At 37.7% G+C, this 1,153,433-nt stretch overlaps 2 protein-coding genes, 1 non-coding gene and 2 pseudogenes across 4 annotated transcripts; 2 read left to right on the top strand and 3 right to left on the bottom strand.

The window, feature by feature from the left end:
• Positions 1-235,684: 235,684 nt before the first annotated feature.
• Positions 235,685-751,787, bottom strand: TRHDE (thyrotropin releasing hormone degrading enzyme). 2 transcript variants are annotated; one of them, XM_043966938.1, is made up of 19 exons: positions 750,729-751,787; positions 729,886-730,159; positions 621,808-621,934; positions 498,703-498,857; positions 495,585-495,698; positions 466,430-466,567; positions 403,091-403,156; positions 378,565-378,630; positions 377,711-377,898; positions 364,477-364,565; positions 352,910-353,040; positions 352,765-352,820; positions 283,146-283,293; positions 281,131-281,228; positions 280,533-280,640; positions 253,950-254,117; positions 253,102-253,242; positions 248,779-248,860; positions 235,685-241,085 (listed from the first exon to the last, which is right to left on the bottom strand). In XM_043966938.1, exons 1-19 carry the CDS (start codon positions 751,649-751,651, stop codon positions 240,942-240,944), a joined length of 3,216 nt encoding a protein of 1,071 aa, XP_043822873.1. In that variant the 5' UTR covers positions 751,652-751,787; the 3' UTR covers positions 235,685-240,941. The 2 variants fall into 2 exon arrangements, with proteins under 2 accessions (XP_043822873.1, XP_043822874.1); XM_043966939.1 differs by lacking the exon at positions 466,430-466,567.
• On the bottom strand, positions 603,845-604,453 carry LOC122728381 (annotated as a pseudogene).
• Positions 751,788-901,789: 150,002 nt separating the features above from the next.
• On the top strand, positions 901,790-902,663 carry LOC122727544 (annotated as a pseudogene).
• A 10,928-nt stretch (positions 902,664-913,591) lies between these two features.
• On the top strand, positions 913,592-913,698 carry LOC122730310. Its single transcript, XR_006353494.1, has one exon. It is a non-coding gene; the product is annotated as a U6 spliceosomal RNA (small nuclear RNA).
• Positions 913,699-1,018,670: 104,972 nt separating this feature from the next.
• On the bottom strand, positions 1,018,671-1,152,951 carry TPH2 (tryptophan hydroxylase 2). Its single transcript, XM_043967865.1, has 11 exons — positions 1,152,697-1,152,951; positions 1,147,295-1,147,435; positions 1,142,427-1,142,610; positions 1,142,229-1,142,329; positions 1,133,127-1,133,194; positions 1,107,931-1,108,127; positions 1,104,062-1,104,197; positions 1,085,291-1,085,417; positions 1,038,959-1,039,054; positions 1,019,917-1,020,050; positions 1,018,671-1,019,307 (listed from the first exon to the last, which is right to left on the bottom strand). The coding sequence occupies exons 1-11, from the start codon at positions 1,152,799-1,152,801 to the stop codon at positions 1,019,133-1,019,135; spliced, it is 1,464 nt and encodes a 487-aa protein (XP_043823800.1). The 5' UTR covers positions 1,152,802-1,152,951; the 3' UTR covers positions 1,018,671-1,019,132.
• Positions 1,152,952-1,153,433: the final 482 nt, after the last annotated feature.

Here is a 1,153,433-nt window from a genome sequence, read left to right as displayed (position 1 = left end):
TCACTTTTAGAAATCATCATCTCCCTGAGGCTCAAATGGAGAAACTAATACAACATTAGCCAATCCTCTTTTAGGAATGGTAACCCATTAGGATTTGTCTTCTCTTCTTGTGAAATTCATCTTTAAAAGCTGACCATAGCCCATGCAATACATTTATGCCTTGTATTTAATAATAAACTCCCTTTTGTCACATTTTTCCTGAGGCTGCCTGATTTATTAGAGTGAAACCTTAAAGGAGATACTTTTCAAAGAGCTTCATAAAAAAAGTTGCACAACTAATCACCAGCAATAAAGGGTGGGTGCAGTGAGTGGGGAGTGACAACCTATTGTACTCCTATGTTAACTTTACTATACAGTACTGTGTGCACTTTATCATCTACTTATTTCATAATTCTTTTATTGTTGTTTTGGGCTAAATTAAAAAAACCTTCTCCTTGAGAAACTAAATCAAAGGACAGACACACCTAAAAAGATAAGCAGCACCAGATGGGGACTGAGCTAGCTCCAGGACCCCCACCCTTCATTCCAGTCTCCCACACCCTTTGGGGAGATAAGATTAGGTGTGACTGCTGCCTTTGTGGCATGAGGAAGACAGAAATGGCTTGAGAGGTCCAGTGCTGCCCCTCACCCAACTTTCCCCAGCCACCACCAGTGGGAGGATGGTCCTCCCCCAATAAGGGAACACCCTCATCAGTACTCTATAAAAATATCTGCCTGTCTCCTGCTCAATGAGATAGGTATCTCAGAGCCATGGCACTGTGCCATACTTTCTCCCCATGAGAAGAAGTCCAAGGATTTCTCTCTTGGTTTCCTTTCCCCTAAATAAACTATCATTTTACTCTAATGGTATTTGTGTGCAAGAGAGTGTAATTCTTTAAAGAGGAATTCCTAAGAAACCCTAATCTTTATCCCTATCCCCACCCCCCATTTCCCTCATAACATTGTCATGGTATAATATCTAATATGTCTGCATTTTAGTACATTTTCAGACTTGTGTAAAGCTATTATTTTGTGTATGCCCTTGTTATAGAGGTTGAGTGAAGCATGTCTGGGGTGGGGGAGGGACAAATTAGCATTAAATTAAAATAATTTTGCATAGAGTTCTACAGTAGGATCCATTTATGCAAAGCAAGAATTGTCTGTATACTATTTCTCTTGATGATCTCATCAGTTCCTGTGATTCAATTATGATTTCTTTGTAGATTATTACAAAATCTATATATGTAGCCCTAGATTCTCTCCTCTGCTTTAGCCCTGTGTTAACTACTCCCTTTTGGACCTCAAATTGGATATCCTATAGCTATCTCACATTCAAAACACCTGAAAATTACTGAAATGGGATGGATTATTTCTCTGGATTATTTCTCTGGATTCAGGCTTTCAGGGTATTGTTTGTCTTTATAAATGACTGAAACTGCTGGACAGCTCCTCAGGGCATTGGCAAGTTCCCTTTTTGTGCCCTGGTGATTCTGACTTAGAATGCTTCTGGTTCCTTGTTTTCCTCCTAGACAATCTTATTTACCCTAGTTCCCTTCTTAGCAACAAGCTTTTGACTGTATTCATTAGGACATCAGTAACTGATTCCGTTTGTTGACTGTCCCTTAGGATTTGATACCGTGTTTCTCCTACTGCCAAACCCCATACTTGGTTAGGTATCAAGGCAGGCTAATCCAAGTTAACTTGGCTTTGCACATGGTTGGCACTACCCTGACTGTCTGCATATCTTCTCAAGGAGGCTGCCATAAAGAAAGCAGCCAAATCCTCATCAGTTAGGATTCAGTGTCACCTTCAAACTGGTTTCTGGAAGTTACCTGAAGGTTGACCCTTTTCTTCTCAACACTTTAGTGCAAATCTCTTATCCCATTTTGGGGCAAGCTTTTCAAATTCAATCCAAAAAAGAGAATAGCTTTCTAGTATTTACATAGTTTGTGGAAATGAAAATAGTTTCTATTCTACATACTTCACACTTAAAGCAATGGCAGGTTTCTGATTTTTTTAACTGCCTTTTCAGTTAAAAAAAAAGCCTACTCATTATTGCCTTGTACATAGGAGGGAAGACATGGTAGTTTTTTAAATAATAGAAGGATGTTTATCAAATCATAGGTACTTGGGAGCAGCTAGGTGGCACAGTGGATAAAGCACCAGACCTGGATTCAGGAATACCTGAGTTCAAATTTGGCCTCAGATACTTGACACTTACAATCTATGTGATCCTGGGTAAGTCCCCATTGCCCTGCCAAAAAAAAAAAAATCATATGTACTTGAGCCTGTTGGGGGGACTTGCAACCTGCATTGGGGAGCTAGCTCACCCAAGGAATTGGAGGCTCACCATCAATCTTGTAAAAGAAAAAGAGATTTATTAGGAGAGAGGCATAGATGGCCAGGGACAGCATCACTATGGAGACCATCCCATTTCAGTAAGAGAAGACCTGGGTCTTTAATATGTTTTCAAAATAAAGAAAGGGGAAGGGAATTACAAAACAAGAGGAAATGCAAAACTGGGAAGGGCAAGAAAACTGGGAGAATGCAACTCCATCAATATGAAAGGACAGCTATGGGCATGTGTGTAAAAGCTTCCCTTCTCTGTTTAATTTGCTTTGCAAATCAGTCAAAGCCAATGAGATTCAACTTCTCATTCTCTTTGCTCCAAGGGAAATATTGTAGGGCCTCCAGTCAATAGTCTCCCAAATTTCTTAAGCAAGTATTTATTCTTTGGGGCCTGTGTGAAGGGTTAAATGGGTTTATAAAGGTATCCATCAAAATAGACAAGAAAGTTATGTGAATTTTAAAAACTCAATCAGTTTCAATGCTTATAATGGGTTCTTCCATCACCTGACAGTTATTGTAGAAATTTTGTTTGTTTTGTAAGCATTTTTAAAGTACTACTATGTAACAGGGAAGGATAGGGGACAGCTAGGTACCTTTGGAGGAAGTTAGGTGAGTCAGTGGATAGAATGCTAGGCCTAGAGTCAGGAAGACCTGAGTTCAAATTTGACCTCAGACACTAGCTGTGTGACCCTGGGTAAGTCACTTAACCTCTGTTTGCTTTAATCCACTGGAGAAAAAGAAAAAAAAGGTAAACTGCTCCAGTATGTTTTTTTGTGAAGGAGGAGGAGGAGGAGGAGGAGGAGAAGCTGCCAATGGACTATATTGGTGTGCTTTGATTCATGGGGACACAAAGAGTCAGAGATGACAGGAAGGTAGATGCTATGATTATCCTTATTTTGTAGTTGAGGAAATTGAGGCAGATAGAGGTTAATTCATTGCCCAGGGTTGCACAGCAAGTGTGTGAGGTTGGATTTCAACTCAAGTCTAGTAAATGTATAAAATAGGAGAATGTGAAATTATCCAAATTAAAACAAGAATCATTCAATTTAGGTAAACCTTTTCTTGGGATAATATATATGAATGAAATAACATTCAAGATAGATTTATTTGGGGAGGATAAGTTGGGGTGGGATGAAGTAAAGGGTTGATTTTTCTGCTTTTAAAATCTGCCTTAATAATAATAATAATAATAATATACATACATAAAAAGCAATAGCTAGAAATTAGAATTGTCATTTTACTTATTACATGTGTAATAATGGAGTAATGGCATTATTTTGATACCTTCCAGAGAGAAGTATCACAAAAATAGTGGGAAAATATTCTCCCTACTGATAAAAGTGGCAGATTCATAATGGTGTCATTTGGCAGGGAAATAAAACATTTGCCTGCTCTCCTTCAATAGCAGGAAACATCTAAGCAGCATTTTTTTTTCTTGGATCAAACCTGGTAAAAGCTTTGTCAGCCTGGATTTTGCCTTCAGAGAACTTGCCAGAAACTGATGTTTCAAATGCTTAGCTATATATTTGGACCCAGTATTTGGTGTTTGTCATTGTTCTTTCAGTTCTGTGAAGCTATTAATGAACAAAATATGTATATGTATATGTATATATATATATATATATATATATATATATGTACTCAAGTTGTCTAGTGAATAGGTGCATTCTGGACAACAGCTTATCCTATGCATTGCTCTCTGAATCTTTTATCACCCAAACTAATATAATATAGAAGAGTTATTCTATACTTGGTTTTTTCTTGAGTATAATTGCTAATTATGAAGTCTTAATGAGTATGGGGGTGGGGAGGAACAGTTTCCATAAACCAATTACTCTAGCAGCATGTTTAATAAGGTTACTGACAGCCAACCTTGTATAAATCTTCCCCCCATCTTCATGACAAATTTTCTTTTATTTCTGCTTTGTTCCTGTATTTTTTTTAGTATAGCTAATATTTCACCCCTTTTTCTTATAATACTCCCTTGATTTTTAAATACAATTCTATCATGTCACAGGAACCTAAGAAACCCATTGGAGCATATAACCTTTCATTAAATCCCTCTCTACAAAAATGCCCCAACATTACTAATATTCTTGAAAAAAATGCAGAAATGAAATTTAAAGACAATGCAAAGAAATTATTTTAGAGCATTTGTGCTTAAAATTTGACACTGAGGGGAAGACAATTAAGAAATCAGGGTTATGTCTACACTGGAGTTTTATAAGATAATCATGATATTGCCTTATGTGTTAAGGATATTGGGTAAACAACTGACACAGCACCCCTCCTTCCTCCAGCCAATAACTCAAGGAACTTTAAATAGTGGACAAATAGATTATTTTTCTGGCTGAAACCCAGTAAATAAAAAGACAATTTTCTTCCAGAGAACAAGGGAGATAAATGAGGACATGTAAACATATAGACTTGTAGGGAAATTTCTTGCCCTGTGCAAACATGCAAATCCATGAAAAAATACAAGTAGTAATTGAGAGTATGATTCTTATTAATAACCTCAAGGATACAGGGTAGACAAACATGATGGTTTGGCTCTCACCAAGTGGGACCATCAGGTAGATGACTATCAACTGCCAAATATTCTTAGCCTTACAGTCACATCCTAGGCTTTTAAAATTTTAAATCTAAAGTGATGTGTCAGTCAAGATATCACTCATGATTCACATTACTTATAATGCAGTATGATTTCAACTATTCACTGCTTCAATTATCATGATCAAATAAATGCTTAATTCAATTAGTTAAAATCATAGTAAAATAGAAGCAACATGATTCATATATATTTCAAAATACACCAGTTTATTCATTCCAGTATTAATCTTAGCCACTCCCTCCAATAAAAAGAAAAAACAAACAAAAAAAAATCCTATTCAACTTAGAATTCAATTTCCCCTGATAGTCTCAGCCAAAGTAGAGGAGCAGAAAAGAGGCAAGCTAGTATAGTGTGTTATAAATGCTCTTCTATTTTCCTAATAAAGAAGGAGAGCATAGTTGTTCAATTCACAACAGTTTGTATACACTGGCATTGGAGATAATTGTAGAAGTTCTCCATTTTTTTATGGTTCCAACAACACAAGTGAACAAAAAACTAAGAGCTAGACTCAGGGATTTCCAGTCAAAGATCTGAATCATTTATCTCTCTACCCAGGGAATTCTAGCACTTAAGAGGGAGGCTGCTTAAATGCCTTCTATCTATCAATCTATCTATCTATCCATCCATCCATCCATCCATCCATCCATCCATCCATCCATCCATCCATCCTTCCATCCATCTATCCATCTATCTATCCATCTATCTATCTATCCATCGACAGACATGTAAATATAAAATGGTGAGGCTGTTTGGCAGCCCAGTTATCAATGTTCTCTCTCTCTCTTTTCCCCTGAAAGCTCCACATAAGTATTGGTGGAAGTCTCTACATAGACCCTTGTATCTTTTTTTTTTTTTTTTTTTTTTTTTTTTGTGGAGACCCTTACATCTTGTTTCACATCCCCAATCCAATCAATTGGACTCTACATTGAGGAAACATCATCCCTGGCTGCCTGACACTCCTAGTGTCAAGCATGATCAGTTCTCAATAGTTCTCCTTAGGACAAAGGAGGCCACCAGGGAATATAAAAGTTTTGGGGCCAGAGAATGGCCTTTTCTGCACCCACTGACCTTCAAAAAATAAGGAGGGGAATAGAGTTTCCACTTTCTCTACCCCCCTTGCCCATCAGGAAATGAGATCACACTGAAGGACTGAGCAGAATTCCTGTTCATCCATAGGTATTTTGGGAGAGTAGCTATGGGAGAGTTCATTCTGGAACCAGATAGAAGTGGTACCTAACATACTTGGCTGCATTTCACACCTCACACAAGGATAAAAGAGTATGGAGGAAGAGTGAGTTATAGCTGTAGTATATATCTAATAAAGTCATTATCAAGTAAGTTAAATGGAGCAGTTGATAGAGTTCTGGTCTTGGAATAAGAGGATGACTTCAGATACATAGCTGTGTGACTGTAGGCAAATCACATAACCTTTATTTACCTCAGTTTTCTCATCTGGAAAATGGAGATCATAATAGTATCTACCTTACAGGGTGTTTTATGCTCAAGTGGAAGTGATCCTATGTGGTCCTTTGCCAGCCAATACTTATGGTTCATGTATGTTTCAAAACTTATAATAGCCATCAGAAAATCTGTTTAATAGTGGAACTTCCCCCGCCCCCCTCCCCTGAACCCATTCTGGGTAAGGGGGGTGGGGTTGTCATCTTTTTCATTAGCTTGTTGTTACATTTTCTTTCATTTCGTTTCTTTTTAAATCTAGGTCTGGCCTCTTGAATCAAATCCTTAAGAAACTGGAAGCACTGTGCTAACAGTAGACTGATTTACTCTGTGATTTTGGGCAAATCATTTCTTCTCTCAAGAAATAAGTTTCCTCATCTGTATGAGGGTGTTAAGCTGTATAGCCTCTGAGGTCCATTCCTGATCAAAATCTATGACTCCTGTAACCTCTGTGGCTCTGAATCTAGGCTAGGTGTCAGCTGTTTGCTACCAACATTTCATTAGCAGGGTTGCTTTTTACTTTTATATAACTTATTTTCAGCTTTGGGAGGTATATTCATGGAATTTTAAAGACAGAAAAAAAATCAAGAACTGTTAATGAGACTCAGTGAATGACTGTCGGTGACCTCTGTAGATAGTGGGCACAGTTCTCTAGAAATATCTGGGAATGATGCCTTTTAATTTCAACTCATGGAATTTGAATTTCAACTGGGTATACTGGCTTATAGTTGGACATGAAATCCTATATAATAGGGATAAGGGGAAATTCTCTGCTAAAGCTCAAACCTGATTCCCTTGTTCACAGATACATGGGAAGTTAAATAGCCTATGTACTGTGTTTCTCATTTATTGCCCTCATTTACTCAATATATTTTATAAAAGGTAAAGGGATATTATGGTAGTTAAAAGCTTCACTTTCTATACGTCCACTGAAGACCATGCAGGATGCCCATTTTTATGGGACACACAAATTTAGAATGATAGAAGTCAGCCCTATCATTAAGCGAAACCTGAATCAAGTCACTAAACTCATAGTTCCTCCCATTTAAGAGAATCAGTGTTCTAGGTGGAGCTGAACAGAAAAGAGAATGGTGATTTACTGCTGCCTTTCTTCCTCTATCCAGAATCAAAAAGGTAATGACATGAAAGCTGGTGATTATAATATTTATAAGGGTAGCTAAAAGGGCAGAAAACAAACATATATGCCAAGTAAAGATGCCAGTGCATGGATTTCAGTAATTTTAGATCAGCTCATGACAGAGTGATAGAATTCTAGTGTAGAAATTCAAGCACAACTGTGAAATTCAAAATAATGATAATAGTTACTTAGGGACTTGTAAAGCGATGATGACGATGATTACGATTGGACAACATTTATATAGTGCTTTAAGATTTATAAAATACTTTACAAATATTAGCTCATTTTATCCTCACAAAATGCTTTAAGGTAGGTGCTATTATTATCTCCATCTTCCAGATGAAGAAACTGAGGTAGATAGAAGTTATGTCATTTGCCCAGGGTCATACAGCTAGGTATCTGAAGTCATCTTCCTGGCTCCAAGACCATAACTCTATCAACTTATCCATTTAACTTACTTGATAAGGGTCTTATTAGATATATATGCTACAGGTATTATCCTCCATATACAGTTACATAAAATGAGTCTCAGAGAAGTGATAACAACAACAATAACAATAAGAACATTTATACAGTGTCTACTATGTGCCAGGCACTGTGCTACCTAAGAATTTACAGTTATTATTTCATTTGATACTCACAACAACCCTAGAAAGGTAGGTACTATTATTATTCTCATTTTACAAATGAGAATATTGAGGAAGACATTAAGTGATTTGTCCAAGGTCGCATAGCTAATAAGTGACTGAAGGTGTCTTCCTAGCTTCAAGTCTGGATGCTATTGATTATTCCACTTAGTTTGCATTACCTCATTTGGAATTGGCCATTTCAGATAAATGCTACAGGTATAATCATCCCCAATTTATTGTTAGAGAAACTAAGGCCCTGAGAATTATATAACCCATCCATGATCATACAATTTGTAATTGGCAAAGATATAGTATCTGAATTCAGATCTTTTCTAAATTCATTCCCAGCAGCCTACCATACTCCCAAACATTAATTTAAAGATGTATGCACCTGCTTTTATTAAGATGGTACATTTTATTTAAAACAAATGGTTAGCCTTGACAATAGAATTATAAACAGGGTTACCTTAGTTCATTAATTTCTCATTATTTTTCCTGATAGTACGTTTAGCAATTATGTCTATAAATTATTATCACAAAATGCTCCAACTACTTGAGTTTTTAATTCTCCTAACTTCTCATACTGGGAATTGTGGGAATTTGTTTTGATTTGGGGACCCTGCCTTTGGACTGAGATTAAAAAGCCTTAGGCCCTCAAGGGTTTTTTCTGTGTAAGAGGGGCTGGTGCCCCTCCCCCTCCACTTTAGCAGAGCCAAAAAGCCTGTGAGCTTTACAGGACACCAGGTCAGATGGCTGGGGGAAAAAAGCCCCAGCTCCATATGCCCTGAGGGGAGTTGCCCCTGTAACGATTGGAATGACGCCACCTGCTGGAGACTTACTATAGAAGAGTTCCACCCATGAAGCGAAGGTCTTTGAGGGCAAGACCTGGAGTCTTTTCTTTGGTGTCAGGAAGTGACGCTGGGTAGTGGGAGGAAGAAGGAAGAGACTGGCACTCGGTCTCGCTCTCTTTCCTGAGGACTCCGGCAGAGAAGGGAGCTAGAAATGCACTCTCCCTTTAATATCTAGGAATCTAGGCCTTTCTCTCTCTCTTTATCAAATTCTTATTCTCCTTAATAAATGCTTAAAAGTCTAACTCTGGCTAAAGCTTATAATTTATTGGTGACCACTCATTAGATATTTTAGACAGTTTAGCTAGAATTTTAGCCCTTAACACCCCAGAGATCCCAGGCTTGTCCTGCCAGGCCCTAGCATAACCCATGTGAAGGTCCCAGGGTCACCACAGCAGGCACGGGCCCCTCAAGCCCCGCTGGGCACAGGCCTAGTGCAGCCGGCGGATTAGCTTGGTGTGTGCAGGGGCACAGGGAGCCCAACGTTTGAGGAGAGAGAAGGAACACATATACAGGGATAGAGGACAATGAAGGGGGGCGGGGCAGAAGATTAAGAGAACAGGAGGAGAGATGGTATAAGGGGGTTGGAGAAAGTGAGGTTGGAAAAGACAGAAGGCGGGCTGCTATAAGGACGCTAAGGAGACTGAGGCTATGTAAAGAGCGGGGCTGATGGAGACAGAGAAAAAGCTAAGAGCAAGGAGGCTGGAGGACGCCAGAGGACTAGGAGAACTCAAGGAGGTCTGTGAGAGAGAGACACAGGGGTTCAGTGTGGCAATACAGAGAGGAAAGTTAGATGGTGAGGAGGATTGACAAAGTGAAAGGTGCTTGGAGTTAGAAGAAAGGAGCTGAGAAGTGAAAGCGAAGTAGGGGAGCTGGAGTGAAGGAAAAAAAGAGTGAAAGTTGGAAAAAGCTGGAGCATACCCTAAGGCAAAAGGTGGCAATGGCCCTTATTATATTAAAAGCAGACAGGTTGTATAATTTGCATTTCTTAACCCTTATCGTTTACATTGATTTTTATAACTAAATTCTGCTTTGATTATTTAATTAAGAGGCTTCTTAATCATTTGCTTATCAATTTGGGAGCAGAGTAGAGAAATTTTTAAAAAGTCATAACAGATTGGCTTTGGAAATTAATAGCAGTCAGATAGCCAGCCAGTCAAAAGTCAACAGATTAGTCCTCCAGTAAGATTAGTCCCCCCAGCCAAATTAGGCCCCAGTAAGTTAAAATATTTTTACATATGAATGGTGACCAAGGAAGGACTTACGGCCCAAATTATAATTTTTGTAAAGTTATAGTTTTTTATATAAGTCCAGTTATAAATTTTTCTAGGTCAGTTATAGTTAAGTTAATAATTTTTATTATTTTTTTTTACAGAATACAGCAAAAATTTTAGTCCATTTAATAAACTATAGAAATCAGGGTATCTTCTAGTAAGGGGTAAAGCAGATGATTTTTTTTTGCTTATATATAGTTTTCCAAGAATATTGATCAATATATAGAGAATATCATATTAAGATACTTAATGAATAAAATGTAGAAAGAGTTTCCTATGATGAATAGAGATCTGGTCCCAGAGGGAGGAAGACCTGAGTCTGAGTCCTTTCTCTAACACATATTGACTCTGACATTTGGTAAATCATTCAACTTTTCTGTCCTGCTAGGAAATTCCCTAAAACTATTAGTTTTGTAGAGGATACTGGCATACTTTCATAAAGGAATTTCTTCACTGACAGTTCCTTATAATAATAAATCCAAAGATCAAGTCTTCCCAAAATATTATTGATATATACTGATATAGTACCACACATGCAAAGACCAAGTTCCAAGGACTAGCTACAAGCCATTGCGGTAAAAGTCTTAGTGACCTAAATGATCTCCTTCTTATAATGACCTGGTTTCTGTTAAAGTGGCACTTCTGTGTCCTCCTGAGAGATGAACCCTGATGTAAATCCAGCTGATTATCCACTTTGAGGATGTCCAGTCTATGGCATACTAGGTGGCTTAGTGGATTGAGTATCATGTCTGATGTCAGGAAGACATGAATTCAAATTCACTCTCAGATACTTACTATCTGGATGACCCAGGTCAAGTTCCTTAACCTGTTTACCTCAGTTTCCTCATTTGTAAAATTATCTGGAAAAGAAAATGGCAAACTACTCCAGTATCTCTGCCAAGAAAATCCCAAATGGGGACACAAAGAATCAGACATGACTGAAATTACTGAACAATCACAGTCTATACTTGCATTTTTTAAATCTGAGAGTTTCTTACTTCAGTGAAATAGCAAGTCTAGTCCCTACCTCATGAATAACTTAAGTGGATCTAGCTTTTAAGCAGTCCTTACCTGCTCTATATCCTGAATCCTTTTCACTATGACTCAGTTTCTGAGTAATTGTTCCCTACACTATCCTACCAGACTGACAATGAAATGCAAGGGACTGATCACCATGTAAGTCCTTTGCCGACAAACCTATAATGGAATAAAAACTGGGAAAAGAAACCATTTAGTTTAGCATTAAAGGCCACTCATAATCTAGCTCTGGCTTACTTTATTCAGACTTCAAGCTTTCTACATACATATCCAACTAGAACACAGATGTTTTCTGTCCTTTCCTACTTCCCTGCATTTAAGCCTGAATGCATTCCAACTTCATCTCTTGATGTTGACATCATTCCATTATTCCAAAGTATCATTCTAGTGTCACTTCTTCCCTGAAGGTTTCCCTAATCCTTTCCAGAAATGGTTTCTCCTTCCTCAAATTTTCCTCTAGGAAAACTTTCTCTCCAAGTAAAGTTTTTCCCTGTCCTATCACATTTAGAGGCCCTGATCTAGATGGAGCTGAATAAAGAAGCCAGGGGTGATTCCACCACCCCATCCCAAATAGTAAAAGATAAGGATATATTTGTAGTGAAGAACATACATACATACATACATATACACTCATGCATACATATGTGAATACACATAGATACATCTGTATGCACACACATACAGATATACACATACAGACACATATACACATGTATATACCCATACATGCATACATGTATACATGTGTATGTGTGTATATTGTAGTTACTTTATTGAAAGCTCCTCTAAAGCAGAATCTCTGCTACTTTTTATCTATATATCTATCCCCAATATATTCCATATTGACTGAACGTTGATGATTAGAAATTTGAGAGACATACTTTCTGGATAATTTGATCATGTTATTCATAAGGCCAGCAAGTTATTAATAAAAGAATGATCTTTGGTCATGTCTCTCAGACCAAAGACCCTCCTCATGGCAGTGGGTTCACAGCTTATATGCCCTTTAAACAGTAGGTGATTCATCAAACAGCAATCAAATCTAATTAGTTAATGTAATTTGGAGCTAGGCTATATTAAAATGAAGGGCTATACCAGACCACCCCCAGCCTGGGGCTATCAAATCAAAGAATGCATACCTTTTTCAAAGGGTGGGCTGAGTGACCCCTCCCTGGATGGAGAGGCCTTCCAATATAGAGGAAAGGATCTGTCTCCACCCAAGCTTAAGTAGAACACAATGAGTTTCCCTACTCTAGATCCCTTGCAAGCTTGGGATGGGTCTGGCCAAGATGAATAGATTCAATGCAATCTTATTTTCAAGGAGAAACTGGACCTCTAAAAGTCAGGGCTTTGCAAGAAGAGGGAAAGTTATGAATTTCCCCAAGATATCAGTTATAAACATTCATTTCTCACAAGTATATGTTGAGAGTTCAACAGTAAAGGAACATATAGGATCAGAACAGTTATAAAGGGTTTCAAATTTAGGAGATGGGGGGTAACTAGGTGGTACAGTGGATAGAGCACCAGCCCTGGATTCAGTAGCACCTCAGTTCAAATCTGTCCTCAAACACTTGACACTTACTAGCTGTGTGACCCTGGGCAAGTCATTTAACCCTCATTGCCCTGCCCCCCCCCAAAAAAAAGTGAAATTTAGGAGATGATACAGTAGAAAACTATAAGAGAAGAAGTATTCTTGGGAAGTAATTCTATCCTAACTATAGATAATCTGATTCTTAGTCCTTCTATTCCAGCTCAAGCCCAAGATTAATAGTGACCTGCTAAAATTCTATCTTAAGATTTACTCTTCTTTTAAAATGCATAAATACAAATTTAACAATGTAATTTTCCTTCCTGGACTGGAAAAAAGAGTGGCTACTCATAACCTCATGTCATCATTCATTGGTACTTGTCTGATTTCAGTTCCTTTGCCCCTCCTTAGGTATCCTAGAGAACTTCTGCTCCCAAGAACTAGCCATATTTAGTGCCAGACAGAGCAGACACATTACCTGAATTACTCATACTGAATGCTCATAAATAAAATGCAAATTACTCTAGAAGTTCATAAGAGAAATATAAAGTTCTAAAAGTCTACTAAAGAGCTACCATTTGAAGAAAGGAGATCAGGAACCATTTTTTTGTAGTAGGTGGCATTTAAGACTTGAAATATAAGAATACCATCAGGCAAAAATAAAAGGGTAGAGAATCCCAGAAAAAGGGAAAATGATCATAGAGTTCAGAGCTGAAACCAACCTTAGTGGACATTTACTCCAACTCTCTTATTTTACAGATAAGAAAACTGAATCCCAGAGAATGTAAATTCGCTGACATGACCATACAACTAGAAAGCACAAGGATTGAACCCAGGTCCTCTGAGGCCAAATCCAGCACTCTTTCTACTGGAAATTCAAGAGAAAGGACTGGGGGATACAGTGTGCCTTTAAAGAGGACAATGAGAACTACAGTTTGGTCCAACCACTTAGTGTTTTTAAGCCTGGAGGACAGTGAAACCAGATTATGGAGTTCCTGGAATGCAAGCCTAAGGACTTCAGATTTTATGGTCATGGGCAATAATATACTAGTATCCAATATCACTGGATGTCTTCTAAAAGCATGACAATTTGCAACTTTATTACATAATTTACTATGTGGGTGATGGCTTCTATGTGTACTCATTATGAGATATTGCACAGAAGTTCACACAAGTGCTTTGAAATTGCATTTAAAACAGATGCATATATGCTGATTTACACAGCTTTACAAAGCATTACCTCTTGGGGGCTCTAAACATTCCATCGATATATTGACAATGCAAGTCCACAGAAGACAGAAAAGGAATTGGGATGGTAGAGTTGATAATTGTAAACCCACTTTACTACTGATTAAAATCCAGGTCCCAGTTCATTAGAAAACACTAGGAAATTCTATATTGAATTCAGGGGCAGCTCTTATCCAGGAACTGTTGCATCCCCTCTTCACCAGCCGAAGTCATTTACTTTCCTCTCCAAGGTGCCCCAGACCCCCAGCCTCAATCTCAGTTTGGCATCAATCAATCATTCAACATGTATTTATGAAGTGTTTTCTTATGTGCCAGACCTTGGGAACACAAAGAAAAAGAATGAAACAATACTGACTCACAAAGAGCACAAATTTTAATTGGAGACACAAGACTATGAAAATATATAACATAAGAAAAGTTAATATATGCACATATAACATATATAGATACAGACACACACAGGGACCATTCTATGTAGTATTTAAATACAAGATAGTGTGGGAGATAGAGTTAGAAGATGATGAGAGGTTTCATACAGAAGATGGTGTGTGAGCTACAACATAGAGGAAGGGAGAAACAGTGGCAGAGGGAAGGAGGGACTATATAATAGGCATGGGGAAAATGGACAGAGCAATGGCACAGAAATGGAGATGGAGTGTCATGATTAAGAAACAGAGAGCAAAACCATTTGGCTGGATCCCAGACTGAAGGGGTGGGGGTGGGTTGAGTAATGTTCAATGAGGCTAGAAAGGAAGGAAGAGAGACAGCTTCATTCCATTTGCAGTTGTCCCCTTTGGCAAGCAGAGGGTATCTCTGGGGAATGTATTCACCTGCTAAAAGGTTCATATTATTCAGGAACTATGCATAATCCCTTTTGAGATTCCAACCAGCTAAAAAGCTCTAGAGCTATCACTGGTCTCAGTAAAATTTACTCCCTAGCCTAGCACTATTATTTAAACCTAAATCTATCTAAATTCTGCATATCTCTAAGTATTTATACTGTTGTAGCTTGAAACATAGCCAGGTTTGGGGTTACATCCTCTGATAAAACAAGGTATGAAAATTCCCCCAAAGTGGCAGTTCACTCAGGTTACTTTCTAAGAAGGGCAGGTCGCTATTTTTTCCCCTCCCCAATACTGACAAAGGTGAAAACCACTGGTTGCCGCAAAGGAAATGGAGCAAATGCTATGAGAGAACAGCCCTAATTACTAATGGGGATAATTGTTCCAGTTTTGGAGGACAGATGAAAAAGATATACAGGGCTCTTTAAAAGAAAGTTTGGGCACAAGGCCAGGAAAAGGAGACAGGGTGAATCTAAGTTTCCAGTTGAGAGGATTGTGGGTTAGTGATGCTTAGCATACAAGGCCAGAGAGTACCTGAGGGAGAAAAAAAAGAGCCTGATGAAATAGGAGAAAGAAAGCAAAACAACTTAAGAACAGTCTTGGAATGACTCTATGTAGTAAGAAAGATAATATTTCCAAGGCTAGTGTCATGGAGACTTAAGAGAGTGGAAAGGGAGGTGACCCTGATATCAATGTAATTTGCTTTGGAAGTTAGAGAGGGATTGGGGTATAAATAGAATAGGATGTTGGAGAGGGGAAAGGGAAGAGACAATAGCACTTGTGAGGAATGATTGTTTTGAGCCTTTTGAACCCGAGTTCTCATCTTAAAGTTCATAGGATGGGGGGCAGCTAGGTGGCACAGTGGATAAATCACTGGCTCTGGATTCAGGAGGACCTGAGTTCAAATCCAGCCTCAAACACTTGAGACTTACTAGCCATGTGACCCTGGGCAAGTCACTTAACCCTCATTGCCACGCCCCCTCCCCAAAAATGTTGATAGGATGGTGATAATAAATGAGAGGGGGTAAAAGATAAAAAAATAAAATAAAATAAAATCAACTTCAATTTTGCTTCTATCTTCTCCACCATGGAGAAACCTAGGATAAAAAAGAAGCAGACATTAATCTAACTACCCTAAATAAATTCAGACTACCCAACCCTTGAAAACTACACCAAAGCAAATTTAAAAAAAATATATTATGAATGAGCTTACTGAGCTGATTTCAGTGATCTAAAACAATTTCCAGGAAACAGTCACAGGACTTTACATAGGCAAGTATTGCCCTAACTTTCTAAAGAGGAAGAAAGTGGATTCTTCAAACAATAGGCCAGTCAACTTGTTTCAAATATCAGACAAGACTTTAAAATGCTCTGTTAAAGGAGTGGTTATGAATGCTTGAAAAGGGAGCCAGTGATCACTATTTGTCATCATTGGTTGAAAGTGTCATTGGTTTATTGATTTAGAGCTGAAAGAAAATTTAGAGAAAAATCTAGTTAAACTCTCCACATTTGATGACTGAAAAAAACTTAAGCTGACAGGTTCAATGACTTCCTCAAAATCACACAGCTACAAACAATACTGGGCAAACTCCACATATAGAAAATACACTATGGTGGTTTAGAATTGTTTGAAAATAAAAGCAAGGGTGTCACAAATGTAGCTGTCAACCCCAATAGAGTTGTGGAAGACCCTAGGGAATACCATTGAACTCGATAACTTTTACCACCCCACCTTAAAAATATAAGTCCTCCTTTATGACATCTAAATATAGCCAAACGCAACATCCACACATTGGTGGCTTCTGAAAACTTATGTCTTTTCCTTCTCCAGTCCCCAATCTGTTAAGAGCAGGCAAATATGATTCATAATCAAGTTTCTGAAATCCTATTTGGAAAACAAATAATGTTGCTCTAAATGTTTTTGTATATCTCGGTATTTTTTTTTCTTTGATCTTTTTGTGGTATGTAGTTAATGATTATCCCTGAGTCAAAGGGTAAACACCGTTTAGTGACTTTTGAGATATGGTTGCAAACTGCATTAAAAAATTATTTGAATCATTCACAGGTAGTTGCCTATTCTATCAGAGCCCCTACAGCATTTATCATTTTCCCATTTCATCAACTTTGCTGATCTGATTTGCATGATTGTTGTTCAGTCATTTCAGTCATGTCCTATGCTCCATGACCCCTATTTGGTGTTTTCTTGGCAGAGATACTGCAGTGGTTTGCCATTCCTTTTCCCTAGCTCATTTTACATATTAGCAACTGAAGCAAACAATGTTGTTATCTATTTTGCCCAGGGTCATAGTGCTAGTAAGTGCCTGAGACCATATTTGAACTTAACTTCTTCCTGACTCGGTTCCAGTGCCCTATACACTGTGCTACCTAGCTACTCATCCCCGATGTGAATGATGTCAGTCAATAATCATTTTTGTTTAATTTCCATTTATATTATTGCTAGTGATTTTAATTGCTCTGTTGTCTGTTGTCATTTTCTTTTATGAAATTATGTCCCTTTTCTATGATTTCTTCTCTTACCCACCAATTCTTTAGGAATATTTCATTTCCATTTAGGTTCCCATTATTTCTTAAAAGGCCATCTAGTGATTATAATTTTCAGTGCATTGTGCTTACTAAAGGATGTATTTAATATTTTTACTTTTCTGAATTTTCATGATGTTTTATGACCTAACATATAGTCAATTTTTGCAAAGGTAACATGTACTGTTAAGAAATATGTACATCCCTTTCTATTTATAGATCAACCATATTTAACTTTTCAAAAGTTCTATTCAGTGACTTAATTCCTTTCTTGCTCATCTTTATGTTAAATTTGTCTAAGTCTGAAAGAGATACATCGTGGTTCCCAACTATTATAATTTTGCTATTTCTCCCCATAATTCAAATAACTTTTCCTTTGAATTGGGGGTTATTAACATGGTGACTGTGAATATTTTGATAAGTATTTTAATATACGTTTGTAATCCTATTGTCACTGAGGAAATAGGTGGTGGGGGTCCTTAGGTATTCCCCTTTAAATAATTATAAGTCCTGCAGAAAATCTAATTACAGTAAAATGGTCTTTTATTTGGATGCTAGAGAAAGTGACCAAGAGGGAAGTCAAAGGCTTTGCCTCAAGGTGAGAAAATGGCTTAGAGACAAGATTCTCTGAGTCACCTTTCTCCTCCAACAGAAGAAAGGCAAAAGCTTTTATAGATGATAGATGGGGTGACCGCCTGACAATGGAAAGTTCCCTTTGGGGTAGGGAAAGCTTGAATGAGGCAATGCATTGATTCAGGTGTGGTGGTATCTCTCTCCCTTGGCACAACTTAGGTAGGAGCCATGTCCAATGGGCTTATCTCCTTTGGGGGTAGAAGAAGCTTGAATGAGGGGTGGTAGTCCTGACTTCTGGGGCTATATTTGTCCCAGTCCCTACTTATCTCCCCCTACTTCTTTGGTGTGTCCATCCTTCAGTTTAGCTTATCAAGGAGAAAACCTGAGTTTTGCCAGACCCACATCCCTATGGATTTTATTTTATTTGTTTTAAAGCATTATTCTGAGAAAGGGTCCATAGGCTTTTAAATCACAAAGCCAGTAGGAGTCAGAGGTAGGAGTTGAATAGATGTATCCTTGGCTCAAAGACCAATTCTCTATGTCCTGTTCCTTGCTGCTTCTCTGTATGTTCCAAGTGACTTGCCCAGGATGACATATTCATCAAGTAGATTTAAAGCTGGGAGGGATTTTGGAATTCATCAAGTCTCATGCCCTCATTTTACAGAGGGGGAATCTGAGTAGCAATTGGGGTGAGACTTGCTTATAGTCACATAGATAAGTTGTCACAGTGACAGTTGGATCACTGTCCCTGAAGTTGGGAAAACCCGAGTTCAAATCTGACCTCAGACCTTTACTAACTGTGTGACCCTGGGCAAGTCACTTAACCCCAATTGCCTTAAACATCAAAAGCCATCTCTAGTTGTCCTGATGTATATCTTGCCACTGGACCCAGATGGTTCTGAAGGAGAGCACGAAATTGGTGACTTTGCACACTCTTCCCTCACTTAAATCCAATTCAATGCAAGTCATGACAACACCCTGATATCATGGTCCTCCTTAAGAATGGAAGACAAACAACAGTAACAATAAGTAAAATGCTTGTGTTGATTTCAGGTGTTGTGATTTCAAACCCAATTATTTCCATAGTGCCTTTTGGCCTCTAACACAGCTAGGGAATAGCATGGCAGGAACTAGATTCCAGGTCTCTGCAATGGCCATCTGTTTTGTCATATTGCAATGCCAATACACATGCTTCTTTCCCAATATTCTTTAAGACCCAACTGAAATTTTTAACTATTAGCACATAGGATAGTCTTACTAAACAATAATATGAATTAGTAACAGCAATACAATTGCCATGAAACAGAGTTGACTTGAATATCTAGAGAATGTCTCCAGGGAACATGTCATAGTTTTATAATATTAAGGAGAAAAAGGGGAACAGTGTTATTGGAAATTTCTTGGATGTATATACAAGAAGATGTGATAAAAAAAGAATAATAAAGGCATGGGAATCCATTTGTTTGATGCTGCCAATTCCATATTATCTATTGTGTATTCTAAGGACATTCTTAAGTCTCCATTGAGCTTTGTAAAGTTCCTTGGGAAGTTAATCCAATCAAGAGCTTTTGGATGGGGGAAAAAGCCTACACTTTCCATCAAAGGGGAAAAAAAAGAATTAGGTCATAGACCGGGCATCAATTTTCAACAGAGTTCCTGCTTTTCTATTTTGGTAGCTAAAAGCATCCCTCTTTCATGACATGCTTTTTACCCCCAGAGAAAACTTATCTTCACTCTTTTTCATAGAGGTGGGACTTAGGGTTAAAAAAAAAAAAAAGCAAGGAGCTGATTTTCCTGGAAGCTTGATGGTGCTGTTTCATGCTTGCTGCTTTATAAGAGCATCATGAATCCTGACTGATGCTAAAGGTCCCCTGAGCCACAAGGAGCTTTCATCTCTCTGCCTTGGCTTCTCAAAGAGTCACTCTTGTTTAATGTTGTTGCCTATACTGAGAACTCAAGCTCTGGGAGTCAGCCCTCCCTGCTTACTAGGGCAGAACTAACAAAACTAAGACCGTTTTATAGATTTTCCAGGTTTTGATATTCTTTATAATCTTACTGTAAATATGTGTAAAACACAGATTCAGTATTACAATGGATATATTTATGCACATATATTTATATACATATACATGCACGTGGATTGGCATATTTCATATGTAATATAACAATGTGTATATTATACATTAATAAAACATAAATGTAGGGGTGGCTAGGTGGCGCAGTGGATAAAGTACCGGCCCTGGATTCAGGAGTACCTGAGTTCAAATCCAGCCTCAGACATTTGACACTTACTAGCTGTGTGACCCTGGGCAAGTCACTTAACCCCCATTGCCCCGCAAAAAAAAAATAAATAAATAAATGTAACATATACACAGATAATAACATCTAATGGTCTAAATTACCATTAAGGGGCAGCTAGGTGGCACAGTGGATAAAGCACTGACCCTGGATTCAGGAGGACCTGAGTTCAAATTCAGCCTTAGACACTTGACCCTTACTAGCTGTGTGACCCTGGGCAAGTTATTTAACCCTCATTGCCCCACAAAAAGAAAAGAAAGAAAGAAAAAAATTACCATTAAGATATAAGCATTTTCCACCTGTGAATTACAGTCATAAATTTTGACTCTAGTGAATTGTATTTTACTAAATTTATTATGAGAACTAATGTATGTCATTTTAGATTTTTTAAAATAAATTTATTATTGAAGAGTTAGTTTTCTTATTTTATATAATGATACAATAACTAATATTTATATAGAACTTTAAGGTTTGCAAAACCCTTTACAATGTTATATTACTTAACAGATATTATTGCCATTTTACTGATGAGGAAACTGAGGCTGAGAGGTTACCTGACCTGCATGGGTTTCAGAGAGTCACAGAATTCAAAAGTTGGAATGGACCTTATAATAAATTTAGTTTAACCCCAAAATGGATCTGATGGCCGTAGTGCCTGAGGCAGGATTCCAACTTGGGTCTTCCTAACTCTAAACTCTGAAATCTATCCACCAGTTAGAGTACAAGTTCCTTGAGGGCAAGGACTGTTTTAGGTACTTTACCTTGCACATAGGAAGTTTGTACATGTAATGCTGATTGGCTTGGATGCCTGACTCTTACACCTGCCTTCTATAAAATAATTTCCTTTCTTTCTTCCTTTTTCTTTATCTTATTATTTGAGTGAATAATCACTTTCTAGAAGAAACTATCCCTTAGAAAACCATATGTAAACTGAGTTGGATAAATGATAAATTTTATTCTTTCAAAAATAATTATCAGTCTGTAGTTTCCAAACATGAGGTGACCTAATTTGACTCATTCCTTTGAGTTGTGTGCTTCCTTATGCACAGGTAAGCACTGGTTTTTAACTACTGCACATTTCCTGTGGCAGGAAAACTCCCCCCATAGGAAACATTTTATTCCAATTTTGATCTCCTTTTCAATGTTTCCCCTTTTATAAGCATCATCTTCACAAAGGAAGAGACATTTTCCAGCAAAGAACAAAAAGACGAAAATGCACAATTTCACACATCCAATATTCCACTGGGTTTAGGCCATTCTCGACATTACATATCACTTACTGACCTTTATGCTTTTTCTCTGTGCATAAATGGAGGATGACCTGGAGAAACCACCATTTTCTTGGATAAAATAATTAGATGAATAGATGTGAATGAGTAACTAGTGGATCATTTTGGAGGCTCTGCCTTCTTCTATTTCCAAGTGATTAGATTCATTTGCATGTGAGGATTGGTTTTCTTTTTCTTTTTCAAAAATCTAAGCACAATTTCAAAATTAAATGAAAAATGAATTTAGCACACTCAACCACAAAATTCAAATTATTTCCTAACCTCTACCTGGATCATAACTTTTCCCAATATACAGCTAATAAACTGGATTTTCCAGCAAGTCCTAAAGGTCATCAGCCTTAAACTATGTGTAGCATAAGCTAATTTAATGACATTTCTTTCACTAAAATGCCTCTGAATACCATATTCTTTCCTATGTGTTCTTTTTTTTAAAGAATAATTTAATTAATGTTTTTTTTTTCTTTTACAGGTTAGGTGGCATAGCAGATAGAGTACTAGGCCTGAAGTTAAGAAGAGTCCTCTTCTTGAGTTCAAATCTGGCTTCAGAAAATTACTAGCTATGTGATGCTAATCAAATCACTTAATGTTGTTTGCCTCAGTTTCTTCGTTTGCAAAATGAGCTGTAGAAAGAAATGGTAAGTCACTCCAGTGTCTTTGCCAAGAAAACCCCAAATGGGGTCATGAAGAGTCAGACATGATGGAACAAGATAGTTCAGTTTTCATTTTACACTACAGTTATTTCTGAACATACGAGTATACTTCCCCAGTCCTACCCAATTATGCCTCCCTTGTAATGAAGAAGAACATTTTTGCAACATTAATCAATACACATGTTGTATTCATCTTGATTTGACCCACACAGTGTCTCACCTTTCTACTAGAAGGAGTGAAGTATTTGTCTTCAGTTTTCTCCTCCAAGGCATATTGATCAACATAATCAATCAATCAATCAACAAGCATTTATAAAGCACTTACTATATGCCAGGAAATATGCTAAGCCCTTGGGATACAAAAAAAGAAACAAAAAGCAACTGACCTCAAAAAGCTTATAATCTAATGGAATATACAACAAATCAGTCAATAAAGGATACATATAAAGTAGATGGAAGAAAGTCTTAGAAAAGAAGACTCTCCAAGTTGGGAGAGACTAAGAAAGGATTTTCTTCATTATGACATTCTTTAAGTTTTACTATGTTAATCATTATCCCTCTTGTTTGACTTACTGTATTTGGTTTTGGCCCATTCATATTTTCCTATGTTTCTCTGAATTGCTTATATTTGTTGTTTCTTATTTTGCAATAATATCTGAATTTGACCTTTAAGAGAAAACCAAATTAGTCAAATTCTCTAGAAAGTTTCAAATTCTAAAATTAATTTTTATCAGAAAGATTTTTCTGCATAATATATTCATGACATATTGGCATTGTGTGGAAAGCATATGTCTGAATGATTTATTTCACATATCCAGAAGTGTTCTCTACAAATCTCATATCACAAAAATCATTTGTTCTCAGCCTCATAAGGCTTGAAAATGAGTAACTATGTACTTTCTTAAGACTAAGGCCATTTTAACATGGTACAGTGGAAAGAGAATTGGGTTTTGGAAGAGAAGCACTGGGTTCAAATCTTGACTTTCCCAAACTCTGTGACTTTGGATGTACCCTTTTGGCCAATTATGCCTCAGTTTCTTCATCAGTAAAATGAGAGGGTTAAACTTGATGCTTTTCATGTTTGTTCCAACTTTAAAGATATTATCCTAGAATTCTAATCTGAATCATCATTTTATTATCAGTTTTGAATATTTTCAAACTCATTAGGAGACAATCCCATTGTATCTTTCTCTGCTCAGACCACATCAAGAGCACTACAGTTAGTTCTCAATACATTTTGAGGATGAACATTAATCTGCTTTAGTGTTCCCAAAGGAGAGCCACCAAGATGTTTTTTGTTTGTTTTGTTTTGTTTTGTGGGGCAATGAGGATTAAGTGACTTGCCCAGGGTCATACAGCTAATAAGTGTCAAGTGTCTGAGGCTAGATTTCAACTCAGGTCCTCCTGAATCCAGGGCCGGTGCTTTATCCACTGTACCACCTAGCTGCCCCAGTGCCACCAAGAAGTTAAAAAAGGATTATAGGATCTGGAAAGTATCTGAAAGGCTATCTAGTCCAATATCTTCATTTTGGAATTGAAAAACCTTGGGAGGTTGTGATTTGCCCCAATATCACATAGATAGCACCAGAAGTAGAATTTGAACCCATGGTTTCTGACTGTAGAGCAACGGTCTTGAGTTCATTGTGTAAACATTGGGGAAGGAATTGAGGATATTTATTTTCCCCCTTTGTCTAGAATTTATAATGTTTTGAAAGCTGCAAATTGATGTCAAAGGGTTTCCAGAAATTAAAGAAATCCCCCAGGTCTAAAAGAAATAAGATGGCCACCAATGACTAAAGGGAAATTGACTGAAGGAAATCTTAGAATGGGGAAGTGAAATATGTTTTCAGTTAATAAAATGTCAGCTCTTGTACAGGGACAGCTCTCATGGTGATCATATTTCCCAATGCATTTTTAGTGCTCAGTTTTTCCAAATACTGGCTACCTTAACCCCTTCCTTGCCAAAAGTTTCCAACTCAGTCCATTAAGGATTATCCCCCAAAATCTTCTTTAGTGATGAAAGTTAGTAAGGAAAAATTAAATGTTTCACATAAATTCATTTTATATAAGTAAGAATATCCTGACTCTAAAGTTCTATTTATGACTGGATAGGCTTTTTGTGTTTACTAGGCTTATAAAACATATTCCTTACATTTCTTTCCATCAATTATGAAAAATTGTTTTAAAATCCTACAGTGTGGAACTATAATAACTTCTTAAATAATAAAGCAGGTATTGGAAATCCAATGATGATTATTTACATCAAAAACAGAGGTACATTTAGATTCTCCATATGCTTTCTATATAATTCAATTCAACAAGTTTTCTTTAAATTCCTACTATACACAAGCTAATGTTCTAGACAGTGGGGAAACAAGGACACAATATTATACAGTCCCAACTGTAAGGTCCAAAATTCTAGCTGCAATGTCCAAAATCTAATGAGTGGTCACCTTAAATTAGAAACGTATAGCACCAATCTTTGGGCATTAAGTATTTATTAAAGTATATTAATGGTTAGTAAAGAGAAACATGTGGATAAAGAATGAGATCTGTCTGCTCTCCCTATTCTCCCTCCCCTGCTGCCAAGCCAAAGTCTGGAATCCCAAAAGACCGCCCCTCCCTTCCCCCCCCACCTCCTTCTCTCCTAGCTTCTCCCAGAAGCCTCCTGTGAAACAGGAAACAGGGCCATCCACATACATAGCTCTAAGCTAATTGGCTAGTACCTCTGATTGACAGGACCCCCAGGTGGCAGACATCACTTCCTAATGCCAATCTGACCTTTTAAACCTCCAGAGGTCACCTCACACTTTCTCCTCGTGGCGGAGCTTCCTTGCAATATCTTTCTCAGCAGGTTGGTAGCACTCTGATTCTCACATGACACTTAAGGAGATTACATTCTACTGGGTGATATAATAAGTAATCAGGTAAGCAAACTTAATATATTGAGTGAGAAGATCTCTAAGTAAGTAAGTAGTAAGTCATAAGTAAAGTAAGTAGTAAGATTGGGGAAGTTTCTTGTAGGAGGTAGGTATGTGTGCAGTTCTGTGAACTATAGTGTTAACTGATATTTAGTAAAGTATCTCCAACATATACTGTAACATTCCTTGAAAAATAATTACATAAAAAGGTCCTATTGCTTATTTTTTATTCAGTTTTCATTTGTGTCCAACTCTTCATGACCTCATTTGGGGTTTCCTAATCCAGCTCATTTTATAGATGAAAAAGCTACGGCAAGCAAGATCAAGTGATTTGCCCAGGGTCACATAGCTAATAAACATTTATGGTCATATTTGAACTCAAGAAGAGGCGTCTTCCTGACTCTGGGCCTGGGACTCTATTCACTGTACCACCTACCTGCCCCATCCAAAGGTACCATTAGGTAGAATCCTTTCAAGTGCCTATTGTAATAATCTTTACTTTTCATAGCACATGGAAAAGGTCTATTGAAATAGTTTAAATGAATCCTGTGGCTTTGTTAGGTAAAGCCATTAGAATTTAAGATTAGGAATTACATGTTTCAGTTCAAATAATTCATTAGAACAATTAATTATACAGACTACTACTTAAAGTTACTTGACTAGGCAGTCTTTCTGGCAATAAATATTCTGGTTCCCCTGGTCAAGTTTTATTATTTGAGTTACTCTCCTTCATGAAATAGCCTAGATTCCTAGTTAAGGGCTTAGAATAAGTTTTTTGGTAGATTTGTGAAGGGTTTCAGTAGAATATTTGGTCTGAATTTAGGAAAAGCTAATACAAATTTTATCTCAGATACTTCCTAGCCATGTGGTCCTGGACAATTTGCTTCACTTAAGTGAACTTGTTTTCTTATCTAAATAATTAGAAGGTTGGATGTGATGACATCTGAGGTCCTTCTCAGTTCATAAATCCATCATTCTATGATCTATGACTTTAGTTAATTATATTAAAAATAGCTATGACATTGATGATGATTCCTACTCTCTACTCTGTCAAAATTTTATAAGAAATGGGCTTCTAGAAGACTCTTTGGTATGATTTACTGAGATGGGATAAGATTAAGTTAAATAATAGCCTTTGTGTAATGTTTTAATTTCTAGAATTACAAAATAACTGGTCTTCCAAATGTTAAAAAAATCCAAGTCTATCTTGGTTGAACAGAAAATGCATCAGTGTACAATGCCTTTTCTCTAAATATTTCCAAATATTAAGTGAAACACCTGTCAAAAATCAGATGTTAGGAAAAGCCAGGGATGATCCAGGGACCTAATAAAGAAAAGTACTTCTAAACAACACCACAAATTAGTCAAGTAATTTAAATATGCCACCTTCCAGACATGGCATTCAGCCACTCTGCAGTATAAAACAAAACAAAATGTTCAGAGATGAACATGAATATATGTATGAAATGACAAATGACAGTAGTCAAATCATGGACGTGATGTTTCTTTTGTTTGGCAAGGTAGCAAGTGCACAGTCCAAGATCATCCTTGTTTCAACCCTTGCTCCCAGGAAAAGCTGGAGAGAGGACCAACAGGAATTTCATGAGCTTCATATGTAAATCCTATCCTTAAAACTTCCCTCCCCCACCACCTTGAAACTGATTTCTAACTCCTCCTACTGAAAAGGGAACTTGAAAAGATTCTAATTAACTCTTATAGTTTGTTAACTCTCAAATTATATTCACTCTCTCTTCCCAAAGTATTTAATATAAATCATACAGGGTTTGGTCTTAGTCCTTTTCTCTTCTTTCTATATACTACTTCAATTGGTGATCTCATAGCTCCAATAGATTTAATTAACAGCTTTCTTCTGATGATTCTCAAATTAACTTATCCTGCCTGAAACTCTCAACTGACCTCCAATCTTGCATCTAAAATTACATGGTGAGTAGACATCTTACACTCAATATGTCCAAAATAGAACTCAATTCCTCTTAAAACTTCCATACCCTCAACCTTCCCTATTGCTGTGGAGGGCAATAAGGGAGTTTGATCAGCCAAAGTCAGACACACTGTAACTTGAACATAACATAGCGATATCATTTTGATCCTTTTTGAGATTGAAGGACAAGAACCAATGAGAGGGCAACACCATCTTCTTTGTCCCTCAGGCTCACAATCCAAGAGTCATCATGAATTCCTTACAATCTCTCATGACCCAAATCCAATCTGCTGTCCAATTTTGTCAATTTCAACTTTTGCAGTATCTCTTAAATATGGTCTTTTTTCTCCTTTGACACTCTAGTTCAGGTCTTCATCACCTGAAGTATGTATTATTGCAATAGCCTACTGGTGGGTCTGCCTGCCTCAAGTCTCTCCCCATGCCAATCCATTCTTCATTCAATCACCAAAGTGATTTTCCTAATGTTCACGTCCGACCATGTCACCCCCTCCCTTTCCCACTCCCCACATACTCAATAAACTTTTGTGGTCCCCTATTGTCTCCAGGATCAAAGAGAAAATCCTTCATAACCTAGCCCCCGGTACCTTTCCAGTCTTTCACCTTAATTCCAAACAAGTACTTTTTCAGTCCAATAAAACCAACCTCCTGGCTATTTTAGTCTCTGGGCATTTTCTCTAGCTGCTTCCCATGCCTGGAATTATCTCCCTCCTTTGCTCCAACTATTGACCTTCCTGGATTCCTTTATATCCCAACTAAAATCCTTTTTTCCATAAGAAGTCTTTTTGAACACCTAATTGTAATGTCTTCCCTCTATTATTTTCTATTTATCCTGTACGTAGCTTGCTTTGTATTGTTAACGGAAATCTCTCCCCCACAAAAACAGAGTGAAGCATAGTTATATGAAGAAGTACCCATTTTCTTCTGCTCAGCAAGACAGACTGCATGTATGGAATCTTGAGAGAGACCCCCACATTTACTCAGGGAAGGGGATAGTTAAACAGCAGGATCATAGTTTTAGGGCTGTACAGTTAAAATTTATGGCCTTGTTCTTTTCCTTGTAAATGGAAATGTTTGTACAATCGGGAATCTGTTACTGGTACTGATAACCACAATTACTTGGCTTCCTCATTCCATTTCCAATCTGACAGTTCAAGCCTAGAGCATAAATAGTAATACAAGGGCAAGGGGAGAGTCTGTAGGTGTAAGTAAGCTGATACAAGCTCAAACTGCTTCAGAAGGTCTGTTCCTGGCCAATGAAATGAACTGTTGGTATATCCTCATACAGTCCTCTGGTTACTTGGATATCTAGGGGCCTCAATCAATTTAGGGTTTCCTTATTTCTATAATATATTTATCTGCACATTGTCTCCCCCATTAGACTGTAAGCTTTTTGAGGGCAGGGACTGTCTTTTGTCTCTTTTTGTATCCCCAGCCCTTAGTATATAGTAGGCACTTAATAAATGTTTATTGCTCACTTTGGAAGTAGTATATAAAAATACGACACATTGGGAAAACCAAATTATTAGAGGTTTATGACACCAATATCAGGAAATGAATAATTTCATTCCCTAGTACCAACAAATGAAATTCTGGTATTTTTAAAATTTATGCAACTACTATCTCTTTACTTGTGACCCTTAGTGGCAGTTATTATCTACTTCATTTTTAAAATTTCTTTTTTTGACTATATAAGAGTAATCTGTAGCTTAGAACTTATATTACAAATTAGGTTTGATTCCAGGAAAAGATACTGATTTTTCTTTCCATTTCTTTCCATTGTTTATGATCAATAGAACATTTTAATATATATATGTTTGTGTGCGTATATACATACATATGTGTGTATGTTTATATGCATATGCATGTGTATATGTATATACATATGTGTATATATTAGTAGAAACAAAAACACTGCAATTTCAACATAAATGTTCAGTACTACATAGAAATGAATTAATTTTGCATCAAACAAAACACAAGAATGTACATTATGTGATATACAATTGAAAGAATATACAGTGGGGCAGCTAGGTGGTACAGCGGATAGAGCACTGGCCCTGGAGTCAGGAGGACCTGAGTTCAAATCTGGCCTCAGACACTTAACACTTACTAGCTGTGTGACCCTGGGAAAGTCACTTAACCCCAATTGCCTCACCAAAAAAAAAAAAAAAGAAAGAATATACATTGTAAAGAGAGAAGAAAAAGGAATGGTAAACTCAGTAGACTGGTAAATAAAGAAGGAAAATAAATTTTTGATAACTGTTTCAGCTTCATCTGCTTAAAGTGATAGAAGATGATAACTTCATTTTATATGTATAAGATTACTAGTTAAGCTTTATACTTTTGCTGTTAGTTCTGAGGAAAGAGTTCAAAAGGCAGTTTTTTTTTTCAACATACTCATCTATTTTCAAAAAGCATGGCTCTTTGTTGTAAAATTGACCTCTGAAAATAGTCTGGGAGTCATAAACGATGCTCAAAAGCATTTCTTTTCCACAAACTAAATTTTTCATTTAATTGGTAACTGGAAATTGGTGAACACAACTTTAACATCCAAATAACATAAGGAAAAATGTTAAATTTCTACAAAATGAGAATTGGTAGCCAGTCATTCCTGGTCTTTTCCCCCCCAGTTCCACGTTCTGCCCACTACCTACTACCTGGAATAAAGATATTTATTCTATTCAGTAAATGTCTAAGGTAAGGAAAGCACCATGCTTAGAGGAGAAAAAGAAAGATGACATCTTGCCTATTTTCCAAGATCTTGCAATCTGACAAGAGGAATAAGACAAATATGCAAATAAGCTTGGCAGAAAGTAGAATCCAACACTCCAACCCTCAGTGCATGGAAGCTTTTTGAGAAAAGGGGCTAGTTGTTTACAATTTTAGATTGACTTCCCCCACCCCCACTGAATAGCATAATCCCTGTGAAAAACAGCATGTTTGTTGGATTAAATAGAATAAAATGGGATGGGATTGAAATTTATGATGTGAACCCTTTGCTTCTTATGTGTCCTCTAATATATGCCTCCAAATCACCACATCGCTATTCTGCATGTCCTTGGATCCCATTTCTTAGTCCTTTGTATCACCTGCTATGGAGTACATACGTAGTCACATGGGCTTTGATCCCAAACTCCTTACCTTTAATCTCAGTTCCTGTGATGCAGCAATGGGAGAGGAACTGAGATACAATGACCTACCTCCTTTTGCAAATTTGTACCTCTTAGCATTGTCTTTCTCTTATTATGAAAAGCTGTCTTTAAAAGCAATCTCCATTTTGGCCTACCGACACATTTCTTCCGTGGTGTTTTTTTATATAACACCCTTTTAAATTTTTTCTTCCTGTATCTTGCCTCTTTTATCAGGGTGAAGGCACAAACATAGAATTTTCCTTTCAACAGTGGGGTGGAGTGTGGTGGGGGGTAAGGGGATGGGATGGGATGGGTTGGGATGGGATGGAATGGGATGGGTTGGGGTAGGATGGGATGAAATTGAAATTCCAGTCCAAGTATTAAAAGAAATTTGAGGAAGAAAACTAAAGTTAAACAAAAACTTAGTGTGGCCTTTAAAAAAAAAACTCAAAAAAAGTTTCTGTCTTTCAGCTAAGGCAAATATTTACTTGTCAGTATGTTCCTTAATTGCAGCTGCATCTTGACAACAAATCAGTTTCCAGTGAAAGGAGGAGGTACTGTAAGAAGGAAGGGTATAAGCCTCTCTGAGAGTAGGTATTACTATTGTAATATAATGCATTCTGAGCATTGAATAATGACAATCCAATAAAGAATACCTCAATGGCGAGGTTGTCCACTGTGCTGTTTGGTTATCATTAACAAATCACATTTTTCTCCCTTTTTTCTCTTTGCAATCAGTCTCTCCCACAGCAAACCACAGCTCATATTCTTTTGACAGAAAGCAATTCCTTTTCTCCCATTTCTCTTTAACTCTATAATGAAACTCTAATGAATACTAAAGGATTTTGTGAGAGGTACAATAATAATCTATTGTATTACTGATTGAAAAGAATTCACTGCATATTCAGAGAGATTTAAAAGGGCCTGATTTTTAAACAAATAGTTTTGATAGGCAGATTCAGGACAAATGCTAAACTGTTTTTAATTAAGCTGAGGGACCATATCCTTACAATAATTCTCCACATGTCAAATTGATATCTTTGATATCTTTTAATACCACCCTGATGTGTTGAATTGGTTTCCTATTTAACAAAAATATTTTTATTTTGTGCTACTTTCATATGCCACTCCCTGGGGAATGCCATGGTGGGCTACCAGTGAACATTACAGACGAGATGGTGTCCCAGAAAGCCAAAGATGTTATGTTGTTGTTTTTCAGTCATATCCAATTCTCCATGATCCCACTTGGGATTTTCTCAGTAAAGATATGTGAGTGGTTTGCTATTTCCTTCTCCAGGTCATTTTACAGATGAGGAACTGAACAAACAGGGTTAAGTGTGTAAAGATTGGAATGACACCACCTGCTGGAGACTTACTGTAGAAAAGTTCCGCCATGAAAGGAAAGTCTTTGAGGGCAAGAACATGCGTCTTTTCTTTGATGTCAGGAAGTGACGTTTGCTAGTGGGAGGAAGAAGGAGGAACCTGGTGCTCTGACTGGGGCTCTTTCCTTCGGACTCTGGTGGAGAGCGGTGCTAGAAATGTGCTCTCCCCTTAATAGATAGATGAATGTAGGCCTTTCTCTCTCTCTTTACCAAATTCTTATCCTCCTTAATAAATGCTTAAAAGTCTAACTCTTGCTAAAGCTTATAATTTATTGGCGACCATTCATTAGATATTTTAGATAGTTTAGCTAGAATTTTAGCCCTTAACAAGTGACTTGCCCAGGGCCACACAACTAATATGTGTCTGAGGCTAAATTTGAACTCACAAAGATGAGTCTTCCTGACTCTAGGATCAACACTCTACTTAATGTGCCACCTAGCTTCCCTGCAAAGATGATATGCCAGTAGCAAAACTTTTAGGCCTCTATTGATATAAATTGGCAACTTGCATGAGGTATGTATGTGTGTACACTTGCATGTGTGTGTGATTATATGTGCACTTTATAAATTTTGAGAAAAATGTTTCTAGTTCTCTTAAACTACAGGGACTTTAGGCTAAGTTAAGGTAATTATTAATGCTGATGATACCTAGAATACACAGTACTTAAAGAATTGCAAAATACTCTACTTGTATTATCTCATTTGATCTTCACAACAACCTTAGGGAAGTAGGTACTATTATTATCCCTATTTTACAAATGAGGAAACTGAGTCTGAGAAAAATAAAGTGACTTGCCTGAGGCGCACAGAAGTAATACGTGTCTGAGGCAATATTTGAACTCAGGTCTTCCTCTCTCCAAACCCTGCCCTCTTACCCACTGTGCCACATAGCTGCTTCATTATATGTACATACCATGAAAATGGAATGTTGGCATGATATTACAGGAATTTCCAAAGTAGTCAACTGATAAATTCACAAGAATTTATTAAGTGTTGGGGCAGCTAGGTGGCACAGTGGATAAAGCACTGGCCTTGGATTCAGGAGGACCTGAGTTCAAATCTAGCCTCAGACACTTGACACTAACTGTGTGACCCTGGGAAAGTCACTTAACCCTCAGTGCCCTGAAAAAAATATTAAGTGATTATAATAAGCCAGACATTTGCATGACACTGATAATCTGGAAGTGGAAGTGTTCTTGTCCTTAAGGTGCTTACAGTCTAGAAGTATGTGCATATATTAGTATACACAAAGTAGATACTAGATAGTGTGGGGGCAGGGACATAGGAACAGTTGAGGAAATCAAGAAAGGGTCATTGTAAAAGACTGTACACAGCCTCAAGGTAAATAAAGAATTATAAGGGAAAGGAGTGAAGTCCATGTAAGATGGGACAGAAAATACAAAGCAATGGAGACAAGAAGTGGAATGTCATTTATGGGGAGCAGTAGGAATGCCAATTTAGCTGGCTCTTATTGTAGAGAAAGGGGAATAATGTACAGTAAGTCTGGAAAGGGCTAAGATAATAAAATATAAATGACAAATCTACCTAAACTAATATACTTATTCAGTGCCATACTAATCAAAGCACCAAAGCATTACTTTATAGAACCAGAACATGTTAAAAAAAAATCACCCGAGACAACAAAAGGTCAAGAACATCAAGGGAATTTATGGGACAAAAGTGGGCAAGAAGGGGATCTAGTGGTTCCAGATCTCAAATGATACAACTATGGTCTTAACCAAATCTCAAATTTTAGAATTCTGTGATATGGATGATTATCCAGAAAAGGAAATTGAGTGAGTAGTTAGAGAAGTAGCAAGAGAACCAACAGCTAGAAGTTAAATAATAATATTGTATGCATGTATGTAGTGCTTTAAGGTTTTCAAAGCACTTACCATATTATGGCGTCTGATCTAAGAAATGGCAATGTTATGAAAATCTTTGGTCAATTTCCATATTCCAAAGTCCTAAAACATCTAGCCTAATTGGTTATACGTCTTTTATGTTTATAATTTTATTGGATAAAATTCAAAAGGGCTCTATATCATATTACCTAAAAACAAAACTAAAGGGAAAATGTTTTTTTAAGAATGATTTAGGGGCAGCTAGGTGGCACAGTGAATAAAGCACTGGCCCAGGAGTCAGGAGGACCTTAGTTCAAATCTGACCTCAGACACTTGGCACTTACTAGCTGTGTGACCCTGGGCAAGTCACTTAACCCCAATTGCCTCACTTAAAAAAAAAAGAAAAAAAAAGAATGATTTAAAAGTGAATTGATAAATATTAATTAAAAGCTATTCCAAACAAGATATTGTATTGAGTGGGAGAGGTAGAGACACAAATGGCACTGTCCCTGCACTCAAAGTTCATATGTTTTACTCCAGAGATATCACATATATAAATATAAATCCAAACAATGTGAATATAAGCTAATATAAAGTAATTTCAAGAGAGAAGTTGTGGTAGCAACTAGGACATCAAGGAAAGGCCTCATAGTGTAAGTGTAATGTGAATTGTGCTTTCAAGTAAGCTCACCAAGGTTTTTATGAAATGGAGTTGAAGGAGTGTATTCGAGACCTGGAAAATCATTTGTACAAAGAGAGATTGGCTGTTGTGTATAGGAAATAATTATCAAGTTCATTTGAACAGAATGGAGAAGCATTGGGAAATCGAGGGAAGCAATGGAAAATAATATTAGAGAAGTAGGTAGGAGCTACATATAAGGGGACTTGATGTCAGGCCAAGCCCTTTGTGCTCTATCTGAAAGGTGGTAAGGTGCTCCTGAAGATTTTCTAGTAGTAGCATTGACATGGTTAAAACTATGCTTTAGGAATATCAATTTGATGATGGGGGTGGGGTGCATGATTTTTTTCTTCAAAAGAAGAGAGATTGGAAACAGGAAGCTTTGGATTGCTTCCTGGATTTGATTGCATTAGATTATACAGACACCGATAATCTGAAAATGATACATTGACAGTAGAGGCTGTGGGAGTTGGAGAGAAGGGGACAAATGAAAAAGGTGAACTTTTCAAGGAGTATTTAGCACAACTAAGCATTCATCTTAAAAACAGAACTGATAAGATTGTATATTAGAAATCAATTAGGAACAAGGAAAAAGGTAAGAAGGATGCCAACATTGTAAACATGGAGAGTTGGAAAGAAATATAAATGTTTCTGGATAGATATATTCAGAGAAAATAGAATGAGTTCCAAAATGGAACATGTCATAATACCCAGGGGCATATATGCAACAAGTACTTGGCATATGGAATCAGAGTTCAAAAGAGTGATTAATTCTGATATATAGAATTCTGCTTCAAGATGGTAATTGAATATATGGGAATGATGAAATCAGCAAGGTAGAGAATATAGCCAGAGGAATAATGACAGAGCTTGATAGGTGGGGTATCTAGGTGGTGCAATGGATAGAGTGCCAGCTTTGGTGTCAGGAGAACCTGAGTTAAAATCCAGTCTCAAACAATTACGAGTTCAGTGACTCTGGGCAAATCATTTAACCCTGTTTGTCTCAATTCCTCATTTGTAAAATGAGCTGGAAAAGAAAATGAAAAACTGGTATCTCTACCAAGAAAACCCCAAATGGGGTCATGAAGAGTCAGACACAACTGAAAATGATCAAACAACAACAGAAATAGAGAGTAATCAATGAGAGAAGACAAAGAAGGTAAGACAGGTAGAAGAATCAAATGCATTTCATGGAAACCAAGGGATGAAAAGAGTATTTAGGTGGAATAGATCTTTAACATTATGAAAAATGTGTTCTGAGATTCAAGTGAGAACTGAGAAAAATTCATTGTATTTAGCAGTTGAGGTCACTTGTAACCTTGGAGAAGGCTGTTTCAATTAAGTGGTGGGTTTGGAAAACAGATTGCAAGGGAATGAGAAGTGAGTGTAAAGTGAGAAAGCAGAGGAAAGAGTGAAATTTTCCGGGAATTTGGTTGTAAAAGAGAAACAAGATAATAATTATAGAAAATCAAGTAAGTGATTCTGCCTTCTGATAAAATATAAACAAGTTTAGGGGCAGCTAGGTGGCACAGTGGATAAAGCACCGGCCCTGGATTCAGGAGTACCTGAGTTCAAATCCAGCCTCAGGCACTTGACACTTACTAGCTGTGTGACCTTGGGCAAGTCACTTAACCCCCATTGCCCTGAAAAAAAAATAAAATAAACAAGTTTATTAATTAGCTGGTCTTTGGGTTGTTTATTGTTTGTTTGCTTTCCTATGCTTCTCTTTTCTGAAAGCTAAAGTAGCATAATGGATTGAGAACTGGCCTCATAAGACCTGGATTCAAGTTTGCATCTGATGTCTTAGAGTGTGTGACCCTGGGCAAGTCATATGTCTTCTCAATGCTTGAGGGACCATTTAAAAAATACTGAGTGGCAGAGAAGTTGTTAAACTTTCTAGGTATTTCTCACTTAGGAGTTCCTTATACCAATGAAATTACAGTACTGGTCCTTATTTTGCCTCTTTACAATTCTACAACTCCATGCGTTCACACCTGGTGACATATTTTCTTATCTCTATCATCTTTGCTTTTTTTCATACTATCATTCTGCCTGACTGCATATTTACTCTGGCTTTTTTGTATTACTCCTTCTCTGTGTACCATCTTATGAGAAAACAGTCTACCTATTATCTGAACATATAAGCAGAAAACAGCTCAAGAAAGAGGCTGGGAACAGTGGTTTCCTAAAGTTAGCTCATCTAATGGAGTGAGTTGTTACGTATTGATTATTTAAAGAGCCGATCCACTTCAACCAAATGTGTTAGACTTCTAAAGAGCATCGAGGTATCATTTTATTTGATTTGGGATACAATCTATAATTGTTTTAAGACAGGCACATTAGCACTTTCAAATGGCCGCATCTCCTTTGTTGGGTAGCTAGGTGGTACAGCCAATAGAGTGTCAGACCTGGAGTCAGGAAGACTCATTTTCCTGAGTTCAAATCTGGCCTCAGACACTTACTAACTGTTTGACCCTGGGCAAATCACTTAACATTTTTTGTCTCTGTTGCTTATCTACAAAATCAGCTGAAGAAGGAAATGGTAAACCACTCCAATATCTTTGTCAAGAAAATTCCAAATGCAATCACAAAGAATTGGACATGACTGAAATGGCTGAACAACGAAATCTCCTGTGATTGCACTAAATGAGGTGTGGTAGTAAAAATATAGGTCACATCTATATGGAAATAATACAACAGAATTTTGCCTGTGTCATCAATGTTTTTTCTTCTTTTTTATCTAAATTGTGTTTAAAAATAATTATATGTTTATAATTATATGGGGCTCAAATTCTAATTCATCATCTATTTCCTAATTTAAATTATATGAAACAGTATAGCACAGTGAAACAGATCTTAGTCTGGAAGTCAGGAAGACCTGAGTTTAAATCCTGCCTTGAATACCAACTAGCTGTATTACCCTGAAAATCACTTAAACTTTTCTGTCTCTCAGTTTCTGAACCTGTAAAATGAGAGGGTAAGACTCAATAACTACTAAGGTCTCTTCTAACTCTAAATATATGATCCTATGACACAGTAGCCTAATGTGGATATGGGAGTTTAGACAACTCTTCATTGGAAGCATATCTACTGAAACAGCAGTATGCTAGGAATTCCTTACTACAGCAAGGAAAAACTGTAGAAATTGCACCTTAATGTATGATTTTATCCCTCTAGGGTGGTAGGTAACGATGACTTATGAAATTTCTATTCTCCTCATGCTCGGTTGAAAATTATGGAAAAAAAAACAATAGCATAGAATGGAAGATCTCTGAGGCTGAAACATCAAAATTTTGATTAATGTAGTCTACAAGAAATTGTTTTCAACAAAGCATGTTATATTTAAACTTCAAAGTTTTCATATTTACCAAAAAAATATATATAAAAAGTAACTCCAGGTTAAAATTCCTATAGAAGTAAGGAACAAATTATATGTGTATGAATGCTTATATCTGTATCTATAGGCAGTCAATTCTCTTCATTTGTGATAGTTATATTCTATGAACTCACCAAAAACACTGAATTAACGAATACTGAACCATTGCTCCTAGGGGAAATACAAGGTTAGGTTCCTGCAAGCCTCTGGTCACAACATTTCCTTCAACACTTTGCAGAGCAGCCTCACATACAGATTGATAAATTTCTTCTTCCTTTTTCAGGATGTACTGCATTGTTGATTCATTAACATTGAACTCACAACCAACAGCACTATAACTCATGCCTGAACAAAGCTTATCTAATATATGTATTTTCTCCATAAGGCACATCATATCCTTCTTGTGCTTAAAAACACTAGACAGCACTTCAGCACTATGCTTGGAGGTCATTTAAACAGCAAATTGCCAACAAAAAGTACAAAAATGTGAAAAACCTGTACAATTTTGGTTGTGAAAAGGATACTTGTTTATACTATGAGAGCTGAAACAAGATAGTTGACTGTCACTTTCCACCTCAGCTGGGAATAGGTATAAGAGGGAGATTCAGATTATTTGCTGCTTTGTGCAAGTTTGAGAATGACCACAAATAACCACAAATACTCTATAGGTATTTATTTAGAGGTTACATATGATTTTTTTTGAGTAGGTGAATTTACAATTATGTAATCGACAGATTCAGATTGACTTTAATAGGTAGCATGCATATAGAACTGTAAGGTTTGCATAGCACATTGCAAATATTATTTCATTTGATCCTCACAATGTGATGAGGTAAGTTGTATTATCACCTTCAATTAACAAATAAGGAAATTGAGACAGAGGTTAAGTAACTTGCTCCAGTTCACACAGCTACATAAGTCTCTGAGACTCTTTTCATTGAACCACCTAGCAGTGTTTCTTTCTTTCTTTCTTTCTTTCTTTCTTTCTTTCTTTCTTTCTTTCTTTCTTTCTTTCTTTCTTTCTTTCTTTCTTTCTTTCTTTCTTTCACTCTCTTTCACTCTTTCTTTGTCTCTATCTATGTATCTATAAATCATCAATCCATCTGCAAACAAATTAAAATTTGTTTCCTCAGTAGCACAAAAATCTTAATTTTTGTTGCAAGCAAAACAGTATTCAAGAAAAAGGTAATACTGTAGTTTAAAAATGATTATCTTTATGTGAAAATTACCATTTCATGGGCCTTCCAAATGATAGTTGCAGTTGTTTATTTACTTAGATTGCATAAAAACTTCATATTTCTGTCTCTGTCTCTGTCTCCCTAACTATCATGCACATGCACATCCACAATAAAAAATGTTAACATGTGCTTTATAAATACAGTCGTATCCTGATTTCTTGATTGCCTTTAGTAGTGATGGGGAGAAAGCTATAATGGACAATCCCAAGAGTTTATTTTAGCTGTTAAGTTTTAAACTCTTTGTTGTCACAGTACATGGTGGATTTGATTTCCACCCTCCCTGACATTCTTGTCTTCTCTGTTGTGGGATCACAGAAATGACTAAAATATTAATAAGAAAAGATGGGGGGAACAGCATGAAGCAAAGACATTTTACAAATCAGGTGATAAAAAGCATGTGTTTAAATTACCTGATTTTGGAGTCATAAAGAATATAACCATGTTTCCACAAATGGAGTTGTCTATTTAATCAATTAAAATTTTTAAATCTATATATTTTTTCTCTCTAGACTAATGGAACATTAGTTCTTATTCTTAAAATATTTTAAGATTGATGAAAGACTTTCCTCATAACAATTCTTTAAGGAGATAGTGTATTATTGTCCATATTTTTCAGGTAAGAACACTGATGCACAAGAGTATAAGTGATTTGCTCAAGGTAATTAAGTTATTGAATATTGGATACAGGACTCAGTCTTCTGATTCTAAGATAAATGTTCTTCCTACCACATCATTTTCACTTTCATTTCTATCTTTTTTTCTTGCCTTTTTTTTTTGGTCCAAAACTGTGACTTCTGAACTTCTTCTATGTAAACTCCCTCCTCTATTGCAGGTAGGCAACCATCTATAAGTTATAGTCTTAAAGAGTTATCTGGGGCACTGAGGTGATGATTTTCCCATGAGGTGATCTTTTTCCCCCCAAAGTCACACATCTAGTCCATTTCAGAAGCAAGACTGGGACCCACTTCTTCCCTGCTTCTAGTCTTCTATCCAGTGTTCCATTCTGTCTTTTAATAAAGATTTATCTTTAAAAATAGAGAACTATTAGTGACCCTTTTATGAAGGTCTTCTAATACATGCATGACACTATCTTTTATATATAGTAGCTGATTGATTAATTTTGTTAGCTTGAGTTAAATAAAATTTAAAATATTATTTCCAAATGAATCAATCTTATAGACAATAAAGTCCACATAATATGGTTGGCATGTGGAAACTGCCAACAGTAGACAGCTCAATACCTGATTTCTGACACCTAGAATATGATCTTCAACAATTTTGTAATCAGACAAAATCAACCTTGTGAAGCTAGTATGTATAATTATGGGATTCGTTTTTATCATTACAATGGAAACCAAAAACAGAACTACTAAAAGAGGAAAGATTGGAAGGGCAGCTATTTTTAACCCTGGGAAAATTAACAAGTTTTAAAATTTAAAAACACATTGAGAATGTTTCAAAGAAATCTCAAAGCACATATAATTACAAGTTTTCCAAATAAGTTTTATGCAGGCTAAAAAGCATTATAAAAGGCTATGGCATAGTGATGAAAACTGCTTTCCAAGTGGTCAGACCAAGTTTGTTTCCCCATCAATTTTTTTTAAAGAAAAAGTTGAGATAGTAGGGAGACGGGGTAACTTATGACAAAAGGGAAAGGGATAATATAAGTCCCACAAAACATGAAGGAAGAAGAGATAAAGAGACCTATGGAAGAATACAATAACAGGTTGTTTTGACTAGACCAGAGAAGAAAGAAAGACATAAAGAAGGTATAGAAATCATCATCACCTGCACAAATTGTTAGGGGAAAGGTCAAAGGAATTCTTATAATAAATGACAGAGTAGGTATAATTAGCAGACTTTGTAGTAGCAAACACACAATTTGTAATAAATACTTCTTAGTAATTAGCAAAATCCTATGATTACAAAGGAAGAGCCAATTAGGAGGGAAAAGTGTATTTCTATCATCCTATGATGTACAAGTTAACATGGACAAGAATACTGGGAAATTTGTGCCTCAGAAGTCTATTGATAAATGTGAAAACTATGGATGAAGTAGAGCTTCTAAAAAAAGGAAGTAAATTTAATATCTGAGTCTGTCTAAATTTTCCTAAATATATTTGGATCCATAACTGAAATATGGTTCTTGAATTCCCTGTTTACTTAGAATCCATTGCAAAAAGCAACAGGTTAAAAAAAACATGATATGAGTCAGAGTATCCTTATAAAGAAGACATATTATTTTAAACACAAGATAGAGAATATTTGGTTAAAAATTCATGGAGGGCAGATATTTTGCACAGTGGATAAAAGCATCAACCCTGGATTCAGGAGGACCTGAGTTCAAATGTGTCCTCAGACACTTGACATTTACTAGCTGTGTGACCCTGTGCTGACTTGCACTTGCTTATAGCTCCACAAAAACCAAAATAAACAAACAAAAACCAACAAAAAACAAAAAATAATGGAGACAAAACCAGAAATGGTATTTGTATTGGACTACTTGAATTATAGACTACTTGAATGGAAAAGGCAAATAGATTAGAAATTTAGGACTCAGATCACAAGTTGGACAAAGAGTCATGACAATGGTAATAGATATCTATTATCTGAAAATTTGGTAGAATTTTCTCTCTCTTGCACAAGCAGGACCATTTATAATTTCTTAGCTTGCCCTGATGACCATTTGATTCTAGAAGAGGTGGAAAAAAGCCATCATGGGGATTGCCCTCTTGGATCTGGTCGTCTCCAACAAAGAGAAAATGTTTGCTTGGATGGAAATGATAGGAAACAACCAATCTGTCATAAAATATGTGAGAAAGAAAAGGCAATAATAATCTAGCCTGAATTGTAGATATTAGGTGATCAAAATTCAAAGGGTATTGAGAAGGGGTGGGTAACATGTCATGGCAATGGAAAGCTCTAAGGAAGAAAATTATGAGAGCACCAACAAAAATATTTGCGATAAGAAGAAAAAGGAGAGAGTTGTCTAAAGAAATAGATAAGGATGCATGGGGAACAAGTTGACAAACATATTTTATTTTTCCAAAGGCATGGTTAAGATAATGGAAGCAAGGGCCAATTATGGAGAATGGATACAAAAAGTGTAGCACTCTGCTATAAGAACAACATTAGGAGAGCTAACATTCAAGAGAAACTGACATTGGCAAGGAATCATAACAAAAATAGCAACAAAAAATTAAACTATACTAAGAAAAAGAGAAATTTTAAATAAGGGCAAGATCTACTACACTGGATAGCTGAGAAAATATTAAAAGATGAGCAATATGGCAGAAGCACTCAAATCTTATTTTTAATTCTCTATCAAGGAGGATGATATTTGTACCATAAAGGAGAAAATAATAAATAATTTTCTATTATGAAGTAAAATCCTAAGATAAGTAATGAGAGCACCACACTCTCATCATCAAATTTGATGAATTCAAGTCCCCTGACCCAGGAGAAGAATACCCCAGGGTGATGGTGGTAATGATTGTAGTTGTTGTATCAGCAGCTAAAACTGATATTTATATAGTTTCTTTAAAGTTTGCAATGTTTTTTCCATACATTATCTCCTTTGACTACACCTAACCAAAGGAATAGTCAGACATGACTTTTGAGCCACTTTCTTTGATTTCCGGAAATTGAGAGTTTAACAAAGAACTAAAGAAAGGACATTTTGATGCAATTTTTAAAAATGGAAGAGTATAGAATCTTTAGACTATAGACTAGTGATTTTGACTATAAGTTCCACAAAATTGGAGAAAGATGCAATGATCATCTAGAAAAAGAAGAGATCATCACAAAGCCCCAGCATATTTTCACCATTAACAAGTTTTGTCAGAGCTCATAAAGAAAAATGCTAGCCACTGCAGAGAGAAAATTGATCAATCCTGAGTACAGATTGAAGCATAATTTCTCACTTTAAAAAATTCTTCTTTTTTCACATGTCTAATGTGGAAATACATTTTGCATAACTTTATGTATAGAATGGGCATTATAATTTTTGCCCTTTCAATGGATAGGGGAACAGAGAGAGAGAGGAAGGGAGAAAATTTGGGACTAAAAATAAAATTATTTAAAAAAAGAAAATGCCTAAATACAAAATGTTATGCCATGATAAATTATTTCCATTTCATAATAGTTATTATTCATGATCATGAGAATGTAGTAGATATAGTTTACCTAGAGTTAAGCAAAATATCTACAATCTCTTTTTCTATTCTTTTGGCCAAGTTGGAGAGATATGTCAGCCAGGCAACAACAAGCATTTATTAGGTGCTAATTATGGGCCCATTTATGCATGAAACATTCACTTGATATATCGAATTTTCTAATAGAGATCTCTTATCTTTTTCATTCTATTGTTTTCTTCTGCTTCTTTGCATTGCTCACTTAAGAAAACCTTCTTATCTCTCCTTGCTATACTCTGGAATTCCACATTTAGTTGGTTATTATTTTTTCCTCTTTCCTTTACCTTTCACTTTTCTTCTTTCCGCAGCTTTTTGTAAAACCTCATCAGACAGTCATTTTGCTTTCTTGCACTTTTTTTTTTCCTTTGGGGTGGCTTTCATTGGTGCTACCTATACAATAATGGTAGGAACTTAACAGAAGGAGAAGTGGTAAAGAAGAGAAAGTAAGACTATACAGAAGAACTATATAAGAAAATTCTTAACATTGCCAATAAGCATGATGGTGTGGTTACTGAACTAGGGTCAGATATCCTGGAGAATGAAGTTAAATGGGCCTTAGGAAGGATTGCTAGCAATAAGTATACTGGAGGTGATGGGATTTCAGCTGAGCAATTTAAAACCCTAAAACGTGATGCTGTACTCAATATACCAGGCACAGTGATCACTGAATTGGAAAATATCAGTTTATATCCCAATCCTAAAGAAGGACAATGACAAAGAATGTTTAAATTATTGAACAATTGAATTACCAGAGGAACAAGCTGGGTTTTTGTTGTGGTTGTTGTTTTGTTTGTATTTTTTAAAGAGGCAGAAGAACTGGAGACCAATTTGCCAACATTTACTGGATTATGGAGAAAACAAGTGTGAGAAAATAATAGGATTTGGCAGATACTCAAAGGCTGACCTGGAGATTAATCTAAACTGATTGAATTGTGAGAGTGATTGACTTTGCTGATTAGCCTACTTCAAGTTAATTAGATTGTAAACACACCTGGCTAGCCCTTAAGAAAGTATTGTTCTCAGAAGCTAAGGACTTTGAACTCAACTTGAGACTACCTTCAATTTCAGTGAACAAATGGATTTGGATGATGCCTACCAATCAGCTTGAAGCAGTGTGTGTGGACCGCCTCTGCTCCAGACCTATAAAAAGCTTCCACATTCAGTTTGTGGGGGAGTTCATGGTTGAAGCAGGCTCATGGGGGAGGACTTGAGGAAGAACCATACCTGGCTGGAACTCTAGGCTAGATAGGCCTTTTCTTAACTTTCTGAATCCCATGTGAATACATAATGTGCTTTAATAAATACTTAATGCCCAAAGACTGGTGTTAGAGCTTCTAATTTAAGGAGACCACAGATTTAGATTTTAAAAATCACACAAGGGAGTTGCAGAAAAAAACATGTACTTCTACTCATTGACTACACTAAAGCCTTTGACTGTGTTGATCAAAACAAAATGTGGCAACTCCTCAAAGAGATGGGTAAACCAGATCATTTTACTTGTCCCCTGAGAAACCTGCATGCAGCCCAAGAAGAAACAGAACAAACATGGAACAACTGATTGGTTAAGATTGGAATCATTTGTCCTTCAGTCTCACAGAGGACCACTGCACATATCATGACTTGCAATGAACAGGATTTAAGTGAGAAAGAGCTGTGCAAAGACACCAGCTTCACTCTTTCCTCCTGAACTATCTCAATCCAGTAGCAAGATATATTATCAGGATGAATGAAGATGCCCCCAATATGTTAAAGGCAATTGGATTTAAGTGACTTGCCCAGAGTCACACAAGTCAGATTTGAATTCTGATTCTCCCAACTTCAGGGCCAGTGCTCTATTCACTGTACCACCTAGCTGCCTGAGTTTAAGATTAGAAAAGGAGTATGACAAGGCTGTACATTATCACCTTATTTATTTAACTTTTATGTAGAATATATCATGTAAAATTCCAGGCTGGATGAATAAAAAACTAGAATTAAGGTTGCCAGGATTAATATCAACAATCTCAGATGTACAAATGATACCACCCTGGTGGCAGAAAGTGAAGAATACTTAAGAAGCTTTTTGAGGAGGGTGAAAGAAGAAAGCATAAAACCTGGCTCAAAGCTTAACATAAAAAATCCAAACTTTTGGTAACCGGTCCCATCCCTTCATGACAAAAAGAGAGAGAAGACATGAAAGCAATATCATATTTTATATTCTTGGGTTCAAAAATCACTGTAGATTATGGCAATAGCCCTGAAATTAAGAAGATGTTTGTTCCCTGAAAGGAAAACCATGGGAAATCTGGATAGCATACTAAAAAGCAGAGACATTACCTTGATAACCAAGATTCATGTAGTCAAAGCTATGACTTTTCCAGTAGCAATGTAGGGTTGTGAGAGTTTGATAGCAGAAGTGATGTTTTCAAATTGAGGTGCTAGAGAAGACTTTTGAGAATCCCTAGGACATCAAGGAGATCAAATCATTCAATACTTAAAAAAATTAATTCAGACTATTTACTGGAAGGTCAAACACTGGAGCTGAAGGTTACATACTATGGCCACATAAGGAGGAGACAGGACTCATTGGAAACAACTCTGATCTTAGGAAATATTGAAGACAAGAGAAAAAGGGAATGGCAGAGAATGAGATGGATAGATAATGTCATAGAAACAATAAAAATGAAGGTGGACAGAATTCAGGAGATAGTGGAGGATAGAAGAACCTGGTGTACTATATAGTCCATGGGGTCATGAGTCAGATGACTGAATAATTGAACAACAACTACTACTAAAGGTCAGAAACTGTGCAAAGCTCTGAGAATATAAATCATTTTAGAAAAAAGACAAGCCCTGACTCACGTTTAAGTTCTAATGAGAAAATACAACACTTATAAGGGAGATGAAAAGTGGGAGACAGGCAAAGAAGAAGGTAGTCCTGTGGCTAGAGATTATCAGTGCAGCCTGGAGGGAAAGAAGCTTTTTTGGCCTGGACTGTTTCCTTTAATCGAAGGTTCTGGGAGGAACCAGTCAATCACTTGGTGAGACCTCAGGTGTGGAAAGTACTTTCAATGTGAGAAGAAAAAGCAACAAATATGTCAGACAAACACACTTGAATCCCCATGGATGCTGAAGGTGTAACAAATGAGTTGCAGATACCAGAATTCAATAAGCAATTATAGTATAAGATTTGGGGTTCTGAAGGCTCCAACCCAATTCCAGCTACAGAGAAAAAATATGTCCTTACCTTCCTATCAGAGTTGTGAGTTTCGTTGTTCCAAGATTCAAACTCTTTAGAGAGGAAGCAAGTTGAGATTTTACAACTCAGGGATGTGAGCAGTTATTGACTTCTTTTATGTCACTTTTCATTTCTATTGCAATGAAATGTTTTACTACTTCAAAGCATTTTCTTTCCTGGGTGTGTTAGCATAAGGAATAATTGAGTACCTAAACTTGAGTTAATTTAAGATGTTTCCAGTTTTCTAATTGGATAGGGCAAAGTGAGTCAAACAAGTGATTTACCATAAAAATTTTCTACAATTCAAAGGACATGACAGTCCAAAGCTGGTTGAAATATGAATTATAACCCTGTGTTATCAAAGCCAGTTGCTATATCACCACCATCACCACCACCACCATCATCATCTCCATTATCTCTAGAATTTATATACCACTTTAAGGTTTGCAAAGCATTTTACATTTATTATTTCATTTTATCCTATTAAGTTGGGGCTATTATTCTTCCTATTATATATATGAGGAAACTGGGGCTGGGTAAAGTAAGGTACTTGCTAAAGGTTATGTAGCTAGTAAGTTCATGAGGCAAGTTTTGAAGTCAAGTCTTCCTGACTCCAAGTTCAACATTCCATCAAATCTACTACCTAAAAATATCAATGTTTTATCAGCTGAAGGAGAGATAGTGACTATAATCATGCCTTTTCCTATAGTGCCAGAAGTACCCGAACAAATTATATTTTAAAAATTCACTAAATATTAATTAAGGACCAAAAAAATTAATTAAGGACCACTGTATGCAAGATATACCTACCGTCAGATACACTGAAGTGAAAATAACACATCACAACAAACAAACAAACAAAAAAAAGACAAAGGGGCAGCTAGGTGGTGAAGTGGATATAGCCCTGGCCCTGGAGTCAGGAGGACCTGAGTTCAAATCCAGTCTCAGACACTTAATATTAACTATGTGACCCTGGGCAAGTCACTTAACCCCAATTACCTCAGAAACAAACAAAAAAACAAAGATGAAAATAACGCAGTTCTTGACATCAAGAAAATTACAGTCTAATGGGGTTCAAAATATTATGTATACAACTAAGTATAATGCAAAGTAGACTATGAGAAATTTGAGGATAGAAAGATCAATTTTTTTCCTGGGAGAATCAGAGATGGTGGAACCTGGGTTAAGCCTTTAAAGAAAGGAAATTACTTCAACAATTGGAGATACAATAGTTGTGAGTTTGAGGGTTCATTTAATCCAAGCAAAGGGGATGGCATGATCAGAGACTCAGGAAGGGACTGGATGAGAATGGGGAATGGAGAAAATTCTGTATTGGAAGAAATGTAGAATTTATTTGTAATTTATGTGTGGGTATAGACCTACATAATATTTGTAATAGTGTTTAAGTGCCTGGCATATAGTAGGCACTTAAAGAATTCTTATTTCCTTCACCCTTTATTCTCACTACCTAAGCTGTCCTGCTCACCCTCAATCTATCCTCATTACTAACAGGTCCGTAGTTCTAAAAAAATCTATGACTCAAACTCTCTTGGATCCTAGGAGTAACTCTGCTATAGTCACTTCTACTTGCCCTAGTACTTCCCTAATAATGTACATCTCATTTACAAAAAATAAGTTACCATTTTACCATTAGCCATAAAAGCATTTATTTAATGATAAGACAAAAACCACTAATTATAATATCACAGTTACTCAGTATAAGGTGAACACAGTGACAATCAATAAATGACATTCAAGTTATAGACATTACTGAGACTCTCCAACCAACCAATGTATACAACATCCACGAGGAAGAGTAGAACATGTAATGAAATGTAAGAAGGAGGCACATGAGTGTAGAAAACACATGTTCTTGAGACAACTGACAACTCCAGATTTTAGATCTTGTCCTTGGGACATTCAGGTACCATCAGCACTACATGAAGCTGCTTTTCTGCTAACTGTTCCCCTTCTCTCTGGGCAATATAAACTAGACCAGCTATGTCATTACTCAACAAACTTCTTTTTCCAATCAATCCTTTTTCAGCTAATCAAGTCTATTATTACATGTTAATAAAACAATTTTTAACATTCATTTTTAAAACTTTGAGTTCCAAATTTTTTCCATCCCCTCTAGCTTCATTGAGAAGGCAAGCACTTCTATAAAGGTTTTACATGTGTGGTCATGAAAAACATTTCATATTAGCCATGTTGCAAAAGAAAACAGACAAAAAAGAACTCAAGAAAAATAAAGTAAAAAGAAAATAATAATGCTTTAATCTGTATTCAAACCCCATCACTTCTTTCTCTGGGGATGAATAGCATTTTTCATCAAGTCCTTCAGAGTTCCCTTGGATCATTGTATTGCTGAGAATAGCTAAGTCATTCACAGTTGATTATTTTACAATATTGCTATTATCAAGTCTATTTTTACAATAAAGTAGAAACAAATCTGACTCCCCACTCTCCTCTGTCTCCCTCCCAAATCAGAGGTGCAGTAGAGATCTGTAACTCAAACCACAGAAGAGTTTAGCTCTCTTCCAATCATCAGGCTCCCAGAAGATCAGTTGAAGCCTCTGTATCATCTAACTCTCCTACTGTATTCTTCATACTACTCCTGATGGCTTCATAACTGCCTCAAATTTAGGCTCAATTCAGAGCCTCCTTATAGCTAGTGACATCTTTCTTTTATATGGTAAAATTTGTAAAATTTACTTTTCTGTCATTTATGAAACCAACAGTCCTAATTTATTTTCTGTAGTCTCCAAACAATCATTTTATTTATCACTTTGTTAGTTTTAACTTTTTGAACTCAAAAAATGTCACATGTGAATGACCTGAGGACCACAATTCTTTTCAGCCCCAACATTTCTCTACCCTAAATACATTCTCCCTCTCCATTTATCCGAAGGAAAATCTGTCTCCAGTCCTCCCAATGGTCTATGTTTATTCACATTTAAACAGAGAAACTGTTTCTTCAGAAGTTGATTGTATTCTTTTTCCTTACAAAAATAAATAAATAAATAAAGTGGATTTTTTTTCCCCACCCCTTTCTTCACCCAACAACTCAATATGACAAAGGCAGTAGCTTACATGTGAAAGGGAATAATATGGGATGAGATTATTGTCTGAGGGAATAATAGTGTGTTGCCTTTTAGAACAGTTCTAGAGAATTTTTAGGCAGAAATAATGACTATGACATAGACTGTGACTACCCTCAGGGAACATGTGTCTTCTGGAAGAACTGGGTTTTCTGTGGCTAACTGCTTCCAACAATGCTCCCATTTAACTATGGGATTAGGCCTGAGGGAACTATGGGCCTAGTTCAAGAAACAGACAGGAGCATGAGAAAACATATGGCATATCTGTTCTCTAAAAAGGGGTCAGTTAACCACCATTTGTCCTAGTTCCTTGCTTTCCCATAGCCTAGCAAGTTGATTATGATTTTAGTATGGTAACCTGGACAACTCAATGGGAGCTACAGAGATAGACAGTGGCAGATGGGTTTGTTTCTTAAAGAACTTCACTGATATTTAGCAAGGATGGAACTGTCTTTGCAAAATATATATATATATATATATATATATAAAATAAATAGGAAGATTGATTAACATTGCCTACAAATAGTAGGCTAACCATCAGTGACTGTTATCTTCTTTGAACACCCATATAGTTCTGTTTCAAATATTAGGACTATTCCCTTAAAAATGTAGTAAGACCATTGAGCAAATGGAACCATGCACTATAGCCCTCTTTGTTTCCCCAATACTTTCAATAGGAAGTGTTCCATAAATTTCTGTTGATGATGGATGGATGTCATGATCAATTTCTTAAAGAGAAAACGTGTTAAAGCTGCTGCCTGCTCCCAGGAGGGTTGCAATCTAACGTTCCTTTCATAATATATCTATAATAATATAATGTAATAGGTACTCTAATGTTTTTTTCAATAAGGACTATGTTTTTTGTTTTGTTTTTTAGTGAGGCAGTTGGGGTTACGTGACTTGCCCAGGGTCACACAACTAGTAAGTGTTAAGTGTCTGAGGCCGGATTTGAACTCAGGTACTCCTGACTCCAGGGCTGGTGCTCTATCCACTGTGCCACCTAGCTGCCCCTAAGACCAAGTTTTTTAAGAGTAATATTTCTGATTTTTTTTTTAAGTGAGGCAATTGGGGTTAAGTGACTTGCCCAGGGTCACACAGCTAGTAAGTGTTAAGTGTCTGAGGCCGGATTTGAACTCAGGTACTCCTGACTCCAGGGCCAGTGCTCTATCCACTGCGCCACCTAGCTGCCCCTGATTTTTTTTTAACACTTATAATATGTAGGTCCTTTCCAATGAACAAGACATATGTGGGAATTATGAGAACTGAATGAAGCACACTTGTTCTATCCTATGACTCAGTTCTGGATCTAGCTCAGTTCCCTTTCTATTTAATTATGGGTCTAGTCCAATTTCTGTCTTGTGAGAAAATTTTTTTCAATTATGGGAATTGTGAGAAAACTTTATTGCAATATTTGAATCTAGCCCAGTGTGGCTGAGAAGCTGGATGACCTCTATCTGGTGCTTAAAGTCCCTTAACTAGGGACCTAGGTTATACTAGCAGAAATCCAATCATGTCTGAAGATTGATACAAGGAGTTTTCTCACAATTTTTCATCTTAAGTAATCCATATGTCTTATCTGAAAACTGGACCCACACTGGTTAATCAGTTACTATTTCCTTGTTCTTTTGATTTTCTGTAGAGACTTGGGGGAGACTAGGGCATCTCTTTTTCTGATCTCATGGAATTATATCTGTTTATTCTCCTTCTCCCAACCAGGAAACAGATTACCTAATGTTGTATCCTGGTTTAAATCCTGTTGTTTTCTTTTAATAGATAAAAATCAGTCTCCCCGCATATCCCAGGTCTGATGCCAAGCTGAGGTGACCCAGTCCTTATGAATTGCTTAATAAATCAATATGCTCAGAAGTTTGAACCTTTGTTCCTTCAGTTATTTCAGATCTCATACATCACATATAGCTCAGCGTTAATTTTAACATTAACTTTATATCTGGGACCTTTGTATAACTAAGCTATGAGATTATTTATTTGAAACAGTATAATATTATCAACCATAGCTCTTGACATTAAGAATACAGACATAAAAGGATTAGTTTCACATCATACACTGAAGGCATACAAAAGTGTATTTATTTGGTATAGTATAGTGGAAAAAAATATTATATTTAGAACCAGACATCTCAGTCTGAGTCACTTAAACTTTCTGTAGGTCTCATTTTCTTCATTTGTAAAATGAAGAGCTTGAATTATGTGACTTTTAGTTCTAAACTTATGGTTTTCTAAGAATGTTTGTAACATAAAATAAGCTTATATATGGGCAGCATATGTGCATTTATATGGTTAGGCACATATGTATACATAAACTCAGTTGATATTAAACATATGATTATATTCATATGTATGTGCATGTGTATATATGTATAAACATGCATGCCCATGTTTCATAAGCTCAGTTTATGTTATCTATGATTATGTGTGTGCATATGGGTATGCACATGTGTGTATAAATATAAATGCACATGTGTATACATATGCATATTGCATAATGTTTTGTAAGCCCTGAAATGTTAGATATTTTTTTCCAGTGTAGCATAGTGGATCTAGAGAGCTTACCTTAGTGACCAAAAGACCTGAGTTCAACCCCTGGCTCTGATATATCTTAAGCTGTCAACCCTGGACAAGGCACACGACATATCAGGGACGAAAAAAAAATTCTATTAAGTTACAGGGGTTCTTAACTTAGGGACTATGGACATTAAAAAAATTAAACTATTTTAATATATTTAGTTTTCTTTCTAATCCTATTTTATGCATTTTAAATCATTATTCTGAGAAGGGGGTCATATATTTCACCCAAATGCCAAAGATAATTATTACACACACAAAAATAAGACAAAACAAAAATGGCAAGAACACTGTCTCTGATACAATAAATTATGGAGCAGGTGCTAATCTTCAGTGATAGAGGGAGTTTCTTCACTGACAGTTTCCTATAATAATGAAATCATAAGTCTCATCAAAAGCAAATATACATAGAACAAATGTGTTTTCCATAAAAAAATAGGTCTCTAGCTCTACCAGCCTATATCAAAGCACTATTCACAAGAGCTCAACTACTGACTCCAGTTGTTATAGAGAGGTTGAGGTAATCAAGGACCAGCTCAGTTCTCTCCCCATCTATTAGTCAGTCTTCCCATCTCCTCCACTCCCTACTCCAGTGGTCTTTCCCTCTTTTAATCTCCTAGCATTTATATCCACACAACTCATTTGACAAATGATCATGTGCTCTTTTCTACAAACCTCTATTATTTAAATGCTTATAAATTCATTCATGGTATTTCTAAGTAGATGATAACTTCTTTGAGGGTAGGCACCCATGTATTATACTGCTTTATATTTTCCATTGCATCTAGCATATTAATTTTCAGACTAGACAATCAAGAAAAAAGCTGTCTAAAGGACTGAAAAGAAGGAGCAAAACTTATATTTTAAAAAATGTTTCTTTTCTACTCTGAGACTACTTATGTCAGCTCCAGATCTGAGCAGATTGTAAGAAGAAAAAAAAACAGCTTTGAATCTAGAAGAGTTTCACCCAGAGCTACACTTACATCAAAGATTTCTTCCTAGGAAGGGCTAATTTTTCACTGAGGCTACTGAATTCCATTGAGACATTCACTGTCATTGCTTATAAGAGCCCTCCAGTATTTGCAAGCCATTTTAAATTAATAGACTGAGACCTGAAAGAGATTTTAAATTATTATACTTCCAAAGGCTATTGGCATCACTAGTGTTTGGTCCAACATCAACTGTATTCTGTATCCTAGTCACACAAAGTCTTTTAGTTCACACAACATGAACATTATTTGCTTTCTATGTACTGAAATACTTGGCTATGCTAATAGACAAAGGTTTACCTTTCATAAGCAGGGTTTCCAAATAAGCATATACATGTCTCAGTGGGTCAACAAACAAAACAATTAATTTTAATTGATGGTGTCCACTGTTTAAGTCCCCTATTTCATTGTCATAGCCAGAGGTCTTTATGGGGCTACTACCATGTTCGTTTTTGTAGTCATTTCCATTAACAAAGTGGTTATTTCTCATATCCTTAAGATTAACTGTGAAATATGACATATGGACATTATATATCACATAGAAAATCTTCTCCTGTTGATGATTGATTTATCCTGATCCAAGGGTGTGCTGGAACTGTCAGGAAGTGGCCTTCTGAAATAAAATGTCCAGCATGATCATTCACACCTCAGAAATCAGCCAGCTACAGATTAAGTCTTGATTTATTGTTTTGTTGATTGTTGTTTGTCCTTCATTTTCAAAGAGGACCAATGACAACAGGGGTGTTATCTTGACTTGTGATTGAATTAGATTAAAGTGAGACAGAGGTACATGAAGTTGTCAGCCACACTCTCTTCCTGATTGAGTCCAGTGGCAGGATGAATGTCAAGATAACTGGTGATGACCAAGGCCGCAATGGATGACCTTGGTGTCTTTGATGTCTGACCAAGCTCTGAGTTCTCCACAGTACCTTCTTTAGCTGCATTTCTGGCCATTGGAACAAACTGTTCTCATCTACCCATTCCGTCGGGGGAAATCTTTACATGCTTGGGATAGACATGCTCCTAATACAATTACAGGTTTGAGGCCTGTAAATTTGGATGTGGTTGCTGCACATGCTAGGGCTTCTTGGAACTACCAGGGAGAATTGGGTGAATCAGGTGTATACCAAAGGTGGATGAGCAGCACTGAAAAGGGCTTGGCAAACCCTCACACCAAAAACGCCAGTCCTCCTGAATACCCCATACTAGACTTAAGATAGTAGTAATGAAGATTCAATTTTTAAATGTGTGCACGCACTTTATTTTTCTTCTGGAGATCCCAATTGTTAAACATTGACCAGCACACACCTGTACTGTTCTATAAACATTGCATGAGCTCAGTAGAAGTACAGTAGTAGGCTAAGGGAATGAAGAGTTATCGACAACATCAACATATTATCATTTATATAGCATTGGAATGTTTGCAAAGTGCTTTATATACATTATGTCATTTGATCCTACAATGATCATGGGAAAAGAAAGGAAGGGAAGGAATGGGAAAGAAAGGAAGATTAGCAACTCCAGATAAGGAGACACTGAAGAGTTAAACTGGTTCTCCATGTGCTCAAGATGTGGTGGGAAAGATATCAAAAAATGAATTTGATGTATTGGAGAGTGATGGCAAGACCAAGGGTATGTGTATCTTTGCGCATAGCTGAAGACAGCAGAAGAGTAGATCATAGGAAGTGAGTAAGTTGAGGAACTGAGTGATTAGGGAGCTTGAGGGAAAGATAATGTGTATGATGAAGTCTGGAATTGGGGAAGAGAGAAAAATTATGAGCCAGGTATTGAATTCATTGAGGAAGGAAAGGAATTGAACAGGTGATATGCAGACAAAAACTACCAGATATGAGTAGCATGAATATCAGAAGAGGAGATATTAGTGAGTGATTGCATTAGGGGGAAAACAGGAAACAAAGACTATTTCAAAATTCCAAATCCCCTTCCACAACCAGTGAGCCAAGAGGAATGAGAGAAGAGGCAGCCACCAATGTTTTCCTTTGATCTGGCCCATGTGCCTGGAATATTTTCTTTCATCATTTTCACTTCTTAAAATCCCTGACTTAGGGGCAGCTAGATGGTGCAGTGGATAGAGCACCAGCTCTGGAGTCAGGAGGACCTAAGTTCAAATCCGGCCTCAGACACTTAACACTTACTAGCTGTGTGACCCTGGGCAAGTCACTTAACCCCAATTGCCTCACTAAAAAAAAAACAAAAAAAAAACATCCCTGGCTTCTTTCAAGACCTAGTTCAAGATACATCTTCATGTGGCCGTTCCCAAAGCCCACCCGTATTCCCTGTTCTAGTTACTACCTCTTTTTCCTCTAAGGTTAATTTCCATCTACTCTATATGTATCTCATAATTTCCCATTTATATACACAGTTTCTCTCCCTCTTAGAATATAAGCTCCTTAAGAATAGGGCCTGTTGTTTTTTTCTTTGTACACCCAGCAATTAGCATAGTACCTGGCATGTAGTAAGTGCTTAATAAATGCTTATTAATTGATACATCCTGGCTTCAAGTTCTTTCCATGTCTGTTTCTCATCTTCTGGCTATGTTCTAATTTATCAATGTCCCTTCAAGAGGGACACTCCAAACTCTGCATGATATTTCAACGGTGGTCTGATTATATGCAAGTACCATTACTCCCATCTAGATAGTATACTTCAGCTAATAGAATAGATCTCATTAGCTTTTTGCCTACTATATCATAATGCTGATTCAAATGTTTCCTTGGAAGCCGTGTTGAATAGGCATCATTTAACATAGTTGATGTTAAAATGTTTTTTCCAAATCAATATGTAGCCCACAAGGATGCCTATATACTATTTATGTTTAGGTCTTCATTAAAATTGTCAAAAGAATCCCCAGCTCCTGTTCAAGCACTCAAGGTAACTGCATATCATGTACAGGACAGCCTTTACTTCACCCCACAAAGAATGTAGAACAATATAAAAACTCACATATAAATCCATGAAAGGCCAATATAGTCTCTTCCTTTTCCAATGAACTCTTCCTATATTTCTGGGCATCCATACATGACTCCCAGTCCCACAAAATATCCCTAAAGTTTCAACTCCCCTCAACAGGAAAGCACAATTGATTTACTAAACAGCCAACCTCTCCACCCCTACCCCAAACCTGCAATATTCTGGTGATTCTATCTGAGAGGCTCATATAGGTATCCATTCTTATAGTACAACCCCAAGGTATCGCATTTCTCTCCAAAAGGAAAATGAATTAGTGGTTATTAAGAGAGACAATCTGCTGACGTTCTGATGAATTTTTCCATTGTCCCAGGGATCCTTACAATTATATAACTTTATGGACTTTATATACCTTGGACTTTCCCTGGAAGGGAAAAATAATAGGGGCTTCAAGAGAGTCAAACTTCTTTCGCATTGAACCTATCACTTACATATAAGTCATTGTAGGAGAAGAGGCTAAATTTCACATTTTACTACTCTGTGCCATGGCCCAGATCCATGTGCTTGAGTCCTGTTTTCAGGACATTCAGAAAACTATGGGTCTACCCTTCTAAGTATGACTTGGTCATGTGATTGTGAGTATATGTGGTTGTAAGTACGCAGAATTGAAAACTGCCAATATCGGTCCATACACTCTGGGCATTCATGGTCTAATAACTCTTGTGATCTCACCCAGTTGCTGCCATGCTTTGGTAGAGCCACAAGGCTCTACCACTACCTTTCCATGGCTGCCATTTTTAGGAATGGGGATAGGAAGTGTAGTCTCTACAAGGCTCTGATAATATAAGAATCAAATCTCACACACACACACACACACACACACACACACACACACACACACACACACACACCCCAAGGACAAGAGTCTATTTATCTCAGATTTCTTATCTGAGCTTTACTACCAAGGGGAAAATAGATAACTGAATACTTTCTACACTTTTAATAGGCCTAGGACAAGAGGTGGTTTATATTCAAAAAGCAGGAGCATTCATGCCCACACTCTCCTTAGAGAAATGTTATCAAAGTCCAAATAATAATTGCTTACATCCCTGTAGACTCATCATATTGACAGAAAGTGCTTATCAGTATTTTAATATTTATATACATATGCATAGGTGATCTGGTATATATTTACATGCATATACATATATATTATACATAAGTATACATGTATACACACACATATCCTATATATCCATATAGCATATATGAATGTGTGTGTGTGTGTGTGTGTGTTCCAGACTGAATGCATTCTCATTTTCTCTCTCTCTCTCTCTCTGTCTCTGTTTCTTTGTCTTTGTCTCTGTCTGTTTCTCTGTATCTATCTATGTATCTATCTATTTCTATTATAGCTAGATAAAGATAGAGATGGAGTTCATACAGCTAGAGAAAGAGAAAGACAGCCATGTATATTCTGCATTTCAAATCCTGAGTCTCTTCATATAACTGTGTAGGCATTTGATCACAGAAAGGAATGTTACATTGTATATAAAATATACTTAAGTCAGTCAATCAATTAATATTTATTAAGTACCTACTATATGCCAGGCCCTGGACTAAACTCTGGGGACATAAATAAAAATGTTAAAAGTTTCTGCCTTCAAGGAGCTTGGATGAAGGCAAGATCCAAAAGGAAGGTAAAAAAGGGGGAAGGGGGAATACCCTGCCGAGGAAGTAATAGGGAAGTCCAAACACATCCAAAAGCAATGTAGCCAGTAGGGAGGTGAGAAGAAGGTTGTTTCCATCCCCTTTCTTAAATAGATGCCCTGGTACCCAGATAATTACCCTCTAGAGAATTCAACCAGAAAAGCTAAAGATACTGATGAGATGTGAGTACCAGACAGATTCAGTTTTGCAAGATAATGAGATTTCCTAATGATAAGTTTCCTGGAGGAAAAAAAAAAAAAAGGTATGATGATGAGGTCCAAAGAAGTCCAGAAGTGATGCATGTATATGGTGGGAGGTGCACTTTCAAATTATGCCCATGACACAAGCTCAGGGTAATATAATTCCTCAGGGCACAATTCCTTGAACCCTCCTTTTTCTTACATTGGTGATTTATTTTATATATATATATATATATATATATATATATATATATATATATATATGTGTGTGTGTGTGTGTGTGTGTGTGTGTGTGTGTGTGTGTGTGTGTGTGTGTGTGTGTGTGTGTGTATAACACTTGAGGGTTATATGGAGCCAAACTTAATTTACAACTTATTTTTACTAACCAGAGGTGTAGATCTCATTTTAAAAAAGGGTAAATAACCTTAAAATGAAGTATGGAACTTCTTTTTGCATACTAAACTAACCCTGTATTAAAATCACTAGCATTGTGGGCACAGGCAACTGAAAAAATCATCTATCCCTACATCTACATGCCTCTTGTCTCAAGAAAGTGAAAGGAAGAGAGGAAGGGAATGAGAGGAGAGACTTCTAGAAGAGAGAAGCTCACTCCTCATTCACCCAGAAGTCAGAGACAGGGTAGTCTCTGAACTTTTCTTATTTGAATATACTGTCATGAGGAAGATACAGAGAAGTATTCTATCAATACCTAGAGATTATATACATAAATAAGTACATATATACATATATGTATATCTATATATAAAGGGAGATATTATAGTTATGGGTATAAATATAGAAATAAATATAGGAAATATGTATACATTTAGATGTACACATAGCCACTGGCTTTGGGTAATTTAGGCTGAGAGACTAGTGAAAGATATAAGCTTTCTTCTCTGTGTATCTCAAGAAGAAAAGGGTAGTTGATAAATAGTACTAGATACCTCACATAAGACAGATACTAACAGATCATTTTGGAGTAGCAACATTTGTACATTATAACCATGTTCTTCCCTTAAATCCATTCATCCTATAACATCCTTTAACTAGTTGAAAGAGAAAAACTTACCTCCACCTTTTTTCCTTGTTTAAGATTCCTTTTTTAAAACCTGGACTGTGATATATGATAATGATTCATCAATATCAAATATTAAAAATTATCAGAATCTTTCACCCAGCCAAAAAGTATATTAAGGAGAAGGAAATAAGCATTTATGTAACACCTATTTTTTGTCAAGAACTATAGTAGATGGGGCAGCTAGGTGGCATAGAGGGTAAAGCACTGGTGCTGGATTAAGAAGGACCTGAGTTCAAATCCAGTGTCAGAGACTTGACACTTACTAGCTGTGTGACCCTGAGCAAGTCACTTAACCCTCATTTCCCTGCAAAGAAAAAAAGAACTATAGTAGATGTCGAGGAGACAAGCACAAAAACTATTCAGCTATCTAGTTAATCATTCTACCTGCAGTCCTGGCTTTTGAGGTCACCAATGGCTTGAACTCCCAGGTCCAGTAAGAATCACTTCTAGCAAAAGGAAACTGAGGAAGATAGACAATACAGAACAGAAACAAATACTAGCAGGTCCATTTCTCTGGGAAAAGAGAGGGAGTAGGGGAACATAGGATTTCTTACTGGTCCAGTTCATGGTGTCCTTACTATGGATGATAAAAGGGCAAAATAAAGTGAGCAAGAAAGAGTGACGGAGCAGCTAGGTGTCACAGTGGATAAAGCACTGGCCCTGGACTCAGGAGGAGCTGAGTTCAAATCTGGCTTCAGACACTTGACACTTCCTATCTGTGTGACCCTGGGCAAGTCACTTAACCCCCATTGCCTCACCCAAAAAAAACATTTAAAAAAAAAAAGAAAGAAAAGAGTGACCAGTTCTATCTTGCTAGTGGGCAGTAAGTCAGAGGAGGCTATTCCCTCTATTGTGCTTCTATGTTATCTGAACTAAACATGTCTGGGATACACAAATAATCCTTACTCTCAAGAAACTTACATTCCAATCAGGGCAGTTAAGTAGTGTAGTGGATAGAAAACTGGCACTGAAATTGGGAAGACCTGAGTTCAAATCTCAACTCAGACACTTACTAGCTATGTGACCCTGGGCAAGTCACTTAACCCCAATTGCCTTAAACACTTTGGGCCATCTGCAGTCATCCTGATGTTTATCTTGCCACTGGATCCAGATGGATCTGGAGAAGAGGCTGAGGTTGTTGACCTTGTATAGCCCTCCCTTACTTAAATCCAATTCAATGAAAGTCATGACATCACCCTGATGTCATGGTCCTCTTCTAGAACCAAGGACAAATGACAACATTCCAATGAAGAGACAAAAGGTATAAATATAGATACACCCAACAATAATCTCAAGTTAATAAATACCTATCTATACAAATTAGATAAATTCAAGTTAGTTTGGGAGGGTGAGCCTAGCAATTGTGGGGTTCAGGAAAGGTTTTATGAAGAAAATGGTATTTGAACCTCAAGAATTCTATGAGTCAGAGGCAAGGAGAGAATATATTCCAGATACATGAGATTACCATTTCAGAATTATAAAGATTAAAAACAGTGTCCTGGGTGGAGAACAGAGAAGATCAGTTTGGTAGTGTGGTAGGAAGTATAATATTCAGTGAAGTTAGAAAGGTAGATTCAGACCACGTTTTGCAGTACTTCAAAAATGAAACGGAGGAGTTTATGTTTTGTTTTCTAGGCAATAGGAAGCAACTAGAATTGATTGAGTCTGGTGGAGGTGTCACATGGTTAGATTTGTACTTGAGGAAACATTTTGGCCACAGTTTACAGGATGGACTAAAGCAGTTAAAGAGTTAAATCAGGGAAATCAATTCATAGGCTGTTCCAATAATCTAGGCAAGAGGTAATGAAGGCAAGAATTAAGATGATAAACCATGAGAGTAATGCTAGATATGTTGCAAGATGTGACAACTAATTAGATTAAAAAAAAGAATGAGGAGCCCAGAATAATGCTAAGGTTATGAAAGTGGGAGGATGGATGGATGGTGGAGCCATCAATGGAAGTAGGGAAATTTGGAAGAGGGGAAATTAAGTGCTTTATACACAAACAGTAGCAACCTTGTTCACAAATAAAAGTCCTACCAGGTTATTTTATGCATCTGGTAGTTTGGGGACCATACATGAAGGAAAAAAAGCAAAAGAACTAACTCTTGAGCTTAAAAAAAGTTCACATTCAATGTTCCAGGATTGTCATGGACATCTACTCTCTTTAAGGACAGTCAGGATGGGTTCACTTTTGAACCCAGACTCTAGAGCTCATAAATTTTCCTTCATTATACTGAGGCTCAGTCCTTTTTTATTTCCTGTACCTCTTTGAGAGTTAATTGCATCATCCTCATCAGTGGAGAATAGATTTTTTTTTAATCCAAACAACTGAAAATTCTCAACTTTAGTTAGATTTCTTTTCCCTTTTTTGAACTGAACAAACACCGAATAAAATGGGCATTTCCACATACATAACAGAAAAATAAGGTTGTACATGAAACTATAGACTTCTATTATGTACAGCTTGTTTTTTTTGAATATGTAAAAAATTCAGCATGAAACTTTCAAAGTTATCCTGATTGTCTGTTATTCTTCTTGGCTTTCCCTTTGCTCTCTTTGGTGACATTTTTTTTTGTTTTTGTTTGCTACTCTGTTGTTGTCCCTCCTCCTTCCCAACTCAGTCACTGTTCTGTAGGGAAAAAAAAATCCCAGTCAATCAAAGTTATTGCAGCAAATATAAATACCGAAGTAAAAATAATCCCTATATCGATCATGTCTAAAAATGTAGAATCTATGTAGGTCTTAAAGGATCTTAGGGGAATCATTAAGGTATTAACTTTAGGGGGATATTTAGGGGATTGCTGGGAAAGAAATTATCCCTTTTCCTATCCTCTCCCAACATTTTTCCTAAACCTATCTTTTCAATTTTTAATTACATCAAGTGGGAATTTGCATATTTTCAAGGTAAAACAGACACATTCACTGATTTGTTTATGATGTGCCCATTCCCATTTGTTCCAATATACAATGTTTATGAGAGTGAAGACAATATTGTAGCATCTTATCCACAGAAACTTAGAACACATTAGTTTACTAGTCAGTGGAGTTTATTTGTTTTGGACAGTATTGATGACCCTAGGAACACTAGTTCAATAGATGGTTATAACTTCTTTGGGGAATCACCCATGAGAGTGAATATAAAAACTATAAATCTGACCACCTAGAGAAAGCATCCCTGGGTAAATGAAACCAATCCTTTAACCATTATCAAAAGTCCCCCACCCCACCCCTTGTATAGCATGTGCTATACAACACTGAACAGACACGACCCTGTTTTTTCTGAGCATTGTAATCAATGTTCCAAGACAATCCAACCAGCATTTGTTTGTTTGTTTTTATCTTCAAAGATGAAATTTTTATTCAAATGTTTCAAAATTCAAAGTGCTATAATAATCTAGCAAGAATTAAGAGGGAGAAAATGTACCCTCCTTTTTTATATCTATCTATCCTATCTCCCAAACTATTTTCAGAAACAAATTTATTAATATTATTGATGTTTCTGCTAAAAGGAAAACTCTGTGTACTAATCATACAAGTAGTTATATGGTGCTGCTAAAACACACCAGAACTTTTCCTTTTAAAGTTTGTATGGAAGGTCAAGACAGTGGAATAGAGAAAGTGCTCAGATAAACTCTCCCAATATTCCCCTCCAAACATCTTTAATGCCTCAAATCAAATTCTGGAGTGGCAGAGCTGACAAAAATTCAGAGTAAGACCTTCTTTTCAGTGCAAGGCAACATAAGAGTTCAGAAAGAGAAATGTGTGACATGGGGGAGAAGGCTGGCCTAGAATTCACATGGACAAAACACCAGTGGTAGGTCTATGTGGTGGAGACAAAAGCAACAGCAGCATCAGGAACTCTCAAGCCAGAGAGGGTAAGGGGACCTGACGACCAGTTAGAAAGAGATTAGAGGGGAAAACTGTGCTAGCATTGGATACAGAGTCAGCCTCTGGCAACTTCTTTGCCTATAAGCTCAAGTAAAGATAGGAGTACTTTTAGTCAAGAGGGAGTGGAAACCCTGAAGAACAATATCAATTATAATCCTGAGAGATCAGGGACCCTTCCTGAATAAGGGAAAGTGTGCAGGCCAGGAGAACACTAATCACACCTCCATGGAAATCACACCACTTTGGAAGCACCCCAAAACTTTCAGACTTCACAAACTAGCTCTGAAAATAATAATGCAAAAGAATATGAAGCTTGAAACAGTGTTCTTCCACCACCACTACTGCCCTCTCTCCCCCATGCTGGGAACAGAGGCAAACCTTAATATAGAGTTCCAAATAAAAAAAAGAGTAAAAATGAGAAAATAAGAAAAATAATCTGACCATAAAAATCTATTATGGTAACAGTGGAGAGTAAGACAAACTCAGAAGACAATGAAGTCAAAACAGCTACAATCAAAGCCTCAAAAAAAATGTAAATTGGGCACAAGCCCAATGAGAATTTCTAGAAGAGCTGAAATGTGACTTTCAAACTCAAGTAAGAGTGGTAGAGCAAAAATTAAATAAATTAATGAAATGAAATCAAGAAAATAATGAAAACACAATTAGTAGCTTGGTAAAAGGGGCACAAAAATACTAAAGAAAATAATACCCTTAAAACAGAATTGGTCAAATGGAAAAGATAGAAAAGTTCACTGAAGAAATTAATTCCTTAAAATTATAATTAGGGAAATAAAAGTTAATTACTCGATGGGACATCAAGAAACAATAAAACAAAGTCAAACGAATGAAAAAATGAAGAAAATGTGAAATAGCTCATTGGAAAAACAACTGACTTGGAAAATAGATTGAGGAAAGATAACTTAAGAATTATTTGATTGCCTAAAAGTCAAAGAAAGCACCTAGACATCACATTTCAAAAAACTGTCAAGGAAAACTGCCCCAATATTCTTGAACCAGGATGCAAAAAAAGAAATTTAAAGAATCTACTAATTATCACATCAAAGAGATACCCAAATGGAAACTCCCAGGAATATTAAAGTCGAATTCCAATGCTCACAGATGTATCAGAAAATACTTCAAGAAGGCAGAAAGAAACCATTTAAATACCAAGGAGTCACAGTTATGATCACACAGGATTTAGCAGCTACCACATTAAAGAAGTGGAGGCCTCATAATACTACATTCCAGTGGGGAAAATAGCTAGGATTATAATTAAACATAACCTACCTAGCAATACTGAGTATAATTCTTCAAGAGAAAAAAATGCATATTTAATGAAATAGGAAACTTTCAAGCATTCCTGATAAAAATACTAGAGCTGAATGGAAAATTTGGCTCTCAAATATAAGACTCAAGAGAAGCACAAAAAGGTAAGGATAAAAGAATAATCATAAGGAACTCATTAAAATATATCTATATGGGAAGATATATATTTTCAAAGAACTTTACCTTTATTAGGGCAGTTAGAAGGATTCCCATAGAAAGAGGGATGTGGGAGTGAGTCAGTTATTTGGGGATGAAATTTTTTTAAGTTATGATAAGGAGAGATGCCCTGGGAGAAAGGACAAGGGAGAAGAAGAATGGAGACAATTATCTCACATAAAAGAGGTATATAGGAAGACCTTTTACATTGGAGGGAGAAATGGTAGAGGAAGCAACCCTTGAACAGCATTCACATCTAAATTTGTTCAAAGAGGGAGATATAGATAGAAAGATGGATAGATAGATAGATAGATAGATAGATAGATAGATAGATAGATAGATAGATAGATAGATGATAGGGATAGATGATGGATGGATGGATGGATTCAAACATGTATGTATAAACTGGTTCAAAGAGGGATATATATGCAAATCTATATATCTGCATTTATATATTCATATATATTTGTAAAGATACTAAGTGCCAGGTTGGCCAAAGAGGGATTATTTTATTGACTAGTAACTCTTGGAGACAATCTACTAAATTGATTTTTATCAGTGAAGGAATAGACCAAACCCAAATGGAAAAAAAAAGTATGCTTGAAGTTTGAAGTACTTGGTGCTGCCAGAGTATGGCACACATAGAGCCTACAACCTTGTACATAAGAGAAATACAAAGACATTCTGGGAATGTGGTCATGGACTAGGCTGAGGCATTTAGAAATCAACCTGGCATTCCCTGATTAAAGACCCCATAAGAAAACAGACTAAAAGTTCCTCCCTATTGGTTCTGTGATTTCAGAATCATACCCACAGAAATTTAGATTTATTTAGGGATTGGCACAGAGAGATCATAGATATCATAGATCTGAAGCTGAACTGGACCAGAGAGACCATAAACTCTTTCCTCTTTTCTTTTTTTCTTTTTTTTGAAAGGCAATGGGGATTAAGTGACTTGCCCAGGGTCACACAGCTAGTAAGTGTTAAGTGTCTGAGGCCAGATTTGAACTCAGGTCCTCCAGAATCCAGGGCCGATGCTTTATCCACTGCACTACCTAGCTGCCCCAATCAATTCTTTCAAGAAAAGCATTACCAATGAGGAGCCTGAAGCCTAAGGCAGAAATTTAAGTGGTTTACAGATTCTCATACAGCAATTTAGCATCTGATGTAGGGTCTGAATGCAGATCTTCTCCCCTCCAAGTGCAGTGTACTATCTACTATACCATGCAATGACAATTGATGTTTGTATGAGACTATGAGACAGTTGCATGACTACTAAACAGATCATAGTAATTATGTGTTAAATAAAAACTTATTGTTGCATGAATAAAGCAAGTTTGCTTGATCTAAATGGACAAGATAGGTCTGTATTTGAAAGAGAAAGCAGGAGAAAAGTCTGTTAGTACTTAATCAATCAATCAATCAATCAATAAACATTTTCAAGTGCTTACTTTGTGCCCAGCACTGTGCTAAGCACTGGGGATATTGCATTCAAGTTTTGTCTTTAATTCCCTAGCACTCTACTAAAAACAATAAATTCTTAAGAGTTTGAAGGTATTGTAGAGGTTGTCTAGTTCAAATTTTTGCTTCATATAGAAATCATCTTTACAATGTACCTTTACAATGCACCATGAGTATACTTGGATATGTTTGGCAAAAGGGAATTTACTTCTTTGTGGCTCATTTTTTTGAGAGATCCACATGAGTCCACATCTACCTTGCTATAATTTTTACTACCCACTAATCCTGGAGGACTCTGGCTATCAGAATCAGTAAAAAGGTTGTGCTGAAGGAAAATAAGAAAACAAAGGTGATCTACAGTCCTAATGAAAAGCTTTAATAGAAAGCTATGATCCAGTTCTTATTTGCAGAATAGTGGTAAGTTAGGTAATAAGCCCAGAACCACAACTAGATCAGGAAGATTTTTTCTGTGCTCCAGGGCATTGACAACTACAAAGGCATCCTTTCCCATGGTAGTGGGGAATGATCCCTTTCCTCCGATATTCATACTTTGTCTCATGGTCCTCTCCTCACCCAAGCTGCCTCATAACCCAGTCTCTGGCCCCAGACCCTCCCTATTTCCATAGTATCCTTCTCTCAGTTTTTTCTTCCTCACTTTTTTTTTTTTTTTAGTGAGGCAATTGGGGTTAAGTGACTTGCCCAGTGTCACACAGCTAGTAAGTGTTAAGTGTCTGAGGCCAGATTTGAACTCAGGTACTCCTGACTCCAGGGAGGGTGCTCTATCCACTGCACTATCTAGCTGCCCCTCTTCCTCACCTCTTATGTTCACAAAGACTAGAGCCAGATCATCTTCACTTCTGATGAGGTAACACCCATTTCTAGACTTATACACTGCAGCTACCACCTAGCTGCCCCACTTGGACTGGGGAAAAGTGGCAATTGTATTGTAAAAAATATAGAGATTACTGGACTTGGAGTCAGATAGACCTGTTGGAATTCAAATACTGTCTCAGATACTTACTAGCTATGTGACCCTGGGCAAGTTACTTCAACTCTATTTGCCTCAGTTTCCTCCATAAGATACAGAAAATAACAGCACCTACCTCCCAGTGTTGTTGTTAGGATGAAATTAAATGATATTTGTAAAGAACTATGTAAACCTTAAAGAATTAAATAAGTGTATATATAAACTATATAAAATTCATCATCATCATGATTACCATTATAATTAAGGGGAGCTAGGTGGTGCAGTAGATAGAGTGCCCTCCTGGAATCAGGAAGACTCATATTTGTGAGTTCAAATATGGCCACAGACACTTCGAAGTTGTATGACCCTGAGCAAGTCTGTTAACACTGTTTGCCTCAGTTTCCTCATTTCTAAAATGAGCTGGAGAAGGAAATGTCAAACCACTCCAGTATCTTTGACAAGAAAACCCCAAATGGGGTCACAAAGAGTCAGAGATGACTGAAAAATAACTGAACAAATTATCATTGTTATTAGTTTTTTATAGAGGTGAAAACATATTTTGTTGCAGCTCAGAAAATAACCTATATTGAATACTGACTGTTCTAGTCATGAAATGGCCCAGTGGAGGAGGGCATTATGACCAAATTGTCAAGTGTAAAAGATAATAATATTGACAAAGGATCAGCTGGTAAGGGATATGTTGAAGTGAGGGTTTGAGGTGATAAGGAGGTTACAATAATCCCCTCTCAACTTCTGCCAATAAAGAGAAAAGTACAGGAACAATTGTTCATGATCTTGCTTACAAATATAAACCAGGGTGTATGAAAGATATATAGGGCTATCTATCAATACATGAAGCCAGTGTGGGATAAATAATCCTGGGCACAAAGCAACGATGGTTCACAAAGAGAAATCAGCACTTGAACTTCTGGGAAGATAAATTTAGATGATGCGCTCATGAGGTTTATGAACTTTCTTGTTTGTGTTGCCTACAACTATATTACATAAATTCATTTAATAATCCAGGAAAGCCTGGGAGCACTTTTATTCATAACATTTACACTCCTTAAGTATTACTAGTCACAGAATCTTAACTGGGAATTGTTACACTTGGGACAAACAATGCAAACCAAGCTGAGGGAAAGTGGCATAAGGGAAGCCTTCAGTTGATGGGGAAATGGGAACATGCCCTGAAGGAGACATAGAACCCTTAAGACACTATTATCTATAGGGAGAGGAGGTACACCATCTGCTACATTCTTAGTTTTACTAATTATTCATGATAACTCTTTGCAAAGGTCAGTTATTTCTTTACACTTGATATCCAGGATGTCTGATTGGGTTGGGGCAGATGGGGGAGTCAAGTTATAACCCTTATAGCAAATAGATAGATGCCTCAGAGGAGGGATTTTTTTTTTAAAAAGCTGGAAACCAGCATCTACAAAATCCTCAATGAATCATGACAGAATGATAGAGCTGCCAAGAACCTCAAATATCATCTAATGCAATTCCTTCAGCTACTCCCTATTCCTCTGTGTCTGTACCTGCTTTCATCATCTTGCCTCTGGGCTCCATCTCCCACTTCTTTCCTTGGAGAAGAAGTACTGTCCTAGGCCATTGCCTGTCATCTTGACTTATGTCTTTTTTTTTTTTTTTTTGGTGAGGCAATTGGGGTTAAGTGACTTGCCCAGGGTCACACAGCTAGTAAGTGTTAAGTGTCTGAGGCCGCATTTGAACTCAGGTCCTTCTGAATCCAGGGCCAGTGCTCTATCCACTGTGCCACCAGCTGCCCCATCTTGATTTATGTCTTGTCACTGAACTCCAGTGCCTCTAGAGGAGAGAGTTAGGCTGATGACTTTGCACAGCTCTGCCTCACTTAAATCCAATTCCCTTGTAAGTCAAGACATCCCCCTCCTGATGTCATTGGTCCTCTTCCGGAATGAAAGATCAACAAAAACAACAACCAACAACAATGGAAGTACTGTCAGTGCATCCGAATTTCATATGCTGTTACAAAGCCCTTGGCCACACCCTAGTTCCTCCTCTGACCAACCAGTTTAATAGCCTCTAATGTATAACATACCTCCAATATAGGTAAAATTGACATCATCCATTGATATGTTTGACAAACCTTTAGTAACCAGTAATAATAAAATAGTTCACATTTGTAAATATGTCATGACTGACACAAGTTACATAATATTTTACCTACTATGACACATCTAGTACATCTTGAGATCTTTCAGACATCTTTGTTTCTATATTTATATCTATACCAACTAGTAAAAGCTGGTGATACAATGGAGAGATCACTGCATTTTGAGTCAGGAAGAACTGAGTTCAAATCCAACTTCCAACGTTTATGGGCTGTGTGACTCTGGGCAAGTCATTTACTTGTTGATAGAAACTTAACATAGTGCTTGGCACATAGTATGCAGCATATAAATGATACCTATTTTTATGATCCTTCCTCCCTCCTCTCTTACTGCAGAAGAAAATATGGAGGGGGTGGCTAGGTGGCACAGTGGATAAAGCACCGGCCCTGGATTCAGAAGTACCTGAGTTCAAATTCGGCCTCAGACACTTGACACTTACCAGCTGTGTGACCCTGGGCAAGTCACTTAACCCCCACTGTCCCGCAAAAAAAAAAAAGAAGAAGAAGAAAATATGTAAAGTGATTTAACTAGTGAAAGTTATGATCATCATTGAAGAGAGTATTAAATATTTAATAAGAGTTGTTATGGTTTGCAAAGCACTATGCAAAAATTATTTCATTTTACTGTCACAATAACCCTGTGAGGTGGTGCTAATATTATATTATTATCCTCATTTTACAGATGAGAAAAATGAGGCAGAAGAGGTTAAGTGACTTGCCCAGCATCATACAGTTAGTAATTGTTGGAGGTCAAATTTGAACTCAGGTCTTCCCGCTTCCAGGCCCAGAACTCTATCTACTGTACCACCTAGCTTCTTCATATCTGAAGCAATAGTACAGATTGTGACATCTGTATTAGAAGTCATTTTTATAGTATGGAATGTCAAACTGGCTGGTCAGAGGGGGAATTGGGGTGGGGTGATGAAGGCTTTAGACCAGTATGTGAACTTTGGAGGCCAGTATCAATTCTACTCTTCAATGGGAATCAAGCTCATTGACAGGAAGGTGAAAGTTGGCCTCTGAAGAAGAAAGAAGTTGGATTAAATGACATCTATCTGACACAAAACATCAATAGATTTGATTATAAAGCCATGGATGAAGAACTATATATGTATGGGTATATATTTATATATATATATATATGTATTTGTATATAGGTCAAGTCTTTCCAGACTCTTCCTCCTTACCTCTGAGAAATTTCTACCCTGGTGCTCTCCTCATCTCATTACTTACCCTCACCTCCATTTTCAGGAGGATGATAGGCCTAACCTGATTCTTGCCTGAACACTCTACAGACTCCATCTCCTTCTCCATGTTTGCCACAATGCTACCTTTCCCCACCCCCACCCCAAGCCACACACCTCACTACTATCCAGAAACATCCCCTTCTCCTAGTAGAATGCAACTTGACTTAGGATTTTTGCTTACTTATATTAAAATGTCTAGCACTTGTCACAACACCAGACACATAGTAAGCACTTAGTAAATATTCTATTTAATATTCTCTCTCTCTCCTCTTCTCTTTTCTATCTGTCTCTGCCTTCATCGACTGATCTCTCAACTATCTATCAATCTATCATCTATCTTCCCTCTTTCTCTTCTCTCACTGCCTCCCTCTATTGATCTATCATCTCTCTATGCTGGGGAGTGGCATCCTATAAAGCATGCATGGAAGTGAGCTGTGCTGTGCTGGCTATGTCGAATTCATATGATTCAGGACTGGATGATTTGTGCTTTGGAATGATGAAACAAACTTTTCGTCGATCCCTTGGTCCTGTGACAGTAACCAGGGTACCTGTGTCACTGATTCAGACTTGGTAAAAGGTCCAGGAAAAGCCACCCCCTAAGCAAACTTTAAAGGGAGAAATTTCTGCTGTAGATATTTTCCTTCTCCTTTTTAAATGTGCGGCAATATAATATATGTGCTCTCATTCTCTCTCTCTCTTTTCCCCTTCCTCCCTCCCTTCCTCTTTCCCTCACTGGTCTCAATATCTCTTTGTCTCTGTCTCTGTCTCTGTTTTTCACTCTGTCTCTGTTCCTCTTTCTGTGTCCACCTGTTTCTCACTCCTTCTGTCTTTCTATCAACCAACATATATATGTATGTATGTATGTATGTATGTATATATATGTATATATATGTATACAGATATGTGTGAATATACTCATTTTTTAAACACACATATACATGCAAATAAGGGATGTCCCGGGGCAGCTAGGTGGTGCAGTGGATAGAGCACCGGCCCTGGATTCAGGAGGACCTGAGTTCAAATCCAGCCTCAGACACTTGACACTTACTAGCTGTGTGACCCTAGGCAAGTCACTTAACCCCAATTGCCTCACAAAAAAGAAAAAAAAAATAAGGGATGTCCCAAAAGTTTTAGAGCAATTAGATCATTAAAGCTTAAAATGTCACTAAACCCTTTGGGATAGTATATATTTATGTGTGTGTGTGTGTGTTCACTGTTTCATAGCTGACATTTATATAATGTTTTACAAACCTTAAAGTGTTTTATAAATGCTACTTTATTATCATCATCACATAATTTGAGCCTCACAATGACTTGTGAGTCATGTGGTATTATTATTTTCATTTCACAGATGAGTAAACTAAGGATGGAAGACATCAAGTGACCTACCCAGGCATACACAAATAATTAGTGTCTGAAGAAAAATTTAAACTCAGGTCCTCCTAACCTCAAGTCTAGCTGACACAACTACATAACTGGAGGTGGGGGCAGAATGAATTTCTTTTGCATATTACCCTCACTGAAGAAATGACACTATTAGGAACTCAAGGTTTCTTCTCCTAAGATATACCTCCCCTTTCCTCCTAAGAATTCAAAGCCTTTTCATGTAGGTTGCTACAGATAGAAAGGAAACATCAGGTAATCTCTTCAAAATATCTTCAGAGGAATCCCTGAAGATTAACTAGAAGACAAAGTATTATGCCCAATGATGTCAAAACAGGTATGCTGAGCAAAAAAATCACTGGACAGCTCAGATACATGGAAGAGTTCCTTTTGCTATATTCATTGTGGTAGAAAACTCCATAAAAAGGTTATGAAAGCACCATAAAATAGTTAATATATAAGCTCCTATGGCTTCATCTGAGGCTAAGGTTAACATTACAGAGAGAAAGGCTAGAAACCTGCCTTTGTTGAAATACAAGCCAAGTAAAAGTCAGGAGCTTACAAGAGCAGTCACAGAGGACTCCAAATGTTGCTGAAATTTCATGTAGTAACAGACAGAGTTGGAAATTCCAACAATGCAGCAGTGATATAAGGGCAGTGTTTAGATCTATGAGTCAAGAAGAAGAAAGTGTGTGGACAAATTCATCCCAGGAGTTTTGTGCCGAGAGGCTGAGTATACCAACAGAGAAGCACTCCTGTCCATCCTGATTGCAAGCTCATCAGTAGCTCCTTCTCTCATCACTCCACAAGGAGATCAAGTGAAATTGTTAACTTGGAAAATGATTCTGGTGAACTAAACTGAGATCACCATCATTTCACATATGCTGCTGAGCATCCCTCATCTAAGTCCCAAGAGGAACAGCAGAGATATGCTATTGCAGAAGTCATTAATCATCCAGGAGGCCATGCAGTCTTCCCTTTAACATCATTTCTGTTCAGTCCTTCACTGTGGCAGTCCTGTACAATTCCTAAAATACTAATTCTTTCACTGTTTTCAAAGCTTCATTCAGTCCAAATTTGTCCTCATGGGTGATAATGTCACATGTTAGAGGATTCCTTGAAAGTGTTTTATAGAGAAAGCTAAATAACTTTATAGAAAAATAAATGAATCAATCAATAAACACTCATTAAGCATATACTATGTGCCACATACTATGCTAAGAGCAGGGAATACAAAAAAGAGGGAAAAGACAGTTACTGACCTCGAGCTGCTTACAATCTAAAAAAAGGTATATGTCTTCTGCTAGTAACACATTGAAACAATAAGTCTGATAACTTAGTGGGGGTTGTAACCTTTCATTGGCTTTAGTCAAACCCAGAAAGTTGGAAAAAAATCTCTCCTCTGGACCATTCATAACTTGAACTGAACAGACTTTAGAGGGACGACTATATGCAAATAGTGGCCCATACATTTGGAGTCAAAGGATGACCCTGACCACAAAATTTTATAATCTAACAAAGGGAGAGAACATGTGGACAAAGAAGTATAACACAAAAAGAGAATGACTAAAACACATGAAGTAACTAGACAAAGAGCTAGAGGAAAATTAGAGGAAGCGTCTATCATTTTCCTAGGGAGGAAGCAAAAATCAAGTGACTAATCAACACACTTTTGTTAAATGTGGATTATGTACTAGACACTGTTCTATGTGCTGGCCATAGATAAAGAATTGTGCTTGGAATCAGGAAGATCTGAGTTTTAGTCCAGCCTCAGACACACTCACAAACAGTTTGACTCTGCACAAGTCACTTAACTTATGTTTGCTTCAGTTTCCTCATCTGTAAAAAGGATATTAATAGCACCTAACTCACAGGGTTGTTGTGATTAAATGAGATAATAATTGTGAAGAGCTTAGCACATACACTCACTGTCCCGTAGTGTACAAAGATAAAAGTGGAACAGTTCCTGCTCTCAAAGAATCAGCATTTTTATTTTACAGTCTATTTCATTTATATTTATATTTTATTACAGGAGTTGGTATCCAACAGAAGCCCTCAAGGAAGAGAAAGAGCTCAAAAGGGAGGGCTTTAAAGGAATACAGAGTAGCTTGAGATGGTACACTGAGGCAAGAGAGGGCAGAATGAGATTACGGAATGGCTAGTAGACCAGTTTAACTATGAATGAATGCAAAATAACAATGGAAGGTTACACTTGAATTTGATTTTAAAGAGCCTTGGCAGAATAGGGTGGGACTGCATTTTTTTGTTTTTAATGATATTAAAGTGAACAAAGGCAGCTAGGTGGCTCAGTGGATAGAACACTGGGCTTAGAGTCAGAAAGATCTAAGCTCAAATGTAGCCTCAGACATTTACTAGCTCTGTAACTCTGGGCAAGTCAATTAACCCTGTTTGCCTCAGTTTTCTCATCTGTAAAAAAAACAGCTGGAGAAGAAAATGGCAAATTACTCTAGCATCTTTGCCAAGAAAACACCAAATGAGGTCAAGAAGAGTCATACACTACTGAAACAACCAAATAACAACAAAAGTAGGCAAGTTTAGAACCTCTTTTCCTAAAGGAAAGGGAGAAAATCTGAGCTCAAACTAAGTTGGACTACAAGTGGAAAATATGTTATTTTTATTATATTTTTACTGTATTTTATTACATAAGATTGTCAGCTCCATGCTAAGTCAAATTTAGGAATCATAAATTTGGACCTCAGAGCTATTATCTAGTACAAATCCTTCATTTTACATATGAAGAAACTGAGACCTCCTTTGTAAAATATGACATCTCAAATCACTCATCTAGGTAGTAACAAAATCAGGATGTGAATCCAGGGCTCCAGATTCTAAATCAAGTGCTCTTTTCCAAGTTAAACAATCTTTCTGTCTTAGGGAGAACTCTTATTTGAAACTCTTTCTACCTTCTAACCAAGTTTATATTATCCTGGGGAGAAAAACAAGTTAAACTGCTTTAGATGGATGTCTTGCTTGGTTAAACATATGGCAGATATCTGCCTTTCCTTTCTGATGAAAAGATAAATATTCAGCTCCCCAATGCAGGGCCTGAGACTGTGTTATTAATAGTTGGGTCTGATAGCTGACCTTCTAAAATGACAGTTGATTTTGTTGTTCCAAATAAGTATAAATAATTCAAGAAAGTGTTTATGTAAGAAGTTTATTACCTATATAGATGTAGCCTTTTAAGACATCCTTTAGTATAAAATATGTATAACTGCCTTATTTATTATTAATTGGCACCAGAAAGTGTTAGCACACTAGATTAGTGTCAAAGGGACAAATGGGAATGATGATTCCAAGTTCTGTTATCAAACCACTTATTTATAATGTTCTAACATTCTCTTCAAGCATCAATTTACTTAATAATGATTTATAGAAATTGCCATGGCCTAAATTCATGCTCATGTCCTATCTCTGTACCTCTGCATATGTTATCAATAAGTAAAATTCACTCTGGCCTTTCTTGTGTATCAAAGAAGCCCTAGCTACTGTCAAAGCTCAGCTCAAGGGCCACCTTCTCCATGAGGCCTATTCTGATCTCCCAAGTTTCTACTGCCCTCCTTCAAAATATTTCTTAAATATTTCCTTCCTTCCTTCCTTCCTTCCTTCCTTCCTTCCTTCCTTCCTTCCTTCCTTCCTTCCTTCCTTCCTTTCCTTGTCACTGTACATGTTGACCTACCCACTCATAACTCTCTCAAGCACATATTCAGGCAGGGACTGTTTCACTTTTGTCTCTATATCCCTAAGACCACTGATTTCATTTATGTGGGCAAACTCCCTATATTGATATAGCTCATCACTTTTGTGTATATCTTTTTTTTCTTTATTTTTCTTTTCTTTTCTTTTGCAGGGCAATGAGGGTTAAGTGACTTGCCCAGGGTCACACAGCTAGTAAATGTCAAGTGTCTGAGTCCGGATTGGAACTCAGGTCCTTCTGAATCCAGGCCCGGTGCTTTATCCTCTGCATCACCTAGCTGCCCCCAGCACTTCATGTATATCTTATAGTTTTAGAGAATTGACTGGGTTTAAATGACTTGCCCATGTTCAAACAGCCCCTGTGTGTTAGAGGCAGGATTTGAACCCCAATCCTAGTCCAAGTAATTACTCCCCCTCTACATCCCCAAGTCCAGACCAAAATCCACAATGGCCAGTGAATAGTCAGTACCGAAAGTAAATATTTCTTTCTGGACACAGTGACATAAACCTAGAATTCCCACTACTGGAGATTATTAAATGAGATAATATTTATAAAGTACCCAGCACATAGTAGCTGCTTAATACATGCTTGTTCCTTTCTCCCTTCCTCTCAGGGAGGCTAAGATCAGTAGAATTATTGAGTTTGGGAGTTCTGAGCTTCAATCTGGCTAAATTCATTCTTCTACCTGCCCTAAATCCAGTAGGAATACAATGAAGTGATAGAGCAGAGGGCCAGCAAGCTACCTGAAAAGCAGTGAAATGTCCAAGTTTGGAAAAAAAAAAAAACAACAGAGCAGGTTAAAGTTTCTGGGCCAATTCATATCCAGGAGCTGCCACGCTGCTAGGCTGGGTAAAAGAGGGAGAACTAGTCTTTAAAAAAGTAAAAATCAAATCACATAAATGATTGTTAAATAAATTAGTAGTTTAATTCTAGTAGTTCATCTCCAATTCATAGTAAAGCTGTCTTTTCAAAAGGAAAAAGAAACATATTTGTAGCCAACAAGACAATCTGTGATTGCATTTATTTAATTCAGCTCAGATTCTAATGGTTCTAATGTCAAGACTAATTAGACCAGGGGTTAGTGTAAATATCAAGAGGAAAAAGTTTCATTGCATCTGCTCTGATTTACCTCATGGATATTCTTTCAGAAAGAAAGTGATGACCATGGACTATGCCATCTGTGTTCCAGAGAGAGACAGATGATGAGACAGACAGAGACAGAGACAGAGATTGGCTTTGTGCTTGTTCCTGGGGGATAGGACAAGAGAGGTGACAAGGAGGGGAAAGAATATTCTGAAGAGATATGAGCAAAGGGAAATTTAAGTAATACAATTTTTTTTGGAAGCCAGAGGAAATATTTACTCAAAAGTCCTTTAAAGGCACCTAGAGATGAAAGGCAAACACACAAAAAAAGTATGATTTTCACATGAAACTAATGCACAGTTTTAAGAATGTACCAAGGATTGATCCCTGACCTTCTGCTCCTATTCACATCACTCCATTTTAACAGTTGTCCTAATAGTTTCACCTTCTAGTATCCACCAGTCAGCTCATTTGATGCCCTGGTCATCTCAATATATGAAAGAACCATATGAAAGAAGCAATTAGATTCATTTATGTTCTAACATTCTTACTCTTGGCCAAATCTGGCACTACACAACGTGATCATCTGCTTTGACTCTGAGTGGAGTGGCCATTATCTGCTCTCAAAGACAGACAAATTCCTACCATTAAGAATATTTGGGGGCAGTTAGGTGGTACAGTGGATAAAGCACCAGCCCTGGATTCTGGAGGACCTGAGTTCAAATCCAGCCTCAGACACTTGACACTTACTAGCTGTGTGACCCTGGGCAAGTCACTTAACCCCCATTGCCCTGACAAAAAAAAAAAGATTAAAAAAAAGAATATTCAAAATAATGTACGGTCAGCTTTAAAGACACTTGGCTCTCAGGGCCATTGGACCCTTTTAAGAGGTTAGGAGTATTTATGTATTAACCATGAAATTCAATAGTGATTTCCAAGAAAATGAAAAAGGCCATTCTATCATACTTTATCAATATCTAAAATAGGATCATAATCAAACCAATCTACCATGGTGCCCAACACTTTATGGCCTCTGCCAGCCAATTAGACTTGCAAATACTCATCTTGGAATGGCTAGGCTACAAGTTCCAGGAGGTAGCAAAGGGCAGACAGGGATCAGTCATGTGTCTAAGTAGACAAGATGAAAACTGAAATTGGAAAGTTAGTGTCATCATGAATGGTGAGAGTAAGGAAGAACGTTTAGTTAACAAATATCTATTGAGTATTTTTTCATATAATAAAAAGGTCACTGAATCAGGAGTATAGAGATTAATGTCCTACTCACCCTCTATCTCCAATAACGCCCTGTGGGATCTTGGGCAATTCATTTTATCTCCTTGGCTTCTATTTGCTCATCTGTGGAATGAAATGGTTGGATTAAATGATTTTCCAGCTCTGATGAGATAGGCTTAGAGTCAGAATACCTGAGTTCATTTGGTATGGGGTAGATTCTTCCATTTATTACCCATATGACCTTGGACAAATCACTTTACAATTCCGAGCCTCTGTTTCCTCATTTGTAAAGTAAGGAGATGGAACCAGATTATCTCCTATAATCATTTTCATCTTTAATTCTATGAATCTGTGTAGTATAAGAATATAATTTTAAAACTATGGGTAACTTCATTTACTGGGTATCTCAACCCATTTTCTTTGTTGTTTTTTGTTTGTTGGGTGTTGAGTACATCTTTCCATGGATAATTAAAGTGTTTCCAAACTTCTTAAATTAGAGAACTTTGTTTTGTATGAGATTAGAAAATAAGGAGGAAAAAACACACATATCTTGGATTCTTTCTAACTAATAGGATTGTCAGCATAAGGGTAATTGGGATATTGGTGCTAGTGACCAAAGAGATAACAAAGAATAAAAGGCAATTGTTACAAATGTATGAAAATCGGGGCAGCTAGGTGGTGCAGTGGATAGAGCACTGGCCCTGGAGTCAGGAGTACCTGAGTTCAAATCCAGCCTCAGACAGTTAACCCTTACTAACTGTGTGACCTTGGGCAAGTCACTTAACCCCAATTGCCTCACTAAAAAAAAAATTGAAAATCTCAAAAATGAGTCTACTATATAAAAAAAATCACTAGTGATTTTTAAATACTTGAGCTTCTATAAAGAAATAGGAAATAAAATAAAACCGGATTTTTAGAAATAGACTTATCAAAGATCAAGAAAATATGCATATACAAAATCCTATTAAAAAAAGAAATTCCAGTGACTAGCTATTACTTCTAGGAAGGAAGGTAAAATTCTTTGTTGAACTTTTTAGAACCCTTGACTTTTTTTAGGACTCAGCTCAAGTGCCACCTTTAACAGGGGTACTTTCCCAGTCCCCTGAGCTGCTAATGACTTCCCCTCTAAGGTTGTCTTATATCTCTTTATATTTATTTCATATGTATTTTGAAAGAAAGAAGGAAAGAGGGAAGGAAGGAAGGAAGGAAGGAAGGAAGGAAGGAAGGAAGGAAGGAAGGAAGGAAGGAAGGAAGGAAGGAAGGAAGGAAGGAAGGAAGGAAGGAAGGAAAAGAAAGTAGGGAGGGAGGAAATAAAAGAAAAAGCTTTGTAACAAATGAGCATAGTCAAGCAAAACAAATTTTCCTATTGACCATATTAAAAAAAAAGTCTCCATAACTTGAAACTTTTTTTAAAATTCACTGAGGGATAAGGATCTTCAAATATATTCTGATATGGGTCTGGGATAACTCTCCTTGAGAAGCTAAACCAAAGGACAGACACATCTAAAAAGTAAAAGAGATAAGCCTATTAGGCATGGCTGCAGCCTGAGCAGCCCAGGGGATAGAGATAACTCTAAAAGTGAGGAACATCGCCCCTCCATTGTCAATTGGTGGTCACCCCAATTAATGTCTATAAAACCTTTTGCTTTTCTTCTGTTGGATGATCAAGATGTCTCTAAGATATCTCCTCCCCTTAAGACGAAGTCTTTGACATTCCTCTTGGTCACTTTCTCTAAGCACCCAAACAAAAGACTCTTTTATTCTAATTGGATTGTGTTGGAGAAATATAATTCTTTAAAGAGGAATACCTAAGGAGTCCCACACCACCACTTTCTCCTGTGACATATTTCTGGCAGCAACATGGGGCACGGGAAATTCCTCTTTCCTCCCACCACAAAACCCTGAGTTTGGCGAACCATGAAGGACCTTCTGAAACCTGAAACTTCTGTTCTGATCTTCAATTAATCTGGGTAAGAATTTTTGTGCTCGTATGTCTATCCTTGCCAGCATTTGGCTTTTCAATATGACGGGCAACTGGTGTCTCCCTCCCTCACAAGAAGCTCAGCTAACATCCTAACTACACTGGGACCATCTGATTTAATATGTCCTTATACAGGATGATATCTGGTAAAGGTTTAAACAGCCTTATGCCCATGGGGCAGGGAGGGAGTGTTCATATTGATTCCCCTTTAGGATGCATCCTGAGAAATTGGGCTAAATTTGACCTTACAACCTTGAAAAAGAAATGCACAATCTTTTGCTATAACACTGTCTGGCCACAATATCAGTTGGAATCCCTAGAAAATTGGCCGGTGCATGGAACTTCTAACTATAATACCATTTTGCAATTAGACCTGTTTTGCAGGTGTGAAGGGAAAGAGACAGAAATCCTAAAAATACTGGCCTTCATGGCCTTAAGCCAGAAATACGTCACAGGGGAAATTGATGTTGTGGGAGTTCTTAGGTATCCTCTCACACACACTCCAATTAGAATAAAATAGTCTTTTCTTTGGGTGCTTAGAGAAAGTGATGAAGAGGGCAGTCAAAGACTTCACCTCGAGGGGAGGAGAAGTCTTAGAGACATCTTGCTCATCCAACAGAAGAAAGGCAGAAGATTTATAGATGTTGGATGTGGTGACCACCAAATGACAATGGAGGGGTGGTGGTACTGACTTCTAGAGTTATCTCTATCCCTTTATGCTTCACAGGAGCAGTCATGCCTAATGGGCTTATGTCCCTTACTTCTTAGAGGTGTCCGTCCTTTAGCTTCTCAAGGAGAGTTATCCCAGACCCATATCAATTCCAAAAGTCATTACAGAAGGTATATATCAAGGCTAACATGCACAGTGGTACCAAGTTTCCCATCATCTTATTCCCAGGTAAGCTGCACAGCCACACTGTCACATCCTATCACAGTACCAGTTGCTATGATGTTTATCAGGATGTCCAAAACCAAGGTCATAGTTATAAGGAGTTATTGGGGGAGGGGAAACTTGTCTAAAGTAATAACAAGAATAATTTACAATGAGAAGCATTTTTATTTTGAAGTTTGTAACGATTGGAATGATGCCACCTGCTGGATACTTACTGTAGAAGAGTTCTGCCCATGAAGCGAAGGTCTTTGAGGGCAAGACCAGGAGTCTTTTCTTTGGCGGGAGGAAGTGACGCGGACTAGTGGGAGGAGGAAGGAAGAGACTGGCGCTGACTCTGGGGCTCTTTCCTTTGGACGCTGGTGGAGAAGGGGGCTAGAAATGTGCTCTCCCTTTAATAGATAGGAATCTAGGCCTTTCTCTCTCTCTTTACCAAATTCTTATTCTCCTTAATAAATGCTTAATAATCTAACTCTTGCTAAAGCTTATAATTTATTGGCGACCACTCATTAGATATTTTAGACAGACTAGCTAGAATTTTAGCCCTTAACAGATGGCTGACCACGAAGAGGAAAGCTAAACCTCAGTCTTCTGATCTTCTGGTTGGGTAAGAAATTTCCCCTCCCTCTCCCTTTAACTGCTAAGTACTGGCGTACTGGCATACTGGCTGTGTTTTCCCTTTAAATTTTTTCAAATGGACCTTTTAAACTCCCTAATTACCCTATTTTTGATTTTAGTCTGTTTAACCAGACAAATGGGAGATAAGATCATGTTAATGCTTTGTTTTTGTGGATTTTCTATTTTTATTTTTATTTTTGTTAAAAGAGCCAGCAACTTACTCACACAAGGAAATATCTCTCCCTCTCCCAACCATGCTTTTTCAGAGAAACCTGAAGAGATTCCCACAGCTTTTTCCAGTTCTAACACTGATTGTTGCTTTAATTTTGCATGCCTGGAGGCAATGACCCACCCTCTAGAAGCTTTTAATCCCCTAGCACCTGGAGGCAAAGTGGGGGAGGAGGAATCCAGGCCTGAGTTCAAAATCTAGTCTGATTCAAATTGCTCTGGTCCCTCCCCTCCTCTCCAGACCCCACCCTCTACTCCCCCCATGGCCAAGCCCATTGCTTCCCCTGCCCAGGAAGTCCAAAGATCTAATGCGCATGCTCAACTTTCTCTAACTACATTTGCAGCTTCAGGCTCAGCCCTTCCCCAGCCTGGCTGTGCTTCTGAGACAACCTTAGAAAACCCTTTAAATTCCAGATATGCTCGTTTTGTTCATAATTTTGCTAACCTGCTTTTGTCTTTAATTAGTAATCTTATAAAGCATTTGTATGGTGAAAAGACTGACAGACAATATAGAGGGGTTAAAGAAGAAAAACTTAAGCTGAATAAGAATGACAATCAACATAGTTCAAGACTGCTTCTTTTGCCATGGAAGGGTATATATTTTACAGAAATGTAGAAGTAAGCAGCAAGGTATTGATATGAGTATTGGGGATTTTACATATCGGAATCAAGAGTGTTCTGAATTCACTCAGATTATTAATGTCAGTTCAGAGGTTACATAGGATTTCTATGCTATTACATATACATTTTGAAATTAATGGTATGGGTTTATTTTCATAGAGATTTTCATGCTTTTGAGATTGTCTTTTATACTTAGTTTTTAAAACAAGGAGAATATTTGTAAAAGCTTTTTATAGTCATGCGATCAAGTTTATATTTTGTAATACTCTTATTAATATTAAGTTCATATTCATTTAGATTTCCCTAGTTTGAATTTCATTGTCTTATTATTCCACGTGTATTTTCTTCTATTCATTCATCTATCTAATTTTGAAACATGGTTTTGATTTCATAATACAATGTTAATTCTAGGAGTATTGTGCTCCCATATTCTGAGTTGTTTGTTTTTGTTATTTTTTCTCAACTGATTATTTGATCAAACTCTTTAAAGCATTTCCCTGGCAAATTGTTTGCCATGGCAAGTGTAAATTGATTCTAGAAGTATTATTTTTGATAAGCATATTCCAAAAAAAAAAAAAAAAGAGGGGAACATTTGTAAAAGTTTTCTTTGAGATTGTGTTGTGCTTTAACTTGTATTTAAATATGTTCAGATTTTTCAAAAAAGTAATTGTATACTAAGTAAAAAAAAGGGGTATTATTTGAAATTGTTGCATAATTATATATTGTGTTCTGAGTCAAGATGTATTCACATTTTTTGCAATCATTTATTATCCTCAATTTTTAAATCCATATGAGACTTGGATTATGGGAACTTATCATTTAAGACATTAATTGCCTTTATTCTGAGTTATCAGATGCCAGTTGGCCAAGATGCCATCCAATCACAAGAGGAATACATGCAAGAGCAGACACTGAACTGTCACATGAGGGGAGACATGCATGAAGTCAAGGTATGGCCGAGGGAATGGCTTTTGACAAATGTTGAGGTTGGATTCTCTTGGTTTAATATTTTATTTTATTTTTCCCCACAATACTGTACAGATGGCTGGAAGTATTCATCCCACCCATCTCACTCCTACACCTGGCTTCTATGCTCCCTCCTATATGCCTGATGCCATGGACATCTCAATCCCATGCATCTGATTAAGTCTGACTCAGTTTCCTCCAATATGTTCGGTGGCATGGACATATATTCCATCCACCTATTTTAAGCCTGGCATACTGCATGGGCAGTATATATTGCTCGAGTGTGGGAATGCTCATATCCCATCATTTCTCTGTTCTTTTATGGTAACCCCCATAATTATCTCAGGTGTCATGATAAATAACAGTGTTGAATTTGGCCTTGACACCTGTTACCAATTATATTAGATTTTTAAATTTCTCATAATGGCATGAGGATAATTAGGCAGATGATGCAAAAAGTGATAAAACAAAGATAAAAATTATTTTTAAAAATTAATATCACAGCAATTGTCTTCTCAATTACCCTCCATAAGGGGGGACTATAGTAATATTATAATTTTAAAGAATGTTTTAATTTTTGTTTTATTATATGTTTCATGTGTAACAACTAAGATTCTGAATTCCCTTAGACATGTTTTTGAGAACTTTCATTGTTTGATTTGATTATTGACAAAGCTATTTTAAAGTTGTGTTAAGCTCAATTTTGTAGGAAATTTTCCTGGCTGATTACCAGCATCCACACATCAACCCCTGAAAAGACTTCCATTCCACGACTACACCTAGAGGACATCTAAGAAAAGACTTTCAGAGACTTTAAATGAACAGTTTTGATTTGTTGTTTTTGTTGGTTTTTTTTCTCTTTCTGTTATAATATACACCATCTGTAACATGTATTCTCTGCAGAGGCCCTCCCTTTGCAAGACTAATTAATGTCAAAGCGTCGGTTCATGAGGACAAAAAAAAAAATCGCCCCTCTGGACAAAACTTTCCTCTCTTCCTTTTCTATATTGTTGTTCACATATTAGTCAGCAATAGTTATTATATTGTTTTTACTGTTCCGTCAAGGAAACATTTTGTTTCTTGAGGAACAACAGGGGGGACTGTAACGATTGGAATGATGCCACCTGCTGGATACTTACTGTAGAAGAGTTCTGCCCATGAAGCGAAGGTCTTTGAGGGCAAGACCAGGAGTCTTTTCTTTGGAGGGAGGAAGTGACACAGACTAGTGGGAGGAGGAAGGAAGAGACTGGCACTGACTCTGGGGCTCTTTCCTTTGGACGCTGGTGGAGAAGGGGGCTAGAAATGTGCTCTCCCTTTAATAGATAGGAATCTAGGCCTTTCTCTCTCTCTTTACCAAATTCTTATTCTCCTTAATAAATGCTTAAAAATCTAACTCTTGCTAAAGCTTATAATTTATTGGCGACCACTCATTAGATATTTTAGACAGACTAGCTAGAATTTTAGCCCTTAACAAGTTGAACAAATAAGTGGAACAACCAGGTATGGAAAAGAGATGAAATAGAAAATTGGTTCAAGCTAAATTTCAGAGTTGTGTGAAATATGAGGAAATCTGAGGATATAATATAGATTGCCACACACAAGTTCTCATATAATTGTGGCTTCCTTTTAACAGTTAATTGGCACTACTACCCACACTACTATTTGCATTTTTTAATGAGAAAATGTAGTAAATAGGATACTAGGCTTGAAATCATCAACACTTGGATTCAAACATTACACATGTGAAAATGGGTCCTTTGATATGCTTGACACCCCCCCCCCCCCGAACCCCCAATTATCCCAGATTATGCAGGTAACCAGAACAACTGTCTTCACTAACAAACCTTTGCCCTATGCAGAATAAACCCAGCTGGACATGCAGGGAATCAGTAACCCTGAAACCAAAGACTTATCTTACTGAAAGATATGCATCAAAGACTTATCCAACTGTGATATATGTGACTATGGATATGAACCTTATCTTCAGTTTTTGTCTCATTTTAGAACAATCATTTTCTTTCAGAAGAAATCTACATATTCAAGTCTTGAATTGAACTGCCTGTCACCAAGAAAGTCTTCTGATTGTGTATCAAAAGCCACATGCTGCACTCCCTTTGGGAGTGGGCCTTTCTAAGCTCACCTTTCCTCCAGATTTCTTGCCTGTCTTTGTTTAAAATGTATAAAAATCCTTGCAAACTAGTGCATGGTGTCCTATTTAGCAATAGGCCAAATAGCACCCATGATCATGCTAGATTTTCTTCCCTACTTAATAAAAACATTTCTTTTCATTTTTGCAGGCAGTATCTTTCTCTGGTTTTCATTCCCTTTTAGGAAGAAGTGGATTTAAGTCTCAAGAACTGGCCTTTGCAATCTTTGGTCTTCCCCTTTGGGGAATGAGAGATCTAAATTCCATTTTAAAGAGATTTGACTTGGTTTACACTCAGAAACTTGCTATGTGACCCTGGGCAAGTCATTAAACTCTCTGTTCCTCAGTCCTGTTGTTTGTAAAATTAGGATGTTGAATTCAATAATCTAACGTTCCTTCCAGCTCTAAAACTATGGTCCTATAATTCTATATAAAATCAGACTTACATTGCACATTGTAAATTGTCCCCACTCACATGAAGTTTGTGGTCTAATTAGCTCCTTCAAAACAAACAATAGCAAGTTATCTAGGCTAACTCAGATAAAACTTATTAAATTTCATGACTGATTGCCCCTGCCTCTTAACCTTTGCAAGGAAGTTTAATTTTTAGTGCAAATAAACTTCTTCTTTTTTTTTTTTTGCGGGGCAGTGAGGGTTAAGTGACTTGCCCAGGGTCACACAGCTAGTAAGTGGCAAGTGTCTGAGGCCGGATTTGAACTCAGGTCCTCCTGAATCCACAACTGGTGCTTTATCCACTGCTCCGCCTAGCCGCCCCCACTAATAAACTTCTAATATATGGAATTTCTTATAGAATGTGAGAAACACAATTGACTAAGAACTGACTGAAACTGACCTGGTCTCCATGCATAGGACAATGAATTGCCAGGGATTGGCCAGACATTGTCACCTCAAACCTCTCATTATTTTGTAGATCTCACAAACTCTCCCCTCCAGAGATTCCCTAAGTTTTTGGGTTTTTGTTGTTGTTGTTATGTTTTATTTTGTTTTGTTTTGTCTGGTCTTGTGTTTTTTTTTTTTTAATGGAATTTTGCCTGTTATGCAAAACAAGTTACCTAGTTAAACTGTGAGATTCCTAACCCCTCCCACCTAGTCATTCAGCCTAGTCATTCTCTCTGCCCCATATAAACCCTGCTCTCAGACCCCTCCTTTGGTAACACAGCACTTGCTATGTAGCACCCCCAGCTGCAACTCACTTTCCCTAATTTAAGAGCTCAATTTTGTTATATTGTCTTTTCATTTAAAATCAACGGGGACAATATGTATGGGGAGCATATTGGGAACAAGGGCAGAAGTGAAAGAAACTTCTTCCTTTAAATAACGCTATACTCAGAATAATCCCTTATATGTGAGATAGTCCTGGAAGGAAAGGAGAGAAAAGAGGTTTTGTGGAAGCACATCTTCCTAATTCCATGTATATCTAATTACTATACAGCACAATTGCAACTATACATAAGGTTGAATATTTATTAGATTAATTTTGCTGAAAGGTTTTTTGGATCATAACCCTAAACTCTGTCTATGTGTGTTGAGCTCTCATAGTTTTTTACTCATGTAGTACGACCATATGTTTAAGATTAAAATATTTCCCTTAAGTCATCGTGAGGCGACTTAGCCACTAGGGATAACCTCAGAACACAGAGAACAGCAAATATATCCAGACATATAAAGAGAAGAATATGTTCGCTCTTCTCTGCTCTCCCTACATAGCGACTTCTTCTATAAATTTTAATCTCATGTTTGATTGTTGGACCATGTGCTATTTTAATAGGTTCTAACATGCCTGGGAAAACTCTCTTTTCCTGAAGCCAGAAGTTCTTACTTACTTCTCAAATGGACAATAAAAAGTCATAAAATGCACCAATTACTCCCAATGTGATGGCTATAGACAAATGCTCCCTAGCCATTTGGAAAAGTAGAATAGCAAAATTTTAGGGGAAATTTAGCCTGTACTACTGCCATAAGAAAAGAAAAAAAAACTTCAACATAATCATTGGGATTTCTGAATAACATGCATTTTAGGGTCTTCAGGTAACAATTAGAAGGCTAATCAACTTGTTAAATGAGTAGTAATTTCTGAATATCATCCAAAGGCCAGTGGGAAAGCTGACAGAAGATCAATTCAAAACTCATATGGTTCAAATATAACAAAAAAGGAACAATAAATTAATCATTATAGCAATATTCATATTTAAAATTTAATTAGCGGGGCAGCTAGGTAGTACAGTGGATAGAGCACTGGCCCTGGAGTCAGGAGGACCTGAGTTCAAATCTGACCTCAGACACTTAACACTTACTAGTTGTGTGGCCCTGGACAAGTCACTTAACCCCAATTGCCTCACACACAAAAAAACAAAAACAAAACAAAAAAAATTAATTAGCACAAAATAAATATGAAGTATAGCTGTAATAATCAGTAGGAAATGTATACATATCCAAAATTTTAATAAAGTAACCTTTCAGGGATGAGGATATTCCTTATAACTATTGTAGAAATGAGATATTCATTCTGAGGTGGCCAGATTTTAGAATAGAAAAATCTAATAGTTGAATTTGCAGATACCTAAAATTATAATAGGGAATTCCAGAAAGCATACTGCCTTGGTGGTCTTGTTTTGTTTTGTTTTGTTTTTGGTGAGGCAATTAGGGTTAAGTGACTTTCCCAGGGTCACACAGCTAGTAAGTGTGTTAAGTGTCTGAGGCCGGATTTGAACTAAGGTCCTCCTGAATTCAGGGATGGTGCTCTATCCACTGTGCCACCTAGCCGCCCTGCCTTGTTGTTTTTTAAAGGAGCCTGCCTTATCTAAACTTTGTATATCCTTGTGACTATGAACATTGTTATATTCTAAGCCTGTTTAACTTGTGAGATTATCCAAGACATAAAAATGATGGACCATTGAAAAAGGTCTTTTGTATTTTTTCCATGTCTTAAAATGAGAGGGAGGGAGGGAGGGAGGGAGGGAGAGAGAACTGGAGGTCAAGAGGTACAGGTTAATTTAATACATGTAAAGAAAAAAAATCTTCAACTAATCTCTTTTCCATCTAACTGGACATTATTAGATCTTCCTTCAAAATAACAATAATAATAGCTCATAATTACTTAGCACTTTAAGGATTTTAAATATGTTCTCTAATTGAATCCTCACAATAACACTGAGAGGTAGGTCTCATTATTATTCCCATTTTACAGGCTGCTATGGTCACGTTATTCTATATGTAGTTCTGTGCCCCCAACTACCAACCAGGGTGTTGGGTGCTTATAGTAACCCAAACATCTCCTGTCATAGTGTACAATGCAGTCCTAGAAAACACAGTCATTGTGGTTGCTTATGGCTTGCATTTCTTCCAGATTAACCAAATTCCCATCTTCTGTTATGTTAAAGCTCTCTCCTCCAACCATGAGACTATTGTTAAATGGTGCACTTTAGTTTCCTTTTTTACATCAAGAATTACTTTCCAATTTCCCTATCCCAGTTCATCCCTTCATTGTTTTACTCCCATTCTCCCACAAATTCCTTTTTTTCTTGTTGAGGGATTAAGGAAATTAATTTTACTTTTAGGGCTAAGAATGGAACTCCAACTCTTCTCTATAATTTGCTTGCCCTCCCCAATTAAGGGTCTTCCCACTATATCACTGACTCACTTATGTGATTGGAATTTAGTCCATGGTATAATCTAAATTAGTATTTAAATATCAATTTAAATATTTACTACTAATGTGATATTGGTAATATTTTGTTGCATTGTCTTTGACTACTTAATCCAATTTCCTTCTTTTTTTTTCCCTCCCGCCCTCCCTCCTTGGCTCGCTCTCTCTCTCTCTCTCTCTCTCTCTCTCTCTCTCTCTCTCTCTCTTTCCCTCCTTCCTTCTCTCTCTCTTTCTTCTTTCCTTCTTCTATCTCTGTCTCTGTCTGTCTGACTCCATGTCTTTGCCTGTTTCTGTCTGTATGTCTGTCTCTGTCTCTGTGTCTGTCTCACCCTCATTCATTCCTTTATTGTGTGTAACCTTTAGCTCATTCTCCTAGAGCCAGACTAGCTACAACACCCCCCCCCCCCACCTCAGGATTCCAGGGATTAACCCTAAGGAATTGAGATAGCTCTCTTCTCTACTGCCATTGGCTTGAGCCCCCACTATCTCTGTTCCTTGCATTGTTAAGGACATATGAGTAGTATCCTATTTCCATTTAACAACCGAACATTGGACACAGTGACTTAAAAGTCTTGTTCTTAGAATCAGGAAGACCTGAGTAAATAAAGCCTCAGACACTTATTAGCTGTGTAAACCTGGGCAAGTCACTTATTCTCTGCCTCAGTTTGCTCAGTTGTAAAATTAAGATAATGTTAGGATTTATCTCAAAGACTTATTGTGAAGATCAAATAATATATACAATGTGTTGTAAACCTTAAAGAGCTACATAAATGCTGACTATTTTTCAAAGATATAGAAAGAACAAGCATTTCCCCAGTTATTTCTGGAGCATACTTTCCTCTAAACAACTTTGGTCTCTGGGAAAGGAAGTTCAAAATTTACCTCAGTTCCTACAAAGCATTGGTCTCAGTAAATTCATGTCTACAGGCAGCATGCCTGCTGAGAGAGTCCTTCTGTTGAGCTGTGGTCCTGAAGTTCACATCAAAAGATAACTACTTGACCCTCAAGGCTTTGATGCAGGATTGGTTGCAAAACCCAGCCTGGATTCCAACTTTTAGGTTCCTGTGGCTCTCCCTCTCCTAACTGAGGCTTGTGACTTTTACCTGAAAAGGAAAAGGAAAATCAGTAAAAGATCAAGGCTTGTTTTTTGGGGACCAAATTACCTCAAAGGGGAGTAGGACCTACGGCTCTTCCCTGTATAGCAATGTTCTCTTACCAGACACTATGACAAAGTTACTGAGCTTCCAAGAGTAGTAGGAAACAGAAACTTGTTAAACTGACAGGCCTTTTGGAATACCATTGAGGTCGGTGAGCCTCATCTTCACCAAAAGCGGTTAGTCAACCACACTGGTTACATTTTATTATAACTCTCCCCAAAACAAATTATCTAGCATCATGAGTCAACTGAGAAAGTTGGTAGGGTTTGGCCCATGGATCCCCATTATACTGCCAATACTCTATGAATATGAAGTAATTTATTTCATTGATTAATCTTTCCTTGTTCATTTGACTAATTGCCCTTTTTTTCTGTGTCTGTTTCTCTGTCTCTGTCTGTGTCTCTCTCCTATTTAGGGATTTAAAAATAATATCTCAAATGCTTCTCTTTTATTGAAACTCAATCTTTTCTCATTGATGATTCAGCTCATATTTGCAAGATATGTTATTTTGTTCTCCATATAAGCTCCTTTGCTTTATAAAATATACTATTTTATTCTTATCTGCAATTTCTCAATTGAATACATTCTGAGTTATTTAAATTAACGTTCCTTTGAAGTTGAAGCCCCTACTCCTGGATGCTTTTTGAGATCAAAATTGTGAAATGTAATCACTATGTAAATGTCTCAGGGCTTCAACATCTGAGCTTTTGGTTTTTGTTTTTTCAAACACTGATCTGTACATTCAAATAATTAATACTTTTGTGTCTATGCTTAAAACTTTAGGTAGGACCTCCAGTCGAAAAGGTTGCATGAATGGAGTGACATATTTAGTGATTATAAATGATGTAAAAGACCACCAAAGCACCCCAAACTGTAATTCAAAGGTCTAGTACTGAGTAGCTATTTAGTTAATACTTACTGTATTTTATAGGTTAACATAGATTTAGAACTAAACAGGACCTCAGTGGTCATCTAATCCAAGCTCTTACTTTACCCTTAAGGAAATTAAGGTCTAAAGAATTCAAGAAACTTATCTAGAGTCACACAGATAGCCCTTGGAAGAAACGAGATTTGAATTCTGTCCTTCAATTACAAGTCCAACACATTTTCAACTGTATCACTTTGACCTAGTAGCTCATGATGAAAGATGAGCCATGGTTCTAGATCAAAGTTTCTTAAACTGTGGAGTCACATAACTGAATGTAGTAGTTGTGAAAAATTTGGCAGTAAATGTTTGATTTTTATACCTATTTTATAAACCTATATACTTGGGGCCACATAGAAATTCTTCAGGTGAAAAGGGCTTGTGAATGGAAAAAGTTTAAGGAGCCCTGATCAGGATCAAGGTAAATAGTGATCTTACGGGAAGAATCACTGTGGGTGTAGAGGTTCATCAGTGGGATTAGGAGAAGATATCAGTCATGAAGGCCTCAAGGTCTAGAGAAGACATTTGTACAGACCAAAAGGGGAACCTAAGCCACTTAGCAACATCTTAGAACAGAATGGAAAGAGATACTTGTTTAGTGTTTCTTGTCTTTAGTTGTACAACCTAGGCATGTGGTAAGAGTTAGTCATTACTACTGCTCTTATCATCCTATTGTGATAATAATAGCTTTCCTTGAACTCATTCTTTCTATTGGATGACAAATCAATATGTCTACTGGTTAAAACTATGGAGCTATAATTGTAGAGTCTCTTGCATATGGCTATTTTCATATACAAGATTTATGGGAAATGAATACCCCAGGACCAATGGCAGGTCAGCTGTTGACACAGATATAGTGCCTTACTATGCAAAATTGAAATTATTATCATTATTATCGCTAAACTTTTCCTTCTATTTCTTTGAGTAGCATCATCATTTTCTTAGTAATCCAGGCTTGATTAAAATTTAAGTCATTTTTGACTCATGCCCCAGAGCCAAACAGTTGCAAAGTCCTGTGAGTTTTGCCTCTATAAAATCTCTCAGATATATGCATACCTTACTCTTCCATTTCAGGACATCTTATCTCTTAACTAAATTATTAAAACAGTCTTTGAACTAGCTTCCCTAAGTCTACTCTCTTGAAATTCCAATCCATATTCCATTTCCATGCAAGATTATTTTTCTTAATATGTAGTTTTGATCACCATTTCCCTAACAAAAAGAAAAACTTCAAATACTAATATCCCAGTATCTACTAAATAAATCCCTGTCATCCAAGGCCTTTATAGTCCTCTAATATCGAAAGAATTGTAAACAGATCACATTCATAGTGTTGCTGTTGTTCAGTCATTGCAGTTGTGTCTGACTCTCCATTACCTCCTTTGGGGTTTTCTTGGCAAAGACAAAAAAGTGATTTGCTATTTCCTTCTTCAGCTCATTTTATAGATAAGGAAACTTAAGTAAACAGGGTTAAGTGAGTTGCCCAGGGTCACAAACATTATGTGTCACAGGTAGGATTTGAACTGGTTTTCCTGGATTCAAGGTTGGCTCTCCATCCACTATGCAACACCACCTCTCAATGAGCATTAAATAGGATTTTGTGTGTTTTGTGGTTTCTACTATGCCTCCCATTAATATTTGTTATTTTACCTCACTGTTTTCTCTTCCCTACTAGACTATAATCTTCTTTTTTTGTAATATATTTATTTTATTTTTTCCAGTTGCATGTAGATGTAGTTTTCAACATTCATTTTTATAACATTTAGTGTTCCAAATTTTTCTCCTTCCCCTTTCCTCCCCCCTCCACAAGACAGCAATCAATGTGATATAGGTTATATATCTACAATCCACAAGTACTCTTTTTTTTTTTTTTTAGTCTGTGTTCAATCAATATCAGTTCTTTCTCTGGGGATGGATAATATGCTTCATCAATATCATTTTGGGATTGTCTTGGATCATTGCATTGCTGAGAGTAGTAAAGTCATTCATAATTGCTCATAGAACAATACTACTGTCACTGTGCACAATGTCCTCCCACTTCTGCTCACTTCAGTATACATCAGTTCATATGAGTCTTTCCAGGTTTTTCTGAAATTATCCTGCTTGTCATTCCTTATAGCACAATAACATTCCATTACTATCATATACCACAGCGTCTTCAGTCATTCCCCAATTGATGGGCATTCCTTTGATTTCCAATTTTTAGCCACAACAAAGAGTTGCTATAAATATTTTGTGTACATTTTTTCCCTTTTCTCTTTTTCACAATTATTATTGTTAACTGTTTTCCTCCATCCTATTCCCTTCCCCATGATAGTTACTCTATAATCTATCTTCTTTCACCCTCCTCAAAAGAGATTTGCTTCTGACTGCCCCCTCCCCCAATCTACCCTCCCTTATTTTGCCCCTCCCTCCTTATCCCCTTTCCCTCCTATTTTCCTTAAGGGTTAGATAGATTACTCCACTCAATTGAGTATATATTTTATTCCCTCCTTGAGCCAATTCTGATGAGATTAAGGTCTTTGAGCCAATTCTGATGAATACTAGGCTAATTTAATGCGCATCTTAAATAGATTACTCCACCCAATTGGGTGTGTTTGTTAATCCCCCCTTGAGCCAACTCTGATGAGATTAAGATCTTTGAGCCTATTCTGATGAATGTAAAGTTCATTTACTGCCCTGATCCTCCCCCATCTCTCCTCCCACTCCATATGCCCTTTCCTATTTCTTTCATGTGCGATTTTACCCCCTCTCCTCTTCCCCCTCTCCCAGTATATTCCTCTCACCCCTCAGTTTTACCCTAAAGATGTCATCATGGGGCAGCTAGGTGACACAGTGGACAAAGCACCCACCCTGGCCTCAGGAGGATCCCAGCCCAAATCTGGCTCCAGATACAAGACACTCACCCATTGTATGACCCCAGGCATGTCACCCAACTCCAACCACTCCACAAAGAGAAATAAACAAACAATAAATACTTTGAAGATATCATCCCTTTATAATCAATTCCTACCTGTGCCCTCTGTCTAAATTTATTTCTACCATCTGCCCTAATACTGAGAAAGTTCTTATGAGTTAGACATATCACCTTCCCATGTAGGAATGTGAACAATTTAACCTTTTACCATCCCTCTTAATTTCTTTTGCCTGTTTACCTTTTTATGGCTTTCAAGGGTCTTGTATTTGAAAGTCAAATTTTCCATTCAGTTCAGATCTTTTCCTCAAGAATACCAGAAACTAGGGGGCAGCTAGGTGGCACAGTGGATAGAGCACCGGCCCTGGAGTCAGGAGTACCTGAGTTCAAATCCGGCCTCAGACACTTAACACTTAGTAGTTGTGTGACCTGGGCAAGTCACTTAACCCTAATTGCCTCACTAAAAAAAAAAAAAAAAAAAAAAAAGAATACCAGAAAGTCCTCTTTTTCATTGAAGTCCCATTTTTTTCTCTTAAAGATTATACAGAGTTTTGATGGGTACGTGATTCTTGGTTTTAGTCCCAGTTCCTTTGCCCTCCGGAATATCATATTCCATGCTGTCCAGTTCTTTAGTGTAGAAGCTGCTAGATTTTTGTGCTATCCTGACTGGGGCTCCACAGTAATTGAATTGTTTCTTTTTGGCAGCTTGCAATATTTTCTCCTTGATCTGGGAGCTCTGGAATTTGGCTATAAAATTCCTGGCAGTTTTCCTTTTGGGATTTCTTTCAGGAGGTGATCAGTAGATTCTTTCAATTTCTATTTTACCTTCTGTTTCAATAATATCAGGACAATTTCCCCTGATAATTTTCTAGAAGATAATGTCTAAGCCCTTTCCTTGATCATGGTTTTCAGGTAGTCCAATATTTTTAAAATTATCTCTCCTGACCTCTAAATCTTATGAAAATGAATGTTGAAAAGTACCCTTATATGTAACTGGAAAATAAAATAAATGTTTGTTGCTGACAAAAAAAAAAAATTATCTCTCCTGGATCTATTTTCCAGGTCATCAATTTTTGCAAGAAGATATTTTACATTGCCCTCTATTTTTTTATTCATTTCGTTTTGATTTATTGTGTCTTGGTTTCTCATAAAGTCACTAGCTTCCATTTGTTCAATCCTAATTCTTAGGCAATTATTTTCACAGAGAGCTTTTCCATTTGGCTTTTCAAGCTGTTGACGTTTCTCTCATGTCTGCTGAATTACCCTCATTTCTATTTTCATTTTTTCCTCCCTCTCTCTCTGACTTTATCTTCAAAGTCCTTTTTGAGCACCTCTGTAGTGTGGGCTTTGATATTGGCCTCAAGTTTCTCTAGTAGAGCTAGTACCCCTCCCCCTCTGCTTCAGCTGCGGGGCGGGGGGGGGGGGGGGGGGCTCTGAGCCAGGCTAAGCTTTGAGGACGAAAAACCCGAGTCAGGGGTGTGGCATGGTGCCGCACCATGCACATAGTGAAAAGGCCCACGAAAACCCACAGGGACGCTGGGGTTTGCTTTACCCAGCCCCAGCTGTGGGTGTGCAACACAGGGCTCAGCCAGCCCAGGGGTGGTCAGCCCTGAGTTTCACCTGAGAAAGAGAGTTAATACAAAGGGACGCTAGAGACACTTTGGGGAGAAGACTGACAGAGCGGACAGACAGAGAAAGAATGGTATGGAGAAAAGGGTTTTTTGGTTTGGTTTGGTTTGGTTTTTTTAGTGAGTTAGACTGAGGGGGGACGGAGAAAAAGCTAAGAGCAAGGAAAGAGGCAGGACAGAAAGAGGCCAGACAGAAAAAGGTGGGGAGGAATACCTGAAGACTAAGAGAAAAGGAGGAGGTCAGTGAGAAAAGAAGGTAGAGACCTTGAGGGAGGTAGACAAAGCAAGGAGCAGTAAGAGAAGAAGCACAACAGTACAGAAAGGGGGTTCACTAAGGAGACTGAGGCTATGGTAGTGAGAGAGAAGTTAAAGAGTGAAGTAAGGGGTTTGGAGTTAGAAGAAAGGTAGATGGCAAAGAGTAAGCATAAGCCATCAGGTTGTACATTTTATTTCCCTCTATTCTTATTTTCAAATTGTATGTCATAAATAAACTCTGCTTTGATTATTTAATTATGAGTCTTCTTAATCATTTGCTTATCAATTTGGAAGTGGAGCAGTGTGGAGAAATTTTTAAAAGGCCCTAACAGATTGGCTTAGGAAATTAATAGCAGTCAGATAGCCAGCCAGTCAAAAGTCCCCAGATTAGGCCCCCAGTCAGATAAGGCCAGCAAGTTAGCTAGTCAGTTAAAATATTCTTACAGTGGCCTGAGACCAAGTCATATTTTTCTTGGAACCTTAGGATATAGGAGCCCTGACATTGCTATCTTCTTTTGAGGGTGTACCTTGATCTTCCTTGTTACTAAAGAAACTGTCTATGGTCCTCAACTTTCTCTTTCTGCTCATCTTGCCTGTCTTTTGCTTGATTTTTAAATGCTTGGGACAGCTGCACTGTCCCAAGCTTCAGGGGATCCCAGATGGTATGATTTAAGGAGGGGCAAGTTATTAACTCACCTGGTCTGTTCCCTGGTCCATAGATAACCCCATGCCAACTTGTTAATCAACCAGACAGCAAAACTTTGTGTGCTGTGGTTGTTAGCTCTGATGAGCCAGTGACCTTTCCCAACCTGGTCCACTGCTACTCAAGCCTACTTCCTGGTTCCCAGAAGGGGTGAAAAACCCAAGCTCCACCTCAGCACCAGTAGAAACCCCTGTAATCTGCCCCCTGACAAGCTCTGAGACCTCTCACCAGACCATGAGCTTAGTTCCAGATGACACTGGTGCTGCAGCTGATTCAGAGGCTGGGGGGGGGGGGGCAGTCTCCTTCCAAGCCTCAGTCTGCTTGAGACTGGATCTGTGTCATTGAGAAGGTGGGGATGAGCTCCACTCCTGACTTGGCACAACAGTCCCCTCCTTTTGACCTTCTAAGCTATCTTTGGTTGGAAAATGATCTCAGCACATTCTTCTTGGGTTTTGCTGCTCCAGGAATTGTCTTATGGCATTATTTGGATGTTTTTTGGAACGATCATGTCATGAGTTCGAGAGCTCCCTGCCTTTCCTCTGCCATCTTGGCTCTGCCCAAGAACTCCCAACTGTAATCTTCTTAAGGGAAAAGATGATGCATGAATCACCTTTGTATCCCTAGGACTTAGCACAGTGTCTTAGGTGAGCAGATATTTACTGCAAGTTGAAATGAATGTAGCAGCTGAATCTCAGAAGTGAAAGCGACCTTAAACGTCATCTTATCCAATGCCTCATTTTACAGATTAGGAAACTGAGGTCCAGAGAGGTAAAAATCATTTGTATAAAGTCACACAACTCATTAACGGTATGATTAGTTCTACTATATCATGCACTGGCTTATCAGGAATCAGAGCTATCACTATATTAGCCAAGAGCTGATCTAAAAAAGTTCTAGGCTTGTGATATGCCTACTAAGTTAAAGCTATATTACAGATAAGACTCTCCATCTCTCTTAACCCATCCATCATGACCATATGAAATAATCATTTTCCTAAGGTAAAGTGTCAGGCTTATGTGTGAGATCACCTGAGATTACCAGACTACACAATATTCTAAACTGGCTTTATTGTTGTTATCGTGGAGTCATTTTAGTGATGTCCAACCCTTTTAGGGATTTTCTTGGCAAAGATATTAGAATGCTTTGTTATTTTCTTCTCCAGCTCATTTTACAAATGAAGAAACTGAGACAAACAGGTCTAAGAGACTTCCCCATGGTCATGAAACTAGTAAGTAACTGAGGTCAGATTTGAACTCAGGAAGATGAACCTGAATTACAAACCCAGTGTTCTATCCACTGGAACCATCTAGTTGCCTTCTATCATTGAAATCAAGACTTACACATGAGCTTTCAATTTTGCTTCAGGTACTGTAAATGCCTCTATAGTACCTGTAATTGATATGCCATGAACTGAGAACAGGTGTTCTGTAAGTTAACCTGGAAAGATTGTGATTTGGTTAGCATAGGAACACACTCCACTGAAGAATATATAACCCAGTGATAGCTTAATAAATAAGTTTTAGAGAACTCCCATTGGCTCAGGAATGCTAAGTGACTTGCACATACCACAGAGCTGGTCTATTTCAGCAGCTGAGATTTGAATCCAATTCTTCCTGACTCCAAAGTCAGCACTCTACTATGCCACACTGCCTCACTTGTAAATGTAAATCTATTTAAAGTGCTGTCTTTTACAAGAGTCCAAAAGTATGCTGTGATCAAAATAGCCCAGAAGGCAGGTTTGGACTATCAGCATCTTGGAATTTAGAAATATCAAAGAATGCCAAAAATGTATATACACAAAATTCATCTAAAAAGAGGGTATTTCTGGGAGGAGGTATTCCTTCTATCCAGGAAGGTCTCTGGGAATTATATTCAAGACAGTTCATGGAAACAGTTGTGGGGGAAAACAAATCATCAGTTGAGTCATCCAAGGAAAAGTTTATGCCAATCAGTAGAAGGTAATTACTACTGAGTCAAGGAAGGAAGATTCAACTATCCGAGAAAATATCTTGTTTTTGTCAGAAGAATGACAGAAGAAATGACCTGATGAGCCATTTCCATTTCTCAATTCTCCAGTGATAATTTTTTGTGAGTTAACTAAATTAGTGTCAAGAAACAATACAAAGCCACATTGCAAAGAGGAGGGGAAGAAAAGATAGTTCAAATAACCTTTTTAGCTCTGCTATTAGTTCCATTAACTCTAACACGGGTTAAATATAGGCAGGTCAGATCCTGAGAACAATGAAAATTAGAAATAATGCTTCAGATCTCTTAGATAATGTGAGCCACAGAATAATCAGGGCCATATTTTTTCCCAGTGTTAACCATTCATTTGTACCCTCACACTTATGAATCATTATGTTATTGTTTTCCTCTTAATGTCTGCTATGCATCAGTGGTCATAATGGAATGAGATTGATAGAGAATTGAGACTTAGCAGTAACTTAGCAATTAAAATGCTCAACTGGTCTTTGTTCTAGGGCTCCCTAGTGGATATGGCCTTGTTCAATAATCTGCATGTTGATTATAGCCCCTGTGTGATATTGATCTGTATTTCACAGCCCTGTGATTGTAGGAGCATTAAGTTGCTATGGACTTCTGTAAAACCTCATATCCTCTGAATTAATGCTGGAATATTTACAATGAAAAATAATTAACAGTCATCTTTAATATTGCTCTAGTTGCCCCATAAGTTTTGGTGGCACTCCCTCCATATTTTTTCCCAATGAAGTGCACCTGTTGAACTTCTATGTTCTTAAAACTCAAATGCCTTCTCCAGGAACCCCTACTTGATTCAAATGGTTAGTGAAAGTCTGACTTCATGTAGCACTTTTCAGGTAACTCTCTAGTGCAGTGGTATCAAACTTCAATAGAAAATGGGGCCACTAATCCATCCATAAGGTTTGTTGTGGGCTACCCATTGACTTAAAATTTTTTTCCCTTTTTTTCAGGGCATTGAGGGTTAAGTGATGTGCCCAAGGTCACAGACAGCTAGTAAGATAGGATACTTCGTAAGCTAAGACAGCTAGGACAGAACACCAGCCCTGGAGTCAGGAGGACCTGAGTTCCAATCCAGCCTCAGACACTTGACACTTACTAGCTGCGTGACCCTGGGCAAGTCACTTAACCCCAATGGACTCACACACACACACACACACACACACACAAGTAGTAGGTGGAAGATGGCAGAGGAAAGATATTAAATGCACAGAGCTCCCCAAAACAGCAATAAAACAAGCCCTGGAGCAGCAAAACCCACAGAAAGATGGGCTGAGATTTTCTTCCAGATTAAAGGGGGCCATACCAGGCTGTAAGCAGAGTACAACACTGTGATTGTGCCAACACAAACCCCAGATACTCTGTGAAAGAGGAACCTACCTTACCCCTGAGTCTCCAAATCAGCTGCAGCACCAGCGTCTTCTGGAACTAAGGTTACAGTAGGGTAAGAGGGCTGAATGGCTGATGGGAGGGGGGGATCTGTGGGACCTAAGTAGGAATTCAGCTATCTCACCCCAGCAGGCAACCAGGAAGAAATCTGAAGCAGTGGGAGACCTAGGTGGGGGAGGAGCTCAGGCTTGTGGAAGCTAAGAACTACCACAGCACTCTGCTGGCTAGTTAACTAGCAAGTTGGCTTGAGGTTACCTTCCAATCAGAGAACAGGCCAGGTGAGAGAAAAACCTTCCCTCCCTCAAACATAAACACCTGGGACCCTGTGAAAATTGGGACAGTGTAGCTTAGAAGTAGGGCCCCACTGTAAGAGGGAGTTAAAAGTCAAGTTAAAAAATGGCAAGATGAGCAAGCAAAGAAAGTTTAGAACAATAGAAATTTTCTTTAATAACAAGGAAGATTGGGGTGCACCCTCAGAAGAGGATAACAACCTCAGGGTCCCTACATCCAAAGCTTCCAAGAAAAATATGAATTGGTCTCAGGCCATGGAAGTGCTCAAAAGGGACTTTGATGAGAAAATAGGAGAGATAGAAGTAAGATTTAGAGAGGTGCAGGAAAGAATGGAAAGAGAAATTAGAGCAATGTTGGAGAGTCATGAGAAAAATGTCAACATCTTGAAAAGCCAAATAGAAAAGTAGATAAAAAAGCTGTCTGATGAAAATTATTGCCTAAGAACTAGGACTGAACAAATGGAAATTAGTGACTATATGAGAAAACAGGACACAGTAACGCAAATCCAAATGAATAAAAAATAGAGGGCGATATGAAATATCTCCTTGGAAAAAGAGCTGACCTGGAAAATGGATCCAGGAGAGATAATTTGAAAATCATTGCACTACCTGAAAACTATGACCAAAATAAGAGTTTAGATAGCATCTTCCAAGAGATTGTCAGGGAAAATTGCCCAGATATTCTAGAAGCAGAAGGAGAAATAGAAATTGAAATAATCCACAGATCCCAAAAGGAAAACTTCCAGGAATATGATAGCTTCAGGAGCTTCCAGATCAAGGAGAAAATATTGCAAGCTGCTAGAAAAAAGGAATTAAAATACTTTGGAACTACAATAAGGATAAAACAAAATCTAGCAGCATCTACATTAAAGGGCCAGGGGGCATGGAAAATGATATTCCAGAAGGCAAAGAACTTGGACTACAGTCAAGATTCACCTACCCAGCAAAACTGTTTATAATCTTTCAGAGGAAAAAGTGGGACTTCAATGAAAAAGAGAACTTTCAGGCATTTGTGATGTAAAGACCTGAACTGAATAGAAAATTTGACTTTCAAATACAAGACCCTGGAGAAGCATAATAAGGTAAACAGGGAAAAGAAATCATGAGGGATATGAAAAGATTAAAATGTGTTTACATTCCTACATAGGAAGATAATACTTTGAACTCATAAGAACTTTTTCAGTAAGGAATACACAGAGGACACAGGTCTGAACTGAATATGAAGGGATGATATCTGTAAAGCATATATTTTTGTTTATCCTTGTTCTTTGTGGGGCAAACAGGGTGGGGTGTCCTATGTCTGGGGCCCAATTTGGGCTTGAGGCCTCCTGGGTCCAGGGCTGGTGCTTTGTCCATTGTGCTACTTATCTAACCCCTGATGACATCTTTAAAATAGGGGTATGGGGTAGGAGGAATAGACTGGGGTAGGGTGAAGGGGAGAGGTGAACTGGTGAGAGGTAGTTCACATGAAGGAAACAAGAAAAAAGTTTATGGAGGGGAGGGGAAGAGGGGGAAGGAGTGGGGGAGTGAGTGAACCTTACTATCATCAGAATTGGCTCAAAGAGGGAATAACATACATACTCAAGTGGGTATAGTAATATATTTTTGCCCTGAGGGAAAGTGGGATGGGGAGGGAGAAAAGTTGGGGGGGGGAAGGGGAAGGAGGGAAGGGCAGATTGGGGGAGATAGCAGTAAAAAGTAGAAAACTTTTGAGGAAGGTGAAGATATTCTGCTTTACTGCACAAGTATGACATATTTAATTGCTCGATTTCATAGGGAGGGTTGAGGAGGGAGGGGAGAAAAAAAATTTAGAAAACAGAATTAGCTCAAAGAACTTAATCACATCAGAGTGGGCTCAAGGAGGGAATAACATACACACCCAGTTGGGAGGAGTAATCTATTTAACCCTACAGGAAAGTAGGAGGGGAAGAGGATAAGGAGGGAAAGATGAAAGAAGGGAGGGCAGAGCAGGGGAGGGGACAGTCAAAAGCAAAACACTTTTGAGGAGGAATAGGGTAAAAGAAGATAGAAAATAGAGTAAATATCATGGGAAGGGAATAGGATGGAGGGAAATAGTTATGATGATTGACTATAATGGCAAAATGTATAGTACCTACTTTGTTGGGCTATTGTGAAGAAAATTCTTTGTCAAGTTTAAGGTACTATATAAAAGTTATGCTAAATGGGATGCTATCAGAAAAGCCTGGAAAGATCTACATGAACTGAAGCAGAGAGAAATGTACTCTATACAAAATAACAGCAATAGTGTAAGATGATCTGCTGGGAAGCACATGGTTATTTTCAGCAAGGCAATGATCCAATATAATCCAGAAGAACTTGTGAAAATTGCAATCCATCTACAGAGAAAGAACTGATTGTATTTGAGAACAGATTTAAACACATTTTTTTCTTTGTCAATTGCTTAATCTGAAGTTTTGTTTTTTAACTGTTTTCTCTCACAACCTAACTAATGTGGGGGTGTTTTCCATGACTACTCAAGTATAACTTAGATTGAATTGCTTGAGTTCTTGGGAGTGGGGGGTGAGAAGGGAGGGAGAAAGAGACGTTGGAACACAATGTTTTAAAAAATTGATGTCAAAATTTGTTTTTACATATATTTTGGAAGATAAAATTCTAAACAGAAAAACTACAAACGATAATATACACACACACACATATCCGCACCCACATATATATGTATGTGTGTATGTGTGTGTGTAACAGGTGGTTGAGTAGATAGAGCACTGGGCCTGGAGTCAGGAATACATGTTCAAATCTGGTCTCAGGCACTTACTAACTGTATGTTTCTTGAGAAAAGCCAATTTATCTTTCTACACTTTACATCTCCCCCAATCCTTATGATAGTGGTCTTCATGTAGGAGATACTTAATAATTATTTGCTGATTTAATGTTGATTGATAAACTTTGGAGAAGAATAAGAGCAAAGAATATCATCAAGGAATTGTATGATAGAAAGAGAAGATACAATTGGCTCATGGTAAAAGCAAAGTTGTTATCCAGAATGCTTTAATGGTATCCTCAAAAAGCAAGGAAGGCCTCCAGTACGTTGGGTAGATAGGGTTCTTGTGGTAATCTTTATGGAGAATATGAACAAGGGTTGTACAGGATAGGCAAGGGTGGATGAGGCACATAAATTTACAAGATCCCAAATCTAATTGAGCATTTGAATATGTATTGGTTAGTCAGTATTGACTATGAGATCATTTTCAAAATTATAAAATCTGGGTGCCTTAACTCTATTTTCAGTTGGGTGAATTAAAAGTGTATTTCCTATCCTATGGAAATTTTTCTAAGTTTGCACAAAATGTGGATCTTTTCTTCTTACTTCCTTATATCTAAGCTAAAGTTTGTATTGATCTTCAATCTGCAGTGACTCACAAAATATTTAAGTTTTTCTCTTTTGCCTAAATCTGATTTCTTGAAGAATTAATGATCTGTAAATAAAGACTTAAGTGTGCTGACAAAGCTTGGTATTCAAAAGGAAAATTGTCATGAATCCCTTTGTAGAAAGGAATAATTTACATGAATAATGACCAGTAATTTATGTTTTGTTAATTTCTATTTTTTTATATGTTGATTTTTTAAAGTTGGGGCAATGTAGTTAAATGTAATGATTAAAAAAATGTTATGATAGGTTAAAGGGCAGAAAGTGAAAAGAAAAAAAAAATGACATTTTTAGAACTCTTGCAGTAGATCTCCCAGACACTAAATAAGAATACTGAAAAATTTCATACAGATGAGCAGAATGCTTTCACCTCACCTAGATAGCTTCATCAAGGATACATTTTAATAATGAAGTTAATTTCTTGAATCTAATATGAGTAATAACACTCACTACCCCTTAAGAAATCATTAATTTCTTAGAGTCATAACCATGCTCAGTGACCACTGGAACTCTTGGAGAATGTTGACAACAAAATTTGTGAGGATTTTAGATGGAAATTAAAGAGGGGAGAGTACACTTTAATGGGTTCTCAGTAATGTGGAATATAAATTGAACTCATTCCCCCAAGTCAATAGGATAGAGCTAGCTCAACCAAGAGGCCAAAATATGTAGATTTAAATTTCACAATGGAATTAAAGGCCTAATGATTAGAGACCTCCAAAAATAAAATCATCTGATTCCAATAGATAATGAATTCCATCATTGCTGAAGATTTTCAAGCAAAGGCTAGATAATGATCTGTAAGGATGTTATCTAAAAGATCAAACATTGGGTTAAAATATTTTTAGTCTATTACACATATGCAATTCAAGTATTTTACTATGATCAAAAACTACCATCCTGAGTATTCTTATTGCTTGAGGTCCCTTAATCATGAGTCTTCAGACAATTAGTACATTTCTTTGCAACTGGTGATAGAAATATAAAAAAAAAATGTACCTGAATTTCCTTGAGACAAAAGTTATTTATAAACAATAGAACTAGAATGAACACAGACTACTTTGGCCAAATGTTTACTTCAATATAAAGGTGTGCTCAAGGAGGACTAGCACCTCTGGTGTAAGGGCTTGCTGAGGCATTTTCAGGGCTGCTCATATATCTTTGGTATTCACCTAAACAAAACTCTCATCTGTGGCTCCAAGAAACTGCAGTGTACATAGAAGCCATACCCCAATAAATTGTATTTGCAGACAGGATAAACCATGTTGAAGGTAACCCACAGGCCACAAGTCTATCAGTGAATCAGGGACATTTGTACCCCTACTATGTGAAGATTTTCCCTGGTGGAACTGGCAGATGAGAGCAATTTGTTTCAATGACCATGAAAGGCCACTGAAATAGGCACTGAGAAGCACTTAGACCTTGGTCAGACATCAAAGATATCAAGGTCATACACTGCATCCTGGGCCATTGCCAGTCATCTTGACTTTTGTCTTCCCACTGGAAAAGAGATAGAGACCAACAATTTTGCAAAACTCTGCCTCGCAAATCAAATTCATATGAGTAAAAATACCACCCTGTGATGTTATTGGTCCCCTTAAAAATGAAGGACAAACAACATCTCGATATGAATCTATTAAAATTCACCTAAAATTCAGAAATGATTATACAGCACAAGTTTTTAAAAATAAATTTGTACTAAGATAATTTGTTTTTAAATTACCTGTGTTTTCATTATATTTATAATATATTCCTTTCCCTATCCCTGAAATACATCCCTTATAACAAAGAATAAAAAGGGAACAAAAAAGAGCCAATCTATCTAAACAGGCTGACAATATATGCAACATTGAACACACATAGTCCCAAACTTCTTCAAGCAAAAGGAGAGATATGCTGTCTTTTATTTATTCTTTGAAGCCAAATATAGTTATTTTAATTTCATAGGATTTAATTTCAATTGTTTTGATCTTGTAGTTATTTCCACTTTTCTTATAGTCATTGTATATATTTTTGGGGGGGGTCTATTTACTTCATGTTTAATTAGTTTGTGTCTTATACTTTTCTGTATTTATCATATCTACTTGTTTCTTACAGCACAGAAATTACATATGTGTGTATGTACATATATATACATATATTTTTTAAATTTCCATTTTTCCATTTTTCTGGTCCTATTTTTTTCTTCCAGTCTTTCCCTGTCCATTTCCCACATTAAGCAAGAAAAACAAACCCATTATGAACTTATATAGTCAAGCAAAACAAATCCCATTATTGGCAATAGGAAAAAAGAAAAGAAAAAGATTTAAACTGCACTCGCTATGCATCACTTTTCTATTCAAAAATAAAGAGCTTGATTTATCATGAGTCCTCAGGAATTGTGATTGATTATTGTGCTGATAGTTTTAAAGTATTTCAAAGTTGTTTGTCTTTACAATATTGTTGTTATTGTATAAATTGTATTCTTGGTTTTTCTCACTTTTCTTTGCATCAGTTCATATAAGTCTTCCATTTCTCTGAAGCCATCCCTTTCATCATTTCTTATAGTATTTCTTATAGTATTCCATCACTTTTGTTATCCTATAACTTGTTTATCTATTGCCTAACTGATGAGTACCCTTTCAATTCTCAATTCTTTACCACCATAAAAAGAGCTGCTATAATCTTTTTTTGTGCACAAGTCCTTTTCCTCTTTTTCTGATTACTATGGAACATAGACTTTATGGTGGTATTGTGGGATAAATGGGTGTGTACAGTTTAATAGATTTTTAGGTATGGTTACAAATTGCTTTCTAAAATGGCTGAACCAATACAAAATTTCAATAATAATTCATTAAAAATAAAAATAATAAATGTTAAGGGCTAAAATTCTAGCTAAACTGTCTAAAATATCTAATGAGTGGTCGCCAATAAATTATAAGCTTTAGCAAGAGTTAGACTTTTAAGCATTTATTAAGGAGAATAAGAATTTGGCAAAGAGAGAAAGGCCTAGATTCCTATCTATTAAAGGGAGAGCATATTTCTAGCTCCCTTCTCCACCAGAGTCCAAAGGAAAGCGCGAGACCGAGTGCCAGTCTCTTCCTTCTTCCTCCCACTAGCCTGTGTCACTTCCTGATGCCAAAGAAAAGACTCCTGGTCTTGCCCTCAAAGACCTTCGCTTCATGGGTGGAGCTCTTCTACAGTAAGTCTCCAGCAAGTGGTGTCATTCAAATCGTTACATAAATAAATAAAAATGTAAAATAATACTGCATTAATGTAACTAAGAAGTGATTTTTCATTATAATCATGTACCACAACTTGTTTAGCCTTTTCATAATTAATGCAAATCTATTTTGTTTCTAGTTCTCTGTCACTACAAAAAGTGCTGCTATAATTTTTTAGTGTACGTGTGACCTCTAATTTTTTTCCTTAACCTTCTTGAGTTGTATACCCAACTATGGAATTTGTGAGGCAAAAGTACAGAAATTTTGGCCATTTTCTTAGCATACTTTCAAATTATTTTCCAGATGATTAAACCATTCAGAACTTCACCAGCAATGAATTAGTGGTTTTGTCTTTCCACAGCACTTCCAACATTGACTTTCCCATCTTTTCTCAGGTTTACCCATTTCCAAGGTATAAAGTAGAAACTCAGTTCTTTATTATTAATAATAATAATTATCATTATTGAAGTATATTCATGACTGTAATACTAAGTATCATCTATGTTTTAAAAATTAAAAGAAAAGTAGATAATATGCCTTTAATAACTATAGGTAGGAGATATATGATCAATCAAAGAAGAAATAAAAGTAATTACAAAGGATAAAGTAGATAATTTTGATTATATTAAATTTAAAAGCTTCTGAATAATCAAAACAAAGTCATCTTTGCTAAGGAGGAAAGTGGTCAAATGGGGGGGAAATTTCTATCAAATTTCTGAAATATGAATTTGATATCCAAGAAATATAGAAAACTAAGTTATTTAAAGAACACCCAAAGCCATCCTGCAGTAGATTAATTAAAGAATATTAACAAACAGTTCTCCTAAGAAGAGAAAATTATTAATAACCAAATGAAGGAATTTTCCAAAGCATTAATAGTAAAAGAAATGCACATCAAAACAATTCTGAGGTTTTACCTTATACCTAGCAAATTGACAAATATGAAAATAAAAGTGAATACATTGGATTGGTTGTGGGAGAATAGGCACATGATTAAATTGTTGATGGAGCTACAGCCATTTTGGAAAGCAATTTGGAATAATGCAAATAAAGTAATTAAACTCTTTGACTCAGAGATTCTTTTACTAAGCATATGATCCAAGAAGGTTATTGATAAGAAGAAAGCCCTTATGTAAAAATTACATATAGATATTCTTTTTGTAGTAGCAATGTACAGAGAATAAAGAATATACCCATTGATTTGGGAATGGATATTGTGGTATGTGACTATAATTAAATATTATTTTGCCATTGTTAAGGGCTAAAATTCTAGCTAAACTATCTAAACTATTTAATGAGTGGTTGCCAATAAATTATAAGCTTTAGCAAGAGTTAGGCTTTTAGGCATTTATTAAGGAGAATAAGAATTTGGTAAAGAGAGAGAAAAAGGCATAGATTCCTATCTATTAAAGGGAGAGCACATTTCTAGCTCCGCTCTCCACCAGAGTCCAAAGGAAAGAGCGCAAGACTGAGCGCCAGTCTCTTCTTTCCTCCTCCCACTAGCCCGCGTCACTTCATGACGCCAAAGAAAAGACTCCTGGTCTTGCCCTCAAAGACCTTCGCTTCATGGGCAGAACTCTTCTACAGTAAGTCTCCAGCAGGTGGCGTCATTCCAATCGTTACAGTCCCCCCTGTTGTTCCTCAAGAAACAAAATGTTTCCTTGACAGAACAGTAAAAACAATATAATAACTATTGCTAACTAATAATATGTAAACAACAATATAGAAAAGGAAGAGAGGAAAGTTTTGTCCAGAGGGGCGATTTTTTTTTTGTCCTCATGAACCGACGCTTTGACATTAATTAGTCTTGCAAAGGGAGGGCCTCTGCAGAGAATACATGTTACAGATGGTGTATATTATAACAGAAAGAGAAAAAAAAAACAAAAACAACAAATCAAAACTGTTCATTTAAAGTCTCTGAAAGTCTTTTCTTAGATGTCCTCTAGGTGTAGTCGTGGAATGGAAGTCTTTTCAGGGGTTGAGGTGTGGATGCTGGTAATCAGCCAGGAAAACTTCCTACAAAATTGAGCTTAACACAACTTTAAAATAGCTTTGTCAATAATCAAATCAAACAATGAAAGTTCTCAAAAAAATGTCTAAGGGAATACAAAATCTTAGTTGTTAACACGTGAAACATACAATAAAACCAAAATTGAACCATTCTTTAAAATTATATTATTATTATAGTCCCCCCTTATGGAGAGTAATTGAGAAGACAATTGCTGTGATATTAATTTTTAAAAATAATTTTTATCTTTGTATCATCACTTTTTGTATCATCTGCCTAATTATCCTCATGCCATTGTGAGAAATTAGAAAATCTAATATAATTGGTAACAGGTGTCAAGGCCAAATTCAACACTGTTATTTATCATGACACCTGAGATAATTATGGGGGTTACCATAAAAGAACAGAGAAATGATGGGATATGAGCATTCCCACACTTGAGCAATATGTACTGTCCATGCAGTATGCCAGGCTTAAAATAGATGGATGGAATATATGTCCATGCCACCGAACATATTGGAGGAAACTGAGTCAGACTTAATCAGATGCATGGGATTGAGATGTCCATGGCATCAGGCATATAGGAGGGAGCATAGAAGCCAGGTGTAGAAGTGAGATGGGTGGGATGAATACTTCCAGCCATCTGTACAGTATTGTGGGGAAAAAGAGAATAAAATATTAAACCAAGAGAATCCAACCTCAACATTTGTCAAAAGCCGTTCCCTCGGCCATACCTTGACTTTATGCATTTCTCCCCTCTTGTGACAGTTCAGTGTCTGCTCTTGCATGTATTCCTCATTTTGTGATTGGATGGCACCTTGGCCAAATGGCATCTGATAACTCAGAATAAAGGCAATTAATGTCTTAAATGATAAGTTCCCATAATCCAAGTCTCATATGGATTTAAAATTGAGGATAATAAATGATTGCAAAAAATGTGAATACATCTTGACTCAAAATATAATATATAATTATGCAACAATTTCAAATAATACCCTTTTTTTTTACTTAGTATACACTTACTTTTGTTAAGAATCAGAACATATTTAAATACAAGTTAAAGCACAACAGAATCTCAAAGAAAACTTTTTTTTTGAAAAAAGAAAACTTTTACAAATGTTCCCCTCTTTTTTTTTTTTTGGAATATGCTTATCAAAAATAATACTTCTAGAATCAATTTACACTTGCCATGGCAACCAATTTGCCAGGGAAATGCTTTAAAGAGTTTGATCAAATAATCAGTTGAGGAAAAAAAATAACAAAAACAAACAACTCAGAATATGGGAGCACAATACTCCTAGAATTAACATTGTATTATGAAATCAAAACCATCTTGCAATTTTTCAAAATTAGATAGATAAATGAATATAAGAAAATACACATGGAACAATAAAAGACAATGAAATTCAAACTAAGGAAGTCTAAATGAATATGAATTTATATCAATAAGAGTATTATAAAATATAAACTTGATCACGACTGTAAAAAGCCTTTACAAATATTCTCCTTGTTTTAAAAACTAAGTATAAAACACAATCTCAAAAGCATGAAAATCTCTATGAAAATAAACCCATACCATTAATTACAAAATGTATATGTAATAGCATAGAAATCCTATGTAACCTCTGAACTGATACTATTACTCTGATTGAATTCAGAACACTTTTGATTCCAATATCTAAAATCCCCAATACTCATATCAATACCTTGCTGCTTACTTCTACATTTCTGTAAAATATATACCCTTCCATGGCAAAAGAAGCAGAGTCTTGAACTATGTTGATGATTGTCATTCTTATTCAGCTTAAGTTTTTCTTCTTTAACCCCTCTATATTGTCTGTCAGTCTTTTCACCATACAAATGCTTTATAAGATTACTAATTAAAGACAAAAGCAGGTTAGCAAAATTATGAACAAAACGAGCATATCTGGAATTTAAAGGGTTTTCTAAGGTTGTCTCAGAAGCACAGCCAGGCTGGGGAAGGGCTGAGCCTGAAGCTGCAAATGTAGTTAGAGAAAGTTGAGCATGCACATCAGATTTCTGGACTTCCCAGGCAGGGGAAGCAATGAGCTTGGCCATGGGAGGAGTAGAGGGTGGGGTCTGGAGAGGAAGGGAGGGACCAGGGCAATTTGAATCAGACTTGATTTTGAACTCAGGCCTGGATTCCTCTTCCCCCACTTTGCCTCCAGGTGCTAGGGGATGAAAAGCTTCTAGAGGGTGGGTCATTGCCTCCAGGCATGCAAAATTAGAGCAACAATTAGTGTTAGAACTGGGAAAAGCTGCAGGAATCTCTTCAGGTTTCTCTGAAAAAGCATGGTTGGGAGAGGGAGAGATATTTCCTTGTGTGAGTAAGTTGCTGGCTCTTTTAACAAAAATAAAAATAAAAATAGAAAATCCACAAAAACAAAGCATTAACATGATCTTATCTCCCATTTGTCTGGTTAAACAGACTAAAATCAAAAATAGGGTAATTAGGGAGTTTAAAAGGTCCATTTGAAAAAATTTAAGGGGAAAACACAGCCAGTACGCCAGTATTTAGCAGTTCAAGGGAGAGGGTAGGGGAAATTTCTTACCCAACCAGAAGATCAGAAGACTGAGGTTTAGCTTTCCTCTTCGTGGTCAGCCATCTGTTAAGGGCTAAAATTCTAGCTAAACTGTCTAAACTATTTAATGAGTGGTTGCCAATAAATTATAAGCTTTAGCAAGAGTTAGGCTTTTAGGCATTTATTAAGGAGAATAAGAATTTGGTAAAGAGAGAGAAAAAGGCATAGATTCCTATCTATTAAAGGGAGAGCACATTTCTAGCTCCGCTCTCCACCAGAGTCCAAAGGAAAGAGCGCGAGACTGAGCGCCAGTCTCTTCTTTCCTCCTCCCACTAGCCCGCGTCACTTCATGACGCCAAAGAAAAGACTCCTGGTCTTGCCCTCAAAGACCTTCGCTTCATGGGCAGAACTCTTCTACAGTAAGTCTCCAGCAGGTGGCGTCATTCCAATCGTTACACCATAAAAACAATGAATACAAGGAATACAGAGAAACATAGAAAAACTTACATAAACTGAGGTAAAAGCAAAGTAACTATATATGTCTGTCTGTCTGTCTATCTATCTATCTATCTATCTATCTATCTATCTATCTATCTATCTATCTATTTATCCATCTACCTACCTACCTACCTATCATGACTACAGTGATGCAAAGGGAAAGAATAACAACCAAAAAACCATCAAAAGTGACTGTTGCAAGTTACAAAAACCACCATGGCACCAAATAAGAGATATTGGAGGAAACCTCCTTCTTGCTCCTTTGAAGAGATCAGACATCCATGAGTGTGGAAAATTATATATATTTCCAGTCTTTGTTTTTGTTTTTGTTTTTTTAATATTTGTTATATAGAATATCCCTCTGGCATAAGAATATTTGGGAAATTTTGGTGGTGTATAAGAAGATATCAATAACTATTTTTTAAAAGTCATAGTAAATGTTTTTGAAGCATCTTAAAGTGGAGGTTTTAACTCGAAATTCAAGGCAGTCCCTCCCAATTGTGGCCTGAGGACAAGCCATGTGGAGGTTGTGGTGAGAAGGAGAGAAAATAAATGCTTGTTAATTGAAAAATTAATCATTTTATATATTTCTTTTCTTTTTAATTAATGTCATTGGCATATCTCAATTAAAGTAAATAAAAAGATGCTATACTTTGATATATTTGTCAGGTTAGAAGCATCAATTAATCACTGTGTAAACTAGTGTAAACTAGATGGGAGACCCATATATCATTACGAATCAGTTAATAATAGGTTTTATATTAATTCAAAGCAAATGATCAATTTAGAAGTCTGCCACATAGATATTATCTAATTTGTTTATGTTTACTTTGCTCTCAAAATTGTATATTCATTTGGAACTTATATTAATATATAGTATGAAGTACTTGTCAAAACCTGATTTTTGCCAGGCTCGGTGGTTTTTGTCAAATACAGACTACTTCAAAGTTCCATTGCTTCAGGTCTTTGTATTTATCAACCATTCTGTATGTTATTTACTCAACATATTTCACTGTTAAATGTCTCTGTTTTAATGATTGCCAAATTTTCATGGAATTATTACTTTGGAGTATTGCTTGAGATATGGAACTTCTACCTGCCTGTCCCCTCTTCCATTTTTAATATATTTTCCCTTAAGATTCTAAACCTCTGAGGGGCAGAGCCAAGATGGCAGAAGAAAGACATTAAACCCACAGGGCTCCTGATACAATCACCCCCAAAATAGCAATAAAAGAACCCTTGGGTCAAAAAAACACACAAAAATACAGGCTGAGAGTTTTCTCCAGCTATAGATAGATTTCAGGGGGCTGTGCTGGGCCATGAGTAAAGCCTAACCCCACAATTGGGCAGACACACTAGACACCCGCCAGAGGAATTTGCCCCAGTTGCCTCTGAATCAGCTGCAGCACGAGCGTCTTCTGAAACCAAGTGCATCATCAGCCTGAATGGCTGGCCCGGCGGGGGGAGTGGGGGGGTGAGTGCAGGGGTACCAGTGGACTCGGGGAAAGGATTCGACTGTTCCACCCCCGCGGGCAACCAGAAAGAAATGCTGAGCGGTGGGAGACCCAGGTGGGGGAGGGGAGCAGGGGAGCAGTCTCATCAGTAGCTGAGAACCACACCACAGAAAGCTTTGCTGGTTGGTTGCTTAGTAAATAGGCCTGAGGTTATCTCCAGACCTGAGAACAGGCCAGGTGAGATTAAAACCTGCCCCCCCTCAACCCAAAACACCTGGGACCCTCTGAAGCTGAGAACAGGAGTGGAGCCGAGAAGCAGCCCCACTCCCCCCCCACCCACAGTGGAGAGTTTAAAATCAAATGAAAGCGAGGCCAGGCAGGCTGAGAAGAAGCCCAACCTTCCCCCGGGCCACACTGTAGCTTGAACAGTGTGTCCTGAAAGCAGCTCCACACTTTAAGAGTTAAAAGTCAAGAAATAGTAAGCCAGGATGAGTAGGCAGAGAAAGCAGAAGACCATCGAAAACTTCTTTGGGGTCTTACGATAGACCACAATATCTTATCTTACGATAGACCACAATAGAAACTCAGAAGAAGAAGATAATAATAGGGTCAAAGCTCCAACATCCAAAGCTTCCAAGAAAAATATGAACTGGTCTCAGGCCATGGAAGCTCTCAAAAGGGACTTTGAAGAGAAAGAAGGAGAAATAGAAAGAAGATGTAGAGAAAAGGAGGAAAGAATGGAAAGGGAAAGGAGAGCGATGCAGGAGAGTCATGAGAAAAAAGTCAACAGTTTGAAAAGCCAAATGGAAAAGGAGATTAAAAAACTGTCTGATGAAAATAACTGCCTAAGAATTAGGATTGAACAAATGGAAGCTAGTGACCTTATGAGAAACCAAGATACAGTAAAGCAAATCTAATTGAATGAAAAAATAGAGGGCAGTGTGAAATATCTCCTTGGAAAAACAGCTGACCTGGAAAATAAATCTAGGAGAGATAATTTGAAAATCATTGGACTACCTGAAAACCGTGACCAAAACAAGATCTTAGACACCATCCTCCAAGAGATTGTGAGGGAAAATTGCCCTGATATTCTAGAAGCAGAAGCTAAAATAGAAATTGAAAGAATCTACTGATCACCTCCTGAAAGAGATCCCAAAAGGAAAACCTCCAGGAATATTATAGACAAATTCCAGAACTCCCAGGTCATGGAGAAAATACTGCAAGCAGCTAGAAAAAAGGAATTCAAATACTGTGGAGCTCCAATAAGGATAAAGTGAGATCTAGCAGCTTCTACATTAAAGGACTGAAGGGCATGGAATATGATATTCCAGAGGGCAAAGGAACTGGGACTTCAGCCAAAAATCACATACACAGCAAAACTAATCATCATATTTCAGAGGCAAAAATGGGATTTCAATGAAAAAGAAGTCTTTCAAGCATTTGTGATGAAAAGACTTGAACTGAATAGAAAATTTGACTTTCAAATACAAGACCCTAGAGAAACATAAAAAGGTAAACAGGAAAAAGACTTCATGAGGAATATTAAAAGACCAAACCATTTACACTCCTATATGGGAAGATAATACTTTGAAATCATAAGAACTATCTCAGTAAGAAATTCACAGAAGACAGGGCTGAACTGAATATGAAGGGATGATATCTGTAAAGCATTTATGTTTTGTTCCTTGTAGGGCAGACAGGATGGGGTGTCTTATGTCTGAGGCTGGATTTGGGCTTGGGGCCTCCAGGGTCCAGGGCTGGTGCTTTGTCCACTACGCCACCTAACTAATCCATCATGACATCATTAAAGTAGGGTTGAGGTGTAGGAGGAAAAAACTGGGGGAGGGAGAAGGGGAGAGACAGTCTGGGGAGAGGTAGTTCATATGAAGCAAACAAGAAAAAAGCTTATGGTGGAGAGTAGAAGAGGGGGAAGGAGTTGAGGAGTGAGTGAACCTTAATATCATCAGAATAGGCTCAAAGAAGGACTAACATACATACTCAAGTAGGTATAGTAATATATTTTTGCCCTGGGGGGGAGGGAGAAAAGGGGAGGGGGGAAGAAGGGAAGGAGGAAAGAGCAGACTGGGGGAGAGAGCAGTAAAAAGCAAAACATTTTCAAGGAAGATGAAGATGTTCTGTATTACTGCACCAGTATGACATATTGAATTGCTTGATCTTATAGGAAGGGTTGAGGAGGGAGGGAGGAAGAAAAATTTAGAGCACAGAATTAGCTCAGGGACCCTGATATCATTGTAGTGGGCTTATGGAGGGAATAGCTTTCATACCCAATTGGGAAGAGTAATCTATTTAACCCTGCAGGAAAATAGGAGGGTAAGAGGTAAGGAAGGAAGGGTGAAAAAAGGGAGTGCAGAGTGAGGGAGAGGATAGTCACAAGTAAAACACTTCTGAGGAGGAATAGGTAAAAAGAAGATAGAGTAAATGTCATGAGAAGGGAGTGGGATGGATGGAAATAGTTATGATGACTGATTGTAATGGCAAAACATATGGTACCTACTTTGCTGGGCTTTTATGAAGAAAATTCTCTGTCAAGTTTAAGGTACTATATACAGGTTATGATGAACAGGATACTATCAGAAAAACCTGGAAAGACCTACATGAACTGAAGCAGAGTGAAATGTACTGTATACAAAATAACAGCAAAATTGTAAGATGATCTGCTGGGAAACGTGGTATTTTTCAACAAGGCAATGATCCAATATAACCGTGAAAGACTTATGAAGATTGCATCCCATCTGAAGAGAAAGAAGTGATAGTATCTGAAAACAGATGGAAACATATTTAATTTTTTTTTCTTTTCCTCTTTGACAATTCCTTAATCTGAAGTTTTGGGTTTTTTGACTGTTTTCTCTCACAACTAGTTAATATGGGAATTTCCCATGACTACTCATGTATAACTTATTCTGAATTGCTTGAGTTCTTGTGGGTGGGGGGTGCGAATGGAGGGGGGAGGAAAAGTTGGAAGACAAAGTTTTTAAAAAATTGATGTTAAAATTTTGTTTTAACATATATTTTGGAAAATAAAATTCTATTCAAAAAAAGATTCTAAACCTCTTAGTCTTCAAGGTGAATTAGTTCTATTATTTTTGTCTAACAATATAACATCATATTTTGGTATTTAATTGGCATGACATTGAATTAAATAAATTGATTTTAAACAATATTGTAATTTTAATTATATTGGCATGGCCTAACAATGAGCAATTATTATTTCACCGATTATTTAATATTATCTTTATTACAAAAAGTTTTACATTTATAGTTAGTGTGTGTATCTCAGTACATAGACTCCCAACTATTTTATACTTTCCATAGGCATTTTAGATGGAATTTCTATCTCTTCCTTATGGGTTTTGTTGGTAATATATAATAATATGCTAATGTTGCAGGTCTTTGTATACTTCTTGGGGACTGAGGTTATAGAAACAAGAATGTGCCTTTTCCTCTTCAGGTCTGCTGCAAGGAGATGCCTGTACTTCTGTTCTTGTTATATCTTCAATATAAGTATCCCTTTATAAAAGTTAATTGATATTATTTGGTTATATGGAACTGGTTAACTAGTCACTAGAGGTCAGTAGTTCGGGTAAACACATCAATTGGCTCTTTGAGAGCATGGAATGTCTTTTCCTTTTCTTTATATTCCCAACACTTAAAACAGTGATTGAAACATAGCATATGTTTAATAAATGGTTACTGACTGATTAAATGCATGGAGACTTAAGATGATGGACTTAAAGAACATCCTTTATTTCTCAGGCATGCCACTAGAACCCTGTGAAGGAAAATGTTACCTACCTAAATTTGGAAGAGGGAGGCACTAAATCTGTGAATTAATTTTGGTTATTATTTTTATATAGACTAACTATGATTATTTAATATGACTCTCTTTGTCTATCATTCACAAAAACTGTTTTGTCATTATACTAATACTATTCATCTGTGTTTTGGTAGCTAGATTTCCAGATACATACTTTGAAAGGAATTTGTTTTTCTCTCTTCCTTCTGGGTTTTGTTTACAATGCATAGAAAGGCTGATGATTTGGGGAATTGTTTTTGTATCCTGCTATTTACTTAAATTATAAATTGTTTCAATTAATGATGATGATGATAGTTAATATTTATGTAGTGCTTATGATATTCCAGGCACTGTGTTAAATGTCTTACAATTAATATTTCCTTTGGTCCTTACAACAACCCCAGTAGGTAGGTACTATTATTGTCTCTATTTTACAGATGAGTAAACTGAGGCAGGTAAAGGTTAAGCAAATTTCCAACGACTACACAATTAGAAAGTATTTGAGTCTGAATTTGAAGTTGGGTCTTTTTGACTCTAGGTTTGGCACTCTATCCTGCACCACCTGGGTGGCCCGTTTAATACTTCAGTTGAAACAGACTGTTCTAAGTAAATAATGATATCCTTGGGAAACAAAACAAAACAATATTTGTTTCCTTTTTGCCTATGCTTATCCCTTCAATTGATTTTATTGTCTTATTTCTTTAAGTATTGCTTCTAGAGCTAGATCATTAATGGTGACAATGAATATCTTGGATTTATCCTTGGACATATTAAAAACTTGTTAGCATTTCTCCATCACAGATAATGCTAGTTCTTTATTTCAAATATTATTTACTGCATTAAGGAATTATCCATTGGGTTTTACACTTTTTAATGAATAGGTTTTGTGTTTTACAAAAGGCTTTTCTGCATCTATTGATAGCACTATGTGAAATACAATTACTAGAGTTTAAGCTGTCTTGTAAGAGCAATTGGAGTATCTTCATTCAGATCACATGCTTGTTGTAGACCCATTGGCTAGAATTTGTAAGCTTCCTTGTCACAGCTTCTATCCTAGTACTCCAAAATTTCAGGCCCGTTTACCAGAGCTTGTATAGGCTTTCCTTTGGTCATCCAGTTCCCAGGCTCTACCACATTGAGACTATTATTTTTAGCATTTCAGGATAGAGTGAAGAAACTTGTTTCTTGCCTGTTTTCCTTATCATTGCTTTTTTGGGGGTAATTTTCAGATATTTTCTAGCACTTCTGTGAGTCAACCAACCAACCAATCAATCAATAAATAAACATGTTTTAAGCACCTACTATGTGCTAGGCAATATGTTAAGCACTGGGGATACAAGAAGAGGCAAAAGATAGCCCCTTCCCCCAAGGAACTATCAACCTAATGAGGAGGGAGATAGCTTGCTTTGTATATATTGGTTTGCTTGCTATAAGAATGCTAGATATCTGTGACAATGTCTGTGAAAATGCAACCTTTTATGATACCATCTTAACTACAAATCCCAATTTTAAATTTTCTCATTCATTAGGTATCTTCCTCTCTTTGAGATCCTTTGAAAATCAGGCCCTCAGAGGCTTTAAAATTCTTTGCAACCTGCTTGGATTTCTTCTCTCTCCATTTGTTTGAGTCCAGAGTCTCTTCTCATTCTTACCTAATTGCCCATTAATTTTCACAAATGGCACATTCTATATAACATTTTCTCATATAGCCTATTGGTTGTCAAGGTATTTGAGTCTAAATGTGTTGGTTTTGCTGAGCAAGATGTTGTGAATGACTCTGTATGTACAGCAAGGCTGCCACAAACAATCTATTTGTTATTTCTTGTCCCATGCTGATGAAATCTATGTATTTTCAGTATGATCTGGATTAGTTGGATCTCACAGAATGCTTTCTCCAGGTTTGTTTTTCCTACCACTGATTTCTGATGTTATTCAGAAACTTGCAGCCTCCTTCTAATGCTTTGCAAATGAGTTGGAATTTAAACCAGTTTACTTTTCATTGCTATCTCTCCTCATTCAACAAGAATATCACAAATATGTTGACAAAACATATTTGGGGTTTTGGTCTCCAAATCCTGTTAATTTTTTGACTTTCAATTGCCTTCCATCTTTATCTTTTCTTCTAATTTGCTTTGGGTTTTTGCCTTTGCTGTTTGTACTCAATGTTCTGACTGGGGAAGACAGTTATCAGTTCTTAAAGCACATATCTATTCATAATGTATGATTATAATGCTATTGATATATCATCTCTGTGAATGGATTTTCCTATACTTTGTTGGTTGATTTTTCTACTAGTTGGATCATTTGCACTTCATTTTAACCATCAGTTTCTTCATGTATAAGTGGAGAGCTATAAATCATTATCATTCCTATTGAATTTCATAGACACTTGACTCATTTCATATAGAAAAATAGGAAGATACCATTGTTAAAATTATTAAGTATATTTTTAAATTAGAGCTCACTTTTTTTCGATGCTTATATGACTTTTATTTCAGAAGTCTCTGGATATAAAAGATTTTTTTTCTTTATCTCCAATCATTTTTAGTCTCCATACAACTACATTAAGCTACTCCACTAACAAAATTACTGAAACATTCAATAGGCAATTGGTAATAAAGGAATGAAGTTCAAAGAAAGATGAACATATGTATACATACATACATGCATACAAACACAAATAGTCATATTGTATATATGACAGGATTGGTGTTACCAAGAGTTGGTAGCAGTAGAAATGGTAGTTGGAGTTCTCTAGTTTGCTAAAAATGCAGACATCATAAGTCACAGGAAGAATGGAAGAAATTTTACAAATCAGAAAGCCAACACTTGAAATTGCCCAATCATTCCATTCTTAGCTGAATTTCACAGACACATCTATGACAATGTCACATAAAATGTATGTGTGTATGAAACATGTATATGTGTAAAAACAAAAATAAAATATATATAACTATCTTTTACTCCAATCACTCCCCTCATCCAAATTTCCCAATTTCTTTTTTCTTATTTTTTCCCATTTATTTAGAATTTTATTTTTTCCCAAATTACATGTAAAAACAATTTTCATGGTTGATTTTTAAAACTTTGTGTTCCAATTACAAAGAACTCATGATGGAAAATGTTCTCCACATCCAGAAAAAAGAACTGTGGATTCTGAATGTAGATTGAACCATACTGTTTCTACTTTTTGGTGTTTTTTTTCTCTTTATTTAAGTTTTTTCCATGTGTTCTGAATCTTCTTTCACAGCATGACTAACTCAGAGGTGTGTTTAGTGTGATTGTACACATATAGCCATTATCAGATTGTTTTCTGTCTGGGGTAGGGAGGAGAAAAGAGAAGGAGGGAGAAAAAATTTGGAACTATAAATCTAATGGAAGCAAATGTTGAAAACTAACTTTACATTTAGCCGGAAAATAGCAAAATACTTTTATGATAAAAACAACCACCTTTTTGTTTTTAATTCTCTTCCTCCCTCTCTCCCCAACCCTTCCTCCTTAAGAAAGAAAGCATTTCAATATGTTATACATGTGTGGTCATGCAAAACATTTCCACATTAGTCAGGTTGTGAAAGAAAACTGACAAAAAAAAAACAAGAAAAAGGAACTTTAAAAAATATCCTTCAATCTGTATTCAGACACCATCATTTTTTTCTCTGGAGACGGATTGCATTTTTCCTGAGTCCTTCAGAGTTGTCTCGGATCACTGTATTGCTGAAAATAGTTAAGTAAAAAAAAAAATAAAGAAAATAGCTAAGTCATTCACAGCTAATCATCTTACAATGTTGCTGTTATTTTGTAAACAGTACACTTAATTTTGCATTAACTCATGTAAGTCTTTCCAGGGTTTTTTCTGATAGCATCCCACTCATCATTTCTTATAGCACAATAGTGTTCCATCATAATCTCATCCCACAATTTGGTCAGCCATTCCCCAATTGATGGGCATCTCCTCAATTTCAAATTCCAGTTTTTGTTTTTTATCTTTTTTTAGGATACCAACCTAATAGTGGTATTGCTTGGTCAGAGTATGCATGGTTTTATAGTCCCTTGGCCATAGTTCCAAATTACTCTACAGAATGTTTGAATCAGTTTATGACTTCACCAAGAGTGCATTAATGTCTCATTTTCCCCATATTGCCTACAACATTGATCATTTTCCTCTACTCTCTTATTATCCAATCCAATAGGTATGAGGTAGTACCCCAGAATTGTTTTGACCTGCATCTCTCCAATTAATAATGAGTTAGAGCATTTTTTAAAATTTGGCTATAGGTAGCTTTGATTATTTCATCTGAAAACTTCATGTCTTTTGATCATCTGTCAATTGGGGAATAGCTCTAATTTTAATAAATTTGACTCAGTTCTCTATGTGTTTGAGAACTGAGGCCTATCAGACAAACTTGCTTCAATTTTATTTTTAAAAGTTACTATTTCTAACTGTATTTCTCTCCATCCTATTCCATCCCCTTGATTTTTTAAAGAATTAATTGTCATTTGAGTTTTTATGACCCCATCTTTTGGCTAGAATTAAAAAAAAAAAACCTCAGCGCATGCACTGGCCTCTGGGGTAATATCCTCCCTTCTTCCCATCAGACTCCAGGCTGACCACACACAGCCCCCAGCCAATTGGCTGGCTGCTCTGACAGTCACATGACTGCCCTCACCAGGCTTCCAATCATTGCAATTTTGCCAGACCCATGTAGGCATTGGGGAGTGGTGATGACATGAGGTGCCAGCACCATGGTGATGCCTACAACCAGTGGGTGGAGCACCATGCCTTTTGCTGAGTACCAGAGGCCAGTGAGTGCCAAGGTTTGTTTTTTTTTTTTAACTTCTACCCAAAAGATGGAGTCATAAAAACCTCAAATAACAATTAATTATTTATAATATTTACTCTATTTTCTATCTTCTTTCACCCTGTCCCTCCTCAAAAGTGTTTTGCTTCTGACAGCCTCCTACTCCAATCTGCCCTCCATTCTATCACCCCCTCCCCCTTATCCTCTTCCCCTATAATTTTCCAGCAGGTTAAGATAGATTATTATATTCAATTTCATGTTTATGTTATTCCTTCTTTGAGCCAATTCTGATGATAGTAAGATTCAGTCACTCCCTAGTACTGCCCCCATCTTCCCCTCCAGTGGATAAAATTTTCCTTGTTTCTTTTATGAGAGATACTTTACCCCATTCCATCTCTTCCTTTCCCTTTCTCCAAATGCATTCCTCTCACACATTAATTTTATGTTTTTTAAAGATATCATTCCTTCATATTCAGCTCACATCTGTGCCCTCTGTCTAAATATAGTCCATCCAGCTAGCTTAATAATGAGAAAGTTCATATGAGTTACAAGTATCATCTTCCCATGTAAGAATGTAAACCGTTTAACCTTTTAATATTCCTTATGATTTATTTTTCCTGTTTACCTTTTTATGCTTGTCTAGTGGCTTCTATTTGAAAGGTAAATTTTCTATTTAGCTCAGGATTTTTCATCAAGAATGTCCAAAAGTCCTCTCATTGAATTTTCATTTTTTCCCCTGAAAGACTATACTCAGTTTTTTACTGGGTAGGTGATTCTTGGTTGTAATTCTAGTTCCTTTGCCCTCTGGAATATCATATTCCAAGCCCTCTGATCCTTTAATATGGAAGCTGCTAAATCTTGTGTAATCCTGACTGTGACTCCACAATACTTGAATTGATTCTTTCTGGCTGCTTGCAATATTTTCTCCTTGACCTGCAAGTTCTGGAATTTGGTTATAATATTCCTAGAAGTTTTCATTTTGGGATCTCTTTCAGGAGGTGATAGGTGGATTCTTTCAATTTCTATTTTACCCTCTGCTTCTAGAATATCAGGGTAATTTCCCCTGACAATTTTTTGGAAGATGATGTCTAGTCTCTCTTTTTGATCATGGCTTTCAGGTAGTCCAATAATTTTTAAATTATCTCTCCTGGATCTATTATCCAACTCAGTTGTTTTCCAGTGAGATATTTCACATTGCCTTCTTTTTTTTTTTCATTCCTTTGGTGTTGCTTTATTGTTCCTTCATTTCTCATAAAGTCATTAGCTTCCATTTGCTCAATCGTAATTTTTAAGGAGTTATTTTCTTCAGAGAGCTTTTGTACCTACTTTTCCTTTTGGCCAAGTCAGCTTTTCAAGGCATTATTTTCTTCATTGGTTTTTTGTACCTCTTTTACCATTTGGCCCATTCTGTTTTATAAAGTATTATTTTCTTGAGTATTTTTTTGCGTCTCCATTACCAAGCTGTTGACTTTTCCCATGATTTTCTTGCATCACTCTCATTTCTCTTTCCATTTTTTCTTCTACCTCTCTCACTTTATTTTGAAAGTCCTTTTTGAGCCCTTCTTTGACCTGAAACCAAATCATTTTTTGGAAGCTTTAGATGTAGAAGCTTTGACTCTCTTATCTTCTTCTGAAAATGTATTTTGATCTTCCTTATCACCATCAAAACTTTCTAGGATCAGTATTTTTTTTTCTGTTTGCTCATTTTCCCAGCCTATTTCTTGACTTTTAACTCTTTGTTAAAGTGGGGCACTGCTTCTAGGGTGGAGGGTGCACTGTCCCAAGCTTCAGATGGGGGGCAGGGGTTGAGTAGCTGTTTTCAGAGATATTTATAGGAATTTGTAAGTCCTTAATTCTTCCAAGGTGATATGATTTAAGGACAAGTATCTTTACTACTCTCAGCTTGTACTCTGGTCTGCAAGCAACCACAGGCCTGCTTTTCTATCTTGGAATTAAGAACATTTCTGCTCCACTATGGCTGCAAGCTCTTATGTGCTTGTGCTCCTCCCCCACCTGCAACTGCCACCCTAGACTTTAACCTGGATCTGAGTATGGGCAAAACAACAGTCACCTCAGTGCTAGCAAAGAGACCCCTGTAATCTCCTTCTGGAGCTGTTCAACCCCCTTACCATCTGTGGTCTGAGTTCTGCTGCTGATTCAGAGGCTCCTGAGGCCTGCTCCTGGTTTGCTGGCACTGGGTCTATGCTGGGGTTGTATCTGCTCTGGCGTGGCCTGCACTGGGCTGTGCTTCACTCTCACCTAGTACGATATACCTTTCCTACTGTAACGATTGGAATGACGCCACCTGCTGGAGACTTACTGTAGAAGAGTTCCGCCCATGAAGCGAAGGTCTTTGAGGGCAAGACCAGGAGTCTTTTCTTTGGCATCAGGAAGTGACGTGGGCTAGTGGGAGGAGGAAGGAAGAGACTGGCGCTCGGTCTCAGGCTCTTTTCCTTTGGACTCTGGTGGAGAAGGGAGTTAGAAATGTGCTCTCCCTTTAATAGATAGGAATCTAGGCCTTTCTCTCTCTTTACCAAATTCTTATTCTCCTTAATAAATGCTTAAAAGTCTAACTCTTGCTAAAGCTTATAATTTATTGGCGACCATTCATTAGATATTTTAGACAGTTTAGCTAGAATTTTAGCCCTTAACACTACCAACCTTCTGAGTTGTCTTTGGCTCAAAAATGATTTCAACCTCTTCTTTTGTGGGGTCTACTGCTCCTGGATTTGTCTTATGAAGTTCTTTGAAGGTATTTGGAGGGGTCTTAAGCAGAGCTCAGGCAAGTCATTGCCTTTCCTCTGCCATCTTTGCTCTATCCCCAAAACTTCCTTATTTCTGTCAAAGGTACCTGTATGGCAGAGCAGATAGAGCACAGGAATTGGAGTCAATAAGACCTCACTTGAAATCCTACCTCTGATAATTAATACCTATGTGATCATAGGAAAATGACCTAAATGAGATCTGCTTCAGTTTTTTCATTTGTAAAATGAACTTTTGCAACATCTCCCTTCTCTTCTCTGATACTGCTACCACCCTGGTGCAGGTCCCATCACCTCACCCTTGAATGATTTCAATAACTTGCTGGCAGAGATGCCTGCCCCACATCTCTCCCCACTCCAATCCATGTACCATTTAGCTGCCAAAGCGCTTTTCCTAAAGTCCAGGTCTAACCATGTCACCTGCCTACTCAATAAACTCTATTAACACCCTATCATCTCTAGCATAAAATATAAAATCCTCTGTTTGGCATTCAAGGCCTTTTATAACATAGAGCCCACCCTACTCCTCTTTCCAGTCTTCTTACATGGTACTCCCACCACCTACTCTTCAATCCAGTGACACTGGCCTTCTAGATACCATTTTTTGGGTATTGGAATTTTCTCTGGCTGTCTTCCTTGCCTTGAATGCTCTCCCTCCTCATCTCTGCCTTCTGGCTTACATGGTTTCCCTTGATTTCTTCAAATCTCAACTTAAATCCCACCTTCTACAGGATACTTTTTCCAACCACTCCTAATTCTAGACCATTCTCTGTTAATTATTTCAAATTTATCCTGAATATATCTTGTTTGTATCTATTTGTTTGCATTCCATCTCCTTCACTAGATTGTGATCATGTTAAGGACAGGTACTTTCTTTTGCCTCTTTTTGTATCCCCAGTACTTAGCACATTCCCTGGCACATAATAGGTGCTTAATAAAAGTTTATTGACTATTAATACAATCTATTACACCTCTGTGCTATTCAAGTAAAACTGAAATGATTGGTCAATTTGTAGTTACATTCTTCAGATTTGAAAAACTCCTTTCATTGTGACTTATGATGTCTGTGTTTTTTAGCAAAGTAGAAAACCTTCATTACCATTTCTACTGCTGTTGACTCTTAAGAATCCCATTCCCATTCTCCCCACCAGTTAGGTCATCAAGATCTCAGAATTTCTTCTTCTACTGTAGCAGTGAACCCCAGGGAAGATGTTTTTATAAGGCATGTAATTTATTGTTGTAAAATAGCTCAGTTTGTAGTAACCCTGGTGAGAGTATCAATGCCAATACTTTACTGAGTGAGATTGAGCAACTCTTAGTATAGGCCCTGGGAATGATAGAAAACCTATTTCAAAGGATATTCTAAATTAACTCAGATCTCCAACATCACTACAACTAAGTAACATTGGTCTTGGCTTATGAAAAAATGAGAGCTCAGAAGCTGAGGGACTTCTCACAACTCACTTTTTTCCAGCTTCTCCTTTCTCCAATTGATCCTCCATTTTGTGGCCAAATTAATGTTTCTAAAACATAGATATTGACCATGCCACTGCCTCATCTCTCAGGGGGAAAGATTTTCTTTGGGTAAGCTGTAAACTCTGGGTCCAGAGTAGACCTAATGATGGTAGTGAATTCAACCTTTTTGCCCCTTTTTGCCCCTTTGCCCTTCTCCCTTTTCCTAATTGAACATCTTTGGCCCTCATCCCTAGCTGAAAGTGCAGAAGATACTCCCTTCCCACCTCCCCTTATGGCCTCTTTTCTTTTGGGATCTCCCCCAAATCCATACCTAGCCATAAGCATCCCACCTACACACACATCACTTTACTTCTCTGAGTTCCATTCTCTCAGGGACCTCAATTATGTCAGAAGATTGGAACAAACCTAATAACTTTATCCCAAGAAAGGTGTCAATGACCCATAATGACATATGTGATATCTCCCACTAATTGCACTGGGATACCCCTTAGTCTACTTTACCATTTCCTTGATTCCTATAAAAATCATTAGTTGATTCCTTAGCTTCTTCTGTTGCATGCTGACCAATAAGCATGACTTTTATTGCACTGAAATATATTCTGCAAAGGGAAAAGATAAATGAAGAATTCTCAGGAATGTAAATATGCTCTATTAATGCCCCACAAATTCTCTCTTGCTACAGTGAACGCTCTTGCTGTCACATAGCTCTTTAATTCTTACAAACCTGACTCTGCCTGTTAAAAGTGTGGATGTTCAATGTAGCTTTTCTTTTTAGTGTCTGAATATTAACAGTTAACCTCGAGCTATGCATGGGAAGATACAGTCAGTGCACTCCAGCTGCAAGTAAGTACACAGATAATGCAACTCATATAAAATTCACAAGATGACTAATAGAGCTAGTAGATGTGAATGAAACCCTGTGGCTTTCTTTACATGGTAAACATCTTCACTGAAAAAAATAATGCTGAAGAGCTTCATAGAAGAAGTGGATTTTTTCAGGAGGGATTTGAAAGAGATTTTGGTCACTGAACTGACAAAACCAAAGAGATCGGCGGGCACAGGGAGAACACACAGAGATGAGAAGGGAAATAGAAACAGAACTATTAGGATGCTTACCTTGGCAAAGAGGAAAAAAATAAGATTAAGAAGGGTAGAAATTAGAGGCAAGTGATAGGGAGTGATAAGCAATACAGAGACTAAAATGATAAAAATTGGAAATATGTTACAAAAACCTAGTAGGGGCACAAAGTACTTGGAGAAAGCTCATCAATTTAATAATAGCAAAGGGAATGTTTAAAGAATGAGGGAAAAGGAACACTGGTACTAATCAGTAATACCAGGAGGTCAGAGAAGATTTAAATCTGAACAAATGCTTTTAGCTATAGAATAATATATACAAATCATTGATATTTTTCAAAAGGAAGAGAGGCAGTGTAGGTATAGTGTATTGCATAGAAAACTGGACCTGTGTTTGAGTTAACCATCTGGTGAGTTTTAATCAGCCATTGGATCATAGATTTCAAATTGGATGGAACTTCAGGGGCCACCTAAATCCAAGCCTCCATTATTACAGATGAAGAAACTGAGGTCTAGAAAGATTGTGACTTTCTCAAGGTCACACATTAGGAAGGCACAGTGGCAACATTTGAATTCAGGTCTTATGACACATGTTTAGACCTGTTTACACTCAATATGTCAGTTGTGTTTGCACATTTTTCTCAAATTGTTTTCCCTATCTGTAACTTTCTTTGTCCATGTTCCTTGGACAAATCATTTATATTCTCACTTAACTATATAGGTATAGATACAGATAGACATAGATATACATACATATATATAAAATTAACAATGGTTTTGAGATATAGGTGTTATTATTTCTATTTTATTCATGTTATATATACATATGTGCATGCATACACACATACACACAAACAAAACAAAACCCAATACACTCCTTTACCCCAAGAAGCTTACATTCTAATGGGGATAGATAACACATAAAAGTGAGTAAGTGGCCAGAGAATAATGATTTGGTTTGAGAAGTCACAGAGATGGTAAGTAGATTTACAAGAGACTAAGTTAATATGTCCTTCCCAAAACAAAGGTCATGCTGATTTGATTACTCTTCCCAGAAAAAGAAGTGGAAAGAGGAGGGATGGTAGGTTAAATGGCAAGGGGTTGGCCAGTCTGTATGACCAAATGTGATGTGAAACATACTCTGGCTACATATAGTAGGTTGTGTGCATTTTTGCTATTTCACAAAATAATCATTAAAACATGATTACAACATTAGAACATTTGGAACATGGTTCCAAAGATGAGTAGATAAAGGAATGGAAAGGAAAGCCTCCTAAGAAATATAGATTTAAGCAGACTTGAAGGAAGTCAGAGAAACAAGAAGGTGGAGATGAGGATAGAGAGCATTATGGGCTCAGGAGATAGCTACTGAGAAGGGGTCAATCTTAAAAGGCATTAAAAGTAAAATGGGGGGGGGCAGCTAAGTGGCACAGTCAATAAAGCACCAGCCCTGGATTCAGGAGGACCTGAGTTCAAATTTGGCCTCAGACACTTGACACTAAGCTGTGTGACCCTGGGCAAGTCACTTAACCCTCATTGCCCTGCAAAATAAAAATGTAAAATGGGGTGGGGAAGAGCCACTATGGTGGAGGAAAGGCAGTGATTTTCTAGACCTCTCCCCATGATCCCTCCAAAGAGCTCAAATAATGCCATAATATAATTCCTGGAGCAGAAGAACCGAAAAAGGACAGCATGAGATCATTTTCCAGGCAAATATAGCTTAGAAGGTCAGCAGGAAAGGTGTGTTGTACCAGTGTGAGAATGGAGCCCAGACCTGGGCTGTGCCAACATAGATTCAACCCCAGGCAGATCACACCAGAAGAACAGGTCTCCATAGCCTCTGAATTGGCTGCATCAGTGGCTACTTCTGGAACTCAACTCATGATCTGGTGAGGATGTCGAGTGGTTGGCCAATGGGAAATTGTAGGGATCCCTGCTGTCACTAAGGCAGAACTCTGTTGTGTTGCCTGTGGTCAGAACCAGGAAGCAGTCTTGAGTGGCAGCTCAGGTGAGGGAGGTGCACAGGCTTGCAACCACAATGAAAGAAAATTCTGTTCCCAAGGTTAAAGAACAAACACACCGGTGGTTACTTATAGACCAAAGCACAGGCCAGGGGAGTATAGAACATACCTCTCCTTAAAACCTGACTAATTAACAAATGTTTTATATGACTGCACATATATAACTTATATTTAATTGCTTGAGTTCTTATGGGGAAGTGAAGAGGGAGGAAAGAAGAGAATTTGGAACACACAGTTTTAAAAATTCATGTGAGGGGCGGCTAGGTGGCACAGTGGATAAAGCACTGGCCCTGGATTCAGGAGTACCTGAGTTCAAATCCAGCCTCAGACACCTGAAACTTACTAGCTGCGTGACCCTGGGCAAGTCACTTAACCCCCATTGCCCTGCAAAAAAGAAAAAATCACGTGAAAATTTCTTTATACATGTGACTTGGGAAAATTCCAAATAAATAAAAAAGCAAAATAGAGGATATTATATTTGGCCTTGGAGGTAATAGGTAATTTATTAAGCAGGACCTTATTAGGCAGGAGCTAACATGGTTAAACCTGAGCTATGGGAAAATCACTTTGGTAGCTGAACAGGGGAAGGCTTGGGGTGGAGAGATTTGAAGACTATTGTAATAGTCCAAATATGAGGTGATGAGGACCTTCACCAAGGTGACAGGAATGTTGTTGGGGAGGAGTTATATACAAAATATGATAAGAAGGTAGAAATGACAAGACATGGCAACTGATAAGATATACAAAGTGAGTGCAAGGTAAGGATGGAAGATGATACTGTAATTGCAAGCATGAGAAGGATGGTGGAGGCCTTGACAATAATGGGGAAATTTTAAGGAGGGGAGAGTTTGGGGGAAAGATATGTATCATTTTAGAAATGTTGAATTTGACATATCTAAAGGACATTCAGTTTGAGATGTTGAAGACAAAGTTAGGTGATGATAAAAGAATGGAGACAAGTTAGGAGTGGATATATAGTTCTGGGAATCATCTGCATAAAGATGATAAAATATTCCACTGAAGCTGATGAAATAAACAAGAGAGATAATAAATAGGCAGAAGAGTAAGGATTGTGCTGTTGTTTTCTATTGGGAGACATCTATGGTTCTTGAACATACCGTGCATAAAGATCCAGCAAAGGAAACAAAAAAAGGGATCATATGTATAGGACAAAAACCAGGAGAGAATAGTGTTAAAAAAAAAAAAACTGGAGAGGAGAAAGTACTCAGAAGTAAACTGTGGTTTAAGTAAATGCCAAAGGATTCAGACAGTTGAAGAAGGATGAGGACTGAGAAAAGGCCATTAGATTTGGCCATTAAGAGATTATAGATTACTTTGAAAAGAGCAGTTTCAGTTGAATGATGAATTGAAGAGTTTGTAAAATTGACAGGAGAAGTAGAAGATTTAGTAGGTATTCATTTTCTTTTTTAATTAGCAATGATGTTTCAGTGTTTCTAAAATTTCCTTGCAAAACTTGCATTAGTCAATATGTCCAGACTCCTTAAGGGTGATCTTTCTGTAATTTCTAGAAGATATCAGGAAAGATGATAATAGTACAGTGGAAGCAGTACAGTTCCCTCAGTTCTCCTCCCTAAAACTGCTCTAGCAAAGTTTGGGAAAGATAAGCAGACTGAATTCTTATTGAGAAATCCAATGAAAAATCACAGTAAATAATCATCATCAATCATCGCCTTCTTCTTCTTCTTCAAAATATCCATTCCTATTAAAAACACTAGACAACATAGGAAAGGGTGTTTTGGTAAAATAGTCTGCTGAACTATTAATTAATTAGTTAATCTACTTTTTAGTTGATTCTGTAGGATTCTCTAAGTATACCATCATGTCACCTGCAAAGAGTGATATAGGTTCATGAGCAGGGCTCTAGAGATAGTGTCTAGACAGGAGGGTACTATGTTGAATCTTTTTAGCACAGAAACTGTACTGGGCCCTTCTGCTGTGAACTAGGGCAGGAGGAAGTTCCAGATCTAGGAGGAACAGGCCAAAACTGTGGTTATGATTCTAGTTTTGATTCCATTCATGATTATCCAGACTTTTTCAGTCTCAACACAGAAGACACTTCACCCTAGAAATTCACTCTGTCTCAGGATTTCTCAGATTGTAAGTACCTTTGACCCTTGTATCCCCTTCTTCCAATTGCCATGTGCCTCTTACAATCTCTATTAAGAAAAATACCCAGGTCAACCACATCTTCTTTCCTCTCTAGACTCCAAAACTTCAGGATTTCATCTTGGATAATCAAATTAGATCATTGTTGTTATTGTTGGTTTTCAGTCATTAGTCATGTCTGACTATTCATGACCCCATTTGTGGTTTTCTTTCCAGAGATAATGGAGTAGTTTGTAATTTCCTTCTCCAGCTCATCTTATAGGTAAGGAAACTGAGGCAAATAGGGTTAAGTGACTTGCCCAGGGTCACACAGCTAATAAGTGTCTAAGGCCAGATTTTGCACTCAGAAAGTGAGTCTTCCTCACTCCAGACCTGACACTTTATCTACTGAACTACATAGTTGCAATATTTTTATTTTTAATGCTTAGCATAATTCCTGATATATAATAGGTGCTATATAAATGGCTATTCCCTTCCCTTCCTTTCACTCCTGACTCTCCACATTTTTCTTACCTTCTCCCTACTTCAGCTCCCACTGCTTTAAAGCTTCTTTTTAATGTGCTGTCTTCTCTTATTAGAATACAAACTACCTAATATTAAGGTTTCTCCCTTCCTCCCTTCCTTCCTTCTTTCCTTCCTTCCTCCCTCCATCTATCTCCTCCCTCCTTTCCTTCCTTCCTTCCTTCCTTCCTTCCTTCCTTCCTTCCTTCCTTCCTTCCTTCCTTCCTTCCTTCCTTCCTTCCTTCCTTCCTTCCTTCCTACCTTTCTTCCTTTCTCCCTTCCTCCTTCCCTCCTTCTTTCCCTTCCTTCTTTCTAGTATTTTTTATTCCCAGTACATAGCACAATATTTGGAATACATGAAGTTCTTAATAAATGCTTCTTTTTATTCTTGAATAAATGGGGTTATCAATTTGTGATTGTATCAGCACAAAGAGCAGTATAAGACTTGAGACTTGTACTGGCCAAGGACCTGGAACAGGACTGAGACGTCACTGGCTGAGTCTGAGCCCACAGCAGTCTCTGAGAGAACCACAAGGATGGCTGAAAACCTGGAGTTGAATAATCATGGCAGGAAACCATAGGTTATTTTTTCCTTTTTTAAAATTGATTTTATTTTTAGTTATATGTAAAACTATTTTTTTCCTTGAAAATATTTTAATTTTTTTTAATTATGAAAGTATTTTATTATTTTCCAATTACATGTAGAAATAGTTTTCAACATTTGTTTTTATAAGATTACTAGTTTCAAATTTTTTCTCTCCCTCCCCTCCCTCCCCCTCTCCCCAATACAGCAAGTAATCTGATAGAGGTTATACATGTAAAATAACATTAAACATATTTCTGCATTAGTCATGTTATGAGAGAAGAATCAGAGCAAAAAGTAATAACCTCAAAGAAGAAAAACAGCACCAAAAACAAAAGAAATACTGTGGTTCAATTTGCATCAATATTCCACAGTTCTTTTTTTTCTGGATTTGGAGAGCCTTTTCCATCATGAGTCCTTTGGAACTATCTTGTACCATTGTAATACTGAGAAGAATCAAGTCTATCACAATTGATCAACACATAATGTTGATGATACTGTGGAAAATGTTCTTCTGGTTCTGCCCATCTCACTCATCATCAGTTCATGCAAGTCCTTCCAGGTTTCTCTGAACTCCTCCTGCTCATCATTTCTTACAGCACAGTAGAATTGAATTACATTCATATAACCACAACTTGTTCAGCCATTCCCCAATTGATGGGCAGACCTGCAATTTCCAATTACTTACCACCACAAAAAGAGCAGCTATGAATATTTTTTGTACATCTGGGTTCTTTTCCCTTTTCCATGATTTCTTTGGGAAAAAGACCCAAAAGTGGTATTGCTGGGTCAAAGGGTATGCACAGCTTTCTAGCCCTTTGGGCATAATTCCAAATTGCTCTCTAGAATGGTTGGATCAGTTCACAGCTTCACCAAAAATGCATTAGTGTTCCAATTTTTAACAGCTTCTCCAACATTTATTATTTTCCTTTTTTGTCATATTAGCCAATCTGATAGGTGTCAGGTGGTATGTCAGAGTTGTTTTAATATGCATTTCTCTAATCACTAGTGATTGAGAGCATTTTTTCATATGGCAATAGATACCTTTGATTTCTTTATCAGAAAACTGCCTGTTCATATCCTTTTACCATTTCTCAACTGGGGGGAAGCCATAGGTTCTACTGTTCTCAACCAATGTATTCAATATATTCTAGCAAGTAACTAAGAAGGGGGCAGAAGCAAACATTATAATAGGGACAAACCTAAAGTATTGTATTACTCAGACCCAAACCAGAATCAGAAGTTTTCAAAGGCATCATTCATATTTTACTCAAATCAGGGACAGCTAGCTGGCATAGTGGATAAAGTGCTGGCATTGGATTCAGGGGGACCTGTGTTCAAATCTGGCCTCAAACACTTGACACTGACTAGCTGTGTAACCCTGCAAAAGTCATTTAGCCTTCATTGCCCCACCATATATGTATAGTCTTTAGATGGTGGAAGAAATGCAGTAAGTGCTCAGAGCTCCTGACACAATAACTTCAAAAACTCCAAATTATGCCATAATGCAATTCCTGGAGCAGCAGATCCCACAAAAAGACAGTCTGAAATAATTTTAGAGCCAAAGATGGCTTAAAAGTTCAGCAGGAGGGGTCTGCTGTAGAGGGGTTGAAGTAGAGCCAGAAAGAAACAATTCAAGTACTGTGGAGCCACAGTCAGTATAGCACAAAATCTAGCAGCTTCTACATTAAAGGATCAGAGGGCATGGAATAAGATATTCCAGAGGGCAATGGAATTCAGATTACAACCAAGAATCACTTACCCTCCAAAACTGAGTAAAATATTTCAAGGGAAAACATGTAACTTCATATTTTACCCAAATCAGACAAATATGTGTATACTGAAAGTTTTTAGTTCTCTAGCCTGTTACCTTCAACATCCTTGAATAACATAGCACAAAGTATTCAGAGACAGAAGTAGTAGAACCCAAGATAATAAAATTTAGGACCAATCAAGATTAAAATATTCCCTCCATAAGTTCATAGTGTTGTGCCTAAAACAAAGTTCCAATTCAAAGAATAAGACTGAAATAATGAGTAAACAAAATAAGGTTTCCACCATAAAAATATTACAGTGATAAGGATATCCAACAATATTCGTGTTGGTCTGTCTCTGTTGTCCTATACTAGCCTAGCTAGGTACAAGAAACTTGTCAATTGTCATTTGTCAAGAAAGATGGTTACTGGGTGATAATGCTGTTTTTTGGCCTTGTGTAAGGGCTAAAATTGTAGCTATATTGTCTAAAATATCTAATGAGTGGTTGCCAATAAATTATAAGCTTTAGCAAGATTTAAACTTTTAAGTATTTATTAAGGAGAATAAGAATTTGGTAAAGAGAGAGAGAAAGGCCTAGATTCATCTATCTATTAAAGGGAGAGCGCATTTGTAGCTCCCTTCTCCACCAGGAAAGAGAGAGAGTCAGAGTGCCTGGCTCCCCCTTCTTCCTCCCACAAGCAAATGTCACTTCCTGATGCCAAAGAAAAGATACATGGTCCTGCCCTCAGAGGCCCTCTCCTCATGTTGGAGCTTTCCTACAATAAGTCTCCAGCAGGTGGCATCATTCCAATCATTACAATTATTAGCTATGCTTCTTCTACCCCAGTTATGTGAGAAAGCTCAACTTCAGTTTTTCTTCTACTTAATATCCCCACTTTGATGCCACAACTCTTAATTTACTCTTTGCTCTCTGTTTCATAGATGAAACCTTATATTCTAATTTCTATCCTAATTTCCCCCAATTAAACAATAAATATCTTACTCTTATTTCTCTCCCATGGTGTACACAATTTATTTAGAGAGTAATGCTACCAGAGCCTGTGGGTATTGTCCAGCTGCAGTTAATTTAGCAAAATTTGGAACGTGGAGCTGGTTGAATTGGGCAAAGCATTAAAAACACATGCCAATAACATACCAACTGCAGTGAATTATGTGAACTCTATTCAGAGTTCAGACATTCTGAGTTAACATTCTTCTCACCCTTCACATGCCACCCCCTTGATAGTGATGCCTCATCTGAAATTGTGCTCAGGTCCTCCTAGGTCCAGTTCCTCTCATATCTTATCTTTTTTTTTTTTTTACAATATCTCCCAAATTTTCTAGTAAACTTTTTCTAATTAAAACATTTCAAAACAATCCTAAAAATGAAGATTAGGAGCTGAAAGAAGTATTTTAAAAATAAAGTTTCTTACATAAATGACTCATATCTTAACTATCAAGAGAACTTTGTAAAATTTATAAGACTATGAATCATTTCCCAATTCATAAGTTTTCAAAGGATATTAATAGAAAGTTTCTCTATGAAGAAATCAAAGATATATATGTATACATGTATGTATGTGTATATATGTATGTATGTATACACACACACACACACATATATATATATGAAAATGCTCTAAATCATTATTGATCAGGGAAATGCACATGAAAGCAACCTTGAGATATCATCTTGTACTTATCAGATGGCCTAAAATGATAGAAGGGGAAAATGACAAATGTTGGAGTAGATGTGGAAAAATTGGGTCACCAATACAATGTTGGTGGAACTGTGAAGTGATACAACTGTTGTAGAGAGTAACCTTGGGATTATTCTGCAGAATGATATAAACCTGTATAACCTTTGATCCAGTATTACTACTGTTATATCTGTTTCCCAAGGTGATCAGAGAAAAAGGAAAAGAATATATATATATTCTAAAATATTTATAGCAGCACTCTCTGTGGCATCAAAGAACTGGAAATTGAGGGGATGCCCTTCAGTTGGGGAATAGCTAAACAAGTTCTGGTATATGATTGGGATGGGATACTACTCATCCACAAGATATGATGTTAAGGTTGATTTTATTTAAAAAAAACATGGAAATATTTGAGTGAAATAATGAAGAGTGAAAGAGAAAAACCAAAGAACATTGTGTATAGTGACAGCAATATTGTTCAAAGAATAAATGTGTAAGTATTTCTGAAAATTATAAATACTCAAAACAACTATAAAGGACATATGAATGAAGATGCTATCTACCTCCAGAGAAAGAACTGAAAAATAGAAATGAAAAATAGAAGCACAGTATGGTTTGACATAGTCTGTGTAAAATGGTGGCCTTGGATGGGGAGGGAGGAAGAGAGACATTTTTGAAACTTAAAATGTAACAAAAATTTAATTTAATTTAAAAATCTATAAACAATCATAAAACAATGGAAAAGTGATATCAGGTGTAATTTGTAAAAGTCTTCTGCAAGTACTTTTTTTTTTGGGGGGGGGCAGGGCAATGAGGGTTAAGTGACTTGCCCAGGGTCACACAGCTCATAAGCGTCAAGTGTCTGAGGCCAGATCTGAACTCAGGTCCTCCTAAATCCAGGGCTGGTACTTTATTCACTGTGCCACCTAGCTGCCCCCTGCAAGTAAACATTTGTGATTGCCAGGAGCACCACAAGAAAAATGAAATCAACTGAATGAATGTTGATTCTCTCCATATTGTCACTATTTGCTGTCACAGCTCTAAGAAATTTGAATTAAAACAACTTAGAAGTGATAGGCCTTTTGTGTAACCTGTCCCAGAATCTAAAATGATAATTATGTTCATCCCACATCCTCACCCATTCAGTGTTCCCATACTTGCCATACAGAATCTGTCCCTTCCCATAATTCTCATAAAAGGGATGTTGATAAATTTGGGCCATTCATAGACCTCTAATAAGGAATAAATCCCTTCTTTCACAAGGAAATAACAATTCTCCTTCATCATCTTCCAGAGACTAAAACTCATCACCAAAAAAGGCAAAATATTTCCTTTCCTCCAAGTAAATCCCTGCTCACCATGATTAGAAAAATATTATTCAACTTTTATATCAGTAAAAAGTACACCCCCTCCCAACTATTCCAATCCATGTTCCCCAAAACCCTTTCTTGGAAAGAGCTGTCCAAACCATCTTGGGAATCGAAAATACACAGAGAATGAGGTAAAGAAGAACTAGAGTGGATCAATTGGAATTACCAAAAAGTAGTTCATTTAGGTTAACAAGTTCTCTTAAAGGGTGGGTCGAAAATAGTTGAAATGTAGAGCTCTCCCCATTTATTGAGGACACAGTCTCTGGGGGAATAGGACACTCAACATCAATAATCAGAATATAATGACAGATCCATTATCTTAAAAGTTCATTCCACAAATTCACATACTGGCTGCCTGAGGATAGTATGTAAAGCCCAATGAATATGTTTACTATGGGCCCAATCCCAAACATTCTTTGCAGTAAAATGGGTCCTTGCCTCATCAAAGGTAATTGTGAAGGGAAAAAGGATGTGATCTGTAAGGGCCTTAATAGTGGCTGCTGAGGTACCAGACTTGGCAGTTACTGTAGTCAATATTCTGAATAGGTTATCAATTGCAATGAAAGCAAACTCTCTTCCCTTTGATGCAAGATGACAGTCATATAATCAAATTGATAAATGAAGACAAATCAAGAACCATGTGGGATCATACCATATTGATCCTTCAAAGGTGGATGCCCTAAATGAGCATTGTTGCACAGAGGGGGCTGGATCATACTTAGTTAAGGTATATGATTCCATACCTACCACATTATATCACCAGACCAGATTCATGATGTACCCAATCCCTAATATGCTGTTCTGATAAAGGTATCAATTTGATTATTCAATTTTACATAATGCCCTTAATGGGTATTATTCCACAAACAAGTATATATTGTGAGAAAAGTTAACAAAATTCTTCCATTGATTCCTATCCAATATGGAGTCTTTAATTGTCCAATTTTGCTCTCCTTAAATTACCCAGCCAAACCACACCTAAGATCCAGGAATGAGTATAAATAAAATTTTATCTGCTCCATGCCTCAAGATTTTTTTAACATAGCACAGAACACTAGGAAGACTTGCCAAAAAAAAAAAAAAAAAACCCAAAACTCATCACTGAGGGTCTATCTAGTTATTGGGTTAATAAATGCCCAAGCTAGTTATATATACCTTTCTCATAATGTGTAGAACCACCAATAAACCTTGTAAAACAATATCCTTAAAGAAATAAGCCTTCTTAGGAAGGGTTCTATTAGATAAGCAGAAGATGTAAAGCTTTGAGCCTAGGACTGGAGGCTTCTGTCACTGTTCACAAGGAGCATTAACTTGATGGGCACATATGATCTTAGGTATACCATTTCCATTTGAGAATGAAAACTTCCTTTATCCAATTCATGTTCTTAGACAATACAATTCATATTACGTACTTCCAGACAAAAGGGTAATGCAATCTAACAAGGGCCAACAACATTAAAGTAATTGTTTTTTTCAAACCTAGTATAATGAACAAATGTTTCAAGGAGTTGATGACTATAGAAATCCATTGGTCATTTGATATCGCACACATACACACACACACACACACACACACACACACACACAAACACACACATATCATAGTGTGTGTCAAAGTCTCTAGTTAGTCTGGTCCTTATGAAGTATTATGTCTAACTCAGGCCCCTACAGGCCTAAGGGGACAGATTACTGGATGGCTCATTTTAGATTTTTCAAAGATATAAACTGTTGTGATCCCCACTCAAAAGAGGCATATTTATGAGTGATTCAATAAACAGACTCCATAGAAATACCTAGATATAGTATTTCGGTTTTCCCCAAACCTGAAGATGTCAATAAACCTTTGTGTTTCCTTCTTAGTTTGTAGAAGAGTAAATGGTAAAGGCTTAATTAGCATGAACTACATATAGAATCATCTGAGTTCCCATCCATTTAATTAAATGGACTAGATTCATAAATTATCTTTGGTTTAATCTCCACTTCTTTGTCTCTCATAAAAGAGAGACACTATCTCATGGAGAACTTCTGCCACCACAGCCTCATTCAGCTTATTCATCATTTATATTATCAATATAATAATGGTGGACATTATTGAACTCCAAAAGTGGGGCCTCTTTCAGATCTATGCCATCAAATTGTCTCAACTTATAAAGGAGAATTTGAAGTACCCTGAGGGAGGACCATGAAAGTATACTGAAGTCCTTCCCAAATAGAAGCAAACTGGTCCTGAGTAATCTCAGCCACAGGGAAAGAGAGGAGTGCATTGGTGAGGTCAGTAACCCCATGATGTTTTTCTCGGCCCATGCCATTTATCTGGGACCTTGGCTCTCTGAATCACCATACTGATAAAATGTGGAAAGACAGTAGCAATTGTCATGTTTTATTTTGTTTTTTCAGGGCAATGAGGGTTAAGTGACTTGCCCAGGGTCACACAGCTAGTAAGTGTCAAGTGTTTGAGGCCAGATTTGAACTCAGGTCCTCCTGAATCCAGGGCTGGTGCTTTATCCACTGTGCCACTTAGCTGCCCCCAGCAATTGTTATGTTAAATTTATTCAACTATTAATAGCCTACTATTCTTTGCCAGGTGCCATCAACTTTTCCCACTGTCCACAAAGGGTTACTATAAAGGACAATTGCATAACGAAGTATATCATGAGGCCCAAAATAAAAACAAAAGCAAACAATAGACTTACTAGCTGTGTGACCCTGGGCAAGTCACTTAACCCCAATTGCCTCACAAAAAAAAAAGGGCAAACAATAGCTCTAAATATTATGGGCTAAAAGAAAATTTGGCTTTAGATCAGCAAGTTCAAGTTGGTTTTGGTTTTGATTTTCACAAGCTCTTGTGAGCTAAAAAATACAAATAAAAACTACTTTAATAATTAAAGATTTAAAAAAACAAAATCTAGAATTAAAAAGGATTTCAAAATACAACTTCTACAGCTAGTTCAAGCTACCAGGTATATACCGCCTCAGGCCCAAATGACCTGAGCACTTTCCTCACACAGCTGTGAAAAACCCTGGAACCCCACACTACTTCCAAACTCCTACCACACCTCTAGTTGACCATAAATTTATTAAGGAAGAGATTGTGTGGCTTTGCATAATTTTATCTTCAGGACTTAATACAGTATCTTATTTAATAAGTACTTAATGCATGCTTAATACACGTAGGTGCTCTTGGGCCTCAGTTTCCTCAACTGTCTAATGATGTTATTGAACTAGATGACCTTTCAGGCATCATCCATCTCTAGATCAAGGGACAGCTAGGTGGCACAGTGCATAGAGCACTGGCCCTGAGATGGGAAGACCTGAGTTCAAATCTCAGACATTTACTAGCTGTGTGACCCTAGGCAAGTCATTTAACCCTAATTGCTTTAAGCATCTGGGGCCATCTCCAGTCATCCTGCACTATATCTTGCCACTGGACCCAGATGGCTCTGGAGGAGAGAGTGAGGTTGGTGACTTTGTCCAGCCCTCCCTCACTTAAAATCCAATTCAGTGTAAGTCATGACATCACCCTGGTGAAGTAGTCCTCTTCAAGAAAGAAAAACAAATAACAATAGCTCTAGATCAACGGAATGCTTGTTGAATTAAATTACTATCCTAATAATAAACCCTTTTTCTTATCCTTCTGATTTCATCTCTTTACCCCTTCTTCAAATTATCTTGGATACTCCTGTAGACTTTTTTTATCCAAACAGCATCTTTTGCCTTTGCCCCCACCATGTCCCTAGAAACCAATTCCAACTCTGTATGACTAGTCTGTCATTTCAAGCTCTTGCCCAAGTATATACCTCCAGTCTGTCCTTATTACCAAACCCTGAGGCTTCAGCCTGCATCATAAAATACCTCCAGCCCCATCCAATATCAGGTAGTATCTGAGATCTGCCCAAGGACAGGGCCAGAATGAATAGTCTCACCCAACCAATCAATCATCCATGCAACAAGTATTTATCAAGCTCTTAATGCTGTGATAAAGGCTAGAAATGCAAAGCAAACAAAAACAGTTCCTGGGAGAGACAAGATGTACATACAGAATAGGTGGAAGTAAGGATGGTTATCTATGGTCCCTTAAGGATAAGAAAGAGGACATGCATAGCCTTATAAGTCTTTCTGTCCCTGTAACTCAATTTGCTTACTAGCTCTATATTTTTAAAATTTCTCTTAATTTTTTTTTATTTCTCAAATTTAAATATATAGGTAAGTATATGTATTTAAATGGAAAACATGGGATAAGGAAGATTTTTTTTTAAATATAGAGATGATAAATATGCAGAAATGTATTTAATAATATAAGTATGTATTCATTTGTTTGTCTCCTTGTTTATAGCTAATGGGCTGCCTGAAGAATTTAGCATTTGGCACCTCTGATTTAGGCTTGCATCCGTTTCTAGATTCAGTGGTGCTGAGTACTACTTGTGGGCACGGACTTCATATGTTTAGGCTTTAGGTCTATCATTTTGTTGTTCAGTCATAAATATGAATGATGGGAGGAAATCATGTTGACCAGCTGAGGCTTTTGGGGGTCCAGAGCTTTGCCTAAAGTATTCTTGAAACTGTGGAATCCTGAATATACATCCACTGATGTCCAGAGACGGGACCACAGATGATTGCCAGTACTAAGTAGAGCACTGGAGTTGGAGTAAGGAAAAATTTAGTTCAAATCCTTCCACAGACACTTCAGAGGACCTGTTAATTCACTTAACCTTTCACAGCCTCAGTTTCTTTAATTGTAAAACAACTCAGAGATGTTGTAAGACTCAAATGAGATAAAGTTCTTTGCAAATTTTAAAGCTCTGTATGAATGTTAATTGTAATTATTATAATTATTATTATATTTGTTTGCAGATCCTATTTGTCTATAGATGAAGATTGTGAACTTGGAAAAACTTATTTTTTATGCTCCCAGATTTTGTCTTCCTTTGATGCCATCCTTTTCCCTATGTTCACATGCCCACAGTTTTTCTGCTTCCTAATATCCTATCAAAACAGGAAAGTTATATGCTTATTTATTTATTTTTGCTCTAAAATCAGTTTTACAAACATATTATTTCCCAGGTCTTCGCATTTTGAACCCTCTTATCTCCAATCATCCAGCAAAAACTATTTTCTACTTTTAAAGGAATTTCAATCAGTAGCAAGCAGGTGGAAAGCTTTTTCCTAGAACCTGAAATTATACTTTATTTAAAATAATAGGTATCCAGTGGAACAGGACCTTACAGATAGGTTACCCAACTCTCTCAGTTTACAAATAATGAAACTGTGGTCCAGAAAATCAAGACTCTACATTTTTAATTTTTTTCTTAAAGAAAATATGAAAAATCAAAACAAAACCCATTTTTAGGTCTGAATATACTTTTTAATGACTGAAATATATCTTCAATGAACATTATGGAACTTTTGGAAAAGGCAGAGGTTCATACTATCAAATCATGAAGCTTACTGTCTAAGGTCACAAAGGTAGCATATGATAGTGAGGAATTTCAAATCTGGAGTCCTCTTTCTTTAAGTACAGTGTAACTAAATGGATAGAGTGATGGAACTGGAGTTAGGAATAATTGATTGGAGACAGTGACCAACCTGCCACGATAGAGATAATTTCTTCACTTGAGAGTTCCTTCTATAAAAACCATTGCTCCAGTACCTATCCTCAATGTTTCCCACATTCTTTTTTTTTTCATTGTATGCAGATCACTTTTTGCCACATGGAATTTTATTTTATTGTTTCAAAGGTTTCCAAGGAAATCTCATCCAGGAATTTGGTTTCCATCTGTTTAAGTGGCAAAATAGAGAAATTACAGTCAGCCTAAGGCAACATCTATACAACAAATGAAGAGGAGAGTTGGCAATTTTCATATTGTCGAACAATAAAATCCATGAAGGTGTATAATTTAATCACAAATTTCTAATTTGGGAATTGGGTTGGCTGTTTTTATGATTTATATGTGGTGGGATTAACCTGGAGAATCCCTGATTTGTCAGATCGAGCAAGTGCAATAAAGCAAAACATGTACACTTGATGGCTTATTGAGAGACATGAATCTTGCTGGAGGGACACAAGTTCAGGTTGACCTATAGTACCTGTGGTTGTGTCAAATGGGGTTAAGTCAAATATGAATGGTGACTTTGTGTTAGGAAGAATGGACTTATATGGACACTTCTTTCCTTGGTAGTCTATAAGAGTCCCACCATTCATTGTTGTCTCTCTTTTGGACTTTTCTCTTAGTGAGACATTCATTCTTTTTCTTGGATTTTTAGAAGAATTGCTCATTAATTGGGCAAAGGCTGAACAAGTTGTAATGGAATACTACTGTGCTATAAGAAACGATGAGCTCATTAATCTTAGAACGACACAGTCACTTCCTAAGCCTTTAAAGGAGGATTGTCAGGAACCTCAACCCCCTGCCCAGCCAGGGAACCGAGTGTTTCTGAAAACTTAGAAAACAGAGGGACAGAACTAACTAGTGCCTCAATGGGAGGGTCCCCATCAAGTCATCCTATCAACATCCACAGCTGTAAAGCTTAAGGGGCAGAATACAAGGACTCATGTTTCTTGCATTAAACCCTTTGTCTCCTCAGAATCAAACAGTAGGAAAAAGAAAAATATATATTCCTGTGAACCAGTGAAGGATCTCAAATTTCTCTTAAAGCAGACAACCTGGAATGAGTATTCCTTCTCTCTTCTTTGTACTCTCTTTAATTTTAATTTTTGACACGTACCTATTGTCAGGGACTAAACCATCCCACCTTTGGCCACTTCCCTCACCATCCTGTAGTCTCTCCCATTCCTTTTGAATTCTCTGCTACCTGGAGTGATAATGCCCTGCTTCAATTAGGAGAAGCAATAGCACTACTTGCTCCTTTCATACCTATAATTTTGATCATTGCATGCATCTTGCAGTGCTGACCTTGTGTTTGTAATGCTATCACCTATCTAGTCTATCCTATGATTAAAGCTTTCATTGAAGCCACAGTGATGCCTCTGTGACCCTTGAACTGTGTCCACAAGACTTTTGACTCCCTCTCTCTTTAATCAGTAGAGACATCTCTACGCCCCATTTTTCATCCTTTAAGAATCTACTGAAGATAAACCTTTGCCCCTTTCTCCCCAGAAATAAGAGAGGAAAGAATGTAGTGGGATGTAGGACCCCCAGAAACCCAAAGACCCTAACCTCAACCCCGCCCAAATCCTTAAACTTTCCCAAGAGGAAAAACAGCTCTGCCTCCTACGTCAGGAATGCCATGTGGCTCAGCACAAAGCCCCTGGTCTTCAAGGAACAAACATAATATATTGATATGGATGGGTGCTATCCAAACTTCAGGCACTACCTTCCCAGTTGTTTTGCCCCCTCCCAGTTGATTTGTTTCCCCTCCCAGTTGACAGCTTTGTTTGTAAATATATAAAAAGACCAGCTCTTCTCTTTCTCAGGGAGACAGATTCCATAGTGACTGTCTCCTAGCTACATATCCCTCTCTCTTAATAAATCTTTTTTTTATTTCATAAAAAAAGAAAGAAAAAGAAAAACATGGAAAAACGTGCACAAAATAATGAAGAGTGAAAGGAGCAGAACCCAGAGAACACTGCATACAGCAACAGCAAAATTGTTTTAAGAATGACTTTGAGTGAATAAGTCATTTTGACTATATATATATATGTAGGTGTGTGGGTGTGTGTATGTGTGTGTTTGTGTGTGTGTGTACCTATATACCTATTTGCGTCTAATGGTAGCCATCCCTGGGATGGAGATGGGAGGGGGAAGAAAAAGAGCAGGGGGTGGGGGGTGGGGAGAGTTACCTGATAACTTTGTTATGTATTGAAAATAGCAATAGAATAGCAAGTTGTACATAGTGGATTTATAGTTTCATTTGCAATCATCTTTTTTGTTGTACTATTTTTTTGAGGGTTTTTTTGTTTGTTTTTTTGCTGGGCAATGAGGATTAAGTGACTTGCCCAGCGTCACACAGCTAGTAAGTGTCAAGTGTTTGAGGTCAGATTTGAACTCACGTCCTCCTGAATCCAGGCAGGTGTTTTATCCACTGTGCCACCTACCTGCCCCTTTGTTGTGCTATGTTATGGAAATTCTTGCTTATTCCATAATTTTTTAAAAGAGAAATTAAAAAAGAGATGGAGGGAATTTCTCCCCCTTTTCCCACATAATGAACTTCTGCCTGGTTTTTGGTACCATGTGAAATGTGAGTTCACCTATATCAATGATTTTGCTGAGTGCCACAGGTAGTAAATAGATATAATGTCTCCACATTCTCAACCAAATAACTAAATCCAGGGGAATATAGAACAAGCAGCATGAAATCTTTTTTCAGACAAGCCAAGGAGGCAAGAAGAACAAAAGTGAGGCAGAATGTTCATATGAAAGCAGAGAAGAGAAGAGGCAGAGTGGGTCAAGATCAGAACTGGAAGAGAATGTGCAAATATCTATTAGAGAAATAGGGCATTGAAAGGTGGGGCCTCACTTTTATAGACTACTGAGGAAGGAGATTCAAGTGTGAGGACCCATCTCCCTAACAATCAACAGTGTCAGTAAGAATTATTATCTCTCTTTTTTTTTTAAAGGAGATGTGTTATTTTATTTTACTATTATTATTTTTTTTTTTTGGTGAGGCAATTGGGGTTAAGTGACTTGCCCAGGGTCACACAGCTAGTAAGTGTCTGAGGCCAGATTTGAACTCAGGTACTCCTGAATCCAGGGCCAGTGCTTATCCACTGCGCCATCTAGCTGCCCCAATTATTATCTCTTTTGAGCCTCACAACAAGCCTGGAAGAAAAGTGCTATTATTATTTTATAGAAGGGGTAACTGAGGCAATCCTATTTAATGGGGAATAATAAAGAGTTTCTGTGTCATCCCAGCAAGGTACATGTCCCACAATAAGAAGTCAAGTGTGTCTATCCATCTCCATGTGAGGTGTTGAAGTATAACAAATCAGGGATTGCCTACATACATCAATGCAGAAAGTCATTGCCAAAACCACACTTTATATGGATTTTTCTGATAACTTTTTTTTTTCTTTTTGGTATGGACCTGTGATTTCATCCTTGTGAAACTCCCTTCATTGAAAGAGTTGAGAAACTCACATTGTGTTGTGTTGTTTTGTTTTTTGATTATGCTTCAATCTGTATTCAGATGCCATCAGTTCTTTCTCTGGGGATGGATAGCATTTTTCATCATAAGTCCTTCAAAGTTGCCTTGCATCATTTAGTAGCATGCTGAGAACAGCCAAGTCATTCACAGCCAGTCATCTTACAATATTGCTGTTAGTCTGTACACACACAGTACATTTCACTTTGCATCAGCTCATGTAAGTCTTTCTAGGTTTTTCTGAGAGCATCCTGATAATTTCTTACAGCACAGTAGTGTTTCATCAGAATTACATAGCACAATTTGTTCAGCCATTTCTCAATTGATGGACATACTCTCAATTTCAAATTCTTTGCCACCAGAAAAGAGCTGCTATAAATATTTTTGTAGATATAGGTCATTTAACTTTCTTTTTGTTCTTTATCTCTTTTTGTATTGACCTATTATTGGTATTGCTAGGTGTAAGAGTATGCATGGTTTTATAGTCCTTTGGCCATAGTTCCAAATTAATATACAGAGTGGCTGAATCAGTTTACAATTCCACCAACAATGCATTAATGTCTCATTTTCCCTATATTCCCTGCATCTGTCATTTTCCTCTGCTGTCCTATTATCCAGTACAATAGGTATGAGGTAGTATCCCAGAATCATTTTGATTTGCATCTTTCTAATTAATAATGAATTAGAGCATTTTTTTCATATGGGTATAGATAGCTTTGATTATTTCATCACAAAACTGTTCATATCTTTTGATCATTTATCAATTGGGGAATGGCTCTCATTTTAATAAATTTGACTCAGTTCTCTATATATCTTAGAATTGAGGCCTTTATTGGACAAACTTGCTTCAAAATTTTTTTCACAGTTATGATTTCGCCCATTCTATTTCCTCCTCACACCATTTTCTCTACTTTTTATCTCCTTTCACCATGTTCCCCCTCAAAGGGGTTTTGCTTTTGACTGGCCCTTCCCCCAATCTGCCCTCCTTTCTATCACCTCCCCCTTTTTCACTTCCCCTCCTATTTTCCTGTAGAGTAAAATAGATTTCTATACTTAATTTTTAAGTGTGTATGTTATTCTCTTTTTGAGCCAATTCTGATGAGTAAGATTCACTCAGTCCCCCACACCACCCACATTTTCCCCTACATTGTAAAAGCTTTTTCTTGCTTCTTTTATGTGAGATAATTTACCCCATTCCACCTCTCTCTTTCCCTTTCTCCCAGTGCATTCCTATCTCACCCCTTCATTTTATTTTTTTTAATATAAGATCCCTTCATATTCAACTCACACCTGTGCCCTCTGTTGAAATATACTCCATCCAGCTGCCCTAATGAGAAAGTTCTTATAAGTTACAACTATCATCTTCCCATGTTTAACTTTTTAATATCCCTTATGATTTCTTTTTCATGTTTACTTTTTTTTTTTTTGCGGGGCAATGGGGGTTAAGTGACTTGCCCAGGGTCACATAGCTAGTAAGTGTCAAGTGTCTGAGGCCAGATTTGAACTTAGATACTCCTGAATCCAGGGCCAGTGCTTTATCCACTGCACCACCTAGCTGCCCCATGTTTACTTTTTTATACTTCTCTTCAGTCTTGTATTTATTTGAAAGTCAAATTTTCTATTCACTCAGGTCTTTTCATCAAGAATGCCTGAAAGTCCTCTCTTTCATTGGATGCCCATTTCCCCCCCTGAATGATTATATTCAGTTTTTCTGGGTAGGTCATTCTTGGTTGTGTAAGGGGGCTAAAATTCTAGCTATGATGTCTAAAATCTAATGAGAAATTAGAAAGCTAAATTAGAATTAGAATTTTAAATTAAAAGCTTTAGCAAGAGTTTAGACTTTTAAGAATTTATTAAAGGGCAATCAGAAGTTGGTGAGGAGATAGAGAGAGATAAAAATCTATTTCTAAGAGACCCCAGCATCTGACCTCTCCAAACTGAGGTCAGGAACCCAAGAGACCAACCTTCCCAGGCTTCCTCCAGAAGCCTCCTGTGAAACAGAAAACAGGGTCATACACACACACACACACACACACACACACACACACACGCACACATACCTCCAAGCTAATTGGTTGGCAGCCCTGATTGACAGAACTAACAGGTGTCTCTACAGATGCAAGTTCTGGCTACCAGCCAACTTCTGGACGCTAAAGTCATATGGCTTCTAAATCACGTTTTCTCTTCATGGTGGAGCTTTCCTGCAGTATCTCTCCAGCAGGGGGTACCATTCCAATTCTTACAGTTGTAATCCCAGTTCTTTTGCCTTTAGAATATCCTATTCCAAGCCCTCTGATCCTTTAATATAGAAGTTGCTAAATCATGTGTTATCCTGACTAGGGTTCCACAATACTTGAATTGTTTCTGGCTGCTTCCAATATTTTCTTCTTAACCTGAGAGCTCTGACATTTAGCTATAATTTTCCTGGGAGTTTTCATTTTGGAATCTCATTCAGGAGGTTATCAGTGGATTCTTTCAGTTTCTATTTTACCCTCTGGTTCTAGAATATCAGGGCAATTTTCCCTGATAATTTCTTGGAAGATGATGTCTAGGCTCTTTTTGTTTTTTCATCATGGCTTTCTGGAAGTCCAATGTTTTTTTTAAATTATCTCTCCTGGATCTATTTTCCAGGTCAGTTGCTTTTCCAATGAGATATTTCACAGTGCCTTCTAGTTTGGGGGGGATTTATTATTATTATTCTTTTGCTTTTGTTTCATTGTTTCTTGATTTCTCATAAAGTAATTTACTTCCATTTGCTCAATCATTTTTTTTTTTTGCGGGGCAATGGGGGTTAAGTGACTTGCCCAGGGTCACACAGCTAGTAAGTGTCAAGTGTCTGAGGCTGGATTTGAACTCAGGTACTCCTGAATCCAGGGCCAGTGCTTTATCTACTGTGCCACCTAGCCGCCCCCTTCAATCATATTTTTAAGGAGTTATTTTCTTCAGAGAGCTTTTGTACCTCCTTTTCCATTTGACCAAGTTGGCTTTTCAAGACATTCTTTTCTTCATTGGCTTTTTGTATCTCTTTTACCATTTGGCCTAGTCTCTCTTTTTTTTTTTTTTTAGTGAGGCAATTGGGGTTAAGTGACTTGCCCAGGGTCACACAGCTAGTGAGTGTGTAAAGTGTCTGAGGCCGGATTTGAACTCAGGTCCTCCTGAATCCAGGGCCGGTGCTCTATTCACTGAGCCACCTAGCTGCCCCTGGCCTAGTCTCTTTTTAAGGTGTTATTTTCTTCAGTATTTTTTGTGCTTCCTTTACCAAGATGTTGCTGTTTTTCCCACAATTTTCTTGCATCACTCTCACTTTCCTCTACCTCTCTTATTTTATTTTCAAAGTCCTTTTTGAGAGCTCCCATGACCTGAGACCAATTCATATTTTTCTTGGGAGCTTTGAATATAGGAGCTTGACTTTGTTATCTTCTTCTGAGGATATATTTTGATCTTCCTTGTCACCATAGTAACTTTCTATGGTCAACATTTTTTTTTTCTCTTTGCTCAATTTCTTGACTTTTCACCCTTTGTTAAAATGGGACACTGCTTCCAGGGTAGAGGGTGCACTTTCGTAAGCTTCAAGGGTTTTGTGCAGCTGTTTTCAGAGATACTCCTAGGAATTTGTAAGTGTTCAATTCTTCCAAGGTGGTATGATTTAAGAAGTGCTACTCTCTGCCCTTGTCCTCTGGTCTGCAAGCAACCATAAGCCTGCTTTTCTGCCCAGGAACCATAAGGAGTGTCCAACTCCACTGTGGCTACAAGCTCTTGTGTGCTATTGCTCCTTCAGGGTCTGGGACCACCACCTAAGACTATAATCTGGATCTGGGTATGGGCAAAACAATAGACCCCTGCCTCAGTTCTATCAAAAAGACCCCTGTAATCTTCAGGATAACTGTTTGACCTCCCAACACCTTACCTTCTGTGGGCTAAGTTCTAGAAGAAGTTACTGCTGCTGTTGTTTCAGTGGCTCCCAAGACCTGCTCCTTGCTTGTTGGGGCTGTTTCTGCATACTCATGTCCTGAGATGGACTGTACTCCACTCTCATCCCAGTGTGACAGACCTTTCCTGCTGACATTCTAAGTTGTCTTTGGCTGGAAAATTATTTCATCTTTTCCTTTTGTGCATTCTGTTGCCCCAGGAATTATCTTATGGCATTGTTTGAAGGAATTGGGGCTGGTCTTGGGGATAGTTCAGGCAAGTTGCTGTATTTCCTCTGCCATGTTGGCTCTGCCTCCCTTGGTAATGAGTATTTATGAGCTTTTGTCTAAAGCCACAAACTAAGCTTATATCAGAGAAGGAATTATGCATAGATCTTGTCTCTATAACTGGTCACCTATGTCAACTAGGTTACACAATAGCAAGAGTGCTGGACAAAGAAGCAGGAAGGCACAATTTGAAATCCAAACTTTAACATTACCTGTGTCATCATAAGTCATTTAACCTCTCTGTATCTGTTTCCTCAACTGTAAAATGGGAATAATAATAGCACCTGCCTTGTTCTGAGGATCAAATGAGATATTTGTAAAGTGTTTAGCACAGTGGCAGAGACATAGTAAGCACCTGATAAATGCTCATTTATTGCTTACCTCCTCACTTCCTTCCTTCCTTCCATATCCATGATGACACATTTATTTTCAATATAAACAGAAGCTAATAATTTAGCTCTACATAATGCTTTTCAATACTTCAAATGGTGATTTCAACTTGAAAGTAATCCAGTGATCATTACCTGAATTTAGTCAGGTTGGTGCTCAGATGACTGACATGTGAACCATTTCCAAGACCATATTTAAAGCTTTTCTGTCTCTGTAGGACCTATCAATGGGTGGCAGCTACGCATCTCAGTGGATGGGTTGCCAGGCCTGAAGTCAGTAAGGCTTGTTTTCCTGAGTTCAAATTTGTCCTCAGACACTTAGTACCCATGTGACCCTGGGCAAGTCACTTAACCCTGTTTGCCTCAGTTTCCTCATCCATAAAATGGGCTGGAAAAGGAAATGGCAAACCACTCCAGTCTCTTTGCCAAAACCCCAAATAGGGTCTTGAAGCATCAGACACAATTAAAATGACTAAACAATAAAAAAGTAGTGTTTGTAATACACTAGCAATATGCTGCGTCACTGAAACACCATAATGAAGCATCTGATTATTCACTATTATTCACTGTTATTATATGTAACACTGGGTGTGAGACAGTTGATGCAATTGCTTGTTTCTTTATCCTATTCTTTATAATCAACCATCTCCATTCTTCTCCTTACTAGTCATATGACTTGGGACAAGTCACTCCACTTCCCTGGGCCTCAGTGTCTCTGTTAAAAAAAAAAAGTTGAACTAAAGTCTCTTTCTAAATCTATGTTCTACAAACTTATGATCTTCTACCACATCTTTTTGTGCACATAAGTTTGCCTTCTATCTTCAAAAGAGTTTGGTGAAAGAAGTTAAATAAGAATAGAATCTTCATATAGAATGTTGGGATACATATATTTCTATAGCAGAAAGCCCATAGATTAGTATCTCATATGAGCACCACACTTGAGATCACAAATATATACACATGTATGTATGTATGTATGCTTATTATGTATGTTAACCTACTATAAATATATACATATATACACACATACATATGCTTATATATATTCTGCAGGTTTTACAGTATAAAGCAGAAAAGATAGTTTTTCTCCCCCCTCCCCTTTCCTAAGACATCAGGATATGCATCTCCAAAGAATTTAGAAATTAATCTTTTGCTGAAAAAATAAAAGGACTAATGATAGTGTTCACAGTCTGCCTCCAAAGAAAGAACTGATATTCCTTTAATACAGTCAGAAGTATGCTGTTTTCACTTCTTTTATTCTTTTTTTTCTTTTATTCAAGTCTTCTTACACAAAATGACTAATATGGGAGTGTTTTATATGATTGCATATGTATAACCTTTATCTGACTGCTTATTGCCTCAGGGAAGGGGGAGGGGAGGGAAGGAGGGAGGAATAGAATTTAGAACTCAAAACTTTATAAAAAATGTTATAACATGTAAGTGGGGAAAAACAAAATATATTAATTAAAAAAAAACTACATAGAATTTCTTTCAGAAGCAGCATTTATTGCTTCATTTTAGCCCTAGCCCTATTCTACCCCCAAACAAACTTATGTCCTTCCTCTAAAGCAAGGAATCTTAACTTCTTTCATGTCCTGCACACCTTTGACAGTCTGCTGACACCCATGAACCTTTTCTCAGAAGATGTTTTAAAATGCATAAATTAAACATATGGAATTACAAAGGAAAGTAATCATATTGAAAGTGTTATTGAATATTTAAAAATAAGTTCATGGATCCCAGGTTAAGGACTACTGACTTAAAGCTTTGAATATTAAATGAAGTTTGAAATGCCATTAAGCGGCTGAAAATTGAACTGTTCATATACACATGGCATGTTGGAAATTATATCATTCATTCTATCATCTAAAAAGCTAAAAATCAGTATTCTCCCCTGATGAACACATCCTAACCCCCCAGAAGCCAGTCAGTGCTAGTTAATTGCCTGGACCTGGCAGTGCAGAGAACAGCATTAATAAATGGGGTGTACTGGGTTGTATAAAGAACAGATGTGAGTTTTCTGCTCCACTGTACGATGAATTAATTCTCTTTCCATTTATATATCACGGTCACCACTGAAGACCTGTGTTTACAGGCATTTTGGCAAAGACTGTTCATATAGTCTCCACTATTTCAAAGGTCTCCTGTGGCATTTTAAATCTCTCCTTTAAGACTTAGTTCTTCTCTTTTTGGGAGGTATTTTAAGTGAAATACTGATGAAATATGATTTTTTTTTGTTTGTTGCAGGCTACTCTGAAAGATCCTTGCTTACAGAGTTAGTACCAAGGGAAACAGGAATGGTACAATTACCTATAACTTTGTCCCAGTGGAAAATGTCATTGAAATGCATTTTGTAATACATTTTTGACCATTCATGCTTCATTATAGGGATTGTAGGATGATTTTCTCTAAACTTCCAGGAATGCAGCATTAGTTCAAGTTTCTAAGAATGGATCTAGTAAAGAGATGCACATAGTTAAATATTATGCCCAAAGTAAAATAGCTTTTTATTTTCTCTCATGGAGTTCATTATTTGAAGATTAGTGTCCATGACACATAGCATGATATAGTAGAATTGCATAAGGGGAGCCGGTCTTGAGGTTGAGAAGACCTGGATTCAAAGCCAGCCTCTGACATATACTAAACATGGGACTCTAACCTCTGATTGCTTCCAGACAACTATGTAAGACTGAATTTTAGAGCAAGTGCCAATCTTAATTGATAAAGGGACTTTCTTCCCCTCACCACTCAAAAACAAAAACAAAACTGTAACATAGATCACATGCTTATTAACCTTATTCCTGGATAAACACCAATCTCACCTTTGAGTTCTCATCTTGAACTCATTAAAAGAAATGCTGAAAACCCATTGCCAAGCAGCTCTATTAAATATGGTGCCTCCAGTTAATGACCTAAATTTGCTAATCCTGGATTACATGGTTCTGAGACTAATGGGAACAGAAGCCCCACAGATAAGACTTGGTTCCAGCAGACCTATTACTACAGACTTCATTTATCTACTTGGAACCAACTTAATGACCAACAAATTCAAAAAGGAAGGATAACATGAAATGAATGCACGCTGACAAAATGAAATTCTCCATCACCACCTTGCAAACAAATGTTGGCAAATGTCTAGATGGCTCCAATTCTGTTTCTTTTCCTAGACTGTGCTTTTATTTTTTATTTCTAAAATATCTGGGAGTTATTTTGATGTTTATGAAATCCAAGGACAAATAGCTTGGTCTCCAGAGCCAGACATACTGTCATGTGGGACGTATGCCCACACATTTCTGCCAGGATACCTCAGCTCTTGTATTATTAAACTCAGACTTTTCACTGATGATTTGCCAAATAATATTTAGGCAAGGAGAATGAAAATACGATAAAATAAATAAGGAGAGTAGAAATCAAAAGAGGTTTTTGGCACTGATGAGTAGTCATGCAAGAGTCCAATATTCCTAAAACAAACAAAAAAAATTACCAATTTTCAGAGACAAGATTGCTAGTCGGCTAATGCATTTCCTGCCTGACACTTGCTAAATATATACATAGTGGCAGTCTCAATTAGAAGGGAACTTACACAGCCGTCTAGTCCAAATAATATCATAGCAGGAGGGCCCTCTACAAAGTAATCCACACAATCACAGAATCTCTGGTTGACCAGCTCCAGTGTTAGTCATATAGAATAGCCCATTCCATGTTTGACCACTTGAATTATTAGAAAGCTTTTCCTTATATTTAAGTGAAATTTCACTTTGTGACTTTTCTAGATCTGGTTCCAGTTCTGATCACTGGCACAAAATAAAAGTGTGGCCTTTCTTCTATATTACCATCCTCTATATATTGGAAGACGGTGGTCATGTTAAAGAAAGTCTTTTCCTTTTTAGGATAAATATCCCCAGTTCTTTCAACTGAGACTAGGCTAAAGGAGAATCTCTACGTACAGTTATGAACACCCCATTAGTTATAGAATCCTAGAGCTAGAAGATATCTGAAACACATCATCTAGTTCAATGTTTCCATTTCAAAGAGGAAAAAATAGAGGCCCATATAGGAATAGGGATCTGACCAAGGTCATGCAGTGAGCTAACCTCCTGCCTTTCCAGAACATATATACAGGATGTGATAAAGAACCTCCCAAGAATTATCCAACCTATTGACCAGTATGCAATTCAGGTGAATCATATGAGGGCAAATAATATTTCCAGAAAGAACTAAGCAATTACCAAGTTTTAGGCAAGAAACTGAGAAACTTAGGGGCACTGAGAGGTACATTTGTCACTCATTTCATCTAAAAATGGGGCATTCAGATGAGAAAGTAAGATATAAAAAGTGAGACTATGTCTTGGTGCTTCTTAAATAGCCCTGGTGAACAATTCCAGCTGTGAACAGCTTTTCATCCTTCCAGCCCCAGGCATATTTTGTCAATATCTTCAATATATGTCACTACAAAGAAGGAGAAAGTGGATGGCTTGCTCTTGAAGCAGAGCATAAACCTATTACAGAAGCAAGCTAAATGAAACTTTTTCTTGCTCATATTTCTCAAGTGGTGCCCTCTACATGGATATTTCTAATCCTTCTAACTGATAGGGACCTCTTCTTCCTCCTCCTCCTCCCCCCCAAAAAAATCAAGTTGTATATATTCTGCACAATTTTGTATATAATTATTTATATATACATTTGTTGTCTTCCCCAACAGAATGCAAGCTCTGTTGGGCAGGAAATGCTTCACTTTCTTTTTCCTTGTTTTTGTTTTATTCCCAGGACCTAACACAGGCACTGAATAAATATTTACTTGTTCATTGTTTGATAATGGAAGAGTTTAACCATCTGAACACATACTAGAACTCTTATTTATCTAAAAAGTAGAATAAAACAAAAGTTTAATTATATAGCTGTATTACAGTAATATAAATTATGGGTGAAGGGCTCTCTACTTGATAAAATCTCATAGAAAAATTAGAAAGCAGTTTGGTAGAATTTGGGTTTTTAACCAGAATCTTATACTCTATATTTATACTTCAAAATTAAGTGCATTAATATGAAAATGGGGGAGAGATGGAGAAAGAAATGAAGGGAGGGAGAGACAAAGGAAGGAAGGAAAGGAAGGAGAGGCAGAGGAGGATGGTGATAGGGGGAGAGGGAAGGAGAAGGGAGGGAGAGGGAAGAAAGGAGGAGAGAGAGGGAAGAGGAAAGGGAGAGAGAGATAGGGGGTGGGTGGGTGGGTGAAGGAAATAGTGTAGAGAGAGCTGGCGTTGAGGTCAGAAAGATCTGGGTTCAAGTCTCACTTCTGACACAGGACATGCACTCTGACATAGGTGAATCTGGAAAAGTAGTTTAAACTCTTTAAACTCTTTTAGACAATTCTCCAAGCTATTGGTTGCAAAGAAGGCAGTAACTTGCATTAGTAGAAAGAGTCTCTTTAATTGTATAGTGATATTATAGGTTCATTCCATACCCCTATCTTTTTAATCTCTTTTTTTAAGTAGAAGAAAACAAAGGAGGCTCACCTAGGCCAAGACCAGTAATCCTTCAACAGTGGGGATTCAGAGTTAAAGTTCTACTTTCCTGGTTTGTTGAAGGATACAAAAGAATCAACTGGCAAGAATACATGATTTTCTTTGCCCAAAGGACTCTAAAACTGTGCATACCCTTTGATCCAGCAATAACACTGCTTGGTTTTTATCTGAATGATATCCAAAGAAAGGGGAAAGAACTTATTTATACAAAAAATATTTATAGCAGCTCTTTTTGTAGTAGCTAAGAATTGGAAATCAATGGAATGCCAATCAATTGAGGAATGGCTAAATGAGCTGCCGGTATAAAATTGTGATGGAATATTATTGTGCTATAAGAAATGACAAGCAAGATGATTTTAGATAAACCTGGAAAGACTTACATGAACTAATGTATAAGGAAGGGAACAGAACTAGGAGAACATTGTACATAGCAACAACAATAGTATTCTATGAAGAATTGTGAATAATTTAGCTAATCTCAGCCATTTCTTTCTCCAGCTCATTTCACAAATGAGGAGACTAAGGCAAACAGGATTACACACAGGGTCACACAGGTAGCAAGTATTTGAGGCCGAATTTGAACTCAGGTCTTTCTGACTCCAGGCAGCTGACTCTATCCACTGAGCCACCTAGCCGCCTCACTAGGTGACATTAAAAGGGCTCTTTGGAAATCTTAGTGTCATAAGGGATCATAGAGATAGTCAATAGGGACAGAAAATATAAATAGTTTTGCTATAGCTTAAGGATTCTATAATTTAAAAAAAGAAAAGGAAAGGGAAACGATATATTAGGGGAAATAGGAAGATAAAGGAACTTGTTATCGTATATAATTAGGATATGTAAGTAGAAATGTATACAAACATGAAAAGAGTAAGGAAGGAGTCACAAACTTCATTTATCTAAACTAGTAAAAAGAGGGTAGAGGGGCAGCTAGGTGGCACAGTGGATGGAGCACCGGCCCTGAAGTCAGGAGTACCTGGGTTCAAATCCAGCCTCAGACACTTAACACTTGCTAGCTGTGTGACCCTGGGCAAGTCATTTAACCCCAATTGCCTCACTAAAAAAAAGAAAAAAGGTAGAAGACACACAAACAAATATCCCCATAGCAACACTGGAATTTAGGTGCTATTATTATATTCACTTCAGAATTGTGGAAACTGAGACAAGTAAAGGTTAAGTGACTTGTGCAGGGTCACACAGCTAGTGTCTGAGGTTGGATTAGAATTCGTCTTCTTTTTTTTTTTTTTTTTTAGTGAGGCAATTGGGGTTAAGTGACTTGCCTAGGGTCACACAGCTAGTAAGTGTTAAGTGTCTAAGGCCGGATTTGAACTCAGGTACTCCTGACTCCAGGGCCGGTGCTCTATCTACTGCGCCACCTAGCTGCCCCGAATTCAAGTCTTCTTAACTCTAGGAGCACTCCTCTATTCACTGCTCCACTGATTGTCCCATTAATTATCATGGTTGTAAATCTACATGAAATAAACACACTTAAAATAGAAGAAATTATTCTACTAGGTAAGAAAACAAAATTTAATAATCTGTTATCTACAAAAAACAAACCTGAAAAATAGCCTCACATATTGCTAGACACTGTCAAAATAAAGGGTTGGAATAAAATTTATTATTTCTAAACTACTACAGAACAGATGAAAAAGCAATTAGAATTTCAGAAAAGGTCTCTCCTCTCTTCTCCTCTTTCTTCTCTCTCTCTCTCTCTCTCTCTCTCTCTCTTTCTTCCCTTCTTCCCTCTCTTCCTCTGTACTAAATCACATGGAAGGGGAAAAAATAAAGAAGGAAGGAAGGAATGGAAGGATAAGAGGAAAGAGGAAAGAAAAAAAGAAAGGAGAAAGAGAAAGAAACAGAGGAATAAGAGGAAAAAAACAAAAAGAACAATAAACTGAAATTTCTGACATGATATGCAATATCTCACATGCATGGACCCCTTTTCTATTCAATAGAATAGGTGGGGGCATCTTCTTATAGCTCTTTTTAGGTAGAAATTTGTTCTTTGATATTTTGCAACAATTTAATTGTTTTGTAGGGGTTTTTTACCTTTTATATAAGTGTAGTAATTGTGTGTATTATTTTCTTAAATCTGTGATAAAATATTAACAAGACAGCTTATCAAATTTTCATGTGAACTACATCATGATCAGGAAAGCTAGATGGCAGAGTGGATAGAATGCTGGGCCTGCAATCAAAAAGACGCATCCTCCTGAGTTCAAATCTGATCTCAGACTCTTACTAGCTGTGTGATGATGCTGGGCAAGTCACCTAACCCTATTTGCCTCAGTTTCCTCATCTGTAAAGTGAGATGAAGAAGGAAATGGCAAACCACTCCACTGTCTAATGGAGTCACAAAGAATCAGACATGACTGAAAACAACGCAACAACAACAAATATTGTCATCAACTTGGAGAGTAGACAAAACAGTGAACTAAGAAGCCAGGGTTCTAGACTTGGTTCTGCCATCAATGACAGTTCATATTTATACAGCATTTTATTGCCCTTTCCTAATCACAACCCTATGATATTGGGAATACAAGTGTTATTATCCCTGTTTCACAGAAAACTGATGAACATAAATGGTAAAAACATGCATAAAGCCAGGATATATATATATTTTTCTCCATATTGCCAGGACTTAAACCAAATATTGACTCCTGAATTATGAAAAAAAGTGTTTTTACCCCCTCTGCATTGCTGCAGCTGTAAATAATTCCAATTTATTTTTCAGAATGCCTATGAATTCAGGTCTGTAGATCTGTGAGCTCTGAGCTATGGATCTTTAGTTTCAGGATTGACTTTGGCTCTAGATGCTAAGATGACAAGACCTAATTCACCAGCAACCTGAGCCAAAAGATAATTGAAATGCAGGTCTCCTGAAGAACAGAACAAAATCATACTATCCACAAAATTATGAATGCTATGGAAATTCAATAAAGAAATGAGTAACAGGAGGAATATCCTCAAAAAAAGCCATTAACAAAACTATGCATTTACATTGATGTTCTACTTTCCACATTTTTTTCTGTATGTTTTCACATATCCACAGCTCTAGTCAGATTGGTTTTCTCCCTCTCACACACAAATGTGCCATATACATTCCTGTTTCTATTCCTACTGTGACATTTGTCATTACTTTCTAGATTTGAATTTGCTGTACTGATTTATAGTCACTGATTATTTCCTTCTAGGCATTATGCCCAAAATTTGGTTATCTCACATTTGGGTATCTCACATTGCAGCAATTCAATGTAAGAGTCATGTGATCTTTGGCTGTATTAATATTCCAACGTTAGAAAAATAATGGTCCCTTTGTTTCCCGTTCTGGTCAAGTCATAATTGGAGCCTTCTACCCAGTTCTGGGAATCTTTTTTTCCCCTTAAAGATGGGACCTTGACAATTCTTAATGTGTTCAAAGGAAAATGGTGGGATTATGATGGGATTTGGAACCATATGGAGTCTGGAACTGAGGGTTGAAATCAGTGGTCAACCTGGAAGGGAGAAGACCCACAAGTAAAATGATAGCAGAGTTTAAATATCTAGAAGGTTGGATGTTTTTTTTTTGTTTTTGGGGGGTTTTTTTGCAATAAGTATTAGACCTCTGCTTGATCTCAGAAAGCAGAATCAGAACCAAAGTGTGGCAATTACAGGAATGCAGGTTTTAGTACAACATAAGGAAATATATCTTAATGGAACCATCCAAAAATGGAATGACTTATCCTGAGGGAGGAGTGAGTTACTGCATTCCATTGGCCAAAGGGTAGATGGCAACATGTAATGGATGTGGTAAATGGGATTCACAACTTGCATTGGGATTGGACAAGATGACATCTGAGGTCTTTTTCCAGTTTTATGATTCTATGCTTCTATGAATGATCATACCTGGTTATTGATTGTATAGGCCATCTGCTAGGGTTTTCCTAAGTATGTTTAATGAGAAGAGAAAGATAGCAAACTGGGAGCTCACTACCATCTGGTCACACCATTATTTATAAAAAAATATAGTTCTTTATGAAAATATCCATATAAATATTAATCATTACAAATATATATGTATGGGTATATATACATATATTAATGAAGGCTATAATAAGGAACAAAATCTAAAGGAATATTAATGACTAAATATAATTTAGTAATTATCACTGTCTAATCTAACTATGGTTCTTGAGTTCAGAAATCAAAGATAGATATATTGCTCATAGAAATATTTTAAGTTTCGGACAATTTTTACCTAGCTTCTAAGTGTCTGATTAAACTTTTTTTCCCCTATGATATGACATTGGTTTGCCTGCTTAGATCATCTAATTATCTTTGGAGTATCATGACTGCCTTTTCAGTTCCTCTAATGGGAAACTAGACTCTTGGTTACATGCAGATTTCTCTACTTCATTCGCTTTGGTTTTCGAATTACCTCCCCAGTTTTCCCCACTCCCACCTGCTGCCCACAATCTCCGATAATTTGCGAGATGAATAGGGGAGCTTATCTTCCCAATTAAATTCTCAACTCCTTGAGGGCAAGGGTCATTGCAATATTTCTTTTGTGTGCCTCTCAGTACCTAGCGGAGTTCCTCAGGCTGTAAAAGGCAGTGAGAAATAGTTCATGATTGCCTCTTTTTTCTTTTGCCAATGATTCGACATATGACTCCTCTAATAATTATACCTCATGCTCTATAGTACTTTAAGGTTTACAAATGCTTTCCAAATATCATTTCATTTGATCCTCACTTTGATGTTGGGACATAGTTGCTATTTTCATCTCCATTTTTACAGAGGAAAGAAATAAAACTGAGAGGTTAATTGACTTGACCAGGGTCACAAATAATAGATAAGACAGAATTGAACTTATGTCTTCCCAGCTTCAAATCAAACATATTATCTGTTAGCTGACTCAAAATTTGCAAATACACACACAGTATGTATGTGTATACATGTACATATATATGCACATACGCACTATATATATATTTGTAAAGCACTATATATAGTATGTATATATGCATGCATTTGTGTGTATATACACATACATACATATATATACATATATATACATATATATATATATATACACACACACATACCTTATATGGGTATCTATTCATGGATGGATATGGATACACGCATATATTTTATATATACATATATGTATATATATATATATGCATGGACACACATATGTATGTGTGTGTATATATGTACATATGTGTGTATATATAATTTCATTTTTCTTATTTGGTGTTTATCGCAGTCCTGTGTTGAATTGATTGGAGTGGAATGGAATGTACAGGCTGTCAGTCACAGACCTTCCCTAGGTTTATTTTTACCAGCGACTTAGAATAAGACTACTCTATTTGGGAGGTCAATGCTGTTATCATTCCCATTTTGCAGATGAAAACACTGAGACCAATAGCACCTAAGTGCCTTGTCCTATAATACACAGTTAGGAAGTATTTGAGGCAAGGTATTAGAAGTATGTCTTCTTGACTCCAAGTACAGTACTCCATCCACCATACCACCTAACTGCCTTCTGAAGAGTTTCATTTCAACCTTTTTAAAACACAGGAAATAATTGTACCCTTGTCCAACATTGTCTTTACAGGTAAGTTTCATTCACTCACTCATTCATTTATTTAACAAACATTTATTTATTATTTTGGTGAGGCAATTGGGGTTAAGTGACCTGCCCAAGGTCATTCAGCCAGTAAGTGTCTTAGGTCAGATTTGAAGTTGAGTCCTCCTGCCTCCAGGGCTGGAGCTCTGTTGATCTACCAAGCTGCCCCCTTTTTTTTTTTTTTTTTTTGCAGGGCAATGAGGGCTAAGTGACTTGCCCAGGGTCACACAGCTAGTAAGTGTCAAGTGTCTGAGTCCGGATTTGAACTCAGGTACTCCTGAATCCAGGGCCAGTGCTTTGCCACTGCGCCATCTAGCTGCCCCCCAAGCTGCCCCTTTAACAAACATTTATTATGCAGCTATTATGTTGCAAGATACCATACTATGCACCAAGAATACAATGGTGAAAAACAAAAGAGTCTTTGTCTTCAATAATTTCTTCACCTTTAATGTTCTGTCCTCAATGAAAATGACAACATACACCTGGATGAGGCAAGAACTATAGCTGGAAGGGGAATGGTTACACCAGAAAGCAGATACAAATCAAGGGAATTAACTACCAGTCAAAGAAGATTGGGTGTCAATTTTACCCAGGTACCCAAGTCAGTGATAGGTCTTATGAAACTATCTTTGTTGTCTAAGTTCTAAAGAAGTAGCTATATCAAATATGGACATGCCAAAGTAGACATCTTTCTTGGCTTTCACTCACATAAAAGTACCATTATCACTACCAACAATCTTATTTATCTACTGTGTCCTTTTTCCCATTTGAAAAATATTTGTTTTCATAATCACAGCATAAACACAGCTATTCTATTTTAATTTAAAAAATTCACTAACCACTTACCTTACTCCACATCCCTTGAAAACGAGTACCATACCTAGCTTACAATTGTTAACTTTAGGGAACAAAATTAGGTGTGTGCTGAAATCTCAGCATCATTTTAATTTGCCTTCTCTTTTTTGTAATATTTTGTAATATGGTTCTTAATAGTCTTACATTTTGTTGAGACTTGTGTGTACCCTATGAGTTGTTATTTATAGTAACGGCAGTTTTGAGAACAATTTGTATTAATTCCCAATATATCTTGGATATGACTTATTGAACGCATACATTTTTCTCACTCACCTTTTCTAAGTTTTCTGTTCTTATGCAAGATATATTGATTCTGTTTATACAAAAAGTTTTCAAATGAATGAAGTCAATGTTATCTTTTGAGCTTTTGTGATTTCTAACTCTTATTCAGATAAGAATTCTCCCCTTAATATAGTTCTGAAAGATATCTTACTGCATTTAAATCAATTTTTAGATTTCATGACATTTGATGTTCAAATGGCTAGGTTGTAGAGCGGATAGAGCATGGCATTTGGTATCAGGGAGACTTGAATTAAAATTCCACTTCAGATACTTGCTAGCTGTGTGATCTCCTGCAAATAATTTACCTTCTGGCTGTTATATTTTTCCTCCTCTGTAAAATAGAGATAATTATAGCACCTGAATCTTATGAATGGGGCAGCTAGATGGTACAGGGGATAGAGTTCTGGACCTGAATTTCAGAAGATCAAATCTGGCCTCAGACACTGACTAGTAGTGTGACCCTGGGCAAATCATGCAACACTGTTTGCCTCAGTTTCCTCATCTGTAAAATAATCTGAAGAAATGGCAAATCACTCCAGTATCTTTTCCAAAAAACCCAAACAAAGAACAAAACAAAACAAAAAAACAGAAAACAAAAACAAACAAAAAAAACAGAAAATAAAAACAAACAAAAAACAACAAATCAGATCATGAAGAATAAGATATGATTGGAAAATCTCAACAATTCTTATGAATATAAATGAGATATTTGTAAAGTGTTTTGCTAACTTTAAGCACTAGTTATTGCGTTGTTGTCAAGTATGTATTTTGAACTTATGGTATATGGTATAAGATACTGATCAAAGTTTGTTTGGGGTTTTTTTTTTTTTTTGGCCAAACTACTTTCTAGTTTCTCAGCAGTTCTTGTTAAATAGGGATTTTTTTTTTTCAAATATACACACGGTCTTAGACACCAGATACTAAATTAGGTCATATCTGAGTCTTAGTTATTTAGTCTATTTCACAAACTTGCTTTTCTATTTTTTAATAGTACCAAAGAATTTGAATGATTACTACTTCATAATATAGTTTAAGGTTTGGATGTACTCCCCTTCTCTCCTACTTTTTCAGTCTTAATTTTCCTAGAGATTTTTGACCTTCCCCCAAATTAGTTTTGTTATTGTTCCATGTTCCCCCTTGGTTTTATTTGTATAGCACTAAATCTCTATGTTACTTTTGGTGGTATTGTCAATATTATTATATTAGTGTATCCCCACAATGACTGGTGAATGACTCTACAATCATCTACCTCTGTTGCTCTAAAGCTTGTAATTTTATATCTGAGTATAATTTGATAGATTGAATCACAGATATTTTAGCACTTTGTAGTGATTCTGAATGGAATGTCTTTTTCTTTTATTTCCTCTTGGTTTGGGGTAGTATATTACACAGAAACGCTATTTATTTTGTGGATTTCTTTTGTACTTTGCCACTTTACTTAAGTTATTATCTAAATTAGGATTTTTGGTGACTCTTGGGTTTTTTAAGTAAATTATCATTTAATCTCCAAATTGGGGTAGTTTCATTTTGTCTATGCCAATGTTTCTGTCTTTAATCTTATTCTAACCTTATTGCTGTCATTAGCATTTCTACATTAAATAATAGTGGGAATTAGAGGCATCCTTGTGTTACCTAAATGTTTACTAGGGAAAACATCTAATATTTCTCCATTGCAGATAATGCTAATAGGGAAACAAATTAAGCCTGGAGAATAATCAGTCAGTATGATCTTTGTGGTCTAATATAAAACATATTCCTCAATGTCAAGACTACATCATGTAGTAAATAGGGCTTTGGTATTTGAGAGTCCTGAAGATCAAGGTTCAAATCCTACCTTTGACACTGATTACCTCTGGGACCATATGTTAATTACTAAATTTCACTAGTTTTTACCTCACAATTATATTATGAAGTTTCATTTAAGATATTATATTTAAATTGCTTTGTAAATCTTCAAGTATGATGTAAATGCCCATCATTTTTATCAATCAATCAATAAGTATCTGTTGTGTCTATTATATGGCCCATTTTAATGGATAGAACATGAGAAATGGAGTCAGGAGGAACTGGGTTCAAATCCTACCTCAGACACTAAAACACCAGAGGACCCTGGAAAAGTCACTTAATCTTATAATGTCTCAACTTGCTGGTCTATAAGACAAAAGAGTTAGACTCAGTGTCCTCTAAAATTCTTCTAGTCCTAAATCTATAATTTTACAATTCTATGCCAGACACTATGCCAGAGACACATCAACAGACTTGAAGTAGTTCCTCCCCTGAAAGAACTGTGGGAGAAACACATACATAAATAAGTACATACAAAATATAAAGGGCAAAGGCTATACCCATGATTTGGTTGGTATAGGTAACTACAAGAAGGGAAACTACTTCTACCAATGCAGATTGACAACTTCTCTGCAATTCATTCATTCAATAAGCATTTATTAAATGCTACTATGTGCCAGGCACTGTTCTAAGCCCTGGAATAATAATAGTTAACAATTATTGGGTGTTTACAATGTGTCAGGAATGGTGCTAAGCACTTTATAATTATTACCCCATTTGATCCTATTGGTATCCCCATTTTTAGAGATGAGGAAACTGAGGAAAAAATTAAGTGACATACCCAGGATCACATAGCTAGTAAATGATTGAGAGTGGATTTGAATTAAGGCCTTCCTGACCCCAAGCCCAGATCTCTATTCATTGTACCACCTAGCTGCAACATATTTAGTCCTAAAGGGTTGGGTAGAAAAATGGGAAGATACCTGCCCATATTCACACAGTCACTCTGTGTCAGAGGTTAACTTGAACTCACCTCCTCCAGCTTCAAGCACAGCTATCTCTTCATTACTTCATAAAGCCTCACTATATAGAATATATATATATATCAAATCAATATAATTGAATTGGGGGAGCACCAGAAGATAAAGGGAAATCAGGAATGATGTTTTATAAAAAATGTCACTAAGGCAGAGTTATAAAGGAAAGGAAGGGTTAATTCTAAGAGGCAGATGTGAGGAGGGAGTGCATTCCAGGTAGAAATGACAGCCTGCCAATGCAAAAGGATGGAGATGTGGTGTTATGTGCAAGGAATGGGAAGCAGGCATTTGACTAGATTTTAGCAGGACTTAAGTCTACTAAGGTTGAAAAGATGGGTTAGAGCTGAGACCATTTTTGGCTTTTCCCTTTATCTCACTCCACATAATTGATTAGTTGCCAAATGCTGTTGATTTTTCCTCCAAATAACTCTACTAATGTTATATCTCCTCATAGCTCTGCTTTGTGTGTGTGTGTGTGTGTGTGTGTGAGAGAGAGAGAGAGAGAGAGAGAGAGAGAGAGAGAGAGAGAGAGAGAGAGAGAGAGAGAGAGAGAGAGAAAGAGCAAGCGAGCGAGCATGGAAGGGAAGGAAGGAGAAAGGGAAAGATGGAGAAAGAAGGGGAGAGCACAACAACAAAAACTAACAAAAACGAATCAGGAAGACAACAGGGCAGCTAGGTGGCATAGTGCATAAAGTTCTGGCCCTGGATTCAAGAGGACATAGGTTCAAATCTGGCCTTAGACACTTGACACTTACTAGCTGTGTGACCCTGGGCAAGTCACTTAACCCTCATTGCCCTGAAAACAACAACAACATCAACAACAACAAACAACAAAGAATCAGGAAGAAGGGAAGAGCAAGAGTGACAGAGGGGGGCGGAGCCAAGATGGCAGAGAGGAAGCAACAAGCTGCCTGAGCTCTCCTTCTGTTCCCTCAAAAAGAACATTAAATCAAGCCTCTGGACAGATACTGAAACTACAGAACCTGCAAAGAGACAGAGAGACACAGTCCTCCAACCAGAGATAATTTAGAAGACTTCAGGAAAAGGTCGGTCTGACTCGGGCAAAAGGGATGCCCAGCGCAGGGCAGCAACCCAGCGCCGAGGGGGTCAGGGCAAGTCAGCAGGAGCTGCGGGCCACAGCCGAACAACTGAGGCCCCTGGAACTTGGCTCAAAAATCTGGTGGCCAAGGACAGTGGAAAAACCTACCTACACCAGCCGGGAGGGTGGGCTGTAGGGCCAGGAACGGGCCTACAGGAAGTACAGGGGGTTGAACTGCACACACTATAAAGGCCTTAGAGTAAAAAGCCGGTCACACAGCACCTATACCCCTGCACAAGAAGCCCAAAACAGGGGCCCTGGTGCCCCCAGAGCAGACCTCAACTTAAAAAATAAATAAACAAGCTGCAATAATGAGTAAGAAGCAAAAAAGAGCCCTCTCCATTGAGAGCTTCTGTATCCATAGGGAAGAAGCCAACACAAACTCAGATGAGGACAATAGCCTCAAATTGCCTATATGTGAAGCCTCACGAGGGAAGGTGAATTGGTCTCAAGAACAAAAAGCCTTCCTGGAAGAGCTCAAAAAGGATTTTAAAAATCAACTGCGAGAGGTAGAAGAAAAAATGGGGAGAGAAATGAAAGCAAAACAAGAAAATTATGAAAAAAGAATCAGCAGCTTGGAAAAGGAAGCACATAATTTCGCTGAAGAAAACAATGCCTTAAAAAATTCATTTGGCCAAATGGAAAAAAAGGCGCATAATCTCATTGAAGAAAACAATGCCTTAAAAAATTCATCTGGCCAAATGGAAAAAAAAGGTGCATAACCTCATTAAAGAAAACACTGCCTTAAAAAATTCACGTGGCCAAATGGAAAAAAGAAAGGTGCATAATCTCATTGAAGAAAACAATGCCTTAAAAATTAAAATGGGACAGTTGGAAGATAAGGAATCCATGAGACACCAGGAATCAGTCAAGCAGAATAAAAAGAATGAAAAAATAGAAGAAAATGTGAAATACCTCATTGGAAAGACAACTGATCTGGAAAACAGATCGAGGAGAGACAATATGAGAATCATTGGACTGCCTGAAAGCCATGACCAGAAAAGAATCTAGGCACCATATTCCAGGAAATTATTAAGGAGAACTGCCCTGATATCATAGAATCAGAGGATAAAATCATCATTGAAAGAATCCACCGATCACCTCCTGAAAGAGACCCCAAAAGGAAAACTCCAAAGAATATTGTAACCAAATTCCAGAATTATCAGGTGAAGGAGAAAATACTCCAACCAGCCAGAAAGAAGCAATTTAAATATCATGGCACCACAGTCAGGATTGCTCAGGACCTGGCAGCTTCAACATTAAAGGACTGCAAGGCTTGGAATATGATATTCCGGAAGGCAAAGGAGCTTGGATTGCAGCCAAGAATCTTTACCCAGCAAAAATGTGCATTCTCTTTCAGGGGAAAAGATGGACATTTAATGACATTGGGGACTTTCAATCTTTCCTGGTGAAAAGACCAGAACTGAATAGAAAATTTGATCTCAACATACAAGACTCAAGAAGTTTAAAAAGGTAAACAGAGGGGGAGAAAAAAAAAAAGGTTACCCTATTAGGTTAAACTGTTTATATCCCTACATGGGAAGATAATACTCATAACTCTTAAGAACTGTAAATGTATTTGGGCAGAGAGAAGGACTTTACACAGAGGGTATAAATATAAATTGTCTTTGATGTGATGATACAAAAAAAAATTACAGGGCTAAAAAGGGAGTCTATGGGGAGTAGAGGAAAGGGGAGGTGGAATGGGATAAATTATATCATATGAAGAGGTGGAAAAAAAACTATTACAATAGAGGGAAAGAAAGGAGGGCTGAACATTGTTTCAACCTTATTCTCATTAGATTGGATTCAAAGAGGGAATAACATATATGTTCATTGGGATAAAGAAACTTAACTCATTCTTTAGGGAAGCAAAAGGGGAAGGGAAAGGAGGAACTGATAGAAGGGAGGACAAAAGCAAGGGAGAAAAGGGTAAAGAAAAGAGAGGGGGGTGATAAAAAGGGAGGGCAGATTGGGGGAGGCAAGGGTAAGAAGTAAAACATTGGTGAGGAGAAATAGGGTGAAAGAAGAGGGGGAAAGTACAAAGGGGTTAAATAGAATGGAGGGGAATAGACAGTTAGTAATAACAACTGTGAATGTAAATGGGATGAACTCTGCTATAAAACAGAAGCGAATTGCAGAGTGGATTAAAAACCAGAATCCTACAATATGTTGTTTACAAGAAATACATTTGAAGCAGAGAGATACACACAGAGTAAAGGTAAAAGGCTGGAGCAGAATATATTATGCTTCAGCTAAAGTCAAAAAAGCAGGGGTAGCAATCCTTATCTCAGACAAAGTGCAGGCAAAAATAGATCTCATTAAGAAATAAGGAAGGAAATTACATCTTGCTTAAAGGTCCTATAGATAATGAAGTAATATCAATATTAAATATGTATGCGCCAAGTGGTATAGCATCCAAGTTCTTAGAGGAGAAGTTAAATGAGTTACAAGAGGAACTAGACAGTAATACTATACTAGTGGGGGACCTGAATCTCCCCCTCTCAGAATTAGATAAATCTAGCCACAAAATAAATAAGAAAGAAGTGAAAGAGGTGAATAGAATACTAGAAAAGTTAGACATGATAGATGTCTGGAGAAAATTGAATGGGGATGGAAAGAATATACCTTTTTCTCAGCAGTACATGGCACATTTTCAAAAATTGACCATGTACTAGGGCACAAAAACATCATAGTCAAATGTAGAAAGGCAGAAATAGTAAATGAATCCTTTTCAGATCATGATGCAAGAAAAATTACATGTAAGAAAGAGCCAGGGAAAAGTAGAATGAAAATTAATTGGAAACTAAATAATATCATTCTAAAGAATGAATGGGCCAAACAACAAATCATAGAAACAATCAATAACTATATCCAAGAGAATGACAATAATGAGACAACATTCCAAAATCTATGGGATGCAGCCAAAGCAGTGCTAAGGGGAAATTTTATAGCTCTAAATGCTTATATGAATAAAAAAGAGAAAGAGGAGATTAATGAATTGGGCATGCAACTTAAAAAGCTAGAAAAAGAACAAATTAGAAATCCCCAATTAGATACTAAACTAGAGATCCTGAAAATTAAAGGAGAAAGGAATAAGATTGAAAGCAAAAAATCTATAGAATTAATCAATAAAACTAAGAGCTGGTTTTATGAAAAAACCAATAAAATAGATAAAATATTGGTTAATTTGATTAAAAAAAAGAAAAAAGAAAACCAAATTACCAGTATCAAAAATGAAAAGGGTGATGTTACAACCAATGGAGTGGAAATTAAATCATTAATTAGGAATTATTTTGCCCAACTGTATGCCAATAAATTTGACAATCTAAATGAAATGGATGAATAGTTACAAAAATACAAACTGCCCAGGTTAACTGAGGAGGAAATAAAATCCTTAAATAAACCCATATTAGAAAAAGAAATTGAACAAGCCATTAATGAACTCCCTAAGAAAAAATCCCCAGGGCCAGATGGGTTTACGGGTGAATTTTACCAAACATTTAAAGAACAATTGATTCCAATATTATACAATTTATTTGGAAAAATAGGTGAAGAAGGAGTTCTACCAAATTCGTTTTATAACACAATTATGGTAGTGATACCAAAACCAGGTGAAGAAAAAGCAGAGAAAGAAAATTACAAACCAATTTCCCTAATGAATATTGATGCTAAAATCTTAAATAAGATATTAGCAAGGAGAGTACAGCAAATGATCACCAGGATAATACACTATGACCAGGTGGGATTTATACCAGGAATGCAGGGCTGGTTCATCATTAGGAAAACTATTAACATAATCAACCACATCAATAAGAAAACTAACCAAAATCATATGATTATCTCAAGAGATGCAGAGAAAGCGTTTTGACAAAATACAGCACCCATTCCTAATAAAAACACTAGAGAGTTTAGGAATAGGTGGAGCTTCCCTTAAAATAATAAACAGTATCTACCTAAAACCATCAGCAAGTATTATATGCAATGGAAATAAATTAGAGGCCTTCCCAATAAGATCAGGGGTGAAACAGGGATGTCCATTATCACCCCTATTATTTAATATTGTCCTAGAAATGTTAGCTTTAGCAATCAGAGAAGAGAAAGTAAATAAAGGAATTAGAATAGGCAAGGAGGAAACAAAACTATCACTTTTGCAGATGATATGATGTATACTTAAAGAATCCTAGAGAATCAACTCAAAAATTACTTGAAACAATTAACAACTTTAGCAAAGTAGGAGGACATAAAATAAATCCACATAAATCATGAGCATTTCTATACATTACCAACAAAGTCCAGCAGCAAGAGATAGAAAGAGAAATTCCATTTAAAGTAATGGTAGATAATATAAAATACTTGGGAGTCTACTTGCCAAGACAAACCCAGGAACTCTATGAACACAACTACCAAACACTCTTCTGACAAATCAAATCAGGTCTAAATAATTGGAAAGATATCAATTGCTCATGGATAGGCAGAGCTAATATAGTAAAAATGACAATACTGCCTAAATTAATTTACTTATTCAGTGCCATACCAATCAGACTACCTAAAAATTATTTTATAGAGCTAGAAAAAATAACAAAATTCATCTGGAAAAACAAAAAATCAAGAATATCCAGGGAAATAATGAAAAAAAATTCACAGGAAGGTGGGTTAGCGGTACCAAACCTGGAGCTCTACTATAAAGCAGCAGTCATCAAAACTATCTGATACTGGCTAAAAAATAGAGTGGTAGATCAATGGAATAGGCTTGGCTCAGGAAATGCAGTATTAAATGGCACTAGTAATGTAGTGTTTGATAAACCCAAAGACTCCAGCTTTTGGGATAGGAACTCAGTATTTGACAAAAACTGCTGGGAAAACTGGAAGACAGTATGGCAGAAATTAGGCATAGACCAACATCTTACACCTTATACTAAAATAAGGTCAAAATTGATACATGATTTAGACATAAGAGGTGATACCATAGGTAAATTAGGAGAGAAAGGAATAGTCTTCCTATCAGATCTTTGGAAAGGAAAACAGTTTATGACCAAACAAGAGATAGAGTATATTATAAAATGCAAAATGGATGATTTTGATTACATTAAATTAAAAAAATTTTGTACAAACAGAAGCAATGCATCCAAAATTAGAAGGGAGGCAGAAAGCTGGGAAACATTTTTCGTGGCCAGTACTTCTGATAAAGGCCTCATCTCTAATATATATAGGGAACTAAATCAAATTTATAAGAATCCAAGTCATTCCCCAATTGAGAAATGGTCAAAGGATATGAACAGGCAGTTTTCTAATGAAGAAACCAAAGCTATCTATTCCCATGTGAAAAAATCCTCTAAATCTCTAATTCTTAGAGAGATGCAAATTAAAACAACTCTGAGGTAGCACCTGATACCTATCAGATTGGCTAAAATGACAAAAGAGGAAAATAATAAATGTTGTAGAAGCTGTGGCAAAATTGGAACACTAATGCATTGTTGGTGGGTCTGTGAACTGATCCAACCATTCTGGAGAGCAATTTGGAATTATGCCCAAAGGGCTATAAAGCTGTCCATACCCTTTGACCCAGCAATACCACTTTTGGGTGTTTTTCCCAAAGAAATCATGGAAAAGGGAAAGGGACCCACATGTACAAAAATATTTATAGCTATTCTTTATGTGGTGGCAAGGAATTGGAAGTTGAGGGGATGCCCATCCACTAGGGAATGGCTGGACAAGTTGTGGTATATGAATACAGTGGAATACTATTGTTCTGTAAGAAACGATGAGCAGGAGGAGTTCAGAGAAATCTGGAGGGTCTTGCGTGGGCTGATGATGAGTGAGATGTGCAGAACCAGAACATTGTACACAGTATCATCAACACTGAATGTTGATCTACTGTGATGGACTATATTCTTCTCACCAATGCAATGGTACAGAAGAGTTCCAGGGAACTCATGATAGAAGAGGATCTCCAAATCCAAGAAAAAAAAAAAAAAAGAACTGTGGAGTATAGATGCTGAATGAAGCATACTATTTCTTTTGTTTTTGGTGCTGTTGTTTTTTCTATTTTGAGGTTTTTCCTCATTGCTCTGATTTTTCTCTTATAACATGACTAATGCAGAAAAAGGATTAATGTTATTGTGTGTGTGTGTGTGTGTATAACCTATATTAGATTACCTGCTGTCTAGGGGAGGGGAAAGGAGGGGAAGGGAGGGAGAAAAATCTGAAATTGTAAAGCTTGTATAAACAAAAGTTGAGTACTATCTTTACATGTAATGGGAAAAAATAAAATACTTTATTAACTTAAAAAAAAAGGAAATTGGATGTGCAAAGGGATGTATACCCTTGCTCGACAGGCAGTTGGAGCCTGCTTAGTGCACAGGAAACAAATAGACAAAGTGGAAGTTTGTTATTGCAACATTGAATCAATTGGTTTTTGAAGTAATATTAGAACATCTAAATAACTAGTAAACTATAAGAAAGATCTTGCTGTTTTGATCTGGATTTATTGGTCCTAGGCAATAGTTAAATTGGTGCCTGAACTTGTCATGTATGACATGTTTTTTTTTTTTCTTTTTTTGCGGGGCAATGGGGGTTAAGTGACTTGCCCAGGGTCACACAGCTAGTAAGTGTCAAGCGTCTGAGGCCGGATTTGAACTCAGGTACTCCTGAATCCAAGGCCGATGCTTTATCCACTGCGCCACCTAGCTGCCCCCATGTATGACATGTTAATGACGAATAGTAACTTATGAGCTATCTTATATCATCTTAATGGGGAATATGAAGTTTTACTCATGTTCTTAATTAATTGGAATTAGAACCTGTGTAGAAACACATACAAATTTGTTGTCACTTTAAAGATGTTCCCATTGTTTAGGGGAATTCTGAGGACAGTATCTTATGTTTAACATCTGAACCCACTTTACTACGTTCTATTGTGTGGGACATTTTCTAGTTTGTTCCCGGTATGCAATTTGGGATTGTTTGTACTCATTGCAACCATCGCTTGTTATTGAGCATCTCAAAACAGATTCATTTGTGTAGTGCTAACCTATGGATGAAAAGAAAAACCTACTTAAGTATAAGTATAGTTAATACTTGCTATCTAGGATATGTGATCCTTGAGAAGTGAATTCAGTTTTAGTGCTGATTATTGAGACTTGCTCTCTAAGATGTTATGAGACTATTAATCATTATTTCTCTGAGTCTGATTCCAGTTGTGACTATCAAGGAATGGTGAACCATATGATCCATGATACCAGCAACCCTATATCGGTTTTACGTGTGTGCATGGCAGGTGGAGTTCTCTTGGGAAAGGATGGGAGACTTATTGTTTGGCAAAGGCCTGAGGTAGGTGTCTCCTGACTTGGTTTCCCCAAATATCACATATGGAATGTAAACTCTCCCACCTGGCTGATGCTAAGTCTGGCATATTGCATTGGCTGTCTACAAAACTTCTACTGGGAGTTGGGAAGTACCTTTCCCCCAGAGCTTTGTTCTTTTTCTTTTATGGCAAGTTCCTATAATCATGTCACTTGATAAGCATGAACACAATATTGTCTCTTCATCCCTCGATTAATACTCTAATATCTGGGTGAGATGCAGGTTTAAGATTCAAGCTATTTGGCTTAGAAATTCTAGTCCCTTTCAGAATCTAAACAATTAGAATGTATCAGCATTTAGCCTTGTCATCTGTCTGTTATTAGTTATGTATGTTAAAACTGAACCAAAGACATCTCAAGTCCATTTCAAGTAAATAGAGGAGCGTAAATTATAGAATGTTTTGTTATACCTATGGAGAGGTAAACTATAAATTTATTGTGTAATGTAGAAATAATATCTGTCTGTAGAGCATGTCCTGTAATACAAACATGGTTTATTATGGACAACTTATTTGACATGCACTGTTTTCAAATTAATTGGTTAAATGTCATCCTAAGTCTTTTATTAGAATTGAAGTTAACTTGGTAACTTTAATGTAAGTTCGTTTTTGGTCATCTTCTTACAAAGGTATGTTGTAACCTAAGCTTTATGTGAGAATTAGATCTTAAACAATTGAATGAAACCTTTTGGAGAAATAGAGTGAAAAGGATATATATGTAATTCGGAAAGATTTAAGGGTTCTGCCTTCAGTGATATTTTGAAACATTTAGATTGTATGGCTTGCATGTAGCAGGGTAGTGGTAACCCTTTGATCTGTTGTTAATAATGTCTGTCAGATACAGAACTAGGTAAAGCTTCCAACAGCATGGGGCATTCGTGACACCTCTCTCTGGATGAAGGACATTTGTGAACAGTTTTTCATTCTTGATGCAGGATCCTGGGGTTCCTGGATTCACTCTTTAAGTTTGCCCCTTTTCCCTATCGTTGTTCTTTTTAATTTTTGGCCTTTGTCTCTTTAACCTCTTGAGAGTTTGTTTTATCTACACTCAAGGCTTTCAATTTTATGGTAGCAATTCCAGCCCTATGTACCTCTTCACCATCTGGACCAGGCCTGCAAGGATTTCTGCTCCTTCGACTGCCAGCTCTACACACATATTCAGCTGAAGCAGTTACAGAAGAAGAGATCTTGGCCCTCATTTCCCTTAGCTATTGGAAGAAGGGGTGGGGAAATATAGTGGTAGCCTGGTAGACCTGAGTCTAGTTGGAGATGCTCAGGCCTAGAAAGGTTCAATTAGAGATTACTCTTTCCTTGGATAAAATTGGGAAACAGTTGTATTTGCTATTAAATTTGCTTTGTAAAAGGTTCTAATAGGGGTATCTGAGGTCAAAGATAAAAATTGCTAAGTGAATGGACACTGGGAGCACATCACTGAAATTACAAAGAGGCTTTAAATCATGTTTGTTGTTATAATATTGGTAGTTATTGACACCAGTTCTTTGTGTTATATCTGGGGATTGTTATAGAATATTTCAAGGAACAAAACCAGTCTTGAGAGGACGCTATTGGATTTGTGACAAAAACTGCTTACACGTCTTCCCAAGAATTGGACAAGTATATGGTGTATTGGAATAATTAATTAGATTCAGTTGTAATTTGTCGAGTTCCCCTTATACTTGTCCCTGTTTAGTCCCTTGCTTTATAGGTTTGATACAACGTGCAGTTCAACAGATGCAGCTGACTGTGACAGGGGAAAAGGCCATGATCCTGAAATTTCACAAAGGAGACTGGTGATGAGCTGGACTTGGACTGGCGGGCTGAAATCCTGTATGGCTGAAGGACTCAACGACAGTGACTCAAATCCAGAGTATGCTCTCTGAGCATAAAAGACAAAGGGGGGATTGTGTGGGACAGTTATGGATTTGAGTCAGATTAAACTCTGAGGATGGAGTATGAAAGAGACCTAGCCCCCCCCACCCCCCAAATAGCTAGCCTCTTTGCCTAAAATTTAATTGCTTGTCAAATTCTCACTGTCTCCTTTAAGTTTTATTGTTGAGATAATGGACTTGGGACAGTTCTGTAAACTTTGGGGATGGGGTCTGGGAGATATCCAGTCCCCCAGTAAGTTTTATTACTTGTCACAGTTCTACCAATTAGCACTATTTACTTTACTTCTGCTTAGTTCTCACATACCAGCTACACTTTAGTTTATGGCCTGTAATAAAAAACTCCCCTCTCACATGTCAAAACCCCAGTCCCTGTCATGGATTAATTGCAGTCAGATAAGGGAGTGATTTCTGCCTCCCTCTTTCTTTGACATTCCTCAGACTTGTACCCCTTCCCCTTCTCCCCTTTGTTCTTGGACATGTCTCCATTCATGGATCACGAGCTGGGTACACACCTTGGGTGATACAGGATTAGATGTTAGATTGTGAGCTCATCCACCCTAGGTGTACGTGGGCACAGTCCTTTTCAAGATTACTATAAAAACCTAGAGGATTGGGCATATCTTTGCAAGACTTCAATGTGTAATTGGGTTTTGCCCATCCTCATGAGGATGTAATAAATCTGTCTCTGCTTGAAAAAAAAAAAGAGTGACAGAGCGAGTGGCTACTGGTTGAAATGGTTGAAAAGACTGGTGTATGGCCCCTGGTCCTTTCAACAAGAAGTAGAAGGGTGAATGGACTTCCTTTTTTCCAAACTCAGTCAGTGAGAGGGCAGGACTATGTGTTGACTACTATACTCAGCACTTTACAAATATCTCATTTGATCTTCACAACAACTATGTGAGGTAGGTATTACGATTAAGGAAACTGAGGCAAACAGAGGTTAAGTGACTTATCCAAAGTCACACAGCTGGTAAGGATCTGAGGTCAATTTGAACACAGGTCTTCCTGAATCCAGGCCCAGAGTTCTATCCACTGGACCACCTAGCTCACTGAGTAAACATTCATTAAGCCCTTACTGTATGCTAGGCACTGTGCTAAGCTTTTGAGATACAGAGAATGTGAGTTCCTACCCTCAATGAGTTCACATTCCAATGGGGGAGACAACGTGTAAAGAACAGGGTATAAGAGTAGATGAATGAATGAAAAAAATTATTAAAAATTTACTACAAACAAAGCACTGTGCTAACTTCTGGGAATGTGAATAGAAAAATTATGGAGGAAATCTCATAGAAGAAGGCATTGATAGCTTTGGAGATCAGGAAAGTCCTCCTGCAGAAGTTGAGATTTGAGCTGATTCTTGAAGAAAGCCAGGGCAGAAGTAAGAGAGATAGCCTAAGGATTCTTGAATACCTTATCTCAGAGGTAATCCTTATTGTCCCTCTTCAGTTTGTCCTGCTGCCAAGGTCCCTAACATTGCTTTTAAATAGCTTACTTCACCTGTTATCCAAATGCAATGGAGCTGTGTGGAAATATCCATCAGTCAATAAACATTTATTAAGTACCTACAATGTGCAAGGCACTGTGCTAAGTACTAGAGCTACCCCCCCAAAAAAATATCCTGTTTTCAAGGAGCTAATGGAAAACAACAAACTAGGAGCTACAAGGGGAAGTAGAAGGGGAGGGGGAACTGGTGAAACCACCAGGGCATGGTGGGAAAATCAGAGAAGTTGCAAACTAGTAATGTGGGTGAGAAATGAGATGTTCTGAGCTGAGCTCCCTCTTTAAAATGGAATTTTTGGAGTTCACGGCTTCACCCTTCCAATGGAGGACAGAGATTGGTGATGAGATAGAGTACAAAAGCTGATGGGATCTTTCAAGACAATGAGCGAGCTTCCTTATAGTGAGCTTCCTGGGCCATGGAGCAAAAACATATATTCCATTCTGTGCCATCCATTTCAAGAAAGATGTTGAAATATCTACTACTTTCAAAGCCCCCTACTATTTATGTGGGATACAAAAATGAACAATGACATATTTCCTTTTATTGATCTACTGGTGAGAATATGACGTTTATAAGTGTAAATAGAGGGGGCAGCTAGGTGGTGCAGTGAATAAAGCACTGGCCCTGGATTAAGGAGGACCTGAGTTCAAATCCAGTCTCAGACACTTGATATTTACTAGCTGTGTGACCCTGGACAAGTCACTTAACCCTCATTGCCCCGCCAAAAAAAAAATGTAACTAGAATACAAAGCACCATGCAATCACCCATGCAGATATGACAGTTGGGAGGAAAGAATCCTTTTGTCTGAGGAGAGCAACAAAGGAAAAAGAAAGATTTCAACAGGCAAGAAAGTGAGATAAGAGTGTTTTCCAAGCAAGCAGGGAAGCCAAATGAATTTCTCAAGACTGGGAAGTTCAAGGAGAGGTTTCAGGTTAGCTGATGAGGCCTTAAATTATAGTCAATCAAAATATTCATTAAATATATGCTATTTACCAGGCACTCTGACAGGAGCCAAGGGTACAAATACAAAAGCAAAACAAACCCTGCATCCAGGGAGTTTATATGCTATAGAAGGAGATGTGCATATACATATGTGAATTATATATTATACAAATATAGGTATATAAAATAAATACATAATATTATTTATATTATTAGATGAGAGAGCCAGTAGCAGCTGGAGGAATCAAGAAAGTGCTTTTGGAAGTGTTAGAGTTTGACCTGATATATTAAGGAAATGAGGCATTCTAAGAATCAGACATTCCAAATATGGGGGAGAGCCTGGGCAAAGAAATACCACATGTGAAGATAAATCAATCAATTAACAAATATATATTAAAAGTCCTTTGTGTGGGGGCAGCTAGATGGTGCAATGGATAGAGCACCGGCCCTGGAGTCAGGAGTACCTGAGTTCAAATCTGGCCTCAGACACTTAACACTAGCTGTGTGACCCTGGGCAAGTCACTTGGCCCCAATTGCCTCACTTAAAAAAAAAAGTCCTTTGTGTGTCTCGCAGTGTGTATGTAAATATAATGAATGAAACAACCCCTATTCTCAAAGAGTTTACATAGTTATGGGGGGCCACAAAAATATACAGTAAAAATAAAAAGTTAATAAATATAAATCTAAACCCTGTCCCCAAAAATATTGGTGTGAGACTCTCTTTATTGGAAGAGATGAGAGCTCTGCCCTATATGAGGGGTGGGACAGGGTGGGGTTGGAGAGAGGTGATAGAACTTCAGTTCTCAGCAGGCCCTACGTTTGGACTGATCAAGCTTCATGTTTTCTTCAAGCATCATGGGGGCTTCCAGCTGCATGAGAGATGAGAGAGGCCAGTCCCACTTCAGGTGGCTGGAGGAATGGACTCTGGGAAGATAGGAGAGAAGTGGGTAGTCTCTAGCATGTAATACTACTGAGACTTTGGGGAATCTCCCTTTGGGTGAGATATAGGACTCCCTTTCTTGGTCAAACTCAGTTACCTCACTCCCAAAGGGAAAGCTCCTTAATTCTGTATCGTCTGGTATATATTCTCCTGTATGTATCTTCTCTGATTTCTGCTTTGCTACTATTTGGATAAGTGGCCTTCTTTGCCTTTTGCTATGTGTATTCATTGGGTGGGAAAGGGGTCAAGCCTTGGATATAGGGCTTGCAGTCCTCTTTTCCCCCAAATGACAAAGTGATCAAAAGTTAGATGGAGGGGCGGCTAGGTGGCGCAGTGGATAAAGCACCGGCCCTGAAGTCAGGAGTACCTGAGTTCAAATCCGGCCTCAGACACTTAACACTTACTAGCTGTGTGACCTTGGGCAAGTCACTTAACCCCCATTGCCTCACTAAATAACAAAAACAAACAAACAAACAAAAAAGTTAGATGGAATCTAATCATATCCCCCAGATAAATAATATTTAAGAGAGCAGATATCTATTTCTCTCTCTTTCTATGTCTATGTCTTTGCCTATGTCTTAGTTGAGAGGATGTGAGGGCCTGAAGTCTGGCAGCAGCTAACTGAATCAAAAGGAGGGTATAGATGTGAGAGACATTTGAAGGCAAAGTTACCAAGATTCAGCACTTGATTCAATGCCCATGTTAATAAAGGACAAGAAAGACTGAACATAATAATTTGGAATTTAGCTTCCATTTTGTCTACATGTGGGATGTTGTTAAATTTGTCGATTCTTTGTAAGTACAATTCATAAGGAATGCTGATGCTACTTTTTTACTAGTGAGGGGAGGGAATAAGCATTTATACAATACCTACTATGTACCAGGCACTGTGCTAAGCACCCCTTTTTTTTTAACAAATATTAACATATTTGATCTAGCTAACTGAGACTGATGGCAAGTGCATGTCCAACAACTGTAAAGAAAATTGAAATGTCTTACCCTTCAATATTACAAATCCTTTGCTTTACATCCATGGATAGATGTCAAAGAATCTGTGTACTTGGATGGGAAAAACATTACATCTTTATATCCTAATCTTTAGCTGAAATTTGTCATTCCCTTTAATTATGAGAGTAGACAATAAACCATAATAGTATTAGACTTCACTAAATTTCCCAAGGAGTCCATGACATAAAACCATTAAGAACATCTGTTCTAGAGCTTGAAATTTCATTGAAGCCACCCTATTGCGCTTCCAGAAAATCACAACTGACCCAAAATTCTCTTTCTATCAGCATAGGTATATTACCCTCTACAAAGGTTAGATTTAATTATTTCTTTTGATTTTGATGAAGATGAAGCTATTTGGCCATATTTTCCTCCCATTGTAGGATGCTGTATAATCTCATCCACCAAATTTACCTTGAGTACAAAACACAGTACTTACTTTTCTTTCAAGTGCACTTCTAGAGTTCTGTGCTCTAGAAGGCCAGCCACTCAAAGATCAAATGAGAACAAAGCTGGGAAAATGTTCTGAAAAAAAGTTAAAAGCACTTTACCAATCCAAAGTAGTCTCTGAAAGGACTTTCAAAGGAAACTTGATATTATTCACAGCCCGTTGAGCAACAAGAGGTTTTCTAGAGGCTCAGAAGTGTAATCTTAGCTCAGCCTGAGGTTCCTTGTTGCATCCTCAAAAACAGCTTCATAAAATAAATTGTTGGGAAAAATGAAATGATTATGTAACCTTCCTTAGCTCTGTTCTTGACAAAGAATGGATTATGTTTGTATCGCCAAGAAAAGGGACACTTAAGAGCTTAGCAAAGATCAGGTTTTCAACTTAATCATCCTATAGAAAATAGTGGGAGTTTTTCCCCCTCTGAGGAGCACGTTCAATTTGAACAGTATCTGCATTTGAATTTGTACACCTTCTTATCTTCTGTACTTCAAAACTAAGGCAGAGAGAACTTTTCCATTCTTTTTATATGGACTGTTTAAAGTTCTGTCTTTTTATTATGTCCTGGAATAATCTGCTTTTCATAATTGGTCGATTTTTGTCTTCTTTTTGTTAAATAGATTTGTCACAAAGTCACATACCAAGACATTTTCTACTACTTAAACAGCAGGTAAAAAGCATTTTTTCTTGGCTAACCTTTTAATGGATGCGGACTTCTTTGTGACAAGATAAGCAATAAAAGTATTCAAATGTATTCTCTCTGCTGTCTAAGCATGGCAGCCCAGCTGAGCCATTGTACTCTCACAAATGGAGATAATTCTGAACATGATGTGGCAGGATCAGAACACAGGGAGCTGTCCACTCATTGACAAAAGCATTTTTTTTTAAAGAGCAGATTATCCCTGGAGAAGACATTTCCATATGTAACATACAGATAGGTTATAATATACAATGGAACTTGGAAGGCTATCATTTGTGTCTTGGGACGACATGATTTTGCTGTAATTTACCACATGATACTGATGTTCAAAAATCCATCACCAAAAAAAGTAGAAATGTTTGATGAAATTAATTTGTAGCATTTTCTTTCAAAATCAACTTTATTTGGGACAGTGCATTTTAATTAAGTGTCTGAGGAAAGCAGATTGCTCATCCTACATTCTATAAACTAAATTTAGTCTCAGACAAAAATCTGTTCCATTGTCTGATCTTACAAGTTATGGCGATCACTAAAATGTGAAGGATGTAAGAAATGAGCCAGATAGGCTGATAATGTTTTTACTCGAGGATTTAAATTTTTCTTTTGTTTGAAAATAAGAATTTCCATTTTTCTGACACCTCATAAAGAAATATAAGACTTTTTGTTAAATGTTTATTAAACTACAGAGCTCTAGAGGAAGCAGGCTTTCTATTTTCATTGTAGCGATCTTGTAATTCTCCGATAGAATTGGCTTAATTCCACTGAACTGGAAACCTTTTTTTTTTCCATTCCCATGGGAGAAATGTCACACAATTCACCAAGTTTAAATTTTACAGAATGCTTTGTTTTCATATTGAGAAATGTAAATAAGGATGTGAAATTTAAGAGACTCTTCCCTTCACATATTAGTTCATTGAGATGTGAGAACAGTAATGTGCTTACTTCAGCTATTTCTTTATGTATATATGTCATAAGAGAGTGTTTACCTGGATTTTAAGGTAGATTTCACTGGCTTTTTCATATCCTTCCCAATTCATAAAGAAAGCCAAATTGTGTAGCCAAAGAAAAATATAATTGTATAAATACCCAGTGAAGCCAATACACTTTCCAGTTAATTCACTCAAAACAGGAAAACATCTGAGGTTATTTGCCAGGCATTTCATGTCAGAAAAATAAAGGGGCTCTGAATCATCAGAGTATATATCAATCATCATTTCTCCTTGACTCCATTTTCTCCTACCAGCTCCATATGATGCTCCTTTCACAAATGTGGCTAAAGCTGATTTCTTGAATTTTATGGGGTTTTTTTGTAGAGTTTAATTGTTGTGGGTCTGCTCACCTTATCAGAAAGATTTTATATATCATCGATCAAATGAGAGAGAGAATACTTTGAAAAGTATAAAGCACTATATACATACCATTTTTCTATTATTGTTGTGAATGTTATAATGTCCAGCTGTTATTTTTCAGATGAAGATACTGAAGTTCCAAGGAATGAAGTGGTTTTGTTCATATATGTTAACAGCTAAAAGGGATAGAATCAGGGCTAGAACTAAGCTCCTTTTTTTCCTATATCATGCTGCCTCCTCTTGAAGTCTCAAACATCCCATTGTCTTTTCCTCTAGTTCCTAGCAATTTTTAAAACCCATCTGATTTCCCCTCCATTTGAAGAAGTTAATTGAGGAGGGAATTTGATACATTTACAGAGTCAGTAAGGAGTAGTGGGTAGCATGCAGAGTTTGAATCAGGAAGACCTAGGTTTAAAATACTTCCAACACCTGCTAGATGCATCACCAACAGGATGCCAATTGCAGTATCTAAGTCTGTTTCTTCATCTGTAAAACAGCAAAAATAACGCCTGAATTACCTACCTCACAGGGTTGTAATGACACTTAAAAGAAAGAATACATGTAAAAGCACTCTGTAAGTGGCAGCTCAGTTACCATATAAGTGTTATTCCTTTTCCTCATCAACAATCCTTGATTTATATCCTGTTAAAAGTTTCTATCAGCTGTAAAAGACTTAGCTACTCTGATCAATACAATGATCCAAGACAATTCCAGAGGACCTATGATGAAAAATTCTATTCACCTCCAGAGAGAGAACTAATGAACTCTGCAGAGAAACATACTTTTTTCACTTTCATTATATTTCTTGCTTTTCATGTTTGTTGTTATTGCAACATGACTAAGATAGACACATGATTTTGTATGACTCCATATGTATAACTGATATCACATTGCTTGCCTTTACAATGGATGGGGGACGGGGAAGGGAGAAAAATTAAATAAATGTTGAAAATAAATTTATTTTTTTAATCGCTTTTTAGGACAGAGTGATACTCAAGATGTCCTTATGACTGAGGACCTGAAAAAAAAAATTCATCATGAAAGTCCTTGGTACTGTAGAAAGTTTTAGTACAGGAAATGGATGTGGTTTTATCAGTGGAAATAAAATTTAAGAAGATGCATTGTGACTGCAACCTAAGGGCTATGGGGCCTTTTCATCTGATTTTTGATGAAACTTCCTATATATGTTTTCTCACATGATTAAAATGTAAGTTAGTAAATTAATAAAAGGACCATGAGCATCAAGAATCCTCAAACTACTAATATGTAGATTTAGAATTCATTATGAATCAAGAAAGGTTGTTTCTGAACATATTAATCTTAATTATTTTTGCCCGGATGCTCAACAAAATACATCATCTCCAGCAATGGGGCAGAAGTATGCAACTGTCATATCAATAAGAACAAGTAGACAACACACATAGAGATAATGGTGGATAAGTTCTCTTATGGTAATAGAGGCATTGGCAGTTAAGTACACCAGTACAGGGAAGTGAAATCCAGAAGTCTAGGGTCAGCTGCTTTTAATTACATCCTTTGAGGAGTGAATAGGGTCATGATATAAAATGTACTTCCCATATTCTACTAGTATGGGTGATTGTTGAGACACTATTTTGAAGATCCACAATAGACTACAGTATTGCTGGAATGTGATTCATAGATGGCAGAAGATGGTATCAAGTAGTTAGGTTAGTCCCCTACTCATGGTGATAGGGGATTCTGTTCCTGTGTTTATGAAACTTGTGAGTTTTGTTTCACTCCTGTTTTCCTACTGTGAAAAGCAGCTACAAAAGATTTGTCCTCTCTCTGTGATAATCGAGAGATTGGGTCTTTTACAATCTGTGGTAGCAGATGTGATGTGTAGACTCACAAAGTGGTCATTTTGGTGCCTGGAACAAGGAGCACAAAACAGTTTTTAAATCAAATTCTACCATGTTGAGGAATAGACAGGACTAAATACAAAAGGCCCCATGGTGAATTGTTAGATGCTAAGCTCAGTTGTTTTTATGTGCTGTTGAATGAGTATGAGTAATTAGAACCTTGTAAATGTAGGGGTTTAGTGAGAAAACCCTGATCACCCTGCCCTACTTATAGCTGTGGATCTCACCTAAGTTCAGACAGGTAACTTCAGGAATTTATCTACACTGGCATGTGATGCCAGGCCCTGCTAGTCTATACCTGGAAATGTATTGGATTTTCTCACCCTCACAGGAGAGAAGGAAGAAGACTTGTCATGGGAAGGTGTCATCAGAAGAAGACTTAGTATCTGACATGTTGGAGAGTGATCTAAAAGTTGTCCTATAATTAAAAGTTTGTTTCCATAACCCAGAAGTGACTCTGTTTGACTACATTTTTAGTTTTGAGCTAAATCCATATAGTTTCTAAACTGTGCATAGGAGCCTCCTCCACATTAAACAATTTTGTTCATATGATAAAGACCCCATATGGTTGATCCTTTCGATTCTGAAGAGCGAATATTGTAATTAGGCTTGATTGAACCAGCCATTGAAAATTAACAAACTGCACAAAAATAAACCTGTTTATATCCCACCTCTTCACTTTGTGTCCCAGTGTGTAATGCATTAAAACAAAGGGTCGTCTCTAACATGAAAAAAAACATTTAAAGAAGCTACATTTTTTTTTCCTTTTGGCCAAATGTAGTTATTCATTTGGCAAAGAACGTAAGGAAGAAATATTATTTAAAGACCAAATTTCATGGACAATTTGACAATCTAGTTTTAAAAAGTTACTGAAGAACCCCTGCTGGATACATTTTTCTCAGTCCCTAGACTTTAAGTGAGACAAGCTGAAATTTATTTCTAAAAGATGCTTAAATATGGCAACAAGTTATCATGATACTTTTGACTCAACTTTCTCCCACAAAATGGGTATCCAAAAGGAATGTGCTCTGGTTTCCTCTCATTTCCTATCCTGGAATCAGTCATCTTAGTACCAGGTAAGTTATCTGGACAGATACCTCTCTCAGAATAGTATAAGGATATTCTGTCCTGGTTTTCTTCCTACCTCTCTGACTATTCCTTCTCTGTCTTTGTTGCTGTTTACTTGTGCTTGAAATTGACCTTTCAAATAGGTGCTCCCTAAGTTCTATTTTTGTCTGAATTTGGGGTCACAGACCTGTATTCAGATCCTGGGGCTATAACTTACTGTCAATACAAACTTGGTGGGCAGCTGGGTGGTGTAGTGGCTAAAGCACCAGCCCTGGATTCAGGAGGACCTGAGTTCAAATCCAGGCTCAGAGACTTGACATTTATTAGCTGTGTGATCCTAGGCAACTCACTTAACCCTCATTGCCCTGCCCCCCCCAAAAAAAATACAAATTTGGTAGCTATATGACTTAGAAGATGAGAATACAGGACCTGGAAATGAAAACTCAATTTCAAATCTGGCCTTAGGGATTCATTATCTATGTGATCTTGGACAAGTCTACCTCTATCTGCCTCAATTTCCTAATCTATAAATTGGGGATAATAATAGCACCTCTTTCCTAGGGACATTTTTAGGATATGGTCAGTTAATATTTGTAAAGTACTTTGCAATTCTTAAATTGCTATATAAATATTACCATCATTATCATCACCATTGTTAATCTCCCTGGGACATTGGTTTCTTCATCTATAAAAATAAGAGGTTTTAGTTAGATGACCTCAAAAGTCCTTCAAGGCCAAAATCCATGAGCCTATGATTCTTGATAATCCACTTATATGATCACAGGAAGAGATCTTAGAGGCTCTCTGGTCCAGCCCCTTCATTTTATAGATGAAAACATGGAAGCCCAGGGAGGTGAAGTTAAACTAAAACAGGTAAGTGTCTTATATGATACTATTAAATCAACTTTATCTTAATGCACATAATTGCTTAATCAATAATGTCACACATAAATTCTCTCCTCAGAGGTTCCAACCCATATTTCAACCCATATTTGGTTCTTTCTATCTGGATCTCTCACTGACACCTCTACCTCAATATGTACAAAGTCAAACTTATTATCTTGCCTAGTATACCTACCCCTTTTCTTGCACTCTAGTCATATTTTTCTGTGACTTGAACCATCCTCCAAGTGACCAGCTTCATGACCCTAGAATCATTTTAACCCTTTTATCATCTTATTTCCCACAGCCATTCAGTTTTCAAGTACCATTGTGTCTACTTCTGTAATAACTGCCAGATTTTTCTGGTGCTCTTAACCCCTTGGCTCTTATATTATTGTAATAAATCCTTAACTAGTTTCTTTTCTTTTCTCCCCTTCCTTTCAATTCCTTTCCCTTGTCTTCTTTTCCTTTCCCCTCCCATCCCCTCCCCTTTTTCTTTATATTCCTCCCCCCCTCTTTCATCTCTCCTTCCATTCATTATTTGCTTTCTTTCCTTCTTTCCTTTTTTTTTCTATCTTCTCTTCTCAGTTCACCCATATTGCAGTAGCCCCTCATAGATCAATCCTAACACTGATTATCATAGGAATTTTGATGCTATTTCTTTCTGACCTGGGCTGCTTTGCCTCTCTTTTGTCAAGCTGTCGGAACCCCCCACTTCTGAGATCTACCATATTGGTGCCAAATTTAGGACAGACACCCAATTAGCTTTAGCTCTACTGAAGTTCGGAACTCCTGAGCTCAGGGAATGAGCTCCTTAGTAGCAGGAATTACAGGTGTGTCTGAGGCATTTTGAGGCAGCTAGGTGGCATGATGGAACTGGAGTCAGGAAAAACTGTCTTCAAGTCTTCAAAATCCAGCCTCGAATACTAGCTGTGTGTCTCTGGACGAGTAATTTAATCTCTGACTGCCTCAGTTATTTCAATTGTAAAATGGGCATAATAATACCACCTACCTAAAACGGTTGTTGTGAGGATCAAATGAGATATTTGTAAAGTGCTTAGCATAGTAAAGTGCATACTAGGCACATAATAAAGGCTGATTTCTCTCCTTCCTTTCATGTGCCAATATCTGACCATGAAATTTATAATCTTGGACATTTTCCAGAGATTCAGAAAAGTTAAGTGACTTGGTCACACAACTAAGTGTTAGAAATAGTATTTAAAGGTTGATCTTTCCAAGTCCACCATTCTGTCCAATACACCATGGACCTCCTATTACATATCCAGATCTGTGCCAGTGTTCTTGTCCCTTTCATTTTTAGCATTGCTTTCGATGACTTGGCATACCTCTTTTTATTGGAGGAAAAAACCAATAATGAATATCTTTGTAAACAGTAACTAATCTGGTTGTCAAATTCTTTTTTTGTGTATGTTTTTTGATTATTTGTTTTTCTTTGACTGTTTGCTGATGGGGTCTCCCTATTTCTTTGAGGCTGGAAGTGTGGTGGCTATTCACAGGCCTGATCATGCCGCTGATTAACAAGGAAGCTTTGAATTGCTCCACCTTTGACCTGGATCAGTTCACCCCTCCCTAGGCAGACTGATGGCCTCCCATTCTCTACGGGCTCACTATATTGCCAGAGAGTGGGGACGCCTGATCAGCTTAGCCTCCTACTCATAACCCCCAAGCTTAAGAGATTCACCATCCTCTGCCTCCCCAGTAACAGTGATTGTAGGTGTGTGTCACTCAAGGCCCTAAAAAGTTGTTTTGTTTTGTTTTTTTCATTCTGGTCAATCCCTGCACTAAACTACCACCTCTCTTCTTGTATTTCTCCTTCTCCTCCTTCTCCTTCTGCTCCTTCTTTTCTTTTTGGGTGGGGCAATGAGGGTTAAGTGACTTGCCCAGGGTCACATAGCTAGTGTCAAATGTCTGAGGCTGGATTTGAACTCAGGTCCTCCTGAATCCAGAGCCAGTGCTTTATCCACTGCAAGGGCTAGCTGGCCCCACCCCCCCACATCTCTTCTTGATGCATGTTTATGACTGCATAATTCTTCTGACTCCAAATCTTTGAATGGCTCTCACGGACTAGGGAACAAAGTTTAAATTCCTGATCCTGCCATTCATGGCCTTCTACCAGCTTCTTGCTCTACATCAGGGCTTCTTAAACTTTTTCCACTCACTACTCCTTTTTGCCTCAGAAATTTTTCTTTGACCCCAGGTATATAACCTTTTACAGTTAACAGAATTTTTCATGATCCGCCCCCCCCCCCCATATGGGATCATGACCCACAGTTTAAGAAGCTATGCCTTACACTACCTCACTGCCCTTCACATAGACTGCCTGCTAGCCAACCTAGGCTAAGAGTCTCTTATCCTCTATGCATTTTGCTTAAACTTCGCCTTTGTCCTTTTTTTCTTTCTCCCTCATTTCCCAGTTATTTGCATAAGTCTTTCATTATTACTTGATGACAATTTCCTTTAGAGTATAGTCTGTGTCACATTTGTTTTTGTATCCCAGAAGGCTGGAATAATGCCTTGCATTAGTAGGTGCTGCTTAATAAATACTTGATGGATGGATGGATGAATCGTGGCTGTTTCTAAAGCTTCTGAAGAATGCTGATGTTCTTGCAAGCCCAGATTATAATGGCTCTGGGAAAAGTTAAGAAAATGGAGGTTCTCATTTAGATCAAATGAGGTAATAGATGTAAAACGCTTTGAAAACTTTAGAGTGCTATATAAATTTGAACTATGATTGTGATTATCATTTTTATTTGGTGCACAAATCCCTTTCTCAGCACTTGTTGGCAGAACTATGATCTCCGTGGTGCTGGGCCCAGAGTACCTCTCATCCTGACCTCTGGGTGTCAAGGGTTCTCACGTCCTCCTCAACTGAAGTTCAACCAGACTTGGCCTTTCCCGAACTCTCCTACACCTCATCAAAACCTATCTATACCATCTTTGCTTATCCCATAACTCTTGCATGGCATAGTCTGATGAATTAATTATTGCTAACATGCTCAATGAGTAACAAATAATTAATAGATTAGTCTTCCCAGGTTACACATTTGTTTTGTAATGAGGACCTTCGACAAATAAACTCTCATCTCAAATAAGTTACTCTAATGAATCCAACTTCAAACTATCTTCTTGGCCTTAATTCATATCCTTCCCCTTCCTAACCTATGTTTCTGTCAAACAGGTCTATTAATGATACCCCAAACTTCACTGCATTTTCTCATGTTTCCCAATTTTTTCAAGTTAACAATTCTACCCATCTACCCACAAGATTTGTATAAGTGATAAAAGGCAAAAATGATAGGTGTTGAATGTACTATCAGAAGATAGGCATACTAATGGACAACTGATAAAGGTATGGATCATTTAAACTATTATATGAAACCATACTAGAATTGTCACTTCACATAGTCATATTAGTGTATGTGCTAACCAACCTAGACTCCTTCCTAGGGGATCTCATCTAAACATTTCACTTGGACTGCTTTTCATTTATTTTTCTGTCCCTTATATCATGGTTATTTGTACTGTTAAGGACTAAAATTCTAGCTAGTCTGTCTAAAATATCTAATGAGTGGTCGCCAATAAATTATAAGCTTTAGCAAGAGTTAGGCTTTTAAGCATTTATTAAAGAGAATAAGAATTTGGTAAAGAGAGAGAGAAAGGCCTAGATTCCTATCTATTAAAGGGAGAGCGCATTTCTAGCTCCCCTCTCCACCAGCATCCAAAGGAAAGAGAGCGAGTCAGAGCACCCAGCTCTTCCTTCTTCCTCCCACTAGCCAACGTCACTTCCTGATGCCAAAGAAAAGACTCCTGGTCTTGCCCTCAAAGACCTTCGCTTCATGGGCGGAACTCTTCTACAGTAAGTCTCCAGCAGGTGGCGTCATTCCAATCGTTACAGTACATTTCTTTCACAATATAACTTAGGACCTAAGGTACCACTAGGTGTCATATATTGCATAGAAGTCAATGATAGAAGGAAAGGTCTCCTGTATGCAAGACATTTTTATACTCCCTCTTGTGGTAGCATAGAAACTAGAAATGAAGTAGGTGTCCACTGATGGGAAAGTTTGTTGTGGTTCAGTTACTTTTCAGTCATGACCAACTCTTTGTAACCCCATTTGGGGTTTTCTTGCCAAATATACTAGAGTAGTTTGCCATCTCCTTCTCCAGCTCATTTTATAGATGAGAAACTGAAATTAAGTGACTTGTCCAGGGTCACACAGCTAGTAAAAGTCTGAGGCCAGATTTGAACTCAGGAAGATGAGTCATCCTGACTATAGGCCCAGGACTCTATACCCTGGGACACCTAGCCATCTTTCATCTATAATATTTCTTTTTATTATCCCCCTACTTAACTATGAGTAGAGAACAGCTAAACAGATTTTGTTATATGTATTATTATTAGTAGTTATAGTATAAGAAAAAATTAGCAATTCATATGCATGTGAATGAAATAAAAAGCAGAACCAATAAGAAAATATACATATTGAATACAACAATGTAAAGAAAAAATAGCATTGAATAGCACAACTCTGATCAATGCTGTGAGCAATTAGAAACTGAGAGGACTGATTGGTGAAACATACTTCTGTACTCTCATGAAGGAGGTGATGACTGAAGGTATAGAATGAGGTATTTGTTACCAGAAATGGTTTCTGTGGTGGGGGTGGGATGACAATTTATAGGACAAAACAATGTAAAATTATAGAGATACTTTTAAGTAAATATTCAAATATTTAAGTAAATATTTAATATTTCAATATTTAAGTAAATCTTTAAGTAAATTATTTCAAAGTAATTCTACCAACCTCAGCTTGAAAGTTACCTTTCCTTTCCCTATGTCACTTTAAAAGTCAGATGTTATCCTTCCTTTCTGTGACTTTTTCTTGAATGCTTGCAATCAACTTTACATTATAGCTATTTGTGTATGATTGTTACTTTTCCCCTACTTGACTATGAGCTCCTTAAGAGGAGGGACCATATCTCACCCATATTTATAATTTCCTTCCATTCCTCTTTAGGGAAAGGTAATCCTTATAGGGCTGCCTGTTATGGGTGAATGGGAACCTACACTCCAGTCTGTGAGAGAGGAATATAGAGCTCCTGGGAAAGAATAAAAAAAAATAAAATAAAATCACATATTAAGGAATTATAGTGTTTTTTTTTAATTTTATGAAACATAGTTTAAAAATCCAATCATTCTTATCTTTGTCCTCTGCTACCTTCCTCAGTCAGACAACTAGACCTAGGATTTCATCAAAACTCCTCAGAACTGAATGAAGTGTTCTATTAGTTTAGCCCAAGTAGCTTCTGTCTCACCCAAGTTGAGGAAATCACTGAGTTATAACAGTAAAGAATTTCATGAATATGAGTGAGGAAAAGCACTCCCCATCAGTACTATCTGACTGATTTCTATTCATTCAGAACAAGAAATTTCTAAGTTAGTATGTATTCATTCAACCATTTATCAAATCATTCATCTCCTTAAGGTTTTAAGTCAGAAGCGGCAACAGAATCATTAGGAGAAGCTGATGAAAGCAGCATGACTGTGATGAATGGGAGAATGAGAGATGTGCATGCTTAGTATTAGTAGTCAGAGATGTCTGGGAAAAAGGGATTTGCATAATTTAAGGAGGATGTATATGTTATAGACAGGATCAAAGGAGATATTCTTCCATAAGAACTGATATCCGCTAACCCAAACAACATTCTGAAAGATCTGCCCTGTTAGGAAAAATGTTGGGTTTTTCTTGGAAGGAGACATTTTGTGCCTAGGTAGTACAGTGCATGGAGCATTAGACATGGAGGAGGGAAAACAAGTTAAGTTTAAATTCCACTTTAGACAGTGTGACCCTTGGCAAGTCTGTTAAAATCCCTGAATCTTGGTTTCTTCATTTGTTATTAAGAGTACCTACCTCCAAAGATTTATCACCCATTTCTCCTTGATTCTCTCTTCTCTTTTCATGATATTACTCTTTCCTATATGAAAGGTCATTTTCAGCCATCTTTGCTAGATCTTCATTCAAGTAATTCATGCTAATGACACCTCCATCCTGGATCCTCTTTTCTTCTACCTCTATAATATTTTGCTTCATGGTATCATCCGCTCCCATAGATTTAATTATCAGCTCTATGCAGATGATTCTCAGATCTATTGATCTATTTCAAGTATCTCTCCTGAATTCCATTCTTAAATTTCAAACTAAGATTATAGTTCTGTTTAAATTGCCACATCTAAGAGGTGGAGCCAAGATGGAAGAGAGAAGGCAGCAACTCACTTGAGCTCTCCCCCAAACCTCTCCAAACACTTTTTAGTGATACCACAAAAAAATTCCTGGAGTGGCAGAATCCAGAAAAGGACAGCATGAACTAATTTTCAAGTAAAAAACAACTTAAAAGGATGGAAGGAAAGGTCTATAGCACCTGGGAGAGAGTGAAGCACAGTCCAATTCAGGCATTGACAGCACAGACTGGGCCCCAGCAAGTCAGAAGCAGGCCTTGTGATTGACTGCATCTGTAGCACCAGTAGCTGCTTCCAGAGCTCTTGGATCACAGACAGTAAGGAAGTCAAACAACTATTAAGAAAGAGATCATGGGGGTCCCTTTTCTTGCCCTGAGCCAGGACTCTATTGCTTTGCCCAAACTCACATTCAATGTCACAGTCCCACTTTCAGCCCCAAGGAGAGGCAGAGCAGTAACACACCATACCTTGCTACCACAGTGGAGCAGGGATCCTCATCACAGTTCTTGGCCAGAAAAGAGTGCTTGTGGTTGCTCACAGACCAAATCATAGGCCAGGATAGCAGTAAACATACTTCTCCTTAGATCATAACACCTTAGGAGAACTGAAAACTTACACTTTCCTAGAAGAATCTCTAAAAACAGCAGCATAAAAAACCCAGAAGTTTGGGATAGTGTGCCCTCCACCCTGGAAGCAGAGTCCCACTTTAAAAAAGAGATAAAATTCAAGAAATAGGCTGGGGAAATGAGCAAATAAGAGAAAAAATTCTGACCATAGAAAGTTACTGTGTTGACTAGGAAGATCAAAACACAGAATTGGAAAAAGATAGCAAAATCCAAGCAAGCTCCTACACCCAAAGTCTCCAAGAAAAATATTAATTGGTCTTAGGCCATGGCATGGCCAAACAAGACTTTGAAAATAAAAGAGAGGTAGAAGAAAAACTGGAAAGAGAAATGAGAGTGATACAAGAAAATCATGAACAATGAATCAAGAACTTGGTAAAGGAGACAAAAAATAATGAAGAAAAATAACAACATAAAAACAGACTAGGCCAAATGGTAAAAGAAGTATAAAAAGCCAACGAGGGGCAGCTATGTGGTACAGTGGATAGAGCACCGGCCCTGGATTCAGGTGGACCTGAGTTCAAATCTGGCCTCAGACACTTGACACTTACTAACTGTGTGACCCTGGGCAAGTCACTTAACCCCAATTGCCTCACCAAAAACAACAACAACAAAAACAAACAAAAAAAGCCAATGAGAAGAATGCCTTGAAAAGCAGAATTGGCCAAATGGAAAAAGGCGGGGAGGGGGAGGGGGGGGAGAAATCACTGAAGAAAAAGCTCCTTAAAAAGTAGAATTGGCCAAATGGAAAAGGAGGTACAAAAGGTCACTGAAGAAAACAATTCCTTTAAAAATTAGAATTGAACACATGGAAGCTAATTATTTTATTAAAAATCAAGAAACAACACAACAAAACCAAAAGAATGGAAAGATAGAAGACAATGTGAAATATTTCACTGGAAAAACAATGAACCTGGAAAATAGATCCAGGAGAGGTAACTTTAAGTTAGACATCATCATTCAAGAAATTATCAAGGAAAAACATCTCAATATTGTAGAACCAGAGGGCAAAATAGAAATTTAAAGAATCCACTGATCACTTCTTGAAAGAGATCCCAAGTGAAAACTCCCAGGAATCTTAGAACCAAATTCCAGAACTCCCAGGTCAAAGAGACAATCTGGCAAGCAGTAAGAAAGAAATAATTCAAGTATTGTAGAGCCCCAGTCAGTACAACACAAGATTTAGCGGCGTCTACATTAAGGAATTGGAGGGCTTGGAATATGATATTCTGAAGGGCAAAGGAGCTAAGATTACAAGCAAGAATCACCTATCTAGCAAAACTGTGTATAATCCTCATGGGGTGGGGGGGGGGGGAGGATGGATATTCAATGAGATGGGAGGACTTTCAAGCATTCTTGATGAAAAGGCCAGAGTTGAATGGAAAAGCTAATGTTCTAATACAACACTCAACAGGAGCATAAAAGGTAAACAAACAACAAAAAAAGAAATCATAAGGGACTTAATAGGATTAAAATACTTACAATCCTACATAGGAAGATAATATTTGTAACTCTGAGAACTTTCTCATTAGGAAGTTAGAATATATATATATATATATATATATATATATATACACACACACACACACACACACACACACACACAGGGCACAGGTGTGAGTTAAATATGAAGGGATGATATTTTTAAAAATAAAATTAATTGGTGAGAGAGTAATGTACTGGGAGAAAAGAAAAAGTAATATGGGGCAATTTATCTCACATAAAAGAGACAAGAATAAACTTTTACAAGAGGGTAACATGGGAGAATGTGGTGGGAGTGATTGAACCTTACTCTCATCTGAGGTGGCTCAAAGAGGGAATAGCATACACACTCAATTAGGTATAGAGATCCATCTTACACTACATGAAAGTAGGAGGGTAAGGGGATAAGAGAAGGGAGGATGGTAGATGGGGCTGATAGAAGAGGGGCAGATTTGGGGACGGGATAGTCAGAAGCAAAACATTTTTGAATGACAGGGTGAAAGGAGAGAGAATAAAATAAATAAGGGGGAAATGGGATGTAAGGAAATAGCTATGATTATTGTAAAAAAAAATTAAAGCAAGTTTCTCTGAAAAAGGCCTCATTTCTCAAACATATAAAGAACTGAGTCAAATTTATAGATATAAGAGCCATTACATAACTGATCAATGATCAAAAGATATGAACAATTTTCAGATGATGTAATGAAAGCTATCTATAGTCATATGAAAAATGCTCTAAATCACTATTGATTGGAGAAATGCAAACTAATACAATTATGAGATACTACTTCATACCTATTGAATCCATTACTAGGTATGTATGAAAAAAAATTTAAGACAGGAAAAGGACCAATATGACAAAAATACTTATAGTAGCTCTTTTCTGATGGAAAAAAAAAATGGAAATTGAGGGGATACCCATTGACTGGGGAATGGCTGAACAAAATGTGGTATGTGATTGTGATAGAATACTGTTGTATTGTAGGAAATGAGAAGCAGGATATTCTCAGGAAAATCTGGAAAGGCTTTCATAAGCTGATGGAAAGTAAAATGTATTATTTACTAAGTAAGAGCAATATTGTAAGATGATCAGCTTTGAATGACTTGGCTATTCTCAGCAATACAATGATCCAAGATAACTCTGAAGGACTTGAGATGAAAAATTTTATCTCCGGAGAAGGAACTGATTGTATCTGAATACAGATTGAAGCATATTTTTTAACTTTATTTTTCTTGAGTTTTTTTGTTCTGTTTTCTTTTACAATATGACTAATATGGGAATACTTTTTACATGGCTACACATGCATAACCTGTATTGAATTGCTTGCCTCTTTAATGAGGAGGTAGGGAAGAAGGAAGGGAGAGAATTTGTAACTCAAAGTTTTTAAAATGAATGTTAAAAATTGTTTTACATGAAATTGAGAAAAAATAAAATACTAAAAAAAAGAAAAAAGATAAAAAAGAAAAAAAGAAAGTGCCACATTCGACAGGGAAAATAATGATGCTCTTCTTGCATGGGCATTAGGTATCCTCATGTTGTCCCCATTATAATGGGAGGTCTTTATGCAGTCTAGGAACCATGCTTTTGCTTTTTTTTTTTTTTTGGTATACTTAATATTTAGCAGTTCCTGGTAGAAACTAATTATTTGATAAAGGCTTGTTAACAGATTAACTGATCCCAGATGGTCCTCCCTGAAGCACTTGCTCCAGGTGAAAGTTTTTGTAGTTATGACAATGCCCTTAGGAAGCTAAGAAGAAAGATCATAATCACAAGCTCGTTCTTTTATCCACAGTGATTAGCACAGTTTGAACTTAATAATTTCTTATTGGTAAATTATTAAGATCATCTTTTCAATATAGGTTGTGTACATACACAGCCAAATAAGCAATAATTTTTTAAATTGTCTTAGATATCATTTTCTCCATTTCAATCAGATCCATTGGTCAACCTACCCCATTTGGTCTTTGAAAGGTCTTTGGCCTTGGACAGCTCTCTAGATCTCAGTTTCCTCATCTTAAAAATAAGACAATTGAGTTAGATCAAAGGGAATTCATCTGAGATACCCAAATTTATTTTAAAATGTTTTAATAATTGCATTTCAATATTTTAAGTTTGCATTATTCCAATATGTTATGATCAAGGAAGAACTCAAACCCATTCTTCAACACCATATTCTTAAGTAGTTTTTTTTTCCTTTTAAATTTACCACCTTCAATTAAAGATATGGATGAAGAGAGCAGTAGTGCCCCCAGAAATCACCAGTTTATTTCCTAGTTAGAGTTTCACAGTTGCTGGCAGTTCTTATCAGGTTTGTTCTGGCAAAATCATCCATCCACTCATAAATCACCAGAGGATGATCATAGCAGGGAGGTTTTTAAAGTCTCAGTAGACTTTAAACAAGCATATGCCTGTTCAAAAGCAATATATTAGCTAGAAGGGACTGCACAGTAGCACTATAAGTGAAAAGGTATGCACTTCAAATCTACAAATCTAAAGGGGCCATTGGTTTGAGAATAAAAGATGGAAGAAGTAGAAGTGATAATGTTATAGTAGCAAACAGACCTCGTGGCCAGGTGGAGGGAATAGATAATGAGCTCCCCCCAAAATTCATCAAACTGGCATGAAAGCAAGATATGGTTATGATGCGGAATTTAAACTATCTTAACATTTACTGGAGATCTATTTCCACTAAAAATCAGAATGTATAAAAAATCTTATTTCACCTAGCTGACAAATTTATTTTTCAGAAGGAAAAGAAAACATGAGATCTATCAGTCTGGACCTGATTCTACCCTGCAAAAGTGATTAGGTGACCAAGTCCTACACTCACAGCTATCATCCAGGGAAATAACTAGTGGAGAAGGGACCAGCCATGCCAAACAATGTCAAACCAACTACCACACACAGGAAAGGCAAGTCAGTCTACCTGGTGCAGCAAGGCACTCTCTACTACCACCTTGACCACCATCTTCCCTCTGATCATAATGCAAACGGCTCAGGGTCCTGAGCCCAAGAATACAGATGATAGCAATGTTTCCAGCTATCATTCTGGGAAAATGACTGAAAATGCAGCCTGGTAACTACTCTTGTAGGCTATACAAACATAGCTACTGAAGACCTAGAGAAGAAAATTCTTGCCACCAAAATCCTTTGCATGGTCAAATGGTACTACATCAGAAATTGATGTTATTTTCTCAGTGGATAGCATTAATATTAAAGAAGAGGCATTACCCCATGTTTTGCTGAGGTACCCTAAAGACCATAGGACTTTTCCATCTGACTCAGAGCTGAAACCTTTCATAGATATTGTCTTCCCCATTACAACATGAATTTCTAGAGAACAGAGATAGTTTTAACCTTTCTATTTATATTACCAGCACTTGGCATAATGCTTTATACACAGTGAGTAGTTAACACATTCTTCATTCATTATTTATTCAAGTAGCAAAAACAGAGAGATAAGCCTTGAGAAAAAACTATTATTTCATAAAGGAGAATGTTAGATATATTCAGACAGATGTTGATCAATATGATCTTTAAGGGTCCTTTCCAGCTTTGAGATTCAATGACTCTGGTCTATATGGAAGTAGTTTGTAGCTCATAATTCCTAACAATCCCTGCTGTCAGAAAATGAAATGAACTACCTAGTGAAGTATAAAACTCCCTGTCATTAGAGGTGTTAAAGTAGCTTCTGAATGGCTATTCAACAAGGAGCTAGAAAGGAGAATTGTATTTCAGGAAGAGAATGGACTGGATGACTTTTAATATACTTTAAGAGCCTTTCCAATGTTTAGATTACATGAATCCTCAATTTCATGAAATCCCAGAAGACAATAGCACATTGTATTATTTACCCTTTAGGATGAAATCTACATGGGGTTAGCCTTTCAGTAGTTTTTTGCTTGGGTTTTGGCCTTTTTTTAAGTCATGTCTGACCCTTCATGGCTCCATTTGAAATTTTCTTGGCAAAGATAGGAGTGGTTTGCCATTTTAATTCTCTAGAGCTCATTTTATACATGAGGAAACTGAGACAAAGAGGGCTAAGTGACTTGCCCAGGTTCACACAGATAGTAGTAAGTGTCTGAGGCCAGATTTTAATTCACATGAGCCTTGATACCAGGCCTGCCAGGCAATCTATCCACTGTCACCCACCCCAGGCTATCATATTAATTTTAATAGTTTAAAAATATATTTAGGGAGCCTGCATTAATGGCTGGAATCCTGGATTTAGAATCAGACTTCAAACCCTGCCCTTTGCATTTATTAGCTCTGTGATCCTGGGCAAGTAATTTTAACTTCTATATAATTAAAGTGGTTACTTATAACTTTACTAATTCATTGAGAAGTTGCAATCTATATTCGTGGATGGAGTTCTCCAAACATGACAAAATCACAGATGCTTCACATGCCATTGGTCAAACCAGAAAGTTCAGTAAAAACAAATACTTTTTATGTGCCCTTCATTGGACTCGATGGCCAATTTAGTCCAAACAGTTGAACCAGGAGACAAAGCCTCAAATGAAAGGAAGAAGATGAACTGCTTCCCCATCCTGCCTAGAAACTCAGTCAACTGATTTAGAGTCTTGGAAATTTACCCAGGTTGCTTTGTAGAGGTAGTCAAATCCTAGGGAAAAAAGTATTTGATAAATCCTTGGGCTATGAAACACCTTCATTGAAGGCTTTGTCCCTGGTTGCTGAAACTGAATTAGCCAAAGAAAGCAGTTTCAGAGAAAGCAGCATTAGGTCGTTTTTTTTCCTGCAAATATATGATTACATCTTACTCTGTGTAGTATTGGAGTATGTCTATTGAATTATAAACACATTTTAATCAAATGACTAACACCCTGAAGAGATTAGACAAGTTTTCTGATGCCCAGGATTTTCAATTGGCAACAAAAATGTCATTACAGACACAGGGAAAATGTCCCTTCTATATGAAAATGGGGTGTGGACTTAAAAGAATCTGCGAGGAGCATTTAGATGCTGGTTGCCAGGGTATATGAAAATGAATGACCTTCCCCCTATAATCTGTTCAAGCACCAGAATATGCCTTGGGACTAAAGGCCATGTATGCTCCTCTTCCCTACTCCATGAAATTGTGCTCATTGTTGGCCTACTCTCTGCTTCTTTTCTTTCCCTTCTTTACTGTGTCCAAAGGAAAGATGAAAGAGGGAATAGGGCATGAAATAAAGAAACAGTAAGCTATTTAACTAAACATGGAATTTAAATTCCTTTATGACATTGTATACTTTTGCCCCATGGCTATCATGTTATAAGGTTCACCTACCATTGAATTAATTCATATTAATTATGGTATTTTTAGCAGGTTAGCATGTATGAGAGGTGGCCTTGGATTTAGCAATATTTTCACCTCTGACACATGCTTACTTTATTACCCTGTGGAAGTCAATTAACTTTTTCTCAGTTACTTGGATAACTTAGTTTCTAAGTTTCAGATCAGGAGTAGAAGAAGATTCTTACCCGAGAGTTCAAGTTTGGTTTTTTAAAAATCATATATCTTGGGCAGCCAGGTAGCACAGTAGATAAAGCGCTGGCCTTGAATTCAGGACCTGAGTTCAAATACAGCTTCACATGGTTGACACTTATTAGCTGGGTGACCCTGGGCAAGTCACTTAACCCTCATTGCCCTGAAAAAAAAAATCATATATCTAAAGCTGGAAGAGATTTCAGAGACCATATAATTAAATTCCCTCATCTTGCATATGAAAAAGCATACACCTGGGGAGTTTAAGGGACTTGCCTGAGGTTATGCAAGGAATAAGCAAAAGACCTAGGATTTGAACCCAGGGTCTCAAACTCCAGAATAATATACAAATTCCCTTTGTACCACTTTGACTTCCTATCAAGCATTTATGAGTGATACATGTAATTCTCTGTCACTTTTCCTGGCTGGCAAATGTACTTTCTTGACAATGATACAAGTTTGTAAATATATAAACTAATAAGCATCACCCCACCCCCCAGAAAAAAAAATTGAATATGATATCTTTGAGCTTAGCTTGCTCATTTTCCACGTACAATGTAAATGTCTATTCATCTGCATAAGCAGTTTCAGAAAGTAAATGTTTGCCATTTACTAGTTCCACATATGACACCTGGGGAGACCATTTCCAGTCATTCTGATCTATATCTTGCCACTGGACAAAGATGGCTATGGAGAAAAGAGTGAAGCTGGTGACTTTGCACTGCCCTGCCTCACTTAAATCCAATCACTTGAAAGTCATGACATCACTTTCCTGATGTCATCAGGCCTCTTCCAGAAGAAAGGGCAAACACTACCCCCACCAAGAGCAACAATATGGCAATGGCATCTTCCTCAACCCAAGATGGCAAACACTGGATTCATAGATGTTTACTATAAATGAGAATAGCAGAATAGCAGCACATTTATGTTCCCTCCTTAAAGAAAAAGAAAGTTCCTCCTTCATGAATCTTGGAAAATCATATTTTGGTAATTCTCTCCCTTTTACCAAGAAAAAAGAGGATAATTTGCATGGTAAGATTGGGTAAAGAGGCTTTAAAGATTTTTTAGACAAGCTTCCATAGATCATTCCACTTAAAATCACCTTGAGCTGAATTTCCTGTCATGGAAAATTCAAAGATCTCTTCAGTGAAGAGCATGGTCTCTGAGGGTTTTAGAAATTTCACTCTCAGGAAAGCCCCCTTCCCTAAATCTCTGTAGTTGTCATTCGAGTAAGCTTCGGTCACTGAAGAGAACAGCTGGTCATAATATTAAGGGATTCATTGGTTGAGTAGTTTTCTTTGTGAGGGATTTGGAAATACTAAAAGAATCAAATATTTACTCCTAAGGGGGAAAAAAAACCCTACTAATGTAAGAAAGACATTTTTCATTTTTCTAATGTGAAGCTTCTTTTTCCCCACTCACTAAAATGAAGCTTATCCTATTTTTTTTTTAGTTAGGGTTAGGTAAAAAGATGCTCTATTGGAAACTATATTTTCCTTAATAGTTTGGTTCGAGAATAAGGAGAAAGTACAGTCACCCGAGTTTTAAGAATCCCTACTCTATAACTTATAGCTTACAGACAGAAAAACAGCGAATTCAGAAGTCTTAAGAAAATAGTCCTACCGAAATATGTGGGATATATTTTCATCTAAAACCTATCACCAACTCCATCAATAAAGAAAAAAATGATCACGTACTACACAGATGAAAATGTAATCTAATATTAAAAATTGTTTTAGAATAATATCTACTTCTAACTAGAGGTCCTCCCCTAAAAGCTATGCTTTAATAATCAAGTTGTAATATTTCTTGTTTCACTAATACTCTTTGCTAGGTCTTTCTATGAGCATATCTCATCAGGCTCATTTAATTCATCACTTTGGTTTGACTCATTAATCTCTGCCTCTCCTTTGAAAGATAATCTGAATTTAATGGCCATATTATATAATATGCAGCAAGCCAGGAGTATCTCTCACTCTAAGAAGGGTCTGCGTTCTTATGTGTCAACAAATTTATCTATGCATCAAAATCTCATTCCTTCAATTACCAATCAACTAAGTTTTTCACATTCATTATAATCCCCACCCCCCCACCTCCTACCTCCACATCCCCCCCCCCCAAAAAAGCTCTGGGAATTAGAAATCCAAATCATTTTGTTGTTTTTCAAGGGAGAAATGGCATAACACAAAAGATAAGGGCTGTTATAAATTAAAATGAAATGTCAGATTTAAAATACATTTAAATAGCTAAGTGCTTACAGCGTCCATCTCCAAATATGACCAGAACCTCTAACATTTACCAGGCCTGATCATGCATACATAAGGGAAGACATTTTCTCTTCAGTGTAAACATAATGAAACAGCCTCACCCTAGGTGAGGTACTTGCCTGTTATATGGGAAATTTTCTTGGAAACCAAATATTGTCAGCTGATTGGGTTTATTTATTAAGATAATGATAAAGAAATGAAATTCTTCAAAGATAAGTATTTTAAAAATACATTTATATCTTCAAACTACAATGGTACTTATTTCATTATATACCCAATAACGTCCATCCTCACTCTTATCTAGAATTATCATTTCTAAACTTTTTGATAACATAAGTCAATCAGAAAAAAACCCCAAGTTTTGATCACACACTCAAATTCTCTATGTTTTGTGAATTATAGATATGTATTATCATGCTTATAATTATATTTCAGAAAAATATAAATTAGGAGCAGCTAGGTGGTAAAGTAGACAGAGCACCATCCCTGGAGTCAAGAAGAGCTGACTTCAAGGCCTCAGCCTTTACTATGTGACCCTGGACAAGTCACTTAACCCTGATTGCCTCAAAAATAAAAAAAGAGAAAGAGAAAAAGAGAGAAAGAAAGAAAGAAAAGATAGATGTGTGTGTGTGTGTGTGTGTGTGTGTGTGTGTGTGTATATATATATATATGTATGTATGTAGATATATAAAAATAATGAGATAAAATTGAAATAATACTATATATTAGAGTTAATAGGTAGCCAGAGAAGCATGTTGCATAGGGAACTGTCATGGTCAGAAATGTACTAGAAGAGAATCAATTTCACAGTCTTGTGGAGGATAGTTTAAAGAGAAAAGAGACTTAAGGCCAAGAGTCCAATTGGGAAGCTATTGCAATAGTTCAGGAGAAAGTTCATTATGGCCTGAGTTTAGGTGGTAGGTATGTGAGGAGAGAAAAGCAGACAAATATGACAGATGAGAAGGTGGAACCAAGGGGCTATGGGAACTGATTTGGATATGTGGATGTAGGGAAAGGGAAAAAGAGTAGTAAGAAGTGACAGTGATGTTGTAAGACTCTAAGTGACATGATCTTGCCATGAAGGAAAATGGGTAGGTTTTGTGGGAAGATAATGCAATAATTTTTATGATCCACATCCCAACCTATCAACACCTGCTTATTTTGCGTGATTCACTTTGACCTATTCAAAATGAAAAAGGAGAAAAGAGAGTTCTTACCCCAGATCCCACCCTCAAAAGTGTGCCTGCTAGGGGCAGTTAGGTGGCGCAGTAAATAGTGAACCGGCCCTGGATTCGGGAGGACCTGTGTTCAAATCTGGTCTCAGACACTTAACACTAGCTGTGTGACCCTGGGCAAGTCACTTAACCCCAATTGCCCAGCAAAAAAAAAAAAAAAAAAAAAAGGGTGTCTGCTACAACCATGAAGTGATCTGGGGAAAAAATGGGCATGGAGTTTTCCCAGTGGCACCTGAGCAGCTAGGTAGGCAACATTAGTTCCAACTGTCCTGAGGAGTCAACACTCAGTTCTCATGAAGTGGAGGGAAGAGAGATAGTTTGTAGCTGGCAATGCAGAGGAAGGGTTCAGAATGGAGGGAGTAATATTGTGGATGAGGAAACCTGTGATTGTTTTGGAGTTAACCCCTTCCCCTCACCTCCAATGACTATTTAGTAAGAGTTGGATTGAACCTTTTTTCTTACACTGATTTGATCACATGCTACTTAAAAGAGAGACCACACCCTGGAGGGTGAGATTAGGACAGATAGTGGTTATTTGTGGGAATTAAGTGAACTATACTGATTCCATCTTTTGGGGGAGGAGGGCAGGGCAGTGAGTGTTAAGTGACTTGCCCAGAGTCACACAGCTAGTAAGTGTCAGGTGTCTGACACCAGATTTGAACTCAGGTCCTCCTGAATCCAGGGCCAGTGCTTTATCCACTGCATCACCTAGCTGCCCCACTGATTCCGTCTTGTGACAATTCTAGAGCTAGCTCAGTTCTCTTTCTATTCAATGATGGGTTGTCCAGTTTGAATTTTGTGAGAAAACTTTATTCAATTGTGGGAGTTGGGAGAAAACTGTATTGCTTGCTTTGAACCTAGCACTGTACTACTGGGAAACTGAGTCATCTCTACCTACTGCTTAGAGACCCTTAACTATGGACCTGTTATGCTGACCAGAAACAAAGCCAGATCCAAAGATTGGTGCAAGGAGTTTTCTCACAGTTGTACATCTCAAGTGACCTATATGTCTTATCTGAAAACTGGCCCATATTGATCAATCAGTTATTGTTTCCATGTCCCCTTGACTGTTTCAGGTACTTAGGGAGTGAAAGACTTTTTCTGCATTCAGGGAATCATAATTGTTCAGTCTCCCCCACCCTACTTGACAAGTCTTTGATTTTTTCATCTAGTAAGAAATCAGCTTACCTAATATTATATTGTTTCCTTTTAATTAATTGGCCTTATTGAATTATTATTTTAATGTACAAAAGTCTGTCTCTCCCTGTATTCAGGGTCCAGGCCTAAGCTGAGGAGGTCTGGTCCTGCTTTGTTAGGCAATTGGTATGCATTGCTTAATAAAATGATACTTTCAGAAGCCTTGGGAAAGTCAGTTAGCCTCTCCAAATCTCAGGTTTCCTTATTTGTTCCTTTGTTGTTATTGTTGTTGTTGCTGTTCATCCTTCATTTTAGAAAAGGACCAAGGACATCATGCATGATGTCTTCATTTGAGCATGAATTGGATTTAAGTGAGGTAGAGTTGCACAAAGTCACCAACTTCATTTGCTCTCTTCCTGAGTCATTCAAGTCCAGTGGCAGGACAAAAATCAAGATGACTGGTGATGGCCCAGAATGCAGTGGATAACCTTGATGCCTTTGATGCCTCACCAAGCTATTAGCATTCCACAATGCCCGCTTCATCCACCATTGTGGCCATTGGAACAAATTTTTTCATCAGCCCCATTCCACCAGGGGAAGCCTTCACATGCTGGGCGTAGGCCTGCCCCTAACTCACCAATAAGTTTGAGGCCTTTCAGTTACCCTCAGGCTGGCTTAGCCTATCTTTGGAGACATTTTTACCAGGGTGTGGCAACTGCACGTGTTATCAGTTCTTGGAACCACAGGTGAGAGTTGGGTGAAGATGGACACCAAAGACAGATGAACAGCTCTGAAAAGGGTTTGGCAAGCCCGCACAACAGGGGTACTAGACCTCCCCCAACATACTTATGTGTAAGATTGGTAATTGTACCATATCATATCAGAGGACACCCAGGCATGGGCCCAACCAAATTAAAATGTAATTAGGAATTATTTAACAAAATAAACAAAAATACACTTGAATATAGATATTGTGTTGTTTTTTTAAGTCAATATGTACCTGCAGGTATCCTTATGTATGGTTTAGTCACCCCTGTTTCTATTTGAGCTTGATACCACTTCCCTACAACATCTACCTCTCAGGATTGGCATGAATATCAAATGAGATGCTAGATACAAAGAGCATCGCAATCCTTAAGATATTAGGGATATCAAAACGTTTGTTGTTGTTATTGTCCTGGTGTGGGTCCCTATCACCTCGATCCTGAACTGTCATAATAGTCTTCTGTTTGGTCTCCCCACCTCAAGTTTTTCCCCACAATCCATCTTCCATTGACTTATCAAAGTAATCTTCCAAAAGTGCAGATCTGACAGTATCATCTCCATCCCTCCCTTCAACTCGCGCATACTTAATAAGCTCACTGTTACCTCCCTGATCAAATATAAAATCCTGAGTTTGGCTTTTAAAGGCCTTTACGATATTACCCTTTCCTATTGCCCTAGTTTTCTTATGTTTGACTCCCTCCCTGTCCCCTGTTAACCAGTAACACTGGCCTCCTTGAGGTTCCTCACACAAGACACTCAGCCTACCCATCTCCAGCACTCTTCCTTTTTGTCTCTTTCTCCTGGCTTTGCTCCTAGTTTCCTTCAAGTCTCAGTGCAAATTCCACCTTCTGCCTTTCTTCATCCCCTTCAAGTCTGGTGCCTGCCCTCTGAGATTTCTTCCAATTATATTCAGTTGGAGGTAATTCATGTTAATATTATACATACACCCATAATATATTGTATTTAAATAGCTGATTGTATATTATCTCCAATAATGGAATGTAATCTCCTTAAAGGGAGAGGTTTTTATTCCTTTCTTTTTATCCCTGGCACTTAGCACAGTGCCTGACACATAATAAGCACTTAACAAATGTGTAATGACTTACTGAAACATAGAAAGTGTTTAATAAAGTCTTGTTGAGGGGCAGCTAGGTAGCACAGTGAATAGAGCACCGGCCCTGGAGTCAGGAGGACCTGAGTTCAAATCTGGACTCAGACACTTAACACTAACTAGCTGTGTGACTTTGGGCAAGTCACTTAACCCCAATTGCCTCACCAAAATAAAATAAAGTCTTGTTGAGCACTTGACTAAAAATCATAGATGTAGTAAGCAGCAGAGCTAGAGTCTTGACTCTAAACTCAAAGCTATATATCGTTATTTATATTGACTCCTGTCCTGTTCAGTAAGGAGTTTTTATCTATATATCCCACCACTTGCACAGTGACTGACATATAGTAGATGGTTATTGTCCTTTGTTCCAGAAAAAGACCAAAATGATATCACTATGTTAGAGTCAAGTTACAATGTGTCCAATGGTGGCTAATCAGACCAATAGAGCTTGGAATACTCTATCCTAGGTAGGGAACAAATAGTCCATGTGAACATTTGGGTGGATTCTCTAAGTTTGTACATCTTGCATTTCTTTTGAGCTCCTTCAATTCTATTTTGCTCATGGAGCACAGCACTTTGATGCAGGTATGGCATTCTGGGTGGTCCTTTGCCAGTATTTCCCATGTAATGAAATAAATTCCAAAGTTCTTTAGAGAGACCTTGAGAGTGTCCCTGTATTGCTACATCTGACCACTATGTGAGCACTTGCCTTGTGTGAGTTCTCTTAAAATAGTCTTGGCGGGGCAGCTATGTGGTGGGTGTACTGGATAAAGCACCAGCCCTGGATTCAGGAGGACCTCAGTTCAAATTTGGCCTCATACATTTGACATGTACTAGCTGTGTGACCCTGGGCAAGTCACTTAACCCTCATTGCCTCACAAGAAAAAAAATAGTCTTTTAGGCAAGCATAAGTTGGCATTCAAACAACATAGCCTGCTCATCAAAGTTGCATTCTGTGCAGTAGAGTTTGAATGCTTGGCAGTTTAGCTCAAGAAAGGTACCTTATCCTGCTGGGTGATCTTTAGAATCTTTTCTGAAACAATTGGAAGGAATTCAGTTTCCTGGCATGCCACTGGTAGATTGTCCTGATTTCACATGCATACAACAATGAGGTCAGCACAATGACTCTATAGACCTTCAGTTTGATAGTCAATCTAATACCTCTTTCCTCCCATGCTTTCCTTTAAAGCCTCCCAAATGCTGACTTCTGAATTATTTAATGACAGTCTCACCCAACTCATTTGTTCCCTACCAAGTCCTGTAGTGATAACTGGGTTAGGATCCAGGTCTATTTCCCTCCTTCTCTTGGGATTTCCAAAGAGCAGATTCCACACATATAAGTTTCAATAGAAACTTCTCGAATCCACTGGTTTTCTTCTAATTTCAGGTTCCAGAATTCATTCTTTCCCTTTCCTCTCTCACCATATTATGTCCCCTCTAATTATGCCAATTAATTCTGTTTTCAAGTTGATTTCAGATGTTACTTGTTGCTTTAACCTCTTACACAAGTAAGAAACCAACTAATCGGTTTCCAGAGTCTTTTGACAATGCTGTAAGCCCTATAGTAAAATGATTATTCATAGATATGATTAAGACTTTCCTAAATATGCATAGAGCCTGTGGCATCACATGGAATGACAAGCATTATAGTCAGCAAACTCCCACTCAAAGCTGATGGCCCAGTACCAGTTAATCTTAGGACATTTTCCCAGTGTGTTTAGTCATCTCTTCACAATTGTATTTTCCTATCTATTGGAAACATTAACTGAACATTCTTTTGCATTATCAATATGAAATGGAAGATTCCAGAAATGGAAGGATTTATCTGGATAATTTATGAGAATATATACTTTCCTTTCAAAGAGGATAAGTAGAAGAAATTGAGAATCTGGCCTCATCTTCATCCCAGGATAAATGAATTGATCAGCTTATATAAGTGCCAATTACAATGGAACTTCACCAAACTGTGGAGGCAATTCCACAGTTACGGTCACATCTTTAAGAGGGAGAAAGTACTTGAGGTTTTGTTTTTTTTTTTTTTAATTTAATTACTTTATTTTCTTTCTAGTTTATCTTGGACTTATGGGGAAAAAGAGTAGGCTTGGTTCTGTTAAAGCAGAATTAGAATCAATGTGTGGAAATTGCAGGTAGAATAAGTAGGTATCAAGGGAGAAAAGAATCCTAATAATTTACATTGTCCAAAAATAGAATGGGAATACTGAATTTTTTACACTTGAGGTCTTGAAATAGAGGATGTAAAGTCACTTGCCAAGGAGGCTGGAGATGAGATGGATGCTTTGGTAGTAGTTGGACTAGTTGACCTCTGACATGACTTCCAACTGTCATCTGATGATCCAGTTAGTTAAATATAATTCAACTCATCTTGAATCTTCTGAGTATTTACCATATTGATTCTGCTATTCTTTTTCTTTTTTTGTCTTTGACAATGTGAACTGTATTAAACCTGATCAAGATTTAGAATTGTTTTTGTCCACCTTTTTTCTACCCTCTTTCATTAAGAGGGAAGAGGAAGGAGTTGAGTATGGAATTTCAATTCGTGCCCTTTAACCTCTTTCCCACTGTTATTTCCCAAGTGGTCCCTCCAAGTGTAAATTTACCAGCAATCCCTACACTCTTTGCTGTCACTTAAGCACCAGAATCTGGGGACCTCACCTGAATCATGTTGAGGTAAGTTCCTTAGCTCATAGAAAGTTTTTTCTTCCTCCTTAATCATTAACTGCACAATTTTTACTGTAAGTATATTTTAGGCAATAAATTTGTGAAATTATTTTTCCTAGGCTTGAGTAAGCAAGCACATGTTCTCACTTTTGCCAAGGCCACTGGGGAGGCTTTGGGAGGGAAGAAAAATCTCTTCCCTCCAGCTGGAAATTCAAGGAAGAGCTGGCAAAATCCCAAAGTGATATACTCAAAAGAGAGAAGAGCTTTTCACTTCACTCACTTCCATAGCCCACTGAATAGGCAGTTTTTCCTGTGTCAGTCAGCAATCATCTTTTTTTATACCATACCCCAAACTCAGCTCCCAGACATGGGGATCAAGGGACCAAGTGAAAACTGCTGGTTGCACATATCTTTAGCAAGGAGCCAGAGTGTATGACAGACTTGATGGGAAGTATTCCAGTTTAACTGCTGCTACAAGAGAAAAGGGTATTTCATTTTCAGTAGGAGGGCCATAATGAATTCGAGAAGAATTTGAGAAGAGAAATTAGATGCCAGAAGCATTTTTATGGAAGATAAATTTGGCAGTGATGTGAAGGATATTTTGGGTGGGGGGAGAAAGAGAGGCAAGAAGTAGAACCATCCAATGAATATTACAGCAATTTAGATGCTCAGTAATTGGAAAATGTCAAAGCAAATTGTAATACATAGATGTACTGCATGAAAAGAAATGATGAATATGGAGTATTTAGAAAAACATGAGAAGTCCTTTATGAGCTGATGCAGAGTGAAGCAAACAGGGTTAAAAAACAAACTACGACATTATAACAGCCATGTAAGAAGAGAAAAATGAAACTGAACATGATGGAACTGCAATGGACAAACCCGGACCCATAGAAGTATTGAGAAAATGAACTCCCTTCTTCACAGAAGTGGAGACTATGTATGTGAAATATTGCATTTACCATCAATCATGGCAGATGGATTGGTTGCTTTACCTGAACTGCTTTCCTCTCTTTTATTTTTTGTTACAAGGACTAGCTTGTTAAGTAGGGAAGTGAAGGGAGGGAGAGGAGAGAAATAATGGGAAATTATGGTTATAGAAAACAAAAGATACCCATAAAATTGGGGAAAAAAAAGTTGAAAACTGCAAATGATGCAATTGGAAGAGCTCTAGATTTAGAATCATATAGATTTGAATTCTGCCTCTGCCTCTTACTATATAAAAGCCTGGACAAGTTACTCAAAATTTCTACTCTCCGGTTTCTTCACCAGGCCTTGGATTAGATGACCTTCTAAGGTCCTGCTAGCTCTAAATGTATGACCCAGGTAGGTAGTAGCAAGGGCCTAAACTCGGAGAGTTAGCAGGGGAAGACATGAGAGACAGCATGGAACTGAAATGGACAGGTTTTGGTAACTGACTAGATATCAAGGGAGAAAAGAGTGGAAAAATTTGCCCTGTATGCTAATGTCTTAGATTATATTAATGGGAATATATTGTATAGATCAAGAGCACTTAGGGATGTGTCCCCCGGACTCAAAGCTAAATAGGCCACACCTAATGTTATATTTAAGAAGAACATTCACAAACAAGCATACCCAGAGGGGAGGAAACAGAATGGTATAGATGAAGGACCACTGGAGGGATAGTTGAAGGAACCCGTGATGTATATTGAATTTGAACGAAAAAAATAAGGCCGAAATTATTTTTAGTCATTTTTTCAGTTGTGTATGAGTCCTAGTGAACCCTTTTGGGGTTTTCTTGACAAAGATACTAGAGTGGTTTGCCATTTCCTTCTCCAACTTGTTTTAAAGATAAGAAAATTGAGGCAAGCAGGGCTAAGTGACTTGTCCAGGGTCACACAGCTAATAAAAGTCCGAGGCCAGATTTTGAACTCAGCAAGAGGAGTCTTTCTGATTCCAGGCCTGGCACTCTATCCACTGTGCCACCTAATTGCCCCAGGAAGGAATCATACTTGTCTTCAAATGTTTGAAAGTCTATAATGTGAAAGAAGGATTACGCTTAATTTCTGTAACTCTAGAGGGGAAAAATAGAATGACTGGGTAGAAGTTAAAAGGAGTTAGGTTTCAATTCAATATAAGCATTTTTCAATATTTAGAACTGTTCAAAAATGAAATAAATAACTTCATGAGATAGAGTTCCCTGTCTCTAAAAGTGGTTAAGCAGAAGATGGATAAGCAATTTTTATAGTATAGGGAGGATTCTTTCATCTGATAAAAGATTGAATGAGAAGATTTCTTAAGTTCCTTTAAACTTTAGGAACTTCCAGTTCTGCAGCCTCTCCTGCTCTTAATTAAGTCCTAATTATTTTATAGCCAAAATCAACTTTAAGAACATCACTAACTCTTCTGGAACATGTTTCTTAATTTATTTTTCTAACTTACAGGAAGCTTTAATGAGAAAATAGAGAGGAGCTGAATAAAAAATGCTTCAAATTACTAATAAATAAGAGTAACGTAACTTAAAATAACTATGAAGTTTTGCCTCCTTGCTGACATATTTGTAGGGCATCATCTAGCATGACTGACCCATGAGAGATACTTATAACTCTTAGATATGATTAACATAGTAGAGAACGTGTATAAGGCTCAAGTGATAGTATGGGACCATGGACCTGGTCAAGGCCTTTTTCTCAACCCCCAAAAGCTAAAGATCATCAAGACCAATTTTCTAACCCTTGAAAGGGCTTCCTTCTCAGGGTTGTCATAGGGCTACAATTTTCCTTTCTCCTGCTACAATCTAGACCCTCCCCCAACATGTTTCTTATATAATGACTGGGGGACTGATAAGTTGACCGAGGTAGTGATAAATCATTTCTACAGTTAAGGATTGCTCATCATATGAGACATCCCAAAGAGATCTGGCAACATGAGTGAAATCCCTGGGGATACAATAGGTTTTCAGTGTATACTGACTATAACACTTCATGATCTGTGAACACTCACCATACTTACCAATAAGAAGAAAGTCCTGCGGTTAGTGGGGCTTTAACAGTTTGGAGGTTCCACATCCCTTATTTAGGTGTCTTGCTAATACCAATATACCAAGTGACTTGGAAAGGTTTTAAATGCCCTAGAAATCTAGCATGCTGTTGCTTTCGAAGATATTAAAACCATGGTAAAATGGGCACATAATTCGTGGTATCTGCCGCCTTCTCAAGACAAGCAAAATAGAGTCTGTAGCAAATCCAATAGGGCAACAATAAACATTCCAGGGGGCTTTGAAATTAGAGGCTCCCTGAGGTAGGCACCTAATATATTGCCTGGAGATAGAATTCCTGGAATGTTAAGGCATCTAGGTGGCATAATGCCCTGAACACTGGACTTGGAGATAAGGACATCTGAATTTGAATTCTGCCATAAGCATTTACTAGCTATGTGACCCTTGACAAGTCACTTGACTTCTCCTACATTGTTTCTTCATCTGTTAAATGGAGGTGATAAAATCTAGTTCACAAGGTGGTTGTGAAAATCAACTGAATTCATATGGCTGAAGCACTTTGCAAATCATCAAGCTTTATGTTAGCTGCTGTTGTTATGTTAGTGGGTTTTGGTCACCATGAAAAGATTGACCCAGGGACACCTTTTAATTCTCTGGCCCCAAATTCCTATCCTATAGTGTCAAGTAAGTCAGCAATCCCAACCACATAGGCTATTACTAAGAACCTTCCATAGTGAAGTAGAAATGGTACATTAAAAAAATGGCAAAGTCAGGCCCACCACAATAAATACTCTACCTCAAAAAGTGGCAAGTGTTCTCCATGGAGACATTGTTGTGGAAACTGCAGATCCTCTGACTCCACCATTAGCCCTACTCTTTGGAGACCTAGATCCCAGGACTAACAAAGGGCCTGATTTATGGATGAGGCAATGAGATAAGAAAAGGGCATTCAACATTAGAAAACCCCTAGGATAGACCACAGTGGATATAGGACTCATTTGATCATTTAAAGGGACAGAGATTCTTATAGAACATACCACTGAGAACTAAGTTGAAAAGGTATACACACGTGTATGTATGCGTATACATATCTGTTAATTCATGTACATGAACATGTGTTGCCGTTACACAGATATTCATACATGCAGATGTATATGTATGTGCATGTATATGTGTACACACAACACACATGTAGCACATAAATGCATAAGCACACAGGTACACACATATACATATTAATGTTTGCCAAATGGTATGGGAGTGTGGAAGGATGAAGTAATGAGTATGAAGGGGGCACTACTGGAGGTCTAAGACCAGTGGTAGAACTTAGAAGCAGAAGATGATAAATTACCTATCAAAATGAATATATCACATGAAAGGAACCACATTAGTACAGTGTAACATGAGAATGTCATCTCCACATTGGTAATAGTTTTGTAATGGATCCATATTCACTCAGAGTATGATAAAAGCCACACTCCACTAGCTGTGTGATCACAAGATTACTCTGAATAAGCTAGATAAGGTGGTCCAGTGGATAGGAGTCAAGATGACATGAGTTCAAATAAGACATTTATTAGCTTTGTGACCTGGGTCAATCATTTTTTTTTGGTGGGGCAATGAGGGTTAAGTGACTTGCCCAGGGTCACACAGCAAGTAAGTGTCAAGTGTCTGAGGCAGGATTTGAACCCAGGTCCTCTTGAATCCAGGGCTGGTGCTTTATCCACTGAGCCACCTAGCTGTCCCCAGTCAATAATTTTTAATCTCTGCCTCATTTTCCTCAAATATAAAAGGATAATAATATCATAACATCCTTTCAGGGTTGTTGTGAGGATCAAATAGGATCATATTTGTGAAGTGTTTAGCATTGTGCCTGGCAAATAGTAGTCACTATATATATGTTAACTGTTAGGGTTAGCGTTGTTGTTTGTTGTTGTTGTTACAGATGATGCCACCATGGCTGCTGTCTGCCCTGAAAACCAAGCAATACAATCATATCTTGAAAACCTGTAGAATCAGATGATATCATACTATCCACAATTGGCAGATGTGATACATCAGTCTCCTTCCTGTAGAATGTGGAAAACAAGATGTCCTAGTAGTTGTATTTATCCACTGTGGTAAAGAAATCATGGTAGAACAGTCACCACTACCATTGACCTTAGTAATCACATCCTCTTCCCATATGGATCGTTGAGCATAGTGTCTTCAGAAAAAGGGAAACACTTTATTGTCAAAGATCTGTAAGATTTAGCAAAATCACATCATATAACCTAGAAATGTCATCTCAAATATTATTCACAAGTCTAAATAGAAGCCTCAGGAATTAGGCGGGAGGCATAGAGGAGAATTTCCTTACAAATGAACATAATACCAATAGATATTGACCCTTCCTTTATCATTCTATCAGTCACCACTTCGGAGTGGTGCCTATACTTGGCAGTCCCTAAGAATAGAAGCATTCCTACCTGACCCCTCCAATAAGTCATATAGGAGATACCATTAAATTAAAATTTTCATTCCCAGTAGGATGGTTTGGGCAAATCAAGTCCACATGAAGGTGGTTGTGAGAAAAATAGGCCCATGTTGTACGGGGAATGTTAAACTGATGATATGTGTGAGTTGAGAGAATTATACAAGAAGAGAAAAACCAGTTGATTCTCATAAAAAATTCCTGGATCAAAATACAAAGTTGGCAGCAATAGAAGCAATGACCAGAGGACCAAAAGAGACAAGGGACTGGAGGTAAGATTTGGTTCCACCTCCAGGATACTGCCCACTGAGAGGCAAATTACAAACATCATGCGAGAGATGCATTGTCCTTTACCTAACCTTTCATCTTCATCATTACCACTGCCCTTGCTGTCCTGTCACTGACCACTATGGATGTCAAAGGGTATGATAAAATCTACAGTTCATGAGAATATTCATTAGCATGGATTCCCTTTGTAAAAGAACATACTGGCAGAGCAACTAGAATATTGGGAAGACATAAAACATTCTTTTTTAAAGGCCACATGTTTACTGATTCACTGATTGACCATTTCTCTAAATGTTTTCTTCCATCAATAACATGGTCCAGTGGGGCAATTCTACTCTTTGGTCTTATAATATGTCCAGTAGGAATTTTGTGCAGAGAATAATAAATTGTAAAAATAATAATAATAATAATTAAATAATTATTTCTAAGGCTAGAAATGACTGAGTTGGAAAAATCCATTGTCAATATATCTGCCACCATTATGGAAATGGGGACCAATTACTTCATGACTGAAATAATACGTCACCTCCACGTCAAAATAAACAGTTTAGCCCACTTGAACATCCAGAATTAGTGAATACAAGATAGAATGCTTTTTTCTCAAGTGGGTGAGGTGTGAAAGTTGTACACTATACAATGAGATGCAGTGCTTCTATATTGATTATAGTAGGATAATTGAGATCAAGCTGCACAGAATTCAGAAAAAGGTAGCCACCCTTCACATAGCAGCCTCAGCAGAGAAATGTGCCTGGTTCCCCTGAACATCACAGATTAAGTACTGGGTAATAGACCAAACCAAACTTAGCCAACATTATCTCCATCAGCAGGCCTTTTTTTTTTTTTCTTTTTCTTTCTTTCTTTTTTTTTTTATTTTTGGTGAGGCAATTGGGGTTAAGTGACTTGCCCAGGGTCACACAGCTAGTAATTGTTAAGTGTCTGAGGCCGGATTTGAACTCAGGTCCTCCTGAATCCAGGGCCGGTGCTCTATCCACTGTACCACCTAGCTGCCATAGGCCTTTCATCTTGATAGTGCCTCTATATTTAGGGATTAAAATAGTAGAGAATGCACATAAGCCTCAAGGGAATTAATGGTATGAGATTCTGGACCTAGTCAAGGCCTTTTTCTCAAACCCCATGGCTCAGGAAAATCAAAATCAACTTTCTTTCCCTTAAGAGGGCCTCCAATGGTCCTGGGAAGCCCTTCTGCCAGGCATTTTCATTTAAGGAAGCACCCAAGCTCAATTCAAAATCAGACCAGCCCATAATTCTCCAGAAGATGTCTTCACCTTATCATGACATGGATACTCTCCTTTGCCCCTGCTTTCTCAGTTCCTTTTTATGTGTGCCTTCTCCCATTAGAATATTAGGTCCATGAAATTAGGCTGTCTTTTTTATTCCCAGTAATTACCATTGTGTCTGGCACACATCAAATACTTAATAACTTTGTTATTCATCCATACATACATTTATCTATCAAGTGTCTGTGAATCTCTCTCTGAATACCTCTGCTTCTGTCTGTCTCTCACCCTCTCCCCCACCCCTACCATATATATATATTTCCATATATATATATGGAAATTTCTCTTTTAAGTTTTCATAGTAATGATAGGAGTTTTGTCAGCTGTGACCATAGTCTGGGTATGTATTACCTTTGGCTTAGCGTGGGAGCACCAGACTATAAGAGGTTAGGTGGACTATGGTAAACATGGTACCATGTCCACTAAGTTACAGCTGTGTACACAGAACCAAGATGAGAAAGTACTCAAAGGTTTGAAATTTGAATATTTGAAGCAAGAAAACAAATTTGTAGAGAGAAAAGCAGAAGAGCCCATAAGATACCTAACACCATGAGCATCTTAATAGCTTTGATTTGACAGTGGACTGATTAGCCTTGGACTGACCTGGCATCCAGAATGAGGAGAATAACTCAATCACAAAGACAGAGTAAAGGTTTCTCCAACCTGATTGGATCATAATTTCCATGCAGACTGCTTTCCATGGGACCTTTTGGAGTCTCATACAAGGAATAGAGAGTCCCTACCTTTGAGGTTCATGTATCCATAAATGTTTATGTGATGATATCTTTCTACAGCAACAATAAAAGAGTACTGGTAGATTGTTGCCTGAATGCTCATTTTCTGAAGGTATTTGTTTGAGAAAATCTTCATGTTGAAGCTGTGAATCACATTAGGCGATTCCCTTTGTGGCATCTTTGCCTTCAGAAAATGAGTCCACAGATCTTCTGGTTTGAAAATAGTTTCCTATTAACATTTCAAAATTTGGGGGCCATTACTGGGCACCACATTTTAGTTAGGAAGAACATTGGCTGTTTGTAGTACATTCATTGGAGGATGACTAGAATGAGGGGGGCTGGTGATCATGCCACAAAATGATTAATTGAAGATATTTGGGAAGATTTCCTGAAGAAGGAGACTTAAGGGAGTTATAATAGCTATCTTTAAGTATTTCAAGGATTACAAGAAAGAACAGAGAATGTGGGATAGGTAAGAGTGCTGACTTACAATTGAGATGATTTGGGTCATCTTTACTTAGTGGCTATGTAATAACAGCTTTCTTATGAGCTATGTGATATCAGTTTATCACCAAGTCTTAGTTCTTTCACGTAAAATGTAAAATGGGAATAATATATGCAGTATTTTTCTCAGAGTTTCTGTGAGTTTCAAATAAGATATGTAATATGCATACAGTGTTGTAGAAACTTTTAAATTCCTTTAATTTTTGGATAGGCCCTTTGATTTAATTAGTGTAGGAAACTCTCAGTGAGGGAGTTCTACCAATCCAAATCAGTCAGATCCAGGGATTCGGATTTGGGATTGAAAGAAAATGTCAAAGACCCTCAAACACTTTAAAAAGAGAGAATCTTATTCAATGTCATGGAAGGGATGTTCAACAAGGCAGTAATAAGGTTTGGGTAGACAAAATCTGTTGGGAATTCCATGAGAAAATGCACTTGGTTAGAAATATGTTTTGGATCAGAAAGGTGTATTGACTTGGACGATAGTCAGACTTCAAGACTAAAGGACTTTGACTCTTTGTGAGCTGGGGATTTTATGTCTTAAGTGATCAGAAACTCCAACACCTCAAGCACTGTTTCTCTGAACTAACCAAGTCTTGGAGATTGCTTCCAAGTCTTTTAGGGGAAAAGTAGCTCAACTTACACAGTAGACACTCTACTAAATGTGTTGCTCTGGTCTACACCCTACTTCTAAAGGTGCTTCTGGACTATATCAACTGTCTCTCAATTCCTTCTCTTGAGACTGTAGGTCAGGGATCACTATGTAAATCAATCATATATGTAAACAACAGGATGCTTCAAAAAAAAAGACACCATGATTAAATAAGAAGTTGGGTGAAATAAAGGGGTGGATTATTTGGTAAAAGGTAATAAAGACAAACTGCTTCAGATTTTACAGTATAAACTATAAAATGTCATAGCAAGTTCTTGGGCAAATGATTGAGTCCATGAAAACTGTTTCAAGCAGTTAAATATAGACGTCCTGCTAAGTTAGGAAGAGGGACCAGGGAAGACAGGAAGCATGGAGACTGTTGGAGTGATTTAAATATGAGGTGAGAAAGATGGGACAGAAATTAAGGACAATGATTTGAGAGAACATAGTGAAAGACAGGCTGACAATGAATCTCCCACAAAGGACAGAAAGGAATTAAAAATGGAAACAACAAATTGAAGGCTAACTTCGGCAACAGTCATTGGTAGGTTTTTAGCAGATCCTTGCCTGTGACAAGCTTGTCTTTTGAATTGTCCTCACACCATCATTTCACAGTACGTCATATTTAAATTGCCTTCTGGCAGTAGATTAGTAATTTACTATCATCATCATTATTATCATAATTATTAGTATATTAGATCTAACACATTACTGTTTATCATTTACCCAAGTCTTTGACTTGTCTGTATTTTTCTTTAATTCTCCCTAAAATGTTTTCCTTTTGGAACCACATAAATCCAAATCAATTCATTCAAAAACAACAAACATCAAGTCCCTACTACGTGGAAGGCATTGGGTATATAAGAACAGAAATCAAACAGTCTTCTCTCAAAGAATTTATGACAATTGAGTATTAAGAGGTGTTAAGAACTTGTCTTGAAGTCAGAGACTCTGGAGTTGAATCTGGGCTTTTCTACTGACCAGTTGTGTGACATTGTATAAGTCACAACTTCTCTGGCCCTCTGTTCTTTCAGTTTAAAATGAGGAGTGTGAGCTATTAGATGGTTGCTAACTTCTAGATCCTTAAGCCTTTCTTAGTAATTGACAGTCATGAAACTTAGGCTTTATTCTTGGTTATACCTTAAATTGGCTGTGTTCTTAAACAAATAACTTAGATTTCTGATTTTTTCACATTAAATAAAATAGTTGGATGAGGAGATCCCCAAAGGTCTTCTGCAGGTCTTATTCAGTCATAGTTAACTCTTGATGACCCTGTTTTGAAGTTTTCTTGGCAAAGATAGTGGAGTGGTTTGCCATTTCCTTCTCTGGCTCATTTTACAATTGAGGAAACTGAGGCAAACCTGCTTAAGAGACACACCCAGGATCATACAGCTGGTAAATGGGTGAGTGTGGATTTGAACTCATGAAGATGAATATCCCTGATTCCAAGCCCGGGTTTTTTTCCACTGCACCATCTAGCTGCCTCATCTTCCATTCTACAAACCTATTATTCTTCTGCTTATAAAGGAATGTGTAGCATCCTTCCTATGACCAAATATATTTGGTGTTAAATTGAAATGGAACACATCACCAGAGTTCCACGCATCCTTATTCAACTGTCCTCCTTCTATGCTATTTTAGTTCAATCTAGTAAGTTAACTGTAGCTTGCTTGCTCTGAACTTTGATGGATTTCTCTAGAGACTCATCCTTCTCCATTCTTATCATTTGACCTTTGTATCATCAGTTCAATATTTCCCATGTTTTATTTCCATTGGATTAGAAATGATCAATAAAAGATGTAAGAACAAGCAATGAGCCAAGCCAACATTCAGAGGCAAAACAATTACTTGCATTTTTAAAACTCCACAGCAATCTCACTGTAGAGATTGTTACTAGACATCTTGACTGAAGATGGGAGAATGCCTTGCTGTGAACAGAGTACTCCAATTTTAATTGAGTGTCAAAATGGAAAATATAAGCCTGCCTCCTTGCCCACACTGAAGTGTGAACTGCTTTCATGTACTTGGACTTTGGAGATAGAAGTAGCAACACAACAGGCAAATGCCCTTTTTCTTAGTCTGTTATATAGTGAACACATACACACACATACACACATGCATAAAATGTGTTAAACATTCGACAATTCAGGTTTTGCAGAGGGAATTACCAATGATTGTACCAGTGGCAGACACACTGGTAATAATCAGGCCCCAAATTGTGAATCCTTGATTCCAAGGATGATTTTTTACTATATTAAACCATGAGGGTCAGGAAATAAACCTTCTGTCAATAAGGCAGGGAGAAGACTGGGAGTGGGAGAGGGAGAGGGAGAGTTCACGCAGGAGATTTCCGAAGCAGTTCACTTTTTAAAATATGGTGCAAGCCTCTTGGAGCGATAATGTACCATACTGTTCTCAGTGTCCTGGAAGCAGAAGAAAAGAAAAACACCCTAGAAACAACCTAAGGAGGACAGAAAATTCTAAACAAACTCCCCAACTTAGGACCCACTCTAAAAACACAGCACCTGGTAGCTGCTTTAGAGAGCTGTGCATTAACCTATAAAGACAGCAAAAAAGTACTCCAACTCTCATTTACATCATACTTTGCATCTACTAAGAATATGTACTTTATCTCTAATTTCATTAGTGTAGGGAGCTTTCAGATGAGCAAAGCCACACTGCCAGTTCAGGTTGCCACCTCCCTACTTATAGATTTAGAGTCTTAGCCAGAACACATGGGGTTGTGGCAGCTAGGTGGTGCAGTGGATAGAGCACTAGTCCTGGATTCAGGAGGACCCGAGTTCAAATCTGACCTCAGACACTTAACAGTTATGAGCTGTGTGACCCTGGGCAAGTCACTTAACCCCAATTGCCTCACGCGCAGACACACACACACACACACACACACACACACACACACACACACACACACACACACACACACACAAAAGAACAAAGGGGGTTGATTGACTTGCCCAAGATCACACAACTGAGATAGGGTGCGTCTGAGGTTACTCTACATCTTCCAGGTTTCCCAGAAGGTTCTTTATTCATTACACAAAGTACCCAGAACACAACCACTAAGGTCATAGACTTAGTAAAATCATAGATCAAGAGCTCAGAGAGGACTCAGAGAACATCTCATCTAATCCCTTCATAAAATAAAGGGAATTTAATGACTTGTCCACCATCACGCAGATATTCAGCTATACTGTCTCCTTCTAGAATCAGTGATCTTTCCCTTATGCCAAAGGACCAAAAATTTATTCTCTCAACTATTTGGCTATCATTGAAAAAGGGTTTTTAGGTTTGCAAAGCCCTTTATATATGTTATGTCATTTTTATCCTCACAGCAACCCCAGTGAAGTTACTGCTATTATTATTCTCACTTTACAGGTGAGGAAACTGAGGTTGAGAAAGGTTAAGTGGTGTCTCCAGGGTCACACAGATAATAAGAATCTAAAACCATATTTGAACTCAGGTCTTCCTCATTCCAAATCTGGTATTCAATCTGCCATGTCACTTAGCTGCCTCAAAGTAAGATGAATTGCTTTAGGAATATGAATGATTGGGATAGCAGATTCCATCACTGTTAAGTCCTTTACTCACAATTCTACAATGGGTCCCTATTTCTTGAAACACAATAGTGATTCCCGCCATATAGTTACCTTTCAACATTGCTTCTTTCCTGAAATATTTCTAAGAGTGAGGTCCAGCAGAGGAAAAAAAAAAGGAGGAGGGACAAGATCAACAAAATGCATAAAGATAAGATGAAGAGATATTAAAGGGACATCAACGGAATAATCTTTTGGCTAAAACAAATGTACCCCATTTAGAGAAGTCCATTGACAGACAATTCCCTGAGGATCATACCTGTGATGTTGGTCTGAATATATCCTGTAGTTTCTTTCCAAATCTGGCTTCTATAAAACTGAAATTAGGGTTATTTTCTGTGTAGACCGATGTATTTTTTTTCCTTTTCAAAGTGATCTTATTTTAGAACTTTCCCATTTGAAGGGCAGCCTATTCAAGGGCTATCCTTTCCTCATTCTTTCCCCATGGTTCTTTCCCCCTACTTTTAAATAGTAATTGCTCTTTCTAGAAGATGCCTCTCAAAATGGAAAAGCTTTGTTCTCACCAGGACAGGCAAGATTTTAACTAAAAGAGACACCAGATGTTCTTCCCTGGCTGGAGTGGGAAGAAGGGAAAGCTGATTAGCACTGAGTCCCCTAACACATTCCAGCTGCATCTCACTCACACAGCCCTCCCTGGTTCTCCCATCTCACCTAGGTTAGAGGTGCAAGGCTGACAAGCCCACTCCTCCTCCCTTCACCACTCAATTTACCACCAAGCCTATGGGAAGAAGCAGGCAGGGGGGCTGGGACTGCAACAGCTGCTTAGCCCTTCCTTTGGATCAAAAGTGCTTATTAAGCCCCAAGCCTAAAGCCTGAAAGGAAAGGGAGAAAAAAGCTCACTGTAAACACCACCTTTCAATCACTTTCAAATGAACTACCTTGTCTTTTTTTTTTTCTTGCTGGTAAACACACACATATAGATAGCTTTACTTGAAGTAATCTTTTGTTTGATTATGCTGCAAGGAATTGCAGAAATAAAGGGGATGTGGTAGCTGCCTGGATGCTAATTAACTTGAGTACTGATTACTCAAACACTGGGTGAGTCACTATTCTTATCATCACACACCTGGATTAGAATCCTACTATATAATCGAAACAGCGCCAAGCAGGAGTGGAAAGAATAATGAACCATATAGTCTTATGCAATTTAAGTCCCAGCTACCCTACTGAAAGGCAACATGAGGTAGCCGATAGAACTCTAGACCTGAAGTCCAGAAGGAAGCCCCAGGTTCAAATCTTGCCTCAGCTGTATAACCCTGGGCAAATCGCTTAACTTCTCTCAACTGCAGTTTTTCCATCTATAAAATGGGACGTATATGTGTGTATAAAGCATGTTTAAATGTTATATAAACTTTCCTTATTATTCCCATTATTTCCTACCTATTTTCTTGTGTAGGCAACATAGATTAGTGGATAGAGGGCTGGCCATGGGGCCACAAAGACCAAAAAACAAGTTCCTTAATCCCTAGGGACCCTAGGAAACTCTCTAAGATTATAACTTGCAGAGGAATTGCTGACCTGCATTGGTAAAGGGAGATATCTCATCTAGGAATTCCATGTATGTAAGTTCATCTTTATTCTTTTTTTTTTTTTTTTTAGTGAGGCAATTGGGGTTAAGTGACTTGCCCAGGGTCACACAGCTAGTAAGTGTTAAGTGTCTGAGGACGGATTTGAACTCAGGTACTGCTGACTCCAGGGCCGGTGCTCTATCCACCATGCCACCTAGCTGCCCCCATCTTTATTCTTATCTCTAGTTTCTTGGAGTACTTCACTTACTCTCTGAGCTTGGAATCAGGAAGACTCATCTTCATGAGTTCAAATCTGTCCTCAAACACTTACTAGCTGTGATACCCTGGGCAAGTCACTTAATCCTGTTTGCCTTATTTGCTCAGCTGTAAAATAAGATGGAGAAGGAAATGGCAAACCATTCCAGTAGCCTTGCCAAGAAAACTGAAAAAGTGGGATCGCAAAGAGTTGAACATGACCGAAATAACTGAACAACAACAAATTACAGTTATTTGTCCCAACCCAATGGAAATGTACACTGTGAATTTACATAATGTGACTGACTACCCCAAGGGATTCATTCTTTACATCAATTGGGGCCTACCTGTATTGAAGAACAAAAGAGTTAATTAAAAAATTTAGAAAGAGGGGCAGCTAGGTGGCGCAGTGGATAGAGCACCGGCACTGGAGTCAGGAGGACCTGAGTTCAAATCCAACCTTAGATACTTGACACTTACTAGCTGTGTGACCCTGGGCAAGTCACTTAACCCCAATTGCCTTACAAAAAAAAAATTTAGAAAGAGTTAATAGCATCATAGATGTGGATGAATCTATGCTTGAGAAGAGAAAAGAGGCTTTGGGAACATGTGGGGATAGTAAACATGAGAGTGATCTGTGCTTAAGAGGGCAAGAAGCCAGGACACTTGCTGAGAGCCAGTGTGGTCTTGCATGGTGTTGGATAAGTGGAGAGAGCCCTGGGCTGGAACAGGGTACACTTGAATTCCAGGCTCTGCTCAGTTACTAATTGGCTGTGACCTTGGGTAAGCATTTCATCCTTGGAGATCTGATTTCCTCATCTGCAAAATGAGGGGGTTGGGTCAGATGATTTTCCAGGTCTCCTCCAGCTCTGCTAGTTTATGGTTCTATAATTCTAAATATGTGTGGCGCTGATACAATCTCCTAAGAGAGCTGGGCATTTTGCTATCAGAGAACCTCAGTCATTAGGGAATAGGAAACTCTCCACCATTAAAGAGATGCACTTATTTCTGCCTATATTCTTGGTGAGTTCAGATCTTTAAAGGGAACTTCTCCCTCCTTCTCTCACCCGTGCTTTGTGCAACCTTTTGGCAGCTTTATTGTTGGAAAGCCTGGGTACATTCATAATTGTACCTGTAACATACATTTATCATTGGCAAAGGTTCCTTACTATAAATGAATTACTGTAATAGATGTGTCATGAAGTAGCATCTTATTATCCTCCCCCTCTTCTACCTTCTCTGCTAAGCAGGTCAAAGGCAATAACAGGCACTTTTCTCAAAAGAGATCCCTGAACAAATTAAAGAAATGGAATCAGTGTTTCAGGCTTTGGCTTGGCAATGTTGTTGGGTTTTTCTTTTTTTTTTTTCTGAAATGATCAACAATTTTCCCAGTTTACTCTGGCTTGTACTTTAGCAACTCTAAACTCTGACTCCTCTTGGCTGTTTCTGCTCCTATTCCCATGTGTTTATTACTTCTACACCTGCCTAGAAATGTTCTCAATCCATCAAAAAAAATCATCCTGGGAATTTTTACTACTGTGTACTACACTGTGTGAGATAGATATAGCATAGGTTAGGGGACCTGCCCACAAAGGGCTTACAATCTGGTAGAGGGATATAGCATAGGTACATGAAAAAGATAATAATATATGCCAACTATGTGTATCAAAAATGCCTAGAAATGAATTAAGCATCATAGGAATGTAGAGGAGAGTGACTGATCTTCAGAAAGAGAAAGCAACTTGACAAAACATTCTTCTATACTGTTGTAGGAAACTATTTTATAACTTGGCTCGAAAACTATATTGCTTGGAAATGCTTTGAGGATCAGCTCCCAGAAATCATTGGCAAGAAGATGAGATGGCAGGGCGGGGGGCGTCACTGACATCTTATTATAATGCTTTAGAGATTGAAAAAGGAAGGCCAGTTTTGTTATTTAGAATACAGTGAATCAAGCTCTGGGGTTTAGAAAGAGGAAAAGCTGATTTCATATTCCATTTCAGATATTGTCTAGCTGAGTGACCCTGGCCAAGTCACTTACCATCCCCAAACCTCAGTTTCTTCATCTGTAAAATAGGAATAATGGCACCTACCTCACAGGGTTTTCCTGAGGAGCAAATGAGATAATTAATGTCCAGTGCTTTACTTACCAAATGCAATATAAATTTGTCAGACAATTGGCAAAAGCAATAATAATAAAATTATATTTAAATAATACTTTATGGTTCCTAAGTGACTTCTTCACAATAGTCCCATGAAGTCAGTGCAAAAATTATTGGCTCCATTTTACAGATGAGAAAACAGGCTCAGTATTGTTCAGTGAATCATATTCAGTTACACTAATGACAGTCTTCAATTTGAATCCTGATCTTCTGACCCTCCCTACTCCACAACCAAGTGCAATGCCCTTTTGCATTGTCACATTGTATTATATTCTGCCTTTTATCAGTCTTCTTTGATTAGAAAATTAAAATTAAATTGTTACTAAGGTACTGTTGTGTGCAAAGGCAAAGGGGGGGCAGGGAATGAAAGTTGTCAGAAAAATTAGTTGTGTAAATATAGCCTGTGACACCATTTCTTTTGGTTAACCTATAGGGAACTGACAAAGAAAAATGGGAGCAGAGAGAAATGGAAGCAAGGAATTTGGGGAAAGACACAAGTTTTTCTTTGAGTAAAATGAGACACAGGAGAGGCAATTATAGACAGAGGAAAGGCAGGGAATTCTCAGAGAGGAAAAAAAAAAGGGAGGGGGGTTAAAATGGCAAATAAATGCTTTCTCTTTGGAAAGAGTAAGCTACCTAGTGGGCAATGCAGATGCTGTTTTGATGCCCTACTGTGCTAGCAGAAGTCTGAAACATGTGGAGCAAATAGCAAGAAACCACTAGGAAGCTGTACAGAGATGCGATCTTGAGTCTAGAGTTAGATATTTCTTTTTCATTTTAAAAAAGAGGACTCAGTTAAAATAAGCTGTGATAGACCACAGTTGACAAGCAGACAGTACTTAACTTGTACTTAGAGCTTTGTATTTTGCTGACCTCTATCCTATCCCATTATTAGAACTTCATTAGAAATTGTCATTATTTACATTATTTTAATATGTGTATTTTATTCAATTCGAATCAACAAGCATTTAAGTCTTGCACGTACTTTTTAAAAATGAAAAAAGTAGGAATTATATGAGTTTTATATTATTCTTTATTTCTTAGTTGTATTAATACCTGGGGAAAGCCTAAATATTGGAGTTACAAAGCCTAACCCACACTATTGCCACAAGTGATCGCATCAGCACCCAAACTGTGATCTTTCAATTTTGTAGTTTGTCTGTCTGAGGCGAGGGGAAGGGAGAAGCTACTTGTTTGGGGCTGGCAATACAATGCAAATGTGTTCAGAAACTAGAAACATTTAAAGGTGCTATGGCAATTTTCCATAGACATTCCTTTAAGTCTTTCCCTTTTCCTAAATTATTTAGCCAAACCTTACACCTTTTTCCTTTTAATTCTGGGTAGACAGAAATGGAGTTCATTTTAGCAACTTTTGGCAACCGAAACATTTACACATAGGCCACTCCCAATGTTAAAATGACTAAGCCTTTCCTACTCTTAAAGAGTAGAAAATATTTGGATTGCCATTATCTGAAATTAGTTTAGGATAGATTTTTTGTATGTGATTATTGCTCTTCAAATAAAATCCCCAAAGGATTACCAGACAGGTTTTTTTTATGCAAAGTGGTGAGGAGTTTCTAAAAAAAAAAACTATTAGAAACAAGCAGAGAGGAAAATATTCAAAACATTTAATAGAGGTGATGGAAATATATATTAAGATTTTTTTTTTGTATGGGAGAAATAGAATCTGTTTCCACACTCTTCCTTGGTCCCTTCCCTTTGCTCACAAGCCATTCTAGATTATTAGACTCTTTCCAGGCAATATGACTGGGATTAAAAATAAACTTTTGCTTTAGAAATAAGACATACTGTGCTGAAACCCTAAATTTTCCCTGTGGTTCCACCCAAACAGTAATTCATATTTGGTCAAAAATTCTTAAGTTCTTTATTCAGGTCTGAGTGATATATTAGTGCTACTCTACTGGCAATTAGAATGGTGGGGAGTATGTGGGGGAGGACCCACAACTCTCAATCAAAAAACTAGCACTTAATAAACACCTGCAATGAACCAAACATTGGGCCAGTTGCTGGAGATGTGAAGACAAAAATGACACCATGGCAAAACAAAAATTGATTAAAGAAGCCAAGAAAGTTTGGAGAGATTGAAGAAGATCACAATGAAAACAGGAAAACTTTTATAAATTAGTCAATAGCCATCTCTTATATGAAAGCTTCTCAAAGACAAGGGATTATTTCACTTGTCTTTGTATTCTCAGCATTTAGCCTATAAAATAATAGACATGTTTTTTTTAATTACTTGATGGAAGAGTGATTAGATTCATTCTTTCTATCTCCCAAAGTGCAAAGCTAGAAATATTGGATGGAAGTTGTAAAAAAACAACAACAAAAAAACCCCCATCTTGATTCAATAGCTGGAAATTTTTCTAATTAAAGCTGTTCAAAATTGGAAAGAGACATCTTAAGAGGTAGCAAGTTCTCCATACCTAAGAGGTCTCCAGGTGTAGATTCTTGGTGAAAACATTGTAGAAGGGATCTTGATTCAGGGTGGGCTTCAGAGGACTCTTCTATCTCTTGCATCTTATTCTAAGATAGAGTTCTTTAGGATCCTGGAATAAACTTTGTCTTAGCTCACCATTCTAACCCTATTCTCAGGCATCCACCATAAAGACTAATGAGGGTTCAGTTCTTATCTTTTCAAGAGCTTTCTGAGAGAACTCTGAAAGGTTAGAAACCCAACTTTTAAACTCCGATGAAACTTTAAACTGTGATACATCTGCTTACCAAAGTTGGGTTAAACTCTTTCTTGATAATATTTATCATTAAGTACTTTACTTCATTCCTTATTGATTCATCATAAATAATAAAATAATAGCATTCTGATGGACCTTAGCAATCTTCTAAAGGAGAAACATTTGAACATGGCTTAAACAATGTGTCACTGGATATGAATATGCCATGTAGCAAGACAGTTATCATGACCATTGAATTTAGGGATGGCTGAACACATTCTGGGTCATGAATGTAATGCAAAAATGCTGTGAGAAACAATGAAATGATGATTATAAAGGAAGCACAGAATGACATTGAATATGGTACAGACTGAAGTAAGGAGAAGCAACAAAACAATATTCACAATGACAACAACAATGTAAATGGAAGAACAACCACCACAAAATAATTTCTTCTTTTTTATTGTTTTTTTGGGGGAGGGGCAGGACAATGAGGGTTAAGTGACTTGCCCAGGGTCACACAGCTAGTAAGTGTCATGTGTCTGAGGCCAGGTTTGAACTCAGGTACTCCTGAATCCAAGGCCAGTGTTTTATCCACTGTGCCACCTAGCTGCCCCATCCACAAAATAATTTCAAGTGAACATTGAAGAATAATAATGTACAAGCTCTAAAAAAATATGAGAAGACACTTCTCCACACTCTTTTGAAGAAGTCCATGAGTGTGGAACATTGAATATATTTTCAAAATTTTTTGATGTATTTATAAGTTTTGCTGGTTTTTTTCTCTTCTGCTTTCTCTCTCTGTATATATGGATATATGTGTGTATGTGTATATATGAACACACACATATATCTGTATGTGTGTCTATACACACCCATACACATTGAATAGTTCTCTGGTAGGGGAAGGGAAGAAAGGGAAGATACAAGAAGAATATAGGTGATGAAAACTATATTAATAAAAAGTTGATTTAAATAACTCTATATGAGAAAGAATGTTCTAGAGTAATTTTAACTATATTGCAAATCATTAACAAAAGAATCCCTGGGGTTTTAAATCCCCAGGGTTGAGAGTGTCCCCCACGGCCATCCAAATAGATATCCTAGCAAATAGAGTCAGGTTCTTAGCTAAAAGGAATTGAGAAAGGATAAAAACTCCAGCCATGGCTGAAGCTCAACTCCAGGACTAATAGAGCACTTGAAGACAGAAGAATAAACATGTTCTGGGATTGGAGGAAGAGAAAGGACATGGTGGTACTGAGTGACACAAGCATACAAGGCATTTGGTGGGGAGTAATGGGTGAAGGAGAAAAATCAATTGAGTGTGAAGTACAATCAACTAGCAGAAGCAGAAACAGAGTCATGGTATTTGCTATTGGGAACAAGGAATAAAGGAGGCAGTCTACAGAAAAGGTTATTAAAGTCCTTGATGGGCCTGGGGTTGGGTGAGTAGAGGGCACATAGGATCACAGATTGAGGGCTGAAAGCGACCTTAGAGACCACCCAGTTCAACCTCATTTTACAATGAGAAACTGAGGCTTAGATGTTGGGTGACACACTTGAGTTTGTATGCAACCTCTCAGTCTCAGTTTCATATGTGTATATTGAGTAGGTTCTACTAGACAGCCTCTAAGGGTTTTTTCCAGCCCTAAAATCTAGAGTGGAGTAGAAAAGGGTCATTTCTTTACCTTACCTGCAGGCAATATCAGAGTTCCTAGGCAGGCCTAAAATCAATTAGCTTAGTCCCCACAGAAAAGCATCAATCGTGTTATCCAGCTGATAAGTTCTAACTATTTTTTTAATGCATGAACACCTAAATAGACATCATTCCACCCCTTACCATGATGCTCATGAAAGAAAAGGATTTTGCCAGGAGTTTCTGACACAATCAATATAAAATCTCATGGGCAAAACTCACCATGCTAAAGATGTTACTTCTGTAAAATTTGACCTTTGGGCCCTCTAGCAGATTAAAGTCCTAATGCTCAATGAATAATCCTTTGAAAGAGAATAGTCAAGCAATACTGAAAATAAATATTTTGAATATTGTACATAAGGAAAAAATTATATATGTCCATAGACACATATAATACTATATAGTCATGCATTGTTATATATGTGTATAATATATAATACATATGTATACATGCATACATATAGCTCTCATAATACTGTTAGTGAAAACTGCTTTGGAATTTGGGAAACTTGACAGCCTTTTTGGAATGCATAAAACCTATGAAGAAGCCACTGGAAATGCATTTCAGGTAAAATCACTTTTACCAAAGGGTGGATCACTTCAGTCCTTCTAAAGGCATATAATTAGGAGGGGCTGAGTTGAAACTGGAGGAGTAGAGGGGGTCTGGTGTGATACCAAACAAATACATACTTCCTTTTTCTAGGCCGAGCATGTAAATGTTCATATTAGGAAAGAGAATATGTTATTTTCTCTTTTTTAGGCTTCTACCCTGTGTACACATATAATTATTAAAATGGTTTCTCAAATCAAAATGGGGCATAATATAAAAAAACAAACCCTGAGGTCATTATTTATCTTAGTCTTGTCCTTGCATGTCAGAAAATTAAGACAGTGATGAATTACACATTACTGTACAAAATTTTATTATCAGAGTCAAAATTCAAATTTGTTCTGCTTAAAATACAGAAGATAAAGTTTCTTATTTAGAAAAATCCATTTTGTTAGTGCTTAGTTAGAATGGAATAAAAATTTCATATTGAATACATACTCACTCAATATTTACTGAATAATTTTAAAAGGCAGACCATAGAAAACATTTTTTTTCTGGTAAACTGTAACACAAAATCATTTATTTGGTAAATGCTTTCATTGCTGAGTGATATTTTTTTCACTAAAAAAATTTTTTTCTTCCTAAAATTCTAAAAAAGAAATGAAAAAAAAAAGGTCTTAATTTGGCATATTTTCAATTAATCTGTTTACATGGTATGTTGCTCTTTAGGTAAATATAATTTATTTTAATAAATATAGTCCATTAAATAAAGAAAATGTCATATAGATCACATAATTTTACATACACACATATTCATTGATGAACTCTTACTATGGGAACTGCCTTCACAGAGGCAGATCACCACCATGCCATGATTTATTAGATGCACGGGTTTGCCTGAGACTGACCCAGGGTCATAGACTTAGCGTCAGGGATAGCAATCAAACCCAGGTCTTCCTAACTCCAAATTGGGAGTATGTGTATAAATTCAGGCCTGTGATGTCATCAATGCAGATTGCTCCCTGGAAAGAAAAACTTCCCACAAGGCAGATCAGCACTGGCTCTGCAACCTGAAGTCTTAGATAGTTGCTTGAGGCACTGAGAGGTTAAATGATTTTCTTAGGCTCAGGCTGCCAGAGTAAACCAAAGGTAAGTCTTGAACTCTGGTCTTTGACTCTAAAGCCAGTTTTCTATCCATTTATTCCACCCTGGTCTCTCTTACTGCATGTACATGTTGCACATATGTGTATGTATGTATGTGTATAAAGTTATGACAAAATAGAAAATATCTGAACTGTTGATTTAACAGTGTCCAAATTCTTAATAAAGATAGATTCCACCACTCCTGACCCTTTAAAGTAACCTGATAATTGTACAATCTGCAACTAATTTGGCTGCAGAGATGACCTGTTTGCAAAAATAATCACAATGGGGAATGATTATTTTGTTAACAAAAAACCTGGTCAATATATTTATATGCTTACTGTGGCTAACTCTTGCAATTCATACCATTAGTATTCAAATGATTTTTATAAAATGGGTATGAAAGTACCATTATGCAATATTTAAATGTCATACCACACTTCTGACTGGAGGAAAAAAGTGTATATTAAAATTCTGAGAAGTCATAGTACGACAGAATTTTAATGAATAATGAAGTTAAACACTGACATTTAAAAATTATTGTTCTCCCTATTAGCTTCTAAGCTCCTTGAGGGTAGGAATTTTGAATTCCCCAGTGGGCTTTGTATATAGTGAGCATTCAAGAAATCTGTGATGAATGGGGGAAAAAAAAACTCAAAAAACTAATGAACAGATAAACAGCATTGGTCACACCTGCCCAAGGCAGATCTAACTTTATTTTGCTCCACATCTCTCTCTCTCTCTCTCTCTCTCTCTCTCTCTCTCTCTCTCTCTCATTCCTTTTAGTAGGAGCATAATAATGTGTGTTGAAAGGAATGTCTAGATTACATAAAAATAAACATGGTAGAGATTAGCTAGAATGCGAACCTGTTCAGAGTTAGGTCAGGCTAATCCAGATGTCTTAGATGGATTATGCTTAGGCACACAACACAGATATTATCAATGATAACTTTCAATTATGAATGATATTAATTTAATGAGTTGGGTATCCACCTGCACTATTGTGTGAAGACCCAAGAATATTGATTATTCCAATATTACTCCTTTAACAGATTGACTATTGCTAATCATTTTGACCTAAAACTATGGTGTGGATTGTTTGCCCATCTTGTACATCAAGTCAGTCTTTCAACTCTGTGGACCACTGATGAACTTACATTTTCGGTTTGTCACTACAATTATTTACATTTGGCCTACAAGCTGATGTCTCATAATTAGTTGTTCATCAACTGTTCTGTTTAGAAACTTCCCACAGTGCTGTGTGATACACTGCCTTATAGATTTATAGTAAAAATGGTCTGGGTTTGAATCCTGATTTTGCTGTTGTTTTTCTTGGCATTTGGGCAACCAGCTTAACATTTTTCTTCTGCAGTTTCCACATTTATAAAAGGAGTGGGGTAGACTAGTCAGAGGTGTCAGGCTCAAAGCCAGCAAGACTCCAGAGTGGAACAGGAAAAGATTAAAATGTAATTGGGAAATGTTTAACAAAATAAATGCAAATACAACCCAGATAATATTAATTTGTGATTTTCTAAGTCAGTACATACCCCCAAAGGATCTATTTCTATAGGAGTATTTGAGATGACTTCAGTGACCTTTTCAATTTGAAATCTATGATTCCATGATCTGTAAATATAGGGGAATAGTTGCATTCAATTACGCCTAAGATCTCTTTCTTCCTCTAAATCCATGGTTTTATTAACATAACAGAAAAAATGTTTATGGTTTTCATGGAGGGAGCTGGCCTTATGGATAATCAGCACATCTGCATGATCTAAATCATGTTTTGTTATGCAGAAGCAAAGAAGTTAGAATATTCACATTTTGTCTACAATAAACAAATGGTAGGGTTTGGGTTTGTTTTTTAGAAAAAGTTTACATTGCATTTTCAGACATGGGTCAGGTATTTTCAGACAAATACATCTCTTCAAATTTATCTTTTTTTTTTTTTGTGGGCAATGGGGGTTAAGTGACTTTCCCAGGTTCACACAGCTAGTAAGTGTCAAGTGTCTGAGGCCGGATTTGAACCCTGGTCCTCCTGAATCCAGGGCTGGTGCTTTATCCACTGTGCCACCTAGCCGCCCCCGAAATTTATCTTAAAAATTAAAATAATGACAATCACTCGTTCACTCAATTCATTAATTTAACAGCTATTTCCCAAACATCTACTAGGCCAAGGTACCAATTAAGAAGTTGAATGTTTAACTAAAAGAAATTTATTTTTTTATGAAATCAACAAACTGAACAGATTAGAAAAGTATCTGATGAAGAACTAATGATGATTACATTTTTTAAATTGACCATTTTTTATAGCAAATTACTACTGTTATATAGTAGATAACAGCAAAAAAATGTTATACTGTTTGACTATTGATAGCAAAAAAAATAAAGAAAGAAGAAAGAAGTTGGAACTATAAATTGATTAAAAGTATGAGTCACTAAACTTAGGGAAGAGTTGGTTATTTGCTCAAGGTTGTCACATATCCTGCCATATTAGTTGGAGTACAAAAACTTTTTCCATATGTCAGTCATAGGTCCTTCCTGTTAATATATTTAACCCTAGCACAGTTCTTCAAATTTGCTTTATTATGTAGATGAATGACTCTGAAATGTGAGGTGAATCCAAAGTAGAAACCAGATACTTTAAAAATTTTACTTGAAATGTCAATCTAAAACTAAAAGCTATAAATGTACTGACTTTAAACTTGTGTATGCTAATTTTGAATTGTTTATTTTCTAGCTTTTAGTACTTAAAATAGATTTTTGAAAGAGATTCCCTACCTAAATAGTGAGAGTCAGACTTTACAAAGATCTTGAAGAAATTGTGAATAAAAGATATCATAATACAGGTGTGTTTTTTTTCCAGGTTAGCTGGTACTGAATCAAGAGTAACACAATGCAGACAGACCACTAATTATGAAGGCAAAGATAAAAATGGACTCAAAATTAGTCAGGCCTCAACAACTCACAAAAATTGGGTAAAATACCACTCACTTTGAATTATACAAGTGTTTGGAGGATGTAATAATTTGAAAGAAATATTACAATCAAATGTAAATAGTAATTGGGACAGATAAGTCCTAGTGATGTCCTACTGAACTGTTTTGATAAATATATAAGAATAGTAGATAATTAGTAGGGCAGGTAGGTGGTGCTATGGATAGAGTCCTGGACCCAGAGTCAAGACTCATCTTTGTGGGTTTCCAGTCTGGCCTCAGACACTTACTAGCTGTATGAGCATGGACAAATCATTTAACCCAGTTTTCCTCAGTTTCCTCATCCATAACATAAGCTGGAGGAGAAAATGACAAACTACTGTAGTATCTTTGCCAAAAAAACCCCAAATGAGGTCATTAAGAGTAAGACATGACTGAAAAATGACTGAACAGCTAATGAGCATATAGTTTATAGAAAAATGTAAAAAGATTTTAAGAGATTTTTGAAGTTTGCTTTTTAAGTAGGCTTACTCATTTCTCTGTCAACTTATTGAAATTATTTGTTAGCTGACCAAATGTTCTTGCAAAAAGGACTGGAAAGGTGAGAACACCAGCAGGTTGGCAACTGGATGAATTTTCTAATCAAACCAACTCTCTAAGACAATCTACCAAAGTCACAGGAGTGAGATCAATGCAAAGAGTTCCAACACTGACAAAATTACAGATCCTAGTAGAATTGGGAAAGAAAACTTAGCTCATATCCAAATTGGCAGAGTCCAAATGAATAATCTTTTGATATACTTTTTAAGATATTATGTGTAGGGGTAGCTAGGTGGCACAGTGGATGGAGCACTGGTCCTGGATTCAGGAGGACCTGAGTTCAGATTCGGCCTCAGACACTTGACACGTACTAGCTGTGTGACCTGGGACAGGTCACTTAACCCCAATTGCCTCACCAAAAAAAAAAAAAAGATATTATGTGCAGTTCTGTACACCATTATTTGTTGCTGTATAAAGTATTAGTTACTCTGAAATGGAACAAAATAAGTTACCAAAATACATTTTCTGAAAACTAAATAATGATGAGATTACTACCTGTGTAATGCGTATCACATTTATCACGAATTATAGTGTCATATAACTCACTTCATCACTCCCCTTTGTTAAGGGAAAATAGAAGCTAACATTCATTTTCCAGTTCCTCTGTCCTCTACTGGTGTCATCAGTATAATCCTCTTAGACTCAAAAGTATTTAAGGAGATAAACATAAACACCTATAACATTATGACTTCTTGAAGGGAACCTTAAATTATCAGTGATGACATTAATGCAATTTAAATCTATGCAATACCTGAAATGAAGTATCCTATGAAAGCCTTCCTTAATTTTGACTTAGTGTACCTAATGGGATACAGTCAAAAGCATAAATAAGTCTTGTTCTCTCAATGTAACTAATCTCTTTTACAAAGACTTTTCCTGAGTAATTTTGTGAATTTCAAAATTACTAGGTAAAAGTCTTTGTAAAAGGGCTCAGTCACATTGAAGGAATGAGACTTCCATATGTTGTTACCACCAATGATTTACACTGACATGATTTCATCATTTCACTCTACTTGGTGAGTTACCTGAAGATATCTACAAATGCGTCACCTAAGGAAGTTTTCCAATAAGAATAAACCAGATTGCTAATTATGAAAACTCAAATCTTGAGGCCATGTCTATGCCAGGCTACACAAGAGCTAAAAAGTGAAAAATATTATTCATGAATTTGATCTCTCCTAAACATCCAGGCATTTTCTAATATTCCCTACTATCTAGTTTTTCGGGTGTTATACAGATCAAATGTATGGGTAACTGAAGTTTAAAATTTTTCATTTGGATATACTTCCATGTAAAAATACCACATAGTATATATTTTAGTTTGTCTAACCCTTTCTTCAAGTGTCTGGCATGCTTTTTGCTGAAATGACAATGCTTAAGGTTAGACATATTACACTATGTAATATGTAGGGAGACAAAATAATGAAGGAGAATGAATATTCAAGAAGACATAAGGTTCCACTGCTATCTTTCTAGATAACTAGCTGATATCATGAGCCATGTTATACCTTTGATTTTCACTTTTCTCATCTCCATAATGGGAATTACAATAATATCTAACTTCTCCTAAAGGTTGCTATTAGGATACAATGAGCATGTACATAAAAATGCTTTAAAAACAAAGTAATACATAAAAGTAAAGGATTATTATGACATTTGCAAAGGGTCACTCATGATAATGGGTAAACATAATACAAAATTATAACAGTAGGTGCATTGCTGCCTCCTGCTAAATTTACCATTTTATGAGTCCCTTAGAAATTAAACTAAATAAGCGACTCTAAATACACAGCTGAGGTCTATGTTACTGTAGATCAAGCACTGATAGACGCTTAGGTTTTAAAATTGGGTATTTGTAAAAACTTCAAAATCTCAAAGAAAAAATATTTTGATAAAAATCATGTTTTAAGATGCTTTGATCGAGAACTATAATTTTCATCTGTGTATAGAAAATTCCTGGTGTGGAAATTATCTACACCAATGAAGGATGGCAAATTGCCTATAATTATTAGTTTTAGACTTTTACCTGGGGCACTGCTAAGCAAAGTGGCTTCCCTGGGGTCATAAAGCCAAGAAGTGTCAGAGGTAAGAATTGAACACAGGTTATATCCATTTAGAGAATAGTCCTCTATCCATTATACCATGCCACATCTCTTTAAAATGATTGCATGATTTATTCTCCTTAATAATATCCCAGTTTAGGAACTAAGTTAATCTTCCCTTTCTGGAATAAAAAAATATATATATTTTGTCCTACATCAGGCCATTAAAATAAAGTATGTCTATGACTTGCAGCCCAAGTGGCAAACACTCTCAAACAAATTATTTTCATGAAAATCATTTGCAAGAAAACCAATAGAGGGAGAAAAATGAACAAAAAGAAAATACATATAAATAGAATTTTATAAGAATATTTTACAAATGTTTCCAGGAGCTGTAATATGGTTATTTTATTATTTATGTATTTTAATGACTGGGGAAAACAACTTAAGCCTGGTATAGTTTAAAACAATGAAGAGACTAAACTATGGAGAAAACAGAAAAAGCAACTTATCCCAACAGAGGGGACCGTTACTGTCACTACTGTACTGCAGAGCAAGGACAATATGAGGTATTGAACAATATGTACAAGTATACACTTAGGGTTTAACATTGTACTTGCTCAAGGCCACTAAAATATTTGCAGAGCAGCAAAAATTACTAACAGAGTAACCAAAAAAACCACTCAGCTTAATAAAAAGGCATTATTTAGATCAACTTAGATAAGTTAGGGGGAATTGCAAGAAATTCATTTCACACAGCCAGGATGTTCACCTATAATACTTTTCTGTTTTAATCTGCCTGGTTTATTAACCCACTGGGGATTGATCCCTGACATGGGATCCCTTGCTACCAGTATATCAGACTGGAATATACATATTCTTATCATATGGACTTATTATTCCTGATTAAGTAGTCTGCAAAAGCACACAGTAGGAATTGGTTGAGGAGACAATTTTTTTTTTTTACATTTCTTCACAACAGTAACTGAGTTATATCAGTTCATGTTAATAAGTTAATATTTAGAAGACTTGGCACCAGACATCAAAAAGGCGTGCTAACACCATATTAGTGCCTTCATGCAGAAAGTTTAATGATGATGTGTATCACATGAATGCACTGTTAGGATATTCAGAGAGAGGTGATATACATTAATGCCAAAAGAATAGAATTCAATTTCAGGAGTTAGCTTGTTATATGGTTGAGGAAAAGGGTATCTCTTTCCCACCTATTTCAAATCAAATTATGGCTCTCATTATTAAGATTTACTATTTTCCTAACTTTCAATATATCCTCTAGATACCGGTACTTGTCTTGGTAGTTTGCAAGGAGATCTTGGCAGGAGTGGCAATCATCCATAAGGGATTAATTCACAAGCTCTTGGTTTACAAACAGCAAACATCATTTCATTTTTTTAGACACAATAGATCTAGTCAAGAATTGCTAACAATCAATTTAAATCTCAACTGGGTGGAGTCTAGCCAATGGCCATTGCTATCAAGCAGAAATAATATTTCAAACACAAATGACCTTTTGTTGACAAACAACTATGGAAAGGGCTCTTCTGCGTCTTTCTGGTCAGCACAACAGAGTATATGCAAAACGAAAGCTTTATACAATGACAGAAGAAAAGTCACTCTTCACTCCTAACAGATGGCACAACTGGTGTCAAAGGTCATTAAATACTAGTAGATTTGCTGAGGTATGGTTGCTTGATGGAGGATTGGGAGGCCACACACATACAGGCACTCAGGGAGACTCTAAAACAGCATTCATATCCTAGGTTACTTAAAGTGAAACATGGAAATAACAGGAAAAAAACATCACATTCTCAGCACTGGGCACTCTAAATACATCTATGCATGTACATTTATGAAATGTAAAGATTGAGCAAAACAACATCAATACTTAGATTTGACAGCATGGATTTTCTTTTCCTTTCTCCTTTTTTTTTTCTTTTTGTAGCATGGGGGAGGGGAGTTGGAGCACTCCTCCCTCTACCCCCGACCATGAAAACATTATCTGTCTCTTTGTGTTAAAGCATTCAAGTGAATGAATGACCTGTTGGTACACCTGATTGGTTTGAGTTTCATTTCTATGCATTAGAATAAGACCCATCATTCATGAAAATGGCTAAAGAACCCACAGAAATTTGAGGGAACCATCCTGAATGTTTACTGCCTTAATTCCCCAGAAGAGGCAGGAGAGTCTTTCTAAACAGTTTCAAAGTTTGCATAAGTTTAGAAATAGAGAACTTTTCATTGATCAGAAGACGTTCATTGTTTTCAACATGTGGAGAATATAGTATACCATATATATATATATATATGTGGTACTTTCCACTAGAGATATGCAGATATGTATACAGTATCTAAATGCATTCTATGCGAACATAGTTTTAACTCAAAGAATGAGTTGGCATCCTGATAATCACTGATAGAGACAATCTAAGTGCTCAGTAATTGGTACCAATCCCGTAAGGGCTCTTGTACATCTCACATTACCCAAGTATTGGGAATCATATAGAATCACCCCTTTTTTCTTCTTTCATGAGGACACTGATTGTCAGAGATCTTCTTTGTGCTTTTGCATAATGCCCATTCTGGATGTAACATAAGTTCACATACAAAACTTGGGACATCTGAAGAAACGCATGCTGGAATTACAGGCAGGACCCTATGACCATGCACAAATTACTCAGAATTGTTGTCTTCCAGACTGACGTCAACATGCACCACTAGGTATCGTATTTGGTCCTGTACAGTGAGGGCTGGAAAGCAGCAGCTGCTATCACAGTTGCTTCTGACAGAAGGATTTTACCTTCATAGATAAGAAGGAGTCCCATACAAAATAAAGCCAAAACCAGAACAAAACAAAAATGACCTTTCCCCACCAAACACCCTGCAAATCTGATCTTGTCTTTGCCATTTTGATGTGAAGCATTTTCCTTTTGAATGATGCTATTTTCCTCTCCTGATATTTCATGTTACATTTTCTTTAAGGGATGCAGACTAGTGCCTGAGGGCTTTTCGTAACCAGTGGAAAAGTTCTTCTTTGTAATACTTTTGCCATCGAACATTGGCTTCCACAGTCTCCACAGCCCGGGAGAAGGATGCAGCTGCTGCCCCATCATAGTTCTTTATGAAGTGTTTCAGCTGGAAAGATAAATTTTATTTTACCTTAAATAAAAGTTCAGTGATACATTTTGTTTTTGCATTACTTAAATATCCTCCTATAGTCCTCTCTCCCTTCCAAACCAGCTACCAATATATAAATATATATATATTTTACCTTATATATATATATATATATATATATATATATATATATATATATATAAAATAAAAGATGGGGTGGGGAGAAGAGAAAAATATCAATACATCAAAAATCAATCAATACATTAAAAACACCCTGACAATACTTCCAATGTTCAACCCTTATGGACATATGTGGTACACCATATTAGTGTCTTCATGCAGAACGTTTAATGTTGATGTATATCACATAAATGCACTGTTAAGAAATTCAGAGTGAGGTGATAGACATTAATGCCAAAAGAATGGAATTCAATTTCAGGAGTTAGCTTGTTATATGGTTGAGGAAAATGGTACCTCTTTCCCACCTATTCGAATCAAGTTATAGCTCAAGTTATTAAAATTTACTATTATGGGGCAGCTAGGTGACGCAGTGGATAAAGCACCGGCCCTGGAGTCAGGAATATCTGAGTTCAAATCTGGTCTCAGACACTTAACACTTACTGGCTGTGTGACCCCGGGCAAGTCACTTAACCCCAATTGCCTCACCAAAAAAAAAAAGATTTATTATTTTACTAACTTTCAATATATCCTCTAGATACTGGTACTTGTCCTGGTAGTTTGCAAGGAGATATTGGTAGGAGTGGCAACCATTTACATGGGATTAATTCACAAGCTCTTGGCTTACCCTAGCATCTACAACTCTGCAAAAGATGGGGGAGGTGTCTTATCATATTTCTTCTTTGGGGCCAAAGTTATTCTTGTAATTCTGTAGCATTCATTTTCATTGGTTTTGTGATAGTTCTTCTTGGAAAAATAATTTTAAATGGTAAATGTGTGTGTTATGAAACAATTTCATAGTCATCGTATGCAAACCAGAACCCCTTAGGATCCATGGAGGAGGAATGCAGTGTGGTGTAAACCACATTGGGCTTTGATTCTGGGAGATCTAGGTTCAAGTCTTGCTTCATGCAGTAGGATTATGACACTGCCTTTTTTACCCCTTCTAGGTCATTGCACCCTTCTCAGTCTGGGGTTTCCTGTCTGTCCAATATGGACACTTAGTTCTGCAACACTCACTTCTTAAGATTATTGTGAGGATTCAATGAGATGATGTATATTAAAGAACCTTGCAAACCATAAAGTGCCTTATCAATGGCAGTTATCATTAGAATCAAACCTCTACATTCACTACAGGAACAATCATGATGTGCAAAGAGAGTAATTTGACTACTGGGTCCTGGTCCACATATTTCTTTTTGTTTGTTTTGTTTTTTGTTTTTTTTTGGTTGATTTTTGGTGAGGCAACTGGGGTTAGGTGATTGCCCAGGGTCACACAGCTAGTAAGTGTTAAGTGTCTGAACCTAGCTGCCCCAGGTCCAAAAGAGCTGCCATCACTTTGGGCAAGTTGTTTACATTTTCTGAGCTGTTTCCTCATCACTAAGATGGGGAGGAGTATCTTGTGTTATCTCCCACAAGATATCAACCCAAGACAGGGTTGTTGTGAGGATAAAGTGAGGTAATGATTGTGAGTGCTGAGTAAACTGTAATGGGCTATACAGATGTAAGATGGAATGCTTATTAAGGAGATACGACATGATAGCAGATCCTGCCAATTAGGCGTGACACGATTGGAGCTTGGGGACCTGTAAGGGGGAAAAAGAGGGGGATAGAACAGCATTTTCTGCTTAAGTAGCTCCTAATGCACCTATTTGAACAGACATATTGAATTTGTCATTGTGATGGTTGCAATAGCTAATGATAATGAAAAGGGCAGGACCAGGTTAGTTCAGGTGCTAGGAAGTATTTACTGAAATAGGGGGAATAGCCTAAGAGGATCTATGGTGTCACCTCTTTTTCCTGGATACTCTCTTTTCTTCAGCTTCATTCAACTATCATCTCCATAGTTATTATTTTCAAATCTTCTTATCCAGCCCTAACCTCTTTGCTGACATCCAGTCTCGTATCTCCAACAACTTATTAAGCATTTTGAACTAGATGTCCAATAGATATTTAAAACTCAACATATCCAAAACAGAACTCATTATCTTCCCTCTGACTGTAGAGTGTGGCACCATCCTCCTAGTCTCTCAGGTTGTCACAGACTAAAACAAAACTGTTGTAATTTTTGAAGGATTATTAATATATACGCATATATATATATAAATGTGTGTATATATATGTATGTGTGTATATATATATGTATATATATGTATATATATATATCTGTGTGTGTATGTATGTATGTATGTATGTATGTATGTATTGTGGGACACTGTGCCTCGTAGCTGCCCCCAGGATTATTAAATTTCAAAGAGCACTCATTGCATTGTGGATTATTGATATCTATTTAAAGTTTAAATCTTTGCCTTCCCCCCCTTTTTTCCTGTTTGTTTTAAGAAAGTGGCAACTAATTTTTATTTATAAAGTTAATAAAAGAAAAAAAAAAGGGCTACTTGTACCAACAGAAACTTCATTGTGTATAATGAGTGGTGTGCTTTACCATAAAATGACATCATTCTTATTGAGTGGATTCTAGGAGTTTGAAGTGGAGAAAGCAATGCATTGAAATGGAACTAATTGAAAAGGAGGAAAACTGAGGAGGAGCTATTAAAAAGCTTGTGGCTTTTCACTTTTGGGGGAAAATTTTTGACACACACTGACCATATGGATGGACAGTTATCTTTTTCTTATAGTTACTCATCTCCTTTTTCTATGAGACCATCTACCTTTTCCCCTTTCCTTTTTTCATTAGTGGTCTGAGCAGAAAGAGAAGGGCAATATTGTCCTCTATCACAAAATAATACAGCAAGACTACATCATTCTTCAGTATTCTAGTATCTATATTTTGAATATTAATTTTTTATCTATAATTTTATTTATCTATACTTCCTTTCTATTTTAAATGTCAGAATACTATGTATGTTCGACAACATATACCACCCTTATGGCTGACAGAGGTTCATAAATCTAGAGTTGAAAAAGACCTCAGAGGACACCTTATCACACCCCTTTATTTTACAGATGAGGAAACTGAGGCATAGGGGAGTTAAGCTCATACAGGCAGTCATCTTCAGAGGGGGATTTTAATTCAGGTCCTATGATTGACTCTAGCATCTGTGCCCTTTCCATAGTACTACAGGCTGCTTCCTGTGTTCACCAATGAAAATTTTGCTCAATTGCTTTTTTGTAATTATCAGGGAATGCTCATCCTCACTGTGGATGGTCACCTCATGAAACAAATACGTTTGAAATATATACTTGAATAATAGGATCATAAATCTAGAGATGGAAGGGTCCTCAGAGGAAATCTAATTCAACCACCCCAATTTACAGATGAGACAAATGAGGTCTAAATATATTAAATTACTTACTCAAGGTCAAAGAAGTAGTAAGTTTCAGAGATGGGATATCAGCTTGGGTTTTTTGACTATAGAACCCATCAGTGCTCTTTCTATTATATCATGCTAAGAGCTGATGATAGTTGGATTTTATGTAAATGAATCAACTATCAATTTAAGAGATGAATCTTATCCCCTATCTTGAAGTTCAGCAGATGGGGGCACTACCCAACCTCCAACAAATTTTGAGCTCCTTGTAATCACTCTCCAGTAACAGTGTAGGTTATGACTAAATGATTTTTGGTCCCCAGATTACTGACTGCAATTAAAAATACTTTATTTAAATACAGAGAAAATTGGAGGAAATCATTAATTAAATTGCTCTCCTTTTTTTTCTTAAGAATATGAAAGAAATGCATTCAATTTAGCTTCTTTTATTTAGAGGGGAAAAAAATCTCCAAAAAAAGTGCAAACGCTTTCAAAACACAAATCCTTCAGGGTTGGGAACACACAGAGCAGGGATAAAAATTGAATTTCAAATCAGAGTAATCAGAGACTGAGATAGCTTAGATCAGGGTATGAAGGAATCTAAGTTGGTTTTAGGTAAAAATCAATCCATAAAAATTTACTAAGTATTTACTCTATGCCAAGCACTGTGCTAAGGATTGGGGATAAAAAGAAAAAAAGTAAAAAACAGCTCTAGTCCTTAAGGAAATATATTATAGTTGGGAGACAAGATGTACATACAAGATACATACATAGTATAAAATGATTGGGAAGTTGGGGTGATGGTGGTGGGGCAACAAGAAAGGTCTCTCAAAGAAGGTGGAACTTGACTCCAGTCTTTAAACAAAAAGCCAGGGGAACATCTAGGTGGTGTGGTGGCTAAAGCACTGGCCCTGGATTCAGGAGGACCTGAGTTCAAATCCAGCCTCAGACACTTGAAACTTACTAGCTCTGTGACCCTGGACAAGTCACTTAACCCCAGTTGCCTCACCAAAAAATAAAAAAAAATTAAAAAGCCAGGAATTCTAAGTGGCAGAAGTGAGGAAGATTATTCCAGGCATGGGGGTGGGTGGGTGGATCAAGCACAAAGTTACAAAGGGAAATGAAGGGATGTGTGAAAGGCAGAACAGTAAGGCTAGGGTATAGAGTGCATGGAAAGAGTAATATGGGAAAGCACTGGAAAGGTAGGAAGGGCATGCAGTGAAGAGCCATAAATTCAAATATAGGAGTCTACATTTGATCCTTAAAGTAATTGGGAGCCACCAGGAATTTGTTGACGGTAAGGAGGTAACATAGCTACCTATCCCTTAGGAAAATAACTTTGGCAGCTTTGTGAAGGTTGAAGTCAAGTGAGGAGTGACTTAAGACTATTATCATTGTGTGAGTGAAAGGTGATGAGACCCTGAACAGGGCTGGCAGTCTCCAGAGTAGATACAAGAGGACATATACAAGGTATGTTGTGTAGAGGTAGAAGAGATGATATTTGGCAACTGATGTGAGCAAGAGCAAGGACTCAACCATGACACTGAGGTTGTGGGCTTGGGTGATTAGGCGGTTAGTGGTGCCCTCTGAAGTAATAGAGAAATTCATAGTGGTGGCTGATGTAAGAGGAAAGATGGTTTCAGTTTTGGACATGGTGAGTTCAGTACATAACTAAAAATCACAGAGGATCTAGACAATGGATGATTAATTGGTGAAACTGCAATTAATTACAGAGGGATACAGAACAATGAGAGAAACATTGATCTGATTCTGAGAAGTCAGCTCTTCTGTTGCTAAAACTTAAGAAAAGCATGGTTTATCATATTAACAACCCAGTTTTTTGTTGTCATGGAATTGGGGAAGGAGCAAAGGTATTTGAAGTCCACTTATATTTGTTTGTTGAGACAATATTTGAAACATCTTCCCCAATACACTTTTACTTGAATTGTTCAAATTGAACAGTTTGAATTTTCAAAATTGGCCAATGAAGGGAAAGAGACAGATATATAGACAGAGACAGACAGAGAGACAGAGACAGAAAGCGACAGAGAGAAGAAAACATTGATAATATGGATAACCCATGAACAGCCATGGGAAAACAAAGTCACTTTTGATTTGAGAAATCTCTTTTAGATTTCACAATTAAATTTTAAGTTCCCCAAATCAGCCAATTTTCTTCTTCTGAATTTCTCACCCAGTTGTATGGAATAAAGCCAACTTCCAAGTGTTGGCGCCAAATCAATTTGTAATTGTCCCAAACAACGTGTTTTTCACAGAACAAATTGTTAATCTCAATTAGTGATGTCAGGCACACCCTCCTTTCAACACATACAGAGACAAATCCATTCAGTTTAAAGACTCTGTGAAGTGAACTGAGCTATTCATATATATCCAGAAATCCCTTCTTTTCATGAGTCATTCTATAGGAGCAATAATGGTTTACATTTATATAGCACATTAAAGACCTCCACAACTGCTCCATGAGGTAAATAGTGAAAATCTTATTATCCCCATTTTAGAGATGAGAAATTTGAAGCTCAGCAAGCAAGTGACTTGCCCTAGGTCACACAGCTGCTAAATGTGGATAGATTTCTGGGTTTGGAGTCAGAAAGATTCATCTTCCTGCATCAAATCTGGCCTCAGACACTTACTAGCTGTGTGACCCCTGGGCAAGTCACTTAACCTACTTTGCCTTAGTTTCCTCAATTGTAAAATGAGCTAGAGAAGGAAATGGCAAACCATTCCAGGATCTTCGCCAAGAAAATGCCAAATGGGGTCACAAAGAATCAGACATAACTGAATTAATTGAACAACAATAATTATTTGTATTTAAAGTGCATTTGCCCAGATCAAATAAATAATAGTAAAATGATTTTTAAATGTATCAATTGATGTACCTGGTCCTTCTAATGTTAAGAGTTATATTGACCAAAGTCTTTCATCTGTTTTGTATTTATTCCTATTGACCTATTATCAGATTGTGGCTTAGTTTCTATATGTCTTTAAGCTTTCGTCAGTAGCCATGGGAATAGAGGCTCAACAGAGCAGCAACTTTGTAGACTTTATCACCTGAGTCATCACTGTTAAGATTTGCTCTGAATCAAGCACACTCCTGCTAGTGAGAAAGTAAAGGTGTGAAGTTCCTTCCTCGGGCACTGGGTCAGTCTACAGGAAAAGCTTTTTAAACTCAAGCATTAAATTGCCTTGCCCACTCCCCAGGGATGTAAGCCAGAGCAGGAGCAGACATACAGAGAGGGGAAAGTTCTCTTCCCACTACTACTCAGTGAGAGAGAATGCTGAGCCAGGGTATTAGGATGGAGCTGAATAGCAGAATTCCAGTAGAGAAAATAGGCTCTTTTTCTTTCTTCTTAAAATCACTGAGGCTGAACATCAGTGGGATTTGTGCTCAATTTTTCATGTTATTGATGACTATGCTGTTGACATACCAATATTTAAATATAGTGATATAGATAGGAATTGGACCTGAGATTTTATTGGCATAGGGAACTTCCATATAAAGAAATTTGCTCTGCCAGTCCTTGTTGGAATCATCTTTAAATTGTATAGTCTTTAAGAGTTTCTGGAGCCTTCAGAAGTAAAATCATTAACATATGGTCCAATACATGTCAGAGGTAAGACTTGAACTCAAATCCTCTTGGCTTCAAGAACAGCTCCATCTACTATACTATTTATTTATATTTATATTTAAATATAAATTAAAAATCAATAAATCAAACAAGTGATTTGGGATTATATACATTACTAATAATCGAGATTTTCAGACATGTGAGAATTACCAGCATTGCATATTGCAAGCTGTCTATAACTTGGAGTCTTTATTGCCTGGCACTCAGAGATGCTAAGTGATTTACTTATGGCCACAAAGTTAATTAGTTGGTAGGATGTGAGCTTAGATCTTACTGATTCCAAGTCAAGCACTTGATCCACTTTACCATGGAACCTGGGGAGAATTATTTTTCAGCTGAGATTTTTGTTTATTTGTTTTGTTTTGTTTTTTAATTAAAAACTGTTGTAAGTACTTATGCTTCTCAGATATGAATTTTGGTAAATAATATATTTGCAACATAAGATAATCTTGTAAATAATGATAAAACTTTAGTAAAACCTGAGAAAAACACTTGACTTATGTTTCACTTTTGTTTTTAATACATTTCTTTCTTTAAAGTCCACAATAATAATTAGTCTTCTGGGAAGAACTAGAAGAAAGGTTTTAAAAGTATAAAGAAATAATTGAAAATATTTACCTCATTGAGTTCACCTTCTGTATTAAGAAATTCTGTGACTCCACTGATAAGCTTGGAATTCATAAATAAAGCTTCTCCATACCTCCAAGAAAAGAAAAAAGAAATATTTCAACATCACTAGATGAAATAATTTAATAAGAGTCACAACAATTTGCAATAATCCCATGGAAGGGTTCCTCCACCCAAATTCCCCTCCCTCGCCCCCAGTTTCAGGGCTGATGCCCACTAGCTATTGGTCAATACTCTTTATTCCTTTGTTTACAGAACCCATAAGGTAAAGAGACTCTCATTGTCCAGCTGCTAGGCATGGAAGTATACTTCAAAGGAAACTCCTTGGCTTTCAAGTTAAAATTAAATTTGAAATGCTGAAATAGGAGTTGTATTATGCTCCCAATTCAGTCCTTAAAGAGGAAAGTCTTAAAGTTTTGGAACATTAAAGTAGTCCAGCTGCCTGCAACCAGGACTCAGTTGGAGAGCAAAAGGGCCAGGATATATATGATTTGGGGCATACAACCCAAGCTCATGGTTCTTTAGAGAATCCCCTGTTCATCTTTACCAATCATTATTTTTGCTAGTGATGGTCTCCAGATCAAAATCTTTGTACTTTCAAAGCCAACCAACCTCCCTTTTACAACTGCTGACAGTAGTCACTTCTAGTTTGGGAATTTCAAAATAAACTTAAGAAGACAAGTAGAAAGGGATGATTTTAATGAGTACCTGTCCTTTTCCAACATTTTAGTTAGGTTGAACTTAATGGATGGACTTTTCCTTTTAGGAAGGCAGGTAGTTTTATCTGTGTCTTGGGCTCCCCTGACTTTTCCATGACCAAAATGATCTCCCTTCTTATCCCTACCTCTTTGAAATTTTGGCTTTCTTCAATATTCAACTCAAATGTTTCTTTTAGTAGGATGCCTTTCTCAGTCCCCCACCCTGACTTTCACCTTGGCCTATTCTGTTAGTTTGGTTTTTTTGTTTTTTTTTAGTGAGACAATTGGGGTTAAGTGACTTGCCCAGGGTCACACAGCTAGTAAGTGTTAAGTGTCTGAGGCTGGATTTGAACTCAGGTCCTCCTGACTCCAGGGCCGGTGCTCTATCCACTGCACCACCTAGCTGCCCCGGCCTATTCTGTTAGACCCTTCCTCTCCAAGGTTATATCCTATTTCCTCTGTATGAAGCTTATTTTTATATCCATGCTCTCTTCTGCTATTAGAATGTAAACTCCCCAAGGAAAACGGTTTTTGGGGGGTATTTATTATATGCAAACCAAGCTTTTAATACTGTGGGCCTGATACATAGTAAGTATTAAATAAATGCTCGTTGATTGATTCTAATACTTCTTTGTTATTATGCCATCAGTCAAATCTCTTAAGGGGCTATTTACAAAATCAGAAAAGCCTTATTTTATGAGGTCACCTAAAATGGTTACAAAACAAATCTCCATTGAGGTTTATATTCCAAATGAAGAGGTAAAAGAGTTATGTTTTCTTAGAGCCCAGGATCTCTTCAAACACAATCAAAACTGGCTAAAAGCAGTAAAGCCAGAACTCTGTGTTCTGTTAAAAGAAGTGTCTGTAAACTCCCATTTCCCATGCACTCAAGGCGAAACACCCATGAAAATGAACAATAGCCCATTTGCATATCTGGCCCCAAAGACATTAGAGCAGACCTAACTTAGAGAGTGATTGGGACAGCTAGGTGGTGAAATGGATAGAGTGCCTGACCTGGAGGCAGAAAAATCTGAGTTCAAAACTGTCCTCAGACCCATACTAGATGCATGACGCTGGGCAAGTCACTTTACCCTGTTTGTTTCAGTTTTTCATCTTTAAATGAGCCAGAGAAAGAAATGGCAAACCACTCCAGTATCTTTTCCCAAGAAAAACCCTAATGGGGTAATGGAGATTCAGAAACTTAAATGACTGAACAAAAACCAAAAGAATGTGATTTGATGGCTTTTGAAAGGGCAGTTTTATGTCTTTGTTGGAATCTCATTGGTGTACGGAGGACAAGTAAAGACATATTTACTTAAGTCTGCAGGTATATGAAGCTATAGAAAGAAGCCTGTGGGAATCAGCCCAGATAAATTTGCATACCATTTAATAAAAAAAAAAATTAAGCTCTGGAATAGTTAATCTTTCCATAGCACCAAGCATCATAATCCATAAAGAATAGGCACCAAAATGTTATTTAATTCAATACTAAGATGTTGAATCTGATTTGCTAGACTATTGTTAATAAAATCCTTCATCTACTTTATATGTAAATAAACGAATGCTCTGTATAACACAATCCATGAGGTCCACAATATAGCCCTGACTATCTTTTAAGTGAAATGTGTCTCACAGTAGGATATTTTTAGATGCCTTAGTGTCAACAATACTAAACTCTGACTTGAATCCTTTTTGTAAGAATGAATTCTGATATGCAGAGAAGAAAATTAGCAAGAAGTTCTGATGCCTTTTGTGTCATGAACATTTTGCCTCTTGAGCAGTGGGGTGATTCATGCCTATGGATTCATAAATAATGTTTTTAATGCACATAATACATAGGATTATTGAAATACTAAATATATAATACACAAATTATATATACTATGTGATATGATTTATAAGTTTTATAAATTTATAAATATATGTATCTATGTATATTAAAAAACAAGTTCGGAGACCATAGATTAAGAAGCCCTATTTCTTCTGTATTCGTAGGAGCTTGCTAATTTGAAATAATTTTATATTTGAATATCTATCACTCACCAATATTTTTAAAAAGAATCTCCTAGATACATGGAAACTTACACCTACTAAAGTTACCAACCACTCAGAGTTCTATACTGAAAATGAAGATAAGGAAAACCTATATTCTGGGAGTATAAATACTTTTATTTGACAGTGAAGTATCTGTATGTCAAAGCATGCATTAATATTATCACATCCTCTTAGAAAAGACCTCTTATGTTTGAGGGGCTGATAGAGATATACTTATATATTATGAAACTTGGAAGACTTTTTTTTTGAAGATAACAACTCTTTATATAGTCCTGAAACAATTAAATTGAGGAGGGAAATAATTGCGCTCAGATAATTCTTATCCTTCTATCCAGTATTTACATGCTTGATTATAAATTCCATTTTAAAGCACCACGGAGATAATCACTGCATTAAATTAACATTTATTACCAAATATTTAATAAAATCAAAAACACGGGACTAAAGAAATCTCACCATGAAACAAGGTGCTCCTAGAGGGAATATAACTGGATCTAGAAACCTGAAAAATTATGTAGGCTCCCTTAACCCTAAAACTATCTACTTCCATGTGTTACCAGCTGGTAGTTTTAAAAGATACTTGCTAAGGTTACAGGATAATTTATTTAGAGCTGGAATGGACCATGGAGACTACTAAATCCAATTCCCTCATTTTACAGCTGAGTAATCAAGCACAGAAAGGTAAAGGGACTTTTTTAATGTCACACAGCTAGTGTGTGAAGTAAAATCTGAACCTAGATGTTCATGGCTCCAAGTGTAGCCTTCAATGCACTTTACTATATTGCTTCCCAAGAATATTTCCTAAATAACTAAATTTTGTTCAGTTATTAAAATACCTGTTTACTTCCTTTATGTTTCATCTTTTCAGTCATGTCTGACTACTAGTAGTCAAATAATATAAATAATAAATAAATATATAAAATAAGTAAATAAATATAAAATAATATAAATAGTGGTAGTGCAAATGATTCTCATTTTCATGGAGGTATTCCCTAAAGCTTTGTTTGATTCAGCCAGAAGCCCCCTTTGGCTTTTGGCTACCTCAAAAAAAGTTCGGTTTCACTCCATTGGGGGCCACTTTTTTTTTATTTATAATTTTATTTTCCAAATTACATGTAAAAACAAATTTTGACATTGATTTTTTGTTTGTTTTGTTTTTGTGAGGGAGTTGGGATTAAGTGACTTGCCCAGGGTCAAACAGTTAGTAAGTGTCAAGTGTCTGAGGCTGCATTTGAACTCAGGTCCTCCTGAATCCAGGGCCAGTGCTCTATCCACTGCGCCACCTAGCTGCCCGTTTATGTTTTTGTTTTTGTTTTTGTTTTTGACATTGACTTGTTAAAATTTTGTGTTCCAACATCTCTTCCTCCCTCCCTCCCCACCCCCCACCCCAAATAACTCAAGCAATTCGATATAAGTTATACATGAGTCGTCACAGAAAACATCTCATTAGCCAGGATGTGAAAGAAAACAGACAAAAACAAAACTTCAGATTAAGGTACTATCAAATGTGGGCTACTTTTAATCTTCATTCAGGTATGAAAGTGTTATCTTTTCTTTCTACCTGGTATTTAATATCTTCCATTTATCTCTGAAAAACTTCCATGCAAGATCTCTGCCATGTGGATTTCGGGCTACGTGGATTATGACATCAATTGCATCTTGGTCCAACACCACCTCAGAATTCAGTGAGAGATTCAGAAGCCTTTAAATAGAAAATGAGGGTAGGAAAATTAGAAGGAAATGATTTTGGGTCAGTTGATATTTTTTAATCTGAGACAATCTTGTTTTTAAAAAGCATAATTGAATTTGTCACATTCTTCAAAGAGGAGTCTAGGGTCAAGGGAGTCTGACTAACATTATTTAATAAGAAAAAAAATAACTGAATTAAAAATGAATTTTAAAAGCCTACTAGGCCAGACTGACTTGGCCTACAGGCTTTAAGCATGACATCCTTGAACTACAAGGTGAACTGTGCTTTTCAGAACGATTCTTCATGTATTGCTACTTACGTAATCATTTCAATTTTTTAAAAAATTGCTTGGTGTTGCTAAAATGGAGTGCCTTCCTTTACACAATAAAATTTATGGCCATAACTGTTTTCCTTATGTCAACTGGATGATATTTTTTTCAACACTGAAAGTCTCCATGACTTTTGTCGGAATCCCTTGATACTGGGTACCAAAAAATTAACTCTGAGGAAAAGTCCCACTGAATGTAACTAGGCTGATTCTTGACTTAAGAGACAAGAATAAGTACTCAGTCTTCTAGTTTTCAGCAAAATTCTTGCCCAAATTCTTGCAAAACAGATGCCCAAGGTCCCCTGTAGGTCAGGAGGAAACATTAAAGAAGGACCTTAGTCAAGGATGCTAATATGGCCACATATATGTTTAAGGAATTTGAATGACCTACCGATTTAGTAAGTTTCTGTCATCGCTACAAGTTAAGGCTTCCAATAATATTTTCTTCTCAGATACTGCTGTTGTGGAGTGGAATTTCATCCAGATGAACTCCCAGACGTCTTCATCTAATAGTGAAACTCCTGTACAGTAGACAATGTCTCTGACATTTAGAGGTATTCTAAAGAAATAACACATAGTGGTGTTCCATTAGTAAAGCTTTATAATCCAATGATACAGAAATATTTTTTCCAGTCATTTTGTAAAACAGAATATAATCCTTAAAATGAAAGTAACATGAGGATGAGGCTTTCCTGAAACAGTGGCACCTGGAACATAGGATTGGGGTTGGATCTGTGGTTTCTTTGTTATGGGGAATTCCCAGATGGGGAAACTCCTACCACTGCAGGCTGGTACCTTCTCTACTACCTATACTTCTAGAGCTACACAGAGTACTGGGAAGTAAAATGACTTGTCCAGAGTCACACAGCCAGTATGCGTTAGAGGTAAGTCTTGAACCCAGGTGTTCTATACTACAAGACTAGCTCTCATTCCATTACTTTGTACTGTCTCTTGGCACATAGTAGGTGCTTAACAAATGTCTGTTGGTTTATTGGCTAATGATAATGGGTGCTCTAGAATACTTATTGAATAAATGAGAGTATTTTCTTTCTTTATGATATATGTAAACCTTGGTTCAAATGTCACCTCAAATACTTCCTAGCTGTGTGACCCTGGCCAAGTCACTTAACCTCTATTTTGCCTCAGTTCCTTATTTATAAAAATGGGAATAATAATAATGGCACTTACCTCCCAGGATTGTTGTGAGGATAAAATGAGACATTTTAAAAGAATTTAGCACATTGACTAGCACATAGTAGAGGTGATATAAATGTCAGCTATTTATATTATTAGTATTATTATTATTCAGCTCATGTGCTACTTACTACAAGGCCTTGTCTGATCCTTTCCCTCACTGCCACCCCTTTTCTGCCCTCCTGACCTTAGTAATATTCTCCCTTCCGCTGCTTAAATTACTCTGTATTTACTGCATTCATATTTTGTAGTAACTTTTCTATGTGTATATTAATTCTCTATAGAAGGCAGGCTTTCTGAAGGCAGGAGCTGCCTTATTTTGGGCTTTGAACGGCCAGTACTTGCCAAAGTTCTTGCACATGCACAGTATTGTATAGGTATTTTACATTAACCTTTTACATTCATGGATTTAACCAAAAATATTATTTTTTTGCTGCCTTCAATTTTGGAATCATATGTAAATTTGTTTTTAAAATCAGTCAAGGAGCAGAAAAAAAGCTTTAAAGCCTCAGGGAAGATCAGGATGATTTAATTCATATTTGCCACCATGCATAATGGATTGGCTTCCCAGAGATTCCACTATCATGCATGGTAGTTATGAGAATGACAAGAAACCACTAGCCAAAAGGATTGGTTGCTTAATTAAGCAAAAAATAGGAACTCTCTCCAAAACTGTAGGATAATTCATTCTACAAATGATTGAACATATAGAGTTCTATCACTCAGCTTATTAACCGATATGCTGTATTACAAGAAGGGGAATATTTGGATGCTGTGAATGAAACAGGCAGTATTTTTTTTTCTTCCATTGAACCTGCCACTAAATAAAGCCAACTAATTTTAGGAATGGCCATCAAATTATAATGGAGTTAGTGAATTCTTTTACTGGATTATTGTGGTTTGGGATATTAGCCAATTGGGGGTTTCAATGCTTTTCCTTGCTCCCAGCAGTTTTTCTTCTAAATGGAATTTTCTAGGATACCCCATAATTATCAAACACAGTTGTTGTTTTTTTGAAAGAACATTCTAATGCAAAAAAAATTAAGGCCTTGTATAAATTTTATAAAGAAATGCATTTCTGCTTTGCTGAATACTTACTAACCTATTACTAAAACTTCTTTGTTGCATTTATATTGTGGCTAATAACAAAGAGAAAACACTTTCTCTGGGTTAAAGGAAGCCAGTATCCCTTCTGAAAAGATAAAATTAAGCCTAAGATTAAGTCTCTTGCCACTGCTGAAGAAGAGCTCACAGAACAGGTGAGGGTGACTAGATGCCCATTAGTGAAACTGTCTTTATTTTGATGTCTGTGTCCATTTTTTGTGCATACAAAAATAGAAAAGAGAACAAGATATTGTAAGAGCAAAAATAATAGAATTTTCATGGCACCTGAAAGTTTGTAAAGTACTTTACATATATTATTCTATCTTATCCCCATGGCAACGTGCTGAGGTAGGTGGTATTACTATCAACCCTGTTTTATAGATGAGGAAACTGAGGCTAAGAAAGTTTAAGTGAATTACCCAGATCAAAGATCACTAAAGTCCAATCCTCTTAATTCACAGATGGGGATACTGAGCCTTAAAGAAGTCAAGTGACTTTCTAAGGATGACAAGTAAAGTGTCTGAAGGATTCCCAAGTCTTCCTAATAGAAATAACATTCTGTTGACTACATAGCATTGCCTCCAACCTTGACATAATAAAATTAAAATATAAATATTATGAAATACAATAAAAAACTAACAATTTATGGTGCTTTAAGGTACCATATACAGTGTTTTAATAAAGCAGATATTAAGTACCATCACCATTTCTAGTATAGTTGATGAAACTGAACCTTGAAAATATTTGGTGACTTATCCAAGGTCATACGAAGCATTTAATCAATTATTGTTGACTTGCATATGGTTGCTGTTGTTGTTGAGTCCTGTCCAACTCTTCATGACCCCTTTTAGGGTTTTCATGGTGAAGATATTAGAGTACTTTGCCATTTCCTTCTCGGGCTCATTTTACAGATGAGGAAACTGAGGCAAACAGGGATAAGTGACTTGCGCAGGGTCACATAGCTAGTAAGCATCTGAGGTCAGATTTGAACTCAGGCCTTTGTGACTCCAGGCCTGATACTCTACCCACTGTGCCATCTAGCTTCTTATAACTATATCTATATCATCTATATCTATATCTATATCTATATCTATATCTATATCTATATCTATATCTATCTATCTATCTAAAACAAATATAATTTGTATGAATGGAACCAGCAGTTGAGGAAATTAGGAAAGGCCTGGAGTAAGTTTTGAGGGTAAATGGAGATTTTTCAAGGAAAGGGTATGGAGTTTACTTGAGGCACAGGGATGACTTGCACAAAGCACAAAGATAGAAGAAGGAATGTTGTGTGTGAGGGACAGTGAGAAGGCCAGTATGGATGCGATGTAAACTGTATGAAGGTATGTAAACTATAAATGCGAAAGGGAAAAGTTTGTATTTTGTCCTAGATGTAACAGAGAGACACTAGAGTTTACTGAGCATAGGAGTAGAAGAGTTAGACCTGTGTTTTAGAAATATCACCTTAACAGATTTACTTTTATTTAGCCATGTCTCCCTATCTTGTCCTTGTGAAGTTGAATGAATCCAAGTGTAAGTCTTGGCACTTAGCCTTATTAAATTTCACCTTAGTAGACTTGGCCCAGTGTTCTATCCTTGTCAAGATGGGTCTGGATCCTCATTTTGTCATCCATCATGAAAGCTAGCTGTCCCAGTTTATTGTTTCCTGGGAACTTAATAAGCATATAATTTATGCCCTTGTCCAAGTCACTGACAAAAATGTTGATTTGCTAGTAATTTTGAAGTGGCAATGCACTACTTCTTATAAAGAATTCTATTGTTTTTAATATACTCTTATTTAAACTATGTGTATACAACTGTACTTACTAATATGCTACATCTTGATTCATTATTGGTTAATCAAACTAAAACAGAGAACTTCTTTATTCACATAGATTACAAATTAATTTCCAAAATTTAGCATTAGCATATTCTTTCTTCCTCTTTCTCTCTCTCTCTCTCTCTCTCTCTCTCTCTCTCTCTCTATATATATATATATATATATATATATATATATACATATATCTATATGTTTGTATGTTTGTGTGTTTGTGTGTATGCTTGCCAGAATATATTTTGTTAAACTATTGTGTTTTTAAATGACTCTCTTCTCCCTCGTGCTCTATAACCAAGTATTTTCCAAGACCACTTGATTACATCTTGCTATTATATCTCTTACTGTCTACACCTCTCTCCTTATATGATACCATTCTAGTTCAAAACCTCATTATTTTTTCACTTGTAAAAAAATGTGTACTAGGCTTTCCTGTTTGTAGTTAGTCTCCTCTCAAATCCATTGTTCACATAGCTGCTCAAATAATATGATGTAAAATTATGAATGTCATTTTCCCCCTCCAAAACCAGTCAGTGTGTCCACATTGCCTATGGGATTAAAAAAAAAAAAAAAGATCTCTGCTGGTAGTTAATCCCCTGTACAATTTGACTCAAACTTCCTTTTTTTTTTTTTAGGCTTAAGTGACTTGCCCAGGGTCACACAGCTAGTAAGTGTCAAGTGTCTGAGGCTAGATTTGAACTCAAGTACTCCTGAATCCAGAGCCGGTGCTTTATCCACTGTGCCACCTAGCTGCCCCCTGGAGGACATGGGGTTAAGTGACTTGGCTAGTGTCACACAGCTAGTAATCCTATTTACTTTAGAAATAATGATACAAATGACTGTGATCTCAATTCAGATGTTTCCCTGGAGAAGATAGATTGTGACCTATCCCTGCCTGCCTGCCCCATCCTATGGGAATCTCATGCATTTTCTTGCATAAGTTCACCCCAGAGGGCTATTCAAAAATCAAGGACCTACTCCATTTTCTTCTCACATCATGAAGTAATCAGTAGAACACTAGGGCTGCCTAAGCTGGTAAAAATGCATTTTTGACATTTTATTAAACTTGTTGCTCTGGAGAAGTTGTAAATTTCTTTTCTGTAAATTAAAGTCTTTAGAACCAAATGAAACACACACACAGACTCACACATACACACACATACTTCCAAAAAATGAGCAGCAAAATAGGCAGAACCTATGGTGATGAGTGGTATAAATGACTCCTATGAGAGGCGTATAATCAAGGATACAGATGGAGGGGGTTCCTCTTTATGAAAATGAAAATTGTTTAATGAAAAAGTGAATATTTCCAAAGTAATTTCTTTTTAACTGATGCTATAAAAGTTAACCTTTTTATTGAATTTTCTCACATTTGGGAATAAAAACTATTTTTTCCTTTGTTTAATCATTGAAGTGTATTTTATAGGCTACAGATGATACCCAATATATAGACAGGGTCACCACCAGGAGGCCCTTATTGTGATGAATGCATGAGAGGACATGGATAAAATCTCACACAAAGGATGGACAAGGATGGGATGGTAATCTCCATCAGTGCAAAGAACACCTAAATGGAGATCCCCAGTTTATTACAGTATTAAATCTTATCTTTCCACTTCTAAACAGTATGATACATTTATGTTTCAGGCCCTAACACACTGGACATAACAGTGTTATAAAATAAAGCAGATGAAAATGAACAATGTATTTCTCTTGCTAGGATTACTCATGTTATAGAAATTATCATTTAATTAGATTCAACTGTTTCTGAGCAATCACTCACCTTCTATTTTAAGCAGTCATATGAGAAAGCATCCCTTGGAATAACAAAATTAACTTCTCAAAAGCATTACATCTCATTGTATCATGTCAAATGTTTTTTTTTTTATTTGACTACTACTGAGATATATTTAACTTTACCTTACTAAGTATTAGGTGCAATCTTAACAGTTATACTTTGGGGGTGGGGCAAAAAGTTAAAAAGTCATTCTAAATGCCCTTTGACTCGGGGGAAAAAAAGTTGCTGCTTGCTATTTAAAAAAATATATAGGAAAGAAAGAATAATCTGTTCAATTATAATTAATTGGCATATTAAATGATCAGAGGACTAAGAGTCTGAGTCTCATTTCTAGAATTATTAACAATCACTTATTAAGCACCTACTATGTGCCAGGCATTGTTCAAAGCTAATGGCCAAGTACCATCAACCAACTATAATGACCATAAGCAAGTCATTTTTTCTGGGCCTGAGTTTCCTCACCATAATATAAGTGGGTTAGAGAAATTATGTTCATGGTTCTATCCAGCTTTAGGATTCCTTGATTATTTTCATTCACAATTACATCAATAATATATTGAAATATGGGTAAAAAATAATTTCAAAGTCCAAGAAAGTCCAATTGTATTTCTTTTTTCTCCATAAATGTCTTCTTCTCCCATTACTTGTCCTACTTTTCTCATTGAATTATTATGATACGTATCTTTCATCTTCAATTTTCTCACTCATTCTTATGGGATGTCATTTGCCTAATATGTATGAAAAATGAAATTTCATTCATTATATGTTTACATGTTAACCTCTCACCCTCAGTTTCTTCATCTGTGAAATGGGGCAAACAATAGCACTTACATTACAGGATTGCTGTGAGGATCCAATGAGATAACAAATGAATGGAATTCCACAAACCTCAAAGTATATCCAATATACAGTTTTAAGCTATTAAATCTAGTTGTAGTCATGTCAGTCCTCTGAATCTTATCCAAACTTCTAAATGGTATTTTTTTAATCTACTTTCTCAGTCCAGCATCTTTGATTAACTTGAATGTGACTATGTCATTGTTCAGTGTAACTAATCTACAGAAACTTTCTATTTATCAGTCTTTGAATGGTCTATCAACCTAGAAGAAACAACAAATGAAAATGCTCCTAATGTCCTTAAATTTAAGTGACTCCTAAATATGGTTGTCAGAAGGAAAGGGAAGCAGGATCAATTCATACAGTATATCAAGGTATCTCACTTTAACAGATAATACTATGTCCTTCCATGCCTGGAATTCTCTCCTTCCTCATATTTACCTCCTGGTCTCCCTGGCTTCCTTCAAGTCTCAGCTAAAATCCAATTTTCTACATTAAGTCTTTCCTAGTCTACTCTAATGTTAATGCCTTCCTTCCCACTGAGATGATTTATTTTTAAATCATCCAGTGTCTGTGGTGTATCTATATATTCTGAAAAATGGTATATAGGCTTCTCTAGACTGCCAAAGAGGTCCATGATACAAAATTAGGAACCTCTGACTAGAGAAACATATAAAAAATAGTACCCTTAAAAAAAAAGGATTTATTTACACAGAACCTGGCCTCCTCTCCCTCTCCTTTCAGATAAAGAAAAGTAAAAACAAATCTCACCCCCTCAAAAAGTTTTCCTTTTTTATTTGAAATCTTACTGTATGCTATTCAAAGGTAATATGCCTATACAGATAAATTTATGCACAAATGCAATTATAAGTCAAGGGCAATAGCACAATTATTTAGTTTTATACCACGGGTCCCTATGAAGACTTTCTAAAGTTCTATCTTTCCTGAACTAATAACATCAGATAACTTTAATAACCATTTTGTAGGAATTTTCTCATTATATCTTCTCAACTCTGGGATACAAGTTCTATTTTCACCATTTTTACAGGTGAGGCAACTAAGGTTCTGAGGGGCCTTCCCAAGGTCAAACAGAAGTTTCTTACACTTGAGATAATGAGAAAGAAAAGTGTGGAACTCATCCTCAGCTGCTTAGCTAAGTAACTATCTTAACAATAAAGCAAGGTGAGGTTTTTACATCAGCTTGTAGAAAATGAATGGATAATTTTAAAAAAATATATCACTAACTATAAGACCTTAAATTTAAGGTATCACAATAAAGCTTTCATAGGCTCTTTATAGCCACATCAACTTTTACTCCTATCTTTGCCCACTAAATATGGCACTGAAGTCTGATAAAAGTCCTGGCAACAACATCCAAATAGTTTATTCTCCGTGTCAACAAATGTCCATTGGCAAAGAGACAACAACACATCACATGTCAAGCAGGTATCCACTTGACCTATGGAATGCATGCTATGCAACAATGGATTTAGATGGGCATCTTTTACAATTTTCCAAATGCTATCTTTTCCCTGGGAAGCCCTTTCCTTGGTGGGCCAAATGACATTAGTTTATAGCAACTGAAACTTAACTATAACAAAAAAGAAGAACCAAACCCTAGAACAAAGGAAGGGGGAGGCTCACAAGCTCAGATTTTACTTTTTGGCACTTGTACTTGAAAGAATAGATTTGGAGAAAACAGGTTTGTAACCAGTCATTTTCAGCTCAAACTAGCTGAATATCTCTGGGAAAGATGCTCAAGATACTTTTTAAAAAAATCTTAATTTTGATTATATCTATAGCAAGGCAAGTGGGGTAAAGGATGTGATGTGAATGGGGACAGGCATTAAAACTGGGTCCAAAGATAAAATGAAATTATCTTGTAAACCATTGTACTTTCTTAAATTCACTTCTACAATTTAAAGAGGGCTGGTTTCCATCATATACAATGGCCCTTCAAGGGATGAATTAAAATTAATTTTCCATGTGATATTCTAAATCTTATATATTACATATAATCAATTTTACTCATATATCAGGTAACCGTTTTACTATGGAAAATGAACACATGGTTCTTGTCTTCCATCAAGATTTTAGATTAGGATCAACAAATACTGATTGAACAAGGAATAAGATGGCTAAAGGCAATACAAATCCAATAATTCTCTCATTCCTAACATTCATTATTTCTTGTTTCCTTCTGTTTCTCTTAATATGTAGTTCAGTTGATGACCAACTTTCATGCACAAGATAAGTCCAAGAAGAAATACTTTCCCCATGTTTTATTTATTATTAACTGGAAACCAAGTTAATGTAATCTTTTATTGTTTTCTTTCTCAGGTTGGTTTATAAACATTTCTCAGAATTATTTTAGGGTTTTTTTGGCTTTTGTTTTGTGGTGTGTTTTTTTGTTTTATTTTGATTTTGTTTATGTTTTTGTTTTATTGTGGAGCAATGTGGGTTAAGTGAGTTGCCCAGGGTCACACAGCTAGTAAGTGTCAAGTATCTGAGGCCAGATTTGAACTCAGGTCCTCCTGAATCCAGGGCCAGTGCTTTATCCACTGCACCACCTAGCTGCCCCCCAAATTATTTTTTTAATGAATTCCCTATATTTCCCATTCTCAGCAATGAAAGCAATGAAAAATCATGGAATTATAAAATATAAATTTTGAAAGGACCCTTGTAGAGCATATATTCAATTTCTTTGCCTACAGGTAGGATAGTAACTAAACCCATTTGGAAATGTGCTATGCATATATATGAAATCGCTTAATATATGTTCTCCTCCCCCCATTTATTCATTCACTTATCCCTTAATGTGGCCTTTTCCCTTGGACTAGAAAATTAGTTCTTATTTTTTTGTTTTGCTTTTTGTTTTTTTTTTGTTTTTGTTTTTTTTTTTAGTGAGGCAATTGGGGTTAAGTGACTTGCCCAGGGTCACACAGCTAGTAAGTGTTAAGTGTCTGAGGCCGGATTTGAACTCAGGTACTCCTGACTCCAGGGCCGGTGCTCTATCCACTGCGCCACCTAGCTGCCCCCAAAATTAGTTCTTTTTAAATCAAATAAACCTATATTTCCCAAGCGCAAAGCTTTAGGTCTTCTTTGGGAAAGATATTTTGGAAGTAGAGGAGAGAGATTAAAGAGTTCCTCAGGTTCTGTCAGGTGAGGGATCATCCTGTCATGTTCAAAAGATGGGGGGAACGTAGTAGTGATTGGAGACTTCTTGCAACAGAGATGTGAGGCAGCTATTTGTAAAACCGATAACAATAATAAAGGGGTCTGTTGCCTTTCCAGGGCAGCTATCCAAGCCATCACAGATAACCTAGCAAGATTTGCCAAAACAGATGACTATGACCCAGTTCTGGTGATTCACGTGGGCACCAGAAGGAACCTAGGAAATATTTCCAAAGATCATTAGGTCCTGGGCAAGAAATCGAAAATCATAAGGGAACAGGTGTTGTTTTCATCGGTGGTGCTCACTGACAGCAAGGAAAAGAGCAAAGCGAAGCTGATCCTTACAAGATGGTAGATGAGAATGGGATTTGGACATCTGCTACAGAAATGACAACTCCTGTCCAGGGATGGAGAGCATTTAATAAAATCTGGATAGTCAATGACCATAGTTTTATAGCAAGTATATCAGCAAGTATCATTGGTGCAATAAAAGGAATAAGGATGCTAATTTTATCCAAGTGTTCCCTATCATCATGAGGGCAAGCAGGGAGAAAGACAGACAGAGACAGACAGAGACAGAGAGAGAAAGAGACAGAGAGAGACAAGAAAGAAAAAGACAGAGGGAGATAGAAACAGAGAAGGTAGAGAGGAGAGAGACGCAGAAAGGAAATAGGGGAGACAGACAAAAAGACAGAAAGATACATGTAGAGAGAAAGAAATAGAGAACACAGAGAAGGAGAGAAGGAAATGAGAGAGAAAGAGGAGGAACAGGAGAAGGGGGAAGGAATGGGACAGGAGGAAAGGAAAGGAGAAGAGGAAAAGGATAGAAGAAAAGTGAGAGGAGGGACAAAAGGAGGGCAGAAAGGATCAGAGAGAGAATGTGGGGAGAGAATGAGGAAGAGAGGCTTCAAGTTCTCAAAGAAGGACTACACATCTGTAAAAGTAAAACATAAAAATCACAATTTTGAAACCATGTTATATAAAAAAAGACAGACGGTAATTTAGATAACAATAAGTAGAGCAATTAAAGGATAAAAATGTGAGATTTTTAATTTTGAAGTAATAATTCAGAACTTATATTTTTTTTTCACTCAAACCCAGCAATACTCTTAATGGTAGAGAGTAAGAAATACTTTGAAACAAATGTAGGAAAATTAAGATATCTATGGCAACCCACCATAAAACAGAGAACAGCAGGCTACTCATATAAATAGCTCAAATAGCACAACCTAATTTAAATCTTAAAAGGTATACAGGTGGAGTAGAAGTTGTAAAATGGCTTATAAATTACCCAAACTTCTTCATGGATTCCTGTGTTAAAGATGTGATAAATTGCTTCTTAATAATCATAGGGAGCCTATGTACCCATAGCTTCCCAGCTCATATACTCTATACACATCAATACACATTTCTCTTTTTGTTTGTCTAAGGTTGGGGGATATTGCAAATTCACAGTGCCTGCTGGGTTAGGAAATACACATTCACCAAAGAGATTAAATGTATTGCCTGAATAGCAATAATTAGGCATCTGCATCTGGGGTTAACTTTTTGATTTGCATAATAATTAACGGGAATGTCACATATGGGTTTCAACAGTAAATACGTGCAGAAAGCATAGTTTTCATCCAAACTGATTATGGGCAAGAGTAGTTAATGAAAATCCCACTGGACCACATTAAGTTGCATTTGGGAAATCACGTTTTCTGCACCTACAATTTATAATAATCATTAGCCTCCTTTCTGTGTTCATTTTTTAAACAAAGTATGAAAATTACACAGATTTACTGAACCCATTAAAGACTAGGACCAATAAATGTGAGTGTCTAAACAAGGATAGCTTATCTTCATTTTGGAGGCACTGAAAAGGCCACTGAGGTTAACAAGACCAATCCTCAATCTCAGGAAAGACTCTTCAGTGGTGATTTTGTTAATTTTTGAAAGCAGAACCATGATGCTGTCATTACTAGGGAGCGTGAGTAATGTGCTTCTTTACACTTGAAAGGGTTGCATACGCATCATCTCAGGGGGAAAAAAAGGAAAGGAAAAAAAATCTCTTTTTTTCTTTCAGCTAAAGAAACTTTTTTTTTCCACTGCTTTAAAACCCAAATTTGAATTTTGACAACTGCATTCCAGGTTCAGGTTCAAATGTAAAGAAAATGCTATAGTCTCTTTAAAAAAAAAAGAAAGAAATACTTTTGTCATCCAACAGAATGTTTACTGAAGAAATAGCTAGAGTGGACAGAGGACAGAGTACTGGACTTGAAGTAAGGAGGACCTGAGTTTACATCCTAGCTCAGATACTTATTGACTGTGTGACCCTGAGCAAGTCAGGTAATTCCTGTAATCCTGATCTGGAAAACAGGGATAAAAATAGTAACTATCTCAAAGAGTTCTAACTAATAGATAATCAAGTGAGATAACATAGGCAAAGCACTCTGCAAACCTTTAGGAACTATATAAATATTACACACGGTGTCCCAAAAGTCTTAATGTAGTTCTAAGCTTTTGGGCCAAAACCTGAGTTCAAATCTATCCAGGGGATCTCAGGCAAAATCTAGCTGGCCCTTAGTTTCCAGTTTCTTAAAGATGAAGATTTAGCAAAATCACTTCTGAGGGCCCTTCCAACTCCTAATTCTCCATTATTGTGGGATATGATACCCAAAAAGTTCTGGACTTTTGGAACTAGTGAAGTTTTATATGATAAAACTTTTTTTATATTATAAAATTTTATATGATGAAATCTGATTTTAAGGAATGAGTATGGGTAGCATTAAGTGTGATAAAAGAGTATTTAGTAGGGCAGCTAGGTGGCACAGTGGATAAAGCACTGGCCCTGGATTCAGGAGGACCTGAGTTCAAATCCAGCCTCAGACACTTGACACTTACTAGCTGTGTAACCCTGCACAAGTTACTTAACCCCCACTGCTCTGCAAAAAAATAAAAAATAAAAAATAGTACAGAAAATTACCATTATATGAGGTACCAGAAAAATCATGAAACATCTCTGCATCCTTCCAGAGAAGAAAATATAACTGGGTTTGAAATAGGAGATCAGAATTAATGGAATATTATATATGTGTAGAAAATGTAAGTAGAAGGCAGTGATTCTGGGAAAACATACCTTGAACATTTCAATACATAGCCTATACACTTTGAGAAAGAAATATAAATCTATTTCTATTTTATCTACCTATCTATATGTGTATACATACAAATATATACACATTAGTATAAAACTATAAATTGGAGAAAAATATAAGAATTTCTCTAAGGGAAGACATTAAAAAGAAAATAAACTCCCTAAATGATTTACATTTGATTTCTTTTAAATGATAAAACATTATTTCCTCAAATTATTCTGCTTCTATCAAAACCAACGTGTTTCGAATAATTTCAAAATCAAGAACACAAGCCCCTGAAGACTGCTTAAGAGAGAAGAGACCAGAAAAAATCCAACATTTGTTTCAGTTTGACATTTTATGACAGATGTTAGCTTATCTTTCTGCAAAGGACTGTTTGTCCCAGTGTTTTTATCTTTCATGATACCTGTGAATAATCATGACATTTTTCGTTTGTTTTGTTTTGTTTTGTTTTGTCTTTTGGCAGTGGCAGGGGGGAATGAGGCAGAGGATGTTATGGAAATAAAGAGATAAGATAGGACAGAACCTGTGATTTCATTGGTATAGGGAATTTCCATTGAAGAAACTAGGTAGCTATGTAGACATTGGATGGGTTGCTGGACGTGGAGTAAAGCAGATGAATTCAAATCCAGTTTAAGACCCTAGCTCTGTGAATCTGTTTTTTTCTTCCTCTCTCCATCCTTCTCTCCCTTCATTCCTTCACCAAATACACCCCCCAAAATCACACCAAATATAGGTTAGCAGCTTTTTTCTACTTTATGGTCTTAGAGAGTTGCCTAGAGCATTGAGAAGTTAAGTGACTTGGCCAGGATCACACAGACAATATGTATCAGAGGAAGGACAAGAACCCATGTCTTTATAATTTCAAGGCTGGCTCTCTATCCACTACACCACCTCTAAATATTATTAAAGGGACAGCAAAAGTTAAGAAAAATATTAATAGCTATTAGTATAATTTTTGTTATTTATGATAAAGAAGAGTGAAGAGAAAGAGCAGATTTTAACTACAGGGGACAAACAATCCAGAAACAAAACCGGCATACAAAAGGGGCATTTTTAAATAACATCTGTTGTATTATAGATAAATGGGGAAAATATCTTAACATGTAACTCACAAAGAGACAGAGCAATTAACTTTTGTTGTTGTTGTTGTTGTTGTTTTGGTCAGGCAATTGGGGTTAAATGATTTGCCCAGGGTCTTATAGTAAGTGTTGAGTCTAGGGCTGGATTTGAACTCAGGTCCTCCTGACCTCAGGGCTGGTGCTCTATTCACTGTGCCACCTAGCTGCCCCCAGAGCAATTAACTTTTAATTCAATGAGCCAGATTCTCCCCCACTACCCACTGTGAGTAAAGCAGATATCTTGGAAAGCCAGAGAAATCTTTGCAGGCCAAGTGAAGAACAGGTAATTATAACTAAGAAATAAATCAGTATTTTCTTATTGTTTGTCTATCTATATCTAGATCTAACTAGACATATATATATATATATATACATATACATACACACACAGATATTATAACCAATAGTTAACATAGAAATAAGGACAAAATAAATTAGTCATTTATTGGGGCATAATTGGAACACCTGGCAATTAAACTCCCCATTAAGCTAGCTAGCTAGCTGATAGATATAGGTGATAGAGATGAAAGAAAGAAAGAAAGAAAGAAAGAAAGAAAGAAAGAAAGAAAGAAAGAAAGAAAGAAAGAAAGAAAGAAAGAAAGAAAGAAAGAAAGAAAGAAAGAAAGAAAGAAAGAAAGAAAGAAAGAAAGAAAGAATATTTAACCATACTGGATAACACCACAACTGGACCATTTAATAAAACATTTGCTTCATGCAGAATTGAATTGGGTTACTTTCTACTGAATTCTGAAAAGATTATGGAAAGAAGTTACTTCAGGCTTGGTTCTTGAGAAGTAAAACATTACTTCACGTTTGGTTCCTGAGAAGTAAAATCAAGGACAATATCCTTCCCTGCTTACTCTGTAGGTATGCCCTCAAATTAAGTAAGCTTGGAATATATTCACATCAAGATACTTTGCAGAGAGGGGTGATTACTATCTTTACCTAAGGTCTTTGCTTTGTTTTACAAAAGAATCCGCAGTCACTTTAAATTGTAACCTTCCCCTGGTATATCTGAAAAATGATTTGATTTACACACGAGTTTCTCTGAAACATATCAGAGTAGGACAGGACCTGTCAGGCGTGTACTTGAGTCTCAGAATAGAAACCTCATATAGCAGTAACCTAGTAAAAATCTTGCCTAATATCAGCACTCAATTAATAGGGTTATTTTCTTCATTTGGCAAATGACAAGAAAACAAACTGATTTCTTGAAAAACCAAATGACTTCCAGGAGAAACCTTGGGGCCAAGATGGTGTCACAGCACGAGAGTGAAACAGACACTTCTCTCTCAGCAGGACAATACCCTGAGAGCTGATGCTCAGGATGATTATCTGGACTTGGCCAAGAACTTGTTACTCATTACAGATTAAGTGATCTCACCATGGTAGGAAAGCATGTATACACACAACCTAAACACAAATATACAGAAAAATAAAATTCTTAAAAGATCTTCCACAATAAGGATTAAAATAAAAAAAAAAAACCTTGAAATGCATTACTCCAATGAAGATAAAACTCAATTACTGAAGAATGGGTTTGATGCTTTCGGTCTGATAGAACCTATATATCTTGTCTCCTCCATGGAGAAGTAGAAAAACATTGTAACATAGATTTATTGCAGAAAGAAACCTTAGAGAACACCTAATTCTATTTTACAGATTATAACAGCAACCAAGCTTCCATCTCAGTCTGGGTCATTTTGTGTGCCATTGTTTTTGCTTAAGGAGGTTCCTAATTGACAGAGAGGATGCTGAGCCTGGCATGACACAAGTCCCTTCATGAAGGGTGGTGTTGGTATAGAAGCTTCTTTGAGGAAAATATGTAAAATGACTGTGGAAACTGCAGATATGTAGAGGAAGCAGGTTCCAAGACATAACCTTGGTTAACAGATTGCCTGCCTAGAGTCCTTGATAACTTTCCCCTTGGTGAAGATGGGATTTCCCTCCCTCTAAAGATCTCCTTCACTTTTGTGCATTTTCTCTTCTATTTGAATACATACAATGTCTCCAAAGGCTGCTTGCTGTTTTACATAGATAAACTGATTTACTAGCTATTCAATAATTTGGATTTTATTTTGGGTATCCAGAATTTTATCCGCAGGGGCAAGCCAGTGGGTATAAGCTTAGGGATAGCTGCCTCCTCAAGAGAGGAACTTTTATTTGGAATCTATTGTACCTATACATTAGTGGTATTGGGTATGGTGAGGAAACAGATATAATTCTAGCCTCTTGGAGATCAGAAAAGAGAGAGCCCAATAGGATGTGCCTACCCTCTCCTCTCCTTCCCAATCAGCACGCTGATGATTATGTAGGAACTGTCATGTACTCTATTCTCCTCTGAGGTAGGCAAGATCTCAGGTACCTTTCATGATGCCTGTGAGCCACATTTAGACAACCCATATGATCGCATATGGCTGTTTTTTGGTTTTTTTTGGTAGGGCAATTGCGGTTAAGTGACTTGCCTAGGGTCACATAGCTAGTAAGTGTTAAGTGTCTGAGGTCACATTTGAACTCAGGTCCTCCTGAATCCAGGGCCGGTGTTCTATCCACTGTGCTACCTAGCTGCCCTAATCGCATATGTCTTAACACTGATCCACAAATATAGAGAAGGGAACTGAGACTTAAACAGGGGAATTCATTTGCCTAAGAATATAGAGAAAGTCAGTGACAAGCAAAATTTGAAGTCAGGCCTTTAACTTCAAATTCAGCATTTTTTCTACTACATCATACATAGGGGCTCTTTCCCTCTCCCTCCTTCTCCTCCTCTCCTTGTTTTTCTCTGTCTCTTTCTCTCAGTGTCCCTGTCTCTGTTTCTCCCTCCCTCTCTCCCGCTCCTTCCTCCTCCTCCTCCTCCTCCTCCTTCTTCTTCCTCTCTCTCTCTCCTTCCTCCCCCTCTCTATTTCTCTCTCTCTCTTTTTGTCTCACTTTCCCCTTTACCCCTTCTCCCCCTCCCTGTCTCTGCTTTTCTTGCCCTCTCCCCTTTCCTCCCTTTTTCCCTCTCTGTCTGTGTCTGCTTTTCTCTGTCTCTCCCCTCTCCTTCCCACTTCTTATATGTTTAAATATCATCTCTTGTCTATCCCCAAGTCTCTCTCCTAAGGACTAGTTTCACCTCACCAACTGCCCATTGAGCATTCTGAACCAAATGTATTGTTATCATTTTAAACTAAAAAAAAAAAAAAACCCACTACCAACTCCTTCAGAAATGCTTTATTTCTATTGAAAAAACTCAATATAATTTTTGATATCTCAGTTTTACTCATTCCATATATCTAATCAGTCGTCAAATCTCATTTACTTCCAACCATCTATTTTCGGTGTTTAGCAGAATGTTTGGCACAGAGTAAACAAAAAATTCTTGTTGACTTGACTCACATCTGTCTCCTTTCTACTCACATGGCCACTATACTAGTTCAGGCCTTACCTCGTTTCTAGACTATTACAGTAGGCTGCTAATCAGTCTCCCCTTACTTCAAACTCTCCCCTCTCCAATCTATCCTCTACACAGTTGGCCAAGTGATTTTCCTAAAGCATAGATCTCACCACATCTCTCTTTCCCATACTCAAAACACCAGTAACTCCTAATTACTCATGTTAGCTATAAAGTCCCTTTTTTGTTCATTCAAGGTCCTTTACAACCTGGCTGGTTGGTTTTCCAATCTAATTATACACATAATACATTTTATAGACAAGTCAAACTGGCTTTCTTTCCCATTTTTTCACTAACTTTACACAAGCTACCCCCCATGCCCTGAATGTTACTCTTATAATCCCAAGTTTCCTTCAAAGCTCAGATCAAATATCACTTATTATATGAGGCCTGTCCTGATTCCACACTTATTAGTGCCTTCTTACTCCAAATAGTTTGTGTTCACATTATCTATCTACCCATCTACTTACCTACTTACCTATATATACATACATCCCTGTCTTTTTCTCTGATAGAATATAAACTCTTTAAAGTGATGGTATATATTTTCAAACCATCTATCTATCAATTGATTGATCAATAGATCTATCTACCTATCACATATACATATATCTTTCTGTCTTCTTTCTCTGATAGAATATAAACTCGTTGAAGTCAAGGTATGTACTGTCAAACCCTGCGTTAGTCTTGGCTCAGTACTTGACATATAATAGAAACTTATAAAATACTTTATTATTGATTGACTGAATCTCTATTAGGCTGGGACACCTGAGGGACTAAGAATGAAAAGAAGCCCAGCTTTTCTGAAGCTCCAGAATGGGAAGGAGTAATCTGGGTTTTACTCTTGCTCTCAAACTGGTGAAGCCCAGGGATTAAAGTGAGAATCCCCTTTTATTTGAGAATCCTGGAATCAGTTTCAAAGTCCTTGTGAATTGACAAAGGATCAATTCCCCAACATCCAAGGCTTGCAGGGGCCAGGACAGAATCTGAAGGTTCATTGTTAATGAGTTTCCCACAAATAGCCCCATGACTCAGAATTTTAAAGGATGATATTGAGATATTCTCTCAGGTACTTTACTTCATTAGGGGATGAAAAAAACTAGTATATGAAGCTTAGAATTTCCCCTAGTTACCTTATTCAATAGGGAATGGATAAGTTAGCAGTTACATGTTATGGCCCTTACCCACCTCAGTAACAATCAAGTAAGGGGTCACTGTGCCTGCTTCTTGAAGTTATATACTAACTGATTTAGGAAGCAGGTATGAATAAGAAAGCAATCTCTTATGGTTTTTCCATTCATGTGATTCAAGTAATTCTATGAAAATGCTCACCTTCTATTTTTTTCATTCAGGGAGCCCAGGGAAATAGGATATCTGCTTAACTGAATGACAAATATTCTAAGTTGATTATGCTTTGCTGTATTTTCCCCTCAGCCTAAATGAATGCTATTTAGCTTGCTATGAATACTGTTTTGTATTGAACTATCCCTCAAGGCAAAATTAAAAGTTGTGTGTGCATCTATATATATACAGGTTAACTTGTCGCAACCCATATACTACAGTGTGAAGGAGAGAAATCATAAAGCCAAATTAGAATGTAAGCTACAGTATCACCTTACATATAAATAACAATGTGAACCATTAGAAATACAGCACAATCTGTTGTGAATCACTTAGCATATTCTACCAGAACACAATACCCCTTATTGCTACCTGACTAAGCACATAGAAATTCAAAATAATATCTGCTATTCTGTAGGGGAAATAGAGTTGCCACTTGAGGTTAAAGTAGGAGGTAAGAATTACATAATGTCTTTTAAACTTTGAATTGTAATGCCCAATACATATATATATATATATATACATATATATATATATATGGCACACATAGAAACCTCTTTGAAAGTAATATTTACACTGCCTATTTTTAAATCATTCCAATAGTAAAATAATGTGGGAATTTTTGAATAAAGAAATATAAACATGTTTAAATGAAAATAGAAAAAAATGATTTAATCAAGCTTAAGTAAACCAAAAAATGATGATGACAGTTATAACTGTTTAGTGCTAATGTCTTCACCACCCCCCATCAAAAACAATCTCAGAAAAACAAATTACACCATAGTGTTAGAGAAAGGGAGCTGAATCCACTAGATAGGAATGTAGAAGCATCGTAGGAGGTGAAAATATCATGAAATAAAATCAGGCACTGTAATCCTTGAAGCTCCCAATAAGTATGCCTATCTCTGTTCCATGATATATACAGATTCTAGGTAAACTTGCAGGCTTATAAATCAAAATCTGGCTGTGAGGGTGACTTCCTGCCCCTCTATCACTATGTCAATGACTCAGCCTGAACTACCAGACTCTGTAAAAGAGGATGTAGACAATGCAAAGACATAAAGGGACTGGACTGTGAGTGGGAGCTGGAAGATGCAGCAATGCTAGCAAGAAGGAAAATAGCTTCTGCATCTAAGAGAAAGGGGTTAGAAACCAAGCTGTGGTAAGTCCTATATCCAAAATTTATTTTTGACATGGACCCAGACATTATTACATTTGGAATGGAACCTTGGTTTCAAGCCTGGAGTATTTGCATAAGAATGTCATCACTGCTGGAGAGGACCATAACTCAAGCTGTGCGCCTCTATGAGGGTAGAGTTGGCTTGAGAACTTGAAAGAATATTGATCTTTATTCTTTCTGTTTTGAGAGAGAACATTTGTGGCTCTAGACTCATTCTATGGAGAAATATGAATAGAAAAAGAAGAGACTTTGGAAGGTAGACATGCAGGGGCAAGTCAGGGACTTTCCACATTCTTTATTTCTACCTCTACTCTGCAGAGACTTCAGGGGATTTCTCCTTCAAGTACCTTAGGAATCTCTTGCTTGAGATGAGATATCTTGCCTCCAATGTGCCAGCTCATTCACACTGTATATTGTCTATAAAATCTATACAAATTCTCTAATCTCTTTTTGCTATCCACTTAGATAAATGTGGTTATTTTCTATTCATTATACATAATAGTCTTTTGTGTAACTACTATTGGATAGGAAGGCATCAAGACTTCAGATATAAGCTTGGGGAACCCCTTCCTTTTATCCTTAGACTATCAATATTTACACAAGCCAATAGATATACTTTTAGTCTGGTACAACCTCTCTGAGAATTGCAGATGGGCTAGCTTTATTGGCTCTAATTCTGTTCTCCTGGTAAGAATCAAAGATTCCATATAAGATTCCTAAGGAATCTATGGGATTATTCCCACACACATTTTGACAAACCCCACCCCCCCTCCCCAGGACATACACATAAGCATATGGGCAGCCAACACAATCTACATGAAAAAAAAATTTTGGGAAATCCCTGATAAAAAAAAAAAAAAGATTATCCCCAGGACTTTTCAGAGGTCTTGGAATAATAACAGTAACAAATTCAAAATTAATCTAAAGAGAAATAAAACTTACATGACTATATTAAGAATGAAATTAGGACAGAAATGTGAGCTTGTGGGCCAGAATCAAAGGAGTCAAATTATGGTAGAAAAACTAGAAAAAATGATAGCAAACACCTCCAAAAAAAGAAGCAGAAGGTCTAAAAGAGAAAATGGATGATTTGGAAAATAAAAATTAAGACAGCAAAAAAGAGTCAGAGGGGAAGTAAAACTCAGTAACTTTAAAAGAACACGAGTTCTATACAGTTCAAAATGAACGAACTGTCTTGCATTCCTTTCTCTGATGTCATTCTTGGACTTCATTTTAATATAGCCCACCTTCAAGTCATGTCAACCAATTAGATTTAAATAATGCTAACTAATTGGATTGGTTTGATGTATAATGACTGCCTCTTATCAAAAGGGATAAAAATTCTGGACAGGTAGTCATGTGGTCTCTCCCTCTCTCTCCATTCTCTTTGGGACCACATGCTGTCTCTGGGGGGGATCACATATACTCTTGGGGCCACATGCTAGCTAGTTAAGGAGATGCTTGGCCAATCCCTTACCAGTAGAAACTGATAATATGCTTACTGAAAATACATCTATAGTAATTATTTAACTGTCACAAATTACAACATCATTATACAGAAAAATAACTTTGAAAAGAAGGAAACAACCATGTGCCACACACTGTACCAAGCATTTTACAAATGTTATCTTATATGACGTTATGCTTAACAGCATTGTAGATGAAATAGTATGAATACAAAATAGATTTGCTCCAAGTGCCATAGCATCTAAATTTATAAAGGGAGAATTAACTGAATAAAAAAAAATACATTGCTAGTAATAATAGAACAATCCAAGTACCTTAATGTTACTTCCTCAGAATTGAATGAAACTAATAGAAAGATGAACAAAAAGAAAAACCATAAATAGAACCACCTCACTTTTCTCTTTGTATCCCCAGTACTTAAAATACAGTGTTTAGCACATAGCAAGTACCATTTAAAAAAAAAGTTTATTCATTCATATAGATCCCTCTAGCTTCAAATATAAAATTTGTTTGCTTTGTAAAGCCTTTTATGACATGGCTCCTTCCTATTTTTCTAGTCTTTTCTGTATATAGTAAATCTGTATTTTCAACAGCTGTCTCCCATATCTGGTATTCTCTCATTCCTCACCTGTGCCCTCCAGCTTCTTTCTACTCAACTAAAATCCCACTTTCTGCAAGAAAACTTTCTCAGTCCTACTTAATATTACTGCCTTTCTTCTGAGATTATTTCCAATTTATCTTGTATATAATTTCTTTTTAAATAGTTGTCTGCATGTTGTTTCCCACAATAAACTGTGACCTCCTCAAGTGCATTGAGAGGTTTTTTTTTTCCCCATTTTTCTTCTAAGCTTAGTAGTTAGCACAGTACTAAGTACATGGTAGGTGCTTAATAAATGCTTTCTGAATGAATTGAATAGATGTTGCTCCGAATTTAACACTTAATAGATCTTCCATCTCATCAGTGTGGCTGTTCTCTCCCCAAGTGCATACTGCAAAGGACCCATGCTTTTTTATCCTGTAGAATCTTGTCATTTTCTTCCCATAAATATACCAGAGCATAATTCCTTTTTATAAACACTTGATTTCCCTAGGACAATTCAACTGACTATAATATTTGGATTTTCAAAATTGATTGATTGATTCAAATTATGTTCTACTACAGTTCTTGATTTTTTTTTGTTCTGCCACTTTCTAGTTATCTGATGTTGTTTTTTTTAGTTCTATTAGATTATTCCTCCTTACATTAATTACATGTACATATATACATATGTACATATGTATATAATTTACATATATGCATATATATACATATATTTCCCCTCAATCTAATATCACTGTTGCTACTTATTTTCTACCCAATGTATCAAACTATGCTACAGAAAACTCCTATTCTCCAAAGGACTTGTGATCCTGATTGTTTTGGGATTCTTTGTTATTGAAACCAATTATGAAACCCTACACACCATATCTCTGAAAACACATCATGAGGAATACTATTTCTATTTATTTACCATGATTTTCAGCAGGTAATTGGTTTTTAGGTAACCAAGATAAATAACATCTGACCTATTACTCCAGAATCATGTTAGAAAATATAAAAAATCATAGGAACTGAAGCAAAATTATTACAATTTGGGAAATGAAAAGATCACTAAAAGAAACCTGAACAATGGGTAATTAAAAACATAATCACCCCCAAACATAGATAATATAACATATTCCTTCCTCTTGCAGAGAAGTGGGGGACCACAAATTTAGGTTGTTGTGTGCATTATTAAATGTGGTCACGATGCTGATTCAGGGTAGGAAAGTGAAGAAGGGAGGGCATCTCTAGGAATTATGCTATAAAACCAGAAGAGATTAATAAAATTATTTTAAAAAAGAGAAACCACACCTTTGTTCCCTGACAAAAAGAATAATGAAATTCAGCAGAAATAACTGCACTACTGTTTTATTGCTAACAATCTAAAACATGTAGATTAAACCTTTGAACTCAGATTTTGATAGGGCTTAGTGGGTAACATCTGCCCTAGCTGCAGGAGGTTAGGCTATAGATATTCTGGAGTGCAGTATGGTCCGTTGAGTAGATCTCAGTAAACAAATTGTTATTTCCACTTAACATGTTATATACTTTACTACAAAAGAAAGTGGAGTAATAGAAAAAGGACAGATGTTGAAAAATACTCATTGGATATTTAAAAACTCATATTTTTATGCATAAATCACCTGTAGAAGATAACAGCTTGGTTATATTACACTTTTTAAAGGAGCAAAAGTAATAAACATATTAAAAATCAAAGGCACCAGAGGTGATTTAAATAATGTCTTCAGGGGAGCCCATGATAGATTTTGCAAATAGCTGAGCCTGGTATAGCATGGGATCCCCCTAAAAAAACCTCTGTAGCTCACAGTGACATTTTTTCCAAGCTCACAGGGTACACCCTACTGCTTACTAAGCAGGTGGCTCCAAGAATCCTGGTAAGGTACATATTGAGAATATTATTCTAATAGGGGACTGAGATTGGTCACTGGGACCCCCGTCCATATAAGCACATACAGCATGATCTGTCTGAAATGATACTCATTTGGAAATGTATTATTTCCATGTGTTATTCATAGTTAGTGAAGAAGAACCATTTTGATTGGCTATTTGATCCAGAACTGAGAATGTTTACAAAAGGAACTAAGCAGATGATGAGACCCCCTTTTCTGCCTGGCTGCTTTGATTTGAGTGAGGAACATATGCTGTAAGTCTCACAGTAGGGAGAGACCTTGGGCCTTAATTTCTTTATCAAAAACAACATGTGGTCTGTGACTACAGGCCTCTATTCTTTGGCCAGCATAGCAGTGATAAAAGGCAGTCAAGAAAAGGGAAAAAGCAACTCACACACTGGCTATGCCACCTTTATAAATGAACATGCTGGGGGAAATAGTTTGCAAAAATTTCTATAAGTCTGATCCCACTCTCTCCAAGGAAGATAGTAGCATATAGGAAAGAGTATGGGGGCAATTGCCTTGTAACTTTGCTTCTTGCCATATCTTCTTGGTAAGTATTCCTTTGTAAAAGGTAATTAATGTTGATTGGTTAAATGATAACACAGGCTAATTAGTATAGAGTACTGGTGCTATATGGAAGATAATAATACCAATTGGCGATATATATATCAGGAGCAGCATATTAGAATGGAAGCTTGAGCTGACAGCATTAGAAAGGTATTCTCATTCCTAAGTTGTATCCTTAGTTCTCTGAGAAGAAGCTATAACCTTGCTCTAGGGTACCTGACTCATCAGGGTAACTGTGAGTTGGGGAAAGGACCCTTTCATGTTTTTATGGGCTTCATTTTCATGCCCAATTTACAGCTGATAAAATAAAGGTTCAGAGAATTGACTTTCCCAGAGTACTATTAAGTACCAGAATTTTAATTTAAACCCAGATCTCATTTCTTCCATGTTAGCACTTTTTAAATAATTCTGATACTAATTGTAATATGTTGTTTTTCAATTTCCCTTTCCTTGACCACATTTCCCCAATATGAACATGGCAATGTTCTCAGAAATGTGAAAGAAAAGAAGGAAGGAAGGAAGGAAAGAAGGGAGGGAAGGGAAAAAAGAAAGAACAAAAGAAAGAATCCTAAGCAAGTAAATTGACCTCTCTGAGTCTGAGTTTACTCTTCTGCAAAATGAAACATTTGAACTAGATGACTTCTCAGGACCCTTTCAACTCTATATTTATGATCTGTGGCCATTTATAAATTGGATGCAATTCCTGTTTTCCTTTGGAAAGTATGTCAGTTCACCATGAGGTGAATACCTCAGGGAACCAATATATCCATGAAACACTGAAAACTTATTCTTTTGTAATAGGCTCCATCTTAATATTTTTTTTCTAATTTCATAGCCTTAGGTTATTTTGTTCACCTGACATCACTGAAAAAAGAACAAAAGGCCATCAGGGAAACTTTTAGATAACAGAAGCCAACAATCTGGGAAAGAAAAAGACAAAAAAAACCCTGCATTTTTTATATTTTCTATTATAACCAATGTATTTACAACCACTTGAATTGTTTTAAATTCTGAATTAGATAACTAACTTGAACTACTTCCAACACTACCAAACTGAGAATATTTATCATAAACAAGTGCCTGCTTATATAGCAGAAAAATTAATTGTTGCCCCATTTCCTTCATGGACACAGCTTCTTTCACATAGTAACTTGAGATCAGGTTCTAAACAACCTTCATTTCACATTAGTTTTCTTCTAAAATATAAATTCCAGCAAAGCGATTCCACTTCCTACCACCATAGCTTTGTATAAATTTTCCCTAAGCTTTGAACTCCTAGCTCCCTTGAAGGATCCACACAGGTGTCTCTATCTAAAAAGGCCTTTCTTGATTCTCTTAGTTGATAGAGCTTCCCAATTACTTCTTACTTGTTTTGCACAAATCATATATTTATTTATCTCTCTAAATGTTATTTCCCTCTGTAGAATATAAAATCCTTAAATCTGGTGCCACTTCACTTTTGTTTTTGTCTTACCCATGCCTAGTACAAAGCCTGGCAACTAGTAGGCACCTAACAGATACTAGGCAAATTACTGAACTGTGTGTAAAATTTAAAAAAAAAATGTATAATAAAATAAAGCTTTGCAATGGTGTATAATAGGTACAATTTTTTTTTTAATCCAATGTCTTTCTCGGACCTGAGGTTACTGCTTTACAGGATATACATTAGAAAGGACCTCAGAAGTCATCTAGACCCATAAAGGAAAGGAGGAAAGAAGGAGGGAAGAAGGAAGGAAGGAAGGAAGGAAGGAAGGAAGGAAGGAAGGAAGGAAGGAAGGAAGGAAGGAAGGAAGGAAGGAAGGAAGGAAGGAAGGAAGGAAGGAAGGAAGGAAGGAAGGAAGGAAGGAAGGAAGGAAGGAAGGAAGGGTTTATTAAGCATGTATTATGCACTAAGCATGAATAAGAATATGCTCAAGAATATATTTTTTAAAATGACCATTTGGCTTTCATAGACTTCCAGTCATGAGGAACCCACTATCTTCCTATGGGAGTCTATTCCACTTTCAGATAGTTTAAGTTTTTAGGAAGTTCAACTTTAAGTCAAATTGCAAAAATTTGCAATTTCCTCTTTAATTTTTAATGCTGATTTGTTTAGTAGCTGCAACAATAACATTTAGCTGAAATGAATTCTGGAATGGGTGTTTTGGTCTATTTTATCCATTTGTGAAAGATTCTCTCTCTCTCTCTCTCTCTCTCTCTCTCTCTCTCTCTCTCTCTCTCTCTCTCTCCTCATCAAGAGTCTAAAATAGGGCTACATTTTGTGGAAATATTAGTCCTGTTCAACTCACCGGTTCCTATTGCTGGAAATCCAGTCTGAAATGAGTGTTGAAGCCTGCTGGTGACAGTGTTTGTTACCAAAGCTGCATGCCAGCATTATAACTTCTCGCCGTAATTCTCTGGGTATTACCAAAGTAAAAGAAAAGAATTTAAAAAAAAAATGAAAAGACAGTCCCATCCCTCTGCATCACCATTCTTAGGAAGACAATAAAGTATCCTCACAAACAGTATAACAGAACATAATCAAAACTAGACACTATAATTTTATGGGGCTAAATAAGAACCAATTAAGCAGCACATAGACTAAGTAAATATGTGACACATCTACTGTGTAAACATTATTACGAAAAGCGCATGGGTTCAGATCCCAACATCGCCATTGGAGACAGGAATTAAAACTATAGCATAGAAAGAAAAAATGTCCTTGTTTTCAACTATGAGGTAAGCGAAACTGTACTAACATAGCAGCAATCCTCCCCAGAGAAGGAAATGAGAGATGAGAAATAAAAGTATGATTGTCTCCTGCTGCTAAAGTCACAATAGTATTGGTACTATTTTATTGATACAGTTTTGGGGGTTAGAGGTAGAAAAAAGAAAACAAAAGAGTACTCATGTTGGTAAGATGCCTGAACAAGGGATCCATTAAAATTATTTGTTGGCCATCCAAGCTTGATGTACATCGTTGCAACTTGTTTTAAAATATATTCCTAAATGGAGAGGGGGGAAAAAGGTAGTATCAGTGTTGAGATTTTAGTTTGTCCACTAAAATTGAATGTTTAAAACTAAATGTTTCAAAAAAACCCCAAAAAACCCTAAATGTTTCACATTGGGAAGGTGATTATTTACAAACATCAGTCTAGCCATAGGCATGGTAATATTCTATAAGATGATTATTTCAATTCAAGAAATGCAACATTTATTAAGTGTTTATAATATGCAAGACACTCTACTCCATTGTAATATAAAAAAAGTTGAGATAATGCTGCAAAATAAAGCATAGTCTTGACTTCATAATGAATTTCTGAGAAATGTGTTCTGATGAACATTCTGCCAAAAGGTTGTTTAGCATGCACTGTGTAGGGGCATGCATATGTACACATGTAGCTCCTACATGTAAATTATGAAAAGAGCATAGATACACTTAATGACAAGGACATAGAAAAATGGCTACACAAGTGCACCCAATGACCTAACAGTGCTACTTATCATAACATACAGAGAGCATTCATTAATAGTTCATAATTAATATCTATTCAGTTGCTGGTACATTTAAACACCAGTAGCAGTTTAAGACATGTTCTTCTGTACTTCCCCTAATTTCCGGGAAGGAAGAAGAGTACTGAAATGGTAGCCCAAGCACTTTTTTTTAACTGCTACTGAAAATGAGGTGTCTGACATGATATACCATCTTAAAGGACAAATATATACAGATTGAATAAATCTTACGTTTTCATAAGTTCCATGCACACATGTTTGTGTGTCTGGAAGAAAAGGAGAAATGCAATGTGTCTTCTTCCAGCAGGTGAAAATTATGCCATAACTAAAATGACACATTTCTTTGCATGTGTGTTGTGAAGCCCTAGACAGAAGTTGTAGTGGTAAAACTGTCTACCCCCAATTGTTGCCATTTTTATTTATTAAAACCAAATTGTATCTGCATAAAAAAGGAGTAACTCTAATGACAATCTGGGAATTGAGATACCTCCATTAAAGGCATTTTATGTTACAGTCATCTAGTTTTAAACAATACTAAGACTGTAAGTTAATTAAAAGAATAGTCAGTATGTTATGGGAAAGAGGGTTATTTTATGAGATCCTGCTTGAGCTCTTAAAAATGAACACAGGAAAGAGAACAGTGTATAAAGTTAACACTGCATACAAATACACTTTCACATATGCACCAAAATTAGATGGGTAATGAGAAAATGAAATATCAAATGCTCATTAGCAGTACTCAATACTAATCTAATTTGAAATGGTCATGAAATTTCTCCATTAGTTAATGTCAACAGTAATATTTTGGTTTTCCAATCAGCTTCTAGTCAAGGTAAGATTTTTCAGGTAGTATATTTTGGAATGTTTGTCATGCTTTCCTGTCTATTTGGATTATCTATTGTTTGCTGCACTGTTATCCCCTTGGACCCAATTATGAATGGGCTTTTGCCTCAATGTTGATCTTATCCTTGTTAATTAAGGAAGTGAATTGAATTCACTATGCCCTTTTGGATAAAAATAATGACTCACAATCTTTACTGCAATTGGCGGTATCCTGTTAAGATCTTTAGAATCCCTTTGCCTGGGTTATTTCAGTCCTTGGTGAGCAAAGAGCCCTATAACTAGAGGGGAAAAAAGTTTGGACTAGGAGGATTTGAGTTGTTTGTTTGTGCTTTTTTAAAAATGCTGTAACATTAAAGTTACATACTTTCAGGATGGGACAAATTAGCTTATCTTAAATTTTTCTCTTCACACGATTCAAACCACATATTCACAGGAAAACATGACAAAATTAGCAAGAGTAACAATTAGGGAGAAAGTAAATAACTTCAAATCAGTTGCAAAATAGCATATGATGATAAACCAGCATATCTTTTGAGAATTGAAGATGAAAGAAATATATATTTTACATTGAAGACATTGTAGTTTTCCATTCGGTCCAGTAATTTATCTAGAGGGTAAAGGGCTCGGCTGGCAGCATGCCACGGAAGAAAATCCTTCTCCTCAGAAAGGTATCTGATAATCTCCAGGGGAATATTCTGAGGCAAATAGCCAGCTCTGTGTGGTCCAAAAAAAAAATAATGTTAATTAGATGCAGCAAAGATACATGATGATGCAAAAATGAAGATTTTTATTTATACACATTAAAGGAAGGAAGCATGATAGCACATTATAAGGGCTCTAAAAATAAAATCACTTACATACTAAAGAGGTTTAATACATATGTATATGCATATATGTATGCAAATATGTAATACAGTCCTATGAAAGATACCAATGTCCTTCCATATATATGTGGATTCTGATGATTATAAAATATGTGAGAATACTAAAATTTCAAAATGCATATTTTACAAGAAGGAAAGACCCTAATTCCCTATACTACCTCCAGTCTCTACAAGATCAACAAGCACAGATATTTTCCTTCATGGCAAAGTGTTCAGAGGTCATAAGTAATTGAAAATAATTGATTATTGAAGTGGCATTCGTTAGGCTGCTCAATTTGTCTACTTTACTTTTCAAGTAGCTCTGCATAATGGCATTTAGTTCAGATTGTTTTCCAAAGGGTGGCTAAATTAGAACAGCAAGAGAACGAGTCTCTTAGAGCTATGGCTCCCTCCGTGTTGGTATTTCCAAAGCAGACTGCTATAAAACTGAAGGCCCATATTCAAAGTCTAACCTGCCTCCTCTCACCCTTGTTGAAAGGGGAGAGGGAGAAGCTGAGCCCACTAAAAGGGGCATCACTTTTCACAGTCATCTATGAAAATCTAATTGAGCCTTCAATTGGGTTCAAATTACATGTGTCAAAAGGATAGAATTTTCTTTTTGTTTTTATCTATTCCTTTTCACAAAAGGCAGTCACGTCACCTTGGGGACCATTATCAGGCTCCTTGAAAAGTACTAAAAAGTGGAGCTCTTTAAATTTGGCCAAAGACATGCTATCCATATTTATACAGGGAGGCACAGAGAAGCAACTGGCCGACACAGCCACATCTCTGGCTTCCCCATGAGGCTGTGTACAAATTCCAAGGAAGAGAGATACTAAACCACTATGCATTAAACAATGGTGCATGGCTTAATCCCACAGCTGGAGACAGAGATACTGTTCATTTTCCTAGACATGCTAATGATGTTAAATGTCATGACAATTATGGTGAGACAATAGTTTAAAATTTCCCATTCCCCAAAGGAGGGATAAAATTTGGAACTCAAAACTTTAAATAAAAAATGTTTGTTGTTGTTCTTGTTTTTTAAAGTATTGAAGCTGTTCTAAAAACCTGATTGGCTGAGGGAACTAAAGGCTTAGGTTGCTGACATCATTTCTTGGTTGCTTACATAGACAACAGCCACAACGAACTCTAAGTTCTCCCTGATTTTTGGTTGGTGGATCGTGATGGCTAACTGAGGTGAGGAAACTTCACAGGATTGAATCAAATTGGGTATCCTCAATGCATATTTCTTGACCATCCTCCTGCTGCTGAATGACTTACACATCTCTTTTTTTTTTTTCCATTATCAAACCTAAACTACCAGGGGACTAAGTCAGACCCAGCTTGGAACAACTGAATGAACACATATAGATGAAACAGAGTTCCACCCCCTTCCCCTTTGACTTCTAATGAGGAGTGGGGAATTTCTTTCTACCCTCCCCCTAGTGGTAGGGCTTATTTGAACACATGGAAGCAAGGAAAGATGCTTGGCTAAGCAAGCTTGAGACTGGATTTTCAATCCCTGACTGCCTCTTCTGTTTTTTCTATCCTAAGCACAGGTGACTGAACAACAATTTGGAGGCAGATTTATAGTCTGGCAATTATCTCGTGCATTTGAGAATTTCTAGGTTGTGGATTTATGGTTGTCCAGTGAAAAGTGTTGCCCACAATAACACAAAATCCCAGATAATAAGACACCCACTGCCATTAGAAACTGGCAAGAGTTTGCTAATACTGGAGAGGCTTAACAAAGCTCAAGCCATGGACTGATTTACCAAGAAATTCAAATTTGTAAATAGCACAGAAAGTATATGTCAGGAGTGAAAGTGTTATATTTGTTCCAAAGCCCACTATTTTGTGTTTACTTCTTGGGAAAGTATAATAGGTTTGATAAGTTACTCTTCTATCTTATAAGTATTCATAGATATGTACTTACAAAATCTGTTTTTAAACATTTTGTGTGCATATTAGATGAAATAAATAGCTGTCCTATGTCTGATATCTACTTTACATGTTGAGTACCTGTCTAAAAGGTTAATATCTTTGAGGAATATCTTAGGTATTAGTCATACCTAAGCTTTGTTTAGGAGATTTCCTCCAGAACACTGGAGTGGTCACAATAAGCCATTGGGAAGGGAAAAGCCTGACTCCACTCCAAGATTGAACCCAGTTCATATCGCTACAGAGCTTTTTGTAAAGGTGCAAGTCTCTGCACTGCTGATAGCAATACCATAACTAAATTTCATCCTCTTTGAGGGAAATATTGTAGAACGAAGTAAGGAATTCAGTGAATCAATACCTATTGGATTTTCTGAGAAACAATTGGGGAAGGAATTTCTTGTTTTATATGCATTATGCTTATTGTGGGGAATATCTTATTGTCTTTACTAGACTGTGAGTCCCAGTAGGAGTGGGACTGAGAAAATATTGATGCAAGAGCATTGGATTCAGAACATTAACTATTTCAATATTTGCCAATCTACCAGTTCTATAGCTTTAGGTCTGTCATTTAACTGCTCTAAATTTCATTTATAACTATTTTTAACTAAGTCTCTTGTGTTTACTTCTCATTTATTTGTATCTTTTCTCTTCATGTTTATTATTTATACAATTAAATATTTTTAAATTAAATTAAATAAACATTAGATGCCAAATTATTTGAGAGTAGGAAATGTTTCATGTTTTAGTACTTATTTCCCCAGGGCCTATCACAGTACTTGGCACATAGTAGGCACTTAATAAATGCTTGCTGATTTATTTCCTCATATGTAAAAGGTACACAAAAATAGTTATATTATTTTCTTTGCAGGGTTGCTATAAGAATAAAAGAAATAAGGGGTGCAGAATTCTTTGTAAACCTAGAAGTGTTATTTTTTTTAATCCTTTTCAGTAGGGTATGACTCTTCATGACCCCATTTGGGGTTTTCTTGGCAAAGATATTGGAGTGGTTTGGCATTTTCTTTTCCAGCTCCTCTTATAGATGAGAAAACTGAGGCAAACAGCATTAAGTGACTTTCCCAGGGTCACACAGTTAGTAAGTATTTGAGGCTGGATTTGAACTCAAGCCTTCCTGACTCCAGGCCTTCCTGACTTCAGACCTGACTCCAGTCTATCCACTGTTCCATCTAGTTGGAGCTAGTGTTATAGAAGTTAATTGTTAACACGTCTCACAAACCTCAAAGCAGAGTGTTTTGTATACAGTAATCTAAATATACTGCTGTTGAGTAAATGAGTCAAGGAATTATATAAATAAATAAAAGATCCATCTTGATGCATAAGCAATTTCAAGTTGATGTGTTTGGTTTTTTTTTTTAAATCTTGCTCGTTAAAGTAAGAACATATATGGTAACAAAGTTTAATTCAGTTCAATAACTACTTATAAAAATCTACTCTCTAGTATTAATTATTTTGTATTTATTTGTACTTCATGGGAATCATAGATTTAGAGCATTAAGCAACCTTAAGAGGCCATCTAATCATTTTATAGATGAGGAAACTAAGGTCCCAAGAGCTTGATTGGCTTGCTCCAAATCACACAGCTAGTAAATAAGGGAGGTGGAATTTGAACATGGATCCTGTGACTTCTAATCCAGCACACCTTCCATTGTACCATGTTGGGTCATGAGAGGAATTGTAGGTAGCTTATCTGGGATTTATTCTTTTTATATTTATTCTGGATGTACTTATATTTGTATTAATTGTCACCCCCATTAGAATGCAATCAAATTGCAAATAGTTTTTTTTTTTGTATTTATAACTTTAGTAAAATCAATGGCACAGAGTAACCACTTAATAAATCTTTGTTGTTTGATTATTGTGCAAGTATTGAAAAGCACAAAAGTATTTTTTCAGTCTGTGGTTATGAAAAAGCAAATATTTGATTTAGCTATAGCATCATTTTCTTAGAATTAAAAGAAAATGTAAGTCTGGGTAAGTCTGGCTAAGTCATACTGTATTCTATAACTAGAAATACTGAGTATAACCAAGAAAGGAATTAAAATGTCAAGCCTACCCAGCAGCAATAGCTGAAAAGTGGATAGGAATCTAATTTAGGCCTGATCTAGGAGAAAACTTTCCTAACCATTAGAAGTATCCAAAAGTCTTGGTTTATCTTGGGAGATAGTGGGTACTTACTCACTGGCAGGCTTTAAGCAAAGGGTAAATGGCCACTTGTTGGGAGTATGGTACTAGGGTTTTTTGGTGGGTGTAGGTTAATCTAGATGGTCCCTTCTGACCCTAAGCTTCTAGAGTTCTAAAGGTCTTCACATTTGCAGAATTCATAAGAGAACTCTGTATTTTTGCCATTTTTCTGTATTTATGCCAGTCTATGTATGAGAAGTATATTTGGAAGTGAGTCATGTAATTGGACTAAATCAACTAAAATTTAATAAGCAATTTTGTCCCCTGCTGAGCAGCATTTAAAATAGTATATTTAAATCTTTCTTTCATGGATTTGTCGACAATTCACCAGAAGGAAGTAGCATTTTAGATGAGAAATAATGCTACATGCACATACTTCTATTTTTCATGATTTAGGATTTTGAAACTCTTCAATAGCTGCGAATTATTTTCAGATCCCCAATTTTTTGCTCTTTAGTTGTATAAAGAAGAAGCATGGGACATTTATTAGCAGTGTGACTCTGAGCAACCCCCTTAACCTCTATTGCTACAGGCAAGTCCTGAGGATTTATCTACTAAGTGAGAGACCAGTTTGCCATCTGGATCCTGCACAGGTCCGTTGTCTATATCTGTAAGTAAATAACTATAGATCATCAAGTTAGATATATAGGCTTGACTCCTCTTGACATATGCCCCACAATAAAACATGTAATATCAAGGGACCTTAACAATCATTTCATTGAGCCCTTCAGTTTACATATAAAGAAAATGAGAAATGCCGTAAATACCCATGGAGACCTCCATGCAAATAAATCACCCTTTATACATCTTTAAATTTTCATTTAGAAAATACTGAAAATCTATTTGATGACTTTAGGCCAAGCCAGGTTCTGAAAATTAGATCTTTTCCCATCAGCTACCTCTATGGTTGAGCAAGGCAATTTAGAACTTTCAAGATTCTGATGACCTTATTTGTACAGGAATATGGTGCTTATTCACTATGAAAAGCAGTATAACCATAAATAACATTAAAGTGTTGAAGTTGGAAGACATTAAAGTGTTGAAGTTGGCCTTAAAATGAGAGGATAAGAATGCTTGTCCTGGCTCAGATATTAATTACCCTCTGTGGCGCAGACCCCCTTTGGGTCTGAATTCCTTCATTTTAAAATGAAGGCAATGTGGTTGGCTGGAAAGAGCACTGGCTCTGGGGCCAGAGGACCTAGGTTTAAATCATGTATCTGAAATAGAATATACCAGTTTTAGTTTCCTCACCCGCAAAATGAAGAGTTGGACTCATTAGCCTTATGGTTCCCTTCTAGCTTGATATCTAGGTTTTTATGAAGGGGTAGGAATAGATAGTCCCTATATTTCCTTCTGCCTCTATCATGTTATTCTAACATATATAGACATCAAGTCAAGACGATAAGCATTTATTAAGTGCCTACTATATGCCAAACCCTACACTAAGGGTTCAACATACAAAGAAAGGCAAAAACAATCCCTGCTTTCAAGAAACCCACAATCTAACAGGGGAGAAAACATGAAGTTAAAGATAATCTTAGAAGTGGGAATCTAGGTGGCACAATGCATAGAGTGGTGAGCCTGAAGTCAGGAAGACCTGGGTTGAAATGTGGTCTCCAACACTTACTAGCTATGTGATGACCCTGGGCAAGTCACTTAACCCTGTTTGCCTCCATTTACTTATCTGTAAAATGAGGCAGAGAAGGAAATAGCAAACCATCCCAGTGTCTTTGCCAAGAAAACCCCAGATCAGGTCAGACATATCTGAAAACAACTGAACACTATTACCACCACAACAAACCTTAGAGGAAAAGCATAAAGTAAATGCAAAGAATGATCCCATTTTGGGAAAAAAAAATCTAATTTTAAAAAATTCTTTGATTGTAAATTTTTGAAGGGTAGAGTCAAAGTCTGAATAGTTTTTTTATAGCATATCACATAGTAGAACAAAAAGGAAAGATAAGCCAGAAATGTGTGGGAGAGGAGCTAAGTAAGGCTTAGCACAAGGTAATAAGAAGTTTGGAGGGATAGAAGTCTTTACAAAGGAAAACAGATTCTCCCCACCACCACAACCACCCTCCTAAAATACTTCCTCTGATATGTTTGTAATACAAATAAAGTGAATAATGCATAATTCAAAGCACTTGATTTCACACTCACACTATTTCAACCAGCTTGTTGTCAAGATATGTAACTGTATTTAATTAGGAAAGTGGCTAATCAGCTTCATTACCAAGTTAAATATTTTAGAGATAATGTTAGTGAACAAGCTAAGTAGTTTAGAGTTGTGCGTGTATAATTGGCCCTTAATGATATTTGTGATTGCTACTACTGATATTTTGGTCAATATAAGGAGGAGGATATGGGCAGAAGTAAGCAGAATAATGTATAAAATATAAATCTGTTTCATAAGTAGCACATTTAAAGTCTCAGTCTTGAAAAGCAGTTTCCCTCAATCTTGGAGCAAAATGTTAGCTGTTGCTCAGTCATTTCAATCATGTCTGACTCTGACCCTATTTAGGGCTTTCTTAACAAAGATACTGGAATAGTTGACTATTTCCTTCTACAATTCATTTTATAGATGATGGAACAGAAGCAAACAAGGTTAAGTGACTTGCCCAGAGTCACACAGCTAGTAAGTGTTCGAGTCTGGATTTGAACTCAGAAAGATGAGTGTTTCCTGACTTAAGACCTCCCATTCCTAATGTCTTCAAGTATGTGAAGGAATACCATATAGAAAAAGGATTTAACTTGTTCTCTTTGGCTGCAAAAGGAAAAATAATAGATGGAAGATAGAAAAAACATAGATTTAGGTTTAATGTGTAGTAATTAAAGCTACCCAAAAGTAGAGTGCTCATGTTTACAAGGTTGCAATTTCTTCCGTACAAGTATTTTTCTAGCAGAGGCTAGATCAATTCAATCCTGTTGGAGGTAGGATTCTGGATCAGAAAAAGGTTAGACTAGATGACCTCTAAAATCCTTCTCAACATTGAGATTCTGTAATTCTGAGGTATTTTTCTTCTAACTCTCTTATTCTTAAGTACCTCATCCAAGGTAAATAGGATTCTTTGATGCTATGCTTAGAAAGAAAACTGGCCTTCAAGTTAAAAGCCCCTCTTCAATTCGAAATCTAGTACTTTTATTATTTCAGGCAAGTCTCTGAGCCTCAATTTCCACACTTTAAAAATGGGATAAGACCTGAACTAACTCACAGTTATTGCAAGGGAAATATTTTGTAAACCTAGATAGATATAATTGATTATTATTATTTTAATTCATCTGATTTAGACACATGCCATTTTCTAAATAATTCCATCATACAACTTGCCTTCCCAGAAGCTTTTGTAAATGGAAGTAAACAAAATGAAAGATAATAACAAATTTGAACTTTCAATTACAAGATATAATTTTTAAAATGTCCTATTCTGAAAAAAATATTAACTGGGAGGTCTTTTGACTAAATGTTGCTTTTTAGAAAAAAGGGTGGGGGGTAAGGAGAGAGAGGGAAACAGGGAGACAGAGAGACTGAGACAGAGAGAAAAGATAGGTTTTATAGGAACACTTGGGTCCATGTCCTATCTCTATCCATACCAGCTATGTAACCATGGGCAATTCATTTAACCACTCTGTGCCTTAGACAACTAAGTCTCGTAAGTTAGAAATAAGTTTGATATTTCTAAAGGCAAAATTTCTAGAATGAAAGTTCCCCACAGCAATCAAATTAATGACCCAGGGACAGCTAGGAGGCATAGTGGATAAAGCACCAGCCCTGGATTCAGGAGAACCTGAGTTCAAATCTGGCCTCAGACACTTGACACTTACTAGCTACATGACCCAGGGTAAATCACAACCCTCATTGTACCACCAAAAACAAATGACCCAGAACAAAATGCTTCTGTGACTATGTCTTCCATTTCATATTATTTTTGAACATGTGAATAGAAGAACTACTTTGATTCTAGAGCTAAAATCTGAGTCAAAGAAATGGGGTGAAATGTAGATGAATCAACGACTTTCCTCATGCCACTGAAGAGACAAACTCATCTAGTACTCAGCTAGTCAACCAAAAAGGGGCAGAAGAAAGGAACATGGAAGAGCTGTCTCATGTTGTTCACCTCTGTTCTTCTGGCCTCAAAAGAATAAAAGTGACAGTCAGACTTTATTAAAATAACTGATACCAACAAACTTAGTAACCACTCTAGGAAGAATGGAGTGTAGCATGTTTTTGTGAAAGTGCACTACAGTTGCTATTACATTGAATAGAATTATAAATTTATTACAGAAGCATTAGAAATATTGGTCAGTCAACAACATTAAACAAGCATATGGCTCTACTTAAAATAAACTTTACATATGGACTTCTGGCTTGAATGCCCTGGAGTAAAGTGAGAATGACAAAAATGTGCCCTCAAGAGACTTACAATGGGAAGTCTTCAAATATGGACCAAGTGAGTGCCCATTTATCTGTATTAAGAGAAAATCTAGTTAAGGTCAGAGGATCTTATCACCTCTTGGTGATAGACTGGTCCTCAAGGATGACTATTTTTGTACCCAGCAACCCTTACTGATTATCTATAAGGCATGCAGGGGAATGATATTTGCATCAATAGAGATAAGTAAGCAAATTAAATGAATCAAAACACAAAAGGAAGCAGAAAAGTTTTATGACACTGGCATTCAATTACCTGACTTTAGGGTCACATGAAAAATAAAAAAAAAATTGATTTTGAAGAGAACTCAGTAGAACATGTGGTATTTTGAGCACAGACACTGTCTTATTTTTGTAGTATTTGTATTATTTGTTTCCCTAGTGTCTAGCAGAGTGTCAGGATCATAACACAAATGCTCAATTATTGATTGAAACAAGTTTGATCAAGAGGCTTTTGTAATTGTCTTAGTTGTTAGCCCCCCTTCCTCCCCTCCTCCAAAAGTTTTTATTTTTATTTTATGTATAGTTTGTATGTGGAAAGGTCGGGTAGTTTAATGGATAGAAACATAAAGTGGTCATTTGGGGAATTCTGGGGCAAAAAGAAGAATTAAGGTTGTGGAGGATATATGACCTGTGATCAAATAGAAAAGGGTTATGAAGAGAATCTAAAGGGAAGATAGCTTCCTGGAAGAGCTATGCTAAGAAGAGCTATAGGGGGCAGCTAGGTGGTACAGTGGATAGAGCACTGACCCTGGATTCAGGAGGACCTGAGTTCAAATTTGGCCTCAGACTCTTGACACTTACTAGCTGTGCGACCCTGGGCAAGTCGCTTAACCCCAATTGCCTCACCAAAAAGAAAGAAAAAGAAAAAAAAAAAAAGGACAAGCTATAGTTCTTGGTGGGGGAGGGGAGGAAGCAAAGATACTCCAGTCCTACCAAACTACATGAAATGAGTCCATAGCAAATATAATCTCTGGATTCCCTTTTCTTAAAAAAGGCAGGGCACAGCCTGGAGCACAGATTGGAGGATAGCCAAGTTCTTCCCCTTCATTACCTCTCTCAATTCATAATAAAGGTATTGGATTAGGTATAACTTTAGGACTGGCTTTATGCATATTGTAATTCAAGAAACAGTCTTATTATTCCCCTGCTACCAACTGCCTAGAATTCCTTTAACTAAGAAAAGTCTTTCATTCCACAATTAGCTATAAAAATCTTAACCAACAAATACCTGATCGAGACAACAGAAAGGCCAAAACTCATTTTCACCAAGGTGCTAATCATTCGATAATTATGAATTACTTATGTCAAAGTATTTTCTGTATGGTTAAAGGAGGTGGAATCAGAAAATGGGTAGAGATTAGCAGCTTGAATGGTGATGTTAGGTAGGGGGAAATGTTCTTTCTCCCAGAGGGTTGTAAAGGATAGTCATTAAGCCTCTGCTTGCCTTGGTTTCTTCACATAAATGGAGATAATAATTGTACCATCCTCCTGCTATGGGGGAAAACAATACAGTCCCTATCCTTTGTTTTCTTTTTTCTACCTCTAACTCCATAAACTATAGTAATAAAACAGTACCAATAGTATTGGGACTTTAGCAGAATGAGATATATGTAAAATGGGGATAATAATTGCACCTACCTCCAAGGATTATTGTGAAGATTAAATAAAATAATATTTATAAATTGCTTTGTAAACCTTGTAGAGCTATATAAATGCTAGTTATGGTGATATGTGGTTGTGATGGTGGTGATAATGGTGATAATATTCAGTAGCTCTCTCTCTAGGTAATGTAGGACTTCTCAACTCTGCTTGGGGCCATGTGCTCTCCTTTAGAGACAATATGGTGCTGGGGTTATTTCAACTTGTGTTAAATGTGTCTATGCTCTGTCTTGAACTGGAGATGCTCTTGAACTAGGCATGCATCCTCTCCTCTCTTTTTCTGGGACTCTTTATTCTGTACATACATTCAAGGTCCTTTCCCATCCTGGCTGTCCTTTTCTGATCCTCACCATTTTATCAATTTCCACCAGTAGAAATTCAATCCCTTGGGTTGAAGTATTATATGCTTAAGATTCTCTTGGAGACTTCTGGGGTGGAACTGAGATGGTGGAAGAAAGGCAGTGAGCTCTCAAACTCATGACACAATCGCTCCAAAAAACATCCAAATAATTCCATAAGACAATACCTGGAGGAGCAAAACCCATAGAGAATGTGCTGAAATCATCTTCTAACTAAGAATGGCTTGGAAGGTCAGAAGGAGGGAGCTGCTGTGATACAGGAGTCGAGCCCAACCCCACAGTCACCCTGACACAGATCCAGTCCCAGGAAGGCCTCACAAGAGAAAGAGACTCCCCAGAGCCTCTGAATCAGGTGAAGTGCCAGTGTCATCTGGAACTAAGCTCACAGTCTGATGAGAGGGATGAGCCCTTGGCAGGGGGAGACTATAAGGGTCTGTGCTGGTTCTGAGGCAGAACTTGGGTTTTTCACTCCTGCTGGGAACCAGGAGGTAGGCTTGAGTAACAGTGGCCCAGGTGGGGGATGGAAACAGGCTCATTGGAGCTGACAACCACAACACACAAAGCTGGTTGATTAGCAAGTTGGTCTGAGGTCATCTACTGACTAGGGAAAAGGCCAAGCAAGTGAAGAACCTCCTCCTCCTTAAATCATACCACCTGAAACTTTTGAAGCTTGGGATACTGAAGCCTGGAAACAGTGCCTCATTTTAAGGAGATAAAAGTCAAATAAGAGAAAGGCAAGATAAGCAGACAGAGAAAGGTGAGGACCATAGAAAGTTTCTTTAGTGACAAGGAAGATCGAGGTGCACCCTCAGAGGAAGATGTCAATGTCAGGGCCCCTATAGCTAAAGCTTCCAAGAAAAAATATGAATTGGTCTCAGGCCATAGAGGTGCTCAAAAAGGACTTTGAAGATAAATTTAGCGAGGTAGAGGAAAAATGGAAAGATAAATGAGGGTGATGCAGGAAAAACATAAGAAATAATTCAACAGCTTGAAAAATCAAATTGACCAAATGGAAAAGGTGGTACAAAAGCTCTCTAATGAAAATAATTGCCTAAGAATTAGGATTGAACAAATGGAAGCTAGTGACTTTATGAGAAACCAAGACACAATAAAGCAAATCCAAATGAATAAAAAAAAAAATAGAGGGCAATGGGAAATATCTTCTTGGAAAAACTGCTGACCTAGAAAATAGACCCAGGAGAGATAATTTGAAAATTATTGGTCTACCTGAAAACCATGATCAAGGAAAGAGCTTAGACATCATCTTCCAAGAAATTGTCAGGGAATATTGCCCTGATATTCTAGAAGCAGAAGGTAAAATAGAAATTGAAATCACCTCCTGAAAGAGATTTCAAAAGGAAAACTCCTAGGAATATTATAGCCAAATTCCAGAGCTCTCAGGTCAAGGAGTAAATATTGCAAGCTACCAAAAAGAAAGAATTCAAGTACTGTGGAGCCCCAGTCAGGATAGCACAAGATCTAGCAGCTTCTACATTAGAGGCCCGGAGGGCATGGAATATCATATTCCAGAGGGCAAAGGAATTGGGGTTACTACCAAGAATCACTTATCCAGCAAAACTGATCATAATCTTTCAGAGGAAAAATGGGACTTCAATGAAAAAGAGGACTTTCAGGTATTCATGATGAAAAGACCTGAACTGAATGGCAAATTTGACTTTCAAATACAAGACTCTAGAGAACCATAAACAATTAGGGTTGGGGGACATACCTGGGGTTGTGCAGTAGGTGATTGTCTTGTGTCTGAGGCTAGGCTTTGGCTGTGATCCCCCTGGGTTCAGGGTAGATGCTTTGTCCACTGTGTTACCTAGCTGCCCCATGATAACATTTTTAGGGTTAAATTGAGGGGTGAGGGAAATGTACTGGGGGAGGGGGAAGGTCAGAGGTGAAATTCTACATGAACAAAACAGGAAAGGGCTTATGGAGTGGGGGAAGAGATGGGGGAGGAGCAGGGCAGTAAGTGAATTTTAGAAAACACTCAAAGACCTTAAACTCATCAGAGTTGCCTCAAGTGGGATTAACACGTACACCCAATTGGGTGGAGTAATCTATTTAATCTGGGAAGTAAATGAATTTTACATTGATCAGAATTGGCTCAAAGACCTCAATCTCATAAGAATTGGCTCAAGGAGGGAATAACATACACACTCAATTGAGTGTAGAAATCCATCCAACCCTTCAGGAAAATAGGAGAGGAAGAGGATAAAGAAAGAGGGGCAAAAGAAAGAAGGGTAGATTGGGGGAGGGGAAAGACAGAAGCAAATCCCTTTTGAAGAAGTATAGGAGGAAAGAAGATGGATAATAGAGTAAATATCATGTGGAAGGGAATAGGATGAAGGGAAACAGTTAACAATAGTAATCATAAAAAAAGAGAAAAGGGGGAAAATAGTACAAAAATATTTATAGCAACTCTTTGTGGTGGCTAAGAATTGGGAATCAAGGGAATGTCCATCAGTTGAGGAAAGACTAAAGAAGCTGTGGTATATGATTGTAGTGGAATGGTACTGTGCTTTAGGAAATGACAAACAGGATGATCCCAGAAAAACCTGGAAAGACTCATATGAACTGATGCATGGTGAAGTGAGCAGAACTGGGAGGACATTGTGCATAGTGAAAGCAGTATTGTTCTATGATTAATTGTGAATGACTTAACTACTCTCAGCAATACAATGATCCAAGACAATCCCAAGGGACTGATAAAGCATACTATCCACACTCATAGAAAGAACTGATAAAAAGATCACTTGTGGATTGTACATATATAACCTATATCAGATTGGTTGCTGTCTTGTGGAGGGGGGAAGAAAGAGAAGGAGGGAGAAAAATCTGGAACTCTAAATCTTACGAAAATAAAATAATTGTTTGTTGCCCAACCCCTCCCCCCAAAAGTGTCTGTGCGCATACACTCAGTTTAGAAAGTATCCTCCTGGGGGCAGCTAGGTGGTGCAGTGGATAAAGCACTATCCCTGGATTCAGAAGGACCTGAGTTCAAATCCAGCCTCAGACACTTGAAATTTACTAGCTGTGTGACCCTGTGCAAGTCACTTAACCCCCATTGCCCAACAACAAAAAAAAGAAACTATACTACTGTTGATTTGTATGCCATACCAATTCTGATATATTTGATTTCTGAATATTTTTAAAGATGTGACTACCTTTATTATTAAGGAACTGCAGTTTCAGAGGATGTGCTATTTGGGTCATCAAGGTCTATATGAGGCACTGATATTTTACTAGACCACTTCTAAAATTCCCAAGAATACCCAGGCTGTGGCATGGAAACACTGGAAATCTTAAAGGAGGACAACAAAAAAGCCAAAAGGAATCCATTTTTAAAGGATAACATCTTATTTGTTGAGCTCTGAATATGCCAATGCATAGGTGAAATGCCCCCTGACCTACCACATCTGAAGTTGGAAGAAGGGTTTGTGAGGCAGGTGGGTGGCAGAATGTATAGGAAATGCTAGATTTGGATTCCTTAAAGACTATCTGGATGGTCCTGAGCAAGCCACTTAAACTCTTCGCTTCAGTTTCCTTACCTGTAAAACTGGAAGAATAATTCCACCTACCTCACAGGGTTGTTTAAAGAACATATGAGGAAATGTATCTAATGTATTTTGTCAGGCAAACTGTATAAATGTTGGCCATCGTCAATCAATCATCATTACCATCATCATCAAAGTGTCAAAGCAGTGTTAAAGGAATTTTCACTGGAACTCAGCATAGGTGGAACCAAGCAATAGCCCAATTAATCCTGTCCCAGAGAATGCTTAAGGCTAGCATATTAAGTGTTTTCTTCAATGCTGCTTTAATAGTCAGGCATGGGAGTTGGAGAGGTGTAGAACTGATGCTAAAGTATTTCTAACTCAATTTAATAAAGTATATATATATAAACTAAGTATATGGGATCCTTCCCCAGAACCACAGTCAAGTGGTTGGGAAAATACTTAACAGGAGGGGCAATAGGCAAGTCTATAAAGGTACCAACACAGAAATCACTGATTGATGGTTGGAAAGCTTACAAAATCTTATTCTGCTGAATGACTTACTATATGAAGGTCCACCATCGACTGCATGGAGACTAGCTCTAAGTAGAGCAATGCACCATAGCATGAAGCTCCTGGATTAATCAAGGATCAAAGAATCTCAGATTTAGAGGGGATGACAGTGGCCAACTAGTCTGACTGAAACCTCTCCCTATGATGCTCCAGACAAGTAGTCATCTGGCCCCTGCTCAAAGGTTCCAATTAATATGAATCAACCATCTCCCAAGGAAATCCATTCTGCTTTGGGATAGCTCTTGATTTGTTGTTTTGTTTTGTTTTTTAGAATTTAAGGGGGAAGCTAGGTGGCATAGTGGATAAAGCACTGGCCCTGGATTCAGGAGGACCTGAGTTCAAATCTGTCCTCAGATACTTGACACTTACTAGCTGTGTGACTTTGGGCAAGTCACAAGCCTCATTGCTGACCCCCCCCCCCCCAAAAAAAAAGAAGAATTTAAGCTCATTGTGAGTAGGCACTGTTTATTTCTTTTTTGGGGAGGGGTGTCTTGTATCCCAGTGCATAGCCTGATGCCTGGAACACAGTAGGCACTTAATAAATATTTGTTGATTTTTGGTTAACAGAACAATTTCTTCCATGAAGTCTAATTTTGTGTTTTTACAACTTCTACTCATTGTGCTTAACCACAGGGTGAGACAGTTTTACCAGAGCACAAGATTTTAAAGCTGATAAGCAAGCATCTTGAATGCATATTTTGCTAAAAACCTCATGTCATCTGAAAATTCCCACTGAAGTTACATGGGATCTTTCCATTACATTAAGGCTCAATAAGGCAGATGGAAGAGAGAAGCCACTGACAGCATTGTTGTGTTGCTCTGCGACATTCTGACCTTGGTTCGTTCTCTAAGCTAAGCTACTGAACTCATGGATGGATCCCAGCATATTCATTTTCCCCTTAGGGACAAAGTACCAAATGGTAGTGTAATTGCCAAGGGAAAATTATTACTCTACTCTGAATTATTTCCATCATAAATCTAAAACCAGTCAAAGTGATTCTGTCACAAAAACGACAGGGTTGCTGTACAGCCAGGAGAGCTTCACATACAAGTGTCCCATAAATCCACAAGCGCCACAACCCACCAGAGTCATTTTGAGTCATGTGTTTAAATCAGAACCACAAGCCAGCCGGACAGCGGTCTGCATTGTTGAAACAAGGAATAGGAAGTGATTTACTTCCCCATTGCCTTAATAACAACCTATGTCATCTGTTTCGGGAAGTGTGAGCGAAACATGACACATTTGTCTTTACATGCTTAAAAAATAGAACATTCTTTTCATTGGTTCTAATAGTTCAGAACTGTCTTTTAAATCCCATCTTTTTCTACTTTTATCACATGGGCAGGAGGAGCACTCACTCATTTATCAGATGGGTATGAAATCTTCCAACGATAGGAGAAACAGAACAACTAGGATGAATGGTAGATGAGAGTACATATCTATTATGGTGATATGAGGCAGTGTCCAAAGTGGGTTGGAGTCAGGAAGACATGGATTCGAACCCTACTTCTGACATTGTAGAAAAGGCAATATGATATAGGTAATTCAACTTGGAGTCAGACAGGCCTCGGTTCAAAGTCTACCTCATATACTTATTAGCTATATATCCCTGGGCAAGTCCCTGCCTGGATGTCAATCTATAAAATGAGGAGTCTGTATCTATGGCCTCTCAGGCCCTATCCAGCTCTCAATTCTCTGACCTTGGGCAAGCCATTTAACACCCTCATTTTTCTCATCTGTAAAGTAAATATGATAACACCTCTATTATCTATCTCATGAGTCTATCATGAGTTGCAATAAATGTATGTAAAACTTTTTGCAAACTTTAAAGACCTATGTAAGTGTCCATTATCACCATTATACATTCCCTTCCTCTCCTACAAAACATTCATGTTTGATGAGGGATGAATAAAATGCCTGCTGATCTGATACTTATTTAGAATACCTTTCTGCTGCACAGGTTGCCAGGCTCCATTCCACATTAAAAATGAAATCCAGTAAGGGAACTCTAGGAGTCCCCAGTAGATAAAATGTGTAAAGCTAAGAACATTTTTAATACTGGGGAAGACTGATAGAGAACTCCTTTAATTTAGTAATTCACTGGGCATAAGAAGGATTGGTATCCTTAAAGAGATTGCTCAACCCAAATGAAATCACCTTTGGGGAGGCACATATGTTATTCAGATCATTAGTCCTTTACCCTACTGAAGACTCTGCAGGTTGTCCAAAGAAGAAAGTGATGGTGCTAGACAGATCTCTACTTTGCTGCCAGAATTGGAAGCAAACACACTGGGACAAATTTGTCCGTTTTATTTATTTGAGACTTTTCCTTCAAAATGAAGCACCTCTCTTGCTCTGGAGTTAGATGAGAAAATGTCATTTCTTTCTAAGTGGTAAGTTGTTTCATTGCCTTTGAAGCTTTTCTGAAATAAAACTATTGGCTGTGCATTCTAGTGACATAGTAAGCCTTTCTAACTTGATCCTTATTGTGATAGCTCCTCTGACATAGCTAATAATCCCTCCAATGACACAGTTTACTGGGAACTGAATATTGACTGGTACTCTCTTTTAAGATTGTTTATATTCCACATCACAAAATTTGGGAGAGATAACAACAACATTTAAATCAGTTATGTGTCCCACCTGTCTATACCAAATGACCATTACCTTGCATTCATTGTCAGAATTGAAAGAGATTTCAAAGGCCAGAGAATTGACCTCAGTCCCACACAGAACAGCCGTCACAATATGACTCCACTTGAAGGCTTCCCATAATATGAGACTCATTGCCTCCTAAGTCACCTATTCCACTGTTGAACATTTCTAATTACTTTGAGCTGAAATCTATCTTTGCATTTTCTACTTGTTCCTCCTAATTATGGCTTCTGAGACCAAGTACAAAAAAAACCTAACACCTAAACCATTTGCTTTCAAATACTTGAAGATAATTCACACTTCTCCTCTAGGATGGGGGTTCTTAACCTTTTTGTGTGTCCTGGACCGTTCAGTTCCGGTGAATTTGGTGAAACCTAGGGGTCTCTTTCCAGAGTAATGTTGTTAAATTAGTAATAATGCAATGGATAGAGCACTGGCCCTGAAGTCAGGAGAACCTGAGTTGATATCCAGCCTCAGACACGACATTTACTAGCTGTGTGGCCCTGGGCAAGTCACTTAACCCCAACTGCTTCACCAAAAAAAAACCAAAAAACAAATTAGTAATGGTGATGATGATGAATATATATTTGTATAGTGCTTACAACATGCCAGGCACTGGGCTAATCCATTTACAATTATTATCTAATTTGATTGTCACAACAACTCTAGTTGATAAGTGGTAGGAAACTGAGGCAAACAGAAGTTAAGTAGCTTTCCCAGGGCTACACAGTAAGTGTTTGGGGATGGATCTGAACTTATAACTTCCTGGTTCCAGAACTAGCACTCTAACCACTGTTATACAGGAAACCAATTATATTAAAATTGGGGAATGCCTGTATTTTTTTTTAAAAAGAAGATCATAAATCCCAGGATAAGAATCTCTCCTGTATCTTCTCTTTCTTTTTTGTTTGTTTGTTTGTTTGTTTTGGGGGGTTTTTTGTTTGGTTGGTTTTTTTGCAGCACAATGGGGGTTAAGTGACTTGCCCAGGGTCACACAGCTAGTAAGTGTCAAGTGTCTGAGGCTGGATTTGAACTCAGGTACTCCTGAATCCAGGGCCAGTGTTTTATCCACTGCGCCACCTAACCGTCCCCTGTATCTTCTCTTTAAATGGATAAATAAATCTAGTTCCTAATATGGTATTATTTTTCAGCCCCTCCAACAATCTGTTCACTCTCCTTTGGGCATGCTACGGCTTGTCAATGTCCTTCTTAAAATGCAAAGCCCAGAACTGAATATAATATTACTCCAAGTGTGTAAAGTTCCTCTCCTTCAAAGCTAATAATGTTCAAATAAAATTCATGGAATAGCAATAACACTAATGTTCTACTGTTTTAATGGTGATTAATAATTAGAACATAGGTGGTAAAGATTTACAGTGTTCTAGCAATGACCCCCATTAATTTTAATAGAAGTCACATGGTTACGTCCGTGCCTATTGTCAGTAAAATTAACCCCTCATTATCCATTATGGGCAATAATTTTCTAATGGTAAATACTCAAAATTCAAACTCAAAAGGCACAAGATAATTTAGAAACAAGGGTACAATTAGGTCCAGTCTTCAAAGTCCTTCTAACATTTGGTAGTACTAAAGTTCCACAAGGATAGGAGCTCCTTCTACATGTAACATTAAAGACAGCTTAAGGCAACACAATCAAAGTCTAGTTTTTGCCTTAGAGGATGTATTCAAAATTATGTCTTGGAGATCAAATAAAAGAAACCAAAACTGAAAGTGAAGTGAGATATTAGAAGGAATATTTCTCCTTAGCTTTTGAGACAAGAAGAAAATATGTTCCTATATGGAACATTAAAAAAAAAAAAAAGTTTAGGGGCAGCTAGGTGGCGCAGTGGATAAAGCACCGGCCCTGGATTCAAATTCAACCTCAGACACTTGACACTTACTAGCTATGTGACCCTGGGCAAGTCACTTAACCCCCATTGCCCCGCCCCCCCCAAAAAAGTTTAATTGTATCTCATTTGCAACGGCAATTATTATTAAAGTATGTATGTGTGTGTGTTTAATGCAATAGGTTGATAAACATTTATTAAGTACCTACTGTAAGCACTATAATAGCTGCTTGAATACAAGGTAAAAATATATACTTCCTTTAAAAAGCTCATGTTCCAACATAAAGAAAAACAAAATTTGGGGAAAGGGGGTTGCAAAGAGCAAAGCTGGCTTTACAAAACTCATAAAGATACTAGAAAATGATAAAAAATTGAAATGCTCACCAAACTTGGCTTGTACTTTATAAACCCCTAAAATGTTGTATACAAATGAGAGGTATTATTATCCTTCAAAAGTTAGAATGTCATTAATTTCAGTAAATACAATTTAGATTTGACTGCCTTTTCAAAAGGGTCACTTAAACCTAAGAAAAGAAGATTTGAGAAAATGAGACCCAGTTTATTCCAACAAAGGGTAAGAAGGATAAAGAAACAGCTAGCTGGAACAATGTGTAGGAGCAGTGGAATTTTAGTATTCATAGTGCTCTGCTTAATAGAAACATTTATTTGGAAGTCCAGGTATAATGGAAATACAAAGCTATAGAGCAAATTCATTTAATGTTCGTGAGACCTCACTGTGTGGGATAGCCTGTGCTTTAGCTTACCCAGAGCACAAATGGAGGAGTCTAGCTGGTTTTATGAGAATAATTACAAAGGCTATTAAACATGGAGATCAACAGAGCAAATATCCTTTAAATGCCATTCATTGGGCAATTAATCATGGATTTCCTTGTTATTGTGTAGAACTCTCTTGTTATTTAACTTTTCATAGGTTTATGTCTCTTTTCCCCAAGTAGGTTGTAAGTTCCTTGTAGACAGGGAACTACTGTGGATCTTTAATTCTTGGTGTCTCTCCTTCCCAACAGCTAGCAGGTTATCTTTTCAGGCTTTTTAAATTTAAATGTTTCACAGAAAATATAACACTGATCATCAACACAAACAACTAAAATTATCAGGTTATCTCTCATATGGTATGGTTTCAATAAAAATTTGATTCACGTATAAGAGGAATCTTCAAAAAAAATTTCCTTAGTGTATAAAGAGGATACAAGGTTTGTACATAATATATTTAAGGAAGTAGAGATTACTAATGATCAAGAGAGAGAAGAAAAATATTCACATAACTGGTGCTACCTTGGCAGAATCCTGAAGAAAGATAAACAATTCAAAAGGTAGATATTAGGAAATTTTAGATACAGGGAATGTCAATTCATTCAAAATTTAAAAATTAAAGAAAAACTAGGAAAAAAACTACACAGTAAATAGTGATAATAAAATGACATCTAAAACATATAAGAAATTGACATAATGTTCTTTTAAGTTGTACTTATTATCCAATAGATGAATAGCAAATAATAAAACACTGAAAGGCACAAATTGTCAAGAGCTAAGAATTGCTCAAACTTTGTAATTATTAGAATATGTGAGTTGAAACAACTCTGAATTAATTATAATAGCAATTAAATTGGCAACAATATGCTAGAGAGTCTAGTCTAGCATTGAAAGTGAGCAAAGTCATATACTGTGTGGTTGGGGGAACTGTGAATAAGCACAATATTTTTAGAAAGTAAAAATATATATTTCTCAGGGTAAAGCTAAGATGGTGGAGTAGAGAAAACACTAAACTAAGCTCTCTCAGCATTCCCTTCCAAACAACTTTAAAATAATGCCTCAAATCAAACTCTGGAGTAGCAACACCAACTAAAGGGCAGAGTGAGATATTCTTCTAGTCTAAAACAAGTTAAAAGGTCTGGAAGAAAGATCTATGATACGGAAGTGGAGGATGACCTAGAGCCTATGTGAATAAAACAGTACTGTTGGGACTAGGTGGTGGTAACAGAAGAATTGGAAGCTTTGGAAGCTCCCAAGGCAGAGAAAAGAAGGGTAGCTAGCAACTGTCCAGAAAGAGACTACAAGGGATGCTTGTGCTAGCACCGGATACAGAATCAGATGCTGTTTGGCAACTCCAGTGTCTATACCCACTTCTAAGTCATAATTCAAAGACAGATAGGAACACTTTGGTCAAAAGGCAGAGGAAGCCATTAATAGCAGTGTCACTTCCAGTCTAATCCATCAGGTATCCTGAGGAGCAATATAGGTTATAATCCCAAGAGATCAGGGGTCCTTCCTAAATAAGGACCAGAGTACAAACAAGGAGAGTGTGACCATACCTCTTAATAGACAGTGCAACCTTGGAAGCACCCAAAACTTCCAAACCCCCAGAAATGGCTCTGAAAATAAAGTGTGAAAAAGCCTAAAGTCACTGCCCTTCCACCTCCCATACTAGGAATAGAGCCTAAAATTAACATACAATTTAAATCAAGAAATAGTCTGGAAAATGAGGAAACAAAAAAGAAATGTGACTATCAAAATATAATCTGGTAACAGGGAAGAACAAGACATAAACACAGAAGACAATGAAATCAAAACAGTTTATGAGCTGAATGCTCATAATCTCATAATATAATTCATAACTCTGAATGCCTCAAAGAAAATAAAATGAATTGGATACAAGCCCATCAAGAATTCCTGGAAGAACTAAAACATTATGGGAAATGAAAAAAATAGGCAAAAATTAAAATAAAAAGGAGAAAATTATGAAAAGACAATTAACAGTTTAGGAATTAAGTAAACCACACTGACTCCATCTTGTGACTCAATTTTGGATCTAGCTCAGTTACATTTCTATTCAATCATGGGTCTAGGCCAATTTCTGTTTTATGAGAAACATTTATTCAATTATTCAACTTTATTCAATTGTAAAAAAGAAAAGAAAAAGAAAAAGAAAAAAATGGCCCTATATGGCTGGGAAGCTAGATCACCTTGACCTATTGCTTAGAAATCCTTAACTAAGGAAATAGATTATGCTGACCAGAAACCCACCCAGATCCAATAACTGATGCAAAGAGAATTTGTTTTTGTTCTTTTTACAATTAAACATCTTAAGCAACCCACTGTCCGATCTGAAAACTGGCCTCATACTTATCAATCAGTTGCTGGTTACATTCTCCTTTGACTGAATGCAGATACTTGGGAGGAGGGAGAAACCTCTTTTTGTGATTTCAGAGAACTTCACTTCCTTGTTCTCCCTCATCCCAACTCTCACAACTGACTCATCTCCCTTCCAACTCAGAAAGCCTTTCTTTCCTCCAATATGTCCTCCAATTAAAAATCAAATTATCTAAATTTGTATACTTCTTTGAACCCAGTTAATTGTTTTATTTAATTGATTCATTTTATTTGATTGTTTTAAATACCAAAAAAAAAAAAAAAACTGTCTTCCTTGTATTCAGGGTCCAGTGCCAAGCAAAGGAGACTTGGTCCCAATTTGTTATACAATTGGCATGCATTGTTTAACAAATCAATATACTCAGAAGCTCAAACCTTCGTTTCCTCAATTATTTTATCTTTCACCCACTATAACAGCTTAATAAAAGAAGAAAAAAAATACTAAAGAAAATAACACCCTAAAAAACAGAATTGGCCAAATGGACAAAGAGGTAGAAAGTTCAGTGAATAAAACAATTCCTTAAAAATTAGAATTGGGGTAGTGGAAGCTAATAATTCCATAGGACATCAAGAAACAATAAAAACAAAGTCAAAAGAAGGAAAAATAAAAGAAAATGTGAAATATCTCATTGGAAAAACAACTGTGTGGAAAATAGATATAGGAGAAAGAATTTAAGAATTACTGGGGCTTTTGGGGTGGAACCAAGATGGCAGAGAGAAGCCAGTAAGCTGCCTAAGCTCTCCCAAATTTCCCTTAAAAAAACATTAAATCAAGCCTCTAAACAGATTCTGAAACTACAGAACCTACAAAAAGAAAGATGATCACAATCTTCCAAATGGAGATAATTTAAAAGTCTTCAGGAAAGGTCAGTCTCACTCAGGCAGGGGAGGAGTGCAGCACATCTCAGCACAATGCAGCATGGAGGGGGTCTGGGCAAGTCAGCAGGAAGCAACTGAGGCCCCTTCATCCTGGTTCAGTGGGCTAGTTGTGCAGTGGGCCAGTGGTGAGATCCACCAGCACCAGCTGAGAGGGCAGGCTGCCAGCTAGGGGGCAAACCACAGGATGGGTACAACCAGGCCAGTCTATCCCAGTGAGCCAGAAGCAAGCCCAGGTGGTGAGAAATCTGCAAGCCATAGAGACCTCAGGGCAGAAACACAGCCCCTATCTCCAAGCACAAGAAGGTTGAAACAGTGACCCTGGTGCCTGAGGAGTGGCCCTAAACCTTAAAAAAAAATAATAATAAGCTGCAATATGAGCAAGGAACAAAAAAAAAAAAGCTCTCACCATTGAGAGCTTCTGTGTCGACAGGGAAGAGACAAAAACAAACTCAGATGAGGACAATACTCTCAAATTGCCTACATGTGAAGCCTCAAGTGGGAAGATAAATTGGTCTCAAGAACAAATAGCCTTCTTGGAAGAGCTCAAAAAGGATTTTAATAATCAGTTGAGAGAAGCAGAAGAAAAAATGGGGAAAGAAATGAAAGCAACACAAGAAAATTATGAAAAAAAGAATCAGCAGCTTAGAAAAGGAAGTACAAAGAAGCAGCACCTTGGAAAAGGAAGCACAAATCATCAACAGCTTGGAAAAGGTAGCACAAAGATTGACAATTCCTTAAAAAATTCATTTCGCCAAATGGAAAAGGAGGTGCATAATCTGACTGAAGAAAACAATGCCTTAAAAATTCTAATTGACAGCTGGAAGCTAAGAACTCCATGAGATACCAGGAATCAGTCAAACAAAATCAAAAGAATGAAGAAATAGAAGAAGATGTGAAATACCTCATTGGAAAGACAACTGACCTGGAAAACAGATCAAGCAGAGACAATTTGAGAATCATTAGACTGCCTGAAAGCCATGATCAGAAAAAGAGTCTAGAAACCATATTCCAGGAAATTATTAAGGAGAACTGCCCTGAAATTATAGAATAAGAGGATAAAATCATCATTGAAAGAATCCACTTATCACCCCCTGAAAGAGATCCCAAAAGGAAAACTCAAGGAATATTTTAGCCAAATTCCAGAATTATCAGGTGAAAGAGAAAATACACCAAGCAGCCAGAAAGAAGCAATTTAAATATCATGGAGCCACAGTCAGGATTGCTCAGGACCTGGCAGCTTCAACATTAAAGGATCACAAGGCAAGGAATATGATATTCCGGAAGGCAAAGGAGCTTGGATTGCAGCCAAGAATCTATTCCCCAGCAAAAATGCTCATTCTCTTTCAGGGAAAAAGATGGACATTCAATGAAATAGGGGACTTTCAAGATTTCCTGATGAAAATACCCTAAGTGAATAGAAAATTCGATCTTAACACACAAGACTCATGAGAAGTTTAAAAAGGTAAACAAGGGGGTAAAATTTATTCAATAAGGTTAAACTGTTTACATTCCTACATGGGAAAATGATATCTATAAGACTTGAGAATTATATCTATATATATGGTCAGAAAGAAGGATTATACACTTATACACAGAAGGTATAAATATGAGTTGTCTTTGATGTGATGATATAAAGAAAATTAAGGGGTTAAAAAGTAGTTTATGGGGAGAAAAGGAAAGTAGAGGTGAAAGGGAGTGAATTACATCATATGAAGAGATGCAAAAAACCTATTACAATGGAGGGATGTACATTGTTTAAACTTTACTCTCACCAGATTTGATTCAAAGAGGGAATAACATATATGTTCATTTGGATAAAGAAACTTAGCATATTCTTGAGGGAAGTAAAAGGAAAAGGGGAAAAGGGGGGTAATAGAAGGGAGGGCAGAAGCAGGGAAGAAAAGGGTAAAGAAAAGGGAGGGGGGCTGATAAAAGGGAGGGCACATTGGGGGAGGCAAGGTTAAGAAGCAAAATGTTGGTGAGGAGTAATAGGGTGAAAGAAGTGGGGGGAAGTACAAAGGGGGTAAATAGAATAGAAGGAAATAGACAGCTAGTAATAATAACTGTGATTGTGAATGGGATGAACTCTGCCATAAAATGGAAGCAAATAGCAGAGTGGATTAAAAACCAGAATCCTACAAGATGTTGTTTACAAGAAACACATTTGAAGCAGAGAGATACACACAGAGTAAAGAAAAAAGGTTGGAGCAGAACATATTATGCTTCAGCTAAAGTAAAAAAAGCAGGGGTAGAAATCCTTATCTCAAACAAAGCACAGGCAAAAATAGATCTCATTAAAATAGATAAGGAAGGAAACTACATTTTGCTAAAAGGTACTATAGAAAATGAAGAAATATCAATACTAAAGATGTATGTGCCAAGTGGTATAGCATCCAAATTCTTAGAGGAGAAGTTAAATGAGTTAGAAGAGGAAATAGACAGCAAAACTATAATAGAATTAGATAAATCTAGCCACAAAATAAATAAGAAAGAAGTTAAAGATGTGAATAGAATGTTAGAAAAGTTAGATATGATAGATGTCTGGAGAAAACTGAATGGGGATAGAAAGGAATATACCTTTTGCTCAGCAGTACATGGCACATTTTCAACAACTGACCATATATTAGGGCACAAAATCCTCATAGTTAAATATAGAGGCGCAGAAATAGTAAATGCATCCTTCTCAGATCATGATGCAATAAAAATTACATGGAATAAAGAGCCATGGAAAGGCAGACTGAAACTTAAGTGGAAACTAAATAATTTCATTCCAAAGAATGAGTGGGTTAAATAACAAATCATAGAAACAATCAATAACTTCATCCAAGAAAATGACAATAATGAGACAACACACCAAAATCTATGGGATGCAGCCAAAGCAGTGCTTAGGGGAAATTTTATATCTCTAAATGCTTACATCAATAAAAAAGAGAAAGAAGAGATCAATGAATTGGGCATGCAACTTAAAAAGCTAGAAAAAGAACAAATTAGAAATCCCCAATTAAATACTAAATTAGAAATCCTGAAAATTAAAGGAGAAATTAATAATGTTGAAAGCAAGAAAACTATAGAATTAATCAATAAAACTAAGAGCTGGTTTTATGGAAAATAAAAAAAAACCACAATAAAATAGATAAACCATTGGTTAATTTGATTAAAACAAAGAAGAAAACCAAATTACCAGTATCAATTTACCACCAATGAAGTGGAAATTAAAGCAATAATTAGGAATTATTTTGCCTAACTGTATAACAATAAATTTTACAATCTAAACCAAATGGATAAATACTTACAAAAATACAAATTGAACAGGTTAACTGAAGAGGAAATAAAATCCTTAAATAAGCCCATATTAGAAAAAGAAATTGAACAAGCCATTAATTAACTCCCTAAGAAAAAATCTCCATGACCAGATGGGTTTACAAGTGAATTCTACCAAACATTTAAAGAATGATTAATTCCGATATTATTAAAATTATTTGGAAAAATAGGTGAAGAAGGAGTTCTACCAAATTTGTTTTATGACACAAATATGGTGTTGATACCAAAACTAGGCAGAGCAAAAACAGAGAAAGAAAATTATAGACCAATTTCCCTAATAATTATTGACGCTAAAATCTTAAATAAGATATTAGCAAGGAGAGTACAGCAAGTGATCACCAGGATAATACACTATGACCAGGTGGGATTTATAATAGGAATGCAGGGCTGGTTCAACATTAGGAAAACTATTAACATAATCAACCACATCAATAAGAAAACTAACCAAAATCATATGATTATCCCAATAGATGCAGAGAAAGCTTTTGACAAAATACAGCACCCATTCCTAATAAAAACACTAGATAGTTTAGGAATAGGTGGAGCTTTCCTTAAAATAATAAACAGTATCTACCTAAAACCATCAGCAAGTATTATATGCAATGGAGATAAGTTAGAGGCCTTCCCAGTAAGATCAGGGGTAAAACAGGGATGTCCATTTTCACCTCTATTATTTAATATTGTACTAGAAATGTTAGCTTTAGTAATCAGAGAAGAAAAAAGAATTAAAGGAATTGGAATAGGCAAGGATGAAACAAAACTAAACTCTTTGCAGATGATATGATGGTATACTTAGAGAATCCTAGAGAATCAACTCAAAAATTACTTGAAACAACAACTTTAGCAAAGTAGCAGGATATAAAATAAATCCGTATAAATCATTAGCATTTCTATATATGACCAACAAAGTCTAGGAGCAAGAGATAGAGAAATTCCATTTAAAGCAATGGTAGACAATATAAAATACTTGGGAGTCTACTTGCCAAGACAATCCCAGGAACTATTACAAAACACTTTTCACACAAATCAGATCTAAATAACTGGGAAAATATCAGCTGCTCATGGATAGGCCGAGCTAATGTAATAAAAAAATGACAATTCTACCTAAATTAATTTACTTATTCAGTGCCATACCAATCAGACTACCTAAAAAATTATTTTATAGAGCTATAATAAATAATAACAAAGTTCATCTGGAAAAACAAAAGTTCAAGAGTATCAAGGGTAATAATGAAAAAAATGCACAGGAAGGTGGACTAGCAGTACCAAATCTGAAGCTTTACTATAAAGTGGCAGTCATCAAAACTATTTGGTTCTGGCTAAGAAATAGAGTGGAGGATCAATGCAACAGGCTAGCCACAGGAGACACAGTAGTAAATGACTAGTAATGTACTGTTTGATAAACCCAAAGACTCCAGCTTCTGGGATAGGAAAGAACTCAGTATTTGATAAAAACTGCTGGGAAAACTAAAAGATAGTATGGTAGAAATTAGGCATAGACCAAAATCTTACACCTTATAATAAAATAAGGTCAAAATGGGTACCAGATTTAGACATAAAAGATGATACCATAGATAAATTAGGAGAGGAAGGAATAGTTTACCTTTCAGATCTTTGGAAAGGAGAATAGTTTATGACCAAACAAGAGATAGAGAATGTTACAAAATGCAAAATGGATGATTTTGATTATATTAAATTAAAAAAGTTTTGTACAAACAGAAGCAATGCATCCAAAATTAGAAGGGAGGCAGAAAGCTGGGAAACAATTTTTATGGCCAGTATTTCTGATATAGGCCTCATTTCTAAAATATATAGGGAACTAAATCAAATTTATAAGAATCCAAGTCATTCCCCAATTGATAAATGGTCAAAGGGTATGAACAGGCAGTTTTCTGATGAAGAAATCAAAGCTATCTATTGCCATATGAAAAAATGTTCTAAATCACTAGTGATTAGAGAAATGCAAATTAAAACAACTCTGAGGTACCACCTGACACCTATCAGATTGGCTAAAATTACAAAAAAGGAAAATAATAAATGTTGGAGAAGCTATGGAAAAATTAGAACACTAATGCATTGTTGGTGGAGCTATGAACTGATCCAACCACTCTGGAGATCTATTCGGAATTATGCCCAAGGGGCTATAAAGCTGTGCATACCCTTTGACCCAGCAATACCACTATTGGGTCTTTTTCCCAAAGAGATCATAAAAAAGGGAAAGGGACCCACATGTACAAAAATATTTATAGCTGCTCTTTTTGTGGTGGCCAGGAATTGAAATATGAGGGGCCTCCCATCAATTGCGGTATGGCTGAACAAGTTGTGGTATATGGATCTAATGGAATTCTATTGTCCTGTAAGGAATGATGAGCAGGCAGATTTCAGAGAAACCTGGAAGGACTTGCATGAACTGATGGTGAGTAAGATAAGCAGAACCAGGAGAACATTGTACACAGTATCATCAACATTATGCGTTGATCAACTGTGATAGACTTGATTCTTCTCAGCAATACAATGGTCCAAGATAGTTCCAAAGGACTCATGATGGAAAAGGCTCTCCAAATCCAGAAAACAAAAGAACTGTGGAAGATGGATGCAGATTGAACTATACTATTTCTTTTGCTTTTTGGTGCTATTGTTTTTCTTTTTTGAGGTTTTTCCTTTTTTTCTCTGATTCTTCTAACAGTACTAATACAGAAATATGTTTAATGTGATTGTATATATATAACCTATATCAGATTACTTGCTGTCTTGGGGAGGAAGGGAGGGAGGGAAAAAATTTGAAACTAGAAATCTTATAAACACAAATGTTGAAAACTATCTCTACATGTAACTGGAAAATAATAAAATATTTTCATAATAAAACAAAGAATTATTGGATTACCTGAAAGCCATGATCAAAGAAGGAGCCTAGACATCATATTTCAAAAATTGTCAAGGAAAACTGTCTTGATAGCCTCAAATCAGAAAGTAAAATAGAAATTGAAAGAATCCATCAATTACCACCTGAAAAAAATCCCGAATTAAAACATTCTACGTAGGAAGAATGTGTGGAGAATGGGTTAATTATGTTTAGATGATGTAAAGAAAAAAATGTAAAGGCAAGAAAGTGGGAAACTCTAAGAGCAGAGGGAAGTGAAAGGGAGAGTGGGGGAAATTACCTCACATAAAAGACATGTGTAAGAAAGGGCTTTTACAGCATGGGGAAAAAGTAAGGGGGAGAGTGGGCAACACTTGAACCTCCATCATATCTATATTAATTAAAAGAGGGAAAATATGTATTTCTCTCTCTCTCTCTCTCTCTCTCTCTCTCTCTCTCTCTCTCACTCTCTCTCAATTGGGGATAGAAATATATCTTCCCCTACAGGGAAGTAGGAGAGAAAGATAAGAGAAAGGTAGAAGGGGTGATAAAAGAGAGAGAAAATAAAAAGGCAGTGGTTAGAAATAAAATGGACTTTAGAGGAGGGACAGGATAAAAAGAGAGAAAGGATAAAAAAAAAGAAAAGAAAATAGGATAGAGGGAAATGCATAGCTAATAATAACTATGAACTTGAATGGGATGAACTCATCCATAAAAGGGAAGTCGATAGCAGAATAGATTAGAAACCAAAATCCAACAATCTGTTATTTACAGCAAAAACACTTGAAACAGAGAAAGGGAGACACACATGACTAAGATAAGAACCTAGAGAAGAATCTACTGTTTCAGTTGAAGTAAAAAAGACAGGGGTAGCAATCTCGATCTCAGACAAAGCAAAAGCAAAAAGATTTAATAAAAAGGGATAATCAAGGAAAGTAAATCTTGCTAAAAGAAACCAAAGAAAATGTAGTAGAATCTGTGCTATACATATAAACAATCAAATGGCATAGCATCCAAATACTTAAAGGAATACTTGAATCAGTTACAGGAGGAAATAGTAAAACTGTACTAGTGGGAGGCTTCAACTTTCCCCTTTCATTGCTAGATAAATCTGACTGTAAAATAAATAAGAAAGAAGTCAAGGAAATTAATAAAATTTTAGAAAAGTGATAGATATGATAGACCTCTGGAAAAAACCTGAATGGGAATATACAGGAGTATGTATACTTTTTTTCTCAGCTGTACATGACATCTTCATGTGTGTATAAGAGCATAAAAATCTTATAACCAAATGCAGAAAAGCACAAATATTAAATGAATTTTTCAAACTATAATGCAATAAAAATTACATTAATAAAGGGCAATGGAAGCATAGATTAAAAGTTAATTGGTGGTACTTCCTAAGAAAATAAAGTGGATATGTTATGCAAATAGAGGAATAGGTTACACACACAAGAAACAGTAGTAAAAACTACAGGAATCTACTGTTTGATAAACCCAAAGATTCCAGCTTCTGGGATCAAACTCACTATTTTACAAATAATGAGTGGGAAAACTGGAAAACAGTATAGCAAAAACTAGGCATAGACCAATGTCTTAAACCATATACCAAAGTAAAATGAATATGGGCACATGATTTAGACATAAGGGATAATACCATAGGCAAATTAGGAGAGGAGTGAATAGTTAGCCTGACATATGTTTGGAGAGGGGAAGAATTTATGACCAAACAAGAGCTAGAGAACATTATAAAAGCCAAATGTGTCATTCTGATTACATTAAATTGAAAAGTTTTTGCACAAAGAAAACCAATGCATCCAAGATTAGAAGGAAAGCTAAAAGATGGGAAACTATTTTTACAGCCAATGTTTCTGATAAAGGCCTCATGTCTCAAATATATAGAAAACTGAATCAAATTTATAAGAATATGTCATTCCCCAATTGCAAAATGGTCAAAGGATATGAATAGGCAGTTTTCAGATGAAGAAATTAAAGCTCTCTACAATCATATGAAAAAATGTTTTAAATCACTATTGATTAGAGAAATTTAAATTGAAACTACTCTGAGGCATCACCTCTTGGCTATCAGACACAGGTATAATATAGCAAAAACGGAAAACTATAAATGTTAGAGAAGATGTTGAAATTGGAACACTAATGCATTGTTGGTGGAGTTGTGAACTGATCCAACCATACTGGAAAGCAATTTGGAATTATGCCCAAAGAGCTATAAAACTGTGCATATCCTTTGACCCAGCAATACCACTACTCTGTATCCCAAAGAGAAAATAAAAAGGGGGAAAGCACCCATACTTATAGCTGTTCCTTTTGTGGTGGCAAAAAATTGGAAATTGAGGGGATGCCCATCAATTGGGGATTGACTAAACAAGTTGTGGCATATGAATGTAATGTAATACTATTGTATTATAAGAAATGATGATCAGGCAGATTCCAAAAAAAACCTGGAAAGACTTACATGAACTGATGCTGAATGAAATGAACAGAATCAAGAAAACATTGTACACAGTAACAGCAATGTTGCGTGATGATCAATTGTGATAAGCTTAGCTCTTCTCAGCAATACAATGATCCAAGACAATTCCAAAGGATTCATGATGGAAAATGTTCTCTACATTCAGAAAAAGAACTATGGAGTCTGAATGCAGATTGAAGCATAGTATTTTCACTTTATTTGTTGTGTTTTTTAAAAATTTTTCTTTCTTGTGTTTTTCCCCTTAGTTCTGCTTCTTCTTTTACAACATGAGTAATATGGAAATATGTTTAACATGAATGGACATATGTATCCTATACCATATTGCTTTCTGTCTTGGGGTGGGGGGAAAGGAAGGAAAAGAGGGAGAAAAATTTGCAACTCAACTTATAAAATGAATGTTGAAAACTATCTTTATATGTAATTGAGAAAAATACTATTAATGGGAAAAAGAAAAGAAAGAGTTCATTGGAAACTAAATTATCTAATGTTAAAGAATGAGTGGTTTAAAGAACAAATCATAAAAACAATCAATTATTTCATTAAAGAGAATAACAACAATTTTGTGGGATGAAGCCAAAGCAATACTTAGGGAAAACTTATATCTCTTACTTCATATATCCATAAAAGAAAGAAAGAGGAGATCAATGAATTGGGTATGTGACTAAAAAATTCTGTTTTCTCATTTCCCCGAGCCTATTTCTTGCCTTTTAATTCTTTGTTAAAGTGGGGCACTGCTTCCAGTGTGGAGAGCACATTTTCCCAAGCTTCAGGGGTTTCTGCAGCTGTTTTCAGAGATATTTCTAGGAATTTGTAAGTCCTAAGTTCTTCCAAGGTGTTATGATTTAAGGAGAGGTATGTTTACTACTCTCCTGGCCTGTGCTCTGGACTGCAAGCAACCACAGGCCTGCTTGTCTGCCCTGGAACTATGAACAGAGAACTTCTACACTGTGACTGCAAGTTCTTGTGTGCTTGTACTCCTCCCCTGCTTGGGACTGCCACCCAAGACTGTGACCTGGATCTGATTATGGGCAAAACAAGAGAGTCCTGCCTCAGTGCTGGCAAAGAGACCCCTGTAATATCGTTCTGGCCAACTGTTCAACCCCCTTACCATCTGTGGAATGAGTTCTGCCACTAATTCAGAGGATTCCAAGGCCTACTCCTGGTTCACAGGGACTAAGTCTGTGCTGGCCTTGGTTCTGTGCTGGCACAGGCAGTGCTGGGGTTGCACTCCACTTTCACCCTGGTACAAAAGACCTGTCCTGCTGATATTCTAAGTTGTTTTTGACTGGAAAATGATTTCACCCTGTCCTTTTGTGGGTTCTCCTGCTCCAGGAGTTGTCTTATGGAATTATTTGAAGGAATTTGGGGGGGGTTTGTGGAGAGCTCAGGCAAGTCACTGCCTTTCTTCCTCCATCTTGCCTCTGTTCTAGATCCAATACAATTCCTAAGGCACACCTCCAGAGAGAACAGATGAATTCTGAATGCAGATTGAAGCATACATTTTAAACTTTCTTTATTTTTTGTTTTTATGTTATGTTTTTATTTTCTTTTGCAACTTAACTAATATAGGAATATGTCTTACATGACTTCAAATATCAATAAAAACCAATTTGCTTGCCTTCTCATGGAGGGTGAGGGGGCTGGAGGGAGAAAGAGAATGGTAATTCAAAAAAAATTTAAAAGGGATTTAAAATAATTTTTACCTGTAATTGGGTAATATTTAACAAAATAATAAATACCAAAAAAGGAAAATCTGTAATAAGTTACAAAACTGAACATACAAACATTTTTTTTGTCTATTGATTCCAACTGCTGAAGATTTTACCTTAAAATGTTATTGAGAAATATCTATCTGACCCCAAAGTGGCCACTGTTCCTATATTTGTATTAGCAAAAACTAAATAGTCTGTATGCTCAATGATTGGTGAATAGCCACATTAAGTGGGCATATATCATCACCAAAAAATGTTATTCTACCCTATCAGAAACTGACAAGTATATGTAATAAAAAGAAATATGAGGAAACTTTTTGAAGCAAAGAAGAAGCAAACGAGCATAATCAGAATGCATATATAACATCACCATGTTAAAAAAATGAGTAACAAAATAAGGGGGAAAAAAAATAGAAAAGTACCTAAAAATAAATGGGTTGCTTATGATCTTTAAATTTATATAGAAGTTTCATCAAATGGTATACAGTTTTGTGGATCTAACTTTTAAATATGTTTTTTTAACTTAAAATGTTTTAGAATTTAAAAAATCTAACCCAGAATCATAAACATATGAATTAGATAGCATCCACTATAATCTCTGCCTGAATCATGAATCCCCTCTCCACTAGCCCTAACTAGTCTTTGTTTGAATGCTAGAAAACTTAGCACTTACTGAATTGGCCCCTTCTAATGTTAGCTTGTACTGTTAAGAAGTTCCTCCTTGTTCTAAGATAAAGTCTAACTCCTTAAACCTTGCATACACTTGGACCTAATCAAGAGTATGCTGGTAAATGTCTAAAAACTGACTCCAGAAAAGGAGGTATGCATAATATACTTTTAAGTTTCATTTTCAATATTAACATTTTCTTCATCACTTTCTTAAGTCTAGACAATCAACAAAACAATAGCTCAAATCTTGATTTGTAGCTTTTGCTGATTTCTGAGGTAAAAATACTGAATATTTAACTCTCAGCTCTGAGTCAGCACAAGGCACCTCCAGCACACCCCTAGTCCTAATTCTTCTCTCTAAAATGTCCAAGATGTTTCACATATTTGCAGACAGAAATCGTGCTTCTTTTTCCAAATTGTGTTTTTCTTTTTCTGAGCTAAACATGTAAATAATCCTCCATTACATTTTGAGCTTAAAGGCAGAAACCTTTTCCTCTTTGAGGATCCCCAGAGCTTAGCCAGTGCTTGGTGCCTAGTAGGCACTTAATAAATGTTTGTTGACTTTATTATGACATGATTCAAAACTCTCTCACCATCCTGATTTCTCCCCTCTTCTCATGCCCCTCTGTGTTTTCCTTTCGTTTGTAAAATAGCTGAAACTTTGTTGGAATAGAGATGAAATACAGATTACATTCAATGTGTCAAGTAACCAATGAACTGCTCCTTCTCTTGTGTGGCTCTAACCCCCCAGAGGAACACAGGTACTATACCTAAAATTTCTGAGTTTTCACAGTATTTCCTATTTAATCAAGTTATTAATATTCTAATAAAAGGGTATAATTTTCCTTTGAAGAAGTAACCTAGAGGGTTTGTTCCATTCAGGTAATTGTTTTTGTTATTATTATTATTATTCCATGTTTTAGATTAAATTTTTTCTGCACTCAAGCAGTTCCCATTGTTTAGTGTGAGTCAATGGGAAAATGATATTTGACTGGCATGGATTTCATTCACACGAAGTTTTCAAGGATTTATAATCACAAAATCTAGCATTTTTATATTACCTACTATGTGTCAGGCATTGTGCTAAGCATTTTACAAATATTATCTCATTTGATCCTGACAACAGCCTTGGTAGCTAAGCACTATTATTACTCCTATTTTATATATGAAGGAAAATGAGGCAAACAGGTTAGGTGGTTGACCCAAGCGTCTAATGCCACACTTAAACTTAGGTCTTCCTGACTCCCAGTCCCCTTAGCACTCTGTCCACTACACCATCAAGCTGCCTCTATTTATTACTGAATTACAGATTAGCTATATTCATATTGTCTCTTTATGAAAAAGGATAAGAATTTTCAAAACAGATCTCAAAGTCATGGCACAGCTATCTGGCCATAAGGTAGTGCAAAAAGAAACAAAAATCAATGTATTTTCTTCTTTTTAAAAGAAAATGAGTAAGTCCTATCTATTCTATGGACTTTGCCAAGCTAAAGACCTCTCTTGTATGTCATTTTTCTAAATGGGTCATGAGGGTGGGGGGAAGGGGAGGAAAGCAATGGTACAGAACCCATCTGCGGGATTTTATTTGAAAGAGCTGGGGAGGCTAATTTAGACAAAGACAATGTTGATTCTCTCTGGAGAGAACTGTACAGATATGATCACTGATGTTAAGCTCTGTTAATTACTAAGTGTAAACCCAATTAATCATTTCTTCTCACTCATGCTGGGTATCTTACACAATCCATTTGCAGAAGAAACAGTTGGTTAAGTATGCTTAATTTTGTTTGGATAATTGGATAAGTATTACTTGATAATTTTCCATGGTTAACTGTGTTTACAAGAATGCCAGTATTCCAGAAACAAATCCATTGTAAACTGGTTTTCTATCTTAAGTACAGCACAACCACCAACAAATATAGATTAGAACATTGCTAGATTAAAAAAAAACCAAATATATAATTTCTACCTTGGGAAATGCTGATAATAATTTTATTTATATATCCTTGTCTTCTGATCAAAACATAAATGGACATTAATAATAATTCAAGAGAGATCTCAGAATAAAGAGAAATACATATACAAAGAATAAGGAAGTGAGAAAATAGTAATGTTCAAAGAGGTAATAACAATAGTGAACACCGAACAAAATAATTCTTTGTTTTTTTTTTTTGGTGTGGCAGCATAATAAATAAAGCTTTTTGAAATTTCAACATTTTAGTGGGTTTCTATGTAGCTGAAATGTTCTTTTGGTCAGTTCCAGAGACTAATATTTTGTGTTTCTTTTTTATTTACCCAGTGTTGTTGGGTGAGGGGGAGAGAGTTTGCAGACATGAGTGATCATGTTAGATAAAAGGAATATTTCAAAATGTCCCTTGTATATGTGAAAGTAATTCTGATTCTAGGCATAATTGGCCTTTAACTCCTACTCTGCAGTTTTGAAGCTGGGAATACTCAATAATATAAAAACAATAACAGATTTTTGAATGCGGCAAAGAGTTTCTTTCTAATCCCACTTAAACAACACAGGCAAATACAATTTTATCTTTTTAGCACTGATTACCTCACAGTTGTAATATGTGGTTATTACAATGAATTCTTTATAGGAACCTCCTTGGATACTATCCTGAAGCACAAACCCTACTGAATGATCTGACTCAGTGACAAAGTAATACTAGAATCACAGATATGTAGAGGTGCATATGCTATATTCTGGGATGTACATGGATTTCATGTGGATTTCTTCCTTTTCTCAGACTTTTTAAAAAAGTGTCCATATAAATGCTCAAATGTTACTTGTCCATATGACCTTCCCTGAACACTCCAGTTGGAAGTAAACTCTCTTTTCTACCATTCTATCTACCATCTATCTATCCCACCTACCCATCTATCACCCATTTGTTTTTCTATCTACTTTCCTACCTATAAGCCTGTCTACCTGCCTGCCTATTTGTCTGACTGTCTGTCCTTCATCCTTCCCTCTAAATAAACAGAGTAATTGCCAACTTTCATCAGAAAAGAGTATTTTCAGGGGCAGCTACGTGGCACAGTGGATAGAGCACCAGACCTGGAGTCAGGAGGACCTGAGTTCAAATCTGGCCTCAGACACTTAACATTTACTAGCTGTATGACCCTAGGCAAGTCACTTAACCCCAACTGCCTCACACACACCCAAAAAAGAGTATTTTCCCACCAAGAGTTCTCTACAGGAATGGCTATATAGCTCCACACCAAATATCAAGCCTACCTATCAATCTATCCATGCACATACTAATCTAAATAGATAAAGAAGCAGAGAAAGAGACAAAAATATACAGATGTGAAGTTTGGCATGAACCTGTGAATCCATTCATGTAGCAAACCTCTGTTGTGAAAATTCTCTCTATTGATTAAGATCAGCAATTACTCTATAACATTTAGACTTAGAGAGTGGCCTAAGCCACCAAGAGATTGTGACAGGGTTAGTATGTGCTTTTCTACTATAGTAGAATATTAGTCATATATAGCAGTATAATATAGTAGTATATTCTATGTCACTGTTCATCATATGCCAACTCTATTGTTATTTGTGCATATTTTCTATCACCATTTCAATGAAGTTTATTGGGATTTTAACATTTTAATGGGTTTGTATGTAGCTGAAATTTTCCTTTGGTCACTTCCAGAGACTAACATGGGAGGGTCCATATTTTGCTCAAGGTTTTAGTCCCTACAGTACATAAGATATTTCCCTTTACAAAGTAGGTGCTCAATAAATGGATAATTCATTTAGGGTTAGAAGAGACCTCTGAGGCTCACCACCCCCTTCTTATTTTACAGATGAGAAGATATGCCCAAACAAGTTAAGTGATTTGCTTAAGCTTATACCACAAAGGATAGAGCCAAGATTTGAACCCATGTCCTCTGACACTAGATCCAGTACTTTTCCCACTCTACTATACTTGCTGAATGAATGGCCAGAAGCATATTTTGCAGCATGATAAAAAAAATCCCAAAGAACTTACATTTTGAAGGCATTGGCTTTGGGAATCCACATTTCTACACCTTGATAAAGCATTAGAGTAGTACTCTGTGGAGGCATATTTCTATCTATATTATTAAATCTCTAATTAAAATTCAAACTGTGTATGTGTCTTACCATTCTTCTTCACAGTATTCCCTTTTTGGTCTGGGTAAAACCAATGAAGAGAACTTTCTGATAGGCTATTTACCTAATTCTTATCTCTGAACAAAACAGCTCAGTCTTTCAGGTTCAATATTCCACAGAAGGCATAACATTGAAAAATTAGGTCAATGTAATAGAACCACTTAGTGAAGATGAAAAAGTCTGCAAAAAAGCAAGACTAATGACTTGAGGAGAATCAGATGGTTTGAGTCCCAATGCTTGTGAATGCTAACTGCAGCTCTGCTTGCCCTCATGTTTCCAATATCAGTGGCAAAATAACAAGTTATTTTCTCCTTACTATAGTTTGGAAAAAAAACTGTGATCTATACACTTAACTCCCAATAAATGTGCAAGCTGAGAGTACAAAACCAACTAATTTCCCATGGGAGTCCTATTTCAGTATTTTAATAGCACTCCCAAGATATTCTGCATTAACAGAGAGCATGTTCAGGCTTGCCCCTACCCCAAATATATTCATATCCTATTATTATTCTCTTCCAAGGCTATAGACCTTCCTTTATATTTGTCAACTCTAGATGGCTGAAAACAATCTTTGCTGAATACTTTCCTTTCTTTTATCTTACTTCTTTCCTTCCTTTTCTCTCTCTAACTCTTCCACCCATCTACTTTGCTTCCTTCTTTCCTTCCTTAATTTTGTTAATATTATTATTTAGTGGTCAGGACAATTGGGACAGAGCTTCCATTTAATAATAATAACTCTAATTAGATGAAATTGCTGATCAATGCAAAAACTCTGCCTAAAATAACCACTCTCCACACTTCCATCAGTTTAGGAAGAAATTCAAAATATATTTCAAATATGTTATCCCAAAGGACATTAAAGCACAAGTCTGTTTACCCTAAACTTTCAGTATATCCCCACTTCCTACAACATTAAATAAAAGCTTCTTTGATTACCATTTAAGGCTTTCCACAATTTAGCTCTGATTTTCCTTTCATAGTCTTACTTCAGTCATGTACTCCATCACATCCAAAATGGGATATCAACTATTTGCTGACCTTCACACTTACTGCTCTCTTTGTTCTTTTGTTAAAGATGTTCCCTCATGCACTTCCCTGTTTTTCAGGATCCCTTTATTTTCCTTTATAGCTTAAGTGTTACCTGCCCTGTGAAAATTTCTATAGCATTACCTCCCTTTGCCTCCCATCCCTATCCCAGAGTAAGGTCTTCAAAGCCAGTAACTGTGTCACAGTATCCCTATCACTTGCTGCAGTGTCTTGAACATATATAATGATCCACATGTGAATAATATTGTTATTAATGTAGATGTTGGCTGAATTAAATTGGATAGAGTTGCTTCTGAGCTTTATTGTTGATTTTTATTTGCATTTCTAAGAAATGGTAAATAACAAGACTTGTTGTGTGATCATTATGATTCAGACTTTTTCTTAATATGATTTTTCCTTATATCCAAAATAGTGAAGGCCTCTTCAACTGATGCTCAGTGGCACATAAAAATATTTGGAGCATTCCACGGGGAAAAGTTCCAATTGGATATAATTACAAAGAAGCATAGCATGTTTTAAATTATCTTGCACAAATTTAGATTTTGCCACATAAGCAAAATCTAGAAATAATTTGAATTAATCATTCACCTTTGTTTCAAAGAACCTCCAACTAAACTTACTTTGCTAGTCTCTCTTCTGAAAATGTCTTTCTTTTCAGATTTAGAAAAGGAATCATTTCCTATATTTTCCATGGAAAGTAGCAAATATAGGTAAAGAATATATTTTACATTATCTCTATTACTTTTTCTTCATCAAGGTGTCAAAGTTAGATAAATTATTTCAATAGTAAGAAATGGATTTGAGGAATTCAGGGAGAAAAATATAACCAGTGCTTTACTTTGTCATCAGTTGATTAGCATGTTTGTTAGGAAAGATGGATACAACAGAGGTTCCTATATGTCTGGTCTAAAGTGGAAAAAGTATCATTACAAGACAACTTAAAATAGTGAATGATAACTTGAACACAAAACATTTATTAGTATTCTGTATTCATATATTCCCCATACTAAATATTTCTGTATAATTTAATTTATCATAACAAAATGAAAGAAAGCTTTGTGGTGAACAAGGAGAAGAAAGATGGATTTCTCTCTAGCCTGTTAGAGTATATGAGTCATTTAACCGAGCATGCTCAGTCTCAACTTTAACCCTTTGCTTAAACAAGTTCAGTTTTAGAATGAAATATGGGGCCATCTTTGAACATGTGATCCTTTCAGTGAGTCATTTAAAAATGACATTAAGATAATAGGTGGATTCTATCAATAATCTGACAAATTACTTAATCCTGGAACATTCTGAAGATTACTTCCATGAAAGGTATCCATCCATCCATTTATATCTGAAGGAATAGAAGATTGTGTCTTTTAGTCATTACATCAACATTTTAATGTCTTCATAGGAGGTACTTTTATTCTCAGCAGTCACTATGAAGGGGACATGATACTCTTATTAGCAGAGTATAAACAACATTATTTTGAAAGTCTGTAGCTCTTTGGGCACTAGGCAAGAAGTACCACATAGGTTAGAATTGGGACAGAGGTGAAAGCTACCCTGAAACATCATCTCAGGTCCTGGGATGGATCCTTATCATGGTTATTGGTATTTTCATTTCCTACTAGCAGATATATTGATCACAATGAAGAGCATTATCATAACGGGTAGCATTTATAGAAAGCTTTAAAGTTTGCAAAGCACTATAAAAGAACTCATTTTATCTGTACAACCTTGGCAAGTAGGTGTTTTTTTATCTCCATTTTATAAAAGAGGAAACTGAAATGGAGGCTAAGTAACTTGCCCAGGGTCACCCAGCTAATAAGTATTTGAGACTAGATTTGAACTCAGGTCCTCCTGACTCCAGGTCCAATGCTCAATCCAATGGGCCACCTAGCTGCCTATTCTGTGGCAACTTTTCAAGGTTGCAGTGGGGACACTTTTTTCACCATGGCTTGGCCTGAATGATCACTGTAATTCTTCTACTAAGTATTTGAGTTCAGATTTGAACTTAGGTCTGTCCGACTCCAGGTCTAGCATTCTAAGCTCTGAAACTCTCAAGTCATGTCCCCATATATTTTCAAGGTTGACACAAGGATTGGAGCATATCTCGGTGTGTCTATAAATCAAAAAGGTCTTCTGACTTGCTCAAGTCTTCATCTGGATGTCCAGAGATCACTGTGATACTTTGCAGAATATGTCAATATTGCCCACCCTTTGGTCATACAAACTCCTAGTTAATAATGGTTAACAGTGTGCTCTTGGGCATATATTCTGAAAGGTTTAGGATAACTTTGGCCTACTTTATGTAGTACTAAACACAGGAGATAGTGCAGCCTAATGGATAATAATTCAATGATGATGATGTGACACTTTGGTAATGATTTATCTACTTATTGCTGGCTAGGCTCAGAAAAAAATTATCTTTAATGTTATCATTTTTGATATAATAAGCATTCTGATACAAAAGATTCAGGAAGCCTTGTCTGTTCATTTCTGATCAACTCTGTTATCTGGAAGTGTACTTATAAGTCCAGAGGGAAATTAGTGAGGATTTCTGAGAACTTCAAATATTTTTCTCACATCAGTCAAAAAGAAAATCGATCTTCTCTGGCAGGATCCTGAAGAAACTATGATTCCTCTATACTGTACATTCTTCTACCATTGGTTCTGGGTCTTGCGGTGACTGTAGGTTATCCCAAGGCAACAGAGTCTAGCACCAGGCCTAGAGATGGCAAGGATGTGTTGATTTTTAAGATTCTATATAAGCAAAAGGTCATGGCCAGGTGAGCAGCTACTCTAGAAAGAAGTTTGTGTAATCTATGACAAAGGGAATAGGCAAGTCAGACTTCCAGTATATCCAGATCCCAATTACTATGAATAATGAATTCCTGTGAAGTAGTCATGTCACTTGAATTCACACAGGATATTTTCATTAAACTGGAATCAGTGACCATATTTTACCTAATCTTGATTTCAAATAGTGGGAATATGAATACACATGACCACTTGATGAGATTTGTTATTAGAACTAATTGAGACCTAGCTATAGGGAAGGTATACTCTGGACAACTATGTTGATGCAAGAAGCAAAAAGCATCAATAAAAACATTTTTGCAAAAGATGTGGCTATAAATTGGTGAGGGTTGATGTCCAAAGAATCAGACAAAATAAGAAGAAAGGCACAGAAAGAATATTACAAATAGAAATTTGTTGATAGTATCCCAGGATCCTTGACAGAGAAAAAGGACCATACAAGTTATCTACTGTGGTAATGAGTATTGTTTGATTGAAGGACAGTAGTTAGCTGTCTACTCATTGGTCTTATATGCCCTACTAGGTGTAGATGATTGATGATTGGCAGATTGTGTGCTGGTAGCCAAGGAAATTTACTTAGAGGATCACCATCAGGTGACTGAAGAAACTAAAATGAGAGGTTTACTTAACAGTCCCTCCAATCAGTATTTCTGAGGTGGCTATAAATATCCAGAAAGTGTTTAAATCAATAATATTTATCTCTATCTGACATAAGGCAAATTACTTAGCATTTGTAGGCCTCAATTTCCTCATCTGTAAAACAGAGGTTTACACTAAATGCACTTTAAACTTCCTTCTAGTTCTAAGTCAATGATTCTATGATTCTATCTGGAATTTAAACTGATATCATCTATCAATCCACAGAAATTAATTTGGTATCTACCATGTGCAAGGCACTGTCCTAACAATGTCCAAACCAAAGAGTAGTGGTTCTGTCACTGGTTTCCAATACAGAAGACAGTACTATTATGTGGAGCCATAGAATTCAAGGGAATAATATTATCTATGTAGACATTCATTTCCAACTTCTTTTGCTGAAACAAAATTCACATCATGCCTCCTTACTGTATATCTCAAGGCTCTGTCCTGGGTATTCTCTTTTATCCCTATACCTTATTTGTTTTGTCAAATTTAATTATTCATTTCTTTTCAAATCCTTACTAACTACCCCTAATCACTTTTTTTTTTTTTTGGTGAGGCTATTGGGGTTAAGTGAGTTGCCCAGGGTCACACAGCTAGTAAGTGTCAAGTATCTGAGGCCGAATTTGAACTCAGGTCCTCCTGACTCCAGGGCCAGTGCTTCATCCATTGTGCCACCTAGCTGCCCCCCTAATCACTTTTTGAGCTCCAGTCCCACATTACCAATTGCTGATTGGACATTTCAAGCTTAGTGTCTCATAGGCATCTCAACCTCAACGTGTCCAATATAGAATGCATTATCTTTCTCCCAAAAGTGACCCCTCTGGAACTTTCCTATTGTTGTCAGGGTCCCTGTCACCCATTATTCCAGTCACACAGGTTTGAAACTTCAGTGACTTCCTATCAACCCCTCATTCCTTTTTATCCCACATATCTAATCAGCTACGAAATCTTGTTATCTTGTTATTTTTGTCTCCTTAGCATCTCTTGCTTATGTTCCCTTATTTCCACCTACACAGGCCCCACTCTAATTCAGGCTTTTATTTCCCCTTGTTTGGTTTAATGGAAAGCCTCCTAATTGGTCTTCCTGCTTCAAGACTCTACTCCTTTCAGTCTGACCTCCACACAGCTGATAAAGTAAGAATGCAAAGGTCAGATCATTTAAACCTCCTACTCAATAAAATCACTTCCTTTTACTTCTAGAGGCAACTATAAACTCCTGTTATTTAAAGCCCTTCACAACTGACTCCAACCAACCTCCACAGCCTTTTCTGACCTTACTCTCCTTCCTGAACTTTAACAGCAAGTCAATCTGGCCTTTCTACATTTTGTGTTCATACATGGTACCACATTTCCTGTCTCTTGAGGTGTCTGTGCAGTGGCTGTACCTCATACCTGGACTACACTCCCTTCTCACCTCTCTCTCTCTCTTAGAATCTCTATTTCTGTTCAAGACAAGTCAAGTAGCACATTCTACAAGGAGTCCTTTTTGATCCCCCAGTTAAAAGTACTTTCCATTACCTTGTATCTATTTTGTGTGTGTGTGTGTGTATGTGTATATATATATATATATATATATATACATATGTGTGTGTGTATTTTATATACATATGTGTGTATATATACATACATACATACATATATAAACACATATATATATATATATATGTGTGTGTGTGGAGAGGGAGAAAGAAAAAGAGAGAGAGCATAAAATGTACAGTCTCTCATTTTAGATTTTTTGTTTTGTTTTGTTTTGTTTTCGTTTTGCATTCCAAGCAATTTGTATAGTGTCTAGGTACATAGTAGACACTAAATATATACTCATTGATTCTTTTCTACATTGTATTTAGATTCACTCTAGACCAGTGACTTCATCACTGTGGTGAATTTGAGGTATGGAAACTCCCATCACCAATACAGATTAATAAATCCTTTGTGGTGCTTTAAATAACTTAAGTATGTTCAAACAGTTATTCTACTTTGGAGGCAGTATTTGAACCCATGTCTTCCTAAATCCAAGCCAGCCCTCTAGTGGTACATGATGCTCTATCTTTTCTACCTGAGAAAGGAATGATTCTAATGGTAAACTTATTTTTAATATTTAAATCAATTTTACTTATTTATTTAAAATTAATGTTAATGAATGGAGTTGCTTGTTACGTACTTCTGATATTCATTATAAAAAGACTTCATACCCATTATATAAGAGTATTCTATTAGGTAATTTTTTGTGTGTGTGAGGCAATTGAGGTTAAGTGACTTGCCCAGGGTCACACAGCTAGTAAGTGTCAAGTGTCTGAGGTTGGATTGAACTCAGGTCCTCCTGAGTCCAGGGCCAGTGCTCTATCCACTGTGCCACCTAGCTGCCCCCTATTAGGTAATTTTAAAATATAATTTGAGTACCCACTGCAAAATAAGATAATAGATTAAGAGTTAGAAAAGGTCTTACGGGGCAGCTAGGTGGCACAGTGGATAGAGCACTGGCCCTGGAGTCAGGAGTACCTGAGTTCAAATCTGGCCTCAAACACTTAACACACACTTATTAGCTGTGTGACCCTGGGCAAGTCACTTAACCCCAATTGCCTCACTAAAAAAAACACAAAAAAAACAAAAACAAAAAAAGAAAGGGTCTTACAAGCCATCTTGGGGGGCAGCTAGGTGGTACAGTGGATAAGGCACTGGCCCTGGATTCAGGAGGACATGAGTTCAAATCCAGACTCAGACACTTGATGCTGACTAGCTGTGTGACCCTGGGCAAGTTACTTAACCCTTATTGCCCTGCCAAAAAAAAAAAAGAAAAGAAAAAGAAAAAAAAGGAGCCATCTAGTCTGATGACTTGCTTTCACAGATTAGTAAATTTAGGCACAAAGTGGTTAACTGATTTGCTCAAGGTCATATAGATAGTGAAAGAAAGGATCAAGATTCAAACTCAGGTCCTCTGGCTCCCAAATCAATTGTATTACAATGTCCTCCAAGTTAGGAAGGGCAAGGATATGATGCTATGAGTACTTAGAAAACATTAATAACAATATTATTCATTTTAATCACAAATGATAAGCACAAATAAGTCAACTCTGCTAACATAAATATGCCTCTAGTTGGATATCTGAGAGCACTTTAGCTCCCCCATTAGTATGCACCTGCAGGAGAACGTATGAATTAGCCCAATCATTTCTTAATAGGCCTTTGACCACGGGCCGCTCCTAAGGAGACTGACAAATTGTGCTAAGATTGCAGCTGTTCTGGAAATGACCAGAATTATCTCCTTCCCTCAGTCCTGCTCCTAGCAATTATTCCTTGCTGACACAACCTATTATTTACTTAACATATTTGCTTCCTTTCTTCCCCAAATCTCCCCCTTTTCCCCATGAAATCTTCAGAGAATTACATTCACAAGCCCAAAGATATCTAATGGCAAATTTTTCCCGTTAACACTCACAGCAAGTGGCTAGAATTGTATTTATCTGTTTAGAATAATTTAGGATGCTTGGCCAAGGCCATGAGTAATTTTGCATTTTTCAGGCTGAGAAAGAGCTCATTGATGGCAAGTAATAATATCAATAAATGACTACATTATTGACCAAGCCCCTTACTTCCCTCACCCTTGATTTTTCCAGATCTTTACTCTATCAGGATATGTTGCTCTTCCAGCTAGCCTGGGCAAAGTGAATTCCTCTTTCCTTTCCATTGGGGAATTAACACATTGAAATTACATTCATGCTAGAGAAATTTGAGGGTTTCTCTCCTCTCTGTATGCATGAAGAAAGTCCTGAAATAGATTACTAGGAAGGCATAAATATTTTGTGTACACTCCAATTGTATTTGTGAAGTTTATTGTAATTCAACCACCATTTATTAAACATTCATTATGTGCACGGCTGTGAAAGCCAACAAAACTCAACCACCATGAGCCTCCCTCTTCTCCCTTGCTCTTCATCTCAAAATCTTTTGCCATCATCCCCCACTCTCTCTTCCTTTCTCCCTTACCTGATAATAAGGTACCAAGGAGTTGTACCCTCATCACTCCGTAGAGTTCTTTGCATGTAATTAGCAATAAATGCTTTTTTTTTCATTCATGCAACATTGTGTGTGTGTGTGTGTGTGTGTGTGTGTGTGCTCGCGCATGCGCGAGCGCTTTGAGGGGTCTAGATCTGAGACTTTATACATCTGATGAAATCCAGTGAGAAAACCCCCTCCACTGAAGTAGATTATCTATTTATTACTAATTTATCTATGGCTGCCCAGGATACTGAGAGGTAAAGCGATTTGATTATATGTGAGTGAGTTCCAGAGGAATTACTTAAAATGAGGCTTTCTTTAATCTAAGGCCTATGCTCTCTCCTCTATACCTTGCTTCTCAGTATGATGTGTTTTATAACTCATTAATGTATCAAAATAGAGAAACTATAAGTTATGGGTAGAATGCTGGGCTTAGAATCAGCAAGTTCTGACCCTAACTGCCCCTAACATTTACTATCTGTGGGACCCTAAGCCATGTACTTAACTTGTATGTGCCTAAGTCCCTAGGAAGTTAGTTACTTGGTCACTAGGTCATAAGTCACATGTAATCTGCTTTGCTGGAGGTAGCTACTCTCTTATTACAAAAATGACAGATCCTTTGGTCTTCATGTATTAATGTATAAGGATAAAAAGTATGAAAGGTGGCCCTGAAACATCTGAGAGTGGCACAGCGATTCAATGGCATGGGCTCTGGAATTAGAGATCTCCAATTCAAATCCTGCATCTGAAGTATAGTACTGTGTGACCTTGGACAAATCACTTAACTTTTCTGGGCCTCTGTTATCTCTTCTGTGAAATGAAGAGGTTGGAATAAATGGCCTCAGAGGTACCTTGCAGCTCTAGATTCATGATCTTATAATTTATTATCTGATCGCAGGTAACCATTATTTTGTCCAAAGCTGATACAGATCACCCAGAAGGGCAAAGGGTTCCTCTTTTTTCTCTCTCATCTTATAGGTCATGGAGAAAACTACCTACAAGCGATGATGTCATCAAAGGCCCTTCAACGAAATGTTTACACCCGCAAGATGGCAGCTCATTTTCAGACTGCCTAAAGTATACAAAAGGCCATCTGCAGGAGTGCCAATCAAGGCTTCCCTAAAAACATGCAATGACAAATCCTGAGGCCAATTGAGCGCTTGTCTTATATGAAAGAAATTAACAAAATCTCTAAAAAAGGACACCTCTGACAGAATGTAAACTCACTGAAGGCAAGAAATGTTTTGTGGTTGTCTGTGCAGAGCCAATGCCCAGCCCAGAGTAGACCCTAGATAAATGCTTGATAAATTGTAAATAGAAATTTTTTTTGTTCTATTAGATCAAGATTGGTGGAAACAGAAATTAAGTATGTGTGTTTCTAAAGATCAAGAGTGATGGTGGACTCTAATTAGGGGCAATGTGATAGAGGGGAGAAATGCAATGGAGTTAACTACTGGAAGACCTAGGTTCTACTCCCAGCTCTTCTAGAATCCATCCTGACTCTGACATTTACTATCTGTTTGATCATGGGTAAGATATCATCTCTTAGACTCCTAGTAGTTTTCTAGATTCTCCTAGGCTAGCAGTTTTCTAGTTTTTCCTAGGTCAAAAGTGTTCTCCTTTATAAAATGGGGATCCTACCTCATAGACTTGTTGCTAGGTCAAATAAGATCATGAGTGTAAAGTACATATATGGTAGAGTTTCCTCCCCCCCCACACACACAGTCCCAACTCAACACCCTTTTACTTTTATCAGGTCAGAATGTCTCTTAGATTTATAGAATCAATCAATAAATCAATTAATGTGATGTGTAAACAAGATTTCTACACACTGAGAAGTAATTCTAGTGACAGTGCTCTCCTTTTTGTTCCCTGCTCAATCTTCTGTCTATGTGTTTTTACTGGCTTGTCTTCCATTCCTGAAATGTTCTCCCTCTTTGCCTCTGCCTCTTGGATTCTTTCAAGTCTCAGCCAAAATTCCACCTTCTGCAAGAACCCTTTCCCAGTATCCTTTAAGGTTATTAGTGTCCCTCTGAGATTAACTACAATTTATTATGTATATACCTTTTTTCTATATGTTTGTTTCTATGCTGTCTACATAATTAGATTGTGAGCTCCTTGAGGTCAAGGGTTATTGTTGCCTTTATTGATAGCCCCAGTATTTAGTACAGTGCTTGGCATGTAGTAGGTGATGGATAAATGCTCATTGCCTTGACTTGACTTGAGAATGTGAAAATATGATTTGCTAACCAAACAAGCTAACTATACCTTTCAGAATTTCCTCTCTTACTAGACAGGGGCTTAGCAATTTATTATTAGAAGATTTTGTTTTGGGAGTTAAGAATTCTAGTTTGATGCAAACCCATGAGAAAGAACTACTCTCTAAAACAGCAAGAAAAAGGAGAAAGAGAAACTTTGTCCCTTTACTCCCCTTTTACTTGCCGCCAAGCATTAATCTTTTTTTTGGTAGGGGGGGAGCGGGGGGGGAGAATGGACCAGTAGAGAATCAAATATTTAATCATTATCAGAGTGAGATACACCAAATATAAACATGACAAAAGATGGATATAGATAAATACATAGAGTTAGCCTCCCAAGGGAGGAAGCAGTTTCAGGGAATTCAAATCTTTAATGGTACAGAGTATGTCACCTACAGACTCAAGAAAGAATTCCTAGTAACCAGCAGTTGTATATTTATTCTTTGGCCATACATGTTCTACACATGTACCTTACTGCTACTATACTCTAAATTTAAGCCCACGCTGCCCTCTGTGTAGCTATTGTAGAGTATACCCCAATGTAGTATTGTAGAGTATACCCCTATGCTTCAGGGATTTTTTAAAAATTAAATTTCCTTATAATACCACCTGAATTTTATTTTGTAAAAGGTAATAATCTGAGATCTGTGGCAGAGACAGGATGTCAGCAATTCAGCTGAAGTCTCCCAAAATTCCTTTCCAAATAACTTTATTAGAATTCTATAGTGTCAGAGCCAACAAAAGGTGAGGGTAAAGTCTTTATCTAGCCCAAGAAAACAGGAGGTTCACAGAAGGGGTGTGCAACCATAGCACAGTATGCACTGTAGCAACACCAGCAGTGGGACTTTATGGCAGTTGCAATAACTGCAGGAATGCTTTCAGCTCAAATATAGTAAGGCAGTCAAACAAATGGTCAGAAAAGAGATTATAGGGGACTCCTTGCTGTCACTGGTTGCAGGACCTTGTTGTATTGCCAATACACAGTTCAAGGCCAATGAGGAACGCTAGTGTTTGTAACCATAGGGGAAAAGGGGTACTGAACATAGCTCTAGTTTGGTAAGGAGTGATTGTGTACTTCCTCAAAAAGGTAGTACGGGTGCTGGTCTCAGTTCCAAGGCAAAAAGGAGCAAGAGAGAGTGTGGCTTTAGAAGAACAGGGGTCTTAATCACAGTTATAGGGCCAAGAGGTACACTAACACATGCAACTGCAGTGGAGCAAGTTCCTTCCTGGATAAAGATCAGAAAATATCCCAGGAGAGCTATATCTACACCTTTCCTTGGATCATACCACTTAAGAAGCACCAAAAGCTTACAGACCTCCCATAACTAGCTCTGAAAAAATAACACAAATACCTGAAGCTTGGGAAAGTTCTTCCTTTAACCTGGGAACAGAGCCCAATTTGACATAAAGTTAAAAGGCAAGAAACAGGAAAGAAAAATGAGCAGGGAACAAAAAACAAACTTGACAATAAAAAACTCCTGTGGTAAAAAGGAAAATCAAGACAAGATCTAAGAAGACGTCAGTGTCAAAACAGATAAAAACAAAGTCTCAAAGAAATGTATGAACTAGACACAAGCCCAACAAGAATGCCTGACAGAGCTCAAAAAGAGTATTATCAATCAAATAAGCCAATATAACTCTGAAGGACTTATGAAAATTGCAGTCCATCTACAGAGAAAGAACTGATGGTATCTGAAAACAGATTGAAGCATAAGTTTTTTTGACAGCTCCTTGATCTGGTTTTGTTTTTGTCTGTTTTCTTTCACAACCTGGCTAATGTGGAAATGTTTTGCAGGACTACTCATATATAATCCATATTGAATTGCTTGAGTTTTTGGGTGGGGAGGGGGAAGGAAGAGAAGTTGGATCACAAAGTTTTAAAAAACTGATGTCAATATTTGTTTTTACATGTAATTTGGAAAATAAAATTCTAAACAAAAAATCAAATAAGGGCAGTAGAGAAAAATTAGTAATAGAAAAGAATGATGCGAAAAAAATATGAAAAAAATGTCAATGGTTTGGTAAAAGAGACACAAAAAAGCCTAAAAGACAGAGTTAGCTAAATGTTAAAAGAAACACAAAAGTTCCATAACAAGTCCTTAACAAGAACTGCTTAAAAAGCAAAATTTGCCAAATGGGATAAAAGGTACAAAAATACATTGAAGAACTCAAAAATTAGAATTGAACAAGGGGAGGATGATTCCACAACACATCAAGAAACAATAAAACAAATTCAAAAGAGTGAAAGAATGGAAGAAAATATGAATTATTTCAGTGGAAAAACAGCTGACCTGGAAAACAGATCCAGGAGAGATGATTTAAGAATTATTGGACTACGTTAAAGTCATGATATAAAAAGAGCCTAGACATCGCATTTCAAGAAATTATCAATGAAAACTGTCATGATATCCTAGAACCAGAGGGTAGAGTAAAAATTTAAAATTATCGATCACCTCCTGAAAGATAACCCCAAATAAATTCTCCCAGGGATATTATAACCAAATTCCAGAGTTCCCACCTCAAGGAGAAAATATTTCAAGTAGCCAGGAAGAAACAATTTGGATACTGCAGAGCCACAGTCAGGATCACAAAAAATTTATCAGCTTCTACATTTAAGGAGTAGAGGAATTGAAATATGATATTATGGAAGGCAAAGGATGTGGGATTATAATCAAGAATAATCTACTCAGCAAAACTGAGTATAATTCTTTAGGGGGAAATGGATATTCACTGGAATAGAAGACTTTCAAGCATTTCTGATGAAAATATCAGAGCCGAATGAAAATCTGATATTCAAACACAAGACACAAAAGAAACATGAAAAGGTCAATATGAAAGAGAAATAAAAAGAGGATTAATATGGTTAAACTATTTATATTTATATTCCTATATGGGAAGATGATACTCATAACTTCTTCTAAGAACTTTATCATATTTAGGGCAGTTAACAGGAATATACATAGAATGAGGGCATGGGTATAAGTTGAATATGATAAATGTCTAAAAAAAGAAGGGGAAATAAAGAGGGAAGCATTGGAAGAAAGAGGAAGGGAGGGGGAAAATGGGGAAAATTAAAACACATAAAAGAGATATGCAAGGAAAAGTTTCTATAGCAGTATAAAAAACTTGGGGAAAGGTGTTGGCAGGTAGCACTTGAACTTAATTTTCATCAGAATTTGCTCAAAGAGAAAAAAACATACACAGTTAGTTAAATATAGAAATTTATCTTATCCAGCAGGGAAATAGGAGGAGAAAGAGGGAGTGATAAAAAGGAGAGTCTATGAAGGGAGCAAGTGGTCAGTAGCAAAAGAGATTTCTGATGAAGAACTGGGGGGCAGAGGTGGGGGGAGGGTGAGAGGGTAGCCAGGGTAAAAATAACACATTGTGACTATGTACATTGTGGGTATGGTTTGGAATTATTGTATATATTACAAGCACATCATCAGTTATGCAGCATAACATGCATTTTTACCATCATACTGTCTTTGGTGAAATTAATATGAGATTTATGAATTATGGAAACTTATCATCTCAGAGACTAACTGCTCTTACAATGAGTTTGATATAGGCCCTGTAGAGAATATATGTACAACAGGAGGAGAGACAGGTACATGTAAGTCTATGGTTTGCTTTTGATGGCAACTATATAGACCACAATTGCTGGACACAGTCCAGTTTCTTCCTCTCTCCCTTCTAAAAGTTTTCTTTTTCTTTCACTAAGTCTGATGGCATAGTCAGAATCCATCCACCTATGGCCTACTGGATGTCTCGAAACCATGAGATGTGGTATGATAACCTTTCCATAACATTTTCAGGTGACATAAACACGTTACTAAATTTGGCTTTGATCCAGACACATGGTGGTAAGAAGTTTTATAGATTGCATAACTACCTCAATTCTCTATTATATAAAGGAGGGAATGTAATGGAATGTACTAAATTTGATCATTGACAACGCTATGCTTAGGTTTAGTAAAAAATCCAGCAATTTAGTTAAAGAAGAAGAATCCAGCTTTCCAGACCAGAATCCAGCTTCCTCCTGATGACATCTTACCACTCCAAGAAGACAAGAGAACTGAGAAAAGACTTACAAAGACTTAATTATTTTTTTTTACTGTTTCATCTAGGAACACCTGTTCCTAGAAGAAACAAAGGGCGGAATGTGATGAAATAATGGGATTTAGCAGATACTCAAAGACCCACCTGGAGATTAATCAAGACTGATTGAATCAAGTGAGAGTGATTGACTGCTGATTAAGCCTACTTCAAGTTAATTGGATTGTATCAAGTTAATTGGATTGTGATCACACCTGGCTATCCCTTAAGAAGGTATAATTCTCAGAAACTAGACTATGAACTCAACTTGAGAACACCTTCAAAGACAATGGATTTGAATGACGCCAACCAATCACCTTGAAGCAGGGTGTAAGGACCGCCTCTGTTCCAGATGTATAAAAAAGCTTCCACAAACAGCTTGAGGAGGATTGCTGATTAAAACAGGCTGGAAAAGGGTGTTCCTGATTAAAGCAAGCTTGTGGAGGAGGACTTCAGGAAGAACCCAACCAGGCTGGAACTCTAGGCTAGGTAGGACTTCTTTTTCATAACCTTCTGAACTCTTTGTAAATATCTGTATGCTCTAATAAATGTTTAATGCCCAAAGACTGGTACTGAAGCCTTTTAAATTTTGGTGACCACAATTAAGATTTTAAACATCACAACAGGATAGAAGGAATGATAACTGTGGATGTGAATGGATGAATGCACCTGTAAAATGCAAGCAGATAGCAGAATGGATTAGAAACCAGAATCCAATAATATGTTGTTTACAAAAAACACATCTGAAACAGAGAGACACCCAGTAATAATAAGGAACTGGAGAATAATCTATTAAGAGTTAAAAGGGCAGGGAGAGCAATCATGATTTCAAAAAAAGCAAAAGCAAAATTATACCTAATTAAAAGAGACAAGCAGGGAAACTATATGTGCCTAAGGGATACCATAGACATCAAGGAAATATCAGTATTAACCATATATGCACCAAATGGCACAGCATCCAGATTCTTTTGAGGAAAAGTTAAAGAAATTACAGGAGGGAATACACAATATAACTATACTAGTGGGGGAATACAACTTTCTGCTCTAAAATAAGGAAGATATCAAGGAGATGAATAGAATTTTAGAAGAGTTAGATATGATAGACTTCTGGAGAAAACTGAACGGTATAGCTTTTCCTTAGCTTTATATGGCACCTTCACAAAAACTGATCACATATTAGGGCTTTAAAAAACTCACAAAAACCAGAAAAACAGTAATATTAAATGAATCCTTTTCAAACCATTATGCAATAAAATTATATTCAATAAAGAGCAATAGAAACAAATTAAAAATTAATTGAAAACTAAATGATCTAATCCTAAAGAATGAATGTGTCAAAGAACAAACCATAGAAATAATTGTTTCTCATTCAGAGAGAATGAGATAGCATAACAAAATTCATGGGATGCTGCCAAAACACTACTTAGGGGAAAATCTACATATCTATTTTTTTTTTTGGCGGGCAATGGGGGTTAAGTGACTTGCCCAGAGTCAGACAGCTAGTAAGTGTCAAGTGTCTGAGGCCGAATTTGAACTCAGGCCCTCCTGAATCCAGGGCCGATGCTTTATCAGTAAAATAGAGAAAGAGCAGATCAATGAATTAGGCATGCAATTTTAATAATTAGAAAAAGAAGAAATTTAAAATTCCCAACTAAATACCAAAATGGAAATCCTGAAAATCAAAGGATAGATTAATAAAATTGAAAGTGAAAAAAATTAAATGATAAGTAAAACTAGGAGTTTGTTTTAAGAAAAAATGATAAAAAAGATAAAACATTAGTTAATTTAACTTTTAAAAAAGAAAGAAGAAAAATAAATATCACTATCAAAAACAGGGAGAATGCATGACCATTGAAAAGTAAATTAATTAAGTTTTTTGCCCAATTATATGCAAATAAATCTGACAAAGCGAAATGGCTGAATATTTACAAAAATATAAATTGCCCAGATTTACCTAAGAGGAAATAGATTACTTAAAGAACACTATCTTAGAAAAAGAAATTGAAAATGTCATCAATGAGCTTTCTAAATAATAATAATAATAATAATGAATACCAGATGGATTTACAAGTGAATTCTACCAAAGATTTAAAGAACAATTCATTCCAATACTATATAAACTACTCAAGAAAATGAGCAAAGAATAAGTCCTGCCAAATCCCTTTTATGACACAAATATAATACTGATCCCTAAACCAGAAGAGCAAAAATAGACAAAGCAAATTATATTCCAATTTCCTTAATGAATACTGATGCAAAAATTTTTAAATAAAACACTAGCAAGGAGATTACAGCAATATATCACAAAGATTATACACAATGACAAGGTAGAAATTATACCAGGAATACAGTGTAGTTCAATAGTAGGAAGTGTCAGCATAATTGACTATATCAATAAAAAACAACAAAAATCATGTGATTGATTACCTTAATAGATACAGAAAAAAGCTTTTGAAAAAATATACCACACATTCTATTAAAAACCTTAGAAAACTGAGAAAGAATAGAGCTTTCCTTAAAATGATGAGTAGTATCTATCTAAAAATATTGGTAAGCATTATCTGTGATGGGGATGAGTAAGAAGCATTCCCATTATAATCAGAGTAAAGAAAGGATGTCCATTATTACCATTATTATTGAATATTGTATTAGAAATGCTAGCAATAGCAATCAGACAAGAAAAAGAAATGAAGGTATTAGAATAGGCAATGAGAAAACAAAACTATCATTTGTCACAGATGATATGATGGTATACTTAGAGAATCAACTAAAAAACTAGTTGAAAAAGTTCACAAATTTGCAAAATCGCAGGATATAAAATAAACCCATATAAATCACCAGCATTTCTATATATTAACAGTGCAGTCCAGTAGGCAAAGATATACAGAGAAACTCCATTTAAAATCACTGAAGACAATATAAAGTACTTGAGAGTCTACCTGCCAAGACAAATCTAGAAACTATATGAATCCCGTTACAAAATATTTTGCATGCAAAATTCCAAACATTTTAAAAAATATTTATTTGCTCATGAGTAGGGCAAGCCAATATAATGAAAATGAAAATTCTACCTGTTAATTTATTTATTCAGTTCTATACCAAACTTCCAAAGAATTATTTTAAGGAGCTAGAAAATACAATAACAAAAGTAATCTAAAAGAACAAAAGGTAAAAAATACCAAGAGATTCAAGGGGAAAAATGTGAAGGAAGGTGGCCTAGTATACCAGATTTTAAAGTGTATTACAAAGTGGCAATCATGAAAACAATCTAGTAATCTAGGCAAGAAATAGAGTAGAAGGTCACTGGAATAGAATAGGTACAATATATGGTAATAAATGGCAATACTAATCATGTGTTTGATATAAGCAAAATCCATTCTTTTGGTACAAGAACTCCCTACTTGACAAAAATCACTGGGAAAATTGAAAATCAGTCTGGCAGAAGTTAGGTATAGATTAGTATCTCAAACCATATACCAAGATAAATTCAAAATGGGTACAAGAATTAGACATAAAAAGTGCTGTTATAAGAAAATAGGGGGGCATGGAAAAATTTACCTGTCAGATCTATGGATCATAGAAAAGTTTATGATAGAGAGCATTATGGGAAATAAAATGGATATTTTGAATACATTAAATTAAAAAAGGTTTTACACAAACAAAACTAATGAATCCAAGAATTAAAAAGAAAAGGGGAAAATATTTACAGCAACTCTCTCTGATAAAGGACTTATTACTAAAATATATATAAAACTGAGTCAAATTTATAAAAGTAAAAGTCATTCCTCAATTCATAAATGGTCAAAGGATATAGACACTTTTCAGAAGAAATCAAAGTTATCTATAGTCACTTGATAAACTGCTCTAAATCACTATTGTCTAGAGAAATGCAAATTAAAACAACTCTGAGATACCATCTCACACCTATCTGATTGGCTAATATGACAGAAAAGGAAAATGACAAATGTTGGAAGGAATGTGGAAAAATGAGACATTAATGAACTATTGGTGGAGTTGTGAACTGATTCAGCCATTCTGGAGAACAATTTGGAACTATGTCCAGAGGGCTATGAAACTGCATACTTTGACCTAGCAATACCACTATGTCTGTATCTCAAAAGGTTAAAGAAAAAGGGAAAAGACCTATCTGTACAAAATTATTTATAGCAGCTCTTATAATGGTGACAAAGAATTGGAAATTGAGAGAATGTCCAACAATTGGGGAATAGCTAAACAAGTCGTGGTATGTTGTTGTGATGGAATATTATAGGGCTATAAGAAATGAACAGAATTGTTTCAGAAAAACTTAGAAAGACTTATATGAACGCTTACAAAGTAAAGTGAGTAAAACGAGGAGAACTGTGTCCAGCAATCTTATAAGAATATTGTAAGGATGATCAACTGTAAAAGACTCAGCCACTCTAATCAAGACAATGCTCACAGATAATTGCAAAGGACCTATAATGAAAATTGCTATACACCTCCAGAGAAAGAGAACTGAAGAATGCTGAATGCAGGCTGAAGCATTTTTCTTGCTTTCATATTTTGCAACGTGGCTAATATGGAATGTGCTCTTCATGATTCCGCATGTATAACGGATACCATATTTCTCCCCTTTTGGGGTTTGGGAGGATCAGGAAGGAGGGAGAAAATTTGGAACTCACAATTTTAAAAATAAATTTTAAAATAATAACAAATTTAAAAATTAAAGAAAGACAAGACAGATCACATAGCACTTTGTACCTCACTTGTGTACTTATAGGAATAATTTGTTTTTATCTTAATTTATATGTGTCACAGACACTTTACTGAAGTATAAGTTTCTGGAAGGCCAGTGACAAGGTCTTATCTAACAATTTTTCTTCCACTTCTTAGCACAACACTCTGCACTTAATAGGGCTTAATAAATTTTGATTTTTTTTTAGAAGTGATAGTCTGACTGGAAATTTATTTTTGTTTCTTTGATGCTTGTTGGTTGTCTTTTTTTCTTTTCTTTTCTTTCTTTCTTTCTTTTTTTTTTTTGGTTGGGAGACTAGATCTCCTATTTCTCTTAGTGCCGAATACCACTGTTAATTAATATGGAAATTATTAACATGCTCTGTGTGTGATATAGGATAATTTACCTCACTTGCTTAGGCAGCCTGGGGCCCCTCCACTACTTCCAGGGGCTAACCCTACTGGTACTAGACTGAGCATTGAACCCCCAAATTCAATTGGTCTAAGCAGTCTTAACTTCCCCCAGTGAGCAGGAGCACTATACCTACTCAGGCTGGCAATTTTTTTTTAGGAAATACAACAATGGGCATTTGCAAGTAATTTGCAGCCTCTCAAAATTACCCAATAGAACTCTGAATATAGCAATCGTGACTTGATGCTCTAAAATATGCAGTTTGCAAAGAGGAATGAAGCTTGAGTGCATGAGCCCATATGGGGTTCTGCAAGTGCTCTTTCAACATTTAGTGTATATTAAAATATCATTATATATATATATATACATATATAATACATATATATATGTATATATATATATATATATATAAAACCTTTGATAATTCACTTCATATTTCTTGGACAGTTTCCTCTTAAAATGAACGTGATGGACTAGATCAGGGGTTCTTAACCTGGAGCGTAGAACTTTTTCTAATATCTTGATAACCACGTTTCAATAAAATTGGTTTCGTTCAAGTTTATTTTATGCTTTAAAATATTATTCTGAGGAGGATTTCATAAGTTCACCAGACTACCAAAGAGATACCTCTCACAAACACACAGACACACACACGGTTAAAAACTACTGGACCAGAAATATTTCTAAGATTCTTTCCAGCTCTGGAACTGACTTAAACATTTTAAATTATTTGTAATATAAATGTCTTGACTCCTTCTGGGACACAGAGATTACTGGATTTTAGAGCTAGAACAGACAATCCTAGAGATGAATTAAACTCAGACTTTTTAAAGTAAAAGAATTTTTTTAACTGCCAAATCTTTGTGGGGTTTTATTCATTCTTTTATCTCTCTCTCTCTCTCTCTCTCTCTCTCTCTCTCTCTCTCTCTCTCTCTCTCTTTCTCTCTCTCTCTCTCTCTCTCTCTCTCTCTCTCTCTCTCTCTCTCTCTCTCTCTCTCTCTCTCTCTCTCTCCCTACCTACCTACCTACCTATCTATCTATCTTATTATTTAGGATTTCCCCCAAGTTACATGTAAAAAAAACAATTTTTTCACATTGATTTTTTTAAAACTTTGTGTTCCAATTTTCTTCCTCCTTCCCTCCTCATCCCTCCCTAAGAAATCAAGCAATTCACTATAAGTTTTATATGTGCAGTCATGCAAAACATCTCCACATTAGTCAGATTGTGAAGAAATCAGACAAAATAACTTTAGAAAGAGGGACTCCAATCTGTATTCATATACCATCAGTTCTTCCTCTGTGGAAAAATTGCATTTTCCATATGTCCTTCTGATAGCATCCTGCTCATCATTTCTTACTTTCTTTTTTGGGGGGGGGGGGCGGGGGAGGCAGTGAGTGTTAAGTGACTTGCCCAGGGTCACACATTTAGTAAGTGTCAAGTGTCTGAGGCTGAATTTGAACTCAGGTCCTCCTGAATTCAGGGCCAGTGATTTATTCATTGCTCCACCTAGCTGCCTCCACATCATTCTTTCACAATTACTTTTGCTAAGTATATTACCTTCCATACATCCTATTCCCTCTCCTTGATATTTACTCTATTTTCTATCTTCTTTCACCTTTTCCCTCCTCAAAAGTATTTTGCTTTTTACTGCTCCCTCCCCCATCTGCCCTCCCTTCCTTCGCCTCTCCCCCCTTAACAAATCTTTGTTTAAAAGGCAAGACTATACTAAATAAAATAGGACTTTTAGAAATATTTTGAGGTATGAAAAAATGCCAGAGTACATTAAGTACATATACAATTTTCAAATAATTCTCACATACATTTAGAATGTTTATTTTCAAAGGGAACAATTCATGCAAATCCACCTAATGTGCAAACATAATCCACTAATCCACACTTCTGCAGCTCAACAGCTCAGGCCGTTTACTCTGCCAATGGATCAGCCCTTCAGAATGATGTCAAAATATTACTCAATTACATTCTACTCAACAATCTCATCTGTTACGTATTAATATTAAACATTTTAGCTTACAAAGATCAAACATAAGTTTTGGCATGGAGTGATTCTAAATTTGTTTGTGATTTAATGCTATACAATTTAAAACAGTCTGTAAGAAGTGCTGCTCTCCTTAAGAGCCACAAAGCTACTGAGACTACCTCTGATTCCATTGGGGATCAGTACTTCTCAGAAGTAGCTGATGTCATAGCTATCTATAAGCCCTCATCACAAGGACAAAATCTGTGATTCCATCCTCAACAACAGTCTATATATAGCTCACAGGCATATGTTAGCTCACTTCTCTAACCTTGAGAAAACCAGAGAATGCTAGAATTAAAAAGTAACTACAGAGCAAGAAAATCAAGGAAGAAAATTGTATAAATGAGTTAAAGTTGTTACTAGACAATTGGTACTAAAACGAGAAAGCTCAGATCATAATGAATTTAGCCTGAAATATTTCTCAGAATACTTTTGATTATTTTAATTGTAGCAAAATATTAAATAAACTTAGATCAAAGTCGGAACTGCTGGGTACCAACTCTGAAAATTTTTGTAAGCAAAAAGAATCATAAAGCTGAAAATTATCCCAGAGGTCCTTTATTTCTCTCATTATGTAGGAAAAGACAGTGAGACTTAGTAGAAAAGTCAAATGACATGCCTAAAGTTATACATGTAGTAAGTATCCAAGCAACAACTAGAAGCCAGAATATAACAAAAAGGAAAATACTGGATATTGGAGAGGATGTGGGAAAACTGGGGTGCTAATCCACTGTTGGCAGAGTTGTGAACTGATCCAACCATTTTGAAGAGCAATTTGGAACTTTGCCCAAATGGCTATAAAACTGTGCATACCCTTTGACACAGCAATACTACTGTTATGTTTACATCCCAAAGACATGGGGGGAAAAAGTGAGAGAAAAGGACCTATTTATACAAAAATATTTAGAGCAGCTCTTTTTGTGATGGCTAAGAATTGGAAATCAAAAGAATGCCTATCATTTGGCGAATGGCAAAACAAGCTGTGGTATATGATTTCGATGGAATATTATTGTGCTATGAGAAATGACAAGCAGGGCAATTTCACAAAAATCTAGAAAGACTTAGATGCACTGATGCACTGTGAGTGAGCAGAAGTAGGAAACAGTTTTATATAATGACAATATCGTTCAATGAAGAACTGTGAATGACTTAACTATTCTCAGCAATATAATGATGCAAGACAATCCGAAAGGACTAATGATGAAGTATACTATACACCTCCAAAGAAACAACTGGTATGGACTGAACACATCAAAGCATGCTATTTTTCACTTTCTTTCATTTTTTTCTTTTATTCAAGTTTTCTTATGCAAATGACTAATATGGTAATGTTTTACATAATTGCAACAACAAAAAAATTGCAAGCCAGATCCCCTAACTGGGTGTTGTTGTATGGCTGTGAATCATGGAATACCACAGTATCCAAAGAACTGAAAATCATCTAAAGGGCAATATAAAGTCATATGTTGGACATGAGCAGGTTGTAACATATTATAAATAAGGAACTATTAAATAGAAGTAGAACAAAAAATGCTCTAAAAGAAATGGAAAAGCAGATGGGATGTTCATCAAGTGAGAGTGAAGAATAACTGTTAAACAGGTTATGTGATCCTCATAGTTTCTTCATGTCAGAAGAAAACAAGGAAGCCCCTCAGAGTCTTGGGGAGAAACTCAGTGGAGAATTTATGGGGGGACTTCCATAAGAATTACACAGCAGAAATATATACACATTGATGAGATAATATATCCAATTAATTATTTGAAAATCTGCATCCCCTGAATAGGTCACTGTCTGCATTTTGCTGTTTCTGATACTAAAAACTTTGTACCTTTTCAGATGAGTTCAAAGAAAATGTTATTTCTATTATATTTAGTCAATACAAGACAGAAAGAAGATTCAGTGATGGATCTTATTTTGAAATATGTTTTATTGTTTTCAAAATTTCATAAATAATTATAATTATTTTGCACAAAGATTCTGATAGCCTCACAAAAGATAACTAAGATAAGTACGCAAGCAGCCATGCAATCTTTCCTCAAAACAAGAAAGAGAATAAACACTAATCTCCCAGCTCAATGAACAGGAGTATATGATACATTTTAATCAATGCTTTATTAATCATAACTATAATATTAAGTACTTCCATAATAAAATGGTATCAATGATTGGAAACTGTTTTTATTAGCCTGGGATAATACCTCAGGTAGAGATAGTATAAAAAAGAGAGGACCTTTCAGAGTCATAGGTTCATGTTTAGCAATAAATAATTCAACATTCATAAAGCCTTACAGTCCTTAATCATATTATATAGATTTGTTTTATTTTTCTCTCACAGTGAGGCAACTCTATTGTCTCCATTTTAAACAGTGAAGAAGTCTAAACGATACATTCATATTGTCAGGGTGTTCCCCAGGATTGTACTCCTTTTATGGATTTCATCAAAGAAAGATAAAGCAGTTATACATTAAGAGAATGCATCTAATTATCAAAAAAGGACAAGTCTAGCTTATCTGGACTAGGCTACTGGCTTTTGAGGCATGTCATGATATTTCTACAATAACGGCAATCTATAAATGATTGATGAAACAAATAATAGTTATTTTCAAAATTGTAAGCCTCAAATGGAGAATTTCCTCTAAAAAGAAATAAACCTGGAAAAAGTTATAATTGTCAATTATTTAGATGATGTCATCACTGCTGCAGGCCTAGCTAGGTCGCAGAAATGAACAATTATAAAGCTAAAGCTATAATTTACATTTTCTAGTGACTGTGACATGGATTCCTGACAATTCTACAATAGACCATTAAAGAGATGGTTAGTAAACAATTAAAAAAGGAAACCATGATCTCAAAATGTCAGAATTGTCTCATCAAGAACGGATCATACTACCCTAACTTTATTTCCCATTTTTTCATGTTTACTCAATTGGTAGTCTAAAACAGTGGTATCAAATTCAAATAGAAATGGGGGCCAGTAATTTATAAGAGGGATTCCTGTGGACCTGGAGTCATGGAGAATTGATTTTGAATTTGGCCTCACTTAGTAGCTGTGAAATGCTGGGCATGTCATTTAATTTCTGTTTGCCTTAGCTTCCCGAACTGTAAAAGGGGGATAATAATACCTACCTCACCGGGTTGCTGTCAAGATGAAATGAAACACTCATATTCTTGACACTTACTAGCTATGTGACCCTGGGCAAGTCACTTAACCCTCATTGCCCCACATAAAAAAAAGATGAAATGAGACATTTGCAAAGCGCTTAGCATAATGCCTGGCCTATAGTAGGTGCTAAATAGAGGTTTTGGCCTGGGCCGCCTTCTCCTCTCCCCCTATACTACTAGTCATCCGGTGATTTCATCAGCTCCCATACATTTAATTACCATCCCTATACAAATAATTCTCACATCTACCTATTCTACTCCAACTTGTCAACCTCCCATCTTACATCTCGCATTATCCTTCAGACAGTGATATCTAGAAGACATCTTACATGCAACATATCCAAAAATGAATTCATTTTCTTTCCCCCTAAACTCTCCCCCTTCCTATTACAGTCGAAGTCAAAGCTATGATCCCAGTCCTTCACGTTCACAACCTAGGTATCATCTTCAAGTCCTCACTTTCTCTCATTGCCCACCAGCCCCAGTATTCAATATGTTGACATGGTCCATTAATTTCAACCTTGTGACATGTCTTGAATATTTCACCTTTTCTCTTTTGATGTTGCCACCAACAATCCTAGTGTAGGATCTCATCACCTCACACTTGAACTACGGTAATAGCCTACTAGTGCGCTTTAAGTCTCTCTCCATTACAATTCAATTTCCATTCAATCACCAATGTGATTTTCCTAAAGGGCAGCTCTGACAATGTCACCTCTGCCCCCTACTCGCTAAACTCCAATGGCAGTAGTTTCCATATTTGATAATAAAAGCTGTCATTATCTAGTCCTCTCCTACCTTTCTGGTGTTTCCACACCTCAGTCCCCATCTTTACTCTCTGATACAATGACACTGGTGGTCTTGTTTCACACACAAGATACTTCATCTCTGCTCTGGACAATTTCTGTGGCTGTCCCCCATGTTTGGAATGCTTTGCCTTCACATCTCCAATTGATAGATTCTCTGACTTCCTTTAAGTCCCAACTAAAATTCCATGTTCATGGGGGCGGCTAGGTGGTGCAGTGGCCAAAGCACTGGCCCTGGATTCAGGAGTTCCTGAGTTCAAATCCGGCCTCAGACACTCGACACTTACTGGCTGTGTGACCCTGTGCAAGTCACTTAACCCCCATTTCCCCACCAAAAAAAAAAATCCCATGTTCTATATGAAACCTTTCCCAACCCCTCTTAATTTTAGTGTTTTCTTTGATTTTTTGTCCTGTTTATCCTGTACATAGCTTATATGAGTTTATTTGTTTTCTTGTCTTCCCCATTAGATTGTAATCTCCTTAAATGTAAGTACTGTCTTTTGCCTCTTTTTGTACCCCTGGCATTTAGCATATTGCCTGGCAATGTTAAGAAGTTAATACATGTTTTTTGACTGACTGAATAAATGCTTGGTTTCCTTCCTTCCTCCCAAAAGTAACTAAGATTTCCATACCCTTTGACCCAGAAATCAAAAGAGGTCTAAGACTAAGAGAAGAGTTCTTTATATACCAAATATTGAATGGCACTTTTTTTGGTAGCAAAGAACTGGGAACAAATTAGACGTCCAACAATTAGGGAACAAATAAAGAAATTGTGGCATATGGATAGGTACTCCTTACCAAAGGAGGGAGTTGGAGCACACAACCGGAAATAAATGTTGATGAGACAGGGGAATAATGAAGGAACCAAAGGACAGTCCCTTCCACCCCATGTCCAAAAAGGAGAGGGAAGCTTAAACCTCTTGAGAGGTGAGAAACAAGCAAAAACACTGAAGGAATGAAGTTACAGTACTCCAGGGAACAAGGGAGATAGAGTCTTGATTAGAGAGAGAAAAGGAACACTGATGCTAGAAGAATTTGGAGCTGCCTCACACTGAGAGCTCAAACTTACCAACATGACATAGACCCGGCACAGGGAATGGGAAGACTCTGTGAGGCTAATCCATATATTGGGTCAAACTTTACTACTTCCCTTTTTTCCCTGCCTTTTGCTTCTTCCTTTCAGGAGAGAGGTATGATTAACCAATCCATATTTAAAAGTTTGTTGTTCTCTATGGTTTACCATCTATTTTAAGAAACCAATTCTCCAAACTAATATGGTTGCTTCATTAATTGATGATTTATATGTAGTGTGTCTGCGTGTGATTGTGTTTATGCATGCACATGCACATATTTCATTTGGGGGTCAATGATAGCTTAAAGGGAAGCCCTCAATCTACCGTGCCATGTTGCCTTTCCAAGGGAAAGTAATACTACAAAATGTAACTAGGAGATGTTCACCTGTCCGCAACAAGATTAAAACTAAATTCCAGTTCCATGAAGGATTCTTCCCCATGTACATTTCTGCTTTAATCTTTGTATTTCTTCACTTCACTGATAATGTCTTAATGGCTTCCCTGTCAATAGAGCAAATTAGTAACGTACTTAATCTATTTACAATGAGATATACTTTAGCAACCGATGGGCACAAATAACAAACACATAAGCACTTGTTTATTTTCAACTATTCAGTCTTCCCAATTAGAATTTTCAGCTCTACTTTGCCTCATACCACAAGCAAACTTAATTTATAAATGTTATTCATCCAGTGCAGTTGAGCTAAATATACCTTTCATGACTTCTACCACCTGAATGCTGATGACTCAAAAATCTCTCTGCCTCTCTTTTAAGTATCACCACTCACTGTTTTCAGGATATTTCTGCTTGGATTTCTTGTCATCGCCTTAAACTCATCAGGATTCAGATGAAACTATTTTCTTAAAGCCCTCGTATCCATTGCCAGTGCCCAGCTGTTCCAGTACAGAAGCAAATGAGCCACTCTCCCCACTCCCCAAGATTACTCCAGAATAAAGCTTCCCATTGCCCTCTTTCATGTTCTTTCTATTTTTCTCCCTCAATATTAAAGCAAGTGCTAAATTCAATAATTCAACAGGCATTTATTATATACTATGTGCTAGGCACAGCCCTAGGTGCTAGAGATTAAAACAAACAAGAAAGTCATTGATTTCAAAGAATTTAACATTCTATTGGGGAAGACAAGTACATAGATGAGTAAATAATAATAATAATATATACAAAGCAAATGAAAATTTGTTTCTGGGTTAAGGAAAGAGTACAATAACTGGAATGATCTCATAGGGGATGTGGCTCTTAAGCTGAGCATTGAAGAAAGCTGGACATCCAGGGAGTAGAAGATATTCCTAATCTTCTTCTTATCCCAGACCAAATGATCTTTTATACATACCACTTTTATCATTTGACTAATTTAAGTGTCTCCTTCCCATCACATGCTCTTTCACTTCTTACATACAGAAAATGAAATTTCTTATATTGGTTTTCAAGGCTCCCTCCCATCCATCTTTACAATCCCTCGCATGTTTATCTCTGAATCACTTCTGGATGTACATTGAGATAGGTCATAAGGAGCCATTTAATCCAACTCTGTCAATTTACAGATAAGAAACCTGAGGCCTAGAGAGGATGAATGATTTCCCCAGTGTCACACAGGTAAGGAAGTGGCAGAACCTAGGTAGGTCTTTTGACTTCTGATTCAGTTTTCATTCTACTACACCATGCTGCCTTAGTACTTCCTTCTATCAAGACAAACCATTTCCTTTGAGTTATAACCACCAGTTCACTGTCTTACCCCAATAACCAAAAAAAAAAAAATTGTTAAATTGGTATAGTCTCAGGACAATTGGTAGAATGGCAGTTTGGGTCTCAGGAAATACCTCTGATACTTCTTGGCTATATGATAATAGGCAAATTTGATCATCTCTCCAAGACTTCAGTTGTAGGGTTTGTTTTGTTTTGTTTTGATTTTATATTGTTGTTTGTTTTCTCTACAGCCTGAGCCCTTTTTATCCTTGTATAAATTTAGTGTTCCACTTAAAGAAAGCTGGAGATATGTGCATGTCATTTAAATACTCTTCAACTCATAGAACAACATCTGGGTCCCACCACACAATAGTGCTAGTATTCATGGGTCTCTTTGAAAAGAGAGTTCCCTGCTTTCCTAAAATTCTCTTGATTTGACAAATAGGGATGAGTGGACTAGTTTATTTTCCTCCTTTATAATGTGTTGAAGGCTCCTAATATAATAGTGGGATTGCATCTATGTATATATATATATATATATATATGTATATATATATATACACACATATATATATTATGTATGTACTATGCATTGTGTATTATATTATATATGTATTCTGCATTGTGTATATATCCATAAGTGTATATAAATGCACATACAGAAAAGCATTTGTATGCATATTTCTGTGTGGGGTAATATAGTTATACATGTATAGGTATCTATATAGCCTGCATATACATAAATTATAATATATGTAATTGTGGGTATGTGGGTATATGTTCAGATATAAACATATAATAATATATGTAATTTCCTTATTACTACCCAATATGCTTTCTCTCTCCTAATCAGCCAGCCTGAACCACAGTACTAAAGTTTTTCGGTTTTGGTTTTGGTTTTTTTGGCAGGGCTATGGGGGTTAAGTGACTTGCCCAAGGTCACACAGCTAGTAAGTGTCAAGTGTCTGAGGCCAGATTTGAACTCAGGTACTCCTGAATCCAGGGCCAGTGCTTTATCCACTGCTCCATCTAGCTGACCCGTTAAAGTTTTGACTATACTGTGTCATACTCCTATGTCTTTAGTTTACTTTTACTTGTATCAAAGTAATTAATAGAATTTGTTTTTGAAAGCACACCAGCAATGATGAATAAGTCCTTCACAAGGCACAATATGCTTTTTAATATAGAGAAGAGCTGAAATTTGATTTAGTACATTAAAACTCATAAAACAACCTCAAATCCCTATACATTGCAATGTTCTTTTCATAGGGTAAAGTTTGTTCTCATATTTGTAAAGACTGATTTGCCTAGTTTCAAGTAACTACAAAAGGTCAAATATAATGAATAAGGATGAGTTTGGGCACAGAGAACAGTGGTATATTAATCTACAACTCATAAAGAATGCTTCCTAAGGTTAAAAACATTAATTTGGACATGAAACAATCCAAATGTGGAAAAGAACTAATACACATATTTATGGTAACTCTACAAATTGAGTTCATTTTCCAAATTTATAACTAAAAATTTTTCATATAATCAAGGTTTAGAAGAATAATTGATTCACCTTAATAAGCCTAATTATTCAACCATAGAATTCCAGTACTTCACTCAGAATTACTAATACCTTATACTATAATAACTTCAATAATTGTTATGAAAAAGAGTTTCCTTTCCCTGTGGAATACTTAGTGCTCTCATACACAAAGTACTTTCCAAAATGTATTGCACACAATAAAAACACATAAAATGATCACATTCTGTAGGTCAGACATCAAAAATTTTTTATACCTGAAGAGATTGTCCATAAAGAGTAAATATAACAAGAGGGGCATTTTGTCAAGTTCATTAGTAAAAATATAAAGAGATTTCTAATCAGAAAAATATAAAATTAATCTTGTGAAAAATTGATTAACTTTCTCCAGAGTTAGGGGTACCCTGTGGATTTTATTGATCTAGAATAGTCCAAGTTAGAGACAGTGATTAGTTTATATTGATACTCCAAATAGACTGAACTACAAAGAAAAGTTTTTGGAAAAAGTTTTCTTATACTGGAAATACATACACAGCTTAACTCTATGCCAAAAAGAAAACCCACCACCCACTTATAGTCACATACATTTATTTTGGAAGGTCATCAAAAACATACCTGGCTAGGCTGAAGGCATCATCTATCAAACCTGCACGATTACTGACAGAGAGAACCTATGGGAGGCAACCAGAAAGATGAAACCACTTAGGATAGAAGAAAGAAGTGTACAATATCAAAGCTTATCTCTGATGATCCATATTACCTCATGGTTCCTTATTAGTTGGTCAATTAGTAATCTCCAGTTCCTTAGATCATAGTTGACCCTAAAGTAGCCAGTCTGATTGATGTTCCCTAGCAACCAGCTTCCTTTCTCCAAAGTAATTCGGTGATGTTCTAGAAAGGATAGTTTTAAGGAAAAAAAACAAACAGATCTTAAGCATGTTTGAAATCTCAAAATGACACCATGCAGATTCTCCCCTCAACTGATAAATACTAGATGTCTAAAATAACACATAGAATATTACCAATAATTCTCTCAAAGTTCACTGATTTATTAAATTAATATTTTTTTCTAACAAAGATAGTTTAAATCAAATAATTACTTATATCTAGGCAGTCCTGGAAGACCTTGGGTTATTTTTCATCTTGGTTGCTTCAACTAATTGGTTTTTGTAATTAACCTGTTTCTTCCAGATAAAGCCTATCCCCATAACATCATTTTTCTTTCTCAAATTTAAAAATAACTAGAAAGCTACAAGTATTTTTACTTGACTTCTAATTAGAGCCTATATGGATTGAGAGAAATTAATGAAATGGTGTAATGCAAAGGAAGTTAATAAGGTCTGATAAGCCACCCATATCATTCAATATTAAAGACACTTTCAAAACTCAGGAGACTCAGTTCTGGGAAACTCAATATTACTGTCTCTTGCTTTTTCTTTAGATCTCTTCGAAGCAATATTAAATAAGTGACATCACTGTCTATAAATATTGACAAATGGGAATTTAGTTGTTTAACCTAATTATATTTCTAAGTATACTTAGAATGAATGGATACATCAGATTCTGCTTAAAAGCAATCATTTCAGGAGACTATTTCAGTTGCTATTTAGGAAACTTGTTGCTATTCATTGAGTGTTTCAATTAAAAGGAGATGTTAGGAAAACATTTCATGGAAGGTTGCTTGTACATTCTGAATTTCAGACCTGCTCAATAACCTAGGTATTAACCAAAGAGGAAACAGTACATGTAGCATGATAAAGAAAGAAAACTATTCCATCAGTCAGCACACCTAGGTTCAACTTATACACACAACTTATATGCACAACTATACAACTTATAACTTCAGGTGAAAACATTTAACCCCTCTAACAATCAGCTTCTTCCACTCTAATAAGGAGATAATGATATATGTACTATTTACAGGATTTTATGATTATATGATTGTGAGCTATTTTTAAAGAGATTTCTAATCACTTAAATGTCCTTTGATCAATTAGCAAACAAACAAACGAACAAAACAAACAAATATTTCTTCAGAATTCCTGGTTAGTGTCTTGGGATGCCAAGATTAGAGCTGAAGTGTATATTGTATTCTATATACAATGTGGTGGTCCAAAGAGCCAAACTTCCATTCTCAATGGTAATAAGCCAACCTCCATGAGAAAGGCAGAGATTAGGAAACAATGATGCTATTTCTTTTTCTTTCTTTCTTTCTTTCTTTCTTTCTTTCTTTCTTTCTTTCTTTCTTTCTTTTTTTTGGGTGAGGCAATTGAGGTTAAGTGACTTGCCCAGGGTCACACAGCTAGTAAGTGTTAAGTGTCTGAGGCTGGATTTGAACTCAGGTCCTCCTGAATCCAGGACCAGTGCTTTACCCACTATGCTACCTAGCTTCCCCTCAATGATGCTATTTCTGTAGAAAACCATTTCCACATTTATCCCACTGATGTAAGGAACATTGTACTTTTCACAAATGTTAGGACCTTCCAACTGCAGCCTCCAATGGGGATCCCCGGGAGCTTCTTTAAGGCATTACGTTTACATACAGTCAGCACTTTTATTTATTTATTTTTCGGTTAGGAAAACTTGTCAAAAGTTGCATATCTGTCAGTACTGTGTAGCTTTCAACCTTATGACTAAAGGCCTGCAAATTGTAGAGTAAAGTGTATCCCAGCTTCAAATATTCATTCTCCTTTCCTTGACCTTGTTTTCTTTCACCAACCTCCTGCCATCTAAACCTCCCCCCGCCAAAAGCCCAAAGAAGCCATTCATTATTTTCAGTTTTGAGACAATGACCATTTTCTGTCTTAGCCAGCAAATTTTGTTTTCTTTACCATTTTACTCATCATTAGCTACCACAAGCCATCAAATAACATTTGTTCTAGTTTTTCTCAATTAAAAGTTGATTTAAAATAAAATACTTAGGGGGCAGCTAGGTGGTGCAGTGGATAGAGCACCAGCCCTGGAGTCAGGAGTACCCGAGTTCAAATCTGGCCTCAGACACTTAACACTTACTAGCTGTGTGACCCTGGGCAAGTCACTTAACTCCAATTGCCTCACCAAAATAAATAAATAAAATAAAATAAAATACTTGAGGGGGCAGCTAGTTGGCACAGTGGATAATACACTGGCTCTGGATTTAGGAGGACCTGAGTTCAAATCCAGCCTCAATACTTGATACTTACTAGCTGTGTGACCCTGGGCAAGTTACTTGACCCTCATTGCCCCACAAAAAAAAAGAAAGAAAAAAAGGAAGAAAAGAAAAAGAAAAAGAAAAAAAAATCCTTGAGAAATTTCAAAACTATCAGTTAATTTATACTCCTCCACATATTTTTGTTCCATGAAAACAATGGAAATCATGTTTTAGGAAAAGACAACAATAACACTAAGCACAATATCCCCCCCTATGGATAAAGACATCACAAAGCAAATGCCTAGAAAGAAAATATATAGGAGCTAGGTGGCACCCTGGATAGGTCATTGCTCTTGGAGTCAGGAAGACCTGAATGGAAACTGCCTTAGATTCTACTTACGTGACCCTGGGTATCCACTTAACTGCTCAGCCTGTGTTTCCTCATTTGTAAAATGGAAGGATGGATTCAATGGCTCTCCCAGCTCTAAATCCATGATTTGAATGATCCACTAAGATGGTTATTAGAGTGTGAACTAGCCATAATTATTCATGGTATTGAATGATGTGTCCCAATTGTTTCAAATGTTTTGTTCTCTGCTGTACATGGGTGACTCATTTACAAAGAATCGGAATATAATGACATCCCATTAAAATTGGGCTGAATTAATTCTATTTCTCTTTGGTGATTTCATAACCACCTCCCACACTTTCAGGCTCAGGGTTATCATTGTGAACCTTAGTCATCATTCCAATGTAGATACTTAGATAAAAAGGTCAATAGTAATTTCTAGTTGGTAGAATTCAGATCTTTCTGGCTTTGAGGATGGCTCTCTATCCACAATTCTATGCTCTTACACTAGCATGTTGTAACGCTCAATAACTCATTGTTAATTAAAATATTTATTCAAGTTATATGAAATTTTTTTTTTCATCCAAAGGAAGAGGAAGCTCAAGAGACGCTACCAAGCATAGGATGATTATGGTCCTTGTCATTTGGATTCCCTAATAAATTCTTCTGTATGTATTCCTGATGAGATAAATATTTATATCACTAAATTAGAGAGAACATTTGGGGCATATCTTTCTGAAACTTCCCCAAAAGGAGAAAAACATAAGGGAAAATACCTGGGGACTCCCTAGACTATACTATTGTATTCCCAAACAATATTTTTGTTGTTGTTGTTTGGTCATTTCTTCTGCCATTTTTCAGTCTTTGTGATTCCATTTAAGGTTTTCTTGGCAAAGATACTGGAGTGAAAGTCCTGCAGATTAGAGATGTGTGGGAGAGGGAGCCTGTATTTAATAGTTTTGGTCACAGTTAAAGTAATATTAACACTTAGAAAAATTAAACTTTTCTTCAACTAAGATTGACAAGTATAAGAAAGGCATGTACCATTTTTTAAAAAATGTGCCATGAGTAAATTGATAAGTAAAATTGAATTGCTACTTCTTTTTATTAACATTTTCAAGTTTCTATTGAAAATTAAGTCTTTTCAGTAACTATTTCTGGAGAGAATAGGTAACAGACTTTAAATATCTTTCTAGTACTGACTAATTGTCTTCTTGGTGGGGGAGGGGTATGCTTGGAAGGTTACAGGATGTGTATATGTATGTATACACACACATAAATATATTTGTTGTGCATATATGAGTTATTTAGGTCTTATATATTAATTATATTTAAACAAATTTTTCATATATATTATTTATATAAATTGATATGTATGCCTTATTTATAAAAGTTATTTACCCGTATAAAAAAAAGAAAGAAAACTGCCTGTTTATAAAAAATGGAAGAGGAAGGATTTAAAATACTAAGTTATATGTACTAGAATATATCAAGGTATAGCTAAATGTAATAGCATAGAAAATACACCTTATATATGTCATATATGTGTGTATGTGTATATTATATCTGTTTGATTTATGTATAAAATTTAATTATATATCACAAATATTTTTTTTAAAAAAAGAAAACCTTCAAATGGACCAATGGCAAGGAATACATTTTACAAAAGTTATTTCCCGTATTCCAAGAAAGAAAGTGTCCAGACTGCCTTCATTATGAAAAATTGCAAAGTGGCATATTTCTTGAAGAGGCAATCAGCAACTAAAACACACTTTTGGAATACTATTGAGATTGGCATTGTGGAGAAGAGTATTAAGACTTTTACATCAGGAAACAGTCATTTGTGTTTTATAAGATACTTCATCTTGAATTTCTTAGAGTGAAAATGAGACTGAGAAAACAACTGGGGCTATAGTTGAAAGAAAAGAAAGTGAAACCTCCAGAATACCATTGGTCAGGAGAAAATAATGTCAGAGATGAAAGAAGATAACAGCATTGACCTCACAGTGCTGCTGTGAGCATCAAATGAAATAACAGACATGGAAGCACTAAAATATTGTGTAAAGGACTGACATTGCTCTAAAGAGAACACACTCCATAAATAACTAGCAAATGACACACATTTACAAAATCTCAGTCTCAGACCTAAGATAATTGGGTAGCATATAATAAATGTATTCAAAGCTAAGGGATGATAATTGGTAAGATCACACATACACATATTCTGTTCTGAGAGGGACCTTAGAAGGCATCTATTCCAAAGTCCTCAGTTTACAGTTGAGGAAACTGAGGCCAAGGGAGGTTAAATGACTTGCTCAAAGTCATCCAAGTAGAAATTGGCAGTTCTAGAACTCAAGTTGACCTTCCACGGCCTTACACAGCATAACTTCTTCTGTCTTACTGTGAAAACAGAATTGACTCTTCCGTTTCACACAAATGGACTATTGAAAATCATAGAATTTTAGAGCAGGGACGTCCTAATTCTAGGGAACATCAGAGAACTGAAGCAAAGAGAACTAAATTGACTTGTCCAAGGTCACACATAAAGTATGGCAGCATTGTCTCCTAAATCTCAAATCTATTCCCTTTTATTTTTTTTCCAATTCCATAAACTCATTTATAAAAGTAATGCAACTGAACAGTCAGTCAAGAAATTAGACATTCCTATACAAATGTATTCATGTTTCACTTACCAGCAAAGTTATGGTAGGAAGGCAATAATGAAGTGTTTTTAAATGGTTTGACCTAAATATAAGCATAAGCATGAAAAAGAAAGTTTCCTTTAGAGCTAAAATTATCCACATTTTACTCAACCTGGATTTTCTTTTAAAAGTTTTTTTTTCCACTCAGCTATCCAAAAGGATGATTTTTTTTGGGGGGGGCAGGGAAATGAGGGTTAAGTGACTTGCCCAGGGTCAAGCAGCTAGTGTCAAGTATCTCAGGTCATAATTGAACTCAGGTCCTCCAGAATCCAGGATTGGTGCTTTATCTACTGTGCCACCTAGCTGCACCCATGATGATTTTTTTTTAAATCTTAAAAATCCAGCTATCCAAAAATATAATGCTTCAGATCAAATCAACATCTCAGGTAAGTTAAAAATTGCTTGGCCTTATTGCTTTTCTTAATGAATTTTCACTGTCAGAAACGGCCACATTTGATTAAATTTGTTTTTGCCATTGTAATTGACAGGTGTAGTTTTTTTCTCTTTGAATCATATCTGAAGAGTATACAATAATAAAGGAGATTTAGAAAGAACATTCCTGTCCTCATCTTGACAGAGCAAATATCTTCCAACCTTTAAAAAAAAAAAAAAAAGGACTTCTTCCATAGCATTAAATTTGCCTTTGTGAGTCAATGAAAAGCATTATTTGTACAAATGACCTGCTTTGTTCTTTCAGAAAATGTAAGGGAGAGGCATGAAAAAGAAAAGGTCCAAAGTTTTCTAATCCCTGCTGTAGACTATTTTTGATGCTAGCTGAGTGTGTGTGTGTGTGTGTGTGTGTGTAATTGTTTCAATCATGAGACTGCCTCTTAAAACTGGTGAATCTACAGGCAAGACAAACTTTGCTCCAATGTTTCTTCTGAATTCTCTCCACCATTCCCCACCAGAGAAGGACAGTTTTGATGAACAACCATTTGAATTTACACATCAAAGCAACACTCACTTTGCTTTGCATGGTAGGGAAAGAGTTTGGATTTGAAATCAGAGTAACCCAGGTTCGAATCCTTCCTAAACCACTTCCTAGCTGGGTGAACTCAGCAGCCACGCATTTAACCTCCTCATGTATTAGTTTCCTCAGCTGTAAATTAGGGATAATAATACCTCTAATACCTACACCATACAGGTTTGTGATGAGAATAAAAAGAGAAAATTATGTAAAACAGGTGACAAACCTCAGAGCCCCGTATAATTATTAACTACACTTAGGAATTTATAATTCTGGCAGTTTAGGTAACTCCTATTGTAAAAATTCCCTTTCACCAAGATGAGGTTGAGGACTTAATAGATGGGTCTTAGGGAAGTTGTCTGAGGTGCACAAAAATTAAATTACTAGCCGAGGGCCACAAAGCTAGTCAGTGTCAGAGGCAGGCTTTGAATGGAGGTCATCTTGAATCCAGCATTGTATTGATTGGGTCATACTCTCTTTAAAAAAAATTAATGACAATGATAATGTGCCTCCCACTAGGTAATTTTTAAATAGAAAACCTATTTTTCCCAGGTAAGATATTTCAAAGAAAAACACATTTTTGAAACTATATTTCAGAGATGATTCAAGGAAGGAGCTTTGATGATATTTTTCTTCAAACATATTTTTCCACATTCTCACATAAAATATAATATAAAATAAAATAAAGACCATGAAAGTGAAAGAACCATTGTTGATGTTGATTCAGAACTCCAACCTATTTTTGTTTGCTTTTTAAGTCAAACTCTGAGGCTAGTAAAAGTTGTCTAGACCAGCTACTAGAAGAAGGCATAAGCATGAGATTTTATAACACAAAAGGGTCTAAAATTCATTAGTGTTATAGAGCTAAAGGAACAGCAGGAGTTAAGAGTAAAAATTTTTAGACTGAAATCCTAGTTGGGCTATTTACTAGCTATGTGACCATGGGCACATTTCTTAACCTCTCTGGGAATCAGTTATGTACTTATAAAATAGGGATGATACTTGGCTTTTCTACCTAGCAGGATATCTGAGGGGATCCAATGAGATAATATATCTAAGGAATTTTGTAAACCGTCATGTATTAAATCATTATAGCTGCTTTTTTTTTGTCATTAGAGAGGCAGCATGACATAGTGAATAGAGGTCCAGCCTTGAAGTTAAGTTTATCTAGGCTCAGAAACTGCCTCTTAAACATACCTGATCATGAACAAACCCCTTAATCTCTGAGGTAACATGGTAAGACTATAAGTAATAGAGAGATTGTCAATCTCCATCAACAGAGGGAATTTATACATTGTGAAATCCATATACCGAAGAAGTCGGAGGTCCAGACCCCTCCCTGAAGCAGAATAAAACAAACAAAAATTATTATTGGTAAAGAAATTCCTTAAGAATTTGATCCTCAGAACCAGAAGGAAATAAGAAATAATAACTAAAAGAACCAAACTCTTTTAGAGGTCGCTAACTCTCTTCAGGCCAAAGTTTTATGCTGGACATGTCTGAATTTATGCAGCCCTCTTTCTCTTTATTTTCCTAATTAATTTTTCCAAAGGGAAAATATACCTTTGTTTTTAACTACTGACCTAGTTCAAGCTGTTTGGGGGAATTTCTACTAAGAAATATCTTTCAAAGACATTTAATCTGTAAAGAAAAAAATACTTCTCACTGGACATTTCAATACAGATCAAGAAAACCACCCAGAGTATGTCAAAGAAAACACTGTTTAGACTGACAGTCATGTTATATATCCTGGTTTACAACCTTGATTCAACACATAAGATTTTGATGTCAATCTCTTTTTAAATACTCTTAAATAGCAATAATATTAACAATATATATGTATATATGGCTTAGAAAATATATACATGTATATATATATATATGTTGTGTATGTATATATGCATACATACATATATGTGTGTATCTTTATGCCTTAGAAAAGCAATGTGGTGTTGCAGTTATAGTATAATATATATATGCGTGTATGTATGTATGTATATATATATATAAATATATATATAGTTACAATATAGTATGATATAATATAGTATAGTAGCTGTTATTGGACTCAGGAAGACCTGAGTTCAAGACCTGCCTCTTGGCACATATTGATTTTATGATCATGGACACTTAAGCTTTCAGTATTGCAGGCCACTCACTAAGATTAAAAGTTACCAATCAGTTGTCCATCCTCCCTGGTAGAGGGATAGAATTATAAGGTTCACAAAATCTTATGTAATTAAGTGATTGACAAATGACTTATACAAGTTACTTCATTTAATACCCACAATGCTCTGAGGAAGTTCTACATGCATCATTATTCCCATTTTATAGATGAGGAAACTGAGGCTCAAGGATTTTCTTTACACTAATCTATCATGGTTCTACTTTATCTAACCTTTCTCAACACTCTTCTAACCAGTCTTCTTGTTGCATCATTATCCACATAATATCCCCTAACTCTAGGTTTTATCAACATAATATCCCCTAACTGTAGGTGTTCCCCAAGGTTCTGTCTTAGTTCTTCTCCCCTTTTCCCTCTTTACACTCTCTTAGTAATAATCTCATCAGTTCCCAATGAGTTTAACTATCATTACTGTGAAAATGACTCACAGTCATTCCCTTAAACTTCAGTTCTGAAACACTAATGAACATTTCAAACTACATATTCTAAAGGCATCTCAAACTTAACCCCTCCAAAACTAAACACATTCTAATTTCCTCAAACGCTTACTTCTTCCAAACATCACTATTTTTGTAAAGGGCTCCACTACCTTCTCAGTATCCAAGGTTTAAAACTCCAGAATTAACCTGGATTCTTCATTCTCTCTCACACCACATATATATTCAATTCCCAAACCTTTCCTTTTTAACCAACATCACTTGCATCCAACCCTTTCTCTTCAATCACACAACTACCACCATAATCCAAGTCCTCATCACCTCGCATTTAGATTATTGCTACAAGGTTTTGTATTTGTTTACTTGTATCTACTTTACTCCATCCTCCACCATGTTGACAAAGTGGTTTCCCTTAGTCCCTCATCTGACCGTATCACTCACCTCCTCAACAAACTCCATTGTTTTCTCCCTTGGACATCTCTGTCAATCAAAAAGGACCCTCCATCTCCTATTTCTGTGCCTGTACACTATTGTCTGACCTCCCCACCCCCCATGTGTGTAAAGCCCTCCTTTTACTTCAGTGAGGCTGTATTCCCCTTTAAGACACAGCTCAGTGAGCATTTTCTACATGAAATCATTCAAAATACCCCCCAACTACTAGCACCCTCCCTCCCAAAGTACCTTGAATTTAACTAAAATGTCTAAAACGTGTATTGGTATCAAATGTTCTTCCCTCTCACATTAGATTATAAACTCCTTTTGATTAGGGATTCTTTCATTCTTTATATATAATCTGGCACACAGTAACCATTTAGTAAAAACAACATGAGTGATTGGTCCATGTTCATATAGCTTGTACCAGAGGTCTAATTTGTACTTGTCCTTCCTGACTTTCAGTCAAGCATGCTTTCCACTTGATTATATCACTATTTAAAAGCACAAATCCAAGAAAGAAAATAGATTTAACAACTAAGATTTATACTGTACTATAGAATGTTATATGTAAGTATGTCATACATTGTACACATATATATTTTATAATACATGACCACCTGTGGAAAATACAGCAAGAAGAGCTAAACACAGTTGGATTACAACAGTTTATGCTGTAGGTAGCAAGCATAAACATTGATTTTTCTTTAAATTGCCTCTTTGATATTTTTTTTTCTTTTTAGCACTTACTTTCTTCCATTTCATGAAGAATGGCGACAGGGAGAGAGACATTTGAACAACATGCACTAAGAAGTGCAGAGGAGGTAACTAGCTTTTTTTTCTATATGAACTAAAAACAGAAATACAGCAAGGCAGGTATATGTTATATAGTATGCAGGACTTTGGTCAAGAAACAACTTTGTATAGTGAATTGGAATGGTTTGTTAATAGGTTTTGGCATTGCCTTTAACAATATTAAAAAGAGAGAATATATTCCTACTTTTCTAGAAGAAATGGTTTTAGGTCTATCAAGAGGGAAGATCTTGGACTAAATTATTTCTCAAGGCCCCTCAGGTTGCTATAAAGACCTGACTGTTAGAGTGGCATTCCCTTTCTCAAATTTAAACAGATGGTCCTAGAGTATTGGAAGAGTAGGAATTTGGCAGGGGATGGGACAAATACATTATAGTTTTTAGGATATTATTATATTGATAATGACCATAGTGATAATAGAGCTATAATTCTAAATTAAAATTGGAATCATGGAACTATACATTTTCTTTTTTTCAGGGCAATGAGGGTTAAATGACTTGCCCAGGGTCACACAGTTAGTTAAGTGTCAAGTGTCTAAGGTTGGATTTGAACTCAGGTCCTCCTGAATCCAAGGCCTGTGCTTTATCTACTGTGGCACCTAGCTGCCCCAGGAACTATACATTTTAAAAGTTATGTTCAAATGCTAAAAATATTTTTATTTGTTCTTTGCCTAAAAATTAGATTTACTTAACAATGGCAGGGGCAGGCAAGAATGGAATTCTTGGGGTGGCTAGGTGGCACAGTGGATAAAGCACCGGCCCTAGATTCAGTAGTACCTGAGTTCAAATCTGATCTCAGACACTTGGCACTTACTAGCTGTGTGACCTTGGGCAAGTCACTTAACCCCCACTGCCCCGCCCAAAAAAAAAAAAAAGAATGGAATTGTGATTGAAATGATGCAGAGAACTCCCCTCCCATTGGAAAAATTCCCTGGATCCTTGCAAATTAGCAAGGGAAAACTTTGAAGTTAAGTGATTTGCCTCCAGTCACATAGGTTGTATTCTTCACAATGATTTGGACCTAGCTCTTCTTGATTTCAAGCCCAGCCCTCTTTCTTACTACCTGATGCTTCCTCTCAGAGATAATAAACACATTTATTGATTTAAAAATTCTCTCTTTTAAGAAGAGTTTTTATTGTTCCCTCTAATTTAGTGGGAAAAGACAGGTCCCTTCCTTTCTCTCCCCTTTTAAAACTTGTCTTCCCCTTATTTTCTGATACTTGAAACTACATTCAGGGCACGTAAATAATGATTCAAAGTCAACCCTAAAGGAACAGTTCACACAGAAAGGCACAGAGGAAGGATATCTTTACCTGATTTGTTAGACACCCATATAATTGTCTCTGGTGAGATATGGCTCCTATTTCCTACTACAATAGTTAATGGGATCTGCCATAGGTAACTGCAAAATAAAGGATACATGTTAAGAGCACAAAGACAACAAGAATATACATTGACTGAGGGCCTATTTCATATAGAATTTGTATTAAAAACAGAAAATACAAAAGCAATTCAAGCTTGTTACAGGGACTAAGTAAAAAAAAGATAAATAGACTCTTTCTGGAAGACTCATATTAAACATCTCTACTGGGGGCCTCAACGTGGCATGCATTTGCTTCTGGATTCTCGAGCGTTATGCCAGTATAACCTAGGTAATGAGCCAGGTTCTATTGAGTCGGAAAATGTTAACTTATTTGGACCTCGGTTTCCTCCTCCTCCTCCTCCTCTGTAAAATGGAAGCTATGATAGCACCTTCCTCAGAGGGTTGCTGTGAAACTCAAAGGAGGTCGGATCCCACAAGTTTAGTTGCAAGACTAAAAGCCTACATTGGTTGAGAGTGTGCTGATAAATGCACAATAACCAGTTCTCTAAATATGCATGTGATACCCTACAGTATTCATTACTTTCTGAAGTTTAAACAATCAATAAAATAAGAAAACAAGATCTCATTTTATCATTTGCTGATTTCTAAGGTATGATGAAAATTTAACAACTGATGCCCCAACCGACTCCTTCATGGAGGTGGAGCGTCCACAGGTATTATATATTTTCAGACTTGGGAAAAGTCTAAAAATGTATTGAACAGTTGTGTCAATTTTTTTCTTCCTAAAATATACTATTTATTATATGGGATAGCTGTCTAGGAGTGGGGGGAAGGGATATTGGGGATAACCATGACGATATAAAAAACAGAAAATACAAATGAAAACATCCTTCTTTAAAAAAAATTAACAACTTACTCTTATGAACCAGTACAAGCTGGCTCCATTATATCCCCAACATTAGAGTCTGTTATTATTACAATCAGAATTGATGGGTACTATCCACACAATGATGAAAGTAAAATAAAGCAGGCAATAAAATGTGATAGTAGCATGCAGATTTTAAAATTAAAGCTAATTTTTAAGAAGTAAAAAAAACAAAACAATGAAGGCATCAGCCTTGTGGGTGATATTTATATTTTATAATAGCACAAATGAGCTGACTTCAGTTCCATGAGATCGATCAACACCATATATCATACAGTTCCATTCAATTATTGGAACAAACCAAAAATAGAAATGAAATCCTCATTGAGATTCCTGTTCAGAAATCACTTACTGTCTCTCAGCATCCAGAGACTAATTAACACCAATTCTATAAATTTTCAATAGTTGTTATTAGTTATTCCTTATAACAATTCAGTGAGAAGGATATTATCTTTCTTTTGCAGATGAATAGTGGCATCAAAGTTGAAGTCAATTACATAATGATACTTAACAAAGATGAACATAAAGCCTTAAGGGTTATATTGCCCACCTTCTAGATCAAAAAGTCCATTTGCTACATTTTGTCTTTTGTCTTGAGACACAGCCACATCACCGTTGTGGGAAACCATAGAAACTTAATGAAATGCATTGGTAATCTTTAAAAGATGCATATTGGTTTATAGCATATATTAACTACGATCATTTTCACCATACATTTCTTTGCTTCTTCATTAGTCTTCATTAAAGCATTAATCCTCCATATTGAAATAGGTTAGCACCATTATGTCAATTTCTAGCTGTGGTTAAGGAAAAAAAAATATTTCAGAAATATATAGATAGAATCCCACTATGTTCTCTATAACAGGAAAAGCCCTTAGAAAACTTGAGTGATGTAGAAAAAGCCTAGAGAGTCAGGGGTCAAATATTTTATGAAGAACAGAGGTAATAGGTGCAATGAAAATTTTGTTTTGTTTGTTTTGTTTCATTTTTAAGGAGGCCCCCAATAAAAGGCCACTTTCTTTAAGTCATCTATGACACAATGATATCTCAGCACAATGAAAAAAATGGGTTATATCTTTAGAGACATTCTTCAGAGGGATGGCCCAGGGCAATAGAATTTACCTCATATTGCCATTCATTATCCAATTCTGATAATGATGTTGATGTTGATGATGTCATTGTTGTTTCTATAATGTAAGAAGCCCAAGTAGAAAATTTTAGGGAGATTCATTATAATCCTCCAGACACTGCTTTCACTATTGCAGAAAGTCAAAATTGAAAGTTTACAAGCCAGGATTCTAAAGTGACATCCTTTATTAACAAACATTTATTGAATATCTGGGGCAGCTATGTTGCAAAGTTGATAGAGTAGTGGACCTGGAGTCAGGAAGACTCATTTTCCAGAGTTCAAATCTGTCCTCAGACACATACTGGCTATGTGACCCTGGGCAAGTCATTTAATCCTGGAAAAATGTGCTGAAGAAGGAAATGGCAAACCACTCCAGCATCGTTGCCAAGAAAAGCCCAAATGGGGTCAAGAAGAGTTAGTTATGACTGAAAAATGAGTGAACAACAAAAACACTGAGTACTTACTATGGGTAGGACACTGGACATAATAAAGAAAGTATTAAGAATAAAACAGGGGCATGCTTAATGCTTAATATTATGATGAAACCACTATTGTACCTAAAACTCTAACAGAAAAGGATGTCTCTTCTTCATTGTGTTTCCCCTAAGCACTTTAGGTAGTAGAGACAACCTCTTGATGCCTAGTAACTATCAGGGATTAATTGTAAGCAAAGCAAGAGAATGAATACCTCACAAATTTTAAGTTTAAAACTTGTTTGACCTCTGCCCTTTTCTAAAAATACTTTCTCCAAAATATGTTTATGGAGAAATTTTCTCGTAATTAAATAACCAGTTAATTGAATGGTTGACTCAGATTCAAAGGGAATTCCCAAATCAACAACTCTAAGACTAGAGGATAAGCTAAAATGGGAGTAAACTTGTGGTCAAAGTTATTTTTTCCAGGGGGAAGATGGGGAAAGGGGAGAGACCTGTGCTTTATCTATTTAGGTAATTCCTGATGTGGAAACTTGTTCTATCATGCAAATAAGTCAATGGCATATAACTTATACTCACAGAATTATCTGGAGGCACTCTGAGGTCAAATGACCACAAAACAGTATAGAAATGGAAGGAATAAGAATCAGTGGTAGAATTTGAACCCAACTCTTTTTGGCTTCAAGAAAAGCCATGTTAGCAACTGTACCATGTTGTGTCCAAAACAGGCATCTTGGCGGTTTACAATAAGAACTTAAATTTTGAATCCAATCAAATTTTGTTCAGTAAGATCACAGCTAATAATGCATTTCTATACTAATTGTCCACCTCACTAACACCAAGTTTCTCCCAAACCCTAGAGAGAATTATTAGTATAAGGAAGTAGTGGAAAGATAAGCGGGAGTCTACTCAAAGTGGCTACACAGAGAAAAGCAGAGTTCTTTTTGAAATGCCATGCAAATGACTCATAGGTTCATGCATCTAGAAGGGACCAAATAAAGATCCTCTTGCTTAACTGATTCATTCTGCAGAGAAGGAAACTAAATTTTATTGAAGGAAGTAACTGGTCCAAGGCCACATGGGTAGTAAATGATGGGGCCAGGATGCCAGTGCATGTCTTCAGGTGCTGAATGCTGATTGCTCCCCACAATAACATATTGCCTCTAAAAGGCATTTATTTCATTGCAGGACTGTAATTACCATTCATGTAATAAAGCTGTTAAGGGAATATCATTAGGTCCTAACAGAAACCAACCTTTCATTCTGTGTCTACATAAGCTGTTATTCCAGTAAATAACTAAATTAAAGAGATTATAATAAAAATTGGCAGGTTCCTCTCTTCTATGTTACAACGACTCTGCCTAAATCACAGAGGGAAAATGAGATCCTTAACCATACCTATGTGTTGTTTACAGCAACTACCTTATAATTTAAGGACACTTTCTAAACAGGAGACACTGAATCAAGTAGCTGTTCAGATGCAAATCAGTTAATTATACAGTATTTAGGTTATAAAAATTCAGAGACTGTAAGTATTTTAAAGTGTTCACTTTGTATTATGTGATTTCTAACAGTACCATTGTGTGGGTCCCATGGGCATATGTAGACCATTCTATGCTTTTCTCCAGGACAGATTTCATGACCGTAAGTTAGCGAGCACATGCAGACTCTGTATGCATATCTTCTTTGAAGGGCTGAATGTTTAAGGGACATCAGATTGGGTACTTTTCCCAATATTTTTCATGCAACAATTATTTGTAGTTTTCATAAACTCCATTTAAAAATCAATGACTACATGGCAATTATATCTTTTGTTATCGCTGCTTAAAAGGCTGGAAGACCCTGAAGACGCCTGGGTAGTGTGCAGTGAAAGTCAGCTTAAGACAACACTGGGTTATGTTGAAAAGGAGATTAACTTCTGAAAACGGATTATATTTTTGCATCTCAAATCCTGCATGAATATTAGTGGCCCCATTTTATGTGTTAAATAAAGAAGTTCAAATACTCAAAGATTTGTTTTTAATTTACCATTCTACGCAAAAAATCATTAGATGTTTGTATACATGCATATGTTAGGCTTCGATTTAGATAACAGATCAATGCATGTGTCATTGAAGATTTTTAAATAAAGCACACTCTAACAACAGTCAGAAATTTCTTGAATATAAGCACAAATCCTTAAAAATAAATGTGGTAGCATTGAATGAAGCATCATGACTGACTTTGTGAAAATAACCCAGGAACTTCAGCTGTTTATGGCCAATCTGATAGTCTTTAGATAGAAAGAAAATCTGAGGGGCATGATGAGTAGAATTCTTAGACTATAGGACAGACTACAGAGCTTTCAGCAATCTTACAGCTACATGATCTAACAGCCTAGTGTTTGTCCCACTACCTTCATTTTAAAGTAAGAAGCCTAAAACAACGTCCTAAACATTTGGTCCACTTTCATGTATCAATTGCCATATTTATTGAACCATCCTTTGCAGACTTGTCTTAGCACAAACTTAACCCCATGCTCAGGATGCCCTTCTCACCTCTCTCCCTAAGAATCCATTGTTTTCTTAACAGATCCAAATCAATTGCTACTGCCCTTGGTGAACCTTCTCTGATTTTCCAGTCATCAGTCATCAGGTTATCTTTTATTTCCTTTTCTTTTTACATAACATATCTTCTCTGCTAAATGTTATTTCCTGGCAGTCAAAGAGTATATTTCATTAGCTTTTTTGTATCTTAAGTACTTAGGGCATTGCCTTGTTGGAAAATAAATGCTTGTTGTATTGGAAAGAAAGTCTTGCACATAGAAGATGCTTATGAGGACCATCTATTTAGAGATGGAAGAGAGGTCAAAGAAGAACAAGTCAAACTCCTTCATTTTACAGATGAGAAATCCAAGGCTGAGAGGTAGGAAGTAATGTGTTGAATATAAAACAACTAATCAATTAGCAGCAGAATTTGAATATGGGGTTTTCTGATTTTTAAAATATTGCGTTTTTTTTAAATTTTTAAATTTTTTAAGCCCAAAGCTCTATCTACTATACGATTTATCCATTGCCAGTCATAAATGTTGTTTAACTGAATGAAATAACTCCATCAATTCTTAGGATTGCTTTGGTTTTTCAGAGATGGGGGAGTATGGACAGAGGACATTGCATATATTGCTGGATATGGATGAGGTAATGGTTTATGATGCTGAAATATTTTTTGTTTTGTTTTATTTCTTCATAAGGGATAAACTAGAAAATTAAGGTAATAGAAAAACAAAATATGTGAATAAAATGAAAAATAGAAAATAAAAATAATTTAATCTATCCTAATAAAAAGGTTAATACTGTGCATTAATTTTTTATAGGACATACCTTGTTAATAAACTAATCACCATTAGTTGGGGAAGTAAGAAGACAGAATGAATTATACTACTTGGTTGAAAATGAATACACAATTTGCAGTATTTCTGGAAGATAGGGGAAGTTAATTTTAGTGCAAAATCAATTCCTTACATTGCATATTAAAGATCCAGGAGATTATACAAAGAGGGGGAAAATTGATTCTGAGTCATAACTAATCATGTGTATTGTTAGAATGTTAGCAGCCTTTTTGCTAAATACCCACTATGTCCATGAAGAGAACTATATAATCTCATGCTCAATTCCTGACTACATAATTCAGGAATTAAAGCACTGGTCTTGGAGTCAAAAGGTCTAATTTCAACACTAGCTATGTGATTCTGGATGTCTTCTAACAGTTTACAGATCCAAAGGCACTTATTTCATGTAAACGTATTGATGTAGATGTATCTCCCATTGGAATATAAGCTCCTTAGACTCTGGTGGGGTGGAGTTAAGATGGTGGAGAAGAGGCTGTGACTCCCACAAGCACTCAATAAACACATCCACTCACTCCCAAATAATGCCATAAAAAAACTCCAGGGGGAAAAAAACCCAGAGCAGCCTGACTCACATAAGAACAGAGTGAGACTATTCTCCAGCCAAAGCCAGCACCTGGGATTGCCTACTGATTGGGCTGAGAGTGCTCAGTGTGCAGTCTGGTCTCAGCCAGGAACAAACTGTGCCTCCTGCACCTAGGAGTCTTCAGTTCCAGTGGCTTCTGCTGAGGTTTGGCTTGCAGACCAGTGAGGGAGTTCAGTGGTTGGCCATGGTGAAGTGGCTGCAGTCTCTGCTGGAATTGGGGCGAAGTGCCCTCATTCTTAACCAGTGGGCTGAATCAAGTGGTGGTGGCCCAGTGGGGGAGGCGCACAGGCGTGCCAAGCTTCTGAGTATACAGAATCAGATTTCAATCAGACATCTGCTTCTTGGTATAGATGAGTAGGCAAAGAAAGCAGTGGAATATAGAAAGCTTTTTTTGGGAGAAAGTAGACCAGAATGCACCCTCATAAGAAGATCATATTTGACTGTTGGAACAGTCAAAGTTCCAACATCCAAAGCTTCCAAGAAAAATATGAATTGGTCTCAGGCAATGAAAGCACTCAAAAGGAACTTTGAAGAGAAAGTAGGAGAGATAGAAAGAAGATTTAGAGAAATGGAGGAAAGAACGGAAAGAGAAATGGGAGCAATGCAGGAGAGTCATGAGAAAAAAGTCAACAACTTGAAAAGCCAAATGGGAAAGGAGATACAAAATATCTTTGAAGAAAATAATTGCCTAAGAATTAAGATTGAACAAATGGAAGCTAGTGACTTTATGAGAAACCAAGACACAGTAAAGCAAATCCAATTGAATAAAAAAAATAGAGTCCAATATGAAATATCTCCTTGGAAAAACAGCTGACCTGGAAAACAGATTCAGGAGAGATCATTTGAAAATCACTGGACTACATGAAAACCATGACCAAAATAAGAGTTTAGACAGCATCTTCCAAAAGTTTGTCAGGGAAAATTGCCCTGATATTTGACAAGCTAAAGGTAAAATAAAAATTCAAAGAATCCACCAATCACCTACTGAAAGAGATCTTAAAAGGAAAACTTCCAGGAATATAATAGCCAAATTCCAGAAATCCCAGGTCAAGGAGAAAATATTGCAAGCAGCTAGAAAAAAGGAATTCAAATACTGTGGAACTACAGTTAGGATAACACAAGATCTAGCAGCATCTATGTTAAAGGAACAGAGGGCATGGGATATGATATTCCAGAGGGCAAAGGAACTGGGACTACAGCCAAAAATCACATACCCAGCAAAACTGATTATAATCTTTCAGAGGAAAAAATGGGATCTCAATGCAAAAGAGGACTTTCAGGCATTCATTATGAAAAGACTTGAACTGAATAGAAAATTTGACTTTCAAGTACAAGACCCTAGAGAAGCATAAAAAGGTAAACAGGTAAAAGAAATCACGAGGTATTTTAAAAGATTAAACAGTTTACATTCCTACATTCCTACTCATAAGATCTTTCTCAGTATTAGGGCAGCTGAAAGGAATATAATTAGAGGTTTTAATTGAATATGAAGCGATGATATCTGTAAAGCATTTATTTTTTGTTTATACTTGTTTTTTGTGGGGCAGGCAGGGCAGGGTGGCTTATATCTGGGGCCAGATATGGGCTCAGGGGCTCCTGGGGCCAAGGCTGGTGCTTTGTCCACTGTGTCACATAGCTGACCCATGATGACATCTTTAAAATAAAGTACAGGGATAAAAGGAATGCACTGGAAGAAAGGGAAAGGGAGAGGTGGACTGGGGAAAAGTAGCTCACATAAAAGAAACCAGAAAAAGCTTATGTAATAGAGGGGAAGATAGGCAAGGAGTGGGGGAGTGAGGGAACCTTACTTTCATCAGAATTGGCTCAAAAAGGAATAACATACAGATTCAGGTGGTTATAGTAATATATTGTGCCCTGAGGGAAAGTGAGAAGGGAAGGATATTGTGGCGGGGGAGGGGGGTGCGCAGGGGACAGGCAAAGGAAGGAAGGGCAGATTGGGGGAGGCGGCTTTCAAATAGGAATAGAGTGAAGGAAGATAGAAAATAGAGTAAATATCAATGGGAGAGAATAAGATGGAGGATAATACAGTTAGCAATAGTAACTGTGAAAGAAATGATGAGCAGGATGATATCAGAAGGATGTATGAAAAATGCAAACCATCAAAAGAGAAAGAACTGATGGTATCTGAATACAGATTGAAGTATAATTTTATTTGTTAGCTCCTCTTTCTAAAGGTATTCTGTCTATTTTCTTTCACAACCTGACTAATGAGAAGATGTTTTGCATAACTACACACGTATGACTTATATTGAATTGCTGGATTTCATAGGGAGGAACGAGGAGGGAGGGAGGAAGAAAATTTAGAACACAAAGTTTTTTTTTAAAAAATCAATGTTAAAAGTAATGATGAGCAAGAGGAGTTCAGAGAAACCTGGAAGGACTTACATGAACTGATGCTGACTGAGAGGAGCAGAACCAGGAGAACATTGTACACAGTAACAGCAACATTGTGTGATGAACAATGGTGATAAACTTGTCTCTTTATAGCAATGCAATGGTCCAAAACAATTTCATAGAACTTCATGATAGAAAATGTTTTCAACATCCAAGAAAAAAGAATTGTGGTTTATGAATGCAGATTGAACCATACTGTTTCTGCTTTGGGGCTGTTTTTTTCCTTTTTTTTTGAGCTTTTTCTCTTGTGCTCTGACTCTTCTTTCACAATGTGACTAATGTTTAATGTGATTTCACATATATAACCTATATTAGATTGCTTTATGTCTTGGGGAAGAGGGAGGGAAGGGAGGGTGGGAGAAAAATTTGGAACTAAAAATCCTATGAAAACAAATGTTGAAAACTATCCTTATATGTAACTGGAAAATAATAAAATACTGAAGTATAAAAAAGAAATATAAGCTTCTTGACTGAAGGAAATTCAACTTTTATCTTTTTATTCCTAGTGCTGACCTAGCACAAAGCTTGGCACATAGTAGGGTCTTTAAAAATTCTTATTGATTTGTTGTATATGCAAATAACCTTCTACAGCATACCAGCTATTGTATGAACTTCTCTAGAAGGAAATTCACCACCTCCTGGAGAAATTCATTCCATTTTAGGATAGTTGTAATTGTTAGGAAGTTTTTTTTGTTTTTGTTTTTGTTTTTCATTTCAAGCCTAAATCTGCTTCCTCCTCGAAGCTTTCACCCATTGCTCATGGTTCTGCCTTCTAGACACAATCTGAGAGATCAACTTTAATTTATCTTTCCTAGGATAGGCCTTCTGATGCCTGAAAAAAGCTCTTGTAATAGACATGGTTTGAAAATAGTACACTATTTTCAGATACAGGTAGCATTGTGATGGGGATAATTAACAAAGGGGAGGAAGAGGGAATTTCAAAGTCGTTACTTAATTAGCAAGTAGTTTAATCCCACCTTACCAACACCAGCTGCTAAATGAATCCAGACTTTGAACAGCAGGGACTTGACAGGGTTGGCCATTTTTTTGGTAAGTTCCTTCAACTTGTCCAAATAACAAAGTTAATTTTTTAAAAATGTATTTTAATTAATAGAATAAAAGGCATTTTCATAACATAGCATAATGAAAAAATGATTGCACATGAAACTGCAAATCTATTATAAATTGTTATTCAGAAAATATAAAAATGCACAATTTTCTCCTTAAATCAATGACATCAGGAATTTCAACTATGGTTCTTTCTCCTTTCTAGTGAATGGGATCTATTAAACAAAGATGGAACACCATTTATACACAGATTCAACACAACACCTGCCTTCATGGATAGCATAAAACAAAGGAAGATAATAAAGATGGACTCACAAAATTATGATACAAGGGAGAAAGAAAATTACAAAAGAGAGATCCAAGAGAAATCCTCTAAATTTTTTTCAAGAAACATAGCTTCCAAATGGGACAATAGACATGAGCACATGGACATGCCATCATCTAAGTTCATGTCTTTTCATTGACTCTTCCCTCTGCCACATAGCTCTCTCTTGGTTTCCTTTAAGCCTCAGATTAAATATATCTTCTGCAAGAGGCCATTCTCTTGGCCCCTACTCCAATTTCCACCCCAAACCCCCATCCCATAGTACCTTCCCTTTGAGATAACTTCCGATTTCCATTTTAGTAAATTTGTATATACATCTCTGCACCTTCACTCCCTCATTAGAATGTGAGGATTCCTTGAGGACAAAGAAAGTATACTTGCCTTTCTTTGTCTATACTGTGCTTAACACAGTGCCTTTTACATAGAAGGTGCTTAATTAATGCTTGTTGAGTTACCAATTGACTGACTTGGAAGAAACACCATCTGAGTAAGGTCTTAAAGGATTTCATTGGAAATTGGTGAGAGGTCTATTCCAGATACTGGGGGATTGGTAAGTAAGCACATGGAAATACTCTCTTCTACATGTAGTCCTTTCTAATTCTTCCAAGGGTTAAGTTTCTTCTTTTAAAACTACCTTAGATTTAAGTACACTTAAGTCCTTTGTATTTTTTTCTATTTATTCTTTGTATGCTTATATACACAGACATACATGTTGTCTCTCTCAGTAGAAATAAGTTCCTTGAGAGCAAGGATTGCTTCGTTCATTATATTTGGATAATGTTTGCCAGAACAAAAAAAAATTGCAATAGATAGTAACTGTAAATTTGATTTTATATTATTCCCTAGGAGCTTGTACATGGTGCACAGAGAACACAGCAGCATTATCCAAGAAATCTCAAATTACTTCATCAAATGTGACTCAGAAGCTGCATTCCTACTCCTTGGGATGATTCTCACAAACCAAAGCCAGGTTATGGAAAGAGGCAAGTAGTCCAAAGAAAGGACATCCAGGAAGAGAAGGTCAAAGCAAAGTATTGAATTTTTAAGGCTGAGTTCAGGTCACACACTAATAACAATGACCAGGGTAAAAAATAAGTCAGGAGTTGCAGGCAGTCAGACAAAATGGCAGGATTAGGCAGGTATCAAAGATCAAAGCTGGCAATAGCTCTGGAACAGGAGGGGACAACTATAGGGTAACATTAGGTCAGAACCCAGGCGCAGATTCTGAGTGATATATCTATCTCTACATAGAGGATCGCTGGCCAGAAATTCCTTGATACCAAACTAAACTTTTGCCTTAGCAAGGGAATTGCTGTGCATTTCCTTTAGAGTAGAGACCAATCTCCAGGCAAAGTAGCTCTGGGAGCTACACAGGCAAGTAGAGAGAAAGATTGCTAGGCAGATCCTCACAGTCAAAACAGTAAGAAAGCCTTATATATAAGCAGGTCTAATGTGTACAGTTTGCTTCCTGTGAACAACTTGTTGAAGTCTGATCTATTTGAGCAGTGATTTAAGACCTGCTCTTTTCCTGAGCCTTCTTCCAAATTCAGACGCAAGAAAACAACCATGAATCTCTTGATTGCTTGCCCTTATACAGCCAATCTTGGAGCTAGCCTACTGGGAATGATTTTCATTTTTCTTATAGATAATAAATTATATTTAATGTGTACTCCAAGTCTCTGAGCTACTGGTAGCTCTTAATTTTCAAAGATAAAGGGAGCAAGCATGGATAATCTAATCTGAGCACTTTATTTTATAACTAAATTTCAATCACTTTTCCCATCAAACCTGTTCGCCAGGGCTATTTACAAGTAGCAGAATTGACTGGTCTGAGTGTTACCTTATCTTTCCTTTCAAGGATTGACTTTTAAAATTATCACTGGACCAAACAGCATGAAGTGAGAGGGATAGAGAGGAGAATTAAACAACAGGCCTATCTACAAACTAACTAATCAATCCTCAAATAATCCAGAGTTTAACATTGTAAAAGGAGGTAAGGAAAAGGAACAAGCATTTGTTAAGTACATACTATGTTTCAGGCACTATGCTAAACACTTTACAAATATCTCATTTCATCCTTATAACAACACAGAGAGTTAACACAATGATTATCCCCATTTTATACTTGAAGAAAGTGAGGTAGATAGATGTTAAGTGACTTGCCCAGGTTCATAAAGGTAGTAAGTATCTAGGGCCAGATTTGAACTCAGGTCTTCTTGAATCCAGACCCAGTGTTCTATGCACTGTGCCACCTAGTTGACCTTCAAAGTAAAATCATTTAAGTATATCACCAAATTACTGTATATGCAGTTTTCCATTAACAATAAAAATGGAGAAAATAACACCATTAAGTACAAAGCAAGTAAGAAGCTTGATATAATTAGAAAGGAAACCTTTTTTTGTTCAATGTGATTTACTCAATGTTCATTTTGAAAGATTTTCCCCCTTTACTTTTATAATCTCTGGTATGATTTCTAAATAGCAAAGCAAACTTATTTGTATCAAAGAGAAGCTAAATTTTGTGCTATTGTAAATAATAATAATAACATGCATTTACATGGCACATTAAGGTTAATAAAGCACTTTACAAATGTTAATTTTATATTTAAAGTAACATTTGTAAACTGCTTTATGAACCTTAATTTTATATTTAAAATGTCACTTATCTCCTGAATTGCTGGCTCTTGGAATAAAGTGGTTTGAGTTCACTATTCACTGGTCAGATGGCCAATTGAAGTGAGAAATAAAGCTAAATGAAACTAAAAATGAAATCAACATGTATATTTCATGCAAATTAAACTATATGAAATTATAGTTCCAGTGATAAGATCCTAGGGCTGCCATATTGATTCTTCTAAAAGAATCATCTTCAATAGTGGTAAAAGACAAGCAAAATACAAAGCAAGACACATATTCAACCTTCAAAATATTCAGTTCTTCCAAAAAGAATTAGTACCTGTTGTTTCCAAACTCAGTGGCCTTGACTCTAGCCCTGCTGTCATAAATAAAATGTTGCTGGGTAATGGTTACCATATTATCAACTGTTCCATTTCCCAAGATGGTGATGACAGGATAACCCATCTGGAGAGTCCACTGATCCATCACTTCTTGAATATTTACATATTTTCCATTCTTTCTTAAAGCCTATAAAAACCAAGATTTTAAAAAGCTAATTTATTAAAGTGCTATTAACAATTAGGGATTGTTAAATGTTTACCTCTACAAAGTACATTTTAAATTTAAAATCAGTGATGCCAATATGTACTAGTAAAATTAATTTTCTTTAACCTAAGGGAAGTCTTTCTGCCCATCTCAAGCATAAAATGACTTTGTGAACATTAATGTTTTAATGTAATGGAACATAAAACAGAAATTTTATTGTTGGAGCAAGAAGGACCTACAGTATCACTGTTAAGTAACTTCAGTTTGTCTAATAGAGCATGAAACATTTGCCATTTACATATAGGATTGTCTGATTTTTAAACTTCCAACAGTTCTGCCTTTAATATGACAGGCACTTCCACACCAAAGTCCAACCTCAATGGAAGTATGACCACCCTCATGGGAAAGCTAACTATATTACTGTGGGCATTTTGATTACACAGGGCCTGGGTGGCATTATGTGTCCTGGACAAAGGTCCTTTACATAGCAAATAAACAATAAAGGCAATCTGAAGAAAAGGGAAGCAGAAATGGTAAAGGTTACTAGTAGTACAATTATGATTAAATAGCATAGTCTCTCCTTAACATCACACACACACAAACACACAAAGGTAAGGTGCGGTACCCCCTCAGCAAAATATACTTTACCTCTGACAGCGTATTCCACAGATCATTTCTGGCCGCATTGCCATATTTATGAATGGTTAAATAATCCTAAAAGAATATAAATCAGTAATTACAATTCACAGGCCAAATAATTACTGACTCAACAAATGAAACTCATTTCTGAATTTGATTAACTATCTCCATTTGTAGGAATTGCATTAATACAAAGAGGGAGACACTGAGATACTGATGATATTTTCTAAAGAGATTAAAATTATCAATTAAAATGTTACTGAGATTCACCTATAGCATGTTTTTAATTAATTTATCAAATAATCCTAATTGTTTTAAAAAATGTGGGCAAGGAGGACCATAATTCCTTCCAGACACATTAACTGGCTTACTATTTTCCACATATCACATTGCATCTGCCATTTTTCTCCCTTTGTACAAGCTCTCCCCTGTGGCTGGCATGTAACACTTCCTCACATCCAATTCATACATCTCTAGTTTCCTTCAAAACCCAAATCAGGGCCACCTCCCAAGGGAAACTTACCAAAACCCATGTAATATGCACTTTATTATCTGCCTGAACCAAGCTATCCTAATCCTTCAAATTGCTAGTACCTTTTGGTCAGAAATTAGCTTGTACGTATTCTGCATTTAATTATCTATGTACATGCTATCATCCCTCCACTTCCCCCAATAGAATGTTAGCTACCTGAGGGCAGAGATTTCCTAGGTTTTGCTTTTGTTTTGTTTTTTGTTTGCATCCCCCAAACCTAAGAGAATATCTGGCATGTTATAGGTACCTCATCAATGCTTCTGGGATTAAAGGGAATTTAATTGTAATCTGCCAGAGTTTAGCACAGTGCCTGGCACATACTAGGTACCTAATAGATGTGTATTGATTAATTTCTTTAAAAACCATCTCTAGTGAAATCCCTTCCTCTATTGTAGCATGTCAACCTATAGCTGACATAAGGGACCTGTTGGCTCTGTAGAAAGCTGCATCTTCTCTGAGATCCTTAAGGGAGAAATAAAGATCCCATGTGCCTTTCATCATGAAACCTCAGAAAAAAGTATTTTCCTTGGTAGAAAGGAGAAGAGAGAACTCAATCAACTGCAATATGTTAAAATATTTTTCTTTCTGAGATATTAACAGATATCTTTATCCCAAGGAAATGGGAGGCTAAGATGAAATAGTGTGTGTGTGGGGGGGTGGGGGGTTACTATCAGAGTCCTTGAGTCACAGGCTTGGTCCAGCTGTGACCCGGTTGGATATTTATTCAGCTCTGCGTTATATGACTGATTCTCCATTGTTCCCTTTTCAGCTACCAAAAGGCCAAAGAACTGGAGGAAGGTGGGAGCGGGTCACTTTCCCAAAGGTGTGAAAACTGTCTCTACATTGGCTTTGAAGTCTCTGAGTTTTCTGCAGAGGACAGACTGCTTATTATAAAAATGATACGTATTTGCTTCCAGAGCTTTGACCTACAAACTAATATCCAATAAAGAAACTCAGTGCTGAGTTTGTTTTATATGCAGCTCCAGTTTGGGGCTGGGACCTCCCAGCCCTCATTTTTAACCAGTAAGCTTACACTCTGCATTCTCAGTACCATTTCTCCCCATTCTCTTTCCGCAGAGGTGCCATCTCTGTCATTATGAATCTAGCATTTAGCTATGGCTGTTGGATATACAAGTACCTGACTTCAAAGGGAAGGAGGAAATTGGAAATAATATATTCTATTGTAAATCAGAGGTCTCTGCTTCCTTGGGAATGTTCATCATCTCCCTCTCTGCAGTGTTAGTAGACAAAGTCGTCATTTACATGAAACTGGAGGAATTTCCTCTTAGTAGCTATTTGTGTAGCATGGGATATTTCTGGCTTAATTCAGATTTGCTAAGTACATTTTCTGCTGTACAAACTCTAGCCCAGGGGACAGATTCAGCCTTTGTCAATCACGCATAGCACCACAAGGAGTAGCTCTCATTTCATCACAAGCTGGAGAAACCAACTCCCAATGCTGACTTGGGCAACTGCCCATGTCTCGACTTGAGCAATGTCAGAAAAATAACATTGTGGGGGAAAAGACAATACCATAAAAAGGATCCAAGTCTCCATTTAGGATATAGAAATAACACATGAAAATACAGAAGCCAAAAATTGCATTTATATTCCTTAGTCCACTTTCCTTCTACTGATCTTTAGGTTTCCATTTACATAATCAGAACTTAAGAAATAATGGGGTTTTAAACTTGTGTTGTCTCATGGCTCCACCTCAGTAGGGTGGGGAGGAGAGGAGAGGAGAGGAGAGAAGAGACCAGGTTAAATTCACAGGTGATTGCCACCTCTTGAAGAAAAAGACACAGATTTAACATTTTTTTTCATAGTGAAGATGAGAATCCTTGATTATCACATCCAAAGAGGTTATTTCCATTAATTTAAATTTAATCTTTCCCTCCAAATGCACTAATTAATTTTAACTCCATAGTCATTTCTTGATTAAATCAAATTCTACCTAAAAATAAAACTTGAAATGAATGTGTGCACATTTTTTTTAAGGAAATAACCTAGAACATGGCAATGTATGGCACTCATTACAGTGATGACAATTAACGACTCTGAATTAAGTAATACCAATGGCAACAAATACCATTTTATATAATGTTATCATATACTTGAAGGCTAAATACACAAACACTAAGCTGAGCTGGTGTGGAATAGAGGAAGGGGATAGAGAAATGTACCACTCTGACACATAGTATGTGTGTGTGTGTGTGTGTGTGTGTGTGTGTGTGTGTGTGTGTGTGTGTGTGTGTGTGTGTGAGACCCTGGGCAAGTTACAACTTCTCAGTGCCTCAAATCATTCTCTAAAATTGTAGGTTGTAGAGAAGGTGCAAATGGGAATTAGTAAAGATGTTTCTTCACCTGGGAATTCCCTACACTAATGAAAGAACAGGTCCACTCCCTAGCTCTCTTTATGGTAATTTACTTCACTAGTTGGAACTGTGAAGAGTGGGGAACTGGAATCAGGAAGAACTAAGTTCAGATTCAGTCTGTTTACTAGCTGTGTGACCCTAGGCAAGTTATATCACCTCCTTTTGCCTTAGTTTCCTTAACTGCAAAACTGGAATAACAATAGCACATACATGGCAGGCTTGTTGCGAAGATAAAATAATATATGTAAAAGTTCTTACCACAATGTCTGGGTCATAGGAGGCACTAAATAAATGTTTATTCCTTCCTTCCCCTCCCCCATGTGTCACAAAGGACCACCATTTAGGGTAAACATGGGGGGGAGGGGAAGAAGCTACAGGAATTAACTAAGAATTGGGTTATAGAGCTGGAAGGTATCAGAAATAATTTAACCCCCTTATTTTCTAGAACTAAGACCCTAAGAGGCTAAGTGATTTACACAAAATCATACACAGAGAAAGCAGCAGAGTTGGGATTTGAATGAAGGTCTTCTAACTGGCAATGTAGCATTCTTTCCAGAACACCATGCTTCATCCTACTATATACCTCAGGCAAATGGTTTACTTTCTCATTTATAACCTCAATATATCATTACAAATTTGAAAACCCGAAGGTCATGACAGAGTACATAAGACCCATACATCCATGTACAAACAAATAAATAGATGATAGATAGATAAGTAAATAAATAAGTACATAAATGAATAAACAAATATATGAATAAATATATATATACATATGTATGTGAGTATGTATATATATGTGTGTGTACTATGTGAAAATACATATGTGTATATATTTATAATATGAATGGGGGCCTGTAGCTGCCACGTCATCAGTGAAGCCCATGATAACATAGGATCCTTCTATTCTAACGCAGGTAACTGGGCACATTTTCATTCCTAATAATCCCTCTCTTTGTTTGACTGTCATTAACTTCAGGTCATCAGAATTTCATGAGCACCAACCAATAATAATGATATCCTCTCCACACCTCATTGCCTTGCATTGATTTGCATAAGCAATTTCTACCCTGATAATTGGAGCCAAACATATCATGTTGTAGGTTACCTTATGGAAAATAGCAGTTAAATAGTAATCAAGAAAAGTTTATCTTTATCCAACTCTAATCCTAGCTGATCTTGAATTTACACCACAGGATGAACAGGAAGGTGAATCACTCTATCACTTTCAAATGTGGGCTTAATTGTTTGAGTTTGCATTAGATGTTAAGAATAGTCTTTTTTTTTTTCTGTAATTTCATTTCCCTGCTGTTGACTCATAACAACATGAATAATGTTACTAGGTTCAAATCATTAAAAACAATATTGTTTTGTTTTAAAAAGAAAAGGCAATAGTCCTACATACTAATTTTTGTTTTAATAGCTACTGAACCAATCAATGTTATCTTAGGAATTCATAATTGTGGCTTTATATTATTATTGCAGGAATAATAAGTGGAAAGGAAAAAGGTAATTACCAGGCATATAACATGTAGAAATGAAACAAAAAGAGTCTAAGCTAAGAAAAAATTTTCAATCTAAGAGACCGAACACTCAAATTATTTTTAAGAATAAGTTTTGTATTTGAAAACCCCCAAATCCCAGCTACTGGGTTAAGAACTCATTATCTTATCAAACTTCCTGGGAAAACTGGACAGCAGCATAATAGAAATGGGGTTTAGACCAACACCTCACATTTTATGCTAAGATAATCTCAAATAACATGACCTAGACACAAATTATCACATTTTAAACAAATTGGAGGAACAAAGAAGAAACTACTTTCATATTTATAGATAGGAAGTTCATGACCAAACAAGAGAGAGACAGAGACAGATACAGAGAATGAATATTAAAGAAGACAAAATAGAAATTTTAAAATATATAAAAATAAGGTTTTTGAGCAAACTGATCCAATATAGCTAAGGTTAGAAAAGAGTCAAGTAATGGGAAAAATTGCATCAAGTTTCTTTGATGAGAAGATAATTTCTGAGATATATAAGGAACTGATTGGATTTTTTTAAAAAAATGAGCAAAATGCCCCAATCAATAAGGATATGAGCAAGAAGCTCTCAAGGGAGAAAAAAGTTGGCATAGCCATATTTTTAAAAAGTTCCAAATTACTAATAATTAGAGAAGTGTAAATTAAAGTCACTCTAATGTTCCAACTGACATCCATCAGGTTGGCAAGACTAACCAAAAAAAAAAAAAAAAGACAAACGACCAACGTGGGAGAAGCTGCAGAAAAACATTATTTTGTTTGAGTTGTGAGTTAGTCCAGCCATTCCAGAAAACAATTTGAAATAATAGCTCCCCCCAAAGTTTCAAAACTGCATGCTTTTTAATTTATCAATTCTACTTTGGGCCTATGCCATAAAGACAAAAAAAGTTTATAGCAGCTCTTTTTGTAGTAACAAAGAACTAGAAACTAAGGAAGAGGCCACTGATTGGTGAATGGCTGAATAAATTACCGTATATAAATGAGAGGGAGTATTATTGTGCTCTAAGAAATGAAGAAAGGGGCGGTTTTAGAGAGAGAGTTTGGAATATTATATGAACTAATTCAAAGTGAAATGAGAAGAATCAGAAGAATATGTTATACTATAGCATCAATATCATAAAAGAACAATTCCAAAAGTCTTAAAATCTCGGATCACTACAATGATCAGTTGTGATTCCAGAGAACTGAAGAATGTTACCTACCTGATGCAAAGATATGATGAACTAATATGCAGAATGAGAAACACTTTTTTGGATGTGGCAAACATAAGAATTTATTTTGTTTGACTATGCTTATATGAAACAGGGTTTCTATTTTTTAATTTTTATTTCTTTTTTTAAAGGCTTAAGAGGTGAGGAGAATGCTTGGTAATTGAGAGCATATTTTGAAAGAATAAGGCTATAATATTTATATATAGAAACAATATCCTAGGAAAATTTAATGTAAATTGTTATTAATATAAAACATGGATACTTATTTAAATAAATTACACATTTTGATAAAGAAAGGGTTGAAGGATAATTTATATTTTCAACTGTTTTAAAGCCAACGAATTCATTGTCAATTAGCCAGGATATTAGAAATGATGATAACACCCCCCAAAAAAGGGAGAAATGATGACAACAAATAGGTATGAAATTAAACCAATCTGCAAAAAATTGCATAGTGTACTTATATCTTCTTTATCCTTGACAGTGGAAATGCCATAGTTTTACTAGAATACAAGAGTATTTAGTGGGTTACATGAACAAAGGGAAATGGCACTCAAGATAATGAAGTCAGAAAATTCATCCAGCCAAAATGAAGAAATCCATGCTGAACAAAACAAAAATTTAAAGGCACTCAAGGATTGATTTTCAAATTAGTACAAAGAATTTTCAAAAGAATGGAAAGAACTGTCTTAATGCCACAAAAGGTATCTGAGAAGATAACAATAGCTCTTAACTCATTTGCCTACTTGCTCATCCCTAAAAAAGTCTTTGTGAAAGGTCTATGAATGTATATAGAACATCCTTGATCAACCATGAGAAAGAAATAGGAAGGCTTGTGTTTACAATAATCTCCAATGAACTACATATTCTCAATCACGGTGCTGATTGAATGATAGGGTGAATAAAAGATTATGCTATGTTTAATATGTTGTTTAAAAAGGGGTTACATAAGAGATCAAAATAATTTAGTCAAGCAACTTCAAAAGCTTCTACTTTGATATGTCATTATATCTGGGAAAATGACACATTGTCACAAAAGAGTGTAAATTAACACAGGTTCCACCAAGACAGAAAATGTAAAAGTATGGGTCCCATCAACAAATCATGTTTCTTTTGCCTGAGAAACAGCCTAGATAAAATTATAATTTGGGGAGGGCTCAAGAAATTAACAGAATTGATAAAAATACATGATTCACTTAAACAGTGAGTTGTTCCCAACCTTGTGCATGAAAGGACAGGATTTGAGAAGAAGGCAAAATTGTGGAAAAGTTATAATGCACTCAGCGAGGATTTCAGTCAAGATGTCATAAAGCTAGCACTATCTCCTAAAGAGGAGATGAAGCTAATAATTAATAATAATAACAAACATTTACATGGGGCTTACTGTGTGCCAAGTACTGTGCTAAGCACTTTATATTTATCTTATTTGGTCCTCACAACCACCCTGGGAAGCATGCTATTATTACCCCTATTTTACAAATGAGGAAAATGAGGCTAAGGGTGTTAAATGACTTGTCTAAGGTTACACAGCTAATATCTGAGGCTAGATTTGAACTCAGGTCTTCCTGACTCTAGCCTGGTGCTTTATCCACTGCACCATCTAGCTGCCCTAAAAAGGAAGATCTAAGAGGGAAATAAGTGTCAAAAAGGATTATTATGTTAGATGGGGAAAAAGGTCATCAGTTATGCCAAGCCAGCATACTGATATCTGTTAAGAACAGGGCAATAGCATCAGAGCACTGGAGCAACAAGGCAGAAATATGGAGCTGGTAAGGGAGCAGTGAGACACCAAACAACACAACCTGAGCGATCTTTCCTTTTCTAGGCCTCCACTAAGGGCAAGCCTGTAAAATAGCAGGGACTTTATGCGGTCTTGGGGTGAAGGGCTGGGAGGGAGATAAGGGCTCTCCAAAACATGGAGAGCATCTTAACTCCTAGATTTTTGACTTTTTTTGTTCCAGATCTTTTCCTCTCACTTGAAGCCACAAGTTGAGTAAAACTTTAAGTCATGACATATATATATATATATATATGTGTGTGTGTGTGTATGTGTGTGTATGTATATATATATATATATATATGTATGTATATATATATATATATATATATATATATATACACACACACACAGAGACAGACAGAGAAACAGAGACACAAAGAGAGAGAGACAGGAAGAGAGAGAGATCATTAGGGATAGGTAGCAGCCCACTGGAGAGATCCATGACTGAACCTTCTATCAAACCTGAGTGTCTTCATTTCATGGGAGCTCTTCTAGGGAAGTAAGATAAGGAAGAGCAGTAGAATTCTTTAGGGTCACACAGAGTACTAGAAAGGAAAGGGAGGGTCCCAATGCTATTATATGTTTGAGTACTTGTCTCCCCTTCTGTGTCCTTTACTATGCTAATAAAACCAGTTCTATTCTTGATGCCTTCTGAGTACTAATAAAGGAAGCTGGTGCTGCCATAATGAAAATGAGAAGACTAAAGTTCCATCTAGGGAAATGACTCAGAACCAGAAGTTCCGATGTTCTACTTAGGTGGGGGCAAAAGTTTTTAAGAAGCCGAGAGTTCTGGGAGCAGCTAGGTGGTGCAGTGGATAAAGCACTAGCTCTGGAGTCAGGAGGACATGAGTTCAACTCCAGCCTCAGACACTTGACACTTACTAGCTCTGTCAATTAACCCCAATGGCCTCATCAAAAACAAAAAAACAAAACCAAGAAGCTAAGAGGTCCCTGCAGTAGAGGTTAGGAAGAGAGTTTTTGATCAAAAGCTTCCATGTATTAGTGGTTGTGGGAGGGGGCAGCATGATGTAGAAGATGCAGGGATAGTCTTAAAATCACAAAGACTGGGGGTTCAAATCTTCCCTCTGACACATACTAGCAGTGTGACCAAGGGGAAGCCATTTAACCCTCTAGTGCCCCAGGCAATTCTCTAAGGTTATAAATTATAGAGGAATTACCAATATATTTCATTGTTGGGAAACTCCATACCATGACTTGCCTAGGTAAATTAAATCACTGGACTGAGCAAAATCTACTCCAAAAAAAATCTATCTATATGTGTGTATGTGTATATATATATATGTATGTATATATGTGTATATATGTGTACATACATGCACACACACACACAAGAACATATACATATATCTCTTGGACAAGTGGTACAACTGAATGATGAATTGAGCCCAGAACAATATAAGAGAAGGCTGTAGTTACTGTTATTGAATCATTTCAGCCATGTCCAACTCTTCATGACCCCCATTTGGGGTTTTCTTGGCAAAGATACTGGAATGGTTTGCCATTTCCTTCTCCAGCTCATTTTACAGATGAGGAAACTGAAGCAAATAGAGATAAATGACTTGTCCAGGGTCACACAGATAGTAAGTGTCTGAGGCTGAATTTGAACTCAGGCCTTTCTGACTGCAGGTCTGGGTACTCTGTCCTCACCAAACTGCCCTAGAAGAAGATTAGGTTCCTGGTATTTGAAAGGGTACAATCCTTTCTGTGAAAAACAAACAAAAAAGATCCTTTTTATGACCCCAAACTACTCACTGCTATAAAACATATTTTCATGAAGATTACTCTGGGGAGGCTGTCTGGCTAGTAATCATGGAATACCACTACCAGATCAATCAAAGTTATAGATAATCTAGAGGGCAATGGAAAGATGAATGGTGGGTGCTAGGAAGCCATAGGATATTTAACTGAAATAGACATACTCCTTTCCTTTTGACTTCTATGACACTGCTGCTGTATTTGTGTCATTCATTTGCTTCATCTTCCTTTCTCCAAGTATGAGTAGGCCATGAGTCTCTACTTATAGGGTTATAATATTTAAACTTGTTAGGGACTTTGGGGATCATTTTGTAAAATGATCTTACAGATGAAAGAACCAAGGCTTAGCAGTAGTCATGCAGTAGAAAGAGGGCTCAACTTGGGATCAACAGGAACCTGCATTCAACTCCACCACTGATATTCACTAGCTATTTGACAACAGGAAAGTCACTTAAGTCACATAAGCCTCAGTTTCATCATCTGTAAAATGGGAGTAATAATATTTACTGTTCTGTGATAATGCAATATAAAACAAAGCTTTTTAAACTTTGGGTTGCAACCCCATGTGGGGTCACATAACTGAATGTGGGGGTTATGAAAAATTTGGCAACATTTACTAGCTGTGTGACTCTGGGCAAGTCACTTAACCCCAATTGCCTCACCAAAAAAAAAAAAGTTATTTTAAAAATGTCAACCTTTCTATAATTTCCAGTGGCAAAGGACTAATACTGAACTGCCATCCAAACCTCTTCCCTTTCTACAGCAAATGGATTTGTTGTCTCTCAGATCACGAAAAGGAGTGAGATGTTGATGCATAATTCAACATACCAGGTCATATCTAAGTAGGCATTTGATAACAACTAAATTTTTACAGCGTGTAGTATATTTGAGAGATATTGGAGGAGAGAAGGGCCTGGCATACCTTGGTCCATGAGGTCATGAAGAGTCAGACACCAATGAACAAAAACAACAATGATGTTGCCTAGTTTTCCCCTTCAAACCCATACTAACTCATGATGTCCTGGACCACCATTCCACTTTTGCACGACCACCAACCCCAGCTGCATTCTTCTCCCTCTCGCATAACCCATACTCCATATAGTCTCTTGCTCTGGCTGACAACTTCCTTTCTGAACTTCCATTCAAGGAAACATTGACATTAGCCATCATACTGTCTTCAAACCCTGACCAGCCTTTGGTGCCCTAGACAACTTCAACATGTGGGCACAGAATCTCCTCATTCCCTTTTGCCCCCCGCTTTTTAGCTCCCTTTTATGTGTTATCTTCCCCCACTCAAATGTTAGCTCTTATAAAGACTTATCTGTACAAAAATATTTATAGCAGCTCTTTTTGTGGTGGATAAGAATTGGAAATCAAAGGAATGCCCATCAGTTGGGGAATGGCTAAACAAGCTGTGGCATATATATGATGGTGATGGAAAATGATTGTGCTATAAGAAATGACAAGGAGGATGATTTCAGAAAGGCCTGGAAAGACTTGTATGAACTGATGTATAGTGAAGTGAACAGAACCAAGAGAACATTGTGCACTGAGATAGCAATATTTTTTGATGAAGTACTGTGAATGACAACTATTCTCAACAATACAATGATCCAAGACAATCCCAAAGGACTATTGATGAAACATACTATCCACCTCCAAAGAAAGAACTGATATTGATGCAACACAAACTGAAGAATGCTATTTTGCACTTTCATTTTTTTCTTTTATTCAAATTTTCTTATCCAAAATGACTAATGTGGTTTTATATAATGTCACATGTATAACCCATATCTGATTGCTTACCTCTTCAGGGAAGGGGGAGGGGGGGGAAGGAAGGAGGGATAAAAATTGGAACCAAAACTAAAAATAAAAATGTTTGTTACTTTTAAAAAATGTAAGCTCTTTGAGGGCAATATTATTTTTGCTTATATTTGTGTTTCCAGTACTGAACACAGTGTATTGCATATAATAAGCTCTTGCTTAATAAATGTCCTCTCTCTCTCTCTCTCTCTCTCTCTCTCTCTCTCTCTCTCTCTCTCTCTCTCTCTGTCAACATTTCCTTGTAATCTATATTAATCATTTATGTTTGGTCTCTTTAAAAAGTTATTTTTAGGGGCAGCTAGGTGGCACAGTGGATAGAGCTCCGGCCCTGGATTCAGGAGGACCTGAGTTCAAATCCGGCCTCAGACACTTAACACTTACTAGCTGTGTGACTCTGGGCAAGTCACTTAACCCCAATTGCCTCACCAAAAAAAAAAAAAAGTTATTTTTAAAATGACAACCTTTCTATAATTTCCAGTGGCAAAGGACTAATACTGAACTGCCATCCAAACCTCTTCCCTTTCTACAAAACAAATTCATATGAGAGCCATTTGTTTGATGTCATCCTAAGATGAACCATTTTCCTCTTCATTCATACCCTCTAATGATGTATCAGACTACCACTCTACCTCTACTCACATAATTCTTCTCACTCTAGCAACATCTCTACTGCCTATGGCCTCTTGCATGGATTGGCAACTTCATTTTTGAACCTCCATTTGAGTAAGCACACACACCAGCCATCATACTGTCGTCTTCTTTTTTTTTTTTTTTTTTTTTTTTTGCAGGGCAATGGGGGTTAAGTGACTTGCACAGGGTCACACAGCTAGTAAGCTTCAAGTGTCTGAGGCCGGATTTGAACTCAGTAATCCTGAATCTAGGGCCCGCGTTTTATCCACTGCGCCACCTAGCCGCCCCCATCATACTGTCTTCTAACCCTGACCACTCCATGGTGCCCTAGACCTCCTGGAAATGGTCCCCATAAAATGTACTTCTGTTCTATCCTTGAGTATTATCTATTCCATAAACCCCATCCACAGAAAATTGCTTTCAGTTACATTTGACAAATCCAATAGCACATATTTCTTATCAGGATTGACTGCTGCTCAGTGAGTTGACATCTGCCTGTTCAAAAAACATCTCTATAGATTACTGACCTGTTTGTCATGTAGTCTAAGAATGTCTATCATTCTTCCTCCTCCTTTGTAGAGCGGAAATATCGACACTACTGTATGTGTTTTTGTTAGTATAATTTATATGATCCATTTTCCAGCTTCAAAAGAGCACCTTATAGTTGGAATTATATGGATGTCAAGTGCTTTAGATGTATTTTTCCTCTTCAGCTTTGACTTCAGGATGCAAATAAGTCTCATAACATATTCAGTCACAGTCATCTCTTTAATATCTTTTTGTTGTTTATACCTTTCTTGGAAGAAACCAGTGTGTTTGTACATTCCACCTCCACCCAGTGTTTCATTCCAGATTAAAACTTGTTGTTTTCTGTTTCTATCATTACGTGGTGTACATCAAAAATATCACACTTAATAAGTTCTAGGACACTGGAGAAAGAAATTATAAGATGTTAACTGTATTTTTCAGTGGAGCCATAAATAATAGCTAAATGTCATCCATGGACATTATGGATAATTTGGTTCAATTCCTTCTTTATTAGGAATATTCATTCAACATAAAAGAGATAATAAAATTAGGGAATGGTAGAACCTTAATATTCTTATATAGTCTCCCTAAAATACTACATTTTATATCAATTGTTCCTAAAGTCATGATCTTGGTGATACATCTCAACTGACATCAGTTTTCTATGTGGGCACTGTATATGCTACTGCAGTCATATCAGGCTCAAAAAGAAAAGAATTCTTTCATGTTGACTTAGAAAACCACTAATTAGCCTAAATTATGTTATACTGTATTTTTATTTATTTTGGCAAACATTAACTGATCACAATTTAATCTGGTTTCAGCTGCAAGCTGGGGGTTGCAAACCAATAAATTTGACACCTCTGTTCGAGAGGTCTCACTATATACTTGGTTGTATTTTTTTTTTTGGTATTTGCAGGATATGAAGAAGCCAAGAGTGTAGAACAGAATCAAAGGCTTTGCAATCATGAACAATAACAGTATAAATATCATAGCTCCTTCAGATAGCTTGTTCACTAATCACCCAATCAATACTAAGTTGCTCTTTACATTAATACACTCTATACCCTTCCTATTCACTTCCTGGTGTGTGTAAATGTTATATGCTCCAATAGAATGCAAGGTCCTTGTATACCAACTACTAAGCACAATACCTCACATACTATATACTTAGAGTTTCTTGAATTTACTTAAATTCAAACAGATTACTTTTTTTTTTCAGGGCAATGAGAGTTAAGTGACTTGCCCAGGGTCACACAACTAGTAAGTTTCAAGTGTCTGAGGTCAAATTTGAACTCAGGTCCTCCTGAATCCAGGGCCAGTGCTCTATGCACTGCGCCACCTAGCTGCCCCAGATTACTATTTCTAATCCAGATGTACTCTGTGGTCTTATGTTGCCCTATTCCATCTCCACACATTTGTACTTGCTGTCTTCCTGGTCTATAATAGCCTCCTTACTTCCACATTTCTATATATAAAAGCCAACTCTTCCACTAAAGCCAAGATTGGGTACCCCTATTCCGTGAAACTCTCCCTGACCCTCTAGCTAAAAGTCATCCCTCCTTAAAAGGACCCATGTGTACAAAAATATTTATAGCTGCTCTTTTTGTGGTGGCAAAGAATTGAAAAATGAGGGGATGCCCATCAACTGAAGAATGGCTGAACAAGTTGTGGTACATGAATGTAATGGAATATTATTGTGCTTTAAGAAATGATAAGCAGGTGGATTTCAGAAAAACCTGGAAAGACTTATATGAATTGATGCTGAGTAAAGTTAGCAGAACCAGGAAAACACTGTACACAATATCAACAACATTATGTGATGAGCAATTGTGATAGACTTAACTCTTCTCAGCAATGCAATGTTCCAAGATAATTCCAAAGGACTAATGATGGAAAATTCTCTCTATATCCAGAAAAAAGAATTGTGGACTCTGGATGCAGATTGAACCATACTGTTTCTACATTTTTTTGGGTTTTTTTGGTTTTCTTTTTTGAGGTTTCCCCTTTTTGTTCTGATTCTTCTTTCACAACATGAGTAATGAAGAAATAGGTTTTATGTGATTGTACATACATAACCTATATTAGATTGCTTGCTATCTTGAAGGGGGAAGGGAGGGAGGGAGAAAATTTTGGAACTAGAAATCTTATAAAAACAAATGTTGAAAACTATCTCTACATGTAACTGGAAAATAAAATACTTTCATGTTTTTTGTTGTTTGGTTTTTGGTTTTGTTTTGGGGTTTTTGTTTTGTTTATTGTTTTTTTTTTCTTAATGAGGCAATTGCAAGGCAGCTAGAGGGTGCAATGGATAGAGCACCAGCCCTGGATTCAGGAGGACCTGAGTTCAAATCCGGCCTCAGACACTTAATTACTAGCTGTGTGACCCTAGGCAAGTCACTTAACTGCAACTGCCTTACAAAAGAAAGAAAGAAAGAAAGAAAGAAAGAAAGAAAGAAAGAAAGAAAGAAAGAAAGAAAGAAAGAAAGAAAGAAAGAAAGAAAGGGAGGGAGGGAGGGAGGGAGGGAGGGAGGGAGGAAGGAAGGAAGGAAGGAAGGAAGGAAGGAAGGAAGGAAGGAAGGAAGGAAGGAAGGAAGGAAGGAAGGAAGGAAGGAAGGAAGGAAGGAAGGAAGGAAGGAAGGAAGGAAGAAAGAGGCAATTGGAGTTAAGTGACTTGCCCAGGACCACACAGCTGGTAAGTCTGAGGCTGTATTTGAACTTAGGTCCTCCTGACTCCAGGGCCAGTGCTCTACACACTGCACCACTTAGATACCCCTAAAATACTTTTATGATTAAAAAAAGAAATTCATCCTTCCTTGGCTAAATCTCCTGCCTTCTCTGCTCTTTTGACCACTTAGAACGTTCTAATTTGTAGAATAGTTGTTTGTGTCCACAAATTACTGGTTCTATTAAGTCTTAAACTCCTTGAGGGCAGACTATCTCTCTTTTAAAAATTTATCCCAAGTGCCTGGCACACAGTAGGTGTCCAATATTTTTGTTTGATTTTAATTTTTCATCTATAACATGTACATTATGCATCCATCTTAATTTTTCAAGGTATTAACTATAGATCTGTTAAAACAAATCAAATTTGGGGCAGCTAGGTGGCACAGTGGATAAAGCACCAGCCCTGGATTCAGAAGGACTTGAGTTCAAATCCGGCCTCAGACCCTTGACACTTACTAGCTGTGTGACCCTGGGCAAGTCACTTAACCCCAATTTCCTCATTTAAAAAAAAAAAAGAAAAAAGAAAAAAAAAACAAATCAAATTTTCCAATGTTTTTTCATTATATATTTGGATCTGTACTGCCTTCTGTCAGTGCAAATCCCAAGAAACACTTCATTTAGGCTAGATGCCTGTTTACAGCCTTTTACAATTTCTTTTCCATAGTCCCAGTGAATCAGTTCACCTGCTCTCTTTCACCTGAGGCCATTGCAGAATGCTGAGTAGGCTTCTAATCTTTGTCCATGACCCAGTTGTCTTTGTAACAATCAAAGAAGCTATCTTTGAGTTTTCTAAAAGATTTACTACTACAACTAGGTCCAATTAGTGCTCTATTCAAAGTTACAATTTTGTAAAATTCATTAACTGGTTCCAGTTGAATCATTATTGTATTATATAATATTGTATAACATTCAAAAGGCTATTTCAGAGGATTCATTATTGGCACATAAGTGACATTATTGGTTCATTGTTGAGATTAATTGGTGACACATAATTTGGATTTAGGTGTATTGTATTAACAAGAGAGTGCCACCAAAGTCCTTCTTAAGCTGTGGGCTATCATTATCTGCACATAAGAAACCAGGAAAGTGGATCCCTATGCTTCCTGTACAGGCAGAAGAAACAATGACCTCTTCCCTTGGACTTCCCTTTCTCCCCATCTATTCATCAACCTGGGAGAATAGAAAAGACTTAGGGCTCAAAAATAGGACACTGAAGTTCAGTATTTGGTAGTATTTTAGGGAAATAATTATTACTTCAAAGTTTAACCTTCAGAGATTAAAAGTGGGAAGTATAAGGAATTTCCAACATAAGCTAGGGCAGGATTTGTTATCCTTGTTGTCTCATGGGATCCCTTGGAAATCTAGTGAAACCTATGGGTCTTTTTTTCAGAATGATGTTTTTAAATGCATAAAATAAAAAGCAAAAGATTACCCCCCAAAATCCAATTATATTGAAATATAGTTATAAAAGTATTTCACCATTCAAGTTCACAGACCCTGTGAAATATGTCTGCATACCTCTGCACTAGGGGGAGGTTTCTGACAACAGGACCCAAGGACCAAGAAACTAAAGAAAAGAATTAGCTCAAGGGCACTAGCTAACTGTGAGGACCCTATTCTATGTTTTTGTTTGTTTGTTGTTGTTTTTGTTTTGTTTTGTTTATGCAGGGCAAAGAGGGTTAAGTGACTTGCCCAGGGTCACATAGCTAGTAAGTGTCATGGGTCTGAGGTCAGATTTGAACTCAGGTCCCCCTGAATCCAGTGCCACTGCTTTATCCACTTCCCCACCTAGCTGCCCAGATCCTATTCTTTGTTGCAAAGATCTTGGCACTTGGGGCTGAGGATCTCCTGCTGGAGAGTTTTGAGACTTCTGACTCAAGACTGAGTGAACAAGACAGGACAGCTCTTTTAAAAGGACGGAGAGGACCTTTTTTTTTTTTTTTTGCTGGTTTTAGGCAATGGTTTCTCCTTTTTCTAAGTATGGAGCAGGAGGAGAGAACAACAACAAAAAAGGATCTGTTCTCCTGAAAAGCATGGTGGCAGAGAAAGGAGGGCACTGAACTTTCCACTTCTTCACATAAGTAATCTTACGTTAAAATAGCCTCCAGTTCACATCAAATTTCTTATGTTTTGCCTTCTTTTACTTCAGTTATAGAGCAAAGGCAACCAAAAGATAAAAGAATACTTCTTGTCTTGGACCACCTGAGGGCAATGATGAACTGATCAAGTAGAGAGTCTCCTTATCTCATCTTGAAACACAATAAATTACCCCCAAACCAGTGACTGACCAGTTGTGATCCTAGCATAACTTTGTTTGTTTTCTATGTATTGTAAGTACTTGTGGGAAAAACGTCACATTCGGAAGCCTACTTCCCCTATAGAGATGTGCTTTTTTACACACCAACTGTTACTTCTCCGTGCCTTGGCTTGTAACAACATAGGGAATAAAGCCTTTTACAGAACTGTATTCTAAACCATTATTAAGAGGATTTTCTCACCAGAACAAGAGATACTGAAGGATTTCAAATGATCCAGATGCTTAAGAATATTTATTCCACAAAACAGTGTCTGATAGTGCAGCATTTAGCAGTGCAGTGTCCAGAAGAGTCTATGAGAAAGTAGCAGGGAGCAGGACCAAGAGGCATAGGATAGTACAGCACCAGAAGACATCAGTGGTCCTGCAGCATCCGAGCCATGTGTCCCTTCATGCTGGCACCTTGGATATGCATGTTTCTTGCCTTCCTGGTTTTCCCTACATGTGCCCTTACCACATATACTCTGTCCATACATGCCCCTTAGAGTGTATCTTGCACACTTATATTTTCTACATATGTATGTTTCCATGAGTTTATCCCAATACCTCTTCTCATGGATGTGCACTGTTCAGGGATAGCCTGTTGCAGGTCTATGAGAGAAATGTTTTGTTGCTGTTTTTCTTATTTCATTCAGTGCTATCATTCTGAACTGATAGCATCATCTCAGTATTAATGACAAGTACATTATCAGGGACTTATACTTATGGTTTTAGGGAATATGCATGCACAAAGTACTTTGAATCTGAGTAGCTTTCCAGGGGGGATCTATTGTATAAGTTGAAAGGGGATCCTAGGTGCCACATAGGGAACCAGACAAAAATGAGGTAAGTAGATTTTTGGGTATGCTGGGAAAAAAACAAACAAACAACTAGGCTGAGAATTCTAAAGACCATGGTTCCTGTTCTAGCTCTGCTATTAATTTACTGGGTAACCTTGGAGAAGTCATTTAAGCTCTTTCTCAGCTTCAGATTCTTCATGTATAAAATGATGGTATTTGACTAGATAATCTCTTAGATCTCTTCTAGCTATGAGTTTCTAGAATTATCTTGGTCTCAAAAGCCTAATAGTTAAAAGAAAAAAAAGCCTAATAGTTACTAAGAAATAATGCGATCAGGGCAGCTAGGTGGCACAGTGGATAGAGCACCAACCCTAGATTCAGGAGGACCTGAGGTCAAATCTGGCTTTGTACATTTAACACTTACTAGCTGTGTGACCCTGGGCAAGTCACTTAACCCCGATTGCCTCACCAAAAAAAAGGGGGGAATAATGTGATCATAGTATATCCTGGGAGGGACCCCAAAGGCTACTGAGCCCATCTTCTAACCAGTTTGACATAGAAGAACAATAAGGCCAAGAAAGTTATGTGATTCATCCAGGATCACACAGAGAATAAGTGCTTGAGGCAGGATTGGAACCCAGGTGTTTCTTGCTCCAAGTTCAATGCCCTATCCACTTTGCCATATTGTTTCTCATATTCTAGGCTTCATGGGATTCTGCTTGTTAGTTGATGGTGATTACCTCATACCTTCACTGACCCATTTCTGGGTTGTGCCCATTATTTCCCCTTTCCCTTTGTTCAGGAAATTCTATCCTTAGCTCATGCCATTCCTTCCACAATTTTCTCTCTTGTCCCAGTAAAAGTACAATGGATGACAATCGGTACAGATTCTGTTGGTCCAAAACACTCAAGATAATTCATTTACATCTCCAAGGGAACTCCTAGTCTTGTTGCTATCAATTCGGGATTCACAAATAAAAATCATCTTATGTCATTCCCTGACAGCCCCTACTGCTATGGGAATTGCTTCAGCCAAACCAGAATGCATTTTTGCATGGAAAAAAAAGTAATAAATGGTGGTTTGACACAGATTGAACTAGTATGATTAGTACTGTACTTGAGGAACATTAAGGGTTTAAGAAGCTTTTGTGGACTGGTCTGGGAGCTTAAACATAATTTATACTATCTTTTCTGAAGGGAAATTAGTTCTGAGTGTTCAAAAACTGCCTTAAAAGTATTTTACCATATATATAGTGCTTTAAGGTTTGCAAAGCATGTCACAAATATTATCTCATTTTATCTTCAGAACAATCCTAGGAGGTAGGTACTATTATCATTCCCATTTTACCAATGGGGAAACTGGAGCCAAGATAAGTTAAATGTCTTGTCCAGGATCACACAGATAATAAATGTCTAAGGCTAGATTTGAACTCAGGCCTTCCTGACTCCAAGTCCAACACTCTATCGACTATATCACCTAGCTGCCTCTTTAGAATGCATTCAGAAATGGGGTCTGCCTGCACCCACACCTATATCCTCTAGACTGTTTTCAAATAACAAACTGATTTGTTGGCATACAAAATAACCCTAATGAACATGGGAACAATTGGGGAGGTTTTCTGGAGGTGGTACTTTTGACATGCTAAATTAGCTCTTTCAACAACTTGTAAGCCAAGACTCCCCAGGGTCCTTTTAAGACAAGAAAGCTTATAATTTCCACCCCATGACCACTCAGCTCCCTGACACAAAGTGTCTGTTCAGGAGGTCAACTCCAGAATGTACACCATACATCTTCATGCACAAGATATGCTAATTTATCACCCAGACACAGAGGCTTACTGTAAACTAATCCAAACTGCTGATGATGCACTAAATCAGGTTGAGGGATGAGCATAAATACAGTGGCAAGTGAAGTTCAGAGGGATACAGATCTGCCTGATCAATGTGATGTCAGGGAGCAAATGAAATGAAATGTTGACAAACACATGGCACCATACACCAAGTTCCAAATTAACCAATTCAAGTATGGCAAGACAAATTCAAATGTCTGTCCAGGCTCCAAAGAGAGGCTACTTACAACAGAAGTCAAGGACCAAGCCATCAGCTATCTTAGATAAATTATGACTTCGCTGATTTGCTGGAAAAAGAAATATCTACTAACAACATGTATTGTATGGAAAGGAGCTAAAAAAAGAGATAAAGACATGTTCCTGAGCAATAAATATTTTTCAAAGAAAATGATTCTAGATATTCAATCTACTGAAAGATGTACAAACACTGATGCAGACAAGCAATAGAAATCTTATATAACAAGTAATTTGAGATTATTGGGATTCGCCTGAGATTCCACTCATATAGGGAATGAGTGAGAAAATCCCCTCCACCAATGCCCTTTCCTTCATTTAATATTTTTAGAGAGTTGCCCAAAACACTGAGTGGTTAAGTGACTTACCCAGGCTTACATATCCATTATGTGTCATCCAAAGGACTTGATCCTAAATCTTCCTGTGTACGCAGTTCTCTATCTACTAGACCATGCTACCTCTCTAGATTAATCAAATGCTAGTAAATAAAATTCCATTTGGGTTGCCCTAAGCAAAGCACAGATCATTTCTGGAACCAACATATTCTGAACTTCTCAAAAAAAAAAAAATGACTAGAGAGGTTGAGGAAGGGTGAGGATAATGGGGGAGGGAAGACCTGTATGTCCAGACCAGACCTATATTTCCCAGTGATTTGGTAAATTTCAAAGATTCTGGTCCCAAACTTTCTCTACATCCTCCGCATATATGAATTCTTAAAGGAGAAATGTATAAGAAAGTGATTTCCCCACTAAACTTGTGAACACAGTAGTCTATTTGCCATAGAATAAGGGAAGAAACTGGTAAAAACTCACCCTATAGATTGATAGATCACAATATAAGGAGAAGAGTTGATTAGAGCCTACTGGAATACATTGTGTAATTTAAGATTCTAAATGTGGATTCTAATGTGTTCCCCCAGTATGGGGGAAACTGACTAAAAATCACTGATAAAACGAGTTTAGGTTTTTAACGGTTTATTGGAAAATAGAAAGAAAAGGATTGAGAACAGAATTCTAACAGCCTAGCATTCCTATCTTTCCTCAAATTTCCTGTGAAGTCCTCTGCCGCCACCACCATCCAGTCCGGAAGCCAAAAGGCCAGCGCTCTCTGCGCAGGCTCCCTTTCCTCCTTCCTGTCTCCTCCCAGACCATAATATTAAGTTCATATTCATTTAGATTTCCCTAGTTTGAATTTCATTGTCTTTTATTGTTCCATGTGTATTTTTTTCTATTTATTCATCTCTAATTTTGAAACATTGCAAGATGGTTTTGATTTCATAATACAATGTTAATTCTAGGAGTATTGTGCTCCCATATTCTGAGTTGTTTGTTTTTATTATTTTTTCTCAACTGATTATTTGATCAAACTCTTTGAAGCATTTCCCTGGCAAATTGGTTGCCATGGCAAGTGTAAAGAAGTATTATTTTTGATAAGCATATTCCAAAAAAAAAAAAAAAGAGGGGGACATTTGTAAAAGTTTTCTCTTTTCAAAAAAAAAGTTTTCTTTGAGATTCTGTTGTGCTTTAACTTGTATTTAAATATGTTCTGATTTTTCACAAAAGTAATTGTATACTAAGTAAAAAAAAGGGGTATTATTTGAAATTGTTGCATAATTATATATTGTGTTCTGAGTCAAGATGTATTCACATTTTTTGCAATCATTTATTATCCTCAATTTTTAAATCCATATGAGACTTGGATTATGGGAACTTATCATTTAAGACATTAATTGCCTTTATTCTGAGTTATCAGATGCCAGTTGGCCAAGGTGCCATCCAATCACAAGAGGAATACATGCAAAAGCAGACACTGAACTGTCACATGAGGGGAGACATGCATGAAGTCAAGGTATGGCCGAGGGAACGGCTTTTGACAAATGTTGAGGTTGGATTCTCTTGGTTTAATATTTTATTTTATTTTTCCCCACAATATTGTACAGATGGCTGGAAGTATTGATCCCACCCATCTCACTTCTACACCTGGCTTCTATGCTCCCTCCTATATGCCTGATGCCATGGACATCTCAATCCCATGCATCTGATTAAGTCTGACTCAGTTTCCTCCAATAAGTTCGGTGGCATGGACATATATTCCATCCACCTATTTTAAGCCTGGCATACTGCATGGGCAGTACATATTGCTCAAGTGTGGGAATGCTCATATCCCATCATTTCTCTGTTCTTTTATGGTAACCCCCATAATTATCTCAGGTGTCATGATAGATAACAGTGTTGAATTTGGCCTTGACACCTGTTACCAATTATATTAGATTTTCTAATTTCTCATAATGGCATGAGGATAATTAGGCAGATGATGCAAAAAGTAATGAAACAAAGATAAAAATTATTTTTAAAAATTAATATCGCAGCAATTGTCTTCTCAATTACTCTCCATAAGGGGGGACTATAATAATAATATAATTTTAAAGAATGGTTCAATTTTTGTTTTATTGTATGTTTCACGTGTTAACAACTAAGATTCTGTATTCCCTTAGACATGTTTTTGAGAACTTTCATTGTTTGATTTGATTATTGACAATGCTATGCTGAGGTTTAGTAAAAATACAGCAATTCAAACAGTTAAAGAAGAGAATCCAGCTTTCCAGACCAGAGTCCAGAATCCAGAATCCAGACCAGAGTCCAGAATCCAGTTTTCCAGACCAGAATCCAGTTTCCTCCTGATGACATCTTACCACTTCAAGAAGACAAGAGAACTCAGAGACTTTATATGAACAGTTTTGTTTTGTTTTTGTTGTTTTTTTTTTCTTTTCTCTTTCTGTTATAATATACACCATCTGTAACATGTACTCTCTGCAGAGGCCCTCCCTTTGCAAGACCATGTCAAAGCGTCGGTTCATGAGGACAAAAAATCGCCCCTCTGGACAAAACTTTCCTCTCTTCCTTTTCTATATTGTTAGTTAGCATAGTTTATTATATTCTGTTATTTTTGACTGTTTCATCAAGGAAATGTACCGTTTCTTGAGGAAACAAAGCAGGGAACTGTAACGATTGGAATGACACCACCTGCTGGAGACTTACTGTAGACTTACTGTAGAAGAGTTCCACCCATGAAGCGAAGGTCTTTGAGGGCAAGACCAGGAGTCTTTTCTTTGGCATCAGGAAGTGACGCGGACTAGTGGGAGGAGGAAGGAAGAGACTGGCGCTCATTCTCTTTTTCCTTTGGACTCTGGTGGAGAGCAGAGCTAGAAATGTGCTCTCCCTTTAATAGATAGGAATCTAGGCCTTTCTCTCTCTTTACCAAATTCTTATTCTCCTTAATAAATGCTTAAAAGTCTAACTCTTGCTAAAGCTTATAATTTATTGGCGACCACTCATTAGATATTTTAGACAGACTAGCTAGAATTTTAGCCCTTAACAACATATTCCAGTTCTTGTTAGTACAAAGCTTCAAAGATATCTGGGGAGCTGGCAGAAGTAACTTCTTTTTACAAGGTGTTTCCTCTCCCTCTTGTTCTATATATCTATAGTTGACATAACATATTTAACTTTTACTTTATATTTTACCTTTCAGTAAGTTTTGGTTAAAGGTAGAATTATAGTACTAAAATATGACCTGATCCCAGGTGTAGTTTATTTAAATTTCAAAATGAAAAGCTTACCAAGAGCAGATAAGATTGATTGCTCTCTCTGTCTTAGCATAATTGTATTTCAGGTGAACATCAATTTACTTTAAAGGACACTTCTAAGTAGCAGAATGCATCATAAATAATTCATCAATCACAGCTGCTGGTAACCTGATTTACTCAAACAGATTCCAATAGAATAAAGGAGTTGTATTGTTTTCAATATTTGTGTTTGTTTTCAAACAGTTTAAGAGACTGGCTTTACCATGAATCACTGCCTTAGAAGACTTCAGGCTCCATATTCAGCTTAGAAAAATGTGTGTCTAGTCATACAGGCTTATTAATTGGGAAAGAAAATAATTTGGGAGATATTTTCAGAACCAAGAGCAATCTCTGTGTATCTAAATCAGAAGCAATGGCAAATGTGTTTGCGGGAGGATGGGTGGAGCGTGATGAGCTTTTCTCACGTACATCAATCTAGCAAGGTTAATATTATTCATTTTTATCTCCATATCAACTTTTAAACATAATTGAAGTGAAGCACATTTTTCTTCAGCAAATCCAGCCCAGGTTATTCTAGTTCTTGAACACTTGAAAATTACTTCAGCTTGGTAGGGCACATTAAATGGAGGCAAAATCATACACTTGTTCAAGTTTAGTCAGTTGACACAGTGGGAATAGTATCTACAACTTCATCTATCATCCTGAAAGACACTGCTTACCTTTACAAGTCTTCGTATTTTCAATCAAATTCAGCAACCACCAGTATTGGTGATTTCCTAAATCTTGAGATATGCTTTGAAAGGAATATACTGACACAAAGAAAAAGAGAATAGAAAACAGACTACTTACTTGTAAACCCCTCTGAAATACTGAATGGCCCATAAAATTAGCCAGCATTCGAATTAAAGCTGCACCCTGAAAGAAATAAGATGGAGAGATTCTGTTTCAACAAAGGACGAAAAGCATAAACACACACACAATGTAATCACAAAAGTATAAATCTTATTTTATTTAATCTCACTTCTATCAAAGACATTTCAGAAATAATAGAATGGTTTAAAAAAATACCAAAAGCCCACAGGCCTTTCTTAAGTATTGGTACACCCTGTATCTAGCCATAGCATACAACTCTTCTCTGGAAACTCTGAAGATGATGTTACAGAGCTGTTGTGGCAAAAAAGAAAATTAAAAAAAAAAAAAAAACAAATACTATCCTGTGACCTACATGATAACAAGCTTGTCTGGTTTTCAGAGGACAGATAGTGTTAATCATGGGGTCTATATTCAAAACCTTTCCAGCCTGGCAAAATTTAGCAAAAGTTGGACTCTACTGGTATGACCTTAAAGAAGCCAGGATCACTCACAAGCACATGGGGATGAGACACAATATCTAGAAATATCCCACTACAGTATAGCTATTTGTTAGTTGCAGTTTTCTTTTTCGTGTAATAACATCAGTGGCTTAAAAGTAAAGCAACATAAGACTGCAGAATAGCAGTTTTCTGGGTGTGGTGTCTTAGGGTTAGAGCTTTAGAAATAATTTTCAATCTGCTTTCCCACAATAAGTATCACAGAATAAGACACTCCTCCTTGTTTTCTATATATTCAAAGCCATACTGGCTATGTGATTAACCTCTCCATTTTCTTTAGAGGCTGCAGAGAAAGTGCACTTTAGAAGTGCAGAGAAAGGAAACTTCAGGGAATTTCCTGAACCAATGAAATGACAGTTCCAGTCCCTATCCTATAACAAGAAGAAGTCAGGCTTGGAGTCTGGAAGATCTTATTGCAAATGCCACCTCCACTAATTCATTCCACAGTAAAGTTCATGGTACTTGTGGGGCCCTGGACAAATGACAACCTCTTAGTGTCCTGAGCAACTCTATAAATAGACAACAAGTAGCATATGATTACATAATGCTGGATCAAAAGCTTGGAGGGTCCTTGGAGCAATCTAGTTCAACCCTTCTTTTTACACATGAGTTTTGTGACCCTGGGTACATCACTTTCAGTGTCAACAAGTCTTTAAGACCAGAAGTTTCCAATGACTATAGATGTTATGGAATATAGCCCTCTGGTATTATTTTATTATTTCTCTCTCTCTCTCTCTCTCTTTTCTTTTTTTTTTTTTTGCAGGCAATGGGGGTTAAGTGACTTGCCCAGGGTCACACAGCTAGTAAGTGTCTGAGGCTGGATTTGAACTCAGGTACTCCTGAATCCAAGGCTGGTGCTTTATCCACTGCGCCACCTAGCCGCCCCTCTCTTTTTTTTTTTTTTAAAGTGAGGCAATTGGGGTTAAGTGACTTGCCCAAGGTCACACAGATAGTAAGTGTTAAGTGTCTGAGGCCGGATTAGAACTCAGGTACTCCTGACTCCAGGGCTGGTTGGTGCTCTATCCACTGTACCACCTTAGCTGCCCCCATTTTATTATTTTTAATACAGAAGATGGGGAGTTAAGCATTTCAAACAGAAGGAGGAAGAGCAGGATAAGGAGGAGGAGTGAGGAGAAGAGGGGGAGGACACGTGGGGGTGGTGGGCAACATTTATGACACTTTAAAGTTTTCAATAAGTTCCATACGCATTGTTTCATTTGATCCTCTCATGACACTATGACTCCATTAACCAAATTTTACAGGTGAGGAAAATGAAGCCCAGAGAGGATAAGTACATATAGGACATTTTTCTTTAAGTAATAGTTGATGCTACAGGCTGGGAGAAGAAACCCAGTCTATATATTCCTTTTCAGTCTTATAGCAATTACCTCTCAACTTCTTTCTCTCTTCTCTACATTCTGTCTAAATGTCTGAAGCATCAATTGTGATCTCCTCAAGGGCAAGAACTGTCCTTTGCCTCTTTTTGTATTTCTAGTGCTTAGCACAGTGCCTAACACACAGCAGATGCTTAATTAGTGCTGACTGGTTGATTAATAGAACCAAAAAAAAAAATCGCATGATCTCAGAGTCCATCTAGTCTAACCCATATGCTACTAGGAATCACTCCTTCAACATTCTGAACAAATGATCACCCAAGATATGCAGACAAGTGAAGCCCACTACCTCCTGAGGCAGCCCATGATGCTTTGGAGTCAGATCTCGTCCTAAGGACATTTTGCTTTAAATCAAGCCTCAGTTTACCCAACACCATCCACCACAAAACACAAACAAGAGAAAAGATCCAGGATCTAGGTGGAAACAAGAGCCAATTGGTCCATGTCAGAGGATGCATTTCCGTTGGACCACTTTTTAAGACAAATAAACATGAACAAAAAATTGCCATTTCCCAAGTCTCCTAAAGCAGGAGCATCTGAACTCTTTTGATCACATCTGCATCAGTCTTCTTTTTAAATGAAATGGGGATGTACCCCTGATATGTGTATATTTAATTATTTATAAATTATAATAACTGTGCTAATAAATTTGACTGTTGTAAAATTACATCACACAAAAACATTAATAGGATAAGAAACCAGCATTTTAACCTAAAGTCAATAGGGAATCATTGGAATTTACTGAATAAGAGAGTTGCATGGACCTACCTGTAACTAAGGCAAATCACATAGACAGCTCCCTTCTTAAATACCCTGGATGTGACTACTTTGTATTAATTCTGTTTAGATTTATTCTTCATATAATTACATATGCACTTTCTCTCCCCTTTTAGATTGCAATCTCTTTGAGAGCAGGGATTGTTTCATTCATTGCATTCCTGTCCCCAATGTCTTACACAGTGTCTAGCACATAGTTGTCACTTAAAAATACTTACTTGATTTCTTGATAACTGCTCTGGGGGTTGGAGGGAGGCAATACCCAGAGCAGAAGTGAGGAAGTAGGGACCTTACCCAGTACTAGTGATGAAGATAAGGTCCATGACTGGCTATCACAAGGAGAGTGGGATGTGACTCACCTTCCCAAGCTTTAATTGATCCCATACCACTTGAGGTGAGACAACAGCCTCCTTGGGATAAAACCGTGGCCCCTAGTTTGGAGAACACTGCCCTGGAAGCATTCCCACAGAAGTAGAAATCAACTTACAGGGTCTGTCTGGTTTCTTCCTATCCCTTTCTAACTTTTCTTCTGTACTTTTGTGAAACCTTCTTCTTCCAGCTATTTTCTCCATCAAAACTGCCTTTTCTGGCAGATTTAACCTACTGGTTGAGGAAGGGCCCACAAGGATGACACTGATAATGGCAAATATGTCTCTCCTTCCTCGACAGCTAGAGCTGCTCCGCTAATTTCTAGATCTTGAAGTAGTGGAATGTAATTTCTAGCACTGTTCTATTCAGTTATAGAATTCAGAATTCCATTTTGACAAAGCAGTTAGAACTGTCCCTGGAGCAGCTCTTTAACTGAATTCCCTCAAGTGTGAGTGTTAGGAAACATAGTTATCTAATGAAAGATTATTTTTCATAAGTCCAAGTTTCTGAGGACTTTTTAGGGTGGTAATTTGGTCTATTGTGAATCTGTCTTACGACTGTATGGAAAGTCAAAGCTACTACATTCATGGAATGGAAATATGTGTCTGCCAATATTCCTGGCAGGATCCATTGTACTGGGGGATATGGATGGTGACCATATTTCCTGAACCAAAAGACGTGGCTTGACAAATATTTCTTTAAAAAGCCTCATGGAAAGTAGTTTATTTTCTAGAAATTAGTACACTCCCAGAGAATCCATGATGAATGGTGGCTTGAGGCAAAAAGTGCAGAGAGGTTTCCCTAGTCTATGTTTGTGGAGACTGAAATTGCTTTATCTTAAAAGAAAACAAAAAGAGAATAAAATTCCATTATGTATGCCCCAGTTTTAGTTGTGAAGATAAACTACAATAACCTGATAAAAATATATATTTATGTGTGTATGGGTATACATACATATATAACTACAAAATTATAAATGGAAAGAACAAAACAATCAAAAAATGATAAAGAGATATGGAAGACAATTTCCCAATGCTTCTCTCCCCAAGCTTATGTGTGTGGAATACTGCATATAACATCAAAGTGTTTAGAAATAATCGTTAACCAAGACAAATAGAACAAAGAATACATATTTTGCTTTCTTTAGTTTTCTTAAGGTTTTTTGATCTATGTTTTCTTTTATAACATGACTACTATGGAAATACATTTTACATGGCTACACATGTATAACATATCAAATTGCTTGCCTTCTAAGTGATGGGGTGGGGAGGGAAGGAGAGAATTTAGAGCTCAATTTTTTTAAAAAAATGAATGCAAAAATTGTTTTTATATGTAATTGGGGGAAATTAAATACTAAATAAATGATAAACATTTTTATTTCTCTTCATATTTTTTCATAAGGAATGGCTCTCAGAACATGGAAGAGAAGAGTGATACATTTGGAGAAAAAGGTGATATAAAACCCCAAAATATCACTAAAATTATTTTTAAAAAGAATATCATAGGCATATCTCTAAGCTTAGATAGATAGATAGATAGATAGATAGATAGATAGATAGATCGATCGATCGATCAGGAGTCAAACTGCCATGAAATCAATAAATTTCATCATTGAAACTACTATTTTTGGTCTGCATTGTCTCAAATATACAGTGTCCTTTCTACTCAGATAAATTTACATTTTATAATAGTACTGAATTGAAAATAGTAGTTTTCAGTATAAGACAGTGTCAGTTTTCATGATGTACCAAGTGCAGGGAGCTGTGTCTATGGGCTTCCGAATCATCAGCTCTATCATATCTTCTATTCCCTACTGGATGGGAGAGGAGATGGACAAGAAAGGAGGAGAGATTTTATTGGCTACTAGGGTTTCCTTTGGCGAAATTTAGAGTTCAGGAAGTACCTGACCTGATATACCCAAGTCTCTCTTTCAGTCTTTTCAGAGGTCCCTTAACAAGACCAATTTGGATATATTCTGATGAAGCTGGAAGTCAACAAATGACTCTTTCTTCCCTTCCATTTCCTTGGAAGCTGAAAAATTCAACATTTTCTTTTGGTGGGGCAATGAGGGTTAAGTGACTTGCCCAGGGTCACACAGCTAGTAAGTACTCCGGTCCTCATGAATCCAGGGCCGGTGCTTTTTCCACTGCACCACATAGCTGCCCCCCTCAACAGGTTCTTTAAGGTGGAAACCGACTCATATATCTGATGCAAAAACTTTGAGGCCTTTAATGCTTCAAGGATTGCAATTTCATAAAGCAGATTTTACCTGTCCAAACCTTAGTCTTTAGCAAGAAAAAAAAAATGCATCACCCAGTGGCAAACCCTTTAGTACTCAATCCCTTCAAATTTAGCCAGGTTTAGTCAGTAAGTCAATTAATATTTAAGTGCCTACCGTGAGCCAGTCATTTTCAAGGAACTTACAGTGAGTGCCTAATATGCCAGCCTACAATGTCTACTGTCAACCAGCCACTTTCTTGACAAAGAAAGGTAAGCTCTCAAAGGAGCTAATGGGAGGACAGAATGCAAATAACTATATACAAACAAGCTATATTCAGGATAAATTGGAAATAATCAGCAGTAAACAGAGATACATTCTGTCCCTGGGCTCATCCTTAAAGACTTTTCAGCCTGCTACTGCTTCTGAGAACTTCTAATCTACTGGTATTGCCTTAGAAAAGCCAAAGTCACACTCATTATGAGATCAGAAATTAAAGTAGGACTTTAATAGAGATAAACCTTATGTAATTGGATGTTTTGTTTTTTGTTGGCTTTTTTTTTCTTGTGTAAAAGATAACTGGTTCCCCAAGACCTCACTCACCAAGACACACAGAGAATTAAAGGCTAGAAGTTATTTTAGTGGTGCTAGGGGTATCGTAAATAATAATCCGTCCTTGTTAAATCTATTAGGTGGTTACACTAGAGTAATCCCCACCAATTTAGTCTATTACATCCTAACATTTGTTGTAATCCCTCTTGAGGCAGAAAAAAATAATATGAATTAATTCCACAGTAATTAATGCCAGGGAGCTATTTGATAGATGGGATTATATATAAATTGTATTTAATTGTTGGTACCCAGCTGACAAAAGCCTTTTTTTTGCATTGGTCGTATTGAATTTACCAGTACTGGTTATCATATGTGACATAGGCATATATACATCCCTGATGAGTAAAAAACCTGGCACCTGGAGGGCAGCTGCTAAATTGGGATGGGGGTAGGGGGTCAACAAAGGTCTAATGAGATCTTAACAGGCCCCTCAGTTCCTATCAAGTAATGCTGCTAAAGGGACAGTTTGATATATAGATCTGGTCTTCGAGAGGTCCTTAGGCTAACACCTAAAGGCTTATGACCTTGCACTATTCTTTTACTTCTTCTGAGCCTGGATTGTTTCCATTTTAGAAAATGAAATAGCCTTCTACAGTGGGGTGAAACTTTTATCTCAAATTGAAGGCAAGTCCAATCACCTCTCTGAGCCTGTTTCCCTGTCTACAAAACAAGGTGTTTGCACTAGAACTATAGCCCCGAAGTCAAATTGTATGTTTGCTTTAAGTTTCTATCATCAATATATTTGCAGCTCTGTGAGCTCAACTGTTATTTCTCTTTATAAGACTTCTTAACTCACCTTAATAAACGCAGGTCATCCCAAAAGTCTCCATGCACTTTTAAGTTTTAATAACTTTAAACTGCACTAAGACTTTTGGGACACCCTCTCTAGTCATCTATGAAGAAAAGGTTCTAGTATATAATTGAGGGCCTATATGTAGGCTAAAGCTGCAGGGTGAGAGTTTGAGATCCCTAAAAAGACAATAAATCAATAAACCTTTAGTAGGTACCTGCCACGTGCAGGGTCCTGTGTTCAACACCAATTTATAACAATTATTAAAATACTTTTTGAAATGACAAGCTGAAGAAGGTGGCACACCAATTTCACTTTATTTTTGTGGGTTTTTTTTCCTTTTGTTCTTCTTTCACAACATGGCTAATATGGAAATATGTTTTGCATGATTGCACATATATAACCTATATCAAATTGCTTACTGACTTAAGGAAGGAAGTAAGGGAGAAAACCTGCAACTCAAAATTTTATTTAAAAAAGAGAATGTTAAAAATTGTTTTTACATGTTATTAGACAAAATAAAATACTATTTAAAAGGGAAAAAAGAAATGACAAGTTGAAAATTCTTACCCACAGAGAACTGGCATTTTTTAAAATATTTATGTTGTTGTGGTTGTCATTGCTGCAATCATTGCTGTTACCATATGGGTAATGAAATAGAGCACCAAATTCAAAGCCAAGTTCATGGTTCTAATACATATTGGTTCTGTTTTTATGGACTCTGAGACAAGTCACTCAACTTCTCAGTGTCCTAGGCAACTCTCTGAGATCATTGCAAAAGAGACAGCTAGTGATAAATTGTCAGAAGTTTCCTAACGTTGGAGTCCCAAAAACATCATAGGTCCCGTCCCTTTCCTATTACTCTTCCACTGAGATTTTATTTTAGTGGTATAGGCAGTACCTTGGAAGGAACTAATTCTACCAATGCAGACCAGCACCTTCTCTTCAATGCAGAGATGTAATGAGTTGTTTAAAGGCTGGAGAGTTTAAGTGACTTGCATAGATTCCCACAACCATCATGTTTCAGGGACAGGACTTTAACCCAAATGCTCCAAGTTCTGGGATCAGCTATTTATCAAATAGGCCACATTGCCTCTACCTACACTTGTTCTAAATAGAGCTCCCTTTAACTGAAGAATGATTCAGGTGTACAAAGGGCAAGATTCTGCAGAGAGAGAGCAGGGTATTGCAGAAAGAACTATTGTATAATGGAACTATGGAATTTAAAAGGGAGGTCTAAGGGCTCTTCATAATTTGACAAAGAAGTGTAGACTACTGTAATCCTCTGAACTACAGCCTGAGGAGAATTATAACATAATGGTGACTCAGGGTCAAATGCATAATATGTGTCAGAATAAGAACTTATTATTTTATAAATTATTGATATAAATGTGCATAATAAAGGCGTATGATAATATGGATAATTCCTTGATTTCTCTGTACTTTTTAGTGTAACCATTTCATCATAAACTAGTATTTCCACTGGAGGACAGGGGAAAAAAGAGAGTAAAAGGTAGTCAGGCCCATAGCCCTTTGGGCATAGTTCCATATTGCTCTCCAGAATGGTTGGATCAGTTCATAGCTCTACCACATGTATCCTTTTTTAAAGCTTACCTTGGTATATGGGGTGAAGTGTTAGTCTAAGATTAATTTCTGTCACATTAATTTCCAATTTCCCAGCAGGTTTTTTTTCAAATAGTGATTGCTTAACCATTTGTCTGAAGTCTTTGTGTTTACTGACTACACTGCCTGCTATTTTCTTTTGATACAGTGGATAGAGCACTGGGTCTAGAGTCAAGAAGACTCAAGTTCAAATCCAGCTTGAGATACTTATAATGTAACCCTCAGCTAGTTACTTAACCTCTGTCTATATCAGTTTCCTTAATTGTAAAATGGAGATAATTATAGTACCTATTTTGCAAAGATGTTGTACCAATCAAATTAAATAAAATTTGTAAAGAAAGTAGAATAGTGCCTGGCAGATAACAGGTAATTATGAAATGTTTGTTCCCTTCCCCTTTTCTTCTTTGTGGACCTAATTTGTTCCAGTTATCAACTTCTCTATATTTGAACCAATTCAAATTATTTTGACTATTTTGTTGTTGTTCTGTCATTTTCAGTCATGACCAACTCTTTGTGACTGCATTTGACATTTTCTTGGCAAAAATACTACAGTAATTTGTTTCCTTCTCCAGTTCATTTTACAGATGAGGAAACTGAGGCAAGCTTGCCCAGGGTCACGCAAATAGTAAGTATCTGAGGTCATATTTGAACTCACAGAAAGGAGTCCTCCTTACTCCAGGCCCAACACTCTATTCACTGTGCCACCCAAGTTCCCCTGTTTTGACCATTACTGTTTTGTAATATAGTTTAAAATATAGTACTGCTAGGTCTCTTTTTTCTCACTTTTCCCTCATTGTTTCCCTTGAGATTTTTCTTCTTCTAAACATTTTTTCCTTAGTAGTGTGACTAGTATGATACTAAATAACTAAATAAATTTAGGTAGCATTGCCATTTTATTACATTGGCTCAACCTACTTATGATCCATCAATAGATCTCAAATTATCTAAGTCCTTTATTTCTGTAACTTTGTCTGCAGGATTTGGGTTTGTTGACTACACTGGCTATTAGTTTTTTATTGTAATTGCATTCATATAATTCCTAGGTGCATTTTGATAGACACCCAAATATTTTATACATCCTGCAATTATTTTAATGCATTTTCTCTTTCTGTTTTTTCATGCTGGGTTCTTTTAAAACTGAAATATTGGTGACTTATGTGGATTTATTTCATATCCTAAAACTTTGATAAGTTAAATAATTGTTTTGATTAATTTCAGTTGATTCTTTCAAGTCTTCTGGAAAGATTAGAATATAATTTACAAAAAGCAATAATCTTATTTTCTCTCTTTAGTTTCTGACATAGTTGACCACCACTCCTTTATGGATACTCTTTTCTTTCTTGTCTCTTTTGGTCCTCTTCTTTGCTGGTTCTTCTATCTACCTGATTTCTCCTTTTCAGTCTCCTTTTTGCATCATCATCCCCCTTTCAATCTCCTAAATGTTGTTATCTGACAAGGTTCAGTCTTTCTTCCATTTTATTCTCTAAACTTTCTCTCTTGGTAATCTTATCAGGTCTCATGAGTTTAGTTATCAATCAGATGTAGTTATCAACCAAATCTATCAACTCAGCCATTAGTTTTCCACAGGAGTCCCATGCCACAAAGTATCTGCTGAACAGTACCATTCGGATGTTTCCCAGGAGCTCAAACTCAGTGTACTTAAAGGGGAATGCAGTTTTCCTCACTTAAACCCATCTCCCTCAAAACTTTCTTTTTTAGTTGAAATAACAAGCATACTTTTGATCATCCAAATTTATAACCTTAGAGTCATCTTTGACTCTTCTCTCTCAATTTTCACATCCAATAAATTTCCAAGTCTTATCAATTCTGTTTCTCAATATTTCTTATTTCCCTCTCCACTCATATGACGATTACCTTAGCTGATGACACCCATTTTTCCTGTGAATATCTTCTTCAATGGTCTCCCTACTCCTAGGTTCTACTTTTTCTAATATAGCCTCCACAAAACACCAAGATTATCTTCCTAAAAATAAATCTGAACATGACCCTCCCCTGCAAAGAATCTTCTTGTCTCATAAAAATCCCTAGGATAAAATATTAATCTGTTAGGTTAGAATTTAAAGCCATGAACAATTTGGCTTCAGTATATTTGGCTTCCAGATTTACTTGTTATCACTGCTATTAATGTCCTCTATATAACAAGCAAAATGGACTTCTTTCCCCTGAATTTAGCAACTCATCTCCCTTCATCCTTTTGAACAGGCATGTCCACAATGTTTGGGATGTACTACCTCCTAACTTCTACCCTTTTAACCTCCAACTTATTTCAAGGCTCAGTTCAAGTCCCATATTCAAGAGGAAATCTTTCCTACCCTAGTTGTTATATCTCTCCAACTCAACTAATGATCTTATATTTTCTCTGTTTATATGCTACTCTGCCTACTAGAATATAAGCTTTTTGAGAACAGGCAATTTAAAAAATTATCTTCAATCACCTAGCAGAGTACATTACACAAGGTGAATACTTAATACAGGATTTCCTGAATTAAGTTGGATTCATATACTTTACAATGACAGTTAGGAGAGGGTGGGAAGGAGGTATGTGGAGCGTAGAAACTGAAATGAAATAGGCAAGGAAATCTTACTCCAAAGTCACATTCCCTACCAAATCCCACCAGTATTCCCATTGAATATCCATTTAATTTAGCAAATTGCTCTTTTGGAATATAAATCCTTCCCCCGCCCCCATTCCATGGAAGCAATGGTCCTGTTAGTATATTAGTTTGAATAACTTTAATCACATATCAAAAAATCTCAGTGCCTGAATGAATGAATGAAATCATTTAATGAGCACTTACTATATACAAAACACTGCAATAAATGTTAAGAATACAAATAGAAAAGTAAGATAGTCCAGTGTTCTCAAGGAGCTTACATTCTTTTGGGGGGTTGTTTTGCTTTGTTTTTGGTTTTTTGCAGGGCAATGAGGGTTAAGTGACTTGCCCAAGGTCACACAGCTAGTGTCAAGTATCTGAGACCAAATTTGAACTCGGGTCCTTCTGAATCCAGGGCCAGTGCTTTATCCACTGCGCCACCTAGCTGCCCCAAGGAGCTTACATTCTAATGAGAGAGACAACACATATGGAAAGTTTCAGTTGCAAGTCAGGTGGAAAAGTCCCATACATAGTGCAGTGGCAAAACAGATGATAATGTCTCTTCTTTACTGTAATTTCCACTGCTAAAATCCTATCAGTTTCTAATGTTGAACCATTTGACAGTGCCAAAGAGTTTGGTGACAGATCTTTCTTTGCCGAGTCTTCAGTAGCTGTGACTATAAGACCTGCAGAGGCAGTTGCCAAGTTGCATCTTCCCAGGGGTTGTTTCCCAGAGTTACGATGAGGGCACTGGGTTAGAAGTGTTGTTATTACAAAGTCTCAAGTTTGGGCTCTTAGACTATCTCCATCAGAGCTTGAGAGGAAATGGTGGCCAAGATGGTAGAGGTTGGGATAGGGGGAGGGGGAGTATTGACTCACCCAGAACATGTTACTACTACCTGTCTCTCCTTCAGAGAGCCTTGCTGCAACAGTTAGGCTAATTTGCCTTCCCTTGGGCTAGCAGTTTGGCTATTGGTGGGGGAAACTGGTTCCTTGTCCACATGTGGTGCCTCTGTATGGCTGCCACCACCAAGTTGGAAGCTGGACTGGCGATATGGGAGAGGGGGGAGACTGCCACCCCTGGGACTCCTGCACTTTCCACCTGTTGGAGGTAGCTCAACAACAGCTAATGTTGGTGGTAATGAGGAGAGTGGACTCCTTCTCCACAATGGTTTCTCCCCTCAGTGATGGTGAGACAAGATCTGGGTTGGAAGCAGGTCTGACAACCTAGGAGATATTGCTATTTCCCAGGCTCTTAGATTCAGGGGCCTGAGCTGCTTCCATCAAGGTCTGAGGGTGGTTTGGCTCACTCACAACATGCTACCTCCCATCTCTTGTGCAGGGTGCTCTAAAGAGACCTCAGAAGTCATTTGATTCTCTGACACATGTGAACAGAAATTCTCTAAGCATCACTGACAAGTGCTCATCTATTCTCTCCCTGAAGACCTCAGAAGGCAATTATTCCATTTTTTGGACAAGTCTAATGATTAGGAAACATTTCCTTACACCAAACCAAAATCTGTTTCACTAAAATTTGTACCCATTGTTCCTAATGTAAGTATCTACCTGAGATGAAGTTTAGGGAGTAGAGTTTTAATCCAAAGGAGAAGACAGAGTTAGAAGAAAAGGAAGAGGGATAATCTGAATTTCAACACCCATAGATATTATTCTGAAAATCACTTCATTCCCATTCCTCCAACTGACAAGTAGTCAAAAGATTTTAAAATTGCTCCAAATTACTAATAACTAGAGAGATTTAAATGAAAACAACTCAGCTTTTACCTCATATTCATCAAAGTGACAAAGTTGATGAAAACGAAAAATGACAAATAGTAGGGGGGGACTATGTCAAAGACAAATCCATTCATGTAGTGGTGGTGGAGTGAAATTAGTTCATACATATAAATTCATACAACTTATTTTATAGCAGCAAAGAACTGGACATTAAGGGGGTGCCTGGAAATAGGGGAATAACTGAACAAACAGTATACCAATGTAATAAAATCCTATTTTGTTGTAAGAAATGTGAGAATAGCTTAGGAGAAAACTGGGAAGATTTTTGTTATGTAGGAAGAGTCAAGTGAGCAAAGTCAGAAGAACCAATTAAATAGTAACAACAGCATCGTAGAGACAACCTTCTACATGGCTTAAGTGAGAATTTAATTTGCTCAAAAGGTAGCTACGTGGCACAGTGGATAGGACCTAGAGTCAGGAAGACCTGAGTTCAAATTCAGCTTTAGATACTTAGATACTTGTGTAACCCTGAGCAAATCATCTAACATCTCTGGCCTCAGTTTTCTCATCTGTAAAATGCAGATAGTTATAGCACCTGTTTCCAAGGATTATTGTGAAGATAACATCAGATAATCAGGTATTATTAATAATGGATATTTGTCACAAGAGTTTGATTTGTATTTTTCTTATGGTGGGAGTAGAGAGATGAGAGATGATGAAAATAAAATCGTGATAATTTTTAAATTTTTTTTTAATTACCTCTTTCCTGGCAATAGATAACCAAGGAGGGAATCAGAAAATGAAAACTAGCAGCTTTAATCTCCTGAGTCTGGTTCAGTTCAATCTTTCTAATGCAAGCTAGTTCAGTTTCTATCATTTTGCTGTCTTCTCCTATCCAGTGCTCTCTACTCCCTGTCTGGGAAGTAAAAGTAAAAAAGGATGGAAGAAAAGAGCACAGAAGCGAGAAAAGCAAGAAAATAAGAGGAGACGAAAATGAAACTCATTTCACATCCTTCCTTTTCATCTTTACTATGGGAATTTCATAATCTTTTATTCACACAAACCATTAGATAGAATGCATCATCCACGATGGAGAAGCCATTCTATATTTATTTATTTATGGCCTTTTAGCTAAATACCCTAAGATAAATTAAAAATATGCCTAAGTTACATTGAACATAGTCCGTATCATCAAACAGCAAAAAGAAATCCTGTTTTAAAATGACGGAAAAACACTTTTATATGTTGAGACATAAATGATAGTCTAGGGAGGAAAAAGTCCTCATTTTATGAGCACGTTCCCTATTTGAAGTCCATTACAGATTCACACTATCCAATAACTCACTTCTTATTAAAAGTGCTACTGTTTTACAGGAGACTCATAAGAACAGGATAGATAGCTTTCTTGTCCAGCCTAGAGGGGAGAGCATGAAGTCCATTACTGTGCTTCTTGCTCATGGTTCTGGAATTATACCAAACAGAGAAACAGCACGACCTAGTGGATAGTCAGCCTCCAAGTCCTGACCTCCTTGCTGTATGACCCTGAGCAAGTCATTCAACTTTTCAAGCCTGAGCTGCTTTGGAAAAGGCTGTTTCCTCCCCTTCAAGTTCCCTCTATCAATGACATCACAACTTGAAGCCCTATCCCAGGCCCTAATGAACTGAGAATTCACAAAATTCAGTCCCCATGAATCAGAATTAAAGCCAATGTCCTAGAAAAGTTCAAGGGATGAAGGGATATATAATCTTTTCATAATTTCCCTCAATAATAACAGACCCAGAAGAGCTAGATAAACCAAGATGCTGCTTTAATTTCTATTTCAATTATTTTTCCTTCTGCCCAAGTACAAGCCCTTTCCCCTTTCCCTTTTTTCCTCTTTTCTCTTTCTCTTGAATGTAATTGTTCAAGTCCTTGAAATGTAACTATTTCTGATTCAGTCTGGAGGACAGGTTAGAATTCCCTTTAGAACCAATCAATTCTGCTCCTTGAATTTCCCTGACAAGCTCACCTTCTGTATACCTCCCAGCCCAGCCTGCCCACCCCTAGGGTTGAACCTGTCACTTCAAGAGCAACACTAACCCTGCCATCTGGGGAGTGGGAGGGAGAGTCCAGAGCAGTCAAATCAGTTTTCCTGAAGAACAGAATAGCCATCTTCCGATGATTTAAGTGTTTTCCTCTAGGCAGTGATGACTTGCTCTCTTGTCAAGCTGTAAAACTCATCAATTTAGCACAGTCTAACGGCAAGAGAGTCCTCTCTAATCATAAAGAATGTACCTGCTTTACTTGTCTGTGTTAAGTCTGAGCTGTGTGGTGTCAGGGACCAAGGTCTAGAGAGATAATCAATATTCTAGAAGTTATATAACTGTGCTAGTTACATGATAAGGGATCAATTGTCCATTAGAAAATATTTCTGTATCTGTCTGTTTTAAACATATTTAACTTTTTTAAGTAGTATGTGTCTTGCTTTGTTAAGTATGAACTTTTTTCTTGGGGATGTAGTTGGCATTCTTTAACTCAAGGGGAAAAAAAAAGAAGAAACGTTCACTTTGAGAAAGTATGTGCAACCAGATTCTTATGTATTAGAATTTCAGAGTTAGATCAAATATCAGGAGGTCATCGGGCCTACTTCACTGCTTTCAAGAAAGACATTACTTAAATCAATTTGGACATATAAGTATCTAGCCTAATAGGTCTCCATAAAGAATGTTAAAAAATACCCTTCATTCATCCATTCAATATTCAATCATCTTTACATTTAGAAAAGTCATTTCATGGGTAACAAATGTCTTCCAAAAATCTTCTCATCTCACCAGAATTAGAGATTAACAACATGCTACCTTAGCATATTTAGACTAAAGTTCTTGTCTCCCAGATAAAGAACACACTCCTGTTTTATTGCTATGGGATGCATTCAAACAATAAGAAATTCTAAAATATATTTATTAAATTAATATTTATTGAAGGCAATGTGTAAGGCTGCCTGGTGTGGTAAAGAAAAGACTGGTCCTGGAATCGGGAAGACGCAGATTTAATTCTTGTCTATGACACATCTTAGCTATGTGAAAATACTTAAGTCCCTTAACCATTCACTGTCCCAAGCAATTCTCAAAAACTCTAAGCTACAGAGGAGTTACCAATCTAAAGAGGATTATCATTGTCCCAGTCATCCAGGCTCACAATCTAGGTGTCATCTTCAACTCTTAACTCTCTCTTTGCTCCTCGCATTTAATTTATTGCCAAGTCCTTTGCCAATTCTACTTCTGTTACCTATCCCATAAATACTCCCTTCTCTCCTCTGACATCATCACCACCACCTTGATGTAGGCCCTTATTACTTAATGCCCAGATTATCATAGTAGAATGCTGGTTGGCTCACTGACTAAAGTCTGTTCCCCATTACAGTGTATCCTCCATTCAGTTATCAAATTAATCTTCTTAAAGTCCAGGTCTGGCCATATCGGCCCCCTAGTCGATAAACTGCAGTAGCTCCCTATGGCATCAACTATAAAATCCTCTGGCTTTTAAAAATCTTAATAACCTGGACCCAACCTTTCCAGCGAATGTCTCCTTACTATTTCTCACAAAAATTATTTCCCATTACTTGCTAACATTCATCCTTGGCTCTGGTTAGGCTGGGCTTCCCAGTGTTCTATGAATATGTCTTATTCAATACATTAAAAAAATATGTTGATGCCTTTCATGTATAAGTTATTTCTTGAAGCAACTACCCCCCAAAAGAGAACCCTCACTTATACAAAAGAAAAGCAATTAAGCAAAAGTATTTGATGCAATGTCTATGTATGACAATATAGTCAGTATTCTGCCTCTGTTGTCTACCACCATTCTACCAAGTGAAGAGTAATCTTTTTCATTTCCTATTCACTCAGAAGATGATGTCTAAGATCTTTTCTTGATCATGGTTTTCAGGTAGTCCAATAACTTTCAAATTATCTCTTTTTTTTTTTTTTGTGGGGCAATGAGGGTTAAGTGACTTGCCCAGGGTCACACAGCTAGCAAGTGTCAAGTGTCTGAGGCCGGATTTGAACTCAGGTACTCCTGACTCCAGGGCCAGTGCTTTATCCACTGCGCCACCTAGCTGCCCCCAAATTATCTCTCTTGGATCTATTTTCCAAAGAGATATTTCACATTGCACTCTATTTTTCTATTCATTTGGATTTGCTTTATTGTGTCTTAATTTTTCATAAAGTCATTAGCTTCAGGGCAGCTAGGTGGTACAGTAGATGAAGCACTGGCCCTGGATTCAGGAGGACCTGAGTTCAAATCTTACCTCAGACACTTAACAGTTAATAGCTGTGTGACCTTGAGCAAGTCATTTAACCCCAATTGCCTCACCAAAAAAAATAAATAAATAAAAACAAATTAGCTTCTACTTGCTCAATTTTAATTTTTAAGCAATGATTTTCTTCAGAGATCATTTGTACCCACTTTTCCATTTGGCCAATTTGGCTTTTCAAGCTGTTGACTTTTTTTCATGAACCTCCTACATCACTCTAATTTCTCTTTCCATTTTTTTTCCTCTTTATCTTTAAAGTCCTTTTTGGACACTTCTATAGCATAAGACCAATTCATATTTTTCTTGGAAGCTTTGGATGTAGGAGCTCTGATGTTTCTATTGTCTTCTGAGGGTGCAGCTCGATCTTTCCTTGTTACTAAAGAAACTTTCTATGGTCTGCATCTTTCTCTGTCTGCTCATCTTGCCCATCTTTTACTTGACTTTTAACACCTTCTTAAAGTGGGGCACTGTTTCCAGAATGTACTGTTCCAAGCTTCAGGGGGTCTAAAGTGGGATGATTTAAAGCGGGACATGTTCTTCACTTGCCTGGCCTGTTCTCTGGTCCATAGATAACCCCAGACCAACTTGTTAATTAACCACGCAGCAAAATATTTTGTGCTGTGGTTGTTACCTCCTACATGCTTGCATCCCTCCCCCACCTGGACCACCACCACTCAAGTCTACTTCCAGGTTCCCAGCAGGAGTGAAACATCCAAGTTCTGCCTCAGTGCCAGCAGAAACCCCTGTAATCTCCCCCTGGCCAATCGCTCAGCCCTCTCACCAGACCATGAGCTTAGTTCCAGAAGACAATGGCACTGTAGCTGATGCAGAGGCTCTGGGGGTCTCTTTCTCTGGCAAAGCCTGCCTGGGACTGGAACTGTGTGAGCATGACCACAGGCTTGCCCTCCACTCCAGCCCTGGCACACCAGCCCCCTCCTTCTAACCTTTTAAGCCATCTTTTCCAGGAAAATGATCTCAGTCCATTCTTTTGTGGGTTCTGCTTTTTCCAGTGTGGACATTTATTTTGATTCGGGGACCCTGTCTTTGGGCTGAGATTAAAAAGCCTTAGGCTCTCAGGTTTTTTTTCTGTGTGAGGGGCTGGTACCCCTCCCCCTCCACTTCAGCTGAGCCAAAAAAAAGCCCCGTGGGCTTTTCAGGATGCCAAGTCAGACAGCTGGGGGGGGGGAAAGCCCCAGTTCCCTACACCCTGAGGGGAGCTGCCCCAGAGATCCCAGGCTTGTCCTGCCAGACCCTAGCATAGCCCGTGGGGAGCTCCCAGGAATGGAGCAGCGGGCACGGCCCCTCGAGCCCTGCTGTGCACAGCCCTAGTGCGGCTGGCAGATTAGCTTGGCATTTGTGGGGATGCAGAGAGCTCGAGGTTTGAGGGGAGAGAAGGAACATATATAAAGGGGAGCTATCGAGACAGTGGAGGGGGGATGCTGGAGGACTAGGAGGACACGAAGAGGCTGGAAGATTAAGAGGACAGACAGAAGGGGTGCTGCTACAAGGACGCTAAGGAGACTGAGACTGTGTAAAGAGAGGGGCTGACAGAGACAGAGAAAAGGCCAAGAGCAAGGAAGAAGAGCACCAGAAGGCTAGAGACGAGGAGAGGTAGGTGAGAAAGGGACGCTAGAGATGCCAGGGGGTTGGCAACAGAGGTGAGGATGCTAAGGGGCTTTTCAGGGAGGTTGACAAAGTGAAAGGGGCCTGGAGTTAGAAGTGAAAGTGAAGCAAGGAAGCTGGAGTGAAGCAGAAAAAGAGTGAAGGAGAAAGCTGGAGCATACCCTAAGGCAAGAGGTGGCAATGGCCCTTATTGTATTAAAAGAGGAGAAAGGTTGTATTGTTTGCATTTCTTAACCCTTATCACTTACCTTTACTTTTATAAATAAATTCTGCTTTGATTATTTAATTAAGAGGTTTCTTAATTGTTTGCTTATCAATTTGGGAGCAGTGTGGAGAAATTTTTAAACGGCCCATATTAAATTAATAGCAGTCAGATAGCCAGCCAGTCAAAAGTCCCCAGATTAGTCCTCCAGTTAGATTAGTCCCCCCAAGTCAGTAAAATATTTTCACACCAGGAATTGTCCTATGGCATTATTTGTAGGTTTTTTTGGAGCAATTGTGTCGTGAGTTCTGAGAGCTTACTGCCTTTCCTCCACCATCTTGGCTCCACCCCAGAAATTATTTCCTATTCACTTAAAGAATGGTGGTTGTTTGCCCTTTGTTCTTGAAGAGGATTATGACATTCAGGTGATGTCATGACTAACACTGAATTGGATTCAAGTGAGGGAAGGCTCTGCAAGGTTACCAATCTCACTCTCCTTCAGAGCCATCTGAGTCCAGTGGCAAGATATAAATTAGGATGACTGGAGGTGGCCCCAGATGTTTTTAAGGCAATTGGTGCTAAGTGACTTGCCCTGGGTCACACAGCTAGCATGTGTCTGAGGTGAGATTTGAACTCAGGTCCTCCCAACTTCAGAGTCAATGTATTATCCTAACTGCCCCAAAGAATGGTCAGTGAAGCTATTCAAGACAATATTCTCTTCATATTTGTAATTTCTTACTACATGATAATAATCCATTATATACATGTAATGAATTTTCAGCCATTCTTTAATTACTAATCATTCCCCTCTTTGCCTATTTCATTGCTAAAATGAAGAATATTACTATATTTTAGTATATATCAGGTCTTTGTTCCTTTACTCACCTTGGGGTACATGCCCAATAATGGGATTTTAGCCTCAGAGAGGAGGAAGATTTTAGTTAATATTCCCACATAATTCTAGATTGTTTATCAAAATGGTTATAGGAATTCATATTTCCACCTAGATTATAATTGAGTTACTACTCAATGGTGGGTTTTCCCACCATTCCTTCAACTTTGATTATGTACTTTTTTGTCATCTTTGACAGTTCCTTGGGTGTGAAATGAAACCTCAGCATTATTTTAATTTAAATTTATCTTATTATAAGTGATTTAGACTATGCTATGCTCTAGTAGTCATCAATTATTCTTTGCATTTTAATCTCTGTACCTTCAGTTATATTGTTCCCTTCCCCGGAAGGCCCTCTCTTTTCAATTTTTAAAATCCCTACCCATCCTTCAAGCTCTAGATCAAATCACCAAACTCCTCCTCAGATTTCTTGTTGTTGTTTAATTGTTTTTTTCAGTCATTTCCAACTCTGGAGAGTCAAATTGATTGATTGATTGATTGATTGATTGATTGATTGATTGATTGATTTAGTGGCGGGCAGGGGCATTCCTTGCAAAGATACTGGAATGGTTTGCCATTTCCTTCTTCAACTCATTTTATGGATGAGAAAACTGAAGCAAACAGTTAAGTGACCTCCCCAGGGTCATAAAGAGCCAGTAACAGTCTGAGGCCAAATTTGAACTCCAGTATGACTCCAGGCCTGTCATTCTATCCATTGTGCCACTTAACTGCCTATTACCTTTCTTTCTGAACTTTTCATCCGCACCAATTGATCAACAATTATTTATTAGGAAACTATTACTCAGCTTGGAGCTTGGGACACAAAGACAGAACCACCTTTGTATCCCTGCTCTCAAAGAACTTAATTCTTTTCTTTTGTGGGAGGAGGAGAGATAATATGCAAATATATAAGTATATGCAAAATAAATACAAGGCAGTTTTGAAAGGGAAGGTGCTAGTAGCTTGTGCAAACAGGAAAGGATACACTAGAAGATAGTGCTTTAGCTAATTCTTGAAGTAAACAAAGGATTTAGGAGTCAGAGGTTAGAAGGGAGTACATCCTGCCTATGGGGATCAGTCAGAGCAATGGCATCAAGGATACATTAGATCCTAGAGGTAATTGAGAACCCCTGAATTTCAGCAAGTAGGGTTTATTGAGTGACATGATCAGGCTTCAACTTAAGGAAAATCTAGTTGGAGACAGTATGGAGGATGGATAGAGAAGTTTTACAACAGGAAGGACAATTATGAAGCTACTGGCCTGAACCAGGATGTGTGAGTAGAAAGGGTATGGATGAAAAAGACATGGTAAAGGTATGAATGGTAAGATCTGGCAACTGTTCATATACATGGTTTGAGGGAGAGCGGGAAGTCTAAAATAATGCCAAGATTGTAAACCTGGGAGTACAGAAAGGAAGTGATTCAACAAAAATACAGAAGTTCAGAAAAGAGGTGTGTTTGAGAGGATAAGTTCTGTTTTAGGTATGTTGAGTTTGAAATGTCTTTGGAACATTTCATATAAAATACCCAACAAGCTTCTGGTGGTGCAAGACTAGAATTCAGAAAAAACAACTACTGGATATGTATATAATAATAATAATAATAATAATAATAACAATAACAGCTAACATTTACATAGAGCCTACTATAGCCAAGCACTATGTTAAGAACTTTACAAATATTGTTTTATTTGATCCTGACAACAACCCTGGGAGGTAGGTGTTGTTATTATTCTCATTTTACAGATGAGGAAACTGAGGCAAGCAGATGTGATTTGACCAAGATCATACAATTAGTTTCTAAGGCCAGATTTAAACTTAAGCCTTCCTGACTCTATTTCTAGAACTCTGTCTACTGCTCTAACTGCCCCCTACATTTGTAAGATGCCCCTATCATCTTTCTAGAGATAATTAAACCCATGAGAACCAATGGGGTCACCAAATGAGAGATTATAGAAAAAGAAGAGAAAAGGACTGAGGACAGAACATTGGCTTTCACCTATGGATAGGTGATATACATGATAGAGATAATGAGCCAGTAAAATAGACTGAGAAGAAGTAGTTAGCTGGGTAGAAGAATCAGAGAACAGTGTCACAGAAATTGGGAGACTCAATATATTGATTAAATCAATGTATTGATTAAATGTTGACTATATGTGAGACACTGTACTAGAAAAGTGTACAGGAATAGAGCTGTGATCGATGACAGTGTCAAATATTACATAGAAGTTAAGGAGGATGAGGCTTAAGAAAAGTAAATCTGAATTGGCTCTTAAGAGTTCACAGAAGGGGGCAGCTAGGTGGTGCAGTGGATAAGGCAGCAGCCTTGGATTCAGAAGGACCCTGAGTTCAAACCCAGCCTCAGACATTTACTAGCTGTGTGACCCTGGGCAAGTCATTTAACCCCCATTGCCCTGAAAAAAAAATAGTTCATAGATAACTCTGGAGAAAGAAGTTTTAGTTGAGTGATCACGTAAGAACACAGGCTACAGAGGGTTAGAAAGTACATGAGAAGAAGAAGTAAAGGCAATGAGTATATTAAAAATCATTCCTGGAAATTTTCTTGTGAATGAGAGAAGAAACAAAGGACAAAGTACATAGCACATAATTTAGAACTTAATTACAAATAGTTTTAGGATCACTGGATTAAAGATGTAGAAATGGAAGGGACAATAAGAGACCACCAAGCTTGAGAATTTCATTTTACAGATGAAGAAACTGAGGTCCAAAAATGTTAAATGTCTTGCCCAGTTTCACCCAACTAGTATGTGTCTAGGGAAGAATTAGAATTGAAGTCTTTCTGAATCCAAGTCCAGTGCTGTAACCATTGTGCCATCTATCTGTTCCATTACACTCAGTAAATGTTTCATTTTTATTAGGCCTAACTCTTCAAATAGATTTTAAGTGTGCCAAAGATGGTAGTCAGTCTTTGCTTGACATGCAGTGCATTGGTTGGAGCCATATTCCCATTTCAGTATTCTATCTTCTGTTTACCAATTCCCTTCACAGTACCTCCCATGAAAAAGTGGTAAAACTTTCCCTATAAAAATTATTAAACCTAATTCAGCCCATTTTCCTGCTTCTGAGTAGGGATTACTTAAATACACATACATTCACACCCCTACTGTGTACAACACTGCCCCAAGTTAGTGAATCAGCCTGTGATCAGTGCAGACATTGCCTCTCACCAAATACACCTGGCATGACAAATGGAGAAGTGTTTGCACCTGGTCCCATCCAAAAAAAAAAAAATTTGTTTATCTATGTTGCAAGTTATCACTTTCAAGCCTCAAATTCATGAATTAATCCATGAAGACTGGTGCAACTTCTAGATCACATAGTCAAGGGAGTTTCCTGAACTCCTTAAAACAAAATTAAATTAGGTCCATTTATTTGAAACTATGCTTGGTTTGGGGTGTTCCCAGCTTTTATTTTCTTTAGCCATAGACAACTTTTTATTTTATTATTTTTATTTCTCCATAAAACCTTTTTAAATTAATATGTCTTTATGCCATAATGGAGAGTTTTGAGGGGATTTCTAATGTCATGCATATGAAAATTAATTTTTTTCCTACAGTACCTCTTCCATGATGGTATCTAGTTAGTAATTTAGTCTTCATGAGTTTGTCTACCCTAGGCCATCTATGTCAGCCCTGGTGTTGAAAAGACACAATCCTAGTATTAGATCAGCCAGGTGGTCGTGTTATCTATGAAACTGTCTGGGAGGATGTTAATGTTAAGCTAATTATGTTCAAATGCACTCCATTTTCAGTATCATTGCTGATGAGGAAAACAAAAAAAAAAAAGACAGAAGAAAACAGGAAATATTTATGTGGACATATTTTGTATAAACTTTTTCACTATATTAAAATTGAATTAAGGGGCAGCTAGGTGGCGCAGTGGATACAGCACCAGCCCTAGATTCAGGAGGACCTGAGTTCAAATCCAGTCTCAGACCCTTCACACTTACTAGCTGGGTGACTCAATTAACCCCAATTACCTCACAAAAAAAAAAAAGAATTAAGAAGATTCCCTGAGGTTGGTTATGCTGAAGAATATGCATTAAATTCCCAATACAGCATAAAGACACGTAAATTTTAAAAGGTTTTATGGATAAATAAAAATAATAAATTAAAATGTTTTCTATGGGTAAAGAAAATGAAAACTGGGAATGCCCCAAACCAAGAACAGTCTCAAATTAATGGACCTAATTTAATTTTTTAAAGGAGTTCAGGAAGCACTATTTTTTTTGAAATTTGAATATCCTATACCTTCATATCCATATTAAATGGGAAAATAAAATGCTGTACATCATTATACAGTGGCTCAAACATTGCAGGTTTGTTTTTTTTTTTAATTTGACTAGCAGCCAAAAACGATGTCCTTGTCACTTTCATGGAATATTTTTTTTCCTTGTGGGAATTAGACTATCACCATTGGAAATCCACATTAAATTCAGCTTATTAGAAAAAAAAAAGTTGCATAAAAATTCTGAGAACAAAGCATGTTGAACATGTAACATAAATCTGATCTTTAAAAGACACTTCACACAATTTGTGATCTTTTTGAAATCCACTTAGAAAATTTTCACAATTTAAACATTAAGATCACTACAAATTATGTTTTGCATAAATTTTGAATGCAAAATTCTGCCCCAAATTCTGCTAAATACATAAAAAGTAAAACAGTATATGGGGTGAGGGGAGATTCTAGACTTGTTCAAGCCTCAACATCTTAAACTAATATAGTTTTTCATGCAGAACAGCCAACACATGTCAAACATGATGAAAATTAGAGAGGGCTTAATGCCAATAAATTTGAGTTCTAATTTTTACTGAATCACAAATTTTCCTGAACAGTCCTAGGAAATATATTGCATTTCATCCATGCCAGCTCAAAACACTAAAAATAACCTACAGCCTGACTTTCATAAATGAGTAAATTACATAGCTCAGTTCATGTTTATAGGTCTTACATACTGATTTACGATATATACATATATATATATGTATTTATGTATATACATACACCCACACCCACACCCACACCCACACACCCACACACCCACACCCACACACATATATATATATATATATATGTATATGTAAAAGCAAATCAAGAAAAGCATGGTTAACTATGATAATACAGTAATCCCTTTCACATTGCCACTTTCCCCATTGCAGTTCAATATACCGCAGGTCAGCATAAGAAACTAAAGGGGAATTTGGGGGGAGTTTTTTGGAAGCCACAGACAACATGCGAAGGCCAGCAGATGGCACAGAACCTATGACCAAAGACTTAACCCAAATTTTACAATAAGGTGCAGTAAACACCCCATAAAAGAAAAGGAAAAAATCAGACCTTCTTCTTTTTTTTTTTTTTTGCAGGGCAATGAGGGTTAAGTGACTTGCCCAGGGTCACACAGCTAGTGTCAAGTTTCTGAGGCTGGATTTGAACTCAGGTCCTCCTGAATCCAAGGCCAGTGCTTTATCCACTGTACCACCTAGCTGCCCAGACCTTCTTTGGTATGAAGGGAGGGCCAAAAAATTTTATGCGGATTTTCCAAATGGGGGGACACACTCCAAACCCCGGCAATGTGAAAGGGATCATTGTATATAACAAGGATAAAACAAAACAACATAAAGATTAAGGCTTCAGAATATAACTGGGTATTTTAGAGACCAAAGATAGATTCTTATTAACCTTCCCTGCAGTAAGATTAAAGGCCACTTCAGCAAGTGAGACTAGGTAGGTGATATGATCCTTCCCTCTGTTCTGATGTTACCATAATGTTGCCAGTCACTTGGTTACCCATTTTTCTATTAGGCCACAAAATCATTTCCATTTGAGTTTAGAAAGTCTTAACAAAAATGCTCCTTCTAACGGTGCTTCAATGCCCACAACTTCAAAGATGTTTTCAAAGCTATCAATTAAATGTACAGATCCATAATTAACTGCACTCTTCCTAGTTTCATGCTCCCAGAGGTGAGATCTGAAACAGGATGAGCCCATAGGGAAAGCTCTAAATAAATGAGAGGCCTCCCTTTGGGATTCCAAGAGTAACCCCAGATTATCTCTCTGTGGGTAATTTATAGTTGACTCTATAAATCCTTTCAAGTCCCCAGATTTATAATATAACCATTGCTTATTAGCTTTTAAACAGCACCTTGAAATCTTTGGAAACTAGCTATATAAATCTAAAAATTGAAATTGAAGAAACAGAGGGTGGTGCTCCCAAATGCAAGAGCCAAGGCAAATAAAATATTAACTCTAAATGCCTCACAACCAAAGGTGGAAGGAAATGTCCAAATGTCACAGTTGTAGGCTGGAGTTTTGAGGTAATACCTCTCAACCTGCCAATAGCTGACAGAAGGTAAGCAACTTTTATTGTCTGAATTGCTAAAAGGATTTAAGCAATGATTTACTGGATGAAATGTAAAGGACCCATCTAGGGAAAGAAAAAACAATGAAAATGTGGATCTGTGCTCCTGAGCATCTGATTGAGATACTCAAGGCAGGCAGAGGAGATCCAAAGAAATAATCTGGAAATGTATATACGGAGAGGCTACTCTGGAAAATACAAGATTAAGTCTTGATTCAATTATAGCCTTCAGATAGGTAAATAGTAATTCAAACTCAACAACAAATATTAATTAAATACTCACTGTGTGTTGATCCCTAGGGGATGAGAATGTTTAGATAAGACTCTCATAGAACTTTCAGTCTAATAGGATGGTGATGATAGCATTTATATAGCATTGTAAGCATTGCAAATTGCTTTACAAATATTGTCATTTGATCCTCACAACAACCCTTAAGAGATAGGTACCATTATTATCTCCTTTTTAAAGATAAGGAGACTGAGTATACACACACACACACACACACACACACACATACACACACACACACACAGTGGGTTTCTTTTTTTGAGAGGGTGGGGAAATGGGAAGGCAGGAACACATAGGTGGAAATGTTCTGCAAACAGATGCAAATCCAAGGTTCAGAAACAGATTTAAGCCCGGAGGTATAGATATGGGAGTCAAAGAGAGAGACAGAAACAGAGGGGCAGAGAGAGACAGAGACAGACACAGACACAGAGAGAGAGAGAGAGAGAGAGAGAGAGAGAGAGAGAGAGAGAGAGAGAGAAAGTTGGTAGTTAAGTCATGATTTTCCCAAAGTAGTAATCACTTCACAATAGTACCATGAAGTACATAATATAGGTCTTATTATGCCCAATTTATAGATGAGAAAATTAAGGTATATAGAGGTAAAATGACTTGTCTAAGAGCCCACAGTAAGTACCACATACATGATTCAAACTCAAGTTTTCTGATTTCTAATCCAGGGCTCTTCCAATCAAACTGTAGTTTGTTGTTCTCTTTAGAGGACTTGTGTAATATCATGAAGAAGAATGATATAATGTGGAAAATGTTAAAGAGAAATCAATGAGAATATGTGGAAGGAGCATTCTTATGGATCCAAAAGCTATCAACAAGAATTAAAAAGTGCCTACTATGTGCCAGGCACTGTGAAAAACTCTGGAGATACAAAACAAATTTGCAGTCTCTGCCCTTGAGGAGCTAATATTTTATCAGACAACATGTCCATATATAACAACAAAAACTAAAAAAATGCAAACTAAATAGGAGTCAAGATCTAAATAAGTGAGAAAACAATGCGATCATAAATATGTATAAGTAGATCGCTTAAAGGATAAATGTTAAGGAAATAGTAAGTAAGGGCAAGCCCAATGTGGGCCTATGGTTTGTCAGGGAAGGCTTTTTACGAGTTCAATTTCAAGTCTAGTCTCATAAAGTATAGGATTACGGGAGGAGAAAACAAATCATGCCAAAGTAACCTCATTTCCTCTTTTTTGTGGGGAGGACTGTGGGGAAGATAAGCTTGCTAAATGGTTAGATCAGCACCTCTAATGAAGCTAGATTTCAGTGAGGAATCTGACAAGGTCCCACTATAACTCTGTGGACAAGATGAAGATGTATAGACTAGTTGACACCCTGGAAGTAGTCATCTAGTGGTATGCCCCATGGATAGTCCTCAACCCTTTCTTTTAAATATATTTATCAATGGTTTGGATGAAAGTATATATGGCATGGAGATAATTTGGCCCAGTGGAAGCAGCATTCACTCTGAAATCAGAGGAACTGGGTTTAAATCCCACCTCAAAGGCTTTCCACCTGTGTGACTTTGAGGAAGTCACTTAACTTTACTGGGTTCCAGGTTCCTCCTCTTTAAGTGATAGAGTTGAGCTAGATACAACCATAAATGGTAGACAGAGGACTGGCCTTGGAACCAGGAAGACTTGAGCCTCAGTCCTACCTCTGACAGATACTGGCCTTGTGACTTCAGGAAGTCACCAAACCCCACTCCGTGATCTGCTCAACTCTAGAGTACTATAGATTGCCAAGGAAATGCCTAGTTGACACATTGCGGGAAGTTCTGTCATTGGAGGACTTCATATATCAGTGAAATGACAGGTTCAGTCCCTGTCCCTTTGGAAGGTGTATTTATCACCTTTGTGGATATTACAAAGCAATGGAGGATAGTGTATTTTCAATTACATAATCCAAATCTAAAAAGATCTCAATCGTGTAGACGAAGTTAAATGGAATGAGATAAATGGAATAGGAATGAATTAACTGTGAAAATTATGTTGAAGGGAACTGTGATTACAGGAGGAAAAAGTATGGCAAGACAGGAGATGGTGGTTTTATCATACTGTAAACTCAACAGGAGGGAACAGCATAACAAGATATCTGAATAAGTTTATAGAAATAGAGAATCTAAGGGGGCAGCTAGATGGTGCAGTGGTTAAAGCACTGGCCCTGGATTCAGGAGTACCTGAGTTCAAATCTGGCCTCAGATACTTCACACTTACTAGCTGTGTGACCCTGGGCAAGTCACTTAACTCCCATTGCCAGGAGGAAAAAAAAAAAGAAAAGAAAGAAATAGAGAATCTAGATTGAGATGCAGGAAAAATTCACTATATTTCTCCTCAGTCAGAACAGATATGGTATATAGTGTTCAACTCAGAACACCATAGTTTCTGTAAGACATTCTCAAGATGACATATACCTGGAAGAAGGTGAGCAGCATAATGTGAGGAGGAGAGAGCAAGCCATGCAAAGATCTGCTAAAATAACAGTGTTTAGACATTAGGGGTAGGAGGAATTCTATCTGTCTTCAATAATAATCATCATAGCTAACATTTATATGGGCATCTAGGTGGCACAGAGGTTAGAACACTGGGCCCAGAGTCAGGAAGACAACTTTATGAATTCAAATCTGGCCTCAGACCCTGAGCAAGTCACCTAATCTCTATTTGCCTCAGTTTCTTCATCTGTAAAATGAGCTGGAGAAGGAAATGGCAAACCACTCCAGTATCTTTGCCAAGAAAAAATACCAAAGGGATCACAGAGTTGGATATGACTTAAAAATGACCAAATGACAACAACAGAATGAATATAGTGCTTTAAGTTTAGAAAATTGCTTTACATCATCATCATCATCATCGCTAACATTTATATAGTAATTACTATGTGCCAGGCACTGTGCTAAATGCTTTATAATTATTATCTCATTTGATCTCACAACAACCCTGGGAGGTAGTTGCTATTATTATCTCCGTTTTGCAAATGAGATAATTGAGGCAGGCAGGGAGTGACCTGCCTATAGTAAGACAACTAGTGCCTGAGGTTGGATTTGAACTCAGGTCCTCCTGACTCCAGGGCCAAGATTCTATCCATTGTACCACATAAGTGGTATCGTCTCATTTGATCCTCACAAAATACCTTATTTCACAGATGAGGAAATTGAGGCACAGAGAGGTTAAGTGTCTAGCCTAGGGTCACACAGGTAGTCTGAGTCAGGATTTGAATTTGGGTCTTCCTGACTCCAAGTCTAGCTTTCTCTCTAGACACTTTGAATTACTTTCATATATACTTGTCCTGTCTGAACTTGGAAGGTATAAGGAGCAAGGATCTGTAGAAGACAGATTTAGGTTCTGTATAGGTTTATTGTTGGGTTTTTAAAAAATTTAACTCCTACCAATTAAGGGGTAGCTAGGTGGCGCTGTAGTAGATAGAGTACCAGCCCTGGATTCAGGAGAACCTGAATTCAAATCCCACCTCAGACACCTGACACTTACTAGCTTTGTGACACTGGGCAAGTCACTTAACCCTCACTGCCCCACCCAAAAAACAAACAAACAAATTCCTACCAATTAGAGCTGTCCCCTAATGGAAAGTCTTGCTTCTGAGGGTAGTGAGTCTCCTATCACTGGAGATCCAGGAATCAAAAGCTCAGCAATCCCTAAACTGAAGAGGTGGAAGGTAATCCTGTTTAGAGATTGATTGGTCTAGACACACTCTGAAATTGCAACCCTGAGATTCTAGGCCAGGGGGTTTTTAACATTGTGGGGTCATGAAGCTTTTTGACAGACTGTTAAAGCTCATGGATTGGGGCAGCTAGGTGGTGCAGTGGATAAAGCTCCGGCCCTGGATTCAGGAGGACTTGAGTTCAAATTCAGCCTCAGACACTTGACACTTACTAGCTATGTGACCCTGGGAAAAGTCACTTAACCCCCACTGCCCCACAAAAAAAAAAAAAAAAGCTCATGGATTGCTTCTCAAAATCACATTTTTAAATGCATAAGATAAAATACAGAGAATTCCTAAGGAAACTAATGATATTGAAAAAGAGTTGTCAACATTAAAAAATAGACAAATACAAACAAAAGCAAAGAAAAAAATAGGTCACAGATCCTAGATTAAAAATGTCTGGTGTGGGATTTAAAAAAATATTAGAATGACTTGTCCAAGGAGATTAAATTCTCCTTCAATAGTTATGTCTTAAGTAGGGCAGATTTTCACTTCTCTGTAATTAAATATAATGCTACCTAAAAAAAATGATGGTTTCCTGTCAGGTCAATCAAAATTAATGAGCTTATTTTGAAGATTGATTTGGTCAATCTTCAAGTTGGCTGCCTATATCATGGAGATCTTTCCCTTCCTGAAACTTCAAAGAATTCACAGGGGGACACAATTTGTTATTACCAACGAAGTCTCCTTGAAGGACATGGACTTCACACAAGGAAAACATATTCAGGTTTTGCCTCAGATACTGTGTGACAATGAATACTCAGTGAAAGTCTCTGTGCCTTAGTTTCTCCTCTACAAAATAAAGATTTTGGACTTCATGGCCTTTAGGGTCTCTTAAGACTTTACATCTCCGATCCAGTGTTTATATAAATTCCATTATAACTAGCCCCCATACTCCTCCTCATCTCTATACAAATACCTCAGAAATAATACTACTTTGCTGTAATCTAAAGTAAAACTTTGAAGATTCTTTATTTTTATTAAGCAGAATAAAATAAATAGAATAAAATAGAAATAAAAATAAAAAATAGAAATAAAATAGAAAAAAATAAAATATAAGCCCAATGTTCATCAATAAAACCCCAAATTGATACCAATTTCTCTTTTTATTTATCAATCTAATCTAGTTTTAAATGCTCTTTTTCTTCACCCTGTGACTCTAGATAACATAAAAACTTGGGAAATGTCATCAAAACTTTCCACCTATAATATAATCATTTCACACATGTTTATAAAAATATATTAATTTGAGATGAATGTATATGAAAGTAAAGGATCCTAAAAATGATGACCCAGTTATTAATTACTTTCTTTTAATAACAAAATGCACACAAAGCATTTTTCTGCATGGGTACACCTCGGATATGTGTTTATCCGCATTTTATATGGAGAGAAAGACAGAGGCAGACAGTGACAGAGACAGACAAAGGCAGAGAAAGAAAGAGAAAAGCATAGGGGAAAAGTCTGTTTACTTTTGCATCGAAAGAAAATGCCAGATTTTCAAATCACCTGTGCTGAAATATGTTCAAGTTCTAATGAATTATTCAAATGACATTTAAAATAAAGTAATATATAGAAAAAAAATCAGAAACTGATAAGATTCTGTATTACAAAAGCTAAATTTATGACCAATTTAGAACCCCAACATTCCAAATATAGAACTATATTTTGGAAGACAGAATTTAGTCTATGATTCTCTGAAATGACCTGATGAAAGTTCAGGGTGACTACTTTTGTCAGGTCACTTTCCAACAGAGGAAGAAATGCATCATAATCTCAAGTTGAATAGGGACTTCTTAATTTGTTGGCAGTTCCCCTGATCACCCTCTATACTAGTAAAACCAGACCTTCAAAGGTCTTAGTCTTCTCTTGCTTCATATAAACACCTGAAATGTTCATGGATGAAGATGCTCATAGAAGTACAGCCTACATAGAATAAGATTCAAAGGTCAGTTCTATTTCAGAATTTCATGAATATGTCAAAGTGAACAGGATAAGGGAACAATAACCATCAATCACCATGTCCTTCAGATGGATGTGGTATCATCTTTTCTCTATGACTATCAAAAGAGATGCACATACTGCTTACTCTTCCAGACAAAATCTTGCCAGGGCTCTACTCATAGTGACTGTGTTATTTAGCAGCTATATCAAACCTCTCTTATGTGTTCTGACACCAGTGACAAGGACAAAAGCATAGTATATTTTTTCATTAAGCATCCATATGAGGAAATCTTCAAGGATGGGCAAACACAAGAGGTTGATGAGATTATTTACACAGATGGGCCATCACCAAGTTCAAGAACAGTATCGAATAAAGCAGGGCTTCTGAAAATCCATTGCCCTATAAAACTGACTTCACTATCTCTGGTATCCTACTAGATCTATAATAAATAAAACACATTACAAGTGAATACCAACATAACTAACACTCTGATGGCTGCAATTAATTTGCAGAGGAAATGGACCAATTGAGGAGAATGGTTCATCATCTTATCCCTCATAACTATGAAAAGACAAAGAAAAAGAAAGCACCTGGTAGAGGACATGGGTTTAATCAGCTAAATGATACATTTCAAGCTCTAGTCTCCCTGATTCATTCAAACATGAGATACCTACCTTACTGGAAACTCCATTAAAAAAAAAAAAGAAAAAACAACCTCTCTTCTTTTACTCTACTGCTACATTACTATGAGGTATTTTGTGTCTTCCTTCCTGTTACTCTATATTCAGAAATAAGTTATGCTAAGAATTTTTATCTAGATACAAATTCTATCAAGCTGCCTTCAGTGGTTGGTAAGAAAATAAATTGGAAATTGCTGTATTTCATTTTTTTAAAAAAAGATTTTCTTTTATTTCTAGATCTCCTCCCCAGAGAAGTCAGAACTTCATGGTGGGTCCATGAGGAGAACAGTAGAGTGATGGTTACCAGATTAGTATTTGATAATCCCTAGCCCAAGTCAGTCAATAAAATTAATGTTTCAGGGCAGCTACTTCTGTCTTGAAACATATGGAGGTTTCTAGCTTTTGATTTTTTTTTGAAGTAAGGCAATGCACAGATGCATCCTGTCCCTAGAGAGAATCATGAATGCATTTCAAAACTCAAAACACATCTTCCAGAGAGCCAGAACAGCAAGCCATTTATCACCTGCAAACTCATCTGACAGTGGTGGGTCAGGAGCATAGAGAAACATCTCCTGTTTTTAACTCAACTCAAGCCAATACAACTGTGCCCTAGCATACCCCAGACAAACCTCTGAAGGAAAGGCATGGCTTCCTTATTATTATTTTAAAATAAAAACCCAGATTAGTGTGATGTCATCACACACATTCTAAGGAAATTTAAAGTAGCAATAACTACATGAAAAGGTGGATCTATTTGTTCCTCCTCTACTGTGAAGCATAAGGTAAAACTTCCAAGTCACAAAATAAGTACTTCAATTCACATTTTCCATAAGGAATTTTTTTATGCAGGGTTATAGGGGTTAAGTGACTTGCCCAGGGTCACACAGCTAGTAATTGTTAAGTGTCTGAGGCTGGATTTGAACTCAGGTACTCCTGAATCCAGGGCCAGTGCTTTATCCACTGCACCACCTAGCTGCCCCCCCCCCCATAAGGAATTTTTGAAAAGACTTGCCCTTATCAAAGAATTAGCTGATTTTTTTTATTTATAAAGAAACCCTCTTCTCCTTTAATAGTCCTTCCCTTCCTCTCTACAACATAAGCTCCTGAGGGCAGGGTCAGCTTTGTTTTTGTCTTTGTAGCCCCAGCTCCAATTAAAGTACCCTCCTCTAGTAGGCACTCAAAGTGCTTGTTGACTGACTGCTTTAACACATAAGCACACACCTTTCTCATCTCTCTTTTAGCTTTCACTGTTTGGCCAATAATAGGTTCCAGCCCAAGCCACACTTGTTCACTGTTTTGAGTTCTGATGGCTCAGAGTGAGTGTAATAGCAATTGTTCAGTCCATTTATGTTTAATGTTATAGTTACTAGGTTTTTCTTTTCTTCTATTCCTTTCCAAACTGTTATTTATACAAAGGATATATAAATTGTATCATTACTGCTATTAATTTATTTATTCTGAATTTAGACTTTTTTTAAAAAAGAGCCTCATATACTTAATACTATAGAGCAGAATAGAAAAAGAGTTCGAAATGAAAATGTGAATCTCCATTTCATACTGTTTATTTTTATTCATTACATTTCTTTCCCCAAATATTATTCTGTTCAGCAATAGACATGAGAACCAAATCATTCATTCATTCAATAAACATTGATTAAATGCTTATTTTGTTGGGCACTGAGGAAACTTTTGACCATATAGAACTATATAAAAACGAATGATTTTTAAGCCAAAATTCTTCCTGTTTAAGATGATGAACTTTTAAAAATCAAATTCTCCCACTAAATTAACAATGTTATTATGCCTCTTTGAAGTATGGGGGTGATACTGGTTTCCAAAAGCCTACAGAGTAGTGAAGAAGATTCTACCAAGTTGGAAAGGCATGGCCCTAAATATTGGGTATATGTTGTTCTAGCCAAGAAAGGTCTATTAGTAGGTTATCAGTAGAATAACAATTTTATTTATTTTGATGATAGGTACTCTTAAGACCATCTAATATGCAACAGAGGAACTCCCAAGGGAACTTTGTGAAGGAAATACCCACACGGATGAAGTTATATACCCTTAATATAATAGGTCTTTAGGAAAAACAATTAGGCATAAAAAGCTTCTATTACTTCTTTTGTTCCTGCAAATGTAGTGGGGAATAAGGGAAGGGAGTTGCTATGTTTCAATTATTAACAAATCCCTCACGTACTTCATTGGCTACATCATAGCTGCAGCTGGCAAGAAGGTCATTGAAAAGAGATACCAGAAAGAACTGATGGAAACAATTGGTCCCAAAGCTATAAAGATGTTTCTTCAAGTATAATGGGAAAATGAATGGGAGATTTAGCTTCTAAAGAAAACAAGAATGCAATTAGAAACTAAAATGTCACACTGGGCCAAATCAATGGTCCATTCAGTCTTTTTTCTTTCTCTTGAAGTAGCATCAAGGGATGTTTTGAGGGCGGGAATGGTATACATCTGAAGTTATGACTCACTCTGAAAAGTTAAGTAAGATACATTCCCTGAACATGTTTAATTTCCCTAGCATAATGGTAGATCTAGATGGGCATCCCTCAAAGGTTGAAGGAAGCAATTTTATGACAAATATAAGAAATATCATTTTACAAATTGGATGATAAACATATGGGACATTTTGTTTAATAGGAAAGCTAGCTAGTACTGGATAAAGAATGCAAAATACTTTTAAAAAGCTTAGACAAATTCATGAATGAGCAATCTGTATATACTCTACGTGATTAGTTTTCATACATCAATTTTTTTTTTTTTTTTGCGGGGCAATTGGGGTTAAGTGACTTGCCCAGGGTCACACAGCTAGTAAGTGTCAAGTGTCTGAGACCAGATTTGAACTCAGGTCCTCATGAATCCAGGGCCAGTGCTTTATCCACTGTGCCACCTAGCTGCCCATACATAAATTCTTAAAGAAGCCCTAACTAAACCAAGTCTTGGGGAAACAATTTGGGGAAATGTGTTTAATATCAGAATTCCACTCATAAGTGAACATTATGTATGGGGCAGTCACATCCACAGATGATGCCAGATCACTTCTCACTCTCATCTTTTTGTTGGTCACGGTGTTTTTTCCTTTGTTTAATTTTGTTTTGACTTTTGTTTTTCCTATTTAAAGATATGTTTGCCCCAAAGAAATGTATTGCTTATAGATTTTACCTTCATTTCAAGCATATAATGTTCCTCCCCAGCCCTAGAACCTCTGGGGGTTCTGTAGGAGCTATTAATAATACTACTTCCTTTAACTTTCAGAAAATATAGTCATTCATACTGTAAGGACCTAAAATTCTAACTATGATGTCTAAAATCTAATGAGTGGTTACCTTAAATTAGAAGCTTTACCAAGAGTTTAGACTTTTAAGTATTTATTAAAGTGCATTAGAAGTTAGTGGAGAGGTCAAAAGCAAACTTCATCTAACTATCTCTAAGTGAGCCCCGCCAAGCCGAGGTCAGGAACTGAAAAGGCCTCGCTCTTCCCTCCTTCTCCCAGAAGCCTCCTGTGAAACAGGAAACAGGGCTGTCCACACACACAGCTCCAAGCTAATTGGCTGGTAACCCCCGATTGACAGCTACCCACAGATGGCAGACACAACTTCCAGACGCCAAAGTCACATGTTTTCTTTTCAAGCCAGAGCTCACAATATCCCTCCCAGCAGGGGGTGTCATTCCAGTGCTCACAATACTTTTCACTGCTCAGACCTAGACTTCAGGCTTCTGTTAATAACCAAAGTAGCCTTCAAGGATGTGAATTATACAGGGTGGGGGAATCCCACAATGCCTCAAAATTTCTCTGGATAAATATCTCTAGTGGCCTCAATATGTAAGTAAAATAAGGGTAGTCCCACTGCCCATTTATAGTTTCTCTTTAGTTCCCAACACTCATCACAGAGTCAGATTTAAAACGAACCTGAGAGGCCATCTATCCCAACTTCTCCTTGAAGGATTCATCCTTTTACAATATAACTGACAAGTGATAAGTTAATTTCTGCTCGAACACTTTGAGTGACTGAGAACTCACTTCATAAAGAGGCATTCCTATCTATGTTTTTTACAGTTTTGACAAAACGACAGAGCCAAAACTTGCCTCCCTATATACCTTTCTAAAATCACTATATAGGTTGTCCTTGACTCCTGGAAATTTGATTTAAGGCATTTAGCCCAATCTACATCTGGCACTTAGAGCAGAAAAGCTACCTGATATGCTGGATGGAAGACATTCCCTGGCACTGAGCTTTATTCTGCCTTCATAGCCAGGTCCCAAAGGATCTCAGGGCTTGGCTAGACTCAGAACAGTCCCTTATCTAGGTTCCTTGGGCTATTGGCTCAAATACAGAAAGAAGCAAAGAGAAAAGTGTGAAAGTGAAGAGGAAGAGGAGGGGGGGGAGTACAGGAAAGCAATAAAGAGATTAAAAAATTAGACAAAGGGAGAAGGTACAGTATACAACTTGTGATTAAATATTCAAGCAATTAAATTTAAACTGTTTCTGAAATCAATTCCAAAAGAGAAACTGCAGAAATGATGCAAGGGTAGCCTCACTGAATAAGTTTGCAAAGATACCCCAGAATACTATTTGAAAGCATGAGATTTATTGGTAATCACTGATAACATTCATTAATTTACATGTTGGTATTGACCCAGAAATTCCCCTGCAAATCCATATGTTTGCAAATCTTAATTAAATATATAGGTCCCCCTCCCTGCCCCTGGAAAATAGTTTACGTTCTATTAAGATTCTAAGTCAGAATGCTGTTATTGTCCACTTGCTAAAAGATCCCAAAAGTTTCTAAGAGAAGCTTGAGAATGAGAAATTGGAATGTTTGATTTTTTTAAAGCATTCATTATTTTATCTTCACACATATTTGATTCACCCACTTTTTTAAAAAATCTGGATTTGTGATTTCATCCCTCTCCAGATGCAGACAGACAACTTGTTCTACAACTTAAAAACTTGGGAAGTTGCCTGGGATGCTGAAAGGTTAGTTAAATACCTTGCCCAGGGTTATGCATTTTATTATGTATCAGAGGAAGAATTTGCACCTGTCATTTTGACTTCAAACGAGCTCTTAAACCACTATGTCAGACTGTTTGCTTAATCCCTAAAAACCTTGGAAGTATGTGATAAAAGGGGCAAAAAATGTTCCATTCTTGAGATGGTAAGAGTTGAGTGTAGGCATAGAACTCATTTTCATGTGTTTGGAAATCAATTCTAAGCTGTACCCCTTTGAATTCAACCACCATTCATTCCAATCATTTAAGGCTTTTAACATAGTTATGATGCAACACTATATTCTAAATTTGGACAGTCCATTGGAAATAGATGTTGGTTCACGCATTTTAAAGACAAAAAGTCCTATCAAATTAGGATGAAATGCAAAAATATTAGAGAACAAGATAGCAGATAAAGAAGGAAGAAATATTTTGTTAGGCCAGAAGCTGAATGACCAACAACTTTATCTGAGAGGCCTATGTTTAACTATGTGAAAATTTGGAACAAGAAAAAGGCAGCAGCAAATGAGATATTCCCGGATATTTCTCAGAAAATCATTATCAAGGGATTCCAAATCATTCCAAAAGTATCCTCAAAGATACTTTGTGAAAAATCTTATATTCATCCTTCTGAATCCCTAATGAAAATTTTCACTTAGTTCTTGATCTATTACAGTAAAAATATGGCAAGAATTTTGACAATGATCATTTTGTCCAGAACACTATTGTGTCCTATCATGCAAATTGCAGTGTTACATGATTGGTTGGTATATCATACTACTTCCATCTTTTAAAATTGTATGCTGGCGTTCTCTACCATCTGTTATGAAGATTGACTCGTCCATTCTCCACCATCTGTTAACAAGAGAGAGGTACATGTACCAACAATGTTCTAGAAAAAAAAAATCCTGGGCTCAAGCTTCCCCTAGCAACTATTGGGATAAGCAAAGTGGACAATAACAGTATCCTGTGCTGGAATCTTAATACAACAGATATTATTTCCCAGGGACTAGGAGGGGAGACCAAGATATTTAATGGAAACTTGAAAGCATGTGAATTTGCAGTGGATTTTTAGGTCAGTACTACCATGTAGATCTACATAAGTGACATATAAATTGATAATATAATTCTTATCAATAACTTATATTTTTTACACGAGGCAATGATAATTAAGTGACTTGCCCAGGGTCACACAGCTAGTGTCAGGTGTCTGAAGTTGGATTTGAACTCAGGTCCTCCTGAATCCAGGGCCAGTGCTTTATCCACTGTGCCATCTAGCTGCCCCAGCAATTAGTTTTAGAGATACACAAGCATTCCTCCAAACTGGATAGTTCTCCAGGGATCCTGATAGGCTTATTTACTTGACATGAGGTATCACAGTCTACCAACTCAAGACCAACTGAAGGTGTGAGGAAGGGGAAGAGTTTTAGGAGCTGTTGAGGAACTGTCATTCTGCCTGTGATTGAGTGATAGTCCCCTTCCCCCGCCCCCCACACAAAGAACATTGCACATTCTAGCAAAGACTTACAAAAAAAAAAAAAAGAGAGATGAAATCATTTTAAGAAAAAAATTGAGCTACTAAACTACCACAAGGTGTTATTCTGCCATAAAGGAGATCTGCTGAGGGGGAAAAGTGGCCAAAAAGAAGGGGGGAGGTTGGTCTTTCCTACATTCATTCCCCTTCTTCAGATCTATTGAGTTCATAAATGATTACTCTCTCCTTTCTGAGAGTTTCTATAAAACGTTTTTCATTGTCTTCAAATACTGGAGGCAAAACCCTGCCTCCCACAATCTTTTTACAAATCTGACAGTCTTTGGAATGCAACTTGCTGGAAAAAATCTATCAGCAGTATATTGAGGTGGTCCAACTGCAACTAAGATTCTATTGAATTTCAACTTATTGCTCCTTTCCTGGCATAAGTGTGGGTACAAAGCCTATATTCCATACCATGCCCTTCCTGCTGTGTACCTTGGGACTTTCTTTTTACTTATATTTGTATTCCTAGCATTTAGCACATAGTAGGTGAATGATGACTAATGGACAACCTGCTATCATTATGAATTTATGAATATAAATTATTTTACTTTGATTACTCATTCTAAATCATTATTGTCTTGACTTTGAAACATTTCATTTACTTTCTACTAGTTCATATTTGTCAAAGCACCATTCCTTTTGTTCAAATTACCCTATGAGAAGAACTTGTTAAACCTCTATCTGCTGGTGTGTGTGAGACCCCATTGTCCTAAATATCTTGGTTCTGGCAAGTCTATTTAGAAAGTCACAATTCAATCATTTTTTATTCTTTCCCCATGAAGTGTTTTTTCCCTAGATGATGTTTCTCTATTCTTTATTTTTTGAGGGTTTTTTGTTTTTATTGTTTTGTTGTTGTTGTTGTTTGCAGGGCAATGAGGGTTAAGTTATTTGCTCAGGGTCATACAGCTAGTAAGTGTCAAGTGTTTGAGGATGGATTTGAACTCAGGTCCTCCTGAATCCAGGGCCAGTGCTTTATTCATTGCACCACGTAGCTGCCCCTGGAGTTGTTGTTTTTTTTTTTTTTAACAATTATTTCTCTTTGATTTTATGCATAAAAACTCTTAAGCCTTTGCTATCTAACAATCTCCCACCTGTGTGACTATTTAACATCTGTGAGCCTCAATTCTATCATCTATAAAATGGGGATAATACTATGCAAACCACCTACCAGACACATGAGCAAAGCTCTTTGTAAATCATAAAACACTCTTTAAGTATGCAAAAGTACTTTGTAAAAGTATGGTAATACAAAGTAGATGTAATTAACACTACCTACTGTGACAGATATTGTCTCCAAAGCAGGCAGATTCACACTTTTATTGCAGCATCATCAAGTCACAACAAAGCAATATGTGTTGAGTGTTATTGCTTATGTAATTATACCATTTCATTGGTTTTGATGGGTATTTGTGATATCGATCAAGAAATAGATAAAAATTGTGTTTATTTTTTATAATTTAACTTTTTGTGCATGTGAGCCAGAATTATCAGCAATTCTCACTAGCAAAACATTTCCTCATACTCTACATTTGAGCTCATTTGAGTAACTCTATCAAAATCCCTAGCTCTAAGCTGTTTGTTCATATAGCATAATTGATACTCTCACTTGCACAGAGACATCATAAGAAGGATCACAAAAGTGAAGCCTGAACCCCCACTGTACTATTTGTTTTGGGTTTGTTTGTTTTTTTGGTGGGGCAATGGGGGTTAAGTGACTTGCCCAGGGTCACACAGCTAGTAAGTATCAAGTATCTGAGGCTGGATTTGAACTCAGGTACTCCTGAATCCAGGGCCAATGCTTTATCCACTGTGCTATCTAGCCGCCCCTGTACTATTGGTTTTAAATAACTTTCCCCAAAAGCATAAAAAGCCAGAAACAAGTTGTGACAGAGGAGCTAATAAAAAATATATATCCATACCATTTGTTATTGTTGTGGTTTCTCCCTTGTTCTTGAGCAGGACAATGACATCAGAATGATGTCCTTACTTGCAATGAATTGGATTTAAGTGAGGGAAGGCTGTGCAAGATCACCAACCTCACTCTGTCCTCCGGAGTCATTTGGGTCTTGTGGCAAGATATACATCAGGACAACTGGAGATGGCTACAGATGTGTAAGGTAATTGGGGTTAAGTTATTTGCCCAGGGTATCCACTGTACTACCTAGCTGCCCCTAACAAAACAATATGTTCCTGGGGGGAGAGGGATAGGTAACAAGAATGGGAATTTGTCCACAAATACAGATTATTCCTAAAATTATATCATTTAATATCCCTATTATTTTTTTGTTTATTTAGAATTTTATTGTTCCAAATTACATGTAAAAACATTTTTTGGTAAGGCAACTGGGGTTAAGTGACTTTCCCAGGGTCACACAACTAGTAAGTGAGGCCGTATTTGAAATCAGGTCCTCCTGAATCCAGGGCCACTGCTTTATCCACTGTGCCACTTAGCTGCCCCAGTGAAAACAAATTTTGACATCCATTTTTTAAAACTCTCTGTTCCAACTTCTCTTCCTCTCCCCCTCCCCAACACCCCCCAAGAACTCAAGCAATTCAATATAAATTATAAATGAGTAGTCATGCAAAACACCTCCACATTAGCTAGGTTGTGAAAGAAAACAGACAAAAACAAAACTTCAGATTAAGGAACTATCAAAAAAATATGCTTCAATCTGTTTCAGATACCATCAGTTCTTTCTCTGTAGATGGACTACAATTTTCATAAGTCTTTCAGAGTTAACTTGGATCATTGCATTGCTGAAAATAAGCAAGTGATCCACAGCAGATCATCTTACACTATTGCTGTTATTTTGTATACAGTACATTTCACTCTTCATCAGTTCATGTGTAGGTCTTTCCAGGTTTTTCTGATAGCATCCTGCTCATCATTTTTTTTTTTGTTTCCAATAAAGTAACTAAAAAAATATGTTTCAATCTGTATTCAAATACTATCAGTTCTCTCTCTGTAGATGGACTGCATTTTTCATAAGACCTTCAGAGTTATTGTGGATAACTGCATTGCTGAAAATAACTGAGTCATTCACAGCAGATCATCTCACAATACTATTATTGTTATTTTATAAACAGTAGATTTCACTTTGTATCAGCTCATGCAGGTCCCTCCAGGTCTTTCTGATAGTATCCTGCTCATCATTTTTTAAAAATAGTAAACTATACTTATATAGCACTTTAAAGAGAGATTTCCTTTCAATGAACACATGAGGATGATTCTTGCAAAAACCGTAATAGATAACTTTTATACAGTACCTTAAACTTGACAAAGAATTTTCTTCACAATAGCCCAGCAAAGTATCACATGTTTTGTCATCATCCTCCTCAGTCAATCTTCACCATTGCCAATCAATCCTCATCTTCTTCATTCAATTCTCACCATCCATCAATCCATCATCATCAGTCATCATCATCTTATATTACTCTTGCCTCTGTTTCAAAAGCTTTTCACGATGACTATTGTTAACTATTTCCCTCCATCCCATTCCCTTCTCATGATATTTACTCTGCTTTCTACATTCCTTTACCCTATCCCTCCTCAAAAGTGTTTTGCTTCTGACTGCCTCCTCCCCTGCTCTGCCCTCCCTTCTTTCACCTCTTCCCTCCTTATCCCCTTCCCCTCATACTTTCTTTCAGGGTTAGATACGTTACTCTACCCAATTGATTGTGTATATTATTCCCTCCTTGACCCAACTCTGATGAGATTGAGGTCTTTGAGCCAATTCTGATGAGTGTAAGGTTCATTCACTTCTCCACTCCTCCCCTATCTCTCCCCTCACTCCATAAGCCCTTTCCTGCTTTTTTGTGTGAGATTACACCCCATTCTATCTCTCCCCTTTCCCTCTCCCCCAGTGCATTCCTCTCCCCCCTCAATTTTACCCTAAAGAAGTCATCATGGGGCAGCTAAGTGACACAGTGGATAAAGAACCCACCTTCAACCCAGGAGGACTGGAGGTCAAATCTGGCCCATTTTTCCCTGGAAAGATTATACACAGTTTTGCTGGGTAGGTGATTCTTGGTTGCAATCCCAATTCCTTTGCCCTCTAGAATATCATATTCCATGTCCTCTGATCCTTAAATATAGAAGCTGCCAGATCCTGTGCTATCCTGAGTGTGGCTCCCCAGTATTTGAATTGTTTCTTTCTGTCTGCTTGCAATATTTTCTCCTTGATCTGGGAGTTCTGGAATTTGGCTATAATATTACTGGAAGTTTTCCTTTTGGGATCTCTTTCAGGAGGTGATTGTTGGACTCTTTGAAGGGCAATTTTCCCTGACAATATCTTGGAAGATGATGTCCAAGCTCTTAATTTGATTATGGTTTTCAGGTAGTCCAACGATTTTCAAATTATCTTTCCTGGATCTGTTTTCCAGGTTAGTTGTTTTTCCAAGGAGATATTTCACATCACCCTCAATTTTGTTTTTTAAATTCCTTTGGATTTGCTTTATTGTGTCTTGGTTTCTCCTAAAGTCACTAGCTTCGATTTGTTCAGTCCGAATTCTTAGGTAATTATTTTCTTCATAGAGATTTTTTATCTCCTTTTCCATTTGGCTTTTAAAGTTGTTGACTTTTTTCTCATGACTTTCCTGCATCACTCTCATTTTTATTTCCATCTTTTCCTCTACCTCTCCTACTTTATCCTCAAAGTCCTTTTTGAGCATCTTTATTGTCTGAGACCAATTCATATTTTTCTTGGAATCCTTGGATGTAGGAGCCCTGGCATCATCCCCAAGGGTGCACCTTGATCCTCCCTGTTGCCAAAGAAACATTCTGTGGTTCACAACTTTCTCGGCGTGCTTATCTTGCCTTTCTTTTACTTGACTCCCAACTCCTTCCCAAAGTGGGGACCTGCTTCCTGGTTGTACTATCCCAAGCCTCAGGGTGTCCCAGGTGATACTATTTAAGGAGAGGCAGGTTCTTCACTTATCTGGCCTATGCTCTGGTCTGTAAATAACCCCGGGCCAACTTGATAATTAACCAGGCAACAAAAATTTTGTTTGCTGTGCTTGTTAGCTCCAACGAGCCTTTGCCCCTCTCTAACCGGGGCCTATTGCTGTTCCTTATGTCTTCCAGGTTCCCTTCTAGGGTAGGACAGCTGAATTCCTCCTTAACTCCCGCAGACATCCCTGTATTTTCACTCCGCCCCCACCCCTGTCAGCCATTCAGCCCTTTCACCAGACCCTGAATATAATTCCAGAAGACTGAGGTGCTGCAGCTGATTTGGAGGCTTGGGGGTAAGTTTCTCTGGTACAGCCTGCCTGGAGCTGGATCTGTGTAGGCACAATCAAAGGATTGGACTCCACTTCCAGCCCAGCACAGGAGCCCCCTCTGGCCAAACTTCTAAGCTGTCTTCGGCTGGAAAATAATCTCAGCCGGTCTTTTTGTGGGTTCTGCTGCTCCAGGTGTTGTCTTATCACTGTATTTGGAGTTTTGTAGAGACATTGTGTCAGGATCTCTGAGTGTTCAATGCCTTTCCTCCACCATCTTGGCTCCCTAATATCCCTATTATTAAAGAAACTCATTTTAGCTTTATTTTGTGAATACTAAAGAGAGATAAATATGGAAAAAAGCAGAAGCTCCTAAGTCAGAAAAAATATTCAAATTGCAGTTACGTTTAAAGAAATATGAGCAATGAAGGAAACGAATAGTTTATAAAACAAAATGATCAGGGGCAGCTAGGTGGCACAGTGGATAAAGCACTGGCCTTGGATTCAGGAGGACCTGAGTTCAAAGCCAGCCTCAGACACTTGGCACTTAACTAGTTGTGTGACCCTGGGCAAGTCAATTAACCCTCATTGCCCTGAAAAAAAAAAAAGATCAAATATGTAGAAATGTATCATTCTATGTGTATATCTAGATAGAACTCATCAAGTTGTAGAACCATATTTATATAGTTCTATTATCTGATGATTTCTGTAGATATACATACATATATGTATACAAATTATAGTATAAATATATATATGTACAAAATCAAAATCAATCAAATCAAATAAATAGATAGACAGATCCTAGTGCAAACTCATCAAATATAGAGATAGAGATAAAGAAATGAAAGAGATACAGGTACAGATAGAAATACACATCATTATCCCCATAAACTCATTGAATATATAGAAATAAATTTATATTATATTTTTATATGTATATACATAAATACTTTGTGTACATATCTGTATATATACATAGATGAATATATCCATTTATATATCTATATAAAATCTTCTGGTACCAACTTATTTTAAAAATGAATAAAGTAAAAATCCCTTCCATAAGCAAAATTCTCAGTTAATAATTGAATAGTAAGTGGCAAAAATATTTATCACAGAAATGTCAATAGCATTCTTTCCTCCTACTATATTATTTTTAGTTCAAAGGGGTAAAGGTGATCTCCATTCTAGTGGATCCCCAAATCCCCACTTTTCTGGAATAATAGTGATTCAGAAACAGTCAAAGCTAAGCATTCAAGATAATGAAAAAGACAACTTACTAAGAATGCATTCCACCCTACAAATCCTTTTGATGTATTTTCAAAGATATTGCCATTAACTACAGAGATGGATGGGAGATATTTTATAATTTGTATTTGACCAAAGTAATCTGAGAATTCCAGTCCCTTGCCATTCTAACTATAAAACACATACCTAAGGTAGATAGGAATAGCACATATATAAATGTGTATATACAAAAAGAAGTTCCAAAATAATTTAGGTGTTGGCTATTTAAATTTTTCTAGTTACAAAAAAAGAGGCTCTGGAGATGATTTTCATGCATTCAACAAATATTTGACCATATGTTGTATGAAAAGAAAAATAACCATGTTGTGTGTACAATTAAAGGAATGAAATGTAGTATGTACCTTCCTTTTTATAGCTTATAGTTCATTTGAAGGACTAATACAGTACATGTATTTAAATAATAATTGACATGATACCAGTAAATTATGAAAGTGTTATAAGAGAAGTACAGCCCAATGGAAAGGCATTCAGAGGAAGAAAGGATTCTTTTGGGCTGAGCAATGGGAATAAGAGAAAGCTCCACGAAGATTACATTTGAAGAATGGAGAAGGATTGGATAAATAAGTGTAGGAAACACAGACAAGTGAACATCCTCTGTTTATTGGATTTTCAATTCAATTTTTAAAGGATATCTATATCTTCTCATTTGGGGTGCTTTTCATTGCCTTCAGTCAAGAATCCTTTGCTTCTGTTGAACTACACTTCTGATAAATTATTCATTTATTTTGACCTTGTTGGTCTAAAGCAAAGCTTCTTAAATTGTGGGTCATGACCCTATATGGAGTTGAGTAACAATTGAGGATCCTGAAAAATGTGGCAACAGTAAAGGGGTGTGCATGTATGCATGTGTGTATGTGTGTGTATGTATGTGTACCTATTTTATATATCTGTATACCTGGAGTCACATAAAAAATTTCTCAGGTGAAAAGGGGGCATAAGTGGAAAAAGTTTAAGAAACCCTGGTCCAAAGAAGAAATTAACATCTTTCTTTTAATAACCATTCACATATTAAAGACAATCATTTAGTCAATGTAGAACCTTCTCTTTTCCAAATTAAACAGATCTACCTCCTTTAATATTTTCTTATAATTAATCTTCCAATTATAGAATTTTTTGTCTTTGCTCCTGATATTGTTTTTCTTTCCTGGAACTTCTCAGGTTACCTCACCATTCTCATATAAGTCTGGAAAGTTATTGCCTTAAATCTCAAACTTTATATGATATGATATAAATGTTTTAGGATAGAGTTAATATTTTTAAAAGAAACATTTTTTTCATTCATAAAGGCAGTATGAGCACCTCAATTATTTTAACTTCCTGAAAATAAATCCCACTATAAATTGAAACAGTATAAGTCAAATCTGATTTCTCCACAGAAACAGTAATAGAGTATTTTGTTTCTGACCAAGCAACTACTGTCCTATTTTTTTAGATTAATGTCCACAAACACCATTTTAATCATCACCAAATTATCTACCTAATACCTTGAACATTAAACTTTCCTAAATGTTTATAATTCAATAAATAAATGAACCAACACAGTAATTAGTGAAATACATTTATTTTATTTCTCTATTAGATAACCTAATACTGAAACTGTCCAATTTAATGAGAAGGCACCTGAGGATTAAAAGGAATAACAATAGAATAGCCAGTAGAGGGGAGATATGTGACAATGCCCACAGAGTTTCTGCATTTAAGACTAGAATTAGAATGCCAAAGAAATCTTAGGTAAAGTATTGTTTAGTGGTGAGCTTACAGCTGGAAGAGGAGAAGACAAAGTATCTTTGCTGAATTACATCAGAAAAGAAACTAATGGAAAACAGCTTATAGGGTGCATCCAAATTCAGTTTACTCCAAGTTATAATTCCTAAAGTTCTAACTAGTATGTAGCTGGGTAGCACTGTGGAAACCTGCCTCTGACACTCACTAATTGTATGACTCTTTCTTTCATTCAATAAGCATTTATTAAGTACCTGTTATTTGTCAGGCACTGCGCTAAGTGATGGGGATACAAAAAGAGGCAAAAGATAGTCCAAATTTCAAGGAGCTTACAATCAAATGAGGGAGACAACATGTAAATAAATATATACAAAGCAAACTTTATACAAGAAATAGGAATATAGGAAATAGGAAATGATTAACAGTGAAGGCAGAGGAATTAAATGGAGGTGTGAAAGGCTTCTTGTAGGAGGTAGGATTTTAGTTGCAACTTGGAGGAAGCCAGGGAGGTCTGCAGTGCAAGCAGAGAAGACAGCCAAAGAAAATGCTAAGAGTGGAGAGGCAAGCATATTGGTCATGGAACAGCCAGAAGGCCAATGTCATTAGATCAATGCAAATTATATAACCTCTCTCAACCATGGTTTTCTTATCTGTAAAATGGGGATAATAATAGCATCCACTTCACAGGGTTGTTATAAAGATAAAATTAATTAGCATATGTAAAGCTCTTTATAACCCTTAAAGTACTACACAATTGCTATCTAATAATAGTAATGATAATAATAACAATAATGCTCAGATGAACCAGAACCAAAGGGACCAGCTGGGTACAGCTAGTTTTTAATGGGAAGTATATCAAATAAAGCCAATTAGATTGGATGCAATCTGCATGTTTTCAGAGAAGTGTGACTTTAAAGACAGAGGAAGAAAATTAACCTGGATGACTAGTGAGACAGGAGAAAAAAGGAAGTTAGTTAAAATTGCCTAAGTGTAGTAAGATATAACATGTTTATAAGAGTATTCAAAGTGTGAATCACTGTAAGTGAAAGCACTTGTAGGACAGTGGAAAAAGTACCAACCCTGACATCCTTTAAAGAACTGTGTTCAATTTCTGACTCTGAAATTTACTAAGCATAACATTAGGCAAATTACATCTAATCTCTAAGTCTCAAATATCTCATATACATTTTTGGAGGATATTTATATTACCTGTACCTGAGAGTAAAGGACTATGAAAATGTGATATCCAGTTATAATATTATTATTGATAGTGACTATGGTTGACAGTCATTTCCCATCTTAACTTGTATTTTTGTTTTTGTCCCTATGTGTATTCATTAACATTGACCTCATATCTACTGATTTTATTTGTTTTTAAAGGATCCATTTTCTAATTTGGTTAGGTTGCTTTGAATTCTATTCCTTTCTATCAAGGTTTTAGCAACCCTACCCATCTTGGGTAAACTTAAAGAGCTTTCCTTCAATTTCATCATTGGGTCATTAATTCTTCTTTCTAATTTCCCTTTGTGTCGCTATAGCAAAAAAAAAAAAAAGCTACTTCAATCTATATTTTTTATTTCTTCTTGTCGAGAGACATTATTTTCATCTTTCCACTGTACTTTCTTCTCTTCCATAGTATTTTCCCCTAATCCGGGTCTTTTTTTATTTCTTTTTCCCTAGCATCATAGAATTTTAGAGCTGAAAGAAGCCTTTGAGAAAATGTGGTCCAACATGCTCGAATGATGTATGTATACATATACATATATACACATCATATATATCATGTCTAAATATAAATATATATGTGTGTGTGTATATATATGTATATATATGTATATATATATATATATATATATATAATACATACACACACAAACTTCACTATAGATATCTGTAAGCACTTTCACCGTATCCTATGGAACATCACTCATCAAGTTTCCCCATACATACTAAGTCATCAGTTATTACTTTTCCAGTCAACTGTATATCTATATAAAGATAAGATTTAAATAAATGATACTTAACTCTTTTTTTCTCTATAACTTTTGTTCAATACACTCCTAGAGATGTTATATGGCTGTGAATCATAGAATAATATGATCCTGAAATAATTAAAATTATGAATAACCCAAAAAGCAATGGGAAGTTTTGTGGTAGTATAAGTAGATGGTGGCAAGTTATCAACAATGACTTATTATATGTAAATATGAAGATATCATAATATGTTATATATATATACATATTTTAATATACTAAATGCATGTGTATCTATCTAATGTGTGTATATATGGGTATGGGTGTGTATATGTATGTATATATGTGGGGGGGTCTGTGTATAAAAGGGTGTATGTATGTGTGCATGTTTGTATATATACATTATACATATATAGGTTTGGACACACATTTATGTGTGTGTATATACATACATACATATATACATATATATGCCTTGAAAGGGAGGTAGGTTGGTGCCATAGAGAAAAATTGAAACCAAAAATTTGATAGTTGTATTAACAAATAGGTAACTTTAATAATAAATGAGCCAGAGAAAACCCTCACTATATTTGGTAAATCTTCTATAGAGAATTTATGGGAAAACATGGACATGATATTACCAAATAAGGTATGGAGAGACTACAATCTGCATTCATAATAGGAGTTTCCCCACCAATAAAATCAGGTCTTAATCAAAGAAAGTTAAGTATTCCTGGAATAAACTCTGATGATATGTTTAATGACTGAGAATCTATTAGAGATGTAGCCTAGACAACATTTTAAAAGTCCAATGTAACTTCTATTGAGAAAAGAAGAAAAATAATAACAAGGGAAGATGAGAAAGAATATTTTAGAGAGTTCTCTAGTGCGTTTGGTGGTCAAGTGACTTGCCCAGATAACACAGGCATTATGTGTCACAGCCAGGACTTGAGCTAGGCAATCTCTAACTTTCTTTGTCTTTTGACATCATCATCATCACCACCAACACCACCACCATCACCATCACCAACACCACATTTATATAGCGCCTACTATGTGTTAGGCACACTGTAAGTGTTTTCCATTTATTATGTCATTTGATATTCACAACCACCTTGGGAGGTAAGTGCTATTGTTATCCCCATTTTACAGATGAAGAAACTGAGGCAAACAGAATTGAAGTGACTTTCCCAGAGTTATATAGTTTGTGAATGTCTGAAGATGAATCTGAACTCAGGTTTTCTTGACTTCAGGCTCAGAGCTCTATCCAATGCAGCATCTAGTGTTCCAAACACCCAAACAATCACTCTTCCAAGGTCTAACACTCTTAAATCTCCATGATGATCTCAAAATGCCCTTGAGATCCCCTTGTTTTATAAATACTAAATTAGATCATGTTTTCTAAGACTATAAGTCAAGATATCATATGAAGGGATCCTATGGTGCCTCTCACATATGGAGATTTGCACACTTCCCATGAAGTCCTGCTCACAGGAGTAGAATTCTTTGACTTGACATGATCCATGCATGGAAGAAGGACTTTGGGTATCAGAGGGGATAATATCTATTCCCCTTCACCCTGGATGGAAAGTATGGTAAACAAAAAGTATAGAAGGGGGAAACCTGGAGATTCAATGATCAAGGTTGAAATCAGAGGTAGATCTCCTTGTAGTGGTTTATTTTCCATTTCAATTGTGGCTAGGTATATAAGAGGTGAAAGGCTGTGGCAAACAAAACAAATCAGGGAACAGAATAGAAACCACTAACTACTATAGGTTATGAGAGATATGCTGGGCAAGACTACGTCTCATGAGATGTTTCTAAGAGTTCTGCTATTGTTAAGTAAAGAATCCTTCATCATTATCCTCTGCTCCCTACTCATTAGCAGAGCTGGCAAACATTTATTCAAAAGTTTTGTTTTGCTTTTCCTGTTCAATTTATTTCTAACTCCAGATATAACTTTAATATAGGCTTACCCTTAAGTAAATCATCAATCATTTGTTTTGAGTTATGAGTGGGTTTCATTATTATAAAGAGCTAATAGAAGAGGAACATTGATATATAGGCTAAAGTTAATTGCTGGTACACCTGGATACTAACAAGGAGCTCAGGAATTAATATTAGAGAAAATAATATCTATTTGTTATGTTTTATAAATCTCTCAAAGTAGGTAAAGCTGAGGATAGGCTCTTGCCCTGAGTAAAAACAAGTCACTTCCTACTATTGTCTGGTAAAGGAATGGGCTTTTTCCTTCCCCATTATCTCCTCCATCCCTGAAAGTAGGTATAGAGAACTTTCTCTATAGAAGTGGGATCAAGGGTGATAACTAGAGAGTAGATCCTGCCCAATGTAAGAAGAAAAAAAAAAGAATATCTAGGTCCATATTACCAGGGTAGGAGCCAGAAGAGGGAGTGAGTGCCCCCACTTTCATTTTTTACCTTCAACTTCCAAACCCAGACAGTACAAAAACTACACAAGATGTAACTGAAGGGCTGGATAATACACAGATGTGTTGTACACATTGCGTCTCCATTATCTACAACACCAATGACTTTATCAGTGAACACTTGAAAATAGTTTGGCCTAATATCCCCTTCACAGAGCTATGTTGTTTGCTTCAAGACAGCTGTAACTAACTGACAGCATCTCCCATAGTCTGTGGTACCACTAAAAAGAAAAGGAGAATCCTAATTAAAACTCAGAACACACATCAAAAGTAGCACCTAATAGGAACATTATCATTGAACTTAACCCCCTGATGTTCTCATTTAATTGTTCTGTTCTTCCACTTCACACAATCTCACTCTGAGATTATTTTTCAGCTACCCCAGCAGGTGACTGGACCACTTTTCTCTTATGCATTTGAAGGATGTGTTTGAATTGAAAAATTATGTGTGAAGACACATAAGAGACACCTGAGGTTATGGAAGAATGTATGATACAAAATTTATAAATTAAATTATTTTCTGGTGTTTTATTAAGTTGTTCTCAACATTACAGAGGATGACAGCACATTAAAATAATGAAATGGGATGGATTGGGAAGAAGATAATTTATAATTAAATAGAAAATTCAGGATTGAACAATCTAGAATGAGAAAATTAAATCCTTAAATTGCAACTGAAGAACAGTTTAGAAGAAACTCTAAGAACTTTTCATTCTACATAACTTACTAAGAAATAATCCATTTAAGATAAAGCAGAGTTTTCTCACCAAAAATGGCACTATTGTTTGAAGAATTCCTGCAGAGTTAAGAAAGACCAGAAAATAGAGTCCACATAATTAGTCTGAAGGACTAAATATAGTTGAGTTATTTTCTCTTTCTCTCTACAGGATTTTGAGAGTTAGTTGATAGTATAAGTAGTGAATAAGGTTGAGATCAGAAAATCAGAGAATTGCAAATCTAAAAGGGAATCTACACCTACTACAAGATAACTTCTAGGTTAAAAAAAAAAGATTCAGAGTGTTACTTAGCCAAAGCCACACATACAATTAATAAGTACCAGAGTCAGGATATGAACCCACATCAACATTCTGAACATTATATCCTTCCGCATATGGTAAATGAATTTATTTTTAAAAATAAAATGTTTTAGATTTGATACAGCACTGATTTTTTGAAATGTTCTACATACTAAATGTGAATTAAATTGTACATATAACACATGAATAGACATCTTCCTACTCTAAAATTAGCCTTTGTGTAAACTACAAATTTGTCCCAAGGGTACCATTAGATGAAAGGCATATGTTTATTATTTCAAAGGAAAGAAAATTAATTATCACTAAGGAATAGGTAGAAATCAATAAACTATCCTAATATGCTTTTTTTTTTTAGTGAGGCAATGAGGGTTAAGTGACTTGCCCAGGGTCACACAGCTAGTAAGTGTTAAGTGTCTGAGGCCGGATTTGAACTCAGGTACTCCTGACTCCAGGGCCAGTGCTCTATCCACTGTGCCACCTAGTTGCCCCTTCCTAATATGCTTTTTTTGTGAGGCAATTGGAGTCAAGTGACTTGCCTAGGGTCACACAGCTAGTAATTGTTAAGTGTCTGGGGCTGGATTTGAACTCAGGTCCTCCTGAATCCAGGGCTGGGGCTCTATCCACTGCACCACCTAGCTGCCCCCTAATGTCCTTTTATTTGTTGATATTAGCATAAATATCAGTATAGATCAGATGTATTGACTTAGGAGCCTTTAGAAGAAAGCTTAAAGGAAAAGCTCAAGTTTTTCCAGACAATGCCCAAAGAAGATTCAGCTTTGCTAATTCCTTTGCTAAGTTTCAAAGGTTCTGATTTGTAATTGAGACTAAAACAACTAATATCATCCAGTGTTGCTGAACAAAATTCAAAGACTCACTCAAATATCAGACAAATCAAATCTGTACCCACTAGTATCAAAATCAAGGAACAAAGAGAGCCTTTGAGGTTCTGTTGGCTCAACAAGAAAGATGACCTCTTATGGCTATGGTCAGGAAGAGATGGAAATCCCTAGAATTTCTATCAACATCTAAGTCAAGCCATCATTTTATGGCTTGAAAAGTAAAGGGGAAAATTATGTCAAAAAGAAATGACGCAAAAAAAAAGAAAAAAAAGAAATGAGCAGGTAGTACCATTGGTGACCCAAGAACACAAAGTCATAGTTGCCCTATTCTATAATCAAACATAAACAGAACATTCTACTGGGAAAATTCCACCAAGACAAAGAAATACAAGTGCATGGTGAGCCTCAAAAAAATACTAGGTAAAAAGAAATCAAAGCAAGTTACAGCAGTAAAAGCATTAGAAAAGAAAAGAAAGTCAGCAAGGTTCATGGACGAACAAAGCAATCCACTCCTCACATTGTTCCCTGAGTGACATCCCTTCCCAATTCCTTTGAGAGCTTGCCCCCAAAATATTGCCTCCATCGTTGAATGGGATTGCCATATCATGGGAAGTCCTAGGCATACTTCTAGTGTACCTTCTGTTCTGATCTACCTCCATATAAGCTTCCTTGTCCCAACTCAGATATCCTCCTCCCATGCCCCCCACCAGAAGCTTTCCAGCTCACTTTTCTATGTTGTCTTCTTCCATTAGAATATAAACTTCTTGACAGTAGGGCTGACTCACTTTCTTGCTTTTGTATGCCAGGCCTTAGCAAGATGCCTAACACATAGTTGAGTACTTACTTACTAAGTACTTATCCCCATATCAACTTTAATCACTCCTTTTCTACTGTCTGCATATTCTTTGTCTATAAAAGTGCTCAGTCTAACCTCCCACCTAATACAAACTCCACTCTAGTTATTTCTTCATACTATTATTCCTGATTTTTTATGACTTTATTAACCATCTAGAGTTGTCTATTCTCCCATCTTCATGTCTTGAATGATGATTCATATTTGAAAACCTGATATGAAACTTTTTTAATATCATCAAAATATCTATGTAAAAAGCAAGTATCATATACAATGGGGATGCACTAGACTCTTTCCCACAACGTATGGGAATGAAGTAAGGATGTCTACTCTCCTCACTATTATTTCATAAGGTTCTGGAAATGCTAGCAAAAGAAAGAAATTAAAGGCATAAAGATGAGGAGATAAAACTATTCCTATTTGTTAATTATATGATGTTTTACTTAATAAGTCCTAAAGAAATAACAAAGATACTAATTGAAATAATATATTCAATGAAGTTACAAGCTACAAAATAAAACCTCAAAAATCAACAGTATTGGGGCAGCTAGATGGCACAGTGGATAGAGCACCGGCCCTAGAGTCAGGAGTACCTGAGTTCAAATCCGGCCTCAGACACTTAATACTTAACTAGCTGTGTGACCCTGGGCAAGTCACTTGACCCCAACTGCCTCACTAAAAAAAAAAAAAATCAACAGTATTTTTATATAATAATAACACAATCAAGAGGCAATAAGAGAATGGGAAATCCCATTTCAAATACGTAAAACAATGTATAAATTATCTGGGGTTCGGTTCATGCTTCCAAAGTACACACACATAAACACATGAACACACACACAGAGCACCTTGCATATATTAATTTACAAAATGCTTCCTGAAGAAATAAAGAGCATAAATAGATGGATGAATAATGTAGTACTTGCAGATGAGCTATGCCAATATAATAAAAACAATACTACCTAAGTTGATTAATAGTTTTAATGAGTTTTAATGCTATACAATGAAATTATCAAAGGGATACTGTATAGGACTCAATAAAATAATAACAAAACTAATTTTAAAAAATAAAAGATGTAGAATATCAAGGGAAATACTGACCATAGGGAAAATACCACCTCCAGAACTCAAAATATATTGTAAAGTAGCAATCATCAAAAACATTTGGTACTAGTTAAAAAATAGACAGACAGATCTATAGAACAGACTAAAAACAGATAATCAAAATAGTAGAACTCAATAATCCAATGTTTCACAAATTAGAAAATATAAATGTCTTAGGAAAGAATCCCCAATTTGATCAAAATGTTGGGGAAACTAGAAAGTGGTCTGGCAGAAATTAAGCTTAAACCAACACAATAAATCCCCAATACATTTAAGTGAATATGTGATTAAACATCATACTTTTTTTTAATTAGAAGAGAATTAGATCATATATGGCTATAGATGGGAGATACATCATTTTTTTAATAAAAGTTTTTTATTATTTTCCAGTTACATGTAGAGATAGCTTTCAGAATTTGTTTACATAAGATTTCCAATTTCAAATTTTTCTCCCTCCTTCCCCTCCCTGCCTCCCTCCCCCAGACATCAGGCAATCTGATATAGGTTATACACACATACACACACACACACACATATATATATACATATACACACATACACATACATAACAACATTAAACATATTTCTGCATCAGTCATGCTATAAGAGAAGAATCAGAGCAATAAGGAAAAACCTCAAAATAGAAAAAAAAAGCACCAAAAACAAATATGTATATTTAGAAGTATATATGTATGTGTATATATACATACATACATATATATGTACATATACCAACCAGAATTTTTGAAAACTTTTATATCATAAATATAATTGCTAAAAGAAAACAAAAGTTTACATTCTTCTTAGCTGTAAATGAAACCTTTACAAAAAATTTAATCATGTACAAGTACACAAAAACCTTGTAAAAATGCAGAAAATCAGAAATATTTACTACAGCATTGAATAAAACAACACAAAGTTATAATCAAGAAGTCATTTGCAGGATTTAAATTGGTTACTGAACTATTAATGGTAACAAAAAAACTACATATGAAAATAGATATTCTGAAAATCAAAGAGATGAACTTGAAAGTAAGAAAATAGACAAAACAGAACGAAATGAATGTTGAGTTGATTTTTAAAGGAAATTACTACTAAAATATATAGAGGCAGCTAGGTGGCGCAGTGGATAAAGCACTGGCCCTGGACTCAAGAAGATCAGATTTCAAATCTGGCCTCAGACACTTGACACGTACTAGCTGTGTGACCCTGGGCAAGTCACTTAACCCCAATTGCCTCACCCCCCAAAAATAAAATAAAATAAAATAAAATATATAGAACATAAATGAATTGTATATTTTCAAAGGAAAACCAAATTACCAGTATCAAACATTTTAAAAAGGAAAATTTGCATCAAATGAAGAACTAAAATTATTAGAAATTATGTTAATCAATCATAAGCAATAAAACCAATAACAAGTGAAACTGATAGATATTTACCAAAAAAAAAAAAAAAAAGATAAAATACCCAGATTACACGAAGAAGGAATAAGGCATTTCCAAAAAGTCAGTCTCAGGGAGGAGTGGGGCAGGAATTAAGTCATAAAGAAACTTCTCAGAGGAGAAAAAGGGAATCAGGGGGTTACTGAACCAGATGAATTTACAATTGAATTATTTAACACTTTCAAATTAAAATTATTTTAATATATAATTTTTAAGAAAAATTCAGAAAGAAGATATGTTACCAAACTCCTTCTTTGAGATAACTTACAGATGAATAAAACAGGAAAGAGAAAGTGGAGGGTAAAAATAATAACACACTATGGACCAGATATTCTTAATCTTTTTATGCATGTCATGAAGCATTTTGGTAATGTAGTGAAGCCCATAGACTCTTTCACAGAATAATATCTTTAAATGCATAAAATAAAATCGATAGGAATTTTGACAAGGAAACCAATTCTATCAAAATGAAGTTATAAAAAAATGATTGAGTTCATGGACCCCAGTCTACAGGAAGAATACTTACAATGGTGAAGGAAGATGACCCAGCATAGGAAAATGTCCCGGGCAGCAAAACTCACAGAAGAATGTATTGAAATCATCTTCTAACCAAGAACTGCTTGGAAAGTCAGAAGGAGGGAGCTGCTGTGCTGATACAGGAGTCGAGCCCAACCCTACAGTCACCCTGACACAGATCCAGTCTCAGGAAGTCCTCACCAGAGAAGGAGACCCCCAGAGCCTCTGAATCAGCTGAAGTGCCAGTGTTGTCTGGAACTAAGCTCACAGTCTGGAGACTGGGCTAAGCCTGGGCCGGGGGGAGACTATATGGGTCTATGCTGGTGCTAAGGCAGAACTTGGATTTTACACCCCTGCTGAGAACCAGGAAATAGGCTCGAGTAGCAGTGGCCCAGGTGGAGGAGGGACCAGGCTCATCAAAGCTGACAACTACAACACACAAAGCTGGTTGATTAGCAAGTTGGTCTGGGGTCATGTAGGACCAGGAAACAGGCCAAGCAAGTGAAGAACCTGCTCCTCCTTAAATCATACCACCTGGGACTTCTTAAGCTTGGGATACTGTAGCCTGGAAACAGTGCCCCACTTTAAGGAGCTAAATCTCAAGTAAAAGAAAGGCAAGATGAGCAGACAGAGAAAGGTGAGGACCATAGAAAGTTTCTTCAGTAAGAAGGAAGACCAAGGGGCACCCTCAGAGGAAGATATCAACATCAGGGCACCTATATCTAAAGCTTCCAAGAAAAATATTAATTAGTCTCAGGCCACAGAGGTGCTCAAAAAGGACTTTGAAGATAAAATTAGAGAGGTAGAAGAAAAAATGGAAAGAGAAATGAGGGTGATGCAGGAAAGACATGAGAAAAAAGTCAACAGCTTGAAAAGTCAAATTGGCCAAATGGAAAAGAAGGTACAAAAGCTCTCTGGTGAAAATAATTGCCTAAGAATTAGGATTGAACAAATGGAAACCAGTTACTTTATGAGAAACTAAGACACGATAAAACCATCCAAAGGAATAAAAAAATAGAGGGCAATGTGAAATATCTTCTGGGAAAAACTGCTGACCTGGAATATAGGTCCAGGAGAGATCATCTGAAAATTATTGGTCTACCTGGTCAAGGAAAGAGCTTAGACACCATCTTCCAAGATATTCTCAGGGAAAATTGCCCTGACATTCTAGAAGAAGAAGCTAAAATAGAAATTGAAAGAATGCACCGATCACCTCCAGAAAGAGACCCCAAAAGGAAAACTCCGAGGAATTTTATAGCCAAATTCCAGAGCTCTCAGGTCAAGGAGAAAATATTGCAAGCTGCCAAAAATTAAGAATTCAAGTACTGTAGAGACCCAGTCAGGATAGCACAAGATCTATCAGCTTCTACATTAAAGGACCGGAGGGCATGGAATATGATATTCCAAAGGGCAAAGGAAATGGGATTACAACCAAGAATGACCTACCCAGCAAAACTCAGCATAATCTTTCAGTGGGAAAAAATGGGACTTTAATGAAAAAGAAGACTTTCAGATATTTTTGACGAAAAGACCTGAACTGAATGGCAAATGTGACTTTCAAATACAAGACCCTTGAGAAACATAAAAACTTGGAGCTGGGAGACATACCTGGGGTTGTACATCAGGTGACTGTCTTGTGTCTGAGGCCAGGTTTTGGCTGGGACACCACTTGGTCCAGGGGTGATGCTTTGTCCACTGTGTCACTTAGCTAGGTAATGACATCTTTAGGGTTAAATTGAGGTGTGAAGGGAATTCACTGGAGTAGGGGCAAGGGCAGAACTGAAATCCTATATGAAAGAAACAGGAAAAGGCTTATGGAGTGGGGGAAGAGATGGGAGAGGAGCAGGGCAGTAAATGAATTTTACACTCATCAGAAAAGGCTCAAAGACCTTGAACTCATCAGAGCTGCCTCAAGGAGGGACTAACAGACACACCCAACTGGATGGAGTAATCTATTTAATCTGGGCAGTAAATGAGCCTAACACTCATCAGAATTGTCTCAAAGACCTCAATCTCGTTAGAATTGACTCAAGGAGAGAATAATATACACACTCAATTGGGTGGAGTAATCTCTCTAACCCTGCAGGAAAATAGGAGGGGAAGGGGATAAAGAGAGAGGGGCAAAAGAAGGAAGGGCAGAGTAGGGGAGGGGACAGACAGAAGAAAATCCCTTTTGAAGAGTGATAGGATGAAAGAAGATGGATAATAGAATAAATATCATGGGGAACAGAATAGGATGGAAGGGAAACAGTTTACAATAGTAATCATGAAAAAGAGAAAAGGGGAAAAAATGTACAAGAAATATTTATAGCAACTCTTGGTGGAGGCTAAGAATTGAGAATCAAGGGAATGTTCATCAATTGAGGAATGATGGAAAAAGATGTGCTATATGATTGCAGTGGAATGGTCTTTTGCTACAGGAAATGACAAATAGAATTATCCCCCAAAAACCTGGAAAGGCTAATGAACATCGATGTATAGTGAAGGGAGCAGAGCTGAGAGGACATTGTGCACAGTGACAGCAGTATTGTTCAATAAGCAATTGTGAATGACTTAACTACTCTCAGCAGTGCAATGATCCAAGACAATCCCATGGAACTAATGAGGAAGCTTACTATTCACCCCCATAGAAAGGACTGATAAAAAGAACACTTGTGGATTGTACATATATAACCTGGTTGCAATCTTGTGGAGGGGGGGAGGAAAGGGAGGGAGGGAGGGAGAAAAATTTGGAACTCTAAATCTTGTGCAAATGAATGTTGAAAAGTACCCTTACATGTAACTGGACAATAAAATAAATAAAGAGCAAAAAGAAAAAAGAAGTGATGGGCAGGATAGTTTCAGAAAAAACCTAAGAAGTCATATATGAACTGATGCAAAATTAAGTGAGCAGAACCAGGAGAACATTGTACACAATAATAGCAATATGGTACAATGATAAACTGTGAATGACTTAGCTATTCTCAGCAATACAATGATCCAAGACAATTCTGAAGGACTAATTATGAAAAATACCATCCACTTCCAGAGAAAGAATTGATGGAGTCTGAATGCAGATCTAAACATATTTTTAACTTTATTTTTCTTGGGGGGGCGGTTTGGTGTTTTCTTTTGCAGTATGGCTAATATAAAGTTTTTTGGTTTTTTTTTTACAGATTTCCCATGTAAAATTGATATAAATTGCTTGCCTCTTCAAGGGGGGATGAGGGAAAGGAAGGGGGAAATTGCAAGTCAAATTATTTTTTAATATTACATGTGAAACTTAAAAAATTAAAAAGAATATTTGCTACATACAGACCAATATTTCTAATGAATATCAAAGTTAAAATATTGGAAAAATCATTATCAAGAAAATTGCAAAATATACAATATAAAATAAACTCACAAAATCATTAGCCTTTCTTCATATTATCCAAGAAAACCCAACAGAAAGAGAAAATAAATTTTTTTTTAAACAATATGTAAAAATCATCAGGGGGTCTACCTATCAAGGAATACATAGGAATTATATGAAAACAATTTTGAAACAGAAATAAAAACAGAAATTAGAGAAGATTCAAATAATTGGAGAGATCTTAATGTTCATAGTTGAACTATGACAAAATAACAAAATGACCTTATTTAAAATGATTTCCATATTCAGTACTATATCAATCAAAATCTCCAAGGGGTTACTTTATAGAATAAGAAAAAATAATTAAGCTAAAGAAACAAAAGGTAAAAATCTCAAGAGTAATAATGGAAAAAAATGGGAGGAATGGATGTAGACTTAGCAGTATGATATTTCAAATCATACCACAAAACAGTAATCATTAAAACTATTTGGTGCTGCTTAAAAATATATAAATTGACCAGCAGAACAGATTAGGTACAAAAGTAAAACACACTACCACAGAAGCATAGCTTATAACAAACTCAAGAACACCAATGATTAATTTTCAATGAGAACTGCTGGAAAAAACTGGAAAGCAGACTGACAGAAATTAGGCTCTGACCAAAATTTCAGACAATATACCACAATAAACTCCATATGGAAACATGATCTAGAGGTGAATCGCACTATCACAAACAAAACAAAATATAGAAGGTAATATTTTTCACAAAGCAATGGATAAAGAAGACAAACAACTCTGATAATGATGATAATTCATCACCATTACCACCACTCCCACTGCCACCACCACCACCAGTCCTCAGCAGAAATAATTATTGAGTATATAATTACTTATCCCAAACATCAGTCCTATCCAGCATAACCTCTGTTCAGAAATTAATAATCAAAACAATTTTAACAGCAAAATAATTCATCTAAAATACCCAAACATTAAACCATCACTAAGGGGTACAGCGCTCCCATGGATTCTAATTCTGGTCATACTACCAAAGATGATATAATGAGTATAATCCCAATATTATACTTCAAAATAGAGTAGGGGCAGCTAGGTGGCGCAGTGGATAGAGCACCAGCCCTGGAGTCAGGAGTACCTGAGTTCCGGCCTCAGACACTTAACACTTACTAGCTGTGTGACCTTGCGCAAGTCACTTAACCCCAATTGCCTCACTAAAAAAAAAAAGAGTTGCTAAAAATTTCTGCATCCAATGGTTGGTAATTCACATGAAGAAATGTAACTATTCCATTTTAAATGCCTAGGATCATATTTACTTCTTTGTTCTGTTTCAAACTACCAGTTCAAAAGTATGGTCTTTAATCCAAACTTCTCCTTCAAAATTATGCTTTGCATTCCTTAGACTTGAATGAATTGACCTCAAATGTTCTACTTATAATTTTTTAAAATATTACCTCTACTTAACAATAATCATATGACCAAGTGAAGAAAACACATATGTCTTAACATACTAGACCACATCTTTCTGAACAAATCATCCAGATTAACCAGCTATTTTACAGGATAGGAGATATAAACTATCCCTAAGTATATGTGAGAAATATTTAAAGAAAAAGTAATGGAAACTATATTTTTTAAACTATATTCTTGAGAGAAATGATTATTACTTACCAATGATTAGGGGAGATCCAGAATTTCCCCTTTTTCTACAGTGCTCATTTCAAAGTTCAGTCTCTTGAAAAACATTACTAATAATAAGACTGAATTAACTCTCTTCAATCTTGGTCAGACCCCACCCAAACTTCTACATAATTTTGAGTGGAGATAATTTTTTAAAATAGATTGCCCAAGTCAGAGTAACTTAGAAATAAATGACATAATTAAAGTTCATTAGAATAGGTCCACCCCTCATTATAATATTGATTCTCTCATTAAGTGCTAATCCATCAGAATTGATTGCCACCCACAGGAACACCCTTCATCCAGTGATATATAAGCTGTGAGTCCCACCACCATTACTGTCTTTGGTAATCAAGAGTGCCACCAACCTTTTATTAAAATCTACCAATATTAATAAAATTACTAATTACCCAGAAATTATGTCTCTCAAAGTTTTTATACATCACAATCTATATTTGTCCAAATATCTTAAGAGACTGAATATCAATTCCCTGAACCTCCCCAATCCTGAAAAGATTTATCATCTCTATTTTATTCATGTAGCAATAGCAACAATGATGACAAAACATAGAATGATGCCACAATGGACAAATCATGAAATTGGCATGTGCCAATTTCCCACCTTTTTATATGCGATCCAGTCAAATACCCGGTCAATGTCAGTGGCCTGGATGACTTCTTGGGATACTGGGTGTGAACTGGCCAGGCCATCCAATAGCATGACTTCATGGAGCACATCAGTCAGAAATCTCTGTTTTTCCTGCAAATATAGTAAATGGGGTAATATCATGGGTGACACATACTTATGTACATTAATTTCAAGACAACACAAAATAATATGCATCCCTCAGAAATGACAAAGGCCACCATCTTCCAATGGGAATATCAATTTTTGCCAAGACCCCAATAAATGAAGTCAGTGTATAAGAGGAAGAAAAAGTGATGTGCCAGAGTTGTTTCTGAGAATCAAGGGAATGTCAAACATACAGTAAAATCCAGATGAAATGAAATTTCAAAATTTGGTAACTCTGCTTATAACAAAGGTAAATAAAATGCCTGATCTGAATGATTGCACTGCAATGTGAGGACCGAAATGCCAGTCTTAAAGTTTAAGGTAAGTCTTTTGTTATCACTCTGGCCTAATTTAAACAACTTCAGTGCTGTTTATGCCACACAGATATGCACAAATATGCATATTTTCTGGAAGAATTTCACAGGATTGAAAATAATAATAACTATGAAAATATGGTAAATTAAAAGGTGATATCTCTACACATGCATATGTATATAAAATAATAAGTACTTAGTAAGATGATTTACTCTCTGTTCTGAAGAAGTCAAAACAGATGGAAAATTTTTTAATGGTTTCTATTTCATATACTGTTGTAAAATATTTTCATATGTTCTATATGTTTAATAATGTGTTCTGACATTTAATGTGTTCTTGGCAGTGTTTGGCACACAGTAAGCACTTAAATGTATTTTCATTCATTCATTTGTGTTCTACATGTTTTTAAAAATATTATTAATGTTTAAAAGAAAAGGTGACTTTAATTTTTTTGGTGGGGCAATGAGGATTAAGTGACTTGCCCAGCGTCACACAGCTAGTAAGTGTCATTTGTCTGAGTGAGGCCGGATTTGTACTCAGGTCCTCCTGAATCTAGGGCTGGCGTTTTATCCACTATACCACCTAGCTGCCCCCTGAAAAGGTGATTTTTAAATGACATTTTCCTTAGGAAGAGGCCGGGTTTTAGCAGCATCGTTCCCAACAGCTGCTCCTCAACCATAACATGATCTTCACTATGAAAAACAGGTTAATTCCAAAGTGGAAATATGGATGATAGGAGAAAGCTCATTTCCTTCACTCTCAGTCTGCCTTTAATTGGATAGGGCAGGGGGCAGGCAAGATGTATACATTCCCATGAGTTTTCAGTTTGAAAAGAATGGGTGGGGCCAGAGAAGTCTTCTGCTCTCTTAGTTGGGTGAAAACTTCCCCTAATTAACATTATGAAGACTACAGACATAAAGCTAGAGCCTAAGTTACTCAAGTCATGCCTAGCTCACTGGAGTAAAGCCTTCAGACTTTGAGTCAATAGGATAAGTGCAGCAAGAATGCTGACTCAGGAGTAAATTTTGTTGGCAAGCTCAGTGAGAGGAGGCAGAGAGCTGGCCATCACTCTTATTTCTCAATTGGCTGCTGATTCTGGGCTAGTACTCAGAATGATTTGGGCAGTCCATCTTGTAAGGCAGGATCCTGCTGACTCTGTCCTATAGAGAGGCAGGACTACAATGGGGTGGGAGAGGGCAGATGCCTACAAGGAGGAATGAGCACAAGACCATTAAAGGAGTGTGAGGCACTGATGTGTGTCCAGCAGATTGGCACCCTGGGGTAAAGCCACAATAGCTTGTGCTAGTTTTATGCCTCTGTCAAATACTGGATAAAGAAGAACAATAATTGAGAAGTAAAGTGACAAAAGAAAAGCAAAGTTAAGTAACACAGAGTATGTAAGATACCTTTAAAGTGACTGGGGTTGGGCAAGTCACTTAACCCCCATTGCCCCGCAAAACAAACAAACAAACAAAAGTGACTGGGGTTTAACTACTTTAAAATGTGTTCAAATGGGTATTCTATTAGATTTGTGGTTATCAGGCGTATGAGGGACAAATGCCAGGCCAATGTTTCATTGGCATGATGAATCCCTGGATGAGGCAATTTCTTTCCCCAACACAGGACAATACTTTCTCTGGAATTTATAATCTTGGAGAGTTACCTGGGACATGGAGACCCAGAGAAATTATAAACTAGCTCAGGGATCATACAGCCTGTAGGTTGTAGAAGCAGGGCTTGAACCCAGGTCTTTATGTGTACATGGCCAATTTTACATCCACTATTCCGTGTTGCCTTTCCACTGTCTACACACTAATTGTAAATATGTTATTTCTACATTCTAATAAATAGCTTATATTTTTGTCTCTTGACTGTTTATCTGTCTCTATGTGTATCTGCTTGTCTTTGTCTCCCCATTTCTCTCTGACTCTATTTCTTTATGACTCTTTCTCTGACTGTCTCCATATCTGTCTGCCCTGTCTCTGTCTCTGTCTCTCTGTCTCTGTCTCTCTGTCTCGCTCTGTCTCTGTCTGTCTGTCTGTCTCTCTCTCTCTCTTTCCATCTCTCTACCTCCATTTTTGTCTTCATATTTGTCTCTGTGTGTCGGTGTGTCTCTCTGTGTTTTCCTCTGTCTCTGTCTCTCTGCCTGCCCCTCCCCGCCCTCTCCAGATTACCAACCTATGCTTCCCTACGGGAAACAGTTATTCATGGGTAAACTCAGTCACTTACCAGCACCAAAGTTGTTATTCTGCATCTCAGGGGGCCAACTTTAACAATTCAGACTTACCCTGTGTAACAATAACAAGACTTCCTCGAAGAAAAAAAATCTCATCATCCTACTTGAGTAAGAACTCAACCTTCACTAAAGCCTTACCCCTACCTTCATTCTTCATCTTGCTGTGGAGGTAAGCCTGTGCTGAAAGCTATGCTAAGGAGAGCACAAGCTCTCGGAGGTCCTAACAAGCTGCAAAGGTTTTTTACATGGGCCTGGAGACAGGCTGCATTCTTACTATCCCAGCACCAGCTAAGCTCATCATCATGCTAAGCTCATCAGCCGGGTAGCTGCATAGTAATGAATTTTTCGACCACAGTAACTCTCAAAGAACATCTACTAAATTCTCAAGACCTGGTGATCCAGACTGGTGGCAAGGAGATGCCCGTGCTGAGGACATCACAGATTCTTCAAGTACTAAAGTCAGAATAGCAGAAATGGACCAAGCTCCCTTAATTTTCAAAAACAAACTCTAGCCTCAACATAGTCCTATTTAAGCTCTCCAAAAAAGAAGCTGAGAGGGACCAAACCTCATTTTTCAACGGTGGATATCACCTTTAGATTTGAATTTAGAGACAAAAGCTAAACACTTTAAAATTCAAAGGCAGAAAAGCAATTATGATTTTTTAGTACATATTAAAAGCTCCTGAATTTGGGGGAAAGTACATTAATGTCACTTTGCAAATGTATTAGAAGAGAATACTCAATGTCTAGTTATACTTCATCTTGCCCTATGATCTTTTTTCTATGTGAAAAAATCAATTTAAGATTTATTTGTCAAACAGTAGATTAAGTGACATGGGTGATAATTTATAGGTACATTTACAATGTTTTTTTGTGGAATTCCAATGATGAAAGTAAAAGACAAATTATAAGAGGAACTTAAAATTATTTCTTAAAATACTTTAATATTTATTAAAAATAAAATACTAAAAAATATATCACAAATAAATCATCTCTATCTTCATTCCAGGATATAAATGTCTTAAAACATTAATTTAAGAGTGTCAGTTTCATGGATCTATTTTAATATGATATCAGCTGAATTTTAGGTATAGAATATTTATGCCTTAAAACATTATACTCATAAGAGACTTGAAATGTTGAATGTTCCCTAAACAAACCAGTCTTTGCCTAGAAATTCAGTGAATTGCAAAATATTTAAGATGTTTAAACCATTAAAAACAATATACAACTTGCCCATTGTTCTCTCCATTTGGAGAGAAAGATAATTGGGTAATTGGGAAAACAAGTTTATGCCCATAAAGAGATTAAGAGGGTAAAGGCCTAGAAGAAGAATATTAACAAAGGTCCAGAAGAGAAGATTCCTTAAACTAAAGAGGAAAAAGAAAAATTCTAGCCAGAGGCAAATGCAGTTTAATAAAACCAAAGAGAGCTCCAGAGATATACTGTACTAATATTTAATAAACACTATCTCTGAAAAATGGGAAATAATCTTCCAAATCCACCGGTGTCTAAATAGGGACCTTGCCAATAGCACCAACACTTCAATAAAGTTCCTATGGCATACGTTGCAAAGCTGACAAAAGAAAATAAATAATAAAACTGAGAGAGATCACAAACTAAAAGAATCTCAGAATTAGGAGGGATCCCAGGGACCACCCAATCTACTTCATGACTCAATAAGAGGCTCCATCTAAAATCACCCTAATCTATGGTCCTTCAGTCTTTATTTGAAGGCTTTGGGAATGAAAAGTCAGGAGAAGGGACGGTGGATCTATAAATTCCTGAAGCAACCTGTTCCACTTTGAGACAGTTTTAATTATTAGTAGGAAGTTTTGATTTAAATAAATCTGCCTTCTACAACTATTACTCATCAGTACATCAATCAAGAATTTATTAAGGGGCAGCTAGGAGGCACAGTGGATAAAGCACCAGCCCTGGATTCGGGAAGACCTGAGTTCAAATCCAGACTTAGACACTTGACACTTACTTGCTGTGTGACCTTGGGCAAGTCACTTAGTCCTCATTGCCCTGCCCCCCTCCAAAATATATATGTATATGTATGTATTTGTGTGATATATATATATTATATTATATATAGCACTTAATATGTGGCAGACTCTGAGATTATTTTTTTAAAACAATCAAATATTCCTTATAGCAGGCAGGTAGATGATAGATAGATGGATAAATAGATGCATAGCACCTCCCATGTAGCAGTAAGTATCTGAGGTTGAAGTCAGGTTTTCCTAACCCCAGCATTAGTAGTTGTGTTAATTCTGGGCAAGTAACTTAACCTCTGTCAGCCTCAGTTTCCTCAACTGCAAAATGAGGACAATAACAGCACCTACTTTGCAGTGTTGTTGTGAAGATCAAGTGAGATGATATTTGCAACGTGCTAGAAGAGGTTCAAGAAAGATTAATGTAGAGAAAAGTATCTGAGTTGAGCTTTGAAAGAAACTGTGGATTCTAAAAGGTGGAAGGATTAAATTCTAAACAAGAGAGACAGTCAACTGTATAGAAATGATCAATTGAGGAGTCAAGACAGAGCCCCAGGTATATAGGAGCTGCTTATGCAAATGTATTGATATACTTGCATTCTGATCCAGGAAAGAAGACCAAGTAATGGTCAGTAATGTAAGGGGAGAACCAGGAATGAATGGTTTCATAAAAGTCCAAAGAGAAGAGAATATATCGAAGGAGGGAATAGTCAATAGTTTCAAATGATATGAAGACATCAGTAAGGGTAGGATTGAGAAAAGGCCATTGAATTTGGTAATAAAGAAATTAAAGGGGGACAGCTAGATGGCACAGTGGAAAAGGCACCGGCCCTCGATTCAGGAGGACCTGAGTTTGAATCAGACCTCAGATACTTGACTCTTGCTAGCTGTGTGACTCTGGGCAAGTCATTTAACCCTCATTGCCCCACCAAAAGAGAGAGAGAGAGAGAGAGAGAGACAGAGGTATTGATTGATTATTGGGAACTTTGGAAAGACCATTTTCAATAAAGTAGTGGAATTGCAAGCCAGATGACAACTGGTTTAGGAATAAGTGAGAAGTAAGGAAATGGAGGTAACAAGAATAGATGGCATTTTCCCCTAGAAGTTTAGCATGAAAGGGAGAATACCTATCAGACTTTAGCCAGAGGAGATGGCAGGGTTAAAAATTTCTTGAAGCATGGGAGAGATCTAAGCATACTTGTAGACTGCTGGGAAGTCACTAAGTGGAAGTATAATTGTAGGAATCCAGTAGATAAAGAGATACTGAAGTTTAGAGAGACAAAGAATGAGTAGAAGGCAAACTCTCAGAAGAGACAGGCAGAAAAAGAGATCAAAGACACAAGTTAGAGGGATTAGTGTTAAGCAAAGGGCCATCTCTTCTGAGATTAGAACAAAGAGGAAAAAATGGGGAAAGATGTTACCTAGATTGAAGGTGTAGGAAATCAAATTAGATACATAAAGTGGGGCCAGAGTTTGGGTGATAACATAAGGGATATGCATTGGAATGGCATGACAAAAGAAGTACTTTAAGGAAATTAATCTAGAAACATTGCAGAATGGTTTGGAATAACAAAGACTGACAGTAAGGACACATTGTTCAAGCAAACTAAATGTCATGAGTATCTATGCTAAAGAGGGTGTTGGCAATAAGAAGAGTGTGAAAAACTGACCTTAAGAGAGCATCTGGGGAAGAGTCAAGAGGTATTAGAGGCTTTTATCCACTTGGTAGTTGAAGAGGAAATAAGAATTAAAGATTATCCCAAGGTTTTTAGCCAGGTACAGTACTAAGTATAACTGGTGATGTCAGTTATAAAAATGGAGAAACAGAAAAGGAGAGTTGGTTTGTGGGACAAGCTAAAGCACTCACTTTTAGATTGGCTGAATTAGAAGTAATGGTAGAGTATCTAAAAAGAAATGAGTTACTGACAGAGAGGACAGATAGGATGTTGGTGACAGAAATATTCAGAACTTCAATAATGATTTGCTGGAAAAAAATAATAAAACAGAACCTAAGAAACAAATCATAAAATCGTTGAATCTTAGGTTTGGAAGGGAACTCAGAAAATCATAGGCTGATGTATTTAGAGCTAGAAGGAACCTGAAAAATAATTGTCTAATCCCCTCATTTTACAGATGGAGAAACTGAGGCACAGAGAGCTTAAGTAACATGTTAGGGTCAGACAGCTAGTTAATGTCTGAGGTAAACTAAAAGAATCTATTCCTGAGCAAAAACTGTATCTACAACACCCCCTAACAAGTTTTAGAGAGAGAACACCCTGCTTCCAAAAGCTGCTCATTTTCAGATAGTTTTAATTGCTGAAAAGTTATAATATTTAACTAAAACCACCTCTCTGCAATGTCCTTCCATTATTACTAGTACTACCTTTTGGGGCCACGTAGAACAAGACAAATGTCTCACCCACATGCCAACTCAAACAAAAATTAAAGGCAGTTTCCTCCTTCAGTATCACATATTTGCATTACAAATTGCCCAACATGCTTATATTTAATGGAGCATATGAGGAGAACTGAGCATCTTTCCTTAGTTCTCCAGGACAACTGGAGGTCCCTCTTTGGAAGATCCATTGGAATACAAGGACAAGTAGCATACAGATCAGGAAGGTAGAGAGCCTTGCACTCCACACCAACAAAATGGCAGCACAGTGGAGTGAGTGGATGAAGTTCTGGGCTTGGAGACATGAAAACGTGGGTCCAAATCCCTCCTCTAGTACATGTTAAGCAGGTGACTTTAGGCCAATCATTTAATATTTCTGATGTTTAATGTCTTCATCTGTACTATTGAGTAATAATACCCATACAACCATCTTCAGAGAGGTAGAAGAGAGACCATCTTGGTGTAATGGATAGAGAGCAGGCCATAAAGTTAGAGGACCTTGATTCAGGTCCTGTCTCTTACATATATAGGCTAAATGATTCCGAGCAAGTCACTTAGGCTTTCAATGAACCAAGTAACTCTCTAAGAAGATGCCAATCTGCACTGGTATTAGTTTACTCATTTTTGAATTCCCTATGCCAGTGAAATCACAAGTCCTGCCCCTATCCCTATCCCTATATACCTAAAAGATTGTTGTGAAGACCAAAATGAGATAATGTACATATACAGAATTTCAAAAACTAAAGAGCACTGTACAAATATGAGTTGGTGCATATTTTAATGAGAGTGTTTAATATAATGAATCAGTTAACATGCATGAATTAATCACCTACTATGTGGCAAGCATTGTAGGAAAATTATATTACTATGGCACAAACAAAAAGAAAGGGAAGTGTTCTCATAAAGTTAAGCAAAAGTATTTTTGCAGATAAATTAATGATAAAAAATAAAGAAAAAAGTAGAATAAATATTACAAAAATATTAACTGCTGGATAGGTAAGAGAAGCAGCAGCAGATTCTATAGTTTTCTGGGGAACTTCTCTCCCCCCAATTCAGCTTGTTCACAACCATCCTGATACTACTTAATTCCTGAGGGCCCAATAAAATTAGACTATGAGGAACCATGACCTCCCCTCCCTCGGACTTCACTATCTAGTTCTCACCAAATGCTGAATGCTCCTTATCGGCAGGATGCAGACCTCTCTCCATTCTATTCCCCACCAGAAATAACCTGTTCCATCTTAAGGCTTCAGTTCACTACTCCCTTTAAAACAGTTGTCAGTAGGCCATATGGTCCATCATGCAACTTGAATGAACAAAGAATCGTGAAATGTAATGCAGTAAGATGATGGACTGCAGAATTAATGTGATAGTAAGTTGTACATAAAATTGATCATTATTCCTTAAGCTGTACCTGACCTGAGAATCTGACTTGCTCCTATGCCATCTGGATCTCCCCTGACAAATTGTTTCCATCTGACCCAACATTACACGTTAAGGTTTTGTCTTCTAACCTGTTCCTGTCTCCAAAGACCATAGGGTCTTTCTATCTACTCTGTAGCTGAAATCACCTATAAGAGTCATGTCCACTAATTAAAATGTGAGCTCTTTGAAAGCAGGGACTGTCTTGTTTTTCTATTTGTACCTTCAGCACTTAGCACAGTGTTTGGCAGAGTAAATAATAAATGACTTTGGGGCAGCTAGGTGGTACAATGGATAAAGAAATGACCCTGGATTCAGGAGGACCTGAGTTAAAATCTGGCCTCAGACATTTGACACTTGCTAGCTTGCGTGATGTTGGACAAGTCACTTAATCCTCATTTCCCCACATAATAATAATAATAATAATAATAATAATAATAATAATAATAATAATAAATGCCTTTTCATTCCATTCAAAAAAGAGCATTTTATCATGGCATCTTAGCATTAGAACTAAAAAGGGATATCTGAGGTCATCTAACTCAACCTCCACATTTTATAAATGAGGTTAATTCAATAGTTTGTGCAAGAAGGCAATACTATAATTAATGTATAGATATTTTCTCAACTAGGTTCTGTGAATGTGTATGGGGGTGGGTTGGGAGATTAGAAAGAAATATACCCTTGACTAGTTAATGATCTAGAAATAGAAGTTTATGACCTAATTCAGGGGTCCTTAATATTTTTGTGTCATAGACCTTTTTGGAGAGTCTGGTGAAGTTGATGCATGTTTCTTAGAATACTGTTTTCAAATTCTTAAAATAAATTAGATTAAAAGGGAAAACAATTATATTTAGATAGTTACCAAAATAAGCTCATATAACACAGGTTAAGAACCAATCGATAGTGAAAAGAAAAAAAAGGAAAAAATAAATGAATGAATGAATAAATAAAAGAACTGATAGTGAAGTTGTAGTTAGATACACACAGACACACACACAGATACACACACATAGCTATAGCTATAGCTATAGATATAGATATAGATATATGAATATATAAACAATTGCCAAAATAAATGATTAGGTCTCAAATAAATGGTATGGCACATTACTTCTTCCTATAGAAATTATAGTCAGACAAATGGTATTCAATTCCTCCTCCCCTTTAAGTTAATTTGGATCATATGTTCAAAAAACATTAAGCCCCCCAATTTTCCTAAGTTGCCATGGATGAAAACATCTACATTTATAAGCTAATCTTCAAAATAGAGGGAGACAGAGACAGACAAGATGCATTTCTAGTCCCACACTAGATGACTTACTAGGAAGATTCAAGCCCTAGGAAAGAGCTCATGATCTTTTCAAATGCTTTCCATGATCCACTGTCACCTGCATGTCCCCAACAAGACATGAAAATAAGTGCCAGTGATACTGTTTTGTTGTTTTAACATCACATGAGTGTTTGCTTTGCCCTCTGTTTTGCCCTTAAATTTCATGTGTGTACAGACACACAGGGAAAAAAACACACCTGCTTTTTGGTATTGAACAATACATTAAATAGTCAAACATAAAACCCAAATTGAAATTTAGGTCAGTGTCTGACAGTAAGCACATTTACCATTCTGGGGTTCTATACAAGCCTTACAATATGGAACATTCATACTATGTACTACATATCATGAGTCCTCTTTAGTATCAACAACATATGTTATCTACTGCTAAGCCAAAACTCCGTAAGCATGCCATAACAAGTCTATTTGTTTTAGAACAGCTAAATTTGATTTCTATAGGAACATCTTGGGTGATTTTCATCATCCCAGCTTACTGATTACCCAAAATAACCCTCAACACACATCCTCACGAGCTGGTATGCTTTAAACATTATAAAAACAGTGGAAAAAAAACTGGGCTAAATGACATCATTGACTGAAACAGCATCATTCACCATCTTCCTGTTCCCCCATTTCATTGATACTATACAAGTGGATTATGGCATCTCTCCTATTATCCAACCTGTGACATATCCAGGTGAAAATACTGAGATATAAATATTCGGTTTACTGTGTTACCTATGTTCACCAGTATTTGTGCTTCCTTATTGAAGAATATTAACCTAAAGGCACAACACTGATCTGTCAAAGCAGCATCATTAATTAGTTATTCTACTTTTTATTAACTGTTGTAATGGTGGCAAATTCACCTCTTTCATTTTTGGTACTGGTAATTTAGTTTTCTTCTTTCTTTTTTTAAATCAAATTAACCAAAGCTTTATCTATTTTATTGTTTTACTGAGTAATTCTATAGTCTTCTTGTTTACAATTTTATTAATTTCTCCTTTAATTTTCAGGATTTCTAATTTATTATTCAATTGGGGATTTTTAATTTGTTCTTTTTCTAGCTTTTTTAGTTGCATGCCTGATTCATCTCCTATTTCTCTTTTTTATTCATATAAGCATTTAGAGATATAAAATTTCCCTTAAGCACTGCTCTGGCTGCATCCCATAGGTTTTGGTATGTGGTCTCATTATTGTCATTCTCTTGGATGAAGTTATTAATTATTTCTATGATTTATTGTATTACCAACTGTAAGGGGCTAAAAATCTAGCTAGTCTCTCTAAAATATTTAATGAGTGGTCGCCAATAAATTGAAAGCTTTAACAAGAGTGTAGACTTTTAAGCATTTATTAAAGAGAATAAGAATTTGGTAAAGAGAGAGAGAGAAAGGCCTAGATTCATCTATCTATTAAAGGGAGAGAGCATTCCTAGCTCCACTCTCAACCAGAGTCCTGAGGAAAGAGCGTGAGCACCAGCCTCGACCCCTCTTCCTCTCACAAGCAAACGCCACTTCCTGACACCAAAGAGACGCATGTCTTGCCCTCAGACACCTTCTCCTCATGGCAGAGCATCCTGCAGTAAGTCTTCAGCAGGTGGTATCATTCCAATCGTTATACTATTCATTCTTTAAAATGAAATTATTTAGTTTCCAATTCATTTGCAGTCTACCTTTCCATGGCTCTTTATTACATGTCATTTTTATTGCATCATGATCTGAGAAGGATGCATTGACTATTTCTACCTTTCCACATTTGACTTTGAGGTTTTTGTGCCCTAATGCATGGTCAGTTTTTTAATATGTGCCATCTACCACTGAGAAAAAGGTATATTCCTTTCGATCCTCATTCAATTTTTTCCAGACATCTATCATATCTAACTCTTCTAACATTCTATTCACCTCTTTAACTTCTTTCTTATTTATTTTGTGGCTAGATTTATCTAATTCTGAGAGGGGAAGATTCGGATCCCCCACTAGTACAGTTTTGCTGTCTATTTCCTCTTGTAGCTCATTTAACTTCTCCTCTAAGAATTTGGATGCTATACCACTTGGCGCATACATGTTTAGTATTGATATTACTTCATTATCTATTGTACCCTTTAGCAAGATGTAGTTTCCTTCCTTCCTCTTTTAATTAGATATATTTTTGCCTTTGCTTTGTCATCTGAAGCATAATATATTATGCTCCAAACTTTTACCTTTACTCTGTGTGTATCTCTCTGCCTCAAGTGTGTTTCTTGTAAACAGCATATTATAGGATTCTGGTTTTTAACCCACTCTGCTATTCACTTCTGTTTTATAGCAGAGTTCATCCTATTCACATTCACAGTTATTACTGCCTATTTCCCTCCATCCTATTTACTCCCTAGTACATTTTCCCCCTTCTTTCACCCTCTTCTTCCTCATCAGTGTTTTGCTTCCTACCCCTGCCTCCCTGATGTGCCCTCCCTTTTAGCAGCCCCCTTCCCTTTTCTTTACCCTTTTCTCCCCTGATTCTGCCCTCCCTTCTATTACTGCCCCCTCTTTTCTCCTTACCCTTTTACTTCCCTAAACTAAATTTCTTTATCCAAAGGAATGTATATATTATTCCCTCTTTGAACCAAATCTGATGAGAGTAAGGTTGAAACAATGCTCACCCCCTCCCTTCTCTCCTTCTATGGTAATAAGTTTTTTGATCCTCTTCTTATGATGTAATTAACCCCATTCCACCTCCCCTTCCTTTTCTCCCCACAGACTCCTTTTTTCACCCCTTAATTTTCTTTAAATCATCACATCAAAGACAATATATATTTATACCCTCTGTGTATAATCCTTCTGTCTGCCCAAATACATATACAGTTCTCAAGCATTATAAGTATTATCTTCCCATGTAGGGATGTAAACAATTTAACTTTATTGAATAATTTTCCCCCCATTTACCTTTTTAAACTTCTTTTGAGTCTTGTATGTTAAGATTGAATTTTCTATTCAGTTCTAGTCTTTTCATCAGGAAACCTTGAAATTCCCCTATTTTCTTGGCTATCCATGTTTTCCCCTGAAAGAGAATGCACAGTTTTGCTGGGTAGTTGATTATTGATTGGTTGCAATCCAATCTCCTTTGCCTTTCAGACTATCATATTCCAAGTCTTGTGATCCTTCAATGTTGAAGCTGCCAGGTCCTGAGCAATCCTGACTGTGGCTCCATGATATTTAAATTGCTTCTTTTTAGCTGCTTGGGGTATTTTCTCATTCACCTGGTAATTCTGTAATTTGGCTACAATATTCCTTGGAGTTTTCCTTTTGGGGTCTCTTTCAGGAGGTGATTGTTGGATTCTTTCAATCATGATTTTATCCTCTGATTCTACAATATCAGGGTAGTTCTCCTTGATAATTTCCTGGAATATGGTATCTAGACTCTTTTTCTGATCATGGCTTTCAGGTAGTCTAATAATTCTCAAATTGTCTCTCCTGGATCTATTTTCCAAGCCAGTTGTCTTTCCAATTAGGTATTTCACATTTTCTTCTATTTTTCATTCTTTTGATACTGTTTGACTGATTCCTGTTGTCTCATGGATTCATTATCTTCCATCTGTCCAATTCAAATTTTTAAGTCTTTGTTTTCTTCAAGTAAGCTTTTGCACCTGAATTTTTTAATAAATTGCTTTCTTCAGTCAATTGTTGTGCTTCCTTTTCCAAGCTGTTGGTTCTTTTTTGTGTAATTTTCTTGTGTTGCTTTCATTTCTTTCCCCATTTTTACTTCTACCTCTCTCAATTGATTTTTTTTATTTTTATTTTTTTGGTGAGGCAATTGGGGTTAAGTGACTTGCCCAGGGTCACACAGCTAGTATGTATTAAGTGTCTGAGGCTGGATTTGAACTCAGGTACTCCTGACTCCAGGGCCAGTGCTCTATCCACTGCACCACCTAGCTGCCCCTCTCAATTGATTTTTAAAATCCTTTTTGAACTCTTCCAAGAAGGCTTTTTGGTCTTGATACCAATTCATCTTCCCTCTTGAGGCTTCACATGTAGGCAATTTGAGAGTATTGTTCTTATCTGAATTTGTGTTTAGCTCTTACCTGTTGACACAGAAGCTCTCAATGGTAAGAGCCCTTTTCTATTTCTTGATCATATTGTAGCTTTTTTTTTTTTAAAGTTGAGGTCTGCTCCTATGGCATAAAGGTCACTGTTTGAAGCTTCTTGTGCTGGGGGATAGGGGCTGTTTCACTGGCTATCTACTTTGAGGCTACTGTGGTTTATGGATTCCTCACTGCCCTGGGCTTGCTCCCTGAGCTTGCTCTAGGTGCTGGGATGGCCCACCCCAGTCATGCCTGTCCTGTGGGTGGCCTTCTAGCTGGCAGCCTGCACTCTCAGCTGGTGCTGGTGGAACTCACAACTGTCCTGCTTCACCACCAGCTTGCTGAGCCAGGACCAAGAGGCCTCAGTTGCTCCACTGTTGGCAAGAGCTTCCTGCTGACTTGCCCCAACCCTCCATGCTGCACTGCACTGAGGTGAGCCGCGCTCCCCTTTTGCTGGAGTCAGACTGACATTTCCTAAAGTCTTCTAAATTATCTCAAGTTGGAAGATTGTGTCTCTGTCTTTTTGTATGTTCTGTAGTTTCAAAATCCGTTTAGAGGCTTGACTTAATATGCTTTTTGAGGGAACCGCAGGAGAGCTCAGGCAACTTGCTGGCTTCTCTTCCACCATCTTGGCTCCTTCCTGCTTTTGTGGGTTCTTCTGCTCCAGGAATTGTCTTATGACATTATTAGAAGGTATTTGGAGAAAGCTCAGACAAGTCACTGCCTTTTCTCTGCCATCTTGGCTTTGCCTCCTCCCCCCACCCCCACCCCAGCCAAAAGTCTTTCTTGATAAAATAAAGTCAACTTTCCTTGGTGCTGGTCAGTTCTATAAACCCATAACATAAGATGCTCTCCTTCATCCTGGTCATGGCTATAAACTTTTAGGGCCAGTTAGGTGGCACAGTAGATAGAGCACTGGCCCTAGAGCCAAGAGGACCTGAGTTCAATTCTCACCTCATACACTTATTAGCTGTGTGACCCTGGGCAATTCACTTAACCCCAAGTGCTTTAAAATCTGGGGCCATCTCTAATTGTCCTCATATATATCTTGTCACTGGACCCAGTTGGCTCGGGAGGAGAGAGTGAGGTTGGTGACCTTGAACAGCCACACCTCCCTCACTTAAATACAATTCAGTGAAAGTTGTGACATCACCCTGATATCATGGTCCTCTCTGAGAGCAAAGGACAAACAACAACAACAACAATGCTATAAATGTTTAAGAATCTTGATAAGATAAGAATGACCCTCTAAACTCTTGTTAGGGCATTAAAAATTTGGTTTGGGGTGAAGATTAATAGTTAACCCAAGGTTGGTGTGTGGTCTGCTATCAGGCCTTCATTTAATATAGCCTGCCTCCAAATAACTAAAAAGTAATTACAGAAAAAGTTTAGAAAATCAGAATTGCATTATATATATATATATATATATATATATATATATATATATATATACACACACACACACACACACACACATATTACTATATATATGTAATATATGTAGTAAATATTATGTATATTTTATAATGTCAACATATTTTATTTTTAATATGATAATAGTTCTGACTTCTCTGGTACGAAGGGAGGGCCAAAATATTTTACATGGATTTTTCAGATCATGGGGGCATAACAGTTTTCCACATTCCCTGCAGTGTGGAAGGGATAACTGTAGATTCTCTGAATGTAGACATGGCATTTTCCCATAGGTACTATGCTTGATCTTTAACTTGCTTATAAGTCTTCACTTCCCTCATTTCAAGTTTCTCAGGCTTTCTTGTGAAAGGTGCCTTGTACCTCTTTATCACTTCATCTGAAGTACAATTCTTATTAAGCTTCTGTCCATAGTAGTCTTGAATCTCCAAAATGCCACTAACCCTTCTTGTCATGTACCCATTAGCCTCTAAGGTCCTCTAAGTGTTAAAATTCCTATAATTTATTGTGAACCACTATTACTCCATTTAGGCCTTTCCATCTTCAATTCTCTATCATGTATTGAAGATACCTAGGGAAAGCCAAATTCTTCTTGTACTTGCACAGGGATTTTGTACTTTACTTTCTCATGGAGAGCACCAAGCTATATTTCAGACAGAAACAACAAGCTGTTTAAGAAACAGTTCATAGAACCATAGAATGTAAACTTTAGAAGGAATTTCAGAAGTCACTTAGGCCAAGATGAGCCTAAAACTGGACACTCAAATGGATTGATCTACATGTGATAGCTGGTACTCTGGAAGCCCAGGAAAGAAAGTAAAATGTCAAGAGGCCTTTGTCTTAGAACTGGTTTTTCCACTGACTGACCCTCAGCAAGTAATCTGACCTTCTTCATCTTCTGCAAAATGATTAACTGAAAGAAGAAAAAACAAGTCTTGCTTTATGTTTATTTGTTTTAAGAGGCTTGAAATAGCAAATTGACTCAGAGGATAGGGTCCTGGATCTGAAGCCAGGAAGATCTAAGTTCAAATTCAGCTTCAGACACTCATATGATATGACGAATTCCTCACAGAAAGACTACAAAGTTGTTTTACATACATACATACATACATACATACATGCATATGCACATCCATCTATACAAAATATATAGTTTGTCCCTATTTGAAAGTACCATAGAGAAGTATCTGGAGTTGGAGAATGTGGATTTGAATCTTCTTCTGTCATTTATTACCAGCAGTCCTTGAGAAAGCCATTTTCCGGACCTCAGTTTTTTTCCTCATATAAAATGAGCAAATGGTGAACAAGATGATGCCTCAAGTTCCTTCTGCCTCTTGAATCATCAGATAAAATATGCAAAAATACCTTAGAGTTATAACAGCAAATATACAATGATAATATATTTTAAAATATAACATTATACTATCCAAAATGGCAAACCAAGACAGAATTGAGACCTGAACTTTTATTCTATTTCTAATGTGCAAGATATTCAAGAATCATTCATGAACAGGCTCAGCTTACCCCATCAAAGCTCTGCATAAAGTATATTTCCCTTTAGTTAATTATTTTTGTCCATTAATTTTCCTTAGGGGATTGATTATGCTTTGGGGAAATTTTTGACACCTAGATATGAATAATTATGCTTAGGAATGAAACAACCTTTTTTTTAGAACACATGTTTAAAGAAAAAAGAATATTACTTTCAGATTAAACATGAACAATAGCACTGACAAAAATGATAGTGTCAAAATTCAAAGCAAGGAACAAAATAATTGAGTTATTATTAAGCTAAAGACGATAAACAATTACATGTATAAGATAATTTTCATCAAAAGATTTGATGAATTTGTATAGTTTGGGAAAATCAAACTATATTTGTAGATATAGTTATGTAAAATGTGCATATGTGTGCACATATATCTATCTATATTGATATATGTACATGTTAATGTATGTGTTATATATTTATATATGTCACATATGCATATGCAGATGAATCGATGGATACACATATGGTACAGCAGATAGAGCGTGGGGTTTGAAGTCAGTATGACCTGAATTCAACTTTGGCTTCAAACACTTAACTAGCAGTGTGACCCCCGAGCAAATCGCTTAACCTCTTGACCTCAGTTTCTTACTTTGTAAAATGGCTATGACAATAGTGCTTACTTTCCATTGAGCCTTTTGTTGTAAGGCTCAATGGAGATAGCATATGCAAAGTGCTTTGCCAACCTTAAAAACAACCTTAAATAAATTATATTATTATTATTTGGGACAGAGGTGTTTGAAGCTCATTTTATTATTTAATTATTAAGAGTCTGTGTGGCATGGAGAATAGAAAGTTGGAATCTAGGAGGCATGGATTCACATTCTAACTCTGATATATAGTGTGACCCTAGGTACCTAACTTCTCAGGGCCCTAGGCACTTCATTAAGACTATCAGTTGCAGGAAGTTACTTCCCTGCATCAATAGAGTCTCTTCATCTGGGAGTTCCAAAGTATTTGGTGAATGACCAATAATAAATTATTAAAAGGGAAATTTGGAGTCTTTAAGATATTAACTTTTTTTGAGGCTGGTTACTACCATGTTCTTTTCTTCCAGAAAATATCCACTTGGGTGACACTGCAAGAAATGAAATACTGGGTTGGATTAGCTCTGAGTCTGAACCTGTACAGTATTCTTTTAGTCTTACTAGGGAAAAGCAAAATTAATGCATCATCAAGAACTCCAATAGTATTAATCAACTCCCATAGCTTGACTGGAACATGGCATTTAATAAATGTTGTTGACTATTCTTATTATGGAAAAACAATAAAGTTCAATTGAGCAAAGCTCTTCCATGGGTTCAGCTTTCCTTAATATTTTAGGTCCAAGTTCCAAAGTCATTCTTTGACTCTTTTTTTAACTTTACAACCACTTGAATAGCATGGCATCCTTATAGATCATCTCTAAGTAACATTTCAATAACATCTTACAAGTCCCTTGGGATGAGAGAAAGTAATGATATCCAGACATAAGGATAGTAATGACAATACCTTCTTTTTTTTTTTTTTTTAAGTGAGGCAATTGGGGTTAAGTGACTTGCCCAGGGTCACACAACTAGTAAGTATTAAGTGTCTGAGGCCGGATTTGAACTCAGGTACTCCTGACTCCAGGGCCAGTGCTCTATCCACTGCACCATCTAGCTGCCCCAACAATACCTTCTTTATAAATGGAGGTCAGATCCATTGTCAAATGGGGCAACTAGACATCTCACTCACATCTGTTAGGGATGGACACTGGACTGTGATTTCACTGATATAGGGAACTACCAAGGAAGAACACTCCCTCTATCATTATAAGTCTTCACCTATGCAACTTATAGTGACAGAGAATTGACTATAACACTAAGAAGTTAAGAGACTTGCCCAAGGTTACACATCTAGGATGTATCAGAAGCATATCTTCAATGTCAGGTCCTGCTGGTTCTAAAGCCAGATCTCTATCCACTATATTATACTATCTCTCTAGCATATGCTAACAATTATAAGGTATGTATATTGTTCTCTGGTTGGCCACTCTATTCTCAGTCTCCTGGTGTGTTGTTACATACACCAAAAGGTCTATATATCCGTCGTATTCCTATATATTTGCTAACACATGCAGTAGGAGGTAGTAAATCTATCATTCTAGCATGGCATCATGGACAATATGACTGATACATCATGATAGGGGATTGTCACTTTCAATCTTTGGATTATTAGTTATTACTGGATATAGGCTTATATTCTTGCAGTCTATTGACAACATATGTGGCTCCATTGCTTTGTTGTTTTATACTTTTTAACTTAATTTGTTGTTAATACATTAACAACTGAAAAGCTAAATTGAAATTTTAACCAATTTTTACGAGAATGGAAAAGGTGGCAAGTAGGATAATGTTGTGGAAGATTCTTCTAAAGGGTTAAGTTTTTAGTACATTTAAAAACTTAGAGACAAAAGATAAATGGGCATCCCACCAGGAATAAAATGTTTCTGCAGAGGACTGTGTATAGGTTCGGGTGGTGTCAAGGCCTTTCCCTCTGCATATCCTTAAGAAACTCAAAATAAACCAATAAATTGGCAGCATTAGACATTTTGCAAGAGAAGGAAATTCTCACTGAACCTTGAGCTTAACATCAATGCAAGGGCATTTTCCAATACTGCAGAACAAATTAACCCATTTCATTCTATGTTAAATAAGAGAACTCCAAATACTCTAAAATACTCCCCCAATATGAGGTAATGATAGAAAACTCACTTAAGAAAAACACTGAAATCAAAGAATTCATTAAAAAATATTAAACTCTTCAAGCTTTTCAAATTTTGGAGTCCTATGCCACTCTTCAGTTCACTTCCCCCACCCCACCCCAAATTGCCTGGCTTCTTTCAAGTCTCAGCTAAAGTTTCACCTTTTGCAAGAAGCCTCTCCCTTTCCCCTTTAATGCTAGTCCCTTTGCTCTCAGACGATCTCTAATTTATCCTGCATAAATCCCAGTTGTACATAATTGTTTTCCCATTAGACTGGAAACTCCTTGAGGGCAGGAGCTGTTTTTTGCCTTTGTTATTTCTAGCACTGAGCACAGTGCCTGGCACATAGTAGGCACTTAATAAATGCTAGCTGAATGAAGTCAATAAACATTTTTTTTTTGGTGAGGCAATTGGGGTTAAGTGACTTGCCCAGGGTCACACAGCTAGTAAGTGTCTGAGGCTGGATTTGAACTCAGGTACTCCTGAATCCGGGGCCGGTGCTTATCCCCTGCACCATCTAGCTGCCCCAGTCAATAAACGTTTAATAAGTTTCTCTGATAATTTATTTTGGTTTTTGTTTTGGAGGCAATTGGGGTTGAATGACTTGCCCAGGGTCAAACAGCTACTAAATGGCTGAGGTCACATTTGACCTCAGACCTTTCTGACTCCAGTGCCGACTTCTATGCACTATGGAGCCACCTAGCAGTCCCTGATAATTGAAACTTAATTATTGGCTATGGTTGGAACGAGTCATTGAAACAGTAAGAAAACATTATCTTCCTAATTCTCTTCCCCATTTCAATTTACTTAAAAGATACCTTTCTATATAAAGTTTATGTTTTTATGGTTTTTCCATTTCCATTTGCTAGTAGCACTGATGTAAATCCTTAAACGAATAAGTAACCTTAAGACTAAAGTATAAATTGAATTATAATACAAATACGCTTTTTATTCTTTATTGTGGAGGGTGTGTTCTTATATATTTATTAATTGTTTATTGTTCAGTTGGTTCAGTCATGTCCTACTCTTCTTGACACCTTTTGGGTGTTTGGTAGTTTGTTTCCATTTTAGTGGTTTTGGCAAAAATACTGGGGGGAAAAATACTGGAATTCTTTGCCATTTCCTTCTTCCTTGCCCAGAGTCACATTGCTACTGTCTGAGGCCAGAATTGAACACAGATCTTCCTGACTCCAGAACTGTGCCACCTAGCTATCAACTATATATTTTTATGTCATACTAAACTCTTTAAAGAAACTAACATTGATCAATGATCAGTTAATGAATAATGTACCTCTAGTGTCACTTCTGCTCTTTACCTATGATCTAGTGGTTGTTGTCCTCCAGAGAATGCTAGCATACCAGAAGGATGATTTAGAAAAATCCATGCAACAGTGAGTTTGGGAAAGGAGAAAAGAAAGATATGCATACTTATGTTACTAAGTTCAATGACCACTGCTTTCATGTGTTAGTATATAACACTGTCCATCAATCAATGAAATAGGCCATCTGATTGAGAATAGAGGCACCTCTCACAAATTAACTAATATCTGTGACCACTACCTAGTTCATGGACTTTAGCCATAATAAACTAACACATTCATTTAGAAACAACTTTTCTATGTGGGCATACATATCCCTTTCATATTTCAAAATATTTATGAGCTGTGCAGCTCTGCACTGAATATTTTACTCAAAATTAAAGTAAAATATTGAAAAACAGATGAGATTTAAATGCTTACCCAGCAGTCAAATTTGTTACTGGATCTGCTCCTTATACCACATTAATCAAATATATTGCAGCACTCCTGAATCATGAGCCATGATATCGAAGAATCTACATTCTTTCAAGATATTCTCCCATTTTGGAGTGAAAGATACAGGGAGGCAGATTTTAGCTTGAAGTAAGGAAAACTTTCCTAACTATTGGAACCATGAATAAGTGAAATGCTTTGGGAGAGGGGAAGGGAACAAACATTTATTAAACACCTATTTTGCCAGACACTGTACTTAGCATTTTATACATATTATTTCACTTGATTGCCATGGGAATTAATGGGTTTCTCTTCACTGAAGATTTTCAAGCACAAGTTGATTGACCATCTGATGAGCAAGTTGTAGAGGGGATTTTTCAAAACAGTAAGGTTTGGATTAAAAGGCCTCTAAAGTATTTTGTAATTCAGATCCTAAGATTCGGCAATTACATTAAATGCATAAGCAAACTTTTACAGAACTCAAAATTCTAGTTGACATTTAAGATGTGCAGCCAAACAAATGAATTAGAAGTTAGCCAACACACATCTTCCTAAACTTTTCCTTCTCTTCCTTGCTTCTGTTGCGTCTCTTAAGAACCAGCACTGCTTTTATCATTATTTAGAAGAATCAAATTTAAGATCTATTTCCATGAACATCAGCAAAACAACCACCTGAACTAAGAAAATACCATATATGGACCCTTTAAAAATTTCCAATGGCTTTCTCAACTTTTAAAATCAAATAATTTAAGAAGTTTAAAAGTCTCTGATCATTTTATTGAGATGCTTGTTACATTTTAAGAGTCCATTTCGGTTAGAGCACATTAAAATATACCAATTCTAATAGCAGAACTCATTTTTACTATTTTAGTCTTGCCAGTGAGATAGGCAATTGAGAACATTTGTCAAGGTTTGAGGCAATACATTTTGAGATGCTCCAAGTATTTAGCATAATGAAGTTTAGTTTAATGATTCCCCATTAATAGTTATCTTTCTGCCCAGGTATATGTTCTCACAAAGGATTTCAAAGGAAGCTGCTGGTGTGCAGAAATTCTTCAATGCTCCCTGCACGGCATGCCAAAATTGCTTGCACTGTTTGTGTCTGAAGCTCGGTAGCTTTCTAGTTCACTTAATGTAAGACAGTCCACATGTTTACAGAATGTATTTACTGTAGAACTCCATTATCTTGCTGCTACTCAGTGGCAAGGGTAACACCCACATTAGAGTCTTTGCCTGTTATGGCAAGATAATAACATCAATAGGTGACATTTGTAGATTACTTTAAAGTTTCCAAAGTACTTCGCACACATTATCTCATTTGAGCCACACAGCAGTCCTATGAGACAGGTACCACAGGTATTACAATCTCCCACTTTATGGAAATAAAACTGAGGCGTGGAGAATGAGTTGCCCACTGTCTCAAAGCTAGTGTTGAACTCTGCCTTTCTGACTCCCAGTTCCATCCACGTGGCACCATTCTATAGCATGATGTATTCAGGGGATATGACCTGACCCACACTTTTGCCAAATTGAATTACTTGAAAAGAGTAATGTATCATATGTCATTTTCTTATAAGGGGACGTTGGACGTGCATTTTAGTGAACGTGACCAAGGCTGTTAAAATGTCATAAATAAATGTTGTCTTTTTTTTCTGAGGGGAAAGCAAAGGATTTAATGCGCCTGCTATGACTGCCATCAGCAACGGATGGTATCTTGACCTCTCCAATAAAGTTGTCATCAAAGCCAACTCTGATAAAATAAAGGCAAGCAAAAAGGCCATTCACCCTATGAAATGTACTCAGCCCCAAACGTGTAGAATCTACTGAGAAAGCAGGTGATGCTTGTATGTGATGAATGAAATACATTCTTTTCTCTGATTGTTGTATAAGGCTGTCCCTCCTGCAATGAAGTTCATCTTGTCGGGTATAGATAGAAATCGATTTCATGTGATCACATCGAGATGCAAAGGCCCCAGAATGATTTGGGGATCAGTACACAAAGGGTAGAGAGGCTAGAAGAATATGTCATGCTTGATTTGGATGTGTTCTAAGAGCAATGCACAGACAAGTCTTTGGGAGAAATTGTTTTCCAGGTTCATTATTGTATTTCATATTTGAAAAATACTTTTTTTTTCCTCTTCAAAGAGCTTTCACATACAATATTTAAACTGAGAATAGTTAGGTGGTACAATGTATCAAGGATCAGGCCTGGAGTACAGAAGACTTAAGTTCAAAACTGGCCTCAGATGTTGAGCTGTGTAACCCTAGGCAAGTCATTTAACCTCTTCCTGTCTCAGCTTCCTCATCTGTAAAGTGGGGGTAATAATAGCACTTTCCTCCCAGGGTTGTTTTCCTATCAAATGGGATAATACTTGGAAAGCTCTTAGCACAGTGCTCGACATTGGGGCAGCTAGAGGACTCAGTGGAAAGAATACCGGGCCTGGAATCAGGCAGACCTGAGTTCTAATCCAGCTTCGGAAACTTATTAGTTGTGTGATCCTGGGCAAGTTCCTTAACCCTGCTTGCTTCAGATTTCTCATCTGTAAAATGAGCTGGAGAAAAGAATAGAAAATCACTCCAATATCTTTACCAAAATAAAAGGGGGGGTCAGGAAAAGTGGGACATGACTAAAAAGGACTAAGCAACAAGAAATTATTATTATCATTATGATGATGTTTAGCAAAGTGTCTGGTATGTTGTAAGTACTATATAAATGTTAATTGTCATTGTTGTTATCACACATAGCACAATGTCTGGCATGTAGTAGATGCTATATTCATGCTTATTCTCTTCCTTTCCTCCTCATGAGAACCCTGATACATTAGTAGGAAAATAGAATAATTTCTACCTTTAGTGAGGTTTTTTTGTGCATTTTGCAGGGAGGAGAGGACTGTTTTATTTTATTTTATTTTATTTTAGGGGGTCTAGACCTATAATTTCATCAATTAGAAACTTCCAGTTTAGAAACTCTCTTCATCCATGCAGCTAGGTAAGTTAAGATCTAGAACAATTGCCTGGATGACTGAGAGACTGAATAAATGACCCATAGTTACACAGCTAATATGTGTCAGAGACAGGACATGAACAGGAATCTTCTTAATTCTGAGGGCTGTGTCTAACAACCAGACCACAGTCTCTCCTTTCCCCTACAGTGCACAGATGGAAAAACTGAGTGAAAAATGTCAAATAACTTAGCTAAGGTAATATTATCAAGTTAGGGTCTGGCCAGGGAAGTGAATCTAGTTTCCACATTTATGTCTAATTCTTTTCCCCCCATACAATGATGTCTCTCTGCTCTTGTCTATAGCAAAGTAGAACTGAAAAAAAAAAATACTAAGGGATCTATAAACTCAGAAAATTATTTTGCTGCAAGGCTGATGTGCTGGTTAAAAGAGAACAATAGAATTCAGATGATCTGGGGTACGGGTTTATTTACTATTAACAAGCTGTATAATCTTGGGTACTCACCCTCACTAACCCTAGATTTCCTTATTGGTGAAATGGAGATAATAATACCTTTACTGCCTAGCTCACATAGTTGTCATGAAGAAAGTGATTTGTGAGCCTTAGACTGCTTTATATTCCTTCCAGTTTTAAAATGCTCTGTTTTGGGGGCAGCTAGGTAGCACAGTGGATAGAGCACTGGCCCTGGAGTCAGGAGTACCTGAGTTCAAATCCGGCCTTGGACACTTAACACTTACTAGCTGTGTGACCCTGGGCAAGTCACTTAACCCCAATTGCCTCAAAAAAAAAAATGCTCTGTTTTTATTTTCCCAATTGAAGATCAAATGAGCTAAAGTAGATAAAACTGAGCATTATATAAATGTCACCTATTATTATTTTACTCAATACTAGTAAAATCATGGACAAGTCACTGCTTCTTCAGGGCCTCAGTTTCCACTATGGACTAAATGACCTATAGAAGTCCCTTTTGATCCCAAATCCTACTATTCTATGTAAATATGAATTATAAGTTGAGACCTCAATTTTCATATCTAGAGAATAAGGAGGTTGGCTTAAATGAAGCACTTTCAGTTTTAAGGTTCTGATTCTACATCGAACAACAAAAGATAATACTTCTGTTTTAAAACCTTATGACAATTGGTGAAGCCTTAGCCTAGTGTTTTACTGGTTATGGAGCCAAAGTATGAGAAGGTGTTAGCATGAACAGGACAAGAACTTCATTAGTACTTTGCAAATTAGGGGCGGGTGCTTGACCTGGAGTCAGGAAGACTCATGTTTGGGAGTTCAAATTTGACCTCAGATACTAGTTGTGTGACCTTGGGCAAGTCACTTAACCCTGTTTGCCTCAGTTTCTTCATCTGTAAAATGAGCTGGAGAAGGAAATGGCAAGCCCCTCCAGGATCTTTGCCAAGAAAACTCCAAATGGTGTCATGAAGTATCAGAAATGACTTTAAAAGGACAAAATAAGAACAACCACCACCATGATTCTAAGGTAGAATGTGTTAAGTAGACTGTCCAGAAAGTTGAAATTACATTCAAGTTCTTTATATTCAACTGCTTTATATTAAAGTTCTATATCTGAAGACCATGAAATCACAACTTTAAGATCAGAAGGTGAAGAGGTCAGCTCTCTGAACCACACATTCCAGTCTCCAGTCTACATTCTGTTAATACTCTTTGGGACTCAGCTCCAACGAGGGTTAAACAATGCTCTAAGGTGCAATTTTCTGTTCACATTACATGGATATGGATTACTGCTGATACAGCAATCACTCTATTCTCCCTTCCAGACTATTCTTCATGCTGTTTTGCTGATGTGTTATGAAAACTTGCACTAGTGTGTCCTAAGCGTCCCTCCATGCCCTGTTTGTTTTGAGTTAGCCGACATGTTCTAGTAACTTATTTTTCCATGGAGAGAAAAAAAATAAGATACCCAGAAAGCAATTTGCTTAAGATATTTTCTGATTGTTTTATGTCACCAAAATGTAAAATTGGAGATTAGGAAAACTGAGAAACTCTGGATTTTATTTTAAAATAACACTGTAATCAATGACCAACAAATATGAAGAACCTACTATGTTCTAAGCACTTTTCTACCTGATCAAGTTACAAAGAAAAAGTTGAAATAGTCCTTACGTAACTTACATTCTAGCCAAGAGATACAACATTTGCATATAATTTGATATAATTTTGGAGAAGGCAAGAGACACTGGAGAGATCTGAAAAAGATTTCATGTAGAAGATGGTATTTGAGCTGAGTCTAGAATGAAATTAGTGATTCTAAGAGGTACAGACAAGGAGAGAGTGTTTCTAGACATAAAGGAGATCAGAAATGAAATATCATGTATGAAACACAATATGAAAGCCAGTTTAGCTTGAACACAGTGGATATAAAAGGCAGTAAGTAAGGTGTTAAAAGATTAGAAAGGTTGGAAGGAACCAGACTATGAACTGCTTTAGATGCCTGAAAGTGAAGTTTAAATTTGTCGTACAGGTAATAGGGAGACATAAGAATTTATTGAGGAGGGGAGTGCCATGATCAGACCTGTAGTTTGGTAAATAATTTTGCCAGTAATACAAAAGGGAGGTTGGGGTGGGGAAAGACTAGAAGCAAAAAGATAAATTAGGAGGGTATTCCAATAGTCCAGCCAAAGGGTAATGAGGGCTGAAGCTATGGTGGTAGATGTGTTGGGAGGAAAGGAGATGAATGTGAGAATTGTTATGATTAGACATAGGAATAAGAATGCTTCCAATTCTACATGCTTTAACACTGTTCCTCTTTTTACTAGTTTTATAATTTATGATGATGGATCATATCTTTACAGTTGTTACTTTTATTTTAAAAAAATACTTGTAGCCCTGGGATTTTGCAATTCTTCTTCAGTTTCTGAGACTTAACTCCTTAAACCTTGGTCACCCTGAAGTTTTTCATTTCTCTCATGCAGCCTGCCTCCTATTAAATACAAAGCTCTCAGTCATGTCAATTACACGGTATGTCCATTTCCAATTAAATCCTCCAAATGTATCCCTCCATAAGACTTGAATTTGGAGGTTCATTGAATAGATACAAGAAGAATGAATGATTCAAAGTTAAAATCTACCATGAGAACATTGAGAGTTATAACATATCGTTAGACTAAAATCACCAAAAGCTAAGACACCACTGAATGTATAATTCTTAGGATTTATTTTAATTCAAAATGTATTTTTCATACTGATGAATAGATATAGCCAACTATAAGAACCCAAGAAGTCAAAGACCATGTCCTTCCTAATAAAGGAGCTTATTTCATAATGAAATAAAAAATTGGGAAATGATCCATGCATGATAAAAAATTAAGTGAAGTGGCTAAAAAATATAAAAGGATTACCTATAAATGAGTGACAGGCTACTTTTCAAAAATATTTTTAGTTTATTTATTTAAACATTAATTTTTCCATTTCAAATGTGTTTCATAAAACTCAACATAAATAATAAAGATTTGCATTTAATTAGCTTCTTTTTCTTCAAAGTACTTTGTATCATTTAATTAATTTCATCATAAAGCAAGCCATGCAAGATAAAAGATGAAACTTTTTTCATCAGTATCTTCAACTTAGCCTTACTAACAACTGAGCCAAATCTCTATATAATCGTGGGGCTAAACTTTGCATGCATTGAATTCAAATATATATATATATATATATTTTTGAATTATATTTAGGTTGTTGAGAAATGTTGATACCTATAATATACAACAAGGATTAATTTATGCAGAACAAAAATAATATTTCTCTAGCAATAGGAAACTACATTGATTTTATGAGAGAATTTCACCCAGGAACAGTTCCAGATGCCCCCTGTTTCACCATGGCATCATATCCTCACCCAGTCATCTACTTAGAATAATGTCATGTAGCATCAGCACATCAATGTTTGGGATAAGAAAAAAAAGCTAAAATCATGCTTTCATTCATATGCACATTATATTAATTCAGAGGGGAGATCCAGCTGGTATCTTCTTTGAAGGACCAAGAATATATAAGTATAGTTCTACTTAATATAAATTCATAGCTTAGTTCCCAAACAACTTCTATCTTGGATTGGCTTAATGCAAACTCAGTCACCTACATTTAATAATCCAGGGTAACTGTTTGGCAGAATATGACAAACGGTGAGAAAATTCAGAGTTACTCAAAACACCCCCAAAATGTCATCCCTGACATAACTCAATGAGATAGCACTGCTTAAGAAATGACACATTCCCAGCTCAGTTCCTTAACACACTGATAAAGGGTTTAGAATAAAATTAAGTAGAATGACATATTAATAAACGTTATTTGGTAATGTTATCCCCTTATTTACAAATTCTTTTCAAATATATTGCAAATGTCTGTAACAAAAAAGTGATCAAAATACTTCTGCCAATTTTCCAATTACATTCCTGCCTGATCTCATTTTAAATAAGACATTACACTTTTTAAAAATCAGTTAACCCTTTTATATTATATTGAATTATATTTGAAGAATAGTTTTCTTTCACTAGGAACAAAATTTGAAAATTTCTCAACTTAGAGAAATACATCTGTATCAGGATTAGGGTATAAGAGATTTGACCTCATTTTTTCTGTAGCAAGTGAAAGATAACCATCTTGGAATACTGTCAAATGATTTCATAACTCCTGATTTTGCTTTATTGGACATCTGATCCTTGCAAGCATCACTAGGCATTTTTTAGTCATCTCTGGCTATAACATAAACATAAGGCAACAGAAAATAAACCTTTCACCAAGGCCTTCCTTGTAGCATTAAAAAAATGAGCTTACCATATTCCAGCCTGGGTAGAGGTAGTCAGTCCCAACAAATTCAAAATAGTGAGCAAAGCCTTCCTTCAGCCATACATCTTCCCACCAGACAGGAGTCACAAGGTCACCAAACCACTATGGGGCAAATGCAGGAGTCACTCTATCACACCCAGAAAATTCCAGAAGCAGACATGTAATAATTAGATTGATTCAACAATCAATTGAAACTGATGTAGTCCCCTCTACCCTTCTTCTACCACTGGAAAGATGGCTGATCGCTCTGATTTCCTGAAGCAACCCAATTAGAACGGAGGGCAGCATATTATAGTGAAGAGAGCAGCTGACAGAAGGTTATGTGACATAGATTTTTCCTCTAGTCATGCCACACTCCTTCAGTAGGCAACTCACTTAAATTTCTTGGAAGTGATCCTCGTTGCATTTGTGAAATGAGGTGACTGAGCTAGATAATCTGATGGATCCTCGAGCTATAAAATTAAGATTATGGAATCATAATGACATAATATTTGTAAAGAGTGGAAAACAATGCCCAGCCCAAAGCAAATGCTTAAATGTTTCTTCCCTTCTGCTCCATAAAACCAAAGATTTAGAGCTAGAAGGGGCCTCTATACCATAATAATAACTCCTAACTAGATACCTTTAAGTTTTAGAAAACAAATACTATTTTTAATAATAATAGAACTGGTATAGCATGGAGGATCATGGGCTTGGGACCAGAAAGACCCAGGTTTATGTTCTGCATCTGAAACTGTGTGACCTTGGACAAGTCACTTAACCACCAACAACTCCCTATGACTTATCTGATAAGACAGACTTGTGATCAGCACCCGTGTGGGGAATTAACACACCAGAAGTTCTCCATGCTCTTGAAATAACAGAAACTTCATGTATTTTTCGTGGTTCTTTCTGTTTAGTAGTTATTTTATTATAACCATTTTGCAGAAGAGGAAAAGAATGTTCAATCACATAAAGTTATTTATCTAAGGCTATATAGCTAGTATCTAAAAAGTCGTGATTTGAACTCAGATCTCTTGACTCCAAGTTCAGTAATCTTTCCGCAATACCATGAAGCAAAGGATTTGCATATCTCTGCAATCACTCATGATGATGTGCTCATCCTTTCATAGAGAGAAGAACATTGGCAGACCCTGAGAAATCAAAGTCAAAGGACTCTTTAAACCACATGATCTTCTTATGAGGATCTCTTTATAAAGGGTAGACAATTGCTAAAGGATATCGCTATATTGTCTTTTGTGATTAACTCAACAGATGGAAATTTAGCAATTGAAGATTCACTTTCCCACAATAACATTGTTTTTTATGATTCCTTAGAAGTTGAATTCATTTGCATTTGCTCCAGACATGATCTATGATCCTTACAAGATCTATGATCCATTTCAAAAGGATCCAGTCTCACAGAAGTTGCAAGCTATATGGATGACACACTAAATATTCACTTGTACTAAGCTAAGCTCTTTTGTTAGGAAACTTCTTTTAGTATTTTTAATAAAGCCTTAAATGGTATTGCAGAAAGAGTGTTGGACTTAACATAAGGAAGACTTGGATTCAAATTCTGTCTCTGACACTTATTAGCCACATAATCCTGGACAAGGCAGATAGTGCCTATGTGCCTCAGACAACTTCCTAGGGTTTGTAAAGTCCTAGAAAATTTTCTGATCTAGTTTGATAGAACTTGTTCCCACACTGGGGGGGGGTGGTCCCCTTTGATTATTAAATCATAGATATTTTTGGATATATCTCTCTATCTCCACATCTGTATAGAGACAAGCACATGTTTCTTTATGTATGTATGAATATATCTATATGTCTACAGACATGCATATATGAATTGCCTCTAGAGAAATAGATCTTTCTTTTCTCTAGAGAGAGAGAAGAATAGTTATATCTATCCATATATCGGTATATATAGTTATATAAATATATGTATATATGTACAATATAATGATAATTGGTAATAATGATCTACCCTCCTAAACTAACCCTTGTAAGAAGAGCATGTGGTTGAAAGAATCCTTCAACCTTGACTGTTCCAGGTGTGTCTATGTGCTTCTTTATAAAATGGAACAAGTGCAACATCTCCTGTGATTCTAGGTACTCAAACCCTTTGCCTCACAGTATTGTAGAAATATTATTGGAGTTGGAGTCAGGAGATCTGAATTCAGATCCTGACTTTATAGCTATTGGCTTTGTAGCCTTGGGAAAATCACTTCATGTATTTGAGTCTTATTTTCCTCTTGGCAAAATGGTTATAATACTATATGTATGTATAAGATATTTCTCTATAGAGATACAGATATAGATATAGATATTTATATGTACACATATACAACTGACTTCAACTAAACAATGCAGAATGCTTGTAATAAGATTCATTTAAGAGAATCAAAAGAAAATAAATGTGAAATAAATTTTATTAGTGATTTACCACGGTTTATTAAATTATGTTTGCACATTAGTAGCATATTATTTCATGGACCTCTACAAAGACTATGCCCTTCCCACTACCAAAAATAAACATAAACATAAACATAAACAAAAACTTGTCATTTGTGAAGAGACAGTCCATGTCTGAGTAAGTGAAAGACTTCCTAAGTGGCTATGTGTTGGGAGAAAGGGAATAACAAATGGATTTCAGCAAGAGCAAATTTTGACACGCACCCAAAACTCAGCCTGCATCTTGAAGGCTTGCAATAAATCACTTTCGAGGCCCATCACTATGCTTACCAAATACATACACCAATCAGTATAATCAAAAGGATAGAGAAGCAGGTTGGGACAGAGCAGAGATTGAACCTGGTCTCCAAGGAGGTGTCTGGGCAGGAGCGCCACTTTACTGTCTAAACAAAGCTCAAAAAAGACAGCTCATTTATTCTATTTCATCAGAGCGATTTGCCGTATGTTTGTTTTGTGTTTGTAAAGTCAGCCAAGAAAAGGGCACGTCTTCTAGTAAAACAACATAGTGCTTTGCATGTAATTAAACCAACTGATTTAATGAGATATTAGGTTGGCACCTAATCAACGTACTTGATAAGTCATCTGTAGTTTTCATTCATTTTACATAGCATACTTACACCTAACCTTTTTTTTTTTTCTCCCATACCTGGTGGCATATCTCATGAACGATGACCATTGTGACATCCAGCAAATAGGAAATAGACGAAATGCTGGGATCCAGGAGGATCCTTTGCTCCACAAAAACACTTAGTCCCCAGTTCTCCATAGCAGCATACGGATGCTTAGGCACAGCTAAAAGATCTAGAAAAAGAAAGGGGGAGAAGAATGTTTACTACAAAAGCTACTGAACTGGATATCTATTTTCTAGGACCATCCAGAAATTATAATGAAAAAGAACAATTGTTCCAAGGAGAACAGAATTTTTATAACTCATACCATGCCCATATTATGGCAGGCACTTTGAGCATATCTGTAAACATCAGCTGATTTCATTCATCAGTGTAAATCTACAGGTCTAAGGCCACAGGGACCTGAAAACACTAGTTCTGTACCTGAAAGATCCATCTTAATCAATTTTAACAAACCAGGCCTTCCTTACAAAGCAGTGATCCACTATGACAAATCTATAGCAACCACCAAAGAAAATAGATTCAGTTTGCTTTAGGAGACAACTGTATTCTTCTTCCTTTCATAAAGGGGCCTCGCTTTTCTGTAATACCACAGATACATTTTAAGATATATTTCTTTTTCTTTTTTCTTTCTTTTTTTTTGTGGGGCAATGGGGGCTAAGTGACTTGCCCAGGGTCATGCAGCTAGTAAGTGTCAAGTGTCTGAGGCTGGATTTGAACTCAGGTCCTTCTGAATCCAGGGCTGGTGCTTTATCCACTGTGCCACCTAGCTGCCCCCAGATGTATTTCTGATATATTTCTGTTCCCAGATATGTGGCTTCTAGTCCTGACTACGGCAGGAAATGTTATTGTTGTTGGTGTTTGTCTTTCATTCTCAAGGAGGACCATGACATCGGTAGGTGATGTCATGACTTGCACTGAATTGGATTTTAGTCGGGGAGGGCTGTGGGAGATCTCCAACCTCACTTTGTCAGCCATCTGGGTCCAGCAGCAAGATATACATCAGGATGACTGGAGTTGGCACCGGATGTTTGAGGAAATCAGGGTTAAGTGACTTGCCCAGGGTCACGCTGCTAGTATTGGCATGTGTATGAGGTCAGATCTGAATTCATGTCCTCCTGACTGCTCTATCGATGGTGTCACTTAGCTGACCCTGGCAAGAAAAACCTTGTGATATTGAACATGGTATATTGCCTTTCTATGTATCTTTCTATATTCTTTATGTATCCTCTCTATCCTTCCCTATCATATAAAGAGGTTGGTCTAAACTATCACTAAAATCTATTCCAACTCTAAAATGTTATCCTAAGTTTTGCTATTTCTTTGCGAAAGATTGTGATATGTCATGTTTAATACTTATTCTCTCAACAGATTTTGTTGTTGTTTCTGATTCATATCTAGCTCTTCATGACCCTATTTGAGGTTTTTCAACAAAGACTCTGGACTGGTTTGCCATTTTCTTCTCCAACTCATTTTACAGATGAGGAACAGAGGCAAACAGGGTGAAGTGACTTGCCCAGAGCAACACAGCTAGTAAGTGTCTAAGGACAGATTTGAACTCACGAAGATGAGTCTTCCTGACTTCAGGCCAAGCACTCTATCCACTGAGCCACCTAGTTGACCTCATACTTAGTGAGCTCTACTCTGAAAGACACTGGGTCAGACCTTGAAAATAAAACACAAATGCAAAGGACAGGGTCTCTGCCCTCAAGAAGGATGAAATCTAGTACAGGGGAGAAGATAAATAAATAAGCTGTAAAACTAGGTAAAATAACTATCTTAAAAGAAATGCAAACAAGTCAGGGATTGTGAGAGGAGAAAAATCACATTCCCTTGGAATCAATTAAAGAAGCCTTCTTGAAGATCATAGTATTTGAATTTGGCCAAGAAGGACAGAGGAGGGTTGTTAGGTGGTGCAGTGGATAGGGTGCTTTGCCTGGAGTCAGGAAGACTCATCTTCCTGAGTTCATACTTACTAGCTCTGTGACCCTGGAGAAGTCACTTAAACCTATTTGCCTTCGTTTCCTTATCTATAAAATGAGCTGGAAAAGGAAATAGCAAACCACTCCAGTATCTTTGCTAAGAAAACCCCAAATGGGTTCACAAAGAGTTTAACAAGACTGAAATGACTCTACAACAATAACAAAAATAGATCATTGTATTCAAAGTAGACAGTTACTGAAGGTCTGTGCAATAAAGGGGCAAAAATATGGGCATTAAAATAAAATCAGATTTTTTTTTAATATTACAAGGACAGAACCAAGGGAACAAGTAGCTAAGTCACTTGTTCAGCCTTTGTAACACACAGAATGAATGAGGTTACTGGACACAGATTCAGTAAAGATACAGTATAGTATAGGCAGTACAAAAATAGATTCTAGATGAAGAATTCTGGATGTGGGAGTCATAACAGAGGGACAGTTCAGTGATAGAGGTCTGATGGAGGAAGGCAAGCTTCTGGTATATGCCACTGACCTGGCCAAGAAGACAAAATTACTAACATGATCTAGGTGGACAAAGTGATTAAGCTAATATACTCAAAGTGTCCAGGACATTCAGAAGGAAGCCCAGGTATTCTATTGTAACGATTGGAATGACGCCACCTGCTGGATACTTACTGTAGAAGAGTTCTGCCCATGAAGCAAAGGTCTTTGAGGGCAAGACCAGGCTTCAGGAAGTGACGCGGACTAGTGGGAGGAGGAAGGAAGAGACGGGCGCTCGGTCTCACGCTCTTTCCTCTGGACTCTGGCGGAGAAGGGAGCTAGAAATGTGCTCTCCCTTTAATAGATAGGAATCTAGGCCTTTTTCTCTCTCTTTACCAAATTCTTATTCTCCTTAATAAATGCTTAAAAGTCTAACTCTTGCTAAAGCTTATAATTTATTGGCGACCACTCATTAGATATTTTAGACAGTTTAGCTAGAATTTTAACCCTTAACAGATGGCTGACCACGAAGAGGAAAGCTGAACCTCACTTCTGATCTTCCGGTTGGGTAAGAAATTTCTCCTACCCTTTAAACTGCTAAGTACTGGCGCACTGGCTGTGTTTTCCCTTTAAATTTTTTCGAATGGACCTTTTAAACTCCCTAATTATCCTATTTTTTATTTTAGTCTGTTTAACCAGACAAATGGGAGATAAGATCATGTTAATGCTTTGTTTTTGTGGATTTTCTATTTTTCTTTTTCTTTTTGTTAAAAGAGCCAGCAACTTACTCACACAAGGAAATATCTCTCCCTCTCCCAACCATGCTTTTTCAGAGAAACCTGAAGAGATTCCTGCTGCTTTTCCCAGTTCCAACACTAATTGTTGCTTTAATTTTGCATGCCTGGAGGCAATGACCCACCCTCTAGAAGCTTTTAATCCCCTAGCACCTGGAGGCAAAGTGGGGGAAGAGGAATCCAGGCCTGAGTTCAAAATCAAGTCAGATTCAAATTGCGCTGGTCCCTCCCCTCCTCCCCAGACCCCACCCTCTACTCCTCCCATGGCCAAGCCCATAGCTTCCCCTGCCTGGGAAGTCCAGAGATCTGATGCGCATGCTCAACTTTTTCTACCTGCATTTGCAGCTTCAGGCTCAGCCCTTCCCGGGCCTGGCTGTGCTTTTGAGACAATCTTAGAAAACTCTTTAAATTCCAGATATGCTTGTTTTGTTCATAATTTTGCTAACCTGCTTTTGTCTTTAATTAGTAATCTTATAAAGCATTTGTATGGTGAAAAGACTGACAGACAATATAAAGGGGTTAAAGAAGAAAAACTTAAGCTGAATAAGAATGACAATCAACATATTTCAAGACTCTGCTTCTTTTGCCATGGAAGGGTATATATTTTACAGAAATGTAGAAGTAAGCAGCAAGGTATTGATATGAGTATTGGGGATTTTAGATATTGGAATCAAGAGTGTTCTGAATTCACTCAGATTATTAATGTCAGTTCAGAGGTTACATAGGATTTCTATGCTATTACATATACATTTTGGAATTAATGGTATAGGTTTATTTTCATAGAGATTTTCATGCTTTTGAGATTGTGTCTTATACTTAGTTTTTAAAACAAGGAGAATATTTGTAAAAGCTTTTTATAGTCATGTGATCAAGTTTATATTTTATAGTACTCTTATTAATATTAAATTCATATTCATTTAGATTTCCCTAGTTTGAATTTCATTGTCTTTTATTATTCCACGTGTATTTTCTTCTATTCATTCATCTATCTAATTTTGAAACATGGTTTTGATTTCATAATACAATGTTAATTCTAGGAGTATTGTGCTCCCATATTCTGAGTTGTTTGTTTTTGTTATTTTTTTTTCCTCAACTGATTATTTGATCAAACTCTTTAAAGCATTTCCCTGGCAAATTGGTTGCCATGGCAAGTGTAAATTGATTCTAGAAGTATTATTTTTGATAAGCATATTCCCAAAAAAAAAAAAAAAAGAGGGGAACATTTGTAAAAGTTTTCTTTTTTCAAAAAAAAAAAAGTTCTTTGAGATTCTGTTGTGCTTTAACTTGTATTTAAGTATGTTCTGATTTTTCACAAAAGTAATTGTATACTAAGTAAAAAAAAGGGTATTATTTGAAATTGTTGCATAATTATATATTATATTTTGAGTCAAGATGTATTCACATTTTTTGCAATCATTTATTATCCTCAATTTTAAATCCATATGAGACTTGGATTATGGGAACTTATCATTTAAGACATTAATTGCCTTTATTCTGAGTTATCAGATGCCAGTTGGCCAAGATGCCATCCAATCACAAGAGGAATACATGCAAGAGCAGACACTGAACTGTCACATGAGGGGAGACATGCATGAAGTCAAGGTATGGCCGAGGGAACGGCTTTTGACAAATGTTGAGGTTGGATTCTCTTGGTTTAATATTTTATTCTCTTTTTCCCCCACAATATTGTACAGATGGCTGGAAGTATTCATCCCACCCATCTCACTTCTACACCTGGCTTCTATGCTCCCTCCTATATGCCTGATGCCATGGACATCTCAATCCCATGCATCTGATTAAGTCTGACTCAGTTTCTTCCAATATGTTCGGTGGCATGGACATATATTCCATCCACCTATTTTAAGCCTGGCATACTGTATGGGCAGTACATATTGCTCAAGTGTGGGAATGCTCATATCCCATCATTTCTCTGTTCTTTTATGGTAACCCCCATAATTATCTCAGGTGTCATGATAAATACAGTGTTGAATTTGGCCTTGACACCTGTTACCAATTATATTAGATTTTTTAATTTCTCATAATGGCATGAGGATAATTAGGCAGATGATGCAAAAAGTGATGAAACAAAGATAAAAATTATTTTTAATAATTAATATCGCAGCAATTGTCTTCTCAATTACCCTCCATAAGGGGGGGACTATAGTAATATTATAATTTTAAAGAATGGTTCAATTTTTGTTTTATTATATGTTTCATGTGTAACAACTAAGATTCTGAATTCCCTTAGACATGTTTTTGAGAACTTTCATTGTTTGATTTGATTATTGACAAAGCTATTTTAAAGTTGTGTTAAGCTCAATGTGTAACAACTAAGATTCTGAATTCCCTTAGACATGTTTTTGAGAACTTTCATTGTTTGATTTGATTATTGACAAAGCTATTTTAAAGTTGTGTTAAGCTCAATTTTGTAGGAAATTTTCCTGGCTGATTACCAGCATCCACACATCAACCCCTGAAAAGACTTCCATTCCACGACTACACCTAGAGGACATCTGAGAAAAGACTTTCAGAGACTTTAAATGAACAGTTTTGATTTGTTCTTTTTGTTGGTTTTTTTCTCTTTCTGTTATAATATACACCATCTGTAACATGTATTCTCTGCAGAGGCCCTCCCTTTGCAAGACTAATGTCAAAGCGTCGGTTCATGAGGACAAAAAAATCGCCCCTCTGGACAAAACTTTCCTCTCTTCCTTTTCTATATTGTTGTTCACATATTATTAGTTAGCAATAGTTATTATATTGTTTTTACTGTTCCGTCAAGGAAACATTTTGTTTCTTGAGGAACAACAGGGGGGACTGTAACGATTGGAATGACGCCACCTGCTGGATACTTACTGTAGAAGAGTTCTGCCCATGAAGCAAAGGTCTTTGAGGGCAAGACCAGGCTTCAGGAAGTGACGCGGACTAGTGGGAGGAGGAAGGAAGAGACGGGCGCTCGGTCTCACGCTCTTTCCTCTGGACTCTGGCGGAGAAGGGAGCTAGAAATGTGCTCTCCTTTTAATAGATAGGAATCTAGGCCTTTTTCTCTCTCTTTACCAAATTCTTATTCTCCTTAATAAATGCTTAAAAGTCTAACTCTTGCTAAAGCTTATAATTTATTGGCGACCACTCATTAGATATTTTAGACAGTTTAGCTAGAATTTTAACCCTTAACACTATCAAAGAATCTGGAGACAGAGGGATAGTTATTGAGGCAGAGGGCTGCTCTGGAGTAGAAACAATAACGTATTTATACTACATACTTCTCACATACCTAGAACAACACTCTTCTGCCCAAAGTTAGTATTCAACAAATACCTATTGATGATAAATAATAAGAGACAACCTAGTGATGAGGGCTGTATTAAGGAAATAGTGCATCCCTCTTCTAGACATAAAGTTTTTTTGAGGGAAAGATGGCTTCATTTTTAAAATTTTGTACCCCTAGTGCCTGGCCCAGCATCTTATACAGAGCAGGGGCTCAAGAAAAGTATGCTGAATTGCATTATATTAAGATCATTATGCAAGAGTCATGTCTACTTGCTGTAAAATGCAGTGCACATTTGACTAAATGAATTTAATTTAATAAAGTAAGAATATAAGTCAACATCTGGGGAATTCAATCTCATGGAAAGGATGGAAATTGGATGCCATAACATCAACATCAAAAAGCAATCAACAAGTATTTATTAAGCACCTACTATGTGACAGGCGGGTGGCACCTAGGTGATGTAGTAGATAGAGCACCAGACTTGGAATCAGGAAGATCTGAACTCAAATCTTAACTCAGAGACTTACTAGCTGTGCGAGTCTGGGCAAGTAATTTAACCCCTATTTGCCTCAGGTCCTCATCTGTAAAATGGGGGCACACTGGGGAGGAAATGGCAAACCACTCCAGTATATTTGCCAAGAAAGCCCTATAGACAAAAGTCCATGGGGTCATGTAGAGTTGGACATGACTGAAGGATTGAACAACTACATATGCCAAGAACTTGTGATCTTTCAACTTAGCTTTTCCCTGACTCATACTACATACAGCCCACAGTAGGAGTTTCAGAGTTTACATTATGTAATCCACATAAAGTAAAGAAAGGTAAAAAACCAACGAGGAAAAATATTTTTACATCAACTTCATCTTTTTGTGATAAAATGAAGTAAGACAACAAAAAAGACAGAGACCTCTGATTATAATGAATAATGTAACCTTTACTTTCAGGGAAAAGTACATGTAATAACTATTTTTTCTCTAAACATTTAAAGAGCAAACACTGAAAAACATTAGCACTGTCTAGACAAATAGTGAATGTCGATATTTGAGCGTCATTGTTGTAATCATCCCAAAGGCTGTGAAATCACTACATATGTTATGACACATTAAATATGCATATATAAAAATGAGTCAGACAACCCTAATACCTAAGTTATATTAAGCTTTATTTTATGTAGTTATGATAGAAAAGACATGATTGACCCATGGTTTAGGTCAATCTGTGTAATACTAAGCGTATTTATATTTCGATTCTATAGCACCTTCTAAATAAAACCTTTTAAAAACTTTGTATTTATTTACATATGTAAATATAACACAAGTATAATATATACATATACATGCACAGCAATGTACAAAGTAAAAAATTATATTTCTCTTGTTTTTAAATTTTCCTTTTTCCCCCTTCTTGACGGCGAATATCAATTTCTTCTTCTTCTTTGAAGTTAGATTTAGGGGTGGGGATACATTAAGTATGTAAAGGAGGAGATACTGTAGGGAAATAAATCACAGTCTCTTTGTGTGTGTGTTTTCTCAGCTATAATTCATTCTTTTCTTGCTATTTATTATAAGCTTTTCTAATCTGGGCTTTAATACATCTCTTTTCCTGACTCTCCCACTATCAGTTACCCCATTTATCAAGAAATAAATTGATATCTAATTTGGTCAGTTCCTTCTAACTTATTTGAACTAGTACTGGTTTTTATTTGAGATTTTTAATCATTCCATTTTTTATTCTCCCCATTTTTATCTTTGTCAATGTAATATTTAGGTTTACATACAAGCTAATATCAGGATAGATGGCAAACCCACAAGGAATATTAAATGGAATTTTAAAGGGTATATTAAAAATAATGCTGCTATCTCTTATCAAGTCCTACCCATCTTAAAAGGTCAGTTCAAAAGGCACCTCTTGCAATATACCTCCCCTGGTCTCTTTAGTATTCTGTAGGTATTGCATATAGCTCCCCTATATAACATAAAATACATTAGTACAATATTTTACAGAAGAGGAAACCAAAATCCAGCATTTAAAGTGACCTGTCCAAGGTCCTGCTGAGCTGAGATTTGAGTTCAGTCTTTACCATTCCTTTCAGTTCTAATATATGATCCCATGGTCAGTTAGAGATTAGACTATAGTTGATGACCTCTGAGTAGGTTTCAAATTCAGTGTTTTATTTTATACAGTCTAGTGGGACATAAGACAAGTACACAGCTATTTATATTATGTAATATAATAAACCCAGAAGAGAGAATGAGAAGCGAGGTACTCCTATAGGAAGAGGATGGAGGACAGACCAAAAATGTTATGGAAGAGGTGAGACTTAAAGGAAGCAAAAGAAGAGGAAGTGTGGGAAGAGACCATTCCAAGTATGAGAAATGGAATATGCAAATGCATTATAGCCGGAAAGGGTAAACTGAGGTTGGAGTAAAGAGCAGTATAACTTGCAAGACTTACAGAATGTGTGGAAAGGGGTATACAATAAAGTTATCAAGCAAAGTTAAAACCATACTGTGGAACTCCAAGTACTTTACCAAGTGTGAACTCCACCAAGTATGTGAAATTCCACCAAGTGTGAACTGAACGTGATAAACAATGTAGAGTCAGTGATATGTCTAACAGAGAAAGAACATAGTCAAACTCCTCTCCTTTTTTTTTAGTGAGGTAATTGGGGTTAAGTGACTTGCCCAGGGTCACACAGCTAGTAAGTGTTAATTAAGTGTCTGAGGCCGGATTTGAATTCAGGTACTCCTGACTTCAGGGCTGGTGCTCTATTCACTGTGCCATCTAGATGTCCCTCCTCTCCTTTTTTAAAAAGCAATATTAGATTGATGGTGAAGTTTCAGAGATATAAGATAGGGGAGTGATGAGAGGTCATTTACTAAAATTATTAAAACTATTAAAATGTATTAAAATAATTGTGAAGTGATGAGAGCCTAAAGCAGAGTGGTAGCAATGACAGTGGAAAGGATAGGGCTGAGAAAAGAGAAAATATAGAGATAAGTCTTTTCCCCTGACACTAATCTGTAAGCTTCTTGTCAGAAAGAGTTCTCTTGGGGCAGCTAGGTGGTGCAGTGGATAGAGCACCGGCCCTGGAGTCAGAAGTACCTGAGTTCAAATCTGGCCTCAGACACTTAACACTTACTAGCTGTGTGGCCCTGGGCAAATCACTTAGCCCCAATTGCCTTACTAAAAAAAAAAAAAAAGACTTCTCATGCATACTGAGATCTCCCAAGTCATCCAGCATGATAATTGGTACATATATGGCATATGCACACACAAATACACACACACACAGTTAAATTGAACTGAATTACAGCAAAAGCAGGAGAAAAATAATTATATCCTATAATATTTATGACCAAAGCCACTAAGAAAACCTTTAAAGCATATGCATTAGCACTCAAGTTCCAGTCATTAACATTTCCTTTCACTTCAGACTTATTTCTAAATGGCAGGACCATTATTCTAACATTTTCTAATTTACAATTTTGCTCTCTCAAACTTTCCTCATATTGTTTTGTAGAACTTTGCCCTGGTAACAAAACCTCCAAATCTCTGGCATTTTAATTAAATACTATAATATTTTTAAATCTTTCTTTCTCCCAAGATTTTTCTAAGATGATAAGTGTGGCAACTAGATGAATTCATAAAATTCATTCTAACTATAGTTAATCATTTTCCAGTTCAAACTTATTTGTTTCCAAAGCTACTTCTTGTTTCCAGAGTATAAATGGTGCCACAATTGGCCTAGTGGTATAATGGGTCAAGTTTGGACTTGCAGTCAGGAAGACCTGAGTTAGAATCCCACCTGATACCTAAAATGTAAAATCTGAATCAAGTGTTTAAGCCATTAGGCTCATATGTATATACATAATATTTGTTGTTGTTGGTTAGTCAGTCTGACTTGATCTCCTTGCTGTCCAAGGAACTCTCAAAAGTCTTCTCCCACACCCCAATTCCAAAGCATCAATTCAATTTTGTGATTCTTAGCATATTACAAAAGATATTATGTTTAATGTCTTCTATAATATGGGCATGTATATGTATATATGTATAAACATGTATGTATATATATGTATATACATATATATGATTTAATGATATAACAAAGCAACTATGAAAATGGCTTAAGTTTTGGATCAGGCATTTCAGGTAAACACAAAAGGGCCATATTATTCACACTTCTTTATGAAAACTGTACTGTAGAAAGAAAGATATCCTTGGCATCAGAAGGTCAAAAGATAAAGTTCATTTTCGTCATCTAAGAAATGGGAATAACAACACTTCAACCCATAGTTCATAGTTTGGGTTAAAGAAAAACTCACTATAAACTGCAAAGCACTATATAAATGTGTGTTGAGTTATTAAAGTGCTATACAAAATGGAAGACTCCATTATGATGATGAATTTGAAGAGCTACGTGCCTCTCTAACTCTCATCCAAAGACAAAAATTAAAATAAAACCCTACATCCAGTAACCAAGGTTACACTTTTATACCTATGGGTAACAGTTTATTTTGATGTCAAAAGAGCCAACTTCCTACTGTGTGATTCAGAGATACTTAACAATAATGTCGGATTGGAAGGTGGTGAGAATGTTACCATCCTCCCCCACAGTTTGTCTTTTCTTAGCTGAAAGGGACAGTCATAGGTACAAATGAGTTGGTGCACTGGGAAGAAGGGGGAAAAATAAGAATCTAGCTTTGCTTCTCATTCTGTTGCTACAGTTTATTTGGTACAGTAACCACAACAAAGAAAAAATGAGCTGCTAAAGAGATAATGACTACTTCCTTTATTCCACTGCCCATTTAATTAAATTCTTTATAAAGTACTTTTAGATGTTTGACTATGTTTAAATTAGTGTGGGCAGGAAGTACTTGCTACTGCTTGTACCATCCTAGCACTCTCATACATTACACAACTGTCACTTGAGATTCCCTAATTCAGCAGCACCCAGAAGCCTAAGCACAAGGTTATATGTAACACAACTGAAAAATTCTTCTGCTTAGCCTTCCTGAAGGATAATGCTCATTCGTTACTTCTTTGACTGCTAATCTTCTGCAAAAATCATCCATCAATGTGAGATCTACAATGCAACATGCTTCTCTAACTCTTAAATATTCTATGAAAATGTAAGTGGAAAAAAAAAGTAAGAAACATTTGGCAAAGAGGAAAAGTTCAGGATCAATATATAAAACTTCTTTATAAAACAGGCTTACATAAAGCTTAAGACAAAAAAAATTTATGTTTCCAAACATTTTAAGTATAATCATTGCATAAAATTGAAAGTTATAAAATCTACCTTTATTACCATATAAGACAACACAAATTAAGAGAAAGTTTTAAATTCACTACTTTAATTTTTTGTAGAATTACTCACACTTTATTACTTAAAATGTGTTTTTGTTTTCAGTCTTTATAATATATCTTCTTCCAACTTGTTAAGAATTTATATTTACCAGTACAAATATAAGCTGATGCATAGCAATTAAATACTTACTGAGCTCTTTCTATGCAGGAAACATTGAAGGGATATAAGAAGTATGTCATAATATTCCTGGCCCTCAAGAAACTTACCATTTCCTAGTTTGCAGAAATAAAACACATGATCATTTTATTTATATTTAACTTATAAGAAATGCTGTAAGACACTCAGTAATGTTAAGACATGTCCAATGCATGATTAAAGATTTATGTTGCAGGGTAACTAGGTGGCACTGTGGATAAAGCACCAGTCCTACATTCAGGAGGACCTGATTTCAAATCCATCCTCAGACACTTGACACTTACCAGCTGTGTGACCCTGGGAAATTCATCTAGGAAAGCCTCATTGAAGAAGTGGAAATTGAACCAACCTTTGAACAATGGGTATGATTTGGAAAGACATAGGAGAAGAGGGCATGAGGGGGCTAGTGGATGAAGGGAATGAAGATAATTAATAAATGCTAGTTGATTAAATGAATGTCAAATTCATGGAAGTGAAAATGTGCAAAAAACATTTTCTAGTTGTGTTTTATATTGAAAAGTCATTTAATATAAAAATTATAGTAACATGTGACTCATATATAGGAATGTTTGATGCAGGTTAATACAAATTCCACTTCTGAAAAATGCTGACTTTATGGTCCTGGTTAGGTCACCTAACCTCTCAATGCTACCAATAAATTTTCTCACATGATAAATTGCAGAACAGTAACAGAACTGCATTGATAAAGAGAGTATCCATTCTATTGAGTTCTCATTACCAATAAACCAGGTCCAGATGAAGAGAAAAAGAGAAAAATCACCAGACTGACTTATGTTTCATGCAAACCATTAGGATTATTTGTATCATTATTATTTTTGCATTGGTACAAAGGGTGGCATCATCGTGGTTCTTCTTGGATGAACAGCAAATAATGATAATAATAGCAATTAATAATAATAATAATAATAGCTAACATTTATAGAGTGACTACTATGTGCCAGGCATTATGCTAAGTTCTTCATAATATTATCTCATTTGATCCTCACAACAAACCTATGACGTAGGTGCTATTATAATTCCCATTTTACAGATGAGGAAACAGATGTTAAGTGACTTTGCCAGGGTCACACAGTCATCACTGTGCAGAGCAGTCCCTAGAGATCTGGGGTCCATTTTCATCACCACTATCAATACCAACTGCTGATCAATGGTCACAGACTGGCAGATGAGGCTAAGGACCCTTACTGTGGCAGTATCACCCAGACCACTAGATCTGCTTCCAAATCAGCCTCCACAGATATGATCCTAGAAAGAATCCACAGGAAGCCTTTCGCAATTCTAATTCTGTTGATATTGTACAGAACGTTTACCTTGTAATTGTACATAATGTTCTCCACTGTTGGACTGCGCTTGCCTTGACAGCAGGACCTGTCTTACATTTCTTTGAATCCCTAGTGCTTAACACAATGCTTAGCACATAATAGGTGCTTAATAAATATTTATTGACTGGCTAAATGTAGAATGTCCTCATCTTCTTTGGGCTATAGTCACAGCTACTAAAGTCCCAGCAAAGAAAGTTCTTATCATCGAAGGCTTTGGCACTTTGAAATGGTTCAGCATCAAAAACCAATATGATTTTATCCAGAGAATTACATTAAAGAAAATACTTTTCCATCTACTTTCCCTCCACATGCTAAAGACCATGCAATCTTAGCATTTGATTTGTAGCTGAATCTGTTTATATTTGTTCTCTCTCTCATTAGAATGTAGGCCCCCTGAAAGGAGACTAATTTACAATTCTGATATTGATACTATATATCCCTAACAGTCAGCATATTACTTTGCACATAGTAAATACTGAACAAATCATTCATTCATACTGTGTACAAGAAACTTAAAAGGACTCTCAAATATGATGCAAAATGATCTGTGATCTCATTAATTATCATATTCCTCCCAATGAGGCATATAGCAGGTCATCCAGACCTACTTAACCAGAATGATTTTTGTCCATGTCTTCCACTAAATTGGCCATGACTCCTGCCTCACTTTCTCCTAATACTTCACTCTCACCATATGACCAGCCAGTCTCCATTTTTGATCATATATTTCACTAACAGGATCTTTTGTATCTGATTATTGTTGAATATTTCCCCACTTATTGTTTCAGCTACCTTAATATCCACTATGACTCTGCTTTATTGTCATCTTTGTAAAGTTCATTTCTTCGAGGATTATTGCATTCCATCCCTTGCAGTCATATTTTAGTACAAAAGATAGATCTTGGTGTCAAGATGTTTGGTGTCATTAAAGGAACTTTGCAATTTCCTGAATACTAGCCAGACTACTCTTCTCATATTTCTTCTGGGCCCAACTTCTCCTTCTTTTGTACTGGCTGTTCCCTTACAAACATACTGATGGATGATCTCTATAGGGTGTCTAGTCAACTGAATGTCAGGATCTGAACCTTAACCACTTGGGTTTTTTCCCCTGTGTTGAAAGGCCAAACTATTTGGAATGCCTAGAAATCTCTTTTTCAAAGAGACTCTACATCATTACTGATATTGATAAAACTCAGAGACATAAAGACAACAAATATTTCATTCATTCACACTAAAAAGAAATTTATACAAAGATAAAAAAATTTTAAGAAGAAAAAAGTAAAATGGACCATGCTTTCAAGGAGCTTATATTCTACTGGTCTCACCTCCCTCTTATTCATGTGAAATTTAGTATGGTTGATGAAATATTGTAGCTATAAGTAATAACATTTTGAATGTTATTTCAAGTTATTGATTCTAAAGAAGAGGTGATACCCATGGGTTTGAAAGTGTAATAGAGAAACCTTAATCCTTAGGGCTTAATATAACCTCTTTACATAAACCTTACTTATATTCACAATATATCTTTCTAAAAGGTGCAAGGATATGATTGAAGGGAAGCAGCTAGGTTCTTAGCAGAAAAGTATCCAGAAACAATTTCAATCAAAATCAAATAGTTTATTCCAGGCCCTGAGGGGGAAAAACACTGACACCTAGCAGTTAGCTGTTGATTTTTATTGCCTCTTTTTGCTGTACAAAGTGTTACTTAATGTTATCTGGCATAAACAATGCATGGATTTTCAGCAAGCTAGTGGAATATACAAGAGATATTGGAATGCACTGTGAATTTTAAGAGTTCCCAGAGAAATCTCCTGACTCTCTATAGGATCATAAAGGTAACAAAACCAGGGAGGGAAGGAGGGGTAGGAATTGATGGCAGGAGGGGAGTATGAAAATAGAATTTTAAAAAATTTACAAGAGTATAGGGGAGGGGAGAAATATGATCCTACTCTGTCTCTATTTGACAGAACTGTGATCCTAACAAACCATATTCACCATTAAAGAAAACAAAATAGTACCTTATTGATTTACTCCTTGACATGCATATCATTTAAAGACTTTTACTTTTGCAACCCAAAGCTATAAATTTCCTAGATTATATGGCACCTATGAAGACTCAGAAAATGAATGCAATGGTCCATTCAGGCATCATAACCTATCTGCTATGGTATATTGATCAGAATGGGAACAAGGTCTTTGATTTCAGAATATTGCTGATGAATTTTTTATAAATGTTTTCTTAAAAATCTAAAATAACTCCTTTTCTCTAAATTTCTCTTAAAAAATAGTGGATGTCTTTGGATGCTTTTCTTTGTTAAAATCCATTCCTTAGTGTAGCTTTCATTAGATCAAGAAGTGAGACATAAATATACTAATAATAAGGCCTACATTAGACAAAGTCCCTTTGCCCCCCTGAGTTCCAATATGTAATGTAAACTAGCAAAGTATACCTAATATATATTTAACAGAAAAAAACAGGGGCAGCTAGATGGCGCAGTGGTAAAGCACCGGCCTTGGATTCAGGAGTACCTGAGTTCAAATCCGGCCTCAGACACTTAACACTTACTAGCTGTGTGACCCTGGGCAAGTCACTTAACCCCAACTGCCTCAATAAAAAAGAAAAAAAGAAAAAAAAAGAAAAAAACAACAATATGCTTCCCTCCAAGTGGGGAAATATTGAACAGAAACATTCTTTTTGGTTCCCATCATAAAATATTGCCCCTAATGTAAATACTGAGAAAAATAACATAAAGGAAAGTTAACAACTCTCAGTTCCCTAAGACCACTGTTAAAAGGACATGAGGACTCTACAGTTTAGAACAACATGTGACTGATTACTCCATGCTTACAGTATGGATATTACTATAAAGGAAATTATAGAATCCATCTCATTGTTTTTCAATATTGCTGTTGTTTTCTTTCTCTCAGGGAGCATTCTATGAAGATCTTATGCACTTGAAATGTGTTTCCAAAATTATTAGAGTGGAGTCCAACATTCATAATGAAAGCATAATACAGAAAAAATCATGAAATGTGATTTGTAACCATAGAACACATCAGCCTCTTGTGACTGTAGAAGTCACCACTGTTAGAAATCCTAGATGAGGAAGTAAACCCACGTAGTTCAAGTATAGATTGGCTATTAGTTGGGAGGAGAGGTAATTTTCATGCTATGCAGAGTCCCTAGAGAGTCATGAGCAGGTTCAGAAGGTATGGTAGCTGCCACAAAGGCTTAAATTCATGTAGACAGAGAGAAAGGAAGGAATACTCTGTGTCTAAGCCAGTGGCAGGTATAATCCCAAGTCTGATTTGGTCAGTCAAAACACCTCATTCCAAAGATCCCACGAGAGTCCAAAGTGAAAGTAATAGAGGATCTTGGTGTTTTTTTTTTCATTTTAAACATCTCCAAAACATCTATAGGACTCTACTCTGATAAAAGTTCACCCCCCCATCCCCATTAATTAAAAAAAAAAAGTCTTTAAATAGCAAAAGCTTTTCCCCAAATCTTATATATTAGGTCAGTTCCCATACTTAAATTTATATAATATTTCCTAAGTTTCAAATTACCATTGAAAACATTCACTTCAAGTGGCAGGATATCCCTTTAGAAGTAAGTTTCTAAAAGTATCTTTATATATTATCTAGCATGAGAAAAATCTGTAACTTTTTTTGCCAGATCTGTAATTTCATTAGTATAAAGAAGTTTCACTGAGGTAACTCCATTTACCAATGCAGAACACATTTTTTTTGTAATTTAAATATTTGAAAGTTATATGGGGATATAGAAAGGTAAAGAGATTTTCTTAGTCACAGAACTAGTGAGTGTTTGAGAAAAGATTTAAACTCAAAGCTTCCTTATTTCAAGAGCTGCTTTCTCTTCACTATATACCATGCTGTCTTTCATCAAATATGTATTTTCACTTTTATATACCAATTTTATTTCAAAAGTTGAAGATCTGTACTTTTGTTTATTCAAGTAATCCCTCTACCAGTGGAGACTGCAACCCTTCTGTGTATGTTAGAAGACTAGCCTTAAGAACTATTGTGAGGGACCCTCAGAAGCAGCATCACCTGTGGTCAAAAGGGATCAGTGGCACTGAGGGGCAGTTATTACTTACAATTAAAAGGGAAGAGGGGCCCTTTGTGGATAAGTACCAGAAGACAGACCAGCAGAGCATTGACCACACTTTTCCCCAGACCACACCACCTTGGAAGTACCAAAAATTTTCATACTCCCATAACTAGCTCTGAAAACAGCAGTGCAAAAAAGCCTGAAGCTTTGGACAGTGCCCACTCCTCCCCCCAAGGAAAAGAGCCCAACTTTTCCATAAAGTTCAAAGTCAAGTAAAAGGCTAAAAAACCAAGCAAACAATAAAAAGAGCCTAACCATCGAAGCTACTATGGTGACAGGTAAGATCAAAACACAAAATCAGAACACAATGATGTCAAAATAGCTTCTAGCAAAACTTCAAAGAAAAAAATCTCGGTGAACTGGACATGAGCCCAACAAGAATTCCCAGAAGAGCTAAAATTATTTTCAAAGTCAAATAGTGGGGGAGGAAAAAAATAGAAAATGAGAGTGATGTAAGCAAATTATGAAAACAGCTTGGTAAAATCAGGACAAAAATACTGAAGAAAATAACACTTTAAAAAATGGAATTGACACCTCAACTTCCAGGAACCAAGATGGCAGAGTAAGTAGTAAATAACCATAATTCTTCCATATTCTCCTTCAAACAACCATAAAATAGCACCCAAAATACAAATCCTAGAATAGCATAACCAGCAAAAAGATGGAGTGAAACAATTTTCCAGCCCAAGAAACTTGACAGATCAGTAGAAAAGGTCTGTTTCATTCAGGTAAAGGGGGAACATAGTCCTGAACAGGAAGCATCCCAGTAAGCCAGCAGCAAACCCCACCTCAGCAAATCAGTGGTAGATCCTGAACACCAGTGCAGTGGAGCAGGTAAATGCCAACACCAGAAACCCCCACACGTCTCAATATAGCCATAGGAACAGGTAGATTCCAGGTCTGAGAAAGCACTTCAGTGTAACCCCTTAGCAAACAGGCAACCTCCAGCAGCAGATCTTCATGTGCTTCGGTGTTGCCTGGGGCAAACAAGTAGATGCCAACCCTACAGATACCTAAGCAAATAGGCAGCCACAAGCACCAGGCCCCTACCACATGCTTCAGTATAGCCCCAGGAAAATGCAAAAACACCTCACCAGCCTCATGACATGCCAGACATCAACACTAAGACCACAGCTCAGCAGCAGATAAGCTGCCATATGCCTATGGCCTCTAGCAGTACCATTCATCCCACACCCACCCCTTCAGCATAGCACCAGGCATGAGGAATCAGGACAACATCAGTGCAGTACCAGGTAAACAGCCAGGGTCTGCAGTCCCAGCACAAGAAACCTGAGACAGCATACTGGGAGCAGAACTCAAATTTAAAAGAAAGCAAAAAGGCCAAAAATGATGAGCAAAAAACCAAGAAGGAGGAGGAGGAAAATGAGGGAGAGGAAGAGGAGGAGGAGGAGGAGGAGGAGGAGGAGGAGGAGGAGGAGGAGAAGGAGAAGGAGAAGGAGGAGGAGGAGGAGAAGAAGGAGAAGAAGAAGAAGAAGAAGAAGAAGAAGAAGAATCTGACCATAAAAACTTATTATGTTTATTGGGGAAGATCAAGACAAACTCAGAAGAGGACAACAATCTCAAAACACTCATGGGGAAAAAAACAAAGAAATGGGATGGGGTCTCAAGGCAAGGAAGAACTTATGAAAGAGCTCAAAAAGTAACTTAAAAATCATACAAAAGATTCAGTAGAAGAAAAATTGGGAAAAGAAATGAGAGTGATGCAAAAGAAGAATGAAAAAAAGAGTCAACAGCTTGGGGAAAGAAAACAATTGCTTAAAAAATATAATTGGCCAAATGGAAAAGGAGATACAAAAATTCACTGAAGAAACCAACTCCTAAAAAAGTACAATTGGCCAAATAAAAAAGAAAGTACAAAAGCTAATTCAGGAAAACAACTCCTTAAAAGTTAAAATTGGGCAAGGGGAAGTTAATGACTCTATGAGACATCAAGAATCAATCAAAGAAATTGAATAAAAAGGAAAGAAGTAGAAGAAAACGTAAAATACCTCATGGAAAAAACTGATTTGGAAAATAGATCCAGGAGGGACAATGTCAGAATCACTGGACTACCTGAAAGCCTTAATCAAAAGGAGGGCCTGGACAACATCTTTCAAGAAAGGCTGAGTAGAGTGAGCAAAACCAGGAAGAACACTGTACACAGTAATAGCAACATTGTGTGATGATCAACTGTGATGGACATAGCTTTTCTCAGCAATACAAGGATCCAAGACATTTCCAAAGAACACATGTTTTTCACATCCAGAAAAAAGAACTAAAAGAATGTGGATTCTGAATGCAGATTGAACCGTGCTGTCTCTATTTTTGTTTTTGTTTGTTTGTTTTCTTTTGGGGAATTTTTCCCTTTTGTTCTGATTCTTCTTTCACAACATAACTAATGCATAAATATGTGTAACGTGATTGTAAAATAAAATCTGTTTCAGATTGCTTTTTATATTTGGGGGGAAGGAAGGGAGAGAGAAAATTTTGAAACTAAAAATCTGATGAAAACAAATGTTGAAAACTACCTTTACATGTACCTGGAAAATAATAAAATACTTTTATAATTTAAAACAAAAAAATTATATATTAAGTAACCACATATAAAGTCCTGTGACCAGGAAGATAGTGGATTGGTAACTTTCTGCAAACTTCTTTAAAATTCTGCCACAGGGGCAGCTAGGTGGCGCAGTGGATAGAGCACCGGCCCTGGAGTCAGGAGTACCTGAGTTCAAATCCGGCCTCAGACACTTAACACTTACTAGCTGTGTGACTCTGGGCAAGTCACTTAACCCCAATTGCCTCACTAAAAAAAAAAAAAAAAAAAAAAAAAAAAAAAAAAAAAAAAAAAAAAAATTCTGCCACATCTGTATCAGATGCACAGAAATTATAGCTACTTTAGTGACTCTTAAAAAGCAGAGTTGGCCAAATGGATAAAGGACAAAACTTCACTGACAAAAATAATTCTTAAAAATTAAAATTAAGTAATTAAAACCAAATGACTCCATAAGATATCAAGAAACAATAAAAACAGAGTAAAAAGAATGAACAAATAGAAGAAAATGTGAACTATCTCATCAGAAAAAATGACCTGGAAAACTGATTTAAGAGAAAAAAATTAAGAATGATTAGCTGTCTGAGATCCAGGATTAAAGAAAGGGCCTAGACATTATAAGAATTATCAAAGAAGGGGGCAGCTAGGTGGTGCAGTAGATAGAGCACCTGCTCTGGATTCAGGAGGACCTGTGTTCAAATCTGGCCTCAGACACTTAACACTTACTAGCTGTGTGACCCTGGGCAAGTCACTTAACCCCAATTGCCTCACCAAAATGGAAAAACCAAACCAAACAAAACACAAAACAAACCAAAGAATTATCAAAGAAAAATGTCCCAATATCCTTGAACCAGAGGGTAAAATCAAAATCGAAAGAATCCTCCAATTATGTCCCAAAATCACAGAATGAAAACTTCAAGGAAGATTAGAGACAAATTCCAGGCTCCCAGGTCAAAGAGAAAATACTTCAAGCAGCTAGAAAGAAACCATTCAAATACCATGGGGCCACAGTTAGGATCACACAAGATTTAACAGCTTTCAGGTTAAAGAAACAGAGGGCTTGGAATATGATATTCCAGAAGGCAAGGAAGCTACAATTACAACAAAAAACAACTTATGCCCAAAATTGAGTATAATCATTACAGGGGGGAAATGGATATTTAATGAAATAGAGGACTTTCAAGCATTCCAGATGAAAATTACAGATAATAAAAATTTTGATATTCAAATGAAAGACTCAAGAAAAGCATAAAATGGTAAACATGAAAGAGAAATCATAAGGGATTCAATAGAGTTAAACTGTTTAGCTTTCTGTATGGGAAGGTAATACACCTAACTCCTAAGAACTTTATCATTATTAGAGCAGTTAGAAGTACTCTTAATGGAAAGAGGGCACCAGAGTGGTTAAGTTATATTGGAATCATATTAAAAAAGCTTGGGTGAAAAGGAGGCTGTACTGGGAGAAGGGGGAAGGGAGAGGAAAAATGTGGGGAGGATTGTCTCATATAAAAGAGGTATAGAAAGAAGACTTTTTTTTAAAGTGGAGGGAGAAGTGGGAAGGGGGCATAAGTCACTTGGACTTAACCTTCATTTTAATTGGTTCAAAGCTGGAAGGAAAACACACACACACACACACACACACATACATATACTCAACTCAGTAGAGAAATCTCTTACCCAACCACGAAGTAGAGGTAGGGGATAAGAAAAAAGGATGCAGATAAAAGGGCAGGCCTATTAATGGAGGCAGTGGTCAGAACTCTTTTAAGGAGGAACAGGGAGGGGGCATAAATTGAAGAAAATTGAATGGAGGGAAATGTGCAGTTAGTAATCATAACTGTAAATATAAAATGGGGTGAATAGCCCATAAATTGGAAGCATATAGCAGAATGGATTAGAAACCAGAAACAATACATTGTTTATAAAAACACAAACTTGAAATAGAGAGATATGCACAGAGTTAAAATAAAGGGCAAGAGCAAAATCTATTACATTTCAGCATAATTCAGGTTAAAAAAAGGTAGGACTAGAAATCATAATCACAGACAAAGCAAAAGCAAATCAAATTAAAATAGATAATTAAGGAAATTACATTTTGCTAAAAGGAACCATAGATAATGAAGTAATATCAACACTAAACATGTATGCACCAAATGGCATAAGATCCAAATTCTTAAAGTAAAAGATAAATGAATTATGGCAGGAAATAGACAGTAAAACTATACTTGTGGGGGACCTCAAATTTCCCCTCTAAGAGCTAGATAAATCTAACTATAAAACAAGTTAAATTGAAGTTTAGGAGATTAATAAAAGTTTAGAAAAGTTGGACATGACAGACCTCTGGAGAATCAGAATGGGAATTGGACGTATATCTTTTCCCCAGCTGTACATGGCACTTGAACAAAAACTGGCCAAGTACTGTGGAATAAATACTTCACAATCAAATGCAGAAAAGCAAAAATATTAAATGCATTCTTTTCATACCATAATACAATAAAAAGTATATTCAATATTTTGCCCAATTATATACCAGTAGAACTGACAATCTAAGGGAAACAGATAAATATTTAAGAAAATATAAATTGACCATATTAACAGAAAAGGAAAAGAAAAACAAATTATTCTTAGAAAAAAATGAATAAGCCATCAATGATCCCCCTAAGAAAAAATTCCCAAAACAAAAAAGCAAAAAAGATCTATTCTGGCCAAAATATTCATCACCTTTTGGGCACACTGGTAGTAAGTTTCTCCAGCTCAAATTTAACAAGACCAATCCATAGGCAAAAATCATTTAGCCTATCACAGGACCTATCTTCTAATATTTTCCAGTTTGGTACTACCTGTCGTAGTTTATATTTTCTATGTATATTCTTTTAGAACATATGATTGAGTCAATTGGCCATATGAGAACTAAGATAGCAAAGTACTCACTTGCTCTCAATAATTGCAACCCTCCAAATTCTCCCAAAAGGACAGGGTGAAGAAATTATTCAACAAACTTAGAGTAATTGGATCTAAATACGTAGAACAAAGCAAAGGGCTTAAGTTAAATCCTTTATGAATTAACATGGAAGAACTTTAAAACTTAGAGTTCACTCCCCCAAGCAAGAGAAAAATCACAGTTCTTAGGCAAGGATAGGGATGTCTCGCTACTGCAAGGACAATGTATGAATATAACCAGACACTTCAAATATTCTGCAAGAAGCAGCAGATGTTGACTCTGCCTAGACATGTGGACCAAATGAAAAAGAAAAATTTGCTAAACAGGTTAAATACTGTACATTCTTAATCAGAATCTGTCCCTAAGAAAGGACCCTCTGAACTAAAAGTCACCCACCCCACAAGAAGTGTGTGAGAAAATAATTATCAATAATGAATTTCTTGGCAGGGGGACCACTGGGACCCAGTCTTAGTCACCTTTCTCTTCACCCCTGCTCAAAAATTCAGTTCAGGAACTTTAGCTTGTCTCTTTCAGAGCCAGCCCAAAGTAAGGAGATTAAAGCCACACCTATCTGAATGTGCCTAAACCCCTGGGGGAGGGGGGCTGTCTTGTACTAGAATCCGATGTCATCATGTTACAGCTCATTTTATTACGGATCACCCTCAGGTCATGTCAACTAATGGAACTGAATGATGCTAGCCAATTAGCTTTGATCACTGTGAGAGAGCCACCTCTTTTGGAAGAGGAAAGGGGATCACAAGGGGAACCTCATCTCATTTTGGGCTCACATTCTAGGCTAGGAAGGCTCTCTGGTTGGTGAGTGCTCTCCTCTTTATGTAACGTAGGGTTTCTGAATTCTGCTTGGGGCCACGTGCTCTCTCTTAGAAATATGGTGCTGGGAGGTTTTCTGTTTGTATTAATTGCCACATGGTCCATACTCTACTAACATTAGATATACTTGAATAATAAATGCTTACTGCCAAAAATGGTTACAATAGCCATTAATTTATAAGTAGCAAATATATTTCAAAAACCCAGTCTGGCCCACAAAAATTTACTTAGAAACAAACTAGCCCCCACAATAATTTATATAACTCAAATGGAAGATGCTACTTCTGCTGAGCCCCATGTAATGGAAATAGAAGAGTTAGGGAAACACCAGACAGTTCCAGCAAGAGTAGCTACTATACCAAATCTGAAGGAAATGAGTCAGAAACCAAATGGACCTAGTCATGTCATCTACAGAGAACATAATAAAACTACAAGTAGAAGTAGTCAAACTTCAGAGGGAATACAAAGCTCTTAACAAATATGAGTCCTGAAGACTCATTAAAATTAATTTAAAAACAGATTAAAATGACTCAAAAGAGAAAGGAAATTAGTAAAGAGGGAAATGAGAATGAATATAGGACAGAAAATAAAGTACACCATGTGGAATTTTAAAAAACATGGGGGCAGCTAGGTGGCGGGGGCAGCTAGGTGGCGCAGTGGATAGAGCACCGGCCCTGGAGTCAGGAGTACCTGAGTTCAAATTCAGCCTCAGACACTTAACACTTACTAGCTGTGTGACCTTGGGCAAGTCACTTAATCCCAATTGCCTCACTAAAATTAAAAAAAAAAAAACATGAATCTTCTTAAAGAAGTAGAGTAAATGACATGTTTGAAAGACAAAAATGGTGGAATTGAAGACAATTTAACAGAAGAAAAATAAAAGGCAGCAAGACTAAACTAACACATGTATTCTATAAAAGTCAAAGATACTGACTTTGAGGACAGCATGCTACAGGCAATTTGGGGGGGGGGGCGCATGGGTTTCCCAGAACATAACAGGTTGTTGTGATTGTTGTTGTTTTTCACTAATGTTTGTATGGGGCTTTAAAATCTATAATATAATATATGTGTATATCATACAAATACATACATATGTAGTACATAAAATCTCATTTAATCTTTAAAACAAACCTGTAAGGTAGGTGTTATTATTATTATTATTTCCATTTTACAAATGAGTAAGCTGAAAATAAGAGACATTAAATGACTTAACTATGTAACCTCGAGACCATAATGCTGGAAATAATATAAGAAAACTGTTCAAAAAACAAAGGACTGATCAAGAGAATCCACAGATTTCTTCCAGAATCCTGTGTTTTGAACTGCAACTAACACAATGGTTAAATATAACCATTTCATTGACGCAAAAAATTTGGCAAGCAAACAAGTAAAATACCTTCAAATATGGAAAAAAGAAAAAAAGAATGACAGATTATTTCACAGCAACAAAAAAAAATCACAAAAGGGAATGGAATGGTTATTTACCAAAAAACAAATTTTTAAATACAGACATGAAAACAAAATGAGAAGCTAGACCAAATGTTATTAAACACATTAGGATTTCATTTAATTCATTTACGGTATTTTGTTCAGCCATTCTCTAATACATGCCCCCCCCCACCCCGCCCTGCTTAGTTTTGAGTGATTTGCTAACATAAAAAGATATGCTATAAATATTTTGGACATATGGGTCCTTTTCTTCTTTCTTTGAATCATTACAAGCTGTACACCTAATAGTGGCATTACTACATCAAAGCATTTGCAACAATTGAATGGGTTTTTGGTGACAGTTCCAAATTGCTTTTCAGAATGGCTGGATCAATTTACAATTCCACCAACAGTTAGTTAATTTGACTGTTTTCCCATAGCCACTCCAACAACTGTCATTTTCCTTTTCCTATCCTTTTTTGGGAAAGCCAACATTATCAAACTGATGAGTGGGATGTAGAATCTCAGAGTCACCTTAATTTGTACTTCTTTAATTATTAATGCTTTTAAACATTTTTTCAAATGTCTATTTATAGTTTAAATTTCTTTCTTATAAAATTGCCTGCTCAGATCTCTTTATCATTTATCAATTGATGAATGGTTGTTATTCTTACAAATTTGAATCAGTTCCTTATATATCTTAGTAATGAGATTCTTGTCAAAGAAACTTGCCACAAAGATTTTTGCAAAATGGAGAATTGAGCAGAAATAAAATTTACTTGCAAAACACCCCAAACAACAGAAATCCAATACAGAAAATTAAGTACACCTCCCAAAGAAAGAATAAGCAATGAAATAAATTACTCCATCTGGAATTAAGCTTTAAAAAGTCACCAAAATACCCATACTCTTTGACCCATGGATTCTGTTGCTAGACACATACCTCAAGGAGGTCAATTATTTAAAAAAAAAAAAAGAAGGAAAGCCCTTACATGCAACAAAATATCGATATCATAGTTCTTTGTAGAAGCCAAAAAAACCACAACCCTATAAATAATGCCCAGTGGGTAGTAGATAACTAAACAAGTTGTGGTATATTAATAGGAGGAATATAGAGGAAAAATAGGAAGAAATATAAATGTGTAAGAATGAGGCAGAATCAGGAAAATAATGCACCTAATAACTGAAAAAAATGTTAATGGAAAGGACAACAACAAAACAAAAACTAAATTCAATGAAACAAATGATGACTGTTGGCCCAAGTAAGAAACATGAGAATCCACTTTTCTCACTTACTGACAGAGGCAGAAGACTATAGGTGTAGATCAATTCATATAGTATAATATTTGAGTGATATATTGGTTAGTTTTGCTAAATTATTTTTGCCCTTGCTTTTGATTATTCCCTCTAAAGGATGACTTTCAGGGAAGGTGCGAAGAATGGTATATATTGGAAAATGTAAGTTCTATCAAAATGAAAGCTATCACTGGATTAAAAATAACCTTTGTCATAATGAAGTATTGGAATAAACTATTCCTCAAATTATCAAGTACCCTTTGAAAAACCAAAACAACCTTAAAACTTCATTTTTGAAAACTATATTTCAATAAGGAAAACCAAATACCTTCTGGTAATTAAAAATGTATAGCTTAACTCTGCCAGTTAATTTCATAATCAAATTGAAAATCATATTTTAAAAACTTTCCCTTGCAAAGATGGGAGAAATGTAGGTCCAAGGACACTTCCTGTTTTAATCATTTTTTTCTTGCTCAGACCACAAACATACTGGACTTGTGTTTGCTGTTCAGAGCATATTAACAAAGTATTACAAATGTGAAGATGATTAAAAATTCTCATATTCTGATTCATTATCATCTACTTCAAAACTAATTAGAATTTGCAAAAAAAAAAAAAGAGAAATGAGCACTCCCAAGTTTTTCTTTTAAATTCATTACATGAACTAATTGAAACTAATAACAATATAATACAGTAAACTTAATAGATGTGAATTTTCTAACAATATATTTTTCCTTGAGGAGGAACAGAAAGTTTATGTTTAACAAAATTCATTTCAATTCAACAAGCACTCGATAAGTACCTACTATATGCCAAGCACTGTGTGCAACTCTAGGGAGAAATAGAAAAAAAAAATGATAAAATTCCTGTTCTCAAAGAAATTTACATTTTGCTGAGGGGACACAAAATTTATAGACATGAGTAAATAGAAAATAATTATATAACTAGATACTGGCCAGTGAACCAGGTCCCTACATGCATTGTATAGAGTGCCACTGATGCAGTTCCACACATGAAAGTAACTAGGGACGCTGATGCCAAGAGAGTCATAGGGACTTGTAGTACAAGTGCTTTGGGGACACTAGAGACATTCTATAACTTTTTCTGGTTTGTAAATCACTCAGTGAGGAAAAACTTTTTTTTTTTTAATTAGCTAGCAGTACATTCAAAAGGCTTTAGATAGACTTGGCCTCTTTTAGTTTATTTTTTTTTTTTTTAGTAAAAGAAATAGAAGGCCATAACCTTGTGAAATTTGAAAGGTCAGAAGAGCAAATCATCCAGGAATATGGGATTTGGGAGTTAAGTCCGTACCAAGTTAGTCAGTCAGTCAAGCATTCATGTCCCAAGCACTGAAGAGAGACCTTCAGAACCCAGTCCAGCTTTAGTGGAGACGAAGACTCATCCAGTTAAAATTCCACATTTAGACATGAACTTGGCAGCATCAATGCTATGTAGAAATATGTTAATTCTGAGCCCATTCTTCCCAGAGACTGAGGTAGTACAGTGGACAGTGTGTATTAAGGTGGTGGAGAGAAATGTTTGTAGTACCATTTTACTATATCTTCAAAGTAAATATCCCCTTGCAAAAGATAACTGATTAAATGGAGCTGGGAGCTAGTCACTGGCAGATAACTATGGGTTGGAATACATCTTGACTGGGGCCTGATCCAATACCTCTGAGGTACAACTCAGGAACCTTGATGAGAAGATTGTGGATGGCCTCATTCAAAGAAAATGAGGCCAGAGGGATTTTCTCATATTGATGCAAAATAAATATAAAGGGGACAATCAGGAATGTTCTCTTGGGAGAAGTGTTAGTTAAGATGAGCTTTGAGGGGTGCTACAGGTTCCAAGAGGCAGAGATGAGCATTCTAAGCTTGGGAGAAAAGACGAGGACAAAATGTTATGTACAAAGAACAAATAGACTAGCTGGGTTGAAACAAAGAGTGTATGAAAGGAATTAATGTGCAATGAGTCTGGAAAGTTAGACTGCACTGATTCTGAATGGCTTCAAATCCCAAAAAGAAGAGTCTGTGTTTTACATTTGAGGCAGTCCGAGGGGACTAAATGTCTTGATGAGGAGAGTAACATAAACTTACCATGCAAAAATAGTTGGAGGTGATGTAGTAGACCCGATTCTGCTTATGAGGTATGTTTGACATATGCCCTTAAATAGGAAAAATCATCAACACAGTGGTAGGTGGAAAGAAAGACTCAAGTGGAGCCCAAATTACTATGCAAGTAATCACTAAGAAGAAGTGTGCTGAAGCCAGCTCATACCTAATCAGTGTGAGAATTTACACCCTGGAAATCAGCAAATGCTATAAGTCAGGGTTCAATTCATTGCTTTATCAGTTGTCTAGACCAAAAGTGATAGAGAAAATACAGGTTGAACTTAAAAGTGCATTGTGCATTTTTGGAGAAACAGTTGTTAAATATTTACTAGCACAGTCTTCCTTAGTAGGGTCACATTATCTTTTATAATTCAAAGAGGTAGAGACATAAAAATGGTAAAAACTGGACAGAGAGCCGAGTCATGTGGGCTCAAATCTTGCCTGTCAAACTTATTGGGTTTGTGACCTTGGGCAAGTTGTTTAAAAACTCACTGAGCCTCCATTTCCTCATTTATAAAACACACACACACACACACACACACACACACACACACACACACACACGCCCATAAGAAACTACAGGGTTGTTGTGAAGGTCGGAAGAAAATAACATATGTAAACATCAGTTAATATCACTCATCAATAGAACTGAAAGGGCTTTGAACATGGGAATTTGGGAAGGAAACCTTGGAAATATATCTACTCAGTAGGAGCAATGTATAGTTAATATCTAAAACTTCAAATGACAAAAGTTCCTTGTGCTACTTTGTAAGCATTGGTGAGAGAGACAATGCTTTGAATACTAGGGTAGGCTACCATGAAATATTAAGCATTACATTCTATAGACATTTTAATCACCTCCATATTTTTAGGCCAGCAGCGCAGTCCCTTTGTGAGTTTCTCTAAGCATCAATAAATAGGTGCAGCAATTCAATTAGATGTACAATTGAAACTACATTTCACTGTCCATCAACTGATAAGAGCAATAACTAGATTCTTTAGCATGACATTTTATCTGCCAAACATAATTAACAATCAAATTACACAAAAATAAATGATCAGGAAGGTGAATTCTCATCTTAGGGGGCATAGATAGAAAGGCAGAAATTCTATGATAAGGCATAATTCATACCCCATTCATATGTCAGGCTAATAAAGTATATATTGCACAAAGCTGACAGAAAAATAGAGAAACACTTCATTTCCACTCAGGCTAAATATCACAGCAGGTGGCAAAGTGGCATAAAAACAGCCAGTCACTCATACTTTAAGGCCAAAGGCAATGGAACTAGTCTATTTGTGGAATTAGCTAAAATGATTTGACTGCCCCTTTCATGTCAGTACTGTGCATAGACATTCAAGCAAAACAAACAAAAAACTCTATTAATTCCAAAAGAAAAATAAAAGTCTAGCTATGGTATTATGAGCAATTTCAAGTGTTTTTGTTCTTCCAAAATGTATCAATACCATGATCTACAGTAATGTCACATTAATTAATAATGTTATAACCTGAGTTATGATTTCCAATAGTTTTATTTTAAAATAACACTAAATGTCATCAGAACAATTACTTTTTAAATACTGGTCCTTCATTTAGATATTTATAGGATATTTCAAGCATGTTCTTTCAGATTTAGAGGACTAGCATAATGAGCTTACTAAAACTTGTAGCAGTAGAATGTAGTTAAAAAACACTAGACAGAGACAGAGACAGACAGACAAAGAGGGACAGAGACAGAGAAAAACAGAAAGAAGAAAGTAAAATCAAAATGTTGCTTAAGTGAGATGCAGAAAAAGAAAATCCTGAATTAGGCAGAACCAACAACACAATTTCAGAAAGGTTTTAGCAAGCTACTATTTACCCTTCTTAGATAAAATATCAAAGCTAGAGGGAATTTCTACAGACCATCTGTTAAGGCAAAGGAATTTCTTGAACAGTGGAAGTTTTAGGCATCCCTCAGAAGCTGATATAGGTGTTTTGAGAATGATGGGACCTTTTGTTCCGCTTTGTTCCCATGACATAAGCGAATTACATAGATGCAGTACTCCATGTTGTACCTATATGTAGGTATTTTCTTATTATGCCTCCATTATGAGAACAGCATTGGTCTTTACTGTGTGATCCTACTTACCCTTTATTCATGAAAATAGGGGAAAAGGAAAGAGAATAAGTAACAGAATACCTGGACTCATTTTAAAAAGCCTTAATTTTAGTTAGACAAAGACAGAGACAAACAGCCAGACAGGGACAGAGAGATGGAGACAGGGACAGACAGAGATAGAAAGACAGAAAGAAACAGAGAAATGCAAAGTAATTTTGAAGGAAAGATACTAATAGTTGGGAGCATCAGTTTATGATGATATGATATGATATGATCAGTTTATGATATCAGCAAAGGCCTCCTGTAGAAGGTAGGGCTTGGGCTGAAGCTTAGAGGTAGAGGTGAGGAAGACATGAGAGAAAGCCAGTAGAAAGGCAGGAGATAGACAGGAAATGGGAGCATCACATACAGCACATAAGTCAATTAAAGTATTGTTATTCCCATCTGAAAGATGGGGAAACTATGAGTTAAAGTAATTTGCCCAAAAGTTGAATAGCTAAAAATAATAGAGGTCATTATTTTCACCAATCAAATGGGTTGCTGTTTTGTTTTTTTCCCCCCAATAAACGTTACTAATACTGCATGACATTAAAACGGGGCCAAATAACAGAGGGAAAGTATGAGTCAGGGCAGGCTGAAACAGAATTATTTATGAAAAAAACCTCATGGTGCTCTAACCTTGTACTCAAGAGAAAAGGCAAAAATGTCACAGGAGACTCAGCTGAAGGGTGCAAGACCTTGGCAATCAATCTCAAAAGAAGAAAAGCTAAATGAAACACATGGCTGAGTTCATTGACAAATGAACTTACAGCCAACAAAACAAAGTCCCTGGAAAGGCTGAGAAAGGCATTTAAAGAGACATGCCTTTCATAATGAAAATGGGTACAATGAAAATAGCTAGATATCTGGAGTCACAGGTTCTGGGTTCTGATCCTGATACTGGTAACACTGGACAAGTCACAAACTCTCACCCTCATTTTCTTCATTCACAAAGTGAAGAGGGTTGCACCAAATGCTTTCTAAGGTTTCTTCCCAGCTTTAAATCTATGACCCTTTGATCAATGAACCTAAACATGGGAGTTCTCATCAGATTAAATATTCCTGGGGCCAGGGAGCTGGCACAGTGGATAAAGCATCAACTCTGGATTCAGGAGGACCTGAGTTTAAATCTGACCTGAGACACTTGATACTTACTAGCTGTGTGACCCTAGGAAAGTCATTTCACCCTCATTGCCTAGCAAATTTATACACACATACACACACACACACACACACACACACATATATACATATATACACACATATAAATATACACATATTCCTTTGGGGTTTATTTCCACTTTTATTAGGGAGAATAAGTAATTTTTCAGTTTCTCAGTAGTATTAGTCTGGGTCGTCACAAAGCTTTACGTATTAGACTATTGTTTTGTTGCTGCTTTGTTTCAGTAGTATCTGACTCTTTAAGACACTTTTTTCCAATTTTCTTGGCAGAGATACTGGATTGGTTTCTATTTCTTTCTCCAGCTCATCTTGTAGATGAGAAAACTGAGGCAAACAGGGTTAAGTGACTTGCCCAGGGTCACATGGTTAGTAAGTATCTGAGGCTGGATTTGAACTCAAGTCTTCTTGACTCCAGGCCCAGTGTTCTATCCACAGCACCACTTAGCTTTCCCTTTATACAATAGGACTGAATGATAAATCAAACAAATACACACATGCATATATGTGTGTATATATATATATATGTATATATATATATATACATATAATGTTTTATAAATGAAAAAAGTATTACTATAAATACCAGCTGTTATTTTGTTATTTCCACATAAAGGCAGCATGACATCTGCTAGCATTCTGGTTTCAGAGTCAGAAACACCTGATTCAAACTTTAACCTCTAGAATGCTTCAGTCAGCTCCCTAGAATCTATTTTTTTGTTTGTTTATTTTTTTGTTTTTGCCAGGCCATGAGGGTAAAGTGACTTGCCCAGGATCATACAGCTAGTAAGTATCAAGTGTCTAAGGCCGCATTTGAACTCAGGTCCTCCTGAATCCAAGGCTGGTGCTTTATCCAGTGTACCACCTAGCTGTCCCAACCTAGAATCTACTGATTAAGTCAATATAATCTGCATTGGGGGAGGGAGTTCTCATACACAGAAGTCCCCCAGGGCTTCAACTCACAAATCCTTTGTTTCATCAGTCAAATCAGCAAGCATCTTTTAACACCTACTATGTGTCAGGCACTGTGCAGAGAAATGAAAAGGGCTGCCTTTTATTCCTGGAATCATACATACAAGTTTAAGCAGGTTGTCATTCTTGTCTCATTGACTGACCCTCCCAAATGCCTCATCATATCTTGCTTGGTTTTTGTCATCAGCTTGTTCAAATGATGGGGTATGTGAGTGGAGAATAGATTAGATGCAAGTGTTTCCACCAAACGACAGAGCCCCAGATCACACAGCTCACAGGAACATAAACAGTGTACATTAGCAGATGATGAAAATTCTATTAAGTCTTTTACAGCCCTACCAGAGGAAGAGAATTTGTAGTTGAGGCTGCCAAGATGAGGGGTTGCAAATGAGAATATTCCTTGGGGCCCAGATGTACTAGACAGTCCTTCATTTTCTACTCTGACACTTTTTCTTTTTTAAGATGAAATTGAGAGGGAAAGTATTGTAGTGGAAACAACACTTACAATGGAAGTCAGGAGAACACAGTTGTAATCCCAACTGCTGCTAAGCAGCTATGTGATCTTGAGCAAAGGCCTCAACCTTAGGGTGCCTCAGTCTTCTGCAACTATAAAAAAAATGGGATTGGGCAAGATACTTACTAAGGTCTCCTGAATCTCTAAAAAAATACCCAAAGTCTTCCAACTTTTCCCAAGCATAACTAATATTCAGAAAATATATATTTTATGATCACAAATCCACGTCCCGCTCTCATTTGTCTGCCTGTAGGTTAGAATTAGATACATAAATGAAAACAAAAGGGTCTACCAACAAGAAACAAGACATCACTGAGTGTCACCATCATGAAGTGCTTTCTTTTCTTTCAGTTGTTTTTTTCCGTCACGTCCAAATCTTCATAACTACATAGATATGTGGACTTATTTGGCCTATGAGCAATGCTTGTACTTAGGTAAAATTCTATCCTATCACTATTTAACAAAATTTAAAATAATCCAACTGCTCACTATGGTGTAAATCTTTCATAGGCATTCGGTATGGCATCCAACTCTAATTTCTGTATTGCATAAGGCACAAGAGAAGAGAAACATGCCTATTCAGAGCTTCAGGTCAGTCACACAACCTTCTGTTTGCACCAGTCCCCCACGTACATTATTTTGGAACTATCTCGACCATATCCAGTCACCTAGGGAGTCTTCTGAATTCCAGCTCCACATCCCCTACATCTGTTGCTCCATTATCATCACCATTACCCTCACATAAATGCTCATAGCCACCATGCCAAATTATTGCCATATTATCCCAACAGATCTTCTTGTTTCCATTTTCTTCCCTCTCCAATATATCTTCTAGATCACTGTAAGAATAATCTTGGGAGTGGCTAGTTGGCACAGTGGATAAAGCACCGGCCCTGGATTCAGGAGGACCTGAGTTCAAATCCAGCCTCAGACACTTGACACTTACTAGCTGTGTGACCCTGGGCAAGTCACTTAACCTCCATTGCCCCACAAAAAACAAAAAAAACAAAAAACAAAAAATCTTATAGGGGCAGCTAGGTGGTACAGTGGATAGAGCACCAGCCCTGGATTCAGGAGGACCTGAGTTCAAATCCGGCCTCAGACATTTGACACTTACTAGCTGTGTGACCCTAGGCAAGTCGCTTAACCCCAATTGCCTCACAAAAAAAGAATAATCTTTCTTAAATATAGATGTAATTAAGTTTCCCCTTTGTTCAAAAACCTTCAGTATCTCTGTGGTGCCTCCTACATAGAGTTCTAGCTCATTTTCCTGTTATTCCAGAAGGTTCACTATCAGATACAAGCCCAATTTAATGGCCTTATTCCATACTGTTCCCTTCCTTGAACTCTATGCTTGGGTCATACTGGACTATTCTCTTTCCTGCCCAATATTCATTACACTTTTATGCCTCTGTTTTTGCTCAACCTATTCCCTATTATTGGAATTCCTCTTCTCTCTGACTTTTGGATTCCTATCCATCTATTCAATCCTCATGCAAATTCTACTCCTTCTTGAAAAGCCTTCTCTGATCCCCTCCTCACTCTCCACTTGATAATGATCCTCAGATTTCACATAACACTCTAGTTTCTAATTCTCTAATACACTTAAACATGTAATGTTAGATATTAGAAACACCTGTGAGTCTTGTTGATCAAATCAGGGACTGTATCTTACCTAAACTTTGTATGTTTCCCAACATTTCACATAAGGCTCTGCACACAAGAGCTAATTAATAATTTACCTTTCACTGACTAAAGATTGATATATTTAATGTAGGAGCGGCTATAGGAAAACAGGCTCACTAATATACTACTGATCAAGTTATGAACAAACTGGAAAACAATTCGGAATTAGGCTAAAAAACCTAATACAATATGAATATTTTTATAGTTAAGGATCTCACTACTAGGTTTTAGTAAAGATAAGTTTTATTACTTTAATAAGATAATAGCAATAAGTGTCACCAGTGTATTCTCCCAAGGACGTCAAAGACATAAATAAGGATTCCGTATACACCAAAATATTCATGGCAACTCTCTTGGTGATAAGAGAAACTAAAATAAAGTAGGTAGTCATTGATTGTGGAAACCCTTAACAAATCATACATACATGAAAAGAGTGGAATATTATTACTTCAATAAAAATACTGAGAATGAGACATTCCTTCTCAATAAATTCCAAGGGATTTCCTAATACCTCCAGGATCAAATATGAAGTCCTCTGGCACTTAAAGCATAGCCTGGCCCCTTCCTACTTTTCCAGTTTTCTTAAAGTTTACTTTCTTCCATGTACTGTATTATTCAGCCTCATTGGCATGTTTTTGTACCTCACACACAGCACTCCATCTCCCATTTCCATGACTTTACACTGTTCATCATTCATGGCTGGAAATTATCTTTTTCCTCTCCTCTACCTTTTAGTTTCCCTATTTGTTTCAAGTTTCAATTCACATCCCACCTTTTTTTGATTGGGTCTTTCTTGGCCCCCCACCTCCCCCAACCTGCTAGTGCTTCCCTTCTTGGATAACTTTCCATGTGTGGGTGAGTATACATGCATACATACATATATACATATATACATATATATATATACACACACATATATACATACATATATATACATGTACATATGTACACACAGAATACATCTAGGTGTGTACATATATTAATTGTATTGCATGTATATGTATATATGTGTCACCTATACATACATATGTGTTTACATGTATGTAGTCTGTATACACATGTGTATATATGTATTGCTATATGTGTGTGTGTATGGTGGTGGTGGTGGTTGTCCTTTGTTCTCAGAGGACCAAAAGGACATTACTATGTTAGAGTCAAGTTACAATGTGTCCAACTATGGCTGACCAGACTAATAAGAGCTTGGAATGTTCTACCACAAGTCAAACATAAATAATCCAAGTGAATATCTGGGTTGGATTCTTTACATTTGTGAATCTCATGTTTCTTTTTAGCTACTTCAATTCTACTTTGTTCAGAGCCCAGCACCTTCTCTGATGAAGGCATGCCATATGTGTGTATATACATTTATAACAATCTATTTAAATATTGTCTTCCCTAACAGAAAGCTTAATGGGTTGGTTTTTTTTTGCTTTTCTTTGTATCCTTAACACTTAGCACAGTGCCTAGCTCATAGTAACATCTTAATAAGGATTTGTTGATTCAGAGGGAAGACATATGAACTGATGTAAAGTGATGTAAGGAAAACAATAAACACAAAGAACTATGATAACATCAGCATCAACAAATGAAACTGAATAATGCATAATTACAAAAACTAAGCCTAGCTGTAGAACAGAGACAAGAAAATGAACCTCTTTCCTTTTTTATCAGAGGTGGAAGCTTATGGATGTGTGATACTACATATACATTAAAACTTGGCTAAACTGAGGGTTAGTTTTGATTACTTTTTCTTTGATCTTTATTATTCTTTGTAACTAGGGATAGCTTGCTGGACAAAGGGGACATGAGGGAAATAATCAGAAAAAATGTGATATTAAAAACAAGAAGTAAAAATAAAATGCAAAGTTGGTTTGAGTTTTTTCCATAGGGCTGGAGTCAAGATAGAGGAGTAGAGAACACTAAATTGAGCTCTCTCAATGTTCTTTTCTAAACAACTTTAAAATGGAGCCTCAATTCAAATTCTGGACTGTCAAAGCCAACAAGAGATCAGAGTGAAATATTCTTCCAGCCCAAAATAACTTAGGAGGTTAGGAAGAGAAATCTGTGACACTGGAGTCAAGGCTGGCCCAAAGTCCATATGGATAAAACACAAGTGGTAGAAATGGGTAGTAGCAAGAGAAGTAGCAGCATCTTTGGGAGCTCTGAAGGCAAAGATGATAATGAAACCTGAAAAAAAGGAGAGAGAAGGAGAGAGAGAGAGAGAGAGAGAGAGAGAGAGAGAAAGAGAGAGAGAGAGAGAGAGAGAGAGAGAGAGAGAGAGAGTGAGTGAATGAGAATATACAGTGGACCCCTGTGCTAGCACTGGATGTAGGACTAGATGCTATTTGGCAACTATACCCATTTCTGGGTCACAGTTCAAGGGCACAGAGGGAAGAAGCAGTCTGAGGGGCAATTGTTTATCTTTCTATATGATATTATACAAGTATCTTCTAAGAATGGTATAATTATTTGGGAATTTAGAATAATTCTACATGGAAAGAGGGTGTAGAAGTAAGTCAATTGTGTTGAGATGATATAAAGGAAAATGGGTAAGCAACAAAGATAGATGCTGTATGAGAGGAGAGTAGGTAGAGGAATAAGCGGGAATCATTTCCTCACATAAAAGAGGTATGCAAGGAAGAACTTTCACAATGGAGGAGAAAATGTTGGAGGCAGGCAGGTAACAAACACTTGAACCTTACATCTAAATTAGATAAAAGGGGGAAAATACAAACACACATACTCAATTGTTAAAAGAAAGGTATCTTACCCAAATGGCAAGTAGGAGGGAAAGCGAACAAAGGAAAAGAGCAGTGGTAATAAAAGGGAGGAAAGATGAAAGAATACAGTGATCAGAAGCAAAATAGAGCATAAAGGAGAGAGAGGAGAGGAGAAGAAAATTATGTAGAGGGAAATGCACAGTTAGTGATCAGAACTGGGAATATGTGAATAAATTTGTTCATCCATAAAATGGAAACATAACAGGATGGATTGGAACTCAGAATCCCATGATATGTTATTTATAAGAAACACACTTGAAAAGGCAAGATACACAGAGTCAAAATAAGGGGCTAAAGCAGAATCTATTATGCTTCTGGTGAATTAAAAAAATCTGGGGTGTGAATCATGATCTCAGACAAGGCAAAAACAAAAAGAGACATAATTAAAAGGGATAAGGAGGGAAATTATATCTTGCTAAAAGGAACCACAGACAATGGGGTAATATCAATATTAAGCATATGTAAGGGGCTAAAATTCTAGCTATACTATCTAAAATTTAATGAGTGGTTGCCAATAAATTATAAGCTTTAGCAAGAGTATTTAAATGTTTAAGTATTTATTAAAGAGGATTAGGATCAGAGAGAAAGGTAAAAATCTAAATATTTCTTAGAGACCCTATCATCTGACCCACCATGGCAAGGTCAGGAATCAAAAAGAGACAGAACCCCTCCGCCAACTTCTGCTTCCTACTTCATGTCCTCCTCCCAGAAATGGGAGGCTCCTCAAGTTGATTGGCTGGTAGCCTTGATAGACAGTACCCACGAGCAAACGTCGCTTCCTGACGCTAAGGACCTTGACCGCATGGCTTGCCCTCAGAGGCCTTCTCCTCAAGGCAGAGCTTTTCTACAGTAAGTCTCCAGCAGGTGGCTTCATTCCAATCATTACACATATATGCACCAAATGGCACAGCATCCATACAAACTCTAAAAGGAGAATTTAAATTAATGGAAAGACCTCAATTTGACTTTCTGGGAGCTATATAAATCTAAAATAAATAATAAAGAAGTCAAGAAGAAGACTAGAATTTTAGAAAATTAGATATGATATACCTCTGGAGAAAACTGAATGGGAATAGAAAGGAGTACAGTTTTACTCAGATGTATACGGCACCTTAACAAAAACTGATATTAGGGAATAAAAATCTTACAAAAATGCAGAACAGAAATATAAATGCATGCTTTTCAGACCATAATGCAATAAAATTACATTTAATAAAGAATATAAAAGCACAGATTAAAAATAAACTGCAAACTAAAGAAATCTAATCCTACAAAATGAGTGGGTGAAAAACAAATGTTAGAAACAATCAATAATTTCATTAAAGAGAATGACAACAAGACAATGTACCAAAATTTGTGAGATGTAGCCAAAGCAGTACTTAAGGGAAAATTTATATCTGTAAATATGTATGTGTATATGTATTTATATTTGTGTATGTATATAAGAGAGAAAGGATCAATGAAGTAGAAATGGAACTTAAAAAAAAACTAGAAAAAGAACATATTAAAAAACACCAATTATATACGTAAATAGAAATCTTAAAAATCTAAAGAGAGATTAATAACATTGAAAGTTTTTTTAAAGATCAACTAATAAATAAAACTAGGAGCTGGTTTTATAAAAATAAAACAAAATGGGGAAATGGTTGGTTAATTTGATTTTTAAAAAGGAAGAAGAAAACCAAATTATTATTATTAAAAATGAAAAAGATGAATGTATCACTAAAAAAATGAAATGAAAACAAGTATTAGGAGTTATTTTGTCCAATTATATTCTAGTAAAACTGACAATCCAGGGCAGCTAGGTGGTGCAGTGGATAGAGCACAAGCCCTGGATTCAGGAGGACCTGAGTTCAAATCCGACCTCAGACACTTAACAATTACTAGCTGTATGACCCTGGGCAAGTCACTTAACCCCAACTGCCTCACCAAAAAACAAAAACAACAAAAAAAACCCCTGGCAATCCAAGTGAAATAAATGAATATTTACAAAAATGTAAACTTTCCTGGATTAACATGAGGAAACAAGGGGGCAGCTAGGTGGTGCAGTGGATAGAACACCGGCCTTGGAGTCAGGAGTACCCGAGTTCAAATCAGGCCTCAGACACTTAACAATTACTAGCTGTGTGACCCTGGGCAAGTCACTTAACCCTAACTGCCTCACTAAAAACAAACAAACAAAAAAACCATGAGGAAACAAAATACTTAAATATCCCTATCTTAGAAAAAGAAATTGCACAAGTCATTGATGTACTCCCTAAGAAAAAATATTGCCAGGATCAGACAGATTTACAAGTGGATTCTACAAAACATTTAAGGAACAATTAATCCTAATACCATTTGAAAAAAATAAGTAAAGAAGGAATCTTACCAAATTCCTCTTATGATAAAATATGGTTTTGATACCTAAACCAGGAAGAGCAAAAACAGAGAAAGAATACCATAGACCAAATTGCTGGATGGATTAAAAATTTTAAATAAATTATTAGCAAGAAGACTACAGCAATATATCACAAAGATAATACACTCTGACCAGATATGATTTATATAAGTAATGCAGTGATGAGTCAATATTTGTAAAACTTTCAGCATAACTGACCATATTAATAACCAAAGCATCAAAAATCATATAATTTTATCAATAGATTCAAAAGAGCCCTTTGACAAAATACAATACCTATTCCTATTTTTAAAGCACTTAGAAAGCATAGAAATAGATGAAGCTTTTTCTTAAAATGATAGTATTTTTATAAAATGAAGAACAAGCATTATCTGTAATGGGAATAAACTAGAAGCCTTCCCAATAAGGTCAGGAGTGAAGCAAGGATGGTCATTATCACCAATTTTATTCAATATTTTACTAGAAATGCTAGCTATAGCAATAAGATAAGAAAAAAATGAAGGAATAAAAATAGGAAATGAGGAAACAAAACTATCATTTTACAGACAACATGATGGTATATTTAAAGGACCCTTGAGAATCAAATAAAAAACTAATCAAAACGATTAATATCGACAAAGTGGCAGAATATAAAATGAACCTACGTAAATCATAAGAATTTTCATATACTACCAACAAAACACAGCAACAAAGGAGTGAAATAGATATTTCATTTAAAATAATTTAAGATAATATAAAATACTTGAGAGTCTACCTACCAAGACAAACCCAGGAATTATATGAACACAGTTAAAAAAACATCACATTATTAAAGACCTACCTAAACAACTAGTTAAATATCAGTTATTTGTGGGTAGACCAAGCCAATATAATAAAAATGACAACTCTTCTTAAATCAACTTACTTATTCAGTGCCATACCAATCAAATTTCCAAAAAAAATTTATTGAGTTCGAAAAAATAATAATAAAATTCATTTAGAAGAACAAAAGCTCAAGAATATTTACACAAAGAAAGAAAATGTTAAGGAAGGCAGTCTAGCAGCACCAGAATTCAGATTATATTACAAAAAGGTAAACATCAAAACAATCTGGTACTGGCTCAGAAATTGACTGGTGGATCAGTGGCATAAATTAGCTTAAAAATATACAGTAGTAAATGATCACAGTAATCTAGTGTGTAAAAAACTCAAAGATCCAAATTTTGGGGACAAGAACTTACTATTTGACAAAAACTGGTAGAAAAATTAACACGCAGTTTGGCAGAAACTAGGCATAGGTCAACAGCTACCACCACATAGCAAGATAAGTCAAAGTGCATGACTTAGGCATGAAGGTTGACAGTATAACTGAATTAGGAGGGCAGTGAGGTGGTGCAGTGGATAATGCACCAGCCGTGGATTCAGGAGGACCTGACTTCAAATTTGGTCTCAGACACTTGATACTACGAACTGTGTGACCCTGGGCAAGTCACTTAACCCTCATTACCCTGACCGCCCCCCCCCCCCAAATAAAGAAAATAAAGAAAAAATATAAGTGAATTAGGGCAGCATGGGAAAAAATGTACCTATCAGATCTATGGATAAAGGAAAAGGTTACAACAAAACCAGAGATAGAGAAGATCACAGGAAGTAAAAGAAATTTTTGATTACATGAAATCAAAAAGCTTTTGTACTACCAAAACTAATGCAGTCAAAATTAGAAGTAAAACAGGAAACCTAGGGGAATTAAAGAAAGTTTCTCTGATAAAGGCCTCATTTATCAAATATATAGGGAACTTGGCCAAATTTATAAAAATAAGTACCATTCCCCAGATAATAAATGGTTAAAAGAAATGAACATGGGGCAGCTAGATGGCGCAATGGATAGAGCACCGGCCCTGGAGTCAGGAGTACCTGAGTTCAAATCCGGCCTCAGACACTTAATACTTACTAGCTGTGTGACCCTAGGCAAGTCACTTAACCCCAATTGCCTCACTAAAAAAAAAAAAAAAAGAAATGAACATACAGTTTTCAGAAAAAGAAATCAAAGTTATCAATTGTCACATTTTTAAGATGCTCTAATCATACCTATCAGATTGGCTAACATCTGAAAAGGAAAATGATAAATGCTGGAGGGGATATGAAAAATAGGTACACTCATGCACTATTGGTGGAGTTGTGAACTAGGCTAACCATTCTGGAGAACAATTTGAAACTATGCCCATACAGCTATAAAAACTATACACACCCTTTGATCTAACAATACTGGTACTAGGTCTCTATTTCAAGAAATCAAAAAAATAGGTAAAATGACTTAAATATCACAAAAATATTTAGTATTAAATAAATAGTACAGAATGTTTATGGCATCTCTTTTTGTGGTGGCAAAGAATTCGAAATTAAGAGAATGCCCATCAAATGTTGTGGTATATGATTGTAATAGAATACTATTGGGTCATAAGGAATGATGAGCAGAATGGGTTTCAGAATAACCTGGGAAGACTTATATGAATTCCTGTAAAATGAAGTGATCAGAACTAGGAGAACATTGTACACAGCAATAGTAATATTGTAAGGATGATTAATTGTGAAAAACTTAACCACTCTGATCAAGACAATAATCCAAGACAATTCCAAAGGACCTAAGGTGAAAAATGCAATCCACCTTTACAGAAAGAACTGATAAACTCTGAATGCAGATTGAGGCATCCTTTTTTATTTTATTTTTCTCATTTTATTATATTATCTTTTGCAACATGACTAATATGACAATATGTTTTACATGACTTTACATGTGTAATCAATATAAAACTGTTTTCCTTTTTCAAGCACGGTTGAAGGATGAGAGGAAGGTAAAGAACCGGAAACTCAAATTTTTTTTTTAATTATTTTTAAACATTGTCTTAGATGTAATTGGTAAATATTCATTGACATACACATGTATGCATATACTTTTAAATAAAAATGCAAAAATTAAAGGCTATAAAGTGAATAAAGGGTTAGTTCAAGGTAAACCTCAAAGTTCACCAGGACTGCTTTAAATGGAAAGAACAGAACTTGGGGACAGAGAGGCAATTCTCATACAAATCAACCCATTTTTCCCTATCATATTTTAAGCATTATCTTTGAAACAAACATGGCTCACTGCCATTTGTAAAAATGTCTACTTATTATTGGCTTATTTTTGGCTTCAGAAATAAGAGACAAAATTAATGGGAGATTTTGACTTAACAAGATCAAGGAGATTAGAAAATTCTCTGGTTCTCTAGAAACAGAATGTGTTTGTAACTGCTTGGCTCATTAGAATCAAACAGAGTATAATTTTTCTATTTTAATGACTTCCAGTATCAGTAACTTCTTAAATGGCTTCTCCAGTATGATTTTTCAAGAAGGAATAGTATAAAGCAATACATTTCATCAGCTTCTTCCACACTTCCTGTCAACTGCTCTTCCCAAGCTGTCCCGTTCAATGTCAACAATCATCTTAGAAGGATGTTAGACTGCCTTTTCCAAAAATATATAATTTAGAAGAATTTAGTAAAAACTAGTTAGTCAGACACATAGGGATGAATCCTGCACAGTAGAAAATATGTAAAACTTGTCAAATTATTGTTACTCATCATTATTATGCATTATGATTCCCTTTTCAGCCAGATAATGATTAATTCCCCCCCACAGGTCATATTAGTCTTTAAGAGGCCAAAATAAACCTGAAAGATAAAGAAAGATATATTAAAACAAAACAAAAAGGGAAATCAGGTGGGCTATTATGATATATTCTTTCTGAACTTCCAGTAGTTGGACTCTGTTCATCAATATTTCTCTTCAACCAACATCTCAGCTCTACCCCCAGCTAATTGAAATCTTCAGCAATATCATAAAACAGTAAATGGAATTCTGATGGTTGCCACTTTCATCCTGAATTTTCCTCCTTTCTGTAAGTCCCAGTCCATACAAATCTTCTTCACAGTGTAAAATAATTTCATTTCTGTTATTTCTTATGGGTTATATAATGTACCAACAGTTCTTTAATCTAGATCCATTTTCCAAAGTGAACACTCTCACTCTTTAGCGTCCCAATGGATGTCAGTTTGGAAAAGGTTAGCTCAAGCCCCAGCTACTGCCTTCCTGGCAAATAAAACCCTTTATGCCTTTATGGGCATCAAGGCCACTCGAGCTCTTAATGAACATTGCTTAAGAAATGCACTTCCCATCTAGCTGCATAGGGAAAGGTCTGCCACTCCTCTGAACAAGTAAGATTTCAGATTATTTATAAGATCAAAAGTTTGCAGCAGGAGAGGAAATTTAAGGCCATCTGGGCCCAATGGCTTCATTTTACACTGAAGCTCAGAGAGATTGAATGACATGCAGATAATACAGCAAAGCTAGAATTTTAATTCAGGTCCTCTTACTCCAAATTCAGTGCTCTTTCCACTGTGACAAGCTACTCAAGAGAGAATGCAAGTGAAGCTTTGCCATCATCAATTCTACCCAAATATGGAAGATTGACCAAGGAAATGACTAATTTCAAAGTATATGTCTACAAAATCCGGCAACTCAATCAAAGACTGGTATTTACACAGCCTTTATAGGTTTGTTTCTGCATTCCACATCCTTTATTTCATTAATTCTCATAACAACCCTGGTAGGTAAAAGTACCAAGGGAATTGTTACCATCATTTTACAAAGTGAGAAAAGTGAACTTCAAGAAGTACAGAGCCAACTATCCATGGGCACACAAATAACTGTCAGAGCTAAGATTTGAACCCAGATTTTTCTAGTACTTTTTTTTTTTTTTTGGTGAGGCAATTGGGGTTAAGTGATTTGCCCAGGGTCACACCGCTAGTAAGTGTTAAGTGTCTGAGGTCAGATTTGAACTCAGGTCCTCCTGAGTCCAGGGCCGGTGCTCTATCCACTGCGCCACCTAGCTGCCCCTCCAGTACTCTTTTTACCCATACCCCATTGCCTCAGAAAGAGCCAAGAGTGGGAATTACTAATAATTCTCTTCCCTCTCTGACACTGAGGGCACTACTCAAACTACTACCCCCTTAATTTAAGCCTTGACATTTGAACTATTGCAACAACCTCCAAATTGGTCTCCCTACCTTAAGTTTATTCCTTCTATGATCTATCCTGCACTCAGCTACCACAGTGATTTTCCATAACTAAGAACAATTATAAAGACTTCCAGACATTCCACACTATACTCCACACACATTACATCCAGTGAAACTTACCTGTTACTATTCCCCAAATGTGGCTTTCCCTCTCCCATCTCTGTGCCTTTCAACATACTGGCACCCATAACTAGAATGCATTCCCTCCTCTTTTCTGACCCTCAGAATCCCCAGGTTCCTTCAGGGCTCAACTCAAGCGTCACATTTCTATTTGAAGCCTTTTCTGATAAACCAACTATCAGTGCCTTCTCCTGCCCCCATCTTGTTTCCATTTTGGAAAAAAAAAAAAAAACTATGTATGTATATACTGTCTCCTCTTGCTAGTATATAATAAACCAGTGGCAGGAATGATTTCATTTTTGTCTTTGTGTCCCCGTGGCACAAGAGCTTGTTTAATAAATGCTCATTCATTGATGTATTGAAATGTACTTATGAATTTTATTGTCAGTAAGTGCCACTTTATTCCATGTATTATATCTTTCCCTTTAAAAAAACTAAAAAAGAAATTAACATAATGTATATCTTTTTATTTAAAATTTTGAAAGCTTTTTTCAATAAAAGACTGAAAAGATGCAGAAATAATGAGGATTAATTAAAAAAACTGGTTAAGATCCAGTAGCTATTGAATTATATTGCATGGACCAGCATCAAGTCTAGTGGTAGTCTGCATATGAAACAGCCTGTTATATTAATGAAACAATACGGCATTTCTAAAGGTTAAATTGGGATAAAAATTTGAAAGGACCAGCTTCACATTAAGAAAAGAAGACACTTTAGCATGTGTAACCCTATCTTGGTTAGGTTGGAAGCCTTTAGTGAAGGGCATAAACATGAATTACACAGATTATACAGGTAGATAGGGGTTGTGATCTGCATTATTGAAGGGAATGCCCACTTAAGTGAGATCACACAGCCATAGGCTTCTTTGAATAAATAATTGTCAGGTGCTACCACTCAAGATGGCTGCTAATTAAAGGTTAAACTACAAGTCTCAAAGTTTGGGGGTCATATAGGAGGCACTAGCCATTAATAGAAGTTTTACAATTTCAGCATAATAAATGTTACTTTCATTTTTATTAGTTATTTCTGGTGAAGCAGATGTGAACAAGTTAAAAATGAGCTTTTCACCTTCATCATCTACCCTTTTTTGCTTTTTTTGCCTTTTCTACTTAATGAACCTGAAACTCTCTGTTTGCTAGTAATAACATAATTATGTCCCTGGGAACTGATTTTTATATGGATGCTATTTATTCCTTTACCTATCAGGTCATTAGTTCAGAATTATATGTTTCCCTTGTAACAGCTGATGATAATAAATTTTTAAATTGCATCCCAAAAGGGCTATGAAAATTACCAGTGAACCACCTCAAATAAAGCAAAAGCATAACACAAACCTGGATGAGGACATTCTGACCACTACATATGCTCACCTTTATTCAATTAACTCAGATGATAGACTCCTACCACATGGGGTAAGACAGAGTTTCTGTTGCCCTAACTATTGAGACAGGTGCATGAAATAAGGGTTTAGCTAAAGAGATCAGGATAAAATCTTAGGAAGATTATCAGAATATGTCAGGAACACAATACTTTGATCTCAAAGTTCTCATTCAAAATAAAAAAGAAAACTTGGTTCACAGAAGCAGACAAGCAAACATTTATTAAGTACCTACTAGGTGCCAAGCACTTTACAAATATTATCTCATTTGATCTTATTACCAACCCTCAGGAGGAGCTACTACTACAATCGCCATGTTACAGTTGAGCAAACTGAGATAGAGTTTAGGTGACTTGGCCACGGTCATGCAGTTTGTAAGATCCTGGGAAGGGATCTGAATCCAGTTCTTCCTGACTTTAGTTCCAGGGCATTAGCCATTGTGCCACTTAGCTGTTGTTAGAGGTTGATGATTCCAATCTCTAACCAATGGAAAATCATAGCTCTAGAAACAATGGCACCATGAATCTTCTACTTCAGTTGTGAAATCTATTTTAAGATGTATCTCTTGGTAATGTCCCTTACAAACTATAGAGAACTAAATAAATGTGATTCTTCATGTGCCAAATTTCTATAACAAAAGCAATTTAGTAACACCACACCTCATGCACCACTCATACAAATAATGATTGAAAATGTATCTTAAGAACCCAGTTAATACACACTCTTTACTTATTTTCTATCTATTTTTGTTTATTTTTACACTTGTTGATGGGTTTGAAAAATTACTATCTCTTCCAAAGTAACTGGAAAAAATGATGTTACCATTATTTTCAGTTATATTCTGAGAATAGAGGAAAATCAACTTGAACATTTTTAAAAGGCTCTTATTTATGAAAGTATTGTTTCCCTTAGCTATACTATATCTCTCTTCATTAGCATTTTCTTGATAGGATTGCATGACCAAAACAAACACTTAAGTCAAAAGTTCTCAAATTCAATGTGAAACCCTCAAGAGAAAGAAGGCAAATATTGTCATTTATACAGAGGGCTTCAACTGCCTCCATCCTTCTCTTTTTCTGTTTTTTTTTTGGTGAGGCAATTGGGGTTGTGACTTGCCCAGGGTCACACAGCTAGTAAGTGTTAAGTGTCTGAGGCCGGATTTCAACTCAGGTACTCCTGACTCCAGGGCCGGTGCTCTATCCACTGCACCACCTACCTGCTCCCTCCATCCTTCTCTTCCCTCACATACTATAGTTCATCAACATCAAGTAAACTGACTCATTTTTTTCATGAAAATATCAGAATCACAATAAGTAAATCAGAGGAGATACTCTTCCATTCCTAAACCTAGAGTGTTTGGGTCAACAAAACAAATGCAAAGTAATTTGGAATGAGAAGCCACTAGCAGGTGGGGGAGGTAGGAGGGAGTAGCAAGAGAATCTAAAAGATTGAAAACAAATGACACTTGAGCCTAGTTTTTAAGGGAATAATGGATTCTAAGAACTAAATTAAGGAAGAAGTGCATTCCAGGTTTAGAGAATAGCTAATGCAAAGAAACAGAGATGTCTCTGGATCACAAGAACAGCCAGTTAGAAGATTAGTCACTTACTTTCAATCCATTTCACTATATAAACTTCCAAAAAAGGAAAAAAAAAGTGTGGTGGATTAGTACAATTACAGCTAAATCCACAAGGCAAAGAAGAGAGAACCTCAGAGTAAAATCCTTGTTAGTTAGCATGAAAGAATTAAAATTCTTAAAGTTCTTACTCAACATCCCTCCCCAGCTAACCTCCAAATAGCTGGTACATCATCTGACTCACAGACGTGAGCTTTCGGCCTTTTTTAGGATCCTTTTCCCAATCCTAGAGCTATTCTGCAGGAAGAACAGGGCACCACTCCCTACCTAGCCTAACGTAGCTGCTGAGGAGGCAAGAGGGTGTTAAAAATGTGCTGCCTTATGACTGGTCCTTGGCCCTAGGTTACGGATATGCATGGCTAAAGAGGATATGGTTAGTACCCATTTAACCTCTCCCACCTCCCCTCACAAAAAAGCATAAAGTAATTCAGTATAGCCTGAGAAAGAAAGAAGGAAAGAGAAGAATCAGGGCAACAGGATCACCATACAATGCTTTACAAGGTCCACACAAGGTATTCACATGAATTATCCAAATGTTCAGATTATAGAAAAGCTGATTCCAAAGTGGAAAGTTTCTCAAAGTAAAAGAAAGATTAACTAACTTGAAACAAAAACAAAATACTGAAGTGGAAGAGAATGTGAAAGGAGAGAAGCAAGAGGCATTGATTTTTACATAATACAAGAACATTTGTATGTTGACTTATTAAGAGAACCCAGCAGAGAGTGATTGCATTCTGACTTCTTGAAGAAATCATAGGAACAATGATAAATCTATTTTACTCTATGTTTTTCCTTTTTGTTTTACTGCCATGAGCAAAATGAGACAAGGTTAATTACTAAACTATTTTTTGCTATTTAAAAGTTTTGCTCACACAGTAAGATAGAACAAGATGGTAGAGTAAAAGGGAGCCTTCTAACCAAACCCTACCAACATTCTCCTCTAAATAATTCTTTTTTTTTTGAGGGGCAATGAGAGTTAAGTGACTTGCCCAGGGTCACACAGCTAGTAAGTGTCAAGTATCTGAGGCCGGATTTGAACTCAGGTCCTCCTGAATCTAGGGCTGGCACTCTATCCACTGTGCCACCTAGCTGCCCCCTCAAGTACAATTTATGAATATAGAAAGAAAGATCTATGGCTCTGGGGTAGGACCTGGCCAGAAGTCGAGAGCAACATCCAAGTCAACTGTGGACCTTGAGGGTAGTGGCTGCAGCTGCTGCAGCTGTAGCAGCTGTACTGGGAGCACTCAATGGTTAAAGTCAGTAAGAGAATTAGATATCAGGTCAGAAAGAAATTACAGAGGATACCTGTACCAGCTCTAGGTGCAAGACTAGGTGCCATTTGGCAAGTCCATTATCCATTACGGACTATTGAGAGCTAGCTCCCAGGCAGAGAGAAACACTTGTGGTGGGTCACAAAAGATCAGGAGACCTACTCAGATATGGTTTTCAGTTCCAGGAAGAAGAGGAACTATGGTCGCCAGAGAGTGGGGTCTTTTTTAGATAACGACTACAGCACATACCAGGAAGGAGAGCAGTGAGCGCATCTCTTCCTGAATTATATTACCTTGGAAGGTGAAAAAGTATAAAGCTTGAGACAGTGACCTCTCCCCATCTGAGGAGAGCCCAACTCTACCATAAAATTCAAAGACAAAAAATAGGTTGGAAAAATGAATGAATAACAAAAAAAACCTGACCATAAAAAACTACTAGGGTGACAGGGAAACTCAAGGCAAAAACTCAGAAGAAAACAATGATATAAACATATGTAAAGAAAAAAATGTATAAAACAATATCCCTAGTGAATATTAATGCAAAAAATTAAAATAAAATACTAGCAAAGAGACTGCAGCACAACATATCAAAAAGATTATACTAGAATTTATACAAGGAATGTAGAAAACTATAAGCATAATTGACTATATCAATAACAAAAAACAACATAAATCATATGATTATCACAGCAAATGCAGAAGTTTTTGACAAAAATACAACACCAATTCCTATTAAAAAAAACACTAGTAAACATAGAAATAAATGGAATTTTCATTGAAATAAGAAGTATCTATTGAAAATAAAGAACAAATATTATCTGTAATGGGGATGAACTAGAAACGTTCAAAGCAAAGCTATCTGTAGACATATGAAAAAGTGCTCTAAATCACATTTGATTAGAGAAATGCAAATCAAAACAACTTTAAGGTACCACCTCACACCTATCAGATTGACTAATATGACCAAAAAAAACAAAGGAAAATTATAAATGTTGGAGAGGATATGGGAAAATTAGGATGCAAATGCTCCATTGGTAGAGTTGAGAACTGATCCAACCATTCTGGAGGCCAATTTGGAACTATGCCCAAAGAGCAAGCAAATTGTTTATACCCTTTGATCCAGCAATACCACTACTAGATATGTTTCCCAAAAAGATCATAAAAAAGGGAAAAGGAACTACCCATGCAATATTCGTAGCAACTTTTCTCATGGTGGCAAAATACTGGAAATCGAGGGGAAGCCCAACAAATGGGGACCAGCTGAACAAGCTGTGGCATATGAATATAATTGAATACCATTTTGCAATAAGAAACGATGAACAAGATTTCAGAAAAATCTGGAAATACTTGTATGAACTGATGAAAAGAAAAATAAGCAGAACCAGGAAAAAATGTAGATGGTATCAGCAACATTGTATGATGATCAGCTATGAACAACTCAGTTCTTCTCAGCAACACAATGATGTACAAAGTACAAAGGACTCACAAAGGAAAATGCTATCCACATCCAGATAAAGAACTGAAAGACTCTGAATGCAGACTGAAGCATACTTTTTTCACTAACTTTATTCTTTTTCATGTTTTTTTCCCTTTCAGTCTGCTTCTTCTTTCACAACTGTGATTAATATATAAATCTGTTTTACATGATAGCACATGCATAACCTATATCAAATTGCCTAACATTTTCAGAAGAGGAGAAGGAACAGAAGGAAGAAGAAGAAATTGGAACTCAAAATCTTGTAAAAATGAATGCTGAAAATTGTCTTGACATGTAATTGTGGGAAAAATACAATACTATTAATTTTTAATTAAAACAAACAAACAACAAAAGCTAGAGATGGTACAAAATATTTGGGAATTTACCTGCCAAGGCAAACATAGGAAATATATGAATATAATTATAAAACATGTTTAACACAAATAAGAAAAAATCTAAATGATTAGGAAAAAATATTAATTGTTCAAAGGGGGTCTGAGACAATATAAATATGATGCTACCTAAATTAATTTCAAGCAGCTAGGTGGCACAGTGGATGGAGTTGGAAATGCCTGATTATGGGGATTTCTCAAACACTAGATTTTTATGGTCACTATTTTAATATATTGTGTACCTAATCTGTTTCATTGATCCACCACTCTATTTCTTAGCCAGTAAGATTATTTGATAATTTTAATAATTACCACTTTGTAATATAGTTTGAAATCTGGTAATGATAGGCTGCCTTCTTTCATTTTTGTTCGCTTGATTTCCTTCATATTCTTGACCTTTTGTTCTTCCAGATGAATTTTGTTGTTATTTTCTATAGTTCCATAAAATAATTCTTTGGTAGTTTGATCCATATGGTGCTGACTAAGTAAATTACTTGTGATGTTTTGTTCAGTCATTTTCTTTTTTAAAAAATTTGAATAAAATCTTTTATTGATTTTTTTAAAAAAATATTTATATATTTTAATTTTTCTCAATTACATATATATTTTTAATTCCAAATTTATCTCCCACCCTCCATTCCCTCCCCCCTCCCAAATCCAGTAAGCAATTTGATTTAGGTTATACAATACAATCATGTTAAACATATTTATACATTAATCAGAACAAAAGGAAATAAAAAACACAAGAAAAGGGGCAGCTAGGTAGCTCAGTGGATAGCTCACTGGCCCTGGAGTCAGGAGGACCTGAGTTCAAATCTGGCCTCAGACACTTGACACTTATTAGCTGTGTGACCCTGGGCAAGTCACAACCCCAATTGCCTCACAAAAAAAAGAAAAAGAAAAGAAAAAACAAGAAAAAATAAACAAGAACAAGAACAAGAACAAAAAAGCAACAACAAAAGTGAAAATAGTGTGCTTTGGTCTGCATTCAGACTCCATAGTTCTTTTTGTGAATGTAGAGAGCATTTTCCACCTTGTCTTATGGCACTGTCTTGGATCATTGCATTACTGGAAAGAGCCAAGTCCATCACAGTTTATCTTCACAAAATGTTGTTAATACTGTGTACAGTGTTCTCTTGGTTCTGCTCATTTCACTCAGCATCAATTCATATAAGTTGTTCAATCATTTTCAATTATGTCTGACTCTTTATGACCCCATTTGTAGTTTTCTTGGCAAAGATCCCAGAGATGTTTACCATTTCTTTCTCCAGCTCACTTTATAGATGAGGGACTGAGACAAACAGGGTGAAGTAAGTCACCTAGATCTTACAGCTAGTAAGTAGGTAAGGCGAGACTTGAATTAAGGTCTTCCTGAATATAGGCATTCCACTGTATCACCTACCAGACCCAGAAATACAAGGGCTATACACTACAAGGACTATATCCAAAGAGATCTAAGAAAAAGTAAAGAGACCTATAGGTCCATTTTTTCTGCTACAAGATTCTAAAAAGGTTTTCTAGGATAAATTATTCTTAATTGTAAGCATTTGTATTTTGCCTCTTGGAATGTTAAATTCCAATATGGTCTCTCCTTTAAGTTTGTTGCTACCAAGTCTTGTGAGATACTGACTTTGGTTTCTTGGTACACATTTTTTTTCTTTTTTCTCTGCTTACAGTATTTTTTCCTTTTACTTAGAAATTCTAGATTTGGAGTTGACCTATAACATCTGAGGACCTTCCAAATAAGAGATTCTTTCAGGAGGTGAGTGGTAGATTATATTTTTACTCTGTTCTTTAATTCTAAGATATCTGGGCAGTTTTCATTTATGATTTCCTGACATATGGTCTCCATGTCCATTTGGTTGTATATCTGGGGTCATGATATTCATTCAGATCATCTAGTAATCCTTAATCTGTTTTCCAGGTCAGTTGTTTTTGATAGCAGATAGGGAAAAGGGCAATAAAATCAGCATTTAAATATTGCCTTCTATGTACCAGGCACTGTACTAAATTTTTAAAAAAATAAATATCACACTTAATCTTCATAATAAGCCTGTAAGGTGGGTATTATTATTATCCCCATATTACAACTGAGGAAAGTGAGGCAAAGAAAGATTAAAAGACAATGTAATGGGGAAGACAATGTGCAAACATCCTTGTACATACAAAATATGGAGCAGATAAATGGGAGATAACTAACAGAGGGAAGGCACCAGAAAGAAGGGGGTTGGGGAAAAGCTTCTAGGAAAAGGGGTATTTCAGCTGGGACCTGAAGGAAGCCAGGAGGCAAAATGAGGAGGGAGAGGCTTCCAGGCACGGGGCTGTGGTGGGCTCAGCATGTGAGAGTCAAAGAAAGAAAGGAAGACTCTGGGACTCAGGGATGGAGTAGGTTGTGATGACACTGACTTCAGAGACTGGGTAACTGACTTGTCCAGAGTTACATATAATAATAGAGTCTGAGGCCAAACCTGAACACAGATCTTCCTGAATCCAGAACAAGAGCTCAATACACTCTACTTCCTAAGATATAACTTACTCCTGCAAGATAGTTTACATTTTCTTCATTAAAAAAAATTTATATCTCTCTATTTCATTTTTGTCTTTCTAAATTTTAATTATTTTTTCCTGGAGTCACTGAGTTCTCTTTACTCCATTCTAATATTTAGGGAGCATGATACTTGAATAAAGTATTCTACCTTCTGTTCTATTTATACTCCTAACTCTTTCCTCCACATTGCTTATTTGACTTATAGTTTCCTTTTATATTTCTTACTTCATTTCTTCTAACTCTTGGAGTGTTTGTATACAAGAAATTTTTTTTCGAATCTGCGAGTAACTATTTGGGAGTTAATCACTTCTTTTCCCTCTTGGACATTTTTTTGACCCGTGGTATTTTTTTCACTGATTTATTGTTTCATGGTTAGGCTTTATCTGCCCATATTCTTGGATGGGGTGATCATTCCCTCTTTGGGCCTGACCTTGACTGGTCCCAGCTTCCACTCCCCTTGGTATGTCTGTACCCAGATTGATCCCACTGCTCCCTTTATAGTATCTTCAGTCAGTGCATTGCAGTATCTTCAAGCCACCTAGAGCATACCAGTCAGGACTACCAACTTCTAGCCCCCAGGAGAATACATGGTCTGAGCACTCTGAGCTTCTGGACCCCTACAGCATCACAAACAGAACACTGTAGATGTCAAATGTGACTGCAGTATCACTGGTCAAGACATTAGCAGGCTTTTCATCTTTTTTAACAGTACTAAGCCGAGAAAACCCTAAGTGGGGTCACAAAAAGTCAGACATGACTGAAAACAGCTGAACAACTACAAATGCCAGCTTCCATGAAAGTAGCCCTTTCCCAAATCACATAGGCTTCTGAATGTTTTATTTGTTAAGTCCTAGGCTGGATGAAGATGCTCACAGTTGTTTCTTTTTTGATCTCTTGATCACAATTAGATTCGGTGCCCTTCTTAGATTGTGTTGGAGCAAATACAATAAATGTAATAGAGCTTGTATCCTCTATTACCTTTCACTCACCATCTTAACTATAAGTGGCTTCTTATCTTCCAAAGTGAGATGATGTTAACTTTCTTAGTTGCCTTTGGAAATTAAGGCAGTTAGGAGCATCCTGCAAAAGCTCAATGGAAAGAGGAATTGCTCACAGCTGTTGTCTTTGAGACAGTCTCGAGCAGAATCCAATTACCAGCCACTTGGCTAAGGTTCCCTGTTCTATTTACCCCCTATAATCGGATTTCTGAAGCTTCCCATCTTACTGCTTCTCTGCCAAAGTTCCTCTGGTCTTCTTTTATACACTTTTCTAATAACTTTACCTTTATATGTTATTCTTGAAAAGAGATACTGTTTTCTTGTCGGGCTTTTTCGCTCAGATCTTGATTTAATTAAAATAGGGAATTCCCAGCAGGAGAGTCAATCCTGTGCAATTTATATCCTTTGAGAGTTTCCTTGGGTCCCTGAGGAGCTGTGTTACTTGCCCGTATTCATGCTCCCAGCATGTGTCAGAGGTGAGATGGCCACATGGGTCTTCCTGATTCTGAGGTCAGCTCCCTATCAACGATATTGTGGTAAATCCTTCCTTGCTCTTTAGTTTGTGAATATTCAATTCTGTCATCTCATTGGTTTCGTATTCTTTCCAATGAAGCAAATCGCAACCCACCCACGTCTATCCATCCTATGTATTCTTGCCCAAGTACTCTTGCTGTGTGTGTGTGTGGGGGGGAATTAATTTGTTTTCTAAAATTTAAGGGAAGTCTTCTAAAGATAGAAAAAAAGCACCATCCAATATTCAATGGACTTTTTTTCTTACCAATAAATTGCCCTGTGGTTTGCAAAGTAGATCTCTGACTTACTGGTCATTGAAACTCTCCCTCATGAGCAGAATGGAAAAGAGAAGAATTTAATAAAATAATCAACATGTCCTTATAGCAGTCCCTTTTGACTAGCACTAGGATTGGATTGTAAATTGTTTATACCATTCTTAAGGGAAGTAGAATAGCCTAGTGGATAGAGAACTGCCCTTCAAGCCAGGAAGATTTCTATTCAAATCACAACTCCAATCACATCTTAGCTGGGTGACCATGAACAATTCCCTTAGCTTCTTAGTGTCCTATGCAATTCTCTAAGACTTGAAGGTGCCAACCTGAATTTGTGGAAAAAATAAAATTCCCCACTCAGTAACTCCAACAACACTGAAATCACAAACCCAATCCCTTTCCCCAGCCTCTAATCTAGTCTAAAAACAAACACCTGAGAAATTTGGAATTGAAGCAGGTGCAGAAGAAAATGTCCTCAGCTTTTAGCTACTCTTTGTTAAGATGCCTAAATGGAAACTGGTACAAATTGGAACACAAGAAGTTTTTTTTTTCATATTTCATATTACTTTTATTTTACTTTTAAAGATTGAACAAACATTTATTTTCTCTCCATCCCACCTCCTCCCAAATTGGAAAAAAATAATAAAAAGGAGAGCAAAACTCTTGTTAACAAATATTATGGGGAACACTAGAATTTTTAAGAATTATTTAAAAATGGGGGCCAGCTAGGTGGAACAATGGACAGAGCACCGGCCCTGGATTCAGAAGGACCTGAGTTCAATTCCGACCTCAGACACTTAACACTTACTAGCTGTAGTGACCCTGGGCAAGTCACTTAACCCCAATTGCCTTACCAAAACAAACAAACCAACCAAAAAAAAGAATTATTTGAAAATGTAAAGCTTTATTTTTTAAATTTTTATTAAGTTATCATAAACATTGCCATAACTGCTTTCTTTGGTCTATTTTTTCTTTTTCTTTCTATCTACTAATTATGCATGTTTTAAAATGGGGATGATGTGAATCTTCTAGGATGAATACCACACTTCCATATCCATCCCTTGGATGGAGAACAAGAAGAAAAAGACAACCTGTTATGTTATAACATTTTCATTAAGTTTCATTATTGGCAAGACCAATTATGTATTCTGAAAAGAAGAGACAAAGGGGAAAAGCAAGAGAAGAAGAGAGTGGGGAAAGGGTAGAATGGAGAACAAGAGAAAGGGAAGGGGAAAACTATCCTCAGGAAGCTTAGGTTCTGTGAGGGAAACAACATATAAAGATGTAAGAAAATACAAAGATAGGGATCAGATCTGTGATTTCATTGCCATAGGGAATTCCTAAGTAAGGAAGCAACTGCTACCAATGCCTCTTGGCACCCTTTCTACAAATTATCATCTTAAACAGCTGCCTACAGCACTGGTCTAAGATCAATCAGCCAGTATATATTCAAGGCAGGGGACTTGAAGCCAGATGTTCCTAACTTCTCTCTCCATAACAACATACTGTTTTGTATACTACTACTACTACTACTACTACTACTACTACTACTACTACTACTACTACTACTACTACCACCACCACCACCACCACCACCACCACCACCACCACCACCACCACCACCACCACCACCACCACCACCACCACCACCACCACTACTAACACTACTACTACTACAAATACTAATACAAAAGTAAATGTCAGGGAATGGAGAGAATTATCAGGTGGAGTGGGAGGCTGGAATCAGGAAAGTTATCATGTAAAAACTGATGCTTAATCTCAGCAAAGTGGTGCAGTAGATGGAGTTCCAGGCCTGGAGTCAGGAAGACTCATCTTCCCAATTTCAAATCTGACCTCAGACAGTTACTATTAGTGTGACTCTGGACAAGTCACTACACCATTCACCTCAGTTTCCTCATCTGTAAAATAAGCTGGAGAAGGAAACAGCAAAGTACTTCACTATTTTTATCAAGAAAGCCCCAAATAGTGTCACAAAGAGTTGGGCATGTCTCAACAACAAAATTTTATCTGTGAAAGAAGTTAGAAATTCTAAAATGTGAAATTGAAGAGAGCTTTACAGGCATGGGCCACATACTGTGCCTGGGTAACTCGATGTGTATACATACAGAGAAAAGAATGATGGAATATTCTGGGTGAGGAATAGGACACGGACCAAGTCAGTCTTTATGCAATTCGTGTGAAAGGCAAAATACAACATAGCCTAAAGTCACACTGTAAACTGCTACCCTACCCCATTCCCAAATTAGTTCATAGGGTTCGCCTTCTCTGGAGAATATAGCATACAAATATAACCCCGGACTCAAGTCCATTTGCATAAGACTTTTCTCATTGGTGGAGAATGATTACTCATAAGGGGTAGAACTGATAAAAGGCTTGGGAAAGGAGAAATCTTTGTTTTTCTGGCTTCTAGTTTTGAAAGATGGATGGGCAGCAACAAGTTCTTTTCAGGGAGAAGTCCCTGGAAAGACTCCAGGAATGAACCGATATATAGAGGAGCCAGCACCTCGACAACATCCCTATCCCCAGCTTACCATATTAGAGACTGGGGACTTCCCCTTGGGTGAGAACTGCATTGAGATATCCTGAGATATCCAATGGATAGTGTCATAGAAACAGTGAAGATGGACTTGGGCAAACTTTGAGAGAGAGTGGAGGAAAGAATAGCCTAGTGTGCTGTGGACCATGAGGTCACAAGGACTAAGATACAACCCAATGACTACAACATCCAACTCCCAATTGGACTGGTCATTCAGTCTGTGTATTTTATAGTATAATCTTAGCTAGTTTCTATTTGCCATCACCTTGGATACATGTGTTTATTTGCTATTCTTCCTGGTCCAGTGGATAAAGTGCTATGGGTCTGGATTCAGGAAAAGACAGTTCGAATCCAGCCTTAAACACCTACTAATTGTGAGAGTCTGGGTAAGTCACTTAACCTCTATTTGCCTCAGTTTCCTCATCTATAAAATGGCGATGATGATAATAACACATACCTCTGGGGTGTAACGATTGGAATGACGCCACCTGCTGGAGACTTACTGTAGAAGAGTTCCACCCATGAAGTGAAGGTCTTTGAGGGCAAGACCAGGAGTCTTTTCTTTGGAAAAGGAAGTGACGTTGGGTAGTGGGAGGAAGAAGGAAGAGAGTAGCGCTCGGTCTGACACTCTTTCCTTTGGACTCTGGTGGAGAGCGGAGCTAGAAACGTGCTCTCCCTTTAATAGATAGGAATCTAGGCCTTTTTTTCTCTCTTTACCAAATTCTTATTCTCCTTAATAAATACTTAAAAGTCTAACTCTTGCTAAAGCTTATAATTTATTGGCGACCACTCATTAGATATTTTAGACAGTTTAGCTAGAATTTTAGCCCTTAACAGGGGGTTGTCATGAGGCTTGAATGAGATATTTGTAAAGTACTTAGCACAGTGCCTGACATAGTGGGCACTAAATAAATATTAGTTGTCATTGTTGATGCTGCTGCTGCTGCTGCTGGTGGTGGTGGTGGTGATGATGGTGTACCTGGCATTTGCTAGGAAGAGAATCAAGTTCTTGAATACAGAGATTGAAATACTCCTTTCCCATTAGAAATGATGACCATCAAAGTTACTGGAATCTAAAAGTATTTTTCCTAAACTAACAATATTAAGAGAGATGGATAAATATCATTCTAGTCTATCACCTCCTTTCAAATAATAGCAGAGTGGGCAGCCTCCTTAGTCTCAGTTTCCTGCTCCGGTCCTTGCAGGAATCAAATTCTCCCTTGGAGAAGGGTGGACAGAGAAGACCTTATCTCTTCCTACCTGCTATGAGCAACACCTGGACAGAGCCACGTGAATACATATTACCTGTTACCTACATGGAAAACACACACACACACACACACACACACACACACACACACACACACACACACACACACCCTGCATTTATATAGAGCCAGTTTTGAATCTCCCTTCAGAATTCCTTTTGAATTCCATCTAGCTGTGAAACACTGGGCAATATGTGTGCATATAAATAGTATATTCCCCAAGAATGATGAACAGAAGATCCTTAAACTTAGGGCTGCTTATGTCCCCACAAGAATCTAGCATACTATGCAGTGCCTTTTCCACCATGCACCCTTCACAAATGCTTATCTTAACCTAATCTCCCAGCAGATGTTTACAGGGCAGGAGGATGACACTAAATTCCCTAAAATTTCGGGCAAAAAAAATATTTGCCACAAACAACAGAATAAAAAGAGAGACTGTTCTCCATCTGTTTTACATATTCTCATCATGAAAAATCAAGAGCTTTTCAATCAGCTGTCACTATGTAAGGAAATCTTAAGTCAAGATACATTAAAGAAACTCAATAACTCAACTGGTTTGATAGCTTAAAAGGACAATGTTCAGGTGCTTTCAAAGTGAAGAAATAAAAGTAAAAGTAAGCAACATAATTTAATTTACAAATTCTTCAAAAGCAAGTGGGGGAAAAAAGATCAAAGTCCTTTTCCCAAAGGAGACCTCTGGAGGAAAGGCAAAAGACAGAGGTGGTGGGGAGAGCATATAGTTCCTTAAGTGTGAGAATTTTAGTAATGTGCTAAATTATCACAGCCTGCACTCTGGAACAACCTGCTGCCCATAAAACCAAGCTGAAGATTTAGTAGCAGGATTTTGTTGCCACTAATTAAGCAGAAATGGAGTCAAGTTGCAGTAGGCTGAGATACTCAAATGGAATATAAAAATAAAATTGGTCAGGCATAATATTGTAGCAGACAAGATTCTGGGTCTTGACCATCAGGACACCCACGTCTTCCACTCTAGTGTAAAAAAAGCATCCTTAGACTTGTAGCAAACCATCCCACTCAAGGTTAGGTTCTGTTTACAAGTTAATGATGCCAGGTCAAGCTCACCCGCCACTTCATAGAGAAAGACTTTCCTGATTACACTGCGCCCCCCCCCATACTCTCCTTCCTCAAATAATATCCTCTTTATCTGTTTTGAATATGGCACAGGTCTTGAAGTCAGAAAGAAATGAGTTCAAATCCTACTTCAGACAATTGTAGTGGCTACATGACATTGAGCAAATCACTGAACCTGAGTTTCAGTTTCCTGATCTGTAAAATAGCAACAATAATATCACCCACCTCATAAAGTTGCCGTAAGGATGTGAGGACATATGAGATAATGTATATAAAGTACCACAGAGATGTGAATTATTATCATCACCATCTATTTATATAATGATGCCTTTTAAATGTGTGGCCATTAATCAGATATAGTTTCTTTGAGCACAGATTGACTTTAATTTTTGTTGGTGTTTTTTTTCCCCAATGTCCAACACAGTGCTTGGGACATAATAGATGCTAAATCATTGCTTGGTAAATTTGGTTTGAATTAGATTGGATAGTAAAACAACATTATATTAAGAATGCAAATACAATTGTTTGCTTTTTTTCAAGATGCTCTTACCGAACTACAATATAAATTAGTCCAAAACACAAGATTTCAAACCACCTAACCCTTATTACAGGAGAGCTTTACAGAAAGTCAAAGGCTATTTATTACCTTTTAACAAAATGCACTTTCTTTCTTGGCTTACATGCACAAGAATCATTATTCTAATTTTCTTTGACATTCCAGATCCCTAAGAGGATTTAACAAAGACCAAAGCCATCCCAAAAAGATAGTGCCCCCCCATTTTTCTTGGAACAGTCTCCCTTGCTTCCATGCCAGAAGGACAGCTCTGCCAGGAAGAGTTAACTGTGAAACCCTTCTGGAATTTTTGAGCAGAAGACGGGGAAACAATGTCATTTTGCATTATTCAGTTCCAATACCATCTTTAAAATACACACACATTACTATCTATGTCTTAATCTGTGCCTCGCTAGGAAAAAAATGACTAGCTAGAACTGAAAAGATAAATTGCTAATCAAAATGTTTCACACACTTGGCATAGCACATAACCAGAATGTGGCATCTTGCCTCTTGTCCTTAATGAATATAAACTACGATGCTTATATGGGGAATGCAAAGCTTAAATGTGAGAAGTTGTAATAAGTGCATATAATTTGTTCCCCCATTTTAACACAGCCCTAACTTTTAGTGAACTAATTCTCACCACCTTTTGCCATAGCTTCAAGATCCACTTTAAGATTTGCACGATATCCATGCTCTTGTCTTATTTCTAGAAACAATAAAATCTACAACTGGAAGAGAGATTCTTTCTAGAGATGAAAATTTGAACACAATATAGGAGAAAATAGATGAACAGTGCTAGAATGCTTTAAAGCACTTGTTTTAGAATGAGACAGAGTCTTTGTGGCAATCCAAAATGCAGATACAGGATAGCAATTTTGTCATTGTTGTTCAGTCCTGCCTGCCTCTTTGGGTCCTCAGTTGGGGTTTTCTGGGCAAAGATACTAGAGTGGTTTGCCATTTCTTTCTCAGCCTGATTTTACAGGTGAGGAAACTGAGTAAACAGGGTTAAGTAACTTGTGCAGGGTCACATAGCTAGTAAGGCTAGATCTGAACTCCCTAAGATGAGTCTTCCTGATTCTAGGCCCAGCACTCTATCTCCCATGGTACCCAGCTGCCCCCTGGATAGCAATATCTGTATGTTATTTCAAATAAATAAACTAATAAATAGCTAAATGAATGAATAAGTAACTAATTTTGGAAATTACCATCTACAACCTATGGAACATAAAAAAAAAAAAGCCTTATCCACATTTACACAAATCTCTTCTTTTGCTGATACACTTATGTTAGCTCTTACAAAATCTATATTCAGATTTCTAGCAAGAAACAAATTAAGATTTTTTTTCTTGCTCTGCTACTGATTGATTCTCCCACAAAAGAAGGCAGTACCTTATTAAGATAGGTCTCAGAAACATCACTAAATCCACATATGGCCAGCCACTGACTTCTTCCATGTATAATTAAAAATTTAATTTCTTTTCAAAGAACTGGGATCAGAGGATTTAGAGGTGAAAAGTTCTTCACAATCACTTATCTATGCCACCTTCCTAATTGTATTGTTGTGCAGTCATTTCAGTCATGTCTGATTCTTTGTGATGCCATTTGGGGTTTTCTTGGCAAAATACTGGAGTGGTTTGCCATTTTCTTCGCCACCTCATTTTACAGATGAGGAAACTGAGGTAAACAGGGTTAAATAACTTGTCCAAAGTCACACAGCTAGTAAGAGTCTCAGGTCAGATTTGAACTCACAGAGATGAGTCTTCCTGACTCCAGGCCCTATCCTACAACCCTATGGAAGCCACAGAGTCATTGAATAAATTGTCCTGATTTACAAAAACAATATATACCAAAACCTGCATATTCTGTCTCTAAATATATACATGTATGCATGTGTATAAGCACATATATACATACACACACATGTTGTGTCTAAATTACATATACATCTATACATACATACCCACATGGACAGCTAGGGAATACAGCAGATAGACTGCTGGGCCTAAAGTCAGAAAAAACTACTCCTCCTGAGTTCAAATCTGTCCTCAAAAACTTACTAGCTGTGTGATTCTGGTTAAGTCACTTAACCCCCTTTGCTTGTTTTGTTATTTGTAAAATAAGCTAGAGAAGGGAATGTCAGACCTACTTTCTTTGCCAAGAAAACCCTAAATGGGGTCATGAAGAGTCAAAAAGGACTCAAAATGACTGAGACAGAAAGATTATATCTTATAATAACACCATATACAAACACATATATAGTATATGTGTATGTGTATCCGTGTATGTGTGTGTATGTGTGTGTGTGTGTGTTTTCACATATATATGACTATACACACACACACACCATGGCTTCACTCTTAAAGGATTGAGGACTTAAAACAACAAAAGAATGAGATTTTTAAAAATTTCCTCTTAAACATGATTCATTTTTCTCAGTTTGGAATAACATGAGAGGGAAAGTGACTCAACTCCTACACTTTTACCCAGCAATCCCAGTACTGGGCATGAACCAAAAGAAGGTTAAAAACAAAAAAAAGAAATGAAACCCAAAATATATCTTTGGGGGGGGGGGCAGGGCAATGTGGGTTAAGTGACTTGCCCAGGGTCACACAGCTAGTGAGTATCAAGTGTATGAGGCTGGATTTGAACTCAGGTCCTCCTGAATCCAGATCTGGTGCTTTATCCACTGTGCCACTTACCTGCCCCCAACATATATCTTTTAAAAATCCATGGCAGCATTCTTTCTGATACCAAAGAACAGAACAAAAAGTGAATCATTTCAGGAATGTCTATAGAAACCGTGGTATCACATAGTAAGAAACTGTGAAAATGAGAAATTCAGATAAACATGAGAAGATTTATTAGAACTGATGCAGTACAAGCAAATGAATATTAACTACAACAATTGAAATGAAAAGATCACACTGAATGAATAACAAATTAATAGTGCATTATGGGAATGGAAACAGAAATAAACCTCTCTCCTCTAGGCAAAGGTGTTGAGGATCGCTAGAGCAGAATGTTGTATACATTGTCAAATTTGTCACTGTTATCTCTGATGTTTTTACTTAATCTTTTTCCTCTGTTAAATGGGTAGGTTCAATGTGAAAGGGAAAGGAGCAAATATAAACACAAAAGGCAATGATAAAACTCCTTTAGTGTGATCTACTTGCAAACTTTATTCTTGATTTTATACCCAACAAAATTTATCAAAGTAACAATACTGAAATATCAAATTTATAGCAAACCACTCAATTCTACCACCATGATTTTTTATGAGGCAATTGGGGTTAAGTGACTTGCCCAGGGTCACACAGCTAGTAAGAGTTAAGTGTCTGAGGCCAGATTTGAACTCATGTCCTCTTGAATCCAGGGCTGGTACTCTATCCTACCACTATGACTTAAAAAAATAGGAGTCACAGTGTTGTCTCTAGAGAAAAATCAAAAGCATAAACTTTTTTGGACATTTGTGCACGCATGTAGGAAAATGTGCACAAAGAATGGCCAACACTTCCCCATAACACTATTTGTACACTGTTCTTTTCAAGACTATTGAATTCTAAAATGAACCCTATCCAAGGAAATGTTGATAATTAAATACTAAAATGTCCTCACTATAACATGGCTTCCCCAACAGGACAGTCTCACAGAGAGAATATTCCTGTAAAGAAACAGCAGTATATTTTGCCAATATTGTGAATTTATAGTTGGACAGAAAAAAATGCATATATTACCTAGGCCTAAATCCTAAATGTCTTTTTTCCCCCTCACTTAAAGTATTATGTTCCGATTAGAGTCTGCACATTAAATGGTGCAAAATGGCATTCATTGCTTCCCATTTTCCCTACATATTTGCAATTCAGAATTTTTTGGAACACTGGCACCCTTATAATCACAGCCTGCAGCTTAGCATACAAACCAAAACTGCTCATTAATTTGTAAATAATGGCATCCAACTGGTTTGCACTGACACTTTTAATTGGGCACAATTATTTTTCATTATCATTATCTTTCATTTTGATTTAACTACAGACCTTGTGTAAAACCGAAGGCAGGCAGACTAGCTGAATCATTCAGTTACAAATAAATTATCTTGCATTAATGTCTTCATATACATGTTGATGGTTTTTAATTGTGAATGCTTAACTTTAATTTAATCTACCTGGTTGTCCATAGGAACAAAAGTAATCATTGTTCTTCAGCTTTGTGTTTCCTGAGAACATTGAAAGGACTTAAACAGAATCTACTCTTCTTAGTCATTCGTTGAAATACGCAAAACATTTCTTGCAGACTAGATCTAGAGACAGGAATTGTTTCAAACTCCATCAGTGCACTCACTATATGGATTTGACACAATATATTACTTCTTTCCCTTTTTTAATCTCAAAAAATTGGGATAACAACATTTTCTATCTACCTAAAGGGTATGAGAAGAAAGGAGAGAATGTTTGCAAAGTGTTTGGAGAGTTTCCAAAGAAAGTGGTCCATTTTTATCTCAATCGTGTGTACTTTAAAAGACAGAAAAATCACAGGGGAAACTACATGGCACAGCATATAAAGCCCCGGCCCTGGATTCAGGAGGACCTTGGCACTTACTAGTTCTGTGACCCTGGGCAAGTCATTTAACCCTCATTGCCCCACCCCACCCAAAAAAAGATAAAAAAAAAATTCATCATTTTTTAAGGAAAGAAATGTAAATGTTTCTTTATTCACATGTTTAATAAGAAAACTACAGAATGAAAAACCCAATACACAAAAAAAAATACTGATTCAATCCATTGGAGTGATGAGTTGATATAAGATTAATAAAAAAATGCAATAGTTAGGAGAACTTAAGTATAATATACAGAGTTTTTTTAATTCTAAAAATATATTAGTCTTAAAATGAAAGTAGTTCATTTTCCTTTCAATTCTGTTTAATAAACAGCCATTGATTACCTACTGTGTCCAAGCACTACTTGTTCTAGTCGCTGGGGGTGACAAAGAAGAAAATGATATCTCATTGTTCTCAAGCAGCTTAAAATCAAATAGGTTTGGAAGGGTTGGGTATGGCATGTATTAACGTATACAAACAAGAATAATAAAAAGTAGACTGTGGTAAGAACAGCTCCTTCAAGGCAGGGATCGTCACATCTTGGTATGAATTCCCAGTGCCTGTCAAAATACCTGACACCCAGTAAGTGCTGATTGTTGATTGTTGATTGACAAAATGCTATAGAGAAATGTGAAGAGCAGTCAATAGTTTTCCTCTGGAAAAACAAGGGAAGATATCATGGAAGAGGTGGCATCAAAGCTGGTATTCAAAGGAAGAAAAGGATTTCAAGAGGCAAAAAGAGTAGAGGAAGTGAATGCCAGTCCTGGGGACCATCCAGCCCAAAGCAGAGAGGCAGGAGAGTACAAAATGTTTCCCTTTTGCTTGTACATAAGAGTGCATTTAGGGGAGTGGTGTGAAATCAATCTGATGAGGTGTGCAAAATGATTGTGGACGACCTTATTCCATAGACAATGGGGAGCTTCTGAAGGTCTTTGAGCTGAATAATGACAAAACACATTAGGACGATTATTGTGGCAGCTTTCGAAAAGATAAATTGGAGAGAACCTTTCTTTTTTTCACAGCAGTCCTTGAACATATCTTCTGTCATGAAGGATGAATAAGCAAAGGGAAATATTTAAGGAAAGTGATGATGATGTGAGTGGAAAGAATGCTGGATTTGTGGCTGGAATACCTCTGTTTGAGTTTGCCTTATGTAACCCTAAGCAAAGTATTAAAATGTGCAGGTCCTCAGTTTCCTCATCTGTAAAATTCGGACCTTAATTGGGTCAAGACCCTCCAGCTTGAAATCAAAAGTAATAAAAACTTGATTTATGCCTGAATAAATGTGGAAAATTCCAAGTGACTGTTGAAATCTATATTATGTTTACATCTGTGCCTAAAATAAAAAAAAATAATAATAATTCCTTCTCTGGAAAACATCTTAACTTTAAAAATATCAGCATCTTACTTGGCCCTGATAGCACAAGTTATTCATTGTAATGCAACACAGCCATCTCAATTATTTAACAAAGAATAATTTCACAAAGCCTGAGAAAAGTCTAGGGTGACCAATGCTAAAAAGTAGGTTAAGGCTTGAGTTGCCAACCACAGCAGGTACACTTCCCACATATGTGTCATTCATATTACGGTTATCCCTTCCACATCATGAGGCTTGGGAGTGTGGTGTCCCCATGATCTGGAAAATCTGTGTAAAATTTTTTGGACCTCCCTTCATACCAGAAGTCTGAATATTTTTTCTTTTGTAAAGTGTTTATAGTACCCTATTATAAAATTGGCGTTAATGTTTAACAATACTACACATATATTCTATGCATTTCTGAGTTTCTGAACTTTTGTCTGTGTCATCTGCTGGCCTTCTCATGTTGTCTGCAGCTTCTGCAAAATTCCCCCCCACATACCCATTTAATTTCTTATACTAATATAGCAAAACCACAATTTATCAAAACCACTATGAGGAAGGGATAACTATAGATCCTATACATGTTTATACTCCCACTGCTAGTGTTTATATTTGTGGGAGAACATGCCCTATTTACTTAAGGTGAAGGGGGCAAATGTTATTGTTATTGAGTTGTTTCAGTCATGTCTGATGTTCACGATTCCATTTGGGGTTTTCCTGGCAAAAATACTGGATTGGTTTGCCATTTCCTTCTCTGGCTCATTTTGCAAATGAGGACACTGAGACAGACAGGGGTAAGTGACTTGTCCAGAGTCATATAGCTAGTAAGTGTCCGAGGCTGGATTTTAACTTGGGTCTTCTTGAGTTCCAGGTTAGCAAGTATTGCAAAGATTAGACTGATTTCTAAGGTCCCACACAGCTTTAAAATTCTATAAATTTATGATTCAATCTTCTGTAAAATAAGCAAATAGCATGAGATAAATGAGACCACTAAATCAACATATTGAAAATGACCATGCTGCCAATGAGAAATTTCAACAGAATGAAGCACACTAAGATAAAAAAGAGACAAGAGCTTTAAAGCTATAGCTCTTTAAAGAGATAACATGGCATGGGGAAGAAAACTCAGTATTTGGAGTCAGGAGTACTTGGGTTCAAAATCTGTCTCAGATATTTACAGGCTGCATAACCCTGGAGGGCGTCATTTAATTCCCCTGAACTTGAGTTTTCTCAGTTGTCAAATGGAAAGGATAAAATCAATGCCTTTTTCATATTGTTGGCATTAGGATCAAATGACATAAGTATCTGAAGGCTCTATAAATGTCAGCTACTTCTTCATTGTATTTAAATAGAGCCTGTCTCTTTCCATTCATTAGCCATCTTGCTTGAAGTTTAGACTGCTATGGGCAGCAAGGTGGCTCAGTGGATAAAGCACGAGCCCTGGATTCAGGAGGACCTGAGTTCAAATATGACCCCAGACACTTGACACTTACTAGCTATGTGACCCTGGGCAAGTCACTTAACCCTCATTGCCCCACCAAAAAAAAAAAAAAAGTTGACTGCTATCTCTTAGATATCCCCCATGCCTGGAATGCACCCCCTCCCTTGTTTCTGCTTCCCTTCAAAACCGAGCTCCAGCACAAAGTAGTCCTGGCTCCTAGCTTTCTACTACTTCCTCCTACCACCAAAGTGACCTTGTATCTGTCTGATTTACATATATCCCTCAGGTGCAATGTCAGCTCCTTGAGGGCAGGGACTGACTCACTTCTGGCTTTGTATTCTCAGTGCCTGCCTATACATCATAGGCACTTAATAAATTCTTGTTAGAATACTGATTCACAGTTATTTGGGCAGGGCAGCTAGGTGGTGCAGCGGATAGAGTACTAGATCTGGAGTCAGGAAGACTTGAGTTCAAATCAAACCTCAGACTAGTAGTCACCGTGTGACCCTGAGAAAGTCACTTAACTCTGTTAGCCTCCGTTTCCTTATCTGTCCCATGAGGGGGAGAAGAAAATGGCAAACCACTCCAGTATCTTTGACAAGAAAACCCCAAATGGGCTCATGAAGATCAACAAGAAAATAAAGACTTACTGACCCCACAGCTCCCACAGCTCACTGTAAGTTCAGGCTTTTGGGGGGCTGTTGTTCAGCTTTCAAGTTTAACCACAATCAGGGTTACAAATAGCAACATTCCACCAGATGTCCCATAAGAGCTAGCATTTACGCAACGTTTTAAGGTTCAGTAAGTGCCTCACAAATATTATCTCATTTGATCCTCACAACAACCCTGGGAGGGAGGTGCAATATTATCCCCATTTTCCAAATGAGAAAACGGAAACAGAGAGAGGTTAAGTGACTTTTGCCCAGGGTCACATATTCAAAAAGCAAAAGGAAAGGTTTCTTATTTAGGCAAAAATTTACGGCACAGTGACTCTTCAAATAGCTTTATAGTAATGGCAGAATGACATACAAGCATCACTGCTAGGAAAAGTAGAATACTAAGAGACAGAAATATATTTGCCTGTATTCCAGAAACTGAAAAAAAAAAGGATGCTAAAAAGTGGAAGAAATACTGGCCCTGGATTCAGGAGGACCTGAGTTCAAATCAGGCCTCAGACACTTGACACTTACTAGCTATGTGACCCTGGGCAAGTCACTTAACCTTCATTGCCCTGACCAAAATAAAATAAAAAAGTGGAAGAGATGGCTCTTTACTTTCAAAGCCCTTTCTTTCTCTCCTTTCTTTTCTTCCTTTCTGTCAGTCAGCATCAACATATGAAGACAATGTCCTGGATCCTTCTTACAGTCTCAGTCCTGTATCCAGTTTTTGTTACTCAAACCCAAATTCCATGATGGATGAATACTGGATTTCGAGGCAAAGAATTAGTGGTTAACACTCTGACTCTGCCACTTATTACCTATGTGACCTAATGACTAACTTCTGCTATACTAAGTTTTCTCATTCATATAAATGAGAAGGTTGGAGTAGATTATCTCAGAAGTCCCTTTCAGCTTAAAAACAATGATACCAAGATCTTTAACTAAACAAATCAGCCTCTTACCTATTAGATTCAGGTTCCTATAAAGTAAGAGAGTTAGATTAGATATTCTCAAAAATTTCATAAATTTACATTCCTGTTCTCTACAAAATAAGCAAATTCAATTCAATTTAACAAATATTTATTGTCCATGTGTAATGTCCTGTGCAAGAAGACGGTGAAAGAAATACTAAATTAGGCACTGATCTTCTTCACAAAGAGCAAATACACAATTTGGAAGAATAGTAGGAAGGCATTTTAAAAACATTTGGTATTGTTATAAAGACTCAGTGTCCATTTTACAATTATATATGGGCCACGTATTAATTTTCTCTTTATTCATAAATATTTCATGGCTGCATTGTCTTTTCTTTGGTCCAGAAATGAGTTCATCAGTATGGAGAAGTCCATTGTTGCAAACTAGTAAGTCATCTGCAACGTAGAGTCTTGGAAAGCCAACTGGCATAATAAGAGGTGAAATGATTGGCTCATGGTCACATAGCTGGTATACTTCAGAGGTAGAGCTTGAACCATTGCCTTTTTACCTTGAAGGCTGGGCCTCCATCCACCATGTCATGTTGTCTTGTTATTAGACAATGATCCTGAAAAAATCCAAACCTAGCCCCACTTCCCACTATTTGCTTATTCACTTTTTTTGGAGGGCAGGGCAATGAGGGTTAAGTGACTTGCCCAGGGTGAGGCTGGATTTGAACTCAGATCCTCCTCAATCCAGGGCCTGTGCTTTATCCACTGTGCCACCTGGATTCCCCCTTGCTTATTCGCATTTGCCCCAACTTACAAAAATGGATCAATGATTTCACTAATTTGGATGTTTGCTCCAATAATATGAACCATAATCCATCAGTACCAGCTCTGTATAACACTTATCCATGTCCTCCCCAGAACTGAAGCTATGTTCACAATAAAGGTTAAGGGATCATCATCCATTTTTCCTAACACTGTGATATGGCAGTGGGGCATCGCACGCGCACACACACACACACACACACACACACACACACACACACTTCTTCAATAACATACTTTAATCTAGTTCATAGTTCTTTACTTGTTATTCATCAGAACCTTGACTGCCCTCACCAAGTACCTCTCTATTTGCTTCTCAGGAGATACTAATTTTCAGTTCTTCAGAGACTATTGCATCCCATGATTAATAGGCATGAAATATCTGGAGACTATCTGTATGTAAAAGATGGGCCCTTTGTTTCTGAGAAAGGTTTGAGATCATCAAACAAGCTTAACAATTTCCCAGAGCTAATTCATCCTGTTCTCCTCCTGTACAATTCAAATAATACTCCATTGTCCATATTCATGATTAACATATGTGTATATGTCTGGAGATAAATGCAGATGCTTAGTATGTGTGCCTAGCATATGTGTATATGTATATGTATGTGTATATATATATATATATGTGTGTGTGTCTATAGACATGTATCTATAGACACATTTAAGTATATGTTGTATAAGATTCATGTAACAATGAGACGATTCAGATTTTGTTAGAAATCCCTTATTTTCCAGAGATGCTGTATGAAAACCTGGCATAACATATCAAAAATCCTTTCTAGTGACAGAGATTGAACCCAGAAGAATGTACAAGTAGTCAGAAACTCCTGAGTACAATAAAAGCACATACCAAGCAGAAACTTCTCCTGAGACATTTGGGAATTTATGGAATGGGCACTTTTAACTGCAAAGACTATCTCCCTAAGCCATTTGGTAGTCTATGGAACTATCAGAGGCTCTCTTACCTGCAAAGACTCCCAGAGACTTTCTGCTTCACATCCTCTACCTCATTCCTTGGGCTCAAGGCATGAGCTTGTCAAGCTGCTTTACGTTGTATAAATGAAATTAAGAGTATTCGGTTGCAAACCAGGAAGCATGGAGTTAATCAATCCAGACCTAATAGCTATATCAATAAAAATATAAAACTTAATTTTCAAGGGACTGCAAAACCCCCCTAATGAATACTGCGGCTCAAAGGTTTAAATACCCTCATTCTCCAAGTTAAAATAAGTTATTCTCTCTGAGAAGCTCCCATGTATGTATGTATGTACATATGTGTACAGGTTTTGCTAACCAGAATAACAATAAACTGTACAGAACTGTGCCTCGCTGTTTTCTTGGGGTACTTAGGGTTTTCACTCTGGTCTATGGGAGAAAATCGTCTCTCTATCTGACTCTGTTTTCATAAGGCAGTTTTCTGGTGTCCCTTATTCTGTGTCTATGGAGAGCAGTGTACTGAACTGTGCTTCATTCTGGTCCTCTAAGCTTACTCTGTTTACCATGGGGACCATTCTTATTTTGACAATGTCGATCTTTCTGTCTGTCTGTCTATCTATCCATCTATCTGTATGTTTGCATGTGTATATGTGTTTATAGTTATATATATGTATTTATACATGTATACATGTAAGTCATGTGTATACATATATTTCTATTAGATTGTATGCATCTATGTATATACACTTCATGTGTTTTGTGCTCATGTGTAAATACATTATATGCATTTTATATATGCAGATATGGATTACATGTATAGATATACATATATGCATACATCATACATATATTTGTAATGGACTAATGGATAAGCTCTATAGGTTTCCCATCTAACTGCTTACAATAATCAGAGCAATAGATTTTCTTTAGCTGCTCCATTTGTGGGGTTTTTAAAATTAATTTTCCAGTATGGACACTTAGGCCAAACACTTTAGAATGATCATAGATTTCATTCAGGAAGTTCTGCAATCAGTACACTGTTATCAGTGACAAGGAGCACTTAGAGGGCCTCATCATTATAAGGAATGATTCCATGCTGCATCTTTTCCATGACACTGGCAAGCAATTTTGGTGAGTATGAGTATTTTTTCCCTGTTTTTTCTGTTTTCCTGATAATCAGTGATGGACTATCGAATAAAGTTATCCCTGTTGTTATATCTTTCAAGAATTTGCACATAGTTTTATAGGTATATGAGAAATATCTTGATGGAAGAGAGCCTTGCCCTTTTCTCTATCAAATCCTTTTTATTTTACAATCAACAAAGAATAATTACAGCATGTCATCAACATGTTTCATTTTATTATATAATGCCATCTACCATGAAAGCTTGCCTAGTCCATTACTTTTACCATCATCAAGCATGTCCTCAATATTTATGCAAATACAAAATTTTTATAAAGTTTGAAAAGTAGGTATATAATTTGGGACTTTTTCAGTGTCATTTTAATGATGATTTTTACTTTTATAATAAGGTCTGATCTTTTTTTTTCAAGCTTTTATTATCTCCCTTCCTTCCTTGTGACTCATTCTTCATTTCTCCAGATTGCAATCCAGACTCTTCCATCATGTCCTGGAACACTCTTCATCTTGGAAGATCACACTTCAAACCTAGAATTCACTCCTCAGAAGTACTCTCAGTTCTTGCCACTCCATTCTGTTTGATTGTTGGCTCTTTAAGTATCTCCTTTCAAGGAAGGAATGCCTTCCTTTCCTCCACCCTGCTTTTCAGCTTACTTTTATATGTTGTCTTCCTCCATTAGAATTTAAGGTCCTTAAGGGTAGAGACTTTCTTTCTTTTTTCTTATATTTGTATTTACAGTGCTTAATACAGCCTATCACATAATAGGTATTTACTTGTTGACTGACAGTTAACTGACTGAGTCAACATTTCAGTACCTGAACAGCTATCACCTCCATTGGAGCACTCTTTTGTATACTTGATGTATATGTGACTGCCTCTTTTCTCTCCTTTGTTCTTTTTAATGGCATTTACCTGTTTCACCTTTTAATGACATTAACTATTCTATTTTCTTATGTCAGTATATGTAAATCAGTTAAACTTTTATATAAAATTGGCATATTCAGTATCCATGTCCTTTCTTGCATCCATATCCAATTTTTTGCATCAATGATTTGGTTAAATAGGTCAATTCTTCTAATTGCATGTAACACCTTTTTTCTCATTCTCTACCAACTTTTATCTTTGTTTTAACAAGCCAGTGGTCTGATTCTACATAGACAGTTGATTCAGAAATGACTCATATAAGTAATGAGTCCTTTGCTATCTGTTGAAATATAATTCTTTTTAAACTGTTTTTAAAAAGTGATGATTATTTCTCAAAGACTGTCTTGCAATGTGTAATAACTTCTGATTTTTTCTCAAAGAATCATGATACATAAGCATGAATACTCTGTATAATCTACAAATATCCCTTATCTATTCCAACAATTTTCACCATCCTCATTTATCTCTACCTTTACATTGCAATCACCAAGTACCAACTATATGTTGACTTAATTTGGAGGGTTTTATTGAATTCTTTATAGAATTTCTCTGCCTCTTCATCTTCTGCCACAGATACTGCAGTGCATAAAATGAAATTATTTTCATGGTGGTCTTTTGCAAATGCTTATGAGCACTACAATATAGGATGATCAAATGTCCCATGAAATTATGTTTCTTATTGCCTTTGTACATATAAAACTAACTCTACCAATTCCTTTTTTTGCCTTGTAATGGAGAGCCTTTAAGCCATATTTTCATTTTTCTACCATTTTCATTTAGTTCATCAAGACTTATATAATTCAGTTCCTTTAACATTATGTTCATTTGTTGGTCACTGGACAAGGATTGCACATTTGGACTACAAATAACTAAAATGAAGTTTTTATACATAATCTAAAAGCTCTGTGATTCTGAATGCCCTCTTTTCTTTCCCTTTTCCACCTCTCTGTCATAGTCACTGGAAAGCAGACGACAGCTACTGAGAAGAGAGGAATATTTTTTTTTGTTTCAAGGATTGTCACAGCCAAAGAAGAACTTAGCTTCCAATGGCCTCTCTATGTATATTAGGCTAATCCTCAAAAAGTAGGCTCAAATTTGGAACTATGCCCAAAGGGCTAGGGGGACTGTTCATACCCTTTGACCCAGTGGTACCACTGCCAGGTTTGTATCCCAAAGAGACCATAGAAAAGGGAAAAGGACCCACAAGTACAAAAATATTTATAGCAGTTCTCCTTGTGGTGGCAAAGAATTGGAAATCGTGGGAATGCCCATAAACTGGGGAATGGCTAAATAAGTTGTAGTATATGAATGGAATGGAATACTATTGTACTATAAGAAACAAGGAGCAGGAAGAGTTCAGAGAAACCTGGAAGGACTTATATGAACTGATGCTGACTGAAAGGAGTAGAACCAGGAGAACATTGTACATGGTGACAGAAAAGTTGTGTGATAAACAATGGTGATAGACTTGGCTCTTCTCAGCAGTGCAATGATCCAAAACAATTTCAAAGAACTCATGATAGAAAATGTTCTCAACACCCAGAAAAAAAGAATTGTAGATTATGAATGCAGATTGAACCATACTGTTTCTCCTTTTGGACCATTTTTTCCTTCTTTTGTGAGGTTTTCCCCTTGTGCTCTGATTCTTTTTTTCACAATATGACTAATGAAGAAATATGTTTAATGGGATTGTACATATATAAACTATATCAGATCACTTTTCATATTGGGGAGGAGGGAGGGAAGGGAGGGTGGGAGAAAAATTTGGAACTAAAAATCCTATGAAAACAAATGTTGAAAACTATCTTTACATATAACTGGAAAATAATAAAATACTTTGATTTTTTAAAAAAGAAAAGAAAAAGTAGACTCAGTATATTGCCAGGCCATACTCAAACTTTTTCCAGCAGAGTGGAGCTTGCCAGAGCTTATATAACCTTGGCATAAGCCTTTTAGAATCCAAGGCCATTTCTGTACCCCAACAGAGCATAAGGGTAGGACTTGTATTTTTTTCAATTAAAAAGTGATATCAGGGGGCAGCTAGATGGCACAGTGGATAGAGCACTGGCCCTGGATTCAGAAGTACCTGAGTTCGAATCCGGCCTCAGACACTTAACACTTACTAGCTGTGTGACCCTGGGCAAGTCACTTAACCCCAATTGCCCCGCAAAAAAAAAAAGTGATATCAAATGATATCAAATAGATATTCTAATGTCTTCTTCCAGGATATAGTATGAATTTTATAACTCCATACACTTACAAAAAATGTCCAAACTGTAAAGGTTCAAATGAAGACTTTATAGAGCATCTGGCAAAGAAAAAGAAAGGCTATTCTCAAAGAAATCAAAGGATGCTTCAACAGCATTTAGGAGATGTGATTTTAAAAGTATACTTCAGTAGCAAAGCGGGGGGAAAAGAATCTACCAGCACCAAAGAAGTCTAGTTCAATTTATTTCCCCTTTAGCTAACTCCCTCCTACCTTCAGGGAATTCTGTCTCTTCTAAATGTTGTACAAGTCAAGTCTGAATAATATAAATCCCCACCCTGAAGTAGAAGGAACATTGTGACATTGAGATGGAGATGCTAACTGGGCTCTGTGGCATGGAAGCTTCCATGGATGGAAGAAAGCCAGTGGAATTAGAAAGTGCCTCACACCCTACCCTGGGTAGCCCTAATTCTAATAAATCAAAATCTGTCATTGAAAGCAACAGATCTATTTTGAGTAAGGCAGTCCTGCTCAGAATCAGATTTGTCACGGCACATTCCTTTAATCCTTAGCAGTATGAGTTCGGTAAACACAGTATTTCAAACAATATAACACATTATTTTATAGAGCAGCCTTCAGAGTCACTGCCTCTCTGAATGCTTTCCAGTTAAATAACACAGTTACTAACTTAAAGATTTTTTAAAATAAGCACAGGAGAGAAGGGAAAAGCAGTATGGGCCACTGAGCAAAGAAATGTTTGAATATTGATGGGGAGTTAATGAGATAGAGAAAAAGAGAAGGAGCTGTCTCAGTTTGCAAGCCCAGCAAACCAAGGGCTTGTGCAATAGCAATGGTGAAATGAATGGATGAGATGAACACTGACCAGTCATTTATTTGTATATTTATACCTCCAAGTGCCAACTTCAGGAACTGCTCTATTTATGTGCAGATGGCACTTTGCTTGCAAATGATACCATACTTTCTTTTGCACTAGCCAAGCATTCACCCTTTTAGAAACATTACTACAGATTTCAGTTTTGAAACTTCAAAAGCAATCCAAATAAAACCTCTCTGGAAATTCTGTATCTATCCCAATTGCATTAGCCACCTGTTCTGTTCCTCCCCACCTACCACCCACCACCCACCACCCACCTCTTACCCTTTCAATAGAAATATATGGGGATGGTGGCTAGGTATCAGGTAGACACAAGAGGAATGAGAATATAAAGGAATTGAAATGAAATAACTGGAGGCTTCAATCAAAAGAGACCAAAGGTATATACTAAAATCACTGGAGAACAGGCGAATTAGTTATGAACAAGAGGGAAGAAGCCATAATTTTCACTGAACAACTTAGAAGAAATGAATTAGGGAATTAAGTGAGAAAGCAGAGGAATAGAACCACTTAAGGCAGCCTGGTATAGGAAGAAGAATTCTGGATTTTGAAGTCATTAGACCTGGGCTTGAGTTCCAGATGTCACACTTGAGCATTTCATCTCTCTAACTCTCAGTTTACTGTGGCCTTGGGTAAGTCATTGCACTACTATGAACCTCAATTTACTTGTCATACCCACTTCACATGGTTGTGCTCAGGCTTAAGCTAGAAAATATTTGCAAGCCACTTTAAACTTTCAGTTGCTACTAAGCTGAAGTCCATCTCCAGTGCCTTATACTCATGTGGAAGTGACTGATTCTCAAAGCCTACACCACTGGAACATAAGAAGAGAAAGCTCTAACTAGTTGGAAAAGCTTTGAGTAAAGGTTTGGCTACTAACGGTCACTGGGAGACATTGGGAGATATAGACTAAGTAAGGAGAATCTCTACAAAAATGGTAGACACCAAGGGTGTATTGTTATTATCCAGAGCAACTCATGAAACAATCTATGGGGTAGAAGAATTACAGTTAAAGGGGCTGTTGATACTGATGAAGTCATGGATCATTTGAATTATCAAAATATTATTGGGGGCAGCTAGGTGGCGCAGTGGATAGAGCACTGGCCCTGGAGTCAGGAGTACCTGAGTTGAAATCCGGCCTCAGACACTTAACACTTACTAGCTATGTGACCCTGGGCAAGTCACTTAACCCCAATTGCCTCACTAAATATATATATATATATATATATATATATATGTATATATATATATATATATATATATATATATATATAAAATTGTAGTGTTCCTAGGTGGAATCACTGTAGCAACCTACATAGCCATCAAGAAGGATGAGATAACTGAAAGTGGGGAAATGATATCCAAAGATAGATTATTCCAAGAATATTCAAAATACTTGCTGTTGCCAGCTTGTCCTACTGAGAGGACAGGGTGGCAACTGGCTGATGAACTCAGTTGGTTAATAAATGTAAACATTATTGATTGGATACAAAGGCACAGACTAATTCTGACCAGATGTCTCCATTATGTCCCAAAGGGAAGTGGATAACCCAGCATACATCCATCAGTACCACTGGAAATATAATTCAAAGGGCATGTCCCAAGAGGGGGATGTGGATGAATAAGCATAAATCCATCACTTCCACTAGAAACACAATTCAAACAGCATGCCCTTATGAATGATGTGTCAGTAGGATATTCTATTACGAAGGATAGCTTTGTTAATACAATGTGGTGAAATTGCTATGTTTGAGACATAGCAATGGTCCATGAAATAGCAAACAAGTTAGCTGAAATCAGTGAATAAAAGGTAGAAGGGTATAGACCATTTTAACCTTACTTCAAATCCAGACTGGATACCAGAAATCTGAACCACACAGTTTGGGAATATAGTTCCCCAAATTTTATCACACCAGCATGTGACCAAATAGCTCAAGAAAAAAGAATCAATTAGACATAACCAAACTTATCCCTTTCTTTTTTATTTTCATTTTGTCCTGTTTAAAAACCTTTAGTCCACACATACACACACACACACACATGCACATACACACACACATACGCACACACACACTTAATTGTCACCGTCTACTGCAATATGTTCACTAGAAATCTGTTGTTTCACATCTTGCAAACAGAGGTTGAGGGAGGAGATTTTGGTAACAGAGCTACTTTTCAAGGTACAGGAGGAATCAGAATAGCTCTCTTTTCCCAGAGTCTAAAGAAGGATTGGAAGAGGCATAGAATAGCTCCAGTTGGTAATAATAATAGCTAACATTTATATTGCCTTACTATGTGCCAAGGGACAGCTAGGTGGTGTGGTGGATAGAGTACTGGCCCTGAAATTGGGAGGGCTTGAGTTCAAATCTCACCTCAGACACTTACTAGCTGGGTGACCCCAATTGCCTTAAACATCCAGGGCCCCCTCCAGTCATCACGATGTATATCTTGCCACCGGACCCAGAGGGCTCTGGAGTGAGGTTGGTGACCTTACACAGCCTTCCCCCACTTAAAATCCAATTCAGCACAAGTCATGACATCACTCCAATGGCATGATCCTCTTCAGGAACAAAGGATAAACAACAACTATGTATCAGACACTTTTTATATGTGAGGAAACTGAGGCTAATAGAAATTAAGTGGCTTTTTCAGGGTCACAGCTAGCAAGTGTCTGAGGACAGATTTGAATTTGTCTTCCTGACTCCAGATCCAGCACTCTATCAATTGTACCACCTAATAATGTCATATATTCAAAAATCAATGAACTGACCCAGGTCGTGGGCTTCTTGTTACAGCAGCAAGAACAAGGAGTCTTGGGAGCTATATTAATTAATGTCTTCTGGGACTTCTGAAATCTCTGACATGAGCAGGACTATATCCAGGGAATAGGATAATGACTTCAAGCATGACAAAGATCTTATCATAAGTCAAACAAGTGGTTTTGGCCAAACCTAGTGGAAACATCTTAAAGAGATACAAGATAGGAGACTAAATCCTAACTTACTTTTTACTTAAAATGTCACTCAAGGAGGGGCAGAGAAGAAGCAAAAAAGAGTTGTGGCAAGGTAAACAACATCAATTGCTCTACCCCTTGACAGGGGGCTGGGGGGAGAAATTAAGGAGAGGACTGAAGCTGCCTTCCCAAACACTGGCCAATACTTTGATCCAATCAGTCATCACACAGTATCTGTTTCTCTCCATCAGTAAGCAGCTCTGGAAGGCACTTCCCCAGATTACCAGTCAGTTATGGGTTTTGTTTTTAATTGTAAAACTATTTTATTATTTTCCAGTTACATGTAGAGATAGTTTTCAACATTTGTTTTTATAAGATTTCTAGTTTCACATTTTTCTCCCTCCCTCCCCCCTCCCCAAGAACAGCAAGTAATCTGATATAGGTTATATATGTACAATCACATTAAACAAATTTCTACATTAATCTTGCTGTGAAAGAAGAATCAATGCAAAAAGGAAAAAACCTCAAAAAAGAAAAACAACAGCACCAAAAACAAAAGGAATAGTATGGTTCAACTGGTATCCATATTCCACAGTTCTTTTTTTTTTCTGGATTTGGAGAGTATGTTCCATGATGAGTCCTTTGGAACTATCTTGTACCATTGTATTGCTGAGAAGAATCATGTTTATCACAGTTGATCAACACATAATGTTGATGATACTGTATACAATGCTCTCCTGGTTCTGCACATCTCACTCAGCATCAGTTCATGTAAGTCCTTCCAGGTTTCTCTGAAATCCACCTGCTCATTGTTTCTTACAGTACAATAGTATTCTATTACATTCATATGCCACAACTTGTTCAGCCATTTCCCAATTGATGGGCAACCCCTCAATTTCCAATTCTTTGCCACCACAAAAAGAGCAGCTATAAATATTTTTGTACATGTGGGTCCTTTTCCCTCTTTTATGATCTCTTTGGGGAAAAGACCTAATAGTGGTATTGTTGGGTCAAAGGGTATGCACAGCTTTATACCCCTTTGGGCATAATTCCAGACTGCTCTCCAGAATGGTTGTATCAGTTCACAGCTCCACCAACAATGCACTGGTGTTTCACTTTTTCCAAAGCTTCTCCAACATTTATTATTTTTCTTTTTTGTCATATTAGCCAATTTGATAAGTATCAGGTGGTTCCTCAGAGTTGCTTTAATTAGCAAGTCTCTAATCACTAGTGACTTAAAGCATTTTTTCATATGGCAATAGATAGCTTTGATTTCTTCATCAGAAAATTACCAGTTCATATTCTTTGACCATTTCTCAATTGGGGAATAACCAGTCAGTTATTCTTTCATGACCTCTCATTCTCTTCCCTGACCCTCACTTGAGCTACATCCATACTCAAAAGATCCAGGAGAAAGTTTCAAACACTCAGTGTTGTGGATTCCTGGTAGCAACCCTTGTTGACTTCTTCAAGTTCAGTACTGAAGGACCCTGACCTCTAACGAGCATACTCATCCTCTCATCTGTAGCTCTTTAAATCCTACTTCAGAATCCTAGGGAAATTCACTTAAGTATAACTTGTGTCTAGGTTCTCCCCAAAAGGGACAAGGAAGGTAGATGCCAATGTAGACCAGTTAGAGGACAGCTATTTATTTTATCTACACAGAACAATGCTTAAAACATAAAATGTACATTGACAAAGACTGAAAACCTGAAGCAGTAACCTATGACTCTTATCATATCCTTCTGGAAGATTGATACTTAAAATATCAAATCAGGAAATACTTTGTGGAACTGTTTAATCACCATTTCGTTTCCGTTTGGACTCTTCACTGTCCAAATCATTCCCTAAAAGTCAGTATTTCTGGCAAGCCAGGACACAGCTTGAATTCAGTCTCCTGTTGCTAGGTATCTTTCTAAAGGAGAGTATACTTGTAGAAAACCCCTCCTGCTGTCAGTGAGCTCTGAGAAGCACAATACTCTGAAGTTCCTAATGTAGCCATTCTTGAAAAGTTCATCATTCATGACTGCTGTTCACTTACCTGTACTTAAAGAAGACTAGAGCATATGCACTCCCTTCTCTCTGTGGGCAGTCATTCCTTGTAGGAACCTAAGAAATAAACTTGCAGAGATTCAAAACCTTTGGCATATGTAAAGAAGAAGCACCAGAGAACAAAATCACTCCTTTCATGGAGTAATTTTTACTGAGTGAGCAACTCTTCCTGGATGCTTGGCCAATACTTTCTGGCACACACACACCCCCTCCCCCAAAATTATGAAGGTCATGGGACCAATAAAGGAATTTTTTTCATCATCAAAAAGTTCAAATAAGTCTTTCAGCACTGAGCTACATGTTTCTCTGGAAGGGTCCGGGTAACATCATTCCATGTACTCCATGGCCTAACATCTACAGGCCCATATCTACATATGTTCTCCAAGAGGCATGCATAAAACTCCTGTTATGTATTCAAAATTATTATAATTAAGGGAAAGAGAGACACTTTCAGCTGGGGTTCAGGAAAGGACAGATATAGGAAGTAATGAGAGCTGAATTTTGAAGGAAACAAGAGATCCGAAGAGGCTGACTTGAAAAGGGGGAAAGGTAATAGGGAACCACTAGAATTTTTTAAAAAATAGCTTTGGTCAAACTTGGGCAGCTCTATGGTGCAGTGGATATAGTGCCGGGCCTGAAGTCTGGAATATTCATCTTCATGAGTTCAAATCTGGCCCAGACCCTTACTAGCTGTGTAAAGCCAGCAAGTCACTTAACCCTGTTTGCCTCAGTTTACTCATCTGTAAAATGAGCTGAAGGAGGAAATGGCAAACCACTTCAGTTTTTTTGCCAAGAAAACCCCAAATGTGGTCATGAAAAGTAGGACATGACTGAAATGATTAACAACAACAAAAAATTACAGGGATGTCAAATCATATGGTAGGCCCCCATGATATTTGAAGGGAGGGGAGAGTGCCAAAGAGTATTAATTGGTCAACAAGCCAGGGAAAGACACTCAGAAATTCAGAAGTAACCTCTCACCTGGACTAACATGAGTCTCCTAATGTGTCTCCCTGCCCCTAGCATCTCTCCTCTTTAATCTCTTCTCCAAAGAAATATCCCTAGAGCACAGAGCTGAACACTTCACACCTACTCAGGAGGCTCCAGTGACTCTCCGTTGGCTTTTAGGATAAAATGCAAACTCCTGTTCAACAACTAAGCCCTTTACAATGTACCTCTGGCCTATATTTTCATGTTTGTTACATATTATTTCCTTTCCTATGCTATATGAAGTAGTCCAACTGACCTATTTGTTGTTTCTTACACATGACCTTCTAACCTTTAAATCTATAACTTGGCACAGGCTCACCCCCTGCCTGGAATGTGATCTTTGCCAGCCTCTTGATTCTTCAGTCTCTTACTTTCATTCAAAGCTCAGCTTGGGGACGGGAGGGGGGCAGGAGGGAAGGAACAGCTAGGTGACACAGTGGATAAAGCACTGGCTCTGGATTCAGGAGGACTTGAGTTCAAATCCAACCTCAGACACTTGACACTTACTAGCTGTGTGACCCTGGGCAAGTCACTTAACCCTCACCGCCCCACCAAAAAACAAAAACAAACAAAAACTAAGCTCAATTCTGTTGCCAGCTTCTACATGAGGCCTATGCTTAACCTTCTCCCCTCCCCTTCCTAATTCCATTTCTCTTCCAATTACTTTTATCTTTACTTTGTACATATTTTGTTTTACTTACCTGTATACATTTTATCTCATTCCCAAAAAAACATAAACTACTTGAAAGTAGTAAATGTTCCCTATTTTTCTTTTTACACCCAGCCCCTAGTTCCATGCCTGGCACATAGTAGGGAGACACTCAATTTGTTGTTACTATTGCTACTCTAATAGACAACTGTTAAATAAGCATACAAATTGTGGGGGGTGTAGAGCAATGAGGGTTAAGTGACTTGCCCAGGATCTTCTTTCTTTTTTTTTAGTTTTAGTTTTTGTTTTTTTTAGTGAGGCAATGGGGGTTAAGTGACTTGTCCAGGGTCACACAGCTAGTAAGTGTTAAGTGTCTGAGGCCAGATTTGAACTCAGGTACTCCTGAATCCAGGGCCAACACTTTAACCACTGCTCCATCTAGCTGCCCCTTGCCCAGGATCACTCAGCTAGTAAGTGTCAAGGGTCTGAGACTGGATTTGAACTCAGATCCTCCTGAATCCAAGGCTGGTGCTTTATCCACTGCATCACCTAGCTGCCCCCAAGGATAAAAATTTTTAAAGATACTTATTCTGGGAGCAGCTAGGTGGTACAGTAGATGGAGTACCAGCCTTGGATTCTGGAGGACCTGAGTTCAAATCCAGCCTCAGACCCTTGACACTTACTAGCTGTGTGACCCTGGGCAAGTCACTTAACCCCAATTGCCTCACCAAAAAAAAAAAAAAATACTTATTCTGTATAAGAAACTAGACCTATTTTTTTTTTATTTTGCTATGAAATTTCCCTAATTGCCCACAGGCCTCCTAGACCAGAATTTATGAATCATGTCAATGTGTTTCAAGCCTAAACACATTTTAAGGCCAACTTAGTCTGGGAAACATGGGACCAAAAAGTTAAATCCAAACTCCTGGACCTTGGTATTTAAGGTTTTCTAGGCCTGGTCCAAACCAACCTTGCTAACCATACACCCAACTAGTCATCTATGAGAAACCCTTCATTTCAACCAGACTCCTGACCTAACACATTTTCCACATTCCCACCTGTCTTTGCTCACAGAATTACTCCCACAAGTACCTTCCCTTTCCTTTTCCATTTACTTCCACCACCTTCTGCATGAATCTTTTCTTGAATACTGTCCTCCTCATAGTTATCTTTCCACCCTCTCTCCTCTTCTAGCAATTACTACTCTCAACCTTTTTGGCACTTATAATCAACAATACCTATATACATTGCTATAGGACATGATTGGTCTTTATTTGTAAAATAGAGGTAAATCATTCTTCTTATTAAAAAAAAATCTTCTCATTAAAATAAAAAACCTTGCCAGGTTTTTGAAAAGAAGATGTTCTGCTAATTCCAAAGTACAATAGGAATGGGAGCACTCATACTAGTCACCTAATACCTGGCACAAGAGCCTTTCAGAAGGGCCCAAAATATTTACTGAATTTTATATACACAATGATTTTAATAATATGGAACTATATAGCCTTTGGGTATTTTGTCAAAGATGGGTGCACAGCAAATTGATATCAAAGAAATTTAATAGTGGCTTAGTGGAAAACACTGGATTTATAAAGGATACAGATATACAAGCTTTGCTATGATTTGGCTATAATGTCTTTAAGTCACTTAAGCTCTCTGGGATGCAATTTCCTTATCTGTGAAATGAAAGTTTTGAATTAGATCATCTCTAAGATACCATCCCAACTCCACTAACCTATGGCTCAAGCTGACTTACCAAAAATAAATAAAAAACTTTAATGGATTTCCTAGTGATTAGGTTGAACTATAGTGGAAAACAAATTGAATAGGTAAAAATTTGACATGAGGCTCAACTAAGCCAGAAAATCTGAAGACTGAACAGGACAAATGGGAATCTATTTGAATAAACAACACAAATAGATGGAAACTGGAAGAAGGATGATGGAATTTTTCTAATTTCAAAATCTATGACAGAAGAACACATTTGGACCAACACCTCAGTACCTGATAGTCTATGTGAGGAAGCAAAACACCCAGAAGTGGAGAAGAAAGGTTGAATCAGAAGTATGCCTTTAAGAAATCTGTACTGAGGGGCAGCTAGATGGCGCAGTGGATGGAGCATCGGCCCGGGACTCAGGAGTACCTGAGTTCAAATCTGGCCTCAGACACTTAACACTTACTAGCTGTGTGACCCTGGGCAAGTCACTTAACCCCAATTGCCTCACAAAAAAAAAAAAAAGGAAAAAAAAAAGAAATCTGTACTGAAGGTGATTGTTTTTATTTGATTATTTATTTGTTTGTTTGTTTTTAGCCAGGGCATTGAGGGTTAAGTGACTTGCCCAGGGTCACACAGCTAGTAATTGTCAATTGTCTGAGGTTAGACTTGAACTCAAGTCTCCCTGAATCCAGGGCTGGTGCTTTATCCACTGCACCTCCTAGCTGCCCCCCATGAAGGTGATCATTTTTAAAGCACCAGAGAACATTTTTCTTTTTTAACAGCATTTTACTTTTGCAATTACATAAAAAGACAAGTTTAACATTCATTTTTTTTAGTTGTGAGTTCAAAACTTTCTATCTACATCCCTTCCTTCTTCCCTCCCTAAAACAGTAAGCAATTTGATAAAGGTTTTGTATATATATATATATATATATATATGTGTGTGTGTGTGTGTGTGTGTGTGTGTGTGTGTGTGTGTGTGTGTGTGTGTATGTGTGTGTGTGTATGTATATATACAGTCATGTAAAACATACATATTGCCATATTAGTCATGTAATTAGTCAAATAAAAGAAGAAAAGAAAAAATGCACAAAAATAAAGTAAAAATAGTATAGCAGCAATTTTCAATTTTTTCAATGGGGAAGATGTCAAACAAATGAACCACATTATTATCAGGAAAAGGTGATCAAGGAGATATCAATGATTAACAACCCATGTGCCTATTTTCTCAACTTTATACCATCTCTGTGAGAACAATCTATATACATATTTAGGTTATTCTAGATAAAAGGATGAAAAGAGATCAAGTTGGCTCTCTGAGGCAATTTTCTATAGCAGACCAAATCTTCACAGCTGTCACACAACTAATCTACAAGAAAACCTAAGATCCAACTGTTTTTATGTTTTTATGTTGACTCAGTAAAACAAAACACAGATTTAAAGACTCTTCTCCAACAATGACTTCCATGCATATACCAAGCTTATATACAATACCACTTTATCTAAAAATACTCTTTTTTCTCATTATCGAGGCAGAAAAACATGTACTTGCCAACTGCATGAGCCTTGGACGTGGAAGATGTCCCAAGCAGAGCACAAATGGAAGAGAGGTTCACTACATAGATGAGTGTGCCAAATAACATCAATCCCCTTAATACTATAAGGCCTCCTCTTGTGCTACAGGGATTCAAAGGTGAAATTCAGTTTAGTTAACACTTCTCCACTGAGTCACCAGCATATATAAGCTGGTACAAATCCCCCATGTTTGAACCTTGGGATTTTTCTGGCAAAACAATGTATACTAATGTTGAATTTTCCACAACACAGTAGATTAAAAACAAATGAAAATCACTAAACTACTAATGAACTTGAATCCCATGCCTAATATATTTTGATTAGATAGCATCCTATGTGTTTTCATTTTAAAATGCAAGTCAATAATAATTCTCTTTTGAGTTTTGACATAGACCAAATGGCACCTTATTGATCTAAAGTCATTAATGTGCCTCCCAAAGATATCTAATCTATGCTCAGAGAAAAAGTAACTTTCTCTCTCAAAGGATTTAGTAGCTATGTACCTGCATACTAGTCAAAAGGAATATGACAAATACTAAAATTCCCATTTAATAGACTAAGAAACTGAGATCCAGGGGCAGCTAGATGGCGCAGTGGATAGAGCACCGGCCCTGGAGTCAGGAGTACCTGAGTTCAAATGCGGCCTCAGACACTTAACACTTACTAGCTGTGTGACCCTGGGCAAGTCACTTAACCCCAATTGCCTCACTAAAAAAAAAAAAAGAAAAAAAAAAAGAAACTGAGATCCAGAGAGAATTCTGCCCAAAATTAGACAGTGAATTAATTGCAGAATGGAAAATTAAATTTGAGCTCTTCCTATTCCTTCTACTCAACTATTTCTCCTTCAATTTTTCTAAATTCTAAAATGCATCACTGAAAAGCTAGATCCACAGAAGACGAACCAGAAAGCAAGAAGCAGTTATTCTAGAAGGCTCACTTTTCTTCTTTAGAGAAGCCTAAAATTTATGTGTTGAAAGGGGAAAAAAACCTTCATAGGAGAGACTACTTTTACATATACATGCATACACACATATTTATCTATTCATCGATTCATTATTTATTTATTTATTTGTTTGTTTGTTTGTTTATTTATTTATTTATTTAGCAGATGAGACTCATATGTTTTCACTAAACCTATCAAGTACTATCAATGTCATTCATTTTTTCCCACTTATGGACCTTATCAATCACAATGAAGATTTACACTAAATTTGCCCAACATAGTTATCAAATATAGAAATCTCTATCCCAAATAAATTTTTAAGATTAGCAAATGGTTCTTGATTTGTGACCCTGCAACTTTTCGAAAGGCATACTATAAAAGATAAAATATATACCATATCATGGTACATAAATATACACAGACGATAATCATCTTATAAAGAAAATAAGAGGGGCAGCTCAGTGGTGCAGTGGATAAAGCACCAGCCCTGGATTCAGGAAGACCTGAGTTCAAATTTGGCCTCAGACACGTGACACTAACTAGCTGTGTGACCCTGGGCAAGTCACAACACTGATTCCCCGACCAAAAAAAAAAAAGAAAAGAAAAGAAAGAAAGAAGAGAAAGGAAAAGAAAACAGAGACCAAAATGAAAAGCAAAAAAAAAATTATTTAAAAAAAAGAAAAGAAGAGAAACATAAAGGTACTGTGGCCAAACCCAGATTAATCAAAAGGGAAGTTGGACACATGCTTGAGAATTGCAAATCTTTCAATTTTCCTGTGCAAAGATTGAAGGTTCTATGTCTAGAAATTCTGGTTAATGATTGCCTAGCATGAATGGAATTTTTAAAGCTTTCTTTGTGTAAATTACCTAATAGTCGACTTTAATAAATAATGCTTCAAGGCAGAGTTTTGCCTGATTTTATAAATTTTGATTTGGAAAAGCACCTAACTTGGACAAGGAAAATGCTTCCAGGAATATTAAGTTCTAGGAACTTAGTTGTGAATAATGCTTTAAAATGTAAGTTATGTATTTCATTTACTAATATCAACCCTATGTGATAAGTAAAAAGCAGCAGCCCATTTTTTTTTTCAGAAAAGGAAGATAACTTAGGTATGTATGATAGATGAGGCACAATTTGGATTAAGACACAAATATCTCTTCTGGGTCTGTAAACAGTGTAAGGTCACTTTTTTAAAAAGTCCTTTGTGTAGGACAAGAAAGAACTAAAATAAATTTCTGATCAAACTTCCACAATGGAAAGACTCACATCTTAAAGAACACAAAAATTAACTAGTAATTACTTGAGTCAAAAACTTCTATTCCTATGGGATTTAAATAATCTTTTGCTATGATCAAAATGCCCTTTTTGGGGGGCGGCTAGGTGGTTCAGTGGATAAAGCACTGGCCCTGAATTCAGGAGGGCCTGAGTTCAAATCCAGCCTCAGACACTTGACACTTAATAGCTATGCGACCCGGGGCAAGTCACTTTACCCTTATTGCCCCGCAAAAAAAAAAAAAAAAAATTAATTAAATAAAATTAATTAATTAATTTTTAAAATTGCCCTTTTGGACTTATCCTCTGTGTTTAACACAGGACATTTATCGACTATTTATTCAGATTTGTACAAACTAAATAAAAGAACCAATAATTCCCTCTCACATCAGAATTCATTTTACTCTTTCCATGTAAGTTAATAATGCTCAGCATTTGGAGAGCAACAAAATTCTTGAGGTTTCTCATTGAAATTTTAGAAATAAGAGATCTTAGTTCTAAGACCCTTTTTTCAAAAACATTTATTAAGCACCTACTATATGCCAGGCCTTGTGCTAAGTGCTGGGAATACAAAGAAGGGCAAAGGATAGTCCCTGCCCTCAAAAATCATACAATCCAATGAGAGAAGAGAAGGTATCATTTCTAGTAAGCATGTACAGTCCCACCAATAAGGACCCTACAAGCTTTACATCAAACTTGTGAATGCTTGAGCAAAAACCACACCTGACTATAGATTTATGTTTTGGCACTTCATAAGAAGGAGGTCATGTACCAATCACACTCATTACATATCTAGTTAAAGGGAAAACTCCGAGTTGCTCATTACAGCCAGCCACAGCTTTGCCTCAGATCAGGACAGAAACAAAAGATATGATGATGCTAGAATATGTCATCAAGATTTTCAACAACAAGACTTATAATTCTATTGGCGTTCAAGTGACTCAAAAGCTAGCAGATCAATGGAAAGCTAGCTCACATAAAGTTACTGAGATACTGGGCAACTTGACTCTTTACAACAACAAAAGCCCCAGAGAATGAAAGGGCCTCTACTGTCCATAGAAGAGTTCATTGAACTTTCTAATGAGCTGGTGAAGAGAAGTTATGAACACTCACCTACACAAAGGCTGAGGGAAAGAGATGGTCCACCAGCTATAAAAAGGATTTCTAAGCCAAATATGACAATAAAAGTGATAAATTCCACAAAGGAAACCATGTTTTGTTTTGTTTTGTTTTGTTTTGTTTTATTACAGGGGAAGAAAGCTGAAGACTGGCAACTCTTCTGCCCAGAACTACTACAGAGATTGCTAGGGTACAGATACAACCCACAGAGCAGAAACATAATGATAGTCAACCTGACATGGCTGCCAGCCCAGGTATAGATGAAAAACTCCATAATGATCCTGATGGTCAGCACACATGCCAACCTCTAGCTCTGGCATAGGGGCAGAGAGATCTGTTAGTGACAGGAGAATGTCCCATTCTTCTTCTCGTCTATTAGACGAGTCACCAGATTAAGCTATGATGTTAGAAGCAAACCTGAACATGTACCTAGTACATAATTGTATGTTTACTGCAGTACATGTGAATTATTGCATGTTTGAGCATGTGTGTTTCTTAATTTGCTGTTATATTCATTTGCTTAGGGTTTGTATTATGTTCACGCTATAGCAATGCTATGTTGTTTTGTATATATACTACTGCTTATAGTTAAATTGTATTTAATGTGTAGGCCTATTGACAGTGTTATTGTTGCAGTTAGAGAGATTTGCTTTTTTAGCCATGCCTATTGCTTTTTATTCATTGTTCTATACCATGGATTTGCATGTATACTCTAAATGCATAAGTCTTATATCCTGTATGTAGCTAGGCATATTGTCAGTATACTATCCTCTCAGGTTACATTCTGTATCATTCCATATCTACTGCATAAAATGTTAATGTGCATTTGCTTTACTTTATTTTCAATAGTACCAAAGTTTGGCACAAATCACCTTGGTTATTTTAAAGAACTGATATTTGTTTTTATATTGAATAGTTAGTTACATGTTTTGCACTTGCCCCAGATGATCTTTGCAAGGGACTACAAAGAGTTTTGGCTCAGGGGAGGAATGTGATCCAAGTTCAAAAGTCCACTGGTATGGGGCTCTCTCCTCATTGATAGAAATTAATCCCCTGTGTTTGCGTGTGGGACAGGATGGAATTTGGAGAAGATTGGAGAAAGAAGAGCTCTAGTCTTTTGGGGTTTCTTCAGTCTCTTGACTCTCTTCAGATCTTTTGAATTTTCTTTGGGCTCTGTAGTTACTGCAGGAGCTTCTGTCTTCCAGATTCCAGAAAGATGGATGATGCCAATCCTGCTTCAGGTTCCTGAAGGGAGAATAACACTCTGGGAAGAAGCCAACATGAAAGGAGCTGGTACTCTCCATCACATCCCTATCTCCATCATGCTATACTAGAGACTTCAGGGTATTTTCCCTTTTGAGTGAGATCTGGAACTCTCTCTTGGTTGAGCTCCCAATGGGAGAGCTCCTCCACTCTGTACTGCCTTTTATGTGCTTTCCTATGTATATTTTCTCTGATTTATGTTGTGCTATCAACTTGGATGAATAGGAGGATAAAGAAGAAGGAAGAGGAGGAAAAGGAGGAAGGGGAGAGGGGAAGAGAGAGGGAGAATAAAAGGATGTAAAAAAGAAGAGGGGGAGAAGAGGAGGGAGAAATAAGAGGGAGGAGGAGGAAAAAGAAAGAGAAGGAAAATGAGGAGGAACAGTAGGAGGAAGAGGAAGAGGAGGAGGAGGGAGAAGAAGGAGAAGGAGAAGAAGAAGGAGAAGGAGAAGAAGGAGAAGGAGAAGAAGGAGAAGGAGAAGGAGAAGGAGGAGAAGGAGAAGGAGAAGGAGGAGGAGGAGGAGGAGGAGGAGAAGGAGAAGAAGGAGAAGAAGGAGAAGAAGGAGAAGAAGAAGGAGGAGAAGAAGAAGGAGAAGAAGAAGAAGAAGAAGAAGAAGAAGAAGAAGAAGAAGAAGAAGAAGAAGAAGAAGAAGAAGAAGAAGAAGAAGAAGAAGGACAACAACAAGAGAAACAGTACCTGAGTGCAAGGACAAGATGAAGTCCAAAAGAGTACAGCTAGGTGGATGGGAAATTATGAGATTGCTGCCCTGGGCCTCCCTAAATGGATAATCTCAGAGGAGCTCTCTTGATATCCATCCTCTGCTCCTTCCAAAGAGAGAGGCAAGAGGTTACAAAACAGGTATGAGATTCAGTATTGATGTGACCTTTCCAGAAGATGAGTTTCTAGAGACCATGACTAGTAGTGCAGTCAAGTGGAAAATGATAATATTTCCTGGGACTTTTAATTTTTGAAACTCCTACTCAAAATTCTATTGTTAGTTTCTCAGATTGCACAATCCTATAATATAATACCCATTTTATAACTTTCTGCATATAACTTTCTGCAAAACTTAAAAAGCTATCATCAATACAAAACCAGAGCCATCTATAACTTCTTTATAAAAATGAAAAGAAAATTAGTTTCTTTTTCTCATAAACTACAATCTAAAGATTTATAGGGCTTTAAGGAACATATCACTATTTCCCTGGCAATTGTCATCTACGAAATGAACCAAAGGATTTGACTCTCTATTAGACACCAAATGTATGCACAAATCTCACCCTAAAACTAGTCTGATAACCTAGGTGAAACATTAATTTTTATTTCATATATTTACTATTTTAACTCATGTATCCAAAGCCTACATAGGCCATAGTTACTGTTGTTGTCTCTTTAGAGGGCAGAGAAACTCAGAGATTAATAGTTTTAACTGTCGATCTGTAAGAAAATTCTAGGGAAAGAGAATTAATGGATAGTATGAGAAACACTAGGGAAGACAAAGAAAAAGATAGAGACCTTTCTTGATGTGATTGTTTTAACTGTTATCTTTCAAAGAGAATGAAGAGAATTCTTGAGAAGAGAGGGTGTTGGTTTTTTTGTTGTTGTTTTGGTTTTTTTGCTCGGTAACTTAAGTGAACTGAATGGTGGGACTGTAATTTTGGAAGTTATTTGTTCTAAAGTTTTGTCTTCTGAATAAACACTTTCTTAGAAAATATAAAGCTTGGTAACTTACTTTATTTTTTATTTATTTATTTATTTATTTTTGCGGGGCAATGGGGATTAAGTGACTTGCCCAGGGTCACACAGCTAGTAAGTGTCAAGTGTCTGAGGCCAGATTTGAACTCAGGTACTCCTGAATCCAGGGCCAGTGCTTTACCCACTGCGCCACCTAGCTGCCCCCTGGTAACTTACTTTAGAACCTAAAGGAGGCTAGAAAAGTTTAAAGAATGACAAGTTAATGTCAATGAGTTAAAATACTCAAGCTGAAAACTTCTTGGTTAGAAAGACTCTTGCTGTGATCTTTTTCACAGCTACAATATTGTGAAAAAATTTTATGCATTTATGTTATTATTAAGATGCTGCCATTTTAGTGACAACCAAGGAAGTATCTTGGCATACTCATGGGTTTTGCTAGGTCTTAGGATGAGGACAGTCAATATGGTAATGAAATAAGTAGCAGGGCGAAAAGTGACCACTCCATGAAGTCTACAAGTAAGGTTAGTGGAATGTTCCTTCATCCCAAAATACATTGCTATGCAATCCTTAATTATCTGACAAGATCATAAAATGTTAATGTTTATGGTTAAAAGGAAACCCTGATGAAGGTAATGATAGAAGCTTTCTAAACCTCAAAATGAAGAACTCAATCACTGATTTATGTAGCCAACACAGAAAACTTCTGGAAAAAGACAAAACACATTGGAACAAGAGCAATTAGAACTGAAAACAAAAGAAAAAAAAATGATCATGTCTCTCTTACAGAGTTTTCAGCTTAATTTGCTTTTAGAGACTTAACCTTCATAAGCATAAATATCATCAAGCCTCAGGTTTTTGTTTTTTTAAATTAAGCTATTTAAAAACCCCACTGATCTCATAAGCTATTTAAATGCTAAGGTTTATGGGAATACTTCTCAGATTTGGTCACCTTTCTTTTATTGACTGATTGACTGGGCTCTGGCAGCACTAATCCTACTGTCTAAAATGTAATAATATGATACTCACTTCTTCTGAAGCTCAGGGCTATTGTATGGCTGTAATTGACTAGGGACTGACCATCAGCCAGTTAAGAAAACAAAACCAACTCAAAAGAGGATTATTCCTGCTATTATTTTGTTCTGAATACATTCAATCTGTTTATCTTTCCTGCCTGCACTGGTTGAAAAATTCAGTTTCTCTGAGTCAATGCTGTGTAATTTTTAAGACCTTATAAGACCTTCAGAATTATTTTTCTTGTTATTTTAGCCATAAATACCAAAGAAAGAGAGATGCTATGGCAGGGATTGGGGGGTGAAGGGGACAGAGAAGAGTCTTTTCCACTCTAGCAAAACTGACCATGGCTGCTGAGTGGATAAAAGTCATGGAAAGTCTCATAGTTGTTGGCAGATTGGCAGGGAAGTGAAGGGGAGGGATCTTTGCTATGCTAAACTATAGTCCACAGATAATTCTTTCAAGTGATCATTTAAAATTTATTTGCATTTTTAAAAATAAATTCACCTTCTTAATGGTCATCCAACAGTTTACTAAAATCTAAAGCTAGAAAACTGTTAGAACTATTCTGGGTATCATATTTTAGGAAGAACATTGATAAAGAAAGAAGCATTCAAGAGAAGAGAACCAGCAGGAAAAGGGGCTTAAGTCTCATGCCACATGAGGATCAGCTGAAGGAATTGTGGGTAGTTAGTCATGGTTCAATGGGAAACCATGACAGCCATCTTTAACTATCTGAAGGGCTGTCATGTGAGAGATTAAACTTCTATTTGGCCCCAGAAAGCAGATCGTGGAGCAATGGGAACAAGTTATAAAAAAGCACATTTATAATTGGACTAAGGAAAACTTCCTTTGGTTTTTTTGGTTTCTTTTTTTTTTTGGTGGGGCAATGAGGGTTAAGTGACTTGCCCAGGGTCACACAGCTAGTAAGTGTCAAGGTGTCTGAGGTTGGATTTGAACTAAGGTCTTCCTGAATCCAGGGCTAGTGTTTTATCCAATGCGCCACCTAGCTGCCCCGTAAATACTTCTTTTTTTTTTTTTCTTTTTTTTTCTTTTTTTCGTAAATACTTCTTGATAGTTATAATCGATCCAAAAGTGGAATATTTCCACTTTGGATGTAGAGTGGTGGTTCAAATCTCACTTTTGAAGCTTCTTCACTATGAGATCTCAGACAAGTCTCTTAACCTCTATAAGCTTCAGTTTCCTAATTTGGAACGAGGGAGTTAGATTCAATGACCTCTGGGATCCTCCCCAGGCCTTTGACCATGATCCTTTAAATTAAGCAAATGCTAGATAACCATTGTTTGATGTGATATAATGGGGATTTGTTGGGTAATACAGGTTGCAGTAGATGATGACAGAATTCTTTGAATCTATCATTGCTTTAGTCCTAGGTTTCAACATAAGAACTAATAATTCATATTTAAAAGATCTCAGATATTGTTAGTATGGGTATTCCATCCAACAAAACAATTTGGAACTCCATCTTTTACTTAGCTGGCAATGCTTTCATGTTGCAGTGGCCAAAAAATAAAATGAAATCATCTTATGGAAAAACAGTTAATGATGATAGGTTTAAGAAGAGTAGGGGAAAAGAAGAGAAGGATGAGATATTATGAGCTGAGAACAGAATTACAGAGTTCAAAATCATAGAAACAGCACAGTTTTAAGTGTTGGTAAAGTCAAAGAAATTGAAGCTATCATTTCAGGGGGGCAGTATTATATTAGAAAAATACCACTGGATTTAGTCATAGGATCTTGGTTCCATTGCTGCTCCTGCCACACAATAACTGTGTGACACTGAGTTAATCATTCAATTCACAAATTCTTATTAAGCACAACCTTTGTGTCAGGAATGATGCTAAATGTTGTCCTAAGTCACCTATCTGGGCCTCAGTTTCCCCATCTGTTAAAATGAGGGGTTGGATTCTTGTTCCTTTTAGGTACTTCCCAGCTCTAAATCTTTGGTTTTATGATTCCTGTCGGTGACTGAGATGAAATAAAGACTCAGATCATGAGAACTGAATAAGCTAGTATACTAGGAGATCATAATATAAGAGGGGACATCAAATAGAGTCCCATAATATAAGAGGGGACATAAGTGGAGTCCCAAGTATGAGTGCAGAGGTTGAGGGAAACAAGAAGACTGTGAGCTCAATGTTGAATCCGTTGAGAAAGGAGGGAGAACTACCTGGATTGCCTAAATGACAACAACAAGGACTCTGACCTGGGAAATATAAATAAATGGAGTAGGAGCAGCTAGATGGCGCAGTGGATAGAGTACCGGCCCTGGAGTCAGGAGTACCTGAGTTCAAATCTGGCCTCAGACACTTAACACTTACTAGCTGTGTGACCCTGGGCAAGTCACTTTATCCCAATTGCCTCACTAATTAATAAATAAACAAACAAACAAACAAACAAATAAATAAATAAATAAATGGAGTGATTCTCAAAAGAGGAGAGGTTGCTGAGTGATAGTGACAGAGATAATTTAGGAGTGGTCACGAGGAGCAAAGATGACACCGTTGATTCTATAATTATAATCAAAGATTAGATTCTAATTGAGTCTAATTCTCCTGACTCTGTATCAGAGACCATGAGGGAAGAAAGCACCTACTTCATGAGAGGATGGCTATGGATGCTGGATCCTCTAGGGAAATACAGGTTTTAGATGAGTACAAGAGGATGGAAAGAGTATGAAAGAAAGAGATCTGGGCAGAATAAAGCATTGTTAGTGACAGAATAGGGTTCCAGAGCACAGGATGGAAGGCAGAGGAAGAGAGGGGTTGGTGATGGGTAAGGCTGAGATAAATGGGAATGAAACTATAGGGGTGTGGTAGTAGAGTAAGGACATGGACTTTTTTTACCTTAGCAACTGCTGAATCTGAGTCATAATAACAGAAAAGGCAGGAGCTTACTAACTATAGAATGTGGAAAGTATTAAAAGATTGAGAGTCCTACATCCAGTGTCCTATGACATAAGAAGTAGTTAACTACTCTCTCAAATCCCAGGGAAGAAGTCAAGCCAATAGCATTGTTGGGTTAGGCATAAGTGTCTGTAAATATCAAGTGATATTGCCTGTAAATATCAAGTGAGCATGCCCAGTGGGCTGAATGAACTTGTGCTCTGTGCCAGTTATTTTGCCACATCCCAAAATGACACACAAAAAATATCTAGCAGATGGAGCACCCAGGGGTTCTGGTAGGGACTTGTAACTGAGACCTTGGTCCTAAATGATGATTCAGTACCAAGAGACCTGGTATCTGAGGCTCTGGGCCTAAGTGGAGATGTAAGTACTTGACAATAAGGTAGCCATTACCTTATTCTGTTTTTTTTTGTGGGTTTTTTTTTAAGTGAGGCAATTGGGGTTAAATGACTTGCCAAGGGTCACACAGCTAGTAAGTGTTAAGTGTCTGAGGCCAGATTTGAACTCAGGTACTCCTGACTCCAGGGCCAGTGCTCTATCCACTGTGCCACCTAGCTGCCCCGCCGTTACCTTATTCTAACAACTGAATAGACGTTTTTCTTAAAAGATGCAGTGAAGCAAAGTGATGTTAGACAGACCTCCACATGTGGCTATGGATTCTGAGATGGGGAAGCTTCCAATTTAAAGAATTAAAAGAGGCCAAGACTAAAGCATGAATTCATATATGTCCAATAATAAAGCCATAGTGTCAATGGTTCCCATACACAGTAATGATGGAAAAGTGACCTATTGTCATAGAGACATAGAATAAAGGATATGGAGCCTCCACAAGTCACAATAATCAATCCTTGGGCAGAAAGGGTTACAAAACCATAGTGACTGCTTGAGTAATGGCAGCACCATTCATGATCTCTAGATCTTGACCAGAAAAGTGATACTTAATATATCCCACTTCAGCTCTACAGAATAAAACCTCCAAATGTAAATAGAAAAACAGCATAAAAGAAACTAAAAACTGTGAAATTAAAATGCTCAAGTTTGTCCCTAAAAAACAGATAAGAAAATATATCTCCCCCACCCCCTTCCTTCTAGAAGTGAAGGGACATGCATGGAGAACATTGTTTTCTTTCAAATTCATTTGTTAAGTTTTGCTGAACTCCTCTTTTTCTTAACTGTCACAAGGGATGGATCACTGGGTAAGTAATGGGGGAGGAATGCATTTGAAAATGAAGGAGTGGGGAAAATTTCTATCAATAAAACTTAAAAAATTAAATAACATAAGTCTCCTAGTAGCAATTACACTCTTGTCCTAACATTTATGTTCTTAGCACATTAAAAACAGTATAGACTAATAGATATTGGCTAAATTATGGTATAGGAAAAAGGGCTCTACTTCTAAAGTCGGGGGGACATGAGTTCATACCCCAGCTACTTTTACTTACTCCTTGCATGTCTTTGGTTAAGTCATTTAAGGGGCCTCAGCTCCATATATATATAAAATGGGGAGTTATACTAGATGGCTTCTGATCTCTCTTTCAGCTCTAAAGAGGTTTAGAGGCAGAGCCCACAACATTCACTACCTGTCTTTTGGGGATCTTTTAGTTGGGATAAATAAGATCAGGGGAAATTCTAAATATCATTTTTGAATGAGTTTGAAAAATATAACTCCTTTGGACAGCAGCTTTCATTGTCCTCTTTACTAAAACTGGTTTTATAGGGTCCTCTTCAGAGGTGGTAGATAGAGCAGCACGATGTGGATGTCTTCTCAAAAGATTACAATACATTCACTTGGGGTTTTTAAGTGCAGCATTAAAGAATTCAACTTTTTATTTTTACATCTTTTACCCTCAGTTTCTGATCTGAATAATGTATTTATCTGGGTTTGCAGCACTCATTACTGTTGTATAAACTGTTAAATCGTTCAGAATTGGAAATACTGAAAAAACCTTTAAAAGTGTATCCAAGTTGATGTTTTCCTGTCCAGTCGAGTTAAGGGCCTTGACAGCAGGTGTTCTTCGGTCATCCCACTGGGGAGTTGGTTTCCATTAATCAGAATTTGTCTCAACCTGGAACCATTCTCCATTTGTAGGATCAAGAGGCCAGAAATCTCCAGGATCACCTCTATTTCTGGTGATGACCACCCCCTCCTTGAGGGACATGCCAAGGCCCATTTTTATGGGACTCTTTCCTTTTTAATGGAGATGAATGCCCTGCCCTACATGAACAGTTGGGCAGAGTTGGTGAGAAATAAAAGAGCTTAAGCCTTTGCCTTCAGAACTCTTCAGGTCCAGTCCTCTTTGAGATTCTTCAAGGTTCAAGTCTTCTTCAAGTAGTTTGAAGGGCTTCAGGTATTTCTGGCTTCCGGCTTTGAGAAAGAAGAAAATGGAAGAGGCCAACCCCTCTTCATGTTGCTGAAAGAAGAGACTCTGAAAAGATAGGAGAGGAACAGGCATTCTCCAAAATGTCTCTTTCCCCAGCTTGCTACTCTAGACACTATGGAGAATTTCCCCTTGTGTGATATCCAGGACTCTTATTTGAGCAGAGTTATTTCACTTCCAATGGGAGAGCTTCTTCACTCTGCATGGTCTGATATATGTTTTCCTAAGTATACCTTCTCTGGTTTCTGTTTTGCTATGATTCTGGTATTTGTTGGGAAAGGGGTCAAAGTTTGGATATAAGCTTAGGGTCCTTCTTCCCCCTCAAAACTGACAAAGTAATCAGAATTTAGATGGAACTCATTCATCTCCCCTAGACTAACAATATTTAAGGGATATGATGGCTATACTTTTAGCCCAATCCCCTGTCTCTCTAAGAAGGGCAGAGTGGTAGCCTCTGTCCCCAACTTCCTACTTCCCCTCTAGGCAAGAATAACAGTCTCCCCTGGAGACTGGTTCAGACAAGCAGATAAATAGACTACCATCTTAAATTTCAAATAAATAAAAAAAATAACTGTACAAAATAGATAGTCACTACTTTTTTATAGTACTCTTTTTCTGTTACTTGTATTGGAAAATAATATTTGTCAAAGTTTGACAAGTTCATAATAAAAAAGTAATTTTAATAAAAATAAATTAAGTAGCTAATGTTAATATGATTAAGCACAAGTTTATGTTGCTTGGCAAAAGCAATTGAAGATTTTCTCTTCCAGGATATGGAAAGTAGTTGAAGAATCAGGGACACTGGACTTGTGGTGACTAAGCAGGTGAGTTTTCTAACACAACACGGAAGGAAGAGGTAAAACTCCAATAGGTAAAATATATTAGTCAGAGAAGCCCCTTTATTAGAGATGTGCACTGATTAATTCAAGCACTAGTTGAAAATATTTTTATTTTCTTAACGAGAAGCAATAAGACAAAAGACCCAAACAGAATTAAAATAAAAATGTTATTAACATATAAACATAAATATTTAAGTAATTAATATATAAAACAAAAATATAAATATTTAAATAAATATAAAGTACTTTTAAAAATCATGCAAATCATTAAACATTATTGTCACCTTGGGGGTCATAGTAAGAATAACACCTACAATGTTAGTGGGTTAGTAGTAGTTGGTCTTTAAAGAGCAAGCACTATACAAATTATTTCCCCCACTTCAATAATACAAACATCACCACCATGTTGGATTTGACTTAATATCTAAAAAGGGTTGTATGTATGGTACCTGAAAAAATTATCATTCTCTATGGAGCCTAATGAAATCAAAGGTATCCATATTTAAAGAGGTTACTAACTAATGTCAATCCCCTCAGAAATATACGTTAGTTAATTTCTGCTAAGAAACCATGGGCTTAAATACCTATAGTCTTAGTCTCTCTGCTCTTTGCTATGTCAGCCTCCTTTCATAGATTCAAGCATTTTGAAGAGTTCTGAAGCTGCCATCATACAAATATGACATCCAGAGATTAGGTACAAAGAGTCTAAAAGATTATATTTTTAAGTGGTATGATATCAGTTCCTCCACTATGAAAAGTCAGGAAAGGGCTCAGAGGAGCCAATTGGCAAATGACCAAAATAATTAGATGGTTGGTAAACAAGGGAGTTTTGTTATACTCTAATATCCATAAATCACAAAACAACTAACTGCTATGATATATGATACAAAGAACAACCATGTCTTGCTATAAAAGAAAAGGTACCACATTAAATAACAGGTTTTGAGACCTAGGAGAAATCTCTGGAGCAATGTAGCTCAACTCATATTCAAAAAGTAATTCTCACTCTCATATACCTAACCAGTGGTCATCCATCCTCTTCTGGAAGACCTCCAGTGATGGGGAACCCCCTGCCTCCCAAGGGAATCCACTCCACTTTTGGATAACTCTCAGTATTAGGAGGTTAGATTTTGTTTTACTCCCCTGACATCAAGCCTAGACTGACCTCTTTGTAACTTTAACCCCATAGTTCCTGATTCTGCCCTGTGAAGACAAACAGAACTAGTTGAAGCAATCAGTGTTTTAAACTAGAATCCTTAAAACACATTAAGCAATGTTTATTCCCCACTTATGACTTCTTTTATTCAAGCTAAATTTTCAAAGTCCTTTCAACTTAGAAGGAACCCAATTCCTCCGAGCATAGTATTTAATAGATATCAAGATACAAAATCATAAGATCTCAAAAAATATAGCTACATACATCACCTACATGTACTAATAATAGTCACACTAAAAATTATTATGCCCATTATTAATTTGTTAGGAGCAAATAAAAATAAATTATTCATGCAGGCTAGATTTTCCATGCATGAATTCCCCAAGTGTAATTTGGACTATAACATACAAATGTATCTCACTATAAACATATAATTAATTACTGATGTGGTAGATGGAACCCAAGGAATAACAAGAAAGTCTATAAACTTTCCATGCTACCGACTACCTCTTCTCTAAAACTTTCCTGATTACTCCAAATCACATTGATGTATTCCATTCTTTGTCTCCTGGCATTTGTCTTCTTAGACTTTGTCAAGGAGTTCTATTCCGTCATAGCTTATTCTTACATATTTATATTACACATTATTCTTGAGGCAGCTAGGTAGCACAGTGGTTAGAACACTGACCTGAAGTTGGGAGGATCTGAATCCAAATCTCACCTCAGACACTCACTAGCTTTGTGACCCTGGGCAAATCACTTAACCCCAATTGTCTTAAACATCTATAGCCATCTCCAGTCATCCTGGTGCATATCTAGCCATCGGACCCAGATGGTTCTGGAGGAGAAAGTAAGGCTGGTGGCTTCACACAGCCATGGCTGATTTATTTTTTTTTTAGCCCTGCCTGATTTAAATCCAATTCACAAGTCTTGACATCACTCCAATATCACAATCCTCTTTGAGAATGAAGGACAAACCACAACATTATTCGTACACATCTATTTACACATATTCTTACACAGACACAATTATTCTTACAAAAATATGTACACATTTCCTTAATGTGTACAAATCTTATTTGGACAGTTAGGATAATAAGCTCCTGGTATAAAATGGTAATATTGTAGTTTCTTTTCTATCCCTGGAATCCCATATATAGTGCTAGACACAGAAGTTGTTGAACTCAGGGAAACCAGGAAAAATGTGACCTCTTTACTTTGCTACAGTTCCTAGTTTTAAAGCTTCAAAGAAATTGTAACATAAATCTGCAAAACTATAAAAAAAATCTTCTTTCCAATCAATCAAAATCTAAATAGAATGACTACCACTAAAATTCTAATATTATGAGACCATTTTACTTGTCACTCACAATTTTTAAAAGAGGTGTGAAGACAATAGGGATCTAACGTTCACATATAGCTTACTGAGGATAATATGCTTAGAAGCACAAAGTTCAGGGTCTTCTTTGTTAACATCATCTCAAATTGGAAAAACTTAATTTCTGCATTTTTGAAGGCCTGTCCAGTTTGAAGCAATTTCAGGATTTCAGGACTGGGAAAAAGAGAAGAAGAGGGTCATTTTTGGGGGGGGGGGGGCAGGCAATGAGGGTTAAGTGACTTGCCCAGGGTCACACAACTAGTAAGTGTTAAGTGTCTGAGGTTGGGTTTGAACTCAGGCACTCCTGAATCCAGGGCCGGTACTTTATCCACTGTGCCACCTAGCTGCCCCTCAAGGGTCATTCTTGATAATATTTATTTAGCTCCTGCTGTTTGGGGTACTATGTTAGGCATGGCAATGGATATAATCAACTCAAAAAGGAAAACGTTATAAATTGTCTCCCTGTTTCTCTCTTATTCTCCTTGTGCTGGACATTGAAAAGAAGTGTACCTCAAATTCAAGAAGTCAAACTGGGCTTAAATGGGTATCAGTAGTCATTGACCATAATCTTTTTCTATAAATAATTGTGAGCTTCATATGTTTAGAGTTATTAAGGATTACATTATCATACTGAGTCATTAGTGTTAAACTTGTATTCTTTTGAGTTAATTATTCCCTTGCTGGTCTGTGTGCTTGATAGTTCATTGTTATGTTTATTACTGAACTAAGAATTCCCCTACAGTCTAGATTCTGATGATCCCCATTAAATACAACTTTCTCTCTAGAGCAAAACTATGCGTGATGATATTTTACAACTTCAATTTTGCAGGCATGCTAGTACCAAAGACAAAAGATCACAGGAATCCTTATACCCTGACATATATAGGGAAGGACAGATTCAACAGCTGGTAGAAGTTGGAGGATCCCCTACTTTACCCTCCTACTACAAAGACCCAATAGCATGCCTTTCTCTCAGAGAGCATATATTTCATATATTGCCATAGTAAAAATTTGCTCCATACAAAAGAAAAGGATTATTTTGTCAGAGAGGAGGCACCTCTATGTTTTTTGTTCTAAATTCTAATATATGAACGAATGGGTTTAGCAAAGTTAACTTTGTATGCATTTAGAAAGTAGTTTGCTTATTTAGAAAGGCAAGGGGGTATTACTAAAAGCCAAGATGGGTTAATTAAGGAACAAGTCATGCCAGATTAACCTCATTTGCTTTTCTGACAAGGTGACTAGACTGGGAAATGAAGTAGACACAGTAGAAGTGAATTTAAGCTGGGCATTAAATGAAATCTTTTACTATGTCCTTAAGTACAATATAAAGACATGATAGTATAGTCAGATGGGTCTCCAACTAGTTAAGTGACAGGCCCCAAAGAGTAATACTTAACACACTGGTGCCATTGTGCAGGGCCATATGTAACCGAATATAATAAAATAGGTCTATGGTCATGGTCAATATTTTACACATTATTTGAATGAAGTAATGTTGTTGTTGTTGTTTTTCAGTCATTTTTCAGTTGTGGCAAACTCTTCATGACCCCATTTGGGGTTTCCTTGGCAGAAATACTGGAGTGGTTTGCCATTTACTTCTCCAGCTCATTTTATAGATGACAAAACTGAGGTAAAGAGGGTTAAGTGACTTGCCCAGGGTCACACAGCTGCTAACTGTAAAGATGAGTCTTACTGACTCCAGGCCTGACACTCCATCCACTGGACCACCTATCTGCCCCTGAATTAAGACCTAGATTATTATGTTATTTTTTTGAAGAGGTATCTTATGACTTTATTTTTTAAGAAAAGATCAATGGGCTCTAGGAGAGGAAAATGGGTGGGAAAAGGTTAGTCCATCTGTGCCTTCAGCGTCCTGGTAGTGATCTTGTCCTTTTCAATCATATGGACAATCACCCCCATTCCTGACATGGCATCCCCATCCACGGCATTCAGCATTGCTTGGGAAATGGTTTCAAAGAGATGCTCTAGTTAGATATTGGGTTCCCAGAGGGGTTCACACATCCAAAAATCTGCTCTGAGCAGGTGCCACTGACCACAAAGTCATCACTCACCATGGAGCAGCCAATGAGTTCCAAAGAACAAATAAAGGGCTCAGAGGTCTTAGGGTGCAAGCCAGCAATGACTGGCTCAGTGTAGTAGAGGCCAAACCACTTCTCATAGAGGAGGTTGGGCTACCATGCTCATGAGGGTATAAGACTTGATCTGTCATCCTTTTAGGTCATATATATTCAGCCGGAATTTGAGGCACTAAGCTGTGGTCTGTACCTTGGTGGCAAGCCCAGCCAGGCTGATATATAAGTGGTCACCCATGGGGAAGATCTTCTGGAAGTCAGTGTCTATCATCTGGGCCAGGACACCAAAGCGCCTGTCTGCTGCAATGGTCAAACAGTTCTTCCCCTTCTTCATGGCCAAGATGGCCTCTCCGTTATAGGACATGATAGATGCAGTGCTGGCGTTGAAGAGGTACCCAATAAATCAGCAGCTTATCCCCGACTCCCATAGATTATGATTTATACTAGAGATGACATGAAACTGGGAAGATCAGCAGAAACATCAGATAACAGACTCTAGTTTGATTGCTACTGACATAGACCTGTGATTTCAATGAAAGGGGCATTCCTTCTGATAATGAACAGCACAACCAAACTGTATCTGACCCAACTCCCATCTGTGACCTTCAGTAAAGACCTCAACAGGGAGTCCACCCAATGTACTACAGACCTCCTTCTAATTATCTTGATGTTGAATAGATGCCAATGGAATAATGGTAAATGACCCCATTTGGTAAATCAATTTCACCATGTTAGACTTTCTATTCCAAATAAGAGTGTGTTATAAATTGTCTCCCTTATACTATTACAGTTAACAATCGACACTTAGAACTGTGTCTCCAACACTCCAATATCTCTTACCATATCACAGTTAATAGCTGAGCAACTCCGGTGTGAGGCTAAGGAAGCAGAAGAACCTAAACCTTCTTCATCCAGCTCTTGCTCACACAGAAATATTCTACCTATGAGTCAAAGAACTGGAAGGCAGTTCTGAATCATGGACAACTGACAAGACTCTCTTCATATAATACTGAGGCCCCAAAGGAAAAAAACATCTGTTCACTTAAAGGGGAAGGATAGAGATACCAGACTCCTCTCAGTCCAAAATTATTAACTCCAGCTGGCTGAGCTTCCGACCTAAACAGGCACTGTATCACTTCTTAGAAGATGGACCAAAATGGAGACGCAAAATTAAGCATGGAACCTTGAGTTTGACATGAAGTAGTAGGCAAGGCTTCTGGAGCCTTGTTCTCAACCATCGCTCTTCTCCTCCCCCTACTCCCTGCAGGGCAACGAGGGTTAAGTGACTTGCCCAGGGTCACACAGCTAGTAAATGTTAAGTGTTTGAGGCCAGATTTGAACTCAGGTGCTCCTGAATCCAGAACTGGTGCTTTATCCACTGTGCCACCGAGCTGCCCCTCAATCATCATTCTTATCACTCTTACCATCCAACAGGGAATTCCTGTTCTCTCCTACTTCTTTTCCAATCATACACATCTCTGAGAACACCCTAAATGCCACTTCTTTTGCCCAATTCTTTACTGGTAATGGGTTTTTAATCTCCTCATGCCATCCATTTGCCTCTCCACTCGCCTTTGGGTGGTGCTGAACTTCAATCATTCCAGGACCTTAATATGCCAGGATTTACAGCCACTGAAAAGATGCAGAGGAATAAACAGGAATGCAAAGGATCCAGGATTCTGTGAGTCTATGATGTTGCCTGAGGTTGGAAGAACACAGTTGGTAAAAATTTTAAAAATTAAAAAAAAAAAAGATGAACCTTTGTTTCAAGGAAAAACTTGCTGTGAATGAAATCAGGCACACTTTCCAAAGTACAAGGGAGCTTCCTTTCTTCTTCCTGCTCATTTCTCAACCCAACACATTGTTCATGTACAGAGTCTTTCAAAGACATGTGTACTGATGGACCAAATCTATGAACTATTCAACCAACAACCTATCATTCTGAAAAACATTCTTCTTCCACTTGGTTTTACCTTTAGGGATAGTTTGACCAGGAGCTTTAGAAGACTACAGATATGATTTAGGAGATCCCAAGTTCTAGGACTTTAATGGAATCATAACAATGTCATCTGCATAAAAGGAGCACTAGATGGCTTTACCATCTGTGAAGACACCCTCTTCCATTTGAAAGCTGTGTATAACATCATCCACTATAACAGTGGGAAAAGTCTTTTGGTATCATGTCTGTTTTAAACCATAGAGGATCTCCAAACAAAGTGATCTCTGTTGTTACACCAAAAATTTTGTACAATTTTGAAACAGAGCTTGGAGACACATTGTTGTAAAAAAGATTAAAGTAGTATTTTGTTTTGCCAAATCCATTTTTTTCTTAAATTAACAAAAAAGAACTATGAGACTATATGCTCTAAACCAGGGGTTCTTCAGTGTTTTGTGTCATGGACCATTTTGACAGTGGTGATAATTGTTCATTTCTTCTTAGACATTTTTTTTTTAATAACTGAAGGATTTCAGATAGAGGTTAATGAAAATCAAGGTCTATTTTTCCCTCATCCAAAGTTCACAGACACCCTGAAATCTATCCATGGACACCTTAAGAAATCCATGGACTCGAGTTAAAAACTCCTTCTTTATACCTTTCAGTAACTTTTGTGACTGTAAAAATGTGGTCTGTTAAAAAAAAAAGTAATTTATGAAAGCCAGCCTGTTCAATACTCATAAATTTCTCCATGGAATCTTCAATGTATATGTATATTAGTCACAAATTTCTTTTAAAGATGGGAAACTAAGCATTTGGATCCAGTTATTAAAAATTGCTAAGTTACTGGTAGTAGTGGTGGTGGTGATGGTGTGGTGGTGGTGGTAGGATATGGTGTGGTATGTGGGTGTAGGTGTGTAGGTGTACTTTGAGGGAAAGGAAAGTATGAAAAGTTTAGGTCAATTTTTTTTTCCAGGTTGTGAATATCCTCCCCTTGTTTTAAGATACTTTGATGCTTGAGGAAGCTAGGTGGAACGGTGGATAAAACACTGGCCCTGGATTCAGGAGGACCTGAATTCAAATCTGGCCTCAGACACTTTACACTTATTAGCTGTGTGACCCTGAGCAAGTCACTTAACCCTCATTGACCCACTTAAAAAAAAAAGATACTTTGATGCTCAAAGCTCACAAAATTTTGTTGTCTCCAGCATTAATTATACTTCACCTTGTCTAGTTGCTTTTCTCATCTTTTTAAAAGTATTATTTATTTTTCCTTGGATGTACATATCAAGGATTGTAATGTTTTGAGTACAAATGTAATAGCTTCACTTAATTCATGGGAAAAAAAGAGTTAGTTACAAAAAAATTCTTTACATAGCTGTTCCATTTTTCATCTGTATGTTTTCCTTCCAGTTTTACCATGAAATAAACCAGAAGTGATTTTGCTTTTTGTGCTTTGTTTTTCTTTCAAATATTTCTTGCCACTTGAGGGGATGATACCATTATAATCTTCTAGCAGCATCCTCTATAATATATGACAAATGACTTTATACTTAAAACCAGCACTGCCTTGGGCTGCCATTAGATACAATTACCTTCATGGTGGTCTTCTTGCAAATTCTTACAAATGTCTCATGAAATATTTCTTGCTTATTTGGACACATGACAAAATAACTTCTCCCAATATTTTATTTTCTTCTACAAGGAGACTCTGTGAGCTAACACTCCCTTTAGCTTCAATTTCCATTTGTCCTCTAATTGCATTTGTAGTGAGAATATCAAGACACATATAATTCCACTCCTCCAGCAGTATGTTCACTGGGCAAGAATATCACATTTAGAATACTAACAGTTCTTGAAATTGTAGTCTAAAACTGTTAAAGTTCTTAGTCCCTTTAGCCATTTGTTCCACCACTTTGCCATCTTCACTGCAGAAATAGATGGGAGCAAACAGGACTAAGTGCCCATGTATATATTTTTATTTCCTTGATGGGTTCCCATGGCCAACTGGGGATAAGCCCCTCCCTACTTAGTGAGGCTGATCCCGGGAAAACAGGTTATCTCTTCTTTTAAGTCTATGTAATAAGCCTTTGTAGCATGGTAGAGCCTAATAGACTTAGCAGTGATGCAGCTTTCAAAGATACAGTGGCACCTCCATGCCATAATGAGGTACCAGAATTGGATTTGGTGGAAGTGACTGAGGCAAAGATTATATTTCATGTCCTTGAATTGGATTTAAAAAGATAAACAACATAATTACAGAATGAGAGAGACATGATCAAAAGGGAGTTCATGTGAGGAAAAAATCCTCAATTTTAGTGGACAACAAGCTCAATATGAATTAACAGTCTGATGTGGAAGCCAGAAAGACAAAATGCTATCCAAGACTGCATTAAGAGAAAACATTGTCCAGAGAACGATGAAGATCCCTTTACAGGCTGCCCTGATAGGCCACATCAAAAGTACTATAGCCACTTCTCATCTCTTAGAATGAACACTGACAAAGTATCCTATAATGAAAGTGGCCTGAATCATGAGAGAACCAGAAATTATGATATAGGGAGAACTGTTGAAAGAAATAGATTGGTTAGCCTAGAAAAGACTTGGGAGAACATAGGAGCACGGATTTAGCACTAGAAAATGTCTGAGAGACATTTACAAAAATATATATCAACCAGATTAATAGAAAAGGAAATAGAATACTTAACCATATTTTATTTTAAAAAAGGGGGGAGAAGCAGCTACATGGTACAGTAAATACAGTCTGGGAACCAGAGTCACAAACACCTGAGTTCAAATCCAGCCTCACTTACTAGCTGTGTGACCTTGAATCATTCACTTAATCCTGTTTCCTTCAATTTCCTCATCTATATATAAAATGAGCTGGAGAAGAAAATAGTAAACCACTCTAATATCTTTGCCAAGAAAACCCCAAATGGGATCATTAAGGGTTCAACATGACTGAAATGACTAAATAATAAAAAAGAAATTGAACAAGCCATCAATGAGCTCCTCAAGAAAAAATCCCCAGGACTAGAGGGATTCACAAATGAATTCTACGAAACATTTTAGGAACAATTAATCCCAATACTATATAAATCATCTAAAAATTAAAGTCCTATCAAACATTTTTGTGACACAAATATGTAGCTGATACCTAAACCGAGGAGAACAAAAATAGAGAAAGAAAACGATAAACCAATTTCTTTAATGACTATTGATGCAAAAAATTTAGATAAAATACTAATAAGAAGATTGCAGAAATATGTCACAAAGATCATACACTATGAGCAAGTGGGATTTATTCTAGGAATGCAGGGCTGGTTCACTATTAGGAAAATTATCAGCACATTGACTATATTGATAATAATAACAACAAAAATCATAATATCATATCAATAGATGCAGAAAAACCCTTTGACAAAAAGCAAAACCTATTTTTCTTAAAAACACTAGAAAGCATGGGATTTAATGAAACCTTTCTTAAAATGATAAGTAATTGGGGCGGCTAGGTGGCGCAGTGGATGGGACACCGGCCCTGGAGTCGGGAGTACCTGAGTTCAGGTCCGGCCTCAGACACTTGACACTTACTGGCTGTGTGGCCCTGGGCAAGTCACTTAACCCCAATTGCCTCACTAAAAAAAAAAAAATGATAAGTAATTTCTATCAAAAACCCAATAACAAGCATTATCTATAATGCGGATAAACTTGAAGCCTTCCCAGTAAGATTAGGAATGAAGTAAGGAAGTCCATCACCACCTCTATTTTTTAATATTGTACTAGAAATGCTAGCTATAGCAATAAGATAAGAAAAAGAAAATGAAAAAATAAAAATAGGAAATGATGAAAACTATCATTCTTTGCAGATAATATGATGGTATATTTAAAGAACTCAAGAGAACCAATTAAAAAACTAACTGAAATGATTAAAAACTTCAGCAAAGTTAGAGGATACAAAATAAACCCATATTAGTCATCAGCATTTCTATGTACTACCAACAAAACCCAGCAGCAAGAGATTGAAAGAGATAGTCCATTTAAAATAATTCAAGACAACATAAAATACTTGGGAGTCTACCTGTCAAGACAAACCCAGAGATTATATGAACACAGTTACAAAACACTTTTCACAGAAATAAAGACAAATAAATCTAAATAACTGGAAAAAATATTAATGGTTTAAAAGTAGACTGAGCCACTATAATAAAAATTACCATTCTACTTAATTTATTTATTCAGTGCCATACTAATCAAACTACCAAAGAATTATTTTACAGATCTAGATTAAGTAGCCACAAAATTCATCTGAAAGAAATGGCCAAGAATATCAAGGGAATAAATGGGGGAAAATGTTAAGGAAAATGGCCTAGCAGTTCCAGATTTCAAACTATATTAGGAAAAAAAAAAAAGGCAATCATGAAAATAATAGGGTTCTGGCTAAGAAATAGAGTGGTGGGTCAGTAGAATAGATCAGGTATATATTACCCAGTAGTAAAAGACCTTAGTAATCTAGTGTTTGATAAACCTAAAGATCCAAGTCTTTGGGGGTTAGAACTCAGTATTTGACCAAAATTGCTTAAAAAAAAAAAACAAAAAACCTCAAAAGCAGTTTGGCAGAAATTAGGAATAGACCAGCATCTCCCATTGTATGCCAAAATAAGAATAAAACGAATAAGTTATTTAGACGTGAAGGGGGATATCATAAGTGAATTAGGGTAGCATAAAAAATGTACCTGTCAGATCAATGGATAAGGGAAGAATTTATGACCAAACAAGAGATAGAGGGAATTACATGAAGTAAAACAGATAAGTTTGATTACAGGAAATCTAAAAGTTTTTGTTCAAAAAGCCCAATGTAGCCAAAATTAAAAGAAAAATAGAAAACTGGGAGGGGTCAGATTTTGAATCGAGTTTTGGGGTTTTTCTTTTCTTTTTTTTTTTTTTTTGGATAAAGGCCTCATTTCTCAAATACAGAGAGAACTGGGTCAAATTTATAAAAAATAAAATAAAATAAAGTAAGAGCTATTCCCCAGTTGACAAGTGGTCAAAGGATATGAACAGGCAGTTTTCAGAAGAAAAAAATCAGTTATGAATAGACACGTGAAAAATGCTCTAAATTACTACTGATTAGAGAAATGCAAATTAAAACTCTGAGATACCAACTCACACCATATTGACTAACATGGCAGAAGAGGAAAAAAAGAAATGGAACACTCACTCTTGGTGGAGTTGCTAACTAGTCCAACCCTTCTGGAGAATAATTTGGAATTATTCCTGGAGGGCTATAAAACTGCATACACTTTTACCCAGCAATTCCACTACTAGGTCTGTATCCCAAAAAGATTAAAGAAAGGGGGAGGGGTCCTATTTATACAAAAATATTTATAGCAGCTCTTTTTATAGTGGTAAATAATTGGAAATTAAGGGGATACTCACAAGTTGGTGAATGCCTAAACAAGTTGTAGTATATATGATGGAATATTATTGTGCTATAAAAATTAATGAGCAGGGGCAGCTAGATGGCGCAGTGGTTAAAGCACTGGCCCTGGATTCAGGAGTACCTGAGTTCAAAATCCGGCCTCAGACACTTGAAACTTACTAGCTGTGTGACCCTGGGCAAGTCACTTAACCCCCATTGTCCCACCAAAAAAACAAACAAAAACAAACAAACAAACAAACAAAAATGAGCAAGGTGGTTTCAGAAAAACCCAGGAAGACAATGAACTCATGCAAAGTGAAGTGGGGAGAACTAGATGATTATACACAATAACAATAATGTAAGGATGGTCAACTGTGAAAGACTTAGCTACTCTGACCAAGAAAATTATTTAAAATAATTCTAAAGGACCCATGATGAAAAATGTTATCTACCTCCAGAGAGAAAAATTATGAAATCTGAGTACAGAGTAAAGCATAATTTTTAAAGTATTTTATTATTTTCCAGTTACATGCAAAGATAGTTTTCAACATTTGTTTTCATAGGATTTTTAGTTCCAAATTTTTCTCCTACCTTCCCTTCTAAATATAATTTTGGGGGGGAAGGGCAATGAGGGTTAAGTGACTTGTCCAGGGTCACACAGCTAGTAAGTATCAAGTGTCTGAGGCCAGATTTTAATTCAGGTCCTCCTGCATCCAGGGCCAGTGCTTTATCTACTGCACCACATAGATGCCCCTATACCATTTTTTTTAGCTTTTTTGTTTGTTTGTTTGATTTTGTGTTTTCTTTTGCAATATGGCTAATGCTTCACATCACCTGATATATATAATTGAAATCAAGCTTCTTACCTTCTCAAGGAGGGGCGCTAGCTAGGAGGGAGGGAGAAAATTTGGAACTCAAAGTTTTAAGGAATGATTGTTTAAGGGGCAGCTAGGTGGTGCAGTGGATAAAGCACTGGCCCTGGAATCAGGAGGACCTGAGTTCAAATCCTACGTCAGACACTTGACATTTACTAGCTGTGTGACCCTGGGCAAGTCACTTAACCCCAATTGCCTCACAAAAAAAAAAAAAAAAAGATTGTTCGAAATTTTCAAGAAAATAAATCATTTGTCATGTCCGAATCTTTGTGACCCCTTTTGGAGTTTTCTTGGTAAAGATATTAGAGTGGTTTGCCATTTCTTTTCCAACTCATTTCATAGAGTGTTTTGTAATTGTGTTCATATATGAGAAAACTGAGGTAAACAGAATTAAGTGATTTGCCCAGGGTCCCACAGCTAGTGAGTGTCTGAAGTCAGATTTGAAATCACAAAGATGAGTCTTCCCAACTTCAGACCTTGTGCTCTATCTACTGCGCCACATAGCTGCTGCCCCCACTCTCCCAAAATTGACATTGTCCCAAAAAATGGAATCGACTCCCTCAAGGTACAATGAATTCCCTGCCACTAAAGTTTTTCAAGCAAATTCTGAATGACTACTTGTCAGAAACATTATAGCTCAGATTCATGACTTGGCCAGAAATTGGGCTAAATTGACTCAAAAGATCTCTTCCAGCTGTTCAGTTTTCTGATTCTATGATATTATGAATGAATGAATGGAATCATCTTCCTGGCATGGATATTCTTCCATCTAAACACTTATCAAAAGCCTGCTTTATTCAAGGCATTATGCTAGTTGCTGAATGAACTAAAAACATTCTACATGCCATATACCAATAAAGATTACTTCTCTAATTCAGAGATGTTTTAAAAGATTCATACAGCATACACTAGCAAGCCAAGCTGATTTAACAACTTAATGAAAATCTGTACGTACTTAAGATCAGACTGGGTTGGCATCTGTAGCAATTACTTTACTGAAACACACTTCATGGTGCATATTAGAAGGCAAGGCCAAACCTTTACATCATGCCATATAAAATTATTTCTTTTAGGGATTATGGTGCAGGAGGTGTTTAAAGAGCATACATCTATAAGACATTAGTACATGTACATAAATATCTCAAGACATAGGTAATAAGTAGGACAGCAAAAGAAATTCATTAGCTTCCTTAGATGCATATAACAAAGTATGCTCCAACAAGGTGAATGATTCCATGATATACACTATGAGATAGTTTAAATAAGTAATAATAACAGTGAACAATGTTTTTTTTTTTTCAGATGAAAAGCTATATGGTTCCACAATGAATGAGAGAAATGCTTTCTGGCTACAAACTGACAGTTCCATGAAACCCCCCTGAGGTTGGGAACTGGGTTTCAGTACTAATGAAGGAGACAGAGAAAAGATCCACATTTTATTGCTTTTTACTCACTTGGCAATAGTGAGCAGTGAACTTGCAACAGAAGCACTCAAGAGTTGTGCATTAGTGGGTCATGCTGGGAAATTCCAAGTCAGTTTTACCTGGGGTAAAGAACAGTCTTACTTCCCATGCAAAGAATTGAGGTCAGGCATTCCTGCCTCAGGTGTTTGCAGGGAAGGGTGATGCCAATGACACAGACTTTAATAGTAAAGTGTATTTTGAGCTGCTAGAATTATTTTAAAAATCAGAAACAAAAATTCCTGACTTCAGCTAAGCTTTTATCAATCAATGTCAATGACATTTTTCCCAAAGACCCAAGAATCTTGCTCTGTCAATTTAATTAAAAATGCATGCAACACATAGTTATAATGGTATCAATTATTTTATCTAGTTTGTGAACTGTTCATTGTAAGACTATTAAAGCTACTCAGCAGGCTGTACTTTAATGAAATAGATCCAATACTCCGGGGAGAAAAACCTGGGTTTTAAACTCCTAAAACCTCTGATCAAGTCAGTACTTTATTCTTACGAGGGAGCAATATGCTTTCTTTCTTCTTCTGGTCCTTGATCAAACATGCTTTGGGGAATTAGAGGAGTAATAGGGAAGGGGGGGGGGCAGAGCAAGCTATTGCTGCCATAGTCCAATGTGGAATAGGAGTGAAGGGAAAATTACCTTCAGGATGTATTAGACGTAGAAAGGAATAGCTCCGGTCAAAAGCAGAAGCACAGTCAGTTAACATTAGGATAACTAGGTTTATTAAGTCCCATGAAGGAACTCAAAGATTCAAGGTAGCAGATATAATCTTCTTAAATATTGCAAAGTTTCCACTTTCTCCCATTTTAAGAAAGTCTGATCCCTTTTGTATATGAAGCTGAGTAATCAAAATATACATGACTGAACAAAAACAGCCCGAGGGATTGTTAAGGAAATTAAGGGGCTAACATGCTGAGCAGCAGGAAAGCAGAAACTAATCAAGGAGACTTTTCTCTTTGGGGATCCCACACCCACATAGATGGATGCCTTTCTCATTTCTATGAAGTACCTTTGATGGTAGGGCTCTCACAAATCAAGATCAGTTCCTTTATCACTTTGGACAAAAGGAAATTTTCTGTTCTGGATGTCTGAAAATAGCTCCTGATTAAAGGATTACTGATTTAGATGGTAAAGGGCCTCAGAGGTATTATAGGCCCTCATTTTACAGATGGGGAAACTGGAGCCCAAAATCACACAGGTAGGAAGTGGAAAATCCAGGATATGTACCCAAATCCCATGACTTCCCATTCATCCAGCTTTCCATTGCATGGCACTGTCTTCTCTGTCTTTTTGATACTGACTCACTGAAAATATAGAGAAACAGTGAGGGACAGCACATAAAGAACCCAACTGGGGATTCAAAAAGCCCTGTATTTGGGTTCTGCCTCTGAAACATAGAACCTGTGTGAACCTGACCAAGCTATCTAAGCCAGCAGCCCCAAGCAATTCTAAGGCAACAAATTCCAGAGTCAGAGTCCAAACTCAGTCAGAGTGGGAGAGGGAGATCCTCACTGGGAGTCCCCATATCAGTACAATCATCAATTCAGTATATACGTGTATATGTGTATTTGTTCATACTTATAAAGGCAGATAGGTAGTACAGTGGATAGAGTGCCAAGCCTGGAATCAGGAAGACTCATCTTCTTGAGTTCAAATCTGGCCTCAGACACTTACTAGCTGTGTGATCCTGGAAAATGTTTCACCCTTTTTGCCTCAGTTTCCTCATCTGTAAAATGAGGTGGAGAAGGATATGACAAACTACTCCAGTATCTTTGCCAAGAAAACCCTAAATGGGGTCATGCAAGAAGAGTCAGACATGTGTGAACAACAACACGTACATATACATATGATAATACATATAAATAGTTGTATTCATATGTATATATACATACATATACACATTGTGTCATTTGAAGTATTGGGGGGAAGCCTGTTTCCTTCTAAATTATTGGAGAACTAGGCTGGGGTTTCTAAAAAATTGCTACTTATAAATTAATTGCTATTGCACCCATTTAGGTAGTAAGCATTTATGAAATCATATTAAATGTTAGGAGAAGAGCATTGACTGAATTTAACATAAGCTGAAAACCTCCAAGTACCATATTGTCTCTGAGAGGGAGAGCACATGGCTCCAAGCAGAGTTCAGAGGTTCTACTTTGCCTAGAGAGAGAGTGAGGTCAGCCTTCCTCAGTTAGCATCCACCCAGAATGGCATTCACCTCCTGATCTCAGTGTTTTTTCCTCTTCTGATAGAGGTGGCTCTTACACACTGATCAAAGCTAATTGGCTAGAGTCATTCATGAGTTAGACTGTGTGTGATATCACCTCAGGGTCTAATGCAAAGACAAACCCCCTGAGGGCAAAGGCCCCTTAAGAAAGGTGTGGTTTTAATCTCAACTTTACTGAGCTAGTCAATCTCCATTTCTATTGATCTACCCATGGGCTCCTGGGCTGGTCCCAAAAGAGATTAGCTAAAGTTTCTGAGCTAAACCTTGGGTAGGAGGGGGGTCAAGGTTCTATGTCCCCAAAATGTCTATTATTAATAATTATTTTCTCACAACATGGCATATGTATGTATTCTTGATCTATTCTGCAAAACAGGTTCCATAACACTTCATTAAGATGGTGACATGACAGGTCATAGAGAAGCTCAGCTCTCTCACATATACTGCAGCAAATTTTTAAAAAATATACCACAATCAGGGGCAACTAGGTGGCACAGTGGATAAAGCACTGGCTCTGGATTCAGGAGGAACTGAATTCAAATCCAGCCTCAGACACTTAACACTTACTATCTGTGTGACCCTGGGCAAGTCACTTAACCCTCATTGCCCTGCAAAACAAAACAAAACAAACAAAAATATACATACCACAATCAATAATGATAGAGATATTCAAAAAGAAACAAAATATACTCCTTCATTCAACCCAGGATTACAGCAAAAGAAAACCAGAAGTCCACAGAAATTGATAAGTGTCCCACCAAGGAAGTCACTTTGAGATCAGGTACACATGCCTGAAATAGACTAATAATCTGAATAGGAGCATACAGAAGGTCATTAAACCATGAGTTTGTTCTTTTTTTTTAAGGGACTTGAGATGGGGGAAGAAAGGAAACAAAGTGTGGAAAAATGAGGAACAAAGGGAGGAAATGACTACTTCTCAAAATTGGAGTGTGAGAAGAAGAGCATAGGACCACAGAAGATAGAAGGGAACAGTGGATATCTTCACAGTTTTCCATTTATGGGAACCAGAAAAAAAGGATAGAATACACTCTACCACCACTACCACCATGTTCATGCATATGTATGTAAAAGAATTGGATGTTACAATACACTAAACTGAATAGCAAATAAAAGCAGGAAGAGTGGAGAGAAGGGTTTAGAGGAAGGAAAGAGTCTGAGAAGGATTAGATAAAATGCAAAACAAATTTCAACTTTGGATAGTAGATCATAAAGAGGGTGAATGAAAAATGGAAAGGAGGCAAGGAGGAAGAACTAGTGATTGAGGTCTAGGCTATGTGAAGGGAGGATATATTAAAAAGTGGGCAAACACCTTGATAGATAGACAGATAGATGAGAGAGAGAGAGAGAGAGAGAGAGATCTAGGTTCCTTCCATTTTTACCACCTCCTTTTTTCTTTTCTTTTTTGTAAAGATGGGTAAAGGAAAAAAAAGAGGAAAAAATGTTAAAAGGATAAAATGAAGGACCATATACAATTAATAATCATTACCATTAATGTGAATGGGATTAATTCACTCATTAAAACAAAAACAGATTAAATAAGAAAATATAGAAGTATGCTGTTTACAAGAAAGGCCCTTGAACATAGAGATAAATTGCTGCAAAATATGTTAATTCATGAAAATATCAAAGAGAAAAGAATAGTAGTGGCAGTTATTATCTCAGACAAGGCAATAGGGTAAACAGATGGGGTTTAAATAGTTTAACGGGAAACTATGTTATGCCTAAAGGAAAAATACATAATATAAATACTTAACCTTTATGAACAAAATATTATAGTATTTTCATAATCAATAACAATAATCATGTAGTAAGTCCTTCCTATGTGTCAGATACTGCTAAATGTGCACATATGAAGGAAGACAAAAGCATGGTCCATGCAGTCAAGAAATTCTAATTGGAGAGATAACAAACAACTATGTCGTACAAGATTTATATAGTATAAATGGGAGAATTTAAATATGTAAAGGAAAAGTTAGTCAAACTACAGGATGAAATAGACAGTAAAATGATAATAGTCAGGGACCTCAGTGTAACCCTTTCAGACCTAGCAAGCTATTTTAAAAAGAAAAGGACAAACAAGAGATTAAAGTTCTGAATAAAATTTCATAAGTTAAATATGCTACATCTCTGACAACTAATGAATGGAATAAAATGGAATATACATGTTTCTTGGGTGTATGTAGCACCTTAATGATAATCAACCACTCATCCAGGACATAAAAATCATATAAATAAAAACAGAAGAACAAAAATATTAAACATATCCTTTATTGACCAATATGTGTTAAAAATATACTCAATAAAAGACACTGGAAAAGGATTCAAACTTAACGAGCCTAAATTATTGCAGTAAGAGATGCACAAAAGGCTCTTGGCAAAACACAAACCATTAATCATTTTAACATTAAAAGCAATAGGAAAAAAATTACCCCTTCCTTAAAATGGTACAGAGTAGCTATATAGTATCAAAACCCAATCATTATCTGTAATAGAAAAACTCCAGAAGCCTTTCCATTAAGATCAAGGGTGTGGGGAGGAGGTGGGGAGAGACAGCTAGGTGGCACAGTGGATAGAGCACCAGCCCTGGAGTCAGGAGGACCTGAGTTCAAATCCAGACTCAGACACTTAACACTTACTAGTTGTGTGACCCTAGGCAAGTCACTTAACCCCAATTGCCTCATCAAAAAAAAAAAGATCAAAGGGGAAGCAAGGATATACATTTTCATCATTATTAGTTGATACAGTTCTAGAAATGTTAGCTAAAGCATTAAAGTTAAGAAAGAAGTTGAAAAAATAAGCACAAGCAAAAAAGAGGTAACAAAATGATTCTTTTTCTACAAATGACATGATTTTTTCTTGGAAAACCCTAAGGAATCAACTAAAATAAATCAAAATTATTAACAACTTCACTAAAGTAGAGAACCATACAAAACAAATCAACAAAAATGATCAGAATTTTTCTACATTACCAATAAAATCCAGCAGGAAGAAATGAAAAAAGAAATGTCATTCAAAAGAACTATAGAATATATATAATATTTGGGAATTCACCTATCAAGATATAGATATTACTTGTATTATAACAACTACAAAACAAAAGAATGATGAACTTGCATAACCGGAGAGGGAGATTAATTGCTAATGGTTGGGTCATGGCAACATAATACTGTGAGAAAATAACGGGTTTTGGAACACACAGAGCTCCCCCCACCCCCCTAAGGGGGTATATATTTGGTGTGTGAGGCAATTGGAGTTAAGTGACTTGCCCAGGGTCACACAGCTAGTAAGTGTTAAGCATCTGAGGCCAGAATTTAACTCAGGTCCTTCTGAATCTAGGGCCAGTGCTCTATCCATTGTGCCACCTAGCTGCCTCACAAATTATTATTATTATTATTTTTTGGTGAGGCAATTGGGGTTAAGTGACTTGTCCAGAGTCACACAGCTAGTAAGTGTTAAGTGTCTGAGGCCGGATTTGAACTCAGGTACTCCTGAATCCGGGGCCACTGCTCTATCTACTATGCCACCTAGCTGCCCTTGAGGGGATTATATTAAGATTGATTGGATTGATTTTGCTGCTTGACTCACTTGAAGTTGACTTGATTGAAACCACACCTACCTGAGCCTGGCCCTCAGGGGGTGTGTTCCCTGACCTCAGCACATTCTGCTCATGGACCGCCCTCAAGTCCAGTGAATCAATAGATTTGAGGGATACTGGCCAATTAGCTTGGAGCAGTGTGTAGGGACTGCCTCTCTTCCAGACCCCCAGGTAGCTTCTGCTCTCACAGGCAGAGGGACTTCCTCTTTTTGGCCTGAGACTCCAAGGTGGTGGGCACATGCCTGGTTCTAGGTATGTAGGGCTTCTGAACTTTCTGAACTCCATGTATTCTCTCTTTACTAATATCTAATATACTTTAATAAATGCTTAATGCCCAAAACTGGTACAGTAGCCTCTAATTTCTAAGTAACAAATATGTTAGGAACTCCAGCTACTTTTCCTTAGACTAGGGACAGTAATAGGGCCACCACATATAGTTTTACATGTCATAATGCCAATGATAAAACTTCCTAAATAGTTTATATATTCAATGCCAAATCAACCAGTTTAACTTTTTTTTTTTTATAGTGAGGCAATTGGGGTTAAGTGACTTGCCCAGGGTCACACAGCTAATAAGTGTTAAGTGTCTGAGGCTGGATTTAAACTCAGGTACTCCTGACTCCAGGGCCAGTGCTCTATCCACTGCACCACCTAGCTGCCCCCTAACATTTATATTACAGAACTAGAAAAAAAATGAATGATAAAATTCATTGAAAATACAATGTAAATGAAAAGAACAACTACCAAAAAAATTTTTCAAAAATTCCAAAGAACCAGTATGGCTCCAAAGAAAAAAATATGAAAAGTCATCTTCACCCCACACCTTTACTGAGGTAGGGAGTCTACAAGTGTGTTACAATGCACATATTTTCAGATATTTTTAAAATTTTGATGAGTTATGCTAATTTTCCCTCTTCTTTTTTCCTTTTTATCCTTGTCTTTCCTTTTTGAAATGTTGACCAGTGAATAGAGTAAGTATACAAGATGCAGAAGTAAATGACCACAGTAGCATAGTACTATACTTGATAAATTCATAATCTAATATATGGGAGTAATGATTGGCTATTCAAGGAAAATTACAAGGAAAACTGAGATGTCGTCTAATACAACTTAGGTTTGGATCAACAAATCACTGCATAACACAAAATAAGCTCCAAATGGATTCTTGATCTACAATAATGATAAAAGGGTCATATCACAGATAAATCTATGAGCAAGGAACATGGATAGAGGCAAAATTCTTCACAAAGCAAGGGATGGGTAGGATCAAAGGAATTAAAAATGGATAAATCTGAGTATATAAAATTACAAAGGTTTTATGCAAAAAAAATCAATATAACTCACATTAGAAAAAGTTAACTGGAAGAAACATTTCTAGCAAATTCCTCTAATAAGTTTCTGATGCCCAAGATAAACTTACTTAAATATATAAAAACTAGTCATTTCCCAAGAAAGGATAAGAGTTTTGAACAAGTAGTTCTCAAAGGAGGAAATTCAAGCTATCAATAATCACATAAACATATTCCAAATCACTAATATAAGAAGTTCAAATAAGAATAACTTTGAGTTTCCTTCCACCTTATACCAACTAGATTTCCAAAGGAAAATAATTTGTTGGAGAGAATGGGAGAAAACAAGAATGCTTTTCCATAATCTTTAGGGCTGTGAATTAATACAATCATTCTGTAAAGCAATTTAGAATTGTACCCAAAATGTCAATGAACTGTGGTTCATTAAGTGGGATAAAAAATATCCCACTAAGTTTATATCCCCAAAGAGAAATTAAAAAAAAAACAAAACAGGGAAAATATCTAAATGTATAAAAATATTTTTATCAGAATTTTTTATAGCAACACAAAATTGTTGAAACTGGGAGTTGGCATAGCCATCAATTGAGGATACACTGAGTAAATTAGGGCATGTCAATATGATAGAAGGTATTATGCCAGAAGAAATGTGTGTGTATGTCAATACACATATACTTGTTAACAGGTTGAACATGTAGCTGACTCATGGTTTCATATGAAATCCTCATTTTCCATACTTCTTTTTACATGGAGATGATTATGTTTATTGATGTTTGTAGTTTCCTGATTTAAAAAAAATTAAAAAACAAGAAAATAGAGACTCAACTTTTAAGTACTTCTTGCTAAAGACTGAGGAAAGTCTTACCTAGTTTTGGTAGAGAATAGGGCACTTTGAAGTAGTCTTCATAAAACTCTATCAATCTCTTTGTTATATGGAGAGCATAATTCCCAGATCCTCTTCTGACTGCATCAGGTCTTGCATATAATCGCACCTGATTAGAAACAAGTAGGCAAAAGAAAAAAAAAGAAAGAAAGAAAAGGTTACATCAGCCTCCGGGTATCAGCCTTCTGCCTTTATTGCAAAGATGAGCCAACACAAATCACTTTTTTATGTTCTAAAAGCCAGGAGAGGATTCCTGTTCATATATCAAAGCAAGCTGTGGCTGAAGAGACAGAACTTAAACAATTAAGGTAACAAAGTCGAGAAAAGCATGATTCCCTGTGTTTTTTTTTTTTCTTGCTTGTCAAATGGAAGATTTATACACCTGGCATCAAAATCAATATTGAAGAGCAATCATTCACATGTGTTAGCTAGAGATATGATGGTACAGTGGATTAGGATAATGGGTCTCTTTGCCTACTTTGAATGTAGGCAGGATACTGTGGCTCAGGAGGAGAGGGAGTTCATGGTTTGTTAAAGAAACATTTTATCGAGCTTCAGGAACATTACTACATTGAATGAAAAATATAATTCACGTTTCCCACTTTTCTTCAGCACCAACTGTCATTATCCTCAATGGGTAAGCTAAGGTTGAGAGGCAACCATTTGTAAACTCTTTCATGGATATAAGCAATTAACATTCCTGAAGTCAATCCATAAAGGCTCTAGGCCTAGGAAACCAAAAGGGACAAATAAGGTGAAGTAATCCATATTTCTAACACAACCTGGCTATTTCATACTCATCTTAAATCAAGTGCTATATATTAGCTAGTACTCACTAGAAAGGGCCTAAGGAAAGTCACATAGAATTCTTTAAAAACTGTTAACAATTTAGAGAAGGGAAAAAAAAGATTCAAATCAAATTATTTTTATTTTTAAAAAAATTTAAACAGCATGGTTGTTTTTTTGCAACACACACACACACACACACACACACACCCCTCCTTGAGCTAAAGATATTTTTCATTTGCCTACTCCCTAATTTTCATATCACTACCCAGCAAGGTTTATTAGGTTCAGAATAGAAAGATCTGGTGACTTGGGTCAGGTACAAGTTGGCCCCAGATGCCACTTTACAATCTAGAGAAAATAAATCAGAGGAATGGTATTTTTCCCTTAAAAATGTTTTTACTAAATACAGACACTTAGCAAATATATACAGGTGCAGCTCTCTATCTTCCCACCCGCAAGAACGAACTCAGTTCAAAAATGTATATACACTATGTGGAAATAAACAGTCAAATCTAAGGAACAACCAACTTCTTGATAAGAGCAGCCTATCCCCATTCTGGGACTCTACAAACAGTCTAAAAATAGGCTTAAAATCATTAATGACCTGCTGCCTAAACAATAAGGCATGGGCAGGAAACAAATATTCCCTAAGATATTCTACCGCTGAGTCTCAGGTCTGTCATACTCATTTCAAGGACTGGGATCATATTTCTTTTCTAATACAAAATAACCCAGACAACAGTTCCAAATATTTCAGGGGATGTGGGGGAAACCAGGTGGTACAGTAGATAAGACAAAATCCAGGAGTTTACTGGAGTTATCTTTTACTATACCAGCTCACAAGAGCCCATTTTTAAATTACATGAGAATTTATAGCTACAAAATTGGTACAAGTGAAAAATCTGGGCTTGATTTATTACTTTATTAATTGTTTAGACCAAAGAAAATGGAAAATGCAAATAATATGTATTAAACTTAAAATGATGTCATGCATAAAAAGTTCCCCCAGACAGCCAGTTGTTAAACATTTACTAGAACAATGCTGGCAAAATCCCAACAAAGCAAAAGAAAGAAAGAAAGAAAGAAAGAAAGAAAGAAAGAAAGAAAGAAAGAGAGAGAGAGAGAGAGAGAGAGAGAAAGAAAGAAAGAAAGAAAGAAAGAAAGAAAGAAAGAAAGAAAAGAAAAGAAAAGAAAAGAAAAGAAAAGAAAAGAAAAGAAAAGAAAAGAAAAGAAAAGAAAAAAGCCACACAACCCAAAACAATAAACAATAACTAAAAAGTTACAATGGAGCTAGAGGCCAAATTAAAATAATAACAATAGGACGGACACCAGTGAGGAATGGAGGAAAGGTTGCAAGTCAGGAGAATCTGAGGCAGGTAGAACCACCAGCAGTCTATTGTGTCAGAGTTAGGGCAGAATCAGAGGAGAGACGGGGTCATATTCAAGAAATATTTCAAAAGCAAAAGTGATAGATCTTGGCAACAAACTGCAAAGTGGGGGAGCAGTGTTAGAAGTCAAGTTGGGTGGGGCACAGTGGATAAAGCCCTGGCCCTGGATTCAGGAGGACCTGAGTTCAAATCTAGCCTCAGACACTTGACACTAGCTGTGTGACCCTAGGCAAGTCACTTAATCTTCATTGCCCCCTCCCAAAAAAAAGAAAGAAAGAAAGAAAGAAAAAAAAGAAGTCAAGTTAACACCTAGGTGTGAGCCTGAGGGAATAGGAGGATGGTGTTACCTTCTACAATAATAGGGTAATAATAGGAAGGGGGAGAGTTTAGGAAGTAAGGTAATAAATTCAGTTTTGAACATGTTCAGGTTAAGATAGTTACTAGATATCCTGTTCAAGATGTCTTGAAGGTGTGAGACTAAGTCAGGTGAGAGGTTGGGAGAGGATAGGTAGATTTGAGAATTGTAATTAAATCCATGGGAGTTGATGAGATCATTAACTGAAGTAGTATAGAGGGAGAAGAAAAAGGGCCCAGGACAGAACCCTGAGGGACACCTATGGTTAGAAAATATAATCATGATGAGGATCCAGCAAATGAGAGTGAAAAGGAAAAGTCAGATAGGTAAGAGGAGAACCAGGAGAAATTTGTCAACAGTGTCAAAGCCTACAGGGAGGTCAAGGAAAATGAGGATTGAGGAAGGGCCATTGGATTTAGCAACTAAGAGATCACTGGTCACTCTGGAGAGAGCAGTTTTGGTGGAATGATAAGATCCAAAGTCAGACTAAAAGGGAGTGAGAAGAGAAAAAGTGGAGGCACTTATGGTAGACAGCCTTTTCAAGTACTTTAGCCACAAAAGGCAGAAAAGATATAGAGCAATTATGAGCCTGGATGGAAGGATAAAAGTGAGGGATTTTTTTCAGGATGAAGGAGACATGGGCATGTTTTAGGCAGTAGGAAATGAGCCAGTAGACAGTCCGAGATTGAAAGTAAGTAATAGAGTGGGAATGACAGAGGGGACAATCTGTTGAAAGAGATGGAATGGAATGGGATCATTTGAGCAGGTTAGCCTCATGAAGGAATAAAACTACCTCATCATGTGAGACAAAGGTGACAGAGGAGATAATGGCAGAAGACATAATGTAAAATGAGGAAGAGGGAAAAAGAGGGATCTTATGGTGAGTGGCCTCCATTTTTTTTTTCTATAAAATACGGGATGTTTCTCAGCTGGGTGGGAGGGGAGGAGCCATAGGAGGTTTAAGGAAGAATGAAAAGGTTTGGAAGAGCTGCTGTAAAGAATGGGATAGGGAATTGATAAGGCCCATATTGTAGGATTGTCAATCAGCAGTGATGACTCACTTGAGGTTGTATAACATACACCCATAATGGACCCAGCCAGAAAAGTTGTGTGAGATGCAAGGCCTGAGGACAAAGGGAAGGCTGTTCCTCTTTGCACCAGAGGTTTTCTACATGTCATTTGGAAGATAGGCTGGCAGCTTTGTGCTAGCATAGATGAAAATTGTAACTTTGGGTCAAATTGAAGATGCTCAGCCTGGGTCCTGGTCACCTTCTCTCAGCAGGAGATAGAAGGTACAAAGTGACAGGTCAGAGGAAATTTTGGCTCCTCTTCTCACCTGAAGCTGGAGGTCAGACATTAGAAGGAAATGGAAGATTCCCTGCACAAAGGAAGTCACTTTGGGGCAGATGAAAGATGTTCACCTGGCTCCTTGTCACTTTCCCTCAGAGGACACCCTGCACAGCAATACACAGAATAACCCAATGAAATACATATCAGTAAAGGTCAGCCACTGATTCCCCTGGGCCCCTTGACAGTACCAGCAAATGAATCTCTGAGCTACCAACCACTCACTGAGATCAACAGCAATGGTCTACTAGGAGTACTGCACCATTTCTCAAGGATTCATCAGAGCCAGAGATCAACTCAGTAGGGAACCAGCATGAGATAACAAGCCCACAACAACAGAAGGAGCCACCCACAAACAAAGCACCAGAGCAGTTTAGCATGTCCAAATATTTACAAGATGTCCAGAGCTGACAGTGGCAGAGAAAGGGAACTCAGTCACTCAGAGGGGTCAGTTACCATTCCACAATGGACCAAGCTTAGCACATTCCTGACATCTTCTAGGACATGAACGTCCTCAGAAAGAGAGTAATATGAGTATTCTGGGAAATCACTGAAGCCAAAACTGGGGACTTCCCCAGGCAGAGGAAAGCTCAATTACCCCCTTACCTCATCATATAACTGGGCAGAGCCAGTTATGGTTGCTGCTTGTTGAAATAGAATAGGAGCAACAGCAGAGTCTATGTAACATTAGGTGAATCCCTGCTGAATCTCCACAACACAAGCCCATGGATCACTGTGCACTCTACCATAAAATGGAGGCAGGTGGAAGAGGAGTTCTGAGTAAATGTCCTAAGTATTTGTGTTCTCAAGTGTTAGTTAATTCATAAGGTTACTACTTTATTAAGCTTCTTGCTTTATTGCCTTGCGGATTCTATTGCAATTGCTCTACCTCTGTTGCATAATACTTCTTGTGCATAATATGTCTTTGGGTTGTTTATTCGGGTTTTGTTAGTTAATACTGGAGAAAATATTTAGTTCACCATCTTTTTGCTCATTTGACCTAGAAATTCAATCATTGGACAAAAAGATAAGGTAAATAAAAAAAAAATCTAAGGAGCAATGGTTTTCCAGGGAGGGATTCGGGGGAATGGTGGCAAATCAAAACCTAAACGCTATAATGGCAGAAGGAAAAAAAGTTAAGCAGAACTAAGTATAGAAAGCAAGGAACCAATCAAAATAACACATGGCTCACCTTTAGGAAAAAATAAATATTAAGCTTCAAACTCCAGGATCCGTAGTGGTTATTTTTATCAGTTCCAATGCCAAAAAACTTTTGCAAAAAATCACGAGAAAGACTCCCTTGTATGGAAAAGAAATTTCAATAGCATAAAATTGTTGCACACACACTAGAAATTGGGAAGGAAATTGAATAATTTCTTCCCAACCAAAGAAGCTTAAGCTATAAGCAAAAATGATATACCCAGAAAACCTATTCCTAATCAATGAACAAATATGGATATTCGATAAAAGAGAGGCTTTTGAGACATTCTCATAAAAACAGACGTGATCTGCATATTTAACTCGCAAATATCCCAAATATTAGAACCACAAATAAGATGAATTAGAACAGTTTGATAGGAAAAGAATAAATAATGAAAAAATATATAACGTATTTAGAGAAGTTTAGCAAGTCCAAATACTTACAAGATGTCCAGAGCTGACAGTGGCAGAGAAAGGGGACTTACTTACTCAGAGTCACCCACAGGACAGGTGTGACCAGGCCTGGCCATCCCAGTGTACCTGGAGCAAGCACAGGGAGCAAACCCAGGGTGGTGAGAAATTCATAAGCCATAAAGGCTTTAGAGTAGAAAGCCAGTGACACAGCCTCTATACCCCAGCACAAGAAGCTTGAAACAGTGACCCTGGTGCCCCAAGAGCAGACCTCAACTTTAAAAAAAATAAGCTGCAATATGAGTAAGAAACAAAAAAGAGTTCTTACCACTGAGAGCTTCTGTGTTAACAGGAAAGAGCTAAACACAAACTCAGATGAGGACAATACACTTAAATTGCCTACATGTGAAGCCTCAAGAGGGAAGATGAATTGGTCTCAAGACCAAAAAGCCTTCTTGGAAGAGCTCAAAAAGGATTTTAAAAATCCATTTAGAGAGGTAGAAGAAAAAAATGGGGAGAGAAATGAAAGCAACACAAGAAAATTATGAAAAAAGAAACAGCAGCTTGGAAAAAGAAGCACAAAGAATCAGCAGCTTGGAAAAGAAAGCACAAAGACTGACTGAAGAAAACAATGCCTTAAAAATTCAAATTGGACAGTTGGAAGCTAATGACTCCATGAGACACCAGGAAGCAAACATTATCAAAAGAATGAAAAGAATAGAAGAAAAGTGCATAAGGAACAAGAGAAGTGAAGGTAAAAGAGTAGAATTGAATCACCATGGATTAAATCTCACAGCTCCATTATAGAAAAATCCATATATTTTGTGGAACAAAACTGAACAGTGAGAGGGTATATAAATGAGGAGAGAGAAGGGGGAGGATGGAGTGGAATGGGTGAAAAGCCAAATCAATTCCATGGGTAAAGAGCATAGCAATAGAAAATTCTATAGTGTCTGAGAAGAAGAGGAAATGGTAACTGGGAAAAGGAGCAGATGGGAGCAAAAGATGGGGATAAAAAGGATGTCTCAATCCAATGAGAAAGAGGGAAGAGTAATTCAATGGGAGAAATGGTGCATTCCTGCAATTGGAGATATAGACATCATGACTGTTTAATCTGGGGTGGGTAGGGAGTTGATATATTGGGAGACCACCTTCTCTGAGAGTTTGGTGCCACCCTGAACAACATCATCACCTAGGAAAAGGCGCATGAGAGTTCCTGGGAGCAGCTGGCACCCAAAAAGATTCACATACACTGAGAAGAGATAGAACTGCCAATAGGAAAAACAATCATGAGGAAAGTTGGGGGCAAAATTGGGCTACATGATTTAGGACACAGGTACAGGGTAATTTGTACCAATGGAGTATCTATATTACTTACCTCAAAAATGGATAATTATAAGAGAAAAGAATGACAGAAAAATGAAACAATGAAGCAATACCTATAAAAAAGTATCACAGAAATTGGTTAGAATAGAGAATACAAACTCAGTTATTTAGAAGCTTTAACTCCATTAGAAAAAGATTAAAGAATAAAGATAAAGATCTTAATTTAGATAATAAAATTTCAGAACAAGCAGGAGTAGAAGAGAATTGATGAAGAAACAAACAAAAAATTTTTTTGGAAAAAGCACAGGAAAAAAAGAAGTGGTGGCAGCTTGGTGGCATAGGGGGTAAAGCACTGGCCTGGGATTCAGGAGGACCTGAGTTCAAATCCAGCCTCAAACACTTGACACTTACTAGCTATGTGACCCTGGCAAGTCACTTAGCCCTCATTGCCACACACAAAAAAAAGAAAGAAAAGAAAAAGAAAAAAAAAACAAGTTGGAGGAGATAAAAAGGGAAGGGATTTTGAACTTACTGTCTAAGTGAGAGGGAAAGAAAAAAAATGACTAATTTTTTTTTTAAAAAACCCAAACTAGGGAAAGAGTCGACAAATTGAAGGGGAGGAGAAAGACCATGGAAACAGAGTTCTATAAAAGTAATTCAAGGGGGCAGCTAGGTGGCACAGTGGACAGATCACCAACCCTGGGGTCAGGAGGATCTGAGTTCAAATCCAGCCTCAGACACTTAACACTTACTAACTGTGTGACCCTAGGCAAGTCACTACACCCCAATTGCCTCACCAAAAAAAAAAAAAGTAATTTAAATAAAATTAGTAATAAGTAAAAGTATTGGCTTTTAAAAAGAGGATAAAAATTCTGTAAACACCTACACACACACAACTAGAAAACTAGAGAAAACACAAACCTAATTATCCAAAAATTTAAAGATGAATCCAATAAAATGAAAGAGAATAGCAAAATGGATGGGAAGAAAAACCCACAATTTCTTGCACACAAGAAACATAAAGCAAAGACATTTAGAGAATCAAAATCAAAGACCAGGATAAAATTTACTATGTATCAAGGAAATCCAAAAAAAACAGAAGTTGCAATTATGATATCAAACGAAGTAAAAACAAAGACAACATACTAAAATTTCTGGGATCCTACTAAAGCAGTACTGAGAGGGACATGTATAACATTCCCCTAAAATACACATTAACAAAATGAATAAAAAGAGAATTATCATACTAAATGGACAATTTTTTAAAATTATATATATATATTTTTTTTTTAGTGAGGCAATTGGGGTTAAGTGACTTGCCCAGGGTCATACAGCTAGTAAGTGTTAAGTGTCTGAGGCCGGATTTGAACTCAGGTACTCCTGACTCCAGGGCCGGTGCTTTAACCACTGCGCCATCTAGCTGCCCCTAATTATAAATTTTTAAAACTAAAATAATTTTAAAAGAAGACTTTGTGAAAACCAGAGTAAATATTCATAAATTGGAAATCAAAGATTATAGAACTGATAAAACAAGAAGTTTTTACTGATCAGTTTATAAAACTAATGATCTAGTAAAAATGATATTTTAAAAATACTTTAGCCAACCTGATTTTCTAAAGGGAGGAAAACCAAATTAACAAAATAGCAATATAAGGTGAGAAAATGAACATTAAAGAAAGAAGGAGTTCTTGATGGCGCAATGTTCTAAAGATGAATGGAGGGGAAGGGATCAAAATCACATATGAAGGAAGTGAAAAATGCCCATAACTTTTGATCCATATATTCCTTTGTTAGGCATATATCCCAAGGTCATAAAGTGGAAAAAAGGGGGGGGGGATCTTATACACCAAAATATTTAAACCAGCAATTTTTGTGAAAGCACAAAATAGGAAACAAAACACTCCCATCAATTGGGGAATTTCTAACAAAGTGTTGTGAAGGAATGGAATGGAATAACTGTGGTTTTAAAAACAATGAATATGTTTAATACAAGAAGTGTAGAAAAGGTTATTTGAACTGATGCAAAGGGAAGTAAGCAAAAGCAGGAAAACAATATATCTGCTGAATATAATAACATAGATGGAAATAAAAGGAACAAAATGAGGCTGAGAATGTTTCATACCCAAACTTGACCCCAAAGAAGAGCTACTACCTCCACTTTTTGGGTCAAGATAGAGAACCATGAGTATGGAACATTCAAATAATATCAGACTTTTTCATTATGTTGCTAAAAAGGGTGAAACTTTTATGGTTAACCTAATGTTTTATTAGTTGGTTTTGGGGATGGGGGGGGATGTATATAATAGAAAATGTAGTGGGAAATGTGGATAATGTCAAAACAAAAGGTACCAATAAATGTATTTTTTAAAATTCTCAGTCCCCAGGTAACTATATGAGACTATAAATTTCAAAATTCTTGATACTTTGATAAGGAATTTTACTCACCAGAGGTTCACCATACCAATGAAATCATAGATACAGCCTTCAAAAAAAATTATCTCTGTGAATAACAAAGGAGGCCAATGTTTCGTGTTACTTGTGGAACAAGTCCTATGCCACATATAAGTCAGAAGATCTGGGTTCTAGTCTTAACCTACTATTAACTAGATGTCTCATCATGAATATTCATTTAACTGTTGTAGACTGTTTTAGTCGTATCCCCCTACTAATTAATTTAGTTAATTAGTAGTTTTAGGCTTATAAAGGTCAAACCATTTAATTGTACCTAAGTTTTTCACCTATAAAATAAAGGGATTAGATTACATAGCCTCTAACTTCTTGATAGAAAAACCACCCCACTTGCAGATTAGAAAACAAGATGCTGAAAAGTAAGATATTCTGCTTACTGTTAGGAATTATGACATAAACAGAAGCCAGTACTCAAGCATTGTGCGTGAGAATACAGCATAGCATTTTATAGCTAGCAAACAAGGCTGGGGCCACAGTCAATCAAACTTCAGGAGTGCCCATCTGAGGTTGCATATTAAGCAGTCTAGGAGCATTCCCATAATTTCTATCAATTAGCTTCATTTGTAAGCCATAAGAGTGTCTGCTCAAGTTCAGACAAGAAAAAAGTCACCAAATTAGCTGAGCTTTTTAGAGGAGACAAAAAACTTCCAGTTTGAGCTGTTACAATGAGATTCATGAATTTTACCATTAAAAAAGTAAACTTCTCAAAGGCAAGGGCTGTGTGAGATTTGATTGTTAAGTTTTGTTTGTTTGTTTTTTTCTTTTTATCCCCAGTTCAGAATATGGCACCTGGCATCTGCAAATGGAATTAATTTGGTTAAGATTAAAACTGACTAATGTCAGGAATATGAAAATGACTGAATCAATACCTTGAAGACTTTTGGGGGTAAAATATTTGAACTGGCTTTTGGGAATTACATAAACCCAGTCTCAGCCAACTAATCATTCAAAGGCATACACTCACCTGCCTGGCTCTGGCCCCACACTGGTGGAGCCTAGGAGAAAGATACACAACATAAAGGAGAGGGCCAAGGATAATTCACAAGTGGAAAATCAAGATTTGACTCAACCATATTTCATTTTATGAGGCTCTTCCTCTCATACATAGTCATGATTATTTATTTCAAAAGCAATTAGGTTTTACTTAATCATAACATGGTATATCTTTCTTCATGATCATCACTTTATGGTTACAGTTCAAAAACAATGAATTATAAAGTTATTCTCCATGATTATTTAGAGTTCCTGCCACTCTGTAATGAAAACCCCATTAAAACAATGCAAATAGAATATTATTGCCTTCCTTCCCAAAAGAGTGTCTCTACCTAAGACCTACAGGAACTATATCTTGTACCTTAAAGATTACTCTCATTCATATGTCATTTGGATAGAAAAATCAAGGAAAAGATTTGACATACATAATCCCTGCTACCTTTTTTATAATTAACTCTTCCTGATTTCCTTCTTGTTCCCTAGCTCCTATCTCAGTGTTGGTCATATTATAGGTAAATAACAAAAGCATGTTGATTGATTGCTTTTTTAAAAAACTCTCCTCTATCACCACAACAACACATCTACATTATCAGGGCACCTGACACTGAGCAGCAACAGTGAACTATGATTATCATAACTGAATAAGCAGAAGTAGATCCTTTGGGCTTATTGTTAAAAACCCTAACCTGGAGCGGCTAGGTGGTGCAGTGGATAAAGCACTGGCCCTGGATTCAGGAGTTCCTGAGTTCAAATACGGCCTCAGACACTTGACACTTACTCAAGCATTGTGCGTGAGAATACAGCATAGCATTTTAGAGCTAGTAAACAAGGCTGGGGCCACAGTGTGACCCTGGGCAAGTCACTTAACCCCCATTGCCCCGCAAAAAAAAAAAAAAAAAAAAACCTATGGGGACAAAATGAAGCAATGGATTTGAACTATTTTTCTGGTGTAAGGACACCAGAGAAATATGTATTCTCAAACTAAACTCAAAAGGAAAGTAAATCCTAAATTCTAATATAATCATTTAATAATTTTGCATGTGATCTTTATTTATAGAAGTATCTATCACTAACTCGTTGACAAGATACCTATTCCAATTACAAATTAGAAAAGCAAAGAGACATACAGATTCTAGTAAATTTCCCCATTGCGTTTTACTTAATATTAAATGAGTTACATTATGTTAGTAAAAAGGTTAAGAATCTCAATTCAACCTTGCAATGGATAGGTTACAGAACTGATAGTTCAAATAAAGCATCTCTCATGCTGTTTGGCCCCTAAAAAGAAAAAAAAAAGGAAGAAAAGGAGTGAAGCTATGTAAATACTTATGACAAAATCTCAAAAAATAAAGTGAACTTATTCCCTTCTCAGTAGTTAAATCATATTATATGCCTAGTGCTTTCAAAGATTTTCCTCTGAAATCTTAAATATTTTCACATTATATCATTTTCAAAGTATGCTTTTTGGATGCTTTGTGGATTAAGTGGCATATGTCATACAGAGAGAAATCTCTGTTTAGACTTTACTATCATTAAAAATATTTTATAACAAAAAGAATTCAAATTCTGTACCTCCTTTTGTCTGAAGATCTTTCCACTGGACTATTTTAGATATCTGTTGTGTTCTAGAAATGGAGAACTGTTATATAATTACGTGAAATGGTCTGTGGTTTCACTGAACAGTCAGTACAAACATTTACAATCAAAAGAGCACCTGTTAAATAACAATTTGCATAACGTTTTCTCTGATTTGACTTTTAAATTTGGTATTTTAAATTAAATAACCCTTATGGCCTGCCAGTACTTCCAATGAGCAAATCATCCCATGAGAGTAAATTAGGAATTGGAGGGAATACATTCAACAGTCCAGGTCCTGAAGTATTACTAAAAAAGCCGCAGACACAGCAGCAACAACTACTGCTAACATTTATATAGCACTTGAAGGTTTTATTCCCATTTGACAGATGAGAAAACTGAAGCAAGAGTCAAACTCAAATCCTCCTGACTCTGAATTCAGGACTCTAACCACAACACCCCTCTATCTGCCCAGTAAATGTCTCCTTTGGTCTTGGTACATGACTCAGGCTTATTCTAAAATACCAAGGATGGAGAGGTTAACCATTTGGCCAAATCCAATAAAATGAAATTTAATAAATAAATATGTAAGGTATTAACCTTAAATAAAGAAAATCAATTCCATGAATATATGATAGAGGAAGTCTGGCTAAACAGCAGTTCATCTGGAAAAAATCAGGTGTTTTTTTGGGGGGGAGCCATTGTTTGTTTGTTGTTCTTTTTGGTGAGGCAATTGGGGTTAAGTGACTTGCCTAGGGTCACTCAGCTAGTAAGTGTCAAGTGACTGAGGCCGGATTTGAACTCAGGTCCTCCTGAATCCAGGGTTGGTGTTTTATCCACTGTGCCACCTAGCTGCCCCCTATCAGGTGGTTTTAATAGCTGGAAATCTCAATATGAGTATATCGTAACATAGCATGCAGAAAAGTGAATACAATCTTAATATAACATGTGGAATTAGGGAGATGTTAGTTTCACTCTAATCCATCATGGTTAGAACACATCTGAAGGACTCTGATTAAATCTCAATGACCCTTTTTATGAGGGATACCAATAAATCTCAGAAGGCTCACCAGGATGATAAAGAGTCTTTAAAATTATGTCATATGATGAATTCTGGTTAAAACAGTAATGTGAAAAGTTATAGAGGGGCCCACCTCCCCCATATACATTCCAGAAGTATCATGAATGGTAAACCTGGGAATAAACTAAGGAGAGAAAAGGAAGATGAAGATGATTAAAAATGTAGGTAATTTTAGGGAGAAAGGAGAGGTGAGCTATGTTCAGAGAGGACCTTTTCTTGGGGTAAAACAGCAATAAAACAAGCCCAAGAGATGCAAAACCCACAAAAAGATAGGCTGAGATTTTTTTCTAGCCAAAGACAGATTAAAGGGGGCTGTGCTGGACTGCAAGAAAAATCCAGCCCCATGATTATGACAACACAGAACCCAGACACACTGCACCAGAGGAACTTACCCCTGAGCTCCCGAATCAGCTGCAGCACCAGCATCTTCTGGAACTAAGCTTATGGTCAGGTGAGAGGGCTGAACAGGTGGCCAGGGGAAAATACAGGGGTGTCTGTGGGACCTAAGAAGGAATTTGGCTATCCCACCCCAGCAGGGAACCAGGAAGAAATCCTGAGTGGCAGGAGGCCTAGTTGAGGGAGGGAAGCAGACTGGTAGAAGGTAAGATGCACAGCACACATAGTTCAGCTGCCTGGTTAATTAGCAAGTTGGCTTGAGATTATCTTCAGACCAGAGAACAGGCCAGGCAAGAGAAAAACCTGCCCTCCCTCAAACCAAAACAACTGGGATCCTCTGAAGTTTGGGACAGTGTAGCTTGGAAGTAGGGCCCCACTGTAAGAGGGAGTTAAAAGTCAAGTAAAAGATGGCAAGATGAGCAAGCAAAGAAAGTTGAGAACTTCAGAAAGTTTCTTTAGCAACAAGGAAGAGGATAACAACCTCAGGGTCCCTACATCCAAAGCTTCCAAGAAAAATATGAATTGGTATCAGGCCATGGAAGAGCTCAAAAGGGACTTTGAAGAGAAAGTAGGAGAGATAGCAGGAAGATTTAGAAAGGTGGAGGAAAGAATGGAAAGAGAAATGAGAGCAATGCAGGAGAGTCATGAAAAAAAAGTCAACAGCTTAAAAAGCCAAATGGAAAAGGAGATACAAAAGCTCTCTGAAGAAAATTATTGCCTAAGAATTAGGATTGAGAAATTGAAAGCTAGTGACTTTATGAGAAACCAAGAAACAGTAAAGCAAATCCAAATGAATAAAAAAAAAAATAGAGGGCAATATGAAATATCTCTTTAGAAAAACAGCTGACGTGGAAAATAGATCCAGGAGAGATAATTTAAAAATCATGGGACTATCTGAAAACCATGACAAAAATAAGAGTTTAGACAGCATCTTCCAAGAGATTATCAGGTAAAATTGCCCTGATATTCTAGAAGCAGAAGAGGTAAAACAGAAATTGAAAGAATTCACCAATTACCTCCTGAAAGAGATCCCAAAAGGAAAACTTCCAGGAATATTATAGCCAAATTCCAGAGATCCCAGGTCAAGGAGAAAATATTTCAAGCAACTAGGAAAAAGGAATTCACATAATGTGGAGTCACAGTCAGGATAACACAACATGTATCAGCTTCTATATTCAAGGACGAGAGGGCATAGAATATGATATTCAGGAGGGCAAAGGAACTGGGATTACAGCCAAAAATCACCTACCCAGCAAAACTGTAATCCTTCAGAGGAAAAAAATGAAACTTCAAAGAAAAAGAGGACTTTCAGGCATTTATGATGAAAAGACCTGAACTGAATAGAAAATTTGACTTTCAAATATAAGACCTTGAAGAAGCATAAAACGGTAAACAGGAAAATGAAATCATGAGGGATATTAAAAGATTAAACTGTTTACATTCTTCCATGAGAGGATAATACTTCAAACTCATAAGAACTTTCTCAGTATTAGGGTAGCAGAAAGGAATACACTTAGACAGAGGACACAAGTCTGAACTGAATATGAAGGGATCATATCTGTAAAGCATCTATTTTTTCTTTATCCTTGTTCTTTGTGAGGCAAACAGGGTGGGTTGTCTTAAGTCTGTGGCCAGATTTGGTTTCAGAGCCTCCTGGGTCCAGAGCTGGTGCTTTGTCCACTGTGCCACCTAGCTAACCCATGATGACATCTTTAAGATAGGGTTGAGGGGTAGGAGGAATGCACTGGTGGAAGGGGAAGGGGATAGGTGGACTGGGGAGTGGTACTTCACATGAAGGAAATAAGAAAAAAGCTTATGGAGAGGAGGGGAAGAGGGGGAAGGAGTGGGAGAATGAGTGAACCTAACTATCATCAGGAATAACATACATACCCAAGAGGGTATAGTAATATATTTTTGCCCTGAAGGAAACTGGGAAGAGAAGGAGATAAGAGGAGGGGGGGGGGAGAAGTGGGGAAGGAAAGAATGGCAAATTGGGGGAGGGAGCAGTAAAAAGCAAAACACTTACAAGGAAGGTGAAGATGTTCTGCATAACTTCACATATATGACATATTGAATTGCTTGATTTCATAGGGAGGGTTGAAGAGGGAGGGAATAAGAAAAATTTAGAACATAGAATTAGCTCAAAGAAGTTAATCTCATCAGAGCGTGCTCAAGGAGGGAATAACATTCACACCCAGTTTGGAGGAGTAATCTATTTAACCCTACAGGAAAGTAGGAGGGGAAGAAGATAAGGAGGAAAGGGTGAAAGTAGGGCAGAGGAGGGGAAGGGACAGTCAGAAGTAAAACACTTTTGAGGAGGAATATGGTAAAAGAAGATAAAAAATAGAGTAAATATCGTGGGAAGGAAATAGGATGGAGGGAAATAGTTATGATAATTGACTATAATGCCAAAACCTGCATATAGTACCTACTTTGCTGGCCTGTCGTGAAGAAAATTCTTTGTCAAGTTTAAGACACCATATAAAAGTTATGATGAACAGGATACTATCAAAAAAACCTGGAAAGACCTACATGATCTGAAGCAAAGTGAAATGCACTGTATACCAAATAACAGCAATAGTGTAAGATGATCTGCTGGGAAGCACATGGTTTATTTTCAGCAAGGCAATGATCCAATATAACTCTAAAGGACTTATGAAAATTGCAGTGCATCTACAGAGAAAGAACTGATGGTATCTGAAAACAGAGTGAAACACTTCTTTTTTGAAAATTCCTTAATCTGAAGTTTTGTTTTATCTGTTTTCTCTTACAACCTAGCTAAAATGGGGATGTTTTCCATGACTACTCATATATTGCTTATATGGAATTGCTTGAGTTCTTAGGGTGGGGGGTGGGAAGGAAGGGAGGAAGATAAGTTGGAACACAAAGTTTTAAAAAATTGATCTCAAAATTTGTTTTTACATGTATTTTGGAAAATAAAATTCTAAACAGAAAATAAAAGAATGAAGGACAAACAACTTTCTCTTTTGATGGAATTACAAAGATAGGAAATGAAGGAAATACTGTATATGTAATTTTTTTCTAGATTTTAACAAGGTATTTTATAAAGTAATGGAGAAGACAGAGAAAAGTGGATTAGACAATAAGATAATCATTTGGATTCAAACTGGTTGGGTAGCCAGGATCCAAGAATAGTAACTAACTAATGAGTGAATAACAAGGTAACTGGGCTTCCAAATAAGACTGAAGTTTTTGGAATACTTCTGCCATGTATGGAGGGGGACATGCCTCCTTATTGGTGAAGAGTGATGCCACACACCCACATAAGGGATTTATTAAGTTTAGACCAGAGCTTCCTTGGGGAAAGAGGCATGTCAGGTTCCAGAGAGTCTTTGGGAGAAACACTTGGAGAGGGAAGTAGCAGACATGTAGGGGAAGCCAATTCCTCAAAGTCCCTAATTTCCATTTTTTTCCCTATGGATTTCTAGAATAGACCCCCCTAGGTGAGATTAGGACCTCTCTCTCTCTCTCTCTCTCTCTCTCTCTCTCTCTCTGCACTGAATATTATCGCACTTCCATCACAGAGTTCATTTGTGAGCTCCAATTTTTTTTTTCTGTTTTGCTTGGATAAATGGCTTTACTCACTATTGAGTATTTGTTATTTTGTGTGTGTGTGTGTGTAACTAGTATTTGATGAGAAGGGAAAAAACTGAGAAATGTAAACTAAAGACTAGCTTTCCCCCTAAGACTGACCAGCTTTCCTTCTGAGTCCCTAAATATGTACCCCTTGATCAAAAATATTTGAGGAGCCAGGAAGATATAATTCTAACCTAATGCCCCAATAGGAGAATAGAGAAAAGAGTCTAATCCCCCAAAAGCGAAAAGGACCTATTTGTACAAAAATATTTATAGCAGCTTTTTTGTAGTGGCTAAGAATCAGAAATCAAAGGAATGCCCATCAATTGGGGAATGGCTAAACAAGCTGTGATATATGATGGTGATGGAATATCACAGTGCTATAAGAAATTACAAGCAAGGGGCAACTAGGTGGTACAGTAGATAGAGCAGTGGCCCTGGATTCAGAAGGACCTGAGTTCAAATCCAGCCTCAGACACTTGACACTTACTAGCTGTGTGACCCTGGGCAAGTCCCTTAACCCCAATTGCCTCACCAAAAAAAAAAAAAAATACAAACAGGATGATTTCAGAAAAGCCTGGAAAGTCTTGTATGAACTGATGTATAGTGAAGAGAGCAGAATTAAAAGAACATTGTGCCGAGAGATAGCAATATTGTTCGATGAAGAATTGTGAAAGACTTAGTATTCTCAACAATACAATGATTGAAGACAATCCCAAGGGACTATTGATGTAACATACTATCCACCTCAAAAGAAAGAACTGGTATTGATGGGACACAAACAGAACTATGCTATTTTTCACTTTCATTATTTTTATTCAAGTTTTCTTATAAAAATGATTAATATGATAATGTTTTACATAATCATACTTTATAACCTATATCTGATTGCTTATCACTTCAGGGAGAGGTATGGGGAGGGAGGGAATGAGAGATAAAAATTGGTACCCAAAACTATAAATAAAAATGTTTATTGCTTTAATAAAAAGAGTCTAGTCTTATAGAATTACTGAGGCCTACCACTCCCTTCATCTTCCCCCTTCCAGCGAAAGTGTTAATAGTTTAGGCACTAGCCTTGGTGCTATGCCAGCCATGATTCATATCTGGACAGAGTTAGATACATATGTGAGCATACCTAGCTTATGTGGACATACATTTCTTATATCAACTTAGCAGAAGATCTCAAATGGAGTACCCTGGGGATTTGTTCCTGGCCATTTACTGCTCAATATTTTTATCAATGATTTGAATAAAGACAAATATGTCCCCTCATAAATCAGAAGGTGACACAAAACTTAGAGAGACACAAAAGACACTGGAAAACAGTAAGGATACAAAAAAATTTTTGACAGGCTAGAGCTTTGGGTTAAATATATTGATATGAAATTTAATAGGAATTACATGTAAAATCTTATACAAATATAGAAAAAATAATCTTCATAAGTACCAAAATGGGAGATACATGTTATATAGTAATATATGTATATGTATTATATAGTATATATAATATATATACATATATGTATATATGTATGTGTATATATATACATACATGCACATAATATATATATATAAATCTCCTATGATCTCAAAAAAGTAAGAAAGAATCTTAAAAAATAAATAAATAAAAGGGGGTAGCTAGGTGGCACAGTGAATAAAAGTGCTGGCCCTGGATTCAGGAGGACCTGAGTTCAAATCTTGACACAGACACTTGACATCAGTTGTGTAATCCTGGGCAAGTCACTTAATCCTCATTGTACCCCCCAAAAAAATATTTAAAAAAAAATAAAAGAGTAAGCAAAGTAATATGGTAGCAAAAAAAAAAATGTAGGCAATCTTGGGCTACATTAAGCATAGTTTCCAAGCAATAGGGAGGAATTCATTCTACTGTGCCCAGATAGGAGTCTACCTGAACTTTTCTGGAGAATATTGTTCAGTTCTGGGTACTTTCACTTAAGAAAGACATTGATAGTCTGGATAGTGTCTAAAGAAGAACAACAAAAATGGAGAAGAAACTTGAGACTCTGTCATGAATCACATCTGAAGGAGCTGGACATGTCTGAGATCTACAAGCTATCATTCTTTATCACTCCTCCATTTCAGTCAAACTCAGAGAAAAAAGCTTTGTTCAGTGTTTGCCTCCACTTCCTCTTCTCTCCCTCATTCCTCAATGCTTTGCAATCCAACTGCAAGCTCATCCTTCAAATGAATTTTTTCCACAAAGTTCCCAGTGATGTTTTCAGTGTAAAAATTGAATCTTCCTTTCCCAGTCCTCATCCTTATCTTCTCTGCTTCATTTGATACTGATGACCACCCTTTTCCTCCTGAATACATTCTCGTTTCCAGGCTTTCATGGCAACATTCTCTTGGTACTCCTATCTTCTTAAACATTCTTCAGTCTCCCCTATTGATTCCTCATTTAAATTATGAGGTGTTCCCCAAGGTTCTTTCCTTTTTTTTCCTTTTCTTTCTTTTTTTTTGTGGGGCAATAAGGGATAAATGACTTGTCCAGGGTCACACAGCTAGCAAGTGTCAAATGTCTAAGGCTGGATTTGAACTCAGGTCCTCCTGAATCCAAGGCCAGTGCTTTATCCACTGAGCCACCTAGCTGCCCCCAGTTCTTTCCTTTTTCCTATATTCTTCCCTCTCCTATCTCTCTCTGTCTCTGTCTCTCTGTCTCTCTCTCTCCTTCCCTCCCTCTCTCCCTCCTTCCTTCCCTCTCTCCCTCCTTCCTTCTCTCTGACCACATCAGCTTTCATAGATATAATTATCATCTCTATTCTGATAAATCCTGGATCTCTATATAGGGCCCCAGCCTCTTTCCTAAGCTTCAATCCCATATCATGAATTTCCTATTGGGCATAAGCAGGATACTCCAAAGACATCTCAAACTCAACATGCCTAAAAGAGAATTCATTATCTTTCCCCAAAAACCCACTGCTCTTCTAAATTTCCCTATTTCTATCAAAAAACATCTTCATTATTCTGATATCCTTTGGTCATATCTTTGGTGTTTTCCTTGACTCATCATTCTCTCCCACCTCTGATCCAGTGAAAATCTTGCCTCTTCAACCTACACAACACTATTCCTATATTATCCATCCTCTCCATGCTCGCACAGCTACTATCTTAATTCAGGCCCCCCTCATCTCTCATTATATAACTACAACAGTCTTCTCATTGTTCTCCCCACCACAATGTCTCCCCATTTCGAGCCATTCTCCAGAGTGTTGCTAAAGTGATTTTCCTCAAGCTGAAATCTGACCACATCACTCCCCTAATGCGTTAACACCTTTGGTTCCTGAATGCCTCCCAAGTGAAATATAAACTCCTCTGTTTGGCTTTTGAAGCCTTTCACAACCTTTCCCCAACCTATGTTTCAAGCATCATTGTATATGACTGCCCCTTCAACACTCTGTCAACCATCAGAATTGGCCTTCTCTCTCTGTTCCTCACATTTGACACAATCTCCTGTTTCCATGTATTTGCACTGGCTTTCAATCAAGTCTGGAATGCACTCCCTCCTTAAGCTCTACCTCCTAAAATTCCTCTCTTCCGTCAAGATATTACTCAAGTACTACCTTCTCTATGAAGCCTTTCCTGATCCTACTAGTAAGTGGCATGCCACTCATTTAGCTACACTGCATTCATTGTATTATATATATATATATATATATATATATATATATATATATATACACATACATATATGTCCCTAGCGTCTGCCCCATTCAAATGCAGGCTTCTTAAAAATAGGGACTGTTTCTTTGTACTCATATTCTTTGTACTAATACCCTCAGTGCCTAACATAGTATCTGAACCATAGCAGGAGCTTAATAAATACTTGCTGATTGACTGAAAAGAAAAGATTCAGGAAGGACTTCATAAATGCCTTTATGCATTTTGATATTGAGAAGGTCTCAGTTTGGCCCCAGAGAATAAGACCAGGAGTAATGGGGTGGATATTGCAAAGGGGCCCACTTAGACCTGATGACAGAAAAAAAGATTCTGGATAATTGGAGCTGTCCAAATATGAAATGAGCTGCTTGGGAAGTTGTTGCTTCCACCTCCTTAGATGTTTTCTTGCTAGAGTACAAATGTTTAATCTGATTTCTATTAATGATCCCTTTGACACTCCGGTGAAACCCATAAACTGTCTCCTAGGCACACCTTTTTTTTTAATGATTTTTTTTTTGGTGAGGCAATTGAGCTTAAGTGACTTGCCCAGGGTCACACAGCTAGTGTCAAGTGTCTGAGGCTGGATTTGAAGTCAGGCCCTCCTGCCTCCAGGACCGGTGCTCTATCCACTGCACCACCTAGCTGCCCCTAGGCACATTTTTAATGTCCAAATCAAAATACACTGGATTATAATGAAATCCATTTGTACTGAAATAAATTCATTCTTTTTTAAAAAATAAGTTCATGGACACCAAGAATAGAAGCCCACACCACATAGTTGCTGAGGTCTCTTCCAACTCTCAATTTCTGTGGTTCTTTGTGTCAAATATTTTTCCATATTACAATCGTGTATAGGACTCAGGTCATGTATAGATTTCTTCAGGTTCCCCAGAAGGGAAGCCTATGAACTAAAGAAAATAATGAAGACTCCCTAAAAGGTACCCTGAACCTCTGTGTCATAAGCATCTCTGAAACAAAAGTTAAAGATGGAAACATCATCTATCTATCTCCTTTTTAAAGAGACCTCTGGTGGGATGGAAAAGGGGTAAATGGAGATGTGATGGAACAGATCAAAAGGAATTAATGCTTCTTTTTATATTGTATGTGTGTGTGTGTGTGTGTGTGTATATATATACTTTTTTGTATATCTGAATGTCTGTATTTGTTAATGATCATTAATTTTGTAATAAGAAAAAAAATCTAAAAAAGAAATAGCTTCTTCGCATAATTTTTTCCTGACAAAAGTCTTTCTGAAGGAAGCTATCAGAAATTTACTTTTCTCCACTTTTTTAAAAATAGAGTTTAATTTGTCATCAACACAAAACAGTATCTTCCTTGAACACTTTTTTGATCATCACTCACTTCCTGCTTAGAAACCTGCAGAGATTCCCTATTGCCTATCGTATCAAATCCAAATTCCTCAGCATGAGTTTCAAAGCTCTCTGTCAACTTTTTTTCATCCTGCCTTGTCACCTCCATTTCTTATTACTTCCCACCAGGATCCCATATCTCAGCCAAGATCTGCGTATCTTTCCCTAGGTGCAATTTATTTGTTCTTGTCTACCTAGGGCAGCCTGTGCAAAGGACTGAGCACATTGGATTTGGAAGTGGGAAAACCTAGGTATACTGATGGGCTCTTGGATTTAGCCACCTGAACATAGGCAGGTGATCTATCTAGGCAAGTGCTAAGTATCAGTTTCCTCATCTATAAAATGAGGATAATGCCTCTAGTACATATCCCAAAGGATTGTTATAAGGATCAAGTGAGATAAAACATGTATATACAAATATGTATATATACAAACCATGTATATTATAGTCAAACTTAGAAATGCATTGTAAATGCCAGAGTGTATTATTACTATCATTTTCTCCTACCTAGGGTGTCCTTCCTTACCTGTAATGCCCTTTAAAGAAATTCTCTGTAATTTACCTACTACATGAAGTGACCCCGAGTTAAATCCACTTAGCTTTAGTCTGTCATTTCTTCCTTGTTTGATTGGAAACTCTTCCAGAACAGAGGCTGGCTCATCTGGTTTGGGGAAAATTTTTGTTTTGTTTTGTTCTGTTTTTGCAATTTATTCATGGTGTCTAGTATGATGCTCTTCATATGTAGTAGTGGACTTGGAAAATGTTACTGTCAGCCTGGATACCATAGAGGAGAAAGAAAGAAAGAAACTTTGCAACTTCAAGCCCATTCCATTTACAAAATGGCACTCTAATAGATTTATGACATCTTAAAATCTGAGTTTGCTTCAAGCAAGGAAACCTGTACTGTGGCCACCTGTGTAATCTCAACATTCATTGTTTCACCAGGCATATTTTTATCACTTAACATTTCCTGAGAGTGAGATGTAATGACATTCTATGGGGTTTGAATACTTTAGGTTAGACATGGGCATACTTCAAGGAAAAAAGATGCCAGTGTTTTAAGGATAGTAATTTTTCCACGGTAATAGAGAAACAATTGTTTGCATCTGAATTTTCATATCTTTTGCCTTTTTTTCTATTTATTTACCTCCTCACTTCTCACTCCCATTCCCCCAGAGAAGCAACTAGATTTCCCCTATTCTCAAATCTTCCCACTGTTCCCACTGGTTTGTTCCAGGAGCTTAGAAATCTGGCTTTAAACCAGTTAATATGCCATCCCTCTTTTATCTCCAGTCTATCTCATCTATATCTTGTTTGGACATAGTTATTTATGTGTTTTCTCTCCCATTGAATAGTAAGTTCCTTGAGAACAGAGACTGACTTTCGCCTTTCTTTGTATCCCTAGCACTTAGCACTGCATTTGGCACATAGTAGGTGCTTAATTTATATTTATTGACTATCATATTTCTAAAATGGAATTTAGGTTGTAACATTCTTGGGGGAAAGGGTATAGATATAGATACAGATATATATATATATATATATATATATATATATATGTGTGTGTGTTTGTACATACATCGATGTACATATGTGTATATATATACATAAATGTATATATACATGCACACCAAGATTCATATATAATATAATATAAGGTGCTTCTAGATATAGATAGATAGATAGATAGATAGATAGATAGATAGATAGATAGATAGATAGATAGATAGATAGATAGATATGTGTATATGTATGTATGTATATATTCTGAACCAGTCCTAGCTTAGGTCAGTCCAGTAATTCAGGCTCAAGGTTAGAATGCGATGATATAAGGACAACTAGGTAGCGCATTACAGAAAGCACTGGCCTTGGATTCAGGAGGACCTGAGTTCAAATCAGGCCCTCAGACACTTGACATTTACTAGCTGTGTGACCCTTGGTAAGTCACTTAACCCCACTGCCCAGCAAAAGAAAAAAAATGCAATGATATATTAGTGGCCCATAAAATGCCAATAAAAACAACTTTGTTTAGGATAAAGTTAAAAAGGATACAGTTTGGATGAATTGCTACTCCACATTTACCCCCCCCCCCCAAAAAAAATGGCCATACTCTATCTGGAAGCCATTCCCTATAGGGCAAAGGGAATTCTACCAACTCTCTGACATCAACTTCCCACAGGTTCAACCCTATATTCTTCAGGTACAAAGCAAGTCAAACCAAATGAATGACAATGCAGATAATGACATCCTTGCCCTAGCATGGCCCACACAAAACCAGGTGTCACTCTTTTTTGGGGGGTGGGGGTGGTTTTTTGGTGAGGCAATTGGGGTTAAGTGACTTGCCCAGGGTCACACAGCTAGTAAGTGTTAAGTGTCTGAGGCCAGATTTGAACTCAGGTACTCCTGACTCCAGGGCTGGTGCTCTATCCACTGTGCCACCTACCTGCCCCCCAGGTGTCACTCTTGACACATCCCATCCCTTAGTGGCAAGATCCCCAAAATTTTCTCTGGGCCTTTTGATTACTAAAACAATCTTAAAACAATTCTGACCTAAGGAACAAGCCTAACATAAACATCACTAGATGAAAAACTTAACAAAGCTAAGGTGGGAAAGGGGGGAGCCAGGGACCACGTGATAGAACCTGCACTTTAGGAAAACCACTTAAAGTAGTGAAATGGAAGATGAAATCGAGTAGGGAGAAAGCTGAGGCAGGTAGGCCTACTAGTAAGCTAAAGCCACCAAGTCACTGCTATTAACCTCTGACAAGTGAGGACAAATTCTAGACTAAGTCTTGCTCATTCTAGTCCAGTGATTCAAGCTCAGGATTAAAATGTAAGAACAATTTTTATTAGAATGAAGTTTCAAAGGATATCATTCAAGTAAGGCTCTTCTCACATTCACCAAGGCTACACCATTGTATCAGAAAGGCCCTCCTTCAGCACAGTGAAAATTGTACTAAGGCCTCAGATACCAACTCCCCATAGGCTCCGCCTTCAACGCCTCAGGCATCAAAGAAACCAAAGGATAATTGAAGGAATACCCTCCCTATTCCCTCAGAGGGAAACCAGCCTATCCTACATGAAACAGGCATCACTCTTATCACAGTATATGTTTGTGACTGAGATCCATGCAGCATAGTAGATTAGACAGAATATTGGCCTTGGAGTCAGGAATACCTGCGTTCAAATCCTTCCTCTGAATACTTTGTGGCCGCTTGTCACTACTTGCCCTTGACAAAAGACAAGTCTGAGACTATTCTTTATAGTGAAGATACTGCTCTTCATGAGTGGAGGGGTTTTCACATTTGACAGTTTCCCAATCTGATGAAATCACAAGTCTTTAAAAAAAAAAAAGCGAAAATTGTCCTCTTCAGGATGTAAATGTAGCGCTTCAACCTTTTGGAGGCTAAATGTCAATGCAGATTTAGAGACGTTTAAAAACACAGGGTAGCACAGCATCTTTCCCAAGAGTAAGTGCTGAGTGTTTACTGCTGGAAATTAGAGATGTCCGATATATGAAGAGGATTTCTTGTGAGATAGTGAGCTCTCTGTCATTTGGCAGTATTCAAACAGTTTCTAAGCATTGCAGAGGGGATTCCTAGCTTAAGTGCATTCAAACTACACAAAAAATCTGGAGTCTGCCTTCCAATTTGAAGATTCTATGGCCATGAGAATTTTAATATTCCCACTTGCTACAATTGTTAAAAATAAGAAAGGGCAAATTAAATATATGATTTAAATACATCAATTTTGTATAGTAGATTTGTGTCTGTTTCCCTTGTTTTTTTGCTCACAGTCTTGCCAGGTCATTTCCTTAACTTGCTAAGGTGCAATACTTTGCTTATCAGGTCAGTAAACTTGAAAGAGAGTGTGATTTATTTTCAGTCTTTTTAAAGCGGCAAAATAAAAACAAACACTTATGGATTGCTGGGCGGCGAGGGGGGACGGAGAACACATAGGCCCAGATTGCAAAACCTTCCAATTTTATATGTTGTCTGTGTTTTTGTTGGGTCTGGTATTTTGGAAGAAGAGACAGAGGGAGAGAGGGAGAAAGGGAAGAAGGGAGGGAGGGAGGGAGGGAGAGAGACAGAGACACAGACAGAGACACAGACAGAGAGAGACAGAGACAGAGACAGGCAGAGAGACAGAGAATGTAGTAATGCTTTGAACAATGCCAAATCTACCCAGAAACAAGTGCCTTATCTCAATTTCAAATTCATTATGCAACAGGGACAATCCCTAAAATGGGCTGTCAGCAGAGAACAATGTTCTAAGTGAATAGCAAGGGAAGGAACATTGTAAAAAAGGCTACTTTCAACAAACTCCTTAGTAATCATATATAATAGCACACAACATCTTTTGAGACTTCATAATAGTGCCACAACAAATATTTTATAAGAATTAGTGCTCAAAGAAAACTTATCTGGATTCACCTGAATATCCCCGATTATTTCCTATCATAACAAAATCATGTGCCTGTGTGTGCAGACACATATACACACACACAACACACGCATACATGCGCATGGATGTTAAATTAAAAAAAAATCTGCCCAGAATGTTTCTGCATAAGAAGTGCGTGTTTACTCTAAAGTCATTTTAAAAGCATAGGATCAAAAGCATCAGAAACAAGAGATAATTAATACCACTCTGCAGCAGCAGATAAAAAGCAGGGATGGGGGAGGGAAGGGGAAGCAGGGAGATTACAGCATGAGTGAATGTTTCGGGAAGAATAGCCGACTGGGAAATCAGGAGACATGCACCATTAACCTGTTGTATGATCTTAAGCAAGTCTCCTTTTCAGGGTTCCAGTTTTGTCATCCGTAAAATGAGAAGGCAGCACAAAGAAGTTCCTTCCCAACTCAGAAATTCTATGAAATGTGCAGACCCAAATCACCACCGCTTGCCATCTAAAAACCTTTTAACTTCCGTAAAATATTTTCTTTAAAAAAATAGATCTGATAGGATTTCTAAGTGGGTCAGAGTCAAGACAGACTATATACATTTTATGGAGACTGGTTCTCCCTCACTAGACTGACCTCCTTGAGAGCAGAACTGCTTCCCCCCCCTTTCTTTTTATCACCAGCACTTAGCACAGTGTCTGGCACATAGTAGGTGCTTAATAAATACTAGTTGACTGACTACCTGGTGGAATTTTTAATACAAGAGGGAAAAATTATATAACCTCCAAGCATGATTGGCATTCCCACCAATGCAGGCAGCATACATAGTACAGTATACAGAATTGGATTTAAGGCCAATGAATCTCCATTCAAAACCTTCCTCTCCTACTTATTAGCTGCATGACCAGGGCAACACTTAAAGCCATTGCACCTTGGGGGCAGTTAGGTGTGTGTGAGGCGGGGCAGCTAGGTGGCGCAGTAGATAAAGCACCAGTCCTGGATTCAGGAAGACCCGAGTTCAAATTCAGCCTCAAACCTTTGACACTTACTAGCTGTGTGACCCTGGGCAAGTCACTTAATCCTCATTGCCTTGCAAAAAAAATTAAATTAAATTAAAAAGTCACTACATCTCACTCCCTCATTTATAAAATGAGCAGGTTGGTCTAATTGTCCTTTATAATGCATTTTGGATAAAAATGCCTCATTTTTTATCTTTGAATTTGCTGAAAGTTATGTTGACTCAGTTACTCGTGGTTACTAGGCCTGCTTATCAACCAGTGTTGGGGGAGGTTTTGGTGGGAGAGACACCAAGTCTTTAGTTTGTTCCATTATCTGCTTTGTCACATAGCCCCACCTTCAAACTATCACATTCTTGCTACCTTGGGGAGGAACTGAGATGCAAGAGCCCAACCTCTTCTATGCTACTGTGTGGTCTGTATAAATGGGCAGAATACTCCATGCATCCATTCAAGCTATTTCCTTTTAAAATCATTTCCGTTGAAAGCTACTTTTAGGTATAGATATAGTGTATTCTAGCTTCCCATTATATGGCAGAATTCATTTCCCATACCAAAGTTTCATCTTATTTAACTCAATAAGATATTAGCTGTTTTCATTGATATTAACCTCTGTTACTTTACTTCATGTCATATTATTATCAGAGATAAAATGCTCACTTTCCAGGGCATTTTTTCCTAGCAATGAGAACAAATTTAAAAATAATATTTATCATCAAAAGCTTTTTGAAGTCTTTCTCTCAATTTTTGATGTACATATGAAGAATAAATAAAATGCATTATGCTGAAAAAGTTTTTATAAGGGTTTTTCCTTTTTTTTCTTTCCAGTTTACACTCAATTGTGTGTCAGCATACATTCTTTTCTCCCAGATTTTAGATCTCCTTGTTTGCATCTGCACATATAATCTGGGGACAAAACCAAGTCTTCATTTTGTACAAATTATCTTCCTCTTAACTCCCACAGCTGATCAAAGGAGAAAGAACATCACACAGAGGTGGAGCATAGAACTAGAAGCAATTGATAAGCCGACCACTTCCAGTCATAGCACTTTCAGTCTTAGATAAATTGGAACGGTCCAATGTAAGAGATACCTGAGAAAATGAAGATATTCGCTTATTTGGCAAACTTGGGGGGAAAAGAAGGGGTTAGACTAGATACCTTCTAGGGTCTCTTCCTGCTTTACCTCTATGATCGTCCTATCTTGTGTGTATGTGACAAAGAGGAGGGTATTTCTACAATTGTTTAAACCTGTCTAAATAATATATGTGGAAAGACCTAGTAACATATGGTGCTTTAAGGTTTGCAAAGCACTTTACAAATGATAACTCATGTTAACCTCACAACAACACTGAAAGGTAGGTGTTATTATTGTCCCCATTTATAGAGATGAGGAAACTGAGGCAGAGACAGGATAAGTAACATATCCAAGGTCAAAGAGTTAGTATCTCAAGCCAGATTTGAACTTAGGTCTTCCTGACTCTAAGTCCAATGCTCTATCTACCTGATTACCTCCAATAATATGTGGCCTTGGTAAGTTTAGAGATAATTCTAAGTCTTAGAGAGTAAAAATAACAGAGAAATGGAAAATTGGTAAAGTACTGTATAATGGAGGGCTTTAAAAGAAATAGATAATATAGCCAGGATATGTCCCATAGCTTGCTCAGCTCCAGATTCTAAGAAAGGATAGATGGATGGATGGATGGATGGATGGATGGATGGATGGATGGATGGATGGATGGATGGATGACTGATGGATGGATAGCTAGATGTGAGGGGTAAAGAGGGAGATTAAGAGTGAGAGAGAGGGAAAGAGAGAGAGGGAGGGAGGGAAAGAGAATGAGCACATTATTACCTGCTTGGCATGTGGCTGGAGATACAAATAAAAAAAATACAGTCCCTCATCTAAAGGTGCTCCCATTCTAAGAAGGAAATATGAAATGTAAAAGAGATCTGGAAATTGAAAGGGGAAAGTACACAGGAGAGCAAGACTGTTGGTTAGTAAGTAGAAGATTCCAGAGAGTAAGTTTAACTGGGAGTGTGCATAATTGGGGCTCCTTGTGAAATAGTGATACCTCCAATTTATTCTTCAGGAGTATAGGCCCCACAGCAGAGCTATCTCAAAGTGGGCGAGGCTACAGGGTGAAGTGATGGAGTAGCTGAGCTGAGAGTAAAAGGGAGTATTTGTGAGAAATAGATCCAAAAGCTACCAGGTATTGGGGTCAGCTCTAATAATATACTGTTGTTGTCCAGTCATCTTTCGGTCATGTCCAACTCTTTGTGACCCCATTCAGGTTTTCTTGGCAAAGATACTGTAGTGGTTTGGCAATTCCTTTTCCAGATCATTTTACAGATGCAGAAACTGAGCATTAATATTCTAGGCCAGGGCTAACTCAGGACAATCCACAGTGATTCAGGTTGGAGTGGAAATACCATGAGGCATTGGTGAGGTATAAAATGTGATGAAAACTAGTGTACTAATAACAAAGGACAAAGAGGTAATAATTCCTAAGGTTGAAAGGTAATTCAGATAAAACAGCTACTCCCATTGGTCGCCACATTCACCGCAGCAGCCATCCACACTAGATTAGAAAGGTACATCACCACAGGGGAGTAGGAATTCCACTAATCTCCTATATCAACTTGCTCATAGGCTGGATTTTTTACATTTCAGACATCAAGGAAGCCTAACAGCCTCCCAGAGTTTTAAAAGACCAGCCCAGCCTACATAAAACAGGTGCCTCTCCTAGCACAAATGCAGTTACTGGTAAATGGCTCCTAAATTATCATCATGATCATCCCTCACAGCCAGCAGACATTTATGTTCTAGGTACATAGGGTCCACTATTCAACACTCTGTTAAGATTATGACTTTTTAATAAGGTAAAGAGAGTCAAAAATTCCAATCAATATTTAAATTAATGTACTAGGGGCAGTGAGGTGGTATAGTGCATAGAGTGTGGCCCTGAAGTCAGGAAGACTTGAGTTCAAATATGACTTCAGATGATTACTAGCTCTGTGACCCAGGGCAAGTCACTTAACTCTGCTTGCCTCAATTTCGCCATCTGCAAAATAAGCTGGAGAAGAAAATGGCAAATTGCTCTAGAATCTTTGCAAAGAAAAACTCAAATAGGGTCAGAGTCACCCGCAAGTGAAATAACTGAACAACAAGGTAGTAGAAACTGTCAAATAAAAGTATATAGGCAAAGTCCTCCACACGATAGGTAGTAAGGGGGAAAAAACTAACATAAGTTTTCTAGAAATATCCTCACAATGATCAGCATTAAAAGTTTCACTCTGGAATATAAAAAAGTAATATATAATAAAGGAAAGGCTGGTGATATTCCTTCCATTTTCACACACACTGTAGGTCTGGAATGAGGAAATCAGAAAAGGGGAGACTACCTGTTGGGGCAAAAGAAAAAAGAAAGGAAAGGAGAGGAAAAGAGAGGAAAGGGGAGGAGAGGAAAGAGGAAAAGGAAGGGATGGAAAGAAAAAAGGAAAGGAAAGGAAAGGAAAGGAAAGGAAAGGAAAGGAAAGGAAAGGAAAGGAAAGGAAAGGAAAGGAAAGGAAAGGAAAGGAAAGGAAAGGAAAGGAAAGGAAAGGAAAGGAAAGGAAAGGAAAGGAAAGGAAAGGAAAGGAAAGGAAAGGAAAGGAAAGGAAAGGAAAGGAAAGGAAAGGAAAGGAAAGGAAAAATAGAATTTAAAAGAATGTACTGGAAGTGAAAATCTACTTTAAAAAATGCATTTCTATGGCATGTATCCAGCATTCTTAAAATGCAAAGGGACTTCTTGGAGAAGTATCAGACTTTCATGATTAGCTCAACCCAATCCTGCACATGAGAAGTTATGACTATGGTATAAAATCCATAGTAGAAACTAAACAGGATTACCTCACTGAGTACAGCTAATATTAATAGACCAGAGGGCACCAAGTTCCCTGAAGCTAGAAACATGTCAGAGAGGAAAGACACACAATTCAGCTTAAAAAAGCAAAATCCATTAACCATGAAATAGGGAAACAAGAAATCAAACTTCCCATATACCATAACCTCCTGCAAAAGGGGAAAATCTATTAAATGGAAAAGTCATATTAAATGAAATGATTCTAACTCAAAAGCAGCAGAAAGATAAGTAAATTGAAAAATAGCATTAGGGACTGAACCTCTAGTAGCTTCATTAATATGGAGATCTCTCATGTGAGGAAACTCTACAAACACAAGTCAGCATCTTCTTGACAATCTATAGTCTTAGAGAGTTGCCTGGAACACTGAGCAAGTGACTAATTCAGGGTCATACAAACTATATGTCAAAAAGAAGGATCTGAATCCAAATCTTCCTGGCTTTGATACCTGCTCTCTATTAAATCAAGATTCCACCAAGCAGTCTCATGTAAATTTCAAATTAAGGAAAGCTTTAGATAAATCACACTATTGATTATCTGAACAATTATATCTGAACAATAATATTATTTATTTATTATATATATATGGATGGGTGTATACATGTAGGTATATATGTATGTATACATATATATATATGTATATGTCCATGTCATATATTTATTCTATATGCCACAGAGTTCACCTGTAAATAAACATTTAAATGTCTATCATGTGCTGTGTACTATGCTAAGTACTGAGATTATAAAGAAAGGTATCACCAGTTATTTGAGAAAATAAGTGAAGGAGTCCTACCAAATTACTTTTATGAGACAAATATGGTATTGATACAAAAAATTAAAGTAAAATACTAGCAAAAAGATTACAGCAATACATCACAAGGGTCATACACTATGGATGACCATCTTAATGACAAGTTGGGATTTATACCAGGAATATGAAGCTGGTTCAATATTAGGAAAATTATCAGTATAATTGACCATATCAATAACAAACCCAACAGAAATTATATGATTATCTCAATAGATGCAAAAAACATCTTTGACAAAATATAGCACCCATTCCTATTAAAAAAATTAAAGAGCACAGGAATAAATGGAGTTTACCTTAAAATGATAAGTGATATTTATCTAAAATCATCAGCAAGCATTATCTTTAATGGGGAGAACCTAAAAGACTTCCCAGTACAATCAGGGGTGAAGCATGGATGCCCATTATCATCTCTATTATTTAATATTGTACTAGAAATGTTAGCTATAGCAATAAGAGAAGAAAAGAAATTAAAGGAATTAGAATAGGTAATGAGGAAACAAAACTATCACTCTTTGCAGATGATATGATGCTATACTTAGAGAATCCTAAAGAATTAACTAAAAAAAACTACTCGAAACAATTAACAACTTTAGCAAAGTTGCAGGATACAAAATAAACCCACACAAATCATCAACATTTCTATATTTTACTAATAAAATCCAGCAACAACAGATAGAAAGAGAAATTCCATTTAAAGAATTGTAGACAATATAAAATACTTGGGAGTCTACCTGCCAAGACAAACCCAGGAACTGTAAAACACTTTTAACACTAATAAAGTCAGATCTAAACAATTGGAAAAATATCAATTGCTCAGGGGCAGGCTGAGCCAATATAATAAAAATGACAATACTACCTAAGTTGATCTATTTATTTAGTGCTATACCAATAAAACTACCAAAAATCTTTTTATAGATCTAGAAAAATTAAAATAACAAAATTTATCTGGAAGAACAAAACCTCAAGGATATCAAAGGAATGAATGGAAAAAAATATGAAAGAACATGGTCTAGCCGCACCATATCTCAAACTGTATTATAAAATGGTAATTATCAAAACAATCTGGTATTGGTTAAGAAGCAAGAAATCAGTGGAATGGAATAGGTACAAATTACACCATAGTAAATGATTATAGTAATCCAACATATTATAACCCCAAATATCCCAGCTTTTAGAACAAAAACTCACTATTTGGAAAAAAAAAACTGCTGGGAAAAGTGGAAAACATTATGGCAGAAACTAGGTATAGACCAACATCTTAGGCTGCATACTAAAACAAGGTCAAAATGGGTACATGATTTACACATAAAACGTGATGCCATAAGCAAATTAAGAGAGCATGGAATAGTTTCTCTCTCAGATTTACAGGCAGAACAAGAATTTAGGACCAAAGAAGATATAGAGAGAAATACAAAATGTAAAATAGATAATTTTGATTATATAAAATTTAAAAGGTTTCGCACCAACAAAACTAATATAACTAAGACTATAAGGGAAGCAGAAAACTGGGAAAGAAAAATTTTTAATTATTATTTTACTATTTTCCAGTTACATATTACATATAAGGATAGTTTTCAACATTTGTTTTCACTGGATTTTTAGTTCCAAATCCCCCCCACTTCCCTCCTTCCTCCCTAAGACAGAAAGCAGTCTGACATAGGTTGTATATGTACAATCACATTAAACACATTTCTACATTAGTCATCTTGTGAAAGAAGAATCAGAGAACAAAGGAAAAACCTCAAACAAGAAGGAAAAGAAACAGTCCAAAAGTAGAAACAGTATGGTTCAATCTGCATTCATAATTCACAGTTCTTTTTTCTGGATGTTGAGAACATTTTCTATCACGAGTTCTTTGCAACTGTTTTGGATCTTTGCACTGCTGAGAAGAGCCAAGTCTATCCCCATTGTTCATCACACAATGTTGCTGTTACTGTGTACAGTGTTCTCCTGGTTCTCCTCTCAGTCAGTATCAGTTTATGAAAGTCCTTCCTCGTTTCTCTGAACTCCTCCTGCTCATCATTTCTTACAGCACAATAGTATTCCTTTACATTCATACATCACAACTTGTTTAGCCATTCCCATATTAATGGGCATTCCCTCAATTTCCAATTCTTTGCCACCACAAAGAGAGCTGCTATAAATATTTTGTACATGTGGGTTCTTTTCCCTTTTCTATGTTCTCTTTGGGATACAGACCTAACAGTGGTACCACTGGGTCAAAGGGTATGAACAGTCCCATAGCCCTTTGGGCATCATTCCAAATTGCTCTTCAGAACGGTTGGATCATTTCACAGCTCCACCAAAAATGAATTAGTGTTCCAATTTGGGAAAGAAATTTTGAAACAAGTATCTCTGATCAAGGCCTCATTTCTCAACTATATAGAGAACTAAATCAAATTTATAAAAATACAATTTTGATAGTCAAAGGATATGAATTCAAAGCAACAACAGATGGAAAGAGAAATTCCATTTAAAGAATTGTAGACAATATAAAATACTTGGGAGTCTACCTGCCAAGACAAACCCAGGAACTATAAAACACTTTTAACACTAATAAAGTCAGCTATTGATAGTCAAAGGATATGAATTCAAAGTTTTCAAACAAAGAAATCAAAGCTATCTATAGTCACATGAAAAAATGTTCTGGATGACTATTGATCAGAGAAATGCAAATTAAAACAATTCTGAGGTATCACCTCAATCTATCAGAGTTGCAAATATAAGAAAAAAGGAAAATATTAGCTGTTGGAGGAGATGTGGGAAAACTGGGATGCTAATCCACTATTGATGGAGTTATGAACTGATCCAACCATTCTGGAGAACAAGTTGGAACTGTGCCCAAAGGACTATAAAACTGTTCATACCCTTTGATCCAGCAATACCACTGCTAGGTTTATATTCCAAAGACATCCCAAAAAGAGAAAAAGACCTATTTGTACAAAAATATTTACAGCAGCTCTTCTTGTGGTAGCTAAGTATTAGAAATCAAAGCAATGTCCATCAATTAAGGAATGGCTAAACAAGCTTTGGTATATGATGGTCATATGAAATATTACTATGCTATAAGAAATGACAAGCAGTTTGATTTCAAAAAGGCCTAGAAAGACTTGTATGAACTGATGTATAGTGAGAAGAGCAGAACCAGGAGAAGGTTGTACATAGTGACAACAATATTATTTGACAAAGAATTATAAATGACTTAACTATTCTCAGCAATACAATGATCCAAGACAATCCCAAAGGACTAATGATGAAGCATACTACCCACCTCCAAAGAAAGAAGTGATATTGATTGCACACAGACTGAAGCATGCTTTTTCACTTTCTTTCATTTTTTCTTTTATTCAAGTTTTCTTATATAAAATGACTAATATGATAATGTTTTACATAATTGCACATGTAAACCTATATCTAATTGCTTACCATTTCAGGGAGAGGGAGGGGAGGAAAGGTAGGAGGGATAAAATTTGGAACTCAAAACTTCATATAAAAATGTTTATTATTTTTTTAAAAAGAAAAAAGAAAGGCATTCCCTGCACTCAAGGAGTTCATAGTCCTATGAAAGAAGTCAACAAATGGTAGAGGAGAAGGGATGCAGGGTAACCAGGAGCAAGATGAAGTTAAGAGAAATAGAGTCATGGGGGAAACGATGCAATGTGTATCATAAAAAATAACAATCTACATTTATAGAATGTTTTGAAATGGTCAACATTCTTTTCCAACATTCTCAGTGGAGTCACATACATTTGGGGTAAACTGTAATAGAGGAAAACTTACACTGGTTCCCAATGCATATTTCTTGGCTCTGTCATGAAAAACTTTGGTGATATCTTTTTTGCTTAAGAAACTATCGATCAGGGGGCAGCTAGGTGGCGCAGTGGATAGAGCATCGGCCCTGGAGTCAGGAGTACCTGAGTTCAAATCCGGCCTCAGACACATAACACTTACTAGCTGTGTGACCCTGGGCAAGTCACTTAACCCCAATTAGCTCACACACAAAAAAAAGAAACTACAGATCAGGGGCAGCTAGGTAGCACAGTGGAAAAAGCACCAGCCCTGGATTCAGGAGGACCTGAGTTCAAATCTGGCCTCAGACACTTGACTTTTACTAGCTGTATGACCCTGGGAAAGTTACTTAATCCTCATTGCCCCGCCAAAAAAAAAAATTTAAAAGAAAGAAAGAAAGAAACTGTAAATCAGAGCCAAGTATTTCATTTGGATAAGAGCAGAATTCTAGGCCTGGGGAAACTTTCTCTGTGTCTGTTTCAATTCTTAACTTGCACTCTTAAAGGAAAGTGCTTTTTGCTTGTGCCAGATATAGAAAGGGCCACAGAGATAACCTAAATGAAACCCTTCATTTTATGTATGGCTAAACTGACATTGGCAGAAGTTAAGTGATGGGCCCAAAGATTGCCTAAAGAGGGAGTAATCAGAACTATGATTTGAACTCAGATCCTCTGACAGCAAATCCATAATGATTTCTACTGTGTATTCTGTTTCCTCCAAAAATAAAAAAATAAAAAATCTGGTCACATAGTTGTTCTTTCTTCTTTTGCTAATAATTATAAACATCATCTATATTTACATATGACTACATATTGGATTTTATAATTTTATATAATTGCATACATAGTCCTATACTAAGATTAAGAATATATGAATATACAAAGAATTTGTCATTGTCAAAATGGGAAGCTCCCAGTTTGAGAATTTCCTCCACTGATGCAAATCTCAACCTGTCTATGACTTAGTAAAAAAAAAGTCCTATGAATGTGCTTGAAACACAGAAAAGTTAGGGGGCCGCTAGGTGGTATAGTGGATAGAGGAAAGGCCCTGGAGTCAGGAGAACTTAAGTTCAAACCACACCTCAGAGACTTACTACCTGCATGACTTTGGGCAAGCCAAACCCCTATTGCCTCAAATAAATTAAGTTAGAAATACACAGAAGTCAAATGACTTGGTCAGTGTCGCAAATAGAACAAGTAACAAAGGCTGGATCTAAATCCAGGTACCCATGCCTATAACCCCAACCCTCTATCCACAATACCATTCTGCCTCAACTTCAGGAATATTCTTGGGAAAAAACTCTAAGCAAAGAGGAGAAAGGGGTGGTTTGAATCAAACAGATAGTTCTTCATCTACCAGAACTCCCAAATGCAAAACATCAAGGCCCCAGCTTGGGACCAAAGTGATTAGCTGACTAACTACAAATCGAGTGATACAGATGAGAGATGGCAGATTATGTACATCCTGGGAATTAAACTGGCAAACAGAAGCTTTTTGCTACTGTTACAGGGTGGAGGAAATGAAATCCAACATACATAAGCCCTCGCAAAGTTAAGCAACCCCTTGAAACAAGGAGGCATCAGAAATCTTTCCACATGTAAACAATAAAATATTCAACAAATATCCTAATTGGTGGCAGGCTCTACAAACATCTGGCAATGAAATGTTGATGCCTCATGTTTTTCAGGAGGACATATTTCATGAATATTTCCTTCAAGCAGGTCATATTCCCTTAAGAATAACTCTATCTGAGGTGTAAATCTTACAAGAAAAATCTCTGGCTATTTGGAGAAAATGGAAAAGAATATCCTAGAGCCTCAAAGTTGTTTGTGTGTACTTTTTTTTTAAATTAAGGGGTAAAATTGTAGCCAACTATTCTTGAGAGTTTTGATTTTGTGTTTTCCTGTCAAACCAATCAGCAGGAAATATAAATTAGATTTACACAGAATGAATGAGACAAGTAGCCTCCTCCTGCTTGATCGTACTGGACACCTATTTGGTTAACCTTGTCTTGCTTAGAATTATGAGTTTCAAGCTGGGAGGGAATCTTCTAAGTCATCTAAACTCCATCATTTTAAAGAAACAGACCCACAAAAGTGAAATTATTTACCCAAGATCACAAAAAAGATAAAGATCTGGGATTTGCATGATGATCATGGGATCAAAGGACATCTCATCCAAGTCCTTCATTTTTTGCAGATGAAGAAACTGAGGCCCAAGGAGGTTAGGTAATTTTCCAAGGTCACAAATGGGGTAAGAATATGAGCTATAATTTAAAGCCAGACTTCTAATCCAGTGTTTGGTTTTTTTTCTACACCACCATACTACCTTGAGAGAGCCAAGACACAAACTCACATCTTCTGATTCCATATCTAGTGAACTACACTCATACACCAAAGTTCTAAGAAGAAAAATATTATAAATCAAAACTAATGTGCAAATGATGAGAAGGAAATAATTTAAGTCTCTCAAAAAAGATAAGGACCACTAATAATGGAGTACCATTAAAAGATACTAATTTCAATTAAAAAAATCAAATCTACAGAATTATAAGCCAACATCATAAAGAAAATCAAAGAATAGGATTTAAGTCTTATGCATATGACTTCATCCTTCATTAATGTTGAAGGGAAGAAACATCAGTAAGAACGAATGTTTCTTCTACGAAATTAGCTGAAAACAAATATAAATTTTGCTTCAGTTGTGTATATCTTACTTATTAAAACCTTACTCCATTAGTTAATGCAAATGAAAAAATTGATTTATCTACTCTGTACATCTCAATCACCTACAGCAATGATACTTTATTCAATGTTGCCTTCTGGAAGCAACAAGAAGAATGTATATTCCCTCCTCCCTCCCTCCCTTAAAAAATACATTGGGGAGATGACCCTTCATTCCTAGAATATAACAGGCATCTTTCCTCATCTTGAAAATCCTTTAAGCTCTCTGGGAATTCTGAACACCTAGAATGGGTTAGTGGGTATAAAGCTACACAGAAAAGAATATTTGAGAGGTGAAATACCTCCTAAATTAAGCAGTTTAAATCCTTTTACGCTATGCCAATGTTCCCTGGCCAATCTTGAAAAATCATGAATTTTCATGATTCTTCTTAAACAGTGAGTGATTGCCTGTAGGAATAAAGTACAAGGGTCTCCCAACTGCCTTGATGAAATAAAAGGGCCTGGACCTTTATGTTCAGGGCACAGCTCATGGTTGTAGACATGCAAGCCTAGCACCTTGATGGAAGAACATGAATAAATACTTTGATTGGCCATTGTTTTCATTGTTGTGATTCAAAGGCAAAGGATTGTAGTTGGAAGAGCCACCCATCTCCTTAGTCTATAAAACTGAGGTCTAACATTTCTGTCTTATTTCTTCTGTATTTTTTAACCACTCTTACAAAAGATATGGTCAATTTACAACAGTAATATTTATTGAGTTTTTAAGAAAAGAATTACTAGACTTAGCCTTCAAATAAGAGTCTACTCCTAAACTCATAACATTTTAATTCAAAATATGTAGATCATCTTTTTAATCTTGGACTTGTTATTACTGTTTTCTATATGTTAAAAAAAAACGTTCTTTCGGATTCTATGAAATATGTTCTCTTGTATACTAATTTTGAGCTGTGAGAGTTTCAATGCCCTTAGCAGTAAATTTTATTACTTTTTATCCTTACACTTAAAAAATTTGTTCCTCCAATGAACAGTTTTGGATGCTATCTTCTTCAGATATACAAGGGTATATCTTACTATCTTTCTCATTTTTCAAATGAGGGATTTGGACCAGATGATCTCTAAGTTCTCTCCTGTAAATCCTATGAACTCTCTCTGCCTTCAAAACTCCAAAAAACAAATCTGTAAATCTTCCTTGACAATCCCAAAAGTACTACAACAGATGTAGTAAAGTAGCTCCCAGTTAACCATAAAGTAATCAACTCATTAGAGCAAGATGAACTATATCTTGGGTTACTGAAAGACCTGCAGGCAAAATAATTGATCTATCATCAATGAAATTTGAAAAATATTTGAGAATGGGCCACATATCTTGGGTATTGGAATATTTGCCATTTTTTTAAATGGCAGGAAAGGGGAAAAAGAATGGAATCTGCAAGCTATATGCCAGTGAACTTGACTTCAATTTATGAAAATCTTCTAGAATACATTCAGAAAGGAATGGTTAGTAAGCATCGTAAAAAAGAAAATGAAATCACAAAGGGCGTGAATTCATTAAGAACCCTATTACCTTTTTTGCCAGATAAGAGCTATAGTCTTAGTAACCTAGATTTCACCAAATATTTGATGAATTCTCTCACCTGACTTGTTGTCAATAAGAAGATACAGAAGCTATGTTGTAGTATACTTTGGAGACTTCAGAATTAGGCAAATTTCCAGAATCAAAGAGGGCCAATGTCACCTTTGAAAGGGATCTCCCCTGGAGCCTCAGGGATGTGTGCTATTTGGTATTTTTATCAATTACTTGGGGCATGTCTATCATACTCACAAACAACAAAGATGAAAAGCATAGCTAACACACCAGATAAGAGAGTGGAGATCCAAAAAGATTCTCACAGGCAGAATGATAGGCCAAATCAAAAAAGATGAAAATTCAGGAGGACTGAATCTGAAATCACACAAACATGGAATCTTTCATTTGGAAGTGACTTCTGCAGTCATCTGATCCAACTGATACCTAAAAGGAATCCCTACTATCACATAACTGACAAGAGGTTATATAGTCTTTTCTTGAAAAAGCAACAAAAAATGGAAACTTCCTGTGTCCTCAGGCAGTCCATTCTACTTTTTAGAACTTTCTAAATTTTAAGAAGCATTTTCCTATCATCAAACCTAACATTGACTCTTAAGAAACTTGCCCCCATTCTTCCTGGTTCTGTCTTCTGGAACCAAACAAAACCCTGTTTCACAAGTCATTGCTTCAAACACTTGGGGGGGAAAAAAAGATGTGACACCACCACCCAATCAATTCTATATCCCTGCCAAGTCTTGTCTTCTCTAACCTTCACATTCCCAGTTTCTTCCCACTTGCTTCATTCACATGGAATGTGTCCTTCCTCATCCTGACTGTTTTCCTCTTCACACTCTCCAGTCTTCTTAAACTTCATGACCTAGTCATCCTCTCTCCACCTGCCCTATCACCCTTTCCATACCTTTACGTCTCCTTTTTGAAGGGTTCAGATAAGAATAAGAATAGGACCTAAGGTTTCCTGGGTACAGAAAAGTCCTGGCTGAATGAACTTTGCCAATGAAAGTCCTCATATTATCTAAAATTTACAATTTGAGAGAGGTTCTTAAAACACTGAAAACTCAAGTGACTTCCCCAAGATTACACAATCAGTATATGTCAGAGTAGAAACTTAAGCCTGGGCTGTCCTGGCTCCAAGATTTGCTCTCTATCTACTATGACATTCCACTTCTCAGTTCTGAACTCATGAGTAAATCTACTTTGTCTCTGTTCCTAGAAAATGTGTGCTAATCGACTTTCCTATGGTTGGATCCCATTCACCATTGCTATATTTTGCCAAACTAAAACATAACTTGAGGAGGGTAGAGCCAAGATGGCAGATGAGAGGCAGCCATCCAGCTGAACTCTCACAATATTCCTCTACAAACAACTTTAAAATAACTCTTCAAATCAAATTTTGGAGCAGCAAAGCCAACAAAAGGTCAGGGTGAGACTTTTTCAGCTAAAACAACTTAGGAGGTCACCATGAGAACTCTTTAAAACTGGGATGGAACTCACCCCAGAGCTTGGCAGTAGCACCAGCCCTGGAACTTAGAGATGGCAGTGATAACCGCAGCAGATTTAGGACATCTCAGTCCAAAGATAGTAAGGAAGGTCAGAAAACTGATTAGAAACAGATTACAGAGAACCCTTTTGCAGGCACAGAGGGCAGCTTGCACTGATTGGCAATTCTGTTGCCCATATGTAGTTCTGGGTCACAGTTCCAGAGTGGAGAGGAGCTTTTGTGATCATCACAAAGGAGCAGGTACCCTAGTCATACTTTCAGGGACAAGAGGAGCTGTTTATTATACTTGTGGCTACAGAAGAGCAGAGTAAGACCAGCATGCAAACAAGGAGAGTAGTCACCACACCTCTCCCCAGGTGTCACCAACTTGAAAGCACCTAAAACTTGCAGACTCCTAGAACTACCTCTGAAAACAATAGCACAAAAAAGTCTAAAGCCTAGGACAGTGCTACCTCCCCAAGATGCGCAGAACCCAACTTCAATAAAATGTCAATAAAAAGACTGGGAAAATGAACAAATGAAGAAAAATAACTTGATCATAAAAAGCAGGGAAGACAACGACTTTTTTTTTTAAAAGACCAAGACTTAAAACTGGAAAACAACAATGTGAAGACAGATACATGCAAAGCCTCAAAGAAAAATGCTAACTGAACCCAACCTAATAAGAATTCCCAGAAAAGTTTTGGTTTTTTGTTTTTTTTTAAAAAGAAGAATGGTGGAGGAAAACCTGAGGAAAGAAATGAGAGTGATGTAAGAAAATTATGAAAAGAGAATTAATATCTAGATAAAAGTGGCAAAAATACTGAAGAAAATAATAACTTAAAACCAGAATTGGTCAAATGGAAAAAGAGATACAAAAGCTCATTGAAGAAAATAATTCCTTAAAAAATAGAACTAGGCAAGTGGAAGCTAATGACTACATAAGACATCAATAAACAATAAAACAAAGTCAAAAGGAAAAAAAATCAAAGAAAATGTGAACTATCTCATGATGGGGCACCTAGGTGGTACACTGGATAGAGAGTCAGACCTAGAGTCAGGAGGACCTGAGTTCAAATCTGTCCTAGGAAATTTACTACCTGTGTAATCCCAAGGAAGTCACTTAATCTTGTTTGCTTTACTTCCTCATTTATAAAATGAGCTAGAGAAGGAAATGTCAAATCATTCCAATATCTTAGCCAAGAAAACCCCAAATAAGGTCACAAAGAGTAAGAAATGACTGAAAAACTATTGTACCATACATAATAAGCAATCATGATCACAGACAAAGCAAAAGCAAAAATAGACCTATCTAAAAGAGATAAGCAGGTAAATTACAGTTTTCTTTAGGAAAAAATGCCATCAACAATAAAGTAATATAAAAAAATGTAAGGGCACATTTCTCTGATAAAGGCTTCATTTCTTTAATATAGAGAGAACTAAGTCAAATTTATACAAATATGAACAGGCAATTTTTAGAAAAATTTCAAAGCTACCCATAGTCATTTAGAAAAAAATGTTCTAAATCACTATTAATTAGATATATGTTAATTAAAACAACTCTGATATGCCACCTCCCACATCAGAAATAACAAATGGTTGAGGGGATAAGAGAAAATAGGTAGACTAATAAATTATTGGTGGAATTGTGAACTGTCCCAACCATGCTGGAGAACATTTTAGAGCTATGCTCTGCTGCTATTCAATCATTTCAGTTTTGTCCAACTCTTCATGACTCCATTTGAGCTCTTTGCGGCAAAGATACTGGAGTAGTTTTCCATTTCCTTCTCTAGCTCATTTTATAGATGAGGAAGTGAGTCAAATAGGCTTAAGTGACTTACTTGGAGTCACACAGCTAGTAAGTGTTTGAAGGCACATTTAAACTGTTGAAGATGAGGAGGCTTCCTGATTCCAAGCCCAGTGTTCTAACCATTATCACCTACCTGATCTCAGAACTATGCCCAAGTAGCTATAAAACTATGCATACCCTTTGATCCAGCAATACCACTGCTAGGTCTGTACCCCAAAGAGATGAAATAAAAAGAAAAAGAAGATGAGAGAGACAGAGACAGAGAGAAATACACACATACATACACACACACACACACATATATATATCTATATAGATATATATATACACACACACACACACACACACACATATACACACACAATATTTATAGCAGCTCTTTTTGTGATAGAAAAGAATTGGAATTCAAGGGCTTATTTATCAATTAGGGTATGGCTGAACAAGTTGTGGTGTATATTTGTAAGTAGTATTATTGTACTAGGAGAAATGATAAGGGGGGATCCCATTTCAGAAAAATATGACAAAACCTATGTGACCTGATGGAAAGTGAAGTGAGAAGAATCAGAAGATCATTGTGAAAAGTAACAGCAATGTTGATCATCAACAATGAAAAACTTGGCTACTCTGATTAATACAATGATCCAAGAGGATTCCAAAGCACTCATGATGAAAAAAATGCTATCACATTCAGAGTGAGAGCTGATGAAGTCTGAGTTCTTGCTCTATTTCTCTTGCTTTCTGTTATATGGTTAATATGGACATGTTTTGCATTATTTCACATGCATACTTGATACCATTTTCCTTGCCTTCTCAGTGAGTGAGAAAAGCAATGAGAGTGAGGGAGAGAATTTGGAACTCAAAATTGTAAAATAAAAGAATGTTTAAAAATAAATAAGCAAATAAATAATTTTAGGAAAGATAGAGAAAGAGAGAGAGAGAAAGAGAGAGAGAGAGAGAGAGAGAGAGAGAGAGAGAGAGAGAGAGAGAGAGAGAGAGAGAGAGATTGATTGATTATCTTCCTGGCCACCATTCTTCTATACTTGTTATCCCCCTATTAGAATACAAGCTCTCTGAAGGCTTTGCTTTTCTTTGTATCCCAAATACTTAGCACAATGCATGTCACATGTTAAGCACCTAAGAAACACATTTTCATTCTTTTACTCTTTTTTTGAAGTGAGGCAATTGGGGTTAAGTGACTAGTCCAGGGTCACACAGCTAGTCAGTGTCAAGTGTCTGAGGCTGGATTTGAACGCAGGTCCTCCTGAATCCAGGGCCGGTGCTCTATCCACTGTGCCACCTAGCTACCCCCATTCTTTTACTCTTAATGCAGTCTAAGATCATATCAACATTAGTCTTATACTTGGGTTAAAAAAAATAAACACCATAAGTGAAAGATGAGGGAATGCATCTCTAGACATTATTTCATCTGAAAAAGAATGTGAGGGTTGTTTAGTGGACTATAAGTTTAATACAAATCATTAGAATGATATAGCAGAAGAAAAATTCATGTAATCTTAAAATAAATTAAGAAGGATACAAGTTCCAGGTTAGAGTCCCACTATACTCTGCACTTAAAAGGCAAAACCTGGGGGGGGGGGCAGCAAGGTGGTGCAGTGGATAAAGCACTGGCCCTGGATTCAGGAGGACCTGAGTTCAAATTTGACCTCAGACACTTGACACCTACTAGCTGTGTAACCCTGGGCAAGTCACTTAGCCCTCATTGCCCCACCAAAATAAAAGGCAAAACCTGAAGAATAGTATTCTGTTTCATTTAAACTTTAAATTCTTGAAGGAAATTTATTTCAATTTAAAGAAAGACACTGATAAACTGGAGAGCATCCAACAGAGAACTAAAACAATGGTGATGGACAAGATCATGCTGTCTGAGGATTGAATGAAAGAATTGGGATTGCTTAGGATGGAGAAAAATCTGTCAAATTAATAAGTATTTATTAAGTAACTATTCTCTTCCAAGTCCTATACTAGGCACAAGGGATATGATTACTAAGAATGAAACAATCCCTACAGTTTATATTCCAACGAGGGAAACAACAAGTACATGTAAAAATATACATAGCATAAATAAAAATGAATAAATACATATATATTTATGTACATCTGAAGTAGTTAAATGCAAGAGAGTTTGGGAGGAAGGAAAGGAGCAGTTGAGGGACTAAGGAAACATTTGAGAAGATACTTGAATTTTGTCTTCAAAGAAGAGAGGTAGAAGTAAGGAGGGAGTACAATTCAGGTATGTGGGAGAACCAGTACAAAGTCATGGAGCTGGGAAATAGAATGTCCTATCTGGGAAACAGAGAACACTGTTTGGCAGGATTGGGGAACGCAGGAGAGGAAGTAATGAGGCTGGAGAAATAGGTTGGGTTCAGGTCATGAAGGGCTGTAAAAGCTAAACAGAGACATTTTTTCCTCAAGGCAATAGGGAACCACTAGAATTTACTGGATAGGAGAGTGAAACTGTCAGATCTGTGCTTAAGGAAAATTACTTTGGCAGCAGTGTATAGGATGAAATGGAATAGTGAAAGACTCAAGACAAGAAGACCAATTAGGAGGCTGTTGCAATAATCTAGGAGAGAGGTGATGAGGACCTGAACTGAGGCAGTAACTATATGAGTGGAGAAAAGGTGTCAGATGTGTGGATATTAAGTTGGTATCAATTGTGAGATTTGGCAACTGATTGGATATGCAAGGTAAGAATGAATAAAGAAGGGCAGCTAGGTGGTGCAGTGGATAAAGCACCAGCCCTGGATTCAGGAGGACCTGAGTTCAAATCTGACTTCAGACACTTAACATTTAATAGCTGTGTGACCCTGGGCAAGTCACTTAACCCTCATTGCCCCACAAAAAAGAAAAAAAGAAAAAGAAAAAAAAAGAATGAATAAAGAGTTAAAGATAATACTGAGATTACAAAACTGGAATATTGGTGGGATGATGGTGCCTTCAGTAGAAATAGGGAAAATTAGAAGAGAGGTTTGGGGAAATAAAATAATTAGTTCGGCTTTGAACATGTTGAGTCTGAGATGTCTTCAGGACATCTAGTTTGAGATATCCAAATGTGAAGCGGTAATGCAAGACTAAGGTACAAAACAGAGAATGGGGCTAATACTTATCTGAGAAGCATCTGCATAGAAATGATAGCTAACTCAATGGGAGCTGATGAGGTGGTGTCGAGAGTAAAGAGGAAGAAGAGAATACAAGAAGGCATTGGACAGATCCCAAGGGAACACCTGGAGTAATATGTATAATGAGCCAGGAAAGGAGACTGAGAAGGTAGTTAGAATGGATGAAGAAGGGGAAGCTAGGTGGTACAGTGGATAGAGCACCAGCCCTGGAGTCAGGAAGACCTGAGTTCAAAGGCAACCTCAGACACTTAACATGTACTAGCTGTGTGACCCTGGGCAAGTCGCTTCACCCAAATTGCCTCACCCCCAAAAAACCGAAAAAAAAAAAAAAAGAATGGATGAAGAAGAACCAGGGAAATAGTACTGCCATGAAAACTCAGAGAGGAAAATGTATCCAGGAAGGGAGAAGGATTAACATTATAAAAGACAGTACATAGGTTGAGAAAGATGTGAACTGAGAAAAGATCAGCAGATTTGTCAGATGAGAGATTGCTGATGACTTTGGAGAAAACAGTTTTACATGAGTGATGAGGGTAGAAACCAAAATGCAAAGGACTGAGAAGTATGTAAGAGGAGAGGAAGTAGATATAGTGAGTAATAACAACTTTATTCAGCTAAGAAACAGAGTATAGATACAGGACAATAGCCTGATATAGAGTTTAGTAAAGGTTTTTGTTTGGCTTTGTAAAGGATGAGGGAAACCTGGAAGGCAGTAGAGAAGGAATCAGTAGCTAAGGAAAAGTTGAAGAATTGAGGAGAGGATGATTGAGAATCCAATCTGCTGGAGAAGATGAAAGGGAATGGAATCAAATGTATATGCAGATCAGCTGACCTTGGCAAGGAGAAGTAGCACAATTTTGTCATGAGAGAAAATTTCAATGACTTTTAGGAATAAGAAGGAGTGCATACCAAGTAACTTCATTTTTTTTCAGACAAGTTCTTCAACTTTAAGAGGAAATTAAGCAATGAGGCAGATAGCCATCTTCAAATATATAAAAAGCAGGCTTTGTAAAAGAGGAAATAGCTTTGCTCTGTTTGGTCCCAGAAAATAGAAGTAAAAACAACAGGTCAGTGTTTCAAAGGAGTAAACTTAGGGTTGATGGAAGGAAAAACTTCTTACAATTAGAGCTGGCATATACCAATATCTCATACCATATGCCAAAATAAGGTCTAAACAGGTCAATGATTTAGACAGAAAGAGTGAAATTAAGGGAGCATGGAACAATTTATCTGTCACATCTTTGGATAAGAGAAGAGTTTATACAGGGAGTATTATGGGAAGGAAATGGGTAATTTTAATTACATGAAATTAAAAAGGTTTTGTACAAACAAAACCAGTATTGCCAAAATTAGAGGGAAAGCAAGAACATGGGAAAAAACATCTTTACAAGTTTCTTCGACAGAGGCATCATTTCTCATAGATACGGGGAACTGCGCCAAATTTATAAAAATAAGAGGCATTATCAAATTGAAAAATGGTCAAAGAACATGATCAGGCAGTTTTTAGAAGAAAACAATCAAAGCTATCAATTGTCACATAAAATGCTCTAAATCACTAGTGATTAGATGCATTAAAACAACTACCTCACACTTATCAGAATTGGGTAACATGACAGAAAAGGAAAATGATAAGTGGTGGAGGGAACGTGGAAAAATAGGTGCACTAGAGGGCAGCTAGGTGGTGCAATGGATAGAGCACCGGCCCTGGAGTCAGGAGGACCTGAGTTCAAATCTGACCTCAGACACTTAATACTTACTAGCTGTGTGACCCTGGGCAAGTCACTTAACCCCAATTGCCTCACCCAAAAAAAAAAAAATAGGTGCACTAATGCATTGTTCGTAGAGTTATGAACTGGTCCAACCATTCTAGGAAATAATTTGGAATTATGCCCAAAGGGCTATAAAACTGTGTCAAAAACCCTTTGACCCAAGAATACCACTACTAGATCCATATCCCAAAGAGATCAAGAAAAGAGGAAATGATCTACTTGTAAAAAATATTTATAGCAGCTATTTTTGTGGTGACAAAAAAATTGGAAATTGGGGGGATACCCATCAACTGGGGAATGGCTTAACAAGTTGTGGTATATGCTTGTGATGGAATACTACTGAGCTATAAGAAATGAAGAGGAGAGTGGTTTCAGAAAAGTAGAACCAGGAGAAAATTGTGCATGCTAACAGCAATATTGTGATAATAATTAACTATGAAAGACCTAGAAACTTTGATTAAGGCAATGATATGACAATTACAAAGGACCCATTATGAAAAATGCTATCTACCCCTAGAGAGAGAACTGATGAACTTTCACTGCGGATTGAAGCATACTTTTTTCACTCTTTATTTTTCTTGCTTTTCTTCCAACAGGGTAATATGGAAATATATTATGCATGACTTTACATGTATAATTGATATCCTATTGCTTGCCTTCTCAATGGATGGGGGAAGGGAGAAAGGAGAGAAAAAATTTGGAACTCAATTTTTTTAAATGAATGTTAAAAGTAACAAATAAAAAGTAAACACTTTAAAAATTTGGGCTATCCAAAAGTAGAATGGCCTTCCTTGGGGAACAGTGTACCATCCCTCATCGCCAAGTCTTTAAAAACTGAATGGTCACTTGTCAGAAATGCCTTTCTTGTTGTTATTGTTGTCTTTTGTCCTTCTTTCTCAAAGAGGACCATGAGACTATAGTGATGTCATGACTTGCAGTGAATTGGATTTAAGTGAGGGAGGAATGCACAAAGTCACCAACCTCACTCTCTCCTTAAAAGCCATCTGGATCCAGTGGCAACACATATATCAGGATAACTGGAGATGCCGCCAGATGCTTAAGGCAATTAGGATTAAGTGACTTGCCCAGGGTCACACAGCTAGCAAGTTTCTGAGGTGAGATTTGGACTCAGGTCTTCCCAACTTCAGGGCCAGTGTTCTATCCACTATGCCACTTAGTGTCCCCCAGGAATACTGTAGATTCTAGTTGATGTGTGGGTTACGCTAGATAGCCTCTGACTATCTGTCTAATTCAGATTATTTGATATACAATAAAAGCATGGTGAGAACTAAGAGGAATCTTTGGAATCATAGCCCAAGGTTCTTTCCCTTATACTCCATGATAGGGCTAAAATTGTTCTTCCTTTTTGTCTACTTAATCTAAACTTTAATGCCAGATCAGGTTCTGGGACTCTCTTATTTCAACTCCTCTGACATTATTTGAAAATTACTAGACTGGAGTTTGAAGCAGGAAATCATTTCCTTTGGAAGGAGCAGGAAACTAACTGTATTCAACCCTGACCTTTGGCATGCCCACCGCAAACCAACACAAGAAGTGTTGGTCCATCCTCAGTTCACAAGTCAAGGGGAATTTTACCCGAAGGAGGAAGGCTGAGAAAAGTCCTAAATTGGAAATAAAAATCCCCTGAGGAAAAGCATGGCATCAATCTAATAAATAAGTACAGTCAGGGATGGGGGGAAAAAGGTCCTTTCTAACACCAGCTGAAAACATCAGCAGGCACAGCATCGCCTCTTCCAAAAGTCATTTGAAACATTTTCAGTTCCAATTAGTGAAAACTTCCTCCAGATCTGAGACTTCGACAAGTTGCTTTCTTCCTAGAGCTGAGTCAGGACTTGTCTGCTTTTGATGAGATGTTTTCACAGATCTCAAGTTGCAGACTAAAGAGATGGTTACGATCATGCTTATCATATGTAGAATAAAGCACATCTACCTAGATGCAGCAAGAGATAATATACATATACACCATACAAGCCTGATGAGCTTGCCCTAGGAACAAAATTAAAAGACAAAATCCCAGGGCTCTTTTCAGAGGCGTAAATTAGGAACTGAATATAAAGGCAGGGAGACGATAGTGACTCTTGGCGCTGCAGTCTTGGTATTTGAGTAGGGACACATCTGACTCCTACAGTTTAGAAATCATGCAGCTAAATCATAGAAGAGGCAAAGGGGAATAGAATGAATATCAGGTTTGGCTCAGAGGAAAAGACATATGAGAAGCACACTAGGAAACTAAATTTATATAGCCCAGGGAGGGAAAAGCCTGGAGGGGGTGGAGGGGCAAGGGGGGAACTTGATCATAATCTATAAATATCACTAAGGTAATGACATAAATACTTTACCAAAAAAATCACAGTCTTTGAAGGTGAACTAAGAATAAAAAAGCTTTACGTTTCTTCCTCCTTATTTCATGGAGCACTAGAACAAGAACATCATCTGCTTTGATTCATGGTAATATGATCCTCTCAAGAGCGAAAGATGGTATGTATAGATCCTTATGTGAAGAAAGTAACAATTGCAAAAACAGCAATAGTTTTGGTTATACTTGAGGCCATGCATACCTTCACCACAAAATGGGCATCATCCTCCCCTTCTCAAGATAGCAGAGTCATTTAGACCAGGCTAATAAGGAAAAAAAAGAGAGATAGGGAGGGGGGCAACTAGGTGGTGCAGTGGATAAAGCACTGGCCTTGGATTCAGGAGGACCTGAGTTCAATTCCAGCCTCAGACATTGACACTAGCTATGTGACCTTGGATCTCTTGACCTAAGAGAGAGAGAGAGAGAGAGAGAGAGAGAGAGAGAGAGAGATGGAAATGTGAGATGTGGGGCATTAAAATTATGAAGCTAAGAAAACTCTTTGAGGGGAGGCAAAGAATTAGTACCCCATTCCCACTAAAATTAATAGAAAGATTCAGGCTCAGTGTATTATTATAAGTAACATTTTAGAAAAGTCATGAAAAAAGAAAAAACAAAGTCATGGAAATGGGGCAGCTAGGTGGCGCAGTGGATAAAGCACTAGCCCTGGATTCAGGAGGACCTGAGTTCAAATCCGGCCTCAGACCCTTGACATTTACTAGCTGTGTGACCCTGTGTTAACCCCAACTGCCTCACCAACTGCCAATAATCAGGAAAAATATTCAGGGTACCATCACTAATTCATTCAGATTCTAACCAGTAGTAGTCAAATGGAGATTAACAGTTTCCGCCCATGGGTATAGATGATCTTCTTTGACATCCCATGATTTTACAATTCTGAAACCTAAGAGCAGGGTTTTGAGCCTGGGGTCTGCGAACATATGTGTTTGTGTGTGTGTGTGTGTGTGATCATGTATATACACATATACACATTCATGTATATGTATATGTATATACACACACATATACAGGGTGGGCCAAAAGTCACAAATATTTAATAACTCCTTTATTTTTTATTTACAACACCATAGCATTCTATATAGTATATATAGGTAATGAATTATATCACATGTGAAAAATCAAGTCTTGTAATTGGTGAAAAATTAAAAAAAAATAATTTTCAAGAAGTCATGACTTTTGGCCCACCCTGTAGATATATTTGAGTTTGTGGTATACACATATAATATATCCTATACATATTTAAATGTGTATACAAATATATATAGATATGCACATACATACATCAATACATATAGGAATATATGCAGGACTGCATTTCAACATAATTAGCTATCTTTGAAATCAGATAAATTTTATTTTATGCATTTAAAAGCACTATTCTGAGAAGAGCTGCATAGGCTTCACCAGACTATGCAGCCAAAAGGCTGCACAATGGAATGAGAACCCCTGACCTAGATGAGCAAGCTCTGTTTCACCCCCACTCCACAAAGGTTCATTTGTTTTTATCCTATAGATTGCCTTCCATGAACATCTCTTCCCCGCGTATTTATTTCTAACTATCTCTCAGAATTGAAGATACATAAAGTTCCCATAGCCCAGATCTTACCATGTTGCTCCCTGGCTCAAAAATCTATACTTTTCCATAACACACAAAATATAATGCATCCTCCTGAGTATACAAGGACCTCGGCAATTTGGCTCTGGTTTACCCTTCCTGCCTTCTTCATATTTTTCATGCACCCAAGACCCCCTAACTAAACTGAATTACAATAGTTCCTCAAGCTTAGCATGTACCTAGGACACTGTTTTGTATGTAACAGGCAAGTAATAAGTATTTGTTGAATGAAAAGGTCCATCCAGATTTTAAAGTTCAACCATGTGTTGTGGTGGAATGTACAGAAGACACGGTGTCAATGAACTTGGGTTCAATCCTGATTTTCCAACTTATGTGACCTTTGGTAGGTCATTTAATTACTCTGGGTCTGTGTCTTCTTTACTAAAATGGGAAATTTAGACTAGGTGATGTCCCTGGTCCCTTGCCAATGCCAGGTTCTATGATTCTACAGTTAGAACTTTATAAAAATAACCTTTTTTGACACTGGAAGTTGGAAATTGAGGGATGAGTTCAGGGTGAACTAAACCATCACTTCATGGTTTAGATAACTGCCTGGACATTCCATCTGTATCCGTCTCCAAGTCTGTGTGGAAAAGCCAACAACTTTAAGAAAAAAACTAAATGCCCAAGCAGAAATCCTGTAGAGGGACTTTACAAGCATGGATAGCAGCCATCTGTTTTGCAGTGTTATACTAGGAAAGTCCATTTTATGCAAAATGATAACCTGTTTTAGAAGTTTATACCAGAGGGGGCAGCTAGGTGATGCGGTAGATAAAGCACTGGCCCTGGATTCAGGAGGACCTGAGTTCAAATCTGGCCTCAGACACTTGACACTTAACTAGCTGTGCGACCCTGGGCAAGTCACTTAACCCTCATTGCCCAGCAAAAGTAAATAAGTGAATGAATGAATGAATAAATAAATAGACAAATACACACATTAATAAACAAATGAATGAATGGATGAATAAATAAATGAATAAATGAATGGATAAAATAGAAATAAAGAAATTTATACCAGAAAAGTATGTTCTTTAGTAATTTTTCAGCTGTGTCAATCTCTTCATGACCTCATTTTGGGGTTTTCTTGGCAAAGAACCCAATTCCTTAGTGATTTTGTTCACACATTTACACCATTCCTCTCCATCATCTTTATTCTCTCTCTTTTCACTGACTCCCTCCTTTCCAGCTTCAAACATACACATGTAACCCTTAGGGGAAAAAAACTGTTTGATCCTTCCATTGCCTCTGCTTAACTACTTCATCTCTCTTTTAGTCACCAAACTTATCAAATAGTTTAAACTATTGCCTTTTTTTCTTCCATGCCTATTCCTTCTTTAGTCACTAGGCTTCTATTCTCAGCATTCTACTGAAACTCCAAGATTAACAATGACCTCCTTCCAACCAAATCTGCTTGTATTTTCTCAGTTTTGAGTGTCCATAATTAATTATCATCTGACACTGTTGGCTCCTCCCTCATTCTTCCTTGACTTCCATGATATGATCCTATCCAAATTTTCTACCACCTTGGCTCCTTTTATTCTTAATCACCCTCTTACTGTGGACATTCACCAAAGCTTAATTATTGGCTTTCTGCCAGTTATATTGTTTTTCTTCCTTGAAGAACCCACTCATTCTCTAGGCTGTATCTATCAACTCAATTCTAACTTCTCTCACTTATACGCCAATCTTTCCAAATTTTAGATGTCCCATCCCCACCTTAAATTAATGTGTCCAAATGCTACCATCTTCACTCCCAGTTAGGCTTCCCTCTTCATCTCACCTGTCATTATCAAGGTGGAAAATCTTTACAGTCACCTCGTGCCCCTTTTCTTAGTCCAAAGATATTAGGATTATAGCTGTAAGGTTAGAAGGGACTCCATCTAATGCATACATACATACACAACACACACAAACACACACACACATGTTAAAGGTGAGGGAACTGAGGTGCAGAGTAGTTAAGTGAAGTGTTTAAGTCATATAGGTAGCAGAGTGACATAGAGAACTTAACTCAGGTCTTCTGATTAGAGTTCATTTTCTTTCCACTGTGCCATTCTAGCTCTGTACCAACCTGTACCAAATTCATCTTGCTATCAGGGTCCCCCACTGCACTCCCCTCTCTTGCCCCTCCAACTTTCTAAAACACACCTTTCACTGCAACCAGGTCAGTTTTCTTACTTCTCTGTCTTAGTTTTGTCTGTGTTGTTCCTCACATCTGAAATTCAATCTCTTTCTTCCTTCAACCTGTGTAAAACAAAAACCAAACCAAACCAAATCCCTACACACACACACACACACACACACACACACACACAAACACACACACAATTCATTCATTTGAAGCCATACAAAACAATGCTTAGCCTCATGTTTTTTTGTTTTTCCCAAGGCTATAGAAGAGAACAAATTAGGGCAGTGACAGGACCAGAATAGTAGCTGATCATTGGGTCCCTAGGTATATTTAGATCAGGGGCAGATAGGTGGTGCAATGGATACTGGCTCTGAAGTTGGGAGGGCCTGAGTTCAAATTTGACCTCAGATGCTTATTAGCTATGTGGCCCTGGGCAAATCACTTAACCCCAAATGCCTTCTCTGGTCATCCTGATATATATCTTGTTATTGGACCCAGATGGCTCTGGAGGAGAGAGTGAGATTGGTAATTTTGTACAGCTCTCCTTCACATAAGTCCAATTCATTGCAAGTCATGACATCACCCCAATGTTATGCTCCTCTTCAAGGATGAAGGAATGATTGAATTCAAGAAAGCTAGGTAATACAGTTCAACTTCTCTCTCTTCACAAAAGCCAGTCCATCCCCAACAACCCAACCGTGCCTCATCTCTCTTTTTTCTGGCTCTCTGTTCTTAGTACTAAACTTGGTCTGCCCATCTGCAATAGAGCTGTTTGATGATAGTCACAAACTGAGCACAGACATATCTGCTCAGTAGGACAAGTGCTCACTGAGAGGAAACTTTTATCACATTGCTTCTACCGAATAAAGGCAGAGCTTGGTTGGTTTCCGTTATTTCAGATTCCATAATATTAAAGACAGCATCTCTAAAATGCTGAAGTAGGAGTAGGATGCCAAGCTTGGAGTCTTGAAGACCTGGGTTCCAATCCTGCTTTAAATACTTCTTGGCTTCTATATGACTCTGGGCAATTCATTTAAGCTGACTCCCAGTTACCTCCTCTATAAAATGGAGATAAGAAGAATAACTACCTTGCAGGGTTTTATTGAGGATCAAATGAGATAATAACTATAAATCAGTACAGTGCTTGGTACATAACAGGTGATTAATAAATGCTTATTCCCTTTTCTTCCTCCTAGTTCACAGCATTGCTGTAAGGACCAGATAAGATAATGCATACAAAGTATTTTGAAAACTTTACAGTGCTAAATAAATACTGGACTTTTAAGTTTCCATTTTGTTTCCATTGTGAAAACCTGGCAACAGAATTCTAGACACTGTGTAGAAAAGAAGTTTAAATGTCCTGTCCTGTGTAAAGAAGAGACATGAGAAGACACCTTCTTCCAACCCTTTGTCATTGGTGGAGGCTAAGGGATGAGGGAGTAAGGGGCAAATGGGTCTATGGGCGTGGAATATTATATATAGTCAGTTTTTTAATGCATTGATAGGTTCTAATTATTTTTTCATCTTCTTTATTTTTCCTTTTAAAATTCATTATTATATGGTATGACTCTCCAGGAGGGGTAGGAGAAGGGATATAGTAAACCTTACGTCTTTATAAAAGACTTCAACCATTTTTAATGGCCTATCCTTGCTCTGAAAGAGCTTTCATTCTGCTGCCTTGTTACCCCACTAGTAAGTTAGCCACCAAACTGTGCAAAGGTCCCTGTTCGTGCTTAATTGCCCAAAATTACCAAATTATTTTACCACTTGATGATGATGATGACGACGATTGTGATGGTGGCGATAACTACGATGACGATGACGGTGATGATGACACTGACAACGACAACGATGATGATGGCTAAATTTTATGTAACATTTTAAGGTTTACAATGTACTTTCCATATATTATCTCAAGTGATACTCATAACAACCCTTTGAATATGGTACTTTTATAATCTCCATTTTACAAATCAGGAAACTGAGTTTCAAAGAAACTAAGTAACTTGCCCAGGCTCACACAGCTAGAGCTAGGTATGAGGTAGAATTCCAAGTACAGTTTTCTATTCCCCAGCTCACCTAGCTTTCTTGTCTAATCCATCCCCTACGCACATAAACCTGGGGACCGAATGACCAGATGCTATTCTAGTCTGGCCACTACCCAAATCTGATATGTCTGGCCTTGAAAAGAAGGATAAGAGTAAATATTGCTCTGTGTGATTCTGAAGATATGAATTACTTGAGATGGGTAGGGGAGGAGAGGGGATTATTTTGGTTTTGTTTTTTATTTCTGTGAATGTTGCTTTTCCATAAAAGTTGTATTTCCCTCAAGGCTAGATCACTAAGCAGCTGGGGCACATTGTCCACTGCCTGTTACCAACTTTATTTCCTTCTCACTGCATTTGCAACTTGGTCATTTATCTTTAGGTTAGCAAGAAAGCAAATAGAAAATAAAAGAAATATATATTTTATTTAAAGCAGTGGTTGGAGCTTGACATACTGGAAACCACGGGCACTGCCTGCTACTGATTTTGTTTTCGTTGCACTAGACTGACAGCAACACCATTTATCTTGTTTCTCCTCCTTGTTACCTTTTTTAATATATTTTATTCATATTTCTATTTTTACACAGCTTAATTTTCCTCCTGTATCCTTCTCCTTGTTCCTCTCTGACAGCTATCAGATGTAACAAAGATTTTAAAAAGAGAGAAAGATTTACTTTTTTAAAAAGCCAGCAAAACAGATCAATATACACTGGGGGAGTGGGAGAACGTGAAAATATATGCAAAGTTCACAGTTCAACACCATAAAGTCCCCAACTCTTTCATGTCTCCTTTTATCTATTCTCCTTGTGTTTGGGGGTGCTTATCCCCATTCTATTCCACCATCCCAGTGTTTCTGAATGTTGGCATGAAAAAAATAATTCAGTGAAGGAATAATGATAAGTTCAGATCCTGAGCCCCTAGATGTGCTTAGTTTTTATGACAGGGGCAAGTAAGGTCGATCAGGTAGATTTATTTAGGGGAACCTAGTCTTCTCCTGTCCAAAGGGAGCTTTTTTTTTTGTTCTTTTGGTGAGGCAACACTGGGGTTAAGTGAGTTTCCCAGGGTCACATAGCTAGTAAGTGTCAAGTGTCTGATGCTATATTTGAACTCAGGTCCTCCTAACTCCAGGGCCAGTGCTCCATCCACTGCATCACCTAGCTGCTCCAAAGGGAACTTTCAAACAATAATCAGATACTTTCTACTCACCTCCCAATTCCTTTCTCTTCCTTTCCCCAAGAGATATATGACTTACTATCAGTGAATTATATGCATTACAAATGAAACAAAACTGGTGTCCAAAAAAATTACTAGAAAATATTCCCAATGGAAAAAAATTAATTACCTTTAGTAAAAATGTTTTCTTGGGGCAGCTAGGTGATGCAGTGGATAGAGCACTGGCCCTGGAGTCAGGAGGACCTGAGTTCAAATCTGGCCTCAGACAGTTGACACTTACTAGCTGTGTGACCCTGGGGAAGTCACTTAATCCCAACTGCCTCACCAAAAAGAAAAAAAAAACTAAAACAAAACAAAAAACATAAAAAATATTTTCTAGTTAAAAAGGTACACTACTGACTTGCACTGAATATAGGAATATAGATAATATATATAAAATGTCTGGGGAACATGGATATCATGTACAAAAACCAAGGGGGAAAACTGCTATCCTATCTTCAGTGTCGATTTCTGTTATGTCTCTGATTGTCCATAATCTGGGCAAATTATAATTTGGAATCAAATGCAATAGTTGCTATAGGATTTTCCTGTTATCTTTAAAGTACATTCAAAAAAAGATGAAAAAATATATCCAGCAGTGGTTTTGGGTTTTGTTTTTTGCTTTTGTATGTTTTTACCTACCCTGAAGCAGGCAATCTTTCATCAAGAAGACAGAAAGATAATCCCTTGTTTCTGTGAACAAGACTAAACTTAGCACTGGAGGGCAGAAACAGGACCAACGGGTAGATGTTTGAAGGAGGTCGATTTAAACTCAACAAAAGAAAGAAATGTCTAGAGATGTCCAACAAAGAAATGGGTTGCTAAACAAGAAAATGAGTTTTGTCATCACTGAAGATGCTTAAGTGGGATCTTGACGATCATTTCACAGGGTTGCTGCAGACAGAATTCGTGACCTGGGGGAGGATTCAGTCAGGTGACTTATCACATCTTACATTTTCTGATTTTAAAAGATATGATTATAAATGCTCTTGTTTAACTTAATACGTACGGGGCAGCTAGGTGGCGCAGTGGATAGAGCATTGGCCCTGGAGTCAGGAGGACCTGAGTTCAAATCCAGCCTAAGACACTTAACACTTACTAGCTGTGTGACCCTGGGCAAGTCACTTAACCCCAATTGCCTCTCTAAAAATAAAATAAAATAAAATAACTTAATATGTACTAATTGTCTCCCCTAACAGAATGAAGCAAAACTGGTACCCAAACAATAATTAGAAAATGCTCCCAATGGCAAGAAATTGCCTTTGCTCGATATGTTTTTTGAGTTTAAAAGGTACAATATTGACTTGTAGGGATTGGGAATATGTATAATATATCATAGATAATATTGAGAGCATGGATTGTTTCATTTTATACCCCAGAGGCTAATACGATGCCAGGGACATAGCAAGCAATAAATGCTTCTTGATTCATTGATGATTTTATTTTCCGAGTGTTCCCCCAAAAAGAAATATACTATTAATCAAAACTTTTTGAAAGATTTTAAACTACAGACAGTTCTGTTATAATGCTTGTTTTGAAAACCTGAGTTTGTTTCAGAGTGATTTGCTAATACATGATCCTGTCCACAAGAAACAGCAAGAATCAGAAAACTTCACCCCTTCACAATAATTCATGATCTGCAACTCGTCTAATGCCCGCTTTCACAAGCAAACATCAGGTCTTTTTCAGGATAAAGTGCCAGATTTATTGCATTGTCTACTAGTGTAATAGTTGTTGTAGGTAGAGGAAAGCTGGCCCACACTCTTATATTCCACTTTCCCGCACCTTCTGCTGTGGCTGCAGCTCCCACACCCACAAGCTGCAGACAACCGAGTCCATCTTATCCCCTGCAGTCATGAACTTTGTCAACCCAACTTTTCCAGCACAACCCTTTGGGAACCAGGAGATAAGGCAAACAAGCAGCCAATGGCCATGAACATCACCACTTGTTGTAGTATTTATGAATTTCTAAACTATTTGTAAAAGTGTGCTGTCATCTTTTTTGGTTCTGATCTTCTTTTTACGTGTCACTAAAGTTTTTGAGGGCATCTAGGTAGTGCAGTGGGCCTAAAGTCAGGAAGACTCATCTTCCTGAGTTCAAAGCTGACCTCAGATACTTACTAGCTGTGGGACCCTTAATCCTATTTGCCTCAGTTTCCTCATTTGTAAAATGAGCTGGAGAAGGAAATTGCAAGTCATTCTAGTATCTCTGCCAAGAAAACCCCAAAATGAGACATGACTGAACAACAATGACAACAAAAGTTTTTGAGTGCTGTGGCCCCTAATCCCATTTTCCAATGAGTCCTTTGGTTTGTATTGTGCAGTTTTGCAGAAATACATGTCATCTTATAAAAGAGCTGACTATAATTCTATTTAGATGTACTGTTTTGTGTCATTGTTCAGACAAACCAAGATTATAATGCTAGACATATGATCATTCAAGACCTAGTGGTGTTAATGTGTGATTATAAATTCAGTATTATAATATATCAGTACAAAGCAAGCAATACACCACTGAATCTGCTGATGGGGAGTACATCAAATAACAAGAACACCTAAATGCCAACCAAATAACACCTGACAATGTGGCAAGGAAAACTTTAAAGTTGAAACCTGGGAACATTCTCTGGGCTGTCACATCATGTCTACCAATTGTGGAAGCAAATATTGCAGTTAACACCTGTTGTGATATAGTTCTTTCTGGTGTGGTTAATTCATTTTATTCCACTTAAGATGCACTTGTGCTGTCAAATGTCCTGTTATACAGCATAGTAGGTGATGACTCTTCTGTTCTACTTAGAATATAATTTTATAATGCCCTCCACCACCCCCACCACTGCCTACTGAACTTTTCTTAAACTTACCTTGTCAAATCGCTTTTTGTTGTTTAGTCATTTTTTTAGTCATGTCTGACTCTTTGTGAATCCATTTTGGGGTTTTCTTGACAAAGTTATTGGAGTGTTTTGTCATTTATCCTTCTCCAGCTCTTTTTACAGATAAGGAAACTGAGGTAAACAGGGTTAAGTGACTTTCCCAGGGTCACAAAGATAGCACTCTGGCTTCCACTGATTGGCCAAAAATAGGTCCATCCCAAGCCTCACTTGCTCATGATTTGGGTTTTGATGGCTCAGAGCGAATGTTAAATAACAACTGTTTCTTTTCTGGCCAGAAACTCTGAGGGTCTTTCCCTTCCAGACTGATTCTTTTGTGATGGCGCACAAGGCCAGCTTGAAATAGGTCCATCCCAAGCCTCACTTGCTCATGATTTGGGTTTTGATGGCTCAGAGCGAATGTTAAATAACAACTGTTTCTTTTCTGGCCAGAAACTCTGAGGGTCTTTCCCTTCCAGACTGATTCTTTTGTGATGGCGCACAAGGCCAGCTTTTGTCTCAATTCTTACCTATCCTTTAATCACTGAATGGACCTTAGACAAACTGAGACCTGGGAAAGATCTGAGCTTAAAAAGGTCAAGGTCTCTCAGTGCATTGGGGGTCATCTCCAGTCATCTTGACCTATATCTTGCCACTGAACTCTAATGACTCTGAGGGAGGAAGTGAAACTGATGACTCTGAACAGCTCTGCCTCACTTCAATCCAATTCACTTGTAAGTCAAGCTATCACCCTCCTGATATCATTGGTCTCCTTTGAGAACGAAGGCCAACCAAGAACAACAACAGCAATCAGATCCCGGTAAAGTGACCTAGAAATATAATCACTAGCATGTATATAGTAGTTTAAGGTATGCAGAACACTTTACAAATCCTACCTAATCATATCCACACAACAACCCTGGGAAATAGGTGCTTTGAGACAAAGAGTGATTAAGTAACCTGCCCAGGGTCATACAAACAGCAAGTGCCTGAAGCTGGACTTGAACTCAGGTCTTCCTGACTCCAGATACAACATTCTATCCCCTCTGCCACCTATTTGCCTAACTCCAGCAAGAAATTCAAAATTAGTCTAGGACTTGATCATGTGTCTATGTTCCTAGCTGCCCTTGTGTTCTTCACTTATCCTTCCAGTGTGTGCATTTTGTATCAGTTGGAGATCAGTGTAAAACTACATCCCAAGTGTGCTATAATACCACCCTGGCAAGGAGCTGAAGATGGATGGGGGAGGAGGGCTGTTGGTATAGCTTGGAATATTTTGGCTTTGATTGATTGATTTCATAATTTTGCATTGTTGAAACCTGGGAAGGCAGGGTTTTTTTTTTTTCCCTCTGATACTCATGAGCAATTTACAATGTGTGACAGTATGCAAAAGCAGGAGTAACTCTCGTGTTGATTAGGCAAAAGCCAAGCAGGAACAATTACAGAAACTGGGCTGCCTGCCCTGCACCCACTTCTAAGTGACAAATTGGAGAAAAAAAGGAAGAGTGAGAGATGAGAAAAAAAAAAAGATTGAGCGAAATAAATTCCAAAAACTTTTTTTGCAGGAAAGCTGTTTCTTGTGCAGTCTGCTATATAATCAAATAGCTCAGGTGCCACTTTTCATGTTATATTAACTTTTTCCTTTAACTTTAATCCCATAAAGAGATAGTGATGGCAAAGAACTAGTTTTATCTAGGATTTATGGAACTTTGAAAGAAAAAAAAGCATTCAAATTTGCACGTTGACAAGGAGAAGATTTAAATTGGAGAGTGGAAAGGAAGCAACACCGAAATGGCAAACAGTATCTCTTCAAGCCTATCGTGATGTTAATACCCAATTTCACTGGGCTGGCCTCATCAGTGTATAGGGCACATTCAAATCCCCAAAGAATTTTCTATGGCCAGCTCCGTGACACAATATGTTGCTGAATGTTCCATTAAATCATAAAAATTCTCTAAATACACATTTCAGGGCATGCAGCATCTGTCCTAAGCAAGGGAGTTGATGCCCTGCAATCTGGCACACAAACATGATGGGGTGTGGTCCAGCTTTACAGTAGTATTGAACACAGCAGTTGAGAGAGAGAGAGAGGATTGCTTCTATGGGCAGAGTTTCAGTCAAGCATCCGTGGATGACATTCTTGCTTCTGGATGGGATTATTTTCCCAGAGAGAAAAACTATCAGTGTGACCTGTCCATTGATAATTGTACATGCTTAGTCAGCAACATTCATGGCTGCATAGCATTATTCAAAGGTAGAAACTTAAAAGAGAGCTTTATATACACTAAACCTAACATAATCCTTTCAAATTTAGGGTAGATCATAGTGCCCCCAAATCAAACAAATATATAAGGAAACACAGCCTTACAATCTCTTTTCACTCCTCCAGATTTTACGGCCTGGAAGATGCTTCCACCACCAAAGTCCCTTCCTCCCATTGCCAGGATCATTTAAGACCTCCATTTTGAGGAAGGCCCCAAGACAGCTATTCTTCATCTTTCTCCATTTTCACTCTTCACCACCATGCCCCCACAAAGGTACCTTCCCTCTACCCCACCCCCAACTTCCACCTTTTACGTGTTGTCTTCTCTGACAAGAATGTAAGCCCCCAGAGAGCAGGGACTATATTTTTGCTTGTATTTGTATCCCTAGCACTGATCACAGTGCCTCACACATAATAAGCATTTAGTAAATGCTTAATGATGACATCCTTTCTATTCTATCCTTTATACTGCTGCCAAAATAACCCTCCTAATGCAAAGATTAGGCTGTAACTCCACTGCTCAAACTTTTTGTGATGTCCCATTGCGTATAGGATAAATTACAAAATCCTCAGTCTGGAATATAAGACCCTTCACAAGTGGACTTCAGCCTACCCTGTCAGCCTTATTTCACATTACTTTCTGCATTTCCCATTCCAGCCAAATGGGATTATCAGAATTTCCCTACTGTTATCCTATCTAGATATTCACACATTCTGTTTTTCATACCTATTAAAACCCTACTCTTGGGGCAGCTGGGTGGCGCAGTGGATAGAGCACCGGCTCTGGATTCAGGAGTACCTGAGTTCAGATCCGGCCTCAGACACTTGACACTTGCTAGCTGTGTGACCCTGGGCAAGTCGCTTAACCCCAATTGCCTCACTAAAAAAAACAAACAAAACCCTACTCTTCCTTCAGTACCCTGTTCTAGGTGCCATCTTCTTTACCTTATTCCCCTACAGAGAAAAGATCTCTTCTGCCTCACATTCTCTTAGGGAACTTTGTCTGGATTTCTCCTTTGCCCCAGTCACCACCTGTCTTGTATCATGCCTATTTGTATACACGCCATTTATTCCATAGTGGATTGTAAGCTCTTTGAGGCCAGGGACCATGTTGTGTTTCATCTCAGTATCCAGTGTCTGACATGCTTGTTGAACTGATTTAAATCACACATAGTGAGAACTAGAGGGAATCAAAACTGTGCTCACTGCATCCACTACAACTTGTGTTGTCTGATCTCAACACTGAAGCAAGGTGATCCTGTTGTTTAGTCATTTTCAGTCATGCCCAACTCTTCATGACCCCATTTGGGCTTTTCTTGACAAAATGACTGGAGTGTTTGCCATTTCCTTCTCCATCTCATTTTACATATGAGGAAATTGAGGCAAACAGGGTAAAGTGACTTGACCAGGGGCACAAAGCACAAAGTGAGGCTAGATTTGAGCTCCAATCTTCCTGACTCCAGATCCAACACTTTATCCACTGTGTCACCTAGCTGCCCTAATTGTTTTTCATGTTCCCTATCTCACCACTATGCCTATTCCAAACCTCTTCTTTCTTCAAGGTCCCTTTCCTCTCTCCTTCATTTGAGGACCTCACTGAAAAACTAAGATCTCTATCATCTTCATCATCATCTTAGCTAATGTTTACATAGTATGTTTTTGTTTTTGTTTTTGCAGGGCAGTGGGGGTTAAGTGACTTGTCCGAAGTCACATAGCTATTGTCAAGTGTCTGAGGCCGGATTTGAACTCAGGAACTCCTGAATCCAGGGCCGGTGCTTTATCCACTGTGCCACCTAGCTGCCCCCTACATAGTATGTTATGGCTATAAAGCTCTATATGTTTGTGTGTGCATGATGTATATGTTTGTATGTATTATCTCATTTTATCCTCAGGGCCCTATGATATAAGACTATTGTTATTCCTATTTCACAAATGAGAAAACTGAGGCTGAGAGTACTTTGCCAAGGGTAACATACCTACTAAGTGTCTGAGGCAGGTTTCAAAGTTAGGGCTTCCGGACTTCGGTCCAGCACTCTATAACACTCAGTTTTCATTCTCCAAGAATCCCTCTCCCTTACCTTAGTTCCCTAAAATCCATCTTCCCCCACTATCTCCTTCTTTACTCCAGTCTCTGATGAGGTGGCTCTCCTTTTTGTCAAAGGGAATCTGCCATATGTCCTTTAACATATCCTCTCCCATATTTTCTTTCTTTTTTTTGTTTTTTTGGAGGGGCATTGGGGGTTAAGTGACTTGCCCAGGGTCACACAGCTAGTAAGTGTCAAGTGTCTGAGGTCGTATTTGAACTCAGGTCCTTCTGAATCCAGGGCTGGTGCTCTATCCACTGTGCCGCTTAGCCGCACCCCCCTCATATTGTCTAACGTATTGTCCTCAACACTATCCCCTCTCTCTAGTCTTCGATCTCTCCCTGCTGCAGACAAACAAGCTCATCTTCCCCCATCCTTAAAAAACCCTCAATTGATCCTACTATGCCTGATAGTAATAGTCCATTTTCTCTTTCTCAGTTAAAGTCCTTGAGAAAGCTATTTATATCAAATGAGTCCACTTCTCTCACTCCCTTTTAAAAATCTGCAATCTGGCTTCCAACCTCATGATGCTACTTAAACCACTCTATCCAAAGTTACCCCGATCTCTTAATTGCCCAATCAAATGGTCTTTTTACAGTCATCATTCTTCTTCACTTTTCCTCAGCATTAAACACCCTGACCACCCTCTTCTCATGGATGCTTTCTCCTCTGTGGGATCTCCTCTTCATCTGACCACCCCTCAGTCTACTTGTCTATATCTTTATTCTTGTCCTCCCAAGACTCTGTTGAATGGCCCCTCTTCTCTTTCCTTTCTATACTCGTTAGTGACCTTATCAGGTTTCATGGATTCGTGGATTCAATTATCATCTCTATGCAAATGATTCCCAGATCTACATATTGAACCCTAGTTTTTCTTTTAATCTGCAGTTTAACACCAACCACATATTGGATATTTCTATCCTTTAGGCATCTCAAACTCGACCTTGTCCAAAACTGAATTCATTACTCTCCCTCCAAGCCCACCACTCTTTTAAAGTTCTCTATTCCTTGACTAATATAGAAATGTTTTACATTATTGCACATGTATAACCCATATCAGATTGCTTAGCATCTCGGGGAAAGTAGAGGGAAAGAAGGGAGGGATAGAATTTGGAACTCAAAACTTAAAAAAGCAAACCAAACAACAAATGTTAAAATTGTTCTTACATGTAATTGGGGAAAAAGTTACAAAAAATGTGAAGTGGTCAAAGCCACCACCAGAAGTCTAGTCACTCTGGCCTAAGATCTCAGTGTTATCCTAGATGTCTCATTCACACCTCATATCCAAAAATTTGCTGGATCATATCTTTTCTCTCTCCATGACATCTCTCACATACATTTCTCTCCACTCATACTAGGACAACTTTAGTTCAGGTATCACCTGGGCTATTGTAAAAGCTTTCTAATTGAACTCCATTTCAAGTCTTCCTCCACTCTAATTCGTCTTCCATAAAGCTGCCAGAGTATTTTTCCTGAAGCATAACTTTGACTGTGTCCTTCTCCTGACCAACAAACCCTAATGATTCCCTCTTATCTCTAGGATCCAACATAAACTGGTCTATTTGGCATTTAAAGCTCTCCATAACTTGGCTCCTTCCAATGTTTCCCATCTTCTGACACGTTACTCTCCTCCATTCAGTCTACAAGATGACTAGGCCAAAATATTTTCTGTTCTTCATACATGAAGCACATCATCCATTGCTGTTTTCTTCACACTTTGCACTATCCTCCATGCCTAGCATTCTCCCCTTCCTTGCCTGGATCTCCTAGAATGCCTGGCTTCCTTCAAGATTCACCTCAAGTGCCACCTCCCAGACAAGGCCTTTTTCTTCTTTCCCATAGCTGCTGATGCCTTTCCTTCTAAGATAACCTTCTACCTCCTCTGTATGAATTGTGTATGTATGTGTAGATAGATATAGATACAGAGATGTAGATGTCAATATGGGTATGGAGAGATCCCCTAGAATTATCTATATCTAGCTATAAGGTATATTCGGGTTTTTTTGTAGGGTAATGGGGGTTAAGTGACTTGCCCAGGGTCACACAGCTATTAAGTGTCAAGTGTCCGAGGCCGGATTTGAACTCAGGTCCTCCTGAATCCAGGGCCGGTGCTTTATCCTATAAGGTATATTCTTGATCTCATTACAGAATTAGACTCTGTTGACAAACCTTCTCCTCCTGGATACTCTTTGTTCTCATGATTTTCTTGACACTCTCTTTTGAATCTCCTACCCATCTTGATCACTCATCAGTCTCCTTCATTAGACACGTCCACTAACAGTGGCTGTCCTTGCAAGGCTCTGTCGCAGGTCCTCTTCTCTTTCCTCTCTATACTCACTCACTTGGTGATCTTATCAAGTCCTATGGATTCAATGATCTCTATGCAGATGATATGTTATATAAATGTGTATGCATATGTAAGTTATTTAAGGATAAGAACTCTTTATCTCCAACACGTAACATGGTGCCTAGCATATAAGTACTCAATAAATGCTTATTGATTGTTTGAGTTAATTAGAGCAATAAAAACAAAATCTGATATTAATCTCCTTAACTTTTCCCCTCCCAAAAAAAATTGGTTTTGGTTGTTTGGTCTTTTGGTGAGTCAATTGGGGTTAAGTGACTTGCCCAGAATCACACAGCTAGTAAAGTGTCAAGGGTCTGTGGTCAGATTCGAACTCAGGTCCTCCTGAATCCAGGGCCAGTATTCTATCCACTACGCCACCTAGCAGCCCCACCCTCCTGAAAAAGTTAAGGAGAAAAGCTGTAGGCACACTGCCTGAAAGTGAGGAAGCTGGTGAACCACCACAATTTTTTTTTGAGGGACAGTGAGGGTTAAGTGACTTGCCCAGGGTCACATAGCTAGTAAGTGTCAAGTGTCGAAGGCCAGATTTGAACTCAGGTCCTCCTGAATCCAGGGCCAGTGCTTCATCCATTCTGCCACCTAGCTGCCCCTCAGTTCATTTTCTTTAAAATGAAAGGTTTGGATTAGACCACCCCTAAACTTTCTGCTAACTCTAAATTTAAGATGTTATGATGCAATGTGGGTTATACTATCAGATATACATGGTATTTTATTGATTGTTTTGAGTGGTGAACTCCAAATGATTTACTAATTGATTTTACTCTAGAAAATAAATAGGTATTTTGAGCAACATAACTAAACAACAAGTTGTTTTAGAGTCCTTTAGACCCTAGATTGGCCTTCAAATATACAACTGGGCAACTCTATCAGGACTTCACACATAAAAATTCCAAAACCTACAGAAAGGAAAACCTTCCAGGACAGTGTAGTAGAAAGAACATTGGCTCTGAAGTCTGAAGACCTTAGTTCAAATCCTGTTTCTTAGGCCTGCTCTGTGTGCCCCTGGATAAGTCACATTCCTTCTCTGGGCCTTGGTGTCCTCATTTGTAAGATGAGCTAGTTGAACTAGATGGCCTCCAAGGTTCATTCAAGTTCTGCTTTTATGGATTTTTTTTCATTTCTCAGTTATAGTAGCTGCCACTAGCCTTGGTGAGCAGAAAGATTTTTCTTTGAATGGTAGACACAAAGTTTGGGCTTTTGACCATGCTTGTAATTACATTCTTATTGGTAACTCCCTCTCAGAAAACAACTCTTCACAGTTCAGATCAAAAACTGCTCAACAACTTTACAGGCTGCCTTTGATAGACACTAGATGGAAGATATTTATTTGTTTATCAGAATTTATCAGCCATTAGAGAAATCAAGGCATAAATACATGAAAAAATAGTGGTTGTATAAAATAGCAATAATATTTTACTTATTTTTATAGATGAAAAAATTATTTTGTTATTTCTCCTTTAGGTTTATAGGGGGAAAGCATATTGTGCCTGAAGGGGAAAAAGGGACTGCGCCTTTATGACACAGCTACCATGTTCCAGAAGTTGGGAGGACCTGAGTTCAAATCTCTCCTCAGATATTTACTAGCTGTGAGAACCTGGGCGAGTCACTTAACCCCAATTGCTTTAAACATTTAGGACCATCTCCAGTCATCCTGATATTTCTATCTCACTGCTGGACCCAGATGGCTCTGGAGGAGAGAGTGATATTGGTGACTTTGCACAGCCTTCCCTCACTTAAATCCAATTCACCGCAAGTCATGACATCGAGAAAGGACAAACAACAACTGTGTGCCAGACATTACGCTAAGTGCTTTACAAATATTAACCCATTTGACCTGGAAAGGAAAGAGCCTTGGAACCAAATATTGTCTCAATACTTTACTAGTTACATGGCCACAGACAAGTAGCCACAATCCCTCTGAGTCTCTTTTTCCTCACTCATTAAATAGGGATTATCAGTTCATCAACAAGCATTTATGATATGCCAGGCACTTCACTAGGCACTAGGTACAGATACAAAGAACAAAACAATCTCTACTTACAAGAAGCTTATATACTATCTTTAGTATCATCTTCATAGAACTGTTGTAAGTATAATGTGGATAAATCACTTTCTTAAGGCTTAAAGCACTATTTAAATGTCAGCTATTAATTATTATTCTTGTTACCTTTTCTCCTAAAGGAACTATAAGGCAACTGACCCCCTCTCCCCATAAAATCACCAGTATGGTTTTTCTTCACAAAAAATGACGTTAGGCAAACACGACTGTTCATTTGTTTTATTGCTTTTTCTCCAGGTTTTCCTTTCTAGGGATTTGAATAAACTAGTAAAAAAGACATAAATCTTTGAATACGAAAACTAAATCTCTAAAGTATACAATGTTTTAAAATATATGAAGAATTATTACAAGGACAATGATAACTGGATGGGAATGGAACAAGAGCAAATGGGTTTACATGGAAAAAGATGAGATTTAATTTAGAAATAAGAAAGCCATTTTTCTTTTCTTTTTTTTTAAAAACACTTAGTCTGTGTTTACCTACCAATAAATAAATGTTTTGTCGGAGAATAAAATGAGGCAAATAGCTATGGGCAATGTCTTTAAACCAATGACAGCTCCAATTTTTTTTTTCACCTTTGTTGTCAAGCATCTGTTTCTGCCATCTTGTGTTGTCTTGACAAGAGTTTTATAGGATCAAAGGATGTTAAAAGTTGAAAGGAACCTTTAAATATGGTGTAGTCCAAATGTTTTGTTTTACAGACAAGGAAATTGAGGCACAGAGAAGTTAATTGGTTTGTCCACAGGTTTGGTAGTTATTAAGTGGCATTTCTAGCCCAAGGTCTCCCATGGAATAGTTCAGGTTCACACCCCATCTTTCTAGCCCTGCCGTCTCAGACAATATCCGGGACTATAAATAACACTGAAGGGAAAGAAAGGAGATGGGGACAAAATGTAATTACCCTATGACAATATCATTATTAAACAACCCTGCAGAATACTGATGTGGCCTCAGGTGACTTATGGGAAGCTTTGCTGAGAAGAGGGATTTTTATAGTCAGTAATAATAGGATCAAGAGCTGAAAAAGGTCTTAGAGATAAGATAGCCATCAATTTCATTTAACCAAAGAGGAAACTGAGGCCTAAAGGTAAAGTGATTTGTTTAAGATCACCTACTTAATAAGTAGCAGAGATAATATTTGAACTCAGGTTCTCTGGCTTTAAATCTAGGGCTTTCTGTGAAGCCCTGAAAATAAAAATGGAAGATGGAGAGGAGACACAGGAAACATGCAAACATGCTTTCCTCAATATTCTTTATTTCCCCCCACCCCCCTGCACAGATAGGGATAAGAACTTGACCTTTGACTTCACCGGTATACCTTCTGGTGAGGAACTTTCTCTACCAGTGCAGTTCAGCACCTTCTTTGAAATTTATATTTAAAAAAAGAAAGAAAAAATTTATATTTTTATGGAGTTGCCTGGTAGACTGAGAGGCCCCAGGCTCACACAGCCAATATGTGTCAGAAGGTGAATTTGAAGTAACAGTGGATGTCTTCCCAAGACTCTGTCCTAAACTCTCTTCTATATAATCACTTGCTTGGAGACCTTATAAGATTCTAGGGATTCAATTATCATCTCTATGCAGGCAATGTCTATGTATATATTTAAGTATGTCTTCTTGGTTCTGGGGCTATCTCCATTATACCAACCTGCCTCTCTTCAATGTTAAAAAAAGGAACAAAAATTACTCCAAAAAATGGCCACAGCGCTCTCCCCACCAAACAATTTTTGTTCAAGGTTTCATATCACAAATGATGTCAATTCTTTTTTTTTTTTTTTTTTTGCTGGGCAATAAGAGTTAAGTGACTTGCCCAGGGTCACATAGCTAGTTAGTGTCAAGTGTCTGAGGCCGGATTTGAACTCGGGTCCTTCTGAATCCAGGGCCAGTGTTTACCCACCACGCCATCTAGCTACCCCCAATTATGTCTATTCTAGTGGGGAAAATGCTAGATTTGTGGTACAAGGAGATCTGGGTAGGAATCCAGTCTCTGACATGACCTCACTGAGTGAGCACTGAATCTAAGCCCCAGTATCCTAATCTGAAAATGAAGATAATAACTCTGGTACCTATCTCACAGGGTTCTTAGGAGAATTAAATGTATGTGAAGTGCTTTGACGCCGTAAAATGCTACGTAAATGTCAGCTATATAAATACTACCTTATTCTTCCCATCTAAACTTCATGAACTAGCATTGTAGAGATTACACACTTCTTCCTATCAATGGGATCTTCTCACTTAAATGGTAGAGTCCCCAGTATTGGGTGGTAATATGGGCTCCACTGCATGTGGAATCAGGAAACAGACAAGTTCAGCATCTTTCACTTCCTGTCAGTGTGACCTTGGGAGTTACCTCCCCTCTCTGGAACTCAATATTCTCTCTTTCAACAGTGAAGAATCTGAAACAGAAGATCTAAGGCATCTTTCAATTTCATGTTACTATGTGGAAATAAATGTTTTTATCTCTGCTCAATTCCCATGACCATCATACTCCCCCTATCAGTTGTTTCAAACCACCTTTCCATATATCTACAGCAGCATTTGCACTCCCCTTGTTCTCAGCAGACTCAATCTGACAAACATTTATTAGGCACTTACTGGGCAGCTAGTTGGCACAGTGGATAAAGCATTGGCCCTAGATTCAGGAGGACCTGAGTTCAAATCCAGCTTCAGACACTTGATACTTACTAGCTGTGTGACCCTGGGCAATTCATTTAACCCTCATTGCCCTGCCGCACCCCCCCAAAAAATAGGCACTTACTAGATGCAAGGCCCTGAGCTAGGTGACAGAACAGAAATAAGAGTCCTTGCCTTCAAGGAACATTTCATTGATGACTACACTTCCTATTTTCTCTAAGGATATTGATTTCATGAACCCATCACTGCCACCCTCAACTCCCTTCTCCCACACTCCAGAAATTCTCTAATCCCTTGTCCATCCTCTCCTCTTTTCCTCCAGCCTCAGAGAAGAAGGTCACCTTTCTCTTTTTCAAAACTAACTAACACCTTTCATGTGATCCTAGATAGATAATGGTTCATTCAGTAAGTTCATAAACATTTAGTGTCTACTATGTGCTAGGCATCATACTAAGCTTTGGGGATATAAAAAGAGGTCAAAAAGAAACACTCTGCCTTCAAGGAGTTTCCAGTCTAACAGAGGAGACAACAAGCAAACAAATGTGTACAAACAAAAAATAGAAAATAATTAACAGAGGGAATGCACTACAATTAAGAAAGGTTGAGAAAGGCTTCCTATAAGGGGGGGGGGGGCTTTTAGTTAGGACTTAAAGGAAACCAGGGAGGCTACTTAACTAGGCAGAGTTAAAGAGAGAAAATCTCGTAGGCATGAGGAAGAGCCAGAGAAAAAGCACAGAGCTGAGAGATAGAGCATCTTGTTAGTTGAACAGCCAGGAGGTCAGTGTTATCAGATCTAAGAGTACATCTTGGGGAGTAGGATGTTAAGAAGACTGGAAAGGTAGAAGAGGGCTAAGTTATAAAGGGCTCTGAATGCCAAAGCATTTCGTCTTTGCTCCTGAAAATGATAGGAAGCCACTGATGTTTATTGAGCAAGGGGATGGCTTATGTACAATTATGCTGGTAGCTAAATGGAGGGTGGGTTAGAGTGGGGAAAGACTTGAGGGGAGCAGACCCAGAAGCAGATTACTGCAAGTAATCGAGGTGTGAAGTGATGAGCGCCTGAACTAGGATGGTGGCAGTGTCAGACGAGAGGAGGAGGACATATGTGAGAGATGCTGCAAAGGGGAAATTGATAGGCTTTGGCAACAGACCAGACAATGGGGATGAGAGATAGTGAAAAATATAGGATGACACTGAGGTTATGAGCCTGGGGAATGGGACAAGGGCATTGCCCTCCATAGTGATGTGGGATGTAATTAGGGTGATCAAATTGATCATGAGTCGTCCCAAAGAATTACAATACTTAGTGACTCATTTTCCCAAGTTTTACTGGAAGACTGTTGACCACAGTGAGAGAACCAGAAAAAAATGGAAAGGTATCTCTCAAATAGGGAAAGAAAAGCCAGTTATATTTATAGTATGGATAAATTGATTATCAGTCTCATTATAATAATCTCCACCCTAGGGAGGTACAGGGGAGGGCCTATCCTAATTTGGACTTCCTGGGGTCCTAGGCCAACCCCTGAGGTGGGTACCTTTTTTCATGAAGGTGTGTTTTGGGTGTTTACATGTCATAAGGTGAACTGGGTACAAATTTGGCCTTTTCTTCGCATGTTACCTCAACTTGCCAAGGTCAGTGTGTCCCTATGTTTTTCACTTCCAGGCTTAGTTTCTGGGTATTAACATTTAGCAATTAGGATTTCTCTTTTTTTTTTTTTTTTTTTGGTGAGGCAATTGGGGTTAAGTGACTTGCCTAGGGTCACACAGCTAGTAAGTGTTAAGTGTCTGAGGCTGGATTTGAACTCAGGTCCTCCTGACTCCAGAGCTGGTACTCTATCCACTGCGCCACCTAGCTGCCCCAGCAATTAGGATTTCTATAGCCTGTATCTATGTTTTTGTTGTAGTTAGGGTCTCTGTGACCTGCCTCTTTATGTTCTTGTTATGAGTGGTGATTAATGTGGGTAACAAGAACCTAGGCCCTGACTTGTATTAATGAAGGCCCAAGTCTTAAGTTATCCATTAATCCCTTTCAGAGCTGGGGTCTGTAAATTATAGCCCCTCTTGGAGCTCAGATCTAAATTAAAGCTCAGGTCTAATTTAACAGGTTAATCTAACAGGTTTTTCTGTTAACCCCTTTTAGGTACTATTGATAGCTACTATTGATTGGTTATCGGTTAACCCTTTTAGCCTCGTCCATCACACAGTAATAGGGAAGGTGATAATGAGTTCAGCTTTGGAGATGCTGAGTTTGAGATATCTACAGAACATTCAGTCCTAGATGTCTAAAAGGTATTGGAGATGTGATATTGTAGAGGTTAGGACAGGGGAGGTAAAGTTGAGACTCATCAACAAAGAAATGTCAACTAAGTCCTTGGGAGCTGACGAGATCACCCACTGAAGTAGTAGGGAGGGAAAAGAGAAGAGGGCTCTGGATAGAACCTTGTGGTGCTAAGCCACGGTTAGAAAACACAGTCTAGAAGAGGAGCCAATGAAGGAAAAAGGTCAGATAGTGTTGTAAGCAAGGCTCTTCTTAGCTCAGCTTTAATCCTGGACAAAATGAAGCTCTTGTGAGTCACTGTGTTCAAACACAGCAAAGATATACAGCAAGGATCCTCTCTGCATGGTATGACTGGTCAGCATGTCAGCAGGTAGTTTTAGGCAAATACCAAGTCTGACATTTTATGGAACTGTGTCAAGGAAGCTGGGACCAATCGGTTTGCATGTTGGAAGGAAATAAAGGACGATGAATCAAGACAATGTTGGTTCCACCACTGGGAAGGATCAGGAGAGAGCGGTATCCAAAAAAATCCAGAAAGAAAAAAAAGAGTATAAAAGAGAAGGTGATCAATAGTGCCAAAGGCTCCAGAGATCAAACAGCATGAGGATTCTTTAAAAAGGCCACTGGAGGGGGCAGTTAGGTAGCACAGTGGATAGAGCACCAGCCTTGGATTCAAGAGGACCTGAGTTCAAATCCAGCCTCAGACACTTGACACTTACTAGCTGTGTGACCCTGGGCAAGTCACTTAACCCTCACTGCCCTGCCAAAAAAAAAAAAAAAGCCACTGAATTTGGTAACTAAGAGATCATTGGTAAGTTTGGAGAGAGCAATTTTGGTGGAATGATGAGGTTGGAAGCCAGAATGTAAGGAACTAAGAAGAGAGAAAATAGAGGTATTATTGATGACCTTATTGAGTTTAGAAACAAAGAGCAGAAGAGATGTAGTATACACATACACATATACACAGAAAATCTTTCTTTGACATCTCAAGCTATTTGCATATACATATATATATATACACATATACCTATATCTTCCTATATCTCACATATGTATATACATATAGATATATGTATCATCTGATAGCATATGCCTTCATTGATAAACTCCAAGAATGTATAGCCAATGCTTGTTGCCTCTATTTCCCCTATTGCACATACTCAGAGGTAGAATTTGATGCCAGGTCTTTCTGACTCCAAGATCAGTACAACACTCACTGTACCACACTGTCACTCTGGCGTGTGTTTTAACCCCCTCTAACCTGCAATGCCACCATTCTACTGAACCTGGTCCCGAAAGTCATAAATAATTTCTTTTGGTTTGGGGTTGTTGTTTTTTTTTTTTTTTTTTGGCAGGGAAATGGGGGTTAAGTGACTTGCCCAGGGTCACACAGCTAGTAAATGTCAAGTGTCTGAGGCCGGATTTGAACTCAGGTACTCCTGAATCCAGGGCCGGTGCCCTGTAATTAACTATAAAGGACACATGAAGAAAGTCACTATCTGCATCCAGAGAGAGAACTGACAAAATATGTCTAGAATAATTGTACATATATATATATATATGTGCATTTGTGTGCATGAGTGTGGGTGTGGGTGTGTATATACACACACACACACACACACACACGTGTATACACACACACACTGCTTTTTGAGCCTAATGGTAGCCATCTCTGGAGCAGGAGGGGAGAAGAGGGAAGGGGGAAAAAGAAATTTACATATTATTTTGCATATTTGAAAGGAATAGCAAGTCATGCATAGCAGATTTGCAGCTTCATATACAATCATCTTTTTTATTGTACTATGTTATGGAAATGTTTGTTTTATTCCATAAATTAAAAATAAAATAAAATTGTTTAAAATGTAATTGTATCTCAAAATATTGAATGAAGAGCATTATCCCATAGTTAGTCTTTTAGATATAAAGATAGTTTTCATTCAAAGGTCATAGTATCATAGAATTTTAAAGCACCTGAAAACCAGCTAGTTCAATGCGTTTGCTATAAAAATGGAGAAAAAACAAGAGTCACATAGAGGTGAAGTGACAAAGATCAATTCAACCCAACAAGCATTCATTAAGGTATTAACATTGCAAGGGACTGGGCTAGATAGAGGGGGTGGATAATAATTGAAATAGCAAACAAAAAAACAACCCCCAGCCTCAAGAAGCTTATACTTTACGAGTCACACAGACAGGCCCAGGCCCATGCTTTTGATGTGCAATCACAACTAAAATAATGCCATAACAAGTAAACAGAACAATATCCTTTCAAGCAAAGGTTCTTGGCTCCAATCTGCATTCTGAAGATGGTACAAAATATGTTAAATGAAAAAGCTTCTTTTCTGGTGTAGGCTCAGTTATTAAGCTTGCTCCTGGCAGAACACCATTTAAATCTGGATAAGTCTGCAAATCAAGACCAAATCTCAATTCGCAGCTGGCTCCACACATTTCTGCCTGAAATGAAATTTTATTTAAGTTGCTCCTGCCTAAATCACACTTAAAGAAAAAGCAGTAACTTATCCAGTTAAAATGGCAATAATGCCAAGGTGATACAGTGCAGATAAAATACAGGAAAAATATAAGGGTCTATTGTCATCATGCTGGACTACCGATAATGTTACCAAGCATCGGGGTTATACTCTAGGCTGGTCAGAAAAGTGATTTTTCAGGCAGAACCCAGGGCTACCTGTACCAATTATTTCATCCATTGCTTAAATGGAAGAGGAGTAGGACAATATGACAACTTAGGACCTGGGTCCCTTGCTTCATCTTGCCAACCACATTTTCCAACCTTTCATCAGACACACCACTGAGCACACTTGAGCTGTGGATGATATTTTCAGGTGACTGAAGCAAAGGCATACATGAATTCTACTGGTGCTCCACTCTTTCTACACGTCCTCATTCCCTGCAGCATTCTTCCTCTTTTAAGTTTTGAGACAGAACTAAGACAGGGAATAACATAACAAGATCCTGATAAAAATGCATATGAAATATAGGAGTTAAGACACAGCTGGCCGCCTGGATTTTCTTTTCCTTTAATACTCATAAGGAATTTAAAAATAAAAAATCTTTCTTCCATACCATGTTGCCACCTTCAGGAAGAAATGCAAGAACTACCTCTGTGTCCAAGTTTTCCTGGGATACCGGTATGGACAACCTGTATCAATCATCTTCAAATTATGCCTAATCCTACCAATGACTGATATAAGCTCACCAGGGAAAAAATGGCAAAAATGAATGGTGTTTAAGGTAGGAGCTGATAAATTCTTTAAATGTTATAATCTATTATGTAATTTTTTTTAAAAAAAGAAGATTCCCTTTAAAAAATATCAAATATGATTTTACTTAAAATGTATGAAGATCTAAGAATGAAAATATTCTCTGAATAAATTAGCATCACTTCTCTATGTTGATCAGAGATGTTATCTAACTTCCAGAGTAATAGCAGTTAGCACTTACACAGTGTATTAAGGTTTCCAAAGCATTTCAAATACGTTAACTCATTTGATCCTTATGATAACCCTGGGAGAAAGATGCTATTATTGCCCCCATTTTACAAAGGAGGAAACCAAGGGACAGAGTGATTGAGTGAGGTCACACAGCCACTGCGTGTCAAGTGACCGAAACAGGATTTGAACTCAGATTTTACTGACTCCAAATCCCATGCTCTATCCTCCACAACACCTAAGTGTTGTAACCTCATGCGGATGCAGCGAGTATCAGAGTTGAGATTTTTACCCACGTCTTTCTGATACTAAGGTACTATACCGCACTGTCTCTCAGAAGCATTTGTTCCCATAAAGGCATTCCTGCCAACAAACTGCCTAAAGTCAAGACTGCTCCAAACATCTATAATTTGCTACACTGTTGTATGTATTTTAATAACTTTAATCAAATTTTAAATCCATTAACTAATTCCACATGTTAACCAATTGCATCGTCCTTTAAAGTCACACACACAGCCCAAAAACCAAAAGGTCACCCACAACCCTCAGACAGCCCCTCATATGAATTATATGTCATTTGAGAAGTTTTGGTCCATTTTGACCGTCCAGCCATACATCTTTTTTTTTTTTTGCTTGTTTGTTTTCCTGTTTTTTGTGAGGGGCAATAGGGGTTAAGTGACTTGCCCAGGGTGACACAGTTAGTTAAGTGTCAAGTGTCTGAGGCCGGATTTGAACTCAGGTCCTCCTGAATCCAGGGCCAGTGCTTTATCCACTGCGCCACCTAGCTGCTCCCCAACCATACATCTTACTGACTCTTCCTGATAGGATCATATGACTGAATATCACAGTGTGGCAAACCTTCAATATTTCCCAATCAAAACTATTAGCCTCTTCTCTGAACTTTTTCACTTTAAATTGCAGCAAAGAACTTATGTTATTAAAATAAATTTAACACTTAAATACTCATTATACCAGAAATATTGACCCTTTAGATAATGCTTTTAAGGTACACATTCTACTATAAGTATATAGTATAACCCCAGTACCTCAGACTTGAAAAATCAACCAGAAATCAATGATAAAAGATTACAGATTTGCAATGAAAACATCTTTAAAGGAAGTCTTCATTTACTCAATTTTGCTCATTTTTGATCAAAGATTTATTTCTGAGACACTCTCCATTAGTTTTGGTTTGGGTTTTGGTTTTGCTTGTTTGTTTGTTTTTTTGGCTGGGCAATGAGGGTTAAGTGACTTGCCCAAGGTCACACAGCTAATAAGTGTCAAGTGTCTGAGGCCAGATTTGAACTCAGGTACTCCTGACTCCAGAGATGGTGCTCTATCCACTGCACCACCTCTCCCCCAACTCTCCATTGTTTTTTAAAGTTATTTTTATCCATATCCATCATTACTATCTCAAAAAAAAAGTATTTTTACAAGTACTATATGGCTTTTTTTTTTTTTTTTGCTAAAACAAATCTGGACAAAGTTCAGTAAGAGGGGCATGGAAAGTCTACTTTCTTATGAGTATATGTTCAATAACATCCATACTCTTGAACTAATTCATAAATATCTTTGACACCACTGATGCCATGGGACATCTTGTGTAAGTAAAATGATTGTCAATTTCTTCAAAATTCAGTTCCATCTTTTAAAGATGGTCACACGTTCTGTTTCATATGAATCAATCTAGGTATACTAAAATCCTAGGGAAAGAAACACTGATTAAAAAACAAAGATACAGGGGGCAGCTAGGTGGCGCAGTGGATAGAGCACTGACCCTGGATTCAGGAGGACCTGAGTTCAAACCTAGCCTCAGACACTTGGCACTTACTAGCTGTGTGACCCTGGGCAAGTCACTTAACCCCAATTGCCTTACACACACACAAAAAAAAAACAACCCAACGACAACAACAAAGATACATAAATGGAAAAGATAAACAAACTTTCAAATAATCATCAGAACATAATCTCCTTGAGAGTAGGGATTGTTTCATTCTTTGTATTTTAATCTCTAGCACCAAACAGAGTACTTGGCACACCCTAGGTAATTAATACATTTTTATTGATTGATGGATGGATTTCAAGTAGCCTATGCAACATCAAATAACACCTGCATAAAAACGAAAAAATCCAGCCAATTTCTGTGTCTTTCCAAATATTTAGATATTTGGCCTCATAGAGTGAATTTTCTCGGATGGTTTGGAAATATTTAAATATGGACAATATCAAAATTCCATTTGCAAGATAATTATAGGACTTAAGATCCAAATTCTTATATCACAAGTATTGAAAGTTTGTCTACATGACCCTGGGCAAGTCACTTAACCCCAATTGCCTCACTAAAAAAAAAAAAGAAAGAAAGAAAGAAAGAAAGTTTGTCTACACCTGGCAACCTAAATAAATAAATAGATGAACAAGCAGATAAATAAATGAGTGAACACATATATAAAAAAATGAATGAATGAATAAGTAAGTAAATAAATAAATAACCTTCAAGGTTGAAGAAGATATTATTGTCAGTTTGGTTTCTTGTCTACGACAACTAACTTAACCATAACATCTCACTAAATCTTTGTAGAATACTGGCTATTATAATCTAGGTATTCTTAACTTGGGGTGCATGAATTTTTAAAAAACCTTTTTATAACTATATTTCAATATAATTGGTTTCTTTTGTGATCTATGTGCTTTATTTTATGCATTTAAAAACATTTTCTAAAAAGGGGTCCAGAGGCCTTTCTATCTGCCAAAGGGGTCTAGGACACAGAAAAAAAATGGCTAAGAATCCCTGTTTTAATCACTTGAACTGCATTATTCCAGGCAAATTCAGAGATGGCAACAGTTCAACTTTTCTAAAGCTTAAGGAATTGACTCTTATGCGATATGACATAAAACAGTGAGACACTCCTGAATAAAGTTTATAGACTCGTGACCTTTTTGAAATTTTATTAAAGTTTGAAAGGTTCTTTTTTTAAAATTACAACTCAACTGCCAAATGGAGCTAAAAGAAGTCTAGTAAATTCGTGACCTACCGGAAAAATATATTTATCCAATACTTAAGTAGAGTAACGGGAAAGAATAGGAGACTACCAATGCTACCTTTTTTTTTTTTTAACACCCACCACATTATTATATAACAAGTGAAGTATCACTTATTGTGTTATTTATTCGTTATTTTTAAAACAATGGCTGAGTGCTCTTGATCATAATTAATAGCCGGCTGGAGAAGGTCTGGTCATTACTTTACAGGAAATGTCTAACCTAAAGGTCATCATATTTATTATGAGTTGTGTTAACCTCCTAAATATAGAGAATGGAAAGCAATTACTGTTATTTGTTGAACAGTTGTGCATAATCATAAAGTTGATACACTGTGCACAATATCCATCCATCTAGCTCAGAATTAGCCAAGGCCTAAGGAACGATATTGAGTAGTCCTTATTTCGACCATTCTTTATTTAGAGTACAGGCATCCATAACCTTTTTTGTGTCATGGACCCCTTTGGAAATTCAGTAAAGTCTATGGACTCTTTCTTAGGATGATATTTTTAAATGCATAAAATAAAATACATATGATTTCAAAGGAAATCAATTATATTGAAATAGTTTTTCATAATACTTAAAAAAAAACTTCACAAACTCCAGTTTAAGAAGCTCTGGATCATAACCTATAGACTATCCAAACAAGTAATATCTAACTTTGTTCTTAAAAAAAATCCTCTGCTATGATAAGGTTGATGGATATACAGGGTAAGAGTTAGATACATCTATCCGGAAGGTCATGGTGAAGTTTAAAGCTTTAATGATTTATTAAAGTTTAAATACCTTTTAAGGCTTAAAACTGAACCAAGACTTTTGGGAGATCCTTCATTAAGAAAAAGTTTCTTCAGAAGAAAGGCAATACAGTATAGTGAATTAAGTCCTGGCCCTGAATAAAAGAAACTAAGTTGGAATTCCAACTCTGTAATTTACTTCCTGTGAAACCCTAGGCAAATCATTTAATCTCTCCGGGCCTTGATTTCTTCATCTGTAAAATGAAGGGTTTAGATTAGATGTCAGGTATGAAGCTATGATCCTATGAATTGAAGTTCTCAACAGCAGTACTAGTGTTTAAGAATTAATTAAATAGGGGCAGCTAGGTGGCACAGTGGATAGAGCACGGGCCCTGGAGTCAGGAGTACCTGAGTTCAAATCCGGCCTCAGACACTTGACACTTACTAGCTGTGTGACCCTGGGCAAGTCACTTAACCCCCGTTGCCTCACTAAAAGTTTAAAAAAAAAAAAAGGAATTAATTAAATAAGGGGTTTCCTTATCCCTCTATGATTTAGGGGCAGAATTCTGACCACTTACCTGAACTGACCCTTTTGTAATTAACTTAATATTTTCAGTATTATTAATGATCTTCTTCATGAACTAATTGATCCAACTGTATCACTAACATGAGCCACAAACATCATCATAACCATTATTATTATTATCATTATCAATATTCCTGACAATCAGCATGGCATGGTGGATATAATGCTGTACTTAATGTCAGGAAGGCATGGGTTCAAATCTCACCTCCATCATTTACTACTTATATGACCCTAAGCAACTTCTTTTTGCCTCAGTCTTCCCATCTATAAAATAAAGATTATACCTTATCCATCCTACCTACCTGGAAGGGTTGTTATAATCCTCAACCAAGATAACCTATGCAAAATGCTTTATAAACTTTCTAGTGCTGTGTAAATTTCAAGTCTTATTGTCTGCTGATATGAACTTCATCTGAACTTGTGGACCAAACTTATTAAAATATAATGAGTTTCCTCAAGCAAACTCAGTAAACATTGGTTGAGTGACAACTATGAAAAAAATAGTAGTCATGGTCTTTAGCAGATGGAAATCTATTTCTGTGCCTTTGCCTGGCTAGCATCATACTGGAAAGCTCTCCCTCCCCACTTCTACTTGTTTCCTTCAAAAGGATAGTTTATGCCAACTCCTCCCACCAAAAAAAAATTACTTCATATTAATTTTGTAGGTATATATGTAAGTTATAAATGTGAGTATTATCTTCCCTGATAGAATTTAAATCCTTGAGGGCAGAGAGTAATTGTTTTGTCTTTACAACCCCTGTGCACTTAATAAATGCTTGTCAACTAATGCACTCTTGGTGGAATTGTGAACTGGTCCAACCATTCTGGAGAGCAATTTGGAACTATGCCCAAAGGGCTATAAAACTGTACATACCCTGTGATCCAGCAATAACACTGCTGGGTCTATATCTCCAAGAGATAATAAAAAGGGAAAAGGACCTATTTGTGCAAAAATATTTACAGCAGCTCTTTTTTGTGGTAGCTAAGAATTGGAAATTGAGAGGATGCCCAACAATTAGAGAATGGCTAAACAAGCTGTGGTATATGATTGCAACAGAATATTCTTGTGCCATAAGAAATGACAAGTAGGAAGCTTTCAGAAAAACCTGGAAAGACTTACATGAACTGATTCATAGTGAATAGAAGCAGGAGAATGTTGTACATAGTAACAGCAATATTGTACAATGAAGAGCCATGAATGACTTAGCTATTCTCAGCAATACAATGATCAAAGACAATTCCAAAGGACTGATGTGATGAAGCATTCTGCTTCCACAGAAAGAAACTGATACTGTTCAAATACAGACTGAAGCATATTGTTTTTTACTTTCTTTTTCTTTCCTTCTTTCTTTCTTTTCTAGTCTTTGTGTACAAAATGACTAATACAGAAATGTTTTACATGATTGCATATGTATAAATTATATTGGATTACTTACCATCTCAGAGAGGGGGGAGGAAAGGGAGAGAGGGAGAGAGAATTTGGAATGCAAAACCTTTTTAAAATGCTTTTTAAATTGTTTAAACAAGTAATTGGGGGAAATTTATATATATATATATATATATGGAGAAAAATAAAGGTCTGATACCAAAAATAAATAAGTGTCAATTGATAAAGAAATAATCAAATGAAAAAGATAAATTACATGAGAAGACATGCACACATGCATAATAAAAAATGCACACTAATTATACATGTACAGAGCTAAGTATGGAGATCTACACCTAGACACCAAGGAAAATGCTGAAATTAAAAGAATTGTTCAAGTCAGTGAAGGCTTCTAAGGCATGTATGTTGAAAATCATAAATTGGTGAAGTAAAAAAGGAAGGTTATGTTAGGTTATGGGGAAGTATGTTCAAAATTTCAGAGGTAGAACTCATGAAAAGGGGATAAAAAATAGCTCTACTTAGAAGAAGCTGAGTGTGAGTCAAGGAGCAGCCAAGGTATTCCACTTGGGAATGGAAGAATATATTATCCTTTAGCCCTAAAGTTCACTGGATTTCTTTCAGAAACACTGGCAATGGCAATACCATAAATGGAAGTCTAGTGTTGTAAACAATTGAGTCAATTCATTCAATGCCTTAAGTGCTAAGGTCAAGGGCACAAAAGAAAAACAAAGAGGCAGCAAAATCATGAGATCCTCCTTCTCAAGAATTCTGTAAAGGTAAAAAAATAACCTCCAGGAAGAAAGAGGTTGAACATTATAGTGAATAGTTATCTTTCTGGGACCAGAAGCATCCTGGCTAAAAGGAAAAGGTTAAATGAATCCAAACTGAAGTCTTGTGGTTCCTCCCAAATGTTTAATGCAAAGCAGCAATGCTAACTTGAATATTTAGCTGTAAGATGTATTGATTCAATCAGTTGTTAAATACAAAAAGATCCTTTCTCTCTTCTCTCAAACAACTAACAAGTATTCTTTAAGCACATACCATGGGCCAGGCACTGTGCTAGGTTCTAGGTATAGAAAGTCCCTGCCTTCAAGAAGATTACATTCTTGGGGGATGGCTAGGTGGCGCAGTGGATAAAGCACCAGCCCTGAATTCAGGAGTACCTGAGTTCAAATCCGGCCTCAGACACTTGACACTTACTACCTGTGTGACCCTGGGCAAGTCACTTAACCCCCATTGCCCTGCAAAAAACAAAAAAACAAAAAAAAAAAGATTACATTCTTTAGGGGAAAAGAACTTGTACATACACATTTGTATGTGTGTGTGTGTGTGTGTATGTGTGTGTGTATACACATTGATATAAATATATAGAGAGATAAGATCTAGGTATAGAGATAGACAGACAGATAATGATATAGACATAGATACAGGCACAGATATACCAAATGTGATTTCCTGGTATAAGAAACTCTTGGTGAGAAATTTCCTCTACCAATGTAGACTGGCAACTTCTCTGCCACTTAAGAGTCTTACAGACTTTCCAAGAGCAGCTGGAGATCAAATGGCTTGCCTTGAGTCACAAAATCAGTTATTTGTCAGAGGTGGATCTGATGCCAGCTCTCCATCCATCCACTACAGCTTTCTGCCCCTCATATAAAATACACATGTAAAAGTATATGTGTATTTTATATGTATTTTGCTTATATAGGCATTATGCACATTCACATATATACATGTATGTGAATATGTGTGTGTGTATATATACATACAATATGTGTTGATTTTGCCTGTTTTGAGGGGCTCTCGTAGTTAGGAGGGTGAGGAAAGACCACATCTAGAAGGTGACACAAGCTGAGTTTCGGAGGAAACAAGGGCTTCTAATGGATGACCCTGAGGATGAGATATTCTAGGCATGAGAAATAGACAGTGCAGGCTCACAGAGATGGAGTGTTAGGTGTGAGGAATCACAAAAAGGACAATGAAGTTAAGCCATATCATATACTATGGAAAGGGGAGTAATACATTCTAAAGCTAGAAAGGTTGGCTGGGGGGGGGGGGGTGAGATTGGAGAGGATTTAAAAGCTAAACAGAGGAGTATATATTTTATATTTCACTGGGTGTTTAATTCTAATAGCCTGCCTATCGATAAGCATTTATTAAGCATACTCCAGGCACTGAGCTAGGCACTGAGGAATAAATAAATACAAAGGAAGAAACAACTGTTACTCTTAATGATGAGGAAAGTACTGACACAGCCTCAGTAAAGAGATACATAGTGATCCAAGCACATTTTTAAGCTTTAAATTGTACTAAGACTTTCATGACAATCTGTATATTGAGATTTGGGGGGGCAGAGGGGTAATTCCTAAAAGTAGGCATTGAGGGATGGATCTATATTGATCTGTGTGTTTTTCTCTGTGTGCATGTGTCTTTCTCTCTCTGTCTCTCTCCCTTACCTCCCTCCCTTCCTCTTCCCCCTCTTCTGTCTCCCTCTCCCCTCACTACCTCCCCCTCCTCCCTCTCCCTCTCCCCCCTCACACACACACACACACACACACACACACGCATATGCACACATGTCCAGCATCCCCAGTAACCAACCAAATGCCTATACAACTGACCACAGTCACAGTGTTGTCACTGCCCAGAAAGCAATGCAAAGCTAACTTGTCTGGACAGAAATTGAATGTTTCACCTTGTATTCATTACCATCATGTACTAATAAACTGAGCACAACCATTCCTAAATGAAAATGAAAATGCTCTACGTGTAGAGAAAGCTCTAAGTGTCGTTAGTAAAACTGTTCAATATAGCATTTCCCAAGCCTCTTTTTCTATCAGACCAGTAATTAAGAATTATGATACCTTATTCAAATTGAGTTTGGGCTGATTTGGAGGAGACAATCGAAGTTGTGACCATTTCTGTGCATTTAAGTATACTGACAACAGAAGCCATGGAAGTTGAGAGGGAAGAAGGGTTGAAGTGGAGAAAAAAAGTAAACAAGATATTCAGCTTATTGGGGAGAAGAAAGAATGCCCTGAAGGCATCTAGGTGGAGAAGTAAATAGATCACTGGATCTGGAGTCAGGAAGACCTGAATTCAAATATGACCTCAAATACTTTCTAGCTGTAAGACCCTCAACAAGTCATTTAACCTTTATCTGCTTCAGTTTCCTCAACTTTAAAATGGGGGGGTTTAATGTCACCTACCTCCCAGGACTGTTATGAGGATCAAATGAAATAATTTTTTGCAAATGTTAAAGCATTATCTAAATGCTAAGTATTATTACTATTATTGTTATTTTTGTTATGTGATGATGCTATTCAATCAAGCCCGACTCTATGTCACCCCATTTTGGGTTTTCTTGGCAAAGATACTAAAGTGGTTTGCCATTTCCTTCTCCGGTTCATTTTACATGTGAGGAAACTGAGGTAAACAGGGATAAAAGTGACTTGCCCAGGGTCACACAGCTAGTAAGCCATTGAGGCCAGATTTTAATTCAGGTCTTCCTTACTCCAGATCCAGTACTATATCTATTGTGCCACCTAGGTGCAATGAGGATCTGGATGGGAAGGGGCAAATTTTAAAGGAGATGAATTAGTGGTTGGGTGATGTGGCAAAAGAACAATCTGAGAGTAGCAATTGAGAACAAAGAATATGACAACTAAGTTTCCTCACCCTGTGTATCATGGCCCATGAGAAAGAATATTCAGAATTGGAGAGGGTTTCGAGAGAGATGGTGTCTCAGGTAAAAGACAGGTTTTGGTGAATACTAGAAGATAGGGAAAAAAGTCAGAAAAAGAGCTCTAAGATGAAGGGGAGGTATGAGATATAGTCCATGCTGTCAGTGAGTTCAGGGGAGCAGTTAGGGAGGTGATTGATACTGTTCTTGAGTCCCAAGGCCAGGTGCTATGAGGGGTATAGTCTGTTCTGGTGGGAAAGTAGCCTTAGGAGAAGTAGATAGAGGCATCGGATGCTCAGGAATGTGATAGGCTGGACACCTCTTCCCCCACATCAAAAGCCCCAAATCTCCAGAGTAAATTTCAAGCTCTGTTAAGGCTTTTCAAAATGGTACATTTGGTCTAATAGGGGGGAAAAAAGTACTCAATCTGTATTCAGAAGCCCTAAATTCAAATCTAAGATCCAAATCTTACTGCATGACCTTGGGCAGTATTTCTATCTCTCAAGGCATATTTTCTCATCTATAAAATGAGGAGGTCGGATTAGATGGTTTCTAAGATCCCTTTAAATTCTAAATAACATACTCCTATAATGCAAAAAAAAATGTAATTTAAACCAAAGAGTTTCAAACTTCTTCCTGCCAAAACTTTTATGAGAGCTTGAGGTAAAATCCAATTACAACCAATAATGTTACAACAAAAATTCCACCATAAAAAAGGATTCCCAAGTCCCACCACCACCTTCCAATTGTAAATGTTTTATGCTTTCAAAGCATAAAGCCCTGAAAGCTCACATTCTTTATATCATTAGAGTACTAGCTGATGATATATACTTCAACTACGATATAACAATATAATAATTTAGACACCCCCTGAAAGTATCCGAAGGAAGCCATGGTATGCTATAAAGAGTACTGGGTCAGGGGCAGCTAGGTGGCACAGTGGATAAAGCACTGGCCCTGGATTCAGGAGGACCTGAGTTCAAATCTCACCTCAGACACTTAACACTTACTCGCTGTGTGACCCTGGGCAAGTCACTTAACCCCAACTACCTCACCAAAAAACAAAAAAAGAGTACTGGGTCAAAAGCCAGAGGAACTGAGTTCAAGCCTACCTCTGTTACTTGTTACCTGCGTGACTTTGGACAAGGTATTTAACACCCGGCCCCAGGTGTCTGTTTCCTCATCAAGGGGGATGAATTAGACAAGACCTGAATCTATGATCTTATGATCTGTTGTTAGCATGTGATCTGAAGGCTAACAACAAATGGACAAATGACAAAGGAATATATTTAGTACTTTATTTTCTTCCCCTTCTCTGTTCTTCCACTGGCAAAATTTTAGCAATTTTGAAAATCAACTGAAACTGCTACTGCAAAGTTAGCAACTATCACCTGATTGCCAGATATGGTGATCTTCATCCTTCTTGACCTGCCTGCCACATTTAATACTACTATCCACAGTCTTCTCCAGGATAATGTTTCTGTGGGTTTGCAGGACACTATTCTTTCCTTGTTCTTCAGCTACCTACCTGACTCAATTCTACTTCTGAGTGGCCTTTGATGAGTCACTCATAGCATGTCCCCTAACAGGAGGTGCTCTTCTCCCTCTGTCCACAGGGGGAGTTATACCCTTACATGAGGGTGTTGTGTCCAAAGGAATGTAAATTTTGATCTGCTTATACTTCCCAAGGGAATTTGGGAGCTAGATTTTATTTCTTCCTTTTTTATGTATTCTACCTTTTTTTTTTTAACTGAGACAATTAACTCTTTTGGCTCACCTGGTTTTCATTTATGCTTTTTTTGAAATACAACTTTGGAAATCCAGGCTTTGATAAAGCCCATTGGGATTCAAATGAAACTACTTGACTCTGCTTTTAACTCTAATCAGTATGGCTTTCACTGATTGGTCAATAATAGGCCCAGCCTAAGCCTCACTTTCTCGTTGTTCAGGTTTTGATGGTTCAGAGTGAGTCTAAATAACAATTATTTCTGTTCTGGCCAGAAACTCTGAGGGTCTTCCCCTCCCAGACTGATTCTTTGAGGAACTCAAACTAGGCCATCTTTTGCCCCAATTCTTACCTAGCCTTTAATTACTGAATAGGTGTTGCCTCAGACAAACAGACCTGAGAAAGACCTTGGCTTAAAAAGGCCAAGGTCTCCCACTACATGGAGCCATCTTTAGTCATCCTGATCTATTTCTTGCAACTGCAGTCCAAGGACTCTAGAGGAGAGAATGAGGTTGATGGGTGCACAACTCTGCCACCTTTAAATACAATTCACTTGCAAGTCAAGACATCACCCTCCTGTTGTCATTGGTCCTCTTTGGAAAGGACAAATAGCAACAAAGAACAACAACTCTAGGTGTTCCCCCAAGACTCTGTACTGGCCCCTCTTCTCTCTATATATTCTTTTTCTTTTTTTTTTGTATGTATTCTTTTGTCTTCCTTGTCAGAGTTCACTAGATTGGTTATCATCTCTATGCAGATGACTCACAGACACATCCACATCCACAACCCTATGCTGTCCCTTTAGCTTTGTTCCCACACCCAGAATTACCAGACATTTCTTTTTTTTTCTTTTTTTTTCCTTGAAATTCAACTTTATTTCAATAATTTAATAGAAAATTAAAATAAATAATAAGAAACAAGTAGGTGGGGAGGCCAGGCTGGGAAGGCCACAACTGCATCACAAACTTAATGTGTCCAAAAAAGAACTCAGTATTTTTCCTTAAAGCCCATCCTTCTTCTGAACTTCCCTTTCTAATGAAGGAACCGCCATTCTTCCTGCCTCTCAAGATTCTAATACTGGCATTATCCTCATCTCTTCATTTCCTTTCTATCCCACATTCCCAATAAGGACCCAAATTCTGTTGTTTCTACTTCCACAACATCTCTTGAATCCTTTTTTCTTGCTCGCCATCACCTGAGTTCACACCCTCATCACCTCCTGCCTAGACTGAGTCCATGGCCATGGTCTCTCTGCCTCAGCTATTCATTTCAATCCATCTCACACACCTGCTGCCAAAATGATTTTCTTTAATTGCAAATCCAACTGTGTCACTCAATAAAGTCTCTTGGTTCCCTATTACCTCTATGATCAAATATAGACTCCTCTGTTTGGCTTTTAAAGACCTTCATGACCTACCCTCAGGATAACCTGAGTTCAAATCCAACCTTGATCATGAGCTTTGTGACCCTGGGCAAGTCACTTTGCTTCAGTTTTCTCATCTCTAAAAAATGATTAAAATAATAGCATCTACCTCCCAGGGTCATTGTGGGATATGAATTGTAAAGCACTAAACACATATAAGGCATGATATAAATGTTAGCTATAATTATTATTTTTGTTTGTTTTTTGGTGAGGCAATTGGGGTTAAGTGACTTGCCCAGGGTCACACAGCTAGTAAGTGTTAAGTGTCTGAGGCTGGATTTGAACTCAGGTCCTCCTGAATCCAGGGCTGGTGCTTTATCCACTGCGCCACCTAGCTGCCCCAGCTATTATTATTACTAGCTATTAACCCCAACTTATTTCTCTTGCCTCCCTGCCCTTCACCAAGGAACATACCTTTAAAAACACCCTTTCTGTTTGCCCTGGTGAACGTTTCCCCCTAGAGTCTCTGGACATTGCATCTAAGACACCAGCAATTATCAACCACATATTTGCCTTAGAGATCCATAGGATTTCTTTCTGGAAAGAGCCTAATTAATGATTTAGTCCAAAATCGAGCTCTTGTTAGAGGAAACTGAGCCCCAAAGTAAATTCTCCCAAGGTCACATTGGTAAGCAATAGCAATGCCAAGGACTCAGCCCTCGGTCTTCTGACTCCAAATCCAATTTCCTTTCTACTCTGCTACACTGCCTTTATACTCCTTTGCATTCTTCTTTAGCTAATACCCTGGCTTCCATACTTGGCACAAGTCCTTTTTAAATCTAAGCTTGTTCACCGAGAGATCTCAGTGAATCCACATCAGAATTTTTATAATGCACTACTTTCCTCTTTGGTATTGGTTAATTTGTGATTATGCAGAATAAGAATTTCATTTTATTTCTTTTTATTTAAAATTTGATTTTTTCCCAAATTACATGTAAACACAAATTTTAACGTTGATTTTTAAAACTTTGCGTTCCAAATTCTCTTTCTCCCTCCCTCCCCACCATCATTAGGAACTCAAGCAAAAAATTTCCTTTTAAACATGATCTCATACCTCATATGTTATCTTCCTCATATCAGGTCATGGTATATGATATCTCTTTTCTAGAATATTAACATAATCCTTCCTGCAATACTTCTCCATCGATATTTTCACACAGAAATGTGACAGTATTTTTTCTCATTTGTTCTTTCTTGTTTCCAAGATTATTCACATCTGACTTTGATAGGGCAAAATAATATCAGTAGATAAGGAAGCAGTATTATCCTCACTTTACAGAAGGAAGAAAATGGAGTAAAAAGTTATCATTATTATTATTATTTAATGCTTTAAGTCTAACAAAGCACTTTACAAATACTACCTCATTTTATTTTCATAACAACCCTGGGAGGCAGGTGCTATTATTACTCTCATTCCATAGATGAAGAAACAAACAGATAGAGGTTGTGTGGCTGGTATAGAGTCACATAGCTAGTCAGGATCTGAGGCTATTTTTGAACTCATCTTCCTTATTCCAAGTATAGCACTTTAGCCACTGCCTCAAAGTTATATGAAAACAAAAATTCTTCTAGAAGCAAGGACTCTTCACTTTTTAGGGGGCAGGGGAATGAGGGTTAAGTGACTTACCCAAGGTCACACAGCTGCTACACATCAAGTGTCTGAGGCCAGATTTGAACTCAGGTCCTCCTGAATTCAGGGCCAGTGCTCTATCCACTGCGCCACCTAGCTGCCCCCTCGACTCTTCATTTTTTAAAATTAATTCTCTGTTCTCTGTTCTCATCTTGTATATCTTTTTTCTTCTGTTTTCTATTGATTTCTTTTTACTTTGTTCTTTTGTAAAATTCTTAGGAGCATACTTAATTTGTTAATTTTATCCTCTTTATTAATACATATATTCAAGGCTATGAATTTCCCTCTAATATTGGATGCATTCTGTGAATTGTTTTATATGTTATGTTTACATTGCCATTTTTAAATAAGAGCTGCTATTTTCTTTACAATTCCCTCTTATACCCAGTCCTTCCTTAACATACACACACATATATATACATGTACATATGCTTATGTGTATAAATACATACTATGTGTGTGTGGATGTAAGTGTATGTGTGCATGAATACATGCATGCATGCAGGTATATAGAATGTATGCACCAGGCCTGGAGTCAAGTATATCTGAGTTCAAATCTGGCCTCAGACATTTACTAGCTGTGTGTCTCTGGGCAAATCACTTCATCTTTTGCCTTAATCCACTGGAGAAGGAAATGGCAAACCACTCTAGCATCTTTACCAAGAAAATCCCATGGACAGTATTGGTGGGGTCACAAAATGTAGAGCACATCTGAATGACTTAACAACATATATGTATGTGTGTATTTTAGTGGATGAGTGGATGGATGGATAGATAGATAGATAAATAGACAGACAGAGGATACAGACAGACAGACACAGATTATAGATAGATAGATAGATAGATAGATAGATAGATAGATAGATAGATAGATAGATAGATAGATAGATAGATAGATAGAGTTTTCTGGAGGCCTCTATCTGTATTTGTTTCATCATTTTTAATTTGCTAGTTGTTATATTAAAACCTTCAATTGTAGTATGTGTAGTTCATAGAATCCAATGCTTTTTTTAAACTTTTTTCTGCCTTCCATGTAGCTCAGCATATGATCATTTTATGTAAGTATTATAAAAGCTAGAAGTTTGGGAGAAAGGTATAATATTTGTCCATCCCACTGAGTTTTCACCATATATCTATTAAGTCTAGTTTAATGACTTCTCTACTTAGCTCAATAATTTCTTTTTTATTTATCTTATACTGCTAATGACTTAAAATCCCTCATTATTTGAAGCTATTTCTTCTTGCAAAGCTAGGAGGCTTTCTTTAAGACTTTGCTACAGAATTATTAGGTATGTTTATAATTATGGTTCATTTTGTATAACAGAATATAATATCCTTCTTTCTCTCTGATAACACTTTCTCTTTTCCATTCAACTTTCTCCAAAATCATTTACTGTCACTTCTTTTTTTATGACTTGGCAGTAGCATGATAAACCATGGGCCAATCTTTCATCCATTCGTATCTAGTTAGATCATTCCGGACAAAATACATTTCCTGTAATGACCATATGGTTGGGTTTTGCTTTTTAATCAATCTTATGATTCCTTTTTATTTTATTGGACAGTTTAGCCCCTTGAGCCATAAAATGTTAGGTCTGTCTTCCTTAAGTTATTCTATAAAAAGGAAATACACTATTTCTTCATGATTATTCTAAACTTTTCGGGGCTCCCCTCAATGAGGTTCTTCTGTCTCATATTCATAAATAAATAGAATAAGAGAAGCAATGAGCTAATACAATCTGCTAATAACAATTTACTAATAGTGATTAAATAACCAGCCTTGTACTAAGGAAGACCTGGGTCTAAGATCCACTTCTACCATATACAAGCTATGTGAGCTCACACAAGTCACTTAAGTTCTTAGTGTCTCATCCAATTCTCTTGGATATTAAATTTCAGGAAAAGGGGAGTTCTCGATACCAAAAAAATCACATGTACTACAAAAATAGGCTACTTTAACTTGGATATCCCTTTTTTTTTTTAATTTTTGGTGAGGCAATGGGGGTTAAGTAACTTGCCCAGGGTCACACAGCCAGTAAGTGTTAAGTGTCTGATGCTGGATTTGAACTCAGGTCCTCCTGAATCCAGGGCCAGTGCTTTATCCACTGTGCCACCTAGCCGCCCCCTTGGATATCCCTTTTTATCAAATATAGGAATTTAGAGTTGCTATTCCCCTACTCTCCTCCTCTTCTGCCTCCTACATTTCCTTCTTTTGTCCTCGGTTTCTCTGAAATACCCTCCTGAAACCTTTATTGATTTATCCAATACAATACTCTGAGGAATATCACATTTTGTTAGCAACTGGTTTATCTTGTTTGTTTTAAGTATTTATCTTTCTAGCTAAGAGCCTTGCTTGTTGTTCAAAGCCTTCCTTGAAGTGGCTGTATCCCTCTGTATGCTTTTCAAAGTCTTTTTTTTTTATCTCTCAAATCTCCATCTCTTGTCTTCAGAGACCCTGCTGAGGTTTACTGCATAAATAATCCTGGGTTCATGGTCCATGCTTCCCAATTTTAAATGCTTTATTCCAATTTATGCAACTCTCCTTTGTCTTACTTTAAAAGTCTTTGTGATCCTAATTATTGTGGCTTGACAAGTGATTTTTTTTTACTCCTTCTGGCAAGCTTATAGTAATTTTCTGGCAGTAGAGATTAACTACGATATGTTCAAACTTGTTCCTTCAAGTTGAATCCTGGATTCTTCCTCATCAGGGATCTATGGCTTCTTTTTACTTGCATTTTATAGTTTGTTTTTCCAAACTCTGGAAAATTTCATCTGACACTTTCCTGAAATATAGAATACAGCTTTTTGTTTGCTTTGCTAAGCTTTCTGAGCTATCAGTTATCCTGAGATTAATATCAAGTGATTTATCCTCCAGGTCAGTGACTGAGATCTGTTTTCCAATATTTTGGAAAATTCAGTGATTTTTTTTGAGCCTGTATTTCCAGCTGTTCTGCCTTGTGTACAGTTTTGCTTTCTGATGTAGTGTCTCTTGTCTATTATTTCTATTATAGTTGAGGTTTTCTGTTGAATCTGCCTTTATTTATTATTCTTTCTTCTTGCCTTTTAATTTTACACAATTTCCCCCATGTGATATTTTTAATTACTTCACACTCTTCTTTTGTTCAACTTATAATTTCCTCACCATTGTCAATTCATGGTTAATTTCTTTGGATGTTTTGTCTCTCTGCTTCTTGATGTCTCTTGGTATATCTACATGAATTCTTTTTTCCATCTCTATTGCTTCTGGTACTCCAGCTGATTCAGCTGCTTTATAGCATTTTTAAAAATTCATTGTATTGGTGGACTTATTTGTTCTGCTCATTTTTTACTTAGTTAATTTTTATTTCTGCACACAATTCCTATTTAACAACTCTTTGTTATTTTTAAAATATTATTATCATTTTTGTAAGCTTTGTATGTAGCGTGATTCTTTCAATGTTCTCACTCTAACACCCTGAATCAATCAGTCCTAGTCACTAAACATCTGAGCTCCTGTTTGTTTTGCAAAAAAAGTCCATGTGGAAAAGCTTTCTACTGACTTCTGAATTAAAGGAGTGAAACTAAGCCTATACCACCACTCAGAGTCAAATGATTTTTTCCCCCATATGAAATGCTGCCTCCACTAAATTCCTCCTCCAATACCTCAATGAGCCCTAGAGGTGAACACATACCCTTTTCCCCATGAATGCTAAGAGTTTATAACCATTCACCTTTTAGAAATTCTGTTCCTTAAGAAAGAGGATTGTCTTCACCTACACAAATAGATAGGGAAAGAAGGTCTGGTTGGGTCTGTTATGTCTTATCTCTTAATATTTTTTTTAAAGAACAGCATTCTCTTTGATAACATTTTCTATTTGATTGTACTAAGGTTATCCTCCAGAACAGGGGTCCTTAATGTAAGGCACCCCCTTTGGTAATCTGGTGAAGGATATGAACTCCCCCCAATAATGTTTTTAAATATACGAGTATATCAAATTAAAAGGGAAACCAATTATATTGAGATAAATATGTAATTTTTCCCTTCCAAGATCATGGATCCCCTGAAAACTATCCATGGACCCCTTGAAAGACTGGGAACCCCACATTAAGAACATTCTTTTTTTAGAAATACTTAAGCACTGATTTCCATTGGATTATGTTGTTTGGTTTAGTCATTCTGTTTCTTCAAAAATCATTGATCAACATAATGACCGTTCATTGTTCCATGAAAACCAATGATGTAAAACAATATCCATGACAATGAAGTGATAGATTTAGGATACAGAAAGAAACACAGGAAAGAAAGAAAGAAAGAGAGAGAGAGAGAGAGAGAGAGAAGGAAGGGAGGGAGGAAGGAAAGAATGAATAAAGGGATGAAAGAAGGAAGGAAGGAAGAGAGGGAGGGAGGAAGGGAGGGAGGAAGGAAGAGAGGAAGGAAGGGAGGAAGAAGGTGGATAGATAGATGAATGTCCACATGTACACAAATTTTTATGTAGCCAATGACAATATTTGTTTTGCTTAACTAAATATATTTGTTACAAGTAATTTGTTGTTTTTTACTTTTTTCCCAATGTGGTAAGAGTGGGAGGGAGAGAAAACAGATTTTCATTATTTTAATAGAGAGGTGGGATGCAGAATGTCACATGGGCTTTCAGATGAAGTCACTGTCACATTCATTTTACTTAACTGTTGTACTTTGTTAAAAGAAACCTCTGAGGGAACAGGAGCAACCTTTAAATGCTAGTAATATAAAAAACAAAACACATCAATATAACTTTTTTTAAATGAGGCTAACGATACATACTTAACACATTTCAAGACTCTGACGGCATAATGTATAGAAAGTAATTTGAAAATCTTAAATCCCTATATAAATGTCACATATTATTATTTTGGTTATTACCCAACTTCCACAACCTAGCTCACCCTCTGCCTTCAGCATGAGGATTTCCTGACTAGTCTAATTCCCTTCCATATTCTCTTCTGAACTTCTATAGCACTTATAATCAAAACCATACTTTAGTCCTTAATCAAATACTCTTCTGTATTATTTAAGGTCATTTAGTGTGTTTTTCTTATCTTTTCAAATATGATCTTATGATTACAAAAGATCCGTAGTCAGTAGACAAGAGGCTGTAAGCCCCAAACAGAATTTGGGGATGTGCCAAAAAAGTCCTCCCTTGACATAAATCTAATAAATAAATATTAAAATGTATGAGATTGGCCACCAGGGCATGCGGAGGTGGGGGAGATGGGAGGCAAGTCAAACCACTTTGATGACTTTGAATCCTTATGTTAAAAACCCGGGACACTGAACTGAACATTCTGGGAAGAGCAGTGTCCCTCAAACCACCAGACCTGCTTCCAATCTAACCCCCACAATGATCATTGAGGGAAGAAAACATCGTAAAGAAAGGGCCCACCTTACTCATCACCACCAGCAACAACTATTGACCAGCTACCACCAACAGGCAGATAGGCATGAGAGCCTTGAAAGCCATAGCATCCCCCAGACAACTGGTCCTTCTTCCATCCCAGTCACCATTAGCTATTACCCTGAAAGTAACTGCTGGGGAGAAGAGGCAAACCATCCCCCAACAACTGTCAAGCAACTGCCACTCACAGGGTAGGCAAGCAAGCCAGCCTAGAAAAAGTAGCAGGGCACCCTATGAGAGAGACAGACAGTAGCCAGTGTGCACCAGGCAAGTTAAAACATCACCATGGCCTTGACCACAACTCCCCTTCAGACTCTGATGGAGAAAGCCCAGGACCCTGAACTTAAGAGCCTTTGAATTAGCACTACTTCCAACCAAGTACTCATAGCCATTATCCTGAGAAGTATCTCCTGTGGAGAGGTAACCCAGCAACCGCTCAGCAGATGCTACATCCACATCTACTGAAGACAGAAAAGAAAGGTCTTGTCCCCAAAGTCTCTGGCACTGTCAAAGAAATAATTCAGCATCAAAAACAGAGATGATTTTATCAGTGTAAAAGACTTTAAAAAAGAAACATTACTATCTGCTTTGCTGCTGTACTTGAGGACTGTGGGACCTTCCCATCTGATTTGTCTCCCTCATTAGTTCTCCAAGAAGAAGAAATCTCTTCCCTTTCCATTTGTATCCCCAGCAATTAGCACAGAGGTTTTAACATAATAAGTGCTTAATAAATACTCATTCTACTACAGGATTAAACTGCTCCAGGATGGTGAATGGTTTTTGTCTTAGAGGAAAGTGACAAGGAAGCAAATTTAGACTTGGTGCCCCAAAAAATTAACAATCTGTTGGACAAAAGTAAAATGGTCTACCTTGGAAGGTGGCTTCAACCTGACTAAGAGGCTCCAAGCAAAGAATGAATGAATGAACAAAGTCCAGCATTCTATAACAGAGATTCCTTTTGGATGTAAGTTGGATAGGATGGCCACTAAGTACCTTTAACCCTATAATTCTAACACTCTGCAAGTTGCCAACAAGCCCCCCCCCTTTCTTAGCTTTTAATTGCAAAAAAAAATCCTGGCATTACCTGCCAGGACCCATCTTATACTTCTTCAATCTATCCCATAGCATCTAGCATAATGTTGAGAGACTAGAAGACACTTAACAATATTGAGGGTTGGAAAGAGTTTTCTAAGTCATCTAGTCCAATGTCATTTTTTCATTGGAGGAAACTGAGGCCCAGAGACGTTAAATGATTTATTCAGGAGTCCACAGCCAATAAATGAAACCAAGATTCGAAACCAGTTACTCTGAATTTTAAAAAAACCAACCCTCTTTCCACTATGCCATTCTGCTTCTTGTTGACTGATTGATCAAAATCATTAAAGAATAACAACGTGCCTTCTCCCCATCATCTAAGGCAATGAATTCTGGTGAACTCCCTCGCAGTCCTATCTAGCCTATTCTCTGAATCTCTTTTTTATCATCAAGCCATTTTCTTCAACCCTTGCAGTGCATTGGTGAGCCATGGCATCTTATGGAAAGATGGTGGGAAATCAGAGTGTAGCCCCATTTGAACAGACCCCATAGACAGATGCTTGTTTTGACATTCACAAGTTCTTCCACAAATTAAGCCTAATCAGAGAGCTGCAGAGCCCCACAAATTTAATGAGTTTCCATTCTACCATCTGGACACATACGGAAGTAGAGAAACATTAAGTAAGTGGCGTTGGCTAAGGACAGCCAGTACCAGATATACTCCAAAAGTCTATTTCCACAACGAATATCCGGATTGATCTATTTAGTTAATTAATAAGTTTTCTGGGAAGATACTATTTGGTTACATGGTAAAGATGAGGTCTTTTCTGTTTGCTTCCTGAGAATATTATCTAAAAACACATTGAAGTCTGCCAATCAAATGTCCAGGGTGGTAGTTATGATCTTATGACACTATTGGTCCATTCTTATAAGAATCTTGTTAACATAAATAACAATTAAGAGTCTCAGGTTGTTGTTCTTGTTGCTATTGCTTTGGTTTTTGTATTTTTTTTACTGTTATGTATTTTCTTCTTTTGTTTGGTTTTGTTTTGGGTTTTTTGTGGGGCAATGAGGGTTAAGTGACTTGCCCAGGGTCACACAGCTAGTAAGTGTCAAGTGTCTGAGGCTGGATTTGAACTCAGGTCCTCCTGAATCCAGGGCCAGTGCTTTAACCACTGCACCACCTAGCTGCCCCCTCCTGTTATGTATTTGTAAATACATGTATTCAAAGGGTTGGGAGGTGGTTGTTTTGGTTTTTTGGTTGTTTGTTTTAGAATGGAATCTTATGCTTCTCAGATTTAGATGTGGATCTAGATACTTCCAGGTGCCTGCCTATGATCTCTATCCAATTCTTATTTCTTTTGCTTACCACCCTATCACTTCCTGATACTTTACCTGAGTAAATTCAAGTTGAATACTTAGTAGCCTTGGTGCCCATGCTACCTACACGCGGTACCCTTGACTACAACATTAAAAAAATCATAAGATACAGAGCTAGAAAGGTTGTTAGGAGTCATATGGTTCAATCACTCATTGTTGTCTCTTCTTATTTTTAAAAGAGGACCAGTGGGGCAGCTAGGTGGCACAGTAGATAGAGCACTGGCCCTGGATTCAGGAGGACCTGAGTTCAAATCCGGCCTCAGACACTTAACACTTACAAGCTGTGTGACCCTGGGCAAGTCATTTAACCCCAATTGCCTCACAAAAAAAAAAAGAAAGAAAGAAAGAAAGAAAGAAAGAAAGAAAGAAAGAAAGAAAGAAAGAAAGAAAGAAAGAAAGAAAGAAAAGAGGACCAGTGACATCATGAGGTGGAGTCTTGACTTGTTTGTGAATTGGATTTAAGTGAGGCAGCCTTGCACAAAATCACCAGTCTCACTCTCTCTTCCAGCATCAGCAAAATTCAGTGAATAGACGCAAGTCATGACAACTGGAGATGGTTCAGGATGTAGTGGATGACCTTGGTTCCTTCGATGTCTTACCAAGAACTAAGTGCTCCACAGTGCCTGGTTCAGCTGCCATTGGAACAAATTGCTCTCATCCACAGTCTTCACATGCTGGGGACAGATATTCCCGTTACTCACTGATGGGCTGGGGGTTCATTGTTTACCCTCAACCTGGTTTAGCCCACCTGCTGAGACAGTCTTACTAGATTTGTGGCAATTGTGCATGCTACAGCTTCTTGGAGCCACAGGTGAGAACTGGATTACAGGTGGACGCAAAAGATGGATGAGCAGCCCTGGAAAGGGCTCAACAAGCCCTCACACTAGACGTGCTAGTCCTCCCTGAACACCCCATACACCCTCATTTCTCACTACTCAAAAGAACACTGAAAATGACTAAGGTGAAGTGACTAGCATGACATCACAGAGTTGAGTGGGCTGGCACAGGACTCAAATATAGTTCATTCGGTCAATTAGCATTCATTAAGCAACTAATCAGTGAAAGGCACTATGTTAAGTGTAGGTAATACCAAAAAAGACAAAACACAGCCCATGCTCTCAAAGAGTTTACTGTCTAATAAATATATGCAAAGACTTGATGAGGGGGTTGTAATAATGATGGTAATGATAATAAAAATAACAATAGTTAGGGCTTCTAGTCCATTTGTGTAGGACTTCAAATTTTGTAAAGCACTGTACAAACATTATCTCATTTTAACATCATGACAACGCTGGGAGACAGGTATTATTATCCCCATTTTACATGTGAGAAAACTAAGGCAGACAGAATTTAAGTGACTTACCCAGGATCACATGGATGGTAAGTATCTAAGGCTGGATTTGAACTCACACTTCCTGACTCCAGGTCTGCCACTGGCATCTATCACACCAAAGCTATCAAACTCATAGCCATCAGTTTAGTCCAAACAACATTAAAACATAATGAAGAAATGCTTAACAAAATATATAAGAACACAATACAACAGAGACAATGTTAATCTGTAGTTTTCTAAATTAATATGTGGTCAGCAGGGATCTACTTCTATTTGAATTTGACATGACTCCACCACCCAGGAGACTCCCCACTTGATTTGCTTTCTTATACAATCAATCTGCGTTATGGCTCAAACATCAGCAATGTACAAAACACCTCCTCCTGGTTGGGGACACCAAGTGAGCCCCACGAGGCACGGAGCTCAGAGCTCAAACACTGAGTTCTATTCCAATGATATTTTCAGAGAATTCTTCCATCATCCGTGATAGCAGCAGCAGCAAGCATGATTTCAATGTCTTCCACTACTCTCCCCTCATAAGAATTTTCCACCAGTAAAAGGAATCTAGAGCTCTCGAGTTTGGATGTGTTTAACTATGTTCAATATTGACTTTACCTTTGAATTCTTAATTATATTCCCAAAAGAAGAGACTACTTACAAAAACCTACTAGTAACACGGACTACCATCTAAATTGCTTTCAATACAGACATCTCTTACATTGTGAAAACCTGAGCAAAACACACATCTCGGATTTAACACACGCCCTGGGAGGTTTGGTGTGGAAAAGAGAAGGAAGTAAGGGGTGAAGAAGTCAAAAAGAGTCAATGGAAGGTAAAACAAAAGATGAGCAAGTAAAAGGGGAGGAGGGGGAAACAGAATGCACTTTGCTAGGTTATTAGTCCAGGTGGGATCCCTGATTTCTAGGTTTACCTGAACTATGTCTAAGAGCAAAAGGGGCAGACTTAGCTTGGGGATGGCTCCTGTGAGGGGCTCCAGGTGGCACCAATTCTAACAGCTGGTACTGTGAAAACACAAGCTGCTAGAATGAGGCCCCTCTTCTCCCCTGAAGCCAGACATAATTCTGGCCGGAAGGGAAGACACCAACAGACAGATGCACACAGCCAGAATCATCTCCCTTATGTATACAAAGGAAGGAACAGACTTGACTGAAGTCTCCCTTCTATGAAGTGCTTCAGAGTATAAAGACAAGTATAGCCTTGAGCACTAAGGGGAAGTGCCTTGCACACATCTTACACTGCCTGATTTTCTTTTCTGCTTTATTGTCTTTCACCTTTGTTTCTGTCACCCTCCTTATCTAAAAAACATGGGGCAGCAGATAAGAATTTGTGGATTACACAATAGAAGCCAGTATAATTTTCACCTATGTCACATGTCAGCCTTACCTGGAACAGGAAATATAATCCTTTAAACTGCCTTCTCTTCAATTAACAAGAATGGTAATAAATAAGCTTTATACCTGTCCATCAGTGTGCTTTCCTATAAGAAAATAGGGCTCCCTGAAGGCAACTCTATCATTTCTACAATCTGTTACTTTTATTTAGGCACTGGCCAATTGAACTACTAAAATAGGAACATAGTTTACAGGCCCTGCACATGACCCTAGTCTAATATGTTTTTAAGCAAATAGTTCTTTGATTTTCCCAAAATAGATTCAGAGAACACTTGTTTATTGTCTCTTGGAAATACCAATCCAACTCTTTTCTTATGATTTCTTTTCCTTTGGTAAGGGAGCACAGTGGTTAGAACACTAGACCTGGAGTTAGGAAAACCCAAGTTCAAATCCAGATTAAGACACTTAAGTAGCTGTATGATCCTGTGCAAGTCACCTTACTCTGCCTCAGTTTCCTCATCTATAAAATGAACTGGAAAAGGAAATGGCAAACCACACCAGTACTTTTACCAAGAAAACCCCAAATGGGGTCACAATGATTTGTACAGGACAGAAAATTACTTAACCTTTCTCTGCTTCAGGTTCCTCATTTGTAAAATGGAGATAATAATAGCACCCACATCACAGGACCACAGGAAAGATCAGATGAGGTATTAGTAAAGTGCTTATCACAGTGCCTAGTAGACAGTAAGTGCTTAATAATTGCTTATTCCCTCCCCTAATAAAAATAGTTAACATTTACATTGTGGTTTGGGGTTTGCAAAGTGCTAAAGGAATGTTGTCTGCACCTTAAATTCTTCGGAGATTAGGTACATAGACAGGGAAATACAACACACATATATACCCAAACAGTCCATGTCCTCATGATCTCGTACCCTAGACTAGCACAATCATTTCTTACTTTGCTCCCTGTTTCTTGTCTCTCCCTCTTCTAATCCATCCTGAACAATGCTACCAGACTCTTCTGCCCAAAGTGCCACTCTGCACATATCGTTATGTGCAATACCAATGGACATGAAGCCCCTCCCACACTCTGCCATCCAGCCAGACTGGCCTTTCTGTTCCTACACACAGCACTCCATCTCCCCAGCTCTGCGCCTTTGACCCCCCTCCTTACCTCTGCCTTACCAGGTCCCTCTCTTCCTTTAAAATGCTGCTTAAACACCACCTTCTGCATGAAGTTTTTCTTAATCCCCTGTCGACTGCTATCGTCTCATTCTTTGCATTTATGCTTGGTACACAGTAGGTATTCAAGGGTAGATGTTTAATAAATATATGTGTTGCCTAATTAGTTGATGTGAATTCTAAGCTCTGGCCAACCTGGATAAACCACGGAAAATGTATCTGAAATGCCTTTCCTTCTCCAATTTATCATTACTGTTCCCCTGCCAGAAGTATTTTTTGCTTCAAACACTCCACTTAGCTAATCCCTAGTGATCCCTCAAGGTCCCTAGCAATAGCACCTGCTCAGTAAAATTTCCTCCAGCTACTCAGGTCCATGGTGACCTCTTCTGAACTCCTGTAAGCACTTACTATTTATACCACTCACTTAAGCATTTTCCATGTGCTACTGTATATTCACAGATCTTAGATTTAGAGCTTGAAGAGACCTCAGAGGCCACTGACTTAAATCCACACATTTACCTATAAGCAAACTGAGGACAAGAGAACTCAAATGGCTCATCCAGAGTCACATGGATAACAAGAAAAAGAGGCAGGATCTGAACCCAGGTCTTCCTAATCCAAGTCCTACCATCAATGAACTATGATCAATCACTAAATAAACATTTATTAAGCACCTACTATGTGCCAGGCACTGTGTTAAGTATTGGAGATACAAAGCAAGGCAAAAGGTAGCCTCAGGGGCAGCTAGGTGGCACAGTGGATAGAGCACCAGCCCTGGATTCAGGAGGACCTGAGTTCAAATCCGACCTCAGACACTTAGCAATTACTACCTGTGTGACCCTGGGCAAGTCACTTAACCCCAATTGCCTCACCAAAAAAAAAAAAAAAAGGTAGCCTCAGCTCTCAAGAAACTCTAATGAGGGAGACAACATGAAACAATTATATACAATAGAGATGTATATGGGATAAACTGGAGATAATCAACAGAGGGAAAGCACTAGAATTGAGAGCTACTAATTATTGATTCTTTGACGTGCACACATTAGGGATACATTTTCCCCAGGTGATCACAATGCTGATGTTGTTGGTGATAAAGATGAAGTCGTTCCAAAGATATGGCCCTAGGTCAGTAAGGTGATGCAGTAGATAGAATACCAAGGAGGACCTGAGTTCAAATTTGACCTCAGACACTTACTAGCTGTGTGAGCCTAGGTAAGCCATTTAACCCCAATTGTCTCCAAAAAATTGAAGAAAAAAAAAATACACACCTTCCCAGAACATCTGGACTCTGGATCTGTTAGAGCTATGCATCTGAGCTGCTGAACAAATGCTTCGGGTATTCTCAGGTAAACCTGAAATGATCACCTGGGCTCCATGTGGCAGTCCAGTCCTAACCCTGCACTTAACTTCTAGTTTTTCCAGCTACGAATGGAGGGGGGGTCTGTTAATAATACCCCCAATGGTTCCCAATAAGAAGAAAACAATTTTCATGAAGAGAGTAAGGGGAGAGAGGATAATACTTGGGGTAGGGAGGAGAGAATAGGATAACTTTTATAGTTTAAAAAAGTAAGAATTGATTAGGAGACAGGAGAACTGGGTTTTAGTTCTGACTGACAGGCAATCACTGTGTAATTAAAAAAGGGATTTTCCCAAAGCACACATCTCACTACGCTACCTCCTCCATAGCTATTTAATAAACCCTAATTCCCTTCTGGAGCCAACCTAAAATCATCTCTTTGACTTTTAAAGCCTTTCACAATCTGGCCCCTTCTTATCTTTCCAGTCTTCTTCCCTGCTATTCCCTGCCTGACTCGGGTCTTCTAGCTGATCCCCACACCTGACACTTCCTCTCTAGATACCTGCTGCCTGAAATGTGTTCACTCGCTCTCCTCAATTTCACTTCCTGGATTCCCTGGATTCATCAAGACAACTCAAACCCCACTTTCTGCAGGGGGCCTTTCCTTGCCCCCCTACTTTTTTTTTTTTGGTGAGGCAGTTGGGGTTAAGTGACTTGCCCAGGGTCACACAGCTAGTAAGTGTCAAGTGTCTGAGGCCGGATTTGAACTCAGGTCCTCCTGAATCCAAGGCTGGTGCTTTATCCACTGCACCACCTAGCTTCCCCGTTGCCCCCCACTTTTGCTTGTGCAAAACAGTCCAGTGTCTTTGCCAAGAAAAGCCCAAATGGGGTCATGAAGAGTCAGACACAGCTGATGTGACTAAACAACAATGTGCTAAGTGGTGAGGATATGATGAAGGGCAAAGACCATCCTACCCTCAAGGGGCTCACATTCTAATGTCAGCATTGTTCATATAGAATGCATACAGCATAAATGGGACTAGCAGTAGGGGTATGCCATTTTCCTCTCCCACTCATTTGCAGATGAGGAAACTGAGGCAAGCAGGGTTGCCCAGGCTCATACACCTAGTATCTGGGCAAGATTTGAACTCATGTCCTCCTGACTCCAGACTCAGTGATAAAGATCTACTGTGCCACCTAGCTGCCCTACCTGATATACAATAGGCACTTAATAAATGCTTACTGACTGTCAATTTCAGCAAATCACTTCATTTCTCTGGAATTTCATTTCCTAAGCCATAAAAAATAGTCTTAGAGAAGTTATTGTTTTGGGGGGTAGGGCTATGAGAGTTAAGTGACTTGTCCAAGGTCACGCAGCTAGTAAGTGTCAAGTGTCTGAGGCCGGATTTGAATTCAGGTCCTCCTGAATCCAAGGCCAGTGCTTTATCCACTGCACCACCTAGCTGCCCCTAGATAAGTTATTCTTAGAGATTCCTTCCAATGCTACTATGCAGCTTATTTTCACACAATTGATAATAGTATGTTTCCTATGACAGAATTTAGGGAATTTATTATAAAACACATATTCATCATAGTATGTATACCCATCTTTCAAAAAAATTCCCCCATATGATAGTATCTATGAACTTATTCCAGTCGATCTTTGGATGTTATGTGGTAACACGCTCTGTGCTTTTATAACTGGAAAAAAGCATTAAATGGATACTTTAAAATATTTATTACCCATTAGAATGATGAGTAGTTATAGGGAAAATTTACATATGAAATAATTATAGTGTTTCTGACTTTAAACATGGGTCACTTAGCAACAGGCATAACTGTGTGGGACTGAGGACATATTCACACTTTGAAGAAACTAGCTTGGGAAACGAAATTGCATTTCCTCATCCCTCTGCTAGCCGATAACATACCAAGGTAATCGTTGGTATTTTAGGATAGTAGAAGGAAATTGCATGCTCCCTGGCTCCTTCTCTGGGCATGGTCCAATGAGTGCAAACACTGAAATGTCTGCTGGAAGGATCAACAAATACCAGAGAAGTAATTCAACATTACAAATAATTACACTATAACTCTATGAAAATCAAATGCCAGCTACTCCTCTACAATCAGTACACACAGAAATTAGAACACTGATTTAATGATTCTATACCAGACAACTTCATGGTTTACTCTCCTATGTTTTTGTTTTGGTTTGGTTTGGTTTTTTTTTGTTTTTCTGGGGCAATTGGGGTGAAGTGACTTGCCCAGGGTCACACAGCTAGTAAATGTCAAGTGTCTTGAGGCCAGATTTGAACTCAGGTCCTCCTGAATCCAGTGCTGGTGTTCTATCCCCTGTGCCACCTTGCTGCCCCCTATGTTTTGTTTTCACTTCATTGTGGGCTGCAGGCAGATTTTTCTAATAATTTCCAAATTATTCTAAATTAAGAGAAAGCAGAAATAATGAATTTGGCCAAACCTGTTGCTCAATCTCTATTTCACATAAAAGAACAGTCACTGTTAGTATTTCACAAGCCAGTCTTTCCCTGAGTTCAAGCAAGCATTTGCTGTTATAGATAGGACTTTTATACTTGGAGGCTAAGAATCATTTTCTACCAATCCCCTTGCATTCAACACTTAGCAAGGCAACTTTCATACAGCAGGCGCTCAATAAATTTTTATTGAATTTACTTGAATGAACTGAATGCATAAATGAAAAAACAAGGCATTATATATATAGAAGTTCACTGGTAAAATTTTCCGGGTTGTCTAGACACAGAAAAACCAGTAGCCCAGGGTGAAGCAGGGTAGTTCCTGGCTTATTAAGTCTCTCTGTGCCTACAGAGGGTTTTCTTTTTCCCCTCTGAAATGAGAGGTTATACTCTTTGTGAGGGGTGGAAAAACAGGAATGGAACAAATATTTATTAACCACCTGCTCTGAGTGAGGCGCTCTGCTAAGCACTTCACAAATATTATCTCATTTGAGAAGCATATAGCTAATGGAAAAGATGAGAATGAATGAATGAATCCAAAATCTCATTTCAGACATAAGCCGGTAACACTCAGAGAACTCTGGTCAAATGAAAAATACTTACTATGACTCCACTCTTTGTGACCATCTCCCGAAAGGTGAAGTTGCACACAGCCCAAGCCAAGTAGTAGGTGGACATGAGTGGGGTCTGTGAAAAGTGATCCGTAACCCATCCATCTTCCTCAAAAACCGAAGTTTCTACTGGCATATTAGATAAAGACAAATATGTGGCTTGATGCTTGATACTGATTTTGAAAGTCGCCTTGTAGATGGGTTCATCAAAACAGGGAAAGGCCTTTCTTGCATGTGTCGGAGAGAACTGTGTTACACCAAGGAATCTAGAAACAAGAGGGGAAAAAAAAATCACCCATTGCGTTTATGGCTCGAGTTACGGGTGCATTAGGTATGGCCGCTCCTAAAATAAAACATTTTTGCCAGATATGCAAAGTTCTTTTTTTCCTGAACCAAACTAAACTGCATAAGCAGCAAGAAAGCACATTTCATATATAATGCATTTTTCCCCAACAATAAAAGTTCTTCTGGGTAGTTTTTGTCTCAATTAGAGTAAACTCACAACCCAGGGCAATACATTGACAATAAAACATTACCAAAAAAAAAAACAAAACCCAAACCTCGTTGGAATCACATTGGCAAATAATGGAAAATAAGTAGTCTTTCTTGTATCATAGCTCATTTTCTGCCTCGGCAATGGAATATGTGAAGGAGAAAGAAAGCCAAACGATATCAAATCTGTAATGTAAAACACTAAAGAAAAGTCTTGAGATAAACATATAATGGAATGACTACCATGGGATCCCCCTGAACCTTCTAATTTCAACAAAATTGGCTTTCATTGGACTTCAGAACTCACTGTAAGGTGGCACAGTGGAGAGCACCAGCCCTGGAGTCAGAAGGATCTGAATTCAAATCCAGCCTCATACACTTACTGGCAGTGTGACACTGGGCAAGTCACTTAACCCCAACTGCCTCAAAAAAAAAAAAAAAAAAAGAACTCATTCGTGTTGATTGCTCAAGAGGTGAATAATTTCTGCCTCTGATAGCAATGGCATTTAAGTCATTGGGTCATAACGCATTTCATTCCTATTATAAGCTAATATATAAAGAAGCAACACAGATGAGTACAAACACGGCAGTAGAACACAGAAGAGTCAAGAGCACTTGGGTTTAAGTCCCCACAATACTAATTGCTATTTGTGTGACCCTGGATCAGCCACTTTCTATCTCTTTCCCTTAATTTCCTCTTCTTCTATTGAGAGTGATATTCCATTACCATGTAATAAAGTTCCTACTCTGTGCAAGGTGTTGTGCTTGATGCTAGGGATGCAGAGACAAGAATTAACATCATTCGTATCCTCAGGAGCTCACATGGCATTTAAAGCTAATCACAACCACCCTACTATTCCAGTCTTCTTACATCCCACTCCCTCATATGTGTGATCCTGGGCAAGTCACTTCACCTCTATCTACCTCAGTTTCCTTAACTGTAAAATGGGGGTAATAATAGCACCTCTCTCACAGGGTTGTTGTGAAGCTAAAATAAAGTGCACATAGTAGGCATTTAGCAAATGCCTGTTTATTCCCTTCCTCTCTATACAGTCTACAATCTAGCCATGCTGACATACTTGCTGTTCCTTCTTGCATAACATTCCATCTCTGGTCTGCATGCCTTCTCACTGGCTTTCACCCATGACTGGAATGTTCTCTGTTCTCACTCATAAGTCTTTTAGATTCCTTGACCTCCTTCAAGACTCAGTTCAAATACTCTTTTATGGACGTGATCTTTCTCTGTCACCAGCCCCTCACCAACTAATCTACTAGTCCCTACCCGCTAAAGTTACCTGCCATCTGCTCTGAGTGCATCTACCTATTCGTTTCTATTGTATTTCTATCTATTCAATTATATGTTGTCTCCTTCCTTCAAAGGTGGGTTGCTTGTAGGCAGAGACTGTTTTTACCCTTCTTTATATTCCCAGTGCTTAGCACTGTGCCTAGCACATAGTAGGCACTCTAAAATTGTGGTTGAATGATTCTAGGCTGAGAGCACACAAAATGTCCTCCGTTCCTGGAATTCTTTCCCTCCTCATCTGTTTCCTGGCCTTCCAGGTTTCTTTTAAGCACAAATTTCTACAGACATCATTTCCAATATCTCTTAATGCTAATGCCTTCCTTCTGTTGACTATCTCCAATTTACTCTAGATTTACCTTGTTTGTACATAGCTTTTTTTTATACATTGTCTCTCTCATTATACTGTGAGCCTCTTGAGAGCAAGAGACTATTTTCTGCCTTTATTTGTAGCTGTGGTGTCTGACGCAGTGTCCAGTAGGTGCTTAATAAATGCTTGTTAACTGACTGACCCAGATAAGTAACTCAGTAATTACTAAATGACTACAGTCATTTTTCAGCTCAAAATCCCAGGTTCTCATGAGCAAAGGTATAGTATTCCTTTAGCTTTCACAGGAACAAATGAAAAATTGTTGTTGTCTGTCCTTCAATTCTCAAAGAGGATCATGACATCAAGAGGTGATGTCATGCCTAGCACTGAATTGAATTTAAGTGGGGGAGAGCTATGCAAGGGTTAGGGTTAGGGTTGACACCTGGGTCCAGTGGCAAGATATAGATCAGGATGACTGGACATGGCCCTAGATCTTTAAAGCAATTGGGGGTAAGTGACTCACCCAGGGTCACACAGCTAGTAAGTGTCTGAGGTGAGATTTTAACTCAAGGCCTCTTGAATCCAAGGCCAGTGCTCTTATCGACTGCACTACCTAGCTGGCCCATTACGAATAAAAATACTCAACTATAGGAGCAAAATGATCAAAAAAGGAGACTGACGCTGAAATATATAATAATCAATAGACAATAATGAGCTGAGTCTAATATATTAAGGATATGAGGAGCAGTGAGGCTTCCATCACAAGCAAGGAGAAATTAGCCAAGCCCACAGTTTGAACTGAGGATGAATCTAGGTTGAATCAGCATAAATCAATACAATAGAGACTTCACACTGGTAACAGAAACTAATAATTAACTGGGCATGGGCAAGGTCATTTAAATTTAGGCAAACAACAACTAAAGTGGGTCTTTCAGGAAGGTGGTATGAGTGAATGACATTTGTGAACAGATAGGAAGGACTAATTGCCTTCAAGACAAAAAGATGAAAAGATACATAAAGAATTCAGAGAGGCAGAGGAAGAATGGGAATGGGACTCGGGCTACACTGCCCAGCAAATTCATTTCACCACAGTTTTAGCTGGACTGCCCATGTATAACAGGACCATTCCTTTTAGCTGAAGCTCAATAAAGTATTTAGTAAAATCCTACTCTTCTCTAAATTATTGCCTGCCCTCAAAAGTCCACAACTATTAGGGTTGGGAGCTAAAACCTACTTAATTAGGCATTTCAGTAAGGAACTGTATCATCCTCAAATTTTGCAGTGTTTTATAATTTTAAAAGATTAATATCTTATAATAACACCAGAACTTTGCTAAAATACTCTTGTAACCCAGAGTCCAATTCCATTTGTATAAGACTTGTCTCATTAGTGGGGAATGAATTCTGAGTGAAGTGGGGAGTTGGCAAAAACCTGGAATCACATGTGTCCTTTCTTGAAGTCAGAAGACCAAAGATCTCTCTTCTCTGAGCTCTCAACAGCTCTGCCCCTCAAACAGGCACAAAGCATCAAGTTGACCATTGAGCTGATTTGTTTACAAATGGATTTGAGACCCAAGGTCACGAAGTTTGCATATGTTAAAGTTAGGATTTGACCCAGGTCTTCTTACATAAATGTCTAATGTTTCCACTGTATCTTGGGGTAAAAGATAGTAGTAGATAAAAGGTCCAGGCTCTATCAAGTCAAAAATAAGAATCATTTTTAATGAAGCTCAACTCTTAAAATTGTATGGTCTAAAAATATATTAAAATTAGATATTTTTAGATTAGCTTTATGTCTACTATTTTAGAAAGCATTTTGAATAAACCTAGAAAGATTTACATGAACTGATACAAAGTGTAGTGAACAGAACTAGGAGAACATTCTACACAGTAACAATACTGTATGATTATCAACTGTGAATGACTCAACTATTCCCAGCAATACAAAAGTCCAAGACAAATCTGAAGGACCTATCAGGAAAAATTCTATTCACCTCCAGAGAAAGAACTGATGGAATGTGAATGTGGATTGAAGCATATTGTTATTTTACTTTATTTTTCTTGGAGTTTTTTGTCTTTGTTTTCTTTCACAACATGACTAAGATGGAAATGTATTTTTCATGACTACACTTGTATAACCTTTATCAAATTGCCTGCCTTCTCCCTCATGGGGGAGAGGAGAGGGAGTGGGAGAGAATTTGGAACGCAAAATTGTGAAAAATGAAGGTTAAAAATTGTTTTTACACATTATTGGAGGAAAATAAAATATTAAAATTCAATGAAAACATTTTGAATGTTATTAAATTTTGACCAATTGCTAATTACCCCTCACTGATGGTTTTTTAAAGATGGGGGGGGGGCAGGGCAATGGGGGTTAAGTGACTTGCCCAGGGTCACACAGCTAGTAAGTGTCAAGTGTCCAAGGCCGGATTTGAACTCAGGTACTCCTGAATCCAGGGCCGGTGCTTTATCCACTGTGCTATCTAGCCGCCCCCGGTTTTTTAAAGATTTTAATGACAAATTCCATAGCAAATATTTTGTCTATAAAACAAAGTCCTTATACTTCTCTCTAATATGACCTCCTTCATATATAATTTCATGTTGACATAAAAATAACTGCAAATATAGCTTTAATTTAATAAGATTTTGGAATGCTGGTAAAAGCATTATGAGTGGTAAGAAAGTATGGACTATGAATGTAATAGTATTAGGCTTAGGTTAAGAGTATATAAGAGGAGGCAGCTAGGTGACGCAGTGGATAAAGCACCAGCCCTGGATTCAGGAGGACTTGAGTTCAAATCCGGCCTCAGACACTTGACACTTACTAGTTTTGTGACCCTGAGCAAGTCACTTAACTCCCATTGCCCCACCAGAAAAAAAAAAGTATATAAGAAACAATTTATTATATACGAAGCATTTGCTTAATACATGGCATTTGGTATAAGAAGCAACCTATATGAAAAACTCACAGAGGCATGGGGAGCCTTCTATAAATTAAAGCAAAATAAAATAAGTAGATCCAAGAAAAGAGTATAAAAAATACCAAAAAAAAGAAAAAACCCACAATAATGGGAATGGAAATTTTTTTTTAAAAACTGAAGATTGGGAAATTATAATGGCCAAGTTTGCCCCTTAAAAAGGAGGTAATATACTTCCTTCCTTTCTTTACAGAGGTGGGGGATTATGGGTATAAACATTGCATATTCTGTCAGGCTCATTAAATCTGATGATTAGTTTTGTGAAACTGCTTCCTTCCCCCCCCCCCACCCGTTTTCTTTTACATTCTTTGTAACAAAGGACAGATCACTTGGTAGGAGATAGGGAGCCAGGATACATTCAGAAATAAGGTAATTAAAAAACAATTAGTATGAATAAAATTTTAAAGAAAAGTAGTTAGAAAGCAGCAACTCACAATATTCTTTTTCTTTGCTTTTCACTTATGGCAAACTCTTCAGTTTGATCTTTTTACTCTTATTACTGAAGATATAATGTATAAGCTCACCTGATTATTAGATATTTATTAAGGTATTTTAATTGTTTCCTTACTGACTAATAAGAGTTTTCTTAAGAATACTAACTTATTGGGGCAACTAGGTGGTGCAGTGGATGGAACACCGGCCCTGGAGTCAGGAGGACCTGAGTTCAAATCCAGCCTCGGACACTTGACACTTACTAGCTGTGTGACCCTTGGCAAGTCACTTAACCCAAATGCCTTAAGCAAAAAAAAAAAAAAATAGGGTATGAACTTATGATGGAGCAAAACAAAAAGCACATTTGCCTCTCCCACCAGTCCATTTGTATAGAGTAGCATTTCAATTCAAAGGATCTCTTTAGATATCCATTAAGAGGCCAGCCAAACTGGGAGTACATGTCAATGTATATACATCAAAGAAAGGTAGACAGGTATACTATACACACACCCATGTGCTGTTATGATAACAAAAAACTGGAAATAAAGTAGTTATCTGTTAACAGAAAGCTTGACCAAATCATGAGTTACTAATGTAACAGAATATCAATGAGCCACAAAAAAAAAAAAATAAAGTAGCAACGTGATGACTTCCTTAACCTGGCATTCCACAGATACTATAATGCTAGGTTCATAGACTTAGAAATGGAAGAGACCTTAAAGCCCATTTAGTATAACCCTCTCATTTAAAAAACGAGGAAACTGAGGCTGAGGAAGGAGCTCTTTTCCTAACATCATGTAGTTAGCAAGTTACAAAGCTAGAACTTGAACTCAGATCTTCTCATTCCAAATGCAATCTACCTTGTTAACCTCATCACACACAGTTATCCTCTAGACCAGTGATGTCAAACTCAAATAGAAACAAGGGTCACTAAGCCATCCATAAGGAACCCCAAAGACTGCATGGTGACTTAGGAAAAAACATGTTATTTTATCTATGTTCTATTGTATTTTTATTTGTTTTGTTAAACATTTTCCAATGACATCTTAATTAGGTTCATTCTGCTCACAGGAGTGTTGAGAGCCGCAAGAAGCCAGCAGGCCACATTTGACACATATGCCTTAGACTGGCCAAAATGGTCAAGCACCTTGGACGTCCCCACCTGTGTTTATATCCCTCCTCCCCGGGATGACCTCACAGTCCTCTCCATCTAAATCCCAGATTTGCTTTAAGGTCCAGCTCAAGCCTTTGGCTGTTCCAGAAAGTCTTCCTTGACTGCCTCCAGTCTACAGTCTACTCTTCCTTCTGAATCCTATAACACTTATCATATGGTATCATTCTCATAATACACCACCTTGTAGTATGGGTTAACTTTTTATGTATATATGTCTAGGTCCCTCTAACTGTAAGTTGCTTCAGAGAAGGAAATGTGTTTTAGCCTTTTTTATAGCTCCCTCTCTGGCCTTAGCTTAGTGTCTTGGACATCAAAAGCATTCAGTAAACACTGGATTGATTAACCTTTCAAGGGTCTGATTTCTAATTCCAATTATTCGCTTGGATCAATTTCTCAACAGAGTGAGTATACCCAGGGGCAGCTAGATGATGCAGTGGATAAAGCACCAGCCCTGGATGCAGGAGGACCTGAGTTCAAATCCAGCCTCAGACACTTGACACTTACTAGCTGTGTGACCCTGGGCATGTCACTTAACCCCCATTGTCCCACCAAAAAAAAAAAAGTGAGTATATCCATCTACCAAATGCAAAGAACCAACAATCTGGTGATAATAATAACTATCACCAGCACAACCATAGCTAGCATTTTAAGGTTTTCAAAGCACTTTATAAATATCATCTCATTTTATCCTCACAACAAGCCTGAGAGGCAAGTACTTTATTATCCCCATTTTATACATGCAGAGACTAAGGCAGGCAAAGTTAAAGTGCATTGCCCAGAATCATGTAGCTCATAAGTGTCTGAGGCTAGATTTGAACTCAGGCTAACTTTTTTGCCCCTCTTCCTTTTCTGTCAGTCATCCACATATAGTTCTATTGGTGGATACTAATCTACTGATATATATTCATCACTGATTTACACATATTATACCATTTGATACTTAGAACAAGTTGTAAGGAAGGCACTAAATGTATCATTTCTGTTTTACAGAAGAGAAAATTGAGGCTTATGAAGGTAAAGTGACTTGTGCAGGACCACCTAGCTTAGTGAATGGCAGAGTCAGAATTTTAAGTTAAATCTTCCAGACTTAAAGCCCCACACCCTATCTACCATACTAAGCTGCCTCTCCAAGGACAGCTCCCATCAATCATACTACACTGAGCCCCCACAATATGTTGGTCAAAGCACTAAACACTGCTGGGGAGTGAAAAAAAATTAATACCATGGTACCTGCCCTCAAGGAACTTTCAGTCTAGTGGGCAAAATAATAGGCATATATTTTGAAAGATGGTGATACAGGCAATATACATGATGCATCAAATGAGTGGCACAAACGTGGAGCACCATGGGGCATCCTTGGAGGGAGAAGTCTCTATCATAACCTATTAGACTTTAGCCCCCCAAAGCAAAGACAGCTAATGTTTAGGTAAGAGCTCATTAAAAGTTGAAGCTCTACTACCTCTTGGCTAACGAACTGATAAATCCAGATACTTATACCCTGGAAACACTGCGTAATTTGGGCTACTTGAAGAAACCTGTGAATCAAACCAGAAATGGTGACTCTTTTTGAACAATTATAATTCTCACTGAGTTCTTACATACAGTTATGTACATGCAGGGATAACTGCATGCATTCAGGTATTATCTAAATGAGGAAATAACAATTTCACAGTCTGGCACCTGAAGAAGAGTGGAAGAGAATTTTAATTCAATCACTGGGAAACTGAAAGATATCCATAGGCAAGGCTAACAAAAAGTCTAAACAGTATCTCCTTTTTGAGCTTTTTTTTTTTTTTTATTAAATGCTAACGTATGGACAGTTACATTTTCCATTTGAATAGCTTCTATTGAGAGAGTAAAGTGGGAGAATGAGTAAGGGAGAAAGCAAGGATGGTAAGGCTTTTTGCTCTCTTAATTGATTTTTTTTTTCATTTGACAGACATCTTCAGAGTGCCAGGTACCATGGGAGACAGGTTAATACAGCATGGTTGCTGTCCTCAAGGTGCCTCCAATCCAGTAGAAGAGATAAGTATATAAATAATTATAAGATTATAATACTCTATAAATACTATGATACTATATAACTAACTAAAATACACTAAAGAATATGATGTGAACAGGGGAGAAAGACCATCCTATGCAAGTTCAGAGGAAGGATTTTGGTTTCTCTGAGGCTCAGTTTCTTCATCTGTAAAATAATGAATTTCTAGATAAGGAGGGTGGGGAGATGATCAAATAGGATAGGCTTATTAGTAGATTTTGAGCTAACCTTAAAAGGATAAGTAGGGTTTTGAAAAGAAGAAAGTATATATGTGGAGATTGTAGGAGAAGGGAACAAAGATTGTTCCCCAAGTGGAGGTAACAACATGATATCATGGCATAAAAAAGAATTCTGGACTCAGTGTCAAAAGACATGGGTCCAGGGGGCTGCGAGGTGGCGCAGTGGATAAAGCACCAGCCCTGGATTCAGGAGGACCTGAGTTCAAATGTGACCTCACACACTTGACACTCACTAGCTGTGTGATTCTGGGTAAGTCACTCATTGCCCCACAAAAACAAAATTAAAAAAAAAAAAAAAACCCTGGGTCAAAAGCCTAACTCTGCCTTTTGTTACATATGAGAACTTAGGCAGGTCACTTACACTCTTAGGACCACAGTTTGCTCATATGTAAAACAGAGGTATTGTACTAGATGAACTCTGACATCACTTCCAGCTGTGACATTATATGATTCTGTGAACAAAGGCACACAAATAATAAGGCACAAGGTGTGCTTGGGAAATGATGAGTAGCAAGCCATGGAAGTCACCTGGGAGGTTAGGAGAGTAGGTTGAGGCCATATATATATTTTTTTTATTATTTTTTTTTACTGAGGTAATTGGGGACAAGTGACTTGCCCAGGGTCACACAGCTAGTAAGTGTTAAGTGTCTGAGGCCGGATTTGAACTCAGGTACTCCTGACTCCAGGGCTGGTGCTCTATCCACTGCGACACCCAGCTGCCCCAGGTTGAGGCCATATTACAGACACCCTTCTAGACTAAGGATTTTGGCCTTGGATCAGCAGGCAATTGCACGCTTTGACCCAGGAGCCTGACATAATTAGGACTGTACTTTAGAAATATTAGTCCCGGGGCCATGTACAAGAAGCACTGGATGGGATAACATGTAAGACATGCTTTCGAAGAGAGGATGATGAGTTTGGTTTTTGCCATGTTGAGCTAGAGAGGCCAGCAGGCTATCTAGGTGGAAATAATTAAGAAACATAACAAAAATGGATGAAGGAAAATGTATTTCAGTAAAGGTGTAGCTATGAAAGAAGCAAATTGGAAAAACAACAGGAGGCTGGTGATGGGGATAATGTAGTATCTTGTCACCTATTTCTGTCCTCATTTCTTAACCAAAATCATCCCTGTCATCTAATGAATCCCTCTATTACCATAAAAAGTTTTACTTCCAGAAATGACATTCTAAGAATGTCACTCCAGCATACCCAGAAGAATGTGAATAACTTACATGTATTTTAATTCTCTCCCATTTAAAATAAATGACTTGATTTTCGTAACAACTTGTCAATTTGACATTTTGGTTGAGCTAAGGAGGAGGACTTAAGCTCTGTTTTGCCTCTGAAGGATATAGAGAATTGATTTCTTTTCATTTATGCGGAAGTCCAATAGGCAAGCCAGTTGTGTCAAGTCATTATGATAACATTCAGCAGAAGTAATGCATTAATGTTGGATGATCCTGCCGGCAAATTACAGCATGTGATACAAAACAATTTCTGGTTTATTATTTTCCGTTTGCCTCTTCGTAAAGGCAAAATAAATATAGCCAGGAAACAAACATTTGCATAACACTGTTAGTATTCAGATTGATTCATGACTTTTGAGGTGGAATCAGCCAAAACCAGGAAAAGCTTACCAAAAGCGTGTTATTTTCGAGAGACACCTGCTTTGACCAGCTCCATTCACCTCTAATGGACAGCATAATGAAAAACTATATTTAAAATGTATCCCATAGCTGCTTCGATATACCTAGGATCACAATATTTTTAAATGAGGGGTAAAACTCTCAAGAGCTAAACAACAGTTGCAAGGAAATATACGGGCCTCTTTTAGCTTAAAAGAAATCATTTTTCCTAATGCTTGCAGTGGCTAGGCAGGAAGCTAGTCTACACATTCCAAGGTCACAGAAGTTCCATGGGTTCCTTTTAAAGAGCAAGTTGTTATGCAAAATGAAAACTATTACTCTGAAGAGAAATGCTGGTGGGAAGGCAGGAGGGGCCATCCCTTAGATTACGAATTTTTATGCACTTCAATGAGTCATTAAACCCGTAGCATTTCTGTAAAGAAGCCTAAGTGCTAAATACTCAAAACTATAAACAAGAGTATATTCCTTTAAAAAAAATAACCATTCTAGTAAACTTAAAAACATCATGCAATAATGTGAGCAATATGTATGTAGGAAGTGATCCATATGTGAATAATTGTGTTATAAAAACAGAACATAATATACATAATTGCTTCCTCCTTCATGTATTAAATTATTTTGTATGCTCTAGTTGAAGAGAGTTAAACACAATCACCATTGATAGAAAGTGTTTTAATTGAAGAAAAAAATAGTTTTCCTAGAGCCTTATTATTTTCGTTTGGGGAGAAGGAGAAGGCTAAAGTGAACAGCACTGGGGATTCATGTCCTATGATTTGAAATGATGAAACCCTTAAATAAGTACTAAAAATCTTTATTCTCAGAGTCCAAAGCATTATTCAAGAACTTCATAGCTGCTGACCAAATCTAATGGTGAATATAATTTCATTTATGCTTGTCTTTATGGCCGCCCAGATCTTGGTATTGGGGTATTGGGGTTTAAGCCAGTATGGGGAGGAAGTGCCCTGGCTGGATGGACACACACACACACACACACACACACACACACACACACATACACGACCCAGCTTTTTCTTCCCTCTCACACTACATGGCCTTTTTCCTCTCTTCCTTCACCTGTGCCTGAACCTAAAGACAAGAAGCAACAATGACAAGGCAGACCCCAGTGACTATGGCAGCTCCCTGATGCCAGTTATATCTCCTATGGCGAGGTAGCTACACTCTACCTTTTCCAGCAACTGAAAATCCCAGTCACTGAGTATGAATGCTTAAAATCAAGCCCTAGTTCTATTACTTACTCACTGTTCCACAGTGGACACGTCCCCCCTCACCTCTCTGAGCCTCAGCTTTCTCATCCATAAAATGGGCATGATGTTTACACTGCCTACTTCACAGAGTTGTTAGGGTGAAAATGCTTAATAAACCGTTAAGCACTAAATAAATGGGAAATGCTGTTGTAGTTATGAAAGTCCCTTCCCCCTCTTGTTTCTAGGAGGTAGATCATGAGTTGAGAGGAGCACTAGATCTGGAGCTACGAAGCACTGCTCCACATTCCAACACTACCACTTACTGTTTCTGGTACCTTGAGCAAATTACCTGACCCCAAAGTTCCTCAATTTCTTGAAATCATGTTAGGAGGCACTGGACCTATGATGTCACTGGTATACAGAAACCCCTACTGGAATAACTCTCGCTGCCAATGAAGATTTCGTACTTGTTCTATGCCTCAGAAGAGACCTCAGATGACAACTAGTCCTTTTTACAGCTGAGGAAACTGAGGCCCGATAAGATCAAATGACTGCCCCAAAATCATACAGTATCAGAAATGAAACCCCTGATTCCAAAGACTGTATTTTTTCTACTGTGTCATCAGTATTAGTGTTTCCCAGGACACAAGGGTTAAATGACTTACCCAGGGTCCCACATGCCCAATATATGTCAGAAGCAGCACCCAAGCCCCAGTCTTCCAAACCACATTTCTTCAAAACCGACTTATAAAAAGAAGAAAATTATATGGGCTTTTGTCTGTCTCAAATGAGATAATAATAATTTTGTAGGGGCAGCTAGGTGGTGCAGTGGATAGAGCACCGGCCCTGGAGTCAGGAGTACCTAAGTTCAAATCCGGCCTCAGACATTTAACACTTACTAGCTGTGTGACCCTGGGCAAGTCACTTAATCCCAATTGCCTCACTAAAAATAATAATAATAATAATAATAATTTTGTAATAGGATGGAAAGAGCTCTTGGGTAAGAGCATCTAAGCTTAAATTCCATTTCTGACATACTACTTATATGACTATTGAGAGAAATGATTATTCCTTTCTTATATTAATCACCAATTATTAATTGAGGTTAATGTTTTCCCTTTCTATTTCCTCATATTCAGCCAGTCTCTGAAAAACAGTGTTGGTAGCTGAGATTACCCAAATCCTTGGGGTACATGCTTTTTGATCTTGGGTGGAACTCCACCCAACTATGAGATCTTACAAACAGAATCCCGGCTAGGCAAGATCATGTCCTTAGGAAATAAGCTGCTGCCTGTTCTTGGAAACTTCCATTAGAATTTAGGGTGACAGGGCAGCTAGGTGGCACAATGGATAGAGCACCGGCCCTGGATTCAGGAGGACTGAGTTCAAATCTGGCCTCAAACACTTGATACTTACTAGCTGTGTGACCCTGGGCAAGTCACTTAACCCTCATTGCCCCCCCCAAAAGAATTTAGGGTGACCCAGTTTATGAAGGGGAAAACCAACCAGCAAGGTCTGGCTAGAGGTGGATTCCTTTGTCCAGATTGCTGAAGGCAGCTTAGTCTCATAATTAGGTCACATTCTCTGAAGGAGGAGCTGAAAACTTTTTGCCCGCTCCTTATTAATATGTCCATTCCCCTCATCAATTGTTAATCAGTAAGAGTTGATTTCCACCCTCAGGTATATCCCTCTGTTTGCAAAATCTCTTTAAGCATTCAAAGGACCCCCAATATTTATCTTTGGTCCCTACGAATACCATTGATCTCTTTTATTATTCACTAGCCATAATTAAATCATTGTTAATTGCCAAAAATATGTGTCTCTTGGATTTTTCATATGTCACACCATGGGCAAGTTCCTTATAAACTATAGTCTGTGTCCTCATGTAAAATGAGGGGGTTGGGCTGGATCATCCCGGAGGCTCCTTCCAGCTTTAGACTCAAAATCCTAAAGTCGCTCATAAATCCTAAATTGTTACATAAATATCAGTTATTATTTTTATGATTCAATCTAGAACCTTAGTTTCATGTCAAATATAGTTGTCAATGATAAGGTAACAAATTGTTTCCCAGAAGCTTTTATTTCTCTTCTTGTTGTTACTGAACGGAGGGAAATGATCGGCCTCATGTCAATCCATTTTGCTAAAATCCCATCAATTGTTTAAATGGGGAAAATTCTACATCCCTAAGATTTAGCACCAGTTCCTCTTGCTTGTAGGAGCGCATGTGGGACTGGGTAAGATCAAATGTGTGTTTGCCTGAGAAAAAAGAACTGTCTGAAACGTGAAGGATGTAGGTAGATCCATCCTCAGAAGCCCTACGCCTGCTGTTCTCTCATAAGATGTTCATCTCCATTTTCCCTTCAAAGCCTGTGCCCATCTTCAAGATGGTGGCCATCCTCTGAGCCTTCTGTTCAGATAGCTGGTTGAAAAATAGCTGTAGGAAGCAGAAGACTATAGAGGCAGATGTTAAGGAATTAGGCTGGGGGTGCAGCTAGGTGGCACAGTGGATAAAGCACTGGCCTTGGATTCAGGAGGACCTGAATTCAAATCCGGCCTCAGACACTTGACACTTCCTAGCTGTGTGACCCTGGGCAAGTCACTTAACCTTCATTGCCCCACCCAAAAAATAATAATAAAGGAATTAGGCTGGAAGCTAGCCTCTCTGAAAGGGAAAGTATGAACAGAGAAGAAACTAGGTGAAGTAATTGCCCAGGGAACTAGGGGAGCTTTCTTCAAGGCTTGGAAATACAAAGAATTTTCTGATCCCTCCAATTCTTAGTTCTTTCTCCCTCATCAAGTTATCTTGTATTTATTTATGACTGTTGTATGCCCCTCCCCCAAGACTGAGAGCTCTTTATGGGCAGCTGTTTCGTTTCACCTATGTCCTGAATAGTGTTTTGTCCATAATTGGTGCTGAATAAAGGTTTTTATTGTACTGGATTAAATGGGATTTTCTTAAGGTTTATCTACACCCTTGACACTTAGGAAAGGCAGTTCCTGGAATGACTGCATCATTTGATTATTATATTCCCAAGTTTTTGCAATAATATTCAGGGATGGAGCTCTAATTAACAAAGAGTTACAAAGGAACATCTTGGGTGGGTGAGAGGTTTATGCTTCCATAGCACTCTCCTGCAGTCTTCCCTAATATTCCTCCTCCCAAACCCATGTTTCTGTGCACTGATTATCAACACACAGAAGACAGCATTCAAGTGTTAAGAAACAGGGCTTCATTGGTAGCCAAGAAATTCTCCCAAAAATAACCTGAGAAGGTGGGAAGCACCCCCCAAAAAGTGAAATCATCCTCATCATCAAGAAGAAAAGTCTTTTTGTTGTTAAGTAAAATACTTTAAATGCATTACCCTTTCCAGCAAGCCATGTCAATTCTTTGTTGTTGTTGTTCAGTTATTTCAGTCCCGACTGACTCTCTGTGACCCCATTTGGGGTTTTCTTGGCAAAGATACTAGAGTGGTTTGCCATTTCCTTCTCCAGCTCATTTTGACAAATAAGTAAACTGAGTATCTTTGCCAAGGAACTGAGGCAAGCAGGGTTAAGTAACATGTGCAGGGTCACACATAGTCAGGGGCTCCTGACTCCAGGCCCATAGCTCTATCCGCTGTGTCATTGAGCTGCCTCTGTTAATCCTTAGATTATATAAATTTACCTTAAGTACTTGAACTCTTTGTGGGGAAAGGACATGAGGAGTACATGGCTATGATTTCATCAACACAGAGAACTGAAAAGGAAACTCCTCTACCAATGCTGGTCAGTCAGCACTTGCTCTGTAACTGAGTCTCAGAGAGTTGCCTGGAATTCTGAGAAGTTAATATAGATAATGTATGTCAGAGACCAGACTGAAATTCCGGTTTTCAATACTCTGGACACCAGCTCTGTATCCACTAGACCATGTGATCTCTCGGGTGAACGATATTCTTGCAAAATAGGCTATTTAATGAGCATTTGACATATCTACAAGATACCCATACACACAACCAGCCAATCATATGCTTCATCCCTCTATAAATTACAATATAGTTTCATGATCATTTATATAGTTTAAAAAATTACTTGAAAAATCCAATGTTCACTTAAGTCCTCATATTCAAAACTGGGAAATCGTCGGAAAATTAAAAGTCCTGCCTCTTGAAGTTTAGCATAAAATAAATATTCTCTAACTACTGAGGTCCTTTCAAATCTGTAATTCTTTTTCATGAATAGAACCACTCCAACCCTATGAATAATGATGAAATTAAACAACAACAAAAAAGTTTAGATGAATTCAAGGGGAAAAAAATATCCATCTAGCATTATCATTTAGGACCTGTTCTACCTTGTAGCAACTAAGGCAAGAAAATGTCCAAGTGAATCAATTATGCTAGGGGGGTGGGGGTAGAAGGGAGAGAGAGAGAAATTAATCACTTGCTTCATTTGATCTCAGATTCAAATACAACAATGGATTTAATATGATCATTATAGTTGTATGTATTCACAAACACTTATCATCAGACTAATTCTGTGACTGAATCAGAAAAGACAGTTGGGTATTAGGCAAATCAATGATTCTCAAAATATTTTTAGTCTAAGGGCAAAAGATAAGGAACCATCCATTCCCACTTGCTCCTACAAAACAAAGCCACTCACTCAAAATGAATTCAAAGAATAGTCATGTTTTTGATGAGAAACCAATGAGCTGTTTTTCTGGGTTAAATAAAGCATAAGTAAAGTAGAGAGGCAATGGGTTCATTATGAAGTCAAAAATCAAGGGATCTGGGATAAAGTCCTGCTCTTGATATTTACTAGCTGTGTGACTGAGAACAATTCAGTTAACCTTTCAGTGACCAAAATAAAACTCTTTTAAGAAGATAAGTTTAAGGGGTAGCTAGGTGGCACAATGGATGGAGCACCAGCCCTGAAGGCAGGAGGACCTGAATTCAAATACAGCCTCAGATATTTATTAGCTATGTAACCGTAAGCAAGTTATTTGACTCTGACTGCCTGGGGGGAAAAAACTATAAATTTAAGATGATACATTAAGGAGACATTGCCAATCTGCACTGGTGGAGTTTCCACACTAGTGGTTCCCTATATTTATTAAGAACTTACAGGTCCAAACCCGCACACAAAAGAAGTACTCACTCGTACTTGATTTTTACAAAAGACCAGTTCATGTACCATAAGAAAGATATTCTCAGGGCCACTTGGGAGATCTCTAAAGACCACCAAATACGCCTAGACCCCATTTTCAGAACCACTAATATAGAAAAAGAAACTCATTTAACAACAGATATGATTTCCTTGTTAACTCGTTGATTTGGAATAAAGGAGAAAAGTCAAAAAGACCTATCTGAAAGGGGGTTGTTACGGGTTTCCAAGTGTTTTTGCTAGGCATATTACAGACACAACTGAAGTCGGCCACTGGAGAACATTCTCCCTTTTGAAAGTGGGTGAAATATTCAGTTGCCTTGGGTAAATTTCCTGTTTCAGAAGGACCATCTGGATCTAAATAAAGGTACCCTACTTTTAACATGGGCCTGCTCACCATCTGGCCACCTAGAAAGAGGCGATTGCCTCAGGTAAATGCATACTTTGCTTACTTCTAAGTAAGCCTGTCTCCACATCGCACATTAAGGCAAAGGAAATAGGAAAGGAAGATAACAGGCATCTATTAAATGACTACTATGTGCCATGCATTGTGCTAAGCACTTTCCCAAATATTATCTCATTTTCTCCTTATAACAACCCTGGGAAGTAAGTGTTGTTATTATCCCCATTTTACATTTGAGGAAACTGAGGCAAACAGTGGTTACATAACATAACCAAAGTCATACTTCTACTAAGTGTTTGAGCCTAGATTTGAACTCAGGTCTTCCTGACTCCAGGTCCAGTGTTCTTTTCACTGTGCCTATCTACTTAAAGGAGGTAAAATACATCTTGGAAGATTACTGAGGAAAAGGAAAAGCTGTCTTTCAAGTGGGCATGCAGTCCAGCTGAAAGAACCACTTTGCTTGAAGATGAAAACATTTTCATTGTAAGTGAAATTATTTCACTTACCATTGTTTACAAATGATAAGTTGTCTCTTCCAGGAAGCCAAGTAGATTGCCTAAAAGAGGAAATTTTTTCACCTACTTAAGAAGGTGAATGTTATACTCCCAAGAAGAAGCACATGTTCTAGACTTATTGCTTTGCAGGACAGAAATTATTTATCTCAACTTTTCCCTTTCAGATATGCAGGGTATAATAATGCTGTCTCTTATCAAGTAGGGCACAACAGGGGTAAGCTTAAAAAGGGGAATCTAATTCTACTTGCCTCACCCTATCTAGTTTCACTGGTTTGTGTTACCAAAAAGGTTTATGGAAAGATCATATTGAATGTGTATTAGGATTTTAAATATATGATAATATCATATTTTATAAGCATTTTAAATTATTTGTACTTAAGTGCTGATTTGGTTTTGGTAAACTGATTAAGCAAGAGTTTTGGATAACTAAAGAGCAAGTAATCATTAAATAAATGAAAATTCAGGCTCTGTATCTGTATTCTTTGAGACAAATGAGATTTTTAGAATGCCTATTTACTTCCATTCATAATGGTGAAATTCTATCCATAGCTGAAATACTGTTGTTCTATTTTTTTTAAATTAGTAACCCCAGTTATGAAAGTGTGTGTGTGTGTGTGTGTGTGTGTGTGTGTGTAGTTTTGATGACAGTTGGAGGATTTGCGGTGGGGGGGGTTGATTTTTATGCCCCCCTAAATATCTAAGGAATGATATTTACTATAGAACCTGGGTAGGATGAGGAACAGTAACAATTTTTCATTAACATACTGCTTAGAAATAGAACTGTTTTTGTATTTCTGGAAGCAGAGCTAGGACTTGGGGACTCCTGCATTTCTATTGGAGCATAGCTTGAACCATGTGTACTCAGTAAAACTTTCAAGCAAGCTAATTCAGAATTGGGGAAATAGGTAAAAGGGAGGTAGAAAGCAAATATGTACAATCCTATACTAAAAGTCAGCATTACAAAATGCAGAAACATTTGATCTTTTAACAGAATTATTACTTGAAAATCAAATTATTCCAGAAGAAATATGAATGTTTCATTCTCATGTACAACATTTTCTGCAGAAATATTTATTTGGTCATAACAGAGCTATTCTATAGCAATGTATACTATCAGCTAGCAAAATTCTGATTATAAAAGCTTAGGTCACTTAAAGAAAGAGGCACTGTGGTATAAAGCAGGGCTTCTTAAACTTTCCCCACATTACCCCTTTTCACCAGAAAAATTTTTACTTGACCCTGGGTATATAACATAGGTATACATAACCTTTTACTGTTGCCAAATTTTTCATGATACCCCCCCCCCTCCATGGGATCGAGATCCGCAGTGTAAGAAGCTAGGGTATAAAGGGCTGGCTTTGGAATCTGAAAATTCTGGGTTCAAGTTCTATATCTGATGCATACCAGCTGTGTGACCACAGGCAACTCATTCAACATCTAAATGCCCCAGGTGATTCTTCAAGATTTATAAACTACAGAAGGGTTTGTACATCATTAGAGGGTGGAGGTAGTTTCCACAATGGAAGATCCCTACAATGATGAAACTCACTAGCTGGGATCACCCTCCTGCCCAAAACAGTCTTTTTTAAAAAATTGGTGTGTTAGGTTTTTTTGTTTGTTTGTTTATAATTTAACTTGCTACCTTCCCAACTTCTCCCAGCACCATGCCATATGTGATATGATAAGGGCTTTTTTTCTTAAAGAAAGATGGTATGCCTTTAAAATCTATTTGAAAGACAAGATGAGATTCAAATGGTCTGTACTTTATTAGATGCTTTACAAGTGGAATGCTCCACGTGCTTATACTGCTTAGCAGGCAAACATGCCCACTAGTTCCTTTTTCCTCCATCACTGGCTTCTTATTGGATGTCTTATTAGGAAAAAGGCACTTAATCATCCTATGGAACAGCAACTTCCCTGTACCCTAGAAGATGTTATGACTCAGCCAACCTACTATGTGACAATAGCTTCCCTTTGAAAGCACCTCAGCAGTGTCTTGGGTTTTACAGCTCCTTTCCAGACCCCCCACTATCCCACTCTACCTCCAAAGTTGTCAATCTTTTATGATTTCCCCTTTGGACATCCACTGACCTACTTAGTCATTTGATTAATTTTCAAAATAAAGTAAATGTTACTTATAAAAATAGGTCAAGGAAAGAAATAGAGCGAGAGCAGCACATACTCATAATCTCCAAAGATGTAAAAAAAAAATATAGCTGCGCTAGTCAACACCGAATGGCCATCTCTGATAGTGACACCTGAGGATGCTTTCCCTCAAGTACTCTAGCTGACAAGTACTCAAGCAAGACAGGGACTGGGATCCAAGCAACTTGTGAACGGTGGCCTTGGAGTTATTATGAATAAAAAGAGCTTCCCTGTGCTAAGGAGGCACCTAATTCTCCTATGCTAAACTTTTTGTCCATTTTGAAAATTGCTTTTAACAAAGTTCTCTCTCTCTCTCTCTCTCTCTCACTCACTCACTCACTCACTCACTCACTCACTCACTCACTCACTCACTCACACACACACACACACACACACACAGACATGCAATTCTGCTTCTGGTTTCTGCTACTGCTTAAACATTTACTTCAACTGACATCTTGGCAGATTTCCAGGGTCATGGGCTAAACTGCACACTCAACAACAAACTTGTAAATAAACCCTTTTGCTAGTAGCTAGAGAACTTTGGTGACTGACTGGAGGTGCTTACATGGTAATGGTGTTACAAGGGGTTAGAGAAGCTGGGAATGATTTCAGCAAAGGAAGTGGCGAGAAACCAGGTGTGCCTTGTAGCTACCCACCCCCACTCCCTTTCTCCTTCCCCAAGGGCCAAGAAGAGCTAGATGCTGTTGGGGTGACAAAACACCGCAGGGTCCGTCTGCCCAGGGGTGGGGCAGCGCTGGGGGGCCCGCCTCCCTCCTCGCTCCCCGTCTCTCCCTCTCTCCCTCCCCATACCTTCTCTCCCCGTGAAGCACGTAGGAGCTGCGGAAGAAGCCCAGCAGCTCATTCTCGATGAAAGCGTTGTAAATGATCTTGAGATTGTAATTCCTCTGCGCCTCCAGGGTCCGGTTGAGCACCACCACGAAGACCTGGTTTTGGGGGTACAGGAAATAACGGGCGACCTGCACAGCCCCGAAGGCGCGATCCTCGGCCACCTGCACCCTCTCCACCACCACCCTGGAGGCGTGCAGCACGATGTAGCGGGTGGCGTTCAGGCACTCTATCTCCACATTGACCTCCCCAGAGAAAGTAAAGTTCTCCATGAAGACGGTCAGCATCAGGTTGTAATGCAGGGGTTTCAGGTGACCGGGCAGGCGCAGCTGAGTCCAGGGCTGCCAACGTCCCTGCTCCTCCTCTTCCGACGGCTCCTTGGGTGCGGGGCTCCCGGGCGCGACGGCCCCAGGCGCCCCCGGCCTTCCGGGCTCCCCCCCAGGCCGGCGATCGAGCCGGGAGGAGCCCGCCGTGCTGCTGTTACTGCTGGTCCGAGCCGGGGCACCCCCGGGAACGCCGTCTGCCTCAGCCCCGGCGGCGGCGGCGGCGGCGGCGGCGCTGGCCCCGCACTCTTCAAAGCGCAAGCTGAGAAGCACAGCGATCATAGTCACCACCAGCAGCGCCAGGATGGACACGGCGAAGCCGAGCACCAGCCGCTTGTGCACGGTGATGTGGCGCTCAGTGGTGCGGGGCCGCACCCCCACCGAGTCCGCCCACTGGTCCGAGAGCCCCCTGCCGCCGCTCCGGAGCGCCGAGTCGTCCTCGATCATCATGGGGCTGAAGGGCACGCTGCTCTTCTCGGCCCCTTCCTTCTTCTTCCTCCTCTTCTTTTTCTTCTTCTTCTTTTTCTTCTCTTCTTCTTGCTCCCTCTCTCCGTCCAGGGCCATCACACGGCCTCCCCCTCCTCGGCTCCCTCGGGCACCTCCTGCGGGCCGGCCGCGGCCGCAGCCTCCGCTGCCACCGGGAGCACAGACATCAGAGGGAACGCCGGGGGGGCCGGGGCGCACGACTGAGGGGCTGGGGAGTGGGGCTTGATCCGGAGCTCGCTGACCCCAGAAGCTTTCAGGGAGGGCACGGGCAGGAGCAGCCCACAGCGGCCGCGCTCCGGCTCAGTTCCCGCATCTCTCCATACACTCTGGGCCCCACAGGCTCTGGGACAAGCCCAACTTGGAGAAGCTGCTGTCCCCCCTCTCCGGTCCGGTCCACCCCACCTCGAGCGCGCCCTCTACTTCTCCAGCTGCGCTCCGTGCCGCCGGCTGGACGGCCGGGACTCTTCAGCACATGCTGCCCCCGCCCCTCTTCCACCGGGCTGACTCCCGCATCTTCCACACAGCAGCGCTCTCTAGCCTTCTTTTCCGCGGGAGCTTCCCAGAGCGTCTGCCAGTGGCGAGGAAGAGGAGAGAAAACAGCCTGCAGAGGGACCGAGGTGGAGTCGGGCCCGGGAAGTTAGCGCTCCCGCGGTCTCCGCCTCCACCTCCCGCAGTGGTTCTCTGCGCTCCTGGTGGGATGGATCAGCCCCGCGGCGGCGGCAGCGGCGGCGGCAGCCGCAGCAGCAGTAGCAGTGGCGGGCAGAGCCGGAGCCTAGCACCGCACAGCTTGGGAAGCAAGGAGGGCGCGGGGTGACGGCAGTGCCTGGGAGGAAGTCCCCCTTTTCGCTGTTGGTTCTCTTTTCCTCCAGCACCTTGGCCGCAGCTAGCAAGCGGCTTGGGCTTGAGGATCGGACGGCTGCTATCTCTGGCTCGGATGTGTCTTCCCTCCAGAGATGGCAAGTGAACAAGAAGTGTCCAGGCAGCCTGCACCTTCAGGTAGGTGATGCTCTGGGTTCCCTTCCAGTATATATCCCCGTGGGGAGAGATAGTGCGTGTGCGTGTGCGTGTGTGTGTGTGTGTGTGTGTGCGTGTGTGTGTGTGTGTGTGTATGCGCGCGATTGTGTGTGTGTGTGTGTGCGCGCGTTTGTGTGCATATACACGCGCCCAGACTAGATTGCAAAGGCTACCCAGGCTGCATTCAGTGACTGAAACTCCCTGAGAAAGGCAAAGGGGGGGGGGGGAAGGGAAGCTGAGCAGCTGAGACAGGCACAGAGAGATTAGAGAGCTTTTCTCCGCTCTGTCACACAAGACACCCACAGCTCCAGAGGGGGTTGCTGAGCAGCCTGCAAGAAGTACATTGTAAATCTTCAGAGCAACAAGCCCCACTGTCACCCCTCTTCTCCTCCCTTTCCTCACCCCTACCATGGCTCCGCCTGAAGGAATCGTAGGAGCCCTAGGCGAATATACACACCCCTGTAGCAAAGGCAGAGCAGACTCTGATGAGATGTGGCATGTGTCAGATTACAGATCACCCTCTCCAGAGGATTTCCGGGACAGTATCGAAATTGAAGTAAATTCTACAGATCCTTACTACATGCATTATATTATACTATGTACATCTAGGCTTGTAATGAAGACTGCTGGATGCATTGGTTTTATTTGTGCAAGAACTTTTTAATTTTATATAATTCGAATTGTCCATTTTGTCTTCTGATCCTCTCTGTCTCTTGCTTGGTCATGAACTCTCCCCATATCAATAGATCTGAAGGGTAATTTCTTCGTTGCTCCTCTAAACGATATGACCTTTTAATATATAAGGCATATATTTGGAGTTTATCTTGGTATACTGGGGAGTTGGGATGGAAAGAAATATTTTGTAATTGGAAAAAATAATTTTAAAAAGGGGTAACGGTAAGCAAGTTTAGGGGAAAGAACCCGACCTTTGTAAAAACCACTGAGAATAACATTCACCTTTTTAAAAATTTCCTACGTTAGGGAATTAATAACATTATCAACCATGTGATCCATAGGTTCATGTTTGCTCTGATCACGTTAAGAATAGAAGCAGTTTTCCAACTAATTCAGATCTGATCTGGAATTACCCAAGACAATGTAACACTGCTCAGTCGGATTGTGGCACTGGTTGATAACTGACCATTTTACTTTGCCAGGATTATTTGTCGTGCCTTTCTGATTTTAATCCTAAAAAAAGTTGCTTAAACCTTCTTAGAAGAGTTATCTCAACAGGAAGTGTTTTTTGGGTTGCATATTAGGCAGACTTGGCAGCAGGGTGCAGTTAAGCATGTTGAGGAAGACTCTGCCTATTTATGAACTGGCTGCATTTATGGGAATTTTTCATTTTAGTGCAGGAGGAAAATGAGCATAGGACACATCAGCCTTTCAGAATTAGTGTGGCAAAATGATGATTACAACAATTCTCAAAAAGCCATCTCTTGAAAGATGACACAAGACACAGATTTAAGAAAAACAAATCCCTATGGGTCCTGAGCCTAAACAGTAGTTTGAAGGATGAAGATGGGAAATAATTGCTATTTGCAAAGGCTTTGAGGTCTTCACATTTAGCTGACATTGTGAAAACTATCGCAAAATTATTTCACAGAGCCATCCCATCAATTTACTATTACTATACTGCCTTTGGAGTCCCATAGGTGCAAAGTTGAAACATGTCACATAGCAAATTGGCCAATTACAACTAAGCTTCCATTGACCACCCACCTATAGAAATAGTAGTAATAATAATAATAGCTAACATTTCTATAATGCCTAGCCCAATGTCCACGCTTCAAAATTATTATCTCATTTCATCCTCACAATTACCCTGGGAGGTGGGTGATATTATTAATCTCATTTTACAGATGAGGAAACTGAGGCAGACAGAGGTTAAGTGACTTGCCCAGGATCACACAGCTAGTATCTGAAGCTGGCTTTGAATTCAGGCATTTCTGACTACAGGCCTGACACTGCATTCTATCAACTGAGCCATCCAGATTATAAGTAGTAGTAGAAGGCTACTACCCCTCCAGGTGAAGGAGCATCCCCCAAATGGGACAACTGCCCAATGCCATAGATTCAAAATATCTATTTAAAGCCTTTAAATTGTAATATAAAAGAAGTGGCAGGGTGTTTTAAAGCACATTTTATGTGGGCCGCTAGTAACAGACAAAGGGAAATGCCACATGCTGCTCAAGTTAAATTTTTCTGCTGTTTTTAAGTCATCATGCTCTTGCCATCCATATGGATTGGGTTGTATGTACTCCATGGAAGTTGGTTTCTCTTTCTGTTTCATCATAGAAAACAATATCAGCAAAAGGAAACTCCCTGCAAGACTTTATTTGTCACTTCCCCGGCTGGAAAATGGGGGGAGGGGGAGGTTTGGACGAAATGTTCTCTAAAGGCCAACAATTCTATTAGTCCATGAAAGTTACAAGGACAGCCTAAAGTATAAGCAAATTGTTTTCCTAAACACTTTCTTTGCCTGTTGTTTTCTAGTGTGTGTGTGTGTGTGTGTGTGTGTGTGTGTGTGTGTGTGTGTATACCTGGCAATGGATCAACTAGCATATTTAAGTGCCTACTATGCGGCAGGTACTGTATTAAGCTCTGGGTATATAAAGTAAAAAATTAAAAAAAAAAAACAGTCCCTGCTCTTAAGGATCTCAGGGATTATTGGAAAAGATGATGCCCAAACAACTACGTAGCAACTGGATTTAGAGACTGCTGAACTTGAAGGCAGGGAATCTGGGTTTGAATCTCCCCTCTAAAATATAGGAGCTGTGTGACTGAACAATTCACTTACCCTTCCTAAGCTTCAGTTTCTTCATCTGTAAAATGAATGTGAGCATCCCCACACTACCCACTTCACAAGGTTACAGATGAGGATAGCACTTTATTAATCTCAAAGCACTTTATAATCGTGAGTTATAATTACAAGAAAGAGGCATGAGACGCTACTGATACATCTTGAGATAGAGTTGGCTTATATTTTATGCAAGCTACTTACTGTCTCAAGTTCACAAGAAGTTAGCTTAAAAATCCAAGTGCACCAAAACCTCATTGTAACACAGTTATTTTCTACAGGCTGTAGGGGAATCATCCCCTGAAACATCGTAGCTTCCTACAATATTAATCTTTTGGCCAAGGTCTAATTCCACCCCTGCATGACAATGACATCAAAATTCTACTGTTTTTACCTCTGTGGATAGATAGATAGAGGTCTGGGCTTAAAGTCAAGAAGAACCGAAATCAAATCCAGCCTCAGACCCTTACTGGCCGGGTGACTCTGGGCATGCCTCTTAACCTCTGTTTGCCTCACCTGTAAAATGGAGATAACAGCACCTACCTCCCAGGATTGTTGTAAGTATCAAATGAGATAATAACTGTAAAGTGCTTAACACAATGCCTAGAACATAGTAAATGCTATATAAATGTTAGCCTTTACTCATTCATTCATCTGAAGTATACATAGTTCCATTTCTCTAAGATGTTGATGCAATTTTGTAAAATTATTAGAGCTTTGAGTTAACATTTGTTCTTTTTTTGGGGGGGGGTGAGGTAGTTGGGGTTAAGTGACTTGCCCAGGGTCACATAGCTAGTAAGTGTTAAGTGTCTGAGGCTGGATTTGAACTCAGGTCCTCCTGAATCCAGGTGCTTTATCCACTGCACCACCTAGCTGCCCCAACATTTGTTCTTTAAAGACTGATCATGCTACCCTCAGATGTAAGTAAAAAATAGCAAAACCTCAGGTGTCTTCCCTCCTTCCCTCTTCGTCAAAGAGCCCATCTCTTCCATTAAGATGCAGTATGAGCATGAAGGCTTTCCTGTTCTCCATTCTGTAATGCCCTTCCTCCCAGACTACCTTGTATTTAACTACTTTGTATATATTTATCTTTATTCATTTAATATTTATGCTACATATATTTATTTTGTACTTCATCTTCTCCATTAGAAGGGGTTTTTTGCAAGTAGGGATTGTTTCATTCTTTTTTACTTGTATCTCCAGTGCCTAATAAGCTGCCTAATGTGTGATAAGGGTTTAATAAGTCAACAAATAAATGTGTTGATTGATTGATCTACCTACCTTACTACCATAATATTTATCTTCAGTATCATAGATCACTTCACCAAATGTGTGATGCATTGGTAAAATCACTGAATCTCAGAAGATGAGAGTCCAGATCCAAGCTCTAAACCTTACTATCTGTGTGTCCTTATTATAACATGTCACTTCACTTTTCCAGGTCTCACTTTTTGCACCTTTAAAATGAGAAGGTCAGTCAGACAAGATAGATTCTGAGGTCCTTTCCAGGTCTAAGTCCAAGATCCTATGTCAGCAATCAAATCAGATGTCCAAACTGGTTAATATAACCCAATATAGTGCCCCATTTACTCACTTTCAAGAGACTAACTTATGCATTGGAAGAATTGGAAAATGATGGTGTTTCTTTGAATCTATGATAAGAATGCAGTTAGTACAGTTGCCATATTTGATTCAGTGACTTGTACAATTAAAAATAAATAATGTTTATAATATTAAATCACCATAACATTTTGTTCCTGTATAGATGAAACCAAATGAACTTACTTTGGCATATCAATCAATCTCTTATTAGCTTTCTAAGTGTTTTATCCCCTCCCCTTCCATCTGTCTCTCTTCCACATTCATCATTTCTTTTGAGGGCTCCAGCATTGTGTAATTCACCTTAGGTTTATAAACTAAGAATAGTCCTTGACTCTTTTCTTTCCCTGCCCCTCACCCATGTCGTCAGTATTTTACCTCCACAAAATCTCTCACATAAACCCCCTTGCCTCTTCTTACATAGCCCTAATTCAGACCCATATCACCTCTCTCCTGGACTATTTATAATAGCCTCCTAATTGGTCTCCTTGATTCCACTGGCTTCTCTCTCCAATTCATCTTTCCCATATCCGCCAAAATGAACTTCCAAAGACACAAGTCTGACCATGTCACTCCACTGCTCTGCTCAAAAACACCAAGTGGCTCCCTATTGCTATGTGAATTTGGACAAATTGAAAGAGAAAATAAAGGAAACAGCATTGAAGTTGGTGGCACTCAGACTAATTTTGGATTTTTGGTTCTGATGCTTCCTACTTCTATATCCTTAGACAGGTCACTTAACCAGGCAGGGTCTCAGTTTCATCCTTATAAAATAAAAATATTGGATAATTTAACCTTTTCTGTCCCTTTATGTATAATTCCATGAAATTATCTAACCTCTCTGGATCTCAGTTTCTTCATCCCTAAAGGAAATTCCCTGTAAAAAAAAAAATGTAAGTTTCCTTCCAGCCCTAAGTCAATTAAAATGATTTGAAAAAACACCATCTTTGCCTTCAACAAGTTTACATATTGTTTTTATTTAACATGCTTAGTAGAAATATAGAAATGAAAGAAAAACAAACAAGTTGAATGGGCATGATGAATATACAAAGATACATCATACTCAGTTTAAAATGAGAGCAGTGGCAGGTCTTCTAAGCAGTCAGACTGCCAGGAAAAATCAACATTATTCATTGACTTGAAAGTTTCTTGAAGGATTTCCCTTTTAGAACGCATCTGCAGTTCTTTCACCTCAAAAATGGAAAGAGATGAACCATCCAAAATATAGTCTCATCCTGAAAAAAATAAGACGGTGCCTAACTGTACAGAGAACAAGAATGCTGAAGTCCCAAGACATTTACAGTCTACCAAATAAAATAAATGGCATTAAGCATATTAATTAAAAATGATTTGATGCAAGTTGGTTGGTATATGGAAAACCATTGCTAACAGGTATGCTGGAAGGAGTGCTGCAGCTGGATGCAAAGGGATCTGGATTCAAATCCCAACCCTGCTTCTCTTCACCCATGTGACCTCACGCAAATCACTTAACTTAATTGGGCCTCAGTTTCCATATATGTAAAAAGAGAGAATAGACCAAGTGCTTATATTTTTTAATATTCTATTTTTCTATTTTCTATACCTTTTTCTATATTCTATATTTTTCAAGTTGTTGCTTCTTTGTTTGTTTGGCATATGGATGAACATTCTGATTGCTTTTTCTCAACCTTTTTTTTTTTAACTGAGGCAGTTGGGGTTAAGTGACTTGCCCAGGGTCACACAGCTAGTAAGTGTTAAGTGTCTGAGGCCGGATTTGAACCCAGGTACTCCTGACTCTATCCACTGCGCCACCTAGCTGCCCCTCAACCTTTTCTTAAAGAGAACTTACTCAATAGATAAGCTAACTAAGAAATTGGGGCAACATTAAACCTTAAACTCAACCAAACCGTTCCCTAAACTATCAACATACCAACATACGTTATAAGTATGAGGCAAAGGGCAGCTAGGTGGTGCAGTGGATAGAGCACCAGCCCTGGATTCAGGAGGACCTGAGTTAAAATCTGACCTTAGACCCTTGACACTTACTAGGTGTGTGACCCTGGGCAAGTCACTTAACCCCAATTGCCTCACTAAAAAAAATAAAAATAAAGTACGAGGCAAGGGTTGTAATTATGACTACAGAAACAAAACAAATAGCACAACTTTCAAAAATCATTGGGAGCTATTTCCCTAGATAAGAACTACAAGGAAAAATATGGCTAAACTGCAAATAGCATACTTTCTAATTCTATCATTAGTTGCTATTATGTCCAGTGAAGTTCCAGGCTCTCTGTTAGAAACCTCAGCTCTTCTTTTCATGGTTTGTTATCTTAATAGAAAAATTCAATTAAAATGGTAAACTTTAGATGATAGAGATGTCACATATCTATAAATGTAACATAAACTAACTAATTCAAAGAGAATAGGTAACATGTAACTTGGTAAAGAAAGACTGCTATTGACTTCAACAATTTCACTGATAGCTAAAGAACAGCTAGATAATATAAACATATGGGCATCATTTTTATTGTTAATATAAGTTTGGCAAATGTTTTGACTCTGCCTACATTTGGGTGAGATTTTTTTTAAAGCAAAATGTTCATATTAGATGTTCAAATGTTCCTATTGGCAGCCCCCACAATAACGTGTTATTAATGGAAAATGTTCCACCAGGCATCGGAAGACATATATGTGTGTTAGTATGTAAGAATGTAGACCAGTACTGGGCTGAGTAAATACACTTTTAATTTTCATGAGTTCGTGACAGAAAAGAATGCAAACATCATTCTTGATTCAGAGCTAAGGAGCTGAAATTTTTGACTGGAGCTTCTTTTCATACTATGAAACAAGGAGTTTATATGCCTTAGGAATCTTAACTCTTGTAGCCATTAAAAAAAGAAACATATCTTTGACCCGGCTTACATGATGGATCCACATTTACATGATTTGAATGATACTTCACATTTTTTAAAATCATGACAATAATCTGCTTTATAGACAGGGGTGTAGATATTAACATAGAGACTGTTCCTTTGTTGTTGTTGTTTTTTTTTCCTTCCCTGTGGATCTTCTGATGCAGCCTCTTCATTCCTTCACCCAATAGTGCTAATTCTCTCCTAATCCATTTAACAACTGAAACAAGGTTGCAAATTCTTAAGGGTCTGTGCACATTTAATTCAACTGACCTAGCACACAATAAGCACAAATGTTTGTTCAACTAAAGTACAATTGATCAGGGGCAGCTAGGTGGCCTAGTGGATTGAGCACCCAGACCTAGAGTCGGAAAGAGTTGAATTCACATGTGTGAGTTCACTTTACTAGCTGTGTGACCCTGAGCAAGTCACTTAACCCTGTTTGCCTCAGTTTCTCATCTCTAAAATGAGGTGGAGATGGAAATGGCAAACCACTCCAATATCTTTGCCAAGAAATCCCAAATGGGATCACAAATAGTCAGATATGACTGCAATGACCAAACAACAAACACTTGATCGATAAATAAAGAACCATACAGTAACAAGATAGTTCCTTTAAATAGTAATCGATCTTATTTTCTTAAATTTACATTGTCACTTTAAGATGTGATAAATGAAGAAGAGGAGAAATGTGGAAAATCCTCTTTTATGTACTGAAGTGTCACCAGCATTGAAGTTATAAGATTATGAATATTTTTAAAGCCTAGATTTGGCCCCCATGTAGGTTATAGGATTAGAGATTTAAAATAGAAATATACTTTGGAAATCATCTAGTATAGCTCACTCATTTTAGTGATAAGGAAACTTGGGTATGTATAGGTTAAGTAAGTGAATTGCCTAAAGTATAGTTATTAAGTAGCACAACCGATATTTGAATTCAAGTCTTCTGATGCCAAATCCAGTACTTTTTAAATTGATCCCACTAGTAGTATAACATTCCAATAAAGGCTAATTGGTATGGCATTGAAAGATCTGGGAACTTCATAATATATGCTTCTGGGGGGCAGCTTGGTGGCGCAGTGGATAAAGCACCAGCCCTGAATTCAGGAGGACATGAGTTCAAATCCAGTCTTAGACACTTGACATTAATTAGCTGTGTGACCCTGGGCAAGTGACTTAACCCTCATTGCTCCACCAAAAAAAAAAATTTATATGGAAATTAAGCATCTAAAAAGGGAGAATTCCTTCATTGGCTTGGTAATAATTCTGAATAGCTAGATAATATATCCTTCTGTGGAAAATGCACCATCCAGTAGCTTGAGTAGAGATGTCACAAAAGATGACTTTATCCCTTATCTTCTCTACTGTCAACATAAAACAAGTGTTCCTAAGGAGTGGAGAATCCCAGCTCTACACAAGTATAGTGTACTACTTTCTACAGCCCTTAAAAAGATCCATGATAGGGGCAGCTAGGTGGCGCAGTAGATAGAGCACCGGCCCTGGAGTCAGGAGGACCTGAGTTCAAATCCGGCCTCAGACACTTAATACTTACTAACTGTGTGACCCTGGGCAAGTCACTTAACCCCATTTGCCTCACTAAAAAAAAAAAAAAAAGATCCATGATTTCATCACTGTGGGTGTCTCATTCAGTAACACAGATTGCAATCTGCCACCTTCCTCCCCTGCCTACCCACCACCCGCTGACCACAACAGAAGGTCGTAAGAAGGTCTTAATGGGTTTCTGTGGCTCAAAATTTTATCACCTGGTAGCAAACCTTCAAATGAACAACTGTTTGTGTATGTGCAGATTCAATTCAACAAGTATTTCTTAAAACAACGACGACAGGTTAAGAATTGGAAATCAAGGGCAGCTAGGTGGTGCAGTGGATAAAGGACTAGCCTTGGATTCAGGAGGACCTGAGTTCAAATCTGGCCTCAGACACATGACACATACTAGCTGTGTGATCCTAGGCAAGTCACTTAACCCTCAATGCCCCAGAAAAAAAAAGGAAAGGAAGAAAAGAAAAAGAATTGGAAATCAAAGGGATGCCCATCAGTTGGGGAATGGCTTAACAAGCTGTGGTACTCTATTGTGATGGAATATTATTGGAAAGACTTGTGTGAACTGATGCATAGTGAAGTGAACAGAACCAGGAGAATGTTGTACACAATAACAATATTGTTTGATGAAGAATTGTGAATCACTTAGCTACTCTCAGCAATACAATGATCCAAGACAATCCCAAAGGACTAATGATGAAGCATACTAGGGTCCACTTGCAGAGAAAGAACTTATATTGATTGAATACAGACTGAAGCATGCTATTTTTCACTTTCTTTCATTTTTTCTTTTATTTAAGTCTTCTTGTACAAGATGATTAATATGGAAATGTTTTACATAATTACATATGTATAACCTATATCCTATTGCTTACTGCCTCAGTGAAGGGGAGAAGAGGAAAGGACAGAATTTGGAACTCAAAACTTTATATAAAAATGTTTTGTTTAAATTGGGAGAAAACACCTACTACATGCTAACCAGAGAGCGTCATCAAGTATTATTTGAGTAAGATTTTAATTATATCAATCTAACATACTAGCATGTAAATATTTCTTCTTTCTTCCCCCTTCCTTTGAGGATTACATAGCAATGAAAATATATAAACTCAATATAAATGACCTCTAAGGATCTCATCATCTCCACCAATATGTGGAGAAACAGTTTTCCATCCAAACATCACTTCAGAAAGACTTTTAGGGATGCTGTTCTGGGGCCCTGAAAAAAATGTTTACATAACATTAGGAAAGAAGGAGTCTTCCTGAAAGGTAAATAATTGAAATTTTACCAAAATGTTTTATTTTTGCCTAGACTTTAAAGTTCTCCAAATTACTAAATTTTGAAAGTAGGTACCTAATTGTTGGGTTTTGTATTACTGTGATGGGCAGTCCTTCAGAAGTCCTCAGCATGCAGCAGAGATAACCCAGATTCTTTTAGGCTGTGACATATATGAAGAACAAGTGGTGGTAGGTTTGGAGAACAAACTGGAAAAGATTCACAGACTGCCCCATTGTCTGCCTGGTTAAGATTGGAGAGGTTTATCAGCTTGATATGACAGAAGACTGGCGACCTGATATGACAGGGAGTAGGAGGAAGATGCTTGCCCAAACAACTCCTCAGGATGTGTCCTGAGGTGGCAGGGAATTCTAAACCACATGGATGGAGGAACTATCCATAGTCCTTGAAATAATAAACAACAAAGCATTGGTTAAGATAGGGACTTCAGAAACATCTAGTCCAAATTCATTTTACAGACGAGGAAATAATTTACTTAAGGTCACGCAGGTAATAAGTAGCAGAGCTGATATTTGAACCCAGGACTGATGAATGTAAACCCAGTGTTTTTCTGCTGCAACAAAGTTTCTAACTTCATGCAGTTTATCAGCTTTGAAGTCCCTAAATTTACTTTAACCCTTCTTTGCCACCACTGTCACCCTTAAGTTCCTCTACCCTGACAAAATATGGGGCAAGATTTAAAGTTAGTCAAAAAAAGGGGTATATTTTTTAAGCAATCAGCTGCTTAACTGAATTCCTTTTTTCTTCCAAATCATGTTTTGGAAAAATGCAGAATTTTTATTGTAGTTACTCTCCTTTCAGATAAGCTGTATACTAAATTTTTATTGTAGTATCATAAAGTAGGTATAATGTTCATAATAGTATTAATTCAGAATTGTTAATTTGTTTGCTTGTAGTTTTCACTTTTTTAGTCACTTTTCTCTTTAGTGCCACCTTGTGGACTCCCCAATAAAAATAAATATACAGGATTTATTTTTTTTTATTGTGTTCACATAAAACATCATATGGCAAAAATCTCATACGTGAAAAAATGTCTTTGTTTGGCTGGAAAAGCAACCATTCAGTGAGAAAATATTTGACACACTTTGGCAATTGTCTATTCTGGAAACCAGAATAATTTCTGAGAGATTGGAAGGAATACAAAAATCAATGTTCATTTAAAGGATAATCATCAAACTTATCTAGGATAATGTAAGTGGCAAGCTCTGACTTGTGATTTTGCCATATGAAAAGTGCTTTCTTATCTCTGTATCATCATTTCTGCAATGGTGTCCCACAAGAATTGATTCTCAACTATTTGAAACACTGCCTAATCTTATTTTAGAAAAAGCTACCATATCAGATTCAGTCTGGTGTGCATCTTGCCTCTAACATGCAGGCTGTATTTGCATTAGGTTTCCTTGCTCAGTTCATTTATTAATTATACCAGATCTCCAAGGAGTAAGAGAGGGGAGAAAAGTACTTGTAAACTCTAAACTCGATGAAAAGCAAATGAAAATGTTCAAATTCTCTAAGATCTCCCATGTAGTAAGAAAAAAATTTGACTAGCCAAGTGAAAAGAATGACTTCTTTGAAAATCACTGGATTGTATTAGAATTTATCTGTGAGTAGTATGGTAGAGAAATAACTTTGAGAAGGGTTATGATAGAACAGTTTGAGAGCAAGGGAATATCATGTATAATTTGGTGATTCTGAATGTTAAGTGTTGAGATATGAACTCCTCCTAAACTATTAGGAGTTTAAAGTTGTAATATATGTTATTCAAAAAAGTAATTTTCCCTGGATGTGCAATAAGGTCTTAGATTTGACCCCTGACCTTAATGGCATAAGCTACTGGTCATTTACACTGGAAGCACATAGGCAAAAAAATATATAGTATTTTTATAGGCTTGCAAAAAAATCCTATTATAGAATCAAAGAGGCCAAATATTATGGTTTGAGATTTCTGAAGCCCCTGAATGTAAGCCTCCTTTTCATTCTTGAACTTGTTCCTATCATTTCCAAGATTTTACTCATGGGACAAAAGCCATCCACATGCCAAGTCAGGGGATTTTATTTTTAATTTGTTTATTAAGCAATTGATTACTGTGCCCTCTACAACCTGAATCTCAGAGTCAGGTCACTCATCCAAACCCTGCATCGCATTTCCTACTTCTTTGGGTTTAGATTTAATTCAAATATCTGACCTTTATCATTAGAACTCTGTGTGCTAACTATGTGCCAGGTACTGTGCTAAGCACTTTACAAGTGTTATCTCATTTGATCCTCACAACAACTTTGGAAGGTAGGTGCCATAATTATCCCCATTTTACAGCTGAGGAAACCAAGGCAAACAGAGGTTAAGTGGCTTTGCCAGGGTCAAACAGCTAGTAAGTGTCAGAATCTGGATTTGAATTTGGGTGTTCCTGATTTTAGTTCTAGCCGTCCATCCGCCAAACCATCGAGATACCTCTTACCCCAATTAGGATATGACTGGGGAAACCTGAACTGACAAACCGGAAACCTACACTTCTCTTTATGTTGTCACATAATATAGCATAGATGACACTGAGCAAGTAACTTACCAGCTTCTGAAAGAAGCCAGTAAAAACTAGAATCATGGTTTTCTCCCATGTGGTGCATGTGAACTTTCCCTAACATTCATGTTTCTTTCTTTGGTGAGCCAGCATAGTGAGGTTGCTAAAGCACTGTATTTGGACATAGGAAAACCTGAGTTCAAATCTTTCCCCACATGCTTTATTAGTTTCATGACCACAGTGGACAAGTGACCTTAACTATCTGAACTTTGGTTTTCTCATCTGAAAAATGGGCATAATAATTGCACCTCACTTACAGGGTTGTTGTAAGGCTTAGATGAGAAAACATGAATTGTACAATCCTTAAAGCACTATTTAAATTTCATCTACTAATATTTTTCCCATACTAGATAATCAGTGGTATGGTATGGACTGGGTAAAATCACACTTTGTTTTCCCTCCCACCGTGAACATTTGTATTTTGGAGAAATCTGATTAAGAGGGTGAGATTCTAATGGCTATGTATATGCAAGGTGCATTAGTAGGACAGAAGAGAAGTTTTATAATCAGAGGAACAGGGTTCAAATCCTAACTCTGCCCACTTTCTGCCTGTGTGACTTTGTGCAAGTCACTTAACCTCTATGATCTTAACCTCAGTTTCCAGATCTATACAATGAAGGAGTGGACTAGATGACCCTTAAGTTCTCATTTCTAAACCTGCGAACTTGTGGCTTTTTCAGCAGGGGCCTCTTCACTCAATCACTGTCCAGATAATTTTCATAAGTAGGACAACTCCTTCCTCCCTGCGCTCCATCCAAAGCCTAGCAATTGCTCTGATTCACCATATCCTGGGGGGCAGATATGCATTGCTCTGTGTGTGTAAATGTATGTATATACACATACATGCATCTATATACATACATATATACACACAATAGATGATAGATACAGATAGATAATAGATGATAGATGTTAGATAGATGATCAATAGCTGTTGTAGATAGATAATAGATGATGATAGATTAGAGATAGATAGACAGACAGGTAGATAATCTCCTAAATGCATATCCCCCCCCTTGTAAGAGTAGTGCCATAGCATTTGATCATCTTACTATAGAACAACTACACCTCCATTTATCCATTCATTAATTCAACAAAGATTTATTTATTCAGTGCCAACCATGTACAGAGAAAGATACTAGGGAAATCCAACCGTTTCCCTGACCTGAAGATTACCAGGACTGTGTTTTATTTCATAATGTGACTAATATAGAAATATGTTTTACATGATTGCACTTGTATAACCTATATCAAATTGCTTGCCATCCTGGGGAGGGGGGGCTGGGAGAGAACATTTAGAACTCAAAATTAAAAAAAAAAACTAATGTTAAAATTGTCTTTACATGTTAATTGGGAATAAAAAATAAAAGACCCCAAAATAAGTGGATTTATTTTAAGAAGGAAAAACAAACAATAAAAAGAGTTTCCAATAGAGAAAGTACTGTAGCTCTCTGCATTTTAAAATGTACATCCTTTAACTTTTTAATATGGAATGCATGACTTTCTTTGTACTAATAAAGTATTTATTTTGGGAGAACAGCGTACGTAGGCTTCAAAATTATAAATGATACAAGATAGACTATGTCATGTTTGATCCCTAAGATGAACTATATTCCCTTATTCTATTTGTGATGTCTATGTGAAATTGATGTCTCTGTCAGAGCATGTAAGTATTAGGATACTGTACTGTTGGGAAGAAGAATGAAATAATGGGGACAAAAGATAGAGGATCCCACTTGAATTGCTAAAAATTCAGAAATGTGCAAAGTTAAGACAACAAGCATTTATTAAGTGCTTACAATATTCCAGGCATCATGCTAAGCAGTGGAGACAAATCCAAGCAAAAACAACAACAACAACAATAACAAAGAAAACACCCTTTTTTGATTGGAAAGAAATCCAATCAAAAATGTTTTTGTTTTTTTTTTTTTTTGGCGGGGCAATGAGGGTTAAGTAACTTGCCCAGGGTTACACAGCTAGTAAGTGTCAAATGTCTGAGGCAGGATTTGAACTCAGGTCCTGCTGAATCCAAGGCTGGTGCTTTATTCACTGGACCAGCTAACTGCCCCCCTCAAAATGTATTTATTAAAGACTATTATGTACCACATTGCCAGTTTATATATTATTTGGGAATATTGCAGACCACAAAGGACATAGATCATGATCTGAATTATCTGAATTATCAGTAATTCCAAGTAATTTGAGTCTTAATTAATGAAGATGCATTGTACACAGCCAGATAAGTATTTTATTTTCATTCCAGTGGTATTATTGGTATCTAGATCATTTTCAAAAAGCCAATTGAGTTTTTTTTTCTTTCTCTTTAAAATCATTCTATTTCCAATTGCAAGAGCTCATGTATTCCCTTAATTCTTATTGGTGTGAATATCCATCCAGTGTCTGAAGTTGGTGGAGTGATCAACACCAAATCTTTTTAGAAGAGCTAACATGTAACTAGGTAAGCTCTATAAGTGATGGCTATTAATGTTCTCTTTTGTCTTCTAGACAGAAAATCAAAGCTATTTAAAGTAAAGGATGTGTTTAAAATCAATGTATGCCCACAAGTTAACATTAATGTTTACAAACACTTTTTGTTAGACATTATGTCTTATTTCTATATGTATATACATAAACGCTCATGGATTTTTTTGGAAGTTCCTTGTTTTGTTATCTGCTTAATTGCAGATGTATTTCCAAATGTGCATGGGCACTGTCGTTTCAAAATTGACTGCCCATGTAAACACCAAATAGCAAAATAAACTACTGTGAAGGATAATAACCCAAACTGTGGTAAATCCAAAATTTAAATTGTGGGATCATTTTTGTACTTTTCATGAGCTTCGTCTGGAACTGTGCTCTTGTTAAATGTGTGGAATGGGAAACACACCTTCTGGAATGTGCAAATAATGAATTCCTAGCAACAGTATAAAATAGAATCCACATTATAAAATGAACAGAATGATCCCTCAGATCTGACTGCCTAAGGCTCCCAATGTTAATTCTCCAGCAATGCCTTGTACATTAACTAGTCGGAATCACATTAACCAAGACGGCATATTTTTGTCTGTCGTTCCACTTTTACTCCAGCTGCCTCCCAAATGCTCTTCATTCATTGCTTGTGTGGTGAGCTTCTGCTCTGCCAATTCCATTCCATTTGATACAACAAACATTTATTAAATGACTGCTGTGTGCAAAGCACTGTGCTAGGTTATGGACATGCAAAGATTTTTTTAAGACCTAAAGGACTTAAAAATCTAGTAGAGTTAGTTATATATCATAGTTAGATAGAAGCACAAATAAACAGCGATTCAGTGCATCACTGAGATCACAGAATGGGGTGGAAGAGTAATGGAAAGGAAAATCACTTCTAACTTCTGGAGAGTAGAAGGAAATCATTAAAGACTTCATGGGGGTAGCTAGGTGGTGCAGTGGATAAAGCACCAGCCCTGGATTCAGGAGGCGCTGAGTTCAAATCCAGCCTCAGACACTTGACATTTACTAGCTACGTGACCCTGGGCAAGTCACTTAACCCTCATTGCCCCACAAAAATAAATAAATGAATGAATGGATAGATAGATAGATAGATAATAAAAATAAAATAAAGACTTCACGGAAGAAATGGGCCTCAGAAGATAGGAAGAATTCCTGTAGGAAGAGATAAATAGGTATGTGTTTGATACCTGGGAGACTCCTGTGCAAAATTAAAGAGGGAGAAGAGAATCAAACAAGATTGTCAAAACATCACATGCTCATTGGAAAATATTTTCTAAAAAAAAAACCAAATAATAGAAAAGTAGACTGAAGTCAAATTGTGAAGGTCCTTGATTTCCACATGTGCTGTTCATGTTCAGGAATTTCAAGGAACATCAACAATAAGTTGATTTGCTTACATGATTTATTGATTGGTATAAAATTGTTATCAATTTAAGGAGAATACTCATTCATGCATGTGCACTCTCCACACTACCGCTATTCTCGGGATGTTGAAGGGAAGTGATGCCACACGAACAATAGCCGAATCCCACGAAACTAGAACAATCCAGGCAGCTGACTGGTTATAGATGCTCCACTGATTCTAGGGGGCTCTGGGGTTTTATTCAGGGTTGGGCAACGGGAGCTAAAGCTTTTTGAAATTGTACTAGTTTTAGGGTAAACAGGTAATACTAAGCAAAGGGATTGGTAGGCTTCCTTTGAAGTCAGGATTTTAACTCATGGATATTCTTCAATCACTGTTTCCATTTACATGCCTCCCTCTTGTCCCCCCACTATCCTTTTTCCCCAGTGAGCAAATACATCTGATTAGCAAGCTAAGGAGTTGTTTATATGTTATTTTGCAGGAAATAGAGAATCACCAACAGTTTAGGGGTCAGGGGATCTTAAGATCATATATTTAGAGCTGGAAGGGACCTTAGAGATCATCTGGTGGCACCCCTTCATTTTACTGATGAAGAAACTAAGACCCAGGGAAGTTAACTGACTTGACCAAAATCACACAATTAGGAAATTATAGAAGCAGGATTTGAACCTGAGTCCTCTGATTTCAAAGTTAGCATCCCTTTTGCTGTGTCAGAAGATTCCTTTGGCAGATTGTGAAGGATGAATTAGGAGAGTAGCCAGAGTCAAGAAGACCAGAAAGAAGGCTATATCATCAGTGGAAGGGAGAGGTAATAAGAAAACAACTAGGGCAAGGTTTTGTAACATGGAAACCATCAATGTGTTTTTTCAATATTTCGATAACTGCATATAAACATACAGTCAATCCTTGACTTGTACATAAATAACATTCCTAAAAAGTGGTGCACAGCCTCAGACACTTGACAATTACTAGCTGTGTGAACCTGGATAAATCACTTAATCTTCATTGCCCCCCCCCCAAAAAAGTGGTACAAAAGTAAAAAACAGTTAATGTTGATGCACTGAACATAAGGGAAATGGGGGTTAGGCTCCCACAAACACCAAAGACCGTAATCCTTTGCTAGAGTTTGCTGAAAATACATTTTTCTGCATACAATTCTTTATAACAAAATATTAACTCATTGACCCACAAACTTAGCCACTTTTCCATTTTTTCATTTCCCTCATTATACACTTAAGAGATTACTTTGGTACTTTTTGGAGCAGTTTCCAGAACACTTATGAATACTTTCCTCTTTTTCGCGGATATAACGGATTGTCATTTGTTAACACCAAACTCAGAGCCAACAAAGGCTCCAAACATTCTGGCACGTAGTTTATCTAACACCTTTATTTTCTCACGAAGCCGCATCATTGACGTTGCACACGTGGGCTCAGAGCCCTAAGGACTTGCATTTTGCTTTGGCCACATAATTGCAACACAAAACTTGAGTTTTAGATGCCAACAATGAAAATATGCAACAAATGCACAAGAAGCTCTTTACAATGGTAGGGTGTCCAAGATCAGGGAAGTACCTAGTAGGATATCAGCTGCTTCACAAATTTGGGTGCATCTCTCCTCTTATTTTTTTTTTCTCTACTGTGTATAGCCACTAATGTGCCTAGTAAAAGCAAAAGTGAAAATGAAGTTACCAATAAAATCACGTGAATGCTTGAAGAATATGATTGTTGAGGATGGACTGTAATTGGTTTCTTTTGTAATCCTGAGTATTTTACTTTATTCATTTTAAAACATGATTTGGAGGCATTCATAGGCTTCACCAGACTGCCCAAAGGGTCCATGAAACAAAATAATAAGACCCCAAAAAATTAAGAATCCCTGAGTTAGGGCATTGGTAGTATGAGTGTAGAGAAAAGATTCAAGAAGTATTATTTTACACAGAATTTAACAACTCCTTAGTGAACCAATTCAAGTCTCTTATTTCCTCTTCTCCTGAATCCCTAGCTCCCTTATCATATCACTGATGGCCCCAGCCAAGCCTCAACCTTGGATAACTCCCATCTCACACCTATACACATGCTGCCTAACAAAGGCAGAACAAATCATGCAACTATTCTGACCAGGTCCACTACAAATTTATGTGACATAGCCTCAATTGGGCTCCCAATGCTGCTAGGCAATCCAACTATATCACTATTCCTCTCTCCACAGAAGTTCTTCCAAACCTTCTCATCCCTCCTAAAACTTTCCATGGTTTCCCTTTCCCCACCTCCCTTGGCTGAGAATCTTACCTCATATTTTCCAGGAAAAAAAAATTGAAGGGAAGGATCAAGGGATGGAGGGAGGAAAGAAGGGGGAGGGAAGAAGGAAGGAAACAAGTATTTAAGTCTGTACAATGTGCTAAGCAATGTACTAAGTACTTTATAAATATTATCTCATCTGATCCTTAAAATAACCCTGGGAGGTGGATGTAATTATGATCTCCATTTCATAGCTGAGAAAACAGGTAGAGGTTAAGTGGCTTGTCCAGAAACACACATCTACCAAGTACCTGAAGCTGTATTTTAATTCAGATCTTCCTGAATTCCTTCCCAATGGCCTCCCAATATGTTCATGTCTCCCCTTTTCTGAAAAAACCCTCACTTGACCCTTCTCTCCCCATGATCACGCTCAGTCTCCTCAATGGAGTATCCATAATGTGGACATATAATCTTATATTCTTGGGGCAGAATAGACCCAATACCTTTTCTGTGCATACACTGCTCTGACAGAATCCTTTATGTTACTCCTCAAATATAATTTTTCATTGGTGATGTGTTGTGTCCTCCTCATGCCCCATGCACCTCTGAATTGCCCTGTGTGTGATCTGTAACATTAATTCTTCAGAGATTATGGTATTACTTCACTCACAGGAATAGTGTTAATAAAGGAATTATAATTGGATTGCCTAGCAGCAGTGGGAGCCCAGTTGAGGCTATGTGACATAAATTTGTAGTGGACCTGGTCAGAGTAGTTGCATGATTTATTCTGCCTTTGTTAGGCAGCATGTGTATAGGTGTGAGATGGGAGTTATCCAAGGTTGAGGCTTGGCTGGGGCCATCAGTGATATGATAAGGGGACTAGGGATTCATGACAGGAGGAAATAGAGACTTGAATTGGTTCACTAAGGAGTTGTTAAATTCTGTGTAAATAATACTTCTTGAATCTTTTCTCTATACTCTACGCTGGAGCCAGCTGTAACCAGTTTACTAGAGCTGATAGTTAAAATTTCAGTGTAAGCATTTACACCCTGGAAATTAGCAAATGACACAAATCAGGACTTGATTCATTATTTTGTTGATTTATATCCTTAAGAAAATAATGGGAAATGTTAATAATATACATTAAATTCAAATGCATTTTTCCCAAAGAGCCATGTTTAAACATTTACCAGCACACCACTGGACAGCCATAAAATATCACTGGAATACTAAAAAAAGATGAACCTTTACTTCTGGGAAAAGCTTAGGTTCATTAAAAGCTGCATAATTTCCCCAACGCAAACCAACCCCCTTTCTTTTGGGGCCCAGTTCAGAGTTCATCTGAGGCTTACAAAAATATATGTAGTGATTGACCATCTCTTTGAGTGGTCTGTCCAGTTATGTATCGTAGTCTGGACAATAGCCATTCCTCATACTTGTGTATTTTTAGGCTATGTTGTTTTTTAATTATATTAGATCGCTTTTAGGAGAGGCTGGAAGGTTCAGGACTTCATGAAAATCAAGATAAAATGAGCTTTTTACCTTTCCAAGGAAGGTTTCTGACTTCTCCGAGCTCACCTTAGGTCACCTACTTATGGCGTACCAATCCAGTCAAACTCCCCACTTAATTCTGTCTTTGGGACTGACCCCATGCTGCCTCACTAAGTAGAAAGTGGGGGGAAGATATTTAGCCTGGGGAATTGAAGGCTTGTGAGGGATATGATTATTGGCTTCAGATATCTGAAGGGCTGTCGTGTCAAATAATAACTCAATTTGCTTTTTGTCCCCAGATGTAGAACCACAACAATGGGTGAAAGTATCAAGGAGGCAAACTAAGGCTTGATGTAAGGAAAAGCTTCCTAAGTAGAGCTGATCCAATGGCTGCCTGGAGAGGTGATGGCGTCCCCTTTCCTAAAGGTCTTCAAGCAAAGGCCAGATGACTGCTTGCTGGTTATGTTGCAGTGGGGATTCCTTTCATCTATCAATTAGACCAGATGGCTACTGAGAGCCCTTCCAGCGTAAATTCTGGAATTCTGTGAAATTAACACAATGCCACCCACAAACAGGAGAATCCAGAGGACCTCCATATTTATAGCATCTTCCATCTGGACTCTTCACCACTTTGACAGAAGCAAATCCCTTTGGCAAGTATACCAATCCTTACTGTATACCTTAGGTGATTTAGAAATCAGAAAAACACTAAACAAAATTCTCCCTATTGTTGTATCTCTTGAAGAATCTTATATGTTAACCTATTTTTCATATCATAATGGCTTGTAATAAACTTAATATTAAACAGTACAAGAAGCTAGACTTGTGCGACTCTTTATAGTCAAATAATTTATACATGCGAAATGTCATTGACTCTCCTCTAAGTCTCTATCAGAATTATTTATTTACCCACTCACTTTTCCTCTTATCACAGTATGCACTGTATTTCTGGTTTTCCTTTGTTTGATTTGCTGTGATTTATGAAGATATTTCAATTTTTAAATATTTTTATACTTGTTGGTCTTAATTCTACCATGACTGGACATTTAGGTTGCTTCTAGTGTTGTTGCTTCTAGTACTAGTACCTAGTATAAATAATGCTGCTATGAAAATCTTTGGATAAGGGACAGGTAGGTGGAGCAGTAGATAAAGCACCAGCCCTGGATTCAGGAGGACCTGAGTTCAAATCCAGCCTCAGACACTTGACACTTACTAGCTGTGTGACCCTGGACAAGCTACTTAACCCCCATTGCTGAGCCCCCCCCCAAAAAAAATCTTTGGACAGATTGCTCTTTTATGAATATTTTAAAGAATAACACATTTGGGGTATAATCTCAATAATTGAATTATTGGATCAAAAGGTGTTATTATTTTTGTACTGTTTATTACATACTGCCAGATTGCTCTCCAAGAAGATTCTTCAAGCTTATAATTATACAAGTAATAAATGAATAAACAATGACAACCCCATCAAGCTTGAATTTCCAACTTTATGAGTGTGAGGTAGTACCTCAAAGTTCTAATTTTCATCTTTTTATTAATAAGGTTGATAATTTTTCAATTGATAATAAAAAAGTTGAGATGCCTCTCTGGAAAATTTATCCAAACAAGAAACTAAATGCTATGAAATCATGACCATTACTGGCCTCAAAAAAGAGAAGAAGAGAGGGCAGCTAGGTGGCGCAGTGGATAGAGCACCGGCCCTGGAGTCAGGAGTACCTGAGTTCAAATCCGGCCTCAGACACTTAACACTTACTACCTGTGTGACCCTGGGCAAATCACTTAACCCCAATTGCCTCACTTTAAAAAAAAAAAAGAGAGAGAAGAAGAGGACTCTGAATTGCTCCTTTTGGCCTCAGAGGTAGAATCAGAAAAATGGGTTGAAGCATCAAAGCAGCAATAATAAAATATTGAATATTTATAAAAACTTTTGGACATGTTGGGATAGTTTTACTAAATTGTATTTTTCCCTCTTTTTTCTTTGCTACAGGATATTCTCTCTTGGAGGGGGTGAATGCCCCAAGAAATGTAGGTAATATAAAAACAAAAGCTATCAATAAAATTTATTTTAAAAAGAAAATTGTTCATAACCTTTGATTATTTTCCATTGTGGATCCTGAGTTACTGTTAAAAAATTTTAACTGCTCCTAATATGTTTTAGATGTCAGATTTTTAGGTCATATTTACCATATTTTCCAAGTCTGTTTTTAATATCATATTTATTATTTTCTTTTTGTTGCACAGAAATTTTAAAATGTAGTCAAGCATATCTCTCTTGTCCTTAATAGCTTCTTAAATCTCTTTCACAGGAAAAAAAATTTTTTCTCCCTTCCACATTTGAGATAAATAATTTTTTCCAGGCTCCTTTTCTGTTTACAAATCATATTGCTGGAATTTACTGAAGTATTAACCAGCTAGCATTTATATAGGGCTTTAATGTTTGTAAAGTGTTTTACAAATATTATCTAATTTTGTCCTCAAAATAACCCTTGGAGATAAGGGATATTATTATCTCCATTTTACACATGCGTGGTTTTTTATCTAAATTTACACATGATATTGATCTAAACACATTTCCCACAAAATTAATTATTATTTCTTCCAAGTACATTTGTTAAATGATTTTTCCTTTCCCCAGTTTTTGTCTTCTCTGAAGACAAACATTAAATTTACTGGATGGGGGCAACTAGGTGGCGCAGTGGATAGAGCACCGGCCCTGGGGTCAGGAGGACCTGAGTTCAAATGCGGCCTCAGACACTTAACACTTACTAGCTGTGTGACCCTGGGCAAGTCACTTAACCCCAATTGCCTCACTAAAAAAAAAAAAAATACTGGATGAATTTTGTTAGATATCAAATATCTCTTGTTCTTCATCACTGATTTGTTTCTCTAGTTTTTGCCCCATGATAAAGAGCTTTGATAATATTCACTTCATTATATATTTTTAGGTATGACCATACAAGCTGACATTAGTAGATGGGAGAAGGGAGAGGTGCTTATTTTTTTTCATTGTTTTGTTGTTGTTTTTTGTCAGAATGCCCCTTGGTTCTCTTGCCTAGTTCTTCCAAATGCACTTTATTATGATTTTTTCAGTTCTTTGACCTGGTATTTAGGTTGAAATTCGTTAACTATTTAATTTGTAATGTTTAATTTGAGGAGTGTTCTCATTTTTATTGTAGTGATCTGACCATTCCATGACCACTGAAAATCCTTCAAATTGCTTACATCTTCCTTCTCTTAATCATTCTAGTTTATTATCATTTTATAGTTGTCTTTTGACAGGTCATACATATTTTAAATAGGCTCATTACCAAATATTTGATGGTTTTCTTGTTATTGTAAATGAGGTTTCTTTTTGATGATACCATCTAGATTTTTATTGCTAGTAAATAAGAGTGTACAGTATTTTGTGGGTTAATCTTGCACCAACTCGTTTATTGTCTCAATTAATTTTGGGTTGAGATAATTAGATTTTCTAAATATATCAATTCAGAGGATAATAATGATAATATGTCCTGTTCATTTCCAATATTAATCCTTTTAGTATACTTTCCTATCATATTGCAATTTCTAGAATTTCCAGGGTTGGGTCAACTAAAGTCATTTTAGTGGATATAATTGTTTTATACCTATTTTAGTGGGAAAGCTTACATTATTTCTATTTTTCATATTATGTTGACTCTTAGTATAGAACCTTTACATTAAGTTAGAAAAATCCTTCAGTTCCTCTTATTTTAGCATAACAGAAATGAATGTCAGTGGTTATCAAAGGCTTTTTCTGCATCTGGATAGAATCAAGGTTGCATTAATTTTGTGTGTTCTATTATTTTGATCATTTTTTAAATATGAACTAGCCTTGCATCACTGGAACAAAGTCTTCTGGGTCATTATGAATTTTTTAATATGTCTCTGTGATCTGTTAGCTAATGTTTTACTTAACGTTTTTACATCTTCATTCATTAGGCCAATCGGTCTATAATTTTCTCTTGGCCAAGTTTCAAAATCAACACCATATTTTGCTTGTAAAAGATATTGATTCTTTGATTACTATTCTTATCTCTTTTCTAATTTTCATTTAATTATTGTTTTCCATTGTGTCAGTTAGGGTCATTTATATTTTTATATAATCATCTCTTTCCTTTAAATTCACTCTTTTTTGATGGTGGTTGTTTGCTTGTCCTTCATTCTTGAAGAGGACCATGATATCAAGAGGTGATGTCATGACTTGTAATTAATTGGATTTTAAGTGATGGAGGTCTGTGCAGTCACCACCCTTACTCTTTTCCTCCAGAGAATCTGGGTCCAGGGGCAAGATATAGACTAGGACAACTGGAGATGGTCTGATATACAGTGGAAGACCTTGGCCTCTCCCAGGTCTCAGTTTGCCTGAGGACTCCCAAAAGGTAAACCCAAAAGAAAAGATTAACTCCACAACAAATATAAGCACAACTTCAGGGAAAACAATAGGTTGGCCTTAAGAATTCCCAAGGTACCTAGAAGAAATTAAGCAAGAGATAAAGGGGAAAATGGAAGAAAAATAACTTAAAACAGAAAGAAAACCTTATGCCAGTAGACTTCCTGAAAGCTATAATAATAATAGCTATTATTAACAATAAATAGGGGGCAGCTAGGTGACGCAATGAATAAAGCACTGGCCTTGGATTCAGGAGGACCTGAGTTCAAATCTGGCCTCAGACACTTGACACTTACTAGCTGTGTGACCCTGGGCAAGTCACTTAACCCCAATTGCCTCACCAAAAAAAAATTTAAAAAGAAAGAAAAAAACAAAACAAAACAATAAATAGCTAATATTTATATAGCCCTTAGTATCTGCCACACACTGTGCTAGGCACTTTGCAAATATTATCTCATTCAGTCCTCACAACAAACCTTCCAGGTAGGTGACATTATCATCCCCATTTTACAGATGAAGGAACTGAGGCAAACAGAGGGGAAGTGACTTGCCCCAGGTCACACAGCTATAGTGTCTGAGGCCAGATTTGAACTCGGGTCTTCCTGACTCCAGGTCCAGTGCTCTATCCACTGTACCACTTAGCTACCCCCCTGAATGGAAAAAAAGAACTCAATATATGACCCCAAAATTAGAACAAATTCAAAATAATTTTTTAAAGTAGAAGAAAATGTAAGGTATCCACTTGATGGAAGAGGCTAACAGGGTTAACAGATAACCTATCAACTGTAGCTAAAAGGGTTAACAGAGAAACTAAGGTTTGTGTTCTTATCAATAGTACAGTAACCAACACCATCAACAGAAGCTTAAACAGTAGCCAGGAATTAATAATCCTGGATGACAGGAAACAGAAACTGCACCTAGAAACCAGATCTTAAAGTAAAGAGATATGATAAACAGAGAGACCCTTAGGGTCTGACAAGTTTAAGCAAGTTTTGGGAATATGCGCAGAAGGACCAAATGTGTTCTTAAGGTCACCTTATGTCATTTAAACCCCCAAAACACACCCTTAAGGAAAAAGGTGCCCATCTAGGAGTGACCTTGGGGAAGTCACTTAACCCTGATTGCCTCACCAAGAAAAAGGAAAGAAAAAAAAAAGAATCATCACATACCTTAAATATCATAACCAAACAAAAAACCCTGATACTATATTTCAAACAATCATCAATTAAAACTGTCCATACCCATCAGAGCTCGAAGTAAAGAAAATCCACTAGTAACTTCCTCAAAGAAATTACAAATTGAAAACTCCAAAAATGCAGTGTCCCAAATCTAGAAGCAGTAATCCCCAAGCTTTTGGTTTAATTTAAAAACTGAAAAAGTAAGCTCATAGAACAGATTAAGTACACAAGATCCAGAAGTAAAACTTAGAAGCAATAGTTGATCGACTCAAAGACTCCAACCACTGGCATAAGGACTCTTTGTTTACCCAAAACTTTTGGAAATATTGGAAAATAGTCTGCCAGAAATGACCAAGATCTCACCCAATATACCATATGTTCCAGAAGGAAATACGACCGACATATAATAGGTCACATTTTAACCAAAGTCAAGGAGCAAGGTAGAGGATGCAGTTCATCTATAGATAAGGAAACAAAATGGTCACTTTTGATTACATTAAACTTTGGTGAGTAAAAAATGACACTGAAGTAAACTGAGGCAAGACTTCTGGGCAAGATAACAATTTATTAACAGTAAGCTGTATAGCTGTTAATAAATGGATCCGGCTGTTTCCCCACCCACAGACGGTGACACTGAAGGGAGCCTCAAGTTGGTATGGTGAAGGAAAAGAGAGGTCCACAGAATAGTAGAAAAAGTCTCATGACTAGTCTTCACTCCCCTCTCTGACAATTAAAGACTGCTAATTGTTTTCTGAGACACAGCTGCCTCTAGTAATCTTGGCTACAATAACAGAACCACCACCCCCCCAAAACAGGCTCCAACCCCCATTGCTTTCCCCTTGGAAACCAAGTCACCCCTAATTTTGAAGAGGAACAGCAGAGACAGGGAGCCCTCCCCGGGGGAGGACCTAGCCCAAAGCCAGGATCCCACTTTAAACTGGTTAGCTAGCGAATGCCCAGGGAGCTAGGAGTGATCACATTATTCAACCATACCTTTAGTTTGGACTGGGAGATTGCCTTGTAACCTAGACTGAGAAATGGGGTTTGACAAAATGGGGAATAGCATAGGTTAAAGAGTAATACCGGTTATTAAATAATACAACCTATTACTGACTTTCCTCAAAAATAAATATTTTTGTACAACCCCCCAGCAATACAGTTAAAATTAGATTGCATGAGCCCCCACCTTGTAACCAACACTACTGTCGCCCCACACCACCTGAAAGCCAGCTAGGTTACATTCTCTCTTCTTCCTCAGATTTTCCAGTACCCTAGTAGCCAAACACAATGCATGTTTTCTATCTATACAACCAGCCACTTACGATGTAATATATACACACACTGCATTACATTTATAGGGCACTTAGGTGATACAGTAGAGCATGGACTTGGAGTCTGGAAAACCCCAAGTCCAAACTGTACCTCAGATATCTGGTAGGTGTGTGTGACTATGGCCAAGTCATTTAACCTTTTTCAGCCTCAGTTTCTGTAAAATGAGAATAATATTAACACCTACCTTATGGGGAAATTGTGAGCATCAAATGAAATTAAAAGTACTTTGCAAATCTTTAAAGTGCTATATAAATGCTAATTGTTGTTGTTGTTGTTATTATTATTATTATTATTATTATTATTTAACCAGCCTATCACAATAATATATTTTTAGATTTAAAATATAACCAGTTACTTAAGGCAAAATAAGTAATAACACCACAGATATTAATATATTAAAACAAAGTCATAAGTAACCAAATACACAATGATACACACATAAATCTAGGTCACACATTCCCACCAATGCATTGAGTATCTGTCTGAAAAACAGGCTTCCACTTATAGGAACCTGGCAGGAAAACATGTGAAGAAGGAAAAATTACATATTTAAGGTAACTCACAATTTCTGACTTCAGTTTGTGATATCATAAGTCAATTTAGGAATATCTACACCATACAAAACTGCATTTCAGCTCACTGTCTGACAGCTGAGGCTCACCAACTCTACCTGTAGAAATTCTCTTCTCTCCTCTGCCTTTGTAAACTTTCAATATACAATTGCCTTTGAAAAAGTATTTAGAAAGTATTACCACATAGTATGAATAATAGTTCTCTTTAAGTAGAGAACTGGCTATATCTGGGTGTGGACTATACAGTGGAGCTAGTTATTCACTCACCCAGACACTGTATTCGTCAATCAGAACGGAGCGGAGATCAAACACAACTCACATTAACTTTAAACCAGGCAAAGAGTTAGCCAGCTAACTTATGAGGATACCAAAGTAGCCGCAAAACCTCCAATGCTTTTCCTTATCATGTAGGAGATGGCAGCAGAGAGCAATAGGCCCTTATGAGAAGCTCTACCTCTCTCTAATTCTTCCCTTCAAGTTCCTTTACTTCTTTCCATTATACTCACTCATGCCTCAATTCACTCATTGGACTTCTCCATGAAGCTCTTCTATCCTGATTGGTGATTCCCTCATTGGCACCAGTGACCTCACTCATGCCTCAACTCATTCTCTAGACATCTCCTCCTTGCCCTACCCCCTCCTGTCCACTTTATAGCTCCCCTTGAAGTGTTTTTAACTCCAGCTTAGACTCTAACCCCTTTAATAATGTAAGCTCTATAAAGGTGGAGGCCACATTGTTTGCTTGGTTTTGTATCCCAGTTCTTACTACAGTGCCTGGTACATAGTAAATAAATGCTTAATAAATGCTTTATCAATCATCTATGTGTCTATCTATCTATCTATTCTCTAACTCCATGGCTCTCCTTTCACTTGAGAAGTCACAGTTCTCCAAATTTCCACTATCAAATTTACGGTACTTTTTACATCACACTTCAATCTCCAAAAGGTTTCTATGATCTCATTTTTTTAGCTTTACACTCTTTAGTCATAAAACATATATGTGCAAATAAGCTGTCTCTTGCAACTATAAAATATCCAACATGGTGCAATTTCTCTTTGATGTCCTTAAAATTTTGTTTCTTTAGATTCAATTTAATGCTTAATCAATAAAAATTATCTTCTTTATAACATCAAATTATTCCCACATGAGCAAGGCATCATTGTACATTGTTCAGAGAGGTATTTGAGTCTTTATATATACACCGTGGTTCATTTCCTATCAAAACTGCTTAAATGCTATCTGAAAGCTCTGTGTGTGTTTATGTAGTTTTTGTTAAAACAAGGTCCTTTTCCAACTTCTTTTAGGTTTATCTATAATAAAGGGAATAGCTTTTCTCTTTTGATAAATCATATAAATCTTTTTTAATTTATTAAAAAAATACCTTTTCTGCCATTTTCATTACTAAATTGCTCTGTATAAAAAGGTCCTTAAGGGCATGGTATACCATACATCATGATAGCAAGTAAAATGATCTCCATGGAGTAGTAATAAAGGGAATACAATGGTATGAAGGAGGAGTATTTTTTCTACATTTTTAAAAATGCCTTTGCCCTTAATCTTGAAGGACATCCAGTATATTCTCTTTCCTTTGCAGAACAGGAAAAAATTAAGTTCACTAAGAAATATTAGTAAGAAAATGTACCTTGTGCACAAAGGCACTACAGAATTTACCAAGAAATAAAAGGAAAACAAAGTGAAATATTTTTAAAGATACTAAAAACAACTATAACCCATAATTCATCAATTCATAACCAACTGATATCAGTGATTGACCTTGAACAATTCAGGATACTAATTTTTTTGACTCAGTCATGTATAATACCCAAGCTCCATCCTAGTCTTCTTGGGTGGAATTTTTTACTTTATTGGGGGAAAAAAATCATACTTTGTAAAATGGAGATAAGATAAAGAGGAGGGTTAAACTTACTCTAAGCTAACTTCTATCCACAACAATTTTGTAACTAATGAATAAGAAGTATTAGAACAAATTAACAATATTGTGTACTAAAAGATTTAATCTGGGGTACACTGGGGGTGGGGAGAAGTATCATTCAAATATAAGCAGGAAATGGTAGAATTGAAATAAGTCACAAGCATACAAAACGTAGACTGTTTAAAAAATTTCCTTCTCCTTGCAGCTACTTACCAATATCCAAATAAATCACCCATCTCAATAATCTTTAGCCTCTGGTTGGTAGTCTTCATCCCCATTCCATCTCCTGGCATCAGTACCAGTCTTTGAGTTTCAGTTTTTGTCTCAACAGCCTCTTTTACATACTGACCACACGGATGCTCCACTCCAACAACCTCCTCCACAAAACCTACTAACGCTATATACAATCATGAGAATTAGCACAGTTCCTAGCATATGGTAAACACTTAATAAATGCTTTATCTTTAACCTATGTGTCTATTTCTTTCCTTATTCTTGACTCTCCTTTCACTTAAGAAGTGAGAGTTCCACAAATTTCCCCTATCAAAGTGTTAGTCTTTCTATAATCATATCTCAGTCTCCAAAAGAATTACACAATGAGCCCTGCTCACTATTTCATGGAACTGTACCACAGTTCTAACTTGAAAATTGACGGTGAAGTATACACTTCTTGACCTTTCAAGGTAGTGGTCCCCAAAATGCTATCTTTTTGTAGAGATCCAAACTTGCATCTCCACCTATTGAATATCTCTTTGAATATCCTGCAAGCACTTTTTTGTTTTTGGTGAGGCAATGGGGGTTAAGTGACTTGCCCAGGGTCACACAGCCAGTAAGTGTCAAGTGTCTGAGGCTGGATTTGAACTCAGGTCCTCCTGAATCCAGGGCCAGTGCTTTATCCACTGTGCCACCTAGCTGCCCATAAGGGATTTTCTGAGAGTGATCCACTCTTTTTTTGTTTTGTTTTGGGTTTTTTTGGTGAGGCACTTGGAGTTAAGTGACTTGCCCAGGGTCACACAGCTAGTAAGTGTCAAGCATCTGAGGCTGGATTTGAACTCAGGTACTCCTAACTCCAGGGCCGATGCTCTATCCACTGCGCCACCTAGCTGCCACTGCAAGCACTTTTAAACTCATTACGTCCAACATGTGTTTATTATTCCTCCCCTCTCCCCCGCAAAGAAACTTCTCTTTTTTCTTATGCCATTATTTCTATCAATGATACCCCTCATCTAAACTTGAAGTCCAAATCTTGGTGCTATCTGTAACTCTTTCCCCTCCCTCATCTCTCACATCCAATCAGTTGATAGGATCCTTGTCAATAACAGTTCAGTAACACCTCTCACATCTTTCCCCTTTTTTCTACTACTGCCACTACCCTAATACATATCTTCATTACTTATCAGCTTATGGTATTAACCTTCATACTTCATACTCCATATTTAACCTTCCCCAGATGCTCACACACACACAACAAGGACAAAGAAGCTGAAAACTTTAGTAGTTAAAAAAATTCCCTTTATTGTTGTTTTTTAAATTTAGTTTTTCAATATGTTTGAACAACGCAGCAGCAAGGAAGTTGGAAATCACTTCTTAGTCTTACAGCTAAAATGAAGTGAAATTAAACATGGAAATTTTCTCTAAAGAGAATTCAGAACCATAGTATATTTCCTCTCACTAACAAAATGGATTCTAGTGTTTACATAATTGTCATTTTATCTGTGGTGAGACTAGCCTTGTTTATCCATTTCTATTTTTATTAACCTTTTCATACTCTTCCAGACCATTCTGAAAAACAGATTATTTCTTGAGAGCATGATTAATTAATATTTAGGAGTTTTGTATAAAATGAATCATATTCAAGATAACTACCTTTCAGTGTTAAAGTGCTAGATAAATAAATAAAACCTGTTGTTTTACTGATATAGGGAACTCCTGCTGAAGGAACGCCCTCTATCATTGCTGATCAGTATCTACTGTACGAGTATAGAGAGAAGGAAGGAATTGCATTGGAAGAGAAGAATGAGTCATCAAAAGCTTTGTGGAATTCATGACATTTCAACTATCCTTGGAAAATATAGACGACTGGAGGGTGCAGGAAGGTCACTGATTGGGGGAAGACATTCCAAGTTGAGGAAACAGTATAAGCAAAGGCACAAGAAACCAAAGCATGCAGGACATAGCTGAAAACTAGCAAACAACCCCGGCTAGTAGAAGCATCTCCTGAAAACATTCAATCTTATTGATCTTTTCCATCTGAATCATTTATTCAGAAACCCAACTCTTGAGGGTGCTGGCTTTTCAAAAATTCAATTGGCAATTTTTGTTTGTTTGCTTTTAATTAGCTTTGCCTCATTGTTAAAGAGCAGCTTCATGGCATCCCTGAAACATTTGTCCTTGTGTTTGAAATATTTCTTCTTCTTACCCCATTTAAACTTACTATTTAAAAACATTTCAGGTACCCTGATGACATCCAGCCATTTTTTTCCAAAGATTTGAGAAGCTAGGCTCTAAAGTAAGATAAGAGAGACAAATTGCCTGACATTGTGAAGATCCTATTAATTTAAATTAAAACAACAAACAAGTATAATTTATACTGGTGAAAGGAATGACAGGATTCAATAATTATATTTCAATCTAATAAGGATTCCTTGCACAAAATGAGTAACCAACTCTACATGAGGACAAAAATAACATCCACTATGAAGAATTTAGGTTAGCAAAGCATTTTATAAACCATAAAGTTCTACATAAATGTGAGATTTGTAAAGAGAATGTTTGGAATCCCCTTCTTTGCAAAATCTTTGAAAAGAAGGTAAACTTTTAAGTGGGAGGGGAAAGGGATAAGGGGAAGAGGTGAAGGAAGGGAGGGCAGATTGGGGGAGGGGCAGTAAAAGGCAAAACATTTTCAAGGAGGGATAAGGTGAAAGAAGATAGAATAAAGAGTAAGTGTCAAGGAGGGAATAGGAGGGTATACAGTTAGCAACAGTAACTGTGAAAGAAATGATGAGCAGGATGCTATCAGAAGGACTTATGAAAAATGCAATCCATCTACAGAGAAAGAACTGATGTTATCTGAATACAGATTGAAGCATAATTTTTTGTTAGTTCCTCTTTCCAAAGGTATTTTGTCTGTTTTCTTTCACAATCTGACTAATGTGGAGATGTTTTACATGACTGCACATGTATAACTTGTATTAAATTGCTTGATTTCTTAGGGTGGGGAGGGAGGGGGAAAGGAAATTTGGAACACAGAGTTTTAAAAAATCAATGTGAAAAATATATTTTTACATGTAACTTGGGGGAAAGTCTAAATAAATCAATCATTTTTTTTAAAAGGTAGATTTTTATCAGACAAGAATAGTTGCTGTGTGTGTAGTCCAGCGAGAAATAAGGAAATAAGCTCCAAGAGATAAACTCTAGGCACCTTTCTAGCCCATGATTCTTTTCTTTTTGGGGGAGAGGGGGGTGGGGCAATGAGTGTTAAGTGACTTGCCCAGGGTCACACCGCTAGTAAGTGTCAAGTGTCTGAGGCTGGATTTGAACTAAGGTCCTCCTGAATCCCGGTGCTTTATCCACTGTGCCACCTAGCTGCCCCGCCCCCCCAACATGATTCTTTAGAAAACTAACTCCTCAGGGTACAATATCAAAGGTACAATATCAGGATTACTTATTTTCTTGGGCTCTGTATTTTTTTTAATATCTGATGATACATTATCACAATATATACCACATCTTATATCTGATGATGTGATGCATTTGATATCACAATATCTGATGATACAGTATCAGAATATATAAAATGAAAAATTGACTAGTAAAGCTAACCTAATGTGTCATAATGACACCCATGGAAATCTTATGAGGGGGCAGCTAGGTGATACAGTAGATAAAGCACGGGCCCTGAATTCAGGAGGACCTGAGTTCAAATACGGCCTCAGACACTTGACACTAGCTGTGTGATCCTGGGAAAGTCACTTAACCCTCATTGCCCCACCAAAAAAAAGAAAGAAAGAAATCTTATGAACCCCAAAGCAAAACTTTGCCTGCTGTGTAGGTGTGTTATATACATATGTATGTGGTTCAGACCCATGATTTCATTAGTTTTAAGGGTCTCCTAACATTAAAACTCCCTTCGCTGATGCAGAGTGGTAACTCATATTTAGTTTATAGTCTTACTCATGATGGAAAATGCTCTCCAAATCTAGAAAAAAGAACTGTGGAATCTAGATGAAGATTGAACCATACTGTTTCTACTTTTTTTATTTTTCTTTTTTGAGATTTTTTCCTTTTTTTCTGATTCTTCTTTCACAGCATGACTAATGCAGAAAAATGTTTAATGTGACTGTACATATATAACCTATATTGGATTGCTTGCTGTCTAGGGGAGGAGGGAGGGAGGAGAGGGAGGGAGAAAAATTTGGAACTAGAAATCTTATAGAAACAAATGTTGAAAACTATATCTACATGTAACTAGAAAATAATAAAATACTTTTATGATTTAAAAAAATTATAGTCTTAGAGAATCATCTGGGGACAATAGGAGACTAAGTAACTCAGCTATGACCATAAAGTAGGTATGACTCAGATATACATCTTGAACTCCAGTATTCCAGAATGCAAGGCCAGTCTTTTTATGCTATGCCAGGTAACTCAGGCTGTCTTCTCATATAATTCATATTCATTGAGCTACACCAAAATGGTATTGGCATTTTAATTTAATTGCCTTCTTGCTACAAAGAAATATTCTTGCAATTAATACATACTTTTAACACCTTTTCTGTGTTCTGAAAATGCTATCAACTATTTCTGAAATTAATGAAGCTCAGTACTTGACTGCTTCAGTGTTTAGTTTTTTAATTGAGTTGTTCAAAGCAGAAACCACATATCATACATTTCAACTCCTCTACTATTGGTTAAAGAGAGTATTAGAAAACAGAAACAATTATATTTTGATCATTCTTAACTGAATGGGATTTTTTTCTTTAAATCAGAATCTTATAATTCAGCAGTCTGTTGGGTTTTGCTTGCAATATCACAATCTAGGAAGCTCATTTATTTTTCTTTAATAAGACTTATTACCAAAATAGTGTACATCACAGAGTGATAGGTACTCTTTTTTTCTTACCCTGTTAAGGGATGATATACATTTTCAATTTATCTATAGTGAGCATTAGACAATGGCATCTATATTTGTTTTCAACATGTAAAGTGAATAATAATGGTTTACAAGCTGATTTATTTTCTTTTGTTTCATCCACAATGATCTTACTGTGGTAATTTAGTTCAAAAATATGGATTTTCTAAAAAAAAATATATGGATTTTGAGGAACCAATTGCTTAACTCCAGAGATGGGTTCCCTTCTCAAAAACTAATGCTCTTACTTGAAAGAAAAGAAAGAAAAAGTAAAATGAAAAAGAGAGGAAAGAGAAAAGGGGAAAGGAAGGGAATGAGAAGGGGAATGGAGGATTGGGAAGGATTAGGGAGAGAAGGGAAGGGGGGGAAACTAGGGAAGGGGAGGGGAGGGAAGAAATAGAGAAGGAAACAGAATGTAAAACAAACAATTTTGAAAACATAAAATAAAAAGGTTATTGATTCAATAAAACCAATGCAGTTATAATTAGAAGAGAAGCAGTTAAAAGGAGAAAAAAATCTTTGGAGCATATTTCTGTGATAAAGATCTCATTTCTAAAAGATGTAGGGAACTCATTCAAATTTATAAAAATAAGATCTATTCTCTAATTGATAAATAATCAAAAGATACAAACAGGCAATTTTCAAAAGAAGAAATCCAAGACATTAATAGGCACATGGAAAAATATTCTGAAATCACTAAAATGAGAAAAATGTGAATTAAAACAAAGATTTTTATCTCACATCCATCAGATTGGCAAAGCTGACCAAAAAAAGAAAATTATAAATGCTGGAGAAGCTTTGGGTAAATAGGTATATTAATGTGCTCTTAGCGTAACTCTGAACTGGTATGGCCATTCTGAAAAACAATTCGGAACTATTTTTGTTGTTGAATCCTTTCAGTCATGCCTGACTCTATGTGACCTCATTTGAGTTTTTCTTGGCAAAGATACTGTGACTTACCATTTCCTTCTCCAGCTCATTTTATAGATGAGGAAACTGAGACAAACAGGGTGAAGTGACTTGCCCAGGGTCACACAATGAGTAAGTGTCTGAAGTCAGATTTGAACTCACACAGATGAGTTCAAAGACTTGGGGCCAGGCCTTCTATCCACTGTGCCACCTAACTTTCCCTTGGAACTATTACCAAAAAGATATTAAACCATGCATACCCTTTAACACAGAAATAGCATGACTAGTCTATATCTCAAAGAGGTGAAAGAATGAGGGGGAAAGACTCATATGTAGAAAAATATAGCAGCTCTGTTTGCAGAAGCTAAGAATTGGAAAATGGGGGGGGGTACCCATAAATTGGGGAATGGTTGAACAAGTTATTTTTTATGAACATGACAGAATACTATTGTTCTATAAGAAATGATGAAGGGGATAGTTTCAGAGAAACTGGCATGAAATGATGCAGAGAGAAATGATCAGAACTGAGAGAATGCTTTATAAGAGGGGAAGTCTTCATTTTAAAAAGGAAGAAAAGGATATTGTCTTGTGGCACCTAAACCAGATCGAGAAAAGTTTTCAGAGACAGGGTAAAGTAAGTGTGGGGATACCTGTGGTGTCTTAAAAAAAAACAAGATCTCCCTATTTTGCACAGGTTGGAAATGTATCCACCACTAAATGGCTGATCCCAATGCTGATGGGATGGAAGTTTTAACCTGATTTCATTTTTCCTACCTGGACCTTCTTAAACAGTCTGGCAACTCTCTGCTCTTGGGAGCTCATCATACGAATGCTAAAGTTAATGAATACACCTTATCACCTTGAATCCTATTGCAACTCAGAAATCCCTAACTCAAGCAGTCAACTAGTCTCAGCTTCCCCAGTAGCAAAGATTACAGGCATTCTCCACCAGGCTGGTTACATTTAGATGTCGCTGTTTTTAGATGTAAGATGCTGAAGTTCTCATAAATGAACAAATGACTTAAGATAATTAAGCATGAATTTTTCCATAGGTGTTGCCATTATTCTTATCATCACTTTAGCACATGAAGACTTAACAGACTCGCTAGTACGTTAATCCATCACCCAAATGCACAAGCGACATTCAGGAGATCATACTAGAATGCGTGGCAAAGCTGACTGACTTTAAAAGAAGCTGCTTTAGTTTAGAAAATCCTGCTTATGCTAGCCAGTCAGTTATCTGTGCTGTGACATAATGATTTCAGTGCACACACACACACACACACACACACACACACACACACACACACACGAACATTTGTCAAAAGTGTAAGATACATAAGCAACCACTTTAGGATATTTTAAAGGAAAGAATGCCCAGATTTCATCAGTCAATAATTGAGATGACAAAAATAAGGATTGAAACTTGACACCTCCAAAATGTGTTCTATGCTCTGTAGATTCTCCTAGATGAAAAGTTAGTCGGAAATCATAGTCCTTGAGCCTAGAGTAATTGTCCCATAATGCTATCGGGTGGATCTTGCTTCAGTGAAGTCTGTGATGATCACATCAGTAATTGGTGAGCTATGTCATAAATGACATATTTAATTAAAGATTTATTGTCAAAGTCTATCTAGGCCTTCTCAGCCTAGTATGGGGTTCAAGTTGGCACCAGAGAAGAATTGATATCATTGTTCATCTTCCACGTGTGGAAATTTTTATGTACACTGTACAGTAGCCGATGCTGCATGGACCTATAATACCCCCTCTGCAGTCACAGTCAAATCTGCCATCAGAAGACTGAAGAAATTAAATTGAAAGACCAGTAAAATCTTCTCCCCGTCAAATATCTGTAGCCCATAGTCCACCAACAAATGGGTTAATTTATGGAATAAAAAGAAAGAAAGAAAGAAAAACCAATGAAACGGAAAACTAAAGAGAAACAGACAAAAGCTCATCCAGTCCAGAGTGGCACAAAAGTAAAACAATTCTAAAGTCAGTAGAGGCTAGTAGAGTAGTTAAACCAGAGAAGCCAGCATGAGTTCAGTCCAATAACAGAAAGGCAGAGGTTAGGAGAGAGATTTTGCTAGGGATCAGCAAAAACTCTAGCAAATGGGCCACAAGCTGGCATAGGAAGAGGGCAGCAGTAAGCCAGGGAAATCAGTATGGGATTCTGCAGATAGATGGTTCTGAAGCTAGGGTCCCAAAGCAGGATCATGTCCAATAACAGAGCAATAAGACACATCCAGAGCCTGGGATGCCTGTAGAGAAATGGGACAAAGACAGAACCCATAGGTCACTGGACAGGAAGACAGGAACCAACTGTTCACTCAGTAGAGAACTGGGAGCCATGGCAGGAGACAAGGCAAACTCAACACTTAGGAACCAGTGTGATCTCTAACATGGGGCCAGTCAAAAACATAGCAAGAGATGGAATCAACTCCTTTGGGGGGGGGTAATGAGAGTTAAGTGACTTGCCCAGGGTCACACAGCTAGTAAGTGTCAAGTGTCTGAGGCTAGATTTGAACTCAGGTCCTCCTGAATCCAGGGCCAGTGCTCTATCCACTGCGCCACCTAGCTGTCCCCTGGAATCAACTCCTAATTGGAATAGTGCAAGGAAGAGACAGAGACTTTTAGAACAAGAGTTTACACTGAATCACCAGCATGCTGAGCCTGAAGCCAAAGGCTGAGGCAGAGGGTGGGACCTAGTATCAGGCACTCCAGAGTGGTGGTGGTGGAGGCAGCAGCAAGTCCATCTTCCAAGAGTGGTAGAAGGAACTGGCTGGAGCACAAAATCCCAAACAAAAACTTAAACCTACACAGCCTTCTTCCCTCTTGTCAATCTTGTACATTCCTAATGTACAAAAATCAGGCGACAAAAAAATCAAAGACCTGGAATACAAGGTTATTTCTCTAGTGTAAAAATATATGCACAAATATATATGTACAAGGGCAATAGCAAATTCATTCATTCATTCAATAGATGTTTATGAAGTACTTTAAGGAAATTATTTGGAAGATGAATGAAGGATAGATTAGAGTGGAAGGTAGGAAGACAAACAAGAAGTCTTTTTCAGTAGTCTGTGGATGAAATAAGAGATTGACAGATAAAATCTAATTTAGGATGTGAATTTAATAATAAAAAACCAATTAATGTAGGGGCAGCTAGGTGGCACAGTGGATAAAGCACTGGCCTTGGATTCAGGAGGACCTGAGTTCAAATCCAGCCTCAGACACTTGACACTAGCTGTGTGACCCTAGGCAAGTCACTTAACCCACATTGCCCCACAAAACAAAAACAAAAAACAAAACAAAACAAAACAATTAATGTAATAATAACTAATATAGCATTTACTTTGTGCCAAGCACTGTCCTAAGAACTTTGCAAATATCTCATTTGATCCTCACAACAATCCTGAGCTGTAGGTGTTATTATCCCCATTTTACAGATAAGGAAACTGAGGCAAACAGAGGTTAAATGACTTTCCCAGGGTCACACATCTAGTTAATATCTGACATCAGATTTGAACCCATTTCTATAAGAAATGGAAACTGCTGTGCAATTAAATAAGAAAAAAGATCACTCCTGGCTAGGAGAATCACAAAAGACTTTGTAAAGTGCTAAGAATTAAGAAATGGGTGATATGTCCAAAGTGAGTAGTACTTTTTTATCTATACCATAGGTCACATCTTTCTACTATAATTTTGAAAGCATAAGACTTTAAAATGCTTCTTATCCTAATTTTGCAAATAGGCTAGGGGTCCAAGAACTTGAAATTTTGATTTTATCAGCATAACACCAATGCCCATGCCTTGATGCATGTTCCCCTGGCTGCAGCTGGGTTGCAGCTGGTTTGAAGACTTCCCATCTGACAAGCATTTATTATGCACCTACTATGTGCCAGGTACTATACTAAATACTGGCTTCTGCCCCACACGCTTTTCCCTATTCAAAGAAAAATTTATCTGCTTCAGGTGCAGGTAAACACCCTAGAATATGGTGGTGACCCCTAGAAAGGTTGCAAACTGCCAAATAATCAGCTTCCCACAATATGAAATGCAGCCTGGAATAATGAATAGAGTCATAAAGACCTGGGTTCAAGTCCTGATCTGCTTGATCAGGAGCAATTTGTTTAAGGGCACACACAAAAATTTCTAAGACTATAAAGTACACAGACAATGCCAGTTTGCATTGATGGATGTAGTCTCTACACTGAGAATTCCCCACATGAATATCACAGATCCATACTGGCAAAAACACTGAAGATACTTATAGGAGGTAGCTATTGGTGGAGTAGATAGATGGCTAGAGTCAGGAAGACCTGAATTCAGATCCTACCTCAAACACTGGCTGTGTGACTCTGGGTATATCCCAGCCTATTTCCTCACCTTTAAAATGGGGATCATAATAGCACCTATCTCAGAGGGCTTTTATGAGAATCAAATGACATTAAACATGGAAAGTTCTTTGCAAGACTTAAAGCACTATATGAATTTTCACTAGGATTAATACTGTTGTCAGTATGTAATTTTGCATTTGGAAGGAACCATAAAGGTCAGCTCATTCAGACCCTTCCTTTCTTGATGCAGGAATCACTTCTATGACACTGTTGACAGATAGCGATCCTGTCTCTGCTTGACTACCTCTAGAATTCAGGAGATACTAGCATCCATGAACTTTTAGAAACAAATGTTATTTTGATAATTATACTTTAATGTAATTTATTTAGGGGCAGCTAAGCGGCACAGTGGATAGAGCATTGGTCTTAGAAACAGGAAGACTCATTCTCATGAGTTCAAATCTGACCTTAGTCATGTTCTGGCTGTGTGTACCTGGGCAAGTCATTTAACCCTCTTTGCCCCAGTTTCCTCATCTGTACAATGAATTGGAGAAGGAAATAGCAAACCACTCTGCCAAGAAAACCTCAAATGAGGTCAGGAAGTCAGTGAGACACAACTAAACAACAAAATCATAATTGATTTCTTTTGTAACCCTATATATTTTATTTTATGTACTTTAAAACAGTATTCTGGGGGGCAGCTAGGTGGCACAGTGGATAGAGCACCGGCCCTGGATTCAGGGAGACCTGAGTTCAAATCCGGCTTCAGACACTTGACACTTGCTAACTGTGTGACCCTGGGCAAGTCACTTAACCCCCATTGCCCCGCCAAAACAAACAAACAAACAAAAAAACAGTATTCTGAGAAGGGGCCCATAGGCTTCAACCAATCACCAAAGGGTCCAGGATATGAAAAAAGTAAAGAGCCCTGACTAGAGACAAGTAGTTCCTTCTGTTATAACATGGTCTCTTCTGATGTTAAGCAGATCTAAGCATTTAAACTGTCATTTTTATGCTGTCTCTTTGTACCTTCTACCCTGTGAATCATGGAACTTCAGGGATGAAAAGGATTTTAGAGACTCATCCTTGGGGGGAGGGGGAGAGAGACAGGAATATCAATCTTCCAAAACATATCTGTAGTTAGATTTCTTTGCCTGGGAACTTCATTAACTCATTCAATACACATTTACTAAGTACTTGCTATCTGCCAGACAACAGGTAATGTGGTGTAGTAGATGGAGGCCTGGCCTTGGAGCTGTGAAGACTTAGATTCACGCCCCACCTTCTCTACATATTGGTTGTAAAATGCTGGGCAAGTCATTTAAAACTCTTGGGCTCCTCTCTACGACTGTCAGTTGGAGAGAAGGCAGTAGATCATCTGTATTGGAAGAAGTGCCTAACTGAGAACTCCCTAAATCAATGAAATCCTAGGCACTGTGCTACACTTACATTTTTATATGGAAAAGTCTGGCATTCTGGAAATTTGCACTTAATGTTTTGGGGAAGCAGATGCTTCAAACTTAATAATCAATACGAGAGGGGCAGCTAGGTGGCACAGTGATTAGAGCACAGGCCCTGGAGTCAGGAGGACCTGAGTTCAAATCTGGCATCAGGCACTTACTAGGTGTGACCCTGGACAAGTCACTTAACCCCAATTGCCTCCAAACAAACTAACAAACAAACAAAAAACTCAATACAAGGATATATCTGTGATCTTATCGAGGTGAATGTTTCCTCTGACTATGGGGGAAAGCAACAAGGTTAAGGCAGCCCATCCTTGCCTGTCTATCCTGTGCAGCTCCTGTCTATGGCCTCCCATAGTTCATCACAGAAGGTCCACCCAACATAGTAGGGGTTTTCATCCCTTTCTCTTGGCATTTCAGGGGTCAAAGTGGAACACACAAGCTGTCCATATATTATCCATCAAAATACTTAACCCTCTGATACGTGGATTCTCACAGCAGACTCTGGTTGAATAAAAACATTTGATCATTTCTCACCCACACTGTAAAAACATCTACTTCTGCAAATTTTCAAGACTCCAGTTCAGAGATGTTTTTTAGTCATCATAATGTTCTCTGTCATCTCATTTTCCAGCCACCTACTTCTATCTGGTAATAATAGAATGCATAATATCCAGTTGAGTTACCCTCACAACCTTCTGATCACTAATATCAAGCAAGGGATAAAACATGTAGGCACGCTCACCCAAGGGGTTCACCACTGTCATGGTGAAGATCCAGTACTAAATCCAGGTCAAAGAGAGATTCCTTAGGGATGACGGGATTCTCAAGATGCTTCTGCTTGAAATCAACATTGTGCTGATTGTATTAAACCATGGAACATTATGGAAGCTCTTAAATGGGGTCCGTAATTACCCCTAAAAGAAGTTTGACTTTAAGGTTGTTTTTTTTTAATGGAGCCATTAGCAGGACTGGTTTCTTCCATGTTGGTCCCTTCTGAGTGAGGACACTTAGCAATGCAGAGGTACCCACAGCCTGAACTGATATTTATCCTGTTAGGAGTTAGGGGCATGAAACTCTTTCAAGTTCTCACATCAATCAATGATTTACACCTTTAAAATATTATTTACCTAAATTTGCCAAGGGCAAGCTCCTCTGAACTACTTAGGCCAACTTGAATAAAAGCAGTTCAACTAAATTCTTCAAAGACGTATGATTTCATCAGTTCAACTGAAACCAAGGAAAAATAAAGCCCTTCTATTTCTCTCCTGCGCTGTTACAAATCTCTTTAGTTTCCATTTCCATAATATCCTGATCCTTCACCATTACACAAATCATGGGAAACCGTAAAACTGGGGACTGGTACATTCAGGTTTGTTATCATTTTTTTTTGTTTGTGTATAAATATTTTTCTCTCACTTTTACTGGCTGACAATATTTGGAAGATTAATCAAAAGCAGCCGTGCGATTGTGCTTGTTTCTATAGGAATTTAATTTAGGAGGGTAAGAAATGTGGATTATGTAAAACCTTAAGATATGGCGTGGTTATCTTGTGCATGAAAATAACCTTTACTTCTCTGCATGACTGAGAGGAGAAATAAAAAAATGACTGCCATAAATCAGAAGAAATTCATAACTTGCTTGAGGTGTAACAGCTGTTGATTTAAGGTTCACATCTTTGATAACATGATGCTGCTGGGAAGATAAAATCTTTTTGACAAAGTTGTGAACATAAAATTCCAAGGCTTTACTCAACATTTAAATGTTTCCTCTGTATCACTTACAGAAATAATATTTATTTCCTTCACTTACAATGAAGTGTGTCCAAAGTATTCAATACCTCATAAAATAATTTATAATAGTGCAATAAAATTTAGTATTTTTCCTACCACATAGACAGGCGGTAAACTTATGGCATCACAAACAAAAATAAATCAGTCTCACTTAGAGGTAAGGTCCTCTATTATTATGTATGAGTAATATCTATTATTGTCCATACAAAATAGAGACTGGTGCACACACTCATGTGAATATTATGCATTCTATTATTACCAGCTAGAAGTAGGTGGCTGGAAAATTAGATGACAAAGAGAACATTACAAGAACTGAAAAACATCTCTGAACTGGAATCTTGAAAACTTGCAGAAGTAGACGATGTTTTTTACACAGTGGGTAAGAAATTTTCAAATGTTTTCATTTTGCAAGGATCTGCCATGAGACTCCATGTCTTTGCATTGCTTGGCATGAGATTTGATGCTGAGGGACCAGGCTTCCCATTCTAGGACAGTATTGGGACACAGAACAGAGAGAACCCTGAACTTGGAGTGAGGAAGACCTGGGGCCACACCCTTCTATGAACATTTACAAGAAGTGTGACACTGGGCAAATGACTTCACCTCTTTTTGGCTCTGTTTCCTCAGATGTAAAACAACAGGGTAGTACTCAGTGATCCATAAGAATCCTACCAAACTTAAATCTGTAATTCTATGACTCAGGCCAACCAGAGGCTCAGGCTTGGGGATATAATGTGATAAAACACTTGTAAACCATCTAACATTTAACAAAGGGAAGTTTACTTAACAATAGGTGTTCGTCGAAGATATAGGATCCATTTAGTTGGTCACAGCTCCCTCACATCCACACTTGCCATGGTGATATGCTCGGTCATCAAGGTTTGTTAAGTCTGAGGAGCTCACAACTCTTCATGCTCTGGGCTTTTGTCCTAAGAAGTCACATCAACATAAGGAAGTCACGCAAACAGCTCAAGCTTTATTCCCCTTGACCAGTCATATCTCCAGGGCCATTTCATCACATTTTGAGGAAATGCCTAGCCTAGTTTATGCGTCAGGGACCTAGGTAGATGTCACAGAGGCCAGCGATAGGGTTGCACTAGATAGTGTACTTTCAGCAATATGGAGGGCCTTTATGAATTTCAGGTTACAGTAATCACAGAGCTACTATGGGCCTGCCACCCCCTGTGCTTGTGCCCATGCTGTTGCCCACTCAGCTGGGGTTCATACTACTCCCTGCTCAGGTGCTGCAAGGACCCATGCTACTGCCCTTTCTGCCTCCCCTGGGGCCAACTATGTTGCTCCTGAAACCCATGATGTTGCCCATTCATCTGCGAACCACATCAGTGTCCACCCTTCCAGGCCCAAGCACAATCCCCCTGTGCCACTGCTATGGGTACTTCCACTCCCAGCACAATCCTTTAGCTGATCCACCACATAGATGAGGTAAGGGATAAACACACAGGATAGCTGGGGAAATTCCAAGGGATTGTGGCCAGTCAGGACGGGTCTTGGGCTCATCCTCTCCAGTGCAAAAACTCCTGTTGCTAGTCAATACCCCAAAAGGGAATAAGAGGCTTCAGAAACCCAGGAATGTTCTCAGAATCCCTGGTCTTTCACCCACGTTCAGAGAAAGAGACCCAAAGCAGATGAGAGAGCCTGGTCCTGGATTTGTCGCACCAGTGCCATGTGAATGCAGGTTCTAGCGTTTCTGCCTGGGTGCAAGGGGTACAAATCCCTACGTGCTCCCATCTACCCCAGGAAAAAGTCTCTAAAGAGTCTCAACAAGATCCATGTAGCGTAGTCCTTAGCGGCTTCCCAGATTCCACATAGAAAGTGTCAGAAGTCCAACCAGGATAGTTCTTACACAATCTTCAAGCTAACAGTCTTTACATAGAGTCCAGGCCTGCCAGGACATGAAGATTACTATCATCCCTCAATATAAAATTAGAGGAATTCAACAAATGACAGGTTAAATTTTTTTTCATCTTCAGGGCACAGTTCTTCAAAACCCAGAGCACATTCATAACAGTTTCCAGTTGCTGAATGCCCATAGGCACCTTCATTTTTAATCCTTCTGGATCAATGGGAACCTCCCTTGTAGCAAGTGGCAAAAAGGACTCACAAAAGTCACAAAATACCGGAGGGTGCAAACCATCTATACAAAGGGCATCCAATCATCTGAAATTCCCTTCACCCCATAAAACCCTGCCCCCGCTTCAACCATGAGGTCATTCTGATTGAATACCACCAACTAATGCCCAATGTTCTGGGCCAGGCCCAGCTCAGGTCAGTCCTATAGATCAAGCCTAGGATTAAAATGAAAAGAGACACTTCTTGAACAAAAGTTTTACATAATGTTCTTCTTAAATTATTGTGCTAAACTTTACTTTCTTTGTGTTGTTTTTGTTTGTTTGTTTTTAGGTTTTGGTTTTTTGGGGTTTTTTTGCGGGGCAATGAGGGCTAAGTGACTTTCCCAGGGTCACACAGCTAGTAAGGTGTCAAATGTCTGAGGCTGGATTTGAACTCAGGAACTCCTGAATCCGGGGCCAGTGCTTTATCCACTGTGCCACCTAGCTGCCCCTTAATGGTACTTTCTAAAAATATTGCTACTTACATATTAATAACTAGTGCACCCGTTTTGGAGTAAGCATTTATTAATTAATATCATACATACCAGTAAAGAATGGACCACGTGTCTCCCTAACTTCCTCATAGCCTTGGTCCTAAAGGCCTATAGGAGCAGAGAGGGCAAGAAGGGAGCAAAAGAGAGAGCCTGACCCTGGTGTCACCAGGGATTTTATCCACCTTAGATAGAAATGAATCACCATACATTGATCTATGCTAACTGGTTATAGCATCATTCAGTTCCATTGATTCACATGACTTGAGGGTGATCTAAAGAGGGCAAATCCCTGTGTCTAGGTGTGTTTCTTTCCCTAGTTAAACAAAAGAAACAATCTGCATTCCTTCTGTTCACCTGGGCTCATCCCAGGAAATGAACTTTCTGTGGTGAGGGGGGGAGAGCAACTAAACTAATGTCTGGGTTTCTCCTAGAAATCCATTATTAACAATTATTTTCTCACAATAAAAACAACATAGGATAATTGGCAAGGATATAGCACCGATTTAGGCTGAGCATGGCTCCCCTGCTTCTACATCTCTGGTCCATCTGGGCCAAAGCATGTGTCAAACCAAGGATCTCACAGCTCCACATGGACTAGGCTTTGGTACCAAAGAAGCTCTACCACTTGCTTGAGCCTTAGCTCCCTTGAGCCAATCAAGTTCTGAGGAGAGTTTTATTGCCTTTTATTAAAAACCTCAGATAGCCTATGTGGCAGGGATACATTTTTCTTTTGTCTAGGAGATCACAGAAAACCATGGTGCACATTGTCAAAACACTAGTGATACTAACCACTTATTGCTACTATTCGGTGAAATCAAAACGTGGCATCCAGGATTCTTTCTCTCAATCTCAAGTATACTTAAGAAGAAGGATTTACTTTTTCATATTTAATACACATTTTTCTTGGGCAACTAGGTGGCACAGGGGATTAGAGTGTCAGGCCTAAAGTCAGGAAGACTTATCTTCCTGAGTTCAAATCAGGTCTTAGGAACTTACTAGCTGGGTGACCCTTGGGAAAGTTATTTAACACTGTTTGCCTCAGTTTCCTCATCTATAAAATGAGCCGGAGGAGGAAATGTTAAAGCACTCCAGTATCTTTGACAAGAAAACCCCACATGGGCTCACAAAGAGTCAGACATAACCAAAAAACGACTGAAAAACAAATACATTTTTCTCACCTGATTTTGGGTTTCTTTTGAGCAAAGAAATTGCTTCCCTGTCACCAGCCTACAGTATTTTGGAATAATCTGTGCAGTTTGAAAAGGGTAAAGTTGAAATGTTATTCACTTTTATGACATTTGTTCCTGTGAAATTCTGCAGAAATCATTTAAATTCTTTGAAACTTGGTTTTTCTGTCTGTAAAGTGGGGTGATAATACTTGCACTAGCTATTTTCTGAGATTAGACCTTTGGTAGACTTTCTGGGGAAGATTTTTGGTGAACCTGAAGGTTCTCTACTGCTGTGAGTCACTATTTTTATAAGAGCACTCCAAAATCAATCTAAATCAGAAATTTCAGTCACTATTAATACATTGATGTGGGGCCACAGAGCAAGGAATGAATGAATGAATGGATGAATGAATGAATGAATGAATGAATGAATGAATGAATGAATGAATGAATGAAAATAGAGAATGGTGAATCCAAAGAAGTAAATATTTTATGGTAGTCAAGAAATTTAATTAGCTAGGCAGTCAGGGATAAGCAATGTAGGCATGGAGACAAACTGGCTTAATAACCCCTACTTAGAGAAGTCAGGCCCCCACAATCAAGCTTGAGGTACTCTTAATTAAACAAAGCTAATAATAAGTCACACTTTCCAGATGAGGGAAATGAGGCCCAGAGACAATCGCTAATGTAGTAATGATACAGTAATTTGAAGGTTTGGGATTTTATTTGAACCTCTGGAATCCCTTGCAAAACCTGAAATCCTGGGATTCAGTGGTTCTTACTTTTGGTTCACTTCACCCACTAATCTGCTGGTATCTCTCATGCAAACTTAACGATGAGAAAGATATAAAAAATCATTCTGATCATCTAAAATTTGACAGAAAGAAAGATCTCTTGGTTGGAAGAAAAATAATTTTTAAAAATGAGTCAATAAGGGGCAGCTAGGTGGCCCAGTATATAAAGTACCAGCCCTGGACTCAGGAGGACCTGAGTTCAAATCTGGCTTCAGACACTTGACACTTACTAGCTGTGTGACCCTGGGCAAAGTCACTTAACCCTCATTGCCCTACCCCCCCCCCAAATAGTCAATAAAGCCTGGTATAGATGACTATAACAATCTCAATGATTAGTAAGATATCACTTTTTATATTTAATCCAGTCTCTGCTAGTGAGACACATACTTAAAATATGTCTTTCTCAAAAGACAATTAAGAGCTTAAATCATTCCCTGGACAATCACTGAATTAACCTCAGACAGGTAGCATATTTCTAACATTCTGACTATATGTCCAAAAGAGACTAATATCCAAGAGGGAAAAGGTGTTGCTATCACCTTTTGTGTTGAAGGCTGGTATGTTCTGCAATGCTTGGGATTATGAAGTCCTACAATAACCTTGGGGTGGGGAAGATGTAGTTATTGGATTAGAGCCACAGAAAAATGATTAAATCCTAAATAACCTGTATGAAGCATTGCTATAGAATATATTTCCCTCAGCAAATAAATATGTTTAAAGATATTCTTAAATATGGGCAGCTAGATGGCACAGTATATAGAATGCCAGGGCAGGATTAGGGAAGAATCATCTGCCTGAGTTCAAATCCAACCTCACCACACTTACTAGCTGGGTGGCCCTAGACAAGTCTTTTAACCCTGTATGCCTCAGTTTCTTCATATGTAAAATGAGCTGGAGAATGAAATGGCAAACCACTCTAGTATCTTTCAAAGAAAACCCCAAATGGAGTCACAGTCAGACAACTGAAAAATGATTTAACACCAAAAATAAAATTTTTAAATATACACATAAGTATGTTATACAGCTCAAAATAAAAATTATCCTCTTAATGGAAATCTCCTTTAAGAAACAGGATGGTATTAAAATCCAATCTCCTTAGAATTATTCCTATTTTATTTTGTACACTAATTTTGAAAGCCAAAAATCCAACAGATTCAGGGGTAGAAAATGTGCAGAAGAAATGCAGCCATTTTTGCTTCACAAACTGGGTCTTTTTTTCATGTTACTGAAAAATTAGTTAAGGAAACAAAACCAAAGTTATAATCTTTGAGTTTTAGGTAGAAAAGTCTTCCTTAATGAACAGTCACACAAAAAAAGTGATAAATTAAGTACAGAATTTAGTTAAATGAAAGACACAAAACCAGTTTCTGACAAAGGTCAAAGGAGAAACTGTAAGACTTGATTCAAGGAAATCCTGTAAATAACTACTGGCTTGAACATCAGTATGAAGAATTCAGCAAAATTTGGATATTAGGAAAGGAATTACCAGTGTTGTGCTTTTAAACATTTAGCACTTGGCTCTCCAAAAGAAATAAATGTATACACAACACATTTTTCAGTGTTGTGTATTAACATTTTCTCTGTCACTTTCTTAATGATAAAAATCAACAAAACAATAAATCAAGCCCTGATTTGTACCATTTTCCAATCCCAAAGGTGTAAATGCTCAAACTGAAAATTCAAAAATCAGCTCCCGTAGACTGGTATGTAACGCCTCCAGCATACACTTCAGATTAACAGTTGCATTGGAGTTATATGATTTCATGGTAGGATGAAGATGCACTTGTGTTTAGGAGATAAAAAGTATATGTCAAAAGTATTTATTTAATCATAGATATAAAATTTCAGACCTAAAGGACAACCTTAGAGATAGATCGACTATTATATCTCTCCATTCACAACTGAGGAAACCGAAGTCATTTTCTCTTATACTCTTCATATATTATTTTATGTTAATTATGTTAAATAGAGAGGTATTAGACTGCCTACCAAACTGAGGGTCTACAGAGCTGTTGTGCTGACCCCATTGTTGTATGCCTGTTGTATGTCTGTTATATACTTGGGCAGTCAACCAGCTCCATGCCAAAAAACTGAATCATTCCCATTTGAATTGTGTTGGGAAGATTTTGTAGTCTGCCTGGCAAAATAAGGTACCAGACACAGAGTTCCTTTCTTGACTTAAACTGCCAAGCATTCAAACTCTACTGCAGGGGGCAGCTAGGTGGCGCAGTGGCTAAAGCACTGGCCCTGGATTCAGGAGTTCCTGAGTTCAAATCCGGCCTCAGACACTTGACACTTACTAGCTGTGTGACCCTGGGCAAGTCACTTAACCCTCATTACCCCGCCCCCCCCCCAAAAAAAACCACACACGAAAAAAACCAAAACCAAACTCTACTGCAGAGAGCAAATCCAATGGGCCAGCCACATTGAATGAACAACATACATTTGCCTAAAAGACTATTTTATGGAGAACTCATATGAGGTAAGTGCTCACATGGAGGTCAGAAGTGATATAGGGACACTCTCAAGGTCTCTCTGAAGAACTTTGGAATCAGTCATGAGACATGGGAGACACTGAAACTGACTACATCAAAGGTGCTATGCTCTAGGCACAAAGCACAATTGCAGTAACTCAAAAGAAACATGAGATGTGCAAATCTAGAGACTTCTCTACTCCAAATGTTCATATGGACTATTTGTGTCCGATCTGTAGTACTCCCTTCTGAGCTCATATTGGTCTGATCAGCCACAGCTGAAACAGAGTACCTTGACCCCAACATAGTGATGTCATTTTGATCCTCTTAGAGAATGAAGGACAACAACCACATTAATTATGTTTACTAGAGAGTTATTTACTATGTAATGATATTTTAATATGACATCTTTATAGTCTGATCTGAAAGTAGCTTATTGAGAGGTAATATGTTATATCATCCAGTAGTAAACTATGTCTAGAGTCCTTTGAGTGAAAAGGCTCTGCTACTTAATTCAAAGTTCCATCTAGTAGCAACTACTTCAAAATATAGTCATACTTGTCTTTTGGGAACTGTGAATAAGCAAGGCAACTCTATAGGCAATAACTCAAATGTCAGTTACAAATTAACCAGCTTTCTACCCCATTGAATTCAACAAACCTCTATTAACCACAAGGCATTGTACTAGGTGTGGAATAGAAAATAAATGATTTTAGGTCCCTTGTAATATTTCTTCAGTAGTTCTTTTAAAGTTCCCAATGGGTAACACCATCCTCGTATTTTATCTTTCTCCTACTCTAACACCCCAATTGCATTTCAAATATTGTCTGTCTCTTTCTCTCTCTGTATCTCTCTGTGTCTCTCTGTGTCTCTCCTTGTCTCTCCCTGTCTCTCCCTCTCTCTGTCTCTCTCTGTGTCTTTCTCTGCCTCTCTGTCTCTGTCTGTTTCTGTCTGTCTCTCTGTCTCTGTCTCTCTCTGTCTCTCTCTTTGTCTCTCTGTCTCTCTGTCTCTCTGTCTCTCTCTCTCTCTCTCTCTCTCTCTCTCTCTCTCTCTCTCTCTCTCTCTCCCTCTCTCTCTCCTCTTTATCACCACAGGTCAAATAACAATTCTGTGACTTCTTACTGACCTCTCTTCTTTGGCTCCCTATACTTCTAGAAACATCATCTCTATTTATGAGTTTATTTCAGGCCATTTGACAGTATGAACAGTCAAGCTAATTTTAATTAAATTTTCAAGTAAAGTTTCATAAGGCAGTGTTGCAAATGATTTACTAAAGTCCAGATATATTACATCTACCGAATTCCCCTCATCCACTTTGTAATTTGATCAAAAGAAAGCAATTGAATTTGTCTGGCATGATATATTCTTTATAAACCCATACTGTTTATCACTCGTGGTTTCATTACCCTCTCGATACATATAGATTTTTTTTCTCTTAATATGTGTTTTGTTATTTTACTAAGAATTTGTTATTAATGGCCAGGAGTATGTGTATGTATGCTTTTCCTTTCTAAAGTACTGTTAACATATTTACTAATCCCATTGTTCCAGAAATGCCCATTTGCCCCAATTTCTAGAGCTATTTCCCAAAAGAATCATAAAATTAGCAGATAATTTTCTTAGAGACCTGGGGTGCTTTGTTTAAATAAAATGCTCTTAATTTCAGTGATCCACAGATCCATTTTTTAGTATGTTGAGTTTAAATAGCTTTTAGGCATCATCACCAATGTTGTGTACTAACCTCATGTTTTCCGTTAATTACTCCCTGATGAAATCTTCCTTGGCTGTTTTGATTCCATAGTTCCTGAACCATGAAAGGCAATTCAAGCAAAAGCTCTGTGTCTGTCTTCTGTATGTCCGTCTGTCAAGTTGCTGTCATCTATAATTCAATTAAATAAATACTTTTGAAAGCCTAGTATATACACAAAGCACTATGCTAGCTACAACAGCCACTTTATAAGATATGTAATTGTTACCTTTGATATAATTAAATGATGGTTTTATTCACAACTTAAATATATTATTTCCTACATCAGATAATTATGAGAATTATTAGGAGTTCAGCAACGTGGTTTATAGTAAGTTCATTTTGCATGGTAAGCTAGATACTGTTACCTGAGGTTTTACTAATCAGAAATACTTTCTACTGTATTAGAATGTTTTATTGATGCCAACTAACTGCTGTATTAGATAGTGTTGGGCTTGGAGTCAAGAAGACTCATCTTCTTGAGTTCAAATCCAGCTTCAGACATTTACTAGCTGTGTGACCCTAGGCAAGTCACTTCACCATGTTTGCTCCAGTTTCTTCATCTGTAAAATGAGAGAGAGAAGGAAATGGCAAACCACTCCATTATCTTTGCCAAGAAAACCCCAAATGGAGTCATGAAGAGTTGGGCATAAGTGAAAAATGACTTAACAACAACACTGATGCCACGTCAGCTCAACACCATAAATAAATGCCACAAATAAAAGTAACTGTTCCTCTTTTGTAACAGCCAACACACAAGGATGAGCAGAATGTCTCCATTCTTTTGCACATTCAGTGGGGTTTAAAGAGCAGAAAGAGATGAGCAGAGGATGGATAATCATTACTGTCAACTTAAAGATTCCAGTATATAGAGGAAAGATGTATAACCGGAGCAAACAATCGTAATTGTAACAAAGTTGGCCATCTTATCCATAGAGATCAACCTACCAAATTTCCCCACAGAACTTTTTTCCCTTCCTCTTCTTCCCCGAGCAATAATCCAATTTGGCTGGAACAGAGAGGGCCTTAAAAACTGGGACAAAGAGTTTCCATTTTTATCTTACAATCAGTGGGGAATATCTGAAGGTGTTTGGTCAGGAGAGTGACTTTATTTGTGATAAAAATCACAAATCAGTATAATTATTGTAGTTGCAATGTGATAGATTGGAAAAAGGAAGAGACTGAAAGCAAAATTTGCTGAGATATAAAGTGAAGCGGACCAAAATTAGGGTAGCAACAGTGATTGGAGAAAGGAAGACTCAAATGTTACGAGAGAAAAATCAATAGGATTTGTTTAATAGCTAATTTGGATAAGAAAGGAGTAACTGGCTGGCTGGGTTTGGGTTGGAAGATGAATTTGGTATTGGACATACTAACTTTGAGGTATGGATGGGGTATTCAGGATAGAGATATCTACCAGCAAGTTGTAAATAAGAGCCTAGCACTCAGGTAAGTAGTTGAAGTGGAGATAGAGATCCGGGAATCATCAAGGCCAGTAATCAAGGCCATGGCTTAATGACTCCCCCTAACACTATTCATCTACTCAGGAATAAAGGAAAGGAAAAGGAATGGTGGTTACCCAGGACTGTATATCAGCAGAAAGAACAAGGACAATGAGGAGAGAGAGATACTCACTGGTGGCCAATGAAATGGCTGACCAAAAATTTAAGACTATGAAGGGAAGACAATAATTAATAATGATAGTTATTATTGTACTTGACCTAAACCAAAAGTCTTGAAAATGTGAGTTTCCTATTGTAAGTGGAGATCAAGCAGAAAAACATAATTTCTAAGTGCAATTTGGTGGAGAAAATAATAATAAAATCTTTTTTTTTCTTGAAAATTGACCAGAAATAACAACTTAGTGTATATAAGATATATTGCTGCAACAAATAAAAATGGCTCACTTTTATTATATAATACTTTATGATTTACAAAGATTTTTCCCCTAATGACAAGGAAAGAAGTGGAACGATGTGCTATAGTACACAGAACATTGGACATAGAATAAAAAAAAACTTGGATTCTAATCACTCCTTAGTCACTTACTAGCTGTATGACCCTGGACATATCACTTAATCTCTCTGCCTTATTTTCCTCATCTATAAAATGAAGGGTTTGGACTCTATGACCGCTAAAGGTCTTTCCATTTCTATTAAACTATGAACAACCTCATAAATTAGGTTTACAAGTATTATTGTTCTTATTTTACAAATCAGGAAATTGAGACTCAACAGGGATTCAAACCCTGATTCTATATCCTGTACTCTTTAAACTGCTCCATGCTGGGTTTCCCAATATTATTATTTGTGAAATGGAAGGTAATTACTCAGAACTTCCTAGCATGGTGAAATGATCCTGGAATGGATTTTTTCTGGGGCAGAGATAAGATGGTAGAGGAAAGGCAGTAAGCTCTTGGAACTCATGACATGATCACTCTAAAAAACCTCCAAATAATGCCATAAGACAATTCCTGGAGTAGCAGAACCCACAAAAGAACAGCTAAGATCATTTTTCAGCCAACTACGACTTAGAAGGTCAGCAGGAGGGGGCTGCTGTGCCAGGGTAGAAGTGGAGCCAAACTCCATGGTAATGCTGACACAGATCCAGTCCCAGGCAGGCCTTGCCAAAGAAAGATACCCCCGGAGCCTCTGAATCAACTGCAGCACACCAGTGTCATCCGGAATTAAGCTCACAGTCTGGTGAAACAGCTGATCAATTGGCCGGGGGGAGAGTACAGGGGTCTCTGCTGAAGCTGAGGCAGAATTTGGTTGTTTCACCCCTGCTGGGAACCAGAAAGTAGGCTTGAGTGTGTTAAAAATTAGGATTGAGCAAATAGAGGCAAATGACTTTATGATAAATCAAGAAACAATAAATAAAATCCAAGTGAATAAAAATATAGAGGGCAATGTGAAATATCTCCTTGGAAAAACAGCTGACCTGGAAAATAGATCCAGGAGAGATAATTTGAAAATTATTGGACTACCTGGAAACCATAATCAAAACAAGAGCTTAGACATCATCTTTCAGGAAATTGTCAGGGAAAATTGCCCTGCTATTCTAGAAGCATAAGTTAAAATAGAAATTGGAAGAATTCACTTATCACCTCCTGAAAGACATCCCAAAATGAAAACTCCCAGGAATATTATAGCCAAATTCCAGAGCTCCCAGGTCAAGGAGAAAATATTGCAAGTAGCCAGAAAGAAACAATTCGAATACTGTGGAGCCACAGTCAGGATAGCACAAGATCCAGCAGCTTCTACATTAAAGGATTGGAGGGAATGGAATATGATATTCCAGAAGGCAAAGGAATTGGGGTTACAACCAAGAATCACCTACCCAGAAAAACTGTGTATAATCTTTTGTGGAAAAAACTGGAACTTCAATGAAAAAGAGAACTTTCAGGTATTTGTGATGAAAAGACCTGAACTGAATGGAAAATTTGACTTTCAAATACAAGATCCTAGAGAAGCACAAAAAGGTAAACAAGAAAAAGAAATTAAGAGGGATGTTAAAAGGTCAAACTGCTCACATTCCTTTATGGGAAGATGATACATCTAACTCATAAAAAATTTCTCAGTATCAGGGCAGATGATAGAAATAAATTTAGACAGAGGTCACAGGTAGGAATTGATTATGAAGGGATGATATCTGTAAAGCACTTATTTCTTGTTTATCTTTTTTTTTGTGGGGTGAATGGATTTGGGTGAAATGCCTGGGGATGAGCAGTGGGTGTGTGTCTGAGGCCAAATTTGGGCTTGGGTCCTCCTGAGTCCAGGGTGGGTGCTTTGTCCACTGTGTCACCCAGCTACCCCATGATGACATCTTTAGGGTAAAATTGAGGGGTAAGAGGATTGCATTGGGGGAGGGGGAAGGGGAAACGTAGAATGGGGTGAAATCTCACATGAAAGAAACAGGAAAGGGCTTATGGGGTGGGGGAAAAGATGAGGGAGGAGCAGGACAGTGAATGAGCCTTACACTCACCAGAATTGGCTCAAAGACCTTAATCTCATAAGAATTGGCTCAAGGAGGGAATAACACACACACTCAAGTGGGTGGAGTAATCTATCTAACCCTGGAGGAAAGTAGGAGGGGAAGGGGATAAGGAGGGAGGGGTGAAAGGAGGGAGGGTTGCTTACCACCTCAGGGAGTGGGGGAAGGGGCAGTCAGAGGCAAAACACTTTAGAGGAGAGATATGGTGAAAGAAAATAGATAATAGAATAAATATCATGGGGAAGGGAATAGGATCGAGGGAAACAGTTAATAATTGTAACTGTGAAAAAGAGAAAAGGAAAAAAAATGTACCAAAAAAATATTTATAGCAACTCTTTGTGGCGGCTAAGAATTGGAAATCAAAGGAATGCCCATCAAATGGGTAATGACTAAACAAGCTGTGGTATATGATTATAATGGAATATTATTGTGCTATAAGAAATGACAATCCCATTTCCCATTGTCCCATTTCAGAAAAACCTGAAAAGACTTGTATGAACTGATGCTTATTGAAGTGAGCAGAACATTGTACACAGTGACAGCATTATTGTTCTATGAGCAATTGTGAATGACTTAACTACTCTCAGCAATACAATGGTCCAAGACAATCCCAAAGGACTAATGATGAAGCATACTATCTACCTCCAGAGAAAGAACTGATATTGATTGAACACAGACTGAAGCATGTTATTTTGCATTTTCTTTCTTTTTTTTACTTGTCTTTTTATATAAAATGACTTATATGGTAATGTTTTACATAATTGCACATGTATAAGCTATATCTGATTACTTACCACCTCAGGGAGTAGGGAAGGTAGGGAGGGAGGGAAAAAGAGAGAGATAGAATTTGGAACTCAGAACTTTAAATAAACAAACAAATAAATTTTTTAATTGAATTTTTTTAATTAAAAAAAAGAAATGATCCTAGAAAGGAAAGGTAAAATATTGCCAGGTCAGCACTGCTAGTAAAGAAATAACTAATCCAAGATAACATTACTTCAAGGCATTAGTGATCTCTAATCTCACTGGTGTGGATACTCCCTCTAGTAGAGGAATTTGGGGGGCAATACTTCCTGTATATTCTGTCAACTCTTATCAAGAGAACAAGAGAGAGATATATTTAATCAACTCCTCACCCACACTGTCCATCATCCCTACCCAAGTCTTTCAGCCTCCTCCTTTATTATTAATACTCTTGGGAAGCTGTCCAATGAAAAATCATCTGGCTATAAAATGTCCAAAGTAAGAGTTGGGAGAGGGAAAAAAGAAAAGAGAATGAGATAAAGGGTATTTAATAATAATTGCCAAGGAAATTCTTAGCTCATAATAAATATGCATACTCATATAAGTTCATAGTTTTGAAGCTTCTAGACTACCATGGGAAATTCTCAGCTCAATAAAAACATACAAATCTATCAGATGTAAGGGGCTAAAATTCTAGCTAATCTGTCTTAAAAATCTAATGAGTGGTCGCCAATAAATTAGAAACTTTAGCAAGAGTTTAGACTTTTAAGTATTTATTAAAGAGAATTAGGATCTAATGATCAGAGAGAAAGGTAAAAATCTAACTATTTCTAAGAGACCCCATCATCCGACCTGCCATAATGAGGTCAGGAACAAAGGGACCCAACGTTTCCTTCTTCCTCCCAGAAGCCTCTCCTTGAAAACCGAAACAGTCCATCCCTACACACACAAAGCTCCAAGCTAATTGGCTGGTAGCTTTGATAGACAGTATCCATGAGCAAACGTCACTTCCTGATGCCAAGGAACTGACCTTCCAAGCCACATGGCTTGCCCTCAGACGCCTTCTCCTCATGGCAGAGCTTTCCTACAGTAACTCTCCAGCAGGTGGCGTCACTCCAATTGTCACACAGAAAAATATAAAAATTTATGTAATGAACATATCAAGAAAACAAAACCTGTGACAATTATCCTGAGAAATCTGGCACATAATGATTTCTGAAAAGGGCATGACAATATATTAACAATTCATACCTGCCCTGAATCCTGCTATGAGGTCACCTAAATGCAGAGAAGAGCCAAGGAGAGCTCTTTGGTCCTCAAGAAAAAGAGATGAAGTCAAGTAGAGGGAGACCTTTACTTCTCTAGATTTCTAGAAAGAAAAGGAAGCAGCCCATGAAAGACAGAATACCAAAAGTCAGAAAACTTAGTAATAGCAGAAAGAAGCAAAGTGAAAGAACATAATTGAAGACCAATTCATCATGCCATTATTCCTATGGTCTTCCTGTATCCAGCTTGCTTCCCTCTGCTCTCCACTATGTCACATTTGAGCCTATGGCAGCTCTACCACCCTTGGGACTACTGCCATATTAGGCAATGATTTTCAGGGTTACTACCTTGGCAAAATCCTAAGGGTTTCCTCCATTCACAGGTCAGGTAAAGACTTGGTGGTTCTGGATCTCCCAGCCCCACTTTCTCTCCTATCACACAGCACACACAGTGGTGGTCCCAGTGGCCTTACAATTCTTGGAATTGTTGCAACATTAGGAATCCATTTTTTGAAAGCACTCCTTGGCATTGCCCTTCAGAAAATTCCTCCTAGAGAAAGCTAATACCTATGAATCGGGTCAACACATAAGCTGTAGAAAAAGGAAATGGGACAACTGTATAATAGGTCAAGAAATTGGAGGAGAAAGTAAGTCAGAAATCGATAATGATTACAGCTATTTGATACAAAGTAAGAAGAGACAAGCTGTCTATAGAAGTGAAAGCAATGTAGAGGAGAGACCCAACTACTTTCAGTAGTGCCCAGAGAAACACCAACCCCTTTGTGGGCAGCCCCCATGACTTAGCCCAGGGACTGAAGAAAGTCAATTTAAAAAAGGAGAATGAAGCCCAAAAGAGTGGGAATGGGAAAGGTGAGGGAGAGGTCCAGATACAGGCACACCTTCTTTATTGTGTTCTGCTTATTATACTTTGCAGATATTGCATTTTTTACAAATTGAAGATATGTGGCAAACCTGCTTCAAGCAAGTTTGTTGGCACCATTTTTCCAACAGAATATGCTCACATCATGTCTCTGTGTCATATTTTGGTAATTCTCATAATATTTCAAATTTTGTCGTTATTAGATCTGTGATCAGTGTGACCTTTGATGTCACTATTGTAATTGTTTTGGGCCACCACAAACCTGCACCCATGTAAGATGGCAAATGTAATCAATAATTGTTGTGTGCGTTCTGACTGTTCCACCAATTGGCTGTTCCCTGGCTTTCTCCCTCTCCTCAGGTCTCTCTATTCCCTGAGACAACAATATTGAAATTAGGCCAATTGATAACCCTACAATGGCCTCTAAGTGTTCAAGTGAAAGGAAGAGTTGATCCACGCAGCAAACTTCATTGTTGCCTTATTTTAAGAAATTGACACAGCCATCCCGACCTCTGGCAACCACAACACTGACCAGTCAGCTGCCATCAACATCAAAGTAAGACCCTCTACCAGCAAAACAATTATGACTTGCTAAAGGCTTCAATGATGGTTAGCATTTTTTAGCAATAAAGTATTTTTAATTAAGGTATCTACATTTTTTAGACATAATACTACTGCAGATTTAACAGACTACAGCATAGTGTAAACATAATTTTTTACATACACTGGGAAACCAAAAAATTTGTGTGACTCACTTTATTGTGATATTTGCTTTATTGTGATGGTCTGAAACTGACCCTGCAATATTTCTTAGGTACGCTTATATAATGAAATACTCAGAGTCTCTATTGTAACAGTGAACTAGATAGGCATTCTTACTTACCCTTTGAAGGAAACAGATTTAGTCCAACTCTTATGGTCTAAGAGAGCAGAGAATGGACAGCAACAAATGGAAGAGAGGGACAACAATATTAAGCCTTCAGAAGGGAAAGAATTGGCAGTAAGAGTAACTAAGAACTCTAGAAAAATCAACAGTGATTGACAAAGACAAAAGCTGACCATGGAGGGAAAATGAACAAACTTTTAAAGAAAAGAGCAATCTCAAAGGAATTGTTTCACAGAAAAAGCAAACGAGTCAAAAGCTCTGGGGAAAGGGAAGCTATTACAAGTTGTACAAGGCTGAAATGACAGTGGAGCAACCCCAAGAACCACAGGAAAAGCAATGGAAACATTAAGTGAAAACATCTGAGAAATGGAGACAGAAAGGATCTACTGTTAAGGAAGAGATCAACAACTCTAACCAGAAACCAAAGAATTTTAGGAGAAAGACAGAGACAGTCTACATAGCAGATTCTTGGACGCAAAGAAGAGCAGAAATGAAATGCAAAAATGAGAGGTGAAAGGAAAATCAATGGGATCACTTTTAAAAAGGAAAGAAATGAAACTGGAAGAAGTATTCTAAAAATGAAAAACAATGACATAACCTAAGGCTTAACATAGAGGAATTTTAAGTAAATTTCAGAAGTGGATGGACAGACAGACAGACAGATAGATAGATAGATGATATATATCAATATAATGATATTATATGTGATACAATATGATATGATAAATGATAAAGAGATAGAGTATATAGTATCAAAGAACAATTTTAGGGAGAAATGAAGGAAAAAAAGGAAATTCCAAGAAGAATTAGCAAAATTACTCCATGTTTATAAACAATCAGATAACAATAGATTATGATATTCAAAAGAACAAAGGGGATCATATGGCCCCCAAAACACAATATATCCTGCAAAGCTAAGCCTAAACATCAAGTAAAATTGAATGTTCAATGAAAGGAAAGAATTAAAATTATTACTTCAAGAAAGCCTAGAGGTGAACAGGGCATTCAATATGCAAATAGACCAAACAGCAGGGAGTTAAATACTTTGAGGTAGTAATGAAGATTAAGAAATGAATTATTTGTTTTCATGTGAATAGGGCTTTTAAAGTGAGGTGAAGAAGTCCTTTACCTATTGTTTGAATCCCTTAATAAAAACAAACAAACCTGAACATTGTCTGAAATATATTGAAAAGAGTACCAATGAACTGGTCTAAAGAATAAAGGGTATAATCAGAAAATATCAAGAAGAAAATAAATACAAGAAGTAAAAGGATATTTTAACAATAATTTATATGAGCACATATAAAATGTTTATCAAAATTTTCGATAATACAAAGCTATGAGGAGAGAAGTGACCAGAGTGACATGGGGGTTGGACCAACTAGCTATCAGGATGGACATACCTAAGAAGTAAGGAAGATAAGCCCATTAGGCACAGCTACTGCCTGATGGGCACCAGGGGACAGAGATAACTTCAGAAGTACATACCACCACCTCTCATTCAAGCCTTTCCCCACCCCAAAGGGAGCTTTCCATTGTCAAGTGGTCACCCCATCCATCCACCCCATATACCATCTATAATAGTTTTTGCCTTTCTTCTGTTACAGGAGAAACACGTCTCAAAGAATCATGTCTCTGAACCATTTTCTCCCCTTGAAGCAAGTCTTTGACTTCCCTCTTGGTCACTTGCTCTAGCGCCTAAATAAAAGACTATTTTATTCTAATTGAATTGTGTACCAGAGGGTGTAATTCTTTTTTTTTTCTTTTTTTTCTTTTTTTTTTTTTTAGTGAGGCAATTGGGGTTAAGTGACTTGCCCAGGGTCACACAGCTAATAAGTGTTAAGTGTCTGAGGCCGGATTTGAACTCAGGTACTCCTGACTCCAGGGCCAATGCTCTATCCACTGCACCACCTAGCTGCCCCAGGGTGTAATTCTTTAAAGAGGAATACCTAAGGACTCCCACCACCTGTTTCCCCTGTGACAAGAAGAAACACAGTTCTTTGCCAGATAGAGAAGACTTAGACAGGAGTATAACAGTGTTCAATATTTGAAGAGGTATAACATAGAAAGGAAATGTGTATATTGTTTTCGTGGCTCTGCTTATTTCATTCTATATCAGTTCATATAGATCTTTCCATGCTTCTCCACATGTACATCACACAAATCATTTCTTACAGCACAGTAATATTCCATTACATTCATGTACCACAATTTGTTTAGCCATTCCCTGACCAAAGGGTATCTATTTTGTTTCCAATTCTTTGCTATCACAAAATGTGATGCTATAAATGTTTTAGACTATATGAGGCCTTTTTAAAAATCTAAGGCTTCAATGAATCCTCTGGTTCAAAGTGCATGGACATCTTAGTCACTTTATTTGCACAGTTTCAAATTGCTTTCCAAAATGGTTGTATCATTTCAAAGGTCGACCAACAAGGTATTAGTGTGCCTATCATTGGCAACATTGACTGTTGCCATTTTTGTCATTTTTGTCAATTTACAGGGTGTGAGGTGAAACCTAAGAGGCTGTTTGATGTGCCTTTTATTATTAGTGATTTGGTGTGTTCTTTCATGTGATTGTGAATACTTTGCAGTTCTTATCTTGAGAACTGCTTTCTCATGATATATAGATAAATGTATATAGTATACATATATTATATATATATATATATATACACATATGTGTGTGTGTGTGTTGTGTGTATTTATGTGTGTGTACTGTGGCGTTTAAAATTATATGTGGTCGGGGCAGCTAGATGGCGCAGTGGTTAAAGTACCGGCCCTGAATTCAGGAGTACCTGAGTCCAAATCTGGCCTCAGACACTTGACACTTACTAGCTGTGTGACCCTGGGCAAGTCACTTAACCCCCATTGCCTGCAAAAAAACAAAAAAAAAAATTATATGTGGTCGCAGGGCAGCTAGGTGGTGCAATGGATAAAGCATCAGTCCTGGATTCAGGAGGACCTGAGTTCAAATATGACCTCAAACACTTGACATTTACTAGCTGTGTGACCTTGGGTAAGTCACTTAACCCTCATTACCCTGCAAAAAAAATATATGTGATCACCTTATTTCTGTCCCAAGTTTAGGGAAAATTAGCTGGGGTTTCTAATATATTTGTTACTTATAAATTAGAAGCTTTAGCACCAGTTTGGGGCATTAAGCATTTATTAAAGCATACCAAGTATTAGTAAAGAGAGAACACTTGGCTCAGAAAGTTAATAAAGGGCCTATCTAGCCTAGAGCTCAGCTTGGCCTGCTTCTTCCTCCAAGTCCTCCTCCACTAATGCATCGGAGAGTCTGTCTGTGGAAGCTTCCTCTGGGTCCTGAGGAGAGGCAGCCCTTCCACACTGCTCAAAGGTGATTGGCTAGCATCCTTCAAATCTATTGCTTTACTGGACTTGAGGGTGATCTGAGAGCAGAACATGCCAAGGTCAGAGTTCAGAGAACACACCCCTCCTGAGGGCCAAGCCTTCAGGTAGGTGTGGTTCCAATCAAGTTAACTCCAAGTGAGTCAATTGACAAAGTCAATCCAATCAATCTTTTGTGTGTGTGTGTGTGGGGGGGGGGTGCAATGAGGGTTAAGTGACTAGCCCAGGGTCACACAGCTAGTAGGTGTCAAGCATCTGAGGCCAGATTTGAACTCGGGTCCTTCTGAATCCAGGGCCACTGCTTTATCCACTGTGCCATCTAGCTGCCCCCAAATCAATCTTAATATAATCGCCTCAAACTGGGACCTCTGGGCATCCCAAAACCCATTATTTTCTCACAGTACAAATATATAAATATATATGTATATACATAAAGATATAGATAGATAGATGATAGATAGACACAAGTATAAATAAAGATGTATGTATGTATATGTTTATATCTTGGATAACAAACCCTTATCAGAGAAATCTGACATACAAAAAAATTTCCCATTCAACCACTTCCCTTCCTGTCCTGTGTTTGCTCAGTTTGTCTTTGCAGAAGCTTCTCAGTTTTAAATAATTAAAGTTAGCTTTCATATGTGCCTCTCTCTCTTGTTTGGTTAAGGATACATCTGCCACTATGAACTGTGAGAGGTATGTCATATGCTTTTCTTCTAATTTTTTTATAGCATGATCTTTAATATTAAGGTCTCATCCATTTAAAATATTGTGGAATATTGTGCAAAGTTTTAGTCTAAGCCTAATCTCTGCCAACCTGCTCTCCAGTTTATTCAGAAAAGATTTTTTTTTAATCAGACAAGGAGGTTTTTTTCCCCTAGGTAGTTTTTTTTTCCACTTCATCAAACACTGGGTTATTGAGTTCTATTGTTTCTGAATCTCCCTTGTCTAGTCTGTTGTTCCATTGATCCATCTCTCTACTCTTTAACCAATACTAGATGGTTTTGATGACGGCTACTTTATAATGGAGTCTGAAATGCTATTTTCCATTTGGCCCTACTGTTTTTCATAATTTCCCTTCATATTCTAGATCTTTTTTCTTTCCAAATGAATTTTATTATTAAGTTTATTGAATTCTATTAAAATTCCCTTGGTAATTTAATTGGCATAGCATTAAAACTATAAATTAATTTTGGTAGCATTGTCATTTTTATTACATTGTCATGGCCTAGCCATGAGCACTAAGTATTTTTCCAGGGGCCAAGGCAAGATGGCAAAAAGAAGCCAGGAAGTTGCCTGAGCTCTCCCCAGCTTCCCTCAGAAACAACATTAAATCAAGTCTCTAAATGGATTCTGAAGCTATAGAACATACAAAAAGACCGAGGGAAACAATATTCCAACTTAAGATAACATAGAAGGCCTTCAGGAAAGGACTGTCTCACTTGGGTATAAGGGAAGCACAGCGCAGCGTAGAGGGTATCTGGGCAAGCTGGCAGGAGGATCTTAGCCACAGCACAGATCAATAGCTGAGGCTCCTCAGTCCTAGTTCAGCAGGCTAGTGGCACAGTAGGCCAGTGGTGAGGGCTGAAAGCAGAAGGCAAATTGCCAGTTGGGGAATCCTGTACAAAACAGGCATGACTAGGCTGGGTCACCCCGGCACAGTGAGCAAGCCCAGAGAAATGAGCAAGCTAAGAGGCCCTGAGGCCTCAGACCAGAAAGCAAGTGATCAGGCCCCTGACTCCCAGCACAAGAAGCTTGGGACAATGAATGCTGTGCTCCAGGAGCATAACTCAACCATAAAAGTCAGGCTAAAATATGAGTTAGAAACAGAAAAGAACCCTTACCATAGAGAGCTACTATAGTGACAGAGAAGACCAAAGCACAAACTCAGAAGAGCATAACTCTGTCAAAATGCCAACATGCAAAGCCTCAAAGGAGAAGATAAACTGGTCTGAAGACCAAAAAACCTTCTTGGAAAAGCTCAAAAAGGATTTTAAAAATTAAATAAGAAAGGTAGAAGAAAAATAGGAAATGAAATGAGAGAAATGAGAGTTATAGAAAAGAATTATGAAAAAAAAAAGAGTCAACAGCTTGGAAAAGGAAGCACAAAAATTGACTGACGTAATCAATTCCTTAAAATAAAACTGTTGTCCAAATGAAGAAAATAATCCACTGAAGAAAAAACTCCTTAAAAAGTAGAACTGGTCAAATGTAAAAGGAAGCACAAAAGGTGACTGAAGAAAACAATTCCTTAAACATTAGAATTGGGCAGGTAGAATTTAATGACTCCATGAGACACCAGGAATCAGTCAAACAAAATCTAAAGAATAGAAAAAAAATGTGAAATATCTCAATGGAAACCAACTGACCTGAAAAGTAGATCCAGGAGAGATAATTTAAGAATTATTGGACTACCTGAAAAATCGTCAAATAAAGAGCTTGGACAGCATATTTCAAAGGAGAACTTCCCTGATATCCTAGAACCAGAGTATAAAATAGTCATTGAAAGAATCCCCCAATCACCTCCTGAAAGAAATCCCAAAATGAAAACTCCAAAGAATATTGTAGCCAAATTCCATAATTATCAGGTAAAGGAGAAAATGAAGCTATAAAGAAACAATTTAAGTGTCATGGAACTACAATCAGGATTACAGAGGACCTGGAAGCTTCAACACTAAAGATCAGAGAGTTTGGAAAATGATATTCTGGAAGAGCTTGGATGGCAACCAAGAATCAATTACCCAGCAAAATTGATCATAATCTTTTAGGGGAAAAGATAGACATTCAATGAAATAAGGGACTTTCAAATTTTCCTGATGAAAAGACCAGAACTGAACAGAAAATTGAATCTTCAAAAACAAGACTCAAGAGATGCATAAAAAGGTAAAGAGGAAAAAAATGTTATTCTATAAGGCTAAAATTTTTACATCCCTACACAGGAACATAATACTTGTAACTCTTGAGAACTGTATCACTATTAAGGTAGATAGGAATACACATAGACAGAGGGTATGGGTATATGTTGACTTTGATATGATGATTTAAAAAAATTAAGGGATGGAAAAAATATTGTACTGGGAGAAGAGGAAAGGGGAGGCAGAATGGGTTAAATTATATCACATGAAAAAGCACAAAAGATCTATTATGGTAGAGGGAAAAAAGTGGGGAGTGAACATTGTTTGAACCTTATTCTCATCAGATCTGGCTCAAAGATGGAAGAACATACACACTAATGATGGAGCATGCTATCCGCCTCCAAAGAAAGAAGTGATATTGATTGAGCATAGACTAAAGCATATTATTTTTAGCTTTCTTTCATTTTTTTCATCCAAGTTTTCTTGTGCAAAATTACCAATATAGTAATGTTTTACATAATTGTACATGTATAACTTATAACTGATTGATTACTGCCTCAGGGAGGGAGAAAGTGAGGAAGAGAAGGAGGGATAAAATTTGGAACTCAAAACTTTAAATAAAAATGTTTATTTTTTAAATTAAATTAAATTTTTTAAAAATAAATATATATGTAGATATGCATATATATATAAATATTTGGGTATCTACTTGCCAAAACATACCCAGGAACTATATGAACACAATTACAAAACATTTTTCACATGAATAAAATCATATCTAAACAATTAGAAAAATATCAAGTGCTCATGGGTAGGCTGAGTTAATATAATAAAAATTACTATTCTACCTAAATAAATCCACTTAATTCAAGAACTGATAGTATCTGAAAACAGATGGAAACACATTTAAAATTTTTTTCTTTTCCTCTTTGACAATTCCTTAATCTGAAGTTTTGGTTTTTTTAACTGTTTTCTCTCACAACTAGCTAATATGGGAATTTTTCCATGACTACTCATGTATAACTTATTTTGAATTGCTTGAGTTCTTGTGGGTGGGGGGTGGGAATGGAGAGGGGAAGAGAAGCTGGAACACAAAGTCTTTAAAAAATTGATGTTAAAATTTTGTTTTTACGTTTATTTTGGAAAATAAAATTCTATTAAAAAATTCAGTACCATATAAAACTATCAAAAATTAGTTTATAGAGGTAGAAAAAAATAAGAACAAAATTCATCTGGAAGAACCAAAAAAAAGTCAAGAATACCAAGGGAACCAATGAAAAAATGCAAAGGAAAAGTGGCCTAGTTGTACCAGATCTAAAGACTATATTGTAAAGCAGCAGTCATCAAATCTATTTGATACTGGCTAAGAAATAGAGTGGTGAACTAGTGAAATAGGTTAGGCACACAAGACAAAGTAGTAAATGACTACAGTAATCTACTGTTTGATAAACCCAAAGACTCCAGCTTCTGGGATAAGAACTTACTATTTGAAAAAAACTACTTGTAAAACTGGAAAATAGTTTGGCAGAAACTAGGCATTGACCAACACCTTACACCATATGCCAAAATGAAATCAAAATGGGTACATGATTTAGACATAAAGGGTGATACCACAAGCAAATTAGGAGAGGAAGGGATAGTTTACCTGCCAGATCTACGGAAAAGGGAAAGAATGTATGACCAAACAAGAGATAGAGAACATTATGAAATGCAAAATGAATGATTTTGATTACATTAAATTAAAAAAGGTTTTGCACAAACAAAACCAATGGAACGAAGATTAAAAGGAAAGCAGAACGATGGAAAACAATTTTTATAGTCAGCGTTTCTGATAAAGGCCTCATTTCTCAAATATTTTGAGAACTGAATCAAATTTATAAGAATACAAGTCATTTCTCAATTGAGAAATGGTCAAAGGATATAAACAGACAGTTTTCAGATGAAGAAATTAAAGTTATCTATGGTCGTATGAAAAAAGTGTTCTGAATCATTATTGATTAGAAAAATGAAAATTAAAACAACTCTGAGGTACTACCTCACACCTATCAGAATGCTAATATGATGAAAAAAGGAAAATGATAAATGTTGGAGATGTGGCAAAATTGTAACACTAATACATTGTTTATGGAGAATAATTTGGAATTCAGCCCAAAGGGCTATAAAACTGAGTATAACCTTTGACCCAGAAATACCACTACTAGGTCTGTATCCCAAAGTGATCATACAAAAAGAAAAAGGGACCCACGTGTGCAAAAATATTTATAGCTGATCTCTTTGTGGTAGCAAGTAATTAGAAATTGAAGGGATACCCATAAACCTGGGAAGTGGTATATGAATGCAATGCAATATTATTATGCTGTAAGAAATGGTGAGAAAGCAGATTTCAGAAAAACCTGGAAAGACTTAAATGAACTGATGCTGACTGAAGTGAGCAGAACCAGGAAAACATTATGCAATGATCAACTATGATAGACTTACCTCTTATAAGCAATCCAATGATCCAAGACAATTCCAAAAGACATGGAAAATGCTCTTCACATCCAGAAAAATCCACATCCAGAATCTGAATTCAAAATGAATCATACTATTTTCACTTCGGTTCTTTTTTTCTTTCTTGTAATTTTTCCTTTTGTTCTGATTCTTCTTTTACAACATGACTAATGTGGGAAAATATTTAACGTACTGTACATATATAACCTATATCACATCACTTGCTGTTTTGAGAAGGGAAGAGGGAAAGAGGGAGGGAGAAAAATTTGAAACTCAAAATCATTTTTTAAAAAAAAGGAATCTTTTAGGGGCAGCTACGTGGTGCAGTGGATAAAGCACTGGCCCTGGAATCAGGAGGATCTAAGTTCAAATCCAGCCTCAGACGCTTGACACTTACTAGCTGTGTGACCCTGGGCAAGTCACTTAACCCCAATTGCCTCACCAAAAAAAAAATAAATAAATCTTTTGTGCTTATTTTGTTTATGTTGGGTTTCTAAATTTTAATATATATTCAATTCATTAATCAGCTCTTCTTTATTAGTGTATTTTTGTAAGAACATGATTTCCCCTCCCCCCCCCCCCGGACTGAATTGTTTCTACAATTTGTTCTTTGACCTACTAATTATTTAGGATTTCATTGTTATGTTACTGGCATGATTATTTTAAATATAGGTTGTCAACTGCCACTTGTTATCTGGATTACCTGGCACCAGAACTGACTAGATATCTATTCAGTTTCATGGAGATGATCCAAGAATCCCCATTGCATTCCAAAGGACACAGAGCTCATTTTCACATCAAGAAAGTATCTTTTTCTCTTCTCTACAGCTAGGTGACGCATTAGGTAGAGCACTAGGCCTGGAATCAGGAAGGCTCTTCTTCCTGAGTTCAAATCTGGCCTCAGACACTTACTAGCTGTGTCACCCTGGGCAAGTCACTTAACCCTCTTTGCCTCAGTTCCTCATCTGCAAAAATGAACTGGAGAAGGAAATGACAAATCACTCTAGCATCTTTGCCAAGAAATCCCCAAATGGAGTCACAAAGAGTCAAACATGACTGAAAAGATTTAACAATAATAACGTTGTCACTCCAGCAGTTAAATTATTGGCACGTTGTATAATAGGTATTAAGTAAACATTTGTTTCTTTTGGGGGATCCTCTGAAATTCCAGGACTGGAATAGACAGAAGATTCTCAGATGACTACAGAATGGATCAAGTACTGAGGGGAAGTCAATCCAAGTCTAATTCTGTATCCCCAAACTGGTCCAGGGGAAATCAAGGGCATTCATTGCATCTGTATTTTCCCAGTGTAAGTTGACTAGGGGACATTCTGGGAAGTTCAGGGTCCATTATAGAACACTTAAATGCTATCAAACTGTGAACACTGCTTGGGATTCTTAAAAGAGCCTCTCAATTCCTAGGACCCCCTGCATCTCAGGACAGGTAAATATTGGAGTAGAAGACACTGGTCCAAACTCAGACAATGTGTACCATCTATCCCCTAATTATATATTTGATTGTAGCATGAAGTCAGACTTGAGGTGGATGTTCCATGTTAATAACATACTCAATACAAGCCAGCAGTTTGAGTCTTGTTGAATGTATGCTTGGGTGTTTGTGCAAAAACAGCTGATGTGATCAAGGCCTGTGTTCCCAGAGGTATATTAATACAAGCCATGCAGTACCACAATGTCTCAAAACCAAAATCACAGGGAACCCAATTGATAATGAAAAGGTACAAAGTGAGTATGAATAAGCTGCAGCTAATAAACACTAATGCTTTGCATATAAGAATGCCACAAAAGCTCTCCTCTAAGGCAAAGTGCTTTACATAGTCTGTCTCACTTGATCCTCACAACAACCCTGAAAGACAGGTGCTATTATGATTCCCATTTTACAAATGAGAAAACTGATGCACGGGTTAAGTGACTTGCCCACAGTCACACAAGCAGTAAGTACCTTTGGCTAGATTTGAACTCAAGTCTTCCTGACTCCAGAAAACAGCATTCTATCTACTATACCACCTAGCTTTCTCTTATGCAATTGGGAAAGTGTGAGTCATGTAGGAATAGCAAGGGATCAAATTTGGAACACCCAAGCATTTCATTAGTTGACACAGAATGTTAAAAGGTAGAGGAAGACTTTTAGTGAACTGAATAGAAAGTCTATGGGGGAACAAAAGAAAGTCTATGGGAGATTGATGGAAGGACTTGGGTCCAGGATGAGAAGGTATGAAAGGAGTATAATTTTTATTAAATCAAAGAGCCAGTGAAATATTAATATGTGTAACCTGCCTTTGGTCACACCCACAATGGGTAAAGAGGTGGGAGCAGAGGAAAGGAGAAGACCTGCTAGATGGGCAGTCCAGGGAGGTCTTTGCTCTGGGTATCCTCCCTTTTTGGGTGGGTTGTTGTTGCAGACAATTGGAGCTGAGGGCAATAACCCATAGAATAGTGGAGCAGATAACATGTTGGTGAGGGTAAACTGCTGGGGGCTGTTTGGTGGCTCGGCTTCTCCCCTCTGTCCAGTAAAAGAATTTAACTCCAAGTCTCTAATTCCCAGATGGACTATGGAATGACTAATTTCAAATTTCCTTGGTGGGAAAGCAAGGGAGTGAGAAAAAGAGAGGGAGAGAGACAAGCAATCTGTCCCTTCTAGGCTACCAGCCAAAAAGCAGCTGGTACTTCTATTACCTTGAATATTAACCCTTTCAATTCTGGTTCTGCTTCCATTATTTGGAAGCTGGTGGCTACCAAAATCCTGACTTGTCTGACATAATGAGGGTGCTTCAGGGTGATAGTTGGGAATATTTTGCTCTTAAAGTGTCAGGAGACATCTTTAGCCTCCACTGGGAGCTGAGGCAGAGGGGGAAGGAGGCTCATTAGATCCTATAGGAGAGACAGGATATTAATCAAAAGTATCTCCTAGAGTTAATTCTCATAAAAGAAACCATGGCAGCCATATATAGATTATCATATATCCTAGGACACAGTAGTTGTTATTACAGTTGAAACTCTTGATTATACATAGTTTGCCTATTATATATGAATAAGTCTTTTACACGAGCTGGTATATTGTAGCTGAGACCCAGCATAAAGATCTTTTTCCAAGGGTGAGTCCATTTATATAGTTGAGTTTTATATCTTCCTTTCATGTGGGAGTTCAAATATAACAATATTCATGTCAGGAGGGGATTGTTCCATCATGCCCTGATATTGTACTCTTTGGACATTACTGTGTGAGAGGCTTCGTGATGTAGGAATAGTGGGTAAAGGGCCAAACTCAGAGTTAGGGAGCCCTGGGTTTGACCATTACACTTTGAATAGGATTTGGACTAAATAAAGAGCCCGATTCAATTAATTCAACAAACATCTATTAAGTGCCTCCTATGTTAAAGGAAGTAACACAGATGCAGAAATGAAACTGTTCCACCCTCAAAGAGCTTACTTTATATTAAAATAGAATATTATAACTGGAAGGAAACTGAGATATCTAATAAAACTTTTCCATTTTACAGATAAGGGAAATTAGACCCAGGAAGAAGTGATTATGCCAAAATCACACAACTAGTAAGTAGCAGTTAGGCAGTGAAATAGAAAGAGGGATGGGCCTAGAGTCAAGAAGACCTGAATTCACATTCTGCTTTGGTCACATACTAGACTAGCCATATTACCTCTCAATTTCCTCAACTATAAAATGTCTCAATATTTCTCAATTTCCTCAACTGTAAAATGAGGTAATAACAGCACCTACCTCCCAAGGTTACTGCATGGATAAAATGTGACAATATATTTAAAACCTTTAGCACAGTGTCTAGCACATACTAGGTGCTTTAAAAAGTGATTGTTCCCTTCTATTCCCCAAGATTCAAACCTAAGCACTCTAGAACACCAAACCCAATCATCTTTTCTTCAACAAGAATAGCCAAAGATCTAATATAAGGCCTCATTCTTATGAGGTATGCCCACAGGATAGAAGGGCCTAACTCTATGGAAAAGGCCTACACAAAGGTACAGCAATTGGACAGATATCTGTCTTATGAGGACCGTGCTAATTTCAGAGAAACTTACAAGCAAGTTGTTTGACAGGTGATGAATTTCTTAACCATAGCAACTCATGATACTATTCAATAAGGAACAAAAATGTTGTGATCTCCAGTGATGGAAATAGTACTTACACCAGTAGAATTATAAGTCCTTAAAGTATGAACTGTGTGTATGTATGTATATATGTGTGTATATAAAATGTATATATAATACACACACACACACACATATATATATATACATGTACACCTGTAAAAGATATATGTTCACATTCTCCCAACCCTATTATGAAAATTCTTCACCACAGATTTCTGGAAAATGTTGTAGATATACAAAGATCTTCAACATTGTGACTTTAAAGCAGCAATGGATAAGGGATTTTACTAAATTAACTTTTTTCAATTAACAAATACTGGTTTTTTACTCCCTATCACCTCCCTCCTTCCAATAGGAGAAAAACCCTTATGACAAATGTGCACAGTTAAGAAAAATAAATTTCCACATTAGTCATGTCCAGAAAAGGTATGCTTAATTCCATATATTGAGTTTATTACCTCTTTGTTAGGAGGTAGGTAACATTCTCCATATTGGTACTCTGGAATCATGACTGGTCATTGAGATAATCATATAGCTTAAATCTTTCAAAGTTGATCCTTTTTATAATGTGGTAATTGTATAAATTTACTAAACTGTGCATACCGTTTGACCTAATGATACCATTACTAAACCTATACCAAAAAGCGACCAAAGAAAGAAGGAAAGGACCCACATACCCAAAAATATTTATAGCAGCTCTTTTTGTGGTATCAAGGAAGTGGAAACTGAGGGGCATTCTTCAATTAGGAAATGGCTAAATAAATGATGGTTTCTTAATGTGATGAATAAAGGATTGATCTGCCTCTTTCTATAAGAGCAACAAATCTTTGTCTTACATAGCCTGATTTTTTGTTGGGTTAAGGCCCAGTAAAAGGTCATCATCAAATGAGAGTACATTGGTCTTTTCCTTTGGATGCCAGCAATTCATTTCAAGATAAAAGTAAAGAAATAAGTTCTAGTGATGCTTATACTAACATTTATTTCGTACATCTGCTGATTACTTTCCATAAGGTTATGGGTGAAAGGACTAATAGCCATGCTCCATATTACAATCTATTAAACACCAAAAATAACTGCTTCCTATAGAAAATATCAATAATAGGACAATATGCCCAGACTAGGACATGATATTTCCTTTATGCCCTGATTTAAATACTTATTAACTAGTGTGTCTAGCTTGGACATCTTACTTTAAAAAGAATGTGAAGAAATAGAAATCCAGAGGAGAGTAACCAAGTTATTAAAAGGAAGAAAAAGCAACCCTGTGAGGATCCTACAGACTGATGGAGAGAAGCCAAAGGAATGACTTTGTCTTCAAGAATGTAACATTTTTTATGAGGATCGGTGGTCCTTTTTATATCTGTACTACCAATATAAGAAATGGACTTAGATATATAGAGTCTTTGTATCCTTCAGAGTACTTAGCACAGCACTTAGGAAGCATTCAATAAATATCAGCTGACTGATTGATCTGGGGAGTATACTGTTAGTGGACTGGACCAATTTATCTAGAGTCCCAGGCTTTTTTTTCCATGCTTAAAGCAACATACAACCAGTACAAATGTCAAATAAAATCAATCCAAGTGCAAAATACAGCTCTCAGTTTATATTCCATCCAAGCTCTCTATAAGGAGAGAGAACCTGTAGTCTATGATGGTGGAGATCACAGAATCACAGAATTGTAGCACCGGAAGGAACCTCAGGGGTCATATCTAGTTGACCATGTGCCTGCATATGACACTGCTCTGTGTCAGAACAAAGGGCTGAACCTGGAGTCTGAAAGCCTTGAGTCCACATTAAGCCTTAGATACTTACTAGCTGTGTGGTCCTGAGTAAGTCATTTAACTTATATTTGCCTCAGTTTATAATAATAGTACCTATCTCCCAGGACTGTTATAAGGATCAAATGAAATAATATTTGTTAATTGCTTTGTAAACTTTAAAGTGCTATATATAAGTGTTAGCTCTACATTTTTCATGTTGTTCACTAGTGTCCAATTCTTTGTGACTCCATTTGGGGTTTTCTTGGGCAAGCCATTGCTTTCTCCTGCTTATTTTGCAGATGAGGAAACTGACGCAAACAGGATTAAGTGACTTGCCAAAGGTCACACAGTTAGTAACTGTCTGCAGCAGGATTTTAACTCAGGTCTTCCAGACTCCAGATCCAGCATTCTGTCCATTGTATCACCTAGCAGCACTAGATTAAACCCCTTTAAATACTTGAAGGAGCCACTGTGTAACCTTGTAGTCTCTTTTGCAGGCTGAAAATTCAGAATCCCTTCTGTCCATTTTCATATGTAGTAGTTCTCATCAGTCTTGCTGCCCTCCCCTGGAGCCAATTTAATTGCCAACACCCTTATGAAAATGGATTGGCCAGAACCAAATATGATACTCTAGGTGAGACCTAGGACAGAGAACATGAGACTCTCAACTCCTTCGTTCTGAATATTCTATCTCTTAATGCAAGCTAAGACCACATTAGCTCTTGGACTGATATGTCAACATTTGTTAACTCACATTGGGTTTGTAAATCTTTGGACCTTTTTTGCTCCAACTGTTACCTAACCATACATACTTAAAACTGTACTTATGCAGCTGATTTGGGGAGCATATTGATCCCCATAAAACTGTGTCCTTAGCTTCAGCCCATCATTGAATTTCACTGTTATCTTTTGAGATCCAGACTCACTCATCCAATATCTTAACTCCTTTTCCCAGCAGATATCCCAACTTCACCCAAGGCACTGATAAGTGTTGAACAGTATACAATATGGTCAGAGCCTCAGAGTATTCCACCAGATATCTTCCCCCAGATTGTTATTAATCCATTAATTGGATGATTACATTGAATGTTTGGTCATACATACAGTGTTTGACTCCACCTAACTCTAATATAATCTAGCTCATGTACCTCCTTGTTGACCAAAAGAATAAGAAGACAGACTGGAAAGTATTTTGCCGAAATCCAAGCACACTAAGTCTACAGCATTTATCATAAATGCTGGCCCAAAATGGAAATGGGTTTCATATCTTATGTCCTACTCTTGATGATGTTTTGGTGGCTAGTCCTTTAAGATTATCTCCTCCTTACTAAATCATACTTCTTTTGGGGGGGGGGGTTGTTGTTGTTGTTTTTTTGGTCAGGGCAATGAGGGTTAAGTGACTTGCCCAGGGTTACACAGCTAGTTAAGTGTCAAGTGTCTGAGGCCGGATTTGAACTCAGGTCCTCCTGAATCCAGGGCAGGTGCTTTATCCACTGCGCCATCTATCTAGCTGCCCCCACTAAAGCATACTTCTAATAATAAATTCTAGAAATCTGCAAGGAATCAAAGTCAAACTGAATAGCCTATAACTGAAAACTCTAACCTCTTTCTTTTTTTGAAAATCAGAGAAACATCTGTCCACATCCAGTCCTAAATACCACTTGAGCTATTCTCCATTATTTTTCTTTTTTTAGCCATGATGTCATTAGTTTAAAAATGTTTTATTGTTATCTTCTGTTTTCCTATCACCTTCATTTTCCAAATCAAAATAGTTTTCCTTCTCCACCTCTCTGGAGAGTCATACCTTGTAACATCTTTTTAATATACTGGTGGGAGGTTGGGGGAAATATTTCAGCAAAACTAACCAAAGTATAAACCGAGTATGACAGTATATGCAATGTTCTGTGCCCATTCTCTCTCAGCTCTGCAAAGAAGAAAGGGAGGTATGTTTTCCCCTCTTCTTTGAAGTCTAATCTATATATTATAATGTCATAGATAGCATTCAGTTTGGGTTGTTTTATTGTTGCTTTCTCCATTTACACTGTTGTAAATGTGGCATAACCTGGCCCTTGCCTACATTTCTGGCCTTCTTAATCTGACTGCTCACCCTGAACCCCTTCCCTATTCTCTTTCTCTCTCTCTCTCTCTCTCTCTCTCTCTCTCTCTCTCTCTCTCTCTCTCTCTCTCTATATATATATATATATATATATATATATATATCTGTCTGTCTGTCTGTCTGTCTGTGTCTGTGTGTGTAAAATCCAGCAACACTGGCCTCCTTGCTTTTCCTTGCACAAGATACTCTCTATCCTGACTATGTGCATTTTCACTGACTGTCCCCCATGCCTAGAATTATCTTCTTCCTCAGCTCCACCTCCTGGGGTCCCTGGATTACTTCAAATCTCAGCTAAAGTTGCACCTCTCCTGATCCCCTTCTTTGTCTCCCTGCTAAGATTCTCTCTATTGTATCTTGCATATATCTGTTTGTACATATTTGTATGCATATAGTCTTCCCCTGCTCTCCATGTGATCAGGGACTATCTATTTTGCCTTTTTTGCATCCATTCCCAGTACTTAGCTCAGTGTCTGGAATATAACATAGAAGATGCTTAAGCTATGCTTGTTGACTTAACCTTATTCCTAACTCATTATAACATGTAATGAGAACATCTCAATTTCTTCTAGTATTCCATTTACTGCACAAAGAGCTTGCTTATTTAAATATACATACACTGTTCTTCCAAAGTAAAAAAAAAATTTAATCACTCATAACATTGTAATGATCGAGAAGCTATTTCTGGGCTTTACAGAGCTTACAGGCTTACTTCCACATAGAGAAAAGGTTCCCCTGACATTCTGTACATTGACCACCAAATAACAGATTGACAGATGCAAGAATTGGTGGTGTCTTGTAAGTTGTTCATTGGCTTTTTTAAATACAGTAAATGATCTCTGATACTTTGAGAAGCCCTAGAATAAAGCTACCATACATTAATCAGAGTCTCAGGAGAAAATGCTTAACCAAGATGTGGACAGATAGGTATTTAGTTAACCAAGGCATAAAAAGAAATCTTGTTTCCATTAATGAGTTCAAGTGACAAGTTGCTGAATTGAATGAAATAATCAAAGGGTACTGACAGCCATGTATGCCGCAATAAGGAAAGAGCCAAAGTGTTATGTATACCATAATTTTCCCCATGACTTCATTGATCATACTTAGTGTAACATTTCTTATCAGTAACTATTATTCTCTTCCAGTCCACTGCTAAAATAACAATACACACCAACACATATTTTAAAATATTTAACTTGTCACTTGGTCAAGGCTCTTAATATACAGTCCCACTATCAGATTGGAAAATGGACCTTACCTTAAGATCCCTTAGATGATAAAATGTGAAAAGCATGTTAAAGTTACTGTTTACTTTCCCCAGCCTATACCACGGGAATAAAATGCCAAGAATTCCATTAATGTAAATATTTTATTTAAATAATTTCTAATGGGAAGTTCTCTCACCTTCCAGTAGTGAAATAAATGTTAATTTAATTCATTAAATGACTAGAATAAATAGAATCTTAAAGCAAATATAAAGAGTAACTGAAAATTCAGAGGTGCTATTTGTGTTGGTTATGCAAAAAAATCAATCAGCATACATTGTCAAGCACATAAAAACGACACAAAAATACATTCAATTTAATCTAGCAAAAAGTATAATTTTGCTCTCTTTCTGTTTCAAAGGTATCTTATCAGCAAAATAAAGGTAATGGGAATTTGGGGATAACATTGGTCTGAAAACAGTGATTTACTCTATAGCAGAAAATTTTTCTCCTGGATATCCCCAGCCATCATTCTGAAGAGTTGATAAGAGTAGTTAAGTAATGATACTGTTGTTTTTGCTTAACCTTTCTACTTAAGACGAATCACCTCTTTGATGTGCTTTTCACATTTTGTCATTTAAGTGACCTTAGGGTTTTCAAATTTACTACTGGAGCCTAAAAAATTTGGTTGAAAGCATTTATTTTATGGAAATCTGGTTCAAATCTAAATACATAGAGTGACTCCTCAGAGCTCTCCCCCAAATCCTTCCAAATCACTTCACATAATGTCATAAGATAATACCTGGAACAACAGAACACACAAAAGGACAGGGTGAGATAATTTTCCAGCCAAAGACAGCTTAGAAGATGGGCAAAAGGGATCTGCTATGCTGCGGCAGGAGTGGAACCCAACCCCTAGGTCATACCAACACAGATCCAGCCCCAAGCAGGCTGCGCCAGAGAGAGACCTCCTGGACCTCTGAATCAGCTGTAGTAGTGGCTTCTTCTGGAACTAAGCTCACAGTCTGGTGAGAGGGCTAAGCAGTTAGTTGGTCAGAGGGAGATTACAGGGGTCTCTGCTGGTGCTGAGGTGGAGCTGGGTTGTTTTACCTCTGCTGAGAACCAGGAAGCAGCCTTGAGTGGTGGTGGCCGAGGTGGGAGAGGGGCACAGGGTCGCCAGAGCTATCAACTCAGAGAAACAAAATTTTGTTTTCTGGTAGAAGAGCAAGTATCCCTAAGGTTATTTACAGACCAGAGTGAAGCGCCTGCCACTCCTTAAATCATACCACCATGGACCCCCTGAAGCTTGGGACATATAGCCTAGAAGCAGTGCCTCACTTTAAGGAGGAGTTAAAAGTCAAGAAATAGGCAGGCAAGATGAGCAGAGAAAGACACGAACCACAGAACGTTTCTTTAGTAACAAGGAAGATCAAGGTGCACCCTTAGAAGAGGATATCAATGTCAGGGCTCCTATATCCAAAGCTTGCAAGAAAAATATGAATTGGTCTCAGTCCATAGAGACACTCAAAAAGGACTTTGAAGATAAAGTCAGAGAGGTAGAGGAAAAAATGGAAAGAGAAATGAGGGTAATGAAGGAAAGACATGAGAAAAAACTCAACAGCTTGAAAAGCCAAATGGAAAAGCTCTCTGATGAAAATAATTGCCTAAGAATTAGGATTGAACAAATGGAAGCCAGTGACTTTATGAGAAAACAAGAAACAATAAAGCAAACCCAAATGAATAAAAATCAAAATAAAAAAAATAAAGGGCAATGTGAAATACCTCCTTGGAAAAACAGCTGACCTAGAAAATAAATCCAGGAGAGATAATTTAAAAATTATTGGACTAGGTGCAGCTAGGTGGTGCAATGGATACAGTCAGGAGGACCTGAGTTCAAATCCGGCCTCAGACACTTGACACTTACTAGCTGTGTGACTCTGGGCAAGTCACTTAACTCCAATTTCCTCACAAAAAAGGAAAGAAAATTATTGGACTACCTGAAAATCATGATCAATACAAGAGCTTAGACATCATCTTCCAGGAAATTGTCAGGGAAAATTGCCCTGCTATTCTAGAAGCAGAAGGTAAGATAGAAATTGAAAGAATCCACCAATCACCTTCTGAAAGAAATCCCAAAAGGAAAACTTCCAGGAATATCATAGACAAATTCCAGAGCTCCCAGGTCAAGGAGAAAATATTGCAAGCAGCCAGAAAGAAACAATTCAAGTACTGTGGAACCACAATCGGGATAACACAAGAGCTTCTACATTAAAGGATTGGAGGGCATGGAATATGATATTCTGGAGGGCAAAGGAATTGAGATTACAAACAAGAATCACATACCCAGAAAAACAGAGTATCTTTCAGAGGGAAAATGGGACTTTAATGAAAAAAGAGGACTTTTCAGGTATTCATGATAAAAAGACCTGAACTGAATAGAAAATTGGACTTTCAAATACAAGACCCTAGAGAAGCATAAAAAGGTAAACAGAAAAAAGAAATCAAGAGGGATGTTAAAAGGTTAAATTGTTTACATTCCTACATGCGAAGATGATACTTCTAACTCATAAGAACTTTCTCAGTATTAGGTCAGATGATAAGAATAAATTTAGACAGAGGGTACAGGTGGGAATTGATTATGAAGGGATGATATCTATAAAGCATTTATTTTTTTGTTTATCGTTTGTTTGTGTGGGACAGTTGAGTGGCATGCCCAGAGTCATGCAGTGTGTGAGTGTCTTGTGTCTGAGGCCAAATTTGGGCTTGGGTCCTCCTGGGTCCAGGGAAGGTGCTTTGCACACTGTGTCACCTAGCTTCCCCATGATGATATTTTTAGGGTAAAATTGAGGGATAAGATGATTGCACTGGGGGAAGGGAAGAGTTAGAATGGGATGAAATCCCACATGAAAGAAGCAGGAAAAGGGCTTATGTAGTGGGGGGCAAGGGGGGTGAGATAGGGGAGGAGCAGGGCAATGAATGAGCCTTACATTCATCAGAATTGGCTCAAAGACCTTAATCTCATCAGAGTTGTCTCAAGGAGGAAATAACATACACACTCAATTGGGTAGAGTAATCTATCTAACCTTGCAGGAAAGTAGGAGGGGAAAGGGATAAAGAGGGAGGGGTGAAAAGAAGAGAGGGAAGACTTGGCGGGGGGGCAGTCAGAAGCAAAACACTTTAGAGGAGAGATATGGTGAAAGAAGATAGAAAATAGAGTAAATATCATGGGGAAGGGAATAGGATGGAGGGAAACAGCGATAGTAACTGCAAATCTAAATAAAAAGATATTCTATTTAAAAGTTTTTAAAAGAATTGTAGGGAAATTAATAATATATAAATATAGTAATTAATGTTCAAAAGAAGAAAATGATGTACCATTGAGACACTTTTTCAAAAAATATACAGAAGAGAGGAGAAGTAAGATCACACAAAACATAGACAAGCAGGTATTGGTGGAAATGCTGGGTTAAATTTAATATTTTTTTAAAAGAAGTCATGTGTAATAGACATTCACAGTGTCATATAAAATCTTCATTTTCTATTTTTTTTATAAGGAAATGTTTATGTTCATTGATGTTGGTCAACTTCATCATCATCACCACCACCACCATCACCACCACCACCACCACAACATACTAACCTCCCTGGCTTCCTTTTAAGTCCTACCTTATAAAATTCTACCTTCTAAAGGAAGGCTTCTTTAACCCCTCTTTCTTCCTTCAATAATTTCCTATTCATTTGGTATATAGCTTGCTTTGTATGTATTTGTCTGCATGTTGTTTTACCAATTAGATGGTATGTTCCTTGAGGATAGGGACCACTATCTTTTGTCTCTTTTTATATCCTTAGCACTTAGCACAATGCCTGGCTAGTAGTTCCTTAATAAATATTGTTTAATTGATTGATAATTTAAAAAATATTTTAAAAGAAGTGACATAAAAATTATTTGCTCATCACTAGAAACTGAAAAACATTAGAAAATATAGTACCTTAAAAAACTCAAGAAAAAAATGTATGAAGGGGAAGGGAATAAATATTTATATATCACCTACTATGGGCAAGACACTACACTAAGAAATTTTTTACAAGTATTATTTCATTTGAACCTCACAATAACTGCTCTAGGTAAGTACTATTATCGCCATTGTAGAGTTGAGGAAACTGGGGCAAACAGAGGTTAAATGACTTGCCCAGGGTCATACACCTAGGAAGTGTTCGAGGAAACATTTGAATTTGGATCTTCCTAACTTTCCCAGAGCTCTATCTACTGTGCCACTATCTAGCTATATGACCTTAAAAAAATTCTTAGATGTTGCAAATCAAAAATCTCTCCCTATTGTAGCCAGTAATTTAATCCTTTTTGTAAGTATCGCTCAATTTCTGCTTTAGTGGGTTTCTTCTTTTAGCTCTAATATTAATAAAAGTTCTTTACTTAATATTCATTATTTTATAAACAAATTATCCTGAAATGCCCAAAAAATGTCTGTCCCAATAGCTCATCATAGAATTTGGGTAATCTAGGGTATGTGGTGGCTATGACTTTACCATGTAAACTTTAACAGGTTCTACTAGGCTAAAAATTTGGCTCTGAGTAACAACAGCAACAAGAATAATGATCATCATCATATATCCCTAACTATATGCCAGGTACTATGCTAAATATGAAAAAATAATTCAAGAGTGAGCACTTTAAATATTAAGAAAAAAAATGCAGGAAGGAGAAGGGAATAAGCATTTAGATAATATCTACTACATGCCAGGCACTGTTCTAAGTGCTTTACAATTATCTCATTTGATCTCCATGACAATCCTGCAGGGTAGGTGCTATTATTATTATCTCAATTTTACAAATGAGAAAACTGAGGCAAATAAAGGTTAAGTGACTTGATCAGGGTCACACAGCTAGTAAGTGCCTGAAGCCATATTTGAACTCAGGTCTAGCTGACTACAAGCTCAGCATTCTGTCTACTGTGCCATCTAGTGGCTCCTGAGTCCTAATGATAGACAATGGACACTTTCTAAGCACTAGAGTAACTGTATATGGAGAGGCTCTTCCCCATGAGGCTTCAAAGTCATGAATTATTTGACCATAGCAACCCATGAAATAATAATAAAATTTTAAATGGGTTTCAAGCTTGTGTGGTCCTCTTCCTCTTATGCAATGGGTACAACACTCTCTATATCCTACCTGTTGCCAGGGACTGTCAAATTTACTACCATAACATCATTAACATATTTCCCCCTTCTAACTTCCTTGTAGGTTTTCAGGAAGCTTCTCTTTTGGAGTCCAGAATTGTATGTCCACTGGTTAATTTAAATATTATGCAGGGCAATGTCCTTTATATGCAGTTATCTTTTTTGTTTGTTTGTTGTTTTTTTGTGGGGCAATGGGGGGGTTAAGTTACTTGCCCAGGGTCACACAGCTAGTAAGTGTCTCTGAGGCCAGATTTGAACTCAGGTACTCCTAAATCCAGGGCCAGTGCTTTATCCACTGCACCACCTAGCTGCCCCTTTATGCAGTTATCTTAACCAAAAATATCCTCTAAAATGTCTTACTGGATTTTAGAATCAAAAGCCTTAGGCTTGTGTCCTGGGTCTGACACATCCTAGCTGTATGAATCTGGACTTCTCTGCACTTCAGTTTCTTCATCTATAAATAATACGTGCACTACCTGTCTCACAGGACAGTCTGGTCTGTGACTCCATTGAAAATCCTAAGCATTTGCATTACCAGATAAACACTACAGAGTTACCTAAGACACATAAAGGCTAAGAGACTTGGGAAGAGTCACAGAGCTGTTAAATGTTTGACATAAGGTTTAAACCCAGGTCTTCCTGACTCCAAGCTTGGGAATCTACCTATTACCCCATGTTGGAAAGAAAGTGCTATTTAAATGTGTTTGAATTATTACAATGCACATGAGAACATTAAAGTTTGACAGTCTGTCAAAGAGTGCCACACAATTTGTTTTACTTATGAAATGATATCCCCCCCTTTTCAGGTGACTGGTACACCTCTAGTGGGCACAATTATTATATCTATAAATAATTTGTTCTAATTTGTTCAGGCTATTGTTGGGCAATTTTCAATTCAAATTAAAGTGTTACCATTAATGTCCTAAATGCTGTCATTTTTAAGTCATGCAAAACATATTTCTATAATAATCATGCCACAGGCAGTCAGGCAGGCAAAAAGGAAGAAGGGAGGAAAGAAAAGAAGGAAGGCAGGCAGGCAGGCAGGCAGGAAGGAAGGAAGGAGGGAAGGAAGGAAGGAAGGAAGGAAGGAAGGAAGGAAGGAAGGAAGGAAGGAAGGAAGGAAGGAAGGAAGGAAGGAAGGAAGGAAGGAAGGTTTGGCTGGTTGTGAAAAACAAAATGTTTCAATCTACACTCAGAGTTTATCAGTTCTCTCTCTGGAAATGGATGGCATTTTTCATCATGAGTTCTTCAGAATTGTCTTAGATCATTGTATTCATCAGCATAGCTAAGATTTTCACAGTGGCTTATCCTTACGATATTGCTGTTACTGTATGCAATGTTCTCCTGGTTCTACTCTCTTTGACTTTGCATGAATGCATATAAGTTTTTCCAGGGTTTTTTTAAGTCTCCTGCTTGTCATTTCTTATAGCACAACAGTATTCCATCACAATCATAAACCACATGTTCAGCCATTCCCCAGTTGATGGGTATCCCCTCAATTTCCAGTTCTTTGTCCCTACAAAAAAGAGCAGCTACAAATATTTTTGTCATACATTTTTCTTTGATCTCTTTCGGATATAGACCTAGTAGTCATATTGCTGGGTCAAATGGTATGCAGAGTATGCCTTTTGGAAATACTGCTCTCCAGAATGGTTGGATCAGGTCACAACTCCACCAACAGTGAATTAGTGTTCCTACTTTTCCACATCCCCTCCAGCATTTGTCATTTTCCTTTTCCGTCATATTAGCAAATCTGATTGGTATAGGATGGTATTTAAAAGTCATTTTAATATGCATTTATCTAATCGATAAGTTTGTTTCAGTGCTCTACATATTTGAGAAATGAGGCCTTTATCAGAGAAACCTCCTGTAAAAAAATTTCCCCAGTTTCCTGGTTTCCTTCAATTTCTGACTTCACCGGTTTTGTTGATGCAAGTTCCTTTTAATTTCATGAAATCGATGTTATCCATTTTGCCTCCCATGAGCCTCTCTATCGCTTGTTTGCTCATAAATTCTTCGCTTATCCATAAATCTTACAGATAATTTTTTTCACGTTCCCCTAATTTGCTTATGATATCACCCGTTATGACTAAATGATATACCTGTTCTGATGATGGTAGCTTTGTCTTCTAGTTTGGAATGTGGTTCTGTGAAACTGTCCTTCATATATTTTTCAGTGACTCCCTTGATATTCTTAATCATTTATTCTTCTGATGAATTTTGTTATTATTTTTTCTAGCCCTAGAAAATACATTTTGGGTAGTTTTATTGGTATGAGAGTGAATAAGTAAATTAATTTAGATAGGATTGTCATTTTTATTAAATTGACTCAGCTTACCTGTGAACAATTGATATTTCACCACTTGTTTAGATCTATTTTTATTTGTGTGAAAAGTGTTTTATAATTTTGTTCATATAGTTCCTAGGTGTGCCTCGACAGGTCGATTCCAAGTATTTTATACTGTCTACAGTTATTTTAAATGGAATTTATCTTTCTATCTTTTCCTGCTGGGTTTTGCTGGTTATGCTGTCATCTTTTATATCTTTTTTCTTACTGTAAAAACTTTTATTGACTCATTGGGCTCCATGTAAAAAGCAGACAATGAGAGATACACAGAAACAAGAGGAGAGTAAAAGGGGACAGCAGGCAGTCCCATCTAAAGCAATGAGATCAGGGGGCAGCTAGGTGGCACAGTGGATAAAGTGCCAGCCCTGGATTCAGGAGGACTTGAGTTCAAATCTGACCTCAGATACTTGACACTTACTAGCCTGTGACCCTGGGCAAGTCACTTAATCTTCATTGCCCCACCCAAAAAAAAAAAAAGTCATGAGATCATTAACAGGCCATTCAGCAATGTCTATAAATTAGATGAATTTAATTTTCAGTCTTATTCTGAAGGTATACATATACATACCCAAGGCAAATGAGCTGAAGTATCAGAATAGAAAAATCTGAGTTTAGTAGATAGAAATGAGAACCTCTACTTTCTAGATGTTAGAAAGCCAGAATCTACTGAGAGTCCTCACTGTGTTGTATAGGTTGACGAGAAGTAATTTATTCATTCCTTCAGGTATTTTAATTAAGGATTTCTTAATCAGCCTTAAGTAAAGCTATACTTTTCCTGACCTTTTTAATTCAGCAGAAATTCCCAAATATCCAAGGAGTGGTCTTAGGATAATTGTTTTGTTTTGTTTTGTTTTCTTCCTGATTCCCTTTTTCAAAAATATATATGCAGACGGAATGGCACAGTGGATAAAGAATTGGACTTGGAGCCATGGCAGACCTCAGTTCAAATTCCTTGGAAACACCAACTGTGTGATACTGGGCAAGTCACAATAATTATTATCATTTATGTAGTGATTATTATGTAAATGTCTGAGGAAGACTCTGAATTCAGATCTTCCTGACTGCAAGTCCTACACTCTATCCTCTGTACTGCCTAGCTATCTCATACTTAACCTCTCTATGCTTCAGTTTCCTCATTTGTAAAATGAGGAGATTGAATTTTTTTTTTTTTTGGTGAGGCAATTGGGGTTAAGTGACTTGCCCAGGGTCACACAGCTAGTAAGTGTTAAGTGTCTGAGGCTGGATTTGAACTAAGGTCCTCCTGACTCTAGCTAGCTGCCCCGGAGATTGAATTTAATAATCTCCTAGGTCCCCTCCAGCTTTAAATTGAACAATCGACAATTGCCTTCTTAAGCACCTACTCCATGCCAAGCATATATGGTCTTCATGTTAATTGAATGTTAAGCTGACATGAAGAAATTATCCATTTTTTTTTTTTAGTGAGGCAATTGGGGTTAAGTGACTTGCCCAGGGTCACACAGCTAGTAAGTGTTATGTGTCTGAGGCCGGATTTGAACTCAGGTACTCCTGACTCCAGGGCTGGTGCTCTATTCACTGCGCCACCTAGCTGCCCCTGAAATTATCAATTCTTATAAAAACATACCCCAAAATAAATAAAGATAAATGTAGGCAAATAAGCATTCTTCTTGCAAGTCATGTTTTGTTTTGTAGGAAGTTAGTCCAAAAATACAGTGGGAAATCACTTAAAACTTAAAACTTTATTTGGAAACTATGTCAATAAATTTAACAATTTAAATTAAATGGAAGAATACTTACAAAAACATAAACTGTCTAGATTAATAGAAGAGGAAATGGAATATCTAAATAAATAAATCTATTTTAGAAAAAAGGCCATAAATGAGCTCCCTAAGAAAAAAGCAACAGAACCAGATGGATTTACAATTGAATTCTACCAAACATTTAAAAATCAACTAATTCCAATATTAAATAAATTATTTGGAATAATAGGCAAAGAAAGAGAACTAGCAAACTCCTTTTATCAAACAGATATGATGCCGATACCTAAGCCAGGAAGAGTGATAACAGAGAAAATATAGACCAATTTCACCAATGAATATTGATACAAAAATCCTAAATAAAACATTAGCTAGGAGACTTCAGCAATATATTACAAAGATTATACATTATGACCAAGTGGAATTTATACCAGGAACACAGAGCTACTTCAATATATGGAAAACTATTAACATAATTGATTATACCAATAACAAAAATAACAAAACTCACATGATTATATCAATAGATGCAGAAAAAGGTTTTGACAAGGAGATTACAGCAAGTGATCACCAGGATAATACACTATGACCAGGTGGGATTTATACCAGGAATGCAGGGCTGGTTCAACATTAGGAAAACTATTAACATAATCAACCATATCAATAAGAAAGCTAAGCAAAATCATACATCTCAATAGATGCAGAGAAAGCTTTTGACAAAATACAGTACCCATTCCTAATAAAAACACTAGAGAGCCTAGGAATAGGTGGTGCTTTCCTTAAAATAATAAGCAGCATCTACCTAAAACCATCATCAAGCATTATATGTAATGGAGATAAGTTAAAGACATTCCCAGTAAGATCAGGGGTGAAACAGGGATGTCTATTATCATCTCTATTATTTAATATTGAACTAGAAATGTTAGCTTTAGCAATCAGAGAAGAAAAAGGAATTAAAGGAATTAGAATAGGCAAGGAGGAAACAAAACTATAATTCTTTTCAGATGATATGGTATACTTAGAGAATCCTAGAGAATCAACTCAAAAATTACTTGGAATAATTAACAATTTTAGCAAAGTAGCAGGATATAAAATAAATCCACATAAATCATCAGCATTTCTATACATGACCAACAAAGTCCAGCAGCAAGAGATAGAAAGAGAAATTACATTTAAAGTAACAGTATACAATATAAAACACTTGGGAGTCTACTTGCCAAGGCAAACCCAGGAACTCTATGAACACAATTACAAAACACTTTTCACAAAAGTTTTTGACAAAATACAAAACATTCCTTTTTAAAAAATACTTGAAAGCGTAGATATGAATGGATTTTTCCTTAAAATAATAAGAAGCATCTACCTAAAGCCATCAGCAAGCATTATCTATAATGAGTATAAGCCAGAAGTCTTTCTAATACAATCAGGAGTGAAACAATTATCACCATTATCACCAATATTACTCAATATTTGTGCTAGAAATACTATCAATAGCAATAAGAGAAGAAAAAGAAATTGAAAGAATCAGAATGGGCAATCAGGTAATAAAATGCTCTCTTTTGCAGATGATATGAGATATATTTGGAAAAAACTAGAGATTCAACTAAAAAGCTAGCTGAACAATTAATAATTTTAGCAGCGTAGCAGGATATAAAATAAACTCACATAAATCATCAGCATTTCTCTATATTATCAACAATGTCCCTCAAGATGAGAAAGGAAGAGATGCTTCATTTAAATTAAATGTAGATAATATTAAATATCTGGGAGTATTCCTGCCAAGACAAACCCAAGAACAATATGAACATACTTATAAAACAAAGTTTATACAAATAAAGTCAGATTTAAATACATGAAGAAATATTCATTGTTCATGGGTGGGGTGACTCAATATAATAAAAATGAGAATTCTACCTAAATTAATCCAATCATTCTAAACTATCCCAATTAAATTACCAAAAAGTATTTTTTAGAGCTGGAAAAAATAATAACAAAATTTATTTGGGAGAGCAAAAGTTCAAAAATGTCAAAGCAATTAGTGGAAAAAAACCTTAAGTAAGGAGGTCTGGCAGTGCCAGATCTTAAACTGTATTATAAAGTGGTAATTATCAAAACTGTTTGATGCTAGCTAAGAAATTGAATGGTGGATCAGTGGGATTGAGTAAATATATAATATATTAGTAAATGATTATAGAAACTTCATGTTTGATAACGGTAAAGACAAGCTTTTGGGATAAAAATTCACTGTTTGGTAAAAATTATTGGGAAAACTGGAAAGCAATATGGCAGAAACTAGGTATAGACCAATATCTTATACCATTTACCAAGATAAGGTCAAAAGGCATACATAGCCTAGACATATAGACCAATATCTTACACCATTTACCAAGATAAGGTCAAAATGCATACATAGCCTAGACATAAAAGAAGATATCATAAGTAAATCAGAAGAACATGGTACATACTACTTATCAGCTTTATGAGTAGGAGAAGATTTTATGAATAAACAAGAGATAGAGAGCATTGTGAGATGTAAAATGGATAATTCTGATTACATTAAATTTAAAAAGTATTATACAAATAAAACCAATGTCGCCACAATTAAGAGGAACACAGAAAATTGAAGGCAGAGGGGGTGTTATAAACAGTTCCTCGAGTAAAGGCCTCATATCTCAAATGTATAAAGAACTATGTCAAACTTATAAGATTATGATTCATTACCCAATGGATAAATAATCAAAGGATCTAAACAGTCAGTTTTTGGAGAAAGAAATCAAAGCTGCATATAATCCTATGAAAAATGCTCTAAATCATCATTGATTAGAGAAATGCAAATTAAAACAACTTTGCAGTACTATCCCATACCACAATCAGATTGGCTAATTTGCTAGAAGGGGGAAATGACAAATGTTGGAGGGGATATGGGAAAATTGGGACACTGGTACACTGATCCAACCATTTTGGAGAGTAATCTGGAATTATGACCAAAGAGTTGTAAAACTGTGCATATCCCTTGGCCCAGCAATACCACTTTTAGGTCCCAAGGTGATCATGGAAAAAGGAAAAGAAGCTATATGTTCTAAAATATTTTTAGCAGCTCATTTTGTGGTAGCAAAGAACTGGAAATTGTGGGAATGCCCATCAAGTGGGGAATAGCTGAGCAAGCTGTGCTTTATTATTATGATGAAATACTCTTGTGCTATGAGAAATGATGAGCAGCTTGACTTTAGAAAAACAAGGAAAGGTTTACATGAAATAAGGACAGTGAAATGAGTAGGACCAAGAATACATTGCATATAGTAATGGCAATATTGTTCAAAGAGTAACTGTTAATGACTAAGTTATTCTGAGTTCTCTGAATATTCAAATCAACTACAAAGGACCTATGAAGGAAGATGCCATCCCCCTCCAGAAAAAGAACTGATATATGGAACTCTGTGCTTGTGCACGTGTGTATATATACTTATACACATATCTGCTTTAAACGTTGGCCTTCTCCACTGCAGGATTGGGAGAGGGGAAGGGAAACAGAATGTAACTCAAAGGTAGCAAACATAAATAAATGTTTTTTCGGAAAAGTTTTTTGGAGAAGATTTTCATTTTCGGTGTCACTTACCAAGGTGAATCTGTAATAGGAATCTTTCAAACCTGCCACTGTCCTTTGACCCCTCTTAATGCAGCAGAGTTCCTCGGCAAATTTGAATCGGACATATTAGGTAAATAAACTAACCTAGCTCTTGAGGCTCCAATGCCATTTTTGTTGTCTCCCAAACAGTGAGAACAAATTAATTTGCTCTCTTGCTTTGTAATGACTGAATGTTAATTTAATTGCACAAATCTGACTTCTTTTGTGAGAATATTTCCATTTGAAACCACAGAAGTGAACACGATTTTCACCTAAGGTTTGCATAACTAAATCCCTATTCCTTTCCTCATAAATGGGAAGGGGGCGGGGGATGCCACACTTATTTGATTGCATAAATAAAGGCAGCATCACCCAGGCTGCCATCTTCTGTTAAGCTCATCCAGGACTCTGGGGAAGTGTGGCACCATCTGGGCCACAGCACACATGCCCATACACCAGAGGAAAGGGTTTGCCAGTAGAACACTTATGACTGAACAGTCACTTGTGACCAACACAGAAGAGGCCACTCCACATGTCCTTACTGCACAACCAAACGTCTGGTTTCAGAATAATTAAGGCCTGTCGTGCCAGCACATGGACAGCTACCGGAGGGGACCAGCCAAGAGGGATTAGGACCAGGTGTCCAGCTGAGCAGGAAGGATCTGGCAGATGCTGCTGGGATAAGCAGGCAAAAAAAAAAATCAAATCTAAGGAGTTCAGCTAAAGCAGAATGAAGCAGTCAGTCAACAAGCATTTATTAAGCACTTACTGAATACTAAGCCATGGGAATACAAAGAAAGGCAAAACATTATCCCTGCACTCCATTCTGTCTACATCCTTCCCGTTATGCATTTCTCAGAACTCAACACAATATTCTAGTTTGTCGAGTGACCTGGGCATCATACCGCAAAACTATCAGACTATCACCTCCTATGTTTTGACACTATTACTCTATTAACAAAGCCTAAAGTATACTTGATTTTTTTGGCTGCCATTGTATCACATTGTTGACTAATTTGGAGCTTCTAGTCTAGGAAAGACAAATACAGCTTCTGTTAGAAACAAGGGATACCATAAGACTAAGCAGGCAAGTGAGGCCTAGAGTCAACAAGAATGTCCACGGTCCTCGGGGTTTGTGGTCTCTCATTGGAGGACACAAGCTATTTTCTTAAACTGATGGGTGTGACCAGTCTTGTGTCCACAGGTGTTAACTGTAGTCAAAAGGTCAGAGGCCTGCCTCTGGCTGAGGCAAAGACAGAGCTGCAGACTGCTTCATTCCTTCAGTAGGTGAGGAAGTAACTCTACATGTTTCAGAAGTCTGCATCTAACCCTCCATGGGGCAAGCTTGGGAACTGACTGTCAGTATTAACGGAGAAGCAGCACCAAGACAGGCACATCAGATAAACAGAGATAGCCACAAGAGGACAATGTTTAAATTTAGCATTTCTGGTGCTGATTACCTATGTAGACTCTCATCAATACAAGAGACACCTGGGAGCAGCTAGGTGACACAGTGGATAAAGCACCAGCCCTGGATTCAGGAGGACCTGAGTTCAAATCCAGCCTCAGATGCTTGACACTTACTAGCTGTGTGACCCTGGGCTAGTCACTTAACCCTCAATGTCCCACAAAAAAGAGAGAGAGAGAAGAGTATACTAACATACAATGACTTGTTATTATTCAGTCAATTCAGTCGTGTCCAACTTTCTGTGACCCTACTTGGAATTTTCTTGGCAGAGATACCAGAGTGGTTTGCCATATCCTTCTCCAGCTCATTTTACAGATGAGGAAACTGGGGCAAACAGTGTTAAGTGACTTGCCCAGGGTCACACAGCTAGAAATTGCCTGAGGCTGGATTTGAACTCTGGTCCTCCTGACTCCAGACCCACCTATCTCCACTTCCCCCACCTAGCTGTCATACAGTGACCACACAGTTAGGGAGTGGAGAACAAAGTCATTTAATGTGTTTCAAACACAGCTTGCTGACCAAGGTTTACTGATGAAAGACAGCCCTTTTATTCTACATGCAGAGCTTGCTTCTCCTTTCTAGGGCTCAGAAAAGGTGTCTTTTTTATTGATGAAAGTCTACATAGGTAATCAGCACCATAAATGCTAAATTTAAACATTGTCTTCTTGTGGCTATCTCTGTTTCCCTGATGTGCCCGTCTTGGGTGCTTCTTTTCCATTAATACTGACAGTCAGTTCCCAAGCTTGCCCCATGAGAGACATACTCAGTTCTAAGTCTAAGAAACTTAACAATGTCCTTTTAACTGTCCCACCGAGCTTGTGTATTCCTTAGTCTGCCTGAAGTCAAATTTCAGTGAAGGTCAGGCGATGTGAAGAGGGGAAAAACAGACTAAGCAAGCATTTTTTATCTAAACCAATGTGACTGCACCATATTTAATATCCCGCCTGTCCTCTCCCCCTCCTGGTGCATCGCTTGCATGTATTTTTGGTCATTGTATGTAGGAAAAAAAAATCATAAGAAACAAAAGGCCATTTTAAAAAAACCATTCTTAGATTTAGAGTCTAAAGAGGATAAAGTGTGAGCAGACATCCATGAGAAAGATATAATAGCGCTGCAAGTAAAGTGTAGTGATTTATTGCAAGCTTTACCAAGCGATAATAGAAAGTGCTGGAGTCTTTAGAGTGCTACAGTAAAAGAGGAAGGCTAAGAAGTCTTATTTTCATCCCATTGGGCTCCAAGAAATTGTGCAGTTCAAGTTGCTTTAAACAAGTTCATTTGATGTTAGTCACAATGAGTGGTTAAGCTCAGCACCCCAGTGTGCTCTCCATTCTATAGGGATAAGTGTATTACCCATTTGTATTATATTCTTGTTATTTAATCAGCTTTGACTCTTTGTGACTCTGTAGGCCATACTATCCATGGGGTTTTCTTGGTAAAGATATTGGCAAGGTTTGCCATATACTTCTTTTTTTGTTTTGTTTTTGTTTTTGCGGGGCAATGAGGGTGAAGTGACTTGCCCAGGGTCACACAGCTAGTATGTGTTAAGTGTCTGAGGCCGGATTTGAACTCAGGTACTCCTGACTCCAGGGCTGGTGCTCTATCCACTGAGCCACCTAGCTGCCTCCTAGATATGTATCATATAGAGTGTCTCAAAAGTCTTAGTGCATTTTTAAACTTTATACACCCTTGTACATTATACGTATGTGTACATTAGACACATGAAAATGTGAGCAGCAGCTTTAAGTATTATTCTGTGGCATATGATTATTTGAGAGGCATTTGAGCATGGCAGAGTGAATAGGGAACTGTCTTTGGAGGCAAGTCCTCATTCTGATCTCTACAGAGCACTTTAATGTACCCTGTACTATCTGTATAGAGTTGTTGGCATGTCACCTACCCCTTCGGACTGTGAGCACCCCCACTAGAGTAAGCTCCTCAAGAGCGGGGACTGTCATCTGCCTTCCTTTGTGTTTGTAGCACTTGGCACAGCACAAGGTAAAGAACGGGCTCTTGATGAGTCTGACTGACTGGATGACAGACTGACACTAGCTGTGTGACCCTAGCTAGGCAAAGCATCCACCTTCTCAATACCCTCAGCCTACTCTCTAGGACCCTGAATTGCAGAGTCAATGACTATATGAATGAGTAAATAGAGCATCCTCCCTAGTGCTCTCCACAATTAAATCATAGGTCTAGTAGATGGATTTGTATATATGTATGTGTACATGTATGTATGTGTGTGTATATTGTGTGGGTGTGGATGTGTGTGTATCTGTGTGTACGTGTGTGTGGATGTGTGTGTACCTATATACTTGAGTATACATATACATGTGTATATTATGTAGGTATATATCTGTATATGTATCTATGCATGTGTATGTATATGTGTATGTGTATGTGTATGTGTATGTATATGTATATGTATATGTATATGTATATGTATATGTATATGTATATGTATATAACTACCACTTTGAAATGAAGTTATTACATAAAAATGAAGGAATCTACTCTTAGCCTTAGGAAAATAGAAAAGCAACTCTATTAGAGACCCATTCCTAATACTGTAAACCTCTTTCTTGATATCATTTATGGAATATAGTTTCATTTACAGTAAACCAAGCAATGCCCCCCATCTTGAAAAGTCCTATGTTTAAATGAATCATACTCTTCCATTAAAAAAAAAATTAAACTGCTATTAAGATCCATTATCTCAACACCTAAAACCAGTAAGGATATGTACAAGCGAGGAGGAGGCAAATCCAGCTAAAACGGATCCAGTCTCCAGCTCCTATTTTTTGTCTCCAAACTGAATTCTTTAGCTTGCATGCGTTTATCAAATGCTTTTTAAGTAGTAACATAACACCTTTTCTATTATCTCTAAGAATTCCCTGCTGCTTTACCAGGATACAATGTCATTTTTAATTACTGTCATAATACTTTTTTTTACATCAAAATTTCTTTAGACCCTTCCCAGAATAGTCAATAAGATGTGATTCCTCAGAATACTTGTCCTCTTTTGGCCTCTGAATTTTGAACAGCTGGCTATAAAGATTTGACTTTGGACAAAGTGACTAACTTTGAAAAATATATACGTTCTTTGTAAGATTGGAAATGACAAAATACCTCCAAATGACCCATGATTCTGGTTCTGGTACCCACAAAGGCCCATTCACCCATTCTCTGGAGCTTTTATCACAAAGTAACTGTCTGCCTTACAGGGCCCAGTTCTAATCCCCTCTAACTCATAAGTCAGAGCAATAGTTTCTCCAGAATAAGAAGCAAAGATAAGATGATTTGCAACAGACCGAGCCAACACACACTAGCACCCAGCAGTTACTTGCATACAGCAGACGCTTAATAAATGTCACTAAACTGAATTGAAGACACAGATGTTGTTATCATAAAGGCTCTACAAATTGTCATGCACACACACATCAAATATTTTTGTTCTTGTTCAATCATGTCTGGTTCTTTACTCTGTGACCCCATTTGCGGTTTTCTTGGCAAAGATTCATTTCCATTTCCTTCTCCAGCTCATTTTACAGATGAGGAAACTGAGGTAAATAGGTTTCAATGATTTTTCTGGGGTGACACTGCTAATAAGTTTCTAAGGATGGATTTGAACTCAGTTCTTACTGACTTCAGCCCAGTACTCCCCACTGTACCACCTAACTACTCCTGAGCAAATGTTATACAGATGATCTTTTTGGGGCAGCAAAGCCAAACAGATAGACTGCTACTTTTCAGGAACATACAGCCTATGTGTGAGTCAGCATTGATAATACCTCACCATTATAAAGTGCTTTATATATCTGATCTCATCTGACCCTCAGTGGTAAGGTGAGACTTAGGCTGATGGATCTCTTGAGCTCTGGAGTTCTAAACTGTAGTGGGCTCTGCTAATTGGGTTTCCACTCTAATGACAGTATCAATATAGTGGGAGTATGGTACCACAATGTTGCTTATGGAGAGGCAAACTAGCCCAAACCCTGAGAGAAATAAGTTGAAGTTTCTGTGGAATCAAGGCCTTTGAATAAGCCTTTGCACTCTAGCCTAGGGGAGATTTAAAGGCCCAGTTTTTTTTTTTTTGGGGGGGGGGTTGAGGGGAGCAGGAAAATAAGGGTTAAGTGACTTGCCCAGGGTCACACAGCTAGTGTCAAGTGTCTGAAGTTGGATTTTAACTCAGGTCCTCCTGAATCCAGGGCTGGTGCTTTATCCACTGCGCCACCTAGCTGCCCCTCAGACTCAGTCTTTTTTAAAAGGGGGGGACTGAAAAGTTACATAATTTATAAGTATAGCCTTCTGCAGCTATAATTGTCTGAGACAGAATCTGAACTTGTCTCTCAAATTCCCACAAAGTTAGTGCTCTATCTGACAAACCAGGCTGTTGGGGCTCTATACCCTACTGTTTCTAGCACTCTTCTCTTCCCTTCTTTCTCTAAGACATAATCAATAATGGGTTGTGAAAAGCAGCTACCATTCAAATATCTTGGAAGCAGCCCATGGAATTGGTTGCTATCATTGTTCAGTAGTGCCTAGCTCTTCATGACCCCATTGGGTGTTTTCTTGGCAAAGATAATGGAGTCTCATTTTACAGAAGAAAATAAGGTAAACAGGCAAACAGGGGTAAGTGACTTGCTCAGGGTCACACAGCTAGTTAAGTGTTTGAGGGCAGATTTAAACTCATTAAGATGAGTCTTCCTGACTCTAGGCCTGGCACACTATGCACTATGGTGCCACCTAGCTGCCCATAAAATTGGACTCTGTAGCAAATCCAACCAACTCAGATCCTGGCCAAGTAGGTCCAGGGACTAACAGAAATCAGTCAGCAACATCATCTGTAAGTTGCTTGAAGGCAACCAGTTAATTCTCTCTAGTGGAAAGAATAAGCCCACTCCCACAGGAAAGATTTTCCTGATCTCCTTAGTCTTTAAGTGTTTCCTCCTTTCTCCTCAAATTAATGTGCAGGTATTCATCTAGCCCAGTACAATGGAAGCTCTCGTTGGGCCTAGACTGTATCCCAGCACTTCCTACAGTGCCTTACATACAGGACCGCAGATCATAGTAATCCCCAAGTCCAAGCTTCTCATTTTGCAGATGAAGACACTGAGGCCCCTACAAGTGAACGATTATGATAACAAGAACCCTAAAACTTATATGTCGCTCCTGTTTTACAAAGCACTTTGCATCTCTTACCGTATTTGAACAACTGGTCCTCACAACAATCCCTTTCTGGGAGATGCAATTATCATCCCCAGTTTACAGATGAGGAAACAGGCAGAGAGAAGTTCAATGACTTACACCAGTGTTAAGAGAAAGGGTTAGGATTCAAATGCACACAGCTGACTCTAAATCCAGGCTTCTTTCCACTACACCATATTACACATTCTTGTTGGATTAAATTGGGTATGGACTGTGTTTTAACTTTTACAGGAGGCATCCATATTTATGAGATACATGACCTTGGGCAGGTCACATAACCACTGTTTGCCTCGTTTCTCTCGGCTGTAAAATGGAGATCTTAATAGTACCATACTGGGGCAGCTAGGTGGTGCAGTGGATAGAGCACCGGCCCTGGAGTCAGGAGTACCTGAGTTCAAATCCAGCCTCAGACACTTAACACTTACTAGCTGTGTGACCCTGGGCAAGTCACGTAACCCCAATTGCCTCACTAAAAAAAAAAGAAAGAAAGAAAGAAAAAAAATAGTACCATACTTCCAGAGTTGTTGTAAAGTTTAAATGAAATATTTACAAAGAGACTGGTATGGTGCTTGGCACACAGCAGATGCTATATAAATGCTAGCTATTGGAGCAGCTAGGTGACACAGTGGATAAAGCACCAGCCCTGGATTCAGGAGGACCTGAATTCAAATCCTGCCTCAGACACTTGACGTTTACTAGCTGCGTGACCCTGGGCAAATCACTAAACCCTCATTGCCCTGCAAAAAAATTAATGCTAGCTATTATTTGCATTAATATTATTATTGTTAGTGGGAATACCAATAGATAGGAATGAGATATGGGTTCTTGTCCTAGTCTTACCACTAACTAGCAGTGTGATCGCAAATTCATTTACATTGCCAGATCCCAGTTTTTTTACTGAAAAAAATGAGAGGTTTGGATTAGATGATTGCTAAGCTTGCTTCCAACCAGAAGATTCTATAATTCAATGAAATCCTTCATCTCCATCCCAGGGAAAGAAGATAGGAATTCATTAATATAGCCACGGTCAAACAGGAAGAGTTTCATTGGGCTTTTGGCAACCACTGAATCAATAAAATTGTGTTATGTTCATGACCAACCCCCTTTGGACTCATTTGGGAAGCAGCATGGCTTGGTCTTTTAGATGTATATGATTCTTTGGGTTTGGAGCTGGGAAGACCCTGCTCTAGACATTTAGTAACTGTACAACCTTCAGCAAATCAAGTCGCCTCTCTGCCTCTCAGTGGGAAGAATTTTGGCATCTTCTCCATGAGGCTGTGGGGAGGCTCAAATGAAATAATGTATTTAACATGTTTGGTGAACCTTAAGGCTGATCATAAATATAAGCTATGGTTATTATTAGCTAGGCAGTATAATGTGATGAAAAGAGAATGGTCTTGGAATCAGTACAACTTCAGTTCAAAGCCTACATCTGACTCATACTGATCTCTCTCCAAAGTCAGCAATGATCCCTTAATTGCCAAATCCAATGGCCTTTTCTCAGTCTTCATTCTTTCTTGACCTTTCTGCTGCCTTTGACATTGTTGATCACCTTCTCCTCTTCGATACTCTCTTCTCAGTAGGTTTTCTGGGAAGCACTCTCTCCTGAGTCTCTTCCTACCTATTAGACCAGTCCTTCTCAGTCTCCTTTGATGGAATCCTCATCCACATCACACCCTCCAACCCACAGATGTCCCTCCGGGTTCTGCCGGGACATTCTTTTCTCCTCTCTCTGTACAATTTCAATTGGTGATTTTATCAACTCCCACATCGACAATTCTCAAATCCACCTATTACTGCTTCCAACCTTTCTGCTGACCTCCAACAGATCTCCAGAAGCCTTCCGGACATCTCAAACTGGATGTCTGGTACACATCTTAAAATCAACATGTCATGGGGCAGCTAGGTGGCGCAGTGGATAGAGCACTGGCCCTGGATTCAGGAGGACCTGAGTTCAAATCTGACCTCATTCACTTGACACTTACTAGCTGTGTGACCCTGGGCAAGTCACTTAACCCCAACTGCCTCACCAAAAAAAAAAAAAAAAAATCAACATGTCACCTTAAACCTACCTACCCTCTACCTTTCCTATTACTGCCATGGGCAACACTATCCTCCCGATTCCCTCAGACTTACAAACTAGGTGTCATCCTCTCCTCCTCACTATCTCTCACCTCTCCCCCACACACACACACACACCATATCCACTCTATTACCAAGGCCTGTTGATTTCACCTTTGCAACATCTCTCTAATTTTCCCTCTTCGCTCCTCTGACACTGCCACTGTTCTAGTGTAGGCCCTCATCACCTTACATCTGGATTACTGCAATAGCCTACCCAGGTTGGTCTACCTGGCCCAAGTCTTTCCCCACTCCAATCCATCCTTCACTTAATGACCAAAGTGATTTGCCAAAATGGTAATAAAATAAACTAATATAAACTCTATCAGTTTCAGTGGTATGCAGAAGGCCACACTGTATTCAGGATAACTAATTTGTTCATTTGTCAAATATAAAACATCACCCATACCCCTCAAGAAGCTTACCATCTGTGATACTGAGGCCAACTAAACCTGTCTTCTTGAGTTGAGTTGAGTCCGGAAACACTGGACTCAGAGTATGTAGGAGGTTCTGAATGAGTGAAGGATGACGCCCCCCCCCCCCACCAGCTGACATAATTTGCTACTTCCAACCCTAATTTTCCTGTCAGTGTGCCCTTGAGAGTCTAACAAGCTATAAGACAGGCACTAGTCAGTCTGCCCCATACTGATAAACTGTGCAGCTGGGACCCTTGTAGATAAGGAAACCATTCTGTCTTCATGGTCTAGCAGTTCCCAAGGGAAAATAATGCTGCTCCTGCCACCCAGCTCACTCATGCTCCCTCCCTTTCTCTTCCCTTTCTACTCCCCTCGAGGAGGGGACTAGTCCTTTTTCTCTCCCCTATAGCTTCTCCTTTTTGCTGTAAACCATAAAACCCCAAGGTTTTTCCTGTATTGTGAGCTCCTTTGTACTTGGTATAAGAAGTCTTACATGCATATCCCTTTCTCTTGTAATAAATCCAGTTACTACTCATGTCTTATGGAGTCATAAGTTTTGGTTAAAAGTAATTGGTGGCAGTGGTGGAATTATGAAGGGCTACACACAATAAGACCCAACAGCTGAGGGGCTGCCTGCTAGAGGCTGAGGATGCTGTCAATGGCACTGGGGGCTGTCAATCAAGAAGCTGGCATCTTTCATGTCTGGAGACTCCAACTTACACCTCTTGGCCGGTGGCAAGGGGGGCACCTCCCAGGTGGGGTCCCCTCCAGTCAAAGACAAAATACAAGATATCTACATTATGAGGCAACATGTATGAAGAACTGTAAGAGTTCCATAAAATACTGTAGGGGTCCAGCAGAGAGAAAGGCCACTTACAGTGTCTAACACCAAGCAAGTTCCATGAGGGTGGTGGAATTTGAGTGGAGTGTTGAGTGTATGATTCCAGTAGGAATTATAGTTAGGGCAGAGAGTCAGTCAGTCCATAAACATTTATCAAACATCCACCATGGGTCAGGCATTATAAGAACAGCATAAGCAAAGGTACAGAGGCGGGAAATACTTGAGAATTATCAAAAAGTCCTGTTTAAACAAAATATAGGCTGTATTACAGGAGAGGGTGACAGATTGTATAGACCTTTGGATTCCAGATTAAGAGTCTGCACTCCATCCCATGGTCAAGGTTTCCTAACAATTAGGCTTAGCCAAAAGAGCACGGGCCGCCATAGATGATGGGTTCCCTCTTGTTAGAAGTCTTTGGGGGCAGTTAGGTGGCACAGTGGATAAAGCACCAGCTCTGGATTCAGGAGGACCTGAGTTCAAATCCAGCATCAGACACTTGACACTTACTAGCTGTGTGACCCTGGGCACGTCACTTAACCCTCATTGTCCTGCAGAAAAACAAAAACAAAAACAAAAACAAAAAATAAATAAGTGTTTGGCCAAAGGATAGATGGCTGCACATAAGATATAGCATGTAAGCTCCTCCAGAGGAAGGCTGGTTATTCCATTCTTTAAATCTCCAGCCCCTAGCACAACAGCCGGCATGTAATAAATGTTTGTTGATTGATTCCTGTTCATATTTGGCTTAAACTTTAGGAACTTTGAGATGCTACAATCCTGTACAAGATAAGATAGAAGTGGAGAAATGCTTTAAGGCAGTTAGAATAGAGTTAGCAGGTAATGGAGAGAAAGCAGAGGAACTGAAATCCTAGATCCCTTGCATCTTCTCCAAGAAGCAGAATGATTCTCAAAATAGAGATAGTAAAAATGAATATCCCTAAAGAGAGACCTGAACTCCAAGAGAGATTAGAAGAAAGTCATTCCACCTCACAGGGATATTATGAAGATCAAAAGAGATGCACAATTTGTGAAAGTTCTTTGAAAACTGTAAAGTGCTGTGTGAACAGAAGGCATTATTAGTGTCCTTAGTCTTGTTAATAATAATAGGGTGTCTGGCTGATGCAAATGACTTCAGTTCTCCAGGCACAGATTAATTATGTCCCTGGGATCTGAAAGAACTTGAAGATACGATCTTGCAGCCACTCTGCGTAATCTTGATGAGATCATGGCAAAATGGGGAGCCGTTGTCCTTATTTTCAAAATCTGGGGAAAGAAGGATTCCAGAAACCACAAATCAGTGTGTTTGATGTAAATCCCTAGCAAAATACTAGGAGATTAAACAGCAGATATTTTGTGAAAACTTAGAAAGATAGCAATTAGAAGCCATTGTGTGTTCATTTAAGAAGAAAGTTTTGCCAAACTAACTTCATTTCTTTTATTGATAGTTACTAGACTGGTAGAACAGAGAAATGCCTGGGATGTAGATACTTTTAGAAAGGCAAATCTCACAAAATATTCTTAGTACAGTTAAGTGAGGTTAAAATAATTATATCCAAATACAACAGAGTGATAAACTGGAGGGAGTTCTCTATTAGCATGCTCTCTAATAGAAGGCTCTGGAATTGGCACTGTATGGTTCGACAGTACTACTATGAGCACAAGGTGCCCCAGTCATCAAGGAGGGCAAAACTTCCTATCATCATTCAGCCTTAGGCTCTATCCACTAGGGCTTAGGGAAGGGGCTCTCTATCCCTCTGCATTGGAGGAGTATCTCTAATAAGTACTTCCTTTTCTGAGTGTGCCTTTCCTTTCAAATATGGTATGTGCTATCCCTCGTGAGAAAGAAAAAAAATTGGCTGGCTACCTTGGCTCATACATCTGTTTCTGGGGCCAAACTATCTCAAGTAGTTTCCTAAATATTATATTCTCTCTGTCTCTCTGTCTCTCTCTTCCCAAACCCCTGACTAATTTGCACTATCAAAATCCAAATCGAGTTTATAATTTCTCAGTAACTTAGATCCATTTTGAATCTTATTTAAATCCTTTAGCATCACTTCCTTGCTTCTTGGCTTCTATCACTTGCCACAATTGCTCATCAGTTATCTTCTTCTCACCACTGGTCCTTCACAGATAATTGAGGCCAGTTTAGTTCCATGACACAGGGTTCATATATGATGCTGGCAGAGTCTGATAGGAGATCCCAAATTCTGAGCTGCTTCTCCACTTGACAGTGACCTATTTCCTTGAGTATCACATATAGCCTTCATTCCTTCATTCACCTGGGTATCACCATAGCTACTGTGTCAAGTATCCATGTCATGTTTTCCTTTCCTGACTTTTAGGATAAGTTGGATTCATAGCTAGCATCTGTATAAAACTTTAAGGCTTTCAGAGTGATTTACATTTATTACCTCATTTGATTCTCACAACAACCCTGGGGGGGGGGGCGTATTATTATCCTCATTTTACATTTGAGGAAACTCAAGCAGGTAGAGGTTAGGTGACTTGACCAGGGTCAAGCTAATAAGTGTCTGTGATAGGATTTGAACTCAGGTCTTCCTGAGTCCAGGTCCAGCATTCTATGCATTTTGTCACCTAGCTTCCAATTCAAACTTAGCTAACACTGCTACCCATCTCTGACAAACAGCACTGGTCAAAATATAGGTCAATGGATTGTTATCAGTCCACACTTATAGTTTTGCATAACATAGAAAATTTTTAACTTTATAGTAAAATCAATCATTCAATAAACATTTGTTAAGCACTATGTACCTGGCATTGAGCTAAGAATTGGGGATACAAAGGAAAGCAAAAAACTGTTGCTATTCTCAAGGAACCTGAAGTCTAATGGAGAAGACAACATGAAAACAACTCTGTACAGGTAAGATATATACAAGATCAATTAGAGAAAATCAACAGAGAGAAGGCACTAGCATTAAGTGAGATTAGGAAAGGCTTCCTATAGAATTTAGGATTTTAGCTGGGACTTGAGAGACAACCAGTGAAAATACCCAATTTAAAGCCAAGAACTATAGTTTGTGTGGAAGAAAAGTGAGTCCCCCTGTCAGTAAGTTCTCTGTTTGTCAATGCAAATGATTCCTGGTGATCATCTTTCTCTTGGACTAGGGACTAAGGTCAAACAGCTTGCTTCTATCTACATAGGGCAATACTGATGTATGTATATGGCATCTGAAAATTGTCTTCTGCTTTTGTCCATCCGTCATTCTCCAAACAGCTTTGTATATTTTAAAACAATTCTGTCTTTCTTGCCCTTCTACTTTTGGTTCTTTTCAATTATGTGTATATGAGTGAAATCATTCAGAGGTATAGTGATAGAAAATGCATAGTCACTACCTATAAATTAGATGAAGCCTTTCGGTCTCCTGATACAACTAAGCTTGTTCACCTTAACCCAATTCTTGCTCACCTTAACCGAGTCAAAGGTTGTCTCATTTAACTACATAAGGCTATCAAAGGTAAGAATGAAAAGTGTATACAAAGTATATGAGATCATCAAGGGTTGAGAGAATAATATTTCTCAGATACAAAATCCTGCTATAAATACCTGAAGACCCTTTCATTCCTAGGAAGGAACTGTTAGAGGTTACAGGAGCCAAGGAGAACCATATCTAGCCTACACATCATGACTTAGTTGTATACTACATCTAACTTGAATCTATATTCTCGAGTACTATCTGACTTGCATCCTGCACCCTGAAATCTGTGCCCTGAAACCCGTATTCTTTTTTTGCAGGGCAATGAGGGTTAAGTGACTTGCCCAAGGTCACACAGCTAGTAAGTGTCAAGTGTCTGAGGCCAGATTTGAACTCAAGTCCTCCTGAATCCAGGGCTGGTATTTTATCCACTGCGCTACCTAGCTGCCCCCAAAACCTGTATTCTTGATTGCTTTTGTATCCTTTATGAGGTTAAGTAAAACCTTTATTTTCTTTGAACTGGCCTGTATCTCGGTGGTTTCATTTCCAACATATCCTGAATCTGGGGAATTGGCTCATTTTAGGGCAGGCTCAACACAAGTGGTTTAGCAATAGAAGCATAAATCCTACAAAATTGTAATAATAACTGCCAAATTCTATAAAACTACTTAGAGCATGAAGGTCTTTGGAAGGTGCCAATCCAAGAGGCTCCCCTCTTCTCTAGGTCAGTGTTCATATTCAAGTATGTGACCCATGCTTGACAGAAGGTCTGGCACTTTTCAATTGGAAGCTTCAGAGCAATTTCCTATTAGTACCCCTACACTTTCATTTCATGTTCTTCTAGTGTTTTTGTGGGGCTTGAGTTTGGGGGAGTGGAGGGGTGGTTTGCTCATTCTTGTATTCCTCTGGAACTTGTTCTCCAAATTCTTAAACTGGTAAAAAGTTAAGTAGACAGATGAAAGCAGTCTTCTCTTTGTCTTCCTCTGCTATAAGGTACTAAAAATAGTCATTGCTTAAAGCCCAACATTAAAAACCAATGGCTTCCTAACAGACAATATGAGGTATCTTGAAATACTAACATGAAGTACTGTGTCAAGTTCCCTTCCTTGGAACATGAATTTGGGTGTTTCCAGGAACTTCTCTACCCTGTCTAGAAAGCTTAATCCCAGAATTCCTGCCAATGTGCAGGAATTTCTCACAACTCTACAATTCTTCTGCTGATGTTCAGGTGATTCACTACTTTCCTAGGGCCATTTGGTTCTTTGGAAAGTCCTCATAGACACACAAGTTTCTCTTTAACAAACTGAGTCTATAGCTGTGTGTACATTTTCTCTTGTGTGCATCTCTCAGCTCTTCTTGCTAACATCTGCCAAGGTTCGCTTTATAAATGCTTAGGTGTCCAAAGGTATAGCCTTCATGCTCTGAATCTTCTCATAAATTAATTTCTCACTCTTAATGTAGTTTCAGTGGACACATTAATATAGTGTTGGTGGAGTAGTCAGGACAAGGAAAATTCATTCATATCAAGAAACTATCATAAGTGCCAAAATAAAGTGATATAAATGGGGATGTTTATACTTTTCATAATGAGCTATCTTCAATGCTAAAAAAAAGAAATACAAATTTCTTTTATTTGAAATATTATTGATATCTTTTGTTTTTATGTCACCTACATTTCTCTTTTTTTTTTTTTAGTGAGGCAATTGGGGTTAACTGACTTGCCCAGGGTCACACAGCTAGTAAGTGTTAAGTGTCTGAGGCCAGATTTGAACCCAGGTACTCCTGACTCCAGGGCCGGTGCTCTATCCACTGTGCCACCTAGCTGCCCCACCTACAATATTTCCTTCTCAGAGAGTAACCTCATAAAAAATGAATTTTTAAAAAGGGGAAGAAAAAACAATTTAGCAAAATTAAGCAACACATCAAAAAAGTTTGACATATGCCATGTTCCATATCTATACATCCCCTCCTCTGCAAAAAAAAAAAAAAAAAAAAAAAAAAAGGATGGGGAAAGTAACTTCTCTCATCTTTCTTTGAAGCTAAACTTAGTAATTATATTGTCATAGCATTCAGTTTTGGTTATTTTCTTATGGTTGTCCTTTCCATTTACATTGTGATGGTCATTGCTTATTCTTTCCCTGGATCTTCTTATTTAACTTTGCATCAGTTCATCTAAGTCTTCCCATGTTTCTTTGTACTCTTCATATTCTTCATTTCTTTTGTTTTTGTTTTTTTTTTTTAGTGAGGCAATTGGGGTTATGTGACTTTCCCAGGGTCACACAGCTAGTAAGTGTTAAGTGTCTGAGGCTGGATTTGAACTCAAGTACTCCTGACTCCAGGGCCGGTGTTCTATCCACTGAGCCACCTAGCTGCCCCCATATTCTTCATTTCTTAAAATCTAATAATATTCCATTACATCAATGTATCACAGCTTACTGAGCCATACCCCTAACTGATAGGCTATTTTTTTATATTTCTTTGCTTCTACAAAAAGTGCAGCTATAAATATTTAGGAGCATATGGAATCTTTCTTTGACATCCTTAGGGTCTCTGACTAGCAAAGAAATTTCTAGGTGAAAAGACACAAATATTTTAATTATTTTCTTCATATAATTCCAAATTGCCTTCCAGAACAGTTAGAATAATTTTCTCCTTCACCAACTACACATTAGTGTAATCACTCATCTTTCCTCAATTCTTCCAACATTTATTATTTTCCATATCTTGTCAATTTGTTCAGTATGAAGTAATACTTCTGAATTATTTTGAATTTCATTTCTCTTATTATTAGTGTTTTGTGCACTTTTTCATATGGTTGTTAATAGTTTGCAACTTTTTGAGAATTGTTTGTTTATATCTTTTAACCACTTGGAAATGGTTGTTGTTCTTATTTATTTCCATTAATTGCTTATTATAGCCTTATGACCTTAGTAGAGATGTATTATGTATCTTCCAATTCTAATACAGTTGAATTAATTTCATTCATGCAAAAAAGAGGATTTTTAATTTCCTATAATTAAAACGATCTATAGTATTTTATATCGTTTCTTTCCCATGTTTGGTTGAAAATTTATTTCTCAGCCCTACCTGTGAAAGGTATCTTATAAAGTTCACTTCAAATTTTTAATATGATCTTTAGTTTTCAAGTCATGTATCACTTTTGAGACTATTGTGGTATATGTTATAATATGCTAGTCTAAACCTAATTTCTGCCATACTGATTTCATTTCCCCCAGCAATACCTGTTAAATAGGAGTGTCTTTCCTAAGTAATCTTATTTTCTGTTTTACTGAACACTGGGTTATTTCCTGGAGCTTAATTATTTCTGATTCTTCCTTGTCTAGTTTGTTCCACTAATCTACACCAATAAATTTGAAATCATTATTCTACTCCCACTCCCACAAACCATCTCTACTTCCTAACTTCCCCCAGTTAATGTTGAGGCTACCACCATCCTCCCAGCCACCTAAGCTTGCAACTTAGACGTTGTCCTCAATTTTGCTCCCTCCCTCACCACCACCTCATATTTATTCTATGGTCTATGCCTGTTCATTTTCACCTTTATAAGATCTCTTGCATATGCCCCACTCTCTCCTCTGACACTGCTACCATCCTAGTACAGGACCTAATCACCTCAGGCGTAAACTACTGCAATAGGCTGCTGGCTGTTCTCTTTGCTGTGAGTCTCTCTCTACTCCAATCCATCCATCCTCCATTCAGCTCACAAAGAGATTTTGTTAAAGTGTAGGTCACACACACACATACACACGCACGCGCGTACAGAGTCAATAAACTCCAGTGGCTCCCTATCCCTTCCAGCATCAAAATAAAATACTCCATTTGCCATTCAAAGCCCTTAATAACCTGCCCTACCTCCTTTCCAATCTTCTTACCCCTCCTATCCATATTCATGCCCACACACCCAACACCACCCCCCCTCCCCCACACACACACACTTCAATCCAGTGACACTCACCTTCTTACTGTACCTTGTTTAAAAAAAAAAAAACACTATCTCCCAATTCTGGGCATTTTACTGACTATCTCCCCTGCCTAGAATGCCCTTCCTCTTCATTTCTGCCGCCTGGATTCCTTCAAGTCTCTGATAAAGTCCCACCTTCTATAAGAAGCCTTTCCTAATCCATCTTAATTCTGATGCCTTACCTCCATTGATTATTTCCCCTTTATCCTGTATAAAGCTTTGTGTTGTAACGATTGGAATAACGCCACCTGCTGGATACTTACTGTAGAAGAGTTCTGCCCATGAAGCGAAGGTCTTTGAGGGCAAGACCAGGAGTCAGGAAGTGACGCGGGCTAGTGGGAGGAGGAAGGAAGAGACTGGCGCTGACTCTGGCTCTTTCCTTTGGACTCTGGTGGAGAGCGGAGCTAGAAATGTGCTCTCCTTTTAATAGCTAGGAATTTAGGCCTTTTTCTCTCTCTTTACCAAATTCTTATTCTCCTTAATAAATGCTTAAAAGTCTAACTCTTGCTAAAGCTTATAATTTATTGGCGACCACTCATTAGATATTTTAGACAGTTTAGCTAGAATTTTAGCCCTTAACAGATGGCTGACCACGAAGAGGAAAGCTAAACCTCACTTCTGATCTTCCGGTTGGGTAAGAAATTTCCCCTACCCTTTAAACTGCTAAGTACTGGCACACTGGCTGTGTTTTCCCTTTAAATTTTTTCGAATGGACCTTTTAAACTCCCTAATTACCCTATTTTTGATTTTAGTCTGTTTAACCAGACAAATGGGAGATAAGATCATGTTAATGCTTTGTTTTTGTGGATTTTCTATTTTTCTTTTTCTTTTTGTTAAAAGAGCCAGCAACTTACTCACACAAGGAAATATCTCTCCCTCTCCCAACCATGCTTTTTCAGAGAAACCTGAAGAGATTCCTGCAGCTTTTCCCAGTTCTAACACTAATTGTTGCTCTAATTTTGCATGCCTGGAGGCAATGACCCACCCTCTAGAAGCTTTTAATCCCCTAGCACCTGGAGGCAAAGTGGGGGAAGAGGAATCCAGGCCTGAGTTCAAAATCAAGTCTGATTCAAATTGCTCTGGTCCCTCCCCTCCTCTCCAGACCCCACCCTCTACTCCTCCCATGGCTAAGCCCATTGCTTCCCCTGCCTGGGAAGTCCAGAGATCTAATGCTCATGCGCAACTTTCTCTAACTACATTTGCAGCTTCAGGCTCAGCCCTTCCCCAGGCTGGCTGTGCTTCTGAGACAACCTTAGAAAACCCTTTAAATTCCAGATATACTCGTTTTGTTCATAATTTTGCTAACCTGCTTTTGTCTTTAATTAGTAATCTTATAAAGCATTTGTATGGTGAAAAGACTGACAGACAATATAGAGGGGTTAAAGAAGAAAAACTTAAGCTGAATAAGAATGACAACCATCAACATAGTTCAAGACTCTGCTTCTTTTGCCATGGAAGGGTATATATTTTAGAGAAATGTAGAAGTAAGCAGCAAGGTATTGATATGAGTGTTGGGGATTTTAGATATCGGAATCAAAAGTGTTCTGAATTCACTCAGAGTATTAATGTCAGTTCAGAGGTTACATAGGATTTCTATGCTATTACACCTACATTTTGAAATTAATGGTATGGGTTTATTTTCATAGAGATTTTCATGCTTTTGAGATTGTGTTTTATACTTAGTTTTTAAAACAAGGAGAATATTTGTAAAAGCTTTTTATAGTCATGTGATCAAGTTTATATTTTATAATACTCTTATTGATATTAAGTTCATATTCATTTAGATTTCCTTAGTTTGAATTTCACTGTATTTTATTGTTCCATGTGTATTTTCTTCTATTCATTTGTCTATCTAATTTTGAAACATTGCAAGATGGTTTTGATTTTATTATACAATGTTAATTCTAGGAGTATTGTGCTCCCATATTCTGAGTTGTTTGTTTTTGTTATTTTTTCTCAACTGATTATTTGATCAAACTCTTTAAAGCATTTCCCTGGCAAATTGTTTGCCATGGCAAGTGTAAATTGATTCTACAAGTATTATTTTTGATAAGCATATTCCAAAAAAAAAAAAAAAAAAGAGGGGAACATTTGTAAAAGTTTTCTTTTAAAAAAAAAGTTTTCTTTGAGATTCTGTTGTGCTTTAACTTGTATTTAAATATGTTCTGATTTTTCACAAAAGTAATTGTATACTAAGTAAAAAAAAGGTATTATTTGAAATTGTTGCATAATTATATATTATATTCTGAGTCAAGATGTATTCACATTTTTTGCAATCATTTATTATCCTCAATTTTTAAATCCATATGAGACTTGGATTATGGGAACTTATCATTTAAGACATTAATTGCCTTTATTCTGAGTTATCAGATGCCAGTTGGCCAAGATGCCATCCAATCACAAGAGGAATACATGCAAGAGCAGACACTGAACTGTCACATGAGGGGAGACATGCATGAAGTCAAGGTATGGCCGAGGGAACGGCTTTTGACAAATGTTGAGGTTGGATTCTCTTGGTTTAATATTTTATTTTATTTTTCCCCACAATATTGTACAGATGGCTGGAAGTATTGATCCCACCCATCTCACTTCTACACCTGGCTTCTATGCTCCCTCCTATATGCCTGATGCCATGGACCATCTCAATCCCATGCATCTGATTAAGTCTGACTCAGTTTCTTCCAATATGTTTGGTGGCATGGACATATATTCCATCCACCTATTTTAAGCCTAGCATACTGCATGGGCAGTACATATTGCTCAAGTGTGGGAATGCTCATATCCCATCATTTCTCTGTTCTTTTATGGTAACCCCCATAATTATCTCAGGTGTCATGATAAATACAGTGTTGAATTTGGCCTTGACACCTGTTACCAATTATATTAGATTTTCTAATTTCTCATAATGGCATGAGGATAATTAGGCAGATGATGCAAAAAGTGATGAAACAAAGATAAAAATTATTTTTAAAAATTAATATCGCAGCAATTGTCTTCTCAATTACTCTCCATGAGGGGGGACTATAATAATAATATAATTTTAAAGAATGGTTCAATTTTTGTTTTATTGTATGTTTCACGTGTTAACAACTAAGATTCTGTATTCCCTTAGACATGTTTTTGAGAACTTTCATTGTTTGATTTGATTATTGACAAAGCTATTTTAAAGTTGTGTTAAGCTCAATTTTGTAGGAAATTTTCCTGGCTGATTACCAGCATCCACACATCAACCCCTAAAAAGACTTCCATTCCACAACTACACCTAGAGGACATCTGAGAAAAGACTTTCAGAGACTTTAAATGAACAGTTTTGATTTGTTGTTTTTGTTTTTTTTTTCTCTTTCTGTTATAATATACACCATCTGTAACATGTATTCTCTGCAGAGGCCCTCCCTTTGCAAGACTAATGTCAAAGCGTCAGTTCATGAGGACAAAAAAAATCGCCCCTCTGGACAAAACTTTCCTCTCTTCCTTTTCTATATTGTTGTTCACATATTATTAGTTAGCAATAGTTATTATATTGTTTTTACTGTTCCGTCAAGGAAACATTTTGTTTCTTGAGGAACAACAGGGGGGACTGTAACGATTGGAATAACGCCACCTGCTGGATACTTACTGTAGAAGAGTTCTGCCCATGAAGCGAAGGTCTTTGAGGGAAAGACCAGGAGTCAGGAAGTGACGCGGGCTAGTGGGAGGAGGAAGGAAGAGACTGGCGCTGACTCTGGCTCTTTCCTTTGGACTCTGGTGGAGAGCGGAGCTAGAAATGTGCTCTCCTTTTAATAGCTAGGAATTTAGGCCTTTTTCTCTCTCTTTACCAAATTCTTATTCTCCTTAATAAATGCTTAAAAGTCTAACTCTTGCTAAAGCTTATAATTTATTGGCGACCACTCATTAGATATTTTAGACAGTTTAGCTAGAATTTTAGCCCTTAACAGTGTAAATTACTGTTTGCATGCTGTCCCACCCCCATCCTCTTCCTCTATGATTTTCTTGAAGTCTGGGATTGTCTTTTACCTTTCTTTGTATTTCCAGTGCCTAGAATATAGTTGGTCCTTAATAAATGTTTATTGACTGACTTTTTCAACTACTATCAAATAGTTTTAAGCCCTTCTCTTTCACTATTAACTTTCACCAGGCTCTTCTCAGATATATTCTATATAATAGGGTTTCCACTACCAATTGTTTCTTTCATTCACCCCATGAATTACCATTTTCAAAATATAGATACTGTCCAGGCTGATTTGCAAGACACCATGAAGACCACCAGATGTGCCTATAAATGGGGGCTGACCAAACACCTCAGCTCCAGCAAGCCATTAGATTTGGAACAGCAGATATCATTGGCCAACTGAAATCTCTGAATAGATAACTCCTCTAAGAAACCAGCAGAAGGGATACTTGATTACTTCCTAATTATATAAGTTGAATATGAAGGTCTACTCTATAGAATTACCCTCTTCCCTAAGCATCCATAACATTTCTTTGTCTCCCAACTAATTTCATATAGTCATAGCAGACAGGATGAGTATATAATATAAGAGATTCATGGAGGTGACATAGCCCAGGAGAGAACATGAGAACCCACTTATTACCTGTATGACTCAGGATTAGAAGAGGCCTTTTAATATAGGGAACTGAGCCAAATTTATTAAAAAGAGACCATTCCCCAGTTGATAAATGGTCAAAAGCTATGAACAGACAGTTTTCAGATGAAGAAATCAAAGCTATCCATAATAGCATGAAAAAACTTTGTAAAATCAATACTGATTAGAGAAATGCAAATTAAAAGATACCACCTCACACCTATCAGATTGGCTAACATAAAAGAAAAGGAAAATCGTAAATGCTAGAGGGCAGGTGGAAAAATTGGGACACTTGTGCACTGTTGGTAGAGTTATGAACTAGTCCATTCTGGAGAACAATTTAGAACTATGCCCAAAGGGATATAAAACTGTGCATACCCTTTGACCCAACAACACTACTATTAGGTCTGTATCCTAAGAGAATAAAGAAAAGGGAAAAGAGCTATTTGTACACAAATATTTATAACACCTTTTTTGTGATGGCAAAGAATTGGACATTAAGTGAATAACCACCAATCGGGGAATGGCTAAACAAGTTGTAGTATATAATTGTGATGAATGCTATTGTATTATAAGAAATAAGAAGCAGGACAGTTTCAGAAACAATTTGGAAGACTTTTATGAATTCATGCAAAGTAAAGCAAGCAGAACCAGAACATCATACACATTAACAGCAATATTGGAAGGATGATCAACTGTGGTAGACTTAATTACTCTGATCAAGACAGTGATCCAAGATAATTCCAAGGGATCCATGACAAAAAATCCTATCTACCTCCAGAAAGAAAACCGATGAACTCTGAATGCATATTAAGGCATACTTTTTCACTATCTTTAATTTTCTTGCTTCTGAGAGGTCACATGGCTGATATGGAAATATGTTCTACATAATTTCACCTGTATTGATATCACATTTCTTGTCTTCACAATGGATAAGAGAGGGGCAGCTAGATGGTGCAGTGGTTAAAGCACCGGCCCTGGATTCAGGAGTACCTGAGTTCAAATCCAGCCTCAGACACTTAACACTTACTAGCTGTGTGACCCTGGGCAAGTCACTTAACCCCCACTGCCTACCCCAAAAAAAAACCAAACACAATGGATAAGAGAGGGAGGGAGAGAATTTGGAACACAACATTTTTTTAAATAAATGTTAAAAATAAAAAATAATCAATTGTAAGGGAAAAAAGAAAAGGCCATTTACTAGCAAATACCCTACCTATCACCATGTGCTATATACATACAACAGGCATTTGTGTTCATTTTATCATATTATGCTATATTGCATTATTGTGCCCAAGGTCACACAGCTGGCTAGCTACTACTGAAACGAGGAATTAAATATAGGAGTCCTGATTCCCAGTCCACAAAAAAGCAGCTTGGTACACTGGAATTTGGGGGCCAGAATATTTGGGTTCAAATCTCTGTGACTATGGACAACTGACTTGTGCTCTCTGGGCCCCAGATGCCTCATGTATAGAGAAGAGTTAGACTGGATATGATCTCTAAATTACCTTCTATCTCTAAATCTGTGAGCCTGTGAATTTTTTTATACTGTGCCACAGTGAGGCTAGAACCTTGAGGAATACTCACATGGGGTAGCAGGAGGGTGATGAGCCAACAATGGAAAGATCTGAGACATAGAAGTCAAGGGAGGAGATATCCAGAACTCACCAAGTGATACAGAGAGGTCAAGGAGAATGAGGATTGGAAAAAGAACAGCAATAATGTCTGCATCACTAGAGAATTCAGTCATGTGGAAAGAGTTCAAGTACGCTCTTCCCCATATGTTCAGAATAAAGAACAAATACAGAAACTTACACTGTATAGATATAAAACTGCAATGGAAAATTTAAGCAAATCAACCTGTCCTCTGTAGTGGATAAAAACGAAATAATGGTACCCAACCACAAGCTTTGATTGAATTCATCATTCACTTAGCCAACATCAAAACCAGCTATGCGGAAGACATAAACTCTTACCATCTGACATTAAAGAAGTGAGGCTCAAAGAAAAAAAAGGGAAAAAAAGAAGTGAGTGAGGCTCAAGGGCTCTCATTGCCTTGAAATATGCTAGGTCCAACTGTACATACTTAAAACAATAACAATCAGAAAAAATCACTTTTAGTATCTGTTGGTTCCTTGCTAACACAAATCTGATAACAGATTGCTTAGTCCTGGGGTTGGGTTGAGTGAGGTACAATGCAAATTATTTCAAGTGTCAGTGATAATCATCTAAAAAGTCATTTAATCCATCTCCAATCATACAACATGGAAAACTATTTCTTGGATATGGTGATGGGAACCTACATGGGATGTTAAGTGTCCTCTCTGGGTTTCCAGACCTTCCAACTCTCCACAGGGCATAGAAACAAATCTCCTAGCACTGGGTAGATGGAAGGCAGAGGGACCTTGCTTCAAAACACCAGCACGAAGTTACTCCACCTGCGTTCCTTCCCATGACTCCCATCTAATTATCTCCGTTCACAATACCCTCTTGACTCTTCGTGACCCTCATAATAACTCACATTTATGTGAATGTTTTAAGGTTTACAGAGCATTCACCCCCCTCCAACTCTCTGGAGTTGGTGCAAACACTAATATCTCTACCCCTGACCAGAGAGATTAATACAGCATGAGACCCAGGTCTCATGAGTCTAAGTTCAGCACTCTATCTATTATGTTATGCTAACTGGAATTTCCTGTACCTGCCTCCACACTCACCCCAAATTGTTTTTTAAAAGCATTCAGAATTCGAACTTTAATGTTTCTTTTTTATCTCTTTCTCCCTTTCCCTTCCCTTGGTAATGTCCATTTCCCTGAGTAATAGACACCTGACCTCCCAGTGCTCTAAGCCAGAAGTGTCAAACAGGTTGCTGTGGGCCCACATTAAAATGTAATTAGAAAATACTTAACTAAATAAATCAAAATACTACAAAGCATGGATATCAGCAATATCTGGTTTTCTGTCAGGATGAGCCTGCAGGGATCCTTATATACCATTTAATGGTCCTACTTCTATTTGAGTTTGATGCCACTATTTTAGGGAACTCTCTAATAAGACTATAAATTGCACAAGAAGATGTCCACCTCCATTGGCAGAAAGAGGTTCTTCCCTGAGGAGTTCCCAATACTATTAAAACCACACATCCCTATCTCCTACCCAAACACATACCTAAAGTTTTATAGAGTGTCCATTTTATTAGAATCATACTCACTGCTACACTAGATATCACAAAAACAATTCTTTTGTAATGATAACAACTTTTATTTGTACAGAAGTGTATAGTTATGATTACAAAGCGGTCCCCATGCATTATGCCCATCAGAGCCTCAGGACCTTACTGTAAAAAAGGCAGGGGAGATGTTAATAGTCCATTTCATGGAGGAGGAAACTGAGGCTCAGAGCTATGAAATGATTTTCCCAAGACCACACACAAATAAGTGTCAGAGATAGGAAATGAACACACTGACTCTCACTCTGGTCTGCTTTGTACCAGACCCCACTGCCTATGTTCTCTCTACAAGCCTTACCTCCATTCTAAATTCTCTCCTCTCAGACTTCCATTCTTTCCTGTCACACACTCTCTCCTCCCTCTTCACTCTACCTAATCGATTAGAATCTTTTTTGTAAACTTTCTAATTACAAAGTTGTTTCCACTCATTTTTAATTATTCCCACTAGGTAACATACCCTCCTTCATTTAGAACCACTTCTGGATGGTATTGCTTATTTTCCAAAATGCCCTGCAATTGTGCTGATTACTCAGGGCATTCAGCTTTTAATTCCATAAGGAGTGAGATATGCCATTATCAAGGATTATGCTTTGGAAGCAAAATAGCTCAAAATTGCATTCTGAGGTGTTTTGGCTTGTTTGTTTGCTTGTTTGTGGTCAAAGTAACTCCTCCCTGTCAGAGGACTGATTTGAACATGGTTCTCTCAAACAGCCTGTGAAATAAAAGCATTACAAAGCTAACACCCCCTAGATAAAAGCCATCTTCCAACCACTGCTTTACAATCTAGCCTGCCCATTTCCCTCCATGTATACACAAGCAATCCTTGCCATATAAACCTGCTTGACTTTTAACTGTGGGTTGGTTGTTGTATTTTGTGTTCAAAGAGGACCAAAATGATATCCCTATGTTGGGGTCAAGGTACAGTGTATCTGATGGGGCTGATCACCCCAATATGAACTAAAAAGGCTCTACCACAGGTCGGGCACAAATAATCCATATGAACATGTGGAGTAAAGATGTACAATATGGCTAGCACACTGGAGTTGTACTTTGTAGTAGAGTTTGAATGCTTAGCAGTTTAGTTTGAGAATGACCTCAGTGTCTGGTACCTTATCTCTCCAGGTGATCTTGAGAATTCTCCTAAGACAATTGAAATGGAAGTGATTCAGCCTCCTGGAATGGCACTGGTATACTGCCTAGGTTTCACAGATATAAAACAATGAGGCCAGTACAATGGCTCCGTAGACCTTCAGTTTGGTAAGCAGCCTAATACCTCTTCTCCCCCACACTTTCTTTTGATCATCCAAATTAAGCCTTGAAGTTACAATAGGGTTTTAAGAGTCAGAAATTAAGAAGTGCATTCCAAGCATGGAAAATAGCCTATCAAGATGTGGATTGGTGGATGAGAACAATATAAAACTAGGAATTGGCTACTAGCTCAGTTTGACTGGACCACAGACTATACAAAGAAGAATCATTGAAAACAGGGATGTAAATAAGGAGTCCAATAGTTTTGAACACTGCTTTGTAAATGAGGGAGATGTGACTCTTGAATGATGGAGATGATGTTGAGTATAACAATGTATTCCTGTGTAAGAGACTCATTGAGCTGATTTCAATCATTCATTGTAGAGAGCTATATGAAAACAGATTCTAAAGAGATGTTGGACAGAGAAAGACTTTGAATGACAGGCCTCCAAGCTGGGCTAAGGATGGGAGACAGTCTCATCCATCTTCCTTGACCTTTAGGGCCTGCAATACTAGACAATGCTGAAAGGAGGTCACACCTGGTGAGATCATTCTCACGATTTAAGTTAACTCTCTCCCAGCTAAAGTGTTCATTTACTCTTTATATTTTCTGGTATATTCTAACATTTAGACCTGTAATTTCTGTCTACTATTTGTTTAAATAGCTAGATTTACTCTCCATTCACTACCTGCGATGGTCTTTGTGTGACAAACATTCGTTGGGGAGGCTCTTCAATAATGGAAGGGTGTGTGGGTGTGGGCAGGTGTGCAGCTATCATTCGGTAGGGAGGCTCTAAACTGGCTTGTATAAAAAATTGCCAAATCTAAGGATCCTCTGTTCTGCCCTTCACACTTTTACTCACTCTCTTCTCCTTGACATTTTTTCTCTTTAGGTTTCTGAAACACTGTTCTCTTTTGGTTCTCTTCCTACCTGTCTGACCACTCTTTCTCAGTTTTCTTTGCTGGATTTTTATCCAGGTCATGACACCTAATTATGGATGTCCTAGAGGACTCCGTCCATGGTCCTCTTCTCCCTCCATATTATTTCACTTGGCGATTTTATCAGCTCCTATAGATTCAATTCTCATCTCCATACAGAGGACTCTCACATCTACTTAACCAGTCCTAATCTCCAGACTCTCTCCAACTGCCTATTAGACACCTCTGAGCGGATATCCTGTATTCATCTTCAATGAAAGATATCAAAATCTGAACTCATTATCTTTTCCAAAAAGCTCTCCCTCCTTTCAAACTTCGCCACTGCTGTCAAGGGCAGCACCATCCTCTTAATCCTCCAGACATTAGATGGGAGAAAGGCAAGCAAAGTCAATGACCACCAAGATTAGGCAACCTAGGGATCATCCTCAACTCCTCACTCTCATCCCCCAAATCCAAACTGCTGCCAAGCCCTGTCAATTCTACCTTTGTAACAACTCTTGCATATGTCCCCTATTCTCCCTTCATACTGCCACCACCTTGGTGCAGGCCCTCATCACCTCATATTAGACACTGCAAAAGCCTGCTGGTTTCTTGCCCTGCCTTATGTCTCTCCCCACTCTCCTCCATCCTCCATTCAGCTGTCCAATTAATCTTCCTAAAGTATCGATCTGAATGTGTCACCCTGTCTATTCAATCAATTGCAGAAGCTCACCATCACCTCTGGGTTCAATTTTTTTTTTAGTGAAGCAATGGGGGTTAAGTGACTTGCCCAGGGTCAAACAGCTAGTAAGTGTCAAGTATCTGAGGCCGGATTTGAACTCAGGTCCTCCTGAATCCAGGACTGGTGCTTTATCCACTGCACCACCTAGCTGCCCTTTAAATGTGGGGGGGGGGATGGGGTCAAATATTTTTAAGGGTTTTTTTTATATCCAAGACCTTTTCCCAATCTTACTCTGTCCTACCTTTACAACCTTCTTATAACTTCCTCACATCTGCATACTCTATAATGCTCTTTCTCATACAAGACACTCCACCTCCTTCCTGACTCCAGGCAGTTTTGTTGGCTGGTCTCCATGCCTAGAATTCTCTCCTTCCTCATCTCTGCCTCTTGGCTCCTCTGGTTTCCTTCTAGTCTCCGCTAAAATCCCATCTTCTATGAGAGGCCTTTCTTGAACCTTCACCTTCCCTCTACTGATGATTATTAGCGACAATTTGCCCTGTGTGTGTATACATACGGACATACCTATATATAAGGTATATGTGTGTATATATGTATACAACTTGTATACATTTGTTCTCATGCTGACTCCTCAATTAGGTGGTGAGCTCCTTGACAGCAGGGACTATCATGCTTTTCTTTCTATCCTCAGAGCTTCACACAGTGTTGTGCATCTAATAGGTGTTTAATAAATAATTGTGATGACTTAATTTGACTCTCCCTTAAGAACGACCAGGGAAGCATCATTTCTACTGGATCCACATTAGTATTCCTAAACTAGAGATATTTAAGAGGGTGGCAGATAGATTAATTGTGGAGATCTCTGTTGGAGACAGGAGAGCGCCATCAGGGTCCTGGATGGACCCTGCCTGCCCCTCCTCCCCCATCAGAAAGAAGGGCCCTACCCAATCTGCTAACACATTCGATTGGAGAGAAGCAAAGTCCACGACCAGCAAGATTAGGCAATGTCTCCTCTCGTCCCCTCCACCCTGTTTATATAAGCCATCATAAGAAATCTGCCTCTCTATCCATCTTTTATAAAGTTACTTAGTATGGCAATAAAATGAAATCAAAAGGTATGGTTTTCTACCATTCCTGTTGCTGTTCCAGCCTCCAAACTTGACCACCACAAATGATACCAGGAAAGAGCTAAACCACTCAGTTCTGTACTCTTTGGGTCCACAAATCCTCATTTTCACCACAACCGTCTTCTGCACTGCAGTCCCTCCTGCTCACACTTACTCCAACCTCCCAATTGGGCCAGTAAGACTATGCTGAGAAGGAAATGAAATACTTAATTCTATACTCCTTAGGACAATGGTTCCTCATATTTTCCTTCCTTCTTCTAAGCACAGACCCTTCCTCTCTTTTCTATCTCTTGTTCTCAAAACTGTAATTAAATCAATGTCATCACTGACACATCAAAAGGCCATGTGAATCAACTGCTTATGGTCCTACTCACCATCTTTGTGACCCTATGTGTTTTGTTTTCCCCATTAAAATATAATCTCTTTGAAGAGAATGACTGTCTTACTCTGGGATATGTATAGCCAGTGCTTAGCAACTTACATGTCATATGGCAAGCACTTAAATATTTTTCATTCATTCAAATAGGCACACTCTCTGAAAAATTTAAGAAAATGTAAAGTAATTAGATAAGTCTCACATCCATGCCAAAAAAATAATTCATCCTATCAATCAGCAAACATTTGTTAAACACACTACAAATAAAAGAAGAAGAAATGGAAGTAGTATCAGATTTTATATTCATAGGCTCAAAGATCATTGTACAGGCAACTGCAGCCATGAAAGTAAAAGGTACTTGCTACATGGGAAGAAGGAAAATCTGGACAGTATACTAAAAACAGAGACATCACCTTGCCAACAAAGATCCCTATAGTCAGAGCAATGGTTTTTCCAGTAGCAGTGTATAGCTGTGAGAGTTGGACTAGAAGGCAAGCTGAGCACTGTAGCTTTTGAATTGTGGCACTGGAGAAGACTTTTGAGAGTCCCTTGGACAGCAAGGAGGTCAAATTAGTCAATACCTAAAGAAATTAATTCACGCTATTCACTGAAAGGTCCCATATGGAAGCTGAAACTTAAATACTGTGGACACATAATGAGAAGATGGGACTCTTTGGAAAAGACCCTGGGATTGGGAAAGATTGAAGGCCAAAGGAAAAGGGGACGGTAGAGGATGAGATGGATAGATGGTGTCATAGAAACAATAAACATGAGTTTGGACAGACTTCAAGATATAGCGGAGGACAGAAGGGCCTGGCATGCTATTGTCCATGGGGTCACAAAGAGCTAGACATGACTGAACGAGCAACAACAAATGCTCGGTCTGTGATATAAAGAAAAATGAAACATTTGTCTCCAATGAGCTTTCTTTCTCTTTTTGATTCTTCCAAGCCCCACGATGAGAAGCATTGTGGGATAATGTCTGGCCCTACAGTCAGGAAGACCTGGGTTAAAATCCTGCCTCTGATACATAGTGGCCATGTGACCCGGGGCAAGTCATTAAACCTCTCAATGCCCCAGGCCAACTCTGAACAACCATAATTAACGGAACATGCATCTATGAGGTGGACAAGAATATCGTCATCACATTAATAGAATCACAGTCCTAGCCCAACAAAAATATTCCCATTTCACCGTGATATCCTGCAATCTGGTAGGAGATCTGGAAATAACAGATGACAACAGCATATCTGATCATTCTCTTCTCACTTGTATTTCCATCAAGCCCAGAAATAAAAGGTGTGACATAGGAATATCTCTGATTTCTCTTGACAGTTATTACTAAAACTTGCTGAAATTTGGAAACAGGCAGAAAAGAAATATCCTGATCATAAATATATCAAGGGATGGGACTTGAGGTAGAATATCAAAGTAGGGTTGAAAATGAAGGAATCAACCGCATGGCCCTCACTTTCTGCAAATCTCACTAAGTTGTCATTGGTCATTCTTTTGGTCAGCCCAGAGAAACCATTTGAAAGCCTCTCTAGCTCTGTTGAGACTCAAGCCACATGAGTATTAGCTAACCCTTGAGTCATTTTTGATTCACTTGCTGTGTGAATTTCAAGCCAGCACAGAATATCCAATCAATGTAAGAGCCAACCTCACACATCCCAGTGAGGTTTCAGACATGCCTAGACTTTCCTGGAGAAAATGGATTATTCCCAGGGTGGGAAAATGTTTGTAACTCACTATATCTTGTATTTATCTGCATCCTTTTTGTGTGCATTTTGCTAAGATTAACATCCTTTTTTAACATTAAAAGACCCTTTGTTACATAGTGAGGCTGAATTGTGAACTGTGCTCCTAAATAAATAATTTCTTCCTGAATGTTAATTACATTGACAATTATACTGAAGTCTCATTTTACATAAATACAGTGTTACAAGTTCTATAGTTTCTAATAACAGTACAATGCCTCCTGGAAAAGAAAAAAGCATCTGTGTGGGGAAAGGAATCTAACACACTGGATAAATATGAAATATTTGCTATATTGAATATTAATCTGTATATCTAGGAAATACACTAAAGACTACAGTACAACCTTGCAGCTAAATATTCATAAAGGCAAAGTATAAATACTTCATATTTCTTATCCATTCAGGGAAAAGACAAATAATGGCTATACTTAAGTATCTGAGGCAAAAGTTAGCTCATCTAAAAACCTAAATGATCCATTTTCAATGTTAGCAAATTTTGTTGAGTACTTTCCAGGTCATTTTGTGCTAAATAAACCCCATCTGATGATTATGGTAATAATTTGGGGGCTTTCTAGCTAAAACACTACACTCAGAGTCAGAGGTCTTTATCCCTAGATTTACTATCATATATGCAATGTTAGTCTTTGTCTTTCACAGAAATTTCTATAGAAATTCATTAAGGCAGAGATGGAAGCTGGATCTACTTAAGCACTTTGAGGATCTGTGATTTCATCAACGTGAATGCTCCCTTCATTAATGTAGATTGCAGCCCTCGACATTTTAGTACCTTATTAGCTAGTATTCTAGCATTCCCGGAGCCAAAAAAACACCATCAGTCGCTCTGAATCAAGATGACAATAATCTGCTAACTTAGCTAACTCAGTTTTTGTATGATAAACTAGGTCCATCATCAGATTATACTCAAGGTCTTCCATGCAATCATTTCAGTTTAGTCAGACCTACCATAGCTTGTACTCTGCTGGCTTGGCCATAATGAACCCAGGATTACTTCCAAACCATAAAACATTGTATTAGCTCCCCCTCCTTTTATGCAAGGGGAGAGGGAAGGGAGCAAGATAAATCAATTTATAAAGGCAGGAAAAGAAGTGAAATTGGTAGCTTGTGGTCATGTAGATAAGATAAACCACTGGATCGGTCAGTACACCCACAAGAATGTATTAAGTGCTTATGTAATCCACCTGCCACCCAACTCTCACCTGTGGCTCCAAAATGCTGTAGTATGTGCAGCAGACACACCCCAGGAAAAACCATCTAGGCAGAAGGGTTAAACCAGGTTAAAGGTAACCCACGGACCCCAAACCCATTCGTGAGTTAGGGAAATGTCTACTCCAAGCATATGAAGATTCCACCACCGCCCCCTACCTGTGCTTGGAATGGTGGATGAGAACGAATCGTCTGAATGGCCACAAAGGCTGAAGCAGGCGCTACGGAGTGCCAAGAGCTTGGTCAAACATCAAAGACAGCAAGGTCACCCACTGCATTCTAGGCCACTGCCAGTCATTTTGACTGTTGTCTTCCCACTAGACTTCAGTGATTCTGGAAGAGAGAGTGAGACTGATGACTCTGCGCAACTCTGCCTCACTTCAATCCAATTCACACACAAGTCAAGATATCACCCTGTGATGTTACTGGTTCTCTTTGAAAAAGAAGGATGAACAAAAGCGCTAGCAAATGGCCAGGCACTGTGTTAAGCACTGGGGATATAGAGAAAAGCAAAAACAGTGCCCGACTTCAAGGATTTCACAACCTGATGGAAGAAAATGACATGCAAACAAGAATGAACATACAGGATTTATACAAGGCAAATGAGACATAATTGCAGAGGGAAGGCAGTAGAGGATGGGATGGGAAGAAAGAGTAGGGAAGGGGAGACAGGAAAAGGACTCTTAATGAAGGTAGGAATAATTTTGTTAACTATTCAACCTATTGTGTTGGTTTCTCATTTCCTAATCTCCCCCAGATGCTAGTGCCTATGCTCAGACCACATGTATGTATGGATGGATGGATGGATGGATGGATGGATGGATGGATGGATGGGTGGATGGATGGGTGGATGTTTATGTATGTGTGTACATATGTACATGTATACTATGAATGTGTGTATGTGTGTATATATATGCATACAAATATCTGTATGCATATAGACAGATATATACATATATGTGTGTCTGTCTGTGTCTGTGTGCCTGTGTATGTCTATGTCTGTCTGTGTGTGTCTACTGTTTCCTCCAATGGAATGGAAACTTCTTGAGGGCAGCAACTGTTTGATTTTCTTTAATCTTTGCTTTCTCAGCACCTAGAACAGAGCCCATTGCATAGCAGACACTTAATAATGCTGGATGACTGATTTATTTTCTGTTATGAATGCTTGCTTACTAATGTGACATTCTCGGGCCACCAATGCCTCTTTTTATCCCAGATGTTTAATGAGGCTTCAATGAGGAATTGCTTAAACTAGAGGAAAAAGGTTCCAGCAACTGGGTTCTAGTGGCAGGTTTTTCTAATCTCAGTTGGCTGTGTCCTTGGGGAAAGTATCCCTAAAAGAGAAAGCTAATGGCCAGCCTTGCGATTCAATTAGTTGTTACTACCTCTGAGTAACATGGAGAGCAACAGGCCCGATATCTAATGTTCAGAACTACCAAGAAGAAAGAGAGATTTTTTTTCTGCATTGAAATTAATGAACATCTCCAATCCTACTGAACATTAAGCACTATGTCTTATGTGTGACTCTAGCTAGATATCTCTTGGCATGGTTGTGACATATTTTTCATGGTCAACACATTGGTTGGTGTGAGCCAACCAAACAACCCAACCAAGTAGACATCAAGTGCCCTGAAAGCAGCTCTCTAAAAGCACAGAGCTGTCACCCTGAGCCTTTTCATCTATCAGAAAATCAAAGTGTGTTTACAAATTATAAGTTTCATGCTATTCTACTGGCATCTGATTCAGGCACCAAAGGATACCAAAAAGTGCCGGGCTAATTTGATTTGAGCACAATGACCTTTGATGAACATGTGTACAAGATAAATACTGTTCAAAACCTCCAAGTAAACATGGAAAACACAAAAAAGTGGCTTTCCCTTATCTTGTAGATGCTGAGTGTGTATTATAATCATTCCTTCTCTTTTTCTTCCTCTCCTTATTCATTCCTTTGTGGGTATCAGCCACAGAAGTAAGATGGCCTTTTCTCTATCCTCATGTCTAAATTCTTTTTTTTACCCCTGAAATCATTTTTTTCTCTCTTTTGGATTAATAGCCTTGAGAACTGGTAATATTTCTGTACCAAACTATTTCTTCTTGGCACCCCAAAACCACTCTGCTCCCTACTTTTCTCTTGGATAGTTTATATGAAAGCCAGCGAAAAAATATCTAATTCAATATTCAATTAATGTAATAAATTTATTAAGCACCTACTATGTGTCAGGCACTGAGCTAAGTACTTATTATGCAAATAAGGAAAGGAAAGACAGAACCTGTCTTCAAGGAGCACACAAAAGAAAGCTAGAAAGTTGTGGGGGAGCATCAGAGAGCACTCTGCACGGGGCATCACAGTATGTGGAGTCTAAACCAAGTAGATCTGCTCATATAAAGTATACATTTGGCTATTTGGGAGGAGCTTAGTGCTCCACCCCCTAGCCTTCCAATCCCAGGGCAGAGGAGGCTAAGGGAGTTGAGAAGGTGTTGAGTATCCAAAACTGAATTAATCAGCATGGTATTTCAGCTTATCACGCATGGGACATCATGTTCCCTGGAGTCTAAACCAAACAGAGCTGCTGATAGAAAGTGAAAGATGACCTCAAAAGGTTGTTTTCAAGTATTTAAAGTATTGTTACAAAGAAAAGGAATTAGCCAACTTTAGACACAGCTAGATGACACGGTGAATGAGAGAATACTTGAGATTCAGTAATCCTACTCTTATAGGATCCTACAGAGTAGATTGGCTCAATACTATCTTCTCTCACCTCCTGGTTCTCAAAGAATGATAGTAAGAAAAGTTCATTCCCTCTATACTTGTAGAGGGAAGGAGGAGGGAGGAACTTAAAACCTCCACAGATCATCTCCTCATGTTTTAGACTTTCAACAGTAATAATGCACCATAAAGTCATGGACAAGTCAGTCATTCAACAGTAAGCCAATAAGCATTTATTAAGCAATTACCATGTGCATTAATCCCTAAGTATAAAAAGACAATCCCTGCCTTGAAGGGGTTATATTCTAATGGGAGAAACAATATGCAAATAGCTTGTTTCAAAGATCTATCTGGACATATTCTCTTGATTTTTACTTGGAGGTTTTGAACAGGCTGTGTCTTGTGCATATATAAGGGAAAGGTCTTAAACTCACATTAAGTTTTATCCCAGCATTTCCAGAAAGTGATATACTTTGGTGACTGAATCAGATGCTAACAGAAAATCAGGAAACTTGTTCAGAAAAGATACATAATACAATTCAGTCTCTGCAGTAAAATTACATGTATGACTGGATCATCAAGGTTTTCTATTAACCAAGCTTCCTGTTCATTGAGTATAAAAAATCATTTGATTCAGTAAAGCAAAATACTGCCTTAAATGTTCTCTTCCAGTGAGGTGTCTCCCCTCCAAATATTTAAAAATCCAAGGTTCTACTGAAAGATATAACAGAGATATCTCTGTTTGGCGACTCTGATAGTAGGCATCAGGCAAGGCATAAAACAGGGAGAAGCATGCTCACCAAAGATATTCACCAGTGCAATAAAGAAGATATAGTACAGAATCCAAAATCAAGAGGGATTCCCTTTACATAGCAAGAGTCTCTAGATGCTCCTGTTTGTCTAGTTGCATCAAACTCCATAATAGCGCAAAGACTCTAGAATAGATTGGTAACCACTCAAAAGAGTTTGCCTGACCAGCTCTAGAGGAAAAACCAGGATGACAGATTGCAATATGCATTTGGAGGGATGACCAGTAGGATCTGTCCATTTCTGTGTTTATCTGAGATTGAAAGTACAAGTTGATAAGAAGTTTGGCCCAAAACTCAACAGGAGAGGAGTGGGATAGACAGACTGCCTTCAGGAAACTACAAAGCTATTTTAAAGACCCCAGGCTTCTCTCAGAAACAAAGTTCTATCTTTTTTTTTTTGGTGAGGCAATTGGAGTTAAGTGACTTGCCTACAGTCACACAGCTAGTAAGTGTTAAGTGTTTGAAGTCATATTTGAACTCAGGTCCTCCTGACTCCAGGGCCCGTGCTCTATCCACTGTGCCAACTGCAAGATGTTAAAAATGAAAAATCTCTGAGGAAGTGAAATGAGGATCATATAAGGGGCATTGGAGAGGTACAAGGTGTTATGTGAGGTGCAGAGGGCATATATATTTTATATAAGGAACTCCAAAGAATAACAGAAAGGCTGTCATTAGGGAAGTGTATCATAGAAGAAAATGGTGTGGTTATGTGGTGATGATGATAGATGACAGGTAGTCAAACATGAGTGTTCCACTGGAATCTTAAGTGAAGTTAAGTGAAAATGAGGAAGGTCAAATCCCACTGGATGGACATTCCTCCTCCAGAGTGAATTTATGGGATGTCATGGACAAGGACTGCACATCCTGGGCAGACATGGATAGATGCTACATTGTCCATTATTAAAATCTAGGAGGAGATAAAACAGGACTGACTCAGAGGGGAAAGTGGAGGCACTGGTGGAAGGAACATCTGATAAGATTTGACACATCTTGGTAACAATACTTTAGATACATGCATGATGCTTTGAAGCTGCAAAGTACTCCATGTATGAAATTTCAAAAAGGCAGGTATTTAGTCAAATGTTACAGATGAAGGAATGGAAGTGAAAAAAGGTTGAGAAATTGGCCCTCGTTCATAAGAACAATGCTCTATCCACTAGGATAAGCTAAGCTTTCTCTATATTACATAAAATTGCAATAGAGATCAGGAGGGTACCAGTGACAAAAGAATATTCAAAAACTCCCAGTGGTGGTGAAAGTATTCATGGAACCATCACTAGATAAGTTCTAGGTATTGTTGTCATTTCCCATGCTTTCTAATATGACATAGGAATAAATTGGGTAAATTATGTCTTCTTTTTTAAGAGTCTTATTTTTTACTTTGTCGGCTATACAACTGCTACAATTTACTTATTGTTCAGTCATTTTTCAGTCACGTCCAACTTTTCATGACCCCATTTGAGGTTTTCTTGGCACGGACACTGGAGTGGTTTGCCATTTCCCTTTCCAGCTCATTTTACAGATGAAGAAACTGTGGCAAACAGGGTTAAGTGACTTGCCCAGGGTCACACTGCTTGTAAGTGACAGAGACCAGATGAACTCAGGAAGATGAGTCCTCTTGACTCCAGGCCTGGCATTCTATCCATTGCACCAACAGGGGGAAGCCGCATTTTCAGAAAGAATATTTCAGTGACTTGTGACAAAATAATGAAGAGACATCATTGTTTTTCACCCTAAAATGTGATCTCTCTCTATTTCTGTATCTGCAGCACTTTTCTTTTCCCCAGTAGCTGAGAACTTTACTGATATCTTAGTAATTCTTCCAATCACAGCTCTGAGACATAGTGTGAGAAAAGATATTATGATTCCAATTTTATCGATGGAGAAAATGAGGCCTAGCGAAATGGAGGCACTCGTCCACATGGTCATATGACAGGTAACATTATTGGTATTCTCTCTGCTATCCATGTCCCTACTGATAAACAAAAATTGCTCTCCTCAAAATTCCAAAGATCATTCATCTCTACTTCTTTGTTTTTGCCTCATAAGGATGCAGTCATGAAAAAGTGATATCATGGAGGTGTAAAACCTTTGGGAGTTTGAATTCAATTTCATATTTTCTGCCTATCTTGAATTAACTTGGTATGAACAAAAATGATCATATTAACTTACTACATGTTATCAGTTGCTACTGAGGCTTATTTGTTTTTCCCCATATCTTGGTTATGAAAGACAGAGCTAGCTTTATGCAAAAGAAGATTTGGTAATCGTCTATTTGATTTGAAAGGTGACCTATCTAGACCAATACAATGTCCAATAATACTTGAATGTCTATCATCAGCCTAAAAGTATATTCATGTATGAGAAGAAAAAGGCCAATTAAGGAAATTAATACTAACTGATAACAGCTTAATGCATTACTCTTCTCCATTCTCCATTTAGTATATAAGAATGCTACATGTTCTGCCAATGGAGGAATCTATTAGCTCATTAAGATACAAATTTCTTAATCTGCATTCAAGGTCCTCTTCAGTTTGGTTCCACACCTCCTTTTTTTAGGCTTATTGCATACTACTGCCCTCATACATTCTGTGTTCAAGGCAAACTAGACTTATTGCCTCTTTTTAAAAATTTGAATTGATGCTTTTGTTCTTATATCACAATATCACAACGGAGGGACCATTGAGAAGTGATCAGATAGTAGAAAGAGAACTAGGAGAACATAGTTCATCAAAATCAAGGCAAAAAAGAGAGTCAAGAAGGAAAGGGTGGTCAACAATGTCCAATACTGACATTTGAAGAGAGTAATTGTAGGAGAAACATTGGTATTGAAAGTCAGACTGAAAGGAGATGAAAAGGGATACATGGTGATCAAGCAAATACAACCAATGTAGACTAATTCTTTTTTTAAGTTTAGTAATGAAAGGGAAGAGAGAAGGAGGGTGGCGTATTGAGGGGGCAGCATGGTCAAAGGATGAGTTTTCTTAAATTATTAAGTGGCAGAAGAGTCAAATCCAATTTGGGGGAGGAGATGATTAGAGTTTGAGAAGAAACAATATCTAAACCAAATCACAGTCCTGCAATACTTAATTCTAAGGTCAGAGACCAAAAGTATAAGTAAATGAGTTAGTTTTGGCAAAGAAGAGAACTACCTTCTTCTCTGTGATGGGAAGGAAGAATTACAAAATAGATGCAGTTGCTGAAAAACTTTTGAGATGTGGAGCAGATATGTTAAAAGAAAACAATGGGGGCAGCTAGGTGGCGCAGTGGATAGAGCACCGGCCCTGGAGTCAGGAGGACCTGAGTTCAAATCTGGCCTCAGACACTTAACACTTACTAGCTGTGTGACCCTGGGCAAGTCACTTAACCCCAATTGCCTCACTAAAAAAAAAGAAAAAGAAAAAGAAAACAATGCATATATCATGGCTTCAATAAAGTAGGTGATACTGGGCATGATGACACATGCCTAAAATCCCATCTGCTGGAGGAGACTGAGGCTTGTTGTCTCATCTACACAAATACTCATCTGAGAAAAATTTGACCATTTTATGAACTGCAAGCCCACTATGAAGCAACAGTACAATACAACAACCAGAAAAGCAAATGTGACTTTGGCCTACATACTGAGAGAGACAGAGACAGAGAGTTTGTGCATCTAGGACCAGGGAGGTAATAGTACTAATGCAGTCCATCATGGTGAGACCATAGGTGGAGTACTGTGTTAAGTACCACATTTTAGAAAGGACATTAATCAATTGAAGAGCATACAAAAATGGCAGACAGGATGGTGAAAGGTCTGGAGATCATGCTATTTAAGAATCACTTGAAGGAAAAGGGATATTTAGACTAGTGAAAACACCTTATGGAGATATTTAGCTTTCTTCAAAGTACTTGAAAGCTTATTACATGGAAGAGGGCTTCAACTCACTCTTCTTCCCTCCAGAGGTCAGGGATAGGATCAATGGGTGGCAGTTGCAAAGAAGCAAATTGAAGCTTCAGGAAAAGCTTCCTAACCAATTGTTATCCAATAGGAAATACTGGATGACTGCTTGTCAAAAGTATTTTAGGGGAGATTTTTGTTCAGCCCAATGGCCTCTGACCAGCCATGTCAATTGTCAATCTGTGATAGAGTGCTTTAATTTTCATAATGCTCTTGACATACATTATTTCATTCATTCTCTGAAATACTTCCTATCTCTAGTCTTGCAATGCTTCACCTACTCTTATTTTTCAAAGATCACTTGCAGTGTCCCAGCAATCACATCTACCAGTTTTGATTTTTTTTAGTTTCCTGAGATAGCTACTGATGTGATGACTTTTAAATCTATTTTGAACCATTTGATAATGGCAAATGAGCTTGTTGGAACTGTTCCTACAAATGTATTTTTAGCATTTCTTTAGTGTAGTACCTGTACTGAAATAAACTTGTAGTATTTGATTTTAGCAGGTTCTTGTTTAAATTGTTACATACAACCATTGTTATATCCATGCAAAGAAAATATTTCTTATTTTAGATAGTTTTTTAAATACCAAATAATCAATCATTTGACTTTTACTCAGGCTTATCATAGTAAGTCATGGTTTCCTATTTGAATTGCATTATATGTAAAATCTACTTGTGTAAAATCACTAGTGCCATCTATAATTTTAATAGCTTCCAAAGTATACTTTTAAGTTTTTCCAGATGCAAGAGAACCATTCCCAAACCATTCAGATGATAACTACTAATTAACTCAGTCACAGACAGTCATAGCATACCAGCTGGCAAAGATGAAGACTCATGGTTCATGCCAACCATGCTGTAGAAGAAATGTAACTGACCGATCTGATGGAAAGTCATTTAAGAACAGCTCTTAGGGAGGTGTGAATCCTACAAAATATGGGGATGTTTGGCCTGGAGAGGAGAAAATCCTGGGTGGGGCGGAGAAAGGGGGAAATGCTGATAGTTGTTTCAAATACTTGAAAGGTTTCCATCTGAAAGAAGTATTAAATTGACTTTTGTCTCTCCCAGAAGGCAGAAATAAAAGCAATGGGAGGAAGTTGCAAAAGTGAAAGTTTGTTTTTTTTAATATAAGGAAAATACTTTCTAATAATTAGTTCTATCAAAAAATGGAGCAGATTGCCTTGAGAAATATTATGTTCCTGCCCCCTAGAGCTATTAAGGCAAAGATCAGACAGTCATTTGTCATAATGTAGGGGGATTGATTTGGGGGAGATAGAGATTTGACAGATGAACAGTGACATTCCTTCCAATTGTGAAAATCGATGTATATGAGTATGTGGAAAGATGCTTTGAGATGGCTTCCATATAGAGCATATGGCTAATGATAATGATAACATCCTTTATAGCTAGGACTGGTGCTATTCCGGTGAATCAGGCTTGGTGGATTCAATTAACAACAGATTATTGTATAGAATATATAGGTCTATCTGAATTCATGTAGCACACAAAGAGAGAAGCAGAAAAAGTAAGAAATACAACACGGCAGCTAAAGAGAACCTTAATCGAATGAAAATGTGCACTCATGTTTCTAGCAGCAGAGGAAGCCCCAGGAAATGGCTACCTCTAAGGGAACCTCTTAAAATCACTGGCTCAATCTAGATGCAAGCTTTACTTAGGGCAGTTCCTGTTCATTCAGATCCCTGCGTAAGCAATCACGAGAGTCCCATCAGATTCTGCTGGTTATTAAAGATGAAAGGGTCGAGCTGGTCAGCCAGGTTCAAGCCATAGTCACTACCTAGCTGAGTAGCTGTCAATAGTTCTTCTGAATTCAGACAGTGGTTACAACTAGAGATAAAACTGAAAGAGTCTCTGTTTTCCTTGTCTTTCCATACCAACCTTTCCCTATCCCCTACAACCAGTGCCTACTTTTCAAATATGTCCCCTGAGAGGAAACTGAGAGGTGCAAGCTAGTGTTCCTCTATGGGCTGCAGGGAGGATTAAAAGATTCCAAGGCAGCCTCTACTTCTTGCCAAAATGTGCTTCTGGAAGCAATGTCATAAAGCGGATCCTTGTAAAGTAGATTATATTTTCCCATGGAAACCATGTTATAATTGGAGGTTGCATTTTCAACCAGTAACTTAGCATTAAATAAATTACAAATATAACCAGCAATGTTCAAAAATACAATGGCTATAAAGCTCTATAATCAGTTAAACTAGTAAAATTGTGCTCTGTCCTATAAAATGGATTACAAATTGATTATGCCAGAGGCCCTGATGTACTATAAAATGTACACAGAGCACATAAAAGTACAACTTTACTGTGTTGTAAACTTAACCTAAAATTAATATGCTAACTAGAATAAACATTTAACATTTAATTAACAAGAATTCAAATTCATTTAAAAAGTCATTATTGAAATTATTTATGAAAGATAGCATGGCATAATGGCTAGAGATCTGGCCTCAGAGTAAAGAGGCCCTGGGTCCAAGTCCCATCTCTGAGACATACTAGCATTGAGACTTTGGTCAAGTTATTGAATGTCTAGGTCCTTTAAGCAACTATGTAAGTCTACAAATTAGAGTGGCATTTAGAAATTCCCTATAACCAATGATATTGCAATTGCACTCCCTATTACTATGCTATCCAAGGGAAAGGACCCTTGGATAGTGGAAAGAAAATTGGTCTCTGAGGAAGATCTGGGTTCCAGTCCAAGAAATAGGAATTATGGAAAGAAGGATTTGGGTTTGATATAAAGAAAAACTTCTTAACTCTTAATGGGGTCCAAGAATGAAATAGTCTGCCTCAGGGAGTAATGAGTTCCCCATTCACTGGAGGTATTTAAGTAGTCTGACCACTTTTAAGTAGTCTGATCATTTTCCTTGGAAATAGTAGATGATATTTCTGCATCAGGTAGGGGTTTGAGGTCCCTTTCAATTTCTGTGGTTCTACCCTTCTATGAATAAAACCAAAGCAATGTCAACCATAAAATGGTACATGTTGTCAAGTCATTTTTTTCCTATCCTTCACTTGTGACCACCTTGATTTTTATTAACTCATGTTTATCAGAACACTTTCCCTCTCTGTAGGAAAGCCATTGAAACAAATGTCTGTGTCATTAGCACAGACTTTGAAAAAAAAAACTTTGAAACACCTTCCTCAGAATTACTAAGGAAAAAAACACTCCCCTGAATATAAATGTGCTCCCTTTCTCTGAAAGTACTGTGGTTTTTTAATCCATCGAGCAAAAGATAAACATGAAGAGAATTAAGGGATAGGAATTAATTTTGAAGCACAAGATGGTGAAAAACCAAGAGATTGGAGTTATATATAGATATATAAATATATTCTTATAAACAAGATAAATCAGGAGAAGGTGTATTGGGGTGACTGACTCATTAGATGTTTCAAACCAATAGAATATGTAATCAGATTTTCTTGGGTTTTGCTTGTCTCATTAAAAACCACATATATAATGGCCCCTTTAACAACTGTAATATTATTTATCCTTTGCTCAGCCATATCTTTGCCCTCCCAATATGAGTAAATCCTTTCCAAAAATGAATGTCACTGGTTTTTAGGTAGCCAGTAAGCATCTAATTGAGCTAAAGTTCAGTATCTTCAAAGCACTGTTCTGTTCTTAACTCTCTCCCCATTCTAGTCTATCCTCCATTCAGTTGGCAAACTGATGTTCCATAAGCATGGCTCTGATCACGTCACCACCCTCTTCTCCATAAACTCCAGTGCCTCCCTATTGCCTCCAGGAGCAAATATAAAATCCTCTGTTGGACTTTTTTGTGGGGCAGTGAGGGTTAAGTGACTTGCCCAGGGTCACACAGCTAGTAAGTGTCAAGTGCCTAAGGCTGGATTTAAACTCAAGTCCTCCTGAATCCAGGGCTGGTGCTTTATCCACTATACCATCTAGCTGCCCCATCCTCTGTTGGATTTAAAGCCCTTCATAATCTGGACTCATCCTACCTTTCTAGCCCCTTCATATTCTCTGCTCTTCCTCAAACAAAACACTCCATCTCCCAACCCCAGGAAATTTCACCGATAATCCCCCATGCCTGGAATTCTCTCCCTGCTCAACTCTACTTCTTAACTTTCCAGACTTCCTTCAAATCCTACCATCTGGGGCAGCTAGGTGGCGCAGTGGATAAATCACTGGCCTTGGATTCAGGAGGACCTGAATTCAAATCCAGCCTCAGACACTTGACACGTATCTAGCTGTGTGACCCTGGGCAAGTCACTTAACCCTCATTGCCTCGCAAAAAAATAAATAAATAAATAATCCTACCTTCTGCAAGAAGTTTGTTCTGGTCCTCCCTCTGAGATTATCTCCAATTTATTCTGTATATATCCTGAATGTACACAGCATGTTTTCTCCTCCATTAGACTATGGGCTCCTTAGGAAGAAGTACTGCCTTTGTCTCTCTTTGTATCCCCAGTGCCTGAAATAGAATAGGCACTTGATAAATTATCTTGTTGATTTGAGGCATGTTTGTTGACTTGCCATTGTTTGAGAACTAGGAGCTGTTTCCAAATGTCATAAAATCAAGTACACTTTTGGCTCGTTCATGAAACATCCGGTGATAACTCCATATGCTTTTCGGAAACTGTTATACCAGAAATTCTGAAAGAATTCAGGCCCTGCACGTTCTAATCGCAAGCTGTTTTTCTTACACCAGTCACTTCTTGTTCAGATCTTCTAAGAGGTGACATTTCCATGATCCCATCTGTCCAAGTTCTCTCCTCTTACAGCCACATTGCTTCAGTGACATTTGAGGACCTTCAAAACTAGCTCAATATTTCCATACATCTTCACTCGGTAAAATGGCCTTGGTGGAGTTTGATTTTTCCTTGGGAAGAGCCTGAAGGGAATTTCCCATGCTCATTCTGATATCATTTGGATATTTCTTGCCCTAGCTTCATATCTATTTCTTCCATGGCACAGGTGAAACTGTTAATAGCAGCAACAGGGCAGGTATAATCTGCTAGAGATATTGTTCCCTAGTTCCAAAGAAACATGATGGTAAGTGAAACAATAGTACAAGGAAGAGTTAGTTCCATAGAAAATCATGTTTAAAATTACAGTGGGCTAAAGGATGTCATAGAGTGGAGTTTGGTCCTTATATATTAATGACATTATTGGAAAACAGTAATGGTCAGGGAAGCATTATGTGGAATTTGCCAGTAGCAGTAAATTCCCAGGCTTCTAACTGGGAGCCTAGCTCCCCACTGTACTATTCTGCTGAGGCTGCATTCTCAAAAGTCAAAATAAACATTTCTCCCATATATTTTTTTCAATTTAGAAGCACAGACTATTTAATCAAAAAGCCTCTGGATCAAGTCAGTGAGGCAAATTTATCAAAGCAAGGGCACAAAAATTTCAATTAATGGTGCTTGACATCATACAAATTGCTCATTTTTCTGAAATGTATGTTAAAAATGATCTTGAAAGGAACTATTCAACATTTTCCATTTATATATTTTGGTAATTATAGCCCCCAGACTTATCTCTCAAAACCATCTTTATGTTTCCCTTCACAAGAGAAGGCTATGGGGCATTTCCCCCACCCCCAGTCCTACAATTCAATTGAGTTTATATCTTGCAGCTCACTCTGACAAAATACAAACTAGAGTAAATTCAATAAACAGTTCTAAGTTGAGATTTTTGTTTGCTGTCTTGTTTTCTTTCACTTGAAAAATAATAACAATCACAGGATGATACAAGGATCTTGGCTCTAAAGCCAGTATGTTATATGACATACATCTTTCAGGCCAGATTCACCAGCTTTCTCCATAGCCTCCTCCAGATGTTCAGCTGAAAACATTCATTTTTAAAATAGAAAATGAGGGGGTTGGACTAGCTGATCTCTAAGGCCTCTTCCAGCTCTAACAGCCTATGATTCTATGAAATTCTTTTATTTTTCAAAACAGATTATGGTAGCCTGTTGTAGTCTCAAAGGAATGGAAAATGCTTTGGTGATTCTTTTATTCCGTACATAAGTAGCATTTATAGTATGTATTTATTGCGGAAATATTTATAGCAGTTGTATAATGATGCTCTTACTAGACATGGTATGCCAGACTGTGGTTTGGAAGATTTCCTTTATTGTGGCTTACTTTGTCTTTAACAATGCATGCGATGTGTACAGTATATTCCCAGATCAAATGTTACTGAACAAACTGAGTTGTTTAGCTCCCACTGTGTCAGGCTTTCCAAGCACACACACACACACACACATATATATTATACACACACACACACATATATATAGATATATAGATATACATATACATATATATATATATATATATATTACCAAACTACATCTATAAGTGCAAGTCTCAAAAGTGCTTCATTGCCATATTTTCTGAGCTAGAGAACATAAGATATTGTAGAGTTGTGGCAAGTGGAAACCTTCCATGTTTGATACTTTTCGAAGAACTATAAATAAAAGCAATCCAATTTAGTCGTGATGAATGCTGCCTTCCAAATTCCAATCATATCTGTCCTTAGTTATAGCAATTTCCAATAAAAAAAAACCCCTTTGGTGATGCTTAGACACATATCATTTTTAAGACCTGGAAATAAAGACCTGGACTTGGGCCAGTCACTTGAATTGTGGGGATATCCATTCCAAGAATATCTTTTATAGTTATCACTGCTCACTTGTCGCCAAGATCTATTGGCCTTACCCAGCTTCCTTACCACAGAAAAATCATTTCATTTCCTAGTATTTATCTTTCTCTTCTTGTAGGCTTTCTGCCTTTCTAAAAAGGTGGGATTCGACCTATTCTTCTAAATATATCTATGGTAGTCTTGGTCTCAAAAATCTAAATGACCATTTAGTTTCCTTATCATCTCCTCTTCTAGATTAGAAGCTAAATCTTTTTACAAGGACTGAGTTTCCAAAGTTTCCCACTACTCACTAAAGCAACTGCCACAGAACAGGAAAAGTCCCAACAAGAAGATTGTTTTTCATTGAATGACTCTATCACAGATACCTCTGTGGTGTGAAAGCAACAGTGTTGCCATCCCCACCCCTCAGCAGATTAGTATAGACTACTATTTTTCATTGGTTTTGTTGAAGTCAGGAAAGGATAGAGCAGTGTGGCCCAATGGGTGGATTGGGAGTTGACCTCATGGAGTAGAGAAGACATGGATTCTAGTCTCTGACATATACTGGCTACGTGACCCTGTGTAAGCTACTAAATTTCTCAGTTCTCTAGGATTATAAGTTGCACTGAAGAAGCCAACCGACATTGATAGAGGGAGCTTCCTCAACAGTGAACTTCTTATATTGGTGAAATCACAGATTTCCCTAGAAAAGGTCTACCTAGGTAACCAAGTCGATTTCTTCAAAAGCTTTTTTTCATCATCTACATGTTGGGGTGAGAAGCATTTTTACGTGTAAAATGAGTGTTTTTGGAAGAGAACCCTTTGCCAAACTAAGAATGATTGATTTAATGATCCTTGACTTTTTGAGATCCAAGGAGGTTATGAGATCTGTGGGTAGTTAAAACAAGTGTGAGGTTTGTATTCAAACTGTTAAACAAGTCATTAGCCAATCATGTATCAGAGAATCATGAATGTCTACATTTGGAAGTGACCTTAGAGGCCAGCCATTCCAACCCCAAATCACTGTAGGAATCTCCTTTCAACAGTGGTGTCAAAGTCAAATAGAAATGGAGGCCATTAAACCATACATAAGCATCCTCCAGGAAGCATACTGACTTAGAAAATCATTTATTAGCATTATCTGTGTTCCATTGTTTTTTATATTTTGTTAAATATTTCCCAATTACATTAGCACTCAGGAATTTTAGCCTGGGTCTTTGACACCTTCAGCTTACCTATTTTCAAAGAGGGAAAACTCATTGCCTCACAAGGCGATCAATTTCACTTTTCAGCAGCTCTGTTTAGTTTTGTCTTCCATCAAGCCATTCAAGTTCAGGAGCACATCATCAGAACTTGGTCAACCTCTCCCTCACCCCAAACTTATTCAAAGTATGTCCATCCACCTGTTTACATTTGCCTGCTTGGGTACCAGATTGCTATCTGAACTTTGAAAATGAATACCACTTCACAGTGTCCACCAAAGCTTTTTAATACAACCAAACCTATTAAAAATATCTGCCAGAAACAAACTCTCCAGCCTAACATTCAAAGCCCTCCACCACTTCCAGTTCCTGTTTTATCTCATATTATTTCCATTCATGCACTCTCAGTTGCAAGCAGACTAATCAGCTAGTCATTTCTAGTATGTGATGAGAGACAGTGGTACCATGGGAAAAGAGTGGAACTTTGCTCCATTGAATTGAGGCCTCAAATTGTAGCGCTGAGCCTTGCATTTGAATCCTGGCTCTTCCACTTAAAACCTGTGTAACCTCAGAAACATCACTTAACCTCTCTGAGCCTCAGTTCCCTCATCTATAAAATGAGGGGGTTGGACTACCTGACTTCTCATTTCTCTTCTAGCTTTAGATCTATGATCTAATGATGATACTCCATCTCCCACCATCATGTATTTGCATAAGTGGTTCTCCACATGTCTAACATCCACTCCTTCACATCTACCTCAGATAATCTCTGACTGCCTTCAGAGCCCAAATGAAGCGCTGCCACCCATGTGAGGCATTTTCTGAACCTGGTTATTAGCACTCTCCCTCTCAAAATGACTTTATATTCCTCGGTACACAGTTTATTTTTATTTGCATATGTACATGTTATGTCCCTCAAATAAAATATAAGCCCTTTGAGGTCAAGCACAGGTTCATTTTTGTCTTTGAATCACCCCAGTGCCTTGAACATAGCTTTTTATATAGCAGATACTTGATAAATGTTTGTTTAATTCAATTATTTTACTGTGTAAACAGCACTGGTATCTTCTATTGTGGTGCACCACAAAGGAAAGAAGAAAGGAAATGAAGCGACTAAGTGGCATAGAGGATAGTGTTGGGCCTGGAGTCAGGAAGACCCAAATTCAAATATAGCCACATACACATAATGGATATGTGACCCTGAGCATGTCACTTAATGCTTCTGTCTGCCTCTGTTTCATCAACTGTCAAGTGAGGATGATCAAAGCATCTTCCTCCCAGGATTGTTGTGAGGATCAAATGACATAATATTTGGAAAGCACTTTAACCCAGCGTCTGGCCCTTACTAGGTTCCTGTTTGGTTTCTCCCGGTTCTGTGGTGCACCACTAAGATGGGCACTCTTTAATACCTTACCAGTCCAATAACTGCCCACCACCATGATCCCGAAGGAGTGCACATCATCCTCAAAGGCCGCTTTGACCGTCATTCAGTAATCAGCAAAAACGAAGGCAGCATTAAGAGATGCTGCCAGAGGAAGTTTCTGTCTAGTTGCATTTATAAAAAGGTACTTGAACACATATGATATCTTACATGGAGATGTCTATTCATCACAGACTGGTTAGAGAGACTCCAATAAATCATTCTGACACACTTTGTTCCAAGTCCGGTCAGCAAGATAGTGGCTTCTGTGGCACTTCTAAAGTCGCAGTATGAAGAGCAGGATGTACTCAAATTACTTTTCCAACAAACAAAGTTGGGGCAGGGTGAGGAGAAGAAGGTGAGAAGGCCTAAAAGGATGAATTCATATAAGGCTGAAATATGACAGGAAGGCCAATCGTTCAGAGGCTACCATGCTACTGTGGTTTCCAAGAGATGCCCAAATTGTTTGATGGTACTTGGCCATAATTGCAGCTAACCATCCTGTTAGGACTATTTTCTGGTAGGCTTCAGAGTTCATGACTATGCCTGTGGGCTTGAGGGCATAAATTAATTTACTTGTGAAGGTATGGTTGCTCCACCTGTTATAGTCTGTCCACGTTTTAAATTTTCATCAAGTGTTGCCAATTAGTTTGCAAAACATAACTGAAGAGTGAAAATTGAGGTGCAAAGTGTCTGATTCATGGAGGAAATTGGTTATGCCCAGTGATTTTTGTTGCAGCTTTAAATATTCTCTTTATTGAATTGATTAAATAATTAGAACTGCTACAAACATGTCAGATGTTATTTCACATCAAATTTCAACTGATGCCTTGGAATGGTGGAAGTCTTAGGATCACAGAATTAAAGCTGAAAGAGACTTTAGAGGTCAGCTGGTCCAGCCCCTCATTTTATTGAGGAGGCCTTGAGGGGATAAGTGACTTCCTCAAGGTCAGACAGATAGTAATTTGCAGAGCTAGAATTTGAACACAGATCTTCTAATTCAAAATCCAGAGCTCTTTCCTACTGCACCATGCTCTCCGGGGACTGGCTAGCTCAAATTATTTAAATTCTTCCTTATGTTATTCCGAAATTTCCCTGAAACTTCCCCCTCCCCACATTGACCTAGTCTTTTATGGCCAAGCGGTCCCCTGGCTGTACATGAACCACCCTCTCTCCTACCAAAGTCCTCTATTCTTTTGGGGGGGCAGGAAGAGGGGCGACAATTAGGGTTAAGTGACTTGCCCAGGGTCACACAGCTAGTAAGTGCCAAGTGTCTGAGACAGGATTTGAACTCACGTCCCCCTGAATCCAGGGTCAGTGCTTTATCCACTGTATCATCTAGCTGCCCTGCAAAGTCCTCTATTCCTTAAGGCAAATGTCACCTATTGTTTTCTCTTCTGATTGGTGAATCCCTGACCCAACCACCATTTCATGAAGTGCCCAACCCATGCTCTCTTCACTCAGACTCTATTCCTCAAGATACTTACTCTCCAGACTTCCTACTTCCTCACCTGCAGCCTTTGTGTAAGGAGTCTCCTCCTCCCTTTCAAGATCCCCTGTATGTATCTTTCCTCATTAGAATGTAAGGTCTTGAGGATAAGGAGTGTCTTTTTTGCATCTACTTATAGTCATACCACTTAGTGCACTGTCTGACACATAGTCAGCACTTAAATCATCTATCTATCTATTATCTATCTACCAATGAATTCTCTCAAATAGAATTAGAGCTGAAGACTCATTAGCTTTATCAAAGGGTATAAACAATTTAGCAGCTCTAGCTACTGTGGGTACTTCAGGCAAATAGAGCAGGACAGAGAGAAGTCCATTTGGAGGGATGGTAAGCTCTCCATAAAAGTGAAAGGCTCAAAGGATGACCTTGATGCACTGAGAGGTATCTCTAGTGTTATAAAGGTATGGTGTGCAAGAAAAACTAATGAATTTGGAATATGAGACCTGAATTTAAAAACTGGTTCTGCTACTTACTATATATGTTTTTGTTGCTGTTCAGTTGTTCAGTCATCTCCAAATCTTCATGGTCCCATGGACCACAACATTCCAGGCCCTTCTATCCTCCACTATATCTCAAAGTCTGTCCAAGGTCATGTTCATGGCTTCCATGACACTATCTATCCATCTCGTCCTCGACCACATCCTTTTCCTTTGGCCTTCAATCTTTTCCAACATTAGCGTCTTTTCCAAGGAATCCCATCTTCTCATTATATGTCCCAAAGTATTTAAACTTCACCTTCGGTATTTAACCTTCCATTGAATAGCCTGAATTAATTTCTTTAAGTATTGACTGATTTGATCTCCTTGCTGTCCAAGGGGCTCTCAAAAGTCTTCTCCAGCACTATAATTCAAAAGCATCCATTTTGTGGCACTCAGCTTTAATAAAAGCCCAACTTTCACAGCCATACATTACTACTGGAAAAACCATAGCTTTGACTCTACAGATCTTTGTTGGCCACATGATGTCTCTGCTTTTTTAGTATGTTATCCAGATTTATCATAGCTTTCCTTCAAGAAGCAACTGTCTTTTAATTTCATGTCTGCAGTGATCTGTGATTTCAAGGATATAAAATCTGACACTGCTTCCATTTCTTCTCCCTTTTTTGTTAGGAAGTGGAAGGACCAGTTGCCAAGATCTTGGTTTTTTATGTTAAGCTTCAAGCGAGCTTTGTTTTTTTTTAAGTGAGGCAATTGGGGTTAAGTGACTTGCCCAGGGTCACACAGCTAGTAAGTGTTAAGTGTCTGAGGCCGGATTTGAACTCAGGTCCTCCTGAATCCAGGGCCAGTGCTCTATCCACAGCGCCACCTAGCTGCCCCATCAAACCAGCTTTTACACTCTTTTCTTTCACCCTCATCGAGAGGCTTCTTAATTCTTCTTCACTTTCTTCCATCAGCGTGGTATCATTTTCATATCTGAGACTGTTGATATTTCTTCTGGCAACCTTAATTCTGGATTTTGATTTGCCCTGTCTGGCATCTGGCTTGATGTACTCTGCAAATAAGTAAATAAATAAGGTGACAATAATGTTATACTCCTTTTCCAATCTTAAGCCAATCAGTTGTTTTATGTTTGGTTCCAACTTTGCTCCTCAAGAGATGATCTAGTACTCTCATCTTTTTGAGGACTTGACACATTTTGTTGTGATCCACAGAATCAAAGGCTTTAGTGTAGTCAATGAAGCAGAAGAAGATGTTTTTTTCTGGAGCTCCTTTGCTTTCTCCACAATCCAGAGATGTTAACAATTTGATCTCTAGTTCCTCTGTCTCTTTGAAAACCTGCCTGTTCTTCTGGTAATTCTTGGTTCACATATTTCTGAAGTCTTGCTTTCAGAATCTTAAGTATAACATAAACGGATTTCCTCCAATCTAGTGGCCTCTGTTGAGTTTTCCAGATTTGCTGGCATAAAATAGCTCATCTGGAATTCCATCACCTTATTGTTATTGCATGCTTCCTAAGGCTCACTGGACTTCATTCACCAAGATTTTTGGCTCTAGATCAATAAGCACATCATGATGATTATCAGTGGTGTTAAGATATTTCTTGTAGGTTTCTTTTGTTTATTCTTGTCACTTCTGTTAAGGCCCTACCAGTTTTTTCCTTTAATATGCCCATTTTTTGAGTGAAACGTTCCTTTGGTATCTCTAATTTTCTTGAAGATATCTCCTGGCTTTCCCCTTCTGTTGTTTTCATCTATTTCTTTGCATTGCTCATTTAAGAAAACTTTCTTATCTCTCCTCAGTATTCTTAGGACTGTATTCAGTTAGATACAGATTTCCCTTTCTCCTTTATTTTTTTCTTTCCTTTTTTCTCAGCTATTTGTAAAGCCTCATCAGACAGCCATTTTGCTTTCTTGATCTTCTTCTTTGGAATTATTTTTTGTTGCTTCCTCTGGGGACAATATTGTGAACCTCCACCCATAGTTCTTCAGACTCCATCTACCAGATCCAACCCCTTAAATCTATTCCACTTCATATTCATAAAGCATGTTATTTAAGTCATACTTATATAGTCTTATGGTTTTCCCTACTTTCTTCAACTTAATTGCAAATTTTACAGTAAGAAGCTCATGATCTCTTGTTTTAACTGACTATAAGAGTTTCTCCCCCTTTGGCTGTGAAGTATATAATCAGTCTACAAATCATTTAGCATCCCTGGACTTCACTTTCCTCATCTACAAAATGAGAGGATAGCCAAAATGACAACTAACAGAGACCTAAATCCATTGATCCCATCAGACCTTCCAAGTTTAAATCCTTTGATCCTATAAATTGTCTTCCTCTTCAGAAACCAGGAAAAGACCAGAGACATTCATTACAACTATACAATGCAAATCCAGTGCATTCCAAGATCAGAGGAGATGAACTGAGAATTTTCTAAAGGAGAAAGAAAATATCTCAGTAAGACTTGGGAATAAGGTCTGGGTGAAGCTAAAAATGCCACGAGACTATATGGAGATGTCAACCCCAATCTACTGTGGATCATAGATTTATCAACCAAAGGTACATTAATGCAATCTAATCTGGTTGCCCAATTTTATAAATGAAAAACTGAGACCAAGGGAAGAGAAGTGAGTTGTCCAGGGTCACACAGCTAGTAAAAGCCCAAGGTGGGATTTAAACAGTTCTTCCTGTGTTCAAGTCCTACACTCTATCAACTATGCCATGCTGTCTTTTTCAAGTATCCATTCCCTATCATTAAACTATTTCTATTCTTGGTGCTTATTTTGTTTCTCCATAATTTCCTAGTAAAGTTTCCATGTTAATCCCCTCCTGCTTGAGTAATTCTCTCACATAACCCTCCTACTTTTCCCCTACTTTGATTTCCCTTTCCACTGACCTGCTGGTATTGCCTACAAATGCTGAGGTTCTCCCCCAAAGTAAAGCTCTATTTGGACCAGCTTTCCCTTACAATATCCCCTGTTCTTTCTCCAACATTCACCTGTCCTTTCTCCCCAATTACCAAATATTCTGGGTTAAAATAGCTTCTGGGGATAATGCTTTAACCCAAAACAGTAACTATACTGATAGAATTTCAGCAACATGTGTCAAAGTATGCAAAGAGGCAAGTAAATCTCAGAGGAAGAAATTTAATTGATCAATAGTCACATGGGAAAATGCTTAAAACCTCTACTAATTAGAGAAATTCGGGTTAAAGCAATTCTGAGGTTCCACCTTATACTCATCAGATTGCCAAATATAACCAAAAAAGGAAAATAACAAACGTTAGCAAGAAAAACGTTTTCCAGCGGAAAAACAGGCACATTAATAAACTATTGGTGGAGATGTATGTTGGTATGGACATTTTGGAAAGTAATTGGGAACTGTGCCAAACTAACCTATGTGTAACCCTTTGACCCAATGATACCACTAGTATATTTGTACTTTAGAGAGATGAAAGAAATAGGAAAAGTATATATAAATATACTATTTTCCTTTTTCTGTATATATATATATCTATATACACATATATATACACACATACATGCGTATGTAAATACATACATATATACATACATACACACTATTTCTAGTTATTCTTTTCTGTGATGTCAAGGAACTGAAAAATAAATGGGTGCCATAGATAGGAGAATGACTGAACAACTTATGGTAAATTGATATAATGGAATGCTAATATGCACAGAAATAATGAAAGGAACAGTTTCAGAGAAAAAGAATTGCTGCAGAGTGAAGTGAACAGAAAAAGAACAATTTTTACTATAACAATAACTTTGTAAAAACAACTTTGAAAGACTTAAGATCTCTGATTAAAGCAATGACCAATCATGATTCCAGAGAATAGATGATAAAGAATGCTATCCACCTCCTAACAAAGAGAAGAAGGATTAAATATGCGAAATGAAACATATTTTTGACATGGACAGAATGGTTGTTTGTTTTCCTTAATAATGCATATATTATAAGGAATTTGTTTTTTTTCTTAATGGGGGAGGGAGATGGGAAGGAAAATACATTTTGTTAGATGAAAAACATTAAAAATAATATCAGCCATAAGGTAGGCCAATGAGAGAGATTTCTACAAGGGGACTTTCCTAGCAGAATCCTTCAAATTCCATCACATAAGTGAACACATACTGTGAGCTAAATAGATCCTGAGCACCACTTAGCAAAAACAAGAGATAAAACATTTTGAAAAAAGTTCCCACCACTATTTCTATGTTCAATAATAAGCTGACTACTCTGAGAGTGGCCCACTTCATCCTCAACTATTTGTTTGGCATATGGATTTGATTATTGTTTTTTTTTAATTCAGTCAGCATTTGAAGAGCATTTTACACTTGGCCCAGCGCCTAGCAACCCTATTTACTGGCTATTCTTACCAACAATTGTATAAGGTGAGCTGATAAGATTAGCCCCATTATGTAGCTGAGAAAACCAAGGTACCTACGAAGTCAGCAACAGCAAGACATATAGAACCTGATTGGGGAGCCAGTCAATGTTTAAATTCGCTATGTCACATTTATTATAATTGTTACTAGTCATGATAAAAATAATTATATGCTCATTAAATCTGCTTTTTCCCATAATAGCCTCATTTGATTTCTAGTAAGAGAGCTATCTTATACTGTTTTAGGAGTCAAAATCTCCACTAGTCTTAATGACAGCTGAATTGGTGTAAAAAGCATTCAGCCCTGTTAGTTTTTTTTTATTATTATTTTAGCATCACTACCCTCTCTGACATGCCTAAAGTCACTTCTTTTTTAAAAATGTCAAAGCATTTACTTTGAATTAATACATTTCCTGTCAAATAACAGTTATACAGACACAACAAGGCAACTTGGTATTCCCTACTTTTCATTAATAGGATTTTCATTTCTTATGTTAGATTGGGTTCTTAATCTAGGATCCAACATTGTTCTAAGGGGTTCTATGAACTTGGATGGTTAAAAAGAAATTACATCTTTATTTTCACTCAATGACATTTTGTATTTCCTTAAATTATTTAAAAACATTATTCTGTGAAGGGTTCCAAAGGCTTCACCACGCCAAGAGTCCAGGAACAAAAAGAGATTAAGAATCGCTGCTTTAGATATATTTTTTACATCAGTACTTGAATGGGATTGGTGATTTTGTGACTGTGATTGTGAGGACTCGTTCCACCAGGAAGGAGTCCTCACACCCATCCATACCTTCTCATCAAGGGCAAGTTTATGTATGTTTTCTCATAAATTCACTACACTTTTCTTTTTCTTTCAGTGTTTGGGGGGATACTAATGTATCACTTATCCTATATATCTGCAAATACACACACATACACACACACACACACACACACACACAAACCAAGATGCTAGAAAACCCTTTCTCACCCAGGAGTCACAATTCTAGACTCATGTGGACTGGCTTCTAAAGAGAGGGAACAGACTGTAATACTGTCTCTAGCTCTTTACTCCCAAGCCCAGAGCATAATTTTAGGAACAATTGCTTAGACAAAGCTTAAGTTTAGCTCATGTCTAGGGTCTCCCCAAAAGGCATTATTGGGGCCCCTCCTAGTAAGGTACTCAATGTATAAAGGTGGCCAAGTATAAGATTACTGTTTATTACCTCCATAACAAGGGAAATGCTTGAAGCACAAAAAATTCATAAGTGAGCACCGACAAAAGCTTAAAACCTAATAAAGTTACTTACAACATGATCAGCCATTTGCCTTTCACCTCAGTTCTATACCATTTCAACATATCCTGCAAGGCCTAATGGCAAGGTGTTCTGCCAAGCCAGGCTAATGACTGGGTTCCTCTTCTTGTCCATGGTCATCTTCCTCCTGGACTTCCAGGGCACAGCCAAGATGTGGGGGAAAGGTAGTAACCTCTCAGAGCTCCCCACACAATCACTCCAAAAACCTCCAAAAATGCCATAAAATAATTCCTGGAGCAGCAGAACCCACACAAAGGATGGGGTGAGATCATTTTCCAACCAAAGACAGCTTAGAAGGTCAGCAAGAAAGGTCTGTTGTACCAGGGTGGGAGTGGAGCCTAGACCCTGGCCACATTGACACAGATCCAGCTCCAGGAAGGCTATACAAGTGAAAGAAACTTATGGAGCTTTTGAATCAGCTGCAGCTGTGGCTACTTCTGAAACTCAGCTCATGTTCTGGTGAGAGGGCTGAGCAGTTGGCCAGAGGAAGATTATAGGGGGCGCTGCTGGCTCTGAGGTGGAACTTAGTTGTCTTGCCTATACTGGGAACCAGGAAGCAGTCCTGAGTGGTAGGAGGGGCACAGGCATGCCCAAAGCTAGCAACCATAGTGAGACAGACTTCTGTTTCCTGGTTAAAGAGCAAACAAGCCTGGGGCTATTTACAGACCAGAGCACAGCCAGGGGAGTGAAGAACCTGACTCTCCTTAAATCTATCCACTTGGGACCCCCTGAAGCTTGGGACAGTGCATCATGGAGGCAGGGCCCCAATTTAAGAAGGAGTTAAAAGTCAAGATATAGGCTAGCAAAATGATCAGACAGAAAGATGCCTGTCCTGGAAAGTTTCTTTGGTGCCAAGGAAGATCAAAATAGACCCTCAGAAGAAGATAACAAAGTCAAAGCTCCTACATCCAAAGCTACCAGGAAAAATATAAATTGGCCTCAGGCCAAGGAAGTGCTCAAAAAGGATTTTGAAGATAAAGAGAGGTAGAGGAAAAAATGGAAAGAGAAATGAGAGTGATGCAGAAAAGTCATGTGAAAAAGTCAACAGCTTGAAAAGCCAAATGGAAAAACTCTCTGAAGAAAATAATTGCCTAAGAATTCAGATTGAACAAATGAAAGCTAATGACTTTATGAGAAATCAAGACACAATAAAGTAAATCCAAATGAATGGAAAAAACAAATAGAGGGCAATGTGAAATATCTCCTTAGAAAAAAAAGCTGACCTGGAAAATAGATCCAGGAAAGATAATTTGATAATTTGAAAATTATTAGACTACCTGAAAAGCATGATAAAAAAAAAAGAGCTTACAAGGCTGTGGCACGGGCTGGTAAGAAGGCAGATGGGCAGGCGCTGCAGGACCCGTTGTGCTGTGGCCACTGTGGCCTGTGCATCTCCTGGCCCCGCTATGGAGCCCGGGCCCCCAGCCATCTAAGAGGGCTGGTTCCAGGAGACGTGCAGCCTGTGGCCGGGCCAGGCCATGTCCCTGCAGGTGGACAAGCTGCTCCACCACCAGCATTCCTGCTACCAGGAGATCCTGGTATTCCACAGTAAGACCTGCGGCAACATCCTGGTGTTGGATGGAGTCATCCAGTGCACAGAGCAGGATGAATTCTCATACCAGGAGATGATTGCTAACCTGCTCCTCTGCAGCCATCCCAGCCCACGAAAAGTGCTGGGTGTGAGGACAGGGGCATCCTTCGGGAGGTAGTGAAGCATCCATCTGTGGGTCTGTGGTCCAGTATGAGATCAATGAGGACATGATCCAGGTCTCTAAGAAGTATTTGCCGGGCATGGCCATGGGCTACTCCAGTCCCAAGCTGACCTTGCATGTTCGAGATGAATCTGAATTTATGCAACAGAACCAGGACGCCTTCAATGTCATCATCACCAACTCCTTGGACCCCATGGGTCCTGATGAGAGTTTGTTCAAAGAGCCTTACTACCAGCTGATGAAGACAGCACTGAAAGATGACGGGATCCTCTGCCGTCAGGGTGAGTGCCAATGGTTGCATCTGGACCTCATCAAGGAGATGCATCACTTCAGAAAGTCCCTGTTCCCTGTGGTGGAATATGCCCATTGCACCATCCCCACCTACCCCAGAAGCCAGATTGGCTTCATGCTCTGCAGCAAGAACCAGAGCACTAACTTCTGGGAGCTGGTGCAGCAGCTGACCCAGGAACAAGTAGAGAAAATGAACCTCAAATACTACAACTTGGACATCCACCATGCAGCCTTCGTGCTGCCTGAGTTTGCCTACAAGACCCTGAGTGATATGTGAGGAGACCAGCAGGCCCACTTCAGCTCCTCCCAGGGACTTCAAAGCCACAAGCACCCACTCCGGGGTGCCCCTCTTTCTGCTCTGAGGGCATTTCCTGGCACTTGGTACCCCCTCCCGACTGAGGACCTGCCCCTCACCAGCCACCCTGCCCATTGACCAAGTCTTACCAAACGCAGGATGTGATCGAGGGGCTCCCCATGCCATGCTCTGCTGGGCAGGTCGGGGGAGAGTATAAGATGTCTGTGTCTGTCAAAAAAAAAAAGAGAGAGCTTACACATTATCTTTCAAGAGATTGTCAGGGGAAATTGCCCTGATATTCTAGAAGCAGAAGGTAACAAAGAAATTGGAAAAAATCCACCAATCACCTCCTGAAAGAGATCCCAAAAGGAAAACTCCAAGGAATATTATAGTCAAATTTCAGAGCTCCCAGGTCAAGGAGAAAATATTGCAAGCAGCCAGAAAGAAGCAATTCAAGTACTGTGAAGCCACAGTCAGGATAACACAAGATCTATCAGCTTCTACATTAAAGGATTGGAGGGCATGGAATATGATATTCTGGAGGGAAAAGGAATTGGGATTAGAACCAAAATCATCTACCCAGCAAAACTGTGTATAATCTTTCAGGGGATAAAATGGGACTTCAATGAAAGAGAACTTTCAGACATTCATGATAAAAAAAGACCTGAACTGAATAGAAAACTTGACTTTCAAATACAATACCCTAGAGAAGCATAAAACAGTAAACAGGAAAAAGAAATATAAAGGATGTTAAAAGGTTAAACTGTTTGCATTCCTACATGGGAAGATGATACTTCTAACTCATAAGAACTTTCTCAGTATTAAGGCAGCTGAAAGGAATAAATTTGGACAGAAAGCACAAGTGGGAATTGATTATCTATAAATCATGTATTGTTTGTTTATCGTTTGGGGTTTTTTTGTAGGGCAATAAGGGTTGGAGGGGCATGCCAAGGGTCGTGTAGTTGGGGAGTGTCTTATGTCTGAGGCTGGATTTGGGTTTGGGTCCTCCTAGGTCCAGGGCAGGTGCTTTGTGCACTGTGTCACCTAGCTGCCCCATGATGACATCTTTAAAATAAAATTAAGGGGTGAGAGGATTGCACTGGGAGAAAGGGAAAGGAAGAGGTGGAATGGGACAAAGTATCTCACATAAAAGAAACAAGAAAGAGCTTATGGAGTGAAGGGGAAGATGGGGGAGGAGCGAGGGAGTGAATGAGCCTCACTCTAATCAGAATTGACTCAAAGAGGGAATAACATACACACTCAAGTGGGCACAGTAATATATTTTGCCCTGTGAGGAAGTGGGATGGGAAGGGGACATGGGGGAGGAGGGATGAAGGAAGGGAGGGCAGTTCGGGGACAGGGCAGTTTGAAGCAAAACACTTTTGAGGAGGGAAAGGGTAAAAGAACATAGAAAATAGAATGAATAGAATGGAGGGAAATACAGCAATAGTAACTGGGAAAAAATATGAAGCAGAGGCAAGAGTAATGTAAGATGAGGATGGTAGTGGTGGTGGTGGTACTTACTTTGCTGTGCTATTGTGAAGAAAATTCTTTGTCAGGTATAAGGTACTATATAAATGTTAGCTATTATTGTTGTTGCAATAATCAACCTCATGGGTGTTTTGAAAGGAAATCTCTCTTTAAAGTACTACATAAATGTAGTTTACTATAAAAAAGATGAGCAGGATGCTACCAGAAAAACCTGGAAAGATTTACATGAGTTGATGCAAAGTGAAATGTACTGCATACAAAATAACAGCAATGTTGTAAGATCATCTGCTGTGAATGACTTATTTCTTTTCAGCAATGCAATGATCCAAGACAACTCTGGAGGACTTATGAAAAATGCAATCCATCTACAGAGAAAGAACTGATGGGACCTGAATACAGATGGAAGTATATTTTTGTTGTTGTTATTAGTTACTTTTTCTAAAGGTTTTTTGTCTGCTATGCTTTGCACAACTGCACATGTATAACTTATATTGAATTGCTTGAGTTCTTAAGGGGAGAATAGGGAGGAAGGATGAGAATTTGGAATACAAAATTCTAAAAATCTATGTTACAGTTTGTTTTTACATGTAAGGTGGAGGAAATCTCTAAATAAATAAATAAAAACAAACAAACAAAAACAAGAAATTAAAGCTATCCATAGCCATATGAAAAAAATATTCTCAATCACTACTGATTAGAGAAATGCAAATTAAAACTACTCTGAGGCACCACTAAAAAAAGTTCCTCTTTCTATTCTGTATATACATAGTTTGGTCAACCCTCTCTTCATGACTCCATATTCTTAAGGAGTGTTATTATTTCCTCACATGGTGGAGGAATATCCATTGGAAGATGTGGTAGAGTCCAGATCAGGTGGTTCTGCTACACTCTTGATGGAAACAAATGTTAGATTTATTTCATCATATTTCTATTTGTTGTTCTCCTTCTGATTTTATTTATAAATATTCTTAGGATAATCTTCAACAGATAGATCTCATTCTGTTTTCTTCAATTCTTTTCAGAGCTTTGTGAAGTTTTATTGCTCATATACTTCCATTCTTTTTCTTCTATAGTACTCTGGAAATAAATGTGTACTCTAAACAAGTGTTGTCCTTTATATCTGTGTTTCTCCTATTAATAGTGAGCTTGATTAAGCTGGCTAAGCCAGCTTCTAGAATCAACTGTCCCTCTCACTGTAGCATCCTTTTTGAACTGCTTAAAATCACATAAAAATGTAAATATCCAGATGAATGTCTTCTTTTATATCCATTTCCTATTTTCCAAAGTAGATAGATTGTTGAAACAGGTCAAGTTGGAGCTGCTTGATTTGCATGCAGTGACTTCTCATCTTTATCCTTCTAATCTAGAATTTACTTTGTCCTTTATTCTAACTAGTCAATGATCTGATTGCAGAGAAAGAAAGGGAGAGAGAGGGGGGGAGGGAGGGAGGGAGAGAAAGAAAGAGAGAGAGAGAGAGATGATAGAATAAGCATTATTAACTACTTACTATGGGCTAGGCAATATTTATATAATATGTCCATTACATTAAAAACTTCTATGTCTAACAAGACCTTTTTTAACAGGCCCTTGTTGATCCTCTATCCAAAGACAATATTCCAACCTAGTTATCATAATCCTTCCCTGTGTCTATCTTTGTGTTGAGAGTACCAATAAAATAATAGGTTGGCTTGGCTTGAATTGTGGGGACCAATTTTTAATTGGGGAGTGTTAGCTAAGTGGCTCGCCACAATATTGGGGCAAGGAAGGAGACCGGCAGCCTCCCTCAAAACAGAGCAGGATTTATTTTAACAAGAACAAACTTAAGAAAAAAAAAACACAAACAGGATCAGTAGGATCAAGGGAAAGGAAATAAAATGGGGAAAGGGAAATTATACAACCTGAAAAAAACACCACCGCCCAGGAATCAGCTGAGCATACACAGCAGAGCTCCTGTCACCTTGCGGCTTCCAGCTACAATGGCGAATTCTCCTCCCCATTCCCAGCAAACCCTACACAGTCCCCAGCCAATTGGCTGGCTGCTCTGACAGTCACATGACTGCCCTCACTAGGCTTCCAATCATTATAATTTTGCCAGGCCCATGTAGGTGTCAGCCAGTGGTGATGATGTGAGGTGCTAGCACCGAGGCTACAACCAGTAGGTGGAGCACCGTGCGGTTTGTGGAGCCCCAGGCCAGTGTACGCCAAGGTTTGTTTTTTTTTTTTAATTCTAGCCAAAAGATGGAGTCTTAAAAACCTCAAATAACAATTAATTCTTTACAGAATTATTGTGCAAAGTTCTTCATGGAATTTCTCTACTTCATCTTCTATGGTGGATGTTAGTACATAAGATATAAACTATACACATGATTTTTTTTTTCATTTTGTGTGTTGCAAGTTGAGACAAGTAAATCTTCCACAAGATGATGGTTCTTGCGCTCTTTGAGTAAATAATAATACCAATTCTACTCACTCCTTTAATTCTTCTCTCCAGGGAGACCATATAAGCCATGCTTCCATTTAGCTGTGACTTACAGAGTAGGTAGAACAATGAAAACAAATGTTGGAATCTGAGTCAGAAAGATATTGTTTAATTGTTTCCAGTCATGTAGGACTCTTCATGACACCGTTTGGGATTTTATTGACAAAGATCCTGGAGTGGTTTGTCATTTCCTTCTCCAGCTCATTTTACAGATGAGGAAATGGAGGCAAACAGGGTAAAGTGACTTTCCCAGGGTCACACAGCTAGTAAATGTCTGAAAAGAGTCACAAAGACCAGAGTTCAAATCCCATCTCAGATACTTAGCTATGTGACCATGAGCAAGTCACTTAACCTCTCAGCCTTAGTTTCCTTATCTAACAGCACCTACATCATCAGGTTGTTGTGAGTATCAAATGAGAAAATATATATAATGCAGTTTACAAACTTCAAAGTGCCACATAAATGCTATTATCATGATTTCTATTATAGGGACAATGTGAATATGCATATGTTCCAGCTTTCCAATAACATGTCAATTATCTCATTCATGTGTTGGCACAGCCAAGCTTGGAAGGCCCATTAAAGCTTATACTCAGTTGGCACACCCTGGGACAAGCTGGAACCAGTACAATGACATAAATAGGCACTGCAGCAAGATGTGAGGGGAGGACTTTGGTTATACTTCAGGGTTTTTTTCAAAAACACCTAGATATTTCATCACCCTGTTGACATTAAAGTCATGAAAGTAGGACTGCTGCAATCATCTGAACTTTTTATCACTATAAATTTTTCAGGAGCCTAAATGTTGTCTGCAAGAATAGTCTCTTGGTTGCAAGCTAGCAGACTGGCATTTCATTTTAGAACTCTTTATCACATTAAAAATCAGTTCTGCCAATTTTAATTTGATGGTTTAAAAAAAAAGAAATGAAATATGTTGGTATCTTGATTTGCATTCCTTCCCCTCAGCCCCAGCCTTGCTCTAGTCTGATTTTTAAATGTTAGACGAGTGAGTGTCCTGTTTCATCATTAACTTTTCTCAACAGTAGTTCTAGATACTGAGTACACCAGAGTCAAAGGATCACAGACTTGAAGACTCCTTGGAGATGATCTGGTCCAATCATATCTCTTTTCTAGTAGTATCAAGAATTATCTTAAAACAGCCTTGCTAAATCCCAGGCAATACAATGTGTTTGAACAGTAAGTTTCTTTCATGAGTAGCATCAACTGCTTTTCATTAGAGAAGATACATACAGGCCATTATCAGAGAGATTTATTTTGAAAGATGCCCCTTCCTTCTTCCCCTCAGGACTTTTCTTTTCCCCATAAAAGCCCTTAATTTGAGAGCAAGATTTAACTTCTAGTCTCTCTTTCCCAGTCCTTTTCCAACAGAGTGGGTTCAAAGTACATTCAGGTCTATCTCCAAAGGATATGTGGGATGGCCCTCAGTGTTAGTTTCCTATGCTGGGTTCAAGAATGACCTGAACAGAAGGGTAAAGATTTGAGGGATAATCTTCAGGGGTTGCTGTTCAGACACAAAGAAGATTCTTGCCAACTCCACACATCCTTACTACTACTGATGTACCAGATTACTGATCTACTCATTTCTTACCAGGAACGGATTTGTCTTCTTAGAAAAGATGACTCCACTCAATTAGCTATTTTTATTTAATTATTCATTTGTTCATTTACTTATTGGTCATCCCTGTGCCTGTGGTTTCATCAGAGTAGGGAACATCCATTGTGAAAAATCTCTCCACCAGTACAGAGTAGCAACTCCTCTGTTACTTGTGGTCTTAAAGGACCCACAGTACTGAAGGCTTAAGTGGTTTGTCCATGGTCACATGTCTTGTATGTGGAAGAGCCAGGACTTGACCAAGAATTCCTGACTCCAAGGATGGCTTTTGATCTACTCACTGTACCACACTGCCTCTCCCAAGTGCTTATCCCTAACTCATGGGGAATCACTGAAACTCTGGAAGTCAGAATTACAAATATCCTACCAACACCTGCAAAGACACAATGAGGAGAAAGGAAAGGAAAAATTTTTTTAAAACCCTAGAACCAACAGGAATTTTTTTATATAGACTAAAAACCAAAATATCTTAAATAAATCACTCAGTATGAGTAGGGTAGAAAACATGCTGCCTTTGAAGTGACAGGACCTGAGTCAAATCCGCCTCTGCCATTTACTATCTATATGACCTTGGGCAAGTCACTTTATTTCTTTTGGCATCAGTTTTCTCATCTATAAAATGAAAGTATTAGACCAAATGGCTTCTAAGGTCCCTTCCAGCTTTCAATCTATGAGCTGTGCCATTATCAGTTGTGTACTGGCCAGCCATTCCATGAAGTTCCCTCCAGAGCCTTTATATCTCACTCTTCTGTGGGTCAGTGACAAAACACCAACCTTTAGTTTAAATTCTAGAACTCGGAACATATTTGCTGCAATGTTCACTTCATTTCAATGTAGCCTTGGTATTTAATTGTAAATTACGGGTCCTATGAAGAGAATTTTATTACAGTTTTCATTTTCAGTTGTTTACACTTTCCTATCAATATTTCCCCACCAATCTGCAATTCTGAGGCCGTTACTCTGACACTAATGTTAATGGGTTATATTATGCTGCTGTTCCACGACAGTGCACGTTTTTTAAAAACATAAAGAGCCCATTTTGCAGATGCTCACACAGCCTCCCAGAATAGAGTCACTTACATCCCGCACTGAAACCAAGCCTTGATTTCTGTTCCAGCCACCAAGTGTTCAGAAATTTCAGGGGGAAAAAATCTAAATTAATCAACTCCTCAGCTTTTTTTTCCTCCCATTTCCATGGTTTAGATGACGGATGGGTATCTGCAGCCCTGTCGATGCAAACTAATGGCCTGCTTACAGCAAAACCCAAGCAAATGACAAAAGCAGAGGAGCAGATGTCTCCAAGAAGAATGATCCCCAAGACTGTCATTATCGAACTGCCCAGTGTCACAATGTCAATACTGATCACAGAAAAAAAGAGGGTTGTAAAAAGGCAAAGTCACCAGCTGCACATCTGTCCTGGTAGCATAACTCAGACCAAGGCCAGAATGGGAGTGCTACAGATTCCTTTTAAAAGGGAAGAGTCCATTGCAAAAGCAAAATACTCTCCGTATCCTTCTAGTTCATCACAGAGCTGAGAGATCACAGCTTATGTGTCTCATTACACCATAGGGCACTTGTATTTTATCACAAGTAAATACTCCTTGTGAGTCTTTTCTGTGACTCAGGGCAACCCAGAGCAGAACACATTTCTCCCTGATATTTTGATTTCAAAATAAAACCCAGGTGAAGGAATACTGCAAAGTAAACCAGAAAGGCAGATTGTCCTAGTAACCCAGGCACATTCCTGGCAAGTCTATTGCAACTGGGCTTATGTCCCAGTTACAGATTTAAAATGAAACCTTAGGCAAGCTCCTCCATCTTTTTCTTCCCTTGCTTTATCCATGAAAAGGGAGATGTTTTTCATAGGACCAAAGATTTCGAGTTAGAAATCCCCCAGCACAGTCCTCTAGTGTTACAGAAAAAGATACTGAGGTCCAGAGAAGTCAAGTAACTTAGTCAAGGTCATGTAGGTTACTTCCCAGATCATCTGACATCAAATCCATCATGTTTTCTACTATGCATAATATTGTCAACCGAGGTGTCTGGAGAACTAATAAGTAAATGGCAATCTGCTTCCCAAAGATGTCGGTAAAATGTTGGATGATAATGATAAGAATGATAAGCAATAAAAGAAAGCGAATTTCTAAAGCTACGGGATCGACTGAGCCCCTGGTCACTGTTCATTCTCCCTCCTGGCTAGAAGGCTTGGTGCCAGTGTGCATTGACTGGGCTGGTATTCCAAACCCACTCTAGTGCTCTGCTTACCGCCAGGACTTGTCTGATTTTATGCTGAAGCTTGATTTGTTTTTACATTCAAACTCTCCTCTTTTTATTTTTTTACAGTGCTTTGCATGTTATGGTGACTAATTTTAAAGCTCACACATATATCCCAAACAGAGCACACATAAAGATTTGGCGTCAAATGACATAGCACCATTCTGCTAGCTTGAAATAATTAAGGCAGTATCCCAATAACTATTAGTCATTTGCTCTCATCATTTGCTTTATTTGAAAGTGTGAAGGAAAACAGGCTAACAGGAGCAACTCTCCCTCCCTCCCCTTTACAAATAGCTGCACTGACGATTCTAGGATGGCAGTCAGGAACCATAATATGCAGCTGGAAGGAAGTTAAGGAGAACAACCATATATTGAAATTTTTCTCCCTCCCCTCATTCCTCTGGCTGTTGGCTGAAGCCCTTTGAACCTCAGGGGTCAAAGTGGAGGCATGTATTCACTTTTTCCCCATTTTTGGAAAGTTTTTTCTTCATATCTAATTCTTTATTCCCATAAGCTGCCACCCGCCCCTAGGATGCCTTCATATTTTTTACTTGATTGAGAGTTGTGATTCTACCAGTCCACTAGACTAGACCCCAGCTATGGGGAGAAAGTAACTACAAGGTCCCCCTTCCAGCATTCACCACCAAGAAAAAGAAAAATTATATGTACATATGTGTATATATATACATATGTACTATATACATGTGTGCATATACATGCATGTATAAACATATATACACATAGATAAAGATCACATATATGTGTGCATGTATGTATATGTAAATAGATAGATGAGAGACACAGAGAGAGAAAGATCCTGAACCTCGTCCTGATGTTGATCAAAAAGGGACTGTGGTATGAATGAAAAAGCATAGACTCAAGAGTGGGGGGACCTGGGTTCTTTTTGTCACAAGGTTATTGACAAAGCAGGAATTCACCCATCTTCAGGCATTTCCACTTTCTGTCTAGTTACATCCAACTCAGTGACTAAAAGATTCGCAGAGTTGAATGAAGAAATGGAAAGAGTGCTGGTTCTGGAGTCAAGAGATCAGAGTTTGAAGCCTTATCCTTCTATTCACTGCTGGTATGGCCTTTCCTTAGTCATTTGCACTGTCTAGTTCAGACAGTTTCCTCATCTGTAAAATGAAGAGAGTAAGATGAGATGATCTGTATGACCCTCTTTGACTATAAAATTCCATTTGGGGTGGGACACTGAGTTGCTATTTTGACTATATAAAATATGCCAGTCTTTCTGATCTAAAATGCCAGGTGGATGAGCAGCAAAACCTTGTAATTGCCCAAGAGAAATTTGGCAGAGGCAATATCAAAGCCTACTTTTCAATTAGGGTAAGGACTGAATTAGTAACTTTGGCTCCCGATCTCCAAAAGCTTGTTTGTTCTCCTTGCAATCAACAACATCACTCGTCTCCAGTGCTTTTCTTCTCTCTGCATAGAGAACAGCTACCCAGGGAAAAGCAGAGGAGGAGGTGAAAGGAGATACAGCTGCCATCAGCAAAGTAAAGTTTCAGCTTCTGCAGTACTGGCAGAGGAGCCAAGGACTGGCAACAAAACATAAGCCTTTGAAATGTTCCTTCTAGAATAGCGAGTTTTAGCACGCCCAGTAGAGCACAGGTCATTACCTTAGTGACCTCCTGGATTTCCCCAGGAAGACGGCAAATACCAGAGAAGAAACAAATGATGTCAGCAGCAGCATCAAAACTGCCATGGGGGCATCCATGTAATAACATCAAACTTAAGTGATTTTCTGGTGCACCTTGAAGGTCAACCAGATTAATAATAATAATAATAATAATAATAATAATAATAATAATAATAATAATAATAATAAATCACCATTTACATAGCACATTAAGATTCACAAAGTGTTTTACATGTATTATCTCATCTGATCCTCACAATAATCTTATGAGGTAGGAGCCATTATTATTCTAGAAGGTAGGGACTGTCTTTTGCCCCTTTTTTGTATCTTCCATGCTTAGCACAGTGCCTAGCACATAGTAATATTTGAACTCAGGTCTTCCTGATTCCAAGTCCCAAACTCTATCTACTATAACACAGATGCTACTGGATGTGCCAATGGTATCTTATAAAAAATCATGATTATAACCAAGCCTTGCCATAATGTCATAGAAGCCCACTATAATATCATTTTGCCAATGGCCTAATGCCACCACAGCCCACTCTAGCATTTCTAGGATGTAGCAGATAGAATGCAGGCCTTGGGAATCAGGAAGACTCCAGAATTCAAGTCATATCCCACATCTTTACCAGCTGTGTGACCATGAACAAGTCACTTAAACTCTCAGCCTTACTTTTCTCATCTGTAAAATGAGGATAATAATAGCACCTAGCTTATAGGGTTGTTGGTAAGGATTAAATGAGATAACATACATAAAGCACTTTATAAACTTAAAACATTACATATGTGGTAGTTGCTATTATTATTATTATTATTATTATTATTCCTTGTCCTGAATTTTTATGACCCCCTCTTTTGGGGAGGGGCTTTTAAATTTTATTTTATTTTTAATTTATGGAATAAAGCATTTCCACAACTAGTATAATTTTAAAAAGACAATTGAGGGCAGCTAGGTAGTGCAGTGAATAAAGCACTAGCCCTGGATTCAGGAGGACCTGAGTTCAAATCTGACCTCAGACACTTGATACTTACTAGCTATGTGACCCTGGGCAAGTCACTTAACCCTCATTGCCCCACCAAAAAAAAAAAAAAAAAGACAATTGCACATGAAGTTGAAAATCTATTATGTACATCTTGCTATTCCTTTTAAATATATCGAGTAGATTTCTTTCTTTTTTCTTTTTTTCATTTTTACTCCCTATACCCCCACCCTAAAGATGGCTACCAGTAGACACAAATATGAATAGGTATGTATGTAAAATTATTTTATATGTACTTCTATATATCAGTTCTTTCTCTGGATCCAGATAGTATCTTTCTTCATATGTGCTATGTAGTTAATTTGGGTTCATTTGCCCTTACTCTTTCAGGTGCTCACTTTGGCAGCACATATACTAAAGTTGGAATGATACAGAGACGATTAGCATGGCCCCTGCACAAGGATGACACAAAAATTCATGAAGCATTCTACTCAATTCAGATAACTTCCTTAGTAGTTACTTCCCTCTTCTATTCAGGCCACCCCACCCAGTCTACTAGATCTCTTCAATACTTCCTGATCCACAGGATCCATTCCATGAGCTTAAATTTAGTGTTTCATTTTCCTATTATAGTCTCATGTTTCTATAAAGACTTATTTAAAGCTTCTAAATTCTGAATTTTAGTTACCTGGGAATTTTCTCCTGCACATAACATTTTACAATGTTGTTTTACCTAATGTAATTATTTTGTAAAACCAAATAATGATGTCAAATGGGGTATTCCAATATTCTTGAAATTCGGGAGGCCATAGAAAGTCCTTGAATTACCTGAAATGCCCTTTCAGTATTATGTGTTTCTTGGATTAGCCTTCAAATATCAAGGGATTGATCTGTGAACCCAGTTTCAACTGCTATTTAGGAATTTCATTTTATAGTAGTAGTTAAGTGTAGAGACAGATGGAGTTGGAGATAGAGAGCCATCTTTGGAGACTGGATGACCTAGATTCAAGTCCTTCCTCAGACACAAACTAGTTGTATGATCCTTGGCAACACTTAAATCTTAGTGCCCCTGGCAAATAAAACTATCAGTTGTAGAACAGGTGGCAAGCCGCATGAGTAAAAAGGTTTTCCTCTTTGAGAGTCTCCTATAACAATGAAATAACAGATATAGTCTTTTTTAAAAAAAGAAGAAATATTAACAGCAGTCAGGAGCTGTCTATGGTTCTGAAGCAGTTGGAGCAATGGAGCTACTTATTCAAAGCCTGAAAACTCCAAATTTCCTAGAATTTTTTAAAAGTAATTACCTCTTTTAGGTGTCCGATGCCAATTTAGTGGAGCTACAGCCACACCAAGAACAGAACAACTTCATTCAGCCATTCAAAAAAAAAGCCAAGAAGAAGCTCAATTCAGATCTTTGACTATTATCTTGGTTACTGGTCACCCCTTAACTCAGCTAGGTGGAAGCTCCCAAGATAGTGACTCTAAGTGCTGGCATGGTGAGGAAACTTTTGATGGCACACTATCATGCCAAGGAATACTGCTCCCACTGTTATCAGTAACAGATCCTTGCTTCTTCCATGACAGCGGCACACATAGAGGGAGGACAGGGAAAGATTATGTTAGAAACTATACTCAGGGGGCAGCTAGGTGGCACAGTGGATAAAGCACTGGCCCTGGATTCAGGAGGACCTGAGTTCAAATCTGGCCTCAGACACTTGACACTTACTAGATGTGCTACCCTGGGCGAGTCACTTAACCCTCACTGCCCCGCAAAACAAAACAAAAAAAAAAAAGAAAAGAAACTATACTCAAGGTGATTGTAGAATATTCAAAAGACTCATACCTATTTAACATGAACACATCTTAAAGAAAAGAATTAGAAGATTCTTAACATGGCAAGAAGGAACAACATCACAGCAATTAACTACATATTAACAGATAGGTAAAAACAACACTAACAAACACTTATTAAGCATTTACTATGTGTCAGGAGCTATGCTTAAGTCAGGAGGATACAAAGAAAGTAAAAGCATAGTCACTGACCTCAAGACAACATATAACTACATATTTACAAGATATGTAGAAAACAAATAGGCGGTAATCTCAGAGGGAGACACTAGAAGTAGTGGGCACAGGAAAGGCCTCTTAAAGAAAGTAGAATTTGAGCTCTCTTAAAGGAAGCCAGGAACTGAAGGTAACAGTTGTCAAAGTAGAGTCATTTCCAAATAAGATGTCTATGTGATGTCAAATCAACAGCTGGTTAGAACAAAGGTAAAAAATATACACAAAGTAAGAGTAAATGATAAATATGAGGAAGAGAGTATTCCATTCATATTATGGGCCAGGTCCAAAGTAGTCATGTACAAGTCTTCAGGTCCAAGGTTTAAAATGCAATTAGGAATTATGGATCATAAAACATATTTGAAAACACATTACTTAATAAAATAATTTATTTTAAAAGATGGTATATAATTACATGATAATCCACTCCTACTTCAGAAATAGCATATTAGATAGTCAACTGGATCAGAAAGACATCAGAACAGCAGCAAAAATTCAGGTGAAGTTTCTTTCCAATAAGATCAGGGGTCAAGAAGGATGTTCACTATCACCATTATTATTTTACATAGTTCTAAAAAGTTTGTTGAATGAATGAATGAAAACATATTTATTAAGCACTTATTATGTAACAAACACTGAACTAAGCCATGGAGATACAAAATTAAATGAAATGCAGTCTCTACTCTTAATATCACATTCTAATTGAAAAGACAAGATATTTATTGCTACAGTAATAAAACAAGCAAAAGAAATTAAGAGAATAAACATAGGTGAAGAGGAAACAAAATTATTGCTTTTGTTTATTTTATGATGGTTTACTTAGAGAACCCTAAAGATTCAACTAAAAATTAAATAAAACCATTAATAACTTCAGTAAAGCACAAAAAACAAAGCCACGAAAATCATGAGACTCTCTGCATATTAACAATTAAAGTCAGAAAGAAGCAATGGAAAAAGAAATAACATTCAGAATAACTACGGAATGTATACAGAAATCGAGGATTTCATCTATCAAGACATACAAAAGTCACATAAAAACAACTATGCAACACTCTTTACAGAAATAAAGCCATAGCTAAATAGTTGGAGATAGATTAATTTTTCTTCATTTGACCATGACAAAGTAATAAAAATGACATTACTACTTGGATTAATTTACATATTCAGGGTTGTACCATTAAAACTACCAAAGTTCTACTTTGTAGAACTAGAAAAAAAAAGTAATAACATAATTCATTTGGAGGAAGAAAAAGTAAAGACTTTAAGGAGAAAAAAATAGGAAGGGGGCCTTCTAGTACCAGATCCCAAACTATACTACAAAGCTGCAATCATTAAAACTATCTTGCACTGATTAAAAGAAAAGGTAATGAATGAAACAAATTCTATACACCAGACACAAAAGTAATTCAACATTATAGCATAGTATTTCAAAAACTCAAGGGTTCTACCTACTAGATCATGACAAAAACTGCTAGAAAAATTGGAAAGCAATCTCATGGAAATTAGATTTAGACCAACATCTCACACCATATATCATAGCAAGCCCCAAAAGGATACATGCCAGATCTGAAAAGTCATATCATAAACAGAAGAACAGAGAAGGAGATACCTATCACAGCTATGACTAAAGGAAGAACTCAAAACCAGTGATGGAGAGGAACTCAAATGATAAAAGAGACATTTTTGTTTTGATTATAGAAAATGGAAAAATGGGTGTGTGTGAACAAGAACCATTCCCCAAAAGAGAAATGGATATGAATGGGCAGTTCTCAAAAAAATAAATAAAACTATAATACCCTTGTGAAAAAAATCATCCAAATAACTAATAAGAAGACAAATGCAAATTAAACAATTCTGAGGTTCTATTCCACCTCTATCAGACTGGCAAAGATGATAAAATAAGTTAATGGCAATTGTTGGAGCTGTAATGGGATGGTCATAACTAACAAATGCACTATTGGTAGAACTATAAATTGATCCAACCCCTCTGGATAGTATTTGTAACTATGTTCATAAAATCATTAAACTGTGGATACCCAGCAATGTCATGACTAGGACCATGCCCCCAATGAGATCAAAGCAAGAGCCAAAGAGTGCAAGTGCGCGTGCACACACACACACACACACACATACACATGATAGCAGTGCTTTTTTGTTGTCTCAAAGAACTGGAAACTAAGAGGGTGCTCATCAGTTAGTGAATTGCTGAATAATTTATAGTATTGTTGATGGTACAGTGCTCCATCAGATAGAACAGGGATATATATATGGAACATATAACAGGAGTTAGGCAATACTCAGAATGAGCTCTTGAGAAGATAGTGAGAAGTGATAGTGTCTACTTTTAATACAATGTGCTGTAATTTTGTTGTTTATGACTGAAATATATATGTAATGTTTATTTTTAGATTTTTTATTTCACTTTTAATATTACCAGGTAATTGATTATTTATCTATGTAAAATGTAATCAAAACTACTTGTAAGTCTGTTTACTTAAACAGTTGAATAAAGCAAAAACATCAATGTAATGGATCATTGGGTCACAAGAGATGACAAAGGGAAAAGATTCAAAGAAACCTTAGAGGATGTTCATGAGTCATTGCAGAATGAGGTTAGCGGAACAAGGAGAATTTATAAGACTAAAACATTTTAATGAAAATCATCTGTGAATGGTTTGAGACTGATCAATACAAGGACCAATCATGACTCCAGAAGATTAATGGTGAATCATGCTTCCCACCTCTTAACAGAGAGGAAATGAGCTAGAAATACAAGATTAAACACACTTTTAGAAAGAGCAAATGTGTGAATTGCTTTTGCATGACCGAACTTATTTGCTATAAGAGAGGGCTTTTATTTGGGGAGAAAGAGTATATAGGGAGGTGGTAGAGGGAACAGTAATAGTGAAAAAAACAAAAACATACACCGGGGAAAGTAAAAGGATATCCTCAGACACAGGCAAGCAGGGCAGCATTAAAACCACTATGATGTGGTTAATATATACATTTTTTAAAGTACAGAGTGCTATATAATCACTTGTTAGATAAGAATATTATTATTATCAGGAAAGCCCCTAGTCACTTTCCAAAATCCAGGTGTACCAATATTGTGGATATATGTGTCTTTGTCAGCCATTTAAAGTATGTTGATTTATTTTAAATAAAATCTGAATGGCTAATCATATTCCCTTATCAGCTCTTAAAATTTAAAGATATGCCCAGTCCTTAAGCAAGAGGCCTCCAGGGAAAATACAGCATACTATGGGAAATGTATCACTAATTCAATGACAAGTCATACATACATTGCTTTGCCTCAGCCCTGAACATAGTGGCCTATCAGGCACTGAAAAACCAAAATGTCAACAACAACATAATTGAGAAGTACTTTAAAGTCAATCTCACAATCCCTTATGCTCCCCAGAGGGGTCAGGGCAGCATATCTTCAAAGCAGAAACAAAGACTTGCTGGCCAAATTCATAGGCAGACAATTCTGCCTCCCCAAATCCTCCCTGAGTAGTAACATTCTATCCTAGCTGTTTTTCTTTTTGCCTCGCACCCCAAACCACTGTCGTCTTGCTATATGCAACTGAACAGCTGCAATGTGGCACCCTGTGGGATTGCTAAAATTTCAGCAATTGCGAAAATGACTCTGTAGACACATATTCACACATGTGGAGATAGAGGATTGTTTCAGAACCAGGGGACCCATCAGCAATGAAAGATGCTGTCTAAGTGCTAAATATTATTATTACATCTGTGGGTGGAACTAGGCAGAGAAATATAATTTCTGGTAAGTTTGAAATTCCTCAGAAACACGGTGGTAATCATTATCACCAAAGTTCATCAGCAGCCCTTGTACTCAGCAAACTTGACCAGAAATCCATTTCCCCGGTGATGTTCTTTCAGCCTGTACTAGGAGTCTTGCTTCTAATTACTTCAATTAAAAGTGCTTGGGAATAAAAAAGATGCAATTTCTCTTCCTTGGATCTTAAAACTATGAAGATAATTGTCAAATTGTTCTTTCACACTCACTAATGTGACTTTCTGGTTAATTTGGCTGGCTGCTTTTCTCCTTCCCTTCTTGTTAATAGAGCATAAGGATAGGAATGGCCTTTTACCTTTTCGAATGACTTAAGAAGGGAAAAAAACCTTCCTTGTTGTTTTTTTTTTAAGATGCCACAAGAAATCGAGCAGAAACAGTTAAAAAACCAATTTATTTTCTCTTTCTTCCCAGCTATTCAGCAGCTATGGGCTTGTCAAGCAGATTCGCCATCATGAACATCTAGCAAAAAAAAAAAAAAACTGGCCTCCGTTTCCAGAAATTTGCAGTTTTACGGTTTCACTCAAATCTGTAACATGAGCTATACCATGAGGATATTCTTAGCAAGGATAGAAGATAGAGACAAAGAGACAAAGACAAAGACAAAGCCAGAGACAAACAGACAGACAGACAGACAGACAAGGACAGAGGCAAACAGAGAGAGAGAGAGAGAGAGAGAGAGAGAGAGAGAGAGAGAGAGAGAATGAACCTCAAGAGATCTAATGAAGTTCACTTGGTCAATCACCCCCCCACACATTATTTCTGAAGACTATGCCATGAACTTCTGAAGTACAGATTGCTTGAGGACAATATGATGAAGAGACATAATTTCCTGTGCCAATTTAACATTATGAGCAATACCAAGGCTTCATTCTGTTTTCCCTCAATTCCTCCCATTACAACAATAGCATATTTCTTTACCAGCCATTTAGTCATTTTATAAAACAACATCTCTAGCAGGAGCTATTCCCCACCCCACCCCCGCCTCCGCTCCACTCTTGGTAACAACTGTGCCAAACAAAAACTTCCCTCACCCACTGTTCATACCAGATAAGTCACTGCGGGTAGGATTAAATTGATGATCAATTGAATAGTATTTTCCAAGTGCCTACTATGTGTCAGGAATTGTGCTAGGATATAGAGACAAACAATGAAATCTGTTTAGAACATCCTCCATAATGGTGATGAGCAAGTATTGGCAAAGGTATACTCTCCCTGTGTTGTGTTTCCCTTGATGTTAATCATCAGAAGGTCATTGACAAATTTATCTTATACTTGCATCTATAAAATATTTTGGTTGATATTAACATACACATGTCTGCAGTTGGATCAAAAGAAAAGTAAGATATTATTCTCAGCACCTTTAAAATTGTGTGACTATAAGGATGTTGGTTGCTGTAGAAAGTCGTTTGCAAAAAAAAAAAAAAATAGGCTGCTTTTCATCGGTACCTAACATGTGCCAACAATGAAGCAATGGGGACACAAAGGCAAAGTGAAAGCAGTCCCTGATCTCAAGAAGCTCGTGTTTTGATAGGGCTTATGGTCAGGATAAAATATAAAATCCTCTATTTGGTTTTCAAAGCTCTCCATAACCTAGCCCCTTTCTACCTTTCCAGCCTTCTTATACCTTACTCTCCTCCACATACTCTTTGATCCAATGACAGTAGCCTCCTGGCTACTGTCCCATTCCCAGACATTTTCACTAGCTGTCCCTCATTTTTGGAACTCTCTCTCTCCTCATCTCTGCCTCCTGACTTTCCTGAATTTCTTTAAGCCTCAAGTCAAGTTCCAGCTTCTGCACAAAGCCCCTCCCAGTCCTCCTTAATCTTACTGATCTCTGTCTGAGATCAGTCTCAATTTATGGTGCATATACCTTGTTTGTACATAGTTGTTTACATGCTATCTCCCCATTAGACTGTGAACTCCTCCAGAGAAAGGGCTGTAATTTATTTGTCTTAATCTTTCTTGATATCCTCAGCACTTAGAAGTGTCCAGCACATAGTAAGTATTTAATAAATACTACTGGACTGATAAGGAAAACAGTAAGTATTTAAATAGGTGTATATACATGTGTGTGTGTCTATTATATATAGATATGTGTAGATATGTGTGTATGTATATATATATATATGTATGTATATGATACATAAATTGTAGATACAAGGAAATGTTATGGGGAAGGGAAGGCACTGACAGCTTGGGGCACTAGGAGAGCAATCCAACAGAAAGTAGCATTTGAGCTGAGTTTTGAAGGAAGCCAGAGATTCCTTCCCGATGCAGAGGGGAGGAAGAGAATGCCATGGATGGGCAGCAGCCAGTGGGCGGGTCCAGAGATGGGAAATGGAGTGTAAAGAGTTTTAAATGCTCAACAGAGAACTCTATATTTGATACTGGAGGTGATGGGGAACTGCTAGAATTTATTGAGAAGAGTGACATGGTCAGACCTACAGTCTAGAAAAATCTCCTTGGTAGCTGTGTGATGGATAGATTGGACTGGGAAAGAGACCAGAGGCAGAGAGATCAATTAAGAGGCTATGGCAGAGGGGGCAGCTAGGTGGCTCAGTGGATGGAGCATTGTCCCTGAATTCAGGAGGACCTGAGTTCAAATCCAGTCTCAGACACTTGACACTAGCTGTGTGACCCTGGGCAAGTCACTTAACCTCATTGCCCCACAAAAAAAAAAAAAAGAGGCTGTGGCAGAACAATGTGTGGTATATAATTGTGATGGACTATTATTGTACTATAAGAAATGACAGGCAGGATGATTTCAGAAAAACCTGGAAATACTTACATTAACTGATGCAGTGATGGGAGCAAAACCAGGAGAATGCTGTACATAGTAAGAGCAATGCTGTATGATGAACTGTGAATGACTTAGCTATTCTCAGCAATATAATGATCCAAGACAATCCCAAATGACTCAGTGAAGCATACATACTTTTCTCTACCCCCAGAGAAAAAACTGACATTGTCTGAATACAGACTGAAGCATACTATTTTTCACTTTCTTTCATTCTTTTTTGTATTCGATCCGTCTTGTACAAAATTACTAACACAGAAATGTTTTACATGATTGCAACATGTATAACCTATATCAGATTGCTTACCTCTCAAAGAAAGGAGAGGGTAGGAATAGAATTTGCAACTCAAAACTTTAAAAAAATTTAAATTAAAATAACTCTGAGGTATCACCTCACACCTATCAGAGTGGCAAATATAACAAAAAAGAAAATATTGGATGTTGGAAGGGATGTGGGAAAACTGGGACACTAATTGGTGAAGTTGTGAAAAGATCCAACCATTCTGGAGAGCAATTTAGAACTATGCCCAAAGGGCTAAAATAGAACTGTACCTACCCTTTGACCCAGAAATACCACTGCTAGGTTTATATCTCAAAGACATCCAAAAAAGAGAAAAAGACCCATTTATACAAAAATATTTATAGCAGCTCTTTTGGTGGTGGCTGAGAATTGGAAATCAAAGAATTGTCCATCAATTGGGGAATGGCTAAACAAGCTATGGTATATGATGATGATAGAATTTTATTGTGCTATAAGAAATAACAAGAAGGATGATTTCAGAAAGGCCTGGAAAGACTTGTATGAAGTGATGGATAGTAACATGAGCAGAATGAGGAGAATGTTGTACACAATGACAGCAATATTGTTTGATGAAGAACTCTGAATGACAACTATTCTCAGCAATACAATGATCCCAAAGGACTAATGATGGAACATACTATCCACCTCCAAAGAAAGAACTGATATTGACATAGACTGAAGCATGCTATATTTTACTTTCTTTCATTTTTCCTTTTATTCAAGTTTTTTTGTACAAAATTACTAATATGGTAATGGTTCATATAATTGCACATGTATAGTCTATATTTGATTGCTTGTAGCCTCAGGGAGGAGTTTGGGGAGGGAGGAAAAGAGGGATAAAATTTGGAACTCAAAACTATAAAGAAAAATGTTTATTTTTTTTTAATGTGAAAAGTTGTTTTAACATGTAATTGGGAAAAAAACAAAATATTACTTTTTAAAAAGAGGCTATGGAAATTATCCAGATAAGAAGTGATGAGGGCATGAACTTGGATAGTAACTATGTGAGTGGAGAGATGGTATATATACAAGAGATGTTTTGGAGATAGAAATGACCAGTTTGGACAACTGGTAGGCTATTTCAGGAGAATGAGAGCAAGAAGTCAAGGTCAATATAGAGGTTGTGAACTTGGATGACTGAAAGGCTCATGATGCCCTTGACAGTAATAGGTGGGTTTGAAAGAGAGGTGGGTTTGAGGGAAGAGAAAATGAATTTTTATTTGTGGATATGTTGAAATTGAGATACCTACAGGTGTTTGTTTTTGTTAGTCCTTCATTCTCAAGGAGGACCATGACATTGGGGTAATGTCATGACTTGAACTGAACTAAGTGAGGGAGGGCTGTGCAAGCCTCACTCTCTCCTCCAGAGCCATCTGGATTCAGTGGCAAGATATACAACAGGATGACCAGAGATGGCAGATGTTTTGAGGCAATTGGAGTTGCGACTTGCCTAGGATCACACATCTAGTAAGTGTCTGAGGTGAGATTTGAATGCAGGTCCTCCTGACTCCAGGGCCAGTGCTCTATCTACTGCACTACCTACCGGCCTCAGAACACCCAGTCTGAAGAAGTTTTAAGAAGCTGGCCATATAGGACTGGATTTCAAGAGGGAGACTAGGGCTGGGTACTAAGATCAGGAATTTATCTGCATAGAAATGATATCTAAACTCGGCAGCTGATAGCTAATCAAATGAGAGAGCATAGAAAGAAAAGAGACAGGGGCCTAAAATAATGCCTTGGGGCACTGCTACAATTAGTGCCTTTCACATGGATCAATATCCAGCAAAGGATTGTGAAAAGAAGTGCTCAGGGACAGCTAGGTGGTGCAGTAGATAGAGCAGTGGCCCTGGAGTCAGGAGGACCTGAGTTTCAAAACTGGCATCAGACACTTAACACTTACTAGCTGTGTGACCTTGGGCAAGTAACTCAACCCCAATTGCCTCACAAAAAAAAAAGAAAGAAAGAAAGAAAAGTGCTCAAATTGCCAGGAGAACAAAGAGAGAACAGTGTTCATGACAAGCCACATGTATTGTTTCCTCCACTAGAACGAGAGCTCCTTGAGAGCAGAAACTGTCTTACTTTTCTGTGTGTATCTCCAACACTTAACATGGTGCTTTACACATAGGAAGTTAAGCACCTGATAAATGCTTTATTCATTCCGTCATTCACATACCCTGGTGGTTCAGGGAATGGGGCAGGATACAATGAGCACGGCCATGTAGAGGGAGAGTCAACACTCTTGGTATGGCTGTAAAATCAGGGGGTGGGCAGGAGAGATGTTCAGAGTAACAAAAGTTATGGTGGCTGGTTGTGTGTTTGACTTTTTTTTTTAGTGAGGCAATTGGGGTTAAGTGACTTGTCCAGGGACACACAGCTAGTGTCAAGTGTCTGAGGCCGGATTTGAGCTCAGGTCCTCCTGAATCCAGGGCCAGTGCTTTATCCACTGTGCCACCTAGCTGCCCCTTGTGTTTGACTTTTACTAGAAATTTAGAGAGTCTGGGCTGAGAAGAGTTAATGGTGGAGCTTGGGAATAGCCAGTGCATTTGGGCTTGGCGCCAAGGCAGAGAGAATAACCTAAGAGTGACTGTGAGTGTGGCTGACACCTCGGAGACATGCCATGCAAACAAAAGCATCCTTAGAGGACAAGGGGGCTTGAGAACAGACCGTGTGTGGGATGGAGATGTGACCTATATAGAGTGAACGATGATGAAAGGCTATAAAATTAGATGCTGTCCAGTTTAGCTTGATTGACTCATGAGTAGCTAAGCTCCTCCTGGTTTGTGTTTCAGAGAAGGGAATGCACAAGACTGGGTCACCTAAGAAAATAGGCAAAGGGACATCTGGGTCTCAATTAGTACCAATAATGAAGACACTGAAGTGGTTGCAAGTTTTCAAATTTGCACTATTCCAAGTTATAATTACATAAAATATATTCACTGGTTCTGGCACATTGAAAATATGAAGTGAGAATTCTAATCATATGACCATTTCAGGGGATTCACCATTTGTACTAATTGAAACCTAGTTACTTATAGAGTACTTGGTCCCTTGAACTTAAGAGGAAAGCACATAGGAATCTTTTTTTTTAAGTGAGGCAATTGGGGTTAAGTGACTTGCCCAGGATCACACAGCTAGTAAGTGTCAAGTGTCTGAGGCCGGATTTGAACTCAGGTCCTCCTGACTCCAGGGCCAGTGCTCTATCCACTGCACCACCTAGCTTTCCCGCACATAGGAATCTTAAGCAAGGTCCAAAAGGGCAAGAAGACAATTTACAGTAAGGCAAAAGATAGGCTCTCAAAACCATATCAACAGGTGTCATTGTGTAGAGGATAGACACCTGGACTAAGAGACAGAAAGACCTGATGACAAATTCTTCCTGCTCTACTACCTCTATGACCCTAGAGAAGTCACTGCAACTCTATGAACTTCAATCTATTCATCTGAAAACGAGAAGCCTAGTCTTGGTAACTCTCATATCCCTTCCAGCTCTAATTCTATGATCCTATGAAGATCCTATGATCCTATGTATATTGGAGAGTGTATGTGGTATCTGTAAAATGGGGGTAATATTTGTAGACTTCATGGGGTTTGTGTTTTTCCTGGAGTTTCTGAGTGCCCAACCACCCACTGGGTTCAAATAATAAGAGCTCAGACCTCAGAGAGCACAACCTGTTTCCCCAGACAATGAAATTGTTGGTTTCATTCTGTGTCTCCTGTCGTTCTTTGCTTCTCTTTGAAGCTGCAGAATTAAGGGAGCGGCAGGGGGAGCAGGTCTGAGGTTCCATCTACAAAGATTTACTTTGCAAATGAAGGGAACAAGACTGGCCCTCTCGGTTCCATCTTTCTGCTGTAAATAGTCTATGCGACAGACCCAAAGCATACACAGATCACACCCTTGCTGACCTGAGCAAAGTAGTGATTTGCTTCTAATTTGTCATAAAATTGTTAAAAGCCTGAGACCATCAGTATATTTGTGTTTCTTTGTATTGACTATAGGTTTTGATGTCTTTGCCAGTTCGTTTCTTACACTGTCAGATTTTATTTTATGTTCCCATATTCTTTCAACCATTTCAGGGGAAAAATGCTAATTACCATGAGTTTAATAGCAATGCTGAACTGCACCAGAACACCAGGGTCTTATAAATACCTGTCACAGTAGAAGTTTTCAATTACCATAATTCCATTCCTAATTCAAATTACCATAATTGCCCTCCATTAATGCAACTTTCTTAAAGCTAAAACATCAAAGGAGAAGTTTGCACTTACATTAACTTAGTTGACTACCAGCAAAAATAAATAGTGGTCTGTCCACAGGAGTATGTCTACTCTCTCTCCAAATGGGCCGCTGTTAAACTAATTAGCCTTTTCCAGAGTGAGAGAAAATGATCAGTCCCTAGAAAGCAAGCCTCTTAAGACTCCACTGCAATTTGTGTCATCTTTCTTGATGCTTGTAAAGATCAAAAATCATAATCTACATCCCTTTCTCACATTCACAATTGTTGGGTTCAATTCAACATACATATATATATATATATATATATATATATATATATATATATATATACACATATACACACACACACACACACACACATACACACACACACACACACACACACACACACACACACACATATTCAGGCCCTGCTGGGATGGGCAAGACTCTCTACCAAAGGTCTATATCCAGTGACTTATCATGCATACTACAGGGGTGATTGTGGACTCGAAGGCTTTACCACCAAAACAAGCTCTGCCAAGTCCTGTCACGCGCCAAAGGCCTTGAGAATGTATCCAGAACAGAAGTATAGTATTGTACAAAGGCCAACCTAGATAAGGTCCGAAAATGTTAATAATAATTATTGCTATTATATTTATATAGCACTTTATATGTTATTTTATTTGATCCTTGGCAACCCTGTGAAACAGTTTCTATTATTCTACCCATTTTATAGATGAGAAAACAGAGGTTGAGTGCCTTGCCGAAGGTCACTCGCCTAATATGCATTAGATATACCATAGATTTGGGGCAGCTAGGTGGCACAGTGGATAGAGCACTGGCCCTGGAGTCAGGAGGACCTGAGTTCAAATCCAGTCTCAGACACTTAAGACCTACAAGCTGTGTAACCCTGGACAAGTCACTTAACCTCGACTGCTTAGAGAGAGGAGAAAATTTAAAAAGATATACCACAGACTCTGTCCTAAAAGAGCTTCATGGGGGAAAAGACATCCATAAATAACTATGGGAACCGTAACACAAATCACACAAAGAGAACATGTGGTAAAGGAAGGCAAAAGAGAGGCCCAGGAAAAGTGCTGTGAGGAATCTGAGGAAGTTGCTTAGAGGAAAAAAAAGTCAGGAAATGCTGGGCTTGGATTCCAGAGGACCCGGGTTCAAACACTGCCTTAATCACATACTAAGCATGTGACCCTGGGGAAGTCATTTAAGCGATATACAGTTGGGGAAAGGACTGGGTTTGGAGGCAGAGCCTGACCGTCTATGTGACATTTCATAATCCCTCTGGGTCGCAGGTTCCTCTTCGGGGGGAAAGAAGTGCAGGAAAGGGCTGGATTAGGGCACCTCTGAGGCTGCCTCTAGCTCTAAGTGTACGATAACTTGCCAAACCTCCGTTTTCTCATCTGTAAAATGGAGGTTATAGCAGCTATGGTACTTATTTCACAAGTTCACTGTGAGAGTCAAAGGACCTGGATTCAGGAGGATCTGAGTTCAAATCCAGCCTCAGACACTTGACACTTACTAGCTGTGTGACCCTGGGCAAGTCACTTAACCCCAATTGTCTCACCAAAGATTTTTTTTTTTAATTTAAAAAAGAAAAGAAAAAGAGAGTCAAAGGAGATGAGATCTGTAGTGTATGGTGATATGGCTGGCAAGATGCTGGGGCTCTAGTATCCCCCATATTGCTCTAACCTAGCAACCTCCAAAGAAAGAAAAATATGCCCAATCTCAAGGGATTATGGCTGAACCTGCAAAAAAAAATGGAGTCAAAAGCATGGCACAAGGTAAAAGATTCACAAAATAACATCAAGCAACCAAAATACTTCATATGCCCTGGAAAGATCACCTTGTCAGCTGCACAGAGAAAAGCACTAGAAGCAGGGAAGCCAGTTAGGAGAACACTGTAAAAGGTGATGATGGTTCAAACTTGATTGACAGCTGAAGGCAGAGAGCCAGCTTTGGAGTCAGAGGGTCCAGTCCCAGCTCTTCTGTACTTACTTCACTAGCTGTGTGACCTTAGTCACTCCACTCTCAGGTCTCATCCTCATGGCTCCCTCTGAAGAATTCGACACTGTTGATCACCTTTCAACTGAAGTATCGAATTAGATATCTCTTCTGGGTTGTTGTGGCCTCTCCTCACTCTCACTCACAATACACGTCTATTCTGTTGCCAAAGCACAACATCTCCCATAAATGCTCTCCTCCTTTTCATTTACCCATACACCATTCAGGCCTTTGTTACTCCTCAACTAAATTATTGTAATAGCTTTCAAACTGATCTCCCTACCACCAGTCTCTCCCTACTCCAATTCATCCCCTACACAGCTGCCAAAGTGAGCTTCCTACAATGTAGGAATGACCATTTCATTCCTCTCTTCAAAAAACTCCAGTGGCTATGAACAACCTCCAAGATCAGCGTTAGACAGTCCTCTGACCTCTGAGGCTCTTCACAAACAGGCGCCTTCTGACATTTCCGGTTTTCTCACACACAACTTTCCATCTCTCCTCTCCATATCTTTGCTCTTGCTTATTGAGGAGTAGAAAATCCCCTTCCTGCTCCCTTTTACTAGAAAATTGTTTTGTTTTGTTTTGTTTTGGTGTTTTTTGGTGAGGCAATTGGGGTTAAGTGACTTGCCCAGGGTCACACAGCTAGTAAGTGTTAGGTGTCTGAGGCTGGATTTGAACTCAGGTGCTCCTGACTCCAGGGCCAGTGCTCTATCCACTGTGCAACCTAGCTGCCCCCCCCACCATGATGTTTAATGTGATTGTACATATATAACCTTTATCATATTGCTTGCTGTCTTGGGAAGCAGGGAGGAAGAAGAGGGAGAAAAATTTGAAACTAGAAATCTTATAAAAACAAATGTTGAAAACTATCTCTACATGTAACTGGGAAATAATAAAATACTTTTATGTAAAAAGAAAGCCCACCATGCAGAGAAAGATGGAACAATGGAAAAAGACCAAATTGTAATTTGAGTCTGAATTGTAATTTGACCAATTACTTATGTGACCTTGGGTAAAAACCCTTAAAGGTGGCTCAGTTGCACGGTGGATATAGCAATAGGCTTGGGGTCAGGAAGACTTGAGTTCAAATCCTGCCTTGGATACTTAGTAGCTGTGTGACCCTGGGCAAGTCATTTATTCTCTGTCTGCCCTGATTTCCTCAACTATAAAATGGGGATAATAATAGTACCTACCTCTCAGGGTTGTAAGGATCAAATGAGATAATATTTGTAAAGAGATTGGCACTTAGTAGGCACTTAATAAATGCTTGTTTCCTTCTCTCCATCTTGGTCTCAGGTTCCTCATGCATATGAGGATTGGATTGGGGGACTTCCAAAGTCCCTTCTATCCCAAAATCTATGATCTTTCAATGATTCCATCCCCCATAGTCATCTCTACCTTCTCTATACTCCCTAAGTACTTACTGTGTGTACTGCTCATTGGTTCTTTTAATTCCATTCTGCCAGACATAGGCTATTGTTGCTTTACTGCGTACATGATTACTTTCTCAGTAGCTTGGAAGCTTCTTGAGGGCAGAGAATGTATCGTGTAACCTCGGTTCTTCATAGTTCTGTGCATAATAGGGTCTCAATAATATTTAGTCAATGAATGGAAGTTAAGTTGTGAAGCTACCCAGGTGGGCGTAGAACTTCCAATACAACTAATTGCTTTGTTTTAAGACATCATTCTTCCCAGTCACTATCTCATGAGGTGGATGAAGGAGGATGTGCTGTAATATAACCTATCAGGGTAGCAAGTATCACATTTGATTGTGTTCTACAGCCAGGCTATTTTTGGTTTTAATTATAAGACTTGTCCTTGCTCATTAGCCATATACTATTGAAGAGCAACAGAAGTAAGTGATTCATTGCTGACACATGGCATTTCATGAGCAGCCATTAATTAGCCAAAAACTACTTGAACATAAATTGTTAAGGAGTGTCAGCAAATAAAACTTTAATCAGTATTTCTCTCCCTTTCTCCCAAATGAGTTTTGTGGCTTTCACCGGGAAATTTCCAGCTCTTGTTTGGTTCTTATCTGAGTAACAGAATAATAAATTAATATTTAAAATACCAAGCTGGAGTGAGCATGACCACCTCTCTAATGCCTCTATTTCTTTATCTGTAAGAATAAGGGGATTCAACTAGATGGTTTCTAAGGCGTCTTCTGGCTCTAAATCAATGATGCTACAATGTCACCCTGTTCCACATTCTGGATACAAGAGATCGCTTCGATATGAGAGCTATAGAGAATATGGAGTTTATCAAACCTGAAGTAATTTTGTGTTTTTTCTTTGTTTCACAAATTCAGCAGAGAAGAACTTGGTCAGGGTTTCAAAGAAAGGCAGCTACTGCTGAGAAAAGAAGGAAGGAAGGAAGGAAGGAAGGAAGGAAGGAAGGAAGGAAGGAAGGAAGGAAGGAAGGAAGGAAGGAAGGAAGGAAGGAAGGAAGGAAGGAAGGAAGAAGAAGAAAGAAAGAAAGAAGAAAGAAAGAAAGAAAAGAAAGAAAGAAGAAAGAAAGAAAGAAAGAAAGAAAGAAAGAAAGAAAGAAAGAAAGAAAGAAAGAAAGAAAGAAAGAAAGAAAGAAAGAAAGAAAGAAAGAAAGAAAGAAAGAATCCTGAAGCACTGACTCTGTGGTGTTCACAGGTCATGGGCATTTCACCTGCTAAAATTCTTACTCTCTTGCTTTTGGGTATTTTAGATTAGATCTGGGGGGTTAGACAGTCTTTTGAGCAGGGTGCCAAGCCTCATTGATATTTTTTACAGCTCCTAGACAACAGTAACTCAAATTCTCTAATTTTCCCTTCACCACATTCTTTCACTTCCATCTCCTTCACCAGATACATGTCTGCACACAAATTACCAATGACAACCTTCAGGAGATCCTTAGCCAAAACTTGAATGGGTATGGGCAAGGATCAGGTTCCTAAATCCACCGGCCCAGTAGGAGACAAGACCTTCTCCACCACTAGGACTTCAAGCCTTCCAAGTGAAGGGGAGAAAGATGAAGGGATGCCATCTCTCTCTGGGTCACAGAGGACATGCCCAGGTGCTAGCCTTGCCTCTGCCACTTCATTTAACTTTGTCCTTAATTGAGTTGTGCTTCATCTTTGCTCATCTTTAAAATAGGAGGGTTGGACCATATGCTCTCCACACTCCCTTCTGTCTCTAATATATAATAATCCCTGATCCCCCTTAATTCTTGTAACTTTCCTCTGCTCATTACTCCCGATTTCTCCTGCATATATCGTTAGGACATAGTTGGCATGTGTGTACATGTTGTCTGCCCCATTAGACCATGACCTTGGGCACAGGTACCATGTTTTTGCCTTTCTTTGTATTCCCAGCATTTAACACAGTACCTACACATTGTAAACACTTAATATTAATTGACTGGCTGATTCTCTTAAAAGACTGAGGTCCTTTACAAGATCCTAGAACAAACCCTGATACTACAATTCTCAGAGATATTCTGTACCTTTAGGAATAAACTGATTCCAGAGAAGACTCCCTTTAGGAGTGCTTAAGAATCCAAACACTTTACTCCACACTGCCCTACAATTAATCTTTGAGCATTCCTTTAGCAAAAACAAAGGTGGTTCTGGTTGCATATATATTCCAAAATTTCATGTCTTTTTCTTAATGTATTTGTTTTGTGGGTCTGTTTGGGTGGTAGAGAAGAGATTCTGAAAATAGGGAATATTAATTTTGACATATCATAAGGTAGATTCCCACCGAATGGAGCTGTAATTAAAATTCTATTTATTTAATTAAAGTCCAAACCCCAAAATAAACTTAGTTTTATCCTACAATAGTTAAGGTCTTTTATTTTGCAAAACACATCATTGAATACACAGATTCTTTCTCTTCACCTCTTTCAAGTATGCAACTCCTTTGTTAGATAAAAGTACAAGGTGAAAGGAGGGGATAGTGGCTATTAATCATCTACCTCTAGAATCTAATCCAACCTGCCATGCATTTATTAAGCATAAACTATGTGCTACGGTCTATATTAGGTGCTTCCCTCAAGGAACTTACATTCTTCTACTAGAGATACAATATGTTAATGTTTATAGGTGTGTTTCTGTGTATGATATTTATATATATATTTTTTTTTTTAACTTGTGATTCTCCTAGATATTAGTACTCTCCTCCCCATCCAATGATCATTTGGTGTAAGGAAGCAATGAAGACAAATTAACTGAGCCTTAAAAGAAGCTAGGGATCCTCAAAGGCAGAAACAAAGAGGTAATACATTCCAGGCATGGAAAGTAATATTGTATGGTATACTCATTTCAAGAATGTATAGAGTTTTCCAGGCATTCCAGCCCGTACAAAAAGCATGGAGAAGGGAGATGGTAAGTTGAGTTCTAGGAATTGACAGTAGTCTGAATTGGTTGAAATGTAGAGCAAATGAAAGAAAGGGAGAAGAATAAGCCTGGAAAGGTAGGCTGAAGCTGTATCACAAAAGAATTGACATGCCAACCTGAAGGAGTGTTTTTTAATTTGTTTTAATCTTCAAGCAAGCCATTGGAGGTTCTTGAACAAAGAAGTGCCACATGAAGACTTGTGCTTTATGAAGATTATTTTAGCAACTGGATGAAAGGTGGATTGGAAAGAGGAGAGACTAGAAGCCAGGAATCCTAGTAGGAAGGTGTCTTGTACTCCAGGTGAAAGGTACCACAGTGGTATAGACCTTGGATATGGTAGAATGGATAATGGATAATGGATAATGTTTAAAAAGTGCATATGAGTGATGAGAAAGAAAATAGTAAGAGATGACTCCAAGTTTATGAACGTGAAGTATGATGGTGCTCTCAATAGAAACAGAAAAGTATAGAAGAGGGCCTGGTTTAGCAGAGAAAGAGAGAGAATAAATTCTGTTTTGGCTATGTTGAGAGTGAAATGCCTAACAGGAGATATGTAAGAGACAGTGTTAGAGGACTACAGCTCAGAAGAAAAACGAGGCTTGGATACATTATATAAAGCCTGCCATCATGTAAGGCAGCCAAGCTGAACTTAACAAAATACTCTTAAAATTATCTCTCATTCCATCTTTGGTACATGTGTCAAGAGTAAGTTAGTCCCTATGTACATATGCACATAGTACATTGTGTTATGGGGTAGGGTGAGATTGGGGCAAGAGGAGAATGACCGGGTACCTATTGGGAAAAAGTGGGTAGGTAATCAATCAAGCATGAGGGCTAATGGTAAGATGCTCACCCTGCATAGGCCCTGGTTTCCTTTTGGATAATATGAGAATTTAAATCACATACTGATCATTTTAATTATATTTTCAGTTTTGAATAAAAGTTTGCATCTACTCAAGGAATTCTTAACTGAGGCTTACAAACTTTTTATATTTTAGTATAATTGGTTGCCTTTGTAATCATGTGTTTTGTTTTTTTATTTTACTCATTTTCAAACATTAATCTGAAGAGGAGTCCATAGGTTTCACCAGATTGACAGAGGGGTCCATGACAGAAAAAAAGTTGAGAACTCCTGCTCTAATCAAATATATGGAAAATTAAGTCAACTTGCTTTTTTAATTCAGAATCTCCCTATCTTACTTACCCATGCTACAAGAGTAACAGCAACTCAAAGGCTCATTCTCTGTATTACTCTGAACAGAAGCTCTAACATCATCTAATCTTCTAACCCAGGTTAGTCATCCCTCCTTAGGTAGTCTGGAAGTCCCACACTCATTTGAGTTCACCAGACTTGCTGTGTACACCCAGTTGGCTTTAGTCCTTACTACAGCGCAGGACTCCCGAAGTCAAGTAATCCATTTGCTTCTGCCTCCCCCAGAAGGAGAGCTTACAGGCACACACATCACACCCAGAAAGTGCACCTTCATTCAGTAGGGTATCCTCCCATTAATAATGTGCTATATTTCCTTCATCTCTTCTCTAGCTACCAGAAGAGACAGTGCAAACAAACACAGAGATAATAGCCCAATAGCAAAGGGACATGAATCATCAGAATGTCTATAAAATCACGCACGTCCTGCTAAGGGATTACACTGTGATAAATATTATCACCTTCAAGATCAATGGAATAAATGATCTGCCAAGTATAACTCAATGCCAGGAAAATTTAAATCGTATTTGCAGATTCTGGCATAGAAAACTCGACATCCATAATAACCAAAAATTTGTATTCTTTTCACTCTTTCTCCTCTACAATTTATTCCAGATTCTGACTATTTACAAGGCTTTTTGATAGAGGGGTCCTTGCGCATATCACTGGTATTATAATCACCAAAGTGATCACCAACCAGAGAAAAGTTCAGATTGTTCATCTACCATCTTTCAAAGTAGGACTGAGCTCAGTCATTCCAAATTCATCTACTTTCCACTGTCTCAATCTGTCATGTCAATCTTCCTGGGAGAACCAATAAATCAATGAATAATATGACCACACTACTTGCACCAGGAGTTGGCACAGAATACATGGAATGGATTTACAAAAAATATATATATATTAATGGCTAATTTAGTAAAGCAAAAAAGATAGATGACAGAGAGATAGATGGATAAATATCTTTTGAACTATAAGGCACTGTACTATGCCCTGGGAAAGAATAACAAGTCAATAAGACAGTCTCTATACTTAAGGAGATTACTTTAAATGGGGAAAGACAATATGAGTGCTAAGAGAAACATGGGAAGGAACTGTGTCCCTGAAGGCAATACAGCAGTTGAAGGAAAACAGGTAGAGTGTAGAGAAAGTTAAGGGAAGAATGAGGTGAAGCATGACTGGGGTCCAAATCATTGGTCCTGGAAGGAGTCACCAATGACATGAAGATGGCCTCAGATTGGTGGTCTCCTGGGGTAGCACTATGACAAGAAAAGAGAAAGGGGTTAAGGTCCCAAGAGAGGAAAGATTAGAGTTTTAAATAGGATCTTTGAAAACAATATTAATTATATCAAACTGAGCTTTTATTATGTATACATGGCCCCTAAATGATCAGTATTTATATTTGGGAAACTTATTAAACTTATGGATGCAGTGACCCTATTTTTGTTCAATTGTTTTCAATCATGTCTGACTCTGTGATCCCATTTGGGGGGTTTTTGGCAAAGATCCTGGAGTGATTTGCCATTTCCTTCTCCAGCTCATTTTACAGATGAGGAAACTGAGGCAAACAGGGTTAAGTGACTTGTTCAGGATTACATAGTCAGTAAGTGTCTGAGGCCAGATTTGAACTCAGGAAGATGAGTTTTCCTGCTTCAGGCCTGGCACTCTATCCACTGCACTACCCAGCTGCCCAGTAAAATCCTATAAGGTTTTTAAAATGTATATCCACTGTCAAAAATAGAAAGTGAAGCAGTAAGTAGATTTAAATTCATATGAAGAAAACATATTTCATTCCCACTACAAGAGCACTCTGCTTTTGATACTTTGGTTTCTACACAGATTCATTTGGAACATACACCTCCAGGCCAGTACCAGGTACTGAATGATGCAGCAAGGGTAAACATGAGCATTCAAAGGAGAATGAAAGGACTCTGATCAAGGAAGGCCATGATTGAATACTATGTTCTCCAAAGAGATAAAACCTTTATGTACCCATGAGGGAAAAGGATTTCAAGATAGGTCTGCCACTGATTCAGTACTTCCACATACATTCACTCTGTTCCAGCCAGGGTGGGCTCTTCATCCTCCCTCCTGCTCATCGCACCCTCTACAGTCTCTGGGTCCTTTGCTCATACTTTCCATCTTTACTAGTAATCTGTCATTCATGGTCCAATTTGGTAGCTTACTCCTTCAGGAAGCCATTTCAAAGTCCCCCCAGATGAAAGTGATTCCTTCTTACTCAGATTTCTCATAGCTCTTTAGACTCCTCTTTTACACTTCTTATGTTCTTCCTGGTGTTATAGCTACTTGTAAACTATAAATTTCATTAGACTGTAAGCTCTTTAAAGGCAAGGGCTATGTTTCAAATGAATGAAGCATTTATTAAATACATAATATATACTAAGCACTAGAAATACACATAGAAAAGACAGTCCCTGCTTCCCAGGAGCTCACACTCAATGGAAGAGAAAAGTATAATAATTAGCATTTATATAGTACCTTGAGGTTTGCAAAGCATTTTACAAATATTAACTTAATGAGAGAGAGGTAGTCTTTAGGTTGCAGTGGCTAAGCAAATTGCCTCATCTGGACCTAAGTTCAAGTCCTCCTTTCCCTTGTGTTGACTATGACACCCTAATCAAGTCACTTAACATCTCAGTGCTTTAAGACTAAGTTGCAGGAAAGTTGCTAACGTGCATGGGGTAGTGAATTTCCCTATGTCAATGAAATCCCTATACCTATTCCCTGTCTGCCACTGGTTTGGGGGTCCACTGAGCAAGCAAGCTGTCATATACCCAATTCATACTCAACCTCATAGCCATTCTGGAAGGAACTTATAACATTAAATGCTACCAAAGATGAAACTAGTATAGACTGACAGGGGCTGTGCTCTAGCCTCTGACATTCCTCCTCCCCAACATTCTTTCTCAGACTGCCTTCCCCACTACCTACCCTTCCAGTCTTGGAGATGGACACATCTCCAACTCAAATATTCATGTGTACTACTTGTGCCCTTCCTATGGTAACGTCTTCTGAGTTCCTATTGTTCTGATCAGTCACAGTCAGACACACTGTATACTAATCCCAACATTGTAATGTCATTTTGGTCCCCTTCAAATACGAAGGACAACAACATATCCTTCCACCAGCTACCTAGCCTGAGTTTAGGGCAACTAGGTAGCACAGTGGATAGAGCACTAGCCCTGAAGTTGAAAGGACCTGAGTTCAAATCTCAGCTCAGACACTTACTAGCTGTGTGACCCTGCGAAAGTCACTTAACCCCAATTTCCTTAAAACATCTGGGGCCATCTCGAGTCATCCTGATTTATATATTGCTACTGGACCCAGATAGCTCTGGAGGAGAGCTTGAGGCTAGTGAATTTGCACAGCGCTGCCTCACTTAAATCCAATTCAGTTCAAGTCATGACATCACCCCAATGTCATGGTTCTCTTGGTGAATGAAGGACAAACAACAGCCTGAGTTTGAATACTGGTTTTGCCACATATAGACTGTGATAACAAAGAAAGCACTGTACTTCTCTAGTCCTCGGCTTTCCCATCATTAATATTTAAATGATGACCCTCAGTCACCAAGAAAGGTTAAATTTTGTCCAGTTTACTCCATTTGAGAAGGCATGAATAATTGTGGTATTTGAAAAGATTTTAATAAGCAATTAATAAAAATTAAAAGTACTTTGTGCTTAAAAGAGTAAAACTCCTAATAACTAGAAAACTTGGATAAGGATCGCTAAGGGTTTAATGTTACTTTTTTCTTAAGTTTAACAAAATTCAAGGATAACAAATCCATAATGTGTTATCGTAGAAATTAGAACTTGTGTTCACATATCCCTATCCCATTGAGAATGACATCAGATGTACAGTGAAGTGAGCAGAACCAGGAGAACCTTGTACACAGAGATAGCAATACTGTTTGATGAAGAACTGTGAATGACTTAACTACTCTCAGCAATACAATGATCCAAGACAATCCCAAAAGACTATAGATGAAACTTACTATCCACCTCCAAAGAAAGAACTCATATTGAAGGAACACAGACTGATGCATGCTATTTTTCACTTGTACAAAATGACTAATATGATCATGTTTTACATAATCGCACATGTATAACCCATATCTGATTGATTACTGCCTCAGGGATGGGGGAGGGAGGGACAAAAATTGGAACTCAAAACTATAAATAAAAATGTTTATTACTTTTTAAAAAGAGAGAGAATAATATCAGATACTGCCATACCTTCCCACAATAACATTCTTGTTGCCATTGTCAGAAACAAAAGACTGAGTTAGAAAGACAATGGATTAGTCAGTCAGTCAAAGTGGATTTATTAAATGCCTACTATGTGCCAGGCACTGTGCTAAGTACTGTTGATACCAAGAAAGGCAAAAAACCATATCTGCTCTCAATTAACTCACAATCTAGTGGGGGAGACAACATGCAAACCAAAAAAAAAAAAATGATGTAGAAACAAGAGAGAGAGAGAGAGAGAGAGAGAGAGGATAAATTGGATATCATCAAAAGAGGTGAGGGATTAACAATAAGAGGGATCTGGAGAAACTTCTTGTAGAGAAGATAGGATCTTAGCTGGAACTTGAAGGCAGCCAGGAAAGATAGGAAAAAGGCAGAGATGAGGAGAGAGCAGACCAGGCATGGGGGACCGCTGCATGGGTCTGATTCGGTTTAAGTCCTTTTTTTATAGCTGAAAAAATCCTTTATTGCTAAACATTTTTTTTGCAGGGCAATGAGGGTTAAGTGACTTGCCCAGGGTCACATAGCTAGTAAGTGTCAAGTGTCTGAGGTGGGATTTGAACTCAGGTCCTCCTGAATCCAGGGCCAGTACTTTATCCACTGCACCACCTAGCTGCCCTATTGCTAAACATTTTTAAAGATACCTGAGACACGGTGCTGTCAACCACCCAAATTATTATTCACAGGATACTGAAATGAGAAGTCTAGCATTTGTTAGGCACATTCAGCATATTAGACATGTGACATTAAAATAAAAATAAACAAACCTCCCCTCTGATCTTCTAGGTGGACAGTGACTTCCCCCCCTCTAGCTTCACAGAGTACTTTGTTTTGTAAATCTCAATGCACTGAACTATCTGTATTGATGGCCTATTCCCCCTTCTAAACTATAAGCACCATGAGGGCAGGGATTATGCCTTATCTAAACTCTCAATCTCCTCAAGTACCTAGCACTTTAGTGCTCTGTATATGGGATATTAATAAATGTTTGCTGAATGACTGATAAAAATAGGATACATGAGCAGTCATATACAAGAAAAGTAAAGAGGTCACTGTATATCCTACTCAAGCCCTTTTCTGGACCTTCCAGATGGTCCATTTTCACTGATTTGTTACTGTTGGCTTGTTTTCCAACTGTGTCCAACTCTATGACCTTATTTGAGGTTTTCTTGGCAGAGATCCTGGAGTGGTTTGCCATTTCCTTCTCCAGCTCATTTTACAGATGAGGAAACTGAGGCAAAACAGGGTTAAGTGACTTGCCCAGGGTCACACAGGTAGCAAATGTCTGAGGCTAGATTTAAACTCATGAAGATGAGTGTTCCTGATTTCAAGCCCAGCACTCAATCTACTTTGACGCCTAGCTGACTAGTCAATTCAATGAAATGAGTTTGATTATCCCACTAAACTGATTGGTTGCTTTGCTTATTTGACCTGAACTGGCCACTTATTTTGTCATGTAAATTAAACCACTGGTAGTCACTCCTGAAGTCCTTATGCCATTTGTCCCCATAAAAGTTCTAGGCAAAAGTGAGAAGGACATGATGATGGAGGAGGAGGAGGAGGAGGAGGAGGAGGAGGAGGAGGAGGAGGAGGAGAAGGAGGAGGAGGAGGAGGAGGAGAAGGAGAAGAAGAAGAAGAAGAAGAAGAAGAAGAAGAAGAAGAAGAAGAAGAAGAAAGAGGAGGAGGAGGAGGAGAAGAAGAAAGAGGAGGAGGAGGAGGAGAAGAAGAAAGAGGAGGAGGAGGAAGAGGAGAAGAAGGAGGAGAAGGAGAAGAACAAGAAGAACAACCTGGTGCTATTGCCTTTCCCCAACTCTCTTCAAAGCTTGTCTACACTACAGCTGCACTCCTACCCAGGGCACTAGAATTTTCAGTTTTATTTGAGAGAGGAAGGCAGGCATAGGATTGACTATAAATGCTTGAGCACTACTGTGGATGAGCAAGTTAGATAAAGGTAGCCAGTAATAAGAACCCTAGACTTGGAATCAGATGACTTGGGTTCAAGTCCTGAATCTGCCACTCCCCAGATAGATGACCTTGAATAAATCTCTTAACCTCTAAGCCTTAATTTCCTCACCTATAAAAAGGAATGTGCTTTGGAAAGTACAATATAAATGTAAGGAATCATCATGCCATCATCATCATCATCATCATTTTGCCACCTTGGAAGTAAAATCACTACTCTTATACATCCCCTTACTTGTCCCAGATGCAGAATCAGTCATTTGTATTCCCTTTGTGACTTCATGCCTTTTAAACCATCAATCAAATCAATCAATGAAAATATGTTAGGTATTAACTATGTGCCAGATATTATACTAAGCACATCACAAATATTATCTTATTTGAGCCTCACAACAACCCTGGGAGATAGGTGCTATTAGAATTCCCATTTTATAGTTGAAGAAACTTAGGTAGGACTAGGGTTACATACCTAGCGTCTGAGGTCAGATTTGAACTCGTCTTCCTGACTCCAAGCCCAGTGCTTTATCCACTGAGCCACCTTATATTTTCTGAGGAGAGACAATATGAAAAATGAATACAAGGTAATTTTGGTGGAAAGTACACTAGCAACTAGAGTAATCAGGAAAGACTTCCTGTGGAATGTGGTGGCCAAGCAGAGCTTTGAAAGAAACAAGTGTAACTTCAGTCTCAAAGCCCATTGGTATGAGACTCAGTCTCATACTATTTAAAGGATAGAAGTGATGAAGGAGTCCATTCCAAGCATGGGGGACAGCCAGTGCCAAGCCACAGAGGTGGGTGGTAGAGGGTCATGTGTGAGGAAGAATAAGATGGACAGTTCAGTTGGAGTGAAGAGTGTGCTAAGTGGAGCAGTATATAATGAGGCTGGAAAGGTTAAGTTGCCATCAGATTGTAATGGGCTTTAAATGCTAAATGGAGGAAGCATTCTACAGGGAGTTCTCATCATTTGTCATGGATTTGTTCCTCAATACATCCATGTGTCATGAGAAGCGATGGGATGAAGAAAGATAGAGACAATATTACATATATTTCACATTTATATAGCCTCTCATGGTTGACAAAATGCTTTATGTACATTCTCACTTAAGCCTGACAACAGCCCTAAAAGGAGGTGCTATCGATGTTACTATACCCATTTGCCAGAAGAGGAAACTAAGGCACAATGAGGTTAAATGACTTTCCCACTCACAAAACTAGAATTAACAGAGCTGGGAGTTAGACTGGGACCTTCTGATGTTTATGTTAGGATAGGTTCCACTGTTCCACAGCCACATTGTAGCTTTCAAGGACTGAAGTGTCACCACCACCTCCACATACATGCCATCACCTTTTTAAAAGAATATGCAATCCTGGGCAGCTAGGTGGCACAGTGGATAAAGCACCGGCCCTGGAGTCAGGAGGACCTGAGTTCAAATCCGGGCTCAGACACTTAATACTTACTAGCTGTGTGACCCTGGGCAAGTCACTTAACCCCAATTGCCTCACTAAAAAACAAAACAAAACAAAAAAAAAGAATATGCAATCCAATCCAATAAATATTTATTAAGCACCTGCTATGTACCAGGTACTATGCTAAATGCTAGGGATATAATTAATAAAAAAGAAAACCCCTGCCCTCGAAGAGCCTGCAGTCTAAAGGGGGAGACAACACATAAAAGGAGTTTAGTGCTCCACCTCCTGATCCTCCAATCAGAGAGAAGAGGAAGTCAAAGGAGGCAGTGTCCATCAAGATTTGAGTTAGCGGCATGGTGATGAGAAAAATAAATTGTGAAGACAAAACCATTTTTAAATACAAAATGTCTTCTTGCAAGCTAAATTACTTCCTCAGTGCTCAGTTCTATAGCTCACCATGAATTAATTCCTCCTCCTTTCTGGTGATGTATTCTCCTTTGGAACCTCCCACATCCTTTCTGACTCTCCTCTGCTCTCAGCTTTCCTCCTATTCCTCCTCGTTTGCCTTCTTCTCTTCCTCCTCCTTCTTTCCCTCTCCTCTTTCCCCATCTCTTCTTCTCTTTCCCTACTCCTACCTCAGCCTCAGCACACAGTAATTCTAAAAAGGCTGCATGAGCATAAGGGCTTCTGGCAACAACCAGTGGAATCATGACTGTACCTACTATCATTGACAATGTGTGTTCATACATGTGTATGCAGATGCACATGTGTGTTGGGAATAGGGAAAGCATTGTCTCTGGCTGGACATGGCTACCCCAACTTGACAAGAAGCACAGTGTAAGGATGGGGAGGCAACAGCTTCCAGGTAACAGCTGTTCCCTGGCACATTATGGGGTACCAGACCTTGCTCCTGTTCTCCTTCCATCTGTCTCCTAGAGTCCTGACTGAGGAGCTATTCCACTCACTTTCCCTCAGAGAATCCCAGGGGCAACCACCCCAGGGATCAGATGAACTGTGCAAAAAGAAGGTAAAAGCACCATGCATCTAGAGAATAAATGATACATGTATGAATGCAGGTATAAATGGAGGGATGGGTGGAAGAATAGATGGATAGATGAAAAAGAATTTATTAAATGTTTACTATATGCCCAGACACTGTGATATTCCTAGAATATCACACAGAAATGTAGAATATTTGAAGGGATAAATTGGAGGGGTGTAGGGTAATCTTAAGGATCAAACATATACTAGTGAAATGAAAAACATTTCAATTTCAGGGTTCGTCATATTCTAGAGCATCATCTCCCCCATCATTCCATGAGTTCTTGGAGGGCAGGGACTATGCTTTTAGCATACTTTACATCTCTAGCACAGTGCCTGCCATGTGATGAGTACTTAATAAAGACTTATCAATTGCTTGATAGTAACTTCTTGTTTGTCAAGTAGATTGACAGGTTTTTGCACTTCTCTCCCTCTCTCCCCCAAAAAGATATTCTGTCTGGACATTCTAATGGAACTCTGAGTTTGAATTACATACATCAGCCAGTAAGCATGGAAGTGTACTAGGGAGAGGGCTGATTTCATTTTCAAAGAAGGCATTCTAATCCCAACTTCACTACTAACTCCCTGTATGACCTTAAACAGCTCCTTTACACTCTCCAATCCTCAGTTTCCTCACCTGTAAAATGAAGGGCTGGAGGAGGGAGAGTTATCCCTTAAGTCCTTTCCAGCTCTAAAATTTTATGGTCCTAAGTCTTTCAATTCAGCCAAGGCCCTCTATGCCAACGTGGCTCTATCCTATTATCACTTATATTTTTGCTACACACTTAAAATGATAAATTGGAGTCTATTCTATGCTCCCACTCCAATCTTTATGCTTGTGAATAAAGGTGGGAGGTGAGCTACTCTGAATGGCAGATGGGGGGGGGAGGTGGGAGTCCCCAGCAGTCGCAGCAGCCCAGCCAAGGTGACACTCTGAACCACTGAGCCGCCTGCTGTCTGTCCAAATTACAGCATTTTCCTCAGTTAGCTGGTTTTGTTATTTTTGCCTGTTCAGTGGAGACCAATTTGAGACTGGACAGACAGAACCTTGGCCAATGGCAAAGCAGCATCCTCAATAGTAGCCTGATGGCTAATGAATTTAGAGCAGAGATCCTACTTCCAATACCCACCACTCCCCCGCCCATCCCCTCAAACCTCCCGTATTTCTAAGGCCTTCCCTTGTGACAACGCTTTGTTACCAGAAGTTTTCTGGGTCACCTTAGGAGCTAAATTTGAAAGGCTGTCATAAGGGAAAAGGAATTGAGTTAGCAACTACAGTGTATAGAGCATTAGGCCTGGAGTCAGGAAGACCTGAGTTCAAATCCAGCCTTGGACACTTACTAGCTATGTGACCCTGGACAAGTCACTTAACCTCTGTTTACCTCAATTTCCTCATTTGTCAGATGGGCCTCCCAGGACTGTTGTGAGGATCAAGAGGGATAAAATTGGTAATAATTATAAAGCACTCAGCATAGTGCCTCACATACATAGTAAGCAATAAATGTTAGCTATCATCATTATTAGTGATTCAGTGCCATGAGGATCAAGAGCCTAAAGGGACATCATATTATTATCATACCTGAAAATAAGAGGGAAAGAAAAAGGAGAGAGAAAATGACTGAAGCCTGGAGTGCTCCTCTTCCTGTGGCAGGGTTATGCTCCATAACCCACCCTCTAATTAGCTTCCCACCTCTGTGTCTTGGTTTATCTTATGCGCTCTCTCGCTCTCTCTCTCTCTCTCTCTCTCTCTCTCTCTCTCTCTCTCTCTGGGATGCCTTCTCCCTTATGCCCCCATTTCTGTCCATTGAAATCCTACCCTTTGTTCAGAATCTACTGGAGTACAGGCATAATGATTTTTAGATGGCTGGGAAATGGACGTGGTGACCTGATCCCAGGCAAGAAAAGGTAAAATTTTGTTATTTATTCCCTGATTCCTTTTCTCTGAAAGCCCTTTTATCTTGTCCTATTACCGTTCATGCCCTTCCAACCCTAGATTATCCCCACCATCCACCTTTGCTCGGTTCGTATGTTGCTGAATGGTACTAGATTCACAGTGATGACAACTGGGTCCACTATATGTTTAATATCAACTGGATCTTTGCCACCTTAAAATAGACCTTTTATTCTTCTCTAATTGATTCTCAAACTCACTCCTCCCAAGAGCTGTTCCCAAATATCTCATCTCTCAAGCTTCCCAGACCACCCTCTCCTCCATCTTTTCATCAGAGGACCTCACTTCATATTTTACTCAAAATAAAGAGACCATTAACCATGACCTTTACTTTCTCTCATACAACTTTACAGGTCAAAACCCCTTTACATAATCCCCCAATCTATCCTCCTTTGCTCTTATTTCTGATGGAGGTGGGGTCCTTTTCCTCACCAAGGCTAACCCCTCAACTTGTCCCATCATCCCATTTCCTCCATCCACTATCCCATGCAATCTTGTCCACTCTCTCTACTAGATTGACCACCCAAACACTACATCAGTACTCATGCAATATTAAAAGAACCAGAGGAAATTCTCCAATGTACTATGACAGATTTATGGAAAGACATGGACAAGAATCACAGACTGAGGCAGTATGGATGGATCAGTCTACACTGATAGATGTACACACACTGATGAGATCTTATAGCCACTGAAGTACTAAAAGCATTGCTTCACTCTGTAAGCCAGGCTTTTTCACGAAATTTCTCCCCATCTTGTGCCTATACTGTTGACTTTTTGAACCTAAGTGTAGGACTTTACATTGATCCCTATTCAATTATGCTTTTACTAGATTTCTCCACATTGTTCCAGCCCACTGAGTACTTCTGGGATCCTAATTCTGTGTCTTTATTGCTTGATACTATCATAATTTCCTGCTTTGCATCATCCATAGACTTGATAAGCATACTATTTATGCCTTTCTCCAAGTCATTGGTTAAAAAGATAAAATAGAACAAGGCCAAAGATAAAGCTCTACTGAATAGCCCAAGTGTCCTCCCTCCAGACTGACATGGATCCATTAACAATCCCTGAGTCTGACTTCTTAGCCAGGTCTGAATCCACCATATTATATTTTCATTTGGCCCACATAAAGCCATTTTGTCCACAAAATGGCTTATAAAGAGTCACGTCACATAAGTCTCCTAAGAGACTTTGTCAAATTCCTTACTGAAATCCATGTACTATGTCTTCCAGCGTAACAACACTATTGAAGTATATATTAAGAATCTCTAATTACTACTGGGAATTTCCTGAAGAGTTAGAAAAAAATCCCTGGTTTGAAACATAGGAATTAAAAGAGATTTTTAGATGTTCAAGGACCTTAGAGATCGCTTAGTCTAACTTCTTATTCTATAGATGGGTAAACCAAGATCCAAATTGGCTAAGTAGCTTACCCAAAAATAGAAAACCAAGAAACTGAACCTAGAACCCTCCTATCCTGACCAAAAAGCCAATTTCTACTATACCAAGTTGCTTCTCCAGGCACAGAATTGATTTATTACAAGCCTACTACAGAAGGGTCTTCTGACCACCAGGCAATTCCTTCAAAAGCCCCTTACTTTGGACCCTATATCACATGGCCTTGATCTCCAAATATAAAACAAATATCATGGGTATGACCAGAATAAAAAATATATAATAAAAATGATAGTGAATTGATATTCTTTCCAAATCATAACAATGGAGAATTTATCATTCAGGTGTTTTCAATTTTTTATATCTAATCTTCCCCCCCAAACCTAAGCTTCCCCAAAATAAGGTATATGAATAAAAATAAGGAGCAAAAAAAAAAAATTTTCCATAAAGTATTATAGTCTTACTATTGACAACAGGGTATATAACTGAAACATGGAGATAAACAATCCAGGCTACAAATGGTATTTTTAAACTTTTTTGCGTCTATGTTTTAGTTCTAATATGCTATTATTTCCTTGTTTTCGTCTTTAATAGTCTGATATTTCATTACTTCATAACTAATTAGTTTCCCAAATTCACGTATTTCTTGCAGTGTCATATTATCCTATTGTTCTTCCTAATCTGCCAGAATGACTTGGAAATTCTAGAATCATTTTTTAAAAGATTTTACTTTTTATTAATCAGCTAGATTTAAAGCATTTGTTTTGACTTCATTTTTAGGAGTTCCTTGTCTTTTTTATCCCTTTTGTTTTATCTAATTTGATAGCAAACACCCCTGAGCAAACTTTTTATTCCCTTTTATTATGCATACCATATAACACAAACCAATTAGAGATGGACTGGACTATAAAGCAATACAATTGATTTTTTACAAATATAGAAGAACTCATATATCCAAATAGTATTTCTTTCCTCCAAAAAGACATCTTGAAAGTCCATCTGCTTAAGATATTACCACTGTTCCAAAGAGTCTCTTTTGGAATTGTCTTTATAGCTTGTGTCTATTTCTGACTATCCTTGATAATGGGAAATCTTGATGCTTTAAATATGAGTTTGATTTTGAAAGCAGCTAAAGCATTTTGCTTTTGGAAGAAAAAGCTATTTGGGAGACAAGGCTGGGGACTAATGGGAACTATCATTCAGGGTCAATGATCTAAGATTTTGTCGGTGTGAAAACATACTCCCTCCACCAATTTTCCATGGTCACAAAGCTAGTAAAGGTCAGATAAGGGGGACTTGTGTGAGAATTGGATTTAAGTGAGGTGGAGCTGCGCAAATCATCAGACTAACTCTCTCTTCCAGAGTCATCACAGTCTATTGGCAAGAAAAAAGTCAAGATGACTGGTGATAGCCTGGGATCCAGCACATAATGTTGGTGTCTTTGATGCTTGACCAAGCTCTAAGTGCTCCACAGCACCTGATTCAGCTGCCTTCATGGCTATTAGAACAAGTTGTTCTCATCTGCTCATTCCATCAAGGAGTGTCTTCACATGCATGGAGTAAACATCCCCCTAACTCACCAATGGGTCTAAAGCCTGTTGGCTCCCTTCAAGCTGGTTTAGCTTGTGTGCCAAGGTGGCTTAATTGGGGCGTTGCTAAAGCCAGTTTATAAAATATACATACTTACACATATGAACACGTATTCACACATAACACACACACAGATAAAGCAGTCTTAATCGACAATTGCTCATTAAACTTCTGCTGTGTACCAGTCACTACATTAAGTGCTAGGGATACAAAGTCAAAAGTGAAATATTATCTTCCCTCAAGAAGCTTACATTCTATAGTAGGAGAAAAGGTAATATTTGAGGGGAATCACTTGCAGCTGGAGAGATTTAGGAGCTAGTGCTTGAGCTAAGCTTGGAAGGAAAGTATGGATTCTAAGAGGCAGAGCTGGAAAAGGAATGTATTGCCTGGACAAAGCACTCATTCATGATGCCATTGGTCTTCAAAAATGAAGGACAAACAACCACAACATCTATATTGCCAAAGCATCAGCTGCTAAGTTGCTTTCATCATGGGGGCATCCTCACTAGGAATTTCTACACCATTAAAATTATCAGTCCAGAGACCCCTCAAAAACATATTAATTTTCCCATTTCTGTACATTTAGATTTAAAAAACCATTCTTGGCTTATTTTGCCCTATAAATTATGGGATATTTATGGTGTCCAAGTTTAGATTGCCAAATAATAAGAAAAGCAACTCATATTTATATAGCTTACAAAGTACAGTTATCCTTTCCACATTGCAACTTTACCCATCATGGTTTTGATTTATCATGGGTTGGCCTAAGAAAATAAATGGGAATTTGGGGGGAGTTTTGCAGAAGCTGCAAACAACACGAAAGGCTACATGACACAGATCCTATGACCAAATACTGAGCCCAAATTTTACAATAAGGTACTATAAATATCTCACAAAAGAAAAAGAAAAAATTCCAATCTCTTCTCTGGTATGAAGGGAGGGCCAAAACATTTTACACAATTTTTCCAGATTGCGGGGAGCACGGCACCTCTAACCCTGCCATACTCTTTTCAGAACAACTCTATCAGGTAAGTAGGGACAATCTTATAGACTGAAAAACTGAGACTCTCCTACTCTCTTACACAAAGCTAGTGTGTAGCAAAGTTGGGGCTGCTGATAATGAACTTCTATGCTCCTAGATGGACTGGTCCTCAGTAGATACAAACTGTTCCAAAGCCCATGATCAAGAAACTGATTTAACAAGATACCCAGGAAAAAAACAAAGAGATGAAACATATCTACCATTCATATTATGACATTCAGTTGAATGGGCAGCCCACTGAATTAGTCCATCAGTACAAATGTCTTGAACAAGCACTGCCATTGCAGAATGAGCTGTGCTGAGGTCTAAATGGGAGAGAGTAGACTAGGACACATTTATGAAATTCAAAAGGGCTTTCAATGGTACAAATCTGCTCCAATACAAAAGTCAATCTTTTACATTTTATATCCTCCCAGCATTCCTACACGGTAGTGAATTGTGGAGCATCACAATTTTTGAAGAATGAAAATTGGGAGCATGCCAAACCTAATGACTGTGGCACAGTACCAATAAAGCCCCTGCTGACTTCCTAGACCTATTCCTTCACCAAATGCAGAGGATTTGGGGGGTTGTCACAACCAACCTCCCAGCACAGTGCCCATTACAAAGTAAGCATTTAATAAATGCTTATTTCCTGCCTTCCCTGAGGGCTGGCCATCTCCAGCAGTGGACTGCCCTACAAAAACAGATGTCCTCCATCTCCTCTGCCCTAGGTCTTCTACAGGTCAAGCAAAGAATCCCAGATTCTGCACCAGGTTCCTACACCTACACCTCCTCCTACTTGCTATAAAGTGGACTTCCTTGGGTTTCATAGGACACATTTCCTTGATCTGCCAAGAGGCTTAACCTTATGGAAGGTCCTCAAACAATCTAACTAGTACCTTGCTCAACAAACTTCTTTCCAACCACAGATATTCTTCCTAGACCCATTATTTAATAGTATATGCCTTGTATATTCAACCCACCCAAAAGATTCTCAATGACTATATACCAATGTATAAACCTCTTCTTTTCCCACTCCTTCCATCTTCCAGCTCTCACTAAGATACAGCTTCCACTCATCTCCTAAAAGGTTTGCACAATCCAAAAATGTTTCCCCAATCCAGATCCTAATGGCTTTTTTTCTATAGTTACTGCCTCACCGCCCCCCTCAAAAAATAAAACATTCCTTTTCCTCAATGAATTCAGTGCTTGAATCAGTCTTTCTCTCTTCTCCATCTCCTGTCCTCATAATTAAAGATCTTCAATAATCTCCTAAAATACCCGAACTTCCTAGTTCCTCAATCCACTTAGTTCCAATGACCTAGTCCTCCACTCTACCTCAGCTACGTACAGAAATGGTTAACACCTTTTGCCTTACCATTTACCCCCGAGTTTTCCACTTCCATTTTCATAAACTCCAAAATTCCTCTATCTGATCATAATCTTTTATTATTCTTTCTGTCTTACCCTGTGCTCTGTGAACCCTATCCCTGGCCTTTTTCCTCATCATTTCTTCACTACTACTTTTGGTCTTTTGGGGGGGAACATCTTCATCATGCCTTCCTTCCCCCGGGAAACTCAATGGGAAATCTAATTATCCTACAAGATTGCATCTGCCTGGCACTCACGTGTCCTCGGTACCCTCTGCTCCTCTAACTGGACCCTTCGACTGGAAGACAGGGTCATGGGCTTCATGGCCTTTATTAAAGTGGGGGTTCAACACTGCTTTTGTACTTCCTCATGCCCTCCTTTTCAACTTCCTTTTGTGTACTCCTTCCACATTACATTGTAAGCTCCTTACATTGGGCAGGGCGGGGACTGGGACTGTCTTTGTTTTTATTTGTATGCCCAGCTCTTAGCACATATAGCATGGAGTAGGTGCTTAATAAATGTTTATTGACTGACTGATCCTGTCCTCCATTCCCTCCACCCCTCAGTTCTTTCCAAAGCTATCACACTTAATGGCTATACTGTCCTCACTTTCCTATCTCCACCCCTAGGTGAACCAACTCAACTCAAAACTATACCCTACCCTAAATTTCTCTGCCCCTTTATACCATCATCACTCCTCAGCAGACTCCAGCCCTGGATCACTGCCAGCATCTGCCTCCTTCACACTATTCATGCGCTTCTGAACAGAGTTAGAGAAATCACAAAACTGGACTGACCAAGCCCACTTAAAATTTGTCTCAAAATGGGCCCTCACTGAAGCAAGGCAAACATCTATTCCTCCCTAATTGATCCAGTATTCCACTCTCCCTAGCAACTCTTCCATACTTTGTCAGCTCTCCTCAAGTCTTCCATGAACCCCCTTCCCCCTACTCTCTCAGATGAGAAGGTCCCCTCATACTTCACTGAAAAGACTAAGGCCATTCTACAGTTTGCTCTTCTCCCCTCCTCCTCATTTCACACCATTGACATCTTTCTCCACCATCTCCTCCTTCACTATGGTCCAGATAAAGAAATATTCTTTCTCATTTCCAAGGCAAACCCCTCAATATGCACCCTTGTTCCCATCCCCTCCTGCTTTCCCCAGCAAATTGTCCCCATCCCAGCATTCTCACTAGGGTCAGACAGGGGGTGCAGTGGATAGAAAGCAAGAAAGATCTGAATGCAAATCCAAACTCAGACACTTACTAGCTATGTGACCCTGGGCAAGTCATTTAACCTCTCCCCCAGTTTCCTCAAGTATAAAATGGGAATCATAATATCACCCATCTCACAGGGTTGTTGTGAAAGTAGAATATGATATTTGTGCTTTGCTACTCCCAGATAGGAACAGATGCCTACCAGATAGTAAGCACTTAATAAGTAATGATTATACTCCCTCTTCCCCCTTCCTTTAATCTTCAGTGTCTTACTATCTACTGACCTCTTCCCTGCTGCTTACAAACCTGTTTGTGGCTCCTTGTCCTTAAAAAACACTCACTTCCCCCTATATCCTCTCTCCTTCTGCCCTCTCCCCATTTGCCTTCTCTTCTTCTTCCCTCTCCCCTCTTCCCCTCTCTCCCATACTCCACACAGAGGAGCCACTTTGGGAAAGTTGAATTCTGCAGGTATGACCCTGCTCAGGACAATACCAAAGAGCAGGTTACAGTCAAGTTCATGAAGCCAAAGTATGGAAGCAACCAAAGAGCTGACCTGAAGAAAGACACTGTAATCCTGAAGAACCTTTATCATGAAAACATTGTGAAGTACAAATGAATTTATACACAGGATGGAGGAAATGGGATTAAACTAATTATGGAGTTCCTGCCTTCTGGGAACCTTAAGGAATATCAAACAGCAGCTGAAGTAGACAGTTCAAATTTGTAAGGAGATAGACTATTTGGAGTCTTCTCAGTATGTTGACCAAGATTTGGCAATAAGAAATGTCTCTGTTGAGAATAAGCATCGGGTGGAGATAGGAAATTTTGGCTCAACAAAAGCCATCTAAACCTGGAAGGAGTACTACACAGTGAGAAGATTGAGACATTCCTGTCTTCTGGTGTGCTGCAGAATGTTGAGTACAGTGCAAATTTTACATCACCTCTGATGTCTGGTCACTTGAGGTCACGTTACATGAACTGATTACCTCCTGAAAACCAGAATCCAATCCCACAGCAATGTTCTTGAAGATGATTGGCCCAATGCAATGCCAGATGACCATTACATGGTTTTTGCATATATTAAATGAAAGTAACATTAGCACCTACTTCCTAGGTTGTTGTGAGGATCATATGAGAAAATATTTGTAAAATAATTTGCAGACTTTAAACTGTTATGCTAGTGTAGATGATATTTGTTATTGCTATCATTGCTGTTGTTGCTGTTGTTCAACACTCAAGAGGAGAAAATAAAAATAAAGAAAATGTGAACTAAATGAATCTTAAATCAATCCTGCTATCATTTCTAAACTTTTTCCAGTGGTCCCTTAAAAGCATTAAACCTTCAGCAATCAACTGTATTCTACTATAAAATGCACCATTGTGTATAGTGTAAATGGTTAATAAAATTTGCCAAGATGGTTACTTGACAATCCTTTCCTTTGAGTCTATCACGGTAAAGAAGAAGTCATTCCAGCTGATAATACTCAACCTTGCTGTCTCTATCTTGGAGTGTGAGCTCCCTGTGAGCAAGATTAGTTGGTTCTTTGCACTTATATCCCCAATACCTGGCACAGGGAATGGCATATTTTGGCATATTCACTCAGTTTTCAGTCGTGTCTGATTCTTTGTGACCCCATTTGGGGTTTTCTTGGCAAAGATACTAGAGTGGTTTGTCATTTCCTTCTCCAGCTCATTTTACAGAATAGAAAATTGGGGCAAACAGGGTTAAGTGACTTGACCAGGGTCACACAGCTAGTAAGTGTCTGAGGCCATATTTGAACTCAGGTCCTCCTGACTCTAGGGCTGGCAATCTATCCACTCTTCCAACTGTCCTGCACCACCTATACGGAATACAATAGGTGCTGAATAAATATTTGCTGATTTATTGAAAATGGACATCAGGAATAATCAAGGGGCAGCTAGGTGGCGCAGTGGATAGAGCACTGGCCCTGAATTCAGGAGGACCTGAGTTCAAATCCAGCCTCAGACACTTAACACTTACTAGCTGTGAGACCCTGGGCAAATCACTTAACCCCATTGCCTCACCCAAAAAAAAAAAAAGGAATAGTCATGAAGAGGAGAAGATATGAAAGAACAACATAGAGCCCTGGGGGAAGAGGAGAGGGAGTCAAAAAGTCCAACTAAGCACATTGATTTTTTTGCCTAGGATACATACACAAGCTTTTTTTAGAAACAACCAATAGGTGTCATATTCTTTTCTCCCACCTACTATTTCCTCTCCAAATACCAATGCCTCTCAGAAGAAAAGACCAGACACATTTGACTTGATTTGCCACATGATAGGGACAGTTACATCCATCAAGGCCAAAGAAAAGGTGAAAGATAGAGAGAGATCTTTGTTTCTGAAAAAGGTCAGAGACAACAGAAAGATGTCCTTAAATTTAAAGGGGCAGGGGGGAAGCTAGATGGCACAGTGGATAGAGCACCGGCCCTTGATTCAGGAGGACCTGAGTTCAGATCCGGCCTCAGACACTTGACACTCACCAGCTACGTGACCCTGGGCAAGTCACTTAACCCCAATTGCCTCACCAAAAAAGAAAATTGAAAGGGGCAGGGTGAGTCTGGAATAGAACTTGAGGCAACAAGAACGCCGAAAAGGAAAATTTTCTGGAAAAAAAAGTCTAGTCCCATTGAAGAGATATTTTATACTCAATGGATTATATGTAATCATCACAGTAGACCATGAATTATGAACTCCCACAAGATATCATCATGGTGGTCATGACAAATTCCCAATCCTCTCTATGGCAATGGCAATCACTGGATCACAGGGTGATAATTTTAGGACTGGAAGGGATCTGGAGGTCATCAGCTTCCACCATCTCATTTTATGGATGACCAAGGCCAAAAAGAAATTAAATAGCATGACCAAGATCACACAGTTATCATCTGAGGCAGAATTTGAACCTAAGTCTTCCTATCTCCAAACGAAACACTTCATCCGCTACATCATGCTGCCTGGGGGTGAGGATAAACATGCCAAAGATCACAACCTTACATCAAATCCCTAAGCAATGCTGAAATCATTGACCCATAAATAATACAGGACTTCTCCCTCTTGGAATTCTTCTCCCCAAAGAATGCCCTAGTGCAGAATCCTAACATTCGTTTCAACACAGTCTTCTAAGTCCTGATCCAGGAAGAATGTCAAAGTAGTGCTACCATCTTTTCATAGGAGAGGGTGGGGAAAAAAGAACAGGAGGAGACAAATGGAAATGTTAGCAGGGACATTTGAAATAATGCCCCAAGAAACATGCTAAAGAAAAAAAAATGGTGGACCCATAAAGTTATTGTTTAATAAAACCAGCATGATATTTCAATATGAAAGTAACAGTGGCAGAACACTGAATAAATATCTCATTAAAAACCACTCTTAAATTCTGCTTTCAAGCCCTCATCAGAATATCAAAAAGAAAGAAAATATTTTTCCATTTATACCCTGACAGGTATTTCTTTGCTCCAGCCCCTAAACCCTATGGATAGCTTTTAAGTATTCTAAATGCCCCCTATAAAAGATATGTACATTGCACATAGTCAAACACCCACCCATCCATGCACATGCATCATTAACACCCTTTTATTTCAAAAATGAATAATTACTATAGCAATGAAAAATGTAGGGGTTCTTTAAAAGTGGTTGTCGTGCATTATTAAAAAAAAAAGAACTTTGAAAAAATTTATCACTACAATTACAAACCAAAGAATAAGCAGTCTACCAACCTCCTGCCAAAGAGATGATGGAATCAAAATATAGAATGTAGTATTTTTGGACATCACCAATGGGGGAATTGTTTTTGTTTGACTATGCATGCTTGTTACAAGGGTTTTCTGCTTCCTTTGTTTCAGTCATGAGGGTAAAGAGGAAGTGGGAAGGAGAAAAAATAAGACCTTATTAAATGGGGGGGGAGTTTGATAAAATTAATTTTGAGGGAAAAAGGAATATTTTAAAAGAAATAGATAAAAGTAGATGATTTTATACTTCAAAGTCTTCCTGGAATTCAGTTTTTAATATTAAAAAGAAAACCCATAGACAGATTCCCTTTAACAGAATGTGCTTAATTTCATCTGACAATGGCCTTTCCAGAGCTCAAGATTCAGGGAAAGCAGCAGGTCCTGATCTTGGGTTATAACAGATGGCCTCCACAATATGATGGTAATGGCATCTGACATGTGTTGTTTCAATGATCTCTTTTACTCTCCAAAAAGTACGGAAGCATTAGATCCTGTGTGTTCCTTCAAATTGTTATTTTTGGCATGCTTCTGTTGGCATATGCTATGATGAACCATTCCTAACAAATTAAATTTTCATCAAGTTTTTAAAAAAAATCTTTATAATCCATAAGCCTCCCATTTATATCTGTTCCCAAGGTAACACTTTCCTTCCATGGGGGCCAGTTAGGTTTGGGAATCAGATTTGGATTTTTTTTTCCTCTAAGGATTAGCGATTTTGTAACCAGGGGGACCAGGTCTAGAATCCTGGGGACGTACAGAGAGAAGCCAGCTGAAATATTTATGGCCCTGTTCTCAAAACATTTTGTAGGGACACAAAATCACAAGTTCCCCGAAAACCTGTTAAAAGGGGCTAAGCCACATGGTGCTATCTGAATAGATTCCACACAAAGGCCAGACTGACTCATAATGACACTCCTAGACCTTTACAGTAGAACTTCACAGCTAATTGTGACTGTAATTAACTGTTTCCTCTGACTGTGCAATGGAATTTTGTGAGGTTTGAAGAAACCAGTGATTTTGCTCCCTGGCAGCTTTAGCAAAAGGGGATGTCAGGCAGTGCACTGCTTTCAATCTCAAGTTGCTAAATCTAGTTAAAGCAGAAACATCAATGACTTTCTGGGAGGGCAAGTCATAGAAACGTCTGAGAATCATATGCCACCACTGATTGCTTCTTTCAGAAGCAAGCTGCAAGCAAGTGGGAAGCTCCAGGAGAAATGAGAGTAAGCCAACCTCGCTTCTCTCCTTCTGAGCTAACACTTACACTCTGTTCCCTTTACAGGCTTATCCTACACTATTTAGCAGTTGGTTGACTGCTTCCTTCTTCCTATATACTTGTTAGCTATGTTTGCTACCAAGAGGGGAAGGTTTTGAAATGAATCATTTTGGGCTTTCCCATTTATTCAATTTTGTCAGCCATCCATGATTCTTCATCCTGGCACCTCCTCTCCAAATTCTCTTGAATATGGAACTGGAAGAGACCTTACAGGTCTTATCCAATAATCTCATTTTACAGATGAGGAAACTGAGGTCAAGAGAAATAAAGTAACTTGTCCACAGTCATGTAGGTAATGACAGAGCTGGGATTCAAGCCTGGGTCCTCTGACTGGAAATGTTGTGCTCTTTAGAATAAAGCATGATGACCTTCCCCACTCCCTGGACCACTGCCTTGTCATGGTAGAGAGGTTTGCATAGGTCAATTAAAGCATGAGCTATACTACGCAGGGTTACACAAAATGGGGAGGTCACAGTGGAGAATTCCGATGAAAGGTGATCCACTAGAGAAGAAAACAGCCAACTACTACAGTATCTTTTCCAAGAAAACCCCACAGACAGCACTAAAATGATAAAAGAGATGAAATTGGAAGATGAGTACCTCAGGTAAGAAGGTGTCCAAAATATTACTGGGGAAGAGTGGAAGACAACTACAAATGTTCCAGTTCTAGTGAAGCAGCTGTACCAAAGTGAAAAGGAAGTTCAGCTGTGGATGTGTATTGTGACAAAAGGAACGTCCAATATTGTCAAGATTAATACTATCTAGGAACCTGGAATATAAGATCTATAAACCAAGGTAATCTGGATGTAGTCAAACAGGAGATGCAAAGATTAAACACTGATATCTTGGGTGTCAGTGAACTTTAAATGGATGGGAATGGGTGAATTTAATTCAGGTGATCACTACATAGTGTTGTTGTTTGTCCTTCATTCTCAAAGAGGACCATGACAGATGTCATGACTTGCAATGAATTCTATTTAAGTGAGGAAGGGCTATGCAAAGTCACCAGCCTCACTCTCTCCTCCAGAGCCATCTGGGTCCAGTGACAAGATATATTATCAGGACAACTGGAGGTGGTCCTGGATGTTTTTAAGGCAATTGGGGTTAAGTGACTTACCCAGGATCACACAGCTGGCAAGTATCTGAGGTCACACTTGAACTCAGGTCCTCTCAACTTCAATCCCTTAGAAGAAATGGAATAGCCCTCATGGTCAATAAAAGGATGAGAAAGGAAGTACTATGATATACTCTCAAAAATGACCAAATAATATCTGTTTGAATCCAAGGCAATAGAATAGAAAAGACAAAAGCTTTCTTCAAGAAAATCAGAGATGTCAGGAATATTTCATGCAAAAATGGGCAGGATACAGGACAAAAATGGTAGGTATGTAACAGAAGCTGAAGATATTAAGAAGAGATGGCAAGAATACACAAAAGAACTATACAAAAAATATCTCATCATCACTGATTAACCATAATGATGTGTTTACTGATCTAGAGTCAAAAGTCCTTGAGAATGAAGTCAAGTGGGGCTTAAGAAACATGATAACAATAAGGCTAGTGGGGGTGATGGAATTCCACCTGAGCTATTTAAAATCTTAAAAGATGATGCTATTAAAGTGATGCACATATTCAATATGCCAGCAAATTTGGAAAACTCAACAGTGGCAACTGGATTGGAAAATATAAATTTGTGTCTTAATCCTAAAGAGAAGCAATGCCAGGGAATGTTTAAGTTACCAAACAATTGTGTTCATTTTACATGCCAGCAAGGCTGTGCTTAAGATTCTGCAAGCTCAGATTCTACAATATGTGAATTGAGAATTACCAGAAGAGCAGACTGGTTTTCGAAGAGACAGAAGAACTAGAAACCAAATTGCCAACCTTCTCTGGATTGCAAAGAAAGCAAAGGAGTTCCAGGAAAACATCTACATCTGCTTCATTGACTACACTAAAGCCTTTGACTGTGTGGATCACAGCAAAATGTGGCAAGTTCTCAAAGAGATGAAAGTATCAGATCATTTTACTTGTCTCCTGAGGAACCTATATGCATGCCAAGAAGCAACAGTTAGAACCAACCAAAAAAATAAAAAAAGAACTGATTGGTTTAAGATTAGAAAAGTAGTACAACAGGGTGTATATTGTCATCTTATTCATTTAGCTTATTTGCAGAGGACATCATGTGAAAGGCCAGGCTGAATAAATCAAAAGCCAGAATTTAGATTGCCAGGAGAAGTATAAATAATCTCAGATACACAGATGACAGAAAGTAAAGAAAAATTAAGAAGCCTCTTGATGAGAGTGAAAGAGGAGAGTGTAAAAGATAGCTTGAAGCTTAACATCAATAAACTAAGATCTTGGCAACTGGTCCCATCACTTCCAGGCAAACAGAGGGAGAAGAAATGGAAGCAGTGTCAGATTTTATATTCTTGGGCTCAAAGATGACTGCAATAGTGACTACAGTCATGAAATTTAAAGAGTCTTGCTCTTTGGAAGGAATGCTATGGAAAATCTGGACAGCATACTAAAAAGCAGAAACATCATCTTGTCAGCTAAAGTCCATATATAGTCTAAGCTATGGCCTTTCCAGTAGCAATATATGGCTGTGAGTTGGAGTAAAAGGAAATCTAAGCACCACAGAGCCAATATTTTCTAATTGTGGTGCTGGAGAAGACGTTTGAGAGTCCCTTGGACAGCAAAAAGATCAAAATAGTTGATACTTAAATTAATTCAGGGGCAGCTAGGTAGCAGAGTGGATAAAGCACTGGTCCTGGATTCAGGAGGACCTGAGTTCAAATCCAGCCTCAGACACTTGACACTTACTAACTGTGTGACCCTGGGCAAGTCACTTAACCCCCATTGCCCCACCAAAAAAAATTAATTAAAATTATTCATTGAAAGATCAAATACCAAAACTGAAGCTTAAATGATTTGTCCATATAATGTGAAGATAGCAATCACTGGAAAAGACCCTAATGTTGGGAAGGATTGAAGACAAAAGGAGAAGGGGACAGCAGAGGATGATATGGACAGATAGTGTCATGGAAACAATGAACATGAACTTAGACTTCAAGAAGTACTAAAGGATAGAAAAGCCTAGAGTGCTGTGATCCATGGGGTCACAAAGAGTCAGATATGACTGAATGACTCAACAACATGATAACTTTCATCTCACAAGGGCAGAGGAGGTTTTAAAAACAATGGATCAAAAAGAAATTTCCTTATTTAATATCTTTTGAGAGGAATAAAAACTAGACCTGATATTCCTTGGTTGAAGGGAACTCCAAGGTGAGGAAACTCCCTCTACCAATGCAATGACATCTTATCTGCAAGTTAGAGTCACAAGAGAGTTGCCTAGAGCACTAAACCTTTTAAGAGAATAGCCCAGGGTAAAATACTGAGGGTGAACCTGGAACCATGGCTTCCTGACTTCAAGGGCACCTCTCTATCCATTCCACCAGTCTGACTCATTTGATAGCTCCTTAATGAGAATAACAACCTAACACACGTACAGCATGTTATGGCTTTTGAAGCATTTCACTTTCTAACAGATGAAGATGACCTATCATATGAGATCCATCAAGAGAGAAAATTCATCATATGAATTAAATGGAAAAAAAAATGAGCTATTGATACTGTTTTCGTCCATGGTTTCCTGCTGTTCAGGAACTGATCAAGGGATAGCTAGGTGGTATAGTGCATAGAACACTGGTCCTTGAGTTAGGAGGATGTAAGTTCAAATCGAGTCTCAGACACTTGCCACTTACTAGGTGTGTAACCCTGGGCAAGCCACTTAACCCCAATTGTCTCAAACATCCAGAGCCATCTATAATCATCCTGATGTATATCTTTCCACTGGACCCAGATGGGTCCAGGGGAGAGAGTGAGGCTGGTGACTTTGCACAGCCCTGTCTCACTTAAATCCAATTCACTGCAAGTCGTGACATCACCTCCGGATGTCATGGTCCTCTTCGAAAATGAAGGACAAACAACAACGAGGAGCTGATCAAATGCAAGAATCATTGGGAATAAGGAAAACAGAGAGACTAAAAAGTAACACCCTCAGGGAGGCTAGGTGGCACAGTGGATAAAGCACCAGCCCTGGATTCAGGAGGACCTGGGTTCAAATCCGGCCTCAGACACTTGACACTTACTAGCTGTGTGACCCTGGGCAAGTCACTTGACCCCCATTGCCCCGCCCCCCCCAAAAAGTAACACCCTCCAAATAGCTGTCAAAGAAACAAAAGGGTGGCTCCCAACAAATTGCATGTAAAGAAGAAGGTCTGCTTTTAATGATCATGTAGAAATATGGATTTATGAAAGAAAGCAAAGCAACACCAAGGTGATCGATTCCACTAGAGATAGATGCAACTACAGTGGAGAGAGAAGCAAGTCCTGGAAACAAATAATCTCCAGGAAGAACTCAGGACAGAGTGGTGGTTATGAGAGCACACACTAAATATGTTCTCTGACACTCTCCCAGCCAGGAGCAGCCTTCAAATGGGATTCTTCAAGTATTTCAACAAGATCAATTCATCTTCCTTCCAAATTCTACTTTGCAGCAAAATATTGTCAGAGCATGTATCCACTATATCCATTAGAAAATCAATCTACTGTGTGAGGGGGATGGAAAAATATGATGTCTTCTCTTAATATTTCAATAGGCTTTTGCCTGAGAAAAACAGATTAACCTTCAGTGTGTGGGCATAGTGAACAAAATAGAGGCATCGTGATGTGGTGGAAAGCCTGATGAATCTGGAGTCAAAGTTAGACTCCCAACTCGGCTACTTATTACCAATGACTGAAACTCCCTTCTAACACATTAAGAGGCTTGCGAAGTTCCCTGGATCACTTGCCCCTACCCAGATAAAACTTGGATATATCAGTTTCTGACACTTCCTAAGGGTGACATCAGCTCCTCTTACAAAAGTCACAGCTCACAAGGCATCAGAATTAGATAGCTGTTATGAACTTAATAAAGGACACAGAAAAAACTCAAACTGGAGCCTACAGACAATCAGGAACATCTTTTTCTCCTCCTTTGGTAGGTACTGCTTCTACTTCTCTATTCCTCCCAAGGAACTATTGCAAGAGCATGGGTGGCTTTTATAGAATCTACAAAAAGGAGGGAGGGTAACTATATATCAAAGGCCAGGCCTGATTCAGATTGGTCTGATGCTTTGGGTTCAACATTGAGATGAAATGGGGGGCGGCTAGGTGGCGCAGTGGATAGAGCACCGGCCCTGGAGTCAGGAGGACCTGAGTTCAAATCCAGCCTCAGACACTTAACACTTACTAGCTGTGTGACCCTGGGCAAGTCATTTAACCCCAACTGCCTCACCAAAAACAAAAAAAAAAAAAAAGAGATGAAATGGGACATGCCAGAGGCCAGAAGGGTCAAACACACTGCCTGTGACCACACACAGGCACAATAATCCCAAGTCCAGCCTCAACCATATTAAAATGTAATTGGGAAATAGTTTAAAAATAAATAAAAATATAACAAAACATAAATAATATTAATAAGTGGTATTCTAAGTCAATGTAGAGCCCACAGGGAACCTTATGTATGGATGGCTCCCATTTCTATTTGAGTCTGGCACCACTGTCATGGACCATATTCTAATCACTCACTGAATTGCTACCCATTCATTTTAGTTTAGTTTAGTTTAGTTTTGTGGATCAATGGAGGTTAAGTGACTTGCCCAGGGTCACACAGATACTAAGTGTCAAGTGTCTGAGGCTGGATTTGAACTCAGGTCCTCCTGAATCCAGGGCCGGTACTCTATCCACTGCACTACCTAGCTACCCCCTTGCCCATTCATTTTAGCCCAATTTGAATACCACCTCCTTCAAGAAGCCTTCCTTGATTCCTTTGTCAATAACAATCTTTCTTCTTGGACAACACATGGCACTTTGTCTTACAACTCTCTAATGCACTTATCATTGAATATATGCTAAAATTAGATATATTTGTATCTTTTTTCCATGGTAGAGTAAGCTTCATGAGGACCTGGAGACCATTTATTTTCTACATTTTGTATTTCTCCTGCACTTAAACATACTCAGGTATTTAATAAAAAGTACACATTTATAAGTAGCTATTTTCCAATTAATTTAGAAATTTAAGACTTTAAGAAAAATTAGTCTGTCAGTCCCCAACATTATTACAAGTTCACACCATTATAAAACACTGCAAGCATAGAGAATCCCATGTTTGTGAGATTCGATTTGAGAAAAGAATATTGGGAAAATTTTTGTTATCCAAACAGCCTATTTCCAGAAGGCCTGAGCAAATGATCTGTATTCTACTATTAAGCATGTGTTATGGAAAAGGAAGGAAGGAAGGAAGGAAGGAAGGAAGGAAGGAAGGAAGGAAGGAAGGAAGGAAGGAAGGAAGGAAGGAAGGAAGGAAGGAAGGAAGGAAGGAAGGAAGGAAGGAAGGAAGGAAGGAAGGAAGGAAGGAAGGAAGGAAGGAAGGAAGGAACTTTCCACAGCAAACTGAAAATGATAGAAAAGAAAATGTGTCAGCATGAAATCCTGAGCTGGATAAAATACAGAAGCAAGTGGATGAACCAGAGACTAATTAATGGCACTAAGAATAGGGGATTAAGAGCTTTATGCCAGAGACATGGAAAGCATGCTAACTTGTCCACCTGACAGGGAAAGACTGCTGATCTGGCACTCAGACCCATAGATTCAACTCATGGGAATATCTTTGGTGTAATCAAGATTGATTTTCTGCATACATGCACATATATGCACACATACACACAAACACAAACACAAACACACCAGTGAAAACAAAAATCAAAGTGTGTATTATCCACCCTGGCCACTTCTGTCTCCAAAGCAGCAGCATAAGGGTGGCTGAGATCAATTCTCTGGAGGAAACATCACCCAAATTCAAAGGCACAGCCCACTTCTTATCATTATAAACCGTCCAAATATCCATAAAACAGGTGGTGAAAGGAAAAAAAGGTTCAAAGGTCAAATGTGCACTCATATTTTGTTTCTTATTTGATGTTGCCCCACCACCTACCCCCCACCCCAACTTTGGATTCTTTTATATTTCTTCTGATATTTTTCCCAAAATATAGTTGGTTTTAAGGAATGTCTAAGCACATTGGTGGTAACCACTGACCCATTTCTAGATAGATGCTATTGATGCACCAAAAACATAATGTAAGATCTTTTCATCTTGTTTCCAAATGGAAACAAACTTCTGGACTGTCATGGTTAAATTCCACTGACCCCAATTCCTCATCTCTGTCTTAAAAGATCTAAGGGAAATAGAAATTCTTCGAGTGTAGAGAAAATGGGCCTCATTGGTCCTGATGAATGCCAGGAATAAAATTTGCTGAGATTTTGAATTCTCCTAAAGTATACCTTAAATATTTGGGCCATAAAGGGAAATCTGTGTTTATATTATAAGTGAAACTGGCAAAATTCCTAAGTAAAGAAAATAAAATGCATCTGTCACACATATTCATATGAATAAGAAAGGGAAATCTGCATTTGGAGTCAGCAGCCTCTTGAAGTAAAAGTGCTACTCCCAGAGTAAGTAATACCCATCAATGTCACCAGAAGGATTAAGGCATAATCACGGGAGGAAAGAGGAAAAGAGCAGAAGAGAACCAGAATGGGGCAAGGGAAAGAACCAGATAGGAAAGCTAAAAGGATGTGGACAAAGACAATATTAAGAAGTACCAATAGTGGAAAGTGGCAGTCATTTCAAGATTTCCTTTTAAGTATCTCCCACAAGAGCCTAACCCAGAGAGTCAGCATCATGAAGGAAAAAAAGTACTGAATGGGGAGTCAAAGGAGGTGTCAACATATTTCTACCACTTATCCCCTGGGCAACTAAGTGGCACCATAGTGCCTAGAGCAGATGTAGATGCTTTCCTGGAACTCCTTTGCTTTCTTTGCAAGGACTCGAGTTCAAATCAAGCCTCAGACACTTACTGGCTGTGTGAATCTGGGCTCTAAGACACTTAACCTCGGTTTCTCTCACTTTCCTCATCTGTAAAATGGGGATATAATAACAGCACCTACCTCCTAGGGTTTGTGAGAATAAACTGAAATAACTGTAAAGCATTTAGCACGGTGCCTGGTGCTCTACAAATGTTTATTGTCATTTATTGTTGTTGTTGTTTTATTTTTTGAGCAAGTGACTTCATCTCACAGGACCTCAGTTATTTCACCTATAAAATAAGGGGAGACTAGATCAGTATTCCACAAGGTAGGGAAGAAAAGGGAACAGCAGAATGAAGTCATTTCACTCTGAAGGTGTTCACAGATCATTAAATAAGCAGACATACCTTTTGTAAATCGAATGAATAACATCTCACCCTTAAGTGCATTAGTATTATTTTTCAAATGTATACATAGCATGAATAAAATAAAAATTCATTTGAATGTTACTGAATTCATAGTAGGTTTTTTTTACTATATGTTTTCTGAACCAATAGAAACTATACAATACCATGCATGGTCCACAAAAGGTTTTACTGTCAAAAAAAGGGTCCTCACTCTCAAAGATGTTGGGACCACTGGGCCAGATTCAATTTGACAAGCATTTATTGAGGGTCTACTAAGTTTCAAGCTCACCAAGACATCAGGATGTAAAGATAAAAATGAAAACAGTCACTATCCACAAGGCACTTATGTCCAACTAGAAAGAAACAACATAGATGCAATAACTGCAGAATGGAGAAATGAGAATAAAAGGCATGTACAGCACATCTTCATAATGAGTGAGGAGGGAAAATCTGCATCTGGAATTAAGTCAACGATGCCTGCAGAGTAACTTTCTAACACCAAATGGTATAATTGTAAAGTTGTCGACCCTTCATCTACAACAAAACAAATAAAAGTACTTCATCACAACAATGGAAATTATGGCTATTTCAAAGCCAGGAAGTAAGAATCAAGATATTATTTACAAAATTACCATTGAAAAAAATAGAGTTTATATTCCCATAGAATGCTGAGTCTTAGCTTTGTTTGGACTTTGGTTTTTTTAATCACAGTTATCTAGTTCCAGCTACTGTTTGACATCCTGAGTAGAGAAAGAACCAAGCCAACTGGGAATTGGAGTGTCACATCGCACGCAAAAGTACAAACTGTCCAAGTCAAAAGGCCTTTTGCTTGGCTCATCGATGCAGCAAATAATGAGTTTTGCTGATAACAAAATCTACCATGGAGAATCAGAATAAAAATTAATTGTAATTTTATACTATAAGCAATGAAGGAAACAAAATGGTAGCTTCATCTTGTCATTGTGAAAAGCAGCATGGTGTGATGAGCAGGCAGTGGAGCTAGGAAAATCTGGGTTCAAATTCTGCCTTTAACACATATTGGCTGTGTGCCACTGGGCAAATCACTTAGATTCTCAGTTCTCTAGACAACTGGGTAAGACTACAGGTTACTGAGAAGGTGTCAAACTACACTGGTAGTGTTTTCTCATCCAAGCAAGTTCCTTAAAACAATGAAATCACAGGCCCAGTTTATATCCTCACCTTTGCCACTGTGGAGACTTGAAATCATTTTTCACATTTAATAAAAAGAAAAATAACAATATCACTTACATAGGAATAGAGCAGAAAAAACCATGTACTTAGGAGTCAGGACAGTTTAAATCCTGCCTCTGACATTTCTGGTCCTTGGAACCTCTAGATCTCTACATTGGAAATAAAAATATGTTACAAACCTCATACAGCGATTGTGAGAGAAGAATGATGTAATCTATCAAGCTCAAAGAAATTTGAGGTGCTTCCTTTAATATCAATTCCCTCACACGAACTGTCAGGAAAATAATAATATTATTATCTCCATTTAACTGATCAGGAAACTGAGACTCAAGAGTTTTTAAGGGACTTGCCCAATGACAAAGTCTTTAAGTTTTTGAGTTGGCCATGGTACTCAAGTCTTCTGACTCCAATAGCAGTAAACACTGACTAATAAATAAACATAAGAACAAAACAAATAAAAATAAACACCAAGTTCCTTGGCACTGAGAAATAGTTCAACATCAGAAATTGATACAATTTTTATCAATAGAAATGACATTAAAGAAGAGGCATTAACATCTGTTTTGTTGCAGCACCCCAAAGGATCACAGGACCTTTCTGTCTGGTTGCAGTTGAAACCCTTTCATATGCACTCTCTTAACCCCACCCCTATCTCTCCCTGCCCCCCTCTCCAATGTGAGCACCTTGAGAGCAAGGACTGTCTTACATTTCCATTTGTATTCTCAGTGCTTAAATTTGTATATAGTAAACACTTTAAAAATGCTTCACTCATTCCTTCAATAAAATAGGTCCCTGCTATATGGGAGCCACTGTGCTAGGAACTAGAGATTCAAAGATGAAAAATACTCAGTCCCTCCCCTCAATCAAGCAATTATTAAACACTTTTAGTGTTTATTATGTACTAAGGGTTATCTCAAGGATCAGGAAATAAAGAAAAAAGCAAAATAATCTCTTCCCTCAAGGAATTTATGTTCTATGGATGATACAAAGTAGAGCAGGAAGAGGGTAACTTTGAAAGGGAAGGTTGGGAGGAGGTGGGATGAGCAGAAAAGACCTCCCAATAGAAAGCAGCACTTGAGTGGAATATTGATGGAAACGAGGGATCCCAAGAGGCAGAAGTAAGGAGGGAGAGCATTCCAGGCATCCGAAGGGACAGGAGATACAGTGCTGGGTGGGAGGAGGTGCATAGAGATCAGTACCGCTGAACCATTGCGGGAGTGGAGGGGAGTAATGTGGGAGAAAGGACCAGATGGTGGAGAGCTTCAAATGCCAAACAGATGAGTTTATATTTGGTTCTAAAGGTAACAGGGAGCTTCTGGGGTTTATTGAGTAGTATGGTGACATTGGATCAGCATTGAAGGAAAATCACTGTGGAGGCAGCTGTACAGAGGATGAATTTGAGTGAGGAAAAACTTGACATAGGGACTTTAATTTCCATTAAAAGGACATTGCAATGATTCAGAAGTGATGAGAGGGCGGAGCCAAGATGGCGGAGAGGAAGCAGCAAGCTGCCTGAGCTCTCCTTCTGTTCCCTCAAAAAGAACATTAAATCAAGCCTCTGGACGGATTCTGAAACTACAGAACCTGCAAAGGGACAGAGAGACACAGTCTTCCAACCAAAGATCATTTAGAAGACTTCAGGAAAAGGTCGGTCTGACTCCGGCAAAAGGGAGGCCCAGCGCAGGGCAGCAACCCAGTGCCGAGGAGGTCGGGGCAAGTCAGCAGGAGCTGCGGGCCACAGCCGAACAACTGAGGCCCCTGGAACCTGGCTCAAAAATCTGGTGGCCAAGAAGGACAGTGGAAAAACCTATCTGCACCAGCTGGGAGGGCCACAAACGGGGCAGGTGGGATCAGGCGCCGGAATCGGGCGCCTGGCCGAGCTCACTCAGACAAGAAGTGCAGGGGGCCGAACTGCACACACTATAAAGGCCTCAGAGTAAAAAGCTGGTCACACAGCAACTATACCCCTGCACAAGAAGCCCAAACCAGGGACCCTGGTGCCCCCAGAGCAGACCTCAACTCAACTTAAAAAATAAATAAATAAGCTGCAATAATGAGTAGGAAGCAAAAAAGAGCCCTCTCCATTGAGAGCTTCTGTATCAATAGGGAAGAAGCCAACGCAAACTCAGATGAGGACAATATCCTCAAACTGACTACATGTGAAACCTCACGAGGGAAGGTGAATTGGTCTCAAGAACAAAAAGCCTTCCTGGAAGAGCTCAAAAAGGATTTAAAAAATCAATTGAGAGAGGTAGAAGAAAAAATAGGGAGAGAAATGAAAGCAAAACAAGAAAACTATGAAAAAAGAATCAGCAGCTTGGAAAAGGAAGCACAAAGATTGACTGGCCAAATGGAAAAAAAAGTGCATAATTTCACTGAAGAAAACAATGCCTTAAAAAATTCAGTTGGCCAAATGGAAAAAAAAGTGCATAATCTCGTTGAAGAAAACACTGCCTTAAAAAATTCACTTGGCCAAATGGAAAAAAAAGGTACATAATCTTACTGAAAAAAACAATGCCTTAAAAATTAAAATTGGAGAGTTGGAAGATAAGGAATCCATGAGACACCAGAAATCAGTCAAGCAGAATCAAAAGAATGAAAAAATAGAAGAAAATGTGAAATAACTCATTGGAAAGACAACTGATCTAGAAAACAGATCGAGGAGAGAGAATTTGAGAATCATTGGACTGCCTGAAAGCCATAACCAGAAAAAGAATCTAGACACCATACTCCAGGAAATTATTAAGGAGAACTGCCCTGATATCATAGAATCAGAGAATAAAATCATCATTGAAAGAATCCATCGATCACCTCCTGAAAGAGACCCCAAAAGGAAAACTCCAAGGAATATTGTAGCCAAATTCCAGAATTATCAGGTGAAGGAGAAAATACTCCAAGCAGCCAGAAAGAAGCAATTTAAATATCATGGAGCCACAGTCAGGATTACTCAGGACCTGTCAGCTTCAACATTAAAGGACCACAAGGCTTGGAATATGATATTCCGGAAGGCAAAGGAGCTTGGATTGCAGCCAAGACTCTCTTAACCAGCAAAAATGTGCATTTTCTTTCAGGGGAAAAGATGGACATTTAATGACATTGGGGACTTTCAATCTTTCCTGGTGAAAAAACCAGAACTGAATAGAAAATTCGATCTCAACATAGAAGACTCAAGAGAAGTTTAAAAAGGTAAACAGAGGGGGGAAAAAAAAAGATTACCCTATTAGGTTAAACTGTTTATATCCCTACATGGGAAGATAATACTTATAACTCTTAAGAATTGTAAATGTATTTGGGCAGAGAGGACTTTACACAGAGGGTATAAATATAAATTGTCTTTGAGGTGATGATACAAAAAAGAATTAAGGGGTTAAGAAGGGAATCTACGGGGAGGAGAGGAAAGGGGAGGTGGAATGGGATGAATTATATCATATGAAGAGGGGGAAAAAAACCTATTACAATAGAGGGAAAGAAAGGAGGGGTGAACATTGTTTCAACCCTACTATCATCAGATTTGATTCAAAGAGGGAATAACATATACATTCATTGGGATAAAGAAACAACTCATTCTTTAGGGAAGCAAAAGGGGAAGGGAAAGGGGGGACTGATAGAAGGGAGGACAAAAGCAAGGGAGAAAAGGGTAAAGAAAAGAGAGGGGGGTGATAAAAAGGGAGGGCAGATTGGGGGAGGCAAGGGTAAGAAGTAAAACGTCAGTGAGGAGGAATAGGGTGAAAGAAGGGGGGAAAAGTACAAAGGGGGTAAATAGAATGGAGGGGAATAGACAGTCAGTAATAATAACTGTGAATGTGAATGGGATGAACTCTGCTTTAAAATGGAAGCGAATTGCAGAGTGGATTAAAAACCAGAATCCTACAAAATGCTATTTACAAAAAACACATTTGAAGCAGAGAGATACACACAGAGTAAAGGTAAAAGGCTGGAGCAGAATATATTATGCTTCAGCTAAAGTCAAAAAAGCAGGGGTAGCAATCCTTATCTCAGACAAAGTACAGGCAAAAATAGGTCTCATTAAAAGAGATAAGGAAGGAAACTACATCTTTCTAAATGGTAGTATAGATAATGAAGCAATATCAATATTAAATATGTATGCACCAGGGCAGCTAGATGGCGCAGTGGATAGAGCACCGGCCCTGGAGTCAGGAGTACCTGAGTTCAAATCCGGCCTCAGACACTTAACACTTACTAGCTGTGTGACCCTGGGCAAGTCACTTAACCCCAATTGCCTCACTAAAAAAAACAAAAAACAAAAAAAAAACAAACAAATATGTATGCACCAAGTGGTATAGCATCCAAATTCTTAGAGGAGAAGTTAAATGAGTTACAAGAGGAATTAGACAGTAATACTATACTAGTGGGGGATCTGAATCTCCCCCTCTCAGAATTAGATAAATCTAGCCGAAAAATAAATAAGAAAGAAGTGAAAGAGGTGAATAGATGACTAGAAAAGTTAGACATGATAAATGTCTGGAGAAAATTGAATGGGGATAGAAAGGAATATACCTTTTTCTCAGCAGTACATGGCACATTTTCAAAAATGGACCATGTATTAGGGCACAAAAACATCATAGTCAAATGTAGAAAGGCAGAAATAGTAAATGAATCCTTTTCAGATCATGATGCAAGAAAAATTACATGTAAGAAAGAGCCAGGGAAAAGTAGAATGAAAATCAATTGGAAACTAAATAATTTCATTCTAAAGAATGAATGGGCCAAACAACAAATCATAGAAACAATCAATAACTATATCCAAGAGAATGACAATAATGAGACAACATACCAAAATCTATGGGATGCAGCCAAAGCAGTGCTTAGGGGAAAATTTATAGCTCTAAATGCTTATACGAATAAAAAAGAGAAAGAAGACATTAATGAATTGGGCATGCAACTTAAAAAGCTAGAAAAAGAACAAATTAGAAATCCCCAATTAGATACTAAATTAGAGATCCTGAAAATCAAAGGAGAAATTAATAAGATTGAAAGCAAAAAAAGATAGAATTAATCAATAAAACTAAGAGCTGGTTTTATGAAAAAACCAATAAAATAGATAAAATATTGGTTAATTTGATTTAAAAAAAGAAAGAAGAAAACCAAATTACCAGTATCAAAAATGAAAAAGGTGATATTACCACCAATGAAGTGGAAATTAAATCAATAATTAGGAATTATTTTGCTCAACTGTATGCCAATAAATTTGACAATCTAAATGAAATGGATGAATATTTACAAAAATACAAACTGCCCAAGTTAACTAAAGAGGAAATAAAATCCTTAAATAAACCCATATTAGAAAAAGAAATTGAACAAGCCATTAATGAACTCCCTAAGAAAAAAATCCCCAGGGCCAGATGGGTTTACGGGTGAATTTTACCAAACATTTAAAGAACAATTAATTCCAATATTATACAAATTATTTGGAAAAATAGGTGAAGAAGGAGTTCTACCAAATTCGTTTTATGACACAAATATGGTGGTGATACCAAAACCAGGCAAAGCAAAAACAGAGAAAGAAAATTATAGACCAATTTCCCTAATGAATATTGATGTTAAAATCTTAAATAAGATATTAGCAAGGAGATTACAGCAAGTGATCACCAGAACAATACACTATGACCAGGTGGGATTCATACCAAGAATGCAGGGCTGGTTCAACATTAGGAAAACTATTAACATAATCAACCACATCAATAAGAAAACCAACCAAAATCATATGATTATCTCAATAGATGCAGAGAAAGCTTTTGACAAAATACAACACCCATTCCTAATAAAAACACTGGAGAGTTTAGGAATAGGGGGAGCTTTCCTTAAAATAATAAACAGTATCTACCTAAAGCCATCAGCAAGTATTATATGCAATGGAGATAAATTAGAGGCCTTCCCAAAAAGATCAGGGGTGAAACAGGGATGTCCATTATCACCCATATTATTTAATATTGTACTAGAAATGTTAGCTTTAGCAATCAAAGAGAAAGGAATTAAAGGAATTAGAATAGGCAAGGAGGAAACAAAACTATCACTCTTTGCAGATGATATGATGGTATACTTAAAGAATACTAAAGAATCAACTCAAAAATTACTTGAAACAATTAACAACTTTAGCAAAGTAGCAGGATATAAAATAAATCCACATAAATCATCAGCATTTCTATACATGACCAACAAAGTCCAGCAGCAAGAGATAGAAAGAGAAATTCCATTTAAAGTAACAGTAGATAATATAAAATACTTGGAAGTCTACTTGCCAAGACAAACCCAGGAACTCTATGAACACAACTACCAAACACTCTTCACACAAATCAAATCAGATCTAAATAATTGGAAAGATATCAATTGCTCATGGATAGGCAGAGCTAATATAGTAAAAATGACAATACTGCCTAAATTAATTTACTTATTCAGTGCCATACCAATCAGACTACCTAAAAATTATTTTATAGAGCTAGAAAAAATAATAACAAAATTCATCTGGAAAAATAAAAAATCAAGAATATCCAGGGAAATAATGAAAAAAAATTCACAGGAAGGTGGGTTAGCGGTACCAAACCTGGAGCTTTACTATAAAGTGGCAGTCATCAAAACTATCTGGTACTGGCTAAAAAATAGAGTGGTAGATCAATGGAATAGGCTAGGCTCAGGAAATGGAGTAGTAAATGACACTAGTAATGTAGTGTTTGATAAACCCAAAGACTCCAGCTTCTGGGATAGGAACTCAGTATTTGACAAAAACTGCTGGGAAAACTGGAAGATAGTATGGCAGAAATTAGGCATAGACCAACATCTTACGCCTTATACCAAAATAAGGTCAAAATGGATACACGATTTAGACATAAGAGGTGATACCATAGGTAAATTAGGAGAGAAAGGAATAGTCTACCTATCAGACCTTTGGAAAGGAAAACAGTTTATGACCAAACAAGAGATAGAGTATATTATAAAATGCAAAATGGATGATTTTGATCACATTAAATTTTTAAAAAATTGTACAAACAGAAGCAATGCATCCAAAATTAGAAGGGAGGCAGAAAGCTGGAAAACAATTTTTGTGGCCAGTACTTCTGATAAAGGCCTCATCTCTAATGTTAAGGGTTAAAATTCTAGCTAGTCTGTCTAAAATATTTAATGAGTGGTCGCCAATAAATTATAAGCTTTAGCAAGAGTTAGACTTTTAAGCATTTATTAAGGAGAATAAGAATTTGGTAAAGAGAGAGAGAAAGGTCTAGATTCCTATCTATTAAAGGGAGAGCGCATTTCTAGCTCCCTTCTCCGCCAGAGTCCAGAGGAAAAAGAGCGAGACTTGAGTGCCAGTCTCTTCCTTCCTCCTCCCACTAGTCCGCGTCACTTCCTGACTCCTGAAGAAAAGACTCCTGGTCTTGCCCTCAAAGACCTTCCCTTCATGGGCAGAACTCTTCTACAGTAAGTATCCAGCAGGTGGCGTTATTCCAATCGTTACAGTCCCCCCTGTTGTTCCTCAAGAAACAAAATGTTTCCTTGACGGAACAGTAAAAAGAATATAATAACTATTGCTGACTAATAATATGCGAACAACAATACAGAAAAGGAAGAGAGGAAAGTTTTGTCCAGAGGGGCGATTTTTTTTTTTTTTTTGTCCTCATGAACCGACGCTTTGACATTAGTCTTGCAAAGGGAGGGCCTCTGCAGAGAATACATGTTACAGATGGTGTATATTATAACAGAAAGAGAAAAAAAAAACAACAAAAACAACAAATCAAAACTGTTCATTTAAAGTCTCTGAAAGTCTTTTCTCAGATGTCCTCTAGGTGTAGTCGTGGAATGGAAGTCTTTTCAGGGGTTGATGTGTGGATGCTGGTAATCAGCCAGGAAACTCCGCCAGAGTCCAGAGGAAAAAGAGCGAGACTTGAGTGCCAGTCTCTTCCTTCCTCCTCCCACTAGTCCGCGTCACTTCCTGACTCCTGAAGAAAAGACTCCTGGTCTTGCCCTCAAAGACCTTCCCTTCATGGGCAGAACTCTTCTACAGTAAGTATCCAGCAGGTGGCGTTATTCCAATCGTTACACTAAAATATATAGGGAACTAAATCAAATTTATAAGAATCCAAGTCATTCCCCAATTGAGAAATGGTCAAAGGATATGAACAGGCAGTTTTCTGATGAAGAAACCAAAGCTATCTAGTCCCATATGAAAAAATGCTCTAAATCTCTAATGATTAGAGAGATGCAAATTAAAACAACTCTGAGGTACCATCTGACACCTATCAGATTGGCTAAAATGACAAAAAAGGAAAATAATAAATGTTGGAGAAGCTGTGGGAAAATTGGAACACTAATGCATTGTTGGTGGGTCTGTGAACTGATCCAACCATTCTGGAGAGCAATTTGGAATTGTGCCCAAAGGGCGATAAAGCTGTGCATACCCCTTGACCCAGCAATACCACTTTTAGGTCTTTTTCCCAAAGAAATCATGGAAAGGAGAAAGGGACCCACATGTACAAAAATATTTATAGCTGCTCTTTACATGGTAGCAAGGAATTGGAAGTTGAGGGGGTGCCCATCAATTGGGGAATGGCTGGACAAGTTGTGGTATATGAATACAATGGAATACTATTGTGCTGTAAGAAATGATGAGCAGGAGGAGTTCAGAGAAACCTGGAGGGTCTTGCATGAGCTGATGATGAGTGAGATGAGCAGAACCAGAAGAACACTGTACACAGTATCATCAACATTGAGTGTTGATCTACTGTGATGGACTATATTCTTCTCACCAATGCAATGGTACAGAAGAGTTCCAGGGAACTCATAATAGAAGAGGATCTCCAAATCCAAGAAAAAAAAAAAAAAGAACTGTGGAGTATAGATGCTGAATGAACCACACTATTTCTTTTGTTTTTGATGCTATTGGTTTTTTTTTCTATTTTGAGGTTTTGCATCATTGCTCCGATTTTTCTCTTATAATATGACTAATGCAGAAATAGGATTAATGTTATTGTGTGTGTGTGTGTGTGTATGTATATAACCTATATCAGATTACCTGCTGTCTAGGGGAGGGGGAAGGGAGGGGAGGGAGGGAGAAAAATCTGAAATTGTAAAGCTTATACAAACAAAAGTTGAGAACTATCTTTACATGTAACGGAAAAAAATAAAATACCTTATATGTAAAAAAAAAAAAAAAGAATACAGGGAAATAAAATGTACAACCTGGAAAAAAAAAAAGAAATGATGAGCAGGAGGAGTTCAGAGAAACCTGGAGGGTCTTGCGTGAGCTGATGATGAGTGAGATGAGCAGAACCAGAAGAACATTATACACAGTATCATCAACATTGAATGTTGATCTACTGTGATGAACTATATTCTTCTCACCAATGCAATGGTACAGAAGAGTTCCAGGGAACTCATGATGGAAGAGGATCTCCAAATCCAAGAAAAAAAAAAAAAGAACTGTGGAGTATAGATGTTGAATGAGCCATACTATTTCTTTTGGTTTTGGTGCTGTTGTTTTTTTCTATTTTGAGGTTTTTCATCAGTGCTCTGATTTTTTCTCTTATAACATGACTAATGCAGAAATAGGATTAATGTTATTATGTGTATATATGTATATATATATGTGTGTGTGTGTGTGTGTGTGCTCGTGTGTGTGTGTGTGTGTGTGTATCAGATTACCTGCTGTCTAGGGGAGGGGGAAGGGAGGGGAGGGAGGGAGAAAAATCTGAAATTGTAAAGCTTGTATAAACAAAAGATGAGAACTATCTTTACATGTAATGGAAAAAAAATAAAATACTTTATTAATTAAAAAAAAAGAAGTGATGAGAGCCTAAAAGGAGGGAGGGAGGGAGGGAGGAAGGAAGGAAGGAAGGAAGGAAGGAAGGAAGGAAGGAAGGAAGGAAGGAAGGAAGGAAGGAAGGAAGGAAGGAAGGAAGGAAGGAAGGAAGGAAGGAAGGAAGGAAGGAAGGAAGGAAGGAAAAGAAAAGAAAAGAAATCGGGATATAGGTCTTGGTAACTGGATATGTGGAGTGAGAGAGAATGAAGAGTTCAGGATAACACTAAGGTTTCAAACTGGAAAACTGGAAGGATGGTAATGCTATGGGCAATAATAGGAAAAACTGGGGAAAGAGTGGGTTTGAAGGGGAAGAAAATGAGTTCTGTTTTGGACATGTTGTATTTGAGATGCCTAGAGAACATCAAAATGTCCAAGAGAAAGTCAGTGGAATTGGAGCTCAGGAACTGGAACAGGAGCTGAAGTTCAAAAGAAATAGTGGGAGTGCATTGTTGGTGGAGTTGTGAACTGATTCAACCATTCTGGAGAACAATTTGGAACTATGCCCAAAGGTCTTAGATAGGCCAAGCTAACATAATAAAAATGACAATCTAACTCAATTAATTTACTTATTCAGGGTCATACCAATCAGACTACCTAAAATTATTTTATAGAGCTAGAAAAAATAATAACGTAATTCATCTGGAAGAACAAAAGATCAAGAATATCAAGGGAGCTAATGAAAAAAAAATGCACAGGAAGGTGGGCTAGCTGTCCCAAATCTGAAGCTATACTATAAAATGGCAGTTATTTGGTACTGGATAAGAAATAGAGTGGTGGATCAATGGAATAGGTTAGACACAGGAGACACAGTAGTAAATGACTATAGTAATCTACTGTTTGATAAATAGCTTCAGCTTGGCCTATCCATGAGCAATTGATATTTTTCCAGTTATTTAGATCTGATTTTGTTTGTGTGAAAAGTGTTTTGTAATTGTATTCATAGGGTTCCTGGGTTTGTCTAGGCAGGTAGACTCCCAAGTATTTTATAATGTCTACAGTTACTTTAAATGGAATTTCTCTATCTCTTGATGTTGAGCTTTGTTGGTCATATATAGAAATGCTGATGATTTATGTGGATTTATTTTATATCCTTCAACTTTGCTAAAGTTGTTAATTGTTTCAAGTGTTTTTTTTAGTGAGGCAATTGGGGTTAAGTGACTTGCCCAGGGTCACACAGCCAGTGTTAAGTGTCTGAGGCCAGATTTGAACTCAAGTACTCCTGTCTCCATGGCCCATGCTCTATCCACTGCACCACCTAGCTGCCCCTCAAGTGGTTTTTTAGTTGATTCTCTATGATTTTCTAAGTATACCATCATATCATCTGCAAAGAGTCATCATTTTGTTTCCTCCTTGCCTATTCTAATTCCTTTCATTGCTTTTTCTTCTCTTATTGCTAAAGCTAACAGGAGAAAACCTATTCGTACAAAAATATTTATAACAGCTCTTTTTGTGGTGGGTAAGAATTGGAAATTGAGGGGATGCCCATCAATTGGGGAATAGCTGAACAAACTGTGGCATATAAATATAATGAAATACTCTTGTACTATAAGAAATGATGAGCAGGCAAATTTCAGAAAAAAAAACTAAAAAGACTAACATGAACTGATACAAAGTGAAGTGAGTAGAATCAGAACACTGTACACAGTAACAGAAATACTGTACGATAAAGCACTATGAATGATTTAGCTATTCTTAGCAATACAATGATCCAAGACAATCCCAAAGAACTCAAAATGAAAAAATGCTATCTGCCTCCAGAGAAAGAAATGATGTCATATATCATCTAAATATATACTAAAGCATAATATTTTTCTCTTTGCTTCTTTCTTTTTTATTTGAGTTTTCTTACACAAAATGAATAATATGGAAATGTTTTCTATAATTACACATGTATAACCTATATCCGATTGCTTACTGTTTCAGGGCGAGGGAATATGAGGGATAGAGTTTAAAACTCAAAACTTTAAAAAAATATTAAAAATGTTTTGATGTGTAATTAGGGGAAAATATTTTTTTTCAAAAAAAAGATAAATGGACTAGCTATATGGATCCAAAGTCATTCTGCATAGAGATCATAACTGAACCCACAAGAGCTGATAGGCTCCCCCACTGAGAGAGTATAAAGAGAAAAAAAGGGCCCAGGACAGAGCCTTGAGGTACACCCATAGTTAGGGAGCAGGACATGGATGAAGATTGATTAAAGGATACTGAAGAACATTCAAATGAGTAGGAGAACCAAGAGAGAAGTTTCATTGGAAACCCAGAAAGGAGAATCTAGGAGAAGATAGTCAACAATTTCAATGGCTACAGAGAAGTTAAAAAGGAAAAGGTCTGAGAAAAGGTCATTTAATTTGGCTATTTAAAGATGACTGGAAACTTTGCAGAGGACAGTTGTTGAATAATGAAGACAGAAGTCAGACTGCAGGAGGCTTTGAATAAGAGAGGGGAAGAAGTAAAGGCATCAACTGTAGATAGCTTTTTCATGGCGTTTAGCTGAGAAGAGGAAGACAGATATAGGATGACAGTGGGAATGGTATTGTCTAGTGAATGTGAGGTTTGGTTTTTTAAGGGGAAAATTTGGTCATGATTCTAGGTATCAGGAAAGATAGGGAGAGACTGAAAATTAGAAATGGAAGGGGATAATAGTGGAAGCAATCTTCTGGAAAAGAGAAAAGGAACAGGATCAAGGGGGTAGATGTAGAAAGAGTGGCTCTGGCAAAGAGAAGAATCACCTCTTCATCAGAGACTGGAGTAAAGGAAATTACCAGACATAAAGGACTTGACCCTTTCAGCTTTAGAACTCCCACTCTGAAGCCTCACTGCCTTGAAGAGTGCCTCACATGGCCCATTAGGCCAGGCTAGGTCAGGCCAGTTCCAGACAAGCTTCACTTTATTCCCCGGTCATTTTCTTTCTAGACACCTTGCCGCCATGTTCCTGTGCTCTGCAATGCCTTTTCCCCTACTTCCCAGTTCAAGAACCATAATTTAATCAATACTGTTATTGCTACTGGTCAGGGTAGGTCAATCTATCCCTCTGTGGCACCATATACCATTGATGTCACTTCTAAACCAAAGGATTCCTCCTTGGCCACCATTCTCCTTGATGTGGTATCTGGTACAGGCCTGACACTGGTACTCTGTTGGTTGAAGTTTCATACTGGATGAAATGAGATATTAGTAGGTCATTGGACAATTAACAGAAGGTTTGCTTATCCCTAACAGAGCAAGTGTAGCAACAAGGTTACAGTTTCATACAAAAGCCCCAACTTTTACAGAACCCCCACCCCCATTTCCATAATGAAACATGTCCGGTCATCGGGGCAAGATGCAGTGATTAGTAAGGGCATTAAACACACAAAAAACAAGAGAGACCCAAACTCCATGTGGACAGGATTTATCTGCCCTTGGGTGACCAGAAAGAATCTAACTACATCCAAAGTCTCCTAGGAGACAGGAGTTAATCTAGTCCTGGGTATGGCTTTGTCATCTTTTAGGGAAGCCCAATTCATATTCGGAGTTGAGGTGAAGAGGAAATCTTGGTATATATTAGTCCCCTCACATGTACTATCTCCTCCATTAGTCAGCAGTCAATAAGTCAATAGGTACAAGTCATTTAGTCAATAAGCTTTTATTAAGAGCCTACTATGTACCAGGAACTGTGCTAAGCACCACTGGAATTTCCTTGAGGAAAATAATTATCTTTGCTTTTGTTTTGTATCACCAATGCTGCACATTGCTTAGCAAAGCACACTTAATACTTTTTCATTCATTCATTCACTCATTCTTTCATTAACTCCTAATTGTGTGATAATGACAGTGAGAGTTAAGATGAGAAGAGAGGTGAGGGAGCTAGGGGCAAATGGCTATGTTCTTTTTTCACTGAAACAGAAGTCCCTCAGCCAATAGAATAGGGAAAGAGGTAGGAGAGTCTTGAGGAGTGAAAAGAAAGTCTGAAGCAATTGCTGTGGAAAGAGGGATAGAGAATCAATGAGGTAGGGCAGCTAGGTGGTGCAGTGGATGGAGTACCTGAATTCAAATCCGACCTCAGACACTTAACACTAGCTGTGTGACCCTGGGCAAATCACTTAACCCCAATTGCCTCACCAAAAAAAAAAAAAAAACAAAAAAAAAACAGACCAAGAGAATCAATGAGGGAAGAATAACAGAATTGCCTTGTTATAGTGAGGGTCGAGGTGGGATCTGGTAACAAGTTTGTAGCGGGCCCAGTGATCTCGGTTTCATGACCTCCTGGGCTCTACTCAGTAATGTGAAGAAAGAAGTAAAGGAAATGTATTGTGCAAGGCCCTCCTAACCAACCACCTTCCCTATTTTTTTTTTGTTTTGTGAGGTAATTGGGGTTAAGTGACTTGCCCAGGGTCACACAGCTAGTAAGTGTCAAGTGTCTGAGGTTGGATTTGAACTCAGGTCCTCCCAAATGCAGGGCCAGTGCTTTATCCACTGTGCCACCTAGCTGCCCCTACCTTCCCTATTACTGTCACTATTCTATCTTCCTACCTTCCCTATTACCCTCCCAGTCCTCCATCGGGCTCCAAACCTAGATGTCATCCCTAACTATTCACTCTCACCTCCTTTCTCCAAGCTGTTGCCTGGGCTTGTGGATTCTGCATCCCTGACATCTCCTCAGACACTGATACCACTCTAGTGACTTTCCCCTGAACAGCTGCATAAGTCCGCTGTCGCTTTTGCCTGCCTCCAGTCTCTTCCCCCTCCATTCCATGCTCTGTTCAGTCCCAAAGTGATTTTCCTAAAGTACAGGTCCAGCCATTTCACCTCCCTACTTGATAAACTCCAGTGACTGCCTATTGCCTCCAGCATCAAATATCAAATCCTCTGTTTGGTATTTAAAGACCTTCAGAGCTAGCTTCCTTCTACCTTTCCAGTCTTCTCACATCTTATTCCCCTTACTCTTCGATCCATTGACACTGGCCTCTTCACTGGTCCACAAATAAGACACTCCATCTCTTGGCTCAGGCATTTCCTCTAGCTGTCCCCCATGCCTGGAATGCCCTCCTGTATCTCTCTCCACTGGCTTCCCTGGCTTCCTGCAAATCCCAAAGAAAATCTCATCTCCTACAGGAAGTCTTCCCCAGCCCCTCTTAATTCTGGTGCTTTCTCTCTTTTAATTATTTCTATTTATCCTGTATATAGCTTGTTCGGTCATGTCTGTTTCCTTGTTATCTCTCCCGGTACATTGTGAGCTCCTTGAAGTCAGAGAGGGTCTTTTGTCTCTTTTTACATCCCCAGAGTTTAGTACAATGCCTGGCACGTAGTAGGGGATTAATAAGTGTTGATTGACTCCCTGACACCAGGTCCATCCACTGAGCCATCTAGCTGCCTCTAAGGGCAAGAAATTGACTTTATATTTATTTGGAGAGGGAATTGATTTTTAAAAAATGATAAACATCTGATTAAAATCCCACCATATAGCCTCAGTGTAATCTATTTCATTTTTCAAATAAGATTTCTACAATTATGTTTATCATCTAAACCAACTTGGCTTATTCATAACGTTGATGATTCTCTCATCTCCTCCATGTGGGATACTTTAATCGTGTTCTTATTATCATTCTTATTGAAAATTGCTAAAAAATAAGACCATGACCTTCCAAAATAAGCAAATGAATACTGACCTTCCTCTGGGCTAAATTAACTCTGGAAGTAACTACAGAATAGATTCAGGCTAAGTGGACATTCATTTTTTTCTCACTACTTAGTTCCTGACAACAGTGGTCATCTATTTCTTTTTTTAAAAGAAATGCAGGGAAAAAGGATTGTTAGGTCTGTAGGAAAATATCAAGGGGCATTAATGAAAAACAAAAGAGGTCTCCATCAAAGGCAGTGCTGAAACTAACAATTATGGCAGAGAACAAATTCCACTGCAGGTGGTAAGGTTTGCCAGGGAGAGGCCAGACCCCACACCTATTGGGAGCAGCTGAGCTGGACAGAGAGAATTGCCCTCAGTCCCTGGGAAGTAAAATCAGAGAGGTACAAGGCAAGGGTCCTAAAAAAGGGGGAGCAGGACCAAAAGAACACCAGGAGGCATGGGAATGGAGGGGCGGTTGTCTGACAATCACTGCAGGGAGTAAGTAAACTCTACCCTATGTCAGTGCCCAGGACAAAGCCTAATTACAGCTAGGTTCTAAAGTGGCCATAAACCTCTTTCATTGTCACAAAGTCCAACTGGTCATTTTTGTTTTATTGAAGGAGATCAAATATGTTCAAAACCAAGCAGAGATGATAAGTAAGCTATTTTAATCAATCTATGTGGGGCATTTAAAATTATATGTGGGGGGAAGCTAGGTGGCACAGTGGATAAAGCACCAGTCCTGGATTCAAAAGTACCTAAGTTCAAATCCAGCCTCAAACACTGACACTTACTAGCTGTGTGACCCTGGGCAAGTCACTTAACCCTCACTGCCCCCATCTCCCAAAAAATGTTTTCTATACAAGCACTGCTTTAAAAAAACCACAATTTTATTTTTTTATAACAAATACAATGCTCATCAAAAATATTTTGGGCATTTCTGACAAGCCCATGATGAAGAACAGGTTTAGCAAGGGCTTTCACTGCCTTTTCCTTAATAAAAGTTAGAGATGGAAGAGAAATTGAGAGGTAGAGAATAATTGTTAATTGAAAAAAATAAAATTTAATTTTAAAAAACAACTTTTTAATAAGTAATGCTACCTTGTTTTTTAAGAAAAATAGAGGGGCAGCTAGGTGGCACAGGGGATAGAGCACCAGCCCTGAAGTCAGGAGGACCTGAGTTCAAATCCAGCTTCATACACTTACTAGCTATGTGACCCTGGGCAAGTCACTTAACTCCAATTGCCTCCATTTTTTTTTAATTTAAATTTTTTTAAAGTAAGAGATTATTATGGCGATGCAAATAGAAGATTGGCCTCTGAGTCAAGAAGATCCAGGTTCAAGTCCTCTGATATTTTCTGGCTATGTGACCCTGGCCAAGTCACTTAACTGGTCAGTGCTACAAGCAATTTTCTTAGACTATAAAAAATGGATGAGTTACCTGTCAGCATTAGAGAAGGGAATTTTCAAACTAGACTTTCTCTTCAAAAGTTGCATTAAAATATCAACAAAAGGGGGCAGCTAGGTGGCACAGTGGTTAGGGCACCTGCCCTGGATTCAGGAGGACCTGAGTTCAAATCCGGCCTCAGGCACTTGACACTTACTAGCTATGTGACTCTGGGCAGATCATTTAAGCCTCACTGCCCCCAAAACAAAACAAAACAAAACAATATATCAACAAAACCCATCAAAGATAAAGAGGAGTGCATGGTGGGTCTTTAAGCACTTGACCAATGAGTACTATGTGTCTTTCAAAATTCAGGAAACCAATAGTTGTCATCTAGATCAAAAAATTATTCCAAACATTCCATTAACTCTTTCTTTATAAATTCAACCTATACTATACAAGACTTTTAAGCAATATGCTTAGTGCCTTGAAACTTGCACTTCAATCACACTTAATAAAGTAAAAGAAATGAAAGGGGCTTTGTATGATATACAAAGACCTTTCGATATACAGAGGACTGATATATGGAAGAAAACTGAAGCCAGTCACTTTTATCCAAGCCAACATAATTTGTCCTGCAGACCAGACTCCATCCTTATGGATGAACACTAACTACTTCCCTTCAGAGTACTAGAAGAATGACTACCTTTGCTCATGCATCACTACCATTAAAACTGGGAAAATAGGTCCACCCATCCCCTCCATAAAAAAGGAGAGAAAAAAAGGGGAAAATTAATAACTACCTGTTTCTGAGTACCAGTTTTTAAGGACTCTACAGAGATCCATGAATTCTCCAAAATTAATAACAAAAGATAAGCCTCCTCAAATATTTTGTAGGATGCTGCCAACGCATTTCTGCATGGCAAAGCAATTTATTTTGCCTTTGGAAGAGGGCGGGGAGAGAGGGAAACAAAACTTAGAAGAATAAACTAGCTTGAAAAACAAATTATAAAGCTAGAAAAGAAAATCTCCTACAAAAGTTTCCTAGTTATTCTCAATTTTCATAATCCCAAAATGTAAAAGAGAAAATTCTACTTATTTTCCAACGAAATCCTTTTCTGCTGAAATTGCAAAAACAAACAAACAAAAAACCCCAATTATTTTACAAAGTAAAATTAATAGATCCAAAAGGTTCTAGAATGTTGAGTATAAATGCTAAGAATAAAAGGAGGGGGGGGAAATAAATGAAAATGAAGAGATGAGAAATAAATTCAGTAAATAATTCTTGTAGGCACACATGCCCAAAAAAACTTCTAATTTATTAGTTGATCGACTTCTAAATTAGACTAATCTCTACCAAAAGAATTCCTCAGCCCTTGAATGACTACAGGAGGATATAAACTACTGAAGTACTCAGAAGCAAAAGATGTCTGATATCACTTGTCCAGAGCCATTAAGCTTTCATAAATCAGCAAAGGTATCAAATGCACATTGATATCTAAAATGAGATTAGAAGGGAAGATTTTTTTCATAGAGATTAAAAGAATTGGGATTATTGGTGGGTATGTAGAGGGGACAAGAGGCTACAAAATGTAAGCTGTAATACAATCCAACCCCATAACTCAATCAATAAAAAGTTCTTATGCACCTACTACATACAATATAGAAGAAGAGTAAAATTTTCGGTGGGCTAGTTGTTTCCCGTAAACATAATGCCTCACATTTATATGATGCAGTATTTTTACAATAAGCAAAATTTTGTACCAACAACATTACTCCCATTTTAAATATTAGGAAAGTAAGACTTGGGGCAGCTAGGTGGTGCAGTGGATAAAGCACCAGCCCAGGATTCAGGAGTACCTGAGTTCAAATCTGGCCTCAGACACTTGACACTTACTAGCTATGTGACCCTGGGCAAGTCATTTAACCCTCATTGCCCCGCCCCCCCCCCAAAAAAAGGTAAGTCTTAATGGGGTCGTGTTACATGCTCAAGGCCATACAATTAGTAGTAGTAGCAGGTCTTCTCTGACTCCAAATAAAGGTTTCGTTCCACTCTTCAACAAGAAACACAGAAGAATTAATTTGGTTTTGTATGATCGGGAGGGCATCTATTCTGCCCCAGTAACTTTGATGAAGGTGCTTCAAAGGATCTGTGATCTTGGGGGGGTGCTCCCTCCAATGACACAAATAGCAACCTATCCATGTCTTCTTGTCCTGTGTTATTCACTCATGACCATGCCCTCCCACAAATCTGCTACAAGGGTTTTCTTCTATCTCTCTTCATATTTCATGGATATCAGTGGAACAATGGGGCTCAGGTAACCCATGTTCATCAATGATCAGCATGCCTTCTTTTCTAGGCATGCCTCTCTCTTATATTTTTACGTTGTTTTGCCTCTGCAATTCTTAATTCTTAATATAATGTTGTAAGCTACTCGCACCTATGACATGCACCCCTACTGCCCAGTTAATGACCCACAGCTTTAATTCTTTGAAGACCAGGTTGTTGTATGGCTTTTAGCTAGACAGAATCATCGGAAATATTAACATTGAAAAGATGGGTCTTTGTAGCAGGGAAGAGAAGGGGTTATTAAAAGCACTGGGCCACTTCCCAAGGGCGATCAGAATGCTTTCATCTTCCTGACACATTCTAGCTCCAATTCACTGTCCATTTGCAGTGTCTGTCATTGTACATGTGCTGACAGATCAGTTGTCCATGCAACTGCATTTCATATTCTGCATAACAATCATTCTTTAAACACTTGATTTTTCTTTAGCAGATAGGACAAAAATCTCTTGATTACAAATGTCACTTAATAGATGCAGCAATATTTGAGGGTCTGATTCAATCAGCATAATGTCATCTACCAGCAGGGGCACATGAAGAACCTCATCACTGTTAAAAAATATCACTATGCCATTTGGACACTCGGCTGGACATCATCCATGACAATGGTAAATACCTTTGGTGAGCAGCCATCACCCTGTTTGATGACTGTTTTGAACAGCACAGGATCAAACAAAAGCACTTCTGGTGTTATGTTTACCAAGGAATCTTAGAAAATTTTAACATACATGTGGAAGACATCTTGTTGGAGGAGAGCCTTACAACAACATTTTACTCTTTTAAATCAAATGGTTTCTAAAGTTGGCAAATAATAATCACAATGTAATCTCAATATTTTCTGTGCTTTTCAGTCATGTATAACTATAAAATGTAGTTTCTTAAAAATATAAATTGCAAAATCCCATCTATTTCCTTTATATTGTCATCATGGTTGCCTTCAATGACTATATAGATTATTGACTATATAAATTATTCTTTGAAAGGTAGAGATGGAAAAAATTGGCATATAGGTAAAAAACTGATGGAGATGTTTTTCAGCCACCTATCTTGACAAGAATAAGATTCTGTATGGGTACTTGACATCCTCTCCTTTGTCAAATATATCCTGAGAACTGATCCCTCACCACCCCCAAAATTATGCCACTTTCATCTAGTCCCCCTTCCCTTCCTATTTCTGTTTTTAGTCCCATTCCTACTTTTTCATGTAACACACAGAGGACTATGAGGTTGGAGTCCAAATATGGTAGCTCTGCTGTCACTTATGGAAAAATTTGTTCCAGAAATCTTTCTAGAACTTTCCCTTTTTTGTTGTCTCCTAACAGTTTTATTCTTTGACACCCTCTAGATGGCAAGGCTTTTTGTAGACTTGTTTCCACATCCACTGCTTCTTATCATTTAATGAGGTGATAACTGCTCATAATCTTCCACTAATCTCCTGCATGTAGGAATTGTAGGAACTGAGTGAACCACAATGACTCTATCTTGTGACTCGATTATGGAACTAGCTCAGTTCCTTTTCTACTCATTTATGGGTCTAGTCCAATTTCCATCTTGTGAGAAAACTTCATTCAATTATAGGAATGGTGAGAAAACTTTACTGCATTGTTTGAACTTAGCCCTGCATGGCTGGGAGGCTACATGTTACTTAGAGACCCTTAACTGAGGACAAAATAGATTATGCTGACCAGAAACCCAGTCAGACCCAAAGATTGATACAAGGAGCTTTCTCGCAATTATTTATCTCGAGCAATCCATGTGTCTTATCTGAAAACTGGTCCCTACTGGTCAATCAGTTACTGATTCCTTTATCCTTTGATTGAATACAGACACTTGGAGGGAAGGAGAAACCTCTTTTTCGGACTTCAGGGAATTTCACCTATTTGCTCTCTCCCACCCAACTTGCAAAGTCCCTAATCTTCCCTCCAGTTAGAAATCAGACTACCTGGGGCAGCTAGGTGGCGCAGTGGATAAAGCACCGGCCGTGGAGTCAGGAGTACCTGAGTTCAAATCCGGCCTCAGACACTTAATACTTACTAGCTGTGTGACCCTGGGCAAGTCACTTAACCCCAATTGCCTCACTGGAAAAAAAAAAAAAAAGAAAGAAATCAGACTACCTAATTTTGTATTCTGGTTTATATCCTGTTCATTGTTTTCTTTTAATGCACAAAAATCTGTCTCCCCTTGTATTTGGGGTCCAGTGCCAAGCTGAGGAAGTCTGGTTCCATTTTGTTATAAAATTGGCATGTATTACTTAATAAATCAATATGCTTGGAAGCTTAAACCTTTGTTTCCTTAGTCATTTTAGATTTCACCCATCATATGTAAAAGTTTTGGTAACTCTAACACATTTACATAATTTTGTACATCACAGTCATATATTGGTCTTTTATTTCCTCCCCAGCATAGATATTTGAGAAGTAAATCTGCTCGTATGTAGGAATCAGCTCTCTCTTATCTTTGCACAGCACAAGGCCTTACAAATACAGTACAGTGGGTACCGTATAAATAATACTCATCTAGCAGTGAAGCAGTGTGGTAGAGAGTTGACCTTGAAGTTCAGAAGAATTAAATTCAAGTCCCATCTTTGACACATACTAACAATGTGACCTTGAGGAAGTCATATAACTGTCTACAGCTCCAGGAAACTCTCTAAGACATCCAACATGATATAGAATTTCCTCATCAGGGATTCCCTATACCAATGAAATCACAGATCTAACCTTTTTAAATTGGTACTTAAATAGTGCATTATGGTATGCAAATCACTTTAGAGACATCATTTCAATTTTACCTCCATAACACACCACACCTTCAAACTATGAGTATTATTACTCCCATTTTACAGATGAGGAAACCAAGATTTAAATCACACATCTAGTAGGGGATCAGAGATGAAACTCAAACACAGGTCCTGCTGACTCCAAGTCTAGGGTTCTTTACACTACCTCATGCTGCTTCCTGAGAGACTTTGATTCCATTGAATAACCAAGATAAACAAGCCTTTATACAAAGAAGAACTAGGTCTGTTGCTTTTCTCTGCCTTCCTAACTCATCAGTCAAATGCTCAAAGCCTGAATGCTCAACATAAGTACCTGTTATTGGAGTAGAGAAATTCATCGATTTAAACTTGTTGGTATATACATATTACATTTTAAACTGTTCAAAAGAAGTTTAACTCCCTTGAAAACAAAAAAGAGGTATGCTTTCGACAAAACGGTGGAATAAAAAGACTGAAGGAAGTCAGGTTCCTCATAACACACACACACACACACACACACACACAAATAAAAATTTTTTAAATAAATAAAACACTGAACGGAAAAGAAATCTGAAGTCTAAAGTCTAAAAACACACATTCTAACAATAGGATTTTCATTTGTTTTTATTTTTTAACAAAAGGATTTTTTAAAAAGCAAATTAAAAGTACCATAAACAGTGGAAGCAGAAAAAAAACTTCTACCTAGACAAAGAGATGCTTTATGGTGAATAAAGAATATATTCAAAGAAATTAATCAAAAATAATAAATAGTAATTCAATAGGACAAATGAATGTTTAGAGAAAGTGTTTAAAAATCACCTATGTAAGAACTGAGTCACAAAAAAAATCAAGAGGAAATTATGAAGAAAACTATGAATATGGGGGAAAACATTATAAAAACTCAAAACAACATGCAGAAGACTGATAAAAAATTTTTTAAGATTTTCAAACAATGAAGAGTAGCTAGAAAAACAAATGAAAAAAGTTAACAAAAGAATCATAGGGGAGACCTGAAGGATAAATCACACAATGTAACAATCTCAGGATCACTGACATCTCCTAAAAAAAAAAAAAAACAGAAGAAACTAAATATTAAAATTTCCCAGAATTCCTGAATACAACCAGCAAAAAAAAAAAAAAATCCAGAGTATACCCATAAGGAAAAACCAAATATAACACACCTATAAACATCATAGTTAAAACCCAATGCTATATTAATTAAGAGGGGAAGAGACTACTTGTTGCTAGATGAAACAATAACAAGCAAAGTAAGAAGTAACTTATCATGAAAAACGAATTAGAATTAAAGAGGATTTTTCAAGGAGGACAACGGATACAACATTTACAAAGCTTGAACCATGAACCAGGAATTATCTACCCAATAAATCTCAAATGTATTTATAAACAAGATAGGAAAAGGATATTTGAGAAGTAAATAGAGCATGAAAAGTTTGCAAAGAAATATACAGAAGGAAAAAGTTGAGATTACACAAATAGGCCAAGCAGTTTTATTACTATTGTGTTCAATTTAATGCATTTTTTAAACTGTGCATTATAGAAATTTAAGGTTTCACATACAATCCTCTTTACCGAGTCTTATTTGTATATTTACATGTTTATATATTGATGATTAAGTTTATAATTTTTTTAATTAGGAAAAAACATCTACAGAAAGATATATGTGTGTATACATATATATACATACACACACATATACAAATGCATGTATATGTGTATATATTCACTTCCAGGAAGTCTTCCAACAACAAACTCTCAGACAAAAAGAGAAGTATTCAAAACAACCAAAATAAAAGCTGTTAAAAGAGCTAGAAAGGAGGTGTGCCTAAGCTGAGGAATGGCCAAAGAAATGATGGTATATGAATGTAATGAAATACTATTTACAACATGACAACAGGGATGGTTTCAAAGAAATCTGGAAAGATTAACACAAACTGATCAGAGTTAAAAGTTGATGAAATTAAGAGACAAATTGAATTCAATTTATACAATAACAACATTGTAAAGAAAAAGAATTTTGAAAAACTCAAGAACTCTGATCTATGCAATAAACAATTATGCTTCCAGGGAAGTGATAATATTGTATGCTGTCTCCTTCCTCAGAGAAGTGATGAACTCAATGCAGAATGAGATATATATTTTTGGATCTGGCCAATGTGTGGATTTGTTTTGCTTGACTACGCAAATATGGTACCCGGGTCTTCTTTTTCTTTTTCCACTGGTTGGGGGGAGGTGATAACAGATTAGAAGGAGAAAAAAATAAATGCTTTAGTGTAGTAAAAATTATTTGTGATAAAATTATTATTGCAGTTTTTAGCTGACTCATTTGGCAGGGGCCACACCTGGTCCACCCGGAAGTTATGTATACTACTGAGGTCAGAAGGAGAGCTCTCCATAGGCAGTTTTTGAAGGACTTCCCTTTTGGGGGAGGAAAGATTGAACTCTCCCTGAAGGGAAGAGGAGGCTCTTCTAGAACACTAGGTCTCTTCAGGAACATGCTCTCTCTGGCGGCTGCTCTCTCGGACTGCTCCTCTTCCAGTGGTGGCTCGAGTTCTCTCTTGGGCGGCTGCTTTTTCCCAGTCAAGCGCAGCTGTAGACTGTCCAGGTGTGGTGAGTTAATTACAGAAAACCCTAAATTCCTTTGAACTAGCTTAATTGAAAACGGTCTGGGGGTTGCATAGGTTAAGTTTAGAGTTAAGAGTATTTATCTGTATTTCTATTTTCCTATTTCCTTATCTTTGATTTTTATTAGTTTCACCTTTGTGGTTTAATTAATTACCAAGTAATAAAATCTGATCCTTCTGTGAATTAAAGCTTAAAGGCTCCTTTCTTATTGGCCTGGGAGAAATATCTAAAAAGGACAGTTCAGAGGGGAGGGTGAACCTAAAAGGTCCCTCATTATTTCTGGAATCCCAATATTAAGGCGAGTCACCCAAATAACACTCTGTATATCAAATTTTGGCCCTCATATTAGTCATTGAAAAAATTTAAATGACAGTTGCTAACAGAATGGGAACTGATTCTGGTTAAGAAAGAGATCATACAACCAAAAAAAAAAAAAAGAAAAGAAAGAAAGAGATCATACTGGCTCTCCCACATAAACTCCAGAAAAGACCAAAAAGACTAGCAGATGGAATAATGATCAAAAAGTGCAAAACTACAGACAAATCAGCTCCTCCATGCAGCCCCAAACTGCACAAAAAGAAAGCTAGAAGCTGAGAAACATTAAGAGAAGACCCACTGGGGAAGCCAATACAACATCAAGTATGCAGGACTAAAGCCTTCCAGAGACTCTGAAGGGAGATAGAGTGAGGGATCTGAGGGAGCATTATGGGGATGCCCTAGGGAGCCAGAGCACTAATTAGGGCTAGTACAAGATAAGGACTCTCTATTCAGCAAAAACTGCTTAAGAAAGTAGAAAGCGTCTGGCAGAAATTAGGTTTAGACCAACAGTTCACACTATATACCACAATAAGTTCCAAATGGTTACATAACATAGATACAAAAGTCTCTATCAGAAACAAATTAGAGGAGTGGGGAAAGATACTTTTCACAACTATTGATAGGGGAAGAGTTCTTGACTTTGTAAAGGTTAGAAAGTTTAATAATAGCCAACATTTCTAGAAGTGCAGTACTACAGAAGATGGAAAACTTTTATTTTGTAAAAATAGAAAAGGTTTTTCATTTTTAAAAGATCAACCATACACAAAAAGTCACCAAATTGTGTGTACATACTCTTTGAACCAAGTTGCATTTTGCACTGTAGTGAAGAAACAAGAGTGCCCATCAGTGTGTATGTATTTGTGTGTAAGAGAGGAGGAGGAGGAGGAGGCAGCAGCTGTGAGAGAGATTTAAAGAGAAGGGGACGAGAAGGGAGAGGAGGGATGCAGGAGGAGAAAGGAAGGAGGGAGGAGGAGAGGAAAAGAAAAGGGTAAGGAAGAAAAGGATAAGAAGGAAGGGAGGAGGGAGAGGGGAAGAGGAAAGAGAAAATAAGAGAGCAAGAGGGGAAGCAGAATGAAGAAGGGGAGGAGGGGAAGGAGAAGGAGGAAGGAGAGGAGGAGGGAAGAGGGCCGAGCTCCATCAGGAGCCTCGCGCCTACCGGGCTTTGTGGAACAGGCTGAGGCCCTGGAAGGCCGAAGGAACCGAAGTCGTGGCCCAGGTCAGCGTCAACGGCTTGCTCAGTCGAGGGGCCTGGCGCAGAAGGTGGAAGACGAGGTGCGGCTCCCAGCCTTGGGCCAGCCACCGAGCTCTTGAAGGACTAGCCCGCTCTCCTTCGGAATCCGGCGCCTGAAGAGGTGAATGGGGACAGGCCCGCTCCCTGGCGGGATCCTACCCGCTACCCCACACACCGAGGCAGGCTTCCTGGCTGGCCCCTCCCGCACCCACCATCGGTTTTTTTCTTCTTGGCAGGTTCTCCATGGTGGTGCTCGGCTTTCAGCCCGGAGCCGTACGCGAGGGACCTCACCTGCAGCGTTGCCACCAACCTCTTGACACCGCCCTAGGATCCGCAACCATCACTGGAGCGCATGGGACCCCTCCCAGCCTTCTCCCCAGCTTAGCTGGAGGGGTACGTGGGGGGATGGGGAGGCTTGGGCCTTTCCCGAGGATCCCACGATGGGAATCTGGATCTGGTCTAGTTACCTTTTCAAGTGGCAACAGACAGTTTTATGTTTAAAAATAATAACAATAAAATGACTTACAATTAAGGCAATAAATATGACTGGGGAACTTTGTTCAGGGCTGGTCTGCTTGAATGAATGATAGAAATAATAATAAGCTAATATTTATACAGCACCTAAAGGCAGCTAAATGGGGCAGTAGATTAGAGTGTCAGACCTGGAGTCCGGAAGACTCATCTTCTTGAGTTCAGATCGGCCTCAGACACTTCCAGGCTGTGTGACCCTGGACAAGTCACTCAACCCTGTTTGCCTCAGTTTCCTCATCTGTAAAATGAGCTGGAGAAGGAAGTGGCAAAGCACTCTAGTTTCTTTGCCAGGGAAATCCCAAATGGGGTCACAAGGATTTGGAGATTACTGAACAACAAATATAGCACCTCCTATGTGTATTGCATAGTTGACCTTTTAAGCTAAGTCAGGAAGTCCTGAGTTCAAGTACAGCATCTGAAATACACTGCCTGGGTGACCCTGAACAAGTCATTAACCTTTTAAGTACACCAAGTGATCATAAATTGCAGAGAAGATGTAGACCTGCATTGGTAGAATTTCTTCAAAAGTTCCTTTACCAAGGAAATCAGAAGGCCAGTCCTTTCTTCTGTAAGCAACATTTTGGTGTTTTAAAATCAGAAACATAATGATGGCCAATATTTGTATAGCACCTACTACATGTCAGGTACTTCACTATTATCTCATTTTATCCTCACAACTCTGTGGAGTGGGTACTATTATTATCCCCATTTTACAGATGAGGAAACTGAGTCAAAGAGATTGTGAATTATCCAGGGTCACATGACTAGTGTTGTTAAAGGCCAAGGGTTTCCTCCTTTGCTCCCTATTTAATCTGATTGATCGTTTTTATCAATGTCTATTAAATTTAAATTTCTTTTATTTTTTTAAAAAATAGAAGCAGAATCTATCAGCAAGGGAACCAGATAGACTTGTAGTAAACCTGGAAGTGGAGAGCACATTGTAAAATATAGACACTTAGACATAGAAGAGGGACTAAGCGTGCACTTAACCTCTGTTTTTCGAGAGAACGACCCCCAAAATCTGAAATAGTTTTAGAAAAAAAATTAGGTCGGGGCAGCTAGGTGGCACAGTGGATAAAAAGCACTGGCCTTGGATTCAGGAGTACCTGAATTCAAATCCAGCATCAGACACTTGACACTTACTAGCTGTGTGACCCTGGGCAAGTCACTTAACCCCCATTGCCCGACCAAAAAGAAAAAAAGAAAAGAAAGAAATTAGGTCATTTGGTAGAAGAGAGAACTGAAAAGAAGGGATGACTCTCCTGCCTCCTCAGGTTCTGGACAATTTGCATTATACAGGATTTTTACAAAGGTTGCTGCACACAAGTCACATATTAATCACCTGAAGAGAACCTAAAACACATTTGAGTGAACCTAAAACACATTTGGGCAAACCTAAAACAAGTCCTGGTTGTTGAGACCCAAAACAAAAATGCTGTGAATAGATACAGGCTCTGGGAGAAGACAAAATTTCTTGTAGCCATCTCCAATATTCCTAGAGAGTTACAGAGGTCAGGATAACATTCTGGGTGCAGTCTCTAAGCAGACAAAGTTAAAACAATATTAATAAATAATACAAATCCATCTCTATTTGCCTCACTTTCCTCATTTGTAAAAAAGGGGGGGTAATAATAGCACTTAACTTTTGCAAAGCACTTTGCAAATTTTAACATGCTATATCAATACTAGCTATGATTAATAGTTTGTTGGTCATGATAGTAATGATATGAACTTTGATCCTGTGTGGCTAGAAAACTGTGATGGAGCAAATAAGTGGAACAGATGCTTTCTTCTTCCCTCTTGACCTTTAGTTAGAGAGACACAGAAAACAAAAGTACTGGGATTGTTTCTCCCTATGGCATGACCAGCTGTTTTTGTTCTAAAACATCAGCACCAGAAAGCACCCTCTCTACCCACCCTTCCTCCTCCAGTAGGCAAGTCTCTAAACAATCGGTCAAACTTCACCTGACTATCTGAGATTCTGAGGTTTACAAGACATCTGACTGACAAGGTAAAGCAGAGAAACCTGAAGGATTTGATTAGGTAATAACAGAGGAAAAGAGAAGAACAGAGTGATCTAGTTACCTGCTCCATTCAGCAATTATTAAGTGGTTGCAATGCACTGTAGGTACCCTGGTGTGATACAGATATAAATAAGACCTGATTCCTGGCCTTAAGAGTTTATAACATTTATTAAGCTCCTACTAAATGCCTATCACTGCTATATAGTGAAGAGGTCTGAAGGCTTTGTAAGATAGTCTCTACCTTTAAAGAGTTGACCATCTAGGAAGGGAAGAAAAAGAGAGAGAGAGAGAGAGAGAGAGAGAGAGAGAGAGAGAGAGAGAGAGAGAGAGAGAGGATAAGATGATGAATAAGAGATGATTAACATGATAGATAAATGATTAAAGATAACAGATGATAGATGGATGGATGGATGATAATGAAATTCTATACAGTTCACAGTTTCATAGATTTATAGTGGGAAGGAACCTTAGAGGGCATGGAATCCAATCCCTTTATTTCAGAAATGAAGGAACATGTTTAGAGAAGTTAAGTGACAAATATGTACATATTTATATATTTTTTTAACTCTGACCAATGATTTAATCCATTTGAGGAATTCCCAATGTAGAAATGCCCTCTACCAATGAAGATCTGAAACTGTCCTTTAACTTCTTGTCTTAGAACAGGGCTTCTTAACCCAGGGTCTGTGACTCTGTCTTAGAGAGTTGTATAAGAAGTTAAGTGATACTTGAACTCAAGTCTCCTTGACATTAACTCCAAGGCTGGATCTCTACCCATTACTACACCATGCTGACTCTCAAACAGGACATATACATTTTTTAAATAATTAAAATAGACACATGATAAAAATCAATGTGCTGTGTGCCCAAAATAAAGTGACCACATAAATTTAAAAAGAGAGCAATCAACAAGGAGCAGCCAGAGCATGACTTGGAGTCACTAAAGAGCCATCCAGAATTTGGGACGATAGATTTTGTCCAACATACTCTGGTGGATTTACTGAGAAAAGCAAATATTTAAATGGGGGAGGGAGAAGGGGAAAGAGTATAAGAGTGAGGAAGTTAGTTGAATCAATCAAATCATCCCCATTTAAATAAATGTTACCTTAAAAAAGGTAGGTGCGAACATGTCTGATCAATAAATTCATTAAAGATATCAGACCAGTTGTTAAGAAAAGTCCCTGATCAACTAAAGTGACATTGCAAAAGAAGCATGTTTAGACTGATTGGAGAAACTCAGGCACACACTAGCTGCCTGAAAGATGGGAGTAAGGGATCTATGAAAGAGCATCCCAGCAAAATTCCTGAAGAGGAACTGCTTGGGGAGGTGAAGAAGTGTCTCAGCTTTAGCATTGGCCCAGGTCACCTTCCCTTCCCCAGGCCCCACCTTGGCCAGAGGAGGACCTCACAAGATTCAAAAGGTCTAGAGGATTTTGGATTTCACATCTCCCCATTAGTATCTTAGCATCATCCTCTGGGACAGTGTCAACCGGCAGCAGGAACTGAGAACAGATTAAATAGGATGCAGGAGGGGCAGCTAGGTGGTGCCGTGGATAAAGCACTGGCCCTGGATTCAGGAGTACATGAGTTCAAATCCGGCCTCAGATACTTGACACTTACTAGCTGTGTGACCTTGGGCAAGTCACTTAACCCTCATTGCCCCACACGAAAAAAATAGGATGCAGGAAGGCACACTCACAGCTCCTCAAGTTGCCCAGAGAAAAACTACACTAAGGAAAGCATCCTGAGGACTCCAGTAAAAGGACTTTCAGGGATCATGAGTTATACTTTCCATGTGCTTCCTAAATTTGAGTCCACTTTCTCAGGAAGTCTATACATCTTTGTATGTAACAGACCTTTAGGGGGATGTTAGTACCAATTCCCCTTACTGTACCTCCTTACATCAATACCTCCTTTCCAAAAACAAATAAAGTCTGGATGATTATTTGATATCACTAATAGTCTTATGGGCAGAAGAAATACACTGGTGGGGGTTTGGGAGCTATAGCATTAGAATGATTTTCCTGAGCCACTCAGGGCTAACTCTAGAACCCTGAAAAAATCATTGGAAATGGAAAGGGGTAGAGTTGCCACAGAGCATTGCTACATGTGTATTTTGGTCATGCTTCTATATATGTACACGTGGTTTCCTCCAACAGAATGTAAGCATCTTCAGGTGAGAGACTACCAGGAACATACAGGCACATAATAAATGCTTGTTGATATATTGACTTACTTTGTAACCTGGGGCAAGTCATTTTCTATCTCTGGGCCTCAGTTTCTTCATTTGTGGAAAAGGGGGAAGTAAACTAGATAATCTCTAAGCTCTCTTTCAGCCTTGAAATTCTAATATGTTTTAAAAATAATAACTTCCTGGGGCAGCTAGGTGGCACAGTGAATAAAGCACCGGCCCTGGATTCAGGAGGATCTTAGTTCAAATCCAGCCTCAGACACTTGACACTTACTAGTTGTGTGACCCTGGGCACTTAACCCCAATTACCTCACCAAAATAATAATAATAATAATGATAATTATAATAATAATAATAATGACTTTTTGACAACTAGAGTTATCCAGAAATGGAATTAGCTCCTCATCCCCAGTGGCTCCAGTATGGATGGCCACTTGTCAGCTATGTTGTAGAGCTGATTCTTATTCATATATGGATTGTATTAAATGGTTTCTAAAGTCTCTCCCAACTCTGAGATTCTGCAATTCTGTCCAAAGAGAATGCAATTAATTCTCAGGCAATATTCAAGGTGTCATTTTGTCATTGCTGGTTGAAAAGTTTTGTTAATTGTCTGTCTGATTTTATTGATCCATGTGTCTTACAGCAAGAAATTTCAAACTTCACCAGGCTGTCGGACAATGTTGTCTTGTTTTCCTTCCCTTGAAGGCCAATCCCTTAGGGTAGATAACAGCTAGAGAAAATGGAGATGATACAAATCCTGCTTGTTATCCAAAACCATATCTTTTCACAGAAACCAAAGTAGATGATTCTGTACTACCCACAAGTATTATGGACAGAAATAGTCTATAAAATAGAAGACCTTTGAGGACAGGCACTAATACTGCATCCTGTGTCCTTAGCACTAAGCACCAATGCCTGGTACTTAATAAATGCTTGTTGAATTGAATCCTCTGAAAACCTTGTAACAATGGACAGCAGTTCTTTAGAAGAGTGAAATAGACATGGTGCAATCTTTGCCAGAATACAGCAAGAGTCTGAAACGCTCTAAATCATTATTGATTAGAGAAATGTAAATTAAAACAACCTTGAGATATCATTTTACACCCATCAGATTGACTAAATGATTGAAGGGGAAAGCAACAAATATTGGAGGGGACATGGAAAAGTTGGGACTTTAATTCATTGTTGGTGAAACTGTGAACTGATCTAATGATTTTGGATAGCAATCTGGAATTGTGCCCGAAGAGTTATTAGATGACCTATGACCTTTGACCCAGCAATACAACTGCTAGGTCTATTTCCAAAGAGGATTAGGAAAAAAGGCAAAGAACCTATATATTCTAAAAATATGTATAGCTGCTCTCTTTGTGGTGGCAAGGAACTGGAAACTTCAGGGATGCCCATCAACTGGGGAATGGCTGAGGAGCAACTAAGTGGTGCAGTGGACAAAGCACCAGCCATGGATTCAGGAAGATCTGAGTTCAAATCTAGACTCAGACACTTGACACTTACTAGCTGTGTGACCCTGGGCAGGTCACTTAACCCATTGCTCCACCCCCTCCCCCAAATTGAGGAAGTTGTGGTATATGATCATGATGGAATACTACTGTGCTGTAAGAAATGATGAGCTTGTTGACTTTAGAAAAACATAGATAAACTTGCATGAAATAATAAAGAATGAAACAAACAGAATCAAGAGAATGATGTAACAGCAATATTGTTTTAAGAACAACTTTGAGTGACTAAGTCATTTTGACTATGATAAATACCCAAATTAACTACAAAGGACCTGTGAAGGAAGATGCTATCTGCACCCAGGGAAAGAACTGATAAATAAAAGTATGTATAGAATGATTTACATATATATACAAATTTTTGTCTAATGGAGCCATCTTTAGGGTGGGGATATGAGAAAAAGGGAAAAAATAAATTTATATGATAACTTTATTATACAGTTAAAAGGAATAGCAAGTTGTATATAATAAATTTGCAGTTTCATGTGCCATCATTTTTTAAAATTCTATGTTATGAATTAAAAATTAATAAAAAATAAATTTTAAAAGAAAAATATTGCAGAAAGCAAAACCAAGAAACAATTCTATCTTTCCAGTCTTTTTATACCTGACCCCTTCCCACCTCTGAGATTTTCCCTAGCTGTACTCATACCTTGAAAGTTCCCCCTCCTTATTTCCTGCTAGCTCCTCTGGCCTCCCCTAATGTCCACCTTCTGCCAGAAGCCTTTCTCAGGCCTCCTTGATCTTGGTGCCTCCCCTTTGACTCTACCCCCAGTTTACCCTGTCTATATCTTACTTGTTCCTTATCGCTTGCATGGTGTCTCTCCCATCAGATTGGGGAATCCTTGAGAGCAGAAACTGGTTTGTTTCACTATTTTTTGCCTTAGTATCCTCAACACCTAGCACACACAATGCCTGGCCCATAGTAGGCACTTAATAAGACTGTCAAATAGCTAAGGGAAGCATTTGATTCTGTGTCTTTGAAAAATTCAGGTTGTGTGATATAGAGCCCAGATAAATCCTCATTATGACAAGCTTGCGGATATTAAGTTAATCCTGACAAAACAAGCTGGTTAATATTAGCATGCAGGATTGAAACATAATTCTAAAAGAGAAACCAAATGATAAATTATGATTAGCCGGTGAAATACGTTGACTCATGGCAGTGGAGATGGGGAGGGATGGGAGGGGGGAAGAAGGAACTGCACATCTGATGAAAAAAAAAAAAAACCAAACCCCTAAACTATAAATATCTACAAAACAGAGTGTGATCAGACAGAGACCATATTTTTAGGATGGTTGGTAGCTGTCTCTCCAAAGCCATTAGTGCAGCTAATGAGTTAACCTCTTCACAGGGTGAAATTAGAGGAAACGATTGGAAGTCTAGAGAGTCTCAGACTAGAGCTGCCAATGTCCAGTTCCCCCTTCTTTGTATGCCATGATGCACCCACAGGTACAAGGTCACAGCGTCCCAAGGAGAAAGTAGTGGGAAAAGCTCGAGACACAATGAGGAAGGAAGGCCAAAGTTTTCCATTAGTACCCTACCACAAGCCACTTATTCTAAGCAGCATTCAGTTAGTCAATAAAGGTTAGGCACCTAATGTTGGCTTAGCTTCTGCCTTGTACTTTGATAGCAGTCTGGCCCGCAACAAGAAGTAAGGATCCCTGAACACAGGCACAAAATCTGCCTACCCAGTAAAACAGACAAACTTCAATATCATGCAGGGGCAAGGGTCTGAGTAGCAAGGAGGCAGCAGAGCAAGGTTCTGCAGAGATTTTCATTTTTGTGACCCTGGACACTGGGAGGGGGTAGGGAACAAAGGGGGCAATTAGCATAGTGGAAATCACAGTACTTTGCATCTTACTCCAAAATGACAAGTTGGGCTACCTTGTCATTGTAATGGGGCTTTGCACATGCCCTGATCACCTAAAATGGAGGCATCTGTGTGAGAGGCAGCAGGGACCTGCTCTCCCATCCATGTTCCCCTACCACATGGGAGGGAGCAGCCTTTTTCCATTGGCTGTGGAGCTAAAATGAACTCTCGTCTTAAAATGCAGCATTTAAGAATGAAGGTCTTATTCACCCAAAACATGGGCACCATGCACCAAGTTGATTGTGGGAGAAAGGCTGCCTTCTCCTTCTTCTTCCCCTTAGATCTCTGGGACCCCAAGAATCAGGCTTGGGTTTGGGGGCTGTTTGTCCTTTTCAGTTTTGAGCACAGAGAGTGGAGTCCCTGTATGTGGGAACTAGAGCAATGGTGCCCTGAGAGCAGAGATTCCAGGGAGATGTTGGTGCCAAACCCTCAGGGAAGCCCTGGTTAATCTGGCTCTTGGGTCTTAGAACCTGATGGGACTATGCTATAAAGGAACTGAATTAAACTCCCTCCCCAGAGCCTGAGGTGACATAAATGGGATGGGATCATGTGGTACATGATTTAGAATCAGAAGACCTGGGTTTTAGTCTCTTCTCTATCACTCCCTAGCTTGGTGACCTTGGGCATCTCCCTTCTCTGGGCTCAGCCACCATGTCTGCAAAATGAAAGGGTTGGATGGAACCATCTCTAAGTTCCCCTCTGGCTCTGACATTGGATAATGCAGTGAATATCTATGGCGAAACTATGTGAGGGGTGGAGGGAGAGTTTACCCCAGTTGTGAGCAGAGTCCAACTGCTCTCTAGTTTTCATCAAAGGGGTAGAGAGAGAAGAGAATAGAGTTCCACAAGAAAGATGGGGGCTGTCATATGGAAGACAGATTCAATTAGTTGTGCTTGGCTGCAGAGGACAAAACTAGGAACAATGGAAAGGTGAAAGTGGCAAGGAGGTAAATTTTAGGCTTTGATGTAAGGGAAATTTTACTAATAATTGCTATCCCAAAGTAAAATAAACTACCTCAAGAGGTACTAGTTTCTGGAAATACTTACAAGAATTGATGCTGAGTGAAGTGAGCAGAACCAAGAGAACATTGTACACAGTATCAACAACATTTTGCCATGATCCACTGTAATAGACTTAACTCTTCTCAGCAATACAGTGATCCAAGACAATGACAAAAGATTCATGGTGGAAAATGCTCTCCACATTCAGAAAAAGAACTATGGAGTCTGAATGAAGACTGAAGCATACTATTTTCACTTTTGTTGTTGCTTTTTTGTTATTGTTCTTGTTTGTTCTTTCTTGCATTTTTCCTTTTGTTCTGATTAATGTGGGAATATGTTTAATATGATAGTAATGTATAACCTATATCAAATTGCTTGCTGGCCTTGGGAGGAGGGAGGGAAGGGAGGGTGGGAGAAAAATTTGGAACTCAAAAAATACCTTTACATGTAATTGAGAAAAATTTAAAATAAATTTTTTTTAAAAAGAGGTACTGGTTTCTCTCTCATTTGGAGGTCTTCAAGCAAGTATTAGATAAGGGGTTCTTAAACTGTGGGTCACGGGTCACATAACAACGTGAGGGTTGTGAAAAATTTGGCAGTAAATGTTTGATTTGTATGCCTGTTTTATACACCTGCATACCCAGGGTCACATAAGAATTTCTTGGGCAAAAAGAGGTCACAAATGGAAAGAATTTTAAAAGCCCTGTTCTAGATGACCATTTGTAAAGTATGTATGTAGTAGAAAGTCTTCGTGTTTGGTTATGGGTTGGACTTGACGGCCAGTGAAGTCCCTTCTGTAACTGAGATTTTATGATGCTGTGTCATTAGGAGGAAGGAGGTGGCATTTTACAAATCTGTTCAACAGCCTCTTCAGATTCAGAATCCACAGGCAAGCTTCAGGAGACCAGTATGTTTAAAATGTTGGATAAAAATAAGTCAGAAGAACTGATCTTGAAAGCCGGAAAATTAGACTAAGAAGATCTGGAATATGTTCATCACTGAAGTGAAGAACTGTACAGAGCACAACCCACCAATCAAAGAGCCAGATTCACCTTCTGCCTAAACTATTCCAAGACTGTAAATTAGGCTACGTTACCTGAATGAATGAATAATATACTTACAACATCAATCAATAAGTATTTAAGCACCCACTATGTATCAGGACCTCTGCTAGACTCTGGTAATACAGACAAAATGTAATAAATAAATAAATAATAAACCTTACCCTCAGGGAGCTTGCATTCTGTTGGGGAGAAAACAACATGTACACATATAAAGAAGTAAAAAAATATGTTAAAAGCAAATACCAAATAATTTGGGCAGGGGCAATGGAGTTGGGGGTGGGTGAGAAGAGGGAAGTCAACATAGTTTTAAAATCTACTTCATAACTTTGAAAGCCTTAAAAGAATTTTGATCAGGGCAATGACCAACCAAGATGCCAAAAAAGCAATGACAAAACCTGCTGTGCACTCCTGACAGAGAGAATTCAGGATACAGAATAAGACATACAATTTTTAGACACAGTCAATGTGGGAACTTGTGTTCAACTATGCATATTTGTTTGAAAGGTTTTGCTTTTCTTTTTTCAGCGGGTGGTAGAGTGGAGAGTGTGGGAAGGAGAGAAAATTGATTGTTTTTGTTCATTGAAAAAAATAATTTAAAAATCTATTTAATTTCTAATCAAGAAGGACAATGGGGGAAAAAAGCAAGTTTAGTGAGTACAATCTGAAGATGAAATTCAGCTGTGGTGTTTGTATTCCCTACTAAAATCCTAATTTCAATGCCTTAGTATGACATTAAGGTGATCCTAAGTTCTCAAAGCTGATAGCAGCAGGGTACAAATCCTGGAGAATCCAATGGAGGTGGAAGGACTGGAAGGAGTATAGGCCTAGTGACCAACAAGCTAGGTAGGTTTGTCTTCCAAGGACGAGCCTACCTAAAAATAGAGCAGGTAGCTTTGGCAGCAGTGTCCCATCTAATTCAGACACGGAGACATTATGACCTGAACCAATGGAGGGAATACCCATTCAGAAAAAAAAAATAATAATAATAACACAGATCCTTGAAGTTTTCAAATAAAAATGTTTTCCAACCAATAAAGGATCTTTTTCCCCCTAGAGCAAAATTCAGGTAGATGAAAAGAACAAAAGGGAAACACATCTTTTAAAAAGGCATGTGGCAGACAGAGCATCCCACATCTCCTTCCACTGGCTCCTTCCTTTAACAGGAAGGATTTATGCAGTTATTTTTATGGCCCACATACATCTCAAAGATCCCTGTTTATGTTCTGTAACAGATAGAGAGATAATTGCCCTATTGAACTACAAAACAAGCAGCTGACTGTGGGGCAGGCCCCCTGAAATTGAAGAAATTGAAACCTTGTCAGTCTGTGTTAGTGAATCATCGCATGAAACAAAGAGTTCCTTTTTTGTTCCGTCCATTAGCTACAAGGATGAAAGGGAATTGCTCTTCCCACACATAATATTCCAATTGCTTCTGCTCACTTAGCACTCTTGTTCCCCCTCTGCAAATAAAATGCATTTACATCCTAGACTTAATTCATCCCCTCTGACCAGGGCTTTACAAATCTAAATGATTGTTCAGGAACAGAGCCTTTGGCAGACCAATGGTAGGATGAGCTATCTCCATCTCAGTGGATGGCTGACCATCAAAACATACACTGCCAACCAGTGAAACCAATAAAGCGACCCCTATTTCATGGGATATTTTTTTTCTTTCTGACATGCAAAGGCAATGAGTGCCTTAAAGCCAAGTTGCCACAACTCTGTAATGGTCTAGTAATCATTCAAGGGATTATCGGAATAGTTATCCCTGCCACATCATGACTTTCCCAATCATTATATCTCAGGAAATTTGGGGGGAATTTTGCAAAAGCCACAGACAATACAGAAAAAGTTTAGAAACTCGAAAATGCCTGAAATATATGTGTAGTATTGTAGTATCAACATATTTTATCTTTTAATACCATAATTATTCAGATTTCAAAGGGAGGGCCGACAATTTTTACATGGGTTTTCCATATGGCAGGGGTGCTGCACCACTAACCCACAAGATATGGAAGAGATAACTGTAGTATTTTGGTATGGTGTTATTGCTTACTAATAATTACAAATTTATAAGGTGCTTTAAGGATTGCAAAGAGGTTTAATTCCTTTTTTTTTCTTTTTCTTTTTTTTGAGGCAACTGGGGTTAAGTGACTTGCCCAGAGTCACACAGCTAGTAAGTTTCAAGTGTCTGAGGTCAGATTTGAACTCAGGTCCTTCTGAATCCAGGGCTGGTGCTTCATCCACTATGCCACCTAGCTACCCCGAAGAGGTTTAATTCCATCACATTAATTGAGCCTCTCTCTCTTTGCCCCCATCAATAATCACTTCCCCAACATTTGTTTCACTTTCCTCTTTGTCCTTATTTCTGTTTCTTGTTTATTAGGAAAATGGCTGGTAAAAATAATTGAATCAAAAATCAGGAAGCCTAATTTCTTAACAAACTATGTGGTTGGGGCAGCTAGGTGGTGCAGTGGATAGAGCGTCAGCCCTGGATTCAGGAGGACCTGAGTTCAAATGAGACCTCAGACACTTGACACTTAATAGCTGTGTGACCCTGGGCAAATCACTTAACCCCAATTGCCTCACCAAAACAAAACAAAACAAAACAAAAAAAACTGTGTGGCTTCATTTGATGTTTTAAGAAATTATTATTACTGTTTTATCTCTCTTGCCCATTATTCTTCTTTCCATTTCTGCCTGTGTGGTACAATGGAAAAATTATGAGAGCTTAGCTTTAGTGTTCAAGGCCTGGCACATAGTAGGTGCTTAATAAATGTTTATTTATGTGGAGTCAGAGGACCTGGGTTCAAATGCTAAATCTTCTACCTACTACCTTTGTGACTTTTAGCAAGTCATCTCTCCTCCCTAGGACTCAATTTCCATAATGGTAAAATGAAGAGATTAGACTAGATGACTTCAAAGGTTACTTCCAACTTTAAATCAATCAACCATGGTATCTGGGTTATTGGGTTGTTGTTTTTTTTTTTTTTAGTTTTATCCTCAGTTGTATTATCTGAATTTAATTTTTGACTGCTTGCTCATCTTTTTTTTTTTTTTGAGGCAATTGGGGGTTAAGTGACTTGCCCAGGGTCACACAGCTAATAAGTGCCTGAGGCCAGATTTGAATTCAAGTCCTCTTGACTCCAAGCCCAGTGCTCTGCACCATTGCTATCCATTGTACCCATTATTCTTCCTTTTTTTAGACTCTCAAATCATGGGATCGTACCTATCATTTCTCTGAATTTTTAAAAAATATTTTTTCAACAAGTCTAGCTAACTATGCCTATCACTAACTATAAGATAACATTATCACATTTTCCCAGAGTTCTCATTTCTCCCTTTCAACAACTAGCTCCTCTTCATTGAACCAATTAAGTCCAAAGTAGCAATTCGCTTTTATTTTATTTTCTTGCCTCCCCTTTCCTCCCACCCCATGAGCTAAAACCATCATCGAGGACAGTCAGAAATTTATGGGGTGTTCTGGTTTTAGTGCCATTAGGCTTTTAATTGGAGGGGGCTGGAATTCTTCATCACCACTATCGTCTTCCTCTGGGCCAGTTTTGTCAGTAACAGGAAAGAACCTTCTATATGCTCCTTCTAACCAGGAGGTTTGTAGTATAGTTTCATGAGAATATCATTTTTGTTTCTCTCCTTTCACTGTTAACCAGATAGATGATCTTCACCACCCCCTCTACTCTCAGGTTTGTATGTTTTCTCATAGATAAGAATCTTCTTGATATGTAAAGTCACTTGACTAATCCATCTATCTAATCTTTTTTTTTTCTCTTGAAGAAGCCATATCCTGTTATTGTCAAAGTCCTATTGCAACAAATCTCTGTCATACCTATGAATGAATGTTTACTTGCTTGAACCAAAATTTCAAGTCCACTTTGTTTTCCACCATGCCCTGAGGGTTATAGACATCCAAGGTCCTAAGAATTGCCTCCAAACCTCTTCCTGACTATTTCTCCATATGAATTATTGAATACCTCCTTCACCAGTATTAGATAGGGATAGACATAGATGTAAGCGTAGACATAGACATAGATATAGATGATATAGACATAGACATTGATATACATATACACATACATATACATATACACATGCATATACACATACACATACATATACATATACACATACACATACATATACACATGCATATACACATACACATACACATGCATATACACATACACATACATATACACATGCATATACACATACACATACATATACACATGCATATACACACACATACATATACACATGCATATACACATACACATACACATACACATACACATACACATACACATACACATACACATACACATACACATACACATACACATACACATACACATACACATACACATACACATACATATATATAGTGCAATGGATAGAGGCTGGTCTTAGAGACAGGAAATCCTGAAATCAAATCCAACCTCTGACACTAGTTGTAAGACCCTGGGCAAGCTGAGTAGCTCCTGTCTACCTTGATTTCCTCACCTTTAAAGTGGGAATCATAATAAAGCCTACTTCTCATGGCTGTTGTAAGGATCAAATGAAATAACACATGCAAAGCACTTTACAAAACTTGTTGTTCGTCCTTCATTTTCAAAGAGGGCCAATGACATCACAGGTGATATCTCGACTTGCCTATAAATTGGATTTAACTAAAGCAGAGTTGTGCAAAGTCATCTGCCTCATTTTCTCTCCCAGGATCCTTGAAGACCAGTGGCAGGACAAAAGTCAAAACAACAAGATAGCCCAGGATGCAGTAGATGACCTTGGTATCTTTAGTGTCTGACCAAGCTCTCAGTCCAAGGGCCATGCAAAATTTAAAGCACTATATAAAGTGATAACTATTATAATTCCTAGGATTATGCCTGTTTTTCTCCCTACTTTCTGGTTTTAGTTTTACCCACGAAACTTTCTCTCTTCTAGTTTATTTCCATTTTCTAATCCTCTTGATCAGATTGACAAGTCTTTCACTAGACATTTTCTTCCCAATCCTCATGAGATATATGCCATCCCTAAACAAGGATTCATCATTTTGGTGTCTTAACTGAAAGCTTAAAAAAACATAAATTGTATTCACCTACCAATCTTCATTTCTCTTCCAAAGTCTCAGTCTTAAGTTCAAAGGAGAGTTTATACAAAGAGCAAAGGAACTTTTTTTTTTTTTTTGCCATGAGAACGGGTCACCAGCTCCTCTTCTTTCTCTCAAGTCTACTAAATACTGTCTTAATACCTTACAAGACTTGGAGATATCTTGGAGGGCGAGAATATAAGCTGTTTGATGCATGACAGAAATTGGAAGAAACAAATGAAAAATATGTTGTTGTTATTTTTCAGTCATGTCTGACTCTCTGTGACCCCATTTGGGGTTTTCTTGACAAAGATGCAGAGCAGTTTGCCATTTCCTTCTCTAGCTCATTTTACAGATGAGGAAACTGAGGCAAACTAAAGTTAAGTGACTTGCCCAGAGTCACACAGCTAGTAAGTCTCTGAGGCCAGATTTGAACTCAGGAAGATGAGTATTCTTGACTCTATGTTCGGCACTCTATCCACTGAGCTACCTAGTTGCTCTAAATGAAAAATAGCATATGTCTTTTTCCACAGCTCTGAAGGAGTTTCAAAGGCTGCGTGCTAGAGTTGAGAAAAGATAAAAGGAATATACTTGCTCCGATCCAACTAAAAGTATGGACAGTCTTGATAGCCTCACCAGTGACCTTTTGTGGGTCAGCTAGATGTACTAATAAAAAAAAAAAACAGAAGAGGTATTGATTAGCCCCCAAGGCATGCAGGCTCACACAAGCCTCAAGAAATTCTGAAAATAACCCAACACCCCCCAGAAAAAAGTCACAGCAGATGGCAGCCCCAGAGCTTCAGCAAATACCAGGGGACAAAAGCATCAAATGGCAACTTCACAAGTTGTGAGCTGTAGGAAAAATGGCATATCACTGAAGGCAGCTATGGAGCTAAAATGGAATAGTTGTGAAAGTGGCAAGGAATGGTAGAAACCAGGGAACTTAGAGTACTATGTAACCTACTGTGGGCCCTTGTGGGAGGTGGAACCAAGAAGCCAAAAGGTTGTTGATGGAACTAGGGACCATGATAGGTATTCCAACTATGATACGGCCCTTCCTCACCTTAGAACATAAGTATTTAGGGTATGTTCTCTTTCTAACTAGCTTGGGGGCCTATGAGAGATTTTTTTACATGGGAATGAAAGCCAAGAACAATTCTGTTGCTTGGTTTTTCTGTTATTTACTTAAATCTTCTGTCCCAATTAAATGTGTTGCTATTTGATTTATGCTTTCCTGCCTGGTCTGTTAGTAGAGAGTGCACTTAATGAGGGATGAGCTGTATTTGCATAATTATGATTACCCAAAACACCCCACACCGAACCTCGAGTGGCAGGAGGGTTCAGAGTCATGTGGGACCTGTGCTACAATTTAAAACAGTGACTAATTCCACTTAAAGACAAATCCTTCCCAGGTTGAAGTTATAGCCATAAATGGAAACATATCCCAGGGTCTTAACCATTAATCTAGTCTGCCTCTCAGTTGGAGCATTTCTGTCCTTAAACTTAAAACTACAAAAAGCATCCTTGGAACAATCCAATGACCCACAGATTAAATCCCAAATCTCTACCTAGAGTTTCTAAGTTAAATTGGCCTTTCTGCTTAGTTGTTGGCTTTTTTCCCCCAAATATAAGTGGGATGATATTAGGAAGAAGGTCATCTTATTAGTTTCTCCACCTAAAGTTAGACCATTAAGCTCTAACTAAATTCTAACTATCTTAGAGCTACTTGGGTTTCTCTTTGGATGACACTGCTGGGATTAGCAAGCTAAACCCACCCTTTAGAGGGTATCTGGTACAAGTAAAAAAAAGCAATTGATTTGATGTACTGGGTTCAAGACCTCGGGGAAATCATTTAACCTCTCTGGGCTTCAGTTTCCTCATTTGTAAAATGAGGGGACTGGATTAGATAACCTCTGAGGTTCCTTTCAACTCTAAATATATGTTCTTTTTGGAGCATGGGATCTCTGGAAGCAAAATAAAGTGCTTCAAGAAAGATCCTGGGGGCAGCGAGGTGGCACAGTGGACAAAGCACTGGCCCTGGGTCCAGGAGGACCTGAATTCAAATCCAACCTCAGACACTTGACACTTACTAGTTGTGTGACCTTGAGCAAGTCACTTAACCCTCATTGCCCTGAAAGAAAGAAAGAAATCCTCCACCTACCTTTATAGTACCTTCTCTCTGCAATTACCTTACAGTTACCTCATATATAACTTGTATGTACATAATTATTTGCATGTCATCTCCCCCACTAGAATGCAAGTGTGGTATTTTCACCTTTCTTTGTATCTTCAGCCTGTCATTGTAGAAAGTATTTAATAAAATGCCTGTTTGACTGACTGACTAACTGGATGAATGAATGAATGAATGAATGAATGACCAACTGACTGATTGGTTGACCAATTGGCTGACCAATGAATGAATTAATTAATTAGTTAGTTAGTTAATTAATGAACAATTGACTGGCTTACTTTCTGACAATGACTGACCAACTGACTGACCGACTCACCCACTCACTGGCTGGCTGGCTAACATCTCCAACCCCTCCTTTTGTGTTTACAAGCCAGACACCAAAAGTGAGTGGAACCCCACAGAACCTGTTCCAAATGATGAGAAAGCCTCCAGGACAAAACTGATGATGACTTGTCCCTCTGCTCCCAGTTAGAACTACAAAAGGCACATTATGTCTACAATGACAATTAGCCTTGTCTGCCCATCATCAATTCAATTGTACTGTGGTGACCCTTGCTGGTGATCTGTACTTGAAGCCATCATTTGGCTGGGTGAATCAAATTATGCTCCAAATGCCACTTCAAATCAGGATTGTTCCAGCTGCATGTGTTTTCCGTGGTCAGTGTTAGACTGCAAGTTCTTTTTTTTTAAGTCAAAGGGCAGGGTGGGCCCCAAGGGCCTTTTCAGTTTTGCTCTGTAGTAAAGACTAAAAAGTTTTCCAGGTTTGGGGGAAGACTCGTTAAGACCCTTCCTGATTTAATGGCTGGGCTTTCACAGCGAAATGGATGACAGAACAGGTTCTGTCCTTGCAAGGTAGAGATTTTTCTTCCCAGTAACTATCTGATTTGGGGACCTCATTCTTTCATAGCACCATGTGTGGCGATCAATCAGGTGTAATGATCAGAAGGGAGCTTGCCCCCAATCAATCCTGATAAACAAAATATCTGTTGTAGTGACAACTCTAATGTGCACTCTGCTCTAAATTCATTTGCCAATAATTGGCCTCATTAATGTCTACGAAGTTAAAATTCACTAAAATTGGGCAGGGCTGTCTATTCGATGTGTTCAGTGGTTTGCAAACCTTTGGAAATGCCAACCCCCCACCTTGCCCTATTCATGTAAATGAGCAGGCTGAACAGGGAGAAACCTCTAAGGTATCTAGAGGAGGAGAAGGCAAGGCAGAAGGAAGACAGCCAGCCACCTTCCCATAATTAATAGTCCCTTCCATAACCTTCTCTACAATGAGCACTAGCTTTGCATCCTCTATCCGAGATTTTTTTTGACAGAAAATGAATTTGATTTCTTTGTGCCATCTAGTTTTCAAATTATCCTGCCTGCATCTGTCAGATGTTTTTGTTGTTCAATTATAAAAACTGTATCCAGACTGGATTATGAGAATGCTGCTTTTTGCAGGCACCATAACCGCAGATGCCCTTGGGTTGAACATCAGGCCCACTGCTATCTTCACGGGGAAGGAAATTCACTTCCAGCTGCTTTGCCAGACCCATTCTTCTTCAGGGAGGAAATAAATAGCAGCGAGAGTACTTTTCGTAAGGTATTCTATTTGAGATGGGGGCAGGGGGAGAGAAGAGAGCAAAGGGAGAAGAGAAGGGAAAGAGGAGATTGAAGACAGGGAAGAGGGGAAAAGAGGGAAAGAGTATAGGCAAAAGAGGGAAATAGAGGAGAGAATGGATAAAGGGGAAGGGGAAAAGGGAGACAGAGGAAAGGAGTCACTGTACAGAAAAGGAAGAGTTTTAAATATAATCACTCGAATGTTTCAGGTCTGTGTGTTGACATGCAGAAGAGTAGAAAGTGGAAGTAATGTATTTAACTACCTTGAGGGGGAGGAGTATGGTAGTGGATAGAGCCCCAGACCTAAAGCCAAAAAGACTTGGACGAAGGTCAGGGCTATCACCTCTGACCTTGTGTGACCAAAGGCTAGTCATGACCTCTCAATGTTCTTGATGCAAACACTCTAAGACTACAAGGTACAGAAATTGATAGCCCAGTCCAAATCCACACAAAGCGTTCTTCGATATGTATTTGGTTGTGTAGATAGAACCTTTTTGTCCAAGCCCAGTGCCCTTCCTAAGAAGAAATTGCTAACCGTTTTCTGTGCTAACCACGAGTACTGATGGGAAGTTTAAAATTCTGCTTGCTTGCTTGCTTGTTTGTTCATTTGTTTATAAAGATTTTAGGATGTGAAAGAAGCCCTTGATGGCAAAAAGATTATACCTGTTTGTCCAAGCAAGAAACAACACAAGTAATGGCAATACCAATATCCCAGATTCCCTTCTTGATGGCTCTCTGAAACCCAACTCAACTGTGACATCTTGGCTAATGTAGGGAATGAAGCTGCCAAATGAAAATTGTGAGATGTGAACCCTGCAAAGCCTTAATGACTCATTACATAATTGTGGTCTATGGGACCATAATCCATATATTAAAAGAGCCCAAAGACCCATTGTTCACCTTATTGGAAATTTGGTAGAGGAGTGGCTCTATGCTTACAAACCATCTTCAGTTTCCCCTCCTAAGTCCAGTCCCTTGACAACACATTCTGATTAAATGTGATTAGAAAGGAAGTGGATTCTGATTGTTAAAAATAGAACAGCTATGTCATAAGCCAGTAAATTCCCTTCCGCTAGATGTGTTCAAACAAAGGCTTGATAAGATGATTGTTGTTTGAAAAGTTAAAGAAAGCAAGGCAGTTCAAGGGCCATCTTCTATATCAACTTCTCAAACTTTTCCATGGTGTTTAGAAACTTACAATTTAAGCAAAACTTTGTAGAACCCTTGTAGTAAAATCCTTTAAAATTATTAGTTTAATGTTGTTGTCCACTCTTTTTCAGTCATGACTCTTCATGACCCCATTTGGGGTTTTCTTGGCAAAGATACTGAAGTGGTTGGCCATTTCCTTCTCCAGCTCATTTTACAGATGAGGAAACTGAGGCAAACAGGGTTAAGTGACTTGCCCAGGATCACATAACTAATAAGTGGCTGAGGCAGGATTTGAACTCAGGTCTTCTAGAACAGTATCCCTTGTGCCACCTAGCTGCCTATATTATTTTAATACCTATTAACAAACATCATAGGGTACATTAAAAAAAAAAACCTTGAGATGTTTTTGGATTCCTTTTACATAGTCTAAATGAAACCTTTCAAAAAACCCTAAAACTGTTTGTGCCCTCCTTCCCAAAATTTCATGGTGTTTGTTATTTGTACATTTTTCCCCTATACTTTTGGATGTATATGTTTTCTCTCCCCCACTTACTGGCTATGTGACCCTGGTTAGTCACTTAACATCGATCTGCCTCAGTTTCCTCAACTTTAAAATGAGGATGATGATATTGCTTACCAACCAGTGTCATTGTGAGTCAAAAGAAACATTTGAAAAGTGCTTAGCATGGTACCTTGCACATAACAGGCTCTTAATAAATACTTGTTTCCTTCCTTCCTTTCTTTATTTCTTCCTTCTTTTTCTTTCTTTCCTTCCATTATTCTTTCTTTCCTTCCTTTTTCTTTCTTTCTTTCCTTCTTTCTTTCTTTCTTTCTCTCTTTCTTTCTCTCTCTCTCTCTTTCTCTCTTTCTTTCTTTCTTTCTTTCTTTCTTTCTTTCTTTCTTTCTTTCTTTCTTTCTTTCTTTCTTTCTTTCTTTCTTTCTCTCTTTCTTTCCCCAATAGAATATAAGCTCTTTAAGAAGAGAGACCTTGGGGCAGCTAGGTGGTACAGTGGATAAAGCACTGACCCTGGATTCACGAGGACCTGAGTTCAAATAAGGCCTCACACTTACTAGCTGTGTGACCCTGGGCAAGTCACTTAACCCTAGTTGCCCCACCCCCCCCAAAAAGAGAGACCTTTCCACATGTATACATCTGGGGCCTAACACAGTGCTTGGTCCATATGAGGTAGTTATTAGATGCTTTTTGATAGACTGGCTGATTGTTTCACACTTCAGGTAAGTACTGGACTAGATAGATATTCATTGAATTACCCTTCCAAGTCCAAATTCTACAGCTCCATGAATATTTAGTATTAGAAAAAGAGTATCTTGTTAACTCCCTATGTTGGGGCAGCTAGATGATACAGTGTTTAGAGCTCTGAATTCCTGGCCTCTGGCTAAAGAACAGGACTAACCAGAGGCTTCCAATTAGCCTTGGGGGGTGGGGATTGTCTATTGAAACAGAAGGAGCTGCACATACTGTTAACAGCACATAGCGCTATATAAATATTAGCTATTATTATTGTTGTTCCTTGGAAGGTACACTGTAGAACTTCACAAAAAAGGCCAAAGTGGGTAAGAATCACTCTGCAAAATAAGGGCACTTCTTCTGGGAAAAAACTCAAACATGCTGAAAACCTCTGGGCTGTTGTATTTTCTCCCCCACTATAATTAAGACAAGGTTCATGAGAGTAAGCAACCAAGACACTCAATTCCTTAGAAGTTGAAATTAGATCAAATGAATTGGAGGACAACTACATCTCATGTTAATGTTTTTCTCCCAGCGAATGAAGAAAATGAGATGATGTGAGGCATGACTCTGCTTGAAAATGAAACTTTGTATCTCTATTTGCGTCCATGTGAGAGCACACTGTTTTTCATTTTAGACTTTGCATGGTGGTAAATGTTGCAATACTTTACATTCATTTGGTGCAGGTCCATTTACTCTGCAAGCAAAGCAAATGCAGATCTGGCATACCCATAAAGCATCATTTCTGAATTACACAATAAATAAATGAGGCTAAGCCAGAGACCAGTAGTCACACCCTTTACTGGTAACACTAACAAAATACCTTGAATTGAAGTCGCCTGCTTTAAAAAAAAAAAAGGTTTAATCCATTGATAGCCAATAATTCTCTAATTTTGTTGCATAACCTTGTCATCCTGGAAAACACTGGATCAATGCCTTCATTTACTTGGAGAAAAAACTAACATACTCTAAGAAAAAACTTTGCTGGGGGCAGCTAGGTGGCTCAGTGGATAAAACACCATCGTTGGACTCAGGAAGAACTGAGTTCAAGTCCATCCTCAGACACTTGACACTTACCAGCTGTGTGACCTTAGGCAAGTCACTTAACCCTCATTGCCCCACAAGAAAAAAAGAAAAAGAAAGAGAAAAAATTTTGCTAATTAGTCACTGGCTTGTCATTTGAAGAATGCAACACTTAAGAAATGCATACCCTTCTTAGTATCATATCCTGAAAAATCAGCTAAGTCAGAATTATGATCACCCTTAGATCTAATTTCATTTTTAAGTCAGAGGATCATATATTTAGAGCTGGAAGGGAATTTGGTAGTCATCTTCTCCAACCACTATCTTTGAGCAGGTGAGGAAACTAAATCAAGGAAGTATAGTGAGTTGCCCAAGGTCACCCAAGGGAATGAGTAGCAGAATACCATCTAAACTCTGGTTCTCTGACTCTGAATCCAGCTGTTTCTGTTAGCCCACCCTACTTCTTACTGGTGTGTCTTCCTGGTCATGACCAATTGTTACATTAGACAAGCATCATGATAGGTGTAGAAATTGGTCATGAGTGTCTCCCCACTATTCCTAAGATAGCTATTTAATGTTATTGGCTTTCCCAACCCATTAGCCAAAATGAGATTTGCATGTTAAATTCTCTTAAATTGGAACTTAGCTCTATTTATGCAACTATGAAATATCAGGACTCCCACTGTTCTGAACAGAGCAGAACAAATGTACAACAAATTGAGGGTCATCAGCACCCTGGCATAATTCCCATACTAATTTTCAGGGAGCCTCTATTTTTCTACAACTATTACACCCTGTAAGTTGTTGCTGTTGTTGAGTCTGACTCTTTGTGACCCCATTTGGGGTTTTCTTGGCAAAGAAACTAAAGTGGTTTGACATTTCCTTCTCCAGCTCATTTTACAGATGAGGAAACTGAGGCAAGCCAGGGTTAAGTGACTTGTCCAGGGTCACATAGCTAGTAAGTGTCTGAGGCCATATTTGAACTCAGGTTTTCCTGACCTCTATGCATTGAGCCACATAACTGCCCAACCCCTGCAAGACCCAAAGTGGATTTCTGCATGCCTTCAATAGGCAAAAGGTTCCATTTTCGATTAATCACCTAATGGTTAACTGAAATCCATTATTCCTGTGGTGGCTTGCTGTAATGATTTCTAGTTCTGTTGATGTATCACAAAAGTAACAATGCTAGGGAGAAAAAGGGATGGTTGAGTATCCCTGTAAGTATTTAATGAGGAAAAGATACAAAGACCCCTGGAGACAAAGTCAGACAATAGAGGTTACCAATGTCAATTTCTGTGATCCTGAGATACTCTCTCCTTTGGAAAAATTCAACAGCTACTTTTGAAAATTACTGGATTACTTGGCTCACTTGAACTTGCACAGTTGCTGAGAAAAGCAACATTTCCAGTCTCTCTTATACAAGTATTTGCCCTTTCTCTTCCAGTCAAATTCAACTCTCTTTTTTCTTTTCCATCATCCATCATTTTTTTTTGGCAGGGCAATGAGGGTTAAGTGACTTGCCCAGGGTCACACAGCTAGTAAGTGTCAAGTGTCTGAGGCCAGATTTGAACTCGGGTCCTCCTGAATCCAGGGCTGGTGCTTTATCCACTATGCCACCTAGCTGCCCTCAATCATCCATCATTTTTAGAAGACTTCCTTTCATCAGGACAAACATTGCTCCTCCCTCTTTTCAACTCCAAATCCCTTCTCAAAATTCAGGTATTTGAGAAGTCTTCAGAAACCAAAGACTTCTTCCCAAAAAAATAAAGATGACCAATAGTTAAAACCTTTGCTTCTCATTTTGTTTTGACCTGTCCCTGATTTCTTTGCACTGTCTTTTTTTGTTCACCTTAAGCTTATCTAGTCTCTATAGGAATTTTCCCATACACTATTGGGGCGTGAATTTGTGAGAAGGACCTCAATTTTTATCTCTAATTTCCAAATGTCTGTGGAAAAAAATTTCCTTTCAACAAAGTTGAAATTGAAGTTTCAAAACTGCTACTCTGAAGGTTATTTAATGGTGATTTCTTTGAAAGGTTATTTCTTTTACTTCTGGTGGCAGCATGATGTAATGAAAAGTACACAGAACTTGTAGTCAGGTGGGACCTGGGTACAAATCTTACTTCTAATATTGATTAGATGTGTGACCAAGAGTAAGCATCTACAAAATGAGGGTGCTACCTGTAGTTCTTGCCCCACAGGACTACTGTAAGGATCAAAGGTGCTTTGCAAATTTGAAAGCTCTATATAAATGTCAGCTTTTGATCTTGTTCTCTCTTACCCACATATTTCTCAATTACCAACATATTTCATACTAGAAGCATACATATAACAGTATAGAAAAAGACATATAGACTGAAAAGGGAAGGGGAAAATGAAATCACTCATACTTTCAATCAGTAAACTTTCATTCATTGATTGATTCAAGGCCTGCAAGCTGAGCTGATGGTGAAAGCCACCAGAAATTTCTTGTTGATTGATTGTTGATTATAGGTTCATAGGGTTAGGGCTGTGAGGTATATTAATGGCCACAGAGCCATATATTTGGAGAAAGGAAAGAACATTAGTTATTATCTAATCTGACCCCCTAATTTTGCAAAGGAAGGAACAACTTCAGAGAAATTGTTACTTGCCCATGTTCATATGGGGCAGAACATGGATTCAAACACAAATCTACCTCTCTTTTCATTGCCTTTTTATATCACAAGATTTAGCCTGTAAGAGTCACCAAGTCACAAGTGTAAGAGAGGAAAGGCAAACCTACAATTTTGGAAGGTCTTTGACCAGAAGTATTCTGGGGTCAACTCAAACTGAGAGCCTATTGTTAGATTTTCAACATGAGCATTTATACTTTGAAAATCAGAAAATACTACAAATCAGGGCTTGATATATTGTTTTGCTCATTGCCTACTCTTAAAAAAAGTGAAGGATAAAATATTAATAATGCAGATTAAACTTAAAAGTGTATCATGCAGACTCCCCCCCTCCAGAGAATGGTTGTTAAATGTTTCACCAGCACACCCCCATCTTTGACTATCAACCAAACTCTAATAAGGGGCTATCAAGTTCCCCACCTGTAGTCATAGATTTGTGCACACATACTCAAGTACACATAAACAACATTAGTTTGTAAACTCCTGGAGGGTGAGGACTATTCTTACCATTCTTTGTATCGCCAGTGCTTAAGACAATTTGTGGCACATAGTAGGTTCTTAATAAATTCTTGTTGACTTGACTTAACCAGCCTGAGCACTCTGACAGTCACAATAGGAAAGTGTCAAAAAAGCTGAGAAAAAAACCCTGATGGTGTTACTTAAATTCATCCCAAGGTATCCCACAAAATTGTATCATTTTCTCTTCTACCCAGAAAGTTTTCCAAAAGGTTCCCTTTGGAAATACCATCTTCTAAAATTAAATACTCCTAAAATATTAAATGGGACAGCTAGGTAGAGTCATGGATAGAGTACCAGGCCTGGAGTCAGAAAGCCTTGATTTCAAGTCCAGCCTCAGATACTTACTAATTATATGACACTGGTCAAGTCCCTTAACTCTGTTTGCCTCAGTTACTTCATCTGTAAAATGAGTTGGAGAAGGACATGACAAATCACCCCAGTATCTTTTCCAAGGAACCCCAAAAAGAGGGGGGGTCACAAAGAGTCAAACATGACTGAAAATGACTAAATAATAAAAATATTAAATATCTTCTAAAATAAAATACTAAGGTACAAGGTTAAAATCATTTGCATATATCAGCTATAATAAGTAAGCTCCCTGACCTTCTCATGTAAATCCCCAGCCTAAAAAACTATCCCTATTACCACATTTTAAAATAGGATATGGATTTTTTTGCAATAGGAATTGTCATGTAGATGCAGGCATAGCACAGTGGATTGAATGTCATTCTCAGAGCAAGAATGACCTGAGTTCAGTTTCCTTCTTTGACATCCCAGCTATGTGATGCTGGACAAGCCACTTAACCTCCCGGCATCCTGGGCAACTCTGCAAAACTATAAATTGCAGAGAAAGTGTCAACCTACATCAATAGGGAGTTTTTGTACCTGGAAATTCCCTATATCAATTCAATCACAGATTCAATGTCTTATAATTCTTCTTTCCACAAAAGAAATTGAGAAGGAAAAATCTATCTTCACTATAATTTAAAAGAATAATGAATTTCCTAATTTAAAAAGAAAGGTCGAGAAATAAGAAGTCATTGAGTCAGAGAGAGAGTTCTTATAAGCTTTAATGGGAATAAAAGCAGCAAGACATAGTGGATAGAGCTTTACTTATTAGCTATGTGACCATGAGCAAATCACTTAACCTCTCTGGGCCTCAAGCAAATGTCTAAGATAACAATTTGTAGATACCTTATGATCTACCTTAGTGGAGGGGCTACCCTCTCCAAGTCATATTTAAATACAGACACATACTTTCAGGATACAAAAGTACGTATATTAAACCAACTATCTAGTCTTTGAATATTTAAAATCTCTTTATGACATATACGATGATTGTCTGCTATTATAGTCTTCACAGAGTAGCCTAATCTTATTTGATCTGCAAACTGCAATTAGGTAGATACACAATGATGCAGATTACTATCCAAGCTTCAGCACATAGAAGGTTGCTACAGAAAGAATGGCATCATATGAAGCAGATTCATTTGCTGTTGAGTGATAGAAAGATGAGGCTGGCCAAACAACGGCTCTCAGGCCTCAAATCCCCAAATATTTATTCATCTTACTTAAAGCATCACACACTGTATTCAGATCACTTCGGAGGTCCTGGACCACATTCTCAATGCTCCTGGTATCCTTCAGTATTTCAACGCTCTGTGTGTAAGGATTGAAGTACACAGAGAAGGGACGAGTTATCGACTTGGCAAAGTCTCTGCAGAAAAATAATAATAAAATGTTAAATAATCAGCTAGCACTGGTTTTTAAAAAAAAGAGAAAGTAGGGTGGGGAGGAGAAGGAGATAGGGAGCAGAAAAGAGGGCAAAGGGAGAAAGAAGAGAGTGGAGAGAGAAAAAAGAGAGAGAAAGAGGGAAAGGGGGAGAGATAGAAGAAAGAAAGGAAGAAGGAAAAAAGAGAGAAAGGAAGAGAGAAGAGAGGAAAAGAGAAGGGGAAAGGGAGAGAAAAGAGAAACAAAGAGAAATAAGAGAGAAAGGATAGAAGACAGAGAGAAAGAAAGACATGGGAGCAGCTAGGTAGTGCAGTGCTTATAGCACCTGCCCTGGATTCAGGAGGAACTGAGTTCAAATGTGGCCTCAGATACTTAACACTTAACTAGCTGTGTGACCCTGGGCAAGTCACTTAACCCTCATTGCCCAGCAAAAAAAAAAAAAAAAAGATATAAAAGAGAAGAGGGAGAAAGAGAAAATGAAGAGGGAGGAGAGAAAAAAGAAAGAAGACAGAAAGAAAGGGAAAAGAGCAAAAAGACAGAGAGAAGATGGGACAGGCAAGTTATCTTCTTCAGACAGGAAAGGAAATAAGTTTACCTCATCTTTTCTTTTGCTTCTTCAAAACTTTCAGAAACAAAGTAGGCTTCCTGAAAGGTGGTGATAAGGCATTCCTGCAGGCAAGTCGTCTTTGGGTCAAACGCTTTCACACATGCCTTGTCAGACAGCGCATGCTGTAAGGGATACCCCGACACTTGTTAAGCTCCATAATGAGACTCCACGGTTCCCTGACATCACATTGCTACACCACACTCCATCGCAGAGGCATCCTCCAACCCATTCAGTCGTTAGTCTCCCATGAATTATGGCGCTCTCTCATGCATAAGGTAAATTAGAGGGTATTTTTATAAGTCTATTAGATACTGAGGGGGGAAAATGGGATTATGGCATTATTTTATTTATCATCAGCAAAATTTGTAGTGAAGGACAGTTCAGAGTCATACCCCAACAGGAATGGAATTTTAAATCTTGGCTGTGAATAGGAGCAGCACCACATAAATATACTCATAAATTTATCTCTATAAGCAATGTCCTGAAATTTCACTTAAATGGCAGAAGTAATAATTACCTGCGTAGAGAGGTAATTGGGGCTCTGACTAAACTATTTGGGAAATCATCACAAGACATTTTTAGGCCAGGTACTGAGCATCACCAGAGTGACTTTAAAAGAGAGTGATTCTGGGTTAAGCAGGTGGCGCAGTGTATTAGAGCACCAGCCCTGGATTCAGGAGGACCCGAGTTCAAATCCAGCCTCAGACACTAGCTGGGTGACCATGGGAAGTCACTTAACCCCAATTGGCTCCAATCAATCAATCGATCGATCAATAAATGAATGAATAAATAAATTAATGGATGAATAGATAGATAGATAGATAGACAAAAATTAAATGGAAAAACGGTGCTTGACTCTGTATTGAAGATGATGGCATAAGGTTCATTTATCGGATGTTGAAGAAATGCATTACCTTCTACCAAATGTACATGACTAGGGAGGAGGGCAAGGGGAAGGAGAGAATTAATAAAGGGGGAGGCACGATCTATGCCCAAATCAAGTATTAAGAAGGGGACTTTCTGAATGAAGAATGACTTTTGGAAGTCATTAGGTCAGTTTTACTGATTCCATGATTGGCACCAAAAGCTGTAAGGAATGATTAGTGAGTGTGGTTTCAAGACAAACAGAAAGACAAGGAGGATTGGCGACCCTCCTTCCACCTACATATTTTTATCTGCTCATTTGCTAAGCTGTGTTTGCCTGATGTTGCCTTATATTTTTCTTTTTGCATTTTTTTTTTGCAGGGTAATGGGGATTAAGTGACTTGCCCAGGGTCACACAGCTAGTGTCAAATGTCTGAGACCGGATTTGAACTCAGGTCCTCCTGAATACAGGGCCAGTTCTTTATAGGGGGCCACCTAGCTGCCCCCTATTATTTTTAATAATTAAGAATTATAGGGGGCAGCTAGGTGGCGCAGTGGATAAAGCACCGGCCCTGGATTCAGAAGGACCTGAGTTCAAATCTGACCTCAGACACTTGACACTAGCTGTGTGACCCTGGGCAAGTCATTTAACCCTCATTGCCCTGCCAAAAAAAAAAAGGAATTATGTTTATTTTTGATTCAGCACTATACATAATCATTTCCACATACAAATAACAACAGAAAAATAAAATTGAATATGAAATCATAAATGTGTATGTTGTGGATTTTTAAAGCCTACAATAAATTTAAAACAGTGATTCTATTGCTGTCCTGTTTGTAGGTGTCTCTTTCTACACTTCCTTCTGCTCTCTTCTGTGTATTCCATAAATGTTTCTTTAACATTCTTTTTTCTTTGCCCTTTTTTTAGATGTCATTATTACTCCCACCCCTGGTCCCTATAAGCTTTCCACAAAATAATTATCATCACCATCACCGTCATCATGATCTCCCTTGTAACAAATAAACATATTAAAGCAAAACAAATCCATTTATTGGGCATGTATATCTCATGCTCGCTTACCTACTATACAGTTACTTAGAGTAAGAAAAATATTTCCAGATAACCCAGTTTAGTTATTATCCTGCACAAGTCCTGGATTATATAAAGACCAATAAATAAATCTAGGAGAACATATTAACCTAGTCTAGCATTTAAAGCCCTACATGATTTGGACCCCACCCAATCTTGTTTCAGTAGATAGAGTGCTGGATCTGGAGTCAAGAAGTTCAAATCCAGCCTCAGACATTTACTAGCTTTGTGACCTTCAGTTAGTCACTTGATCTTTTGCCTCTGTTTTCTCAACTGTGAAATGGAGATGATAATAGCACCTACCTCCCAGGGTCATTGTGAGGTTCAAACAAGATAATATTTGTAAATTGCATGGCACATAGTAGGTGTTTTACATTTATATGCTGACTAGTATTATTATTCCTCACTGAAGAGGTAGAATGATAGAGCAGGAAGAGCACTGGCTTTGGATTCAGTGGATCTGGGTTCAAATTCTGCCTCTGTAACATACTACTTCTGTTATTTTGGGAAAGTCACAATCTCTTTGAACCTCGCTTTGCTAATCTATAAAATGAGGGGGTTGGACTAGGTGGGTTCTAAGTCTACGATCCCTTCTTACACACTCCATTCTAGTCCCACTGGTTTGTTCATTGTTCCTGTTTCATAAACCCTGTGATGTTTATGCTGTGATTGTGCCCATCTTACAGATGATGAAAATGAGGGTAAAACAGTTTATGTGACTTGCCACCAGAGTCACACAGCTTGTAATGTTTGAGACAGAATTCAAATTCAGATCTTCCTGTCTCCAAATCCAGTATTCTAGCCACTACTTTCTCTGTCATTATATATGGCTCCACAAAAGCCTCAGAGCAGTTTTAAGCTTTACTAACTTTAAACTGCCCTAATTTTGAGGGGCATTTCTCCTGAGCTAGGCAGGTCTCTCTGTATACAACATTCCATTTCCTACCTCCATGATTTTGCACGCTATGCCTGAAGCACTTTCTCTCCTCAGCTTCCTAGCTCCGTTGTTGCTTCCTATAACAAGATCTTTCCTTGTTCTCCCCACGGACTCAATACTCTCTTCCTCGCACCATTACTTTGTATGTACTTGGTGTTCATTTATTCTGTACTTCTGTCTTCACACAATATGACACAAGCTCCTTGAGGTCTAGGCCAATATCTTTCTTGTTTTTGTAGTCTAAACGTAGCACAGAGCCTCACACCTAGCAGAGGACCAGTAAGCAAAGCATGATCCCATCTCAGTACTCCAAATTCCCCTTTCATTAGGCCTACATCAGGAACTCTCCCCATGCTTTTGTGTGCTGAGCATCCTCTACAATGTGTATCTTTAATACAATTGACTAGAGAAATTTTGAAAAAGCTCCCCCCCACCCACATTCCTCATGGACTCTCCAGCAAGTGGACCACTTCCATGAAGAAAGCTGAGCATCCCCTGGTTAGAAAGTGTGTCTAAGCATGACTGGAATACCACATGCATCCACTGACACACAGAGCACACACTGTCTTGTTATTTTTCTCTCCCACCAAGTTCACCTGTCTCGATAAATGTGTATGTGTAACTGGGACTGCAGAAGGAATCTTCCGGTGAACTCATTTTCCCCCTCCAGAACAACTTCATTATAAGCAGAAGGTCACTACACCTGCAAATGCATCTGGGCTAAATTCAGTGCAGCGCATTGAACATTAGGGATCTTTGGTTCCACATGACTGACAATTCCTTCTACTTAGAAAAACAACCTTACTTTTTTTTTTCATTTTTTTTTTTAATTTCAAAATGAATGGCCCTTTAGGAGGACTAATGTTCTCCTAGAAAGAATGATAGGATCGTTTGGGCTTGTTTTCTTTTTCAGATTTAGAGGTTATTCTCTTTTTAGTCACACACCACGCTTACATCTTATCTACATTCTATTTCTCTAATTGTCTACCTGCCCATTCATCTATTCACATGGAAAGGCAATGAAAGGTTCAGTGACCTAACCAGATCTCCAAACCAATCTGTTTCCACCCCATTCTGACACTTAAGAATGTCTACAGCCTGATAGCAGAGGAGAAATGTGGTATACCAGACAGAGCGCCAAATCTGAAGAGAGGAAAACCTAAGTTCATAATTCTACCTTCAACACTTCCTATGTGATCAGGAGCAAGTCACTTCCCTTTCCCTTTTCCTTACCTGTTAAAAGGGGGTGATAGCATAATAATACCTACGATACTTTGCAGGGTTGTTACATGCTTCAAATGGGATAATATATGTTAAACACTTTGTAAACCTGAAGGTACTATGTAATTAATATATGTATTAATAATAATAGCTGAAATGTAGCACTTAAATACATACCTATATATTACATAATTATATATAGGGTGGGCCAAAAGTTTAATAACTTTTCAAAAATTATTTTTTCTTTATTTTTTGGCATTTATGAGATTTGATTTTTCACACATAATATAAATTTATTTCCTATACATAGTGCATGTGATGCTATGGTATTATAAATTAAAAACAACAAAAAAGGAGTTATTAAATAGTAAAAACTCCTTTGTTACTTTTGACCCACCGTGTATAATTATAATGCATTTTCTACATACTAATAATAATAGCCAACATTTATATAGTGCCATAAGGTTTTGAAATGTCTTATATAGAAATAAATAAAACATTTATTAAATGCTTACTATGTGCCAGGCATGATATATTATTAATAATATATGTGTCAGGCATGTGTATTATTATTATTAATAGCTAACATTTATGTAGCCCTTCAATGTTTTCAAAGAGCTTTTACACATATAATCTCATTGTATCCTCTCAAGAGTCCTATGAAGTACTGTTATTATTATCCCCATTTCACAGACAAGGAAACTGAGACTGATAAGTGATTTGTCCAGAGTGACAGAGCTAGTAAGTCTCTGAGGCAGGTATCAAACTCAGATCTTCCTGACTCCATTTCTAGTGTTCTAGTCACTACTTTCAACTGTCATCCCTCTGGAACCTAACAGGGCTCCCTAGGGCAGCAAAGCAACCAGAAGATGCTATTAATCTCAGTTATTATATGTGTAAAGCTCTCTTCAAATCACCTATAGAATTTCTCTCTTTTTTGTAGTAAAAATCAATGAGGTTTTTATCATGGGAAAATTCATACTATGGAAATACCCAGTTGAGCTCCTGTTGTCTTCCTCCACTGCTGAAGGGGATTAAGGTGGATCAAGAGAAGCCCAGTAGATTAATTAGACATTCTGCTAAAACCTGCTATAGCAGGCTCCCGGAGGCCAGAGCACAGTTTTCAGAGTACTGACCCAAGATTTAAGAAAAGCCAGTGTGCTTAGAGCATTTTATTTATAAATATGATCACTTTGGCAATAGTTATAATATCATTCAACTAATGTAATATGGGAAGGAAAAAAGGCAAGATAGTGTTTGGGTCTTTTAATGCCCATTATCCACACTCTTGTGGGCAGTTGGATGGACAATCCAATAGTGTGTGTGTGTGTGTATGTATGTATGTATATATATATATATATATATATATATATATATATATATATATATATATATATATATACATACATACATACACACACACACACCTTGGACAAACACTGTGGATGGACAGTGATTTAGACCCAAAATTGCATAGGAGGAGGAGAAGCAGGTAGATTGCCTTTGGAAAATTGCATGGTACTTCTAATGACCCCAAGTTTCTAGCTTTAACAGCAATATTCATCCAGTGATGCCATGTGCCTATGAATCATGGAACACTACAGTCTCCAAAGAATTAAAGTTGTAGGTCACCCAAAGGGCAATGAGAAGGTGCATGGCTAGGCTAGCGTGAGCAGGCAGCAGCATATTACTAATGAACAACAACAGCCTAGGAGAAACAGTATAAGGGAAATAACCAAAACAGCATATGACTGGAAAAAGAGGTGGCTTAGTCCTAGAGCCCTAGCAAGGGATAACTGATGGAGAATCCACATGACTTTCTGGTCAATGCTATGTTAAAAAATCCTACAGAGTGCGTGTGTGTGTGTGTGTGTACATATATGTATATATATATATATATATACACATATATGTGTATAAAATTTAAAGGGCTCTCAGAGGTCATCTGATCCAGAAGTGCCAAATACATAACCAGTAAAGTTCATTGGAACCAAATTGTAAAAATAATTAGAAAAAAATTGACAGAATAAATAAAATAGAACATAGATGATGTTAACTTGTGGTTTTCTGAATCAATATATAGCTGACAAGGATCCTTATGTACCCTCTAGTGACCCCCCCCATTTCTATTTGACTTTTACATCGCTGATCTAGTTCAAACCCCTCATATTTTATCAATAAGGAAACCAAGGCCCAGAGATGTGAAGCAACTTGTCCAAGGTCACATAGGTAGTATGCATCAGAAGAGAAAGTTGAGATGAACAGGATGCTATCAGAAAAACCTGGAAAGACCCACATGAACTGAAGCAGAGAGAAATGTACTGTATACAAAATAACAGCAATAGTGTAAGATGATCTGCTGGGAAGCATGTGGTTATTTTCAGCAAGGCAATGATCCAATATAACTCTGAAGAACTTATGAAAATTGCAGTCCATCTACAGAGAAAGAACTGATGGTATCTGAAAAGAGTGAAACACATTTTTTTTGACAATTCCTTAATCTGAAGTTTTGTTTTTATCTGTTTTCTCTCACAACCTAGCTAATGTAGAATTGTTTTCCATGAAAAAAAGAGAAAATTGAACCCAGATCTTGTCACTGTACTGTGCTGCCTCTTGACTTCTAGAGAAGGGTTGTTGAATAAACCCTCCTATTCAAGATTTTCAGAAGGATGTGGACTAGAGTCAAGCAGGATGAGAAGATGTGGGTGGACAGAGCTCTGTACTGATGGAAGGAATAATCACAGCATGAGGATCTTGGATCCATAAAAGTAGTGAAAAAAATAAAATATAGCCTCTACAACCCACACTGTAGACAATGAGTATAGTCGTAGTGACTATACAATGGGTGTAATATATTGTATAGATTGTTATAATATATTATTAATAACAATATTGTTGATATATTCTCCTGCTTAAACTGTAATTATTGCTGCATCTAATTCTTTGGCACCCAATAGATACTGAGTTAATAAAATTCAACCAGTACGTATTGAGTGCCTACAATATTAGAAATACTTTATTAGGTACATGGGGAGGTACAAGTAGTAATAATACTCTGAAGTTTCCAAAGCGTTTCACATATGCTGACTGGAGTCCCAAGACAACCGTATGAAAGGTGTGTGCTAGAGGAATTAATATTCCCATTTTACGGGGCAGCTAGGTGGCACAGTGGATAAAGCACTAGCCCTGGATTCAGGAGGACCCGAGTTCAAATCTGACCTCAGACACTTGACCCTTACTAGCTGTGTGACCCTGGGTAAGTCATTTGACCTTCATTGCCCCACAAAATATATATACATATATGTGTGTGTGTACATATATATATTCCATTTTACAGGTGAAGAGACTGAAGCTTGGGTAAGTTAAATGACTTATGCTGACAGGTACCCAGAAAGTATGAGAGGAAGGCTTTGAACACAGATTTTCCTGACACCAAATCCAGTAATTGGCCCCCTGTGCCACATGCTAATATATGGCCATGTATCTCAAGGAAGGAACAATCAGTAAGAGAGGTAAAACACAAACAGAAATTACCGTAATGTACATTAAAGTGTGCTCGGTACAATGAAGACGTACGGCATAGGCACCAGAGGCCCGCTGAAGGGAAGGGAGGTGGTCAGTGAGAGCTGTATCTAACAATAATAGTAACAGTGAGGATAAGGATAATGATGATAAATAGTTAGCATTTATTTAGTGCTTTAAGTTTTGTAAAGTGCTTTACAGATATGATCTCATTTTATCCTCACAACAACCCAGGGAGGTACATGCTATTATTATTCCCATTTTATGGATGGGGAAGCTGAGGCAGACAGAGGTTAAGAACTTCTAGCTAGCTAGTTTCTTTTTTTTTTTTTTTAGTGAGGCAATTGGGGTTAAGTGACTTGCCCAGGGTCACACAGCTAGTAAGTGTTAAGTGTCTGAGGCCAGATGTGAACTCAGGTACTCCTGACTCCAGGGCTGGTGCTTTATCCATTGCGCCACCTAGCTGCTCCCGCTAGCTAGTTTCTAATGTACTGGTGACAATTGGTAACTAGGACCGATCTCCTTGCCTGATGATGAACCCCCCTGAACCCAATGGGATATACCACAGACAGTTCAGGAAATGACAAAAGGGCAATAGAATAGGAACAGCCTCTCCCATGACTCCAATAGGCCCAGACCTGAACGGAATACAGGCCTACTTCAATTTGTATGGTTACTTTTATCTGTGCCTGTGTCTTTGCTAGTGTCTTCTTTAAGAAATCAGTATCACAAGGACAGTCCTCAAGTCTACACACATCATACAATATTTACCCCAGAATAGATTTGTTTGTTTGTTTGTTTTGGTTTTTTTGTGGGGCAATGAGGGTTAAGTGACTTGCCCAGGGTCACACAGCTAGTAAGTGTCAAGTGTCTGAGGCCACATTTGAACTCAGATCCTCCTGAATGCAGGGCTGGTGCTTTATCCACTATGCCACCTAGCTGCCTCTCCAGGATAGATTTTTAAAGAAATACTAAATTAAACTCTTTTAGGCCCCTATGGAAACATTTATTCAATTATTTTCTTATGATTTATAATAATGTTAATAGGAAGCATCAACAAAACCAATTAGGCTTGCTTTGCAACTATTTATATTTAATTTATGAATTTCAACCCACAATACATCATAGCTGCTCTGTCACTATTCATTCAATCCCATTCTCTTTTCTTCTTAGGTAGTTTTAGTTATCATCTGCTCTATTTTTGTTTTGCGCTCTCTCTCTCTCTCTCTCTCTCTCTCTCTCTCTCTCTCTCTCTCACACACACACACACTTTGTGCTATTTCATAAAGATATTTCCATGTTTATTTGGGGTACTTATTTCTCATTTGTCAACCTTAGTCACAGTATAATGTTCTATAATATTCATATAGTTTGGTTTATTTAACCATTCATCTATTGTTGTACATTTAGGTTACTTCAGGTTTGTTTTTATCTTTGAAACTATAAATTAGGCACAAAAATTGTTGAACAGATAGCTCTTTTTATTTTTTATAATACTCTCAAGGTATATTCCCAAACAATAAAATTATGATATAAAGTTAAAGGCTATGGCTATATTTGTAACTTTTACCAGAGAGATTACCTTCCGAAAGATTCTACCAGTTTGCAATTCCACTAATAATGAATGAGCATACATATTTCTGAAGCGCTGTCACCATTACTAAGTTTTTGCTTTTAATTATTTTTGCCAATTTAACAGGAGTGAAGTCCCTCAGAGTTCTTTTTAATTTACTTCTCTTTGATTATTAGTGAGACTCAGCATTTTTTTCCAGTAATTATTAGCAATTTGTGTTCTCCTTTTTGAAAACTGTCTGTTCATAATCCTTTGATGATTTCTCTGTTGTGGCCTGGGAGCTGCCTTTGTAAATGTTTAACAGCTCCATTTAGTCAATTAACAAGGTGAACAACATGATGCCTACTGGCCTGAAAAAGGTAATACAACTTCCAACAAAGAAGTAGCTAAGCTGAGAGAATGTAGCTCGTTTACTCCAAGACTGTCAAACACCCTTTAAAGCAGAGAGATATAAGATAGCCAGGTTTTTACCTAAACTCCCTCAAAGATCTTTTCTGGACTGATTTATTTTTCTGAGTTTGCATTTGCTTTTAGAAAGCGTGCTGGGCTGACATTCAGGAGACCTGGATTTCTAGTCTTGGCTTTGTATCTAACAAGCTGAGTGACCTTGAGCAATTCCTTCATCCTTCCTGGCTTCAGTTTCCTTATCTGTAAAAGGATGCAATTGGACAACATGATTTGGTAGGCCTTTCCCAACCCGAGCTGTTCTGAGCTTTAACCCTTACTAAGAGCTGGGCTGCAGGGCCCAGAGCTCTCTTTCTGCCAGCTCTGCATCTTCTGTAGCCATGGGCCTAAATGCATAAGACTTTTTCAATGACTCAAAGCTATTTTTTCCCCCAAACTCTAACCACATAGAATGGGATGCTCACCATTCAAATGACAATTAGTTATGGCTGGAAAAAAATACCTCAAAGTTAAAGACATGTTCTTGTCCAATTTAGGGCCAGTACACACACACACACACACACACACACACACACACACACACACACACACACACGTGTGCACGTTTAGGGCCAGAAGATATATAGATATAGATGATATACATTTATATATGTGTGTGTATATATGTATGTTACATATGTATTGTATACGTATTTTTGTTGTTCAGTTATTTCAGTGATATCTGACTTTTTGTGACCCCACTGGGGATTTTCTTGGCAAAGATACTGCAGTGGTCGGTCGTTTCCTTCCCTAGCTCATTTTATAGATGAAGAATCTGAGGCAAACAGTGTTAAGTGACTTGCCCAGAGTCACAAGGCTAGTAAGTATCTGAGGCCAGATTCGAATTAAAGCAATCCTGACTCCATGCCCCATGCTCCACCCACTTCATCACCTAACTGCCCTTTTGTGTGTATGTATGTGTGTGTGCCTGTGTATTTTTGTTGTCCAATCATTTCAGTAGTGTCCATCTTTTTCTAACCCCCATTTGGGGTTTTCTTGGCAAAGATCCTGTAATGGTTTGTCATTGCCAATTCCAGCTCATTTTATAGATGACAGAAATGAGGCAAATGGGGTTAAGTGACTTGTCCAGGGTCACACAGCTAGAAAGTGTCTGGGACCAGATCTGAACTCAGGTCTTTCTGACTCTAGGCTCTCTCCTCTATCTACTTCACTACCTAGCTGCCCTCTTGTATTTGTGTGTATAATGTATACATATACATACATATACATATATATATATACATTTATGTATATATATGTGTACTTATCACAGTGCCTGGCACATAGGAGGCACTTTTAACAAAAGATTATTGACATATGCTTATATATATGTATGTACATATATATATATGTATTGCATTGTATATGTATATTCATATGCATGTGTATATGTATATGTATATGTATATATGCAACCAGCCTGCAAACACGTTTTCCCATTTGAGGAAAAAAATGGATATGTATATTTTTAAAAACCTACCATAAAATATATTTCCTGCCGGCTACACCTGACATATCATTTCTGTCCCAGTTGTCAAACTGGGCAGTGATGGGATCAATGCTCCTTTAAAGGTTTATAAATGATGCTGACAGTTTTATCTACTTAAGCAAGCTGTTTGGGTCAAAGGAGGATAGAGAATAATTCTGTCCTTCAGGCAGTTACTAAATGCAAGATTATGATACTGTCTCCAAATCTGGTTCTCACTCACTCTGTATGGAAAGTGTTAGTATTAGGATAGAACATAACACCTCCTGCAAAGTCACTTGGTCAGTCAACAATTAATAAATATTAAGCACCTGCTGCCCTGGGATAAGTGCTGGAGATTCTAAGAGAGACAAAAGACAGTCCCTGCTCTCAAGGATCTTACAATCTAAAAGGGGATACAACATACAAACTATGTAGAAGGAGAGAAAGGGGGAAAGAGAAAAACAGATATGGTCAATTCAGGGGTGTACTGGAGACAGACAATTGTTAAATTTTCGGTGTGAGCATTTACACCTAAGAAATCCAAAAATGTTACAAATCAGGTCTTGATTTATTATTTTGTTGATTTCTAGACTTCAGAAAATAATGGGGATGGGCAGCTAGGTGGCACAGTGGATAAAGCACCGGCCCTGGATTCAAGAGTACCTGAGTTCAAATCCGGCCTCAGACACTTAACACTTACTAGCTGTGTGACCCTGGGCAAGTCACTTAACCCCAATTGCCTTACCGGAAAAAAAAAACAGAAAATAATGCAAATTAAACCTAAAATTGAGTGGATATGGGTACTTTTTTTCAGATGTCCAGTTTTAAACAATTACCACCATACCCCTGGGTAAATTGGAGATACTCAATAAAGGGAAAACTATCTTCTTGTGGAAGGTTGGATTCTAGCTAAAACTTTAAGGAAACCAGGAGACAGAGATGAAGAGAGAGAAAGAAAGACAGAGAGACAGAGAGATAGAGAAACAGACAGACAGAGAGACAGACAGAGAGACAGAGAGAATTCCAGGCATGGGTGTCTGACAGAAAAGCTCCAGTTCTGGAGATGTTCTTCTTCAAGGATGAGCAAAGAAGCCCGGGGTCACACAGCAAATATATGTCTGATAGGGGCAGCTAGGTGACGCAGTGGATAGAGCACTGGCCCTGGAGTCAGGAGGACCTGAGTTCAAATCCAGCCTCAGACACTTAACACTTACTAGCTGTGTGACCCTGGCTAAGTCACTTAACCCCAATTGCCTCACCAAAAAAAAAAAAAATGTGTCCGAGGTAGGACTCAAACCTGTGTTGTCCTAATCAGAAAGTCAGCCTTCTAATTGCTATGCCATGATGCCATGACATGGTATATATAATATACTTTATATTCTAATTTATATTACAATTATTTGTGTCAATTGTGAGCTTCTTGAGAGCAAGGGCTGCCATTTGCCTTTCTTTGTATATCCACCAATTAATTAGCACAGTGCCTGTCACTCAGTAAATGCTTGTTGACTGGCTAAATGTCCTATCTTAGCCATACACTCATATTTTTGTCGATTTTTGAAAAATCTTGCCAGATTGAAATAAAATGGAAATGGTTCTATGACATGGGGAGATTCAGAGGAAGGAATTAGAAGCAGTGAGGATGAAGGAGTTAATAGACTGGGAATTCGGAGGCCAAGAATCCTAATTCCAACTGTACCCATGACACTGAATGATCTCAGTGTATGGCCTGGGCCCCCTCGGCCTCTTCTCTTTGCTGTTGCTGTTCAATTGTTTTTCTTCGTGACCCCATCTGAGGTTTTCTAGGCAAAGATACTATATTGGTTTGCCATTTTTTCTCCAGCTCATTCTTCAGAGGAGGAAACTAAGGCAAACAGGGTTGAGCTACTTGTCCAGAGTCACACAACTAGCTAGTGTCTATGGCCAGATTTGAACTCAGGTGTTCCTGACTCCAGGCCTGGCACTCTATCCACTACACCTCTTGGTTGTCCATAATTTATTGGTTTTTTGGTTTTTTTTTGTTTTTTAGTGAGACAATTGGGGTTAAGTGACTTGCCCAGGGTCACACAGCTAGTAAGTGTTAAGTGTCTGAGGCCGGATTTAAAAACAAGTACTCCTGACTCCAAGGCTGGTGTTCTATCCACTGCGCCACCTAGCTGCCCCCCATAATTTATTAATAGTCCCAGTAAAGCTAATATGGTAAAATTATGCAGAGATTTTTAAAAAGCTTAAGAAAAAAAAAAAGCTTGATGAGTCTTCAGCACTGAGAAACCCTGATAATAAGAGTTTACATATTTAGATATTTAATATCTCAGTGACCTCTGTGCCGAACTTTTAAAAGAATCAGTCTCTGACCTTAAGAAGCTGCAGAGCTAATGCTCACCAGGGAAAGAGGAGATGACTCATTTTTTGGACAGATTAACCCTTATAGGGGACCAAAGTGTGATTCAAGCAATTAGTCAGCAACTGTGTCTTGGACATCTATTCTATGTAAGTCTCACCCCGTGAGGCCTACCTCATCCCTGGAAGGATCCAGTCCCTCAAAGGTCAGCCAGATAATTCATCTCTGGGAGTTCTGTCTCCAACAAATATTAGATATGGTTCCTACCTTCAGGGTGCTGAAGGCAAAAACCAGGAAATAAACAATGCGAGAACTTCAGGGAAGATGCACTTTCAAACTGGACTTTAAAAATCTATTCCAGCCCTAGAGTCAGGAGGACCTGAGTTCAAATCTGACCTCAGCCACTTGACACTTACTAGCTGTGTGACCCTGGGCAAGTCACTTAACCCCAATTGCCTCACCAAAAATTAAAATTTATTCCATTAGAATGTCACATGTCTGGCTCCCAACCATCTAAATCTTGTGTTTATCTGGGCTGTTTAGAGACCAAAGCCAGGAAGGACCAGACTACAAATAATAGTAGATAGCATTTACATATAACATTTTAAGTTTTGCAAAAGTGCTTTACAAATGTAATCTCATTTGATATAATTAGCTTGTGAGATAGATGCTGTTATTATCTCCATTTTGCAGATGAGGGAACTGAGCCCAAAAGAGATGTGACCTTACCCAAGGTCACTTTACTATTAACTGTCTGAAGCAGGATTTGAAGTCAACTGTTCCTAAAACCCACTCCAACACTCCTACCCCAATGCTGTTCAGTCATTTCAGTCATGCCCGACTCTACATGACCCTATTTGGGGTTTTCTTGGCAAAGATATTGGAGTGGTTTGCCATTTCCCTCTCCAGCTCATTTTACAGCTGAAGAAACTGAGGCAAAGAAGGTGAAGTGACACCTGCTCATCTCCACCTCCTGGCTTCCTTTACTTCCTTCAAGATAGTTTAAGTTTCATCTTCTGCAAGAGGCCTTACATGTTCTCCCTCACTTCTATTTTACCCTCCAAGATTACCTCCCATTTACATGAGATAGAGATAAAGACAGAGACAGAGACAGAGATAGATAGATAGATAGATAGATAGATAGATAGATAGATAGATAGATAGATAGATAGATAGATAGATAGATAGATGACAGAGATGGAGATGGAGATTAGAGATGAAGATGGTGATAAAGATAGAGATGGAGATGGAGATAGAGATGGAGGTAGAGATGGAGTTCGATAGAGATAGAGACAGAGATAGAGATAAAGATAGAGACAGTGATAGAGATAGAGACAGAGACAGAGACAGAGATAGAGGAGATAGAGATATCTATCTCCTCCTTCTTGTCCATATCTTCTATGGACAATATACCAACTCCAAGCCAGGAAACTGAATCACTTCCATTTGAATTGTCTTAGGAAGATTTTGAAGATCACCTGGCAAGACAAGATACCCAACACTGAGGTCCTCTCTAGAACTAAACTGCTAAGTATTCAAACTTCTTAAAAAACAATTTGGTTGGACCAAATTTCAATGTCTGACTGAGCTCTAAGTGCTCAACAGCCCAAGCATTGGAACAAATTATTCTCATCTGCCCATGCCACTAGAGAAGTTTTCACATGCTTGGGGTAGACATCCCCCTAACTCAGTGATGGATTTGAAACCTGCCAGTTACTCTCAACTTGGTGTGGCCTGTTTGCCAAGACAGTTTTACCTGGGTGTGACCACTAAACAAACTATAGCTTCTTGCAGCCATGGGTAAACTAGGTAATAGGTGTATCCAGATCCATTAAGGGGCCGGGGGGAGGGGGGGGGCAAATTTTGAATCTCTCTTATTCTCTACTACATTTCCTAGATAGATTAGAACAAGCTAATCACAGGATCATAGACTTAGACATGTAAGGCAATTCAGAGATGGAAAGGTCACCTAATTCAACTGTCATTTTACAGGTGAAAAAACTGAGGGCCTCTGAATATTGAGGGATTTGTCCAAGGTTATGTAGTGGCAGAATGAGAATTTGACTCCAAGCCCTCTGGCACGAAATCTAGCTTGTTTCCCACTAAATTCTTGTAACTGACAGAAACAGCATGGCACAATAGACAGAGAAAGTTGGTCTTTGGTTCAGGAAGACCCAGGTTCAAATTCTACCTAGAGCAAATAGATCAATTTTTCAGTACTTTAAGCCAGAGGTGTCAAACATGCAGGTGGTCCACAACACTCCTTAGTGTGGCCCAAACCAGATTAAAATGTAATTGGGAAATATTTAACAAAATATACAAAAATGCAATAAAACATAGATGATGCTGGGGGCAGCTAGGTGGTGCAGTAGATAAAACTCTGGCCCTGGATTCAGCAGGACCTGAGTTCAAATCCGGCCTCAAACACTTGATACATACTAGCTGTGTGACCCTGGGCAAGTCACTTAACCCTCATTGCCCCGCAAAAAAAAACAAAACAAAACAAACAAAAAAACAAAAAACAAAAACCATAGATGGTGTTAACATGTGGTTTTCTAAGTCAATATGTAATTGGCATAAAGGATTCTCATCTATTATTTAGTGGCCCCCATTTCTATTTGAGTTTGGCACTGTGGCTCTAGGAAACTCTTTAAGGCTTACCGTAATTGTGGAGAAGATATCAACCTGAATCAGCAGATTCAGGAGTCCCTTCATCTGGGAGTTCAATAAAAATACAGGTATAATCCCTGTCCCCATTCTATGGACAAAAAACTAAGAACCTGTGGGAAAAGTCTACTTTCTAAGAGTTTTCTTAATCATTTGGTCCATTCTACTAGCATAAAAGGAGAGGATGGTCAGATTATTTAGGACTCTAAAGAGCATTTCATAGAATCTACATAATCTGTGCAAAGGGAGTTACCACAATTTCAACCTTCACAGTGCCCAGATGTATGCTTGCTTTTACAAGCTTTTCCATATTTATTCAGTTTATCTTTACAAAGGTAAAAATAAGTATTGTCAAAAAAAAGGAGGAAAAAAAATAGAAGTTACTCCCCCTGACCATATATTCTACTTGCAAGCCCCACGGCATCTCTGAAGTACACCATCTGAGCTACTGGGAGAGTAAGTGTCTGAAAGCATGCATTAAAAATGTGTTAATTTCAAAGTAAATAGATGGATTCCTGACACCTATGTGGGGATTTAAAGCAACTGTACCAACCCAATGCACAGGCTACTGGCATTGATAGCTTAGCTTACAGTTGAAGCAGCATGAAATGTTTTCTCTTGAAAGGCAAGAATGTGTACAAGCTAAAAGTAGTCTTGGTGACTGATGGGGAATTATCTTAGCATCATTACTCCAGTGAGGGGTCAATATGGCAGGCCAGGACCTGTTCAAAGCATCTAATCTCCATCTGGGTTCATTGTTGCTTCTGATATTTTTCTGAATTGGAGAAATGCTCCAAAGTGGTCACTGGGGAGACTAGAAAATCCTTGACATTCTAAGAGAGGAAGAATCAAAATGCTCAAAAGTGATGAAACTGAACAATAAGATGCCTAACAGACAATGAGAGGTGGCCGGGTGTCTTGGATAGAGAGAGCTGGGCTTGGAATTTGGAAGAGCTGCCAATCTAATCATGTGACACTCCTATTCAACCAACTCTGATGTCTTCCTATTAGCTCCAGGATGAAATATAAATCCCTCTGTTTAGCTCAAATCCAGCCTCAGACACTTGACACTGACTAGCTGTGTGACCCTGGGCAAGTCACTTAACCCTCATTGCCCTGCCAAAAAAAAAGCATTATGTGCCCTGGCCCTGAACTATCTTTCCAGCCTTCTTGGACAAAGAGCTTCCCTCACCCTCTCTGCCTTCTAGCCAACCTGGCCCTTTCGTGGCTCCTCATTCATGACATTCCAAATTCCATCTTCATGTCTTTTTACTATCCACCCCCATGCCAAGAATTTATCCCTTATATCTACCCCCTAGAGTTTCTTTCTTCCTTTAAGATCTAACTCTGGAATGGCAGAGCACTGGCCCTGGAGTCAGGAAGACCTGAGTTCAAATTTGACTAGTTGTATGACCCCAGGCAAGTCACTTAACCCCAATTGGCTCCCCCCCCCCCAAAAGACTATGAATTTCAGAGCAATTACTGCTCTGATTGATAGAGTGTTCACTGGGAGCTCCCTATGAGGTAGCTAAGTGTCAAAGTGGATAGAGTACTGGGTCTGGAGTCAGGAAGATTTGAGTTCAAATTTGGCCACAGACCCTTTTGCAAGCTGCATGACCCTGGGCAAGTCACAACCTCTGTCTGCCTCAATTTCTTCAACTGTAAAAGGGGGATAATAATAGCACCTACCTCACAGAGTTGCTGTGAAGATTAATAATAATAGCTCACCAGGCAGATTTCAGAGAAACCTGAAAGGACTTGCATGAACTGATGATGAGTGAGATGAACAGAACCAGGAGAACATTGTACACAGTATCATCAACATTATGTGTTGATCAACTGTGATAGACTTGATTCTTCTCAGCAATACAACAGTACAAGATAGTTCCAAAGGACTCATGATGGAAAAGGCTCTCCAAATCCAGAAAAAAAAAAAGAACTGTGGAATATGGATGCAGATTTAACCATACTATTTCTCTTTTTTTGATGCTGTTGTGTTTTTTTTGAGGTTTTCCCTTTTTGCTCTGATTCTTCTCTTATAACATGACTAATGCAGAAATATGTTTAATGTTTTGTACGTGTATAACCTGTATCATATTACTTGATATCTTGGGGAGTGGGGGAGGGAGGGAAAAAATTTTGAAACTAGAAATCTTATAAAAACAAATGTTGAAAACTATCTCTACATGTAACTAGAAAATAATAAAATACTTTTATAATTTAAAAATAGGGGGCAGCTAGGTGGCACAGTGGGTAAAGCACCAGCCCTGGATTCAGGAGGACCTGAATTCAAATCCAGCCTCAGACACTTAACCCTTACTAACTGTGTGACCCTGGGCAAGTCACTTAACCCTCATTGCCCCACCAAAAAAAAAAAGGAATGTAAGCTCCTTGAGGACAGGAATTATTTGGTTTTTATCATTGCATCTCCCTTGCCTCACCCAGTGCTTTCCACATAATAGGAACTTAATAAATACTTGTTGAATTTAAATGAATCACGTTTTAGATACTTCAAAATATTGTGTGTATGTGAATTTAAAGGCAAGTTTTTCCAAGGTTGCTACCTGAAAAACTACACAAATTTTACTTGAATAAACTAGCCTGTTCCAGTTGGCCATTTTTTAACCTAAAAATTATAAACACAAACACAAGCATACTTGGCCTTTCTGTTGATTGCTGCCCATTATTACTAATCTATTTGTGTCACACCATGAAAACCATAAATGCATGCCCCACTTTCAGAAGTGTAAAAAGTTAGGTCAGCACCCATATCTGAGGTGGTAAATCTCTGGTATTAAATATTTAAGGGATATTTGCAAGTATGAATGCTCAGGCAGATAAATCGATATTTTCCATGACCTTGAACCAACTTCCTGGGTAGGACATTTGCATGCACAGACACATACCTTTAATTCTCCAATGGAAGAAAGGAGCCCTGCACCATAGGCTCGAAGCTGCCCTTCTTGTTTGCAAAGTCCAAACTCAATAGTAAAGAAATAACACTGAGGAAAAAACATACAGGGACAAAAATCAATTGACTTTGAATTGAAAGCATTTCAATACAGCACACTAACGCCCACTGGGCACTGTTTCTTTAATATTTCCATGTTCTTTTAAGTCAGTTTGAATGAAAAGATCCTTCACAAATCTAATTTGATGCCTAACCATTCCCTAGGTTTCGGAGTGATGCACAGAGTGAAACCTAGTGTAAGGCAACTGGAGATTTTCCCCAGAACATGAAAATTTAGAAGGCACAAAAATTTTAATAACAATTTTTAAAGATTCCGCAATTTTCCATTTTATTGCATTTTGAGGACTCCATCACTCCAGTAGCATAGGAACAATTAAATGAATGCAGAATCTACTGAATGTAATACTTGCTCCCCTTACTGTCCACCAGCAGCTTCACACCAGATTTTCTCCCTGGTCCAGCCCCAAAGCTGTTCAGGTCAGATGGCAGCCTCTTCAAAAATGACCTCATGGTGTCCCAGGGTCTCCCCCACATGGCCTAGTATTGCAGGATCTCTGGGACTAATTCTGAAGTTCCCTAATTACAGTAGATTTAAGGTGGATTTCACTTTGTCCCAAACATTACTAGGCATCAAAATTACTATAGGCAAGGCCTTTAAGAGCATTAGTTCCTTATGTCATCAAAGATAATGCAGTAGAACCTTATTATTCTCCATATTGAACCTCACTGTGCTCATATGATTTCTCCTATGATGTAACTACATACAGAGAGAAAAATTGGACATGATGCAATTAGCCCATAAGGTAAGCATTAGACTTGTCCTGTCAACAACAATCAAATAAAACGGTAGCATGGAATTTAGTGAGCAGCCCGAATGAGTTACGGGGACTTGCAAACATATCTAATTAACAATGGTGATTCAACAACAAGAAAGCAACACCAACATGTTTATTGATGACCAGATTTTCACGATTATGATTTTTATTTCAATTCACACAGCCAGACAAGAGAAAAAAAAAAGGAGAAGGAGGAGGAAGAAGAGGAGGAGAAGGAGGAAGAGGGAAAAGAAGAGAAGTAGAAGGAAGAGGAGGAAGGTGAAGAGGAGGGAGACAATGAAAAGAAGAGGAGGAAAAGGAAAAAGGAGGAGGACGAAGAGGAGAAGTTGAGAAGAAAGAGGAGGAAAAAGAAGAGGAGGAAGGGAAGGAAGAGGAGGAGAAAGAAGAAGAAAATGAGGAAGAGGGAAAGGAGGAGAAAGAAGAGGAAGTGGAAGAGGAGGAAAAGAGATGGAAGAAATGGATAAGAATGAGAATAGGGGAAGATCACAGGTTTACAAATTTAGATCAGAAAAGGACTTTGGAGGTCATCTATTCCATACATGCCCTTATTTTAAAGATGAGGAAAACATAGTCACAAAGGTCAAGGGACATGCCCAAGATCACAAGACTATAAGTGTCAGGGATGGGTGTAGGACCAGTTCCCAAACTGTGTTCCATCCACAACACTCTTGGGACACTTAAGCAAATTCACAGGGACATCACTCATGAGAAAGACAATGACACTGTGCCAACAAGTAGTTTAAGATAGATCATAGTTTCAACTTTAAATCATATCTTTGGGAGCCTGGATTTGCAGTGATTGCTGTAATTGGGGGGAAAAAAGTAAGGTTGGAAAATCAATGTGGAACAGGAAATGAGGGTAGAGAATCCAATCTAATTCCAAAGTTTGAGAAGCTGTGTATTGCCCAAGAGGTACATATAAACCATTAGTAAGTAATTGTGGTTAATTAAGAATGACTTTTTGAATTTCAATTTATGTTATTTTTTTAAAACTGCTACTTAGGTGCCAAGATGTAAATACTTATTAAACTGTTTAGATCTAACTAGTAAATAAATAAATTGTTAGGTATTTCTTTTTTGCCTAGCAATACCATAAAAAAATTGCTGAGATACTAAGGGCTCCATCAATCAAGAAAATTTAGGAACCTCTGGATTTAGGAGAAGGCTTCATTGGCAGCCCAAATGTTGAGTAATTACAAGAAATGAAAGGAAAAGGGAGTTTCCCAGTAACATAGTAGGTACTTAACTGTGTGTTGAATGAATGAATGTTAAAGAAATCCCAAATTAGCACTGCTGGTTTGGAAAAGTAATCCATTAATGAGATCATGGTTTAGCCTAAATAAGCTAAAATTGCTGCTGAAACTATATAAACAGTTACTCTATTGCTCTGAGAGAGAAATGAGAAGTGGTGACTTTGAAGTATAAACACTACATGCGTCCTGCCCTAGTAATGATAGTGCTAAATGTGTTGGCAAAGAGAGGTATTTTAAAACTCCTGAGATAAAGGAAAAGAATAATTATTTCCAACCACCAGCAACTTATTCCACATTCCACTTAACATGTGAGTTAATTAACCCTTAGTTTATTTTTTGAATATTTTATTCTTCTAATCAAAATGATATGATAAGGGTGACCTTCAACCCAATGTAGCCTGAACATGGAACCCCAGGCTGGGTTCTGAAGGAACTGAAGGTTTATTTCCAACATACTAACCCCTCTGGGATATTCTCCCAACTTTTACTCACATTCACAAGTTGGGTTTCCAGAGGGTGACTGCTACCTTGGGTCCTATGGGTAATACAGGTGTGCCAGGACTCCTAGTGCTCTTACCAATGTGCTCCCCATTAACAATCAGCCAGAATTAGCTCTTAGCAAAGGAATTTTCCAAGACAGCTGCATAAAAAACAGGAGCTACAAAACATTTTCCCCATAAACCTAGAATGTATTATCCCATGAATACACACAGCACCCAAGGGAAGAATGGGCTCAAACTTAGTACAATAGGGAAGCACACATATAGGATACACGTAGGATATTTATAGGATACAAAGGCAAATCAAGGCTTCTAGTGATTCAGAGCCTAGAAGTCTTTCCTCTCTGTAAAGTTCTTATGCAGCTCCCCTTTGATGCAGTATCTCCACTGGAAAAGTTTGTAGAAACTCTAAGGGTCTTCTCCCAGATTGATTGTTTTCTGAAAGTAAACAAGGCCATTTTTGCCTCAATTCTAACCTAGCCTTTAATCACTGAATGGGTGTAGCCTCAGACAAACTGAGAACTGGAAAAGACCTTAGTTTTAAAAGGTCAAGGTCTCCCACTGCATCCCAGGCCATCACCAGTCATCTTGACCTATGGCTTGCCACTGGACTCTGTCTCTGGAAGAGAGAGTTAGACTGATGACTTTGCACAGCTCTGTCTCACTGAAATCCTATTCATTCCCTTGAAAGTCAAGAGATCACCCCCCCCCCCGATGTCATTGATCTTCTTTCTTGAACGAAGAACAAATAACGACAGCAAAAAAATGGTGTTCAGATGGGATCCCAAGGTCTATTCCTTTACACAAATTGGCTCTCCCTTGTCAAGGCTAGACTCTTGAGTCTCTAAACAGTTATCTTTTCTTCTGCCAGGGATTACAATCGTCAATACTTCTACCTCCCTAGAGGAATCACTTTTCTGTATCTGTGTCCATCTGAAATGTGTCTCTCTGCTCCCTCAAATCTGCCTTGAACTCTCTGGCACAAACTCCCTAACTGCAACCTAAGGCTTCTCTCTCTGGGTAAGTCACTGCTCTACATCATGACCAATGGGCTGGGTTGGGGAGAAGAATCATCTATTCTTCCCCTTGAAAGGGGGGGGGGTCTCAGCCCCAAAACACTCCAGAACCTACAATCCAAGGTTTAACTCTTTTCTATTTTTTTTTCATTTTTTAATTTAATTTTTTTGGTTCATTTTGATTATATTTCTGAACTAAAAGCTCCCAAAGGTATTGCAAAAATTTTTGCTCAATTACTTTGTTCCCTTATGACTCAATCTTTTATACTCATAAAAAGGATCCTTGGGTGTGGTCACAATTTTACAGTTATTTAAACACCTTGTTATCCCTCTGAAACCTTTTCATCAGAGATTAATTCATGTGACTACTTCAACCAAATCACAGGAGGTGGGAAGGGGAGAAATCACATTCCCTTCCCTTATATAACTTAGGTTTCCCATGCCCAAATGCACTCTTTTAGGTGATGCTTTCTGTAAAATTTCTGCATACCATCTGCCCTCCTTCTCCACCCTTTGCATCCCACAGACATTGAATTTTGATGAACCCCAAGGATCCCTGGGTCTTGCCATTCATTCCACTGCTATGATCTTAGACTTCTAGGACTTTCCATCAGCCCTGTAGCTGAACATATATGTATTATCTCTCCCAATTAAAGAGAGTGAACAAGGGTTGCCTAAATTTCCTATTTGTATCCCCAGTGCTTATCACAGGGCTTGGCACATTGTTCTCAGTAGTTTTCAGTGCCTAACTTTGTGACCCCATTTGGGGGTTTTCTTGACAAAGATACTAGAGTGGTTTGCCATTTCCTTGTTCAGCTCATTTTGTTGATGAGGATACTGAGGTAAACAGGGTCAAGTGATTTGCCCAGGATTACACAGCTATTAAGTGTCTGAGGCTAGATTTGAACTCAGGAAGATATCTTCCTGACTCCAGGCCTGACACTCTATCCACTGTGCACCTAGTTGCCCGTGGCATATACTAAGTACTTAATAAATGCCTTTTCATTTATTTGACTTTGTCACCAAGTGTAGAGCCTCTCTCTCCACCATAGCAGATCTCAACCCCATCTAAAACCTAGCATCATAGAGCTAATGTAGGAAGGAGTCTTGGCTGTCATTTAACCTAACCTCCCCATTTTAAAGGCAAATAAACCAAGGCCCACTTAGGCACACATAGACAGCAAATGGCAAGAACAATATTGGAACCTGGGTCTGATGGCTGCAAATCTTAATGAGCTATTATTGAATATACATAGAGGTTGAGTGACTTGCTCATGGTCACATGGCTACTAAGCATCCAAGGCAGAATTTAAACGCAGGTCATCTTGTCTCCAAGCCCATGTCACTGTCTACTATGCCAGACTGCCTCTATGAGGTTACTGCAAAAGGAAAATGTGCTATGAAAAAATTTAAAAACCAAACCAACAGCATCCTATTGCCCAGAACTAGCCCTGGGTCTGTCCTACAAAAGAGTTGGCATGTTACAAAGTACAAAGAGAGGAATGGAGCCAAATGGCATGCTTCATGATCCAAATCAAAACAGTCTGAGCTAACCTTAGAGGAAATCTGGTAGAAAATGCCCACTGAGACCTTCAAACAGATTTAAAACTTCATCTTCATTTTAAGTCATGCCTGCATACCTGTTAGTCAGGGGCAAGTCTCAAAAGGTCAGCACTCAGAGTGAATCAAGATTCAGCATCAAATTCATCACCCATAATACCTTTGGTCTCCACATTTCTATAAGTAGGCCAGTGTCTCGGGAAATAGATACCATATGACTTCCCGTCCATCTCTCAAAAAGGCTCCTGGACCCATACCTGTTCTGGGAGGCATTCCAACCACCGTGACCTTCCACCCCTCACTCCATCTGCTGATTTCTTATCTGCTTTTTCCTTCAGCACCTCTCCTGCTGTTCTCTACTCCCAGCAGGCCCTTCAACGTCTCCTTCATGGGCCTTCCCCCTCTTAGAGCAGTAGATGACTTAGAGCCAGAAGAGTCTCTTTTTATTTTCAAGTTCCACGTTTGCTAACAGATAAAGGGAGATACTAAAATTCCAGTAATAAATAGTACCTGAAGTTAATGAGTCAGTAAAACGTGTATGATTATCTTGCCCTTCCACAGTCTGACATCTCTGTTTTCTGCTGCCAACAAAACCCCAGACTTGGGAGTCTCACAGACAGGACAAATTAAGGAGGAGGGCAAACTAAAATTGCTGATGCCCAAAGTTTTGTCCAGATTTAGCCTTAGATGTCTTTAGTCCAGGCAAAGAACAAAGGATGAACTAAATGAGATGATCCTTTCTGTCGCTAAGATGCCTAGATAAGTGAGTAATATTTTAAAGGGCTTCCTTTTCCCCCAAACTGCTTTTTTTTTCTTTTCTTTTTTTTTGCAGGCAATAGGGGGTTAAGTGACTTGCCCAGGGTCACACAGCTAGTAAGTGTCAAGTGTCTGAGACCGGATTTGAACTCAGGTCCTCCTGAATCCAGGGCCGGTGCTTTAACCACTGCGCCATCTAGCTGCCCCCCCCCAAAAACTGCTTTTATATCAAATATTGTTTCTTCTTTCTTCTGGTGCTACCTGGGAAGAGATATAAAATGTGTATATAATCTATGCACAATTGTGATTTTACTGCTGTCCCAGTGAGGAACTCTACCTTCCTAGGCCAGTATCTTCTCTGTAACTGAGTTTCAGAAAGTTGCCTGGAGCCCAGCTTCTTAAACTGTGGGTTGTTACCCTATATGGGGTCGAGTAACGGAATGTGGAGGTCGCAAAAAACTGGCAACAGTAAAAGGTTATGTATATGTATTTTATATACCCATACACCCCAGAGTCATGTAAAAATTTCTTGGGCAAAAAGGGGTCATGAGTGGAAAAAGTTTAAGAAGCCCTGGCCTAGAGCACTAGAGAGGTGAAGTGATTCACCCAGGGTCACACAACTAGTATGTGTCATGGGCAAGACTTGAACTCAGGGCTTCCTGACTTCAAGGACAGCTCTTTGTCTATTACATCACAGAGCCTACAGTGTAGCTTTGCAGAAGGAATATCCTTGAGGTTTTCAAAAACTGTACTTTGCAAACCCCAAGGATGGCCAAAAGGCCATCTCTAGTTGACCACTAATATGAACACTTCTAATGAGATTAGGCAGAATGCCTGCCTTAAAGAAGCTCCTTTTCCTCATTTTTCTCTGAACATTCCCAGATTTTTACGTTTTATATGTATTTTTTCCCTGTTCCATGTGGGATGGAAGGGAGAGAGGAGAGAGACAGAATCACTTACAGAAATTATGTGAAGGGGGTGGATATGGAGTCTCCTAACATGACAAGCTGATTTGGGAGTACTTTGCTATAATCACAGGCATGCGTTAAGTGACTTTCTGTATGTTTAAATAAGAAAATGAGATAGATCACCCAATGCTGCCATCTTCAGATCATTACTCGGTAGTTCATTACCAGCATAACTGAAAAGTAACCTACTCAAATAGGGGGACCCAGAGAGTTGGGGAAACTGGGTATGACCACACAAGGTAGATCAAGCTTGTCAAAATATGCAATGATCCAATGGGGCTTGATCAAGAATCCAGTCAACACCCAAATACCATGTTTGGGGTGATTTAACAGAGACAGTGAACTATACAACAGTGTCCACTTAAAGAGACATGTGACTTCTTCTAAGAGTACTTGCTGGGACAATAACTCAAGATTCAGAAGTCCCATGGAAAGTTAGTTCTCTTCTCTGCCTGCTTCTGTCCAAACCCCAATAGAAGAATGTATACAAAGCTTTCTCTAAGCTTCATCTTACACTAATAGCTTACATTTATATAATGCTTATTATGGAATAGACACTTCACAATTACCTCATTTGATTCTCACAACAACCCTGTGGAGCAGATACTGTTATTCTCCCCATTCTACAAATGGGGAAACTGAAGGCACAGAGAGGTTAAGTGACTTAGTCTCAAGCAGAATTGGAATGCAGATCTTCCTGACCCAGCTGAACCAGTTTGCTAGATTGCAGAATCCTGAAGGCAAAGACTGTTTTCTATATTCTTCTCTTTATTTTTGGTCCAGGATGGACCAAAAGTAATGAAGGGATGTCAATATTTAATAACTCCTTTATTTTTTTAAATTTACAATACCATAGCATCATGTATAGCATATAGAGGAAATGAATTTACATTGTGTATGAAAAATCAAATCTTGTCAATGGTAAAAAATAAATAAAATATAGTTTTCAAAAAGTTATTAAAACATCCTGACTTTTGGCCCATCCTATACTTGGAAGAGCCCTAGGCAGAAAGTAATTTGTTAAATCCTAGTATGAATGAATGAAAAACAGGAAGGGAGGAATAGACAATATATTTAGTGTCCCCTTCCTCTCACTTTCAAAAAGTCATACCTTCAAAATTATAATCTTTAGGCATTATTGGAGAAGGGGATTTGATTTTGGAAGAAAAAAACAAGTATAATGACACCTCCTCTATCTAGAACTTAGCAGAGAAACCTAGAAAACAAGGCTCTGAACAGTCAAGTAGATGTTATTGTCTTTTCTTTTAAATTTATATACTTTTCTGGGAGGAGAGAACTTTAGGCCTTGTCTTAGCACCAAATTACTCTTCCTTTACATGAAACAATAAAGAACTTAGATATTTGGCTCCTACACATTCAAAGTAGGGAAGCAATAGAGAAGCAAGGATCTATTATAAGTAATAATGATAATAATAACAATAACAATAACTAGTGTTAATATTGGATTTTAAGGTTTGCAAAGCGCATTCTATATTATCTCTTTTGATCTTCACAATGAACCTATAAGGTAGGTACTGGTATTATTTCCATTTTACAAATGAAGAAATTGAGGCAGGCAGAGGTTAAATGACTCACCCATAGTCACACAGCTTAAGTATCTGAGGCAGGTTTTAAACCTCAGGTCTTCCTGATTTTAACTCCAGAACTCTATCTAATTCACCATCTAGCTATCTGATAGGCACACTGATCAGTTACAGAAAACAAGAAGAACTCTAAAAAGCAGACATAAGGTCTTTAAAACTAGAGCAATCTGGGGCCCTTTTGCATAGAGACAAATAGCCCTATATATCTCAATTGGCCCTAAGGACATCAGTGTGTTACAGCACAATATAGTCATTGATTCTTAAGCTCTTTGACAGTAGAGAATGTTTCATTCTTGATACTTCTCTCCCCAGCATCTAGCACAGTGCCTGGCACATATTAGATACTTAATACTTGTTGCCTTATTGAATGATAATGATTTTGAGTCACCAAGAAAATATTTATAAAGGAGAAAGTCAATTAGGACCATAGAGATTGTCTAGCCAATCACGTAACAAGTATGTATTAGGCACCTACTGTGTATCAGTCACTACCTAACACCTTCCAAGTATTCTAACTCTAAGTTCAGTGCCTCATCTGCTATGCTATGCATTTTTTCTACTATATCATGACACTACTTCTCTAGGTTCAATACACTTTGTTTAAGAAGTCAACTTTTAAACCAGATATCTCAATGCTAGGCACACACTCCCAAGGAAGTCAAAAACAAAAGGAAAGTTTCATATATACCATAATATTCATAGCACCTTTGTGGTAACAGGGAGCAATAAACAAATTGTGTGTGTGTTCATCTTTGAGGAAATGGCCAGACAAATTAAGGGCAGCTAGACCTGGAGTCAGGAAGACCTGAGTTCAAATCTGACCTCCGACACTAGCTGTGTGACCTTGGGCAAATCACTTCACCCTATTTGTCCCAGATTCCTCATCTATAAAATGATCTGGAGAAGGACACGACAAATTACTTCAGTGTCTTTGCCAAGATAACCCTAAACAGGGTCACAAAGAGTCAGATACAACTGAAAATAAGACAATTAAACAGGTTATGGTACATGAATATGATAGGATATTACTGTGATATAAGAAATAAATGACCAAAGAGAATTCAATGAAGCATGGGAAGATTTATATGAACTGATACAAATTGAAGTAAGCAGAACCAGGGGGAAAACACATCCCACAACAGCAACAATGTAAACAGAAAGAACAATGAAATGAAATTGAATACCATGTAATTATAGTGCTCGAGCTTGCCCCAGGAGAAGAGCTGAGAAGATATCCCTGTCTCATTTCATTGTAGAGGTTAGGGATTATGTGTATGAAATATCATGTATAATGTCAGATATAATCAATACAGGTGCTGATTTTACTAATTTGCTTTTTTCCCCTCTTTCTTTTTTAATCGTTACTACAAGAGATGGCTCACTGGGTAGGAAAGGAAGTAGGAATATTGGAAATAAAATGTGATGCAAAAACAAAAAGCTTCAATAAAATAAGTTTTAAAATTATAAAAGGAGCTAAGGAAATGCATAACATTTTAGGAAGACTTACAAGTTCTTAAAATAACATTTTTTGTACTTTACAGAGATTGTTTTGAGTGGCTGAGGTTTCCTTGTACTTAAACTAAAATAAGTTTCCTATAATTCTGTTGTTGCCTTCCCAAAGTCTTTTATATGGAGAACAACATAATCTATATTTATAAATCTCAAAGAGGAAAAGAAAAGTCTGGGGTCCAAGTCTTATCTACAACATGGATTCATTGGGTTAATGAGCACAGTTCTTTTAATGGTGTCAAGGGATTTTTTTCCCCCTGAAGCAAGTCTTTTAAAATTTTTATACCAACATTCTTCGGGTGATCTTGTATGGCTACAAACCACGGAGCCTCCAAAGACTTGAAATTAAGGCTCATCCAAAGGTCAATGGAGAGGCATATAGTGGGTGTGAGCACCCTAAGACTCCTTTTAAACAAAGAAGGAAACAAGAGTTCTCTGAAGTATTTCATCAGAGAGATAAAAAAAGATGTCCAGGTTACATGCAAGAGCAAGGGGTAGCAGGATAGCTCACATGTGCTACTAGTATCCATGTAATGTCAGTATCCATGTAATGTCAAAAGAACAAAAAGGCCTCCAACCTTTGGTGGATTTATGGGAGGACATTGAATAGACAGGCATAGTTGTTTTGACATCTGTATCACTGGAGCTGCTACTGCTACCTAACATTTAGATGGGCAGCTAGGTGCCACAGCGGATAGAGTGCTGAGCCTGGAGTTAGAAAGATTCCTCTTCCTGAGTTTAAATCAAGCCTCAGATACTTACCAGCTGTGTGACTCTGGCCAAATCACTTTACCCTGTTTGCATCAGTTTCCTCATCTGTAAAATGAGCTGGATAAGGAGGTGGCAAACCACTCCAATACCTTTGCCACAAAACAAAACAAAACCCAAATGGGGTCATGGAGAGTCAGACACAACCAAACAACAACAATGAAAGGTGTACAAAACACTTGGCTCACAAGTCTATGAAATAGCTAGTATAAGTCTCATTATACCCATTTTACAAATGAGAAAACTGAGGCCCCAAGAGAAGCAGCAGCTCGCCCATACTTGCCAAACTGGTTAGTGTCAGGGCCGAAAATTGAACCCAAGTCTTCTAACATTGGAGCTTTTTTTTTTACCCCTTAATAGGGGTAGAATGTAGAGTTAGTGGGGCACTAGGTGGCACAGTGGATAAAGCACCAGCCCTGGATTCAGGAGTACCTGAGTTCAAATCCAGCCTCAGATACTTGACACTAGCTGTGTGACCCTGGGCAAGTCACTTAACCCTCATTGCCCCACTAAAAAAAATTTAAAAGAAAAAAAGAAGAAAAAAAATAGAGTTAGTGGCTATAGCCAAGTATCATTATGTCACCTAATAAACTGTGACTCTGAAAAGTAAAAAGAACACATATTTTGGTGGGTTAGGAACTGTTGTAGAATAAATTAAAACAGAAAAGCCCAAGCTCTTAGGAAACATTATAGCAAATCTTGTAGAAAATTGATGATCAAATATGAGAGCAACATGGGGTGTGGGAGGGTCGGGGGAAGAATCAGCAGAAAGCAGCCTTTATTGAAGAATGCGTTGATGTGGGCGGTTTTCCACCGAAATGTTGGGTCAGATTTTTGTTTGTGTTTTTTAACTGCTATATCCTTTTTGGAGGCTTTCAAGAAGAAATTGATAATTTTGCTAAAATGCCCTCTGGCTATTTTGGTTTTATAGCTCTTCTTGGGCCTATCTGAGAGCATTCTCAACTTCAAAGAAAGCTGCTGGACTAAATTATCATTTAGCTGGGTTTGAGGATGACGTGGGCCTTTCAGGGTGGGGGAAAGAAAAGGCAAGAAAAAGATTTCCCAAGCTCCTATCCACACCTATTAAAGTGTGTTAGTATTAAGGGAAAGACTAAGAGGAGTCCTGGCTCTTTAAGAATACCAAGCCAAGGGGCAGCTAGGTAGTGAAGTGGATAAAGCACTGGCCCTTGAGTCAGGAGGACCCGAGTTCAAATCCAGCCTCAGACACTTGACACTTACTAGCTGTGTGACCCTGGGCAAGTCACTTAATCCTCATTGGCCCGGAAAAAAAAAAGGCAAAAACTTAATCAAAAAGAATACCAAGCCAGAGGCAATTAGGTGGTGCAGTAGATAGAGCACTGGCCTTTGAGTCAGGAGGATATGAGCTCAAATCTGACCTCAGACATTTGACACTTGCTAGCTTTGTGACCCTGGGCAAGTCACTTAACCCTGATTGCCCCACAAAAAGAAAAGAAAACCAAACCATTAATGCTAGAAAATTACACTTAGGAGAAATTTTCAATAATTATCTTCCCCATCAGTTTTCCACACTCCCAAAGGTAACAGGGTCAGAAAGAGGTGGTGATCTAGGCAACGATAATAATAGAATGTGATTTCATTGGTGTAATTAATAATGGTGATGGTGATCATGATAATGGTGGTGGTGGTAGTAGTGTTTACATAGTGCTTTAAGATTTTTAAAAGCATTTATATATGTGATCTCACTTTATGCCCACAAAAACACCAGCAAAGTCGGGATTATCTGCATTTTTGCTCAGTCATTTCTTCAGTCATGTCTTACCCTTCATTATCCCATTTGGGGTTTTCTTGGCAGAGATAACAGAGTGGTTTGCCAGTTCCTTCCCAATTTCCAGATGAGGAAACTGAGGCTAAGAGACCTAAAGTAACTTGCCCTAGGTCTTATACTAGGGAATATCTGAGGCAGAATTCAAACCCAGCTCTTCCTCACTCCAAGTTCAGCATGCCCAGTTCAGGAAATGGCCTCTGCCAATGTTGATTAGGAACATCTCCTGGACCTCTAGTCTTAGAAAAAGCTGCTGAGAATGCTGAAGTTAGCAGACTTGCCTTGAGGCACATGTGTCAGTCAAGATTTGAACCCAGATATTACTAGCTTGGAAGGCAGCTTTCTGTCTACTTTAACATAGTGTCTCATGACAATAACAACAACAGCACTACTACAACTTAGTAGTAGTAGTGGTAATAGTAGTAGTAATTGTAGTTGTAGTAGTAGTGGTAGTGGTGGTGGTGGTGGTAGTAGTGGTGGTGGTAGTAGTAGTGGTGGTGGTAGTTGTAGTAGTGGTGGTGGTGGTAGTGGTAGTTGTAGTAGAAGTGGTAGTGGTGGTTGTAGTAGTAGTAGTAGTACTAACAACCCTCCCCCCAGCCCAGGTATAACTCTGGCCACTTGGCCACTCTAGCCACTTGTGTGATGCCATTGATCATGTTGCCTTGTTGTACATGATGAAACCACTCTGAATCTAAGAATTAAATGGAGTGGCATACTTCTGAAGGCTGACAATACTCATAAACATTATGATAATAAGCTTGACACGGAGAACAGAGGAGTGAGTAGTGATCCATCGTTTTGATAACATAAAAAGTTGAGATACATCAGAACAAATCAGAAATCTCAAGGTCCTTCCCACCTTCAGGAAATGCTGCGGTATAGCCCACTAGTGGGTCCACCTACTTCAGAATCCTCCCTGCTCCAGTCTGAGTTCCAGCCAGCCACCGAGTAATTTTACTAAAGCCTGTGTCCAACCACATCACCTCCTCTCCCCTACTCAGTAGACTCCAGTGGCTCCCTATCACCTTCAAGATAAATACAAAAGGCTCTATTTAGAATTCAAAATCCTTCATAACCCAGTCACCCCCAACCTTTCCAGTCTTCTTATATTTTACTTCCTGCCACATACTCTCTGATCCAGTGACACTAGTCACAAACAAGACATTCCATCTCTTGGCTCCAGTCATTTCCTCTGGTTGTGTTCTCCTTTCTCAACTCCACCTACTGATTTCCCTGGCTTCCTTTAAGTTCCAAAATAGAATCCCTTCTACAAGGAGCCTTTCCCAACCCTTCTTAATTCTACAGCTTTCCCTCTGTTATTATTTCCTATTTTTCTAGTATATAGTTTGCTTTGCATCTATTTGCATATTTCTATGTTGTCTCAGTTGTTAAATTGTAAACCCCTTGAGGACAGACTGTCTTTTGTCTCTTTTTGTATCCTCAGTGCCTAGCACAATGCCTGGCACATAGTAGGCACTTAAAAACGTTTATTGATTGACTGAGGTGGCCCTGACTACCAAAGTGAGCAAATTATTAGTGCACAAGAAATGGCCTCAGGGCAGCTAGGTGGCACAGTGGATAAAGCACCTGCCCTGGATTCAGGAGGAGCTGAGTTCAAATCCAGCCTCAGTCACTTGACACTTAGCTGTGTGACCCTGGGCAAGTCACTTAACCCTCATTGCCCCACAAACAACTAGATAGATAGATAGATAGATAGATAGATAGATAGATAGATAGATAGATAGATAGATAGATAGATAGATAGATAGATAGATAGATAGATAGATAGATAAAAAACTGGATGAATAAATGAATGAATGAATGAATGAATAAATAAATAAATGGATGAATGAATGAATAGACCAACCCCACAAAAACAAGAAATGGCCTCAAAGACATGGATATTTCCCTTGTATAGCATAAAACAATTTGGAAACCTCACTAGTTATAGGCAAAGGATTTATATTGCTTTTTGCCAAACGGTACCCTTGGCTCCAAGTCACACAACACTGTACTGCTGAGCAGTGCAAGGAAATCATAAAAAAAATCTTTATGTCTAAGTCTAGATTAGATGAGATAGTAGAAACTGGGGTGACACTGAAATCTGAAGAGAAAAAACTTTAAGATCCTAAGGTCACTGAAAATCTCTATTTAACAAAAATTCCAGAAATTATACCTCCTAATGAACTGGTTGACAAGCATAAGATTAGCTCAAATGGTTTTGAAAAGGATATGTGCATAGTTAGAGTGGAATTCCAAAAAGCCCATTAAAATATAACAGCACAGGGGGCAGCTAGGTGGTGCAGTGGATAGAGCACTGACCCTGGAGTCAGGAGGACCTGAGTTCAAATCCGGCCTCAGACACATGACACTTACTAGCTGTGTGACCATGGGCAAGTCACTTAACCCTCAGTGCCCCACCAAATATATATATATGTGTGTGTGTGTGTGTGTGTGTGTGTGTGTGTGTGTGTGTGTGTGTGTGTATGTATGTATGTGTGTATATGTATGTATATGTATATGTATATATGTATGTATATGTGTGTATATGTATATATGTGTGTGTGTGTGTGTGTATATATATATATATATATATATATATATATATATATATATATATATATATATATATATATATATAACAGCATGGATGCAATTTGTGGACAGGGATCGAGCCTGGGCCTGTGATTTCATTGGTATAAGCAACTTCTGGATTAAAAAAAAAAAAGGGCAGCTAGGTGGCACAGTGGATAAAGCATAGGCCCTGGATTCAGGAGGACCTGAGTTCAAAACCCACCTCAGACACTTGACACTTACTAGCTGTGTGACCCTGGGAAAGTCACTTAACCTTCATTGCCCTGTGCCAAAAAAAAACAAAAACAAACAAACAAAAAAAACCCTTCTCTCTACTAAAGCAGGCCAGCACCTTTCCTGTAATTTATAGTCCTAGAGAATTTCCTTGAGAAATAGAATTTAAGTTATTTGTTCAGATCATACAGCCAGTATGTATCAAAGGCAGGATTTGAACTCAGGCCTATGTTGGCTCCAAGGACAGATCTCTATCCTCTATGCAGCACTGCCTCTCCAAGTAGCAGGATCATTACACCAAAATAAAGTAAATTTTAAAACCTGGTTTTTGTTAATCAGGGGTTTGTTGGAATCAGCTCGTGAAAGCTGGTTGTTAATATTCCAATGTGAGCATTTACACCTTAGAAATGGGATAAAATATAAAAATCAGGGCTTGATTTATTGTTTTACTGGTTGTCTGATCTTGAGAATGTGATAGAGAAAATGTTAATAATGAAGATCAAACTTTAAAGTGTATTCTAATGGATACATTATTTTTATAAGAGAGCTGGTTGTTAAGTATTTACCAGCACATCCCTGGTATTCACAAATGAATGCCTTCTTCCATGGTATTTGACATAAAATTTTACAATATTTCAAAATCTGCAGTGGATGTGGTATCTGTTGCCATGGTAAGAATCCGTGTTTGTGTGTGTGTGTGTGTGTGTGTGTGCTTATGTGTTTGTTACCTTTGTTAAGAAAAGTGGGCTTGGGCTTGCATCTGAGACGAAGGAGGGAAAGTGCTTTGCTAGTAATTTATGCACCACTGTGATGCTCTGAAGCCAATAATTAAGGATCTATCTGGCTCCACCACTCTAGCTTTGTAAAGAAGTTTGAGTTTCAGTCATCTTCCTTGATGTCACTCTTTTGCCATTGATTGTGGTGAGCCATCTGATTCGTATTTGATCCAACTTGCATTTTTGTTATTTTAGTCTTCTATGTAAATGACCAAAAAATTTATATATGTATATACTCATATATAATATATAAGTATATATACAAATGTTATGTGTACATGTATAACAAATTCTATATGTAATATATAAAATGACAGTATAACATGCATAAAATATACACATATGAAACATATTATATATAAAATTATTTTTACCAAAAGATTAGAATACCAGCAGTCCTTCCAAGTATGGGCCAATTATGTGTTTATACTTTATTCAAAGGGGTGCCTTGATGGCACAGTGGATAGAGTGCTGGGCCTGGAGTCAGGAAGAACTGAGTTCAAATCCAGCCTCAGACACTTACTAGCTGTGTGACTCTAGGCAAGTCACTTAGTCCTGTTTGCCTCAGTTTCCTCAACTGTAAAATAAGCTGGAGAAGGAAATGACACCAAGAAAACCCCAAATGGTGTCAGCAAGAGTCGAAGACGACTGAAACAACTGAACAAAAACAACTTTATACAAGTCATTCACTAAACTCAAGAATAATGCTTTTAATAGATGTCTCCAAGCTTTCAAGATACAAATATAGCTAGTAGAAGAAATAAAAAACCCATGAGAAGAGGATGAGTGACATGTCATTCCTGTCATCTTGTCTGCTACTCGAGTTGTACCAAAGATGCTCTCAGTGACGTTACAGAAGATGAGCTTATATCTTAATGTTTTTATTCAGCTACCCCCCCACAAAAAAGCAGTTATTTTATTCACCTGCACAATAATCCATAGGACATAAAAATAAAAGGCTAGCAACTTGGCCTAACACTGTTATGATCTAATCATGATCCATAAAGAGTATACAAGAAAATTATAGAACCTGTGTAACTCATGACTGTACACTTACCAATCTCCTAGCAGGTTATCTGCATACACAGAGTGCATACATATATGCATACGTATGCATGTGTGTATATGTACATATATGTATATATGTGCATGTCATGTATGCATGTATATATAATATGTGTATGCACACACCTACACCTATATGCAGACAGAGTATGTACATATATGTATGTGTAATGTGTCTGTGCACATGTATGTACATGTGTGTATAGAGAATGTGTGTATATGTCTGCACATACATATACAGGTATGTGTTGCGAGTGTATACATATATGTATATATACATGCACATACAGTTGTGTGTATGTATACGTGTACATACACACACACACATATATATATATATATTCCTTTTCAAAGACCAGAGGAAAAGATAAGAGAATCAGTACAGGATGATATCAAGGGGTTTCTAGATGAAAAGGGAGCTCATTTTAGATGACCTCAATTTTATCAGTCATCAGCAGAGAAAGTGATGAGAAAAGGGAAAGAAAGAGTGATAGGCTTAAAGAGACCCGAGAAAGTTTGGGATAGCTTCTGTGCAAAGTGAGATAGGGAATCAATTGGAAAAGAATAAAAGGATTTCCCAGTGAGCCTAGTTGAGTTCATACACTGGAGAGAATGGCCAAGGATGCTGTGTTGTGTGATGAAAAACAGATAGAGGGGAAAGTTGAGGGAAGAAAGATGAGGAGAAGAGGTTGGGAATGAGGGGAATTATGAAATGGGAACTCCACAGGGTTCAGTGGAAAGGACTGAAAAAGTTGGAGTGATGCATGGTGGAGAAAGGGTGAAGAAAATGGGTCTGAAGCTGGGAAGTAGTGAATTGCAGATTCAGAATTCAAATCTGATTCCAAACCTGTTCTGGACTAGGAACAAACCAGTCCACCTCCCCATCCTTTCCAAAATGACTAGTCACCCTCCAAGCATCTGAGCAACTAGAAGATGGCCTCCCTGATGGATTAAAATCCTATAACATCATAAGCCTTTGGAGAAAATGACTCCATGTTTATTGGCAGGTAGTTGAAGGGGGAAGTGCACTATTCTTGTGCTCGCACTGCCTTTTGGTCCTGTTCATTAAAGGCAGCGGGTCCATTGATTCAGACATCTGGAATCCACATCCCCAAATGTCAAGGGGAATGTGTTTCTCATTGGCATTTCTGAAGTTTTCAGCCAACTGGAGACTGGCCAGAGAAAATGCTAAGCATGCTTGGCCGGGCTATAGGAGAGTTTGTCTTTAATAGGTGAACGCTAAAGTGCTTCACGATTCAGAAGCTCGGAATTAATGGGGAAAAGAGATTTTTATCAGAGCCATTTCCCAGGCCTTCCCTTAACAGATGATGACACATGAAATCTGAAAGACACTATTTTTCTCCTAGGGGTTGAGCTTTGTGAGGTGGTCATTTGTCCAACTCTGTTTTCTACACGATTCCGTGGGCCTTTTCTAGCACATCATGAATACAAGCAGACTGCTCTGATACCTTCTGAATGATTATCGAAGCAACACTTGCAGAATTAGCTCATCACATACATCTACAAAGTGGAGTTGTAACATTTTTCAAGGAGAAACTGTTTTTTATTCAGCACTATCTCTGGGTCCTACAAGTATTACACAGGGCTGGATTTATCATTGAACTCTGGAGTGAACAGCTTTTGTTGTCGGTCCATCATTTCAGTTATGTTCAACTCTTTGTGACCCCATATTGGTTTGGTTTGGGTTTTTTGGAGGCAATGGGGGTTAAGCAACTTGCCCAAGGTCACACAGCTAGTAAGGGTCTGAGGTCTGGGATTTGAACTCAGGTCTTCCTGACTCCAGGGCTGGTGCACTACCTAGCTGCTGCATTTGGGAGTATTCTTGGCAAAAATACTAGAATGGTTTTCCACTTCCTTCCCCAGCTTATTTTACAGATGAGAAAACTGAGGCAAACAGGGTGAAGTGACTTGCCCAGGGTCGCACAGCTAGTAAGTGTCTAGGGCCAGATTTGAACTCATGAAGATTAGTCTTAATGATTCCAAGCCCTGGTGCTCTTTCCACTGAACCACCTGCTGTAGAGTTCACACCTACATGTGCTTTACATGCATCATTCATTTGATTATTTTTTGGTTTTGTTTTTTTGCTGGGGCAATGAGAGTTAAGTGACTTGCCCAGAGTCACACAGCTAGTAAGTGTCAAGTGTCTGAAGCTAGATTTGAATTCAGGTCCTCCTGAATCCAGGGTTGGTGCTTTATCTACTGCTCCATCTAGCTGCCCCCCATTCATTTGATTATGACAACAAACCCCATCTTTTCTTCTCTATGCTAATTGTCTCCACTTCCTTCAATCAAGACCTTTCAAGATCCAGGTCACTCTCCTCTAGATGCCTTAGCAGTTATCTCTATCTGAGATGACTATCTAATCCCACTCCCTTTTTTTTTAGCAAATAAGAAAACAGAGGCTTGGAAATGTTAAAGGATTTAGCCAAGGTCATAAAGGTAGTAAATAGTAGAGCTAAGATTAGAACTCTGACTCCAAATTCAGCTTACTTTCCATTGTACCACATTGCTTCTCCAATGGCCTTCCTGAAATGTAGTGCCCAGAACTAAACGTGGTACTCCAGACATGGTCTGAGCAGGATATTTCGAGAAGGTATCACCCTCCCTAGTACTGTGCATCTTCAGATTGAATTAACCTTCTGCCTGGCAATTACTCTGTAATTTATTGGTTTAGAGAATTGCCTGAGGGGCAGAAGGGGGGGGGGGCAAGTGACTTGTCCACAGTCACTCAAACAGTTTTTGTCAGCAGAACTTGAATGTGGATCCCAGGGAATCTTAGGATAAATCTTTGTCTATTATGCCATGCTAGCTCTCCTACAGAAATAAGTATTATAAGTATTATTCTAGGGGGCAGCTAGGTGGTGCAGTGGCTAAAGCACTGGCCCAGGATTCAGAACGACCTGAGCTCAAATCCGGCCTCAGACACTTGACACTTACTAGCTGTGTGACCCTGGACAAGTCACTTAACCCTCATTGCCCTGCAAAAATTAAAAAAATAATAATTAAAAAAAAAGTATTATTCTATCCATTTTCCATATGAGGAAACTAAGGCTAAGATTAATAATAATAATAGCTAGCATTTACATAGCACCTTAAGATTTGTAAAACATTTTATAAATATTACCTCTTTTTTATCCTCACAACAACTCTAAAAGGTAAGTGTAAGTGCTTTTATCATTCCCCATTTTATAGCTGAGGCAATTGAGACAGACAAGACAGAGGTTAAATGACTCTTCCAGAGTCACACAGTTAGTAAGTGTCTGGGGCCAGATTTGAGTTCAGGTCTTCCTGACTCCAAGAATAGCATTTTATCCACTGTTCCATCTTTCCCTCTGAGACATACGGGTATCAAGTGTCAGTCATAGCCTGGCCCTGAATATAGGTCTTCTAACTCAGGATCTAATTTTCTTTTCACTACCCCTACAGAATTGCTTTTTGAAACGTTACCTTAAATGCTTATTAAATATTTTATTTATTTTTTTATTTTAGCAGGGCAATGGGGGTTAAGTGACTTGCCCAGGGTCACACCGCTAGTAAGTGTCAAGTGTCTGAGGCCAGATTTGAACTCAGGTACTCCTGAATCCAGGGTCGGGGCTTTATCCACTGCGCCACCTAGCTGCAGTTCAAATCCAGCCTCAGACACTTGACACTTACTAGCGGTGTGACCCTGGGCAAGTTGCTTAACCCTCACTGCCCCACAAAAACACAAAAATAAATAAATTTTGGAACATCAATACAATCAATTAAACATGCTTATTAACTATTTGTACACTTAATCTCATTATAACTTTTCAGTGACCCTCCTCCAAGTGCCCATCTGAAATCTATCCATGCACTGTCACATAATTTTCCTTTCATACAGTCATAGTGAGTGTGCACCCTATTCTTTTGCTTCGGGGGGGGGGGGGGTTGGTTTTGTTTTGTTTTTGCTTTGCATTGTTCCATGCAGGCTGTTCCAGATGTTTTTATACTCCTCTTACTGGCTGACCTTAAAGGCATTATGTTGTTTTATTTATGCACCTAGGTGATACAGTGAATAGAGTGCTCAGCCTGGAGTTAAGAAAACCTGAATTCAAATCCAAACTCAGACACTTACTAATTGTGTGACCCTGGGCAAGTCACTTAACCTCTGCTTCCTCCTCTGTAAAATGGGGTTAATAATGGCAACTGCCTTCAAGTGTTGTTGTGAGCAGCAAATAAGATAATAAATGTAAAGCACTTAACATAGTGCCTGTCACATAGGAAGCACCATATAAATTTTAGTCATTATTAATTTATGTACCCATTTCCCTATTGTTTGATCTGTAGGTTGTTTCCAATTCTTTTGGTGGGTATTTATAATAAGAGGTTTTTTTTCAATTACACAAAATGTCACAAAAAATATCTTTGAATTAGTACGAACAATAAAATGACAGTCATTCTGATAGGTGGGAGAATACAATGGGTTGGTTTTTTCAGGAACTCGTTCTGATTTCCTTGTGTAACATTTGCTGGGCTGATTCCATCACTGGTTAACTTTAAATGCCTTGGGGGCAGCTAGATGGCGCAGTGGATAGAGCACCGGCCCTGGAGTCAGGAGTACCTGAGTTCAAATCCGGCCTCAGACACTTAACTCTTACTAGCTGTGTGACCCTGGGCAAGTCACTTAACCCCAATTGCCTCACTAAAAAAAAAAAAAAAAAAAAAAAAAAAAAAAAAAAAACTTTAAATGCCTTAATATTTCCAGGGGCTTCTCCCGAGTCCTTAATTTTCATGCCACAAACCAGGATCTGCTTTCATTCCCTACTCAAATTGACTCTGCTTTGCACAAAAGTCCAACTTAAGCAAATGTTGCATATTTGGAAGTTTCCAAGAGGACACTGTTCTCATCGAAGCACTGAGGAGGAGGAGAAAAGTGTAATCTGTGCTCTCGATCATCTGTCCCCTGGAATTCCTTGAAATGTTCTGCACCAGATCACACATCCTCCCCGGGTCTGGTGGTTTTAAAGGTTATCTCCTTAATGATAGCATGAAAAATGAGTTTTCTACTGACTCCGATGTAGAGCCGTGGGTAGCCAGAGTTGCCTTTGAGAGTTATTTTCTTTCTATCACTGCATTACTAAAAAGACCCCCCTCTTAGGTCCTGGGGCTAAGGAGCCTGAACTTTTTCACCTGCTCCTTTCTAGGCAAAAACTGGGAGTGATTACATCGTTTGAAAACTCACTCAAAAGGTGTGTTTAGCGTGGAGAGTCATTCTTGCTGCTTCATTGCACCAAGGAGCCTTCAATTTCAAGTTTTCCTTAATGATGTCCCGTTTCTTTTCCAGTCACTAACTGCTCTAGCTATCATCATTGCTCACATTCAGACATAACACTAGTCATCTATCTGTATAAATGGGGCTGAAAAGGTTGACCTGTGAACTGGGGTTTCTTTCTCAACAGGGCCCTGAGTGATCAGACCTCTGGCAGACATTTCAGCTCAGTTGAACCACCGTGTTTCTGAGCAATGAATGGTCATTTGGGCATCTGTGAGAGGAGGGCACTACCCTTCCTTGTGTTCCCTCCTTGACCCCTTCTCTGTCCAAGGTCATCCCAAAACCCATCTAGAATGGCCAGGAAATGCCCAGAACCATGGTAATCTACCCTTTTTGCCTCCTTCTCTCATTCAGTTCCTCCCATCCCAATTATATTGTTGTTGCTCAATTGTTTCAGTCCTGCCCAACTCTTCATGATATCATGATCATCCTGGATATCTGAGTAATGGGAAGACCCACCACCAATGGAAAATTCTTCTTGGCCTCATCCTGGCTTCATATCTGCTCATAGGCCTTGGATGAAATGGAATGAATAGTTTCATTCCTTCAGATGAGATAGAGGACCCCTAGACCTTCCCATTCACCCTACTACTGCTTTCTAAGGTCCTCCAGGCTTTAACCTCTCTATGTCTTTCAGTCTTCTGTCACTGTCACTTCATCTCCTTATGCACCCTAAGGACTTGTAGACTTTGCCATCAGCCTAAGAGCTATACCACCAGGAGGGCATTTTAACCTTTCCATCTGAACTGAAGATTAACTTTCTTTCATATCTTGTCTCCTTCCATGTAGGGTAGGAGCCCCTTGTGGGTAAGAATTGCCTCACCTTTTCTATCTGTGTCCCTGGTGCCTACTACAGTGTTTAGGAAATAGTAAGCATGCAATAAATGCTTTTTCTTTCATCCATCCATCCATCCATTCAATGGTGCATAGAGTTATGGAGAGAGAGCTGAAATCAAAGCCAAGAAGACCTAAGTTCACATCTGATACAACCTCCAGGCTATTCCGTATATACATAGAGAAGGGGTTGAGTTCTATAGCATCAGAAAGAATTTCTTCACCTAAGAGTTCCATATACCCACAAAATCACCCTTTTTGGTCAGTTAGTTGTGTCTTACTCTTCATGCCCCAATTTGGGGTTTTCTTAGCAAAGACACTGGAGTGGTTTACCCATTTCCTTCTCCAGCTCATTTTATAGATGAGGAAACTGAGGCAAGCAGTTAAGTGACTTGCCCAGGGTCACACATCTAATAAGCATCTGAGGCTGTATTTGAACTCAGCTCCTCCTGACTTGAGGACTGGCAGTCCATCCACTGCACCATCTAGCTGCCCCTACAAAATCACATAGCCAGTCCCAATTCCTTTTTCAGTATTATAAGCAGGGATTTTACATTTCCTGTTAGCAGCAAGGGCGGTCCATCTCATTCCCAGTCATTCTGTGGCAGAAAGGATGAATAGAGGTCATCCCGGAGAGCATGCACCCAGAAGTTTTCAGGGACCCCAGAAGGTTTCTTCAAGTATGCACTTGTCTTCCATCTATCCTTCTTCATTTCTCTGGATTTCTTCATCTAAGTAATGATCACCCTCTGGAGTCAGAGGTTTTTGTTTTTCTTCAGTAGTTTCAGTTGTGTCCGACTCTTTGTGACCACACTTGGGGGTTTCTTGGCAAAGATACTGGAGTGGTTGCTCTTTGCCTTCTCCAGCTGATTTTACTGATGATGAAACTGAGGAAAACAGGGTTAAGTGACTTGCCCAGGGTCTTATAGCTAGTAAGTGTCTGAGGCCAGATTTGAACCCAGTTCTTCCTGATTCCAGGCCCAGTGCTCTATCCACTGTGCAACCTATCTGCCTTATAGTTATTTAAAATATGGTAACTGGTTCTCTTGTTGTTTAGTAGTTTCAGAAATGTCTGACTCTTCAGTGACTCCATCTGAGGGTTTTCTTGGCAAAGACACTGAAGTGGTTTGTCATTTCCTCAGAGGACCTGGGTTCAAATCCTGCTTCTGATGCTTAGTAACACAAAATTAACATCTGTGGGCCTCAGTAGGAGGTTGGATCAGATGATCTCTGAGGTCCCTTACAGCTCTGGAGCTATCACCCAAGAATCCTATGCCTAGAAAGAATCAGAAAAGATTCTTCTATATTTTAGTTGTCTAAGGTATTGAGCTCTGAGAAACCTAAGGAAATTAATATTCTTATTGTGCGATGATCAACTGTGATAGACTTAGCTCTTCTCAGGAATACAGTGATCCAAGACAATTCCAAAGGACTCATGATGGAAAATGCTCTCCACCTCCAGAGAAAGAACTATGGAGTCTGAATGCTGATGGAGGCACACGATTTTCACTTTTTTGTTTGTTTTAGGGATTTTTTTTCCTTATGGTTTTTCCCTTTTGTCCTGATTTTTCTTTCACAACATGACTAATGTGGAAATATATTTAACATTATTGTACCATATAACCTAGATCAGATTGCTTGCTGTCTTGGGTAGGGAGGAATGGAAGGGAAGGAAGGAGAAAAAATTGGAAATCAAAATCTTATAAAAATGAATGTTGAAAACTAAACTAAAAATTAAATTTAAAAAATGAGTATTCTTATTGCTTGCTATCTTAAGGAAGGGAAGGAGAAAAATTTGGAATTCAAAATCCTTTAAAAAAATAAATGTTGAAAATTGTCTTTACATGTAATTGGAAAAAATTACATGCTATTAAATAAAAAAGAAATGAGTACTCAGTACAAAAATAACTGGATCAATTCAATTCAATTGACATTTTTTAAGTTTATGTGACAAGTACTGTGATAGATACTAGAGGGGCAGATAGGTGGCCCTGAAATTGGAAGAACCTGAGTTCAAATCTCACCTCAGACACTTACTAGTTGTGTGACCCTGAGCAAGCCACTTAACCCCAATTGCCTTAAACATACAGGGCTACCTCCAGTCATCCTGATATATATTTTGCCACTGGACCCAGATGGCTCTGAAGCAGAGAGCACAGCCCTCCCTTACTTAAAAAATTCAATTCTGTTCAAGCTATAACATCACCCCGATGTCATGGTCCTCTTCAAAAATGAAGAACAAATTACTAATATGGTAATGTTTTGCATAATTGCACGTTTAACCAAAACTGGTTGCTTGGGGGAAGGGAGGGAGGGAGGGAATGAGAAAGGGATAGAATTTGGAACTCAAAACTTTAAATTAATTAATTGATTGATTGATTAATAAATAAATAAATAGATTGATTAATTAATTAATTAAAATTAAGGACAAACAATAACAGATGCTGGAGATAATGAAGACATAAATGACCACGGTCCTGCCCTCAAAGAGCATACACTTTATTAGGAAATGTTATTCACACAAATAAATAAACACTAAAATGCATACAAAGTAATTTCAGGTCATAAGCTCTGGTTTTGTTAGGCATACCTCTATTACATATAACCTTGTATGACACTGTCAAGTGATTTAATTTCTCTGTAAAATGAGTTTAGCCTGGAATTTCTCTAAGGTCTCTTTAGCTCTAAATCCTATGATTCTCATAAAGAGGACAGCAAAAGCCAAGATCAAACAGAAGGGAGTATCACCCTGTACCTCCGCTAAATCACTACTCTGTTGTATCATCATGTCACCAAGGTGACCCTGGGCTCCCAAAGGCCACAAAAGAGTGCAAACTCCAGCAGGTCCTGCCAAGCTGGAAAGTATTTGAGTAAGAACCAAGAGATTTTGGTGGTCCAAAGAATAGCCCAATTGTGGAAAGAGACCCATTACCAAGTGGTAAGGTTTATTTTACCATAACAACTCATGAAACCATCTCCTAGAACAAGGAGAGGTCACCATTTGTGTCGATGGAAGGAGTCCTCAAATCGATGAAGCCATGGTATTTTTGATGTGAAGTTGAAGAAAATATTTAGGGGCAGCTAGGTGGCACAGTGGATAAAGCACCGGCCCTGGATTCAGGAGGACCTAAGTTCAAATCCAGCCTCAGACACTTAACGCTTACTAGCTGTGTGACCCTTGGCAAGTGACCCCAATTACCTCACCAAAAAAAAAAAAGACAATGTAGGAAGATTCTCTTGTTGTTGAGTCATTTTGAATCTTGCCAGACTCTTCCTCATCTCATTTTGGGTCTTCTTGGCAAAGATACTGGAGTGGTTTGTCATTTTCTCCTCCAACTCATTGTACAGATGAGGAAACTGAGGCAAACAAGGTGAACTGACTGGCCTAGGGTGACATATCTGTTGTTGTTGTTCATCCTTCTTTTTCTCTCTCTCTCTCTCTCTTTTTTTTTTTTTTTTAGTGAGGCAATTGGGGTTAAGTGACTTGCCCAGGGTCACACAGCTAGTAAGTGTTAAGTGTCTGAGGCCGGATTTGAACTCAGGTACTCCTGACTCCAGGACCGGTGCTCTATCCACTGCGCCACCTAGCTGCCCCCATCCTTCTTTTTCAAAGAGGACCAATGACATCATGAGTGATGTCTTAACTTGCATGTAATTTGCATTTAAGTGAAGCAGAGCTGCTCAGTCATGAACCTCACTCTCCCCTCCAGCATCATCAAAGTCCAATGGCAGGACAAAAGTCAACACAACCGGCAATGGCTCAGGAGGTAATCTTCGATATCTGACTAAGATCTAAGTGCTCCACATTGGAACATATTCTTATCAACCCATTCTACTGGGGAAAAGTCATGTCACACAGCAAGTAAGTATCTGAGGCCAGATTTGAAATCAGGATGATGAGCCTTCCTGATTCCAGGCCAGGCACTCTATCCACTGTACCACCTACCTGCCCTAGGATATAACTAAAGCACTGGAGAAAGTCAGAAAAATGTTTTCCTTTCAAAAAAGAAGAAGTAAATTGGAATCTGCAAATGACAAACCAGTGACCCTAAAATCAATTCCTGGAGAAATTCTGGAACCTATTATTAAAAGGAGTGTAGGTGATTCTCTCGAAAATCGAACAGAGGGGCAGCTAGGTGGCACAGTAGATAAAGCACTAGCCCTGGATTCAGGAGGACCTGAGTTCAAATATAGCCTCAAACGCTTAACACTAGCTGTGTGACCCTGGGCAAGTCACTTATACCTTCATTGCCCCACCAAAAAAAATTATTAAAAAAAAAAAGAAAATGGAGCAGTTACCAACTAATCAGCCAGCGTTTATTAACTACCTACTGTGTACCAGACACAGTGGTAGGCTCCAAGGAGTCAGAGGCAAAAGGGAGTCAATGATCACAAAGAGAAAATAAGGTTTTGTTTTTTAAAAAGTCATGCCAAACTAACCTCATTTCCATTTTTTTGACCAGTTACTAGACTGGTGGACCAGGGAAATGCTACATATAACATTCACCTAGATTTCAGCATAGCATTGCTAGAGGTAGAGGAATGGGAACAAGCATTTACTAAACACCTACTATATGCCAGACACTGTGCTTTACAAATACTAATACATGCTGTTCTTGTGAACAAAGTGAAATTGGCTGCCCTGAGGAGGTAGAGATTATAGCTCTTCAGGTAAAAGCTAGATGGGCCATAGGCATACTATTGAAGAAGGGTCTTCTTGTCCATGTATGGGTTGTACTAGATGGTTTTGGGGGCTCATTCCAATTCTGAGATTTTCTGTGATTCCATGATCCTTCCTCTGTCACTCAGTAGCTGTCATGAAGGTTACATCACCTAACCTCTCTGAACCTCATTTCTCTCTTCTATAAAATGGGCCTAAAATGCAAAATACCTACTGCCCAGGAATTGTTGGGAGACTCAGATGAGGTGATGTATGTAAAGTACTTGGCAAAGTTTAAAGTGCTGTGTTAATGTCAAATATCATGATTTTTGCCAATCTGCAGTTACTCTCATTGGCTTTTTTTGACAACTCTGTAAGCTTCCTCTGCATCCTCATTCCTCGTCAGTCCAGCCCCAAACTTAGCCTTAGCAAAAGAACACTGATTCTAGAGACCCCCCAGCATACCTGGAGCCTGAAATAGGTTCTTTTCTCTCTGACCTGATTCCCTGGTATCCAGAGTAGTTGGCATATTGCCTCTTATTGCTTCATCTGATTGTGACTTACCCTAGTGTCCTAAACTCCTTAAAGGCATCTTGATATAATGGAATGTAGATACTTGAAGTTTTTCAGCTTGTGTGACCTTGGGCAATTCAGTTAACCTCTATGTGCCTCAGTGTCCTCATCTATAAAATGAAAGGGTTGGCAGGTACCATATACCTCTAAGTCTATGAAAAGACCATTTACTAAGGAGTACAGAGGGATTATGGAAATAATCTTCATCAGTGGAGAAAGTGTGCGCCTTGACAAACTCACAGCTCTCTTAAGGTATTATCATTATGTACAGGTAGATTGTAAGATACTTGAGGGCAGGCTGGTTCCACTGGGGTGTTTATTACCTAAGACACTAACAATGGTTTTTATATCTTTCAATTGGTTCTATAACACAAATTCATTATGGATGAAGAGCTCATCTTTTTTTTTGGGGGGGGGGGTAGGGCAGTGAGGGTTAAATGACTTGCCCAGGGTCACACAGCTAGTGTCAAGTATCTGAGTCTGGATTTGAACTCAGGTCTTCCTGAAACCAAGGCCAGTGATTTATCCACTGCACCACCTAGCTGCCCTGAGCTAATCTTTTAATATGTAGACAGAGCTACCCTTAACATTAGACTAACTTCTGGCCCCAATTTGGTGAGAAAGATGACTATTAGCCATAGCTCACATTTATGTAGAATTCATGATTTATCTTGGCAATAACCTTGTGAGGAAAGGAATCCAACTATTATTTCCCCACTTTAAACATAAGGAAACTGAGACTCCTAGAAGTTAAGACATGGTCACATACCCAGTAAATTGTTGGTGCCAGGACATGAATGTGACAAGTGACAAGATGGGTGAGTGCCCTAGAAATGACACTCAATGTAGATCAGTTCCAAGAACCGAGGGTGTTTAACCTAAAGAAAAGAAGGCTTAGGAGCAACATGGCCAACATCTTTTGGTATTTGAAGGGCTGTCACATGGTTTGCTGTGCTTAGCTCCAAAAGACAGAACCAGGGGGCAGCTAGATGGCGCAGTGGTTAAAGCGCTGGCTCTGGATTCAGGAGTACCTGAGTTCAAATCCAGCCTCAGACACTTAACACTTACTAGCTGTGTGGCCCTGGGCAAGTCACTTAACCCCCATTGCCCCGCAAAAAAAAAAAAAAAAAGTTATCAAAAGACAGAACTAAGATTAATGAGTGGAAACTGTAGAGAGAAAGACTTGGACTCTTCCCAACTTCCTAACAATTAGGTTTGTCTAAAAACAGAACAAGATGCCTCCAAATGTCAGGGGTTCCCATCACTTGAGGTCTTGAAGAAGTAGTTATATTTTTTAAGTAGAGATGAAGAGGTCCTAGCCGTATCAGCTCTCAAACTAGAATATAAAAAGCAATTGCCAAAATTAGCCAGCCCTGGTTTAAAAAGAGAAAAGTAAATCATTTGGTCCAGACTAGGTAAGCAAGACCCAAAAGCAATTGAACATAATAGCTCAAACAATACAGGGACAGCTAGGTGGGATAGTGAATAGAGCACAGGCCTTGGAGTCAGGAGGACCTGAGTTCAAATCCAACCTCAGACCCTTACTAGCTATGTGACCCTGGGCAAGCCATTTAACTGTGGAAGGGAGGGAGGGAGGAAGGCAGGAAGGCAGGGAGAGGAAGGAAAGGACTCCTAGAAAATCTGTATAGCAAGATAGCAGAAATTAGGCCATATTTGACAATAAGCTGATTGTGGATGGTAACTTGACTTACTGAAAAAAAAGTTACATCATTTAAAAAAATAGAAGAAAATGGAAGGCTGTGCCTTCAGATATATGACATGGGGAAGTACCAAAGAACAATCATGAGATAGATATGATCATAAAAGATAAAATGCACAACTCCAATTATGATCTTCATCAGTACAAAAAGTATGCATATTGACAAAATCAATATGTATAATCACACAGTAAAAATCAATTTTTATTGTGTAACTACACATAATAAATAATATGAAAATCAATTTTTATTATGTGATTACACATAATAAAAAGCTTTTATATTAACAAATTCACTGTAACTAGAACAAGAAGGAAAGCTGTAAATTGGGAAAATATCCTTCAATCAAATATGCCAGATCGGAGGCTATATTATATAGTAGAAAGAACTCTGGTTTGGGGATAAGAGAACCTGGCTCTGTTTTTTGTTACCTCTATGACTTTGGTCAAGTTATTTAATCTCTCCTGGTCTATGTTTCCTCCTTTGTAAAATGAATGAATTGAATTGAACCACCACTAAAGTCCCTTCCAACTCCAAAGCTAAGATCTTATTATAAAAGTCTGATAACCAAGATATATAGGTAATTGGCACAAACCTATAAGACCTATAAGAGTCTTTCCCAAAAGAGAAGTGGACAAAGGATATAAGCAGAAGTACTTTTTTTCCTTTAAAAATAAATTCTATTACTATCTTACATTTTAAGGTCGCCTATATTTTCCACTCTATCCCCTCCCCATCCCTTCTCAGAGAACCATCCTTTATAATAAAGAATTTTTTGAAGCTGAAGAAGACATTGGCAAACATGAAGCAAATAAATATAAAATCTGCAGATGGGCCAAAACGTGGTGGGTAAGGGAGCCAATTTTTTAAATCTACCTTATCAGTGAAAATATGGTATCCCTCAAACATTTTACTCTTTTAGAAAAAAAGAAAAATGGAGCAAACCTTGTTAAAGCAAATACAGCATTAGGTTCAATACTGTGCAATGAAACTGAGTCAAAATCCATTTGCCCTGTCTTGCTGGTGAATCATTAGTTGATACTTTTTTCCTGGAGTTGTAATCAAATGAGGCTATTTCTCAACAGCCCAAAAGATGAAGTGGACAACTTCCATACGATATCCCAAAACTTATACTCCCTGCTGGGCTAATGTATAATAAAATAAATGAACTTTTCATCAAAAAGATGCCCTAAGTGAACATTGAATTAGGAGAGCACCCTGGCTCATCTGCTTCCTCTACAGATCTGAAGTTGTGATTTTTATGGACTCTTCCAAAAGGCAGACTTTTAGATCCTCTCAAAAAAACAAACAAACAAAAAAACCCTGATTACATTAAGAAGATGTGTGGTGGGGCAGCTAGGTGGCACAGTGGATAAAGCACCAGCCCTGGATTCAGGAGGGCCTGAGTTCAAATACGGCCTCAGATACTTGACATTTACTAACTGTGTGACCCTGGGCAAGACACTTAACCCCAATTGCCTCACAAAAAAAAAGAAAAGAAAAGAAAGAAAAGAAAGAAGGAAAGGAAAGGAAAGGAAAAGGAAAGAAAGGAAAGGAAAGGAAAAGGAAAGGAAAGAAAGGAAAGGAAAGGAAAGGAAAGGAAAGAAAGAAAGAAAAGAAAAGAAAAAGAAAAGAAAAGAAAAGAAAAGAAAAGAAAAGAAAAGAAAAGAAAAGAAAAGAAAAGAAAAAAGAAAAGAAAAGAAAAGAAAAGAAAGAAAGAAAAAGAAAAAGAAAGAAAAGAAAAGAAAAGAAAAGATGTGTGGTACAGCAAAAACAATACAGAAAGGGCAGCTAGGTGGCGCAGTGGATAGAGCATCGGCCCTGGAGTCAGGAGTACCTGAGTTCAGATCTGGCTTCAGACACTTGACAATTATTGGCTGTGTGACCCTGGGAAAGTCACTTAACCCCAATTGCCTCACCAAAATCAAACAAACAAAAAAACAAACAAAAAAATACTGAAGTCAGAGGACCTGAGTTCCAATTCTAGCTCTGTTACTTACTGCCGGCATGAATTTTAGGAAGACACTCAGTTTCTCTGGGCCTCAGTTTCCCCAACTGTAAAACAAGGAGTAAGACTCAATTGCTAATTAGATTCTATGTTTTCAGGATTCTTACATGATTTTCTTGAGCACTGAAATCTTAAAGGATATGCCAGTGACAGGATTGCTATTTCTAGATGTCCAAGTTGACCAGGTTTGTGAACACATAGGCAGAATAGCAGAGTGGACACACAGTCAGCCTGAAAGCCAGAAAGACCTGGGTTCAAATCTCACCTCTGATACATAGTGGTTGCATGATGTTGGACCAAGTCATTCAACCTCCCAAAGGTTGCTTCCATCTCTATAGATAATCCTCTCTTTCTCTGGGTGATTTATTCTTTCTAGTCCTATTTCCACCTACCACTCTTTCCTGGGTTTTTTGCTTGCTTTAGGCACCTGAAAAGCCAAAGTTTTCATTTTCACAGAGATCATTCACCATTATGGTATCCCATAACCAGTACCATTCCTACCTATAATGATAAGCTTCAAAAAGTTTCAGCAAAGCACAGGACTCACATGTAGGTAGCACAGAGGTTGTTTTTTTCCAGTCATTGTGAGTTCCCTTTTAGAGAGTGTTTCTTATCGTGCCTCTATTCACTGAGCAGCTTCATAATTTACAGAAATTTAATCTATATCCTGCTAAACTTGATATCGTTTTTATATCACCATTCTGAAGAATGGCTTTTGAAATTCTTTCAGCTCCTTTATTTGAAAACTACATTTGTGGAATAGGGTAATTAAATTCCTATAGTTTAGGAGAGTATTACCTCTGCTATTCTATCCTGTAAAAGAAAATCTCAACAATTGTATGAGTGCCTTTGTTCGAAACTGAATTAGATGAATCCCATTCATTCAAATGTAACCAGGATTGCAGGCCATGGGGCATGTGCAGAGTGCCTGGCCTGCTTCTGGATGACCACACATGCTGACTCAGCGCTCAATCACTTTAGGATGATGAAGCAATCCCTTTATTGGTTCTTTAACCCCATGATATTGGAAAGAAGGGCATTAGAGTAGCTTCATCAGTTTGGAAAAGAGAGGCAGTTTTCATCTCTCTCACTTGCTTTGATTCTCCCCTGTGTCAAGTAGCACTCTTTCATTAGATTTATTAAATTTCATTAGATTTCTTGTGAGGGACAGAACCCTTTCCCCTGACCCTGGCAGCATGATAGCTGCAGGCCACCTGGAATCATGAACTAGGAATCAATTATCATCTTGAGTCTGAGCCTCTGTTTGCTTCCTCAGTTTTGTGTTTCTTTGCCTGAACATGTTTCCAAACAATTATCCTAAGATACCATGTCCAGACTTGGAGAAAGCTCTATTATTCCAAAAAGGTGGAGATCCTAGGTCCCTTGGTTGGAAATGACTGGCAGCAAAAGGGGGTTTCCACATCAGTGAATATGACCACCTACAACAGGGTGAGCCCAAGTCTTGGCCTGGCTTTCCAGAAGACATATACCTGAAAGGAATTGTTTGGACAGTGCAGAGCCAAGGTGAAATATCAAGTCTCTATTCAGAAGTACGACCTAATGTTTTATGTGTTCATGGCTTTAATTCTCAACCTCCTGGAAAAGTATAACAGTAGTTGTTACAACTATTTGTTAGATTTGTTTGGGGCTAAAAGGAGCATATTGAAGACCCCAACTATTGTAGTTTTGCTATTTCCCCTTGAAATTTGGTTAACTTTTCCTTCAAGTACTTAGATATTGTATCTTTTGGTGCACATCTATTGCAATATTATTTCATTATATATGGTACCTAGTACTCAACCAGGTATTTTTGATTCTTACACTCTTTCTCTCTTTTTAATCTCTTTTTATTATCAAGCCTCCAAAACTGAAGGGGTTTTTCTTTCTGCTTATATCTCTATCCTGCCCCATTCTACTCTTCCTCTTAGGTCTCTCTCCCCTTTCTTTGCCTATTTCCTTTCTAAATTAAATGTATTTCTACAAAAAAAAAACCCTATGTTTGGGTATGTATATGTACACATATGAATATGTGTTCAACTTTCTTTTACAAAATTCAGATGAGTGAGGATATAAGAGGTCTGTTCCTGTTACTTTCCTCCATGTTCACATATTCTTCTTCTTACATAATAATTCTCTCCCCCTTTTCTTCATTCCTTCCCTAGTATATTCCTTTACCCTCCTTTAATCTAAATAAAATAAAGCCATAAATAGGACCTGTATTTATCTTATTTAACTGATTCTGTGAACCTTGAAGAAAATAGAATTAAAAGTATATTTGCTGGGGGCAGCTAGGTGGCACAGTGGATAGAGCACTGGCCCTGGATTCAGGAGGACCTGAGTTCAAATCTAGCCTTAGACACTTGACACTTACTAGCTGTGTGACCCTGGGCAAGTCACTTAACCCTCATTGCCCAGCAAATAAATAAATAGATAAATAAATAAATAATTTTTAAGTATATTTGCTTCTCCTTCTGTTGAAAGTTCATCATTTAACCCCTTGCTCAAATGTCCTTAACTTTCTAAGTTTCTCTTGACACTTCTGTTTGCATTTTAAAGTTTCTACTTAGCTCTGCTCTTTTCATCAGAAACATCTTCCTCTATTCTACTAAAGATCTATTCCCCGCCTTTTAGAATTATTAGGCATTTTTTTTTGCAATTTTTAGTTTAAGATATTTTGTTTATAAGCTTTTATCTTTTGTCTTTTAGAATACTACATTTCAACACCGTCTCTCCTTTATGTGATCCTTGTCTGTGGCTCCTTTGGTATTTAACTTCTTTCTGGTTGCTTACAATATTTTTTCTTTAGCTTGGAAGTTGTGGATTTTAGCTAAGCCATAGCTTAGTTTTCAGTTTGGGGTTTCTTTTGGATGGTGATCTATGGATTCTTTGTATTTTTCCTTTCCCCTGTGCCTTCTGGTGTTATTAGAGCTGGGGAATTTTCTTGGATGGTTTCTTGAAATCCACTCCAGGTTCTTGTTTGGTCATGGTTTTCAGATAGTCTGATGATTTCTAAATGATCTCAGCTTTAAGTATTTTCCAGATCATTTTTTAAAAAATAGCAAGTGACTTACATTTTTTCGTGTTTTTTTTTTCAATTTATGGACATTATTCTAATATTTTTGTTGTCTCCTAGAATCATGGAGCTCTGTTTGTTCCATTCTGTTTTTCAGTTAGTCTACTACTACTTGGGTAGTATTTTCTACCTTCTATTTTAAGCTTTTAATTGTCCTTTAACTTTTTTCCTCCTGAACTATCATTTTACATGTAATTCCACTTTTTTGTCTGTTGCTTCCAAACACTCTTATAGTCCTCATCGCATATTTGTTTTTCTCTGAGGCTCTGCTTGTAGTTTTTATAGGGTTGATATCTTCTTGGTTTACCTTTTGGCTTCTCTTAACACATAGCATTTCTTTAGTGTATTCAGTGTTTTCTTCTAGGTATTTCTATTTTTAGCATCAGTTCTTGGTTTGGGATTTTGTGCTGAGACTGGTTCCTTTTGGTACTCTGGATGAGTGAGGTAGGCCTTGTTTGGTCTCATCCACTCTATAGCCTGAGTGCCATTGCCTCTGCTATTCTGGATAGGATGTCTGGCAATTGGCCTCAACATTTGCCTAAATCTCTGGTTTCTACCTTGTTCTCTGGTTGTCTACCATAGATGCTGGCCTTAGCAAATTGTTCTCTTTCTCTTTGCACTAACCGCAGTAAAGAATTGGCTTCATCTCTTTCTGTGGTCCTGACAGGACCCAGTGGAATGTTGGAGATGATATTGGTCTTAGACCCCCTGATCAGTCCCCTAACTGCTGGTGCTTCATTAATGAATTATCCTTATTTCTTGCTATGGCTCACAGCACTCGAAAGCAGTGGTGACTAACAAACAGAAAAGGGGGAGAGGTGGCACTATACTTTACATAAGGATCCCTGAAGGCTGAATATTGACTTGGAAAACCACATCTTAACATTATCTATGTTCTCCTATATTTTTATTTAGTTTGTTAATTATTTCCCAATTATATATTTTTTTTAGTGAGGCAATTGGAGTTAAGTGACCTGCCCAGGGTCACACAGCTAGTAAGTGTTAAGTGTCTGAGGCCGGATTTGAACTCAGGTACTCCTGACTCCAAGGCCGGTGCTTTATCCACTGCGCCACCTAGCTGCCCTCCCAATTACATTTTAATGTGATTCTGGCAAGCAGGCCTAGTGTTTGACACCTCATTTGCAAAGAATACACAGACAGGCCCAGTCTGTGCACAAAGAACTGCAGAGACTGGTCCCATCCCTTGCATTTGTTCTAATTGTTCAGAAACCAGCTGTAGGATCTCTTTTTCTTTTCTTTTTTTTTTTTCCTTTGGTGAGGCAATTGGGGTTAAGTGACTTGCTCAGGGTCACACAGCTAGTAAGTGTTAAGTGTCTGAGGCCGGATTTGAACTCAGGTCCTCCTGACTCCAGGGCCGGTGCTCTATCTTCTGTGCCACCTAGATGCCCCTGTAGGATCTCAATTATTGGAGCTTAAACTGGGTTGCAGCTCTTCCCTTTACCCTGAGAGTGCCAACTGACTTCAGATCTACTTGTGGAAGCTCACACCAACTTCCCTGGTGTGACTCCTCTTAGTATTTCCCACCAGACTCTGGACAAGTTAGAAGGGTTTCTTCTGGCTTCCTTGGTGTTACCCTTTTTACCATCTCCTAGTTACCTTTTTGTGTTTTTCTGGATTGGATGGAGGAGCTTACTTCTCTTTCCTGTGATTTTCTTCATTATTAGTCATCGTGGGGACTTTTCAAGTAGCTGTTGGAGTTTAAATGGGGAAACTAGGTCCTTGACTACTTTTCACATCACCATCCTGACCAGAAATCCCACATGACTAAGGTTTTGAGAACGGTTCCCTTTAGAGTTAAACCAGAGCTCTTTCTTTCCCTTTGGTACATTTTTATGGAAATTGAAATGACTCTAGGACTCCTTTGTATTCCTTGACAGATGTATCTAACTTCCTTTGAGCAAGAAAAATAGAAAGAGCTCAATGTCAAGATTTTGATCATACTAGGAAGATGACAGCTCAATGTGGAGGAGCAGAAGCTTCAGAAATTTAAAATTAATTATTTCACAAATAAAATAAAAAGTTTTTCGGGGTCATGTGGCATGCCTAGGATTTTTTTATTACAAGAAATCCTTCAGATAATAGAAAAGCAACATCGAGTGGAAAGAACATTGGTTATAGAGTAAGAAAATGAGTTAAAATACTGGCTGTGGTTTTTTAATTTTTTTTTTTAACTGTGTGACTTTTGCAAGTCACTCGGCCTACATTTTCTCATTTGTGAAATGACTGGTTTAGAATACATAACCTCTAAGCTCACTTCCTGGTGTCAGTCTATGATCCTCTCTGAGCATCAGTTTCCTCATCTGTAAAATAAGGGGTTCAGACCAGATGAACCCCAAAGTCTCTTCTTGTTCCAGATCTGGGAACATATGACTCCATGCAATACTGCTTCACGTGTATATGTCACTTTATCCTCTTAAAGCATTTCACGTTCATCTTTCCATTTGTTTTTCACAACCATCCTTGTGAGGTAGACAGAGTCAAGTTTAGAGATGAGGAATATAAGATCTTTAGAGGATCACATGGCCCCCTGCCTCTCGACCTACTTCTGTTTGCCCTAGAACACAGCAGCTTTGATGTGACCTTTCTGAGAACCTGATGATTCTTCCCAGCTTTGGCAAAATGAATCATCCTTCGCCTTAAAAAAAGGCAGCTGGTGGCAGGTGGATAGAGCTCTGGGCTTGGAGTCAAGAAGTCCTGGGTTCATATATGACCTCAGATATTTACTAGCTGTGTGACCCTGGGAAAGTCACTTCTCCTCAGTTTGCCTCGGTTTCCTCAAGTATAAATTGGGAATAATAATAGTACCCACCTCCCAGAATTGTTGTAGGATTCAATAAGATAATATTTAGGGGTTTTTTAAGTGCTTAACACTGTCTGCTACATAGTAGGAACCCTATAAATGCTTATTTACTCCCACTTCCCCTTCTCCTTTCTGAAAGTATAAGTATTACCTTTAAGGCACAACCCTCACATCTCCACCCTCCACAGAGTCCATATACACACAAACACACACATATTCTCCAATGTTTGTTACTTTGGAACTCGGTTCTACTTGATAAGACTGTCTTCTACCTTCAAGGATGATAGAGTACAATACCTATCTTTTTTTTTTTTAATGATTTTTTGTGTGTGTGTGAGGCAATTGGGGTTAAGTGACTTGCCCAGGGTCACACAGCTAATAAATTTCAAGTGTCGGAGGTCAAATTTGAACTCAGGTCCTCCTGAATCCAAGGCCAGTGCTTTATCCACTGCGCCACCTAGCTGCCCCCACAATACCTATCTTTTAAGCTGTTTCATCCACCCACGTGTGGGTGAAATGTTGTTCAGTCCTTTCAGTCATATCTGACTCTCCATGGCCCCATTTGGAGTTTACTTGGCAGATATACTGGAGTGCTTTGCCATTTCCTTTTCCAGCCCATTTGACAGATGAGGAAACTGAGGCAAACGCGATTAAGTGATTTGCCCAGGGTGACACAGCTATTAAATGTCTGAGGCTGGATTTGAACTCAGGAAGATGAGTCTTCCTGACTCCAGGCCCTGCGTCACCTAACTGTCCTATAGGTAAAATAGTTCTTGGTTATAACAAGGGCCATATTTTAAATTCTACCCTGTTTAAACCAGGTAAATAAATGAAGTCTAGTTTGAGCTATGCCTTTCTGAGGTCCGACTGGCTGACTTCTGAGGTCACTCTCAGCTCTCAGATTCTCTTATTCTGTGTGGCCCTGGAGAGAAAATATGGTATAATCAATAGAGTAGCAGCCTTGGAGTAAGGGAGACCTGGGCTCAGGTTCCACCTTTGACACATCCTCTCTGTGTGACCATGGACAAGTCTCTCAGCTTCTCAGCACTACCACACCCCATGCCTCAGAAGCTCTCTAGAACTGTAAATTGCAGATAAATTGCCAATCTGCATCAGGGGAGGACATTTACACAACAGGACTTCCCTACACAGATGAAATCACAGTCCTAGACCAATGAAAAACAATAATAATGTTCCTCTTAGTTCCAGGGATCTTAGGGATAAACTGGAGAGGGCTCCTGTACATAAACAAAGCCATCAAGACAGTCAGATAGTTATCCGTGTAGCTATATTTTGATGTTTTCAAATATCTCAAATTTTTGCATCTGCATTTATGTGACTTCTCCCTGAAGCCCGGGGCTACAAATATAAAATATAAAGAAAGATTTGAGTTTCAAAAACACACAACTATTCCAGATTGAAAACATGCCTGTTTCTAAAAATAACATGCAATTAGAATTTTTTTAATTCCAAAAAAACCTGTGTCTTCTTCATCATACTTCAGCAGGCAAAAAATACTCAGTAGTGGCAACACCAAATATTAGAGGCTGAACATACAGAAACTAATATTGCCTCATGGCCTCACTTAACAGCATCCGTGCTAACAAAAGAAAATTGCAGTAGGAGAAGTCAGGAAAATGAGTCTAGGACCACATATGAAAACAGGGCACTGGCAAACAGCATGAGCAATGAAAGGAGAAAAAAAATATATGGGTTAAAAAGGAAAAAAAGTATGCTTTATAGGATACCTCTTTTCTTTATTCCCCTCAGTCATTAAAGTTAAAGTAATGAATTGGCCTTAATTTTTAAACTGTTACTCGTAGAAATAACACATCTGATCAGCTGCCCAAACATCTCAATTAAGACTATGTGAGATCTCCTTCTGATGCTTTATCCACTGTGCATCTAACATTGCAAATATCTAAAATAGTTCAAAAGCACTAGCAGTGAGTAATTAAGCCTGAGACTTATTGCATGCTCTCTGTTGAGCTACCAAAAATGATCACCCATGCTCAGAACTATAGCTGAGTAGGCATCTCTTGTCATCCTAAAGTTTCTAACTCCTGGCCAAGAAAGGTGAAGGCAAGGACATGTGTAACTATTAAAACTTGCTAAAGTCTTGGGTTCAACTTTCCATTGATTCTTCCCTTTCAAATTATAATTGTTGCTTCAGATTTATAGTTGATTACCATTCTTGGCACATGAAAGCACTCACTAAGCCTGGGTCCCTAATGTGAAATAGAAGATTTGAAATTCACACATTCAGGAAATTCAAGCATATTTTCATTTACTTGTGGTCATTGATGGCTTTCATTGAGGCAGAACTTCTTACTTAAATATACAAATGATATAGTTCCACATATGTCTTCTATATCGGATGTTGATCTTCTCTAAGGCACGGTTGGGAGGAAGGGAGGGAGACAACTCAGAACTCAAAATCTAACCCCCCAAAAATTTTAATCACAAAAATAAATAAATAAAAATACGAATAGTTGAAAACAGAACTACAGACATGATTACGTTTCAAGAATCTCCTAATCATTCTTTCCTATTGCAAAGTTAGCTGTTATTTGATTCCTAGGAGGTCCTAAAACTATTCATAATCCCACCTTTGCAAAGACCCTGGGACAAAGTTGGACACGGATACAACTCTCACTCTTAGCAACATTCCTTAAACTTGTTGACTGTGACTCCCTCCCTCTCTTTCCATCTTTCCTATCCACCAAAAAGTGGGGAATTCCAGTTAAGTTGGAACCTCAATTTCTTAGGGTAAAAACAAAAAAACAAAAAACCTGGATGAATGATTTTCCATATATAAAAAAAATTCCAACTGGGCCACAGACTGATTTAATCAGTTTGTGAAACATCTGTGGCATATTCATGCTGATTGCTTTCTCCTAAAGATGATATACAGCTTTGTCTGTTTCAAATGCCTTTATGAGGGGAGAAATGAATGAACTGAATTGATGCCATCTGCATCACAAGAGACTTACATGGTTTAGTAAAGCAACCCCCTTAAATTCACTTAAATCTGGGGGCAAATCAGCATATTTCCAGGACTAAGTTACTAAATTCATCTAATCAGCAAATTTCTATTCATGTATCCCTGTGCTTGACAACGAACAATACAAATAGTAGAAAACCACCGAGCGTAACAGCGTAGATTCATCAAGAATTACTAGACGATGAACTCAATCAACATGGTGCCCACAATGCAAAGGTTACAATTTCAGAAACTTACCATCACGCAAAACATGCTGTATCAGGCAATACATCCTGAACTCAATCCTCTGCTTCTCACCACAAAATTCCCATCTACACTGAGTTACTGGAGTCATTCTGTCTCATGAAAAATATTCATCAAGAATTCGTTAGAAAGTAATCCACCAAGAACCCTCAACCTAGTGAGAACCCAGTTCTCCAGTGGAAAAAAAAAGGCATCTCTCTTCAATTGAACAAACCTACTATGAAAGTGTCATGCGTTTAGTACTAGATACATAATAAGTATCTACTATATGTGGGACACTGGTAGTCACTGAATATGCAAAACCAAAAATGAAACACTCCTCCCTCCAGAGCTCACATTCTGCTGGAGAATGAGGAATCAAGGTGAACATGAATAAGTGAATGCGATATTTGAACAAAATATAAAATAAGGGAAGTCAAAAGGGAGAGGGTGCTAATAATTGGTCAGATCTGGGAAGGCCTCGTAAAGGGGGAAACATTTCATCTGTGTTGGGAAGGAAGCTTAACAAAGATGCCCTTTCCTATAATGGTCTTTAGCCTACCCTTACCCTTAATTTGGGGACTATTTTTGTATAGCACTAAAGCATAGGCCCAGACAGCTGATGATTAGTATGGAAAGAGCAGAACAACCACAACCAGAGCTTTATTCATTATGCACCGGAGGGCAAATTATTTACATTTATAACAATGAGTCAAGACATCATCATCAATTTCCCCAAATACAAAAGTGTTTCATTTAAATAGTTTTCTGGGCATGGAAACCAGTACCCAAATAAAACAGCAGAAATTGCTTCATTCCCCAACCAAAGCGTTATTAAAATGTCAAAATAAATATCATGCAGAAATATGGCAAAGAGCCGTAATAGCTACTGGCAATAGGGTGGGAATGTGGGAGAAAGATCCAGAAGTTCAAATGGAACATTGGACAAAACAATGAAAGTTTTCTGGTGTCACTTAGTCCCTTGGGGCAATTGCTTCTTTCTTTCTTTGGACAGATTTGTCGACAGCACATCCAAAGTAGTTATGAAATGTCTGCCTTCACTAGGTATGCTTAACTCCTTTCTGCCTAAGTACTCAAATTTACTCAATAGGAAAAAGCAGGCTTTGCATAAATATCATCATTAATATTATAACTATCACCTGGTGCAAAGAGTAATATTGCCTGTTTCATCATTCTACATAATCAGTACTTTCTAGGTGTTTTTTCTTTTTTATCCTATCCTTTTTCTTCCTGGGTCTATGCTATTTATTTCTTCCTCTGGCACATTACTTAATGGAAACAAAGTTCAGGAAGTCCATTAATGATGCCTTCATTTCTGGTATGAATTCCTAAAAGGTCCATTTCTTTTCCTTCCAAAGGCATTTTCACCCCCTCCCAACAATCCTTTAGTTGTTAATCTCTCTGTGTTTCGAAATGGGTCATCTTAATGACTTTCTTGCTCTGGTATGTTGCTTAGGGCTCATCAATATGCATGTTCGCCATCAGCTCATTTGTTTCCATATTTACTTTGAAGCTGCCTAGCTAGAGTCTTAGCACATTTTCTCTCTCCGAGATTTTCCTGGCATGATTCCGTTGACTTTGTTCTTTAACTGAGAGACAGGATGTTGTACTAGAAGTCAAAAGCAGCTCTGATGTCATCTCAGGAAAAGTCTTCCTAACACCTTATGGTGGTAGCTAATAGGAAATGTGTCACTACCCTTCTATGCTCCAAATAGCACTTGAGATCTTTCTTAGCTTCTCTCGGTCTGCTAAATATTTTTCAAAGCAAGAAGGATCAGCAAACCAGGTAGTCTATGAAATTGAAGATAGTTGAAATGTTAATGTTAATGTCAGGGGCAGCTAGGTGGTGCAATGGATAGAGCACCAGCCCTGGATTCGGGAGGACCTGAGTTCAAATCCAGCCTCAGACACTTAACACTTACTAGCTGTGTGATCCTGGGCAAGTCACTTAACCCCACTTGCCTCACCAAAAAAAAAAAAAAGTTAATGTCAAACTAGGAATTGTAGTGGGGGTGGGGGGAGTTATTGAATACTGGAAAAATAAAGAAAAGGAGTTTTAGCTGACCCAATATTCTCAGATTTCCTTTGTTAGGAATAAACTTTTTTTTTTTTGTATAGCATACTACAAGTCTAAATCTTGCTCTTATTTTTTACTACTATTTAATGCAGTCACAAAATTCCAATCCAGTTGGCCTCATCCCAGTTTCCCATCCTTGTTTCCTGCCCCCCCCCCAACTTGTTTATGGTTCCTGACCATTACCATTCCCTATGCTTGGAACATCTTTCATTGGTCTAGAGCTGGGAATAATCACAGAGAATGTGTGGTCCAATTTCTTCATTTTACATGTAGGAAGACTGAGTTCTTTCCCTGGGCTTTTCTTTCTGATAGATCATATTAGTCAATAAGCATTTACTAAGTCCCTACTATATGCCAGGCACTGTACTAAGTGCTGGGGGATACAAAGAAAGGCAAAAGATAGTCCCTAACCTCAAGGAGGTCACAATCTAATAGGGGAGCAGATATGTATAATAAATACAGGAATGAGGACAAGGTAGATAGAGAACACTGACCTTGCTTCCCTGAGCTACCTTGGTCCAAGTTTAAGGTCACTTGTACTTAAGCCAGAGATGATCTTGGGGTCACTAGGGAAGCTAGGTGGTACAGTGGATGGTGTATCGAGGCTGGAACTCAGTTATCCTGAGTTCGAATCTTGGCATCAGATACTAGTAGCTGTGTGACCCTGGACAAGTCACTTAACTCTGTTTGCCTCAGTTTCCTCATCTATAAAATGAGCTGGAGAAGGAAATAGCAAACCACTCCAGGATCTTTGCCCAAAAAAATCCCAAAGGGAGTCACAAAGAGTCAGACGTGCCTAAAAACAACTGAGCAACAACCTAAACCAGAGATGATCTTGGGGTCATATAAGTGATTAGTCACAGGAAGGTAGTGATCCTTAATAGATAGCTTTGATCTCTGACTGATACAGAGACTGAAAAGGACAGACCTATTCTTAGCTTGCGTAAGTTGGATGTGGTGGGTATGACTAAAGAATTATAAATATGCCTTTGTGTGGGCAGATTCTGGCCACCACACTCTAGCCTACTGAAGACCCAGCAAGTGAATAATTGCAGGCCCAGGAGAAATTCCACAGCAACCAGCGATGGAGATGTCCTGAAAAGCCAGCAATGTGACCAAATGAGAAGACACCATTTTGCCCAGCAAGGAGTAGGCCTAGAAAACTCAACAGAACCATGCACCCAGTGGAAATTCCATGTTTGATGAGGACCAGGGCTACCAAAAGCAGCGTGATAACATCACCATAAGATACCATTTTGCTGTGTGGAAGATGTGAGTTGCCCCTACACATGTATTCTACGTGTGTGGGCCCCTCGTGCCTCATTGCATGTCATTTCTAGCAGGCATAGGTCTGCTCACTCTCTCCATTAATGGTATACTCATGTGATACAGTACACTATATATCTGTTGGAGGAATGTGCTATGGTAAGTCTTCTTACCATGCTATTTCATTAAATGAACTAATTTTGTCCTCTGTCATGCTAGAGAAAATGAAGATCCATTAATGGGAGCTCATGAGCTAGCTAACATGGTGAGCATTTATGGACTAACAAAGGACCTTGAACCTAGGGTAAGTTCCCCATGTGTTAAAACATGGCGCGCCACAAATGCTAGGTACAAATGAGAAAAGTAAGGCCCAGGGCAATTAAATAACTTGCTCAAGATCACATAAGTAGTAGGTATCAGAAGTAGAATTAAAACCCAAGTCTTATGATTATATCTCTTTCCTTGCTACATGAACTCCCAGCATCCAATACTGGAAGTTCTATAACTTAGAAAAAAAAGTCAATGTGTCATAATGACACATTGGTCTTGGAGTAAAAAAGATCCAGGTTCAAATCCTGCCTCTGCTGCTTGATTATTCCTGATCTCTCTTAATTCTAGTGCCTTCTCTATCTCCATTATTTCCTACTTATCCTGTTTATAGCTTGTTTTGTATATATTTGTTTGTATGTTGTCTCTCCCATTAGATTGTGAACTCCTTGAGGATAGGAACTGTCTTTTGCCTCTTTTTTTATCCCAGCACTTAGTGCCTGGCACATAGTTGGCATTTAATAAATGTTTATTGATTGACTGATTATGAACAAGCCATTTAACCTCTTTGGGTGCCAAGAAATTCTCAAGACTATAAGTGGCAGAAGAGTCAGCCTATTTGCGACAGTAAAAGAAGTGTCCACACTGGGAGTTACCTACACGAATAAAATCACAAGTCCCAACCCAAAAAAAGGGAAATATTGAAGCAATAGTATAATAAAATAGCCACATCTGAACATCGTAATATAGATTGTGCTCAAAACAGGAGTCTGCAAGGCAATCAATTCATTTGGAGGGTGAACAGAACAGGTAAAATGAACACTTAAGTATAAACGTATCTAAACGGTGTTGTGGGCCAAGAAAATAAAACGTTAAGCATATAAACTAAAATTGAAAATTAAAAACAAGTAAGGAAACAATTACCTCGAGAAATAGTTCTTATTATTTAAAGATATAAATGTCATCTCCCTGAAATGTGATCTTTCTTCCAGGAAGAGCTAACAATGTCCCAGAATGCACCATTGCATCATCTATCTAGCCTCTCAATGCCACCTACTCATCTTCAAAATGTAGTTTTGCTTTCACCTTTAATAACTGTAAAAAATATTTTTTTTTTCCTTTAGTAACCTCGGATGAACAGAAAGATCTTTTTTCAAAGTCTGACATAAAAACACAAAAGACTCACCGTGGCAAGCTTCTGAACATCTTCATCAGAGGCACCCAGGGAGGCCAGGCCTATTTCTTGTGAGAACTGAGCAAACTTAGGATCAGCAAGTAGGGGGACATGTCCCAGGAGTTCATGACACGTATCTCTGACAAGAATGAACAAAGAAATGTTAGAGATATTGTAGGGTTGAGAAGCTGTATGCCACTGATAGAACTTGAGTAAGAAATCTGCAAAAGTTCCAGCTACCAATTGCCCTATGATAGGCATGGCATTTACAGTAATAGGAAATGATAGAGGAGAAAGCACCTTGGCATAGTGAAACCTGGGTTCGAATCCTAAAAGTAACACATGTTACTTACTCTCTTAAGACTAGACATTTTTCAATTTTACAGTTAGGGTTGTGGTGCCCCCACAATCTGGAAAATCCATATAAAATATTTTGGCCCTCCCTTCATACCAGAGAAGAAGTCTGAATTATTGTAGTATTAAAAGATTAAAATTAAGTATTAAAAGATTAAAATTTGCTGATATTATACAATACTATACATATATTTTATGCATTTCTGAGTTTCTAAATTTTTTCTTTCATGTGCTGGCCTTCTCAGGTTGTCTGCAGCTTCTGCAAAACTCCCCCAAAATTCCCATTTAATTTCTTACGCCAACCCGTGATATAATGAAACCACAATGGGGAAAGTCGTGATGTAGAAGGGATAACTGTAATTATTGCTTTGCATTGGTGGAAGTAATTTCCTTACTGAGGAGTTTCTTAGACAAGTATAAAGACTATTATAGAGAAAGAGATTCGTACACGTAATCAGTGAGACAGGGGAGCTAAAAAATGAGTGCAGTCTTAAGCTGCATTAAGAGAAGGAGAATGTCAAGAACTACAGAGTGAGCAGAGCACATTAGAAGGTGGAGAATATCCCTAAAAAGACAATCAGGACAGCGAAGAGACACCCGGGATCTTTTGGCAATCTAGTAAAGCCTTTAGACCCTTCTCAGAATCATGGTTTTAAATGCCTAAAATAAGATACAGAGTGTTACAAAGGAAACTAATTTTTTTGAAATGCTGTTATCAATATATTTAAGAATAAAACAAAACAGGGGGGCAGATAGGTGGTGCAGTGGATAAAGCACTGGCCCTGGATTCAGGAAGACCTGAGTTCAAATTTGACACTTAATAGCTGTGTGACCCTGGGCAAGTCATTTAACTCTCATTGCTCTGCAAAAAAAATAAAAAATTAAAAAACAGGTTCCCAACCCCCAGGTTAAGAATCTCTTTTCCATATCATATCATACTGAAGATCATTTAAAGGGACTGAGAGGGGCAGCTAGATGGCACAGTGGATAGAGCACTGGCCTTGGAGTCAGGAGTACCTGAGTTCAAATCCCACCTCAGACACTTAACACATACTAGCTGTGTGACCCTGGACAAGTCACTTAACCCCAATTGCCTCACTAAAAAAAAAAAATTAAAACAAAAAATAAAGGGACTGAGGATGTGTAACCTGGAGAAGAGAAGGCTTGGGGGAATATGAAAGCCCTTATATTATTTGATGGGATGCCACCAGGAAATGGGAATAGGCTGATTCTGCTTGACCCCAGTGAGCAGAGTTAGGAATAATGAGTGGAAGTTAGAGGTAGATTTCTACTTGATGATAAGAAAAAAATCCTAATGTTTAGGGAAAACGAAACTGAAATGGGCTCTCTCTGGAAGCAGTTAGTTTTCCATCACTAGAGGTATTCAATCTGAAGCTGGGGGTGGCGCAGGTATAGGTTAATGTATGAGTCAGACCATTGATCATTTCAAACCAGATGTCCCAGAGACATCACAAACTTTTTTTCCCAAACCAGGCCCACTTTCATTTTGTTTTTGTTTGTTTTTTGGTGAGGCAATTGGGGTTAAGTGACTTACCCAGGGTCACACAGCTAGTAAATGTTAAGTGTCTGAGGCTGGATTTGAACTCAGGTCCTCCTGAATCCAGGGCCGGTGCTCTATCCACTGCGCCACCTAGCTGCCTCAGGCCCACTCTCAAATTATTTTTCTGACATTTTGAATAAACTATTATTCAAATATTCCTACTTCTGTTAAGGGTAGAAGCATTCTCAATTCCTCACTCCCTTCACCCCGCATATCCAATCAGGTGACAAATCTTGCCATCTCTGCTTCTACAACATCTTTTTCATCCATCCATTCTCTTCTCATTACTTGTACCTTTGTTTAGGCCCTCATCATTTCTAGTTCAAATTATGAGGCAGTGGGGGCAGCTAGGTGGCACAGTGGATAGAGCACTGGCCCTGGATTCAGGAGAACCTAAGTTCAAGTCTGGCCTTAGACACTTGACACTTACTAGCTGTGTGACCCTGGGCAAGTCACTTAACCCTCATCCCCCCCCAAAAAAAATTAATTATGAGGAAGCTAGGTGAGTAGAACATTAAACCTGAAATCAGGAATATCTGAGCTCAAATTCAGCCTCACTTACTAGCTGTATGATCCTAGGCAAAGCATTTAACTTCTGTTTGCCTAAGGTTCCTTAACCATAAAACCATGATAATAGTATCACTTCCCAGCAGGATTGTTGTTAGGATCAAATGAAATAACGTTTGTAAAGTGCTTAATAAATAGATAATTAGAACTGGTAAATAAAATAAAGTGATAAATAGAAGTATGTATAGAATAATTTTACATGTCTATACCTATTTGTGACTAATAGTGGTCATCTCCAGGGAGGGGAGAAAGGAAGAAAAAAAAGGGGGAAAAAAAGAAATTGACACGATAACTTCGTTGTGTATTTAAAAGGAAGAGCAAATTGTACATAGCAGATTTGCATATCTGTGTGTGTATATAAATATATACGCATACATACATATATACATGTATGTGTACATATATATGTGTGTGTGTGTATATGGACTTGTATGTATGTGCTTATCTAAGATCATGTGGTAGCCTTAGAGCACAACATAAGCTCCATGGGGGGAAGAGGCTGTCTGCTTCTTACATTTGTTTCCCTGAGACCCTCCTGATTAAGTGAGTCCCTAGAGTGTGGGTCATGCTCACTTCACTCTCAGCTCTATTTTTCACTCTCCATCTTCTTTCTCAGCCACTTTGCCCCCTGCACGGTAAGCATCATCACTACCCCCTTTTTAGTTCCCCTTTATGTGTTGCCCTACCCCCATTAGAATATAAACTTGTTGAGAATAGGAACTATATTTTTGTTGTATTAGTTTTTGCTTGCTTATTACAGTGTCTGTCTATCTGGACAGCTAGGTGGCACAGTGCATAGAACACTGGCCCTAGAGTCAGGAGAAACTGAGTTCAAATTTCACCCCAGACACTTAGTAGCTGTGTGACCCTGAGCAAGTCACTTAATCCTGCTTGCATCAGTTTCCTCATCTGTAAAATGAGCTAGAGAAGGAAATGGCAAACTGTTCCAGTGTCTTTGTCAAGAAAACCCCAAATGGGGTCATGAAGAATTGGACATGACTGAACCTACTATACAATGAACATCTATATATCTAATGCATGACTCAGTTCCTGGCGCATAGTATGTACTTGATAAATGTTTGCTGAATGATTGATTTCTGCTACAACAAATCGCCACAGTAGGAAAGAGCTTTGTCATGTAGATTTAAAGTGAATATTTCATGTATCAGAAAACTATTACCTAGAACCTTTTTTGGCCAGGAAGGGAGCACTAATTACAATAGGGTAAAGAACTGATTCACTAATATGTAGGAAGAACAATTAATTCCCTTTTTATTACTGCTTAAGAGGGATTATCAATTTGGGAGGATTAGAAATTATGCAAGGTCCCAGAGTGAGCCATGTACTTTCAATTGAGTCTAAGGGCCCAGAGCAATATGCCCACCAGAGAATTGTAAATGGGGAAGTGAAGATGAGCTTCATCTTACTGTAAGTAGAGATGGTGCCTCTTTATTTCACCAGCCCTCATATTCCCTCCTCACAGCATTGTCTCTCTGTGGGGCAGAGGGCGAGAGAAAAGAGCCTCTGATTTGGAAAGAGAGTCTGAGAGTAATATTTACAGTAAACTCTCTTCTCCTGGGGCAAAGGCTTTGAGTGTTTTCTATTTCAAAACCAGGAACGAGGTGATTATCTTTTATGACTTCAGTGCAACAGTCACAAAAATAAAACCAAACTGCTCTATCTTCCATAGCTTTTGCTAAATTCTACAAACAGGTTAAAAAAAAAAAAAACAACAGGTATGCCTGGAAATATTCTCACCCAAAGTGAAACATGGAAATTTCAAAGGTTAATAATGAAACTATTCATTCTTGTGTTTTAGTTTCCATGAGATCAGTAGAGTACCTTGGCATTTCATAGATTCTCAGAATTGGAAGAGACTCCCTGCTCCCTGCCTGTTGGTCCCTCTTCAGCATCCCTGACAGGTAATCTGTCATCCTCTACTTGAATACCTCCAATGACAGGGAACTTACTCCTTCAACAGATAACCCAGGGGGCAGCTAGGTGGCGCTGTGGATAAAGCACCAATCCTGGATTCAGGAGGACCTGAGTTCAGATTCGGCCTCAGACACTTGACACTTGACACTTACTAGCTGTGTGACCCTGGCCAAGTCATTTAACCCTCATTGCCCCACCAAAAAACAAAAACACAAACAAAACAAAACAGATAACCCATTCCCTTCTTGTACCTTTTTATTTGTTTCCTTATATAGCAGAGATGATTGTGGAAGCCCTGTTTCTCTGAACTGGGGCACCCCCCCCCCCAAAGCTGGAAATAAGCACCAAGATGCCTGCCCCCTAAACCAGAGGGCATGTCCAATTCTTTGATGTGAAATATGCATCTTGCTTGGAATGGTGCAACAGCTGCTGGTAGTAGACCTGTAGGAAGTTGTTTTGATATTCCATGCCCTTCCTTCAACAAGAAGCCGGACATTGCAGTCCAGCTGACCTTGGCATGCATATCCAGTTCCATAGAAAGTGACCCAGTCTAGCAAAACAGGGGTTCCATTATTCACCTCAAACAAATTGGCCACTCTGTAAATCCCACCTCAGGGTCAAGTTTACTCCAAGGGTTCTTAACCTCTGTGTTTATGTCATAGACCCCTTCGGCTGCTTGGTGAAGTCAATGGACCCCTTCTCTGAATAATATTATTAAATAGATAAAATACAAATTATTACATAGGAAACCAATTATATTGAAATAAAGATGTGATTGTCTTCCCACCTAAGTTCACAGACCCCTCCCCCGAAATCTATTCATATACTCCTTGGGGATCTGTAGTCCCCAGGATGAGAGCCTCAAAGGGGGTCTACTCCTTCTTCCAAGTCTTTTAGATCCATTATAGAGTATCCTCAAAGATCATCTTTGCCTCCAGGACTGAGAGATGTGTATAGATAGGGGGAAAAAAACCACAAAATAGCATCCAGGGTAGAAAGGGCTATCTATCCAAGGCCAGAAGAGCCATATACTTGAAACCTTGGACTGACTTCACTTGAGTTCATTGAAATGAACACAGTTTGTTTAGCCCCACTTAGCACAGTGCCAGCGGCCCAGCTGCTGGTTACCGCTCGGGAAGTAGTCCATTGGCAATATGCATGAAGTATCCCTCACAACTGGACCACTGAGTGTCTAATTAGAAATGGGTTCTGACCAGGGAGATACTTTTGCTGCTTTATTCCACTAGATCTTCTTTAAAAGATTCAATTATTCAACCATAATTACACCTGTCAGCACAAACTGTCCCCAATCTCTACATCGGCAAACTTTCCTCTTTTCAATTCTACTCAGCTTTTATGCATTTTCCCCTGAAGAATGCTCCGACGTCTCTTTTTTTTTTCCTCAACACAAAAACATTCTTGTTCGGTGAAAATGCAGAACCTTTCAAAATTGTTAACGCTGTAAAACATCGTGTCTCCTTTTCAAAAAAAGAAAGCTATGGATCATATCAGACATCCAACCTTTGCTGCCTTAAATTGGAATCTTTTCTGATAAGACCCGTGTTTAGATTTCTAAAGCCTACCGAAAAGAGACTTTTTCTAAGTCTGGGCAGAACCCCTTCAGCAATTGCCTGAATCATTCGAAGAAAGTTGTGCTAAGTTGGCCGCCAGCAGATAATGGACCTGGCTGTGAAGTTCACATTAAAGACGAGCCTGGCATTTTCTTCCTCTTATCGCTTTTCAAAGATGGATCCTCACACTGGGTTGAATGACTCCTTTTTATTTTCGTGGTCAATTAAAGGCTTTAAAAGGCATTGGACAAGCATCGAGCGCTTGCTTGCCATCCCAAATATTCCCGTCTGTCTTTTAAAACACATTTCCATAGGTTTTGTTTGTTTTAGATGATACCGAAGCTGACACTCTAGATAAATCATAAAGAGGTGGAAAAGAAAAGAGATGAATGGAAAGGAGAAAAGAGAGTTCGTGAGGATGAAAAGAAGCAGGAGGATGACTCCGGGAGGGTTCTGTAAGAGCATCTAATTGGGGATAATACAGAAGGAAAGCTAACTAGGGAATGACTAGGTTTGCCTTTATCATGCTGACTAGAGCACGCTCCAGGCGTTCATTTGGGATTGAAATGGGCTTGCTTACACTCTGGTTTCAGTCTGCTCTTTCTGGATGCCTACTTCACAGAGGAATGTGGAGTTTCTTCTGTCTGCATTGATGCCAACGTGCTAGAAAACCTGGCTCTTCTGTGTTAGTGTGCAACATTAGAATTGACCTGGGCCTGCGGTTTTATCAGCCTTGGAGAGTTGAAAAGAAAACCCCCTCTACCAATGCATATCTGAAACTGTTCTGCTGCTAAGTAGCTAGGTAGCACAGTGGATTGAGTGCTGGGCCTGGACGCAGGAAAACCCGAGTTCAAATCTAGCTTTAGACATTTACCAGCTGTGTGACCCTGGGCAAGTCATTAACCTGTCTGCCTCAGTTTCTCCAACTGTAAAGTGGGGATAAGAATACTACCTATTTCCTGGGGTGGTTGTGAGAATCAAATGAGATAATAATTATAAAGTGCTAAGCACAGTACCTGGCATATTCTCTGTTGTTATTTAGTTGTTTCAGTCATGCCCAACTCTCTGCGACGCCATTTTGGGGTTTTCTTGGCAAAGATATTAGAGTAGTTTGCCATTTCCTCCTTCACTTAATTTTACAGATGAGAAAACTGAGGCATACAAGTGACTTGTGCAGAGCCACACAACTAGTAAGCATCTAAGGCCCGATTTGAACTTGGGAAGATGAGTCTTCCTGATTTCAGGCCCAGCACTCCATCCACTGTGCCGCCTAGCTACCTTTATGTGCCTGGCACGTAGTAGGTGCTTAATGAATGCTTATTCCCTTTCCTTTCTCTCCTTCAACTTATAGTTCTAGAGCAAGAGAGAGAGAGAGAGAGAGAGAGAGTGTGTGTGTGTGTGTGTGTGTGTGAGTGAGTGTTGGACCTCCTTGGCAATCTGGACCCCTTCTTAGACTTACTGTTGTTTGTCCTTCATTCTCAAAGAGGACCATGAGGTGATGTCATGACGTGCACTGAATTGGATTTACGTAAAGGAGGGCTGTGCAAGGTCACCAACCTCACTCTCTCCTCCAGAGCCATCTGGGTCCAGTGGCAAAATAAACATCAGGATGACTGGAGATGGCCTTGGATGTTTGAGGCAAACGACTTGCCCAGGGTCACACAGCTAATAAGTGTCACATATCTGAAGACAGATTTGAACTCAGATCCTCCTGACTCCAGGGCCAGTGCAGTGACTGTGTCACCTAGCTATACCTTCTTAGAATGATGCTTTTAAATGTGTAAAATAATATAATAACAATAGCTAGCATTTGTATATTGCTTTTAAAGATTTACCAAGTACTTTAAATATATTACTCCATTTGATCCTTACAACAACCCTATGAGGTACTCACTATTATCATTCTCACTTTACATATGAGGAAATGGAGGCAAATGAAGATTAAACAACTGGCCCAGGGTTACACAGCTATTAAATGTCTAAGGCAAGATTTGAACACAGGTGTCCCCGAATTCAAGTTCCTCTTTCTTTTTCTTTTTTTTTTTTTGCACAAGTTCCTCTTTCTATACACTGCAGAATCTCACTGCCCCTAGGATTATCAAAAAAACCCCAATCCAATTATGTTGAAATATGGTTATTAAGATATAGTTTAGAAACTAGTTCGTGGGCCCCAGGTTAAGAACCTCTGTTTTGGAGAGTTGCCTGTGAGGCTAAGTGACTTGTCCAGGGTCACACAGCTGTTATCTGTCAGAGGTGAACTTGAAGCTGGGTATTTCTGCCTCCAGGCTCTCTATCTACAAATTATACATAAATACTCTTGCAGATGTCTTTGCCAGGATGTGACCCTTGGGAAAATTCCAAATGGAACCATTGATTTCATCCTTTAGGCTCATACCTGGGCTTTACGAGGCTACCAACTCTCCTTTATCCAGTTGGCCTGGCCTGGCCCTGCCTTTCTCTACAGCTCCCACAGAAAGATCTCAGCCTGGCCATGTATAGGAACATGGCTGGTAGAGGTCCAACCTCATACTGAATCAGAGAAAATCTTATAAAAGATTCTTCAGTATAGCAGAAAGAGTGCTTGAAGTCCAGAGACCCGAGTTCAAAACCTGACTCTCTTACCAAGAGAAATTGCTTTCTATTATATTAACAACCCATTATTAGTTAGGATCCAGGCTTTTTATTTCCTCATTTAGGAACCAGCCCATGTAGGTGTCAGCCAGTCTCTGAAGGACAAGGCTGATAGATGAAACTGGCCTAATCCTTGGGGTACCATGCTCCTCAATCTTGGGCAGGACCCCAACCAACTAGTAGACCTTACTTCCGTTTAAAGCATAAACAGAATCTAATCTAGATGAATTCTTGCCCTGAGGGAATAAGCCCACGTCCTTGTACCCTTCCATTGGAGTTTAGGGTGACCCAGCTCATGAAGGAGAAAACCAACCAGAGTGGTCTGGGTAGAGATGGGTCCCTTTGTCCAGATTGCTGGAGTGGCTGAATCTCATGATCAAGCCACGTTCTCAGCAGAAGGAGCTAAATAAAAACTATTAGCCCACCATCTCATTGTTTGCCAACTGTCATAGACACCCCATTTTCTAAAAGGAATATTAAGGTTTCTAGTTTCTTCATGACTTTGTCTTTGGTTACTGAGAGAATCCACTGACCACCAATTTATTGATTTTTAGCTAGCCTAATTAATAAAATTGACTATTAATTACCCAGAAACTCAGTCTCCCGGGTTTTTCATTTCTCACATTACTTATTATCTGCGGGTGTGTGACTTTGGGCAAATTGTCTCACTTCTCTAGGTTTCACGCTGTAAAGTGAGAAAGTTGGACCAGCTGGCCTCAGGTCCCGCCCAGCTCTGATTCTGTGACCAACAAAATAAAAGGCTAGCAGGCTGGTTGGTTTGTTGTTTTTTCTTTAAAAAAAAAAAAACAAAACAAAAAAACACCACACTCCCTATCCTGATTGCCTTCAATGTCTCATCAAATAGTATTTATAATTAGTCTCTATATTTGGGGATTTACTTGCTCAACCCTGACTCCTTTTATGAATATTTTATCGCTTAAAGAATGATGGAAGAGAGTATATTCATATATGTGTGTGTTTATGTGTATGTTCATATGTATATATGTGTGTGTGTATGTTGTATATGTACATGTATATTTATGTGTATGTGTATACATGTATATGTAGGTGGAGGTATGGGTGTATTTTGTGCATGTGTATGTGTATGTATGTATATGTATGTGTAGGCATAGGTATAGATGTATATGTGCATATATAGATGCATATATGTGCATATTATGTATGTGTGTATATACATTCTATTAAATCAGATCTGTGATTTTATTGGAGTTGGGAACTCCTACAGTGAAAACTATCAGTGTAAAATAATGCCTGCTACTTGCTCTGCAACTTATAGGCTGAGAGAGTATTTGAGAGTCATTGAGAAGCCAAGTGAATAGCCCAGTCACCCATCAACTATGTATTTAAGGCAGGATTTAAGCCTGGGCCTTCCTTATTCAGAAGTCAGCTCTGCATTCTGAGGTGTCAAACAACCTCTGCGGGGAGCCTCCTGAGTCAGAGTGCCGGGGAAATATTTAACAAAATAAATAAAAATACAATAGACCATAGATAACATGTAGTTTTCTAAGTCAATATGCTGGTGGGCAGGGATCCTTACAGATGGTTAAATGGCCCTGTTTCTATCTGAGCTGGATATGGGGGGACTTTATTCTGCCTCTATAATATGAATTATGATACAGGGTACCCCAAAGATCTTAAGTAATAAGCAGTAATAAGCTTTAATAAGCTGAAAGCCATACTATTGTTGTTGCTGCTGCTGCTGCTGCTGCTGCTGCTCTTGTACTTGTTGTTGTTTGTCCTTCATTCTCAAAGAGGACCATGACATCAGGAGGTGATGTCATGACTTGCACTGAATTGAATTTAAGTGAGAGAGGGCTGTGCAAAGTCACCAGCCTCACCCTCTCCTCCAGAGCCATCTGGGTCCCGTGGCAAGATATATATCAGGATGACTGGAGATGCCAGATGCTTAAGACAATTAGGGTTTAAGTGACTTGCCCAGGGTCACACAGCTACTAAGTGTGTGAGGGGAGATTTGAACTCAGGTCCTCCCAACTTCAGGGCCAGTGCTGTAACCATTGTGCCACCTAGCTCAGTTTGTCATCTGTCAAATGAGCTAGAGAAGGAAATGGCAAACCACTCCAGTATCTTTGCCAAGAAAAGCCCAAATGGGGTCACGGAGTCAGACACAACAGCAATAATGTTGTACCAACATTTTGGGAACACCCTCTATTATTTGGAGATATTGCTCCAACAATGGTGAACTCTAGTGAGTCTGGCCCCTACTCACCCCTGCCGGTAGACTCTAAGAGGCCTAAAGTCTGCCAACTGCTTCACATACCTGACCTCATTACACTAACCCTGTAAGGAAGATACTACTGGTGATCCCCTTGTTTATTTTTTCAGATGAGAAAATAAGACAGTGAAATAAAGGGGAACACAGCTAGTGGCTATGACTGGTAGCAGCAATAGTATCCTTCAGAGAAACTGGATACTTATTAACAGCAGTTACCCTTTCAGCACGAGTTAGAGGCAGCACATTATATTGGCGAGTGTTATAGACAGAGACAAAATACCTGGGTTCAAGTCCTGCCTCTTTCACAGACTGGCTATGTGACCCTAGGTAGATCACATAACCTCTCTTTGTCTCTGTTTCCTCATTCATAAAATCATAATAATCATACAGTAGTACCTGCCTCTCAGGTTTTATTACAAGGATCAAATGAGATCATGTCAGGTACTCTTATTATTAATGACATTCTCCAAACACAGTTAAATTTAGACTGTGCACACTTCTTCAAATGATCCTCAGAAAATTAATCTCAAGGTACCAGAATTGGAAAGAACCTAAGACATCCTCCAGTTTAAACTTCACTCATGCCTTAACTCATTCTTCAGGCTTCTCCTCTTCACCAGCTGCCTTCCCACTCTGGAGAAACTTCCCCACTGGAATTCCCCTCTCCTGACTGCTGACTCTCTTGCTGGGATCATTATTTCAGAAGAGGTTCCAGCCATGCTTCCTCTCATCAATTCCTCAATTCACACATAGGATTTCTCCTCACGAGTTCCCTTGACCCCTTGTGGGTATCCTTTCTCCCTTCTTTCCAATTTCCCTACATGTATTGTCTTCTTCAATTAGAATGTAAGCTCAAAAAGGGTAAGGATTGTCTTATTGGCTTATATCTACATCCCTAAAGCTTAACACAGTACCTGGCACAGAATTATTTGTCCTTCCGATAACATCAGGAGGGTGATGTCTTGACTTGCAAATGATTTAAGTGAGGCAGAGCTGTGTCAAAGTCACTTTCTCCTCCAGAGTCATCAGAGTCCAGTGGCAAGACAAAGACCAAGACAACTGGCAATAGCCCCAGATGCAGTGTGAGACCTTGGTCTTTTTAAGCTAAATTCTTTCCCAGGTCTCAGTTTGTCTGAGTCAACATCCATTTAGCAATCAAAGGCTAAATAAGAATGGAGGCAAAAGATGACCTAGTTTGGTTTCTCAAAAAAAAAGATTAATAATCATCTATCATCTTTCTATCATTTATCTATCATTAATCTCTTACTCCTTATTCAGAGTTTTAAGATCATGATAGCTAGAAAAGTCAGTGAAAATTAAGCTTCTAAATTAGCTGGGGATAATCCCCACCACTCCATCTAACCTCTCAACACACACATACAAACACACACACACACACGCACACATGTGCACACATACATATACATGCTGGACAAATCTTGTTTACATGATCGATATAACAAACTCTTTTCATTCTCATAGATTAAGAATGGGAAAAATAAGTGAAAGTCATGGCAAACTTTTATGTAGATGGAATAACCAGTCACCTTAAATATTCGAATGGATATGTGAGCTTGTCCATACAGATGGTCCTTCCAGTGATCTAGATTACAACCCATCCATGCCTCTAGATGGGTAGAGGCAACTAAGTAGAATAATGGACAGAGCATTGGTCTTGCAGTCAGGAAGACCCGAGTTCAAATCTTGTATCACATACCTCCTAGCTATTGATGCTGCTGTCTTGGCCTCAATTTCCTCATATGTAAAATGAGGGAATTTGACTCAATGTCTGCTAAATCCCATCCAGCCCTAGACCTATGAACCTATGATCTAGCCTGTCCATCTTGTACAACATCTATTGCCATAGGAGAGATCCATCCAATATGGTGGAGGCCTTCAACACATCCTCCTACCATCAAAAAGCACCAGTGTAGATAGAGCACCGGCCCTGGATTAAGGACTACCTGAGTTCAAATCTGGCCTCAGACACTTGACACTTACTAGTTGTGTGACCCTGGGCAAGTCACTTAACCCTCATTGCCCTGCAAAAAAAAAGAAAGAAAAAAGGAAAAAAAGCACCAGTGGAGCACTTAGACTATCTACCTGTCATCTCTCACTCTTGACCCATGCCCAGTCCATCTTCCCTTCCTATCACACATTTCCCTGATTGAGGTAGAGTCACCTATATGTTGTAATTTGAAGAATGTTAGAAAATTCCACAATCCATTCCTTTGGGTTAACAAATGTCCAATTTCAAAATTAATTCTTTAAAAGGGATGTAAAACAGTAAGTAGTTACCCATCAGTTGCGCCTTGGTATAGAATAGTATGTCAAATTACCATCCTCCTGACTACAGGCCACTTGTATTGGGAAAGGTAAGAAAGGAAGACAAATCTGGAAGCTTAGGGCTCTGCCCATGTAAGTACGTCAGGCTAGATAACGCCCCATTGGGGAAGAAAGGTCTATGCCCAAGCCAGCTGAAGGAAGCGTTACCCAAAAGCACTCTTGAAAACAGGAAAGATCATAGAATTTCAAAAATGGAGAGGACTTCAAGAGGTCATCTATTACAACCCCATACCTGTGCAGATATCTTCTAAATGGGAAAGGAAATATAATAGAAACATTTGGTTTCAAACTGTATAGGTTTTAAATAATTTATTACTCTTTTTTCTTATATGATATCTTCCATTAGAGGATTTGAATTCCTTAAAGGCATTCAGAAAACCAAGGTCTTATCATCATTTTTAAGAACTTTAGAGAATATTATGACTGAAAACATAGAACTTGACTCTATAGCTAAGGCATCTCTATGGCTTTATGAGAAACATCAGCCTTTAAACGGAGTTTAGTTGGTGCTGAGTAAAAATGGATCTCTTTTGTATTTATATAATGCTTTTCTTCAGGGGAGATTGAAGCATTATTTCATTAATCCTCACACTGGGAGGCTAAGTAACTTGCTAACGGTGGCACAGAAAGTTAATGGGAAAGCCTGAATCTCCTTATGTTCTCTGTCCATTAGGTCTCTTGGCCGGAGGTTATGAGCTCTTCCCTCATACCCAGCAGTAACAGTTGGCTAGGACAGAGAGCCGCCTACAGTGAAGAGGCCTTGGTGCTTCTCATGCCCAATGTGATTTCTAGAATTAGGGGTGGCCGGGTTTTCTTTTCTATTTGTTGTTTTTAAAACATGTCCGAGTGTCTCCATGGTTTAAAGGAAAAAGGTTATTCAATGAAATTAGGGGAAAGCTATAGACATAGCATAGCCAGATTTCAGCGAAGCACTGGACAAAGTTTCTCGTGTTCTCCTTGGGGACAAGATAAAGAGAGGTGGGCTAGACAATAGATTGTGGTAGGTGGATTAGAGAATGATTAATTTATTAATGACTAATGCTCAAGTCTCGTGATTAATGTCAACTTGGAGGAAGGTCTCTAATGAGAATGTCACTAGTATTTGTCCTTGGTGCTGAACTGGGTAACATTTTTATCAATGAGAGGAGAGTGAACCAGCCTTTGAATGAAGAAGACCTGGGTTCAAGTCCTGCCTATCACACTCGGTGGCTATGTGACCCGTAGCAATCATTTAACCTCTTAGTGCTCTTAGCAGCTCTCTAGGAATATAAATTGTAGAGAAGGTATTGACCTGCCCGGATGTAGGAATTCACTCATCCAAGAATTCCCTATATCAATGAGATTGCAGGTCCATTCTTTGCCGCTGTCCCTATCCTATCAATAACTCAAAGAGACAGCATAATATAGTAGCTAAAGACTCCCCCTTAAAAATCAAAAAGACCAGGATTCAGGTCCCACTTCTGGCACTTATGTGCCATATGACCCTGGATAAGTCTCATAACCTCTCTTACAATCAGTAACTCTTTAAGACTATCACAAAAGAGCTGTTGGTCTATATTGCTAGGAGAAGTTTCCTTATTGAGAGCTTTTGATACCAATGAAATCACAGGTTGAGTCTATTTTTTTAAAAATTAATGCTGTGAATGAAGATGTAAATGGCATATTTATCAGGTTTATACACTGGATGTCAGGATTATTATCTAAAAAACGATCATAGATCATAGAACAAGGGAGTGAAACTTAATAAGGTAAAGAACAAATCCCATATTGATGCTATTCAGGGGTAAGTCACTTACCCCTGTTTGCCTCAGTTTCCTCATATGTAAAATGAGCTGGAGAAAGAAATGGCAAATCATTCCAGTCTCTTTACCAAGAAAACCCCAAATGGGGTTACAGAGAGTCAGATGTGACTAACCAACTAAACAACAAAACCTATTTTTACAACTCTATTTATTGAAAGCTTTAATATCTAAAAAATATTCCTTCCAGATTTGAAAAGAGAAAAGTGAAATTCCAAAAGGAATTTGTAATATATAATGTTACAAATATGTAATGCCAACTTATTCTTATTATTGTTATTGTCACCACTCCATTCTCACCTCTTTGTCTTTTGTTTTAGCACCTTTGTTTTAGCTCTGCCTCCGTAACAATAGTTCAGTAGATAAGGACAGTCACCCAATAATAGAGCATAGTAGCTGGGGCAGCTAGGTAGCACAGTAGATAGAGCACCGGCCCTGGATTCGGGAGTACCTGAGTTCAAATCCGGCCTCAGACACTTAACACTTACTAGCTGTGTGACCCTGGGCAAGTCACTTAACCCCAATTGCCTCACTAAAAAAAAAAAGAAAGAAAGAAAGAAAGAAAGAAAGAAAGAAAGAAAGAAAGAAAAGAAATAGAGCATAGTAGCCAAGTTGTAACACAACACATGATGGACCAACTTTTGTACTGGTGTCAGACTGAGAAAATAGAATTTAGTCTCAGAGATAGAGCCTGTGAAAGTCAGGGCATAGGACACACATAAGAATTAACCATATGAAAAAAGATGGTGGTAATGCTTCCTAAAGTATTCATAGAAGTCAAAAGCTTAGAGTTTTACTACGACTTTTTAAGCTTTCCTCTTAAAATTATATGTTTGCTTCAAAAAAAATCTTATTTCTTGGCCTTTTTTTACTTCTTCCCTACATACCTGCTGGCATAATAGCACATTCTTATGATGTGCCAGTTATTAGGAGCTACATAACAAAGCACATGCTACTTGTCAACAAAGCTATTTATAGCCCCCTGGCTTAGACTTAGTGGTTACCTTTTTCTTACTCTGAGAAAAGTCCTTTGAATACTCAGTCTGCCCTAGGAAACATTTCTTCTTGGAGTGTCTTGGAGTGCTATAAGTAACCTTTGTTTACTATGAAAACAGTTCCACTAAAACACAAAATGATTGGGAAGCAATGTTGTTTGTGGCAGGGACCCATGTAGCCAGTGAGGCTTATATTATTTAACTGCGGCAAGGAAAGGAAATTTGAAAAACTAAGCTCTAATCACAGACCCATTTCTCACTACCATCTAACACTGAATGGGTTAAAAACCAGAATGAAATCAGAGGAATTTATTATTAATACAAAAAATGAATAAGTTCAGTGGCTTGAGAAATAATGAATAATGGGTTAGAGTTCAGTTAAATATCAAATATTCAAGTCAATGGACACCCATTGAGACAATATGGTATATTGGAAAGATTGTTAGACTTGGAATCAGAGGACCCAGGTTCAAATCCTGATTCTGTGACTTACTACCTATGTACTCTTAGGTAAGAAAATTAACATCTTTGGACTTCAGTTCTTCATCTATAAATGTAAGGATTGGACTAGGTGACCTTTAAGGTCACTTTTAGCTCTAAATCTTTGATCCTGTAGTCCTATAAAAGCCCAAAAAAGCAGTGAGTGGCATGATGGCATCTCTGTGAGTCATATTTATCTGGCTTTCCCCTGGTAGTCTTCATGAACAAACCCAGAAACCTACGACATGGATTAAAATACCATCTCATCAGAAGCAGTGTTGCAGAGAGAATGACTTGAAGTCAGGAAATTTTTGTACAAGGTATACAAACCCTTTAAGGACCATTTTATATGGGGTCATTTGACAATGAAAAGTGTTTAAAGGAAAATATATTAATTTTCAAATGACACACGATATTTCTAGTTATAGATGATCATTTTGATACCTAAAAGGAGTAGAAAGAGAACTTTATTTTAACTTATACTCTTGACATATATAAATGAAGACAAACAACTTTCAGACAAGATTCCAAAAATTTTGGAGAGAAAATTGTCCATGGTATAAATATAAAGACTCATCTCTTTGTGAATGATATAAAACGATGCTTTGCTTTGTGGAAGGCGTTTAATCTTGTAAGTTTTATTTATTAAAAATTAGAGATATAAGTAAAAAGAAAACATTTAAAGGACAATGCAGAAATGGATGGCCATGTTGGAGTCTTCAGAAATACATGTGTGATGGAAACCTCAAGTCATTTATTTATGACTGTTTTATAACTAGAGAGGGTAAAATGAGAGAGAGGGGGGGAGGGAGGGAGGGAGGAAGGGAGAGGGAGAGAGATGATATAAATATTTTGAGACTGTGGTATGATTTTTTTTTTTTTTAGTGAGGCAATTGGGGTTAAGTGACTTGCCCAGGGTCACACAGCTAGTAAGTGTTAAGTGTCTGAGGCCGGATTTGAACTCAGGTACTCCTGACTCCAGGGCCGGTGCTCTATCCACTGCGCCACCTAGCTGCCCCCCTGTGGTATGATTTTAAAAGGACTATTGATTTGATGGACAAAATTGAGAGAGTTGTAACTTTTAAAGCAAAAGGTAAATTATTAAGTCACAGGAGGGTCTCATTTAAGACACTGAAAGAAAAAAGAACCTAACATAGGAACTTGAAGAAAAGAATCAGGAGGGCTGCAAAGCTGCTCTGTTTAGCCAAACAGGAAAAATATACATGAAAAAAATTAATGATAAAAGTAATTACATAGTAAATGCCACATAAATGTCACAGATCATAAGTACTACAAGTATTCTGTTTTTGTTTTTTTGTGTTTTTTGCAGGGCAATGAGGGTTAAGTGACTTGCCCAGGGTCACACAGCCAGTAAGTGTCATGTGTCTGAGGTCAGATTTGAACTCAGGTCCTCCTGAATCCAGAGGCGGTGCTTTATCCATTGCGCCACCTAGCTGCCCCCTACAAGCATTCTGTAGAAAGAGAGTTTGCTGTGGGCTGGAGATGTCAGAATAGCCTTCTTGGAAGAGGTGGGGATTAAACAGAATTTCAAAAGATTGATAGAAGCAAGAGAAATAGAGTAGAATGAGGAAGGCTTTCTAGATGGAAGGAAATTGAGCAAAGGCACAGGAAAGAAAATATGCCCAGCATGTTAAGAGTACAATGGGTGGGGGCAGCTAGGTGGCGCAGTGGATAGAGCACTGACCCTGGAGTCAGGAGTACCTGAGTTCAAATCCGGCCTCAGACACTTAACATTTACTAGCTGTGTGACCTTAGGCAAGTCACTTGACCCCAATTGCCTCACTAAAAAAAAAAAAAAAAATTAAAAAAAAAAGAGTACAATGGGTAAAGCAATAGGAAATAAGATTGGAGCAGTATAACAGAATCATAGAATTCAAGGTTGAAAGGGACACTGGGGACAACCAATACCCAACTAAGATTCCACCCTACAACATGCCCACAAAGTGGTCATTCAGCCTTTGCTAGATGCTTAAAGTGAGAAAGGAAATAAGTTGGTGGCATATTATAGAGGCCTTTGAGAGTAAGGCTGGAGAGTTTGGACTTTATTCTTCAGATATCCAGGAGCCATGGAAGCATTTCCAAGAGCCACCACAACCATGTAGGCGAGTCTCATTAAAACCTTAGAAGCAGGACAATAATCTGTTTCTATAGAGACAAACAAGACTTGGCCTCCCACCAGCTCCAATCATTTCAAGAATACGAATCACTGAACAACATCTCCTTTGATGGTTCAGAAATCTAGTTCTGATCTTGAAATATGAATACTCACGGTTCTGGGGTGTAGAGTGGATCAGAGCCATGTCTAACATACTGAGTGCAGTGGAACACTCTATAAGCCAATCCAGCTAGAAAGTCTCGAGGAGATAGGTACCCAGCCACTGGCCTCACAGTAAAACCAGATCTTTCTAAGGAAACAATGAAAGAAACAAACCAAATATGAACACAATAGCACTTAATGACCCAAGAAAGTGTTCTAAGCTATTCATGAAAATGTCATAGGGATCAGATGTGATACTAAATGTTATATAGAATAACATGTCATTTGTAGCCACCAAAAAAAAAGGGATCTTTAATTAATCAAACACAATCATGATAATTTGTTTCCAGAAAGGCAGAAGATCTATTAATAAAAAAGGTCCAAAAGTACTTAAGAACTCTCCAAAACCAAATCCAATGGGGAAATTTGCAAATGTGAAAGAGGAAGTATCAATCCATAATTATATTTAGAGTAGAAGTAGGAGAACAATATACAAAAAGGTTATAATAATTTAAATGAAAGGAATGCTAAAAACCAAGTCAAATGCTAAATAATTATGATTATTGATTGCAACCCTAGAGAAGAAACAAGGAAATGTGCCTCCTTTCAGAAGAGAGGCGAGAGACAACAGGGGTCAGACTGTCATTGTGCCTATTGGTTTTCTTAATTGTTATAAGAGAGAGCTCATGGAGATAGGGGAGGGGTGGATCTGGAAAAAATTACTATATAAAAACAAAAGGCATTAGCAAAACATTTTAAATGATACTTACAAGGTATCACACGGAATTTTTTTATTACTGCCTAAATGTACATTTTGCACAAAAGTATTTCAATTTTCTTTGATGACTCTGTAGCAAGCTACAGACTAGTCTCAACTCAAAGTAACCTTTTTTAGCATAATGGGAACCAAACTCTTCTCATCCTCTACAATTACAATTTCTTTTATATTTAGGAAAACAATCCTATTTATTTACACATCTTTTATTGCTATTTGCTTGATTCTGAACATAAAAATCAATGTGGCTTCTTTAGCTTCAAGTTGGAAAAGCAAAACCATCAGAATACAATTTTTACAACCTGATTATAAAGTATTTTACTTTGCTGTTATGCCATAATATAGGACATATTCATGTCCCCCATGTGTATAGAAAGATGATAATATCTCTCTAGCTCTCTCTTTCTATTTTCTATTCTCTCTGTCTCTCTGTGTGTCTCTATCTCTTTCTCTCTGGGTCTCTGTATATGTCTGTCTCTCTATGTCTCTGTCTCTTTCCCTATGTCTCTCTGCAACTCTGTCTCTGTGTATGGCTCTGTGTGTGTCTCTGTCTCTCTATACCTCTGTGTCTTTCTCTGTGTGTATTCCTCTGTGTCTCTATCTCTGTGTGTATCTCTGTGTCTCTACCTCTCTCCCATTCTCTGTTTCTCTCTCTCCTGTTTTTTCATCCCCTGATATCAGCTTTGTAATAGGCCTCCATTCTGAAAACTTCTGCTCATTATAAGAGAAACTTGAAAGAGAAGAACATTGTTTATAAAGCAAGATCCAATTAACTTTGAAAAGAAAGCCATTCCCAGAGCTCTTAGTACTAACATCCAAATAACCCTAATCTTCAACTCCAGCCTTCTTCATGAACCACGTTCACTTGTGCTATGACATCATCACTCCCCCTCTACATCCTCCATTTCAGATGGCTACCCATTGAATATTTTAATGATAAATTGTTTTTGGACATTCAATGATCTCCTCTTTGACAAAGTGTGGTGTAATGGAAAGAGGACTGGATTTAGAATCAAAGGACGTGAGTTCAAATCCCATCTCTGTCCCTCACTACTTGTGTGGTCTTGGGCAAGTCACTTCACTTGTCTGGGCCTCAGTCTCCTCATCTGTAAAATAGAGGGATGAAATTAAATGATCATTCAGGTCCCTTCTAACTCAACATCTATGAGTCTATGGAGTGTCAAATGGGGATAAAAGACTCATGTTCAAGTGCTCCAAGCTCAGAAAATGGAGGAATTGCTGGCTAGACAGGTCAGAACAGTATTTATGGAAGACATGGAGCCAGAGGCAGGCTTGAAACCATAGGAAGGATTTCAACAGGCACAGAGAGAGAAAGACAGCAAGTGCAGAATGAGAAAGGTGTGGGTGTATGGATATGTAAGTCTTGTCTAATGGACAATGGAGACTTCTCCAGCAGAAGGTTTATGTTGGGAAGTAGTGAGAGAGAAAAAATTTAAAAGACTGGTGTTCCATGGGGGCCAAGACTGAGGGAAAGGTTTTAAAAATAATTCAAATAGGAGAATGATAATACTTTTGATAGAAAAGTCAACCAGAACGAGAGAAAAGTTGGATAGGGAAAGATGAGGCAGCAAGATAGAGCAGTGGCTTCAATGCTGGACTTTTCCATTGTTTTCTATTGTGCTTGACTCCTTGTGACTACATTTGGGGTTGTCTTGGCAAAAATACTGAAGCGGTTTGCTTTTCCTTCTCCAGCTCATTTTACAGATGAAGAAACTGAGGGCAACAGGGTTAAGTGACTTGCCTAGGATCACATTTCTAGTAAGTACCTGAGGCTGAATTTGAACTCAGGTCTTCCTGACTCCAGGCCTGGCATTCTATTGTGTTATTTAGCTGCCCAGAGTGCTGGACTAGAAGGCAGGAAAAAATTCAAATTCTGGGGGGCAGCTAGATTGCACAGTGGTTAGAGCACCGGCCCTGGAGTCAGGAGTACCTGAGTTCAAATCCGGCCTCAGACACTTAACACTTACTAGCTGTGTGACCCTGGGCAAGTCACTTAACCCCAATTGCCTCACTTAAAAAAAATTCAAATTCTGTCTCAGACTTACTATCTTTGTGACCCAGGACAAATTATATAATCTCTCTGTACTGAAGTTTCCCCATTTATAAAATGAGAGGGTTGGACTTCATGACCTCTAGCATCCCTTCTAGATCTAAATCCATGATCCCATAAGCTTGGTTTCAGAAACATTGACTCTGAGGTTATGGCAATGGTGGTCCGTCCAAGCTGAGGTACAAAATAGTTAGCTGGAAATATGAACTAGAGTTTAGGAGGAAGATGCTGACTAGACATTTCCAAGTCACCCAGGGCAGAAATGCAATTCACAGCAATAAAGGATGGATGAGTTCTACAAGCAAGAGAGGGGAGAAATGGAAGACTAAAAAGCCAAGGACTGAACTCTGAAAAATACCCATAGTCAGAGAAAGGGAGAAGCCAAGGAGCCATTTTGATTTTCCCTTCTCCTCCCAACCATAAATTGGAACAAATGCTAAAAGAATGGAAGTGCCTGGTGACTCTTTATACAGAGAGAAGTCACTAAAATTTCATTTCCCTTTATCCAACCACCATCAAATAAGAACTTAAATTGTGCTTCTAGCCTGATCAAAAAGGTTTTTAAGCTGTTTTTTCCTGAGTCCTAAATGTAGCTGAACCTATGATTTGCAAAGGTCCTTTGTGATTTAACCTTTAAGCTACCAACCATAGAGACATATGTCCTTGGCCTTGAGATAAATAAACAAACAAATCAAATTCCATTCTCGACATATTGATACCTCTCAGCTTCATGACACCATGACCCATCCACAATTGCTTATTTAATGCTCCTTTTTTTTTTTTAAGTGAGGCAGTTGGGGTTAAGTGACTTGCCCAGGGTCACACAGCTAGTAAGTGTTAAGTGTCTGAGGCCGGATTTGAACTCAGGTACTCCTGACTCCAGGGTCAGTGCTCTATCCACTGTGCCACCTAGATGCCCCAATGCTCCTTTTTTTAACATTTCATTTGCTTCAAAAGGAGCCATACCTCCAAATCGCTCCCTTAAAAAGGCAAAGAAAACAGTGATTAAGAAAGGATGCATGCCTAAAAATTTACCTTTCAAAAAGATGGAGACGTCTTCAAGTTGGGGCACATTGTCTTCTCTGTAGCCACAGTATTTCGTCAGCAAAGGGAGATTTTTCAAATACTCTCGGCAAGCATGAGTAGGATAAAGTTTGGTGAGCTCTCTGAATACAACCCCCCAAGTTCTGGTCTCTTCTTCTGTATACTCCACTCTGGGAATGGGCTGGCCACTGGGCAAGAGAGTAGAAGATTAATAAGCCAGATGTCATAAAATCAAGCTCAGTTTCCCCCTTCCCTTTAATCCCATTGTAGGTGGGCTAGACCTGTGATTTCATTGGAATAGGCAACTCTCAATGAAGAAATTCCCTCAACTGATACAACTGATTGACTTAAAGAGTTGTGTAGGGCACTGGGAAATTAAATGACTTGACCAAGGTCAATAATTGGAATCCAGGTCTTCCCAACTCTCAAGGCACTTTTCTATCAGATGCCAACTATTATAATTAACTAGGAAACATGGATATATTTCTAGTTCCTATAAATATAGCACTATGTAGTTTATAAGATGGTTTGCTGGCAATAACTCAGTAAGATGGATAATGCCAGTATTATTTTCCTTCCCACAATTAACAAGAGATGGTCTTGGCCCTTCACTTGACAGCCTCTAACCCTAAACCCCTTGGTGTTTTCCATTACACAGAAGGGAAATAAGAATATATCTTATCCATGAGATTGCCTCCTCCCTCCAAGCCAACACCTAATTCACAGCAATTTCATCATCAAGAAGTTTTCTGTTTAAAGTCATTGATTTTGTTCTGCCAGACTGTTTCCTACTGCTCACAAAGCAATCTAAAAAAACAAAATAAGATAAACAGCTGAGCTAGGTTGTATGTGCAAGGCATGGGGGAGGGGGAGGAGACAATTGAAAAAGAATAAGAAATTACTGTTCACCTTTCCCTAAGTGCCAGCACTGAGATCTATGCAAACCAAATTAGAATGAGATTAGCGTTAGTTCAACTTGGATGCTTGTGATGAGAAAATTACAGCCTGGCAAGTATTATTGGTAGTACTGAAAATGTGCTAACTCCTAGGGATTGAGATGAATTTAGAATGAAAACTTGAATTGGAAAGATTTTTTTTTAGTAGAAAGGGGGCAAGGACATAAATATATCGAGGAAAGTCTGCTTCTGACTCAAGAAAAAAGCCACCAAATCAATCTGAGTTGATCTAGATGATAAAAACAAATAAAGATGCCGAGCAATCTGAAGGTAGGAAAGCCAAGAGCCTGAAAGAATAGATGAAAAGATTTAGGACTCGATGAAAAACATGATGAGGACAAACTTTTTGCAACTTCCAACATCTCTGATGGTAATTATGTGCACCTTTTCGATTGCCAAATAGAGTAGATGAATAATAGTATAATTCTGGCCCACTACCCTTTCTCTGAGGACAGCAGCATGGCAAGCCTCTAGTGCCAAGTTCTTGCTTTCCCTCCTGGCAGGAATCTAACAGTAGGGAAAGACCTATTTCATTCACATGCTTGGGTATAACTTGGCCAGCACTGTCAACCTCTGCCCCAACAGTCTTTCTATTTTCCTTTCTCATTATAATCCAACTGTATTACAATTCATATTATAATTCATTATAACCTTATAGTCCATATGTAGAATTATGTCCATTTACCTTCCTATCTCTAAATGAACCAATTATTCAGATACAAATGGAAAAAAGGAAATGTTAATATAATTTGAAAGAGAATTTTCCATTTGCCCATTTGATAAAGAAAGTAAGAGAGAAAGAATGAGAAAAAAGGCAAGAGAGGAAGAGAGAAGGAAAGGGAGACAAGGGGGAGAGGGGGGAGAGAGGAGGAAGAAAAAAGAAGAGAAGAAGAGAGGGAAAAAGAAAAAACAGACTGAAAGATGGAAGGGAAAGAGAAAAGTAGATGGAGGGAGGAAATGGAGAGAAACTGGCAGAGTCAGGGTGGAGATAGAAAAAAGAAAAAGGTGGGGATAAAGAAAAAGAAAGGGAGAGACAGAGGAAAGAAGAAGGGGCAGAGAGAAACAGAGAAAGGAAGGGAAGAGAGGGAGAAAGAAAGAAGGGAGGAGAGGAGAGGAGAGGAGAGGAGAGGAGAGGAGAGGAGAGGAGAGGAGAGGAGAGGAGAGGAGAGGAGAGGAGAGGAGAGGAGAGGAGAGGAAAGGAGAGGAGAGGAGAGGAGAGGAGAGGAGAGGAGAGGAGAGGAGAGGAGAGGAGAGGAGAGGAGAGGAGAGGAGAGGAGAGGAGAGGAGAGGAGAGGAGAGGAGAGGAGAGGAGAGGAGAGGAGAGGAGAGGAGAGGAGAGGAGAGGAGAGGAGAGGAGAGGAAAGGAAAGGAAAGGAAAGGAAAGGAAAGGAAAGGAAAGGAAAGGAAAGGAAAGGAAAGGAAAGGAAAGGAAAGGAAAGGAAAGGAAAGGAAAGGAAAGGAAAGGAAAGGAAAAAAAATAACCTCTTAGGAATACGTTGGAAATCAAAGGAGGCGTATTTTCCTGGATGATTTAGTTACTATTATTCCAATGGGCAAGTGAATGGATTTGCCAGCTTTACCCATCACTTAGTGACATAGTACCTAAAAAAACCACAAAAGTACTCTGGATAGTAGAAGTAAGGGAAAGGCATTTAAACTAATATAATTGGCACAAAGGTACAGCTAGGAATAGGCACTGTACCTGTGATTTCCCTGATATAGGTGACGTTGGAATGAGAGAAGTTTCTCTACCATTTCAGGTTAGCAATTCCTCTGCAACTTTTGGTCTTAGATTGTTGCCTAGAGCACTGAGAAGTTAATTGACTTGCCCAGAGTCACACAACCATTCCGTGTGAGAGACAGGACTTCCTGCATTCAAGGCCAGATCTCTAATCATTGTGCCACATCGCTTCATAAAGTATAGATTCTATGTGTAAGCTCTAAACTTATTATAACAAAGTTCTCTCTCTTTTTAAAAATTATGTAACCTTGGATTTGACTAACAAAATTCAATTAAATGTTCTCTGCAAAAAATAAAAACATTTCTAATGTTCTCGATTTGGTCTGTTGTTAAACAATAAGTACAAGATTAATTGTTACTGGCAAAAATGTATATTATTAACTGATACATAAGAATCCATGGCCAATATAAAAGTATACTTAATACATATCAAAGGAAAAAATATTTTATATTTTCTATTGTATAGCTTAAATTTGGTTGACCTTTTTAAGTCTTGTTGCTCAGTATTTTATAGGCTTCCATTTTATTTTATTTTCTATAATAGTCTTATCAGTATAAGACTAACTTGAGGGAAGCTCCTCCCACAGTGAGATGAACAAGCAACAATACTTTCATTTCATTCAGCTGTTTGTTCCACCTCTTCCTCTTGAGACAAAGCCAACGGCAATGTTTTTCTTACATATTTTTCAAATTTAGGGACTGAAAAATATTTTATCATGATGGTAAGTCCAGGCTGCCTCCCAGAGCCCTGCTGCTAGAATTCATAAGTGAGATGCAGCCTTTCCACCAGGGTGATCATTAGAACAGCTCCGATTAGAACAACAATAATTTACTCATCCAATGGAGGGAGAGGAGAGAGAGAAGACAAGGGATTCTCTCTGCTTTAAGATAGTGTGACTGGCTGAAAATATAAAGGAGACTGGGTTTTTGCGGGTTTTTTATTTAGGATAGCAGGACTCCCATCCTTAGCAAAAACCAAATAAGCAATGAAAGATAAGCAGAGAGTTAAGAGGCTAGGAGGAAAACCTGATAGGGCTGAATATATTTTCTATTTTATTTTATTTTATTATAGATTATTTGAGAGCAGCTCTTTCACTGTAGTCAATTGTTAATTATTCCAGGCCAGATTGATTATCCAGTCTATAGTTATATTGAACCCCTCCACAACCTCCCCATCCACATCTTTTCCACAAGTTTCCAGATCAGTACTTCTACCAGAGGGTTGTTGCTTTTATGTTACTTCCCCTATTAGAATATAAGCTCCCTGAAGGACAGCAGTTCTTTTTACCTTTCTTTGCATCTCCAGCACTTAGCACGGTGCCTAATACTTAGTAAGTGCTTATTGACTGACCTTGACTTCAAGATGTTGCTTGTGTTTTTGATATATGGGGGCAATCACTTTTCCTCCCCCTTACAGCCCTTCAAGTATTGTTTTCCCCTTCCCCATTTATGTCTATTTTCCAGGCTAAACACCTCCAATTCATTGAACTGACCATGAACCTTGCCTGCCCTCTTTCCAATGCTCTTTAAATCACCAATGACTTTACTAAAATGTGGCTCCCCCAAGCAAACACAATAATCAAGAAATGATCTGACCAAGACATGCTAGCTCAGAACCCTAATGCCCATTTATTGAACACTGGGTTCATTTTAGTGAAGTATTTATGGTTGTCACGTCTCACTGTTGATTCATATTGAGATTGTGGTCCACTGTGCTCACAAACACAGGTACACAATCTTTTTCAGAGAAAATGTTGTCTAGCCATGCCTTCTCACTTTACATCAAAAATAATTTTCCTGGGGGTGGCTAGGTGGCGCAGTGGATAAAGCACCGGCCCTGGATTCAGGAGGACCTGAGTTCAAATCTGGCCTCAGACACTTGACACTTGCTAGCTGTGTGACCCTGGGCAAGTCACTTAACCCTCATTGCCCCACCAAAAATATATATATATATATATAATTTTCCTCTTCCCATTTTTTCCATAACTTGTACATCCTTGCCTACTTCCAGATACATTGGCCTAATATAACAACTGGAGTTTGTCACATTATCATAGGAGGACATAGTCATATATATTTATATATGTGTGTGTGTATGTATGTATATATATATTTATATATTTTTTATTTTATATTTATATACATATATTTTTTATTTATATACATATATATATGAGAAAACAATTGGTTTTAAGGGTCCCAGAACCCCCAACTCAAGGGCCTAACTGCCTGACCTCTTTTAAGGCCAACCCAGAGTCAATTAAGTTTGACCTAAGACTCTGAATAGAAACAATAGAGATTAGAACCACACCTACCTGAAAGCCTTTCCCCTCAGAGGGTCTCTCCTCTGGACTCTGACCTCAGCACATACTGCTCATTTTAATATGGACCACCCCTAAGTCCAGTAAACCAATAGATTTGAATGATGCTAGCCAATTAGCTTTGAGCAATGTGTAAGGGCAGCCTCTCCTCTGGACTGCAGGGAGCTTACGCTCTCTCACACTCTCTTGGCCTGGGATGCTGAAGGAGGCAGCTATATGGCCCACTCTCTCTCCCCTCTATCCTAGGTATGTAGGGCTTCAGAACTTTCAGAACCAGGTGCTCTCTCTTTACTAACAGTTAATATGACTTAATACATGCTTAATGTCCAAAACTGATACTAAAGCCTCTCATTTATAAGTAGCAATATATTAGATACCCCAGCCTAAGTTTCCTAAAAACCTAGAACAGGAAGGGGCAGCTAGGTGGCTCAGTGGATAAAGCAACAGCCCTGGATTCAGTTCCTGAGTTCAAATCCGGCCTCAGACACTTGACACTTACTGGTTGTGTGACCCTGGGCAAGTCACTTAACCCCCATTACCCCCACACACACACACACAAAAAAAAACCCTAGAACAGGGACAGGTTCCTCCTTACAATTTCAAAGGACACGATATATCAAGAGACTGAAACACACCAGATTTGCTAAGTATGGATTTATTTCCCTGAAATTCCAGTTCCACGCATATATTTTCTTTTTCTTTTTTCTTTTTTTTTTTTTTTTTGGTGAGGCAATTAGGGTTAAGTGACTTGCCCAGGGTCACACAGCTAGTAAGTGTTAAGTGTCTGAGGCTGCATTTGAACTCAGGTCCTCCTGATTCCAGGGCCAGTGCTCTATCCACTGCACCACCTAACTGTCCCTCCACTCATATATTTTCAGGACACCATAACTATCTTCTCCTTTCTACTATAAGGATCCTACAAATAAACAAAGCTCAGCAATCAACCACCTGAATTAAAAAACAAGATTTTATCACGTCAGTTCAGTCGAACATAACAGCAACTAAATCTGTAAAGAAGCATATTTAGGCTAAATAAGGAAAATTTAAACAATCAGTGAAAAAGTAGGATGAGTTGCCTAGGGAGTCATTGGGTTCCCAAATACCAAAGATCTTCAAATTAAAGCTGAATGGCAATTTGTCAGAGATGTTGTAGAAGGAAAAGGTTGAACTAGATGATCACCAACATCCCTCCTAACCCTGAGACTCTGTGATTCCATAAACTTATTATGGGCTCTGTTAGTGCCCAAATCAAGTACTCCTAGGACCGCTAGTCTATGCCATGGAGTAAAACCAGAACTCTGTCTACATTTGAGCCCATTTCATATGCTAGCCAAGTAAGCTATATCCCTGATCATATATTTTATTTGCTTTTGCAAATGAGTTTTACACAATCAAGTTTTCCTAAATGAGTCTATGGACCCTAAAGAGTTTTCCAAAGGTAGCAAACAAAAATGTTTGTTTGTTTTATTCACATTGTTAATATCAAGGCTGTCTCCACAATAAACATAATGAAAATAAATGACTGGCACATGCATAGCCTCAGAGGGGAGTGAATACATAATAAACTCCTGGAAATAATTTGCTCTTATTTGTCCTAAGCACCACAGGATGGAGCTTCTCATCATTTTCTCATCCAGCAGAAAGTCCTCCTTGGGTTTTAAAGAAGTAATTTTCATAGGCAAACAAAGCAATGGAGTTAAGGGGTGGGGGGAAGATCTAACATATTAACATGGATATAGCTAATATATGCAATCATAATAATAGAGGTGACAATGATGAGGAGGAAGATGATAGCATTTATACAGTGTTCTAAGGTTTGCAAAGCATACATTATCTCATCTGATACAACCACCTGGTGAAGTAGGCTCTATAGTTATTATTAGCCCCATTTTAGATAAGAGGAAACAGCCTGAGAGAGGTTAAGTAATTTGCTTAGAAGTAGCATAACACAGGGTAGAGAATGCTGGACTTGGCATCAGGAAGAACTCAGTTCAAATCTCTCCTTTTGATACTTACTAATTGTGTAATTCCAAGCAAGTCATTTAACCTTTACAGGACTTAACACAGTTCCTGGCATACAGTAAGTGCTTAATAAATGCTTGTTGATTGATTTATTGGCCTCTGTCTGTCTTAGTTTCTTCATCTGTAAAAGGGGATACATAGGGGCAGCTAGGTGGCACAGTGGATAAAGAACCGGCCCTGGATTCAGGAGTACCTGAGTTCAAATCTGGCCTCAGACACTTGACACTTACTAGCTGTGTGACCCTGGGCAAGTCACTTAACCCCCATTGACCCGCAAAAAAAAAAAAAAAAAAAAGGCACCTACCTTCCAGAATTGTTGTGAATTAATATACATAAGGCACTTTGCAAACCTTATTGTTATTGTTGTTGTTCAGTCGTTCCGATCATGTCCAACTCTTTGTGACCCCTTTTGGGGTTTTCTTGGCAAAGAGACCAGAGTGGTTTGCCATTTCCTTCTCCAACTCATTTTACAGATGAGGAAACTGAGGCAAACAGGATTAAGTGACTTGCCCAGGGTCACACAGTTAGCACATGTCTGAGGTCAGATTTAAACCTAGGCCTTCCTGACTTCAGGCTCAGTGTTCTATCCATTGTTCCACCTAGCTGCACCTTATGGTGCTATGTAAATGTTTATTATTATTGTCATTATTACCACCAAATGTATTACCCTGGGAAAGTCATATAACCTCTACAATCTTCCTGGCTATTCTGAGATTGGAATAATAGAAAGGGAAATCCCATTCTAAATAACTACAAGATGCATAAAATATCTGTGGACTGACCTACCAAGACACAAAAAAGACATGTACAAATTCAATTACAAAGTGCTCCTTAAAGAAACAAAGAAGTTAAATAACTTGAGGAATAGTCAATGTTCGTCGCTAGGCTGTATCAGTATAATAAAAATTACAACACTACCAAAACTAATTTGTACCTTTAATGCTATACTAATCAAATTACCAAAGGGATACTTTATAGAATTATATAAAATAACAACAAAATTCATTGGAAAACCAAAATATTTAGAATATCAAGGGAAAGGATGAAAAAGTCTCTCCTTCTTTGGTAAATAGCACTTCAAGACTCCAAACTATATTATAAAGCAGCAGTCATCAAACCCATCTGGTATTGGTGAAAAATAAGAGAGATAACTCAATGGAACAAACTAGACAAGGGAGAATCAGAAACTATAGAACTCAATAACCCAGTGCTTGATAAAGTGGAAAACATACAATGCCTAGGAAAAAAAAACTCCTTATTTGATAAAAAAAAAAAACTACTAAGAAAAATGGAAATCTGTCTGGCAGAAATTAGACTTGGACTAACACCTTATGCCACCTTCCACAATAAATTCTAAAGGGATATGTGATATTAACATTAAAGATTATACTATTTTAAAAAGTAGAAGAGAAACAGATCATACACCTCTAATTAGCCCTAAATAGGAAATCTATTCTTAACCAAACAAAAGATAGAGGCAATTACAAAATACAAAATTGATAACTTTGATTACTTGAAACTGAAAAGGTTCTGCACAGACAAAATTCATGCATATAAGATAAGAAAGGAAGGGGTTGAATGGGAAAAAATCTTTATATCAAAATTCTCTGATAAGGGTTGATATTTAAAATATATAAAATATAGATTTCTCCAAAGAGAAACAGCAAAGTATCCACAACAACATGAAAAATGCTCCAAATCACTGATAATAAGAGAAATGCAAATCAAAACAACCCTAAGGTTTTATCTCAAACCTTGCAAATTGGCAAAAATGATAAAACATGGCAAGTCAACATTGGAGAGGTTGTAGAAAGATAGGCACACTAATGTATTATTGATGGAGGTACAAAATGGTACAACCATTTTAGATAGTAATTTGGAACTGTTCAAAAGAAGAAACCAAAATATCTACATCCTTTGAACCAGAGAATCCATTACTGGACTCATACCCCAAGAAAGCCTTCAATAAGAAGAAAGTCCCCATATACACCAAAATATTTATAGCAGTACTTTTTGTAATAGCAAAGAATTAGAAACAAAATCATCCTACCAGTTGAGTAAAGGCTAAACAAATTGCAGTGGATGAATGTAATAGAATATTACTGTCCTGTAAGGAAAAATGTGTGTGATGAAAAAAAGAAGTTTGAAAAGATCTATAATTAAGTAATGCAGAGTGAGGTAAGCAGAGCCCCCCAAAAAACCAATATTCACAATAATTATAATAATGGAAATGGAAATAACTACACACCAAAAAATAGAACACATACAAAAAAGTAATAAATTCATAAAGATCAAGCAGAACTTAAATGAAGAAATAAGATAAGATACCCCCAACCCACCCCTGCATGGAGGTAGGAGGTCCACAGGTGCTACACATTGCACATGTTTTTGAACTTTTTTTAATGTATTGATTAGTTGTGCTAATTATTTCTTCTCTAAAAAAATATTATTTGTTTCATGGGCTGGCTCTCTGGGAGAAGAAGAGGGAAGGGCACTTATACAAAGCTATAAGACAAAATATCAACTAAAACTTTTAAAAAATATAATTGGGAGATATCAAACAAAATAAATAAAATGCAATAAAGCATAGATAGTGGCAATTTGTGATTTTCTAAGTCAATAGCAAAGCTGGAGGGACACTTATGGACAACTTAGTGCTCTGTTTCTATTTGAATTTGACATCACTCCTCTCGGCAAAAATTTAAAGCTATGTTACAGAAAAAAAGCTGATCTACATTGATAGAGGTAGTCTCCTCACCTGAAGTTCCCTGTACTAGTGAACTCACGGGTCCAGTTCCTATAAACACTTAGAAAAATGACACATTTTATATGTTTAGAGGAGAATGACTTGAAAACGGCATCAGTAGTTAAAGTCTATCATAATCATTTTCAATTATGATACCCTGAAGTTGCTACTGTTGGTTCATAAAGAGATGTGGCTCTTTGGCCAATGGCTAAACACTGTGAGAGGCCCAGGTCTGGAAGGCTCCAGTATAACCTTCCTTGGGTTTGGGGTGATCCGGAAAAATGGCCTTCACCTTCCAAATGTTTCGTTTTGTTCTGCTTCCCGATTTACTACTCCATTTCATAGAAATTAAAGCATCAGCAAATGCTGTTTATGGGGGAGTCACAAAGAACTCCCACAAGCTACATATTATTTTAACTTTATTCAAAAGCCCAGAAAGCAAATCAATGTAGAATAATGGAACAGGATAAAATTAGTTCAGTAAGAAAGAAAACCTATCTTCCCTCTAAGGTGGCACTCCTCAGGAAGGCAGAACAGGGGGAGGGAGAAAAAAGCCTGGTCTCCTATCATAATAGACTCCATGATCCATCACAATGACTGCCTCGCAATGGGACTGATGGGAGAAATAGAAGTAAAGGTACATACATTACACTGGCCAATCCATTTCCTTCCAAGTTAATGAAGAACCACCAGCCCCATTTCATTCATCCCCCACCTCTAATTTACAATGTTTCCAATTAAGATTAGCCTATCTAAAAGAAGTTAAAGTAGCCCTCTGTATTCCTTCTAATAAGACTGTGTTCCATAACCAAGATCCATAAATCAAGTCTACACTGGCACAAAATGAGAAATGTTAAAGTGAACTAGAATTTCTGGAAGTTTAGAGGTGGACCCACCCAGGTTATTCTTCTCAGTTCTTTTAGCAGTACTTTTTTTTTTTTTTTTTTTTTTGCGGGGCAATGAGGGTTAGGTGACTTGCCCAGGGTCACACAGTTATTAAGTGTCAAGTGTCTGAGGCTGGATTTGAACCTAGGTTCTCCTGAATCTAGGGCCAGTGCTTTATCCACTGCGCCACCTAGCTGCCCCCTGAGTTCTTTTAGGATTGTAAATACCTTCTGAGAAAATAATCATAGGTAATTCTCAAATTCAGAAACAAAGCTGAATTCTCACATGAGCCTGCATGGCCTTCTGAAACAAAGACTAGAAATTTATATGGATGTCACCCCAAACTGAGTACCTTATGAGGTACTGGTTCCAAGACAAGGCAATATTTGAAAAGTGAGCCCTCTGCGGAGCAGCTAGGTGGCACAGTGGATAGAGCACCGGCCCTGGAGTCAGGAGGACCTGAGTTCAAATCCAGCCTCAGACACTTAACACTTACTAGCTAAGTGACCCTGGGCAAGTCACTTAACCCCAATTGCCTCACTAAAAAAAATTAAAATAAAAAAAAAATTGAGCCCTCTGAGTATCTAGCAAAAGCTTTTAGCCTTTCCTGCAATGTGTGACATGACATCTCTCCCCCCACCCCCAACAAAAAAAATGCAAGAGAAAGTCAAATTTTCTAGCATTACAAATATGTACATTTATTTAAAAATTGATCAAAACAAGGTGTAAAGAGCAACAAGGGACAAAATTGCCGACAGGAAATAAAAGATCATTTTGATTAAATGAAGTAATAGCTTTTGCGCAAACAAAATCAATATTTTCATCAATTATGGTTGATAAGAGTCTGAGATCTCAGATATAAGGGTAACTAACAGAAAAATATAGGTCAAAGGGTATGAACAAACAATTCTCAAAAGAATCACGTTTTTAACAGTCATATGAAAGTTAGTTCCATATCACTAATAATAGGAGAACTCTGAGCTTTCACCTCAACCAGAAAACTGGCAAAGATAACAAAGAGGGGAATAATCCATGTTAGAAGATCTGTGGAAAGATGAGCACACTGATACATTTTTGGTGGAGTTATGAATTGATCCAACCATTCTGGAAAAGAGTTTGAAGTTATGCTAAGAAAATGATTAGTGTCTAAACCCTTTGATTCAGAGATTCCTTTGAGAGTCAAAACCAAACAAAAAACCAAAAAAAAAAACCCCAAGGAGATCAAATACAGAAAGGTCCCATATATATCAAAAGATTCACAAATGTACTCTGTAGTGGCAAAGAACTAGACACAAAATAAATGTTTATCAGTTAGGGAATAGATGAACAAATTATGGCATATGAATATAAGGAATATTATTGTGCTATTAAAAAAATTAGGGGGGCAGCTAGATGGCGCAGTGGATAGAGCACTGGCCCTGGAGTCAGGAGTACCTGAGTTCAAATCCAGCCTCAAACACTTAACACTTACTAGCTGTGTGACCCTGGGCAAGTCACTTAACCCCAACTGCCTCACTAAAAAAAAAAAAAAAATTAGGGCAAGTAGGTGGCATAGTAGATAGAGCGCCAGGCCTGGAATCAGAAACACATCTTCCTGAGTTTGAATCTGGCCTCAGACACTCACTAGCTGTGTGACCCTGGGCAAGTCACTTCACCCTGTGTGCCTCAGTTTCCTTATCTGTAAAATGATTTGGAGAAGGAAATGATAAACCACTCCAGTACCTTTGCCAAGAAAACCCCCAAATGGGTCATAAAGAGTCAGAAATGACTGAATAACAACAGCAAAAACAAATGAATATGATGAATGGAGAGAAGCCTAGAAAAACTTCCATGAACTGATTGAAAGTGAAATAAGCAAATCCAAGAAAACATTGTACACAATGGCTACATCAGTGTAAATAGAAAGAAAAAACAAAACTCTAAAGATCACTTAATTGTAATGAGCAATCGGCCCCAGAGAAGAGATGAGAAAATGCATCTAATACTGAACATGGTTGGTTCTCAAAGAGGACATAGTGATGTAAGAGTCAAAGTAGTGTGTGTCCAGCTCTGACTGATCAGACCAATATGAGCTTGGGAGGCTCTACCACAGGTTGGGTACAAATAATCCCTATAAATGTTCAGAGTGGAAATATTTCTAACATTGCCCAGGCCATCAGATTCAATTGATGTATCTGGTTTTGCTCAGCAGTTTTTATATTCTTTGTTACAAGGAACTGCTTACCAGATAAGATAGTAAGGAAGGATGTATTTAGAAATGAAGGTGATACAAAAATAAAAGATATCAATTAAAAATTTTAACTTTTTTTAAAATATGAGAGCAAATATGTGGTATAATGACTTTGGAGTCAGGAACCCAATCTTGAATCCTTCCTCTGACACACACTGGCTCTGTGACCCTAGACAAGTCATTTAACCACTCAGTGGTCCTGGGAAACTCTCTAAAACAGTATATTATGGAGTAAGCACCAACACAATACCTGGCTTATAGGAAGTACTTAATGACTTTGTTCATTCATTCATATGTTCTAGGTGAGTATCCAATATATAATGGTAGAAGGAGTTTATAAACAAGGAGTCCCCCCATACCAATTAAATCACGAGTCCAGTCCTATAATAAAATAAAAGTAGCATATCCAATACCCTGTTCCTTCTAAATGTGTACCCTAGACAGCTACCTACCTCATTCTGTCATGTGCTGATCTAGTTCTAATCCAGTGTTCTACTAGGAAATTATTTCAGCCAAATTATTTACTCAGTGGCCAAAACAAATCACGTTGCCCAAAGCCTAGAACTGACACTCATTTTTATCTGATGATCCTTTGTCTTCATTTTCTGTTTACTGACATGTGGCAGCAATGACTCCGGGGGCCTTTCTCCTACAGTGCCAACCTGTGCCCAGCATGACAGCTGTCGAGCTCACCAGCAGCTTAAAAGCCTTCCTGAGAAAAGGGACTTTTGTCCTGAAGCTTAATATATTCATTGCAAGGTCTATGAATTCCATATTTAGACACTGTCTTGTTGTGTTTCAGAAGTCTTTAATGTGCCCTTAAACTGGAGAGGATTATGTGGGATCTCTAACAAATATTTTTCCCATATGTCAATTTTTGTTTGGGGCTATGAATGAGAAGATGGGATTCAATAAATGCCTTCCTCTAGCATGGTAAGAAGAGGGGACTTGGAATCATCACCCCAATTTTAATGAGATATTGATCTGATCTATAAAATCAGCTGGAGAAGGAAATGGCAGGCCACTCCAGTATCTTTGCCAGGAGTACCCCAAATGTGATCACAAAGAGTAGGACATGACTGAAAAAGACTGAGAAAAAATCGATCTCCTACTGAATGTCAAAGAGAATGAGTTGTCCCCCTAAAACCTGGTCCTGTGTTGTAACTATTAAAAGTCTATTTAGGGGGGCGGCTAGGTGGTGCAGTGGATAAAGCACTGGGATTCAGGAGGATCTGAGTTCAAATGCAGCCTCAGACACTTGACACTTACTAGCTGTGTGACCTTGGGCAGGTCACTTAACCCTCATTGCCCTACCAAAAAAAAAAGTCTATTTAGGGGGCAGCTAGGGGTGCAGTGGATAATGCACCAGCCCTGGATTCAGAAGGACCTGAGTTCAAATCCAGATTCAAGCACTTGACACTAGCTGTGTGACCCTGGGCAAGTCATTTCACCCTCATTGCCCCACCAAAAAAAAGTCTATTCAAATAATCCTAAAATCATAGATTTGGAGCTCAAAGTAACCTCAGAGGTCACCAGTCCAATCCTTTAATTTTATACATGAGGAAACTGGGCCCAGGGAGGTTACAGGACTTGTCTAGATTCACGTGGGGGTAAAGCATCAGAGAAAGGATTTGAATCCAGGTACTAAGACTCCTAAGGCCAATATTTTCCCCTATATCAAGCTAAGATGTGATTTGGGCAAGTCTGCTCTTTTCAAATATTCTTATGTTTAGTAATAATAATGATAATAGCTGACATTTCTATAGTTCTTTTAACGTTTGTAAAGCTCTGTATAAAGGATTTTATCTCATCTTATTCTCACCACAATCCCAAAAGGTGGGGAGTATTATCACCCCTGTTTTATAGATCAGGAAACTGAAGCAGTCAGAGGTTAAGTGACTTGTTCAGAGTCACACAGCTAGCAAGTGTCCAAAACTGGATTTGAACCCAGCTCTTTCTGACTCCGAATGTAGTGATCTTTCCACTGTGTCACCTGGCTTAACAAATATAATAATCAAGAATGAGAGCGGGATGATTTGTTGGCAACAGTTGTTCAATTGTACTACACAACCTCGCAAGGGGGTCAGACCCGGTTCCTGGGGGACATATAGCAGTTCCTTCCCACAGCCCAGCTACTATAAAGGCCTGACTGGGGCAAAAAAGTCAGGTAGCGATGCATGTATAATGATGTCCATAACCACATGTGGCAAACACTTTCATTTCTAGCTGCTGCTATGCAGCATTGGCAGAAGCATCTGTCAGGGAAGGGAAGAGGAAGTGAAGGAAATAAGCATTTATAAAGTGCCTACTATGTGCTTAAGTCCTTTGTACAAATATTATCTCATTTGATCCTCACAACAACCCTGCAAGGTAGATGCTGTTACTATTCCCATTTTACATTTGAGGAAACTGAGGCAAAAACAGAGGTTAAGGGATTTTCCTTGGCAGGAGGATTTGTTCTGTATTGCCAGATGAGAGAGTTAAAAGAATAGATGAACGCTACAATGGCAACTCTCCAGAAAACCTAGTGGGTTACATTGGAATTATCTGAGATTTTAGAATTCTAGTTAGAATGTTATTGGGGCACTTTAGGTAAAGGTTAGGTGATCATTTGTCACAAATACCACTCAAAAGACTCCCATACCAGAAAAAAATATATGAACTAAATGAATTCTAAAGTCCTTTCCCATAACATGAGATTTCCCTGATAAATGGGAGCTGAAGAAATCCAGCAACAATTCAAATAACAAATCATTACTCTGGACTTTGGAATGTTGGAATAATTTCATTTATCTTACCTATCCATTGAGCCAGCTGCTTATACTACAGATGCGCAAGAATATTAGATACTCAAATACTCAGAGGTAATAGTAGCTAAATTCACATTATGGGGGAAGAAAGTAAAGTCCACCTTAACTTAATCTAATAGAAAAATCATGAAACTCAAAGTTAAAGAATTAAGGCAAAGTCTGAACCTCTTCTTGAGATAAATTGAGAAATGCATTGATGGTGGAGTTGTGAACTGATCCAACCATTCTGGAAAGCAATTTGGAACTGTGCTCAAAGGGCTGTAAAACTGTGCATACACCTTTGACCCAGCAATACCACTATTAGGTCTATATCCCAAGGAGATCATAAAAAAGGTAAAAGGACCCACTTGTACAAAAAATTTTATAGCTGCTCTTTTTGTGGTGGCAAAGAATTGGAAATTGGGGGGATGCCCATCAATTGGGGAATGGCTAAACAAGTTGTGGTATATGAGTGTAATGGACTATTATTTTGCTGTAAGAAACAATAAGCAGGCAGATTTCAGAAAAACCTGGAAAGACTTACATGAATTGATGCTCAGTGAAATGAGCAGAACCTGGAGAATATTGTACACAGTATCAACAATGTTGTGTGATGATCAACTGTGATAGACTGAACTCTTCTCAGTAATACAATGATCCAAGATAATTCCAAAGGACACATGATAGAAAATGCTTTCCAGTGGGGCAGCTAGGTGGCACAGTGGATAGATCACCAGCCCTGGAGTCAGGAGTACCTGAGTTCAGATCTGGCCTCAGACACTTAACACTTAATAGCTGTGTGACCCTGGGCAAGTCGCTTAACCCCAATTGCCTCACTAAAAAAAAAAAAAAAAAAAAAAAAAAGGAATAGGAGTAAAACAAATGAAAATTTTAGGGGCAGCTAGGTGGCACAGTGGATAGAGCACCGGCCCTGGAGTCAGGAGTATCTGAGTTCAAATCCGGCCTCAGACACTTAACACTTACTAGCTGTGTGACCCTGGGCAAGTCACTTAACCCCAATTGCCTCACTAAAAAAAAAAAGAAAATGCTTTCCACATCCAGAAAAAAGAACTGTGGAATCTGGATGCAGATTGAACCATACGGTTTCTACTTTTTTTTTTAGGTTTCTCTCTTTTGTTCTGATTCTTCTTTTACAACATAACTAATGCAGAAATATGTTTAATGTGACCAAACATCTATAACCTATATTGGATTGCTTGCTGTCTTGGAAAGGGGGGAGGGAAAGGAGGGAGGGAGAAAAATTTGGAAATAGAAATCTTATAAAAACAAATGTTGAAAAGTATCTCTAGGGGGCAGCTAGGTAGTGCAGTGGATAGAGCACTGGCCCTGGAGTCAGGAGCACCTGAGTTCAAATCCGGCCTCAGACACTTGACACTTGCTAGTTGTGTGACCCTGGGCAAGTCACTTAACCCCAATTGCCTCACCAAAAAAAAAAAGTATCCCTAGGGGGCAGCTAGGTGGTGCAGTGGATAAAGCACTGGTCCTGGATTCAGAAGTACCTGAGTTCAAATCCAGCCTCAGACACTTGACACTTACTAGCTGTGTGACCCTGGGCAAGTCACTTAACCCTCATCGCCCCGCAAAAACAAACAAACAAAAAAGAAATGTATCTCTATGTGTAACTGGAAAATAATAAAATACTTTTATGATTTTAAAAAATTAAATTTAAAATAAATTTTAAAACATAAGTTGAGAGAAACATTGCATGTCTCACTACCCATCAAATGTATAGCTGATTTTTTTTCAAAGTCATGATAACCAAGGAGCCCAGGGAAGTACCAGAGAATAGGTCCCAACACCAAGACATGATGATACTAGCTAAAGGAACTAGGATAACTTTAGAGAAAGTCTGATTGCTATAGCCCCCCTGGCACCAACCCTCATTTTTGCTATCATTTTCTGTTCTTCTAAATACCACTTGTCCTTTGAACTTTCCCTCAGAACCCGTAAGCTATTTTTCTAATCATGGGGTCCACTGCCACATTGAACTTTTTTTTGTGTGTGTGTGTGAGGCAATTGGGGTTAAGTGACTTGCCCAGGGTCACACAGCTAGTAAGTGTTAAGTGTCTGAGGCCGGATTTGAACTCAGGTACTCCTGACTCCAGGGCCGGTGCTCTATCCACTGTGCCACCTAGATGCCCCCACATTTAACTTTTATTAATTAGAGAAAATACATTTGATGTCTTAAAAAAAAAAAAAGATTCAGTAGTTCTGCCTTTCCCATTCAGAGTTTTCAGGCTTGGGTTTTCTCTGAAGAATATTAGTGCCAATGAATAGACCCTCAGTTATTGATGAAGCAGTTGGGTCTTTCAAAAGCTCATGGTCTAACCTCCTATGGACATCTAAGGGAGGGTGGTTGATCATGTTTCTATGCAGAGATGTCGATCTTGAAACTCACCAGAGTCTCATCTGTTCACAGCTCTGTGCACATTTACACTTCTTCACTTCCTCTTCCTTTTTCAGACTCACAAGCAACATAGATTTTTCTCCACTTGTTTTCCACATAGAGTAAGATTTTTTTCATTTTTCTCTGCTTGTGTTGATTCCTGTTCTCATTTTATCCTTTCAAGAATGCCATAGGAAACACTGCTATTCATCACTAATGCTACAGGAGGGAGTTTCTTGGTTACTGCTTTGCTATATATTAAACTGAATCTGTTTTCTTCATTTTCACTCACTTTCAGATAGCTCAAACTATATCTCACTCACACTTTCCTCCCAAATCTATGGGTGGCTTGAGTGAATTGGAGCACTTCCCACAGACTCTATAATATACTGCCAATCCCTTCTTTATTTCATGTCCATGTCTATTCCTTCCCAGCACCACCACCCACCCACCCTCAAAAGTTCTCAAGGCTCAGAAGAGAATTTAGCTATTCCCTGTAAATAATAGTGTGGAAGCATCAGCTAAGAATGTTGGCAGCTCTGCTTGCTCAAAATTGTGAACAACCCTAGTTGGGCACACAAATTCACACACATGTATACACACATGCATGCACACACATGTATCCCATCTGAGTGTGCTCTCTAAGAGAGTTTCCTGGTAACATGTATTCCATTATGTTCTCTAATCTATGGTAGGACACACACTCATGAAAATGTTGGGAATTTTTTTTTTCATCAATCCATTTAAGTCTTTTGTCTTGAATTAATGTGTCCTCTGGCTAGTGAGTGAAATCGCACACATCATTGAGGATTCATGAAATAGAGTTATACTTGAACGTTAACCCAAAGTGTCTTCATGTTGGGGTGCCTTTTCTGTGGGATATTGTAACAGGGAATGTACCAGGAACTACACTAGGAGACTTCCATTTTTCTTCCTTCTTTTCTAATAGCCTCACTCATATAACAAGCAGGTAACTAAAGAGGACTCCTTTATTTGTGTCTCTGTATGTCTGAGGCATGGCTTGAACTCTTCCCAACAGTTTTACCCCACTTCTAACTCACCTGCACTAATAATGATGGTGATAACTGAAATTGACATAGTGTTTTAAGGTACATAAAGTTTTTTACACAGATTATCTCCTTTAATCCTCACAATAACCCTATGTAGTTGTTATGGGTGTCATTACTCCTGTTTTACAGATGAGGTAGTAGGGTCAAGGAGATGAAATAACCCACTTATACTCCCATGGAAACTGAGTGTCAATAGTGGGATCTAAATTTAGACTTCCCTGCCTCCAAGCCTAGCAATTTAACCATTAAAACAATCTATTCCCTCTTTAAAAGTCATTTATATTCCTATAGGAATGCTATTTACATTTCTATAGAAGAAAGTCAAACTCTCACCACAGAGCATATGTCCCTGGCCTCATAGAGTAGAAGACCCTGAGACCATAAGCTGCATACAACTTTAACCATGCCAAAATTCCAGCTAATATCAACAACTATGATTTTGCAGGGAGAGTTAAGATAAAGATCCTTTTCTCTGACCTTCCACGCCCTCCCTGCATCCTTCTTTCTTCTTAATTGGTCCCTTCTACTGCCTAACTGCACTCACTCCATATGAGTATTCCAAAGTTTGGCCATGTCTTTCTGTCCCTTTCTCATCATCCCATCCTACCACTGACTAGAGACTGGGAAAGTAAAATACAAAGCCAATTACATTGTCCCAAAGTATTAAAGTTGTTTCTGCCTTGTCTTCTCATTGTAGAATAGATACCGAGCCAGAGGACTCAGTTCTGAATCCCAGTTTTGCTACTTGCCTATGTGACTTAGGCAAATCACTTCCCCTCTCCTTTATCTCTAAAATAAGGGAGTTTGGACCACATGATATCATTCCAAATTTATAAAACGCTATGGTTTCCCCTTCTTCTACACTTGAATCCACTTTCATTAAAACTTGAGCGACTTCCCCTTCTTAGTCCTCTGTATGATTTTAATTTATGTAACTCAGTTGCTCCATCTACAAAAGGAAAGAGTTGGACGACATGTTTCCTAGGTCCATTACAACTCTATGATTTCCAGTACTTACACGATTATGTTATTTCCTTCCTCTTTTTAGATTTTACCAGGAAGGGAAGCAGGGAATTGAATAAGCATTTATATAGGTCCTACGATGTGCCAGACAGTGTGCTAAGTACTTAATGATTATTATCTCCTTTGATCCTCACAACAACCCTATGAGGTAAATGCTGTTATTATCCATAATTCCAGTTAAGAAAACCAAAGAAGGCAGATATTAAGTGATATATCCAAGGTCATACAGCTTGTATATCAGATTTGAAATCAAGTCTTCCTGACTCCAGGCCTAGGTCTGTCCACTGTGCTACCTGATGTCACATATGTTATTTCCTTCTTGTGTCTGGGCTCTGCCAGAAAATAATGACCCCTCTGTCATCCTATGTATTTAAAAATATTATTCTGAGAAGGGATCCATATGCTTTGCCAGACTGTCTAAAGGATCCATGTCATACTAAAAGGTTAAGAACTCCTATCCTAGGGGCAGCTAGGTAGAACAGTGGATAGAGCACTGGCCCTGGATTCAGGAGGATCTGAGTTCAAATCCAGCCTCAAACACTTGACACTTACTAGCTGAGTGACTCTAGGCAAGTCACTTAACCCTCATTTCCCCACTAAAAAAAAAAAAACACCTCCTATCCTGGGCCCCAAACTACGATATTAACATTTTTTTTCTGATCTTCTTTCTTCCATTTTTCCACTGTATTCTTAAGAACTATTTCATATCTTTGAGAAAGGCCTCCATAATCCCTAGACAATAGCCTTCCATTGATCCTTTATCAATACTTATATCACAGTGTGAACAACTAGAAGAAATTCCCTGGGCTCAGCTGGACTGCTCTTCCTACCCCACGACTGGTTTTTAATCCTTAAAAGTCTTCAGGAAATTAAATTCTACAACCTAGATTTTTTTGGATACTTAAAAACTCATATTCATTATCTTCTACCTCTACAATCTGATTTTGATATCTCTTAATGATCCAGAGGTGACCAGGATTCTCAAAATCTATATCCATGAAGTACAATCTGGACAGGTCTTAAACTAAGCTAGAAAAACTTTGAGAATGGGCCCAGAGATGGACAGTTTATGCCTGTCATCCAAGGACAAGGCTGGTTCCCTTCAGAGATGCTCATCAACAGAAAGTTGACGACAGCTTAAAATCTTACTTTTGGTCACAGCAACTCATAAAGAGTCTCTGCTAAGGCATGGAGGCACTATGATGGTGGAGGAAATAACCACACAGATTAAATCAGGATACTTAAAGTACTCAAGACTAGTATTTTTCTCATTGCCTCTTTATAGAATTTAATCCCATTCCTAGATACTCTTCACTAGAAAGAAAACTTTTTTTTGTTTACATGGCATCATTATGGGGATTTGCTTCCCAATGAGTATATCATTGTATAGCATTTTGCTTATAAAGTTATACTAAAAAGAACCCGGCTTCACTTCTCCTTTACAAATTTCAACCATGGAGATTGAAGGTGGAAGTAAGCTGGACCATGGGCAGCTAGGTGGTACAGTGGACAGAGCGCTGGCCCTGATGTTGGGAGGATCTGAGTTCAAATCTCACCTCAGACACTTACTAGCTGTGTGACCCTGGGCAAATCACTTAACCCCAATTGCCTTAAACATCTGGGACCATCTATAGTGGTCCTGACATTATCTTTCCACTGGACCCAGATGGTTCTGGAAGAGAGAGTGAGGTTGGTGACTTTGCATAGCCCTCCATTATTTAAATTCAATTCAGTACAAGTCATGACATCACCTTGATGTCATGGTCCTCTTTGAGAATGAAGAACCAACAACAAGAAGTACCTCTTACATTCTAGTTCTTTGGTTTCTTTTCCTTTTCTTTTAATTATCTCACCAGGACCAAGAAGTTTGTTTTGTTAGCAACTATTTGCTGTGTGTAGAGCAGCTGTGTGGCCCAGTGAGTGAAGGACAGACAAGAAGAATCATGATAGAGAAAGAATATAGGATGGCTAGAAGAATGAGGTCATTACAATAGCTGAAAAAATTCATGATCCAACGGACAACTTTCATGGAATCATAAACAGAAAACTAGATGGGACGTTAGAAGTCACTAAGAAAGACCCTCAAATTATATAGATGAGAAAAATTGAAGTTTAAAGAGATTAAATAGCTTCCCTTTGGTCACACAGCTAGGAAATATGAGAGGCAAGCTTGGAATCAAAGTCTCACTGACTCAAAGTCCATAATTCTATCCAAGATGATGCTACCCTTGTTAGAACTGCTGGTATGGAAAATTAATGGAGGAGGTAAAGGGGAAAAGAGAGTGTTGGACAAGTTGAAGTTGTTGATAGACAAAGAGCTAGGTTAAGACTCTTGGGTGGGAGTCTTAACTGGGACGTTAATCCACTGTTAGTGGAAGTGCGAACTAATCCAAGCCATTCTGGAGAGCAATTAGGAATTATGCCCAAAGGTCTACAAAATTGTGTATACCCTTTGACCCAGTAATACCACAACTTGGTTTACATCACAAAGACATCCAAAAAAAGAGAAAAAGACTTATTTGTACAAAAAAATTATAGGAGCTTGTGAGATTTAAAATTGGATATTAGATCATAAATCTCCCCTACTTAACTTTTCCCTAATTTATCTCCCAGACTAGTAAATGGAAGAAGCTTCTGGTTTTCTAGATAAAGCCTTTATTGTATGGTAGTCACAAGGTGATGTTGATTAGAAGGATAGGAAAATAGAAATACAATACAAATTGTCTTAAGTCTAGGCTTAGTCTATATTCCTTATAAAAACTCACCAAACCGAAAAGGCCACCTTTGGAGAGAGGGAGACCGTCTGTGCCGCGCCGTCAGGAGTCCCGCCAAGCAGGCAAAAAGCCTACTCCCGTTCTCTCCACCCCGGAAGTCAAAAACCCTGCAGGCAGTCTGACATGCGCAGCAGGCGGACTGTTCATCTCCTCCCCAAAAGGGTGGTCCTTGAAAAACTGGCGTCTTTCAGTTATCCTAACCGACTGTTAAAAACTTTCATATTTTACCATAAGCTCTTTTTGTGGTGACTAAGAATTGGAAATCAAAGGAATGCCCCTAAAAAGGCTAAACAAGCTGTGGTATATTATTGTAATGGAATATTATCATGTTATAAGAAATGACAAGCAGGATTATTTCAGAAAAGCCTGGAAAGACTTGTATGAACTGATGTTCAGTGAAGTGAGCAGAACCAGAACATTGTGCACAGTGACAGTAATATTGTTTGATGAAGAACTATGAATGATTTAACTATTCTTAGCAATACAATGATCTAAGACAATCCTAAAGGACTAATGATGAAGCATACTATCCACCTCCAAAGCAAGAACTGATATTTATTGAACACAGACTAAAGCATGCTATTTTTTACTTTTTCATTTTTTTCTTTTATTTTATACAAAATAACTAATACGGTAATGTTTTTACATAATTGTATATGCATAAACTATATCTGATTATTTTCTACCTCAGGGATAGAGATGGGGAGGGAAGGGAAGGAGGAACAGAATTTGGAACTCAAAACTTTAAATAAAAATATATTTTTTTAATACTCCTCCAACTTCTGTCCAAAATAACCAGTATCTCACATAGAGACAACTATGAAATTCTCAATGGTAACATAAACTTTTCCCTATCATTTAGCCATGTTGCCGTGTTCCTCCTTTCTATCCTTGAAAGAATGAACCCTCACTACATGCATTACAGATTTAGGTGGTGTCTATCACCAGCTAATATAGGTCTTCATGTATCAGATTAGGAAAAGAGCGTTTTTATTGTTCTCTGCACACAAGTAGGAAAGTGTTGGACTTTTATTTAAATTCCAAAACAAACGATTTCCCTCTCTACTATGATTTTTCAGGAAACCTCTCTAAAAGATCTGTACTAGTCACAATTAATATTTGTGACCTTACCACAAATCAAAGAACATCGACTTCATCCCATGTCTGACTCCCTATTTAACATAGAGCAATCTTTTTTAATGTAATAAACATTTTTATTTATAGTTTGGGGTTCCAATTTTTATACCTCCTTCCCTCCCTCCCCTCCCCCCCTCCCTAAGGTGGCAAGCAATCAGGTATGGGTTATACATGTATGAATGCAAATTATTACCATATTTGTCATTTTGTACAAGAAAACTTGATTAAATGAAAAAATGAAAGAAAGTGAAAATAGCATGCTTCAGTCTGTTTCATCAATATCAGTTCTTTCTTTGGAAGTAGATAGTGTGTTTCGTCCATAGTCCTTTGGGATTGTCTTGGATCATTGTATTGTTGAGAATGGTTGTCTTTCACAGCAAAGTGTTCTCTTGGTTCTGCTCACTTCACTATACATCATTTCATACATGAACATAGAGCAATCTTATAGTAGATATGTAGGGGTTCATTTTTTGACACATCCTTGAACTACCCCCACCACCCTAACATTCTTCCTTGCAGGAATTTTTCCCTTGGATTTAAGGTATTAGAAAGTTTGTTTGCTATTCTTTCTGTTTAAATGCACCTTTCTACCATCTTGGCAGGGGGAGGGGGAGGTCAGCAACTTTCCTTTGGAATAATCAGCCCTTCCTTGGAAGGAAGGAAGGGAGTTAGGAGAAAGAGAATAACTAAAACGTCTATGCAAAAGTAGAACCTATTTCCAGATCTGCCCATTCAAACCCTACATTAAGTGCCAGGGGAGGGCAAGAGAATGATGGGGAGTCATGCAGAGGCTTACAAAACACCTTGCCTTGGAGAAACTGGGAACACAATGTTGAATATGTAGCATCTGGCACTTGGCCCATAGCTCTCATTATTTGACAATTACTCCAGGATGTCAAGCATCAGTGTTAGCACTTAGAGCCTCCATGGAGCTGGCCATTGTGTCTAAAGATTCACTTCTTCTTCTAGAAAACTAAAAGCTAAGAGAGCACAGTTCTCATTTAACACAGCATAGTGTATGTGTGTGTGTGTATTTCCTAACTAGCCAGCAACAAAGCCACAAGAAAGAATTATAAGGGTACTTACTATTTATAACTCATGGCCACATCCACAAAATACTTTCTTCTCTGTCGATAGACATTGTCCTTAAATCCCTATAGCAAAGAAAGAGATTCATTTATTTAACAATGTACAAGAAAATTAGCTATAGGAAGACTAAAAGGAAATAGTCAAAGTATTGCATAATAAGTGATCAATTCAAATTTCAACAGTATTTTCCTGGCTACCATTGATTCAGAAAAGGCAAAATTGTACTTCTACTAAAATTTCTGCAATTTGGACTCTGCTCATTTGGAACATGTGTTGAATGAAGCTGACTTCCCCACAATCTATAAAGAATGATTTAACTGAGTAACCAATCATGAGTCTAAGAAGTTGATGATGAAGCCTGCCTCCTGCCTTCTGCCTCCTGGTAGAGATTGATGGAGTAGCATAGATAGATTGGTAGATAGGTAGATTGATGGAGTAGCATAGGTGTCAGACTAGACCTGTAGGGGAATCTTGGGGGTACAATGGATCGAACACTAGCCCTGAAGTTGGGAGAACCTGAGTTCAAATCTCACCTCAGACACTGTGTGACCCTGGGCAATCCACTTAACCCCAATTGCTTTAAACATCCAGGGCCATCTCCAGTCATTCTGATACATATCTTGCTACTGGACCCAGATGGCTCTGAAGGAGAGAATGAGACTGGTGACTTTGCATAGCTCTCCCTCACTTAAATCCAATTCACTGCAAGTCATGACATCACCCTGATATCCTCTTTGAGAATGAAAGACAAATTCCCAAGTCTTTAAAACTGTGCATACCCTTTAACTCAACAATACCATTACTAAGTCTATATCCCAAAGAGATCATAAAAAGGGAAAAGGACCCACATGTACAAAAATATTCATAGCTGCTCTTTTTATGGTAGCAAAGAATTGGAAATTGAGGGGATACCCATCGATTGGGGAATGGCTGAACAAGTTGCAGTATATGAATATAATGGAATATTATTGTGCTGTAAGAAATGATAAACAGATGACTTTCAGAAAAACCTGGAAAGACTCACATGAACTGATGCTGAGTGAAATGAGCAGAACCAAGAGAACATTGTACACAGTATCAACAACATTTTTTGATGATTAACTGTGATAGACTTAACTCTTCTCAGCAATGATCCAAGACAATGCCAAAAAACTTATGATGGAAAATGCTCACCACATTCAGATAAAGAACTATAGAGTCAGATTGCAGACTGAAGCATACTATTTTCACTTTTGTTATTGCTTTTTTGTTCTTGTTCTTGTTTATTCTTGTGGTTTTTCCCTTTTGTCCTGATTAATGTGGAAATGTGTTAAACATAATAGTAATGTATAACCTATATCAAATTGCTTGCTGGCCTCGAGAGGGGAAAGGGAAGGGAGGATGGGAGAAAAAATTGGAACTCAAAAAATATCTTTAAAAGTAATTGAGGGAGCAGCTAGATGGCGCAGTGGATAGAGCACTGGCCCTGGATTCAGGAGTACCTGAGTTCAAATCCAACCTCGGGCACTTAACACTTAACTAGCTGTGTGACCCTGGGCAAGTCACTTAACCCCAATTGCCTCACCAAAAAAACACACACACACGAACACAAAAAGTAATTGAGGGGCAGCTAGGTGGCATAGTGGATAAAGCATTGGCCTTGGATTCAGGAAGACTTGAGTTCAAATCCAGCCTCAGACACTTAACTAGCTGTGTAACCCTGGGCAAGTCACTTAACCCTCATTGCCCTTCAAAAAAAAAAAAAGTAATTGAGAAGGAGATTAGTATCTCAGAGCCACTCTCTGTGCCATGCCTTCTCCCCATGAGAAGTCCAAGGATTTCTCTCTTGGTTTCCCTTCCCTAGCCCCTAAATAAACTATTATCTTATTCTAAAAAAAGTAATTTAGAAAAATTAAAAATAAAATTTTAAAAAAGAATGAAGTACAAACAACAACAACAACAAACTTGATCCTTGCAGAACAAAGGTGGCCTCCAAAACTTCCAAGTGAAGCTCAAACCAGATTAAAATGCCTTTAGGACAGGTTTAACAAAATAAATAAAAATACAACATAGATAATGTTAGTTTGTGGTTTTCTAAATCAATATATGGCCCATGGGGATGCATTTCTATTTGAGTCTGACACCACCCTACTAGTGGAACAGTATGAGACACAGAGACAGACATTTCCAGACGTGGCCAATGTGTTGAAATGTTTTGTTTAATTTGACATATTTTTTAGAAGTGAGAGTTTCTGTTTGGGGAAGGGAGTTAGTGGGTAGTGATTAAGATACAAAAAAAAAAAAGAACACAAAATATTTAAAATATAAAAAAGAAAATAATCTCAGAAGAGAAACTAAACAGGATAATTTTGTTACTCTTGCTAAATTTAACACACTTTTTAAAAAATTATAACAAAAGTTCACAGTTTTATGTACAATTGTCTCCTTTGTTCTTTGTGAATTATACTGTTTGTTTGCTGATTAACCACATAATAAAAAGTACATTCAATTTTTTAAAAAGAGTAGCTAAACTGGGTACATCAATGATGAAAACAAGATTTCAAAAGAGGAAGAATGTTTAAACTCCTTAAAGGGAACTGTTTTCAAGAATCTTTCAAGCTTTGGAAGCTCGATTTACAAATAATTGATGGGCTCATTATAAACTATTTTTATCTCTTCATAAAATAGGTCCCCTGAAGACCTCTTTGGATAATTGTTAGCCTCATTTCAGTTACTTTTGTGTGCTCAAAGGTAATAAGATTTGCTAGTTCTTTTTTTAAAAGTAGTTTTTAAATCACTCATTCCTCAAATTAGTCAAAATGGAGATTTCACTGCATTAAATGATCACTTCTACAGACTCCAAGAATAACTGATATCTTGCATGTCTTTAAGTCTTAGAGAATTTGAAAGCCTCATGCTTTCTAAGCCTCTTCAGTAGGAATGAGAAAGTTTCTGTTTCCATTAAACAGACTGTTTCTGTGAGTGCTTGCAAGAAATAGTCCTTTTTTTAAAAAAAAATCTAAATTTAGGAAATTCACCACCTGCACCTAGAAGGGGTTCTATTAGACTTCTGCAAGAAGAGACTCCTGAGAGGAGGCCCCTCTCCTCTCTGTAACTGTCTTTCTGTTTTCTTTTTCTTTAGATTCTCTCAGCCACTTGCAAATAAGAGAATTGTTTCTTCATGCTATGAGCAAAGCCCAAGCAATTTTTTCCTCTCCTCTACAGCCCAAGCACCTGGAGTGATATGATGGAAGCCTCCACACAACCTGAAAATGCAGCCAAGGTAAGGACTGATGTAAGTCATGTATCTATCTCCTCTGGAGTTGGGGCTAAGTGGAGGGAATAATTTCAAGAGGAAATGAGACAGTGAGAAGATATCTACAAACCAAAACAGACATGGGCTGATTCTGCTGTCAAACCTCACAAATTCACTAGAGAATAGCCAATTGGCCCTGGGGAATTGGTCTCTGAGGCCTGAGATCTTGACAAAATGAATTCGGTAGGAAGGTAGAGGAATATAGACTCCACAGCATCCCTCTTTTGAGAAGGTCACAACAGTGAAAAGGTAGTGTCTTATTCACACGGTGACCACAATAATGTAAAGGCACACAAATGTGAAAGACATTGAAACTCTGGTCAACAGAGAGACCAATCTGATCTTCAGAAGACTGGTGGGGGAGTACATGTCCATCCTCTTACAGATGCCAGATGGGATGCTAGAGATGTGCAACCAGGCATACCTTGTCAGACATGGGCAATGTATGAATTTGTATTGCTTAACTGTACCTCTCTGTAACCAGGGAATGTTGTATAGGGGTAGAGGTGGAAGTCATTGAGAAAGGATAGCAATTTTTTAAGAAGCATAAGGAAAAAGAAAAAAATCAATCTTCAAAGTAGTTCTTAGTAAACTCCCAGAGAAACAATCCAAATAAAGGAAGCAGGGGGTTAAGATTTGGAGATACAAGATTAGACACGTATTTTTGGACAGGGCTAATAATTGGGATTTGTTTTGCTTAATTAGACAAATTTGTTATAAGGGTTTTGTTTTGTTGGAGGTGGTTTTTTTTTTCTCCCAAAGTAGTCGGGGCGGGGGAGAAGAGAAAGAAGGTAAATGTTGGTTCACTGAAATATTTTCATTTTTAAAAATAACAAGCAGAAGTCTCCCCTTCACTACTGGAAAGTCAGAAGTTGTGAGGATTTAAAAACTCATGGATAAAGTGAAGGTGTCTCAGAGGATAAAGCTGAGACCTTCTTTTGGGCCCCCTGGATTTATCAAAGTGACACATATCATGGCAAAAGAAACAGGCTCCTAGCCATGGATTATTCCACATCTGCTCCTCTTCTCTGAGGCATGGCACTATCCTAATGGCATCCCACTTCTGATGCACCTGCATCATCCCAGAGTAGCTGGAAGAATGAATTACTACCATTCCTCATTAACCAAATGTGGTAATTATCCAAAGGCCTCCTGTTAGCTCCAATAATCCAGACTGCCCTGTGTGGCTACATGAGCTAGGTGAAAACTGGGAAGAGAGGACACTGAGCAGATATCTACACTGGCATTTAGAGAGAGAGCATTCGGGGCAACTAGGTGGCACAGTTGATCAAGCACTGGCCCTGGATTCGGGAGGACCTGAGTTCAAATCCAGCCTCAGACACTTGACACTTACTAGCTGTGTGACCCTGGGCAAGTCACTTAACCCTCATTGTATGACAAAGAAGAAAAGAAAGGAAGAAAGAAAGAAAGGAAGGAAGGAAGGAAGGAAGGAAGGAAGGAAGGAAGGAAGGAAGGAAGGAAGGAAGGAAGGAAGGAAGGAAGGAAGGAAGAAGGAAGTAAGGAAAAGGAAAGGAAAGGAAAGGAAAGGAAAGGAAAGGAAAGGAAAGGAAAGGAAAGGAAAGGAAAGGAAAGGAAAGGAAAGGAAAGGAAAGGAAAGGAAAGGAAAGGAAAGGAAAGGAAAGGAAAGGAAAGGAAAGGAAAGGAAAGGAAAGGAAAGGAAAGGAAAGGAAAGGAAAGGAAAGGAAAGGAAAGGAAAGGAAAGGAAAGGAAAGGAAAGGAAAGGAAAGGAAAAATAGAGACAGACTAACCTGGGCTACAGTTGGTCACAGGTCAGTGTTTTGCAGCTGTCGTTCCAAATAGAACACCCAGAATGGACAACAGCCTCTACCTAGTACCCTCAACTGAACATTGATACTATTATTTTATTAAATATTGGCTCAACTATTAAAAATGTTCCAGGAAACATGGGGTAGTAAAAAGAACACAGGATTTGGAGTGAGAGAACCTGTTATCAAATTCCAGCTTAGCTAACTATCATTATAACCTTAGAATAAATTAACCTCTCTGGGACTCAGTTTCCTCAACTAGAAATATGAAGGCATTGGACTAAATAATAATAATAATAATAGCTAACATTTGTATATCCTTTTAGAGTTTGCAAAGCATCATGTGTATGATTATGTTATATATGTAATATAATATGTTAATTATATTTATACTAATAAAGCATATAATTTGATATAAAATCTCATTTTATCTTTCTAAAACCCTTACAAGAAGGTGCTATTATTTCCCTCATTTTATAAATGAAGAAACAGAGGCTAAGAGAGGTTAGGTGACTTGTCTAAGATCATGTAGCTAGTAAGTGCCTGAAGCAGGATTTGAACTCAGATTTTCCTGACCAGAAGTCTAAAGTTCTATCTACAATGAGCCAGAGAGGTTGCACAATGGTTAGAGTGCTGGACCTGAAGTCAGGAAGACTGAATTTCAAATCCAGTTTCAAAGATTTGCTAGCTGCGTGATCCTGGACAAGTTACTTAACTTCTGTCTGACAGCTTCTGTTTCTTTATCTATAAAATAGGGATAATAATAACACCTACCTACAGGGCTGTTGGGAGACTAAAATGAGATAATATGAATAAAAAACCTTTTTTTGTGGTGCAATGAGGGTTAAGTGACTTGCCCAAGGTCACACAGCTAGTAAGTGTCAAGTGTCTGAGATCAAATTTGAACTCAGGTCCTCCTGAACCCATGGCTGGTGCTTCATCCACTGCACCACCTAGCTGTCCAAAACACTTTTTTACAAACCTTAAAGCACTATGAAAATGCTATGATGAGGATGATGGTGGTGGTGGTGGTGAAGATGATGCCACCTCTGATATCTCTTCTAGCTCTAACTCTCTAATCCTCTGATTCTAAACCCTGTCCAATAAGATTTATCTCCCCAAATCTCACATTCTAAGTCTCTCCTATAGCCAGCTAATTCCCTTTTGAGGGCATCAAAGCAAGGTGTCCCAGGGACACCCCCCCCCTCATCTCTGTACCTAGCCCAGGCACAAAAAAAAGCATACAGTATCTTTTCTGTTACTCACTAAATAATAATGCACCAAAATTAAATTTTGCAAAATGAACATTTGGTCTATCTGTAAAATAAATATGTGGTAGAAAAAAAAACCCAACACCAAAACACATGATTGAGGTGGGGAATTGCTAACTACTTGCAATTATTTCTAGTGGTTGCACATCAAATAAGAGAAGGCCTCGTAAGGTGGATATAATTAGGAGTAATGGGATGAAATTAAGCGAAGAGAAATTTAGACTGGATACCAAAATAAAATTTCTTTCACAGCAAGGTCAGTGATGCTATAGTCATTCTGAGGAAATGGCTAACCCCCTGCTATGGGCTGAATAATTTTCAAACTAGCCTAAGAGGAACATTTGGGGATTTAAGGTTGGAAAGAACTCCTTCGATGCCTGAGAGATGGCTGAGGTGATGCAATAGATCACCTGCAGTTCTGGGATTAAGCACCCATACTCTCCAACATGCTTTCCAGTTGTTTTATTAGCAAGTCTTTTCAATACCCTCTGAGGTCCATCAGCATCTTAGTTTCCACTTTTTCTATTTTAAAAAGGGGCAGCTAGGTGTTGTAGTGGATAGAACACTAGACCTGGAATCATGAAGACCTGAGAGTTCAAATCTGGCCTCAGACACTTACTAGTTGTGTAATCCTGGGGAAGTCATTTTGCCCTATTTGCCTCCATTTCTTCATCTGTAAAATGAGCTGAAGAAGGAAACAGCAAACCACTCCAGTATCTTTGCCAAGAAAACCCCAAATGGGGTCACAAAGAGTCATACACGACTGAAATGACTGGACAATAATATTTTTTTAAAAATACAACTTTAGGGGGCAGCGAAGTGGTGCAGTAGATAAAGCACTGGCCTTGGATTCAGGAGGACCTGAGTTCAAATCCAGCCTCAGACATTTTACACTAGCTGTGTGACCCTGGGCAAGTCACTTAACCCTCACTGCCTACCAAAAAACAACAACAACTTTAGACTCACAAAGTGAAAGGACTTACCCAAGATCACCCAGAAAGTTAACAGCCAGTCTTTGCATTACCCTAGGATAGTTACTTTTTATAACAAGAATAATAATTATTATTAATTATTAATAATAATAATAACTAACATTTCTATAGAACCACTGGTTTTAGAGTTGAAAGGGCCCTACGGTAACATATTTGTTTGCAAGGGATCAGAATTAGAACTGGAACATACCTAAAAGGTCACCTGGCCAAGTCTTTCATTTTACCAATTAGTAAATTGAAGCCCCAAGAAATTAATTGACGTACCTGAGATCACACAAGAAATAAGCAAAAGGCAGGATTTGAAGCCTAGTCTAGTGCTATAATCTTTCCAAACCCAGTGCTTTCTGGTACGGCAAGTTTTTGGGTTTTGTTTTGTTTTAGTGAGGCAATTGGGGTTAAGTGACTTGCCCAAGGTCACACAGCTAGTAAGTGTCAAGTGTCTGAGGCCGGATTTGAACTCAGGTACTCCTGACTCCAGGGCTGGTGCTCTATCCATTGCACCACCTAGCTGCCCCTGGTACGGCAAGTTTTAAGATTTTCAAAGCACTTTCCTCATGAAAACCCCATGAGGTAGGTGGGTAGTGCTTTACAAATGAAAAAACTGAGGCTCAGAGAAAGTAAGTGATTTGTTCAGTCATTTCAGCTGTGTCTGATTCTCTGTGACCCCATTTGAGATTTTCTTGACAAAGATACTGGAGCGCTTTGTCATTTCCTTCTCCAGTTCATTTTACAGATGAGGAAACTGAGGCTAACAGGGTTAAATGACTTGCCTAGGGTCACACAGCTAGTAAGTGTCTGAGGCTGGATTTGAACTCAGGAAGATGAGTCTTCCTGACTCCCAGAATCTATCCACTGCACCACCTAGTTACCCCACTTTTTATCTACTTGATACTAAATAACAGGATAGGTTGAGTTTTTCAACTAGTATATCGTAGTTCTAGCCATATTGGCTGATTCCTGGATTAACCTTTATTGTCCCACAAAAACGAACTTTTTTTTTTGGCGCGGAGCAATTGGGGTTAAGTGACTTGCTCAGGGTCACACAGCTAGTAAGTGTTAAGTGTCTGAGGCCGGATTTGAGCTCAGGTACTCCTGAATCCAGGGCCAGTGATCTATCCACTGTGCCCCCTAGCTACCCCAAATTTTTTTAATTAAAAATAAACATGTGCACACAAATATGAAAATGTTATCCCTCTAGACAGGGCTTCTAAATCCTTGGAGTCCATGATTTGGGTGTGGTGTGGTCTTGTGAAGATAGACAGACGGACAGACAGATAGATAATGGATAAATGGATGGACAGACTGATCGATAGCTATATTTCAAAGCAATTTTCTTTGTAATCCTACATGTTTCATTTTATGTATTTAAAAAATATTATTCTAGGGGCAGCTAGGTGGCACAGTGGATAAAACACCAGCCCTGAATTCAGGAGGACCTGAGTTCAAATCCAGCCTCAGACACTTGACTCTCGGCAAGTCACTTAACCCTCATTGCCCCACAAAAACAAACAAACAAACAAACAAAATATTATTCTGAGAAAGATTCCATGGGCTTCAACAGACTGCCAAAGGGGTCTGTGGAACAAAAAAAACCCCACAAACTTAAGACCCCACCAGATCTATCCTAAGGTAAATTGAGACATATTTTAGTCTGAAGAGCTGTTCTCACTTGACATAAATATCAATATAGCAGTACCCCACAACAAAATCCAACAACCTGGAATATTCTCATTGGGATTTTCCCTCTTACTTACTGGGTGATCCGCATCCAGCTCTGAGCCATACATGAGAACTCGGTGAGAACATTTGTCTAATTCAGCAATCTTCCGGGGAAACCACAAGACATCCTCTAGGTCTGTTAGAAACAGAGTGTGAGGTCAAAAACATTAGCTCACTCTTCCTGTGCAATATTGACTAGAGAGTAAAAACAAGAGATGCAAAAGTGGCCTTGCCTTCCTCCTCTGTCCAAATATTCTCTGGTGGGTTCAGTGTCACAATGGTGGTTTGAAATTTCAGCAACTGAATGAGCTCACTAAATTCCTTCTTGCTGCAGTCACAATCCACAAAGATTTCGACCTCAGAACTTCTTCGTCTGGATTTCCTAGACTCGATGTGCACCATGTTCACATGCTTTTCCTATGAAAACATGAGCAAATGGACTTTTGGAGATATCATTTTTCCCTGCTTTTGATCTTTTTGTCATCACCGCCTGGTGGTCAATGGGTTACCTCCCTCCATCAGACACAAAGCTAAGAATAAGCTTATTTTCTTACATAGAGCAAAAATGATTCATGGCTTGCTTCTTTGCTACACTTTTAAAAATGCATTCTTAGCTTTGATTAATGAAGAAAGGAAAAAACTGTATACAAGCTAGCCTACTTGGTTACTCTAAACCACGCTACAGTGTCACTGGTGTCAATGAGATGTCAGAACATCCAACTTAAAATAGCTGAAGAATAAGAGTAGTTGTTTGGCATCACGTAAACCAAACATTTCGTTGTCTAACTGAATCTTCTCACCTTTCAGCCAGTAATTTTGGTGTCATATAAACATCTCACTCAAGGGTTCATTCAAATGAGTTATTTGGCATATTCCTTGGACTGAAAATTCAGGCATCTCTATAGTCCAAATCTGGACCCGACCTCCATGTTGAATTCACCCTCCCACTTCTTCCACACAAATCCTACTTTACTGTCAAACTAGACTACTTACTGTTACTCAAATAATTCTGGAGCTCTCTTGCCTCTGAACCTTGACTCTTGCCATTATCCACTTCCTACAATGGCCTCCCCAGGCCTACCTCTTCCCCCATTCCCACCTCTAGGTATTCTTCTTATCCTTCAAGGCCCAACTTAAACATTACCCCCTTCCTCCTATTTCCCCATCATTCTAGCCAAAAGATCTCTCCTCTTTCCTTCTTTGTACCACACATACTACTCTGCATCCCAGTTACATGCATGTGTGTCTTATCTCTCCTATTGAATTATCAGGACCTTGAGAGTGAGAACTGTGCCCTATACACCTGTATGTTCCCAACACTACCTTGCACAACCCCTTGGTCATATAGTAGGCACTCAAATATTTGCCAAATAAATGAGTGAATGAATATAGAATCGTGCAATTTGAGATTTGGAAGAGCCCTTGAATGCATTTATTCCAAGTTCTTCATATTATAGATTAAGAAATTGGGACCCAGAGAGGTTCTGATCACATAGCTTAAAAGTGTCAGGACGAATACACAGGTCTCTTGACGTTGTGCACTGTGCACTTTCCTCTATACCACTCCAGATGATTGGATTTGGGTTTAACTTTAAAAAAGAAAAAAGCCTAAACTGATTAATAATAATCCTCCATTAAACTCCAACCCCAAGGTAACATTATAAAGTGAAGTTACCTTTGTTCTCAAAGACTATATGTGAGGATTGGTCTGTTGCTAGACCCTAGGTGACAGATAAAACTACATGTTTGACCACCAATCCACCCACCTATGTGCCAGAAAGTTTCTATATATTCAGTAATTGGCTTGGTCAGCTACATTTAGGCAACGAATGCAAGGTTAGCAAATTTTATTCCAATCCAGCTAAACATGGTTAGCAAACTTTCCTAATCACAATGACTCTGTAGTCAATAAGGGGGTTGTACAATCCAGACCACCCATTGATTGACTGTCCCTAAGGTCTCCTTCCCACTCAGTCCCTATGAATCTATTCAGCAACAAGAATCAGTTATAAGGACAGAAATCTGCATCCCATAGTATGCCCATGACACCAGTTGAGTGCCAGTGGGCTGGGGAGCCTCATGTTTGCACAGCTGTGAGCAGCAAAGTGCCTGACTCATGATGCTTGGAGTGGTTACATTTTTTATTGTGTGTCTTCACCCATGATCTCCTCATATATACCAAACAGAGCATGAGCTATGAAAAGTCCTGCCAAGCTAAAAGGGCTTTGAGAAAGGATCCAGTGACAGATAACCCATCCATCATCTGAGAATAAGTGTAGCAACATGTGGAGAGATTCACCACCAGAAGATGCCCCACCAGGTGCCAGGTGATTCATTTGAGGGGCTATAGAAATTCTACTAAGGTGTGAAGAAATTATAATCTATATTAATGGAGATAATACCCAATTGTGTATTCTTAAAATAATATAGAGATTTAGTGTTTTTAAGGTGCTTTCATTATCAATTATATTATTTTATTCTCATAATATTACTGTAATGTAGGAAAGGCATGTATTTTTAATTTTTTTTAATTTATTTATTTACTTATTTATTTTGCAGAGCAATGAAGGTTAAGTGACTTGCCCAGGGTCACACAGCTAGTGAGTGTCAAGTGTCTAAGGCTAGATTTGAACTCAGGTCCTCCTGAATCCAGGGCCAGTGCTTTATCCACTGTGCCACCTAGCTGCCCCCAAGGCATGTACTTTTATTTCCATTTTACAGTTATTGGAACTCAGGGAGTTTAAGTAGCTTCCCCAAAGTTCTACAGCTGATAAAGAGCAAGGGTTAAACTACTGTTATCCCTCCCACATTGTAACTTTCCCCATCATAGTTGACATATATCACAGTTTGGCATAAGAAATTAAATGGGAATTTGGGGGGAGTTTTGCAGAATCTGCAGACAATATGCAAAGGCCAGCAGATGATACAGAAGAAATTTAGAAACTCAGAAATGAATAAAATATATGTATAGTATTGTATAACATCAACATGTTTTATTTTTAACAACACAATAATTCAGACTTCTCTGATATGAAGGGAAAGCCAAATAATTTATGCAAATTTTTCCAGATCCCAGGGGTGCCGTGCTCCTAACCCCCACCAGGCGGAAGGGATAACTGTAGAATTCAGGTCTTATGAATCCTGTCCCAAACCTATCCTGTCCACGCTCACTCAGTGAACTAGTTAAATGCCCATTATGTCCTGAAGGATAGAGTGGACTTGTAAATAACAATTATTTATAAATAATAATTGTTTGTAATAGAAGAATTACTCATTATTTGTTTGATTTGATCAATGTAGCTAGCCAACCTGGTGAATTTATTTTTTCAGATGCTGATGTATATTCTCATAGAATATCAATACAGCAGACTCTTTCTTTGCCCCTTCCCTACCCTTGTTCCCTATCATTCTCTAGGCATGACCTTGGAAATAAGGTCATTTTATTATTGTATCATTAAGCATGTTGTTATAATATTTCCAACATGAAAAACTTCCAAGGTAATTCATCTATCTTCTTACTACCTATTCAAGACCTTATTAGGAATAAGATCCATGTCAATAAGGCATCAATTCATGGAATCCTAGAATCTCAAAGTTAATAGAGGATTTTAAAAGTAAACTCCAACCTCAACACTGTACTGAAGGAATCATATGGAAAAATCATAGGGAAATCAGGAAATCAAGCTATTCAAGGAGTTGCCTGCTCCAGGTTGCTAACCTGTTGTTTACTTTTAACTCAGTCTTTCAGCACCGTCATGACAGATTGAACAATGGTGCAGCTCCAGGATATATACACCAAACCTCCCTATGCCAGATTTGTCTTCCCAAGTGACAGCAAATTTTGTATGAGTTCTACCAGTTGACTGCTTCAACTAGGACAGTCATATGGCCTTTTCTAGCAGATTCCCATTTGCAGTCATCTAAATCATATCTTTCCCACTCAACCAAGGAGTGCATTTGGCCTTGAATCCATTTTATCTCTGACACTAATTATTCCCAACCATCTATGAAGTGTGTGTAAATCAAGTGATTTTCAATGTCCAAAAAAAGACTTTTTATTGAAGGAATTTTTATTGAAAGGAATAGTATTGGGAATCCTTCCTAAAAATAAAGGCTAGTTTTGTAAAGTTCATAAGATTATAAGATTGATTTTACCCTGTAAGAGAACTGAGAATTCATATAGCCCACCCTTTCAATTTATAGATGAAGAAACTGAGAACAATGTAAAGAGTTCTGAATTGAGAGTCAGAGGACCCAAATTCAAATTACGGATTTATCACTTATTAACTTTGTGACCTTGGACAAATCTCTTCGTCTTTTTGGCCCTCCATTCTTCATAGTCACAAAAAAAGCAAGTAACTTCCTGTTGTGTATGAAATTAGTAAATAGCAGAACCAAGATTTGAACCCAAGTCTTCTATCTCCAACTTCATTACTCTTTCTGCAATATTAAGCTACCGGTAGTAATCATACTTTGTGGAAATCTTTCATTTTCTACACATCGAAATTGCTTAAAGAGAGACACCCCTCTGTATCTTTGTATTACTGCCCTTTCCACCTGGTAATAGGGTCATCATTCCCCAAAGATTGTCTGGATTTTAAAAAACATATTTCACATGATATTGGTTACTATTTTGTTGTTTAGATGATGAACACTACTTTGTTTTTGGAGGCAATTGGTCACAATTAGTGAGTATCTGAGGCTGAATTTGAACTCAGGTCCTCCTGATTCCAGGGCTGGTGCTCTATCTACTGTTTCATCTAGCTGCCACTCGTGAAGCCTCATAAAGCTCTCTTTCTTTCTTTCTATCTTTTTTTTTTTTTGCAAGGCAATGAGGGTTAAGTGAATTGCCCAGGGTCACACAGCTAGTAAGTGTCAAGTGTCTGAGGCCAGCTTTGAACTCAGGTCCTCCTGAATCCAGGGCCACTGCTTTATCCACTATGCCACCTAGCTGCCCCCAATAAAGCTCTTTTTCTCTGTACATTCCAATATCCATAATTATATCATCCCCAGAACTCCACTCATTCACTAAATCATGCTTCCCAAGAGATTACAGGTGCATAACAATGCACATGGCTATGTCGGGAGGTTTCGCACATACCTGAAAGAGCCGTAAGGCTTTTACTAATTCACCAACTTCATTTTTTAAAGAAAACACGACTGCAGTCTTTGCACTTTCCCCAGCAGCTTCATTCTTGCCACTACCTTTGTTGCCTTTCTTATCATCATTTGCTCTGTTCAGCTGTAAGAAAGAAGGGACAGAAAATTACAATCAGTCCTGGTATGCTCAAGCTGACAGGAACCTTACCATTCAGAGATTACTCACTCAATAACATCTTGTATTTGTATAGCACTTTAAAGTCTGCCAAGTACTTCACATATGCTATCTCATTTGATCTTTACAATAACCCTATCATTGTCCCTTTTTAAAGGTGAGGAAACTGAAGGTGATAGAGGTTAAATGACTTATCCAGAGTCACATGGGGAGTGCGTGAGAAAGAATTAGAACTCAGGTCTTCCTGACTCCAAGTCCAGCAGCCTATCCTCTATGCCAACAAGCATTTCTTAAGCACCCACTATATTCTAGGCACAATGCTAGGTGTTGGAAATACAAAGACAAAAATGAAACTGTCCCTATCCTCTCTCTTCCTTCCTAATTTTACATACAAGGAAACTGAGGCACAAAGAGGCAAAGTGTGAGTATAGGCTCACACAGTTAGCTAGTGACAGAGATGGGACCCACACGTAGGACTAACAATTCCTAATTGAATGATCTTTCCACCTGACTATGCTGTAGCTCATGAATAAATTAAAGATGGTATAGATAAGCTTCCCATAAATGAATTTATCAGAGAATCGAGACTATTACTGAAAGACAACTTAACATGAACAGAGCAATCAAACTCTGTCTAGATATTCTAAATACAGTTGAATTGCTCAGAACTGAAAATCAGAAATGTGACAGTAGGCTATTTTTGAGCCACTGGTTTTGACTCTTTTCAGCCTATCAGTAATTCAAATTTTGTTTTGTTTTGTTTTGTTTTGTTTTGGTTTGGTTTGGTTTGGTTTTTGCAGGGCAATGGGGGTTAAGTGACTTGCCCTGGGTCACACAAGCTAGTATCAAGTGTCTGAGGCCAGACTTGAACTCAGGTCCTCCCGAATCCAGGGCTGGTACTTAATCCACTGCACCACCTAGCTGCCCCCAATTCAAAATTTTTTTTAAATAAATTTGGGGGGAAGCTAGGTGGCGCAGTGGATAGAGCACTGGCTCTGGAGTCAGGAGGACCTGAGTTCAAATTCGGCCTCAGACACTTAACACTTACTACCTGTGTGACCTTGGGCAAGTCACTTAACCCCAATTGCCTCACCAAAAAAAAAATTTTTTTAATTAAAAATAAATTTGGATCCACTCTATCATTAAAAAAAAATCCAACTGTCAAGAAATGCTAAAAATTTTTCATTGGCTAATGTATTGATTTGTTTCTTTAACTGTACTTATTTATTGCAAGGGAAAGATCCCCTGGCAGTGGAGGTGGGGGGGGGGGAGAGTAATTGGAAACAAACAATGATATAAAAATTAAAATAAAAGAGCATCAATAAAACATTTAAGGGGGGAAGAATTACTAATTAGTAATCTCTGCCTTTAGGTTTTCTTTCCAGTTTGCATCTTATATTGAAGTATTAATAATTATTATAAAATTTTATATATCTTTTTACAGTTATAAAGCATTTCACATACTTCTCATTTATTCCTTTAAAAAATGAGTAAGGGGGCAGCTAGGTGGTGCAGTGGATAGAGCACTGGCCCTCGATTCAGGAGGACCCGAGTTCAAATCCAGCCTCAGACACTTGACACTTACTAGCTGTGTCACGCTGGGCAAGTCACTTAACCCTCATTGCCTGCAAAAAAAAAAAAATGAGTAAGCATTACAAGTATCATTGTACCCACTTTATAAATTAGGAAAGTGAGTTTTAGAGAAGTTATTATGTGATACAAGTTAATGAATTCAACAATATATTAAGCACCTACTATGTGCAGGGTGAATCTAGGCCACAGATCCTGTTCTATAAGATCTTTGGATGTTAGGGGAGTGGAAAAAAGACAGAAGATAATTACACAACTAACTCTAATACAAGGGAGAATTAGACAAGTGCAGTGAAGAGGTCATCACAAAGTGCTGTGAATGAAGGTAAAAGTTGCTTCACCTAAGGGCAAGGAGGAATCAAAGCAGGCTTCATCAAGAAGGTGCCACCTGAAATCGAGCTTGAAAGAAATTAGGGATTTCAGTAAAGATAGAGTGTGTGAGGTCAGGATAAGGAGAAAGCAAAGAAATAGAATAGGGCAGGATAAGAACAGGGGACAGATAGTGATCCAATTTAGTTGAACTGTAGGGTACATGAAGTATCAGATAAATCTTTTTAAAAGACCATTTGGAGCCACATTGAACAAGGTAGTAAATAAAGAGTTTACATTCTATCAGATTGGGAATGAGGAATTACAGAAGGTTTTCCAGGAAAGGAGTGACAATCAGAGAAGTACATCAGGAAAAGGACTCAAATTGCTTTGAGAAGGATGGATTAGAGAGGAGAAAGACTGGAGACAGAAAGACCCAGTAAGGAGGGTCTTAGAATAATATGTGTGAGAAGTGACGAGAGCTTGAATTAGAGTGGTTTGAATGGGAATACAGAGAAGGAAATGGATTTAAGGGATATGCTGGAACTGGAACGGGGTCACAGAAGAGATGAAAATGGATGAAGTCAAAGGTACGGGTAGAGGGTTAGTTTCAGCAAAGAAGGAAGGTCCTCAGCTTCTGAGAGGGAAGGGAAGGAGAACCATATGAGCAAGGATACCAACTGGTTGAGAGTAGTGAAAAGAAGAGTTAAGAGAAATTGTGCCTGCTGGCTTCAATTAGCTAAATAGGAGGCAATAGTGCAAAAGAAGACAGGGGTTAGTCCTTGAGAAGTGAAAAGAGGTAAAAGGGCCACGTGAGGAATGAAATAATATTATTGAGAAAATCATTCAATTTTTCATTTTTTGTCTTCGTTTCCTTCCCTGACCATCCTCAGCAGAATACCCTGCTTCTCAATCTATAGGAATGGAGAAAGGATCTATGATTTTATTGTAACAGGGAATTTCCAAGTGGGGAAACTTCCTCCACCAATGCAGATGGGCAGATGGGTTAACTGCTGTGCAATTTACAGTCTTAGGGAGTTGCCTGGGGCACTGAGAAGTTAAGTAACGTGCCCAGGATCACACAGTTTATGTTGACGTGAAACTTGAACCCATCTTACTTCTTGGCTCTGAAGCCAGTACACTACAGCACACTGCTTCTCTTCTATCTATAGTAGTTACTTAATAAATGTTTATTGAATTGACCAATGGATTTCCCAGTTGAAGACTGAAACCCAGGTCTTCTGACTTCAAACCTAGACCTCTTTCCACAGCTACAACACAGTGCATGAATTAAACCTGTTACTGAGGCAAATTCAAAAGGATCGAAGATTCATTATTCCTGTTTTTAAACTTTTTCCAACATAACTTGAAAGTAAACAACCATTTTATATTCTTCCATCTGACTATGCATGTGCCTAAATCAATAAAACCACCATTTGTAACTTCTGACTCTAATTTTATGCTGTCAATGGAGATCTAATTGCTACAATGCTGGCAGAGAGTACATTATCCGGGCCCACCTAAATTGTGTCAGTAGATAACAATTGAAATGAAGGTTAAAATCCAGACATGAAAAAACTAGATAACTAATCCTCATGAGCAAATAGAGGCATCTGTGGAACTGAAAGGGATTAAAACTTCATTAGCCATGCAAGATACTACAGTATGTGATTAAGTAATGACTAGTAGCTGGAATTTGCTAATGATAACGATGACAGATTCTTAGGAGTCAGAGCACTGTCAGAAATGAGAAGAACATGAGGGAATAAAATAACTTGCAAATTGCCTTTGACAGATGATGTAAAGTTATTGTAAAATTATGAACTGATGGTGCTCTCATCCAAATGCATACGGTTATGCAATATACTCACTAAGCTCTGACAATTAAGCAAGAAGAGTGGTTTCCCCCTCTGCAACTGAAGATATTAAAACATTTACAACATTCCCCTGCATTTTTGTAGGAACTAAAAGAATGTGTCTGTGGTAGGGAATTCAGCAAAGGATAATTTGCTATTCTCTTCTTTTGTCCCCATGCCCTTTAAAAAAATGTTTTTCATATTAACATTCTATCACGTCATTCATACTCAGTTTTTTAATCATCAAAAATTCATAGAAAAAAGATAAATGTTGACTTCATTATTTATGATTTCACAGAGTTCTAAATGTATGCTGGCTTTCGTGTTTAATAGTAATAGTCTATTTAAAGCTATTTTGAACTACAATTTCCTTATTACTTTCAATATCTGCCTCCTCATCATATTAAAAACATAATCCTAAATATTTAAGCTTCATTTTGGACATGAAGAGACTATAATTTTGTTTCTGTCTTTTCTAAGTTTAGTATTTCATTCTTACTTTAGAAATTCTTGATGTACTTGCTGGATCATTTCAAATATCTATGTAGAACTAAAATGCAAGGAAAGTCATTTACACTTATTTAGAATTTTTTAAAAATTGATTTAAATGGTTCTACAAAATACCATAATTACAATGGTAAAATTTCCTTGCTTTATCAACTCATTTAGAAGTAATAATGTGTAAGATTAATAAAGCCCTCTGGCTTATGCACAGAGCTAAGATAGTCAGATTTTTTTTCTCCCCACAGAATTAGAAATAGTTGATAAGCTCTGCTATTTCAATAGTGAAATATCATTCAATATTTTCACTGCATGAAAACCTAGATACATTTTCTTCCACTGCAGTTTCATCTTAAATTAGGACCTAAAAACATTTTGCTTTATTCTTTTTTTAAATTTTAAACAACTTTAAAACGAAACTGAGGAAAGGGAAGTACTTTCAAAATTAATCCAATCTTTTTCTTTCCAGTTTTCAAGAAGTTCCAAATCCAGCAATTATTACTGAAGATCATTTTGGAAGATTAAACGTGGAAAACAATAATTATGGACTTTAAAATTAGAGGGAGTTTGGGGAAGAAACAGCAATATACTAGTGAAAGTCCAGAAAATCTAACTCTGCCTTATTCCTCCTCATCAAGAATACCTATCCTAAATCTAATACACATTTTTCTACTCTAGAATAAGAAAGATTTCCTTACAACTTCTTTCTCTTCTTTTTTATAACTTTTTCAATCCCTTCCAAGTAACTTTCTGAAAAGGAATCAAGAAAAACGTGGAGATATGTTACTTTAATAAATTAGTATTTTAATTCATTACAGGAGGTGGTTTAGATGTGCTTTAAGGGTGTGTGCGTGTGTGTGTGTGGGCGCGTGTGTGCAAGGTCAACTAACCCACAAATAGACATTGTTGAGAACAAGACAGTCACCAGACTAAGAAATTCTCTCTTGAAAGTGCCAATCCCTTGGTACTCACTGTTAAGCTGCTGAGAAGCTGATGCTCTTCAGGCACTGCTGAATCCAAAGAAAGCCCCCTCCTTGCCCAATATTTACTAGAAAACATCATCATGGCTGGCTGCATGGGGAAATCTTTGTAATTTCCTTTCTCTACAGCAGGGGGAACCAGCGAACTGTGGCTAAGGCTGAGTCCTCAGCTCTAGCTGCAAAGTAGAAGAATATAAGGGAGGCTAGGGACGATGAGCAGGCTGCTCGGGCGCTGTCCAGAGCTTGGGTGCTGAAGAAGGAGCAGTGAAGCTTCTCTTCTCCCTGCTCTCTTTATATGCGTAACTGGGAACTGATGCAAGGCTGATTAGACAGAGACTCATTTCTGGCTGAGATGGCTACAGCCAGATTAAAGACGTGTGCGTTTAGTTTGTCTCCAACGTGGAGTTTTTTAGTTTTTTTTAAATTTCATACTGACCTTTTTGCACATATTGGGGAAACAATGCACAAGGGAGCTTTCTTTATACAAGAAAACACTTGGCCTAAGTTTCCTAATCATTTCTCCTCTCAAGGAATATTTGAATCCCGTAAGCCACCGTATTCCATTTGTTTACACATTAACATTTTTCTGCCTTAAATATCTTTTATTATTTTAGTGTGATAGCTCTCATAATAACATACACTCTTTCCCAGGAAAAAGATAATAATTGAATAAATATTCATTGATATAAACACGAGGCAGTTTTCTTCATGTTTCATACAGGGTACCTT

This window comes from Dromiciops gliroides, chromosome 5 (genome assembly GCF_019393635.1).
Source record: "Dromiciops gliroides isolate mDroGli1 chromosome 5, mDroGli1.pri, whole genome shotgun sequence".
NCBI classification, from domain to species: domain Eukaryota; kingdom Metazoa; phylum Chordata; class Mammalia; order Microbiotheria; family Microbiotheriidae; genus Dromiciops; species Dromiciops gliroides.
This window is presented reverse-complemented; position numbering and strand designations above follow the sequence as displayed.

Excerpts from the sequence above, each read along its gene's own strand:
- TPH2 (XM_043967865.1), bottom strand. The coding sequence starts at position 1,152,801 with ATGCAGCCAGCCATGATGATGTTTTCTAGTAAATATTGGGCAAGGAGG. Across the intron at positions 1,142,330-1,142,426 it reads TATTTGGACAGAGGAGGAAG|ACCTAGAGGATGTCTTGTGG; the intron begins GCAAGGCCACTT and ends TGTTTCTAACAG. Across the intron at positions 1,020,051-1,038,958 it reads CTTCCATTGGAGAATTAAAG|CATGCGCTGTCTGACAAGGC; the intron begins GTATGTGTCTGT and ends TATCCCTTACAG.
- TRHDE (XM_043966938.1), bottom strand. The coding sequence starts at position 751,651 with ATGGCCCTGGACGGAGAGAGGGAGCAAGAAGAAGAGAAGAAAAAGAAG. Across the intron at positions 283,294-352,764 it reads GATGCCTTCAGCCTAGCCAG|AGCTGGCTATTTGCCTCAGA; the intron begins GTATGTTTTTGA and ends TGGACCACACAG. Across the intron at positions 241,086-248,778 it reads CAGAAGGTGAACTCAATGAG|CTGAAACACTTCATAAAGAA; the intron begins GTAAATATTTTC and ends TTATCTTTCCAG.